The 1,087,403-nt window shown below is 40.8% G+C and overlaps 47 protein-coding genes across 84 annotated transcripts; 23 read left to right on the top strand and 24 right to left on the bottom strand.

The window, feature by feature from the left end:
* The first annotated feature begins 40,371 nt into the window (after positions 1 to 40,371).
* LOC125767619 (solute carrier organic anion transporter family member 74D-like) lies at positions 40,372 to 45,070 on the top strand. The gene is made up of 8 exons (XM_049434396.1): positions 40,372 to 40,534; positions 41,683 to 42,334; positions 42,526 to 42,926; positions 43,011 to 43,851; positions 43,927 to 44,068; positions 44,162 to 44,272; positions 44,360 to 44,679; positions 44,749 to 45,070. The coding sequence occupies exons 2-8, from the start codon at positions 42,012 to 42,014 to the stop codon at positions 44,915 to 44,917; spliced, it is 2,307 nt and encodes a 768-aa protein (XP_049290353.1). The 5' UTR covers positions 40,372 to 40,534; positions 41,683 to 42,011; the 3' UTR covers positions 44,918 to 45,070.
* A 1,969-nt stretch (positions 45,071 to 47,039) lies between these two features.
* Positions 47,040 to 49,975, top strand: LOC125767635 (solute carrier organic anion transporter family member 74D-like). The gene is made up of 6 exons (XM_049434423.1): positions 47,040 to 48,004; positions 48,266 to 48,548; positions 48,617 to 48,814; positions 48,880 to 49,021; positions 49,086 to 49,279; positions 49,340 to 49,975. Exons 1-6 carry the CDS (start codon positions 47,149 to 47,151, stop codon positions 49,719 to 49,721), a joined length of 2,055 nt encoding a protein of 684 aa, XP_049290380.1. The 5' UTR covers positions 47,040 to 47,148; the 3' UTR covers positions 49,722 to 49,975.
* Positions 49,976 to 52,525: 2,550 nt separating this feature from the next.
* Positions 52,526 to 146,933, bottom strand: LOC125767622 (semaphorin-2A-like). 3 transcript variants are annotated; one of them, XM_049434400.1, is made up of 17 exons: positions 145,868 to 146,933; positions 144,984 to 145,744; positions 94,451 to 94,538; positions 83,056 to 83,107; positions 68,200 to 68,268; positions 61,430 to 61,537; positions 59,492 to 59,629; positions 59,163 to 59,295; positions 56,890 to 57,246; positions 56,583 to 56,811; positions 56,167 to 56,503; positions 54,573 to 54,889; positions 54,386 to 54,494; positions 54,228 to 54,297; positions 53,574 to 54,152; positions 53,428 to 53,502; positions 52,526 to 53,352 (listed from the first exon to the last, which is right to left on the bottom strand). In XM_049434400.1, the coding sequence occupies exons 2-14, from the start codon at positions 145,258 to 145,260 to the stop codon at positions 54,235 to 54,237; spliced, it is 2,277 nt and encodes a 758-aa protein (XP_049290357.1). In that variant the 5' UTR covers positions 145,261 to 145,744; positions 145,868 to 146,933; the 3' UTR covers positions 52,526 to 53,352; positions 53,428 to 53,502; positions 53,574 to 54,152; positions 54,228 to 54,234. The 3 variants fall into 3 exon arrangements, with proteins under 3 accessions (XP_049290357.1, XP_049290358.1, XP_049290356.1); XM_049434401.1 differs by having other exon boundaries at positions 146,553 to 146,933; XM_049434399.1 differs by having other exon boundaries at positions 144,984 to 146,933.
* Positions 146,934 to 168,124: 21,191 nt separating this feature from the next.
* On the top strand, positions 168,125 to 591,362 carry LOC125767626 (semaphorin-2A-like). Of its 5 annotated transcripts, none has more exons than XM_049434409.1 (15): positions 168,125 to 168,143; positions 310,281 to 310,888; positions 446,539 to 446,626; positions 478,099 to 478,150; positions 516,315 to 516,383; positions 544,937 to 545,044; positions 552,830 to 552,967; positions 554,210 to 554,342; positions 577,734 to 578,090; positions 578,681 to 578,909; positions 584,895 to 585,231; positions 585,304 to 585,620; positions 585,700 to 585,808; positions 586,414 to 586,489; positions 586,562 to 591,362. In XM_049434409.1, exons 2-14 carry the CDS (start codon positions 310,750 to 310,752, stop codon positions 586,480 to 586,482), a joined length of 2,145 nt encoding a protein of 714 aa, XP_049290366.1. In that variant the 5' UTR covers positions 168,125 to 168,143; positions 310,281 to 310,749; the 3' UTR covers positions 586,483 to 586,489; positions 586,562 to 591,362. The 5 variants fall into 5 exon arrangements, with proteins under 5 accessions (XP_049290366.1, XP_049290364.1, XP_049290365.1 ...); XM_049434407.1 differs by lacking the exon at positions 168,125 to 168,143 and adding an exon at positions 278,768 to 279,521; XM_049434408.1 differs by lacking the exon at positions 168,125 to 168,143 and adding an exon at positions 279,789 to 279,806.
* LOC125767646 (uncharacterized) lies at positions 192,821 to 194,717 on the bottom strand. The gene has a single exon (XM_049434444.1). The coding sequence runs from the start codon at positions 194,715 to 194,717 to the stop codon at positions 193,182 to 193,184; it is 1,536 nt and encodes a 511-aa protein (XP_049290401.1). The 3' UTR covers positions 192,821 to 193,181.
* LOC125767692 (protein G12-like) lies at positions 232,655 to 238,151 on the top strand. The gene is made up of 3 exons (XM_049434519.1): positions 232,655 to 233,912; positions 237,240 to 237,412; positions 237,727 to 238,151. Exons 1-3 carry the CDS (start codon positions 233,477 to 233,479, stop codon positions 237,832 to 237,834), a joined length of 717 nt encoding a protein of 238 aa, XP_049290476.1. The 5' UTR covers positions 232,655 to 233,476; the 3' UTR covers positions 237,835 to 238,151.
* A 2,220-nt stretch (positions 591,363 to 593,582) lies between the features above and the next one.
* LOC125767647 (gamma-1-syntrophin) lies at positions 593,583 to 650,033 on the top strand. 2 transcript variants are annotated; one of them, XM_049434445.1, is made up of 11 exons: positions 593,583 to 594,632; positions 595,673 to 595,764; positions 633,571 to 633,639; positions 633,737 to 633,892; positions 636,601 to 636,759; positions 640,624 to 640,750; positions 643,081 to 643,221; positions 643,348 to 643,532; positions 643,606 to 643,989; positions 644,077 to 644,280; positions 644,755 to 650,033. In XM_049434445.1, the coding sequence occupies exons 3-11, from the start codon at positions 633,577 to 633,579 to the stop codon at positions 644,863 to 644,865; spliced, it is 1,530 nt and encodes a 509-aa protein (XP_049290402.1). In that variant the 5' UTR covers positions 593,583 to 594,632; positions 595,673 to 595,764; positions 633,571 to 633,576; the 3' UTR covers positions 644,866 to 650,033. The 2 variants fall into 2 exon arrangements, with proteins under 2 accessions (XP_049290402.1, XP_049290403.1); XM_049434446.1 differs by having other exon boundaries at positions 593,586 to 594,632; positions 647,399 to 650,033.
* Positions 650,034 to 650,076: 43 nt separating this feature from the next.
* LOC125767624 (mitotic spindle assembly checkpoint protein MAD1) lies at positions 650,077 to 653,240 on the bottom strand. Its single transcript, XM_049434402.1, has 5 exons — positions 652,875 to 653,240; positions 652,626 to 652,801; positions 651,455 to 652,544; positions 651,228 to 651,374; positions 650,077 to 651,005 (listed from the first exon to the last, which is right to left on the bottom strand). The coding sequence occupies exons 1-5, from the start codon at positions 652,993 to 652,995 to the stop codon at positions 650,278 to 650,280; spliced, it is 2,262 nt and encodes a 753-aa protein (XP_049290359.1). The 5' UTR covers positions 652,996 to 653,240; the 3' UTR covers positions 650,077 to 650,277.
* A 5,596-nt stretch (positions 653,241 to 658,836) lies between these two features.
* Positions 658,837 to 709,606, top strand: LOC125767595 (uncharacterized). Of its 3 annotated transcripts, none has more exons than XM_049434339.1 (13): positions 658,837 to 660,138; positions 661,743 to 662,620; positions 695,317 to 695,475; positions 695,585 to 697,631; positions 697,718 to 698,170; positions 698,234 to 698,366; positions 698,448 to 698,819; positions 698,886 to 699,209; positions 699,279 to 699,465; positions 699,601 to 699,760; positions 699,833 to 699,959; positions 701,431 to 701,585; positions 701,706 to 709,606. In XM_049434339.1, the coding sequence occupies exons 3-13, from the start codon at positions 695,369 to 695,371 to the stop codon at positions 701,904 to 701,906; spliced, it is 4,266 nt and encodes a 1,421-aa protein (XP_049290296.1). In that variant the 5' UTR covers positions 658,837 to 660,138; positions 661,743 to 662,620; positions 695,317 to 695,368; the 3' UTR covers positions 701,907 to 709,606. The 3 variants fall into 3 exon arrangements, with proteins under 3 accessions (XP_049290296.1, XP_049290298.1, XP_049290299.1); XM_049434341.1 differs by having other exon boundaries at positions 658,837 to 660,363; XM_049434342.1 differs by lacking the exon at positions 658,837 to 660,138 and having other exon boundaries at positions 661,212 to 662,620.
* Positions 709,607 to 712,961: 3,355 nt separating this feature from the next.
* LOC125767713 (uncharacterized) lies at positions 712,962 to 713,593 on the bottom strand. Its single transcript, XM_049434544.1, has 3 exons — positions 713,406 to 713,593; positions 713,155 to 713,241; positions 712,962 to 713,079 (listed from the first exon to the last, which is right to left on the bottom strand). Exons 1-3 carry the CDS (start codon positions 713,502 to 713,504, stop codon positions 713,053 to 713,055), a joined length of 213 nt encoding a protein of 70 aa, XP_049290501.1. The 5' UTR covers positions 713,505 to 713,593; the 3' UTR covers positions 712,962 to 713,052.
* A 256-nt stretch (positions 713,594 to 713,849) lies between these two features.
* LOC125767641 (regulator of G-protein signaling 7-like) lies at positions 713,850 to 723,439 on the bottom strand. Of its 2 annotated transcripts, none has more exons than XM_049434431.1 (6): positions 722,140 to 723,439; positions 716,885 to 717,455; positions 716,099 to 716,817; positions 715,722 to 715,835; positions 715,514 to 715,639; positions 713,850 to 715,435 (listed from the first exon to the last, which is right to left on the bottom strand). In XM_049434431.1, the coding sequence occupies exons 2-6, from the start codon at positions 717,317 to 717,319 to the stop codon at positions 715,108 to 715,110; spliced, it is 1,722 nt and encodes a 573-aa protein (XP_049290388.1). In that variant the 5' UTR covers positions 717,320 to 717,455; positions 722,140 to 723,439; the 3' UTR covers positions 713,850 to 715,107. The 2 variants fall into 2 exon arrangements, with proteins under 2 accessions (XP_049290388.1, XP_049290389.1); XM_049434432.1 differs by lacking the exon at positions 722,140 to 723,439 and adding an exon at positions 721,869 to 722,129.
* A 1,327-nt stretch (positions 723,440 to 724,766) lies between these two features.
* LOC125767648 (islet cell autoantigen 1) lies at positions 724,767 to 727,286 on the top strand. The gene is made up of 4 exons (XM_049434448.1): positions 724,767 to 725,316; positions 725,428 to 725,945; positions 726,022 to 726,291; positions 726,370 to 727,286. Exons 1-4 carry the CDS (start codon positions 725,253 to 725,255, stop codon positions 727,027 to 727,029), a joined length of 1,512 nt encoding a protein of 503 aa, XP_049290405.1. The 5' UTR covers positions 724,767 to 725,252; the 3' UTR covers positions 727,030 to 727,286.
* Positions 727,221 to 731,645, bottom strand: LOC125767636 (armadillo repeat-containing protein 8-like). The gene is made up of 9 exons (XM_049434424.1): positions 731,409 to 731,645; positions 730,555 to 730,975; positions 729,790 to 730,475; positions 729,654 to 729,725; positions 729,360 to 729,587; positions 729,111 to 729,293; positions 728,876 to 729,019; positions 728,646 to 728,803; positions 727,221 to 728,551 (listed from the first exon to the last, which is right to left on the bottom strand). Exons 1-9 carry the CDS (start codon positions 731,430 to 731,432, stop codon positions 728,506 to 728,508), a joined length of 1,962 nt encoding a protein of 653 aa, XP_049290381.1. The 5' UTR covers positions 731,433 to 731,645; the 3' UTR covers positions 727,221 to 728,505.
* Positions 731,646 to 732,073: 428 nt separating this feature from the next.
* Positions 732,074 to 733,461, top strand: LOC125767684 (coatomer subunit epsilon). The gene is made up of 4 exons (XM_049434510.1): positions 732,074 to 732,359; positions 732,429 to 732,703; positions 732,777 to 732,942; positions 733,007 to 733,461. Exons 1-4 carry the CDS (start codon positions 732,261 to 732,263, stop codon positions 733,379 to 733,381), a joined length of 915 nt encoding a protein of 304 aa, XP_049290467.1. The 5' UTR covers positions 732,074 to 732,260; the 3' UTR covers positions 733,382 to 733,461.
* LOC125767610 (valine--tRNA ligase) lies at positions 733,446 to 736,793 on the bottom strand. The gene is made up of 4 exons (XM_049434385.1): positions 736,635 to 736,793; positions 734,369 to 736,551; positions 733,649 to 734,299; positions 733,446 to 733,578 (listed from the first exon to the last, which is right to left on the bottom strand). Exons 1-4 carry the CDS (start codon positions 736,726 to 736,728, stop codon positions 733,528 to 733,530), a joined length of 2,979 nt encoding a protein of 992 aa, XP_049290342.1. The 5' UTR covers positions 736,729 to 736,793; the 3' UTR covers positions 733,446 to 733,527.
* Positions 736,794 to 737,035: 242 nt separating this feature from the next.
* On the top strand, positions 737,036 to 740,184 carry LOC125767615 (vacuolar protein sorting-associated protein 53 homolog). Its single transcript, XM_049434390.1, has 4 exons — positions 737,036 to 738,002; positions 738,070 to 738,580; positions 738,653 to 738,931; positions 739,001 to 740,184. Exons 1-4 carry the CDS (start codon positions 737,213 to 737,215, stop codon positions 740,100 to 740,102), a joined length of 2,682 nt encoding a protein of 893 aa, XP_049290347.1. The 5' UTR covers positions 737,036 to 737,212; the 3' UTR covers positions 740,103 to 740,184.
* Positions 740,185 to 740,220: 36 nt separating this feature from the next.
* Positions 740,221 to 740,803, bottom strand: LOC125767704 (calmodulin-beta-like). The gene has a single exon (XM_049434533.1). It carries the CDS (start codon positions 740,691 to 740,693, stop codon positions 740,241 to 740,243), a length of 453 nt encoding a protein of 150 aa, XP_049290490.1. The 5' UTR covers positions 740,694 to 740,803; the 3' UTR covers positions 740,221 to 740,240.
* Positions 740,804 to 741,116: 313 nt separating this feature from the next.
* LOC125767599 (serine-rich adhesin for platelets-like) lies at positions 741,117 to 748,982 on the top strand. 6 transcript variants are annotated; one of them, XM_049434348.1, is made up of 3 exons: positions 741,117 to 741,226; positions 743,050 to 743,415; positions 743,507 to 748,982. In XM_049434348.1, exons 2-3 carry the CDS (start codon positions 743,310 to 743,312, stop codon positions 747,232 to 747,234), a joined length of 3,834 nt encoding a protein of 1,277 aa, XP_049290305.1. In that variant the 5' UTR covers positions 741,117 to 741,226; positions 743,050 to 743,309; the 3' UTR covers positions 747,235 to 748,982. The 6 variants fall into 6 exon arrangements, with proteins under 6 accessions (XP_049290305.1, XP_049290309.1, XP_049290307.1 ...); XM_049434352.1 differs by lacking the exon at positions 741,117 to 741,226 and adding an exon at positions 741,262 to 741,496; XM_049434350.1 differs by lacking the exon at positions 741,117 to 741,226 and adding an exon at positions 741,262 to 741,517.
* LOC125767687 (telomere length and silencing protein 1 homolog) lies at positions 748,967 to 750,259 on the bottom strand. Its single transcript, XM_049434512.1, has 4 exons — positions 750,033 to 750,259; positions 749,847 to 749,961; positions 749,616 to 749,773; positions 748,967 to 749,542 (listed from the first exon to the last, which is right to left on the bottom strand). Exons 1-4 carry the CDS (start codon positions 750,158 to 750,160, stop codon positions 749,053 to 749,055), a joined length of 891 nt encoding a protein of 296 aa, XP_049290469.1. The 5' UTR covers positions 750,161 to 750,259; the 3' UTR covers positions 748,967 to 749,052.
* Positions 750,260 to 750,370: 111 nt separating this feature from the next.
* LOC125767693 (ribosome biogenesis protein SLX9 homolog) lies at positions 750,371 to 751,275 on the top strand. The gene has a single exon (XM_049434520.1). The coding sequence runs from the start codon at positions 750,481 to 750,483 to the stop codon at positions 751,189 to 751,191; it is 711 nt and encodes a 236-aa protein (XP_049290477.1). The 5' UTR covers positions 750,371 to 750,480; the 3' UTR covers positions 751,192 to 751,275.
* Positions 751,168 to 752,885, bottom strand: LOC125767666 (uncharacterized). Its single transcript, XM_049434474.1, has 5 exons — positions 752,674 to 752,885; positions 752,492 to 752,610; positions 752,247 to 752,434; positions 751,515 to 752,182; positions 751,168 to 751,455 (listed from the first exon to the last, which is right to left on the bottom strand). The coding sequence occupies exons 1-5, from the start codon at positions 752,709 to 752,711 to the stop codon at positions 751,275 to 751,277; spliced, it is 1,194 nt and encodes a 397-aa protein (XP_049290431.1). The 5' UTR covers positions 752,712 to 752,885; the 3' UTR covers positions 751,168 to 751,274.
* A 93-nt stretch (positions 752,886 to 752,978) lies between these two features.
* Positions 752,979 to 755,078, bottom strand: LOC125767655 (armadillo repeat-containing protein 6 homolog). The gene is made up of 4 exons (XM_049434457.1): positions 754,801 to 755,078; positions 754,440 to 754,733; positions 753,902 to 754,373; positions 752,979 to 753,844 (listed from the first exon to the last, which is right to left on the bottom strand). Exons 2-4 carry the CDS (start codon positions 754,722 to 754,724, stop codon positions 753,210 to 753,212), a joined length of 1,392 nt encoding a protein of 463 aa, XP_049290414.1. The 5' UTR covers positions 754,725 to 754,733; positions 754,801 to 755,078; the 3' UTR covers positions 752,979 to 753,209.
* Positions 755,079 to 755,346: 268 nt separating this feature from the next.
* On the top strand, positions 755,347 to 758,678 carry LOC125767608 (presequence protease, mitochondrial). The gene is made up of 2 exons (XM_049434380.1): positions 755,347 to 755,450; positions 755,527 to 758,678. The coding sequence occupies exon 2, from the start codon at positions 755,535 to 755,537 to the stop codon at positions 758,571 to 758,573; it is 3,039 nt and encodes a 1,012-aa protein (XP_049290337.1). The 5' UTR covers positions 755,347 to 755,450; positions 755,527 to 755,534; the 3' UTR covers positions 758,574 to 758,678.
* Positions 758,679 to 758,682: 4 nt separating this feature from the next.
* LOC125767663 (peptidyl-prolyl cis-trans isomerase FKBP8) lies at positions 758,683 to 762,026 on the bottom strand. 2 transcript variants are annotated; one of them, XM_049434470.1, is made up of 7 exons: positions 761,906 to 762,026; positions 761,127 to 761,518; positions 760,649 to 761,029; positions 760,361 to 760,528; positions 760,178 to 760,267; positions 759,954 to 760,094; positions 758,683 to 759,873 (listed from the first exon to the last, which is right to left on the bottom strand). In XM_049434470.1, the coding sequence occupies exons 2-7, from the start codon at positions 761,496 to 761,498 to the stop codon at positions 759,793 to 759,795; spliced, it is 1,233 nt and encodes a 410-aa protein (XP_049290427.1). In that variant the 5' UTR covers positions 761,499 to 761,518; positions 761,906 to 762,026; the 3' UTR covers positions 758,683 to 759,792. The 2 variants fall into 2 exon arrangements, with proteins under 2 accessions (XP_049290427.1, XP_049290428.1); XM_049434471.1 differs by lacking the exon at positions 761,906 to 762,026 and adding an exon at positions 761,657 to 761,874.
* A 189-nt stretch (positions 762,027 to 762,215) lies between these two features.
* On the top strand, positions 762,216 to 763,436 carry LOC125767703 (transcription factor BTF3 homolog 4). Its single transcript, XM_049434532.1, has 2 exons — positions 762,216 to 762,330; positions 762,415 to 763,436. Exon 2 carries the CDS (start codon positions 762,450 to 762,452, stop codon positions 762,936 to 762,938), a length of 489 nt encoding a protein of 162 aa, XP_049290489.1. The 5' UTR covers positions 762,216 to 762,330; positions 762,415 to 762,449; the 3' UTR covers positions 762,939 to 763,436.
* Positions 763,437 to 764,418: 982 nt separating this feature from the next.
* LOC125767691 (eukaryotic translation initiation factor 3 subunit J) lies at positions 764,419 to 766,595 on the bottom strand. 2 transcript variants are annotated; one of them, XM_049434518.1, is made up of 6 exons: positions 766,428 to 766,595; positions 766,127 to 766,209; positions 765,789 to 765,890; positions 765,403 to 765,715; positions 765,185 to 765,324; positions 764,419 to 765,095 (listed from the first exon to the last, which is right to left on the bottom strand). In XM_049434518.1, the coding sequence occupies exons 1-6, from the start codon at positions 766,441 to 766,443 to the stop codon at positions 765,033 to 765,035; spliced, it is 717 nt and encodes a 238-aa protein (XP_049290475.1). In that variant the 5' UTR covers positions 766,444 to 766,595; the 3' UTR covers positions 764,419 to 765,032. The 2 variants fall into 2 exon arrangements, with proteins under 2 accessions (XP_049290475.1, XP_049290474.1); XM_049434517.1 differs by having other exon boundaries at positions 766,127 to 766,212; positions 766,428 to 766,592.
* A 277-nt stretch (positions 766,596 to 766,872) lies between these two features.
* On the top strand, positions 766,873 to 767,636 carry LOC125767712 (60S ribosomal protein L29). The gene is made up of 4 exons (XM_049434543.1): positions 766,873 to 766,999; positions 767,071 to 767,130; positions 767,247 to 767,311; positions 767,402 to 767,636. Exons 2-4 carry the CDS (start codon positions 767,094 to 767,096, stop codon positions 767,528 to 767,530), a joined length of 231 nt encoding a protein of 76 aa, XP_049290500.1. The 5' UTR covers positions 766,873 to 766,999; positions 767,071 to 767,093; the 3' UTR covers positions 767,531 to 767,636.
* Positions 767,628 to 769,394, bottom strand: LOC125767657 (E3 ubiquitin-protein ligase TRAIP). The gene is made up of 2 exons (XM_049434459.1): positions 768,978 to 769,394; positions 767,628 to 768,909 (listed from the first exon to the last, which is right to left on the bottom strand). Exons 1-2 carry the CDS (start codon positions 769,088 to 769,090, stop codon positions 767,682 to 767,684), a joined length of 1,341 nt encoding a protein of 446 aa, XP_049290416.1. The 5' UTR covers positions 769,091 to 769,394; the 3' UTR covers positions 767,628 to 767,681.
* Positions 769,395 to 769,979: 585 nt separating this feature from the next.
* Positions 769,980 to 772,756, bottom strand: LOC125767676 (glutaminyl-peptide cyclotransferase-like). The gene is made up of 3 exons (XM_049434501.1): positions 772,132 to 772,756; positions 770,506 to 771,295; positions 769,980 to 770,418 (listed from the first exon to the last, which is right to left on the bottom strand). The coding sequence occupies exons 1-3, from the start codon at positions 772,213 to 772,215 to the stop codon at positions 770,231 to 770,233; spliced, it is 1,062 nt and encodes a 353-aa protein (XP_049290458.1). The 5' UTR covers positions 772,216 to 772,756; the 3' UTR covers positions 769,980 to 770,230.
* A 2,088-nt stretch (positions 772,757 to 774,844) lies between these two features.
* LOC125767629 (organic cation transporter protein) lies at positions 774,845 to 792,807 on the bottom strand. The gene is made up of 8 exons (XM_049434413.1): positions 791,696 to 792,807; positions 784,272 to 784,503; positions 783,940 to 784,198; positions 779,360 to 779,552; positions 778,844 to 779,277; positions 778,401 to 778,749; positions 775,372 to 778,330; positions 774,845 to 775,305 (listed from the first exon to the last, which is right to left on the bottom strand). Exons 1-7 carry the CDS (start codon positions 792,172 to 792,174, stop codon positions 778,126 to 778,128), a joined length of 2,151 nt encoding a protein of 716 aa, XP_049290370.1. The 5' UTR covers positions 792,175 to 792,807; the 3' UTR covers positions 774,845 to 775,305; positions 775,372 to 778,125.
* Positions 792,808 to 800,252: 7,445 nt separating this feature from the next.
* Positions 800,253 to 806,100, bottom strand: LOC125767625 (ankyrin-3). Its single transcript, XM_049434404.1, has 8 exons — positions 804,667 to 806,100; positions 803,817 to 803,980; positions 803,625 to 803,740; positions 803,204 to 803,566; positions 802,974 to 803,127; positions 802,703 to 802,881; positions 802,533 to 802,636; positions 800,253 to 802,458 (listed from the first exon to the last, which is right to left on the bottom strand). Exons 1-8 carry the CDS (start codon positions 804,841 to 804,843, stop codon positions 801,463 to 801,465), a joined length of 2,253 nt encoding a protein of 750 aa, XP_049290361.1. The 5' UTR covers positions 804,844 to 806,100; the 3' UTR covers positions 800,253 to 801,462.
* A 251-nt stretch (positions 806,101 to 806,351) lies between these two features.
* On the top strand, positions 806,352 to 807,952 carry LOC125767682 (eukaryotic translation initiation factor 3 subunit I). The gene is made up of 3 exons (XM_049434508.1): positions 806,352 to 806,487; positions 806,683 to 806,909; positions 806,973 to 807,952. Exons 1-3 carry the CDS (start codon positions 806,485 to 806,487, stop codon positions 807,724 to 807,726), a joined length of 984 nt encoding a protein of 327 aa, XP_049290465.1. The 5' UTR covers positions 806,352 to 806,484; the 3' UTR covers positions 807,727 to 807,952.
* Positions 807,953 to 808,334: 382 nt separating this feature from the next.
* Positions 808,335 to 811,894, top strand: LOC125767679 (uncharacterized). Its single transcript, XM_049434505.1, has 2 exons — positions 808,335 to 808,667; positions 808,870 to 811,894. Exon 2 carries the CDS (start codon positions 809,188 to 809,190, stop codon positions 810,217 to 810,219), a length of 1,032 nt encoding a protein of 343 aa, XP_049290462.1. The 5' UTR covers positions 808,335 to 808,667; positions 808,870 to 809,187; the 3' UTR covers positions 810,220 to 811,894.
* A 190-nt stretch (positions 811,895 to 812,084) lies between these two features.
* On the bottom strand, positions 812,085 to 821,670 carry LOC125767618 (uncharacterized). 2 transcript variants are annotated; one of them, XM_049434394.1, is made up of 6 exons: positions 821,232 to 821,670; positions 820,294 to 821,082; positions 815,230 to 815,580; positions 814,832 to 815,143; positions 814,102 to 814,746; positions 812,085 to 813,721 (listed from the first exon to the last, which is right to left on the bottom strand). In XM_049434394.1, the coding sequence occupies exons 2-6, from the start codon at positions 820,369 to 820,371 to the stop codon at positions 812,792 to 812,794; spliced, it is 2,316 nt and encodes a 771-aa protein (XP_049290351.1). In that variant the 5' UTR covers positions 820,372 to 821,082; positions 821,232 to 821,670; the 3' UTR covers positions 812,085 to 812,791. The 2 variants fall into 2 exon arrangements, with proteins under 2 accessions (XP_049290351.1, XP_049290352.1); XM_049434395.1 differs by having other exon boundaries at positions 820,294 to 821,405; positions 821,493 to 821,670.
* A 355-nt stretch (positions 821,671 to 822,025) lies between these two features.
* LOC125767709 (U6 snRNA-associated Sm-like protein LSm5) lies at positions 822,026 to 822,705 on the top strand. Its single transcript, XM_049434541.1, has 3 exons — positions 822,026 to 822,217; positions 822,296 to 822,492; positions 822,572 to 822,705. The coding sequence occupies exons 1-3, from the start codon at positions 822,169 to 822,171 to the stop codon at positions 822,611 to 822,613; spliced, it is 288 nt and encodes a 95-aa protein (XP_049290498.1). The 5' UTR covers positions 822,026 to 822,168; the 3' UTR covers positions 822,614 to 822,705.
* Positions 822,696 to 823,681, bottom strand: LOC125767695 (uncharacterized). The gene is made up of 2 exons (XM_049434524.1): positions 823,407 to 823,681; positions 822,696 to 823,340 (listed from the first exon to the last, which is right to left on the bottom strand). Exons 1-2 carry the CDS (start codon positions 823,455 to 823,457, stop codon positions 822,756 to 822,758), a joined length of 636 nt encoding a protein of 211 aa, XP_049290481.1. The 5' UTR covers positions 823,458 to 823,681; the 3' UTR covers positions 822,696 to 822,755.
* Positions 823,682 to 824,406: 725 nt separating this feature from the next.
* Positions 824,407 to 825,766, top strand: LOC125767690 (uncharacterized). The gene is made up of 3 exons (XM_049434516.1): positions 824,407 to 824,997; positions 825,078 to 825,167; positions 825,245 to 825,766. The coding sequence occupies exons 1-3, from the start codon at positions 824,765 to 824,767 to the stop codon at positions 825,657 to 825,659; spliced, it is 738 nt and encodes a 245-aa protein (XP_049290473.1). The 5' UTR covers positions 824,407 to 824,764; the 3' UTR covers positions 825,660 to 825,766.
* A 710-nt stretch (positions 825,767 to 826,476) lies between these two features.
* Positions 826,477 to 852,263, bottom strand: LOC125767594 (uncharacterized). 6 transcript variants are annotated; one of them, XM_049434334.1, is made up of 9 exons: positions 852,109 to 852,263; positions 850,081 to 850,184; positions 831,088 to 834,251; positions 830,462 to 831,004; positions 829,763 to 829,822; positions 829,217 to 829,498; positions 828,965 to 829,144; positions 828,476 to 828,872; positions 826,477 to 828,024 (listed from the first exon to the last, which is right to left on the bottom strand). In XM_049434334.1, the coding sequence occupies exons 3-9, from the start codon at positions 834,130 to 834,132 to the stop codon at positions 828,020 to 828,022; spliced, it is 4,512 nt and encodes a 1,503-aa protein (XP_049290291.1). In that variant the 5' UTR covers positions 834,133 to 834,251; positions 850,081 to 850,184; positions 852,109 to 852,263; the 3' UTR covers positions 826,477 to 828,019. The 6 variants fall into 6 exon arrangements, with proteins under 6 accessions (XP_049290291.1, XP_049290292.1, XP_049290290.1 ...); XM_049434335.1 differs by having other exon boundaries at positions 850,081 to 850,224; positions 852,113 to 852,263; XM_049434333.1 differs by having other exon boundaries at positions 852,113 to 852,263.
* Positions 852,264 to 852,683: 420 nt separating this feature from the next.
* Positions 852,684 to 853,476, bottom strand: LOC125767708 (uncharacterized protein KIAA1143 homolog). The gene is made up of 3 exons (XM_049434540.1): positions 853,193 to 853,476; positions 853,001 to 853,121; positions 852,684 to 852,942 (listed from the first exon to the last, which is right to left on the bottom strand). The coding sequence occupies exons 1-3, from the start codon at positions 853,295 to 853,297 to the stop codon at positions 852,761 to 852,763; spliced, it is 408 nt and encodes a 135-aa protein (XP_049290497.1). The 5' UTR covers positions 853,298 to 853,476; the 3' UTR covers positions 852,684 to 852,760.
* Positions 853,477 to 853,626: 150 nt separating this feature from the next.
* LOC125767597 (dosage compensation regulator) lies at positions 853,627 to 859,403 on the top strand. Of its 2 annotated transcripts, none has more exons than XM_049434344.1 (5): positions 853,627 to 854,609; positions 855,196 to 855,369; positions 855,443 to 856,971; positions 857,052 to 857,548; positions 857,637 to 859,403. In XM_049434344.1, the coding sequence occupies exons 1-5, from the start codon at positions 854,026 to 854,028 to the stop codon at positions 858,753 to 858,755; spliced, it is 3,903 nt and encodes a 1,300-aa protein (XP_049290301.1). In that variant the 5' UTR covers positions 853,627 to 854,025; the 3' UTR covers positions 858,756 to 859,403. The 2 variants fall into 2 exon arrangements, with proteins under 2 accessions (XP_049290301.1, XP_049290302.1); XM_049434345.1 differs by lacking the exon at positions 853,627 to 854,609 and adding an exon at positions 854,616 to 855,063.
* Positions 859,404 to 859,530: 127 nt separating this feature from the next.
* LOC125767609 (nuclear pore complex protein Nup214) lies at positions 859,531 to 943,024 on the bottom strand. 4 transcript variants are annotated; one of them, XM_049434382.1, is made up of 11 exons: positions 942,896 to 943,024; positions 941,023 to 941,436; positions 915,136 to 915,208; positions 899,682 to 899,699; positions 873,852 to 874,474; positions 866,314 to 866,509; positions 862,887 to 863,031; positions 862,690 to 862,803; positions 862,166 to 862,617; positions 861,922 to 862,094; positions 859,531 to 861,844 (listed from the first exon to the last, which is right to left on the bottom strand). In XM_049434382.1, the coding sequence occupies exons 5-11, from the start codon at positions 873,984 to 873,986 to the stop codon at positions 860,030 to 860,032; spliced, it is 3,030 nt and encodes a 1,009-aa protein (XP_049290339.1). In that variant the 5' UTR covers positions 873,987 to 874,474; positions 899,682 to 899,699; positions 915,136 to 915,208; positions 941,023 to 941,436; positions 942,896 to 943,024; the 3' UTR covers positions 859,531 to 860,029. The 4 variants fall into 4 exon arrangements, with proteins under 4 accessions (XP_049290339.1, XP_049290338.1, XP_049290340.1 ...); XM_049434381.1 differs by having other exon boundaries at positions 942,370 to 943,012; XM_049434383.1 differs by having other exon boundaries at positions 942,869 to 943,012.
* Positions 943,025 to 943,949: 925 nt separating this feature from the next.
* Positions 943,950 to 946,749, bottom strand: LOC125767658 (eukaryotic translation initiation factor 3 subunit A-like). The gene is made up of 5 exons (XM_049434460.1): positions 946,603 to 946,749; positions 946,239 to 946,491; positions 946,076 to 946,173; positions 945,892 to 946,017; positions 943,950 to 945,826 (listed from the first exon to the last, which is right to left on the bottom strand). Exons 1-5 carry the CDS (start codon positions 946,717 to 946,719, stop codon positions 945,080 to 945,082), a joined length of 1,341 nt encoding a protein of 446 aa, XP_049290417.1. The 5' UTR covers positions 946,720 to 946,749; the 3' UTR covers positions 943,950 to 945,079.
* Positions 946,750 to 947,599: 850 nt separating this feature from the next.
* LOC125767652 (sialin-like) lies at positions 947,600 to 950,235 on the bottom strand. Its single transcript, XM_049434452.1, has 5 exons — positions 949,299 to 950,235; positions 949,062 to 949,236; positions 948,881 to 949,000; positions 948,272 to 948,818; positions 947,600 to 948,204 (listed from the first exon to the last, which is right to left on the bottom strand). Exons 1-5 carry the CDS (start codon positions 949,325 to 949,327, stop codon positions 947,612 to 947,614), a joined length of 1,464 nt encoding a protein of 487 aa, XP_049290409.1. The 5' UTR covers positions 949,328 to 950,235; the 3' UTR covers positions 947,600 to 947,611.
* Positions 950,236 to 953,472: 3,237 nt separating this feature from the next.
* LOC125767651 (sialin) lies at positions 953,473 to 959,164 on the top strand. The gene is made up of 5 exons (XM_049434451.1): positions 953,473 to 954,075; positions 957,140 to 957,314; positions 957,471 to 957,590; positions 957,685 to 958,231; positions 958,302 to 959,164. Exons 1-5 carry the CDS (start codon positions 954,047 to 954,049, stop codon positions 958,901 to 958,903), a joined length of 1,473 nt encoding a protein of 490 aa, XP_049290408.1. The 5' UTR covers positions 953,473 to 954,046; the 3' UTR covers positions 958,904 to 959,164.
* Positions 959,165 to 967,242: 8,078 nt separating this feature from the next.
* On the top strand, positions 967,243 to 974,583 carry LOC125767688 (dual specificity protein phosphatase 18-like). Its single transcript, XM_049434513.1, has 3 exons — positions 967,243 to 968,003; positions 973,148 to 973,394; positions 973,460 to 974,583. Exons 1-3 carry the CDS (start codon positions 967,777 to 967,779, stop codon positions 973,787 to 973,789), a joined length of 804 nt encoding a protein of 267 aa, XP_049290470.1. The 5' UTR covers positions 967,243 to 967,776; the 3' UTR covers positions 973,790 to 974,583.
* A 45,561-nt stretch (positions 974,584 to 1,020,144) lies between these two features.
* Positions 1,020,145 to 1,056,783, top strand: LOC125767602 (PR domain zinc finger protein 1). 11 transcript variants are annotated; one of them, XM_049434367.1, is made up of 7 exons: positions 1,020,145 to 1,021,774; positions 1,030,672 to 1,030,708; positions 1,048,488 to 1,048,709; positions 1,048,809 to 1,048,925; positions 1,050,072 to 1,050,110; positions 1,050,245 to 1,052,825; positions 1,052,898 to 1,056,783. In XM_049434367.1, the coding sequence occupies exons 3-7, from the start codon at positions 1,048,497 to 1,048,499 to the stop codon at positions 1,053,350 to 1,053,352; spliced, it is 3,405 nt and encodes a 1,134-aa protein (XP_049290324.1). In that variant the 5' UTR covers positions 1,020,145 to 1,021,774; positions 1,030,672 to 1,030,708; positions 1,048,488 to 1,048,496; the 3' UTR covers positions 1,053,353 to 1,056,783. The 11 variants fall into 11 exon arrangements, with proteins under 11 accessions (XP_049290324.1, XP_049290320.1, XP_049290322.1 ...); XM_049434363.1 differs by having other exon boundaries at positions 1,048,485 to 1,048,709; XM_049434365.1 differs by lacking the exons at positions 1,020,145 to 1,021,774; positions 1,030,672 to 1,030,708 and adding exons at positions 1,036,377 to 1,037,326; positions 1,037,631 to 1,038,186 and having other exon boundaries at positions 1,048,485 to 1,048,709.
* An 8,297-nt stretch (positions 1,056,784 to 1,065,080) lies between these two features.
* LOC125767701 (protein lin-28 homolog) lies at positions 1,065,081 to 1,069,458 on the top strand. Its single transcript, XM_049434531.1, has 4 exons — positions 1,065,081 to 1,065,823; positions 1,068,723 to 1,068,826; positions 1,068,894 to 1,069,069; positions 1,069,159 to 1,069,458. The coding sequence occupies exons 1-4, from the start codon at positions 1,065,727 to 1,065,729 to the stop codon at positions 1,069,292 to 1,069,294; spliced, it is 513 nt and encodes a 170-aa protein (XP_049290488.1). The 5' UTR covers positions 1,065,081 to 1,065,726; the 3' UTR covers positions 1,069,295 to 1,069,458.
* Positions 1,069,459 to 1,087,403: the final 17,945 nt, after the last annotated feature.

Below are 1,087,403 nucleotides of genomic sequence, written 5' to 3'. Positions count from 1 at the left end.
CCATTTCCCATTAACCAGGAGATGGAGAGAATGTACCGCAAGCAGAAGGCCTGAAACGACCCATCTCCCTAGTCCACGCAAAAAGGCGTGCGGACAGTAGTGATTTAACAAATGGAGGGACACACTAGGCAGGAAGGTTGATAGGTAGCCTTTCCGCTTTACTCACTGTAACGGGGATGGAAGAAAGATATAATGGTGATGGTCCTGGCAGCCGGAAAGATGCGATGTGGTTGGCATGCTGACATTTAACAGCTATTACAAGAAGTTGTCATCGATAAGAAGCACCAGGAGCCTCGTTTTATCAGTGGATGGTAGAGTAAAACGAAAGAGTGGATAGAAATGGGAAGTTGTTTAGGGACAGAAGAAGAGTAAAATGTTGCGCCATTGGGGGGGCATTTCATCCAAAACATAACAATGTTTTTTTGTGTATGTAATCCCCAATAAACTCTCAATCCTTGCTTCAGACGTCATCGGTCTGATTGATCGCGTTGGGTTGTCCAATCGTTCGGACTGTGTACACTCGTTGGATCAACTTCCCTGCCCGATGAGGTGAGTTGTGGTATTGATATGTAGACTATCATAATAGCAAATATTTGTCTGCTCATCGCCTGCATGATATGTCTAGCTGTATTGCTTCATCGAATCGGTCGATCGATCGTCAAGTTGATCGGAGTCGACATATGCGCGTTACCTAATCTAATCTGCATGAGAGAGAAACCTACCTTCCCTTGCGGTGGAGTATCGAACCGAAACGGGTATGTAAATCGATGCTTTAATTAGCATCGGCTTCAATTGTAACGAGGCCAATGGTAAAATCGTGGGATAGTATGGCTCCCTTTTCGTACGAAAAGGTTTACTGTCAAGATTGGGGAACAGTCACAACGTTGCTATCTGCTTATCTTGTCCCAGTCTGAGTCAATCAGTTACCCTCGGCGTATGTTAATTCAATCAACACCCAGTTGCACTTCCAATCGGTTCAAGCTCCCTTACAAATTAGAGTGACGATGAGCTCCTCATCCAATAATCGTTATCAGTCCCCGGGCATGTGTCTTATCGGGTACCTCATCCTCTTTTTTTATTTACGTGTGAGCAGAGAGTGCGGATTTTTCGATGCGAGATATCTCGATATCTCGGCTATCGAGCCTCAATTGCCATGAGTTGGCCGCATGAGCTTCGGGTGTGATGGTTAGTTGCGTATTTGGGAGACCTGCGCGTGATTGATGCACGCTTAATCAAGGCTGAGTTCATTGAAAACTTAATCACATTAACGGATGGCCGATTGATTTGGGTTTTTGAAAGCAATTTTGCTAGAGCGGCCAACGGAAGCATTGGTTTGTGACAAGAGCTTGAATGATTTGTTGGTCATCAAAGGTGTGTTGTTTTGATGGAGACGCAATGCACTCCGCTTATCGGAAGCTTACGAAATATGATCAACGATTGTCAAATGAATCCGTGTCTGCAATAATGCTAGGTGATAATCAGGATTCTACAAACATTGTTTGCGTATTGAAAGAATCTGTCACTACGTCACTTTGAAATGGACGCTATCATTTGATATACTGTTATTTTTCTTTACCCGATCACAGATCCACCGTAGACTTGATAATTGTGTAACCATTTTAATTCCTAGAGCCAATGGCCTTGCTTATTTGAATACTTGATGATTTTTGTCTACGTGGTTAAGGTATCTTTAAATCAATTTTTGGAAATTTTAGTCGACAGCTACACGTTCGGAGACATTAACGTCTTCACGGAAAAGACCGGTAAAAAATTCTCTATCCAGTTACGGCTAAATACAGCAAGAAAAGTCAGAATAGGCACATCAGGATCTCTTGATATTACACCTGTTGCAAGAGTTCTCTCAAGAGGCTAAAGTGCCACAGAAAAGGAGTTGAAGACTTTTCAAAATCGAAGGTGTCAAACGCAACGCTCGACCGGAACAAACCCGATGCTTGTTTTAGTTTCAGTAGTATAGGGTTAGTCTATCTTTTGCATACCAGTGAACCAGTCTTGACGATGACTTAAACTTCGTCATTCACATAAGACACAAGAAATTGAAAACACTGGTCTATACACACAAATTAGAAAACCAACTTAGTGACAAGTTTTGGAATTATAGCTGAGCTGTAATTGTATATGGCAAGTTGGTTGTTAAGAAGAAGTTATTCAGAATGTAATTGTATTTATTCAAAAAAATGTTTATGTCTATGTTTAAATGTTTATGTACGACCCAATTGTTGTTCCTGCTTCGAACTACCTCAGCGATGCTCAACATGGGTTTGTCCCCAAGCTATCACCAATCTCGTCGAGTTTGACAGCCTCTGCCACAGGACCATTGATGCAGGCCTTCCGGTCCATGTGATTTATACGGACCTCAAGGCAGCTTTTGACAGTGATCTCCGGGTCAAATGCTGAACTGGATGCGGTCCTACTTCAGAGACTGTGCGTATCGCGTGAAGATGGGAGAACAAGCTTCTAGACGCTTCAACGCTTTTTCGGATATACCACGATGAAGCAACCTTGGTCCGCTTTTCTTTGTGATCTACTTGAACGACGTCACACGTCTGCTTGCTCCTTGTAGCCACCTGCTTTACGCGCATGATGCAAAAGTGTACCTTCCGATACACAACCCGGTGGACCAGTTGCGTCCCGGGAGTACTGGGACGATAAGTTGAGCTTCCATGACCAGCTAGTGCACATCGTCGCTAACAGCAATCCGCTAGTTGACACCCGATCGCCGTTAAGATGTTGTATTATTCCTTAGTTCGGCCTGTGGTGGAATACGCATTCATGGTGTGGTGGCCCATATCCTCAATCTCGTTTGTGGGGCTGGAGTCCATCCAGGGCAAAATTAAACGGTTTGCGCTGCGTTCCTGTAGTGTTCTGGTGAACCATGTAGGACGCTGCACGTTACTCAGCCTGGAGTCAGTGAAACAGTGGAATTATAACGCGCAAAGACTTTTCGTCGCAAGACTACTTGACTATCGGATCGACCTGCCAGCACTGCTCTCTTTGACATTTACGCCCCAGCAAGATCAGTTCGTGCTAGATCACTACTTGACGTAGGAAAACGTCATACTCGTTTTGGCGCCTCTGATCCATTCCTTACCATGTGCCTTACATTCAAAGCCGTTTCTGGTCGTTTTAAATCGAACTTGTCGCGGTCTTAATTGTATACGTTCCTTAATTGTATACGTGTAGTGCGGCATATTACTTGTTAAATGTAAAACTTAATACAACAAAAAGAAAAGAAATTTAATCAATAACAAATAACGAATAATGCTACAAGTCCATCCTAGTGCCCCACAAGCAGTAAACCGTGCTGCCCTTCCTGAGTGCTACAGTTCTATTGGTAGTACAGATTCCTCGTTGCGTGAGGAAATCAAGGTCATTCCCAATGATCTTCGCCCGAGGGTAGTGCCGGGCATTTTCGTGAATAGGTACGGCCATATAGACAAAATGAACCAGTTTTACACTGATGGATCATCCTCTGAGGAGGGCACCGGCTTCGGTGTTTTTAGCGAAACTACCGGAGCCTTCTTTAAATTGCGGCAGCCATGTACTGTGTTTACAGCTGAGCTCGCCGCAATTTTTTACGCACTATTGCTAATAGCAGCGAGCCCCCCTGACCAGTACTTCATTTTTACTGATAGCCTTAGCGCTATTGAAGCACTGAAAACTCCAAGGGCTGTTAAGAGTCAAGACTTCTTTATTGTAAAAATTATCGAGTTGCTAGGCTCGCTGTTTGATAAGGCGTTTAGAATATCGCTAATATGGGTCCCTTCTCATTGTGGAATTCCCGGCAATGAGAAGGCAGACTCACTGGCCAAAACAGGCGTCAGAGAGGGCGCATTTTACGACCGACCCATCTCATCCCAAGAGTTCCTTCGTTCCCCACAGCAACTTTTCCTGTCTCGCTGGCAGAGCATGTGGGAAGCGGATGAACTCGGGCGGTTCCTTTTCTCGGTCTCTCCGCAAGTGTCCCTGCGGCCTTGGTTCGGTGGGCTCTCTGTAGATCGTGCATTCATTCGGATGATGTCTCGACTCATGTCGAATCATTTCGCTCTGGATGCACATCTACAGCGTATTAATCTGGCTCAGACGAAAGTCTGTGGCTGCGGCATTGGATTCCATGATGTGGATCACCTTCTGTGGTCCTGCGTGGAATTCGAAGCTGCGAGACCCAGCTTGATAAGCGCAATTGAGGCCATCGGCAGACAGCCGGATACACCGATCAGAGATGTTTTGGCTTGTAGGGACCTGGAATACATGAGGCTTGTCTTCCGCTTCGCCAGGGACAACGGTCTTCTCCTTTGAATCCTATCCCTATTTCCCTCCTTCCCCTTCCTCCTATACCTTTCGTTATCCGTTGTGTTGTATTCGTCCTTACATGTTTTTTTTGGTAGTGCCTTAGCCAAGCCGTTGAGGAAACAGTCGTCTTCGAGGAAAATACCAGAGCCGCAAAAGGGAGGCAGACAGGGTGTTTTGTGCTGTCCACAATATTGTAATTGTTGTTTGTTTTTTACAGTCCTGTGCAGCCCCCAAGCAACGAGGGACAAGACCGCTATTGGTGTACTCACCATTTTCACCAGCACCACCATCTCACAATAGAAATAATATGCACAAATATCCACATGTATTCAACAACAAGACGCACAAAAATCAATAGCACTCCGAACCAATCCACAACAACAATAGTAACAAAACCAGCAATAACCACAAACCCCAGAATCACAACCGAGTATGCCCGGGATAAGGCAAAGGACAAGGAGGAAATGCCTTGTGATAATTATGTTAATTGTACTGCTTCAGCTCCAGAGGCTGACAATACGGCCAAAGCCGTCATCATGAATTATAAATAAATAAATAAAAATAAATAAATAACGAATAATGGATACAATTCCTGCTTATAACGACTTACAAACAGATAACAGCTACTGTTTTTTAATTGCTCATTCACCTATTGTTACTTGGGTCTTTATTGAGTGAATCATCTTAAGATGTGACGCATTTTTGTCTTGCGGGCACTCTAACGAAACTCGATAATATTTGTTGGATGCCAAAGAATAACAATTTGGTTGACCAGAATGTGTTATTCAGAGCTGTGGATAGTGGATTTTTCACTTACAGTTTATCATTGAATGCTAGGTTCAAATTTGGGCTACAGTCCGATAATGCTCGTTGAGCTCATGTCCGATGTCGTCATTGGAAATAACGTTTGACAATATTTATACTTGTTAACGCTGTCTACGTATGTTTCACTGCAGCTTGTTGCGTCGGTTATATTTCCACACTGCGTAGTGTTTTTAACAGATATCGTGGGGTTTCCCCACGTCGAAAGTTTAATTCGTGCAATATGTGTTAGATAGCATGATCGAAATGACACGTGCTCGATCAACTGATGCTTGTATTATCCACTTTCCACTATCCAGTTGGCTAAACGTATACCCTCAAAGCGAACTATATCGCGAAAAGCAAACAAATGGTGCAATCGGAATAAGCAATTAACGAACCGATAAAAACCTTTAGCAACAACCATGTACCCTAACCATGTTGGATCATGAACTGTTGATAAAACCGCTCTGGATAAGCGTGTTGGATATATCAGTACAAGCGAAAAGAGTCTCTGCGCTAAGCTGCAGGGTTGTTTGCTGTTACCTTGCCTTACCCTTCTGGTGTGCAAACATCGACGACACCCTACTAAAGGTGTTGCCGATTAACGTCAAAAGGGAGTAGAAAAAAAACTCAACACAGGCTACAGGCGACAACATTGCTCTGCTCAACCAATTTTGAAAAGTGGCCCCCAGTTTCGTCTTGGAGACCTGGACCAGGTCCCTCGATCAGTCCTGATAAGCTATGCAGTGTCTTGTGTCTATCTCGAATCTCGGCTCTTGCGGTTTTGACACCTTTGTGCCGTTTGGAACGCACATCGAAGAACATCTGAGCCGACTACTATCGAGTGAGTTGTTGTTAGCTGTTATCACCCATCGGGAGGAAGCCTTTGAAACGTGGTGTGCTGTAGTTGCTACAAGGTGTCAAGGGTGAAAAACGGGAGACGGTAGACATGGTGGAGGTTGTAGTGTCGAAACTCGTCGTTGCCACGTTCTATCCGGGTAGGATCGTACACCTTCCGGAGCTTCAATCCAATAACGGGGTGTGGTTGACTTTTCAATAAGTTTAATTGTCAATCCATGTTCGGTTAGTGGTGGATCGGTACGGTGTTGGTGTAGCGGGGACATCGTCTTTATCATCGCCGTGTGCTAAACGACACATTAACAACGACGCGTACTATAAGGGACCAAGCGCCTCCACGTCGACATTAGGCTAAAATGAATTTGTGAGCGGTGCCCCATCATATCCCCTACTCCGTTTGAATTGCTTCACAACCATCAAGCAGCAAGAGTAGCAAGAATATGACGATATACGAAAGTACCGAAAATCAAACAAATCGATTGTCAAACTTCACTTCAACAGCGTAAGGAATCGCTATTTCGTAACACCCATTTGAACTGTATTTGAGATTGACCACCGCTTCAGAACCAAGACCATACCCTTATCGAAGCAATCTGAGCAACTTTTATGTTGGTTAGGTAAATCACGGTGGATCTTCTTATCTGTCGAAACATACTTTTTTCCCGGTATGAATACCAATGTAGCGATGGATCTAACTAACGTGATGGTGCGTGATTTCCTATAAACCGAAGCGGAAGTTCCTTGTGAATCACCATCACTAATAGAACCATTCGATAAACATGAGTAAGAACTTTGAATCTCCGCCCAACAAGTTATTTAAATATAAGTTTCTTCCACTATTTGTTAAATAAGCATTGGAAGAGTATATTTTATTAATTTTTTTTTTTGCTCGGTTAGAACGGCCTGGCCGTATCAAGACTTATTTTACCACGTAGCAGGGTAGTCAGTCCATGCACCGGGGGACGGTCCGGATGGGATTTGAACCCGGTCCCTGCCGTGTGGACGGGCGCCGTTTTTCACATGCACCACCGGGCCGCCCCTTGGAAGAGTTTAGTTGGGAATAATAAAATTGGTCATTTGATTTTATTTTAAAATAGTTTTTAAACATTCTCGAAATAGTTTCCTACACACTATTTGCATAATTGGAAACTGTGAACAGTAAATTTAATAGTTCATTATTGGATAATATCGTGTAAGATATCATTTTGTTATTTAATATGATGATGATGAGTTTTTATTTAGAAAGGTAATAATTTTATTCATCATGATGTCGTTCAATACATATGCATAGGTTTCAATGGGATTTAGCTGTGACACAGAACTGAGAAATAATTGAGTATATAAGAGTACAACATCGTTGCCATCAGCAGTCATCAAAGTATGGAGTATTTTACACATGTTACAGAACACAGGCAAAATTATAAGCACAAAAAAGCAGCTTTATTTATGATGTAAAAACGGTGTGAAATCGCCATAGCCAAAGAAATAAATGAATAAACCAATCAATAATTATGGATTTTGGCCATTGTTCCCAGCACAGCAGGGCGATAAACCCGTGTTGAGCTCTCGGACCGGAGTATCAAACTCCGACCGAGGGTGAGAGAAGGTAGAAACTAAACTAATTTATCCGCGGCCAACCGAAATAAAAAGGCTTTTTGTTCCGGTTGTGAGAAAGCTTGTTTATTTAGGGCTACCTCCCCGTAGCCCCCTTTTATCGTACATGCTGCCTTAGCGATACATAAGCGATACATTTCCTTGACGGCGACGCATAACCGTGTTTTCCTCGCGTTTCTCAACCCTTTACATATTCACCCTTTATCCTTTCGCCCTACTTCTTATTCATATTATTAATTCCTGTAACTATGTAAATTTATCTAATTCCTCTAATTTCCTGTAATCAACTATTTCACTATTATTTCCTTATTTGCTTATAAATGTAATAATTTTAGGGAGGATTTTTCGCGCCGATCCCCGCATTGTCCTTGCATTATCTGTCTGCGCCTGCAGGAGCAAGCGAGACAGACAGAGACGCTTAACTTCCCTCTCACTCATCGCTTCACGGTGAAGCGATGCGAGAGAGGGAAGTTAAGCGTCTCTGTCTGTCTCGCTTGCTCCTGCAGGCGCAGACAGATAATGCAAGGACAATGCGGGGATCGGCGCGAAAAATCCTCCCTAAAATTATTACATTTATAAGCAAATAAGGAAATAATAGTGAAATAGTTGATTACAGGAAATTAGAGGAATTAGATAAATTTACATAGTTACAGGAATTAATAATATGAATAAGAAGTAGGGCGAAAGGATAAAGGGTGAATATGTAAAGGGTTGAGAAACGCGAGGAAAACACGGTTATGCGTCGCCGTCAAGGAAATGTATCGCTTATGTATCGCTAAGGCAGCATGTACGATAAAAGGGGGCTACGGGGAGGTAGCCCTAAATAAACAAGCTTTCTCACAACCGGAACAAAAAGCCTTTTTATTTCGGTTGGCCGCGGATAAATTAGTTTAGTTTCTACCTTCTCTCACCCTCGGTCGGAGTTTGATACTCCGGTCCGAGAGCTCAACACGGGTTTATCGCCCTGCTGTGCTGGGAACATTGGTGGCTATTTCCTTGGTCATTTCCCTATTTGCCTAATAAATTTAATAATTTTGGGGAGGATTTTTCGCGCCGATCCCCGCATTGTCCTTGCATTATCTGTCTGCGCCTGCAGGAGCAAGCGAGACAGACAGAGACGCTTAACTTCCCTCTCACTCATCGCTTCACGGTGAAGCGATGCGAGAGAGGTAAGCTTAGTCTCCTAGCTTATCTTTACGTTGAGAGCGGCTAAGTCCGCTCTCCTGCTACTATTCTCCTAAGCTAGGGACCTTTTTTGAGCGCGGACAGCGGTTCCTAAAAAGGACATAATTTCCGTCAGCGACATCCTCTCCCCCGTAATTCCTCGTAGAGGTGTTACAAACAATAATAAGCTGACGGAATTATGTCCTACCTATTTCTTCTTCGGCGCGAACCTCCAACGTGCGACCTTTACCGCTGGTCTTCTAATAAATAAACTTCCTACTCTTATCGTTACGGATCGAACCTGTTTATCCTTATAGTTTTTTCTATTTCCACCCTCTTTTCGTCCTTGGGCTGCGGTATCTTATAATTCAATTTAACACCGAAATCTTCCTTTGGGACGTGATTTCTCATCGTGCTCGCTATATCCTTGTTAGCATTTTTTGCTTCGATTAGAGAAAAGAGTTTTGGTTGCTTGCTATTAAGATAATTTGTTCCTAACAATACCCATCCCAAGTGGGTTTGAATTGCTATCGGTCCGCCTGCTTGCCCAGTTCTGGTTTGCAATGCGCATATTAGATGCGCATGTGGTAATCCGATAATTAGCTTCGGAGCTCCATCACGATAGCTTTGTAAATCGATGCCTCTCAAATGGCGATATTTTCTTCTAAGTTCCATTCCGTTAACTGTTTGTTTTGGCAGCACCATAGATTCTACTGTCCTTAATCCATCAAGGCTTATAAATCTCCCATCCTGATCCTTAACCGAGATCGAGATGGTTTGACTTTCCGGCTCATCTTGTATTGATCCGTTAGTCCAAGCTAGCGAAAATGGTCGTGGAGATCCATTTACCTGCAACTCTTCTTTGAGCTCTCGATGTATTAAACTCGCAGATGAACCCGTATCCATGAACGCGAATGTGTCGACCTCCCTATTATTATGACGAAGCGTTACTGGGATGATTGGAAAATATAACTCAGGCAAATCAGTACCGTGGTGAATATTAACGTTCTCAACCTGTCTTAAGCCAGTAGGAGTTGCTCTATGTAGTAGGGTATGGTGTCTCGCTCTACATCCGTATTGCCGACATTGTGGTGGCAGAAAACAATTTTGGGCGTCATGATTCGACTGGTTGCAACAGTTTGTGCAAATGCGCAACCGCCTAACCGTTTCCCATCTTCGTTCGACCGACATGTTTTGAAATTGAAAACATTCTGTCGTCCTATGATTTTGGCCACAAATCAAGCAACCCATTCTACGCCTTGGTTGCGATTGTATATTCGCTTGGAACTGTTGTCGCGGTTGAGCACGAAAATTCCTATGACCTAACTGTTGGTTGTGCTGATGCGATTGTGAATTCACAACATCATTAGCAACATCCGCTGTTAGCATAATAGCTAAATTTTCGGTGGGCTTAAGCCACTTAGCAAAATCCTCGAGAGTCCTAAGCTTGTTTCTACCATAATTCTCGTTGTCTGCCAAGATATGATTGTACCACTTGTGTTTTAAATTAGTGGGAATCTTATTTTCCAAGTCCTTTAAAAGACGTTGGTCGTTTAAATATTCTGGCTCTCCTATAGTGTTCATGTTTATGACCAGGTTGTTTAACGCATGCATAAACGTTATAAAACTTTTCGGCTTCTGCATCGTTGGGTTCTCTACTGCTAGCAATTCTTTTAATAACGCACTGTATATCAAATCAGGCGTACCAAATTCCTTCTCTAATCGCTGTAAAATTCCTTCGATGTTTTGCGCATCGAGCATCAAACCACTCACGCATTCCAGGGCATCTCCCTTCAGAGCCTTTTGCAGACGATTTAAATTTTCCAAATCTGAAAATTTAGCCTCTTCACTTGTTTTATAAAACACTGATTTGAAATGGTTCCACTTTTTAAAATCACCATTAAATTCAGGAAGCTCCATTAAGGAATCTCTTTTAGACCGCTCGTTTAAAGCATCGACCAATCCCTTTATGAGCAATTCGGAAGCAGGGCTTGAGTTGCTTGTCGATGCGCTTGCGACTGTAGCACTTCCATCTTGCAATTCACGTTTCTGTCCCTTTTCCTTGCGCAATTTCTTAGTTTCTGCCTCTTTTTCCGCTAATTGTGTGACTAATTTGGTCTGTTTTTCTTGCGATTCGCGTTTCGTTTCTTCATGTTTTTCGGATAAGTCCTTATATTCCCTTTTCAACCTCTCTATTTCTTTTCTCATTTCGCACACATCACTCCCTACTTCCTCCTCAAATTTGGTAATTTTCTCTTTAGTGTTTGCCATTTTACTCACGGTTTGTTTGCGGGTTCGTCGCTTCTTGTTGTGCTGCTACTACTGCAGTTGCTGCTACTGCTTCGGCTGCTGATGCTGCTGCTGCCGCTGCTACCGCTCCGGTTGCTGCTGCTGCCACCGCTGCTGTTGTTGCTGCTGCCGCTGCTACCGCTCCGGTTGCTGCTGCTGCTGCTGCCGTCGCTGCTGATGCACTCTTTTAAGCCGGTTTAAGCTTAACCACTGTTTCTGCTGCCGCTGGAACCGTCGCACTATTTTTTTTTTTTCTTAAGCCGTTTTAGGCACCACTGTTGCTGCTGCCGCTGGAACCGTCGCACTATTTTTTTTTTTTTTTTTTTTTTTTATGCCGTTTTAGGCACCACTGTTGCTGCTGCCGCTGGAACCGTTGCACTTCACTAACACTATACCTTTCGACCGGGAATGAGCGTCCTCCGGTCTTCACAGGGCGGTGGCCCCTCTCCTTCCCTTCGCTGACCGGGAATAACGTCCTCCGGTTTCCACAGGGCGGTTGCCCCTCTCCTTCCTTTCGCTGACCGGGAATAACGTCCTCCGGTTTCCACAGGGCGGTTGCCCCTCTCCTTCCTCTCGCTGACCGGGAATGAGCGTCCTCCGGTCTTCACAGGGCGGTTGCCCCTCTCCTTCCTTTCGCTGACCGGGAATAACGTCCTCCGGTTCCACAGGGCGGTTGCCCCTCTCCTTCCTTTCGCTGACCGGGAATAACGTCCTCCGGTTTCCACAGGGCGGTTGCCCCTCTCCTTCCTCTCGCTGACCGGGAATAACGTCCTCCGGTTCCACAGGGCGGTTGCCCCTCTCCTTCCTTTCGCTGACCGGGAATAACGTCCTCCGGTTTCCACAGGGCGGTTGCCCCTCTCCTTCCTTTCGCTGACCGGGAATAACGTCCTCCGGTTTCCACAGGGCGGTTGCCCCTCTCCTTCCTTCCTTCGACCGGGAATGAACGTCCTCCGGTCTGCTCGAGGCGGGTGGCCTACTCTCGTCCTTCCTTCAGCCGGGAATGCGGTCCTCCGGTCTGCTAGAGGCGGGTGGCCCTCTCTCGTCCTCCTTCCAACCGGGAATGGGGTCCTCCGGTTCTCTTCACCACTTAGCGTCTTCCTTCCTTCCTTCGACCGGGAATGAACGTCCTCCGGTCTGCTCGAGGCGGGTGGCCTACTCTCGTCCTTCCTTCAGCCGGGAATGCGGTCCTCCGGTCTGCTAGAGGCGGGTGGCCCTCTCTCGTCCTCCGTCCAACCGGGAATGGAGTCCTCCGGTTCTCTTCGGCGCTTGGCGTCTTCCTTCCTTCGACCGGGAATGGGGTCCTCCGGTTACCTCGTGGCGGGAAACTTTCTCGTGCCTTGGAACGTTAGCAAGTACTACCTTCCTCTCTGGAGCCACCAATGTTCCCAGCACAGCAGGGCGATAAACCCGTGTTGAGCTCTCGGACCGGAGTATCAAACTCCGACCGAGGGTGAGAGAAGGTAGAAACTAAACTAATTTATCCGCGGCCAACCGAAATAAAAAGGCTTTTTGTTCCGGTTGTGAGAAAGCTTATTTATTTAGGGCTACCTCCCCGTAGCCCCCTTTTATCGTACATGCTGCCTTAGCGATACATAATCGATACATTTCCTTGACGGCGACGCATAACCGTGTTTTCCTCGCGTTTCTCAACCCTTTATTCACCCTTTATCCTTTCGCCCTACTTCTTATTTATATTATTAATTCCTGTAACAATTTCCTAATTTCCTGTAATTCCTGTAATTTCCTCTAATTTCCTGTAGCTATTTCCTCAATTATTTCCCTATTTGCCTAATAAATTTAATAATTTTGGGGAGGATTTTTCGCGCCGATCCCCGCATTGTCCTTGCATTATCTGTCTGCGCCTGCAGGAGCAAGCGAGACAGACAGAGACGCTTAACTTCCCTCTCTCGCATCGCTTCACCGTGAAGCGATGAGTGAGAGGGAAGTTAAGCGTCTCTGTCTGTCTCGCTTGCTCCTGCAGGCGCAGACAGATAATGCAAGGACAATGCGGGGATCGGCGCGAAAAATCCTCCCCAAAATTATTAAATTTATTAGGCAAATAGGGAAATAATTGAGGAAATAGCTACAGGAAATTAGAGGAAATTACAGGAATTACAGGAAATTAGGAAATTGTTACAGGAATTAATAATATAAATAAGAAGTAGGGCGAAAGGATAAAGGGTGAATAAAGGGTTGAGAAACGCGAGGAAAACACGGTTATGCGTCGCCGTCAAGGAAATGTATCGATTATGTATCGCTAAGGCAGCATGTACGATAAAAGGGGGCTACGGGGAGGTAGCCCTAAATAAATAAGCTTTCTCACAACCGGAACAAAAAGCCTTTTTATTTCGGTTGGCCGCGGATAAATTAGTTTAGTTTCTACCTTCTCTCACCCTCGGTCGGAGTTTGATACTCCGGTCCGAGAGCTCAACACGGGTTTATCGCCCTGCTGTGCTGGGAACAGCCATTATAATTTATTTATACATCAAACTAATAAAAAACTTGATGTAAAACTAAATAAAATAAATTCGTTAACGTTTTATGTTCAAATATTTTTGCCATCCATTAAATTGCACTTTCTTAAGTTAAGGAAAAAATCACGTCCATCAGCAGTAATCGTTGGTCAGGCACATAAACCTTCCATTAATAAACAACTCTAACGGCCTTACGCTTCTGAAACATCATGAAAAACGCCTTAAAAAGTTTCAGCCCTTCCTAACATAACCGGGCATTAAAAATAGATGACATCGTTGCCAACAGCTTTTGCCCTTTTGTGAAGTGGAGCTTCCCATTTTCTTTTTCTTAATCACACAAAAAATATAGGTTGAGATCGAAATGAATAAAGCTGCAGCAAAGATACGCTTAGAGAAATGGCGGAAAGATGGTAAGGGAACACAAAAAAAAAAAAAACCTCAGAATGTATAAAAATGACAGAAAAATGGTGCGTTTTAGGAAATGCTCCATCAAAGAGCTTTACCGTGAAAGATTACAGAGAATAAAAGTGTGCTTAGTGTGCTGATGCTGGCCTCGATTGGGTGGAGTCTGCAGTGAGCGAAAATGAAGCAATGCAGTGAAAATGTGGAATATACCGAAGAAAAATTGCTTCCATTTTCCCATTACGTAGGGATGGATGCTGTTTTTTTTTCATTTCATCTTTCGCTTCTCTATGTGTTCCGATGCGAGCAGGAAAAAATGAGCTGCCAATGAAGGATAGAGCGAAAACCCGGCAAGGACCTTACCCAAAGTCGCCAACAATCTCGGTAAAAGCGGCCATTCTGTTTTATTTCCCGTCGCCTGGCTGCAATATCCTTCGCCCTACCGGCCGTTGTTATCTACTAGGAGTAAGCTCCCTTCTGTAGCATTTATGTCTCATCGGTTGGGAGGAAAAGAAAGAAAAACGCCTGGAAAATTGCGCGAGCTTTTTGATAAAATACTTTGTCGGCGCAAATAAGCGCCCGGACAGGGGATGTGAAGAACAGGAATAGAAGGCAGGAGGTTCACTTGCAACTGAAAACGCCTGCATTTGAAGCCTGCCGTTTTACCGTTGAGATATTTTTTTGTCGTTGTCCCTATAAAGCCATCCTTATGTTTAACGTTGTTCCTCGTTTCTAGGGATTTTACGAGTGTACATAATGAGCGAACAGCTCGATCTGGATGGTTATAAGTATGCGAGGGAGAAGGAATGATCCACATTGGATCGTGGCGATGAGCGAATATAAAAAAAATGCGACAAAAAAAAGAGGAGCCAATAGATAATGCAAGCACGACGCTCGGAAAAAGCATAAGCCCCCTTCGGAAAGATGGAACCATAAGACGAGGAAAATAAAATCGGATTTTTTCCCTATTCGCTTCCCAACCCAACTTGGTCGTGTCGTGCACAGGTTGGGTCAGATTCGCGCCACTGTACATAAGAGACCAACGTAACGTTGAGTCACTGAACGCTATCATCTCTTGCTAGCCCGTTTATCTGCTTGCATATCTCCTTGTCTTCGAGTGTGCTAAGGCATGCCGTTCCTTCGCCTGTTCCCGGGGAGCATGCGCGGATTTGGTCTGGGAAAAACCGAAAAATACCAACACACCGAACGGACGTGCACGTGGCATATAGAAGCGTTCTCCGTCATGTCACCTCACAGCCTGCCCCATAGCCCAGTCTGCTTCCCGTACAGTTTGATTGCGAAGAAAAGGGCGCTGGAATGATTTTAGGCACCGCCCTGAATTCCGCCCGAAAACCCGATTCGAATTTGCTTTTTGGGTTAGCTTTTCCCGATCCCGGTACGATCCGGAGTTGTGTGGATAAATCGTTCCGTTCCGATACCCGCTTTGTGAACGCTGGACGATGTGGTCTTCGAGCTAGATCTCGGGTTGGAGGATTGCAACAACCAATGAACTATCGGGCAAAAGTTCAGCTTTACTCCTACGATACAAGGAAGTTTCTATTAAAGTAAGACCCCCATTAAGCGATGGTTTCTGTCAGTTGTATTGATTTTTTTGTTCTCTTATACACCTTCACACGCGGTCACACCGAGCAGGTTCCCCTGGCTGCATTGCGTATCCGCTATCGATTGCCGTGGAGCGTCAATGTTGTGTCCTCTGCGAACGATTCACAAGTTGAAGGACAGCGTCGTCCGCACATTAGTCCGAATTGAGTTTTACCGGCGACCCAAAATAGACCCAACGCGTGGAATTGACATCCTAGAGCAATCCCCGGCCCTAAAGTCAACAAAAACGTAAAGGAGACATGAATGATGTTTGCATTGAAGTCTTCAGCCTAGTTTTGTTGGTCGTTTGGCGGGTTTCCTGGAGCTAGGGAATATTTTTATCTGTAGCCGGGGCGTAGGTTTCTGTCGTAAAGACCATTCAGACCAAAGACGTCAGTGGTTGCTTTTTGGAATGAAAAATGTTAGAGCATGTACATTGAAGTTAATGCATAATGCAAGCTGAAAGGCAGGCAAGCTTACTGCTAAGGGTGAATGATCCGCTGGAAAATTTACATTAAATGTGGTTTATGTAAAATTCTTTAAATGATAAAACTGTATTGCAAACGAGTGTTTCATTGTCTGGCTTGCCATTTCAAATAATATGTTCAATTGTTATTATAATCTTTAGAGTTTCGAGCGGTCCCTACGTTGAGTAAGTATTTTTAGATGGGCAAAGAAAATTATTTTTTCCTTACCACTGAAGTTCGCTATAAAAGTTCGCCAAAGATCCCTAAGTAATGTCCATATAGTTGTTACGAGCTGATGAAATTAATATTTCCGTGTTAGGCTAAACCTTTCGATGTAAGTAATTTCTAATTTATACGTTTTGTTAGAAGTTTCAGTATCTCTAAGCCCAAAAGTATTGACACTAATCCATTCGATTAGCTAAATTAATGTTAATAGTAAAATTTTAGAGTAGATTAGAAGTATTTTAGCCATTCGGAAAGTTCAGCATTTTGACACAGGTGCTGCAAGGTATGATCGTTTTGCCTTAAATCGTATTTCAATGTATTGGTAACTAATTCTGCTTAGAGCAGTCATCATGACGTATAAATCTATAATTAAATTAATATTTGTAATGACGAATAAAACTGTTAAAATGTTTGAATTCGCTATCGAAATTGAATTGTTCGCTATCGAAGTGTCATTAAAAATACCAAAAATGTATGAGGTTTGTTATCTGAAGCATTTCTGGACGCTATTTATGTTGAACTGGAATGTGCTCACTTTATTCATGCTTTCGATTTTATAGATCTAGCCCAAAAATAAATTATTTCTAAACATCTTTTTGTTAACTAATATTAAGAACGGATAATTTCGTAAGTATGTGTCTTGAGCGATTTTCAAATCTATCACTACATATTGCATTACAACTTGATACGATTCGTTCAAATTTTTGAACTGAAAAAACCTTGTAAAGCCGAAGTATGTAGCGATAGTAATTTTTTTAGGCACTGTTTTATAAATACACAAAAAATGGTTTAATAAATTAGAGATCACATCAATCAACGGATCGATATACAACATTTCGTCACATGTACGATATGTCCCATTCCAAGACACAACAGGTAAAGTAGAAGCGCATCCGTTTGATCCACTATCAGATGGTAAGTATGAAGTGGCGCTTTTGGACGTTCCCGCCGTGTGACTTATTCCCTTACGTGTAGCAATCTACTCGTGCAATGAAGATATCTTACGCGGTACGATGTACCATCGATAAAGGCGATGTTGATATAGCTTCACAGACAAATGACACGTTGCCGCATCCAAGCGCGAAGAATGCAACCCGATAGCAATCTACTCCATTATCTAGTTCTGTGTTTTTTTCCACTTTTAAGTGTTTCAATGATACATAAGATTTTTACGGAAATAGAAGTACAGTTTACTGTGGAGGTGAAGGGTAAAAGAAATTAGAAAATGTTTGTCTGAGGCGTGGATGAGCAAAAGTAAAAATAAAAAGCTCAACTCGAGTAACAATTGCCGTTAACTAGAAAGGGAAGGAAACAGGGCGATAGAGTCAAGGCAGTGTGTTAACATTATCACCTGTAGAGAAATCACAATCATGGCGGCATTTTGGGCGGCAAAGTGTTCTGACGAAGTGAGCCGCGATCCATCGGTGCGACCAACCTGCGTCATGATAGTGCGCTGCTTATCGTGTTAAGTGATCCATTTACTAGTTTCTACTCGTTTCAATTTGTTTCAATTATGACACCAAAAGCTTCACAAAATTTGTATGCTTTTCAGACAGTAGAGAGTTAGATTAGAAAAGGCATTTAACAGAGCCAAGGATTTTTGGTATACGGAAAGTGCTGGAAACTATTTATGGAAACAATATATGGAGACACCAGAAGATACAATCATGTTTGATCCCAGACTAGCGATAAAACTAACGAGGCCATACACCTTACCACTTCCAGGCAAAACAAAAAGCGCTGGCGATAAGGTGTTTGGCTAAATTAAAACGAAAATCAAATCAACACCACTTATCATCTCGTGTAAATCTTATCTTGTCTCTCGTCCTCCGCCGGAAAGCTCAATGGGGTGCTGGGTATCACAAACCCCCTGGAAGGTGAACATGTTTTAGAAATTAATCAAAATTTTCCACTACAACCCATGCCGTAAGGCACACTTCCCAGCAGGTTGAATCGTGTTGTTGCTGGGTTTTTTTTTCACAACCCACTTACCACTTAACTCGTCTCACTGCCGTAACGCGTAAGACATTACACATTTCCACAACTGTTAGCAAAAGCTGTATACTACCTTGGTTCCGGTTTGCCTGGATGGGATGGGGTGGGTTTGAGCGTATGGGTCCCAGGGAAGATAATGAAAAGCGCAAAGCGGCACGCTTTTATCCTTTTTGATGGACAACCACCCTTACCTGATGGGACGTAAAAGGGGAAGGGTGCATCAGGGAGTGTTGTCGTGGTTTTGCTTGAGTGGCGTAGTCGTTTGGCGGTTCGGCTCGGTTCCTGTTCAATGCCGAGATAGAGTGATTAAATACAATCGAACACTTGATAGGTAACTTGTGGGTAGGGTGGAATGGGCAGAGACAATCACAGCACAGTGATTCCACTATTGACGCAACTTCTGAAGAAGCACATTGTCGTAAATGCAGTCGTATTATCGGGAAAGCGGTAGGTCGAACAATATAAATCTTAGTTGGTAGTGAGGTTATAAAGATATCACTAAATCAGTTAGAATGTGCTTCGATTTTTTTTCTGGTTGTAAATAGAACTATTTAAATTACACAATTTTATAAATCAAGTTTTTGTGTATTCAAATATAAATATTGTCAAATCACCAAATTTTTCAACATTAATTTATTACATGAACAACTAACTTTTTTTGGCTGTTAAAAAAATGTGTTTTTTCTATTTTTGGATAATTGTTCGCTAAAAATGATATATTAAATCCAGCTTTATATCCAAATCAATTTATGAATTTTAAGTAAAATAAAAAAAACTTAAATTTGTTAAACTTCAATACATCGATTTGTCTTGAAAGCATACCAAACGAGAACAATATATACCGAAATTTATTGTTTAAGAATGAAAAACAAAACAAATCAAAGCGAAGCGAGATAAAAAGCTAAAAATTAAGGAAGAGTAGCACGAAAAAGAAAAAAATGTACTTGTACTTGTTGATGTAATTTGTTTTATTTATTTCTTCTTTGCATTGATATAATTTTGTTCAGTTTTTTTTCAGTTTGCTGTCTATTATAATTCCTTGATGAAAGATGCAGCATGAATATTAATGAATTTTTAAAAGTTTATATATTTCATTATAAATTAATCTTGCTTTCATGGAGAATGCTTATCAATTAACGCATTTTTCAAATATTTGCTTTCATGCAAACAAAGTGCTCTGTATAATGATCTATTAAATATAAAAATTAATAAATTGTCTCACCTTACAGTCAAAAATGAAAAGAGCTTTAACCTTAAAAACTTAGGCCGGACATGCAACATGGATAGGGCATGAAAGAAACACAAACGATGCATCTTATTTGTTCCGCTTCAAATTACCCACAAATGTGCCAGACAAGCGTATGCAACGGTAAGAATGCACTTCATGTGAGTGTCGAGACCACGCGGTCAGACTACCGTGGGTCATTAGCTTCCACAAACATAGAAAACACACACACCCGCCAGAATCTATTTGTACAGATTGACTTGCTCCGGAAGGCTGGATCAGCCCCGTTCGGTTGGAGTGTCAAAAAAGGCATCCGTGCTCGTCCCGTCCCAAGGTGCATCAGTCCTAAATCCAGTAACGAGCGATTGTGTTTACGCTCACCGGCGGAGGCTGCATGTTTGTTTTGATTTCCTGCCATAGTTTCGGAACGTCGAGTGGACCATCGGTGGGATTTACCTTGCACTCGGCGTATGGGTATGGAGCTGGAAGATTTTCGGGTTTTTTTCTAGGTGGCCTAACATTTCCCAAAAGAGACATGATTAAGGTTTGGAAGATATTTGGTGACCGGTGAAACCGGACAGCAATTTGTACGGCTCAAGAAGATCCGTGATGAAGGGTAAACTCGATCCCCGTTAGTCGAGGTGAAGCGTCAGTTAGTTTTCTCAACACGGTAGCCCTTTTTGGGCAGTTGAACAAATATTTAGATCCACTTAAAATTGTTCAATTGGAAGGATTTCTAACGTTGAGAAGTAGAATTTCTTTCCAAATATTTTTTGTTGTAACCAAGATTCGGTTTTACTACAGAGGCTGTAGCAAAGCTGACGTAAAGGACATTTAAGAAGATGTTTTCCAAAAAATAATCTTTCAGAAAAGTGTTGTTCAGCGAATATTGGGAGAGTACAAGGGATTTTAATGATAGCGATATGAGACTAGTCTATCATATGTTTAAATCTTCCTTTAAGAACTCCTTCGTGTTAAGTTACTGTATGAAAACATGATACATATATGCTTATTTATTTCTTTAAATAAGATTTACTTCAAATAACCTTCAATTGTACTTGAACACCCGGGAAACCTGCAGCTTTATATTTTCACATGTTTTATTATCCATTTGGTCACCGTCCGTTAGCATCTAACAGTCCTCTTGAAATGTCTTTCCTTTCCATTTAGGGACAGCCTTGGGTCAGTTTAAGCAAATCGGCTTACAAGAGTGAACCTAGCAGCCACTCCTAGCCATCATCTTTATCCAACCATCGGTGGCCAATTACCTTCCTCTGGTGGCTATGTACGATGATACACAAAATTGCAACCGTTACAGAAACGATGAAAACCGAAACAAATTCAAAGAAGAAAAAAGTTCAGCCACCACCAAGAGACTGTACCGTGTGTCTTCGTTTCGAAGAAAAATATTTCCGGCAAAATTGACCGTCAGTTGGCGTACATCCATGATCCGATATGAACCAATACAAGTGGATGCTGAGCTGGTGAATTGCAGGTCACTGTCCTGACCCGTTCTGCTATTATTTGCTCGCCTCTGGAACAATCTTATTTGCTCACCGTCTTGTCCATCGGGCTTTGCACGGGCGGCTTAGAAGCGAACGTCATCGCAGGACACGATAGAGACGACAACTGAGCCGACTCTCGAGGTAAGTGACTTTGGTATTTATTTTTTATCTTTCGATTTATTTTCTATTAGCAAACGATAAATAACCGGGTCGTCGAGTTGATCTGAGCTGAGCTGTTGTCGGGTGCGGTCAGAGCATAAATTGCGAAGAAAAAAAAGCAACATTCTCGGACAAGTGCACTGGCATTATATACGAAAAGGTCTTTGGGATTCGTAAAAAACATCTAAGCATCATAGCACATTCTTGGAAAAGACGAACAGCAAATCGAGCCGCGATCTTAGACGTGTCAGCCAGACGTATTCCCCAAACAAAAAACGGTTCAACCGTGGTGTGGTGCTGTAAGGAGCATAAAGCCACCGCCACCAAGCGATCCGATGGAAAACGCAATGAATACGATATAAGAGGCTAAGGAGCATCCTGGCAGCAAATAACTCACAGGATATATGACAGATGACTTTATGATGTATAATTTATAGCTATATTATGCTTGTTATCGGGCTTAGCATTGGATGGTGGTGCTTCTTTGCGTCCCCGTTCCATTTTCCGCTAATGTTTCCGTTCTTGGCAAGCAAGAGAATGGCGTGATATAAGGGAGAAGACGAGGAAAAAAAACAGCACAAACCGGTGGAAAATGGGCTGCTTTACGGGTGTTTAGCTGTGCATTGGTTGACAAATTGGAAACAAGGGGACGTTTTGAGCGTGTTTTTTTTCGTGCATTGAGCATGGCAAAAGAAAAACATTGTGTTGATCGGATTTGGGAAAGATGTTTTGTTCGAGCTTATCATTAGCCGCTGTGTAGTTTTCCGTGGAAGACAAGATGAGGAAAAGTTTAGTATAATTATGATTAAGTACATTTTCATTTATTTACTAACGAAATTTTCTTTTTACGTTGTAGTACACTTAATTATAACGAGCAAATTAAGATAGTATTTTCTTAATTTTATAATATAATATAATATTATGACCCGGTTCCGTTTTTAATAACATTATGGAAATTATTCTTCAAATAGATTTAATGTTTTTTCATACTACTTATATGTTTATTACGATATATACAAAGGAATAGTGTTCAAAAATCCGAATATACTTTTCAAGACACGAAGACATACAAAGAAAAGCCGTCCATACCACACAAAGCTTCTTGTGCAATGGTAGCAAAAAATCAAAACAAAGGACAAATGGCATTAAAGTGAAATGAGAAAAAAACCAGCCAAAAACCAACATAATAGTGAAAGTATGAAGTGCGGATATTTGCAAAACAAAAGCTAATTTAAGGAGCATTAAAAACAAATACCAACCTCGGCTGTGAAAACCCGGAACAACGGACCAACAACCTTACAAAATGCGGAAAAATCGCGCAAGAAAACTTGTGGGTAAGGCGTGAGCCGTGGGTTGGCAAGAGCTTCGTTTTTAAAATAACAATGCATCACCGTACTCGTGCAATTCCGTATTTCTTTTCTACTGCCACTGCTGCCGTTCGCTGGATGAAAAGTGATCGCACGGGGAAAATGGTAGCGTAGAAATAAATTGTTTCCTTAAAACCGCATCACAACGAGCTCGCCCATCAGTCAAGCTGGTTCTGAGGTCAAGCTAGGTACTGAAACAAACATTAAAATTAAAACCAACAAAAAAAAACACATCCTTCCACAGCGTAGAAGGGTTCACACTTTATTGCAGCGGAAAAACTCAACCGGTTCAACCCCTGGTACAGCGGTTGCTGCTGTTTCCCGTACTGGGATTGGAGTGGAAGGTTTTTGGAGGTTAGAAGTGGAATAAATCGGGTCATACTTTTAATTTGCTTCATTGCCAAACTCATCCACAAGAAGCACGCGGTCCGGCAGGTTTCGGGCAGGGTGTGCTTATAAAGAGTTGGCCACAAGAATGACCGTTTGGGAAAACAAAAGCTTGGAAGAAAAACAAGACACTAAACCTTACGCTTATTTTCTCGTTTACTCAATGGATGGATTAGGAATCATATTTATTTTAAATGGTTTTAAGTGTTTTTTTTTATCTCTGTGGTTTATTTCTGTTTTTGGAAGGATCTCTGCACACAACTGCAAGTGGAACACTAGGGAAGAATAATGAGCTGCTGAATTAGGGATACATCCTTTGCTGAATATGTTTTTTTTCTTCTGTATTAAAAATCATTTCAATAGGATTGTATACACAAAAACAAAACAAAAAATTGAGCGCATGTAATATGTCTTTCGGGAGTTTTGCTTTGTGCATAAAATCAATTTGGATCTCATTTTATTACGAAATTCTTTATGAAATTGTTTAATTGCGAAAAAGAACCTTTTTCTAACTCGTTGGCAGGGCAGGCGGGAATCGAAAGACAGGCGGGAGAATTTTTTATTCGGAAGAGATTACTCTCCCCAAGTATCCATGCACCATTCGGATGTGGGTAATTTTTTGTGGTGCAGTGTGCAGTTCAAATAAGCAAATTTTCTGCAATCCTTGTTTAATACCATGGAATTGATCGAAAGACTTCCGGATCCTAACATACATACGTGACATATGACGTTACAGCGATCGAAATTTTATGTGGCTCATTTAGTATTTGCGCAATTACTATTTTAGTTTATTTGTTTATTTCATCAACGTTTTTTATTTCTCGTTATTTATTCTTAGCCAACTGTTCTATATTGTAGCAAGCAAAGATGTCTAATACACTAAATGTTTTGAATTGTTCATATTTTAGTCCTTGTAAATACATCGCAAAGTAGCTAGAAAGGGATTAAATATGGCGAACTGTCCTTTTCTCCAGTCTTGACATTAATTTTGTCTTGTCTTGTTGTTTTGACTTGTTTGTTTTGTTGCAGTTTCGATTAATTTAAATGATCTCAGTCTCATGACTGATAAATTCATGATCTCAGTCTCACTGCATAGACACTTTTATCATAAATAAATATACTAGTACAGAAGTGAACTTGATCATATAAAACCACAAAATAAACAAAGCCATCGACATAGCACCCTAGAAATCCTTCAATATTGTGGAATTCCTCCAATAGCCTCGATCAACATCACCTACCACACAATTCGAAACCGCAACTGAATATCACGGGATTAAGTTGGTTTACACCAGCATATTGAGATATTTATTCATAAATAGTAAGAATAGAATAAATTGTAGGTTTAAATAAATAGTAAGAAAAATATCCGTCCATAAATAAATCACCGTCTGATTTGTTTTGTTAGCAAACATCATAAATGAAAGCAAAGATGTAACCATTGATATGGTGTGCCATAAAAATTAGGAAAATGTGATTTTTATTCATTAACTTCCCACGTCTGGTATCATCGATGAGGTTTCCGTAATTTTCTTTTTTAGAGGTTTTGAACGCACTTTTTTTTACTACCTGATCATCCTTTTGTGGGCTACGGATGTTGAAAGATTTTTTTTGTTGCACGAAACCGCTTCTTTTACATCCCTCCTCTGCCACAACGCGTTAATTCCGGTCCATCTACTTGTCCTCGGAATAAAGCAAGATTTCTTCCCTATCAACCCACGGCTATCGCAGGAGGGAGAAATTAATGTCGTCTTAAAACTGTTCAAACTGGAGCGAAAACCGAACGGTATCGAAAGAAAAGAGCATGGTTTGTTTTATGTTTAGAAATGGACATTTTCTCCGCCCGTTTTTAACCATTACAAAAAAAGTTGGACATATTTCGCGTATCAAAAACCGTTCAATGCGGACGTTGTGAAACGGGGGAAAAATAACATTATCCCAGTTTTTTTAAATACATGGCGCGATGACACGCACCGACGATAAGAGCACGAACGGGGAAAAGGATATTTTTTAATGAATAAGATCAGAAATTTTTAATTGAACTCCCGAGATTGTACCGTTTCTTTTATTTTATTTTTCTTTGGTGACAACCATAACCGAACAAAACCCACTTTGCTTACGTGCTTCGTTTGCCAAGAGGGGTTCCGCAAGGTGGGTGAGTCTTAATTTTTCTTTTCATGCTCACTTAAGCTAGGATTAATCTGTTTCTTGGTGCATGCTCGGGAATGGTTTAACGATTGGGAAGCTTATTTTGTGTTGTGAGATTTTTTTTCTTCTAAAACAACCTTAGTAAAATTTTCCTTCCAGGTCATTTGAAATAGGCAGATCAGTTAAGGTCGCAGTTGCTAGCTGTTGTGACGTTGATTTTTGGTCACGTTCTCAATTAAAAAATATGAGAAAACGTTAATCGGGCTTCAGTTCCAGGATTTGTCGAACGAAAAACAGATGTCCAAATTTTTTTATTAATTGAAGCATCTTCTCTTTACTTAATTTGAAATAACAGCTTATTTGTGATGCTATCCTTACGGAAGGAATTATACCAATTTCAATGATATCATGTGTCATTCCACAAATCATACAGCGCATTGAATTGTGACGTTGGATTAGCCGACTGTCACTGATTGATTGTCCGACGTGGTAGCGATCAATTTAGCTTTTAATCGACTCGTGACCACTACACACTCGTCTGACGCGCATCAAATCGCTATTCGCAGAATAATTGTAATCTCTCGTAGCCAGCGATAACTGTTTTATCTATTACAGCCTTAGTCTCATTAGACGAGTATGGTGCAGGTTGTCCTAAAATGGTGGAATACCAGTAAGCGATAAGCGGATCCACAACTTGGTCAGTGGTTCAAGACACTCTCAGTGACTTTACTTTGGATGGATGGACCGATGGACACGCGCTGGTCCACTTGAATGTCATTTTATAGGGTTGCTTACGGTTTCTAAACCGGCCCTTCGGGGGGTGGATGGAGGGCCCGCTGGAAAGGCCCAGTTCAAGTACGCCGATATGTACATGCTGTGAGGTGCGGAAAGGTAATAAATATGGCACGGTAAGAATCAATCACACGCTCACGATTTTCTTTGATTTATTAAAACAACACACTTGATCCGATCTGTTTGTCGATCAATCGAGGTGCTATGTTCGGTGAGGTGCTTTATCAGCGATATTGGTACTATGAGCCTACGCTTATTCAGGCTCAGCTACACACAATTGGTAGCATCAAATACATCATTTTAGTTAAGCAACATTAAATTTATAAGTATTAAAAAATGCACAACTTTTTTCCAACAGAGGTGAAAGTAAGTATCACTTCTCTGTACTAGAATGAAACTCGTTTTTTTAAAGTGAAAAATTGGTATTCAGAGAAAGATAAAGTTGAAAAGATATTTGAGTATGTTGCCCTAAAAACTTAAATTAATTAAATAAAAATCTTTAGATCTGCAAACAGGAGAATCCATCACCCAAGGGACAGTTTGTTTTAATCATTTAAAATTACCAGTATTTCGTAGGATAATCGGAGAATATAAGTATATCGTTGAACAATTTTTCTAATCCCCTCCCGTGCAAATTTTAAAGGTCTTTATAGTATGTTGTATTATGTTTCTGTTGTATAAAAACACAGATTTTTATTTCATGTTCTTTATCACAATGCTGTATAATTTACTTTTTAAGAAATAAATGAACATCGCTTGTGGTTAATATCCACAAGATGATGGGACCTATCAGACTAGAGAATATTGGAAAAAATGTATCAACAATTAACTTTTTAAAGTTAACAGAGCCGTTAAACTTTTTGTATTTTTTAATACATTTTAAAAAAACAACACGTATAGGTAAACTGTGATTTCGTGTAGATGGCCCTACAGTTCTGTTACATTGAGCAATTATTGACCTGGCGTAAAATTGTAATAGTGTGCAAATCATACAAAATTGTGTTAATATTTTTATTTAGTTAATCAAACATCGTTCTTATCTTTTTTTTGAATTTTTCAATAACAACAAACTGATTGTCGTGAAGTAATGTTTCCCACTAAGGAAATTAACATATCGAAGTATTCGATTTCTATTTTAAAATATAAATAAATATATTAAGTGTAATAATGCTTGGGGATTTTTAAAAATTCATCTATCATTTGCTACCTACACTTAACAAAAGCATTCTTACAGTATACTTTTCTATTAAATCTCCCATACGTCGAGCAATCGTTCTGCTCTGGTTCGAATTAATTGTGTGCCGTTTAAGGTGAAACTCATTTAGTCGATGAAATATCATAGCCTCCGCTTATTATCCTCGTCTTATCACTGTTGAATGGAGCACTTTTCCATTTCTCGTTGCTGCGTTCCCGTGTTTGAGGTTGTCGCCGATGCAAAGTAGCTTATTGTGTGAAACGGTTTCGGTTCACTTCCACAATGCGATGATTCCGAAGGCTATGGGACTTTCTTTTCCTTCAGTTCCATCTTTGAGCAGCATAAAATCATTTGAATTATTGATTCATACAATTCATAAAGCCGAGCTTCATCGTTCCATTTTGTGCACAAGAAAGGCAAAAACACGGACGGATGATGGGGGCTGAACAATTGTCGGGCAGGCCATAAGGATGGTCCAAGGATCAACGAATGGTAATGAGGTTGGCTGTATTGGCCGGATAGCACATAGCGCTACAGTGGTAGTGCATTGCGGAGCGTCACGGTATATGGGACAAAGAAACGTTTCTCTTCAAGATGTTCCGCCCGGCAAACTGGACGATGATGAATGTGAAGGACAACGGCAGTAAGGTTGATGCTTGATGGTCGGTTGGTTTGATGGTTGTTAAAATTATGTAAACAGTTTTAATCCTTCGCCACTGGTGGATAGCGCGCGCAGGCAAAAACATTCGTCTTCAGCTTGATTCTGATGCAGAACAAAGCAAACGAACAGGATCAGCGTGGCAACGGGCGTAAGATGAGCGGTGCAGGGCTCAGAGGGAAGAAAATAGGGAAAAACTTAAGCGTCCCGGTGACAAGAGACTTTAGAGTCCATTAATAATCGTCGCAATATCACGACACGCAAAGAAAGGAACCATTTTGACAGTTGTTTGATAGGATTAAACGGCATGTCAGCAAACGTCCGCTATTCTTCCACAGGAACTAGATTAAACAAAATGTGAACTATTTGAAATAAATGCTAATTTATCGCAAATCTAGCCGTTCTTGTACAGCGTGCATATTAAAATTCAAATTTTGGAAAAGAACCACCTGCATGACAAATGTTATTTTCTTAGGTAATCTTTCACTTCACTTTTTTGTGTGTATAGATCATTTAAATCACTCCCGTAGCTCTATCTCTCTCGCTTATTCCTGCTATCTCGTATGCTCACGCGGAGCACCTTGAGCAGTAAAGTTAATTATGCGTTTCAATCAAATTTCCATTCCCGGCAGTCTGCATACTTCAAAGGAACCATAGCCAATACAGGCCGAAAAAAGGGGTTAACTCAATTTAAAAGCAGCTAATGCGCTCTCAACCCATGTAAAGTAGCTTCTTGGACCGTTTTCCGGTGTGGGTTCGGTAATTCGATCAGCGAAGATCAATATCCCGCCTTGGTAAGAGTTGAGCCTGTAACAATGGTGTCGTAGGAAAAAGGATATCCCGCGAAGATGTCGAAAGTATCATATTTTACCTCCGTTCATCATACACCTAGTATCATACACATAGTAGCTGTAAATAATAAATGTAAATTCGTGTCTATACGACTCAAGAAACATTGGTTTCCTGCCTGATTAAACGATTCTTCAGATGCTTCTTAATCATCTGAAGCGATAGAAACCCAGCAAAGCAAATCTTTTTCACCCCGCATGCTGAAAGTGCACTTATCGTAACCTTCCATTGCATAAAACAATGAAAAACTTTATTTTTTTATTCTCTTTTTGCGCATCCAATCCTTCAAAGGAAGCATCTTGAAAGAGTCTTAGCGTCATTAAAATGAAACTACGTGCAAAAGGAAAGTAAATGAAGAAACAAGATGCAACAAAAAAAATCTGTACTGCAAGCTCAAAAACATAATGCCGTTTTTCACTCCGCTTTTTTCGCGTCATTATGTAAGATGCACTTTTCTAGCTGCGTCTTTTATGGTTTGAATTTAAAGTCAACCAGTTTTCGATACTTTTTCTTGTACATTTTAACTCTTGAACATTTTTGTAACTAGGTAAATTTTTTTCCTCTTGAGCTGTTTTAAGGTTTGTGCGAAATTTATACATTGTCACTGTAACAGCTATATAAATATTTCATTGTTGACTAGACTGTAAAAAAAAAGTTTTTAATGCTGCTTTTTCTTGGCTTTTAACGACCTCTGAGGTCATGCCGGCCATATCATGCTTACTTGACTTATTTTTACCACGTAGCCGGATAGTCAATCCTTGCTACGGGGAGACGGTCCGGATGGGATTTGTAAGTAAAAAAAAATATTATTGAAGCTTTGGTAAAATTTTAATGGTGGAGATGATCTATGGAGATTTCTTGAAGCGTTGATCAAGCTTCAGGATTATTCTTTAGGCAAAAAGACAATGTAGCATAGAATGATTCTCCACCTACATAAAACATAAAATCTAGTAAACCAGAAGTAAACGTAAAATCTAGTTAATCGTTATGCCACAACGAGGAAAAGCCAATTTTTATTGGCCATATATGATAACTAGATACATGCTGGCGATTTAGCTGTAGATTCCACTTGACTTCCAAATTTGAAGAACAATCAGAAGATCATTGATCATTGGAATCAAAATTCGTTAAACCAGGCAATGTTCTTCAAGAACAAGCAAAGGCTCCTGCTACTCTTTCTTAAAGGGCAAAGACCAAAGTTGGTTTACATCTAAGTAAGAAGAGCTTTAACCCAAAAGTTTTGCTAAAATAAAACATAAAGCTCTTTTATAAACTTCAACAATATGTATTTTAAACATAAGACATGCACTAATTTGTGCACTAAGTGGACAAAAACTCACCATCAAATAGCATTTTTCGGGGTGTTAATTAAAACAAACAACACCTGATAGCTTCTAGCACGGATTGTTTACCGTTCACTACTCCGTTCCGAATGTTTTAGCTTAAGTAAATTTAATTACACGATAATTCCTCAAGTGGAATATCGTTTACAAAGCCACAACACTTGGTGGAAAGAATTTCGAAAATCATTTACTTAAAAAAGCAGACCAGAAAATTGAGATCCCCTTCGTTGAAATGACCGCAGATTCATTGCCCGGTCACGGTAGATAGACGAGCAGATAGCAACAGACGATCAGCAAGAGGTAACTTTCCGCATCACTTCTCATTCGATTATGGTTCGCTTAAAGATGACTCCACTTTTCGCTTAAGCATCTACACTCGTAGAAACTGCGATTGTAATGAGGAAGGAGCTGGTTCTTTTTTTTTTTTGGTTTGGTTTCCCGCACTATTCCTTCTTTTACGGACTGCTTAGCAATTGCGTCCAATCGTCCAGTGGTCTTTAGCCGTAGCTTACGCAAAGACCATCCGCACCGAAAGACAATGTCGGCTGTCACAATCGTCCATCGCCGACGGGGCAAAGGAAGTAATAATATCCTTTCGCGCTCAATTACAATCGCAAAAAGCGTGTAAGTCAAGAAAACGGTTTTCTTTTCCGCAGTATTGCCTGTAACCCGTTGCAGGAAAGCGTAAAAGGGGAAAGATGTCCATAAATTGACTCCGGCACTCTCAGCTCGTCTTCATAAGCATGGGGAAAGAATCATACCGTCCCTTGTACGGAGTAACTAATGCAGGACGTTCGATGAACGGAGGAGATAAATAAAATGGGATTAATTTATAATTAAATGATGATAATTTCCGCGCGCCCTGTTCGGGCAAGGATTTCTGGTTCGGTGGTGTATAGCGGAACAGAAGACCATAGTAGACTCTTTTTTCCGAAACATAACACAAAAAAGGGTGACCGTCAATGGAGAGGGGTTACCGAAAAAAGGGGTTTTTACCGAAATCCCACTCAACCAGTTACCAGTAGCCGTAGCAATTGGAACGTGGTTTAGTGGGCAAGCTGAAAGTTGGAGACATGATCTCAGCAATACGCCTTTTGTATTAGTAACGCAGATGATTTCGACAGGAGCGCTTCCCATGGTAAGCTTAGGTGGTTATTAAGACGTAAGACGTTGGTTTTACGCGTTTCGGTAAGTTGCGTAGGATGGGGCTGTTGTGGGCAGACAAGTGATAGGATTTGTTCCAGAACCCGTGCAAGAAGGGCAAAAGTTTGCTTAAACTAGTTTTAGACGACTTTGTTGAGACGTAATCGGCTAAATCATATGCACGATCAAGATGTAAAACTTACACAACATGGACTAAATAGTTCGTTTGTTGGCTGTACTCATTGCCGTACCTTCCTGCTGATAGAGTATGATAACGATTTTGATAACCATACTCTGTTTGTTTTCCTGGTAATTTGTGTACGGAATGTGGTAGTGGAATTTCAATTTCCCACAGAATACCGATACGTTTTCTTTCACTGTTTACATCTTTGCGATGATGCAGCTTTCAAACAGTATGTACGCTTTCCTAGTGTAGCAAGAAAAATAACCATAAATTCCTTCTTTTCTTTAGCAAAGCAATAAACGAGATAAATGTTAGGTATGCAAGAAAGTTGTTGAATGTGTGGTTAAAAACGAATAAAGTGAATTTAATAATACGCCATTATAAATCGAAAGGAAAACATATCTTCACTTTTTATATTAATTTGTTTTGTTTACTCAAATAAACAAATTTTCTTTTCTTTTAAACTGTTAAAATTTTTGTTGTTCTTATAAATCTACAGTTCAAATATAATTTCAAAACTAACCGAATTATTTAGCTACTTAAATAAATATTTTAAATACTAATTTATTATCAATATTAGATCTAAGATGTGAGCTGCTAGCAGTTTTCTAGATGAGTTGAATTAGAAAGTATGGCATAATCAATCGAACGATTAACAATTTTTTTTTACAATAATTGAAACAAGTTACACATTGAATACACATAACAAATCTTTGTCCCTACACTGCACACACCGAAAACTCTAACGCACACCTTACCAGCTTCAATACGGACGAACGCTTCCGAAGAAAGTCGATTCATCTCTACATTCTCCCGGTGGTAGAATTGGTTCTGCTTTCCGTTCAATTAAATTTCGCTTAAAAACGCATTCCATTGGCCTTATGCTAACCGAATTGAAAATGAGTAAATTTCTGTTCGAATCGCAACCGGCAAGCATCGCCCGACAGACAAAGAGACCTCAAATTTGAGAGAATTACGGTAAAAGATCAAGAAGAACATGGAAAACGACGGCGAAACCCGAAAAAAAGCATGAAACCCTTGATTGTGTGTGTGAGCCGACAGGCTTCGTACACACGGCGGCTCATGAGACGCCCAAAAAAGCCGAAGTCATACAAAATTTCAAAAAAATTGGGTCCTGTCCTGGACGCGTCCACAAATCGCGAAGCGAAAGAGGGTCCGGGAATTATACCTGGGATCTTCGCGAAGTGAAAGAGGATTCGGAAATTATACCTGCGATCCGCATTAGAATACCACGTACGCTGCATTCGGGGTAGCACTCGGTAAAGCGTTGTTTTGCTTAAGCGTGCAGTAAGCATAGAGGGTTTGTTTCGGCTTTCTACGAAGTTACTTGTGGACGTGGGCAGGGCGTGGGCGTTGTGTGTGTGCGCTCGCACAGAGTTTGTTGAAGCTAGAATTGTTTCCATCTCGTTCTGACCTACATTGTTATCCTGCGTCCTTACTCTAGCGTTCATCCCACACTGTGACGAGCTCAGTTTGCTGTGCGCTAAGTCCAGGGTGGACGTGTTGTGGGACTTAGCAAATTTTATATTTGTTTGTGCGTGGATGATGCGCGGAAGTTTGCAAGTATGCGCGATTGCTTTGTGCAGTGCAATATGCTGACCAGTGTTGTGATTTATGTAGAGTTGATGTGCCTTTTTATGCCATTAACGTGTGGTGTTAGTTTTTTCCCTACACTCCGTGCTTGCTTCGGCAAGCGCATTGAAATGTAGTGAGGGAAAAAACTTTCGGTGCATGTTGTGGAAACTTCTTCCCCTTTTTTCACGACTATGAATTCTGTTGGTGCTGTGTTTGGTGTGTGAATGTTTATGCGTGTATTTTGGTGACAAATAGTGTCAAACATATTGTACGCGTTGGTACAGGATAGTGTTTTCGTCTTCCTTTTGTGCTTCTTTTGTGCTGCGTCATTCGCCGTGCGCACACTGTAATCCTGTGTGCAGTGAAGGATCGTTTTTTCTTCTTGCGCTGTTTGCCGCATCGTACGCGCACCCTAATCCAGTGTGCAGTGAAGGATCGTGTTTTTGTCGTCCTCTTCGGTGTTGTTCGTGTGTCGTCGTGTTTGCCATGCAGCGAAGCATGCGACATGACACACACTGTTACACGTCTTACACTATAATTGTAGAGCGGTGCTACAGCCCCGCCTACTTAAAAATCATGTAAAAGCTCAAAAAATCAAAAACAGAACGAGAGGTCGCGATACGTTTTTGAATACGGGCGCGCGAGAGGCACATAGGGTTTTCCGATTCGAGCAGTGGCTTCGCGTCAAGTAGTTTAAATGCCCATATTTTGCTATACGGGCGGCCGTAGGTTTCGTGCTCGAATGGTTAATTCGATGGCAGATACGATCCATGTTCGTTTGCACCATTTAGTCGTCGAGTTCTGTTTTGTCTGCTTTCTCGTTATGTTTTCAATCATCAACCCGCCAAATCGAGCTCCGTTCGGGTGTGCACAGTACCCTAACAGTGCGAAGGGAAAGCATCACCGTACCACCGTGTGGCTTGGGTAAGGATCTCTTCGGAACGCATTAGTGTGGTTATTTATGACACCGGCTTGATGGGCGACCATCGAACCATCGAACGAATCGAAAACGATTTTTCGCCAGCTTCTCGTTACCTCGAGTGGAAACAGAAAACATGCTAACTGAAAGCGCCATTTTAGCAGCAGCTGGAGCAATGATGGAGGAAATAAAAATGCTGCCGGTGGATGGTGGAACAGTCGATCTCATCTTCGAGCGTAACGGGCCAGCCATGCGATGTACGAATTCTTGCCACCAGTTAAACCAACTTGGATCCAGCATAAATATGCTAATAATAGACATAAACATAGCCACACCCGAAACGACACGACGGGACACGGATCCGCTTCTTCTCGGAGCATGTTTTTCCCAGCTTCTAGTTTTCCCATTGATTACGCTGGGCTCGCAGTTTGGAATGCTGCCAGTTGGAAAAGAAATGGGAAGAAACAAAGCTGCCAGCTTGAGCTCCCTGTAACGGAACGCATAAAATGGGAAATTGTCCTCGTTCCAGGACATGGGGGTAAGAGGCAACGGGAACGAGGATGTGATTTTCCCCCATTAACCGCAAACAAACACATGGGAGCACTTCAAATCAACAGCTCGTGCTGGTTTCTCGCTTTCGCTTGCTCGCACATCGGCAAAATCGGATCGTAGGTGTGGAAAAGCGTATAAAAGCATCCCCTTTGCGGTGTACGCCATCACTGCCGCCGCTAACAATCCCAGGCAAGCAACCGGAAGTCGACTCTGTTCGCCAGGCACGGCATTTCAGTCGTTCGTTTTTGGTGCGGTGCGGTTTGCCTAAGAAGCTCAAACCGGCGAGGGCTACATAACCAGTGGCGGGAAGAAAACAGACGACGACTACAAATTTGGACGATATGTTTACAATTTATTCACTATTCAGCAGGATCGGTCGGAAGGTGGTTTGTTGTCGCGGGAGTGGAACCAGAAGGGATTTCTAACACTCCCTTGGGTAGTAACTCTCGGGTATGTGCCCGTGGTTCTCTTTCTCTAAGCTCGAAGCACAATTCTTCCGTTACGGTTCGTTGTCATATGCGTTGATGTCGAATGTGATTTGATTGCGGTTTGATGAGCAGCAGGTCGTGTGAACAGAAGTATAAATGGAGCAAAAAACGAAATAAAAACAAAACACCGTCGATTTGAACGGAAGTTTTTCGTACGAACTCCCAATGGGTAAAGATTTCGCATTGAATGTAATGTAAATGGTAAGGAAAACTCGGTTACTGGTTTAAAACGGTAACAAACAATGCTATATGGGTGACGTTAGAAACAATCAGCACGATTCGAGGTGACGATAAAATGCTTTTTAACAGTTTTGAACGATCACATAAGAGATGTTTCTGAAATGGTACAAAAGTGCTACCTTCTGTAATAATTTGGTTTCAACAAAGCTCAGCACATCATCAGAATAATGCACTGCATACGAAAGAGTTTCGGTGTTTCAGCGGTTTAAATTATATTATATGTTTTTTGCAAAATTGATCGAAAGAATTTATACAAAGCCTGAATCCGTCAATATATATCACCTTGTTTTATATGACTCTGTTCAAAATTAACTTCGAATTGAATTCTAAAGCTTCAAAGTGCACAATCCACTACATACAACGCCTAAAGATATGCAATTTGTGTTAAAAATATCTTTATCATTTTTTATTACAGGCGGTTCATAATCAATTGGAAAAATTATTGCACATATAAAGATTTGTTAAAAACATATTTCGACATTTTATGTTGTTGCACTAATTGATAATATCAGTCATCAGACTTTAAAAAGTTAATATTTAGAGTAGAATACAGTTTTTACTATCTCAAGTGTGCTACACAGTTGACTTCTAGACCAAAACTAAACTAAATCCTAGATTGTGTTAAAAATCGGTCTGTGCTTTACGGAATGTGTCCGTCGGGTTGATGTTGGCAAGCACTATGATAGCCGTCCGTGGTACCCATGTCTGTTGAGTTGGCATCTGGTATTTTATCGAGGAAGCTGCTTCATCCACTGGCCACGTTTTGGTGTAGTGTGATGAACTAAAGACAGTTTTTAATGATCTTAAAATCAAATAACTGAGGGATATGAAAATGAGAACTATTTATTTAAAGTATTTATAGTTCTACATGTATCACAAAACATAACTTATCTTTTGTATCAGTTTTTTGTTAAATAAAAAAAATTATATGTGAGTAGCATTAAATGACAATACCAGCAAAAAATATGATTGCAGAAATGAAAACAAATATATCAAATCATTATAGACACAGTGTACCATGTCTAGAAGTAAACCAAATGGACCGAGCGGAATGAAACCACATCCGCCACGCCGGAAACGATGAATGTCACAAAAGCGTGACTTGTGTCGTTTTGTTTAGGCGTTGTTCTTATCTCAACGGAATGATTCCGCTTAAGCTATGGTTTTCCATTTTTGGGAAATCATCGACGAAATTCCTGTCCTGTTTTGGGCCCACACCCATCAATTCACCGTTCAGACTAACATTTCACTAGGAAACAGGGTCTAAGTTACGTTAAGAAAGGAAAAAAAAAACGTTCAGACAGGAAACCATAACGAAAGAAATAAAAGTGCCAGAGACATCGGAAAATCTTCCAATTATCTCACCGGTTGTCAGTCAGTAGTAGTCGAAAACCTTTTTCAATCGGTTGGACGGGAAAATGCGCACAAAGGGGATAGAGTGGTAGAAGAGGACAAATGGCAAAAAAAAAAACATAATATCGTGCATTGGTTTTTTTGGAAGGTAAATGAACTAAATGGGAAGGCGTCGGGGGAAAAGGGCAAGATATTTCCTTTATCACAAAGGCGGAAAAAATACTTATCTTCCATTGCTAACATGGATGCCGGTTGAGGTAAGCTAGCAGCAAACGGGGAACAAGCATTAAAACATAAAAAGAAAAAAGGAATTATTTCTTTACGCTCGATCGGTTTTCTTTAATTCAATATTTGCGCTCCCGCGTGTGCAGTGAAGCGACATTCGCGAAAGATGATTTTGGTGATGAGAAAAAAACACACATATACACACACACAAGAATAAAAACCTTTTAAGCTGCGGTTTTTGAAGGCAAACGACACATAAGCCAAGCAAAATAAAAATAAATAAATAAAACACGGTACCAAACTTTCAACATGACGTAAAGCAATGCGATCGCGAAGGATGATTAACTAGAAGCAACATCAAGAAAGGAAAAAAATCGAACATCACAGCACTCAATCTACTTTCATTTCCTGTTGGGTGAATATTTCGGGTTGACATGTTTAGAAGCGACCGATCGTTCGTTCGGTGGAAAATCCTTTTCGCGTGGGATGCAACCAAAATCAAACGGCTTGCTGGCAACCAAAATTCATTGAGTTTTCGCTCCCGCGGCTCCTAATACAAGTTTGACAGGATGTTGCTGGTTATGGTGATGATGGTGGGTTGATGTAAAACTCAAAAAATAGCCCAAAAATAAACTCAATTTAAATGTCAGTGAGCTAAAGTTATGGAGAAAAAGAAGAAATTTGACTACCCTTTTACATCTATGGGCTTGCTGGATGCCATTCACAAATGTAAAGCGACAGTGGTCAGCAAGTAACTTGATGAGGAATTGAAAATGAATGATTTATAACAAATCGAAACATGTTTGACATTTTATATTCTTTTGTTTCAGTAGTCTCTAACAAAACTATAACACATCTTCTATATTGGGAATAAGAGAAAAAGTTGAAAGGATAGATAAAAGTGATGTTTTACAAAATTGTAGAAGGAGAGAAAATTGTATGATTTTTTCAAATATTTCGGCTTACTCTTACATATTTTTTCGACAGGATAAAAAACGCTTCATATAGCATAACTTTAATATCATAAATATTAAATCATAATTATTTAAAATACTTCTTCCATCATGCTAATACATTTTTTTGATAGTTTATTACCACCTGCCATACTTTTATTAGTTTACTGAAAAACAGATTCATGAATTTTGATTTATTATATTATTTCTATTACATGTGTTGGGTACATTTTATTTGCTGTATGCTTTCAGTAGTCAAAACAAGAAGAAATTTACTTTCTATCGTTTCCAAATCTTCGTTTTCCAATCAACAATAAATCATCAACCATTTTCAATCAAGCAATAATATATAATTGAATGTTAAATATTTTATTGCTACTCCTTCTTTATTTTCCATTCCTTATTGTTTAAATTTGACTACTACAAAATACACATACATTTATAATATTTCTTAGAGTTTCAGTGTATTGAACCACCTGGTGTTAGAGTTTGCCGACCACTGTCCTATCGTATTGACTCTACTCTTTTACAGAACTCAATTTACTAAGCAAACAATTAACAAACTCCAAACAAACCCAAACGTTGTGCGTTAATATTTTGTTGCTCGTTTTTTGGCAGTATCCTTGATTTTTGTTGTTGCCGCTTTTTGTCCATCAGCCAACACATGCGCCATCAAAAGCATGGCCAATGTGCATACGGTGAGCAAAATGTACTTCCTGTGCTTGTATGCCTATCTGGATGGTCACATGGAAAATCCATTTATCCTTATTAATTAGTTTAGAAAATCTAGTATCTTCTCCTAGAATTCGTTTTGGTGACCTGTGACAACAGTGCACCGGTTCAATCAGGATTTATTTTCCTTTATTTGGGTGTTAAAACATTCTAAAATGGTATCATTTTTTTGTGTTCTATTTCTGAGGGAAAACATGAACGTTGTGGAATTTTCTCCGCTTCGGCTATCAACAACACACAACAAAAGGGGGACTATGGCTTTTTCCCATAACAAGTGGTTTAGCCCTTTTCCCTCCGAATTTTCCCTCCGAAAATAGTCCTTAAACCTGAGGGTGACTGTTGAGTTGATATCGTTGCAAAGGGATGAGATGACATTCGCCTGATCCTTTAACATGTGGGGTGTTTACTCGTTTGTATTTATTCCCAGGGAACTCCGCTCAAAGCATTTCTTTCCATGCGTGGTTGTCATGAAAAAAGGGAACTACTTAAAAAAAGGCGCAGGGATTCACCATGTTCGATATTTTATTGATTCCAATTAGAGGCCATAAGGCTAATGATGTTTTTATCCCAATAGAAAAAAAACTGGTCCCGTGGTGATAATAGTGCTGAGCTGCTGTTGCTTTCCTTCCCCGACTGTTGTGTATGTCGATTGAGTAGGGATCGATAATGCAGTCCATTCCTTATGCTAATCGATAGAAATTGATGTTTTGGAGGGTGACTTTTTTGCGTGGGTAGAGATTTAAGGTGTATGTTGTGGGAATTAGGGGATTTTCTGTTTTGTTTCTTTCAGCACATGTGCAGCATTTAATGGTTCATAATTTTATGATCCCTTTTGCAAGGAAATAATTTTCTGTAATAACATTGCTTTTCAATGCCTTTTCTAGATTGAGTGAAGGATTAATAAAAAAAATCACTTTAAACAATCAATACAAAAGCATATGTAAATTTTAAGTACGCAAAAATATTAAAGCAAAATATTTAATGAACGTAAAAGCAAAATATTTAATGAACTATGTTAGATGCTTTGTTCATAATATCTGCTATATTCTGGAGCCTAGAAAAAAGAGCACACAATTACCTTTGGGATCGCTGCATATACATCTGATATTAACATTTGAAAAAATGGTGAAAATATCTAACAAAAGCCTTGTTTCGGCATTTGAAAGTAACTGATGAAGTGCATTATCGTAATATTGATTCAAACAGGATGCAAACAGGTGACAAACCAGCCTTTCTTTGGGTCCCTCACCAGGGGAACGTAATCTCCCAAACGAAGATCTTAAAAAAGGGTCTCCCGTTGATAAGTAGTTTGATGGAAATACATTGCGAAATGCGTGCCTTCAATGGTCACCTCCAGCAACAAATATTTTGTCGAAGAAGGATGAAGGATATCTTAAGGTCCTGATTTTAATCCATTATATCCAGCGATCACTTAAAATGTTCAGTTATCAGTTGAAGATAACATATATCCCGCCGAGCACTACACCTCCTAAGCAGAGATGCGACCATGAGCAATTTCTTGGATGAACTTCGCATGGTAGAACTACTCAAAAATTTCCTCAGCCAATCAAGAAGGTTAAGTGAATCGTCAAGGCCATGCAAGAGCCGTTTATAGTGTATGATATAGAATTTTACGTTGTGTTTTGATCATCGTAATGTTATGGAGTGTTTACAATCGGTAAATTAATGAAGAAGGTTAACTCAACAATAGGTAAACAAAAGTGTGTTAGTTGCTCATAATCTTGAAAGAATACAGGTCGAAAGATAAAAACTCCGTTGCATAAATTGTGTTCCAATTGCTTCAAAACACTTAACACTTAATCGCTCCACTGCGCGGAGAAAGTACCGTATACCGTGGAAGTTAAGAATTGAATGTCTAACTTAAACCCTTAATTCACCACGGCTCCCCTTATCCATCCTAATCCGTTGCCCGTGTGGTCTACCGCAAGTCGCTCACCTTTACACGCACGAAATCGCACGTACAATAAGGAATGGCATTGCGACCGGCCTTAACAGGGGCGGCCGTAGTCGTAGTCACACTACTGACCGGTACGCTTAAATTGATTTTGATTGAATTAGGGTATCTCTGAATCTTCGCCGCCCGAGGCGGATAATCTTCGCGATCATCGGCACACAGCTAGACAGCTAGATCAGTCTACGGTTTCATTCGCGACCCGATGGCTGACCGATGCCATAGGTGTAAAGAAAGGTGTACATTCGATCTTTGCTTGTGTTCTGTGATAGATTATGTGTGCTGGTGTGCTAGAGAACTCTCTTTTATGGCAGTAGAGTGAAACGAAACGTATCCGGTAAACAGTGAGTGTGCAGAAAATGTTTTTATGTGAAGTTGAATGAAGTTGTCAGTTGATGAATATTTAGTGTGTGTACGATAAGAATTGCAACGAGTAGGCATTCTTAGACGAAATCTTTAGCCACACAGATCATTGCCCCCGTTGATGTGGGATGGTGCCTTGAAAAATACTTCCCTTTCAAACAGGTTCAGTCTGTAATCGGCATCTTTCGAGTTTAATCCACAAAACTGCAGAAACTTCAAGCATTTGCAAAAGGGGTTTTGGGATCATGATTTACGGCGTGTTTGTGAGCGAGCTGTTGTGAGTTGCTACAGCATCCCTTTACAAACACAATAGATATACACCGACGAGAAGATAACGAACTTGCTTTTATCAGATCATTCGCAACAGTACACACAGTCGCAGTACGATAAGAAGACGTCACAAAGATGTCACCGTGATTGAGAACGCGCGAGATTAACTCGAGATCCGTACCGTGTGCGAGTGGGGCCGTACAAGCATGTTCTAGAATAATGCTGTGCCAATTTTGGATGCTCCGTATGACGTCCACCGCAGCTAGATCAGGATCTATTTAAAGCAATAGCTTAAATTTTGCTTGGAGAAATATAATTTGAGAAAAGTTGTTTTCAATTTGAACTGAGTGAAAAATATTTTGCTAGTGACCACCACTATTTAGTGTGTGCCGGCACTCTTTTGGTCCGGCCGTGGCTTATCGCCGGTCTCGGGCTATAGTGCAGTATATATCATCGTTAATCCACCATGCTGCTTTGCCGCTTTCGTACGAACGGTAGGGCGTGTGCAGCCCTGTAGGGGTTAATCTCTGTTCAAACGGCTTCTTCTCATCGCCAGCCCTTCCAGCTCCGCTCTATCAGCGCCAGTCTCTGGTGCATCGAAATCCACGACCCATCGTTTCCTTATCATCCATATATCAAGCTCCACTGTTTGCTTCTGGGAGATGAAGATCCCGCATTCTCGGTGACCAGACCCTGTCTTCGTCTAATGCCTTGAGCCGTCAGCAAGCTCGCGCGTCTGCTGGACACGTTGGCCCGCTGACAACGGTCGGTCATCACCGTGATCCACCTCGTGAGATGGTTGATCTTCATGTGCGTGTGTGTGCGTGTGAATGCATTTGTGATTTGTTCTTCCTACCAGGAAGCAAACCGTATCGGATTGGACAAAACCGTTGGTCGGAGAGTCACAAACGGCCAGAAGTCTGCTGGAACCGTAGCCTGACGCAGCTTCCCGTGCTACCTAGTGAGGATTCGAAAGAAAGGGAATTGTTCTATCGTTCAATGTGATCATAAAGTGTGCTCTATTTTTCACCATATTTAGTTTGTGAACGGTGCCATCAAACAGAAGCAAAAGTGAAGGTATTGTGATGTGATTTGGTAGGAAGTGATACGTCGGTGGTATTGTACACAGCAAAGTTTAAACCATACTCAAAGTTTAATCAGTGTGTGAGAGGTTTAGTGACCATCGAAATGACATCCGAAAAGGATATGGATGTGTGCAATGAGCCGCACAATGGTGAAACAATGGAAAATGGGCATCGTACCGTTGGTGAAGCTCGGCAAGATCCCGATCGTGAGCATGAAGCTGGCGATCGTGATCATTTGACCGAGCAGGTGATAGTGAGTGAACCAAAGGAAAGCTATGCCGTGTACAACAATGGCAAGAAAGCGGAAAAGATACCAGAGATGGAGAAAATGTTACCCGAGGATGTGGAGAATATGTATCGGGATATGCCACTTACCAAGGATACGTCTTGTGGGTTCTGGATATTCCAGGGTCCTTTGTTGCAAAGGTAATTGAGTTTGTGAAATGTAGTGAACCCTTAACAATGTATGATTCTTCAAGCAAGAGCCTCAAATTAGGACATCAATTTAAATAGTACAACTTAACAGAAGTTGCTTACTTCAATATTACCAGAATTCCATTCTGATCTTGAATCTTGAATAACATAATTTATTATCGTCTCATTTCGGAAATTAACAGATTCGCCAACAAGAAAGTGTACGTGTTCATGTACGGTGTGGTGGGATGCATCTTTTCCGCCACCTATGCATACTTTAACGGTACGATCACAACGCTAGAGAAACGCTACAAAATCCCCAGCAAAAACACGGGCATCATCTCGGTGGGCAACGACATCAGCGCACTGTTGCTGTCCGCCATCTTAAGCTACTACGCCGGCAAGGGCCACCGGCCGCGTTGGATCGCATTCGGGCTGCTGATGATAACGGTGTTCTGCTGGATGACGGCCCTACCCCATCTATTGTACGGGCCGGGTGAAGCGGCCCTCTCCCTTACCACCGAGTACGGTGCCACGTATGATGCGAACCAAACGCTCGAGGTGATGGAGGCACAGAAGGCAAAAACACTTTGCCGAACAAATGGTGAGAGAGACGGGTTTTTTATAATTCAATGATTTTTGGTACCGATTTTGAAAACTAACGCAACTTCATGACTTTTCATTACAGCGACCCGTGGTGCGGAATGTGAACGGGAGGAGGGCACGTTAGCACCTCAGATTGTACTATTTGTCGCACAGTTTATCTCCGGCATTGGTAGCTCCCTGTACTATACGCTTGGTGTTTCGTACATGGATGATAATATCAAGAAATCGAAAACACCGGCCCTGGTCAGTGTGTCTTATTTTCTGCGTATGCTGGGTCCGGCCATCGGTTATGCACTAGCGTCCTACTTCCTGAAGCTCTACATCTCACCCTCGATGACACCGACCATCAGCAATACGGATCCCCGATGGTTAGGTGCCTGGTGGATGGGATGGTTTATTTTAGGTGCCGTCCTTGCCTTCTTCGCCATCTTTATGGCGATGTTCCCCAAGCAGCTACCGAGAGCCGCCGCAAGGAAGCGAATCGCACAGGAAAAGCGTCGACTCGGGATGCAGCTTAGTGATGCATCACGGCGCGAAGATGAACTGCCGGCCTCGTTTAAGGACATGCTGAAAACCTTCAAACGGTTGCTGCGGAACAAAATCTTGATGCTGAACAATATCGCATCGGTGTTCTACTTCTTCGGCTACATGCCGTACTGGATCTTCACACCGAAGTACATCGAAACGCAGTACAAACAGTCCGCTTCTACCTCGAGTTTGGTCACGGGTACGGTTGCTCTGTGCTTCTCTGCAATCGGTGTGCTACTGTCCGGGTTGGTCATCTCGAAGTTTAAACCAAGGGCACGCTATATGGCCGCTTGGAACGTGATCGTGGGAGTGCTCTCCGTGATGGGAATGATCGCGTACGCTTTTCTCGGGTGTACGGCCAGCGAGGACTCCGTCATCGTAAACATTCCTTCACAGTATGTAGTTTGTTCGAAGCAGATTGTCATTACTCTGAACGATCTTCATGTGCAAAATGTTTCCATTTTCCTCAGAACGGACCTTACACCGACGTGCAATTCAGCTTGCCAGTGTGATTACGTCAAGTACTCTCCGATCTGTGGTGAGGATGGTAACACCTACATTTCTGCATGTCACGCAGGCTGCAGGCGTCAGAACCAGTACGGTGATCTTAAAGTAAGCTGACATTGACTCGCAACCCACCGTCCGTTCACATGCGATCGTTTGGTTAATCCCTTATTTTATCGGTTGTCCGGTTGCTTCCCACAGATCTATGGCGAGTGTTCGTGTATTACGTCGGTGGCCAATTACACTAGCCCGCTCTACAAACAGCTGCTTTCGGATGGCAATCGTACCAGTGCTACTCGTGATGAGAATGCAGTTAGTTTCACCATTATCTAACGCTATTTCTTCAATAATTTTTTTTTCTTTAATATGATTCTTCTTTCCTTTCTTTGCTTCGAACAGTTTTCAGTTGGAGGATCAGCCATAGCCGGACCATGTCCACTAGACTGTCACAAAGAGTTTATCACCTTCCTGGTAGTGATGTGCTTCTTGAAGTTTTCCGGCGCTACAGGACGGGCGAGTAACTTCCTCGTGTCGGTACGGTGTGTCGACGAGAAGGATAAAGCCGTTTCGATGGGTTTCGGCATGATGGTGTTGAGCCTGATGTCCTTCATACCGAGTCCCATCTTCTTTGGCCTGGTGCTGGACAAAACGTGTCTCGTGTGGGGTAAAACATGCACCGGCAAGGGTAACTGTTGGTTGTACGATGGTGAAACGTTAAGGTAATAGAAGAAACCGAAGTGACTACTTTTTGTGGAAGATTTTTATCATCACAATATTTCCATTTCTAGATATTTGCTAAACTTCATAGCGGCCGCCTTCGTGCTGGTGGGAACACTGTTCGATTGTGGCGTATGGTATTATGTAAAGGATCTGAAAATATTTGACGACGAGGTAAAGGACAAGGAGATAGCGCTGGCTGACAAAGAGGAGGAAGCCATCACAGATCGCCCAACGTAGACGGGCAGACGAATTCACTTGTTCCTCATATGTCATTTCATTTTGAGACGAATGTTGTTGTTGATGATGATTGTGGTTTGTTGTATAGTGAAACTATGACGATTATTTAAATAATTAGTAATCTGTTAAGAAATAAAAAAAAACATTAAGATATGTGCAAGATTTGTTTGATTTTTGTGCTTAATGAAGGAAATAGGACTAAAAAGCATTAATTAAAATATGAAACAGAGATTTCAGATTTCATGAAAATATGAAATTTAGCATAATGATGTGAAATTTCGTAGATAGGGGAAAACAACTCGAAGGAATATTCTTGTGCTTAATTTAAGGTTTTTGTAGAATGACGGCTTGAAATGTATTATTATGTAACGAGTTATAGAACAAATTATTTGGTTAATAAATTTAAATTAAAAAACATTTTACAAATCGTGAGCTTTAATCCCTTGAACGACGCAAGCGACATCTGTTGCAATGTTTGAAACTACGCTAGCAGAGACAACCTCCAAAAAAGCGTTCAAAGCGCACTCTATTGAGCTTTTTGTGAACTAAAGTGTAGGGAATGTTTTAATGTTGCTATTTTATTGTAGTTTTAAATTAAACTTGATTTTTCGCTTTAGTAATAGCGGAATAGTTTTAGCGGCAAATTAAATTTGCACATTTTTAGATATTCTTTTAAAATATCTCACGTTTGTGGAACAAATAGGAAAATCCAATTCCTTAAGGCTAATGATATTATGACTTTAATGGAAGGATTAAAAGATTGTTCAGATTCCATACCCTTCTCTTTTTAGGAACTATCTTTTCTGTCTTCGCATTCAATGGGACTTTCATCAATTAAGTTCAATAGGCCCTTTATAACGTAAATAGGTTGGTGATGCATTTATTTTGTTTGATTTAAACCAATTTAATCTTTAACTGTTAATTTACATGCTTCATTGTATAAAAATTGTTTTGACAGCTAGGTAAAACTATAACTATAACTTTACCTGGGAGTCATATAATTTCTGTGTGGGTTAACCACCTCTCAACCTCTAATCAACATCTAATTGATTTGAACAGCCTATTAGCGATTGTTCGTTTGATTTTAACAAACGAATTAAATTTTTAAACTGTAATGCGTTGTAATGCGTGATGTAAAGCCACGTGCGGAAAGTGTATAAAGTACAAAGAAATGTATAAATCAATAATAGATAACACCTAAACTGAAATATAAACAATTGCACAAATTGAAAATTGAAAAAGAAAATTCACACTTGCTCGATGTTTTAAAAATATTTTAATCCTCAAGCATTTATTTTATTTCAGTTTATTGTTAGACTCTACACGCGGTTGTAGTGCCACAAAAAAAAGAAGAGAAGATTGTCTGCTATTAATATGTGCCGCACTTAGGTGGATTAAAGGTATTAGGAAAATCTCTTATTTATTTTAATTTTTGTTATTTAAAAAAAAATTGTAAAATTCATTTGTAAAACTAAAAAGGCATACACACCATGAGTCGAATGATAATTAACTTCATAATCTAATACGCTCTCCTGTTGCAGTACTTAAGAGCGAAATGCAATTAATGGCACTAATTAAAACTCTAAATTACCACTTAATGCAATTGCACGCAAAACCTATCCTATCATCAGGTTCTCCAAAAAACACACACACAGACACAAATATATATGACGAATCGATTGACCTTTAATGATTGCAATTGAACCGAAAATTATAATTCTGCTGAAACGATTAGCAGTTGTTAATGAACATAGCCAATAATTATGCACACACAAATAGTCCGGATCGTGACTAATGACCTTTTAGCACCGGGGGCATTTGTGCTACATATTCATTCAACATAATATGATCCCATCATAAACAGTTTCGCTGCTGTTTGTTGTGCTTTTGTTGGTGGTATCATTTACTGAATGCCTGAGAACATTTTCTCACTTTTTTGTGTGCATTCCACCAAAAACGAGCAAGTGAACAGAACACGGTCCACGGTATACCAAACGGGTCAACGTATTCACCAAGGAGTAATTATAGAAAAAAAATCATTTTATCCAAGTAAATGGTCAAAATCATGCTGCATGATGCTGTGAGATCAAGCTCCCTATCTCACCGAAACGTATCTCCGGTAATAAAGGTACTTAAGTCGCTGATAAGCCATCCGGCGTTGTGCATCTCATCCTCGACGTTCGTCCGATCGCGTAAGCCACACACAGTTGACCGGTAGCCTTGCGTGCATCATGAACGGTAGTTTGGCGAACGGATTGAACGAGGGCCTTAATGCCCCTCCGCCCAAGATCGCCTTCGATCGGAGTATTTCCGCGTACAGTGAACGGGATGTACAGTGTGGCTTTTGGGTGTGCCGGGGACCGTTCTGGCAGCGGCTCGCCAGTAAGAAGCTTTACGTACTACTGTTCGGGCTTATTGGATGCATTCTTAACTCCACCACTTCGTACTTCTACGGCACACTTACTACGGTGGAAAAAAGCATCCAGATATCGTCCCGTACGGTCGGTATAATAACGGCCGGATCGGATCTATCGTTTGTGCTGGCATCGTTGTTCCTTTCGTACTATGCTTCGAACCGTCGGAAACCGCTATGGATTGCGATGGGTATCGTCAGCATGGCATTGTCCTGTTTCGTAAACGCACTGCCACACTTTCTGTTCTCGAAAGGACACGATGAGTTGATGCAGAATGTGGGAAATTGGACGAAAGGTGCAGATAACCTGTGTCGAGAGGATCGACTATCGCCGGACTGTTCACTGGACGTGGGAGACATCCGGCCTCAGCTTGTGCTGTTCTTTGGAAGCTTCCTATCCGGTATCGGAACATCGCTGTACTTCACGCTCGGGCTCACCTATCTCGATGATAACGTGCGCAAGGAGAAGGTACCGTTCCTTTCCAGCTTGGCCGCCTTTGGACGACGAATGGGACCGCTGGTGGGGTTCTCGTTGGCTTCCCTCTGTCTGAAGTACTTTGTGCACGTCGGTGTCGAACCGGGCTACGATCAAAGCGATCCACGCTGGATCGGTGCGTGGTGGATGGGATGGTTAGCACTCGGCTCTACGCTAATCCTCATTGCTCCGTTCTTTGGTAAGTAAAGAGTTGGGAGGGAAATTAACGAAGTACGATTTCGCAACATGAGTGCAAAATAGACGAGACACTGAACGCGATAATATGGCGACTGGTGGATTTGTTTTGTGTTTGCATACCTACGAGATAGCATCGTACCGTACTTAATGGGAAAACGCAATAAAGGAACGCCTGTCAGCCAACGCGGTCAAAGCAGCACCACAGGCGTTGAAGTGTGTTCGTGTGTTAAAGATGTCAAAACTTTCTGACTATCATTTGCAGCCAGCTTCCCGAAGGTTTTACCGAGAACGGCTGAACGGATATCCTTGTCACGTCAGGCAAGCCGTACGAGTGGTACCAATTCGACCGCCGAGGAAGATGTAGATGCTGACAGGAAGGTGTCGTTTGGTGACATGTTGGTGACGCTGCGTCGGCTCATCACCAACAAAGCGTACGTGTTCAATAATGCAGCCAGCATTTTCTACTTCTTCGGGTACATGCCGTTCTTCCTGTTCCAGGCGAAGTACATCGAGATCCAGTATCGTTTAACTCCATCCCAGGCAAAGTGAGTATGGATGGCGCTGGGTGAATGCCTTCATAGTTTAATCTGCATCTTCTACTACACTACTTCAGCATGGTTACTGGATCGGTTTCCCTCGTGTTCTCCGCCCTAGGGATACTGATCGCTGGTATGGTGATTCAGAAACTACGAGTAACTTCGCGCCAATTGGCTGGATGGAATGTCGTCACGAGCATTCTATCGGCGGCAGGTATCGTTGGGTACGCATGGTTTGGATGTTCTGCACTCAATAATGCAGATATTGTTGCCAAGTAAGTTTAAACTGTGGATCAGGCAAAATATCTTGCAAAGCTTACAAAAGTGCTCTTGTTTTTAGTTCGCAGGACGCGAATTGTAGTCTCGGCTGTAACTGCGATTTTGTGAAATATGCTCCAATTTGTGGAAGTGATGGACAAACCTATCTTTCACCATGTCACGCTGGATGTAAGGAATTGTCGAAGGATGGTAGTGGAATGATGGTAAGCAGGAATATTTATAAGTAAATACACTTCATCTTAGGTAACTTCCTCTCTCTTGTTTCAGCTGTACAGCAATTGTTCCTGTATTCCAAATCTTTTGACTGATGATGGAAACGTTACCTCCAACTTTGGTTCCGCTATGCCCGGAAGCTGTCCTGTTGATTGCTGGACACCTTTCTACTTCTTTCTCATTGTAATGTGTGTGAACAAGTTCATTGGAGGAACGGAATCGGCTGCCAACTTCCTCATTGGACTAAGGTGGGAAGGAATTTCTTATGTGTGATTGTTACGTTTTTAATAATGTTCTGTTCTTCGCAGATGTGTTGAACCACGCGATAAAGCGATCTCGATGGGATTCTCGATGGCAATCAACACGCTGTTTTCGTTTCTTCCTGCACCGATCGTCTTCGGTGCGATCATTGATCGTACCTGTGTGCTATGGGGACGCACCTGTGCCAAACGGGGAAACTGTTGGCTTTACGATGGGGAAGCTTTACGCGTGTCAATGAACTATACGGCGGCCGTGTTTGTCATCATTGGAACGTGCTTTGACATGGGTACATGGTACTATTCGAAGAACTTCAAGATATTTGATGATGCCCCCGGCAAGGACGACAGCACGATCCCGATGGAAAAAGAGCTAGTGTCCCTTGTTAACAAACAGAAGGAAGAACCCGCTGAAATGAAGCGAATAAAGTAACCGGTTTGGATGCCTTGTTAACCTTAACACTTCTTGGGTGACATCTTGGGTGGTTTGTCGTGCGCCGTCTGTCAGTATCTATCCCTTGCATCGGTTATCACACGTTGAGGGAGAACACCGCTTATCGCTAATGCTAACAAGCGACTGTGTATACGACAAACTGACCCATGACACTTGTTGGGTCCCACACTAAGCTAGTTGAAGCAGAGGAGTTCTGAAGTGCTCAAAATATACGGGATGAAGCGTAAAGATAATGGTCGTAAAGTTGTTTAGATGTTGTTAATGACCTTGAGATAGCAATTTTTATTATTTACTAAGTCATTTGTTGGACCGGAGCAGTCGGCAGAAAACGTTTTAACTGATACTTACAATTTATAGCGAGGACAAAGTTAACAAAACGGATAAGAAGTTGTTGATATATTTAATCTCATAGATGAAAAACAAACTTCGCCTGTATTTGATCCTCGTATGATGAAGTAAATTGTTCTATTCTAATGTTATATTAGGGATGAACGTGTAAATAAAAGTAAAGTTGGGAAGAGCGTCTAATTTGCCTTGCTGCCACCTGAACGTAATATTTAGACCCTTAAATAGATTCGATGGAACCCAGGATATGCTGGCAAGGCAAACGCAAGAATTACAATAAGTGGCTTAAACAAAAATGACGTGAAGAAAAAAATGTCAACTCCACTAAGTAGAAATAAGGCGATACTTTTATTCTATAAACCGATAAAAATCTAATCTGTCTTGTGATGCTTGCTCGCTCAATTTGCACGAATATTATCGCTTCCTTTAGCGCTTCGAGGTGTCACGAATACTATCACAAAGGACATCGATTACGGCACGATCATACGCATCGATCGCAAAGTAAACCACAACCTTAGTTTTGTGCACGCAATACATCTTTCGAGGTTTATCCACAGATGCTAAAAATATGTGTGAAACGTTGTCAATTCGGTTATTACTAACACACATGTCCCTGCAAATAGAAATCCTTCGTAGTGAATATGAGCACTGCTTGATACGCTTCTACCATAACGGTACATGCGAAAGAATAGTAGAGTCACATCTCGGTTAGTGCGATCAGATTATGATTAGTTTCAAATAAAGCCATGGAAAGATCGGATGGTTTTTTTTTGTGTGGCTGTTGCGTTGCTGCAGGGAATGAAAGTTTGATGGAAAACTGGTGCTGGCTTCGAGGTGGTGTTCGCTCATCAGCGTTGGTAAACGAACATTTATCATTGTTAAGAGTTAACAGGCCAACAAGCCATATTTAAGGTGGTTTCTTTCTATGAATTATGATCAGTAATATGATCTTAAAGGTATTACATCCTTTTCTTCAACAGTTCAATCGGTTTAATTGTTTGGTTGTGCATAACATATCGGATTTTAGTGATAATGTGGCTGCCGTGTTGAAGAGATGCTTGGTTGATCACAGCGAAATCTTTGCTGATTTTTTAAGGAACGCGCTGTTGTGTTACTTAGGAGATTATACTCATAAATTAAACTGCAGTGATGGTGAAATAAATAGTATATAAGCAATAGTAAATACTAGCGTCGACGACTTCCAAAGCTCGGGAATTACGGATGAGTACTAGAGACGGAACGAAAATGTGCGTGAATGTTGGTAGGAGATAGAATCGCCAACACGGTGATCCCATCGGTGATCAAACGTTGAAAGGACCCATCTTTTCCTAACTAGTTCATTGCCACATGATCGAACAAATGTTCGTCTCTCAAGGAGGAGAGAAGTGCGTGTAAAAGAATAAGATGCTAAAGATAAAATCGGGCGACCTTATGGGCAATTATAGTTGTGTAGGTGTATCGTCATAACGAAGCAGAAGAGATATTGATCATGAGAAAAGGAGAAAATGTTATCAGACAGCAAAACCTCCGATTTATGAAAAAGGATTTTACAATTTGGCAAGAAATTGGATCTAAAATGGTGATCGTAATCGTGGTTTACCTAGCATTTACCTGTGCAATGTACGTTCTTGCGTTCTTACTCCTACGTGAAAGTCATCATTGTGTTCAGCGCAGTTTGCTGTAAGCTGTGAGAGTACGTGTGTGATTGTAAAATCAGTGCGTGTAATATGCGTGTACTAAGCGTGCAAATTATTTGCATTTGTGTTGGGCAGTGCATTTTGCCAGCGAGTTTTGTCATAAAACCATGCTATAAACTTTTAGGGTTTGATTTTTTTCTCGTAAAATCGGTGCTAAGTTTGGCTAGTTCATACAATTTGGAATTAATAAAAAAAAAACGAAAAACTTTCGGAACATGTTGCGGAAAGTGCACAGAAAAAAAATGCAAGTGTTGGTTGTTTTTTCTTGAAATTGTATTGATTATTTTATATTGGTTGGTGAAGTCTTCTAAAAAAAATATGGCCATTGTAGGCAAGTGTGGTGTTTTAAATGTGCCAAAGCGCATTGAAGTGTGTATGTGCCTTAGTGTTCAGAAAAAAGGGAAATTTTTGTTTTATGGTGAAAAAAAGTGATGTCCATTTCTCAATAAGCTTATTGCTTATTGCGTGAAAAATATTACCATTAATATCGAGTGTGGTATTTTAAAAGTGAAAAAGGTCATTGAAGTGTGTATGAGGAATAAAAAATCCAATGTGTAAAATCAAAGGAACAGAGAAGAAGCAGTTTTGTATTCCGAAGTAAATGTTTTTCTCTGATTTATGATTTATAACTTGATGGTCCATGATGCTTGTGTAATAAAACTCTATGGAAAAATAAAGTGCATAGTGATAACATATTGCGGATAGGAAAAGTCAACCCAATCAAACACTCACAGGTACGTCTCTATTGAGTTCGATCAATGTCTATCATTTTATTTTTCGTTAATAATTACATTAGTTACACACGAGTTGGTTTTTCTTATGTCTTTGTGTAGGTTTTGTTTTGCCTAGAAATTCTTCTTCACTTAATATTATTAAAAAAAAGTTGAACAAACAAATTTTGTCCAAGAAAGAAAGAAAAAAAAACAACCAAGAACGAAAACACGAGCCAGTCCTTCTTATTAGTTGATCATTTTCATTTCCATTTTCTCATATCAATTCATTCCGCCACTATCATACTAGCAATAATATTCGTCAGTGTTTCTACTTTGTTTTCGTTCGTTTTTTTGTTGTTTTGTTTTACTATTTATTATGCTTTTTCCCATTCGTTTTCCCTACCACTTCCGAACTGCGAAATCTATACCATTTGAGCCACTTAAATGCTAAAGTTATCACAGATTTTGCGAAATTTTTTGTTTCGATCGATCGTCGTTCGTGTTTCGGTTTTCATTTTCACTTTTTGCGTGTTTTGTGTTGCTTTTTTTTGCGTGTGTCGGTATGAAGTGAAGAGTTTAGTATGCTACAGTGAAGATTTCTTCCGTTTTAAAAATACTGACCGACCGGTTCAGTCTCTACAACCTGCGACAGAACGTGTGTTCGAGAGGGTGATTGCTTTACTTGCTTTACAGCGGAGCACTTTCGCAGTGTCTCGTACTGCGGCTATTTCCACACGAGACCTCGCCGATGTCTGCTAAAGCCGAGCATGAGAATCGGAGGCGATGTGCGATGCTGTAGACACTCGAAATCTCGATCAGTCGCGGTTGAAGCCATTGCTTGTTTATTGTACAAATCTGTGGAAAATAGATCGGTGTGGAAACTGATCAGCTCGAGAGGAGATATGTGATGCGTGGCCGTTGTACACTTACGATTTAAAATTAATGTGAATATCCTTTATCCCACGCTGCGGTTAAACAGTTCTCCGGAGAGGTTTATCATCTAATCTAGCAACGGAAAATGAGATAAAGGTTGACGGTAAAGGAAATGAAAACAACGTAAATATTCCTTTATTTACCTGTATGGATTGCGATCGCAATTCCCTTCCAACCGCTCATTTCGGTCGTATGTTACATAAAAAAAAAAACAAAAACGCTACTGTTCCCCGGTGTTTTTGTTTCCGACAGTGTACACAGCTACACATTCGGTAAGTTCGAAATTCGATGTACAGTGATGTACGCTAAAGCAGGAGCGACCATTATTATAGCCGTCGGAATTAGTATCTTTACTATCAAGCTTCGGCATTGCATACGTCTACTAGTTTTATGTCTCTGCTAACCATCCTCTTTGCATCCATCAGCTAAACATTTGTTCCTAATTGTTGACTTATGACGAACATTGCTACTTACAACGGGGGGTGGGTGGTCAAGGGAACGGGACTTTGACGTTTTCGGTTTACTAAACTCGCTATATTTTCGCTTACTCTTGTGTAGTTTTGTAGTGTTTTCGCTTCTTTGCTATGTTGTTATCTTTCATTCAATATTTTATTTTGTTTGTGCATTGTCATAGGATTTCCTTCGCTTATCACAGACATTGTTGTTGTTGTTGTTTTTGCTTGTTAAAATGTAACGATTCCTGTTGATGAGGTGCTTCGAACCTAAAAGGTGTAAAATTTTTAGTTGTTTTGTTATAGAATCAGAACATTTTTCCATGACTGCAAAACTATCGTTACCTTATCATCAGACGTTTCCGTTGCCTTGGTACAGGTCCAACTCATTGTCTTTTGGGTTCGTTGAGCATTGCTGCTTAGAAGAAGAAAAATATATGAAGAAAGTAATGATTAGTCGAAGTTCGTCACAGATTCCACATATTCTTCTTTTGCCCTATTACCGATTGCTTCGCTTCCCATCGTTTCAAGGCGGATTTGTACCGTTCAAATTCGTGACACCAATCGGAGTAGATTTTCTGATAATCGTTACCCTTGCTCGGAGCTGTGCACCTGCAAAGACAGTTAAAGTAAACGATCTAGAGCCATTCTACGTGGTACATCTAAGACACTGGATGATTTTATTCTTACCGATGAGCATCCACAACCAGACTGAAGCTGCACAGTAGCGAACCGCCGAGATAACAATCGTATCGGCCACTGTCCACTTCGTTAATCGCAATCACCACAAGTCCACCTTCGGACGTTTCGATGTGCTTGGTAACGCTGTAACGTACCTCGTAACGGCCACGCTCCTTTGAATGATGATACCAAGTGACCGGTTGGTGCTTCAGAATTTCCGGTACCCGTGCGAAACACCCGAGATGTACGCTCTGTCCGAAGGTGACGATGATTTTCTTCCGCATCACGTTTGTGTCACAAATGTCCGACGTCCGGTTGCCAACATCCTGCCGTGGGTGAAATTATCAAAAAAAAAAAACAGGAAAGGGTGTTAAAACATACTTCCACAGTCCATCAATGGCGGTGCTGTGCAATTTTCGTCAAATCGTCAAAATTTCCAATAATCGTGATTAAATTCGGTATCGCTTTTTAATGCGATTAAAACTGTTCGATAATCAGCACTCGCCAACGGACCGCCACTCCTCCCTGTAGAGAGGCCATCGATTTTTGGGTTGGGAGGGGAGGGGGTGAAACCCTTTTAACCCCAGTTTTCAATTAACGATACATTATGGTGATGGCGCCACGAGGACGACCGATCAAATTGTTCCGTCGAACGTTTGTGTGTGTGTGTGTGAGGTGGCTTTTTTTCTTCTTCTATCTCTGTTCCGTTCTAGGGATCTATAGTGGTCTCGTGGTGACGATCACTGGTTATGGCCCAATTCTAAAAATCAATTTCATCGTTATAGAATGATTGCACACGTCCCGGATTGCTGCTGTTCACACGAGCAACGCAACGAGCCGGAAGGGACGGAATTTCAAAAAGGGATTTCGAATCGAGCTAATGTATCGACAAACCCGAGAGGGAGTAATTATTCTAATCATTACACCGGCACTCCATCCAACCTTGGGATGCCCACATTTGGCCGCTTGGGAAAATGTGCACATACAAACACACGCACGCAGGGCCATTTTTCCCGAAGCGTCGTCCCTAAGCGCGAGCAATAAAATTGAAATCGATACTAATAAATACGTGCGAGCCGATGGGTTTTAGGTGCCGACAGTAGGGCAATCGTGAGGTGTTTCTGTTCGAGTTTTTTTTGTTCATTCTAATATGTGCGTACTAATGGAAATCGAATGAAAATGGTGCCCCACTGTTAGATGGTGAGGCGTACGGGTACGAAGGAACGTTTTTAGTTACGATAATTTGGATCGATTCTGAAAGCCTCAATTGTTACGTGTGATGACTAATTATTTATTTGTGCATGATTTTATGTCAGTTTTTTATGAGTGAAAAATAATTTCATTAGCTAAAAGGATTTTTGATTTAAAATATATTGCTTTTTAAAAAGTTTACCAAAATAATAGCAAAGATTCTAAAAAAATATCGTATGTGTTGCTCGAGAGTCGATTTTGCCATTAGCGTTACAGCCCTATAAATATTCAGATGAGACCAAAACGAATTTTACGCCTTGTATTGCAATTTGTCAGAAAACACCTAAAAGTATGCAATTTGTGTAGCAACACATTCATACTAAATTATTTTAAAGTGAACGAATTAACATACCTGAAGGAATCCAAGTTGATATGGTCTACAGCTACCACTGTCACGATCCCAACCACAGTACGGATCCTGTACACACCGATAACAGCTATCATACCGCCGGTTACACATGACCAGATCAATCTGTTTGATGCGTGAGTCGGTGCCAATGTACAGCGACTTGTACCGCTGACTAAGCCTCATCACCTGGATCGGTTCGTTAGGTGCCACATCGAAGATGTCCAACAGCTTTGCCCGTGATTGTCCATCGTGGAAGTACTGTACCACCTTGTAGATACGACCCTCATTCGTCGCCAGATAGTACACTAGGTACTCTTGGTTAAGGATGTCAATACTGATCCTGTTGTGTTGTTCATGGGTAGAATAGAGTAGAAATGCAGGATGGCAGCTTTCAAGAATTAGTTTGAGGTGATACTTACTTATCAACGACCAGCTTCGTGAGGATGAGATCACGTTTGTAAAATACTGGATTGCCATAGTCATGGGTGATCGCACGATCCATCAGTGGGTGTGATCGGATGAAGTTAAGTACAGCGTCTGGTAGTGTGGTCGTATCTTCAACACATGTTCCTGGTCGGGGTTCAGGTATCTTGGAACTCATTACCGGTAGCCAGGCTGAATTGGATGTTGCTTGCTCTTTGAATTTACCTATCAAAATAAAACAAATTCTTTGGTTGATAGGAATTCATTCCAAAGAAACAATTCTGCTTCTTGATTGTCACCTACCGGCGAACGCAGAATGGATCTCTCCCAAGCTGAAACTACACACAGCTGAACCCACCAACCCATTCGTGCTGGTCGTGAAGGTGGCATAGAACTTGGTCTTATCCGATGGCATCTGATACACATCCTGGATCTCATTAAAGTAAAACGGGAACTCGCCTGAAATGCTGCAGTTCAGCCGCGCCTTTAAGTAGGTAGCCCAGTTTTGGTTGAGGATGTTCTTGCCACCGGTGTCCTTCTTACAGACGCGTGCCACGCGCGAATATACCGCCTTTCCACAGTTGATGTACTCGACCGCTATTTCACGGAAAAAGAAGTACACGTACTCACCGATATCGAACGAACCGACAAAGTTGGGCTCTGAGAATGGGAGAAGCAGCAGGAAAAGAAATGCAAATGAAATTATCATTAACAGGTGCAATGTCGCGTACTACAAGGAAAGAAAAATAACTGCAAAATAAATAAATCCAGCTGATACTGTACGAAAGCAGCGCGGTGAAGATGGACTAATGTACCTTCTTCCGGGGTTTTTTGTTTGTTGTATTTTTTAATTTCTTATCCAACCAGAAAGCAAATAAGCTTAATTTCTCCGGAGAGCAAAGTGCATCCGGATCGAGTGCCGTGCTTCAGGTTCACTTCCATTTGCAGACAGCGCTTCGTATTGCACTTAACTTTTGCTACGAAGGATTAATAATGAAGCCGTTGCGTTCAAGCGGTATCACTTTTTATTCCCTTTTTCGGTTTCAAGTTGCATCTGATGGAATAAATATTTCCCTGTGTACAAACAGATGAACGATAAACAATGGAAATGCAAGGAAAATTTCTTTTTCCGGGAGGAAACAATAAATTTGTTATCATAATATTCCTTCTTTCATTATTCATATTCCATTCTTTCAAGATAAATATCTCATTAAGTAATTATTATTTTATTAAAAGCTCAACAAATAACGAAGCTAATTGCCTTCATTTTATGGTACATGAAATGTAAAATTTACAAAGCCAACAAACTCTGTTTGTTTTATTTTGCTAAACTTCCATTAGGTATTAAATTATAATTTCTCGAGTCAAATAAAATTGGAGCGTCTATCATTGAATAGTTGACAGCAAAATGACTGAAAACAATACCAACGATACGCTGTAGTCGATCATCATAAGCATCTTACATGGTCGCTGCATCTCCCATGTAATTTAGCTTCCCACAATGGAGTGAAACTCCCATAAGTCATCGCTGTGATATGGGCCACCGTATCGAGACGAATCCAAAGATTGTTTGGTCAAGCGTTCATAAATCCATAAACCTCCCAATAGGCGGACGGGATTAAGATCATGGTTCCAAAGCAATACGCTAGTAAGCCGTTTTCTGCGTAAAGCTTGCTGGCCAATTAGGGGATTGTTTGTCTGTTTGCTTACCCGTACCCTATACGGGCTTTATTTGTCTAGCTGCCGTAGCGTAGCGATTGCTTGCGGTTTTTCGATTGTTTCCGCGGCATTCATGATTTTGGGATTTTCGAGAGCAATATTTCACAAACCACACGTACCGAAATAACCGGTGTATTTCCTTCGGTAAATAGAAATTTGGTTGTAATTTTAGGTGCACCACTATCTGCCCCACGCAGGATTAAACAACCAGGGAATAGGATGGCTTCAAGTGGATCTGAAGCGAAGCCAGCGAAAGCGCTCCACTTCACTCATCGCAGTTAATTACCTACAATGAGATAAACACTTGCTTCCAGTACGGAAACAACCAGCCGAATCTCTACTACCATCACCACCTTTCACCTTAGCGCAATGGTGAATGGTAGCGCAACGAAACGGGGATTTGTGGTTGCAAGTTTAGCTGAAATGTTATGTGCTTTGTGGTTTTTGACTCCCGCAAAACCGAGAGCAACAGCAGTGGGGCATGGTTTTGCATCACTCGAGATGGTTTTGCACATGGAGGTTGCATGAAAAACTGGCTAGTTTGTACTGATCGGTAGCGGTGGACCGTACACGCCAGAGTGCCGGCAAGTGCCCATGTAAGGCAAGATGGGTGGCATCAAATAAGCAGCGCTGTCACAATCCAGTGTGCAAATTGATAAATGGCCAGCGGTCATCCAGCCAAATGCAGCGTATGATGTTCCTGGTGTGGCGGTACGTACGTACGTGGTAAGGGGGAAGCTAGGTTTCTCTAAAACATTCCATTACATTGGAAAAGAATGATGATTATCAGTGATGGGAGAAGTGCAGGAAGCATCTGTAGTAGGGGAAGAAAATTAAGCATAATAAATTATACTCACTATCCAGCCACTTGGAGTCGTACTTGAGCGTACGCTTGAAGTTGTACATCTTCTTCCCGGAGGACATCTCGTACAGATCCGCCCGGAATATTACCGTATCCGCCTTGGTGAACTCCGCATTCGTACCGGAGTACTGGGGACGACAGTACGACCGGACCGGATATGGGGCAAGGCGAGGGACCGTGGAGGTGGGAGAAGAGTAACAACATGGAAAAATTAACAAATGAATCCGTTCTGTACAGGGGAGGTGGTACGAAGGGTCGGTTTTTCTTGTCATTCTGCTCAGTGTAATGTTGCCCTAGATGCAGTTGGAAATGATTAGCACTTACCAGTGCCGGTAGGCCGCCGGGATTGCCCTCGTGCACGTAGATGGCGGTCGAGTTGTCGATGGGATCGTAGGGACACTTGGCAACGCCGAGACCGACCCCGGGTACATACTCTGACCGTGGCAAGTGAGTTAAGTTTCGCTAAGGATGATAGATGAAAGGTAGTAGGTTTATTAAATGTGTACACAGATAGAAGCTATTAATTTAACCTTGCCTTATTAATAAAGGAAAATAGAAAAAAATGCAATGATGGAATGAATAATTAATAACAAAATGCAATGTTTTTTTGTATTATAAATTTACGGGACATTTTGTAGAAATATTATAATTTTTAATAAATATTATGATATTCTCAGATTCTCAGAGATAAAGAAAAATTTCTAACATTTGAAAAGAAAAACTACAACGTGAATTGGATTCGAAGTATTTCTCTAAAATATTTTACATATTTAAGAGGACTGAAAAATGTTTTCAAATAACACGCATCAATTGACATCTTTGTAATAGTTTCTACGAAGCGCTGATAAAAAAAGAATTATTTTAAAAAATTAAAAAGTTTTATGAAATGGCGAAACTTTTACATTAAAACAGCGAATTTTCACTACAGAAATTACAGTTTTTTTCTTATTAAACAACAAATCGAATTCGGAAATACAAGTTCCCGACAAGTCTCACTGGAAGACAATTTCAAGACAATCTGTTAATAAATACGCAATAAATTAAGGCAAACGTTTTAAAAGCTTTGTGTTTACAGTTGTCGCATATTTCTGTTGCAATCAACCTGAAATTTCTGAATGTTTAAGTTTCGAAAAAATATTTAAAATTGTATTCGAGAATTTTCAAGCATATCCAACTGTATATCTTCCCACACACATTATGTAACGAGCAAATAATTTATTTATTTTTCAAAAAATCAACCTTAGCTTATAGTATGCTAGCGTAACCGTTTTGTTGAGCAAAATATTATCAAATGTTTAATTCTACTGCTTGATATGACTTCGTTACGACATTCTTTGTGTATTATAATCATTTTGTTGCTGTATGTTTGTTGTTCTCTTTTCATCAAATGGTTTATATTTACGTTTTTTTATTATGTGAAATGTTGTTTTCATTCCAATTTCCGCTCCCGGTCACCGCGAATCAATACACAGCGTCGCTAATAATAGAAAGAAAAACACCCATCCGAATGATGATGGAAGGAAACGAAATGTCCTTCGTCACGCATCTCTGCCCGCGAGCGAGTGGTGCCCACTGTTTCTCTTATCTCTCACTTTCGGCTTGAATTATCACGTAATTGATTTTTGAACACACCCGAACGTGAAACTATGTATCGCTATTTTACACCCTCAAAAACGTTTTGGCAAAACATGGGCCAACACGGGGGTGATTGCGCAAAAGGAAATAGTTTTGACGCTGCGATCGAGCGAAGATGTTCCGCGTAAAGCAACAGCAACAAAGTCCCCATGCATTCTTGAGCGTGGGAAATGGCAATAGGAAAAATCGAAAAATAGCTGAACGTACCGATCCCATCGAGTGATGATGCGCGATGAAATCAAGTGGAAAAGTTCGTTTCCGTGGAAAAATTGCCCGCGGTTTTCGTTTGGCACACTTTGGGGAGCGCATTTACACACGACACTAGACGCGAACGATGCGCCTGTTGGGTGTGGAAAATTTAAATATTTATTGCCCTAGCTTCAACAACAACTTCTGCAGGGTGTTTGGTAAATCTTTCACTTCATGAAACACCTGAGTTGGAACAAGTGGCGGGACAGGAGGATAAATATTTCTGGGAAAGAATTTATTTGAAAAGGTTTCTGCACAGGTATGTTATCGAAGGATTTAAAATACATTAAATTAATAAATATTCCGAAATAAAAATTAACATGAAAGGCAGAATAATTGAAGGATTTTTTTGTATGATTTAAAAAACAAGCTACTTACGAATATTACAACATCCTTTGGGCTGTGAGCGTTCGTGCCACAAATGTAGAGCCTCGTTCCATTGTCCATTGGCTGTATGACTCGAATGTGATTTTTGCAATCAAACATCTGCAATGGTAAGGTAAGAGAGACTGCATAAGTATACCTGTTTGAGAAACGTTCGGAATGGGATAAATGGCTCGCACAAACCCTCAATTGAGAAGGACCACATACCTGCCATCGATAATTATTACGAAATTACAAACCAAAAAAAAAAAGAACAGAACAAACTCCACACGTCAACAATAATTTTCCTCTTTTTCCTTGGAAACGGGTACGAATGAGGTATTTATTGTTTTTCTTTTCTACAGCGAACCATATAATTTATTAGTACCAGAATTATGAAAAGTTCTCCAATCCGGGAAGGGGTATGTAGCGTAAGGAGTAGACATTGGCCAAACGAGCGACATTCAACTGCTGCAGTGCAGCACGAAATGGGAACCGGAAAGGGGCCGCCATTACGTCTGAATGTCAAATCAATTATAAGCGAACGGGAAGTGGATGATGTAGCGAATGCCATGAAGCACGAAAGCTTATAAAAGTGGAAGTATTCTTTCGTTTTGTTGTTTTGGCTTTGGTTTCTTATGACTTTCTCGCTGGTCACAAATAAGCAGTTTGCTTTCTTGCGGTTCACAAATGCTTGGCGATTTTTGCGTTTAAGATGCAATTCTCGACGTGATTAGGTAAAGCTTTTTGTAATCGTATGGAATAATTGGGAAGCTAATTTTTGCTATTTTTTGCAATGAATTTCTCAACAAAAAAAAAATCTCTTTTTAGGCTTTAAATGAAAATAAAATTTATTTGTTACAAAACTCTTTTTTTGCTTTGAAAGAGTTGTTAATTGATTTTTTTTGTCTTTTTTGTCTCTCTTGCGTTTCAACTCACGCAATAACAGTGAGTAAGTATAACCCAGAAATAAAAGATATTTCATAAATTGTAACCTATTGTGTTTAAATTCAATACGGTTTACGCCAAACAATTTGCAGCCAGCCATGAAATACAACATTTCGAATAATTACATTCAATTAGCTTTACACGAAATTGCAGCAAATTCAATAACTAATCTTTGCAGTAGAGAGATTAAAACCCAAAAAGAGTAATACAACAAATTAACTCATTCTTATTGCATGAGTTGAAACGCAAAAGAGTGAGTCACTAGTCTTCAGAGAGAAGGAGTGAATAAAAACGCCAAGGAATAATTACAGGAATGGTTTAGAGTAATATTTTTATGACTCTCAAAAGAGTGAGTAAAAGTTTCAGATCCTTATAACCATTTTTTCAATCTGTTTCAACTCTCTGAAAAGATTGATTAATCCAATCTTTAAACAGAACCTTCTTTAAAAAAAATATCTACGTTTACACAAGCAATTCGTGAAGTAAAGCATTCTCCCAGTTTCGTCCTCACAGTTGACTAAGAACACCTTCGCATATCGCCCATTATGCGACCGGGGGGTTTTTTCGCGTTGCCCAACAAATTTGTATCGTAATTAAACTCTTCAGTGCAATCCCGTTTGTGGCGGCAACCGGTATCACAGTACAACGAGGATGCAATTGCATGCACTCTTCTGGCGCCGGCTACGAGTCCACTTAGAGGCGCCGTGAACCAACACTCCAGAAGAGGCCACTGAATGTATGCCACTTGCTTACGTTCTTTCTTTTTTTTTTTCTTTACCACTTTCAAACCACTATTCCTAGCACCGGAGAGGGCTCACTTTCGGTGTTCCTACTATTGGCGAGCCCGTTAACCGTTAACAGAAGGTACTGAAGGAGCCTTTTTTGTTGTTGGTGGTAGTGTGTGTGTGTGCTAAAGAAGCAAGATAAGGTCGATATGTGCGGGATAATGATGGAGATCGGAGAGGGCTTTGGTTCCTGCACCGATGTATAAAAAACAAAGAAACAGCACAACGTTAACCATTAAAGGAAACGTTTTCATAACAGCATAGCCCAAAAAGGTGAAACTAAAGGGCACACTCATGGTGGTCGAGAAAGATTAAGCACAGCGGTAATGAAACGTTGGTGGCTTATACTTTTTTTTAATTCCTCCGAGACGTCTTATCCACGCCACTCGAAGGTGAGCGCGTCGCACATTCTATGAGTGACGCGTGGCATCCAACGTTCTCAGTCGCGCGTACTATCATCGCTCAACGCTGTGCTTCGGTTTAATGTCCATGTAATTTAATTTTAATATAATTACAGCAGCAAACGTATCCGTTGGGAATGTTCGCTCTACCTCGCTAACCAGTCCCCGTTTTAGGTTATTCTTTAGCGCGGATTATGATGGTAAACGAAAGATGGGTTGATTCTTCAAAAAATTAAGAAAAAAAAACACAACATCACAAAACCTTTCACCAGCTCAAAGATGAATCGCCAAGGTACACACGGGACCTTTATACACTGGAACGCTACCGGCAAGTTCAAGGGACTTCCCACTTTTGTGCAACATACACACAACATGGCGGGTATGAAAGAAACACCGAGAGTCACAAAAATCAAGATGGCATGTCGCCCTTTATGCTGCACATCGCTGCGTTACGGCATCATATACTGGTTTAGCTCTGCCCGGCCAGCAACTTCCCAAAACGCCATCAACAGCAGCATCTTGCTTAATGTGCGGGGACGAAATTTCTTTTTCGCGGTATAAAGTAACCGATTTCTTCCCTCACGTTGGTTCCCACATGGTTGGATTCGTTCATCTTCGTTCGGGCTTGCGATAATTGAAGGATTTCGGTGAAGCAAAGATCACTAGAATGGTGCTGCATGAGCTGTGTTTTGCTACTGCAGAGAAGACGAAATGAATGGTGAATAGAAGAAGAAAACAAAAAAAAAAAAACACCGACAAAGAGATTGTTCCTTCAACAAGCTAGTTCGGTAAAGACAACAAAAAAACAAAATGAACATTAACCTTCTTTGATGAAAACTTCTCCCCGCTTTTTTTACACATCTGATCACAAGCTTCTGATTATGCTGTTGCAAGAAGTGCGGGTTTGCTTTAATTAAAGTTCTTAAATGTTTTGTAATCACGATACCGCGCAAAACATTCCGTTGTGGTTTTAAGTGGCTTAAATAATAATGAAAAGCTCACTTGAAAAGTTTGTTTTAGAGTGATTGTGTGTTTTTTAATGCGTATGCGCTGACGTACAACGTTTTGCAAGTGCATAAACACTCGAACCGTTTGAAGTGAAGGGCGTTTGTTTCAATTATTGCTGATTTATTGTTCACTGATAGGGCCACACAAAACTTCCAACCGTGAAAAAAAGGAAGGAACACGAAACAAAAAAAAACTCTTAATCGGGAATGGACGGAACGATAAAACAGATTTATTACGTACAGGGCAGAGTGTGGCAATGTGCGGCGTAAGGATAAAAAGGGGAATATAAAATTTTGATTTCATCTCCACTTTAAATGTATTCGATCGATGGCAATTTTTGGAAGACGTTACCATGTTTTGTGGGCATTGTCATCGTCTTCGGGCAGCAATCGATATTACCAGCACCGAGGGCTATATTTATCCGTTTGTGAATGCAACGCCCTGGTTGGGGCAGCGGGTGGACAGCTTTTGTGTTGCGTGTATTTTTTTTCCATTCGACCAATCATAAATTTTTACGATCGTTTCAATTGGTAATGCAACGGGCTGGTTGGTGAGATGAATTATGAAACGTGTTTCAAGTGGCTTTTTTGGGGAGGAAAATTGCGAACAAACACAACCCCGTACTGAAATGGATTATTTCATAGGAAATGTAATAACATCATAGGTATGTTTCGGTGAAACGAAGAAAATGGTGAATGTTTAAGGCTATCGCAAAATAAAATATTGCCACGTTCCTGCGAGATACAAAGTGAACCGTTAAATAAAATGTAGGAAAAAATATTTGGATAAGAGATTGCAAAATGGATCATTTCCAATGAATTTTTGTTTGTACAGAAAAGCATAATATGCGTTTAAAATTGTTCAAAATTGCATACAGTGATTTCAATGCCTTATGTTTTACTGGGAAATCGAAATAAGTAGAATGATAAAATGAAATGATTTTAATACACGAATCCATTACAAATTAGATTTAATACGCCGAAATTTTACTTTTTTTAATTATGTACCTTAACCCCAAAACTGGTTAATTTTTTTTAAACAACAACCAACATCACCATACAGAAACCACACATTCAATCGCGATTGTTCTTAGCTTGATATATCAACTAACGAATGTCACGTATAAGCGTAACATTATATGCGAATGAAAAATTGGAATTTATTTTTTATTATTTATATACTTTCCATCACAAAAGCAGCTATTATGATTTACCTACCCAAGATAATGGTAGAATAAATGTGATCGTCACTCACGGAAAAAAGATGTGGTTTCGCTCATAAAACCTTTTAAATGGAATAAATTTTACCACTATACGGCTTTCACCAGAAATGTAATGAACCATTCAACGGAATCTCGCATATCAATCATGCAACTCTACAAACGTTACGCGTCCGAAAAGCCTCATAAAATGCTGACCATAAGCTGTCGAACACGTCGCCGAGGTGGTTTGGTGTCGAGTCTTGAAAGGCTCCAGCCGTTAAACCGAGATGTAGGCAACGTTCGAAATGCTCGACTACATGTCCCGGTGGGAAAAAAGCAAAACCGACAGATAGACATACATACAGGCAGAAAAGACGAAGCCCGGAACAGTTGAAAGCTATCCGTTGTTAGGATCACCTTTTTGTGTGTGGCTGGCGTGTGGCGTGTATGGGAATTTCGTGCTGGCCCGTTTTAGCAGCAGCATTCGGTTTAATGGGTGCCCCATCTAACAACGGAATCCATGCCATAATCGAACGAACCTTAAGAACCCATTCCCAAGCCCTCCCCGGGCCAAGGCAACACCGGAGAGAATGCTATCAAGCATGAAACAGTTGCAACATTGTACGTGATGCATTTAAAATAAAACGTGAATAATTTCGAGTTCCCTGGTTGCTTATTGTGGTGTTGGGGAATGGATGGGAGACTAAGGCGAAGCGAGTGCAGCAGGATGATTTTGGCCCGTTGCCAGTCACACTCACTGCGCCTCCCTGGCAGGATGGTACTCGTTGGTACGGTGCAAAGTGCTACAAATTTCTCCTTCCCAAAAACCCATCGTAATCGTTCTCGCAATCGCTTGCGACCAGGTTGAACGTCCAGTTGGTGCTGAGCAATGTTTGTAGAAAGGACGATGTAACGCATCTGCATACGTCATCGGGAAGCGACTGTGTGAAAGAGGGTATTTTAGGAGGCAATCGGGTTTTAAGGATGTTGCCGGACATCTGCTGCCGTTACGCGCACCGAATGTACCAAACGGCGAACAGAATGCCGGGTTCCCGCTTGCGCACGTGTGCACACGCAGCTGGTATTAACATTTTTGGGGCTACCTTTCGTGCACACGTAAAAGGTGGGTAGCTGGTGTGCCACAGAACGAACTACTACGGGCACCATGGGCTTAGAGTGGGCTGATTTGAACGGTCTAAATTATTGAAGATCATTATAGTTTTATTGATTAAAAACCATCAAAGCGGGTTGATTAAGAACAGTAAATATGCGAAGATAGGCGATCAACAAAATACTTTTTCTGTTGCATGATACCACTCGAGTCACGTCACACAACAGTAACGAAACGATAATTTCCCATCATGTCCATTTGCATACGAAAATCACACATTCCACTAGAAGTCATAAAAAAAACTTTACGTGAAGAAGAGAATGTCATCAAGGGTGGTACAATTTATCGAAAAAAAGGCGTAGCTCCCGCTAGCTCGCACGGAACCTTCCCCATCCGACTTCTATCACAACCCGGAAGGGTGCTCCCCGTGGTTGAGGGGAAACCGAAAGAACTTTACCCACCAAAAACCAACGATCTGCCGTGTATCCATCAGCGGTTTTGATGCCGATACAAAATGCAAAACACATTAAACCCCTTTGGTGGTACACGGGAACTGGTTAGCGCCATCATCATCGTCATCGGTTTCGTGTCACCGTCGTCGTCATCATCATCATCGATGTCAATCGTTGTTGCCAGCTGCTATACATCATCTGACGCCAATACCATTTCTAGCATTTCAGGTACGTCGGCTAGCGCCTGCACTACCTTATATTGTCATAAACAGAAACCTCAAAACCAGTAGAGCATTTGGGACGGTATTTTTCTTTTTTTTTTTGGTACCAACCACTGGGCGCCTCCATTGAAGTCCAATGAACCGGGCACGTTACGACGGCTATGGCGTCGCAGCTGCATTTGCATCTGGAATGTGATCAAGAGCGTACAGACATCGTGCAGCAGTATGAACGTGCTGCATTGATCGTAGATGCATTTGACAAACTGGTTCCTGGGTGGTGTTTTCGTCCCCGGACCCCCAATCCCGGAGCAAGAAATCGTTCAACTTTACCTAACATGAATGGTTAGGAAATTACACGACCCCGCCACGAAACGTGATGCAATTAGGGCCAGTTGGGAAATGAATTTTTAGAGAAAGGTTTTCGAGTGCCATGCTGGATGAATGTGTTCCTGGAAGAAAGAACCGTCGTTTTTGCCAAATTTCACCAAAAAAAAGGTATTTAATGGAAAGCGGGAAAGGTGATGAAATCTTAACATGTTCCATATTGTTATAACGATAAAAAGGACATGTTTTGTGAGCGTTTGTACCACTGGAGCCACTTCATTTTATTTAAAATTGTGTTTTTGTTCAACCTTATTGTAATGCTAAGGAATCTTACCTCACTTTTGCCACGAGACACACAGTTCCGGATGTCGGCTCCGGTTGGATCGAGTAGCATGGAGTCTTTCTGCAAGTAGAAAAAAGAAAATAAATTAGTCATTAAGATATCATTTCAAACATTTATTTGCAAATCAATCATGTATATAGAATTAAATGTGTTTCTGTATATTGTTTAACATAATTAAACTCAAAATCACTCAAAATTACCCAAAACTGTTATCAAAAATCTGGACAGAAAAGGAAACCACAAAAGCACAATATATTTTTAGAAATATTCCAACTAATTAGCACTCTAAAAGTGCACATTTGTTTTCGGGCGAATATCCCCAAAAACCGATGCCAGATTATATCCTCCATCGCTATCGGGTGGTTCATTGAAACTTACTCACCGATTTTCATTTAGCGAACAAAGCTAATTTCGTTCACCACAGTGCGCCTAAGCTCCACTTCACTCATTACCGAAAAAAAGGCGCCCAATCCGATTATGAATTCACCGACACAAAAGCGCCACAAAATCTGATTTGAACTAAGACGAAGGAATCCTTGCTAGCTAGCTAAAATCGCATTGTGGTAATGGGTTGTGTTTTGGGTTTGGTGGCCAAAGCCCCTTTGCTTACCTCGGGAGCGTGGGCAAGTAAGCGCCCCCATTCTATAAGCTTCAATTGATCCTGGTTGGGTAACAAAGGTACGTTAGCCTTATATTTTGCAGCTAATTTCATTACCCGATTGAAACAAAAAAAGAACCAAAAATCGACCATTTTGTGCGCTTGTTAGTGATTCGGTGTGTTTTGAGTTGCAGAAAAACAATCCCCAAAAACTTCAAGATACAATATTTCGATTTTCTAATGACACAATTAGCTGCCTTTGCATTACAATTACGCTTGACCTTCAGCTAAATTTGTTACACAAATGTCGGCACTGCCTGGCAGGTTGGGGCATTGTTGTTCTGATTTTTAGTTCTCGTTGTGATTCGTGCCCTAAGTTTCCCCCCGGCCAAACGAAAAGAATGTTATTGCAAGATCAGGACAATTTTCCCACCGGCGTATGAAAGCGAGAAAAGGGTGAGGATCATCGTAGCAAATGGAAAATTAAGTCTTTGTTTTAAAGAGCGGTTGTACGGACGATGTTCTGTTTGCAGTGTGTCTGGCACTGCCAGCTTAGTTGTGGGTTGCCAAACATTGTCCCGTGAGGTTTTGTTGCTGGAAGGTGACGCACCAAAGCCGGGCTCGTATTGTAGAGCTTATTGTTGGGGAAATGGAAATAATTAAATTGAGATCTCTATTGCATCGAAGTGGTCGCATTCGAGAGGGAACAGTTAAGTGCAATTCATTCCACACGGTAGTTCTTTGAGTTTTTTTTAGTTTTGTTTTAGAAAAACGACAGCAAGTCGTAGACAAAATGAAAATTTAACTTTATATCAATTGATGATTTGTGTCAAATGATTTGTGTAACGGTACCATCATTGTACTTGGAAAGATGCAGACGCACAGTAAGAAAAAACTTACTTACATTTAATGTACAAAAGATGAAACACAACATCAAAGTCTTCATACATGTTTGATTAGTATAAAAGAAAGTTGTTCCCCTTATTACGTAGGCATGTTTCTCTTTACTAACAATCCTTAGATATGATGGACCTCAAAGTGTGTTGGTGTATAGCAGAAACTTTTTTTTTCTCAGTGTGATAGGCTTTAGGGAAGTTTAGCCATTGACAATGAATTGTTTGTTTGTTGACAGAACATGAAACATGCTCGAACGTATAGCGATAAAGTTGATGCACACGTGCTCGTTGCTGAGTGGGTAGCAGTTTGATTGATTTTCCATTAAACAATATGAAGAAGGTTTCGATAGGATATCGATCTTTGCATACTGGAAAGTTTGTTCCTTACTGACGGTCGTCAGGGGAAGCAAAATTTTCTCTACTACTGATAGTACAATATTTGCAATGGAAACTATTGTTTGTAATGACTTAGCCGTTGCAGTTTTTTTAGATTTTTGGTCGTAAAAAGTTTATTACTGAAATAAATAATAATCCTTAATGAGGTGAAATGCATAACTTTTTTAACGGACCAGTCGTTTTGACTGGAACGCTTCATTTTCATCACATTTTTTTTTGGGCGATAAACAATACTTAACTAGTTGTAACATGAATTTTACATACATATTCTATAGTACAATCTCCAATAAACACCATTTTATTGTTTCAACTTCAACTCCAACTGTTTGGAGTTGTTTAAAAATTAACAAAGAACGAAAATCGCTTAAAACGCTTGGTAGTTCTAGTATTAAAGACTATGTTTTAAAGACATAAAGTGACAATGGTAATGAAAATATGAGATTTAAAACTCACAATAATAACTTCATTATGTTGATAGAAATTAATATATTTGTTTCACTTTTCTAGAGTTTTTCATGGTGAAATATTCAATTCTTCGAAACTCGTTGTTTGGTCATCATCATCATCACCTGGGTTTGCAAAGGTCGTTGAACATCAAGAAAATGTCCATTCATCACCGGCATAAAAGCAGAAGAATGGATACAAAGAAAAGATGAAAAAAAACAAATTCATTCCAAAGTTCTAACGAACACGGCTGCCCTCGCAGATGCACAACCTCGATGGAAAAGTTGATAAGATTTCATAACGATTTTATTGGATTATAGAGAATTATAGTTCCGCATCGGAAGAAAAGCTAAAATCGGAAAACCTACCACATCCTGGTGGGAAAATCGTAAAGCCGAAGCATTCGGTAAAATTGCTTGGTATTTTTTTGTTGTTTTTTTTTCTTCCTACGGTCAGCTGACGTATAAGATCGGTTCGAGCGAAAGGAATTAAAAATTGATCAGTTTTGCTGATATTTTTCAGCATATAAAAGGGCAAAATGGAAAAGAGGAAAAAATCATCTTAACTCCAGCAATATTGATACGAAAGAAGAAAGAATAGCAATGGCTGAAACGAACGTCAAACCGTTTTGTCCAACATCTCCCAAGGATTTATAACTAATGAAACCTACTGTCTGAGAGAAAGAGAGAGAAAAAAGTCATCCGGATCGAACCAAGCGTTCGTAAGTGCAAAACGATGGCAAATGGATGTCATTCCTCATTGCTTCGCTTGGTTCCTTTGGATTTTACTCGCCTCACAGTACGACCCCGTTCGACACAACGGATCGTCAAAGATTAAATTACTAGAAAATGTGCCACAACGTGAATCGGTTGGTGGGTTGATTTGAGAGAAAATCGTTCATGAACCAGAACGCGCCAGTGTGTTTTGTTTTTTTTTTCTGTATGTGTGTCATTTTCTTCCAATGCGTAAGAGGCTTTATTGCAGACATTTTTTCCACCTCGACGAGCAATCGATTGAGTTGACGGTAGCGGTAAGAGTTTATTGGATAAGTGATTAATGGTTTTTGCACTCGAAGGACGACTAGAGATAGATTTAATTTCATTACACATTTTTGTACTTTCCATTACGGGCCGGTAGCACAATTTGGTACACTTTTTTCCAAGAAAGATAATCTAACGAACGGGAAATGGGATGGTAAAACAATGGGAAGATAATTTGCTGGTAATGAAATTGGGCACTGATTGAACCAAAAACAAAACGGAAGAAGATGAATCAGGACAACATTTTAGTGATAACGGAGTATCTTTTTCGCAATTAGATGTGGGTGTGTAGCTGAGCTGGTTATGACAGAGTATTATATTTAGCTTAGATTAAATTTTGTCTTTTTAAAAAGTTTAAATTTAACATTTTAAATTGAATTTCGCTTACTGCGAAATGAACGAAAAAATATCTCTAAATAATTATTTAAACATTTAAATAACAAAATGTAAAACCCCATATTTTTAATATGAAAATATTGATAAATAATAACTTTTTTTTGAATTAGAGCTAACTGTTTATTGCAGAAAGCGACTTCAATAAACAAAATGGAGGTCAAATAAACACCAATGACAAAGATAATCGAATCATATGATACATGAATTGCTTACATTTATTAGAAACAGCCAGAGGTTTAACAAGCTTTTTTGTGAATTTTTTTTCATAACTGAAAATAAATTTAAATTAAACTCCCTAACACACGTGTTAGTCTCTTGTTTCACAACATTCATGTGAAATGAAAAAAAAAAACAGTCAATTCTCTTACGATTAAAGCTAATAGGCAGACCCCGTCCGTATTGCCGTACTTCTAAAGCCATTATTAGATTAGTTTGATTGTTTCTTCATTCCCGAAACGTCATATCATACGCATCTTATACCGTATCTAAGGCAACTCCGTATCCATGAGCGCACCCATACACATCCCACTCAAGTATTGCTACTTCCTGTGTAAGCCGTGCCATACTGTCGTTTCCGATTGTTCCCTATGGCAACCGCATCAAGTTGGCTTTATTTAATTTGATTTAATTAGTTCCCACTTTCAGTTAAACTTTATTTGGAATTATCGAGCAAACAACCACCTTTCCTGACTTCGCTATAATCTTTCCTATAATTGTTAAGAAAAGTATCAAAATCATATGATAGGATTGGATGTTAATGTGCTTCCCGTAAGCATATCAACGTGGGTGTTGATACGGTTAGCATTGATATGTTTTCTTCCGATGGAATGATGTTTTTGACATTTTCGAGAAATTTTACTTCCACCTAAAACGCACTGAATAGGGCAGGTGAATTCAAAGAAACTGTTACGAACCCTTTAGCCTCATGCATGTCCTTTCCCCAACCTCAAAGTAGTGGAAAATGCGCAATAGATGAATGGCAATAGTTTCGATAACAAAACACACACACACATTTATCTGAAAGGAAGCTAAACCTTTTCTTACTACAAAAAGGGCTTTCAAGCGATAGGTAAATTAGCCCAGAAAACTACCTTTGAATACCATAGAACTGGGAAGTAGCAAAATTAATCCAATTTCGCTTTTAATTGCATTGCTTATTATTTCGTCTTTGTATACGTGTACACCTTTGACCAACGGCGGTGCGCCCTTCGGGGGCACCATCGATGCGGAATGAATATGAAAGTTATTTCTACAAGGTGGTTTATTTAATTTTCTCGTTTTTTTTGGCAAAATTCCTTTACCATAGCAAAAGCTCGCTTCAGTTTATTTGTGGTACTATGTATTGTTGCGTTCCGTCCATCTTCTCTACAATTCGATTGCGAGAAACTTCCACCCCGTTTTCGGTGTTTCGCTAACGGAATTTTAATTCCTTCGTATCCGTAAACTCCACTCGTTTGTCGGAAAGTGAATTTCATCTTTTTGGGGAGCTTGCAGAATTGGTATACAATGGTTTCTTGTGCAGTTCCCCTTTGCCCGAAAAGGGAACATTTTCTTCCACCGTGAGCATGCACAAAAGGAAGAATAACTCCAAACCAAACCGCAACAACACAACAGAAACTTCCCATACTTCTCTCAACATTTTCATTGTGGTAGGTGCTCCTGCTGTTTTTCCGCTGATGATGATGCTGTTTGTAAAATGCCAATTTACAAATCCCATCCCATCGAACAGTTTTGTAAAACTGGCCACCGTCTAGTGCCTTGGTAACGGGAGGGTGGAACCTTTTTTTCTCTCCTTGACTCAGACCATCCATCAGAGCTTGTCGGCGTGGGGGGACGGTGCGAGATGACTTTCTTTTTGGGGGAATTTTAACCAACCCGAGATGCACCCTGGCGATTGGCGAGTTTGAAATTTTGATTTGAAACTAACCACCAACATCGGGTACCGTGTGCCTGACAGAAGGGGAGAAAATGCGCCTAACCGCCAATTCCTATTAGACAGACCGTCAATCATTGGCCCCCTTCCAATCAGTCACACGGACACACAATGCTAAGCTGTCGTTGCTTGCAAAACACGCGAAACCGCAAAATTTGATCATCGGACAAGCAATTTTGGTCCATTGTTAGGGATGTGATTGTCAGTCCGGGTGGGATCACGGTGGTTTGTCAATTGATAGTGAGCGGTCGGGCAAGGTTTAATGAACGATGTGAGGTGCTTTGGTGCTTTGCATTATTTAATAGCAATTATTATTTACGAAAAGTGAGAAAGCATGAATGTGTGCTTTTACCGTTTAGTTTTCGCAACTCATCAAATTTGTCATACGGAATTATTAAAATATTGTTAAATTAAAATATAACAACACAAAACACAAAATAATTAAACAAAATAAAACAAAATAATTTTAATTAAATTTCTAATCTCTGCAACAAGTCGTTTTATGCGCGATAGTAAAAAGTACATGAAAATTGTATTAATTTTACTCTTCCTAGTAAATTAAATTTCCAAAATAAAGTACATAAACCGATGTTTTTCGAGTTAAATTCAATTAGGGAATTACCCACGAATCCGTTGCAACCTGTCGACGTCAGATCTTTATGTCCCGTTCAGATGAATCAGTTTAAACAGAATATAATGTGAAAAAATTCGATTCGAATGAAACGATTTAAACTATAAAACAGCTCATCCCGTACCCAGGCGCATTCCCTTCCCTCATCGCCACCATCACGCGGAAATGAAATATTTCGATGCACTTGTTCTAATCGTGGCGATATATTTCATTTACGAGCAGGAATTTGCGAAATAAATTTAATTTATTTCATCGACATAATGTGTCGTTTGTTTTTTTTGCCCCTTTCCTTCATCATTGTTGTTGTTGGTGCATGGTCTCTTTTGTGCATAGCCCGTACCCACAGGCCACTGGGAAATGTAGCATGTACCCGTACCCAACACACATTAACCGGATCTCCACGGTTAACCAGTTAGGATGTGTAAAAATGTGGCTTCGCGGCCAACCACGCATCACACGCAACGGATAGCAGAATGGAATCACCCGCGAGGAAGGCATTAGTGGCCGCCTGCAAACGTGCTGCATGAACTGCTTGTCGCATGGATTCCGATCACCCGTGCCGCAACACATTATGGCGGCGATAAGTGTGCATGCGTGGGGAGAGATGCCTAATGGAGGCATTTTACCGCGTGAAAATTATCACGCAAACGCGCACGCTAGTGCGTATCGGTGACGCGGTGGGGTTGGGTGGTTCAATACGCATGAACATAAAAGAACCCGAGGGGGGCGGGTGATAATGTGCATCAACCCTCACATAGGATCAGTGAATGATGCCGTTTGGGGAGAGTGGAGGACAAATGTTTATGCTATAGCTTCAGTGCGCGTGGCACGAGTAATGGCATGCAGCGTTGCAAAATACCATTCGCATAGAAATAGTTTTCACCAGCGAAGCGGAAAATGGGGAAAATATTTAATTTCTCAAAATTAAATTAAATCCCCCAACTCATCGGTAAAGGCAGGAAGGTTGCATTTCAAGCGTCGTTTGTCGGCGGCGTTTTTTTTTTTTTAATTTGTTTGGTTTTTGTTTTTGGTGCATGCATGTGTGAATGTGTGGCTTCTTTTTCAACTTCCTCCTCCAGCACGCTTAGTCAGCACAAATGCCTTAAAATGCGCCCCAAAAAGGGGCAATTTATATTTTCATAAAATTTTATTTCATTACTTTCGTTATTTATGACGTGCCGGTAAACGGTGGCGCCACCTTTTCGATACGGTGGTAGGACGCAGGCCGGAAGGCGTACATTTTGTAAATTGGTCAGTTTTTAATTGATATTAGAATGGGGTTGCAATACTGATGGTATGATGGGTAGGGATGGTTTTAGGGGTTTGATTAGAATTTTTCTTCCACCTCACTATTAACTCCACCGAGCGGTGGCTCCATCGTCGCAACAACATGGTGAATCTCATTGGATTCTAATCAGTGCGGTACTTCGCGGTTGGTTAGATAAATGTATTCATGCCCGGTATGTGTGCGTGTGAAAGTGCGTGCTCATTAAAGCATAAAATGCCCGGTCGGTTCGATCGGTTTCCCACTTCGGTTGCAATGATTCGCTTTATTCAATTTTATTTAGCAAAAAAGAACAAAAAACAACAAAAAAGCCTCTTACATCGTTTGTTCAGAAAGTATAATAATAATGTATTTGAAAATTATTTCTTCAGCTAGAAACGCAATTGAATGAGTTCCATAATACAGCAAATCGGATGGGAAATTTTCCCAACATTTTCCATGTGATTAAGCATCTTTTTTCTGTCCAAGCAGTGTTTATTTGCTGTGTGGGCCGATTTTCTCTCAAAACATATTTATTATTTAACGATGAAAAACGATATTTCTGTGCAATAAATTCACAACTAATCACCTGTGAGATAGTGCGATGATCGCGCACACGGCAAATGGTTGATAATCCATCATTTACCGGACGGGAGCACGCACCCAGTAAGCGTTCCATTATTGCTGGCCATTTTTTCGGGTGACTCACAAACACATTAAGCCTGACAAATCCGTCACGAAAAAAGCATAAAACCAAACCAAGCGCAACCGAAACAGTGTGGTGCGTTTGTGATATTAAGTTTTACTTTTAGTACGAACTGTGTGTGTGTGTAAAAAAGAAACATTTTTTTTGCCGGTGGCCAGTTGTGATGGTTGAATGAAACCGGGAAAGTCTTTTCGTTTGGGTCTTTATTCTGAAAAAAAACATAAAACGCTTCATGGGAAAGCTAAACAAGAAGGTTCGCTAGGAGTTGGGTTCATTTTTTTTTCTTCTCTCTCTTTCTCTTTCTCTCTCTTTCATGAGGAATATAACGCAACTACAAATCATTTGACCGGAAATCGAATGTCAGTCCTAGTGGCACGCTATCCTATCCTATCGAATGATCAGAAAACGACGGGAGGATGACAGTTTGTTTACCCAAAACTCGCTCCGGTCCGGTACGCTACGGGTCAAACCCCTGTCACACACGTATCGGTTAGATGTGCCCATGTGCGAAGGATATCAGTGCAGCTTCGGAGCTCATAAATGTTAATCGTTCACATATCATTTATGGCTTATCTACTGTCGTCGTCGTTGTTCCCTCGTTTAACTAATCCACCCCGTAGAACTCTGTGCCAATGTTTATGGGATGCTGACGCCTAGGGCGGGCTTTCGAGGCGGACTGTTTGTCTGTGTATGATTTTTTTTGTGTGTGTTGCCTTTCCTTTTCTCCCGAAATGGCTGATTTGGATGCGTTAAAAAAGACTAACGAAGCCAAACGAACAACACCAACGCATTTTAGTATCGTGCCGAGTCATCATCGTCTTCATCCGGGAAACCGTACCGGCCGACTTTCGCCGGATGAGCTGATCGGGTGACGCTAAATGGTCACTGCCCTGTTTGACCTCCGTTGCAAATGTCGTGAGCAAATCTCCTCAAGGATCAAAATGTTTCATCGATGTTTTACGTATCGTGTAGTGTTCTTTTTCATCGAACATTCTCAGAATCGGTGACAGTTCGATTTCCGGTTCGTTGTAGGTTTTTTTGTAGATGGGTATTATTTTACTAACGCATTTCATTTCCTTTAAAAAAGAAAAGAAATCATATTGTTCTTTTTCATTGAAAGTTTGATAGTTTTGACTTTTTTAAATATTCTTTTATTACAGTGAACGTTACTCTAGAAACTTCGTATCTTCTATGACAAAAACACGTATCTAAATTGATCGCAGTTTTTTATATCGTGCATAAAATTAAATTATATAACTCTATTTTAAAATCATTTCTAATTTTGGAACTACAGTGAGAAAGCCGATTATCCGTGCTCATCGGAACTCAACCCTCACAGGATATACGAATAGACACGGATAATATGCACAACGCTATTTATTGATAAATATTAGTGTTTAGTTTGTGGACTTTTTTGCTAAAGCTAGATGTTACTTTTCATAGTTGCACTTGACATAATAAATCTGTTCTATTTGGTCGAACTAGAGCCAATTGTATCATTACCTCTTGAGGCTTTTACTTCTTGTCATCATCGGTTTTGCAGTTAAATGTCAATTCGCCTTTGGCGACTGTCATAAATGAGCTACACGGATAATCGGCACTCCACTGTATTTTTCGAGCATTAAGATCATTTTTAAATTTTTTAAAATTTAAAGTGTTATAAGAATATGTACAGTCAAAATCGTTCTCAATCTTGTTCCATTAGTTTGTGCTATTCTGCACCCATTTAAGGCGTACCATTCATTGACATTCTTCTACAGCCTTTATGCATAATATCTTCAGAAATATCCTCAGAAATCACCGATTCCAAATTCCACCAAACCAATCAATATTCTACTACTACACCATGAATAAAAAGCGTGCAAGAACTTTAGCTTTACTGTACACTACGAATTAATGTCATTTTCTTGCATTAATTTCCTATTATTTGACCTACATTTTCAAGTCACCTAAAGCCCGATTTGCTGAATGTACTAACGGCCGCCAATGATACGATCAAAATGGGTTTCTCCATGTGAGTGGATCGATTAGCAGTAAAATTAAATTCCCTACCAAATGACGCTTCGGCGGTAGTGCAACAAATGCCTAACGTTGATAAAACACACACCCACACATGAGGCCGGCATTTCGTCAAACCTATCGTGTATCGATAACGATTCCACAGATGATCTCCCTTCGCTAGCAATAGTCACATTTGATGGCACCTTCTAATGGTGCGATACTTCCGCACGTCTTATCAACGAACAAAAAAAAACATACTTCCATGAATTACCGAACGTGAAGCGATTCGTCGGATGAAACGTCAAAAGGTGACACGTTGATCCTTACGGTAGCGATATCCGGCCTGTGTACACGATACGATGCCAAGGTACTCGCAGTACGATGATACGGCCTGAAACCATTAAGCTAACGTCCACGTTCTGGCAACCTTTCGATCCGACTGCCATAGAAACGTGAGGTGGAATTTGTGAGCGGCATTCTTAAAATGTTCCGAATATCCTGAAGACATATCCACTCGAGGTCGGGTCTCTGGCTTGTGTATATATGTGGGCTTTCACTTCTTCATTACATCTTCTGTATTTTTTTGGTCTCCCTAATTTCTGTTTTTATTTCTGAGGTTTTTTGGATACCGACCGACAATACACGCACGGGATACGGTTACTGTCCTTAGGTGCCACACGAATATTCCAATGATGGCGCTACTGTTGTTGTGTGTACTCTGGCCATTCCTTGCCGCTTTTCTGTATTTCGTTTTCGACGGTAGATTTAAGTGCTTCGCATCTACTGGCATACGAAACGGGAACGTTTCGGGACACAAACTTTCTACCATTGACATTTGCTGGACATTCGGACGACGGTAGAGGATTCCCGTCTGGATAGGTTTGGTGGTCTAGTGTTTGGCAGGGAAAAGTCGTCTCGCAACAGACGAGATGCTTGCGTAATTTAATAAGAAAGGTCACTGTCGTACTTTGATTGCAGGATGGTAGTGATGATGTTGATGGAATTGTTGATCACAGACAGCAGACTGACACCAACGAAAAAAGAGCTTTCTTTTTTCGTAAACTCACCTGAAGTTTACAATGAATAGAAACATGTCTTCGTTTTGCAAAAAAAAGCCTTGTTCGAAGTTTTGTTAACGTTAAAAATGATTTTAAAGTAAGCTTCTAGAAAAGTTCTCGCTATTTATTCGAGTAAGCATTTCCCTTACATTTTGCATCTCAACAATTTCTTTTTTTTTCAATCCATGTACATCATTTACACATGGATGTAAATCTTGGAGTTTAAGTCTCTTTTTTAATACATCAAAAATGGCATCGTTACAGTTTCTACTGCACTGAAGTCAACTCACCTTTGCCTGAGTGTACACTTTAATGGATGGTACAAAAATAATAAACGAAACTTTACTCCTTTTTCTGTACCACCACCGTCTTCAACGGATGATAGATTTTTCATACACCGTAACGAATCTCGGAAAGCATGGAAAAACCGACCCTATTTACCAAGTCATGGCTCTTTTTATTGCAACATGCCCACGGTGGTAAAAGTAGTGTAGTAAGCAAACTGCAACCTCAACAAAAAGCTTCCACGATCATGAACAAAACAGAGATGCCTTCGCGGACAGAAACCTTGACACGAACGATACGCTGCAACGGACAGAAAGTATGAGAGAAAGAGAGAAAAACTAAAGAAAATCCAAAACAACCCATACATTGAGTGTAGAAAAAAACACGCACGAATGGAAAAACGACATCAGCTGCATTTTAACTCCGGTAGTAATTAATTTAGTTTGCTTGGAGAGGAGTTACAAGAGTCGCCACGTATATGTGTAGGTTTATGTGCTCGTGTGGTTCTTTCAAACCACATGTGAGAACGGTGCAAATCCGTGAATTTTCCACAAGGGATATGTACTTTCTTTAAAGAAAAAAAAACAACAGACAAAAAAACAAAATGGAGTAAAGTAAAAGCGCTGTGGTTGACGAAACGAGCGGCTTACCTTATTTTAACGTTGTTTGTAGGAAGGAATTAGAGCGTGGACACACTGTTCCTATTTTTTACTTCCATTTTACATACAGTTTTTTAGGGGGTACGATTTGGAACTAATGTTGTTACAGAACGGACTGACACCTTTCAAAGTGAAGTGCGACAGTAATGAGACAGTAGGCAGTTTATTGTTTGAACGGTGTGAATGTGTATGAAGAATGATTTGGAACATTTTTTTCTTAAATTCTTTTATTCAAATTCATATTTATTTGTATAACGAAAGCATTCATTTATGAAAATATTAATGTTATGCAAATTCTAACAATTATTATGTTAAACGACCGTTTCCCAGTTATTGGTTGAAAATTACTTTTAAACTTTGATTTTATTTTTATGTATCTAAATTTAAAAAAATTTGAATCAAGTATATATAAAAATTTCTAAAATATAAGAAACATGGCCCAACCACGGTTGAACTTCCTAGAAAAAAGTTTTACTTTGACATTTGTCGGCTAGCTGGTCGAATCTATTATTATGGAAAATATCAAATATCAAATATCTTAAACACACTAATAGAGGGTAATTTTCCTTGTCTGTTTCCATTGAAATCAAATAGCGAATAACTCAGTCCACCTTTGATGTGCTAAGTTTATCTTTTCGAACTGTTTTCAGGCTATGCCATTCGTTCCTGAATTGTAGAGACAGCATGATGGTTTAGAATAAATAAGATTGGAAACACTGTATTTACGCCTTGAAAATGACCATGCCAGCAATATGTCTCACTTGTCGAATAGGTTTAATAATAACTGCTAAATTACCTTAAATTTACCATTAACTAACGCAGTAAATTAAGAGTAATTTAAGGGCAAAAAAACTAGTTGCTGGTATCATAGACCCTACAGAGTGGATATTGAAGACTGAATAATTTAAAAATAACGATTCTGTCTTCACGAGCAAAACCTTATTGAACCATCAAAGCGCGAGAAACGACTAAAGGAAAGGCATGTAAAACCATGTGTAATACGTTCTAATTTTTATTTAAACACCAGCGTCACAAAAAAACCCTTACTAACACAATTCAATATCGTTCAGAAATATTTTTTCTTAAAAAAAAAGAGAAAAAAAACCATCAACCATTAGCTTAAAAGAAGGAAAACCCCCACTAAGGGACTTTTTCGGTCTCCGTAGTGTATATTCCACGGTGTTGTCCTTTCCAAGCAGACCGCGGAATCGCTTTGATCGAGAAACAATATATTTTATCGTCAAATAGCTCCACCATGGGGGTTTTGCTGGTTGTTGTTATTGTTGGGTGTATAAAAGCGGTGGGAAATAAACATGCTGTTCACAAGATGCCTGACGACGTGCGGCAAACCCAACGTTACCAACAAACAATGTGCAGACGAGGCGAACAAAAAAAACCCATCCACATAAACACACACACACACGAGCGTGAAACAAAAACGAAAGAGTAGGAAAAACACATCAATTCCGCATCCGGATTCCGGACTTCCTGTCTTTTGGGGGGTGGTGCATCGGTGGTGATAGTGCAAAACAGGTTGATGTGTTTTATTTTTGCTCCTCACTCGAACCAGCGCTGCAACAAGCGTGGTGCATCGTCCGCCTGAGGGAGTTTTTTCCCCGTCCCTCCAATCCCCGGATCAAGCGATAATCGAAAGCATCCACCACGAAACAGCAGAGAGAAGGGTGAGGTCAAAACAATTTCCCTCTGTACCAAAACTGCTTCGGAAATGACTCCATCTAAACGGGTTGATTCATTTTTTTGTTGTTGCTTCTTTCGCTCCTGTCTCCACTTATTCGTTAGCTTCAGTTTGCATCAGCCGATTTGTCGATGCATTCCTGCAAGCTGAAATGCAAACGGTTGCACCGACCGCGTGGAAAGGAAAGATCAATTGATTTGAATTCGTACGTTTGTTTCATCACCGTAAGGACCACAGTTCACCTGGCAGTACCACAGCTCATGTTTGCCAGTGTGTCTATATGTATGTGCTTATGTTTTTTTGGATCATCGGATGAGTTTGTTTTTGTTTCATTTCAAAGCACACACACACACACACGCAAACAAACAAACACCCAAAATGACCGCAGAAATAGCTTCCCGCTGGCTTTGAAAGCGGTACACCTGCTACCGTGCGCCACCGGGAAAACTATTCTGTTTGATGTGGTTTGCAGATGGAAAACTTCACAAAACTGTGCGCTAGAGCTGTATGCCAGTTTGGCTTATCGAGCGATTGGGTGTGGAGCATGGTGTGAGATAGAAAGGCAGAGTGAGCAAACAAACAAACAAAAAAGTAAAAGACTCAGTGAAAAACATTTGGCGAATTGGTTTCCTTCTACAAGCTCACATCCTGCGGCTCTAGCGAGGTAAAAGGAAAACTATTAATCGAAAATTGCAGTTGAAATTCGATTGATAATGTGTAGTATCTGTTTAAGCACGGGAAAGCCTGCAGCTCACAATTGTTTTCAAACATGAATAAATGATTAATGAAGTTAAGAACATTTTTCTGTATGAAAAAATAGTTTGATTCTGTGTTTATGACTTACCTCACACGATGTCATGCTAATATTTTTCAGATTAAGCTTGTACACTCGGTTCCTGGAAGAGACAAGAATGAAGCAATATTAGTTGATGTGCTTTAACAAATTTCTAATAAAAGACTTTATAGTTCATATATTCTTTTCCCACAATCCATTCAAGAAAAGAAAAATGAGCTACGTATTGGTTTTTGATATGTATTTTAAGTGCGTGATATGAGGTCAGTAATAGTTTTGATAAATAAAAAAATATCCTATAGCGACCTGTCGATCGTGCTGTGTTTGATATCGATTGATAATCTAATGCATTCAATAATTTCCGCAGCATCGTCGTACAGACAGGTGATTGAATCTTTGAAGTTGTTAAACTTGTGTCAAATTCTATTCTAACTAGGAGTCTTAGTAATGAGTAAATAATTAGACTGGTAAGGATCCAGTCATGTTATTAAAATAAAATATGTAATGTCTGGTAAGCAAATAAGTAAATATCTCTTAGCTTAATTAGTTAAATCGCTCTCCAAATATAAGTAAATTTTCCTAACTCCAATACAGCACATAATCGTCGCGTATCAGCTTTAAAAAGCTTATGAAAAAATAAACCCATAAATATTCCAGTATAAACTCACCTCATCGCTTAGCGCGAAGCAACTCACACACGCTTACACAAACAAAAAATCCACGATTCGCAAAATCATCGTAAAAACGTTTTGGTGTCGATAAAAAGCACCTCAAGTTCATTGGTGTTAGCATAAACAGCCGAAATAGACACCAGCGTGAGATTAAAACCCCTCCTGGTTGGTTTCATCCGGCCGCCCACCTCTGCTTGCCGTTACTAAGCAGCTTCATCAACATTCCGGACCACCTTCTCAACACTTCTCAGCCACCATTTCCATGAATCGATCCACTTCTGACGCACTTAGTGTAGTCGTCGGTGTGTTTGGCTTTGGCTTCACGTAAATTATTTTCCGCCTCATGAAACCTGCGGGCCCATCAAGCCCATGGAGTGGCCTTTCCGGTCTTGCATGTCCAACCGTTCCTCGGCCGCTTACCTACCTACCGTAGGCAATTTTCCCATCCACCCACCATTGGCTCGCTCGGTACTAAGGCCGAAAGAAGTGCGTAAGAATACACTTGAAGCTGTGAAGAGCAAGTAATACTGGCAATCATGAGAGAAGCGGATAGAGACCGAGAGACAAAAACCGACCTCTGGAAGCCGATCAAAAAAAGGAACACGGAAGGAAGCGACGGAAAGTGAGGCAGCACAAAAACCGCACAACCGTTCGAGACCGATTCGCACACTTTATGAATTATTTATCTCTCTCTGTTCTGGTGGCTGGGCCATGGTGCTGCCCAACTTCACTTGCTGCCACTTGTTTCCGCGGTTTGTTTTTGGGAAGAGAGAGAGATAGAAAGAAAAAAGGAAGACATACACAAACACAAAGAAGCTCCCGGAACCGGCCTGTACTTCATTAGCAATTTTGGCTACGCACCCGGTAGCTGACCTGAAAACCGACGACACCACACTGTCGATCCATCAATTGAGATTCCGAAATAAAACACCTTTCGGTCGGAAACATATTAAATATTTATCCAGCGTAATAGACTACCCATTCCCGTACCGGGCGAACCCATCCAACCTTAGTATCCAAGGGCATTCCCGTTCAGTGTTCAGCTTCCCAGGTCAGAGTGAAAATCGGAACAGCGCCATCTAGGGAGGAAGCCACAAACGGATGGAATAAAGGAAGCAAACACACGAAACACGCTAGAAGCCGGAAAGGTACGGCCTGGTGCTACATCTTGCATCCGTTTTCCGGTTTGATAAAATCTGACAGCTGTTACCGCGTGCCCACAGTTCCCTTTCGGCTACACCGAGGGTGCGTTTGAGCTGAAGGTTAGCATGGGACGTTCCTGCTATAGTAACGGACCGCAACGGAAGGAGTTATTTGTGTTGAGTCAGTTGTTTCCCGATTTCCTTGCGACTAAGTCAATCTTTATTTCTTCCCCCAAAAACGCGTCCCAATGTTTTTTGGCCGGGCGCCCAGTATCGGAAAACGGTTGGGTGTTTTATTGGGGTGGAGCTTCCTGGATAGGCTGCGTAATGGATACCTTTGCCCGGGGATGGTACGTCGTGGGTCCTAAAGTGGGTGTCCTAATGTGCGGCAATTAAATTGTGCTACCTTCAGCACAAAACAAAACATAGCCCTGGTCGGCAATTAGACGGCTCCATTGTTCCTCCTACATTCGTGTCAAAAAAAGGGTGAGTGTACTAAGAATATATTTGCTCCACCAAGCGGTGTTTACCTGGGACATTTAAATACAAATAACGTGTGATTGTTGCTAGCACCTTGGAGATATGGAACTGAAGCGTGGACGAAGGTAAAACCTACTTGAACCTATCTTTCCAGTAATGAAGCTTCCACCTGGTGCGTTACTCGCTTTCGGCGCCATTCATCTCGTCACTGCTGTGACCTTGGTGGAATGCTTTCTTTGAAGCCCACTTCAAACTCTTAAGGGAAATTAGTACCTTTTGCGAATCTTCCCCGTTCGTTCAATCGGCACTCATCCCAAAACCAGCGAGATACAAGAAGCGATTCTAGAGACATTCTTATCCACAGTTCGCAGATCAAATTTCGCTCTTTAACAATGTGCGTGTCCTCAAACGCTTCGGCCGCTGGGTAGTGTACGCCATGATGGAGCAAGAAGTAAATGGAGAAGGTAAATAAGCTTATTGCTACTACCTGGGCCCGTGAACAACGAAAAAAAAAACCCCAGCACTGTTGACGACCATCTTTGTACGGTGAATGTTGCCCGGAAAATAAATTACGTTGCGACTTCAAACACCGAACAGACGCGGATGATGCGCCAGCACACGAAAGTGAAAAAGCTCTTGAGAAGGACAGGATAAAAAAATTGTTTCCTTGCCGCTCGCAGAAACCAACGGGATAATTTAATTTTGTGCCCTTCGAAAGCGTTTACCTGCGCAGCGAGTGTCCCTCGGCTGGAGTTTGGTTTTGTTGAAACCGAAAGGTTTGGAGCTTCTGGGGCTCTCAAAGTATTTCCGCTTTGTATATTGTTCTGCTCTTGCAATTTATCTCTTGTTTTCATATTACGGGGCCTGTGTTCTTGGTTCGTCACGTTGGTTAGTTGATTTATTTCATTTGAAGCTTTATCTCTGTAGAGACGATTTTCTCCCGCTGGTTCTGTGTTGTAGTTTGTGGTTTTGTTTGCAACAATTAAAGTATTGTTTTTTGTTATTATAATCTGCGGGATTGTATAATTTTCTGTATTTTAACAATGTTGATATAAAAAATTAAAGAACTGAATGTGGTTCAAATCTTCAATATTTTAATTCTTAGGCTTTATTTTAAAGACATTTGTTCAATTATTCAGGTTAAAAACTTCTACACCAAAAATTCTGATATCATTTTCTTCTTAGCATTTCCCAAATACGCTGTTATTAAAGGTAAACTCTTTCAGTTTAGGCCATGAAGGGATTTTTGTCGCTGCTAATTTTTTATGCTACTCAGCGCCAAGTTATCTGTGTAAGTGTTTTTCGATTTCTGAGAAATGTTTCGTTCCATCTCATCAAAGAGTCTAACCTACACTGTTCACTGATATCTACGTGACTGCTATAAATAATGAGATTTTTGACGAACGTTTATACAAGAAAGAAAACCTGCAGTCCTCTTGAGTTTCATTTACAGCCCTTGAAAGGTCAGTTTAGTGATTCCGGTGAATATCTCAAGGAGAAAGGCGAATGTATTTAGTATTGAGCATGGTATTAAGTTATACAAAAAAAGAGGGTTGGGAAAGGGGACACGAATGATGGAAACGTGAAAAAACGAATGCGAAACTTCTCAAGCACTTTTCCCGTAAGAAATCTTTAAACATACTCTCTAGTCTTTAGACTGGTTAACATTTTTCTCTAAAGTGGTACACTGTCAGTGTATCTGTTTCCCGAGAACAAAACCCGTAACGAAATACTAATTGCAATTTATGACAAATGCTCCACAAACTCTAAAGATCTGAAAAAACGGGCTCTTTTATCCGTTCTTAAGAATTGCACACTTCCACAAAGTATGTGAAGCAAAACGTTAGCAGTATTTTCGAAACAGAAGCAAATAAGAACTAGGCCACCCCGTTGTAGAAACTGTGCCAGAGTGTCGTGAAACTAAAACCGAAACTCTCTGCTCTGAGAAAATAGGATTCCACGCCTTCACCGTCATCTTCTTAGACAGCGTCAGCGTTAAGATGTTTTTCTCGCTGAATTTTACTCAGACTGCTCGGCTTGGAAGGTGAACAGGGGCCAACATAAAAATGATTCCATTCAACGGATGAACTTTTGGTTGGAAATATTTTTTTTCCCGTTCACCTAACTTTTGTTTCTCCTATATACTACTTTTTCTACAAGAGCGAAAGCTAAGGAATGCAGGCAACGGAAACTTTCTCCGTTTGTTTCCATTTCCACAGCTGGGTTATGGCGCTCCTTCACACTCCTTGCCGGACAGAAGCAATGAACAGTTTGAAGCGGATAGAATCTGCTGGTGCCTACCGTACTGATGAAACAACAAGCAAAAAGATCGGAAAAAGTCCCTGTCACTAGTGACTAGACTAGACTAGGTCGGGCAGTAAAGCCCAGGGAATGAAAGAAGTCTGGTGAAAAATTTATTTCAATTTGCGATCCAAAACGCAGAGCTTCCTTCACTCTCTTATCTTATCACTGTCAGATCCTTCAAACTAGATCCTTCGTGCTTTTTTGTTGTTGTGTTTTACCGCGTTAGTCGCGTATTCTTTTTTTTTGTTTTCAACCACTACCATCACCACCAAGATGACTGTGTTTTATGTTCCGACCGAATTTTGTTGTGTGAAATCTACACTCAACCAGTGTCCGATGTGCTGCTGAACATTTCATCCATTCCAGATATACTTCCAAATAGTTACACAGAAAACAAATACACCCATAGATAAGGTGAATATCCAGACGGTACATGTTGGAAAAAATTAAGAAAAATACTCAATTCATTAAGCAGTGACATTAACATATTTTAGTTTCCATCGCGCCTAGAGCGCATTAAACCCTCGTTTGTTGATTAGACTGCTGAATGCTGTCGGGATGCTTTATTCCTGGGCTATTTGTCGATAATCGCACCCGGATAAACGAAAACAGCAGGAACAGACGTTGAACAGACAAGAGAAACAATCGCTCCTAAATATGGCTACAGTTAACTGTTGATGGTCCCCGGTGCTAATTCATTCGTTCCGTATCCCGGACGGCCCTGAAACATTATCTTATTGAGCTACGGGAATCAGAGTCACAGTCTGGCAGTTTTGTGACAAATTAGTCAAAAGAATCAGACACGAAAAGTAAGACAAATTAGCGTATTAGAATTGGGATAGCTTACGGTATTTCCTTGGGCAATGGGCACACAATCGAAATAGTGTGACAAGCTGTTGCTTCTTAACGCTGTCCAAATGGTATTGGATTATTCTGCGTGTGATTTCGAAAGAAGAAGTCACTGTAGGCAATTATTTGATTTAAACAAATATTTTTTTTAAATCCTTCAAATTAAATGTTAAAAAAGGTTTGGTGATATTTTACTAGGATGTTTTTTATTACTTCAAAACGAAGTAAAAAAAATCATCGAAATTTACCAATTTCATCTTCTTTCTTAGCTCTACAACCTCAAATAAGTTTTGGTCTGCCATGTCTGACATTTCTCGGCTTTATGCACCAGTATGTGGATAATGAATCTAGGATGCGATCACCATCCAGATGTGATTAAGGCATCGGTCCTATTATATTGTGGTCAGCGTCGCATTCATTTGAATACCGAACCGCCCTGTGAGATATTTAAATTATATAAGCTTTCTTTACCAAACTTTTGTGCTTAAGGATTTCACAGGCCACGAAGAAGATTCAATCTTTTATAAATTTTTAATTTTTTTACTTTTTTTAACAAATAATGCGTTTGAAATCAACGTCAAGAAATTTTATTGTACCATATTTTTCTATAATCCACTTAATTATAGCTGGATTGTGCGATCCGGATGGGATTTGGTATCCGTTCTGCCGTGTAAGAATAGCGCCGTTACCACATAGATCAACCGGTCGCCTTGCGTTCAAGAGATGGTAGATCGAAAATTATCGCAAAGAATAGAATTTTAATTTAACAATAATGTAAACTCCCCCTACATTTCTTCTATCACACTCTCTCTCTCTCTTTTTTTCTCTCTGAACTGTACACATTTTTTTACTCCTTAAGAACAGTCAGGCCGTATCAAGACTTGTTTTACCACGTAGCCAGTCAGTTCTTGTTACGCGGGGACGGTCCGGATGGGATTTGATCCCCAGTCCTGTCGTGTGGACCGGCACAGTTTATCACATCACATTTTACAAGGTTTAAAAATTATCTTTTTAATATTCATTTAAATCTACGCCAAGTGAAAGGAAGTTTAAACAAAATTTGAAAAAGAAATAATTCCATTTCAGAAAGAGTTTTTCCGCGATTCCTAATAATTACATTGTGCCCCATTGATTGTAATATTTAGAAGATCATCATGCTCCATTCATCTATTGACATTTAACCAAACATGTCAAAGGTAAGAATTTGGCGCACGCAAATTTTATTCACCCGGTCACGAAATAAACCACCAAGTTGGAAATAATCAAACGATTTCTCATTAATCCAAACACCGCTCATTAGGAAGCAATTTTAGTATCAATTAAATAAACCATACAAAGCGGATGCTTTACATGTTACCGAATGCCAAACGATTTAGCGTGCTTTCGACGGGTTCGGGACTGAACATTTCTGCCACAGGTTTTCCAATTCCCACAGCTCAGCATACTTCGGGCTTAGGTTAAAATAATCCCTTATTGATGAATGATGATGATGGTTCGTGATGGTTGTTCACGACGGTTTTACAGTGTAAATTTTGGGGCCGTGTAGACACCGCACACTACCGCTCGTCCGTGAGCGTTGAGCACCAAACCAGGCGATAGGCAGCCCTTCGTGAGCGAGTGTGCGCGCAGGCTCTTGATGATGCTGTGCATCCACTTGCTACAACTTCCACACTTTACAAGCGCTTCCAGGTAACTGATAATATGGCAATGTGACACCGGTTCTCATTATTCACCGGCAGGCCCTTGAAGAAGTCTCGGGCATACTGGACTGGGGCTGGGTACAAGTAATTAAAATTGGCTTCGTTAGTGTGAAACCTACAAAACCCGTCGAAACCGAACCACCGTGCGGAAACCGACCGCGTCCGATATATGCTGTGTGTGACGGTATTTTCGGTGGTGACCCGGACGCGTGCGGAAAGGATTTTGGAACCGAACGTAACATACATGCGGCGCGGTTAGTGGCGATGACAGGGGCGTAGGTGTAAGCGGAGGACAAAAGGACATCTGGAAGGTGACGGAAGGTATCGTCACCATCGTTACCCGCAGCTCATAAGTGTTACCGCAGTATCAACTCACCGTAATAAGTACGATGTGATGATTATTTTCGAACAAACTTTGCCTTCCACCTTTCCACCCGTGAAAAGATGATCCGTGAATGAGAGGGGATCTGGAAAAACCGGTCCACCGGTAAGGTGGAAAGGGCGCCAAGTTTCAGGTGGTAAAATATTTACCGAAATCCCGAAACCGAAACCCTTAACCATCAGAGCTGATCGTGCTCATCATGCTGCTATGCTAGTCGTTGGCAACATCATTCTTATCCTCATCAATCCGAGCACTTCCTATGTTTGTGTGTGTGTGTGAGTGTATTGGAAAGAGGGTTTTTGGGGCACGACGAATGGTGGAAGGTAACTCCCGGGAAAGCAATACCTGCTTAAGCCTTTGGACCGTCTAATCTCGGCGCTTCTGGCACCTTGTCGACGCTCCGGAGGTGAGCCCGAGCCGCACCGAGATTGGCCGGGAGTTTGTCTTCACACGTGCCCTGCACGTGACGCATCCCATTAAATCTTCATCACTGTTTGTTTTATGCCAACGGCAGGAGTATCGGTACCCCTGGTTTTTTGTGCACCATTTCGAGGAGGTCGAAGGTGAGCTCTTTTTGCACCACTCGCACACCAGGCCGCACTTTGCCATTTGCCTTTGGAACAGTATCGAGACAGAGAGAAAATGGGATGGATTCGGTTTACATCGTTATCGCATCGCAAACCCCGCCGGCACCAGCTGCGAAGAAACGGAAAGCTTTCAGAAAAGTGGTTGGTCTTGATGGCGGTGTTGTCGCTCCCGGTTTCACATGCAGGTGCTTTCTAACTGCAGATCAGTGGAACGACTTAATAGGATATGAGTTGTCTTTCACTTTCAATTTGCTTGCAGCTACAGTTTGCTTTTATCCCGAGAAGATGTGTAGGAGATGGTTTTGCTTAAGTTGTGTGCCTTCTTTTTTTTTTTGTTCAAGGCTAGAAAAGCGCACCAGCACCAGGTCGATGGTTGAAGCATGATAACAAAACATCCATCGGGACGAAAATACAAAATAACACTTTGATCCTGTTTCATTATGAAACGCACCGTATGCGTACCGAGCGTTGATGAAAACACATTTTAGAAAGCCCGTTCTGACACTATCCTGCTGAAACACTCCCCAAAGGACAATCGAATTAGAAGGTGCTTCTAAAAATGGATCGCTAACATCTAACTGCCAAAATGTACAGGCTGTGTACATCAAGCGCATCAGCTGCATCATTTCGCGCACACTAAAATCCTTCCAGCATAAAGCGCTTGCCCCTTCAGCATCCATTGTTTCAATGAACTTCGGGGCAGAGTTTGGGGAATTATTATGCTTAAGTGCTGTGGCCTTTAACCGCTCACAGAAACAAACACACATACACACAGAGTGAGCCCGGCGACGTCAACGTCATCAAGCACGGGTGAACAATGATGCCGATGGGAAGATAAATGCGGCCAAATAGCGATAGGCTGTGATGGCTGATGGAGAAAATTATTATCGGATTATCGCATAATCGCTTGCTTTTGTCATTTAAGCCCGGCAGCAGGACGGGCCATCGCTATCTACGCCGTGCCGAGACTGCATAAAATGGGTTAATTTTGATGGATAAATTTTGTGTACAGATGCAGTGTACCCATTTCACCGATTTTCGCTTTCGCCTGCATGTGACGGGTTTGGAAGCATGTTATCGTGACGTACTGCGCACGGTCGCCTTTGGGGTTGAAATTATGTCAAGGCGATGAGATAATGTGCTGATTCGTTTCATGTTAATCAACTTTCAATGTCGATAATTAAGGTCTTGAATGGTTTTGGGGCTGGCAGATTTACATGTGTGCAGTGATAAGCATGATGTAAGCTGATTCTAAGATGGTTGTTATGCAATTAGCGATATAAGTACGTATCGGTTGGGATTAGGTTAGGCAAATGTATAGTAATTGTTCTTATAAATTAAAGATGCAATCTGTAACGCTAGTGAAAAAATTATGTATTTGTACTATATCCTTGTTGGACAGCTTCGATTATTCGTAGCTCTTTTGATTTGAAATAAATGTCAAAAAATGTGTATCTTATCAAACATTACGTACTGAACGTAATTAAAATATGCAATCGTGGTGGCGTTGACAATGAAAGAGTTGAATTCGCAATAGGTCCAGGAACACTAGATGATTGAGTCTCGCTTTATACGGCCGAAACAGTTCATCATGAATCCAAAATATTCACCAGTTCATAAGTTCTTCAAGTTGAGCTGAAGTCTTTCATCTGAAATAAAGCTGTCCAGCTCATCTGTTGTTATTCTGGAGGTTAATGGTTTGTATAGGACTCGGCTATTCTGTTTAAGGGTAAAAAAAGTTACGGAAAGCCCTCTTGGCTTCTTGTGGTTGTAGTAACACAAGAAGAAGAAACTGATCGAGGAAAGCATTATATAGAACCTATACAGTTCCAGTACTCGCATTCGTCTCTGAGACATGGACTTTGCCCAAAACTGCCGAAACCATCTTAGCCGCGTTTGAGAAGACGATGCTCAGAACGATTTCTAAGCCCGTATGTGGACAATAGAGGAGCAACCATAAGGATGACCATTACGAGTTAAACGATTAACTCATTATCGTATAGCGAATTTAACTAGCCAGGCTCCCGTGGGCCGGTCATGTCGTTACAATGACATCTGACGATTCAGACCGTAAAGTCCGTTTAGGTCTTCCACGTGGGCAGAGGAGACGTGGTAGGTTCTAACAGAGATAAAGTGATGGAGTTAATACGTCCTTCAAAAAGACCAAGAAGACGAATTGGCAGAACCTGCTCTTTGATACAATTTGATATAAAGGTCTGCAAGCTCGTGTAGTATACAGCAGGGACCTCAAACTTTTATGTGTTGGTCAGCTACTCCTAGTCTTTAGTAGTTGGTAGCTATTCCTAGTAGCATAGAGCAGGTCGAATCATTATTTTGGTACGCAAATACGCTGCAGGTTTCAGGACCTGCCTTAACGCAGCTAAGACGCAGGAAATAATATAGTTTCATGAGAAAAACTTAGAGAAGCAGCTAAGTTCTGCGATGAAGGTTGAAAGTATTTCTTATCAATTGGGTAAATTGATGACATCTTGATCTTTGAAAGATCTTTATAAATATTTTGCTTTCTCGTTCGTAGTCTTTGTGAGCTCGTTAGCCAATGTTGGTAGCAATCGCTTTCAGGTCTAGCTGTCTAGACGGACTGATATGAGGGTTTTCCCATTTTCATTGATAAACAACCGTGACAAATCCTGGTTTTATTAAGTTGATGATTTTCATAATTCTATCATGCTTGATCTATTTTATCCAATCAGTCCAATCAGACTTAGAGATATTCATATACTTTACCGTTTCTTTATGAACTAATGCATTTCGGTTTGAAAAAACAATATCGTTTACATAATGCTAACCTGTGATGGAGTAGGGGTAGGACTTATCGTCATTATCTTTCAGCTAAACCACTAGATTCAAATGAAGTTCAATAATATACTGTATTGATTATTCATATGATCAGCTACTATTCGTTCTCAATTTGATCAAAAGCTTCAATGCCCATTTCAATTCAAGAAAGTCTTTAACTCCATACACCATCGATGTAAATGCCGCCGATAGATGCATTTCAAATTCCAAACACATTCACCAAACATCCATGTCATCGTAAGTCATTTGCGAACAAATTAACAACCGAAACCATTTATCACAGATCACGTCGACATCCATCTATTCGCATTGTCGACCGTACAAGTTCCTGCCCGTTCCCTTGCTTCTTACGATTCCACCAACTTTACAGCTCGATTCTTGTGTCTGATTGGCCGGGATTCGATTTATTCCCAGCTAATCCTGCGATAAAAATCAAACAATAATCAACCGCCCTTGCGTCTCGTAACAGTCGGCAAACGGCAAAGCTTCAACTGTTGCACGGTCGTATACTTACATGGCACCGACGTACAGCGTGTCCCGGTCCTCATCCATGTAGAATGTTCGGTAGTAGAATTTGCCGCACTGGAACTCCCGTACGTGATCTGCAAGCAGGAAAGAAGAATAGAAGGATGATAGAATAAAGCACACACACACACATACACAAATATCACATATACAGTTTTAAGACAAAAGCACTGGGAGACACTGGCACTAGAATGGAATGGATTGTTGTTTTTTTTCCTCCTGTTTTCACTTCTCCGGACCAAATTATCGTGGACAAAAAGGCAACGGTCCGGAATGGGGCTTTTTGGGAAATGGTGGGGCTAAAATAAAGCACGAACGCAGTTTGAGACAAGGGCATCTTTCGAGCGGAGAGAAAATACGACAGGACTGGCTTTGTTTGGGATTTGGCGTTGCTTTGTTTTCGGGTTAGGATTTAAAGGCTGCCAGGGATTTCATTTCCGTTTTTTCGTCTGTTTTCGGTTGGTGTGTGTGTGTGTTTTTTTTTGCTTGTTAAGATTTTTGGTAAATCTGTATCTGTATGTATGTGTGTGTGTTTGTTTGTTGTATCCATTTGCATCCATCCAGCATAAGCTTTTCTGTGTACGTTTGCCTGTAGCGTATTGTACGTGTGCATAAGCTACTGTTTGCCAGCCTCCATCATCTCCATCTCGTGAATGGTTACAGTTTTGTTCGAGCTTCAAAAAGGAGTGTGAAAGAGAGCAAATCTTTACCAGAAAAGCACCCAAATCTGTTGCAAAGAAACCGAAGGAACTTAGAACGAAACAAAAGCTCGCGCACACACACACACACGCCTCAACAGAGAAAGGCGAAACAACGAATGGCAGAAAAGCGAAGAAATATTTGATTTTCCATGCAAATGTATTCATTCAACCAACGTTTTATGCTACTTTTTGTCGTTTAAGCAATGGTACCGAGGGAAGAAGAAAGAAAGTGGGTGGACGTTTGCATCTCACCTATATAGCTGGCCGTGTCCCTTACCTTCCCTCGCCAAACAGTTTCGGTAATGGTCTGTATGTTTACATTCTGTCTGCACGAGGCCATGCGTTTTGCGGAGCAGCATTTCGAGACTGCATCAAGGGAGAAAAGCCGTCGTACATTTGATCGTCTGCGGAGGAAAAAGGCAAGGCTCAGGGAAAAAGTGGAAAATCGGTCGAATTGATGCAAAAAAAAAACATCCAAAAAACACGCCGCTACATTCCAAGCACAACCAACGGAACGTGAGCGAAAGTGAACCTATTTTTGATTCGATTGCTTGAACGCATTTTTATGCTCGGTCGGACGGACCCTAGGCAAAGCATTTTGGATTTGCTGTTTCAGTTTTCTTTTTTTTTTTCTTCATTTCTTTAGCCTCCCTCCTTTTTAGTACTATCAGGCACGTTTTTTGGAAGCTTGCACTCGTTTTTGGCAAGCACTTTGTGACCCAATGAATATATTGGGTTTATCTAAATGATCGATATGCGCGCCATGGTGAGTATTGCGTTACGGGCAGCTTGTACATTGCTAAGGATTGCAATGGAAGTAAAATAAAGTATGAATACAAAAAAAGGAAAATCAGCAAACAGAACGAACCAGCTTCAAATCGATGGATAAAGCAGAGTGAAAAGCGAATGTATGCAAAACTGCGTACCATAAATACAGCCTTGATGGATGAATGTTTGAGAGCGTTTATTTAATGCTTGAATGTTTTCTTTTTATTCTATCCGATTTTGGCAAATACCTTTCTCGAGTGGACTGGTCGGAGGATTCCTTTTTTTGTGTTTTGCTTCTGCTTCGAACAACGAGCTCAATTGAATACAGTTTTGAATTTTGCGCTTGGTTGACGGATGATTTTCATTTGCGTTTTTTTTTTGGGTAATTTTCGGGTCGGTAAAATTAGGTAAAAATGATTGGAACGATCAAGCGAGAACGTAAATTTAAATTGATTTTGTCGAACACTCAAACACGGTCAACATTCAAATATTGTTATCATATTACCTGTGCAATATGGTTTCGCTTTAATTAAAAAAAAAATCGAGAGTTGATTGATATACTTGGTTATTTTAAATTGATAATTGACTGATTGACATTAATAAACTTTTTATATTTTTCATGGTACTTGCAGAAACAAAAATGTGTTTTAGGATTTATAAATATGAAAACTTGAGAAAAAAAAAGTTTTAAAAAATTTTATCATTTTAATTTGTATTAATCTTCAAACATTTTTGATGTAAAATGCTGCAACCATTTTATCGCTTTTTGAGTCTTTTCCAGTGAATCAAACATATTTTATTTAGCAAAATCGTTAAAACAATAAAGTTTTCAAGTAACATTTTTTTCTCTGTTGTGTATATAGTCCCTTCATTAAATTTTATTTCAATACCTTCTTACCATACCAAAACACTCTAAAATTACCATTCTCAGATAGCTACGAACAGGGCAATAAAAATGCTTTTAACAACAACCCAACTTTCAAAGTGTTTCCAATCGAGCAAAAATTCCTTCCTTCTCCGTTCGTTGTTGGTAGCAAAATCAGGTGATGAAAATGCTTTATTTCAATCGTTTTGGCCCCACCCATTCGCTTGCACCGGATATCTACCCAATCTCGAGGTGCGTAAAACTTTCAGCAACTTTCAGCAATTCGATTTTCAGGCACGGCATGATCACGTACCATTCTGGAAAGCGTTTTTTTTCGTTTATTTTTCGAGCGCATTTGGTTCGATTTTCATATTTTTATAATTTAATACCCACATCCGTACGGACGACTGCTAAAAGCTACCCGGACGATGGATTCTACCCAAAATGGCAAGATAAGCAACAGGACAGGAGTGATCGATCCGTGCGATAGGGTAACGACGAGGGAAAAATAAATTATTTCACAGTAAAACATCACAACGAACCGCTGCCAACTTGCCACTCATCGGCCTTTTTAGCAAGTTGATGGACTGTTCCAGTCCCTACGGTGGTGGTGCCGCCAGATCGAACAAGAAGCTCAACGAAAGCTAATACGCAATATGGAACCCGCGGGAACATCACGGCGAATTCCACGCAATGCGGGAGCTTCTCGTCAACAATTTATTGCACCACCACGCTATACCGTACGGTAGCCAAAAATTCCGCCAGTTTGAAGCTATCATTTTATTTTTTATTTTGCACTAAAACGGTTTTAAGCGTCAAATCCCTGAAGGACTCTAGTGCCAACAGTTGGAACTGTTCACTGTGTAGGGAAAAGTTCACATATTGAATCGGATATATTCGATTCAAACGATGGTCCAAGAAATGGAACACACATGAGAGCCGATTTTCACATATGAGGGCCGAACTTTTGATATTGTCTTTGGTGGTATTGAGTTGTTATTTGGTACAAAAAAAATCTGTTGTATGTGAAACTTTGGTTTACAAAAAAGTAATCAGATAAAATGGTGGACAATTCTGGGAAAACAAGTGGGGATATATAAAAATATTTTGACCACATTAGGGAAATAAAAGTGATGTTAACATTGGTTAGCAATTTTCCACTCATCCGCTTTCAAACAAGTTCAAAATCAAAGGTCAATTTCAATGTTGACACGATGATCTTGAAATATTTTAGTTCCTGTTATAATTATGTGCTTGGCACAATTACTAGTTATTAGTGAAGAAGTGTAACCTTTCATTCGGTTTAGAATTGCGCGTAAAAGACTTACAAGAGCTAGAATTGAAGTATTCATATTCCATAAGTAAAGTTTACTTACTAAGTGACCTTACAGGTCACGCCGGCCATTTCTGGCTTACTAGACTTATTTTTACCATGTAGCCGGATAATCAGTCCTTGCTACGGGGAGACGGTCCGGATCGGATTTGAACCCCAGTCCTGCCGCGTGGGCCGGCGTCGTTTATCACATACACCACCGGGCCGCCCCTAAATGGCATTAATTAAGTATTTCAATTACCAAAATCTCAATTTTTTTTAATTTTCATAGAAATACCATATTCTCCATATTCCAGTTTCAAAGTGTTCTGGCAAGACCCAAACAGTTAACGTGGTAAAAGTCAACATCAAGTAAATCGATCGTGAATGTCAAGTGGCGTCCAGCAACACGCGTACGGTGCAAAAGTTCATGATCATTTGTCTCAATTGAGGTGACGGTTATACTTTGAACCGGGAGGTAAAGAAAACACGCCCTGCCCAAAGGTACGAACCCCGGGTCGATGCTTCCGATGAAGATGATGTTTATCGATGTTCAACATGAAGCTCTTTTTCTGCCCTACCGCAACCCTGGTTCCGCACCCATTTCAATTCCGTAAAACCATAGAACATATTCACCCACCAAGACACATCGAAACGGATGGATCATTTTGACTGGGTGCTGTCACACCTGAGCACCCTGATATAGACTTGAAGTTTCCAGCTTGACCTCGTTTCAGGGCTTCCCATTGCGATGGGTTCGTGCACTAGGAAACTGTTTCCTTTCCCAGCCAATTGATCATCGCCGAGAAGGAGTTGTCTGCCATCCATTCAACTCTGCCACCTGCATCCTTCCACTTGCCGGGTACACTGGAGACCATCAAACCAGCGCATAAATCAACTCCATTTCAATAGATTCCCCATTAATCATTTTCCAATTGCGGTTTTGGAACCGTGTACGGTGTGCGCATTGCCGTTACCGAGAGCGGGCCCGTTGTATGGCTTTTGTTCGAGTGTATCGCCACGCGCGTAATGGAGTGATGTGGTGCGGCATGTACGGATCGTGACTGAAATCTGTTAACAAAACACCTCCATCACGTGAGAAAGGAAACGGGGAAGTGAGCGTGCCATGGCCCATCACATCATCGACCGTTGCTCTGAACCGCCGTAGCTCTGGTGCACGTTTGGGGGGACCGATGTGCGAATCGATTCCGTGTCACATTTTTATGCTTGATGAAGATAAAATAAATGGTGCTGAATAAATCACACATCCGGCGTCTAATTATAGGCAGCAGCAATGGTAACCACCACCGGAGATAGCACCCGGATGTTCCTTTTTTGTGTATTGTTCTTCTGTCTCGCACTGTTATGACATTGGCACTTGCTCCCTGGAACGGCGCAGCAAACGATGCTATCAGCGGGAATTGGTGTAGTAGCGCAAAAAAAAACAAGTGACTCAAAACCCCTTCGCTAACGAAATGGTCTACACCCTTTGTCCCACTTCCCGGCAATCAATCGGCGGGAAGCTTCCAATTCCATCGAACAGTCTCTAAATGGAGGCGCCTGGTAGCTGATGTGGAATGTCTTTTTTCGACGAAGCCTGAGTTTATTGGTGCGTTTGGGGGATGGTTGAGTAGCGAAAGAGGAAAGGAAAAAGAATAAAAGAAAAACGCTTTTTTCATCAAAGGATCTATCTTCCCAACCTTCTAGCTACTTTCTCCCACCAATTCTCATAAGGAACATGTCGGAACGAACGTAAACCAAGAGACGCATAAATCTTATTGGCAGTTCACAAATGGTCCCAGCCACGGAGCGTGTCGGCGCTTCTTCTATTTTTTTTTTCTACCCTTTCCGAGCGCCGGCCAGAAAACGAACGCACCCAGCAAGGATTGTTCCATTCCCTTCCTATCAGTACGATTTAGTTTAACATTAGGTTACACATGTACCATAAGGATCTCGTCGTTCGTTTTTGCAGCCGAAAAGGTTGTGCAAGGTGCCAAGGAAAATATTGAGAAGGCTTATCCGGAAGAGATGTTTCCACTTTCCGGTGTGGGTTTTTGCCGAGGTAAAATTGAAGGCAGTGAAATTGTCTGACAGGCAGAAGCAGGCCTTTGCATGCGGAGCGTAAAATAATGCCAAGGCAGAGAAGAATTGCTTCCCTGTTGGAATAGATTTTTTGTGGTTGTTTTCTGAGGATTTTTTTTTTCTTTCTTTAGTTTAGCGTAAAAATGTTTTAAAATTAGCATTTATAAAATCGTATCGAATATTAGCTATTTTTGTAAGCGAATTTAGTATCAATCAATAAAATAATCTTCAAAGTTCAAATTTTCTTTCAAAAATAGTATTCAGCTAATAAGGACATGCATATCATAGTAGTATTCAAGTAAAAATTGCGAAGCATATCAAATCTCTCCGAGACAATATTTACAGTCCGTAAAGAGCAAAACTATTTCAATAAATTTCGGTCGAGTCGGTTGACTGCACACTTTGCTTTGAAGGGGTGTTTCGATCTTGATGCCGGTTATCCTCCTGTGTTCTTCATCCACCACATTGTTCCGGTGGCTGGTTGCAGATTTTTTTTTATCGTAGTTTTTTAGACTCCCTTTTTAGTCGTGTGGAACACACTTTCAGTCCGAAACAAAAACAAATCTTCTAAGACTTTTTATCGAGACGGGAAACGATGAAAAACAGGAACCTTTCTTCAACGGCATGATTGCCTCTTAACCTTCTGAAACAGAGCAAAAACTCATTCGCAAATGGGTAATTGCAATAAAAATAGTCTACCGTGCATTTTAGGAGCGGGGATAACGTGAAAGAACACTTTACCAGTCGAATAAAAAAGTTGGTGCACATAAAACACTAGCTGAAATGGTCCGCAACGTGTTCCCGATATAGCTATTTGGATACTGTTCGAATGACTTATGTGATGTCTTTCCTTTCATTCAGCTACGGGCACAGCAATTGCGATAGATAATTTTTGGGTTGCGTATCCTCTCGTTTGGATTTTTCGTTACATAATTTTCACCAACTCCTTAATGTATCGGCGCCGGGTAACCGACCATCTTGAGTTGTGTAATGAATAACACATCACCGGTTAGTTATCTGGGACGGTTTTTTCGCGATCGATCCTCACTGTTGTGATGTGATAAATCTTCACACACCGTGTGACCATCCTGACCAACGACCCCGGGGTGCAATGTTCGCGCAGAAAACCAATATCCATTACTCACCTTTATTACACCGAGAAAAGTTTGCTGGCCAAAATCGCCCACCCCATCAACGCCCCATTTCTAGTGGTTGCTTAGCACACGGTGAACCATTAAAACGTTACCTGCCGCTACCGGATGGTATCGAATGGAGCACACCACAGCGAAGAGATTTGTGATCGACGATGCTAATCATACGAAATTAGTTCTTCCATAGGTTATCTATATTTGTTACGCACCGAATGAGTGTTAGGATGTATCAATCAAGAGAAGGCAAAAAGAAGAATCAAGCCCAAAAGCAAAGAACAACGTACGGCGCAGAAACTCGTGATTAGTCCACGCTTGGTTGGGTCATGCTTTTGCCTTTGATATTGTCCGACCTCTAGCAAAAGAAAGAAAAAATGCACACAAAAGAAACATTCCGCACAACCTTACTTCCTTCCTGATTATTGGTTCGCACCAACAGTGAACAACCAATCTTTTTCCTTTTCACTGTCGAAATCACGCGACTCCATTACGGTCATCTTCGACAGGCAACGCAGCGTTAACGCATAAATCACCTTCCGATGCAATAACTCTATTAACTGGCCTTTCCGTCACACACAGAAATACACACCGACTATTTCGTCGATCCTTTTTTTTCGAACGAGAGCATTATTATTGCACAAGAGTACATTCGTTCGAGGTTTGCTGTTACGCTGTGCCTCCTGCCAGCGTTGTGCTAGTGAGCTTTCCCAGTGTGTTAAAGCGCCACGGTACGGGATTACATGGTGGTAACAGAGGAAAGACTGGCTACAATGTTGCTCTTTTCCTTTTGTGCGCCATTTTTTTTTTTGCTGAAAGCTCCATGCAATCACCAACGCAGCAGGAAGGAATGGCCTTGGTTTTTTCGGGAAATTGTTTAACCATTTTCGCGCACAGTGATGAAAGCACTTAAAGGGAGAGTTGGTCATAAATCATTGCAAAACGGAAGGGACGTGGCCAAGTTTTCCTGTGCATGCTTTGTGCCGTTGTGTTATCAGTAACTTTACTTTTTAGAAAAGCTTTTTTCTGCCTGCATAACGAAGCAAAGTAGAAATTTAAAAGAATAACAAATTTTGGAACAATGATTGTCATTCAGAAAGTTTTAATTCAATAAATAAAAACAATATATTTCACAGTAGTACTAAACATTATACATGATTTACACATTTTTAAGCCATGAATTTCATTAATTACATAACAAAAATAAATGCACAATTGTACTTAATCCATATCACTGCACTATTTACTGTACGGATCTACCTATTTACGTTATGCCTAAATAAATGCAATGTGCAAAACAAACTAGTAAACTATTCTTCTTAACTGATATGATTATCAATTTAAGAATAAATACTTTCATGAAAAGCACATTAAAAATAAAAGCAAACGATAAATATCTGAGCATATTTAACAAGCCGCGAAAGTATTATTTTCATAAACAATATAGTTTAAAAGATCATTTTCCTAGTCAATGATTTTACTTCTTTCTCATCGCGTTGTGAAAAAAAACAAACTCTTGTACAGGTGCAACTACCTGGCTGGCCCATTTCATCTGTCACCGATTAAATGCAATCGTGAAATGCCTTCCATAAAATAAATTGCACCAAGATGTTTACCGGCTACCTTCAACATAACCGGGTAGCGATCGTAACCTGTCATTTTACATTTCCACTGCTGAATCCATTTTCACTTCTCTTTATTTGTGCTTCTCACGGGAAGTGCACATTCGGGAAAATTAAAAACCAACCCATCGTGGCAGCAAGCAACAAGAATGGCTACGATGGCACGCAGGACGGGGGAAGAAAGGGTAAATAAATAAAATAATGCCAGCAAAAGCCATACGCGACTCGGCAGCGGTTGCATCCTTAGCTGCAGTTAGCTAGTCGGTGCGAGCCCGACGATGAATGCTGCACCGGCAATCGGCCCTTAGGGATGATTCCTCCCAGAGGAAAAGTGATTGTAATGTATATCCTAAAACGATCGTAACACTGATCGTACCACTCTTCTTTTTTTGTAAAGTGTGTACATTTCTGTTTGCCAACAGCACGACGTAATGTTACCCAATTCACACAGCAGGGCAGCACACGAAAGGACGTACCTTTCCCGTTACAGTTTCGGTTGGTTTCGTGCAACAAACTAACAGCCTTCGTCATGGAACCAAAAACGCTTCGTTTTGTTCACTTCGTTTGTGGAAATGCAGCTGCACTACGCTACGAATTATTGGGCAGCCACGGTACGGTTTTTCACAGAGGAAAAACGGAGCCAAAGCAAGCTGCTCAGGATATGTTCTGACAATGGTTCCGACTTCCAACCGCCAACTGTCACGCTGGCTTTGCAATAATGGGGAATGGGTTTGTGGAGAAAAAAAGCCCTAGCGGCAGAAGAACAGGAAACATTAGAAACGTAGAAGCAAAACCTTGTGCTCAAACACATCCCGCAGGAAAAATAACAGCTCCACTTTAGTAGCAGTAGGAAGTAGCGAACGGTAGCAAGCGACTGCAAAGAATGAGTGCCTGACACGCAAACTTTTGCAAACTTCACCAAAATGGTGGTCGCTGCCGCCGTTATCCTGTTAAACAACACCACTTGTTAGAGAAGACCTTTTCCGCCCAACTTCAGACCACGGACCGTGGTGCATATAGTGCGTTTCTGACCAGAACCAGCAACCAGCGTGAAGTTTACATCCACCAGTACTAACTGGCTACTGCGGGTCACTGCGTCATTAGGAAAATTAAAATTCGTTCCATTGGGTGTGCATTTTTTTTTGCCCTGAGCGAAACCTCAGAAAGATACCTCAAGAACAAGTTGCTTCCAATCATCCCTTTTTGGCGCCGGAACGGTGAGTGAAATCGGGCATGGTGGGAAAACGGAAAGGTGACAGCAACCCGTTAATTAAATTGTTGATCGTTCCTGTCCGTTAATTGTCTGTTGAATAAATAATCGTTCTAAACGACCACAACAGCATCGTGTACGATCCTGAAACAGGCAGGGGAGATAAGGTGGACCATGAAAACAGGAGTTGAAACAGAAGCAAATAGAAAAAAAACGGAAACAACCCACCAACAGCGCCTGTCTTCTTGGTGGGTGACATTTACAAGAAATAATACGCTGCACGATCGTTCCACGCGATGTCGCGCGCGTAGACTATTTAGTAGTTGGTTTAATAATTCAACCTTTCGCCCGGCTTTTCCAAACTGGCCAAAGACAGCGCCATTGGGTATCACCCCTCCTCCACCGAAACAGCCACACCACACTGCGGCTGGATTAGTTGAGCTGTCATTTTGTAACTTGAAACTCCTTTCCTGGGCCATTTCGGAAAACTCGTCCGACGGGTGAAGCGGGAATGTTGCCCGGGGGACGGACTACAAATGATGGACTATGAATTTTTGAACGGTTTTCTTCCTTTTGCTTCGTGTTTTGTGTCAGCGGGTTAGTGGTGTATAATTTGTTGCATTGAACGCAGCGGCCGTTCAGTGGTGCAATTTTGTTGTCCGGTCTGTGCGTTGCATCCAAAATGCAGTTGGTGAGAGTGAGAGCGAGTGCAAAAGCTGTGTACCTAGTAATCATTGGATAACTATCGTCTTCCTGACTTCAAAAGTGTTTGTGTTGTTTTGTACCTCAGCAGTTTCAGCTTTCAGTCGACATTGTTTAAAGTTATGCTGGAGTTTTTGGAATTTATAAAATTTTGAAAAGGTGTTCAATAATCGTTCAATTCCTTCTATTTGAATACCTTTGTTACAAAGGGAATAATATTTAATGGAATGAACAAAATGTTGTGTGCTTGTTTTTAAAATTTAATAAATTCTTGAAATTATAAGTTTGACTAATACCCTAACAAATAAGAAAAATACATCTGATTTCGTCTTTTCAAATTGAAGGCTAGTAGTAAACGAAGTACTTCGAATGTATAAAATATTTCATTGCAAAAACACAACCATGAATATAGAACCATTTCCACCTCGAGCTACCGACCAGTACGGACGTGTTTTGCTTCGGGTATTGATCAGATTAAAAGGGAATAATTAACAAGTATTAGTGACAACTGTATTACACGTATTGGAGACGACCAGAAAGCGATCACCTTCTCGGTCCAGCGACATGGACCGAGTCAAAAAACAACGAGGTAGGCCTCGTAAAGCCTCCCTGGATTTGGGAAACGTGAATAACATTGCAGCGGTGCCAACCTGCAACGAATACGAGCTCCTCAGTGATACCGAAGAAATCCCGCGCAACGCGACCACAGTCAAACCACGTAAAGTGGACCGCGTCCCACCGATCATTGTATGCGGTACATCAGTAGGAGATGTACATCGTAAAATTACATCTGTTAGTGTCGTGCATTACACCACAAATATTACTACAAAAGGGATAGTAGTTACTACAACAAACACCGCGGACTTCCGTAAAGTGGTAGAGGAATTCAAACGCACGAGCACGCAATTTTACACACATTTGCTGAACGAAGAGAAAACGACAAAGATTGTCCTGTTTGGCTTACCCGACTACCCAATCGAAGACATTCAATCTTACCTAGAAGAGTTAAATGTAAAACCACAGGCAATTAAAAAACTTCATATTAAAAAAAAGAAGTTCGATGATCAAATGTTATATTTGCTCCACTTCCCCAAAGGGTCTGTAACCCTCAGTGAACTAAGAAACATTCGTGCAGTGAACCATCATCGCGTTTACTTTGAATATTACGCTTCATCAAACGGACCGATCCAGTGCAAAAATTGCCAGAAGTTTGGACATGGCGATGCAAATTGCCACCTTAAACCCGTGTGCGTCAAATGTGCCGGTACGCACATTTCGAAATCGTGTCCATTGAGCCTAACGACCACAAGTCCGGATGGTAAGATTACACCTTCTAAGCTACGCTGTGCGAACTGCGGTGACCACCACACTGCCAATTTCCAAGGGTGTCCAACACGAGCAACGGTTAGTAGAACTAAAACTATTAGACCAAAAACAGCCCAATTTAGTTTCGAGCAAACTAACTTCCCGTGCTTGGAAAAAGTTCCAAAGCCTATACCGCATGCTATGAATTACAGCAATGCCCTGAAGACCCAAACTCAAACCCGACAGTTTGACCTCAACATCGATCTAAGCGAAATAGGGCAGATAGTAGAAGATGTGTACATCAATCTGAGCAAGTGTAGCTCAAAAAAAGACCTAATATCTGTAATTGTACAGATAACTGCTAAGTATTGTTTTCCAAATGGGAAATAAGGTGAAGCTTAAAGTCTTATATTGGAATGCTAATGGTATTCTAAACAAAAGTATTGAACTATTTAATTTCTTAAAATCAAAAAAAATTGACATTGCTGCGATAAGTGAAACTTTTTTGAAACCAAATATACGTTTTTCACACCCAGATTTCAAAATACTAAGGTTAGATAGGTACCCGGGAGAAAAAGGTGGGGTTGCAATAATAATTTGTAAGAAAATTAACTGTGTTGCACTTAAACTACCTAAATTAACAATAATCGAAGCGATAGGAATATCCGTACCAACAGATCGAGGCTTAATTAATATTGTGTCAATTTACAACCCAGGTGGCAACACTGATACTTATAGCTTTAGACATGACATCAGAGCTCTGAGCAATATTCGTGATAGTTATGTAATTTGCGGCGACTTTAATGCCCGACATCAGCTTTGGAATTGCGTAAGGTCCAACAGGATGGGTAAAACCCTCTTTGAAGAAATTCAAAAAAGGAATTTTATCATCCTAAACCCTGTAAACCCAACATACGTCCCAAATGATCCAAATCGCTCTCCCTCTATTTTAGACCTGGTTATGACAAATGGTCTTCATGAATTATCAGAACCTAAGGTGTTCACCAACTTTGACTCCGATCACCTACCTGTATATTTCGAAATAACGACTAACAGCATAAATACTAGAACATCACAAGGCATACCAAATTACGCTATGGCAAATTGGTCTGGTTATCAAACATTCATTGATAGCAGACTACATTTAACCGAACTTAATTTAAATAATATTAAACACGAATCTCAAATCGACATTATGATAAATTACTTGACCGGTACAATCAACATAGCCCACAACAAATATGTTCCATTAAGCATTCCTGACAAATACAGAATAATCCTTCCGACCTACATATTGTCCAAAATCAAAAAAAGAAACATAGTTAGGCGTCAATGGCAAAGAGATAGGCGCAACTTAACCCTGAAAACATATTATAATAGAATGACCGAGGAAATTAAATATGACATAAAACTAATTCGAAACTCAGCATGGGCGGAAAACCTTAAGAAAATGAATGTCGGACCACAGAACACTAGGCTATGGAAATTCATCAAAATTATGAAAGGCAATTCGATGAACTTACCTTCTCTGAAGCAAAACAATAACCTACTATCAACTGATAACGAAAAAGGTGAAGCACTTAAAAAACAATTTCAAAAAGCTAATAATACTACCTATAATGATGTCAGCTCTTTAAACAACAAGGTTGAAAATGTAGTAAGCAAATTCTTAAGATATTATAAAACACACACTAACAATGATGCAAGAATCACTTACAAACCTAAACAAATTAAAAAGATAATATCTAACCTTAAAACAAAAAAATCAAAAGGACTTGATCTTGTAAATAATCGTTCGTTAAAAAAGTTGCCTAAAAAGGGTATTATATATCTAACATTCATATTTAACTGTTGTGCCAAACTCAATTACTTTCCCACGGCTTGGAAAAAAGCTAAACTTATCCCAATTGCCAAACCTAACAAAGATCCTAGCAAACCCGATAGTTATAGACCCATCAGTTTATTAAGCTGTCTTGGCAAAATCCTTGAAAAATTATTAGAAAAACAAATAACGAATCATGTATATAAAAACAACATACTGCCCCAATACCAGTTCGGTTTTCAACGAGGACTTTCAACCATCAACCAATTACAAAGGCTTACTAACACTATAAGGTCAAATCGTAACATAAAAAAATCAACAGGCCTAGTATTATTAGACCTGGAAAAAGCATTTGACACAGTTTGGCACCGTGGTATGATATACAAATTAATTAGCTTGAATTTTCCACCCAAAACAATCTTAATGATACATTCTTTTCTTAATAACCGCACATGCTCAGTAAATATAAACTCCAACTTTTCCGAACCATTTACGCCGCTAGCTGGGGTACCACAAGGGAGCGTATTATCCCCGATATTATTCAACATCTATACAGCTGACATCCCCAAAATGACATCAACAAAAAGATATGCCTTTGCTGATGATTTTGCCATTAGTTCTTCTGCCAGACGTCCTACTACTGTTATTAACAATTTAAATAGAGGAATAGCTAAATATGCTACATACTGCAAAAAATGGAAGCTAAAAATAAATGATAACAAGACTGAGGCCATATATTTTACGAGATGCACTAGCGCTAATAAGATTCCAAATTGTAAATTGAAGATAAATAACACGGATATTGCTTGGAGCAATGATGTAAAATACCTAGGTGTCACGTTAGACAAACGTTTAACATTCAAAAGACACATTGAAATCAAATTAAACTCCGGGGAAAAAGTACTAAGATCAATTTATTGCTTTATAAACAGAAAGTCTAAGTTAAGTTTAAGAAACCAAATATTGCTATATAAAACCGTCGTAAGACCAGTTGTGCTTTATGCGTCACCCGTCTGGGCAAACAGTGCAGCGAGCCATATTAAAAAATTGCAAGTGCAACAAAACAAATGTCTGAAGCGTATATTGAACTTACCTCCTTGGCATAGTACATCGGACATACACACAAAAACGAAATTACCATACATCACCGAATTCATCACAAAAACTCTGAACTCATATAAAGAAAAATGTACTACTAGCCCTTTAAGAATAGTAAATAGACTAAATTTATGATATGACAGTAGTTAAGTTACAGGAATATAAAACTATTTTAAATAATGATAATAAGTAGGGAATAAGCTAATTTCTAAAAACAAAACAATCCTGGGTTTTTTTGTCAATTTTTCCCTATGGTAAAACTCAAAAATCTATAGTCAACGTCTCAAAAATGTTAATGATAAATACAGATTAATAATTATTGTGTTAAGGTTAGAAAACTAAAAACCGGTATCAATATGAATTTAAAAATGAAAACTAGCATTAGCAATGAAATAAACAATATACAATACATACATACATACAATATAGAACCATGAATTCTAGAACCTACGGATATTAATCAATCTTGAGATATGGTATGAAGTCCTCAAAAGTACATAATTTTAAGAATTAATTCACGATTAAAACTACTTTTTAACATCACATACTGATTCTTAAAATGTTTATTCTGCATAAAAATTTTCAAAAATTTTACATTAACAAAATGTTTACTCGATTGGCATCATACTCAAATGAGCCTCGTTTGGAAGTACTTGACCAGTACCAACACCCATTTACGGGGTAAACCACTTGACTTCCTTCCACTTAATCATACGTTCGCACCATCTACGAAATCCATTTTCAATTGCTGTAAATGTCACGCTAAATTCCCATTCGCTGCGATTTGAGAATTTGTGACCATGCATTTTACGAGCTATCCGTTTACGATGAATTGGACGATAGAAGTAACTCCGGTTGTACGCCATTGCCAACATCCCCAGTGCTGCATGTCCAACCAGTGCAAACACAATGCACAATTGTTACAATGGCATGCAATTGAAGAATCAGAAAATGCACTCACTCACACACCCAAACACGTACTATGCACAAAGCTCGTACGACGTAAAAAGACGGGACAGCAAATAGTAGGGAAGCTTTCGCATTCCCTGTTCCGTGTTTTTATTGCAACTAATTGCTGCGTTGTATTACCGTACCTTTTGCTCGCAAAGGTTGGATTAGAACGGCACGAGAGCAGCCTCTTGTTGGTGAAATGCAGAAAGGGTGAAGGATGAAGGGAGTTAAGCTAGCTGGCACGTAAGCTGGTAGGATTAATCAACGGTATCTTGAAGGCTTTAGATTTCGCTTTTATTGGATGACTTTTACTGCTTCGCCTTTGTACGATGCAACACACGCGCTGGTTGCTAGTGCAATTGCAAGTTTATGGCATTAGCACCATCACGGCACGACGACGGTAGATCGGTGGATCGGTTTCAAACTTATCTACTAATTGCATTCGACATCTACAAACGCACTCCAGCCCCCACATGGTATGCATGTGTGTAGTGAATAAGGTGGCGAAGTATAAAAACCAAAAGCTCCCCCAAAGGAAAATGTAGCTTCACCGTGCGAAAGCGATTCGGTGTTTAATGAGATGCTAAAATGGGTGCATCACACGGATTGGGTAGAGGCTTACGTGGGTGTCTCGTTGTGCCGTAAATTACAGCACCGTGATTTTCGTGCAATGAAGTAGTTGAGATAAAACATAGGTTTTTCCTGCAGCTTAGACGATGCATAATCGTATCATCGGGTGACTTATTAATTTTAGCATGTGGCATTGCGGTTTTACAACGCACGAGTGTAGTCATAAAATGAGCTTGATTAGAAATCAGTGTTGGAGTTCGCCTTTTTTTACATGCAGCTTTTAATTTTTTTTTGAGCTGTTTATACTTCTGAATAAATAAAAACGAGCTATTTTAAAATGTGGTTTATACCCAAAAGACCATTATTCTTCAAAACAATAATTTATGTCAACTATTTTTCAAGACATCTAAATTATTCGCTCATCCTGTTTTTCCGGCAGCTCATCAACAATCAGCCGAAACTTTATGCTACCTACTTTACTGTATCCTCTTGGTGTATGATTGATTGGTAGAAAGAAGAAAAAAAGCAAATATATTTAACAACTCTCTTGTGCAATAAGAAAACAAAAAGTTTTCCACCAACACTGAAAGCCTCCCTGCGGGGGTCAGTAATTAACCTTAACTTTCCAAATGAATGGCCCCCACCGGTTACCCAAACACCAAAATACACTAGCCTCGTTTACCCTCGACACACTAAAAAAAAAGGGAAGAAACACGGTACCGAACCGATGGGCTCAACCGAAAGACTAAACTTTTCAAATTAGCTTCCAATCATTGCGTGAATGGTGGGACGACCACTGGCTGCCTGGGGTACGAGGGCGTTTGCGCCATCGATCGATCTGTTCGTTTTGCGTGAAACTTTTCGTGTGCATTTTGCGCTCATGCGAAAAACAACACCGTCTGGAAAGGTGAAGAAGGCGAAAAATATCACTTTTTCTTACTAAGAAGGTTTTTACCATTTCTTGCATCGAAGAAAGTATCAAACAGCGGTCGACGGGCTGAAACATGCGGACATGGTAGCACGGCGCGAGCTCAAAGAAAGCTCATACATTGGGCTAAAGCTAATTTCATTAATCTGCAAGCGTTTATCGTAAAACTTGGCAGCATTGTCTGCGGTTAAGTCTGGCCGAACGTGACGATAAACTCTCCACCAGCCATTTCATCATCGGTAGGAGCAAAACCGACCAGCCTGATTATTGATCGACTGGCGAAAACCTTCAAACGAACACGCTCTGGCCCCCCCTCTCCTTCCCGGCCGCTTCCACATAATGATTTCTTTTTTGCACTAAACACAAACGCGAGTGGGTAATGAGCTGGCACAATTTTCCTCGCCCACCCATAGCAATTATTAGTAAATGAGGTGAAATTTGAGCCGCCGAAAGAGTACCCAAAATTCTCGGAACGATGTTTTTTTATCTCTCTTTTTTTCTGGGATCTGTTTCAAATGGTGGTTTTGTGTTCATTTTCGCATTCACAAGAAAACCTTGGTGAATAGCGATAGCAAAAGGATACTTTGCTTATAAGAACGGTTAAAATGGTTTTTTCTTCGCTTTTTTTGCTGAACCAGCTCCACACATCAACAGTGGAAAAGAATCTTCTTTTATCAGCTTCATTAGCATGGAATAGAATGACCTTTTTGGTAACAAAAAAAAAGGAAGAAACTAAAAAGGGAACTCAGCAACCGGTAGCGCAAATAAGCAAGCTTCCTGCTACAATCACATACACAAAAACCATGCTTTCCAATTGTGTCTCCATTTCCAATAAATGAGGAAAAACGATACATTGTGAACTCGGAAGAGGAAAAACGCTCTGCACAGGAGATGAAGCAAAAGGGAATCAATATAGATTTCGCTTTGTTTTGTTTATTCAATTTTAACTCTCTACCAGTTGGACGCCAAAAAAAAGAAGACAAAAACGCCCTAATAGAACTTCATATCCTTGGACAGTTACCAAGGCCAGCAGCAGAAGGCTTGTCCAATAAAATTGGAAAGGATTCTACTCTGAGAAAAAAAACCCTCTTTCCTCAATTTCTTTTGCTTAAAAAAAAGAAGGGGAACAAAACATCCGGCCTTTCTGGTAGTGTCCAGGCGCGGTTGATTCAGTTTCCGAAAGCCCGTTCCATTTATTTTATTTTAGCTTTCTTTTGCTCTCTTTTCATACGTCTGTTTTTTTTTTTCGTTTTTCGACGATCACATTCGATGTACTTTTTCTTCGATTGCTGGTAACGCTACTACCCCATGATACAATCGCATTTCCCGAGCACGAAAATCGTAGCGAGTGAGAAAAATGTCATAATACTGCAAACGAGTTCGAAAACGAGTTGGCCTCCGGGAAAGAAAGTGGACCAACTTCCGGCGGCTAATACGGACAGGCGGAACGAAAGCCAAAATAAAGCCAATACACCAACGAGCACGGAAAAGCGACCGGAAAGACGCTCAAGATCGGCACACACACACACGAGCCTTGGCACAACACGTCACATGTGGAAACCAAATGGGAACAAGGGTGGGAAAAAAAGCCCAGAAAATGACCCTTGAAATCCAATTTCGCCTAATTTTATTATGATTTTTGTTGTATTGTTGTCCATTTTGGCTATGGTGTCGTACGTAAGTTTGCGAAGTTCGGTGCAGCGCTAAAGGGGGAAAGTGTACGAAAGAGGGTAGGACATTTTGTAAAGAGCTGCCTTTCTTTACCGGTCAGCACAACAATGCGATGGAAGCAACGGCACGAATGGTTGCAAAATTCGATCCGGAAAGCGGGCGAGATTACTGCCAGTGTAGGCCCGGGAGCCGTGACAGTAAATTCAATCAAAGCCGGAAAGTATGACAGACCTCGCGTGTGCCAACAACAAACAACTACAAGAAGAAAAGTGGCAACAACCGAGCCTGCCCATTTTCGGCGGAATCGGTTGATTGGATTTTTATTCAACGGTTAGTGCTCGTTTTTCGAGATCATGTTGAGATTTAAACACCATTTCCCGGCAGCTTCACGGTGGAGCGCAACTATATTGCTACGGGTTGCCGCTTACAGCAAAGACAACCAAGTTTTTGATGAAAGCGAATGGTGCTCTATTACAATAAATTGTTTCATTGTTCAAATAGCTCTAGCAAATACGTTGGCAAGGGTTTATTTTACATCCGCCAAGGTCATCATCCGACGTTGGCAACTAAACACAATGACAATCAATGGCAACACATTATTAGTGTAAGCCTTTCATTGTTAGGCTGGTGATGATAAAGCTGCCTTATAAGATACACATTCAGCCAAATGTATGAGATTCGAATGTTCAAAATCATTTAACAATCTTTTAGACAAAAACTTTTAGATGTTATTGCACGTAGCTAGTAATGTTAAATAATATAATTTGTTTAGATATCTGATAGATATTTAGATATGCAAAAGCAAAATGAATTTATAATTACCAGGAAGAACCTTTGAGATATTCTGTAAGTTAATTAAAGTTCATGTCAAATGCGTGAAGTTATCGCCGCGTTTCCCTAGACAAGCCCAGTTCACTCCGACTAGAGAGCAAAAAGAGTCCGACATGTTCTATTGGTGAATGACAATTTGTATGACACTAATCTCTCTCTTTCTCTCTCTCTCTCTCTCTCTCTCTCTCTCTCCCTTATTCGTTTTAATTACCTCTAAGGTTACGCCGGTTATTTCTGCTTTACTAGACTTTTTTTTACCGCGTATCAGAATAATATTATATATTCATAATATATATTTTATATAATAATATATTCATAATATATAATTATAGTTGTATTATCACTATGTCCTCATAGTTCATAGTACACAACTAGGGCCTATAAACAAACAGCGAACTACAGCACAACTGGCAGAACGATTGCGTTGAGACGTCAACGCAAACCGTACAGCGAATCGCTCTCTTTGTATCCAACCGCCGACTGGAACACATGTATATAATAATAAAGTGCATTCAACGTAATACGTAATTGGCGCAGCCGGTAGTAGTCTGGTTTAAAAAGGAAATAAAACAGTGCAAGTGAAGAGAAGTGAAAATCTCACAATAAGTGTATCCGGAATTTGTTCCGTCTCCTAGTAATTGTTAAAACTAGGGCGATTTGTGATACCGCCGTTCCGCGTCCAGACGTCAACGACCTAACGCACATGTCACAGGTGTTCCACGAGGCAAGGTAAACTAACACGTACACTCTATACGCGTGCAAAAGTGGACAAAGAGCCGAACAGATCAACTGTTCGCTCCTAATGTGGAGAAGCAATAAGTCAGAAGCGGCAATTTCAGACAATTCTTCAGAAGAATTATCCTCGGGTTCATTGTCCTACGAGCCTATCTCTTTCGACTTACCGTTCGACAATCTTCTGTTAGAAAATAAAATGGCGGATGTAAAAGAGCTTACAGAGCAGATAAAAAATTTGACTGGTGTGATTTGCCAGATAGGTGAAAAATTAGAACAACACGAGGTGTTGTTAAATAATATTACACCCGTTCTAAATAAAGAACCCCCTAATACAAATTTGGGACAATTAAGCGATTTCGGAAGCATGTTTAAAATTCCTGATCCTATTAAAATGCTACCCGCATTTAACGGTAATAAGAAACAGTTAGCTTGTTGGTTGAACACAGCAGAAGAAACGCTTGGAATTTTTGAAAATGTCGTGCCAGCACACATTTTTCGAATGTACTTCACAGCTGTGTTAAATAAAATAGAAGGATATGCAAAGGACATCTTGTGCGTGAATGGTAACCCCTCGAACTTTAGTGAAGTTAAAGAAATACTGACCGAAGCATTGGGTGATAAGAAGGAATTATCATCATACAATTGCCAATTGTGGCATAATCGCATGGAAGGTAGTATTGAGGAACACTATAAGAAAACCAAACAAATAGTGTTTAATATAAAATCTTTAGCAAAACAAAATGCAAAATACAACGCTCAGTGGGACACAATAAATGAGTTCATAGACGAATACAGTCTAGCGGCGTACATAAGTGGTTTAAAAAAAACCATATTTTGGGTACGCACAAGCTGCTCGCCCTAAAAATATAGAAGAAGCTCATGCTTTCCTTTGTAAGTTTACTTCAAACGAGAGTAATAGGCATTTGAATACAAGTACAGGTTCAATTAGGATCAATAACACTTCAAACGATAAAGCGATAAAAACGCAAGGGCTAGCTCACTTTAAAGCTAATTCCGATACAAATAAAATAGAACCAATGGAAGTGGAATCAACTAAGAGCAGATTAACCCGTAACAAAGGAATACTTCATAACAATGAAATAATTTCCAACACAGAAGATGAAGAACTGTTGGTAAATTTTTGGGAGGGTTACGAGAAGCCCAAACCAAACTAGTAAATTATATCCCTTACATCGAGTGCAAAAACACGAAATCTGGTAAAATTATAAAATTATTGATAGATTCAGGTGCAAACAAAAACCTCTTGAGACCGGGTATTATTAAAATGAACCCAAAATCGAATACATCCGAGATAAACAACATAAATGGTTCCTTCACGATAGAAAAGGAAGGAAAAGCAAACTTGCTTGGAAATAACTTACCTGCACAAATTTATCACGAAATACAGTTCCATAAATTTTTTGATGGGCTTATTGGAGCCGAATACATGGCAGAAACAGCAGCAAAAATAGACATTGAAAATGAGACAGTTTGCTTCAAAGATTGTGCATTCTCATACCATAAATATCATCCTCCGGCTCATGTTTACCACCACATAGTAGCCATCAATACCCTATGTGAAGGCGATTGGTTTGTTCCATGCCATCAAAAATTGACTGATGGAATAATAGTTGAGCCTGGATTATACAGTTCCAGAAATAATAAATCAGTTATCAGAGTAATAAGTAAATCATCAAAACCCCCTAATGATTTAGGTTGGTTCGGTTTGAACGTCAACAATTTCGAAACGATATCTCCGATTCCTTTAAGATCAGATGAAAAATTAGAAACAAAAGATATAAGAAAAATTATACGTTCTGATCATTTATCAGAACTTGAAATAGTAAACCTTTTGAAAATAATTTTTGAAAACCAAGAAGTTTTATTACGAACAAATGAAAACTTAACAGCTACAAATGTGGTAAAACACAAAATAGTAACAAAAGATGAGGAACCCACGTATACAAAAAGCTATAGATACCCACATCATCTGAAACACGACGTAGAAGAACAAATCAAAGAAATGTTAGATAGTGGCATCATTACCCCATCTTGTAGTCCATACTCATCACCCATATGGGTAGTGCCCAAAAAAATGGATGCCTCAGGAAAAAAGAAAATTAGAGTCGTAATCGACTACCGCAAATTGAATGACAAAACAGTTAACGACAAATATCCCATGCCCCAAATAGAGGAAATACTAGATAACCTAGGCAAATCGACGTATTTTTCCACATTAGATTTAAAATCAGGGTTCCACCAAATCGAAATGGACCCTGCACACCGAGAAAAAACCGCCTTCAGTACCACGAATGGACACTATGAATTTAATAGAATGCCATTCGGACTTAAAAATGCTCCAGCTACTTTCCAGCGGGCAATGAATGGCGTTTTGAACGAACTGATAGGGAAAAGTTGCTTCGTTTATTTGGACGACATAATTGTCATAGGTAAAGATCTAGAAACACATTTAAAAAATCTCTCACAAGTCCTTAACCGTTTAGCTAAGTTCAATCTAAAAATTCAGTTGGACAAATGTGAATTTTTACGAAGAGAAACAGAATTCTTAGGGCACGTCATAACAAACGAAGGTATAAAACCAAACCCGGACAAGATTAAAAAGATACTGGATTGGCAAATACCAAAAACAAAAAAAGAAATTAAACAATTTCTTGGATTAGCAGGGTACTACCGTAGATTTATTAGGGATTACTCAAAAATCACCAAACCCCTAGCAAGGTATTTGAAAAAAGAATCAATCGTAGATTTTGAAAATGATGAATATAAGAAAAGTTTCAACGAACTCAAAAACATTATTTCATCAGACCAAGTATTGGCATATCCGGACTTCACACAAGCGTTCATTTTAACAACTGATGCTAGTGATTTCGCTCTTGGAGCAGTTCTGTCTCAAATACAAGAAGGAAAAGAAAAACCAATAGCGTTTGGCAGCAGAACTCTTAACGAAACGGAATCAAAATATTCAACCACAGAAAAAGAAGCATTGGCCATAGTATGGGCTGTAGGAAAATACAAACCTTACCTATACGGAAGGAAATTTACACTGGTCACTGATCATAAGCCACTAATATTCATTAAATCGTCAACTAAGAACTCTAAAATACTGCGCTGGCGACTGGAATTGGAAAACTATGAGTACGAAGTTAAATACAGAGAGGGAAAAACGAATGTCGTTGCAGACGCACTCAGTAGAAAACAACACCACGAAATTCAGGTCAATTACTTTATCCACATTACAAAAAAGCCGATAAATTACTACCGAAATCAAATAATATTCAAAATGTCAAATAACGCAACAATCACTAAAGAAATGCCATTCCCAAATTTCAACAGAGTGACTATAACTCAAAGCAGCTTTGACGAGACGGATGTAGTAAGGCACTTAGGAAAATTTCACAACGGCAAACAATCTGCAATTCTGGCTCCGGAAAACCTTGCACAACTTTTGCATGATGTCTTAGAAAACAATTTTTCGGTTAAAGGTCACTTTGTAATGACGAAAACAGTAGTAGAGGATGTAGTGGACCAAGATAAACAAGATTTTCTAATATCTACCGAGCACAATAGAGCCCATCGTGGGATATCGGAAGTTGAACAGAAGCTCAGACGTTCCTACTTTTTTCCGAACATGCAAAAGAAAGTAAAACAGTTCATTAACAGTTGTGAAATATGCAGCGTGCATAAGTATGAACGCAAACCATACAATATAAAAATATCCCCCCGTCCTATTACAATGAAACCGCTAGAACGAATACACATGGACATTTATATTATTAATAACTACAGTTTTCTGTCGTTAATTGACTCTTTTTCCAAACACTTGCAAATGCTGCACATCAAAAACAAAAACGTAATACAAGTTCAAAGAAAGCTAACTCATTATTTCTCTCAATACGGTATACCAAGAGAAATAATCACAGATCAAGAAACAACCTTCCGATCCACGCAACTAAGGAACTATTTAGCATCGATGGGCATCGCATTAAATTATGCCTCATGCTCAGAGTCAAACGGTCAAATAGAAAAGACACATAGTACAATAACAGAAATATACAACACGAACAAACACAAATATGAAAACTACGATACAAAATCAATGATAAGAATAGCAGTAGCTTTATACAACGACACTGTTCACTCCGCTACTAAGTTTACGCCAAACGAGTTAACGTTTAATCAAACAAATCAAAACCCAGCACAAATATTGGAAAATTCAAATGAACTATTTCTGGCAGCAAGAAGAAATTTAGAAACCACTGTAAAACGACAGTTGAGCAAAAATGATAACAAGAAAGCAGCACCAATTTTAAACGAAGATACAGATGTTTTCGTAATCCCAAACATTAGAACGAAAACACAACCACGGGCAATTAAAGCAACAGCAAAGAATATTAAGGAAAAAACTTTTGAAAATACAAGAGGAATCAAACGTCATAAATGTAAAATTAAAAGGTTGAAAGGTTGAAGAATTTAACATGAATTTAAGAATTTAAACGAAAAGAATTTAACATGAATGCATTGCGAGATATGAATTAGGTAAATAATGTTAGTGTTAGGTTTTATATTTAGGGAATAGATAGGGCTAGTATTAAGCTTGAAATATTATAACGTTATATGAAAAAAAGAATACTATGAACACAAAAACGCACTTAGGAAACGACCGAGGACGTTCGTCTTCTTCCCCCCTCGGAGAAATTATAGTTGTATTATCACTATGTCCTCATAGTTCATAGTACACAACTAGGGCCTATAAACAAACAGCGAACTACAGCACAACTGGCAGAACGATTGCGTTGAGACGTCAACGCAAACCGTACAGCGAATCGCTCTCTTTGTATCCAACCGCCGACTGGAACACATGTATATAATAATAAAGTGCATTCAACGTAATACGTAATTATATATTTATACGACATATAAAAAAGAGATAGCCCTCGATTTATTCCATTCTTCAATACAAGCTGAACCATTATCTCTGTCAATGGACGCCTTTCCAATCGTCAGCTGCTGATCCTGGTAGTTTGATAATTCCGCACACAGTTTTCCCACTCATTAAACCAATACCACTGTATGGTATCGTTTGATTCTATTCGCCAGCTATCAGCTTCAACGTTCGGGCAAAAACCCTTACAGCAGCGTTTGTGGTTATCTCGAAAGCAGCAACAGCACTGAAACTTTATCATCTTGTGAAAGTTCCAAATCTGCTGATTCACCATTAGAATAAACGGTACCATCCTAACGGAAGAAAAAGTACTCCCATAACTGATCCAAACACCAGTTTGGTGCGGCTTGAGATTGAAAGTTCTGTGCTTCTGTTGTTGATGATGTGTTTTTTTTTGCAAAGCTTCAATTCTTCCGCTCAATGACCACCGCATCAGGTCTCCAGTGGGTCAAGAGCAGACGCTGTGTTTTTTTTCGGAACGTTTCAAGTATATAAGAAAACGTACTTCGACCTCAGCTAGAATCAAGCAGAAGCAGCAGTAAAATGGTGGAGGAGGATATATTCCTAATCCAATAAAATCCGGCTTAATTAGATAATGGAGAAAAGTAGTTTGACCGATACCCGGGTCTCCCCAAAGACACAATTCCCAAAAAGGGAAACCTCACTTAGGGAGTTGGATGATGAGGTGGTCTTGGCAAGCATAATGGGAGTTATAATTTCTTACGCCTTTAGCTCACTTTTTTCGGTCCCAAGAGAACGCCTTCAGACATTCGCAGCATCACATGCTACGAAGCTACTGCTCTGCTGCTTCAAGCTCATCAATGGAAGAAACCGAGCTGAAGCTTTAACGGCAAACGAGCAAAAAGTCACACAATGGGAAGAAATGCAAAAAGCATTCGTAGAAAAACTAGTTTTCCATCTAGTGCGTCTTCAAATTTTCTATCAAAGAAAGACTGTACCAAAAGGGAAAAGCAAGTATGATCAATGATATACCAGAAAACAGTCATCGTGTTCCGTCCTTAAAACGGATGTCACTGGAATTGTTCGTTGGTTTCGCTTTAATGCTCTGCTCCCCGCGCCATCTTCAAACCTCGCACGCTGCTAGGCGATTCGCTTCCCGAAAACAGCAAAAACTAGTCCAAAGACGTTCTGTGGCTTCAATAAAAGGCACAAGAGGAACTTTTTTCCATAAGGGATTAGATCCAGTGGAAGAAACTGAAAGCGATTTTCATTCAACCGTACGGAACGATCCGCACTCGAACGGGAAAGAAACGCACTTGGACTGCCATCATATTGCGTTCTACGGATGGTACAGGACGCCGGTGAACTGAAGTGTGATGCATTTTCCTCAAGACAAGTCGTCGATCTATTCTACGGCGCAAAAAAACGAGGGATTTGGAATCTTTCGCCCAATCTTATCCAACGCCTCGTCGAGAAGAAGACGTAACGTTGAAGTACTTTCCAATATTTTTGCCATCGATTTCTGCTCCGGGGTTTTTTTTAATTTTTTTTTCCACCCCTGTGACGGAAACGGAAAGAGTGCTGCTTTCAGAGGCCATTTTTCCTGAGCAGTGCATTATTTGACTCGCCCATTCGCCACATCGTAGCATAGCTGAGGGCATCTGAATGGTTTTTCGATTTGGCACAGTGCCTTGCACCATCACCTTCATCGTGGTTCGGTCATGACAGTTGGCGGCGCATGCATAGACACATTATGGGCTAACTTCCGGTCTATACTCAGGGGCCGTGGCCAAGTTCGAAAGGTTTGCCGTTTTCCTAAGGGTCGCTGCCTGTGCCAAGCTCGTTGGCCACCATTTGGAACTTTGTGTCTGTGTGTGTGTTGGTGTGTGCATGTTTGTATGCGTATGATGGGGTAAGGAGTTTCTCGCTGCATTTCGATTGTTTGGCAAACAGCTTCAGCAGTTGTTCAAGTGCATATTCTCGATTTCGGGAGTTTTGTGATTGTGTTCGAAAACGGTGTAAAAATACAATAAAACAAAAATCGGTGATTATATGAAAGTGGTTTGGTTTGTTAAATGGCTCCATAAGAACGAAGCTGAATGATGCGATAGATTATCTTCTACGGGTACTATTGTTTTATGCAAGAAACGATATTATGCTGATGATTTACCGAGGGACTGGAAAGGCTTTTTAAGCGTCATGCAATTTGCATTGAGTTTATTGGGGTTTCGCCTAGAAATAAAAGTAGCTGGACTAGAGATATTCATAACACATGAAATTAGGGTAAATTATGTTCCAACTGACATATACATTATTACTATAAAATTGTTCTGAACGAGATGATGTAAAAGTATTTCTTAATTGTTGCTTAAGGATTTTAATTACGTAAGTATTGATAACTCTTCGATTATAATCAATTTGTAGTGCAATTTTCAAATCACAAAAAAAAACATAAAACATATAAAAGTACATTTTATGTACGATTTAAAAAAAAAATAATTTTTACAGAACAAGCAAGAGAACAAACTTTTGTTTCGTTTTTTTTTCTAAAATATTGGTTTCAGATATTTTTTCTTCACATGAAAAAAAGACATTGTGACATTGTGAGCTTGCTTCTAGAGTGAAACTAGATATATATTAAGGTTAAAATATCTGCAAAGAAAAAAACATTCAAAGAAGCTCAAAAAAGGAAATTTTCGGATTTGTTTAAAGAAAATCTTTCAAATCCATCTATAAAAAATTCTTTACAAAGAAAAATCACAAAATTAAAAGGAAAAAAGCAACAAATAAACGTTTTTTAAAGGACTTTCCTCGAAAGCATTATCCACTGGTGTATCGCCTAGGAGCATAGGAATAATATTTAATTATAGTTAATAATATTTTGAATAACGGGGGAAAATAGTTAATTGTGGCATTTTTAATTTTTGAAAATTAATGCCTCTACAGCAAAATCTGGATTCGTCTCTATCTTTCTCTGAAAAATAAGGTCCATTATTCACACTTCAAACGAATCACACATTTTATAAGCTTACCGACCTGCCATCATATAAAAAACAGATGCTTGATGATATCATTTCATGAAATTGAAGCTTCTTGCTCATCGCAATCGAAACCATTTACCGTACGGAATAAAAATCCGCCACCGCTCTTTTCGCAAAACGTGCCAAATCCAAACCACCCACAACCATGTGAAACTTAATCACTAAACCACTCGGAAGTGCAAACAGTTTTTCATTTGCATAATTCATCTCCTTCAAATCGATGATTTTTTCCATTAAGCGAAACACCCTTTTTCGCATCTCACGCGCCGACCACCCGCGGAATTCCTACCAAGCGGAATCGGTTGCAAAACAAATGTATAATGCAGTATCGTTTTCATCGGTACGTCATTCTTTCGCCTTTTAGCCGGTTCTGCCCGACGAATGTTACCGCCAGGTTCCCGGCAGCGCTCCATCCACCAAGGACATCCACCAGTTGTGGCAGTTCACTCAAGTCCTTATCAAAACATCACACTCACACACACACTCACACACGTGCTTGCGTCGCCACCGTCAACACCTACACAGTCGTGGTGCTAGTGTGTTTCCGGAATCTCGAATCAATTTGTAAATCCTTCGGTGCTTTTTTTTCTCCAGCCGCTCGAGTGGAAAATCTCATCGAAATCGAAGCACTTTTCTCGCCGTTTAAGCAGTTCCGGGTGAAACGAAACGGATCACGTTGGTAGGAATCGAAAACCCCGTTTCATGAGAGATGGAAACCGAAATGGAGAGAAATGCTTCATATCGATGGGAAGGTTGTTCCGTTCCTGGGAGGAAAATCATGCGGTGAAAATCACGACCAAGCCAGCAGGAGCAATAGGTACCCCCGGGGAGGGAGGGTTAAAGACAGAGCAACGTGGAAGTAAAACCGTCAACACAATAAAATGGAAAGAAAAACATCCGGAACACATCTTGAAGCACCGATCGAACGATGAGCGGGCGTGTTGTGATGTAAGTGGAAGATGGTAGCGGAAAATCCTGCCCAAAACATCGAACGTCGATCGGATTGGTCCCGGCAGTGACGGGAAAACATGTGTGTACATAAACATTTACAAAGTGCGATGGTTCGTGATTCGTTTCTTTTTCTCTCTTTACTTACTCACCCAAGACACACTTGCAGCACGTTTTTTTTTTTCCTTTTGTATGCAGATTCGATCTGAAGGTGCTTTTTCCTTCGCCTTTTTTGCTTCCTTATTTTGCACATTTTGTTTGCCTTTCAACTGATTTGGTACAGCCGGTTTCCTGCCATTCCGCCCTTGTTCTAGGGGTTCTATTTGAAGAAACTACCGGAAAACACTTGCACTAACAACAAAAAAAGCTTCCTTACCATCGCTCCCTTTTTGGCAAACAATCGGAACGGTGCTTCGGCACAAAAAAAAGGTTCAACCAGGAATGGTTCGATTTGATTTTGATAGATTTTCTTGTCACATTTGAATCTTTTGAGAATGGTTTCGCTTTAGATAGGCGCCTCTCGGAAGGATGAAAGCAGCAGGACAATGATAGAACGCGTGTAGCATTGCTAGAAGTAACGTTGTGCGAACCATTTTCTTGAGATTGAAAAATTCAACAAAAGTAAAAATAACCGCTGGAAAAACCATTAAAAGCAACTGTAAATGGTTTGTCGCAGAGAAGCCGAACAAATTCACTGGAATTAAATTAAGAAATGGGTTGAGAATTATACGTGCTTTGTTTCGAGAAAAAATGTAATTACTTGTTTTACTAACAATTTCGGCGTACAAAATTTTTACTAGACTTAGTTCATTTTCTCTCTCTTCTTGGCTTTAACGACCTTACAGGTCTCGCCGGCCATTTCTGGCTTACTAGACTTATTTTTACCACGTAGCCGGATAGTCAGTCCTTGCTACGGGGGGGGCGGTTCGGATGGGATTTGGGGATGGGAGTTCATTTTATTGGCTGTAAATAATTGTTGTCAAAACCATTTCAAAGTCACCAAGTATGTTTCATATTTCAATAATATTCATGTCGTTTTAAACATATTACAACACAGAAAGAACAAGCTTTTTTCACTACCTTAACCGAGTACAACAATCGATTTGCAGTGCACATATATCGATGTAAAAGAATGAGTAACAGAAAAAAAACGCCTCACATGACTCTAGCAACGTCCAACGATACCTTTATATCCGGATCGTTACACCTCAGGATGGCCAACATTGCCATTACAGTTGCAGGCGTAATGATGTGTAAGGAAAGCTCACTTGCAAAACGAGGCCACTAACAACGTTCGGGACCGTTGGGTACCTTTACCTTCCCCGTAAGCACGACAGTGTTTTCTTCCTTTTTTCTTTTTTTTTGTTTGAAGGGCAAGAGAAAAATGTAGATGTGAGCAAACACGTCCGGATCGGGTTTTCCTGGCTAGCGGCGAACGACACAATCCCACCATCACACGTGGCGCACTGTATTTGTGTGTGGACGAGCAATGGTGAAGCAAAAAAAAAAGCACACACGATGAATTTGAGTCAGCTGGGCACATCCAGCACATGCAGCACGTGCGAACGGGTTTTTGGCAAACGTACGGCCCCCAGCCGGTTGTTTCCATTTCGCCGTCGTACCGTACGATTGCGAAAGGGGAATTGAACATGGGCTCGAAATAGGAATATCAGGTGTTTACATCAATTTCCCATTCAATGAAAATTGAATCGTCCGTACACGGGCACACGGCGGCAGCAATAAGAACGTATTCCAATCCCATGCACACCGTGCCGGTGTGGCACTGCAAGTGAAAGCACAACCATCGGTTGTTTAGATGCGAAAAAAAAACAGACGAAGAAAAACGAATACAAATCGAGGACATAACCATCACCTAAAAAGGTACACAACCAAAGGTTTGTGAAAGTGTATTTCTTTCACCGGAAGTTTTTGCAAAACGCAAGAGTTGTAAAAAAACATGCTTGATGTATAAAGAAACGAACGATCATCTGCACGGCAAACGTGTCTTAACGCTTGTTTACCTTATTTATTATGTTTCATTGCAGAACAGACCTGTAGGCGAAATTGTTTTTCTACCTCTTTAAGCTTCAAACGTGGGTCGCGCGTTGCGCTTAAATCGACCCACAAGCTATATAGACCTTTCCGGTACCAAAACACACGAACACACCCTGCGTAGTCGGAGTGTAAAGCTCGGAAGCTTAGTGGTGAGAAATTTATAACCCGGCTAGCTTTCTCATCGAACTGGAAAACGAAATTTTAGTCTCCCATTCCTTTTATGCAGATGGTAACGGGCTGACCCGAAAATCCATACGAAAAGCCAGTTGTGGTAGGCCAACTTCAATTTATGGAAATTAAATCGATTCGTTCACTCCCCCACTGACCCCATACAATACACACACACAAACACTAACGTATGGTGCAGTTCAGTTTGTAGCCTTCAACACAGTGCGAAGGCTATCCCAAAAATGAAAATACCACCGCATGGTAGACCATTTACTGCTCGATGCTATTTTAAGGGATAGTGTGGCCCACCTGCGATAATTTTCCACCCGTGCGCTTTTCTTGAACGCTTTTCATGCTTCCTGCAATGTGCCGCTGGGTTGGGAAAGATTGAAGCTATCGCGTAATCAAATTACTCCGTATGGAAAGGCTAGGGTTCCAGGAACGCAAAGAAGGGTTTTTGAGGAGCGTTTTGGTGCTGGTTAGGGACAGCACAATATTTCTTTTTTCGCTATTAATTTTGCGAATGGTCAAGTACCTCCCGATACTGCGAGCCTCTAACCTTCCGTTGGAGGAAAACCTTCTGCTAAAAACCACATTAACTAAAATGACTTTTATTAAATCGGTATCAAACTGCATAAATCTCATTTGTGGAACGTACTTAGTTAATGAAATCTTAAATATAACTTTAAATTGACGCTTTCTTTTGAAAGAGAATAACAAACAATTACTTATCATTGCCACTATAAGTATTCAGGGAAAAAACTCCCTCCTGTTGCCTTCAAATCAAAGGACAATTTAATAAATTCAAAGTCTTGCACTTTCTATTACGTTCCCATGCCACATTTAACAGTAAGTGGCATCCTAACTATTCCCACTAAACTTTCCACCGCTCAACTTCAGTTAAATTGGTTCTCATACACTGAAACTCTTCGCATGGTAAGTATCTGCTTGAAGAACGTTTTTTTACCCCAGAGTCGTAAAATAATTGACATGTCAAACGACGCGAATGGTGGAATGGTGTGGGGTCGCCTTACGGCGAAACTGCACCAGCAACTTTGTCCGACAAAAGTTACACAAAGCTGCACCTGTATGTAACTAATATGCTCACCGCACATGGGTCGGGCGCAACAAAACCCCATCCATCCCATTCTATACTTTACGGGACCAATAAGTGCAACGGGTTAGTGTTGAGGAAGTGCGTTAAAGTTTTGATTGCAAACATACTTCCGTGTGTTCCACCTGGCGGTTAGAGGCGTTTAGAGTTCACACGAGCAGTGTGTATGCACTTTGAGCTAAACGTGTATTCTACAACGAACTAGAGCGGGTGGCGGTGTGGGTGATATGCCAGTCAAAAGTTGCCTTCGATTTAAATTCCAAAGCGTTCTGTTCGTCTTCCCAAGAAATGAAGTCTTCCCAACAATAAACGCGGATAAATGTCCAACATATGATTCTGTTATGTGCATAACCATGAACAGCCAAATTGATTGCACTTGATCTAAGCTTATATACCGGGTGTGTTTCCTAACAAAATCTTGCTCGAAAATAAAGTGGATCAATTTAAGCAAGTTACTCCACGTTAGTTATGGGGACACTGATGAGCTCGCGAGGTTTATTTATTCCATCACTCCTACAGTGTCCTTGAAGCCTTGGTTCCACGGCATCTCAGGAGATCGTGCGTACATACGAATGATTTTTAGACTTAGCGCCAATCACTTCGCATTGGGTGCAATCTTTCGCATCTCGCTAAGGACTCGTTGAGTGTTAAAGCCGATCAGGATGAGCGGACACTCAACAAATTCCTAGCGCTCCTTCGGAAACACTTGTCCAGTGATCCGCTCTGCTTGCACATCACCATTTGCTTGTGTACGTGCTGTAGAGGGAGGCATTTTCCACTTTACCGGAAGTTATTTACGGACAGCAAAAATGCATTCCAGCACGGGAATTACTTCCAACAGGCAATGGTGCTGCCCACGAACGCTCCGTTACCGGTGAGCGGTGGTATTCAATCCCCGTTCGAGAGCGCTCTGGGTCAAGCCAACAACGATTCTGCCGATGTGCATTTCCCATTCCAAATAAATACACCACAAGTTCCGGTCTATTCTGTGCCGAGTGTGTTATTGCAGCGGACGAGCAGCAGTCCATTTATGGTTGTGCTTTGTTTTTATTTTCTTAACTCCCTTTTCCCTGGCCATTACTTCGTTCATCCAACTGGAAGAGAGTGTGTATGTGTGTTATTTTTTATTTTCTATCCATCAGCTCTGTAGTTAGCTGCAAGAAGGGGAAAAAATATACTCTACACAAATCGGACCGTGCTCTGGAGCTAGGACACCCAACACACACACACACACATAAGCGATCGGCTCCAAGTGAACGTATAAATTCACTTGACATAATCTTCCATAAATAATAACGACCACCGGGGGGTAATAAATGGATTTATTTGCATTCGATTACGGATGCATGAAGACTACTGACCATAAAGTAACGTTCGTATGAGGGAACCGTTTTGACCGAAGCTTTGTCACAAGCACTACCACCGTCACTGTTAAATGGTCTGGACATCAAGGAAAAATCAACCTGCAAAACCCTCAGCCAAGGGTCGCTGTGCACACGGGACCCGACTTTTGATTCATTTCCTGCTCGAAAACGGTTACCTTTTTTGCGGTGGCAAGAGGAAAAGTTTCCAAGAACCCGGCCTGTCACATTCTTGATGTCACCGATTACATGCTGCCATGTTTACCGAAAGACGGCATAGCGTTAAACATACACATACACACACAAAAAGGGAAATGGAAAGTGGCCAACGAGAATGCAACAGAATTCCTTACCCTGTATGCCCATTTCGGTGCTCTCGTGTACTTGTGTAAGCAGACAGTGGGGACAGAGCATTTGGCAGACAATGGACTGGCAGCCGAAGCGAGACATGGCCCAAACGGGGTGACACGCAAGTGTGGTCAGTCTGTATGGTGATTTTTTCCGCCATACATTGTACGAATGCTTCATTCCACACTGTCTGACACTGACCACCCATTGACAGCTGACAGCCAATTTATCCTTCAAAAACCGTTATGCGTCCGCACAGGACTTCCCAGCAAAGTGTTTTCCGAAGTATTCAAATGTTGGTTCCGAAATGGAACGGTAGCTGTTTCGGTAGCTGCAAAGAGTTACCGTACGAGGGTGTAATTGTTTTTCAAGTGTTTTGCTCTGTTTACTTACTGTAATCGTACGACAGTGTGTCCATCGTGGAGTGTATGAAGAGCGTGCGGGCTGAACGTAACACGTGCGAGTGGAACGTGGTCAGTCCGTATGGAAGGTCCTCGAGTACACAGCTCACTACTACATTACATAGGGCCTTTTTCCAGGTGAGGATAAGGAGGATTTGGAAAGAGGTCAAGGGAAAGAAGGAAAAAAACAACACAACAACATCCGACGGAAGGATAAACATTCTCCACTCGAGTAAGGCTGGCAGGCGGAAAACCCTGGGAGCCCGTGGTGTGTGGAGGATTGAAGGCAGAAGGAAAGAAATGTCACTCCTGGCGGTGGCATTTGCAGCAGTAATGCACTGTCCGCACTGTGTCTGTGTGTGTGTCTCTGCATGTGAGACGCAGGAAGTGTACCATTCATTCCAGATTGGCCGGAAGGTTGGCAAAGGTTTCGGTCTGTAGCCCCTTCTCCAGCCCTTGAGTACGTGTGAGGTGCAGCCGAAAGGGAAGAAACAGACACAATAACGGGAGCTTGTGCATTGCAAAAGCGATTGATGAATGTAAAGAAGAAGTAACGGAAGTGGTGTCCTACCATACGGGGTACAGCATACGGCCAAACGGGGAGCCTGGCTGGCACGAATGGTGTAAAGGAAAGTTTTTCGACCAACTGTTCGCCGAGTTGTCAAAACAGGATGCTTCTGTGTAGATGTTTTCTTGTTTTTTTTTATTCGACTGTTTATTTGGAGTGAATAGTTTGGTGCTGTGCGAGGCACATACTGACAACGACAGCAGCTACGCCGGTCGGCAAGATCGGTGAACTGCGTGAACACGAGTATATGAATGCATGGCAATGACATTATGCATAAGTTTGTTGCACCAAACCGCCTCAAAACCACCGAAATGTGGTGTTTCGAAGGGAGTTACACCAGAATTAAAATGAAGCATAGAGGTTAGGTTTAGCAAGGGTAATATGTCCTAGACATTTGTTAATGCAAGTACGGAATTACGAGGTGTTTTTTTAACATTTAATTTTCCTTATATTTGAGTAATAATTTTTCTGAGTTTGGGTTAGTGAAGTACAATATTTCCTCATTTGAAACAAAATATTTTAATATGTGAAATTGAGCAAATCAAATTCGAAGACAAATCATAATGTCGAAGGTAATAAAGATGACATCGATAAATGTTGCTTCCGGTAGACAAAAAACTCACCATATCAACAACCATATAAAAATACCTCTAATCAGATTCTTATATATTCTCAACACATCAATGCCATGAATTGTGTGATAGTGTACTGATAGCAGAGCCGATCTTCACACGACAAGACCCATACCAAAAAACAATAATATCGCTCTGGTAGTTACTGGTGTGGCTGGTCATTCTGCTTAATATCACGAAAATCAAGACATTGCAGAAATAGAGACATGGAGGCGACATCTGAAATAAACGTGTTAAGTAAGAGTGCTAAAAGAAAGAAAATAGGCATGTTCTTCTTAATCTATTCTCACCAAGCACAAGGATTTATTCTTTTCCATTAAATGTGTACAACTATTAGTTCCATGATTGAATTATTTTATCATAATTGTTTTTAGCATTAAAAAAATATTTTTTGCATTTTGTCCAAAAACTTAATCTTTTTAATTCAACTTTTTACCGTCAACATCAAAATACCTCATAAGGTCTTGTAAAAGCTATTTTTCCAAAAACTTTTTTTGCAATCAACGTTCTAATTTGAATGCTTGAATGACTCCGGAAAAAAACTGAGAATAGTTCAAAACTATTGAATTGACATTCACCTTCTTAATACAGACGAAATCCTGCAGATTAACTCGACGTCAAATTGAGACAATTTCTTCTCATTGCTTACATGCTTTAATTGAATGCTATCATCAAAACCACAAATCCATAATCTCATAGAGAAAACTTAATCCTTCAAAAGGGTGCAAAAAATGGAATCACATTTGCAAAGCAACCACAACTTCCCCCCATAAAATATCCACAATCTGACAAATGCCAATTTTAGCACCACAGACAAAAAAATGCCTCGACAGCTTCAACCTCACTGCTTGGTTGGATGATAAATTTCTTCCAGTGTCTTGTGAGAAGGGCAAAAAACTTCCCTAACCTTTCCATAATTTCCCAAAGACAACGGAGCGGTAAAAACCCCACAGTCTCAATCATTTGTCATAATACATGTCCAATTGGTGGACTTTTTCGATAAACAATCGGTTGGGATCGATGTTCCCAGTGTCAACACCTTGCATAAATAACCAATCATTTCGTCCGGCGTCCCAAGCTTGCGCACTCACACACACACATATTTCCACAGTTTTCCTCGTGGTTTTTTTGCCGGTGGTATCAATATGTCAAAATGCTCCCCCAAATGGTGTTCGGACCAATTTCAAGCCAATCATCTACCTCTGGTGAAGTTGAACAGGACCTCGCTTCATCCTCTGTGGGAGATCATTTGTCGTCGTTCGGAGTTTTCCCTTTTTTGTACTACGCGTTCCAATTCTCTTTGTATGCGTTTTTATGTACGTGTATGTGTGTGTGGACCGGAAATTGTTAGAAATTGACAGATCAAAACTTTTTTTTGTCTACCCATCGTTTGTGGGAGTGTGTGATTTTTGTTTCTCTTCACCACACGGAAGAACTAAAGGGCTCGTGGGTACCAAAGTGGTCGATCGAGTCCATCGAGCAGGTTTAATGTGCCGTTTCTTTTGCTGCTATAGAATCTATCGTTTTCGTTGCATGAAGTGTGTCAAAAAGGTGGGAAAAAACAGCTCACACACCTGCGCCCCCGGTACGTCCCATATTGACGACAGTTATTTATTTTGATTTTTTGTTTATTTTGGCATTCTTGTCACGACAGTCTTGTGTGATTTTCTTTTTTTTTGTGTGCTTACGCAAGGATCGTCCATTTCTTGCAAAACCTGGACCATGATGTCTGTGGAAAAGTTTCATCGCTCAAAGTTCCACCGTTCCTTTTTTTTGCTCTTTATTCCTTTCCCACGCTTGTGGCTAGAAATGTGAAGGGGAACAGATTTTCTGACGGTTTTTCATCGCTTTCACTCCCTTCCATCCATTGCTCTATCTCTCTTTCTATATATCTCTCTCTCTTTCTCTCTCTTTCTCTCTCTGTTTCACCTTCCCACCCACATTTACACGGAACATACTTTCTTAAGCCATCGCACACTTTCTCACAAAAGCGATATCGTGTCGTCAATGAAGCAGAAAATGAAGAAAGTTTTTTCTTCCGCTGCTGGGATTTTGAATTTGTTCGTTTTCCACTGTTTTTTCTTCCCTTTTAAAAATTCCTCTTTTCTGCCAATGTGTGCGCGAGTGTGCGTGTGTGTGTGTGTATATGTAAGCTCACTAGGAAATGTCTCAGATGTCGCACATCTTCCACTTCCCAGACGGTGTACAGCCGGGATTGATGTGCTGCCCGACTCAATCAGCTCAACTCGTTCGCTTTCAGCGTAAATCACGTAACATCATTAGCATCTCGAACGGATGGACGACCGTTGCCACTCGGCTATAGTATATCCCTTTTCGCACATTTGTCCAGCTTTACGACCGACAAAGTTAGCCATCGGTTGAAACGGATAGGAACGGGAAAACTGAAGAAAATCCTCTAAAAGGCGGATCCTTCTTTCTGTCTCGGGTCGGTCCATTGTCACGCTCCGGGTTTCGCGCGTTCCAAGCGTGTACCATAAGTTTCGCAGAAGGTCACTGCAATAACCGTTCCCGTTCTCGGGTACGTCACACAATTAAGTGTCCACCCGATGGATGGGAATGTGCGTGTAGCAGTGCGAAGAAGCAAAAGCAAGTCAAAGTGAATTAGTGACAGCTGAAGGCGCGAAACGATGCCAAGACAGCACGGTACCGAGGTGCCGACCGACTGTCCTAAGCAGGCCGGCAAAGCGTAAAGTTTCATCCGTCCCTTCATCCCTGCGCCGTTTTGCTATCATCTGCTGCAGCCACCCTAACTTACACATCCATTCCTTCATCCCTTTCCGCTACATCTAGTTTGTCAACCACACTTGATGGACTTCGCGTTTTTCGCTTCAGCGGTCCTTTTTTTATGCACAGCAAAGCACAGCAAAAACGGCGAGTAAAAGTGGTACGGCTAAAGGCTGATAAGGGGTGGCAAAATATCGATCAGTGTTGGTTTAATTTTATCGCTCCCTTTCCCCCATTGGTCACAGCGTTATTCCTGGTCACGTCACCAGATGCAGCAACCGTGAATTTGTTCACGCTGTTCCGTTCGGTTCGGTTCGTTTGGTTTGGATTTTCCAGCGGATTTTTTCGATTTTTTTCCTTCTCTATTTTAGCTATTTGTTCTTTGTTGCTTAAAAGAAAACTCATCCAATGGAAGCTAACGGTAGGTGGGTGTTCAGCTTTCATTCAACCTTCTGCTTGCATGCCGCCACTTTCAATTGTCGATGCTAAACACATTTTCGTGCAGGCGTGATTTTCCAACAATGAGCACTGCTTCTCCCAAAAAATAAAAAAGATGAGTGTGATTCGTTTTGCTTGTTTATCAAATTCCAACCATCGCCAGCACTTGAATTTTGATTAGTTGTTTTCCAACTTTCCAGTCATTTAAAGTCGTACACCCGCGCAATGGAACAAGGACAGTAATGGAGGGACTCGGTAATCACACTCCGTGTACGAGCAAAACGTGAAATTTCGATTGTCATTCGGTGTAATAAGAAATAAAGCAATGAGTGCTTGCCGATTTTTCCCACCCAGTCCAGTGTTCCGGTCACTGCCGGTGACAGATTTTCCACTCCAGAGTTGTGCAAAATTTCACTCAAACTGCAGTGAGTTTTGCACCACGCTCATGTAAGTGGCAAACCGTGGACAATCGCCAAAGTGTCCTCTCTGTCATTGTCATTGATTTCACCGTGGTTTTTTGGTTGGTTCGAGTTGCCCATTCAGCTAACCGGGCCGGGTAGTCGATTTGTTTAATTTCGTTGCAACTGTCCACCGCGTGGCTTTTCCACACCATCGAACGAACTACAAACTTGACGTACGTCGCAAAACTAAACTGTGCTCTAAACGCAACCATTTCAGCTACCAGCCGGATGGTCGGATTTACTACGAATGGGAAATGCGGCATGATTTACAATGGAAAAAGGGCAACTAAAACAGACAGGCATTTTATAGCTACTCGCGCTACATCTACCGGAACAATCAGCAAAATGGTCGTGTTCATAGTTCATAACATTTGCGTGAAATCGTGGTTTACACAAGACTGATCTTTGGATGGGGTGCTTTTCGTACGGTTTAAGTTTACTGAGCGAAAAGTTTTGCCTTATGATGATGACACGTTAAAGTTTTCATCTGCTCACGATAAGAGGTGGCAAATAGTTTTATACAGTTATGTGAATGAAAGGGGTTTGGAAACACATATGCTTGAGTAAATTAATTTGTTCATGTACTTTTCTTCATGCTTCGTGTATTTGAAACAAAAAACAGCAACATAAACATCAATAAACTAATAGTTTTATACACTTATGTGAATGAAAGGGGTTTGGAAACTCATATGCTTGAGTAAATTAAATTGTTCTTATACTTTTTTCATTCTTCGTGTATTTGAAATACAAAAAACAGCAACATAAACATTAATAAACTATCTATTATTTATCAAATGGATTAAAGGATAAATATAATTTAAATCATTATTGCCATAAAACATAGCAATAAAAAATAAACTTCATGTGATTCCTTAATTTTCTCCTTTTCTCCCCAGTGAAAAGCTCCTAAAGTACGTCTTATAACAAATTAAACTTCTTGCTAAAAAAACTTTAAGTACATAATATCTACTCCCCTAAGGGTGTGATTTTGTGCGTACTTCTTCCCCAACAAGCACATACACCGCAGTGTGCACAGAGCCGTCATACCTTCTGTTACATGCACATGAGTGTCAAGAGTTTTGCTTCATGCTTGTAACTTTCGCTCCTGGCCGAATACCACGTAACCCGAAATTGAATTAGATGCTAAACCGGCATGAATATTTATTGTTTCAGAAGAGGATTTATGCTCACACTATACGGTGTGTCTATTGGTTAGGGTGGTGGTGGCAACCGTGCAGCACACACCATGTACAACCAAGAGAGACGTCAGGAACGATGACATTGTCATGTTGTGGTTTCTTGTCGGTTCGTGTTGTAGCGCATACGCGACCGCGTGATTTTCTACCAAGCACCATGCGCCTCCATTGCTGTCTGTCTGTCGTTAAAAAATGCTTTAAACGAGCAAATCGACAACGGTTTACGAAGGGAGCACGGTGAGGTGTAGAATACGCAACGCTCAAGGGACGTTCGTCAGTTGCTTCAATTATCTAAAACAACGCCTCGACAGCGAGATGACAACAGCCATGCATTGTCGACAACGATGGGTCCATTTCATTGGACCGAAAACCGCATCCGTTTGTTGTCGTAATCCAACTACTTTACCGCTTTGTATACCTACCGTCGGAAAAACTGAGCAACTGTTAAGCTACAACCAGGAAACATATGTCACAATCCCTTCCTTAAGTTTCAACCTTAGCTGTAAACTATTTAACGATAAGACTGCATACAAAAAATACGAAGAACTTGCCTTGACAAACACACAATGAGTGAGGAAAATTATCCTAATTAATTTAATCTTTACTGCACCACCACAGCAAGGTGCGTTGGTGGTAGATGCCACTGTGTACCTGACCATTTCAACAGTTGTTTTCTTATGAAGCAACACCAAGATGTTGTCACTTCCGAGGGGGCGATGTTAATTATCCTGACGGCGCTGATCTCTTTAGGGCGGGCATCATCGTCCATTAAATGGTACTTTTTTCCACCTTTTCTAATTGAAGAATAAAGCCAATGACTTTGTCGACATAAGTCCGTTTCAATTACAAGCTCTTGCAGTAGACAATGTTTTGTTTTGTTTTGTTTTGTTTTGCAACATCAAAGCAGAATAATTTCATGTCTTATGATGAATATACTATATATTTTTTTCAATTACGAGTTTTTAACCTTTTTTCTCCATGTAGAACGTATACACGACTTTTTAAATAAAATAATTAGTGTAAGATATTAAGCTCAAGCTTCAACTCTAATTTAGAATAAGAGTATACGAATTGGAAAAAGAGGCTTCAGTTGATTGATTTTAGCAATCGACCAAATATTGTACTGATTTCTTTAAATATTCTAACAAATCTCACCAGTGTCAGCAAACATTCAAGCACATCAATCAAAAAAATAAATGCCCGTAAGAAATGCTTCTGCTTCCGTAAATTGTGAAATAATGCAATTCAAAATAGCAATTCTCGCTCATTCGTATGCTTGTAAATATTTTGCTTTAAATTTAAAACTTCTTACGATCTTCAACCAAAGGTATATAGATTTGCTCTACGGAAAAGTGTTTTCGTTTGAATATGTTTTTTCCATCGCTCTACACATCCACTTTTAAGTTGCAAAAATTCAAGAACGCTTTCGCTCCGTTCCCCAAACACACGGTAGCACCCATCAGCATCGTGATATTATGGATCGCATATGAGCGTTCTGCAAAGGTATTTGAATGTTTTACTACAAAGCTTCTTTCCGTTCCGATTCTTCACAACCACACACGCACACAAACACACACACATTTTGTGTGCCGTTTCTATCGCAAAACTTCCTTTTCAGATCGTTCGTTTGCAAGAAAAATACTGAAACGAAAAGTAGCAGTTACTTTTCCTTAGTCCCGTTCCAAAGGCACTCGGCTGGAAATGGAGAAGATATCAGAAGTTAATTACTGCTCTGCTCTGCAGCCATGCGTGCAGCAAAACCCTGAGCATTTTACCAAAGACGAAATATACATTGCTCGTCATTTCGTACACCTTCACCACGTCGATTCACTTCGGAAGGAAGATCAAATGAGAGAAGATTTTCCGAGCCATTTGCCACACAAATTTACAGCCCTTCTGCGGGGCATTTGTTGCGAAAACGAGCTTACTGCTGCTTTACCCACAAAATGGAGTGAAATTTAATTAAACACACACACACACATGCACTCACATTTTGTGCTTTCGCCAAAGGTTGTGGCTTTTGCCTAAAGTATCCCCATGGAGTGTGTATTTTTGTTTTTTTTTTCTTTCTCTTTTCTTATTCCTACCACGAAAGATAGCTTTGAAGATGATCTTTAAGTAAACTTCACCTCATGATGCTCTCATGTTCATTAATAACTCCCGCCGGCTTGCAATTATTTCAATCGTATAAGTGGGTGTACGGCGGAAGAAAACAAATAGCATCACACCAGGACATTCATTTGCGTAACGCCCACATTTCCACTTTCATATCGCCCCCATAAATAAAGCCTTGAACCGGATGATCCGGACTGGAGCCTCACCATTACCCGGAGGCTATTTTGAGGGCAACACTTTAACGCTACCGAAAAACTTAACCAGCCCCTAACACCTCGCAACAAAGTGTCGCACAAAGTTTTCGCTCCTATCTAAACAAATCTTTTACCATAAAAGCGGCTGGCACTTCGTTTGTGTGCGTGTGTGCCCTTAAACCTACCATCATATCTTAAACGAGAAAAGCTACGAGCGTATTGTACGGGCAGCAAACGATGGTGACTAGGCGTGTGCGGTTGGTACGAGGCTCAAGGCACCACCTCCCGGTCAACCCTCATGATAGGGTGTCTAATGGAAGGTGACAAAACTATTCCACTCAACCGGAGAATCTTGTCGTTATGGGATCATCTTTAATAAAGTTTTGAAAATTTAATTGAATACCAACGGGATCTCGGCCACCTGTTTCGTCCCATTCTGTTCTGTAGGTGGCTTAAGCTTGCAGCATCGCAAAACCCGGTATCGGTTTGATGCTTTCGCAGGGATGCATTTTGCTGATAAGGAAGTTTGCATGTATGGATAAATTTCCGAAGAAATTAAGTAACTTTTAAAGGCATTACTTTATGTTACTAGGTGTCTGTGGGTCGATAACTCAAACGAAGCATTTGAAAGTTTGCGTGAATGAAAATGGTTGGTGGTCGAAAGCACGCTTTGAAAAGTATTAAATATCAGAATCAAGAAAAATGGTTTAATGAAATATTACCTAAAATAATCGTTTTTCAATGTTATTTTATCACTTGAGATATTTTCTGCTGGAAATTATAAACATTCATAAAGAAGCATTATTGTAGTACATCCGATTAAAAGTGGAGTACATTTATTATGCTTTATTTTTCATTTTATTTGCATAATACATAATTAATTTAAAACGTATAAACAAATTAATTTATTCCGCAAAGAAAGCTGCCATAAAATATCTAAGATGTGCTGATTATTAAAGTGATGGCTTCATTTCCTCGGAACTAAGGCAACAAGATTCCATTCCTGTTAGGAAACATGTAACGATGAACAAACTTAGATAACCAAATGAGCTTTTCGATTACAAACAAACACCATCATCGAAACACACACGTGCAAGTACTACCACTTCCTGTTTTGATTTCAAGAATTAATTAGTATGAAGCTGCTGTGGCAGTTACGGAGGGATGTAAAGGAAGACTAAGGAAGAGTTTGAGTGGATTTAAGTTCAATCAATTAACAACTTCCGGTTTCCATATACATGAATCGGATGGTATGATGATTTATTTTTTATTTATAAAAGGGAGTTACTAAAATTACCATTAAAAGTAAATTGTTTTTGGTGAATTTGTCAAACTTCAAACCCACGTCATTAGGTATGACAAAATTCCTGCTTTCCAACACAACCAATTCATCACCAATCAGGCAAATGTGTAACAGAAAAAATAAACCAAAGTTAAAGCAAATCTTTTGCTTAAGACTAGAAAAAAGCTCTGACTATTTTACAAAAAAAGATTTTTTTCACATTCCCTCTTCACGTTGGTGTTCCCATAAGAGAACGACTATCCTTTATCATCATTTTCTAACGTATCGTAACTCTTCGACAGGACGTTGCTGAAACATGCTGAAGCACACACTTTTCACGCCATTCAATCAGCAATGAACACATCCGTCGATCGTTAAAACATCAGCTGAGCTTGAAGAAAAACATGGAAAGCAAATCCAGATATATCAACACAAAAAAGAACCAGAAAACTTTCATTCAATCTTATATACGATCCAAAAACCGTCTGCGAATGTCCAAGGAATGGATTCGCGATTGGGATAGCGAGCAGCTGACAAGCATACAATCGAATGAATCCCCTTATCTGCTCCACGATTGTGGTAAAGCTCTCCATAGGAACCGGGTTTTTGAGCGTTCAGTAGAAGGACACATCGGCGATGGAAAGAAATAGCTGCTAAAACATTCCATTGCCCCGGTTAAGCTCTGGCGTGTGGATAGGATTTTTACCGAATGCTAAAGCTTTTTCTCCAACGGTAGAAATGAGTTCAACTTGTGCTACGGGACTAAAATTAAAGGATTCGTCCACCACCGTGGAATCCCCGTCGGTGAATGTGAACTATTTTAATTTTATGTTGCACGTACGAAGACTGCCATTCTGGTGAGGAAAATCTTCAAACTCGCTTTTGCTCGCAAAAGCAGCTTCAGCGTGAAACTATTCGAAAAATCACATCACATTCCAAACTTAATCTCATCCAAGCCGGTGCTGCTAATCAAAGTAATGTCACATACGGTTCGGTAAGGTCATCGTTGATTATGGGAATCATCAAACGGAATGCAGTAGTACGGTTAGGTTTCTCATGTTGTTATGATTCATTCCTCAAACGAAGTCCAATTAATGACCGGACGGTTATTTGTTTCGTCGGAAACAGTACGAATCCCAACAAGAGAAAAAACAACTTAGTTTCACTTCAAAAGCACCAGAAAAAATAGCATTCCTTTTCTAATTACGATCACAGCATGGCGACTACTTTCAAGTATGTCCGTTCTTGTGCATCTGGCACAATCTGGTGCGTGAGTGACGAATCTTTTCATCCTGCTATTCCTACCAGCATCAATCTCGCGGTCGCATTGTTTCTTTCCACTGCACACGATTAATTGATTGAGGGTTCATAGCTAAGGAAATGATCAACATCGCCATCAGCCAACACCAGGCGGCTCCATCTACGGCAGAAAGCAATGGCCGTGCACCAATTACTCTGCTGCGTGCAGCCAACGGATGAAATGCACACAAACGCAATCGCATTTCGATCACGAATTCGTACACCCGAATATGCGAATGGTGAAGCATGTCGAACGCAACCGCGAATTATCGCTTGCGTGCTTTACGCTTTTGGACTGAACTCGAATGCATCATCATTTATGAGTTTATGAGCCATTCGGGTTGTATTGGTACGTTTGGTTTGAGTAATTTCACGCAGCTGGTTGGTTGTGAAGTACAACATGCGAGGTTTGACCAGTGCATTTCAACAGCACGATGCGAAGTACACGAAAAAAACGAAAATCTAAACCCTGACATGAAATGATCAAATGAAAGTCAGAGAACGATATCTGACGAATATGATTGGCTATGAATGCTGAGTACACAATCAATAGTTGAAATTTGGCTTTGTGCAGAAGTATCAGTCTATCAGAAGCATGCAATCAATGAAATCGAAGGACCTGATGAAAAAATAATATATTTAGTGTTTATCATATGTATGCCTGAGATAAGGTAACGTAAAATGAGAAAATGCGTTGTGATCATTGTAAACATCAGCAAAAGTGCTGCCGACAATAGGGTAAAAAATATAACAATTAATAATCAGTCACACATCAATTAATAATAAAATAAAATAAGTAAAAAAACAAATACATGTCATTTAAAATAAACCTAAAAGAAACTAAAAGGAAATAATGAAAAATATTAGACATTTCAATGCCAAAAAAAGCTTTGACTACTAACAGTATTAATGAAGTTTGGCTGAAAATATTGTAAACCTAAAAACCTTCAGAAAAAAAATCTCTCATTTACAAAAATGATAAATCACCCCACACCGAGGTTTTCAATTTACGAAATGATGCAAAACGGACCAGGTACAAATTATTAAGCATTTTACAGAAATTTCTCACTTGTCTTGAATATTGCTATGGCTTCCCCGTTCACATAATCCCCGCAGCTAAATCCACTAGAACACAGTTTAACAGCTTTGCAGTAGCTAATCAGATTCGTTGTCAGATTTTATTCGAACATACCGTTAAGCTTCTTCGTTTCGCAAAATGGCTGCAAAATAATACTACTTCTCTTCTGCTGTGATCCGTTTAAATAAAAGCCCGTTTACATGAGCTGCCGGTTTACCACCCCTTGCCGCCTTACGACCGCACGGGAAGAAAGAACATTCCACCGCCCAGATTTACTACGTGAAAAATGCTAAACGTTACAAAACTGATTTCTCACTTTGCTGTTTGTCTTCTCTGCCGGAGTGCGGAAAAATGGCAAAAAAGTGGAACAAAAGCTGAAGGCACCTTGTCTTTTCCCGTCGCTTTCGTTTGCCTTCACGTTTTGGCACCGCTTTTTCCCCCCGTTGTCCAACTGGTTCTTCGTTTTAAATGACCTGTATTTTGCCTGCACGACCCCATTGGCTACTATTAGGGGGTTTGGGTCGCCCCTAGACAACCTTGCCGAAGCCCCGGCAGTCGACGAACGGGCCTCCGACCTAGGCAAGGTTTCAGGTCATAACACTGCGGCTTACATGCAGGCAGAGGACAGCTGGACTTCACACGTTGCACTTGATGCGGCATCGCCCTTCCCTACCCAACCTTGTCGTCCGATTTCATTCCCCTTTCTGTATTCCACCCAACAAGCCGTTATAGCCATAACTTACCCGGAAAAGTACGGCCAGGTGAGTTTTTTTTGTTGGTCCTGTAACAGAACGGAGAGGCATACAAGGCTGGTAGACGTTACAGACTGCAGTCCAACGTAATCCTTTTTAAGTGACTTATCTTCGTCCCAGGGCCCGGTTTCTACGGACAGGGGGAACGGGTTCGCTTGGTAACCGAATCGAAGAAAAACGGTCGTTTTTCCATTATTCTGGGAAAAGACGCTTAGCTTGAATGGGCAAAAATAGGAGCAGCACGGTAGGACGATTGGACATTTTCACCTTTACCAATACCAACGCCTTTGGGGACGAAGGGGGGGAACAGAAATCAGTCGACTCGGACACGGTTTCTCTCGATGGGATTGGGGGAGAAAAAAGAGGTGCATAAAACGTTTTGCACATTGTAGCTGGTGCAATTAGTTTTATAGCTGCCTCAAGTTGCAACCTGGCCAGGTTGGGAACGGTTCCCGAACAAATGGGAGGCCATTCGTACCATTTAGCACCGATACAGTGTGCCGGGCACCCGGTAATCGGATATTGCATTTTGCCAGGTGATCGCTACTCTGTGTAAATAACGGCGATACGGAACGAACACGCTGGAACTGATGCTTTGTTTCACCCACCCGAGCGTTGAGTGCATCGGATACGGTGAAGTAATCAATTTTTTTTTCGCTTTTTTGCATACATTGCCCCTTCGGGAAATGTCCCGAAGAACAGTTACGAACAGTGACACCGACCAGATTCTGAGCAGTTTGAATTCCTTTAGGAATTAATTATGAATCGCAACAGATCAGCCGCACCTCTTAAAAACCATCCATCAGAGTGATTGGAGACGGAGATTTAACCGGTGGTATTCCTGAACATCAGCATCATAAATTGCGATATTCATTATCGTGGACTTGAGGCACCGAAGGTATGGAATTTTGTGAAGCGAATTTAATACATATGAGTACAACGGTTGAAGAAAATAGACAGAAATGCTTCTCAAGTAGACGATGAAATAATTCTTCCCGCCAGGAATGTTTCATATCACATCGTTAACAATGCGGAACTTTTCGAAGGTTTGAAATTTTAGCATAACAGAAATTTGTACCTTTAAATGGTTAAGCAAATAATTCTATCACTGAATAAATAATTAAAAGAATTTAATTACTTTCACTAAATCTTGAGGCAAACTAGTTTTTAAAATATGTTAAGCGATTAAAACTCACGTGTGACTTGGAACAAGCTAGTAGTAAATCAGGACTTACAAGCTCGTTTATTGAAATCATGCATAGGCAAAAAGTGTACGTCAAGATCTCTTCAAGATTTAGGGCCTCGAAAGAAGAATTAATTAAGCACAGTTTTTCTACTATGAATCCAGTTTACTATTGCAGACGCAGAGTAAGTATGAGATGTATTTGTTGTCTAATGATAGATTTTGACTTACTAGAACAACACAGCTTGTATGTGTAGAAATACAACGAAAGAGTTGCTACAATAACGAGCTCTACGAGCTATATGATGCACTCACTATCAAGAGAATTAAACTCCGGCCAGTCTTTGGTAGTCTGGCCATGTCATTCGAATGACACCGGACGACGCAATTCGTAAAATCCTTTTAGGCCGTCCACTTGGGCAGAGGAGGCGTGATACGCCCAAATCTGAGATGAAGTGAAGTCGCTGATGTCTCCACGAGATTAGTAGACGACAGTATCCAATCAGAGCAGAGCCTCATAAGCAAGAAAACAAGTTTAATAATATGCAGTTCAAAACATTAGAGACTTTGTATAAAAACCGGTAGATCAAATTGTTACACACATAACACATCACATCATCCATCTTGGAAAATATGTTTCACCCTTCATTGTTTTTCCTTCCCAAGTAGGAGGGCCTAACAAGTGGAAGCCATCGTTTACCATCACACATACACACAGTTACCGCTCAAAATGGCTTTACTAGCGACACAAGTATTCTTCCCTCTGATAAAAACTCACATGAAGCGACCCTAACAAAGGGAAGGAAAAACCGATCCAACCAATTGCTGCATCACATCACGCTTAGCATTCTATTTTGATTTTTTTTCCTCATCATTTTTGCCCTCCAAAATTTGTCCTTTCGAGACACCCGCAGTGAAAGAACAAGAGCGAAGACCTCCGGGTAACTGAATACTTCAAAACCCACACTACCAGGGAACGCACGTGCTCGCTTACGTTGATTGACGGACGGGCGTGAAAGGGTTTTTTTTCTGTTCCCGCAAAGGAGCCGATATTATTCGCTTAAAACAATGCCAACCTCCGTGTACTATCGAAATACCTTATGGGAATTTTTTTTGCTTACCCTTCTGCTCTCAGGGGAAGGTCTCAAGTGTCGAACGATTTTATAACGTGTGTCCCGTCTTCAATCGCAATCGACTAAAACGCTTCTCTTCGGAGATTGCACGTGAAATGAAACAAAAAAAAGACGAGCACAAAAACTGCACTGATACGTTCCCCTTATCATTGACTGTTGTAAATAGAAATGAAACCATTTTGTTCGACACGTCGCCTTCAACGGCCATCGCCTTCAGCGTACGTTTCCGACTCACATGGCTTCACTGCAAGCTCAAGTGCATATAACGTGTTCAGCATTATCGGGAAAAGCGTTTTTGTACGAAACATGGCCCGTGGGCCGTGTGCACCGGGTATACTGCAAAACACGAAAACGGCCTCTTCAATGGTCCAGAAATTCAGTCTCGGTATTTAGCCACACCCCCATTTAAGGGATGCATTTAGATTTTTTGTGTGTTTTTCGTCCGACCAGCATTTTGTATCAAAAACCCCTCGCGCTTTGTAATAGTGTATTTGGTCGTGTTTTTTTTACTTTCAAATAACACATACAGCTAAACGTGCTACCGAAAGGATGGCAAAATCGAAGAAAGAAACCTCGAACGGGTAAAAAAGAAATCAAAAAGCGAACAGCAACAACAATGGAATAAAAAATTGAGTGAAAAAGAAAAAAAAACAAAACGGCCAGCATTTCACGTAAGGTATAAATTATTATAAAACACACAACACACAGCACCAAATCCCTGTGCATAGTCGGCGGAAATGTGGAAATCAGCAAATTGAAACCACCTACCTCCGTGGTGGCGCAGATGGAAGGGTCCATTGGTGGTGCCACCGCAGCACGGTTGCTCGTAGTACGAGTTCCATGTATTTTCATAATCTCCCAGCACTACGCCCGGAAGAAACAGTAGCAACAGCACGGCTGTAGGCACCATGACCAGCAGCATTCTCGGTCTGGTCGGTGCTCCCGTGCACGGTAAGCCCGGCCCGGCCACCGGCACCGATGCTGCTAAGGATGAGTATGATGATGTTGGTAACATTGTGGTAATGTTTCTCGGATTTCCAACCATCCCGTACCACACTAACAGCGCCACTTCAACGCCGCCCACACTCAACCAGCTTCCTTCCTTTCTTACTTGTTTTGCTTTGCTTTGTATTTGCCTTTTGCTTTACGTCGACCTCTAAAATGTCGACTCTTTACTACCCTGGGACGAACATACACTCGGTACACACTGTGCAGTATACACTGCGAACACACTTCGAAACTCACTTTATATGCCACGGATAAAGGCCGCTACCACTTTTTTTGCCACTCTTACCGTACCGCGATCAATATGGTTTCGATGGTTTTGAAAATTAAATACCGTACTAACGCGATACCACAGCCGTAACGCGTCCGGTCATGGTGTACGTTGGGCGCTACAAACTAAAAAACCTTTACTGTGTAAGGGTATCCGGTTTTTCGGTTTGGAACTTCACTTTGAATTGTAACACTCACTCGAACATTTGTTTGTTGTGTAGGTTCAATCATACGATAGCGACTGTGCATCGAAACTGAAGCAAAATGGAAGATAGTTAATCATTCCAGTGAGAAAACCGTTTGCATTAAACGGAACTAGCTTTAATCCTTCAAAATGGCAGCTGTTATGTGAGATGCAATTAAGATACTTTGTTTACCATATGCTTTGCAGCCCTCAAACACATTTAAGGTAACACATTTATTGGGTTTTCATAAGTCGCTTTTAAATTTTCCTTTCCGTCCACTTTCATCGATTGTATTTTTCGTACCACACCGCCATCCTTAAAGCATCCTTACGGTGGTACCCAATGACGAGGTGTGTTCCACGCAAGACTTCATAACTTTCTTCGGGGGATGCTTGATTTTCTCCGAAATACTCATACACTAGCAGCTCACTCAATTTAGACTCTGTCTGTTCGATGGCTCAAGTTGCTCGACTCATGCCCGCTGCATCGCAAACGTTATGCTTTGCCACAACAACTGCCTACCGAACGCACCATAAAAGAAGAAAAAATAAACGCACACTCGCCGTCACACACACTTCACTCAAAATTACGCTCACCAAAACGGGCTGTCTAATGAAATTCACTTCGATGTGTGTGCTTTCACACACGCGCTGGAAGGCAAACCATTAAACATAAGGAATCGGTTTAAGGGAATGTTTTCACCATCGTTTCGAAGTGTCTTTTACTTCTGCAACTCCCCTCTAGCGCGGGCAGCAAAACACTCCACCTGCATCGTACCCCATGCAACACCGCACGAAAACTCACGAACAAAGCGCTTTTCCTTCGCTGCCAAGAAAGTCTCGCCCATGTACCGAGGCAAAACGGAAAGAAAACGCACACCTGCAACGTTTGTACGGGATTGCTGTAGCTTGCAAAAAAGATCCTCCTGTTCCAACCCGTTTTTGGAAACACACGCCGTGGTTTTGGTTTTTAGGGAAATTGTTTCTGTACTGTGTGCTGCAGCGGATAGCCACGATAGCTGTTCACGCAAAACGGCACCCGACCGAAAGAACGTCCGATCCCGACCGAGTTTTCAAACAGACTGACTCCATGCAGCGAACGTTTGCATCCGCTTCGGGACGGTCGGTACCGTTCAAGCCGGTGGGATGCTTCCAGTCGCAGCATAATAACCACAAAACACGCACACCACCGTAACGTTCCGTGTCGAAACGTTACGACACGGAAGATGAACCACCCCAAAAGCCAGGGATCAGGAAACCGGGCAAGTGAATGGATGGTTGAGAAAATGGTGAGAAAATTCTTTCATTTTCTTCTCACCCTCACTGACTGTGTGTCTCACCTTCTCATCACCATTTTCCCTTGTACGGTACTTTGTTGTGGGAAATTTTTTCCCATACGTATGCGCATCCTAACAGGGATATTTACTCGCTTGGCAAGGAATTGGTTGTGAATGAATCTGTTGAAAGGGCGAAATGAAATGAAATGGCGGGGAAACCTGTTTGGTACCATTTCCCGTTAAAATAAGAAAGGACAAATGAATGTTATAGAGTGTGCGCGCGCATACGTACGGGGAGTTATATAAAACTCGAGCAGTGTAACGCAACATAACGCTTACTATAGAGTGAAACAGTTCCTTTTTAAAATCTTTTCTTTATGAATTGTTCTACCCTTTTTCTTTTAAATATTTACGTGAAAAACTAAAGTAGATTTTTTGAAACAAATTATTTGCCTCGATCATCCCTCAGCGTAGGTTCTTGAATTCAATTTGACGCTTTATTAACAGTCATAGTATTAGCAAATAACAGTTTGCTGTGTGCCAAAATCGATTTTTTATTAATTTATATTGAAAGATGCTAAAACTAACTTTTTTAACACATCATAATAAGACATTTGTAGGGATTATATAAAAATATGCATCTAACCATATAGATCCTATAGATATGGACCATTTCTCACTGATTAGATTTGTTGTTGATAGTCAGTCCTTGCTATATGGTAACGATTTGTTTGGGATTTAAATGCCGATCCGTGTGATAGCTCGTCTGAAATACGAATTTCAGACACTTCTTCCCTGAAATAGAATATTACGAAAGATATTAAAATGTTTCTCACATTCCCGCGAAATTATTTTTTAGATAGTAATCAAAAAAAGACAAACCTCTTTTGTTCTTCCTTTTTCATTCATCTCCATACCGCCCCACTCATCAGTAACTTATCGTTAACTTTTCCATTTTCAATCTCTAAAAATCATAAAAAATCTCTATATACTTTCCCCCTAGATTACCTATACCGACCCATCAACTCGCCGCTCCCATAAAGGGCGATAACACTTTGCAGGACATTCTGTGGACATTCTCATCCCGTTGATCCCGCCATATCACAACCACAACCGGCACCCACCTCGTCCTTCCACCCTGATGGTGGAACACGTACAAGTGGTAAATAAAAATTTATGCTACCGCTTACGGCGCACCGGCAGCGAAACAACGTTCATTTGCGCGAGAGGGTGCGTTTTATGTTGTGTCCATAGCTCGCTGTGTGTGTGTGTTCTCGTGTTCATGGTGTGTTGCTAACCACCCGCACTGCAATTGCTGGTCACGTCACGATGTCCGATGGTACGATTCCGTCTGGTTTGCTGCTGCTGCTGCTGCTGCTGCAGATCGCCGTACAGATGGTGAGCGCCAATAACTGGAATCCTTTGGCTCGAATCTTTACGAGTTGCGAATTACTTCCCACTTCGTATGACGTTTGGCTAACGATGGTAACCCCACCGGGAGATCTAATGTCCGGCTAGACGGGATGGTTATACTGTCGGGAGTAAAGGACACTACTCGGGGATGTACACCTAGCCGGTGGTCCGTTTCCTTTCATTAGCATATTTCCCGCAGGTTGGCGGCTAATTGGAACGCTAATTCGATTAGGATTGGGACTTATTGAATTTTATTCCTTCCAGCTTGTTGGTCGTAGAGCAAACGAGTTCCTGGTACGAGTGCCTCATGCTGGATAGTCTATCGCACCACGGTAGGGATGCTGCAATTGGCAGTATTTTTGAGTTCTTCCAAGGGTGTGCGACTTATTCGAACCAGCGCTAAACCTAAATGCCATACCGTTGGAATGTTGGAACAAAACAACGCTTTGCCCAACATTGCACGGTGCGATTTTGTTCAGGCACGCATGGATCGTTGCAGAAAGCATAGGGTTGTGACTTTTTGTCAAAACATTCGGCAAAAAACTTTCATCCAAACCTTTTCAGTGATAGCTGAATCGATAATTCTTTCGTTAGTTTAGCTCAGCAAGACATCTGACATAAGGTTCTAGCTTTAACTACTAGCAAGTCCTGCCAATGAAAGAAAAAATAAACAAACATCTCTGCAGGTGTGTTTGCATAGCGCTTCAACTCTAGCTGGTCAGAACGATTCTTCAGATTTTCACCGTATCCGTGTATTTGTGTGGGGGAGGAAAATTAAAGCTCTGCAGAAAAACGCAATAGAACACAGTGGACGAAAAAGAGGACATCACCGAAACAGATTCACACTTTGCTGTGAAGGTGAGAAACAGCAGAGTTCGAGACGGGCGCGTTTTATGTGTCTTTTACTTTTACGATTATTGTTATGGTTATGAAGTTGAAATGACCTCCCAAAAATACATTTCAGAGACAGTGAGTGTTCAAAAAATGTTATACTTCTAGCTAAAGAATTTGCCTTCCAAGCTAGAACATAGGAAATGGGGCAGGAAGAAGAAAAAATAAAACACATGCAAGTGTATGCTGGTCGTTCCTTATTTAGACCTTTCCTGAATAGTGCCGTACAGTTGACCTCATCCTAATAGAAAAGATGGTTAATAGAGTGAGTTTATAGGCCGCACTGGTTCGCACTTAATCTCGCACAGCCGTTATTCATGCATCAGTGAGCAACAAACCTTGCCCTGGCTACCGGGACCGGGACCAGCACCGTTGCTGTTGATGAAGGATATGTGAGATCAACGCTAAAAGCCGTTCCCTTAAGCCATTTACCCAAAAAGACTACCGACCACCGCAGTGGGATTAATCGATCTGTGGATAAATGAGTCGTAAAGCTGTTGGTGTTGATGTGTTACGGAATAAAGAGTAAGACGAAAGTGAGTGAGCAAATACGAAGCCCAAACTTACGGTGCTTTGGTGGGTGAATCATTTTCATCAATCGCTAATGACCCAGGAGACATACAGACAACGGCTAAATATTACACGAACATTGGGAAAGACTTAGTGGGCAAATGGGTATCAAACAACAAACATTCAGCAGTTTCTTATGATAATCGGAATTTTATTATATTTCCAAAAAATGAATTATTAAGGGAGGTAGTCAAGTTAGCATGCTAGACGAAATCTATTTTATTTCTTGTCCCATTTTCTTGAAACTCAAGTTTTAAAGAACATCTGATGAGAATTTTGAAATTAATATACCATACGCATGGCCATGCAAAAACGCGTACACGCTTCAATGTTAAGTTTTTTCTCAGAATTTCTCAGCGATCTGTGCACCTATTGAATAAAAACATTTCGCCAGATATTCAGTACGCATTTTTTTCTGTCGTAGTATTTTGATTTTAGTTTGATTTCTCTTTGTGATATGTTCATTCACTGTTTCAACTATGATCCGCCATTTTGTCTTAAATCAATCTGCTGAGACAAGCACTATAATTGAGTATTTTCTTTTGAAATGCTTTTCAATTTCTGAATTCTGATGTATTTTTCATAAAACGCAAGTGGGTACCGAAAGCTCGATTTATTTCACAACGTTTCGAAGAAACGTTTTTATTGTTACTCTTCATAATGTTGTTGTTACTAACCCTAAAATAAGTATAATTACAAACTAACTAGCATATTAGTCGCTAGCCATCTACGACGAAGATTTTCAATTAAAATCAAAAATTCAATTTGTTATTCAACTTCTTATTTTTTTTATTTTTTATTAATTATAATAATAATTAATTATAATTTACTTTTATATGAATTTGAACTATCACCAAGAACACATATTACAGACACGTCGAACACTATCATTGTATTAACAAACATTTTTCCCTTTTTTGTGGCACTACAACCGCATGAAGTCTTGGCCTGGCATTAACACTAGAACTACCAATCGTTTTAAGCGTGTTTCGTTTGTGGTTAATTTTTAAACAATTTTGAAGAGTTGGATTATATGTATAACTACTTTACGGATGTTTAACCACAATAAATATTGGGATGAAAATGAAGCGTTCCAGTCAAAATGACTGATACAGTCAAACTAGTGTTAATAGCTTACCCGCATTAGGATAGTCAGTCCTGCGTACGGGGGTTTGGTCCGGATAGTAGTTGTTACCCGTTCCTGTCATGTAGAGCCTTGTACCGTCGGGTCGTGCGGTAAAACATTAACTTATTCATTAACATACATTTGGTCAACATAAAAACTTTTAAAAAATCAAATATGCTTTGTTTCACGGTTGCATTAACTTAATGCTTTAAAATATCTGTAACAGAAAGCAAATGCTTTTTTTACGCTTCAGTAACAATTCTATGCGCAAGCTTTCAAGTAAAAATTAAATCCTCTCCAGTCCTTTGCTCATGCATTCAAAATCATCATTGAGGCAAAGCATTTTTATAGCAAATTGTTCTCACACTTTCCACAAACGACACTGCATTTACCCGGACTGACTTATTCCTGCACAAATTCCCAAATATCCAATCAAAGCTCTATTCAAAACCCAGTCCCATCGGTAGCGGTAATTACACCCATCGGGTTCCTTTACTCGACCGATCACACCACGAGCCAGTGAAAGCACAGTAAAAGCATTCAGTGCGAACGATTGAAATGGAATTTCCGTACAAGTTCGTCACCGAGACAACGTTTGAAAATGTTTCTCAGCCACTGTTTCTAGAACGGTCACAAAAAAGTGTCTCAAGTACGGTAAGGCTTTCGATCTTGCAATTGTAAGGACCATGGTATGGCAAATTTTGATTGAATAGTCAAACATCGAAAAGAACGTTCTGGTGCAGTTAGGCTGTAACTGTGACCGGGTCCCATTCCCAACAGATTGAACTGCACGAAACATTGGGTGTGTATCGTTGTATGGAACGACCATTCTATACAATGATTTCCAATGCTGCAACTTACGGAAGGGATTCAAGAGTACAGCAGAGAAAGTGATTCTTAACTGGTTCAAAATTGTCCAAAAGGTCTGTCGATAGACAGACGGAAATCAATCAGTACGAGAGCTTAAGGGCATCACATCCAGCCAGGACCCACACAATGCCACTAAAGATTGCTATTAAAAGGCATATCGCACAAAAGAGAGTGATTAATTATCCAATTTCATTGAAAACTGCTATGAAAACGTTAAGTATTCATAACATTCCCTCTTTGAACAGCGTTTCACTATGAAGTGTTGACATTGATGTGCATAAACTTTAAATTGATCTACTTCACACAACGCCTTTTTGTTTCAAAGATTTGTACTTATTGGAGATGGATTCAAAGATGGAGAAAAATATGACTCCACGACGAAATTACACGCCTATGGTATGATGCTAATACTTAAGTTTTAATGTATAATTTTACGCATGCCGAATTCCTTTTTAATTCTCCAATCCGAAAGTACCTCAAAGCTTACCCCTTCGATTAAACGCCAGACCTGCTGACTACCATCATGCCCCGGTTCGTTTCATTTCTGCAATGAGTTGCGTTTTTGCTCATTTGCAAAACCCATTTTCATCATCAGCATTGTTGACGGCGCGACACAGCCATGCATGAGCGACCATGAAATGAAGTCCCATAATGTAGAACGACACATTTTCTTCCGTATGTGGTTCCACGAGTCAAGTCATGCCTTGTCAAAGCAACGGAACGAAACTGGAAGGATAAAACACCCGCGGCCACCTTTGCAGGTTTACGATGTTTGAGATAGCTCGATTGGTACCTCCAAAATGAAGCTGCTTACTTTGTACCAGGTGTTGGTGAGTAAACCTCGATGATCATCTCAGCCGAGCCCTTGTTTGGCTGTGGCGCACCCAAATGAATGCAGATTCAAGATAAAGGATGCATTCGAGCATAGCAAAGCGTCGCAATTGAAATCTACCTTTTGTGGTATATACCTAGTGGATTGAAGGTGTTAAAAATTATTTCTTCAATTTTGTTTTTTTAACATACAACGTTCGGCAATGGAAGTTGTCTGGATTTACTTTTTTTTTGAATATGTGTAATTCAACGGTGTATTTACTAGGAACATTTGCTTTGTTTTTTTTTTAAATAAATTCCTTGTTATTTTAAATAACAATAAATTCTAAGAGCTAATTTCAAATACTTAATGGGTGACGGATGTTAGGTTCCATTTTATCTAATTAGTTCACATGTTTTTGGAATGTCTCAAAATATTATGTACGATCCAACATCCCATTGAATGTATATCACATACGTTAACCCGCATACTAGCCATGATCGTCATTGTAAACATAAAAAATTAGATTTTTTATTTATTACAATAGACTAGCTCAACAAAAGAAACTACAGAACATGGATTAATTTAAAAAATCATTTCTACTACAAATATGACACCGGGATGTGAAATGTCTAATTAAAAATTCCACAATATATGCCACGTAAGCCGTAATGAATAATTTCACATTAGGAAACTTGAATGTACTGCTTCAATTCAGCATATAAACCGTACTTCCTGGAATCAACAGTCATCCCCGCAGCCTAGATGGTGACGGAAGATCAAATTATTGCTCCGCCGTACAGATTCTTGGAAAAAATTGGACTTCAACCGCCAAAACTATTACAAACCGTACGGTGAAGAATCGGGTTTCATTTAAACACCTCTAAGACGGACTCTAATGAAAACGTACCCCATCCGTGCCAGCGTGCCAACATCCCCTTGCCCAAGGCTCATCGTATCCTTGTTGACATTTATTATAACACCACACTAGCGTGCTATCCATTACACTGCAAATAGCCTATCCGCTTACCGTTTCCCTTCAATCGGTGTGCATTTTTTTGTTTTGGGTCGTTGTTGTTTGGTACGGTTCTTTGCAGTTCTATTCAAAAACAGACGCACTTCATGTACGCTGGACCATTCCACTTCCGTGCTGCTGCTTCGTTGGCAGTCGAAACCCGTCTATTATGACGTGACAGCACGTTGTCACCAGCGGACAGCCTTGTCAAAACATGGCAGCTCCTTCCGGATCCATGGTAAAACTGAACCACTTCACAAAAGTAATATGTGCCCCATGTTCTCGCATCTTACCCCAACTCATTACCATGCGTTGCCCGGAACGTTCCTTTTGTGTCCGGTATGTCCCATTCCCTAGCCCTACTGAGTTTGAGCTCTTTATGTGTTCTCCACCTTAGAACAACAGCTAAAAAAAGGGACAAGGTGAGATTGCACTCACCAACAAGCGATCGTCTGTACCGTCTGTTTGTCATTTCTTTGAACGGAATCCGAGCATGGTACGAAAACGCACCACCTTTTTTGGGAAACACGACCAGCGACGAGTGTGACCGAACGATTCTCGGGAATGAAGCCATCAAAGTGTGAACAAAATGCTGCTGTGAACGATGTGGTCACCATCGGGGTAACTCGAACTCGTCCCAAAGAAGAAAAAAAAACAGTCTATGCAAGCGGATTGCAGCCCTTCAGCCAAACGGCAGGCCAAATGCAGGAAGAAACAAAAACCAAAAAACAAAAGGCTCCACCGAAAAGAGACCCACACGAAAGACGTATACAAACCGCACGGCAGGGAACACCCCCCCACCACGGAGCCGGTTTAAAAGGTGTGATTAATCTTTCTCGCCAAAAACGCCTCACTTATCGGGGTCGTAATTCATTTTAACCGGAATCAGAACCCCTTTCCGATGGTGTGTTCCAGTGTTCCCGGGGGGAACTTGTCAAACACGGAAAGCAAGTTGATGGGTATTGTAAAAAAAAAACAAATATCACCCCCAAGCTGACCTCTTTCAGAAGGTTTACGATGGAACCTTCATAAAAAAATCCACCCTGGAGATTGTTAGTTTTGGCATCATTAGTGTTGGGCGCTTTTATTTTGGGTTTCAGCAAAAGCATACCAAAGCTCCCCAAAGGTACCCCTTAACTACTACCCCACATAGTACAGCTTTATGAAGGCATCACACCATCTCCCATTCTAGTGCTCTCGGGTTGCACTAATGCCGATATCAATATTACTATCATTATGGTTTCTTTGCAACTCGAGCAACACCACTATAAAGAACGAGCTGCAAGCTGTTGCGCTTTGAAGTACCTCCAGCAGTAAACCATGTCCACACTGTAGAACATGTGTCCAGGGGCCAAGCGGTAACTTCGCACCATCTCTGGAGGTCCACATCGCTACTCTAGTCCTCTAGACGGCGTCTTTCACACCAACCACGTGAACCAAATGGAGGCAAACCACATGGGATAGGCGAAAAGTGTCAACATCATACAAAGGCCGATATGTCGGATATGTGACCGGGGTCGTGGGTCATGGTAATGAGAGGTACCGAAGAACTTAAAATATCCACAGCAACACAAGAAAAAAGAAAACACAAAACTAAAAGCGAAAACCCGGCGTATAAGGAGAGCAAAGTATTATGTTACGACCGCAACATCATTCCGTTAATGTTGTCCGTATGTTTTTCGGGGTAAAGAGCAAAGGAACATACATGGAGCTTACCATCCATCTAATCCTTTACTTTTGGAAGCTGCCAGTTGTGGAAAATAACAACAAGGCCAGAACATGCCAATGGACCGAAACCCATCTCGACAGGAAAAGTGATGGACCGTAAACAAAAGACTTGAACCATGCCATGGTTGCTTCACGTTTTTATTCCCCCGGATATTATAGAACGTTTTATATTTGTTTCTGATTCATTCCTACGGTAAGGTTTCATACAGCGGTGTTACAGAAGGCTTTCGTAAAACTTCACTCGCTTAGGCTTTCTTTGATTCCTGTTGGTACGATTATTGTTCCAACTTGCAGAAAAGATCATCCTTTTATAACTCACTGACAGTGAGATTTCTAAATTCCTACATCTTTCGTAGATATTTGAGCTTCATCTAGATTTCTTCAGATATCTTCCGATCTGATAGTCCTTTCGTTATACTGATTTTGGTGTTTCGCCATAAATTGGGATCTTTTTCCCAAAAAGGCAAATAAACCAATTCGGCCCTAAATAGAAAAAGGGACGATTTTAAAACAAAAATTCGAACTATGTTTCCAATTTTTTTTTTGTATTCAGAAACCTTTACAAGTTAGTTTAAAATAATCTTATTTCGGTTCTAGAGTAGACTGAGCTTACGAGTAAAACTCCTCCTAATCTTCAAAAGAATGTATTTGAGAAAATACTTGCTGAAACAATAGAGGCCGTATGTTTCTGTCTCAAACGCCAATACTTTAGCTGATAAGTCATTCGAAACGCATCAACAAATCGATTCGGCCGAGAAATCCGAGAAAAAACTCAAAATTCATGTCCTAGTCTTCTTCTTCACTTATATTGTTATGTTGTTGTTATGAAATTTTAAAAAGATACTCAGAATGTAACTTTTTGTTAATTTTCTTTTTAGGAAACAAAATTGGAGATATATTTTTTGAAGTGAAAATTTTTTTACTAAAAACATTATTTTCTGTGCATTTTCTCTAGTTCGGTTCTTCGGCGAAAACATTTCACACTTCAACTATTTTTATTATTTGAAGCTTATAACGCGTGCAAAGCACACATGAAAAAATCATTCTTAAAAACAAGAAAACGTCCAATAAACATTTCTATAAAAACTTCAAAAGATTTGTTTTAAATGTCTTATTTTACAAGTTTTAAAGTACTAACAACCAACTCAATTCTATCAAATTTGCTTCATTTCAATCTGCTTTGGAAGAATTTTTAATCAGGTTATACTATTCCGTTCATAAAAGGCTTAAATTAAAGATTCAAAATGATCGGCTTATAATGGTTTGCTTTCGTGGCAATGTGTACGTTCCGACCAACGGTCACAAAAACTTACTTCCCTGCCCAAAAGAAGATGGTTCAAAAAAGTTTCTAATTTTACATCATCCTCGACCGAAGATAGCACAAGAAACTCATTTTTGGCTTTGGTCGCACAACTTACCGCATGCACTTTGTATCCTTTCCCTGTCCATCATTTCGACTCCTTCCACCACAGGGCAATTTGCTGATAGACAGTGAACCTCATCATCTTCAAAGACCTTGCTTCCGCCTTTGTGGCGTACCGAACATCTTCAACCAGCGACCGGTCGCATATAAATTCTTAAGATTTTCGTCATCGTTTTCGAGTGGTGCTGGCTGTCGAGATCTTTTAATAAACCCACTAGCGTGCGCTCTTTCATCTTCATTTACGACAGCTACGGGAGCGTTCGGTTTCAGGGACCGAGGAAGGGTAAGAGACAATTTTCATTACCGGGTTTTGCTATTTTACAAACCTCGTACTGGCGGTTGTCTTTCTTCCGGCTCGCTTCAAAACTCCCCATGGACGCATTACGAGCTGCAGCAAACAGCAGTGTATACCTTCTTGGCGTCTGATGTCTGTTTTACGTTGAGTTCAAATGAGTTGAAGTTTTGCAACTTCCATCCATTCGCAGCGCCGAAGATGCTCGGTGCAGTTCAAGATGAGTGGTAAAATACCTTTGTGAATGTTGTCGTCCCTGCTGTAGCCTAATGTTTTCACATGAAAAATCAATCCACACTGTGCAGAAGCATTGTCGCGTCAAATGCGGAGAAATGGAAGGTGATTAATAAAACGGTACAGCTTCCTCCGTCTCTCCCTTGGTTACGTTGTTGTGGCGCCAATCCTTAATTCCCCTGGGAGTTGATTAAATATTAAAAATTGGCTACGAATTATTACCCATTCCGTTCGCTATGATAGAAATACATTTTCCTTCGTCCGGTACTCGAGGGTTAGAAGATTGATGTAAGGTTGAAACGTAGTCCGGAACGCAGTAGAGTGGGAAGCAAACGCCGGGTGCATTGCAGTCCAATCGTTTTGGTTTCGAAATCGTTTGGCAAATCTGTTGCGCAAATAAACCAAGAACGTTGATCGTTTGCCTTCAACGACATCACCAACGCCATCATTATTGGTCGCGTACGTACAAAAATGGCATATCTTTAGGGCTGCGAGCGAGGCACCGTTCGAGTCTAGTCTTTGAAATAATATTTACTTTTAATTAAAAATGCAACGATGAATAAAAATCCCCTATTTTCTTGCTATCCAATGTAACGTTGAAGTTCTACCAGTTTATTCAAGCAAAAAAAAAAAACAAGGAATTCAAACCCGTTGCCGAACAGAGCTCTTAGTGTGCGACTGTTGTGGTGAAGGGATGATAGGATTGTAATTGAGTGAATGTTCCCCCCTCCTTTGTGATATGATCCGTGGCGTTTTGCCGGTGCCGTACGTTTGCCATAGGTTGATGACGTAAATTATTGATATTCTGGAATGCGCACAATGTTTCACCCTTGCTCGCAGTACACTACGTCTGACTCCAATTCAATTGTTTCATCCCTAGATGGTGCACATTTATTCGCTGGTAAGCGGCTACAAGAGCCGCCAATTTGGAAGAAGAGGGTAAGATTTGTTTTAAAAATCAAGAAAAGAATAAAGGCAAAAGCATTTTCGTTGTGGAGGTTTCACTTGAGTGGTTAACGTGCGTTTGATATATTTGCTTAAGCAATTTTGAAACTGACAAGTTAGTTCGTTGAAAGATACCCACAAAATTGAGAATAAACGAATAGCAGAAAAGTATTAAATTCATTTTTTTAAATAAGAATAATATTTCATTCAATTCAATTTTTCATTTGTATGTATACCTATTTCATCGTTTATCGAGTTACAGTTTTAAAGTTTTCATCGAAAATTGCTTTATTTGGCAAAAATTATTAAGTTTATGGTGAGTTTAAGGTGAGTTAAACTACTTATAATTGTCGTTATTACTTTTTTCAATTTAGTTGTTTAACCTGCATTAAATGCTAATTTATTAATTAATTACTAACTAAAGTGTACATTCTTTCAATGGAAACTGAAACACAAATTCACTTTTTTGAACGTATGGAGAATTTATTGCATTAATTCTCATATTTTCATTTGCATTTGTATTGACATCCTTTTGCTTTGTAGATATATGTAATTGAACTAACTTAGTTTTAGGAGGCTATAGAGAAATTGAAAAGGTTGCTGAAGCAATAAAAAATGACTTATAAGCTGCAAATTTATTTACATATGGTACCCTTTAACGGGGGCGGCCCGGTGTTGTATGTGATAAACGGCGCCGATTCCACACAACAGGACCGTGTGTCAAATCTGATCCGGACCGTCCCCCGTAGCAAGGACTGACTATCCGGCTAAGTGTAAGCCCCAGACTAGTAAACCAAAAACGGAAGGCATTATCTTAGACGTCGTTAAGCCAAGAAGAGAGAGGAGAGTACGTTGAACTACGATATATTAAGGTATCACGCGCAATGTGAGCAATTAGCCCTTATCAGTTTCGAATTTTACTAAATAAAAACTTATTTTGGATGAATTTATTGATGTTAAAATAATACTGTATTGTCTCACGATCCGAAAGCTAATCCTCAAATTTCCTCTCGATCAACATTTTTTATGGGTACACATTTATTAACGGTTACTAGCTGCAATACAAGAAGCTTTATCGTTCTAAGTCCCTATTTTTTCCAGGACTGTCGAACCCGTATGCTTATTATCGATATAGCAATGGATTTTTATTAATATTACACAATTTTAAGTATTTCATGAATATGGTCGCGAGATATTAATTTGTAATCAAATGTAGCTCATAAAAAAATTAATATCATCACCCATAGAATATAGAGTCCGAATGGATGATGAAAGGAATAAAATTGTTTTAGAAGATGTTTGTGAAGTGTTATGTATCATAGTACAAATCATTTTAAATTTGCATCGAACAATTGAATTACTAAATTTATTGTCATCTTTGCAATTTAAGGTTATTGAAAGTTCTCAGTAAGATATGTAGTATTTAATATTTTCCTCTCTCTCTCTCTCCTTTTGGTTTAACAACCTCTTATGTCACGCCGGCCATTTCTGACCTACTAGACTTGTTTTACCACACATACGGATAGTCAGTCCTTGCTACGCGTGACGGTCCGGTTGGGATTTTATATCCAGTACTGTCGTGTGGAACTAGCGCCGTTTAACACATACACCACCAGGCAACCTCATATCTTATAAGTTTCACTATCAAAAACAAGATTTCCGGCAGCACTTCACTACAGAAATATAACAACATATTGCATGAAATAATGTTGTACCAATTTTTTATCAACGGCGTTTTCAGCTTAAGCATATACTTAGTTTAAAAACACCAGCGTATTCTTCGGAATAATGCATGTTTTGCAACGGTCAGCAAATTCTCTACACACCAAAAACCGGATTTGTTGATAGAAATCTCTACAACACACAGTGCGCCACTGTTGGCTGCGTTTTTACGTGATGTATCTCACTATTTGCTAGACTATTTCGCATACAAATGTGAAGTGCCCGATAGCGCTGCACGTGGTCAGTTGTTTGCACTCTTCCCGAAAAATTGTCCTCAAGAAAAGGGGTTGAAACAACACGAACGCTTAAACGAAACGAGCACGTAAATTAAATATTTCAATCGCCAGCCACGTCCATCGTCCAGAAGGAATGCAGATGCTTGTACGTAAATCGTAGGGGAGAACCAATTTTCAATGTCCAGCATCCATCGGTCAGCAAAAGTCTGTTGCACGTCACTTGCAAAAAAGCAAGAGGGTCAAACGTTATTTATTATTTTGTGATTAGCATGATATATTAAAAACGTTCCATTTTCCACATTCGTCGATCACCGTGAAGGATTACAATTCCACTTACTGCTGGGAAGCAGGGGATCAAAACACAGCACAGCTGCTTCAATCTTAAAAGCCCTCCGTCGGCTACGGCTGACTTGCATTCTAATGATGGAAAACGGTCCACAGCGCGGGGCACATATTAGCTGCCGTACCGTCTGTGTAAATGTTGCCTAATCCTTGATGTTTGTTGTTGATTTGATCACCTGAAGTATGGTAGTATGCCCTGATGCGTTGAAAATTTTATCTCGCAAGATCCGGTACGGCGGCAATGGGGTTTGCTATTTCGGAAAATTAAATGCTGCAGCTCGTGTACGCCCACCATACAGCCAGATGGGATGGCAATTAAAATGCTTTAATCTCCATGTTCATATTAACAGGCACGGCTGGGATGCTCCATAAAGCCTGTCGGCTTAGCAATGCCGTCGTAAAACGGCAAGAGTTTTGCATTGTTTGTCTTAGCTTCAATTTTTTGTATGTCACAGTCAGTACGTATTGGTTTGAGTTTTAAATTATATGTATGAGAAATTAAGTAAATATGATTATTTTTTTAAATTGGTCTCTTATCCATTGTTAACTGAACTGAATAGAAAAACACGCAAAATTGTTGTTTGTGCACTGATGTTTTAGTGCTACAAGAAGGAGAACAAATTAAATAAAGTCGCATCGATGATTATTACAATTCCCCATTCGACTTATTTCTAACATTTCCCAAAACTTATATGGCTCTATTAGATACATTATGCAGATTAACAAGAACATTCTACACAGTAGATAATAGTACAAAATATAGAGTGAATAATACAGCAATGAAACAGAGCAAGAATTGCAATTGAGAATATAAATATAACTAATATAGATTAACATATTACAAAGCATTTAGTTCCTTTATTCAACAAATATCTACAATTATTTTTATTTCAAACATTTGTTTGCACATTTTTTTGCAATACTCAGTATTTGAAAATAGTTTTACTTTAAATGAATTTGTACATCCAGATAACAATGTTTATCAATTTTGAAGGAATTATTTTATCTATGTATTGATTTTTTAAAAATTCAGGCAATTACTTAGTAAAATCCAAAAAGTTTTCCATTCGTTGAAAGCATGAATTTGTCAAAACCATATTTTTCGCATTCAACAGAATTTCATCGAAGCAACTTTAATTTGAAACCAATACACGTTTGTTACCATTGAAAATCCCCATCGTACGCCTCAACATAATCAGATTTTAATCGCATCCCCTAATGGACAATTGAACATCGTTGTATGAAAAACGGTACAAAAGCTCTGAGTGACACTCAAAATGAAAACAACAAAAATTTCTACGAACCAAAAAAATCCTCTCATCAGTTCAACGCGGATCAAACATTTTAATTTATCGACACTCATGTGTCCGCAGCTCAACTCACCTATCCCTTCTTCCACTTGTTTGAAGAGTGAAGAGATTTAATAAAATGATAAAAAGTCTCGTCGTTCTCGTTAACCAGTGACAGTAGCAGTGGTATCCGCACCCTCACTATCAGCAAACTTCAATCCTCTAAATGCATCACCAGCTGCACCTAGGCGATGGTGTTTTTGCACAGCGACGAGAACACACACAGTTAAAAAAACATCATGCACACAAAATTATGCACAATCGCGAACGAAGCGCAACGATCAAACTTTTTTAATATAAATTTATGTCTTCCTCAATAATACGGGATGTGATTCGAACCGGCGTTGCTTACCCCCAGTGAAGCAAACTGAAAGCATCCGGAAGCATCCTAACTCAACCAATTTTACTTATACCTTCGCTGAAGCTTCCCTGAATCCGCGGGAAATTGAAATCAACCAAAAAAACAGGTCCCCCTCCCGCAACCGTCTCTCATTTTCAACCCCACGGGTGTTGAATATTGTTTGTCTCTGGTTTGGTAAAAAATGACACTCCACCACATCGACGATGGACACGGATCTTTGCGGCTTACGACAAAAGTGTGCTTTTAATCTTCGCAAGCAAGCTTTATTTTTCTTCCGTTTCAGAGGATGACCACGCGAAAGCTCTCGTTTTTCCGCACAATCGAGTTTTGCTGCTGCACGGTCGTGTGTTTTTTTGTCCCTTGCATTCGTCGTTAACAAACTTTCCCAGTCCGATGTCTGCATTCCTATTAGGGAAGTTTTATTAAAAGATGCAATCGAAATTCGTGCTGAAAAACGTGTCACTTCAAGGAACAATTTTTCGGTTGCATTTCGTTGGGGATTGGTTTTTGTATTTTTTTTCTTTATTTTTTTTTAAAAAATGTTCGTAATTGAATGTAGGTAGGTAGATAAGAGAAAGGAAATTTATTATATTTTCATATAGCCTTTCAGCCTTTCACAAAGAGCAACTAAAGCGAGGAAAATAATTTATAGAACATTAGCTGATATGGCTTGCAAACGAATGTTTAAAAACAACTTTTTATAGAAAATCTAATGTAAAGATTAAGATTCACATAAAACAACATTTGAATTTAAAAAAACACTTACAAATTACAAAGACAAACAGTCGACGAATTATAATTATGTCCAACATGAAATAACATTCATGAAACATGAGATCATTCAAAGCAAAACAAACTCAAGATTAACATATTAAAGCTCCGAAAAAGCAAGACGAAAAACAATTACTTATTAAAAATAGATAAATATAATTACAATTACATTCTTTTACCTAGCGGCTTAACATAACAGCTAGCATTACTAATAATTATTTCGAAACAAGTTCATTATGGTGTACCTATAGCCGCTGGTTCTGTTCTCGACTCAGTTGGGCAGTTTCCGTTGGCACTAATCTAATCAAAGCGTTGACCCAATTCCACAGAAGAAGCTGCAAAGTGTGAATTACGGCTGCTCTTCCCATCTCATTGGTGTCAAGCTCAGGGGCAAGCTAAAGCTCACGGTATGCGAATGTTGCGTGATTGCCATATTCCCTCCAGCGGTGCGTTATAGCTTTTTTTCCCTTTCCTTTTCCATACTATTGGCCGTTAGAGTTTACTTTCTTCTGACGCTCATTTCGTGATTGATTGAGTTTGGTTAACGAGTTTCCTTTTCCGTCAGTCTCGCTTTTTCGATTTGCTTTCATTCCTTTTTTTTATTCGTTATCTGAGTTGGCTGAGTCTGAGTCTGAGTCGATGGCTTCTAATTACGGTTCATCGGAATGGATGAACCACCGGTAGTCTACAGTTAGCAGAAACAGAAGCTAATATTTCTACCATTTTGCTGTCGAAAATTTTCTGGTTTGTGAATAAGCGAACGAAGAAAAACTTCTTCCTCCATTTGCTTCCACTCGTATTGACTTAGTTAATGAAGCAGGTGAACGGGCAAAATTAATCGTACAGTGCTGGGGGCGAAAAAAAAATCTCAAGAAAAACAATTCCCTGCAGCGCCTGTTTCCCAAAATCACGTGGCATGTTTGGAGACGGGAAAATTACTAACAATCAATAGCAGATGGTAGGAGAAATATTTTTCCGAGATGGATTACTGCCGTCACGATACGATCATGATGGTTTCAGGGAAAGCAAAAAAACTAAAGAATTTATTTTCAGCTTAATCGAACACATTGTGTTCGACCGCTAACACGTATAGCATAAACTCTCTCAAGAGGCCCATATACAACAACACCTCTGAATGTGCGCAATTGACTTTGTGGTGAAATTTCGTTAAAAGCCAATTGAAAAGGATGATTCTAATAAATCATTTAGCTCATCCCGTTTGCGTGCGATCCATCTCCGATCTTTGTTCGACCGATCTAAAGTGGTTCATCTTTCATACCGATTTGTGCTGGCTAGGTGCCTGCTAGGCACCAGGCGCGTCCATTCCATGCTATCATTACGTTGCATTTCTGGCTTTAGCGCCGGATGCGCGTGAAGCACTTGAAAAAATTGAAATGTTTTTCACGTTAGCAGCGCTGTGAACGTGTCCGGAAGCGAATAGCACGATGTGTGTGTGGTGTACTTCATTCGAGCTAGTTTTTTGTTGTTTTGTTTTACCAACAGCAAGCACCAGTGTGCGCCCTACAACTCACAATCGGTGAAATGTTGCGATGATTCACGATTGCCAATATCGCAATTTGATTTTCCCTCGCGTTTTTTTTTTCTTTTTTGCGTGGATTCCATTTCCTCGGATCGGTATCGTACCAGGATGGATAACGGTACGCGTATGTTTGACTTATTACCTTTCGCGATTGGAAAACCAAAAATACAGTCCACATTGCCGGTGCGCGTGGAGCAATTTCTCATCAAATCCTTTCTTTTTCGTTTATTTTCTCTCACACCTACGTACGGATGTGCGATTGGCCACTTGCTAGGGGTGTCGATGCACAAAGGAACGGTACTAAACCCGAATGCTACTTCTTCAATTATCGATAAAGGAGACAGAGGAAAAATGAAATCCTAGCCTATCGCTCGTTATCCGACGAAGGAAGGTTTATGGTTGCACAATACCGGCATTCGCATGACTTGGATGTTTCATTCTGGAGGAAAAAAAACACACTTTTTGTTGTTGGCTTTTTTCAACGGAATGAATCCGTATGAATTCAGGATCAGCAATCACAACAGACGCTTCAAATCATGCACCAGTTAGGAGGATTAATAAAAGTGTTTTCGGTATGAAAACAAAAAATGAACCTAATCGTTTATTACTATCATCACAACATTATTGCTGTGAGTTACATTAAGTTTTACATTATTGGTTTCGTAAAACTTTATTTTTACATAACTGTTAACAAAAGTTATGTCAAACTGTAAGATATCTGATGGTGACACTAATCGCTTAATATAATTGCCAAACAGTTACTATCGTAGAAAACCAATGTTCTTGAAATTTTAAATAAACTAATAAATTTATAAGTATTTTCTGATGTTTTTCAATTATACAATATTATTCTGAAATAATTATTATACTTCTAATCAACTATTTTACTACTAACTATTTAAATTATTCTCTCTCTCTCTCTCTCTCTCTCTCTCTCTTCTTGGCTTTAACGACCTAACAGGTCACGTGGGGCATTTCTGGCTTACTAGACTTATTTTCCTGCCGAGGTCCTGCCGTATGGACCGGCGCCGTTTATCACATTCACCACCGGGCCGCCATTCAAGTTAATATTAGAATAATTAAACTTCATGTTATAAAATGCCAGTTATAAAAGTTATACTTCAACAACTCTTAAACAAACATTCGCTGCGTCTCTTACACTATTTTTCCAATTTCAACAAAAATATAATTTTTATGAAGTAAAATGAATAGTGTCCGGTGCAATTCTGGTGAAGTATAGTTAATAAATGTTTACTTTTGAGATATAAAAATTATAACAACTTGTTCAGTAAAGTAAGCTAAAAATAGGAGTTTGATCAGATGTAGACAAGTTGAAGTTCCACGCTCACATAGACTCATCATCACCATCACCAAAGTGGCAAAGAAGTGTGGAGTGATTTTTAGGTTGGCGAACAATCTTGATTTTTTCGGGAAAGTTCACTTCTACAAATCACTTGTATGTATCACCAGGCTTTGATTTCTGCTCGTCCATTCTGTTTCTTGGCAATAAGGGGCAAATGGTTAGGCTTCAACGGTTGCAAAATCATCAATTATGAAGTTAATTTTGTGTTGTGGTCGACGTACATCGTCTAATGTTATGCTAGATATCCTATAATTGATGTCTGTTGAACAGAAGATTGTGTATCAGACCATAACTTTTATATTTCGATTATTGAATGGCCTATTACCGGAGCTGCTGGGAGAGAGAATAGTTTGAGGATCTGACGTCCATAGGCACTGTACACGCAGGACAGATGAACCCAGAACTCCGAATTTACTATCTCACAATGCTAGAAACTCTTTGCTTTTCAAGGGGGTTCAACGGTACAACAGATTGCCAAGAGAAATTAAGAACGCCAGTAGCTTACAATACTTCAAGCTTGGGTGTTTCGTATATGTAAAACAAACTGTGTAATGTGATATGTAGATGTCCCATGTCACGCACACGAAAAGTGGTCTGTTGCTTTCAGAGTGAAAAGTTCACGGTGTGCACAATCTAAGAAGACACGGCAAGATTCATACACTGATGATTGAACGTGGCTGATTTCAGATGTATTGGATTTCCCTGTTTCGTCAGGTAGCGCCCTAAAAGCTGTTGGTATTAGCGGAACTGGCCATATGCAAGTTGCAGCCGTGTCCTTAAATATGGTGAAACAGTTCCATCGATTGGTTCTGGAGCGCCATGTTAAGGATGCCAGGGCATACCATTGTGGTGAAGTGAGGCCCGTTTTTTCCTCAGTGATATTAAGTTGGCAGCTTTTTTGAAGCGTATTAAACAAAATAAATCACACCTTACGTATTACAAAATTCTGTTCAACGTTTTGTTTCCTTTGTCAATTGATTTCAAATTGGCCTTTCATGTAAGCAACACATTAAAAGGCTCCAAAACACTTTGCGCACTAAAGTATAGAAATTACCGTCACACGAATTATGTTCTCGACCCAAACAATTCAACTCAATTTAAATCGATCGATTACTGCTAATTGGTTCAGTCGAGTTTGTTCGAGCGTTGGTATTAAAAAAATTCATCAATTCAAACATCGAAGCATAAAATACGTACACACCAAACAAAAGCGCTTCTAATTAGTGTTCAAAGAGTGGTAAAGCTGTGTTTCACTTCGATTACAGTCACCCCTTAGTTGAAAACTCGACTGCAAATGTTGTTTGTTGTTATCATCTATCAACCATCGTATTAAAATCATTTCTACATTTCCACATGGGGCAATACTCTGATGTGATTAAAAAAAATGCGAAAGTAATGCAATTATGTTGTTCATTTCACGTTGTTGGACAATGTTTTTTTGTTTTGTTTTTGGACTACCCATTTTTTACTTAGTTTACTATCCGTGAAAGCTAGTTCGCGCTGTCATTAATAGGATGCTACATCGATGGAACAGAGGTACGGGAAGGATACGCTGTTAGTAATCGGCACAATAATTTATTTTTCTCATTTGATTCTCCATGTGATCACGAGTCATTATTTCCATGAGTATGGTCATTTGACTACATGCAATTGTTGCTGCTGCGTTTGACAGTTTTGAAGAGCAGACGAATCTCATTCCAGTAGACAATAGTACGTTGTGATAAAAATGTTCATGTATGATACTTTAAAAATGCTTGAAAAGAAATCCATTTGCTCATTCTCATTAAAGCTTACTTAGTCAAAAAAAATATCTTTTTTTGTATACGTTGCCATAAATCGTCGACATTCATTTGGTGCATAGTGTGAATGTTGCCAAGTGAAAAAACATAATCAATTCAAAGGGTTTTCAAAATGTTCTGTAAATGACATTCATCCGTTTCTGTTGTATAATTTCACTTGACTGATTTTTATTTCATTTTAATAATGCAAAAAAAAATTCATTACATTACAAATGCTACTCTTAATTAGGACGCTTGAAATTACTACATTTTTTAGTAATGATTAACAATTATATTTATTCCTTTAATTTTTCAGAATCGAAAAAGGTTCCTTCCATAAGATTGTGGATTATCCTTCCAATCCCTCGACAAATTTCGTTGTACCTTTAATAATCTTCTAATTTCTCTTCATGTAAGTAAACTTATTCTTTATTGATTACAGAAGTAGTTTTTATTACAGTTTTTATTACAGTGAAACATAAATTTATGAGTCATTAAATATTGTTCGAAATCATGATATCAAGCAATTTATGAACCCATTAGAAAATTAAGATCAAATAACGAAAAAGTTTCAGGTTCGAATAATCTTGCTTCATTTCATAATAATTTAATTTTTTTACAGTGGTATTTAATGTATTCAAAGGTATTCAAGGATTTTTTAGCTGTACTCGAGTCATAAGACAAATTTGTCAAGCTGATAGATAACTAATTATCATATTACAACATCCATTCATGTCTTATTTTAATTTATTTTTAGTATATCACAAATGCTATGGTTTTTATTACATAAAAAAACCTGAAAAAAACACAATATTCTAATCAGAAAGCAGACATCCTTACATTAAGTGCTACCTGAAACATCATCAAAAACCATACCCAATAGTGAGTGACAGGTGGGAAAGATTGTTCCCAACTCGAAACCCCAACCGGGTGAAATTCTTCCCTGTACCAGGCTACTAAGAAAGGTTTTGAAAAGGGTCACCATTGTGAATTGGACAGGTTTCATTAAAATTTCCTTCACCATAAGGGCCCGTCTTGGCAAATTGAATTGACCAATCTTAAGCCCGCGACGGTAAGCGTCGTCAAGCAGGAATGGGATTTACAAAATGTAATTTAGACAGGCAAGCTTTCGTCGACCGGACGGTTTTGTGTTTTAATTTACGACCGTTATTTCATCGAACCGGAACCATTAGAATGCTTATACAAACTTACTCGACGACAAACTAGCACGAATTAGCGAAATTAATCCGAACAACAAACCTATTTCCGATGCACTTTTGCAAATGAAATCGGTGTGAAATAATTATGCGAAAAAGTTTTACCGTTGCTTCGTTGGGCGACATACCGCTGGGGCAAAATGTATCGGGTAATCAATTTAAATGCATTCCGGATTGTGTGTCGTGCACTTTTTGTTTGCTGCTGCTGCTCCTCCTATTTGCATCGAAGAGTTTGCATATTGAGAGTAAATTTACTTACAGCTCCTTAACAACCGCTTGCGCTCCCTTGCCTAAGTGCATCGTTTCGGGTAGCGAAACGGAAACAATCGATGCATAATTGATTACGAATTAGTTTGTAGTTGAATTTCTGCTGGGTTGAATTAAAAAAAACCAATGAAAATAGGGAAAGGAGATACAAAAGCGGAACGATTTTATCTTGCTTCGCATATCACTAATCCACCCGACACTGTACATGCATTGATGCATCTTTTGGATTGATAATCTGTGAGTAAATGAAAATAGATTAAATTAAACTGATTCTTGCTATTTTGTATAGTGATAACGTTGAAATAAATTTTTTCTAACTCATTTTTCTCATATAAGCTCTTTAAGATGAACCAAAATCGGAATTAGCGATCAAAATGTTAATTGAAATCACTGAAATAATGTGATTTTGAGAGCACTAGCACATGTCCTGGTAAGCAGACCAAATGATAACAGCATGGTAAACCATTGTGGCAGATTATTGCGAACTGCCATGTTACAACCGAATGGATGAAATTTCTCTACCTTCTCGAAGCACTCGAAATGGCACGGCCGAAACTCATAGCCGCACGCACAAATGGCCATCTAAGCGGAAGAAGCCGGATCAACGCTAGCTCGACTCTAACGTTGAGCATGAGTGGTTTCCGTTTCAAGCATCTCCCATAGGTCAGGTCCAAGAATTGTTCATGATGAAAGCCGCGAACAGACGATGGCTTGCAGTTTGCAACAAACCGTACATTGGCACTTGGATTGGATCAAACGAAATGAATATTAATTATAACTTTGTTGGCTTTGCCGTTGCTGCCCAGTGCGGAAGGGTACCGCGCCAGCAAATGCGAGTGTTGCATCCTAATGCCAACAGTCAAGGTACCGAGATTTGGACACCTAAAGGCAAAGCGGAAGGTAAATTAAATCGATGTTTGGCTTTGCAAGAGTTGAATTTCAAAAGATTCTCTCCGTCTCCGGCTTTCCCCCGCTCATTGGCCATCTGGTTTAATGACAAACTAGAAGTAGCAAGGCGGGAATGCAACGAATCGTACCACATGGTGAAAGGAACTGCACACGCACAGAGCGGTATTCGCTTTGATCAACTCAATCAGCAATTGCAATCAACAACAACAATTCGACGACCATAGCCACCACAACATAAGCGGTAATATAAATTCATGTCTTGCATCGGAGCCTTACTGGAGAGGACGCGGTGGTTGCAGTACAGGACAGACGGTGTGCGTTTATTAATAAACGATCCAGAGGAGTGGATGGTACGGATCCTTTTCAAATGGTCCTTTTCCAATTCAACACACAAGTGCGTTTCAACTATCGATAAGTGGCTTGCTTAATGTTCCTTATCTACCAAGAAATGCTGGATAATGTCAATATTTGTTATCAAGATGTTTGGTGTAGAGCTCGTGTGTGAAAATTAACATAAATTTGTGTTTCCAAAAGAAGATTAATTAATAATTCCCTTCAATCATGACTAAATATTGAAAAACTCTGCTAAAAGAAAAAATTGTCAAATCAAAATCTCTGCTATCAAAATTTACTAAATGTAAAGATATTTAATCAAAACTCGTGTGCCTGAATATCTTCTATTTATTTAAAACAATTAATAGAAGTTTTAAATATGTCTTACTGCAAACTACAAAAAAGAGGATGTATGTATTATCACGAACTAGTTTTTTTCTATTACAAAATATAAGATATTATACGATGTTTAAGGGAAAAGCATCCCAAACAAATTTGTGTTGAAACAAGCTCTGTTTCTTCCACGACCATGAATTTTAATCCTTTTTTACTTTACTTACATACATTTCATTGTCCATTTTCTTTAACATCTTCTTTTTCCTCATTGTTCTCGTATATTTCTGCTTATTATCCTACTTCTATTTCTAACCTTTTGTTTTTATTCTTATATTTCACTACTAATACTCATATTCTTCTTTTGTTAACGACCACTAAGGTCATGCCGGCCATTTCTGTTTTACTAGACTTGTTTTAACCACGTAACCGGAGAATCAGTCTTTGTTACGGGAACAACGGGAATCAAGGGAATTTCGGGAACGGTGCGGATGGGAATTGATCCCCTATCCTGTCGTTTAGAACCGGCACCGTTTATCACATACACCACTGGACCGACCCAACTAATACTAATACTACTACTGAATTAAATTCTGAAAACTACGTGATTCAGTAGGGTTACGCGTAACTATCAAAACTTTGCTTCAGGTAGTTGTTTGCCCAGGTAGTTGTTCCCAGCGTCAGGAGAGAGTCAATGACGTCAAAGATCAGGTGATAAGGTTAAAAAAAGGTTAGAGGTCTTCCGACATGGAAAAATATTTGTTTTGTACAGTTCTGGAATAGAAATGTGCTTTAAACGTAGACTGTTAGACAACTATCTTTGCATTTTATTTAAATTATTATTAAATAATCGTAAACATGCAAACAGACAGATATATTCTTTTAGTAAAATTCTTATGTTATACTTAAAAATCACGCTTCTTATTATTATATTTATATAAGTTTTCCGGTACTCTAACTCGATATGTGTTCATGACATAATTAATATTTTTGACATGTAATTAATCCCTGTATAACACGATTAATACCCTTTAGAATACATTCAAATTGTGCTAGCGAGTGTGACTAACTTGTCATCTAAAATAGTATGAAAAAGATTTTTCGAAAAAAGATAAACTGTATAAAATAGATGAAATATACAGAAGACCACCACACTGGATATCGAATGACGTACAAGCATGAGAAGGAAATGAATTTTCAATTGGTTAACCTTCCTTTGCCATTTAGCCAAATGTGCAGCATCCAAATGTGGACGATTTGCATTGAAAAAAAAACCACTCATAAACCACTTTAGATGACCTATCCAATGTTTTTATTCATTTTTTATGTGTGTTTTATTTTCAGCTACTGAAAGGGAAATCGAAAAAATACATTATGGTAATCGGTTTTTCTTTAGACTGGCTTTTTTGTATCTCTTCCTGCTGTGAGCCAGGATAGTTGCCAATTTTTTCTTTTTTTTCTGTCGTTGCTGAACTACTTTTTGCAACTGACTAGTTCGGAGAAAATTCTGTTTAATTTTTGTTAGCCTCATTCTGCTCAACACTGGCAGTGAAGCGATTCCGGTAGTTTTCGTTTATATATATTTTCTCACTGTCCATGGGGTTATTTTGCCTTGAGAGATGGGAACAATCAGGACCAGGTTTACCGGTTAGATTCGAAGTGGCTTGCAGGCTATAAATCCTCCTAAGCAAATAAATTACTTTGTTTCGACAGTGTTGAAATAAAAATTTTCCCAGATTTCCACTGTTTTTTTTTTCCTTTTTTTCATCGTGTCTACAAGGAAAAACGAACGTGTGAATTTCTGTGTGTTTGTGAAAGAAAAGGAGGATTTGTGTGTCCAGTTTCAACGGCTTCCGGTCCGGGCATTGGACACTCAATTTAGTGATGGGGAAGCAAACGAGTAGGAAAAAAATATTCCCACCACCAAACATTCATCTAAAATCTCCAGCCCTTCGGCATCACCGTGAGGTCAATTTAGGGTCAGTTCGAGATGGTGTGCTAAGATTGACCGAATGCGAATGCTAGACTACACACGTCTCACACTGACCAAATGCACAGAATGTGAACCTTTTCAGTGTGGTATGTGGGGACAAAAAAAACCTCAAGGCTACCGAGAGGACAGCTAGATTATTTCCGTACCCTAGCGTTACACTCGGGGAAACAGGCGAACGTTACTCGAGTTTACCCGCGCGCACGTTCGATTCGAAAAACCGTTGTCAACGGGAATGTTTTCTCGCATCCGTTCGCGCGTGTCATGGGTGGATCGAATTGCGCGATTGGACGTTTTTAATTTCCGCTTCACACATCCAGTCCATTGGAATCGCTTCATCGCGAACGCTGGGAAGGAGAGTTGGTGATTGCTTTTGCATTTTGGGGTTTTGCAAAATGTCATCAAACGAATGCGAATAACATATGGATCTTATAGATCGATTTTATCAACTTGTGATACTGTCAGGAGTTGATTTGAAGGTGAGTTAAAGCGATGGTTGACTGCTGTCGATAGCTAAACTAAAAGCCAAGTAAAATTTCGCTTTCAAATGTATAAAATCAAATTGATTATAGTACTATTCGCTCAAAAAAATTAAATTAACGTGTCACTGATGCCGCTGGCTGATAACTTTTCAACACATTTAAACACATTTTTCGCATGAACAGCAAATCTAAATGATTTCAAAATATTTCCTTTAATTATCAAAACCGCTGATAAGGAGCATCTTTTAACTATGATGCTGCCAAAGTTGAAACATCGAATTCAGAATGCTACCTAATAATGGAGTTACTGAAATTTAGTCAATAGTTTTAATTCATATGCCAGAATCGAGAAAAAAATAACGAGGTACTGATCTTTAATCCCCTTGGAGTGGCACGGTGGTTTGTGCTACCATACATATGGCGTACCTTTAAATCGCAGAAACGGATATCAAATCTTATCCGAACCGTACTAGAAAAGGACGCAGGAGTGGTTATCCGTCAGTGTGCACCTAATACTCAAGGAAAATTCAAAATTGCCAATGCCTTGAGGTTGTACTACCACATAAGAAGAAGATCTTCAATCATTACAACAATCAAGAACATATCAAGGAGATTTAAAGTCATCACTTGATCAATATATTAGTAGGTTAAAATTATTATATGACACTTTAATTGAGCATTAATTCGGTATGGCACCGATTGGCTGTACTCATCTGCTACTGTGTTCAATGAAGTTGCAATGTCTCATGCATGTAAGTGATCTGTTGAGAACGACCGCACCTCGACCCGACGAAATAAACGAGATACGTAGGAAGGACATGCGTGAAAGTGTGCGTAGAAAGGGATCCGGTCTGCCAGTAGCTAAGCAATCGTGGTGAGGTCTATACTAGCTTTTTATAAACTCAACTTATAGACAAAAAATAAAGTTGATTTATTCAATAAAAAATTAAACGTCCACGATTCTACTCAACAAGCTTTATACGTGGTTTTGTATAAAATGTTTTGAATGCAAATAATGTGGTGAAATAGAAATGCGATTGTACAGGAAGCTGTTATCAATGTGTCGCTTGATATAAGTCATAAACCTCATTCAATTCATATTTTATGTTCGAAGCACGTAAGATATATTTTTACTTAAGAAGCTAATAAGTATAAAAAATGGGAGCCATTAATGAAGTTTACAGAAATAGTACCAGAACTAGTAAAGATTTGTTGCAAAATAAATGAAAGTTTTGAAGTATTAAACTTGAACGTTCTCTAAAACATTAACAACCTGTTTATTTTCTGTTACCGTGATCACGTCTTTGGAAAATAAAACAATGAATATGAGGTAACCAGTGAATACAATCAAAAGAGAAACTGCTATAAATAAAATAAAATTTGAAATCACACTCTGATACTAGTCTGGGATCACATTGGCACCTGCAGCTGGCAATCCGAAAAACAAGTAAATACATTTATTAACTAGAAGATCTTTTACTATTTTACAATTTCTCCGTTTTTGTGTCACTTTTATGACAATTTATTAATGCCTTTAACATTTATTTATTGTTTGATGAAAAATCGATTTTCATGTTTTTAATAGATCAACAAACCCGAAAAATGTGTTTAAAATTTCTTTTATTCACTTCAATTTTTTTGACGTTTCTAGCAAATCATTTTTTTGTTTTGAAAATCTTGCTCATATCATATTAATAAAAAAAAAAAACATCAAGACAAAAAGTGGCGAGGTTTTCCCATCCTTTTCATTCAAACAGTTTATAGACTTTCACTTTGATTTGAGTTTTTTTTCTGAATGCAAAAATGTTTTGCACAAGCGGATGGATTGTATGTTTCGATTACAGCTACTCAGGTGCTACTCATTGTGCGGGAATGAAGCTAATAATGCCCTGTGCCCGAAACAGGTAAAGCAGGATGGCATAAGGTTTGTTTTTCTCCAGATTTTTAGGTTCTCACCCTTGTTGTGCTGCTGCTGCTGCTGTTGTTTGATATCGTTTCTGTTTCACACGTAAAACCCAACAACCCAATTTTACTTTCACGTGGTAAATATAGTACACACGAGTGGAACCTGTTCGGTGAATAAATGGAAGAAAATACCAAGCACACACGCACCCCACCCAAAGCACACGACAATAAACCCCAAAACTGAGGCAGACATGATTAAACTTTAACGAAAATTGTCAAACAAGCTTGACGTGGCGTAAACTGATAAGGGTTCACCCCATGAACCTAAGCAGATTGGCTCGAAGCGCTTTACCCGAGCGCCACCCTGGTTTGTTGCGTGCCGGTTAGATTTCTGTTGCTGGCAGCCCCTAGGCCAGATCGGGTTTATCAACTGGCGGAGAGAAAAAATCGAGATGAAAAAAAAGACACGACAAAAAAGCAACACGGTTACACCGGAAGAAGGCAACCAGTCTCTTCACATGCGGCCCACGTTTGTGATCGATTGTTTGTAATTGTTTTAAGGTGGAAGGGCTTTCATCTTAACCATCCCAACGTGACCCATTCCTTTCCCGTTGCGTTGCTTTGTCGTTTGGACCAAGGCATAGAAGGACATACCCCTTACCGAGAATCTAGCGAACCGGGATCTGCATTTAGCTCCATCACTGTTTGGAAAATCGGATATCCATTAGACAGCCGACTTGCAATCGGCTAAAACGTTGATTGGGCGGATTAAAAGAGAAACGGTGCGTGGAAAACAAATATTTACCTTCATCACGGCAGATTTCCGGAGAGGGCTTGTGTTGTTTTTTTCTTCTACTTTTGTGTGTGTGAGTGTTCCGTACAAAAAAAGAAAAAAAACAGAAGGTTGTATGGAGGTTTATTTTTTGTTATAATCCACCGTACACGCTACGAGTTCAATTGGCTCTTCAAGCGCACCGGATGTACACCGAATCTGTGCTGGTCCTCACCCGGTCGACGCACTGACGCTTTGAAGTATTGACTTTGAGCCTTTGATTTGATAAGGCTTTACGTACCAAAATGGCAGAAAATAGATACGGGTTGGAAAGCAACAAAAAAGGGGGCAATATTCTTCTTTGAACAATTGGTTACAAAACATTGACGGATTTCGTTTTACTGTTTTGTTTTCTTTCTAAACGTTGCCTTTCCATTTCGTTCGGAGCAAATTTCATTTAAAATATCAAGCCAATATCGTTTATTTGGAAAGCAAAAGATCATGCGTATCTTTCGCTTGTGTACTGTCGCGCATAGCTTTGATTGGGTTTTCTTTTAATCTTTATCTATTTTCGGAAAGCATCCAGTGAGAAACGAGCCTAGGTAAACCAATTGTCAGAGAACCAATACAGAATAACTGGAAAAATTAGTCAGTGATTGAAAATTTAACTGCTGCATTTTTTTAAATAAGAATTATATTAAGCCCATTAATATTAATAGAATTATATTAAGCTCAGTAAATAAAAAGTGTGGTAATATTTTTGTTTAAAGTAAAAATTAAAAAATGGAAAAAATCCACGTACAACAATTTATGTTCAAAAATACATGAATAATACTTGGCATTAACAAATTATATTGCCTATTGCAGTTAAAATAAAGAAAATAAAACTAATCATTTTATCAAATCACATTAGTCGCCATGTTTTTCAGAATTCTCAGTAAACTTAATGTAAAAAATTAAACAGTATTTTAAAAGATAAAATATGTTCTACCCTTTCATGAGACGAGTATCGCCTAAATGAAAACATCCCCCAAAAATTCCTTCACAATTGCGGAATGATACAAACTTCGGAAATGAGCAGCTGTTGAAACACGAGCTTCATTAGTCCATCATTAGCGGCTTCATCGAACGTACATTGACCTTTACCTAGCGAACCTTAAACCCACCCAAAAACCCCAATCCACAAGAATTCACTCATTCCAGCGAAATGATGATGCGCCGTTGTTTATGTTTATCCCAAAAACTGGATATCGTAGCAGCAGCACGGTTCGATTGGTCGGATCGGATGAAAACGAACCACCGGCCACACATGCCGTTGTACACATTCGCTCCTAAGCTCCAGAAAAACACTTTACCCATCTATCACAAAACCAACCTCAAAACGTCCCGATATGCGCACAACGAAAAGTTACCCGCCGGGAATTCAAAAACATATCACGGGCTCACGAGGTTTTCGGGCTCGACTTGATGAGGTTTATGCTACCGGTCATGTGCGTAGTTTATTGTAAACCCCCTCCGAATAGCGTACGTGGAAGAGGACGAACCAATGACAGTGATGAACAAACACAACCCACGCGTACACACATCTTCGCACGTTTGTATTGAACAAATAGAGACAAAAGCGAACCCTTAATTTGCATACTTACAAGGGTGGAAATTTGGTCCTCTAAGCCAGTACACGGGTTTTTGGAACCGGTCGTGAAGTTAGCGTGACGGAGCCCACAAAAGGTGGACATCCTCGGTTCGGAAGTTTCCACAGGCATGGAAAATGAGTTTCAGCTCGGAGTTTAATCCGTCCGGTGGCCTTGGTTTGAAACAGCCAGCACACCAGAAAGGACAAACAACGAATCGATCACCGATCGAGTGTAGCATCGCGGGAGGAACTGAACACAGCTGTGATGCGATATATACATTCCAGGAAGCGTTTTTTGGGCAGGGAAAACGGGAAAAGTTTTACACAAATAAATCCCAAACAAACTGTGTGGTCGAGGGCGTCAAACGCAGGGGGGAAATGTGACGGTACATGGGTGAATGTAATCAGGATGGCGAACATGGATCCTTTGGAGTGTGTGACGTCGACAGACGCGTACACTCCACTCATACTCACGTGTCAGGTGAAACCGTTTGATAAGTTTAACAACATCAATTACTATAATTAACATATTATTAGCATTAGTATGGAAATTTTTCCCGCTCGTTTATCGTCGGAAGGCGATTCGGTGTGTGTGTGTGTGAGCGTCTGTGTCTTGCAGCACACGGTGCATGGATCGAGCCTGAAACGATGAATCAAAAGCTCGTAGCAATAGGTCCTCGGTCCGGTGATTGGACAAAATTTAATTAACCCATTACTGCAATATGGCACCCGTGGATAAAGTGGTCACACTTTTCACTACTGCTTTCGCTCTCTTTCACGCAAAAGATATCTTTGTTTCCCATCCGTGCAAAGGTAATTTCACTAAAATGACGCCACAAATGCAGCCTTCAGTTTTTTTTTGCTTTTGCTCTATTCCTTTCAATGGGCAAGAGCCATTACTGCGTACCCACTCCGTGCCGGGAAACATTTGTTTGCCGAAGTTGTGCTACTGCTGCCTCTTCCTCCGGACACCGGGCTCAATGTGAAACGGCGGGTGTCCCAGGGGGGTTGGCTTTATGGGGCACTTTAACGACATAACCTCAAACATTGACCGCACGACATGAGTTTGAGGTTACGGTCAGCCTATGACCGTCACCGTACAATGCCACGGTCATTGTCTCTCGTATATCACCATCCGTACGGTTTGGGGGTGGTGCAAGATGAATACATTGTTCTGCCCGCAGGATACTAAACATGTATGGTAGCTACAACAGGTCATTTAAAACATTAGAAAGAGCAGGCAGACACATTTTATTAATGTTCTTCAATGCAATCGTGTAAAACAATGCACTATGAGGCCCAAGCTGGCAACAAATGGGTGTTGTTATCGTTGTTTAATGTGGCAGCGGCGGTGTCTTTGAAGACTTTATCGTTAAGACACATAACAGTCAAACTTCTACGAAACAGAATACAGAATAATAGTAAATTGTATACAGTTCGAATGCTATAAACTGTACGAAAACAATTTGTTTAAAACAGTAAGTTAAAAAGATAGAAAGGAATGATGATTCACAAGGCTGTAAGAAATTAAAAAAAATGGTTTTTCATTCATTTTCAAATTTTGAAAACAAGGTTAAATATTTTTAACAACGTTTAACAATAGAAAGAGTGACAGTTTTTCTCCTTCTTGTTTTCATAAAATAATCGGTAGTAGGTAGATACATATCTTAACAAAACAAGTAATTTAAGACATTTTAGACTTTGTTGTAATAAAATTTTAAACAATTTTTAAAATGTTCTGCTAATTTATCTTACGACGTAATCATAACCATGAGGCAAAATTTGCTGTGTTTTTATATTTGGTGAAAAGTTGATGCTCTACACTGAACATAGTTTGCTTTAAATGTATTTTGCCCTTTAAGCACTTTAAGGTTAATAGTTTTTAGGCTGTTTTTGCTTAAAACACGAAGCGATCTTTAGCTCACGTCTGTCCATAAGCCAATTCACATTTTAACTTCCTAAGCACTACTGAGTAATGATATATGTTTTATGTAGTGAACTGTTGTCGCCCAGCCAGTGACTTTGGGAATAAACAACACCAGAGGCGAAAATGGTTGCTCCTGTTGAATAACTTACTTCAATCATACCATGCTGCGTAATTTAAGCTGACGCTCAAGTGCTGGGCAATTATTAAGCTTGCCCAAAGACAAAAAGAGGTATCAAATTCAAACTACGTGCTAGAAAACCCACCTCACACCCAGCCCTTCCCAAACGATTGCGGCCGTACGTGGAAAGAACAAAATGGACGCCACTCTTGCACAACGTGACAGGTGCAGGGGTAAAAATTTAGCAGGAAGCAACTAACGCCACGACACCCACCGGGCACAAAGGAATCATTTCATCCCGTTGATGTCACACTTGAGCCCGATCATTGAGGCTAATGGAATATGAAGCCACACTTTTACGACACCGCGTTTTTCTACTCACTCACATACCCCCTTTCGTGGCAACCCTTCCCACGGTCAGAGCGCGTAAAGCTTAAAAGAAGGCATTTGTCTACCAGCTATTTCGGGTAGCGCTCATTGTCATTCATCGTACGCAACACGCAGCAAGGATGATAATTTTGCACCACTCATGAACGACGTTCGCATTATCCTTTGACGGCTGTGGCCTGGATAGGTGGTGTTGATGTCCCCTAGGAAAAGGTAAGCGCTGATGTCCTCGACGAGGGGGGGTGGAAAATCTTGTTACATCTTTAGGCGGCACAGCAAAAGAAGTTTTCCAGCGGTTTCTACACTGACAGACAGTTCTTATGAATTCTCGCGAGTGCGCGGCAAAATTATTACCGGACCAGATGGGTTGGGGTACATGTTGGATACAATTAGCCGATCTTATCGTCACTTTGTCGAGGCCAACGCAATTGAATTAAGTCACTTTTCTTGGGCGAGTGTACTGTCGTTGGTTTATGCTTTGGCGAATGTTGATGCAAAAAAGGGTGTTTTCAATATTTTCGACTAATTGCACCGAACGTGAGCTGCCTTGGTTCGTTTAACTCTTTTTTGCTGTTGGCAATCGAGTTAAGAATAGTGCAGAAGTGAATACAACATTTCATGATGGTTGGAAGTCGTTTCTTATTTTTATTTATCTTCCTGGCAATAACCATATTTAAATGTGTTAAAATAATTTATTTTTATAAAATTTAACTAATTGCTATTGAAATTTTATAAAAATAACTAATATTCCTTCTCATATCATCAAACAATAAAAAAAACGAATTAATTAAAGTAAAAATAGAATAGTTTTGGATACTCTTTTGGTAATAAAATGAAAAATGTGTAAATTGAAAATTGCCGCATTTTTTATTATGATATATTGCTGTAATATCTTCCTATGCTAAACGAATAACCGTGTTTTGAAGTTACCTTTGCACGTTTTCCTTATGAAGATATCAAATGCATTATATTACTTTAAAAATTCCTCCCAAGTTTACGGATAATATCTTCCTACCATCACCAACCCCAACCATTACTTCCAGTTAAACAAGGTACTCCCGCATCCAACGAATGCAAACACCCGTAAAACCCAAACAAATCCGTTAAAAGCTAAAGACGCATAACGCACACAGAGTGTGCTGTGTTACGCAACATATGCATGTAACTATTTACGATTGTCAGAAAAGTAAAAACACCCTTGGGAAATTGTACATTAAATGAGACACCGACACTCCTCCCTTTGGTTACAGAATTTCGGCTTGTTTAAAAAAAAGGGAAAAATTACGGTTGCTAAGCCTTAGCCGGGGAACAGACAGCAAACAAGACACTGTTTGTCGCCTAACGTGGGGAATCTTTTATTTTGTAACATGAAACAGAAAAAGCTTGTTTGGGCCGTTGCGGTACGAGGGTAAGACAATGTGGCATAAATTTTTATCATTATGACTTCTAATCACAGCCGTACAGGAAAACCTTAGCATAAGCGGAAGACTTTTTATTAGCTCGCTTGACACGGATTGGCGAAAAAAGAATGGAAGAAATTGGATTGCTTTCTTGATGTTAACTGTGTTTTACTTACAGGGGTTGCATTTGTAAATCAATTCACAGTGCATAAATTAATGAGCAACGCTGGCAAAAACATAATCATGATTGGGGCGCAAATGTTTAACTCAACTTAATAACAGTTCAAAGTGAATGCTATGAACTGGTGTTTGCTTGTTTAAAAAAATCGGTGTGAGAATGAGGCTGGATGTAAAGTTTCATTAAAATTTTCTTGAAACTCGAAAACAAAATAATCGTTATTAACTTCGTTTGACAAACATATGTGGCGACGTTGTGCAAACCGTACTTTATACGTCTTAAGTACAAGTATGGTACGCACACACCGCGTGCGTATTGCAACGCACACTACCGCGACTTACAATGTAATAAGACACATTACACGTTTTAATAAAGTGACTAGTATACGAAAGACAATCCATCGATACGCATCCACTTATTACAACCATACCCATACCCCATACATACGTCCATATCGTATAAAACCCCAAATTAATCTATGTGCAAAACAAATGTTCTGATTTGAGCAACTATTCATTCAAGTTCCTTGCAATTTAGAGAAGAATGAGCTAAAATATAGAAAATTACAATAAACGCTCAGAACTCTGTCTATCCAAACTTTGTTCACACTGCAAACTCCACAGAAAGAAGTTTTATTTTGTAATTCATTTCTCATTCATGCATGATTCTCATTTTTATCATTCTTTTTTTTTCACCAAAATGTAACCAATTTGGCATTTGCATGTCTACAGATATGAAAACAATTATTACACATTTTAGCTTTCATTGAATGACCCCCGATAGCTTCACAATTTGATCATCTTTCAAGCATTTTTTAGATACCTTGCGAAACAAATTGTTCGATTTAGGTAACAAATCTTTTTTGAGTAACATTTTAACAATTTTTCGACCCTTCGATTGAAGTACGCCACCCTAGTACGCCATGGCGATACATGGTTGATTATGGAATAATTTGTTAAAATGCCACCGTTCATATTCTGGACGTTGCTAGTTTATGTTTGTGTTAGCGGTCATCAACAACTATTTCATTAGAATTTAATAGCTTGTACTAAATTGTAATGCTACAGCGACTGTAACCTTTTATGGTAGCCAGTTGAGCTATTTGTTAGTCACGTGACATTCATCACTTTGCCATTTTCTATATAATTCCAGACATTTGTTTTACTCAGATATTTGCTGTAGTTACTTACTCTGCTGTAAGTGTTTAAATTTACACAAGGAATTGATCGCCTTACTTGCTTAATATTTAAGTTTATATTTGAGATGATTTACTGTAAAACATTGAAATTTTACTGAAGAAGTTCAACCTTACCATTATCTAAAATACGTAATATTTTTATTATTTTTGTTTGTGCAAACTTTAAACGGGAAATATTTTCCACAAATGGTGAGGCCTACACGGAAGGACATTTAATCCCCCGTATCACAAAGAGTCTAAGTCAAATGCTAACTTTATTTTTTAAGGTTCCAACTTACTGGAATAAGACTTCAGTTCTGGTTATCCATGGTATTTTCCATTCTAAGTTTGTCCATTCTGATCAACGCATTCGGTACAAAAAAAACATTAAATGTACTACACGAAATCATTCATAATAACCAAAACAGTATCACTTATATGTTTCCGTTCATTTTATGATATTTAGAGGCTAGTAGTCTTAGCTAACTTCGAAGCTACAAAGCTTCTAGAAGGAACCCGTCATCAATTCCATTTACCATGCAAATACGAGAACATTCTCGCTACAACCAGCCAACCAGATTGTCTTATCCCTTGTCCCGGTGGGGGATGTAACATGGACATGGGTTTTGAAATTGGTTCCTTTCGAAGAAAACGTACCATCCCAAAAGGTAAATAAAAGTATCCACCCGTAGCAGAGCTGTTGCTCGATCGTTTCGCGCCAATGTTTAACCCGTGCTATGTGGCTTTGTGAGTCGGAAACAGAGGAATCCAAACAGGCAGACCGGAAGCTTCGCACCATAACCAACGGGTACACCTGGGATATAAACAACTACACAAACATGCACTTCTGATTACGCTCGATCCTGCCATGCAACTGGACGGGAGCGAGTTTTCGTCATGACCGTTCGCATCGTTTACCATGTTCGAATTCATATTCACCTCCCTATGTACCGAGAATCTTTCTGGGCTGGGCACGCAAATGTTGCATCTGTACCAACCGTTCTGCCAGGCGTGCCGATACAAGCAAGTGCATCGTCTATCCGTGATCCGGCGTTCCTGGGTTAAGGATCCGCAACGGGTGGTAAACAATGAAGCACAAGGTACCAACATCATCATCGCCATCCACACGGATGCGTGATCTCGGTTCCATCCGCTGCGGGACATTTATCCGAGTTTATTCATAATTCCGCTGATAATAATGCGACAAGTACGAGTTGCGTTGGGAAATTCCTCTACAAAACGGACGACACTGGACAGGCAGCCTTTGCTTCTTCTGAAGAAGCGAATTGTTTGGCGAAAAGTGTACACGTAGGGAACGATTCACAATGGTGTTGATAACGGTGGTTTGTCGTTGGTGTTGCGAATAAGCGAACGAGTCAGGCAAGATTTCGCTGATGACACCAGAAAGGAATGAATGCAACCGCTACTCTTGGGGCAAATATAGATTAGGTTCTTGATATGTTGGGTATACATTTTGCCAAAAACTTCAAGAAAATTTATTGAAATATAATTGATGAAATGATCCAAAAATAACAAAAGCAGGAAACATCTAAAAATGGAACGTTGAAATTAGATGGCAATAAAATGATACAAGAACAGTATTTTAATGCTATCATCTGTAAGATCTAAAATAATGACGTAAAATAAAAAAAAGTTTTGAACAGTGCGGCATGTTGAAGAATGACAACTGAAGTTGAAAACATATTATTGGCAAACCTTCCATGAGTGAATAATTGAAGCAAGTTCCTTACCGGCAAGATAATTAACAGATTCGTCTAAAGGTCAATCGTGCACAATAGATAACGGAATAAGGCCTACCTCATAAGGGATGAATCGATGCGTAACGATGTCCTTCAATCATATCTTCCGTGTTGCATCCCCGGTGAATATGGGATGGATTTTACCTGCAATATCTTGTGTATGTACATAGATACCACACGTTCCCATCTGCATGTACGGCTATCGTCACCGGTTCTTTGATGAAAGACCATCCCGAATCCAAGGTGCATCATGTGCATATCAAACCCACCCTGTATGACGCTAAATGCAACCCAACGGAACGACATTGGAGCCAAATATTCGATAAAGGTCTGCGTGTTGGTTCCGAAATTTGGAAACCGTTGAATAGGGTACCGTCTACGATGAAGGATGGCGCGTTGTTGCTTCACCCGTTTGTACACCCAAACAATGCCACCGATAGCACCGGAGCAAGAAGACTCCCCGTTTTGTTCTTGATGACCATCCCAGATGACGTTCTGCTTGGGCGCCTGCTGTGGCTGGCTCGAAGGAAGATAATAATGATGTCAAGCGGCGATGGAGCAGAACTTTAGCAGTGTTTGGACAGTTTCTGCAACGACTAGGCAGCCCCTAGCACGAAAATTCTACCGAACCGTAACATGGCTGAAGGCTGAATGTATGACCACAGGGCTAGCAACAAAATACGGGATCTGAGATGGAGACGGAAGCTGGACATAAAGATCCCAACGTACAAAAGGGGTGAAGAAGTGGTGTTGCTTTGTGTGAACAGAAGTCAAGCAGATTGCAAAGCCCCTGCAGATGCAGATCTGTTTGGAATGCTGTGCTCGGTACGAAACGAAGGATGCGTCTCGTGTAGAGCGCGGGAGTATGTCTATTCGCCCCGCTTCACTGTCCCCAAGGGAACGATAATAATTATTGACAGATATTGCCCAGGCCAACCAGGGGTATCAATTTATAATTCAATAACATGTTTTCGGCCCGAACATATGCTTTGTGACTTTTTCAATAGGACGAGAATATTTATCGATGATGCTTTTTGTGCAACAAGCATTGCAAACTAGTTTTGGACGAGAGAGATTATAACATGAAAATAGTACAACATTAAGAAAATAATAAATGAGTTTTTACATTCCATTAAATTAGAATAATTTTTACCTAAACTAAAGCAATAACTAAAACTATGTTGGATTTCCTGTGTTATGGATTTAAAAAAAGTTCGTGGAACGTTTATATTGAAGGGGAAAAATAGATTCATCATTTTATTGATTTATGTTTCAAAAAATCGTTAAAATATCAAAATGAATTAGTTTAGTCTCTTAAAATAATATTGGGTGGATAGAATATTCTTCTATAAATTTCTATTCTTCTTCTTCAATTCTTCTTCATATTCTTCTTCAATTCTCTTCTCCATCTGGGCATCGTTGAATATTTTTCTAGCGTATGAAACTTCTGCTAGAATGATTATAATCCAACAATAAAATCAATAATGCATATCACAAATTTGATTAAAAATATTCTCACTTCACTATATCAAAATGGTTCTGTTTCATTTCGCTTTACAATCGCTCTTAACGACCTTCTCCCACCCAAGTTTGCTGAACGAAATTCAATTTGATAAAACATATTTCCCAGATGCATCATAATTGTTTAGCCCATTAAACATCAGGTAAAACAAAACACATGCACTTTGCCGTCGTTTGCTTTGTTTCGTGCTGACCAGAACCGACACAAACGGTCAGAGAACAAATATCATTCCGCTCTGCATGATTGCTATCCCAACCAACATGGGGGGGACCGTCCTACACAAGGATGATTTTTGTACCACACAACCACAGCAAATCGAATTCAAATGAACTGTGCAAACAAAATGCTGCTGATTAGAAAAGCACAGCAATCCTGGTGAAAGGTAAGCAAACCAAAGCTCCCCGAAGCTCCCCGAAGGTACCGGTTTTTGATTGTTTCTGACGCGCAGTTTGGAGCAGTTGATGCTTGCGGGATGGACACAAAGCGTTTGAGACGTATGGTATGGTACGCCATCTTAGCCATCGGTCCTGTAGAAGGACGGCACTTGTCAAATATTCATCGACAGCTTCAGTTCCAGTCTCTCATCAAGTGTCCAAACAAAAACAAGATTTCTGGAATTTCCAGACCGGTCGTTTTTGTGCGCACAGTACCAGAAGATGACAAAAGGTTTAGCACCATTTCGTCGCGTGTCAGGTTAAGGTTGAAGTGTGCTACATTCGCCTTGAGGGTCCAGGGGTTGCCACTATTGCACCATTGTCCTCGGTGCGCTTCTTCTTCGGTGATTTGTTTGCATGGAGCTACGGCTTGGCGAATGTATCGTTCTTGTGCGGGTCACCCTTACACTACCCGATCGTGTTCACCGTACTGTGGTGGAACCGGTGGGAGTACTGTGTTTGTATTAAATCAAATAAGTGTGGTCCTCAGAACTGGTCGAGAATTGGAAAGCTCGGGGTTTGGATTCTTGTGCAAAATGCCCCTCTCCTCGTACCTGTGGTGTTGTTTGGTGTGTATGTAAATATTTCATCAACCTGAAGATGATTGAACATTCCAAGGGGCTTTCTTTCCCGGATCCCGAGCACGTTGCTTTCGGTGGATGGTTGTTTCGGAACAATGGTCCACAGAAACTGTACATGTGCGTTGTCAGAAGCTTGGAACGCAAACATGCGATTGCCACATCGATTGTTTAGCCATTTTCCTACTGCCAGCATATTTTGGTTATATAGCTCACCACAAATCTTCACGCCTGGAAAAGGTGGCCCACCGTAGGTACAAGACGTTCCAGTTTGTTCTAGTCCTTCAGCAGCGGAAAGAGCACTTTCTCCAAGGGCTCGACACCACAAATTCTTCCGAAAGTGTTTATTTACCCGACCCTTATTGACTGTGCGAGACATCATGTCAATAGGTTTAACGATTGCACGGATGGAATGTGAATAACAGCAGGGTAACATTCTTACTAATTAAAAGCCTCCGCACGAGGTACTGCGTTTATTTGATAGTGATTTGTGACTCAAGTCATACACTTCTATATTCAAAGCCATCAATGTTATCTGCTTTTTGAAGATATATTTATATGCAATTATAATATTAGCTATATTTTTTCAGTCTTCATTTAGAAAGTAATTTATTTCACATTTTATTTTGAAGCATTTTAAGTTACGCGACGCGATAAAACTTTCGATGGCCTTTCTGATCCTCGATTAGGTCTAAGAGAAATAATCATTTGACAGGACTCGACTATTAGGAAACACAATTCCAATACCTAAAACGGTAACAAATGCTATCAGCAACCTACAAATGGTCGAACAAATGTGCTTATAATCGATTGCATCCAGCTGCACCAATGAAATGCGCTGCAACCCTTTTCTCCACTTCGAGTTACGAAGAAAAAAAAAACACAAATCTACGCCAATCAAAGACGCTATCCGATGGCGATGCGATTGGTAAAGTCACGCCATTAACCATCTGACGGGTCCTGTGTTGCCATTTGTCGATAACGTGCGTTTCTTGTCACAATATCGCTACACCCAACGATGATCCGTAACGCGCTTGACGTCCATTTGTGACGTGATACGCGGCTGCTTACCATTACCATCACTGTGCACTTGTCAGCGCCAGATCGCACTTTGCTGATGGCCGTGCGGCCGTTATCTGGCGAAACGATCCCATCACCCATCCGGACAACAATGTGCTCCTTTCGGGCGCACTCAGCACGATAGTGGTAAGCGGTCCGCGAGATAACACGCAGGACCATGGCGTCTGTATGTGTTTCCGGAAGGCTGAAAAGGGTTGTGAATGCAATTGCGTAGCCGATCATGGGTGAAAATGGAAATGCTGGCCAACGCTTATCGGTCGACTCGGTTCGACGAGTTGGAAGACAACCGATAAACAGTCGCAGTTTAAATCAAAGGCGTTAGTTCTGGGGGGAGAGGGGACGTGTAGGTGCAAGTGGGAAACGTAGCATTGAAAGTGAGATCCTGATTGTGCCTGCATATACTTGCCGTTTGTCAGATATCCTGTCCGGAGTTAAATGCGTTTACAATTTCATTTTTTAATACAGAAATGCCATTAATGGAAAGGATTTTCTTCTTTAAATCATGCTTTGAAAATCAAAATAGATTAACTATTTCCCTTAAATAAACATTTGAGTTTATAACTTGAAGGAAGTAAAATAAAAATACAATTACATATCATGATTTCGCCCCCAAAACATGTAAAACACAGAAAACAAGTAAAAAGAGGAAAAATTATAACGATGCCGTCGATAATGTCATGGTGGTATTAATATGTGTATTTATTTGTAGGCCAAATAGTTTAGTCCTGCATAATTTATATTATCATAACCTATAATCAAATCATTTTTAATTATCTCTAAACTTGTACAATTGAAGACAAGTTAGTTTTAGTGAACCAATATTTCTGCTGAAATAAATTAAATTTATTTTTACTTCTACAATACATAAATCGAAATATACTTCATCTAGCTCATCTAACATATTAATCTTTTAAAGAGTATTCTTTCATGTTCAATGCAAAATCAATCACTAGATACATGCTTTCTAATCAATCGCTTGTAACATTTCTCAATAAACAAAAATGAGAAAGGAAAGCACTTTTCACAGCGAAATGGAGTTCTTTCCCGCATAATCCTTTACAGACGAATTCGGTAAATGGCTGCGGTTTTTGTTAAGCTTCGCACGCACATTCTTCGCTTTATTCCTTCACCTTCCATAATGGACCTCATCCGTTAAAATATTGAAATTGATATCATTCGTTTGCCCTGTAAAAACGATTCCACGCGCACGAAGGAAACAAATTTTCTCCATAATCCAAGCAAATGTAAAACGAACCATAATTTCATGCTACATTTTCTTTCTGTTTCAATCAGGATTTTCCGCAAATGGTAAGGGTTTCCTTTTTTGCCTGCCTGCTCTAAGTGGTTCGATTCTTTTCCATCATATCCGGTTATGATTATCCATTCAATCATCTCAAGCTTCGGGTGTGCTTTCCCAGATCCGATTGAGTTTCACAAACACCTGTGAGAATGTTTTATTATTCCTGCATTTTTTTATTTGATTGCATTCGAATTTGTATAAAAGGAGAAAAAAGCGCCACGTATACTTCAGGTACATCATGTGATTGCCCATTATTTAGCTCAGTTTATGGTTTTCATGCACATACCACACGCACCACAATCAAATGCTGATGTTCTACTTTTTTCCTTTCCTTTTTTTGCATATCCACTGGTTGATTTTACAATCTACACTTGTTCCGGGAAAGAAAAATTACAGCATCGCATACAGAAATGATACGCTAAGGGCTTCGAATGGTAGCACACGTGAGATAAAGGAAACAGCATGAAAATACAACTGCTTCATTTTATTGCAAAATTATTCAAACCACTTCGCTTTCCGGTCTCGGCACTCGGAAAGGTAGCTCGGGAAGGACTTTTTTTTTCATCTACGTTTCATTTTTATCCTTTTATCCATCCTGAAGCTAAATCTAACGGTTGCGCATCGTTTACAAACTTTTTTTTCTCATGCTACTTCCACGGATGGTTGCGGGAGATGGTAAATTGTTGGTGCCATGTGCAGCCAGCAGGAAAATTATGTTATTTTACGTCAAAAAGTGTACCTCATTTGCGTACTTATGCGTACCAAATGTGGCAGATGCGATACTCGACAATGGTCAGTTTATGTATTATAAAAAAAAACACTTAGTAGGAAAGAGAAGGAAGGAAATTAATTGTTGCAATACATTTTTCACTGAAGTATTACAATTTTTTTATTTATAACAAAATATATTCAATTTGCTTGCAATTATTCTTTTGTTAGAGTTATACAGGATGCCGAATATGAACCTTTATTGAACACCATTTAACTTATCGTGAGTTGTGTCCTATTTAAAAAAAGAGCCAATAACGTTTTTTCGGTGAACTTCATCGCTCAATACTTATCCACAATATTGCTCAAATCTCCAAATAATTTCTAAAATAAATTTGGAAGATATGTTGTTGAAGCATATATTTGTTACCATAACTGGCCAGAGTTTACTGAAATTAGCTTTCTATTTCACCAACTGAAATTTCTATTGCACAAACTAACTTTTGATTGAAAATTTATCCTTTTTTAGGGTACAATTGAAAGTTGTAATTACCAACATGGAAAGGATTAGTGCACGCTAAGCGCTGCAATTCTGGCTAAAGTTGTCAATTTCTGTTTCCCAGACGAATGTCACAGGAAATGCATAAACTACCCAAAAACATCCAACACACGAATGCAACTTCATCGTGCTGCTTGCAAAACCGAATTCGATTAACACGTGTCAACTTATCACAATAAGCGCACAACCCGCAGGAACATGCAACTGCTTCCGGCAGCTTCAGCCACAATTTTCAAACGGCGTGAGAACTCCTCCCTCACTGTCAAAAATTCATAATTAATCCCAACACCGAAAAGTGCCCCGGATGCATAAGCTTTTATTTTGGAATTGCATAAACTTTTGCTGCGTCTCGATTTTTGACTTGCTTGCGGCTTTTCATTTCCGTAGCGCAAGACATTCACACGCACGTCAAAAGTGTACGCGTGTAGCAACACACTGGCAAACTGGTTGCGGTTGGCGATGGGGCAAATGGGTGCGGAATCCACTGCCACAAATTTAATCCCGTATGAAAATAGAGGTAGATTTGAATAATTAAAACTGACAGGCAGAACAACGCACAGCAAAAGAGTGATTGTGTATGAGTGGCTCCTGTGAGTGCGAGGAGTCGTACAAACGCAAGAAGTTGGTTTGCCGAATCGGAAGTAAAGGCAGGGTGTTTGTAGTGGTTTATGCTTATGTTTGTACGCCTCACCCCGTACACGTCTTGCGATATGTTCTTTCGGGAACAAGCGGAAGCACAAAAGATGGCTTCACAACAAAAGGCGCACGGATGCGAGTGGAGTAGTTTTGCCAACGAGGATCCCATGTTTTAACGCTTGCAGGGTAACAGTTTGAGCAGCACAGTAAAAGGATCACAAGAGGTGAAAGAGAAAACCAAACCGGACAGACAGGCTAGAGAAAACTTTTAGTCAGTTGAATCTTCCTCCCAGCAGTTCCTGTTTTCATCGTTCCGAGACTTAGGTTCGGTTGGAGAAGGAACGAATGCTTTTGAATTGTGATATGCGTATGGTTTTAGACTTACATGTACCACCTTTAGTGTGGAAATGGTTACTCGCACATACGCAGCCTCATTCCCACAAGTCTCCCAAGGGGACGCCACAACCTAAAGCACATAACACAATTAGCGAATGTAATTTGCCCTCATTACTTTCCTCTTTTACTACGGCACATAGCCACACACGCACAGGAATCTCCAAACGTTTTCTGTGCTTCGTTGCGCTTAGTTTACTGCCACCATTTTTGGGTGCAGCGAGATCTTCACCTTTACCCTTCGCGTACAAAATGGCACCGACCGGGCAAGAAGCATTTCGTTGTAGCGTATGACCATAAAAACGGGTAGATGCGTAACGAAATGTAGCAAGCTTTCTTCGACGTTCGGCAACCGTACCACTTTATTTCGCAATATGTTATTTCTGTTTAGGGAAGCATTCCTAAAGAGACACGTTAAGTTTATGCTACACCCACAGAAATGGTTTTGCATAATAAAACACAAACCAGTTGTGCACGATAAGATGGAATGGTTGATGGTCTACAAGGTCTACAAGGTTGATGTATTATGGAATGATTGCCAGAGAAAATGAAATTTACAAAGATCTTTAACTAACGATGAGGAATAAATATTTCTCATTGCTTTTTATTGTTTCCAAGTGTTTGAAATTTTAATGAAACAAAGAAACAAAATTGTATCACAAAATAAATGATTTCTTTAAAAAGTGTTTTGGTTCCATGATTATATTCTTAATAACATTTTAATTTCTATATTAATTTTTATGATAAAAATGGTGTAACGGCGTAGCGTCAATGATGTTATACGGCAGGTCCGGGCATCAAAACCCATCCGAACCAGTCCTTTAGGCAGGACTAACCATCTCGCTAGGGTTGATTAAAGTAAAGAAAAGCCAAATCTAGAAGACCATGACCCTCCTGAGGATGTAGTTTTAAAAAAGCAAAAAGAAAATATGAACAGCTTCTTCTTGGCTTAACGACCTTACAGGTCACGCCGGCCATTTCTGGCTTATGGCGCCGTTTATCACATGCACCACCGGGCCGCCCCTCGCGAACAGCTATTATGCTTAAAGAAACCTTTGATCATCATCATCACCAATTTTCTACGAATATGATAGTTAAACTTTCCGTCTGGCCGAGTGGCCAAAAAAAAAGTTTTTATTTCTATTTCTTACATCTAATACTTAAAACTATTCTAGCAGAAGCGAACGCACTTCTCGACTGTACTGCTTTGAATCTAACTTAAGACTGTCGCTATTGCTGCGCTACGCTGGCCTCGCAGTAATATGATCCGTACTGTTCCATAACTGCAAGTGCAGCATAACGGCTTGACCGTGGGAGCATAACGACTTGATCATGGGACGGTGATCGGAATGTGCTGATCTTTGCTGCTGCATGGTGTTTACTTCAGAATGTGTTGATCTTCGCTGTTTCATCAGAACAAGATCCGCTTGGTGCTAACTCCTCCCCTCTTAGTTACTTTGTCCTCAAAGTCCGTTGTAGAGCTTGGAATGTCATTGGAGTACTCGTGAAGGTTGCGGGTTGTTGTTCAATCCTTATTGTAGTTCTTTTGCATCTGTAGATGAAACAAAATATTGCAACTCCAATGATGGTTATAGGAAATGTTACCCATAATGATCCAAAGATGTTTATCTTCCATGCCAGCGAATCATTCTGTAGACTGATAATTTGTAGCTTTTCTCGATTGGTGAGCGTCATGTTGGTGAGATATTCGGTAGGTGGTTTATCTATGGTATCGATCTCAGTTGCGGTTAGTCCCAATGTTGAATAGAAACTTTTTATCTGTACTGTTGTTTCTAGATTTGGGTACTCTTCATTATTTATGTATATACTACAATTTTCGAATTGTATCAGGTATGATCCATTAAAGAGTCGGGTACTGTTGTTACAGTTTGAAGAAATCGTTATGTTTGCATCATTAATAAGAATAAATTCATCGTTTATTCTTTTTATCAATCCGTTGTAGTAGACTTTTTCGTAAGTGCAGTTGGCATGTTTGCCTTGTACCAATCTTTGTATGCACTCAGTTGACGGATTTAAATGCATGCTGTCGCAAAGGTATTTGCTGTTGTCTTTTTCTTCACATGGCTGTAGCGACTCATAAACATGTGTTTGATTCTTGATGATATGATTATTGTTAAGGAAAAGTCGTTTTTTATCCTTTAAAATCGAATCAATGTACCAATATTCAAATGTTTCCTTGGATTCATACGGATATTTCAGTATATACATTACATGCGTTTTGTTCATTGATACCTGTGCTTTTGCGTTTACCAACAATTCTTCTGTAGTAGCTACATGGATATCGTGTTCGGCGAGAAAAGTTACCATTTGATTCAAATCTGCTAGTGATAAGAGTTTGCTACTCGGTATTCCTTGTTTTGCTAGCAATATAGCTTCTTCGATGGTTTCCAAATAATCTTGTAGCAGGTCGATATTAGAAATCGATACTAGTTGTATTATCTCATATGATCTTTCTTGCAGTCTTTCTTCTTCTAGTCGTAGAACGTTGTTTGCAATATTTGTAACATCTTGTATGCGTTCGTCTATTTTATCGTTGATTAGTATTTGACGATTATTTTGCTCAATAAGCGCATTGAGCGTGGAATTTATAATATGTAGATCTTCAGCATCGGGTGTTCCAGCAATCCATTTCCATGCGGTGCCGATAGAATCCCAGCGTTTAGTACGTACACTATGTGGACTAATCTTCCTAAACGTTTCATGCAACTTGTTAACCTTGAACTTTACAATCTTGTCGAGCGCATTTAAATTTAACTGATTTTTTATTTTTTCATCATTATTCATTATAACATCTTCTAATTGCGTTATATTAATAGGATGTAAAATTCTTAAACTTCCTGTTCTTAACGTTGCTTTTCCTAATGGTATTATTACTAGTGGATCATTTGTTACATTGTAGATCCTCATGGAATTTCCGTTAATTGTAGTAATTACACAAATTAATATTCTGGAACGATAAGAATACATATATTTTTTAATTAATAGGTTTTCGCAAGTTAACCTTATGTATTTTTCGATTATTCTGATCGATAATATAGGTCGAATGATCCTCTTTCACTATAATCATTTTGTATCTGTTTTTTCGTTTGTTTAACGATTTTGTTTTTTCGTAGGCGATATTTCCTGGTTCATATTTTTCATATTCCTTCGATACAATTTTCGATTCTTTTCTTTTATATAAATCAATTATCTTTTCATTATTTATCTCTTGTAACCTCGCTCTTTCGCTGAACGGTACATCATTAGAATATTCTCCGATATAAATATTTTTTGGAGTATTTTTTATAAACGAATGTATCGAATTGTTATACTTGTAAGTCGATTGCCGTATAAGTTCATTTATCGTTATATCGGGATTTAATGCCATAGTGCATCTTGCTGTTTCCCTTATTGTTGAATGGCAACGTTCTATTTGTCCGTTCGTCTCGGATCTATTTACGGGAGTTTTAAATATCTTTATCCCTAGATTCAATATTTGTTGCTTAATTACGTTCGAGACAAATGTACTTTCATTGTCTATAACTATTTGCGAAGGCAAATTCCAATCGTACAGTAATTCTATTAATACATTTTTTATATCTGTGATTGATCGTGATTTGATAGGTTTCATTTTCAAAAATTTCGAGAATTTATCAATTGATGAAATGAATAGAAAATTATTGTTGTATACAAATATATCTATATGCACGATTTCTCCTGGGTATGTCGGTATTGGTGTCGACTTATGTAAAAATTTTTGTGGATTCCTATCATACTTTTCCATTTTACAAACTTCGCATACATTTACATATTTTTTTATCATGTTGTGCATTTTTGGAAAATAAAATTTCTTAACCATTTGTAATCCATTTTCTTTAGCATTTCGATGAGCAAAGTTATGAATATTTTCTATTTCCAATAGTTGACTTTCTTCATTAATTAAATCTTCAACTTTGGTTTGTGAAAATCTAGCTTTAACGATTCTTGGGTTGAAAGTATCTCTATAAATTTCTTGTATTATTCCCATGGTTGTTTCGTTTGTTAATATTCCGTTGATTATTCCGGGAATTAAGTATTCTTTTAGTTTTTGTTTTAAGAATTCTTTTGTAAATTCAGTTTCAGTAAAAATGTGTCTTTTGAATTTTTGAAAAGGAGTAACGTACTCGTATGTTGAATTATTTCAATGTTGAAATATTAATTGGTTACGAAAAACGTTTATAGGAGCTTCTGTTGAAGGTATATAAGAAGTATTATCATTCTCTGCAGAATGTTGCGTAGGTGTAAGAGAATTAATTTGAACTCTTGATAGTGCGTCAGCTACTATATTAGAACGTCCTGGTTTATAATGAATTTCATGATCATGTTCCTCTATAAATGACTTCCATCTTTTTAATTTAGCGTTATTATTCTTTGGGGATATTGCGAACGTTAATGGTTGATGATCAGTGTAAATTTTAATTTTTGCTCCATAGATAAAATTTCTAAGATTATGAAGTGCCCATACAATGGCTAGCATTTCTTTCTCGTTCGTTGCGTAATTTTCTTCGGTTCTGGATAAAGTTCTTGAAATAAATGTTATTGGTCTGTCTCCATCATGAAATTGTTGAGAAAGTACAGCTCCAATTGCTGTATCAGATGCGTCAGTTGTTAATATGAAAGGTTTTTCGAAATCTGGAAATGATAAAACATCGTTAGAAGATAAGATGTCTTTCAATGTTTGAAACACTTGACGTGCTTCCTCATCAAAAGTGATTGTAAAATTTTTCGATTGATTTTTAGGTACCTGTCGATGGCCATCCTCCCCTCTTAAAAGTTTCGTCAGTGGTTTTGCTATTTTTGCGTAATCTCTGATGAAACGCCTGTAGTATCCGGAGAGACCTAAAAATGCTCTAAGATCTTTTAAATTTTTCGGTTCAGGATATTTTTGAATACATTCTACTTTTTTCATGTTAGGTTTTAAACCGTTTTCTGATACTATAAATCCTAAAAATTCTACTTCAGTTTTTAGAAATTCTGACTTATCTGGTTGGATTTTAAAATTTGATTTTCTTAATGTTTCTAAAACAATTTCGAGATTGTTCAAATGTTCTTCTAGAGTTTTTCCAAAAACAATTATGTCATCAATATAGACATGACATATTTTTCCAATATGTTCCCGCAATGTGTCATCCATTACTCGTTGAAAAATTGACGGGGCGTTTTTCAGTCCAAATGGTAATCGTAAGAATTCGAATTTTCCATTGTTCACGGAAAAGGCTGTTTTTTCGATGTCTTTTTTAGACAGTGGTTTCTGATGAAAACCGGATGCTAAATCCAAAGTTGTATAAAATTTATTTTTGCCTAAATTAGCAAGTACTGATGATGTATCTGGAATTGGATATCTGTCACTTTTGGTTTTCAGATTTAATTTTCGATAATCAATTACTAGACGATATTTTTTTTCATTGGAAGCATCTACTTTCTTCGGTACAATCCATACAGGTGAATTGTATGGCGATCTAGAAGGTCTAATTATTTCATCTTTTAAGAGTTTTTGTATTTGGGTTTCAACTTCGTGTTTTAGAGCTAGTGGATATGGATATGACTTACTATACACTGGTTCATTGTCAAAGGTGCATATTGTCGCTTCCACTTGTGTTGTGAAGGGTAATTTTTCATCTGGGGGCTGAAATAAATCTTGGTATTTATTAAGTAATGCGTATAACTCTTGTTTTTCCTTATTATTAAGGTGGTTATCTCTTATGTCAATTTTGTTTACTTCTTGTAAATAATGCTGAAAAAGAGGAATAACATTATTGTCGATGATCAATTTCTGATTGGCAGTATCGATGATTGCTCTAATTTCTCTTAGTGTATCATGTCCGATTATAGCATCGAATGTTTTTAAAACATTTAAATGATAAAATTTGACGTTAATGTCTGAATAAGGTTGGAAAATTTTTGCCTGAGAGTATTTTTTTATTAGTAAATCTCCTCCGACTGAAGATACAAAAAATGGTTCTATTACATCATGCGATATTCTTGCATGTTTTCCGTTAATGAAATTTTTGTTAGATCCTGTGTCTACCAAAATTTTTATTTCTTGGCCTGCTTTACCATGATATATGAAGTACGGTAAAGCAGATTTTATTCTAAAAAATTTAATTCTGCTTTATCAAAATCGCGGTTGTATTTTTCTTGCTTTTCTACGTTAGCTAGATATCTTTCGTACGATGAATCTTGTGAAGCATACTAGTTTTGGGTTGAAGCGTAAGTTCTATTTGCTTCTACGTTGAAAAATCTCTGTCTTTTGGGTGGACGAACATTATTTGAATTCGTTGGCCTATTCGCATAATTCACTTGGTGTGACCTGATAGACGGATCAATGTCCATTGGTTCCGGTCGATTTTGTTGGAACGGATTTTTGTTTGGTTGATTCCAAACAGGGCGCGGTACAAATTGTCTTGCTTGATCCCAAGCTGGACGCTGCGCAAAATGTCTCATTTGGTTTGGTTTATTTTTGTTTATAATTGGCCTTTGTTGATTAAACAAGGCTCTTGGTGGCGGTGGAGGTGCTGGTAATGGTATTAAATTTCTGGGTGCTGTCGGTGCGTTGACAAATTTCGGTCTTGTCAATAATTTTCGACACTCAACATTTTGGAAAGATATGCAGTAGCTGTAGGCTGCTGCAAGGGATGTGGGTTCATAATTCCTAATGAACCTGTATACATCTCCGTCCAGACCTCTAATGAAAGCATCAATCGCTTTCTTATTGTATGTCTCTATCAGAGCTTTTGTAGCTTCTGGATGAGAGAACCTTTCATCCGTTTTCACTTGATTGGCGATCAGGGAGAGAAGTCTATTGACTTCGTCGTAATAAATTTCCAGTGAACGATTCCTTTGTTGAACACTCATTAGTTGGAAATCCAGTGTTTCTAAATCTCGTTTCTCTCCATAATACGTGTTACCGCTTAAGTCCTGATATTTGCCCAATGTGCAGTTGTGCTGCACGATCGAAGGCAGCTTAGTGCTGTCAGTAAGTGCTGTCAGTGCGTGCTGTCAGTGTGTGTAACTGTCAGTCAAAAACACGTTATAAATTATTACAACATCAACAACAGTACCACGACGAATAGTTACAAGTAAAGCAAACGTGTAAAACCAAAAAATCTGATTTCACGAAAGTGTTGAAACCCCACAAAAATCCGAACACACAGTTTATCGATTAACATTTGGTCCTTCGAACCGGATTTGTGGACTATCCAAATCGGATTATTGGTTATATCCCACCGTATCATACGGATCACGCCACGTGCAAGCGTTGTAACAACTCCTAGCTAACCCTACTCTACGTTTTTTAGCTGGATTTTGGCAAAGAAGGAAAAGTTGTGAAGGATGGCTACCGATGGAAGGAAAACCGACACGAAGAAGGTGCTAGCACGAGTTGCCACGATGCGATCACGTTCTCAGATCGAAGCACTCGAAGACTTTATAAACCGGTACACGGATGATGATTTGCTTCAGGTAAACGTTCGATTATCCCACCTGGAAGCATCGTGGACCTCCTTTGAAGCTGCCAATCTAAAGCTGGAGACGCTAGAAGAGGAGGAAGCTGCCCTAGTGATTTTGTTTAAAGAGCGAAATATGTTGTTTGAGCGGTACTGCAAGGCGAAAGGTTTCCTAACCTCAAAGGTTCCACAAGAATCGACTACATCGGTAACAGTGAACGCAGCAGATGTGTCTGTTTCATCCTTGTCGAAGCTACGCTTGCCAAAGTTGGATCTACCAACCTTCGACGGGAATACCACCGAGTGGCTGAGCTTCAAGGATCGATTCATGTCAATGATCGATGCATCCCCCGATCTAACCCCAGTTATGAAGCTACAGTATTTGTTATCGGTGCTGAAAGGTGACGTTGCCAAACGATTCCAGCAAGTTACGTTGATTGCCGATAACTACGATACCACATGGCAGGCTCTCCTGGACAGATACGACAATGTGCGTGCTCTAAAACGGGAATATTTTAGGGCTCTAACTTCTATTCCTCCAATGAAGGGAGAATCCATCGAAGAGCTTCGTCGAGTAACAGACGAGTTCCATCGCCTTACGCAAGGTCTAAGTGCACTCGACGAGCCGATGGCGCTATGGAACACACCGTTATGCAACTTGCTGTTCTACAAACTAGATGCAAAAACTCTGTTAGCTTGGGAAGAATTTTCATGCAATGAAACAGAGGACTCATATAAGAAACTACAAGAGTTTCTTCAGAAGCGATTAAGAATTCTCGTTGCAACGAACCACTCCACGCATGACGTACAAAGGCCGAGTACCAGCAAGGTAGCCGGCACTAAACCCATCACTAGACTTGCTAATGTGTGCCTGTGCCTTCATCGAGCAGTAAGTGCTATGCCTGTGATGATTCGCATTATCTTCATCAGTGCATCAAATTTAAGGAAATGTCATTAGCTCAAAAGGATAGCCTTATCGCATCGCACAAGTTATGTCGAAACTGTTTCCGGACCGGACATGTGGCAAAAGGCTGTCAGTCGAAGTTTAGGTGCCATAAGTGCCAACAACGGCATCATACCCTGCTCCACATTCATCAGGCTATGCCAGAAGTATCAACCCCCGATAACCTGATAGTGGCAACCACCGCATGTAACACTAATCTCACGGTGCTGCTCCAGACGGCGATGGTTTGTGTTATAGACGACGACGGCAATGTTTTCAAGGCGAGAGCATTACTGGACTCAGGTTCGATGTCGAACTTTATGTCCACAGCATTAGCGAAGCGACTATCCAACAAGATTCAGAACGAAAATGTATCGATCATAGGCATTGGGAAAAGCGAAAGTCTTATACGTCATTCTGTTAATGCAACCATCTCATCGCACGCTGAAAACTTCAGAACAAGGCTCAACTTTTTAGTGCTAGACTCTCCTACTTCCTGCTTGCCCACCATCGACGTTGATATTCGAGATTGGAAAATCGAAGAACTTGTACTAGCAGATCCAATGTTCAACACACCCGGTCCTATCGATATTGTCATCGGAGGTGACACATTCTGGAAGGTACAATCGAAAGAAAGAATTTGCATTGGTTCAGATAAACCTTCTTTAATCAAAACGAAGTTTGGATGGACGGTTGTCGGATCAGTAGCAATAGAAGGCCAAGGTCATCCCTTTTCGAGTAATCTAGCGATTGGATCTAAAACATTGGAGGCAACTCTTCAAAGATTTTGGGAAATAGACAATGTATCACCATCAAATGTTGATCAGCAAGATGATAATCCGTGTGAACAACTATTTTCAACCACAACTGTTCGAAATGCTGAAGGCAAATTTGTAGTAAGATTACCCAAGATAGACAACACGACTGTTATCCTTGGTGCATCAAAGGGGATAGCATTAAAAAGATTTGCTAATATTGAACGTCGACTGCAAAGAAACCCGAAGATGTATGAACAGTATAAACAATTTCTGAAGGAGTATGAAACTTTAGGCCACATGGAAGCACTAAGCGATGATCTTCATGACTCAATACCGCACTGCTATTTGCCACATCATCCTGTCGTGAAAGAATCCAGCACCACAACGAAGGTCAGAGTTGTTTTTGATGCTTCTTGTAAAACGGAGTCAGGGTATTCGCTAAACGACATACTACGTGTGGGACCGATAGTACAGAACGAGCTGTTCTCAACCATTCTTCATTTTCGAACTAATCCCATTGCTCTTTGCGCTGACATAGAAAAAATGTACCGACAGATAGAGGTACATTCGGACGATCAAGCGCTTCAGTGTATTGTGTGGCGGCCTGATGCATCGCAAGAAATTAAAGGTTATGCCCTAAAGACTGTAACCTATGGTACTGCTTGTGCGCCCTTTCTAGCAACTCGAGCATTAATCCAAATCGCAAACGACGTAATGGAAAGTCATCCACTAGAAGCGAATGCCATAAAGAATGACTTTTATGTAGATGATTTCTTGTCAGGTGCGAGCGATGTGCATACCGCAACTCTCCTACAGCAAAATGTCACGCGCTTACTAAACCAGTATGGGTTCAGCTTGAGGAAGTGGGCGTCGAACGACTCACGGGTGTTGGAGAACATTAAAGATGAAGATTTGGCGTCGCCAAAGGGTCTGGAATTCCTACAGGACAATCCTATCACGACTCTTGGTCTTGTATGGAAGCCCCAAAATGACACGTTCTGCTACAACATAAAAAATAACCCAGTGCCCATCGCAAACACCAAGCGTCAACTTTTATCTTCAGTCGCTCAAATATTCGATCCGCTGGGGTTAATTGGACCTGTTGTATGCAAGGCTAAGCTAATGATGCAACAAGCCTGGAATATCATTGATGCAGATACGGGCAAGTCGATTGATTGGGATAAGCAATTACCGGCGAAACTGTTAGGGTCGTGGAAACCATTCCAACAAACGCTTCATCTACTAAAACAACTCCATATTCCTCGCTTCATCTTTGGAATCGATAGTGAAAATTGCGAACTGCATATTTTTGGAGACGCTTCGGAACGAGCCTACGGATCATGTTGTTACAAGATCATCGCAGCACTACGTTTTGCTCCTGCTTCGGTAACATTTTGGAGCGATTCTACCACTGTATTGCATTGGCTGAATTCATCACCATCTCGCTGGAAGACGTTCGTGGCCAATCGCACATCTCAAATCCTCCACACTACTAACATCAGCCAATGGCGTCACATCGCGGGAGACGCCAATCCAGCAGATGACATTTCCAGAGGTATGGATCCAGCTGATATCATCTACTCATCAAGGTGGTGGTTTGGTCCAAAATGGCTATCTGATACGTCCGAAGCATGGCCTACTAGCTTATTTTCAATCGACGAAGGGACAACAACTAAAGAAGAGTCGCGAAACCCTACAGTCACATTTATGGCTACTGTCGCAACAACGTTCTGTGATGAGTTAGTGTCGAAGTACTCATCGTATACCAGGCTTCAACGCGTTGTAGCCTATTGTATTCGATTCATCTCCAAAGTTCGACACCATCCTCATAAGCCTGCTGATAAAGTTATCCCTGAGAATTGGAATCCGTGGTTGACATCCGACGAGCTACAGAAAGCAGAAGTTGCACTGTGTGCACTGCAACAGAAGCAGATGTTCTCAGACGAGTTACATGCGTTGCAGAAAGGTCGGCCTATTCCCCGGTCATCTGGTTTACGATGGGTAAATCCAAAACTCACCAACGATGGTCTCATCCGTGTAGGAGGACGACTCCTTAATGCTAGTGTTCCAGCATCGTTTAAACATCCGATCGTGCTCTCCAGCAAGCATCAGCTAACCATCATGTTGGTTGAAGAGTATCATAAAAAACTCCTACACGCTGGACCAGAACTGATGCTTGCGTCTTTAAGGCAACGTTTATGGATTCTAGGTGCTCGGAAGCTAATTCGAGCAATCTACCATCGTTGCGTCACGTGCTTTAAGAGAAATCCAGCTTTTATTGAACAAGTGGTAGCTGATTTGCCTGCTGCTCGAGTAACACCAACCCGTCCTTTTTCGGTCTCCGGAGTTGATTATTGCGGCCCTTTTTTCGTCAAATTCGGAGCTCGACGTGCAACACCCCGCAAGGTCTATATAGCGATATTCGTTTGCTTTTCAACGCGCGCAGCGCACATCGAGGTAGTAACAGACCTGACAACAGCTGCATTTATCGCAGCCCTACAACGATTTGTTGCGCGGCGAGGAAGGGTCAAGGAGCTGCATTCAGACAACGGAACTGCCTTCAAGGGAGCAGCGAATCAGTTGCATCACTTATACCAGCAGCTGAAAACTGACGAGAAATCACGAGAACTGATCTTTGGTTGGTGCGCGATCAATGAAATAGTGTGGAAGTTTATTCCACCCCGAGCTCCACACTTTGGCGGTCTGTGGGAGGCCGCGGTTAAGTCGGTAAAGCAGCATCTTCAGAAACAATTGGGAGACTCCACTATCATGTACGAAGACTTTCTGACGTTATGCGCGCAAATTGAAATGTGTCTGAATTCTCGTCCGCTCACTCCCATCCCGTCAGAAACAAACGATCTGGACGTATTGACTCCAGGTCATTTCCTTACAGGATCCAATTATCAAATGGTACCTGATGTAAGTCTAACTGACATCCCTGATAATCGACTAACGCATTGGCAACGTACCCAAAAACTGCTGCAAGGTATTTGGGCTCGTTGGTACCCAGAGTACTTGCAGCAGCTTCAAGCGCGAGCCACCAAGCATAGCAAGCCGCCAGTCACCATCGAAGTCGGGCGTGTCGTCATCCTAAAGGAAGATAACATTCCTCCAGCTCAGCGGCCCCTCGCTAGGATTACCGCCATCCATCCAGGAAGGGATCAAATAGTCCGGGTTGTTACGCTGAGAACCTCCGACCACAAGACAATCATGCGACCTGTAGTGAGAATAGCCTTGCTTCCAATCAATAATTAGATTTCGAAATAACGTGTTATTTCAAGGTAGCCGGGAATGTTACCGCTTAAGTCCTGATATTTGCCCAATGTGCAGTTGTGCTGCACGATCGAAGGCAGCTTAGTGCTGTCAGTAAGTGCTGTCAGTGCGTGCTGTCAGTGTGTGTAACTGTCAGTCAAAAACACGTTATAAATTATTACAACATCAACAACAGTACCACGACGAATAGTTACAAGTAAAGCAAACGTGTAAAACCAAAAAATCTGATTTCACGAAAGTGTTGAAACCCCACAAAAATCCGAACACACAGTTTATCGATTAACAATACGTTATGAGAGTTCTTCTTATCATATTCCAATTTATGCCTACATTTGAAGCAACTAGCGAATCGTTAGCTTCACCTCGAATTTTTCTACGAACAAATTTGCAAATCATATGAAATTTGTTATGCTGTTCTTCGCTATGATTTGGTGTGGTTTGATATAATTTTATTAAACCATCCACATCATTAATCCAACTGTTCAATTCCCTTGGATCTCCAGAAAAAACTGGTAAATCCTTTACTACACCTGGAATCTTTTCGAATGATTCCGGATTCACTGCACTACCATTTTGTTTAATGAAATATAGCGGTGGATCGCTAAAATCTTCAACTGATTCCGATTCAGTTGCACGTGCCTCTAAGGCTGCAATTCGATTCAGAATTGACTCCATTTCGATTTCACAATTTTTTACTTCTGATATTGTGTTATTTGACGATCCTAGTCTAACAGAGAACTGTTGTAGTGACTGAACTAATTCCTCCAGTTTGATAACTTGATCAATGTATTACACTTGTTATTTTAAAAAAAATTCACTCGTTTAGAGCAATTTATCTTCACTTGATTTTTCACTGTTCACACTGTTTGTGTGTACTTACATTAATTTAAACATGTTGACCAGTCTCGTGCCACTTACGGTGATGATCTGGATTTGGTTCTCGTACCTCTTACGGTGAGAATCTGGTAATGGGATTGAGCCTCGTACCTCTTTCGGTGATGGTCTTCAATTCCACTGCAACGGGAGCTTCTTGCCTCTTACGGTGATAGTCTTCCAGCTGCTTTGATGAACCCGATAATGTGTTGTATCCCTCTCGATGCACCAATATGATCCTTTTTCCGATAGGATGAGTTGTTAGCTACCTAAAGGTACTGGGGTATTAGAATGCACGGCTGCTACTGAAAGTTTTTTTTTTCACTTCACTAAGCGATCAGGACACATTAACTTTGTTACTAAGCACAGTGTGACTTCACTCTTACGTGGTCACTATCCGCACACTTTTCACAGAGTTTCACATCTAAGGGTCCCTATTCGGGCGCCAGTTAAACTTTCCGTCTGGCCGAGTGGCCAAAAAAAAAGTTTTTATTTCTATTTCTTACATCTAATACTTAAAACTATTCTAGCAGAAGCGAACGCACTTCTCGACTGTACTGCTTTGAATCTAACTTAAGACTGTCGCTATTGCTGCGCTACGCTGGCCTCGCAGTAATATGATCCGTACTGTTCCATAACTGCAAGTGCAGCATAACGGCTTGACCGTGGGAGCATAACGACTTGATCATGGGACGGTGATCGGAATGTGCTGATCTTTGCTGCTGCATGGTGTTTACTTCAGAATGTGTTGATCTTCGCTGTTTCATCAGAACAAGATCCGCTTGGTGCTAACTTGATCAGTCGATGTAGGGGTAAGCTCTTGTTTTTCGATTTAAACATTAATCTCAAATCAAAACATAAATAAATATTTAACAAAAAAACAATGACTGATACACGCGATGAAATCCGAAATTAATTCAGTTCATCAAGTGTAGACCATGAAACAACGCAGGAAAAGTGTAGTGTAGGCCATAAAACAAGCAGGACCGGTAATCAAATCCCATTCGGACCGTACTACTGCAGCAAGAACGGACTATCCGGTTACGTGATTGAAATTTGTGAATTAAGCCAGAAAATTCCGTCACGCCGTTAGATGTTGTTAAGCCAAGAAGAAGAAGATATTGAGTTAAGTGAATATAGAGGAATCCAGAGGTATGTAAGTGAAATGTTTGCAAAAAACACAGAAGGAAGTTATTGAATGGATTGGTGGATTCATTTCGTCAAACAAAAAAATTAATCGTTCTTTCGCATAAAAACTAATAAAACTACTTAGCCTTTCGCCTGCGACAGGACATTCTGTATATAGTGTTCAAAAATTCCTACGACAAATTTTTAAACAATCCTGATGAGCTGCTAACTATAAACATTGTCAACGGAAAGATTACTTTACTTCAGAGGCTTTTCTCTGAAGAATTCACACGTATAAACGAAACACAAATCGCTCTTGAAAGTATTTTTACGTTTCAATTAGAGAAACTTAGGCGGACACGAACCGTGATTGACAAACTGTTGTCTGATGGTGGCGGAGTGATTGATCGTGAAGACGAAATTAGACAACACATTCGCACTTACTACAGACCATTGTACAGACTGACGTAGACTTACCGACAGCGATGCATTTTCATTTCACTTAACCTGCATAATTGCATAATAGCAAAATTGCAACACAATAACGATAATTGTTCAGTTTTATCTTCGTACATAAAAGTACGCCTGCTCTGTATGCGCCATCGTTCCGGACAATTCTCAAAGTTTTTTCCCGCTCTTACCTGTTATAAATAACACCATTTTAAGTACGAATAGTCTTATGCATCGTTTTTGCTTATAAACTACGACATCCACATTATTGAAAACACCAACGCTGTGATTGATGTAACAATCCTTACATTTTTTTTTGTAAACATTGTTTTTCATTCATTTTATAAACTAATGTGATTTTATTTTATAAACTAATGATTTCAATAAATACTTCCATAAAAAATTTAATCAACAACGAAATATAAAAATGAACAATAATCCAATCATGGAATAGTTCTTTTGCAACATACAATCAGGGACCCCAAAATTTCAAACCACTTTGCCGTAAAAAAACAGTTATTACAATAAATTCTGTCCCAATAACGACACATTCTGAGTGCCGAATCCTGCAAACACTGATCGTTAATGGGTCTTGGGTTTGAGACTGCAGATTGTGTTTGAATTAGAAATTTATCCTTTACTATTTTGTCTATTTCACGAAATATTAATTATTTTAATGTCGCTTCTTGTGATTTGGCAATAATCATTCACGATGTATCGATACAATTATTTTGATCATCATTTTATGCATGTTTATCGCGATAATTAATTCGGTACGAAAATCTTAATGCTTTATTCACAGAAGGTAGTCTATTTATCAATTTTACAATTCAACAACATGTAAACACATCGCGGACCGTGAATCCAAAAACATTCTGCAGATAAAAAAAAGTATCCACAAAAAAGTAAAAAGTATTGTTATTTAAAGAAAATCGAATACAGTTACAGATTTCATGATAGAAAAATGATATAAGTAATAAGAGTACTACTTTATTACGAAAAAAATAATGCAAATGCACACTACCCTCTAATTGTATATTGTTTGTTTTACTTATGTCTTAAGTATTTATTATTTCCGTTATAATTATTGTTTTACTTATGTCTTATATTTATAAAAACAATCCTATGAAAGTAGATCATACACCACTGTGATTATAAACTTGACTTCATATCAATTGAAAAGTATTTTATCCCCTCAGGAGGTTCCCCGAATCGTGGATGGATCCTCTCGAATGTTCCATTCGGTACGTTTACTATTGGATTTTCATACAAAGTCAATTCTGCTAACATTTGAGGATATAGACTCTCGTTCAAAGGGATTGACACAATTTTGTTGTACGACAAATCGATCAGTTCTACACTAGGTAACCGTTGAAAATCTTCTGCTTCGAAACGATCTATCTGGTTTATATGAAGTGCAATCATCTTAGTTCTTTGTGATAATATTTTATACAGACAACGGGGAACACGAGTTAAATTGTTGAAGGACACATTTAAAGTGATTACTTTTGTACCTGACCAATTGCAGAAATCTAATACCTTTAAGTGGTTGTGCGAAAGTATTAAATTAGATACATATGGGTTCATCAGTTTTGCAACGATAGTGTCTATCTTATTATTTCTCAAATTAATTTGTGACAGTTTTTCAAAAGGCCAAAACACCTCGAAATTGATCCTCTTAAGCTCATTATAATCCAAAGTTATTTCAACCAAGTTTGGCATGCATGAAGCGTTGGATGGTCTTTGAATGTAGGTAATTTTGTTTTGACCTAAATTTAAGAATACTAAATTGTTTAATGGACAGAACAAGTTCAAATCAACACTTTCAATTTTGCATATTCGTATAATGATTTCATGCACATTGAGTAAGTTGCTCACACTTGGTGGAATACTTCGCATTGGACTGTTTTTGATTTTAAAATATAGCATAAAACTGTTTCGTTCAAAAGCAAGTTGAATTATTGATGATTTAATTATCTCAAAACCCTTCACATTACAATCGCTGTTAAATGATGCTATTTTTAACATGCGAGAATTTTCAATGGCGAATGATTCAAACACATTACCTAATTCGGTGCAAAATTGCCCATCAATTGTCGATGCTTGCAAATTACGTAGCGTAGCACTAGAACTGTTTTCCGGTGTATATTGTAACATGAAATACCCTTCTTCGGACGGGTTCCAGTTGTCGATCTTACATGGATCGGATTCAAATTTTTTTCTGCAATCGAACTTGAAGCACCCAATATGTCCAAACAGACCGGCGATGGTAACCACACTGAAATGTCATACACAGAAATTAATGCAATATTTCTAATATCACTCGTGTGCACCTTAAATACCACAAAGGAATTATGTAGCGTGTCATCATTCAACTACAAATAGTTGCTCCAACTGAGCTTAACCCTGGTAACTAGTTGTTCTGCCATGTTTCGTAAGCTGTAGTCGATCTTTTATAGCCAGTCGTTGATTTGATAATAATTTTAATGACTTTAAAATTAAAAAGACAGTATAACAAAATAATTACGATATCTGGTTTGGCATTGTATGGAAATGTGGTATAAATATCAATAATTTTTTATACATTAGGTGCATGAATACTAATATACATCGTACGATCGTGGTTGCTAACATGTTTCTAAGTACGAAAATGTTTGCCCTAATATTCCTCGATAAAAGACACGATTTTGATTGTCAAGTCCGTTTTGCCGTTTGTCATGCCCGATTATTAAATTTAATTTTTGGAATAAAAGTAATATCAAATGCAAACATTAATATTATAAAATACATTACAGAGAAAAGATCCTGTCGCTAACAAACTCAAGGTCGTTAGCAACGGCGAGAGATTGCAACTTACAATCTGATTGCCATAAAGAAACCACCATAACGACTAGCGAGAATAATGCAGGTTAGCTAAGCTCCTGGAGAAAACAGAGGATCACTGATGAATCCTGGAGGCAGATAGAGGAGGGAAGAGATGCCAAAGCAGCGATAGACCTGACGAAAGCTTTTGTCAACCAACTATCTCTAGAAAGAAAAGTTATATGATCATGTAGGCGTGACAAACGAGCGTGGGCTAACTCCCTAGTTGACGACGGTAGAAAACAGCCGCTGCTACCGGGGACGTTCGCCTCCTATACGACATCTTATGACGCCTTAGCGGAGTAAAGATAAGTACTAATATACCTTTGAAAGCTTTAGCTGATCAGCTAAAACGATGGTTTGAGCATTTCGAACAACTATCAAAAGTATAAAATCTTATATAGCCTCTGGAGTCGTTCGCATATCAGCTGAGCAGCTCTATGCTGACTCTATGATATCCGCTGAACTGCTGCATCAACTATTTCGTAATACATGGTACTGCGCGACTTCTTGGGCCAACTGGACGCTGGGCGTCCTAGTGATAGTACCCAAAAAAGTTGAACTCACTATTTGCGACAAGTTTAAGTGCTGTTCTCAAAGTCTTCTTCGAATCCAGGAGAATATTAAAGAGACACTCCACCGGCAGCGGGAGTCCTGGAGAAAGTATATCAATTTTAAGCTTACCTATGCATGGTGTGTCTGTCTTTTCTTGGTTTAACGACCTTTAAAGTAATGCCGGCCATTTCAGGCTTAGTAGACTTATTTTACCACGTAACCGGAAAGTCAGTCCTTGCTACGCGGGGCGGTCGGAATAGGATTTGATACCCGGTATTGTCGTTTGGAATCGGCGTCTTTTACCACATACACCAGCGGACCGCTCCATATATCAGTATCATCTATTTTATACATTTTCATTGCAATAATTAAATCGGTACGACGATCTTTAAACTTAATTTACAGAAGTCAGTTTATTTATCAATTTTCAAATATGTAATGTATGTAAACGCGTCGTGGACCGCACGTTCTTGTTATGAATCCAAAACATTCTTCAGACAAAAAATCCCCAGTATTGGTGGAAAAACAGAAACAGAAAAACTATTTTTGTAACGGATGCAGGCAATGTTCCTGTTTCGTTCCCCATCCTCCAGCGAACAATGCTACTACTTTTTTGGCCAATCACTTTCTCAATTTGATGCACATAAAAGTCCCTTTATTTATGTTACAAATACGTGAACGTGTGCCAATAACAGGCGGCGCTATCGATAGTTAGCACTGGATTTCGTCTTTCCCTACTGTTCCTGACTGATTTACACTTCTTTCCATACTGCGGTCCACGACGCTAGGATCCATTACGCATTTGTGTTAGTTGTTGTGTTAGTAGATTCGCACGTTAGATCGGAGGATCGATCATCACGCTCATATCAACATCGCATTCACGCACACTGAATCGAGCGTTATGGCACACGCAGAACGTAGTTAAGGACCTGTCCTAATTGACGGAATTACTCACATTATAATATTTTTTTTTATATATTATTTTTTTAAGATCGTTTTGTCAGCGACAATTGTTATTTACCGAAAAACGAAAAAAACTAGTGATTTCATAATGGGAACACCATCAGTAAATACTAACATTATGCATTTCTTGTGGGCGTACAGTTCAAATGCACATACCGAATAATTTATTTAACTTATCCAAGAGTTCATACAAACTTTTTTTTAAATTCCCATAACGCCGCAGCTAATATCAACATGATCTCAAATTAAATTAAAAGTATAATATTGCATCCGAAGGTTTTCCACAGTTCACGAGAATCCTCTCAAATGTTCCATTCGGTACGTTTACTATTGGATTTTCATACAAATTCAATTCTGCTAACATTGGAGGAAATAAACTCTCGTTCAAAGGGATTGACACAATTTTGTTGTACGACAAATCGATCAGTTCTACACTAGGTAACCGTTCGAAATCTTCTGCTTCGAAACGATCTATCTGGTTTATATGAAGTGCAATCATATTAGTTCTTTGTGATAATATTTTATAAAGGCAACGGGGAACGCGAGTTAGGTTGTTGAAGGACATATTCAACGTGATTACTTTTGTACCTGACCAGTTGCAGAAATCTAATACCTTTAAGCGATTGTGCGATAGTATTAAATTAGATAAATCTGGGTTCATCAGCTTTCCAACGATTGTGACAATCTTATTATTTCTCAAATTAATTTGTGACACTTTTGCAAAAGGCCAAAACACCTCGAAATCGATCCTCTTAAGCTCATTGTAATCCAAATCAATTTCCATCAAATTTGGCATGCATGAAGCGTTGTATGGTCTTTGAATGTAGGTAATTTTGTTTAAGCGTTTAAGATTTTTTAAAGAGCAGAACAAGTTCAAATCAACACTTTCAATTTTGCATATTCGTATGATGATTTCATACACATCGAGTAAGTTGCTCACAGTTGGAGGAATACTGCGCATTGGACTGTATTTAATTCTAAAATATTGCAGAAAAATGTTTCGTTCGAAAGCAAGTCGAAATACTGATGATTTAAATATCTCAAACCCCGTTACATTACAATCTTTCGTAAATGATGCCGTTTGTAACATGGGAGAATCTTCAATGATAAATGATTCAAACACTTTACCCAGCTCTGTGCATAATTGACCATGAAGTGTCGTTGCTTGTAAGTTACGTAGCGTAGCACTAGAACTGTTTTCCGGTGTATATTTTAACATGAAATAACCTTCTTCGGACGGGTTCCAGTTGTCAAGTTTACATGGATCGGATTGAAGTTTTTTTCTGCAATCGAACTTGAAGCACCCAATATGTCCAAACAGACCGGCGATGGTAACCACACTGAAATGCCACACACAGAAATTAATGCAATATTTCTAATATCACACGTTTGCACCTTAAATACCACAAAGGAATTATCTAGCGTGACATCATTCGACTACAAATAGTTGTTCCAACTGAACCTAAACCGTGGACTACTTGTTCTATTAAGTATCATTAGCTGTAGTCGATCTTTTATAGCCAGTTGGTGGTTTGGCGCAACGTTAATGACTGTAAAATTGAAAAACCGATATTACAGCAAATTACAACTCTGTTTCCGTTCTTTCTTAGTGTGGAAATCTGTTAAATGGGCATTAACATGTTATATTCTATGTGCATGAATGCTAATGACAACCACGGATACTAAACGCTAGATGAACATTAATCTATAAATTTTTGGCAATAAATGTCAATTTTTGATTCACCAACGATCAAGACCTACGTCAGATCAGTACCCGAACCGTGAGTATTCCCGACAAGTATAAGGTTGGAAATAGACAAAGCAAGATTTACGCGGATCGAGTAATACGCGGCTAGTTTATACCAGATTTAGCCCAGTTCAGGTGTCAAATTTGCCGCGCCTGCTATCGCGCCCGCGTTTCCGCAGAGTTGTTGAAGTGCAGCAACTCTGCGTTTACTCGGTAGCGAGATCGATGACATAAAGAGATGTTTACAATTTTGTTGATGATTTTCTGGTTAAGAAGAACCAAAACATAAAGATTTCGCTACAAGGACAAAAAACTACAACAAAAAGAGTAGGTTTATAGCTGCAGTAAATAGATTTTCTTAAGCTATTGGCACTGCGGACGCGGTTTGGTCCATACACGAGGCGCGGTTTACTCGCCTGTTTGACCGACGTTATACCAAAATTGACACCCGCGTAAATCTCGCTTCGTCTATGTCCAACCTAAAACATCCGTCGGAAGCCCGCAGTTACGTGTGAAAGCTTGTGAGTGGATCGAGATCACCGTCGCAAGGACCACGCTCCAAATTGCTCCGATAACATACCGTGGTGAAGTTCGTCTTGTTTTTCACCGTGAGCAAAGCTTCACCGTGATTCCGCCATCGCTAGAGACTCACCGTGAATCCGCCATCGCAGACGCCACCACGAGGAGTCATGTCCGCCGTAGCAAAGACGTCAGTGAAAAATCGTGTCTGCCATTGCGTTTATAAAAAACCATGACACCTGAAAACATCAGAGCTTGCGCTGTTTCTCTATAGAGGGCAGTAATCTCGCCTAGAGGTTCCCGAAGGAGCCCGACCGGCGCTAGCGAGGATAAAAGTGTCGAAGCGTGATACGCACATTTTCGATCATAACGCGCAGAGAAGACACTGATTTTTTTAACCTCCGCTACACCCGTGACCAAAAAAAGAGAGTTAAGAGAAATTGTGCCGTGTTCGTTCGGAAAGTCGATTGAAAGAAAGGTGCCTGTTGCGAAGACGCAACAGTAAGTGAGCACGTGTGTACGTGTAAATTATGAAAAAATGTTAATTCTCATGTTAAAGAATAGGTAATTTTGCGTGTGTGTTAAATACTATGTGTACGTAAGTGACAGTGCGGTGAGATAAAGTAAGCGTAATAACCGAAAAATGGAAAACCAACATAATCTCACCTAAAAATATATACATATTGTATATATATATATATATATATATATATATATATATATATATATATATATATATATATATATATATATTTATATATATATCTCTTTCATTCAAGTTAGGAGAATGATTCTTTCATTCCAGTTTCATTCTCTGTTAGAAAATTTATAACTGAATTAACAACGACCTTTTTCCATAACACCGTTTTGTCTATGGTGTGCCAAAAATTTAGTCTTTATTTGCTTGCTTCTTGAATCAGAAAGAAAAAAGCCCTTCCGCAGGCGCATCCTGCGGTTTTTATACGTGTTTTCTTGCATTCTTTTTCTTGTTTTCTCCTGCTATCCCTATTTTCTCCTACCTTTTGACAGGTCGTTGGTCAGTCATTCTCTTAATACCTTTTACAATTTATTCCATGAATTTATTTATTGCGCGTTAATACATATGCATAATAATTAGTATGTATGTAATATTAGTATGTCCTAAAGTGTGTCGTGTGTGCTAAGAACGAGTGATATTAGTGTTGATACCTCATAGTTCATCGGTTAATACATGCGTAGATCATCTAGAATCGCTGGTGTAAAAATAGCTAAACTACTAGACATACCCGAAGACATAATTGAAGAAGAACCTATAATGGCTCCAAAATTAGACATCAATATAGCTTTGAAGCTTGTAAAACCTTATAATGGGTCTGCATTGGAATTAAATTCATTTATCGAAAGTGCGGAATTACTACAATATTGTTCGGAAGGTGTTATGGAAATATATCTTATAAACATTTAAAAAACCACTTTAACTGGTAATGCGCATGGAACGATTGATTCTGCTTTTAATATTTAGCAAGCCAATTGGTTAGAAACAGGTTTAGTGTATAGTTATCTCCACTTGCAGTTGAAAAAGAAATCGCTTTACAAAAACAAATAAAACAGTCTATTTCAGAATTTGGTTCTGCTATACAAAAACTTGCAACCAAACTATCAGCAGCCCATGTATCATCTGGTACATTTTCAAATAAAGCAGCCCCTATTAATATTTTTGAAGCAATAGCGGTTCGTGCTTTCATAAACGGATTAAAAAAACCAAGCACTAGATTCGTTTTACAAGCAAGGAATCCTATAACCGTTCATAACGCAATTTCCGACGCTCTTGAATGAGAACCAACTGAAACAAACGATGATGCAACATTCTGGTGCCAAACTTTGAATCGAGGTACAAATAATAATATATACTACAATAGACAAAATCGTGAATACTTTGGAAACCGCCCTTGGAATCGTCCACAAAACAGAAGTGCAAATAATTCCGATAGGAACTTTAATCAATCACGTTCAACTAGATCATTTACAGAGGAGGACGTCGACCATTCAGACCTACCAAACCTACTTACCAAAAAATATATGTACATATAAATGATTCAAAAATTCTTAACATCAATGGTCTTAGAGGAAACACTCATAGTTTAGGATGCGTTGAAACAAATATTTCTTTTTCGTCACAAGACTTTCCCATTATATTTCACATTGTAAATACTCTTCCATCACGTAAATACTCTTCCATCCATCACGTTGTAGGATTAATATGTTCATTTTTTTACAAGATCATGGAGCAATTATAAATTTTAAAGAAGGAAAATTAAGTTTCATTTTCAATTAAATGAATAATCATAATTCTTATATTATACAAATAAGAACAGAAACTATAGTATATGTTGCTACAACCTTTACCAATACTTGTGTAGTACTAAACGAAGAAATCGAACCAAACGAATTTATAGCTAATACGATAGCAAATCCTTACAACGGTACAATACATCGTATCGTAAATTTTCAAAACCGTCAAATCAATTTAAAAACCTTCAAACCTACTATTGCATCAGCCAGTAATTATTCTATTATTACAATAGATAATGGGGCGGTGGTGCATGTGAAAAACGGCGCCCGTCCACACGGCAGGGACCGGGTTCAAATCCCATCCGGATCGTCTCCCCGTAGCATGGACTGACTATCCTGTTACGTGGTAAAATAAGTCTTGATACGGCCAGGCCGTTCTAACCGAGCAAAAAAAATTACATTAGATAAACAGCTAAACGTAATTGCGCTCATGCTAATCGGTTACTAAATGAATTAGATTTATCCCATCTCTCAGAAAATGATTAAATTTCTATCTCAAAAACATGTGTAAAATATAATAATATTTTTTGTCTCAAAAATGATAAACTAAGTACAACTTACATCTATGAAGCAACTTTAAAAGTTCGCGACAACACTTTTCCCATTTAATCAAAACACTATAAACTGCCTTATGCACAAAGAGCTCTTTTATATACTGGAATCTCAAAAATGATGGAAAATAATATAATCGAGGAAGCTAGTTCCGAATGGAACAGTTCAGTCTTATTAGTACCCAATAAATCCTCAGCCGATCAAAAGAAATGGAGGCACGTGATAGATTACAGAAGAATATATTTTTCTCATTTAGATCTTTCTCAAGGATATTATCAGTGTGAACTACAGAAGGAAGATAGACCAATTTCTGCTTTCACTACGCCTACCGGCCAATACCAAATGACTAAATTACCTATGAGTCTAAAAACAACTCCATCGATATTTTCGCGGATGATGACTGTTGCGTCATCAGGTCTAAACCTTGAAAAGTGCTTAATGCATTTCGATGATATTATCGTCTTTGGCAAAACAATGGAAGAACACCATAAAAATCTAATCGGTGTTTTTGAGAGACTAAGATACGTGAACTTAAGACTCAATACCAACAAGGGTCATTTTTTGAAACAAGATGTAACATATCTAGGACATTACATCTCAGCCGAAGGAGTTAATATCGATCCTCAGCTGGTACAATGCATTCAAAATTGACCGAACTGTAGAGGAGGTCAAACGATTCGTTGCTTTTGCAAATTACTGTCGTAAACACATTAAGAATTTTGCAGAGATTTGTATGCCTTTGAAATACTTAACAAGGAAAAACATTCCATTTAAACGGACTGCAACGTGTTAGAAATCGTTCGATATTTCAAAACATTTGTTGATTAACCTACCTATCCTAGATTTTCTGGATTTTGATGATCATAACACTTTTACGTTGCATACAGATGCCTCAGGATCAGCGATCGGCGCTGTTCTTAGCAACAAAAATGGCAAACCTATTTCTTTTGCCATCCGAGCGTTAAACAAAGCTGAATTAAATTATGGAACTATAGAGAAAGAGTTATTAGCAATCGTTTGGGCTATTAGGCATTATCGTCCCTACCTCTATGGGAGAGAGTTTGAGTTGTTTACTGATCACAGACCTCTTGTATACTTATTCTCAATGAAAAATCCATCGAGCAGACTAACAAAATTCCGTCTTGGTTTAGAAGAGTATAATTTTGCCATATACTAGAAAAAGGAGAAGGAGAATGTGGTAGCTGACGCCTTGTCACGTTTAACCGTATCAGAATTAAAACATATGAGCGCAGATGCATTAATAACATCCCGAACAAGTTCGCACAATGTTAAAAAAATTTCTACCCACGACCAATCGGAAGTCAGTAAAGTCAAGTATATCGAATTGAAAATTTGATAATCGAAGATGATAAAGTAGTAAAACCTCAAATCAAGAGCATGATTCACTTACGAGGAATCTTAACAGAGATAAAAGGTTATTGCAAAATTCTTAAAAAGAAAATTTATTTAATTGTGAGGAAATATAATCAAAATAGAAAAGAATTTTTGCAACATTTGCAAACACTAAATGTAGAGCGATTACCCAAAATACTAATATTAAATGAAGACATTAAGGTTATTTCAGAGAATGATTCAGCAAAGAAACTTCTAATTATACACGATTTTCACATTTTGCCAACTGCTGGTCGCGCAGGTACTCAACGGATATTAAAAACAATTAAACAGCGTTATACACGGAAAGGAATCGACGAAGACGTTAGAAAGATGATAAAAAAATGCACAGAATGTCAAAAATACAAAAAAGTAAACGAACAAAAAATACCATTAAAATTACTACAACTTCTACCAAAGCAATGGGGAAGATATTCTTAGACCTAGTAGGTCCATTCGAGAATTCTGAAGAATTTGAATATAAACTTACTACGCAATACTACCTAGCTAAATTAGTCACAGAAACTCCAATTAAAAACAAGCGAACCGAAACGGTAGCCAAAGCGTTTGTAGAAAATGTAATACTCAAATACGGAGTGCCAGAAAGGATTTGTACAGACCGAGGAACTGAATTCATGTCATCATTATTCACAGAAGGCTGTAAATTACTACGAATAGAAAAGCTCAGCTCAACTGCTTATCATCATGAAACTATAGGAGCATTAGAAAATTCTCACAACATGTTAGGAAACTACTTGCGAATATTAAGCAACAATAATTCTTTAGACTGGAATCAATGTATCAAATTCTACGAATTTGCGTATAACAACTCAGCTGCATACTTCAACTAATCATACACCATTCTATCTCCTCTATAGTAGACAAGCAAATGTACCGTCACAAATAACAAACGAATCGGAACAGTCAAAAATTCAATATGATTTAGGCAATTATGTAACTCTTTTAAAAGCGAAACTTTGCATTGTACATAATGACGTTAGCCAGAGAATAATGAAATGTAAAACGAACAGTAAAACGTTCTATGATAAAAAATGCAAATCTAAAGACATAAAACGAGGAGATTTGATTCGTAACGAAACCACAAGCAAATTACATATGCAATACACAGCTCCATACGAAATAGTAAAATGCGAAGATAAAAATGTAATGGTCAGGATTAATAACAAAAATGAGATAATACACCAAAATAGGATAAAAGGATACGAAAAACAAAAAAAAAACACAAAAAGGTTAGGCGTGTGGTGCGAGCCACCCAGTAGATTATAACATAATTAAGGTATACATGTATTAGTATTAGATTTTAGTACTAGGTTAGTTATATAACAGTACGCACGATCGCAAGTCGCTCTCTCTTAGCTCACCACCGGGGCTCTGACCACGTCGGATCCGATACCGGCGAAATAAGAAATAAAGTTACGTTATACGAACATAACACTGCGTTCAGCTTGCGCAACCAACGAAACAGCCATTTTCATTTAACCTAACCTTTACAGAGAATTGTATTGCCAGCGATAATTGCATGGAAGAGATCACACCTGATGAGACCTTCGACTAAGTTAAAAGGTCCGTGTCATGAAACTGACAGAACTGGATCCCGAAGGAGTTTTAACTTCGTACATAAAAGTACGCCTGCTCTGTATGCGCCATGATAGAGACCCTGCAACACTAGTTTGCAAAGTGTCCCAGACTATCATATCCTTGGAGTTAAAAGTTTTTTGTAAACCTTATTTTCCATTCATTTTATAAACTACAATATATGATGTTAAAAAAACGCAATTTACCAAGAAACATAATTCCAATCATGGAATAGTTTTTTTGCAACATACAATTAGAGATCCCAAAACATAAAACCACTTTGCCACAAAAATACATTTATTGCAATAAATATAATAAATTTGAATTTTAAATATATCCATTACTATTTTGACGATTTCACGAAATATTAATCAATTTAATGTCGCTTCATGATTTGGCCATAATCATTCACGATGTATCGATACAATTATTTTGATCATCTGTTTTATACATGTTTATCGCTATAAATAAATCGGTACGAAAATCTTAATACTTAATTTACAGACGGTAGTCTATTTATTAATTTTCAAATTCAACCATAAATATAAATGTAAGCACATTCTTGTTATGAATTCAAAACATTCTGCAAATAAAAAAGTTCATAGTACTGTTGCTAAAAACGAAATACAAAAATGTACTGTTATTTAAGGAAATACATAATATAAAGATACTATACCATATTTCATTAGTAAAATTACACTTTGTTTGCTTGGTTAGAACGGCAAGTCCATAGTAAGGAAGATTTTATTATGAGCATATCATACCAACACTTCCCTTTAATTTTCTAAATAACTTAAGTATTTCTTTTAATAAATTAAAAATATTTTACCGCCACAGGAGGTTCGCCGAATCGTGGATGGATCTTCTCGAATGTTCCATTCGGTACGCTTACTATTGGATTTTCAAACAAAACCAACTCTACTAACATTGGTGGATATAGACTCTCGTTCAAAGGGATTGACACAATTTTGTTGTACGACAAATCGATCAGTTCTACACTAGGTAACCGTTGAAAATCTTCTGCTTCGAAACGATCTATTTGGTTTATCTGAAGTCCAATCATCTTAGTTCTTTGTGATAATATTTTATAAAGGCAACGGGGAACACGAGTTAAATTGTTGAAGGACACATTTAAAATGATTACTTTTGTACCTGATCAGTTGCAGAAATCTAATATCTTCAAGCGGTTGTAGGCTAGTATTAAACTATATAGATATGGATTCATTAGCTTTCCAACGATTGCGTCTATCTTATTATTCCTTACATCAATTTGTGCCAGTTTTTTAAAAGGCCAAAACACCTCGAAATTGATCCACTTAAGCTCATTGTAATCCAAAGATATTTCTTCCAAATTTGGCATGCATGAAGCGTTGGATGGTCTTTGAATGTAGGTAATTTTGTTTTGACCTATATTTAAGAATACTAAATTGTTTAATGGACAGAACAAGTTCAAATCAACACTTTCTATTTTGCACATTCGTATAAGGATTTTCCTCACATTGAGTAAGTTGCTCACAGTTGGTGGAATACTGCGCATTGGACTGTTTTTGATTTTAAAATATTGCATAAAACTGTTTTGTTCGAAAGTAACTCGAAATATTGACGATTTAAATATCTCAAAACCACTCACATTACAATCATGGTAGAATGATGCCGTTTTTAACATGGGCGAATCTTCAATCGTGAATGATTCAAACACATTGCCCAATTTGGTACAAAATTGCCCATCCAGTGTCGATGCTTGCAAGTTGCGTAGCGTAGCACTAGAAGTGTTTTCCGGTGTATATTGTAACATGAAATATCCTTCTTCAGACGGGTTCCAGTTGTCGATCTTACATGGATCGGATTCAAAAATTTTTCTGCAATCAAACTTGAAACTCCCAATATGTCCAAACAGACCGGCGACGGTAACCACACTGAAATGTCACACACAGAAATTAATGCAATATTTCTAATATCACTCGTGTGCACCTTAAATACCACAAAGGAATTATCTAGCGTGACATCATTCGACTACAAATAGTTGTTCCAACTGAGCCTAAACCGTGGACTACTTGTTCTATTAAGTATCATTAGCTGTAGTCGATCTTTTATAGCCAGTTGGTGGTTTGGCGCAACGTTAATGACTGTAAAATTGAAAAGTAGATATTACAGCAAATTACAACTCTGTTTCCGTTCTTTCTTAGTGTGGAAATCAGTTAAAAGGACATTAACATGTTATATTCAATGTGCATGAATGCTAATGACAAACAGGGGTACTAAACGCTAGATGAACATTAATCTATAAATGTATGCTAATCAATGTCAATTTTTGATTCACCAACGGTCAAGACATACGTCAGATCAGCGGATACATAAGCAGTACTATGGTCAAGATGACTGCCATTGGTTCGTCTTTACTGTATTATGTTCGTATGTGTTTATTGTAGTCTTGTGAAACAAAACTAAATGCTCTTCGTACATTTATCTGCACCCGAGACGCCGACATTGCGAATTGTCGGAATGCATCTAAGCATGTCGATCTTCCTTGGGTTCTCTCGTTGATCGTTGTACGCATACGAACGAGTGACTTACACGTACGGATACCCTTGTCTGATCACAAAGTTCTGACGGTTAGACAATGCCTGCCAATCGGTATAATCGTGAGATCCCGCAGCAACGGTTAATGGCAACTTCTTCTTCTTCTTGGCCTTCTCAAGACATGACCAGATCGACAATTCGTTTTCCGGAAACTCGGTCTAGGTGTGCTGTCCTCCATCCACGGCTGCATCCGATCTCCGACAGGTTCGACTCCACCTGATCCAGCCAACGAGGTGGCTGTGGTCCTCTACGTCTCGTGCCGAACAGTTCGCTAACGAGTACCTTCTTGGTGGGGCATGAGTCCGGCATCCTCATTACGTGTCACAGCCATTGTATCCGTCCGGCTTTAACAACCATCAGAACATATGCGCCGTCAAACAGCTCAGCTAGCTCGTAGTTCATTTTCCTTCCCCACACGCCTTGCACGGACACACTGCCAAAGATAGTCCTTAGCACCCGGCGATCGAAAATGATGAGTGCATTGGCGTACTCCTTCAGCAGAGTCCAGTACTCGTACTCGTAGAGGACAACCGAACGTATCAGTATGTGATATATCTTGCATTTCGTACGTTGCTGGAGTCTTCTGGATCGCAGGAGTTTGTGGAGCACATAGTGGCCAGTTGTTCGATCGGCCGTCCTGCTGATGGGACCCCAAACGCGGTCGCGAAGACCCGCGCCACATCAGCTTGCCTCAACCGATCTCCACGTCGATAATATCCGAGGAGTGCCTTCCATCGATGAGAACTTGGTCAATCTGGGAATATGTCTGCTGTGGTGATCTCCAGTTGTAGCTAAAGCGAGGTGCAGGCCGAAAGAAGGTGCTACGAATGATCATGTGCTTAAAGGAGGCGTAGTTTACTAGGCGAAACCCATTGTCGCCAGCAGGTAGGCGTAGAAACTTCCCATGGTGGTTTGAATGCCTCTTCCCGTCCGACCTGAGCACTAAAATCTCCGTAGACGATCTTGAAGTCGTGTTGTGGGCTGCGGTCGTACTCCCTCTCCAACTGCGTATGCGGACTACGGTGCGGACTATGCACATCAATGATGCTCAGACTGTTGAACCATCCACGAACCCTCAACCTGCACGTTGATCGGAGACCATCCGATCGCTCGATTTCGCATCGCACCTATGGCCAAGGACGCTGTACCGGGTTCATGCAAGGCCTCTCCCCCAACCCCTTGTCTCGTCGGATGGCCTACGCATCCCAGCTTTTTAAACTCCCGTAGGATGCCAGTACAAAAAGGACATCCCGCTGCCCTAACATGGAGAACAGGCGCTGACTGTCCCCCTCCGCTCAATTTAGCATTATAACCCAACTTTCCCAAAGGGTTGGGTTTCCCCATAAACTCAAGCTTAGATATTTGAAGAGCTATGTTGCCGTTCTGTACACAGTGGACGTATTGAGTCGGAGTAGGGTATGGAGAGCCTGTATTATCCTTCGAGAGGCTTCGGATCCATATCCATATCAGTGCGGTATTGCTACATACACTGACCACAGAACTAATAGCACATGATTCACACCAACAAAACAGTAACGTTGCTGCATGCTAAAGAGCTTCCTTCATTAAATTGCATTTTGTACTACGAAAAAGGACAATCTTTCCACTTTCCAATTTCCTTAGCGAATTATCACAATGAACTGAAGCAGATTAAATCTATCAAACAATTTTAATGATACACACGCATTCATCCACCAATGCTAGCGCAACATTACATTGATAATTCTGAAAATAATCAGAATTTACTTACTCTTTTTCTTTCTGTTTTTATCTTCTCCACCTCATTCCATAAAACAGTTACAAACGCACGACAAGCATTTCATTATCATCGTCACCATCAGCATGATCAACATCATTTCAAAATTATCTTTTGCGCACTTTCAAACGGGTCAGTTGCAGTTTACAAATCAAAAGTGAACATTTCGTGCGTTAATGTTTCGTTTCCAACTTTGTTTTTCCATTGGCAGCGAATTATGTTTTGGTTTTGTGCGTGTTTTTTTCTACTTTTTGGTTGCTCTGTGTGTGTTTTAATATTACGTGAAATAATTACCATCCGCCGTGCAGTGCCACATCCGCAACTGTCCAGCAAACCAAACACATCGTATGCAATAAAATATTCTCATACCTGCTTTTTTGAGTGGGTCGTTGGCAAAAAAAAAACCACCTTCCACCCTCTCATGAAGGAAAGGCAGACCGAAAACGTTCGGACTGGGGATAAAAATGACACAGGTACTACTACCGGTGTTGGGATCCGGTGCGGTATGGTCAGCAATTTCGAGAACAGTTGATGACATTTTAATGACATTCACATATTTTAAGCGGAAACTTACTCCACGAGTCGGGAGAGCCAGGTGCGCGGACAAGTGGACAAACGATAATCAATGGGTAAATGGGAAAACGGTACACTGGTTCATTTTCCCAGCATACTTTGCCTTTACTCCATCGCCCAGACAAACAGACCAAATAAAAAAAGTTCGTTTTTCATCATACGCTTGGAGCAAACATTTATGTCCACATTGGCTCATTTTCATCAGGCTGCTACCCGCCATCGAAGGGTGGAATGTATCCATCCAATCGACACCGATCAGAGGTTCGTACGGTCGATGGGTGTGGGTGACATTTTCTGCACTGCGGATGCCACATTCCGCTCAACCATCCGCATGACCTCATCCGACCGCCAGTCGCACTAAATTTTAATTATTTATTTAAATCAAATACACTGCCCCGGTGAACAGTGGGGTGGCTCACGCATATCAAACTGGTCAGCCAGCAAAATGGCAGTTGAATCATCATAAATCTTGCCACCCAAACAAACCTTCTCTCTCTCTTTCTCTTTCACACACACACGCGCTTAAACGCAAAACACATTTAACCTTTCCTCTACCGCATGCAAACTCTTCCATCTTCAACAGTGATGCTAATGGTCGGAGGTAGCAGTAGTAGCAGCATTATCATTATCATCAGGCGAAATAATTATTATTGATAATAAACATGAAATAAATACCATTCCGATGCGTAACTGACGAATGTACTGTGAAGTGGAAAACTGCATTCACTTTCCACTTTGAACTGTGTGCCGCAACTGCGTGTGATCTTCTTTTTTTATATCCGTTGGAATGAGCCATTAATTTTTCCCATGAAGAACATATAATGTTTTTCAAACATCAAATACAATCCTACAAATGCTGATCCTTTGGACATACTTTTCCAGAGATTTTGTTTTTATTTAATAAGGCGGTAAACGAATGCAATAATATTTCCATTATTATATGCGGATTTTTTTTCTAAATAGCGTGCATTATTTATTTTGCAAAAAGCAAGCTTTCAGTCAAAATTAAGATTTTTATTTCACCCCAATAAAAAAAAACATTTTCTTCCTGTTGCAAACACAAGCATGGTTGGAGCTTTGTTTTATACTACTTCTTCCTCACAAACCAGTCCAATGTGAACAGCGTTCTAAGAGCAAAAATAAATAAAACCAAAGCACAAAAACACATTTTATCTTACTTATTTCAGGCGACCGAGCGATAAATACCACTGTTTTTCAGCAATCGCAGCTGTTATTGCACAGCAAGAAATTATATTTTTGTCCCGCATCTGAAAGCTCCGGTTGGATTCGGTTGCTGATTGTTCCCGTGATCCGTCGGTTTCCACCCCGTTCGGATCCCGGACTAGGCAAACGAAGCAAGCAAGACGACAAATGAAAACAGTTTGCCAAAAATTTCTGAAGAAGCGGGCAAAATAAACAACAACACTGCCACCACCAGCGCTGAAGAAAATGCTGATCTTTCAACGGATCCATTCGGATGTTTGGCAGGGTCTCACTGGTTTGTCTGTTTGCGGTACGGGAATCTGCGCTTGTCGATAAAGTTATCAAAGAATGTTGGGACGCATTCGATGATGGCCGGCTTGAGGTTGGTGCTCTCTGAAAGCGTTTTGGAACGTAGTAGAATAAACGAAAACAATTTTCTTGACAATATTCAAATTATGTGCGCCACCCATCTGAAGTATTGCGGGCAAGCTTGCCATGTGCGATGGAGCCAAGCAATGTGCCAAGGGCCGATGGCATTAGGCTAAACAATAAACTGCTCAGAATAAACTAAGACCCTACTTTGCATCACAACTTGCCGGGATGATGGCGAACCAGAAGGGATGATTTGAAAGTACGGCGGAAAATATTTTCGCCGATTTTGAGTGCCGCACTAAGCACATTCTTGCTCATCAAATCTGGCAATGAAAAATGTTATAATTTAAATTAATTACAACAAACTCTTATGAAACACAATAATTACAAATAAGATATTTGGACGCACTTTTAAACATCTTTCTGTTTATTATTTTCCTTTCCCAAAATGAGAAACATGTTCTTCCAAAAATTATCCGCTTGTATTAAATAGCTTTGACTGAACCTTGTCTGATTTCAGATGGCGATTAGAAAAAAGGATAATCAAACGCGTTAAAGCAAGCTACAATCTTTTTTTTAAAGGACTTTTAGAAAAATGACCCCTCCCCATTTGTACAACTAGAACCCAACAAAAAATTAGGAAAAACCACAAAAAAAGCATAAATATTTTCCTTCTCTTTAAGCATTTTCATATTCAGCCGTCTGTGGCTGACAATACGGCAAAAGCCGTAATCATGTAATAAAATAAAAAAAAATAGGCATTTTCTTGGGTTTTGTCTTGTGCTACAAAATTGTTGTGATGTGATTCTTGATTTGTGGTTGAAAGTTCTGATCTAAGGGTCATTGTATTAAGGTTCGGTGGTCTTCAGTAAAACACATGTTTCCTTTATGATGTTTGACGCATACCAAATTTAGTCATTTCTATCTCTATATTGTGTATCGTACACAATGTGAAGCAATGCCTTTAGCTGTTCTCGGCAGGCAATTCGACGAACCGATGTGCAAATGTTGTTACTACCCCGTCTAACACCTCCATAAGGTGCGACGTAATTCGAACCATTTGCCACCCAACTCGCGCCCAAATGCACCCATCAAAATCCGCACAATGTTCATTAGTTAGCTTTTATGTCATTTCACATCAAAGCCTCGGAAAAATGTCAATGCCGAGCCATCACTACCCTTAGATATACCACATCACACTCAAAACCACTTGCAAAGGCATCGCTTATCCACGACGTGTTGTACGGCTGTGTTAAGTAAGGCAACATCCTTTGCAGGGGTGTGTCTAACGCGGTTTTTTGAGGTGCTTTTATTTTGTAAGCAATTTTGCAGGAGAAACAAAGAAGAAGAAAAAACACGCTGTGGAAACACAATCGGAAAAATGCGTCAAATAAAATCATATTACGTTATTGCTATCACTTTTTCCATACACTGTGTGCGCCTTTCAAAGTGTACCATTGCGAATGTGGGCACGGTACATGAACCTACTTTAGGAACATTTCCCACCAACATGATGGAAGACACGAGGTAAACAAAATACAACAAGCAAAAAGTCCTAAAAAACAAAAAAAATGCTTCAAACATTTCAGGCACTTTACGGCTTGTTGCGCTACAGATTCGTTTTAGCGGCAGGAAGGTACATATCGAACGGAAGAAGCTTTTACCACGAGCGCACGACCAACAAGAACAAAAAAAAACATTTCCAAATGTTAGCAATGCCTTAAAGAAATCGTCAATAAAAGGCACCGTGCACCCTTGGGGCAAATAAAATGCTGAATGCAAAAGAAGAAAAAAATAAAAAATCGCAAAGAAACAAAATCCGAAACCGCCCAATCCCTTCAAAAGTAGCGCCGCATCTTCATTAACCTTTTCGAAAGATCGGAACCGAAAGTCAGCACCGTAAAGGTAACCAACTTTTTGATATGCGAGCATTATGCGTAGACCAAGCAACAACAGAAAAACCAAGTTTTCCTTTCGTACCCTTAGCGAGGGATCCCGCACGATCCGGTGATATTAAATGGAACCGGGCATGGAATTTATGATACGATGATGGAAGAAATATGATTCCATTGCTTTATGTACGTACCTTTCTAAAATGATACAAATTGGAAAAGTTCAACAGGAATTTTGTTTCGTGACAGTTTTTTTCCTTCATCTTCAATATCCAAACTTTGGTGCACTGCAATATTTGTCAAGGAAATATATGAAGGGTGCATCATTTTTGTGGTTTGTGATTGAGTTGAATATTAGGATATTGTTGTTATTTGTGGGTACTCTAATGATATCTGGTTACATTAGAAGCTCATTAAAATCTTCTCATTATAAATAAAGATAAAATAAACTGAAGTGATTTTTTGCAAATGAAATTATGGTATGTTTTGCTTTCAAAAAAGTATTTAAAATTATATTATTTCCTTTAAAGGTTTAAAGATGATTTAAAATATTTTTAGGTAAAAATACAAAAGTTTAAATACTAAAATTTTCCTATGCTAGTATACTGCATGTAGTACAAATATAGTTTTGAAGCTGTTAGCAGATTATATGCAATTACTTTTAGCTTCCCTCAATGTAGTCTAAACAAAAATTTATATTTTTTTTGTTATCTAAGAAAAGCACACACTGCAGCACATTCAGATTTTATTTGCATGTTAAGAACGACCAGGCGTAATAAAAAAAAATTTTTTTCCACATAGCCAAATAGTCAGTCCACCGGTTGAAAGTCCGGATGGGATTTGATACCCAGTGCTATCGTGTGGAATCGGTGCCGATTAATACATTCACTATCGAGTCACCCTATGTACCAATTAAACACTAGAAAACACATAGTCGGTAAATAATTACATTTTACACAAATAAATTGATAAATATTAGTTCAAAACTTATAAAAATAATTAGATAAGACCCCACCTTCTGTTACAGAAAATGCGATCCGAACGTTCTCAGGAGGCACTTTCGACTCTATAGGCCAAAACTGGCTAGTGTAGGCCAAAGTAGTCTTGCTTAAAAGTTAGAAACAATTTTCCTCCTAAAACGCCTTGGGTCTGTGTTTTATCGTTAATTATTAGGTACTTTCGCCATAAGTTTGACGATATTAAAACGATATTAAATAACACGCCTTAACATGTAACAGATTTTTAACAAAAAATGTAGTTTATGACTTTTAATAGGATAAAAAAATCTGTATCATAACGCAATTAAACATATGTGGCTGATTCAAACGTATTAGATTACTTGTAGTATGTGAATAAGTAGAATATTATTTGTATTTGTGTTTACAGTTTGTATTTACAACAATTTGTATTTTTTTTAAATAATTTAATATCTTCCATTTAACTATACAATTTAAATTAGTCGGAAAGTCTTTAAAACATACATCACACAAATTATTATAGAAAGATATCGATAACATTTTTGCCTTGAACACATTTTATAAAATATTTATATTAGTTTTGCAATGATGGTATTTTTAAAAGGTAATTTTATCAAAGTCCCTTATTTTAATCGTGTGCTCTTCATTAAATTTAATTAGAAACTGCACCAAAACTCTACAGCATGTCCAATTAATTTTAACACCAAACACATGATATCACTTTCTTCTAATGAAACTTTACCGATTCCTGTCACTAATTTGCATGCCTTCTTCATTGAAAAAATAAACCTACGACAAAACATTCCGACTTTATGCGGTAAGCTATCGAATGGAAAACGTGTCGCTTGTCGATTGGTTTGAAAGACAGTTCCTGCGTCTTTATCTGCAACCCTGTTCAACGGATTTCCCTACCTAGGCACATCTTGCTACACCGTAAAATATGCCTATCCCATATGAAGCGCCCGTTTTCTCTCTCCAAAATGGGATCCATTCGGTTAATATCATTTCGAAAATTTTATCTTCCAAAATTCGATCTTTCCAAAAGTGGAGAAAAGTACCACCGACACAGCAAACAGAGGCAAATGAAAAGAAAACAAAATCTGCTCGACACTCTTTCCCTCCGTACAGCTGCTTGTCATTTTGTTAAGGAAAATGTTAGCCATACAGATCATAATGAAGAAGCTGCGACGCTCGGTAACGTTTGGTACCGTTTCGGCGTTTTCCGATACGCCCAGCCATGCATTGGGTGGAAAATTTCATTTGCTAAACTTTTGCCTCCACCGTATCGCCACACGGGCCCCAGTTGCCTAAGCGATATGCTAACGAGTACCGAGGCACACACTAGACAACGCAACAGAGCAACATGCTTTGGCTATTTTCGGTTGCAGCTGTAGAAGAATGGGAAGCGAGAGCCGAGTTTGGAAAAGTCTGCATGTGATCGTTCTTCCTTTTTGGGTTCTACGGTGGATCCTTGTCCTGTTCTGGGAGTGGCGCCGAATTTCAAGAGTTCCAAAGTTTGCCTCAAAAACATCTCCCATAGCATCGTTTCGTTCTTCAGCCCATTAGCACGAGAGCTGCACAAAAAAGACCATACGGAGAAAAGGCAAAATCATCGTCTAAAAAAGGGATTTTTAATGAACTTTTCCCTAACGGGCTTGTCGGAAATGTGCCGTAGTATGGCAGAAAGTTCTTTTAAAAAAAAACCTCACACATACACCCAACCACCAAGATGTGGAAAATTTGTGCTACACGCAGCTCTGCCTCTATAGGCAGAAATTATTAATAGCGATAATCATAAGGCGAACGAATCGGGTCATATTACCGCTGTCTCAGGCGGAACAAGCGCCAAATAAAGGTTATGGCAGCTGCATATGGTTGTTATGCTCAGCGCAAAACATCACAACATGAACCGGTTTGACCATCAGATGCCTGTCCCGTCCACACTGATCAACTGAGACTAACGTAGGCAGGAAAGAATTGTAGAATTAACCAATAGTTTCTCAACCCACAATCCGGTTTAATGCAGACAGTTGGTAAAACTACCCTACGAACTAGCAAGCAAATAAGCCGAACCTTTTTCACATTCAAATTACTGCTTTGGCTTGTAGGATTAAAATAACTTCCACATTCAGCCCATTCCCTTTTTTGGCGAAAAACCTTTCACAAAGGTAGCATGTTGCTTTGCAAACGAAATGGACATGGCCATTGCTTTCCATATTGAGTTGTTTTGTGTGTTTCCTGCTTCTTCAGCACCGTATCAGCACCCCCAGGCTGCTGATGATACTCAATTATGACGTTATGATTATTGCGGTTGCATTGGGAGAAAATTCAATTTCCTTTCAATATCCATACATTGGCAAGGCATCGTTTGTAGGCTCGTCCAAAGTTGACTGTCTTGTCGAGCACGGCAGTGTCACATACCATCTGGCAAACGGTTCGTAACGGGTTCGTAGGGGATAGAATTAATTAGTGGAAATGGAAAGAAATCCCTTCGAATAAGTGACATTTCAGCAACAGGCCCACCTCTACTGCATGCGGAGTGAATGGGTTTAATGAGATTTGCCCCTTTTTAATGCGAACCTTTAGGTAATGATCATTACTTTAATCACAAAACGGAAATTGCTTTATTTTTTTCCAATATATTTTAGTTTACTTTAAAAATGTAAAACAATTATAAAGTTATTAAATGTAAATTCATTTTTAATTATCAGTTCTCATTCCCTGGAACAATAGAAAATAATGGCTAAAGAGCTTTAAGGATATCTGAAAAAATCAAACTAAAACACAAGAATCAATAAGCTACTGTTATACTTTTCTATTATTAAAAAATTAAATTCTGAATTAAAATTATTACTACACACAATTACGTTTGTGCACAGTTAGTATCATAAGAATCGCACTAGAAATCATGTACGTATATTCATTAGTTGAAATACATTATTTTGCCAAATACAATCAGATTTTAAATTCAAATACCTGATATCGATCAAATTAGGATAAGATAAACTTAATTAATAAGATGTATGTGATAAACGGCGCCCGTCCGCACGGCAGGACCGGGTTCAGATCCCATTCGGACCGTTCCCCCGCAGCAAGGACTGACTATCCGGCTATGTGATAAAATAAGTCTAGTAAGCCAGAAATGGCCGGCGTGACCTGTAAGGTCGTTAAAAGCCAAGAATTAGAAGAAGAAGAACCTGATATTTACCTGAGCAATTTAATACCGAAGCCCTATTCCTAAGCTCCCTTTATCGTTCTTGAATGATCTAATGTTTCCGAAGTGGAATAAAATAAACAAATCCTGGTTAAAAATATCCGTCGTCCGCATTTACCGAAAGTCAATAAATGAAAGATATTGTACTTTATAATTAAAATATATAATTCATGATTACGGCTTTAGCTGTATTGGCAACCTCAAAGGGTTTAAGTGATAAAGAATTGTATATAATATAACAAAATAGTTAGTAACTAATTACATGAAAATTACCTATAATGTGATATTCAGTGATCTACAAAGGTAACAATAAGAATACATTTTTTTTGTTAATGATCATCTAAAACTCAATCATTAAATTTCAATGCATCTTTACAGAATTTTCTTAAATCTAGATAAAAATAAAATCAATTGCTCGTTGTACTTTCAGTTAATTGAATGATAAAAAAAAATATCAGATTCAAATCTAGTTTAATTACCATTAATGAGCCAGATTTTGACATAACTGCCATCAATGGTAATCAATCGTTTTGAAAAATTTATAGCAATATTAAAATTAAAACCAAACGCCTTTGAAGCTTTTCTTTTTATGACTCATAACAACATTTCAGATGCCTGTTTGCAGACGAAACATAATGAGCTCCGAACAAAACAAAAACAACATGAAAGCATCATCACCGTTCGTCGGCCTTCAGCAAACAGCACATAAAAAACCCATCCACTTTTACTGAAGATACCGCGCGAAAGTCAACCTTCGGTAAAGCGAAAAATGGCCGATCCTTATCGTAAATTGGATAATCGAATCAAACAAACGGCGGACCCAGGACGGTTCACAGTCTGCCCGGTATGTTGCAGGTCGCAGTTTCAAACGGCTTATTTACCCAAATCACCCAAAACGGTCAGTTGATTCAATTTAGTGCGCCAATCAACGGAACGCACTTGACGCACAGCCGTACCACACTGCCTCTGACTGTCTGCCTTCATCCTCAAAAAGCATCAACGTAGCAACGCATTCCAGCGTCGCTTATCAGTAGTCGCGTTCGTTCACTTCATCTCGCGAGTCGCACTGATAGAACGTACGCGCCCATTTCGGCGAAGAAAGCCGACGTGTACGATCGCATTTCTCTGCCCGTCGGGATTAGCAGTGATCAAACAAAACGCCAAATAAAACAGCCAAAGATCCAGTGAAGAAAAAAAAAGAGAAAGAAGGAAAAAACCGTCCGGAAAATACGGCAGCACAATTTTCACTTCGCCAAGGCAAACAAAGTTATCTCGATTATAGTGATTATAGCAGCCAGTTTCCTAACAGCAGCCGACCGAAGGCCTTGTGGAAATGAATCGATTTCATGTGCTGATTGCGACCGGTTGGGACACCTCCAACATGGCCGTTTGCGATGGTGGCAAGTTGTGTGCCTACTAGGTGCTTTTAATTGGTGTTGATGCTGGCAAACCAGCCTGCCAGCAAGGATAACTGGCCGGGTGGAAATTCTTCCCACGCTAAGGGAGCGAACGCTATTATCTTCTTCAGAATTCGAAAAACCTTTATTTTTCCTGCACTCAGTTTTCGGGGTGCCGTTTTGTCCCGCGTTAGCAATTGTGGTGCTCGAGCGTACCGGTAGCGTTTCAACGTGGAAGTGGTTTATTAATTCGCAAATCCTGTCGGTGCAGTTGTTGCTTTAGTATCTCGTTACCGTTTTCTTCTACCTTAGCCCACAAACTACGGTACGTCTTTCTTGCAAAACGAAATATTAACCATGGTTTGTGTCGCGAGTGAACGTACGATCCGAAGGACAGTTCCAACGGTGCCTGTATGGCCACTGATAGCGTTGATGGTGATGGCCGAACTAGGCCAAATATTTGGCTACCACATCCGGCACATCGAGGAGGAACCGAGCCACCAGCTGCAGCAGGATCTGATGGACTTTATCGATTTGGTACCGTTTGAGGATGTGCAGCGATTAATGCAGTACTACTATCACTACGACGTCGAGGTAGAGAGTGCCTTCGATTATGTGTCCACCGAGGACTACACCCAGATCCGGCTCGATATAGTGAATCTTGGTGAGGTGCGCAGCTTTCGCCGATATCTGGACAGTATCGGGTTCAGCGTGGAAAAGGTGTGGACCGAGTTAAACAAGCGCTTCGATGCGGATGACATCTTTGCCGAGCCAGACGAGAGCGTCAGGATGTGTGAGTAGGGAAGGGAAAATTCTACGAAGAATCGTTATTGCATTTATTGGAATAACTATCTTGCAACCGTAAACCACTTACTTACATGGTGTGTGGTGTATGTGTGGGATTAGATTCTGTTTGTTCTCCGTTCAGTACATAAAATTGGAATAGTTCCTGGAAAGTGTTCCAATTCTGTATCAAAGTTCAACCTTATCTGACAAAAGCAAGATGAATATCAATGTTGGAATTCATTGTGAATTCCAATTATCTTATTGCCAACCGATTACAATCCTATACCTATTATCTAAATCAAAGACATTGATGCTGTACGATAAAAAGCCTTTTAATTAAGTTTGACTTTGGAGATAATATAATGTAACTTTGTATCCTTACCATTACGAAGGGAAAGGATAAGGTAAGACAACAAAAACGTCCATAATGCTGGACACCGGCATCTTTACTTCACAAAGATGTTAGACTAAGGTGTCTTCCTATCTCCAGATCTTCTTGCATCCGTAATCTGGTAAAGAGAAACATACCCATCCACTGACCGTTTGTGTGGCAGTCAGCAGAAGTAACTTCATTATTCAATCACCCATGAAAGTGCCATTTTACGTTACCAACCTGGTAGCCAACCACAGACACACAGGGCATCGTGCTGCCAGTACGAAGCAGATTTCAATTTAAATTGATTTCACGCCGTCAAAGTCTCGCCCTTGCCACCGGAAGTGCATACATACAATTGCATCCAATCCGTCATGATGCCCGAATCTCGAAGACGATAATCTTGTTTCGTGCGTACCAAAGTTGAATGGGTGAACTCGCGAACATGCCCTGGTGCGTATGGGTCCATTTTGTACACCCGATTCAATCAAGAACAAAACCTTAAATGCGTCTTCATTTGACACTTCCGTCGTTAGCATCTCTGGCATCGTTTCCTTCGGGCCGTCGGAAATCGAATCAAACGTCCGGAAGCCGGTCCAACGGACCAATGGTCCATTGCCGGACGGGGACGGTGCCTTTATGAAATACCGGACCGAACTCGGAATGGAATAATATTCAATTAAATTATTTACGATTTAATCCTGCACTTGGTTGCATGATTGTCGCCGTGATCACCTTGGGCACAACCTGCATGTAATGGTTTGGTGTTGCATATGGTTTGCAAATGGTAACCCCGCGAGCTTTCCACTTACTTCCCGGCTGCCACTAAACCACAATACGGTTCACTTCCGTTCGGTGTCAGCAGTTTCTGAACAAGGCTTTCTTGTACTTCGAGAATAATACGTTTGGGCGCGTTCTTCAGTTTGGCCATACAATTACGATTATATGAAACATGGCAAAAACAATGAACATGGGATACAGTATAAGCCACAAGGTTAGCATTCGAAAGGCAGTCTGCTGATAAAGCACTTGCACTAATAAATATTTCCCATTAGGAACACTTAAAAGGGAAGGTTTAGCAATGTGCCGTTTTGATCGGATCAGTCAAAATAAATATTTGACGGTGAATGTTTCAAATTCTACGCTATTATTTTTTGGTCCTCATAGTTTACAATACTTGCGAATATTTCAATTGTAAACATAATTTTTTTTTTAAAGTAGGCACAAATGTTTTGATTATTCTCGTATTTCAATATGTGTGTTTTTTTAAATTAATTAACTTATAACAATGGCCCATTGTTATAATAACTTTATGAATGGCCCATTTGTTTTGTTTTTTTTTTGTTCTTTGTCCGTCATTCAATTTATAAAAGTCATTAAATTTGTTGCAGCTGTGTTGAACTTTTTTTTAATAAAAAAAAGCTTAAAGTGACGAGCCCAAAAATTATGTATAAAAATTTAACAAATTAAAATCGAATATTTGTCATAAATCATGCCATTTCTTTTTCACTGGTCCTTTGAAAAAATCAAAATAAAATGAATCATTCTCCAGTTCTAGAATGATTTTTTTATTTCCAGAAGAAAAACATTTCAATAGATTTATAATTATCAAATCCACACATTATTTTTATTTCCATTTCAAAAAAAAAAGATATTATTTCCATTTCAAAATTTTGAACCAGCTAAATTGAATATAATGGTCGCTTTAGTGTTAAGTCAACAGTTTTAAGTTGATTTATGTTGTTTAATAAACATTGCTCAGGAAAGTTAGTTTTACCCTTTGTATTAAACTGGAAAAGTGCTTAACATAACAATAGATCAACTAAAGAATGAATAAAGTTTATTTAAAAAAAGTCTTTTTTATATTCATGTAGAACTGGCTGTATTGATGAAAAACTTTTTTTTTATTTCCATTAGGACGGCTTGTATGACTAATGAAAAGCATTTATTGTTTAAAAAGAAATGTGATCACATCAAAAAGAAATATTTAATGGAAATTCGGTTTTACTATTTTCTAACATTGTGTTTTATGTGTAATTTGAATCAGCTCCTATAAACATTACTAATTCAAACTTCCTGGTGATAAAAATAATTCATACTTATATTTTGTTTTGAATGTGAACATGAAAAAGGTGTTGGTTTCTATACTTTCACTAAATAATTATTTAGTATGGTATAATTAAAACTTTCTAGTTACATATTTGTTAAAAAATGAGTATAGATCAACAATATATTGTTTCATCCGACACTGTAGAAGCTCATTTCCCAAAAGCGGTGTACGTAGTGTGGAGCTTGATTGTCATAAACATAAAACCACAACGATTCCCAGCTCATGCTGATCGAGAAACCCCACCGGCCGCTGGTTGATGACAATTTGGTTGATTGTGTTTGGTGACGCTGATGAAAGTTGTGACGATTGCATTTCGGAGGTCGGTTTTCCGCCCAGGTTGGTACCACATGTACCGTCAATCTGCCAGTGCAGTAGCAAAGCCTGGCCCGCCTTACGGCCAAAAGCTAATGAAGCTTTTGCTTTCGGTCATTTCGATTTGCCGGTGGTACGTTGCCAGGCAGCAAACGTAATTCATCTCCTCACATCGCACAAAAACCAGTCACCGTTGGTGTGGCAGCTCATGAACGTATGACAAAATGGTCAACCAGCTGTATGCACTGATAAAGGGCGTTGCAAGTGTAGCAAATTAAATTATTAATCAATTACTGTTTGCTATCGAGTAGTTCCGCTAACAAGCGACCGAACACAACAACGTCGGTACGGACCGCAACCGACACGCTTACACAGTACACCCAATCGACGTAACACAGTTGATACCATCGTTTCCTCGACTACGATGGGATCGTTGCGAAACTCCCAACAAACCTGAAGCGAATGATAAAAAAAATAAAGTTTTCCATTTTTACCCACACGTTTTCCCCTTTGCTTTTCTCGTATTGTGTCGATTGCAGTAAATCTCACCACTCGAGGATTGAATGGATTAGTCGATGACATATTGGCGCTGTTGCCGCAGGACGAAATAATCCTGCTTTTCTTCGACAAGCTGGAAACGAGCAATGACTTTTCCTTCTTCTTCGAGCAGATCGGTAGCGGAGAGTTTGAGAACGTACTCAACATGCTGCAGGTAGGTTTTTCGGGCAAACCATTCCGTCACCTGCACTGTTCCGATTGTTGTAACCTCTCCCCTGTTCACTTCGATCATTCAATCAACGAAATTGTCACCCCACTTGTCCCATTCTCGACCGCTCAGCTGCCCTTAAGCTGGCATCTAATGCACCAAAGCCCAGGAGGCACACGCACGCAAAAGGGATAAAAGTTCCAAGCTGGAAATAGATGCCCATTGTTACCTTCCCGGCATGCGAACAAACATACCTTCATATTTTGTTGATAGATTTTGATAGCCATTTTTCCTAACCTTTTTTTCGGTTCCTTCCCTAGTCTTCGCAGCAGCTGCGGATACTACTCTGGAGACTACAGCGTCACGGATTCGATATTCCCGGATGGATACAGCTCGTGCAGAAGTATTTCAGTTTCAGTAGTTTCTAATTCTTCGTCATCCATTTTCCTAAGGGAACAGTTCTTCGTTTTTTTATCTTTGGTTTCAATACAAAACAGTAATTGAACGCTACTGAACATGAATTCCGTGATCTATTCCGTTTGTGTTCAGCATAAAAATGTCTTCCATTTTAGTATTTTGTATGATTTGATACGGTGTGTTATTAATAAAATGGTGTGTAAAAGTGTGTAAACCACGATATTAGTGTAAATACTATAAAGTGAAGTAAATTGTCTAGCGATTTAAGAATTCTCTATCTAGTTGCAATGTATGCACGCGATTTAAAATAGAAATGATTTTAACCAAATCAATCTTTAAACATGTGTTTTGTGAACAAAAGATCTAACATATCTTTAAACTATTTATTCAAGTACATAAAATGGCAACATGGTAAGTAAACATATTTTTAAATGCAAATTTTCGGGTACGATAGTTATGAAAAACATAACTCTGGTTCAAATCTGAAAAAAATCGAAAAGAATTCTTGAGTAGAATGATTCCTACTGACATACGCACACTTGATGGGTACTAGTTTTATCTTATTCAGTTGTTATCTCTCTTCGAGGTTCTTCAATTTGTACATTCCAATTTTTTTTTTTTTTAATATCTACCAATGGTAATTATAATCGTTTATTATGAGTATTTCCTTTTGTTTTTTATGATTTTTTCTCGTTATTGTTATTTTTTTGTTCTCGTATAAGTTAGTTTGTTGTATTATTTAATAGATGTAATATTATGTATTATTTAATATAAGAACGAAGATATTTAAAATAAGTTAATATTTGAGAGAAGCAATTTATCTCCATTTATCTCGCAATTATCAAATGTATAGTTAGTACAACAATGGAGTCTGGATACCTATACTAAACGCGTAGGCAGGCTATGTTGTTCTTATTTTGTAATTCACATAAACAGGTTATATAAATTACACAATTTCTACTCATATATTTTACGTTATTTTTAAAATGATTTGAAATCTTGAAAGCACTCATTTCATAGCATTTCATAGCAAAATCAAAATATTATTCCAAGCTCATAAATTTGAATAGAAAACCCTAAAAATTTAGAACCTAAACAGATGTTGAATTTTAAGGACTTCTACATCAAACACAGCGTTGTTCTTTCAGCATTGTAGAATGATGCAATTAGTAAACACTGTTTGCAACTGTATTTCCTCTGGTTTCCTATATATATTTTGCTTCCCGTCTCTGTATTTTCAAGATTAACGAATGTGTGCCAATGTCACCCTACTAAGTCTACTGTAGATTGAGTTTAGTATTTAAATTTATTGTTTTCATATGGCTTAGGACGTACAATACACATTAATAATTATGTACAAATATAAACAGACGTAGAGTGAGGATATCCATACTTTTACTAATATTTCAAGTACATGAAAAAGAGAAAAAGGAATTTTAGTTAAAGGTGGAATCACCACTTTAAATAAATTGCAGCAAAATACTAAGCAGAACACACATTAAATTTGCGATCGACCTAGGAACACGCTGTATTGGTAGAAGATCAATGATTGATTTTATTAAATATCTCTTCTTCGTTGTTTATGAACAAAAGCGGGAAGGACATCTACTTTGGTAACAACTACCGGAAGCTAATGTAAGCCAAAACAGGTCGTCACTTACATTTGAAGATTCCTATTCACTTTTCGACGCTTTTAAATCATTAACCAAGTTATTTTATGTTTAACTTTGACATTATATCTAGATTAGCTCTAGACTTAGAACTAAGAAATATCCTGTGCAGTAGAGACATTTGAACCAAAAACGATGTGTGTTTTTGAGATTTTGCTTTACTAGCTTCACTGTACATGGCTTGTCCACACTGCTGCTTACTCGCCAGCTAATGCAACATAAGCAAATCTTTCTCGTAACGTTAGAAAAGAACATTCGCTTTCCCTGCGTCACCTGGTAAGCAAGCATCGTCCCATTCATTGTTTAACCCGCTCTAAGCCGGTTAAAACTTGATCAAAAGCGCGTGTAACGCGAATGCTGGCATATGTCCTGTTTGCGCGTCCTTCGGGTGCAGCTAAAAGTTCCGGGAAGAAACTGGGTTAAACTGTTTACCTTGGGTAAACACACACCCGCGTGTTTCCGCGTGGTAGGTGGCAAAAAAGCCTGTCATTCGGGGTGGAAATTCCCATCGCTACAGGGTAAACAGTAAACAAATCTCAAGCCATTGAAAGAGAGAAAGAGTGCGAGGAAAATTGTCCAACTAACTCCAGCAACTACCAAGTTCAAGCTATTAACCCCAACGCGTTAAACTTGTTTCTCACGGACGCATCTTCAACAGGAATTGGTCGGAGAAGGGAAAAAATGTCAGAAAAAATACTTCCCCTTTTTTCCTGCAGCTAAGCTTTAGCCGGGACGGGGATCTCCATTATTCTCAAGTGCTTTGCTGCAAACCGAGAATAATCACCCCTTTCTGCTTTCTAGCAAAACCCTTTCGAATTCAAGGGAGTGTTCTTGGTCGAACTCATCCCTGCAACAACTGAGAGCTTAGTTTACCCTTCCAGAGTTAATCCGGCAAGCAAGCTTGTTAAGTCTACATAATAGTATTTGAGTCAACGGATGGGTGCTTAGAGCTTTCTCTCGCCCACCGGCTAACCAGTAAGCTTTAAGGCCTCGTCACGCAAGAAAATACGACAGAGGAATCACTTTTCCACATTAGCCGGAAGATTTTTATTCGATGTATTCTGTATAAAAACGACACAAATGACTCTGTTAGCCTGATTTACAATTCTACAAATGGGTGATCAAAATTAGTAATCTCTTCCCCGAAACTAGAGTTATGTTCTCTCTTCCCTTCCGTCTCTTCCGTAAAGTATGACTTTGTCTTTCGGTTTAATAAACTTTCAAAATTCAACTGTCAACAGGAAAATTAAACAAGAACAGTTCTCACATTCAGCTTCGACGCCTACATTCCACTTCGGTCTCGAACAGTTACGATTTCTCCAAGTTTTCAAGTACGATTCAATTTTCTCGCTACAACAACAAGAAGAGAACGAACGAAAAATCTAGCTAAACCGGGTACATCTGTCGGCACCGTAAATTAAACATTGACTACAGGAAAGCCGGTTTACCTAATGAAAATTATGCTACAGCGATAAAAACAGAATGCTTCGCCCTGAACCCGTGGCCCCGTGGTATGAAGTTGTTGCCAACGTTTGGCAAACCAGCGCATCATTCATCGGTAACCGGCAGACCGGTATTTAATGTGAATTCTAGTATGTTTGTCAAATAGCAATATTAACTTCATGGCGCTCGTGGTATAATTAAATGGCAAAAAGGGAAGAGAACACTAAAACAAGTAGAGAACATGAAGATGTCCTTCATGTCCCCAACTTGTTTTAGTGGAAATGTCGAAAATGTTATGAAGCTGCTACATTTCCTATCTGGATCGTATAAGCACTTACTTAAATTATAAAAAAAGTCCTTAATTTCATCATTAAGAGCTGTATTAAATGTTATTCTTCGTTGAGGTTGAATTTAAAAAAAAACTTTGTCCAACTGCATAACATCCGTGCTTGGGGTGTTGTGTGATGAATATTTTTTAACAAAATTGTTGTACCTTCGCTACCATACTATTGCGAATAAAGAAAAAGTATCAACATTGATTCAAAATGGCAATCCAATGTTGCGTAACACTACTAATATTTTTTTCTCAATTTCACGAGTTTGTGGAGTAGCTGAAACACACAAGAAAAAACAACAACATCATCATCGTGTTGTTCGTTGCGTACAAACAAAGAGGTAACAACACTTCAATCACATAATCCTTTCAAGCATAAACCAAAAAACAACTCATATACACCGACACAATCATGCAAACACCCACTAGTAAGAAAAAACGGGAGATCCAGCATACTGTGAGCAGGTGATTAAACAAATGTTGGGAGAATTTTGTTTTTTGTTGGAACCACACTTGTAAGTGTATTTAGTAAGCCAGAAATGATTTCTTAAGTCGTTAAGTAAAGAAGAAGAAGAAGAATGAATGAATTGTGAAAGTAAAATTCATGTAAATGTTTCATGTATTCATGTAAAACAGTTAGCTTTGAACTTCCTCACCTGATGGCGCTAAATAAAACGGGATTTTAAATAGTTTTCAAGCTATTGTAAATGTTATTGTTTTCAAATGCAATATGTTTACACATATTTGTATAGGTAACAAAAATCCTACGTGATTGTAAAATATTTGAAATATTGTGTTAAAATTAAAATTTTATGTACTAAAATATTTTGTCAAATGGCCGGCATCACCTTAAAGGTCGTTAAACCAAAAAGAACTCTCGTTCATTTCTTCAGATGACACGATTTATTAATTATCACTATTTCCTCTAACACAGTCTAAACTTATTGTTCATATACTCCTACTATTTTGGGATTCTCCATCCGAATTGAGATATGAATGGAGTTGATCATCCCACAAAAATTTTTGAGCCACAAAGACAATTTCAGCATTTCGGCAAACTGCATCAAACAGGGTTTTACAACTCGGACTTAATTAGATTTCAATCTTTCAACGAAGTGAAGTTAAATTAATTTAATCAACATATTAGAGCATTCCACCTTCATTCTCTTCTGTACAATAAATGTCAGTTTTCAGCAAACCTCTTCTCTTAAAACTTCAATTGATTCTGATCTGTTGCACCATTTGTCATCTATGAAATAAATTAGAATGTTTTTCCATTGTTTAAGTACTAGATAAATATATTTTAAGCTACTTTTTTATGTGCGATAAACTTATGTGAAATATGAAGAAATCACTCTTAGCAACACGTATCCGGCAAAGAATCGTGAAAATTAAAAAAGTTTTAGTTTTATAAAACTTCCATCTTAGCTTTTCTCCAAATGAGTATGTTGCTGAGCGAGCCGAGCATTCACACATTGTTAGCTTAACAACGAATAATGTTCGATACTTACTTAACTCTCGATGTATCTGAGGTCTAAAGTCATACATACCAAAATAAAGCTTCCATTTGAGCAAATACTATAACGGCAAAAAACGACAAACGACGTAAAACTCAGTTATAAAAACAATAAAAATAAACATAAATTACCAATGGGGGCGCCTAGTACCTCATGACCTTTGGAGAATGGAGCATATATTTGAAAAATCGTTAATAAAATTTGTGTACCAAACATTTGCACTCCCTGTAATAAAATTGCCTAATTATGCATCATATATGTTTAATTAAATTCCGAATAAAAAAGAAACGAATAAAAAAGACTATTTTTCATACATTAAGTCAAATTAAATTGTTCTGAAAAAATAAATAAGATAGAGATTATATATTTTGAACGTTTTGTAAATAACTTTTATCTGATCAAACATCTAATTGATTGTAACAAAAAAATATTTTTAAACAACAAATCAAATGCCCGATGTGCGTTGTGGCGAGAAATTTCTGTTCAGGCTGTGAAACAGTGAAACAGCAAAAACAGTGTCGGAAAATGCGGTTCATCAGCAAAGGAAAGCGAAAAACAAAAGAGAGTAAAAGAGAAAGTAAACGTTCTACTTTATGGAAACATCATTTAGTCAATTTAACTCACATCAAGCGAACTTTACGGTTGTGGTAGACGAGAAACATTAGGTAGGTTTCGGGCAAAATTTCATCGTTTCGAACAAAAAGGAAACCCAAAACTGCTCCCCAGTTTCACTGCCTGTATCTGGGCGTACTTCAGCAAGGGGTTTAAAACACTATGAAAAACGATGTGGTTTATGCGTAGGAAGATTACTTTCTGGATAGTGTAAGAAAAACTGCCCAATGATGAAAATCAATCACTACTATGCTTTTTGTCTAGCTTTTTTTCCAATTATTAGAAAGTAAAGTGTTACGAAAAATCTGGCTCCTCACACTATCAAAAATTGTGCTAATGATGGAAAATTATGACTCATTTTATTTTTTCCTACAACATTATAGCAACAGCAAGGATGAGATGAAAAAAAAATTTTTTTCCAGCTCCATGGTGAAGCTCATCGAGCGAATATTAATCATTCCAAAAGTGTGTTAATTCATCGTCATCCTTTTCAATTCTTTAGTTCGATGAAAGCATACATCAAACGATAGCAATCAGTATCGTGTTTCACTTTATCGGTATGTTTATGTTTCGTTACTGGATTGTGATAAAGTAAGAACGACGGTCATCGTCGTAATTCAACGCCCTGTTTCCAAAACCCCACTGGATCCGGAGCCGTTATCTGTTGTACCCTTATAAATTCCAATTATAATGGACGCTAAAAGAAGTAGCTATCTCACGGATGTCCTCCTAATAGAAGGTTAGCTGTAAGAAATTAAAATAACTCGCACCTCGAAAGTGGGAGAAAAACATTCAGACCATTTTCTTTCCTTATGATAAAACCCCTTGCAGATAAAGTTGAGAGAAGCTGCAGAAAAGGAAGTTTACCTTTGAAAATGGAGAAGATTTACTATGTGAGGAAAGGATCACACATTCCGCACATCCTAACACCGAACCGTATAAGGCGTGGTTCTCGACTAATGATTTCAACCAGTTTCCAAAATGGAAAGCCTCTTTCCTTTCACCTAAAGCAGTGCTACTTTGCGTCATAAATTGGGTCACTTACCTTTTTCTCCTTTTTCTCCTTTTTTTCTTTTTGTTTATACAGCCACTTTTCCCGAAAGGTTCTAAACAAGCTTCACAAACTACCTACCGTCTTTCTACAGATTTTGCGAATAAACTTCCAGCAAAAATCCCTTCACCCCGAAGCGCAGCGCTAGATAAAAATTGGCTTAGACGTACCGGACAAAAGTTGTACTGTGAATGCATATCAAATTTATGCCTTTCTCCTTCGCTAACTTTCAACCAGGCTGGTACGTGCGGGGAAGGGATCAGTGATGGCAGTTTCTAAAGTGCGATCAAAGTGAAACCTGGGATGGTTTCCGGAATTCGTTATCGAAGTATTACTGAAGAATTGAGTTTTGGCACCGGGTGGGATGAGATGGACAGAGATACGAAAGGAATCGGAATACCTGTTTGCAATATGAGCTCCTGGGGGAAAAAGAAGGAAAACATATTTTTTGGTCCTTTCCGATCTTTTTAACGAAGGGATTGGAGCTTTCGATATTTTCCTAGGGGCTCGTACATTTGCGTTAAAATATTTTCATTGGGTTCAAATGGTGATTGCCGATTCAGTATGGAAATTAAGGTTTTTATTTGTTTTTTAGGTCTGCAGAATGTTTGTAAACTAAAACAATTTCAATATTTTTTTGTGCGCAACGTTAAAAACGTTTGAAAAGAAAAATGTCGTATTATCTTGATAGTTAGTGATAGCACAGTTTTATTTCTTTTTAAGTGGACAAAAGGATGGTTACTTCTAGCGCTATGATTCATGAAATAGGGAAAGGGCAGGAAAGTGTGTCATCTCTACTATACGTTGCATATTATAAAATGTTCCTTACACTCACGATTCATAACATGTACAATACATGCGATTTTGATTTTAACTGGTAAATCGGAACCATTTTTGGAATCCTTTCAAGTTGAACTTGAATGTTCTAAGGTAGATCTGGAATCGGTTGCGCATTCTTCATTTTGTTCAAAATCATATAAATATTGACAGAAATTCACGGGAAATTATACTTTCCACCGGTACTTGTGACAATTAAGCGGGATGAGTGCAAAGTATTTTTGAAAATTCACGTCTTTATTAAGAAATAAAGGTTCAGTTCGCAGCTAATTTAAAATGAAAGCTAATTAAAATGAATTTAAATGAAATATACATTTTAAAAAATTGATTCTGTTATGTGTACGTGTGGCGTTGCGCAATATAGTCCTCTGGGTTGTTAGCGATGCCAATCTACCATTGACACGCGTGTCGTACATAAGTTACCTTCCATCACAAAATGTCAGACTCAAAAATTACTAAACACAATTATTCAAAACATTCATTCTTAAAACTACAATAATTAAAATAAAATAATTCAAGATTTTTATCTCAATAAAAATCCCTACCGGAAGAAGCGAGAATATTGACATCAAGAATTTGATTTCTCGCGCTGCTCTATAAACGATGTTAGTTTAAATTTGTGTTTGTTTTATGTTTAGATTATGTTTTCCCTTAATAACACCCAGCCAAAAAATCTAATACCAGTTGGAACGAAGCCTAAGCATCAAAACTACGAAACAATTGAACCTATTGAACCGATGGATGTGGAATTACCGGGGCGAGAAATCAGGCGGGAAATATTGCTACAAGAAATATGATTAAAAATGTCTGCATCCACCAGCATTTAAAGTCAGTCTGGCAAAACACCTTGAAGACTGACAAATTAGTATTTTACTGTACTTTTAGCATTTGTGTTTTGTCAAGAATGTGTCGAATAATTATACAATTGAAAGTGCTTTAAGTTGAAGTTAGGAGGAGTCAACCAAACCGCTACGTAATTAATAAAGTTGGAATGCTTACATCATATCTTAAATAGGCACTAAACTGAATCCGAAGCAAAACTTCTTGAAACATTTAATGAAACAGTGGCCATGAAAAGGGGCTGGAAAACCGATTCGAATGTACCATTTTGTAGAGCAGTAGCTAATCTTTCCTTATCCTAAGCGCACTATGTCACAATTCATCTTAATCCAAAACCGCTTCTACTTTAACTTTTTCACCCAAAAGAAGAAAAATGCAACCCAAAAGCGCGGTCGACGAGCGCACACGATCTCATCATTTATGGGAGCAACGTTCCGTATCGGAGCGAATGTCACTACATCCGTCATCGAAAATCCATCCCCGATGGATGCTCGTTATTCTTCATATCCGCCAAAAACCCCCGGCACCCGCACGAACGGATGGATGTGGATTGCATTTCCATGCTAAATGTTGTGAATTCAATTTCACGCTCCCAACCACGATGGCTACGAAGTGCAGGAAAAGTACAACGGACAGCCACCGGAAGGAAGCGGACGATGCGCTGCGCTTTAACTGTACGCGCGGATGCAACGATTTTAATTTATGCGACAACGTCACTACGGAGACACATAAATACATTTCCCACAGGTGTCATCATTCAGCCTGGGGATGAATGTGGCTGCGGTGGCTTTTTGCATGAACGTTCTTCTTTGCCTTGCCAGCGTTTTGTAAGCGGATACAGGATTATGGGCTAACAGGGAAAACCCTCTGGGGTTGATTCTACTAAAGGATCGAACTATGAGTATGATTAAATCAAAATATAACCTATCTTTTAATCCCTTAAAATAGTAACACATTTCTTTACAATAACGTTGCGAGTTTTCCGTTAAGTAATACAACCATTCGTAAACTGTCGTGAAGTAATCATAAAATACATCAATCCTTTTAGGTTTATGCCTGTGTGTGACATGAAATATTTTATTTCATATCTACCTAATCTATGTAACGAAATCAGTGAGATTAATCTTTATCGTCATTAAATTACACATTTTTTACTAACAGAACAATTATTTTGTCATGTAATTTATTCTTTCTTTAATGGAGAAAAAGGAGTTTTTTTTTTTGTTAAAAAATCGTTATTCCACATAATGCACTATATCGCTAGATAAACGCATGCTTTGGTTTAATACAAACGAGCGAATCTGTCCAGAATATCCTTATCATCGTAATCATCCCTATCGTGGCTCATATCTTTACTTTGTTCATTGTTGAACCCACAATACTGAAAATCAGAGAGCTTAACATCCGTAACGATACATCCAAAAGGATGATAATGTTGCCTACTACACCAACACCTACCACTCCGGATGGACGAAAAATGCTTTTCCACTGGGTACCTACATACACAAGCGTGTGTCCTCTTTCCGACCAGATACACTCCCGAAGGCCGATACATCTCGTGAATGCCCGTTGGGAAAATTTATTAAACTCTCGAGTGTTTTTAATTACAAATTGCCCTACCGGTCATGGCAAAACCGGTTGGCCATCAGGAAATCCCAGAAGCGGATTTGGTGACGCAATGAAAAAAAACCTTTGCTTTCATTTTCTACTCCATTCCACCCACCACCAACAACGCAGCTCGGGGGTGTATTTTGATCCATTTTGTACTGTTGTTTCGAATTTTAATACTGTTTATGTTTTTCCTTCCCGGTCACCCAGTTCCATTGGTTATGCGTAAATTTCTTCCGTTTTTCGTGTTATAATGGATATTTTTATTTTTTTTCCGAAACGCTTGAACGCTTTTGTTTTGTTTGCTCCTGCATCTGCTGATGCTGGTGCCCTACACAAAATGGTTATCTGTGCCTTGAATATTCATGTTTCGTGTGAGTGCAGTTCCGATGACATTTTCATGAAATTGCTACCCTGCGGTTGTACTGGCTGTGAGGGAACAGCAGATTTAACAATCAGTCCCGATCAACGGAACGGTTAACAGTTTTTGGATGCTTCCAAAGTTGAAGATGCAATAATTGAAAATCGTTTATTATTGGAAAATTGATGAGAAAAGCGGATTGCAAAATAAACAGCTGAAAATGTATGCTTGCTTTATATGAATTGTATGATATATGATTTACCCATTCATGGGCCCATAAATGTAATGGATTATGTTACATTTTCATTTGATACGGTAATAAAATTAAATTTTCATTTAAAAAAACTCTATACTATGTACTTTGGTAACTAGGTTACAAGGTACATTTTTTCACAAATTAATAGTGTAACATTGATTTTGGATTGAATATGTTGTATCGTGTTGATAGTCACGACTTAATGCTTGACCATTTTTCATAAATTGTGAACAGATACGATTCATCTTAAGAGTAGACTAACTTTCGGTTAAGGCTCTACGATCAATAGGAAAAAAAAACTCCGAGCGTTTTCTAAATTGTCTCTCAATAGTATGGCTCCTCTCCATGTGTAGTCGCTAATTTATTTCAATACCAATCGAATCGAGAAAACCTTAGATGTTATAACATGTAATAATTTAGACAATTTATAAATAGGATGTACAAAATCATCAAGGCAGGATCGTTCTCTCTCTCTCTCTTTCTCTCTCTCTCTCTCTCTATCTCTCTCTCTCTCTTCTTGGCCTGCTCATTGTTGAGCACGACGCGAAGACGTGACCTGGTCACCAACACATTTCCAGGATACTCGGTCTAGGACTCCAATCCTTCTTCCACGGCTGCATCCGATCGCCGACAGGTTCGACTCCACCTGATCCATCCAATGAGCTCGCTGTGCTTCCCTACGTCTCGTGAGGAACGGATCCGTAACGAGCCCCTTCATGGTGGAGCATGAGGCCAGCAGGATCATTATGCAATTATTAAAATATCATGATTTACAAATATACGTAGACCCAAAGATGCTCTTTTGTAGCGGAAGATCCGCAAAAAATTGGAGTGCCTTAAATTTTCGCGTATGAAAAGTCCCGCGGCAATTTGGTTTAAAATTGATAGTTGAAGCATTAATTTCCTTCTTTCTAGGCGAGGAAATCATACACCATTCTATTTTTCTTCTTTTATTCCAAGACATTACCAACCAAATTTTTACTTGTTTTCCTAAATCATAAACCAAAAAAACACTGAGTTATCAAACTTCTAAATCCGCACATAAGTGGACGGCCGCAAGACTTGTACTTTTGGAATATAAAAAACAAACATTACGAACTTTATGGACCACCTACATTTCTGTATTTTACAGATGAAGTACATCACAGATGATGATATATTTGTATTTTGTACTCAAAGTGTTAGGCTCACCTTCGACGAAACTTATAGGAAGAAAGCCACAAAGCAGAGAATTTATAGTGCCGCAAAAAAACGAGCACTATAGTTCAACTTTTAGTCGAATTGATACAAAATAGTCACAACGTAGTAATTTTTCTCTGTATTAAACCAAACGTTTAACTTAATATCGTAGCTTATCTTCCTTCAAACACTGAAGTAATTAATAGCGCACCTGTTCGGTTTTCAAATGACTTCTAAGCCCTTCCAACCAGTACTGATTAAAACTCACACATTAATCTACAGAGCAAGACAACAAATGACAAATTTTTATCACCTCCGGTTAGACAGATGCAGCAAATATTAACCTTATCCTAAGCGTTCACCCGCTTCGTCTTCCAACATTCCACCCGACGACGAGTGCCAAACACCACCAAATATGCTCCAGTCGGAAGTTGGACAGTCTTGCACATTTAGGACAAACACTCGAGGAAATTATCGTAATACATCAACCGTACACTATCCCAGCGTGGTGCTGATTAATTGCTAACGTCGAGCAGGTTGACGCGTCCAGTCAGTTCGTGGCCGGGGCCAAATGATTTCGCTAGAATTAATCCAAGCCGCTACGCTTTTCGATTCAAACGGACAAATAAGCAACACCAGTACGCCAGCTTCTGGGAGGACCTGATCAACGGTGACGCCATTTTCTGTCGATTCAAGCATCAAACAAAACACTGTTAGTATTGCGAAGTGGTAATTTCTCAAGAAATGGTCCCATTTTCGGTGTAACGTGGTGCAATTCGTATGCAAATGCAAATCACCGCTTTTCCAGGACGTTTCCATCCTACCAACAATCTCAGCAAACCCAAAAAGCGTCTGTGCCAAGCGACACAAGCGGGAAAACAATTAATTACAAACGGTTCGGATGTTAATCCCTGCTGAGTGTCCGGACGATTCTTGTCACATTGCCCTGACACCATCAGGTCCCGACACCGTTACCGTCTTGCAGGTCCGTTTCGGGATTCATTCGACGTATTACACCAACCAAGATGGTCGAGCAGAAGTGTACGAACGACCACACCAACGGTGCTGTCGGTCGTAATTTCCTCAATTTAATTTTTAATAACCTTCCTGTCCAAACGAAGACACACCCCTTCGCATTCACTCCCCGGAGGCGGGCGCACTTGCAAATGGGGCAACGATGAAAAGCTGGACCGGTAACATCAGGCAACCGCACCGTGTACCACCGCTCGTTACATTCCGTCATTCCGACCACCGTGCTGCATGCAAATAAACGATCAAAGTTTTTAAATTAGCTTCTAAATTGTTCCCTCCCATACCTGACCGACACTGCCACCTTGCTGCTAGGGTACGTTTACCCTTTCGAGTAGCATGACCACTTTAAAATACCAGTTTCCGTTGTGAAAAATTGGAAATTAATGTAAAAGTCAACATTCACAGCGATGACTGGGGGTTGCAGTGGCACAACAAAACCTTCGCTTTGATAAAATTGCACTTTCGGTGGCACACTTTACAAGGCACCCTTTTTTTGCACTTCTAGGCGAGCAAACAAGAAGTCAACCAGTACGCGTTGCACTGGCACTAGCCAGTAAATGATCGTCACTATTGCAAACAAATGTTTCCTCACGCTACGCATCGATTAGAGCAGAATGGAATGCGTGTATTTGCGCCTCTACAGCAAGGGCATCTGTATGGAGGCAGCAAAAAAGGGATCGGTTAAATTACATGCAACATCGAGTGCGGATAATACAATGAATCAACATAAATCTGGTAATCCTTGCCCCAACTCGATGCGTTTCCCATTTCCCTACCACCAAAAATGCAAACAGTACGGCAAACGGCACTAGCAAGGGTTGGAAAACGACCTCCATGACGAGATTTTAAAAACCGATTATCATCTGCACTTGGGGTGCGTTATTTCTCCTGATGCCATGAGTGCGTGCGTGCTAGTTGTCGAATAGTAGTAATGCCGGTAAATTTTAACATCATCCAACCCTGTGCGAAAACCCCCTCGCAACAGACTCTCTTTCAGCAACCAAATTCACGTTGTAATTATGAAACGTTATCAGCAGAAACAGCGGGAATAAATATTTGAATCCCGAAAACACCCCCGGAAAACCCGTTCATAGAGCATGGCAGCAGATGAAAAGTCCACAAAACATGCTCGTACGCCGGCAAGGCTCTCTCGGTGTACCATCACGCTCCGGTCACAGGATTTAACTCATGCAGAAGGATTTACATTTCGACATGTTTTGCTGTATCTCGACACTGAGTGGGGTCTGGCATCGTTGTTTACTCAGCATAATGTGCAACACTAGCGAGCAGCAGCAGCAGTTTGTAGCGGTTTTGCAAATGGGAAATATATCTTACGTGGCACGTTTCCACCGACGCATCATCGACAAACAAAATGTGCGAAAAACTGTGAGACAAAAACTTTACGAAACAAGATGATAAAAACAAAACACGATGGGTTTAATTTCTGCAGTATCATATTTTATTTTTTTCTGCCGTTTCCCCCCCCCCCCCCCCACTAGTGGGTCTCCATTTTGTTTATTTTTAAATGATAAATAGTACGCTATTTTAAATCATATTTCGCTATGCCTGCAACGATAGACACACTGCTTCGCTATGGCGAATTCAATTGAGTTGAGTTACAAACGCGTGCTACCGGTAACGCTTATCCGTAACCTAACGCTTGATCCCAACCGGTTGTCGACTTTCCCTTTTTGGCGGAAATTTAATTTCCTCCCCAGGGTTCAAAACCTTAACAATCGAATCGTTCGATACTGTCGTCGTACGTTCGCTTACACAAGGCTTGTTTATCCAAATGGCAAGGTAGGAAGTCAAAATTCCAACGTTTCTCCTTTTTTGTCAGTAAAGTATCACCGTACAAAGCAGCAGAGCTAAATTCATCTTACAAAAACCGTCCGACATAGCTTAAGACTTCGTACCCCATAGCGTTGCAAACGGGCTTGGGTTTCTTTGCCAGACACATTTCTTATCACGATTGAAACGGAAGGCTATAGATCCAGTCTTCAGATCAGCTCCCAGGGAAGTGTGGAAAAAACAGCATCTACTTTGAGCGATTGTCACTTTTGGCAGTCAATTTTGTGCCGCGAGGACAACATCGATTGACGATAGCGAATCGGGCGGTACCGAAACACGTCTAGTCAACAAGATTTACACTTTGAATTAAATTATACGTCTGCGACTCATGATACACGGTCGTTTGATAGTAATGGGGCCGTTCCTCATTTTCGAATTTAGTATTTATTTTTTTTCTCTTTATTGTTGGAAATGTTCTTGTGTGGAAATTGTTATTATTTGATTTTCACTTCGTATTGGGCGGGTGAAAACGAAAGTTGGTTTCAACCAAAAATCCTATCAAGAACTCAACTTTCCTAAGAAAAAAAAGTTCCTCGTTACAATCGTTTGTAAGTTTGTAACTGATAGCTTCCATTTTACTTAATATCCTCCCAAGTACACGCTGAAGCACATATGACTCCCGTCCGTACCACGAACGAACCAACGAACCGAGTGGCTTTGCTTTTGTTTCAACTGTACCCCATCACTAGCTCCGAACAAAGTGATTCGCGTATGCGAATGTGCTTAAAATTTCTGTTTCACTTTCCGGGCACGTAACGACTGCCGAAACTGGAAATATCTCTCGATGGTAAAGTGAATTCTCCAGCCAAACGCTATGGAACGGAACATTCATTTTCGTAACCGAAACCACCGATCTACTACGAGGTGCTCTATAGTTTTGACAATTTGTATCAACCCGCAAGGCTAAAGCACTGCGAATGGTGTCTGGTGGCCTGATGGCAATTCGTAAAACAATATCCCGCAGCGTGTAATTTGAAGTCGATAGCGGGACAAAGTTTGCTGGAGATGAGATGTTTGCTAGTCGGATAGTGGATAGATTCAATTATGGTACTCGTAGACTGTTGCCCAACCGTGTGCATGATGTGCATTTCTTGATGAATCCTTTTTCGTCGGCCTGTGGCAAATGATACACGAGACCGTGTCACATCTGATGGCACCTTTTATTCGATTACATCTACAGATTCTTCGAAGGATTTGGCATCTTCTAATGCTTCTAACTCTAAATTCTGAATGGTAACAACTATTGGATAGAAATACTCAATGTTTTTTGAAGTTTGGTTGTTGTCTTTAAAATATTTTGTTTTAACATCCTCCGAACATCCAGAACCATGATTTTTTAAATTTGTTTTTGTGAAGCTAATAATATTTTTATACTATTTTTTTAATATAAACTAGCCTTATGTACGCGTTTTTAGAAAAAAAATAGCAATAGAACAAAACTACCGAAAGGGAGGTAGTTTTCGAGATTTCTATAATATAGTGGACCGTACGATTCTGCAGAAATCATGGAATTACAAAATTACAGGGGAAAGCTAATAATTGAATTATACTTCAAAGCAAGAAAATATTTTTCATATATAAATTACTTCATTTTTGAAAAACATGATGCAACATACAACTTCACATTTTTCTGCATCTTTATCTTTTTCCTTAACTACACAGAAGATGAAATGATCATATATTTGTTACTCACTGTACCAATGTAAGCAGCTGTGTTTAGACGAAATGATCCTTTTTGTTCCTATACAAGAATCACAATATTAGTAAAATCCAAATAAACATATGTATTAATGTCATAAATAAATCGTTACACAAATGTCTATCGACATGTTTCGTTATTTCAGATATTATTTATAGATGAATCTCTTAAATCAATTTGCAAAATCAAAAAAGAGGCAAAACTATTTTCATAATTTTGTAGTTTCCAATAATTATCGCAAGAAACAAAGTTGCGTTAAGCAACGAACCTTTTTCCTTTTCTCCATAGTACATCAATCAGAGTTTTTTATTATGTTATGCACAATTAAAAAAATACGACACTCTACAAATGGTTCTTTGAAAAAATGAACTGACGTTCATTTTCACGCACTTGCGACTTGCAATTCATCCGATCCACAAAGGTCCTTAAGATCGGAAGAAGTTCCAGAATACTTTCGCCCGTCCATTCCGTGTCATTCGATCGTTTCGATCGAGTCTATTGTCAATCGTTGGACCTTTGTTGATAAAAATCACTCAGAGTTCGTTAAAATACAACTACTATCCGGCATTATATGGCCAGTATTGGAAAGAAAACATTATAGCAAGGTCTAGCATTATAGCAATATAAAAATAAATGTAGCAAAATCGTTTAAAACGTTTATTTAGATAAAAATGTAAAATAACAATTCCAATTTTATATTATTTCTTTGACTCTCGCTGCTTGAAAAACCTGTTTAAATTTAAAATTGAAAACTATATGCCTTTGTTTGTGTGATAATATGTAAATTTTCCTTCCTAAAACAAATCCTTCAAAATCCAAACAAAGTGATAAGATTTGTATTGATCCTCCTTTGTTACTTGTACATTTTCATATGACAGTGAAATTGATCGAAACCATCTGTTTTGAATAAAGTTTGAACGCAGCTCAATTTGAATCTATCCATAATATGTTCGATGAAACACATCCCTTTACGAATTGAAACGTAACGCAAACCTCCATAATAGAGAATTCAAAGCTACCATAAAGCCATCCCAGCATCCAACGAGCATCCATTACTCGCACTCGCCTGCTAAATGACCACATTTCCAATCCTTCCATCGCACATCGGCCAGACAGCGATTCAGGCTACGTTCCGAAAACGAGCAGTTGCGGAAAATTGAAAAATTATCATCATGTTTATTGCACTACCAATCCGGTACGGCGTAGAAAAAACGTACATGCAGCCCGGGCAAAACGCCACGAGCTAGCATTCGCACGAAAGAACAGCTTTAGCAAATGGCATATGATGAAATTGAAATCGCGACGACAAACTCTCGTTATACTAATCTATACAAACAGCGAAAGCATTTTCCTCACACGCTTTGCATCCCAAAAAACCAAGGCGCACGATAGGAAACGACCAACAGGATCAATCGTCGTTCCCTTTCTTCTTTCGGCGATCGTATGGAGCGTTGGTGCTTTCTGTTTTGGGTGGTTATGAGATTTTTATCGTCCCCGTATCGCATCCCCTTGCGTTCCGTTCGCTATTGTGGTGGCGGATGGAGGATGTGGGTTTGAACTTTTTCCGGAAAAAGTGTTCCACCTCGAGGGAAAAGGAAGTGAATCACACTTACACACGCACCCGCACACACACACACACACACATACACAAACGAACGGGAACAATTTGAAAACATGCCAAACAACAGAAACATCCTCAAAGCCGTTCGGTGGAATGTGTATGTGCACTAACCTTCACCGACTCTGTATACTGGGTGTCGATTGGAAGTGTGGCACAAGCCGGATGTTTATGCTCGGGGGTTTGTTTCCTTGCTTTTGCTTTAATCACTACCCAGTGTTGCCTTGCGTCCTTGTCTTGATTCCGTTCCCGGGCGAGCTTTTGTTTGTTTGCGTCCGTTTATATGGACTTTGCGCCGTTCCACTTTCGTCACCCGGGCAGGCAGACCGAACAGCAGCGAATTCGATACGAATGCCGGCGAAACAAAAGTGCAGACAGGCGATAAAAACATGCCGACATGCTTCGACTTAATTAGTACTAATGGTCGTTCTGCTCGGTTTTCCATTCGTCCCATGTTGTTTGCTTCTTGTCACCATTTTGTATATTTATTCTTTTGCTCGAACGCGACGAACCGTGCGAAGAAGAATCAATTCTAACTCGCACACAATGCGAACGACAGTGGAATAAAGTTGGTCATACTGTTTGAATTTCGCACCCCAAGAAACGTACGTTGTGAGGGGTTTTTATGTTGCTTTCGTTTTTATCAGCCACTTTTCACAATCTTGACTATACTCAAATTCGAGTAGAGTTGAAGCCACGCTTTGTATCTTACCGAAGGAATGTAAGAAAACTGCATGCTTCAAAATATCGCATGTGTCTCCAAACTGCGGCATCTTGGCTTCTGGAGTGCATCCAGCGTTACTCACCATCTGTCAACGGGTGGCAATGAATTTAGAGTTGAAATTTATGTTCACAACTTCTGACACTGCCTGGCTGGCGGGTTGGCTGGCTGGATGGTTTTATGGGCAAAACAGGCAAAGAGATGAAGCCATTCCTTATGTCTGCCACAGAACGGAAACCCAACCACATCCCAAAACACAACCCACCAAAACCAAGGAACAGTGGGCACCGCCACCCTCTCAATGCTTATTGTTCCACAAATGGGAAGAAATGCCTAGCCTTGCCGCGTACAACTTTCATTCCATTCGTGACCGTTAAGCGCAATAACACACGGCCCACTCACATCTCAGCGCCAGCACCAGCCAAGAAAATGGACCCCCGGAGATGAATTAGTGACTTAGTTTTAATACCGCAAGGAACAGTCCCAACAGCGACCACAACTCTTCCAGCAAAGTACTCATTGTTCGCGAACACGCACGCCTATGACTGTGTGTGTGTATGAGCATATTAAGGAAAACTTTCGTCACGACGCTTCCCAACTTCTGGACACTGACTGACTGGTGTAAGTTGGACGGACAAATCATGCCGGATTGGTATTTTGTGGATGGAAATTTCTACCAGCGGACGAGCATCCATTTTCGCATGCACGACTAGCTTCTTTCCCGAAAGTTGATCATTAATATTTCACTCCATATGAGTGGCGGCTCAAGTTTTCTCCCCTGTCCCCCAATTGGTGAAGTAATTCTATTCCCTTTCTTCTGGCCCATATCTCCCCACTGCTGACAGGAACTCTCTGGACTCTCTGGACCAGCCTGACAGCTTCAATCACGTCTGGTGGTTTTGGAAAAGTTACCAAAACCCTGCACGAGAAACGTGAAGATCATGCGATGCGTCCGATAGGGCGATGCTCACCATCGTCGAATTTTACTTCATTCCATCTCATACCCAAAAACCCATTAACTAATTGAAATGTGACCTCTTACGTGCCGCCACAAATATACTGCTGCTGCTAGTCACCGTTTGGGGAAACACCAACCCCTGTTCATTCAAAGAGTCGGAACGGGTACATCGCGTCACGATTAAATATTCAATTAATTTCCACTTCCCGGTGGAAATCAAAAGCCTGATTACTATGCACTGGTGGAGACGGTACCGAGTACTTCCCGTACCTTGCGAACATTAGCAACATGTGCCCTGAATAGTTCCGTACCCGATTGGGTCGCATTAGCAAAAAGATCACCACAAAACAACGAAAGTAAGTGTTGCTTCTCAATCACCACTCGCACACCAAATACGATACTGATGCTAAATGTGACCGCACCCTGATTTTATGAGGTCACAGCATTAGCTTTCGATGCGTTTTTATGAGCATACGGTCGTTAAGGGTTCGTTCCTTGTAGGCCGAACAACCCAAGATTGTCTCTTCACTTTCTGCAGCAGGGCAAGCCTGATGTTGCGATTTATATGCAGTAGGTACGTTCATAAATAAATTCTAATTTTACTGATACAGCCCGCTACTTCCGGAGACACTTCCCCGTTGCCAATTAACCAACAAGAAAGCTACAGTCTTATGGTTTTGTCGGGCATGAGAAAACAGTGCAACAGTGCGCCAACTAAATGCTAAAATAAACACAACACAAAAGCATCACACTGTACGGCCACTTGTTTTTATCCTACTCTTATGGTAGCCACCAGTCACCCCAAAGGAGAAAAAGCGAACCAAAAAAAGTAAAACAATTAAACGAATGTATTTCAGTGGCTGTGGAGGAATCAGACAGGGAGCCATGTTCGTCGACACACTTCCCTCCGAACGCCGTTTCACCGGAAGTGAAAGATAAATTTATTCCCATTTAATTCTTAATTAAGATCAAATGACGATAATAGATGGAAATAAAAGATTCTCAAAAGCCTCCCCGAATGCCGTGGCATTTGATGCTGTTACCAGTTGTGTGTTTTGTTTGTCCCATTCTGTCGGCTTCTCTCCCATCCATCGGGAGTGGTCCGAGCCTGTGAGGAAGGAAATTAAATTAAAGTGAAAATCCGTCAGCTTTCCATTGCTGCTCCCCCATTCTGCCGTTTAGTACGAGGGGTGTTAAAATTTTATCACAGAACAAGCACCCACCATTAGGCTATTTATCCTATAGGAAGTTATCGTGAATTATTGTGCCCACGTTCTACGGCAATAAGAAGCAAAGTAGGGTGCGATATGCACGAATCATTTACTAAATGTGCACGAGAGTGTTACTTTCAGAATCATACATCATTTTTCTTTCAAAACTTTGGGAAACATGAACATATTATTTGGAATGAAAAATCAGCACCAGAACTACCCGATCATTTTCACAGGGAAGCTGCATTTTGATCAAATTTATTTTTGGATTTAAACAATTTTTTAAGTTATTTTTATTTATTTATAATTCATGATGACGGCTTCGGCCGTTTTGTCAGCCTCTGGAGCTGAAGCAGTACAATTATCATTATTATCACAAGGCATTTCCTCCTTGTCCTTTGCCTTATCCCGGGCATACTCGGTTGTGATTCTGGGGTTTGTGGTTATTGCTGGTTTTGTTACTATTGTTGTTGTGGATTTTTTAAGTTAGTTGATGCATGAATTTTGAATATCTGCATTTTCAAAAACATTGTAAGAAAAACCTGATTTTCCAAATTTATTATAAGGAAAACATTAATAGAAAAAACCTCAAAAATCGCTTATTGTTTCTAGTATTAAATTAATATTAGATGTATTCAATTAATACATCACTAATCCAGAAATGCTTCATCATAATTTCAAAAGTTGTAAGATCGAACGTAGTTTCGTAGTGTTGGGTAAATATTATTCAAGACCATTAGAACCAACTAAAGAAGAAAGTAATGTATGGGAAAGTTGTATCTTTTTAAAGGAATTTATAAATTAAACCTAGTCGAATTTCACTTCTAAAATACACAAACGTTAAATAAAATTTTATATCTTACACAAAACTAGTATCGTAAGTTCATTTCACCAAAACTCCATCTAACATTGCTATTAAATAAAAGTAGAACCCTTCATATTCAGAGGCATTTTGAAGCGGCGGTTTTATAATTTAATTTATCTACCATGATTTCTAAACACATTCTCTTCAAATGTGTATTCTAATGAAAAATAAAAAATCTTCCCCAAACTTTCAATCTTTTATGGACATTTTTTCCCCAGAAGCACACCCAAAACCCTCCACCATTTCATACGAAGATCACCGATAAATACTATCCTCCTCGAGTTCAAACACTTGGCCACTCTCGAGTCTAATTTTTTTTGTGCAGTCCCCTCACGAACGTGCCATTTTATCGTATACAAATTCCATTTCTTTACTACCGTTCTTCGGCCAAAGTGCTAAAAGAGCGCACTGATGTGCAAACTACGCGAACGTCTGCACCCCTTTCATCGTTTCATCTTACCTACCCCGTGCCGTGTTGACTTGAAACAGGAAACAGGAAAACCCCATCGAAAACCGATCTCTATCCTATCGGACAGCCGACAGATAGTATGAGTATCGGAGAGGAATGCGAGAGGGACTGTAGTGGATATAGGAAGGCAAAAAAAAAAAAATAACGAAAGAATTACATCACTTGGAAGGCATGAATTATTCAAAACATATGGCCGATGCCAGGACCCGAGCGAAGCAAAGTGGCTCCTTCACCCCTCAACAAACGGAACGACGTGTACGTTTTTATATGCTCTCGCTTGAACTTTTTTTTTTCTCCACTTCCTATACGGGAAGAATCCTCTGCTGTGTGATGCTGCCATATAGTTCGAACGGTGCTATTTCATGCTACTAACCATCGTACCACAGTGCCACAACTAACCCTAACTACTCACTATTGATTCTAGGAATCATTGGCAAAATGCGAACCGTTCGAATGCTTCCAAGCGGCATCGCATCATCACATCAACCGATCAGCAAAAACCGAGACGCTGAAACCGTGCAATATCCATTTATCTCTAATCAAATAGGCTCGCTACTGGCCACCCCTTGTACGGCACAAAGCAACATCAACGCACCTTGCATCAAAGAACGAGCGTCCCTTGTGGAAGTTGTTTCACAAATTTTCTTCATCCGCCTAGACACTGTACAAACTTTCATAAAGGTCTATTATGGTGGTAGCGCTGCTAGCCCAAAATGGCTATTCGCATTTGCATAGCAGCATAACGATCTGGAGTTCCGTCGGTTCCGATGCTTGCCATTGATCTGTAGCAAGAAAGGTGGTAGATGCATGATGGCCTTTGGGGTTTCATTTCGTTTTTTTTTTGCTTGTATTCTATTCCAACAGGGGTAAGTGAATTGGGCAGTTAACGCACACAAACAGAAGCAACTGATAGAACGCAATACAGCTTAGGAGATTTGTTGTATTAGTGGGGCTTGTTAGTTGCGTGTTAGTCTTGCAAAAATTGGATTTTCAAAGTATGAAACAATAATAATGCTTGTTAGTAATAACTGCAATGATTATTGAATAATTCCAATTTTCCACTAATTTTTCCGAGAAAACTCCATTGATCTTTTGGTTTTAAAACTTGTTTCAATTTGATAAACTATTTTTCTTATTTCTGTTAACATTTCCATCTTCTGATTCTCATGTCATATATTTAGTGTTCCTCTATACAACGTTCTTATCATCTTAAAAGCTGAAAATGACAGGTAGAAAAAAATTAACATTTCTCTACACACGAAACATGTACTACACAAAAATAAAAATACGTCAAACTAGGATACGGCTTACATTGCATACGAAATTTCAAATGATGCTCAACCAGCTATGAAAAATATGCGAAACATATTCGGCATACCATTGGCGCTCACTAAGCGCAACCACAAATGCATCCATTCGTTTCGAGCATTACCTTCACGCTCATCACCACTACGGTGCAATTGGTTTGCTGGCCGGCGTTTGCAAAAGACATATTTTACCTTCACCGAATGGGCCGTACGCTTGCGGCATAATTCCGTAACCAAAGCATATCGAATGTGGGAGATGAGGTGAAGTACATTTTCCATCTAAATCCCCTTCCCCTAGCCAACCATTCGATCGGCATGGTTTGATACACCGGCATGGTGAAATGGGGAATAAAAGCCCAACTCGCTGTTCTACATTTCTACCCGGCTGGCCCGTATAAACAATGGCGTAAGAAATCCGGCCTCCACCGGAAGCCATCGCGGGGCGCAATGAGCATAAACATAAATAAACACATGAGCATAAAATTCGACATTTAGCAACATGAAAAAGAGAAGAAAAAACCAAGGTAACATTAAGACGCGCATCGGGATGGGGGAAAATGGTTTTCCTTGCTACTTACTCAACGGCCATGGAAAGGGAGAGAGCGTACATGGATAAAAAATAAATAAATAAAAACACGAAATGGAAATGAACAAGCAGCATTTACCAACGTGAAGTGGATACCGAATGGGACGCGTAAGAAACAGGAAACATGCATGTTTTCTGTTCCGCTTCCGTGCCAAGTTTTGTGGGATAGGATACACATCTCGCCTGTATCGCAACGTACAAACGACGAACCGGAAAGAAATTGAATCTTTTACATTTTCCGACGCCCGAACCAAGTGCGCTTGGAGCGAGTGCACGCGTTTACGGAAGCGACACAAGCGGAAGGATGTAAATGTGTTTGTTGCTTTATCTAAAAACGCTGGTGTAGTGCATACGGAACATGCCAGAGTGGGCTGATTTTGCGCCAGCTTCGACAGGGATTTAAAGAAATGCGGAGGGGAGTAAGACATTTTATTACCGCTGTTTTTTTGGTCATTAACATTCCGGTAGCGGAGTGTAAATAAAAAGGTGCAAATTTTTGTTGTTCCTTTCACATTTCCATATTCGAATTAATTTCAAGACAGTTTTGATGCACCTGGAAAACATGGGCTCGTAAACGAAGTATGGTCAAATTAAAAAAAAAGCAGACAACGTTTAAATTTGTCAAAACAGCAACCGGAAGCAAAAAGAAAAATATGCCAAGACATTTAATTTTATTAAGTTTCTATTGAAACATGTTAAAGTATGATTTGAAAGGATGAAGTGACAGTCTTCCGTCGTTTCCTTGGTAGTAGCTCGCGTGAAGCACGGTGAGCCACACCCATCCCCCGATCGGTAGCGGAAATAAATGCGAATTATGATCCGTCGCAAAAGGAAGTAATTTATGTTTCGGTAGTCATGGTGAGAACATTCTCCACGGCATGAACCGAAAGAAACCAGCTTGACAAAGCGGATGGAACCAAACGAGAGGCAAGCATTGAGCAAAAAAAAAAAACGGAGACAGCGAGGAAGATAGAGGGCGAAAGAAATATAATAAAAAAAGGCCGAAGTTTATAGCTTGCGGTTGGTGCAACCACAGAAGAAGCAGCACAGAAAACAGACACGCTGAAAGGTAAAAACGCGTAAAGAAGTAAATATCCTTCTGTGACAGTGTAAAGTGAAAAGCTCACCGAATATTCTACACCGAATGGAGGAAGGAGCGACCAGGAGCATATACAGAAGAAGAAAAAAATCAGGTTCCCCGTTCCACAGTATTGCGCTGTTGAGAGAAATTTTCCAATTCCGGAGCGACACACACACACACACAGAAGCGCGCGCGATTGCACGGATATGGGGTTGACACAAATGGTTGGCTCAAAGTAGCAATTTGCAGCGACTTTTTACAAGGTTTTCCACTTTTGTGGTTTGATCCACCTACGTAATGGTGTTGTGTTACGTTTACTCGGATACGGCAAACTTTACAACCATGTGCGCGTGTAGTAAGCGCCCGGAGTTTAAATTTGTATAGGTGTACAGAAGTATATACATATATGTAGCATTAGGAGTAGCATTATTTGCACCTTTACCGGTTACATATTCGAAGCAAAGTTAAGGTGAATTTTATGTTTTTATTTTGCTACTTAGATGAGTTTAGTGTTTACCTGAGGAAAATATGCCAAAGCAGCAATGAAAGATTGCATTGCATTGGAATAAGGTACTAGGCGACTCCATCTGCCAAATACGTCTTAAAATTTTATTGTAATTTTTTAGCTAAACAACTGCTTTTAGTTGCTGTAACGGACGGACAGAACCTTTTAGCTGAATAAAAAAAATTGCTTTGGATATAACCGAGTAAATTAAAATTTGCAAACAAAAATGCATAGAGATATATTTCATCTGAAATAATATATTTCATCTGTTGACACATTCGCCATGCGGATCTGTTTTGGTTTCTGATCGTTTGATCGATCAACCAAGCTAGGGAAATTTCTTTTTAGTAAAAATAAACATTCTTACAAGTTAACATCTCTATTTTCCATGTTTCCTCGGTCTTCAATAGAACCTTCGATTCCAACAGTGCCTGTAAAAAATCATTAATCCGCCGGACTAACAACATGCTACATACTTTTTAAAAGAATACTGGAGATAGATGTGATTCCTGTGAAACGACACTTACCGTGGAGGCTTTAAAATAAATGAATAAAAAATGAAACTGTTTATTAATGTATGTTTTTTCGCCTTACTAGATACATTCGATACATTGGGGGCGGCCTGGTGGTGCATGTGATAAACGGGGCCAGTCTACACGACCGGACCGGGTTCAAATCCCATCCGGACCGTCCCCCCGTAGCAAACACTGACTATCCGGCTACGTGGTAAAAATAAGTCTAGTAAGCCAGAAATGGCCGGCGTGACCTGTAAGGTCGGTAAAGCCAAGAAAAAAAAGATACATTCGTGTAGGATACGAAGATAAAGGGAAAAAAGAATTCCATACCAACAAAAGCAAAAATACACTGCTTTTTCTGAGGAATTCTATGGAAAAATGTAATTTCTAAGAATGGTAGCGTAAATACGCTAAATCGATTGCAAAGTAAACCCATTTTTAGTACAAAAAACGCAAAAGACACCCGTACGGAAATGAGGTCAATCCGCGTATTACATCTCATTGAAGTATTTTTTTTTTTCAATGAACATCTTGAAAAGTGCGGTTCATCATCATCCTTATTTCAAATGCCTTTTCACATTTTTATTCCAACTGAATGCTGAATATTTACTCAATCCAAAATTGATCTTGAAGATATATAAAGCTCTAGAACGCTCCTTTTCTCCTAACTTCAACGAACCTCAACACCAAATCCTGGCAACCACACGCACAGCTTTGTTTCAACGCGTTCGAGTGGAAAATTTGCTTCGAAAATCATTCTCACCAATTAAGACTATCCATTGAAAGTGGCCATAAGCAAACTTCTTTCCCTGCTACAATGTGTCCATTATGTGGTAAATTATATCCAGTCAACATAATACTTCCATCCTCACCCCAAATATAGCAGCGTATAGCATATTTAGAGGTTCCGTACTTACTTAACCGTCGATGAAACCTTCGGGATGAATGCCAAAGCGAAAACTCATTAAGGATTTCGACACACTGCATCCGGCAGCGTCAGCATCGTTGGATTGTTCTTAACGGCCTATTACAACATGCACTTTCACACGAGACCGTTTGCGGTCGACTAAGGACGGACCTTTGGCCAATAACAACGAGAAAAAACCCCACTCAATGGGTAAAGAAATGCCTCCCGAGAGAAAAGCACTTCCGCTTTCGCTACGGATCATGAACACTACTGGCAGTTATTGAATCGGATTCATACGGATCGGGAAGCTGCGTGGAAGGAAATTGGCGACGATAACGAAAGTGTGTGTGTGTGAGAGAGAGAGAAAGAGAAAAAGAGTGGGTAAGAGAGGGAAAGAGAAGAAGAGAAAGATGTGCATAAATCATGACCAAAAGTAGCAATTAATTAAATGAACTATGACTTCCGTATACAGTTGCAGCATTCCCCGGACCGTTTCAGTCGTCGGCGCAGTCTAGCGTGAACTACTTCTCAACTTTTCAAGACCCACCATTCGTTCAAGGGGGAATGCTCCTTTTAGTGAGTTTTTTTTTTCTTCTCTCCAAAAGCTGTTCTGGACGGAAACAGCATGAAATCGGAACAGTTTCTTATTCTTCAGCACATTCTGAGCATTTTTTTGTATGCTTATTTATTTTATCCCATTCCTTTACATTCGCCATTCGAAGGAACAACTTTAAGTCCCACCGGATGGTTTTGCACTGCATACAGTACTTTCTTTTACATTTTTGATCAGTATTCTTTTGCACAAAAATATTCTTCATCTTTCGCTCAACCCAACGGTTGCTGGCCGGGTCGAGGAAAATAATTAGAAGTTATGGAACCACCGAACACCCCCAAAACCCGGTGGCGGTAAACAGTAACAGACTAATAAAGATGATTTAGGCGAAATGGCTAATGGTGGTAGTTTTCACCAGGCGTGGGCTAATTTGTGGCAAACGTTTGATGAGAGGCTTTCACGAGATGGTAGAAGTTTGCGCGACGGTGAGGAAGATTGGGCTAAATTTATTGGTAAAATTTTAATATGTTACCCCAAAAAAAATTAAATCAAGCAATTTTTAAAGTTAAAATTACAGCATCAGGTAAATCGACAGTAAAATAGTTGATGCAAATTAAGGTGCGCAATGCAAACGCAGCTAATGATACTCATTGAATCAATTTTCCGGATGTCAAAAATCACCCAAGGGGATTCCGGTTGTCAAAAAAAACATACACACAAAGAAGGAATTCTCGATAATAAAGCGTTGGTGAAATCACATAACAAAAAATCGTGCTGAGTTATATCTACAGTAGAAAATAGGGGAAATATAAGACGAAATATTAATTTTCTGTTGAATGCAAAAATTAATAAGTAAAAAAAAAATTAAAACAATTCTTTTCGCCATAACATGTCTTAGAGAACAATTCCTTCTGAACCTTCATCATAATTTGTACCTTGATGGGACCAATGTACCATAAACGAGTGGCTTACAAATATATCGGATTATCATCTTAATTTTTTTCCCTACATCTAATCCTGCCCAACATAGGCACCGGCAGCACCAACACACTGACCCGTATAATGTGTCATCGTTTCCGCATCACCGCAGCAAATATCCAATTTTTACACATTTCTTCGCAAGAAGGAGATGCTTTGCTATCTACGGCATGATAGACATACATCGATACCGCAAACGACAATGGAATTATAATATGCCCCCACATAACGTGGCAATTGATCCTTGACTACGTACGTACCGGATGTTCGGACAGTAATCCACTTCATTTCATCGAGCTCAACCTTCCGCCGGGTGCTGAAGCGATGGAAGTTGACCAGGAAAGCTTAGCAGCATTTCATTTGCTAGCCGGTAATATTCTGAACCGTTCGTCTTATAGCTTCTTTCCCTTTCTCGCTCCCTCTCTCCTTCTCACTCTGGTATTTCCAAAAACCTTGAAGCTCAGTCAGTCTGAACCCATTGCGGAGTTCTTCTACTTTGTTTTCGCCCACAACGAGTTCCCATTTGTTCCTGATCGAAAACTCGCAACAACAAACGGTCTCACCACCTTACCAGGGGCTTTAGGGTTTCCGATCCAAAGACAATAAAGGCCGTGCTGCATTCCCAGCACCAGCCATTACCGTACGTGGATGTCTTTTTCTCCCAATAATCCACACCCACACCCGGTTCTCTGCACCGTACCTAAAACACTCGTAACCCAACGGCCAATGTGCACGGTACAACGCATCACAACAACGCAACAACAATTGCAAATCGGCTCACAGCATGTTAACAGATTACGTCGGTAATTCTCTTCATAAAACCATCCCCACCCCCCGCTTGAAAGATGCCCGGGAGTCAGTTGTTCTGATGCCGGCACGACGAAACACGGGAACATTCCTATTCATTAGCATTTATGAGCCCGAAAAACCCAACGATGGGCGGTAAAGAGCGAAGAATGGCACCGTGCAAGAAGAAGCAACGTTGGATCATCATTTCCATTCCTTAATGTGTGACTTGGGGAGTGGCCGTGTGGGATGTGGGAAAAGGAGAAAGAGCTTTGGTGCCGGTTTTTGCCAAAATGGTACCTAAACCTGTACCTAAACAATGTATTTCATCAACAAGGTACAACGGCTCCCTTTCGGAGTTTACTATGCGAGAAACTCTACAGTTTCTAAACAGCTCAAGACACAAACGCCCCAAAACTGACCAATCGGAAATCGGATTCCGAGCATCCACTGCCGGTTTCGGTTGAGAGGCAAAGCAACTCCAGGGTAAAGTGGCTGCCCTCACAGGCGATAGGGAAGACGGTGCACATCTGGCTCCGATATGGCTCGGTCCTGCGAGTATCTTTAACCTCGTATCGTACTGCGAAAGGACTCTATTTATCCGGCTAGAATCTACTGTTATGACAATCAAACTGACTCTCCCCACCAAGAACTGCCTTCCATTTGGCTGTCGATGCGGGAGGATGCTTTCCACCACATTCTCGTGTTTTGATGCGTTATTGCAAGCAGCAGCTTAGAGCATCTTCCGCACGAGAGCCACTGTCCGGTGAGTGGAAATTACAATTTATTTTATATCTTCCCCCCCAGCACACTGTACCAATCGGGATGCTTTGTGCAGCAATCTTCCCCCGGGTTGTGATGTGCTACGACACTTGCTAGGGAAAACTCGGTCACTGGCCACTCAGGTAGCCACTCTTAGCGCTCTAATCCCTGTCAATGAACTAGAGCATGGACTATTTATTAACAGTTCAGTGTGAAAATTTTATGTACCTTCTCTTTTCAAACGATACGCCACATGGACATAGAGCCGTACCTTAGTAGCTGGTTTCTGTCTGTCTGACCCGTTTTATCATACCAGCTCAGTGTTTGTTAGGCTCGTGCATTCTATGCTACAGTGTGGCGTAACACAGCATACACATCGACTATGACGCTCGAAAACGAAACGAAAGTATCCTTTACCCGCTGCAAGGAACGATGGAACGCGTTGCAACCGCACATACCTTTCGCTGTAATGCAAACTCCATGGCCCACTCCATGGTCAATTTTTGCTGAAATGAAAGTGCATCCGAAACAATGACGTGTTTGTTGTTTTCGGGATCGGGAAAAGACACGCGAATACAATGCGACTCCGGGTTTTCTGTTGTTGTTGTTAGAGCACACAGGACCGATTCTTTGCGGGTCAACAAGATGGACGGAACCTTTGCATAGTTATCTGGCACTCAAATGAAGTCACTAAAGCTAATGGATTTCTGGTTTAATTTTCTCGGTCTTGGAAGTATTGTTTCGCTAGCGTTTGGTGGTGCAATACTTTCGGCCTTTGTTAGCAAGGCTGTATTTTTATGTTTCCTATACAACTGCTAAGAGTATCAAGTGCAAACATTAGTAGCAATTTCATACATATTGCTATTCTTGATTAGCTTTTTTCTTCTACTCTTCTTTCATTTTCATTTTTTTTCTCTATTTCCCTCCCGAAACGTTAACCACACACACACACACACACTTTCCCTTTAATGTGATTTCTTTTTTCTTGCTTCAATACAAAACCCCTGTCAATACACTTTTAATTAAAAAGTATAATTCCCAGCAGGTGCTTTTGATGTTACTGTTCCCGTCTTACGCATCATGCCCCGACTTTGGTAAATTGTGTAAGATTTTATATTAATTCTGTGTACTTTTTTCTAGTTTATTTTCCCATGTTTTCCCGGCTTTTTTTTTTCTTCGTTTACCTTGCGTCTCTCATTATCGCTTGCCGGAAGTCACTTCCTTTGCCATGGCTCGCGGGGATTTTTTTTTCCGAAATGCCATCATTAGTGCAACTTGTTATCGACAATCGCCATTTCTTATTTGTTAGAGATTGAAACACACTTCAAACGAACACTGTAGTACTATGGTTCACTTATTATCCAGGAAATTGTTTTGATTGATCTCACTCTCGGAATCGGAAGGTGGAATGCTACTTGTTGGTGCTTTTATGTTCTCTTGTGAAATGCATGGTGAAATGCGATAATTACTTCCGTACCAAAGGTAGTGTAGATTATAAACTTGTTTTGAATTTGTTGCAAGCTGTTAGCTGTTGTTTTTCTTACATCGAATAATTTTAATTTAAAAAGGCTCATAATTTTTAATACCCAACAACAAACCACATTAATGACCCCATTGTTGGAAAAACTCATACAATATTTGCAAAATATAAGCGAAACAAATTGAGAAATGTCTCACCTTTGACTTTTAATATCAAATTGCCTCCGACACCTGATGTGCGAAAACGCAACTGAACACCATCGCTCTGAACGAGGTTTGCCTACAACACTGCTTTTGTGTCGCACAGCACCACTTGAAAGCGACCCCGTGAAATGGCATCCGGGGAAATTGGTGATACCACCCTTCCAGGTGCCGCAGCATGAAACATTAAACCATCATCAAGACCGCTGGTATCGCGTTTTTTCTTTCTTTTTCCTTCTGTGTGTTATTTTGTTTTACTTGTCTTTTTGTTTTCTCCTTTTGGACCGTATCCTCTTTCTTTTTCATTTACAATGCACCTGATTCTCGCTGCAAACACCGGTGCACTGCACACAGGATGATGTTTCAATGAGTCGTCTCTATTACGCTCATTTTCATTTCAGGCACTTTCGGGGAGAATAAGTGCAGAATAAGTTTCGTACCGTGGCTTGCGTGTATGGTTGTTTGTGGCTCAAAAATGTGAAGTATCTGACATGGCTTGTAAATATCTCCCCAAAAAGGTAAAGAACCTTTCCGTACTGAAAGGTTTAGCTGGAGTTTTAACAACTGGAACAGCTTCATCTCTCCCGTACATCATCAGTCTTGCATAGTTAAACAACGGTAACTCAATCTTTCGAGTGGTAGAAATTAAGAAGATTTTCTTTCATTAATTTTCATTTACGTTTTGTATTTTGCAATTTTGAAGTTTTTTTTATCATAAATTAGTATTTTGGATGAGCAAAACATAAATATAAAGGAACATGTTAACCATAATGTTGTACAATTTTTACATCAGTTACCAATTTGATTGATTTTGGTGGCCCGATGGTGTATTTGATAAACGGCGCCGGTCCACACGACAGGATTGGGGATCAAATCCCATCCAGACCGTCTCCCCGTAGCAGAAACTGACTATCCTGCTATCCAGAGGTTATTAAGATTTTAAGAAGAAGAAGAAGAATAATAATAATAAGAAGAAGAAAAAGAAGAACAAAAATTTATTGTTTCGTTTTTAGTCAGATGGCTGGATATTATATCATGTTTTGAAATGAGATTATAGTCTTCTTCTTCTTCTTCTTCTTCTTGGCTTAACGACCTTACAGGTCACGCCGGCCATTTCTGGCTTACTAGACTTATTTTACCACGTAGCCGGATAGTCAGTCCTTGCTACGGGGGGACGGTCCGGATGGGATTTGAACCCGGTCCGGCCGTGTGGACTGGCGCCGTTTATCACATGCACCACCGGGCCGCCCCGATGAGATTATAGTATGCATAACAAAAACCAAGATTTGTGTGGTAAATCCTTAAACATTGTAATCTGTTTTATTAAATATTTTAAATTTTAACTTGTCATTCACACTTGCGCCGGAGTTTAAGTTTATTCTAGTTAATCAATCAAGTTTCATGATAACACACTATAACCTTTGGAAGTTCCTTCTTCCTACTGGTTAATCGGTGGTTTTATTATTAATGTAAATTTAATTATAATAACCAAGTATACCCCGCATAAGGTAAAGTACAAGGAGGAAATGCTTTTTGAAAATTATACTCTCTTCAGCACAATGAATTACACACAATGAATTATAAATAAAAATTAAGAAATTGAATAAAATTGATACTAAACATCAGAGTCTCCTGCAAACTAAAATAAGATGGAATACATAGAATATTGTCAATGGTCATTCGGTTACTTGTGCTTGGTTTCATTATAACCATATGATATCTATCACTAGAATAACCCACGGCTAAAGCCGTCTCAAACTTCTAAAAGACCTGTTGTGAGCTACTGAAGTTCCGTTGAGATAAAATTTGATAAAACCATAGCAAACTCTTAAAATTCCGTACAAATTACTGCTAGCAAACTCTCGCATGGAAACATGTTAGCAACTCTGTCAAAAACAATTAATTTTTGAGATATTTCACAAAAGAACAAAAAACAAACTTATCCAACTAATAAAAATCTAACTCAGCGTTGAAATGCATCTATGAAACGCTGCGTTAGGTTTTAGTAAAATTTGTACAACCGATGAGCATACTAAATAATTTTCCCGCTAGTTATTCAATGCTCATTGGTGTACGATCGCCATGAGATTTTCCTGTTTGACAAATGTCGTCAAATAGTCAACTCACGTTATCCATCCCTGTCCAACTGTCCCGTTTCCCCGAACCCCGAAACGTCCTCATTCACCGAAACGTAACGTAAATGCCACGGGCCAAAAGATCGGAAGTGCGATAAGTCCTTCAAGTGGTGGTTTTGCCTCGCGGTCGCTTCCGGCCATGAAGAGCGCTACCGCGAAGTACAGTTGCATAATTAATGCATCCGGCTCTGCAGCTTCGCCCGGCACGGTTAGCGCAATTGCACCCGCAATGGTTCAACATTGTAAAACTGCCTGTATTTTGTTTTTTTTTTTACTTCTCCACCCGCCACTCATGGCCACCACTCTTGATGACGCGACGGATAACGACCTGCCCGTACCATGCTGGCGGAAAATGTGGACGTTGTGCTCTTTTGTGTTGCGTTGTGAAAAACTCGTAACATCGACCACGGGAAACGCGAGTTGGTACCGCGGCGTAGAAATGGATGATACTGTTTTGTGGTGGCCAGGCCAGGTGGAAGAAGTGAACAACTCTCGCTCGTTCCTCCGCACGACTGCACGCTCGATAAGTGAAATGATACACTATTAGCAAGCATTAAGGGTCGCAGTATCGTTACCATTCGCTGTGCTCTCACAACGGTGCAACCCAAAATGGTATGGGATTGATGTGTTTACAAGTGAACCGTTCCCGCGCTTTGTGCTCCACCTCGCCATCGGAGTATACGTGCTGGAAAAATGCTTTACAACAACGGACTTGGAGGTTGGATCGCCTCCGGCCAACCAATCGTTATTCCCGTGATCGAGGTTTATTTGTACGCGACCGGTTATTGATAGGGCGGCGTGCGCATTATTCCCGTTTTGCACCCCTGAGGCTGCTATTGGGTAGAATTGTTGAAGGATATCAGCACTCCATTATTCAAAACTTTATGTGCAGAACTCGCTGGGTAGGAGGCTTCCGAGCTGTGTGCCTGCAGTGACTTTGTTTCATGCGGGGTGGGGCGGGAGGCCAAACAAATTAGCGTCCAGCATGATGGAGCGGCCACGGTGACGATTTACGATGGGAAACTTTAGTTACAATGCGATGATCGAGGTATCTGAAGTGAATTTGGTAAATTTTTTGAGTTTGTTCAATATTTTAAAAGAAATTTGACATGACATTTATTTATCAGCCCTGCAAACCGATCATTATAATTTATTTAAATAAGTTATTTTGACAAAAGAACTTGCGTTGAAACCAATTTAATAACCCTCCTTACTTTGTGTGCTTAAACAATTAAGCAAACAGCCTTAAAAATGACGATCCAAAACATAATATTTTAGTTAAGCTTGTTCGTGTCGTTGGCGATCGACCAACCCATCCGTTTTGACCGCAAAATTATTAGAGTAGAATCTCTATTTGAGTTTTGTACTCGAAAGTTATAATGATCGCATGAGGGCTGGGGTCCACGCTCAAACGTTGACCTCTAAATATCCCATATCTTGCAGTGATTCCTTATGATACGAAAGCTGAGTACAAATCAGTACCAAAGATCGCTTACTAATTCCAGTCCCCCTTCCTGATACAAGCAACAACTTCGTGAAGACACCTTGATACCATCTCTATCATCTCTAAACGAACTGCTTGAGGGAACATGGTATCGTCAATGCTAATATTCTTGCTGGAGGATGTAAAGTAAACGACTCGAAAGCTTGTTGTTGTGAGCTTCAGACTCTTGCAGGTTTCGTCATACTTACACTTTCGCATATCAATGTCTATCGATATCCCCTAAGTGTTTCTTCACCAATAGTTCGATTTCTCAGATCTTCTAGAAGTCACTTTGTCTGACTGAGTTTGTATGACCAAAACTAGGCTAGCTTTGACGTATTGCCGTTTAGCTGGAAAAAATATATTTCCAAAGCCAAATCGACTATATCCAGATTACGCTGTAGGTCATAATGTAAAATGCAAGAAAGAATCAAAACGAGTTACAGGACTGTTTTCGTGTTTTCTGTTTACTTTTTTAAATAGAAAACTTCAAGAAAATATGTATAGGGCTCAGCCAGAGGATTTTATAGCTCTAGCGAATCTTACATGTTGTCTGAAGAGATATGTCCATAAGCCCATATGGCTTCAAGGCTTCAAGGTCCTGGAACGAGCAATTCATTTGTAGAATCTCGATTGAGACTTGAAAGAAGTATGAATGACTAGTGTCTGTACATCTGGAAGTCTAGAAAAGGAATTGTAAACATGCTGATATATGTGAACGAAATCATTTACCCTGGTTAACGGCTGGTGAAGAAGGTTTGACATATAAGTTAGAAGTTACTTACGCGATGCAAGTGAAGTGCTTTCTTGGCATGCCAGATTAGCCAGAAACAGTATCTTGAAGATTTTTTCTGGCGTTTCAAGATGGAGAATGGTAAAGCAGTTGCGACTCCAGTGGAATTCCAGTGGAATTAACTACAAGACCAGATTTGCCTGTTAATATTAGTAGTCCATTTTAAAGTTCAAAGAAAGAGCTGCGCTGGATGTTGGTTTGACATTTCGAAGCAGCGAAAATGGAAATGTTTTCAGACGCCGACTGGACCAAAGATCTTGTCGATAGGCGATTGATACGTCTATTACGAGACAGGGGAGACGATCCCCAAGAACCAATCGTTTGCCAATTGAGGACAACCAGTCATCAATGGGAATTGCCGAGAAGTTTCAACATTTTATTACGTCTGAAACATGTCGGCGAAGAAACTACGCTATCTTCGAAACCTGGTATGGCAAAGAAGAATCTGCCTACAGAATATACCTTCAGCAGATCAGCGACATGAGGACGAAGAGTAGCGGTTTTTGGCAATGAGGTTGGTTCTCAACCTTAAACAGATTTAGAAGCATCCAAAAACCATTTTAATACCGTTGCAATTTAAACTGTCAAACAACCCCACACCTGGCCAAACCAAACTCTTCCTGTTATAGATCTTTTTAAATGTCAAAATGCTCTACATTCCACCTCCTGGTCTTTTTAAATAGCCTTGGTAGTAACGTAAGCGCATGCTTAGCTGAGTAGCGAGTGTTTAGTTACGCTTTGCCTGTGGTTAGAACCGTCTGAAAAACTGGTAAGATGGGCTCGATAACGGTGTATTTTGTTGATAAATGCATAAATTTTCACACTTGAGGCGTCAAACAACGTTGCACACGCAGAGCGTTGAACAAACCGACGCACAATAGCTTGTGGATAGGGCAGGGCGGGAACTGGAGCCTGATGCGACCTACAAGGATGGGAAGGAAATGTGAGCGGAAGAAGTGTAGAAACAATCCAAAACTAACGGGAGTGTTCCTGGCGAACGATCGTTCAGGAACAATCGTTCGTGATGAACTATTATCCCTCATAATGAACTGTATACAAGCCCCCAATGTTCGTATTCCACAATTTTGAATTTATGTCACTGCGTCGGTTGCAAACCATTTACAGTGTTATAATGTGAAGCAAACATAGTTTTTAACAGAAAAATCGGGAACTATTAATGTTTTCTTTGTGTAATGTATTCCATTTGCCATTGTTCACATTTAAAATGCAGTAAACCTTGAACCGAGATCCCTCAATTGCTAAAACGTGCTCCTCACTACTTCAACGGGTTTTAATAGATTCTTCAGCATGTTGTTTCATTTGAAGATTAATTTTAAAATGTTAAAATATAAACCATTTATTTAAAAAAAATTAAATCACAAACCGCATTTCTTAATGTATCAAAGCAATTAAATGTTAAACCCCTTCACTGTACCACGCGCATCAGCCCTTACATGGAGAAATGCAAAAATAAACCAATCGATCGACCATCTAAAGCTACTCATGGAGTAACTCCATACAAAGCAGAATCGATCGTTCGTTGTACACTGTAAAAATCAAACGTTAGTATAACAACTTTTTATTTCAGATTTTTAGCTTAACAGTGTGGAATTGCAATGAATTACGTAGCAGACCCAAGTGATAATAAATATCAATGAATGAAGCAAAATGACCAAAATGTATATAAATGGTTGAAAAATTAACTGAGGTTGAACTGTTGAAAGGACCGAAATAGCAAAAATTATGCTGAAAATCCATTCATTTTTCAAGGGTTTGACATAACGAACGATCGAACCTGAACAATCGTTCGTCAAAAACACTCCCAACGGCACGATTCACACCCGACGAGAGCACACTAAGCGTAAAACTCGAGCCACACACACACAAAAATGCATTCTATGAATCGGAAGGAAAAGTGCATAATAATGCACCACGGTAAGTAAACCGGGGTGTGATTTTTGCATTACACAAATGCAAAGAGGGGGAAAACAGGGACTAACACCTTCGTGTGCATCCGTGCTATCCCCCTCCCTACAACCTCCTGGAATGAGACACACAAACAATTGTGGCACAAGAGGCTGCAATTCCGCGAATAACGCTTGCCTTCACTTACGAGTACCAGTGCCAGCGCGAATGTATATTTGCGCGGTAAAAGGGAGATGATCCATGGAGTTTTTTTTTTGTTTTTGTTTTTTTGCTTCTCACCCTTCCAACGAGGATGCAACCTAGAAAGGGCATCCAGAATTTGCACTGCAGATACAAGCGAGATAGCAGAGAGGCTAAGCTCCAGAACGTTGACGTTGTAGTGCAGATGCACTTCTCGCCCGATGCAAATTGTGCGGCCGGTTGGGGTTTGTACACCCCACACAGCAAGCCTATCGGTAATGCCTACACCGTTAGGGGTTGGAATCCCTTTACACCGATAGTGCACCGAACAAGGGCTTTTACCCTTGCCTCCCGGGAGCACCATGGATGCATTTTGTCGCAAATGAATGTGGCGCGCTGTAAAGAGGAAGAAAGCGCATCGAAAACACAAAAAAAAACAAACCACCAAGCTGGTAGCGAATACTTTGCTTCACGGAAGGTGTGACTGAGTAACACTTCAGGGTTGGGAATTCGTTTATCAGCGACACGACAGCGTCTTTTTTCGCGACAGGAAGGTTTACCTTTTTTTTTTTATTCTGCCCTTTTCATCATCACGGATGGTGCAATATTTGCACGTATTATTTGCTTTTGTGATGCTCCCCCAAGGTTTTTGTTGCCTCGCTTACTAAAGAAAGGGGTTGGTGAAAATCTTATCGGAAAGAAACCCTTTTTTCTTCGAAGATATATGCATTTTTATTCCGTGTTCCGCTTCCGTTTTGTGCGTGTATGCGTGTTAATGAGATGACGATTTTGATTAGCGTATGTGGCGTCACAGGGGTTGGAGGTTGGAAAATTAAGAGATAAACAGAACAAAAAGGCTTGTTTGAAAAGATCGATTAAAGGATCGTGCGTGAAGTGTGCATTAAAAGAATGTTGAAGTGTTAAATGATGCATGTATAGAATACAGTGTTTAGGTTTGTATTAAAATCACAGACTAGCTGGAAGAGTATGAACGCATATCGAACGGATTCTAAATTAATAATCAGCTGACGATGAACATTTCCGTGAGCCGATCAATATTCGGTGAGGTTTTTTTTTTGTTCGTTCTGCAAAAGGTTTTATCAGGTAAAAGGAAAAGTTGTGTGAGTTGTTTTCATGTTCTCTCGTATTCTTGTGTGCGGTTCCCCGGTACTGGCATATTCGTGTGTGGACACGGCAAACAACCAGACGTGCTGTCTACTACATCAACCACATGATGAGGATGATGCAAAAGGATGAAACAGAGGGAAGAAGGAAAGAATAATGTGCAACAAAGCGATGCACAAACTGTTGAGGAAAATTGCATTGGATAATGAAAAAATATCTTTTTTTATAATTTTCCTTACATTTCACTGCAAAGTTGAAAATTGTTTCCTTTATTCAGACACCTTGGCATAAAATATCACTTATTTTAATGTTTATCCCACTTTTGACATCTGTCAAAACATCAATACATATAATTAATTATTAACTTTATCATTAAAAAAATGTATATTAAGTGCAGAAACGAAACTGTCGAAATTTTTGTTTTCTTTGAAAGATTTTTCTAAATAATTTTTAATTAGTTCGACAATAATTTTATCCGGATGCTTTACATTTTAGCCACGGTAAGCTGAAACCGAGAACCCCACAATTCCCATCCTATTGTTTGTGTGAACGAGGTGTGAGTAAGGACATATGAGAAGGCTCGCTGTCGAGACTCTTCGGCCGCCCGTCACACCTTTCCTACCGCTTACAGTACCAAACAGTCCATATACATCAGCCTGCCAGCAGACTTTTTGCACGATCCTGTCGGTCGTTCACATAGAAAGGCGGGAAAGGTGAACCCCTTGCCCATATAGAGGGAAAAGACACACCCCATTAGACACTCTTTTCAGTTTTCTTTTCACACCACCGTGTTGTTGAAATCCATCCTGAGTTTTTGCACAGCGGCGCGCACGCACACCATGCTGCTGCGCTCGAAGCAGCCCGCACGATTTCCCTCACCGCCATGGCAACCGCGTGTTGCTTCTCGCTCTTGTGCAATACCGAGCACAGTTGCGTCTCGTTTTACCACTCGGTACGGTACGGTGATGTGACGGGTCTCGACAGGTAATTCGGTAGCTAAAAGCACACCCGAAACGTGTTCTGGAACGGAGTCTGTGGAAAGATGTAGGGTAGGGCAACGCGCACTCCTTGCCATTCTGACCCACCGCACCGTACCGTCAGTGGATGGGTTGTTTGCTGATTTTCTTTTCTTTTCTTTTTTGCGCAACAATCCACCACCAACACAAACGCAAACCGAACGGCACACAATTCACGCAACCGTCGTGTTCGTAACCTCGTGTCCTGACGAGGCTCTCGCAAACCAATCTCGCTCGTTTATTCCCGCAGTTTCATCTCTCGCTTTCTCGTTCGGTCTCCCTCGCTCTTTCTGTCGTAGGCTAATTTGTGTGCACACATCTGTCTCGCGGGAAACCTTGCCTTTTGCTCGTGGAAAAGCAAAGTTTCCTCGACCGCAGTTGACGTAACATTCGCGTACAGCTTTTGCTGAGCGTCCATGCCAATTGCCGGATGTTTGCGATTCGCACCGACGAGAAATGTGTCCTGGTTTTGTGGATCGAAAAAAGTGCGTGTCACAATAATTAGCTAAACAGTGAATTTTTCCGTTTGTTCGTTCGTTTATGTGCGTATGTGTGTAGTTGCGTGAATCCTTCACGGTGCCACAGCGTAAATTGTAAACAACAACAGACATTAGGAGCGTGTCCATTCTCGTGTGTCCAGCGCGCTGTTTGACAGTTCCGCTTCCAGTTGGTGGTACCGTTTTTTTTTTTTTGGAGCCTTCTTTCGCTCTCCCTTTGCTTGTGTTGCTGTTGCGCTCCTTCGCTAAACACGCACACAAAGGCACGCGACCGGGAGAGAATCCTTTGCCGTGGTGTGGTGTACTCGCTTGCTCGCTCTCGCCCACACACCGATGGGGCCGGAAGCAGAACTGTCAGTTCGGTTTCGTTTGTGTGTGAAGTTCGTTGCAGTGAACGTCGCTACGGAGTGCGTCTCGGATTTTGGCCAATTTTTCGCGTGAAAAGTGATTGTGAACCGTGTGAAAAGTGTAACAGCGTGTGTCGGAGTGTGTCCCCTGCTGAAATGAAGCCAATTTGGGTGTGAAACATCGACCATACAAGTGTTCACGGGAGGATAAAAAGTTATATCCCGTAGAGCCACGGAGTCAAACGGTGGACGGTGGATCTGCTTATCAACGGTTTGCTGCGGATGTTGTCCCCGGAAGGGCTATTTGTGCGCATGATAATAATACAAACAGTGGTCTAGTGTGTGAGTGTATGCGTTGGTTAGTGAAGTGTGCAGCACCGTAGCTTGGTGAGGTGTGGCGGCAGGTGAGCTAAAATTTGAACAACTTGCATTGCATTGTGATGTTTCGAAAGGTAGAAATATTAAGCAAAAAATGGCCAATTATTGTCACTGCTAGTGTGAATTATGGGTCCTCTCGCTGTATAATCATACTCTCTCTCTCTCTCTCTCTTTCCCTCTCGCTCGTCTCCCGCTCGTTCGTGTTATCAGACGATGGCTCTCTTCTCATTTTAGCGCAACGTCTCACGGAAGCGTGAGCGTGAGCACGTGAGCATGAGCAAAACACACATCGAGCAAGTGAGAAGGGGAATGTGAGTACGAAAAGGACATGATACGCAGCTCATATTTACAACACGGCGCGCCTCGCGTATTGCGGATATCAACAAAACAAAAGGAATTTCCACAGCAAAGACTTTTCCCGAAACACACAGGCGGGCAGGCTGGCGAGCCGCGTTTGTGTGTATGCGCGTAATGAAGACAGTTGTATTAGTGTAAACATTTCCTGTAACGGCATTTCCGCCCGGCTCGTCAACGTGTTTCCAACCGGTCCACCTTTCCCGGGGCGGCTGCAGTTGGAACAATTTTTCCAACCCCCCTCCCCCGTCTTATCACGGTAGGAAAATCTCGACTGCACTTTAGCTCGTGTAACGTGGGCAAAAACGGACCGAGGTGTTAGCCACCTGCAGCTTAACCGATGGCGGCTTTCCACACACAAAACGGTAAACTGGAATTTGGTGGAAAATCAGCCCAAAAGTGAAACGCCTGTTCCCGCGCGTTTCGGGTACACTTTATTGGCTCTATGTGGAAAATAAGTGGAAATTAATTGAACGTAAATCAAGGCACTTTTTGTTCGGATTGATGAGGGCACGCACACTCCTCCAGCATTACTCGAAGCATAACGCATTGTTTTGCCCCTTTCGGTCCTTTGATGGGGTCTTAAAGTGTCGAGCGGAGGTGTAGAGACGAAGCGTGGAGGATCGATTTATGCCACTCAAAGATCGGTTTTCCGTCCAGCGGAAGCGGAAAATTGGTTGATTGATGATAGGATTGTTTGTTGGGAGAAGGAGAGGGTGGTCGGTATGTTTTTATGTGTGTGTGTGTGTGTGTGTGGGTGCCATACATCGTGTTTTATTAGAATTATGCGACTCGCTGCTTTTCAAGACGAACCCGCTTCATGTTGGAGGCCGGGAAAAAGTCCTACAACCAGGAGGCAAGTAATCGTGTAGGCCCGTAAATAAATCTAATTAAAGTGTCACGGGTTCAGGCTTTGCACAAAACGAATCCACAACATAAAATCTTCACGGAGCGGGGCGGGTTGGCGCGCCCTGGGTAAGGTTGCTGAGGTCATTGCTGTTACGTATCGGGCAAAGATTTCCTTTCCGGCAAGGCGACAAAAAGCACGAACATCAGCATCATTCAGTGTGTTTTGTTGTGAAAGGGAAAATAAGCTCCATCTAATTAATAGCAAAAACATTGCACAAGAAACTGCAATAAGGACGCGTTGCAAGTGTTAGTGGGGGAGAAGAAAGGGAGGGGGGGGGGGGGGATAAAACACAAACACATCCACAGAAACCAACGAGGATTGACCTACGTTACCAAAACGGGGCCAACACCCCCAGCTATATAAGGGAGCAGTTGTAAGACTTTACCCCGCACACTCGTTCTACTGTTCTGCTGGGGTTATTTTTTTCTTTTCCCCTTTCGGCATACTTTCCGTGTTCCATTTTGTTGTCTTCAGGTTTGAGCCGTTTGGGGTTGAAGGCGTAATAGGTAGCAAAGAGGAAAGTGGTAAGAGCTAACGCTCCTTCACTCGGAAGAATCGGCGTATGTGCACCGCCTGGTACCAATTCCAAACGTCCCGAACATTTAGGCGAACGATGCTTCCATGCGTTTGGTACAGCTGCTAATGGGTTCGAGGCTTAACGAAGTCGATTTTCACAACTTGTGGTTGGTGACCGACGCCTTACCGGCTTTGCTTTCGCCACGGCAATTTTTGCACGTGTGCGTGTGTATGTGTGTTTTTGGTTTTATGTGTTCGCTACCTTCGCTTTACCACCGTTCTACCGAATGTGCGAATCCCCGTATGGGTAACCGAAACCCGGAACCTTTGCCACACACGTACAGTGTCGTACGAAACATGTGCAAATTGTGAGAACTTCGAGAAAAAAACAACCTCAATAATTTCATTCGCGAATTCGGGTAATATTTTGGATCGATTTTGAATCGAACTATAATTGGATAATTGTTTAATGGGAAGAGCTTTCGTTATCTGTTTTCAAAATTAATTAACGTTTAAACGTATACAATGATCAAATTTGTATTGAGCAGTGCACTAGTAACTGAAACACTTAGAATCAGAGTTATCTTTTCGCCTAAAATATAAATTTGCTTTAAATGCTCGGTTTAAAGGTCCACATCATGGAGAGGTGATTCAATGGTTATAAAGCATGTCCTTTGGTAGTGTAGCGAAAAGTCTTGAAAAAGAAAGTTCTTAAAAGAACAACCCGGCAACGAATTACACAAATAGGAAAATTCATCCGGTGAGCTACTGAAAAAGCCTATCGACATGATGTGGATAGCAAACATGATATCCTTAGCTTACCCCGATTTTAGTTAAATTCACGACATATATTATACAATATATTAGATTGATTTGTTAACAAATGATTATAGGGAATATTAGATAATTTCGCTAACAAAGTGTTATGCATCTTACGAAAGGAACTTGTCGCTAGAATCCTGCCGTTGATGAAATAAGCGATAGCAATGTTCGTACGCTAAATGAACTGTGAACTGTGAATATAGGGTTTTCCTCAAATCATAAAAATAAAAAAAAAATCTTAAGCAATTTAAAATTTGCTATCAAAATTGTGAATATTAGCTGGGCTTGTGTACAACCGAATATACCCGTGATAAGACAAAGGACAAGGAGGAAATACCTTTTGAAAATTATACTCACTTCAGCCCTTTGTGGTTGACAGTACATTATTTCAAACATCAATTGTTATGTTCACATTTACCTATTCAACATGCGGGTGTTTTACCTAAAAATTTTTATCCCCGCGAAACAATTCTTTCAATCGCCTAAACTGGTAACTAAAAACAATCACGTGCAACCCCAGGAAGTAATTATCAATAACCTGTAAAGAGTATCTCGAACCCGTTAAAACGCGTATCTAAAATGTACACATGTATAATTTAAATTCCTCTTGAATAAAATTTTCTACTACTACTACTACTCACATTTACCATGCTCTTCTTGCATCAGCTGCACTTGTTTTGTCCGACACTGTGCGTTCGCACAAACGTGAAATTGACGAGAATGCGTTTAATGTACTCCAGTAACCATTTCCATGCCGGGAAAAACGCTACCTCAGAAGTAACTCCGCTCTCCCCATCTTTGTTGTTCGGAAAAGCAGAATCTGCCTCAGCTGATATTATGTTCGATTTCTGCTAATCCACCTTTTTCACATGGCCGCGTGAGAGGTGCAAAAAACATTGGTGAATGGTATATGGTAAGTCAGTCGTTTCCAATGTTTCCGATATTAGGAAGTATTCGGATGAAGGGATTTGAAGTAACGGTTATGGTGAAGTTGCGAGCACCACCATTTTGTCGATGGAACTTCCATCCCGTAAATGGAACCCCTTGGTACGTTGGTTTAATTTTACCAGATCGTGCATCGCAAATTTATCGATCCTCAGGGTGTGTGTTGTTTCGGTTTGACCTGAAATAATTATTACTTTGACACATTGCCAAACACCTCCACGATCCTCTCTGCTTTTTTTTCTACTAGCTACCGTTTGGTTAATTTTTATTTTTGCTCTCTGGAACTGACGGGAAGCCCGTACCATGCTTTGTGCTATTTTTATTCCGTTTCCTGCTTCTTGTTTCGGGGGAAGCAAAGCAGAAAAAAACAGCAAGTAAAACCTGAGATGTTCCATTGGCACGATCCATTGGAATGGCCCAATTTGCTGCACACGGTTACAGACATTCTTTTAATGGGTGGCACATACTGCTGCTGTCTCGAAAATGGGACTATTCCGCCGTGAAACACCATCCGGGAACGTTAAAGAAATCGATTATTATCCTTCTGAGTCGTGTGCAGAATAATGTCTTTTCAAGAATGAAAGAGAGAGAAAAAGAGAAAATAAGATTGAGAAAAAAATCGATAATTTATTGCAATACATATATATATATTTCTTAGATTTCATATAAGCATTAATTTTAACTAAACAGAACAGTGAGCCTTGACACAACCTGGCCGTTCTTAAGAAACAAAAAAATAGAACGGCGAGCCTGTCATATCTCTTTGCTGTCCGGTGTAAAAAAAATCCAATATGAAGTGAATTGCATAAATTCAAGGCGCATAGATAACGTTGGTAGCTGGGATTCATGGAGAAGGTGATCATTGCAAACGTTACATTTTGTTACGATGTGGGAAGGAGGATCGAAATATCTAAATTTTAGCGTTACATAATAGTTGAATTATGAGTTATGAATAACTAAATATACGGCAAACAAAAATAGACATTGTCTATTCAAAATGAGTTTTTAATCCTATTGATAAGCACCTCGTTTCATATGATAATTTATCTGCATTTAATGACAGTTTATTTTCGGGATGCTAATTATACGTATAAAACGACAGTAGATGGTTTGTACATTTGTTAACTGCAACAATTGCAAATGCGTCGGGTATTGTGTAGTATATTTTTTAGGGATTAAACAACACATTTCATTCAGGATACAGTTACTAATTTTTTTTATTATTAAACACTTCTGTTAACGCCCTTTGCACACATTGCCCTGCAATTTTTTAAATCACTTACGTATTTCATTAAGCAATCTTTTGAAAGTTTTTCATACACCACTGTTATTATAAACTTGATTACATATTAAATCCCAAGGTTCCCAACGTCTTCGGACGTTCCCCAAATTGTACGCGGATCCTCTCAAATGTTCCATTCGGTACACTTACTGTTGGCACGATTCACTGTCTTGTAATACGCGTGATTACAGACCGCATGTAACGAATGATCGTAAACAAACCAACGTGACATTCGAATCGGTTCGAACTAATTGACATCTAGAGTTGCTGAATGTTCACTTGGGTTGACGGACCGCACACTAGGTGGCGCTAAATGCTAGGATTAGGTTCGGGAAAAGGTTCGTTAGGGTCATCGTTCTACCTTCGGCGAACAACCAAAATTAGTATGCCCAAATAAGGCAAAAACATTTATGCGCACGGATTATGTGTGTCAATAGGTCAAACATAGGGCAGTAGCAATTGAGAGACGGTCAGAGCAAGACCAATTTTTGAACCTCGCCCACAAAACGCAAAATAAAATTGTTCAGTAAAAAACCATAAGGGAAGTTCGAAAATTCTTGCTAAAGTCGATTGAGAAAGTTTCGCTTTTCTCAACATTCAAAAATTGTAAAGCAATAATATATTGTGCTCTAAAAATCGTCTTGTATATTTCGTGGAACATTTACGATGTCGGAAGAAAGTCGTGACTGCAATGCCTGCGATCAGGCGAACACCGTGGATGATATGGTACAGTGCGATGAGTGCGATAAGTGGTATCATTACGCGTGTGCCGGCGTCAGTGCAGAAATCGCGAAAAGGAAGTGGAACTGTGGTTGTACGATGGGTGTGAAAAGCGAAGAAAGTGAAAAAGTGTGTCCAGATCCTAGAAAAGGAGCCACCGCGACGGTCGGGAAAGCTGCTCAAAGCTACGTTAGAGAAGCCAAGCATCGCGTAGCCAATAGCGAAGTTCTACCGCCTAGCATTGAGCCACTAGTAGTACCACTAGGACAAAGACGCACCGAATCGCGGACTGCTAACAGGGCCCCAAGCACCAAAGCCTCTTCCACCGCATCGAAAACGTCCGCGCGAACAGCGCTCGAACGGCTCGCTAGGACGCAAGAGCTAGAGCGGAAAATGGCCGAGAAAGAGTTCGAGATGAAAATGGCCAGAATGGAGCTCGAACAGGAAAAGCTCCGAATTGATTTAGAAGAACAAATGGAGTGTGGTTCTGAAAGATCGAGTGTTAGTTCCCATTCGAAAACGGCTAAATGGGTGCATAGTCAACGGTGCGCGATAGTGGCGAACAGTGTGCATTCGGAAGCTCAACCCTCGGCTGATGAACGCTCACCTATTACGCAGCCCATTCCGACACCCGAACCACTGTTGGAAGCGGCAGACCTGCAGGCACCCGGAAACCCGGTGAGTAATCTGAACCTGCGTAATTTAGGAGCAGTGAGCCAAATAGCCGCGAGGCAGGTATATCCGAAAAAGTTGCCCATCTTCCGTGGCTCTCCTAGGGATTGGCCTATTTTTATAAGCTGCTTTAACGAATCCACTGCGGCATGCGGATTCACACATAGGGAAAACTTGATGCGGTTGGAAGAGTGTTTGCAGGGAGCTGCGCGAGAGGCCGTCGAATCGAAGCTCACGACTCCGAATGCCGTACCGCACATCATAAAAACCTTAAAGCGTTTGTACGGCAGACCGGCACTGATTTTGAATGAGTTGATAGAAAAGGCGCGTCGTACCGAGGCGCCCAAACCGGAAAATCTTGACTCGCTGATCACATACGGAATTGCCGTCCAGCATTTTTGTGATCATCTTGTTGCCGCCGATGTAGAAAACCATTTAAAAAATCCTACACTGCTGGAGGAGTTAGTAGAAAAACTGCCGGCCTCGCGACGTTTAGAGTGGGCTCAGTACATGGAGCGATCCGATGACCCTGGTTTAAAAGAGTTCAGTGAATTTATGGACGATCTGTTGGACAAGGCCTGCAAAGTGTGCAAATTCTTCCCTAAGGCGAGGCAGATGGAAAGTCATCAAGGGCGACTGCATCGTTCGCATCACATCCATGAAGGCCAATCGGGATCGAACGAAAACAACCGCTACCAGGAAAGGCCCTGCCAAATATGCAACCAACACGGGCATCGAGTAAGAACATGCGATACATTTAGGAAGATGAGCGTTCCGGATCGTCTCCAGGTTGTCAACCGGCATGAGCTTTGCAATTTATGCCTAAACCAACAAGGCTCGCGCAGATGCTTTTCCCGGTTCAATTGTGGTATAAATGGTTGTAATGCTCGTCACAACGCGCTGCTTCATCCCGGGAAGCCAACGATTGAGCCTTCTACTAGCGCAGAGTGTTTCAATCATAAAACACCTGAATCGGGGACGAGGGGTCATCCATCACACTAATGGATGCTGATCTTGCCCGTCGACTTGGTGTACGTGGCGACCCACAACCGCTGCAGCTACGGTGGACGGCCGGTGTCATCAGAAAGGAAAACGGCTCGGAGAGGGTGAACGTGCAGATTTCAGCGAGGGACGGGAGGTGCCGCTATGAGCTTGCTGACGCTCATACCATGGAAAAGCTAAGTTTGCCGCTCCAAGAACTCGACTGTAAAAACCTAACCACACGCTTTCCTCACTTTCAGAATCTGCCAATACAGTCGTTTCTGAAAGCTGAGCCAAAGCTGTTAATCGGGCTGCAACATCTGGATCTGATGACGCCGCTTGAGATCCACAAAGGGCAGCCGAGTGAACCAGTAGCAGTGAGAAGTCCATTGGGTTGGGCCGTGTACGGCCCCATCAACACCGGTACAACCAACATCCTGCTGCATCACAGCGAGCCTGATCGACCACCGGAATCGGATAGTGACAGTGAATTAAATAGCTTATTAAAAAGACACTTTGCGTTGGAAGAGGTAGGCATTTCCAGCAGCTCGATGCCAGAACCAAAAGAGATAGCTAGGGCCAAACAAATGCTTCAAAACACCACTGTGCGTCGTGGTGATAGGTTTGAGACTGGGTTATTGTGGAAAACAGATGAGGTGAAATTTCCCTACAGCTATCCCATGGCGCTTAAGCGTTTACTAAGCCTAGAGCGAAAGTTAGAGAAGAATCCAGACCTTGCCAAGAACGTCCACCAACAAGTGCAAGAGTATTTGGAAATGGGTTACGCGCATAAAGCTACACAAAGCGAATTAGATTCGGCGAATCCCCTACGCATTTGGTACCTTCCCCTGAATGTGGTATCACATCCGCGTAAACCAAACAAGAAGCGTTTAGTCTGGGACGCGGCGGCTAAAGTAGAAGGCGTTTCTTTAAATTCCCTGTTACTGAAGGGACCTGATCTGTTGGTAACGCTACCTGGAGTGCTTAGCAAGTTTAGAGAGAGACGAGTGGCGTTTGGAGGTGATGTTGAGAAAATGTTCCATCAAATAAGGATACGTAGAGAAGATACCCATGCTCAAAGGTTTCTGTTCCGATCCGACCCTACCAAGCAACCTTCGGTTTACATAATGGATGTCGCGACTTTTGGCGCGTCCTGTTCTCCTTGCTCCGCACAATACATAATGCATCGAAATGCACAAGAAAACGCCCATGAATTCCCGCAGTCAGCAAAAGCCATTCAGCACAAAACATATATGGATGATTATTTCGATAGTTGTGACACAGAAGATGAAGCTATCAAACGCGCACAAGAAGTGAAAACAATCCATTCTCGGGGCGGGTTTAACATGCGAAACTGGGTTAGTAATCGCCAAAGGGTTTTAGCCAGCTTAGGAGAAACAACAAATCAGTCATTGAACATCGTTGACTGCGCCAATGCAGAAAATCAACAGCGTGTACTCGGCATGGCCTGGGATCCAGTTGAAGATGTGTTCAAGTTTACCGCAAACTGGCGCGAGGATTTGGTACAATACGTTTCTCAGGGCAAACGACCAACAAAAAGAATAGCTCTTCGTATCGTCATGAGTGTTTTCGATCCGCTAGGATTATTAGCCCCAGCTCTCATTCATGGCCGTATGCTCATACAAGATCTTTGGAGAGCAGATTTGGCATGGGACTCGGAAATGTCCGACGCAGATTTTGCGAAATGGCAGCGATGGATTGAACTGCTACCGATAATCTACCAACTCAAAATACCAAGATGCTACCTCGGTAATGCAAACCCTAGTGCATATAATTCTTTGCAACTCCACGTATTCACCGACGCAAGTGAGCTAGGCTATGGATGCGCGGCCTACTTTCGTATAGTAGAGAATGGAGTGGTACACTGCTCTCTGGCTATGGCACGTTGCAAAGTTGCCCCACTCAAGCATCTCACGATTCCGAAGATGGAACTGCAAGGAGCGCTATTAGGAGCTAGGCTAATGACAACAATTTGCGAGAACCACACCATTCCGATAAAAGAAAGATTTATCCACACCGATTCAGAAGTAGTACTCTCTTGGATTAAGTCGCCGCCCAGAGAATTTAAGCAGTTTGTTGCTTGTCGGGTTGGAGAGATACTTTCCTTGAGCGAACCGGAAATGTGGAGATACGTGCCCACAAAAGAAAACCCAGCAGACTGTTTAACCAAGTGGAGTAGAGACACGCAACTAGACGTTCAAGGCAGATGGTACAAGGGACCATCCTTTTTGTATCTCCCCTCAGAAGATTGGCCAGAACAGAAACGGGTTAAACAGACATCAGAAGAGCGCAGAACGGTTCTAACGCATCTTGTCGTAAATGAAAAACCCTTAATAGATATCGAACGATTTTCGAAATGGACAATAGCCCTACGTACGATAGCTTCAGTGTACCGATTCGTAAATAATTGTCGTCGCAAGGCCAAAGGGCTCCCCATTGAGACGTTGAGAGCCACTAAACGCCAAGCCATGCAAATTAAACGATCGGTCAAAGGAACACAAGTCCCTCTAAGTAGCGAAGAATACCGCAAGGCCGAAACCTTTCTACTCCGTGTGGCCCAACAAGATCACTATGGTAGCGAATTAAAAACCCTGTGCAACGACGACGAAAAAGGGATCGATAAAAGAAGCACACTTTACAAACTGTCCCCGTTGATAGATGAGCATGGTTTATTGCGAATTGATGGTCGTACCGCTAACGCTGAACATGTAAATTATGACACACGATATCCAGTGATACTTCCGAATCAGCATCCAATAACCAGTTTGATAGTAGACAGCTACCATAGAAAATCGGGTCATGCCAATCGCGAAACGGTCGTGAATGAGATTCGCCAGAGATATTACATATCATATTTACGATCGCTAGTTGATAGAAGGATGAAAAGCTGCCAACACTGCAAAGTACACAAAACCAAACAGTATCAACCTCGAATGGCACCACTACCGGCGGAACGACTTAGTACTCACACTCACCCGTTTAGCCACGTAGGCGTAGATTACCTGGGCCCGCTCAGCATAGTGAATGGTAGACGAAAGGAGAAGAGATATGTGGCAGTATTCACATGCCTGGTCACTAGAGCAGTACACTTAGAAGTCGCGTATCAACTGTCTACTAATTCATTCATCATGGCAGTGAGGAGGTTCGTGTCACGGAGAGGTTCACCAACCCAAATATTCTCCGATAATGGTACGAATTTTGTGGGTGCAAGCAACGAGCTGGAACGAGAAATCGCCGCGATGAACTACGGAGCTGCCGATACTTTTACCAACGCCCGTACCACTTGGTCGTTTAACCCACCATCAGCACCGCACATGGGGGGTGTATGGGAGCGAATGGTACGAAGTGTTAAGGAGGCATTAAAGGCGCTTGATGACGGACGGAATCTGAACGATGAGATACTACATACGGTGCTGGTGGATGCTGAGAATCTCATTAATTCGCGTCCACTATGTTATATGCCACTCACATCAGAAAACGAAGAAGCTCTCACCCCGAACCATTTCCTTCTAGGCAATTCTTCCGGAACGAAAGTAACTCTTGCACCTTGTCCAGACGTGGCAGAGGCATTACGTAGTACCTACAAAAGAAGCCGTGTGTTAACAAATGCCCTCTGGGATCGATGGCTTAAACAATACTTTCCCAGTCTCAACCTACGAAGCAAGTGGCATGAAGATACGACTTCGATTCGCATTGGTGATTTGGTGTTTATTACGGAGGGCAACAGGAAGGACTGGATCAGAGCGATAGTAGAAGAAGTACACGCGGGTAGCGATGGTCGAATACGACAAGCTGTAGTGCGTACAGCCGCAGGCAAATGTCTAAAAAGAGCAGTAGTCAAGCTAGCAGTATTGAAAACTGAAATTAAGTAATAGATTAGGGATACACGCCGACAAATACTTAAAATAGAAATGCGTACCTTAAGTAATCGTGCTACTTGTAAGCAAATTCTTACAGGCAATAGAATTTACGGGGTGGAGTGTTGGCACGATTCACTGTCTTGTAATACGCGTGATTACAGACCGCATGTAACGAATGATCGTAAACAAACCAACGTGACATTCGAATCGGTTCGAACTAATTGACATCTAGAGTTGCTGAATGTTCACTTGGGTTGACGGACCGCACACTAGGTGGCGCTAAATGCTAGGATTAGGTTCGGGAAAAGGTTCGTTAGGGTCATCGTTCTACCTTCGGCGAACAACCAAAATTAGTATGCCCAAATAAGGCAAAAACATTTATGCGCACGGATTATGTGTGTCAATAGGTCAAACATAGGGCAGTAGCAATTGAGAGACGGTCAGAGCAAGACCAATTTTTGAACCTCGCCCACAAAACGCAAAATAAAATTGTTCAGTAAAAAACCATAAGGGAAGTTCGAAAATTCTTGCTAAAGTCGATTGAGAAAGTTTCGCTTTTCTCAACACTTACTATTGGATTTTCATACAAATTCAATTCTACTAAAATTGGAGGATATATACTCTCGTTCAAAGGGATTGAAGCAATTTTGTTGTATGACAAATCCAAAAATTTTAATAAAATAAAATATTTAAAATCTTCTACTTCCAAAACTTCTATTTGATTTACCTGAAGTGGAATCGCATTAGTTCTTTGTTTTATTATTTTGTAGAGGCAACGGGGAACACGATTTAGGTTGTTGAAGGATAAAGTTAAAGTAAACACTTGTGTACCTTGCCAATTGCAGAAATCTAATGCCTTTAAGCGATTGTGTGATAGTATTAAATTAATTAACCGTGGGTTCATCAGCTTTCCAACAATTGTTTCAATCTTATTATATCTCAAATCAATCTGTGACAGTTTTGCAAAAGGCCAAAACACCTCGTAATTTATCCTCTTAAGCTCATTGTAATCCAAATCAATTGTTACCAAATTTGGTATGCACGAAGCGTTGGATGGTCTTTGAATGTAGGTAATTTTATTTTGGCCTATATTTAAGCGTTTAAGATTTTTTAAAGAGCAGAACAAGTTCAAATCAACATTTTCAATTTTGCATATTCGTATGATGATTTCATACACATTGAGTAAGTTGCTCACAGTTGGAGGGATACTGCGCATTGGACTGTATTTGATTCTAAAATATTGCATAAAAATGTTTTGTTCGAAAGCAAGTCGAAATAATGATGATTTAAGTATCTCAAACCCCGTTACATTACAATCTTCCGTAAATGATGCCGTTTGTAACATGGGAGAATCTTCAATGATAAATGATTCAAACACTTTGCCCAACTCGGTGCACAATTGCCCAGGAAGTTTCGATGCTTGTAAGTTACGTAGTGTAGCACTAGAACTGTTTTCCGGTGTATATTTTAACACGAAATAGCCTTCCTCGGACGGGTTCCAGTTGTCGATCTTACATGGATCGGATCGAAATTTTTTTCTGCAGTCAAACTTGAAGCACCCAATATGTCCAAACAGACCGGCAATGGTAACAACACTGAAATGCCATGCACAGAAATTAATGCAATATTTCTAATATCACACGTTTGCACTTTAAATACCACAAATAAATCAAGCAGCGTAACATCATTCGACTACAAACAGTAGCTCCAACTGAGCTTAAGTTGTGAAAATACGTGTTCTACTGAATATCACAAGCGTTAGTCGATCTTTTATATCCAGTTGATAGTTTGACAGAATTGTTAATCTGTGTTTTATTTATTTTTTATTGTTTGAAATTTGTGTTAAAATATCATTAATGTGCTGTATTCTATTTGCATGAATGCTAATGACATCCAGCGGTTCTCCACGCTGGATGAACAATCGACCACAGGTTTTCAAATTTTCAGTCATCAATTTCCAAGATTAAGCCGATCAGCGGAAAAACATTTGCCATTTGCCAAAAACATTAAAAATGTGTTAAAAGCGATGCTAATGACATCCAGTGGTTCTCAATCCTGGATGAACAATCGACCACAGGTTTTCAAATTTTCAGTCACCAATTGCCAAGATTTAGCAGATCAGCAGATCAGTGGAGATGACTTCAAAATGCCTTTGGGTATTGGTAATGTGTTTTTCTTTTTATGATTTTATTGTCTGCTTCGAGTTATTAAATGGTTTTAGACTTAAATTCATCTGATTGTGCAGTGGATAGACGTGTATCTTGATCTACATAATTATATGTTTTCATAAAAAGTAATAAAAATTTTAGAAATACAAAAAAAAATAAAGCATGGTTTTTTAGGGATTGCACAATACAATTTATTCACACATGGGAATCGAATAAATCTAGTGATTTCATACTAAAAGAAAATCTTTCTATTTCTTATAATAGAAAACACCATCTTTAAGTATTAAGATTACGCAGTTATTACAATGAAAACATGCAAATTCACACTCCCCTCTAAGTTTTTAATTCTCTACAATATTTATATAAACAATCTTTTGGAAGTTGATCTTACACCACTGTTATTATAAATTATGCTTCATATTAAATCACAAGGTTCCAAACGACCTCGAACGTTCTCCAAATAATAGGCAGATCCTCTCAAATGTTCCATTCGGTACACTTACTATTGGATTTCCATACAAATTCAATTCTACTAACATTGGAGGATATAAACTCTCGTTCAAAGGGATTGAAGCAATTTTGTTGTATGACAAATCCAACAATTGCAATAAAGGAAAATATTTAAAATCTTCTACTTCAAAACGATCAATTTCATTTGTCTCAAGTGAAATCGCATTAGCTCTTTGTGATAATATTTTGTAGAGGCAACGGGGAATACTTGCTAGATTATTGATATTTAATCTGTTTACTTGTGTACCTTGCCAGTTGCAGAAATCTAATACCTTTAAGCGATTGTGCGATAGTATTAAATTAGATACATCTGGGTTCATCAGCTTTCCAACGATTGTTTCAATCTTATTATTTCGCAAATTAATCTGTGACAGTTTTGCAAAAGGCCAAAACACCTCAAAATCGATCCTCTTAAGCTCATTGTAATCCAAATCAATTTCCATCAAATTTGGCATGCATGAAGCGTTGTATGGTCTTTGAATGTAGGTAATTTTATTTTGGCCTATATTTAAGCGTTTAAGATTTTTTAAAGAGCAGAACAAGTTCAAATCAACACTTTCAATTTTACATATTCGTATGATGATTTCATAAACATCGAGTAAGTTGCTCACAGTTGGAGGGATACTGCGCATTGGACTGTATTTGATTCTAAAATATTGCAGAAAAATGTTTTGTTCGAAAGCAAGTCGAAATAATGATGATTTAAGTATCTCAAACCCCGTTACATTACAATCTTTCGTAAATGATGCCGTTTGTAACATGGGAGAATCTTCAATGATAAATGAACGAAACACTTTGCCCAGCTCGATGCATAATTGACCATAAAGTGTCGTTGCTTGTAAGTTACGTATCGTAGCACTAGAACTGTTTTCCGGTGTATATTTTAACATGAAATATCCTTCTTCAGACGGGTTCCAGTTGTCAAGTTTACATGGATCGGATTGAAGTTTTTTTCTGCAATCAAATTTGAAGCACCAAATATGTCCAAACAGACCAGCGATGGTAACCACACTGAAATGCCACGCACAGAAATTAATACAATATTTCTAATATCACACGTTTGCACTTTAAATACCACAAATAAATCAAGCAGCGTAACATCATTCGACTACAAACAGTAGCTCCAACTGAGCTTAAGTTGTGAAAATACGTGTTCTACTGAATATCACAAGCGTTAGTCGATCTTTTATATCCAGTTGATAGTTTGACAGAATTGTTAATCTGTGTTTTATTTATTTTTTATTGTTTGAAATTTGTGTTAAAATATCATTAATGTGCTGTATTCTATTTGCATGAATGCTAATGACATCCAGCGGTTCTCCACGCTGGATGAACAATCGACCACAGGTTTTCAAATTTTCAGTCATCAATTTCCAAGATTAAGCCGATCAGCGGAAAAACATTTGCCATTTGCCAAAAACATTAAAAATGTGTTAAAAGCGATGCTAATGACATCCAGTGGTTCTCAATCCTGGATGAACAATCTACCACAGGTTTTCAAATTTTCAGTCACCAATTGCCAAGATTTAGCAGATCAGCAGATCAGTGGAGATGACTTCAAAATGCCTTTGGGTATTGGTAATGTGTTTTTCTTTTTATGATTTTATTGTCTGCTTCGAGTTATTAAATGGTTTTAGACTTAAATTCATCTGATTGTGCAGTGGATAGACGTGTATCTTGATCTACATAATTATATGTTTTCATAAAAAGTAATAAAAATTTTAGAAATACAAAAAAAATAAAGCATGGTTTTTTAGGGATTGCACAATACAATTTATTCACACATGGGAATCGAATAAATCTAGTGATTTCATACTAAAAGAAAATCTTTCTATTTCTTATAATAGAAAACACCATCTTTAAGTATTAAGATTACGCAGTTATTACAATGAAAACATGCAAATTCACACTCCCCTCTAAGTTTTTAATTCTCTACAATATTTATATAAACAATCTTTTGGAAGTTGATCTTACACCACTGTTATTATAAATTATGCTTCATATTAAATCACAAGGTTCCCAACGACCTCGAACGTTCTCCAAATAATAGGCAGATCCTCTCAAATGTTCCATTCGGTACACTTACTATTGGATTTCCATACAAATTCAATTCTACTAACATTGGAGGATATAAACTCTCGTTCAAAGGGATTGAAGCAATTTTGTTGTATGACAAATCCAACAATTGCAATAAAGGAAAATATTTAAAATCTTCTACTTCAAAACGATCAATTTCATTTGTCTCAAGTGAAATCGCATTAGCTCTTTGTGATAATATTTTGTAGAGGCAACGGGGAATACTTGCTAGATTATTGAATATAATATTTAATCTGTTTACTTGTGTACCTTGCCAGTTGCAGAAATCTAATACCTTTAAGCGATTGTGCGATAGTATTAAATTAGATACATCTGGGTTCATCAGCTTTCCAACGATTGTTTCAATCTTATTATTTCGCAAATTAATCTGTGACAGTTTTGCAAAAGGCCAAAACACCTCAAAATCGATCCTCTTAAGCTCATTGTAATCCAAATCAATTTCCATCAAATTTGGCATGCATGAAGCGTTGTATGGTCTTTGAATGTAGGTAATTTTATTTTGGCCTATATTTAAGCGTTTAAGATTTTTTAAAGAGCAGAACAAGTTCAAATCAACACTTTCAATTTTACATATTCGTATGATGATTTCATAAACATCGAGTAAGTTGCTCACAGTTGGAGGGATACTGCGCATTGGACTGTATTTGATTCTAAAATATTGCAGAAAAATGTTTTGTTCGAAAGCAAGTCGAAATAATGATGATTTAAGTATCTCAAACCCCGTTACATTACAATCTTTCGTAAATGATGCCGTTTGTAACATGGGAGAATCTTCAATGATAAATGAACGAAACACTTTGCCCAGCTCGATGCATAATTGACCATAAAGTGTCGTTGCTTGTAAGTTACGTATCGTAGCACTAGAACTGTTTTCCGGTGTATATTTTAACATGAAATATCCTTCTTCAGACGGGTTCCAGTTGTCAAGTTTACATGGATCGGATTGAAGTTTTTTTCTGCAATCAAATTTGAAGCACCAAATATGTCCAAACAGACCAGCGATGGTAACCACACTGAAATGCCACGCACAGAAATTAATACAATATTTCTAATATCACACGTTTGCACTTTAAATACCACAAATAAATCAAGCAGCGTAACATCATTCGACTACAAACAGTAGCTCCAACTGAGCTTGAACCGTGAAACTACTTGTTCTGCTAAGTATCATTAGCTGGAGTCTATCTTTTTCATAGTTTGACGGCAATGTTAATCGCTGTTATTTTTAAAAGATGGCATAGTAGAAAATTGCAAATCTGTGTTTTTTTATGTTTCATTGTTCGAAGTTATCAATAATATGTTATATTCTATCTGCATGAATGCTAATGACATCCAGCGGTTCCCACGCTGCTTACACATTCGACCACAGGTCGTCAAATTTTCAGTAACCAATTGCCAATAATTACTACAGATCAGCTCATAAAAAATATTTTTCAAAATGCCTTGGGTAGTTCATATTTTTCGAATGATTGTATTATTATAAATAATAAGATATTAGATATTATCTGTATCGAGTAACACAATAATTCTAGAGTTAGTCTAGTCGATTCATGCGTATTTCTTGTGTAACGTCAGTATGTTTATAAAAATAATAATAGATAAATAAAGAATTATATGAATAAAAAATATACTAAAGCCTCGAATAGACAAATTTGAAAGTGATCTCATTAGCCTATGACTGGGGTTTTCAGAGCACAGGGTCGGTTCTAATTTAATAATTAACATCTATTAAACGTGCCAGGCCGTTCTTTATGAATAAAAAAATAATCTATTAAACGTGTTTAAACATCAAGCGGGGTGGCCCGGTGGTGCATGTAATAAACAGCGTCGGTCCACACGGCAGGACCGGGGATGAAAGCCCGGCCGGAGAGTCCCCCCTTAGCAAGGACTGACTACTAGATAAAAATAAGTCCAGTAAGCCAGAAATGGCTGGCATGACCTTAGAGATCGTTTAAAGCCAACAAGAGAGAGAGAGAGAGAGAGAGAGAGAGAGAGAGAGAGAGAGAGAGAGAGAGAGAGAGAGAGACTTCACGCGCTGTCAAACTAGTCCATTTTGAATGAGAAAGTGTCCATTTCATGTGAAGGTGACCCAAACAACTGCGCTAAATCCCAAATCACTTGATCATGATCCCAATTCAACGTTGATTGATCCCAACTACCTCGAGAAGCGGTGTAAATTCCATCGCATTGTCGACGACAACACTAACCGTTCCTGAGTTTTTGGTTTTTTCGTTATAGACAATGTATGTATTTTTATTTCTTCATTACTTACGTCTATTTTAATTTGTTCAGTACTTACGTCTATTTTAATTAAATAATCCAAATGAAGCATTTTTCAGATCTAAAAATAATCGATGCTGCTGAAAAATAGAGAAAATTCTAAGAATTTTACATGCTTTTTATTTACATTTAACTTGACCCCATATTAAATAATTTAACTTAGTAGTATTATTACTCAATAGTATTATTATTAATTTAATTTCTCTCTTTCTCTCTTCTTGATTTGTAACGACCTCACAGGTCACGCCGGCCATTTCTGGTTTACTAGACTTATTTTACCACTTAGCCGGATAGTCAGTCCTTGCTACGGGGGAACGGCCCGGATGGGATTTAATAAATTAAAATATTAAATTAATTTAATTTAATAGCATTAAATTACATGCATGATGCGTTGGTTGGTCTTTGAATGTAAGAAGTTTTGTTTTTTTTTCCTAATTTTTGATTTCTAGCCTGATTAACGTGTAGAAAAAAATATAATTTGCTTCTTGTTAAATCATTTTCTGCTCATTGAGTAAAATGCTCACTGTAAGTGAAATGCTACTTATTGAACTGGTTTTAATACAAAATTAGTGCATAATTTGAACACACATATGACATTAAACTGCTATAATCGGGAGTTTTTATTTTTGTTTTTTTATACTTTGCGATTTACAGCTTTTCACGACCTTTTGATAGGCATAAGCACTTAATATCACAAACTAGTGATGGGCAAAATGCTGTTTTTGGTCGGAATTAATTTCAGAGCCCTTCAAATTTTCCGGAATCGATTCCGCATAGTAGGTTCGGAATTAGATCCCAGAATTGGATCCGGAATCGGTGCCGGAATCGGATCCGGAGTCGGTTCTAGAACCAGAAACGATTCCGAGTGCCTATCATTAGTACAAACGATGATACAAACGATGGCTGCAAGACAAACAACAAAATACAATAAGGAATAATAGATTTATTCAAATATCTCAGACTATGCAACTGGTGGGTAGATAAGTTGATGTCAGGTGATTAGATCCTGATATGAAGTGTTTTGAGTGGAACAACTTTTTGTTATTATTTTGTTGTTGTTTTGCAAGACATGAATAAAATGTAATTTTGTGTGCTAATCCATGACTGATTTTTGGTGGGAAAAAACACTGGACAAATCAAGTAAGTGTTAACCGCCAATCGTTTAGTATTTTATAAAAGGTGTTACACAATGCAGTAGACACTCGAAAGAAGTTGTTTCGTCTGAAAATATTATATAAAAATCCATAAAATGATTTTGAATATGGACACTGGTGGACGATGACGAAACTGTACGAAGTGTGGTTCGTATCACCTCCCCATTCACCACCGTATTCGGTAGATCTGGGATTTTTTTTTTGGTCGCAGACCTTCAATTTCAAATTAAATAAGAAATAATCCCTATATCAGAGACCTAATTTTAGGCCGACGACAAACGCTATCAACATTGATCTTGTTTGATTTATGAAGCTTTTAAGACATTAAGCTTTGCAAATGGCAATAGAATTTAAAATATTAACATCAATGTGGCGGGTCGAAAAATCTAAACTTTTGTGTGACGTAATAGTTGAATGATCCCCTTAGTTCCCCAAGGTACTGTACGCTCCACAATAGCTTCGATTGTGAAAATTCTACACTCCTATCATGGTGAATTGAATAATGAATGTGATTAAATATCAAACCACTTTGTTTGCGTACGTGGAAAACATGAACGCAAATCAAATATCAACGCGCCTGGCAAATACAATTCGGCGTTTGTGCATTTCAGCGCTTTCGTAAAGCGTTCAAATATGGATGAAAGTATTTTAGACTTATTCTAGTGGTCACATATGGTTCGATCTTTTCTAATCCCTGGTACATTTTGCTATCTATCAATCGCTTTTAGATATAGTGTCGTTTGTCGGATAAAGAGAGAATTGTGAATAATGAAATATGTGACTATTGTGCAACATGTTTCCTCTTTTTCTAATATCGTTTCAATGGGTTTCGAACTGTTTTTAGCAATCGGTTTTAGGATACAATTGATCGGAGTGTGTTTTAGTAACCGAATGTTTGAATGGTGCTGTAATAGAGACCTATTGTTTTCTGATGTTCTGTTTGTATGATGTCGATTTGTTGTCGCAACAGAACTTAAAATAAAGTTAATTGCTTTTCGAACAAATATTCTTCCATTTTTTAAAACTAATATTCCTACCTACCTAGCTACACGCGTTGCTCATAATGGTTTAAAAACCATCCCAACAATGCAAACACATTGGATGATCGCTTTATCTCCTGTTTCCGGAAAAGCTAATGCGTTGTAATACAAATTTGTACTGTTCGTTTGCTGCTTCACATTGCTTGGTAACCTCGGGGGTAAAGAACAAACCTCGCAATCACTAACATACACGTTCAAGGCCTCTGAAGACGATCCAGACCCACTCGTGCCTCATACAGAACATGTCGTGCCAATGCACAGTGCAGGAAGAACATTAATAATACTAAACACAATAGAGCGTTAGAGCATAGAGAAGGTTGTAATAGGATTTTCTCGGTAATCACTGCTTTATATGCCGGTTAGAAGACGCATCCGGGCGGTACGACGGTTCATGGTGATGTGTTCGGGTCCGCGCTTCAGCTTCCTCATTTGCCCCGCATTAACGAAGGCTGGCGAAATGGTTTTGCTTCATTCATGTTCCATCAACATAATCCTGGCAAAAGGGTACACCGGCTCCACATTGTAATAGGGTTAGCATTTCTTTTCCTTCGATTGTTTTGCCAATGAGTGAAGAGGTGGTAAATCATCATACATCACGCAGTAATGATGTTGCATTAGTGAAGATATTACAACTAATGATGGCGCTAGATGATTGTGATGATGATGAGAAGTGACTCTTGACATCGAATTAGAACAGCATCCAAAGAACCAACATTTCCTTCACGTGGCAGTAGCTGACCAACGTTGATTAAGTGTGCTACATACACGGCTGTTATCATGCAACTCAGTAAGTTGAATGGACGCATACGTGCGGTGGAAATGTTTACCATTGGCATATTATTAAACATACCCTGTGCATTTATTTGTAGACAGCGAACAAGAAGGGGTTCGCCGTAATACTAGGACAAAGGAAACTGGAACAGTAAAGCTGCCCAAAGGATCTCAGCAAAGAATATTCATTTCTGTTCAAATCAATCAACAATTAACGTACCTTGCTTCGACCGGCATTGGTTCATAAAAGCGAAAAAAAAGTAGATCCGAAACAGGAGACAACACCAGGCAGCATTGCGACACAAATGCTAATGGGTCAAACCGATCGATCATCCATTTATGGAGCAGATTCGAGCTAATTTATCAACCGCCAAAAATCGATACCGAACTCGTTCAGTCTCGATGGCACTCGATGAGGCGAAGACACTTCATTATGTCTGAAATAAGGGAAATAAAGGGAGCTGTATATGTTGCACGAAACCAAAACCGCGTCAACAACACAACACCCACCTACCAATCGTGTGGTTGGCCAGTCCAGCGGTGTGTCTTGTTTGCGATTGAATATCGGACCATAGGCAAACTCCCCCCGAAGAGGGCTGGGTGCAGAAAATCTTGTTGCTGTGCGATTTGTGTCAACGAGCTACAATCTATCTTTTCGACGCCTCGCTCTATGTTTTCCTGTGAATAAAGCCTGCGAAATCAGAACTGCCATCGTTCGATGATGGGTTTCAGTTGCTTACGAGCTGCTGTCTTAAGGTGTTCCTGCACGCCAGCAAACTCCGAGCGGAGAAACCGGGCGGAACAAAATAATGCCTAATATTCGGTCATTTGTTTTGATTAATACACAAACCGCTAGTACGGGCTTGGGTAACGCTTTCGTGACGGTGAACCGTTTGCGATGGTCCATGTCGCGCTCGTTTGTTGATTAATCAAATTTAAAAAGACGTCGCCTAGCGTTATCGTCTTTTGAGGCGGAAATATGTTTCGAATCATTGAAAGCCGTAAACGAGAGAAAGTGCAAGAGATGGAGGGGAGGACGGGGCGGAGGGAGGGCGAAAGGTAGATGGCATCCAATTGCCGAAATCTGAAACGCAGTCATTTTATGGCCAACTTGCTTGCCTAGCGGTGCGCGAAATTCGTTGCTATTTAGCCGCTATTTTCCGTTCATTGGGACGTCTGTTGGCAATGATAAAATGGTAATGAATGATATAAAGATGCATGGATACACTTGGCAATAATTGTGAATGACAAAAAAGCTATTCTTTTGAAATGTATGGTTTGAATGTTGTTTGATTCAATCGAATGTTATTTTATGATATTTTAAGTGTTCATTAAGTCTTAATTGTTAGGAATATTGTTAGGAGGCTGTTTGGACTACTAGCTGACAGTAACTATCACGACGAAAACATACGAAACAAAATATTCAAGTGAAATGTAACTACTGTAATCTACTTCAATTCGTAGCTACCATCAAACGTGTATTCGCCGGATGATATCAGTGGGACACGACGCTGTACACCAAACTCTAAATAGCTTATCATCTTCCATGTAATTAATAATTTAGGTCAACTCACACTTAAGGAATCATCGGTCAAAGCTAAGAATATTAGTCGAATGATGTAAAATTATTCGTACCTGCGAAAATTCCTGGCTATTGCAATGTGCTAGAAAAAAACCATTGAATCTTTGAGTACCTGATGTCGTGTAAATAGCCTAGAAGTAGCCTTTGACAAATTTGTTATAGTGAAGTTTCATAGATTTAAGATACTTGTTGAATATTATACAGCGGTCTTTAAAGGCGCGACAGCTGGTTTCGATCATTTGACCGCAGATGGCGCTATACAAGTTGATCGATTGGTGAACTTGACGTACCCGTAGATTATTATGAGGCTAATGTTATCAGAAATCTTAATTGTTTTAATTTAAAAATAGTAACTTCTTAGCGAGAGCTGAACAACTTTTTATAATTCTATAGGCAAATATGAATGAAGAAAAAAATTGAAAAATTTAACTGCTTCCAATTGGAAATATTGACAAAATTGTGTTCGATGTTGTTATGTTAATATCAAGGATATTTCGTTTAAAAATAATACACGGTCCACAACAGTACTTTTGGCGTAATTGAACGAAATGATGAAGTAAACGCCCGTTTCTTGTCGACACGACACCGCAACAGTTATGGAAAGCATACTGAACCTCATGAACAGGATCGTCCGAATTTCTGGAACCCTTGCAGATGGGAAGTCATGCCCCATCCGTCATAATGCAGCAAAGAGCAGCAGTCTTCCCGCGTTCCAGCAAGCATACCATGATTTTGCATGTTACTAATGGGAAAACGAATGACTCATCACCCTTTGGTGTGTTTGTGTGCCCTGAGTATTCAAAGTGGAGCGGAAATGGAAATGGTTCTACCGTAGGAATTGGTTCTTCCCAAGGGGTCTTAGATGGGCGAAGTGCAAATAATTGCACTGACCTCGGAAATAGGAGGCTCCGGGTTGTTGACTTGGTCACTGCATTACATTCTGCAGTGTGTGACGCCGGTCGTCTATCGGTGGCTTGGTCTCGATTTGTATATGCCACCGTAGAGCAAATGGAACGCTTGGTGCCAAACCTAAGTAAAGCCATGAGTGAAGGCCAAATTCATCCTTTTATGAATATTAAATCAAATTTATATAATGTTACCCACGGCTGGCTGGTTGAAATGATTCCTTGTGGAATGGTTTTCCTTCAACATGCAGTACTACACCCCGCACGTACCGGGGAAAGAACTGACGACCATATGGTAGTGCAGTCATACGTTGTAATTACGTCTTTCGTTGTTTGCAGACGATTTGTCCATCCTAACCTGTGCCAAGATTCGATTTGTGATGGTCAGCCAAATGGTTCTCCTACCTTCCTCCCTTTTTCCCCGCTACAGGGTTTTAGTTCCTTTGCATTTATTAACATACATTTTTCAGAGCTTCTGGACACGGATTACTTAAGGTTCTTCATTCGTACTTTAACGGTTGGTAGTTGAGTTGGAATGGATTAGGATTAGGCAAACAACAATGCATTCTCCCTGCCCAGTACTGCAACGTTCCGAACATTGCCTCTACAAGGTAATGATTAAAGAACCCTTCATTTTGGGGTGTAAAATTATGAACCACCCTGCTAACATGCGAGTGTAAAGTATTGGCAAACGATATGTTAGGTCGTCCAGGATTCCATGACCTACGGCAATAAACGGATACTCAATCGGTGGTATTACTGCAGAGCCGAACTGCAATGGTTTAAAGCAGGTTTGTCTGATAGGGTAGTTTAATCTGCAATTTGAGAGCCGATCATGATAAATATAGCTTACACTAGTCGCATATTTAAAGAGTTCATAAAATTTCACACATTCTCTTGTGTTCTGGATGTTGTTATGTTTTTTTCAAGCAGCAAACAAAAGACTTTGTGTTGAAAAGATTATGCAAATTTTTCATGTATGCTTGAGGCATCAAACTAATGATGTTCTCTAGACTGGACTGCTTCGGAACTGACTGAAGTTTTCTTGCTTCATCAACTTAGGGCATTGACCATCGTCCACATGATGTACATGAAGCGAATGAATGACCAAAAACAACTGTCACTTCATTTCAATCAATCCTTATCATATGCAAATCGGACTTGCATCGTTGAACGATGTCACTAGAATGATGGTTTGAGAAACATTTTCACAATTTCCTACCTACCCTTGTTAGCTTATTCGCCTTACTGGTGTGTGAAAATATGCTCCACTCAAAGGAAGGTGGCAGAATCTCCCGGCCGTAAGAGGGAGTGAAGTTATCGCAGCCAAAACCAACAAGCAAACGGAAGTGGGTGATCTGGGTTTTATACACAAATGGGGAAAACTTTTTATGTTTCCACCCCGTACAATACCCGATGCGGTGCGTCTCTGCTGTACGCCCGTTGGTGGCCGGGCGTGTTGATGCTCGAAGGAGGAAACCTCGTCGCAAAACATTTCCATGTCGCAGCCGATCTGTTTATAGTTTTTGAGGAGTGTTTAAAATGAGTTTGCTGCCGGATGGGTACTTTCGGATCGGATGACGTGTACACGGGCACAAGAAACAACAACTTTCACCATATGCCGCCTGTGTATCCCGGACAAGTTTTCCGGTGACTTCGGATGTGGCTAAAGGTTGGCTCCCGGGGGCTTTTTCCGTGAGCCCCGGGAAAATTTCACTCTCACCACACAACATACCACCAACACCGAAGGGTTTTTGGGCAATGGTAAAGCTCACACAAGCAACCGCACACATACAGGGGGAAAAGCTCGGTAGCGAGTCAGTACAGTTCCTACCTTGCGTCTTGCCATCTTGAAGTTCAAGCCTTACGGGCTCGCTCGGGATAAAGTGGAAAGTTCGACGAAAGTTTACGAGGGCAGTTTTGTGTCGGCTTTTAGAAGTGTTTTTGCTTTGAATGAACGATCTGTGTGCGACGAGTGGCCGATGGGTGATCGTTATCAAAATAAGTAGTTTGCGAGAACTTCTTTTCCTATGTCTCTCGGTTACTACTCGATGCAATGCTTCTGCTGGAAGGATAAGTGCCCGGTAGGTAAAACACACTCGTCTCGGGACAGACTTTCGTCTGGCAAACGGTGAAAAGCTCCAGTGTTTCGTTTGCCTGGATGCGGTTTAATTTGTCCGTAGTGTGTGCCCAGGTAGTTGCGATAAAAGTAAAAATACTAAGATGATAATTTAGATACATCGCATTGGAACGTTGATAGCGATCTCGTGTTTGACGGTTAAGAATTCAAAGCAATCATCAACATTCTAACAAACAAAAAATACCACAGCACAGAATTTTATTGAGGTCAGTTGTGCACGTGTTATCTAATAAAAATAGAGAACAGAAATTATTTCCGACCCGCTTTTACGACTGCATGAATTTCCAACATTGATATTCATGTTTCCTTCGTTTCTCGGTACGCGATGCGAAATAAATCAAATAGCTCTAATTAATTCACTTAAATTCCAGCGCCAACCGGCACGAACAGTACCGTGATTGTGTGTTGGGTTGGTCGATAAAAGTTTAATCCAAAATCCTTTACCGATTGGTCACAAAAAAAAAACAAATGAGCAACAACGTTGCAATACAGCTTGCTCTTATCTCAACTAGTGCTGAACGTGTGCCAGGAGTAGTAGTTTCACTTCTTGCTTTGTGTGCCATACAAGGGCTAATTGTAATTGATTGCCGTCGCGGTCGTGTCAGCCATTTAATAGCTACCTATTCGCGCATTGATGCTAATATTTTATTCTTACAATCAATACTGTGAGCCCAGTGAGCTGGGTTGGCTGTATGAATGCAAAGGTTGGCGGAGGATTGTCGGTTGGCTCAACCACCGAACCAACCGTTGACGGGTGATTTAGCATTTTGTGTTTTGAGTAGCAACATATTCGAATGGATTGATGGTGCCGGGGAATGTTTTGTTCTGTCGAGTGTGTTTGTTCTTGCGCTGAAAGCGTACCGTTGCGATAAATGAAGCGCTTAGTGAATTATACATTGAAATTATCGCTAGTGAATGGTTTCGCAACTAAGGTAATGTTAGTTTGATTTACGACAATAATCAATTGCACCGACGCATTGACAAAACGGGGGTAAACGCCACTACACGCACTCCCAGCACATCAATTTATGCGGTACATTACTCAATCCCTGGCCAAAAAGTTGGTACAAAACAGTTGGTCTAATCGGTGTGTTGTTTTAATGGAAAATGTCTTTTGTTGTCAGCGAATATTACTGAATATCGTTACAGTTGAATCTGGTTAATTGTTAAACAACAACATCAATTTGCTTGATTATTTGTTCTCTTTGTGCTTTCTCGTTTTCATCGTTTAAGTGTTTGTTTCTTTAATTTCATTTGTATTGTTTTTTTTTCTTATTTGAACAATGGAACAATGCTTCAATGTTTTGATATGTTTGTGAATATTTTTTATTTGTTTATTATTCGTTCTGTATATTTCTTCAGTCTAATAGAACAGTACAGTTATGGCAGATTGTTTATTAATTTATGTAAATTCATTTTTCTTTGTTATTTATTTTTGTTACATTATTTCTGTGTTGTTGACAATACTTATATATAATTTTTTTTTCAATTTAAGTTCAAAGGTTTGAACTTATTCATCTCAAAAATATGATACACATTGATGAATATTTGTTCGTTTAATTTTACCCTTTTTTCATTTAATGGAACTAGTGCCATAAAATATAGCTGCATGGGAAATACTTTTCCTTTATTAATTTGCAAAAAAGTAGCTACAAATAGTTACTGTTGCATCGAATACACCGGGCAGATGATACTTTACAAATTAGTCTGTTCCTGCTGGTTCGTGTTTTTTTTCACCAGAGTCACATTCCATTCGACATTCCTTCCCTTAGTTCCAGCTACTGTGTTGTACCAGCGTATCGCACCGTAAGATGAAATATTTATCCATTATATTAACATCATGCCACATCGGGACGTTTATTAACTTTTCCGAGAAAAAAGGTAGCATTTAAGTGCGGTATTAAAACATGGTCTCGCGAGAAGAACTGCACAAAAACTCCGTCGATTCGTGTGTCCCGTATCCACAAGGGTGTGGGGTTGTAACCACCGATGCGTAACTTGCCGTCGATCCAAACAACTCCCATGACTCGCATCAGTCGCGTGACAAGTACACGGACTAATGATATACTGTATCTAAGGTGTACGAAAATGCACGAAAAACAAACACATCGAACAAATCTCTTCAAAAAAGGATGCACCTATAACTTTTTGAAAGCTTTTCTGGCTTTTCTGGTGCTGAAAATGATTTTCCTACAGAAGCCAGATGTATTGCTGTTTTTCTTTGTTGTGCTCCGTGCACCAAAATGATGTACATATTGAGTGAGAATGAATGAATGCATTAAACCGCTCTTATGAGTGAGTTAATTTGAATCTCCACAAAAAATTGTTCTAATTCATTCGCGATGTAACTCGCTCACAGATGTTTAACTTACAAATATGTTAAATAATTCATACAAAAGACTAATTCATGACTCGTGAAAGAATCATGTCCCGGTTACATTATTCACCTCTTTTTTCAGTCATTGACTCACTCATAAAAAAGAAGATTTAAATAAATCCTGAAAGAGTTATTGATTATCAATTTTTAACTTTTTTTCCTTTGACACCAAAGAAGAGTTCTTGAAAGAGTCGATTTAAGGATTATCTCATTATTGTGACTCACTCACTCGTTTCACCTAAGTGAATTATTATTCCCATCTCTAATTTCTTGAGAGTGAATAGCTTTTAGACGTTTGTTTGTACGCTCAACATTTTGTGAGCGTAAAAGAGTAGCTCAATCGAGCGATTCCTTAGTCCATGGTAGTGTAAGATGGATAGCTTACTAAATGTTTGCTCCAGATCGCTCACGATGGTTGTATTTCATAATGAATTTCGTTATAATTTTCTGCCAGTACTGCAAGAATACATCTTATGGTAACGTCGCCTTCGACGTTATTTTCATTCATCCCATTCCCGGTGAGCTTCTGGGGACTATCCCATTCAAACCGCTTCTCAATGCTTGATGTAATTCTAGTGTTTCTGTATTCTCCCAGTGATGTTTTTTCATCCCCAAGTCTCTCCATTGGTAAGAAGCTTCTCCTTGCATGGTTGTGTTCGTTGCTTTCTTCAGTAGTAAATCCTTCCCAACAACCATCTCTCGTTGCTTCCGGTGATCCTATTTCTTTTTCCTTTACTTGGTAAGCCAAAATCACGTACCACCTTTTCCATTACTGGTATTTGCTGCTGCTGTCACGTTAGAGTTGCTATGCCCAAAAGAAAACCACAACAAACATCACCGAGAACCGCCATCCATGTACCCTGCTCGACGTCATCCTCGTCGTCGCGTGTGGTAATGTTCCATCGTCATCTTCAATCTTGGTGGTGCTCTCTCCCAGATGGATGCGAGCATAGTAGCTCGATCGCTCGAGTTCTTCACGGTTGATGTTCTCCTTATGCGAACGTTAAACCGTGAGTGCTTTGTACGAGAACGCGTACGGGTGTATACGCAGGGGTGTAGCTTCGAAGGGATCAAATAAAAAATCGATTAATCTCCCTCCGACTGCGACTGACATGTGCCGAAATAGTCCACCATATTACGTATGCCGGTCGGGTTCCGAGTTTGATGGGTTACCGACTGACGCGATGGGTAGATTGGGAAACGGATCCCCGAGCACCGCCGGTTGGAGGTGTACAGTTCGTGCAAGGATTCTGAATTTTCTCAACATACATTTTCCCAGCCATAACACAAACTGCTTCCATCAAAGGGCGGCTCCATGGATGGCTAGTGCATGGTGTGTTTACCTATCGTACGTTTGATGGAATTACTGCTCGGAACACAGTGTGCGTGAGAAAGGAGTACCGGTCAGGAAGTATACAATGCCGTTGAATGGACGTGCATGAAAGTGACAGGATTTGCGTATTTTCTAAACTAAACTGGCGTATTCTGCTTTGTACTGATATCCTTACAATGCGGCGTTTATACGCTCTTAAGTCTTTATGGCTATAGCCTGTATGTCACCGGGTCGATGCTGGAACTGTCAGCTGTGTGATGACGGCGATTCAAAATAATCGAAACAAATCAATCAAACTGGCACCCGGAACCGAGAAATTTCGGACAGTATCGCTACGCTGACCTCAGGGGTTTGGAGCTTTGGTCCGCTGGCTTGTGGCACCAATAGCTGGCATTTGTACGGGCGGTAGGGTCTCTGCCGGGTTGGATGGCAGCTGTCAGAGCCATGCGTGCGATTAAATTTCGCTCACCATAAGTTTATTAACCATTTGCTGTCGTCTCAGCGATTGATCATAATTTTCGTAACCTTTCGACAGATGACGGCAGCGTGGAGTAAATGTTTAGGTGTATTATAAATGCGATCCAAATAATTGTGCTTTTAGATTACAATATGTAGCTGAATTGAGAATAGCAGAGTGACTAAAGTGATTCAAATCCTTTACTCACTCTTTTGAGATTACTACACTAATTGATGATCTCTTTGCATTTAGCACAGCGAGTGAGTGAGCTGGAATGCAAAAGAGTAGGGAAAATGTTCATTATAAACTCTTCATGTTGAATTGAATCCATACATTCACTTGCAAAATTCAACTCACTCACTCACTTGCAAGATTCAACTCGCTCACTCACTCTTGCTTAGTGCACTCATCTGATTAATGAAGTTTAGTTAAAGCTCTTTTTTATTAAACATATATTTTTATTATGCTTTAAATTGGAACACTAGAAACACTGGAAACTTGAATTTTCTGAGACATAAATATTTTCCTACATGTGTACACTTTGACGCGCACTGTATCTAAACTTTCTTGCATTGCTTGGCCATCTTCTCGTGGCAGATTGTGTTACTTCAACCTTTCACTCATAAAGAGCATGTTGTAAAGAATGGTTAGAGACGTCCTCATAATACGCAAACGAACCTGCCATCACACGACAACTGAAACCTCAGTCTCAGTTTCAACGGGCACAGCCCTTGAAGCAATCAATCATTTTGGCAACCATTTTTCGGATTTAATTTTAATCACCGACTTCCGTCCGGGGGACTGTCGTGCGGATATTCTGTGCGGTGTGCGTTACTTTAACTGACTTTTTTTTATTGATATTTCTCTTTTGTTTCTTCTCTTTCGCAGAGCCTAGCCAGAATTGAACCTGCTGAAAACGACGGAAAATAGAGCGGGGAAATTCAGCCACAAAAAAAACAGCAATCGAACGTTCCTGACCTGTTCCACGTGTTTGGACTAAGTCGGTAGTATCCGCGTAACTTTCGGTGTTTCGTTGACGTGTTGCGTGTGTATCTGTCCGCGTGTGTACATGCACGCTAATTAGTGTGCTACCCGTGGTACGTGTACAACTAAGGCACCTGCAGCTTTATGTGAGCCATTTTTGTTGTGAAAATTGTATCCCGATTCGTGTGTGTATGTGTGTGATTTTTAAGCATTTGCCATAGTTGGTGTTCTGTGTGTTCTGTGTGCGGGTGTGTGCATTTTGGAAAGGTCCTTGGTGAAGAAACCCCCCGCAACAAAGGGAGTGCGTAAAATCAACAAAGGTGTAACGCGTGCAGAGACGGGTTCAGATTCATTTTTTCCCTCTAGCCTAAACATGCCGGTGCCGCAACAACGCAGGAAAGAACCGATGGCCCAGTTTTTAGGTGTACTGCAGCTCCACTGGCTGGCGTTGCTGGTTGGCATCGTTATCGGTATCGGGTTGGCTGCGGCCATAACCGAGGAGCTTTCACCAGGTGAGTGAACCTTTCCTGCCCCACAGCATAAGCAACGGTAATTTTGGCTGTTTTACAGGTACTACTGGTCCATTAAAATTCGCTGCCATAGTTGCAGAAGCGGATATTCGAACAAACTGGTTAAGGGTACAGGAAAGCCAAGATCGATAGTGACCTCTCACACTGCACGACTATTGCCGCCGGTGCCGCCATTTAGTCTGGAATTGGTGCAGCACGCCATCACGCAATGATGTCGCTGTGAGGTGAGCTTTGTGAAGCAAAAAACCCATCGACACCGAATGGTGATTGATGACTGTGGCTGTACAGTGTGGCTCCTGCAATTGACAGGCTAAAGGCCTTCGGGTTTATCGGGTCAAAAGTGCGAAAGGACGAGGAGAGGAAGCAAAGCAACTAGGCCAGAAGTATGGCGTCAGGGTTCCTTTTCAACTGTCGAGACTGCTACTTAATCGGTGGAAATTTTTCTCTCCCATTTCATCACTACAAAGCTATGGTTAGTAGTACCGAAATAGCAGCATCTCTCTCCTGTTCCCGGAGTATACGGGTGTGTGTGTTTTCCAACCGATCGATGTAAACCAAGCATCTTCCGACCAGCAGCTGCGGAAGTAGATCACTCGAACGGAGCACGACCCACAAAACTTCCCCCAATGGATGGTATCGAAGGCGAGATTGATTTACCGACTTCCGATGGGGGAACGTAACGTTCGACGCTGGGAATAAATAATTCATTGCCCATGATTGGGGAAGGGGGAAGGGTATTGGTGAGCCTGCCACAGCCATATTGCCGGCCGGAGGTTCCGTGCGTAACGTCATCATCGAGTTCTCTGTCTGGTTTTCGCTTTCCGATTGGTCCAATCGCTTCCCCAAACATTCACTCGGCAGGAAGCTCGGAAGCTTTTCCGATCGATTGATGAATCGACAAGGTTACTGGTTTAGGCGCTGATTGGGATCAATTTGGGAGTGATTTGGAACCGGTCGACGAGCGATTATTACATCCTGGGCGGCAAATGGTTTCGAAAGGATTCGGCGCGCGCTTCTGTATGTGTGTGGTTGAAGCTTGCGTATGCGTGTGCGTTATCGGTCGGTAGATTTATGATGTGTCCGGCATGATATGACAGTGTCGATCGATGTTGCTGGGTTTTGGAATGGTAAGACCATTATGTAGATGTGAACGTTTCATATACTCACATTTCCGGTAGATGATAATGATGATGATGATGTGTAAAGAACGTAAAAATTAAAATTATGTTTTGGATGTCACAATTTGTGAACATCTCTGTTTAGATGGTTACTCATAAATCAGTAATAAAAGGTAAATATTAGTTATGAGACTCGATCGAGATGCATTTAGTTTTGGGATATAGTTGGTTAAAATCGAATTATCTCGTTATTTGAAATGAATGCTTTGTCGCCGCTTTCAATTAATCTTTTCAAATTGAAACAATTAGTACAGTTTGTATAACAATTAGTACAGTTTGTAGTTTGTATTTTGTGTCTGTGGCGACTACCACAATAACAACAACTCGGCTTTGAAATATCTCTTTGTATTTTTGGATAATCAAAGATTTGTATTTCCTTTCATACCATCAGCGTTGGCTTCCGAGTTTAAATAAATGCGTTTTCCTAACTGCTTCTTGCTGGTCCTGACGGTTCCTTTCCACGTGGTCTACGCACTTTGTTTATGATAGCCGCTTGTCTACTCTAGCTCTTCCTCTAAATCAGTGATGTCAAACTCATTTTGGCTTGCGGGCCGGTTTGCACAAAAAAAAATATCTTGCGGGCCAAGACAAGTCGGAAAGGGAGGGAGAAGTCGGAAGGAAATAAAATTCAACAGTTGTTTGGAGTTCAAGAAGATTCAAGAGAGTGTTATTTATGTGTAAAAGAGTACATACACAACATATACAAATTATTTTTCAATTTTTCAAGCTAAACCTCACCCAAAACAGATAATAATGGATGTTCCCGTTCTTCCTTCGCGGGCCGGATTCAAAGACCTCGCGGCCCGCATCCGGCCCGCGGGCCGTATGCTTGACATGTCTGGCTTATACAGTATATTTAGCTGCCAGAATTGATTGGACATGTATGAATGATTTGATTAATTGTGCTCCAGTATGGTCAAAGTGCCATCAAAACTGGTTCGAGTTGATGAACAATGTATCGTATTATAATAAAGAAAAGACTTCGTTTCCTTGCATCTTGCAACGTACGGCTGCAATGAAACGGCTTGATCAGTAGAATTATTATACTAAACTTTCATGTTACCCTGTGCCGGTCAAACCGCATGTTTGCATTAACGAACACTACTGTGGTTTTGATTGTGTAATAAGTTTGCCTGACCGTCAGATTACTGAGCGATCCAGAAACCATATACGGTACTTGCTTTGGTTACTATTTTCCAAACCGGACGATACAGGCGTGAACCGTAGATTATAAGAGGCAGCTTTTAAAAACATAACCACATGCCGTCAGACAGATGTCTGCCCACACCCGCTCACCGCTCGCGAAAAACCCAACCCAAGCTGACAGGAAAAAAAAACTGCACACGAAAATACCACCACGGTACCACGAAAATCCATCGGGGACAGTTTTAGCTTTTCACACTTGGTTTCGTCGTTCGTTTTCGACGGTGTTCCCCGTTCATACGTCGGGACATTCCTTGGGGAGGAGGCAGAACGACGAGCGTGCTTTAGCTTCTTATCCTTTTTTAAAGCGAAGGGACCGTAAAATGGTCCGGCTGTGGTATTATACCGTACTGCCGTGTACACCTTCAGTTCTTCAGTAGGGCCCAGCTGGCTGGACTTGCATAACCGAGATCTCCATTCTCCGATATCCACTTTAACCGATCCTTCGTCGCGTATGCACACAGCTCTTCTCACCATGGTGTGGTTCTACCGCTGACCATTGCCTCTGCTTGCTGCCGATATCGTCCTTCATGTTCGCATTGATGAAGTGAGAAAGGTTCGCGCGGTGTGGAGGAATAGCCCATGTTGTGCTGTACTGACGCCCGTCCTCCACGTGTTGTGCTTCCTACCGCTTCCGCTCTGCTTGCTTTTATGGGTTTTGGTTTAGGTTGCAAAACATCGGAAGTGAAGCTATATATGCATCGATCTAACGCCCGGTAACGGGTTTTTTTAATGCTTCGTAAACTCGTTCCCATTCTTTCTTTGCCCGGTTGGTTCGGTGCGGTAGTTGCATCGGCGTGCCATTTGTACGATTGTGGATCGTTTACGATGAAAAGTATCGTAAAAAATAGGTAGAAATGTTTATTACTATTATTTTTTGCACCTTATTTTGGAACAGTTTTCAGTATTGATTAGTGGCATTTGTTATAGAATTATTTGAATGACTTTAAAGGCAATCAGATGCAATAACATATTTTTATTTTAATAATAAACGAATGGTTTTTAAAATATATAACTTTAATGCAACTCATATTCATATTGTATGCATAAAGATTTGCTAATGTTTTTTTTTCATTGTATAATAATTATTTTGTAAAACAATTATTTAGATTAATGACCATTGCCTCCATATGGTTTAGGGTGATTTAATGTTCGCTTTTCTGATGGTTCTTGTTACCATTGCCTCTTTTTTCTGCTCAATTTTCACATCTGTGTGTGTGTGTAAGTGTTGTGTGTTTGTGCGTCTTTTTTTTGCTTTTCTCTACTGCAGACAAAACGATCCTGCAGACGGACCAGAAACCCTTTCCATCGTTCTCCGACATCTTTCCGTTTACATCCCACATATCCCCTAAGCTTCCCTTTTTTCGCACTCACACAAACACACTCACACATATGGATATGGGTCTAACGCAATTCTTGCAAACCGATTTCCCTGTTTCGGTAACCAGTTCCGTGATGGTGTGTGTTGGTTTTCCACAGCAATAGCAATTGTGCAGCCGTGTTTCCGTTTTCTTCATCGATCTGCATACCCGTACCGTAGGTAGGTGGCGTTTTCATGACGGGGGGTATTAAGGGTGAAGGGCGGTTGGTTCCGAAAGACGTATGTTGTGTATAGTGTGGCAAAGAAAAACGGAAAACTGCAGACACATACACCAGAAAGCTACCGTTTTGCATGCACATACACCTGCTGCACAAATACAATCTTGTCGACCGTGTGGCTCTTTGGGATGTTGTATGGTTGTTGGATGTGTCTCACATACGGCTCACGAGACACACACGAGACACACAATCACCCCACTTAGCCGGGAAAGAAAGGATGTCGCTTGAAGACCTGATGCTGGATGTGTGTAAGGACTCACTTGCCAGTGAGACCTTAGCTCTCTCTCTCTCTTCGTACGTTCTTTAGTTTTTGTTGTTGACCAACCCCGCATCTTTATCCGCCCAAGCATCTTTTGCTGCAAAAGCAAAAGTATCCCGAAAACTCTCGTTCTCGTACTCGTTACTCGGCGGGACGACAGACCGAAGGGCAGGGTAGGATGAAATTCGAGGATTAATATCACATACCACAACTCACGTGCGGAGGCGCGCACATGTTTTGGGTGGTACGCGGCAAGGGGAGTTGGAGCTTTTGTTTGAGGTTTAAGACACAAACCACTCGGTAGAATCTCGCGTGCTAGGCACCACACACCAGGCTCGGCAACTTTTGGTCAGGATAAAATAACATTCTCATGCTCACTGCTGGCATGTGCCCGGGAAGAATCGTAATGCAGACAAAAAGAGCAGGATGCGAGCTCACACATAGAGAATTAATAGCAGAAACGTAACCGTATCCGTAGAACACCGAGCTCTGGTATTGAATGTTAAAAAAGGCTAACGTTCGTGCGTTTTTTTTTATTTCACGTATCGTCTAGTTGTCTAGACCATCCTCTTTCCACCCTTCTTATGAATCTTCCAACCCAAATGTGGAATAATAGCAACCTACCGCCCAACTTGCATAAAATAAAATAGAAATAATTACTACGCGCTTTGGGACTGATGCATGCTCCATAACTGCATACGGTTTGTCGGTTTTTTTTACTCGTTTTTCCATTCTTTCGATTGCGTGTTAAAGACTCAACCAAACCAGCCGTACCGGTACCGCATCGACTTCTTCGGTACGACGTGTGAAAGTTTTGCAAACAAAACACCAAACATTCATTGCTTCACAATACCAAACAGTCACCGGAAGCATGCTTCCAGTCTTGAGTAATAAAAAAAAACATACACGAAGGATCGTACAGCAAAAAGCAAAAACAAAGGTCACAGAAAGCGAAACAAAAAGAGGTACCATAATAAAGCGCAGCATAGCAATGCACACAACCAAAAAACCAACGGTACGCGTTTTCCTTAATGGCCGAAGGCGCGAGAGTGATGGTGTGTAGACGTCGATTGAAAACTGAGATGTATGTGCGTTATATATGCCCCGTTTGCAAATGATATGTCGCTTGTGCTAGGGCACACAGTGATGGAGGTTCGAGTGGTTCCCCAGTCTTATCGTAGACCCCCTAGATGGAAGGAAGCACATACGAGCGATGTATGCAAGCGGTACGAATTTTTTAAAAAACCAAGGGCTTTTGGTGTCCTTTTGTGCTGGCGAAAAGTGTGAAAATACACTTGTGTAATGCGATACCGGTGTGCATGCCTGTTGGAGAGACCGCATTCCTTCCCTGTCTGCGCTGGTTCTTTTTTGCATTGCTTCGTGTGGTGCGCCATGTTTTGTGGTTGGATTCTCTTCAGTGCTGCTCGTTTTTTTTACAATAATAATATTCCTTAAGCAGATGGTGAATGTTAATATTATTGACAATTGTTCTACACATTATCAACAGTACATAATTTTTTATACTACTTCACTATCAGCCTACAACAACTATCCAGCTGGTACAAACGAGTTCTATGTTTGATGGACTTCAATGAATATAGATATGTTTTTAAAAAAGCTGTAGTGCTCTAATAATTTGGAGACCCTTTCTGCCACTCCTCGGGGCTCCCAAAAATAAGCTGATAATAATAGAGCCAACTGATTCCGCTTATAGGAGCATCGCAGCATAGCTTTCCAATTTGTCATACAGCTGCTGGCCCAATTGCCATACAAAAATGATCCCGGAACATTACGGATCACATCGCCATACTAAAGTGATCCCGGATCATTACGGATCACCTCGCCATACTAAAGTGATCCCTGATCCTTATCGATCAAATCGCCGTACAAAAGCGATCGCAGATCAATTGATATTGTTGCGTCCAGGAACATAGATTGCGCCCAGCAATCACTGTTTTCTTTCTCCAATTAAAATCGCGACATTAAGCAGTTCTCTTTAACAACAGATATTATATTAAATAACCTACACGTGGGTTTTTTGGGTGTGTTGGTGGTGGTGGCGTTAAAAAAACTTCTGCTTTCTTGTTGAGTCGCTAGGGAAAGATCCTCTGGCGCCAGCTTCGGTGGGCTTTTATCCAGCGGCACTCATCCAGCTCAGCTGAAAATCCTCGCGCCGAAGCTCACTCAGCGGAAATCGCTTTAGGACAGAAAGGGCCCTCTAGCGGGATCGCGACGTCTCGCTGTCAAAGTTCAATTGAACCGTTTCATCGAACAGAACTCTTATTATTGGATCGGATCAGATTTTTTAATCATGGATCCAATCAACTGATCCAGCTTCAAATTCACATCACTAAACCAGAGTAAGCTTGTCTCGTATCTCGTCAAAAAGGAGAAGCACATGAATAAATCAGCTTAATCTTGTACGTCAAGTTTTGTGCAAAAATGACAATGACCGCTCCCCTCCCACCCTTACACGGCCTACACATTTCTGCTTTTCTAAAAAATATCGTTAATCTCAAATTGACCGGAGTTCAAAATTGATCGGAGGTAAATCAGAAATTAAAAGTTGATTCAGAGTCGAAGAGTTTCCAGAGTCGAATTGATTCTACTCTTTCGCTACTTTGTTTTTATAAATAAATATTTCTCAGCAATTGGACAATCCAGGCTTGTCGTATTTTAGAAATGCAAATACAATTCTGTTACCTACATTACCCAACAAGAAGCTTCTTTTTTATATTTCAAAAGGTATGGATCCATTCAAATGTATTTTATTCATTTTTACCGGTCAAACTGATTGACCAACTTTCACATCCTGCACAATTACTGTCATCGAATGGTAGCGAGATTAAATGGGAATTTGTACTTCCATTTATATCGTGTGCTTTACGGATTGATGTCCAGTTTTCGTAATAAGCGTTACACGCTTTCAATCAAATAAACCCATCCAATTACCGTCAATAAAATGGGGTCGATGCAAATAAATTTGCATCCAAATCAATCAACACAGCGTACGATGCGCCCATTACACACGAAATCGCATAACGTTTCGGGAACGGTAAGGTGTGCGCTTAAGAAAAATAGTCAAAAACCCCACTGATACGCACATAAAATAACAAAGGTGCAGGTGTTTCAAATTAACAAGTTTAATCGATTCTTCCTGTCACGCATTTATTGGGGTGTGGTACATCAAAGCAAAGCGGTTCAAACTACTTAATCGATGTTTGGGGACTGGTTGGAACATGTACATGAAGTTAACTAGCTTGGCACAAACCACACACAAATAAACTCCAAAACGGTTCCTATTCGTTCTGCTTTTTGAGGCTGGCCAGTGGAGAAGGTACATTTTTCCGTTTGTTGATTATCTATCCCGCGCCTTCCCTTGTTGCTAACACTGCGCCAAACACTGGAGCCAAACAACCCACTCTGGTCAAACAAGGGGAGTCAGAAGCTGACGATTACGTTAATTTGGTTTTCCTTTGGCACCGTGCACGAGTGTGCGTGTGTGGGTCGGAATATTGGTTGTAAATCCATCGGGTGTTTTCGGCTGGAGCTCAGTGCCAATTAGGATGAAACGCACCGAGGCTCCGCTAAAGCGAACACAACCAGGAAGGATCAACATGACTAATCCCAAAAGTAATCAACCACCCATTCGCTTTGCTGCTTTGCACGATGCATCTAACCCCGATGCATGTGCCCTGACCGATAGTACTGACAAATCAGCCCTAGCTAGCAAATAATTTGGCCATCCGATGGGCGCGTATGTGTCCGTTCCATCTTGTTGATGATGATGCAAACGTGTGGAATCGAGCGAGCTCTGAGGAAAGAAAACATTCCTAACCCATGTTCCCGTTTCCAATTTTCCTCTTCGTTCCGTTCGCCGTTAGTCAAACGAACTAACAAAACTAGCAAATCAAATCAGCGACCAAAACCAATTAGCTTACCCAAACGGAATGTACCGCGTAGTACGCTAATGAAACAAATAAAACTTCTCTAAACCCACCATTCAGGCCCGCTACGTTTGCGGTGTGGATTTACAGTTCCGATCGGCAAAGAAGTTTCGAATTTTCAAGGCCAAAAATGGAAAATAAAAACACCCCTTACTGCCCCGTCCAAACACATATCCCATTCGATTCGCTATTCGACAACGAGCAGCAAATTTAGTGAGCGATTGTCTCTTCCACTTCGATATGGGGGAAAACAGTGGACACGGAACGCTATGTTTGATATGCGAAATGTTTTTCCTTTTTGTTGCTTCTTTTATTGGAGCTAGGAGAATCCAATTCTCGATACAACAAACTCCCATCGTGCAGCATGTTAGACTAGCAGCGAGCGACGCACATAACATGTGGACTATACTTTCTGACGCGCGTGACGACTCTACCCCGGGAACAGATTTTTGAAGCTACAAATTCGAACAAACCACGGCGGTTGATAAAGGCGTGTATCCATAAGTGTTTGCAAATGTTCGTCGTCTGTTTCCATTTTCCTGTCGGGCCAGCACATCGGCACAAATGAGACATGGAACGTGTTTCTGTTCGTCGGGAAGGGCGATTTTTTGTCCCATTTTGCACTAGTTCTGGGAGTGCGTGTGTGTGTGCTTGTTTTTTTTTTTTTGTTGGAAAACAATTCACGGCCTCATACGACGTGTTTGAAATATGGCCGACCGGTCAGAAGTTTTCACGGTTCGCTTGTGTGGATGTGTTCCGTGTTCCGTAAGTACCCTCGGATCGTACCCTTTCATCCGATTCCTTCATTGATGATGCGTTCGTTTGCAACGTTCCTCTAAACTCCGGCGGTGTGGAGATTGGAGTGGTGCTGTATGGCTATGGTACTGCATACTTCTGTCCTTACTTGTCCAGCGGTGGTTCGTATGCACATATCACCACCTACCACCACGAATGATTGTACTAGAAAGGGGTGGACATTGGCCAACAGCGCGACAAACACACAAGACGACCGTTTCGCTTGAACCTGCAGTGTTTCATCGAGTGCAACTTGGTTTTTTCTCTCTCTGTTTCTTCCCTTCTACTGGTTGCCCTCTGGCTGCTGCAGAAACCCTTAAATGTCATCAGGTCTCTTCAGAAAATGGGGAAATATGTGGCCCAATCCAATCGGCACATACCGGAAAGTACATGCGTTTACCCTTGGAAACCGAGGACAGTGTCATCCGGATCGTCGAAGCGGATATAAAAACGAAGTGTGTAGCTGGAAAATGCCGGAGGGCGGTTAGGAAGGAACAGAGTATCGGTGTTCATAGAACTCTGTCTCTCTCTCTCTCTTTCTCCTGTCTTCACCCGTGTCCCTACGTTCAGTTCAAGCGTCAGGTATTTTGTAATAGAAATTCCAGGATCAACTAGACGAGAGCTGGCCAAGGCCAGGAATCCATGGGAGTGAGATACACAAAGTCTCTGTTTACCTAGTCGTTCGCTTCCTCACCCATGTTCACACCACACACGGTTCAGTTCGGGCGTCCTGAAAGCTGTCTGTGAGTCTGGCAATTGGTGAAAACGCGACAACGATGCGTCACGAAGCGTACCGATGCTGTTTGCAGTATCGCCATCTGCTCAACATTGAAGGAATGAAGTGTGGCCGGTTGGCTACTGCTGCTGCCACGCTGAAGAGGATGAAAGTGATGTGAGAACATGGCTAAAAGAGGCCAGAATGGAAACCCGGTAAGCCTATTGGGGTGAATGTTTACAGAAGCTCATAGACCCGGAAGAGTAGTATCTCTGCAATGGGTCAAGTTGATAGAGAGTGGAGGTTTTGGTTGCCGGGGTAGGAGGTCCCATTCCCTTATTAGTCAATGTGCATTACTTCGCTACCTTCGGGGACTGTTCGACGGTTGCGGAGTCGCTACCATACGAGTTGACATAGGAGACCTCACCTGTTTTTGGTAGGGATATATGAAAATTGATTTCAAATCTTGCCCGATCTGACACCGGTATAACCCTTACGTCTGAAGGTTTGAAGAGGTTTTGCATCCCTACATGAAAACCTTCTCAAATGGCCAATGTCATCGGATATTGGCAATCGGATATACCATCCTCTAAGCGATGCTTTCCAGTGGCAAGAGATGTTAATGTTGCGTTAAAGATTTTCCCCTACTCGATTTATTTTTTTCTATTTTGGCTTAGCCCGTTCTTTTTTTATTATTAAGGTGTACTAGGTGGCTTTGCAAGAATTCAAGCGTTAAACTTTGAAAGAAGATCATCTCGATCACGAGATGAAATCATGTACTCCTGGCTAAAAGGCAGGGTAAACGCGTTAAAATCCTTTCCTCTTGGAATCAAATAACACCTAAAATCGTACAAAATGTTAAAAGCCTTAGTAGTTCCTGTGATTTTGGGTCACAATACCAGATCTGAAGATGTATTAAGATTGGTCATTTTTAGGTTAAGGTTTTCGTTTTTATACAACGTGCAGAATGATCAATTGCACATATTCATGGCAATGTCATTACTCATAAATAAAACTAGGATGTATATTAACATCAACCAAATAAGAAGATAAGCTATGGTCACTTCTCAGCTAGAAAATGTTCTTTTTTACCCCGCAGTCCATTTCAATCATACAATTTTTCCTCATGTGTCTTTCAACTTGTTTCGAAGAAGACAGGAGTATAAATTTAGCTTGAAGAGAATTCGTTCTATGTACTGTGCGATAAGATGGAGTTACGATGACGATGGTGTTCTTACTTGACAAGACACTGCCATAGAACGAGGAAACCATAGGCGGTTGAGAATTATTATTATTAAATTCCTCACTGCATACTCACCGTACGATTCTGTTTCGGACAGTTGAAATGAAATGAATTTGTAAATTTCATCTCCACCACATATCAGGCCATCTGGTTCCTCGCAGTCAGTGACTTTTGGTAACTCGACATACTGCTCTCCACCCGTCCGCATTCTTCCTCTGCCCTGCACCGGTAGGCGCATGTACCGTGCATACATGTACGACAAGCAGTCTGGTGCAAAGCAGCGGCCAACCCCACACCGAACGGGAAAAGGAATGAATCGATTACATTTCATTTGCGGTTGACCACGTCTGAATATTTAGGAGCAAAAGCGGAGAGGCTGGAATTCGACTCTTAGCATTTGCTTCCGGTTGGTGAATCTGACTCGAGTCGAAAGATGAAAGAATTTCAACTATGCCTTACTTTTGAAGCGGTCAGCTTGAAGAGCTCTCATTCCATCCAAAAAACCTTCACTGCGCCACTGAGTGCTAGACCCTTGTGCAATGTTTGGTAGAATAGCAAGGCTTGTGGCAAATTTTCACCAAATGAATAGCGAGCATTGACTATTTCTGGACTCCCCTGCGGTGTGATCGTTTACTTATGCCGATGAGAGCGAAAAGTGACAGTGGAGAAAGGGGCAAAACAAAAAGCCAAAACATATATCTTCCCGTACACTCATCTACTTCACTCTTGAGAAGTGGATCCGAGATCCTTATTGGATGATGGGTTGGCTTGTGGGTGGAAAAAATGGAAAACATTGAATGAATGTTTACCAATTTCCTTTCTTCTGTTGAGCTTGTCCATCCGTTCCCTGGTGGTCGGGTTATATGTTGGAAATCTCTGCCCCGGCGGACATGTTGCTTATGTTTGGGCACATTTTGAGGTTTTCGAAATCTTGGACGGAATGGGTGATTCTGATGTTTGCAGGCACTCTGTATCCTATGTATGTATTTTTTATGTATTGCAAAAATGGAGAAACGCACTTCTTTCATCTCTTGGTTGCTGTGTATCATAGTTGATCCATGGAGCGACATTAGTAAGGCTTCCCCTACTGATTTGTCCCATGGTCTTAGTAATATAATTTAAAAAAGAAAAAAATCTACCTGGGTCCATATCGCATTTTCGACGTCTGACAGTTTGACATTGCCCTTTGGATTAAACATTTTCGTTTGATACTATCCCTCGTATTATCGCACTCGTAACAGTGTATTCTAGTTTTCTTTTGTTCTATTTAATTTAATAATGGTAGTAATAAAAAAAGGTTCGTGTCGTACAGTTTACTCTTGATTTTAGGCTAATCCTACATATTTCATTAGCAACGATTTCATTACGACCAAATTGGCATGTAGAGTAAATTATAAGTGTTATAATAGCTGTTAGATTAATTTAGGCTATTTCGCCAAAAAATAGGAAAGATTCACACGTTAAATGTTTTCACGGTACTATTTTGTCCCCAGGGACACATTGTGTTCCGAGAAAATTTTGAAATGAGCTTCAAAATTACAGATCCCACAAATTGTCAGTTACAGACAAAAAAACGCAACTAACCAAACGAAGCTAATGGAGTCAGCACGAAACACAGTTGTAATCGTGATGATTCGATGTACCACCCTGTCCGATGCTTTGGGAATACGATTTGTCTAATTTGCTCGTTTCTAGTATTGTCGCTCTCGTACACTTTACTTCTCATTAGGTTTCCCAATACAATTGACCACAGTTCATCAACGAGCATCGGTGGTTAAACGAACAAACCTGTGATGTTTATGTTTGCTTTCAGTGGTTCTTTTTGTTGTTATACATCGCGTAATGTTTGGCTTTAGTCACCGCACCATTCCTCCCGCGATGTCGTCTAGCCTTTCCCCACTCTGGACATTATCCCATCGGGATAAATCTGTCCGTCCTGGGTGTTGCTTCGTCCAATAGCTCGTGGTTGTGTGGTGGCAGTTGTCAATTTTCATAATGCAAATCGGGTGAATAAAATTTGAATTTTTATGCCGCACAACATTTGGTTCGCTGTGCGGAGTAACATCTTTTGGGGCACATTTCGGGGAAGGGAGAGTTGGAGTTGTAAAAATGGTACTTAGCCCTGACAACTGGAGTGAATGCACACTGATGGAAAGGGGCACGGGTGTTCGGTACATCCTTGGTGATTGTTTTGTTTGGGTGATTCAAGGTTCGTTTTTGCGTCTCTCACCATTGTTGGGCATAATCAAGCGGCATAATCACGGTTACGACTAACGGGTCCTTTTACACCGAGAAGACTGAGCCGACTGGGTTTGTGGTACCGACCTCGATTATAGACACCTGTTACAAACCTAAGTCTCCGCGTATTTTGAAACACTAATATCATTACTCATTTTTTCGGGTCGTCTGAGTAAGATCTTTTTTTTAATCTTGTGACAAGTTCATATCATCATGCAAAGAAAAGTTATAGCAGCATACAACAATTGACAATGTTTGTTTTCAGAATCTATCTTTATGTTTTTTCTAATTCAGAAGAAAAACTCATCAGATGTGGGTCTCAGATGTATTCCGCTATCATATTTTTACTTCAAAATCGTTCACTTTACTGTAAGGAATAGCTTATTGACTGCTTCGCCATCTGACGAGTTTATTAGTCCCCGGTTTCTGTCAAGGAATTATGGCAAGGTGAGCCAAATTATTTACACCCTGTGCTATAAAACCCAGAATTCCGAAAACTCATAATTCTATTCTTTCCCTTCACTCATCTCAGGCTTCGTCACATACCAGTCACCACAATCCCTGGTCCTGTGCCTATCCTGTTGCGCGCGCGGGGTACTGTCTCACGTGCGCTTTATGGCGTAATCTCCTTCCCGGTTCCATTTTTGGGTAGCAACTCTGCTGCTCTTGTTGGGTTTGTTTGCTTTTTTTATACTTCTGAGTAATCAACCCTCCGCCAGGAACACGTTCGAGACACTTCATCGAGTCGTAAATTACGGGCTGCCATACGCGACTTCACTGCTGCAAGGTGAATAGTAAGACACGTTTTTTTGTTGTTGTTCAGCTCCCTTTCACAAAGGCGAAAAACGGGCAAACACTTTGGATGGTTTTCTGCGAGGGTTACTTTATACGAAGACATTTGTTGGTATTTGCATAATTTGTGCCCTTCCTCTTGCTGAGTGTGTCCTCGGGTGTCTTTAGGATACCAACGATACGGCGAGTTGAAGGTAAAAATGAAAGAAAAGAGTATAATCTCAAACTTTTTCTTTTTGGCCTTTGGTCTGATATAGTACCATAGCGTGTGGAGGACAGTTTCGGGATTTCCAAACACGTCTGCTAGATGAATGGATAGCATTTTTCCTTCTGGGAAAGTTTATCAATTTACAGAAAGAGCCCGCTCCACAACCTGGGAGCTGCAAATCATCGTCCAGTTTCTCGGTGGGCCGTTTTCAAAAATCACCTTCAACGGTTGGTCTACCGCGCCCGGAAGCGGTATGGCCATTTAAAAGGCCCAAAGCTAACCATAAATTGAAATACGGTGATACTTGGGTTGCGGCATATGCGTGTGCCATCAACACGCCAAAATGGAAAGTAACTTGCCGGAAGTATGGACCAGGAAGAGAGCGTCCATGATATGGGTGATCCTCATGCAATTTTGACACGGCAGAACGATGGGAGAAAACAAAAAGAGGTTTGCTTTTTCCTTCCAACATCCCGAAATTGTAGCAATTCTAAGCTTATGCGGTTTTTGAGGTCTCTGAATAATGAGACAGTAGGGGGAATAGTTGGAAGGTACAGTTCCGTCCACATGTCTGCAACGGTTGCCGTTGCTTCTACTACTGCTGTTGATGCTACTACTGATGATGATGGAATGGAACTTTTGCTGCGGGATTTGAGGTGAGTCCCGGACAAGGTTTTACCATTTGCCCGTAGACTACTCAGCCCAGACTGAGCAGACAAACTACCGCAGTGTAAAGTTGCAACAAATCAACTAACCAAAACCAGCTATAGGAGTGTGTTGGTGGTAGAAGCGGAGCTTCCTAAGAGGTCTTAAGCTTACCACTGCAGGCAAGTAAGACAGTTGGGAGAGACATCAGACCTATCTTATAGTAAATGCCGCAGTCGTAAGCAAAACGTGTGTGCGATGTGTCGTGCCGGAAAACGTAATACGAAATCGGTACGGGGATATGGGATATATTGAATTTAGTCGCTCATGGTTTTTTAAATAGGTCCAGCTCTGCGGTATTCGGAATGTATTTTTTTTTGTATTCTTCGTTCTCCGTGAGGAATTGGAAGCGCGTGGGAGCGTGAGCATGTGTAAGCGTTGTACTGGAAGTAATACAATTAAATTATTTGGTGTTACGTTTGAATGCATTTATCCCTTTTATTATTTACTTGTTTTACCCTTTCTTTTTAATAGTTAATGTAATTTAAAACAAATTTATTTTCGCAATTATTTTCTCAAACCCAAAAAAAGTTTGCGTTTCGTTTATTATGTGCTGTTAAATGCTATTTTCTGTTGATAATTATTTTACAACTAGGATGTGTTTCGCGCTTGTTTATTAAAGCATAAAAAATTGGAAAGCTTACAAAATATAAGTTGCATCATGCCCTTCAGCTTCGCCATAACCATGTAGATATCCGTTAAAGATGATCTGTATAAATGGACAATTTTTTACGTTAAAAAGTAATACGTAACACGCATTTTTCGTAAATAGTAAAAAAAAACTTAAAAACTTTAGTTAAACGGATTTTCGCAAATAAGTAACCGCCGTTTTATTATCAATTGGGATTTCTGAAACTTGCGGTTGATTTATATATTTTCTAAGCTATGACTTGGACAGAGGAGGAATGGTAAGCCTATACTAAGATGTAGTGATGGAGTTGATGCATATGTATTGGATATCGACACTTGGTCCAGTAGTAACTGTAATAGTAAACAGATTAAGCGTTAGTGACTCCAAGCTTTGTTGGGAGCTAAATCGTTCATCGTATGTTTAGTGGCGGATCAGTGCTTGAAATCGTAATAATTTGACAGAAAGATAAGAGGTATTCATAGCAACCGAACACAGCCGGGATAAGGTGCCCTTTCACGTCTCGGAGGAAGAAAAGCCTCCAAGTTAAGGTGAAAGGTGTTTCTATTTTATTTGTAACTTAGGATTAGTCAATACGACCAGGCCGTTCTACATGAATAAAAAAAAGAAATAATCATTAGTAGAGCAAAATTTTCAACTTAATTACCATAGTTTTTTTTTAAATCTTTCAAGAAAAACATATCGTTACTTACTGGCGCGACTAATGCATACGTTTCTATTTCTATATTTCTAGTATTTTCTAAATATGAGTGTTGTTCGCACAATTATTAAAATGCGGTCAATTATCTCGAATAATTATTATATGTATTGCTTTGTTGAAAAGCACAAACAAAATAACATTTTTAATTATTCCTGCCAAACTAAAAAGAGCTGTAATAACGCCAGCAGCAGCACTAAAAATATTTGTACCTATTGCAGTTATTTCTATTTTTCAAATACATAACAAGCACTCCAGCAAAATGGACCAGTACCACCTTCTGCTTCTACACACGTTTTGAATGCGAAAGATAGTTCACCTTCCGTACTAGATCTGATTCTTGATAAAGGGCAAGTAACTATAACACCTGTAACCACATTAAAAATATTCTCATCGGATCATTTCCCAATTTATTTCGAAACGACTGACAGCAAAATCATCAGTAAATCTCCTTATCTTATGCCAAATTACGCACGAGCCAACTGGAAGTTGTTTAAAGACACCCTTAATAATCGTATTAACCTCTCTTCCCTTGATCTCCAGTCCATAACTAACACTACACAGATAGATGCAATGGTGACGTATCTAACCAAACAAATTACATCATCCCAAAAAATAGCAGTCCCGTTAACACAACCAATCCAATACAGTCTAACTCTATCCGATCATATTATCTCCAAAATCAAAATACGTAACGTTGTGAGACGCAGGTGGCAAAGGAATAGAAGTAACTTGTCACTTAAAAACCTATACAACAAATTAGCAGGCGAAATTAAAAACGAAATACGTGACTTACGAAACCATTCGTGGTCTCGAAAATTGGAAAATATCAACACCTCACCAAATCAACATAACAATAACCTTTGGAAAACAATCAAAATCATTAAAGGCTGTTCCCTTACTGTGCCTCACCTAACATATAACGGTAAAAAATTATACACTCCAAGTGAAAAATGTGAAGCGTTGAAAATTCATTTTGCTAATGCAAACGAAACAACATACAACGAGATAAGTCCATTAGAAAATTCTGTTAAACCTGCACTAACTCAATTCCTAAGCTACCACCGGTCATTGGATCATAACAACACGCCTGACTTGATTAAACCAAAAGAAATTTATAAAATTCTCAAAACAGTAAAAGGAAAAAAGTCGATCGGTACTGATCTAGTTAGTAATAATTCACTTAAACGCCTGCCTAGAAAAGCTGTCGTCCTTCTAACCTTCATAATTAATAGTTGCCTTAAAATGAACTACTTCCCTGACACCTGGAAATCAGCAAAAATAATACCCATTGCCAAACCCAAGAAAGACCCGAAGAACCCTGCCAATTACCGACCGATTAGTATTTTAAGCTGCATGGGAAAAATATTTGAAAAAATCATTACCAAACGTCTTAACGCACACTTGAAGCACCACAAAATCATCCCACCATTCCAATTCGGGTTCCAAACCAATCTGGCCACTACTCATCAATTAAATCGACTTACAAACATTATAAAAAAAGAACGTCTCATAAAAAAATCCACTGGAGTAGTCACACTAGACCTTGAACATGCTTTCGATACAGTCTGGCACGAAGGACTGTTGTACAAAATGATCAGCAATAACTTCCCCCCAAAACTAATCCTACTAATACAATCTTTCTTAACCAGTAGATCCAACTCTGTTCACCTAGCATCCTGTAATTCGGAAGTCTTCAAACCCCTTGCCGGCCTCCCACAAGGGAGCGTACTATCCCCTATCCTATTTAATATTTTTACAAACGATATACCGAAAATGCAGGGTGTCAAAAGATTCGCTTTTGCTGATGATTTTGCTGTCAGTTCATCGGACTCCAACCCGAATATAGTAATGACGAACCTAAACAAAGGTATTCGAAAATACGTTAAATTCTGTGACAACTGGAAACTTAAGGTTAATGATGCAAAGACTGAGGCAATATTTTTCACAAAGTGTCGCAGTACTAGGAAACTCCCAAGTCGTCCCCTTATCATTAACAACAAAGACATCGAATGGAAAAATTCTATCAAGTATTTAGGCGTTTTACTAGACAAAAAACTTACATTCCAAAATCACATAGAAGGAAAAATAATCAGTGGCACAAATGCCCTAAACATATTGTACCCATTCCTAAACAGGAACTCAAAACTGAACCTACGCAACAAAATCCTCATGTACAAAACATTAATAAGACCAATACTTTTGTATGCTTCACCCATCTGGGGAGATAGTGCAATATCGCATATAAAAAAGATACAAGTGTTCCAAAACAAATTCCTAAAGAGAATAATGAATCTACCTCCATGGTATAGCACAAGAATTATTCACAGAAATGCTCAAATCGATAGGATACTAGAAAACATTCAAATATCAAAAAGTAAATACATATATAACAAAATGCTCAAACAGTAGAAAGAGAATCCTACGTAACCTTATATGAAGATGCATATCTTACGACACGAGTCATAAGCATAGAATAAGTTAGTAGTTAAGAATAGGTTAGTTACTTTTTTTTCTTCTTTTAGTTCTGTCCTTGTTTTTTTCCATTATTGTTAATCTTAAGTAACTCTAAATTTAATCTTAAGCAATCTTATTCAAGGGGTTTTTTTAAAAGAATTTTTCCCCAATTCAATTTGTCCACCCAATTCTTAAAATACATTCAAAACGCCCCAGGGCTAGAACTATCATTAATTGTCGAGTTAAGGAATCATCCGGTACCGATTAGAAGGTCAATACTGTTAGTAATGTTACATATATGTATATTATATCAAATAAATAGAAATGAATGAAAAAAAAAAAAATAGAATGCGAAAGATAAAGGATTCTTCGCTTGACACCTTACAAAGCAGATGTGTAAGTTAGGAAATGCCAATTGCTAAGCATCAGCTAGAGGTAAACCTCGAGATGCACTACTATTTTTAATTTGCATTAGGATGGTCAGGCGGGCCGTATGTATAGGTACACTACTATAGTGGAAGCGGGAAGCAGTTATCCTCGTATGTCGACTCCTGATGCAATGTCGTTTTTGCTCTTATGTTATAAAACGGACTACCATTTTTACTTGTAATGTATGTATTATTTCAATCGACTTTTGGCGTGAAAACAATACTAAAAATTATCAAACATTTGTTTTTGTTTTCAGCATAATTGGACATTAATTAACTTTTTTTTAATTTTTTAATTATTTTTTGTTCTTTTTTATTTCCGTAAGGACGTCCAACGTTTCCTAATTCTTTGTCTCAAATATGCTTAAATTTTTGATTAAAATTCATTGAGCTGTCAAAATTTTAAATATTTTTTTTACAAACATTATCTTATCAAGTAGCGTGAATCTCGGATAACTCCTGTATATTGGCAATATGATTTGTATGTTGTGCTGTCTTGACATTCGTCAGAAGTAGCTTTATCCTTAGTAATCAGCAAAAATGAAAACCTTCGTTTTCCCTCATTTGTTATAGGAAACACTGTTTGTGTAATTTACACTGGGCAATCAACACATACAAGTAAAAATAATTAGTAATTCTTGAAGGGATGAACTTTCGCGTGCGTTTGTTTTTTTTCTCTTTCTTTTGCTGCTGACTTGACATCATGATGTGGCACAGAACAAAACTTCCGCGAACGAGACGCAAACACGCAGCATAAATAAATTAACGAGATACCTTGGGTATCCGGCTGCTTGGAAATTTGCCGGGCCGGTGTTGGTTTTATGCCGCCAACATTATGATGCACGTGCCTCTGAGAGCTCATTGGTGTGTGAAGCTGTGGCACCGCTGCTTTCTTTCATAGTATTGTTATGCTACATTTTGCATTGCCGTGAGGATTTTTTTGTGATTATGTTGTTTTTTTTTTTGTTTCCTCGCGCCTGAAAACGAGTCCTATAGTGATGAGGAGGTCCTTTCTCTCTTTAGTTACGCCACCGTCAAGCTTGGTGGATCCAAAGCACGTGCCTTATGGTTCTTCCTTTTCTTTCCTAGTTGCTTCTGGTTCGTTTGCTAGGTGCTGGAAGGTCATTTCGCCACTGGTACCGTCTCGTCGTAGCTTTTAATGTAGAGTTTAATTTAGGTTCTTCCTTCAAATCAATTCAGAGGCATAGCTTTAAGGACTTGCTGTATGAACGACACATCACAATGCAACCGTCGACGACGGGTGAAAGTAAAAGTAAAATGATGGCAATGAGCCACTGTTTTGTATTTGTGTTGGTCCGTCCGATGAAGATGTACGGGCCACATGCAGCAGTGCTCGACACGTTCGACAGAGAGTGGCGAATATTAAATTAAGAATAATTTGTCTCATTAAAATTATTCATCTATTTGGTTCTTCTGTACCAGCAAATACGTTCCGCATGTTTCAGAAAGAATAAAACCGTCGCAAATCATGATGTCCGAAACGCGAAACGTGCGGAATAGATGTGTTGCCCTGTGCAATTAGTTTGTGCCCTTTGCAATTGGAGAGGAGTAATTAAATTCAATTATATACATCACACAAAGGGTAGCATCTTTTTCACGTTTTCGTTCGTCAAACCTGAGGGATAGTAGTCGCTCTGGCACATAGGAGAAAATCATAGCTGCGTGGCCTCTTGTAACATTGAAAGGATTATGCATGGAAACCATTCGCCCACGTGCATCCAGTGCCGTTCCGTGATTAAAAGTGTCACTATGATCTGGCGTACGTATACTTGTGTGGGCTGGCTCATTAAAATTAAGTTTGAGATAGGCAAAGTATGAAATCAACACAATCGTTCCCAAATTAACACCTTCAGTAGTGCTCACTGAAGTTTAAAATGTTGCAGAATGGCGGTGTGTGTGATCATTAGCAACAGCTTCAGGCACTTCAGATTCCTACCTCTCTTCTCGGTACATAATAAATTCTATGCTATCTCATTGCTGAGCGGCTTAAAATAAGTTGATTTTTTTTTTAGTAATCCATCTTATCCACTACTGTTCATACGCCTTTAAAGATAACTTTCCAAACTAAAACGGTTCGAGGCTATAGGCAAAACATTTGCTCATCAAAATTATAGACACAAAATCAAAGGAAAACTTCAAGGGGCTGCAGGAAATTCAACCAGGAAATTTGATGGTCAGCCTGATTTGGGCCACCCCTTGGTAGTGGTAGTCCAGTGTTTCGTATGTCTTCTTCGCTGTAAAACCTTTCATCCGCTTTTGATTAGCTAAAGTTATATTGTTGCTGCTGGCAATTTTTCTGTTCCGATCATCTAATGCTTCTTTTTCATCGAAATTGTGGAATGGAAAAGTTTCCATATTAGCGTAAATTAATGTTGCTAATGCCCAGCGCCAACGAGCCTGCAGGAGTTTATACGAAGTGTATTCCAATGCGCACATAACTCGTTTTCATTACCGGTTTGGGATGATGGTAACAAAGGAAATTTCTTATTCATCATCGAATCATAATTAAATTTTAAACACAAATAGGCTTTTATGTCGATGCTACAGAGCCACTTTAGTAAATTTGGGAAACCATTCTTCCTAAACACAAACAATTTTGCTTCATTTCTTTCGTAGGAATGACAAAAATACTTCAAAAGTGATTGGATCCATGAAAAATCTTGAATCTCTTGTTACAGCGCCTCAAAGTATGCAATTTAAATTTAGTGTTGAACTCCATGTAGTCAAATACTGCGCGTCAGGAATGTTCTGGCACTTGACACAAACAAGACACTGTTACATTGCAAAAATGTCATACTATTTGTTTGGGGGGCGACCTGGTGGTGTATGTGTTAAACGGTGCCAGTTCCACACGACAGGAACGGAAGCCTCAGGAGACTAAATGAATCTGCTACGACATTCTGTAATAGCTGTTATAAAGGCCACCAAAGGCTCGGACACAATTACGTATTAGAATATTGACTGTCAGCTGAGATCATCCGATTCAACGCCGATGATCAGTCTCATCAGGCCCGTAGCAAGGACTGACTATCCGGCTACGTGGTAAAAATAAGTCTAGTAAGCCAGAAATGGCCGGCTTGACCTGTAAGGTCGTTAAAAGCCAAGAAGAGAGAGAGAGATCAGTCTCATTAATGTGTACGACCCTACTGAAGACAAACAAAAAGAGGAAAATGATCTGTTTTACAAATCCATCGCAAAAACCTCAGTGCTGGTAAATCAGTGCCCAATGGATGGCCTCAAAATCATCCTTAAGTCACAGTCTACATAAGCACAGCCATGACAACGGTAGTAGATCCATTTGCAGCTGCAAACGCTCTGGTTGTAGTACAAAATTTCTCCGTCATAACATCCGCGAAGCCACGTCCCCGGATGAAGCCACCAACAATCAGATCGACCAGGTCGCCGAACATCGATTCCGATTACTATTTGGTTGGCCTAGTGGTACGCTGCAGAATCACATTGAATACCGCCACAGGATATTTTACCAAGCACTAGAAAAGTGACTTTTTGCGTTCTTAGAAGAAATTGTTGAAAACTATCAGAGGGGTTTCCGACACGAAAAATCAACTACTGATCATACTTCCAACATGCCGTAAATCTTTTTAGAAGACGGCGCAACAATAGCTCAACTTCATTAATTTTTTTCATATATTTCAAGGTCGCATATGATAGCATAGCCAGGGTAAATTTGTACGACGCAAAGAACTCTTTTGAAATCCAGACTTGTACGAATGACAATGACCAACGTCACATGTATGGTGGTGGATCACTCTCAGGATCACTTTTCCAGTCTTCAACCTGACAGTTGAAGACCATCTGTGACTGACAGTTGGAAACTTCTATAAGTCAACATAGATATCATTGGTTTACAGCTCTCCTATGCGGTGGACAATTATTAGAGGATCGAACTTGCGGTAGAAAATTTCGGGTTAGAGATTAACAAATTTATTGGGGCACCATCAAAGGCCCTGCTAACAAATTCTGATATACGTAATGATGACCCAAAGATGAGTGATCGTTGGCATTTAAAGTCGTCCAAAATTTCATCGATCTTGAGGCAAAGGTCAGCACCGATAACAACAATGATGTTGAGATACGCGCGAGGGTGTCGCCTGCCAACCACTCTTTCTACAATTTAAGGAAACTTCTCCACTCAAAGCACCTGTCGCAGCGATCGACTAGATATATCGGAGCTATAGAAATTCTACAATTCAAGTACATTCAGATACACTTCTAAAATTTTGTCCAAAACTCCCTTAATTGTGACGAAACTCTCTTAATTGAGTTCGAGAAGAAGATGCTGAAAAGGATATTTCCTTCCCCGTATGTGTGGAAGGACAATGGAGAAGTCACCACAATGAAGAGCTCTATGAGTTGTACGAAAAACTCACTATCGTCAAGATTCCAGTAGCCTGGTAATGTATTTGAATGGCAACGGACGACCTAACCCGTAAAGTCCTTTTAGGTCGTCCACATGGTCAGTGGAGGCGAAATTGGGATTGAGTGAAGCCATTAATGCGTCTGCCAGAAAGACTAGTCTAACAGATTGAATGACGACGGCGCTCAATCGTGAGCGGTTTAGAAGACTCCTGTTGTAGCCCCTGATAAGTAAGTAAGATCCGCTCCTGAATGTTTTAAAATAGCTATGTAAACAAAAAACGTTTCTGGTGGGGCCTTCCACGGTACAGTACGGACCGTTGAATTTAAATAATAAATATAAAGTTTAAAGAATTTAAATACTATACATCAAACAATAGACGAAGTGAGGTGTAATGATAGCGTAAGCTTAAAAATACAATATAAAAAGATGTTTGCCTACCTTTAAGCGCATGTTGTGTTTGAATATAAACTTCAAACAAATCCTCCCGTACCGTTTTTCTCTGACCAGCTTTTCCCTGCTTTTCATCGTAAGTTGTAAAGGACGAAGTGCATTAAAAGTGTATTTATTCGAGCAAAACTTTTTTGTTTACATTTATCCTTTCACTACGTTCTTTAAGTAAAAGCCAATGTGCAAGTGTGTGTGGCAGGCGGTGGAGGGTAGAATGTAGATGACGGTATGCTGAATAGCTTATATTTTTAATGCTATTTTGGCTGCATTAGGTGTGAGAGCCAACTTCGATTTTTAGTCCAATTTCTAAAATGAGATAAACAACTTCTTCCGGATTATTATACCCGTAGAGATGTGTTGCATGGCTTGGGCGGAACGACGCATTTTGCCCTGAAATTGTTTTCCAACCGAATTTCGATCACAATAATGCGAAGAAAACTGTCTTCCACACACAAACACACTTGCCCAGCAGCAAACTTGTTTGCAAGAGAAAACAGGAACTGTTTGCTGTTGTGCATTCTAACGGCCTCAGTCCGCAGGATGTTATATCTTCCAGAATTGCCTTTTTTTCTTCTTAGTGTGTTTGTTCACCATCCAGGTTTTTGGTAGGTGTTTTTGCACGCTGAACCAACAGTGCGCTGGCCATTACTTAAACTCACGTTCCTATTAAATTTATGTAAATTAGATTGTAAATTTAGTAGAATCTTTTTTCTCCACCGCCACCGTCACCTCGATCCATCCTCTTTGTCCTCTTTGTCGGAACGTTAAACATTCCCAGGCACTCGCGTAAAGTAAAACTCACCCAAACTGTGCAGCAAAGTGGAAGTACACCGAGGGCGGTGTGTCAGGTAAGGAAGAGCGCACCGTTGCATGTAAAATAGTAGTGGCGGCACACCTTAAGGTGGTCCATTTCGTGGTTCCGTTAAGAAGATTAACAAAAAAGGAGGAAAAACAACAGTCTAAAAATGCAAAATAAAATCACCAATGTGATAGGTTTTTGTGTGTTCATTTCCTTTCGGCTGTTTGGAACGTGAAGGAAGCAATAACAAAATCCACCTAAAACTTTCTTTTAATTTCCCGCGATATTGTTAACTTTCCTATGGTGCTGTGTTTGCTCCTTTCCCTTCTGTTGTTTTGCAATATTTTTCTTTCCTTTTTCGGCGGTTTGGTTCAATTATGTGATGCAATTGATTTCTTTTTTGCAGCTCTGTTATTGTAGTGGCCATGAAGCACCAGGTGTACTGCTTGGTTGGAGGGGGTTTCTACTTTGGCGATAAAATTCAGGGTTTTTTTTTCATCTAAGCACATTTCTTCACGAACTTCTTAAAATAAAAAGAAATAGATTTCGTGCTTAATCCTGTCCCTTTTACGAAAAAGTGCAAAAAAATTGGACGCCCTGTACCACCCTGTGAAGCGATACCGGCCGTGAAGGTTGATAAGAGATTTAATTTGCTTTCGCTTAGTGTCCGGCTTTGGTTTTTGAGGGGGGGTTGCTTTTTCTCCCGTGTTGTGTGTTTGTGTATTCTTCACGTCCCGCTCAAATACCGATGGTGATGGTAGAGAAGTGTGTGTACACTGGGTGACTTTTACATTGTCCTTTCCTGCTTTCGGAGGTGAGATTATGGAAGGAAAAGACCGACCCGGTCTGCCGGATAGCAACGGATGGTCGCATTTCACGCGTCCTAGAACGCATTTGATTGGATTTTTCGGGATACTTTCCCCAAAAAAAAAAGAATCCCTTATCCGTGCCGAGTGTGGATGTAAACGGAGGACGTTTGTGTGTTCGTAATTGGAGAATGATTGGATAAGCGTTAGTTCCTGGTAGTTAGTGAAAGAGGAGACCAAAGAAAGGTATTATGTAAGGAACCAAAACAAAAAAAAACACTCACACACTTGAGAGTTGGCAAAGGTATTCAAGGCTCTCCGGGTTTTGGGATAAGGAACAGGGTGAATCACAAAAAAGGTATATTGAAGATCCTATGGAAACCTCTCCAACCTTCCCAACTCTCATGGTCAACTGATAATGGAAATTTGCTGTTAGGTTGTTCGTTGATTTTTCTTTATTTTTGGTTCACTGTAACCTCGAATGCAAATCTGATAAACTCATTTTTGATGAACAAACAATGCTTATGAAAGCGTTTTGGGTGTTTTGCATTTTAATGTGTTTTCCTATTCGAAGAACATTCTGATGTAATGTTGTAGCTAATGCGCCCGAATAATGATATTATTAATGTGATGTCTTCTTAATACATGCTCCTGATTATCTCAGGGCTTTGTAATCTTGATAGAAATACATAAATAAAAATAATGTAATTTTCACATTTACTGCAAATCTCTGCTATAATTTGACTACTTTTTTGTGTGGAAAGTGTGTTATTGAATTTTAACTACGATAATGATGAAAGGTGATGTTGAATTATTTCAACTTATCTTGAAGCATTATAAAGCTATTCTTTAAATATTACACTAAATCAACTGCTATTTAAACTATTATACTAATGCTTACTATTTTGTATTAGCTGCTACTTAAAAAAATAGGTATTGTATGATTTGTTTTTCGTACGATATTTAACCTATCTTTGGTCTGCTTGAATAAATTCTGGATACAAATATCCGGAACAAGGGAAAATTGTCATCAATTTGTGTGTTTTTAACAATCTGACTTGGATTGGATTTTTTTTTTATATTAAAAATTAATGACAAATAGGGTTTACTAATTCATTTTGATTTGAAAAAAGTTTTATGATACATTTGGTGAAACGTTGACTAATGGTTGGCAGCTGCAACTTACCGGTTAATTGATTTCTAAAAAAATATATTTAATACTAAAATGAGATCTATTTAATGTACACAATTCGATTGATATTACTAGACCTCATTACTCAAGAGACTTGGATTCAAAGTTGTTCGTTACATATTTATATTTTCATTCTTCTCCTTCTTCTTTGCCTAACGACCTCTAAGGTCATGCCGACCATTTCTAGGCTGGGAGAAAACCTTGATTTTCTACCGTCTGGTTGATCCTCTGATAAGCTGTAAACCGATGATGTCTATGTCATCAGCGTATGCCAGGATCTGGATTGACTTACAGAAAATATTCCCGCTCTAGAGCTAGGTTAAAGATTGGTCAAGCAAACCCGTCTCCTTGGCGCAGATCTTTGGTCTGGTCTTGGAACCTGAGAAGGCCCATGTGACGTTGGTCATTGTCATTCGTACAAGTCTGCTAGGTAAGTGTGTTCGAGATTCTAATAGAGCTCACTGCGTCGTATAGAAATTGAAATATATGACGAGCTGGAAGGAGAGAAGTTGTTCCTCCGCCATCTTCTCCAGGATTTCTCGCATGTTGGAGATTTAATCAGTAGTTGATTTTTCGTGCCGGAAATCTCTCTGATAATTTCAAAGCACCAGTATCATCTCTCTTTTGTGGGCTTAACGACCTCTAAGGTTTTGCCGGTCATTTCTGGTTTTATCAAGTATCCTGATATTTGGTCATTGCTAAGGGGTCGGGATAAGATTTGACACCCGATTCTATCGTGTGTCAGTAATCGGACATGTACTGTAATTAGCTCAAAATTCAATTCCAAAGGAATGTTATCAAAATGAGAGTAAGAGTAATCGTTTTTTTTCGCTAATAATTCTACTATACACCAATTATAAATGTTAAACATTCTATAGAATCTAGAAACGAAACAGTTTTATTATTGACTGTTTGTTAGGCAATGATGTTCGTTAAATTTAGTTTATTGTGGAATGGAATACAGCACCAATACAATTACCAACTTTTTATCGTTTAAAACTCCTCTTAATTCTTTTTCCTTTTCGATTGCAATCTTATCATTTGTTTCTTTTTGTATTACTTTTATTCACACAAAACGAAACTGTGGTTAGGAAACGGCATTTCAAGATGTTAACTGAAAACATTTCTTGCCCGCCTTCCAAATACTCTTCATTCACTTGCTGCATGGCTAACCGTGAGATGTACCGTTTATCCACCAGCGGTTTTCGTGGGGTTTTAGTTGAAGGTTTTATTTTTTTTCCTGATCCGTGCAGTTTAATTTTCAACTAAGTTCATAACAAGATGCAAGTACCGAAAAATTACTTTTCCTTTTCCAAAATATCCTTGGCACATTTTCTTATTCGTTCAATTGAAGAAAACAGATACCGTTGCAGAGTATAAAAAACAAACCTGCCTCTCTGAACTTGATGCCGTTTCGAAGCAGGCACGCTATGTACACGCAAAAACTATTTTAATTAGTTTCGCTAGACGGTTTGTGTGTTTGTTTGTTGTTTTTATTTAAGCTGAAGAAAACAACGTTGCTAGAGAAAATTTCTTTGAAAATTCTTTACACTGTAGAGTGGAAGCTTTAGTCCATGCATAGAATTTTATTGCCATGATCTAAGCGAAAGGGTGCGAGCGTCTTCGATAGAAACGCTTGAAACTGAAACCATTATCCGCTTTAGAGTGGTTCCGTTTCGACGGAAATTGAACCAAACAACGATCAAGCCGGCATCTCCAGTTTCATTAGATCTCTTGAGGTTGATAGTTTTTTTCCAGGTGCATGTTGAGAGTATCTACTGAGCCAAACCTCGCCATACACAGTCTTATAGGCAAGTGTCGGTGAAATACTTCACCGTGCTTCGTAGTCCAACCGTCGGTTTGAGTTTGTACAACGTCGCTTTTTTTAACCTCATCCGGGTCTTTACTATCCCATGCAAATGAACCTTTAATTTGTCCTGAGTGGTTTGAAATTTTAATTTGTCCCCGCTGTCGTGGTAGTCTTGTTTGTTGAAGCCATTTGTCGTTTTGCTTCAGTTTCATACCGCTGTTTGTTTTTTGTTGTATTTACTTGCTCTGGGTCTCGTTTTCATTCTGTTTGCTTCCTATTTTGTCTACTCGTGAAGAAGAAATTCTTTACATCAACAGCGATCTGCTGTGGCCATAGTAAACTCCTTAAAACGGTTCAAAACTTAACGCGCCAAATCATTCCGTAATGTATTTTGTTTATATATTTGACCATCAATTAGAATAGAATGAAATATAGTGTTTTTTTATTTATTTTCTCCATGTATACAACAGATAATTAGTTTTCTCAATTGATTATCATCACTGTTCCCATCACAAGTTTAATTTTGTTACGGGAAGTCATGTCTGCTAATTATTATCCAATAATATAATGAATCTGGGCAGTCAGTACTTCTTAAGGTGACATATGCAGTTGAATTAAAATTCAAACATGTTTTCATAATATTATTCTGAAGGTTAATATTTGAAGAAAATGGGATAAAATTACAAATAAATAAATCTACTAACAACGAAGTTACAACTCAAGAAGTTAATTAATCACCATGTACTTCAGTCTATCCATTATTTCTATTGTATTTTTGTGAGGTGTTGGTACTATTTCTTGTAGGTGGTTATGGAGTGTAGCGATCTTGTCACTTGTTGATCGAATATAACTAAACAGACCAAATGAAATACCCTGTCATGTCTGCCTCCCTTTTGCGGCGTTGGTGCTGTCCTTGAAGGCGGGTTTCTTCAATGACTGCATTTGGCAGAACAACATGTACTCCAAATCTCTAAAAGCCTAAACATCTTGGATCAGTATATTCGCCTGTCTGCCGCAGTTGAAAACGTCAACAAGTCAGAAATTTTCAAAATCGGTAAAATCTTGTTGACAGTATATTATTTCAGAAATTGCTTAATTTATGATATTTGACGTTAGCAGCTTTTTTTCAGTGCCAATTAAGTGCCGAATAAAATGTAAATTTATGTTCCAAAAAAAATCTTCAAAAATGAATTACTTTCAGAACGAATTACTTATATACTTAGTACAGCAGGAAAAATGTCTTTATGTTTTAAACATCTTCCTTGAGCTACAGTTTAAATAATCTTGTTCAAATAGATATTGGCTGACATTGATATGCATGTCCGTAATATATACCTGTCCAAATGTTCAAAAGTTTCAGATAATTGTGGTCTATTCTGATCATAATCGATCATACTATGTACGATGATCATAGTATGTACGGAAAATTGAATGGTTTTTGCGGTTGACATGCTTGCAATGATTGGTAGTTGCCGTATTCACTGCTAGCTTCCTTGCTTTCAAACTGGTTCGAAAAAAAAACTATCACGGTTGCTTTCGATGTGACACCTTGGACCGTTGGATTCGTTTCTTGCATCTGTTCAAAGTGGAAGTCACCGCATATAAAGTGCCTGTGTGCGACAGCTGGAATTGGCTATATTGATATTGATGCCATTTTACGATCACAACTTCATCGAATGTTGAATCAAATCACTACTGTGGGGGATGAGAACTATGCGATGAACGAGACGAGAATTCTACAAAAAAAAAAACACACACACACACACACACACACTAGCGTTTTGGAATGGAAATTTCATTCGTCAATTTTCCACCGCTACCGTAGAACGCTACGAGCAGTGTATTTGTCTCAAGAGAAGAGAAAGAAAATAACACATTTCCCAGCAGAATGTTGCAGGGGAGGTAGTCTGATGGAAGGTTTTGTCTTGGCGTGAATTGATTCATATTCAATTGTGAATATCCCCGCACACTACATTCTTTTCCAAACGTGTGGGCTCTTCGTGCGGTACACTCTTCATCAGTATCTAGTCGCTTGGACATGGTCTTGTGGTGTGTGCGGGATAAGGTGCTGCTTCTTGCCACAAGAAGAAAATGCATTTCGATCAAGAGTGGTGTGTTTGTTTCGGTGCCGATGGGAAAGCATAAAACAGAAACCAAACGCTGGAAAATGCATGTGTCACTAGTGGAAAGGTAAATCAATGAAAAAGTCGACAACTACGACGACACGTCCCATGGAATGTGAGAGATGATAGTTCCAATTGGGAGTTATACACTTTCCCTGCAGGTTGAGAGTTTCCATCGTATCAACGGTTTTATTTTCCATCTCACTGTCAAACCAACGATTTCTTATCATACCTAACCTGAAGCAAAAATCGAACGCATATAAACGATTTATATTTTGAATTTTGATACTTTTGATAAATCAATATATTAAATGATTTTTTTATATGTATTTGGATTACAATTTAAACCCTCTAATTGTGTTTTTTTTTAATTTTATTTACAGGTAAGCGCTTCCAATCACAATCAAGATCTATTCGTTAAGAGGTTGTGTGAGTATATTTAATACCAGTTTGTTTGAAAATACCATCAATAAACGATTTAATATTTAATTAAATATATATTGATTGTAATGTTAATTAAATATATTTTGAAATTGTTTGATATTTCCAATTTCAAACAACCGAGTTTGTCCGGGCAAATTACAAGGAGGAAATGTCTTGTAAAAATTGTACATACTTTTAACGCCTTTTAGGGCTAACATTACGGCTAAATGCCGTTATAATAGAAATAAAAAATGAATAAAAAAAAACCCAAAATTTAATATGAATTTACCACTTTCCATATTAGTTTTACTGTTTAAAAAAAAGTTTAATAAAACTTCTATGAATATGTATTTTATATTCCACATTGTAAATTTCTAATATCATATTTACCCACGATTTGATATATTTTTTGTAGATCTGTTTAATTGCTGACGGTTTTTTTGCTGTCCCTGTGAAATACTGATAAAATAGATAAAGTTTTATAATTTGAACGAGGACTTAGAATTTTGTTTCCGTTGAATTTGAAACGCGAACGTTACAACGAATTTTCACAACGTTTTTCCCCACCGCGGTCGGGAAGAGGAATTCGAGCAGTTTAATTTTCTCCTTCGAAATAGCGAGAAGCGTTCATCGCTTGCCGTAGGATTTTTTTGTCCTAGGGGAAAACAATGAATTTCCCTGTGACGGGAACGTTTTGCCTTGTGTTTTGTTATGATTACAAGCGTTGATATAAAATCTTGCAAATTGAAATCCCTTTTAAATGTATTGAGGTTTCTTTCCGGCGTGTTTAATGTAGTTTTGTAAATGCTACGGATTATTTACATTTTATATTATTTTTTTATCAATTCAACTACAAATTATTATCAACTTACATATTTTGATAGTAGATTTGTTTTATTTATGAGTAAATTTTACCTCGTGGAGCGGAAAATTGATTTTATTTACAATTCTTTTGAACGTTTTTGTACTCAAACAACATTACCAAAGCGCTAATCGGTAACAGATGTTGTACACAAAGTGAGTATGAGAAATGAGAAGGCGTGAAACGTGAGAAGTGAGAAAATACAAAACCGGTCAGATGAATCCTATCACTGGAAGTATTCATCCCATTCGCACACATTCATTCGTACGTTCATTTTCATTTATTCGCTGAGCCGACTCGATAGCGCACGGTTGTGTTTTTATGGTTCGGGCCGTTCGTCGTCTCCGGCATCGACGACGGAAAGTTTTCGTTGCTTCCGAAGCGTGTGTTTTTCCTCAGTGTTTTTCCCGAAGTTTTTCACACTACTGTGAAGGGTAGGTTCGACGCTTCGTACGTATTGTACCGTTGGCCAGTGGTTTTCCGTAAACGCATCCCGGACGGTGGGTTTTGTCGGTGGGCCGGTTTCAATGGTGTTATTGTGACGTGCGCAAGTGTATTTTTGCTTGCTTCCGGCGGCACATTTTTAGAAAGAAATGTGTGCATTTTTCCATTTGTGCAGTCGAAGGTGAAAATTTAGCAAAAGAAAAGATATGCTTTATATCGGGAAGCGAAAGGTGAAGCGAATGCGGATCTTTCAAGTGTTGTGACCGAGGGAAAAAGATCTGGTGTTTTTATTATTGTGCTTCATTGATGCGCTGTGTGTATGTGTGTGTTTATGCTTGTATGCTGTAAGAAGGGCCAGCGCAGGTGTATGTGTGTCTGGTGTGTACAACTGAAGCAACAATCTTTATAATGAAGAATTGTTTCAAGGAAAGGCAAAACACAAATTTGAAGCCAAATCCATCCAGCATCAACAGTCAAAAGTGTTGTAGAATTGCATTGCAGCTAGCATTTCTTGGTTGAGAAGCAAAAGACGCTCGATTCTCACCGGTCAGTATGTTTTATGTTTTACCCTTTCCGTGTGTACCATCGTGGGTGGCTTGAATAAATCCGTACATCGTGTTTCCCCTTTACTGTCTTTCCACTATCGTTGGTGTAAGGCGAAGAGTCTGTGAAACTGTTCCGAGTGGTTCGAATCGGAAATCTTTTCTCGTGTACAGTTCTAGTTCCCAACATCCGGAGGTAAATGGCCTTTTTTTCGAGTAACGAAACCACCCTAGCTTCCGGAAAAGCGTGATAAGGCACACATAGATCGAGCGTGTACCGAGAGCAAAACAAAAAGGGGCAACGTTGCATTGTTTGATAAAAAATAAAAATGCATTTTTGGACAGGCGCTCGTGACAAAGGTTTAACTAACAATTTGTTACATGCCCTAATGTGCAGTATGTACACATATATGTGTGTGTGTGGGTGCATGTGTATTTATTCTTTGTATAATTGTGATAATTTTTCATCATTTTTTAGATCGCAATTTTGTGTTAGGAAACCGGAATGAATTTGTTACTTTTTTATGAAAACATTTTGTTGGCAGCACAATGCCAATGATCGTCGTGGTTAAAGATCGCAGCTTCAACCACACTCACACATATGCAAGTGGATACAAATTTGTGTACGTGTATGCGAACTCTGCGTGAGATGTGGAAGAAAGATAAACAAAAACTAGTTTTTTCATAACCTTTTTTTTTTACTAAATGTAACATTAATGCTGCGTTGCTTGTGTTTTTGGGTGGCAGTGTGAGAGAGATAGCAAGCCGGCAATTTACTTTCGTGTGGGTTTGTTGACAGGGTTAACTTTGAGGCAATTCTGGAACATTGTAGGAGAGGTTTAAATTTATGTTTAATATTTGAAAAATTATCGTTAAAAAATGACATTATGAACAAAATATTTGATTTGATTTGTGTTTAGTGCAATAGCATTCTAAATTCAAAAAGAAATCATCAAATAACGATTCCGCTACAAACAACCCTGTATGTTTTGTATACACTTTTCGTACGTGTGGTACAGCAGCAGCAGTAACGCTTAGCCTTGTGTGCGTGCACGTGCTGCATGTGTGTAAAAAGAATTTACGAATGCACCTTACGCACACACATGCGTCTGCATGACAAACGCGGTACATGAAATGAGTAGGGGATTATTTCACACACACATAAACCGAACAAGGTAGCTCTTTGCGTTGGCAAGGGAACCAGTCCGGTCTGATTTATGAACATTCGTTCTTTCCATAGAGGAACGATCGTGTTGAGGAAAATGTTAATAACGTTTCGAAAGTGTTGAGAAGCATTCAAATTTTAAATAAGAATAAAATAAATATTTCTTTTACAAAACAAAACCATCCATCGTTGATTGAATAACCACAATTCATAATAAATGCTAGCCTAGACAAAGTGGCATAAAAAATTATGCTTCATTAATATCCAAAAATAAAACACATTTTTCATATGTGGCCGTCAAGCGCCATTTTAGGGTTGGTTGCGTATTAACACATGGTTAATTTTTGTTATTTTTTTTCAATCGATCGTCTCATCATTCCCATTCAGCGTAGGGGTGTTAGACAGTAAAATGGTGAAGAACACTTATGTTGCCAATATTGGTCGACGATAGCTATTGCCCAATGAGATAGAGTGGGAAAAGTTGTCTCAACATTCCCATCCTATTATGATTCTTAAACCGCGACATTTGTTCTTTCCCCTCAGAAGGGTTGTATTTGTGGTGGTCGTGACTCAACATCCACATTTGGGCACGTGGAAAGAGACAATCACCTTTGCCTTTGCACACAAGCACACATTTTTAAACAAAACTCTGTCTGCTTCCCGTTGGCAACAGTGGAAAGATAAAGTAATCGAAATCGCAAAATAAGAATTTTAAGTGAGGTGAAATGATCGCCAAAGATCGCGATCCAACCATCGAAACTCCCGCAACACAATCGCAAATGGTAACCTCGAACCGGTTTCATACGGGGCGAAAGAGTTGCGTTGCACCCAACAACAAAAAAAGGAGCAACTGTTCGCGTGCAGACACAGATGAAACAGTATAAAACAAAAGAAGAACCGCTGAATTGACCGACCACAGCGGCACAGTAATGTGGAATTAAAGCGGAAGATTAAGATGCGAATCGGGCGGTAACAAAAGCCAAGAACAACATGCACGTAAGAAACGAGAAATAACTTAATTTCCAGCGTTCAGAATTTAGAGCCTGTGATCCGGTCAGGTAAGGCAAAAGCAGGCAGCAGCATGCTGGAAAGGTGTCGAATTTTGGGATCATCATTTCGGGTCAGGTAGAAAGAATTGTGGATGATGATGTGTCGTTAATGTAGCAGATAACAAGGACATCTGGCGGTTGGATTTTGGGTCGTAAAAAGGCCGATTAGATAAATGGATTATAAATTGACAGAGGCAAACGAGATGTATATATTTTGAGGCGTGTGCGTATGTGACGCCGGTTTTTTTCATAATAACTTAATTCAATGCAGCAACAGTTTAGACGTAATGCTGAGGAAACGTGCGACAAATGTTGTCATATTGTTTGTTACTAAATGATATTAAACAATTATTTACACACTGCAACCTTTTGCTGAAAGAATGTCCACATGCTTTCAAAGTTAGACACTCTTTTCAGATTTATGATCTATTCTCCAGTCAATTTTCTAGACAATCGTTTGGTGTTATACTAACGACTTATCCAACAAATAGACTAGAAGAAATAACACAAAGAATGGTTTTTAAATTATAAACCATAAAATTGAAGAAAAAACACCTTATCTCTCAATGCATTGAAAGATCTCAATTTAAACGTTTTTTTTGCATATTACTGCTGTGTAATGTATACATTTGCTGTGTCTTGTCATCTTTAGCGACAAAAAGAGACCGCCTCAAGGGGACGACTTCGGATGCTTAACTTAAAGCATAAAAGTGAGCCGCAACGTCAAAGACAACCAACCGATAATTCTTAATTATATTTATGTGTCTCAAACCCTCCAACCCATGTGCATACTCGACACGTAGTCCTTACGCTAAGCCTTGTTTTTAAGTGTGAGAGAATTGCTTGGACACAATCAATCCGTCAGATCAGGTTTGGCGCGAGGTGGTCCATTTCATGTGAAAAACCGGCCGCTTTAATGTAAACCGCGTTTGTTGTTGCCTTTACCGACGATTCCTGCAAAACAGATCTGGTGCAAGATAATCGCTTCACCATAGCATATTATCCTTACAAATGGAATTAAGCATTTACCGCCAAGAAGATTAAGGTCCTGGAATTTGAACTCCAGAAGCTACCGGTTTCAATGGAACCGCCGCACACGAGAGGAGACCTGCGACGTTGACGTACTGCTGAAGTAATTTTTATTCATTAAAACTCTTTCGCGTCTTTCTGCCGGCTTGTCATTTGCGATGAATCGATTCTGGTACTGGTAGCACAAAGAACCGCACCGATCCAGCGGATGGCAAAGGGCACCGCGGTGAAGAGTGAACGAAAAATCAAAAAGCGATGATAGACCCTCGTAGAGTAACAAACGAGCGATAATTAAAGAACACACATACACAAACAGGCGTAAGGACGAATGAGCCTGAGTGAAAGAGAGAGAGAGAAAAAAGGAGCCCGAAAACAAAGACAAATGTCCTTTGGCCATCATCTTCGCTTTATGCTGTGCTGTTCCCAGTTTTTGCAGCCCTTACACTACGGGATCCCCTTTTTGTCTTTCGTCGTTGATGGGTTCCGTCGACGATCCTGGCGTCTGTTCGTGGAACTATCCCAAGCTTTTATGGGAAGGACATTGCCAGTTAGATGTAGGAAAGTGGGCCCACGGTCGTTGTCAGGTGGCGTTTTTTTGGGTTGTTGTTGCCTTGTTTGTTGTTTCCTGTGGTCCAAGTCCGTTTTTCTGTTCCTCGTTTGAACGATCGTCGAAGAAGGCGGGCCGCGTTTGTGTCACCGAAGGATCGAAATAAATGAACCGACGGAGGATGTGTTTTGCCGTTTTCAAGTGTGCCGGCATCGTCCTTTTTCATTCTATAGCGTGTATCAATAGCAGCAGCAGCAGCAGCAGCAACAGAATCAGCAGCCATGTCCGCTGTTTTACCGGAAGGTTTTTCGATGAAATTTTCCCTCCGACGTTGATGATGACCGTTTTTCGCCTGTCCCTCGGTATAGCGCAACTAACAAGGATCGGGAACCCGGGATGGACAAACTGAGTGCTAATTGAGTCCTTTTGAGGTACTTTTTCTTTGCCTATCTCTTCATTTTAACTCGCTCCCTCGTGTTGCCTTGCCCTGCATTTAGTGTCCTCGGTTACTGTACGGGTAGAGATTTTGAATGGTTTGTTTGAATTGTCCACCGTGGGTTGCTGGTGGGGAGTTTCCAACGGTGGAAAGATTAAAATAAGGACTCCTAAAAAACCCCCAGGAAAACATGTTGAGTTGGAGCTTACCCCCGTTTGGAGAAGCTGGTGGATGAAACGAGAATGGATCTGACTACCCGTGGAATTGGTATCTTTCCTTCTCGTTTTTGTTTTGGATTCGAGTGAGCAAGTTTCTAGCATTGAAATAGAAGAAAGTAAATGCTTAACTGACTAGCACGTCGGTGGTGGGTATGTTTTCTTGCGGGCAGCAAAACCCTCTCCAACGTAGTGAGGCGCTTTTTTGTACTTGTTTGGAAGAATTAATTTGAAGGACAACAGTGGCACCACTCTGTTGTGCGGGAAACCCAGTTTGTCTACAAAAGGATGCTTTCCCCACTTGACAAAGATGACGATTATGGAACCTTTCTTCGAGCTCGTTTTCTGCTCCACTAGGTTCGGGAACGTTGAACACTTTCCAGATGGCGCACACAGGCACTTTGACGAATCCGCTGGAGAGCAATATGGACGGACCAAAAGTGGAAAACAAAATCGGTTAGGTTGTGCGTTGACATCAAAGTTTTCACCAACAAGATACGGCTACAGAACCGCCAAGGGTGATTGTTTTTTGGGGCAAACTTTAATTAAAACTCCAACGCGAAGTTGTTGATTTAAAGTGGCATCTCTCCAAGGCATCTCGGTTCACTCTTGGAAGCAGTGTCGGAGAAGACATATTACTATGCGACCACACCACATCTGGTACAAACTGTTGTGTATAGGGTGGGTTGACATTTAACAAGACTTGTTGACAATAGATCGTTCCTCTTGGCACATCGTGTAGCGCACATGTTATTTTGGTCTGTTTAAAATCTTTTTTATGTTCTTTGAAGTAAAGATCATGCTAATGTACTTGTTTGGATTTTAAAATTTTCATAGATACATAATCATTTGTGAAAGTTAGTAACGAGTCTATTATTTCCCAAAAGTTTGTAATTATTATGTTCAACAAACAACACAAGTGTTTTTGATTTGATGTTTTATGAATATTTAGTACGTTCAATTTGTAACGACCTAATAGTACATGCTTTTCACTCATCTAGAATTAATTTATTTACACGCCTGGATTAGCACTAGGTCTTATTGAAACTGTCAAAGAATATTCAAAAAGTCAAAGAATATCAGAAATAGCAATCTGCAACAATTGGATGATGTTATAGCATCTAAAGAACTAGGCTCACAACAATATGCCTTTTCTACAAGGGGATCTGTTTAAATGAGTTCCTTAGTCAATTATTTCAATCACTTAAACCACACCTGCGAAAAGTGCACCACATCCTACTTCAGCAATGATTCATGTATGGAATCTTCGTATGTTGCATTACACTCCTAGTGCCTATATTGTATGGCTGAAACCTGTCACTCCTTGTTACCCATCATTAGGCAATCAGCACAAAAGTTCGTTGGCTTAACCGCAACGAATGTCTGCACCACCACGAACTCCACAAGTATTCCACAGGCTGAAGGGTAATACTTACGGGTACACATTCCTTTCCAGTCAGCCAAATTTGGGTACCAAGACTCTGCGTAGTTAGAAGTGCTGCGCCGTTGCTACTGCTGGTACTACTGACTGTGCTAAATTTCGATCGATATTCGGTTGAAAATTCCTTCGCAAAACCGCGAACCATTTTTGGAGCGAACTTAACTGCTCAGTTTTGGATTTCTTCTTTCTTGGGAAAAGCGTTTTTTTGTTCTTTATTTAGTCTAACGACCTCCATTTGGGAAGTGAGTGCGCGTGGGTTGGAACCCCACTGCTGAATCTGGAAAACCCGTTTTCCTTCAATACTCGGGCCGAGTTTTTTTTTTTAAAGATACGAACAAAAATGTCGATTTACGAATGCATCTCAGTGTAAGGGAGAGAACAAAAGTGGAGATAGCCAAAGATACAGAAAGAACGTTTAGTTTCAATGCAAAGGACATTGATACACCGTTTGAAAAGGGAACAGCTATCAAGTCTCGATATGGTAGACGGAATTAATCTGGAACATACACCGATTGGTTTGGTTTTAATGCAGCCAACAGGAACTTTTCCATGCAATGGGACAATTCCCCCCAGGGAGGGCTGCTAAGGAGCAAATCGCAACATTGTAGCCATGAATGAGTCCAGGTTCCAGGTTGACTATTTCGTAATTAAATCGATACAAAGTCTTGCCGTGTTAGCTTCACGGTTCGGTCAACCATGGCCGAGCGTGGTTACACGTTCCAGAAACATTCAAACACAGCCGCTTTTGCTCTCGACCTACGGTGACTCCGATGCGTTGCAAACTTATGTCAAGCTTCGGTTTATACGGATATACACACAGACACATACCCCGATTGTATGCGCCTTTCTCGGTTTCATTTCCATGAGAGGAACCGGTTTCTTGGTCGTTTCGGTCTCGCAGTTCGTCGTTCCCTAGTCGCGCTTTGTACGTATTCCGTTGTCTTCGAAAGTGAACAGACTTTTGAACTCAAACACCCCGAGACGGTTGAATCAGCATCGATTCAGCATAGTTCGGTTAAGATATATGCTGCTGTTTCTTCATTTGTAGTGAGAACACCATTTCATGCCATAGCCAAGCCATCCGATGGTGTGGTAGTGGTGGTGATTGTTGAACTTTACACGACACAGATCTCCACAGCTGCGGCAATACACTGCCGACGCGAAAGAGATTCTGGCCCTTAGGATTCGAAACTCCCCCACCGTTGTAAAAGATAGACACAGAAGCAAAATACCTTCTCATGTCTGTCTATCGCTTACAGGCAAAGTACAATTTCTTGTTTAAAAAGCTTCAAGACATTGGAGTCGATTTGACTTCAATTAAATCATTTTAAACAACGCATGGACTGGTGTACCTTACTGTTTTTTTACGTTTAAATTATTCAATTTTGTGCATGGTATAAAAATTTCTGATCGTTACCAATTATCAGATCGCAAGTGTCATTAGGTTCACTAAGAAAGATCATCTAAACCCAAGCGAAATTTAGAGATAAAGAGATACAGTGAAAGAAGGAGCGAGAATACTTTAAGCCAATTTGCTGGGGCCAATTTGGCTTTCTCTTATATTAACGGTAAAACAGAACAAAGTCTTTGACGCAAGACACAACACCTCATAATATAAATGAACTTTCAAAGCATGTCATTAGGCTCCTTTTTGTATAATGTTCTATGATATGTTTTGTTTTTAACAATAATTGAATTTTTTATCCAAAAAACAGTGTTGAAATATTGTTTAAGGAATTGGTTGGGACCACACCGGGGTTGTCTATTAATAGCAATTGTAAAAAGGATCAAAAAAGCATTTAGTAAAGAACAAAGTGCAATTTATACTACTGCAATGATTTCTTGGGATGATCAATAAAAGTATGATTTCATTTATTAGCATCCCTTACGCTGTAGAAACCTCATGAAGGGGTTTTTTTTATTAAAAACATTTCAAGATTTTATTGCATTTGAACGAAGCAAATACGAGTTCAATGAAAGCTGGCGTTTCAATAAATGCATCACTTTTGATTGAAATTTATTCAGAACTCACATTGCGCGCGGTTAAGATCTAGAGCCTTCCATTAGTACCGCCGAGGCAGTAGAGTAAAATTCTAATAAGCATCTGTGCCGCTTTATGTGTGCGTTTCTTTGAAATGAAAATTCTACGAAATTGTCTCGACGGTGCCGGATCCGTCCAATATCTTTCCAATGATGGTGAAATTGATGATTTTCTACAGCACATTACTTCTGCCGCATGAAATGGCATCGTTGCAAAATCAAACGAAAGCTTCTCGACAGCACTTTCTTCCATCAAAATCGGTTGGAAATCACCCACTACGGCGCTCGTAAATAATAGCTTGCAGTGGCAATCCGTTCGAGCCAAAAAGGGAGGAATATTTTATGCAATGATTGCATTTGATTGCAACGCGAGCTTGAGACTGTGTGTTGAGAGATGGGGAGAAGGTAATATACGTATAACAACAACAACAGCGAAAAAGTACAGAATGCAACCAAAACATCGGCTAAGAATGAAATAATCTAGCCGAAGGTGCATGAAGCGTTTACGAATGGAGGACGATTCGATCGACCTTTTGTTGTGTGAGGTCGATTGTTTGGCGTGTGCAATAAATCTCTCATCACCTGTCATATTGCCCATTATCATCGACGTATTCGGCTGTACACTTAAAATGAAAGATAATATCAATGCGAAAAAGGCTTTTAAAAAACGTTGATGTACCGATTTTCAAGCACTCCAAATGGATGGTTTTTTTTTTGTTTATTATTTTCACATGTATTAAAAATAATTTTACTTTCCTTCCCACAGGACACTTGAACATCGAATGCGTCTATTGGCAATGGTTGCCTATTGCTTCTGAAAAGAAAATTAAATCATGATAGTGATTATGGCTTTTTTTAAATTTTGCACTAAACAAAGATAATAGTAATTTCATTTGCTATAAAGCCATAACCTGAAATTATGGTGTGAATATTTAATTTAACAGTTGCGCGAAATGATTACTTGCAAATAAGACACATTCGTGGCGTGTCTTGTCGCAAGCATAGAGTAAATTGATGTATTAACTATTTATGTATCGAATCCTGCGTGTTGGTATAATCAGTATTCCACACTTGTCATTTTTCTCACCCTGTTGTAAATTTCTTTAACCAAATTTACCTCCATTCCGTTCTAGTTACCTTGCGTTAGTGTGAATATTGTGCAATTTTGTCTGTTTTGTTAAAAGAAAAAAAAGGTTTCTATACGATCGATTGAAAAATAAATGAAATAATAATAATCACACACCCCCTTTGCGTTGGTGTACTGTATCGCGTACAGCGATCAAATTTATTTATTTAGTGTTTGAGTGTTTTGTGTGTGAGAGTGGTTGTTCGATTTGTTTGTCCCGTTTGTTCAGTGATCCGTGCGTGGTGCCAGAAGCTATTTGTCGCTGCTGTTCGAATAATGATTATCATCGGCATGTGCGTTTCCTATCGGTGATGATCGTATGTTTTAATGCGCTGCTAGTGCCGTTTGTGCAAATGAGCGATAATAAATTGAAAAGGCAAATAAGAGCTGAGCCGAGAGTAAAAAATTCCATATCGAAATTTGCTTACCGTTTATGAGTCCGGCTCGCATTAAACCGTTGTGGTCTGGAAGGTCCTGAAGAGCGGATTTCCCCTGCAGGCCGCCAATACTGTATTAGGTTGCACTTCGCGCAAAACGGTGTGGGAAGTGTCCGTTGCTTTCTGCTGTGCTGCTCCCGTACGGCTCAAGGAAGATGGGCTCCCCGACGAGCGGAACTAGCGATGGATGGTGGCGTACAATCCTAACCGTAACGTTCGTCCTGCTACAGCTGCTCCGACCCAGTGCAGGTGATTACGAAAACACGTGGAATTTCTACTACGAGCAACCGTGCTGCGGCAGTGGGCAGTCGAACGTCGGCGGGATCGGTTTTAACGGGCAGCATCATCTGCGGCATCACAGAGGTAAGCGTCAAATGAATAGAGCACGGCATTCGATTTGGTAATCAATTTCTGGTGCGATTGTTTCATTCAATTATGCATAAAATAACGAGCCACATTCGAGAAGGATTTTTAATTTACGATTGTGGTTAGCCGAAAGACTTAAAAACCACAAAAGTATCATAAAATCAGGACAGCTTACCCAAAAAAAGTGCCCCAAATCGAACTTAATGTTTGTTGCATCTGCAATTCGAACGTAATGGAGATCATTAAAATATGCTTTTGCGTTTTCTTTAAGATTTAACTGTGAAACAAAGACCAAAACAAAAACCTTAATCAAAATCATTGCTCATCAACGGTGCGGATTTGAGATCCTTGCCAGCATTTATATGTGTGCTGCACTCCTTCCACTGGAAACGATATTTAATGTTCGAAGCAATTTTATAACTCCGATCGTCTGGCGATGGGGAATGATTTTATTGTCCGTTTTTTTTATTATTCAGACCAACTGTGTTTATTCGCTTCGCATCAACCAAACGGTGATGATAAATCTTCTGGCCAAATGACGATCGTCGATCCCGCCGTGGGATGCTAATGATTTTTTCTTCACGATTCTACTTTTTTAATTGGCCGGCCAGAATCAAGCGTGTGTTTGGGTGGGTTGGTGAAGAAAGGCCGCGGGTTGATCATAAAAATAAACCCACTCGCATCACGAATTGGCTAAACCATAAAGCTTCGAGCGCTTTTCCACTGTTTGGTGTTTTATTTTTAGATGTTAAAGCGCACAATGAACTGTTGGGAGTGTGGATACGATTAAGAAAAATATCGAATACATTTCATCGGTTCTACCATCAGAAGAGAGTTTAAAAGCTAAAATATATAAGAAATTAAACGTGAAAAATGTTATAATACGTAAACTCCAAATTTTGTGAGGTCAGTAGCATAAAATCGGCAGCTAAAAAAATGTAATCGTTGGTGCCGTGACCAGGATTACATGTTTCATTTATCAAATTACTAACTACACAAGTCTTACAAATGAAAGCAAATTTTGCTGTTCCTAATTTGTGTTATGTTAAAAAATGTGAAATATAAAAATGTAATTTAAATCATTTTGATTATATTTTAACTAAATGCTATTTGTCCGTTAATCTATCCTTAGTGTGCCGTTCACACTACACAGATTTCTATTTGGACGACCCCTGTGTGTGTAGCAGTTTTGGGCTTTCGGGATGGCTGAGTGATATCATAAATTGACCAAAAATGTTCGCTTCAAAATTTCGTCCATTCCACCAACCAAGAAAAGGGACGCGGTTCGGCGCTTGTTGCTTCGCAGCAGCAGGACGCAACCACAAAGTCCTGTGCGGCCATTTGTAATGCGAACGAAATTGGGAACAGTCATGCATATGCGCGAGGTTCGTCCTCAGGCACGCTATCGTGGCGTTCGCTTTTTTTTGGCAACGTAACTTTTTTAGATTGGTTGTAAAATTAAAATTTACAACCGATCGTAAAAGCTGCACTGCTGTGCGAGCCTTTCTACTAGCGTTGCCCGCACATTATCATCGCGACGTTGTACCAAAACGATCGATGGATGGATATAGGTATGTTTTCGATGTTGCGTGTTTTCTTTTTTGTTTTACCCACCGCGATAAGTACTCTCAGTATCAGGATGATAATCGTCCGGTTTTGTTGGGAATATGAAGTACATTAATAATTTAGCGCAAAGCCCACAATGTTCCCGTTTTTAAAAGCTTTACGGAAAAGAAGCATATTATTGAGGGGGAATTTTTTCAATCGTTTCGGGGGAAATTTTTTGTTTAGCTATCAAAGTGACTAATAACCATTAGCCTGATTAAGAACTAAAGCTAAGTGTGCAATCGATTCATCGTCATAAAAAAATACCGAACCGAAAAACAAAGCCTAAGGAAACGGTAGCGCAATAGCTAGACGATGATCAATCAGTGATGAATAAATTTTAAACACTGCGTACTGTCTGATAGCCTTTGCGTTCATCTGGCTTGCTAAATGAACAAATGATGATCGGATGTGTGGCTGTGGAAATATTATGTTGCGGTTGAAGTATGTGTGTGCCACACCCCGTCACCCGCAAGTGTGCTGATTTTATGACAACGCCAGCAGAAAGAGCCATGCGTGTTCTGTCGACGGCTGCAAATTTGTGTTGTGTTTTTTTCTTCTCTCTATTTGCAGTTCACTTTGGTTTGATTCGGGTTTGAGACGGGTTACGATACGGGGAAAAGTGAATCAAATTTCAATTTAGAATCGATTTCTAACGCCTGAACTTCTTCTGGAAGTCGTGCTCGAGTTATCGAATAGGTTACAGCGGGTGGAAGGAACGGGTTGAACGGTTTCAATCGATTTTGAAGGATTTATTTCTAAAACCTATCCATCTGTTACCGATTCGAGCTCTCTGACTGCTGGTTGTGCAAAAATCACAGCTTAAAGCAGCTGTGGGAAGCTGAAAATGGAAATGTTGGTTATGATGTGCGTTTTCGATTTTGCTGAGAAAAGATATTTCTGTACCGATTGCGATGCGATTTCTTGTGGTAGGTATGTTTTTTTTAAATTTTAAAGTAATTCTTTCACATATTGATCAACGTTTAGCAGCATTCGTTGTGTTCGGTTCATTAAAAGAACATATTTCAAAACCCCCGTAATTTGATGTTATCAATTGCACGAAAATAGCATATTGTACCCTCCTTATGTTTCCATTGCAATAAAATATATAATGAGAAAATAGTTGTCACGTCCGTTTTTTTCTTTTCTACCATGCCGCTGGTTTTCGTACTGTTTGCTAGCAATCTTCTCAACAACATCCGGCCCAGAACGAATCGATTCGCTCCGACCTTCGACACCGCATGGTGCGCTTGATTTCTCAACACCGAAAAAATGTGTGGGATGTGGCGCCCCGTATTAGATTAGTCCCGACCCGACTGGCCAAAGCACCAGGGGCATGCTGGCATATTTGCTCTGAACGGTTGGTCCTTGCGTAAACAAAAGCAAAACCCCGATCTCACACACACGGGTTTTTTGGATTCGACAAGGGAATTCGATGCCCGGCAAAAGAAAAAAAAAAGGCAAACAAGAATCATTGCGTTTTCGAGACCTTGACATCATGTTAAGGATTAGCAATTTCGTTTTGATTTGAACAATTTCGGAGTTTGGGTTTTTGGGTGATAGTGTTCCAGGAAATAGGAAGAAAAGAACAAACTTTCTCCAACTCTATTTTCTAATCCATGCGTGTCCCTCGACGATCGTAAAATATTCGTCATTAGAACTTTTATTTTCGCCTGCTGCTTACACCTTTTACCCATGCTTGCGAATGGGTCAATAGTTTATCGCACAAAAATTATTGCTCTACTGAGTGTGAAGGGACAAAGCAACTTCAGGATATTAGAGGGTTGTCATCAACGTAGCGCTGCAGCTCGACCCCGTTTGCAATGAACTAGAAATTTGTGTTCCCTTGCGAGTGTCTCTTTGTACGAGACACGTTTCGTACTGGTGCTTTTGCCCGTGGCCACGTGTCGTAGCAATATATTGGATTGGGAAGTTTTCGGCTGTTGGGAAATTGTTGAAACTCCGGACGCTGCTATTAGTGCATTCCGCCTGTTGCATTGGCCAGAGTCGATAAAGTTGTCGTTTTTTTCTAGATTTTTTAATTCACACTGTAGATAACAATTCCATCAAATGGTCACGTTTTTTTCGGTACATTTCCTACAGGAAATCAGTGCAGTTCTATAGCTCATTCCCAACTGAGGAGTTGGACCAGTTCGAAACAGACTTCAATTGTTGCTCGCTTTGTTAAGCGCGACTGTAAGCTGTGATTGTGATAATGAAGTTGTCCCAGGCTTAGGACGACTTAATGTCAGACTAACGCATAGGCCGCTACCAAACACATTCCCTTGTTTTGGCTTGAAGCATTCTTTTCCTTCTCTACCACAAAAAAAGAAAGGAATCGAAGGGTGTGCGGAGCGTTCCTATTAAACATCGATTGTATCGTTAAAAAAAAGGAAAAGACGTTCCTGTTTGTGAGACACACACTTCAACGTTATCGGTGTGGTACAGTTCGTACCAGAAATAAAGCTCACGCACCAACGTTATAAAGCCTTCGAGCGCCTTAACGGTGGATTTCGGGTGGGCAATTGAGTCACATCGGGGATTATTGGTATTTGCCATCGTCGCTTTCGGATGTTGCTTTGCAGAGGAATAGTAGCTTAGTCTGATTGTTCGCGACGGATATATGTATACGATCGTTGCGTGTCACTTTGCTATAAATAATATCCGTTCGACTCGGTTGTTGTTTTTTCCACCCACTCTACTAAGGACATGTACAAAACGTCCAACTAAGACCGGTACAAATTGCTGCCCCCTACTCTGCCGTACCATGCAGACAGTGCGATCTGTCGAAGTTTTGTTTCGATATTATAATGAATCGAAACTTTACGAAATGATAGATGGACGGTTTTTAGGATAGAAAATAATTAACCTCTATTTTCCTCGCTAAAGAAACGGCTGTTCCTTTTTTATCGATAGTTTTTATCCTGTCAGAAAATTGTGTAATGTTGAGTTAGAAAAGCCTTCTCCCCCGCCTCGGCACCATAAATTATATCGCAAAACTATAAATATCGAATTGAGAGCCATCGAGACGCCTTTTTGTTCATCGATGGCGCTAGTAGCTAGCCGTTACCACGGCAAATGTATTAATTAGAGCGATATCATAATTTATCCTTCCCGGCATTGTGTAAATTCCGTCGCGATAGACGGTTCTTCCAAGGTGACGCATAACTGCTCCATGTTCGTATTAATCGTGCAGATGATTTATTTGTTGCTCAACGTACGAACGCTGCAAGGACGGTTGTTTGTACGCAACGGTGACAAGCGTACGGAAACGATAAGTGTTTCTAGTTGATTGCGTGTTGCTGTGTACGTAAATGCGCAGAAGGATTTTATCTTGGGATATTTCAACTGTTGGCAGAGAATTTACGATATCTATCGTGTACGATGTGAAGTTTTATGAAACATAAATATTGGTTTAAGTAATTATTGCTTTTATGATACATTAGCGCTCTATTATGCTTTGAATTTTCTATTTTTTTAACTTTCTCAAGAAACCATCACAGTTGCGCACTGATATAGGAAACTATGTTGATAATCAAATTTGTAGAAGATGTTCCTTTTAGAATAAGATTTTTTGAATTTGAATAACTTTTTTTATGTTGTAAGATGTCTTTGTCTATTCTAATCACTTATTGTGAAGAAAATTTTGTAAACTATTTCGTATTATCGTATCAAGTACCGTTAAACGATCTCTAATACTTCCCCTCTCCCATAAATCAGCTCATAATATAAAACATCAAGCAGGTCCCACCAAGTACACAGCGTCACAGTTTGTGTTTTAGAATTTGAAAATTGTTCTTATCAGCCTTTTTTTATGATATCTTCCATCCATAAACTTGGGAAACTAAGAAAGCCCGCCTTCTAATGATATTTAAGAATGGTGCTATTGACACTTCAGGACAAACTAATAAAAGACCAAAAAAAGATTAAAAAGAAAAAAACCTTTTTCAAATGTACAAAGTTGTGAAACAGATGTTTCCATCAAACACGATAAGAAGAGGTTAAAAAGAAAAGAAAATAATATAAAAATATAAAAACAATACCGAAAAAAAGTACTAACATTCGAAACAACATAAAAGCCTAAAAAGAATCGACGAAAAAAATCAAAAGTAACATATACGTATATCTAGACCATATTGACAGATTAAGTCTCTAGTTATGACACAACCTGTCATGGGAGGAAATAATCTGTCATCCTAACAAAACAACAGAAGAAGAAGTCACATAGGACAGTGAAACGGCTCTCCTGGTTTTTTTTCTCAAATTTCATAATTATTTTAACATTGATCTGATACCACCTGCTTACGGTTTATATATGTTTGACATATCTGATAGAAAGCTAACATTACGTTGAAGGGATGTAAATTAATTAACTTGACACTAAAGTGCCAAAGCGCCAACTCGCCCGAGTTGTTTAACACAAGCATTCCAATCGTTCCACTGCTAATATCCTTTTATCAGCACAACAACATAAAAGTAGAGCATAAAAAAGTCGTCCCGAGCTGTAGTGCGTGTGAAGAGAAGAAGAAAAAAAGGACATGCACAAATAAAATTTATGAAAATTCCACAAACGCTGACGCATACCTAAATAATGAAAAAAGAGAAAATCCTATCACACATACAAGAACGCAAAAACGAGACGAAACAATTGGATTAACTGGACTCGCGCGCTTGCACAGCAGATTTATTTCACGCGCACACACTAACATTAACCCTTGCTTTTGCGAAGGAGGTTACCTAAAGAAGGAAAGGAAATAATATTCCCCACATTACAAATAGGGGAAAAGGTCACACGCCTTCCTACGAGTTAATGTACGACCGAGGAAGAGCGGTGGTAATCGGGATATAATGTTGGCACGATTTTGTTTTAAACTACGGTCGTTTCTCATCAGGACCGCGCGGTGGTGTGTTATCGGGTGATGAAATCGTCTCCCTGTTTTGTAGTTTTTTTTCGATGAAAGGATGTGGTTTTCTTCGCATCTCTTTTTTTTGTGTTTTTTTTAAATTTTGGAACACATTTTTCTTCAATACGACGAGGTAAAAGCACGCGAACGCTGATTCTCGCGCTGAACGCGCTAGTAAACATACTGGAAAGGACGCAAACAGTTGTCGGTCACCAGTTAGGTTTGGATTTTGGAGCAAAATATAATCCTAGCGAAAAAGGCTCATAGAGCAGTAATATCAAAAAGGGGAAACACTTTTCTCCCTTCACCTAGTACTGGTTCTGTAACACGGCTTAACACACGTACCAGGCATACAGGCACACAATCACTCATAAATTTACACCAACTTTCGTCAACCCCTAATGAAGGAGGCTTCCGTTTTGTGTCGGTTCACGGTGGTAGGATATCGCATCATAGCGTTTGTAGTCTACGGTAGTCCTTGTTGGTGGTGGAGCAGGAAACTGATCCCTTTATGATATGCGTGTGACATGGAATAAAAGTGCGAAAACGACAACTACCCGTCGGTCGTCTTTCTCACCTTCAAAAAAAAAATAAATAAACAAAAAAAATTACAGGACGTCTTGCAAAATTCCTCACGCATGGCATCCGGATCCAAACGAGAAAAAGAGAAGCAAAAACAAAAAAGGAGTAAAATCATATTAAGACGGATTTATGTTTTATGTGATTTCATCTTTTGGTCGTTCGGCATTTTTGCGTCTTTTCGTAGCAGAAAACGTCGTCCCATGGGAGTTTTGGGGCCAATGTAGTGACGATAAAGCGAGAAACCAAGAAATCCTACCCGTTCGCTGTAGCAGTACCGACGGGCTGTGACTTTGTGTTCACGCACTGTTGCCATTCCTTTGACACCTTCAAGTAAGGCGCTATGTTCGCCAAAGAAAATGTGCCTAGGTGAAGGAACGCGCTTCGATGGCTGGTTATAACCGCGCACACTGCCTTGGATTCAGAAAATGGCAGAACCCATTACGAGAGGTGAAGCGTGCGCGCGAAATTACCATTTTGATTTGATTACTTTATTTCTCTTCTTGGTGCCTTTTTGTTCAGTGGTATGAGTATTTCAGAAGAGGGAAACTGTGGAGATATTTATTCCTTCTTTACGCTATCTTTTTTTTGCGTATTTTTGAGAATAGATTACTGTATTTCTGTATTTTAGAAATCCTTAACAGAAGGTCCTTGCATATACGCTGCAGAATGTTTGGTTATTATCTTTAGGAGTTTGTTGGTAATGTATCGTATGATTTTATGTTTTCTTTTTAACAATTTCAAGGAAACAATCCGAATGTTTCTTCAACTTTTTCCGGGTGGTTTAATTACAAGCTATTTTCCAAGCAAAAAGCTTAATTGTAAAGCTTAAATAATTTACATAAATAATAATTTAATTAAAAAATTATTGAGCTGTGAGCTTTATTATTGTAAGAATAAAAAAGAAGTTAAAACAAAAGTAAAAGCTTTAAGTAATTTTAAACTCTTGTTCACGTCAAATTTTCTGTCTTCATGGACATTTAATTAATGTTGCACAATTAATTTCATTCCCCTAATCATGGCCGATTGTTATTAACAATAATAAAGTTCATAAAATTGGAAACCATAGATTAAAGCATCAATAAAATGTTCTTCTAATAATCATGTTGACATGTTTAAGATGTTAAGTTGTCGTTTCTGACTCAGCAATCATATACAACAATCATCCAGGCAAGCAGAACTTCATACATAAAATTTCCTTAAAGAAAGGATACTACATGTACTAAAAGCACGCTTTTGAGATTTGCTTTTTCACATGGTAGTAAGCAACAACACACAAAAATACAGAAAATGGACGAGTGTGCCGGTAGCAGGTAAATGGAAATTTATTAACCCCCGGTGAAAGTTCGCTGTGTCGGGGTGTGTTGTACCGTCGGCACGCTGCCAAGTGGTAGTAGAAGCACAAGAGTGTTTCGGTACGTGAAAGTAGAATACGCGACGAAAGTAGTAAGATTTTCGTTTTATTTTTTTCCCTCACCACATCGAAAGTGAACGCTCTCGTCCCGGAAGACGCATGTTCTGTTCTGTGTCGCTGCATGCTTTTCCACAAACAAGCCGTCGGCATTTTTGGGTTGTTTCTGTGGTTCGCTTTCCAGCGTGTTACGTACACGGGCAGCATGCGTTTCGTTGCTAGCCCGTACGATGCCAATAAATTTTAATAACAAGAAATGATTTTATTAAAATAAATGTAAATTTAGACATAAATATTGCTTGTACTCTCTCGGTGTGGTGTTTTTTTCTGCTCTTGCTTTTTCACCATTTTGCGCGGCTCCGGTGAAGAAAGGCTACGATACACGGTGCAAGACACGCAGAGGCGTTGAAGTAAAAATAGCGTCACAAGAGATTTAGCGAATGGACGGGAAAACCCGACGGGAAAATTATTCCAACACACAAATACTGCCTGACGACACGCGAAAGGTATGTTTTGCGCTTAACCACAGGCGTGTGATTATTTTTTTTTTATTTGCTGCTTTCAGGTTCTATTCAAACTGACGAAAACTCAAACTGACGATGACGGGTTTGGCATGTTGCGGGTCGGAAAGTAACGATTTGTTGTACGCACTCGAAAAAAAAGCGTCCGGAAAATCAGCCATTTCAGCAAACCGAGATTACCAATCTGCGTGGTGCGTCTTATAACCCCCAAAAAAGGGGGGATACCGCTTTTTGAAGGTGAAAGAAGCTGTTTTCGCGTAGAAAAGCTATTCTGCGAGAAGGAGAATTGCAATCTTTCGCCGTGGCTCCAAAAGTGAACGTGAAATTAAACGATTCGAGTTTCATTTGCCACACTTGATATTTCCCGAAAAACCATCCACGCTTCAATTTTTGTGCATCTTCTTCAGTTTGTTTAATTTTCCGTGGTTTACTATAAGCGAATGTCGGGTTTTCTACAAGCTGGCAGGGTTAAAGGGAAAAGGATGCTGATTTCGGAAATGTACTTCACACAACATGCAGCCGACGTGAACCAGTGATGCAACCCAGAACTCAACCCACATTGGCAACACAGCACAGCAGGAGAAGCCAACTCCCGTAAAGCGATTCTTGTCTGTTTTTATTTCCTTAAGAACGCTTAATGCTACTGCCACTGTGGATGTGGATTTGAGTTTTGTAGGTAAATAAGAAGAACGCGAAAGAATTAGTTTGCTGAATGGTAGTGATGCTCCGAAATAAAAAGCGAATAAGCGAGTATCTGTGTTTTTTTTTTATCGACGGGCTCCAAAATGCAGGATAGCTAAATATTTGCGAACATACTGCAGGTTCTTATATACACCGCATGCAACGTGGAGTTGCATAATGCAAAGATTGGGCTTTGGATTATTAAACGGGATAGCGTCGCCATTTTCTGAATAAAGTAAAAGGGACATTCGTTTAATATGTAAAGGAATAATATCAAAATGTGCCTAAATATTGACAGAACCTTTACACAATCTCCAACAAACGAATTGTTGTGGAATGAACACCGAAACATGAAATTAGATACCAAACACCAACAAACTTCTCGCATACTACACCTGTCGCCGACTTCGACCTCCAAATCATATTTCTTGAATTCTCCTGTTTCGTAGCTGTATGTATACCCGTGCCGGGTCGTATTTTTCATTTGATCGGATGTGAACTGCTTATCCATAATTTGTGTCGACTTGAGACAAGCGTTCCGACGCCCCGATCCCTAACCTAGCGTGTAGTAGGATGGCGGCTTTTGGGACAGTAAAAAGGTTAAGCCCAGTCTCGGCGGTTCGCTGTTGATCGTGCTCCATGTTCTTGTGGATATGTGGTTAGTTTCTTCTTCTGTAATTCCTGTTGTCTGTGTTGGGTCTGTTGGTTCGAGGCCACCGAAAAAAAAGAAGATAGACTACACGGAGCAACACACGTCCCGAGCCCTGGACACTGACATTTCTTGTCGTGCGGTGGCCAAAAACTTCACCTTTGCTCGTGCAGTCGTAATGAAGTCATCAGGAATGGATACGGTTGGTTAACTTTCTGACGGCGCCTTTTTGGTGTGTTTTGTGATGAATGTGTACTGCTTCGCCGCTTCGTATGCCATCGCCCTTTTTGCGATGCGTGCTAGTTCGTACGTTTCATGTCTTAATTTAGTGTTTTCGTAATTTTGTTCCTAGAATTTTTCGGGCTCTTCCGTCACGCTCGGAATGGAGATGGGTTGCCGTAAGCCAAAAATGGCCCAAAGAAAAGGGAAGCACTAGACGAAGCAGACACACTTACACTCACGCAACTCATCCATTTTTGGTGGCAAAACCACACGCGGCAAGTGGAGAAGATTAAGCAATACGGACTAATTTCGCGTTCTGGTAATGTTGGAATCATTCCTACAGAATTTACTGTGCTATTTCTCGCTCTCTCTTTTTCTTTCTCTATATCACTGTGTACGTTACGTTAGCGAGAGCTGTCAGTTAGCGCTCCTGTCAGTGCTCAACCACATCCGTCTGTCCGTGAGGGAAGATTTGTTGGTCCGAAAACTGTACGGCAGCGTAAGAGCGTGGCTTGTGGCCGTGTTCTCAAGTCATTGCGAAGCGCATACCTACATGTCTGCAATATTCATCACCACCATCTGCTTTTTCCCGGGGCCCCCGTTTATGTTCTCGGTTTGCTGGGCGTTTCATTATGTGAGGAAAGACCTGAAGGTGCTTCGCAAAGTATACGTCTCGTGCTGTGACCGCGAAATGGCAAACGTATTAATTAGTGTCTTGTTTCTCCAAAAACCAAGTTCCCCATGTATATCGTTGTGTTTTAAGTCCGGTTTAAATTGGCATACATAGCAGGTATTTAGAGATGCTTTTCGTTGGCTATTTTTTTGCGTAACGGTTAGATTTTGGAGTGATTGCAAACCGCTCAGTACGTTTAAATCTTGACTTGTTCGTACGCTCTAGAAAGTTGCGGTGAGGAGGTTTTGCTTTTTGTTCAACTCAACCGTAGCTTGTTATTGCTTCCAGCTGTAACGAATTTTGTAGAGCAATACCGTAAGTAATCGCTTTATATCTTCGAGGCTTTTAGTTTGCTTTGGTATTTAGATACAAATTTTGGTTATCTTATCGGGGTTAACTTATAACCTCAATTGGGAAAACGAATTGTTTTTGAAGGGGAAGTTGGCTATTTTTTCTTTAGTGAAATTCCACTATATTTAGTTTGGTACCACAACATTATGAAGGTTTTGGCTATTGAAATGTTTCAAGTAAATTGTCATAAAACTAAAAGTTAAAACCGAATTGTGTTACAAAAAGTTAAGTTATGTTCGTGAATTTTGTGGAATATTTTATTTTTCCTTTTGGCACAATGCTTTCGAACGATTTATTGGGAACCAATCCTGCCGTGTGAATACTAGGGGTGGGAACTCCGGGGTGGATTCATCAATCCATTCCGACTACGACGTATACAAACCGGAGTATACTCCGAAGCAGTTACTCCGGATTAATCCGAATTTAATCCAGAGTAACTCCGGAGTAACCGACTCCGGTAAAATTGAAGATTCACCCATCACTAGTGAAGACTACTACCTTCTGTCACTAAAACATTAAGGTCAATGGCTCAACGAAATCTGGGATTTAACTTACTCAACTAAAAAAAAAGCTTTTTTGTTTGCAAATCATTTTCAACTTTATGCAATCATTGCTTAAAATCACCTAGCTCGCTTTTTACATACTTTTTCCATGTACCTTGTTTCATATATGACCTTTACACAGTTGGCGATGATCTCTACTTACATTTCTCCGTTCTTATAAATTTCCCCCGAACCTGGAATCATTTTCTTCGGCCATTCTTCGGCCATAACGCATGCATTTTGCACGTGTGCAAAAGTATTTGAGCTTGTATGTTTTGCACAGTATTCACCATTTTTTTTAGAAACAGGTGCGTTATGGTACGAAGGCTTCGCAAAAAGTGTAAGCCTCCGAGCGGAGGAAGAAAAACGCGTTTACTTTGGCCAAACACGCCCCATCAGCAAACCATTACTCGATTGGAACCGACCGAAGAATGCCGGGAGGTAACATCGAACGTGAATGGCTTTACAGAAAAACGGAGGAAAAAAAGCGTTTTTATGCATCTTCATGCACACGCCTGCACCAATAGAGTGCATCATTGGCGGTAATGAAGAAGGCATGGCCTCATCTATAGATGTGTGTGAGTTCCGTGTTTGCAAAGGTTGTAAAGCAGGAGGAAAGACCTTATAACAGAAGTGGAAATAAAAACAAAAATCCCTCCATCAATGAGAAGGTGCAGGATATCGATGGCGTTGAGAAACACTTGAAAGCACATACCTCTCGGTACCGTTGCGTTTGTTGCGGTGTCTCCTTACTGCAGCACCAGTAAAATAATCCACCATAACCCTTTTAATTGTGCTATCCTTCCTGTTTCTTTCGAACGACTCGAAAGGGTTTCTGTTTCTCTTGCACACGAAAAATCCTGGCGCAAAGTAAGGTTCATTCCAACGAAAGGGAAACTGCTGCACTTGCATACATGCTCCTATCACTAGACACTCGCCCTAACAGAGAAGAATGTGTCCATGTGTGCGTATTTTTCGTTTTGTCTGTACATTTTACATCCCCATGCATAACATGCACACGCGCCGCCTCCCTTTCGCTTGCAATTTTAGTAAGGCGATGCAATTTTTAATTTTCATTGGCAGAACTTTTGCTCTGGCGCGTCGGATTCGGGACGGGACGGAAACGATGCGGAGGCCAGGATTGCTCTTGACGCGTGTGGTGCATTGTTTTCATGCATGGTCGTATGTGTTTGTGCGAGACGAGAACCGGGTACGTCCTTGTGCATCTATAATGGATGACTGGGGAAGAAGTGCTGACAAAAATGGGCGTGTGTGTGTGTGAGTGATTCAGGCGTACTCCTTGGTTCCCTAAAAAAACGGTTCCAGCAATAGTATGATGGAAGCGCTTTTAAGGATTCGCTTGTCCCGCACATTAGTCGTCGCCCTTCGGTTTTAAATGCAGCCCAGTGCGTTCGTATGGGTGCATCCATGAAGGTGTTGTGTTAATACACAAGCAAGCTCAACATTTTTCCAAGCCGCATACAGCAAAAAAAAAAACGAAGCAAAATGTCGCTCTCCGGCCGTCGACGTTGCGGGGGTTTGCGTGGATAGATGGCCGACTGCGTCGCGGTTTAATGGCCGCCAATGTGTACTGGGAGGCCTGCACAACAACCTGCGTATACCAACCGGTGCGCGGGGAGAGATGGGTGGAGTACGAAAGGGAGGGATTAGGGTTCACATACTACTAAAGTGCTCTCGAAAAGAAAAGAAATGTAAAGGAGGGAGTGAATTCATGGTGTTCGTTGTGCTGGGAAACAATGAAACTATCTTCCTCTCTCGCTCCTTTCAACCTTTTTTTCCGGACCCGAGTCCCGTTTTACAGCATTTAATTTTTTTCTTAATGCGACACTTGCATGTGGTGAGAAAAAAAACGGGGATTTTTCACGCCTTTCACGCCGTGCTACTATTTTGCGTTCCATGTCCGTTGTGTATACGGCCGAAGATGGCGAATGGGCAACATTTTGCGCACGTCTAATATTAAGTAGAAGCATACAGTGTTTGCCGAGTGTAACACACTTGACAAGGCAACTCAACGCCCGGTCAACGGATCACAATGGCCGGATTTGCATACCAAAAGCTTTTTGCTGCAAGGCGCGCACCATCCATTCTTTCGTTCTTCCCTTTTGCCAAGCCGCATGGGTTGACACGTGTCCATCGTCGACATACAAACGCACGCGGGGGTTGGTTGTGCATATGATTTGCCAATCGTGTGCTGTGTCAGTTGGAGGGGTTTGTAGCATAAATGTGTATATTTTTGTGCTCTATGCTCCGCCTTGGTTGCCTTTCGGGGCCTATTATGTTTGTCTTTGGGAGTGTGACGGTAAGAATTTCAAGAGTGTCTCGACCAACCCACTTGAAAGCTGTCCCTAGTAGATGGTAAATTATATGTAAAAACCATAGATTATCCAAGTGCCGAGTGTGAACCAACTATGCCAGGCGACCAAAGTAACATAAGCGGAACGATAAGCATTCATGTTGAACTTTAACACGGCGGTAAGTTGATTTGTTGTTTTTTAGTCTCGTAATTGCTTGTTGTAATGCAAGGCGGAAACGGATTCCTTTTCAATTATCCGAGTGTTTTAAATTCACTTCAATTTGAAAAAAATCTTTTCTTAAATTTGATTTTTTACCGTGCAAGGTTGATTGTAGTAAGAACATTTATCAACTTTCCTTGATTCTTGCAGATAATATGTATAGCTTCTTCATGTCCTCTCCTCTTGACTTAACGACCTTAGAGGACATGCTGGCCATTTCTGGCATACTAGACTTATTTTACCACGTAACCGGAGAGTCAGCCCTTGCTACGGGAGAACGGTCCATATGCGTTTTGATACTTGGCCCTGTCGCGTTGAACCGAATCCGTTAAATACATATACCACAGGGATGTCCCAAAAGTAATTATTTAAAATATTTAAATAATATTTTGGAGGGTCATCGCTTTCGATGTGAACTTTATTTTATTTTTTGAGATTATTTGTTGGAATACTGTTAAGAATATTTGCAAAATCTGTCAGGAGAATTGTCGAAGGATCAGATCTATACCCTTATGTATAAAGAACGTAGGCAATACGGTAGTTCTTGTTAGTGACAGAACGGAAAGGTTCTTCTCTTCAATTCATACTTCAACAGCGAACAACTTCCTCGGTTGTTTTTAAGAGCTGCAAAAAATCGGAACAATATAAAATATGACAAATACAGACAAAAAATATTTTGGTTTGTTCATTTTATTGCAAAAAATATGTTTTTTGGATATGTTAGCGGTATGAATGCTACCTACAGCTGATAAGAAAAAAAAAACAATATTTTTGAGGTGCGCATTTGTACATAAACGAAGAAAAAACTGCCAATACTATTTAACAGTTACTGACTAATCAGTCAATTTACGATTAATAAACATGTATCATCAGAAGGTAAACTACCGTTTAAATAATGTTTACTATTTAATACAACATGCAACAAAAAATGGTCAAATCAAATATTAAATATGTACCAGTGTTGTGTCTGTAAATAGTCCTGTAAATAGTGTTGTGACCGTCACTGTATCTATAAACGGATCGAGCATTGATTTACATATTCTCATGTACAACATGATAAGAATAAAAAAAATTTAAAGCTACAAAGCATTTCTGTGAGAAAAAATGTATATTTTGTTAGTCACTAGCTGTTTATTGATTTTCATTTTAATTTCTTATCACATTCTATCGCTGAATAGAAAAATAATCGACCCATAAAAAGAATTGTTGAACATTATTGATTTCCATTAGTAATCTATTGTAGAATGAACATTTCTTAAGGGAAAAATAAAATAACAAAATAAGTAAAAAAGCGAGTATTTGCAAGAGAAAAACAAAAACCCTAAACCATACGACAACGATGACCTCGCACTCGTTCGAAGCATTGCACTTTTTGTTGCACCTCTTCGGATAGCGAAAAAAATTCCCGGGCCTAGTCGTAACCCTTAAAAGGAGCAAAAGCGGTCACAACCATTGTTGAGTTTTTTTATTCCCTGTGCATTTAAAAGGACATGACTGTGGTGTTGCTGACCCTTGCACGGTGCCCACTATTTGCAGTAGGTTGCCACGGTTCATTGGTGCGGAACCGTGACAGTAGATGCAGTTTATGGGCAATGGGCAGTGTGGTGGGACACTGTTGTTAGGCTCACGGATCTCGAGAAAAAGCGTTCACCAGTTTTTGTCTTCTTTCCTGTTGACAATGATGGCCACTAGCATGTGGGGCTAACAGCGACTTTGAACAGTTGGAGCTCATTCGCCTATGAGCCGACCAGGCACTCTGGTCCTGTGTGCCATGGACATTGAGAAGGGACCATTCGGCCGACTGACCGAATGGTATGGCAGATATGGGTTTTTTTTATTTCGTTGTTGTTTGTTTGTTCTTGTTCCATTAGTAAAGCGTCTTCTTTGGGCAGGGAACGTCATGAGTTCCTTTGTTCTAGCCGTATAGGGAGACAGGAGTTATTGTTACGAGGAAGTCATTTTACGGAAGGGTACAAAATCGATGACCCACTGTGTGGGATATGTGATGTCCAGGTTATCCCTTTTCGTCGGACAGTTCTGGTTTTTTTTTGTATGCTCGCCACCGTACGGATAGAAAATGTCGTTCCATTGTGAGTATTTATTGTTTGAATGGACATACACACACACACACACACATGCAGAGAGGGTTGCCGTGGATCTAGAACCATCTTTATGTTACGGTTTCAAAGGGGTGTATTTCGTACGTTGTGCGATAGGGAGAGCTAAAACAGCGATTAATGACCGTGTTCGAGCATTCGCGTTTCCAATACCTCCAATTCTATTTCCGATTTCCGACTACTACTTTGCTGCTAGCCATGGCCCTGTTCTGATTCCGCTAATGGATTGACTTGACATTAAAGTTGCCTCCAGACCGACCGAACGGTGACCGTGGCTGCTGCGGTTGGCTGTTAGTACGATTGACCCACTAGAACGCCTTTCTCGACTGGCTGCAAATCGGTAGTCAATCAGCGAGAAAGTCCAGTCTGTAAAGTCGTTAGTCCCTTGCCGGGGGAAAACAAAGCCACCCGCTGTTGCATGCTGCTGATCATGCAACGAATGAGTCGGTCCCGGATTGATAATGGTACGAGCACACTACTACACGACAGCAACTGATGTGCGTTGGTGTGCAACCCGGGAATCCATTGTGAATGAAGAGATAGGGAAAAAAGGGCAACAGAGAGCGAATGAGATAGAGACACAGAACGCATCAATTGCACTGATGTGCCAATTAATTTTGATTGATTTATGCATTCCGGCTGCAGTGGCCGGGTGCAATTGCTCTCGGTAAGGATCATGTTGATAATGATGATGATAGCGGTGTATGGACTCTTTGTTGGTGATGAAGCGTAACTGTGTGCGCTGGGTAGTAGTATACAGCTGACAGGAAGACATTTTTCAATGGTACAAACACTAAAGAGTTCACTTAACATGCCAGCCCTGGACAGCAAGGGGAACTTACTTACCACGAGCCCCGGAGTACTCATATCACGTCAACGCGTTGCCTGCGAGTGACGGGTTTGCATGAGCAGATTAATTGAAAGTTAATTGGGCGACATGTTGTACTTCGTTCAATTTGATGGAATGCAGACACTAAGCTCGATATGTGAGGGGGGGGGGGGGAGTTTGATGTCAGTTTAAAGCCGCAAGAAACGAAGAAAATGTCCAACGCAACTAAGCACATGATGGCGTTCGATTTAAACGATTGATACGGGACGTAACAAAGAATCCTTGGTACTTAAAGCGAGGGACAGTTGAAAGTGTTGAAGGCGGTGTGCGTGAGTCACGCAACTTTCCCCATTTTTGTGAGTTGATCTTCCATTGCTCCAGTTGAAGAGTGAGTAGCACTATCCGAAATTAGTCATCCACTTCGGGTTCCCTTCACGGCTTGTCACAGGCCAAATGTCTTCACTAAGCAGCGCAGTTAAACTCCGAATGAGGCCAAACGATGCTTAATTTATGTCCACTTTTTACAATCACCTATGGTTCGAAAAAGAATATCGAATAGTATCAATTTTTTCATCTTTCCGAAGAACTTCACCATACCTCGGCTACGGAACGTCAAACTAAAAACGACAAACCGTTTTTGTTGCGACTGACGAATGGTACTAAAATTGATTATATTTTATTCACCATCACGTGACTGGCTTCATTTTTCATGTTCACCAGTGAAGAAGGCGGCTACCGCACTCGCCATGCGTCACTTACAAACTGTTCGAACTTTTTACTTTTACTAGCCTTAACTAGCTTTACTTTTTTTTCTACTGTTGTTGTTGAACAAACTAATTATGAATAGCTAAAAAAGTAACGACACAACTGAGTAGATAAGACAGGAAGACAACAAAAAAACCGAAACTTCAACGCTGGTACCGCTCACCGTCTATGAAGAAATAATACCCTGGACATTTGCTAAAACAGTTTAAGGCGGATTCCATCGTTTTTTTTGCCCTTTTATTGAAGCATGTTTCAACGTAGCTACCGATAGGTTGGGATTTTTTTTCCGTGAAGAAAGATACATTTTTGTTTGATAGCTATTGTGGACTGCAACGAAACACCCACGATGGAGAGGCCTCTTTGTGGGATGGTAGATAAGTGGCTACCCGCTATGGTGCGGCAGTTAGACATAATTAGCATATAATGACGGTTTCGAGGATGGATGTTTATTTTTAATACTGTGTGGCGCTAAGGTTTTTTGTTGGTTTATTTTTTCGGGGTCATCGTAGTCGTTTGTTTGATTTTGATGGTGTTTTTTTTTGTTTTGTTCATCTGTCGGAAAAACGTGGAAGGGGATTTAAATTTGACGGTTAAAAAAATAGTGGAATTACTACTTGGGTGTTTTATTTATGTGTTATACACATTTTAATTTTTTCACGTTTTTGTAATTGTTTAAATTAAAAACTAAATTTGGCGAACTAGTTTAGTTGTAAATTTTGATAAATTATTGATAAATTATTGATTTACTAGGAACAAAACGGGTATAGTACCCGAACAGAACAGAACAGAACAGAACATTCGAAGAAAATAAATTAATATAGGATAAATCATCGACGCCATTAGACGTCAGAAATTCGGGTACTTCCCCGAATCCTGAGCTGATTCTTAAAATTCCCAAGCCGATTCAACAGCTTTAAATTCCTCCTGGATCGTTTTAAAATGACATGCAATTTTTGGATTTATCAGATGATTTTGAAATGTCACCCACAGTTCTTGTGAAGGCTTCATACGAAATGGTAAAGACAAAAAAATGATAGCGTCAAATAACAAGGAGGACAAGTACGTTTTATTGTAAAGCTACCATGTGATTTGGCATTCGTAGCTGATGAAGTTACAGATAGACGAAGTTTACAGATAGACGCTTTAACCATAAAATATTGAGAATGATTAAATCTATAGTTTTTATCTATAGTTTTTGCACCATACTTGCAATTCAAATTGTTTGTTTAGTTAATCTTGTTTGTTAGTAAAATTGCCATAATTAGGAAAAGGTTCATTAATGTAAGTTTTATCGCATTGTTAAGTTTCTGGGCAATAATTATGAAATTAATAAATGTATATAATGTATGTAAATCTAAATCTTGTTAAGATGACCTTAGACTATCCCATTAGTCATTAGTATTGAACGGAAGTTGCGAATCCATTGATACGCTTCGGAGTGCCTGCACACCACTAGAATCAATGCATAAATAAACGCCTTATCTTCTTTCATGGTACTGCAAATAATTTTTTTAATCAAATTAAATTTAAAATAATCTTACGAATTACGACTTATTCGTTCTAGATTAGATTTTTAGTTTAAATTAAAAAAATATTATCAAATGCTACCTATCGAAGTGCATTAATTGTACATATTGTAGCTACGCACAAACGCTTACTTCCGATCGTTCTCCCAAATTGTAACTCCCTTAATTGTTTTTTTTTTTACAATCATCTCATTTCTCTCCGAAACTGTGCAATAAAAGCATTCCGTGTGCACCTGTGCACACCAACAGTGCGCATCGTTATCTTTGGCCCGCTTGATTTAAAATCAATTTGATCAAAAACCTCCCACCCAAACAAAAGCGAGCACGAAAGCTACTTCTTAGGGAAAACATTATCCTATCAAAAATCACGAAACACACTAGCGTCGTTCCACGCTTTTCTGCAAAACCTCAAACCTCCACCCGTGCGGTGTTGATTGTTTCGATCGATTTCCGGTTTCGGCACTAATTGAAACTTATGTTTCCACGCCCGGGAAGCTGACTACACTGCTGCTTTGGCTGCCGCTGGTGCGCACATATCCGTGTGCCGTGTGGGATATGTGTACCCGTTTTGGTCGGAGCAGACGTTCCCGGTGCGAGACGTGTACAGCACGATTGTGAATTGAAAATTAATTTCCAACCAAACAAGCTGCATGTGTCCAGGCCTTCTTTCGCTTCAGGCCCGCGAGGCGGTCAACCAGGCTGCTGGGTGGATGGAACTTTTGTGCGAAACGGTTTGGCCGATTTGCCCCCAATATTGGACGCAGCAAATCAACAGTTTGCATTAAGACTGGGTTGAATCTCAGTGCACAATTTGTGCCGTGAAGCGGCTAGGCAACGATGCGCGCGGACGGGTCTCATTTCGCATTTTGGGATAATTTTCTATCGCTTTCGGAGAGAAGTGTACTATGTGTGGTACTGATTATCGTTCGTTCTGTTCACCAAACGTGCAACCGTGCAACCGTGCAACCGTTGTGCGTTTGATTTGATTCCCTTTTTTATCAAGTAAGAAAGAAGGTTAAGGGTAGTGCAGGCCGCGACAACGAGACACAGGATCGTCCGTACGGGTTTTCGCTCTAATTTGCATCCAATTTAGGAATGGTCTGACTCGTTTTTATTTCACATTGGTGCGCGAGTTCTTCTTGCTTGGGCGCGTAATTTAACGCGTTTCATTGCGCTCGGAACGTTTGCTCATTCGTTGAGATGAAAATTAATGATATTGCAATTAAAATAACTGTTCATGAATATTTCGTCGTTGGTATCGGTTCGAGATACGGCAGAATGCAGAGGAGAAATTGTGTTAGCTACATCGATGAACGAAGTTTCGTTTTTTCGATGGTAGTTGTTAATTTTGAAGTGACGTATAAAGTCTTTAAGTTAAACTTAAATCATTAGTTATCTCCATCAAATATAATTAAATTTGTATATTTAATCTTTCTTTTGCCATATGCATATTTCACAATTCACAATTCTATTTAAAGGGCGTGTTGTTTTTAGCCGTTTGAATCAATAAATATTGAACATGAATTTGTTCAAACCCTCTACGGGTTTTCTTAGCTTCACATTCCATTGAGAAATTCCTGTATGTTTTTGTTCATTATGAATTATGTATACTGACCTTTGAGTAACGTATGCCTTAAAAATATGGACTAATTGAATAAAAAAATCGAATTGGGTTAATTGAATTAATTGGGTTAATTGAGGCCCTTACGTTGACTAGTCCTTAGCAGACCTTAGTAGACCTTAGGAAAGGGCACTCAAAACAAAAAACATAATTAGTTGTTTCAGCTGATTCCTGATCTTGGTGATCAATCACCATTCTTTTTTGATTTCAAAAAGATTGAATTTTATTCTTCGTTTGAGAAAAATCGCAAACAAATCATATCCGCTGCATCAGTATGTCATCGGGAGGGTTGGCGATCCTTGGTTAATCTTTATCCTTAATCATTCGAAAAGAAATGCTTCACTAGAAACTACAATTCCATTTGCTTTGAGATTACTTTCCTGTTGTTCATTTTCAACGTTTCAACTAGATGTTGAGGCACTTTACGGTTATGTATGGCTGATGTTACGCGGACTGAATAAGACTACTACTTGACTCTCTGGACTTTCTCCAGATATGATCATATATAATAAATTAAAAAATGATTTTATCAGACGGATATGAAGTGTCCCATCACATAAAACTGCTGCACTGTGTCACGTCTGTCTTTCTGATAAATCTGCGAAAGGAGTTGCAGTGGCTTGTACAAATTATTTCATAATGTTAACGGCTTTTTTCTTACGTCTTACGTTAAAAAATACATTACAATGCATTTTAAATTAAATATTTCTTTACAGAATAAAAATGCCATAACTAATTTGTTACTAATCATCAATTTCCTTTTTTTTCTTTTTAGGTTCGTTCATGCAATGTTGAATAATGGTCATTTTGATTAAACTTCTGTGCCAGTGAGTAGAAAAGTTTCGTCAAAAAATTATCTCTTAATACACGATGTTACACAGGCAATGGTAAAACAACCATCACAACGAATGCATCAACAAAATGCAATTAACAGCTCTTTCTATTTAATCGATGCCGTGCTGTCTACCTTTTTTTTTCATTGTAACAATATCACGTGACCAAAACACGTGCAAGAACGTGAAATAAAGCTTAAAATTAATAGTTACGAAAAAACACATACAAAAGTGGAATAAAATTTAAACGAAAGCAAAATGAATCCTCATGGCTTCACGACAGGGAAAACTTTTCCTATTACATTTCGCACTGGAAGAGTTTGGTAATAAAGCCTTTCAGCGGCTTGTTGAATGAGAACGGTAGACACTCTGTTAAGGGAAATGTGTCTTTATAAAAAAAGGAAAAATAGCACAAACGGAAGAAAGTTTGCTCACCATCAAATGAAAAGCGGATGTGGACGATAGTATACACTAGATGCCGGATGATTTTTTCCTTGTATTGTGAGCTGCATAATCGTGTTAATGATTCGAAAATAAACGTTTGTAGAGACTACACATAAAACATGCGTTTGAAAAAAAATAATGATAAATTCTCTGTTTATTGATAGAAAAGGTACAAAGATTGTCCAGGGAAATCTTGAATTGCTGTTTGTTGGTTGATAATGTCTGTTAGAGATGTTGTTGTTAAGACTGGAGCTAATATTTGATACATGGCTTTATTTAGCAAAGCATTCTTTTATTTTCATTATTTTAATATTTGATATTTAAGCAATACGGCCAGGCCGTTCTTTATGAATAAAAAAAATGATATTTGATAGCTGCATCTCCAAATTGTGTAAATGTCATTAAAACGTTGAGATTGATTCGTTATTGCAAAAATATAATTATATTGAAATAAATGATTTGAAGCAATCGTTGAGCTGTTTGCGTATTGTACCATATTATTAGTTCTATAATTGCATTCGGATCATAATAAAAAGAGAAGCAATTTGTACATTTCAGTGGAAACCATATCCTCCACTGGTGCCATGGTTTGCATGCGAGCGTTGCAGTTCAAATTAGATTATAAAAGTGACATTCCGCATCGTCTCTCCCGCAAGCTAATGATTTCCCGGCTTTTGCATCAGCGCAAGGCCACGTACCGGGGAATAAATAAAACAAAACCACGCGCTTGTCGGTAGCAAACTAAAACGTACTATCCTGTGCCAAATGTCCTTCGGTGCATGAAAAGAGCATTTCTTTTTGTTGGGTTCGCCTTCGCTTCCGTTCACACCTGGGGCGCGTCCGGTGGGTAAAGCTGTGTGCGATTTTTCTTTTTCAACTCAACGGATGGGACAATAGCGCAACGATGGGGGCGATGGTAGGAGAAATGGCTGGATTTAACCTTTTCCTTCCATCTTTCTTCACGCGGTGAAAGAACTGACCGACGAGAATAACAAACACAAGTAGCAAACATGGCGCGGTGTCACTTCGTGCAAAGGGAAAGGAAACATTTAATTTAATTAAAATAATTAGCGATAATTGGTGTAAATTGTGCAATTTTGCTACCGGACAGCATGGAATGGGAGGACACGATTTGTGAAAGTCGCTTTAGCTACGATGGAGGAAAATTATTTTTCTCCACACTCACTGTCTGCGTGTCTGTGAATGGGTCTTTCCTTTGCCTTGGAAATAGTTTGCTGATCTGCTGCAGTTGTATTGAGGTTTTAGTTTTGGGGAGCACAATATGAACCACGAAAAACTTAATTCCTACGCCGTCCGAAAAAATGGGGGGTAGAGAAATCTCTTTTTCCGTTTGCGATGAGTTACTGCAGTCAAATAGTTTTTTGGTGGCGAATAGAAAATTGCGCGAGAACAGTAAACACGGCATAACATTTCCACATTAAATAATACACATTTGTTCATATCATGTGTTCTTCGTGTTGTTTGTAATTCGTTATAGTTGGTTTCGGTTTCCAGACGTCCGACGATGTTGTGTTAAGGCGGGACTAACGCTAAACCACCGACTTATAATTATCGTCCAAACACAGAAGGGCGTTTGCGGCTGCCTTACACTTTTTTGCCGAAAAATTATTCCTTCAAGAAATGGACTGCTACAGGACATGCTGCTACGTGGAGCTTTTCTCACTTTCCCCTTTTTTGGGGGGAAAGCTTAAATGAAAGCATCTATATTCTTTTTCCAGAACCGGAAAGGTTAAATTGCGAAAAGGATTAGCATAGAGCCAGTGCGGGCTAATAATGAATAGTGTGTATAACACACCTGCGACGAATGTACGTTTGTGTGTGAAAATAAGGATTAAGTCTGATCCGAGATTTTTTGCCTTCCCCCTTATAGAAGTGACGGTCGCCTATAATTGACCTTTGCTTGGAACGCATTTTCCTCAAAGCCTAGCCAAAACATAAATATTTTCTTCCCTATCCAATGTCCCTTTATGGTAGAAAGGTGAACATTACTTACTTACGAAATTTTGAGGAATGATGAAGAATGTATAAAATTTAGCTAAATTCCAATAATGGGGGAATATGTTGATTAAAAGGAAGTTATATTTCCGAATCCTCACGCCAGGGTGCATTGAGATGGTTGTATTATGTAAATCTGGCTTATTTATTCGTGCATGTTTGCGTGTAAGTGAGTTTCCAGTTAAGAATACAATATTTTAATTTGTATTGAAATTAGTAGTAGTTTGTGTTTTTTTAAGAAGCATTCATCTTATATTGGAAATCCTTAAAATAATCTCTTAATTGCAAGGTTTTCAGGGATATTATTATAGAAATGTCATTGAAATTTTTAAATAATCATATAAGTAACAGCTATTTGATAACCTCATCGTTTCTATAAGTTGAATCAACTCTATTTCCTGAAGTGTAACAATGCGTAGTACTTGTTGGTATAGAGCACGAAGCTTCTTGATTTCTGCATCTCCCTTGGGTAGGGGAACAGTGGGTTGGAGCAGTGCTGCCAGACTTTATAACTTATGTATGGGTCGGTTCTGGGTCCGTCAGTGTAATGTTTTATGTATACGCATTGTTCCCATCCTATTTCCCATTTCGGTACAGAAAATGGGATAACGACAGGCGAGGTAACCACTAGCAAGGGAACTCTAGCATCAAGACACATGCGTATCGGTGTTTGGGGTGCGTGTCTCTATCCCTTAGCAACCTGAGGCAGGTAAGCCTCAACCTGCCGAAGGTGGTTAGTAATTCTTCGAACGGTCTCCAAATCGACCGTATCGGAGTGTCGTGTTTGGGATATTAGACCAGGGAAAATGGGATATATCCCACATGACGAGTGGGTCCCACGGGCGAAGAAGACGAAACGGGGTCTCATACCAACACCGCCAGTACCATAGTAACCGATGCTTCATCTCTATCGTCGTCCCCTTGCTGACCGGTGCCATCGTGTGCCGTCTAGTTCCATCAAGCTTCATGCATAAAAGAAATCTCCAGCACCTTTCGAGCTTGAACGTCGCGAGAGAGAAATGATTTCGGTTCCTATTTGCCAAAGGTCTGGTGTGTTCTCCAACCATCGTTCGTTCTCCCGAATTTGGGTACGTGCGACGACTACCCACAGTGCCACCGGTAGGTTCTGATTTATTAGTGGATACCGAAACCCAACTCTAACGAGAAGACCATCTCAGGTGGGATGTTGCGTGAGGCGCGCGCTCTCCCCTTCAGGCACGCAAACCTTTTTTGTGGTGAACAATTGGTGAACGGTTTGTGAATGTGTGACGTTCGACCCAATTTTACGCCCACTCAGTTGGGCTTTTGCCCAACTGGCAACATGTGGTTTGTGTCCTTCTGCAACCAGGCAACCTATCGCCCAAAAGAAAGAAAGAAAACAGCCTCTTAAATCGTTTCACCCTTAACACACAGAGCGAAAGAGGTTTCAAAATGGCCGCTAGAAAATTTTCGTTCCACGGTTCTCTATTGCACGTTACAAGAACCCGTAACAAATCGAAACCCAGCAACCAAACCGGTTCGGTTTACCATTCCACTTACCCCAAAAAATTCCCTTTCACAGATCATTAAATCGAACATCACCAAAATAGCCCCCCCTGAGGTTGGCTTATGCGCGCGAGTGTACTCTTGCTCCTATTGCGACTTGTTGCCTTTTTGGGGTTTTCCACATAATTTTACACAACGACCATCTATACCACGCGCCGTGGGTGGAACCGGTTCTAAACACTCATCCCGCCATATGGATCCTGCAGGCAGAGATCTACCCCCTGAAAAACGGTTGTCCCCTTTTGCTCTTGATATCTGTACGTCATTCAGCGTCGAAGGTTTTTCCGGCATCGTTGGGGCCCCGTTTTACAGTGTGCCGAAAATGGGGTTGAAAATTATTCGTGCGGAAAAGCTACCACACTTTCTCTACCCCCATTCCCCCATTGTGAATAACGGCGGGTGGGGCGGAAGGTTTTTTGGCAGTAAGAGTTCGATGCCTGATGTCGACATTATATGGAGCGCCCGTTTTTGTGTGTGCCCTTCTGTCAGCTGAGTGAGTTTTCGCATATATATGGAGCGCGAACAAATAATGCGTAATCGGTTTTATGGGTCTAAAGCCCCTAATGTGTGTGTGTATGGGGGATGCTTTCTGCTGTACATCATCATAGCGGAAAAGCGAGGTTCATTCTTTGCGAATTTTCCGCGGCTTAGACGAACCACTGAATGTGCCCGGTATATCGCTAGGTAGTAGGTAGTACGTTATTCTATTTCCCTTCAGTGTTAATGATTGACAGGTTCGCTAAGCGATGGGATCAACGGTTTGGGGAAGGTTTTTGGTGTGCGATTTCGTCTCGGAATGAAGCTCATCCTGTGTGCCTCCTTGCGTGTGGGGGTGTTTTCTCCCACTCCTCGCTCCCACTACATGTCAGTTAGAAAGAGGGCTTGTATACGGTAGTTGGTCGCATGGTGTCAGGAAATCCTGTTGTGTCGATCGCCATTGTTGGTTCTGTTTGTTTGAACCCGCTTGACACTGATTTTCCATCCCAAAACGCGAGGAAGAGTATATGTGGGTACACCCATATGCATGGTTGATAGGCGAACAGCTAAAATATCGCATAAAGGGGCAAAATCGAGCAAAGCGATTGAGAAATTGCGTAGAACAGGAAAGGGTTAGCGACCATATTTAACACAATTTGTGGCATTCAAATGGTGTTGTAGAAGCATCAGCACACCAAGATACGGATGGTGTGGTGGCATGGTACACTATACCGTGTGATAGATTACAATCCGTGCCATATAGCGTTCGTGCTGTTATCCTTCTCTTGGGGCCACACTTCGAACCAGCATCGTTCGGTTCGGTGCTGAATGGAAGTTCTTACGCCTCCACGCCTCTTGTGTGAAGGTCCAAGGACGCAGAAACTCTCTCTTGCTAGATGGATTAAAATTGATTGTCTCTTTCTACTTCCTGCCCGGGTGTGTTCTGCAACACGCGGCACAAGCTGTTCAGCGCTAGCAAACGATGAATAAGATTCGATGAAGTGATCAATTAGATTGAAAGATAAATTGTTCCACCAACGAACGGGGTCAATTGATGAGATGAATCTTGAACTAAGGGGTAGAAAACGGGAGACGCTTAGCTTTGATGAGAGAAACTGAAGAACCGGAGCTTGCGCCCTGGATATGCGTTGTCTCTCTGTATGTGTGTTTGCGTCCTTGGTCAATTTGCGTCCAGTGAAGCTCATCCTCCCACATTGCAGGATGCTTCATATTAATTAATTATCAAGGTAAAGAATGTGTGTGTTTGAGGTTTTTTTTCTTCTCACATGTCCTTGTATGTCCTGGAACTTTGGATGAAACGAAAGAGTAGATCCATCAATAGGGTGGCATGTGATTGGAATGTGTGTACTCGTTCATTGATTGATGAATTAAGCTCATCGAGCAGATAACAAAAGGATAAAGCTGTGCAATGTTGTTGGTGTTGTTGGTTTATCATACTTGGACCTGCTGTTGAAATGATTTCTCTGCTGTATGATGTTGTTCAGATATTGTATTGTAATATTTTAAAATTATTTATAACTTGAGTTATGTAATTTTTATTATTTTTTATCGAATTTTATGTAATTAATATGTTGTTTATACTCAAATCTAAAATACAACGGAAAAAGAGATGAACTTTTCATCCAGAAGAGTCTACCTTGGATTTCAATTTCAAAAGCGCTAATGTAGAAATCGTTGGCCCAGTACTGAATTAAATTGTTTGTAATAGATTTGGTAGACAAAAAAAACCGAGGAAATATCTCGCCCGGTACGAACACAGGATATTTTCAAGGATACCGCATCGCTAGGTGTTGAACGGAACCGTTCCCCGGGAGGGATGTATTTAAATTAAAGGCTTACACAATCTTCGCTTTTTCTCGGTTGTTGACGGTTGGATTGAAACACTGTGAAGCACAACGGGGTGTAGAAAGGGGTAGCAAATGTCGTCCTTCTCCTTCGCTCATCGTTCCCGCGGCTCGATTTGTTGCGATAAAGAACGATTCATCGGGTACCCAACCGTCGTCGAGATCGTTATGTTGGTTTATGCTGTGCCTGCCACCATACCGCTTTGCTACGGTTTTCATCCCACACCAGAAGAGATCGGCAACATTGCCCCACTACAACTCGGCATTGCTTTTGTGGAATGAAAAGTGGCGCATGGATGGTTCCGGGGATGGGAGAAAACCGGTAGCAATGTTTGGATATTTTGCCGAAATAATTACCAATAAAGCAAACCTGCCCTTTCCTTCCGTGTAGTCGCTCCTTTCCTGCTGCTCGCGAACGCGAGTTGAAGGATGCGAAGAATTATGAGTTTAATTTTCAGATTTTGCTTGTAATAGTAGAAAACTCTTACTATAGCGCAGTGAGGAAATGGTAGCGCTGACGTAGGTGTAGCAGGTTCAGGGGATGATGGGAGCAGCCCATTTTCCCTTTTGCCAGCGCCTGAAGAATGGCTTCAATCGTCTGTTAAATTTCTTCCATTTTGCTGCCTCGTGCGACTCGCACTACTACACCACTGTGACGCCACAGAAAGAGTTATTGTTGCTTAAAGTTTATTGAAATTGTTGCCATGATTTATGATCGTTCGGTTTCGGCAGCGGTACGTATTGAAAGCGTGTGAATGAAGGCGTGCGCAACTGTGCGCGTAATTTTGCCACGCATTTTTTGAGTGTTGTGTTTTTTTGTTGTTGTGCTATATCTTCGTTTGCCTCGGTTTATGGGGGGGAAACGTTGTTCTTTATTTTGCTTGTTAGCTCCATGTTACGGCCATGAGTTGTTCTCTCGGCAATCGGTCGGTATGAAGGAATCTTTTCGCACACGGGTAGAGAATGGCTTTTAAGTCTAGGCATTCAAACCATGGGCAAAGGGTTTTTTTTGTGTGCTGCAAAATATGAAGGTTGCTTCGAAAGTTTCGTTTTATTGATCGGCGCTTGTCAAAATATCGGCCTTTTGGGAGTGAGAATGCACAAGAAATATTTTACCATGGCCGAACGAATGCCGATGCGACAAAGTGTTGCCGCGCTTGTGGGTGCTTTTCATGGGTAGTATAAACATGGAAGGTGGTACATATTTTTTGATTTTTGGAAGGAAAATTATGAAATTGTTCTACTTATCGCGAGAAATTCATGCCAGCAGCGGGATGCAACATTGCGCCATAAATGTCATGGTGGTAGTTTCGCTGAGAGTTTTATTTATTGCGTGAACAATAAATGGATGTGAAATAATAATCAAATTTTTGAAAATTTATTAGCTGTTAATGGTAATAGCTTTTCTTTTCGTAATTTTAAATATGTATGTGTAAATTTGCATTAATTGGATGATTACTAAGTGTTTTTAGTATCAATTAATGAGCTATAAGTCTTTATATTTGGTACGAAGATCGATAAATATGTGAATTTGAATATTTTTAGCTCTCAGTTCGTCCTTCGGAGTATCAAAAGAATAAATATGGAAAACAAAATTGGGCGTACATGAAGGTTTCCACTGTTTTAAATTTTTGAAACCATTTTTATCGTCCTCATGTTTTCTTCATGTCCCTAAATGGCGTTATAGCACTTATGGGACAGAAAGTACGGTAACCTCAAACACACAAAATTGTACCGCAAGTAGAGATAAAAAGCTTAATCAACATCTAAAAGAAATATTCACTTGCAGAAAGACATGCTCTGATCAGAAGTATGTCATATATTATGAACCTCTTCCCAGTTATCAAACCATCAATGACCAGCCGTACCAAATCCAACTAATTCATTTCAGGAGAGCTTTGAAAGGAGATGAAAATGGATATGAAATTTTATCTTCAGATTTAGCATAATTCGACCAGCACTGGTTTTCGATCGATGCAGAACGCTAATAATAATGTTTAGTCGAGGTAATCAGAAATTGGCTCAATTTGTTTCTTTTGTTTAAGAGACAAAATTAGTTGTGTATGTTTAGTAAAGTACAATTATTTTTCCACGGTTTACATTTTTTTTAAATATTTTAAACACTATGTAATAAATTTTTAGAATAATTTTTCAATTAAAAAAACTCCACAGATATACTTGCTTCCCTAATAAAAAGTGTAATTATGTCTCCAAAATAGTTAAAATAGCTATGTATTGAAAATGAACCGTAAAAATACAATTTTATAACTGATTTAATATCCAGGACCTTTCTTTATTATAACAATACTAATCCATATGTTGCGGTAATAAAATAAGATCCAATCTAGCTGCTAAATAATAACCAATAATAATTCTATATTCATATCACGCCTCTCAGCTGCCGTAACCACATATCCACATTTCGCCTCCCCAACATTCATCCTAGAATCTAATGTCCTTGCACACAAAAGACACACAATATTGTAGATGTTGTGATACTTGTAGAAAGATTTGTAATGGGTTAAAACCGATCCCAAACGTGCAATGACAGCGGAAGCACCGGGGGGTAGCAAATCGTTTGCAGAATATCAAGTTTAATGCTTTTAATTAGTTGCGATCTAATTGTGTGGAGCAAAGCGTGAGACAGGCACACTACTACACCCGTGCTGTGGCATATGGTGCCATGCATTAGGTACATTTATTTATGCTTACCGCCACCAACCGCCTCCATCTTGTGTGTTATGAGATGCGCATGAACACTCGCGTACACATCCGTTATGACACTAATGCGCACTAATACTAATGTGCACGTGCCGTGTGCGTGTGTGTGCGCGGATGTTTGGTGGGAGCAACGAAAGGTAAGTTTTATTACTTCCGTCCTACCGAAAACAACGACGGTCGGTACTACCTTTAGTACGGTCTGCTGGGACCGTATGATGGTGGCGCGCGTATCAAGAACTTTACCTTACAAGCGAAGGGACTCGAAAGGGATGGGGCGGGAAAAGCTAATGCTGGCTATTTGTATGTTGATGCCGTTGTCAACGTCGTCGTCGTGAGCGTTGTCATTTCATAACTATCAAGAGACAATTAATTAAAATTTTGCTTCCGTTAACGATCGTACGACGAGAAGAAGCGTCTCGCGGTCCCGGGTTATGTGGAAAATGCTTGTTGGATGGATTTGTCGCTTGTTTAGCTTTTCGGTGTAGTGAAATTCATTTCCGGAACGCGAACAGAGGTTACATTGGCATCGCTCTTAAGGAAACGTTTGCCAGAAGCATAGCAGCACAGAGAGATAGAGAAAGAGAGCTTATGGTTTTTGCGTTACAAAGTTTCCCGTGCAATATCTTGCAGATTCCACACTACTTTCGCATTTCTCCGAAAAGGGCTTTGATTGCAAAATGGAAGTTAATGTTGGTTGGTAAAACCGGCTACAAAACACAAAACCAGACAGGCAAACAATGAGACGGAACGGAACATTCTTCACCCAATGCTGCACTCCACACCGGAAGGAGGGAGAGTTTTCGGATTTATTCTAAGGAGGTTTGTTTCGTATGGCTGCTCCTTCAAGTGTGCAGCAGCTTGGCAAGAAGCAAACCTTGACGAGGCAAGATGATGCTGATACACGGTCGGTGTTTTTCGATGACAGGTTTCGCGAAAGAGCGCATTTCCTTGATGCATTTCCTCACCACACTGCTGCAACTGCAACAATCTGTTGTGGCAATGTTTTCTTTCAGAAATGATGGGAGTCTCTTCTTCCTGTACGATAGCTTATAATATTTCGCTGTTCGTACGCCACGCTGTCATAAAAAAAAAGAAACACAATGTGTGCAATGCGGGACGCGGGAAAATACAGAAGCGAGGCCAGCATCATTAAGGAAAAACACAACCGCAAACATGATCCCCCTACACGGCAGAAACACGCGCTTACCTTTGGTAAAGATCGAGGCAACGGTTCGAGAAAGAGAGAGAGAGAGAGAGAGAGAGAGAGAGAGAGAGAGAGAGAGAGAGAGAGACGGTTCAATCATTGTCATCATTATTCACTCAGCGAGCGGCTCAATCGGCAAATGATTGAACATTTGAAACGATGCGTCGTTATTGTGACTAGGACTTTTTAGAAGGATCTTCGATTGCCGTGTAGTTCAAGCAGGAGATGAAGCTCGAACTGACAATAGTACACAAGTATTTCTACTCGTTTTTTTTGCGCGTTCGAATTCGCAATGATGTATTGTGTTTCGAGTAGGAAGGAGGAAAAATATGTCTTCTTTAAAACCTGTTTTTTCCATTATCCAAGCGGGGGTTGATTATTAAAACTGAAGGATTTGTGTCTTCCTCTTGGGTCGAAGTTACTGTAGGATGTAAATTGAAAATGGGTTGCGTTTTCTGTAAACCACTAGCCGGGAAGAATATCAATAACTAAGCTAAAAGGGGAAACAATGAAATGGAATAAAATTCTCATTAGTGTTTGACTTTGTTACGAGCCGTCCCTTTTGGTTTGTTGCCTCCAATGTCGGGAGACATATTTTATTAGTCTAACTAGAAGGCTAGTTGTTTGTTGATTGTGTCAAAATATCTCTTTAGCTTAGCTGACCGATTCTGTTTTGTGGGTGCGAATGCGTGTCCTAACCCTCGGCTTGTACTGCTTGCATACATTATGCTAGTGATTTTGTTTTTTTTTGCTTCATACTACAAAGGGACATTATCGTGACAGAACGTAAGCTTCTTTCCCCCTTCAACCAAGTTTTTTTTTGGGTTACAGAAAACGAAAAACCCATAAACTACCGGTCGAGATGGATAAAAATGTCACAACAAAAGGGGAAAAGCAAAAAAAAAACGGAAGTAGCCATCGAAAATCACAATTGCTTTTCCTGTTGACATTTGCAACTACGCCCAGCTTTTGCATGATTAAAGTAAGTGAGTGATGGAGTGTCTAGCCGCCCCACCAACACCATTATGCCCGGGATATTTGGGATCGGATAGGAGAGTTTCCTTTTTTGCGTGTCTTACCCTTTGTAGAAGAAATTTGTCATACCCCACTTACAGACCGATCGTAGACGCGTTTGAAGGTTGATTCGAAGCGTTTTCCGGTTTTTCCGGGTTTACCCTCAGTTCACCAAAAAAAAAAAAAACGCACAAACAAATAAAGGTCGTAAAAGGTGGTATGGAGTAATAAAAAAATCAAGAATTAGGGTATCTTTTTTTGTTTTTGTCGTGACTTTTCCTTATGTTTAGGTAATGTCGAAGTTTGAGGGAAATAAAAAGTTTCCAAAAATTCCTTTTTTAGCGGTCCATTGTATAGTAAAAAAAATAACAGAAAAAAACAGTTTTTTTCGTTTTGACTGAACCCTCTAAATAAATGTAAAAATAAGGCAATAAATGTCCTACCCGATTTGTCACTAACAAAATGAAAAAATGAATGTTTGGTAAGTTCTTTTCAATTTCTTTTGCTACACTAAACCATGTTCCACCAGTCGAAATTCGAGCTCTGACTAATGTTCCATTTAAAGTCTGCTATTTGTCTAGCCTAATATCGATAGGAAACTGTAAGTGTGAGCAAAACTACAATAGTTTCTAGAGAAATAGAGGGAGACCAAAAACTCATACCAAGCAAGAAGCACACGCCACGGAAACTACTTCCAAGGTGACGATGAATGGTCCAAAAATAGAGGGTGCATATTGAGCAACTAGCGAAAGATGACATTCTTGAACGGGACAAAACAAAAATGCTTCCGAAATACGTCACCGTACCTCTTGCCTATTTGGTGGGTAACAGGTCTCTTTATTTTCCCTTCGAATAGCCGCATAAGCAGCTGCATAAATTAAGCGGCAAACGCAGTCAAACTTAATAAAGTAAAAATAGCGGCATAAATTTCGATTATATCATAAAAATGGTAGTATTTGCTAGTCATGCGTACGACGAGCCGGCAGAAAAATAGTTATTATCCTTCCCGCCCGAGTGTTTGTGTGATGGAATCGGAGTGTGGTCAGGAAAAGCGGGAAAAGCCGATGGGTTTTGATAGCGCTCTTACTTCTTGGTTCTGTTTATGGTTGTATTTGGATTAGAAACATATTTTACTTCCATAGAAAGAATGAGCCGTGTGGTAGTGCATGAGGGAGTATAAAGGATATAAAAACTAAGGGAGCAAAACTATACCCACGAAATGAAGAGGGGCGCATATTATAGGCAGAGTCAGCTGCAGTAGAATGCTGATTGTGAAGGGTAATACGTGGCTAGTGAAACATATTTTCGATACTCGGGGAAATTTTAGTACCATTTATCCCATTAATAATCGTTCGGGGCTCTGAGCTCCATGTGCGGGTGCACAGTACAGCAGGGAGGGAGTTTGTTTAAGCAACAAGAAAGTTTTTCTCCCTTGCCTTTCCCTTGAACAAAAATGACGATAGGAGGAAACAGAGAAGAAAAAAAGCAACCTTATGGGTGCGTGATTTTTATGCTACACGAGTGATGCCAAAAAGGTTGGTGCTACCAGTTATTATGGGCATCAATGTGGGTATATCGTTGCTTGTCCATTTCTCAATAACGCGCGCCGCCTGTTTTACGCCACTTAATCTGACAATCTGTTTCTGGAAGTCAAGTCAATATACAAGAGGTGCGTTTTAACGAATGAAAGATGACTAATGATTTTTGTTTGCTTTTTTTGCTTTCTTTTAAAAAAAACTTCTGAAGTAGAATCAATTTCACTAACATGTTTGTTCCTTTGGGACGTCTTGGGGATAATCTTTGACATCATACCACCCAGAAAAATACACACACGTTTGTGTGCATTGTGTGATCTTGTTTTTGGAATATGTTTTTACGATAATTTTTACGATGAGTCACATTTAGCACAGCGCGAGATTTTGATGGTGGTGTGCGATTTTTTTCGTCGGGTAATCAATCGGAAGTAGCCGCTTAGGAAAATGGGCACCTTTGGTGGTAAAACTAAGTGAGTATAAAAAGGGATCACTTAGCTGTTGTGTGATGTTTTTGTTCATCGTTTGTGCAAGTGTGTGATTTATTAGCCATTCCCATCGATGGGTTTCATTGGAAATATTAATGCGTAGATGTAGAGAAAGTAAATGTTTTATATGTTTTTCTAAAGAAGTTTGATTATTTGGTACTAAGACAAACAAAAACGTTTTCTTAGTCAATTCGTTATACAATTTTAAAATGATACTAAATGTTAAATAGCTAATTGTATAGAGTTGAAATAAGAACAGAAATTAAGTTTGGTATTCAAGATTTAATAAAGGAACCTTTTAATGAAATATTTCAAGAACTGTACTGTTAAATTGTACTAGATAAGTTATTTGGACACGTTACCTAGAGCAGTTGTCCTCAACCTATGGTTCAGGCGCAAGCAATTTTAGTCCCCGTAAGACGATATATCTGATATACGCAGATTTTGAAATTTCGGCTTCTCGATTTTATAGTACGCAATATAAATAAAAAGGAAGAAATGGTTTTTTTTAATGTAACGTAATATTTGTTAATCAATTTTGATCAATTTGATCAATTTGATAATCAATAAACAATAATAATGTTCACTTTAAAGCTCAATTTTGTCAATTTTTGTTAATGTTTACTATAAAAAAATCGCCTTAAACGCGGAATACGTTACGAGACCGTTCATAGACTGCACATGTGGGTCGCTTGGCTTGAGAGGAAAGCCACTCACTGAAACTCAGTGAAAATTGTAATTCAGTGAGATATTCTCACAGTAATTTGTATATAGTATATAAAATTCATGTACTAAACAGATTTTTATTTAAGCTGTGGTTATTATAAAAAAACACTTTTAGCAAACCTTAGCGACAATTTTTTTTAGCTATTCTGCAGTTTAGATCAGAAACAACATTTATTCGACGTCACCGTTTTTTACAACCTTGTGCAAAATTATTTCATCTAGCCTTAGGTTAAGTGAGTGAAATTCTTTAAAAGGTTGGGATCAACAAAAATTAAGCTTTACTTCCAAACATTTCCCCACGCCAAGCAAGATGGGTAACCCAGCACACGAAGGTCAAAGTTGATATAATAAATACAATAATTTTTAAGTAGATTAGGGGATGGAATTCATTCTTGTCCCCCTTCCGGACGGGCAGTTACACCGAACCGAAACTACGTCAGCGATATTTTCGTGAAGATCCCACAATTGCTTCATGCTTTGGAAATTGTTGTAATATCTTACTCGTCTCCTTAAGGGCAAATTCTCTTCCCGTTCATTCCTCGATACGATGTAGAATGTACCATAAAAAAAAGAAATCTAACCTACACTTCTTATTTTTTGGGTCACATCCTTCGGGAGGAGGTAAAAAAACCACTAATGAATGCGCCCAATTCTGCAGCGGCCTGAACTTTTTGTACCGCGAACCCCCAAACCATTGTCCGTGGTTGTGTGTTATTTGCTTTAGTAAATCAGTCACGTCGTTGGCTTCGGGCTGGTTTTAGCGATTGGAGCGTTCTGCCATCATTTGCCCCTTCAATCAATGCCCCGAACGGCGTGAGAAATATTGGATGGCAAAGATGGCTTAGATTTGTTAGTGAGGGCCGTTGTTTCGGGCGGCAACTGTTTGCACTCCATTCACTATGTGGGAAAGCAAAGTACACTGCCCCAGAAATAAACGTCATCTTCGTGTGGGTTTATGCTTTAGCCGTACGTTGTTTTCCTTGGCCGAGGGGATGAAAATTAGGTTCCCCACAAAAGCTGATTCTTCTTGTTTTTTTTTTCTTTCTCGTTCCTTTCCCAAGTTCCAGCCAAACGAGAGAGAACTCCAGCTATAACTGTTCCAGATTTGTTCGCACCATGCTTTCCAGCCGCTCACTGTTCAAACACACACACTGACACGACGAACCCCGGAAGTGACGCCATTTTCTTTGATGGCGCTTGGTTTATGTTGTATTTATGTTCGCGCAGATTGCGTTTCGTTCGGAATAAATATTTACATTGGCTTTATCGTTGAGCGAAGGGAAAAGGAAAATAGAAAGTGCGACCGAAAGAGGAAAATGGTTTAGTGTTTGTGGGTCAATGTTTTGTCCACTACGGCGGCGTAACGCCTGGTTTGTCGATTGTACGATGTAAAGGTTATGTCCCGTGTCACCGGTGGTGGAATCGTTCTCAAATTTGGCAATAGAAAAGAAAGAGAAAAACATCACGCAAAATACTTTATTTTAGGATCATGTCACGTTTTCGACAGCTAGCGGATGATTAATATTCATATGGCGTTGTGTTTGTTAGAGCACTTTAAATTTCTTGTTGATGTAGTGTCACTGACAATTTTCTTTAATAGGTATCCATTATGAGAGAAGTTTCACATTTATTTCAAAAGTTATGGCAGAGTTCCATTAAACTTTATGAAATTATGTAAAACAATTTAAATTATGCTATAAATAATTATTTTCACGAAACCATGCCACCGCGCGCCATTGTTTGTAAAATAAGAGAAATGTTTAGGTATAATCCTGTGTAAATGAAGATTATTTTTCCACGAATTCATCCAAAACAAAACGAACATGCGTAACGGAACGTATCATACATTTGTCCAAATTCGTACCAGCCCTTAAATACTTGCATCTCATCACGAATTACTTCCAAATTGACAACACTCTAACCGAGTCGCTTCGGCAAACCAATTTGGGTGGGATTATTGGATTCATTTTTTGGATAAATTTAAATCTGAATTATACCAACCGAGAGCTGTCACACCGCGGGATACTACGGATAGCAGCTGTTTCTCGAGAACGTTTATCCTCTGTGAGATCCCCACGATTCCCTCTACACTTACCCCCGCCGTCGTGCACGGTAATCATCATGAACCAGAGTTCGGATTTTGACACCGGGATTTCTTGTGATGTTCTGTTTCCATCTGTCCGCGCGTTTGGTACTGTCTGCGAATCGTACGATAACACACCGGGTAAGGACTGTCAGTGTATTTTACCACCGAGCGTACAGATGTATGTGGCTCGGTTCGCCGCTTCCGAGGTCAGTGTTTGAAGTTCGCGCTCTGTACGGCGGCGGCGAGTACGTTTCTTCAACTCACCTCCCAATTGTTGGCCAATGCCGTAAACGGAAGACAGGAGACATTTACCACCCTTTGCATTACTCTAACCGTCGCAGACGACAATTTTGCATAAGTCCAGCAAAAAGCTTCACCACAAGCGTAGAGTGTGTCCGCTCCAAACCACGGTTCGCCTATCCTGCTCGAGCCACGGCGAAATATGGTGGAATATTATTTTTACGGATTATGGGATCTCATATTTTTTTTATCCATTCATCCGTCCATCCGTGGGTACCATTGGTGTTCCAATGCCGCCAAGCAAACTGCAGTGGTCGGCATCGTCGGACCACGGCCAAGCTCATTTCCATTTTCCCATTCCGCTTGGTGCGCGGGGCTTCGGATTCACAGTGCGTCGAGTGAACCGATTTTACATGTTATCAGCGAAACCAGCTGGCACCACCGGGTAAGTAAAACCCCTCCAAAAGCACATGGTTACGATTACGGTGGCTCAGGGGTTTTGCTGCATACAATCGGTAGGTGGGTTGGCCAGGGGGCCGATGCGGTAAAGTGAATATGATGCCTGCCTGGACTGGATTACAGCTGTAAATCATCAGCTAAACTTTTGGGCAGTGCTTCCGGTTTTTCCCAAATTGAGCTCTCCCGCTTTAGTTTCTCCTGCCGTTTCCCCCCTTTGTATATGTGAGACATGTAACTGTGTGTGTATGGTAAAGCATATATGTGTGTATGTGTGCCAACGTATATGGTTCCTTCATTTTACCGCGAAACTTTGTGGAGAGCTCAAGGATGTCGTTTTATTTTTCGGACATTGGGCTTGACGGTGCTAGTGTGTTGATGGTGTGACTAGGCGAAGCATTAGAGGTTTTCCATTTCTTTCCTTTTTTGTGGGTGTGTGTGTCTTACCTTTAGGTCTCTTTGTGAACACATTTCAAATATGCAAATTCAGTCACCCATATGCAAATATGCGTATCTGTATGTGTGTATGTGTGCTCGGGTTGTGGATGGAAAATCCGTGAAGCAGTAGCCCATGACGCCAACGGTAATGGTCTTCTTTTCTCCAACGCTTAATCGGATATATTTACGTTTCTATATTTTACCATCCTATAACGAGCGAAATTTAGTAGCAGTACGATAAGGGGAAGTTTTTGCAACGTGTTCAATGCTACACTGCATTCGACTGGCGAATGCATTCGAGTGTGTTTAACTGTGTGTTGTGAGCTGTGCAATTCCATCCTTCCCCATCATCAGCAGAGCGGATTCATTAATGGACTACGCGGAATGTACCGTGTGTAAATAAGTAAAGATGGGCGTTTTAGTTGCTTACCTTGCCATTATTGTAACGTTGATTTTAGCGCATATTGATGTTTGGATGCAACGAAGCAATGTAAATGTGGCTTTATTTTGGAACGTTTTTGCGTGTATAATTAATTAGGGATATTTTCAAAAAGATGACGTAAATTTACTGGTTCAACAGTAGGTCTATAAGATTTTAAAAAATAAAAAATATTAATAATAATATTATATTAATATTAACTGTTGCACATTCCAGCTTTGCTTGGATTTGTGCAAATTGCTAGAATTAATGACAAATGTTAAAACAAGTTTACATAATTATACAATGTTCAGCAATTTGATTAATTGTACCATTACTCTGGTAAATAATTTGCTAACATTATTTAGCTTGTTTTTAACATTAAAAAAAATCTCTTAATAAATTAAATAAATTATTAATAAATTATTCAAATTCTCTTTAAAACGCCATTTTCTTACTGAAAAACCGATGCGAATATCTGTTCCTTTGTTTAGAATTACGCATCTTTAAGGTGTTTTGAATTATGTATTAAATCCATTTTTTACCATTATTATACTTAAAACCGCTGTCTGCTGAGCGAATCATGGGACACTTGGAAAATGATTTGATATTGATTCTGTTTATTTATTTTTCCCTTAAATACTGTTATATAGATTTACATAATTTTTGATTTTTTTTTGTTCGTTTATATTCCCATCATTCAATCGTTCAAGTGCTGATCAATAAATGATGAATTTCATTGAGGAGTGGATTTGAAATTGAGTAATATTCCACAATTTATTCAGTGTTTCGAAAAGATTCTTTATCCGTGATTCTGAGAAAGATTGATGTTTCCTGAAGTTGTGGTCTGGTGTGAAAGCTAGGATAGAACTGTTTTGTTTTTTTAATATTTTTTATTAATTTTTATTGCTTTTCTTTTATAAAACCGGAATCGCGAAACACCATTAAATCATTTCGTTAAAAAAAAATAAATTTGATTGTAAATTATATAATAAATTAAATTCATTCTTAATTGCATACTCAATACCAAATTAGTGGGAATTTATTTGGAAAAAGGTTTTTTGCCCCGGAAACGAATATTGAAAATATAATTGCAATTTTTCGGATATGAATATTTCATTGACAACGTCCTTCGCTTATTTTATTACAATGATTCAAAGAAAAAACTCAGTATTAAAATTACACATCGCTCCGCGAATGTGGGTTTGATGAACGCACCCAGGAAAGAAATAGCGTTCGCAAAATGTACCAAAAAATAGCAAATAAAATGTAAATTTTGCAACCGTAATCGTAAATCATCGTGTAAACGTAACAACCGAATAAGAATTGCCGCGATTGTTTTGTGTTTCTTCTTCGCGTTACAATTCCGTCCAATGAGTGAAGCGTAGGCAATAATAATTGATTCGGGGAAGGTTTCGAAACGAGCCTCAGAAAGCAGGAGTGCCTGTGTATTTATCCCATACGTTGACACAAAAAATCCGTCCCCAAAACACGAAACAAGCGGAAAAGGAATGTGTTCGTGTTTGTTTGATAAATCAGTGGTAAAAATACGCAAACGCAATCTCAAAATATTGATTTATTTTGCATAATTTAACAGAAACATGCAGCTGCACTCATAACTGGCAGACGGCGTTGCACGCCCCGGTACATCTATGCGCGGGGGACGGGCAAATTTCATGTTCAACCGGGTAAAAATACACCCCCCAACGAAGCCTCTGACGGATGGAGGGAGGATTTGGTTGTTTTATTCATAAATAATAAGCCACTCAAACCGGGAACCGAACCCGACGAAACCAGTCGGAATTGGTTTTAAAAGGGACGGGGATGGCTCCGAACCTTCTGCCTTATAGTGACCAAGGGTAATACGCGATGGGTTGTGGATCGTCAGTCAGTTGAAGTACCAGGCGCCTCCATCAACATCCAGCCACGGTTTTGGATGCTGTGGTATGATTGCTATCAGCATGCAGCGTTCTGTTAAGAGAGCAATCGAAAGTGAAAGTGAAAATGAAATGAAAATTGAAATGCACACGGACGGTGAATCGATTATTAGCACACGCTGCAGTGGACACTCTGTACCCACTGGACGGCTGGAAAAGTTGCGTATCGCTACTAAAACCGACCACCGGTTTTCCCCATTCTTGTACAGTCCACTTTTTCCCTTGCCATAAATCACTAAATCCTCGCTTTACTCTGCTGCAATTTTTATTCGAATTTGTACGAATACAAGGGAACGGTGGTAACCAGGCAGGACCAGCGACGGTAGTGCAATGCATCGATGCATTGATTGCATTTTGGGTACGGTGCGTCAAGTACGAGTGTGGAGTGTTGTACCTTCGCGCTCCACGCTTCAGACAGCATTGATAAATACACGCATAGTTTCGCATTTGTCTAAAGAGGGGATAGCTACATCCCGGACGTGAAGCGTATTTCGTTCATTACCGAGAGTTCTATAATCCCAGGTAAAAATCCACGATTTTTATCAATTTTCAAACCCCTTCGCAATGGTGTACTCAATCGGGCAAATGGTCAGTACCGCTGCAGTGGTATCCATTCCCCATTCCCGCATTGTGAACACACTTGAAATGTGTGTTTGTGTGGGTGGGTGTGTGCAGAAAGTCCTTTTGCACACATCCTCCATATCGTTTGTGGCGGAGTCTGTACACTTGAAAAGAGAGAGAGAGCTGGCCCATGTGCAGTATGGAGCCGTTTCCATAGCGAAGTGGAATTTGTAACGGTCCAACACCAGCATGCTGCTGACCATCGTCAAGGTACGAGTGGTCAGCCAAAGCGATAAGTAATGCAAAAATGATGAAGGGTTGAAAATCGCTGAAAATCCGTCAATCACAAACCATTCGTACGGTTGAAGTATGGACAGCAGATACACATTTGCTGACCGTACTGTACCGAACGTCGCCGTGCTGCACTGTACGCAACTCAAAGCCCTAGATATGCCAGATGAATGAGGAAGTCCAGAATTATTGGATTTAAATATTTAATGCATTCGAGGGAGTGACGAAGCAGTTACTCACGTGTATGGTCGTGTTGCAAAAGTCAATTGAATCTTGCCGTATAGTTCGTTGTTATACTGTAAAAGACACTTTAGTTCAGAAATGCTTTCAGATACATACGAATGTGGAGTAAAGAAAACGAGACTTCCATGACTAGTCTCTCGCTTCTGTCAAGTGTAATCCTCTTCTACTTGGCTTTCGGCAATGCATCATCGTTACCACCAGGTGGCATGAAACGTCCATCATGCAAACAATGAACTGCAACCTTTTAAATGACAGTACCAGACCAGGCTTCAGTTTCTCTTTTAATCACAGAATATATGCAAAGTTATGGTCCAGTATTTCAACCAACAGCTTGGAGGGGTAGCGCGTGAAATATTGGAAGAGATAAATTTTGCCCAGGACCTTTCATTTCCACTTTTCCGTTGATCACGGTCAACAACCACACACAGCCAGTGCTCTTGAGCTTCAAAATGGTTTTTGGGAAACAGTGTGTCCACGACAACCAGAGCTTCACTCCAAAATAGTGCGTTTTTGACGAAGTTTGCAGCAGAGAAATGGTGCCTCAATTGACAGACTGCGTGAGGTAGCTTACTACTGCTACTACTGCCCACGTTACAACGCCGACTAGTATTTCTTGGTGAACCAAAACAAAATCGGAAAAAGAGACCGTTTTACCGGTCCACTATTTTGGGTTTTGCAAAAAGGAGCACCATGTGCATCCAATTTGGGGCATCTGTTACTGATGTGCGCCAGACAAATTTTCATCGATGCCCTCCGATCGGTGGTCCATCATCTAACTGCCGCCCGAAACAGTCGCGACGTGTTGGAAATTGCATCCAGGCTTTACCATGATGTGTGTGTGTATGTACAGGCCGGAAATGCTCACGGATGTATGTTGGCACGTTGTTGCTACATAACAATAAATTACTTCCCGTCAGCGGTTACTGGCACTCAGCACATCCTGCCATATGTGTGTGAGAGCAGTTACCCACGGAGAGGTTTCTAGGTGATTTTTGCCGCTCGAAAAATGTATTTTTGGATAGGAATATTTTTCACTCACGACCTCCTATTTCACGACCTGATTGTGCATTAGAGCCCTCCGTGTCCGTATATCTTCATCAGTTTTCAGGCATTGTGCTAGAACGCTTTTTCGGTTTGTTGGCATATGTTGTAAGAAAAAAAAAAGAATGAAAAAACGTTTTCATACGAAGCCGCTTTTCGAATGCAGCGAAAGTTTAACGAGTCTCATCAACTACGTATATACGGTATACATGTACGCGCGGAAGCGCCAGTCTTTAATGAATAGTTGCCATTAATCTCAATACACTCTCGGTGTTGGTGTAGTTGTAGGAAATGGTTGTGAACAAGCTTCTCCACAGCAACCAAAAAGGTCCAACGTAGTCTAGCACTTTTTTTTTATCGTAATGAAGTAGCCATTCTAATGAATGGATTTTCCGGTCATTCTATTGCCTTGGTGACACAGGGTTTAAATTTTGTTTCGTTTTAACTTTATCGATGTACTGAAAATGGTCTTTTCCAATGCGTAATGCATACATTTAGGCGTTCGATCAGAACTGTTTGAGGGAAGGAAGTAGTTTCATGCCAATGTTTGCACGATGAAAGGAGTGCCTTTCATTCATCCGATTGACCGCATGATTGGAAAGACGGTACAGCTTCTATGTTCTACGTTTCATGTCATACTATCGAGTGCTCTACTAGGATGCTTTATAATCGATGGGGTTTCCTCGTAACAAATTCAGTACCGGCTGTTTCATTCCTGAAAAGATAGCAATATTGTAGCATTAGTTTTTTATTTGCAATTTGAAGGATTGGACATTTTTGTACATGTAATAATTCTCGGAATGTTGCTCCTGTTCACAAACCTGCAAGCAATAAAAGATGCTATATGTATAGAATTGGAAAAAATGAGGAGAATTCCACTCTTTGTTCATACCGTGCACTTTCCTACGAACAGGTTGAATTGCTGTCGAAAAACTTCTAGCAAAAATGAGCAAAATTTAATGGAACTAAATAAAACTGTACTGCTGCACACACAAAGAAAACAATCTGCAGAACGCATTGTGAAGCCAACAGCAGCACAGCCGGAATGCATTGAATGGTTCAATTTTTCCAAGTGTCAACGAAACTGCACTAAATTTCGATCGAAACCAAGCTGTTGGTATTTTTTCTCTCCTTAGTAAAGAACGTAACTCCTCGACCGAGAAGTAATGACAGTTGTGAGAAAGATGAAAATTGTCCTTTCTCTTTCGAAACAGTCGTGTCTGTCCTTTGTGTTAGTTGTTGTCTTTCTTGCAGAGATTCTTTGTGGTTCTTTCAAAAAGGGATTAGAATTATTTTCCTTTCAGAAAACTATTGCAAAACGTCTGAAACCGAAGCTGGAATGTTTTATCGGAAAATGGAATAGAGCAATAGCAAACGAAAAATCTTAAATGTCATGATGGAAAACGACAAACATCGAAAAAGCAAACTGTAAACGATTATTTTTATCACTTTTCCCATAAGCCATTGGTATTTTTTTTGTTTTGTTTTTGGACGCGAATTCTGCGAAATTCTTTCCAATCTTCGATTTCGTCTACATTCGTTCGTAGGATGAACGACCGCAACTGCGCTTCCCGATGCGACATCGCGCCGATTGCATTGGAATTTGTTTTCGAAATCGGAATTTTTATTTCCCTTCTTCGTGGTTCGTGGTTGGTTGAATTTTTGCATACGACGAAGACACCGTGACACGAAAAAAAAATCGTTTCTCCAGACGGTGGTACGATAAGTTTCAAGTCTTTTACTATTAGTTTCACTCCAGCTTCCGTGGGACGAAGTAAAATCAGCTAGTGAGATTTTTGTGGTCTTGTGATCCTTTGTCACCGGTTCTTTAAAATATTTTTTTTCTCTATGGAATGAAGTGAACGGATGTTATGTTCGCCTGAATTTTAACACTAAAACCACCTTAACACGCTCGCAAACATATTTAACAAAAGGAGAAAGGAGACATCATTGGATTTGTTTGCTAAAATTGGAAATTTCCATTTGTTTGTGCATTCTAGCTTCTGTTTAATGCTGTTGGATCGTTTCGATCCGGTGCATTGAGGTACTCAAGTGATGTTAATTAATTATTCCTATTAAATAATTTTTATGTTAAAGTGTTTTATTTTCAAATTAATTTAGAGTAAATATTTACTGATGTAATTTAATGTTTTCTGCGAATAAAATAATTCTTCATTCAAGATAAAACTTTCAACAGCAAATCCACCGTGGAACTTTATAATCCTAGCTTTAGTATTGTTTGAACCACTCTTGATTGGCTCCTACTTTTCTCTCGCTCTCTGTGTCTTTTCGAACAAAAAACGAATATCGGACAAGAAAATTCATTGCCCTCAGCGAATGGTTGCTTTTAGTTGTTTTCTTCTTCTCTCGCCCTGTTCGAAAATTAGCTCCACACTCCAATTTGCTTTGTGTGTGCGTTTGGTTTCCATTGCGTTAGCGTTTGTTGTTTGGTGTGGTTGGTGTTGTTTTTCTTTCGCCCACTTTGTGGTCAAAGTTTAGCTTCACTCCACAAATGGTGAACGTTTTCGGCTTTTATTTTCTCTTCTTTCGAGCACTTGACTTTCGGTCAGAGTTTTACAAGCTCTCCAACCCCCCCCCACAAAAACTCGTCCTTCGGTTCAGCGCTTCTAAAGATGGGGCGAGCGGTTAAAAACAACGCCTTCCTTCCGAAGGACGAGAAAAGGACACGATGGGTTTCGCATGTGTGGTGGTGCAGGTGAGATGATGTTCTTCATTAAGAGCGATGTATTCTTTTTCTGTTTTTCACTTTTTGTTTGTTCCGTTACCGAAACATAAGGAAAACCATTCGTCTACAAAAAGGAAGCAGTCGAGCAGGGGGGAAAATCGAATAACAATTTGTTGGCAAAGTTTACTTGGGAAAATCAATACTTGAAAGTTTCGTCCGTTTGGCCGTTTAATTTGACGTCCACCCCCCAAAGTCAGGGAAGTTTTCTGCTGCGGAAATGAGCAACCGAGCAAACAGGGAAAAGGCAGGTAGGAAATTGTGTATATGCTTGCCAGCAAACAATCGCAGACGGAATGAGCTTATTGTATTTTTTTCTTTCTTAGTGAGCTTACTGATCAAGAAGTTCTATTCTTCTACAAGCAAGCCGTAGTTACGATGGAATTACGTGGCAAATACCAACATTTCATTTGAGGATTTAATTACCAGTCTTAAGTAAATAAACCGGATGTCAAATTCATTTGTAGTATCCGTTATAGCATTCTGCAATAAACTTGTTTACCGTGTTTGAAATACATTGTTAAATATAATATTTGTATAGTGATTGAAATTTTCACTTACTAAACAACGTTTTTTTTTTTAATTTCATTTCAGGTACGTGTATTCACTTCCAAGGAATGGATCAATCTAAGATTGACGGCTTAGATAAGACAAATAGTGAGAACAAAATTGAAAAATCATCAAACAGCACCAATTATCACCAAACTGGTAAAGCTTGCTCTCAATTTAAGTCACAAATGGGAAAGCTTTTCTTACATAAATACACTTTCTCAATCATATCGCTATGTACCTTCTTCGTGTGTTTTCCGACCATCCTCCACAAGATCAAACGAGCAGCAACCTCGATGTTATATTATTGCCTCCCAATAGTATTAAGCAACTCGATTTGCGTCTTTATGTGCGCTTTACAAACAGTGCGAAACTATGATTGTAAATCATAAATTTCAATATTTGTTCTTCTGAATCCGTAGCGGATTGTGCCTTTGCTTGACTTGCCTCCAAAAATGTAATCGAATTCTCGCAAAGCTTGCTTGCACACCGTTTTGTACTGGAGTGTAAATGAATCGGAACAAAAAAATGGATTGCAATCGGTTGCAGCATGCAGGTGCAATGTTTGGGATTTGGGCAGTAAGAACACACAATATTGGAGGGCAAGTTAAAAGCAAGATCGTAGGGGAGAGTTCTACCCTATGGTGAACTATTGATTGCCACCGTGCTTGATGAAGCCTTAAATTTCGTTTCACCTGAGTGGGAAAGATTTTACCCCGGAAGACAGGCAACAAAAAAATGGCGATATAGACGACTTACTTCTAAGAAATAGTTTACTTTCCATCATCGCTTCTTGCAGTGGCTCGTTGTGCACACGCTGATAGGTTCGTGGATTAGGCTTCTCTCGTCTAGAAGGGAATAGAATGAATTGCACCGAATTGGGGCGTGAATGTTGGGGAGCTTTTTTTCGTTGTTGCACAAAAGTTGATGGCAGTACCAGAGTCTATACCACCATTTGCACACCTTTCTACAAGCCACCTTTGAAGCGTTCAGGAATTGGGTGTGCGCGCCAATATCTTGAGCGGAACAAAAACCAAAAAGTCTGCAGAGATATATGAACGGGGTGGTGCTCCCATGCGCCACTAAGAAGATATGCGCCGAGAATGGAAGAAATCGTGACTTATGCTATTGCGAATGATGCTGTAAAAACATCATCTCAGCCAACATCCACCGGCGAAGGGATCGTACGGTAAAAAGGTGTGGATAAAATAAATCCGTAAGCTGCTGTAGAGGTAGTTCGAGCATGAGCATGATGGCAAAACTGAATGCACACCATTTCCATGTACACCGGAATAGCTGCATCGTGCAGTGTATTGCATCCCTTTTTGCACAAGCACTGAAACAGGGTGCATGTATGCATTCGGGCAAATAATACGATTTTCGCTCCGGTGATGATGTGACTTTTCAACTGTGTGCGCACTCCTGCACCAGAGAACTTAACACCTTCTGTTTTTTCCGTGCCCGTGTGACGTCGTCGGGAACACCTTCCACAATCCCGTGCCATCAGAACTTCCTGCATATGGGAAGGGTGATGGTGGGTGAGACTGTGGACCTTATGGAAAAGTCGCTGCAACTTCTGCAATTCTGTGCGACTTTCAATCTCGCTTGTTTTGGGACTCTTTGGTACTGGAGTTCGGCAGTTCAGTCTGAAGATCGGCCATCATAAGGGAAAGGGGGCAGGAGGAAGAGGAGGAGGAAGAATGCTCACACACTGATGTGATATTGTTGGCCGAAGGAAGCTCGAGTCGAGTTGGAAAATAGTTTCGACAAAAAGTTGTAACTACGGACGGGGACGAGATTTGGTGTTTCCGCCCATGTTTCCAACTTTCATTCCGTTTGCCCCTTCCCATTACGGCATTAAATTGGAAATTCAAGACACACACAGTGTTCATGCTTTCGCTTCCGGTATGTGTGTGTGTGCCACTCGGGCAAAAGCTCTTGTGTGTGTGCCCGTTTGTTGGTGGATCTAATAGAAAGTGGGACTTCTTTTTCTATGGATTGCAAGGAATTGGCTTCTCTGTTGGCTTCCCGCTGCAAAAACCAAACGTGAGGTAGAATTCTACAAATTTTGTACAGAACATCTGGACGGGGAGGGAGCAGTAAGGGTGAAGCAGTAAGGTTATGAAGTGTGCCCGGAAGTTCGGTTTCGCTCAACCGTGTCGCGCCACGGCTATACGGGAAGTGAGGTGTGAATTTTGTGCTCATCACGCTCCATTGATAGGAACACGCGCATTGTGTATGTGTGCTGAGAAATTATATTTCCAGCATGAAAGGAAAAGCGCACGAAGATGTCAGGGTAACCAATCATGCAACGTTCGAGTGCAGAGCTACTTTGCGGTTTTTTCCCCCTTGAAAATCCTTGTTACAGTGCTAGCGATACAATAGATATACACACGTACGGACACAGCTAGATGTTTAGATGACGATTTCACAATAGAAAATGGAACGTTCCGGTATAAGATTCCAATCGCCCAGATGAAACATGGTTGATGAGAAACTTCTAGCATTTGCAAGGAATCAAGTATGCTTTTAATTATTGCAAATGGGAATCCTTATCAGATGGGGAAGACTTGTTCCGCTAGTCAAAGAATTAGCTTATTGTAGTTGTGTGTGTTTTTGTTATCAGCTTCTTGGTTAGATTTCTTATTAGCTGATTAAGTTAGATGGAACTTTTTTTTAATCGATTTTTGATCGTAAAAGGATTACTAAATGTTCTTGCAAAATTTTATACTATTTTGTAACATCTTTAATGTTATATCTTTTTTTTAGTAATGCATCGGTGTTGTCAATAAGAAATAAATAAGAAATATGATAATAATTTTTTTCTCAAGTAATGGAATATGTACTTCAAATAAATTCCATGGAAAACATACGAGTACGTTTAAGTTTGTTTTGAACTTTTAAAGAGAAAATGAAGAAAATCCAATGCTGTTGCTCAAGTTTCACGTTTGATTAAATTTCCCAATGTTTACCCGTTTTCTGGATGGTTTGATGTGCACACCTCGAGTGTGTGACCACCTTGAGCGCTACACACGATCGACGAGCAAGAAGTTGTTGATGGCTTCTCGTGTGTCCAGTTCATTCCGAAAGGTCAGCAAAACTTGCCCTTGCTCACAACGGAAACACGGATCACCATATTGTGGATATCGTGATTTGTGAAGGGCCATACGATGCCGTACGGAAATTGAAGGAATGGTGCTAATAATAATTACTACTTCTGAGGATGATGCGATAAAAGCACCGTGTGCACACAGTAGTTTCGTTCCCAGGGACGAGTGCGTTACGGGTTCAGTAAGAGGGTAAATTGGTTGATTGTGGCTTTGACCAATGACACGGTGCAGGACACTTACTTTTACCCGGTGTCAAACGACGTCTGTCAAAGGTGTGACTCGGGCTGCTGGCTTCTGTCGGTCTCTTGGAAAGTGTATCAATTATTAAATTTTCCACTTTTCCACACGGTAGCACTAACTCTGCTCGTCCAATGCCGTCCAAAGGACTGGCTAATAATGCTTGGGATAGCATGTGAACGTTATGCTGCATAGCAAACTGAAGAAACTGTGTGCGTTTCTTTGTGGCTGTGTGTAAGCTTTACGCGGAGACATGTGACGACAAAGTCACTGGGCAAAGTTGAAAATCGTTCGTCTGGTGCTGGTACCACACTATCAAATCCGATTAGAGTCAATGAAAAATTAATTACTGTACGTTTGGTTCCACTTTTTAGCTTCAGCTTTTTGTATGCATTTACCCGCGCATCGTGATCCTTACTCTCGCTCAGTTGACAAGCGTTTCTTGCGTTCGTTTCGCCGTTGGTGGAACATTCTTCGCCTTAAAACCGTGCGAGCACTTTCCTACGTTCAAGATATTGAACCATGTGCCGCTTTTTACGACGAAGGCGTTTCTACTGTCATTAAATCCTTTCAGGTCCGTTTTGCCACGTTTGTACATCCATTCCGTTCACACGGTAAAGTTCTGTTTTGAGGCTATCGGAGAAACATGCAAGTACGAGAAAATGGCATGGTGGTGATGAAAATGAAGTCATTTTTGCTTCCTGAATAGTTGATGTTGTGCTATAGGCGTGTGTGACGGATAGTAGAGGTTGTGGAGGGTAATGCCTTGATGTCTGCCGTGGTTCTGCGGTTTTCTTTTACATTTACCATTTTCACCTCTTTGGGTATTTGTCTTTGGTGGTGTACATTTCTCCGTCACAGACGGATACACAACCGCAGAATAGAATATTCTAGCAGACAGACGGATCCATCTTCCTAGAGTTCCGGGGACACTCAGAGTGTGACAACTGAGTCTGGATGTGACAGTCCATGTCTAGCACTGGTGAAACTTCCGGCCGATGCTGCTTAAAGCGATCCATGTCTAATATTGGTGCGGTTTTTGGGATCCCTATCCCCCGAGCTATTTTGATGCTAAAAAGGGAAATGGAAAACGTTGGCTGATTTTAATATTCCAAACCAGTTACTTGGAGGTGGGGCACGGTGAAGGTCAAGTTTCTGGTAAGTTGTTTTAAAATTGTAACAAAATCTCCATCTTCACTGTACTGAAAAAATGCAGAAGTTTGAAAATAAAACCATATAAGCACAAAACATACGGACAAGAATATTCCAAAAGTCAAGTGAATTTCATGACTTCCTCACACTATAGGAAGCATCTTCTACCGTAGCTAATGCTCGTTATGAGCACAAAACCCACATCATCTGCCGGAGAAGCGCGAGAACACCCAGACCGAAGTCATAAATATTTTACGAGCAAACTAGCACCAACTATTTGTCATTGTCGGATCGCCGAATCTGCGACATAGTTTTTCCATGATGTCAGACACCATCACCAATGGCAAGGTGTTGCTTCTCTAGCACTTTTACTAGTTCTTTCCCACTCCACCGAGCGGTCATAACATCGGGATGATGTTGTCCTCATAAGAAGCATAAGTTATGAGTGTTGTGTAAAGCAATGATTTTCGAAATAACATCAACGGTCTTATTTGATGCTGTTGTGTACAAATAGCGGTGATCTCGATAAATATCTTTTTGCCAAGCATGAGTTCTAGTTTTAAAGCTGTTCAGGACACTTGACAGTTTGCTCGTAAACGTGTCAGTTAATATGGTGCACCGTGTCTCATTATGGTATTATTATAGGGTGATTGCAATAAGGATCTTTACACACGGTTACAATCAGTTGTTGAGCTTTAAGATGGTGAAGATATGCCGTACGTATCTGGAATAGGTTCTGGTAGTACTTTGAGAAAAAAACTAGACGATACTGACGTATTTACAGCGTAATTCACGTTTTATGTAATTAAAATCATCACAGGCAAATAGGATTCCTGCTCCGATATAATAATCCCCTAATGGCAACCTTCATTTCCGCCAGCAATATAATATAATTCTCTTCCTCGATTTACTTTTTGCTATTTATTTGTGTTTGGCACCCTTTTTTCCCCTTTGAAGGTACCGATCTTCGGTTGTTATCCAACGAAAGCCCCAATAAAATCCCGCCAGTGATGGCAAATTGAAAATCAAAATAAACAACGGACGTGCGGCTCCGGGTTTTGCAAAACAGCTGTCGGTTAAATGTTTGGCGAATATCGATGAGATCGGGAGAAGTAGTAAAAGGATAAATGGAACATTTTAATGCTACAGAAGAAAGGTCCCACATCAAAGTTAAAGCAACGCATTTAAAGATGTTCTTTTGCTATGGTTTGTGTTTGTGGAACTTGCTGTCAAATTTTTTCTTTTACTTTATCCGAACGTTGGACAAAAGTTAGCTCCGCTCCCTAATGCTAACTAGAGCATGGAATGTTGGTCAAAAGTTTTTCGCTACAGGAGCACAAACACAGGGCAACAAAAGCGAACGCACTCTGTGTTTGTGTTTTCATTGGTGCGCTTTGCTTACAAATCGGGAAAGCAAAGGAAACCCCGGCAGGGATGTACCACTTAACATAAAAAAGACGGGAAAAAACATGCTCCAATCGTAAGAAAAGCCGTTCCCGTTGGGGGGAATCACATTTGGTCGAAAGAATTATCCTAAATCAACAAAGTGTCTCCAACTCCACCGTGTTAAAAAATCAATTTCCAACAGTAAGGGTGTGCGATCCCGCTGGTGTGGATTTACGAAATCCGGAAATAGATGGAAGTCTGTATTGCTTATCGCTTCACGGAAAATGCTGTCTGGATGGATGAACGACCGCTTGTACCCCGACTTTATATACTTCGATTTCGAGTGTTGGCATTCCATCACGAAACTTTGGCCATCAGTCACCCTTTTGTAGAATGGGGCGAGATTTGACAAGTATCGCGGCATGGAAGTGAGCTTATATTATATTGGCTTTGCCTATATAGACCGGCCGCCTGCCAGCCGCACAACCCAATAACTTGGGTTGTGTGTGATGTTTCAGCTTTACGCGGACCCAGTTGTGGTTCCTCGGGCACATTGCATTAGACGAATTCTTTGCCTTATATTTTCATATCCTTTTAGAACATAAAGTCAAAAGCAATAACCGAACCTATTACTTCCTTTACTTCGCGTGCCAATGCAACAGGGCGGGGAGAAGGCTTGGTAAGGGTGGATTTATACCACCGAAAGCGCAGTAACTTCCTTCATCACAAAGTCAACTGCTTTTGTGTGTTTGGGCTCTTGTGCGCTACTCATAAACCTTCTGCCTTCTGGTTAGCGATCATACGAACGTGAAAGGAGAGTGGGCAACCATTCCTTTTATCATTTACGCCGAGTACAACTCCCCCTCCCCTTCTTTATGTGTCCTTCCACAACGGTCACATACACACATATAAAGGCCACAAACACACACCTTACCCGAGCGACACCTCACAACGACGGGGTGGGCTTAAAGCTTTTAAGCAGATTTGAATTTGAATAATAGATTTTTCCTAACATAGCCCACGGTTTGGTCCGGGGTTTGATGCGTTTTTGTTTGGGTTGTGGTTTTTCACTCCATCCTCGTGGTTTTTTCTTCCCCCCAAAAAACCCCGATGGTGGGGTTAGGGCAAACATACAAACTTCCCCTTCTCTTATCGCCCACCCTTTGATGGGGGGCCTAAGACGTGAAAACTCCAATGGGAGATTTCTGCTTGGAAAGAGTCAACCGGATCGCGTGCGCTTACGATAAAACGAAGGTTCGTCGCTTGTTTTGTTTGTGTGGTAAGTAGTGAGGTGTATGTGTATATGACTTTGGCCGAAAAAATAATGTTTTCGTTTTTGCATGGGAGGCAAAACTTTTTTCTACTTTTTTATCTATCTGCCAAACGGTGAAGATGGCGGTATAAGAGGGTGTAAGGTGTTCATATTTTCTTATTTCAATCAGATGTGTTTGCTTCCATGCGCCCGAAGTAAAGATCTGCTCCGTTTTGTGGGAAAAACGAATCTGGCAAAAGGAACGGATGGAAAGTGGAACATTTCACGTGAATGAGCCCATACAAACTCCCTGTTGTTTGGTTGTTATTTAAAGTTGCCCAAACCAATTCCATTTTGTGGGGGGCAAAAATTTTAGCAGCCTTATTCTCCACAATCATCCCATTGGGAAATATGGTAGGAAGTACAAGGACAAGTTTGGCAGCCGAGTATGATAAGAGAGGGACACAGTGAGAGAGCGAGAGAACGAGAAAAATGGCATAAATTTTCTTATTATTTATTCGACAGTAGCCCCAACCGTCGCACTTGGCGGGTGTGTGACTATCGCTGATAGTGTACGGTGTACCAAACCAAGAAGACCATTTTTCTCGGTTTGTCCCATAGGCCTCGAGACGGTGTTATTGTCGAGACCACGAATTATGACAATAAGACTCGTTTCATATGCATGCTCTGTGTGCGAGGTACGCGACAGCACAGGACTTGGACTTTGTTCTCTACGGTTTTTTTTTTCTTTCTAAGGGAAAGCAGCCAAGAAATGCCCCCAGCAGCATGGTTCTGCACAAGCAGCTGATGAAACTGGGCAGAGTGAAACCAACCATGATAAGGATAAGGAATGAAAGCGAACGTCGCGCGGGCAACTACTTGCCGTCATCGCCTTGGTTTAGTGTAAAGTGGAATTGAATGATTTATTTCGTGTGATGGAAATAAATAATAAAATAGAAAAGTCGCCGTACGCTTTTCCGCTTTTCAACAACTATGCAAAGGAAGCAGCATTTTGTGCTTGATGTCGCCATTGGTAAAAATGTTTTGAACGGTGTAGAGCTTTCTTATTCGGTTGGTTCTTTCATCGGTTGAGGAAAAAAGTGCTGAACAAAGCCGATGCTTTTTGGATTAAAATGCAGCCACGAGAAGGCACTATTGATCTATAAGGCACTATAAGGTTATTTTTTTCTTTTGTAAAAGAAATTCTGTTTTTACGCATATCAACTGGATTATATCAACTAGATGTTTGAACATTAAATTTAATTTCATCCAGCTGCTTTTTATTTAAAATCTTATAGAAAAAAAAGATTAAATCGAAATTTAAAAAAAGAATAAAGAAATATGGCCTGATCGTTTTGAAAATAAAGAATGAAATAATAAAAAAATGTTTCACATGGTAAAAGAACTTGACCAGCATTGATCTCACGAAACTTTCGGTATAATAGTCCGAAAGTCGAGGGTACACCCCAAAGGGTTTTTTTTATTTTAAAAGTAATAATAAATTTATATTTGTTGTAAATTAATAACGAAATAAAAAAAGATAAATTTTCCTACGTCATGACCAAAATATGATTTTTGCACAATAAACTGAAAAATCTAAAAAAAATAAAGATTACCCCAGTGATTAAAATAAAAATAACAAAAATGTTTACAGTTCAGACAAACAATGCAAAAACACAAACAACACAATGGCTGTACATGTTCTTGATGTTCTTCAAGAAGCTGCTTGCAAAACCTTCTAAAAAGCAAACTAGTTCAATCGAACAAAAATCGTATTAGAAGCACAAGAAGCATTCTTTTGTACGATGCTTAAAAACTAAAATCCTCCAACAAGTGCTCAGTACATTGTACGAGATAAGGTGTTGATCTGTCCAAACAACGTCGTGAGCGAACAAAACGTCAAGCAAAACTGGTAGTTGCCAGGTTCTATACTGTTGTTTGCTCTGCTTGTATCTTAGTTTTGCAATGTGTGGTTGTACTGTGCATGTGAACGAACGGAGCACTGACGGAGATACGAAGCGAGCGTGTGTTAGGACCAAGATAAAAAGGACACGAAAAGTGTAGTTGTTGAAAGTTTTTTTTTTAAACAATCACTGATGCTGCAAGTCCTATGTTTGCTGCAGTCATGAGGCAGGTGAAGCAACAAAAAACAGGAGAACAACGGGATAAAGGAACATGTTGAATGGTTTGTTGTTGTTTTTTCCCTCCACTGCAACTAGTTGGGAGTGGTCATTTGGTTCGAGCTGTACAAGGTGCAACAGCGACTAACAACTGGAACCTCAACTGGTGTACGGTCAGTCACAAAAGGACGTATAAACCCCCGTACATGGAGAGGAAACGTCGAGTGGGAAAAAAACATCATACAAATCTGAAAAGAATGAGAAATTCTAACAAGTTCCAGGTTTGTTTTGATTTGTGTGTGTTTTTTTTTGTTTGCTTGCCTGAAATCAGCTTGCAATCTGTTTGTTGGATTGAGTTCGTCTAAAATCGTATGTGGCAGAATCATTTCGATTGAAGAAACATGAAAAAGTACTTCAGGGTTGAGTGATAAACTGAAGAAGTGTTTTTTCCTCCCCATTTCAAACGATCCGACACGTAAGTGGACATTCGAACAAAGTGAAGCAAAAAAACACACACACAACATTCAAACCTTTAGGGAAGGGCTTTAGGCTCAGCCGACGGATCAGCCGACGAAAGGGGCTAAGAAAAGCTCTCAATTTTTGCTCATGCTTGCAATAGCCGCTTATACGGCCTAACCGAGTCCAAATACCACCCTTCACGAAGGTTATCATCCCGACCGACGTTCAAGGGTGTGCTAGTTGAAACTTCACGCTCTCGTTATCGGTGTGAAACGATGATAACGGAACCGCTTATCTTCCTTTTTTTACAGGTATCTGAGCAGATTTTCGTTTTTTATGCTTTTACTGGCATCGCTTTTATGTTACGCCCTCCCACGAGAGACACAGAGCCTTAGGATTTTGTTGGAGCTTAAAGACAAACGAGTATTTCCAGATTTTTGTTATAAGCGAAACAAAAATGACTCAAACTCTTGCTGTTGCGTTGTTCTGGAATTTTGAGTCAAAACACATTTAGCGACAACTTCACCAAAAAACCCCGGGAACGTGTTGGGCTCTCCATTATCGTTTCCTTTCCGCCTGGCGCATTACAATACAGAAAAAAATTGAGGATCCAACGAGCAACGCATTGTGGAGCATGCGTAACTTGATAGCTGCTCCGTGCTGCGAAGGACACGTCGAAACACAGACGGATTGGCATCAGGCTCAGATGGAACGGGGAAGGTTTTTCTGCGAAAATTGTCACTAAAGCGGGACACCAGACACGGTCTGCTCCGGGTATGTTGGTGGTACCGTTCCGTTGTTGGTGAAGGTAATAGTGGTGTAAGCGAGAAAGACGATAATTTCGCTCTGTTTCTTGCAACGATGGTACGATGTTTCCTGGACAGGTATGGTATGGTGTGCATATTGGTGGTTAAATTTGGTGGTGACGAACATTTTGCTACCTTCTTAACCTTTTTTTCCGGGTAGCTGTTGTTGTGCTGTACCCTGTACGAAGGGGGTACAGCGTAGCGTACCAAACATCGATCGAAGTATCAAATTTTATGTCCGAAATTCCACGAATTGTGAAAGTTTACACCTAGCAGCATCGAACCTGAAACATCCCTCCCGATGGACGAGGGGGGATGTAAGCGAGGAAACCCTAAGGCACCTGTCGCCTTGTGTGTGTCATACCTATGTTCTGGTTCACGTTGTCTCTAACCTCCGTATGTAAGCATGTTCGTATATGTTTCGGTATATTGTGTGTTGTGTGTCAAGCGTGCCTGTGGCACAAAGTTTCGCACTGCTTGTCTGATTTCGTTGTCCTCCAAGAAAATAACCCGAAATTTGAGCCGGCGAGAAATTTAAGTAATTTAAACCAACGGCTAACACGGTTCGTTCACACACATGGTGTGGTGTGGAGTTCGTTTGCTCCCAGTTCTTCAGTCCCGGCTATTCCCTGGTTATACATTCTAGCCTACAAAACCACAGGGAAAATGAACGAAAAATGGGGGTGCGGGGTGGACATGAGAAAAGAAGGTGGAATTGTTGCATATGTTACCAATAGACGCCGCCTGTGTAGATTGGAGGGGGCCAGCGATCTGAGCTACTGTCAACTACTGCTGTTGAAGGAAACACTGATCGTAGATAAAAGGCTTTCACGCCATGCAAAAAAGGTGCAATGCAGGCCTATTTTGCGTTTTGTTTCGTGCGTGTGTACAGTCTCTATTCATCCAGCGGAGTAGTACGCTTCTGCTAGCGCATTCAAAAGCGCTCACTCTGTCTGAGTGTGGCACACCTACACGCAACGGCACGACATGACTAAACGGAACAACAGCATTACTAACCCCTGTTTCCGGTGTCTTTACTGGTTCTCCATGTTCTCTCTGGACACTATACTTCAGGACACTGGATCCCCACCACCACCACTACTACTATTGCTTCAATGTGTGTTTAAAGCATGGTGCGTTAATCGCTTTTCACACCGTGCAGAAAACATAAAAGTTTCATTCGTTTTCATCATCCTAACGCGTGTGCACTTCGTCGTTTGTTCCCCATGAACTCCTCCTCCTGCGTTGCATGCATTAGATGCATCCATGCGCAGTGTTGGCGCTCATCCCTTTTCTTCCCTGCTGATCGTGGGTTTGACAATGTCAGCACAAACTGGGCTGTTGTGACCGCGTGTCTCATGCACTATAGCCGTGGTTAGTGTATTACAACCGGTAACGTTGTATCTGGCATGTTTGTCACTTAGTCCTTCACACGTGCGCTGCACACCAACACCAGTGGAATGTGAAGCACACTTATCAGGTTGCGATAAAAAAAATATTGCTGCCACCCCTCGATAGATGAACGCGTGGAATGATGGTGATAAAAATATGCAAACACACGCAGGAAACTATTAAAATTGTGGCAACGACTAGGCGTTCGATGGTAGAGTTTCGCTTTCTATCCTGATGCAAATCTTTCTAGGTCTTTGCTAGGGATAATCACCGGCACTCGAAGGGCTTTTATCGCGCGCGCGCGCACGCACACACACACACACACACACACACACAGTAACGCAAATGATGTCAAGTCCTTGAGGGAAAGGCCGATTTGACGCATCCATTAGTGACAGAGGATTGCAAAAAAGAGTTCTACTATTCTCTCACTTGCACTAATAGAGCAGTTACAGTATTTTTACACTTTCCTGACTCATGAAATTTCCTGAAATTTCATACTCAAATGATTTTCCAGATTAAGAGTTTTACAAAGATAAACTTTATTATTGATTAGATTAGAAGATTATTGTTATTAACTATTTGAATGTTTAAAGTTGTTGAGTTACTTGAGTACATATCCAGCATCCAATTCCTACAATGTTCTACGTTTTTATCGAGTTCCCATACCAACCAAGAAGCAATGATGCCTAATATGTAAGGTCTTTTGTGCAATAATCTTCAAAACTCATTACGTTTAAAAATTCTGCAGCTCCTGACATCGTTTGCTGAAAGGCCCTTAATTCAATATATCCGTAAGAATCTCTTCATGTCGCGCATGACACGGAAGTTGTTGTGTTCGAGAATAACGAATCCTTGTTTGTGTTTCCCCACATACTTTGTCTTATTAAAACTTCGAATGACATAACCCCGTTGCTTTTTTGAACACGTTGTAAGCCGGCTATTCATGCGAGCAATTTGGTATGAGATTGTCCATTTTTTGTGGGGTTAGTTTTTGAAAGCAAGATATATGTTACCTCGCTTGTTTTTTGTATTTGTAAGCAAATCGCAAAGACGGACGGCAAATGAGCTAAAAGAACTTCACGATATACGACCCGGTTTTTGCATCAACGATCAAGTGTGATTGACGTGGGTTTGCATGTACGATTTCGGTCGTTTTCATTCTCGTGCGTTTTTAGTGTGCCATTTCGTGCGAAAACGAACCTCCTGGATTAAAAAAAGCATCTACGTTGTACACCAACTTTGAAGGAAACGGTTTTGTGGGTTTATCTTATGTTTAAAATCTGGTTTCCAAGCAAATTGTGTTCCATTTGCAGAACACCATAATTATTTTGACATCATTCAACACAAGACGGACGTGTGTTTTTGGGTTCTCCCTTTATGTAGAACGTAAAACCATAAATGCTGACAGGATCATCTAGATGGTTGCTCTTTGCTCTGCTGTACGATCAATGATCAAAAGCGGTCCGAAAACCCGTCCATATGCGATGAGTATGGCAACGCTGAAGAATCAATAGCTGTTGACCTCCAACACCAACACCATGTACATAAATGGAGCAAAAGGTTGGACCACTATCATGATAAAGTTTGTGAGAAGAAAATTAAACCCTAACCTCTATAGTGGAAACCCTACTGATTTAGTACTGATTTAGTAGGTAGTACCTTTGTGTATATATGTCATTTTATTTGGTTCAGACTACTACTATTGCATTCCTGGCTTGGGATGATAGAACGTTCCAAGGGTGCAGAGATGAGACATCCCTACTGTGCACGCCTTAATTTCGGCCGGAAGAGTAAAAAATACACAATCTCAAATTGGACCGGAGGATCCCATCGACCGTCACTGATGATAATGATAATAAACATAGAACGATACGCTACCTGTCAGAAAAGGCTGGTGCACAGTATACGCTGCCTGTCGAATACAACCGAAGATGGATTGGAATTCCCTCGTGTGGGAGTTTCGCTTCGAGCCAAGTAGCGTCCCCTAGTCGAATGTTGTGTTTAATGCGTCCTGTGCATTTGGGCGATTGCTGGGTGGGTAGGTGTCCGACTACTTCGCGGGCGCTCGGTTGCAATGACTCCGATCCCAGTGTAACCTTGCAAAAAGTATCTCCATGGGTCGCCCATGTCTATGGCTGTGTGTTAGCCAACAACTGCACATATATCCATCATTTTGTCCAAGCGAGGATCCATGGCGATGTGCTGTGTATTGCTGTGCAAAGGGAGTCACGCATGGATGCATCCTGGATGCGTTTGGAGTGTCACCGTGTGCCCTTTGGGACACACGGAATACGTAACCGTGCCCGAACATAATTTATGTAGATGAATTACCGTGGTCATGTACCCCTTCTTTACACGTGCACACATTTCAGTGTTGGTGGTCGGGACGGTTCTTCGATACCGTGTGATGGAAGGCTTCGGGGACTTCGGTGCTTTTGGGGATCGATACATATCGGTAGTGTGCAATCGATCCATTTGCTGGGAAATATTTACCACAGAATCGGTAGCGTTTGTCTCGTTTGTCTAGCAGTCGACACACTGTGTTGGAGACAGTTTGAGGGACAGGAACTGCAGATGCAATCGTCACTATCGTTTCCAATTAGGTAACTTTCCGGTTGGTTTTGTTTAACAAAAAGTATGAAGTTTTGATTCAAAATTTACCTTGCGAAATGTTTTGCTAATTTTAAATTATTTTTACCATTTATTTCCTGTCTTTTAGTAGATATTCGTTTCATTAATGCATACTTTTTTTAAAAATTCAAAAAATTCTTAAAGTTTCTGCAATTCTTCTTCATACGTGGATTTAAAATCTAAAGTGTCACCTCTTTTCTGCTTTGTTTCCTTTTCTTCTTTTTTTTACAAAAGTATCAACGTCAGATTAGATTACGTATTTCAGATATGAGCCTTCCCATCCAATAGGGATGACACCGTTGAAGGTTTTGTGATTTTAAGTAAAACCCAAAGCCACTCCCAAACCTTCCTGGGTGATGGGTTTTCTTTTTTTTCCCTTCCAAACAGACTGACAAATATCGACGGGTCGCATTATAAAAAGCGACGTGACGGAATCATACCAAATTTGCCTGATTGTGGAGCGGAGCGGCATATAATGTGTCGACAGTGCGACCACCGAACCATCGACTAACAGCTGCAGATGACGGATCGCTTTTGAGCTCCAAATAAATGGAGTGACTGGTGGGCTTTTGGGGATTTTTTTTGCATGTATGGGTGTGGGGAAATCATCCAGAACGCTGGATGGTTTTTGGTGACTGTGAGAGAGAGCTTTCGGGTATATTTGACGTACGTCACATCATCTCATCATCAGTACACTTAGGTGAGGAGAAAGAAAGCGTAAATATACCTACACGTATCTATCACACTGGAAACTGTGACGAAAAATGTGCGATAGATGATGGGTTTGATTGGGATGTGAATGACGTGAAAAGGAAGCGAAAAGTGCTCTAGAGCCTAACATACCATTTTGTAGGATCGCGAAAGAATGCGCACTGAAGAAGTGTTCTTCATTTGTATATAAACAGATCATTCATACTTTAGCACACCTTACCGAGTGGCAGGCTTTGCTGATGTTCATATGTCGATATGTATTTCCTTCCATATCGTCACCCTGATGCTAAGGACTAACAAAAGACAAAAAGTGTTTTTGGTGAAAAGTGAAAACAACTGACACACCGTAATCATTGCACTTGGGCAAGCACCGTTTTCAACCGTGTTCGAATCGCTATTGGTAGCATCATCATCATCATCATTATTATGACGTGATCCTATTCTTCCCACCTCGTCCACATTTTGTACAAGCGCACTTGTGCACTTGATAGGAGCATGTCTCATCGCAAAAGTTTGAATGTTTGTGGTACGTGACGAATCGAAATTATCGTAGCTTGCCTGCTCCGTTGCATTAGATTGACACAATCGGTCCCAGTGTGCAAAAGGAAATCGTGACAAGCAGGTTCAGAATTAAGCAGGTGAACAGGTTCCTTCGTGAGGAACGTGTTTGGTCAGTCAGTTTGATCTGTGTTATGATGTGGAAGGTATGAAGGTATTCAGTTTCATGTTTCTGAACAACATAGAATCTTTGCACAGAAGGAAAGCGGTGTTGTAGTTTTTATGGGTTAATTTAAGAATTTAAATAAAAACATATCGATCCTCGCCAAGCTCCAAAATTCTACCAACCTTTTTCTGCTTGTCGTTTTTTTCTAAAAGCACTTTTACTTTCTTTTTTAATAAGTTTTCTAAAAATTGCCTTCAACAAACAAATAAACTCGCATAGCTTTATAACCATAACAAATGAAATACTTCAACATGAAACGGATCTTCAAACCACATTCAGAACCATTTATGTGCGGCATCGTACAAGTTTGCCTCATTTCCCGTTTTTTGCAGATTTAACGCTACCAGTGTGTCGTATTCAATTTTCATTATCCAAATGCAACCACCACTCTTCTGGTGAAGTTCCGGAAAATGTTCCATGAAAATGAGGCAAAGTGTCTGAACACGTACCACAACAAGCACACGGTTTCTGACAAACGAATGGCAAAAGTGAAAGTATGTTCCACCACACAACACCACGAGCGAGCACCGGGACACAGAATCCAGCAAAACAACCCAACGAACACATTGTATGGAGCGAAAAATAAAACATCCTTTGCCAACAATGTACTCACATCTCGAGCGCAACCGCGAGCACAGACGGTCCAGAGGTTCCTAGCACTTGCGGGATTGTTTTCACTTTCACATACCCACGCAGACCAGCCAAACGGATGTTTTCCACAGCTGGAGGATATCGTGTCACAGCACATTCCAGCTGGATGAAGTGAAATTGCTCCCCGGCATACATACCGGGGTTTGTTGTGCATCGGGCGGCCATAATGGCAGTACAGAATGCAAACGCCTTTTCTACCGCCGCCATTTAGTGACGCTACGCTGCTGTGTGTTGTGGTGCAATTTTCCAAGGCTTCGGGTTTTTTTTCGCCCCGCTAAAATCTTCCCAGAAATTTCCGGACGAAGCAAATCTTTCTTGTATGTATGTATGCATGGCATTTTATTTTAACATCCCACTCAAGCTCCAGAAATTGGGTGCTTTGCTTCGGTCTATGTAGACGAGAGCCGCACTTGATCGAGCACGCGTGTAAGTGCAAATGTGCAGAAGCGTATAAGGTCCACGTTCTTCCTGCAAAACGAAAATTGCAGGGAATCTATTCTACACCGACTCGTGATGGTTGGATGGTGGCCGTTTTAGTGCCAAACATTATTTTGTGCATTTTTACCTAGCTAACGTTTCGCTAACATTTCCATTCTACAGAGAGAGAGAATTTAAGGAGTCGTTAGCGATCCTGTGTAAATATGATTGTGTGGTATTAAATTTGTTGAAGTTTGCGCCATGAATGGTTGGAGAAATAAAGTTGTAAATGTAAGATTGGAAAATGAGTTCTGTAGCTTTTACTAGAATAATCAAATACAATAGAAATGGATGTGAGTAAAGCTAATTAAATTATCACTAGAACGACTCTACCAGTCATTTTGAATGGAACGCTTTATTTTCTTCACATTATGTTTTGGAGTGAAACAAACTTAAGGTAGTTCAAAACATGGATTTTACATATATATTTTATAGTACGATTCTCCAATCAATAATAAAATTGTTTATATTTTTTTTATAAAAAAATATTATTACACGTTAAAAACATTATTATCGTGGTTCAGTAGTCGCACAGAAGATCATTATGAAGCGATTTACATTTTTTCCATTTTATCTACATAAGATCTATGTTCAACGAATTGAAGAGATGAAGTTTTATAATATTTTTTTATTCTTTTAATATGACATTTTTCTTTTGAATGTTTTTTTTCTATTTTTCATTGCTAGCAAGCAATGGACATTTCACTTTCTATATTTTATCGCACTACAATTCCAAGGTCTTGTGATCTCGCATTTATGACTTTCCTTGTCTTGTTTTTAGTCGAAACAGGAAAGAGAGTAGAGTTTTCCTTATAAACTTTCAGTTGTAGGAAATTTTTGTTGTTGTTTAAATAATGGAGAAATGATGATCTTTGCTTTGCTAAAATCAATTAATGCAAATTGATTGACTTTTTGTTTGCTTTCATTTATTTTATTGCCATTCTAATATAGATTTGTTCACTCAAAGCTCAATATACAGGGTTAATCCCAATCTTTACTATAAATTTCTTTATTAAATTTTACTAGTCTGGTTAATCGCCATTCCTATTACTATCTACTAGCTTTCGAGTAATTTTGTAGGATGATTTTCCAAAGGATCGACTTTTCTCCTTACTGATTGTGAAACTACACCTAACGTAGAATCAACGAAGTTTCCCACATTCGTATTCGCTCGGTGTGGACAATTTATGAACGAATATTTGCATAGGACATCGATAGGGGGAGGAAGAGTTATATTCACCAACGATGTTGAGCATATGTTTCGCTGTACTTCGCTTCGTTTTTTGTCGTTACAACCATCTCGGATTGCTAGAAAATTCAAAACCCCGTCTACATTCGGTCGCTGGATAGTACCGACATTTTATCGATAAATTGTCTGCTTGCCGTTGATATCCAAAAAAACACACAAAAAGCAGTTCTCGATGTATGGAAGCGAGCGAAGGTATAAATTCCAGGTTCTGTGGTCCAGCCAGCCAGCCAGTGTAAATCTTGGCATAACCTGGTAGTGTTGTACGAGCGGAAAATCATTGCTCTTAGACTTTGTGGTCGATGTGTAGCTGCTGGTATCGGACGGGAGGAGTCTTGCATCCGGAATCATTGTACATGCAACATACGAGTAAACTTCTATGTTTAATCTTTTCCATGTGCTTTGACACCCGGTGGACGCATACTGAGAAAAGGAACATGAACAAGCAAAACAAAAACACCATCGCTCGAGAGATGGCATGATCCGTTTTAATCCATACCATTTGGAGCTTTTCCAAGGATTTTCGTTTGCCACATTCTTCTTGTGGTGTGTGTGTTTTTTTCCATCATCTAGGTCCACACTTTACGGTCGTTTTCATTTTGGGAAATTTATTCGATCATGTAAATGGCATTTTTCCTACGTCGGGTGGAGAGGATCCACTTTCACACGGTTGTGTACACCTCTTCTAAATGAACGCTTTTCTAGTTGAAACAACAAATCCCCACTCTTCTTCCATTTGCAAGTTGCCCGTATATTTCCGTGGAACATCACGTTCGATCGATGTTGGAGAATCAACCACTGATTTCGGTGCGGTAGGAAATGGAGGAAATACGCTCTCCAGCAGTCCACTTAGGGCGAGCCGACATTAAAATCGGCAGAATCGATGTTCCGAAGTATGTTAATTAGCATGTTAATCCTCTTTCGGGTCGAAATGTTGACGCGAACCCGGCGGGAATACCTAAGTGGAAGGGAATTAGCGCTGTGCTCTGAGGGACTTGCCAGAAAACGGTATGTTTACCCTGCTGCCGTTAGCATAATAATGAACTGTCATTACATTTTGGCCGGCCACGACGCCCGGCGATGACACTGACGATGTGCGCGTAGAGCATCATCCTTCTGCCAAGCTCTACGGTTTCGGTCGTATTTCGCGTGAGTTGCAACATCAACGAGCACGGCGGCGAAGTGATTGAGATACCCAGGTCGGTCTTTACAACCTTCTCCACCGCCTGAATGTTTTGAGCCCTTTAAGTCCTTAAGGAAGTGACAGGGTGTGGGATAGGATGTAGGGCGAAAGCTGTCGTAAATTTAGCGACCACCACACACGCGCGCGGGGAGAAGAGTCGGGTTGGGGGAAAACTAGAGTGCTTCCACGAAGGTGGTCTAATTCGCTAAGGTTTTTGCTGTAAGACGATCGAGGAACAACTCCCGCCGCCTTCAGGGTGCGAGGATTACAGCGTGTTGTTCGTTGTTTAAACCCTCATTTCGATACAAACTTAAGCATATTAAATTCGGGTCCTGCACACAAACCGGCTCGATACGATGCAGAACGAAGGCAAAGTGACGTTACATGCGCTGTTTGGCTGTTAAGCTGTCGCTGCTGGAATCCTCTGTCCGGGAATGTGAACTAAGGAGAGCATAAATAGTTGTGATATTTTATGTAAATTCGTTGAATTATGAAGATGGTATGCTAAGCTACTCGTAGTAGTACACGCTATAGTGTATTGCTGCCGAGAACTTTAGTTCTAAGTACAAAAATGTGAACCATTTTGTCATTTGCATTCCAGAGTTCAATCAGGCTTAATAAACAACTAGAGCAGCACTTTTATAACCTTCTGTTAGTAACTCTTCTTCTCGTCTCACGGAAGACGAGCAGTTTTCTTAAACTAAACGAACCGCTAATGGATGTTTTTAAAGAGGGGCCCCACACTTTCTTGGGCCACGTTCTTGTATGTGACCAGCGTTGGTGGTGCATCTATCGTTTCCTCACGTTTTTCTACGTTGTTTATACTTTCCATAATCCACTGCTTCCACTAAATCAGTGCACTTTTCTCTGTCGGCACTCGTGCCAACTCCCCGTACGGTGCTGCATCTTCGGTTCGTTCGGTGTGTTTCACAACCACTGAAGACAACGTTTATCCACCGATGCCTTTCGCTGCTGACATGTTTCGACTTAATTAGCCTACCACTAATGGTGATAGTTTTTGGCACTAGCTTTTTTTTGTGTGTCTGCTTCGAGTGCTTTACTCCTTTTGCAAGATCTACAAAACTGGAGCGATGTGATGCTAATCCATTCGTTGTTTTTCGCTTGAAAGGAGCAAACACTGTTGAGATAATGCGTGTTTGTGCAAGTGGGACAAAGACCCTACCGCACCACACGTACCAGTTTGTTGTTGTTAGTAGAACAATAGTTTCTCATCATTGTCTTCGTTTTTCATGTTGCAAACTTAAAAAAAACACTTTAGGGTCAGATGTGCTAAAGAAATTTAATATCTACGCGCTTTATAATTTAATTTTTTTTAACTTATAACTCTATGTTTGATACTGAAATATGCCTTTATTTTCTTTGCATTTTATTTTTAAATTAAAGTACTTAACTTGCCATTTAAATCAGTTGAAACTGTTTATCGTTTCTGTTGCGATAGTAGTTAGCAACATTATTTTTTCCACAATCTAATCAAACTCTTATAAAAGTAAATGTTTTTTTGCTCCATCTTTTGCTAGTTTATATTTTTCATATTCATGTCGCGTGTTGAAAAGTAATTTTCCCGTACAAAATAATCGTCGTCTATCCAGTAGCATAATTTTTGTTTCTCCACCAATGCGTCCACCCCCCGTATATCAGATATGCCGTGTGTATCAGTTCAGAGGGTCGATGTTTATATATTTTCCTGTTCCATAAAAAAGAAAGATACTCGTCACTAAGTCGTCTTGTGCGTAATTATGCCACTGTCACTACAGCTTTTCGTTCGGCCTAGTATAATGAACGAGGAAAAGCAAACACATGGCTCTCTCGGTAGCGCTTCCCGCGGAAGAATGTAACGCTCAGCAGTAGTAAAAGCACGAAATAACACACCTCACGAAAGACACACGTCCATGGGTGGGAAAGGAAAATGGGGCAGAAAAAAAGTTTAATATTCTTTGTCTTCTTTCGGGACGCGGGGAGTATACCAGACAGAGCTTGTCTACCGTGTGTAGTTCACGTTTTTGCTAGTATCTGGAGGTTACTGTCGCGCCACAGTAAAGACAAGAATGGAGGAACAAAAAGGATAACTGCACACTTACTTTTTCTTCATTTTTCGGCAAAGTTCTGCAAGCGTGCCGAGTTCCCGTTTCCGGGTCTGTAAGTTCCGGAGCATTATCACGACGAAAGAGAGACAGAGACAAAAAAAAACACCCATTGGTTCGTGTCTGCATGTCTTCGTCCGGAGCACGCACATGGATCATCTGCTGCATCGTCGTCGCACAAGAGTGGAACGAGACGCTCGATTCGCGAATCCAAAACGAAAGGAAGTTCCGGTTCACTAATGAGTGTACCTAATAAAAATGGCATGGGCAACACTACGCAAACGACGAACTAGCGGAAAGAATGATAGCACATTTTTGGCAACACGTACAACGGTGCGCAGCTTGGAAAAATGCCTTGGCAGATGTGCAATACTTCCTTTTACAAAATGGGAGGTGGATAGTCAAAGGCGCTGGATTCCTGAGAGTGAGCATTTCGTGGCCGTAACAAATTGGCTGAGTAAAGAAAGATTAGTGCGAAGGCTAAATAAAGGAAGATTAGTGCTTTTCGGGCTCACGCGGTGTATGATATGATGCGATCTGTTTCTTCATTGTGTCAGCAAAAGCGTAGCGGAGTGGAAACAAGACCTTAAGAATTAAGTTTTCGTTTGATTTGTTTGAGTTCATTTACATTTATTCCAACCAATCTAAAGATGTTCGAATTAGTTTACAACGATGTTTCGAGCTTTGCCGCCATTTTACAACTATATCCTGTATAATTCATTTAATGAAACGAATATCTTAAGTCGAAATTAAATTAAGTCAAGTACTTTGCCTGGTAACGCGGACCATGAGTGCCTTCATTCATGATCCAAGAATGGTTACATTTCCCTAGAAACTAACCTTTTTCTTTGTAACACATTGTTAAGCATTGTTTTGTCCGCAAAAACACGAATCTTCACCCTGCCGGCGCATGCCAGCATCATCTTAACGATATTATTGCCATTAGCCGAAGCTAATGTAAACTATTTCCGGGGTTTTATTTTGGCGCCCCGCTGAGTTGTTGTTGTGTGCATCGGGTTTGGTATGTTTGCCCGTGGTGTGCGTCTCAAATTAATTTGTAAACATTTCCCTTCTTGACAGAGACCTACGGCGCATCGCAGCGAACGCGCCACCATTTCTCACCCACACCTGTGCATGCACGAAGTGCAATCACATTAAGAAATCGCACACAAGAGATCTTCCCCGCCTTTTGGCATGGTAAAACATCGTAGTAAAATGGAGCAATTCTAATTTGGAACGTGGAGCTGAAAGTGAATAAATATTTAATTTCCGTTTTGTCTGCGCTCACAATCCGCTTGGTTTTGCGCCCGGGTTCGCCTGACCGCCTCCTCCCGTTCGGCATGTTTCTGTGCATGTGTTTTGGTGGATTTGGCGGGTCCTGGTCGGTTTGCATCTTGCAAAGTTTATTTAATTTGTTAGGAACGACCCAGCATCGGTAAGGGTGCACGCTTGTCGACTTACTCGCTAAAGGTAATGGACGTAGACTTAAGAGATGGACGAACAAACACAAAACCCACAAACGAAGACGTCTAAGAAAAAAAAGGCCAAATGATGTCTGCCACGTTAGAAATAAGCACGGGATGGTTGAAGCTCAAAAAAATAAAAAGGAAAGATCGTTTTGTGGTCCTGTTTTATGGTGGTTTCGAACGCGAACAGGAAAAAGAATGGTTCCTCGAGCGTCTTCGGTTGTGGAAAACCCGTGTGGTCCAACACTCCATGACACGACAGGTTCTTTTTTTATTTGGGTTGGTATGGTTGGTTTAGTTTGCTCCCGGGGAAAAAGACTGTTTTTCTTTGGCATTTCTTACACACATTTACCATTCCCGACCTGTAAGCGATGGGTTGCTTGAAAATTGTTCTTTGGAAAACTTTCTCTTTTATTTGTTTTTTTTTTACTTGCTATAATAGAAATAATCCTTTCCTATCGCTGGAGAGACACGTCGGAGATGTGTGTTTGTGTTCCTGCTTTCTGCACATTCACTCTATACATCATTTGCCTTGGTACACCATATCGTCCCAAAAGAAAACGGAAAGATCCTGTTGCAGTGGGAAACTTTTATGTGCTTACTTTGTGGTCGGGATGGCAGCGATTTCCTGCACGAAATAATTAATTTTATAGCCATTCCTGTGCGCTTCTCACTCTTGTATGGGTTTACTTTATCGTCTTCAGCATTTGCACAAAAAAAACGTTGTCCTACGATCAATTCTAACGTATTTTCTTTTTCTTTTTGCTCTTTCTCTCCAGGTATGGTTACTACCAGAGATGGTTACTCCGACACGGGCAAATGGTGAGACAGACGAAAACTGTCAAATTGTCAGCTAGGATGAAATGTGACATTGGTGGCTACGTGAGAAGGGGCAAATGAGCATGGACGAAAGCAACAATGGTAAACTTGAATGTGACCAAATCAAGTCGATCAGCGGGATAAATACGGAGCAGCTTTCTAATGGATTCTAATGCTCGTTTTAGGTGAAAAAATATCATCGTTCAACTGGGTTTTTTTCGGTCATGTACTGTTTGCCCCAATTGAGGACGATATTTATACGAGGCAAAACGCATAGCCTCTGACCGGTCCGGTGAGCCGAGTGTGAATGAAAGCAATCGAAACCCTTAGAAAGGCAACAAGCGTTCGGTGGTAACATCCATTACAACAACGTTGCGAACAAGTGGTGTGGTACGCGTCCTGGTGGGATTTTTTTTTGTACTAGTCTCCGAGACCTCCCTTTTCAAACCATTCACTCTCGTTTCGGTTGATCGGGCGTGGAAATGAGAAAAAAGGGGCAAATGGAGAAACCTTCACACCCCGGAATGTTTCATTCAACCGTGCTCATCTAAAAGTGACGCCGATGGTTTGGCAAGCGGTTTGAAGATAAGCGAGAAACGGCGAGGATGTTTTGATCTTGCCTACCTGTCCCGTTTACAGTAGATATCTCCCGAGAAGGATCCCCCATGGGAAAGGGAGGACAGGATGTCTCTATCTCCGAATTCTGTACACGGAATCATCGGGGTACACGCCGGTAAATCATCCTGGCCCATCTTTCTTTTTTTTACACTTCCACTACTACTATTGGGTACAATTTTCCATTTTCTCGGGCCATGTTTTTCCTGCTATCGTCGTCCGAAAAATGGAACCTTAAAGAAAACAAAAAAAAACTCTCACCCGGCTTGAAAACGCGATGGAAATGGATGGAAAATTTTACTGAAACCTTCTAAAACGACAGAAGAGACAGTACAACAAAAAAAAAGATGACACCGTTCAACGGCCAAGCACACGTGTGCGTGAACATTGGGAATGGGAAGAGCGGAGAAGCTGTGAAGCGGTTTTCACGTGCCGGCAGAAGGAAATTGCTTTGATAGTGTCACTTCTCTTTCAAGGATGAGTAATTTTTCAATTTTATTCAATTTACTCTTCCATCTTTTCCCCGTGATATGCCCATAGTAAAACCTGGTCCAGGTTGAATAAAACCCATCGTACTGCTGCTCTACCCGAGTAGCGCGGAAGAAAAGCTACGTTTCTATGATAGACGGGACAGGTACATCTTGAGGAAATAGAAGACGTTTCCTCGCTATCGCTATTGATGTGTAAGCTCGTTTCAAGAACGGAAGGTGGCAAAGAGGATCATTCTTTTGCCGGCGTTTTTTTCCAGCCGACTGCCTACAATCAGTCCGCTACTCACTCGTAACCTCATGTGCTTTGTTATTGGTAGCGTTGCACGGATGAGTAGCGAAACATGTCTTATGCCCCATCTCTGTTGCAAAAAAAAAGGTGTAAAACGTTTATTTTTCTTTCCTTTTATGACGCAAAGAAGCACAATCATGAGTCTTGCGCAGTACGAGAAATTTTCGTTTAATAATACGAAAACAGAATTTGTTTACTAATATAATTTAAAGGCACATTCGGACCACAACAGTGTATCAAAGTAATATAAGTAATATTTCTTTGTTACTAGCTGGAATTGTTCCCTATTTCGATGAACAATTGTTTTACAACTCTTGTAACGATTAGTCCCAACGTTCTCAATTCATGAACACATTCATAATCCTTTCCCTTGTCGAAGTACAACTATTAGTAGTTTAGCAGTCCGTAAGAAGATGGATCACGATATTTTCCGTCTGCCTGCCGGAATCTAAGCGAAGCGCTAAATTGCGCAACTAATTCCCATTCCCATTAACCGTACCGTCTCCATCCATCTTTTTGCGAACGATGAGGCGCTACTAATTCTTGTCCAGGAATCAAAGCTTAATCCATCTTAACACTACCCAAGGTTTTGTCGGATTCTATAAGGCTACAACAAGCCAAGAAGGAGTAGTATCCCTAAAAGAAGACCTAGTGTTAGGACCAGTGCAGTGGGGTGATGTTGGTGACGGGTGTTCTTTGCGACATAAATCACATCTTCTGTGTTCTGCAACCGAACCACACCCCACTAGTCGTTGGTGTGGAGGGTTTTGTCAAGCGTCTTTCACCCCTTCCCACTCGAAACGATGCGACGAACTTCGCTTTTCTTCTACCCGCGGTGATGAGTGATACGATAACGATGGCACGATGACAGTTGTGATTATCGGAGCAGATCACGTGAAGAGAAACCCCGGCAGTGAGCGACAATGATGATGATGATGACGGTGATGATAATGATGAAGGTGGTAGAAAGAACAACAGCAACTATAATGAATTATGATTTAAATATTATGTAAATCACCTTTTAATTTATATTCATAACAATCGTAAGCCGGGGGTAGATAAAGTTTTGCTAATCTACTCTCCCAAGTCCGTCCATCCAATTTCGTCTCATCCTGTGTTTTAGCTCTTGCGTTGGGCGCTTCCGCTCCTGCCTACAGGATTCTGTGCAAAATTCTGCTCTCCTTTTGCGAAGGGGGCTTTCGAAGTTCATCGTGCAAAGTTGGACGCCCAGCGGTTCATCATTCATATGCTACACAAGAAAATAAACGGGTGGATAAACTGGAATCTCCCGGACGCTCCGAACTCACCTCTTTTCGGAGAGCGGTGATTTGGAGGAAGACGACAACGTGTATATTCTAAAATTTTCCTATCCAAACACTTCCGATCGTCTTTTGCTTACATTTCTCACTTCGGTTTCGTTGGCGAAGTGGTGTTGGTAAGCGGCGTCGGAGCTTTCCGTACTAGTTTCCTTGTGGATCTCTCGTCTAATTGTAAGGAATAGGTCGTTTTTGCTTGCCAAGGTTAGTGTGCCGAGCTTGTAGGATATGATGAGCTGCAGTGGCTGTTTGGGACCCTTTCATGCATACAATTAATGACCGAGTAATCACCGTCACCATCAATCTTGAAAAGGATTCAAACGTTCAAGGTTTTGGCATATGGTATTGCTTTTTGTATCAAGTAGAATTAAGAATAGTTTAGCGAGCAGCGTCTTGAAGACAAAAACCTTTCACACAGAGCGTTAAGTAGCAGGAGTAGGTAATGATATTATGCTAGTGGAATGAAGTTTGGAAGACGAAAATTAGAATACCACTGATGTTTTACACTATTGTAAAGCATAACTTTTGATTGATTAATACTCTAGAAGGGTCTTCAGCGAAATTACATATTAAAGATCTTTTTTAATTCATTTTCTGTAATATCTTGTTTATGTTAAAAATTTAACATTATTCAAAGTATTCAAAATCCATTCATTTTGTTAGTTTATTCGCAAAAGCAATCTTTTTTTTTCAAAGAACGGCCTGGTTTTGCCGTATTGATAAAAGCAATCTGTATTGTTTATGAACAATAGTTTATAATGGACTCGCGTGTACGTATATTACAGTTATGGTTTATGTCGTTGCGTTTGTAATGAATGATGCACTATTTGTAATTGTTGAGTCATGATTGCTGGATGGATTTCTTCCGCAGTACGGTTACCCGGTTACCGGATATGGTCCATCATGGTAATAATTCTACCGGCCGTTCTCTCATAATTCATTTCTGTCAAGAAACTAAAACCACGAAGAAGAAAGAAATGAAAAACAAACATGTACTTTCATATGCGAAGGAAAAACATTCTTGTTGATTAAAAAAAACTGTAACGTGGAATTAGTGTATAAGTTTATAAGATGTTTTGTAAAATAGAAGCATAACTTGCTTAAGGAACTTTGTATGATATTATGGTTTACTATAAAATAATGTATAAACTATACAAATTATCCAACTCTTCATCCAACGTACATCACTACAGATGGATTGTCAAGGAATAATTTCTAAAGAGACTCAAGTTTACAAACACGAACATAATAGGTTTCAAATTATTTCTATTATTTCAACACAGCGCATATGTTTAAAGGAAAATGATTGCATTTCCTTCCCATTTCCAAAGGGGTACTACATGCCGGTATTGTCCTGAGTGTCGTTCGAAATGGAACAATTCTTGCGTTTTTTTTTATTCGACAGGTGGCCTGCGCAGTACTAAATTTTGCCTACATTATGTAATTTTTCATAAAATTAAACATTTATGCAAATGTTTTCCTCAACTAAACCCCGTGGTGTACCGCTTGTTCGCATTGGATGAAAAAACCAAAGGAAATGCCCTTCTTGAACACCGCGCACACACCCGTACCGTGTAATGAATGATAATGAGAATCGGAAATATATCATTCATATAAATACCGGGACAACCGAGCGAAGCAGAGTCGGCTGTAGCGTTGGGCTCTGAATTTTCTTTTTATATGTTCAACCACTTTTCTCCGGGGATGGAAACAAAACTGTTTCGAGGTTCAAAAAAAAATCTTACTCCCTTGTTCATGTCCCTTGGTTGACGCGAATTCTTAATATAAGCTTGCGATGGGAAATTCCTTGCCGTTGAATTTTTTATTTCAATTTTAAAATAAATATTTTTCTCCGCAAAAGATGTATATATTATGTGGTTTAAATTTGGAACTGTACCAAACTTTCTTTTATTTGCTGCATCTGTTACCATTTCTGGAGAGGAGATTTTTTTTTTCAATATTGCTATAAATACAAAAAAAAATCAATACCTACGGGTGAGCCAAGTTTTCCATCATTTAACGATGGGAGGGTAGAAATCGATATTCGGAATAAATTAAAATACCCTTTTCGGTTGTTTATGTACTAACTAATACTGCTGCGATGACAAGAATCTTACCATCATTCTGTCCTTTCAAAACGGGCGAAAAAGAAAACAAACTAAAAAGAAGTTGAAAGTCAATTTTGGGGAAGTTTAACTTCACTTCCGGGTTCCGCATCGTCGACTGCTACCGCACCAGGCTTTTCGGCATGGGGCAAGTGGTCGATGTCGCATAAGCAAGGGTAACAGTTTTTCGTCTTTCGTTCCGTTTTTTTTCGTTTCGCTCAACTGAAGAGAATCGCAGCTCGCGAGGGTGTCGTTTATTGTGACCTTTTGCACACCAACGGCAGCTGCTGCCGTAAGGAATCAGTACAGAATAAGGCGCAATCATGCTCCACAATCCATCAATTCCAATACACGATCCTTTGGTCGTGTCGGTGGCGCTTGGCAGAACCACAATTATTCATTGCGTTGAAGCATGGCAAGAGACGCATTTTGAGGTTAAATGATAGCCGCATGGCAAGAGAAGGAAGAAGGTTGTGAGGTTGAAGGTTGTGTTGCTGCGAACCGTCGAAGGGTGCGGCTGATGGAAAATCGGCTCAGTAACCGCGACATCGAGACATCACCCCCCAACGTTCGTATATAAGGTAACTGATTGGTAAGAATCTTCGGTCGTCAGCCTATGCCAGTCCACCAGGTGAAGCTAATATATTTACCTTTATTGCCTTTCCAATCGCTGGCAGGGAGAATGTGGAAGTGATTGGAAGCCAAGGATTTTGTCGCTTCGCGCCCCATCTGCCCATGCCCGGTGGCTTATACGTTCCACATCGATGGCTTACAGTTTACCACCTGAAAAAGGGGAGTTACTTCGAAATTGGAAAGAAAAATAAATTCCTTCTTTTTTCTGAAACATGGTATACTCAGTGCAGGAGGACTACAGTGAGTGCGTTAGAATGAAGTTCAAGGCGGTAATTTATTGACGTATGTGTCTTGCTGAATGTATACGATTGAAAATCAAAATATATAAAGGAAATAGTTTTATTGAGTTGATTTGAATCGTATTTGAATAATACATGTGCTGTGTGTGTGGAAGAAGAAAGAGTGTGGCACAACGTTTGGCCTTAACCAAGCCAGTGCCTAACTTTATTACAGATTTCTCCAGTGGCCTACACAAAACGGCAAAAAGCAAATGTCTATGAATGTTTAATTGAACGTAAATACACAAGATTTTATCTGCACGGTTTGTTCTGCCTGAACGAATGTGGGGTGTTAATTCTGGTGGGAATTTTTAAAGGCAGGAATTCCCCCAGGACCTTATACAACTTTAGGTTTATTTGGTTAAGATTTTGTCTGGGACGTATCTGTTCACGATTTGTTTTGTGTGGTAAATTTTTTCGTCCGTTTTTTTTTGAGACAGGTTGCATCAATTTCGTATAAACGAAGATGCTGTCATTCAACACATCCACTTCGTCTGTCGCTCTTATCAAAGAAACCTGAACCAGATTCGGCTGTGATCTTGGTTGGAGATTTTGTTTTCCACTCACTCGGTTCGATTACGGAAAGCAAGCCAGGTCAGGTTGATGCACATGGCAGGGATCACTCTAATCCGTGATATAACGTCCGCCAAGCAGTGTCTTGTTATGTTGTCTCCCTACTTTTTTTGTTGTTGTATCCGGCCGACATTGGGACAATGTTACTCCAGGGAAATCAGAACTTGACGTAGATGTGTAGCGTAGATGTAGGGGGATTCATTTTTTTTTTTGTTGAATTTTCCATACCGTTTGGTTTTCATCGAGTTTAGACGCACCGGTATGAACAAGTATGAAGACCCGAATAGGAAGCCTGATGCTGAAACATGTCTGGTGTCCTTGAAGTAATGCGGCTGATGTTATGGGTAAATTGTAGAAAATATGTCTCTTTTACGGTGAACTTCAATTTTTATGCAGAGAATTTGCTGCTCAAATAATGGCTTCTTGTATTATGTTGACAGTGAATGGAAAATTTTGCAAGAATTATTTCCAAGGATTCGATGCTTTAAAGCATCAGTTTTTTTTCCTTCTCATGGAATCGGTATGTCTACCAAAAATAAATCATAACCGTAGACGACATACCATTACCCGAATGTTTGAACACGTATACATTGATCGTAACACGAACTGATTGAATATACAATAAGGTATGAAAATTTATCTAACTAAACGCACCGAACAATACTGCCTAGGAACCCTAATTCAATCAGGCAACGATGGAGAATTATTGCTATAAATATACTTTTTTTTACTCTGCCTCTTTCGATGTAATTGTTTAATACAGCAAGGCACGTCCTCCAGGTGCGTTCTGGTTTGCTTTTATATGCTGGAAAAATTCCGACTCATACCGAATATCCCCAAACGTACAATTTTGTATGATTTTTTTAATATTTTTTGAGGGACAGATTGAGGTGGTCTTGTATTTTGTTTCTTTTCCCTTGTAGCTTGTGCGTACAGTCTCTTACGCGCTTCATGTAAATCATAATATATGCGTGTCGATATTAGCGCTCAAATGTAGCCGTAATCAAAAATTTATGAGAATTACCCACCCACGGTTCCTCACTCATTCCTTTCATTTTCCTCAGTTCCACCATTTTGTGGCAATTGTTTGGCGTGGTGTCATAGGGATAGCCACCGAAAGAGAGAGAGAAAAAAACGGACGTCTAATGGGCTACAGTACCATGCCGATGGTACGCTTAGTGGGTGATATATTATGCACAGTAGTGGAAGGCACGTGTACTACGGGGGGTTGTTTCTTCTGTATATCTATTATCAAAATACGCTTCCACAAGTTCTCCCGGCACAAACAATATCCTTGCTGTAACAACGAAAAGGGCCACTCGTGCCAGGAGTTCCATCCCTTTTTATCAAAGGTAGGCTGACGTTAAATTTATCCAACGGTCTCCACAATGTATATAAAGAAATTAATGCTAACCGGAAAAGGGAGCCATATGCACACGGTGCATTATATCTTTTTTTTTTGGGGGGACAACAAATTCCCAAATCCATTACCCAAAACGATTACGGTCCAAACGGTGTGTGAGTCTTGATGGGTATTTTGGGTGATGTTTTTTTTTCGACTAAGGTGACTTTTATGTGCTGGAACTGGGTAGCAAAGGCATTCATCAGTGCTGCGGTTCGGTCAATTTGTTAGGATTAAAATAATGTCCAGCCCCTTATTTGGTTTCATTTTTGGCAAAGCTATTTTATGCGTACGATAACTACGGACGAATATTTAAAAGAGAATTTAGCAACCTTTTGTTACCGTTACAATTCGTCCTGCGTCATGCGTATTGCATACATTTGGATAACATTAACCAACATGTATGCAATCCGCATAACAAAATGATCTAAAATGTTTTAATTTGTATTACAGAATACCTTTAAAGGTAGCTTTTTCTAGTGTCTTTTCTTTTATTTTGATGGTAGGATTTTTTTTGTAAACAACATAGTTTAACCATTGCGACAAGTTGTGCGACTAGACGGTAAAATCAAACTCCGTTGTTCAAACAAACACAACACCGTTCAAACCTTATGGAAACCTTTAACTTCAGACATTGTTAAGCCGCACAACAATCTCCTGTTAACCTTGTGCCTCGGCAATTCGATAGCGTGACTTTGATGAATTAGTCTACAAACCAGTCTATCCGCTGGCATGTAGTGGTTGATACTCTTCCAACCCAAGCAAAACCCTCATCCCATAAGTTCCCGGAGGGCACACCCACAGGATCAAGGTGCATGGTTTGATCGTTTTCCAGCCTGACACCACTCCCGGTATCCTGTCGGATCCTTTCATCCCGATCTGTATGTCTCCCTCGTGCGATCCTTTCTGTGTGTTTGTGTGCGTGCATTTGTTCGAGAGCTAATGGTCCCGAAGCTGTAGACATCGTACCCGGCAAACCGCTATCAAGGTGTCAGGAAAATCCTGCTAAATAAATTCACTCCCATTATTTATTTGATGAAAAATGAAAAGCCTGCTTCATCCTGACAAAGTTTTCAACCACTTGCACGGTGCGCACCACGAACAATCGCTTCGGGATGATAGCCCGAAATGAGAAAACCCGTATTTGGGGCGGGTGGAGAAAGGTATTGGGGAAATGAACGAACACACAGCGCATTAACTTATGAGGATCATGCTTGACTTCATCATCAAGTGTGGTAACTTTGAGGTGGTAGCGCTCCATAATAGCACATCCATCTCGTCGTCTTTGTGTGCCCTGAATGAGGGGTGGTCAGCTTCAGCTACGGTGGTTTGCACAGTGACAATACGCAGCACTCTCCATTCCACTCCCCGGTGCGACGGTTGGTTGATGCCGTCAAATCCTGGAAGCAGTAAAAATGTCACTCAATTTATTTGAGAATTAAGAAAGTTTTATTTTTGCCCCGTGTTCTTCGGTGCCTTCCGGGCCAGTTGGCCAGTAAATTCGGATACCGTGTTAGAAAACTGTGGTTTATGTGTGTGGGTGTGTTTCTCAATGAGAGTGAAAACTCCTACTCTTCCAGCCTGTGGTGGTGGTGTTGATGTTGACCAGTTCGAGGTTTCTAAGAGTTTAGTGACACACGTCGTTGGCGCTAATGTAGCTTGTGACCGAGTCGACATAAAACTCGAGCGCTAAGTAAAGGGAATCCGAGACGGAAGTGGGCGCTTGGGAATGGGTGGAAAAGTTTATACAAAGACCCCCATCCGCTCCCATCTCGCCCGGGCAAGAACAATCGCTATCGGTGTCCAGAACGTTTTCACACCAAAAAACCAAGAACTTGACGCACACCGGACAAAACCAAATGTTTGAACTTCCAACGTTCACCACACTGGTAGAATAGCATATTTGACGTCGTCAAGTCAAAACTATGCCACATATGAACGGAGTTGGTGCTGGTGCAAAACGGACGACGAATGGTGGTTCTCTCAGGGTAAAAGTTGAATACCATTGTCACTCCGTTTGACATGGCAAATAAAAGGGAAAATTTCTGGCCAAAGCCACTTGAGTTTCGTAGCTCCGCTTTTTTTTTTGTTTTACTCTTGCTCTCAATGGCTCTCGTTTCGACTTTTTGGGTAGGAGAAGGATCTAAAAAAAAGTTTTTCCTTTTATTTTCCTACTTTTGCTTGTTAGCCACATGGTGGTGTTTTTGGCTCATGTTGTTGGTTGTGGATACACAGAGCAAAACAAATAATGGGATGACGAAGAACCAAATAAAAGTACCGATGATGAAGTTGGAACGAAAACCCATGCGAAGATATCAGCAGTTTGTCAACACGTCCTATAATTGATGAAAATGGTCCCCGAAATGCTTTATTTTTGGCTTCTACCAAATCGGCATCACAAAGTTTTCCTTCACTGTGGTGCTTGGTTATCGTGCTAGTAAAGACTTTTTCCCCGAAACCTTTAGTTCGCTGTTAAAAATGTATGAGAAGAAGTACGCATAACTACATGTTGAAGAAACAGAAAAAACAGTTGTCGTCATGTGGCTGTGACAAATAAAATAAGCTTTAACCAGGGATAGGCTTCATTACCTCTTTGCCGTACTGAGTTTGGTTTTTAGGGTCGTAGAAGGTATTTTATGTTGAGTGCTAAGCGAAAGAAGTGTGGTGTTTACGCATTATGTTTTGTTGTTTCAAAGTCATCCAAAATGGGCCATTGAATTGGAAGGAATAGAGAAACGGATATTGCTATTGGCACTTTCGACAACACGCCTCATTCGTATAGCAATTCTAACTCTAAACGCGGGGGGTTAACTTGAAGAGAAGATTTCCAGTCAATAAAAATCTCAGCATCTCAGGCAGCGGTTCAAGCACACGACAGATGGTTCGTTCGTAAAGAAGCAAGAAACCCGTTCTACTCAACGCAACCAAGGGAAAGAGATGTACCATCAACAGAAAGCCTATATGGTAACAATGGCAAGACCACATCGTCACCAATCGACGACAATGATGCCACCGATCATGACACCTATATTGCCGATTGCTGATCACATAAACATAAACGCTACAACTTCGACTTCAATCGTTTTGCTGCTGTGCTTTTATTTGTGGTTTTTTGACGTTGTTTTACTTTTATCGTACATTGTTCCTTCCTTACTCGTAACGCACCAATCATGCCCTTATTGATCGAAGGAGGATAATGCAAAAGCTTTCGTCTTTGGTGAGTGAAAAAAAAAACATTTTTGTGGCGGTCTTAGTACCAAGCCCAAACCTCGGTCGAGTTTTTTTTTCTTGCGAAATTGTTGTTATCCAGAAGTCTTTCTCCAGCATCGTTTTGCTCTATTGAATACAAATTATTTCCATCCCATCGCGCACTTCCTTTCATCAGTATGGGCTGCTTCTTAAGCGGGCTTTGATACAAATTGAAAAAACAACCCATCTTACACACCAATCGACCTCTACGAGATACCATAAGGATAGGGATAGGAAAGCTTACACCCAATAAAAAGAACAAAAAAAGTTGAACAGAAGAAACAAGTTAAGGATTGAAGTTTGCAAAAAGAAAAATTTACACATTTTTCCATTCTCTGACGCTAGTTTTTTGCGGATAAGAGTGAGGTAGGAAAAATGTAGAATATTCTCTCCGTAGCCCAGATTGCAGACAGCAAGCGGATAGAATAAACCACTCGTTCTCTTCGTGTCCTTCTTTTCATTTCCAACTTACGTCTGCAAAAGGGAAGATACAGCTCTTTGCACCAATTCTTTCACCATCTCATCATCGGTTGGGAGGATTTTCTCGCGTGAGAGAAACATAATCCTCATTCACCTTTTCATATCCTTTCTCCTTGGCTACCCATCCGAATGGTGCACTGTTTCCGGGTGTTCGACCATGTTCACAATTGGTAGAATGGCTGATTGATCCTTTGAGTGGAGCAATGCAAAGAAAAGAAGATGAAAGAAAAGCTTGTTCTTTGTAGAAGTTTGGTTTGAAAGTTACAAAGAATAGCAGAGCTTTTTTTGTTGCTGTACGTTAGCTATTTGAAACAGTTACCATTTTATTTCCTACAAATTGTTTTGCTGTCGATGGCATTATCTAGTATTTCGTTTTGAATTTGCTTTACATTGGTGTCCTTGTAATTGTTTTATTTGATAATTGAATGACTTAAAATATCAAGAATTGGTACGATTTACTAACAAAAGATTTCGTGGAGATATAAAACTGGTGAAGGGATGCTACCAAAAATATAAAAAATAGAGTGATACGCGGTCTGCATTGGTATGCCTGAAGTTAGGCATTTATATCATAACAGCACCTGAAGACATGCAATAAGCATTAAAAAAGGGCATTTGTTAGTCATTTGCTTACAAGCATATGGATGAATAAATTCTGGTTTGAATTAAAATTCTTATTCAGAACTCATCGCAAGCTTATTCAATTAATTAAGCATCAAAAAGTTTAAATACGAAACAATTGTAAAACGTCATTACTCACATGACAAAGTTATACTTAGTAACGCCTAACCTTCCGTTCATTTAGCTTAACAAAACTAATGAGCTTATCATGTTTGCCACTTAGTTCTCTATTTGTGGCACATGTGTTGCCTTCTGTTCTCATGTCAATTTACTGCTCGTTTCACAAAACGTGCAAAAGGGCTTTTTGGAGTACACCAAATGACAGTGTGGAAATTAATCGAATCGGAAAATTCAATTCCTCTCGCGGCGGATGGTAACGGAAGAAGAGCGGTAAACGTTCGATTACGATAAGCTTCACTTTTTACTGGAAAATGGTATTACCAAAAAACAACCGCTCACTAATTGCGTGGTAATTTGCGTTGTCATATGGATTGTGCCTGTTTCTTTCCATTAAGGTCGCTAACGGATAACGGATTGTTTTGAGTACTGGATCCTTTGCTGAAATTGTTACACTCAGCCACACTCAGTGTAGTCCACGCATGCTGATAAAGGGATGATGGTCATGGTTCGGTTGAACATTTCTTACAGTGCACAGTAGCGTGCAGGTGACATCTCGTTCTCTCAATCAATTTTACCCGTTGATTGTGTTTGCGCTACAATCCTCGTTTCTCAATTGTTACCAACATCCCTTTCTGGGGGTGTTTTTTTGTCGATCTGCATGAGATGAATGTAATGCTAACGGTTGTCTCACTTTCACTAGCAAAAGCAGCTGGTCAGCAGAAATAAATTGCAATCGAAGTGGCGATTGTACAACATTTCATTTTCATTAGTGTAAAATATGATTAACGAGGTAACAATTGATATTGAGTGTTTTAAACGAATGAAGCATTTGTTCGCACCAGAAAGGTCGACCCCCGATTGGGGGGCGTTTCCTCTTTCATTTTCCCTTTATCTGGGCTTTTATTTCACATTCCATTTTTAACAAGCTTTTCTCATTGTTCGCAAAGTTCGATTGAATTTTTCCATCTCAATTGCGATTCGATGTACCAATTTTTCATGTTTTTTCTCCTTTTCCTCCCAATTGGCACACACAGGCTCATATTGACATACGTACTGCGTTCCCGTGCGGTTTCGAATTACGAACGAGTATGTGTGTGTGTGTGTTTGAATCTTCTTCTCTGCATACAGCTGAGCCACGGGAGTGTAGTAATTAATCAAATGAAAATTATTGACATAATTGATTAACATTACCGTAGCCTGCCGCAGACGGATGCAAGTAATTTGCATACAAATGCAAACGCGCCGACACAGCTGTGTTGCCTACCGGCCGCCCGTCATTATGCGGCCAGCTTCCGGCCTACATTCTCCGGCACAAAGTGTTTCCTTTAACTGAATACCTTTTCCGGGTGCCATTAATCATTATTTCACCAAGTACGGGACGGGGGAGGTAGTATGGTTTGGAGCGAGAAAAAAGGTGTAAGTGTGGTGTCGGTGTGGTTGGGCGTGTAAAAAGTTTTGGAAAAGCTTCATTTTTTTTTGCCTTACCATGCCGGATGAAGTGGATTCGGTGGATACATTTTTATGAACTGCCATTTGCCTTTCCATCGTAATGTCACGAGAGTAATGGACAGGTTCGATTCCGTTTGCCACTCTTCGGATCCACATTGTGTTGCGTGCATTTGGCCATTGTATGTTCGGTTGTTGATTTTGTGGTAGAAATTTCGACACCGGAGGCTCTTGTTAAAATTGATTGGTTAATTAAACCTTATGCGCCCCTGCTAGGATGGGTTTTTTGGCATTATGTCGCGCCCCGGCTATTGCCAGTTTATTTATCTTTAACATAAATAAATAATCACAAAAATTTAAAAGATACATAGTTTTAACATTTACTTAGGATTTTTTCTTTTGTTGAAGTCTTAGTCGGCTCCCGTTTTGTCTCCGCAACAGTTAATTCGAAAACTTCATCTGAGCGCTTAGTTTGGAGTTTTTGGAATCGTTAGTTTGAACCCGGTTCCGGAGTTGTCTCGAAAATGTTTGGACTCTGGATGACTCTGGAATCATTTTTTTCTATCTCTGTTAAAAATAAGAGAAGGCACAGCAAAGTGGACGAAGTAGTGGAGGAAGATTGATTTATAACTCGATTTTTTTTTGAAAATTACCGACTAGACAAAAAATTAGCTGTAAACGATAGAAATTCCTTTCGAAATTGTATAATCGAAATATTTGTCATATCGAATCGAAAAACATACAAAAAATAAAGGCCTTGCAATAAACCTAAGCTACACTTAAACGCTTCAAACTTTTTTTTTGTGAGAAGTATTAACAAATTCCTTAGCTAAAGGTGCTTAGTTACTATTTGCTGTCTAATATATGAAGATCAGCAATTCGTTCGTAACTTTTTCCTATCTCAGTTGTGTCAGGAACATGCAAGAATTGATGGATTAAATATACATTCATGCCTACCATAGAGTTGCCAACAAACCCCGGAAGCAAACTCAGAGAACTCATAAGGAACATCCCTTCATTTCCTCCGGTCGGCAAACTACACCTTCCTGCGACAGTCATAGTTAGCAAGCGGAAACAGCACCTGCATGGAATACCGATTGGGCGAACCTTTCTTCCGCTGGCTTCTTGATTGATGGAAGGCCCGTACTTCTGCAGCACCAAAATAAAACGTGCCACCGGCGCTTTGCACTCATCGGTGGTTGTTATTTTTTTTCCTTGATGAAAGTGGAACCATCCCCAAAAATGGTGGATGTTCATGGAAAGTGAAATTCGAAGTTTTAGTAATACCCCACCAGAATGCAGAAGAAAAACTGAAGAGTGGTTGAAGATTTGTGAAACCATGTCGAAGGCTCGATGGATAAGCAACTGAGATACATCCCGAAAGGTTTTCGGTTGGCTGAGCTCGTTTGAAACATTCAGTATGACCGGAGGACGATCTAGCGTAAATTTCCACTCGAATATTCTGCTCAGGATTTCATCACCTGCTCAGCTGTGCGTGAGGGAACCCGTCGACTGGAGGCGCTTTGCTTTTGTGGAAGTTTTTGGGCGAATGAGAAACGGCACGCACGACGGGCGCCGGTGTTGCTGTGTGAAGTCCAATACCATCAAAGCCCTCGTGGTGGTGGGATGTTAAAAGCAGCAAAATCCTTTGATAATTTACCATCTCCATGGCGGGCATTTCACGTACGCACCTAAAAGAAAAGCTTTTCTTCGGCTTCTTTGTACAAACATCACTCGAAATGGCAAGAAATTTGTTCTCATTTCATCCAGCGGCGGGGGAGCCCACCGCTTCGGTCCAACCTTGATGAAAGGTTCCTGCGGTTTTGTATGTGTGTGTGTGTTTTACATTGAAAAAGATCTTCTCGTTGGTATCCAAGAAAAAAAAGAAACACCGCTTTATTTTGAATTTCGCGACGGTAGGTTCTTTCCTGGGCCTGCGTCACATTTTTTCCACAAACCATAGAGTAAGTAGTGTGCTTGTGCTTTCGAGGCACGTCGGCCGTATATTGACTGTTCCACCATCTGGTACGGCACGGCAAAAGAGGAAACTCTACCGGCAAGAGGTAGAGAAATGTGTTCACTACTTACCGAGGCCCTCCACGAGCAGTTGCGCAGCAAATGATGATGCCGCTTCTTCGATACTTTATCGCTTCCGTTCCGTTTCGCTAGTTTCGAAAATTTGAAGGTAACTTTTAGACTGCTTTCTACCTTTAGCTTCCTGGATACCTGGGCACGTTGTGGAATGGATCGCGCGCGTACTGATCATGCCCAACAACCGCACGGAGGCGTTTCGTCCGTGTGTGAACGCAGCAAAGCAAGAGTAAAGGAAACAAATGGTTAGGAAAAACTAGCATCTTTTAAATTTCCTTTGCAATGATGCATGATGTTTGTTCCGATGCTTGTTGCCGGTCTAGGTTACGGAAGGAAGATTTCCTTTCCTTCATATCTTGTTTTGCTTTTCTTTTTTTTTTTTTTGTTAGATGATGAATTTCACAACACGAACCGAAGATCATAGGGCTAAGGCGCATAAGGTTTTTCGCTTCCCAAATGGATTGGCTGCAGATGTTTTGTTTGCTTTGGGATAGTGATCAGAAGCGTTTGTGCCATGTTTCGGATGTGAACCAGGCAAAGAAAATTGCTTTTCGATTATAGTAGCAAAAGAGAGTGCATTTGACTTGTGTGTGTTTATACATCTTTGCGAGTAATAGTGTATGCACTAGCTTTTTTTTTCGAAGAAACACTAAATTATATTTGTGCGATTCACATGTGTTGCAAGTAGAAATCATTTTTTTTAAATTTTAATCATGTTTACGTTTGGAGAAAAGATGTTTACATGAATGTAGCTACATCTTACAATCTAAATATGGTGTCAAATATTTATGCAATATGGTACGATGATTTGTGATCGAAGTAAAATCCATTTTCCCTGCAGATCATTTAAAAGTTGATCGACGATAGGGAAATGTATTATATTGGGTATAAAATAGATGAAATATTTGTAGATTATGATCAAAGATACCAGGTGTTGGGATTTATTGCCTTATCTTAAACGCCATTGACACTATTTGTTTATTTTCATCCCTTGATTTGTACAGTGGGACGCCGATTATCCGTTTTCATCGGTACTTAGCACTATCCGGATAAGGCATTATCACGGATAATAGGCACAACTAATTTTATTGATAAATATTACTTTAGTTTAGCAAAATATTATTTTTTTAGTTTCGTTTTGCTAAATAAATCTGTTCGTGTGGTAAAGTCTCAGCAAATTGTATCAAACCCTGTTGAGGCGTTTAATTGTTGTCCTCATTGCTTTAGCAGTAATTATGTCAATTCCCACTTTGGAACTGTCTTTTCCGAGCTGCACGGATGGAATGGGACATTGGGGTGAAAGGTACCCGGATAATCGGTGTTCCACTGTATTTCCTAATTCTTGCTTCAAGTCCTCGTACTTCTTTAGTTGTGCCAATTCAATGTACTTCAGTTCTCTCGTTTGAGCATATTCTCTTCTTGCCATCCTTCTGATCCATTATCCGACTTAGCATTTAAGCTTCAGTTAATATTTCATATATGTGTAAATCTATCATGGGAAAATGTTGTTCAAAGAGAGTCATCAAACAATTTTGTGAGGCATAAAAATTGAAATAGCAAAACAACCAGACCGTTTTACAAGAATTAAACAAATAAAAACATAAAATTAAAATATCCAAATATCTTAGCTTATATCTGAGGAAAAAGAACGAAATAATTTTGGAATTCTTAAAAGCTTTAAATATATCAATACGGCCAGGCCGTTCTATTTGGATTAAAAAAAAGCTTTAAATGTGCACAAAGAAATCTAAAGTCTAAAGAATAATTGAATTATTGAAAATGTACAAAGTAACATTTACAACCCACAGACCCAAAGTCTTTATAAAACGAATGAAAAAAAGAATGTCAAAAGATGTTAGTGTTTAGGTTGAACTTTTATCGAATTATAAAGCTGAAGCATTTATATCTGGCTTATAGCTGGCAGTTACGTACTCATTCATAGCAAGAATGAGTTGACGGAAATGACTCAAAGCTGTTTCTATTCTATTCTATTCTATATTGTCACAATTGAAAGAATTTAGAAGTCAGTATAGTATTTCAGTATTAAAACATTTAAACATGTTTATTTGTTGCAAGTTATATATATAAAAAATACATAAATTTGTGATTTTGTTATAACAATAAAACAAATGATTCAAAATTACACAACAAACCGCCATTTAAATCGAAATGTCCTTATTAGCTCATCCGTGCTGCAACTACAGCTCCATTATTAATGTACGCCTATTACGTTTGGTCATTTTCGTTCGCTCGAAACACAAAAACTTTTAACTGCAACGCTTCCACAATTGACAATGTTGTTGCAGCATCATTGTCCCTTCCATTTGCAACTATGTGCTTTCCTGTCTACTGTTGCTTATTGCACTTGTCATGCGGTGCCGCGATAAGAAGGTAAGTCCGGTCGTTAAACAGCCCGGAAGTATTTGCTAAACGACTGTTTATTCTTCGAACACCCCTAGCCGGTCGTTTGTGTGTGTGTGTGCAATCATTTTTCAGTCATCTTGTTTCTTCGCTAACCTTCTCGTGGTGGCCAGGAAACGGTGAGCTTTTGGAAAAGTTTTTCCCTTCCCATGTTTTGTTGCCGTTTGCTGAGCGAAGCTGCACGAACTTTCTAGTGGTTTATCTCGAAGCAATGAAGCAATGAAGCTTGTAAGAGAAGAGCGACAGTCTATATAATGGTGCCCCGAAGCCAGCGAGGATGTGCGTTGGTGTCGAGACCCCGTTAATAAATTGTCTTCATTTATCAAGCAACCGCCTTCTCCGATGGCCCGAAGCAATGAACTCGCTGCGTTTTTGGGGTGCTCTTGTGTTGGTGTCATTGAGCTGGGTGGGTGTGTTGATTAGGGCGCAATGGAAAAAAATATATGCGAAAATAAAATAAAACATAGCGACATTCTTGGAACGTCGGGTGTGCGTCAACTCGTCGTCGAGAAGATAAAAGACCTTCGCCTTAAATTACACTTTTGCTTCGAGGAAAATCTAAAGCACTAGTGTCCCACCCGCCGCCTGACGAAAGGACACTTTTGCGTGCAATCAATTAAAAGAGTTGATGCCATGTTTGGAATGGCTCTTCGCACCGACGTTCGCTTCTCCGCAAAACCGATGTTTTCACCGTTGGAAAATATTAACAACGAAACGCTCATCAACGGGTTTAGATGCTTTAAATAGTGTGACAAACCGCTAAATCGATTTATTCCAGACTGATGAGCAACGGACGATGGATCGGCATTTGGGGTGAGGATGTATAGTGGCAGTGGTTGGGAACCACTTTCTTGATGATGCTCGAGAACTGTAAAACTCAAACCCCGTGTAGCTGCTTAATGAGCTGAAGCGTTATTTTGCTGCGTACCGGGTATCCGCTTGCCGGGTTTGCCGCTTGAAGTGGGTTCAATTAATTAACAAGACTATTTGTCGAGTAATTGATCGAATCCATTTGGATAAATTATCTTCTTTCAAAAGCAAGATACGTACTTTAAAGTTTTCAGCTTACAACGTCTTTAATAAATGCTTCAAAATGGCTTCTTTACAATCAAAAGAACCATCATCCAAAACTGTTCGTTCGATCCGCCATGTACGGTGTGTGCAGCTGGTTGTCTACACTTGCTGCTCGCTCGTTGGCAAAGTAAGAGCACTAGCATTCAATGGACTTTTCTCGATGATACTATCCAAGCTAGCCAAGTCAGTTTACAGTTGATTACGGTTTCGATAACTTCAGCTGCAACTGTCTCCCGGGGGCAGGCATGCTTCCTTGTATGTCAAGTGCAAGACGCGCACATAAACCGTTGCCGGGCCACACTCCGACGTCCATTTCGATTCCATTTCGATTGGAAGATTTTCTTTTGCTCGTCCGATACCGGTACCGGTCGTTTCTGTCCTTCCTGCTGCAGCACGATGGACGTGCATTACAGCCATGTGGTTCGCGTACTTCGAATGTCGATGTCAGCGCTTCCACGTGAACGAACACACATGGAAATATGTGTGAAGATCTGAGACATTGTACAGTATGGCCCTCTAGCCATAGCCCCCCCACAAGCTACAAGCTTGCCGATTCGCAAGAGGTATAACCACACTTTAATCACAGTCTAGACGGAGAACTCTGTGAAGGTGTCCTCTGTGTGTGTTGAAGTGTTGCTCGGTTACTGTCATTCTTTGGAGTTCGTTCCATGCTCAAGACCCGAAACACAATTGTTGTATCTTCCGTAGCGAACCCGCCAGTTGTCTGCCTTGGTTTTGGTTTACCGGCTTTCCGGAAGGAAGTTGTCCAACCGGAACACATACGGGAAACACTGTTATCTACCGGACAAGGAGAGCGAATGGACGGCGGCACACAAACCCCCAATAACCATTGGCGATTGGAATCGAAATCCAATATAAGACAATTCCCAGATGACGGGTTCCCAATCATTCTGTGGTACCGGCGAATGTGTGCTGTGAGTCTTCTCAACAAATTTCCAACCACCCCTCGGTTCGTGACACAAACAAGTTGCACATCAGGTTCGTCCCTTAGACGAAAGTCCTGCCCATGTTCTTTCTCCCTTCACGAGCAACCACGAACTGGAGAATGGACAACATCAGTGCCGTTGTTGTTGTGTGCCATGGGTTCCGTTCGTGCGTTATTAGTTCCAGTGGGGATTGCAAACCGGTCTAATAGCCCTAAAAGCACAACCCACCCAATTGCTGCTGGGTAGTTTTGGGTATTCGATAGGTAATATTCGGTTCGAAAATTGCTTGCAATAGAGTGGTGTGATCTCTCCCGTGTGATTACCATTCGACCGATCGTCCATATCGTCCACCGAAAGTGACCTGTTTTGGGGGTCATTAGATGGCACCCAAAACGGTTTCTATGTTTTGTCCCCGAAGACTTGCCAGTGTTTAGGGTTATGCTTGTCGTTGGTCGTAGCAGCCAACTTGGTAAGGGAGGATATTTTTTTGTACTCTTTCTTCTCGATGCGCCAATAACGTAATGTGATTTCTTCATCTTCTTTGTACAAAGTTCTGTGAGGGACAGACAAGCTACCAAACGGAACGATATTGACGTTACGCAAAAGAAATCGTCTCACTGCGTTGACCATTTCTGCTGCTCTGGTTTTGAGACGAAAGGAAGCGTTTTCTGTAATGGATTTCCTTTATTGAATTTAATGCATATTAAATGAGCTGCACCGTATCATTCACCGGTTCGTGGTGTGTCTATCCGATGGACAAAGGAAAATAGGATGCTAGGCATCTGATATGCGGCAAAATCTATAAGTAGGTGTTTGCCGAGTTACAAACGAATGGCAAGACGAATAATCCACACCCCTCCATAAAAATGGTGTGCGTTTTCAATGTGCCACTCCTGGATTGGCGTGTTTAGTTTCCCTTGCGAAGAAAAACGTAGCAGCAGTAATGGATAAATGGTGTCGTTTTCCACGCGATAGATTTTTCCGCACTCCACACCTGCGTTTGCTTTGTTATCGGACAACATTTTAGCGAAAGTCAAACGAAAATGAATAACGAAGCAAAAAAAAAGAAGATGTTCGATTTGAGGGGAATATATCCCTTCGGAAATCGAAAGGCATTAATTATTAATGGTCAGACAGTGGCAGAAGCAGCAACCCGGCATCGGAAAAAATAAACACATTAAATCGAACGAAAGGCGTCTTGTAGCGGATTTAATTAAGTTCGTTTTGGGGTTTTATGTTACGCTGTTTATTATATTTCTTTTTATTATTACTATCGCTTTATTTAGTAGCTTTATAAACATTTAATGTTTTTATTTTACTCTTTAACCTCTTGTCCTTACAGATCATGTCCGGGAGTTTCAGTGTGGGAAGTTCTACTACAGAACTTTTTACCTGGACGAGGAACGGGATGCTCTCTACGTGGGTGCAATGTAAGTAAATGATAGTGATATTTATACAGAAAAATATAATTTTAACCTTATGCTGCAAAGGAACGGAAGCATTGAGCCACGAATATTTACTACAATAAGTTAAAAAAAGAACTTTTCTTTTGAAACACATTTTCAGCAGACAACACCACTAAATGCCGTGATGTTGAACTATAAAAAAACATTTTCAGTAGTTTGATTTTTCAAAACGGAAACGAAAAATCCAACCAGAGACCTTAACCGCGTACTGTCCCCTTGAGTAAAACGATTTCAAATGTAACCGATACGCTTGGTTTGCGTTTCGATTTGAGATTAGTTCTTACGTGTTGTAATTTACTTTTCACCTATTCGAAACTCCCCACCATCTCGGCGGGGGAGTTTGTTAATGGAAAAGTAAACAGAAGTAGCAAAAAAAAGCAAGAAACCATTTCCTGTCGCAATTTTTGTGTCCGCGTTTGCCAGTTCGTCCATTATCACCTTTTTTCAAACAACCCACCTTGAAAAGATCAAGCCAAACGAAAAGGGGAAGGGCGAGCGAAAAAAAAATCGCCCGAATGCACAAAAGCTTTAAGTACATCTTAATGTAAATTAGATTTTCACCGTAGCGTCACATCGTGTTTTTTTTATCGATGTCATAAAAGCTGTGTTGCGTTTTTTTTTTTGCTTTCTCACTGGAACTTACCGGCACTTGGGTGAAGATCAAACACGACGGCGACTCGGTGCTATCATAGTTGCGGTACGCGATTTGCTGCAGTGTGTATCTTTTGCGTTGATTTTTCCTTCCCCAACTTCGATTGGGGCATATTTCCATTATGCGGCTAAAAGAAGAGTTTTCCTAGAGAGAGAGAGAGAAAGAGAGACAGAGAGTGGAAGAAGGAAAAGAGCAGTGGAAAAAATTATGTTTTCAAAGAACCATTTTTTTTTGGTTGCTTCCCTCTGATCCTGCTGCATCGCTTCATCCTTATCAATTTTCTCAGCAATGGTGACCGAACTCGCAGCAAACGATAGTGGAATATCAAAATGGTTCGGCAACGAAATTAAACATTCATAAATTGAAAAAGATTTTCCCTATCGCGTGTGGTGCGGCGGGACGCGGGTGTTACGCCGGTTTGGTCTCGGGGAGATTTTGCTTGTCACTCTGCCGTACCATCATGTGCTTGCCAGTCGTTTAGAATAATATTTTAAAGGTGTATGCAATGGAGTTTGTGCGATCTTTGAAAGCGAAAAAACGCTAGATATTGGAGAAGGCGAGCAAAAAAAAAAATCATAAAAACGTGACCATTAGTTTGAAGATGAAAATGACAATTTTACGGACATGTTTGAGTATGAAGTAAAATATACTCCTGTATGAAGGGTAAGTAAAATAAAAAAAGTAGCCAAAGAGTACTACATTTAGTAAATATTTTCTTAACACATTCACAAAGGATCATAGTTACAACCTCAGCAAAATGGTCTGAATTAAAAAAGGAGAGATTTGTGGCTGTTTCTCCCTTGTCGGATAATCAAATCCGTAAATTTTCAACTATTTTCCCTGAAACAACTCATTATTCATCAGATTGGTATTCTTTCAGTGTCGTCCTTGCTGCATGCACGTCCCCGTTCCAATGTTGCCTTCTCCATATTGAAGGGTGGGAATTTTTATCACTTTAAATCCGTTTGCTTCACTTCTTCGACACGTTTCACTTGTCTGGAAGTGTCCCGTTGGTTGTATGCATCTTCCAAAAACCTTCCAAACCCATCCCATTCCGGAGACATGATGGTTTGAAAATGCTAGTGATAAAGGGCGAGCAAGTTTGTGCATCGGAAAACACTGGGCAAAGTCTTCCGACAGAAAAGGTGCGCGGGAGAGATGTGGCACCTTCGTCGTCGGTCTGACTGTTCTTTGCACCGATTGCTCGCACCTCGCAAAAAAAGGGTGACAACTTTTACCGGATCCCGTTCCCATTTTCACTATTAACCAGTTACCACTGCCATCATACCGAGGATGAGAGGAAAACTTTGCGCACAACTTTACAGCGGCGCACCAAAGGCGCCTGAGGAAAAGGGAGTTTATGGTGCTGGTACGATAAAAAACAAAGCGAAGTCTCATTAATAATTTTATTCAACCATAATTATATTATGAAATGAATTCTTCCCACTCGAAAGTGAGCAATTTCTTTGGATCTCGTCGAAAGAAAAAAAACAAACTGCTCACCAACCTACACCAGCTTGTACACACTTTTCTTCAAGATGTCACAGTGCTACAGTACGCACTCTCTACGGCGTGTGGCGCTCTCGAGAAGCAATGCGACATTCTGATTCGGTACAGGCACGAAAATATGCTCAAAACCTTCACTTGCCATCGTTTGTTTTTTTTTTTTGTTTTATTCCTTTCCCGACAAAGCGCTCCATCGAACAGCTAGCAACGAACGGAAGGAGAAAGTTTTGTTAGTTAAGTTAATGTAGTATATGAGCCGTAACGGCATATGGAACCGCCATGGTAATACAAGTGGTAGTGCGGCGCATCTACATCTGCTGGCTGCGTCATGGTCCTTTTCCAAGTCCTCCGGAATGGGACAAAGGGGACTATAATTTCTTAGCACTATTTTTTTTTCGTTTTGGTGCACAAAACTTGCCCATGTTGCAAGTGAAACTTCGATGGGAAGCGATGCCACTTTGCAACAAACAATTTTTCACTCATTCATTCGTGAATTTTTCAATAGGTGAACAGTGATTTTCTGTCCAGAAGAGATGAGCTCTGGTAATAAAGTTTATAGTTGGAAGTTGCAATGATTTGGAAGGATGTTTGAATTATTGAAATATTGCAAGAACTCTGCAAGGAAATCACATTGAAACATACAAATCTTACTAAATCTTTTCTAAAAATGTAAAAATCAGATAAAATAATTCTTGCTTTCATGGTGACAGTTTCGTTGCCAATTGTATTTTTTTTGTCTGTCTCTATCAGTTACGGCCGGGTGAGGCCAAATTGATCGTTTGCCGAAAACAAAGAAAAAAAAATCTCATTTTTATTACCGAAAAAAAATCTTTAAAAAAATTCATAGTATAATACACCTTTTTTGTCCCACCAAAAGATGATCAATAACGCACTCGTCAACGTAATATTTAAAAAAAAATTGTTTTATTAAAGTGATTTATTTAGTTTACGAAAGCCTTATAATAAAAACATCTTCTTAAATATTGAGATATTGTAAAAGTATCATTTATTTTTACCTTTAACTCTCACAGTACAAATCGACTTACGCGTTGTTGAATAAAGGTTCTTTTCATCTTCATTCATCACCTTATTGAGTGTTGATGACACTTTGCTACACTTCAAAGGGCTACACAGTTTGCCACGTGCCTGCCCTGTCTCCAAACGGTGTAACATGTAAACTCTCCATCCACATCACGGGTATGGAGTATGGTGAACTACGTAAGCCCTTCCTTTGTATGGTCAAACAGGAGAAACGATCGTCATTTCCGTTACGGTGGTTGGTGGTCATTCCATTCCGACAACCATTTGTGGGGGATTATGCTCAGCCCAGCACACACACACACCCTTCGTGTAGGGATTGCCGTAGGATTTAAGTAAAAATTAGAAGAAAAACTCATACTCCTAGTGTATCCCTAGCTTTTTGTCGTGTTTGAATGGTGAGCAGAACAAATGTTATGTATGCGTGTGTGGACAGAGCGAACGGAACGGAACTACTACGAGACGTGCCTTGCCTGTGTCCGTCAGGGATTGTTGAAATTCCGGTCGCGTGCGTTCCCGCATCGGCTTTGAAGTTGCCAGGGTTGCCCCGGTACGTTTCCTCGTCACGCCACGGTGGCTGCGTGCAGAGAGACACAGAGTCTCGGCCCTTTTGCCGGGTGGTCCGTTGAACCCCCCCTTTTTCTGTCCCGCCAGTTTGCGAGTCTAATTGAATTTATTTTTAATTACACTACCGCACACGTTCCACTGTTGGTGGTGGCACGTGTTTGTTAGGAAGCTTGAGCCGGAATAAAAACTGAACACACCGTCTTCGGTATGTTGCACCTGGAATTCAAGCGTTCCCGATGGTAAAAAGCTTGGTTGGACGATTTTGTGCAAATATCTTCACGTTATACTTTATCCAAATCGTTTGCGGTCCTAACTGTAGTTGGGGAAGCATCCAACAATAAAAAAACTAGGGTTCTTCTTGCGTAGGCTTTAACTCGTGCCGGTTACCGGCTTGTTACCATAGCGCAATGTACCTGACCATATCCACAAACTGCACTCACTTGATTGCTATCGGTATGGGAAACGGTTCCGGAAATAATTGCGAAACTTCCTTTCCCCCACACTTCGGTTCATTCGGATTTCGGTGGTTTGTGTTGCAATCCGTTTAGTTTGTGTTGCAGTTTCTATCCCATTTTCCAAACGGCAATCAGTAAATAGAGGTCGAGCACGGCAACAAAAATTCCTTCATTTTTTTCCACCCAAAAACCCAAACCGTCTCGGTGGATAGGAAGAGAAAGGAAAAAAATTCACGAAACGATTACATTTAGCCGGGTTTTGGTGGCGTGTGGCTTTAGTGTGCGACAAAATTGTACACCTTCCAACTTCCCATGACCCTCCGCTCGCCTTTTTGCAACACATTACAAAACATCCCTTTTTATAGCCGATGGATCTCCCCTTTTGCACAGGATAGTTGGAACGCAGTAAACATACACAACAATTAGTGGGTTTCTATTGCGCTGCTGTGTTTGCTGATTGCGCGGTATCAAGATTGTTGTTACGGGTGGATTAATTGGAGTCCAACGTTGCGCTAATGAGCGGCAATCACCAACAGTGGCCAGGAGCCCGGGCGCACATGGTACGCACAGGATGTGTTGCGATGTCCCTGAATGGGTCGCATGCACCACTCGGTCGGTGCGCGTGTTGCAGTTGGCCTTGTTGATAAATGGTTTGCTTTATCGAAGCTACAGTTAACTTGCGTTCGAGACCGGTGTGGTTTGGAAGAGGCCGGACTTGGTGGTGGGAAAGTGCTATGAAAGCAATTTTTCTTGCGGCTGTTTTTTTTTGCCTCTCTCTATCCTAGGCTGTTCGGTGACGTATTGCGGTTTGTAAACGTGTCATGAAAACAATTTCCCGTACTGCAGAGAGTTGTTTATGGTGTAAATTTTTACTGTGTCTGACAAGGGCATAATGATCGTTATGGATACGTTCAGCAGCAACAGAAGGTATCGGATGTAGCTGTTTGTTTGATACGTTTTGCTTTGTAACATGTTTCAAATTCCATAAACTAGTGGGTGGTTTACACTAAAACATATCTTAATAGATCGTAATTGTGGCGCCGGTAAAACGGCGTCGGAGCGTGTATTAAATCCAATCTGGACCGTGTACCGCCGCACAAACTCACGGACGTTCTCGGACGGATGGAAAGCCAGAAATGACAGGCTTTCCATTTGAACCCTTGAGACTATAGTGTCACAAAGGAAGAAGATCCTTTATCTTCAGACTGTAATCTTAAGATCATCTTTTGTAGAAAGTTTTGTTAGTCGCTTACCATTCAGAGAATGTCACCTGACATAAAACTCTTTGACGAAGGATTTAAACGAGAATTGTTGGTGCTATAGCTGGTATTAAACCAGCTTCTTCTTCTTCTTTCTTGGCATGCTCATGGTCGAGCAGGTCGTGAAGACATGGCCAGGTCGCCAATCCGTTTCCAGGAAACTCGGTCTACGGCTACAGTCCTCCATTCACGGCTGCACCCGATCTCCGACAGGTTCGACTCCACCTGATCCAGCCAATGATCTCGCCGTGCTCCTCTACGTCTGAGTGTCCAGTTTCGTTCAATTTAGCCATATAACCCAACTTCCACAGGGGTTAGGATTCCCCGTATATCCAAGCTCAGATACTTGGAGAGATATGTTACCGTTCTGTACGACGTGGAAGTATTGAGTCGGAGTAGGGTAAAGAGTGCCTATATTATCCTTCGAGAGGCTTCGGACCCATAGTGCGGTATTGCTTCATACACTGACAACAGCACCATTAACCAGCATTTCAAAACAGGTATTAAACCACCATTCCACAGAAAAAAAATCGGAATGAAAATTGCATTCGGTACGCGTATTTGACATAGAAGATCTTCTATAACTAGCTCCAAACTGTTGCAGTGTAGCTGGTGGGATCAACTCGGCGTTGTTTATTATGAGCTTCTTTCATTCTATTACTGCATCAATTTTATAACTTTCGGTTTACATTTGATCATAAAAACTAGTAAGACCTGGATGGTTATCAGATATGGACATGGAGGATTTCAGCAGATCTTTTCCTTCTTTTGCTACTACCAACCGCTGAAGATTTCTGTCCAACACCCAACGGTCACGTAAAAAACAAAGTATTTCCAATGTTGTATAATTGCGTAAACAATCGTTCTGAAAAATGTGTAGACAGTAATGTATATGAACGATTCCACATCATCATCCTCTTCACAACGTGATGCATTTATTCAGCAAATTTGCGATTTGATTCGTTTCTCATTGTGATTCTACAGCGAATCAATTCGAATGGATTTTTGATGATGTTTGCTTTTGTACGACCACCACCAGCTGTACTTGTCTTGTTCGTCTGTTTTATCTACTTTTCCACTTTCTAAGTCGCATTTATTTTCCACATATACTATCCCCTCGCTGTCCCTGCTCACAGACGATTGCGTGAGTTTGCATCTTACCAGTCGGTAGTAGATTCGATGGGACGAGCACCCACTTTTATTTCTATCGGTTGTTTTACGATGGCCGACCACCCACCCCGACGCTTGGAGATCATAATTGAGCTCCCGGGCTATGCACATTGCTCTGCATGTGTCCCTTCATTCGTATCCGCGAGAAAGCTTTTAGTTCAACGTTTGGCGCTTCCGAAAAGGGGTTTTCATCATAAACAAACATTTCGCCACGGTGCAAAGTTCAGTGGGACTACAAGTAGATTCAGTGCGTTTATATTACCCACTGTCGCCTAACTCGTGCCCACCACGCTGATGGAACCCAGACAATGCCGGTTTCTGTCCGTCGCACTGTAAAATATGGTGATTTAATTTTACTGCACTTACCCCATTTCTTATGTGTGTGAGTGTGCATGTTTCTCGATGCAAAGTGATGTCGCATTTCTGCTTTCCTGTGGAAACTTTCAGCGGTCGGAGCGATCATTTGCTGCCAAGAGTTGTTTAAAAGGCGCATCAGCACCATCATGATCCCGTTTTTCAAGATTTGTTTTACTGCTTGATGGCGTCACACTCACTTTATGTGCTGATGGGACACGTTGACGTGTTCTTTGTGTCTGTTCGTTAGCGTTCGTAGGATGATTGTTTTCTCCTCGTAAAGCAGGTCCTGATCATGGGTAAGCATAAAATAAAACCACCGCTCGCGTGATGCATCATGATGTGACAATTCGATGCAAAATGGCAAACGTAACATGTTTGTCTGCATGTACTCGACTGTCGTTAAGAAAATATGTTTTTTTTTCTTTTTATTACTGGAGAAGTAGTGGTAAAATAATTAGGGGTAAATATAAAAATTTAGAACATAAAAGTATTGTTCAGCTTTGTAAATTAACTAAAATTTTGATTATTTCGCTTCAAAATTTCTTCAAAAGACTTTTCAACTAAGTGAAATAGAAGATATGTTTAACATTCCTGCTTCCATCAATCCCTTACGGGATGTTTCACTGTCTAATCATGACTCTAAAGCGGATAAATATCCATCGTGATTAAATCTCCTTCCACAGACATTTTGTAAAATAATTAAAATTACCTTCGTTAACGATGGAATTGAGAGGTGCTCTGTTGTGCTACTGTATCAAGGGAAAACCAAAAGGGATTCTCTCCGACCATGCAGCCAAACAGGAAGATATACAAGCGCGAGTGACGCAGCAACCCTTCCTGGATTGACGGATCCGGATTACGGGAAAATATCAAATTCCTTTCCATTCATTCGTTTAACCACTTCCAGCCAGTGTTGTAGTATGTATGTGGGGCTCTTTGCTGAGAAGATGAAGCGATTTGAAAAATGCCCTTTCTTTGTTTGAAGCAAAACATTTTCTTAGATGCTATCTTCCATTTTGCCAGTGCTGTGAAGACACGTGACAGCTTTCCCTTTTAGAAAGCAGCTAAAAAGCAGATTGTTCGATGACGAACGATTCAATGCTGTTTCGAGGCAAACGGGAGGCTTCATAAAGTATTGTGTTACCAATTACGATCTACTCTTGCTGTTGCTACAAAAATCGGTTTAGTTCAATCAGTTTGCATGTATGATATTTTTTATCGATTTGTAGATGACGAGAAAACATAGCTCATTTGTAGGCATGTGAATTGTAAGCTTCTGTTGTATCTGAGTTCAGAAACAAGGATTTTTAAGTTTAATTTTACAATATTTATTTCGTTTATTTAATTTTTTACGCCTTTTATACTATCTCTGGCAATTTATAAAACCATACCATATTTTTCATTTATAAATATCTTTCGAACACAAATAAAAATCAAGCATAAAACATGTAGCAATTCAAAGCATTAAAAAATTCGTTTATTTCTTATTGTGCTTTGATAGTCAGTAAAACATTTATAGCCTCAAGAGGTGCTATGAATAAATTAATATTACGAAATTTATATTCAATAAACGATATTTTTCAAATTGTTATCTTCGGTTTCAAAGTGGTAGAAACCACCATAACGGAAACGATAACCTGCTTTACCGTGCATCCATCCATTGACAAACTTGCGATGAAAGGGGTTATAAAAAGGAAGTATTGGTTTTCCCTACAGCACTTATCCTATTTCGAAACACTACCAGCCTATCATACTGGGTAATCGCCAGTGAAGAAACCGAACGAAACGAGGAATTGGACGTGTACAATGCGTTCAAGCGGGTGCGATGGCAAAAAGGATATATGGCAACCAGTATGTAAAACTCTTTTAATCAACATATTGTTCATTCGGGTGAAGCAATAACAATAAAGAGCTTCCGAAGGTCAACCCTTCTCGGTGCTCGGTTCAGGGTTTTTTTTCTGGGTGTGCAACCCTTGCTGGGACCATATTGGACCTCATTGGAATCATCCCCCGCAGGAGTAAAAAGCCGCAAGCAAAGGGCACAGGCGGCCTAACGGATGTGAAAGGTGGAAAAATCACCCATTTGCTCCCTTTTCGCTTACAATGCTGGTCAATGGACGCTTTTATGCTCAGTTCTTCCTACTAACCCAGCCGAAATGATGGGTCCCGTTTCGAGGTGAGGACACATAAGCTGCGTACGCGATAGCCCCAATTCCCGTTTGTTCATATCGGAAAAAAGCCGTTCAATCGGTTCACCATTCATAATCCCCATATGCGTTATGGGTATGTGTGTGTGGGTGTGTATGTTTGCACCCTCGGGGTTGAAAGGGTGTGCTCCATCGGAAAATTTAGTTCCCTGACCAAACAAAAAAAAACCTCCCATCCCTTACTGGGCATATCGATCCCGATAACACACCGTTACAAACTCCATAAACCATTTGGGGTTAAAAAGGAAAACTAGGATAACATAAGGAAGTGTATGACGCAGCGCAGTAAAAAGGAAAGGTGAAGCCAAAAACGGAACCTCGCTGGATGATACCTATTTGTTGTGAATAAAAATGCGCCCCCGAAATGGCGATGGATGAGCAAGCAAGGAACATTAAAAGGGGCCTTCTTTTTTTCGCCTTCTTCTACGGCTCCTCGTGTACAATAGCGTCCAATATTTCTCCGGTCTGTTATGGCAAGAACTGCGTTAAAGCGTGAATAACGCCGGAAAGGGTTATTTTCGATTGTGTTCAAAGATAAAATAGGGCATCTGAAGCGTGTGCGTAGTACTGTACGGTGACAAAATCCAACGCATCTAGGATGGTTAGTGGAGATGAATTAAAACGGTGTGAAGGTGTGTGCGCATGAGTGCGTACCAAGCGGATAAGAGAGCTTTAGTGAATCATTGTCACCCACACACCTCACACAGACCATCGGAAAGGGATTGGAGAGATCATGTCGGGGAGACCATAACATGATAAGGGATAACATTTCTCTTTTGTACAAGTCGGCACAGGGACTCTGCAGGGATCCCTGTAGGCTATGAATTGGATGCGCGTGATACTACGCGATACAGTAAAATATTCCACCATGATGGAAAATGTCGCCATCCCTTCGTACCCTGGAAGGTGAAGAGAAAGGATATACATTGGGATGTATAAACTACACAAAAGGCAAATCAATTTTCCGCTACTCTGCATTACACTCGTGTGTGCATGTATTTATTCGCACCCCTTTTTTGGCGAGGGACATCTCTCGTTGAAGGTTGAAGAAAATTGAACTGGTAACCAACCCCCTTTTCCGCGTTAAACTGCTTGTATGAGACCCTGCTGGGATAGATTGAGTTTGGGTGGCGCATATTGCTACTTTCCACTTCCAAAAAAGGACCAAAACAAGCGTGCGAAATCTCACACATGCAGAAGCCTTCGATCACCATTCACCGGTTTCGAGTAGGTCCAGTTGCAAATCCCCACTTAACCATCCTTCATTTTGGGGTGTGTAAATATTCTCGTGCAAATTTTCCTAATCTTCTTGTGGGGTGTATTTTTTTTTTTTTTTGCTAACCAAATATCCCATTCCATTTCGTGTCCTTTGGATGCTCCTTTAGGTCCTGAGAAGAAAAGCATTTTCTACCTAATGAATACAAATCGTTTTTCCTGCTCGGTTCGTTCCACCACGGGAAGGGCAAGCAAATGCGGATAGTGAGAAATGGGAATTTTGGAAGAATTCTTTTCCCTTTCTCCTTTTCCTTTATAACGGTTGGGAAATGTCTTTAATGTAGGAAGGTGCGCAAGGCGCAAGGATACACGCACCGGAGGAAGGTATAAAATGGTTTTAAATGGTTTTTAGAGTGTCAATGGACGCGTTCGCGTTCTTCACCTGGGCACATTCATTCAGGAAATGGACGTTTGCTTTAGTGCAGACAATGTTGATTTTCTTCTGCAAAGCGGAAAAACGGACAGCTCTGCCTTAGAGAGCCATACCGCTGTCCTCAGTCCCGAAAAGGGGGAAACCAGCTGGAGTTGAAATGAAGAGTGTCATTTGTTTCTGAACGGATAAAGAAACATAAAGGGCCTGTTAATGAAAATCTCGCCCGACAATGGTTTTAGGTATCTTCGGTTTAAAAGATATGCTGGAAAATATCTTGGAAGTAAGATGCAAGCTTGATGGGTTTCTTCGGGGATGGCAAATTCATTTCAGCGACTTCGTTTATAGCATTTACAAGAGATTACATTTTATCTTGGAAAATACTAGTACTAGAGAGGGAAATCATTATGCAGCTGCAGGATTTTTGTTGCTGCCAGAAATAGAACAGTCATAGTTGATTTGTGTTGCGCATATTATAATACAACAAAATGCCATTTTTCTTATTTTCAATTTATTTTTTAATTTTCATCAAAAATTTCAGATCTTTTCATGTAATTAAAATGGAATACATTCGAACCTTTCCAATCAAACAACACCATCTGATTGTTTGTTGATCGGTTTGGACATTTATGTTACCTTCTTTAATCTCCCATTTGTCTTCATTGGTTGCTCGTTTTCTACGGGAGTTCTCATGTGTCCCTCGTTTGTTTGTTTTTTTTTTTTTTGTTATTCCTGCTGTCACTATCACTTTCCGTTGCATTGATTCTTTGACAAGCAGATTCAATTTGACAACAGGAGTTGGTCGGTAGGTGGTAAAGAACATAAAATACCATCCTGCTGGGGGAAGAAATAGATCAGCGAGATACCGTTGTTGGACGTTCTGGAGGTTTCTTTTTCTCGAACCAGGATAACGATCAAACCAAAAAACTCTGTAACTTTGAAGGGGAATTTTAGCCTCCACTCAATATCCTACCATGAAGTTTTTGTAAGTGCGCGTTGATTTCTTTTGAATAGTTTTTTTTGGGTTTAATGCAACACAAACAGATGCATCAAACTCCCCGCCAAAAAAAAAGTCACCCCGATTGCAATAAGAAGAAATAAAAGAGTCCTTAAACGGATTAAATAATCACAAGCACCTACTACCTACTCACTCACCCGGCAGTTCCGGGATTTCCGGTAACAAGATAGAATCAGGGACAGGATTTACGGAACAGCAGCTCACAGACACACATTCACTTTTTCGCTTATCAATGGCACTCAATCTTTCTCCTCCCGATGACTGGTTTTTCCTTTTCGGCGCCTTTGCTTCTGATGGTTTTATTTGGCTCTTAACGATATTTGGCCATCACTGTACTATCACAGTTGTTCGTGCTGATGCGAATGTGGGCAAGCCGTTTTTCGTGTGCCCAACTGTAATTGTGTTGTCGCTTTTGTATGTCAAGCAAAGCCCCCGGGGGAAGAGGTTTTGTGGATTTAGCCGCTTTTTCTGTTGTGGCAATTGGTTTAATCATTTAACGCGAACATTCCAAATCTCGAACACGACACAAGTTTGGGTGTGTCTGTTTGCTTCGTCGTTTTGTTTTGTGCAAGGGTTTTGATATGCGTGAGGTTGGTTTGGCAAGAACTAGATAGGGTAGTTGCGTTCTGCAACGGAAGAAAGTTGGTTGGAGACACTTTTAAGAAGGGACTATTTTGTGCTTTTATCTTAAGTAGTTTATTGGTGGGTTGCTTTTGTTAAACATGACGTGAAGGGCAGATTTGAATCTAAAATAAGTTTTTAATTGTGTGAGTGTTGTAATAAATAATCAATATTTGCATCAATATTAAGAATCTTTGAATGAGAGCTAATTAAACGTTCTATAAAATTGTGTTTTTGGGTTTAGTTCCCTTCTCCAATAATAAAGAAAATTCGCGTATCATTTAAATCTGCTTTTATATAAGAAAGCCAAAACATTTAAAGTGTGTTTTAAAAATTCCTTCAAGTAAATCTACCAAAAAAAGAATAGCTGCCGGTCCCATCATCTATAGAACACAATCGACCCAGAAGTAGGCCTGATTCGATTTATGCTAATTTTACGATTTTCAATAACCATTCCATTCCGCCATAACGCACATTTCACACGGGCGAATCTTCGCCTCACTGCCCAAGCTAGATTTCCATTCGTACGCCAGCTGTTGCTCTTCATAATTGAGAGTCGATTTTATCAATTTCAACTTCACACATCCATCCCAACGCACAATCCACCACACCGTGTCCGACGTAGTAGTGGAAAGTCGCAACTTTTAAAAGGGGGGGTTTGCATATTTTTTCCTTCATAAAAGGAAAAAAAAAACAGAAAAGGCGGTAAGATGTAAAATGGATTTTAAAAGTTTGGTCCATTTGTTTGCCTTCCCTCTCACAGTCATAATCAACACACCCGCTGTGTGAGAAGTTTGATAAGAGGTTCGTGTTTCATCTTTTAGAAGAAAAAGAATGAAACTTTAGCATCCCATCTCTCTTCAATGGAAAAGAAAACACTCAAACACTTAGTGTGGTAGCCATGGTGAAAGTGATTGAGCATTTCCGCTTGAATGAGTTTTTTTTTTCATCCTTCAAGACGCCGAAGAAATAGGCAAACTAAAGGGACAATTACTCGTGTGTGAAATGAAATTTAGTTTAAGTGCTGTAAAAGAGATAACTTTGGTCGTATGGCGGATGCTTCATGATTCAATAAAACATATAAGAATATAAGAAGCGGTGATAAGAATAACCGCTGAGCTATCTAGTACAGATGTGCCATGGCCGAAGGAACATCATAACTTCACACCATCTCGTTATCAATAGAAGCGAAGGAGAAATGGAAGATTGTACTTTTCTACATCAAAGATTTATTTTCCCTGACGAGCTTATTAATTGGCATTATGATTCGCTCTTCACGTCGTCCCTTTTTAGAGAAATACCATCAGATTATAAATCCTCTTTTGTCCAGCAAAAGCCGGAAAAGGGTTTCCAAAGTATATCGCTGTGTGTGCATGTTTGTGTGCGAATGCGTTCGCACAAATCAAAGCTTGGAGTTTTGCCGAAGCCCTCCCAATTCCTGAGATCCCATGCTATCTCGTTCTGTTCTTGGTCTGCGCTCGCAAGTGCTCGCAGTGTCCGGAAACGAAGTAATTAAAACTTTCTGATGACTGGCCGAACGATTTTGTATCGTATAAAAACACCCCCCCTTTTTCCTGGCCACCCTTCTTTAGAACCGTGCTAGCACACCCAACCTCTAACTCAAGACCGGGCTGTGCCAAGGGGTACAAATATGGAGTTCCGATAGCGTTTGGAATTTGCTAAATAGCTAAAGTTGTACCATAAATCCTGTTCACGAACCATAAAGTCATCGTCTTCCGACGCCAATCTCTCGAGGCACCCGAGATATGTAGAGGCAGCTGCTGTAAGTGGTCGTTGGTGCATGACCTGGAAAATACAACTACTCCTTCCAGGCTGCTGACCTTTTCTCGAGCCTCGAGGTTTCATTTCCGCCATTGCGCCCTCAAAGGGTCCGGCACAGGCAAAAAGGTGAAGAGGACCAATGGTTTAATTTCCCTTCTGACTTCTGCTCTGTTCTACGTCCACATCCACCCAGTGCTGAGGATTCAATTAAAATTTGCCTCAAATTGGATTATACACGTCAAAACAATAAATAAATTTTGCACTTCAGGATGCTGAACTTTTTGGGAAAGGGAACTATTTGTCCGATTATAGAACCGGTACGAAGTACCGCAGGACCTCGTACATTTGCTGTTGTACATGCATATGTAGAGGGTGTGTGGTGGATTCTAGCTTTGCCCAAACACTGGAGTTATGTAGACCTCAAGTAGTCCACTTCTAGCAGCAAAGAATTCTCCCATCGGGGGTCAGCACCTTCCAAATCGTACTTCGTGTAATTTCAAATAACTTCAGAAGGACAACTTGCTCCCATGCCCTTTAAAAACACATACCATCCAGCTGCCGAATTTGTCGAATTTAAAATTAAGATTTGATTCCGTTACACTTCGGTACAGCTTCGGTACACAACCAGTGTGTGTGTGTGTGTGTGGTGTTACGTCTGGCAAACTAGCGGATTGTTCCGAGAAGAATCTCACTGCAACTGGACACTACGTTTCCGGACAGTGCACAGTCGCTGTATTGGGCAACGCAACTCAACGTTATTGCCACAAAACCTCCATAAACCACTTATTGAAACGTGATGCTTAGGGGCCTCCGTTACCTCGAAGGGTGATGGTGGTAAGTGTGTCTGCCTCGTCGGTAAAATCGTCCAATGCTCAATTATCCCGGCTAGGGTGAAGTGTCCGAATGTTTGGCAACGGCTGTTGCGCGTTCGTGGATGGTTTACGATTTTTGAAAACTCAATTACGGAGAAAAACGATTACGACGTTTTACGACAACGTTGATCGTGTGGTGGGTACCGTGAGATTTTGGAAGGTATTGGGTTCGAGGAGTAAAGTTGCTATAAAAAATGTAATCACAAAAGCCTGATATAGAAAATGGCTGAAGTGGATCAATGTAGGCATGCGGTGAAGAAAATGAGTGGAAAATATATTTTTTTATAAAATAAAATAGAATTTTGTTCTCGTTTTCTCGTTGTCTTTATAATCAACCATGTATATTGTTGCGGAAATAAGTGTTTCACTTTAAATGACATATATTGCCCATTTGAATCCATTGGGCTTTGAATAAAAAAACTGCTATAAAATATACTACAATTTTTTTTATTCGTTTAGAGGCCTCGGAGTTTTTTGTTGACATTCTCCTTTCAAATATTGTTCATAGCTCTATTGGTTGCCTTACACAAAGCATACTTGGTGTCTTTTTTGAAATTCTTCATTTCCTAAATTTCAATCTCTTGTTTTCATTAACGACCTCTAAGGTCACGGTGGCCATTTCTGGCTTACTAGACTTGTTTTTATCGCGTAGCCGGATAGTCAGTCCTTGCTGCGGGTTGATGATCCGGATGGGATTTGATCGCCGGTCCTGTCATGTGGACCAGCGCCGTTTATCACATACATACAACGGCCCCATCCTGAATTTATTATTACTAATTTGTCTTTATTATGCTTAAGTTCTTTTCTTTATCGCATTCATTTGTACGTCGTTATATACTTCTTACTATAATTTTTAGTTAAATTCAAGAAAATTGAGGTTTTGTTATAAAAATAATCTCCTCTAGAGACGATTGCGTTCGTTTCGCCGAAGCTGTATTCCTAAGAGTCACATTTATCTATAACGTTCTTGAACATTTTCGATACGTTATGTTTGTACCCCTCTATTCCCTTGCGAATATTACGTACACGTAAATATTCTATAGAGAAGTACATGGGTATTATTTTTTTATAACATAAATATTGCATTCGACCCCTTTTTCCAAGAGATTATGCACCCTTTTGCTTTTACTTCCTATTGCTGTTATAAAACATGTATATGCTATCAATTGTAATGCTGTTTTAGTTTTCTGTTGTGAAAGGAGATGATAGAAAAAAGAATCGAAAATTGAAAACAAAAAATCATACTAACAGTCTCAGACGAAAACTGCCGGACGAAAAATTCCCCTGAGAGTTAACACCACTCTTGAAAGAAATCATCATAGTGGCATAAATAGATATTTATTGAATTTTTTCCCCATTACAAATGCTTTTTTCCAAATCGAAATGTTGTTTTTTCCTCTACATCATCAATCCAAATTAAGCCTGTCACCCAGCTGGACTGTTGCGGTGTAGGGGGAAACGTAGCTTGTCAGTGCAAAAATAATCAACACACTTCAAGTTAATAACGCTTACACCGCGTCAACCATACACCACCATCACGCCACCAGCGCGCGAAACACTTCCACGTCACAATTACGCTCAGCTTTAACTAATTTGTCTCAAGCGAATCAGTACAGCATTTAGCTTCTATTCATTTCAAAAGTTGCGGACATTTTTCACGCTAAATTTTGCCCTTATCTTAGTTTTGCGCTGAACTTTTTCATTGCGCTCTCCTTCTGCTGCTCATTTAATCCCCATTCTTACTGGTTGATGGGGAAAGCTGAAAAGCGCTCAGCAGTAGAAAAAAAAACAAAATGAACCGCACCTTAAAAAGACAACTGCGCGTGACAAAAAAAAAGCGGAGCGAAAATTTTTAATTGAAATTTATGACAAATTTTGCTACTCCCGCACAAAATGGGTGAAAGCCGGTTCGGATAAAGCGCGCAGGTGGGTACATTGTGTGGCAAAAAAAACAAATCTTTCTTCGAGGATACCTCGTATCTACCGCTCCAATGTAAAGCGATGCTCTTCCGTCCTACGCAGGGATGGAGAAAATTGGATAAAAGCAGCCAACGTGAAGAGGATATTCATGTTCTCTGTCATTTTCTTTGCAAGAAAAGATGGTGTGACAGAAAAAAAAGAAAACCAAAAAAAATATATAACGAAGGAAAAAATCCTCCACCAGAAGATGAACGACACTTTTCGATTCTTTCCCTTCCCAGCCCCAAATGGCCAGAGTTCAAGATAAAAAGTAATCTCATTTTTTGTGTAATTTTTTCTTTTGCTTTTTCACTATTTGATCCATTGGAAAGGAAGGAAAACATCTTTTCCTTGGCTCCCCAAGCTCTGAGGACGATGCGGAAGAAGAATTTATTTTAATTTGTTAACTCTGCCACATGTTTACCTTTCCGTGGACCCATTGAAAGTAGTAACAGCTGGCTAGTAAAGACTGTTTTAATGTTTCACGTTGCCATACAATTGAAGTGCTGTTTGGAATGTTGGTTAACTAACTTACAAGTTTTGAAGTGGATTTCCGGTATTTAATCGAACTTATATTTATTCCTTTCTTCAGTTTTTTAATTATCTTTTCCAATGTTCCATTTTCAATCACATTAAACAAATTGTTGCATGAACTAAAAATCTCGAGGTAAGCATAGAACGAATCATCTTAAAATTTTGAAAAACAATGTAGAGAATTAAATTAAGAATACTATGCAAGTCGTGCTAAATAATGGATAGTTAACGTAATACAACCCATTCCTCTAACTCTCAACCAAAAAAATAGGAGAAATGCTGTACTCAACTCCAGAATATCCTTAACATCGGGATACCCTCCCATGCGCTGGATTCATCGTACACGGTTGGGGAATCGTTTCAATTTTCTTCGAACCCACTCTCAGCGTTGTAGATACACAAGGTGTTGGCCAGTTAAGCTGTGCCGACCGTAAAGTTTGAATAAAATATGGGAAACAAATAGTCGGGTTGAATAAAATATAAACTAACGAGCTCTAGGGCGTCTCCTTACGTTCATTTTTGTTTTTTTGGATGCCATATAGAGAAAAAGGAAAACAAAAAAGCTCCACACGATACATGATATTCTGCTCCTCCCGGTCGGTGGTTGTATTTTTCACGCGTGCGGGGATACATGTCCGACTATTTTTACCTTCCACTTCGCTGCAACAACTGGCTAGATGGAGTTGAAGGTTTGTACGGTATTATGTCAGGTTAAACATCGATTTACCTGTGCAAGATGATGATGGTCCAACACCGTGGAGAGTGAGTTCTCAGATCCTTCCAGTGTACATCGTCTACTAAAAGGATATTTTACTGTGACCTATGGTCGAGGCAAAAAAAATGGAGGATACGTCTAACTCGGTACGAGCTTTAACCGTACACATCAGCACAGTACCAGGGATCCCCTTTTGCTTTCCATGTAGGTGGTTATTTGCTCGTCGAAGCGAGCACCATGAAAAATTAACCTTCATCTACACGCTCTCACAGTACCACTGCAGCGCAAGGAGTTGTGGACTACAACCGCTTCACCTGGGTCGGAAAAAAGGGTTTCGATGTTTGAAATATACGAAACCTGTCCGGGGAGAGGGCAAAAAAACACCCAAACGGAAGGAAATAACAAGCCATTCTATCGTCCAGGATCTTCAACGGCATTGTGTGGTGTTTTTCCTCACCCCATAAGCGCTGCAGCTGATGGCAGAGGCCTGAAAGAGGATACCAAAATATATGACCCCGTAGAGATTCATAAACGCAATTATTTGCGCTTCCACCCTTGGTTGGATCCCGATACCCACGCCCAAGCAACGTGAAGTCTCTTCTTAAGGTACAGACTCTTTTACAGCGCATGTACGATACAGTGCCGTCTGTGACCGGTATTAGCCAGTAGAAGGTGAGACCAAAGCGCCATACATTCTTGACGAATCGAAAGGATCTTTGGTGAATATTTGCTCAGCATGTGTGTGGGCATTTCGTATCGGATTAAACACTCCCGCATGCTGTGCTGTGTGTTGTGCAGCTGGTGCGGTTCAGTTGAGCTAAGGTAAGCGCTTAATAAGACACGCTTCAGGTGGTGTATTGTCCGTAAAATAACGCATCCCTTCAAACGGTGTGATGGCAGGCGATCCATACTGTCCGGATGAACCTTTTCAAAGACTTCCTTTTTATACTGTAAAACGTATACACACACGCAAACACGATTAGTGACCTCGCTTTACGTAAAGTCTCCTTCAGTGGGTTCGTTTAATTGTGGTTGGAGCAACCTCCCGGTGCCCTTTGTGTGTGTGTGCCCTGTCCCCCCTAACCTCAAATAATCGTTAATCAATTAGTTTTTCATCGTTCCATCTTCATCCGGCTCGCTTGGCAGGATCGAGTATCTCGAGACGTTCCACTTGTTGTACGTGTGTGTGTTTGTGGATGCGTCTGTCGCCGTAATCAAGTTTGCTCGTTCATTAGTGCACTCGAGATTTTCCGAGTCTCCCGGAAGTCAATGTTGGTGCGTGCACATTACCGGAGATGCGCATTACGGTGTAATAAATAATCCCTTTGCAGAAAGGGAGGCAAACGATGGCGCTTTCTCTTTATCTTTATCTTCCTACACTTTCCTATGTATGCATAAGTTTGTTAGTGTGGTGTCGTAATGTCAAGAACCGTCAAGAAGTTTAACCACACCACAAACCTTGCCCACCCTCTTCGTGTTCGGGAATCTTTCTGTGAGATTGTAAACCAAAAACATCACCAGCGTAAATGCTAGGGAAAAACTTGCTTCTTCACTTTGATGTTTCTTCTTTTGTAGTTTCATCTCCCTTTTTTCTGTATGATAGCATCAAAAAGGGGGAAAAAGACAGTGGTTTATATGCCATGTGAAAAAGATTCTAGTGACTTCATGCATAGGATCGGAAAAGTAAACAAATAATTTATTATCCTTTAGCTCAGTCAGACTGGTGTTTGCATTACGTTGGACGTGTTTCTCTTCCGGTCTTTTTTTTTGCATTAACATTCTTAAACCCAGCTCCTTATGTTAACAGCACAAGGGTAAACTGTGTGAAAGACAAATAGATTTTTATCAATTTGTGCAAATTAAGAAAAATATCTTGAGAATATGTTGGGAATATAAAATTTGTTATTTTTCTAAAATGTGAGTAATTTTATTGAACAATTTTTATTATTATTGGTAATAATATCCTTTTGAACCATTCTCGAAAGATTTTCTATCGTTAACTTGCGGCTTAAAATAAAAATAAAATGGTCTATTATGCTCGTAGCTGTAGGAGGCCAATCTATTTCCTGCTTCACCACCTTTGCACATTCATCACAAATACCACATATGCACACATGAACCAACACACACCCATTTATGAAGCCGATTGTGGCTTTGTGTGTTACTTGCCTGCATCCCCTGCACCTGCTCACCAATGCTATATGCGCAATCATCGATGGTGAGCTGGTGGTGGCATTCAATAATTATCCCTGGGCACCTTAATCAAACCATGAAATTATAATTGCTCTATTGAATTCCTCTACCCATTTTTGTCACACTCCTCCGCCTAGGAATAAATGGCAATGGTATCCGCCACTCCGGGGGTTGGTAGAAAGCCGCCGGAGAATGGTATGACAGTTTTAATTGGCACACTACTGGTGTAAAAGCGCATATTGTGCTTGAGCACTTTGGTGGAAAGCTCGACTTATGGTTACGTAAATATCCTCTCCCATGGTTCCCATTTTTTCCCCCAAAGGACTCACCAAGGGCTCCAATCTGGCAAAAGGGATAGAAACGTTTCGTCTGCTGTGTGTGTATGTGTGTGTGTGTCTGTGTGCGAAGCTTTTCATCGGGTAAGCATCGACGATGAATTGTGTGCCAATCGGTGGCGACAGTAAACGGAAAGGTGTTTAATTATTTAGAGAGATTATTTATTCAACGACTTCCGATCGATTGTGTGCGCACAATGCGCACAGTGATGATCGTGATGGAAAGATTCTTGACGATTCGCGGGCACCCCTTACCTTTTCTTGCAGTCTGTAAATCGTACTTAGCATTGTTGTGTTTTGTGTATTTAATGCAACGCGTCACACTTTTTAGCTTAGCAGCACAAAACCATTACGCTCAAAATGGAGCAAATGAATGGGTAATGGAAAAATTGCTTTCTAAAAGCGTTTTCCTGCTGTTCCTTGCTGGAAGATGACGACGAAATATTTGTATTGTCGACTCCATCTTAACAGTGGCTCAACGATTGCTTACATGCGAATCGTTTTCTTTTCTGTTTTTTTTTTATTATTGTTGAAAAAGAGGAATCGTCATTTTACGATTTAGATTTAACCTGCTTTTTCACTTACACTTCGGGAAAATCACTCTTCGGTCATCCAAATAGCGATTTTTTTTTCGTTTAATCCATCCTCCATCGCTTTTCCATCAAAAAGGAAATGCACCCTTATTTTCAGTTGGCAGCGCGTCAATTGTGCGAACGTTTCGCATTTTATTTGCCATTTGCCCGAGCATGCCCGATGCAGCGTTTTGTAATTAGATTTAATTTTTAATTAAGTAATTTGTGTCTGGTGCCTGTTGTGATCGCTCTGGTTTTGTACTGGTTTGACTGGTAGGGTAATTGAAAGGCTTGGATGAACGGGTCAAGCTTTTACTGTTCGCCTGGTTCTGTGCGATAATTGCATTGCACTCAAACAAGAAGAGATTTTATTGCACAGTTTACGTTGCGTAGCTTGGTTTACAGAGACATTTGTTTAATATTTTATTTTTGTGTTTTATGGTTTATAATTTATTGTATAATTTAAACAAAGTTTTTTTTAATTCATTTTAAAAGGTTTGAAACAAATTCAATTTATTTTGTTTTTTCTAAAGAAAATTCAATTTGCCCAGTACGGATTGAACAAAATGCATTAAAATAGGATTACCGGTAATCTCCCAGATACACGGCGATTATCTGTAAGAGTAATACTCTTACTCTTATACGCAGATTATAAAATATAACACTTCAGTGTTTTTATAGCACAGAATCTACACAAATACGTGAGTTTTTTTTTAAATTATTTTTCTCACATTAGCACTTCTCACACAAACAAAAATAGAACCTTGATTAAATATCGAATAATGATATGAAATAACCCTACATCAATGCGAAACGATAATTAAACGAGTTTTTTTTTTAAATTATTTTTCTCACATAAGCACTTCTCACACAAACAAAAATAGAACCTTGATTAAATATCGAATAATGATATGAAATAACCCTACATCAGTGCGAAACGATAATTAAATCGAACCTATTATAAAAAAACAACTACATTGCCATATAACATCAAATTATAGTAAACCAGTAAATAAGAACTTAACTAACTAATTAACTAACTCACTAACTAAAAAAATATGTCACGAATTGGTTGATTATGTCTTCTTATTAAATTAATGTTATTTTCAACAATTATTCGTAATTTTGTTTTTATTTTTAAACGCCTAAACGCGAAATGCGCGCACTGCGAGCAGAGAAGTAACTAGAGTCTATAACTCTCAATTTCAAACGAAATTGCACCGAGATTTGAAATACGCAAAAAAACGAGGTATGTGGATTTTTAGTTATTTTTTCGGTCCGCTATAATAGTGTATCTCAAGGACTTCCTGTACATGTCCTACATGTCTAATAAATCAACAAACAAATTATGGGAAAAATATTATGGCTCAAACTGTTGCTATAAATTATCTACTTAAGTTAAATGAATTCAGAGAAATGTAATGAACTACAGCAAAATTGAACAAACAATATTTGGAATTGAACAATAGAAAGGATAACTCAAAATTTAACAGCCGCACATTAATATAACTATTGGCTATTTTATAAAAAAAAAAATCAATACAACATCAGACTTGGAACAATATAAATTGTAATTTTGTAGTGGTTTATACTTTATTAGTGAATTAAAGTGTCTAGTTACTGTTTTTAAATATTTCATACTTCGTATAGAAAATAATCGGTTAATTGATTTAATGAGTTTAAAACTAAAATGTTTACCGTACTGTTAATCTTTGTTTACTAAAACTAAAAGACTTTTGCCAGGTTTCAATTATGTATAAACAATATACAAAGGGAATAATAAAAACCCAATCGATTATATCGCGGCTGCTGATTTCTTGTTCCAAACAATTCCTTCGCCATTGCAAACAGTAAGCACCAAGAAGGAGTGACTTATTACAGCTAATAAATATTTTATAAATATCCTCGACGAAACTGCGGATAGAGAGGATGCACAGACTATGGCACGATTGATTGTCTCGTGAACAAAGCGTAAGAAGTACTCACAGATACACAAGGATAGGGTCTTACACGGACTGTTAAATATCGTAGTATGTTTCTTCTTCCGATTTTACCGCATTTTGATCAAAAACTATTCCACCTTAGTTCGGAAAGGATGCGAAGTGTACGTGTTTGTGTGTATTTATCTTTGCAAAAAGAAAAACCTCTGTGCGGTGTGGGTTTGAAATTGCGAGCAGTTTGTACATTAGTCCATACATAATTCATAACCCGATGTTATAGGTTTCTTCTGTTTGTTGAACCCGGTAAATTATGCTTAATAAAGGAAGAGCGAACTATATGGGTACGGGTTTCGTGTTTTCCCACAACAGAAGCATGAGCTCTGTAATCTAGACTTAGGCACCGTTGTATCGAAGCTTCACGCCACGAAATGGCATGGAACTGACCAGCCGGAGGATGATTGTAGACTCTTGGAAGCCATCGATTCAATGTGCTGTGATTGGAGTTGGCGGTAATTATCGTCCCGCCAGTCTGTTTCTTGGGTAATTTTTCCTTCGCTTTATCCTTTGCTCAGCCAAAGGTAAATGACCCTTCTCAGGATTCATTAGCAGGTGTTGTTGAACTGGCAAAGGATATACCGTGCTTATTGAGAGGTTCGATTTAGACATAGACTGTTCGAGCTGAAAGCAATTATTGTTTCCGGGAAAAAGGGAACTTTATTGAACTGTTTTTTTGTGTGTGTTTATTAATATAGTTGTTGAAAAAAAAATTAAACATCGATAATAAATTAACAGAGTTGATCTTTATAAACTTTATAATTATAAATATAAAGTTTGTAAAGATCAACTCTGTTATCTGAATATTTTATAAACTGTCAATTTGGCATATTTTTTATAGTATGTTTAACATTTTTGGAACTGGAGTTACTACACCCTGTAACCACCTGTAGTCCTTCCAAGAGCGCCAGTTAATGTCTAGTCCAATGGTCCCGATTAGCTAACCGGACGATAGTTGTCGCTAATAGATGTTTACAGCAAATCTGGCACAACAAGTCGATCGAATCCATTTCGTCACGCCAATGGAGTTTATTCTGCCGCTTTTCAATCTACCGAATAGCAACAACAACAACACGCTCCTTTTGCAAGGAGATTTCCCGGGCCGAAGCATTCGTAACACAAACCAAGCGAAGGTTACCGTAAAACGATCAATTTTGGCAGAGATTTTTCGCAATCTTTAACGTCCGTACATCATCTCGTTCGTCGTGTTCTTTCAACCCCTCCAACGATAAGAAGACCTTGTAGTGCGGAAGCCTTCGGCCTCTGTGGACTAATGGTGGTAAAAGGTTTCGCGTGAATTGTACTGTAGGAAAATGAAAATGTCAATGCGAAAAAAAAATCCCCCGACACCAGAGTGTGGGGTTTGCTGTTGTTGCTGTCTTTCTTTTCTTATCGACAGCAAAATCGTTCGTCTTTCGGTGAACAATATGGTGGTGAAGTTTGCTAGTTTTTTTTATTCTGTCAAGACCTTCCAACCCAGACACACACACACGCGCGGCAACTTTCGATTTCATTCCATTTTCCCTTTCAACAAGGGGCGAGTGAATTAAAATATGTTTTCCACTCGATTAGCATCAGAAATCATTTCGCCAATTCGACCCAACCGGTTCGAAGGACCGATTTTGGTAAGTTGCTATATTTTTTTTGCCTTCCCTCCGTTGTTGTGCTTCTTTGGCTAGCGATTGAGAATCTCTCGATTTCGGGTTCGCTTTTCGGAAGCGCACGACCAAAGGGGCCTTGTCGGGTGGTGGTACACTGTGAGGAGAAATTCAATAAATTTTATGCCTTGACTTTTACTTGCATCCGTTTCGGCGTGTCTGCACGCGCTCGACCATTCCATCATCGTGATTTTCCATTGGCCTCCGTGCCAATATAATACAACACAAAACCTATCCTTGGCTTGCCCTTCCTTTCTTCGCACAGTGGTTGCACCGTCCACCTTCTGGCCACGTTGGGCGGCGCACATTTTTTTTTCTTTCTTCGCTCCATTTTTGCAAGAAGCGTAATTGAATTTTCCGCTACTTTTGGAAAGGAAAATAAATTTCAGCCAATGCTTCGCTGCAGACGCGGGTGTGTGACGGTTTAGTGAATGTAAAGATTTGTTTTCTTTGCTTGTTCGTGCGTGTTTAGCAAGCAAGCAAGCAGCATTCGGACGGACGTGTACCACGAACAATAGCTTCTTCTTCAAGGTTTGACTCATTTCCTTCTGCGTTGGTGGCTCTCCAAGTGCGTAAGTGTTGTCGTGAAGGAATTAGCTTACGTCATCGGGCACAATATTGATCGTCCATTGTGTCCATTTTGTGAAACGGTCCTTTCGGATGTAAATGTGTACGCAAGCTGTGCATACCGGCCGGATAACCGGAACCGGATGTGACAGAATTGTCGCTTCCTCCCACAGACTCCCAGGCCCGACCCGACACTCACGCCATTAATTGAAAGAACAATTCATTGATGATTTGAATTTTCCACCGCTTGGCTGCCCGATCGCAATTAATAGCAATCACAGGATATACGGCAAGCACTTTTACCGGAAGCAGCACTTTTGGGATGAAAAATCGAGTCAATCCGTTTCTGAAGTAAGATGAGTTGCTAGAAAATTGTAGTAATCCGGACCATTGCATTCTTATCGGTTGTTGCTTTCTCAGTAACCGGAACATGATTGTCAGTCAGTTTCATTTCATACAAATGAGTCAACAGGTCAAATATTTTTTTTCGCTTATCTGTTCTGATTATTTTATTAAAAATATTCTTCATTGAACTACTTTCAGTCTATTAAATTAGACATAAAAATAAATATCTTCTCTATAAACTTATTGTTTATTACAGGGTTAACTTGATTATCATATAAACTGTTCTGATATGTATGTATATACTGAAAACACAATCGCATTCAAATAAAAAAAATCGTATATTTTTGATTGATTTCTTCTGAGAAATAATGAATTACAATATTTTTGATTAATTTAATTTCATCTAATTTTTCCCTTAACCCTATTTTTATATTTTTAGTCAATATTTTTTTTAACATCAGCTTTTATTTTATATATTACATTTGCTTTAATGTTATTACAGTTCAAAAATTTAAAAGTTAAATAGATGTAGCCAATTGTTAGATGCTTCGTTTTAGATGTTTCTAATTATAACGAAACTAGGAAACGAAGAACCAAGTTTTTCATCACATCTTGTATTGTTGTTGAAGGCTGTTGTTTGAAATTAAAATGATTTTCCAATTATTGTTTTTTTATCCAAAACACGTTATGCGATCAAAATTTTATAAAAATTGCACGAAATTTTTAAATTAAAGATAAGTCGTTAATGTATTTATAATTATGGGCAAGTCTATATTTATTTTCATATGAAAAATGTTGTTTAACCAAATCAAATCTCACTTTAAAGAAAAAAAAGCACCCACTTTAATTCTCTTTGATTTTGAAGATTTGAAGAATAGTTTGCACATTTACAGCCCCGGCTAAGATAGCTAGTATTTGCATTCATCTCAGCTTCCAAATGTTCTGAGAGTACTCGCAATCTAACCATCGTAATTTATTGTTAAAAATGAGAAAATCACTGCCCATCGATCACACGGTTCTTCCCCGAATTGGGACGTGAAGTTGATACTTCATCCATTCTATTTTGCCGGCACATTCCTTTCGATGAGATGCTGCTTCTGGTAACTAGTTAAATGGACAACACTCGGACCATCATCCGTTTCGGTCCTAATGATAGAGTATGTGCGAATTAAATGTAAAACATTTACACACCATCCGTTACACGATCCCTTTGCCGATTGTCCCTCGATTGTGCCGAAAACGTGGAGCAGCCCCCAGGGGTATCTGATCACAGTGGATCGGTTGCTCGGTAAAATGCATCGTTTCGTTTGAGAATGAATGCTAAACGATTCCACTATCGATAGCTATGCAAAGAAAGACAAGATTTGAAATATTTGCTACAAAATCAGAACGGAAAAGTAGCAGTGTGTGCTAGTTAGTTGTGGAGAGGTAAATCTGTCTGCTGCCAGATAGAGTCGGTGCGTTATGTGTACTTGCGTAAGTTAACGGGCTCGGTACGGGTCGGTCCAGTTGGATGTGCGAAATGGCATGGGGAATGTTAAATTTTGCAATTTCCTGCTAAATGTAAATGAAAACAAAAGCCATTTGTGGCAATGCCCGACAAAGCCGTCCTTGGAGGGTATGGCATCATTGTGTAATGGTAACGTCATCCCGCTACCAACTCTCGTATTTGGCTTGGGTCCGAACAAAGGCCGATGCATTTGTTGGAATCCGGACGAACAAATCCCTCTCCCTGCTCCGAGAGTCAGGAAGGTCCTTTTCGAGTTGCGGTGATGGCTGACCAGTGCCATCCCCCTGATCTTACACCCCCCTCTCGGCTCGGTAGCCGAGAATGCGAAAGCGCATAATTCAATTTATATTTATGCATTTGCATCTGTAAATATATGTGCGCACGATGCCCATTTCGCTGTCGGGGCCCACAGATTTATATGAAGTGATTATTTAATGTACGCACCGTTTCCACCACCAACCCGCAGGGACCTGGCATCATGGATCCCGTTCATCGTTTAAGTTTGTATTTGTTCCTCATCCTGAGTCCTTGAGCGCACCACAAATGTATGTGTACCAGGTTTATTGCAATCCATCCACAGTTTTGAGTGCTTGACCAAGCCTGGGAAGGCATCACAAAACGACGATCCCGAGGTGGGGGCACTTATATTGCGGTAGGATTACGGAACGTATTAACGCCACCGGAGAGAGAAATCGGTTTGTCGGTTTCGACAGTCATCTTTCTGCAAAAAAAAGGATAGTCCTCTCACTGCACTTGTGCATTTACATCCCACCAACATACTGAAACATCATACCATGAAATTGTCAACGTTACACAATTATTGGATTTATTGTTGCTGTGTGTGTGGGTGTTGTTCTCGCGTTGTGTTTCGATGTGTATTGCAATTGTCATTTTAATGAGGTATAAAACGTTACCTTTTAGTGGGTACTTTGACAATTGTTAACGTGCGTTACATTGGAAACTCGTTTGGCACTCGTTACCGAAATCCTTCTACATCTCGCGTTAGGGTCGGTTTAATTTTTGAGCCAAAAGTTAATACAACAAAATGAGCAGACGACGATACGCACACACACACCTCTCATGCGACGGATTATCGTTTATCGGTACGCCGGATTTTTCTGGCCACTTTTGAGCTTTAATTATAATCCAGCATTGATTAAAATGTTAAAAATTAATAGCCGCACGTTTGCATTTGGTTGGTTTTTGGATATTTTCAAAGCACCACTTCCTGCTAAACGCGTTCCAAAACATTCAATTCATTTAATGATCATTACGGCGGAAACATTACGAGCATTTCGAGCAGTTTAGCTCCATGATGGTTTTGGTCGTAAAAGATTAGATTGCTGTTCCTCTTTAGAAGAATGGTTTTGTAGTGTATGCACAGTGTTTCTTTCTTTTTTTACGATCACAAAATTGGTCAGTAACGATCGTTAGAAAACTCAGAATGCAATACATAAATTTTCTCCATGCCCGTTTGACCGATGGAAGAAAGCGGGAATAAAGAAAGAAATGCCACTTTGCCAGACATGCTCGCGTACAGATTACCCACGTAGAAGGTTTACGAGGGGTAGACAAAGAAGTTTTGCACACCAGTCCAGATGGGTTTTAATTGAATTCCAACCAGCCAAACCAACCAGAGGATCGATCCATCGAAAGCAGTGTGCTGCGGTTGCTTACGCTAACGCCACAAATCTTTCGCCCCGTGCCAGGGCCTTTATTGAAGCTGTTGGCGAATAGTTTTGCTCATTAATTGCTTCCTGCCTTTTTGCTTTATGTGTCTGGTTTCGTTGGATGGACTATCGCTTTCGCATCGCAGACGCAGATCGGAAGGGAAAAAGTGCATCGATGTGTGTGTGTGTATGTCTGGTTTGGATGGCTGGAATTTAGAGTGCTTAGTTAGCGATAAGTGTAGCAATGTTTGAATAGCGTAATTACAGCCCCCCGCGATCGACTGTAATTCGCCACACAAGAAAACTTTACTGTAGTATTTCAGCTTGCCCGGCGGTTGAAGATTCATGACGTCAATGAAAATATATTGAACATTGATTTTATTTTTATGGTGCAAAGATACTTGTTACAAGTACTCAAGAAAAAAAAGCATTTGTATGCTTGTTTAACAGAAGAACTATTCTCCGAAAAATTTAATATATTTTTATTGCATTTTATCGAGGGTCAAATATTAAAATAACAGTGTATAATCAACGTTCATGACCGTTTTCTAATAACTAATCTAATACATCCGAATCGTTTGATTGCTAATGTTTATCGATTGTTCCTTACATAACATAAAAATGATCTTTAAACAGAGTTTTTCTTGTTCGACCTAAAAAAAAATTGCCATTTTTCTCAGAGAATAATCATAGAATTTTTGGAAGTGTTTTCACTTCACTTATTAGGTAAATGTGGTTTATTTAATTTTGTTTTTATAATTTTCTTTTCGACTTCTTTCAATTTTAGTAGTTACCAGAAACTCTCTATTTATTTCAAAGAATGGGCTGGCCGTATTGCTTGAAGCCCCTTTTTATATTTGTTGAAAATTAGTTTAACTTGTTTGATTTATTTTGTTTAATTTGTTTAAGTTGAACTTGAATTCTAATTTGAAAATTTGGTATGCTTGATTTAACCGTCATTACAGTATTAGGTACATTACGCTGTGTTCATTGTGCGCTTCGTTTATTTCAAATGATCTTGAAGTGTAATTGAATTTGCACTACAACGGCCAGACAAGCAATTTGGACTGAATCGTTTCATCTTCATGACATTAGTTTTTGGAGTTAAACAATTCTATCAGAATTGATGCATGGCTTTTACATATCTTTGCTATGGTTTGAATTCAAAAAATTGTCATCTCTTCAAAATCGGTTTATAACATAAATCACCAGTAAAATACCCTCAAAATCCTTGGTAGTTGTAGTGTTAAAAAAAAAGTTTGAATATTTGAAATGAATACTAACCTTAAAATCTGAACATTATTTTCATTACTCTTGTACATTGCTGTCAATATTCAGCTGAGTCCTCTCTTCATGTTTTTAATTACCCCTTCAGTTTTTTAATTCCTCAAAATCTCCTGTTGGTATTTTTTTTCCAACCGTTCTTTTTTTAGCAATATTTGACAAAAACCTTTTTTTCCAGTTTCTAAGGCACAGGCGACACATCCTGAAACTAGAACAAACTTCCCCACTAATAAAGGTCGTCTGTGCAAACTTTTATCCCTGATTTGATTAAAAATTTCTTCATCGTCGTACCCCGTATTTCATACCATCGACAAGCTAGACAAACCGTGATCCAGGAACAGTAAACGGTGATGGTTTTTATGTAGTTTACTTTCCATTTAACCTTTCAGTGCTCTGTGAACAGTTTAGCTGTTAGCGAGCTAGTTTAGCTGTTTTGATGAGAGTTTTTTTTTTTACTTTTTTTTACTTTTTTACTTACATCCGTGTTTCTCGCCATGTAGCAAGAGAAATAGTGTGTATGCGTTTTTCTGTAAACATGAAAAAATGGTACGGATTCTGGGCGAAATACGAGCGTAGTATAACATCATCATACACATCGCACACTAACACACACCTAGAATCAACGCTTTTCGAAAGGGGAAAACTTTATTGCAGCTTCCACTACATAGGTCATTTGGGTGTCTTAGTATGATGGATGTTCTGATTTTTTGTTTCATTTTTTTTGGTGTCGTACATTTATCCTTGCTTTTATCTGATCGCGTTTTTATCAGCTAAAGACTCTCATGGAAATTAATTAACAGTCGTGGGCTCTCGTCACAGGCTTGCGGGTCATCGAGGTTTTAATGGAAAAAAACTGTAGTGTAGTTATAGCATAGCAGAAAGAAAAATATAAATGAGTTTTTGTGCACTTTAACTAAATTTACTATTTTTCCTCTCTTTTCCTATTCGCAGGGATCGTGTGTTTAAGCTGAACCTGAAAAATGTCAGCATGACGTCATGTGAGGTAAGTAATGAGATGTGTTTTAATAAAATTTGCCATAATTTGTTGTACAAAAACGATTGCGTTTAGAATTGCCCTGGAGAAGGTGATTGCAAAAACAAAGATTATTTGTTTTATAAAGAAAAAGGATAATAAATTGTTATTTTAATCTCTCGTCATATTTCCAAACTGCTCCCGTGTGAGCTTCAAAAGTCATCTGTGCTGTTCAAAATCTTTCAAAACTTTGACAAACATTGTTCGTGACACGCGCGGGACGCCTAATTTATGCCTACAAACTTGTCTTCATGAGGTTGAAGGATGAAATTGATTAATTGCTCTAAGCCGTCGGCTTTAGCAAATTAGTAGCCAAATTTTCAGATGGCCGTTTTATCGTTTCCAAGTGGAAACATTCATCACTAAGGGTCAGTTATGTTTGCAGCCCTTTAGAAAAGACCGTACTAAAACGGGGAGAGAAAAAAGATAAACAGAAATTGTTCAAAAACCAAAGCAAGTGAGAAGCTACTGTTTTCGGGCAAAATTTTAACCATTTTTTCAAAGATTTGTAAAAAAATTAATGAATATTTAATGTTTTTTTCTATTTTGTAAACAGTTAGGTACTGATTTAACGAAAAGGAAAATCATTTTTTCCTTCATTGCAAATACTTTTTGTTGACCTTCGTTATAAATGCAGTGCAAAAATTTCCAACATTTTTATCTCACTAGAAGAAGAAAATGTCTTTGTAACCGGTAGCCCCCGTTTTTCTTTGGAAATTTTCCATTTTTGAGAGAAAAAATAAGATTCTTTTAAATGTCGGGACACGGCCAACGAACCAAACTGTAACCGAAATTTTCTTCGCCGAGAAAGGAAACTGTTGTAGTAAAGCGTGAAAATAGCGACGATAAATTAGATTTATGATTATTGTTATTGTTTCTACCCGTACCTCCCATTGACGTTGGTTCCTTCTTGGTGAACTTTTTTCCCTTTTAAATAAAAGGGGTTTTCCGTTCAAAGATGGCTCGCTGGTGGGCGATGTGCACGATCCGGTGGTGTGTTGCTGTGACAAGGAAAAGATGGAAAAATTTAAATTACCGGACGTGCCGGTATGCTGCGAGCTGGATCAACTCTTTGTTCCCCCCCAAAAAAAACGGTTGATTTTTATTTGTTTGCGTTCTCTGCTCCGTGACGAAATGGTGTTGAAATATATTTCCTCCATTCCGAACGATGCAAAGAGGCACTGGAAATGAATCTTATCCCCGGTACGCCATCCGGGTTCTATGTCATTTTAATTGCAGTGGAAGCGACAAAGTTTGAAGTTTCTATTGCTTACAATTAGCTTAAACTATCTGTTTTATCTCCCATTTTCATTTGACGCATGACTTGATTTGAGAAGCATTATGCTTTGAAGTTTACATATTGAAAGAAGCACGTTCGGCGCGTGGTGAATCCATTCGTTTGATTTGCAGTTTTTGGTACAGAAAGCGAAGAAAGTTTGGCATTAAAACTATTCCGTAATGTTAATGTTTTTGAATAAGTAATGAATATTTAACTTTTTATAGTGTTTCTATTCATTTTACAATTTTAATTTATAATCCAAACAGTCAAATTTTCTTTTCCGAGTTCCAGTAACGTTATAATTATAGCAAATTTTTCGTTTGATATAATGATAAGAAAGTTCCTTTTTTGGAACGGAACGGAACCAGATTTTTTTTCAATTAGAAACGGAACGAACCTTGTAGGTTCGCTAAACCTACTTCAACGGAAAATTTTATCAACTTTTTTTATTCATAATTGAAACCCTGTTTAGTGTTTTTTTTATTCTGATTGTATGGTCTGAACAGTTATTGATACTGTATATATTTTTATTTATTTATTTATTTATTTATTTTTGGTTATTGAAGATATTGCTAGTTCGAGTATAAATTTTTTTTCACAAAAAAACTTGAAGTTTATTTAATGATTTTTTTACGAATTTTAGTTATGAATTATTTGCGAAGAATATTATTAAAATAAGGCACAAGACGTATTAATACCCATATGATTTTTTTCTGCAGACATGAGGAACGGAACGAACCTAGTAGGTTCGGAACGAAATTCTCATCAGTAGTTTGATGTGTCGTAATCTATCTCATTTTTGGATAGACTAATCTATTACTTACGCTCCAACTTACTTCGAAAAACACTGCTACTTATTGAATAAAATTGTTGCTTGTCTTGTATATAAGATTGACATGAAATTCTCCTGCACCTCCATGCTTTCGACACGTGCGAGAATTGGTTTTTGACATCGTTGCCGCATCATCCTTCAAAGATTCGTGTATTTTGCTTGTAATTCCCTGCGGCAGTTCGTTCCCAACCCTTTACCAAAAGGGATCCTGCCTACTGTTGGATGGTACTCAGTTGTTTACGTTTACCCCTGTTGACTGCTAATCGATTCGGAATGAAACACTCCTCCACCCACAGGGCCAAATTTTCATTCACAGTTTTTTGAGGGGACGTAAATTCTCATCCAATATCCCCAAGGCATTTCGTTATCATTTAAAGCCAGTTGGCACATCTTTAAGCAACATCCACCAAAGTCCCAACTTTTGAAAAGGTTCAACGTTGGGAGAGTGGATTTTCTTTAAAATTGTATTCATGAGGTAGATTATGTAAAAATAAGGAAGAAATTCTTACACCCAGTGTCTTTAACATCCTCAGGGTAAATTCACATTATCAATCGTTCTATTCGTGAATTTGCACAAAATATCCTTTCATCGAGAAGAGGAAAGTATTAAAGTGTCACCACCGTCTCGAAAGTTTTCCCTCTGTGTCTCTGTGTCTCATTCTTTCACAGCAAAAAGCCCATGTCCCAAAAATCCGCAAATAGCATCTACGCTGGGGGAATGTCGTGCCGCAAAATATTCATCCCAGCCAAAGCAGCTCCAACGAAAACGGCCGGATGTTTGTTCATTTTTCACCAATAAAAGCCGTTGGAGATTAGATCAGCCCAGCGAATCCCGGCTAGCAGATAAGGCGGCGGATCGGAACGAGGTTCTGATTTACGCGAAAGCTATTCAGGGAAATGTGCTCTGTTTTTCAGGAATCGGGGTGTAGTTTTTTTTGTCACTGCATGCATCGTAAGGATACATGCATTGCATTTTTTCCTTTGCGACACAAACAAACTCCAAGCGCCAAGGCATGAGTAAACGTTTTCAGGAAAGGCAAAGTTTGGATTCAGTGACTCAGTCAGCATCATCAACTGATGACACGGGATGAAAACGGGAAATTGAACGTAAAAAATCATGACGGTTGATGCTGATGGTGAAAAAGCATTAATCCGAAGAGTAAAGTACTTCTCCACCGGGTGAAGGTTTGCTGCAGGCTTCCGAGACTCAAACCCAAATCATCCTTATTGCCCGCGTTACTGGCACGAAGTGTGCGATTCGTTTAAAACGATGATTTAAAAAAAAAGATCACTATTTTCCATCGGCAAGCAATGTCACACATTGGATAGCGAGTGGTGCTGCAAATGTTGCTGCGACATGTCGTGTTGCTTTCTCTGATCCTTTTTTTTTTTTGCTTTTTCTCTAGAACTATAAATCCTTTATGTACTGTCGACTGAAAACGAGGATATAAGCTGCTCCCTTGGTGGGATCAACGAAAATCGGAGAAAAACGATCAGCAGTGAAATATGTTTGCTTTGGTGTGGGATTTAGTTTTTTCTTTTTTTTTTTTGGAGACATTTTTGGCGGCGGCAAAGTTGCGTGTTGCAGCTATTCGGTACTACGCTACCCTCCATACCTCGTTTAGATCCGTTCCATTCCGAGTAATGGCCTGAGGGTGAATTGAAGCAACAAACACTCCATCCCGAATCCCCGGTTTTCGGTACCAGTAACAGCCGTTACCCCGCTTTGCCAATGATGATTGCGTGCGACGGAAGGGTTTTGCGTGTGGTACAGGGCAACATTCCATCCATCAAGTGTACATGTTGAAAAAGATTGATGAAAGTAAAGAATGACGAACAATGGGCGTCTCCCTCTCGTTGCATGATAAAGAGAACGAGAGGAGTTTATCAGACTTAACAAACAAACCAACAACAAAAAAAAAGAAGAAAGATTGACTCTCAACATCACCATCATCTCTTCATCCTCATTTCCATCGCATTAGGCAGTTTTACTGCAGGAAGTACGTCTGTCTGCGTACGTGTTGACGACTTGTTGGTTCCGGTTGGTATACCCGCTGAGAAGCCCACTTACTTTGACGGTTCCCGGGGGCTCGGTAGTGGGATTTGGCATTTTTGTAAACGATTAACTGCTGAATGCAAACCCGCAATGCTGCTGCTGCAGTGCCGATTGTTGTACTGTGTTGGGTAGGAATAGAGAACAGAGATGAGTCGTTTATCAACTCGTAAGCTGCTAGGTGTAGAGCCCACAGGAGGAAAATGGGGGGAAAACTATTATCTTCTATAGTGATACAACATGTTGATTGACAGCTTGCATTGCTAGTGAGTAAGCTTCACTGCATACAGCTACGGTACTTATGAAAGTTTGTCGTTGTGTCATGATTAATACATTTTTCTTCCACTTCATAGTTGAAAATCGTTAGTCCTAAACGCTCTCTCTCTGTCTCTAATGTTCAATTTAACATCCATTTTAAACATAAACGATTAGCTAGTATTCAAAAAAGGATATGCAAAAAACTAAAATATATTAGATGGCATAATGTTGTCACGCCGAATGAATGAGTTAATGACTTTGGAGAAAGTTTATCTCACGGGAATATTGTTTTCTCTTTTTAATGATCGTTTAGGATTACAAGTGCCCCTAATGCTTGGTCGAAATAAAAATTGTTGTTTCGATAGGTTGACAGATTTTAATGAGTTTATTTTTTAAATTATGTTTAATTTTAATATTTTTTTATTAATATTATTTTTTTAAGTGTCGCAATATTTACCTCTTATTGGCACGTTATGAGTTGTAACTTTAAAACATACTTAACAAAAATATAACACATAACTAAAATTTGCAAGTTACTAAATTGCTTGTTGAAACAACGTAAAAATGTGTTTAAAATATCTGTTTTTTTTATTCGAAAAGCAATAATGGCTGACAGCGTTTTTTCAGGTAGAACGTAACACTCATGAAATGGTCAGTAAAAGTGTTTCTATTCTTGTCTTTTATCTATCGTAACACTCACTTGACAACCCAACGAAGGTTTCACCGAATGAATCTCTATCGGTAACGTCAGGCTTATAAATGACACGACATCAATAACTTCATCAAATCGACCATTTCGGTTCAACTGAGACGTCACCATTATCTTTCGATTGAAATGTGTGTATGCGTGTGTGTATGTGTGTATGTGTTTATTTTCGTGTTAACAGAAATAAAAGTTGACCATGTTAAGCCGTAAACGAATAAAATCATCACACCCAGCCTATGCTCGTACACTTCACTCCAATGTCAATGGAGACGCCTGGTGCTTGTTGTGTTGTGGTACGGTTTGGTATAAAGAAAGCAAAGAACACTTTCACAAAAACCTTCATGAAAACGGGAAGAATCACCTTGTGTGAATGGTACACACACACATGGCGCATCACGCTGGGTTTATTATCAGTGCTGTTTTTCGTTACAGGATTTTTCTGGGTTTTTTTTTCTTAGCAAAAATTTTTTCCATTTCCTTTTGCTGTATTGATTTTCAGTCAATAGTCAGCAGGCGGCCTTGGGTGTGACGCAAAGAAAAACTCACAATCTGGAACATTCATTCCGTTCCGTGTGTATCCGTGTCGCTTTTTACGAACATTTTCCCTCCACACTGTCCCGCGTACGCTGCATTCGTTTTCCAATTTCCCAGCCATTCGGCTGTTCTTCAGCACCTTTCGTGAAAGGAAAATCGTTACATTGGACGATGACGATGTTGATTGGTCACTTGCCTTGTCTGCTGGTGGTACTGTTACCTCCAGGGATTGTTTTTTTTTCCTTACTTGTGTATGTGCTTTTACCATTGGTGATGTATTTATACCCATTACCCCTCAACAAAGGACCATCTTTACAAAAGACTTATGCAGAGGTGGCTAGGAGACGGCGTCAAATTGATTGACTTGTGCCAGTGGGCACCGAAAAAAAAAACGTTTTCTGTTCGATTGCGCATCAACAAATCGCCTAAATTCACTGCGATCAATGAAGTCTGAAGATCTGTCTCGAAGGACTTTCATTTCGTTCCAACGTGCTAACCCAAAATAACCCCCACTATGGAAGCTATTTTTTGTGTGTAGTTTGTTTGACTTCTGAGTCTGTTTGCTGGGTAATTTCATCCGTAAAATCGATACTCAATTTTCTTCGTTGTAGTTATTTCTTGATCGTGATCGTGTGCGTTTGCCGTAAGAGAAACCCATAGACTCGGTCGGTCGTCTCATGCATGCTGATGAGCAGATTGTACTGTGGTGTAATGGCAAAGAAAAAGTAGTGAAGGGCTTTCGTCTACAGTATTTACTCGATGGCGAGAAGATGGTGGTAGCATTCTTTTTCTGTTCATTTCATTCGAACCGTACAATGAAAGCGAGATAAATTCGTTTGTGATTCAGAAGAGATGTTCATGACGGTAGTAGTAGCAGCAGTAAACCACATCAGGTTTCAATTGGACGAAAATAAACACTAAGTACATACATACAAAAGTATACAATCGTAGACGAGTTTGTTTGTTTTAACATAATCCTGGTGTGCATTGTATCGTTTGCAAATTGTTTACCAAGCGTATAGCCGTGAGTTGAATTATTAGTCGACGAGAAGCTGCATGGAAAGGATAAGGTGTACGTTTCTAAATGTATATGAGTAACCATGAAGATGCTTCATTAATATTTTAGTTTTGAATTTGTATTAATTTTCTTTTAAAGATAAATAATGGTATTAGCCATTAAATAATTTTTACTGACTACGAATGGCATATAAAAAAGCTAGTAATGATAATTGAATCCAATAACGTTTGCTGAAATTCTATGCTTAATAACCCACCTAAAAAAACATTGATGTTCTGTTCTACCTGATCCAAAACTTCAGTGTAGCGCTATAAAAAAATATGCATTGGCTGCTGGTTCAATATGTCCTGTTGTCCTCATCATTATTCGTAGTAGATCCTACGCTTGAGGTTTTATGATGATGGTTTACGGTAAAACGTGTAACTTTAATTAACCAATATTCTCTAGCAGTGTTTAATTATGATGAACGTAACCAGATCAGAAAAAGATCACAAATTTCATTCCATAACACTTCTCGACAAAGATGGCAAGTGCCTGAAGCATTTGGTAACGGCATCTCAAACCCCTTGAGTTCCTATTCGATATCCACGCAAGAATATGCTTGGAGAGTTCGAAGAACAAGAAGAATTCATGGAAACTTGGAGGAACCTTCCAGGAACATGGTTCGGGAATCGTACAACACACTGCCTTTTTATGCAAGTCGAGTAAACCAGTGCAAAGGAGATCTTTGGATGGATCTGGATGGCTCTCAATGTTCATCAGTATGTTCTTCTATTCTTCGAGGATACGTTTATTATCACTTGATCGGCCTGGGGTGTCCTTTAGACGCTCTACCGTTACCTCAAAAACAAAAAATGAATGTAAATCCAAGATGAGCTGTAGTTGAGAACCAAGAACACCGATTCTGGGCTCTAAATTGGCTCTTTAAAATAAACAAATAACGTTATTGAAAGTTTGCCCATAATAGTGAAGCAAAACAAACATAATTTAGCCGAATTCACCATCATATAGCAAGGAAGTCGCATAAAAAATCTCTTCAACAAGTTCATTTTTAAAATTCACTCATTCTATTGTCAACAACTATTCGTTCAAACTATTTAAACCCTAAACAACATGTGAAAAATAGTATAAATCCTATAAGAATTCTCTTTCTCATCTAACGTCGATATTGCTGATTGGTAAAATTTAATTACCATTTATGATTTACGACTCAAACGAGCTTACACTGAACAATACCTTTTTTGTACGCCACTACCCTCCCTGGAGAACCATTTAAAATCGACCATTCAGTGTCAGTCGTTAGGGCCCGAACCAGATATTTACTGGTTCCTCGCAGCTAGGAGTGATAAATTTGCTCCAAAAAACTATACTTTAAAGCCAAATAAAAAATGAGCAAGAAACTAAGATGATACTCATGATACCTTACCGCTTTTTCTGTAGCCATTTTAAATGACGGCATTTCAGAGACGTTCGTAATCCGTTGTAGCCGGAAGGAAAGATATGATCTCGAACTGTCGACCCGTTTGGCAATGGCACTGTTGTGCCATGTTTTTCACTCACTCTAGCAAAGTTTTCGATCATCTGGCAAAAGTGAATTGTACGGCAATTGTTGGACTCGGGAACGGACATCCTGTGTTTAGTAGCGAAAAACTTCCTCTCAGCACACAAAAAACCAGCTAGACCTAGATCAGTGGTGGATGGAAAGGCGGTAAGCCGTGTGAGAGATCAAGGCCGGGATGCTGGGCTAATGAGTGCAAACAATTCGATGGAATGGTTTTCCAGGTAGCGCGTGGAAAGCCCCGGTAAAGGGTTTTTCCGAAGCATTAGACAGCTTCCGGGCCGATGTTGCCGACGAAGCGTAAATGTAGCAATTGTTCCGGGTTTGTGATTTTCCCTACACAGGCGCAAGGTGGCAAAAGTTTGGCAGGAAATTTATTTGCGCTCCCTGGTTGGGCGGATGGGGATGCTTCGCTTTAAAAACAAGAGTCGACCCACTCAAATCAACCCCCTGGTGAAGCTTAATTCGGCTGCTTCATCCAGGATTTGGTGTGTTTTATTGTTCATTCGATTTTCGGTACCGATGGGCAGAAGGTTACATTTACTGCTTCAATTTCCCCACACACGTACACACGTTCCGTATTCCGAATAAAAGACTTTAATTTATGGTTCCACCGATAAAAGGATCACTGAAGTTCGGACCAGGGCCCGTTTGCGCTAGGTGAAAGATGTATTTTAGTTTCAAAATTGCTGAACACATGAATATCTTTCCTTTTTGGCGCCTCTTAACCAAGGGACCCCCTCCCAACCGATGCTGCTTAATGAAAATCGATCCATTTTTTTAAGGGATCGATTGGTCCCCACTGTTTACTGCTGATCGTAGCAGACCATCCGAAGTTTATGTTCCTTTTATGTGGTTTCGATCCAGATAGAGCTTTCGCTTTCAGCACCGATGAATCGATTTTACCTTCCTTTTTCATTCGAAATGGATGAGAAAGATCATGTCATCGTCGAGAGTGGGCAAATTTTCATTATGGTTTGGGGTGCGACTTGTTTCCAATCGACCGGAAGCGTTGCTCGGGTTACTAGTTTCAGTTGACATGGAAAACATTTCAAAGTGTTTTCAATTTTGTATTTAAAAGAGAACAGAATGGGAACCTTATGTTGCTGTAAAAACTCCGTTGCTCCTAGCGGACATCACTGCCAACAGTGTTGGTAGTAAAAGCGTATTGAACAAGATGCGCTTAGTTAGTATTGTAAAAAAATAGTCTTATGGATTGATTGATTTAGGTGATTACAGCAGTATTTTAGCTCTTATTAAATTGATTTGTTAGCAATATTGTTATAAGAATTATACCATTTATAGACTGAACAAAAAAAGAATATATTTTAGAAATTTTGATAGTATGAAACGATAATTTATATACGATGTTCATAGGATATATTTAGAATATCTAATGAATGTTTCAAGTAATTCCGATCTCAACTTTTCCAGTTCCAGATTGATAAACTTATTGTTATTTTGATAAATAAGCGAAAAAAAAATATGTATTTGGTGGTAGATATTTTTTTTATATTGAAAATTAAAAATAAAATTAAATATAGAAGAACTGTATGAAATATGGATCATTGATAAAATGCCATGAAAACATTTTGTACAACTGTAAAAACCCCTTCAAAACAATAAAATTAATTTGTTTTTTTTTCACAATTATTGAAACTAATCCTTAATAATTTCTTATTAACAATATATGTTAAATGTTAAATGTTATAAAATTATGTTTTTAATTTACAACATTGAAAAAAAAATCATACTTTTATTGCTCACACTGTATGCTGTGCCACCTTACGGTCGAATTGTTGGTTTATTCTTTATGTACTACTACAAAATGTTCATTCGTATTGCTTAAAAACCCCGCTCCATGATGTTTTGCTTTTATTAAAAAATATCGCCAACAAAAAACTGTGCAAAACTGTTCCGAACAAACTGTCGGAATTGATCAATTTACTCTTTTGCGAACCGATTTTCCCGTCCAAACCTGTTCGAAGGTTTCCAACATAATGGAAATCCTTCACATAGTATGGCACTTGAATTTATTTTCCCTACCTATCGAGCGCGGACGACTGTCACAAGGCGGAGGTGGAAATTTGTCACTGTGGTTGCAGCATGATACGGCAAAAACTGGACACACTGGTTAGCGTAAGGGAACTGAACGTCAACGGAAAATTCTCTTTGCAGCCACCTCCGAATAGGGGGAGAGGGAAGCCACTTCCAGTGTGGACAAATTTCCAATTCGAATTTGTTCTTCATGTTCTTTTTCTGCGCTTCCATCCATTAAATCACTCTCGCTCGGTATACCCGTTGGCGCATGGCGATGACATGATCAAACCATTCCAAAAATCATCGACCGTCCATCTCTGCCTCACTTCTGCCGGTTGTTGTGTGTGTGTGTGTGAACACCTTTTCCCTCTGTCCATCCTTGTTCACCATTAGTTTTAAGCTCTCCGAAGCACAGGCGAAAGAAGAAACATAAACAGTCCGATGGCACGATGATGGGGCTGTGTGTGGTGTGTACCTTATCTCCCATTTCAATTGATGCTGGCTTGCCGCAAAATCTCTGTCTCTTCCGGTTATGAATATTTGTCCCTGCTACAAACGGATCACGGACACACAGTCACCGCGGAAATCTGTCCGGAAGCGGACCCTTCGCTTTAAAATATCCCAAAAGATTGGATGATGCAGCAGAATATATTTAAAAAATACATCTCCCTCACAAAACACAAAATAACACCATTTTTTGTGTGCTCCTTTTCGTCAACGGTAGCGAGAATGGCCAAGCAGCCAGCGTGCTGTGTGTATCATCAGTGCCAATCCACGAACAGCATCCGGAACTTTCCGGGCTATGCTTCGGGGCAACATTCCGTCACCTACCCGAATGTCTGCGTCCGGCAGATTCGTGAATTTTAGCACCGTTGTGCTTTACTGCGGCAGTTCCTGAATGCTCACATGAGGGAGCAAGCGAGAGAGAAAGAAAATCGGGAAAAAAGTTTTTCTCTTTAACATCAGATTTTCACATTTCGGTTTGGCGCGGTATCCTCTCAAATGGGGGGATTCCTCGGTGACTACCGATTGATGTCAAAATAAACTAGCATTTTGTCGTCTATCGAAGGGATGGTTGGTTGTGATTTTTGTTTTATCCGTTCTCCTGTTTTTACTTTCCCTCACTGTCACTTTTTCCTGTGATCGCTACTGTGGGAGTGTGTTTTTTTATACCCCTTTTATTTATTTCCTTAAATATGTGCAAATACTGAAATCAACCCCTCGGATTTAATGTCTGTTCCGGTCGAATGACGCAACATGCCCGAAAGGCATGGCCAGCCACTCCGGGTGCATCCGTTGTGCGGGGAAGCGGTTGACTGACTGACCTGCGGCAAAACTGGCCAAACCAAAATTCTATATCCCATCGTTGGCATTTGCTAGCCAGTTTGCTGTTCGAGACGGTACACTCATTGGGCTAGCTAATGCTTCCGCAAGGCAAACCGCAACCGATTGCGAATTTTCTCTGCGGCATGAGCGAAAATGCGTTGAAAACTTTTCACTCACTTCACTTCCTGCACGCATCCTTGGAGGCGACAGTGTGGCATGCATCCTTTTCGGTTTGTCGGAAAACAACCATCATCCCACGAGGGCGATACATGATGTTGCTGACGGGTTTTAGAACGCAAGGGATAATAATGGAGGGTTTTCTTACGAATGTTTAAGCTTAAGGATACCCTTTTCCATGTAAATGGAAAATTTTAACAAAACAAAATTAATAGAGAGTATGTGTAAATGCAAACAATGTGAAGGGACACGCAAGTATCTAACATGACAAGAAGATGAAACAAACGACCAATACAAGTAAATTAAGCAAAAGCCGCAAAAACCGCATCTTCTCTCCACTGCGAAAATAAAAAATATATTTTAATTTGCCTGGTAATTCAAATTTCCCCACAAAGAGGGTTGTTAATTATTCATCTCTTTGTTTCATTATAAAACGGTAACAGCTGCCGAGATTTGATATGTCACAAAAAATGTTCCAATTTCTTCATTATGTATCATATATGTATTGTTCGTGTCATCTATTTTTTCTTTATGTATTCAACTTTAGTTTTCCTTCATATGTTTTATGAAATCATTTTCATGTCAATTTTATACATTTTTCTTTTTTTTTATAGGAAATAAGTATTTCCAAATTAAATGATTTTTTTTTTCATTATGTTTAATAAGTTTTTTATTCTTTTAATTATGTAACGAATAAATTCGACAATTAAGGTGTTTTGAAGTAAGCAACTGTATCTTTAATTAATTTGATGTTATTGTTTTTTCATCTTTTTATTGTAGATATATTAAATTATAATTACTTTTTATTCAAATTTCTTTATATTCTCGTTCCACTAAAAAGCTATTTTAAAATGCCGGAAACACGCTATTAATGTCACAAATTTCATTCTACCACGAATGAACGAATCACCTCGACGTGTACCATGACAATGACAATGAATAAGCGATCCCTAATCGATGTATAAACCACAGCATTGACAGCTGTGGAAAACCCAGTTTTCCGGTACAGCAGTAGATGATTGGAAACTTGATTCATGTCCTTCCCGGCGATAATGATATGACTTTCAATCTTGAAAGGTGCAAACCTCGGGAGAGAAACAGCCACAGCAAAAGATGGCCATAGAAAAAAACTCATAAACACTCAGCCAGACAAGCTTACTGCGGTATTGTGTCATCTCGTCAACTGATTTCGAAAAAAAAAACATAAAGAATCACTGCTTTTTGCCAACGAAAATCGATTCCACAGAAAATTTCCCTAATGTAACGGATGGTGATATTTTTTCTTGCTCATTTTTCTGTTACAACAAAACCCCCGGTAGATATAGGCACAGGCAATAACAAACGAGCTACTAAAAAAAACGACCCCTATACCCCATTCAAAACCAGATCGAAATCGAGAAATGGAAAATATAGATATCCGAGTAATGAAGAATGGCAGTCGGAAATGAGGTTTCGGTTCGAGAGATTTCTCTCCTTCTCTGTCTTGCATTCCCCACATCCTGGGTACGGGTGTTCGTGTGTCTTTTGTTATGTATTTACCTCAGGCAAACGCGTATGCGGCTACCCTACCACCCACAACAAAACTAGCCTCCCTAGGGGGTGGGGAACTAGAGAACGAAGGAAGGTGAGTGATGTTTTATGTTATCCTGTCTCCGGCCATCAGACAAAAGTGCCCTGTAACTTTTCACGTGGACCAAGTGTGATGTGTGTGTTGACTGTATGTACATTGTTATAGTTACAAAAATGTTGTTGGAAAATATGACAGCTGTTTCTTTGATTTTTTTTACATTTTTTTTCCTTCTTTTATACATGGCTTCCCGTCCCTCGAGCGTCATGGAAATTTAGCACTGATGGCTGTGTGATTTTGATCGAATTATGCCTGTCAAATTGTGTTACATCTGTGTTCGCATCTAGTTGCGAGTTGGTGGGTGTATGTTTTAAATGGCAATTCTTCTTCCACTCGTAATCGAATGGGAGTTCATTGTAACGTGCGGCAATTGTTGGACACGTTTCCACTTGTACACGTTTAGGCGGTATGACTAAAGTTAAGCTTACTAGTTTGACCATAAATAACAGACTTACAGGCACTCTGTCTATCTCTCTTTATCTGTCTTGCTGTCTGACTCGGAACTGTCCTTCCGGTTGGAAATATAATTGCACACCATTATCTATTTCACTACTCTATTCCCCATGTTTTTGGTGGAAAACACGGGAAATTAACACCATTAAATGAGCATCTAAAGCGCCTTATCTTCACGCCCATTAAGAGTTACCCTGCCTGGGTAGAGTAGTCAAAATAATATTGCATCCACAAATACCGGGACCCGATTGCAGCGAAGCAGTCTTTTCATAACTTCACTTCTCTTCAGTCGAGTGTGCACCTTCTAGCTTACCTTCCGGTAGGTGAACTTCAGGGTAGGTTCACCCGAAACCTGTTAGTAGCAGTAGTAAGCATCAGGTCGGAAAACAAGCTCATATCGTGTATCGTCATCACTTTTTGAAGTGTGAATTTATTAACAATTTAACAGTGAAGATAGCGAAGTCTGTCGGTGGCGTACTCTCTAGCCACTTTTTGAGAGTTGGCAAAAACAGAACATTGTAGCCACCGTATCTCCACCCCACCCCCGAAGAAGCTTAACGGTTGTCGATGGTCGAGGTGAAACACAGGAGCGCGCTGGTAAACCGGCGACCGGATACAAGATATGCCAATCCTCGCTGGCACAACAGGACGCTTACGCCACGGGCACACTCAGGCCCGAAAGCGAAATGGATATTCCAATTGCGATGGTACGATCTTTTAACTTTGGCAGTGTGCGGCCCTGGCAGCCTGGCAGTCTATTTATCATCTGTCACAAAATGCTGATGTAGGAAGAAACCCCGAAAAATCGGTAGGGTGTTTGCTACATGTCAAACAAATGGGACTTTCATTCCATCCTCTCGTGCGTTTACGGCTGTAAAATCAGAGAGCATTCATCCGGGGGCTAAAATGGCAAGCAGATCAGGGTTGTTTTTTTTTTTTTCATTCGTTCGTTTCCCTTACTAAACCCTCGAAGAAGAAGGGGGTGGTGGATGTGTGCAAGGGAGTTCGTGGATAGTGGACGGAATAATAGAATAATATTTAGATAGAATTTAAATTAGAACGATAGAAGCTGACAAGAGAGTCAAGTAGAAAGGAGGGTTTTACGATAAGAGCTGACGTGCCCCGAACCGTTTTGAAGGCGGAAGGCGCCAGAAAGGATCAAGACAAGCCACAGTCAGACTACATTGTGCTAGGGGTATATAAAATGTTGGAGAGAAGGAATTCAAGAACAAATAAAAAAAAACTAACAATTGTGTCTCGTGCTTTTTTGAGGAGAATGTCCTTACCCGTCGCGTTTTGTTTTGCGATGTAGGCGTTCAAGAACGAATCTGTGAGGCGATGTTTAGCTGCAGGCCAAAGTGAAACGCATGAAACCGCAGAAACCATTTACCGGCCAACGCAGGACGACTGGATTGGTTTTAACGCGGAGAGCGTGTAGGGATGTAGTAAGGAGGAAGTTTTTCTTACCGCCCACATGATTGACCGTGCCTTAGAGTGTTTCTTTTCTCGCATCGCTCACATTACCCTCATGTTGTCGGAGCAAAAAATGATGTGTTCATTGTGCGTGAAACGATGCTAACTAGCTATTTCGAGGCTAAATGGTATTAAAATTGCGCCATGAGAAATGTGTTTCTGACGGACGTCGTTCGCGTATTGTGACTTCTAGTGGCTGTTGTGCAGTGGTTTTCAACTCAACGACCAAGAATATTCATTTGGATCAGATTGTACGAAATTTCGCACTAACCAGATAAACGATCAACACGGATAATAGGTGCTTGTGTTTTTGTATATAAATATTGATATTAAATGATCGGTAAGAATTTACCTTAAGTTAACGCTTTTTACTTGTATTCTGACGTCTTCTGACTGACATCCAGATTTCCGGTCATTCACATGAGAATAGAAAGTAACATATTTAAGCAAATAAAAGCAACCAAAGCAAGGTATGCAGTCGTAATGGAAATACTGACCTCAGAGCAGAGGTCAAAAAAGAAATTAATCGAATGTTAATGACCCTCGTCACTTATTAGACATTGAACTACCCAAATATAACTCTTCGATGAATTATTTCATTGAATAGAAATATGCTTAGGAAGAAAGAAATATGATCAGAATTTTTTTTAATTCACCACATTTCTGGAAATTAATTATTTATAATTATTAGATGAAAAAATATAATATAAAAAATATGAACTGGCCGCCTTAAAGTAAATAAATAATAAAGGGATGACAAATGCATTTTTTTTTTCTCTTGGAATTCGTCTTTGCTGGCGATTTTAGATTACCCCTTCCAGGCTGTGGAACCTAAATTTCAAAAAAAGGGAATTCTTTTCTTTTATTCATGTAGAAGGACCTGGACCGTATTGCCAAAAAGGGAATTCTTATACACTTGTAAATATTGTACATCAAACACAGATATTATGCAAACCCACTTTCCGAGCTGCTTTTCCTGAGCAGCACGGATCATCCGAAATCCGTTTAAAAGGCAACCAGATAAACAGTATTCCACTTTATCGATGTTATTAGCTTGAAAAACACTGCCTTTCGTATGATGTCCGCTCCGCTTCAGTCTGAAAACATGGCCTTATCAAGATGCTGTAGTTTACCATGGGCATGGGCAAGTGAAATTTGATACGATAAAAATGCAAAACCCACCAAACCTGAAAGCCACTGCAAGGAGGAAGGAGTCGAGGATTAGCAAATGAAACAGAACCTGATGCCCCGATGCCACTCAGATCGGCCATCGTACAGTTGTTTAAATATAAATGGTACCCACTGGAAGGACATGGATTTAATCTTACAGTAGCAATGGGGAAAGGTGGAACAGCAGACACGCGAAATGACACACTGATTTCAAACGATTTGTATGCTTTGCTCGCAAAGAAAATCCGATGGAAAAATAATACTCAACGCGAGAGAGAGAGAAGGAGTGGAAGTACCACGATTAATGCTGACGCAACGTAGAAAGTTTCACTTCCCTTACGCTTCCACGCACAGAAACATCGTTCCGTTAAACACATTTTCCTCTGTGGTCGATAAGCGAATCGGCGACGGCCGGCCCGTAACTTAAGGGACGTTCCGTGGAACGACCGTTTTGTGTCTACTACCATCATCACGACTGCCAGGGATGATGTTACCTTTTGCCAATTGAATTTTTCAAACGTTTCCGAATGATTATTCACCGTTGTGGATGTGTGGTAGGAAGAGCAAAGAGAGATAAATCAGTGTAGCAAAAGCGAAACGAAGGAAAATCATCCAACAAACCACGGTAAGGATGCGTTTTAGCAGCAGCAGCAACCAACGCCAGTCTGTTTGAAGTAGTCGACTTAAGTGGCATTATGCCGTTTGCGTGTTTGCTTACGCATTCCATAAATAAAAGATGATTCAAAATATTTACACTCGCTCGAGAGTGGAAACAGACGACCCCGGCGATGACGATGCTGACGGCACGGGACACGAGCACGATAAGGAATATCCTTGTTACAAGCGCATGAAAGATCCTCTCCATTCCAATACACACACACACCCCACCGGTATCCACTGGTTGAAGTTCGGGTGGAAGCTGTTTAACGATCCTCTGATTTTTCTCCATTACCTTCAAACACACAGCAGCTTACGGAAGGAGGAGATAATAAAAAAAGGAAACAGAATCACTTTTTGCGACCTGCAATCAAGGAAAATCAATTTCGAGTTGCTCACCGTACGGTGAAAATACTCGTCCCAATCACATCCCGATCGTCCATAAAGCCGGAAAACAGCCTAGTGGCTAGTGCCGATAACGGCGCGAAGACACAGACGATGGCACATATTTTGTGGTTTATTTTGTTTTTCTTTTTTTTTTATTTAACTTCTCAATTCAATCATAAGATCAGATTGCGTTAAATGTTTAATTTTCTTCACTGCAATTGAATGGCTGTGTTTGCTTTTCAAATCCACAAGACACGGCTTGACGTCTTTTTATCAATCTTTCAAAACAGGGAGGTAGGATTCTCTCTCTCAACTGGTATTTCTATACATTTAAGCAGCGTTTCATGTTCAAATGTTTCGATTGCAATCGGCGTTACTAACCGGTTGGAAAGGTTCCGATATCAAAACCAACCATAAAGCGCTCGAACACGTAACGAAACATCAACCCTTTTCGATGGCTTTAAAACCCATCCGCCAGCTACAGCAAACATTACACAAAAGCGTTATCAGAAAGTTCGTTCTGTTTGAAGTCCATTCACTAATGAATTGCAAATGGTTTTGGTGCGCTGGTGGCTCATTTTCGTTTTATTTATTCAAATCGCAATCTGTAGAACGCCCGCGGTGCTAGTTACCGCTCGCCCCACCGAGGAAGAGGACGCCTCTCATGGCACCATCAGTCGACAGTTGCACTTGGGAAAAACTCTAACCCTCCTACCGGGCGAGGGTTAAATAAAGCCTTGCCCACTCAACAAAAAGGCTAGATCATAATCATCCGTACTTCAACAGAGGTTTAATAAGATTAGCGTTTAGTGGTCCGCCAGTTTCCGAATCCTAAACCAGAGAGGGGGAAAGGTACTTCTCCATCGTGAATGTTCGATTTGGAAATAGATTTCCCAAGGCACAACATACACATACCATGGTGTAACGCTGGCGTAATGATGGTGCTTCAAACAGCGCCTAATATTGACGAAGGGGTTTTGATGTTCGAGTAATGGGAGTTCACTTCGGTTCTGTATCTCCGTCGAAGGAACACAAACATCATACGTAGTTTTTAATAAAACAAAACTCCTCACGCATTCCATCGAAAATCCCTCCAAAGAAATGCTGTTTGTGTTTGCGCGTAGACCCTTCCTTCAGTCGCACACGAACACCCTAGAACAGGCATGAGCAACCTGTGGCCCGCGGGCCGCATGCGGCCCTCGAAGTGGTTTTATGCGGCCCGCGAATAGCCAGTAGCAAATTTTATAGCAAATGTTATTAAGAATTAAAAGTGCAAATTACCCGGTTAATGCAACACGCAAAAATGATTTTTAATCCTAATTCACTTTAAAAAAAACAACAATGCATCTAGTCCGAAAAAGTCCGGATAAAAGCAGCTTTACTACATTCATTATTATATCAATGCATCCTGCAATGTGGCCCGCCAACCAGTTTTTGCTTTTGAATGTGGCCCGAAGCTCTAAAAGGTTGCTCATCCCTGCCCTAGAACATATTGGATTGGGTGAAGGACCTTGAAAAATGTGTACCGTAAAAATACGACAAGTATTAAAATTAATGCTATCAAACGTAAGGCACGCCACTCTGTCGTCGTACGTGAAGCGAATGCCTAAAACACAGCCGGGCGAGGTGGTGTGGCAGCGTTTAAGGGTTGATTAGGTTGGCCCTACCAATCGTGTGTCTATCTTTCTAAACGGAACAACAACAGTATGAGGTTAACGCATTTTCTTGCATTCTAATCGGGGTGGCGAGAGAAAGAGTCAGGCACAAGATAGATGTGCTCGTCGTCGAAGTTTTTCGCTTACCCTCTACATCCCGTTTTTCGGGTGAGGAATTACAAACGATACTTTGCGACGATTCTCTTACCCTATCCGATATTCCGTTCCGTTTCGCGCATCCCTAACCCTCGTAAAAGGTACAAACTTGTGTGTGTGTTTGTTGATATGTATTTGCCATACTACTGTTTTCCAGGGGGAAACATTAAAAACCGGTTGCACACACAACCGTCGACCGTTTTGAAATGAAATCGAAATCAAACAGGGAAACATCAAATTGAGACAAGGAATTTGGCTCTATGTGCGCTTAATAGACCGAGCAAAAGAACGCACCAAATGCGAATCATTCTACTATACGCCATCCACCTGCCTTTCGGTAGCACACGGAACAAACGTGGTTGATGTGTGTGGCTGGGTGAATTTAATGAAATTTGACATGAACTCGCTTGAAATCGTGGTCGCGGTGCCAACTACGGTTGGCTTTAATTTTAGCGAAAGTAAAAAGCAATACACTGACACGCGCGTAGTGTCTACCATCTGCAAAGCGCACCCTTCGAGTTCGAGTTTAATAAGGTTTAGCGGAAATGGTTTTGTTTTTAAACGGGGACGAAGGTAGTCTTACACATGGGTAGGGCTTTTATATCACTTTTGGGGGAAACACGCTATATTTACTTACGATTAAACGATCACAAATGTTTTTTGTCTCATTTTTTCTCCATTTGCGCTTCATTGATTAAACTCAGAATTCCAGATTATATTGTTTATTAATAATTTTTGCTCTCCATTTTCTTCTCGTTTTAGGTAAGTTATCAAAGGTGCAACGTGTGATACATTTACCCGTGTCAACTACTGCTTAACTTCACAATGAAGTAATTATTTTCAACATCGTTCCGGTACAGTATGTATTTGCTTACCATATTTCACATCAACCACCCATACGAGCCATAAACTTTTAATGCAATTTTCAACATTATGGATCTTTTTTTTGTTGCAAATCATATGGTGAATGCTTGTGTTAAACCTCCCGTGTTAATGGAACCTCCTAAAACATACTGCTTTCTTCCCATTCCGGTATACGCGTTGCCCAGAATAGGTTCCTAAAATTTCAACATTTCCATCAAGTGAAATTTAACTTTTGGCACGATGATGATGAGCGGCTTTGAATGTGTCTCCCTCCACCTCATCCTCATCTTCCCGGAAAGGTTCGGAGATTGTGTCCGATGGAATTATTTTAAGTGCATCTCAAACAAGGCAACAGCCCGGTACCGAGTGTCGAGATATATAAGAGCCAGTGAGGTTAGCACTGGGAACATATTATTTCGGCGACTGGGTCTTTACTGTCCTAATTAAATCTGCGTACACTTGCAACGCTGTTATGCGCTGTGTCGGACCTTATTATGTTCCCGTGGAAGAGGTACACACATTTGCCGTGATGGGAGCAATTAAAGTACGAAATGAAAATGTTTACCGGATGGTATAAAGGAATAATATGCTTTGCAACATTTTGATTAGGGATTTAAATGTCTTACTTGATGTTGCATGCATGGAATGGAAATTTGCAGAACTTTTTTTTATAAACTACTCATTATACTAAACTATCTACTAGCTATCTATAACTATCTATCTATACTAAACACTATCTGCAAAGTGTTCTTGAACATCATCCTCTTGTCACACACGAGTCGTCTTTTTGCGTAACTGGTGTAGTATCTAAAAAGGAAACTGATATAATCGATTATACCAGTGGTTGACAAACTTTTTACAAAAAAATATACATAAATTATAAATTTACAAAAAAAATAATCACAAACGCACTTGAGTTCTTAAGAACCAAGTGGGGAAATTTGGGACAAAAATTTAAATTAGAAAGTTGTCTGGATTACACCGATAAATCGAATTTCAATATCATAATTGTGGGGATTTCAATATTAAATGAACGAGTTTTCTCTGGAATGTGTTAATGTACATATTCTTCTCAGATTTTTTCAGACATCTTCTTCAATATCATTTTGATTATGTCCAAAGCTTCCTCAACTAATCCGTCATGTCAGGAAGTTTTGCACACAATGGAGTTCATCTTAGCAAAGCTTGAAAAAGGTGATAAGGTACCATACCTTGCTTTATATATCCTTTTGTACCTTTTAAATCATCCATGATGAATAGCTTTATTTGTGCGACACGGACGCGATTTCCTAAACAAATGTTCATATCTTTCAACTATCGTTAACATATCACATAAGACATAAAGAAGCGTTCCGCTTGTTGCAAAACCAAATTCTTCATGTCTTCGTGCATTTTTTCTTTCTAATACAATCTTATTCGTTTCCGTCCTTCGACTATGGACTATACGTTCCATGCGTTTTTTTCTTCTACGTTTTTTTTTTCACCAGTTCACCCATTATCCAGCGCTCGTCATCACTGCTACACGAACGTGGCGACAAGCCTGCTGGGAGAGATTATGCTCTGATTGCACGTGTCCTCAAGTGCCCGAAACAGACCGAGACATTCGCGTGTGTGTGTTTGGTGCGTTTGACATTTTCGCTTTCCATGCTAACGATGCAATAAGCAGTTTGTAATCCAGTCGTCAAGCTTCACCTCAGGCTCGCGATGTTCCCCTGATGGGCCGTATTTTTACTGCTGTTTTTGCTGTACGCTCCTTGTTTTGGTGTTGTGAGTGTGTGTATCCTTTGCCGAACATTAGACAAAGCACCAAAGTAAAGCTTGTGAAAGGGTTGGTTTGGGAATTTCAACCTAATTTGGCAAACATGCTCGAAGCATAGTGGACAGATTAAGACAGTGCCTTCACTGTTGTTGTGGAAAGCATTTTCCGTGCCAAGACAAGGAACGGAATGTTATTTAGTGCCTCATCCAACAGGTACGGGAAAGCATTCGCCCAACATTCTAGACGAAACGCCCCGGAATGGTCTTTCTTGATGGACAAGGTTAATGATCTTATTCCTTTTTTCGTGGCAAGGAATGTTGGTTCTTGTAGGATGTTCTGAAAGATGTAACTCGGTCCTTTCGTACAATAATTACAACAGATAGCACGAAAAGAAAATGTTAAAGCCACGCTTATTTTCACTAGCGTGATCTTTAAATGAATTAAATTTATTCTCTGAAAAATGTCTACTTTATTTATTAACATTCAAAAACATAATTTTAAAGCTTCCAATCTGTTTGTATTTGTTGGGCTTATACATCCATCACGCTTAACCACTCTATCTACAATAATCATCGTCGGTTGCTGTGTCACAAAGATGCCCCTGACCGTGTAGATAAATAACAAAGTCATCGATATGGTATAAGTACAGGAAAAACAGCACAACACGCGAAACGGATCATGACACTTACACCATGAACGAGAGGGTTAGATGAGAATATCCTCAAGATCTTAAGCTACCGCTTCTGAGCCAACTCTTCACCAAAGCGGGAAGCCTCCGACATTGATCTTACAACGGAAGAACTTGAGTGCAGTGTACAGGAGATGCATCTTCATGCTTTGTATGCGTTTTTGTCCAGGCTGCTGCTGTAAAGCTCACAATTTATGTTCATACAAAACAAGAAATACCCCCCCCGGTCCGCGTTATCCTGGCATCAGCTTCCTGTTGGAACTTGTTTGTGGTTAAATCATCTTTCATCCACCGACGAGTACGGAATACGGAATGTACTCCATGCAAGTACGTACGTCCACAATGGGATACGCAAAAGGTCGGAACCATTCAAGGTCTGCAACTGTGCTGAAGCTGACCAACGAACAAGCAACCATTCGTCTGCAAAACGGACTCACAACGATAATCACGCTCCCTTCCAATGGCTGCCAATCCCCTGGAGGGGACTGGTAATGCATCCCTTTTTTTTAGATTGCCCAAAGGCCAAAGAAAGAACCATTTCTACCTCCTTCTCACCTATGGAAAGCTTCCGACCCTTCCTGGCGCACTTCAATGATTGTACCCGGAAGGAAGTGAAATCCACAGGGAAACATCTTGTTTTTTTTCTCCTTTCGCTACTTTTCTGTTGCAATTGGTACAGCTCTATCTTCGGGGCACACGCCATTCCCAAATGGATAGACAGCCAAGACTTTTCATTTTCTTCTCCACCGATAAGATGAATCGAAAAAGGTGTACCGGAAAGGATCCAACCGGAGAGCAAGTGTCCGTCCGTTCCGTTGGCCCTGAGGCTCCGGCATCGTAGCTACCAATTCACCGTTTGCAAAATCTAAGATCCCTGGCCGGTGGAGTACCAGGTCCGGTACAGCCATTTCCAAACAAGGGAAAAGGTTACTGTGTCGGTTCACGGTTTTCACGCTGCTACCCAATAATAAGAAGCTGTTGAAGCTTTTCTTTTGCACCTTTCCGGTTCGGTTGCTGAAGGCGACGTGAATCGCCAGCGGCCGGGTTCAATGGAGGGAATGTTTCAGCATGTTTTCTCTTGCCGTCTTGGCGTAGGTAGTCGGGTTTTGTTCCCAATCTTGGGAAACGGTCCGTGGAACAGGTTTTGGGGAACAGGAAAATCTTCCCTAGAATCATCTTGACGGGTTCTCGCCCCATTCAGGTTGGGGAAGAATATTTTTGCAAAGCTCACCGGAAATCCCTACTGCTGTTGAATTTTATTTTTTTCGTTCCCTCAGAACAGTCCGAGCCTCCAAGACGATAAGATTATAAGCTATTGTTGTCCGCACTCGTAAGGGGTGGGCAAGAAGTCTTGAAAATGGTCAGCTCCAAGAAGGAAAGCAACACAGCACGAAAGGAATGTCCTCGCCGCGGGGATGATCTTCAAATTCGTACACACACAAAAAAATGAACATGACGGAAGTCTTATGGTGAATCGTTTGCGAGAGGAACGAACTTTTGCGGGTGACGGACGGTTTTTACGTTTTGCACTTTCTTGTACCACTTGCCACCCCCGACTGGCTGCCCACTCGCCATGCATCCAAACCCGGTGAAGATCCTTTTTCCGGAAGCCAAGCTTTAGAAGGCGTGATACACCATCGTTATCCTTTTCGCCTTTGATGAAGGTGATTTGTTTATTCGCAAAGCAACTAGTGATGCTGTTTGTTGGGTCGTTTTTTTGTAGCTCCTTCATTCTGTTGGTGGATCCTGCCCCAGGATAAAGAAGAGCTTTTCGCATCCTAAATAGTGCCTTACCAAGCCTCCAGAAGCTGCGCTTGTGCTTATGTCGGTCGGTTTGGTATAGCACCGCACACAGCAGCAGGATGTGGCCGTTTAGCTATTAATTTTGACTGAGTGAGCTCTTACGAATTCAATGGACTGAGGATGAAGATGGTTCAGCTTCTTGACGGGGATGGCTTTCTTCGGGCGATCGGTGGCTTGTTAGCTGACACGGGTTGAGCGCTTTCGGTTTTGCTTTCACGTGCAAAGTCAGACGTACGTTAATCAAATGCAAATGATGGTGTGATGATGCTGCGAGGCTAGCTCACCAACATCTGGGGCGAATGTTTCACTTTTCTTGCATACGCCCTTGATTAACAGTATTTTTTTTTTCAAAAAGCAAAACCACTTGATGTGAGTTGGTAGACTAAATATTTTGCACGTTAGGAAGCTCATTCGGTGAATCGTGCCATTAAGATAATGGTTGTAGGTAACTGATCATATTTATGATCTTGTCAGAATATATGGTTACACTTTAAAGCTTTAAAAAGTATAGCCAGAGCCACGTGTTTATCGTGATATTAAAATTATATCACAGTGTGAATAACATTGTAATTCTCTTAATTTTTTTAAGTATATAACCTCTGTTCTTCTTTCTGCTGTAATATTGTGCTGGTAATATTGTGCTTGTCCCAGATTAGTGGATAACTAGCACGGAAATCCTTGCAACGGATGGCAAATTTAAATACAAATACAGATTCAAATGAGAATCGGTTCTCAACTTTGGGTTTATTTGACCGATTGTTGATTGACAATACTAAGGCTCAGTGTCGTGAGTTAAATTTGATTATCGTATAAGTTTCGTAATTAAAAGGCGTTCGTTTTTTAATCAATTGACTTTTCAGAAATTTGGTACTCTATTTTGACGTATCCAAAACATTATAAATCAAGCTGGACCTGATATTATATCCCTCCCAGATCGTATTACCGTTAGCAGGATATATTCTGCTATAGAAAAATAAAATCTACGAAATTGCAAAACAAGACCTCTTGAGGTTGCAGTGCCACAAAGGAAGAAGAAGGTTTCGTCGCTTGAAAAACGGTGGTTCCAACGTTGCCATCAGTCATTTTGTTTGAAGGACAATGAACTAGTGGGACTAGATTTATATAAGCTATTATGAGTTATTGAAATCGAAATAAACATACGTTTGATTGCACATGATCCGGCCTAAAAGCAGTTCTAGTTATACATGAGTTTCAAAAATATTTAATATGTAGAATGTAAGGCCAAAATAGCTTTATTCGTGGAATGATTTTAAATACATTACACATATTCGACTAGCAATTCAGGACAGAGGAATGGTCAAAAGGCACAAATAACAACTGGCAATATTCTGAATGACTTTTTACGAAAAATAAACTTATCATAAATATATTAAATCTTCCAAAAAAAATAGATAACCTATGAAAAAATGTGGTATTTCTACCTCAAAGCAAAATTTTCAGTTCAATGTGTACTGTTTCCAATGTAAATTTAATAACGCTTGATATGCTGCAAAAGCATAATGTTTCAACCGCTTACATACATCGTATCGCCAATTAAAGAGTAAAATTTGACTCAGGGATAAATCAATTTATCAGATCTAGCTGTTATGTTTGCATTTTCCCTGTTGCAACTCTACTCAATTAAAATCTTGAATCAAGCTCTCGCCTATGTACGGTCGGGTTTTCGTTCCGCTCATAAAATGGACAATATTTTGCAATCAATAATAAATTTTAGCTAGTGAAACAGTTTTACCAACTAGCACCATATATCAATTTCTTTGAAGTAGAAATAGCGAATAATTCACAATTATCCACAAACCCACCACTCAACGAATTACGCCATTTCCCGCTAAAAGCATAAACGCTGGTTACAGTTGAATGATAAAAAAAAAAACGCAGAACACTCTTTTCCCATTTCCTTGCTAATTTGAAATCTCTACAGACTTGTTTCAGCTAGCAGTGTACCTCTGGCACCGACTCTAGCGGGAGTGTTAAAACCTGTACCGAAATTTTTTCCATCCCATGCCGTTCTTCTTCTGTTCATATATCGACACAAAGTGCCGGATAAAGAACCCACATAACGGACCCGGGCAATCATTTCCACCGCCATACGCGAAAAGGAGAAGCGACTTCGAACGGCGAACAATTGAGCATAAAACTCCACACCATCCCCAACGTAACGGAAGTCAGTGCAAACATGGAACCGAAAAGGGCAGCAGCAAAAAAAAACAGACACACACATACACTCACAGCAAAGATCTGAGGAAAATCTCGCGAGTGAAGGATAATAAATTTAGTAGAAAATTTTTCAGCATTCAAACCCTTTTATTCGGTAATCGGTGGCGTTTGGGACGAATGGGTTGAGATGCAATGGGGATTTGAGGGTTGTTGTTTTTTTCATTGGTTGGGAATTTTGGTCAATTTCTTCCTGTTTTTTTTTGGCATCCCATAAAGTAGCATCTCTATACCACAGCTTTGCATCATGTGTGTGCGTGTTTATTTGGTCGAAAATGTTGCAGCTTATCCTGTTTCCGCATCTCCCACTTGTGCTCCGCCCCTTTCTCTAGAGGTACCGAAGTTTTGTTTTTTTTTGTAACGGCCAACGCTGCCAATTAGTTTTTGTTTCCCTTTGAGATTTTTATATGCAGGGATGGGAGTTTTTTTTTGCACGATGAACCAGGAAAAACTCTCCATTTATTGGGTTTCCTGTTTCCTCTATCGCAGCTTTAATTATGCAGGCACGGTAGAGGTATTTTGAACAAGGGACGGTTACGTGCGTCCCCGTACCGACCAACCGTCGACGGGGCTAAGTGAATCCTTTCAGCAATAATAAATTTTGATTTTTGTTCTACGAAAATTGTTTCATTATGCGGAAAGTAAAATGTGATGGATACATATTTGGGGACTTGATCGGTTTTAAATGTTTAATGAACGGATATCAAATATTTAATTTTATTTTAAATTCAACCATGTTGCAATACAGATATGAATCATTTAAAATATAACTTTCAAGATTCTCATTACAGATGTTTATTTTCTAGAAAATCGATTGACATTTTTTGGAGCTTTATGTCTATGCTGTACGTGATTCGTTGTTTGTCATTGAAGAGCTCACATTGATGAGTCATTGACTAACATACTTTGTCAGCATTGTCACCAGGTAACCGTCTTTTAACCTTACAGTGGAATACTCTGCACGAAAACTGGGCTGGATGGGAAAGATAAATTGACAAGCGCATCCTTATATGGTGTGGCAAGTAGTAGGTACAAAGTTGTTTTTTCCCCTCATTTTAAACATCCCTGAAGTTGGTAAGATGACAAAAATATCACACATGCATACATACAACAGAAGAAGTGAAAGTGTTCTTGCTGCAAAGAATCGGTACCGCTCTCCTGGTGGCCTTCGGTACCGCGGAATGGCCTAAGGACACGAGAGGACCCAGCCAAACTGTTGAAGGACGTCTGAGTAGGTCGAGTGAATCTCGACAAAAATAGGACGGCCAAAACGTTGAGTTTTGCACGCTTGCCACCATAAATTCTGCTGCCTCTCTTCTCGAAGGGGTTGTTTGCTTATTTCCCAAATTACAAGTGCGCCTTGCTTAAAAAGGTCTTTGGTTTTTTTTTGTTTGGTGTATCCTTGTCATCCAAAATAGATCGTAGCGTGGGATGCATGATGTTTTGTATGTCCTTTTTGTTGGTTCCTTTTTCTTTGAGAAAAAATCTTCTACCTCATTGGAAAATTATCCTTCAAGTGTTTAGGTTTCGCTTTCATACCAATGGGCGCCTGTTTCTGTTCGTATTTTTTATTGTAGCAGTTGGTTATTAAAATGGTTTGACAAATACATCAGTAAGCCTAGTATGAGTCAATTAATTTCTGTTAAATTAGGAACAATCGGTAGCGAAAACCACACAGCTTATTTATGATAATCTTATCAAGGGCAAAAAAAATCCTCATTAACAAGTCAAAAACAACTTATAATCATGCCTAAGCCGTTAACCCGTCACGAAGCAATAAGAATTGTGAAGCACATTAAATCATTTTCATAAGCAAACAAAAGGACTTTGTGTGCTTAAAATTTGCATATCAAAGGGCAGGAGGTTCATTTGATGCATTCGCATTTCCACCTCTGCTGTCCCACCATATGCAGTAGTTCGAACATGCATTCATTAGTAATGGTGATCCTCAGGGCTGTCCTTTCAGTCCCACTACTTCGGAAGTCGGGCGGGATTTCCGGCGAGCAGAAAGTTCAATCAATACGGTGAAAAGGGATTCGTTATGCTTGTCTTTTTTTGTAAATTTCCTACTCCTTTGCGAGAACCAGCTGACAGCAGAGCATTAAATCCAAATGTCAATCCGTATCTCTCCTGGCACGAATGCAAATGAAATGCTTGATTGCTGATGCATAATATACGATGGCAGTCAGTTTCATCACCCTTCTTCCCCACTATAGGTCTGAAATGGAACCGAAGCCCAGTTCTCAGATGTGTTAATTATCTAAGCGTAATTGCGGCTCCCTCGCCATAACATGGCCACCCACACAACACATGTGAGTGTGTGAGTTTTGGGGGAGCGAATCCTTCAGGAATTGAATATCCTTGCTCTCGAACGCACAACCATTTGGAAATATGTTGCCTTTCCGAATGGGAGCGCTTGTGACAGTTGCCCACTCATCAAGTACACAGTTTAGCAAATATTTGCACACATAAATCCCCCTCACCGCCCACAGAAACATAACCAAATCCACCCACTCCAACCGTGGTGAAGTCAAGCGAATGCGAAACTCGTTTTAGGAGCGGAATTTAATTCAATAATTTTCCATCCCAACGTTTCATTTCCACACGCAGCAGAATCCTGGCACACGGGCGAAAGCATGTAAATCATAATTTATGCTGATTTCTTCCTGTGACAGTTCATAATAACTGATTGCGTTCCATCAGGCTGGGATTTATAGGGCGAGCCACATTGTGGGCACAGTGAATGTGCTTTGATAAGGGGACAGAAATTAAAGTCACAATCATTTTTACAACCTCCAGCATAATGAATGCTCTGGCAGTTGGTGGGGATTAGATCGTGGGGTCTGATCGTCCATAAAACCATACCTGAGCCATATGTCTGTGCATCCGGGCTAGAACAACAGTTGGCAACCTATTCGAAACAATCGTCATGATAATGATAATAAATTTTTGACAGCATTTTATGGCCCCTTTATGGTGGGTTCAGTTTAGATGTGATAGCAAATCGCAGCATTGAAAGACGTGATTTTAAGACAATTTGTTAAGCGAAAAAGGAAAAAAAACCGGTATTCGTTTTTTACATTTTTTATGTCCATATATGTTGTACTGTATGCAAAACCAAATAAAAACGTGTTATGGAATGAGAGCAAAACGTGTCAATTTCATTTCTTTTTGTCATTCCGATTGTCACGAGCGTTGGGTCAAATTCCACAAAGCAACTGCGTGCGGTTTGAAGCAAACTGGTGTATAATAAACGAACAGCGATAATGTAGCAGGATAATGTATAGATTATGATACGGTTACACTTTGACACCGTACACAGTCCCTTTCAATCATTCCTTTATCAGACAAGAGCAGAGCTTTGACAATGGAATAGAATTTCATGTGCCAATTTTGTGTCGTTCTGCCTGCGTGAAGAAGGGTGTGCAAGTATATCTAGGATATACACGTATCATCGTTCTCCAGTGTCAAATTTACACATATTTCGCCATTTCTTCACATTTCAATTTTTATCTCCCATTAAAATGTAAATCTAAAATCCGCACCCTCGTGTGTGGTTTGTAGGTCACTTGCACAAAGGTACTTTCCCTTCAGGAAAAAGAAAAGCGGATATGGCTCAAGTTACAAATTTTGTGTAATAAAACCAACTGTTAGCTCATGGTTTGATTATTTTTTATGCTTAAGGGGTTTTCTATATTTTATTATCTTGTTTCTATTTTTCAATATCCTTTTACGTTTTATTTTACAAAAATTTAAATGTTGTATTAACATAACTCTAAACAGCGTTTTTTTATTTGAACTTAAACCTTAATCTCTCCTTTGTGAACAACTGTGGCCTTTTGTTGCGAAGAGTTCTTACAGCTTAAAAGGTAGATTTAAGTCTTACAAACGTTCATTCATAAATGTATGCCGTGATTTTCCCGCACACATACAACGGTGTGTCAGTTCTAAAACTCTGTTCCATCATTCCTTGGCGTTGGCTCATTTCTAATCCGATCAACAAAATTTAACAGCGTGTCCAACAGACTTTTATTTCGCTTTGTTTTAAATATTCCCAGCGTGAAGAACGATTATTTCTTTGTCGAAAAAGGAGAAACATTGAGAAACATTAGCGAGGGATAGATTCAGCGCAAGCAGAGCGTTGAAAGAATTCACAATTACCATACGCTTCCGGTGTCACACTCAATGGCGGATTACGACCGGATTTACTTTGGTTGTGCTGTAATTGCTGTCATTCTGTTTGTTTTAACGTAACGCATTCGACCATCATCACTTTCGCAATGGTATTTGAATTTTGATAAATGAATTACTTTTTTACACTTAACGCTCTTAAGTTTTCGCACTTTTGCTCACTCTTTGATCGGCGATAAACTTTTCTGCCGTACCACGTATCTTCCGGCTGCCCGTGATGGGTGTAATTAATTATGCTACACTCCCGGAGGCACTTATTGAGACGATGATTTAGACAAATTTCCCTTAAAACCGTTTCCATGCCAGAGAAAAGAGACGATCCAGTTTTGGCCACGACCAGCAAAACCACAAATTATCCTTCTGTGTTTCACAACCATAAGCTTCTTGTGGCGTTTCGATTTCTTGGAGAAAATTTGTGCTCACCGGAAGCGATTCCTTTTTGGGTGTTCTTTATCTTGGGCACCCTAAAGGACTGGTTCGCAACGATGGAGAAAGAGGAACTTTACAAACTGCCAACGGGCTCCAAACACCCATCCGTTCTACGCCGTTTGTCTTAGGGCTCGCGTGGCACACGCTGTTCGCCAACAAACGACCAAATGTTCACACCTTTTTGTGTGCCCTTCACTCCGATTGCTATCTAATTATTTCATTGTGTTTTGGGTTTCCGGGTTCGTAACCTCTTCCCTCTCCAGAGCTCCGGTCCAAATGGCGCCCGATGAAAGGTGGAAATTTTATTTTTCTCATTAAACTGTCAACACACACGACCTTGCAAATGGCACAGGCAGCAGAGAATGTTCTTTTTTCCAAGAATTCTGGAAAATACATGTGCGCCCATTGTTTACCATCAGCAGCAGCAATAGAAAAATTTCCCCAGCATCAGTTGCCAAGCATCAGTTGGAAAGTTTGCCTCAAGGAACGCTTTCGAACGAGTTGGCACGAAAACGTAATGGAGGTTTCTTGGTATGGGCGCCAGGAAGAAAACCGTGTGGACGCGATCCCATCGACCTTTTTTTTTGGGTGGTGTTTGAATTTACAGCACCCAGAGGGGGCGATCAAACAAGAAGGTGAACCTATTCTTTTCTCGTTTTGCACAATACAAAATGGAGTGCCGTATACCACCTTTCCGTGTTTGTGGTTGATTTAATGATGCCCTTCCTTTTTGCGTCCAAAACCCTCCGATGTCCCAAAAGAGAGACCGTTTTTATCCGAAAGCAAACACGTCTTTTAAACCTTGTGCACGCTAGACTTGTCGAAAACACGTTTCACGACAAATTTCTTATAGAGGATGTGCTTACGATTCCCAAACCACGCCTGCAGGTCAAATACGGCCTAATGGAAATTAGTGGAAATTTACGCGTTGGGTCTAAAAATAAGTTCACTCTACAATTAGACATGACGAGATAGTGGTTTTTATGTAAATTAATTTCGTTATAAGTTTAAATAATACCAAAATTATGTTTATTGTTTATTGTGACTTATAAGAGATTGGCCAGATTGTTACAACAAATTGAAATAGACTTTTAGGATTTAATCTAATCTTGTTATACAAATTGCATAAAATTAGGCGTTTTTCTAATAAAAATTAAGGCGTTTTTAGTAAATAAAAATTATTTGATATTATCAGCCTACCCACATGTTCATAAACTTTACCATCGACCTAATAGAGAAAGGATTTCCAGCGTCATCATCTTCCAATGTTACTTGAGGTAATTTCACCATGGGAGCTTCTCAGCGTAAGATGTATTTTTGGGACATCTTTACGTGCGTTTTGTGGCGTTTGAGTTTCGACCCCCTTTGAGTCTCCCTCTACCTTAAAAACATCAAACTAACCTTTTTGCTTCGCGCCCGTGTGTGTGTGAGTGTATGGGTAGAAATTAATGCGTATGTAATTAGAAAGCATATTTCTTTCGCTTTCGGTTAGTGTGCTGGTGGATAAGTGGAAGTGCGACCACAACAACCCCTCGCTAGGAAACGGTAAACAAGTTTGCAATTTGCTACGATTCTTAATCACAATCACATCTAATTAATGATTTCAATTTATAATCCCATAAGGCCTATCGGGGTGGAAAAGAGGGCACCAGCATTACACACGTAACATGCTGCCTACGCTCTGTAGCTGTCGATGGTAACGTGGAATGGAAGGATCATTATAGAAAATCAGCAAACGCGTTGGTACGAAAATTCCTTCCCAAGGTGTCAAAAGCCCTGACACACAAACAACAAACACAACCCTGAAGGAGGGAATAGACCTTGGCGTGAAATTTGTTTCTAATTTAATTTCACTCACCGATCACCCGGAGGGCAAAAATCGTCACCGGGAGTTTCCAATTTGTCAATGGGAAGTTTTCCTTTTTTTTTCTTCTGCCTCTGCTTGCCTGCTGTCTTGCACCTGTCTTGCTTGCTGTCTGATTGTTGGAGAATCGGTTCGGCTTTTCCGTTGAATGTGTAGCATGAACTTCTAACTAAGAACGCACTTTCCGTGTTTTCCTAATCAAGGGTACATTTGAATCATTCCGTCCCGACCGAGCCCAACGATACTGCCATACATTCACCACCTTGTGGAACACCATGTCCCGGGAAATGGGTGCGTGCAAAAACATCTGCCTTCCGGTACCCAATCTCAAGAGTAATGTTGTTCACCCGGTTCATCTATCTCCGGTGTAGAAAGATGTGTACAACACAACAATTTCTAATTTCTAATCGCGAATAAATATTCAACACAAATGTGCCAAGGCGCAACGCGTTCGGCGGTAGGGAAGCCAAAAATCTGCCTGCAAATGAAAACGCCAAATGCCCTCGGGGGAAAACACCATCTTTCTGCATTTGAAAACTTTACCGACAGTTCCTTGAAGCGTAGGAAGCAGAAGATGCAGGGAAGTTTGGTAAAGAACACGATTTTAATTAGTGTCAGCATTTGTAAAAACTTTTAATAAAGTATTTTCGTTCGGTTTTCACTGGAAAAGCAGAGCAGGGAAAACAGTGCGGTTTTTGGGGTGTTTGGCAGCATACGGCCATGTGCTATTTTTCTTCCCGTATTGCCGCTAGGGTTGGGTGGTTAGGTTTGTGTTCTATTACATCCTCCTCCACGTCCCACGTCGGTGGGAAAAATTTCAAGGCGGCACCGATCGCACGCCACCAACAAATGGTGCGAATCCCAGTGAAAGTGTTTTTATTTTGGAATTATCGAATTGTTGTTTTCATTTGGCCAGAATCGGGGGGAAAAGTGTCTGAGTGTTGCAGAGGGTGTATGGTTTTAATTAAATCTCTACTTTTCGATCGGAGCCGGAAACGCTTTTCGGATGGAATTGACGGTCCTGGAACTTGGAATAAATTTAGTAGATAAATCAGCGACCTGCCTATTGGATCGCGTAAGCAAGAAAGCAGGGTCAATGTGATTTGTTGTGTTGTACGTGGGCGCATTCATTTAACGTTTCTTTTAAATAAAAATGGGCTCTCAATGGTGTAGTGATTATTGTCTGATGCTTTTTAGCCGACCATAAGCTGCTTACGTTGTAGGGTGTTGATGAAAAATGCCCTCGAGATAATTTACACGGAAATTCATTGTATTTGAACATGCTTCTTTTGGTGACATTTGGTTTGTAAATTGGAATAGTATTGTTTTTCATTCTGAAGCAATTAAGAACCGTTAGGCATAATTATGTCAATTTATATTGTCTTAACGACAAATAACTCAAAAAATAAAAGTAAAGTTAAATAATAGTGTCATTCTTTATTGCTAAATACAGTCGTCCCCCGAGTTACGACACTCTCGAGATACGGCGATTTTGATCTTGACAGTTGACAGTTGTTGTTTCGCTTGGATTGGCCCTTTTTAAATTTTCACCGGCAACCGTTAAAAATACATGGTCTTGACTGAATAGAAAAATTAAAATGTTGGAATAAACTTATGCATTCTCGATATATATTTTAAGGAAATATTGAATAGATATTGGAATGATTAATTAATGTACTATTCTAAACGATTTCTAGACTATTTTTTCCTCTAGATTATTTGAATAAAGCTTTCAACTCTCTACGTATCGTTATGAACAATATATTCTCGACTTACAACGATTTCGACTTACGCCTTGCTTCGGGCTCTTTATTCGGTCCCAAATACTGTCGTATCTCGGGGGACGCCTATATTGTCAAACAAGGACTTTTGCCAGAGGGACTGTAACACTAATCACATACGTTATAGTTCACGATATGAAGACGCCTGAAGTTATGCAGTTTGCTAGACAAGGCATGATTCTTACTTCATACAACCATGATTGTTAGGCTCTATTTCAACGACGAGGCGGCTGCAGTTCGCGCATTTCCATGTTTGGCAATAATGCTGAAATAAGTCAAAAATATTTTTGTAAACAATATAATTTAAACAGATATAAAAAACAACTTTAAATATACAGAATGATGTTTATCTATGAATTTTCAATTGCTGTTTACGATATGTATTGATTTGTTTCTTGTGATATAACAAATATGTTTGATATTTAAAACGGAAAAATTTACGACCATTCATCTTTATGATCTTTTCTCATTGTATCACAACTGAGAAAATAGTAACACGGTTGATACTATAATAAAAAATTTAAGAAATCGTATTTGTACTTAAACCATTTATATAGTAGTAAAAAGTGTAGGAGTTATTTTGCATTAAAATATTGTTGATTTGCGTTTACAATATTTTTAATGTTATGCTTAATGCAGAAACTATTCGACCGATTCGACGTACATAAATGGAAGTTAATTTCATGTATTGTTTCAAACCCCAAGAAAGGAATCAAATTTGCACAGTATCAATAAATTTATTTTCGGTGAAAAAAAATACATTTCCAGCTTTACACCATCTGGTTTGGAAAATCGAATTTTTCCCTATTCACGTCATGAAATTCTACTACGTTTTTTGCCAAAGCCAAAGCAATGACCCTTGTTACCCCTATCACACTAACTAGACGTCGACCGATTTATCACGTTCAGTCATTTTGGGACCGAATATTTTCTCGATCCTTTCAACCATAAGCAGAACCATACACAAACACCACCAACACTCATTACCATCATCGGTTACGGTCGTACAAAGTTATCGTTGTGGAACAAATTAGCAAACGCGATATCTTTCGCTCGGTCTTTGGTGCAGTATCGACGTCCCATAATCATAACGCGGGAAAGGAAAAGCGTGCCTTGAAAATGTTGCGAAAATCCCTTAGCTAACGCACACCGTGATATGCGTTGTAAATATCATTTACATTTCTTCCCGAGAAAGCAGGGGACCGTGTTGCGCGACCCCTGTGGGTGTTGTGGGTTTTTGATTTTCCGATTGGCATTTTACTAAAATACCATTTTCATTCCACAAAAGCAACCCTTTTGCTGCGAAGAATTTTACCTTTTCGCTATCGGATCACGGTCTTCCGACCGTGCATCACCACCACGGAGTATTAACTGAGTCAGAATAGAGAAAATGCGTTTATTCGTCTAGGAGAGGTTCGAAAACCGCTGGCGACATCGTAAAGTTTTTTGGTTTCGGTGACGATGATGGTCCTTGAGTGCACGCTAGAGTGCATTAATTAAATTTCAGCAATTAAAGTTTTCCAGTGGACATTTTTAAATCTATAATCTTCACATAACCAATATTTTCATAACAACTCTTGACATTTATGGTAGAAGAATAAGTAGGAAACACTTAACGAGTTATTCAACAGATCACCGAAAAATGTTTGAATCATAATTTGTATCGGTATAATTTTTTTTTCAAGGTTCTAGTAGAAGCGGAAGTTTTTTGAGTGAGATTAAACACATAACAAAGTGAACATTCGTTGTTTATTTCATCGATGAACAATTTTGGATAAGCTAAAAATTCAATCTGGCTCATAGTTGAAAGTGTGGTTAAGGAAGGAAGATATGCTTGTTGTTTGATCCCTGCACCAAACGATGATCCGGTGACCTTTCCTCGGATCGTTGCAATACGCTGTTGAGGATACAAGATAGCATTTCTTTGTCTTCTTTTTGGTGACATTAAAGATTCAAGAGGTCTGACAATTTTGTGTGCCACTGTGCCAATGTTTAGTGGCCAAAGGTTCCCTAGCATCACGAAAAGTATTTAAACCCCTATTCTCATACCTACCAAATATGCTGCGAAAATTTCATACAATTCCGTGTTGCCGTTTCAGAGGGGTTCGGAACACCAAGACCTGAGAATTTTATATAAATTTAAAATTAGCTTCTTTGATTTATTGTTAATTACCTGTCAATTATTCACGAAGCATGTAGATTGGTGTGGTCTTGTCGAATAGTCGGAGGTGCGTGGTGACGTCAGCGTTCGTCAAATCGATTTTCTTCGATCAAAGCATTTGTGCTGAAAATAGAGGTTAGCAATTGGTTCTATCGCACTTGATCTAAAACTTTGAAAAGAGCAATAAAAATGCAACGACAGCAGTGTTTAGAGAAACACGTTAACCTATCCCATTTCTAAATGCCACTTTCCATATGTCGAAGAAATGCTTAAGTACGCCCGCAGAAGTCTAATCCTTCAATCACGTTTGACATTTGTTTTAGTGATGGCTGCAGAGAAAAAAAACTACCACTAACAATGTGGAATAGCGGTCGGTAGATATACCTTGATTAGAATTTCACTTCCGGTGGTTTCAATTAAACTAGCGTCTCCATTTCTTCACAGTCCATTGTAAGAGAGAAGAAACGAGATGCTCCCCCTTGTGTGGATTGGGTGATTAAATAATGAAGCATATCCTTCGGTTTTCCCGGATGTTGTCATTATCTGCGCCCAACACCGAGCAACTTGAACGTGCAACCATGAGGAAACAATTCCCAATTCTCGGTAATTACCCTTCACTTGAAGTCAAGCGGATCCCGGGTATGGAAGACGTGTAAAGGCAGGTGACCATTTGCTATTAGTCTGTTTGTTTGTTTGCTGTCGGTAAACAGTTCATCTTCGTTAGCCGTTAATTAGCGATGACATCGTTCTTTAATCTGTCCCTTCGGCAGTTGCCGCTTGTACCGTGCCACATTTGGATCACCATCTCTAGAGATTATCCCGTAATGATGGATGCTAGGATACGGATTATGAGGGTTTAAGGAAGCGTCCCATCGCAGGACACGTGATGGAAGGTTGTGTCCAGGTTCTTTACTCCATTCGCAATTACGCAATTAGAGTGTGTAAAAAAATCGAACAACTTTAATGACCAGTTTCTTCATTCGCTTTTCTTTCGTTTCAGCGTGACACCATCGTGTTAGACCCGACCAGCTCGGATATACGCAACTGTGTCTCCAAAGGCAAAAGCGAGGTAAGTACAATCACAACACGTCTAAAAGATTTTAATAAGATTGATAAGATCTCCACACGGTTTTTAAACATGATTCTTGATTTTTCTTACTGCTTGGTGAACCATTTATAAACAGAAATGTATAGAAAATTGTTGTTAAAAGACAATTCATTATCAGTTGTAATTTTTAGACAAACAATATTTGATGGAAAATGGATTTTTATTTGCATAACAATTAAAATTAATTAATTGCAATTTACTCATCAAACCAACTTTTCTCATATTAAATAGAACACATTGAATATTTTTGATTGGAATAAAAATGTAAATATGTTTGTTGCATATTAGTTAATTCAGTTATGGAGACGCCCGGTGGTTTAGATATCCGCAATAGACTAAGAAATCTCAGATCATTCTGATTCGGACTCCAGTTCCTGGTACTCCAGTTCCTGGTACTCCAGTTCCTGGTGCTCCAGTTACTGATAAATGCAGCCAAGTTTATCTAGAAATAACAGATCAATTTTTTTGCGGTTATAACGCATGCGATACAACTTGACACAACTCACAGTAGTTTTAAAAGCTGCTTGTATTTGTCTAAAAAAAGCTTAAAAGTTTCACATTTTTTTACAATTTCAAAATATCGCAAATAACGGTTAGAGATACTTATGAATAATAAAAATGTTTCAAATGCCTCCAAAAAAAACCCAGACGCATCTCATCTAAATGATGCATGCTCTTGTACGATGTTTAACATGTTAATAGCACCGAACAAAGGAGAGCAAAATACATCAGCAACCGGACAGACACATTTCTGTAAAGGCATTCTTTTGCCAGCATTTTTCCTCCCATTATTTAGCCTTCGTTTTGTAACGTCGTAACCATCTGTATCTTGTTGCATTTCTCTTTTCCGGGTAAAGGCAGGCAGTCGGTTCTGTCGGATCTGGTCCGTAGTGTAGATAAACTTTCTACCATTGTATCATCCGGTTGTCTTCGTGTCGTCTGTCTATCTAGACGATACTTGTAGGAGTAATATTTTTTGTCTGAGTGTGTAAAAAATCGACCTCCTATGCCCTATCCAGCCGGGTAATGTGATGGGAACAGTGCTATGCTTGCCGTGTGACTTTTGTTCTTTTGGTGGGGCTCACTCTCACTTCGCACTTTAAATCAGTGCACCAGAGCAAATAAATTGCAATCTGTCGACCATTTATCTTGCTACCAAAGTGGAAAGCCGGGTGGATGAGGAAATTCAAAAGTGCCGCTTCTCAGGGTAAGGAGTATCAGGAAGAAGCAGATGTTGAACTTTATCTGAATGGTCGGCCCAACTGCGGTACCATGCTGCTTCACCGACCGCAAACGTCTTGAACGAAATTTCCTGGAGTCAGACGAGAAAGTTCGTTTTCCCCTTTAAAAGTAGAGAGTTAAAAAACGAATGAACTTTTCCCCCAAAAACACAGACGTACAGGGTCACAAAGAACAGTCGTAGAGGGAAAGAGAGACAGTGTAATAGCAAGAGGATCCAGAACTTCTTAATGGGTATAGGTGCGAAAGGAATAATTCTTTGCAACACATAGTCCTAGACTATACACTGATAGCGAGGTACAAAGAAAAAAAACTGTACATAGCCTAGACGGAAATGCTTGAACCTTCCGACGTACCCCCATCAATTGTACTTCTTAACTGTCGGCCATCCAAGGTTGGTGTGTGCGTGCCTGTGGAATCAGGTCCCAGCCCATGCTCGATTGTTTCTCAAATACCTTGCAAAACAAACTAGTTACAAAGCAGCGAAGGGGAATACCAGGGAATGGAGTGGCACGATATAAATTTTCTACAAAACTTTCTCCTTCAGTTTGTGCTTGAAGATTTGTGCAGTAGCTTAAAGCATCCCCAGCCCGAGCAGCAAGGCAAATGTTTTTTCAATTGAAATAAAAAACTAAAAAAAATCACATCCAGGTATGGAGCGTTTAAAGGATGAAGCAGTCTAATGTACACGTATTTCCAGGATTGAATACCAACGAGATAGACGATCTATAGCTTCCTGTTAATGCGTGTGAAGGATAATATGTAAATGTTCCCAGGTACACCTTTTGCCACCGAAAGAACAAAAGTCCAAAGGTAAATGTTATGCCATCTTTACCTTACTTCAATCAATTTTCTCTTCGTTGTGGTACCAAAAGAGGGAAGAATCGGCAAGCATGAGTTCTTCCCAGTAGATGCTTTGCAAACCCGGAAGTTAGTGGTACCTTCACACGCACTTACGCATCCAGTGTCGGTACGTCTCTTAGGTTGGTTCCCTAATCCATTTCACCATCGTTGTATCAGCGTACGATGGGTTTGGATCCTCTCCATGGATCTTGGGACGATAATTTCGTATCCTTTCATGCACACAGCATCACCAAATAACTGGGCAAGGAACCGGCCCGGATGACACGGGAGGGACGGTTTAAATCTGAAAATCATGCTGGTAATAACCGAGCACCGGAGCTCCAAGGTACCGGAGGAGGTGTTTCGGTTGCGACACGGGAAAGTTAAAATATTTACTCAATTGTCTCGTGGAATTTATGGTACGATGTGTGCTAATTTATGTGCCTGTCCGCAAATACCACATTTCTCACAAGACATGCGTGTAAGGTGTGCGTTTGTATACTGCATGATACGGTCGACTTGCTTTAGTCCTGCACCATGCGCCCAAGGAAGAACATAGCCTATGAAATAGTGATGAAAATGCTTGGTGGTGGTGTGGTGGTGGTTGGTATCGAATATAGACACAACCGGAACACAAGACATTTGTGTCCAATTGAACAAACGCTGTCTTTTGCTAATGCGGTTAAATTCGCGCATTGGAACATACGCGTGGTTGATATCTTCATTTGGGAATACTGTGCGCTAAAGTTGCTTGCTTTGTTGTGCTGAGTGAAGGTCTAATGAAATACAAGAGTGTGAATTGATTTTTAAGCTACTATTACAGCTACTAGAGGATAACTCTTGTCTCGCAAGCTACAATATCCGCTTAATCCTTTAACAACACATCAAGTACCAATTGTCTATCCTCTTTATGTAAATGATGGAAATCTCCAAAACGACATCCATTGCAAGTACTGTTAGTATCGTTGGAAAGCAAATCTGAAACGATTGCTCTGTTATTCCAGTATTGTTCCAGTAGCAAACAGAGACACATAAAACATTCTTTTATATCGCTCCTAGTATCACAGATCAATACTCTTCTTTCCCTTCCAGCGTGTTTCACTCACTTCCGGCATGAGTCATCGCTTCGTCACTACCCGACCTGATTTCCCTATCCTGCGCATGCTTATGCATGCGTGACATATGTATTTCTTCTGTTATCCGATCTTGATTCATAGTGCCGGCGAGCTATGGGTATTGGGATGGAAAGATATCTAGCTTGAGTCATCTTTATGGGTGACCACCGGACCCAGGAGGAAAATGGGCAAATGATGGTGACGACGACATTCATCCAATTGGTAAAGCATTCAAAGAATCAGTATTGCTTGTTCGACGTAGTCTTACCGATACCCTTTGTCGATTGGTAGACACTATATTGACGCAAAATTCTTCTCGTTCTCGAGAATCGGTTGGTTCTCTGAATCGAACCACCACTTGGTCAGCAGATTTTTGTGTACAGTCTTATTTGTTGTCCCTTATTGCACGACACTCGTCGCTTCCCCTATATGCTGGCTATCATCAACTTTATATGGATTTGGTTTTAACGGACACCGGATTCTATCGTCACTGATTTTCATACAAATTTGAATCGGAAATGGATGGAAGAAGGGGGCAGAGAGAAAATTCGAACTTCAAGTCTGTAAAACCAGCAGAAATCCGATTCGGTTTGGCCTCACAAAAGTCAGTCATTGTGACGCTATCGGATTTTCGTTGTCCATTTCCGGTCTTACGTTTCCCGGTAGTGCCGTCAGTTTGGGCAGGGGGTTTGTCTGATAGTGATGTATGATGTCCGTACGATTGTTGCTAACTTTATTCTACCACCGAAAATGGCTGCACCTCCACCTTTACTTGTATGTTGGATTTTGGGATGGCCACTTTGTTTAATCTGGTCGTTAAGTTTTATGTAGATGAATGCAAAATTCACCATTCGGACAGGGTTTTGGTCAGTTGTTAGTTTGTGAGGGAATAAACTCATGCGATAGAACCAGGAATGGTCAAAGTTTCAGATTTTCATTCGCCTTTGTTTCTTTCATTCTTACCCCCGGAAAACTGTCAATTCTATGGCTGATCGTTTTATGGTATGACGTTCGATCTGTACCGTGAACAACCCATATAAAAACCGGATAAAAGTGAAATAAAGCTTTAGTGTAGCTGGGTCGAAACTTTACCCATGAAAATCATTTACCACTATGTTAAAAAGTGGCGTTGCATTCGATTTTTGTGCCATGTATCACGAAATGGAACCTCCGACGTAAAGCTACTTTCTCAACTTTATCGAACAATTTGTATCTCTCCTTGTTCTTCTGCCTCACTAGAGAAGGAAGTGAAGTTGCTCGTTTTTTTTTGGCTTTACAAGAAGACTACTCAAACTTATCACATAAATCGTACCCCACTAAATGAACAGTGACGTGTACGACGACGCAAACAGGAAAGTGCCTCGCGGATAATACCGTGACACAAAATGCCGCTCGAAACGGGAATGAAACTGGGCGGTTTTTGTATCGACCATGGGGGTAGACTAATGGAACGCGTTGCTGCCTTCTTTGAATGCGTAGGATGGGTGTAGCAAATTTATGAACTACTAAATTGAAAATTATTTCCCGATAAGCAAGCAGCCAGCTCTCTTGCGGACAGGGACGGAGCGGGGGAATGGCCGGCAGCAACACCCGTTGAAAGAGGGTGGGTGCCTAACGGGCAAAAGTTAATCACGTTCAACATAAATTACCCGACGCGTCCTTTAGCTCAGCGGTGCGATATTTTGATTGTGGTTGTGGAGAAGGACGAAGCTGAGCACGCAAGTATAAGAATCAAAATAACACTGTTTTATTCGAAATGAAGTTGACTGCGTGCTTTTTTGCGGTTGATCGATTTTCCTTGCGTAAAGAAAACGGGGAGGTAGGGAAATAAGACATATCTCGAGAGGGAGGATATTCGACAAGTCGATTACAAATGATGAGTTATTTAGAGTATCATTAAGACACGGCGTTTTTATGTGCAATAACGACAAGCTGGACTTGAATAATAGGTTCGGGAACTTAAACGAGTGTAAATCTTAGAATATGTGTGGTTCTTAGCCTTTTATGTGGTCCGTAAACTTCTATAAAATATATTTATGCTCGGAATCCATAGAAACAATAACTATAGCGTATTGACGGTGTTGATAAACGTCTATAATGTAATATTCATTAAATCCATTTAGTGTAATGTGATTATTAAAGACTCGAGATAATATAGATCGGGATTCCAGCTTCGACAAGACATACAAATCTTGGAATACGCTAATTAGAGAGCCATCATTGATTAGAGTCAGCCATAGGGTGGCATCAGTGGCTTGCTAACACACATTGTTTAAGAGACTGGCTGCATCACGAGATTCTGGGATAATTTAAGATTTTTGTATTCCCAATAGTTTCATACGCCTCTGAGACATGCACTCTAGCCAAAGCTGATGACAACCTCTTATTCGAATTCGTGGGAAAAATATTAAGAAAAACTTCTGGACTGGCATGTATCCAAGAAAAAGCCGATAGATTGGCAAGATCTTCAAGTTGTACGAGAATCTTATCATTGTTCGTAGCGAATTAAGATTTCTCAGAGACTGTTGATCTGGTCATGTCATCAAAAAGACACCGCAAGACTCACTTCTTAATGTCTTTATAGGCAGTCCACATGCACAGAGAGGCTTGGTTAATCGAAATACACATCTTGAAGTGTGACTTTAAATTTAAATCACTGTTATGACCAAAGTCCTTTTCTATAAATTCTAGCATTAACCTAAAATCTCTACTTTACACCTCTTCTGAATAACTTGCGTTACCTCAATTTTCAGTCTTTACCCAAAAAAAATAATATTCACCCCTATTTGATGTGCAAGAAATTTATCTCTTTTATGGAGTTTGATCTCAACGGGGATTTTACTCTTGGAACATAGAAATCATGTTCCAAAATGTCTCCATTTCCAATGACCATCCAATTGCATCATCATCACGTCATAGCGGGACAAGTAAACACGCTGATATCTTACACGATGTCGTAAATAATTCACGCAGCTCCAGATAAGAATACGCCCGTCATACACCATCCCAACTCGATGCAAAATTATCCTTCCTCATGCGAGCAGATCCCAGCGGAACCGACTACAACCTGCTGCTGGACATGTTGTAAACGGGTAACAGTACAATAACAAACGACAGCAGCATCTTTACAGAATGGACTCTCTCGGGTTCGGGCGTTGTGGTGATGATGATGGTCATCAAAGTATTATCCAGACCACTCAAGTGTATCATGCTGGGTTGAGTGTATTAGCCACGATTGTGGTCAAGGATCTTGCTGGGGCACTAAATGTGCTCCTTAAGTCTGCCTGAGCATTTTCATCTAACGGATATGATGATATTTACTTGCCGTCGAAAGGAAATGTCGACCATCCCCATTTTGGTTACAGAAGGAAGTCTCATTAAAATTCATTGGCGTTAATAACTGTTGCCTCGGACCTGGGTGTGTGTGTGTTTGCATGTTACGAATCTTACATCTCCTTGCACAAGAAAAGGATATATGTGACACACAAGCACGAGTATCTTGCAGGAAGTGCTCGATGGGATGTAGAGTATAGGAAGAAATCACTCTCATGATGATTTCTATTTGCTTCCCTACGTGCCGTTCGGTCTGTTGTCCCATTACTGTGCTGCCACATTACACATTTGATGAAACATTTTCCAACTATTCACCTACAGAAGCTTTACATTTCTTCACGATGTCTGTCGGTCAGATGCATGAATTGATTAAAACTTTGACACGTCCATTCTCTGTGTCAACACGAAGCTTATGGGCAGTGTGTCGAATCCACGCGCACATCCACGTGGTAAAGTGCAATGATTCGTACTTGATTTAAATTTTTAATCACCCAACTGAATGCGGTAGTCCTCATGACATGGAATGGCTACACGTACGTACATTCGTTCATTTTTTACCCTTCCCAGATATGTTTGAGGGACAAGAGAAATCTCGGACACGCTTGGTACGAGCGCGATCGAGCTGAAATAATTTGCTTGGGACAATCTGATTTGCAACTCTAATAAATATTCGATGCGTGCCAACTTCTCTGCTGGTCGTTTGTGGCTTTTTGTGTCGAATATTTTAAAAACAAAAAAGCTCCTCCCGCTTGTCCCATCTCTGGAACAATATGTAAACTCAATATGTGCTGTAAACTTTTACACAAGCACCTCGAAAGTACTGTATGGAACTTTTGCAACGAACCATACCCGTCCCTTTTCTATTTGGAGAAAGCGAAATGTGAACTGGAATTTAAAAGCAAATCAATGTTGAAGTTACACACGGTGACGGTGTTGTTCCATTAAACAATTTACCCGAAACTGTGGCGATCGTCAGCATGCGGCGATGAACTCTATCCTGTAAAAACTATTTGATCAACTAAGTAGCAACCCTTCATTGGGTAATGTTGTAAATTTTGAGGCAACTTTGGAATTTCTCATCATGTAACTATTTTTTTGTTGGATTACGTTGATAACTTTCATTTGCGTGGTGATTCGGATTTAGGGAGAACCTTTTTCTTCGTGTGGCTAACCAGCATGTCCACCCTTGTTCATTAGGAATTTGCATTCTTTCCTGTGGTATTAGTTTTAAACAACGTTAAATGTATCTCCAAAAAACATACTTCCAATAAAAAAGCAGATGCCGGTCATGTAGTTTTAAACTAAAGCTACTAATTGTATGGTCCCGTTTATCTCTATGTTAATGAGCAATTGTATGGGAAGTACATAATTTGCTAGATAAACAATGTTTTGAACCGGTCAAATAGATAAAACTAAATTTTCAATTTTTTTAACATATGTTATCAGAAATTCTTGTATATCTTTTGCACATTATTGGTTTTCTCTGCGGTGTTTATCAATCCGAAATTGTTAGGTTCTAAGCTTGTAGAATGTAGAAGCAAGATGACATCCAGGCAATTAGTCATGATGGATACATTAGCGGTTATACCCATTATAATATGAATTTCAATGTTGAAAGTAGCAGATATCTTCCCACCACATAGCCATACAATTTAATTATTAGATATAAAGTGTAGTTTTTATGTCATGTAGTGGAGATAAAAAAGGAATCTTTCACCTTTGTACAAATTTCATTTTTTTTTTGCATCTTATTTACATTCTTTATGACCTGTCCAGTACCACTTTCAAATAGTTTCATGAAAGATACATAAAAATCCTATAACTTACTACCCCCGTTCCACAACCAGTTGCACTATCTGGCGTTGCAAGAAAAAAAAACTGTAAACTGTTTGTATTTACTCACACTGCAACCTTTTTGCACCTTCATTGCCAAATAAAAAAATGCATGTGGGGCCACTTACTTCCACCCACACACACACACACAAACGTGTGCATGTGTGTTTGTGTATGGTATGCAAATTTGCAAAATATTTTAATTATTCCACTCCGATAGTAAAATGGCTGCCCGATGCAGGCAATGTGTGCGTTTGCATTCGTGTATATGCATGGATGCAACGCTGCACATTTGTGCACGGGAGCATAAATAAATCGGGTAGATGTAGGTCAATGGACCTCGCAAAACCAAGCGGTAACGCGTGCTGTTCCAAGGAAGTGCGGATTGCGACAGGAGAAGCCTCGTGGCTATTGGACATGTATAGTCGGTTACGAAATGTTTTAAAATTTGGACCATTACAAATAGCGCCCAAATGCCACTTGTAGGTTTGGCAGCAAACGAACTGAATGGCCACACAGTAGCAAAAAAATATGGTAGCAAATACGCATACGGGAACTGGAGCATGCAACGAGAGTGTGTGCTCGATACAAATGTAAATCGGACTCACCCAATCCTGTCTAACCAACAGACCAGAAATCGGGTGAATGATGATGAAAGGAAAGCAATGGCAATGTGCACACACACAAAAACTGGTAACAAAATAAAAAAAAACAGGCATGCTCTAGCAACAATTGCAACATACCGCAAACGAATCCGTGGGTTGCACATTTCCGACCAAAAACCTATTGCACGGGAAAAAATAATAGTAAATGAATGGTAAAGATGGGCGTTTGTGCATGTATATATGCACAGATCGTGTGTGTATTCTTCGCACTCGTGATAGGGATGAAATGTTGTTACTTTATTCATAGGCCACATCAGTTGTGCCTGTGTGTGCCGATATGTATGTGTGTGTGTGGCCATGTTTTGAAGCATAATTTGTGTTGTTTTAAATGCTGAACAAGAACGGGCAGCCCTGATTTCATGTTACGGAAATGTATTTTCTATGTTATATTTTAGTAACCCCCCCATTTTTGTTACGATGCTTTGAGCACAAATTTTCGTACGATGATGTACATGTCCATGTTTGGCATTAAAAGTGGGTTTTTAGAGTGAAATGTTTACATGCATTTACTTTTTGTGTCAGTGTTACTAAAATGTAGCAAAGCATGCGTGCTGCTGCCGCGGAAAGGCTTTAAGGCTCTCATGTACACATTATATCTAAAAATAAAACAAGGCTGTAGGTTAACACCTACAGTTAACAGATCTGGTATAAAAAGCTTTGGAAAAGTTCACTGAAGACTATTCAATTTCAGAATTTTCAGAATTTGTTACAATATCTTCTCTCAAAAGGGACTGAATATAACTTAAAATGAATTTCTGTGCAGCGTTTAAAATGATAATAATAACAAAAATTAAATCAATGATCAAGGGGGGATCAGTCGTAATCTAGCCGAACCGGAGTTAAAATAGGTGATTAGCCCGGAGTTAACTCCGGAGTTTTCCGGTACCAACTCCGGATTCTTTCGGAATCAAGTCCGGAGTAATTGTAACGGAGTCACTCCGTAGTTACTTCAGAGTAATTGCTGCGGAGTTACTCGGGATTAAACCGAAGTTCCTACATCTAATGCTAAGGAATATTTTGGCGGTGTATGCGAGCACGGTGTATTTTACGTTTTTTTTACAAGGAGTATAAAATCATCGAATGACACCCTCCATGGAGACATGAGATATCTACCCAGCAACTCTCCTTGGACCATATGCACCCTACCAAGGAATCACCACGCGGTATTACTCCGTGGGATGGGCGCGTGAAGAAGGAGAATTAACCACGAGTTAGCTGAGCTGTTTGATAATGCAGATATCCTGACGGTTACCTGTGACAAGTAATGGGGATACCGGACTCATGGTCCACCTGGAAGGTGCTTGTTAGCGAACCGTTCGGCACGACGCTTCTAGGAGCACAAGTGACCTTGTTGGCTGGATCAGGTGAAGGCGATATTTCAGAGGTCGGAGAACGAGTTTCCTGGAAACTGATTGGCGAAGAAGAAGGAGTTCATACTGTCACATAGATTCGCTAAAGTCAAGCATTAATTACGGTACAATTGCCTAATTGTTTAACCCCAACAATTGATTTGATTAAAAGGAAGCAAATCATTCAAAATGACTGGTCCGGTAGAAAAAAAATGAAGAAGTAAATAATATTTGGACATCTTTATGCAGCTCAATCGATAGATGAAAAAAAATGTGCAACCATTTTGTTTGTTAAGCATAGTTCCATCCTCTTGGGACTAGCGTCGCAGTGTGAGAGGAGCTCTTCCAAAGCATATCGCGACAACTTGCTGAATAACGCATTAATTACACACCTAATGAATAACTCCAATCCAATCGAAGCTTCTAATTCAATCGAAGCGCAATTGCTTCTCGAAGCTTTCGATTAAAATATCCATGCAATTACGATCAATTGTCAAATACGAGCTCTCTGGGAAGAACCCCTTGGGAAGGATACAATAAGATGGTTAGTGCAAATTTATTGCAAACGACAATTGATTCCAAATGGAAATTAATTTGAAAATCTGTTGAAAACATTCAACATTCTTCCCTTTTGCTGTTGGTCGGCATTTGGGGAATGAATGGAGTTTAACGCTACGGGCTGGGGGGATCAACTTCATATGATTGTCCTTGGGAAATATCGAATTACGGTGGTATGCAAATTAACAACCTTCATAATTGAAATACACATTTCAACACTAACTAACATACCGTACATGCTTACCTTCTTCCATTGTTGGGGAATCAAATCAAAGCACTCTCGGGTAATGTTTCTACTCGTCGGCAAACCGGAATAGGTCAGACACCACATTAGGTGATTGAAATTTATGCTTCTATGAATGTTAAGGTGCTAAACTTGGTTTGCTTGCAGTACGTGATTCGTGTGTATGCGTGTGAATATTAGGATTATTATACGTATACACAACGTGGTTAGATTTTGGGACGTTCATCATGGAGTGGTGAAACACGTTTTTTTTCCCGTTTAACTTCAGCTGTAGCTAGTGAAGCATTTGCTGACAGCGTGAAGCTTCTGGTTGGTTTTGTGTTGATTTCATGAGAATTGAACACAATTTTTTGCTGATATTCTGATGGTAAAAATCGCCACCCAATTTCCCCCCTGGAAACCCCCCGGTTCTTATTAGGGAGGAGGATGATTTCTAAGCACGTTTTGTTCTCAAAGTCAGGTACCGCCGTTTTATGCAAACTTCGTGGGCTTCGTGTGGGCTCCACTACTGACACGTAGGCTCGTCCGGGAAGCGTTATTGCTAACATTCCTTCACAATATACCAATGATGCCAATTTTTGCCCCGTTCTTCGAGCGCACCGAAAGAGGAAAGGAGCCGTTAGAACGATTGGTAAAAATTCAAATTTTGCCCACCCGTGTTACACAAGTAAAAATCAATTTACTAGCATGACTAGGCGGGAAAGCTAGTGGCTAAGGGAATGTGTTGACACCGGGGAATGCCTATGCGCGATGCGTTCGTAAACGAATCATCGTAACGGGATGACGACGGCGGTATTAGAACGCTAAGGGTGCTCTTTACTGAACGTTTGCTACGGCAATCCATGACCGAAGCAAAAACATCCCCGCACACGCACACGCAAACGGTCACGATCATCATACACGCATGCAAGTGAGGCACCACATTCCTGGTAGATATCCACCACACACTGATGGAAAACACGCATCGTGTGCATGTTTTGTGTCGTGGCGAAGGTTTTCCTTTTGCGTAAATTGGTACGCGCTCCTGCGGAAATTGGTTTAGTTTTCAAGACACGCACGCACACGCACCAGTTGGAGCCTCTTTTTTGTTTTCTACCGGCTAACCAAGCAAAACCAACAAAAAGAATTGGAAGAAAAAAATAATCCGTAGTTCGAGAAGGGTTTTCCACAACTTCCAATACGATGGCATACGTCAGTGTGGAACGCACAGTTAAAGAATGCCACTTTTGTCGATCGCGGTTTTGAGTGGGCAAGGTAAACCATTGAGAACTCAGCGTGAGTGCTGCGTCCGTTATTTTTGTTTTATCCCTCCCACAGCTCAGTTAGGGAATAAGGGGTGATATTTGTAAATTTTCTGCTAAACGAAACAAACAAAAAATGGACGACGACAGCATATCGACCACAACAGGGCCAATATGTTCTATCTTGTGTGGTTTCCGTCACACGGCAAGAACAATGGGTAAGAATTTTCTTTGAAGAAAAGTTGCCACGATGTGGGTGGGATGTTGGTTTGTGTGTGTGTGTGGTAAAAATTTTCCTGAATCATCTACAAATTGCCCGCAAAAAGTTGATCCTTGCTCTTTGTTCTACTTCTGTCTCTTCTTGTGCTTTTCCTTTCCATTCATTTTGTGCATTGTTTTCGTGTTCAATGTTCAAAAAACGGCGGGGGTGTTTGTTCGCCTACATCCTTAGGAAATACAACTATTGGGAAGTATTTTGTGTGTAAGTATATATGAAATTCTTCTGCCCGCCAAATACATGCACGTAAAGGGATGGAAAGATGAAATGAAACTTTTTCCATTCTCTTCCTGAAGGCATCCCGTGAATGATCAAACGATGATGGTGTTCTTTTATTTTATCGTGTCCCCATCACTTTGCATGACAGACAAAATAGCTCTCAAGTCGAAGAGGAAACTTTTGGCGGGTAGTGAGTATTTATGGGAAATGTTTCGCAAACAAACAAAAAACCGAAAACGATAAACAAAAGCTCTGTGAATGATCCGCTTTTCGATCACACACTTTTGTTCGGTTTGACCTTGATGGTGTAAACGATTAAGGATGCCTACTGATCATACAAAGCTCTGATACATTGTTCAGGAAATCTTGAAAGGAATGGGAGTGCGAATTGGAAAGATAAGCTATTTGGCATGACTAAGTGATGCTTTTCAATTCTCCATACTATTTCTATATACTATATAGTAAAGGAAGTCCTCCATGAATAAATCTAAGAAAAAAACATAGGAAAAAGCTCATTTTATTATTGTTTACGCTGCTTCATGAAGGTTAGTTGTTTGTGAACACGCACCCACATGCTAGCAAGACGGAGCCAAGGTCTGGTTCATTTTTTAATCCTTACGCATCAATGTGTTAGTGTTTGTGTGTTAGTTTACCGTAAAGAATTGAAATGGAAGGAATGGGTTGAAGAAGATGATAGATTTAAAATTAATTTCACCGAGCTACTAAACAACATGTTGTTAAAAGCGTTGAGCAGCAGCGTATTACCCTTGAACTCAAAGGACTCAACAGCAGCAACAGCTTGTACGTACATTGCCCGTTGTACAAACAACACACATGAAAAGATTGTTGTGTATGAAAAGGTTTAACTATTAAAAAAAACGCCCGCAGCTCATGCTGAAGCTCTCCTTTGTATTTTTTTTTATTTTGTGAAAAATTCCTGGAACGTGTTGTTTTCATGTTAAAGTGAAATTTCTGATAAAATGTTGTACAGCTCGTTCTAGTGGTAAATAACACACTCTTTATGAAAAAAACAGCACATATAAACAATTTAATAGTATCATTTCTACCTCTCGTTATATTTTGCAATATATTATTCTCAAAGAAAAACTACAATTGTTTGCTGTTAACCGTTATGGACATTTATTTAATCTTTCTTTTATTTGTCGTTAAGCAAATAACGAAATTTAGAGTAAAATTTGACTGAAAAAAAGCAAACATTAATGAATATATTTGTAATGCTTTCTTCCTTGTGAATATGCGTTTACGTGTTGCAACAGTTTCGCCCTTATCGTGTATCAGCAATTGAAACGGTTATTTAAAAACCCATTACTCAACTTGTAGCGTTTTTGTGTTTTTGTTTCGCTGCCGGAAAATGTCGCAACAAACACCAAATGGCGGCTGTGTAGTAACGCTTATCATATCAGCAATTCAATCCAATTAAAATCACTTACATCGCAAACGGTTCTACCACTACTGCTTTGTCTACTACATATACCTACTTAATGCGTCCAATTTAATACCCTTTTGGGGTATTCGCCCCATGGGTCGATTGCGTGAACATACCATTTCTAACTGTGCTTCTAAAGTGGATGGAAATTATGCACACGATTAACCGGGGCGACCACCTTCTACGTAGGAAATCGGCTGAACATTCCGTATACCTGCTTAAATGTTCGACATAAAAAGGTACACAAATGACACAAATGGGAAGGAGGTTAGTCGCTGTTAGTCATGCCTCGAGTGTCCACTTCATCAAGCCAAAGCACTCACGGGTAGTTGTGGAAAATGAAGGATTTGTTTAGTGGCAGCAGCAAAACTAAATGTACATTCCGATCAATTTGTATAGGCGTACTTCAAATTTTGCGTGATTTATCTGCACCTTCAAACGATAGCGTATTGATCAGTATGGGAGTTTTGTAAAAGCGTAATTTATCACATTTTAAGCAATAAGCTTATCGTGTGTAAAAGGCTGAAGATATATTTTTTATTTTGCACGATTTGTTTTGTATAGTCGCAATTCATTTAGTTATTAAAATATCAGCTTTATCCCCTTTCAACTTTTTTTTACATTTTATTCATAGTTTTCGTGCTTTTCTTATTTTTATCTACTAGAAAACTATAGTAATGGCGTTGGTGGGGAATTATTTATGTTTCGAAAGATAAGTGCTGTCCTGTCGCGTGGAACCGGCGCCGTTTATCACAAACATCACCGGGCCACTCCATCACTAACCTCATCACCGGGGAAGACCATAACTATATGGAACCGATTATTTAATCATTAATATCGCCTGGAGTGGCAGGACAGTGACTAAAATGTCTTTACTACGCATATCTCCGATTTTCAATAAAAATATCTCCAATCGGGACTTCGAACAACTTAAGCCAGTAGCTCAACTTTCAATTTCCTTATTTTCTTGTGTATTAAATAGTTCAACGTTTGTCGCTACCTTGGAGTTGTTGACGTTGGCCCTTTTGGAGTTGGAGTTATTGAAGTTGGAAGTAAAAAGAGCCCTTTGCATTCTTATACCTTGTTCCAACAAAAATTTAACAAGGTTTGTTTACTGATAGAAAGATGAGGTACTTCCAAAATTTCGTCCTACACATAATAAGGAACGACAATGTAAGAAAAGTTGCAAAAAAAGCACATCGAAAAAACATGACTCAGGAGGATACATTCATGAAAGTTCGTGCTTCATTGAATTCTAAGAATTTGTATCACACGGGTAAAAAAAGGTCAAAATAATTGCAGAAAATTGAAGGGCTTTCGGTGTGCTTAGATAAAATCTAGAATCCATCTACTGATGCTTCGCAGCGTTGAAAATGGCCCGAAATTCCATAAACTGACATTAAGAATACATATTTTCGCTACTCCTGCTTTGTCTCGATTACATTTTTTGCAACCATTTCTTACATATGAACACGCATGTGAAAACATCGGGGGCTGAGTGGAAAAGTGGACGTGCAAAGCAGAAGAGCTTATAAAGTAATTTCATGATTACGTAAAGATCCAGCAAGCTCCGTCTCCTCTGTCGCATTTGGCGCTATCCTCGTACATTCGATATGACGCCTGTATAGGCTTGTTCTTTGCTACCCTTAAGCCATCAATTTGCGCTGTGATAAATTACATTTTCCCATCGCAAGAACCTCCCAGTGCGCTAAGAGGTAACGCGACAGGAGGGAATGAGGGATAAGTAGAGTGTATCAGCCTTTGCTACAGGTCGCCTTAGGAAGCAGGGACACAGCTCCCCATAGCCATATGACAGCTAAATACACTTCCCGGCGATTCACTTCGATACATTCCGCGAGAGTACATCGCGCCGGTGGGAAATGTGAACAAAGTGGGAAAAGCTGTTCCATAGCAAAAGGGTGGTAATTTTGTTTGTACTTTATTGTGTGATCTTTTGCTTTGCCTCTGCCCAAGGTAAAGAATCCCTTTTGGGCTGGAAGATTGTGCCTGGTCGGAAGCGCCATGTGTAATCTCACCGACACTGTAGAGAGGTTACCGTTCGAAGCATACACTTAAGTGGTGTATGTTGCTTCTCCTACAAAACAAAGAAATCTTTATTCTAGATGACATCATTTCATGAGCGAAGGGGAAACAACAAGGCGTCAAAGGCCCAAGCTTTTTTTTACTCTCACAATTCCTTTCAAGGCGCACCTTAACCACTCCGCAAGCTCTCTCTCTCTCTCTCTCTCTCTCTCTCTCTCTCTCTCGCTCTCTCGTGCAGTGAACAAACTTATAATGAAACTGTATTGGGATTTACAATGTTCATCCAACCGTACCTGATTGGGGGAGTTTAACCGGCATAAGTCATATATTCGTTCGCACAAAGGGACGAACGCATAAGTTAAGTGTGGAGCAAATTTGTTTCTCTAGTCTCTACATGCGTTGCTTCCAGGTATTGCTAATTTTGCTGCCATTTTCTAGAGCAAAACGAAAAAAAGCCAGAAGCTAATTCGCGTCTACGGCAAAATCATCCAATTCCTTTACGCTCCGAGCAATCCAAAAGCGTACACCGGCTATGTAGAAAGAAATATTTTGCAAAACTTTTACCCTACACTTGTGCCTGTGGCTTGGGGTTGTGGAATGTTGCACAAACTCTCCTCCAAGCCGATTAGCTCTGGCAGCCATGACAGCGAGAAGTTAATTATGAAATTTTTCAATTTATTCTCCTTTAAGTGGTTTTCCACGCATGCACACACACCCACATGTGAATGGTAAAGGTACAGGTTTCTTGCAAATAAACAGTAGAAAGATAAAACAACATCACTACGGAATGAATTCTTCATCTTGAACCATACCCCGTAGAAGAGAGATTGCAAGGGCCGAAAATGCTTCTCGGTAAAATAACAAAAAGAAAAAAGTATTTAACGACGGAGAAATTGTTTTCAAATAGGTCCAATTTATTTAGTAGAAGCAAGCATCAGCAATAAAATTAGGAACCAGTGTGTGTTAGGGAGAATCCGTATATGTATATACCGTATACAGAAAGTTTTCATCTCACTCCAATTTTCTCAACTAATTTGCGCATCTTCATCAAAACAACAGCAGCGCAACATAAAGTGAAGTAGAAGAAAGCAAAAAATTGTACAACAGCCCGTGAGGTAAAGAATTTTCTTAATTTCCTCCGAAAAGGCACAATGGATCCCGGACGAGTCTGACCACAAATTTTCCCCCTCGGGCGGTTTTTGGCTCACAGAATTATGCTCTCACATGACAATGATTGCTTTCCCCGTCCAAGATGTGTATGGTTTCGTTGATTGTTTTGATCAATTTGAAGCGAGATGCGGGGTGACTTGTAAAGTTTCTGCTTCATTAGTGTTGGCATTTAAAATGGAGGTTTGATGAAGATCTATTTTCGCTAAAATCCTTCAAAAGCTTATTGAAGATTCCAGGTATACCGGTATTTTAATTAAGAACCTTAAGTTATAAATTATTATCTACGGCTGGTACATGTATCCTCGTATTCATCAAACACTAGACGTTCCTTGACATCATAACAAATGATAAAAATACTTTATTGTTCATCCTTTGGGAATTTCCACGAAGAAGATATTTATCAGACAAATGTTTAATTTCTATTGAAGAATATAGGAAGAGCTTTGAAGATATCTTTATCTTCACAACATCCAAATTATATAATCCGAATGAGTCATCTATTATGATTTTATTATTAAACATTTCAAATGTTTCATTGAGCGACATTATCTAAGGTATAAGGTAGAAATCGTTAGCAAAATTATGCGAATAAGACGATACACTCAAGTACAATTTTCCATTCTCCTTGTTTTACTGGACAGTTTGAAGATCAAGGACAAAACGAATCCTTCAGACAGCTCACACCCTTACTTCTGTAGACATCTTGTCTCTAGCACCTTGCTACATCAACTGCAAACGATAAAATGTCTTCTTCCAAACCCATTCACCATGGCGTTCCATCGTTGGTATCACTCAGTTACCGAGCGCAATGAATCGAAATAATTACTGTCTTTTAAGGATTTCGATGGATTAACTTTCTTTTTTTTTTATTCATTTCAATAAATGTATTTTATCCACCCTTTCTAGTCCGTCTTGGTTCGTTTGGAAACGTGCTTTTTCGTTAAAACAAAACCCTTACTGTGGTGCACAAAAAAAAACCGAGACGATAGTAAGAATATTGTTAAGAAACGTGAAAGATACCCAAAACGGACATGTCTTCTCGCAAGAAACACTTTAGTCTTTGTCCTGCTCGTTGATATGTCCTTGGAACAAGCGACAGATGCAAAAGCCTTAATCGATTGTCTATCTCTGTCTGCGAATCTTTCCTCTACTTATCCTCAAAAACGTCACACCCACATTTGCATAATCTTGCAACTCTCCTTAATCGTGCAGCAGTTCCAGCACTAGTGTCGTCCGACCTTTCATGTCGTAGACTGCGGGAAGAAATATAAAAGTGTAGAAAGGTCACACCGGTTCGTGACTCGAGTCTGGCTCGTATTGCTTATGGAATTTGTTGTAAGCTGTTTTGCACGGTGACGGATACCACCCACCGGATGTCACCTTGACGTTTTCATCCATCGATCCATTCGTTCGCTCTCGGGCAGTTTTCGTCCAAATTTTAAACTAGGCAAGATGGTTCGCTTCATTTCTTATCGTATCGGGCGCAGAGACAAAAAGTTGATATTACAATTTCTCAACCTTTTTTGGGGCTTCTCTACATAACACAAGTTAAAACGTGAAACTAGTCAACCATCGATGAACACACCATCAGCTTTTGTCCGAAGAGACCGTTCCGACATGTTCGATCGGTTTATTGGAGTGTGTTTGTTCTAAGAGCCAATGGAAGAATGCAGTTCGCAAACGAACGGTCTCAATTTTATTTCATCAGTACGCGAATCCTTCGCTTTTCGGTGGCACATGTCGGGTTGATATCGAGCAAAAAGGGGATAAATCCCATCGGTAAATCTCAGAACCCAAATTGACGTTTGACGATGATGTCATTGGAAGACACGATTTCACGTACCGAATGTGGCAAGCTCGCTGTAAGACGTTCCCTTTTCAGCATTTGGGGGGAATGTGTGTCGCCTGGAGCTTTTTGCTTTGTTTTGCCTTTGCAAATCCATCCACTCCATGGTTGCGTTCCGATGTTAGACACAAAAACCCGTGAGGGAAGACCCTTTAATCGGGTATTTTTTTTGTAATACATTTTTGTCAGCTCTATATTTTATCGGGGATACGGAGAGCCGTGAGACGTGCACTTTTCGTAGCTTTATGATTGACTTTTGCCGTTCAGCTATTCAAGCGTGTATGGCATCTTGGCCTGTGCAGGATCGGACGGATTGTTTAACTCGAGGGATTTGCTGCGATAACAATCCCTTTCAGCTGCTGAATCATACCCCAACGCAAACGCAGGATTGTCTTTCAATCGATTTGCCCTTGCGCTGGGAAAACTCCCGATCGATCTTATTTCTATTCGGTGTGCATACATCGTATAGGTCATGACAAGAAAATATGTGAAAAACGTTCGATCGGGAGGTGTAGAAAATTGATGCACGTTCTCAAGTGCATTATACACATATTCGGTATAAACAAACGAATAGACAAAGGAAAACTCTTGACATAAATTTCCAGACATGATTTTGTTATTTTTTTTATTTAAATAAAGAAAATACCTATTGATGAACTATAAAGATTATAAAGCGTTTCTTAAGCATGTCTGTCAAGAATGTACATAATTTATTAAACATAACACACATACATTAATCAGCATTACATGCATCGGTCATGAACCCCGTTCTCTCACGTTATCGTACCGTAGGAAATGAAATAATGATTATATTTCGTTCCCGTCGTTGTGCGCTATCCAACAAATTTCCCTCAATGCAGGCAAACGAATGAAGGAGACGGGCTATTCTCTTAATATCATACTTTTAAAAAGACATTAAACCCCCGGACAGCTCCTTTGCATACATACCCAGCAAGCAAACCAACCGAGCGTATCGGTAAACACTGCATGAACTCCCACCGTTTTGGGGTTTGTTCGTCTAGTGCAGCAGGTTTGCATTTCCCAGACGTTCGAAATTTGATTCACAGCCACAAAACGGACAAAAAGGGTGGGAAAATATCTTGAAATTATTGGAAGGGACGTACGGCAGTGTTCAATTTTGCTGCTTGCAACCCCCCTTTGGTTTAAACATTAGCATTATGATGTGCTAATGCTGCTTTTGCGTGTTTAATTAAGTGTACAACGAATGGAAAATTGTAGCAATTTTCCGGAGAGGGATAAAAAATAAAAATCGAGAAAAGTGGGATGGTTTCCCTTTTTCTTTTTTCTTTGTTTGGTTTAAATTTTCCGATAAATGAAGAAAAACGCGCAACATCGATAACTTCCTTGTGCTTCTATTAAGCTGACTAAGATGAACAAGGGAAAAACCTTGTATCCTTTCCCAAGTGTTTTGTAAATTCTTTTCATACTATTTTTACACACTTTCGCTATAAGAAGTGGTGCAACTATGTAGAAAATATATGGCAAAAACAGGCTGCATCATAGCTGCAAGCAAAAATACTGAAAGCCATAATTTTCATCCTCTCGCACGTCGGAATAGTTTGGGGTTGGTTGGAAAATTATGATGTTGATACTTCTGGCATCCGTCAGGAGCAGGTTTTTGTTTTCTCTTAGTTACCAGCCCACGCTTTGTCCCATCACCTTACAGTGTACAAAAACTACCACTTCCTGAAATGCCACGTGCACTCGCTTACCGAAGCTTTCCAACGCTTCACTCCACAACTTCATTGCTCTTTATACTGCTGTGATGCGTAACTCCGTTGTTGTTGCGTGTTATGGAAAGTTTTGTATCGGTGGAAACAACAATGGAAAAGCATCAAACCTTACATGACCACCCCTCCCCAAACCCGCTTAGAGTTTAGTGGGTGAAACATGTCAAAAAGTTGTGGTAAATTGGCGTACACTTTCCTGGGTGGTATTTTCCACACCCACATGGCTGTGAGCCGGTTTGAAGTTCTTCCGAGTGAAACTGTCAAAAATGTGCTTCAAAGCTTCCAGTGCCGCTCCAGTTATTATGGTTGCGGAAGACAATGGTGAAGTGTTTTTTTTTCCTCGCTGTCGATTGCAATCAATGGTGCGGACGATAAAATCGGTAAAATTTTTGCTTGCAAAGAAAAACTGCCAAGACTTGAAGCTCGTTAAAATTTTGCGATCTTGTGTGGAAAAACTTGCACGGTTTTTGGTGGTGGTCGTTACGGTCTGGTGTTTTGGGAACAGAAAAAAAAGCTGTGATGTGTAAAGTTTGATCTCTTCAACATATGATGTAGGCGAATGAATAATGCAGCAATATTTACCTGACGTTTGAAATTTTTAAAAATCACAAACGCGAAGCTTATTAAAAATGGAAAAAAATACTCAAGAAAAACAAAATTTTCATACGACAACACATTTCCCGGTATCGTATTGTAGAAGCTTCATCGGTTGAACTTGTAATCCAGTCTTCCGTGATATGTTCACCCAGCTGTGAAACGTTTCCAAAATTGTTTGTATATTTTTACCGACACATACATACACCTCCAGTATGATAAATAATCTCGCCACAGTAACGAAAATGTGTTTTAAAAAAACATACCTTAAGCTATTCGCACTGCATATTCTCCATTTCCCCTAACAAGGCGTTACAATAGCAATGGTAGATGAAGAAAGGACAGCAACGAACCAGTGCAGGGACACGAGCCATATCAACAGGAAAAGTTTAATAACCATCATAAACAGTTGATGCATGCAGTCGTCGTCGCCGTCATCGTCGTCGTCGCAGTTGGAGTGTTTTGTAGTAGTCGCACCGAGTTTCCAATTTCCGGAAGCAATAACTCAACCAATCCACAGTACGATATCTGTGTATGTTTACATTTCGTTTATTTTTTTTGGTTCTCTCACATTTCCATACTAAGTAACGTTGTTCACATTCGCATGTTCTGGTCCGGGAGGTGTGCAAATCGTACCAAAACGATGCAATGTTGAATTTGTTGTGGGACATTTTTTTGTACCAAACTACATCGAAAGGAAAAACGAAAGGTGTGTTTGGAATATTTTTTTAAATGTATCAATTACAAGCTTTATTATTTTAGACTACCGTATTGTTATACAAGTGTTATGAAAACATTGTTGCAATGGTGTAATAATGTTTCATGCTTGTAGCGAACACAATTATGATCGTTTACGCGGGAAATATTTCAAATAAATGTATGTACCTATGTTTAACAATAATCGTCCATTCACATAAAGCAATAATTTTGTTCATTTTTTATATGTAAAAAACCATACGTTACCACTTGTATGTAACGTTATAATGAATTTTAGTTTTTTGTTTTATGAAAAATGTTTACAAGTTTGTGAGATGGCACCTTTGGTGATTGAACGAAATAAAATAAAAGCGATCACAAATTATTCCCGGAACAGGAAATTTATTTGTATCTAATGGGTAAATGCATTCGCAATTGAGTGGTGTTTTGTTACAAATGGAGCTAAAAACGAAATAATAAACATCCTCATTTTCACACCTTTCTCCGTGCCGTTTAAAGTTTTAGGTGTTGCATTTATATTTGCAATGTCACACTTTTAGTTTGTTGCTTTTAGCTTCTTTAGTACTAATCATACAGTTGGCATTTTTATACAACCTTTAACTAGAATAATAAAGCTTACCAAATATATTCATATATGTGGGTTTTGCTGAAATTATTGAAAGCTGTGTAAAGCAGTTGTATGATTATTAGTGAAGTATATCAAAATAATATAAAATAAAACAATTTAAAAAAAATATTTTACTTAGTTTCACATAAATGTTTGGTTTAATGTTTATTTATGTGTATATTTTATTAATTCATTCTAATAAAGACAGGTCATAGGATATTCTTTTTTTAGAAACGCCTAGTTTTTTTTATTTTCATATAACAGCATTTAAATCCAAACATTTTTTGCGTTTAGTACATGCAACTAACAGTCAGTTCAAAATAAATATAAGGCTAAAATGAAGAATGTATCGTACACTGAAGGAAATTTCTCGTCATTTTGTTTCTATTCATTTGGATTTCTCTTTAACCAAATAAAAAGCTCCATAACCACGACTTGAATCGTATTTGAAGGATTGGTACTAAAACTTGTCCGTTCTGATTCGTCCGGTTTGCTTAGGCAATGGCACAGACGTTTATTGTTGCAAAACTTTCACCCATGAAAGCATGAATGTGTACTTAGTTTTTCGCGGTAAAATCGTGTTCCTTTTTCTTTCCCACCAACATCGAAACATAAATGTTTTCTGTGTGTTTGTATGTTGGAGTACCAAACAGAGAACGACCAGGCAGGGTGGCCTTTTTGCGATGGAAATAATTGAGAAACGAATTAATCCATTAGTGCTATTTCATGTTTGCTGGACATTTTACCATTTGTGTTTCTTTCAGTTTTTTTGGTATTTTATTCGTTTGTTTTTTTTTTTTACGGAACAAAATTATACCGCTGGTGACAAACATAGCTCGGTCGTCGATCGTCGAAGTTGTGTAGTTATTTTTGGTAACCTTGTTTGGTGAAATTTCGTCGTCATTGTTGGGTTGTTGAATAAAACATGAAATTGGCGAAGGTACTGCTCAACTTTGACCCTTTGTTGATGGATACTTTACGTGTGGTTCAATCAAATTTCCATTAGTCCTGTCGAACAGCAATTTGTTATTAATTCAGCTCACTTCACTGATCGATAAAATCTCACGAAATTGGATTAAAACTCTCAAATAAAAAAATTAAAAATTGTAACTTTTCTTTTTTAAAAATAACAATTTTCTCAACAATCGTTCGTTCCATTATTGATGTTTTTTATAGGAAAACAAACGAATCACGACAGGACTCAGCATGTGATGAGTACAGAGCCAAAACCGACGATAGAAACTAGAACACTGTGATTTATTGTACGTAATAAACGTATCGAAGTATTGGAAAAGGATAGCTTGAGCAAGTCGCCTGTTGAAGGAAAATGGTTGCACATGACCATACACACCTGTCTGCACGACGATTTGTCCGCCAACGATCCTAACCAACGGGGTGCAACAATTCACCTCATCTTACCACCACTTGGTTTTATTACCTTGCCAGGTTTGCCCAATATCCGCAAGTGTGTGCACCGCAGGAAAATTGTATCCGGGAAAATGATCACCTTCACGCTGTCTATCTCACTCTCTCTATCTCTCTCCTTCTCGATGGTGAGCTTTCTTTCGCAATAACCGAAACACGTTTGGAAATATAAACAATCTGATAAATGATGGAAATAAATTTGAGCAGCAGGGTTTTTTGTTATTAGTTTCGGCAGCATCTCCACGATGTCGATATCGTTCTGGCGGCGGTTTCGTTTAGTGCTTCACGAACAATATTGATGGTTGAGCAGGCAACTGATTGCATTTCAAAGAGCAACTATCAAAAAGTTTTATTGGTTCCGGGACAGGAACAATTGAAGTTTCTGCACAGCAATGCGGCCATAAACCGTGGCAATGGAAGAGTTGGCAAAAATTATTACAATCATTATTTTGGTAATAATCTTAGATATTCTTGCTTTCTTATTAGTTGTTTACGTTTTTTTATGACAACACATTATTTCCTACATTTTTCATGCATATAAATTTATTCAACTTTAGTAAATGTTAATTTATTTATTAATTTTTTTCTATGAATGCGATATTCTTGAACACTTCACAACAACTCCCTAATCGCATTGCCAATATTCATGTAAAATGAATTAGAAAGAAATCAAATCTAAATATTTGCTTATTTTGCCTTATTTAATTTTTCTGCTCGATTATATGCTTTGAAATCCAACTCACCCATACACGAAACGTGTGGCAAGATTGACTTAAAGCGCCATTGCACATCGGAACATCAATCACTTCTCACCCACCGACCCGAAATCGACTTTGTACGGCTTCTTGATGCTTTCATTGTATTCATTCTGCTTGTGCTCCCTTTATCCATTTAGCTTTCCTTTGATGATTATGACAACGATCATTTGGTGGAACAGAAAAGCATATACACACACACCCATACAAATAAGCATCATGCTGGATGTAATACATGGATGCTAAAGCGTGAAACATGTGTTTGTTTCATTGGAATCATCTCACGACGGGGAAAAAAGTCCACATGTACCAATATACCAATCGAGATGGTACAAGAACGGGAAACAGCACGTATCATTCTTCTCGTTGCTTGCAGGCATTTTCCATTTTCCCCATTTCCCCCATTTCGTTCACTTCTTACTCGGAAAAGAACGTCGCCAACGTACCATCCCTAGATTGCCCTACCCCGCCAGAGTGTCCGTGACAGTTATTAGCTTCATTCTGATTTTTATGATTATTGGTTTAATGGATCTCTTGCCCACTGACTGGCCGGCTGGCTGGCTGGCTCGTTGGCGACATGCACAATTCGTGCCACCGTTTGGTACTGAAAATGGCGGAAATCAAAGGAAACATTTGTAGGCGGAGAAAATGGACGTTAAAAGAATTATGGACATGCGACAAAAGGCAACAACGCGTCTTTTACTTCCCTCGGGAAAGATTCGTCTCTGTTTCGATTCCATGCGCCAACCCCCCCGGGTGGAAGATGGACGTTTTGTAAATTGATCCTTATACCACTGCTTTCCCTTTGCTTTGGTGCGTTTTGTTTGACTAATAGATTTACTGTGATTTTTATTGAATCTACTCACCCTCCGGATCCGTATGATTAAAAGGGCACACATTTATGGGGTTGTGATTGTATGGCAAGGGTCAAGAGGAGCGAACAACGAAACAATGATGTGCTTCCTTCAGTTTTTCCCTAGTTTGAAGGGAAAAAGGTGAAGTAAGTGTACAAAAGAAGGAAGAGAAAGTAGTGTGAGTCATGTCGAGAGTCCCAAGAGGATAGTTAATGGTATTTATCTAAACCAACTAATCATTCCTTGCGAGAAGAAAAATTCACTCTAGCGCTCAATGTGATTAAATGTGTCTTTTTCGCGTGTATTATCAGTTTATCATTAATTAAGCTTGTTATATTCCTACTCCAAAAATGATATTATATTATCACAATTATATTATGAATTTGTTCATTTATTGAAGTTTTGTATTAAAGTTTCCCTAGGTTGAGCTTGTATCATGCAGAACGTTGAAGAAACAACAAATTCTACGTTATAAGCCTAAGTTATAAGCCTTTATTGTAGTTTTTTCCGAATGAAATTTAAGTGCAAGTCGACTTATGTTATTACCACTTTCCCAAAAGCAAATTCTGCAGTAACGGTGGCCGAGTGTGTACTTATATGCTTGAATACACACACACTCAATTAAAGTTATCTGCTTAAGAACGCTTCCCTTGAGGGGAATTATTTGTTGGAAAGTTTACTCACCAAACCTCCACAGCATCCAGTGAGATGTGAAGTGCACGTTTTCCTTATGCTGCGCATTCAAGGTATATGCCGTACGCGGCCATTTTCTATTAGGTAAATTGCACATATCAAGTTATTAATTGTTAAAGTTATTACAATAAATTATCGCACAATCTTCTTGTGCGAGTGTGTGCCACCGCCGAAACACTTGCCCCGTTGCAGTTGGGTAGAATTTATGGCACAGTGCGAGCGCTTCTTGCGTGGTCTGTGAGCATTGCATATGTGACATTTCGCGCGCGTGTGTGTATGTGTATGAGATGTTCCGGCATATCCTTTCTATGCCCTCTATGCGCCGCTGATGGATCTTTGCGACACCGACACGGTCTCTCAGAAGGAAGCGAATCCACTGTGCCCGAGGTCCCAAAGGACGCACCTCTAACCGGCTTCTGAGACATTGCCGCCATTGCGATCCATGGCTGGAAACTTCTCCTTCATGCGAGGTGCCATAAATTCCAACGTCAATATTCATAATTCTCTTCCGCATTCTCTGGCACGAGCAATGTAAATCGTACCTTCTGCCACCTGCCGAATGGTGAGCCGGCATGGGATTCACGGTGGAGGCGCCTGGTGCTCCATCGTCCGCACACGCAAGCGACCGGACGAGAAGTGTCACCGGCTGGAGTGATTTTACCGTGCACAGGATGCCGTGGTTTGGCATTGCATTCCCTCCGGCCAGGTGGGTTCAAATAAATGCGAACCGCATGATTTCCCATCCACGCTATCGATGGTGACATGGGTAAGAGGGTGAAGGAACAAATGCAACAAAGAAGGTCCGCTGGTAGTAGTTTATGTGTGGAGCTGTTCTCTTCTCTTGGCAGCGTTTTTTTTTTTTGCTTCTGACTCGCACGGTAGAAACAATAGGGATGGAATTTATTGAAGTTATTAGAGAAAGTATAATTTATATTTATCGTACTTTTCCCATGGGAGAAACATATGGCGCGCTCCGACACACATCCACCACCGATGCGGGGTAGAGGCTACTGGCCCAAAGTTAAAGCTCGCGTACTACCCGAACTCCGCGTTGAAGAGAAAGAGAGAACAAATGTTACTATTACCAGGAATGTAACCGAATAGCGTCCTAGCCACCAAGGCCCGGCCTTTGTACTACCATTGCGCTTACCGTGTTGTTTATTGTTGGAAACTTTCTCTACGGATGGGGAAAATGTTTCATTCTGCTGTTTTGTGCAGCAACATATGAAGCAGCGAGTGGAAAAACGATGTGCCCATTTTCCATCAATGATATGATGGGCCGGGTGTAAAAACGCGATGTCTGTCGCAGTTGCAGTCAATGCAACCGATGCCAGACGACAAAGTTGCAACCGAAGCGCACAGTTATGGGATTGAATTTAGAGAGAGAGAGAGGGAGAAAGAGAAAGCGAGAGCAAATGGGAGAGGGATAAAAAAAATCAATTTGAAGGTATTAAGTATATACCGTACCCTTACCAACCAGCTTTCCTTGGATCTCTTTACCTTAACAAATATTTTTGATATTACTGCTACCATTTCGACGGGAAACTTCCATCGTCCGTCTACGCGGCACACAGCTATCATTTTCAATTTCGTTTCAAATGTTTGATGCTCGTCCCGTGTGTGCGTTTACTTTATCACGAGTTTACTAAAATTGGTATGCTAATGGTTGTTTTTTTAATGTTTTTTTATTTTTCAGATGTTTGATTGCAAGAACCATATCCGTGTGATTCAACCCATGGACAGTGGTAACCGGTTGTACATCTGTGGCACGAATGCACACAACCCGAAGGATCTGGTGATTTATGTAAGTATATAATTGTATTGAAATAATAATTATTAAAACATGTTTTGATATTGTCCTAACAATGTTTTGCACACCAATAATTTTAATAATATGTTTTTTATAATTTATCTTTGAGTTGTGTTAAATTTTTTTTTTGAAGTTATTTCTATATTTTTATATATTTTTATTTTATTTTGAAAGAGTTGGGTAGTTTTTATTATAATTTGTTTCAGATAGATATTTTAAAATAGTATCGTTGCAAAAAAAAATTATTATGTTTTAATCTTTTTATAATCAACCCAAACACAAACGAAATTTTGTGCGAAAAACGCCGTTGTTATAAAGCTGTAAAGTTAACATCGTTTAATGAAGCAGTGCTTAGGGAAAACCTTTTAGGAGGCACATTTTCTTCCATTGGGAAATGCATGCGTATCGCTAACTATAATCGTCTAAAGCAAAAGTCACAATTACCATTTAGAAAGGGTCATGAAAGGACGGGCGCAATTCGTTCATTAGCGAACAAAAGAAAATCGCTTTGTATGAACAGTACAGTGTTGTCCCTCTTATCTAACCTTAACCCATCATCCATTTGCTCTCATACCAAACCGCCGGTATGTGTTATACTTTGCACCTCCCTCGAGCCTCGAGTGGGTAAGTCAAAAATCAAGCCATTCATTTGTACACCGCGCGTACCTTAGTGCACCAAAGACAGAAGCCAAATATGTATAAAAAAGGTTGGAAGAGCTTTTTTTCTCGCTTTACTTTGAGAAACTCACCAGCGAATGAGGCCTTTTTAACACAGTCAGTTTGTATTATATGTAGGTGTGGTGTTGATGTGTGTACCCTTTAAAACGCGCCAGCATCGGAAGAAGAGCAATGCAATTTGGTGATGGCGGAAGGTTTTAATGGGAGGTAGTTAAAACCGCGCACCACCTGCGGGAATTATAGAATGAGAGAGGACGTTAAGAGGGTGTGAGACATTCTGCAACAAAAGCAGCAGGATGAGCTGCTCATGGTCATTGCCATTTGTGGCCTGTTGTAGAGCAGCAGCGCAGGCTGCTGTCCTGTTAAACCAACATAATATCCTCTTAAGGCATAATCCGTTGCAATAAAAATTAACGCCGTTTGCGCCTGGTCGCACCATTTTGACCGGCATTATGCTTCCATGCTTCCAACATTGACACCTCGCAATGAACGGACCTCATTTGTTCCGTATCATAATGTTATTGTTTCGCAGAAGTGGCCTTTTGCTACGGTTTGCCGTACCTTTCGCCTGTCGTCGGATTTATTTAGCTGCTTGGTGCTTGGGGATTAAAAAGAAAAAACAAACCGTAAGCTAAAAAAAAGAAACGAGCAATTCCTATTAAAATGTCCCCCATGATGTTGTTTGCAAATTGGCAGATACAGCCAAAGGATGCCACCTGCGTGCAGCCGAAAGTGCTTCCTTATTCGTAGTACACGAATTATGACTTGGTTCTACAACCACCGAGATGGTTAGCGGCTATGTTGTGTTGTCATTATTATAGCAAAGCATTAAAACTTTAAAATCCATCCCTTTTTGCTGCTTTTTTGTTCCTTCTTCGGGTGTGGTACGGTGAAGTACCGTATGGCATTATAGGTTTGAGCTTTAAAATCGATAAATGAACCGAAGCTGGGGAATAGAATGTGTTTGCCGAGATTATTATTTAATAATGGATCAGAATAGTAGCATGACAATAACCCCCTCCCGCCCTCGAAAGAAAGAAGGGGTCATCTTTTTCCTCCCCAAAAAGTAACATCTTCAAAGCTTCAGGAAGAAGTGTGACACCTCGGAGGTAAATCTTACCCCCCAAGAAGGTATCACAAACAATTACCGACCAGCAGGTTGAATCGAAATGCTGAAAATGGCTTGCTTACCAACGAGGATGCTTACGGCACGTGGCATTTTCCTTAATGAAAACCGTCCGTAACGTGTAACAGCGGAACCAGCGGAAAAGGAAAGGTTTTTAGTTACGTGCCAGGGTTTTACGTTCACCAGTGCCGTTTCCTAAATGTCGTTTACATTAAATTAAATTACAAAATTTAACTCATCAAAGGATCGTTGCTTTGTGAGCCTTCCAGTCCGATGGAGCAAGAAGATTGTGAAGTGTATGTTTGTGCTTCGTGAAGAATATTTTAATGGAAGGAGAAAACCGAAACGAAAGCAAAGACACCACTATAAACCGTTAACGCCTCGAAGTGTCAACATCCATCAAAGATTATAGGCTCATTAAACCTGCCCCGAGGGCCCGACGACGTCTTTGTCAACCTGCCAGGGTCCGTGAATATCATCTTCATTTTCCGTCTCGCTAGCAAATGATTTTTCATGCTTGTGAAAATGGTGTCAATCGCCACCATTCGACGATGAAACGACGGATACGGTACTCAAGTGTGGTAGTGGGATTATTTAAAAGTCGTAAACGGCTAGACCAAAAACTTTTGTGCCAAATGTAATTTCCGTGCAGTTCCTCCGGCACAGAAGGGGGGAAAGTATGCATTTCCCAAAAAGGGCGGGAAGGATATATTTGTACACTTTTATTCCTTCAGCCATGAGAGCTAATCGTCTTAGGCGAAGAATAACAACACATTTGTTTTCCTTTCAGCGTCTAAGAAGGTGTGGAATATTAGGCTGTTGATACATGCAAAAGCGTGGTTTCCGGTGTTTTAAGACCAGTTAATGATGTCGTAGAGTTTGTCTACCGTTGATAGTATACCGACGATGGTCTTCGCAAGTCGTAAAAGGGACAAATCTAATTAAGGAATGAATAAAAAAAATAATTCCAAACAACGGATGGTTTAAGGGAAGATTTACATTCAGAAGTGCGAGGAAGTTTTTATTTTTTTTTAAATAGAAAAACAAGTTTCTAAATTAGATAAAGTTTGCCATTACTAAATTTTATTTTGAAAAAAAACTAACGGCAAAACAAACCCTTCTTCTTTGAGAATATTTGACAATATTGTAATAGAAAATACTATAAACTAATAGCTGTTGAACGACGAATTGACGAATATTTCAATTGAAAAATTTGATTTATGAGTGAAAACTAGTCAGTTTTCCCAAAATAAAAAAAGCATTTTTTAAGCATTAATTCAGAAGGAAAATAATATTACGAAATAAAATAAGCAATTTTAACTTTAAACTTTCTCGAGTTGCTTTTAAAATGGGCCAATTTTAATCTCACCCATGCTGCTATCCTTCCCACTCAAGCAAATCGATTTTACACGCTTTTCCACGGTGAAAACTCATTGCCTTCATATGCCCCACTCTCACACGCCTCACTGCATCGATTTTTGGCACCTTTGCTTACAACAACATTATCGCATTCTTACAGTCGATTGCATTCGTAATAGATTTTGCAAAACGAGGACGCATTTCCATTTCCTCATTCCTCAGCTCGGTGGTGCTTGTTTGCTTCTTCTCACACATCGAAGGCATTTTTCTTCTTAACCGCAAACAGTCGCGATAAATATTAGGCGAAAAACACAGGAAGTCTTATCGAGCAGAGCGCTGGAGTGTGGTGTAGGGCAATCTTCAAACTCTCGTACAGTTGTCGAATAATAAGGCTTCCATGGTGCATCGTACCGTACTTACGAAAACTCAATCAAGTGGAAAACTTTGTGCGCACTTGATGACGATCCCCGATCCAATGGTGCAAATAGGGGAAGGGGCCCTGTATACAATTGTTTCCGCCGAGACTTTTGCTTTAAGCAGAATGCTGGAGGGTTTTTTTTACTTTATTTTATTTTACAATTTGTGTGTTTGTGTGTGTGTGTTAGAGAGAAAGAGAGCGGGAGACGTTTGAAGTGGATGAGTTTTACAAAAGTGTCCTTATTCGTACAAGTGAAACTTTTCAAGCGCGCGTGAAAGGATTGAATCACATCGTAAACGTTTGGCGCAAATGTAATGAAGCGAACGTAATTAATCGATCGTTCTTGCCACATTGTTGAAGATGTGGCTTTAATTACCATGCCGGGTCTCGTTTTGTTAACACGATAAAGGACCATTAAATGCACACGTTTGGTTAAATGTGCTGCTAATCTTTTGTTTTAATTTGTTTTACCTTCATTTGGTAGTATGGGAGTCCACATAAAAACTTGAAATATTGAATAACGAATCCTTATTTTGCTATTGATACGGTTAAATTATTTACTGAAATTTTTATGTTAAATAATTAATGAGTTTCAAAGAGTCAGAAATGAACAAGACACTCTTTTGTTTTCTTCAAACAGACGATAAAGCTTTGGCGCTGGCAAAATATTGTTCCATAACATTATTTATCGTACAATCAACTTTGATTGATTGGTTCTTCCAATCCCTTGGAAAGCTCGTCATGTCATCATCTTTTCTAGCAGACTGTAACTCTCCGCGTAAAAATGTAATAATAACGATCGTGTCATTCATCGTGATTTATAGTTTTAAGCGTAAGATTTTTTTTCACATAGCACCACTTTCGTCATCTTTAAAGCACCCAATAATCCATAAGCTGTATGTTATCTGTTTGACAACAAGATTGCGTATAAATCTTGATGCAATCTGTTCCCATTCGACCAGTTCTCCCGCCTGTCAGCTAGTGTTGTCTTGTTCGTGATAGACGAAAGAAGGAAAAAAACTGTAGTCAATATCAGGCCAACAATGGGAAACCTGACAGTTCGCAGTCTGCATGGCTCGACGTGATTCATACGCGATGCAATTTTTTTGTTGGTTTTAATTTATCACTACCGTGTTCCATACGATCTGCCTGCCGACTGTCTCCACTTCAGGTCGTGAAAGTTTCGATTGTACACGGGACAAAAGCGCGCAGAAAAAAGGAATTGCACTAATACCGGGCTGGATAGGTTTATTGCTATTTCTTTAGAGTGTGTTTCATGTTCAGTTTGAATAGTAGTAACTCTAGACATTTCATATCTACCGTGTTTTTTCCCAACAAACTTTAAGAGCATGTGCTTGAATATTAAGTTCAAATCGCTTTTGAAAGCTTGCTGCTGAACTAGAGTTAGTTTTTCAACTATTAGGAAAGGCAGATCCTAATGGTTGTAGAAATAATAAGAATATTAAACATCAAACTGGTAAAATCCCTTCAATATTAAACAGTTTTATAAAATAAAACTTCACAAAAAAAATAATACAATTCTCTAGTAACAATGAATAAATTAATTGAAAGTCAAATAAAATAAATAAATAAAATAAAAACTAATAATTAACAATAAATCTCTCACTTTTTTAAGAAATTGCAAAAAATGCAGATAATAAAATTCAGCAAACATGTTCCTTTTTTGTTCAAATCTATTATTACAAACCTACTGTTAAAATTCAAAAATTTATTGAAAAAAACTGAAACTACTACAAATAACTCTAATATTTATAATTGTTTTCGTTTAGCTGTATTTATAATGTTAATAATTTTGTCTTATTGAACTAGCTTATTGAATATTAGATATTGTGTAAGTTTAGGTTATTTATTTAAGCCCGCATTTTTTAATATTTTTTTGTGTGAATTTTCCTCGTCTTGTTAATGTAAATGCATAGATCAATAACAAAACTTAACCTCAATCCTCAACCTCAAAATTTATTAAAATAATATTTTTTAAAATTTAATGTCCAAAATAAACTACTACTACCCACAACTTTAAGCCAATCATGAACAATATTTTTGCGCGTTCTATTTGTTACCTATTCAAAATAGAATTAGCCACAAAACCTCCAAAACCACTCAACCTCCATCCTAGACAGATTTTCACCTTTACGAAACGAATGAAATTTTTATTCGCTCAATATTATTCATACGCGCGTGTAAATAAACTAACGCGTGCTTCTCCTGCTCGCATCATTCAGTATGACAGCTCTTTAGCAATGTGTGCATTTGCTACCCCGATTTGTATGATGATAGTCAGCTTTGCCACCAAACATAATGTGACGAAAATAGCCAATCTCAACTCAGGGTGAATGTGTCCTCCATTGACGCAACCACACGCACGTGCAAATCAAAACATTTGGAAAACAAACTATAATCATAGCTCCATGATTGGTAACATTTTTTTGTTGTTTGCACATCACTGCAAAATGATAACATTTTAACACCATTTATGCGTTATTGTTTCCAGTTGGGGTACCATTCATCATCGACCAGAAAACAAAACTAGCTATACTGCATACGAACCAAAATGCGCTGCAATCCGATGCAATTGAAAAATGGTTCCGTAAAATGTCAACCCCCGGGTTTGGGTTTTTGCCTCTTTTTTTCCTCTGCACGCAAACGCAAATGAACACCCAAATTCCAGCGGATGATGAAGGCGCTTTTATTTCAGCGTGTTTATTTACCGAGCTAAAGTTTCCCGCGAGCTTTGTTTGAAATTCCATCTAATATTTATGTCGCCGATGAAAAAAAAAATCCTTCCCCCAAAATGTTGGATTGCCTTGTTTTGAGCTTTTTCGTTCTAGACACTTTTTCAATAGTGTGTTTCCTATTTTCCGATTTTCCACTGATCGGTATACGGGTGGACAAAGGTATGGAAGCTTCCCGTTTTTCGTCCTCTTCCAGTTCAACGTGTGCTTCTTTTTTCGCTGTTCAAAAGTTGCTACGAAAAATGACAACACACATTTCGGCACCACACGTGTAGGGGTCTTGACAAACGCAGGGAAGAGACAGTGACCAGTGTTGCTATGCTGGTGCACCGTGACCAACCCAACGCTGGGCGCACAATAGGCTCACTTGCTCACTTTCAAGCCTCCCAATATTCGATGGTTTGTTTTCATTCATTTATCCGGTTGTCATTTTTAGCCATTCATCGCAAATGTACTCAGCCTATTGATCAACTTTTCTACGCTTTTGTGCTTTATTCACGTTGTACGTGCTAGCTTTTCCTTTCCATTTAATAAATATGCTGGTCTTTTTTTCGTTTTTGTTTGTTATACGCCGGGAGATCGAGTTTGATCAAGAGTTTCATTTGTTTTTGTCTTTCCTACTGGTTTGTTCTATCATCGAATGACAGTTTTTTTCGTTAAACCATCTATCTACTGTGCGCTTGGACTGTGTAATCAATACATATTCGATTGAAAAATGGAATTTCTAGTCCAACACCGGGGGTAGCTGCAGTGTGTAATGAGTGCGGATGGAGCAATTTTGGCATTTGATTTTTTTGTGTTTCGCTTTGTATTTTCCATCGGGGGTGGAAGAAAGCACCAACCCAAAGAGGGTGGAAAAAAGACAGTTAAAAAATAGCAATCCACTATTGACAACAATGACGACAAACGCGATTTTTCTTTTTCATGCTTTTTTCCTTCTCCTTTCTGCTCTAATCCTTTCATCGGTTGTATGGAATTTTGTTTGTTTTCTTCTTTGGAGTGCTGTGCGTAAAATTGATCACTCGCTAGGTTGTGTTGAAAAATTTATAAACCGACAAAACTGAACGAGCTGGTTTTTTGCTTTATCGCAGGAAAGCGTATGGGGATGGTAAGGTTTTTGTTTCATTCGCCATTTCCACGGTTTAGCCAGAATTCAACCGTGTCCACTTTTTGATTTGGTTTCGTTTGTTCTTGCTTTCCCTTAATCATCCGGTCACTACCATATTTTTAGTCACTGTTTAGTCCGTTGGGGAATGGAGTTAATGAATAAAAAAAAATGATCCAAACCGATCAGTTTATTGAAGCTTTCTTCATTTAGGCGTAAAATAGCAAGGGTGTGTCGTTTTTTTCGTTCTAACTGAAGTTGATTTATTTTTATATTTTTCTCTTTAAACGGTGCATTTGGAAACATATTTTTACCGTTGTTGTTATTTCCTTTTTTCCAGTCAAATTTAACGCATCTGCCACGGTCGGAGTATGTGCCCGGGATTGGGCTGGGTATAGCAAAATGTCCCTACGATCCGTACGACAACTCAACAGCCATTTACGTGGAACAAGGAAATCCTGGTGATTTGCCAGCATTGGTAAGTATTATACATTGTTTAAGTTTTTTGTTTTCTGTTGTTTCTCGTTTAAGAAATGTTTGTTTTTAAATCATCCTATCAGTGATTCATCCAGGATCATCGATTTATTTTACTGTTCCAGCAAGTTGTGCCATTCTAGGTATTTCATGGAATTTCAACATTGGATTACTTATGCTGATATATGCTGAACAACAAGCAACGCAGACAAGAAAAATTGTTTATCGAGTGAAAATATGCTTGTCGTCTATGAACGCAATCACCTTACGTACGTCACCCCTTCGTTCCATTCTATTTTCATTGACGCCGCACGCGAGATAGAGAGAATCTTATTTATTCCCGTTCGATTCCACGTTCGAAATGGCACCAAATCGGGGAAAAAGCACACTCTGCGCTGTGCACACTTATCACAAAGCACAGCACAATGCCGGTGCCAGGTTTGTTCCATTCCGCACGCTCTCTCTCTAGTCCACGTTGTGACAGGAAGCTTTTATCACTTCAACATTCGAAAGCGAAGACTTCTACACCATCGCTGGCATACACTACTATCATCGCTTTTGTCTACCAGCACGGTGGAGAGTTTTTGTTTGGTGACTGGTTGAGGACAATTTATGCATTTTCTTATTCGGAAATCTCTTCGCACTTGGTTGGCGCGCGGCTTTTATTGATGCGGAATCGTATCCACTACCCTATTGGGCTATTGGAACAAACATCTGAACATCGTGACACAGTTTCTATGAAGGAGCGCAACTTGCCACAAATTCTTGGTGCTTTTCTTTTTGATTTTTCTCTCTCTTTCTCTTCGTATTCTGGCAAGCGTGAGATAAGCTGAAATATTGGATCACATACGTGCATACCCATGCAGTACCTTTACTTGTAGTTGCGTTAACAATAGCCTGGTAATAGGTGAGCATTGGAAGGATGCTGCTTACGTCATTCTTCTTTTTAGTGACAGTTTTTCGTTATCGTAAAGACGCGTTTGGCTGGCAGAATCCACGCTTCAAGACATCAACCCCATACAACAGTGTGAACTGTCTTTTCCCGCACATCAATTTAAGGTATCATCTCCTCCAGCCGCGGACCCTGTTGTCGACCCGTCATGGGTATCTTCTGGCCCGAATTGATTTATTCGTTTGGGAACTAATTTTATTACTGACTTCGCTAACACTGTTGCGTGTACCCTGTATCCTGTGCGCTCACCTCAAAACCTTACACACTTCATCTGTTTCACACTTCTCGTTTCAGTACTCCGGAACGAACGCCGAATTTACCAAGGCCGACACGGTGATATTCCGCACCGATCTGTACAACATGACAACTGGCAAGAAGGTGTTTAACTTCAAGCGTACCCTGAAATACGACTCCAAGTGGCTTGATAGTGAGTATAATTTATGGTCTTAATCTCTTACGCCGTCTCCGCAACGTAACACACAGCGGCTCCGTCCTATGGCGGGAAGGTTGCTCCACGTGAAATTGTAACCCATATAGCCAGCAGTCGACGCTAACATCGTGCCGAGAAGACGGTACGGACAATGCTACGGTGCTGCAGTGTTGCCAGCTGCTGCTGCTGCTTTACGAGAGCTTGCGATGTTTTATGTGTGGCAGATTTACCTCGTTGTCCGCTTGTTGGCACCTATGCTTAGCATTCGCACACTGCACACACGGAGGGTTTGTTTGCTGACGAGAGAAGGCATGGATCAGGGTGAGAAAGAGAGGCCATTTCTTCTGGGTGGCGCAATTGTTGTCAAACTCTTACGTACCAAACGGTATCTGTAAGCGGGTTCTTTGTAAGTGGGTGTATGAGAAAGTGAGCTTCCAAGAACTCGTCCAGAGAAAGACGACAGCTTCTACCATTTTCGTTTTGCAGCGAAAAATGGCCGTGCGTACACGAGAGACGAAAGGGGTCCCGTGGTACACTACGGTCGATCGTTTGCGGTGAGGTAATTTATCAATTTGTACACCGGATTGTGACAGGCGTCGGGAAATGTAGTATCCTTGTGTGTATGTATGTTTGTGTGCACCTTCAGGCCTACAATCTCCAATATCTGACCAACGTTAAGAACTGAGCATTGGCCATTTCTGCAATGCAGTGCGGAAGCTTCACAATCCCGGAAAACTGATCCCGAAGCACGTTTCAAACGCGCATAGAAATGAGCGCCTAGTAATGACCAAGGATCGGGCACGTCGGCCGGAAACGTCTTGAGGTTGCTTTGGTTTTCGGGGCATAACAAACCGCAAAACTTGTCTTACTCTGCTCTACTACACGCCCGGCCATCACGACTGGCCAATCTTTTGCCAGCCCGCATCGTCGTATTGCGGTTTCGTGCATGTGTCCGAACTATTGTAATTAACTGCTAATGACATGTTTCGCCGCTGCTGGTGTTGGTGGTTACGGTTTCCCGGTATGTCGCTGTGCCTGTGTTATGCTGATTGTTCGTACCTGTGCGGTTACACCAACGCGTGGCCACAATCGTCGATTAGTCGCTGAGGCAGTACGGTTTGCTGCTTTAAGCGAAGGATATCATAAATCAATTCCGCCGGTGTACTAATGGGACAGTGGAGGAGAATGTTGTAGTTAAATTATTTTATAAACATTGACAGAAGTATTTTCCCAAAAAAATGTCAAATTCATTTTATCAAAACTGAAATGACTTCCAATATTGGACCCTTTATCTTCACATGAGAAACAAATTTGGTTTATTTTTTAATTCGTATAAAACGACATAGTCAAGCTTATAATATGTAATTTAAATATTATCCATTTTTATTCTTAGTTCATAAATATGAGGTATTTTTTGTAGCATTTTCTCGACCATTCCATGCGCCCAATTATCCAGTTCCTTAACATTGTGGGATTAAAAAAAAGAAAGCTCCTTCTCACGGAATTCAGGCGAAAAAACGACGAAGATTGCCAGCAATCATTTGAAGTGGTCCACTAAGATTTAATGGGCAATGGGACCTCACAGGACAAAAAAAAAGAATTCAAAAACTAGGGATTCTAAATTACTTTCCCGACTCTATCAAACCTTGATCTTTCCGGGTGTTTCATTTCTATTTACTTTTGTTGTTTTTTTTTTCTTCCTTCGTTTGGTCCCTTCTCCATCGTACAATACAGCACGGAAGACGGAAAAATGGGGTTTTGAAGAAAGCAGCAACCACATAATGAAAAGTGCCGACAACCACATTAAAGAAAGATCTGTTGTCGATTTTTTTGTTCGAGTTTGGTATCCCTTTCAGTTTCGTCTATCCATTTTTCAGCAATCCTTTCACATAAATTCCGAAGAACAATTTACTCCTTGAAACGAATCATTTGCAAAGCGGTTGAAAATTTGCTTTAATCATATTCAAATTCCTGCTTCTCTTCTGCAATTTTGTTCAGCTCCAGCTCATCAAACGCGTGTAATGATGACGAGGGTGAAAATCCTAGAAACACCGTGGGCAGGGATGAATTGCTCTATCCCTATTTCCTCACTCCCGGCTCATAATATTTCCCTCGGGATGGAAGTGACCATTGACATCCATCTTTGCAATTCAAATTTGTTTCTCGTTCGGCACACCCTGTCTCGTCTTGTCTTTAAACCCCCTCCACAGTACGGTGCCCCTTTTGTGGTGCGGTATTATTTCAATGAAATGTTTTTTTTCGTTTACCATCAATCCCGTACACCATCTCAGTGACATTCGCTCCTTCACTTGTGCCGGATACGGCACCAGCACTGGCAGTTAGTTGCCTTTTCGCACAATTTATATGCAATTAGGGACGGTCGAACGGGTAACGGGTTACCTTGCTTTTGGGAGAAAGTGATGCCTGATGGAGAAAGCAAAAAGATAGCATAGAAGAAAAGAAAAAAAGGTTTTTTAAGAGGTTTATGTAGTGAAAGGAGCATGAGAGCAAAAAAACACATACTAATGTTGCAATACAACTAACACAGGTTCAGTGCTTTCTTCTAGTCCTTATTTCTTTTGTGGGACGCATGTTTATTGTTAGCTTCTTTTTTTCTTCTTTGGTTTATCATCGCTCTACAGAACAGTATTCTGTTCCAATTGCTGACTTTGCTTCAATTGTTTGTTTAAAAAAAAAACAATCCCAAAAAATAATCTATTTTCCTTCCTACGCAAGCAGCCACCACATTTTGGGGCATGTTTTTCCTTTTGTGCGTACATTCATTTTCCAAAATTTCATTTCTAACAAAAAAAAAATAGGAGAAAAGACATGCCCGGTACCCTCACAAGATGCCTTTTACCATCCTGTTGCTTATATCCCACATAAACATACAAAAAAAGGGACAACGAAGACACTGACAAGTGTGGAATTATTTGTTTTCGGCATTGCCTATTTACGTGCTAACAAGTATCCCCCTGGGGGAGTAATATCTATGCAAATGGTGGTCCATTTGGGTCCCTTGCAAAAATGCGTGGTCCATGGGTACTAAATTAACTCGAGATGTATTATTTTCTATTAGATTTTATTTTATCACCTCCGTTTGCTTGAAAGCATGGTCCTCTTTTTTCCCATTGCGCTGCGGGGTTATTATATCTATTCTTTTGCAATCTTTGTAAGTTTTCTCCTTTCTCGTCCTTTGAGAAGGTTGTTTAGCATTTTCCTTATTTCCGGTTATTAGATTTACGTATCGTTGATCACATCCACCCTTCGGAGAGGTGAGATTTGCCTCTTTTCTTTCTTTTTTTTTTCCTTTGCTAAACACGACGCTACAGCAAATTTGTGAGCCCCAAACTCTTATGATTTTTATTTCCACATTTCCTTTTGCTGAAGAAGTTTTTTGGCTCAAAGAAAAACAATATCACTCACCAAACACCCCAATCGCGCAGCAACACCATTGTGCCCTGCAGATATTTAAAATGAATACTTATTTCAGTTTTTTTTTTTCTCTCTCTTAACTTTTTCCATCTTCGGGGCAGCTGTTGCAATCTGTGGACCAGCTTGCCAGCACCAAATTGCGTACCGGAGGAAACGAGGGAATCCATCTCGGGCAGTTATAACTCAATTACAGTTTTCATGCACATACACCGAACCTTCCGCTGGTTCGCAAACGATTTTGGGTTGAGCGAACCCGAGCCAATGGTCGGGATGCCGTGTCCAATTGGGGTATGATGGATGTCTTTTTATGAACTTCATCGCGTTACGTGTGTGTGAGCGATTTTTCTTCAAATTCCAAGAAGTTACCAAAAACCCCTAAGGTGGCAGACCATATTTTCCCACCGGTTTTTCATTTTTCCAACTTAAAAAGCAAAAGCAAAAATACCGTAAAGATGGGTGACTCTAAAATAATTTCCAAAGGACATTTGGTAAGAAAATTGGGTACACAAAACCCGTCACGTACCGTCGCACTGTTCCATATCCTGGGACTGGGAACGTAATGTGGTAAATTATGATTCCGAGAAGTCAACGGTCTACTTTGCCTCCCCCATCCTTCTCTGCCCTTTGGTACCCAACTCCCTCCCCCTCTTGAATGGGGAGAACCTTAAAATCTATTTTCCTTGTTTTCTTCCGCTGCTGAGGTGTGACGATTTTTCATTCGTTCGCGTTCAAATAAGGTTTTGCCACATCCCTGAAGCTGAAGCTGGGCAAGATATTTTCCGAAAGGTATTTTGCTGTTTTTGTGTTGCTGCACAAAAAAAGACCATCACCTTTCGGGCGTTTGTTCGCTATAGCCGTGGTTGGACGTGTCCAACTTCTGCCGCCGCTCCCAGTTCGTTTGTTACGAAACTTTTCTACACACAGTCGCACACCTCCAAACCACTAATGTACCATCCGGTGAAAATTATTTCCCAAAAACCATATCCGTATACGTGCCCGTACGGTCGGTATAGTATAAGGAATCGTAAAAGTCGTCATATCGGTTGTTAAAAACCGGCCATCATCGGCCAGAAAAGTATCGCTTTTTTGCGGTGGACACACAGCCAAGGTGTGTAATATTCGATGGGAAACGGCAGCTGTTACACTGCTGCGCACGGCGCTTAAAAACCGCAGCATGTTGTAAAATAATTTTCCTCACACTCGGCCTCATTCGTTCCAAAAAAAAGGAAGGTGGGAGGGTTTACAGGGTACTAAAAGTTGAGCCAGGTTTACCGAAGGACAAACCAAAGGCAAGGGATGGTGCAAAAAGAAGTTATTAAATATCTAACCATGTGGTGCGCTACCTATCATCGTCTTTGTTCGGCGTAATGTGTTTTTTCTGTTTTGTTTACTGATGAAAGAAACCCACAAAATGTTATGCTTCTTGTGAATATAGTAGTAAATAAATGTAACTTTCAAGCATAATTTTATATTTTCCCTCAAGCAAAACATAAATCGTCGATCAATCTTATCCTTTTTTTCGGCTCTACAGAAATTGCAAAATGCAGTTCAACAGCAAAAGACCCTTTTCGCATCATGTTAATGTTGCTGTGGGCCGTTCATATTCGTAGAATTCATAACTTTGCGCTGATGTTATCGAAATGACGGCATCTTAAAATCAGACACTGACGTACGCTTATACAGCGTATGCATGTGTGCCCATTAAATATGCCCTTCGGTCGACTGAATTCGTCTGATTTATGCTTCAGAATGGCACCGTGAGGTGCACACAAGTGAGCCTAAGTGAACTGACCCGTGCCCGGTCGCGTTCATCCATTATTCAGCATGCAGAAATTCGAAATATGCGCTCAAAATGGCTTCTCCTTTGGCTCAAAATGGCTCCCACACACACACGCGGGCCTGCTGCTGAATCGTTGCTTTTTTCCTAGACACAGAAGTCAGCAAATGTTGCTGACTTGTTACTCAAACTATTCAAAAGTCTCTTTTTATTTGCTTTTACTGTGTGTGCAAGTGTACATGTGGCTGTATTACGGCATACAGCGAAGCTTTCACGATCCTTTGGTAGAGGATGTCCACGGCTTTCCTCGATCTAAGCGCGAGGCAAGCGAAGGAAAAGATTATCAATTTTTTTTTGCGAATTATGTTAGGTGTTTGAAAAAGTTTTGTACTGCTCTGTTGAATTTATATTTATTTTTTTATTATTGCGGCATTTTGCCGTATTGTCAGCCTCAAAAGGCTGAAGTGTACAATTTTCACAAGGCATTTCCTCCTTGTACATACTCGATTGTGTTGAAACTATAATATGTTATTTTTTTAGTTAATGTTTGTCTCATATTCTTACCTTTGTCTTTTCCTTTAAAGGGAAAATGACCGTAATATTTGTGAGAAAAAAATTAATGTTTGTTCGCATTTTCTTGAAGTTTACCAATATCTCACATCTGAGAGATCTTATCAATATTCGAACAAAATAAAGAACTTAAAGCCCAAATGGTAAACTAGTATCCAATCAAAAACCTTAAATTTCAATTTTGGAAACCGTTTTTGCTAAAAAAAATCGGTACTCAGAATTTCTGATTGAATTCCAATTGTTTTTAATTAAATTTTTGAGATAATTGTTCTTTTAAATTATTAGAAGAATTTATTTCCTTTAACTTCGGAATTAAGCTTCGGTGTTTCTCCTTTTAAATGATTTTTTATGAATCATAGCACAATTGACCATACCACATGAAACGTGACAGTTGATGTCTTAGTCAACTTATTAATCAACCTAATATTTTCTTCTTTTTTTTTTGCTTTAAAAAGAAGCTTTTTTGTTGTTTTGCTTTTGTGATTTGCTCATTCCAAAGTGCGCTTTTACTCTAATTTCTTCGTCTGCATTTTTGCCTCAAGAGCTCTGTCGTTCAGCTGTGCAAATTTTCACACCCTTGCTTTCTAATGGATGCTAGAGAATTCTTTTATGCTCCCGACTTTCCCCGAAGGCCAGCAGTACATTATGGATAGTCGCCCACTCTCTTAACGTCTGTGGTGTGATTCTTTTATACCAAACACAACTGTACGGCTGAAAGATTTTTAACCCACTCTAGCACGCCTAGCGATAAGCAAATATTAAGCACTATTCAAATGTTGCAGCGCTCCGGGGGTAGAAAAGTATCTTCATACATTCGTCCACTGACAGATAGGCAAAGGGTTGCACATCAAAACTAGCGACGAACTACTATTTACCCGTACCCTTTTTCATCTCCGTATCGTGTACCTTTCAACTTGGTTTCATTTTGACGTGACCAGTCACTTATAAAGACAGGCAAAGAGAGTTTAGTCAGTTGGTGCGATACAGCGTGATGTGTGTTTTTTTGTGAAATGTTGCTTTTCGTTATTTGCCTAGCCAACCAACGCCCATTAAATGGTGGCATCTCACAAGCACTCATGAGTAGCTGTAGAGTGTTAAAATGACTTTAGCCTGGTACTATAGCTATTCATCGTGTGGATTTTCATTCACTTTTGGTGTGTAAGACTGTAAGAATTAGAAAATATCGGGATGATGTGGTTGGAAATTGGACCGACGTGTGCTAAACGGAAAAGTGTGTAAAATGTTTCGCGTATTGCATCGAGAGTTGGCTTGTGTGTACGGTGTTGTGTTTCCCGTTGACGAAACTGACAAACACATTTGCGCTTTTAGTACGCTCCTGTACTCTATTTCTGTTCTTTTGGTGCTGGAAATCACTGCTTGTGGTGGGTAGCTTTTTTCCTTACTTCATCAATCTCAACAACTTTTGCTTCACCATATGCAGTTGATCCTTTCCTTGTAAGACTTGGATGCATTCTACATCATCGTCGCCGTCAGCCTGCAACATTACGGGTGAAAACATCAACCCCTAAACAAAAAAAAACTCTTCACCTTACGGAACAGAGGGTAGTGTTTATTCTTAACACCACTAACAGTACGAGCGTCCATAAAGCTTTTTTCCCCCAAGAGCTTTTCTCGATCGTGTGGTACAGTCGTTTCTAGCTCGTGCTTTGCATTTTCCACACCTTGGTGCACAACAGAAGGGAAAACACAAAAAAACTAGAACTAAATGCACCATCATCACACAGCGCTGACCTTATTTGCATGGCAGTATATATACACCAGCAGCCGAGCATCAAGGAAGGACCAGGTCTTTGCTGGGCAGATTTTTACTGTTTGCTCTTTCAACTCGCACACCCTCACGTATCGATGTGTGTTGCTGCGCTTTCAATCCATCCATGCAGCACTACAGCGTTTTTTTCGTTTTTCCGTTCTCCAACAGTATTGCCAACATATCACGTTTTGGTTCTTTCCTTGTATTAGCTCTTGTTTTGCTGGATTTTCGACTCGTTGCGATACATTGCAAACAACGTTGCCAGTGTGGTGGTGATGCTGCTGAACCGGCCATCATCTCAACGGTGTGTGACCGTTCGGGGATCTATTATGCACCAATCTCAGGTGTAAAGTGTAAAGCATTTTTCTTTCACAAGTTTTGCCAGCTTAAGTTTGTTTCGTTTTATTTTAGATCGTTTATTTTTTATGTTCACTCTTGTCAATTTTTGAAGTTTCTCCTGTGAAATTGTATGCGCTTTTTTCTCTCACTCTCTCTTCTTCTACTCCCTCATGTTTCACATGCAAATGTTTTTCTCCTGCTCTCCTAGGGGTAAGAGTTTCTTTTTTTCAACTTAAGAATCAGGAAATGCCAATACATTCCGGAAGCTTTTCACGATAGTTTTGCATCCGCTTGGTATACGATACTTCTTTATAGTACCAGCTGGCCCTATTTGAACGGCAGCTCTCGCACTCAGCAAAGTTGTTTTAAAATCGTTTTCCCCGAGCCGTTGGGGGAAATGTTACTGCAAACGATTTTCTTCCACTTCTGCCCGGGATTATTTCCATCAAAGCCCGTCGCCTTTCGGTATGGCTCGTGTTAAATTGGTTGTGTCATATTTTCTTGACGTAAAGGTACAACATGAAAGGTTGCTGCATGCGAAAAAGAGAAGAAAAAAATAAATAACGCAACATAACATTTTTGCAAGTGCTTATGCTGGGACGGCTTGACAGTAAGAAACTTAAGTTGAGAATGGTTTTTTTTTTATAATGGAAAAATTACATCACACGTACAAATTTGCAATTCGATGCAATTCGATGCATCAATCTGTTAAAGAGAACGGTGTGAAAGCTTGTATGTTCGATTAACTTCATGTTCTTTACAAGCTGTAGAAAATGATGTGATGAATGAGTGCAAAAACTAATGTTCTTTTCAAACAAACTCTATGAATGATTGAAAAATGAGTTTATGAAAAGCTTTTTTTTTTTTCAAGTGATTGCTGTAAGATTTTTTTCCTGGAAGTGAAGTGAAAGAATTCAATTACAACTTTTTATTTTATTTATAGTTTATAAAATAGCATTTCCTGTCGAAGGTAAGATGTACGGCCAAGTCATTCTTACAAGAATGATATTCGTCCCGTTTGTATTGATCTTAGTTCCTTAACAACAACATATTGTAAAATATGTCCGCTTATCTTATAAATTCCAACAATTCCAAAGCTGTGAAAATGTTAATTAAAACAGAAGTTAATTTGTTCAACATTATTTTATTCTCATTTTTTCTGGCCTTTCGCTCATTATTTTTGCTTTATTCTACAACAGTTTCATTTATGATGTAGTTGCAAAATAATAAACTTTAAAAACAAAGCAGACAACAGTAATTAACCGCCTTACCAATCTTCTAAATTACACATCATTATTTCTACACCATTTCACTCACAAAGTACAGTGGTGTGAAGCATATTCTCGATCCAAGTTCACTCTCGAAAAATGTCCACACCTTGTTAAAAAAAATCCACTAACATGCCATTATTATGTTTGGAGTGTCTTGCCGTGTCGTCACCGTGTCGAGTTTGTCGTTGAAATGTAATAATAGTAATCATAAAAATTATTTCATCCATTTTGTTTCTGTTTTTTCTTCTTCGCATTTCGCTCTTTTTCCTGCATCGCACGGAAGGAAGCCCGGTTGGTTAAGTGATTTTTTGTTTCACACTCTTGCTTTCCTGATACAGCTATTATCATGCTGTCGTGTTTTTTTGCGTTTTAATTCCTGTTGTTGGGTTTCGTACATTCCGTTCATTGCCGTTGCATACGACGAGAAGTGCCAGTAATGGCAGTAATTCCGTGTTGTAGAAGTGTTTTCAGGCGGTTTTGGCCTGCACTTATGGCATGGTATTGTTCTTTATGTTGGGCTTGAAACACAGAAAAAAGCGTCTATGAACGGAAACATTTGCGTTAAAAATGCATAGAGTAGGAAAAATGCTATTATTAGTTGAGGCACCAGGCGTCTCCATTGAAATATCGTTTAGATATGTTTTTCCAATTTTTTATTTCTTTTTTTACAAAAGTTTTTTTTAATGTTACAGCATTTTAAATTTTTAAGAAAATTTCAAAAGATTTTCTTATTTAGTAAAGTAAAATATTTTTTTTTTTTTTTTTTTTTTGTTAACGGGGAGGGAACCTTCAAAAGGTACCCACCTCGAAGGGCGGCTTGCGGCTACAAGCCAATCCCTCAGAGATGGGTTATGTGGGATTCATCGTGACGCTGGGCCCGTGAAGCGGACCCGGCAGCCGATGGGACCCTAACTAAACCACTCCTCGACCTGATCCGAACCCTGCCGATGCGCTTGATGTGCGTAGTACTCCATGCAGGAACGTTTGTGCGATGCACCCATCCTGTTGACGCGCTGCTGCTTTCCAATGCTGCTACTGCGTCATTCGTCCTAGTTGTCTCAGCTGCTGCTGCTGCTTCGTGCCTTCCTTCCGCTGCTGCTGCTTAATTCCGCCCGTCCGTAGCCGCTACTTCCGGTGGGGTCTAGCTCCTGCTGCTGCTCTGGTTACTCGTTGCTGCTGCTGCTGCTTCCGTTATCGTCATCCTTTGGTGCGGTCACGGCGGCAGCTGTTGCTGTCCCGTTTGTTCCGTGTTCCGCCGTCGTTGTTGTCGTCTCAAGTAAAATATTTTAAAAAGATTAATTTGCATAATAGTGAAATTAGCCATTACAAATAATTAGTTTTTCAATGTGTTCCTCTACACCTCGCAGTTCCTTAAGAAAAAATTTAAAATGAATGACTTTTTCACTAAGACAACTGAGAGTTTTTGTGCTGTGCTTGCCATTCTCTTTAAAAATAAATTAAAATTAAAAAGAGGTCCCCGTAGAGCACAACTGGCAGCCCATTAGGCCAGCCGTGGTTTCCTCGCCCGCTCAGTTTACCTTCTCAATCTACACTTTGAACGGACGCTACGCGTTCGTTAGTCTAACACTTATGTGTATGCACTTTCACTTTGACTGTTGTTGACCAATCGTCCAACCGTACCCACTTTGCTTCTCATTGCTGCATTTTTGTGGCTATTTTATACGAACCAACAACAGTAAAAAAAAGCCACAGGTCGCACGAAAATGGTGAAAGTTTTAATTTTCATTTTCGCGAATGAAGATAAACGTTCACGCTGCTACCATCCGGCAATGGCTGCGAGAGTTAAATTAAGGGTGGTGGTAGAGTAGCAAAACGAAAAAAAAGATACTAAAAATCGTTAGAACTGCTACCGAACAGAGCATCCAGCACAAACTCGAGAAGGAAGGAGAATCATTTAGGAAGTATTTTTGTGTGTTTTGATTTGGGTTGGTTTTCGCTTTTTCTGGTATCGTATATTTTAATACCAGTTAGTAAGTTTAGGACAAAAATGAGGAACTTTTTTTGGATCTGAACACGAGAGTTTCAATTTTCAACAGCTCAAACATGACCACAGTGTATGTTTGAATAATATAGTTTCCTTAAGCTGAAAATAGGAATAAAAAGGACATTTCTGTGCACTACAAAAGGTGTGAGAATCGATTCGGAAACAAGACACCTCCCTGCTTTGGCAAGTGATCGTTTGCTCCATTTTCTGTGAAGCATATTTTCGTTGTGTTTTTTTTTTCGACTTCAAAAGCTTGCCTGTGTTCCGCGTGAGTTTGTACGGGGAAAAGTTTTGGAATCGAAATACCTGCGAACGGAATAAAATACGATCACACTTTCCTGAACCAATGTTGCCGGAAGAATGATGCACCCTTTTGCAACACAGTACGCCAAACTTTCGCATCCAATAAAGTACGATTATTTTAATCAGACTCCAATCAGGTTTTCTCCCTTGCAGCAAACCGAACCTGATGCTCTACAAAGTGTGAAAGTCTTCTAATGTACAAAAAAAAACACATGCACTTCCTAGCACCTCCACTTCCGGAATCCGGAATGATTGGAGTTTATAATCTTCTTTATCGATAAATTTCGGACAAAGTTTTGGTAGCTCGCTCGAAGGTTTCTCCGGTTTCCTTCTTTTTCACCTTCATGTTGATTGTTTTGAGGGAGAAAGTGTTGGTTTGTCTTTTTCTTCTGTTTTTTTTGTTCCTTAAAGAATTCTATCAACTTGATTTTTTTTCTCTAGTTTTCTTTCCTCTTTGATTCAAAGCTGTTGGTGTTGAATATCGCGGGATTCCTTTTTTTCCAAAAGTACTAAATTCTATCCGCTGGAAGTCAATCTCTTGTTGAAATTGAAAAAGTTGCACCAAACTTGGCCAGATGTACACAAACATTATTTTATCGCTATTATCCTATGTTTTTTTTCTTTTTTTAGTTAAACAATTTAAAGGTTTTACCCTTATTCCTTTCTTTAAGTTGTGTGTGTTTCGTAAAGACGTTTTTTAACATTAATATAAAATCAAAACGTACGACTCCAATCATCACTCTCGTCTAGGAATCTCATCATCCAACAGATTTAATAATCAATTTGCAGTCTGACGTACGACGAAACCAGAAACAAGCTAGCATCCCTTTTTGCCATCATCTTTTCTGTGGGGAAAAAATGTGTCTACCATTTTCCACGACACGATCACTCCGGTTCCTGGGTCATTACTATGATAATTTCCGTCCGTTTCATGCATAAAAATGTGTTCCTCAGTGCGGCGGATGGTTTGTGTCTGTCTCTGCACCGTGCGCTGTGAGAAGTATTTAGCGCATTCGCGTAGGAACCAACGCATGCATATTGCTATATTGCGACCACCCATCGTGCACCACCGCCACACGTGCCGCAGCCATGTTGTTGTCATTGCATCTGTAAACGATTTTCCACTTTCCGGCTACGGTACATCATTTCCATCATCCGTCCCACCCAGTGCCTTTAACTATCGGGTGCATGAAAATGCATTTGAGAAAATTTCAATATATTCCCCCGGTTTGTGTGACATTCCGTCGCATGATCGAGTGCTGCTGCGGTACACTTTGATGCCGTGTGGACTAACGCGCGGTTGTGACGGACGGACAAGTCGCTGTAACGACTTTTACAATTTATCCATCAGCTGCCATATGACGGTGTGGAAATGGTTTGAAGGATGAAATCATTGCATTTATTGCAAGACGTACGGTGCAACAGTGTTCACTTATGGGACGACGGTACGACAAACACGTTGCTTACACTTCCTTCCAAAAGTAATGACACTTGGTGGATGGTGATTTGTGATGGAACATGTTTTTTACATTTTTCTTTTCTCAAGATGTGCTACTGAAATGTAAACGAATGTTTCATATTTAATCGGGTCATCGGGACAATTTACGAGGCACGAGTTTTTGAACTATTCAAGCGTATGAGTCACAAGAAATGGCAGAAAATGTGTGACTATTTCAATTAGAATATGTTTGCGAGTGTGACATAACTTTTTTTGCAAAGCTATCTATTAGGATGACCTATAGTAAGGCCAGAACATCTATTTAAAAAAAAAATTATTACACAATTTATGGAAAAAAACTGAAACTAACAACATGTTTGTATTTGTTAGCTTATAGTATTGAATGTTATAGACGCAGTATGTGATATACGCAGATTTTAAAATATAAGATTGTTGCAAATTTAATTTTACCAGCGTTGGTCATTGGGAAACTTTCCACTAATCTGAATGTCTTGTAGAAAATGAAGTTTCTTGCGTTACTCAAAATCTTTCATTCTGGACCCGTTTGTTTTTTTTTTAAGATGAGCCTCCAATCCTTTCGTCTAAATACTGAGGTGACTAACCATTCAAAAGCTTATGGATTTGTTTGACAATACCAGACATTACTTTTCACGACATCTCTTCTATTGGTGGCCGAAACCCCACCAAAGTGTGGAACATAAATTCCTTTTATTCGAATGGTGTAAGTTAAAATTTTAAAATAAACCTGAAAACCTTTCGGCAGAGCTAAAAAGTCACCCTCGGCGAAGAACGTCGCAATGAACGTAACAGAAAAAAATGGAACCTTGCCCATAAGTCGTTATTTTTGTACCGTAGCCAAAAGCACAAAAGTGGACTTGTGGAAATGAAAAACGCAAACGAACGAAAGCGACACATTAAAAAAGCATAATCAAAGCAATGTTTTCTTTTTTTTATTGCCTTTTACAGGCAACGCAAACTTCCTGTGGCGACTCCCTAATCTGTCTGGTGGGGTTTTTAGTAGAAGGACGCGAACCACGTGGCGAAAAAAAAAATCGTGTTTGCATTCCACCAATGGTCAAGCACACATTCGGGCGCCAGCCAATGTGATTTGGGGGTAAATTTTCATTTCGCGCATTTTCCGCCGTCCTCTTTTTGGTTGGGTTTAGTCTTTCCGACGCCATTCGCCTCGAGTTGCAGTAAATTTGAGACGAGTTCTTTTAGATGACAGCAATGTGTGTTTGACCATACGGATTGTTTCGCTTTTTTTCCTCCAACACATCCTCGTTAACGATTGCGGCGATCCCTTTCAAACACGCGGATGAAGTGAAAGTGTTGCTCGGTGTTCTTTTCCATTTCTGTTCGCTAACAAATCCTAAATTATTTCGTGTGTATGGTGTACCGTTTTGGGTGATTCTACTGCTCTGTGTGTTGCTGATATTGTCGGGAAAACGAATTCTTTTCACTACGAGTGTCATACCGGAACTGGACAACCATCATTCATCTTCATTTCATTCCTAATTCCATACCCAACTGAAGTGAGACTGAATTCAGACGAACACCGAAAAAAAGAACATTTCTTCACTGAAGATCACATTCCAGAATTTAATGGTTTAAAAAAACCCACACACACACACTTCGTCCAAAACAACTCAGCAAATTGGAAAACTCGTCCGGTGGCTCTAGTGGACCCCACTGGTCCCTAGTAGCTTGGACAGAAAAGTGAAAGTGTCCCTTTGTGACTAGTTCCCCTAACCACGGTAGGCATATTTTTCCATCAAAACCTATCACGACCGGGGCTAGCAGGAGGAAAAAGGAAATGGGTGAAAAATTGAAAATGCATTCTCCTCCATTCCAACGGTAGAACACATTTCGCGGTCATCTTCTCCTGCCTACGAACGCGGCCAATGGAGAAAATGAAAGTTAAAATAATTTATGGCACGTTCATAAAAGTAAAGTTTTTGGGATGCATGTACATAAATTTAATGGAAAAACTCCTTCCTTTCTCTGGCGATTTTTGTTTTTTTGCCTCATCTTCATACATCCACTCCTCTCGTTTTATCTTTCGCTTTCTTTTTATTCCATTTCGCTACAATTAGAAGGTACATTGGTGGTCACCTGAGTGTGTCCGGATGGTGCCACCAAAAAACCGTCTGCCCCACATCCATTTTGCTAGTCGCTGGATCCCTCCGGAAAAAACGGGACGCGCTAGATGACCATCCTTTGCCGTTTGTAGGGTCGTTTTCGGTTCTCCAGTTCGCGCAGCATGCGGAAAATTTGCGTTTTTCACAAATCGTCGTCAACGCCATCAGCAGCGTCTAGCGTGTATCGTTCAGCGGTGTGGCATGAAGAATGAAGAAATAAAATATTCCATATTCCCCTCAGTGCGAAACACGGTGGTCTTTCACGACACGCGGCACTCAACGGGCTTGGGTCTTCATTTTTCATTCCAGTTACACAGAGTTTTGGTACGGTCCGGTCGGACCTAGACTCTGCTGGTCGTATATCCCATTGCGCTGCTGCTTCGGTTATCCTGAAGGATACAATTTTTAATTAACAGACTCCCACACTCACAGTTCATCCGGCTGCTGCGTTATGGGCGTCGCAAAACCCGACGGTAGCTTTGGTTTTTCCGGTTGTGGAAGTCATCATAATAATTAATGGCACTGCAGCAAGTAGGGACCACATTGGGACTGAGAGAGTCAGTTGGATAGCAAACCATACGGCGATAAATTGTTCCTTTACTATTTGCCACCTTCACCGTTGGAATGGTTGTTTGTGGGATAGTTATGTATGCATACCGTATGCAACTCGTTGCAGATGAAGATAACGTTTTGAGTTAATATTTATAGAAATTATTCCCAACTAATGTGCTCTTGATCGGAAATCGTATCGATGTGTAAGGCACGATTAAACAATGCATACGCACAGGCGAAATATTGCCAACTGTGTTTTTTAGTCTCGATCTATGATGATAATTAATGCTTCATAGTATATAACGCTTGAGGTACATGTTCTTGTTTTAAAAATATTGCAGAAATATTATAAAAATATGTTTCATTTAGATAATTCAAACTGAAAACATTATAAAGCATCCACCTCGTGGTCTTACAAGGTGTTATGCAGGTATATAAAATGTGTAACTCCATGCCGATATTTATACAGAGCGATATTTATTTTAAATTAATTTATTTTCACTATTGCATAATCAATCATTAAGCTATCAAAAAATATCACAAATATTCATAAATTGCGTGCAATATTGATATAATTAATTCTAATTCAAAACAATTTAAAAATAAAACTTTCTTATTCCACTACTTAAGTAATAATTTTTCTAATTTTTATGCAATAATTTTGTTTAATAAATCTTAATTGAATGCGAATGCTTTAAAGCTTAAATATTGTTTCCTTAAGATCAATTCTATTCAATTTTTAAATAAAGTTCTTCATCAGTAGCACGATGATATTTATGCAATCAAAATCACTAATACACGGTGGACGCTTTTGAAAATTTTACAAAAAAAAACTCTTAGGAATTCATAATTCTCATTCAATGATTCTTCATTCTTTTCTCGTAACAACATTAAAAAATAAGTAGTACATTTTCAGTTTACATGACTGCCCAGTTGCTTTTCCCATTGGGAATAAAACAAAAAAAAAACACTTCTTTTTTCCACCAAAAACGATAAATGTAGTGATTCGCTTTGATGTTCACGCAAAACGTTCCTTTATGTGCAACCCTCGAAGTTGTCTAGTGGAACAGAACAAAGTGTACCGATTGAAAGGTTCACCCGATGGTAGGAAGAAAGAAAGATCAATAAAGCCATGGACATTAAGTAATGTCGGCAAAAAAAAATCGGGAAAAATAGTTGTCTGAGTGTGAGTAACTTAAGTCTTGCTCACCGCGCTAGATGGGAAAATGAACGTACACATTTAATAAAACACAAAAAAGACACTCAACTATAAGTGTACAATGTAGATGGGAAACTGGAATACTGCTAAAACAAGAACAAGGTGTGAACGCTTGCACCGTAATAATGCGATCAAGGGTTATTGTAAGGAAAATGAGAAAAAATGTGACACTATGAACAGAATTCTAGGAAAGAGCAAATGAGTAAAAGTAACAGAGCACAAAATGAGACTGAAACACGGAAGGATCAATTTCTTGCACGTTTATCAATTGCTTTTAAGAATGGTAAGAAATCATTAAAGGAAATGAAGGGAATCAAATGTTTTCCACGGCTTTCTTATGATTTTTACTGTACAATCAATGTGGAAAAACTTGTGCCTGAAACAAAATATCTAAAAACGATGATAAGATTTCATTTTTCATTTTGAAATAAATTTAACGAGAGCTAAAGTTAGAAAAAGCTTTACCTGTAAACAATTTTACACTCTTTTTGTTTTGCTTGCTTTGCTTTTGCTTTATAACGCCATTGAGCTTGTTATAAACGACACATTTCTTTTTACATAATAGAAAACAAATGTACAGAACCGTTGTGAAATTGAAGCCACGCTAAATAAAAGCAACGATTGGTGACTGAAGTGGAAGTTTTTTTTGTAACTACGCTGCTATGGCGTAATGGTACACTAGCTGACGACCGAACATTCTTTTTTTCCTGCTCAAACCTCTAAAAAGGAAGCTCCGGTTGTTGAAGATGGACCGGAAATTTTCTATGCTGCCAAAGCTTTCGGTAAGGCATATACCTCCTATGGCCAGCCATATTCCGTGTGTGTGCACGCGTGGAAGATAGAGGAAGTGTTTGAAAAAACTCAATCAAAGTGTAATAAAACCAAACGATGGTGACACAGGCGCAAGGACGCAGAGGACAAAGATGGTAAAGAGATCGCGTCATGTTCCGGTATGTCGCAGCATGCAAAAGCACCATCTCACGCTGCCAACAAAGAATGAAACGTGTGCCAAAGTTTCTCACTCCACTCGTACCCTGACGGTTAATGGGAACCGAGCGTTCGTACTGCCAAGGATACCTATTTTTTCTGTCCGCACAGTTTGTTCTCGTACTCTCTGACAGCTTCAACCGTGTGGTACGGCGCCCATACTTCTTCCTTTGCAGCAGTATACCGACATCAACCGAGATATGAGACAAGCTGGCGGAAAAGTACAACGGACACGTTGAACTCTTAGGGTGAGGCTCGGCGGGCAAAAAAACGTGCCCAAGCGTACGGAACACTCACTAGAGAAAGTGTCGCGTGGCACCACGTTTAAGTTGTTGTTTATTTTTTCTTTGCTTTCTCTCGAAACTATGAACCTCATGCTGGATGTACATGAGTTCTTCGTAAACAGCACACCGAAGCGGGTTTTTACAAAACTGGCACAACAAGTACTGCAGTTACGCTCCGCTGCTCGTTGCGTGAGCTTTGCCTTTTTTGTTTACGAAGTATTTGTGCAACTCCTCTAAAGGAGTTCTATGGAGCTTTTTCGCTTTTTGTTTGGCTGACATAACGGAAGACAAAAAGTGAATTGTGATACGTCCAAAGCGAGAACCACCAGTGATCAATCTCGTTGCAAAACGGAGCATCCATCCAATGGAATTCGATGAAAATTAAATAAAAAGGCAGTTAAGTGAATGTGTGTTTTTAAAATGGATTCCTTAAAGAAGAATTTCATGTTGTAAGCTGTTTCATGTTCCCAAGGAAAACTCTATTTTAAAAACATTAAATTTTCTGTATGCATTCCTTAAATTTGTTTATTTTTATCGTTTGTATTGAGGATTATATATTTTATTCCCATTCCCAACTCAAAAGATTTACGATTTTTTTTATTTAACATGTTTTGAATGATATTTATGTTTTTATTTTTACATTTTTCTTATTCAAAATACTTGTAAATAAATGAAAATTATTTAACCAAGCTTGTTAAAATGAAAAAAAAAAAACAAACAACCATTTCATATAAAATTATTTCGATAAACACCAGAAGCTCATTGGAGCAAAAAAATTGATGTGATACGAACATGAACTCTCTAAAAATCATATAAATATTACCAACTTACGTAAATATGTCTTTGTTTAATTCACCATTGCATAAGCTTCCTGTTCAAAGCTTTCATCATCAGTAAAATGAAAACATGTCCTACCAAACATGTTGCGATATTAAATTCTTCTCCATTTTTATCGTACCTCAAACTACCATCAGGATCAGGTTACATGTTGTAGGCTTGGAAAAAACTCGACAAAAACCTTTCCCAACCCGGAATTATGTAAGCAACACTGGAGAAAGTAAATTTTATCATTTAATTCCACAATGCCTGAAAGCTCCAGGAATGTTTGTATGTGTATCTCTTTTATTGCCCAATTTTTACAATTCGATGCCGAACGGGAAAGATAATGTTCGCATGGCATAGAATGTCTCAACCATCAAACGGAACCATTCTTAACTTGAGCGAGATGAGCATCTCCAGCTCATGACGCAAGACGTGTAGGTATGTTTGTGTGTGTTTGTCTTACAATTGTACCGAAAGTACGACATTTTTCCATTTTATGCAACACACATGTTACTTATCCGTACGTAGAATCCGCACGTGTGCTCCGCACGATCACGAAACATAATGTCGGTAAATGAGCATAACAACGGTGCGACAAACTGACGGTAATGTCGCGATCCTGCTACTGCCGCCGTGTGCGCAAAGTGTGTCTAATTGTAGCTCTTTATTGCTCTCAGACCACGCCACGCCGGTCGCATCGGTCGGTCGTTGAGCACACTGCTTTTAACATCCTAGGAATGGTTAGTGACACTTCACGCGAGAGGCCAACGCCACATTCGCATCGTTTGCCCGTCTACGGTAGCTCGCCGGGTACCTGGGTGCGGTCGTTTACGCTTTTTCCAAGCCGGGGGTTGGGTTGGTTTGGGTGTGTGTGTGTGTGTTGCTCCATCACAGCCAAAGTAATATTCTTCCCGGCCAGAGAAACCTGGGGAAGTAATTTTCCTCTTTACCGACACTTACACTTCTCGTACACGCAACGTTAGAACTCCCAGCGGCAGACAGACACGGTGCTTTTGATGGCATGAGATCGACCTGCACACGAAAAAAAAGAACGTTTGCGAAAGAGCCATCTATTCCACCAAAGGACTAAGAACTTCTCTTGCCAATGTTCTACTTTCTATAGAAAAGGCCGGAAAGGGGGGGGTAGGGGGTGTAGTGTTATGCGGTTTCCGTCAAAATGCGCACGTACTTGGGCTGTCATACACGCGGTCCCGACGCTTCCGTTTTGTGAACGGAATTTCGTGCTTTGGTCGACGGTCGTATTTTTTTTTTACTTTTACTTTCCAGTCCACCGCTAGTTGCCGCTAGCTGATGTTTGGCATAATGTTCCGTTTTTGTTTCACCTACCAAACCGACAAGGCGTAGCCAGACATGGTGTATAGGAAGGTGTGTTCAATTATATTATGCGCCGGAATGTTGTGAAGCTGTGGGAAAAATTCCTAAATCGAACCAAAAATTTGTGTTTTTTTAAGTTAAGTAAGTTAGTTAACAAAAACATAAGCCTTATACTTTTTTCGTAATTTTTTAAATAATTCCTTATAATTTTTATTTACAAGATATGGTCTTATGTTTTGCATAAAACCTAAAACCTAAAACATTATTCCTGATGCGAATAATGTATACAAATTGTTTGTAAATCTTGAAGCTTTTCACTATAAACCAAGTACAAAGAAATTCGTTTTAAATACGACAAAGAATTAATTAAAAACGAACAACCTTTAACATGCTTCTCAGGAACTTCCAAACTGTCATTGTTTCGCCATTAGTTTGTGTATGACATTTGTTCGACATTTAAACAATACAGTCCCAAGTGTGGGCCTATGCGTCAGATATACGCCTACTGCGGCAACCATTACCCGACTCTGTCGGTAAGCCATCTTTGGAGTCAGTTTTGGATTAATTTTTTCGCTCCCCTCGGCTGAACAATATGAACATTTTATGGATGCTTCTCACGTACCTGTGTACTATCTTGCCGATTTGTCTACTCAGCGTAAGCGCTGGCATATTTGCTACCGTTTAGAGACTCATTGAAGAATGCTTCAGAATGCCAAAAAAGGAAAAAAGAAACTTTTCTTCTAAAAGCGCTCAAATATTCATCCAAAAATTGCTTCCACACGGCAACAAACAAAATCAAACCATCTCCTGTGTGTCTTGCCTTTTGGAGAGGAAAAGGATCCTATATCTTGGGACATGATAAAATAACTGTATTTTGTAAAAACTTTCCCACATTACTGCATGAAGAGTGTGGTGAAGTGTTTTATAACTTTATGTTGGGTGTTTTTTATGGACTTTTCTAGCACATGAACCGATCGGAATCGTTTCATACTCCAACAGAGAAGGTATTCTGGTATGGGGCAAACAACAGCAAAAAAATTAACTAGTAAAATAAGACTACCACTAGAAACGTACAGCATAATGAAGCACAGGGAAAAGACGAACGAAACAAGCGGCAGAATTGCTCAATTCAGTTTTCTTCATGAATTTTAATTTTTTTCTTCCGCGGTTACTCGCTTTCGTTCGGTTTTTTTTTGTCTTTCAACCATCCAATCGTCATCTCACCATCACCGCAAGAGAGATGCCAGCAAAATGTGTGGAGTAATTAGTTGTGGAAACTGGCATGAGTAAACCTGGCTGTGAGCTGCAGCCCCTCCCCGATGCCACCGCATCACCTTTGTGCGTCGTCTTTTCAATTAGTTTTCGGTTTGGGTTTTTTGGAGCAAGAAAAAAAAAGCTTGGGCAAAGAAAATTGCTTACCAAAAGTTGCTGTTTTACAGTTTTGTGAGCCAAAAATTGTGTGAGTGCAAAACTTTCCCGGACTTCGTGGCGGGAGTGAGGAGGGGGGACTGTGTTGGAGGTAAATTAAATGAACTCCACTGCTTTCGAAGGGACCACGGCTTGGGAGAGTGTTGGTAGTCCAAGAGTTACGGTAATAGTTTCCCGTGCACCTTTCAGATGGTTAGTTCAGTTAGGGCTAGGGTTAAGGATGTATGGCGGTCAGCCCAAACTCATTCGGGGGAGGCAATTTTCAACCAGAGTTTAATGGGGTTTTTATGATGCGATAGGAAAACCAGCTTCTTTATAAGCTTTTCTTGAAGGTAATATTTAACTGTTTTTTTTTAACTAGATCCCCTTTTATAAGTGCACTCCAGTTGCGAATGGTCACTTTAAACTCTCGTTGTTTCACATTTGGTTCCAAAAGTCTCTATGTCTTTGATCTGCCACTAGTAGCAACGACTTCATTTATAAAGGTTGCAGCGTCTTAAAATTGTGAAAAAAATCCCGAACTACATCAATCATGAAATGAGAATGGACCAGTGCTTTACAAAACTCTACCGGATGTTCATTTTGTTTGACGATCGTACAGTGTCACGCTTGCATCTTAAATTGGGTAAAAGGAGGAGTACGAGACGAACGCGAGAAGTGTAATAATCCACTCAAACAAATCCCCAGTTCGGTACGGAAAGAACTCACGAAGAACTGTGCATGGATACAAGATGCAAGCTATAGGCAACAACTTCCCATTTATTTTGGACGTTGTTGTTTTTTTTTTTTTTGCTTCTACACTCCGTGATACACAAACCATGCGGTTTCTTTACAACATCCAAGTTTGCCGGTTGGAAAATGTGGCAAAGTTTACTGTGCTGAAAAATTGGGAAAGATGGCCAAGCAGCAGGAATAAGTTTTGTGTACAGTTTTCTTTTTTGCTTCGCTTTGTTTGTGCACAGAAAAAAATCCCGAATCGCTGGACATCGTTAGACAACTTCAGCTCCCGCCCGCCCAACCAGCAACCAGAACCGGCACGATGGAAAACTTGTCCCCAACTTCATCCAATCGCTGGACGGAGCTGAAGGTTTCCTTTTTCTCTATCTATGTTACCAACTTTCAAATTTACAGTTCGTTCACAGTACAGGTCCAATTTTGTGTTTTATATTTTTTTTGTTCTTTTTCTCATTTTCTTTACGCGTTTGCGTGAGGACCAAACAGTACCTTCCACTGCCGGCATCGCGCTGCCATGGAAAGTTTCTCTTCACTTCATCCATTTTGCTTAAGCAAGGAGGAGGAATTTTTCGTTCCAAAACTTTTACCAACCAAACTATTGCCGGACATTCTCTGCGAGCCGTAGCGATACAATTTGTTCCGTATTAGTTCGTTTCGTGATGCTTACCGAGAAGGACACGAGGGACAAATTTTGTTGCACAAAGAATGAGTCAAGTTTTGGTAGCTGTGTGGGTCTATAACTAAGGACGAAACAAATGCAGTTTCGTTCTTCCAGTCATGCAAAGGAGTTTAACTTACAGTTCAACATGATAATAAAAAAAAATAGATGCCAGTTTTAAAACATACTCCCCGTAGAGGACTATCCCTATGATGTGCATTTGCTAAACCAATTCATCTCATCATCTCTCACTCTCTTCAACACTAATGCATCCGGCATTTTGTACACTCGTTTCAGAGCCCAACTTTGTCGGTTCGTTCGACATCGGTGAGCACGTGTACTTCTTCTTCCGGGAGACGGCGGTCGAGTACATCAACTGTGGCAAGGCGGTCTACTCGCGTGTGGCACGCGTCTGCAAGAAGGACACCGGTGGCAAGAACATCCTCAACCAGAACTGGGCGACATACTTGAAGGCGCGCATCAACTGTAGCATCTCGGGCGAGTTTCCGTTCTACTTCAACGAGATCCAGGACGTGTACCAGCTGCCCACGGACAAGACCAAGTTCTACGCCACCTTCACGACCAGCACGAACGGTTTGGTCGGGTCGGCCGTCTGTAGCTTTGACATCAATGAAATACATGGCGCATTCGCTGGTAAGTCGATGAGGTTGGGAGATGTTAAATAAATTCCAGAACAATTCCAAATCCACCCCACTACACTTTAATAGTCAAACACTGCTGATGTAACTTCAATCGTACCCCAACGCACGGTGCACCATTTCATTCATGTGTCAAGTGTTCCAACGCTCCAACTTTCCTCCTCCCTTTTGGCGCCGTTTTAGTATTGGGATTGACTGGAAATGAGTTTCCATCACTTGGCCATCACCAGTCCCGTGTCTTGAATCGTTAGAACCGGTCCTATGTGACAGCTGTCACATGACGTGATAAGACGAGTGACACGATTGTGATTTACAGAATACGAAAATAGAACTCCTCGGTTGGTCTGTCGGTACTTTCGATCCAGGAGTCTCGTTGGACGGTTATGTGTAAAACATAATCCACATCACTGACCAACCATATCGTTCACGCTTCACAACAAGTCACAACCAAGGAGGACTATAATTCCAACTCACACATCGCTCCATAGACACCTTTAACTTCCCCAAAAATGTCGCCTACATTTGCCGACCCTCAGTCACGGCGAACCTAATGCCATTTCTTTTCCCATTTTTAATTTCCCACAGGAAAATTCAAGGAACAAGCCTCATCCAACTCGGCCTGGCTGCCGGTACTGAATTCAAAGATTCCCGAACCACGGCCGGGTACGTGCGTCAATGATACGTCCACCCTGCCCGACTCGGTGCTCAACTTTATCCGGTCCCACCCACTGATGGACAAGGCGGTCAACCACGAGCACAACAATCCGGTCTACTACAAGCGCGATCTCGTCTTCACCAAGCTGGTCGTTGACAAGTGAGTTATCCTTTTCTGTTGCCCACTTTTGTGCCACCTATTCGATTCGTTCCATCCGCAAATGAACGTTCCTTGTCACCTCTGATGATGGGAACCGTTTGGAATCGTTTCAATTTCACGCCAAATTATTCCTCAACAACCTGAGCTTTGTGTGTTTGTGTGCTTCTGCGTCCGAAGGTCATCTCACCACACATCGTTGTAACGGATTACCGATTGAAAAATCCAACCATGAAACGTGGCATGATATCGTTCGTCCGGGAACTGAAACGCCTTTCGCCTACGGCTCAATGGGGTTTATCGTACATTGGAAGGACCGTTTTTTACCCAGGCACTGGGAACCGTAACGGCATTGCTGCATAATGGCGTGCGGATTGCTGAATTGTTTGTGATCCTCGGTTCACCTCGAGCAATTGCAACTGCAGCGATAGGTTTTTCGAACCGTCAAGTACTTGTGCGCCGGTACCGTTTGTGAAAGCTAGCAGGAAACGTTCGGTATGTTCCATCCGAACAAATCCCCCGAAGGGTGGCTTTGTCAGGCGGTATTGAATGGTGATATATCCAGGTGAGCTTCGAAACCATGTCGTCCAGACGAGTGCGTTGAATGCAATATTCTTGTGGGCATGATCGTACGACACAGAGCACCAAACAGTTCAACGGAAAACAATGCCCAAACACAGCGAGATGACCACACAAATAACGAAATGGTGAAATGTTGCTAGATGCAGAAAGCCCGTACACCTAACGTTACCTGAACCGCGCAATGGACAAGAACGTTTTGGAGCCTGTTCTCTACAGCCCCACGTGTCTGTGGTTAGTGCTGCTGTTGCTTGCGGGCTTGTACCTTTAATCCTCGGCAGGAAAATGTATCCAGGAGGAGTTTCCAAACCGTACATCCTACGGTAAAACCGGGTCACGCAGACATTTCATTTGGGGTCACACAAAAGCACCCATTTCCCGTGTTTTGAATGGTGCTGGTTTTTAAGGGGTTGAACCATCTAATGTAAAATTGTTGTTTGATCAGTGCCAAAAAAAGAAACAAATATCGCCATAAACACACTCATACGCATGGTTCTCACATTAATTTTGTATTAAAGTTTTACAACTTATACCACATAAATAACACAGCACTTGACGAGAAGCACAAAACGAACTGTGTTAAACAGAAAGGCGAATGGATCGTTGTGGGTTTTGCATCGCAATTTGTGCCACTTTTAAATTCCACTTAATAATTAAACAAAAACGTACATCCCTATGCATTGGGGAAATGGTAAAACATGGTTTTCATTTCAATCTTTAGCTTCACCTCCGGCAACCAACTACGCCGCAGGGTCCATCCGATAAGGTTGATCCCGGTACGATTCAGCGGTTCCGAGATTGAAGTGTTCTACCGTGTCCACTAATTAACGTGGGATGGGTTTTTGGTAGAGCTGCAAATGACTCACCGGTATATAAGCCTGTTTCCACAAACAGGCTAGTTGATGTCAAGTGTTTCCAGTTTTCCATTGCTGGTGTGTGCGGTTGTAGGTGTTGTGACGGATGTATCTGAAAACGGAGCAACATTGAAACACGGATAATTAGTCGCGCACTAAATCATTATGCACGTGTGTGTGTGCGCTTGAGTTTATGCATGCGAAAAGCCTTCTGCAGGGTAAGGACGTACGCAAATCCCATTGGGAAATGGGAAAGGCGTATATCAATGTGTTCGAACCCCGGTCAAGCTCGGTCCAAATAGCGGAAGCGCAGCAATTCGTATCCGCATGAATTGTCCATTTCCGGGCAATCAATCGAGCAGGGTGATTAAAATTAAAAATCACTCCAACGCTTGTGTAGCTCGGTTGGCAAATGCGTATAACGGACGCGTTCAGGAGCTTTTTGCTTCACGATGCTTTTGTATTGTATTACGACCGCGTATTAACATCAAACCGTGTGGGAAAATTAATTTTCTAAAGAAACATATTTTTCACATACATTCAATCTTATCGATTTAATGAGAACCACCATTTTTTATCATTCGTGCCTTGAAAGCACTTGCTTCCGTGATACGCATTGTGGCATATTGAAAGCTTGCGCTCGAACGCGAATCAATTGAAGCGGTTGTTTTTTTTTTTTTTTGAAATGTTTGGAGAACATTTACACATTTTGCTTTTGTGTGCTTTGTTTAATTTTTCTGTTCAATGCATACTTACATTACACATTTTTTGTTTGTTTGCTGTTTTGTTTGTCTTCCGTGTCTTTGAAAGGTACCACCAACATAACACACACACACACTCGAGCTTTTCGGCGCAGGTGAAATTATTAATTCGCAACGAAACTTTTCGGTTCAACAATTTTTATTTGTTGATCCCGCATAGCGTGGCATGTTCCACTCAACAACAACAGCTCAAAAAAAAATGCACAACCCCGATACACGATTGTTCCGTAACCGTTATTGTTATTATTATTTTAACGCATTTTATACTGCACTTTGCTTGGAGAAAAAGGTCGGGTAAGGTTGGTTATGGGTGTACCACGAGCGCGAACGAGGGGGCTGGAAAGTTCTGTTGGGACCCACTTTGTCGTCCTTCGCTAGGAATATGTAGGACGCAATGACACACACCCTCGGTACACCATAAATAATAACGGCGCGCGCTGAAGTAAACTTTTTCGAAACAATTCCACTTCGTGACTGGACGTGGTACGAGGCTGGATGGGATAAAAGCGGAACGGTACAGGTTAAGTAAGGACCACCAGGATCGATGCATTTTGCTGCAACCTGCTTTTAATCTACACTACAGCCCGGGTACGGTAGTTTCAGCAAAGAGAAGATGAGGAGATCATGCACATGACCGCGCTCATTATGAATAATTAATTGCAAGCGAAAAAGTTTACTGATGGCTGGGAAAAACGGTGTGTGGGTGTCCCAATGTTTGGTGAAGCTGGGAAGCGGAAAGAGTGATATGTTAAGCAGGGATTTACCCTACGACCGAACGCTGTACGAGCGGTAAACCAACCAGTTTGGTCACCTGCGTACATATCGATGCATGGTAACGGGCAAAAGCTTCTGAATTCCACGGTAACCACAGAGGACAAGTGGGAAAAAGAGTTTTAATAAATGATAATGCACACACACACACACACAGTCACTCATACTCGCAATGCATAGTTGACAGACTGGCGAACCACCAAAACCGTTCGATCAATGGTAAACCGCGCCGGTAAGCTTTGGTTAGCGTTTCGAAAATCTGCTTAAAAAGATGACAATTTGTTGTGTTCCATTTGCGCTTTGCCGCTCAGCCGTGTGGAAATTCATCTTTTGCATGGACAATTTGCTAATCCCGCATGTGTACATCTTTTAATGTAATTTAATGATAATGCCATGTTAGTCTATTAACTAATGATAGGGCTGCAGTTTTATAGTTTTAGTATTGGGAGGGGCCCGGTGGTGTATGTGTTAAACGGCGTCGGTTCAAATCCCATCCGGATCGTCCTCTCGTAGAAAGGACTATTCGACTAAGTGGTAAAAATAAATCTTGTAAGCCAGAAATGGCAGGTTTGACCTGTCAGGTCATTAAGTCAAGAACGAGAAGAAGAAGAAGCTGCAAAATATGTTCCCTTTAGGAAAAATAAACAAATCATTAAAATAGGCATAATCGATTACAACACAGCGCGCATTTGGTTAGATAATACAAGAGTGAGAAATGCGGAAAATTTGAAGGAATTAAGATTTGGAGTCTATAATCGGAGAAAAATCAATAACGCTACAAGAATGTATTAATTTGCTAGAACTTCAGAACAAGAGAAACTTCCACATCTAATGAACTTTGGTGTTATATACGTTTCTGGCATTGAATTCTAGGTCATTACGATTGTCCATCCATGTACTAGCATAAACCGAGCAATCCTAATAGGCAGTAATTGAAATATTTGGTGGGAATCTCTTCGGGGTAGTATACTATGAGCTACAGAATAGAACAACCAGTTCGAGGTTGTACCTTATCAGCTAATGCAACTTTATCAAACGAGAACATCAAAGGCCATTAGATATTTTATTAAGAGGAGATATACAGGGTGCCAACGTAAAAGTGATAGAATTTGTTTATGTTATAAAATTCAAACCAATTTTTAATTCTCTTCGGAATCGTTTCATATATAGGTCCACATATATAGGTGGTAAAATTACATTCTACTTGGTTGAGTTCAAATATCTAGCTCTTGTATTTCATAATGTCCCGTATACACGGACAACTTCTTTCGACAATTTAGTGAAAAATCTTCAACAAACGTTTCTTGAATGCGTCCCAACTCAAATACTTAACGTCGTCCAACTGTTCTATCATGTATCTCGAATTACTGAAGTCCAGCAGATTCAAACTTGAAGATGCTGCAGTCCATTCAGATGAACTGATGAAACAAGGTTAATTTTATAGTTTGTTGCAAGTAGTAATCCTTGTTTAGTGTTACGCCCCTGTCAGTGAATATCAATGGCAATTTTCCCTTTTGCAATATGTACCTCCCCAAACCATCACAGATTGCTCTTTTATCGAAAGAAATATCACGAAACATGCTCCTTAAACATGATCATTTGGCTTGCTCGAAAGTTCCTCCAGAGTAAAGAGCTTATCTTCTGAAAAAAATATGTTCTGGGCAGCGTTCGTTTGTTTTCGGCAGCAATTTTGTTCTGACTACCCAGTCGACAATATTTTTGCGAATTAATCCATGAATTTGCTGCTTCTTAAAATTGTATATCCAAGTTCCTTTTTTATTATATTTTTCATGGAAATGTGATTCAAATACTGTTAATTCATCTGACGAGTTTATTTAGTTACATGAAATTGGAAGTGACACAATGCGGGGTTAGCACAAGTAATTCGTGTGAACATTATTTGATGAAAATTTCAAGTCAATGAGATCATCGATCTTCAAAAAATACTGGGAAAGGAATTTACGGATTGTGATTTTGTTATTTGTTGAATGATCTGAAGCTTTTAGGAAATATTCCTGAAATCTTAATGAAAATCTTAATGAATTAGTAATAAACATTCTATCAGCAATAGTTTTCTTTCTACGGAATTACTTCGTAGTATTAAAATATCAAGTAACTAAATTCAAACATTTTGAAAATAATTACACTATTGAATACCAATTTAATTTTATATACAGTTCATATATTATATCTTGACCCATTGAAATAGAACAACAAACAACCGTCCAGTTCGATTTATTGATTATTCAATTAAGTTTAATACTTTTGATGGTATCATTAAATGTTTAGTTTTCAACCAAATAGTAGCACTTTAAAAAGATCGTAAACCACCTACTGACATTCTATCACATGGTAATGAATGGGAAATCACTAACGAGGAAGTAAAAGCATCATTCACGGTGGCCACAAATAAAGACTCAACCACACGGGTGCACTTCATCACGAGCGTACTAATTCCAAAGCCGCGACCACCCCAACCCGAACGGATGGCAATTTGGTGCCAACAGTGCTGAGGTTTTGCTCGGGATATAAGCAGTCATACCTGCGTTTGAAAACGAGCCCCCCCTGATAACTATCCCTGTGGTGGAATTAATCAGTGAAATCACCGATAGTGGATGAAGCTGTTTTTGTTATTGTTTATTCAGTTTTTCCAATGAATCGACTGCAATTTTGAGGTTTGGGATTTTGGAGGGAGATTGTGAAATGCGATCGCCGTCCCACCCGATGCATAATGCATAACAAATCCCGTGAGGTTAATGGGATGCACTTCCACAAAAAAATTGTAAACTTAATGGTGGAGATCAATTGAGGTCGTGTATTCTCGTCAGAGGTCCCCAAAAGGGTAATTGAGTGATGCTTTTTAACCTGTTGTTGGTCTTCTAAAATCGGTACCGGAATGTTTGTTTACTCGGCAAACCTCCAGCGTACGTGACCGTTCATTGTCAACAATGTATTGATTATGATAAGATAGTTTTACCCAATTTAACCACTTGTTCGTGCTGTCTGTTCTTGTTTGTTTGCAGGATTAAAATCGAAATTCTCAGCCAAGAGTACACGGTGTTCTACATCGGCACGAATGCGGGTCGTATCTACAAGATCGTCCAGTATCTGCGCAATGGTGAATCGAAATCGAAACTGTTGGACATTTTCGAAATTGCACAGAACGAAGCGATTCAGGTGATGGAACTTAGCCAGAAGCGCAAATCACTGTACGTCGCCACGGACTACCGGATCAAGCAGATCGATCTTGCCATGTGCAACCGGCGGTACGACAATTGTTTCCGATGCGTGAAGGATCCGTACTGCGGTTGGGATAAGGATACGAGCACGTGCAAACCGTACGAACCGGGACTACTGCAGGTAAGTGTACACGTGACGTGGGAATAGATTGCTTTAGAAACGTTGTCGTAACTTACATATTGGTTTTGCCAGGACGTTGGTAACGAGACGTACGATATCTGCGACACGAGTGTGCTGAAGAAGAAAATTATCGTTACTTACGGGCAGAGCGTCCATCTTGGTTGCTTCGTCAAGATTCCGGAGATACTGAAGGATCAAACCGTTACGTGGTATCACCACTCGAAGGAGAAGGGCCGCTACGAGATTAAGTACAATCCGACCAAGTACATCGAGACGACCGAACGAGGTTTGGTGGTAATTTCGGTAAACGAAGCTGACGGTGGACGGTACGATTGTCATCTGGGAGGATCGCTGCTGTGCAGCTACAACATTACCGTCGATGCGCATCGGTAAGTCTTTAACTGTTGTGTTTCTTCTCCACTACCGAACTCAAATGTACTAACTACGTTTTTTTGCCAATTCCTTCAGATGCACACCACCGAATAAAACGAACGATTACCAGAAAATCTACTCGGACTGGTGTCACGAGTTCGAGAAGTACAAATCGGCTATGAAGACCTGGGAGAAAAAGCAAGCAGTAAGTAGCTGGGGAACTTTAAAGCATGCTCTGGGTGCAAAAATTTACGAGTGCATTTTTGGGGACGGGATGGATTATAAATCTATCGTTTAGTAATACATGACAGGATGTGTTCGCTATTGTTTATTGAAAACGAAATAACACCGTACGATTCTTCGCCGTTGATGGACCATTTATTCCTCTAGCGATCTATTTTATGATGGACGCTTTATACCATTATCACCCACGGGACGGCACCGTTCCAGTGGGCGGTATGCTGGCATGACTTTTATGATCACTTTACCGGGAAATGCTTTGAAACGAAGTATAATTTGATTTTACTCTTGTGTACCATTTTACGGACGCTCGTTTTTTTTGAGGATGTGCAAATTTATTGGAAAAGCTGTCAAGAAGTTTATAAGCAAGAGCTATTTTGTCTTCTCTAAGCATATTTTGTACGATTTTTGCTAACAATGCCATTGTAGGATTTTTTTTTTGAAATAAATATTGCTTAAACAAAGCTTAAAGAAATTAAATCCCAATATGAAGATAATTAAAATATTTTTTTAAGAATTAGCAACATAAGCACATTAAATTATTGTTTAATTTCATTTTTCTCCTAACAGCAATGTTCGCGACAGAACTACAGCAATCAACATCCCAACGACGTTTTCGCACGAACACCCAACGTCTGATCTTAAGGTACGTTTTGAAACAACTTTACACAAACAACTTATAACAATCATCTAATAACATTTAGTCTTCTCCTTCCAGGCGTCCCAGGCATGTAAAAAGATAGTTTGCGAAGCACGCGAATGTCGTTTAACAACCCGAGATAATACTCTTTGTACGCGCTAGCCCCCAAAAGCGCACCAAAACCACACCAGAAGAACTGATCTAGTAGTGTAAAGTATTAAAAACGGAGAAATGAAAATGAATTTTTTTTTAAGCATGCACTATACCGACGGCACACACTCATGCAAAACCGTAAAAAGCAGTAAAACAATAACTAACAAACAAAATCGACATATTAAAGGACACCTACACACACACCGGAGCGGCGCAGACTACTGTGTAGCAGCATCAGGATCTGACTGTGCCGCGTACCGTGCAAATACGACTCGGTTCGGTATGTGTTTTGAAACATGAAATAATCATACCGAATCTTTTATGATTAATCTCTTTTTTTTCGACGGACAAACTAATAACTAATCGAAATAGCGGAAGCTTATTTTTATATAATTGTTGGAATAAGTTTAGTTTCTAAGTTAATAGTGACACAATGAACTCTGTAGCGCTTAGAATGGGTAGAAGGAAGAGGACAAAACAAACAGTGGATATGTTTAGATGGAAAGAAGTGCAAGGAAAAAAACAGGTAATAACAAAACCCGTGATGAAGAAGTTAATGTGAATGCTTGTGGAAAGGAGAATGCAACCAAGAAGCCGAGAGACTGTGTATACACTAGTATGCATTTTTGCCGCATAATGTGACCAGTAGTGAATACAATGTGGATAAGAAAACACACAAACAATGCAAAAACAAAACATTCAGAACACTTAAGGCAGAGTGAAGGAAGAAGGTTCGAAGGTCGAATCAATGCGCTAGAAGCTGTATTGATAAGCGATTTAGATTAACGTTTTACTTCGAACGAATAGCGTCCAGTAAATGATCTGTGTGTCTGTGTGTGTTTGTGTGTGTGGTTGGCATCCCGTAATGGGCACCGTGGTTTCCGCTCAAAATGCCGTTCAATCCTCAAGCAATATTCAGCGAAGATGACGATGGAATCGATATTTGTTCAACACTAGCAATTAATGGATCGGTTTTACTTGAAACACAAAACAAGCATGTTTTAATTTTGTACAGTGACGGTATCGTTTCGGTTTCGTGAACACCCTTTTTCAAGATCTATGTACTGTCCTTGGGGTGATCGGGAACCCTCCGAGACACCGGGCAGTAGCTCAATCGTAGATCGTATACAAGCAATAAGTATGAGCGCAGTTTGCAGGGTACAATGGCACACAATCCATCACCCACTTGCCGTTGGCTGGAGAAGAAGGCCCAGTGTCAAGGAGTGTCAGTGTGAGATGTGAGATGAGTGCTCCAAAATGTTGCATTTGCCATTCATCTACCATTCTACAGTATTGTCGATGTGTATTGTTTAGAAAGTCACTTTTTGCTGTCCCGATTCCCCCTTGCTACCGAAACGGGAATGGTTTTGATGTTTAAAAATTCCTTTTCCGCTATTTTAACTGTTCTAACAACGGGATTATCTTTATTTCAAATGTAGCACTTAAGAAACGCTATGACACAATACAAAAAAAAAGGGAAACAATCTTTACAAGGTACGCTTAGCAGTTGGTTGTAATCAATTGTTTCCCTTTCTGGTTGCAACGCAAAACAAAAAATAAGAAAAGAAAAACGTTGTGCTTATTGTGCCCCGGGTGGTGTCATCGCAATCCCATTGAATAAATTACGTCGAGCTTTTCTAACTAACTAACACAAACAAAGTAAACAAAAGAAAAACATTAACAAAACGCGATGAAGCAGATTAAACAGTATAAGTTTGCAAAACGGCAGAAAAACAAATAATCGAACATGGTAAAAGATAAGTGCGTTCGAATCACCACAATCATAGCATATCGCGTAGCTGCAAAAACGAAAGTTGATAATTAATTGAAGCAAAAAAAAAGAAGCATTCAAACCGGTTTGTAAGAAACGAACACATTTGTACATACATCCCCGAACAATGCTCCTTTCCATCTCCCCAGTGCATCCTTCTTTCATTTCATTCCTGACTCACAACGCATCATTTATCCTCGTGTCGTAGAAGATAGGGAACTAAAAGAACATACAATTGTACTGTAAGTGGAACATGACGAAGACTCAATGTTGTCGTTTTTTGTTTTGTTTCTCCCTTTTCTAAACAAACATCATCCAAACACGAGAGTGGCAAGAAAGTTGAGGAATGATCTGTTTCTCAGTTAATGGAGAACTGTGATAAGTAAAAGGAGGCAGGTGTTCATCTTTCTTCTGCTTCTGCTGTTTAGTTCGAACCATTAGCACAGCCTCCCTTACATTTTCACGTACAACGAGTAGTAAAATTGAAAGCAGTAATTATCAGTAATACCAAAACAAAACAAAACAAAAAAATATCGCCATCCATCTGTGAAACATACGCGCACGTAACAAACAATTTTATATGCAAGCTTTGTATCGAATGCCATATCCTGTGCGTGGTACGCCATTAAAGCTAAACAAAACCCCCAATCAATGTACTTCCTTCCCTAGCGCAATCATCTCCATCCAGTTCACTTGGAATGTTTGTTTAATTTTCTAACCATCCCCACCCTAGAGCCGTACTAAACTTAACGAACTAACAAAACTAAACACACAGTACTATACTATCGCTTAACGTAACACAAGCTAGCGACAGCAAAAATAAGCGGAAACAAACTAATTGAAGAAGAAAATAAAAACAGTCCATTTGCAGTCCAAACAAGTGTAAAAATAGCAATCAGCATACAGCTTACGGAAGTGATTCTGTCCAATTTATATACATACACATATAGCCAGGTTAGTGACAGACAAACCCAACAGCTAATTAACAAAATGCAAACACAAACCTATGGCAGCAAGCTAGAACTGGGGGGAAAATACACTTAAACTACTAATCGTAAGTGATCCGAAAACGAACGATTCAAACAACATAACACACAAACCAACAATATGAAAAACGCAAAAGCAAAACAGACAATGCTATACAAGTTAAGAACAAAACAAACAAACGAACAACACGCGTACACAGATAGTTAAACCGATATTAGTTTAAGCAAGGGTTCCAAAATAGAGGATAATGAAAGTGGAAAACGAACAAAAGTAAGAAAAATCCAAATTTAATGGTGAAAGGGGTTAAAAAGTACAGTTTAGCTGGTTTCTTGTGTTTTTTTTCATCACTTTCCAAACCTGTTCTTTTAATGATATCTTTGTAAAAAGTGGTAAACCATCCGTTGACTCCTTACGAAGGACCTCGAAGGATCCGGCACATATTCCTGGCACACTATAAATAGTTGTAAAACAAACAAAAAAAAACTCTTTCATTAGCTCTGACCACCTAGTTGTGCGATGTGTGTACTAAGTTGAACGAAAGTATAGCTCGAAAATGTGCATTTAAGGTTAATGAACAGATGAAGCAAAATATAAACGAACTGATTTTGGCGCAAGGGAGAAAGAGCGGCAACTATTTAGCAAAATGGGAAACATGCATCCACACTACTTAGCACACATATATGCAACCGGAAGTACGAAAACAAATAACAATCAGTCGAAAGAGAGCATAGAACAGGAAACAATGGAAACACACATACATATATTACAAAACAAACAAAACGAAGACAAAATAAGTGGAATTAATGAAACAGACGTGATCGTGCGTGTGCGTGTGTGTGGGTGTATAAGATTCACCGTGGCATGAATATGGTAGAAAATTGTATAAACCGATGGTTGCAAAGGACTAGAATAGTACAGTGGAATAGTGAGCGCAATTAAAACCGTCTGCATACCACCACCAGAGTTGATCAGCAAGCAAGCAGAAAACTATATCAAATCCAAGGAGAGGAAAAAATGGGATGCAAATGTTTATGCTGTACGCCGGGAGAAAAACGATTACTTTAATGTGCACCAATCGACAAAAGGCTCCCGGAAAAGCATCTACTCAATAAGAAGCACAGACGAATCGATACTTAATGTTTTTACAGATCACAGCTCAACAATAATGCCGATGCTTAAAATGGCTGCGGTAGGATTGAAGCAGAAAGCAACACGAAACAAACAAAAACAGAATCAGACTTCCGATCCAATTTAAAGTTAGCCAGTAGAGTGTGTATGTGTGGCTGGGTGTAGAACAGGCAAGAAGGTCCGGTAACGGAGCACACATGCAAAACCCATGAGTGAAACAGATCAGATCGGAATACATCGTCGATGCATCATTTACAAAAACAAGTGCGCACGTTGCCATAGACCGATAGAAAGACAAACAGAAAGGATAAAATGTACAGTTCCAGTAGTTTCAAACCGAATGTTGTGTAATTCAAATTCTGCTGTGTAGGAGTTTCAAACATTAACATCCCATCACGATCATCGTCACGATCGTTAAACCATCACTGAGTTGTATGGATGGATTTATCATCTGATCTGACAACAAGAGAAAAAAAAGAAATGTCTAAATCGTGGATCATATCGGATCTTTGCGTTTATCATGATACACTAAACAAGAAAAAAAAGGATAACACATACGAACACAAGCACACATACACCATCACACATTTTAAAGAAAGCCTCCTTTCCCTGCTCCCTGAAATATCATCCCAGTAAGTATGTGAGCCACTGTTGTGCATGCTGTGAGTGAAGATGGAAGAAAAATGTGTAAGCAAACAATAATTCCAATCCCAGCAAATCACAGAAACAAAAATAAAAAAAAAACACACACAGACATTACGCGCGCGCGTTAAGGCAAAAAGGATGTTTTTTGCGAAAACATTAGTAAATAAACAATTGATAAATTGATTAAGAAAATAATTCCGTGCGTGCAGTAAGCAGTTGGATTATCCTCCATCCGAAGACATTAGTTTAGTTTGTATGGTTTTCGGTTGAATATTAAAAAAATGCAATTAAATTCGAGCACTTTTCAAATATCATTCGAGCAGCTCAATTCATGTTTATTCGAGCTATGAAATATTTCAAAAGCAATTGTGAAATTTTTCAAGCGCATAAAAGCTTTCCCTCGTAACGTTTAGATACATCCGGAGGTAAGCTTTTATGCTGTGATGCAATGTGACCACCCGGTCCGATGTGCTCCCAACGGCGCATGTTCCCACGCTGCACCACCATAGCACCGATCATCGGCCATTCTGTTTTGATTCCTTTCTTTCGCATCTTGCAAATCACGCGCTATTTTATCAACGTTTTTTTCCCCTTCGCATAGTATATTTACTCTCCCTTTACTCTCTCGATGTGGTGCAGTGAGCTGGTGCGCTCGAATCAAAGAGTGAACATTATGCTCTCCTTGCTCACTGAACGTTACCGTACGCGTACATGTGTGTTGCGCATCATCAATCTCACCTGAGGTGGGAGCAATGTCGGAACCAGATCAAAACATGCTGTTCATCGAAAAACGAAAACGCAGCATACAAAAGATTGGAGATGAAGGACAACGGAACAACGGTTCTCTTTATGCGCCTTCTCTCGCGGTTGTGTTAAGGGCTCGACACGCGTGTGCCCCAGACCAGGGATTGGCAAGTTGTTCTAGTGGTGAGGTTTGGGCAACTCTCACGAACAACAAGGCTTTTTTACTTATGCCTTTGTCACTGTCACACGAAATGATAGTTGTGAGTATTTACTTAACTCGAATGATCTACAGTTGAGAGCCTATTACCCGGCTGTCCCATTATCCGTGCAGCTCGGAAAAAACAGTTACAAAAGCTAATTGACATATTAACTACTAAACCAATGATGGCAAGAATTAAAAGTCTCAACAGGGATTGATACAATTTGCTCAAACTCTACCAAACGGAATAGTTTTATATAGCAAAGTGCAACTAAAGCGACTTGCTTTAGAAAAAAGGCTACCCATTACGAACTCAGCACTAATATTTATCAATAAAAAGAATTGTGCTTATTATTCGTGATATTCGCTAATCCGGTAATGACTTAGTCCCGATGACCACGGATAATCGGCGTTCCACTGTATATCTTGTTCTGCGGGAACTTTTTTTGAAAACATCTGTGGTCCATTCTATGCGATTTTCCTCAACTATAACCCCTATTGATCACTTTAGCCACATAGTGAAACTATAAGTTACTATCACGATCATCCCCACGATGTATCGATTGAGCGGACTTCTAGTCGTACATCCCCCAACAAACTTGATATTAGAAAAAGAAAGAAAAGAAAGAGTCCACCACCGAACGTGCATGATACATGAATCGGTCGATAGATTGTACGCCGGTACAGATTGTTGTCCAGATCGATAGAATACGCCAATCCAGGCACAATTCTTACAACGAGTGGCAAATAATTCGGCTGGCTTGGGTGGTCTTTTTAAGTTGTCATCAGATCCAGGTTTTCCAAGAATTCCAAAGATATTTATATAAACATCGTGAGAGTATTCAAAAGTTCCTAGTAGTGAAGTGACTTAAACGCTAGTTCAAGCGATCGATCATTATGACAAGGCACGATCATCACGATTTTTATCATAAATAATTGTTAGGAGAAAACACATCTAGCTACCTAAATACATAACTTCAACATATCTTTTTCATATGACAAATTCAAAAATAAAATAATAATCTAATCCGGCTCTTCGTAAAATCTGTAAAATGATCACTAATTAATCACGTTTTAACATTTTGATAGTTCCAATGTTAAATGCTTTGCTAGAAAAACATCCGTATATAACAGCAGTCATTATTGAATAAGGAACGACCTCTGTCCTATTTTCGTTTGGGGTCTATAGCGTAGCGAAAATATTTCACCAATTCCTTTGCAACAGAGGTTTAGATTAAAGCGGTTTTCGCAAGCATGTACGAATGCTTTAAGTTTGGCAAGAGACTGTACTCCTAGGCTAAAAGTAGGAGTCAGATCTACCACTATTTATAGATACTAACTCGAATAACTGGCATAGTCGAAGGGTCTGCTACCTGATGGAAATCATCCCTTAAAGCTATCCCTTAAAGTATCGCAAGCCATTTAATTTACTTAAGAGTCCTCAACCTCTTGATAAATTCACTACAAAGTAAAACTCAAATTAAAAAATTACTTTAAAAAGTTATGCCTGTGCTTGACAATCCCTGACAACCCCTTGCCGGACCGACCAGTTCCAGAGAGTATACAGTCGGGAGAAAACTTCTCCAGCCGAGAAGTCAGCGAGAAAACAGACATACGAGAGCCGTTGTCATAGAGCGAAAACTGTGCGTAGCCTGCTGTGCAGCAGCAACAGCACCAACAGCAGCAGCTGGTCTGGTTCTTGTTCACGACCAAACGGTGAGCTCACGGTTTATTCGACATTGGTACGTTCTCGCGCGCGAACGGTTCGGTATGCTGCCCTATGCCCAGACGCACTCGTAGCTCTGGGTCTAGTGCGACCTTCTTGTGTGTGTTTTTTTCTTCTGTTTGTGCAATAACAAAACAATTGTGAGTTTTCAGACGCGTGCGACAGCAAAGATTTGACATTACGTTTACTGATGGAATTTCTGTGCAGGATTTCATCCATATTTGTCAAGTTGCGTTTAGAACGTTAAGTGAAAAGTGGTCCCCTACACTGGCCCTGCCCACAGAACTCGTGGGAGTTTTTGGGGTGAAAAGTGTACTAAGTAAGTTGTTTTTTTCATTTCTGTGAAAAGTTAATCCAAAGGTGAGCATTAAAGTATTTTCTGAAAGGGAAGTATTATCGCAGTTTGTGTGTGTGTGTGCGTGTAAGTACGTGCCTATATCCTGTTGTCCAGAAGGAAAAGTGTTAGCAACAAGGGCAAAACACCTAAAGTTTTGTGAGTGTATCGTACGCGCGTGTGTATACTGGTCATTTGGTGAGCGAAATTTAATCGATTTGATTCGTGCAAAATTTCATGTTGGGCAAATTCCCTCCCACACTCAACCTGTACGTTTTCAGTACACACAGTGCCCGTGCCCATGCCGTGAGCAGTGAATCGAAGTAAGCAGAAATAAAATCACCAAAACCCAGTGCTTACTTGATGTGAGAAGCAGTTGTGATAACGGAGTGAAACAATCGGTTCTCCTTGCTGGGCCGAAATAACAACGGAACGGAACGGAATTACCAGACGTGAGTGAAGGTGAGATAAAACCCGAGAGCGAATGTCCTTTTTGGTGAGAATGTATATACCGAAAGATCTGCTCACCGTGTGCAGCTTGTTTTCTTATTTCCACTGAAAGGGACATCACAATTTACCCCCGAAAAAGAAAAACAATGTCCTTCTCTCTGGGTGCTACTGGGTGCAATTGCTGGATGCTTGTTGTTAGGAAAAATTTGGTCAAATTACCGCAACACCGCACACATTTCGCGATACGTCTGCACTGCACCCCATCACGTAGCCATCGATTTTCCATCCTGAAGACTCCTTTGTACACGGTGGGGGGTTGTGTTTTATTCGCTTTACTTGCAAAGTAGCCGTATGGTTACCGTCCATTGCCGTAGGCAAAAAAAAAGGATTCGTTTTCGATTTTGCATCCGTAATAACATGACGCACGTTTGTATGTAAGCGTAAACCGTCAACCGCGACACGAAGGGTTCGAGTGTGTGCAAAATTTTTATGCCATCATCGTCCTGCTGCTTGTTTGATGTCACAGCCACCACCATGCGGTGTGATACAGTATAAATGCGTCTGGGGAGTGGGAGATTTGGGTGGCCTAGAAACAAAAATAATAAAGACAACATAAAAATATACTCACAGTGCGCACGGTGCCCAACGGTGGTCTCACTGGACCAGCTAAAGTGGATAACCTTGGTCTACGGTTCCATACTTGGATCGCATCAGTCGTCACTGTGTGCAGCTGGATCGTCGCTGCTGAATGAAGCGCACAGTAGGCGACGAACCTCATGCGGTACCATACATAACCATTTGCGCTACATCGTTTTGCTCTTTTTTTTCTCTGTTCGTCTTTTGGTCCTCACATGACACATCCAAAAAAGGCTTCAATAACCCGTCCGGCGTCTGCAGTAATAGCATCGAAACGCGTCAAAACGCAGCACCCAACACCCGAGTGGCACCGTTCAGTCCCGGGCGCAGCCAATAATCATTGGCAAAAATTGTACATGTTGAACGGTTTTTATTTATACTCTTTTCTTTCTTTTTTTCTTCTCTCTCCTCATCAGCATACAAAGGAAGCAAATCGGCGAAAGAATAAAACAAAAAACCGCCCCGAACCCCAACATCCGAGACAGCAACTCGCACCCCGCATTAGAAGGTAGGTGGCCGTACCGAATGATATTACCTCGTAAAAAGGAAGGGAAAATAAAACAAGCACACAGCCTGTAGAATGTAGGGTGTGGACCATTTTGGTTGTTGCTAGAAAACGGTTCTTTGGTGCAATGGTTACGAGGTTGTCCTTCAGGATGGACCACTTCTCCTTTTCTTCGTCCGATGATAATGTCTCTGGGACACACACACACACACACACACATATCAGCAAATCTGGGTCAGTGAAGTCTTCATCGGATACGGCAGCATGTCCTCTGGATGCTGTTTGCTCCATCCAAACTCATCTGGGAGCCGTACACCATTTAAGATTTCCGTCTCGCTTCTTTTATGCTCCGGTCATCGTACCACACACACACAGAAGGCGAGGACGGTATCATATCGCACCGGTAGCACTTGAAAGCGCCAAAACAAAAACGGGAACGAGGGAAGTTATTTGAGAAAAGCGTTTTTATGTTAGGCGGGTGGTGGTGGTGAAGATTATTCTGTTTGCTGTTTGCTTCCATTCAACCTTTTCTCATCGAATGCGGTCAACTGAAAGTAAAACTTCCTCCCTCCCATGGATTGGAACGATAAGAACGCGCACCTCCCCCTTTTGTGGGTGTTTGGCAGCTCCACTTTTGTAAACCGACATTCAGCATGTTGGCAATGTACAGCTGATTTTTCACTTTCTTTCAACACTTTTTGGCTCGTACGTTTGCATTTATGAGTAGCGATAGGGATTTATGCGCTTTATATGAGTATCCTCTTTCTGTCCTGTGCCCTGTGTTGTTGTTGCAATCACTTGTGATTTTTTTTCAATTTCCAATTGAAAATTCCTTTTTGGCATAGCAATCGTTGTTCCGCATTCGTTCGTGCCATAAAAGCTAATCAATTGATTGAAATGCGTTTGTTCGATATTAATAAGCTTTTGTATAGGAGAGCTCAGCGTTTCACTTGGATGTGGTGCGTTTGGAGTGGTGCCCTAGTAAAAAGAAAGTAATGAAATTAGAAAATTGATTTCAATTGACAGTGATTCTATTGTTCAATAAAAATTCCACTGTTCCTCAATTTAAATTGCATAACGATTTTATTATTGCTATAATGAAGCAAAATGTAAACGCCAATTGAAATAATTTTACAACATAATTGATATATTTTATTTTTACAGAATCCCTCTTCCTTTTTGGTTTAACGATCTCCAAAGTCACGCCAGACATTTATGGCTTATGATACTTATTTTTTCCACATAAACGGTTAGTCAGTCCTTGCTACGGGGGTACGGTCTGGATGGGATTTGGGCCCGGTCCTGTCGTGTGGAACTGACGCCGTTTAACACATACACCATCGGGCCGCCCCCTGCTTTAATAAATTGTTGTAACCAAAATTTATTTCTTTAATGAAACATTTTAATTATTTATCGTGATTGTAAACTATTTTTTTATTATTACTTTTTCTTTATTTCTCATTCTCAAAGAACATCATTAAAAACTCGCCCCATCAATAATACTCATATTCAACAACACCATACACAAGGCCCAAAAATGAGCAAAACATAAATTTCACCCCTCGACAAAACAGCTCACAAAAACACAAAAAAGGGCGCCAATTAAAAATGATTTCTACTGTAGATTTATGTTCTCCGCTGGTCTTATGTTTGTCTAGATTGCACACAAAATAATAGCAATCATTCAACTATTCGAAGACGGATCAGTTTGTCAGAAAATGCCTTCGGGGGGACCAAGGGCTGGAAGAAGTTCCTGCGGTATCAAATATCAAATAGCATGCACGGAGTGGCCGGTGTGTGGTGATGACGGGATGGGAGTTTGAAGGATAAAGAGCGGTGTACCGTTTCGGGCGTTCCGTTTTTGTTCGACCTTGCCTGCCTTAAGACCGGTCCCCGAAGTAAGCACCAAATTCGCTAGTGGCAAAAGATCCTTACGTTGTGATATCCTTTCGTGTGAAGCATGTTATTACGAACGATATTGAGCCTGGTGCCTGGTGTTCCTTTTCGTTTCGAAGCAGGGCGGCCAGCAAAAAAACAGGAGCCAAAAAGAAAAAAAAAACCATTGTGGAGAAATTTCTATAGGATTCAATTACATAATTTCCAGCCCGTCTCTCATCACGGGTCGAGTGATGACGCAGCTGTAAACTATTCAAAATTCTCACCGAGGCGCGAACTTGCCACTTTCATCCATTATTGTCATTTTTGGTGGCATATTTTTTAACGACCGTCTTCCCCTCAGTTCATTCATTCCATTGAATTATGGTTCAGATCGAGGTGAAAGGTTTTTTATGTTGATAATTTTATGCTTCACGGATCATATGTTAGGAAATATTCGCTTCTTTAGGCACAGGAAAACATTTCATATTTTAACAAGGATTTGCGACAAACATGTGTAACGTGTTCTAAAATTCCAGTTTCCTCCTTCCGAATTTCTTAACGGTTTATCACCCAGACGTAATATTGTCAAACGTGTCGTGATTCAATATCCAGATGACATAACATTCCAAAGTGGAGTTCGGAAAAGTGGTCGCTTGATTGAAATTCCACACATGCATCAGAACCAGTCCCGTGTGGGCATCTTCTTCTGAACCGATAAAATGAACCACATGATATCGTGCTGTGCTGGACTGGACACTTCTCTGGACAGGAATCAACTTGGTTTTTTGAGGTTTATTTGTATGAATTCCCGACACCTGTTTCTCTCTTGGCTTTAGTTTCCGGTGCGGAGTGTGAGGTTTCATACTGTTCTTTTCTTTTGGTAAATAACATTAAAGCAGAATAGCTTAAATATTTTAAATCCATCCAAGCGAAATAAATAAATCTTTATTACAGAAAAACACATTTCTACAACCATAAACTATTCAACTCAACCCAGAGGATATTGTTTTCGTTAGGTTATTTTTTTCTTCTTGTTGATGCAATTTTGCTCCTTCGAGTGGATGGAAACACGAGAAAGCACTTGACTTTGCTCGAAATGCATCAATCGACCCGAACCAGACCTACCAGTGAAGCTGTTGAAATTTGTCTGACCATCTGGAGCAAAGCTGAAAGCAATTCACTGTGCAGCTGTGGAAGAATGTTCGTAAGGGTTGGTAACACACCAATAAACATTAAACTTTCATCTTGCAAAAATAAAATTGCATTAGTGTGGGAATATAGCCGAAGATGCTTCACACTACTGCCACTATCACAAATTTTTGTAATCTTTTTATCTTTGTAAGGCGTTTGAGTTTTCTCCTGCACATTCTGATTTTACTTTTTTACATTCTTCTTCTATTTTCCGCCTCATAGTAGTTCACCATCACCATTTTATCAGTCCATTATTAAGATTAGCCTTCACGGGCGACCGTTACTAGTTTGCATAAGACAATCTACCGCTATCCCGCTAATGGACAGAGATGCATAAAGGGAAGCTAATGAGAGGTCGTTTAGATTATACAAACTACTTTTTATGATACACGGAGATGCCCAAAAAATGGTCCACCCGGGGCCATGGTTTTGGTCGTTCCGAATGAAACGGTTCTATTATCTTGCGTGAACCATAAACATATCTCGCTAGTCGCGCTGCCTATTACATTTCCTCCAGGTTCAGGTTAATAAACGCACGCTCACACGAGATATGATGGGACCCAGTTGTCGACGGATGTCTTTCCAGTCCATTATTGATACAGGGTTGGCAGATGATATTTAATTTTTCAGTTTTATGTTCAATGTTGCGCATTTCATCTATAATGCACAGTGGAATATCTATTAGGAATGATTATTATTGCTGTCCTAGAAATTTCTTTAAATAACTTTTCCGAATTAATGACATGTTCTATTTATCAAAGGGATTCAATGTAAAACTATGTAATGGAAAAGAAGTTTTAGTTGTATATATTTGTATAAACTTTTTTCATCAGTTTAAACACTTTAAATACAACTTCTATCATTAAGAAATTAACATAACACTTAAACGCATCATAGTGCTTCTTAACTTCAAAGCTCCGGAGCCATAACGAACATTATAAGAATAGATCTTGTTAAATTGTTACGAATTTTCTCATCAAATAAATTCTTATTTTTTTCCCAGCAACGGTGTCTTATAAGAATGTTTGTGAACCTAAATCTGCTTTTGATTAATATGGTTAAATTTTAGGAAAATATCAAAAGTTAGACAAAGACAATTCTAGCGATAAGGCTAAACTGTTAACAAATATAAAAACAATTAGTTCAAACAAAAAAGGAATTAATTTTGACACTTAGCACAATCTTTCTCTCATTGTTGATCGCCCTTTCTGTTCATAAAATATTATGAAAAAAAACATCCAGCCTCTCTATAAATGCCGTATCAAACCCTGCAATTAGTAGCGTCAATATTAAAAGCACCCTTATGACATATGACGGAATAGAAAACTTTCCACAAACCGGTATGATGTCTCGGCCTAGACGAATGACGAAAGAATTATGCGTGTTCTCTTTTTTTTTCATTTTCGTTTTATTTCACTCATAAATACGCATGATTTTGATGTTTTCCTGTGTTTCAATGTTCGACACAACGACCTCCCTCCCACAGAACTGGCGTGATGCATACATGATTAGATGGGTTCCATATTTTTGGTATCCCCATTGCATCATCCATGCGACATGGGTTGGGGTTTGGTTCTTCCCTGATTTCAAAATACTTACTCAACCACACACACACACACTCATCGACACACAGGAATGCCAAAATAAAATAACTCAAACGGACAAACCAAATATCGGCCCATGAATGGGATGTTGGAGCGTGAAAAATTGGCCTTCGTTCGGTATTTTAATCATGTTGTTCTTGTTCTCGATCTTTATGAAGCAGCGGTCGGTCCACCGGTCGGTAGCTAAAGCGGCCGTCTGCTTGACGTGCAGTTGGGAGGTTTTTGTTCTGCTCGGGGGTTTTTTTTCTTCACCCCTCTTTGCATGAAACATCTCATAAGCGAGTTCGGGTCTAACCGACGAACAGAGGCTCAATATCGGTCTTTGTGGCATCATCTAAGGCAATCTGTAAAAACCATCAAATTGAGAAACATTTTTCTTCCGACTGTTACCTCCGGCCGACTTCTTTCCTCTGTTCTTTCCTACAAGATGCCAGTCGTACTCATTATTTTTCAGCCTTCAGTCCAGTTGTTATTCTTTGTAGATAAGTTTCTTTTCTTATTCAACGTCACTAGCCTTTTTTTGACTGCCACAAATCAACGTACTTCTAACGTACTTTGAAGCCTTCCAAGCTCATGTCTTTTTGATTTAATTTTTTTTTGAGGTTGCTCGTGAAGGTCTATACGTGTGGACAGTAAGAGGTGCAGATTGATGACGGTCAAGATGGTACAAAAGATTTAGAAAAAATGGCACGTCCCCAGTGATGATGGGTTTAATCTCGTCCGATGCAGCACCCGATTGCTACATAAGGTGACTCATACACACTGTGGATGACAGACATTGATGCATCGCGGAGGTAGCGCAAGAAAAAAAGTAATATATGCAACGAGATATTGCACTAGATTGACGTACTCGAGAGCTCATACTGTTAGCCCACACAACATTGCATCTTTCTCCCACGAAACGAAATAGATGTTGTTTTACTTACACTACATTTGCTACAAGGAATAATACCCAGTATGAGGAGGACTTGTAAACCGATATACCAAGCGATAGTTGTCAAGCTGCTACTACTGCTGCTGCTGATAAGACTGTCAGCAGACGCCAGGAACGACGTTGCAGCAAATGAAGAAAAGCTGCACTGTTAGTGAGAGGAGTGCAATTTGAATCGATCATTCTACCGAGTCGTCTGTACGTCTAACAACATCTTCTACGCTATGTGTCACGAAACTCTCATCTGTGTTTGATGATGTGTGCAAATTTAATGGGAATCCGTTGGACGAAACCCACATATTTCTTGGTGAGTGGTACTACAAGCTAGAAAACAATTCCAACCGGCAAAGCAGACCTAGTCCCGCAGTTGCTGCGTATTAAATGTCATTTGTTCTTCCCGTACATTGAACATTTTGTCATGTCTCTACACACGTGCAAAAAGTGGGACAACCGTTGAATATATAAATTTGTTTTAAAAAGTGTACGAATTATCTGATGCAGCTCGTTACCTGTGCATCAAATGCACTTTAAGACACTTCTCACGACCTAATTTATGTCCCAAAAATATATTTAATCGTTAAATTATGATGATCTTTTATGAGAAACAGCACACCTATCCACCCAGGAAGGTGAAATATTATGCACAGAAAGCTGTTTTTTCTGCGCCTCATTTTCAGCGCTGCCTCTTCTGGGTACGAGAGAAGTAATTAGTTGGGATTAGTTTCTCACCACCCCCCCAAGCCAGCCACCGTTCTGTTTCGAGGTCAGGCCTTGAAAATGATTAAACAGCAGCAACGAGCGAGAAAAAAAATATACAAATTCAACATCACGAGAAAAGGTAGAAAAAATACATTAGTTCCATTATTAACCTTTCCGGTGGTGTGCTATATTCCTGTTAAATCCCCCACGAGTTTGGATAGCATTATTGCCGAAGCCGATGGGCTGGCCTCTTCACGCTAATGAAGATTTATTTGCATGCTCAGCTTTTCTTCATTTTCATGGTTTCACCTCGGTGGAAAAACTGATGGATTTCCTTTTGGCAGAATTGTAATAAGATTGTTGTGTTGAGAACTTTTGTGTTCTCTCCTGGAATTTGGTAATTCAACAAATCAATCATTCTTTGCATTAATTTATTTATTTTAGGTTAGGTTTGCAAACAGAAGGTTTACTCTCAACTACCTACTTATAAGTGATAAGTTTTGGTCAATGTATCTCAATTGTTTTAAAAATTGTTTTGCTTCGTAAACATTTGTTACATTACATTTGTTCTGTGTGATTGTTTTCAATTTTTGTACTATTTCTTCTACCTTTGATGAATCTAATAGTTTGGAAAAAAGTGATTATCGAAACATCGTACAATTCATGAAACTCATTATTGTAGCGGCTCTTTATTCCTTCCTCTACCCATACGGCGCAAATCCTATCTTTGGTTGTGTCAACAGTGTGTCAAACCGTGATAATACAAATCCTTAGACATCTTCAAACCGTTGAAGATTCATGTATCTCATGCATCAAAGATCATTTGAAAGTAGACACATAAATCGTGTTTCTTCAATAAAGACTCATATGAATGATACTTTCCAAAAGCTCAAAATTAGCAAATATTATCACTAAATCTACAAAACGTGTTATAAACAATCGAACTATACATTGTTTGAGTTCAAACACTTTTATTGAATGTGAAACCCTAAAAATATTCTCCGAAATAAAACAGAAACAACACCAATTTTTATATTTTCATGAATATTCCACGTAAAACGCTTTTGAATCCCTGATATGAGTATGCAGAAAGATACTAAAAAAGTTTATCAAACGAAATAACTTCACTTTCAAGCACAAATATTAGGAATATTTTTTTTACATTATTTGTGAAACAGTCACACTAAGCTGCCGAAAACTGGATCAGTTACCCTATGCTTCTTTATTTTCAAAGTTATATTCAGTTATCATATATTCAGATAGATATTCCAAGTAATGTCTACAGTAGGTCGATCGAGATGAGATATGATCTCACATTCAATTATTTTAAATCATTTAGAGTTTTTGTTCTACAAAAAGTGTGTATATGAGAAGCATTAGTAAAGGTTATCACAAAATATGGTTAATAAAAGGAAAACTTTGGAGATCTTTCCGATGTCGTCTATAAATCAACAGGATACAATCAATTTCATAACGATTGCAGTTTCTGCTAGCCATGTTCTCCACTATTGAGCATCACAACAACTCTACAATGTATACGAAACAATGTTCCGGGTCGGTGTAATAGCAATGCCATTTTCAATCGTTACCCATCATTTACCGACAGCAACGACAGCGCGATTCCGATTTAAAAATAAACTCGTTCGCTTTTGTCATTCACCCCCGGTCGGTTTTTCATTATGATGACGATTGTGGAAAATTATGCAAACCCCGTCCAGCTCCCCTTATCACCTGCTGCAATTGCACCAACAGTACATTGCCTAGCTTCTCTCCATCTCAAGGCTTTTTGCATCGACAACTCTGTCGCATTGATTGCAAATGTTTCTAGCGAGGTTCGGAAACGAAGGGGCTCGAGAGAGAGAGACAGAGAGAATAATGCTAAAAGAACAGCATAAAGCCCCAACCGACTATGCCAACCCACTAAAACAAAACCGAGAGCTGGGCGACAGACCTCGACCTTTTCAGCGAGAACTAAATATAGCAAACGTGCGCCTATGGAGGATAGCATGGGAGGTCATGGTCTGATCTCACAGTGCATTGACGATATAGGCTCACTGAAAGTCACTGAAAAAAAGGAATCACACCCGCACACCCCATCCGCATAAACCCGGGCCCCCGGGGGGTGGTTTTGTTACCAACACTTTTCCGGTTGGTCTAGCAGAAGAGAGCCTGAAACCACCATTGATTGTCGTGCAAATGGTTATTAAAAGTGGTATGCTAAAATAAAATTCCAACCCTTGTGCGAACCTTACCTGCAATTGCACCCAGACGCGACATTACGGCACGAGAGCATTAAAGAGCCCGAACCCAATTTTGATGCAAATTATGACCTTCTTGGGCACTTGGGGCACAGGGTCGGGGTCGGGGGTAGGTTGGTTGCGTTTTAATGAGGCACAAGTTCAATAAACCTCCCCAATTATTGTCTCGCCGCGCTATGAAGCGTCTAAACGAACAGAATGAACTGTTTAGATGCATTTCTTTCGTCGTCCGCACGTATGATGTAAAGGTGTGCAGCATAGTTTTTTTTTGTTCTCTCCACACAATAGTCCTTTATTGCCTCACACTCATTCGGAAGTTGATGGTCGTTTCCACCGAACGGAACATGACTGCTTTATGACCATTATGCAAAGTGCTGGGCACAGGATCACCTTGTTCCGGTACACAAAACAGAAACGTCTAAATAAATGATTGTTGAAACAAAGGCAAATAGAATACCGCCGAAAAGCAACAATTTGCGCCCAGCACGAAAACAAAAAAATACCCAGAGCACCATTAATGTTCGTTCCGGGTCATGTGCCGTATGTGTTTGTGTGTGTGGTTGTTTGGACTTGAAACTGACAGCATTATGTCATGTCCTAATATCGACAAGTCTGTGCGCCGCGCAACCCGTAGTCGGCACGAAACATAAAAAAGCACTCCAATGTTTTTGCACCGGCTGTTGACGTGATGTTTGCTTGATGTTTTGTTTCTGGAAGGCAACATCACCCCCGCCTGATGGCACAGTCAATCCGCCCGTGCCAGCTTGTGGCGTTGACGGCTAGTGGAACAATTTAATCACCACACTTCGGTGTAAAGGTGTATAGTTTGGTTTGGTTGTTTTGTTTCTTGTAAAACAGAACCGTAAATTAACATGTTGGTAAATCGTCTAGTTCAGGGTTTAGCAGCAGGATCGCTTAAAGCAATAGGCAGGAAATCGAACATTTAGGTATTTGAGAAATAATGTAGCATTACTACAAAAAACTGTTAACTCAATAGCTCTTGTAATTATTTATAAGGTAAAAGTAAAATTAAAAGTATTTTTTTCCATATCCATCTATAGTTTAATATTTAAATTGAGTCTTTCAAAACCAAAAGCTAACGCATTTTTAAATTTACAATTTCGGTATGCAAAAGAAATTATTATTTTAATACATCAATTTGACATTTATGTAATTTAATTTAATTGTAAAATATTTGTACAATTTAATCAGCAACGTGGTCTGATAAATTTCCTCATGAAACATTCATCGAAGTATAATGTTCTTAGTGTTGCTCACCCCTGTTGCTCTAGTCTGTTCTTTTTAGACGTGCTTAGCAAAAGGGGACAAATAAACAAAAAAAACGAGGGCTTGTGGCTTTGTTTTTCAACAAAATGAAAGGCAGGAAAATTTTAATCAAAACCATGTTTTAAAGCTCTTTTTCTTGTACGCACTGACGTACACGCATTATCAACATTTCACCGCTCGTATGATTACCATTATCATACCGGGCACACTGTGTTCGTATAGAGAACTGACACCGGGATTAGCTGCGAATGACACGTTTTGTCTCGGTGACTCACTCTTGCTTATGCACGCGTCATGTTGCGTTTTATCACGCCAACGGATAGGTTCACGCTTCGGTGAACGTGTCGCCAACGTCACCACCTCATGATAGCCAACCAGAACAGCACACCCGCATTGATGGGAGTAAAATTATGAGCATCATGCAAATGAGCCCTGACACTTCCCACGCACTTTGGAAACAAAAGTTCCATCCCCGGGGGTGGCGAATCTTCTCGCGTAAGTAGTGCGCCCGGTTGGACGTAACGAGCGCAATAAGACTCGATAAACCTTTAACCGGACTCACACGCGCTGCCAAAAGCTTTTGCCAGCGCCCACCAAACACTGACCGATGAGTTTTTGCGTGCCCTTAAATTATGCACATTAAGGTGCTGTTATCACCGATGTAAGGGCGAAAGTTTATACGATGCAAAAGTGTGGAGAGCGTTAAAGAAAAAGCTCCGTGTGTGCTACAGGAGGACGATCGGAGGAAGCCTGTTTCTAAGTAGAGCATACACACAGGGAACACGCACCGGTCTCAGTACACGATGGCTTAAGCGGGCAGCCAGAGTTTGGAAGTAGCTCATAAATCGTGCATAAATTATTCGCAAACTCGCCCAATACGGCAACGTGCGCAGGTTCTCGGCCAGAGACTCGCTAACCGGGGTAAAATTTATGGATTTCATAAAAAACACCCAACGGTACGGTATCTCTTCTCGCGTCTTGGGTGAACGTTGGCCTCATTCTGTACGAGTTTTTTTCTTCTTTTATTTTTGGCTACACTCAAGCTTGATTCGCGAACGGCCTTGACATCAATCATTTCCAATTGTAACGACATTACTTTGCATTTGAAGTATGGTGGCTTTTGCTCTAGCTGCTAAACATTCGTGTACGCCTTATCACGTGCCTAAAGTTATAAATAAAAATTTCGATATAATTCTATTAGGATATTTTTTTTACTTCATTTCATATTATTTATGGAACCAAAACAATATGGAGTAAAGTAAAAGTATGGGAATTAATTTAATCAGTATAGCTCTTACATGATTCCTAGCAAGTTTAAACTTAGAAGATTATATTAAAAATAGTAGTTCGATAGTATTGGGAAATTGAAGAGGAATTTATTGTTTATTGTTTACCCATGAATACACATTAATCATTGAAAGATTAAAAATGGCAAGATTTGTATGGGATAGTAGCAAATTAAAAATTCCTTAAGAAAAACTTGAACATTGAGTCAACCTTTTTTCAGCCTTACATGAAATGCACGACATTTTGCATCGCCGTCTAATGTTACAAACTCACGGTTAGCAGAAACTGTCCTATCATTTGCTTCTAGTAAAGTTCTTACTTGCGATATTTCTGATTGAACGTGGTTTACTTACCCATTTAGTACACCACATTCGCCTACAATGGATACATGGTTCAAAACATGAATTCATGCAATAAACAATAAGTACTCCACAACACAAATACAAATAATTGGAGAGCTTAGTACACGCATATTACACGCACTGATTGTAAACTTACTTATTCACACACTCATCCACTTCGGCGGAGCGTACCACAAATTGCGATAACTTAAACGTTGGATTAAGAACGCAAGAACGTATATTGACTGCCAAGGTAAGCGTAAGATGGAACAAATATGGTTATCGCTTAACCAAGATCAACACAATACTGTTAGTTCCGAAACTACATTAATGACTTATTCAATCACAAAAGAGTTAAAAAGGAGGCATAAATTATCTCAATTCACCTTGCATCTACTTTGCTTCATCGTTATATACAAGCTTTTATACACTTATACACTTGACGCTTTGCTGTATAGAAAATACCACACTCGATGGAAATAAACAAGTATCACGAGAGCATACACTGACACAAACCAAGCCCACGGTGGCAACAATTTGTACACGTGCAAAACAAATCTTCGCAGCGTAATATCGCATTAACACACAAATTGTTATACTAACCATTCTGTGTATAATTTTTCACATATCACTTTTTGGGACCAAAAAAAAACAACTCTTGCAAAATTGGCTAAGTACCGAAAGCCCTGTTTATAAATTGAATGTCTTGTTGTCCGATCACTACTGATCACAATTTCTCCTTATCTCATGATCATTATCTCTTCTGTTTCGCTATCACGGTACACCTACGCAACTATAATTACGAAAGCGGTCGCCCGATTCTATCTTTCGCATCTTATTCCACACACACGAATTAGACAATGAAGAAGCCCCTTACCCATACTCCCGTGCCGTGGAGTATGCCGCATAATTCATACTCATTTCTTCTGCCACCAACATTCGTACATTTTCTGTTCTTTGAGGCCTCCCTGGTCTACTTTAAATATTAGACAAATAAATCCACGAAAAAATCCACCAAAAATATCCTTTAAATTTTACACAAATTGTAAATTGGAATAAGGGTTTAGCGAAATGGGAAAACTTAAACACATTTTTTATCGACAGTGGTAGTAGGATTCCTTAAAATTTGTAACAATGCTGACAATATAAAGGAAAAATTATTAACACAAGGAAAACATTATTAACAAAAGCACATTGAAATAAGTTATGAAATAATATTAGCGACTTAGGAATCTGAGACTTTTTAAAAATATTAAATGAATTTTTGAGATTGCCATTCAGTTTTGAAACAAAATCATTTTGACTATCAAATAATCTTCCTTATTATTGATAATTGACAATAAATTTCGTTAACAATTTAATTCTCGAATTTCATCATTCTTTGTGGCATGATAGTTCTGGCAATATGGTACAGATCTAATAAACAATTTTATTATATCCAGATGAACATATAGTTCGTTTAACAAATAATACTAATACTACAAATAATAATAATATTTAAAAATGATTTTATGAATTCATTGCTCATAATCTTATAGAAATAACAAGCAGGTTTTTTAGATAAAAACAATATTTGTAAAATACATTCAATTAGCTTTTAAATTACCATTAAACCAAAACAAGTATTTTTATTTACGAGGCTTTACTTGACAAGATCAACAAACTGGATAATTTAAACAACTAAGCAAACAGACGATTAAACATCGTCTTCCATACTTTGAAAAGAGATAATTTATGTAGCTGGAAGACGCGCTTGAAAGTGTTTCAAAGCAAGTCCAATTATCTTACTATTTCTTCGCACTTTATCATCCAAAGCAGACTCCGGCGACATTTGCCTCGATCATCGCCATAAGTGTGTGTGTGGGTTGAGGTATTACATGTGCGACTTAAAATTCCACCCCAACCGAGGTAATGTAGTACCCTAAAAAAACGGAACCTGCCACACCTGATTCCTGGGGCAGACCTTCCATTTCTTCCACCACCTCAACTCCAACGGAATCAAGAATCTACGCGAAGAACTTCGCAGCTGCATAAATTCAACAAAAGAAAAGGCTCGTGTATATGGTATGATCGACACAGCAGCAACAACTACAGCAAAAGTTGGGGGAAAAAACTGCAAATTACTTTCAGAAACAGACCGGATGGAGGCGGACGACTTATCCGTGGGTGGCATCCAACTGCATCCCAAATGCATTTCAATTACATTCCCTCCCCGCTTCACGCAGAATCCGGCCGTGGATTTCTTCACTCGTCCCCAAACCGCCCAAAACTCCTGTGTCATGCATATGTAGTGATAATTCAATTCATTACAGTACGTCGACAAAAACCGGACGGGACGAGGACAGACAACAATGACAAATGCCAGACAAGAATGGAATATAAATAAGTTCCATCCCTCCCCACACTCGCCATAAAGTGGATGCGATGTGGGAGGTTGTTTGCCTGAAAAGGATGAGTTATGTATGTCGGCAAAGCCCAATACCACATGTGCAGGTGGGTAAGGTCCACTCACGTGTTGGTGTTTCTGTTTACTTTGTGTTTGAGTTTTGTGCTTTTTGCTATTTCCAATGCCCCAAACACGTCCTTTTGCCTGTGTTGTTCTTCATATACACACAGTCACTCGATCGATTGGAAGGATGGAGAAGCTGTGCACACTTTGCTTAATTCTGATAACAAATATTGAAATACAATCGCATCCCCATTTTTATGGACATGTTCAGTGATGCCTCGAAGCCATCACCTTCGTACGGTCACTTGGGTGGGGTTTGTTACGGTAGTAGAAAATGTGCCAGTGTGGTCAAACGAACAACAGCCGTCGGTAGCCAGATTTGTGTTTTGAAAGCTGCAGGGGTTTTGCTCGATCGATCCGTGTGCGCGTGCAACAGATGAACATGATGATGATGATGATGGTGGTGGTTTGAATAACTTGGTCGAACCTTCGCAAAACTAACCCATTAACCAACACATATTTGCTTTGAGATGGGTTACACCCAGAAGAAAGATTTTTCGATGAAGTTTACACAAAACTCTTCGCCTATCTAAAAATGGTTGCTTATTTCAACGTATGCAATCGAAACCTTTGCAACATCAATTCCCCACACGTTCGTGAGCGTGTTTCGGGTCTCGTTTCAACGTGGTCGTATTTCGATGGGTTTTATGTTGCATCCGGCGGGTGTACTGTAGTCGATCCCAACTGTTGATGCTGCACGATCGAACCATATCACGCACGGCACCGCCATCGGTCATGAAAGGGGTGAATGAAAAAAATGTTCCTATCGTAGGTATTTTAATTAAGTGACAAACAGTCAAGATAAGATTCACCTATCGATAAAGTAGCCCTGTTTATGTCTGTTTAGACTTTAGGGTGTTTTTGCTGACTGCTGTGGTGTGGTCTTCTCTTGTTTGTGGTGTGAAACTATGTGTCTTTGACATGATTTTGTCAAAGGCATTGCCTCGTTTGCATAAGTGTTTTGCATCGTTTGAATAAGCAAATCGAAGCTGGGCAACTGTTTGCACGTTGCTGAACGTTTCTCAACATTGTACTGGTGATACACGGTAGGGAATGAATGGTCATAATTTTTAGTGTTTATTTCTATAAACTTTAAATCCATTTTAAAGGTTTGATGAACTTAAACATATAGTTTTTAGAACATAATATAATTTTAATTCAATCAATTTCTTCTTTATTTAAAAGCATAAAATTATACAACATTTTCCGTAATTTTTTTTATATCATCAATGATTTTTCTGAGATAATTGCATAATAATAAATTAGGTTTATTGACTAAAAAAATGGGTAAAAGTAAACAAAAAACCACAATATTTTTTATTACTTGCGTTATTGTACCATGTTCCTTCCCACTATTCACTGAACCTACGGTAAGATGCATTTTATATCTTCAATGAGTCATACTGTTGATACACTCAACTCACCCAATGATCAATGCATCACTACCAGTAGTTACCAAACCAGGCAGAAAAAGAAGAAATCAAACGTGTTTAAAAAAAGGTGACGACAAAACACACTTCCTTTTCGATAATTATTTGCCCACCCTGTTAGCAGGAAATATCGGATGATGCAACAAGAGTGTGCAAAAACTGTGCTGTGAAACACTAATCGCAGGAATTTCCTGCATCACTGCACGAATGACGATGTTTCCTCTTCGAACACGGTTACATGCGGAAAATACACACCGAACCAGATTTAATCATTAAAAAGCCTTCCATTGCATGGGACTTTCGGGCAAAAATTCTACGAATACCAACAATGCATTCCCGCGCGTTGCCCGTGAGTTCGACGATGCGTGCCGCTAAAAGCTCGCGCGATGATAAAATTATCTGTTTCCCGGCACACAAACCAATTCACCGATTACCAATACTGGTCACGCGCCAGGGTTTTAGTCAAGTGGGGTGAGATGTACGGGTTTTGTTTTCTTGCTTTACTCCATTCATTCTATTTATGTTCAGTAAGTGATGTGTTTGCGGTGATGTTGTTACGCTTTTGTGAATAGACGCTGAAGTGGTGAGCTTTCGGGTGGTACAAAATCGGATAAAAATTGACCAATTTACTTGCACCAACTTGATCATTCGCGATGGAGTATTTTCTCTTTGGGAATATTGTTCGTTTGTCCAACGTGAATGTTATTTGTGATAATAGAGATGTGACTTTAAAAGCGCGTGGTAACATGAACTAACAAAGATAAAGTTTTTGGTGATAAAACATTAACAAAAAAACAGAAAAAAGTATAATTACATAAAGTACTATATTTATAGTTTTCACGTTACAAAGGTCTAAGAAAACGTGTGATATATCTTTTATATCATCTGATATTATCGGTTTTTATAACCTTTTAAAGCCATTTTTATTTTATTAATTTTCTTCACATTTTGAAACGTTTTGAAATTTGAAAGCACTATTCGTAAATCTACAATAAATCTAATATTTTCTAAAACATCCCCACCCACTGATGTTCAATTCGAAGTTATTGAGAAGAAAGGATATCTTCTGCAAAATCCCTGGACACAATAAACCCTCGATCAACACCTACAATAAAACCGTTTCCGAGTCACTTTGTGGCAAAGTCAAACCAGCTAATCCTAAACAATAAAAAGTAACACGAAAAGCCCACATGGAAAAATATCCGTTGCTTCCGCTGTCAATTCGATAAAACCTATACCGCAGTCCGATCGATGCAGTCCGCTTCCATAATATCGTTGTTGTGTTTTTTTTGGAGCAGGATTTTGCGAAATTTGTCCACAATCTGTTATGTCGGCTTTAGTTGACTGTCTCATCGAGCACAAAAAGCGCGTATCTGTTCTTTATACCCTTACAGCCAACCCTTCCTGGGGAGTTTTTCATTTCTGTACGTGACCAATCGATTCAAGTCAGCTGAAGCCTTCCGAGAACACATGTTCGTTCGCCCTGCCCCAGCATTAGGAAAGTAATGACCTACCAAAACACTGCGACCAATCTCCGACCGAGTGGTCCAGCCGAAAGCAGCTACATTTATTCCACCCACGAGAACAAATCCTCTCGGGGGAAATGTGTTTAGGTTTCCGTTTGGAGACAAATGTGGTCCCAGGTTTCTAACGCTCCGAGGAAAAATAACGCAATTTTTGTTCTATATATGGAACCTATTTGTTTGCCACCTTCTCCAAAAATGTCTCCCCTTTCCGCTGTCGTTTTGTCTTCCAGTTCCTTTGGGTACAGGAAATTGGACCCGGACCCCGACTCATGAATTTAAACCAACGCAAACGTCACGCCAAGGTACAGGTTTGTTTATTCCTTTTCGTTGCTGTCGTACGATTCAGACGTGTCGGAGAAGTTGCACCTGCGCTTACTATATACCGTAGTGGAAGGCTAAAATAATGTACCACCCTTACTGTCGAGCACGTAGATCTTCGTCCCACCGGTACGCGCGTTGAAATTGCAGCAACACAAGATAAGCCAGCAACAAGATAAACGCAACTACGAAAATTCGTGGCTCTTAGTACGAAAATGGGCGAGCTTACATAATTCAACGCGAACGACTGTGTGTGATCCTGGGCACTACGGACACCGGCACCAGACGCCTCACCAGTAGATCAGATAACACACGGAGGACACACGGTGTGACGTTCGCAAACGGATGGTGGAAGTTGATTGGTGTTTTGCACGGGTGAGATGTGTATACCAACATACCACTAATTTATGGTCACGTCTATAACGAGTTGTGAGAGTTGTTTGCTGAGTGATTTATACGAGATATATGTCTTGAAGTAGGGGTCCCTCCAGAAGCACCTGTTTCAGCAAGAGTTTATGAATTTATGCAAACCACCGAAATTGATTCTTTACTTGCACGATATTCAGCATCGTATTGTTTCTTAAACAACGTACGGTCATGTTCCTCTTTTTTTACTGTACATCATGCCCTCGCTGATGACCTGCACGAAAGCCTTAGTAATACCCCAAGAGAGCAATACGCCGTAATTCAGCAGGCACTCGCACAACAATAGCAATGTTCAACATGCTACTTCGCTCCGGTAGGCTGCCCTGTTATGGATTGAAAGCCCAAATTAGGTCACGGTACATACACTTCATTCTTGGTAAGGATTCTCCAGCAACAGAGCGTAATTAAGTGCTAATTTCCCATCTTCCCGCAACATAAGCTGACGGCGATCAGTTGCTTCGACACGAGTCCTGTCCGGGAGTCTGCTTCCCAAAAGCATGTCAAGCTTTAATAGAGACGTTTAAATCAGGCCGAGGTCCACGTGTCCTTGTTAGCAAAATTGATCAACTCACCCACCGAACATTTGCCCGGGAACTCGAGGAACCAGCTCGCATCCTCCAACTCTACATTGCGTGTGAATATTTTATAACACCTCAAATTGCGTTATCCTTTCCTCGGGGTGCTTCTCACTGCTCGGCTGTAGAGTGGTGAAACGGCTTACCTAAAACTGAAAGGGCAAAACTTCTAGCGAGCAACCAAGCACCTTAAAAGATTTTCGCAACAACATCACACAATGTACACAGCGGTTCGCAATGAAAAACAGAAAGGTTAGAATGGTAAAGTTTTTCCAATTATGCACAAACTTGTACGACATTCTTGTTGGCTGGGTCGATCTTAGAAGCATAAAATCGTAAGCACCGTTTGTATGTATTGGATTTGGCTGGTTGGCGTTTGGCGCATCGAAAATGATTAAAATGGTTATTAAAAATTTAAACAAACTTACTGCGCCAACAGAACCGATCGAGAGGAGTTGTATGTGCGTGAGTTGGTTGCATTTTGGTTGGTCTTTTTTGTTATCTCGTAGTGGTAATTTTTTAAAGTGCTTTTACAATCACTCGTTTTATAGTGAGTAATTCTTAAAACGAAATGACTTTAAGTTTAAACGGTGTAGGTTGGTTGAAGAATATTGTAGATATGCATCGATTTCTATCAGCGAAACAACTGCTTTAGTTAAAGAATTATTAAAATATTTCTGTAGTTAAAGATATATTGAAAATCCTAAAACACAAGTTTAAGTTGCTCATATTTGTTTTAGTATTAAGTTAAGTTAACGATACTAATGCAATGTTGGACATTTTTTTTGTTATTTGATTTGGTAAATAAATTATCGAGAATATTTGGCTCGATCAAGCACAGCAAAACTCGTAACTAAGTTTGTTTTTCGAACAGCTGTTGGACACTGCTTGATAGGTTTTTCCAAACATCTCCTTGCACCTCTCTATTGGTTTTCATATTGCCAGTATATTTCAGGAAACAATTCGCCAGAGCCGTTACCTTACCATATCGGAAAAAGCTTCCGTCTTGCTTGTTTTTGTCATCCCAAAACACTCTCACCTTCAACAACCTGGTACAGTTATAGGTCATCTGTTTTGTTCGTCCTCGAATGGTTTTTTTCCCCGCTCAAACGCCGGAAATTGATGGGCAAAGGGCCAAAATAAGCCTACCCCATTACCCCGGGCAGAAAATACTTCAATTCAGGCAAGAACAACAAGCGATCCGTTAAATTATGATGTTCATCCTTGGGGAGCAAAAAGCAATTGATTTTTTTTTGTCTCCCCGATCCTTTGTGAGATTTTTTTTATTGCTCGTATTTACCATTCAACTGTTGCAACCATTTTGGCAGAACGGTATTCAAGCTACGCAATATGGCCGCGAGCCGCGTGGAAAGTGTTCCGCAATTGGCAATATCCTTTCACCTTGGTTAATCACATTTCGATGCCCGTATACTTCGGTGCGTTTGGTTGAGCACTTTTCCCAACAGAATCCATGCACTGTGAATGTTCCATCGGAAGTGAACTCATTACGGCTCGAAACGAAGTTTTAGTGCTCCCATTCCGGGCGAATACCTCCATCAGGGTGAAAAGCTGGAAACATTATTGCTCATTCTCAAGGTTGGAAGAAAAATGTGTTGCTTGTACTAGAAGTTCAATCTCATCTCATTTGTCATTTCCAAGGAAAACACATCTTATCCACAAGGGAATCTAATTCATTTCCATGAATTATGTAATTCCGTTTTTTTTCCTTTTTTCTAAGATAATTTCTTCATTCCGTACAGTTCTGAAATAAGAGAATTAGTTTTATCTCCCTGTTGGTAAAGCTCATTCGTGTCTTACGGAATGAAGCATATTGTCCACATCTCGAAGGAATGAAATAGCATAAAAATAGTTGACAGAAAAGCACGTTCATGCAAATATGGTACGGCGCCTCACCTAGGACACTTGTCCTCACCAACGTGTTGCTTGAACGACTTCATAAAACCTGCTGTCCATTTCTTCACGTCCACAAGGATCAAATCAATCCACTCACCTAACGAAATGACAGTGGCAGTGTTCTAGTAGCGATATGGCACTGGGAATGTTTTTTTTTTTTTGCTCCTTGGAAGCAGCAGTCCGCATTCATATCGTTTCTACCCGTTTGTCGGCCAGCCGAGCAGATGATTGAATCATCTGCTTCGAGTCACGACACCGTCTTCGACATTCTATTCATCGCTCAGCTTCTCACCTGTAATGGAACTCGTGCCGTGGTGGTGCTGTGACTGCTCCATGGTGGAAAGGTTGTCAAATGGAATCAAGTTAATTGGTTAGAAAAATACCGTCTGAGTGGTGCGGTTCGGCAAGCAAACATTGTTGAAGTGAAGGGATTACAGCCAGTCGTTTTAATTTGATTAGAATGTCAGCTTAAGTTTACCGCACCTGTTTGGCTAATAAAGGAATTGTGTGTTAATTGTAGAAATAATAAACTGTGAAGAATACTTTACTTGAAGTGTGATTTTTATTAATGAAATAATTCAACAGTACTAATGTTGTAAATAATAATACAAAAATATATTAAACAAGAATATTTGTCACATATTTTGTTTTACAACTTTATCAAACAGCCAGGAAATCAAATGTTTTGAACTTGTAAACTACTTTTTGAAATTAAGTTTTATTTTTATAAAATGGTAAATTTCTTAATTTCCTGAAGCTACTATACATTGAAATTTGAGAGCCCCAAGGCGCATCAAGTATAGCAGCTTTAAATTAAAAAGAAACTGCCTTCGGTCCTAATCTGTCATATACCTTTCTCGACCTACAGTACGTAACAGTACAGGCCAAAAAACATAAAATGTTCCAATGTTTTGTTATTTCTTTTATTGATAACTAGAATTTAGTTTACTTAACAATTATTTAGTGTAATTGTTGATGAATTATTCAATTTACACTCATATTAACTGTAAATAAAAATATACCTTGGCATTTTGCATTTTTATTGATTTATTTCCCACGGCAAGTTCTAGAAAGACTTTGTCTTTTTATGCAAGACTCACTAAAGAGTTTAAAAGAGTGACTAAAGGTGGCATCTATCAAGTCAAAATTGACAGTTAAAGAATTTTCATATTTAGTAAAAGTAAACAACAGAGAAGATATAAAAAAACTAATATTTAGCACAAAACAAATGTCACTCAAGCAAATTACCTTTTAAATGTGTTTTGAGACGCATTAAGCTTTTCCAGTTTGCATAAACTTTCTTCCTCTTTGTATAGGAATATGTTCTGCAAGTTTAAGTACAAGCAAAACTTTACCTTCATAAGCTAACCAACACACAACAAACTTCCATCTAATGTTTACGTAACATGCACCACCCACTCCGGTGATGATTATGTTGCCGAAGTCTATATCTATGCCGTGATAAACACAGCAAAAGCGCCATAAAACGCCCCTGGATGAACGACGCAGAGTAGCTTTTGCTTTGCGTTGAGACTATTTTATGATTATTACGACCTCACCTCCGGACTTCCCGATTCAACGCTTCATCGTATCATTTCGGTGCCCTTTGATATCACGCCCCGTGTCTGCGTTTCGCTAAGTGATAATCCTAAACTTGAACTTCATCATCCTTTTTTTCCAAAATGTTAGAAAGTTTGGTTCTTCCTTTCCGCACCTTGGAACGGGCAAAAACCTGTCGGCTTGATGCCTCCTGAAACCGGCAAACTTTTCCTTCCATTTTCATCCGAATGGAGCAAAAGCCACCGCATTGGGAAACAACTTTCAAGAACAATTTACAGATAACACACACAATCTTTTGGACAGTTGCAGCTTATCGGTTTTGTCGAAAATGAAATGGTATTTGGAAATGTTTCCAAATGCGGGTTCTCCGCGGGAGGCAGTTTTGAAAGAAATCTTTTGATAGGAATTGACCTAATGCAAAGAGGTTACTTTGATCCACTGCTTCTTTATCCGAAAACAAAACATTGATTTAATAGACCTGATTTTAATTTAGAGCAAACTTCTACACCCTTCTTGATTCATGACGTTCGTTATCGTTATAGAAAAATTGCTTACTATGGCCCCTTTTCCACATCATGACACACTCACTTATCTTGATCTCACTTTGATCTCTTCATTACGTTCGTTTGTTGCTGTCACTCTGTATTCTGCGCTAAATTATGGGTTGTTTTTACCCTGCTTCAATGATGCCCGATCAACCGTGCAAACTTGAAGCAACTTTCCACCCAATTTACTTAATGTCAGAACACTCCTAGTGTGCTGACCTTTCCTAACAATTGGCTGCTTTTTTTTGTTTTTTTTGTTAGGTGGCAAAAAGTGGATTGTGGCTTCTATGTCTCGTGGCTTTGCCTTGCAAACCACCTGTCTCCACCTTTTCGGTGTTTAACGTGTTTGTCTCCATGATGGTTGTGCGGCCAATAGCAGACCAAAACAAGCATGCCAACCCGTAAAAAGGTTGTCCACTGTTAGGTTTTGGCGAATCTTTCCTCGCCCACATTCGCAAACACGATAACGAACTTTTCTGCACCGAAAATTAGGGAAGTCTTTGATCGAATTTTAACACCAAAAACCAATCCCCAAAAACACTGTGCAGAACAGAACAGCAGTTCTGCTGTCGGGATGTTGTTTTTTCTCATTAAGGAAAGTTCGGAAGAAAATATCCGCCACCGCACGTTCGTGTGGGGACCCGGGGGAAGATATAATGCTGGAAGAAAATTGTTTAATTTGACTTTTGCCAGACTCTGTCTGCCGGCAACGGGATACACTCTCTGCTCAAGAGAACACCAAACCTTTTGCCATCCACCACACAAACATTCGCCAATGGAAAGAAAGCAAATGGTTTTTGTTATAATACTCCACCAGGATACGCCTACAGGATTTGAGCAAGACATTCAGAACGGCGACAGCAACAAAAGGAAGGAAAGATTTCGATGGGAAAATGTAAAATATGAAACATTGGTTGTGGGTGGTGATGCCGTTTGCTGGGCCGTGATCGCGTGAATCTGGAGGGAAAAGGAATAACGCGTTCATTTATTCCGGTCTGCTTTCGAGCTTTTGAAGATGTCGTGAGCGTGCTGTTTTAAAGCGAAAAATAAGGTATTTTAATATGTTCTTTCGATTTTTATTTTTAATGGCATGCGTTACTTTGTTTTGTTTAATTAATCTTCTTTTATCAAAAAATCACCAAAAATTATTCACATTCAACTTTTTTTATAAAGCTAAATTTGAGCCTAAATTATAATTTTGGTTAGCAAATTAAGTAATTAGAAAATATCGTAAAAAATAAAAATTAATCTCAGAAAAACTCTCTGACTACAAACGAAATCGCATAACTTTACCGTTAACCCAATGTAATTTATCATCAGAAAATGGTGCAAGTAAAAAAAATGCAAACGAAGCAAGATTTGTCACTGATGAGCAGGCAGGATACCATTAGTAAGTCGTATTGTTAGCTGCAACGACACGATATCCCCAAATGCCTGCCGGCATGTACATTCCTGTGCCTGTCAGTTTCGGAAACTTTTTTCGTAAGGTTGTGTCAAAAATGAAATTCAAAGATGAGATATGTGTCAGATGGGATCCTTTGTTGCTGTTGATCTTTCTAATTACGCCACACTTGCCAAATCAAAACAAAAAATTAACGCCGCCTTTAACATAATTCAAGCTTAATAATGATGTGGAACCATCGCTACGAAAAATCAACATCGACAGGCGCCTAACTAATACGATTAGATAATGAATAAAAAAAAGCTTACCTTGCACACGGATGTTTGACGGTGATGTTTTCTGAATGTGGCACCATAAAACACCACCATTACGGGTTCCGATTACGCTTAATGTTTACCCGAATGGCTTGTTTATGTGTCGAATTGGAATCGTTCGCGTTTGGGGGCTGTTTTTACTTATCTAATTTTTACAATTTATTTTCACCTAGCATCACAAACTAACGAACCTTTCTACTATTTGCATATTGAAAAGGTCTCCCACCTATCTCGACATGCCTGGCGGTTAGAGCAGAGAGAAAGATAGGGCGCATTAACGGCTCATCTAAGGGAACCGCTCCGGTGGCTCCGGTACCACCGATATGAAGTGACGAGATCCGATAAACGAGATAAGCCTACCCCATTTTGGGGGTATCGTTTGTGTGTTGATGGGTGCGCACAAGCCGATAATCGGACTTGCCTGAAGGGGCCACCTTCAGGTCGCTTCGTATTTCATGCATCCCGATTAACCATCGGACAGATCATTGAAATATTCCGGATTTTGGATCTCCCTCTTCCCCGGTGGTTGTCACTACCAAAAATGGAGGAAACATTGAATGTAATCCCGTGAGTGTCCCGCTCGTTGAAATATGATCACATACCCAACCGTCCGGTGCATCTTAATCCTCCGTCTCGAAGCTCATTATTCATTCATCAGCTAAATCGTTGCACTCGCGATGATGGAGGGAAGAATATGTTCGTGCGAGCGTGTGTGGGACAGGGTAAGATGTCTTGAATTGATCGTTGAAGCCATCATTGGAGCACCCTCATCGCTCAATCGGGATCGGCTGTCTCGAGGCGATAGTCATATTTCGATGTTAATTTAATCCCATTTGCGTACAACAAAGAAACGAACGAGGCGGGGTGGCGAGTGTGTGCGCGGTGGAGAAAAAGCGAAAGGAAAACCCCACGCACCACAAAACGCATCCACGGCGAGTTCTTGTGCGATGAAATGCATCGGAGGCGCACGTCGGCAATCAATCATTGGCTCCTTGGCGTGCATTCGTTATCGCTGGCGCTGTCCCCGGCTTACTACGGTGGTTGGAATGTTCTTCCGGTTTCGCTGCCACACTCGGAACGCAGCAAACCGCAACGAATCGATAAATCCCCATTCGAGATTGAGGATTGATTGCACGGGTTGCTCCAGATCCAAAGCTGCGTAGGCGACCCGCATTCGTTCGTCCAGTAGAGGCGGGATGATGCCAGATGCCTGGGGAGATGCGTCCATAGTAATACATTGTAACGTGTACTGTGTGTGTCCACTTATCCGACCGAACCATATGTGTGAGGTTAAAACCGGTAGCTATATTGGTGGTAGCAAGTTCCTCTCGAGTGTCGTTTATACCCACATGCTTAAGGTATCACATCACTTTTCCACGTCTCTTGAATGTCTTGAATGTATTGGATGTCTTGGATCATTACCATAGTGGAGAGCCATCTTCAGCCGAACATTTCTAAGTGCCCTTTGAGATGTCAAGACTCATGTCTAATACTCTCGCATTAAATTTGGTAATTTACAGCAATTATCGGAAACCGAACTGGTTTAAATTATACATGAGACACTCATGAATATTTATTCTAAGACTTCCAGTTGAAATTGATTCTTTTACTTTTAGTAAAATTGATTGACTTGCCGAAGTTGTACCTTCAGTACACCTGGATTCATAATTAAACAATTCGAAAAAACGCATTCTTCAATGGCAAACTTCAACAATTGAGCAAAGACTATAATGAGTTGTCTTGTTCCAAAACTCTGCCCCAAAATCAATATTTGAACATCATTGGAATTGCTAAACGTCATTCGGCTTAATGAAGTTGAAATTGGAAGCTTTAGCGTGGCAGTTTTTCAATTTCGCCGTACCATCAATTGGAAGGCTCTGTTTATTGAGCCTTTACCTTGAGTTCGTCTTCGTCTATCACCAGCCGCTTTTTTTGCTTTAATGCCTTTCAATTGAGTTCGTGCCATATTTTAATTCTTGGCCACGACTATCCACGCTTCCACTTCTATAAAGGTTTATCGTACAATTTGGTAAGGAATGAGTTCACTTTAATGTGAGTTCCTGTTAGGTTGTCCTTCCAGATGCAGGACAACCCACACATGTACCAAATATCGACGTCTCGCACGTCGCTCATAGTGGTATAAAGCTCATCAAATGCTTTGATTGATCGGTTGCTGAGGAGGGTAAAAAACAGGCAGACACACACACCATAACCTTACACCCTTAAAAGACGACGCTCCAGATAGTATGCTTTTAATCATATTAATCATATACACTTTCGGCATCAATCAAATCCTTGGAGTTAACGAGGAATGGGATCAGAGAAATGGGATGGGATGGAAAAAATAAAACGCAGACACACACGTCGCGTGTTTTGTGCTTACGGTAGGTTATGTAAATATTGCAGCTGTGAATGGTCGGAATTATGTTTTGTATGCTCTCGCCCCATCTCGTGTTCCGTTTATGCTTTCTTTCTTTCATTCTCGTTCAGCCACCGCGGCCACCTCCAAAAAGTGCTTCAATATAATCATGCAGCAGCTTTCCGTCTGATGCATTCCTCTTTAGTCGATTCATTCATTCATTCATGCCACATTTCTTTCTGTACCCTTGTTTTTCCTCCCTCGCTATGTTCCTTCACCTCACCGTGAAGTGCCACTTTATCCGCGTTTTTTTGATGAATTAAAGCGAACCTGATGGTCTGGTTGGGGGACCTGTAGAAAGATGAACGGGAAAGATAACAAGGCGTGCAATCGAAAAAAAAGTTAAATAAAACAGGCATGAAACCATCGTTGCATGTGCGGTGATACATGGTGCTTCTGCTCGAATTTTCTCACCACCTTTTCTTTATCGCTTACAACACTCAGCACTTTCTTTCGTGGTGACCAAGCGGCATAAAAAAGGAAAGGAAGTGTGGGTAAAGGCGAAGGTAAGAAAAAAGCTTGACTTTTATGATATGGAGCATGAGCATGACCTATGGTGGTAACGCTTCCGTACCACCGCATCCCACTGCGCTGTGCTCGCATATGTTGTGCATATGTTAACTTCTACGTGAGCACCAGCACACGATCCCGCCACACAAATGTGCATCACCCATGTTTCGTGCACCACACTGTGTTCGCGATCTGTCGATGATGATTGCCTCTGGTTGGAGAGGTGTGCAGTAGCTGCAAATAAGACCCCAGTTTGACCAGCTTGCATCGTCTGCAAATGATTGAACGATGATGAGGAGTGTTGCATCTCTCATTTTCCCCCGTATGTGTTTGCATATACATTCCCTTTCTTTCGATCCTCACTTGATCGCTTTGTTCAGCATATGTTAAGTACCAAATCGAAGGTTGCTTGAACCTCGAATGCCGTATGGTGTATCGGTTGGGTTTGTGCGGTTGTCTTAAATGTAAATTGAAATCGTTCACATAAACGATCAATTGAAAGAGGGAGGCCTTCGCTCGATGAGCGATAAACATTTGAAACTGAATGAAAAGTGAAAGATTTTTCACGTATTGGAATCGTCGACAGCAGGGGAATATTGTTTTGTGTACGTTCATTATTAGCATACAAATTGTAATGCTAATCATAGTTTCTCATTGTTCACTATGTAAACAACTTGATACGAGGATCGTATTTAGATTATTCAATGATATATTGCACTTTAGTTTTGCAGGGTTTCTCGCATACGACCTTTTTTCTCATTTTCACTCTATTTTTTTAAGTCGGTTTATTTTACATTATGTTTATCACATTTTGTATTTGTTATTATTTTCACAAATAAACAAATCTGTGTTCATCTTGTTTTTATAATTTTTAAAAATTCGTATATACATACAGGAAAATTTTTTAACAACTTCATTCACTATGTTAGAAATTTTAATTATTAAATCATTTTCTAATTTAAGTTTATTTTTGTCATAACTGTAATTTAATGTAAAAAAAAATTATGTCACTTTTTATAATAATTTATTTTATTCAATTTTTATAAACAAATGCCTGACTACTCCTTGAACAATTCTTAAGGTTCTCATTTTTTATTTTACACTATAATCTTTGTCGGTCATGATCTATTTCTATGTGAGCAAATGACAATAGAGATATCTTTCTCTTCTTGGTGTGAATGAACGAAAGTTGTATAGCAAACCCTGCATTACAATGAATCATACGCCACATTTAACTTGAACAAATCAAAAATACTAATAATATTTTTTTCATACAGAATATAAATGTAACTATCTATATCCCTGTATAACTTTAAGCATTGACAACAGATACCAAGAAAACGAAAAGCGTGAATCAATACATGCTGCTGATTGCCGTGTCAAATTAAATTTTGTTAACATACCCCTAAAAAAGCGACTCCACTTGCATACGAAATGAAGGGCGTCGTTCCAAAGCAATCCGTAAGAAAACAACAGCTGGGTCCATCTGTTTGCACAATTTGTACACCATTCAAACGAACCCTTACTGAGCGGATTGATACGTCGAACGTTAGCCAACCAGCGGTAACCCAGGCGCCGTGTCCCTGGGTAGTGGGTTTTAAATTTATGAAATCAACAACATTGTATCGTTCGGTTTGCGCTGCTGCCCTGCAGAAGCCCTGCACAATATTTGGTACCGTTCATGCCGGGAGAGGTCAAACTGATCCGCTTTGCCGGGCTGTTTCGGGGTGCCTTAGGCTGTGCAGTACTAGGCTATATGTGTACTGTCATGTTGCTTCGATTGCTGCCTGATATGCTCTTTCTGTACTTTTCGCGTCCAACAAGAGCACACACACTCTTTATGCTTTTTGTACAATTTTTTCCCACGAGTCGCGTACATCGAATTAGTTATCTGTTTTTTTCGATTTGTCTGGTCCTTCCGCTGAATATTATTGGGCATTTTTTATCTGCTGCAAACGTTACTGTAGAAGGGCAGGTACCAGCAGCAATATATGCTGTGGCCACGGACACGCCAACACCCTTCCAGTGCTGCTCCATTTGATCTCGCTTGGGTACAAAAGTAAAAGCGATGACTTTGTGGCGATAGAATGTGGAAAAAGTAAACACAGTGTACACACATTGCTGTTCTTTCACTGGGAAGCGTCCAACAAACAACGGAGCTGACATGGTAGGGCGGAGAAACAAACCCTTTTTCCTGCTGCCGAGTTTGTTTTTGTTTCCATTTCCTTTTGTGTCTGTCGGGACGGGTGTTGAAACATTTGTTAGGAGTGTTTTCCTTTTTTGCCTTTTGTTTTCCGGCACTTACGGTATGGTATGCTTCCGCGCGCTTGTTTTTGTAATGCCACATCCGCCTCATCTAAACTGCACCGAGCATCAACTGCACTGTATGTAGGCAGCCGGGCATTGCATTCATATGCCCGGTAGGGACAGATCCGTCGAAGCAGATCGTGCATCATCGATGTTGAGCGTGTAATATCTGAGGGGCAGTCGAGTGTCTCGTGAGGATACGATCCGTACCGAATTTTTTTACCTTAATCCCTGTTTCGTGTGAGCGTATGTTTGGAGAACGTCTGGGAAAATATCACTAGGTCAATGCATATTGTCGCCCAGGGGGTCAGGGGCTATTTGGCAGGGTTTGAAATTGTTTGCACTACTAGATGCGCGATTTTGGCGGATATAAACGTTTTAGGAAAAATAAGATTTCAATTACAAATATATTCCAAACCGATTGAATAAAATTTTTAAATTCATATTGACAATACTGGTTTCCTTGAAAAACCTGCACAACACAGATTAACAAGCTATCAATACCCTTCGATTTATCCACTGAAAACTGAATTTTATTTTCATCATTAATAATTTTCATCATTGCATCTACACTCACATTCTTGCTCTGTTTATTTAAATTGACTCACTCAATTTTTATAATTATGAATTCTTACATAATACCGCCGCTATTTTTTTTTGTTAGTATTGCTTTGCGTTGAATGTTTTTATTTATTTGAATTGTTTTATACATCTGTGTTGTTATAAATTAGGTTTCTTTCTTGCTTTATTGTGTTTCGCATATTTTACTTTTCTTTTGCATTCATAATTATCAATTTCGTGATTTAACTTTTATTTTTTCTTATTCATTTACTTTGCATATTTTTTCCTTTTTTATGTCTGTATTTCTTATTGCCATTTTCTCTTTTTTCATAATGATATTTTGTTATTTCATTTTCATTCCGCTTTCCTTTTGTGTTGTTTTTATTTATTTCATTTTTGCAATGTCTTTTTTATCTTTTTTATCTGTTTGCCTGCTTACCTTTATCTGTTATCGTACATTGAAAGTCTACCTTACCTGCTGCCATTTCCAGCTTAACAAAGCTACTGCACATCGGGCTAGAATATTTTTCCCCTTGTTGCATGGAATCAGCGATAAAAATAGCAATACATCATAAGCTAAAAAAGCATCCTGTAGTTAAGTAGTAGTTTGTTTTTTTTTGTTCCATCCGAAACAAACAAACAAACAAAGACCGACAGTGCACGTCCAGCCCAACGGGCATATGGTGCACTAATGATGCCCCGGCCGTGATCACGATGATGCTGTCTTTACTGCGGCTGGCTGGCTACTGCTGATGGTGTGGAGCGATAGTGACCTGCATGACGGTTGGCAAAAGACACACGACGAAGCAGCATAAAATTCCGCACCTTTGAACGCTGATAGGATTTGCGAAAAAAAGCCTGACTGACCTAGAAAAAAGCTATGTACTTTTTGTTGCTATTCCTTTGCACTTACTCTCTCACACTCGTATCGCTTCATTATCGGCTGGGATCTGTACCATCGGTAAGTTCGTAATAGGAGACACGCTGGTACCGTCAAATGTTGCTACACGCTGCAAACGGTTCCGTTGATGAAGCGATGATGTCGCCGATGGTGTCGCCGTCGCATTTTACTGCAAACCATAGCGGATGCTGCTGCCAGTGTGCGGCCCGTTTGACTATACGGTCTGCTTCAAACGATCTATGACCTCCAGCACCCAGGGGGACTGGTTCACTGCTAGCGAGAGCGAATGGAAGATGATGAACTGTTACCAAATGCAGCCCAAGCTACTCATCGAGTGGAAGTAATTTTTCACACTGCAAATGTAATTTATTTCCTCTGTGTATTTTTTTCCCGCTTCTTGTGTCAATTCCTTTGCCTACTTCGCACTGATGTATGGTCGACGAGAGGTTAGCATACTTACCATGCTTCAAAGTGCTTTATACCACTCCTTACTATGAATCAGAAAGTAAGAAGAAAAAACAAGGTAGCTCCCAAATGTAATTGAAATGGCACTCGAAAAAGCCACCACACTGGCAAATTCGAAGGTGTAAATTACCATCAAGATATCCAACGAAAGGATGCCTGTTCTGCACTTCTGCCAGGAGGTCATATATATGTTTACAGCGTGGGATGATGCCTTCGTGTCTGATTCGAAATCGAAAATGGCCCGAAACGGCGCACAGACGGCGTGTCAAAGTTTCCCGTTCGCTTGGCACCTACGCGCGATGCACAATAGTGCGCATAAGCCATAAAATTGCATCGGTATCGATGCTGCATTGACAGGGTAGCTGACAGACGTGGCTACGAGTTTCGGTCCCCCCTTTTTCTGATCCCACACAAATTGGATCCATGATGATGGAGCATTCCCACAGTCGCAAACGTCATCATCAGTGGCAAAGGATGTACGGAAACGCGAAACCAAACGATACAACCCGTATGCCCTCCGGGGCCGCGCTGTGGAAAACATTTGCAAATGGCGGCAAGGTTTCCGTAATAAGCCTGCTATACTTTGACTGCACTGTGGGGGACGGTGAATAGAAGCTTGACTTTACGCTCAACGCAAAGTGACTGCTGCTCGGGGAGTTGTGGAAGTTCGCTCGCGAATCCTGTCCACTTTGAGGGCAAATCCTAGTTATCCTGACAGTTATACTCTTTCGCCTGTCTGTTGTATTGCAAAAGCTAGCAGCAAATTGCGCCTGGTTACCAGTCAGTAAGGCAAGTTTACATCAATATGCATTCTTCTTTTGGATCTTTTGAATAATGAGGGGAAAATATAGAAAAAAACGAACGTCCATTTTAGTTTAATGGACCCTTTTCAATATTTTTTTCACTTGTTCTGTACTGATGGCTTTAAAAGTTTGACAGAACATTGGACCTATTTTACTAATAATGAAACGCAGTCAACAGTCTCATAATGAGTTCAACCCGTTCTACTACTATAATCGTTGCACAAAAAGATCGTTATTCGGGACAAATAATGCCCATTTTAGGAGCATTTATTTCGTTCAACAATATAAAACAAAAAATTAAAATAAATCATTGATTTAAGTTATTTTATACAATTATTTGTAATTTACTGTGGTCATGGCTAAACTGTTAATTGTTTTCATCATTATTTTTATTTTGAAAATGCGGTAAAGAATTTTCCCCTTAGACGGCAATCACTCGTAGGGCATATGAAGAAACAACACGCCAAGCTTTCGGAATATTGAGCTTTCGGTTGATTGAGAATTTGTTTTTTTCTCTGCTACAGAAACTGTTTTCTTGCCATTTGTAACTCGATAAGCCCTTTGAGGTATAAGATTGTCCTTTTTTAAAAGCTTTTGAATTTGGTTTTATTTTACTTTCAATTTATTTAGCTTTTAGGACGATAATAAAAAAAATGTTATAAAGTTTCTGCAATGTTTCAAACTTCTGCTCGGAACCGAAACAATTTTCTCGTTACTCGGGGTTTCGTTATGAAGGGGTTAAGTGTGTGTAATGTGTGTTATAAATACGATTCCTTGCTGTTAAAAGTATCTCACAACACTGCAAACACAAAAATTTACACAACCTATCGTCTTGATCGTGATTCGTCGTCAATGCGTTTTTTGAACTAAAAGAAGTTGTTTTTTCTAATATAAATTTACTAGGTCCTTGACGCTAGTCGTTTCCTTTTTAATGTTTCCCTTATGAATTACATATTTTAAAAGAATTATTGCAATATATTTTTGCGAATAAATTCAAATTCATAAAAACATACCAGACGCAATACAATTTTACAGAATTTGGATCGTTGTTGTACAAAACTTCACTGCAGCAAAAACATTCTCATTTCATATGCAGCTTACACTACGCCGGAACCCATTTACCAGCCGACGAGTTGCTTTTTTATTATTCATTGTGCTGAAAATATTGCTCACTCGCGAATTTTTGATTGCCGCACAGTGCAAATATGGGCGCTCGATGCTGTTCGCAACGAGCATAACAAACAATGGCCATCCACTGGGAAACCTCTCGCGGATCAATCGCACACGAGCTTGCTTGGAAGTATTCGAATCGCCGGTAAATATAAACTCCTTCACAAGAGGAACAGCAAAGATTTTTTTCCTTCGTTTTTTTATGAACCCCCCGCAATAGGCCTTAGAAAAATGAACCTTGTAAATGGAGCATTCTTTAAGAGCTGCCTACTGAAGGGAAAGAATTTATATATGCCACACGGTAAGATCTCACCAAAGGCAGAAAAAACGCCAGGGAGGCTGTTGCGTTTGCCATATTAGAATTCCCCAATTTCAATCCAAAAGACTCAACGGGTGGTTTTTAGAGGATTTGTTGATTTGGGGAACAAAAAACATCGTTGCCATATTTCATAAGCCACTGTGAGAGCAACGGGAGAGCGATCCGTGAGGTAAAAGGATGCGTGCAGTCCTTGAAACATTCTTCGAAAAACCCTTCCCAAAACTCAACACTACGAAAGCTGCTTCAAACACATGGAAAAGAGTTGTGGGGTATGTTGCTAGAGGCAGTGCTTAAATACATTTACACAGCAATTGGAATGTACGGTGGTTGAGCAAAAAGTGATATTTATGTTCAGCTTGTAAGCAAATTCGGATCTATTCAAATATTTATCAAATCGCTGATCCACTTTAACTGATTGAGAACACTTTATTATAGAACCGTATACGTGGCTGGTTCTAGGGAAAACCAAGCATTATCGTCTCAATAGCACAAATATCTTCCCCCAAATGTCTGGGCAAAGCATTCGACCGAACGGCATAGTGCACAAATTTTTGGGTCATGGTTAAAAGACGGCCGAAACCAAGGAGAATATTTATTTGTCTTTCTTTGCGATCCCACAAAGCTTTTGCTCATCCTCGTTCTACCGTGCGCTTTATTGTGATGATGTTCTCGATTGGATTGAGCTGAGATAGCATCAGCGGACAAGGCAAGAAAACCGGTAAAGCTATGATTTTGTTATGATAAACCTCAAACAATCAACAGAAGCAAAACTAAGAAGGAAAGATATTTTGGGGGGAAGAACACAAAAAAATGCATGCTGAACGTTACTGTATCAGTTTTGGGTTATCAATATCTACGGTCTTGGAAGGGTAAGGAACAAGTTTGCGACAGGTGATGCAATCCAAACGGCAAAATCCAATTCCGAAGAAGCAAAAAGGGCAACTAGGGGTACCCTGACCAATCTTACCCAGAGGTTATATATGGGGTGCAGGTTTCGTGATCATATTGATTAATGAGTAAATTTTCACAAGTGCTTCGATTCATTAAACTGCTGCCGAACAAGATTTGCAGTGCGAAACAATCACCCAAAGAAGATTCGAGGATGATCGCAGAATGGACCGTTTTGCCATTTAGGGACAATCTTTCTCTGCCAAAAAAATAAATAAAAGATACAAGGAGGCGTCACCAAAAAGCTTGGAAGACCCTATTTTATTTTTTGCCTTCCCCCAAGAGTACAATAAATTATAAACGTTACAATTTAACGGATAATGAAACGTTTCAACAAGCTTTGATACACCGAAACGGGACCAGGCACAGCAAAATTGCACCGTTTAACGTCCCCAGTGTTTGTGGTGTTTATTTAAGCACTCGATCATGCTGATGTCGATTGACCCTTTGGCGAAGGATTTGACAAAGCATAACAAAACAAATTGATCAATTTGTGCGTTATTCTCTCTCACGTTTTTCTTTCCCGCGCCACCATTTAAAAAGGAAACGATGCTGTTTACCTTCTTGCTGTGCGTGTGGTGTTGCCTTGTGATCTTGCAAACTGGCTTAAATTAGCTGTACAACATGATTTCTCTATTAATTGCTGTCGTTTGTTTTAGTCTTTATATGGTCGTTGTTGTAAACTCATTGATGGCAGGGTTTTTCCGGAGTGCTTCAAGAAAGAACATAACGGTAATATAAAAGCTTTTCATAAAAAATAATTTTGCTTCAAGAAAAAAAATCTGGTAAAACACAGAAACAATTCGCAAAGTTGCGCGATCAATAATACAGTGTAAATTACGTCTAACAAAAGATTGGTAAAACATAAAATTGAATGAAACAGTAATCTTGCTTTTAATTGAAAGCTAACGCAGGGGTGGATAATGAAAGCAGACCATTTTTAAATGCAAATTAATTTAATGATGATGATCATAGGTCCTACATCTTACCTTAACAACGGTTTGAAAAGGGTGATATAATCTTCACGATATTTTAACTCTAATAATAATAAAATTAAAAAATTAATATCAATACAGCCAGGCCGCTCCACAGGAATTAAAAAAAAAGGATGAAAGTAAAAAAGAATGAAAGTAATTTACTCGTGGTGTGCAAAAACAATAATTCTGGTTACTTCAAAGTTAACTGATCCGGAATCTAATCTTATTATTCTCAAATATTGATTAAATTAAAACATGGACAGTAAAAGGAAGCTTCAATCGAGGCATGAACTGGGATCATATCCCATTTGAACCGTACCCCCGGTACGCAGGACTGACTATGCTGCTTCGAGTAAATAAAGTCAAGTAAAGCCATTAATGGCAGGCCACGACCACTTGAGGTTGTAGTGTCACAAAAGAAAGCCACAAAATAATTTTACCAAACAAAATTGTACAGTAGAATTCTAAGACATTTTTTAGTCTCACTTAAACAGAAAATAGTCATGGAATTTCGTCTTCATTTTACTGACCATCACAGTCCATTAGCCATTATTACGAAACAATTTCGAATTGATTAATGTTACAATATTTTCATTGTATAAAAATAATATTTCAATTCTTAATTATATCTAAAAAACAGGATGAAAACCCCTGCCTAGTAATGTTTAGGTGATCGGTATGCTAATCACCATTACCACCGTGCGGGAGAACTAGAAAGTGATAATTGTAAACCTCGGCGTACAATAATTATGCACGAACAAGTCAATCGTACACTAATACCTGCCCCAGCACCCATTACAACTTCCCGATTGTACGATCGTTCGATCAAACGTTTATGTAATTTTTAATTAATTTTCAATTACCCGCCACCTCTGTCTACCTCCGTCATGTGGCCAACCAAATCGGGAGGGTGAGTGTATGTTTTGCCGTTGTCGAAACGGCATGTTTTGACTATCAACTTCTACTGTGCTTCTTCGCCACCGGTACACGCGATACGACTCCTTTGCCCACCCACTTCGGTACCGGATTGGTGTGCACACTAAAATGACTAGTTTCATTTCTCATGCAAAATGCTACCACCTCGTACCAGTCAACCGCATCACACACGGATAGCAATTACATCTTAAGCTGCGAACGCCTAATGTGGTGACCGGCCAGCATTCGCGCAGCTCATCAGCGACTTTAAGCACAGCGTCAACATCCCATCGGCAGCTCATTCCGAGGCTGAAGAAGAAGGAAAAAAACGAAGTTAATAATGATTATCAAGATGAATTTCTCCCATTAAAACGGGCGAGCCAGTTTGTCTGGATGTGGTGTCAGTGTAGGTTACTTTTTTCATCTCTCGATGCTGTTTTATGGTGGCCGAGTTTCCGCTACACTCTCTCACACTTCTCCCTAATGCTCCTAATGTGGTGGGGAGTGGAAAAGAAATTTGTGCTCCTGCCCATCAACACACTTTAGTGTAATTATTTCATTCATTTTCCACCACCAACGCCGTACCAAATCGTCTTCCTGCTGCGTTCGCGTACACTTATTTGCTTACCTCTTTTCTTACCGCACAAACGAGGAACGAAGCTAGACACAAATAGGGGAAGCTTAAGTGTGCTGAATAAAAAAACCCGCGAAGAGAAGGCGAGATGTTTTTTCGGGATAGTTGGATGGAAAATTAGCTGCGGAAAAGGTAACGTAATCTATATTTAATCATACTTATTTTACCGCCATTGGTGGTCGCTCGTAAAATGAGGGTTAGAAAAATGTGTTAATTTTGCATCCGTTTTTTTTTGTTTGCTTCTGCTTCTGAACGTTCGTTTCGAGCCGTATGTTGGAACGGTTTCGACCCATAATCGTACCAGAGATTGGCTGATTTTGATAGAGTGTGAGCTCTCCGAGACAAACCGTCTGCTAACTAACCTTCCTCAACCGCAAAGCTTTTGGTGGAACAGGGTGAAAAATAAAACCAAACTTCCCCTAACCCTTATTGACCGTTTTTACGAGCAAGCTATATACTATCGCTAACAAACGAATCTAAACAAGAAGGAACCCAAAAAATCGTACGGCAGGAAAACACGTGAGCAAGGGCGATGAAAAATTGACGAAGTTTAATCAGCTTCTACACCGGTGCTCGTCACGCTTACCCGGGAGGCCTTTTCTTATTGGATTCCACCCCATTTATCGGGTCCAGGGGAAGACAAATCGTGCCAAAGAATATTAGTTCCAAGCGCTTTAAAGCTACCTGCTTGTTGGGGTGGTGCAAAACTTTACTCATAAAATTTTAATTACAATCCAATCGATCGCATGCCCATCCGTGTTCCGGTGCTGTGTGGGCGGCATTGTGGTCGCTGGCAAGGGGGCAAGAAAAAAAACGTTTCGCAGCAATTTTTCCCCCTTCTCGTAATTCATTTCCCGTTCTTTGTGTCCTTCTTTCTATTTGCAGCAAAATATGAAGATCAACGCGTCCAAGATGGCGACCCCGATCGAAGAGAAAGTTGATCAGAATCTGAAGGTAAGTTTCGTACACGTGTTCAGCTGATTGGCCCGATACGTGTTGTCGATCGGGTTAAGGATAATATGATTTTTCTGCGCAATGCGTCATTCTGCAGACCCGCACCGGGATGGTAATGATAAGCGATGGCAAAAGCAAACCAGAGCTGGCCCGGCTGCATCTGTCGATGGAGATGATCACGATCCAGAAGCAGGACACGACCACACCCGCACCAACACCCACGAACGCCACACATCCGCCTATTGAGTCTAAGGTAAGCTAAATTGGATTATTAAAGTAATAAAACGTCATCATAAAATATTATTGCTGATAGTTTTAGTGATAATGAGTTTAAAATAAGACCTCAGATATCAATTATTCAACAGTTTAACAGTTAAACTTCAAAAAATTATGTTGCTACCATGGCAAGTATGTTTTTTTATTTTATTTTCATGACCTCCTGTAGTTTACAACTCAAGAGAGGCCATATTATTGTTTTGCATTGGTTGTAAACCAATAATCTCGAATGATGTTGTCTAAGTAATAAATAAGTGATAACAACTAACCGATGGAGTCAAGAGTAGCATATAATACATTCAGTAAAATGATCTGTTAACCTTCACAAATCAATAAAAAGGTCATTCCACATCACCCCGATCGCAGGAATCCGACGATTCAATGAACATTTTCGTGACTTTTCGGAATAACTAGGTTATGTTTACATCATCGCTGGCAAGTGTTTTCTAATTTTTTGTGCTACTCATCGACCGATGCCAGATAAGCACCATCCCAGCGAAAGGTGGCGGCAAATTTCTTTTACTCTATCAAACAAAAAAAAACCCTGACTGAGACCAACATTAACAACAAAGCGTAAACAAACCATCCAAAATCTGCCAACCGAAGGTCGCCCCGGGCTCTGTCGAAGATAGACGAATTCCTGGTGGTCCACAAAACGTGAAAGAAACCCCTTGCGCTGTCCTCTAACCGTCCGCTCAGTAACATTCTGCTTAAAAGGGTGTGCACAAGTACCGCCGTGCTAATCGTTCGAGCAACATAAAACCGAAACCACATTAGTCGATTGGCGGCCGTAAAAACTAATTATCGCTTTGGCATGGAGTTCTGTTTTTTTTGTGCAATTCTCCTTTCCTGCCAAAAGCTCCAGTGTGTTTACTGAAGATTTTTCTCAGAGCCTGTATCTCCCGCGGGTATTTCTGCGTGGCTGTTTGCATGAGCACTGTTCCAATGCAAAACCAATTATCCAAAACGTCTCCCGTTTTGCCTGAGCAAGTATAGGAATGAAATAAAATTAAACACACATGTATGCATAAGTGGTAAACATATAGCAAATGGAGTCAGTTTGCAGGCTTAGCCACAACCGTATGATTACGTTATCAGCAGTGATAATAGCGTCAGTTGCGGGTCAACAAGTTTAGAAAAATCAGGAAGCTTACCATGCTGCAAACGGATAATAATTGTTTGTTGATTTTAATGTTTCTGTTTACGATTAGCAATACTAATTGTAAACTGTTTGTACACTGGTAAAGCTGGTAAATATTGCATAACGAACTACAACTACCATTAAACCTCTTTTTCTTGGCTTGCAAGCCTATGTATTAGACTCAGTTTGTTATATAATGGCTTACTGATTATAACATAAATGAACTTCTTTTCTGAACATACCTTCTCTGTGGTAAATATAGCAACTTAAATAATATTCCTGTTTATAAATAAAAGATGTTTTGAGAAATTTCAAAGCTAATTGCTCAATATTATTGCACTGAATCTGAAATTTAGATAGGTAGATGTAGCTTCTTTCCACCTTTCCCTATCTGTTACGAGGTGTAATTGATTCTGTGTAAAGCTTTCTCAACTCTCATACTTATAAAGCTTTCCAACATGGCGGATGTGTTCATTGAGAAGCTTTGTACATAACCAAAGTCATTTTGAGCAAGGAGAGGACTGATTCCTTATCAATATCAAACAAATTTCAGTTCAACTTAAAAAAAAATACAGAAATGGCTCTAAATTACGAGAAAACTCCTAATTAGACACTTTTCGAAGAACAAAGTTTTCCAAATTTTAACAAATCATGTTATTGATTTGAGTATTTACTATGAAAATCCGTCAGTATTTGTCTCCTTGCAAACAGTTCGTTGAGTCCATCGTTGAGTCAGTATTAATAGGATATTGTCTTCACAGTTTAGAGTTTCAGAAAATTTATTATCTCCAAAATTAAAACCCAAAGAGTAAAATCATCGCCATGTTAAAATGTACATGTTCCAAGTTCTAACGACTTATACTAACGTTATCTCTGTTATATAATACAATTTACTTCTGTTTATTTTATATGAAACACACACACACATTTTAAGCCAAAAAATATTTTTTTAATAACAAAAGTTTACCATTTTGCTAGGCCGTTCTACCTGAATAAAAAAAAAGTTTACGATTTTGAAAATTGATTCATTTGATTAATTTGATTATTTGAAAATTTAAATACCCACAACGAAAAAAAAAAAAATAATTTTTAATTCCAATGATATTTGTAGAATTGGCAGTCGGTAACACAAACTTCAACCAAGAAGACTTCCTTTAAGAACTTCAATTTTTTTTTGCTTGAATAAAACGTTTTTTGTCTGAATCTGAAAAGATTGAAATGGAAACACTTTTCAAGCAATATATGAAGGAGTCTCTCATTAAAACAAATCTGAGATTTTAACTTTTTTTTCGAGTTTCTGAGCGTATATTTTCTTTTAAAATAAGGTCAGTGTGCTGGTACAAAAGAAAATATATTAGGTGTAATCATACAAGAAACAGAAGAACAGTGTTAGTAAATTAAACCAAAAAATAAAAAGTGTGTTATGCTCAATAAATGATAAAAATAGATAAATTCCTATATGTCATCGTGCTTTAAAGCATGCTGAGTAAATGCGTCAATTGACATCCATTGCACATCTCGTTTACCTTTCCTTAACCCCACAGGAACGCATGGTACAGATCACACGCCAGAAAGTGGGAGGCCTTGGACTGAGCATAAAGGGTGGCGCCGAGCATAAACTGCCGATACTGATATCACGCATCTACAAAGACCAGGCGGCCGACGCAACAGGTCAGCTGTTTGTCGGGGATGCCATCATCAAGGTAAGTACCGCCGTGTCCCAGGTGTCCTGTCGGTGTGGAGACGCCAGTTTTTTATCGCACCGCGGGGATCTTTTTCCGTTTTTCGTACACTTTTAAAAGGCACGTTACAGGTGACCTAAAGACAGAATACCTTGCGGGAGAGGGACCTGTTAGCATAAACGTCAACTAAAAGCAACAGTGCCGGCTATATCGATAAGGGTTCCCAGTGTAATGGTGCTGCAGGTTTCGGCGACGTAATACTTGGACTATCTTTTCTTGTGGGTCCTTTTTTATTTCTGTACATGAATTTGCACTCCCTTTTCGGATGGATTGCAAAGCAAGGCAACTGCAAAATATGGATAAAAACGATAAGAAATACATCCGCTTGTTGAGCCTATCTCCAACCAACCATCACGAATGAGTCGGATATTTAAATTTATCCACCATCAAATCATCACAATTATGTTAGGCGAAGCAAATGTATTTCAGTGAAAGTTTCCTTACTCAATTCCTGGCCTGCACCTAGCCACAATGTAGGGAAACAATTTCGGGAACACGAATAAGGCAAAAATTATTTTAATCCTGATTTGTTTCGCCGTTGTTTTCTTTGCTCCCTTTTTTCAACCCTCCCTAAGGGTTTTTTGGGAAGTTTTTTGTTTTGTTTGATCCTTGTGAAGAAAGCAGCGCTAAAAATAATCAGGATCACTTTGCAGCTTTTCAACGGCGTCCAATCAGCCTGCTGCTCCGAAAACCACCAGCCAAATTGATTCTCCCAGTTAGCTTCCCGAAAAAGAGGGGATTTCCGGAAAGTAATAAGAGTACTTCCGGTTTCCGGTGGCAAGTAAACCGTCCGTAACCGTTGGTGTGTACATTTTGTTTCACATCCAACGTTGAAACCGCGGATCGGAGTTTTCCACTGGTAAACGTCCTAAAAAAGGGATCCCTGCTCGACACTTTCCCGGAAAGGGAAAACTGTGGTTAATCCCGACGTTGCACCCAGATGGAAATGGTTAGTTTTTAGGGGCCCAACATTTCACTCATTTTCCCGGCCTTACAGGCTTACAGGGGCTTACAATTAAATTTGAAAATTTCGAAATAGGAAACCAGGAAAAATGGTTTTACATTTTCCTACCACGACGGGTTTTTTTATTTATTTACTTTGAAATTGTGCCATCTACATCTTTGTATTCGATTCATTTCGCAATATTTACCTGGGCTGTACGAATTAATTAACAGGAACCGTTTAGCGAACGGGTTGTTTTTATTTCTTTTATTGTTTATCCTCTTTTTGAGCTGGAGATGAGATTAAAAAAAAGGTTCATTCGTCGACCTTGGCCAAAGCTTGTCGGAAAAGTTTCAAGCAGCTAAAGAAAATTACAACATCATCGGCAATTTAGAGGTTGGACAGTTTGGTTGTTGTTTTGGTTTAAACGTTAATTGCTCGGTAAGTGTCGTAAAACGACGATGCGTACAGAGCATTCTAAATAGCCAACAAAAATTATACGGAGTGATCTTTTGAAGATTTCAATAAGTTCGGTTTTCGTAGTTAAATCTTTTGACCAGAGATCTTTTGAGTTAGATAATATAAAAATATCGATTTGGTACTTATTTGTTTGATATAATATGATAATCTTAAGTACTACACAAATAACAAATTAAAGCAGTTTTAAATAGATTTTTAAAACCGTACAGTTGTAAAGCTATTTGTAACAGTGAAATGGTGTGTGTGAACTTAGCCGATTACTACTAAAGTTTCATTTGTCTTTTGCTACTTATACTTCATTATAGTATTTTATCTGAGTTTATGGTAGAGTTCATTATAGCAGTTACTGTAGATCATTTATTTAATTGAAGCGTAAAGTTTCCATCAGACAGACTATACTTTTTGGCCTAAATGCGATCGAAATTCACCACCATACTAATTATTTTTGGTTACATTAATGCATGTAAAAAGTGCGGCAATTACTACGGCAAGTACTCATTTCTTTACCTAGTATCTCTTGCTTGCTACGCACAGCAGTGTTTGGAAAGCGTTTAAAACGTCATGAAACCTTTCCCATTTACTACTGAGATTATGATAGCCATCCCCGAACCGAGGAAAAACGGGTTAAAGTTTTACGAGTGTCTCCTAATGGGTTAGTCTTGTTCGACCGAGCAATGGTATGACTTCATCCTGTTTCCTTCCATTAGACGGTTAAGCTCAGTTTTTGGTAGAGTGATTGTACTTTTAATTGAACATCAACAGAATACCTGTGTAATTTTTGTGCTCACCGTAGATGTGACAACGGATCCCATCTTTCCTGACGAGTCCGAAGCAGCAGAGTCCTCAGTTACAGTAGTATCCCATGGCACTAACTAATCTCTTCCTGGTGATACCAAAAACTTCGTCTGTCACTCTTTCATTTCATCAATCGACCAGACCGGGAGCTTAGAGTAAGCTTCTTTTTTGCTGACTTCCCGTGTCCTTTATTTATGTGTGTACCGAAGGAAAGAAAAGCCAGACAAAGTCAGTATAGAGAAATACTGACGAACACTAACGCGTCCCTGGGAAAGGTAAATGTAACAAATGGCGCTACCGTGTTCTGTTCCGCGTGCGGTTTTGTGTCCTTCCATTACACCATTTGTTTTTTGTGCATGTGTCCCTTTTTGTTTTCATGCATCATGAAAGCTCTTGACCACAAGAACACCCAACAGTGCACCGAAGCCAGTAACCGAGTCCCGGACGCTCGATCCGGACAGTTTAATTAAGTTAACGTACAAATGTGTCAATATATCTTTACTGACCGTTGTGGAGAGGGGGTGGGGATGTGGGGAATCGTCTGGCAAACGGACACGGTGGAAAACTGGGCCACCATTTTGTCCTTGTCAATTGCCAACGGGGCAAGATAAATGAACATCAGTCATTCATTTATGTGTTTTTGTGGCATTTTGATGTCACTTTTTCGAAACCACCAGGTATGGTATTTTATAGCCTTTTTTATTATCAAATGCTGTTCTGAATGGTGCTTTAGTAGAAACGACGCTTTCTTTTGATACAGAACGATCATCGGTTTAGGTAAAGGGTGGTAAAATTTTCAATTGGAAAACTTTTTCACACCCATTAAAGCTTTTTAATCCTTTTCAAGTGTTGGTGTTTTAGTAGTGCGCAGTGGTGCTCATAAATCAGAATCAAAAATTCATCATAAAACTGAACACCGCAAGAGTAAAGTTCGGACGGAATGGATTTGAATCTAGGAAAAGTTTTAGCTACGTAAATGCATGGCTAAAACCAATCCAAAACTAAACTAGTGTTACAACGCGTGGCTAGCAACCATGTTTTAAAAATTCAACACATCCTGCCCTAGCCACAGGGCATTGGAGTTTTTCTACTGACCAGCAAAAGTTATGCTGCAGAAAAGGTGAAAATTTTGAACCGGAATGTTAATTAGATTGTGGAAAATGATTTTTTATGCTTCATATTTTATTCACTTAAGCGCCCATTGGATCCGGATTCCGAGGAACACAGTCCACTATTTTAATTTAGACAACTTTCTTTGGTTCGAATTAGGTTGAGTGTTATTAGATATTCAAAGGTAACGCGTTATTTCTATTCATTTATCTCCTACCGAATAACAAAACTATACTGAATGTAAAAAATACGATGAAAATAGTAAAAATCAATAGAAAAGAAAATTAATTAATTAAAACAGTTCTTCTATTTAACACATTACTTCTGCTGCATCTTGTCTGACTGTCTGACACAGGATAAAAATGAAAAGTCAAACAGTGTTTAACATTCTCCGAAAAGCCAACGACACCAGACGCGCTCAATGCATCATCTCTATTACTTTTTGTGTGTCCCATCCATCCTTCGGTACAATTGCTCTACTTTTTTTTGTATTTCAGGTAAACGGTGAATACATCACAGCCTGTCCACATGACGACGCGGTCAACATTCTCCGAAATGCTGGCGATATCGTGGTACTTACCGTGAAGCATTACCGAGCCGCTACACCGTTCCTGCAGAAACAATGTAAGTTCCTTCTTTTCATTCCCATTTTTTTCTCAATTCTCGTCCAAGTACGGATGCCTCCAAGCCAAACAGGCAAATGTCGTCCTTTCTGCTTAGTTACTCGAACGCCTCGGTACGTTCAGACATAAAAGCAAGTCGACCAACCGAGGAGCGAAGTTGTGTTTTTTTGCATCACTCCAAACTCCAACTTTTTTCCCATCGGATCGGTCATTTCACCAGGAAAAACTGGATGAGCGAATTACGAAACGGAGACAAAAACAAAACGACAACAAAGTGGAAAACGACACTCTTCAAGCTGAAGTGTTGTAGCTCAAGCTTCTGGTGTGTACGGTCGTTTTTATCCTTTGGCATGGTACGTCACGGTACCACGACATGTCGAAGGAATGAAGGCACCCTTACAAAGGAATGGAATGGAACATGTACGAACTGTTGCGCAACTGATTCCGATGTTTAAGAATTTGCCGTTGCCACAAACACCTCTGGAGCATCTAAGCATCATCTTCATGATGTTATATCAATTTAGTACTCTGTTTTTAGTACAAAATGTACTCGGATTTTAAGTTTTAACTATAAGTATGAACATTTTCCCAGGAATGTCAAACATATGTCCACCAGATGGCTGTACTAAAAGCTGCTTACTATCTTAATTTCTGTAGCTTATTTATCGTCTAGATGTTATATAGCTTATTTCGCTTAGTTTGGTTCCTTGATTATGTATATTGTTTTATTTTGAGGAATTGGTATAATCTTCAATGCATTCTTGGTTCAGAAATAGAAAATTACACTTTAAGTTAAATCACTCTCTCTATTCCAAATCAAAAGTTTTAATGGAAAATGTTGAATCTTCTTCTTCCTTTTGGCGTAACGACCTCTAAGTTCATGCCGGCCATTTCTGGGTTACGGACTTATTTTACCACGTAGCTGGATATTCCGGATGGAATTTGATCTCCGGTCCTGCCGTGTGTTCTCTTTAGCAGTTGTTTCATCGTATCGTATTGATCGTACTTATGATCTGTTTCTTTTTGTGCGTTGTTGGCAAAGGTCTGCCAATTCCATTGACTACTAATACGAAACTGTTGACCGGGAGGAGAGTATGGGGGGAGCTCCAAATTTAATTGAGACAACAAAGGCCTTACACGAAATACACGACATTTTGCAATGTTATAAACTCAAGGCTGCCAGAAATTGTCCTATCAATTGCGTCTGGTACAAATTTTATTTCCGATGTTTCTGAATGAATGTGGTTTACTTACACGGTTAAACGACGGTACGCAGGACACTTACTTTCATAATCCACAGGAAAGCATTGACTTCGGACGACAAAACTGCTTCTTCGCGGTCACTTTGCTTTTGCACACTACCATTTTCTCTTTTTTTCACATACAACTGCATTGCGCTTTGGCAGATTTCATACACAAGAAACGCCTATAATGGCCACATTTCCGCTTTGTATGGAATATGATCGTCGGGGAAAAGTTATTTCTTTTTGGGCACCAAAAAAGCTCTTGAAAAATTACCGAAAGCTCTTTTTTATAACTTGAATACTTTGCTGTCCGATCGCTAATGATCACAATTTCTCCTTTTGTCATGATCATTATCTCATATGCTTCGTTATCACGATACACCTACACAACTATAATTGCCGAAGTGGATAATATCTTTGGATCTTATTCTTTCGAACTTACTTCTCTCCTCCTTGAGAGATGCACATTGGTTCGATTATGTGGCAATGAATTAGACAATAAAGGGGCCCCTTTCCCATACTCCCGAATTGGCGAGTGTGCCGTGGCTAGAAGAAAGGTTTTCTTCTGCCGCCAACATTCATACACATTTCCGTTCTTCGTGGCCGACCTGACCGGCTGCCGCCTACTCCACCTACCGTTAGATCCGCCACTGTGAATTACCAAGAGAAAGATCAGGAACTTGTATTTCTGTACAACACTACCGAGGTGCTTGCTTCATACATTTGTATAAGAAGAAAACAACTTACTTTCGCCGTGTGTTTGACACCTCTGGCTGGAGAAGGAAGCTTTTTCGATCCACACACTTTAGTTGTTGCTAAAAACTTTTTTCAACCGGAAGCAGAACTCGCTTCAAACTTGTCTGCAATTAGCTTCACCCCAAAAGCAATCCCTCTCAGTTTGCTTGTCAGTCTTGAAGCAACCGTCATTTATCATGCAGAAGGCACTCTCCGTCAGTTATGGTGCTTGGTGCTGGGAGTAGTAGAACCTATCAGTCATCCGAACTGCACCTTTCTAAGCTGCATCGAAAAAGCTGATTCCATAATTTATTTCATTACACTTACACGCTCTCCACTAACGCTACCACAGTAAGCCGGGAAACGCCCGAATCGGACAATGATGCGACGTGCGCCGAACTGAAGGCGGATGAAAATTGGAAATCGGTCAACAGTAGCCGTCCGGTGTCCATCAGTTCGGAGCCGGAAAATCGATGGATCGATTTGGTTTCGGGTAAGTTTTTCCAACCCACTGCACAGCAAACGGTACGTTCGTCTGCAGTCTGTTTTTCGTCGTAAAAATGATATCGCTTCTTGGATGATTGATATGTTTCCTCTCTTTTGGCACATTCCCCGGCAGTACCCCTGATGATGGCGTACGTCACGAGGTACATCTATGGCACGGACAAGCTACGACCGAATGCGTTCGAGGTGCGAGGACTCAATGGGACCACAACCGGTATTATACACTGCGACGATCTAGCCATACTCAGCCAGTGGCTAAAGTACATCACGGACAACGTGGTCGGACTGACAAGCTTGCAGGTAAGATGGTTCCGTGCGATTTCCCAAGTACTTGTGCGCGCAGCCAACTAAATGAATCATTTTATTTCGCCAGATGAAGCTGTTCAACCGAAATTTCCCCGTCGGCGAACGGATCGAGTACATGGGATGGGTGAACGAGGGCGTCATTAACAATCACATCTCTTGGCAGAGCTACAAACCGCGTTTTCTGGTGCTGAAGGGTACCGAGGTGATGCTGTTCGACTCGCCACCACTCAACGTGACCGGTCTGACGAAGGCGAACGTGGCCTACAAGGTGTACCAGACGATGTTCCGCGTTGTGAAGGAGTCGGAAACGGTTGACTCCCGGCAGCATTGTTTCCTGCTCCAAAGCTCCGGTCACGAACCGCGCTACCTTAGTGTGGAAACGCGCCAGGAGCTGCTAAGGATTGAAAACAGCTGGAACGCGGCGATCGTTACGAGCGTTATCAAGCTCGGCGTAAGTGTTCACATTCTCGACCCGAACGGTTTGAAGAGATGTTTGTGCCTTGTACGTGTAACATGCACAATTTTCGTACCCTTTTAGCGCAAAACGTTCGCCGTATCACATCACGGTAAAACGGGAGGACTCACCCTAGACTGGCAGGCCGGATTTTCGCTTACCGAAGGTGCGGATGCGGCCGTTATCTGGCAGTACAAGTTCTCGCAACTACGCGGCTCCAGTGACGATGGCAAATCGAAGTTAAAACTTCACTTCCAGGACCACGAAACGCGCACCATCGAAACGAAGGTACACGACGTTTTTTTCCTGCTTTTGTTCCGGCTTGCTTTCAAGCAGTTTGTTTTTTTTACATTCGTTTTGCCATTTGACCCCGGACGTTCATTTCCTGCCATCTGCACTTGACACCGGGCTGTTATATTCCGATTCCGAATTTTTGACTTTTAATTACGGCTTCGAATGCGAAAATCTGCTTTCGGGTTCGGGTCGTGTAGTTTTGCGTTTCCATTTTCCGTTCTCTTTGCTCGTTTTTCTTTTTTTTTTGGATTTTTTGATTGAAATTTGCTTCGGTATGTTTAGGAGAGAGTGATGCTCGGTATACATATGCCTGCCGTAAACAGTGTTGATGCTAATTTCGGTTTCTTTTTGTCTTCTTTTCTCGTTTTTGCTTCATTCATCCATAATACGCATTGGTTATGTTCACCAAAACTCATCATCATCATAACCCCCCCATATCCGTACATCCGCGCGATCTCGGCACACAAGGAGCTCGAGTGTCATGTGCTGCAAAGTTTGCTGTTCTGCATGCATGCCTTTCTGACGGCGAAAGTTGCTTCCGTCGATCCCACCTTCCTGAGCTCGATCCAGCAAGCCTAGACCCTGGTGTCCAGCGGATTCCTACCCACCACCGGGTGGTATGATGTGCTGCTCGACGGAACGGGAAACAGTTAAAGGGTACGCCGTAGCCAGGGACATCTTTCCTGTTCCCTTGCCGAAAAAAAGTCCAGTCCCAGTGTCCCTGTCGAGTGTTTTCGCAGCAACTTCCGGATGCTGCACTGGATCCCACGCCCACGTGGACTAGCCAATGTCAACCGAGAGCTTACAGACTTCAACGAACTGACCAGATGTCATCGCGCAATACGACTAATTAAACGATTATATACCTATACACCACGCACATGGGTTGCGGATCCCATTGGCAACGATATGTTGTGGATACTCGCGCCATTTTGGATTGTGAAGGTACACCCGGGGACCGTCCTGCTGTGGAGACGTTTAGCTTTATCCCGCGCATCGGTAGCATTAGTTTAGATTGTTCGTAAAAGCGAAAGGATAAGCGGAAATTAGTTCGTTGGCATACCCGCATTAAGATAGCCACTTAAGAATAGGTTTCATTCGTTGTGATTGTTGGCTATTGTTGTTTATATAGCCACCAAGTTGAACTTGGGGACGCTAACCCGAGAAATATTAGGTTCGATTAGTTTAGGGGTTTTTTTTGTTGCTAGTTTAAGGAACCAATGGTACACCGTGTAGACAGAAAAAGAGGTGGAATATTTGTATCCAGCCACAGAGTGTTGACACCTTCCATGCTGCACTTAAAAATGTCTCTCATAAGAGTAAGTACGCAAGGATCTTCTGTGCGAGAAATAGCGCTCTATATTGAAATTCACCAACCTCTCGTACCAACAAAATGTCCCAGTTGACTTGATAAATCCAAAGAGAAAACGTTAAAAAACAAAAACTCCACTCCACCGTGAAGCTTGCACTCCATCCGATTTGTGCTATTAAACTGTGACACGAGTCCCTGACTGACTGACCCACCTTCACCAAACACCAACGTTGGCGGAAGTCCCCTCTGAATGCCCTGATTGATGGCAGTAATTTTCTTGGCGAACGTTGTTCATTTCACATTAGCATGCGCACGTTCTTTCGCTCGTCTAACAACTATCCCGCCATATGGAGCGCTTGGAGTTGAAGTGGTACACGAATTTAATTGCAAATCCACCAGCAACTAGAATATCATAGGTTCTGTTGGCGTGCAGTAAATATTGGCAAAGTGTTCACAGGTTCACAGGTGGAGGTTTTGTTAATTAAAAAGGTCACCAAAATAATTAAGCCGAAGAATGGCAGGTGTAACGGTGTATAAAAATCACACTACCAAAATGCGATATAAAGCCCACGTGTGTTGATGAAGGGGGGTTTTTGTGTAATATCATCCAGATAGTCCACGAAGTCCACCATCAACTGAACCATTTTGAACTGCTCGCTTGTACAGTGAACGTGTGAAACAAAAAGCCCAAAACCCTGGTAGGAAAATTATACAGCAGCACAACATCAGTTCCGATGTTTCGCAGATAGTTTATATATTATTAGACGCACAAACGCACATAATGTTATACATAGTAACTGTAGCTAAGTAATGCAACTCTTTCAGTGCCGCAAACCGAGCACACTGAAACATTTACCCACCAGAAACCACAGCAAAGCAGAAACGAATGAACACGTTTACACATATAGTGCGATATTGGGAGAACGAATCAAAAAACCTAATTATGTCACTCTCTCTCTTCCCTCCGCCGAATATCAGATGTAAATCGAAATTTGAAATAGAACAATTTAACAAAACTAACCCGTAAACTTGGTAGATAGATAGTATGGAGCAAGTAACTTCACAAATTTTAACAAACTAAAGCAAATGAAAAGGAAATCAAGTCGAGCAGTGGATAGAAATTGTCACTTTCTAGCAACGCCATACTAACGTCTATAATCGAAACTGGAAAACATCTAACCCACATCGCTAATATTACTGCTAACTACTTGCTACCCAACATGCGCTGCAAATCCATTACCAATATAGTCAATAGATGAAATTCTTCAATGAAATGACAACAACAAAAAAGCAGAAATCAAATTACATACATAACTATAACTCCACTAGAGAAAAAGGAAACAAACAATACAGAAGTCCATTCTTTTCCACTCCAAAGCTGTACATGACTGGAACACACATTTATCCGTCTGTCTGATTACAACCAGGACACAAAGTAAAATGGGTTAAAAAAACGAATAGTTAAATTAACTGACAGAAAGGCGAATTCAATTGCCATACGTACATTAGACAGATAAACGAAGAGTCTTTCCCGCCCAGTAAGGACTGCTGCGCTTCGCTTATCTACTTAGTTGTTTTGTTTATACGTTTGGATTCATTTCTTTCCTTCTCTGCATCTTTCAAGCCTGTGCTTTGAGCAGCATGGTTTACTTCTATTTAATGTGTTTTCGTTTCTTATTATTGCTCTAAGCAGTTGAAGTTGATAGTTTTTCTTATCCATTCGTTTGCTTTCCTTATCTTCTGCTCTTCTCAATAATGTCTCCTGATCTGCTGTGTTTTATCTTTGTTTTTTTTTTCTAGATATAAAACTGTCCTGTCTTAAGTGTAACCGTAAAACAGAAAGCATCAAAAATCAGTATTGAACCTGGCCCGTGAAGCAATGTGAAGTCTCTAGCAATCGATAAAAATTAAAATATTGCATTTACTTTCTACACTCAAAACTCTTCCCTTCCCATTAAACAAAAAACTAATTACATCGCTTTTTCGCGAATTACAGATGAGGCAATTACTTTTATGTGTCTTATAAAAAAAAACAGAGAGTATATTAGCAAATTATTATGCATCACCACGATATGAAGAGTAAGGAATATAAATCGTCACCATTGCAAGTGCACACTGAACTGAACTAATTTAAAATTAGTCTACTCCTGTTTACGGAACCTCTCCATATATTGCATTGGTGATTTGAGGAAGGATTATTACGCAGGATTACTTACGCACACGCGCACATTTCATACGCCACAAAGCTGGTGTACCATTTTGTGCGGAAAGTTTATGCTGAAACCTATCTGTTGATACTAATTGCTTTAATTGAAGTGAAACGAACGAGAAGGACATGTTTCCTTTACTTTACTCAACTCACACAAACACGTACACATATACACATACATTGTTGGCCTGTTATCATCATTGCTAAGAGTTTGGTGCTTGTTAATATACTGTTCGCGTCATAGTGCTTACAATCGTTAATTGCAGAAATATTAGGAAATTGAGTAAAAAAAAAACAAACAAAACAAAATACTTGTTACAAAACCAGAACCAGAATGGGCTGTTAGAAGCAAAATCTATTTTCACTACAAACAAAAAAGGCTTACCAAATATGTCTTCTCATTCGCCTGTTGTTTGCTGCACAAAAGGTGTGCGCATTGTTTTTTAAATTGCCAAATGCGCGCTTCCGGCGGTGATTGGTGAGTGTTGTATATTTTTTTTATCATATGTTAAGGTTAGTTTTCAAAAGCACCATCAAAGAAGTGGGCAAACAAATTCATTAGCGGGCTAAATGAGTGTAGCACCTAGCGGGAAGGTGATAATAGGACATGTTAGGTGTTTAACTTAATTCGTGACACATTTTTATGAGGGGAAAAAATCCACTTTTCTTTTTATTGCAATTGTTGAAAAACATTATAACCTGACCGGTTTTCTGTATAGCATTTTAAACATACTACCACCAATTGTCATACTTTGGCATATTTGATGATCTCGCTAAAGCAGCTCATAATGCACATCTTTTACTTGGTCCCACCATAATTTCATTTTCCTCCCAGCACATGCACGCTACTTTTTCTAGTTTTCGAAAAACTACGCCGCAAATAAAATATTTGAATTCTACTGTAGCAGCATTTACATTTCTAAATGATTAGTGATTGGTTTTGCAATGTAACAAATTGAAAGGCGGGAAAAGAAGCGACTAGAATGTGAAAGGATCTAATGCAATACAAAACGGATAATCAAATTGTGTGAAAATGTGGGCAGAATTTGTGCGTTCTGTATGTGTGTGTGTATGAAAGTGCTAGTATGGAAGGGAACGGAAGACAATTCACGCAGAAAAATTATATACACGAATATACAATATATTAATATTTAAAGGAAGGTCTATCCCATATATTTACACGCGATGTTTTCCATACAATTCGGACAAGCCACACACATCATACAACGTCGTATCGGAAAACAGAAAACGATCGCAGCACCAACTGGTCCAGTTTCTCCTTCCCGTATCCTTCTTCGTACTAACCTACAACGTGTAGAGTGGTACGGCCTGGTAGAGCTTCCCACATGAAACAGTGCACCATCACTTTTGGACGCATTTACGTGCGTAAGTAGTAGAGTTGTGAACGACAGGAGAGAAGAAGAAAAAAACGCCCATCAAAATGCATTTCGGTGCGATAAAAATGGACCGAATTGAATCACTTTCTTCCCGTTTTACAAATCAAATCTCTCTCCAAACGGAATTTACTCATGGTACGCATATGCACATTCTTCGAATGCACTGCCGCCCACTTCAAGCGACAAGATATACAACAAAATAATAAAAAAAACATACATGCACACACACACATCCAAAAGATTAGGCACAAATGCTAAGGATAAGAAATTGATGAACATCCTCACCGGAAGATGTATTGGTAAATGTGTATTAGAAACCCCAATTCTAAAATCGTGTTGAAAATGGGTAACACAGTTAAAACGGCGAATGAAGGAGCGAATTTTCTCAGAAAAGATCATATTCTAAGTCAACCAATTTCCGTAGGTTATATGGTTAATAAGTTAGCTAGATTCTATCAGCCATCACTATTAAAATGGGTGCGTTTTCTTTTCATTTTCTGCATCTATGTTATTAAAGAAAACGCAAACGGATGAGAAAAAAAGCAATGGGAAAACCCCAACTGCAATGAAGATGCTCAAAAAAAGAGGATGGATTAGCAAAATTAGAAGAACATGCAAAAAAAACTAGGTATTTCTTTAATGGATTTTTTCACGACGGATCCGTTCGAAAGTGTCACAAAAGAATTTGTTTTCTCCCCCAGTAACGCGCGCGGCACGTCACAGCCTGGAGTCAAGGGGTGTTTCTAAATAGCTCCCACGTCGTTAGTTTAGCCGCGCAATGGACTATAAAAAAAATCGGAAACCCCAAAATAAACACTGTAAAACTGAATTGTAACGTTCTCGACTCGACGCGACACTAAAAATCCGAAACGTAAGCTTCCGCGATATATCTCGTATCGTAGTTCCGAGCTTTTATTTGCATTAATTCGATTTAGGAGGTGTCGTACGCGATTGCGAATTAAAATTTACATTAACCCCACGGTATTGCCGGAACACCCGGATAGACGCAAGGCAAACACCATTAATTTGTTTGTAATTTACACAGCGTGCACCACGTGCAGGATACGTTCGCTTTACTCCGATCCGCAGTATTGAACCATCATGGTGGTTCGGTTAAACAGCTCGAGCGTCAGCGAGCTCAGAAACACCGGTACCGAGTTGTGCGTTTTGAACTGTGTCTCGACCAGTTCGCGCAACGAAGCTGCATAATCCGATTCGAGCAGCGTCAGCACACTACCGTCCGGGGCGAGCGCAAAGTTCAGATACTCGTCCGGACTTTCCGCGTACTGGCTGCGCAGCTGGAAGTAGCTACCGCTAATCCGATCAATCTTGAAACCAAACAGCAGGTTTACCACCGTACGAAAATCTTCCGACGATTGCTGATACAGCTCCTTCCGCTGGTCGTACTTGGACTGCAGTTCGGTCAGCTGCATCCGCAAATCGACCGATTCCTTTATCCGCGCCGTAATGTTGCCCGCTTCGTCCGTGATGTGCAGACACTCGGTCAAGTCTTGGTTCGCCTCCTGGAGCCGCTGTATGTGGAGCTTCAGTCGCTCGACCTCGGCCATCAGCTTCAGCTTGCAGGCATGCTCGGCACGTATATCTTGCCCCGCCGGACTATCGACGTACCGGAGTACTTTTGATTGGATTGTGCTCGTACGCTTAATCTCCGCCCGGAGCGTCATGTTGTGGACCTCCACCTCGAGCTCTTCCTTGCGGCGGTTCAATCGTTCATTTTCCGTCCGAAGTTCGTCAATTTCTTTGCGCAGTTTCTCGTACTGTTCCGATGTCAGCACGAAACCTTTAAAAAAATAAAAGTAAAATGAGCATATCGTAACGTTTTTTCTCTTGATTTTAAACATTTTTAACGATTATCGTAATTGCAAAAGAATACGAACTGCTGTACAATATTGCATCTCGATATTATATTGCTCGATATTATATTATATTATAATTCTGGTTTAAGAACTTTGTGAACTCAACTGAAATCCGTCGTATAAAACATGAGAAAAAAAATACTTACTGATATCGGGCATCACTTTATTAGCTTGAAGTTCCGCTTCTTGCTTGTGACAAAGGTCCTTATACCCGGTCAACGTCTTTTCCAGCATATCGATACGTGCCCTTAGTTGTTTCTTGTCACCCTCACTGACTACGACGGAGTGGTTAACTGCAAGTATAAAATACCAAATTGTATAAGCAACAGGCGGATTTACACTGTTGTCACTGGTGGCTCCGAAGATTTCTCACTGGTTAAATCATTCTCGTAGGTTTCGAGCAACTGCTTCAGATAGTCCCGTTCCCCGGTAACCAAATTTAGCTTCTTCTGTGCCCGATGTACGATGCTTTGCAAACCTTCCTGGGCTCGTTTGTAATCCGCCAAGCGACTGTTCAGCTTCGCGTTCTCCGACTGCAGCTCATCGATGCGCACCTGAATGTGGTTCTTCTCCGTCTCAGCCGATGATTGTTCGTTCGTCAGCACCAGATCCTTCTGGAGTATCTGCTCGATGTGGCTACGCATCGACATCGGGCTGATTAGTCCCTCTTTGGGTGAGTAATCGTTCCCAAGCTGGCGCCACTCGGCAAGCTCCCGTTCGATCTCATTCACACGCACCTCCAGCGAAGCAGTTTCGGCCTCTTTCCGTTCGAACTGTTCCAGGCGGGTCTGCAAGCTGCTCACCTGCTCCTCAAGCAGCAGCTTATTTTTAATCAAATCTTGCAAATTTTTCAACTGCTCCGTCAGCCGAATGTTTTCCTTCTGCAGCTCGTTCACGTTCGCTAACCGTTCGGAGGACACCTTCTTCAGGCTTCTCCAGTCCTCGTAGCTGCCGACCTCGTACTCGAGCGTTTTTACGCGCGATTCCGACTCTGCCAGACGGAGCTGTGTATCTTCCAATTCGCGTTTCGTTTGATCGTAAGCGTCCGCTTTGCCTTGCAGCGTGTCGCATAGTTCTCGCGTCGTGTCGAGCTCTACCTGCACTAACGACAGCTGTTGTTCGAGATCGGTTACCTGGGTGGAAAGGTCGCGAACTTCCATATTAAGCTCTCGCGTGTCGGAATGATACTTTTCCTCCATCTTCTGCAACGTCTGACGCAGCTCAAACTGCCGACTGTCCGCAGTTTGCTTTAGCTGCTGGTACTGGTTGCGCGTTTTGGTCAGATCCTGCTTTGCGACGTGCTCCCGTTTGCGTAAAATCTGCAAATGTTTCTCGAGATCGGTAACCTTCTGCGCGTTAAATGCTAGTTCTTCTTCCAGCGAAGATATTTTGTGCTGGTTACGGAGCTGCGTCGTTGCCATCTCCGTGTTGAGATGTTCAATTTCTTTCTTCAGAAACGTTACCTAAAATGTACACCGTCAAATAACATAAACACAACCGGTAAACAATCATGCCACATGGTGCAATGGACGGCGTGTCTTTACCCTTGATCGTGCCTCCAGCAAATCCGCCTTCATACGGCGAGTTTCCCATGGGCTCTGTGCGACCAGAGTAGACGCGTACCCGGTCGCAGCAGACGAGAAGGAATCACCGCTGACATTACCTTCGTGCATCATATCGTTGGTTCCCTCGCATCCGGAAATGCGACGTTTCTTGCGATCTACGATGAAAACATAACGAACAACAAGTCAGAAGAAGTGTTTGCAAATTCATACTTTACCATGTTGCCTTACTCAATTCGAAAGAAATATTGTTTTCGAAGCTAAGGCGGCTAGAACCCATCGTGGTAGACGAATTCATCTCGCACTTTGTGAGCGTCTCATCACATCCCTCACCATCCATCGTTGTTTCCATTGATGTGTATTTTCTCTTGCGTTACCGGTAATTTTCACTTACAGTGCCGGTTTTGAATGAATCTCGCTATTGAAACTATGTTACAAGCCAGATTGTCGGAACCGGTTTCGGATTGGTTTTATTTACTACACCATTTACGGGATTTAAAGCGCGTAAACTAGCAGCAAATCGGCAAACGAACTTGCTTTCGTCCAAAAATGCTTATTTTGTCTAAAGGCTTCGTTAAAATGTGTGGACGAGTTTGACAGTTTTCGTTAAAAGGTGTGCGTGTTTTGACATTTCATCCGAGCTTCAACCGGTACCCGCAAGATGTCGCTAAGTACCAGGGCTGGCGAAGCAAATTAAATAGTTTTTTTTTGAAAATATTGTTTGATTTATATGGTAATCACCAGAAATTTGCTTAACTGACTTGCTAAATTTCCTAATGTAACATTTTGTAAATGTTTGTAAATGGTTTGTAACGCATTGCAAATAAAAATTTACTACATTACAACAAAAGAATAAAAAAAATAATTTCACAAAAACAGAAGATACAGCTGCTAATTCATATGGGCGGCCTGGGGGAAGAGATGATAGCGGCGCTGATCTCTACACGACAGGACCGGATTTCAAATCCAATCCGGGCCAAACCAGTACGCAGGACTACCTATCCCTGTACGGTTAAATAAAGTCAAAGAAAGCAAGTAATGGCAGACCAAAAACTCCTCTTGATGTTGTAGAGCCGCAAAAAGAAAAACACTCACTGTTCTAAATAGACATAGATTTTTCAGCATCAGTTTCCATTGAGTTTTGAATGGATTTTCACCCATTTTGTGAGATGTGTTCATATTTGTGTTCCATAGTGTGTTGTTGAACAACAATTTTCAAAAAGTTTTTCATGCTTTTCCTTGAATTTTTCCATAATATCTTCAAGAGTTTGGTGTTCTTTTTTATGTTCTCTGCCCAGGGCATATGGCTTATCTTATTAGTCTTATCTAGTTTGATTTATCTTATCCACATCGCTTCTTCTGGTTTTCAAGTAGATGCTTCCACGGGATTTTTTTAAGTGTCTCTCAGGCTTAACCTGATCCGTTTTTTTTGTGGATTGTGGAGTTAGTCAAAAAATAAACAGGTACCACAAAAAATGTAAAACCGATATTTGTCAAGCATTACCACAGATTCGTCCATTTCACTATATGGAACTTCAATCTGAACCGAACATCAATCATGAACTGTTGAGTATACCCATTACTAACTTGTTGCTTTGTTCGCAGACGATCAGTGAGCTTTGCTTTAAAATTTTTAAACAAATTACATGCAAAATGCAAACCACAACTCAGCTCAATTGTTGCGTTCATCCAATCTCATCAACATTTAATTAATCAACCCAATACAAATTGACCATCGTACGACAATTTTCAACTAGTGGCCAGCAGTGGGTATGCGGAAAATGTAGCACCGAATTCATGACGGTTCGTAGCCTCAATCCTCGTCACACATTGAATTCCTCATCGAATAGAGGAAGTGAGTGCTGGTGCGGGCAAAAAACAACAAAATCAAATGTGCAGTCAATTGTAGAAGCGGCACAACTTTCCCCCATTGTCCGTTCATCACCATCGCCCCCCAAAAAAAGGGAATCCCGTACCCTGCGAATGTTTATTAAAATGCTAATAATAATCCGATTTGAAATTTAATTTTCGATAAGCCAAAGCAATTCGTCCTGCTCGTCCTCGTACACATAGCCACACAACCGCATAACCATTACCGCTGCACAACGCGCTGACGCACCCTCCGTTACGAATACATAACGTTTAAGCTTTCGCCAAAAACGAGCGGAAAACGGATCCACGATACCAGACAGCTGAAAAAACGGTAACATTTAAGGTACCCTCGGTAAGAGGGCAAACAATCCAATGGCCAGTTCGGAATCGATTGCTGCTCGAACCGGGAGCTTTCGCACGGTTAGAAATATCCGCAACCTTCGGTCGGTTCAATACGATAAAAATGTAATCCGTTCCACCGTACCGTAGAGTCAACGGTTTTCGAGCAGCACTTTCGTTGTTTCGAGTATCTGTTAAGATGCCTTGGTAACGATGGTAACGAGCAAAAACCATAGGACAAAACAAAAACGAAACAAAATGCAGCACAATGTGTCCGAATGGAATGTGAAAAATTAAGATAATCCATAGACAAGGTGAAAGACAAAAAAGTGGCCAATTAGTAAAAATGCAAAACTCGTTTAAACAAAGCGGTCAAGATAGCAGGGCAACGGGAGGGATTTTACCTTCTTTTGCTCTTATATTTCACCCCGTCGATGTATGTAGTTACTTCCCTCGTAGAAGCTAAATTAATCGCCATTACTTCAGCAACCGTTCAACTGTTGACCTTTGATGGGAAAATGTAATTTGCTTTAAAACGATATCAAATCGATCGGTCACAGGTTAACAGGTATTGCCTTTTCATCTTGTTCTCTGTTCTTAATCTTTTCAGATGAGATATAATACAGAACCGAACACCCCATTGATTTATGTATATGTTTGATGTTTCATTTATTTATATTAACAAAACTGCGAAAGCGACAAATTTCATTGATTTTTCATGTGGCTACCTTGCCACCTTTTAGTTGACCAACAGATCGGTAGTCAATGTATACTAGTTGTCTATATACTGTGAAAATTTGATAGCTTTATCACTTCAATTGCGGCCGCTATGGCCAGAAAAGTGAAGGAACTTTGATTTGAAATTTATTTAAATCGCCTGTCCCATACGGTTCAACAACAAAGTTAGCTATCATGGCACACTTCATGTCTGCCGGATACGATCGCGGAAACTTTTAAAAGATTAAGACACTTCTGGAGATTGGGCAATCCATCGTTTGGAGGTCTGCTTCAGGCCATCCAATTTGTGTTGAGTGACCGGAGGAATCAACAGAAGTTTAGATGGAAAGATGGTGGAAGTTTAGATGGTGGCCTTGCGTTGGGTCGAAAGGTTCGTTGTAATCGACTGAACGGTAAAAAAAATATTTGGCCAAAAAATGGATAATCACATACGGTAGCGTAAATACAAGCCGGCTCGAAAAAAGCCGGTCCAAGCTGGTTGGAAAGCTAAGTGGCGGTGCCGCAAGCATTTTTACCTTCTCAACTGGCTTCAGCTCACACCTACGGCTAAAGTTACGTCTAGCAAGTTTTTCATTTCCTAAGGCATAAAATACATCTTATTTTGTAAAAAAATATCAATTTCCTTTCTTTCCAATTACTATCCATGTGCAAAAAGTCGCTTTTTTTCGCTTTGATATAGGATCGCGTGCAATTGTTATGGAACGTTAGATTCATACGATTCATAGTAAGAAAAAAAACTGATCTTTCATGATATAATTTCAATAATTATACAGCGCTGCTTAGTGATAAGTGCCAACCGAAGTTTCGGTTATTTGGTTATTTATTTGTATCTATTTTGATTTAGATTGTAGTTATCTAAAATAATTTAGAAATAAAAAAAAATATATTTTTTTGCAAAATATAGAAATCATGAAATATAGAAATATATCACACTATTGAGAAGCGGCCAGTTTCTTCATTCGAACAAACAGAATAGAAGAGAATAGAAGAAGAAAAAGTAGTATCAACGTTCGACAGCTTACCCGACTGACAAAGTGAAAGCTTTTTACAGGCAAGGACATGAATAAGCATGAAAAACTTGGGGAAGCGCAATAGATAGCCGTGTAAAAGCGGAAAAGTTTTGATTGCATGTGTAAGCCGAAAGCCCATCTTGCGCTGGCTTCTTGCTCCTACGGTAAAATCGCGCACTAGGCTAAAGCGGCCATGGTGTGGAAATTATGATAGAAAACGTTTGAATCTCGCGCTTACCTCTAGCATTCTAATTCTGACATGCACTAAGACTAAGACTGACCGTAGCTCAAAGGAAAGAACACGTTTCAGTCTCACGCATACCTGCGCTACAACGTACCCTTTTATCCCGTCACTAAACGCTTAGCAATTGTCGCGTTTGCCAACGCGATTCAGAAAAAAGTTGCAAAACTCCATATAAAAAAAATTGCGAACAGTCGTTATACGTGTATTCCAGCAAAAAAATGCTATTCGAAGCGCGACATGACGCCACGACAGTTTTCTGTAATGGCCAATAACAATGTAAAATTTATAAATTGATGTATTTTAATGCGAATTTGTTGAAATAAGTTTCTTTTCACTCAAATAATGCTTAAAAAAAGAATGAAAAGTAATAAAAAAAATTTAAAAAAATTCTTTTTTTTTCCGTTAGAACGGCCTGGCCGTATCAAGACTTATTTTACCACGTAGCAGGATAGTCAGTCCATGCTACGGGGGGACGATCCGAATGGGATTTGAACCCGGTCCTGCCGTGTAGACGGGCGTCGTTTTTCACATGCACCACCGGGCCACCCCGGTAAAATAAAAAATTCTATAAATTTGAAAATCTCCTAAGGCTATAGCCTTCGGCTTTTTTTGGGGAAATTTAGCAAAATTTATTACTTATTATAATAAATTATAATAATGGCCGCGCCAGAGTCGCAAAATTATTTTGGAAAATTGAGCTATACTATTGTCGCGTTCGCAAACGCTTAACATGCAGTGACGGGGTTACGCAGCGAAGGATAAACCTACGGGAAAAGTAAGCGGCAGCCAGGCCAACGGACTAATTAGGGAAACTTGACTGTTAATGATGATGTCCCATTTATTTTTCTTGTACATTGTTGTCCTATTATATAGTCCTACACGAAAGGCTCCGGTATCAAATCTCGGTCAGACTTTCACGCTATATAATAGGCCAAGTTCTCTGAACGGTTCTGATGCTACAAAAGAAAAGAAAGATGACACAGTCGGCACAGTTGCTGAACATAACTGAATTTTAGCAACCACCAAAAAATCGGCTAAATCGGTGTGGTATGTAATCTGCACCATTTTTTGCTCAAAATGTTGGGACAAGTGTCGCCACCATGTTGGTTGATCTTCTGCGACTCTAAATTCCAAAGTACAGAGATTTATGTCTTTAAATAATTTTGCTTGACGATTCTTAATCCAAAAACAAAAAATGGTCAATTTTGTGCTGTATGTTTGCTTGATAGTTATTAGCCATTATAGTTCTTACACTTTATACAAAATGAACCTTTTTAATAGCCTCTATTTCGGTTAATACCCTCCGTTCAATTTGCTCTAAATTAGTTTAAACTTCTAGGCATGTTTGAGTAAATCGCATAATCTCCCTTCGCTGACCATGACACGTCTAATGTTTAACGAAACACGGCACTGCTTCGGTTCCCAGAAACTGCTACTTACCACAACTCAGTGAACCCATCTTGACAGTAAAACAATGTACCCTTTCTGGAAATATTACTCGGTACGTTTAGGTTTTCACCTTTTAGGAAATTAGAGGTAGAAAGTAGGTAGGTACTTACCATTACAAGATTTACGCACTCACTTTTACTACTACCAGCGTATGAACGCTTCTTGCTTCAGTCTTAGCAAGCTTTTATTTTGCCAGATGAAAAACTTCACCGGAAAAACTCATCGAACGAATGGTGTAGTAAAAACCGGAGACATTTGTATCGCATATTTTTACGCGCAAATTGTCATTATTTGCCGGGCGAAGCATCTTTACCGGTGAAACCATTGAGGGACATTAATCACAGTCCGTGAACGGTAGCAAGGAAGAGAGCGTGTTTCGGTGTGTTGTTGCTGTTGATGGTGAAACAAAACAAGGACGCCTGTCTATCATTTGCATCGTAAAACGTAAATGTTTTGTAAATGACACAGGGGTTCTATAGCATTATTTTTTTCTCACAGTGAAAGTAGAAAAAGTAGACTATTTTTTATATTTCGTAAAAAAGGACTTGTCAAGAAGGAATCATTTAATAAATGCTACCAATGTATGTATGCGCAAAATGTTTCAACCATTGTTCTACCCGCATATATTATTTGTGCTTTAAACAGTGACATTTAACTATTCTACATCATGTTCTTTATCTTGCCAGCATGTCGTCGTCACCAACGTCGGGCCGTTGCTGTTGCTGTTTTAAATCCCTTTTGGCAAACGATCTATCATCACCGTAAGCACCATCGGAAAACGGTTGCTTCATCGCAGTAGGCACTGCGAGCATGTTTGCAAACCGTATCCAGGCAAGAGCAGGCTGTGCAAAACAGACGCACCGGTGCAGAACCGATACCACCAATATCAGTCTAATGCAGCCCTGGTAAAGACGAGAATTGGAGAATCGTTCTAATCGGCGGCAAACAGGCCCCCGCAAAAAGCATTGCACTGCTGGTCCTGGTTGCTTGATAATAAACGAAGGCAAGAAGGAAGTGTCACAGCGGTTCCCAAACAGATGCCAGCTTCACGAACATTTGCTTGCTGCGTTCTGACAGTTATCCTTTTCCGCTTGTTTTTTTTTTTTGCTTGCTTGTTTTTGGTAGCTCGAGTAAATGAATCTGTACTGGTGTGCACTTTTTCCCGGGCGGTATTTTCTACGAACACTACACATGGAATGCTTTGCGCTTGGACGAAAGCTTTCGAGTAGTGTGAAAGAGATCGCACCACACAGTGTGCTTGAAGTTTTGGAAAGGATATGCTTGCTGCACGCACACCACCAACAAAGCAAGCGGTGATAACGCTCTGTGTGCGCTTAAATGTGTTCGTGTAAAAGCTTCACAGCCGGATGCTGATGGATACCAGCTGGAGGCCACGCTACTACACACCTACTACAAATAGTACGCAATCTCGCATCCTACGAAACGCACACCCACACACATGCACACCTTTCTCTCACTCCGATCCGGTGTGTCTGTACGGTGTGCAACCGTGTGTGAACCGAAAGTGAAAGCCAAAGCGAGATGGATGCTACACCGCGAAATGGGTTTGAAGGAGACAACGCCACGGATGATTCGAGCCCCCGAAATCGATCCACTCGATGTATCCCGAACCGAAAAAACCCGAACGGAACAACATCCGAACCGGAACAGGCCCCGAAAACAAGAAGATAACAAGAGCGAGAGCGAGAGAGACTGCGCGCGAAGAAAATACGCAACAGCGAAAGCAGAGTTTTGTACGAGGCACAGCCGCTAACCGAGTGCAGTGCGTAGGCGGTTGTCGTAGACGTAACCACCACGTGCTACGGGTCTGTCTGCACGCACGGTAAGCTACTATATATCCCTTGTGCTGTGCTGTGTGTTTGGTGCTTGGAGCAGCTGCAGGCTGCCTTCTTACTACTACTATATAGACACTGCTTCACCATTCCCGTCCACCGTCAGCCCTGTGCTGTGCCTTTCTGTCATGGGTCGAGACGCATCAACAGTCGCGTTTGAGTCGGTGCACGATACTGCTGACCAGAACACTTTCGGATGGGATCGGTGTGATGATGTGTGTGCATGGAAGTTTGTTCTTTTCTGTTATCCGAATTCTTAATACTTGTGAGTGAAGTGGACACGTTCGAGGAATGAAATAATAATTTCAATAATTTTGTGCAAAAAGTGTGCCGTGTTGTGTTTACCTGCAATTTATGTTTATATTATAGAATGTTATAAATTTCCATGATTATTAATTTGCAAACGAGTGGGAAGGTTTTCCAACTTTGTATGTGTGTACGTGTCGGTGTTTGGGTGTACATAAGTGTAGATGCTGGAAGCATACCCAACCGTACAGAGTTCCAAATACCTTTCTCCAATGCACACACACCCGTGACCACCAACCAATGTATCGGCCAACTTAACCTCGGTCCAATGATAGTGACCTTCTAAGTACCCTACCCCGAGCATGCCGAGACTGGAATGCTTCGATCACCCGGGTACATACGGAGGACCGGGAATGTTCGGGCTGGCTTTTGACTGTTTTTGCCATTTGCCCGGGGCAACACGTGCACGCGCGTATTTGTCCTTCGGGCGATGGGCAAATGCAAATGCGGTGTGGTTTTGTACATGCATGTGTGTGTGCATGTATCCCAGATGATACCTCTCCACCAGTCGCTCCTAGCAACACGATCGGATTGCTTTGATTTACGATCATCTAAGTGCAAATTAAATTTCTTTAAAAGGAAATAAATTGCAGTGAAATTAACAACATTTTTTTATTTCCACTAAGCACGGAAGATCTCACTAGCCTGGCTCGTTAATGCCACCGTCGTTTGTTTCTATTTTTAAGGACATCATGCGTCGTCCTCAATGGAGAAGCAAATATTGATTTTCGCTTTTGCCTTTTTGTCTCGGCCCATCATGCTTCCACAGCTTCCATGGCAATAGCCCGCAGGTAGCTTGGATTGTTTGTCCACCTGACAACAACTCTAGCCCGGGTACGGCTGTGAGCGCGAACAGCCAAACCAAAGGTTACTAGAAAGGACAAATAAACAAATCGATAACAATTCATTCACAACGAAGCTTGCCGCTAGCGGGCGCTCGCTTCATTCGGACATTCCTGTTCATCATGATTCGTTCGTTAGCTCAACTACGGTGAAGATTCAATGAAACAACGTCATGGTGGCGAAAGAAGGGAAGGAGAGAGAGGTGATGGCTGTTTCCATCATGTTTTTAGGAAAAAAAGGATAAAGAAAAACACGCATTTGTTACAAGCGCGCACCATCGCAAACTAACCATGGAAAACAATACCGAAACAAAACCCTACGACACAACAAAAGCAAAAAAGGGTGGATTGCTTTGATGTGTTAGGTAGATAGGGATTTTTTTAATATTATTCCCACTATGATACGATGCCCTAATCGATTTCATACTGTTCCTTCAATTTCACAGTTTTTGTGCACCGGTTTTTTTAATCTCGCACACACATACATACAACCACAGCAACCCGTCGCATCCGTACTTTTGTTGTGCACCGTGTTTTGAAGCGTTTTTTTGTGGCGAGGAAGCACAATATAGCAGCAACAGCAGCAACATAACAACAGCAGAGAAAAGCTCCTCATCATAAAACAAAAACCCCATTTTGTTGGCAAAGTTTAATGCATGGAAAGCAAATAGCGGGAAACAGTGTTTGGTATAAATCGCACCTAGCAGTTTTCTTAGTAGTAGCGCAGCATCAAAATAAAAAAAAAGTGCAACACCGTTGCACCCATATTTGGTTGTGAAAGTGTGACAAATAATATCTCTGCGTGTGTTTGTGTACTTCAATGCATATGTGTGTGTCTGTGTTTGTGTGAATTTGTAAGTGTCCCTACTTTCCACCATCTGTCCAGTGAGCTGTCAGTGTCAGTGAGAGTGAGTGAGTGAGTGAGTGAGTGATCGAATGTCCCTGACGTCGCCATGTGCTTGCATACCAAACGGCGTTTGCGGTGTAATGTGAGGAAATTGTTGTAAGATTTTGCTCGGCTGCTAACAGACAACCTCTGTCGCGGGAAGGTTCTGGTGGCATTTTAACAGCTAAACACCTCAACAACAACATCCACCACTACTTTCACATAAAGGACATCAGCGACAAGGCTGCCACCGGTCGCCCGGTAGCGAGATAAGGCTGAGCAACATAATGAGCTTTCGTTGGAAATGAGTCGAGTTTTTGCACGCACCACAACATCATCGATGGTCGATTGCTACGGAAACATTTGAACGGGGTTTTCTTTTTGTTGCTGTTATAACACCACCAACAACTCGGCAAGAAGAAAACAAAACCAAAAAAGGTAAGTGTCACCGTACGTGTGTGCACCGTCATGGGGCGAATGATTAACCGGAAAACAAACCGCGTCAGCAAGAACGAGTCACTGCTGATGATATAAGCGAAAACGAGAGAGAAAGGCAGAGACCGAAACCGATTGATGATTGTTGATGAAGTGAATGCGGAAGAAGGAAAGCTGACTGGTAAAAGGTTTTACCATCAAACAGGCACTACGAAGAAGTTGAAAACAGTGGTGGATCCTTTTTGGTCGAGCATTATGTAATGACTGCTGCACAAAAGGCCTTCACTGTCACTTTCTTTTTTTTCTATTCCTCATGATTTGTTTTGTAGATAAGTTGCTGGAACTTACATTCTCTTAATAAATCTCTTGGAAGAGAGGCATGATGAAGTAGCGTACGATATTAAATTAAATACTTATCAATGTTTGAAAGCTACAAGAATATTATACTGGCGTTTTGAAGCATTAAACATTGAAGTAGATTAATCGCCAGAGTTCTTCGAGACTATTATTAATCAACAGAAAAAGCAAGTTTACTAATCCGTTGTGTTATAGCTATCAAATTGTAACGTCATGCTTCTGGACCTGTATAATTTTGCTTTTTAAAACACCAGATCTATAAGGAATGGAGACGCCTGGTGGATGGAGACGCCTGGTGCTTCAGTGCTGTTTAGTATATTTTAGCCAAATTCAGTCTAAAATTGTTAATGGCGAATTTAATAAAATATTTTTTTCGGCAATCTACGTACGTAACAACTAACCACAAGAAGGGTATGGTGGTGATAGTACCCATAAGTGGCAACGTTGCAGAGCGCCAACAAATGTTGGTCCGATATCGTACTCAGAAATGAAGCTTTTTTCCTACATTCATATGCCTTATGTGTGGCGTTTCTTACAAAAATAATAAATATTGAAACAATTATTGCAAATTAATAGAAGTAATAACATAATAATCGATAATAGAATCGATCAATTATGTGCCGGCTCGTTCAACAGATGTGGCCAAAACTGAATTCTTCCTGAGGAGCTACCTGGAGCCAATAAACCAATAGCCAAAAATAAAAAAAAAAGTGTATGGCTTATTTACAGCCAGCTTTCCAGTGTATATATATAGTCTGTTTGTTTCAAGCCATGAGAGCTGACTAAAAGAAAACAAATGTATCAAAACAGAGCTTTTGTCATTTGCTTTAGCTCTAAAACAAAATTTCAAATTTTTAAAGTTAATGTTTTGGACCTGAAAAAACAGAAAACAATGTTATGCTTATTTTTTTGACAAAATAATAAGTGACAAAATTAAGCAGCTATATAGATATGGCTCTCGGCCAAATATAGAGAGAAGATTATTTGAGCTTGACAAATTTGTTACCTTTTTGTCAACTCTCGTGGCACAGCAAACACAAACTTTTCACAAGCGCTAATTTTGAAAGCAATTTATTTTAGATTGATACAAAATAGTTAAATTTTGTACGTAATTTTCAAGATAAATTTAGAAGAATTTTCTCTGATAAGATTGTTTAATACATATATCAGCAGAACAAAAGCTTTAATCAGATCCAAACAAATCTGTCAGCTTGAAACAGCCTTGTATCAATTCATCGCTCGATATTTGCAAAATGGTTTGACAGATTTAAGCTTCTATACTTAAATTAACATATACCCAACTATTGGAATACATTTACATTTTCACTCTATTTCTTCATCCCTGAAAAATCAACTTCTAACCCTTCTTAGAAAAGTCCCTTAGAAATCTTCGATAATTGTCATGAACTTTCCCTAATTGTATTCAGTTTCAAATCAAAAGCTCATTATGGTAGCACATTTTGGATTATCGAAGTTAAACATTTCTTACCATGCGTTGTATCCGTTTTAGGAACATCACTGGTACATTTGAAACAATAGACTGAAATTCAAACCACCGAATGGTTTCTAATGTACCATTTTATTGTTGCTGTCCTTGTGGAATGATCCACGCATACAGAAAATGGCCTACGATGGGAAGGGAAAATGCCATTCCCCGGGCATCCGACATACTGTTGGGAAACATTCCACCGGCAGCAATCTCCTTTTCCACGGGGTTTCCCACTTGGCCCCATCTACCTTTACTGGTAATACATTCATTCCGTAGCAATTGCTGCTGCGTGAAACGAATTCTTCCAAATCGGATATCGGAAAAATCACCACCAAACACCCCAGCACCGACACGAACAATATGTGCATTTTCATACGAAGGTAAAAAAAACAATTCATGAGTACCTCCTCCGTGTTTAAGGCCACTGTACGTGTGCCCGGTAAACTCGATGTATGCTTCATTCTATGCTACGGTAACAGCCGCATGTACGAAACGTACCATTCGAGCAACGCATGGGAACCTGATTTTTGGGAAAATAAATTTACCCAGTACAATATTATAGCAGAAAATAGCGACAGCAAACCGAATAGCTCGGGGGAAAAAGAACAAAATAAACTAAAAGTATTAAGAATATTGCAAATACCCTTTCGTTGTTATTTCTCTGCCAATTTTTGCACTGCATCTAGGATGTTCTGGTATTGGGTATAGCAATATCGTAGAGGACACGAGCATCTCCTTTGCACAATGTATTTCGAAGCTAATGGAATTACGGAATTCGAACAATCTCAGTCGCTCGGGTTTTGCAGTTTGCAGTACATTTTATCATGGAATTTACCCCACAAGGTCTAACCATTTCAACGATTCGGCACAGCTAGTTCGAAACTGTCTGGTTCGTACGTGGTGTAAAACCACGTGGTGCAGCAAAGAGCGTCACCGGGTGGAAACGGTACCTCCTAGGGTGCAACCATTATTACCCAGAAAATGTTATTAACATGCAAGCAGATTGAACTCGCTCAACTGCTGCCGGTCTATTAGCCTTCAATTTTACTGTGCTGCCGAAAGCCATATCAGGAAGCTTGCCAAAATGGAATATTTATTTCAACGGAAGACATGTGCCATTAGGCTTAGGGAAAGTATGCCAATCAATACAATAAAGCTGAACAAAATCAGAGATATAATTGCATTCAAAAGAAACGTATATCTGTTTGCAAAACCTTAGGAACAACCTTTAGCAAAACCTTTCAAACATTTCCAATTTGTGTGGATTTTTATATATTTTTAGAATCCTGCATCGTCGCTTTAGAATTAACGATACATCGCTTTACGGCACACAACCCGGGCCCGGTTGTTATCATTCCAACCGCAAACCGTGATGAGTTTTTGTCCCATTTTGTATATCCACATCGTTTGGACTAATATTTTAAGACGCTTCTTCTATTGTGAATTCCCAACAACAACTCGTCTCCGGAACCACCGGATAACAACACACTATGAATAGAATACGTTTGATCATGTTGTATCGTATTTTTTTCCTCCCTTTTTTCACTATCTCTCTCTCTCTCTATCTCATTCTTTTTCTATTTCACCTCCAAAAAGCGTCAGTATTGTCGTAAAAGATTTTTCATTTCGGCAACAGGCCTCCTTATTGTGGGAAAGAAAACACAGTCCAAGACATAGAATGCCTTCATCTCTCGTTCTCTCTCTCTCTCTCTCAAAAAGAGCAGAAGAGAAACACAAGGAATGCGCGACGAATGCAAAAGGAAATATGGCCGGTATGCCTTAAGATGGTGGTGAGAGTAGAACATGACCTTCGCTAGCCCAATAACCCTAACCTTCAGCAACCCAAACGGGGAACCATCTGAGCCATACACACACACACACACTGAGTGAAAATATCGACAAGAAACAAGAATGCACAAGGAGAGTAAACGTGCGGGAGAGACCACCTTTCCGAGTGCCGACGAGCAAGGTATGACTGACGCCCGGCAAGAGAAAATGGTAGAACCACCCGAAAATTAGGGTGCTTTTGAACCTAGAGCTAAAAATAGACACATTTTTAGATCTTTCGAAGCTTTCGTTTTCCCCCCTTTCCCTACCGCTACCAGCTACCGGGCGTCTCCATTACGATTTTACTATCCACTGGGCGCCTCCATTTCGTATTGATGGACGTACCGTTCACATAACCAGAAGCTGATGTGGGCTTATAACTTTTGCCCAATATTACGGAGGTACGGGACTGGAAATCGATGCGACAGAAGAAAAAAGACACTTTATCCTCAACTAGGGATTTTTTTTTGGGTAAGCCTTTATCCTCCATTTACTTTTGCAATGGTTATGGAATGCAAGGGAAGATCAGTTCGTTAGCAGAAGGTAAGGCTTAATATTTACGTCACCCACTTCGTGCAAGTTTATGGACTTTTTGCCTCTTCTGTGATATTCATGCTTGAATATTGCTTTCGTTTAAAGTGAACACCATGATGTGCTGCATGGAAAAATGAAGGCAATAATACTGAACTTTAATGCAAACGATTCAGTTTATGATCATGCAGTTATAAATCGTTTGTAAAATAATGATGAAAGTAAGTAATAATGAAAGTAAGAAGAAGCTTCATCAAATATTGAAACTTTAAGCAACTTTTCAATCACTCCCAGCTTCCAACCATCGTTTTTTTTCATCGAGGAACACATCTTTTAACCTCGGAATGTGCTTCAACGAAACCTTTCCCATCATCTGTAACATTCACACCCATAAGCGAATAAGGGAAGAAAACGCAAAATGTAAAACAGATTACTTCACCACGGTTGCATTCCGATGTCAGTTTAAGTGAAAACGAATTTTCATCATCCACTGGCCGGTACGATGCGATACCACCGTGTGTGTGAAAGATGTTGGGAAAATTCAACGGAAAACAATACGGCACCAAGTACCGGCTATATCAAACCATTGCTGTTTGGGCTTCGCAAACGAACGAAACGAGAATACGAACGAGGGCGCAACAACAAAAAATATCATTAAACACATATCACAAGACACTGGCAAATATGAAGTCGACCGGAAAATCCCAAAAACCAACCTTACACACTGACGTTTGTTAGAACTTGCCTTTTTCCCCTAACAACTACGGTGACGGCACCATGCTCACCGAACGGCTCAACAGCTCAACGAATTTCCCACCGGTCAGCTGGGCCACCCACCTTCTTACACCGATGGTATTCCATACACGCGTACCGTACCCGCCAGGTGACTCAATAGCATCGACCCCTATTTCCACCCTTAAAAGTGGCTTTGTTTGTAAACCTACGCAGCACCGCCTTTGATGTAGTAAGCGTAGTCGCTGTCGCAGAACGATCTTTAGCATTCTACCAGCCAGAGCAGGGAAAACACGAACGTGAGCGTGAGAACGAATGCCGTGAGCAGTGGGAAAAGTTTGTTTTTCTTTTATGATTATTGCGTACCATCCTTCCTTTCCTTTCCATGCGCCACTGCTCGATCGGGTCTCTCTTTGCGCGTTTTTCCCTTGTCCCAAAAAACATTTGCCTCTTGCTTTGTAATTTTAAACATTTGCTACAAAGCAAGGCATCCCCAACTAGACATACTGGTCTGGGGCCTGGTGAACCGTAGAGGTGAAAAATTTCCCAAAAAATCGTGAAGGAAAAAAACGCACTGATCGGAAAGCACATCGTGGTTAAACTTTGCCCAAACAAGCGTAACCAAAACCACCAGCGCGTTCCTTGCTTTTCACCTCTCTCCTTATCACCCTTCACACAAGCATAACCAAAACACATTAACCAACAGCAAAGGCAGTCGGGTCAGCAAACACACAGCAAAATCCGATCCTTTTATGCCTCTCTCAAAAGAGCGGCGGGTGAACGGGTTTCGGTTGTCTTCCCTCCAGAAAGCAAATAACGAGCTGGAAACATATTTCACCACCCAACCGTGTGTTTGATGGGGAAGACCAACCGACAGAAACAGCAGCAACAACCAAATTCAGCGCACCCAATACTCACACAATTACACGCACAGACACACACTGGTGCCGGTTTTATCTTGTGGCGCCGTTTGTGTATATCCTGTGTCGTGTGTGCCCCCGACGCTGTGGTGTTGTAATTTGATGGGAATAAATTGATTTCGTGTCAATCGAATCAGACGCCGGTGGATCGTGCCTGAGTGGATGCACACATTGGTGGATTGGGCACATTGTACTAGCAGCAGATAAATTGGCTGATTATTTACCGACGGTGCCTACCGCTCGCTGGTTCAAGCGATAAACCATACTGACCCTTATCGCTAAGCCCCGACCAGCTAATAACATTCTGTATGTTACCAAACCTGCTCACAACCTTCTTCTTAAACGAACTGGTATTGTGTTATCAATGTGATGATATTACTTCAATACACTTGGTGACACTTATTTATGTTAGAGATACTCTTATTTTGAATAAGAAAATTTCGTTATAATGCGATCTAACAAAACTATTATAAGATATTCGAAATTTTCCTTTATTTGTGCTATTTAGCTTATAAAATCCATTTGGAGAACTCACAATAGACAATACAACATTGATCCCACCTAAAAAACTCCAATACCAAAATTTATAAAAATGGAAAATGAGGAGAAGCATTTTTTTTTGCACAACAATAGTAATTTTACTGGCTTTACCCAACTCATTCCCCTAACTTCCATTCATACAGCGAAAAAAAAACACACTTTTCAGTGATACTGCAACCTAAGATGTTCGCGGTTAGCAGTGCCTTTATGTGCCTACATTGACCTTGATGCTGGTCAACGAACTCGAGCTTGCTGTGTGGTGATAGTCTAGCGTTTTGTCTTTATTGACGCTTCGAGTAATTATTTCGTCACCCTTAATGGTCCACGTGACTGGCTGAAGGGTAAGTTGATGAGCTTTCAATGGAGACGCATGGTCGTTTGTTGTGTGTTATTCATCGCCGTGGCTCTTTTTGTTCCGTTCGTCTCCTCTTTCAGGTTTACAAAGCAACTGTTATCAATGCAAAACCAAAACATTTGTGCACGTTGGCCATTGCAATCAATGTGATTACATCCAATCTGTCAGGCATGATTTTTATTCACACCATTATGCTTGATTTATTCACGCCCGTTACACACGTTTGGTCAGTGAGTCATATAAAACTGCACCGGAAAAAAAATGGTAAAGCACCACCAAGTAGCACTAAACAAGCTTATTACGAATCACTAGTTTCATGCCTCGATAAGCTGCTTTCGATGGAAACCCTCCGCCAGCCAGAAAGCTTTTATACAACCTTCGCGTTGCATGTTGTTTGCTAATGAGAAACTTTTTCTCCATATTGAAAAACACATATTATTTGCCTCTCACAAACTTATGTACTTTTCATACCAACTCTTACAGACACTTACTGCAGATAGTGGAACCATCGTTTCCGTAAACCTTTGCTACCCTAGAACGATGAAAAATTGATAAAGTTTTCAACACTCCAAAATGGCCTGTTTCATATTGGACCATGAACTGCAACTCGAAGCCATAACGCTATTTGCAATGGCGGAGTTTTGCAATTATGAGCACCGGCCGTATTGGCCCTCTCGGCTGTAAGAGCTTGCCGATCGTTGGCGAAGACTTATGCACACGGACACACACCCACACACGTGCCATTGGATTCTCACACCTTTTATAAGCTATCCGCCAACAGAACTGTATGTGTCGTTTGGGTTCGATAACGATGGTAGAAGATTTATAGCATTGCAACATCGTTGCGCTTTGTGTACAAGTTTTGTACAAGGAAAATGTTTGAACACACGAAACTTGCCCCCTAAAGTTACGTCTTTTTATATGACATTCGCACAAAACTGGTAGTTGAGGTAGTCACTGTGCTCTTTGCTAACAGTTACGTACATCACCGTGGGTAATTCTTGTAAATTGATACTTAAAGAGTATTTTTTAAATGATGCCGATCGATGGAAAATTTGTAAATATCGAGAATAGAAAATATTTCTCCTTATAACAACCTCTTTCGAGGCGAATATATTCCCTCTCTTGCCATATTGTTACAAGGACTGTATGTTTCCTCTATACAGCCATCTTGTACATCGTGGCGGTGTTGACAAGAAGGTACCAACAGCAGATTCACATTCCCTGGTTCGGTTTTGCTCTTGTAATGTAAGGACATCGCACGACATGCATATTGAATTTCGATACGTGCAGGATTACATTTTTGCCATCATTAGCATACGGCAGTGGTGGTCCCATCAGGGCGACAGCAAAACGACACTAGCTTCCACACGGTGTCGGGCAAACCAGGACGAACCAAGACAATGCCCCAAGAAAGGCTTAAGAAGGTTAAGGAGGTCATCGCGAAACGACGAGCTAGACGACGAGCTGTCTTTCGCTGAAACACAATTGCCTCTCACTACAATGCTTGTAACTAAGGTTGCCATCTTACCATCTATCCTGCCCTATTCCTTCCACTACCAAAATCACACAGCCACACATATAGAAGGTGAGAGGTTTGTGCTTTGCATTTACGATCATCTCCATTGGATCGATCTGCGCGAATCTGTCCAAGCGATACACGGCCGTACACGCTGCTTTCCACCAAGCGAACGTTCATATTTTCTTATTTCATTTTCCTTTCCTTCATCCATTCTCGAAGTGGTTTTTTTTGCTATACTGCTTCTTCAAATTCGTTTGAATATTCGCTTCGCTTTTGGTCTACCGCAAAATGGCGACCACTATTAAGTACGGTGCTTGGCTGCACGCTACCACAGCCGATGTCAAACCGCTCCCTGATCTCAGTTTATCTGGCTAAAGGATCGAATAGATTGGTAATCTCTTCCGCAAGCAAACAAGCGGAAAAGATGGAAAGCAGACTCATCGTGAAGCTTCCGTACGTTTCACATCAGAGCATCATCTCTGTTACTTCCACGAGTTAGTAGTTCATAACATACAGCATGCTAACGAACACAACGATACCATCTGGGATATGGATTCGGGCATCTTTCAGTGGGAAAAAATATTAAGAAGCATTGCTGCAGCGTATCACAAGAATTCATATACAAACTCTGGATACATCGCTGCAAAACACACTAATATCCAGTTGCATCCTATCGTAACCAAAGCCGGAATTGATTATCGTGTCCTCGTTCGGTGGTGTCTATGTTTGATTCGGTTTGGTATGTTCTGTTTTTTTTTTTCACTTTTCGTGTACATCTTGTTCATCCAGCTGGCTATTATGTGATCTGTGTCGTATGTGCTGTGTTTTTTTTCTTTCTTTCGTGATGAATGCCGAGTGGATTTTGCTACTTCCGATTCGTAAACGGTATTTGATTTTAACGAACCTAGTACAGATCGTTTGAAACGGTGTTAGCCTGTTACTGTGAAACGCCAGGCTATGCACAATGTTACAGTACGTAACATTACCACAAGGTCACTAGTTTTTTTGAGCATAAAAGAAAAATTGAAAATTAACAACCATACAGGTCATGCCGGCCATGCCTGCTTTGCTAAACTAATTTTTACCACGTAGCCGGATAGTCACTCCTTGCTAATGGAGGGACGGTTCGGATAGGATTTGATACCCGGTCCTGTCGTACCACTGGGCAGAAATATCAATTCAATTGCTTTTTTATTTAATTTTGAAGCGTAAATTTGTCGCAAATTGATATATCAGTTGTTTTCTTTTGACTTCTGATCCAGACTTAGAATAAACCAACTCTGATATTAAATTTTCCTTTAAAATAAAGCATTTTTTCATGTACCGAAAGTACTCTAAATATATGCAATTTCTTGTTGAAGTATGGTACTTGTTGCGCATTTTGTACATATACGGTTCGCAAACATACGGTTCGGCTATAGAAAAATATAATTGTATGCAAAACCATCAACGTATAATGCACCAGGCGCCTCCATCGAAGAAGAGCAATATAACAAAAAGCTTTATTGACATTCTTAGTGGATCATAACACATCGAATCAATCAATTAAATGCACCATCGAACAACTGGTACTTCAAAGAGCATTTATTAATTGATTTGTGCTTATTAATTTAACCACAAAAGGCTTTTAGTTATTAGTTTTCGCATAATGGATCGCTCATTAAACAATGTTGGAATTAAACAATTTGTTTATTTTACACACTCATGCTCACCGATTGGTTAATTATTTTTCAAATTAACCCTATGTGACCTGCAAAAGGTTGAATAATCATATCGAAAGTTGAGCAGCTTTATTGCATCCTTTAAAGCAGTGGTCCCCAACCTATGGTCCGCGGACCACTTGTGGTCCGTGGCTTAAGTAGAAGTGGTCCGCGGAAGAAATTTTCGGTCGTTGGACCGATCATTTTAATACGTATTGTTTACCATTTCAAGCGTTTTTACGTGACGAAATCGTTCTACATCTCTCGATGTGTCAGATTGCGGACAATTACATTTTTTGCTAATGTTTTATTTAAAAAAATCCGTTCTTAGATGTCTCATGTGGGTCGCGATATACTTATGTCGAACAAAAAGTGGTCCGCGGTACTAAAAAGGTTGGGGAGCACTGCTTTAAAGCAATCAATTATCATCAGTTTATTTACCTTTTTTTGTTATAGTAAATCCAATGAACGTTGTTTCCAATTTTAAATTTCACAGACACATATGTATGTATATGATACACTCTAACATTGAACCTATCGTTGATCTAGGATCCTGGCTACAAAAAAAAACCCTGGACCGAGTCCTTTTGTTCAGGTAATTCTATTCGTTGGTCAATATTAATGTAGCCTAAAGGGGCACTTTAATTGATATACGATGAAAAGTGATACGAGCGTTTCGATTACAATCGAATGCAGGAGTGAATTGAATTCGTCCAGCCCATGTAAGCGTATGTCCTAATGGCGATCGATAATCAGTGACCAGTACGACTTGTTGCCTCTTTTAGTAAGCCAACAGATTCAGGCTAATTTAATAGTCGATTCTTTTTGACATCATAGTTTACTTCTTGCTGCATCAACCTACAGCAGCTCGTATTGATTGAACATATCCACCACCAAAACTGATTTTCATGCAGTACCGAAAATGTTGTTACCGCGACTGTCATTCTATACTCTAGCAAATAAAAAAAACCTAGCCGCATCTCCATTTTACTTGTCTTTTTTTCAGGGGTTGAGCAAGCAGAACGGTAAACGATTTCAATTCAGACGAATAACTTTCATTTGCAAGCACGAAAACGCTTGCTTTCTGCCGTTATTCAAACAATTTACTCACGCTCAGCTACTTTTATTTTGGCTCATATTTACTCGCCTCCTTGGTGCTACTGGATGGTGGATTTTAATTGGATTTTAATCATTTTATCGTCAACGTAAGCAAATCGGAGCAAAAGTTCTTCATTTAAAGAGTAAGTTTTGTTAAACCACAAATTACTCTTCAGTGTGTGAAAAAATGGAGAGGAAAAAAATCATGTAATTAAGTTGAAACGATGCAGCGAACTTTACCAAATTCGTATGAAAAGATTCACGGTCCGTACGGTTTATGACTACAAGCCCGGTTCACGGTACCAAACGAGCCTTTCCTGTAAATGCAAATTCAAAAACAAAGGATAGCTTAAATGGCACATTTCATTAAATTATACACCATTTTTCCTCGTATATTTAGACACATTCGGACGAATCGTGTGGACGGCATTCATTATTTACCATTACCGATTCAGGAAAGGCGATGCAGTACGAATTAAATATTCGACAAATTTTGCCCACACACTGCTATTATAGAAATACACAGACACACACAGGAATGATACAACTTACTGTGTTGTGGGTTTTCGAAAATTATCGCCCGATTTTCTTGTGAACCCTATACAAATTAAGGCGTCATTTTGTACACTTTTCGCGACCGGAAAATACGGAAAGTATGTGGGCGCTTAATGGGATAGTGAGCTGGAAAAAAATAACACCAAAACAAAATATTGACACTCCATCTAACAGGCAAGAACCCGTTACCATTTCCACGATCCGTGGTTCTAATTGAATTGGATTAATACGCAGTACATACGGGCACCATGCACTCCGGCACGATGTGCCAAGTTTGTGTCTCGCTTTTACACCCCTTCCGTTTCTTTCACACCGAGTTTTGCATAAATTCGAAACGGACCACCCACACATCGGCGTGCACACACCGACGCAAAATGTGCGCCATATTCCATCGAACCCTCAGAGCAACTGTTTGCTGCCATTTCGCATTTCGGCAGGCCCGGGCGGGGGCATAACAATGAAATGATTATGATTTACTTTTCTCGGGTTTCCACGGGTAGCTTGGCCGGGTTTTTGCTACATCGGCATCTGCCCACAATGGTCGATCAGTGTTTGGCGGCGAATGGCGTCATTTAATTGCGGCTGGTTGTTGTGCGTCTCACGCGTACGGCTGGTATGGCGACCATTAAATCACGGCACATCGTGTTGTGCCAGTGTGATCAACTACCGAACGGTTAGACGCAACAATTGCTGATTGCTGTGAGTGCACTGGAAGAGATTTATTACAACACGTTCGGAAGGCAGGACACGTCTAAGCGCACCGAACTTGTTTGTTAGAGCACCAGCAGACATTGGAGTGTTTTAGCTTATGTTTCATTTACTCGAATGCCACAGATACTTGGGGATATAAAGGTACGAAATGTTTGTCCATTAACCCATTATAGACGAATGATTTTCGTACGAGATGTGGAAAATGATTCTAAATTTTTAATAGTTTCCCACGTGTTCTATATGGGGCTATAAAACTGGGTTCAAACCGATTTTTTTATTTTCTTTTTTGTCCTTGTGTGTCATATTCAAGTAGGTAGATGGAATGTTTTTAAGTTTATGCAAAAATCCTGTCAAACGGCAATTTTCCGGGTAGCATTTAACCGAATGTCGGATTATCCATGCAGTTAGGAAAATGATAATTTCAAAGACGATTTGTCATGTTAACTACAGAACCGATTTTGGTAAATAATTATGGCTTTAATTGAGAATAATATAATATGTGCAAGTACTAACAAAACTTACAAATTTCTATAGCAACGTGCAACCTCTAAAGGAGCTTTTAAATGGTAGCAACTTTCCGTCATCGAAAACTTTCATGAGCTGTAAAAAAGGTTCACAGAGGAACATATCCTAATGATACATTTCCTAATACAAAATACAAAAAATTATTAACTAGCCTAACAAAATTCGACGAATTTATGTGGAAATAACATAAAATAAATAAAAAACAAAATAAAATATCAATGCTAAAATATGAATCCTCTGACCCTAAGATTTTGTGGTTGTTCCCGAACTTCGTATGAAAGTACCCGTATCAAATCCAATATCAACCACTCCTCCGTACTTAAGAACAATTAATCACCTGTGGTTAAATAAATATATAATAATGCGCTTAAATTTGGTATGATATTGATTAGTGCATAATCAATAAGTGCATAAATACATCTTACCGAACATCCAACGGATTTATTAGCAAGACCATGTTTGAGAATGACACCGGACAACACAGCCCGATGCGAGGTCCGAATTGAGACGCATTTATAATTTTGTTCCATCCATAAAAACAATACCTAAAATCATTGGCTGGCACTAGACTCTACTTGACTGTAAACACTTGAGAAAACTGCTTCATTAGACAGTGTCCTATGTTTAGATCCGCGAAATCTCTCGCTAATGAAGATCACTTTCGAAAAATATGCTAATTTTAACCGAGCCAATCAGTGTACAAACATTTCTACCTGTTGAGTACCTGTTGGATACGGTATAAATCATAACCTTATGTGGTGTTTAATGTTGTCTAACTCTTAAAACCACCCTTCCCTAGATACACCGACCCTGCTCCCGAAGACTGGTGCAACATTATTGCGCTGTACCACTGTTGCTTCCACAGCAAACAAACCGAAGCAACAAACAAACAAACTTATTAACACAATTATTTTCTCCACTCTTTGCAAAAGTCTAATTGCAAGGGCTTCGTTGCTTCTACGTTACGCTTTGCCCATTGACCTCCAACCCCGGTGTATTTCGCTTCGTGTACGTGTCCTTTGCTGGTGTACATACTTCGCAAATACACAGGCGCAAATCTTCTTCATTTCAGTTCTCACCAAGCGAATAACTTTTCAATTATCGCCTCTCGGTACGATTCCGACTTTCGTTCACCTGTATCGTTTGTTGTTTTTTTTTTTATTTCATCAGCCATCCTTCGAACTTTTTCCCACTTTCTTAAACATCTTCCTGGCACACACAAACACCGGCATACATCTACATTTTAGAATGGTTCTGATGGAAAATATGGCAAGCACCTGTAGGAAGGTAGGCCATTTATTTGCCTTTTGTTATGAACAACAGTTTTTTATACTTGTTTTCTTTCTTTCTTCTTGGCTTTAACGATCTTACAGGTCACGCCGGCCACGGTCCGGATGGGATTTGAACCCCGGTCCTACCTTATGGACCGGCGCCGTTTATCACAGGCACCACCGGGCCACCATTTTTATACTATTAATGTTTATTGTTCAGCGTTTTCCAAAAAACAAACACATTTGGTAAAGATTTTTGTTCCGATTTAGTTAACACAAATGGAAATCATTGTTCAATTGTATCTCTTTTCAGTCAGCTTATTTCATTCCGGTATTTATCACTATGACTAATATATTCTATTAGATCGAAGATCAATTTTGCATCAAAGTTGTTTTAACATATAACAAAAAAGTTTTTTTTGTAATGTTTTTTGTTATTTTTTAAAAGATTGTTTTCTTTAAAAAAAATCAAAAAACATCACCATCATTTTATCTTAACATTTTCACTTAAACGTAACAAAATAAAAGTGCCAAACACAACAAAATAAAACTGGCAACCTGAATCCGCTCGCATTCTAATCCAATCCAATTAAAACGACCCAACCAGGAACGAAAAATGCGCCGGGCTCGACGGGCTGAATCAGAAGGGTCATTGACATCGGTTCACCGGTCGAAACTAATACCCTTGCCGAAGGGAATCCATGCTCGTTTGATTGATAGTACGTGACGTGATGCCCAACGAGGAGATGATGCGAAACCGGACCAGACACATATGCCATCGCTTCACTGTGCGAATATTCGTTCGATTGGATGTATTGAAGATAGGTTTGGGGCACATGATAGATTGGGTTCTATCATTCGTCCCTTTGGTAGAATGTTTGGCACTGTAAAAGTCTTCCATTTTGACATTCGAGCGAGATAAAAAAAATCCCCTCACTACACTGCATCACAAATTGCGTCGTACTAAATTTCGCGCAACTGCTAGCAAGATTGTGTGGCATAATAATGATCCTTCTTACCAACAATCAGACATGGCCCGATGAGAACGTTCATGTTAGCTAATGTTGCTCTAACTCCCAACTAATCTTACAGTACGAAGGAAAAGCTCACTCTCGTGTCCTTGAATTTTTGGAAAGCTGCTAAGACTGCTGCTGGCTACAACATACGCAAGTGCATGGGATGGGATGTCTCGCTGAGGAATCGGGCAGAATGAATCCCAAATCCCAATCCCGGAACGAGACTAGAATGCAAATGTCGAGCTTTATCTACCGTCCGCCAGCAGCCAAAAAAAGGGGTTAGCAGCAGTTTTGCTACTTGCTCAACTCAAGCCGCTCATCCTTCTTGTTGGCCGCTTGTTGAATACTGAAAGGATCAGTAAAGGTTGGGATGGGGATAAAAAATAAACCGAAATGAGCCACGGAGTATAATTGAAAAAGGTCCCGGTAATAGTGCCGACGTTTGTGCTCAGTTTATGCACGGTCACTGTTCCAGGGGGATGATTGCGTGTATGTGTGTGTATGTGTGTGCGTACTGCGATTCGAAAGGTTTAAATCCTATGGGAAGGTTGTCGGGCAACATCACAAGAAATCAGCAACGACTTGGGTAAGCGTTGAGTAGAAAAGTGTGTGTTCCACGAGCGCCCTTTCAAACAGCACCATTGAAAAGCACTGTGATGCATGGCTAACGATTGATCAATCTTAAAAGCCCCCTTGTTACAATGGCTGCACAGTTCATGGTAAAAGCATACACCGTTAGCGTCCTATTCTCTTATTGCTCGGATCCGCAGCATGTCGCTCACTCAAAAAGAAATCCACATTTTTCGGAATCCTCTACAAACGTGTCCCATCTCATCGCCTTATATAACCACTCAGTCGAAGAGGTAGAAGAGCCTATCAAAATTAAACCTTTCTACCTTTACCCGGAAAAGAATAACGCTAACCGAAACTGAGCAACCATACACAGTCGGTGCCAAAATAATGAGACGAACCTATTGATATTGATTTTTCGTTTATGATCATCCTACAAAAAAAACTAAGCTAAAACAAAGATAAACCTGAAATCATTTCTTTTCTAGTTTTTCCATCTTACAGATTGCATACTTTCAGGCGTTTTTCTCCAAATATGTAATTAATCTAATGTATGCAATGCGCATGACAAACAAGCTCATTTGCTGGTTATTATTGTTTACAAAAAAGGTCATTTTGTTTATGTACTCCTTTTCATATATTTTCCACCTTATTCTGTTCGTGTTGATACTTCAAATTACGAATTACTACTACTAGCTGTTGTTGCGCGTTATTTAGAAACGACTGTAGCTTGCGGTACCTAACCGTGGTGGAAAAAGAAATCATTTCACCTTAAAAAATCCTAACCAGTCTCCATGTTTCGGTTGACGAAGGCTATATAAATAACACACAAAACCGGGCAAGATTTCCCTCTGATGCGGGCACCTTAACAGGTCAGAAAAGCTTCAACCATGCTTACCCGTACTCCAACACACATACATACACCTTATCTAATCTGTTTTTTCTGCTTTTCCGGTTTTTTTAACTCTCCCTAACATCCCCATTCGGTCCGTTACTGAGAAAAAACAAACTCGAATGCCGCCGGAAAATCAATGCTGAATAATGTACTTTCCGGACAAGCAGCAAACCCATTTGACGGTCAGGGCCAATGTTGGGCCGCACACCATGTTTGCCATGGTGATGAATAGGTGACACTTTTCCACCATTACCAGCGTCCCCCCTGAAGGGATACAGCAAACGTGGGTGGTTTTCCCATTTTTTTTTTTTGGTATGAAAAGAGCTGCTCCGTAAAAATTCCACGAAACCGTTGACTTATTTTTGGGCATCAGTTGTCGGTTTAATCTTATCCACTTGCCTTTATGGATCGTGATGGCTACGGAAAAAGAAACACAACGAAGATGATGATCATCATTTTTAAAACGAACACCTGCCCAGCCACAGTCGCAAAGGTGGACTCAGTTTATCCAGCTGCCCAGCGGGATCGCATCGTCAGTCTTGCGTGCGTGATGGCGCAAAAATTAGCTACTGATTTTTCTCCCTCTCTATGTATCTTATCTTATCCATTCGATCGGCACGCACACTAAAGGATGAACCACTCGCAATGACAAAAAAATGGTACACGACAAAGAAAATCTTTCAATGTGAGATCGCCTAAACAGATCGAACGCACAACACAAAAAGGATGAAACTGCACGATGACACGTACTCATCACGTTGAGACAGAGAAAGTTTTGCTAAACTGTAACAATTATCGACCGAATAATGTGCGCTGGAACCAGTCACAACTCACACACTGGATGCTACTCAATTGTTCATCACAACGACGTCGATGACCGGGCTTTCCATTCGTCTAACGGACAGGCGAACAAATGAACCTCGACAAATGGTACCATTTCATCGTACCACGGACAACAGAGTGCGAGGAAACATTCGCTACCAATCATGATGAAACTTCACCAATTTAACGTCATGTCGCTATTCGCTTGCGAAAAGATCTGACATTCCGACTTCCGGTTCCCTGGATCTTTATTGTTTGTGGTGATTGACGGAAAGGGAGCGAGGTATATGGATTTGACCGCACAATGGAATGGTCATGATGGTGTATCGATCAGCTGTACTTAGCAACGAGCTCATTTTTGGGAAATTAATTTTCTCTCCCTTTTGAACATTTGTTGTACTGGACAAGCTTTCATGTATCAGAACCATTCGACAAATTGATGAAAATTGATCCACCGTTGGGAAATTTCACAAGTAGCGATGAATATTTGGCTAGCCTGTGGCTACCATTTATTAGCTAAAGCCGTTAAAGAACATGCCGGAAAAGTACGAAATCGGTACAGAACGTAATAGCGAAATATGACTCAAAGTTTCCACTTTTCCGGCACTCTGATGGGGGAGGTTAAGCGAATCACTGACACACCATTGACCGTTCGTTTTATAGCTGCAAGTTCCACCAGGACCGCACATACTGTAAGCTCGCAACTTTACACCCAACACATACATCCCGTTGCCTGAGTACACCACCCTGGAACTAACTTTTTTCATTTAACTCGGATTATGAAGCATTTTAAATGAATCCACCGTCCTTTGTGAGGAGGGGAAGGAGGAAGGGAGAGAACAAGGATGAGCATGAGGAAGCTTTGCGTGAGATGATACTATCTCTCTTTATCTTCTTTTCTTTCCCTCTCTTTTACACCCACAAACACACACATATCGAGAGGAACTTCATCTCGACCACTGTGTGATTGTTTCAAGTGCGCGCGTGAGTGATTTGTGGACAAGCGCACACACTGGCTGGCTGGCTGTCAACGAGAATCAATGCCGACATTTTACGACGTAATTCAATCAAACTGCTTCTCCCTGCAGCAGTACCGATGGCATGTGTAAAAGAAGTTCAAAGTAAACGCGTACGCGGATCCGCAACAACAACACCGAAAGTACATAAACAATTTTACTTTACTGCTGCTTCCTCGGTATTTGCTCACGGACCCGGTCGTACAGGTCATTCGGTGTGCTTTTGATGCGGAAGGCCATTTGATGGATGGATGGAGTAATTCGGATGGTGGCAGCAAAACATCAGCACACTGTGTGCAATGTGTTGTACAGAGCAGGGCAAACATCGGACATTGAAGTGCCAGGAAAAGCCTGCGGTGACTTTTCCCACTCGTGAGTGTCGTTTGATTATGCATTTGTACATTGCAACACCTCGTGACAAGTTTACCTACCCGTTGAAAGTTTTGATAGACTTAATTTACATCCTTCTATTATCGTAAGCTTAAATCACAAGTCCCATTTACGGTTTACGACGACTCCCACAGACAACGACCAGTCTAACCGATGTTGGAAATTTTGCTAGCAAATTTACTTCACTCAATTACAAAGCCCATCATCGTGCGTTAGCACGTTACTTTCAAAGATAGTAAAAGAGACAGTGGATTGGAAGGGACTGGAAAAGAACTCTGGTGGTACGTACGTCCAAAACTCGTTCGGATGTGATACCATAAGCTGCCTTAGTGGAATAGCCGCAATGCAATCGAACGGGAGGGAACAGTTCGGGACATAAGCTCTCATTCCCTTTAAAGCGTTGGGGTGAATTTAGTTTGCGATATTCAGTAATCCACATTGTAGGCATTTTCATAGTGGATATGAATTTTGTATGAATACGTATGCTTCAGGACATAGTAAGGGTGCACGGAGACATGAGTCTCTAACATCAGAATAACACTCATATCTCATCAACACGCTCGCCGACATGAAGTTGTCGCTCGTTGTCTTTGTTCAGTGGGTGAACAATCAGCAAGCTGCAGGTAACCATCATATAGAATCATCGTTAACCATACGTTCTTTGTTGTTCAGAGGAATTGGATCGTTACCCTCGTATCAATATGAAACACTGTGGTTGCATTTACTTCTACCCACATAACAACTAGGGATTGCTAGTTAGGAACTCTCAAGTAAGTACACAGCAATTTCCTGATGTACCAGAAACGCTAGTGAAGAAAAGCTTTATTGGTGCATGTACGGCCAGATGGTAGATCGATGTTACCTGCATCCGTCACACATTTCCTCACCAACAAATGTAAGACTTCCCTTACCTCACAGTGGATATCCATGATTAAAACCCTACACCCAGCATAAAGTAATTACATCTTAACCTCTCCGACAGTACTCTTCTACCCACGTTTTTATGCTTGACTGCGATAATTGGTCACGGCAAGACGACAATTACTAGTGCTTCTCTAAGCTCCGAACTAATCACAAATTCTCAGTAATTTTGCTTCTGGACAAACATACACCCGATGTGGTGCTGGTATTAACGGTATGCAACGACCGTAATCGTTGTGCAATAAATATTTTATAAAACCCCAAAATTGTCCAGTAAACGATAAAAAGCACATTATACCGAGTTTCACAGAACTGATGCTTTGCGCAAAATTTGGATAACGCACTAAAGATTTATTTGATGTGCTCCATTTTTTTGTTTGTTAGTTGCCCTTATTTTTCATTTGTTATCCTGTGTTAGTGAGCATATTTTTCCCGCTAAAACCCCCTTTGTTACAAAAGAAAAGAATAACGTGGAAAGTGCCCACCGGAAGAATGCATGTACCATCTTTCCAACGAGCTTTTTGGCATTTGCTTTACCTTCGGCTCTTGGAAGACACATGGAAGACATGGAAGACAAGTCCATCCCTTGGACTCTTCCCAGTCTTGAAGCGAACAAGTGAAATTCTTTCATCTAGAAGCGTTAAAATGGCTGAAGAAGAATTTCAAACAATTTCACTCCTAACCAGCATGGTTAGCAGGTGTAACTGAATATTCTCTTCAAATTTATTTACTTTCGCCTAATTATACCAATTTAACAACAAGAACAAGAACTACGTTACAACTTTTGAATGGAGTGCAATTTAAGACTATATTTAAACAAAAACTGATTAAAGGATATATTCTACAAAATATATTTCCATAAGCATACGTTCCTTTCTCATACTACGACATGAAAAGTCCGGAAACATGACATGTGGATAAGTTCGTGATCCCACAAAAATTGAATATCATCCGACCGGGACGATGACGCTATTGAGTTTTCATTTATTCCTAGGATGTTATCCACCCGAGTAAAGACACACGCTCGCAGGTACACGGATTCCAAACTCACTGTCCAGTTACACATACAACACACCAATTCGATCCCAAAATCCCGTCCCGACTAGGGCATCGTCCTTACTAAAAGCAAACGTGACGTAATGAAGCGAAGAAAACGTACCCATCTGCTTTATTCCCGTTCTCCCCACTCCCAAAAAAAAGGGTTTTTGGGAGTCGAGATGACACACCAGACCACTTGTCTGTGTTGGGAGATATATTTTTTTCCATTTGGAAAATTGCTCAAAGATAGATGACCCGATCTTTTCCGCTTCAATTCACTAAGCTATGATACACAATTGAACCTCTTTTTACTAGCATTTTTTTTTATTTTTCGTCACGTTTGCTTAAGGTTTCTTTTTTTGTTGTAATGTGAACATTGCAAAGTATTTATTATTTTTCCTTGAATGTTCAACAACTCGTTTGTTACTCGTCAAAACTTAACCTAAGCGCGATAACATGAGTACGCTGTTCAAAAACAGAAAAGCGTGTTGGCGCCCGTTGGCCACCGAAACAGGAAAGAAAATGTTTATCCTTCCTTTGAACGCTGGTGGCATACGACGGAAAACATCGATTCTGTTGACAGCGACAAATAAAAGCGAACGTGCAACCATTCCCGATGTCAAACATCGTTTGATTAGTCCTTGTGTACAGGTGGAAAATGTACATCCACAGCGACGCAACCTGGCCATAAGGTTGCCAAGCTTACCTGTACCGGTAAGGATGTTACTCGATATATTACCACCAGTAGTATCTGCCACGTTCTTAGCCGCTGAGAACGGTTCCTGTCCTTGCGTCACTTGCGCCACCACCGCACGTACAGAGATACACTGGATACCGGCACGTGTCGGCATAGCCACAACGGAATAAGCTTCTCCAATTTCCACTGTCCCTGCTACAGAAAGCTACTCCTCCACACCCTACCGTATCTCGCGGGAATCGACCCGCATCTGGGGCATGTTGGGGCACGCTTTGCCTTCAAAAAACCACAACACAAGGATCCAAACGAGCGTAAGGCGTACGACAACATGAGGCACAATTTCACAGCTTGGTGAGCTTTTTTTTTGTTGTTTTCTTGCTTCGCCCACCCAAGCTTCTATAGTACGTATTTTATCGCCCTCTTACGCTACTACTGCCCATTTTCCACTCAACTGCACTCGAGAAGCCATTTTTCATTTCCTTCTCGTGCACGGCGGGACGTTTTTATTCTCACCACCGCATTTTGTTGTTCCTACTATCGCTACTTGCGCCCACTTGCGTGATATTCCACGTGTCTGTCCTGTGTACGCTATTGTGAACTTGGTACGAGAGGCGTAATTGAAGGTCACGCTCAAAACCATACATGCAGACAGTGGAAATGCGACGGGAATAAGAAAAAAAAGAGAGAGAGAGATAAATAGTCGTAAAGTTTAGTCCAACTACCGAATGCCTGGTGTTGTTTGGCTGGACTTCCCACACAACTAATGGTGGCGCTGTTGTGATGACTTCCCAAGGACTAGCGCGAGTCTAACTACGCAGTCATCCACAGTTAGCTATCCCAACCATCATCGTGTTGCGTCTCGGATTTACGTTCACAGCGGGTGGTTTTTGGGGGGCACGGATGTGGGTTTGTACGCCCGACATGCCTGCTTCAAATGTGAAGTGTGTGAAGAAAGCACACTCGAGCTGCCACTCGAGCACCATCAACAACGTCATAGCACAGCAAATCGAACATGATGAGCAAATGATGATTGTGATTGTGAGGTGTTTATACGATACCGAGCACACTTTAAAAGCTCCCTAACTCATTACGACACCCGACCTCGTGTCTCGCTCAATACGAACGAAAACAAAACGTTACAGCTATAAATCTTTAAGCTCAATTCCACTGGTTATGAAAGGCTTATTTGATAGGTGCCTCTGGTAATAATAAAAAAATACATCGTTTTAACGCGAAAAAGAGTAAACGATACGATGGAGATACTGAACGAACACTAAGCTTCTATGATTGCACACCAGAAACGGCGCAATGCGTACATTTTGTACGAGATGCACGTACTAAGTGCATCAACGTGAGCAGCGTGTATGTCCTTTCGACGTGATAATGGGTTTCAATTGTTTCGTTTTTATTCACTTTTTTGTGTTTCTATTTTTTTGTTCTATGAAAAGATCCATAAAAAGCCTATTCGATTACATGCGACGCATTCAGTTCTGTGTGAAAATACGTCTATTACAGTTTGATATTGATCATACGGATATTTGTCATACGGAACGGAATGAAGTTGAATTATTGCTTCGTTCAAAGCTTGCGTTAAACAATTCACGGCCAAAGTTGAGTGTTGCAAAAATCCAGGCAAATGTTTTCAGATCTTGTAATATTTTATTTATTTAGAATTAATTTCCAATAATTGAAAAACGCAAGCAGCCGTGTTGCTCATGGTAAGGCAATCTTTGAACATTCTCATCGGACGTAAAAGCTTTCGTCGGTTCGAAATCTTTCATGTGCGTCGAAACGGAAAGCCATAAACTGATCAAACTAACGAACTATGTACTTGCAAAAGTTTGAGTTCCAATAATCAGATGTTTTATAAATAAAACTCATCAGCTTTTTCAATTTTTTTTATCGGAATACCAAGTATTTTTTCTGGGAAAAAAATTGAAGTTATTAAATTGAACTTGGCAGGAATTTGCCTAGTACTTTTGCTATGCTTTTGGTTTAACATTTTATTTTTCTTGGTTTTTTAAGGCGATTTCATACAAAATTTTAACACAAAACCACTATTTGAACTTTAAACGTTTTCTTCCTCCTCTACTTCTGAATGTGTATTTTTTAAATAAAAATACTGACAAATAAAAAAGAAAGAAATAGTGCTGCTCTGAATCATGTAAAAGCTAATGTAATGGTAGCACAATGCCATTGAGAATGATTGCCCACCGTTCACTTTAACACTGTGACTGGAATGTCTTCAATATTTCTGTCCTACCCGATACGAGTCAACTAGCAACACCATTCAAAATGATTGCTGCTATAAGCACCTCTCCAACCATTGATAAGAAATATTCCTCCCCCGAGGCAGCGGACAAATCGAATGAACAGCTCAATGAAATTAAAACACCTTCACAACGAACGATGAGCGCATTCTTGCTTACGCTTCAATGGAACACGTGTATGCAAAAGTGCAAAACATACAAAAAAAAAACAATAGGAACAAACGGGGAACAGCGACTAACGAGTTCGCTTCTGTTCACGCTTCTTTACTGTCACCAGCCACCGCGATGTGGGGCTTGATGTGGGAAGATGGGTAAAGGGGAGTAGAGAAATATATGGTGAAACAGCTCGTCCTGGCGCTCACATGAAGTGAAGAGTTATTTAAAGATTTCCTTCATGTTTTACTCCTTGCGTTGATGTTGATCCCACTCCAGCAACCACCTCAAAACCACATTTTCCTGTCAACGTCAAATCAAAACGTCACTCAACCGTCACACACACGCGCCTCGTACGACAAGCACATGGTACATGTTTCTTACCCGCCGGAGGAAACACAACCAGCAGCAGCACCCAGAAATAATCTACCAAATTCATTGTTTTTGCGTTCGCCCGCCGGGTAAAACGGTGGCCTCTATAAAGCACAGGCTCGGCTCTGTCAGGGTTTTCTTTAGCAACCACTTTCATCGTACCGGTATGAATGCTGTCGCATTCAAATCTTGAAAGGCATTGTTGTGCTCTACTATTGGGTTTAAATTCTTCCACCTATCCTGGGTGGAATGACGGTACCCGGCGCACCATCAACTTTCGAAAAGATCTTCATCAATTGCTACCAAAACTTCCTTCCTTCGGAGACAGTTCGCTACACGCACCCAAGGACCGAACGTTTGAATCGGCGAATGTCGGCGTGTCGCTCTAAATCGCCAACTCCTTAACCTTGCAAGATTAAGCTCACCACTTAACTTTCGAAAACGAAATTATCCTAATTAAAACGACACTTCAGACCACACTCCCGGGCGTACGTCCTTCCTTTCCGGGTATCCTTTCTCTCTGTTTTCGCCTTTCGCCTTCTCATTTCAACGTTTTATTTTTTTCTGTAAAGTTGTTTCCACCACTCGAGAAAGTTTCTTTCACTCAACCACCCAACCACCCGAAAGCGTCTTCCCTTCTTGCCTTTAACCAATCAACCGTTGATGAGCGTTGGCTCGTTATGGATCGCCCGGCAAACGTTGGGCTCGCGAAATCAGCCCCGGCAGCCGCAGGGAAATGGGTGGGAAAATTTAAACTTTAACAGACTTGTGCCACGTCCGGCAGCGATGTGGGAAGGTTTGGTTGGCAGATGAATTGATACAGTGTCCGTGTCACTTACGATGTTTAAGCTCTTCTCATTTAATCGATGAGAGGGTAAATAGTGGCCCGAACCCTTTTTAGCACCATTGCCATTTTTGAGGTCGAAGATAATTAAAGAAATTGTAGCTATTCATATTGCTGCTGAAACGTGTAAAGCAACCCTTATTTATATGTTGAAAATAAATTCCATGTATTATATTAAAAATCTCTTACCAACACACTTGATACAACTATTAAAGTTTGTTTAAGTTTCACTAAAATTTAAATCGTACATTTAGGAAAAGTCTCTTAAAGAAGGGTAGTCCAATACATTCTTATTAAAAATTATTATTAATTATTTCTCCACCACAAAACTAACCCAAAAACCGTCCACGCAATGACTAGACCGGTCCGGTCGATAGTGAGTCTACAAAGCACAGGGATGCGGTTTACAAGCGCCCGAAGCATTGCCAGACATTCAACCCATCTTTTAGTGCCACACGTACCTTTCCTTCCACGCTTTATCGTTCCCACTTCCGCTATCTATCCATGTCTAAAGAAGCTCGGTGAAATGTGAAATAATTTCAAATATTAACAAGGCTTCCGGACTGGAAGCAGGAGTGTGGAAGAAATGAAAATTATGATGACAGCGCAATTTGCGCACTTGTCAAGCTTTGTAAGCGATTGACATGAACGGCGACGGCCGCCTGTCCCATGCTACGAGTTTCTCCTGTTCCATGTGACCATCACGTCCAACACGTTCGTTGGCGCCCCCCAATGGACGCAGCGAGTTATGTTTCCTTAGCACAAAGTTTAAGCTCAAGCTGGCAAATTTCTGGCTACGTTTGCCAAACGCAGCAAGTTTCCGAGCAGCCAAGTGGACAAGTGAAAAGAATTTTAGCCAACTTACTCTACGAGCCATAAAAAACACTCCGTACCACACTGGTTCGTGACTAAAGTTTTATCTTGAAAGGAGAAAAAAAATCTACTCAATATAGTCTGACCGTCTTTAACAAACAAACAACAAAAAAAGTACTGCCCAGAAAATGGAACAGATAACTTCACCTGCATGTCAGGGTGCGATCGGGATGATAACACATTCCTCTTTGTCAAGCATCCATGACACTCATCCTTAACGCGATGGTTTAGCGTTATATGCGAGATGGTTTATCATTGTACCAGTTGTGGTGGTTCCACATTCCCAGTCATCTGTCACTCCGATTGGTTATGATCTAGAGTAAATTGGATTGTTTGCTAAATTGTGTAAACTACGTTTTTCCCCCTTTATACAGCCATTCCAAATTGAAGTGAAAAAAATTAGAACTATTTAGTGGATCGTTTAGTGGATTTAGTAGACAAGGATGGCCTGGTGGTGTATGTGATAAACGACGCAGGTTCCAAATGACAGGACCGGGGATCAAATCCCATCTGGACCGTACCCTGGTAGCAAGAACTCTCTATCCGGCTACGTCGTAAAATTAAGGTCTAGTAAGCCAGAAATGGCCGGCATCACCTGCATGGTCGTTAAGCCAGCAAGAGAGAGATAGAGATAGAGAGAGGATCCTTTAATATTTTGGAGTTTGCTTTGCGCTTTGATGGCTCTCGATCTTGAGCAGTTTCGAGAACTCCTGCAGCAGACCAAAACTGCGAAACGGTTGTAGCGACTGTTAAGTAAAAGATAGTTTTGGAATTTTTCACCTTTTTCCGAGCATTTATGAGCTGAGTTTGATTCTGTAAGAAGCTTTCAGCGCTCAACCTCTTGATTAAAAACCTTGGAACTAATCTTCTGGAAATGGATTGGTAACCATGTCAGCAAGAAGATTCGCACCTTTGCAAAACAGTGTGACATGAAAGAAGTATTGAAATATAAATTTAACTAAACTAATTATCAATCTCAGTTTGTAAAGAATACAGCAAGAAAGAAAGATGCCACAACTATTTCTGCAAGTTTCACCTCAACTTGAATACAGAAATGATCGTAACGAAAATCATCTTTGTTTAGGGAACAATTTCCACTAGTGTTGTGTTTAATGAATCATTTCAAAAAAGTCATTCATATGAATCTTCAGTGTGGATTCATTCAAATCTCGAATCGATTCTCAAAACATTAATAAGCTCTCAAGGATTCATGAATCCTCAAGGATTACGCATTTATTGTTTTTAGGCTTTTAAACAGATGAAACCAAACCTCATTGAGGGGCCTTTTGTGTAGATGGCAGGTCATTAAGAGTTATGTTATCAAGAAACTATAAACTAGAATATTCATTAGATCTACGCGAAATAATGCTCTCCGTATTGAACCATTTCATAAATGTAAACATGCATATTTCAAAGGCTAATAGTATTAACAAACAAAGATTCCTTAGAAATTCATTAATCTACGAAGATTATTTTAACTCTGAGGATTCAGGATAGGAATTCAGAGTAATCCATTCAATTCAAAGAATTCATGAATCTAATTCTAATTCACTCAACAGTAATTGCAAATCCTTGCATTATTTCAGACCATTGGAAACCATTTTACTGTTTCTTACAGCGTACACATGTATTTTTACTTATCACTTGTTCAGTTTTTTTTAAATATACAAAGTTAAACATAAAACAAACAAACATTTAACATGACATATTATAATCAAATAACTTACATGAATGTGAATAACTTACATAAATTAGATAAAGCAAAACTTTATGTATTGCCGAAAAAGCACTGTTATTCTTAAATTTATAATCCTTAAAAATAATTCTTCAAACACAATTACACATGGTAAACAAAAATGTGATTAGTAATGTAATATGAACAATTCTCATCCTTCATTAATTGAAACCGTAACGATATCGGTTTTATCTTTGCTCATTCTGCTTCAAATGGTAACAAATAACTCTCGAAACATAACACTCGCACACAATTACATACAGTTTTGCATTACCATTTCGTCCCTCGATGCTCGATTGATTCGCTTATCCCACTGGCCCATCAACTGGCCGCCGAAGAAGAAGAAAAAAACAACCCCGTTCCGTTCCGATTTGGCAATTGAAATCCTTCCTTACTCCCAAGATGACAGTTATTGGAAAAAGGGGTTTCAAGCATACGATTCAAGATATTCCAAGTGTTTTCTCGTTTCGTTCGCGCTCTCAAGACACTCAAGGCGGGAACAGACAGTTTCGGTCCATATCCCCTACCGCCGCGGACCAGCAACGGGAGTGTCTTCGTATGCCAATTTCAAACCGATACCAAGTGGAAACGGGTCCTCCACCAACTCTCATCTCTCGCGTCTTATACAGTGCCCCGCGTAACGCAATTCAGGATTAAACCGTAACGCGATATGCTAAAATCATCTGCCTTCCTTACATCGCCATCTGCTCTACATCCCCCCCCCCCCCCCACACAGTGCCACAGAGCCATGGAATGTGAAGCCGGGCACAATTCTCGAACTTTATCGCACTCGATGGGATGATGATGACAGCGCGTTATGTTACGACGGGAGCGTTTGGTTTGAGGGCTTGTCCCCCGGGAAGTGGAAGCCACAGCAAAACAGCATCCCGGATGCTCCAATGATGATAATGGTGCATTTGGGGAAGACACCGGGAAGATGGTTTTATTTTCCGCGGGAAGTTGCTGAATGGTGGAAAAGAATTCGCTCTTCATTTTCGCACACACACACACACAAGGGTCACAAAATGGTGGCAAGAAAGAAGTAGAAGAAGAAGCGAAAAAACACGCGATCCACTCAAAGATAATCGATTTTCCTTCTTCTAGGGAGCAAATGGATGGGGAAGGTAAAAAATCAGATACGATTCCCTGATTCCCTCAACGCCATTCCACAACCTTTCGTGGTTTTTTGCCTAAACGGCAGAAACGGAAAAATCAACCAAAAACCGCTCGCTATCGCTATCCGATCATTTATTCGTCCGTGCCGCACCATTTGTCGCGATTCCCTTGGGACCGCTACCGAGACCGCTAAATACCAAACCAACAAACCAACAGAGCTGGACAAACAAAGGCACAGGGAACGAAAAACCAACAGCACGCGACTTCCTCTTCACCAACCAATGATGTGCTAAAGGACGAAAATGAAGTAAACGAAACAAAACGAGAAAAAAAACACAAGCAAACACATAAAGAAGGCCCGAGCACCCAAAACATTCTTATTTCCAATCAGCGGAATGAGACCTAGGACAACGGGCATCAAATTAATATTTCCTTTCCACCGTACAATGCAAACGTAAATAGGCAAAAAATCAAGACCACACCAGGGCAGGAAAAAAATATCGAAAGGTGGAATGCAAAACCACCACCCCCCAACACCAGCGATCGATTAGGAGCAAAAAGAGAAAAAAAAGACGACGACGGCAGGACAAACTTCCCTGTTGAAAAATGCCTTCCCTCTGGATGCGGCTCCATTTCCCCGTGCGCCGTTCTTCGGACGACGACGTTGATAATTTCCCCATTTTTCTGCTTCTGCGAGTTTTCGATTCCGATACGCCGAAACTCAATGGACCGTGTACCGTCGTTGGTTGCGCGCCTCATGAGGGTTCTCATTTTTGCGCTGATTTATTACTAGACGAGGGCAAGCACGCTGGGTTTGGCGTATCACAGTGGTTGATGAAACGTGTTGCACATCGCCGACAAAAGCGAACAAATTTCGCAAAGAAAATTATCTTACACTCGTGAAAGTGAGATTGATCATTGAGTAAGAAAAGTAACTACTCGTCTGCCTCGGTACAGATATGCCACAGGAAAGCGGGACTATCAATTCCAGCAGCCGAACTGTAAACGATGTACCGATTTGCATACCGCAAACAGATACACCCATGTGGTTCATTAACATCTTCCAAATCGGGTATCACACCACCACACGACCGCGAACAATTTCAATTTAAAACAAATTTCCCAACAACATTCCAAGGAAGTTGTGCCGTTCTAGTGTAAACATTATCTATCAGATTCTTGGAATACATCCTGGGCATGGTTTCGAACCAAACGTAACGTCCTTTCCAGCTTTCACGCATGTTCTATGTCAATGGAACGAGTCCATCACTCCGTCTTGGACGAAAGCTCCGAGTGTGTTCCGAGAATGTATCATGCATGAAATGTGATAATCTGATAAAGAGTTCCTACTAAATGAACGTGCGCCACGTGGTAGTCCATTCTGCAGTGATATGTGATTGAAGAACTAGGAAGACGATGATTATATTGGTAGAAGATTAACAATAATCGACTAATTCACTACATTTTCGCTGTCCGTTTTTGTCTTCTGTTTGATACCTGATAGAATATACCATGCATTCGGTGGTCAACCGAAAAACCTAAGTCTTTAACAGATTGTTGTCAAAAGTTAGTCAAAAACTTCGGTAGAATAGTTTGCCGAAGACAGTCGCCTCCCGTTTTTGGGGGATGAATTAACTTGGCAACATATTCCAGTCTCTCAAAACTAAGCTCTTAGCTTGTACCATGTTTCTCCCATGTGTGTTTATGTGTGAGAGATGAGTATCTCTCCAATGAAAAAATGGTAAAGGAATAAGTTGTAACAAACATTAAATAAAAACCTCACGATTAAGTATATATTTGAGCAAGTTATTTGCTACAAAGTGCGTAGAAAAGCAGATGATTAAAACCCTACTAGCTTTCACATGGTCTTCTTTTCTGAGCTATCTTTATTTTAGTCAGTTATTACAGTAAAGTAAAAAGCTCAGCATGTCAGATATCGACGATGAATCACACAAACCCACTCCTAATTGTCTTCTATCATCCTTGGAGGATTTAAAATGTATCTCAGCCAGTACCGTCTGTTTCTTGCACCTGAAAACGGCAGAAAAATAGATCAGAATTATATTTATTGATCATTATCGTTAGGAGTGATTTGAAAAAATGCTGAATATATTGTGACAGTAATATAAAAATAGATAATTAATGTAACCTTCTTGGATTACACCCTGATGTAAACCATGAATATTTAGATTTAACTACTATTCATCATTTTCCTATACCAAGAAATAGTTGTTGAACATGTCTGATAAGCTTCATCAACCATTAACAAGCTGATAGCTGATAGGTAAGCTTTATTCCACGTTTATTCTACTTCTGTTCATTTAGTAAAAAGATCGATAACATCATATGGCTCTCACACCAAAAGAAAAATTCTCACGGCATAAAAGATTATCCAAGAAAGAAAAACTTCCAACAAAATAGATGTACCAAAACGGCTTCAAAAAAATGAATCACAGCTTGAAACTTCTTTTCATGTTGTTGAGGAAGCAAACTAATCATAAAAACTACAGCTCTCCATCACTCCAACTCCTACCATACCGTGGAGTTGGTGAGGTATAGAAAATGAACCATAGCAGCGTAAGACAAACCCAGCATAGTTCACACCATGTTTAAGTGTTACAGTACCTACTTATAAAGCATCCATCCATCCGCTCCGACGAATGAAGCGTCTCAATATGTTTCCTTTTATTTTTGTATCTCCTTCCATTTCGCTACATCGGTCGGTCTTTGAAAGATGCTTGTCAGCACTACGCTGCATGTGATAACTTTCTTTCACTGTACAATGTCAGCCTTTAAGCGACAGATTTCTCACTCAACGACAATAGCTGGTGCAGTACAGCAATCGTGCGCTAGAGCAAAAAACACACATGAAAGAGAATTCCGGCAATGGCGAAAGGGAAACAACGGTTGTACCCCGCTCGGCCTCTCTTGCGTCTGTGTAAAAGAAATTCACCCTCTATTTGGTTGCCAGATGTGATCTCGCTACTGATGGTTCATACAAGGAATGAGGTTTGTGTGCCTGTGTTACTGCCGGGCCTATTACACAATCGGTTTCCATTGTTAAACATCATTGTCAAGGCTGTGCAAGATGCTTTTGCTCGGATGATAAAATTGTCCAACACGAAGGTAAATGAACGTGGTTCCTACGTGTCTGTGTGTTCCGTGTAAAAGAGGATACATAATCTGCTTATATTACGAAGTGTTACGAAACGGACCAAAAGGCGCATGTGATACATCACTCAGCACTAGTGTGAATTTTACACACTAGTGATCGTTTTTTTTACTTCAACACACTTCAATCACACCCTTCGGAACAAGAAATTATGGCAATGGCATCAATCGTAGAACCGGTCCAACCATACTGCCAATGGTTCATAACTCACTCACAGCATACGACGACAACTACTGGACACTAGGCTTGATGGAAGTACAATGCGCAATTGATTTACTGGCCAAATCCAGCGAGACGAAGTGTCTGCCTGGCCAACAACAAGTTAATGTGGAGTTCTTTGAGTCAGAACCACCACTGCCTTGCACACTACTTTCACGCCGCCACTTATTCTGGCATAACGCAACTCTCACTGGTTTGCTTGATTTCTCTTTCTGGCATTTATTCAACTGCCCCCATAGTTACGTCCTGAACACGCTAACCATCAAAGACGCCAGTCAGTCATTTACGCTTAATACGCTTGGCCACTAAGATTGTGCATACAGCCACACACTCCCTAAGCAGCAAAACATTAAACGCTCCTTTACTCATTGGGTTATTTCGTCTTTTCTCTTTCTCGTATCGTCACCGGATTTCCCCCACCCGCAAAACTGGCATGATCTTCATTAGCCAGAATCTGTGATTCCCATTATCAACAGTAACAAACGACGACGGCGCAGCGATGGCGTCGTCGTTCGCTAATTGCTCCTACGCGCCCGATCCGAGTGCTGGCGATGCGAATCCATTCAACTACGGCGAGCGCAGTCTGCTGGACGATCGGGACAAGCGGTACGTAAAATAGTGTGAAACTGCGTTTCTGGTAGTGAGATGGAACGATTCTTCTTCATATAAATCATTAACACGCATTACTTGGTTTTTCCTATCCATTTCAACACAGCGGAGTGACGCGTGCATCTAGCCTAGCCCTACCGAACCACACGCTGCTAGATCTGTTGGAGCAGAAGCAAAAACTCTACGACACAATCCACCTAACGCCACCGCCGAAGGGCAATGGTACCCGTCGCCATTCGTCCGATTCGTTCCCGATGATCGAGAATGAAAGCTTTCAAATACCGCAGCGACAGAGTAAAAAATCGGCCCAAGCTTTAACACCCGGCCCGCTAGTTCCACCGCCCGTTCCGAAGCGAACCTTTCAGGGTAATTTCCCGCGCAAACCGCCCGACTCGTTCGAAGTGCAGAAGCGAGCCTCACTGCTCGCCCTGGACAGCTATCAGCAACAGCAGCAACAACAGCAGCAACTGCAAGCACAGCAGCAACAGGTGCAACAGTTACAGCAGCAACTGGCACAGCAGCTTCAACAGCAACAGCAAGCTCAGCAACAGCAGCAACAAGCCTACGCTCAGTTTGCCCGCGCAGAACGTATCTGCAAGTCCGCCTTTGAGGATCAATCGTTCAGCTACTATCCGGCACCGAAAAGTGCGAAAAGCAGTGGTTCGGGTGTCAGTGGGGTTGGTGGTGGTAGTGGCGCCTGCCACAGTGTCAGTGCGACCAGCTTTGACGATCTGGTCGAACCGGATGACTTTGTGCTGTTCAGCAAGAAAATGGCCTCGATCGAATCGAACCGTTCGTCGAGCGATTCGAACAAATCGCAAACCACCATCGATACCGGTTACGTGTCGGCCAACGAAACTGACCGCTCCATACTGACCGGTGGCAGTTGCTCCTCGGCAAAAGGCGGTGCCTCCTCCTTTCGCAGCCGGTTCTCCTCCGAGGATACCCAATCCTCGCTGGATAGTTTTCTCTCGTCCGAGCTACACCGTACCGATACGATCGATTCACTACCGCTGAACGATTCACCCTTTAGCCTGAAGAAGAATGTGTTCAATTTCGATTTGAAAACTTCGCCACTCATTCGCGGCAGCAGTACCGTTTCGCCGAACTCGATCGACGAAAAGCTGGACAACTGTTCGCCGAGAAGCATCGAAAGCAAGGGCTCCCGGAAGCTACCGACCGTGCCCACGCGCAAAGGTCCCGCCAGTGGAATCGTGATGCAGCCGAAACTTCCGCCACCGGGCGGTGCTAATGGTGGTAGCAGTCGGATGACACCTCCACTTCCACCGTCACGATCCCAGCAAGCGTTCGAGACACGGAAGCTACAGAAACTACAGCAAGCTCAGCAACAGCAGCAGCAAACGCAGCTCAACAATGTCGTTTCGGTGCACAAAACGGCGCTGGAAAGTTTGCAGGAGCTGTACAGCAGACCGCTTGGTATACGGCGCAACATACACCGGCCACCACCGCTCAGCCAGCAGCAGCAGATGATCGGTGGAACGAAAGGTTCGATGATTGGGCAACGCCAAGACTCGTCCATCTCGAGTGACAGCTTCTCCATTACCTCAAGTCCGGGCTTTCAGAACAAAGCGATGGAGAGTTCGTTGCTGCAGCAACATTCCACCTCCAAGTTTAACCGGTCGACAATTCGCGGAAAGGTCACGATGGACACGCCGACTAGCAATATTGCCGGCACGAACACCACACCCAACAATCTGACCGCAATTCTGAACTCTGCAGGATCGACACCGGGAGGATCTAACGTTACCCCTACGTCCATCGCCCCGGGCACGGTTGGTTCGGCCAACACTACCAGCGATACTATGGGAGGAATCGGTGTGACCACCAGTACGATACGATCCGTTCCGCCACGTGTAAGCATGCGGCAAGACTCCAGCATATCCAGTGACAGCTTTAGCCAAACGTCTAGCCCTAGCTACAACTCAAAAATTATGGAAGCTCCTCTACTATCGCACGCTGCCAAGATGCCGAAGGTGTCGAAACCGATCGCGAAAAATTTGGATGAAATTACAAAGGAATCACCTGCGGACGTGAACGGAACGGCCGCGATCATCAAGAGTGCATCCACCCCGGCCAGCCTGCAAACGATCGTACGACTTTCCAACGGTTCGAACGTTAGTCTACAGCACAAGGTAGGTAGTAGTTGGCGAAAGGGCGTAACAAATCAGTGATCCCGATAGCAAACTAACCACTAGGAATTTTCTACCCCTATTTGCAGAAATTTCAAATTTTAAAAGCACGCAAAAATTCTAACCCCTACGTCACTAGTGGGCGGTTAAAGTTTCGCCTTTGCCAGATACTGCTGAATGCCGTCGGTCTACTTGCGATTGCCGGTGGACTAGCGGCTTACTTCAACGCCTACCCGACGATCAAGTTCGTCAACCAAACCATCACCCGAACGGCCATTCCATCGTCATCGGCAGGAGGCACTACATCGATCGGTTCGGGTGTTATATCGTCGGTACCGTCCTCGGGTTCGGGATCCCAAGGTGCTGGATCACCAGGGCGAACCGCCTTGGATATGGGTGGTGGTTATCGTGGTGATCGTAATCCAGCGCCCGGTGTATGTCTACCGGTGATCGTGCGGTTCTGCCAGCAGCATCGGGTACCCTACAACTATACCGTCTTTCCGAATTACATTGGACATTTCGCCCAGCCGGAGGCACAGAACGTAAGTAGCATCGCGTGATCGTATTTAACCGAGCAATCCCTAACGCACAGGTACGATTTTTAGGACATCGATCTCTTTGAAGCGCTGGTTGATGTGCAGTGTTACGAGCTTGTTCCATTGTTCTTATGCTCTCTGTTTGTGCCTAAATGCGGTAATTCCGGAACATCCGTACCGCCATGTAAAAGCTTGTGTACTGGTAAGCACAGTCCAAACCCTACAACCTATCATTGTGTATCATTGTGATGTGCTTGAATATCTGGTCATCGCTTTTTCACAGAAACAATGCGTCGATGCAGTTTCTTCTTCGACGTATTTGGACTGGAGCTGCCCGAGTACTTGCGCTGCTCAATCTTTAACGATGCCGTATCGGATCAGGAGGAGTGTGTTGGGATGGCTGAGTACAAAGAATCGATTATACGATCCCGCCGGCCAATGGCTTGTTCGGGTTTTCTCTGTGACAAGCGACGCTGTATACCGAACGACTGGAAGTGTGACGGACACGTAGACTGTCAGGATCAGACGGATGAGGCACACTGTGACTTTTGTGGAGACGATGCCATCCACTGTGGAGAGGGACAGTGTATGAGCCAGAAGCATGTGTGTGATGGTGCGGTGAATTGTCCGTACGGGCAGGATGAACGGAATTGCAGTAAGTCTTATATCCTGTACAAAGTGAGGCCAAAGTGTTTCATTCAATTCATCTTTTTTTATTCAGTACGACTCAGCGAAAGAAACGGTGATCTCGGCCGTGGCACGTTGGAAGTTTACAAAGCAGACCTGAAACAGTGGGCACCCGCGTGCGTTAAAAACTGGGATCCAGCGACATCACCTACCATGATCTGTTCCCTCTTGGGTTACAGCTCTGTCAACTCTAGTCGAACGGCAATGCGAGGATCGAATCGAACGCTAATCAGCACAAAGGATGCCTCGTCTATGTGGCGCATGTACCAAAAGAAGGACGTCAACCTGATCAAGGAGTTTAATAGCTGTGACATCAACTCACGATACCCAGTGGCAGAGCTAACGTGTTCGAATTTTGGTACGAAAACCGAAAGCCTTCCAAAGGATAAAACTTTTGTACTGAATGTATCTATCTATCTACAAACAGAGTGCGGCAAGATCCGGAACAAAAAGAACTTCAAGGCAACGAAACGTATCGTTGGCGGATCAACATCGAGCCCGGGTGACTGGCCATTCGTTGCAGCCATCCTCGGTGGACCGGAGGAAGTGTTCTACTGTGCTGGTGTACTAATCGCTGACCAGTGGGTCTTGACTGCTTCACATTGCATCGGCAAGTAAGTATCTTCCAGGAAAAGGGTCCTCCACTACGATGTCAAATGATCGAAAAAAAACTCACATTCCCTGTAGCTAGTGGCTACGAAAAGCGTATTTCATAAAAGAATTTAATGTTTGTATATACTACCCAACAGCCACACGATGCGCAACGTCAACGATTGGACTATTCAGCTTGGCATTACTCGACGGCACTCCCACACCTATTACGGACAGAAGGTAAAGGTGAAGACGGTCATACCACATCCGATGTATAATCAGCACATTCCGCACGACAACGATATTGCACTGTTCCAGGTAATAGAAGAGAACTTGAAGAGCGTTAGGTATAACATTGACCTAATTGATTATAACTTTGCCCATCTTCAGCTTGCCACCAGGGTAGCTTTTCATGAGCATCTGCTCCCAGTCTGCCTTCCGCCACCACACATTCGGGAACTACCGACCGGCATTAACTGTACCGTTGTTGGATGGGGAAAACGAGAGGAACGTAACTGTAAGTATCATACATTCAGTTATCCGTTCACTGGACATTGTCTTGAAGTTTGAAGCATATCGGTCGTAGCACACACGGATAATGCAGGATAATAGTTCTCGTTATCATCCCGAACCTGCTTGGTTAAAAAATGAATTGGAAAGAACAAGTCCCTTGCTGTTACTTAACTAAATTCGCACCTACCTAACAGCTCGGAGTTGGCCTTGGATATACACGGGATACTCGCCATGAGCATTAAATTGAAGACTCACTCCCATATCACTCCCAAGAATGTTTGTATCCGTTTGGAATGTGTGATAACGCGCAATTTGACCTTGTAGCCTTCCTTACACTGATAAGCAATGACTATTTCTTATGGCGACTGATTGCAAGTTCGTGACCTTGCATCTATTGCACAATCCTATCCACTGGCTTATTCATTCGTACAAGGCCGAGCAATTAGGTCTTGGCCTTCGATAGCGACTATCAAAACTGATCTTGTATAAAACCAACCACGCTACTTTACAAGAATCTCAGAATTACTATTGATTTTTGAGTAACTTTTGAAGATACCTGTCGTTCCAGTATAACCTGGCCAGTGCAGTGTCCAACAAGATCATTCTTTTCTCGAAGTAACTTTTGACAAACTCCCCAAGGTAGGCAGGCACTACCATGGTCACAAGATCTCTTCCAATGGTTAATCAAGCTGGCGTATTAAACGCAACCTGAAGCAACTAGTAAATGTGAAACAAAATTCAACAACAATTTCCTTCCCGTATAGCGCCTGGTGGAAAAAAAGTTTTCCTTCGCTAGGACTTAGCTGAATCCAAGTTCTCAGAAACGAAGCGGTAGCAGAAGTTCTTTTGAACAACTAGTCCAATACGAAAATTGAAAGCTTGAAAGAATTTCTAGCGCTTTCTCCCGTGATCACAATCCATGCTATGGCTAAAACTTTAAATCTACTTTCCGACAGGCGGTAAAAGAATTCAATCAATAACAAAAAAAAAACAGAAAAGTACCTGCAATGGCGGATGGATGGTGTGCGTTAGTGTAAAAACTTGCAAACGAAAGGAATCAAAGCTAAATGTCTTACAGCAAAACCAGCGTGTCCATTGATTGGAAACAGATGAGTGAAATTCAATTTCCGGTGGATACATTTACCCAAACATGAGCTTTTGTCGTCTAACACACAGGAGACGACATGGTAACGATTTTTGCCGGACAAGGAATAACCGGAGGGTTTCGTTAACCTGTTCATTTGGTTTTCCTGTGACCCGCGGTTTGTTGTGTTTTGATGCTTCAACTTATTACCGCTTTGACTGGTATGAAGCATAGTTCGGTTACTTATTTTACCGCTTTCATTCACCGGTAACTTTAAACGCTTTCCAGTTAAAAATCTGTCTTATAAAAGTAATGATAGTTTGTTCGATTATTCTAGCTTATATTCCAAGCTATATATTAGATATCGCTGTATTTGCCGCTCTTCTTACAGCAACTCCAAATGGTGCATCATACGAACCAACGCTCAACGAAGTCAATGTCCCGATCGTAAGTCGAGATGTGTGCATCGATTGGTTGGAAACGTTCAACGTGACCGAAGGCATGATTTGCGCCGGCTATCAAGAGGGTGGCCGGGATGCATGTCAGGTAGGTTTATTTTTTACCATATTGCTTATTGGTTAAAAAAACACAATCAGGATGAACACAAATCATCAACTTAGAGTAATGTTAATATCTACTTTTTACCCGCTTACTTACCACGCATAGGGTGATTCCGGTGGGCCACTGCTGTGTCCTTATCCGAACGAAAAAGACCGCTGGTTCGTGGGTGGTATCGTTTCCTGGGGTGTACGGTGTGCCCATCCAAAGCTGCCCGGTGTGTACGCCAACGTGCCCAAATTTATACCATGGATACTGTCGCAAATCAACAATCACTCCGTCTTACAGACCGATACCATAGGCCGATAAGTAGGGTACCGAATGGGCGTTAGGAATGCAGTGTTTTAGTGAATGCAATGGCTGACCAGATTCGATGGGAGGACGTGTACTAACAAACAGTTTTACGTTTCACAACATAACCTACCTAGTTGGGCAGTGTTTCTAGTGATATTTGAACAATACGATTACGCATGCGGTCTATTTATTTACACAACTTCTACTATATAAATCAATATTTTACGAACGAACCTATGAAACAGCATCCCGCAACACTCGGCAAGGTATGGAAATCCCTGTAACAATCCTTTAAGTCATGGATAAAGGAATAAAAACCGCTTCGGGACAGGAAAAACCCACCGGAAGCAATGAATCATTCATCTGGTCTGTGGTAGATAGTGTTGCTCGCTTGTATGTGTTTGGATGTGTATGACCAACATCACCGCCCGTTTACGCAACAACAATATCCGGCCAGACGGGATGAGACGGATGTTCACCGTCAACCATGTCTGTCAATCAATGTGCCATGGAGTGTAAAGGATCAGATAAATACGTACACACACACAGAGACATTACACAACTACCGAATGAACCGTAATGACCGAAAACTTTTCTGTAGAAGCGATACATATTAATCTGTTGTTCAAATATCTCTAGCAAAAACCAAATCGTTGTTCTTTAGCAAACATTAGCAGAACCCAGATAAAAAGTACCGTAAAATATTTTTCACAAACGAAGCAAAAAAGGAGTCAATTTTAATAGGGTGATCTTCGTTTTAGAATTTTCAAACAAACATAAAAAAACGAACGACAATAACTGTTGGACAATAATTGTACGAATAATTGCACACGTTAAAACATTGCACACATCATCATGCTGCTGTCTGGGCAGAGATTAAGTAAAAGGATGACGATACTGGCAACTTGCAGCACAACTCGATCATATCGAACATCGAGGGTAATTCGACGAGGAAAGGAATTAGAGTTTTATCCCGACAATAATACGTGACCCCCGTGATGGTGATAATGCATCTATTTTATTAGTAGCATCAGTTTTAGTGTGCATAATGTGTGATGGGTGACAATAACGAGTAAAACTCGAAGTAAAACAAAAAAGGGAACGATATTTTATTCCTCATACCCACGAAGTGTAAGCATTGAGTGGAACGTGGAACACGAACAGTAGTTTGTATTTAAACACAACTTCAAAGTTTACTAACAACCAGCGAAGCACACACTAGGCGAGTGTGTTTTACCGTATATTTATCGGTGTATTGTTAGCTTCGGTTGTGGAACGCGTTAAACAATAGTTATGGCAGGTTTTTCCTTTTAGAAGTCATTTTTTCCATGTTTTTTGTGTTGTTTTGTATATGCCACAAGGATACCGTGGAACGGATTCCTAAACGGCAGGAACACAGGATAATGTAACCGTGCAAGCAAATACACAAAACAAAACCCCCATTGTTACGATAGCAAGCAAGAAAAAGGAAGCATTTATATTCTATACAAACAGCATTAAACAGCTACATTTTACACAAACACCCAATATATTCATAGCCTACATACAAGTGGTGAATTATATTGATCAAAACTATTATTATAATTACTATTATCAACCGGAAACGTTTACTAGAATTATTGACTGTTGATGCATTTGGATGAGAATTTAAGAGAAATGAGTATGATAGGAATGAACCAAACATGGCCACTACATATTTATTCGGTACGAGGAAAGCTGTCTGTAGGTTCGCTTTTTAGATGTTGTTCTGGAAGCGTGATCACGATTTAAGAGAATGGAATTATTGTTAGGAAAAGGTATTTTAAATGAAGTGCGTTTAATAATAATTAAATCGGCGCATGGAGACATGCAGATGTGCTTTGCTTAGAGAAAAGGCACATATTCGCCTGAGATTATGCTTGATCGATTTTGCTTTTGGTTTTATTCAGAACAAACTAGACTTAAAGGAGAACCACTACACCGTTTTGTATGTTGTATTGATGAGTGTTGTAATAGTTCTTGAAAACGGCTTAAGCCAAATCAAATGTTTGTATTTGTTTGCTCTTTTCGTTGGAAGTAATTTTGCTAGTATCAGTATCAAACGACTGATTATGTTTTACTGTTCTCTGCCCTACAGATCGTATAGTTCGGACCATAGACAATACATATTTTAAATACAAATTTCAATGTTAGGAGTGCGCATATTAGCAACATTCGTATTGAAAAGCTAAACTCAACCAGGACAGTTTGTAGAAGTCATATATTAAACTTTTTTTCTATTCGATTTGTTATGAAAACACACATCCACAAGTGCAGGGACAATAAACACATCTTAGCCAGTAAAGTATTTATGGATAATGCATTTAAAATAACCCAGCGAGCGCAAGCTCAAGCAGTATTTCCACAGCAAGATGTGTACTATTTGGGTTTACATTAGTGCGAACCATAGTAATAGTGGAGCAAGATGAAATGATAAGAAATTGGACAACTTTAAACATGTTACGATAGTAATGTTGACGCCTAGTGATGAAGACTCATTTTTTATCCGATATATACTCTCCATAGGAACTGACATGTGCACGAACCTAGTAATGGTCCGATTGGTAAAAGAGTCACCAATGCAAAGACATGACGAGCGTGTGTTCTAGTTGTGCTTTTCCTCGGGTAAGCTTTTGTGTAGTGAGATATGGTAGTAAATCGAAGCAGGCTTGGTAATGTCCCCTGACTTACTGAAACACAAAAAAACACACACACCCAAAACACGCAAAACTTAGTCTGAATGTATGCAAATGAATGTATGTAAGCTGTGTGTAAGTCGCTTAGAATTATGTACAAATTTGAATTAATCATATCCGTGTAGCTTTAGAGAGAAGCTATATCAAAACCAGCATGTATGAATATGGGATTGGTGAAAGCGCTAGGAAAAATTCCCAGCTTTCCCAGGAAACGTCAACCGATTTGTAGCGAGTGATATGCGAAACAAAACCACACACAGTAGACCTTTTATCAAACACTGAATGATAGAACTTTATCGTATAATACAACTTAATGGCACTTAGAACCCAACGTCAAAAACCCAAACTACAAACTGTAAGGACAATACGCACACACGCGTGTGCTACGATATACATATTATAGGACAGCTCAACGTAATGATGCGAACGCGGGGTATGAGTGAAACACACATACATTGGCCGATCATAGTGAGTAATTCGCGGTAAAGCGCTAAGTATTTCTCCATTTTTTATACACACAACCAACCAACCAACAAACCAATCCAATTGTCTTATGGTGTGAGCGCATGCAAAGCGTAATATGTAAGAAAACATCATTTAAGTGAACAGAATAACAGTTAAACAGACACACAGAATAGCCAGAAGCAACAAAAAAAAACAAAACATTATAAAATATTTGTAGTAAGATTATACGAATGGGAGGTGGGGAAGGATACAAAAATGTCATTGTTTTAAAAGTATACTTATATCATATACATACAGTATGGTGTAGCAAGTGAAAAGGAACCTATCTTACACAAAACTGTATGAAATATTGTTTCTTGTTTTGAACAAAAAATACTAACAACGTTATGTCATCTGTCAAACATATGTCAAACGTCGTAGTAGTAGTAGCAGTTGTCATTTATCCGTTAACTCCCTTACCGAGTGCTAGTAGGCTAATCATATTGCAATCGTATATACACACACTTACACACACACACACGCACACAGGTACAACATATCCTTACACTTTTTCGAGTATATAGAAACACCACCACCTATTACACCACACATCACCACAAGCGTTTTAAGCTAGAGGTGGTTGAAAGTGTAGCTTAACTTTTAAACACCGAAGTTCCACTTAGCCGGGGACAGTGTAATGGCTTCCAGTTTTTTCATTTAGTTAACTCAATTAAAGTGGAAGTGTGTGATAGAACGGTAGCACAAAGCATGGCTAGGCATGATCGGCAAGCAATTAATTGCGGAGCGTATGGCAATGGATTTGTTTTAATTAGTGCACGCGGTGTCATTTTATCGTTACTATCAATGTTAGACAAACAGCCCATTAATGCCGCATAGGTTGGATGAACATTAACATATTACGCTCACAGAAAAGATAAGTACACCATACGCACAATAATAGTGACAATATGTAATGCGCAATGTTTTACGAAACAAAGCAAACCGGTTAGTTATTTTTATCACAATTTACTATTTGTTTTTTCGTTATGTTTTACTTCAAAAGGAATGCGTTAGGTTTTTGGAACAAATGAAAAAGAAGAAGAAAACAAATGTTTTACAAATACAACAAAAAAAAAAGAAAAAAATAATTGGAATAAGTATAACAAACAAAACACAGATGAAAAATGGTAAAATCATAAACAATACACATATATGCGTGGGTTTCAGCTTTAACTATGTCATAGAGCAGTATGTGCAGTGAACAAAACAAGACAAAACAAACAACACACAATTACATGTTTGTAAGAATGTACATCGCCTGCCCGGAGACAAAACAATTACAATACACCTTCATCAATACAATAGTAATGATAGTACATGGTGGAAAAGGAATAATAATACCCAAAACGATAAAACAATAGGGCAATAAGGATTTATGTTCCATGTTCAAGAACGGTTTTAAAAGAAAAAAGCTTCATTTGTTCAACACCCCTAGGTACATATCAATGTAATACACACATCGCCTGCATTATAACGCACTGTGCGTGGTAGTTGTATTGTACAAAGCAAACCGGATAACATAAAAAAAGCTTTTCTTTCCAACTTTCAACAACATAACAAACTCCTGCAAATTGTGTGCTAACCAACAAAAAAATAGAAATCTTAAAGTATTAAACATACAATTGGTAAATAAGAGCGCAGGTTTTTTTTTGCAAAACACAAGAAGGTATAAATTATATGTAAGTAGTTCAGTAATGTTAAAAACTACTAAAACTACTACTACCATTTCCTTGTCCTAAGAATCTAGCTAAAAATGAAGGAAAACAACCCAAAACACACTAACTATTCATGCGAATCAAATAGAGAGAAAAGAAAATGATAGATTTTATGTATTTCTTCATATACAGAGAGACAAGCATATCTTTTTAATAAAAGTTTAAAATAAACCATATATATATACATATATAGAAGAAGAAAAAGTGAGAGCTAGAGAGAGAGAATAAGAGTAAACAAACAATATTCCCAAGCAAGAAAACAATTAAAAATAAAAAGAACAAATTCCCGTGGGAGTTTTCATAGTGTAGCGTATATGGTTCCTCATATAACCATTTGGCGCATACGCATAAACATAAATATACATATATACTTATACATAATTATATCACTGTCCTATATTGGAGGTTGATTAGGGTCTGAACGAAATGAACAAACGAAGAAATGCAAATGTTCCACTAACTTATCGTATATGTCTGTCATACAGAGCAAATGGAAGCGGTAGAAGCTGTTACGTTGCCGTTAGGAATGAACAACACCTAGCACTGGTGTTGTGTAGTTCAGTGTTTAAATGCGAGTGATGACTAATTTAACGAAAACCCCTTACCGCACCGGATTCAAAGAAACTATGAATTCAGGATTATATATTGTACCTTTTACACAAGTCAGCTGATTGGGGGATGGGTCAATACCAAAACAAAAAACCTTTTTGCTACATTATTTGAAACAGCATAAGGACAGAGTAAACGAATCAACCAGTACAATAGTGTCATGTTCAAGCTTAGGACAAACTCAGAAAAAGATGGCTTGTTTTGCACATTGATAAAGCTTACATTAAAACAGACTTATATAAAACAGTAAACGACATTGTACATATTTGTTGTGCTTATGTATTTGAACACATATACTAACAGCAACAGCAAAACGAAACCCAACTACTACTACTATTTCAGCGCCCGTTTAAGGATAGATGGCTTTGTAGCAACCCTTTGCATCTGTTTTAAAATTCCTTTGCTTTGCTAATACATATACCTGAGCCACTGTTAGGAGCAATTTAAAAACCAAACAGGAAGTATAATCTGTTGTATGTGTGTGGTTGTAATCCTATGCTTTGCTTTAGTATTGCAGTATCAGTTTTGTGTTATTAGTACATTCATGCGTACATACGGATTTGCTAACTGTGTACTAAGTGTATGTAAAGCCGGACAAACCCACTAGAACCCACTGGTAGAACTGGTTTCGTTCAAACTAATGTAAGAAAAAAAGGATATTTAAACACACACACAAAAGAAACGGTTTTCATAATAAACACACATACACACACAAACACCATAGTAGCTAAAGGGTAATCATAAATGTTGGAAAAGCAAAATTACTAGCAAACAACAAGTAGACTAACATGTTTCGATCAAGCTGATACAGACAAAAATTCTCAAAACCAAACACACAGGTTCTCGGTCGATTGGAGGCTTTAGAATAGGAACAATGTTTTAAAAAACACACAAGGGTCAAAAATGTACTAATATTAGACGACATTTGTGTGTACCCGCGTTAGATGATGTATTCCGTTCATTCCGTATTCTTCTCTTTAAGCAAACGTTCTGTAAAACGTTAAAAGGCTTATGTGTACTAAATTGCCCTTATTTTTATACAAACTATTGCGTATGTGTTCGTGTCCGTGTGTATTTTAATGGTTGTTCGCCTACTCTTAAAGTACCGTGTCAATTCTAGAGTGTGTGGCATACCATACTCCTATAGCTACCCTTCGGCTGGACCAGGGTTTACCACCGGGTTGGGATGTTTAGGAAATTTTGCTTTCGTTTTTTGGCAGCATCAAAAAATGTTCTTTGTACGAAAGTAAGTTTGTGCTGGGATAGAAAATAGATCGATACAGGATTTGTGTGCGTTTAGTAATCACACGCGTGTGAAGCCGATGATCGCGGGCCAGCCGAGGGTTGATCTCCCCATATAGCATCTTATGTACGAACCACGAGGTTTTCAAACTTTATCGTAGACGAGTGAAAAGGACAATAAATCAATTATCAAACTTATAGCCGTTGGCATTCAATTGAAACGTGTAGTGTACAATCATGAATTAAAGCAGTAGAGATACTAATTCAATCCACTTTGTGTTAAGGTACACAACGGCGGTTGCTGGTGTGGAATAGGTGTGGAAATTAGGGAATACATGAAGAATAAGCTGAAAAAAAATGCATCGTAATGGATGGAAGTGGAATTCCTCCCAAGGAGTGTAATTGTTTAGACGGCCGTACAGGCTCTACCATTAGCAGGTTGGTTTTACGCCACAGTAATAAGCTAAGTAGGATGGATTGTATTATGAAAGCAGCCACCAAACACAAACAACATATTCCTCTATGTAAAATTATGAAGCAACTAAGGTGAGAAAGGGAATGGAATGAGCAAAGTGTGTACTGCCCTTACCGTAAATGTGTGTGCGTGTTGCCAAAAACAAAGAAGCAGAAATACCCCTCAAACGGCAGTCCCTCCTTAACCGCTTACCCAATGTCCGCAGGTAAAAAAGTAACTTACCGTTATTGGAACGGGGGACAGACACTAGAATCGCTACTTGTATACAAAACTAAACACCCAAAAGAAAGAACAAAACAAAAACAAGGCGAACACACAAACGATGTATGTAATGTTTAAAACAAAAAAAAACCACCACAAAACTAACAAATGTGCAATGACAATAGACACAGAAACAATTGAAAGAACAACTAATGAAAATAAAATTGTAGAACGCTTTTTATGTAAGAAAACAGATCGTGCGTGCCGTTTTTGTTCTATACTATAGTCCGATGCTTTCGCAATACATCCGAACACAAAGCAGAAGTACTAAATGTAGTTGGCGATGGTGATTAAAGATCAGAAATCGAAGCTAACTGATCATTTGTCATTTCAAATGGTGCAGCTGTCCGTTACACATGATTCCATTGTAGGCAACACTGTTGGATATCAAAGCAATCCACGTACATCATTAATCTATAATTACACTAGCTTACCTGGCAAACCTAGCTTTGCCCTTTGTCCCTTTTGAAATTAAAGCAAACATTTTGAGTGTTCAATCTTGATTCGTGTGGTATTATTAGAGTGACAATTAGAGAATATCGTTGATTAATTGAAAATTCTTTTTTCTTTGCTCGGTTAGAACGGCCTGGCCGTATCAAGACTTATTTTACCACGTAGCAGGATAGTCAGTCCATGCTACGGGGAGACGGTCCGGATGGGATTTGAACCCGGTCCTGCCGTGTGGACGGGCGCCGTTTTTCACATGCACTCCCGGGCCGCCCCCAATTCTTAAATTATTGCAATTCTTAATCCAAATAATATTCCCAATCAAAGCAATTTTTCTTCTTTTTTGTGGCTCTTCTTCTTCTTTTCTGCTACTTCAGGAGGCATTTCTGGCTTTCCTTGACGATTGGGATTTAACACCAGGTCCTTTCGTGTAAGGCGCCGCCATGTACCACCGAGCCGCAAATCACTAAATAGCATTTTTTAATTATTCACACACTTGCTTTTTACTTGTTTATCACTCACTTTACGCTTTAATGAATAAAATTGTACAAATAAACCGGCATGTGTACCTACTTTGATTGATTTTTTCGTTAGAACTTGTTTGTTTCAGTAGTGTACAACTTTATTCGTTTTGAAAAAATGGCTATGCCTACTTGATAACTCGCGTAGGAACAACAGAAAAGATTTCATAATATTGGCCAGAGGCCACTTAGCGAAACGAAAAGTAGCGGTAAACCTATTCTCATACCTAACGAACGTTCCGCGAAAATTTCATATAAATCGGTTCAGCCGTTTAAGAGGAGTTTGCACACTGTTAGTGTGCGACACGAGAATTTTATACATTTAGATATTTCCTTAGCTCAAGTAGATATTATTGAGATGGGAAATGGATATAAAAGCAGGAAATATGTCATGTATGAATCAATTCTAATTGTTAAACCGAAGAAGTAAGTTTAATAAACGATTTGTCCGTACATCCAAACATAACAATTTGGCGACAAGCATTTAAAGAGCGAGAAGCTACCAGAAGCTTCTAGCAGGATGCCGGATGACCAAGATTTTAAGCAAGCGATCCTCGAGATGACCGAAGTCTTGCAGAAAATATCAGAGTCTTGGAGCAAACCAGAAACTTGGAGGATGCTTGGTAAACCCTCAATTTATCCACCATCCATTGAAGCAATGAACGCCTCAGGGAAACCACTTCATCTATTGGGCAAATTCCAGTGCAATATTATCATCAACGAAAAAAACGATCAAGGAAGATGTTTCGTTACAAATGCTGCCAAACTCAACATAGTAAGCCTCGGGCTGGGTCGAAGTATTCGATCTATGGTCAGTTCCCATCGATTCGGTTTGCAAACAAGTCACATCAAAACCGATCCATTGAGAAGTCCGTGAATTTCAAGTCAATCATACAGATGTTTACATGGATACGCTAGGACATTGCCACAAAATGAAGGTAAAGCTTTTTCTCAAAGGCTTAACCAGTTCTCTGTCCAACGGATTTTCCGGATCCCACGAAACGGAATCCCAAGCGCCCAGTTCCCTTCAACACTGTGCCATTAGTCGATGATGAATTCACAAGGTTCCAAAGGTTGGGCATCATAGAAGCTGTCGATTTCTCAGACGTATGTCTACTTGATTTAAGGAAAAATGTAACTATAGATTAATCATGTATGTGGATTGCTTCGATATCGACATTAGTGAGATGAGAAATGGCTAAAAAGGCAGGAAATAGGGTAAGTGCGCCAGTTTTCGGCAGTGTACCTATTTTCGGCAGGTGTGTAATAAAAGCTAAATTAGACACAAATGCGTTATAGAACGCGGTCAAACACTTTTTTAAAACGTAAATACCAATAGATATTCTCCAAATACGAAGTTTCGCTGCATTTAGCCCAATATTTACCGAGATATCGCAATTTTCATAAAGTGTTAACAAAATTTCGTCCAATTTGCTGTCAGTCGATAACTCGGCAGGTACTGGAAATAAGAAACCACTGCATAAAAAAAATGAATGAAGCACTTTTCTGACAGATAAAATGGTTCTAAAATTTATGCAATTTTTTAAAAAATTTTAAAATTTCCATAAATAATTTATTTTTCACTTTAAAAGCTGCCGAAAATGGGTACATGCCGAAAGATGATGTTTGACAGCACAAAACTGTGTGATTTTGTATGCAATGACAGCGTGGTCTACTAGATTAAGCATGAAAACTGCAAAATCTGACAGCAAAATTGTCGAAACGGGCAGCATAAAATTACATTTTTAACCACTTTGCGGCTACAAAATTAGCAAACTAAGAGTAAAAAAGTGTTTAAAATTCAATTTTCTAATCATTTCAATCGTTTAAAACGTTTCACGGTCCTTATTTACGCTGCCGAAAATAGGAACACAGCCTGCCGAAAATAGGAACATTGCTGCCGAAAACAGGAACAAAACCAATGTTTACATTTTCACAAATATTGCACATAAAACGGATTAGAATCACGAAAATGAAAATGCAGAAAGATACTACGAAAGTTTATCAACCGAAATAACATCACTTTTAATCACAAATATTGCAAATAATAGGTGTTTTTTAGTTTTTTGCAAAACAGCTGCACTAACCTGCCGAAAACTGGCACACTTACCCTATTTCATATATGAATCAATTCTATTTGTTAAATCGAAGAAGTAAATTTAATAAAGGATTTGTCTGTACATCCAGAGATAACAAACACAAAGGTTTTTTTCTATGGCTACTCAGGGACCGATCAAAAATAGTAATGGTCTTAGCATCGAATCTCGAGTATACTAAACATTTCTTCTTCTTTTGTGACTCGTACAACATCAAGAGTTCTTGGGATTTGCCATTTCTGGCTTCCCCACAGCGAAATAATCCGGATAAGATTTGGTACTCGGTCCAGTCGCGTACCGAGCACATACACAACCGGCGCAATCTGAATATTTGGCTGTGGGTAATTCAGGTCAGTATCGAAACAGTAACTAAGGCAAAGCGGCTCGAGACCCACAACAACGAAGAAACCGTAAACGATTGAAAGAGAACCTGTGTGATGGCGTTCGTGCTTTCTTTGCTTTTGCAATAAGGACACGTTCTTGTAATTAACCTGTTTGTACGGTTTTCTCGAACGGTTTATTCTACACCAAGTAACGATACATTTGCACTTCTTCTTTTCACTGTGCGGGACACATTCTATTTATCGGAAATAGATTCGAGACCCTGTAACCATAGGATAAAGAATAGCATTAAGGATTGTCTTCACACTGCTAGGAATTGCGCGCATTCAAAACTTACGTTACACTTGTACGGGTTGCCGGTCAATCGCATGTCCCTGGTGTACATGATACGTTCCCATCTTTCATCCGTATTACGCCGGTACGCCTGCAAGATAACGAAGCGGACATTAATTATTTTACTCTCTCGAGGGTCTGCTGTCCGTGGGCCAGGAGTTTGGTTGGTTATGTAAAGCCCAACAACAAAACCACCGTCGGTATGGCTCAAACAAAATCCTCCGATTTCATCGAACGGTTCACGGCTTTACTTACATTATCCAGTGTTAGCTTGTGCAGTCCGTACAGGGCAAACCCGGGCACGGACAAAACGGCCGTAATTATTCCAAACGAGGGTAGAATTTCGAACCACATTTTGTGTTTTGATTGCAAAAGTTACACCAAAACTTCCCACCCACCGAGATCGCGCTGAGGGAAATGTTTTCTTCACGTCTGTCAAAATGACACTGTGACCAAGATGATTAGAGACAACTGCGGTGGCACCCAGGGTACAAAAATGCTGCATGGGTTGCGTTTTTTGAAAAACGAGCACCCAGGGGAAGCGCCTTGTTAAAAAAGGCTAACGAGGTTTTACACAACTCTTTAAAAGCTGGTTTTAACTTACTTTTTTCTTTTGCATGAACATCTTCAGCTATCTATCGTTAATCAAACTATCAAACGCGTTAATCAAAACAGCATAACAACACGGGGCATAAAATGTTCAGTTTCTCATTTTCATTTATTCCATTATAATAACGAACGGTCTGTTCTTGTGTTCTAACGGATTTTGTAATGGTATTGTAACATTTTTTCTACCCTCCCGATTCGGTGTTATCTGTTATTGATCAATACTATTCGCTACAGTTCTAGTGTACTAGTATCTTCTCACTTATGTTTCCACACTGTAAACCCCTTTCGTCTCTCCCTTCTGGACATCTTGCTACATGGCACACCGTTGTGCTAATGCTTTCCTTTAGGAATGTTTACAGTTCAGGCTATTTGTGTATATAAGTGTGTATGTGTGTGTGTATATGTGTGCCATGGTTTTCGTTATCAATCATTTCCTACCCATCGCTGGCAGACTGCTATTCTCCAGCCATAGGCCTCACGATAGGGTTGGGATGGGTGGGTATATAAGTGTGAGAGGAGCGATCCGTGTGTATATGATATTGTATAATATATATATGTGTGTTTTAGTATAATAATATTTGCTCTTGTCTTGTTGTTGTTGCGTTTCCATTTATACCTACATGCATTGTATCTGTTGTATAATTCTAATGGCATTGCTACCCGTTCTCACTGCACTTTCTAGCGCTTCGTTTTGCATTCTCTTTCTACCACCCGCTCTGTCCGGTACAGTTTTAATCTTTCGCTATAGTTTTGTTTTGCACCCCTTATATATTATAAGTATTTCACTAGTTTCTCTTTTACGCTACACATGAGATACATCGTAATGCTTTACGCATCTATTCGCTATGCGCGTACGAAATAAACGCTATATCTGTTCGATGAAATTCATCAACAATTCCTTAGTTTGGTTGCATTTTGGTTGGTTTTGCGTTGCTAAATGGTATCGTGCGGTCTGCCCGCCTGACTGGTGGCAATTCCGTTTACAGTAAATGGCATCAATAAACACGAAACGTGTGTATGTCTCGTGTGCATGTGTATGTGTGGCATAATTTCATTACATGTCTTGCCTCTGTTTTTACTTATTTAGCTTATCAATCTGCTATGGCGATCGCCGATGCGCAAACACAATCGTTCTTTGAACACACATATGTCTTCGATCAGAACGAAAATATAACAAGCCCGTTAATCTATTCTAGCCTATTCATTCGAGGATTCACGATATCAGTGACTCTTTTTTCACGTTTCGATCATTAAAACTTTAATAACGAACGCCTGTGTGCGATGCTTTGCGGAAGTAAGATTACTCCCGACCTCTTCGATCGTCCACAAATCGATACCGATCGACACTTTAGCGCTTCACACCGAACAGATTCGGTATGGATTTGATCTTCTTTTTCGATCCGTTCAGATACTCCTTGTACATGTCGGAGCGCAGGTAGCGTGAGTAGGAGTCACTCTTCATCAGATGATAAACGTGGGCGGCTGCCACATCGAAACACCAACGATTCGGTGGTGCCGAGCTGCTAACCGCTTCCCGTGCCAGTTCCATCGATTTCGAATCCACATTCACCGGACAGGGTGCGTCCGGTGCAAGAAACTCCAGATAGATAGCATGGGCCGCATCCTTCACCTTGGACTGCGGTTGTGCCTTCATGCTCTGTACAGACTCCCAGAACCTGAAGTTGGTGAAGAAAGAGAGCACACACTATACAGTAAAATATACGCTCGAATTCTTAGGACAACTCTTCACTTACTTGAGATTTTCACCACTAAATTCCTTATCCAGAAACTTGGAAAACTGTTCCCGACCGACGGGATCGTTCAAAAGTTCGCGCAAGCTAAAGCCCCACCGCTTTACACGCTTCAGCGATACGTCTTTGCTACAATGAGAGAATAAAAGATCGAAAAGCTACATAATTCGTACGACCATGTATTACTCCGGAGTCCGGATTCGGATCTTACGCAGTTCGATCGGCGTCCCACATCTCGGTATTGTCCGTTATCCAAGGGTTCGGTTGATCGGGCGGGTTCAGAAAGCTATCGTACTCATTGTATTGCTCAAAATATGAAGTGTAGCTGTAACAAGAGCGAAAAAAAATCATACAAAACAATATTACTTTTATATCGCGAACAAAAAATAGTAATTTAAAGTTTTCGAAATAAGGATGCAAATAAAAGAAAAATGAAAGAAGGCGCATTTTTTAACGAAACCAAAACACATTCAACCTTAAAGAAAGGAATAAAAACAGAAGAGAGAAAAAACTTATAAGAAAGCATAACATTTCCCTTTCAACAATGCAAACGAAGGTACACATAGAGGAGCCACGGCCACCACTTACGATTCGGCCACTTTGGAGATTTTGATCGTGCGTCGCTCGAGCTTCAACTTTAGCAGCTTGATCTGGCGCGTCAACTGCTCCACCGGATTGCTGTTGCCGGCCGTCCCGGACGAACCCGATCCAAGGCTGGATGCACCGCGCCGGTACGCCTTCTTGATGTCGACCTCGGTCGTATTGACGCAACCCGGCACTGGCCGATGCACGTCCCAAAATGCACGCTCCTGCGAGTCCAGCACCTTCCGCTCGAGCTTGTCCCGCTTTTTGTCCACCTTGCTTTGCGCTTCCGCCTGCATGAAGATAAACTCCCACTTGCGCGAAAACATCTTCTGCAGCTTGGCCAAGTTTTCTGCCTCGTAGTCAGCCAGCTCGAGGCGCGTCTTGTTCTGCATCGTTCGCTTGCACAGGTACACGGCGTAGTCGGTGTTTTCCGGTTCCCAGCAGTTCGAGGGCCAGAAGTACGGTGTCTGGAAGCGGTAGAACGTACCGTCGTTCTTCACCGTCAGCTGATGATCATCGATCGGGAAGAGGTAACCGTGAGACGCGAGCAGATGGGCCAAATGTAGCGCCTCGTTCACATCGTCTATGCTGAGATTCTTCATGATCCACGCTATCAGATCGGCACCAGTGAATACGGACGGTACTTTGCTCATGAAGGCTTTGATGGTGCGCACCGAAACGCCACCCTCCTCACCCTGCATCCGCTCGACGATCGCTTCCATCTGTGGAAAGCAGAAAACAACAAATTCATGACTGCTGCACACGGCCTGAGGAGGGTTCTGCTCTTACCTTCTTATACACTAAAATGTTCGGTGCATCCTGATTCAGTGCCGCCTGGGTTGCCTGAGCATGGGAAGGTTGGCTGCTCGGTTTACCGGACGATCCGCTTGTACCAGCAGCGACAACAACCGTACAGGAGGCCGTCGTCGTTGTTGTTGTTGATGTTGCCGTTGCCGTACTAGTGCTACCGGTACTACTACTAACACTGCCAGGTACCGCACCGATACTATTTCCTTGGCCGCCCTGTGGTAGCACCGGTACGGTAATAACTGTACCCTCACCCTCGGCACCACCTTCGTGACCCGTCGCCATTTCCCGATCCCTTTCCTTCTCCCGATCGCGCTCTTTGTCCTTTTCGTTGCCGTTAACGTTCATCTTTTTCGGTGCACTTATCACTACTGTCACTGCCTTGTCTTTATCAACTTCCGAGGTCATCGTTACCATCGTCCCCCGCCCGTCCCAACCCGCCGGAGGCTTTACGGCCACGGTTCCCTTACACGCAGATTGAACACACCCCGCGTTCTACGTCGCCGGTCTACCGAAACCGGAAGTGCTTAATCAAATAATGCATTTTTTGAATCTGTAAACGAGGGAAATGAAGTTTTAGTTGGGAATTGCCTTTTCACGCCATTTACCATGTGCTCGTGTGTGTATGTGTGTGTTTCTGTGTGAATCTGTATGTGTGTGTAGCAGTGGCAAACGGGGGAAAACATGCCAGTCTCGGCGAAGAAGTGGCCGGTTAACTGAAATCGTTCAATTACGGCAACCGAGCACCCCCGTGCCGTTCACTTTTTGATAATGCTGAACCACTTTTCCGTCGTTAAGCCGTCGTTTGCTCCCACAGCTGGTGCTGCAATCAAAATATTGAAAACCCATCAGCCATACATGATTGTGGTGGAATTTACGATTATTTTACGACCACGGTGCTGCGTTCGATCGTAAATAACCAGCCGCGGGGATCAATGCAGCAAAACACAACCATTCCTTCCGGATCCGATCGAACGATCGCCAAGCAGTGGATGTGCAATTCAAAAATAACTCGTGACATAATTGCTGGAGCACTCTTATTGAATAACATACAGGCGACAAATCACAATACCCCAGTTTTATAAAATCGCAAATGTTTTCAATCGGAACACGTGTTCTTCATTACTAACTGAAATGGGCGATCTACGCAAGAGAAGAAAGAAAATAAAAAAAAGTTGATAAGTTACGTTCTGTAGACTATGAATCGGGGTCTTTTCTTTGAACAGTTTTTTCTCCCTTTTTTTGCTTTACAACAACCCCGTAAGGTTTGTTTTGGCCTACCGCTTCTTATGGAGTAACTCGGGTTGGAGAGTTCGAGTTTGAATTAAAAAAACCCGCGATTTCGTGCTTACCAATAAACCATCCACATTTGCAGCCGATAGTTTAGCCGATACATAATTTTGGGAAAAATAGTTCAAAGATATATGCTACATGTTTTATTCAATTTAAGTTATCAGAAAACAAATGCAGTTTTTTTAACAAGTTTAATTCGTCCATTTTACCAAAAACTAAGCCATTATACCAAACACTCCGTATGCGAGAGGTGATTTTCCATACAATGTTCATATATGAAAGGTGAAATAATCTATTCCACAATAAACTAATGTTCATTCAGTTTTGGTTTGTACTCATTTGTTGTTCAATCTGATAAAATGAAAACATTATAACATTTTACTTTCTCTTGTTTTATACTTGATTGTTTGATGTAATTTATTTTCGTGATGGTCAAAAGGTCAATTGTTGTGTTCTCGTTTTAATAGTAACCAAACATGAGCAAATGTATCATACCTAAGCAAATATGTAATATCGAACGCTTTCAACATCTTCAGAATGTCTACGAATAATTGTGAATATCTTTTATCTTGTTTTGTCGAAACCATTAAGAGTAAGTGTCTATTGGTATTCGTAAGTTCTCTATCCACCTATCCACAGGCATAGGTGTTCCATCTGATGCGTTAACTCTATTTCCAATTACTAGTGCTAATCTAGCTCTATTTCCAATTTTTACTTCTTATCTATTGGATGAAGATCTGAACATTCCACATCAGAAAAAACTTTCTTCAATTTCTTCAATTCTTTAATGGATACTTGGTATGAGGGAGTTGACTGTAACTAAATCAGTGTAATAGGAAAGACGCCATTGAAAGTGTCTTGTGGTGGAATATACGCTAGTATGAAATATTTCTTTTTCAGTTATTAGCTATCTTTTGTCATGTATGTCATGTTGGTCATTCTCATTCTGACAACTCTGGTAAGCTTGATCGGGATTCGAAAAAGGCTCATTGCGTGCTAAAATGTAACCCTTTCTTTGCTGGTTTTGCTATCATTCACGGTCTTAAAGTCAATTGAAGAGCTAGAAGTGGTGGAAGAAGTGGAGATGTTGTTTTGTCATTTTCTCCAAAAAAACGAAACATGATAAAGATCTATTCAGTGGATAATTTCCTTTTTAGGAATTCTCTAATTGTTTCCACCATGACGATAAATCCTACCTCATACCTCAACATAGGGTTGAGAGAGATGAAATTATCTTTAAGATATTTAAACTCTAATATATGTTTTTAATAACCATGCTAAAATACAAAAGTGGTGGCATCGAGGATTACTTCTTACGAATTCCCTACATTTCCAACAGTCCGTTAAAGTATTCTTACGGCTTCCATTGATAGGGTAACGGTCTATCAGCCTTCGGGACATATTGTTCCTTGCATATGACCAGCACTTCAGACACCAACATGGTGTAAGGTACTACCTTCCGGAGCAGGAGAAGCTGATTGGGAGAGAATATTGGCCCTTTACAACATCCATGGATGAATATTGTAGTGACCTTGCTAGAATGCATGGGAAACTATGGAATCCTGAGGTATCCCTTGAATGTCCACTTCTACGCGCGCGTGTCTAAAACTATGTTGTCTCATTCTTATATTTTCTAATATTATTTATGAGAAAAATTATATACTTATCAGTATCAGCGAGATCGTGCTACACTTAATTAAGCGATACTGCAGTTACACTTAATAGAGTTACATGGGACAACTACGTACATAAATTACATAGAGCTCACATTACGCAGTTTGTTTCACATAATCATAATCCTCGTAACATAATCCTCGTTTGAATTGGTATAAGTTACTCACATCTTTGATTTATCCTGGCAGTTCATCTTGTAGAATTAAGAAGAAAAGGTATCTTTTGGACAGTATTCCACATCGTCATTCCTTTATAAATACTGCACTCTAGCTTTTTTCCCTAATTGTTAATATGCCAACATTTTAAGTAATTCCGGAATTTCCGGGTAGATTGTTTTCCATACGATTGATGCAATACACCAATGCTTCTTGAAATTTGCTGATCACTCATCAAACAAGTTGATCATCTAAAATGATCAATCATATCTTTCTCTTATCTCGAATGAGTTATGCATGAGTCTTAAAATCCTCTTTCATCACTGGAAAAAACATTCCATCGATCAAGAAGTGCCAACTTGCACTTTATTCTGTCGCAAATGCAATGTCTGTGCTACATTCCGACCATTCCTTTTTGCGGTTAATTACGCTGAAAAGCGTTTCATCTGTGGAAAGCGCTTTACTGGTACCGAGCCTAATTATCATCGCATAAAGATCTTGCCAAGTCCGATCGGCGTGTCGTCGTCGTTCATCGGCTTGCTGCCCCTGAAACAAGCGCGATTTGTGATTTCCAACCACAACTGCGTGCACTTGCCCGTAATCAATCATTCCGCCAATCTTGAACGATGACTGCGACGATGACACGATCGTCGGTAAAAAGTCTCATCGCGTCCACAGACAAAAACGAAACCCGCCGACAACGAGATGACGGCACTAAATAAATCGTTGTGGGTTTGCCGAGTGGAACAAAATCTACATGCGTGTGAGCAAAAAACGCGCTCAAGTGGGGAGTAAAAACAACAAACCCGCAAAACTTCCTATAACCTAGCAACCAAGTTTTTTTTTACATTTTTCCTGACTGTTCCACTGTTTCCTTTTGATACGACTCGCGTAATGTACACCAGCACACAACGAACAAAAACAAATATACATGCATACGTTTCATCAACCGACGAGCGGCAAAGGACTCTAGTAAACATGCTAATGCTTATGCTGCTGGTGGCTAGACATGGAGTCACCACACATCAACGAGGAAGTCGCCAGCTGTGCGTCAATGTTGTGGGTGGGTTGTGCCTGTATCTGACAAGGTGGACAAAGGTTAAATTGCTACCGAAATGGAGCAGAAACGGACCCTTCATCCCACCCTTCCGTCCACACTTCCGGGTTCATACACACGAGGGTAAGTCCTGTCAAAAGTTCACCACCATCAAAGAGAGTTCGGGAGAAGCAGGTTGTGGTTTCGGAATTGTCAGTGGTCGGGTTTTCTTGCCTATTACTTTCTCGTCCATTAGGGATCAAAGTAGCAGCGGAGTAACCACGCAGTAGGAGAGATGGAGACGCCTATTCTACACACACACATACTCACACAAACATTGTAAATCCAGCCGAACGAAAAGAAGTTTTTTTTGCCTTCAACGAAACGCTTTTCCACGGACGCAAACGCTCAGTGAACTTGGACCCCGATACGGTGCGAGCATTTTCTTCTCTTCGTACGACAACAGGATCTCCGGTGAGAAAACAATCAGGATGAGCGATTTTCCCTGCTATTCACTTGCTTCTCGCCATACGAGCAGGAAAGCATGCAGTTCTCGTGTCCCTTTGACGCACATCACCGTTTGTACCAATTGCGATGGATGGTTTTCTCATCTTCAAGCGGCAATTTTTAGGAAAACCGTTTTATGGCGTTTTCATTCCTTTGCTCCCCGTCTCTGCCCGCACTTCGGACCATTCTTGGTTTTGATGGTCGTCAACAGCCGCCATCCTATCTGCTCGTTCATCTCAAAGAGACACACAAACACATACACACCCTAATGCACGTAGGAACCTCGTTTATGCTTACATACCCCGTGTTTCTATCCTCCGTGACCAATATGACCGATTGCCTGGCGCTTTCCGTTTGGTATCCGTGGATCTGCCATAAGCCGAAGAGCAAATCGTTTTTCAGCGTTCCTTGCCAGCCTGGTTGGCGGTTCCCGTCGTCAGCATACTTTGTCCTTCGGCCAATTCATTTGGGCCTCCCTATTCACACATCTTTACAAATGTGGCTATGTGTGTATGTATGTGTTTGGTGGTGGGATTTGGGCTTTGGGTTGCATATTAGCTTTCCATACTCACTTTTTTATCATTCCGTAGCAATCGACGATGCTGTTGCTATTGGAGCCTTTGCTTTGCTACTGCTTTCCCGGGACGCGGTTTTAAGCGTGTTGTTCGTCGCCTACTTCGCTACACTCTGCTGCTGCTGTCGAATGGAAAATGGTAGCGCGGTGTCCTTGCATTCCGATCGTCTGGTTTGAATTATTTACGCTTCTATGCTCACGGTTTTGAGATTCGTTTGCTTACACCAACACACACCGAATGTGACGTGAAATATTTCTCATTAACACCTAGGCTCGTTCCGGTCTCCGGAAGTTATTTGCCGCACATTTGCTTCTCAATACAAACACCCTTAAATGACTCTTTTCTAGCATGACCAAACCTAACTTAAGCGCTACTTTTAACACGTTTCGTAGACTGGATTTTTCCAGCAGTTTTCCTTAACCCCCACCGGGAACGATGCTAAAGGGACGTTCGCGAGATATCGCTTTGCTTCAATTTCAATCGCAGGATTCACAGAACGAATTATCACGTTCTTCTGTTTGGATCACTTGAGCAGCAACATGATTGCGAACTTTTCCGACTTTCCATCCCTCTGCACGCACAGTGTGGCGGCAGGGAGAACCACTGATTGCACAAAAACCGCTGCTTTATTTTTACCTCCTCCAAAGGTCACCAAGACGGGACCGCTTCATCTTTCGGATGGTTTCACTTGGAGGAAAATTGGCTTGCGGTTGCACTCCGATCTGGCCCAAGGTTGAGATGAGATTTCCATTCACACCCGCACACACCCACGCACACATGCATGCATTGCGCTGTGGAAAACACTTCACGCTGCTCATCACACATTCACGGGAACAGGAAAAGTAAAGAATGATCACTTCTTACGCGGAAAATGCATCCCAATCACTGCAGCTTTTCAACACTTTTCACATCCTCGAGCAGAAACGCAAACGTGCATTCGAGCGCAGCAAGCGAAACATTCAGCCCTTATCGCACCAAACAGCATCTCCGTAAGTCCTGCGAACAACCGCGTCCTGTTTGCACTTTTCTCTTCGCTCTGTTCTGCTTTGATAGCTTGCAGTCACGAGTTCCTAGCTTAAGGTAGAATTAAACACAGAATCGTTCGTTCAAATGTAGAGCAGCGATTTTTCTTGCCATGAAACAACCGATAAAGTTCAGCAAAGAGAACAGTCTAGTGTTGAAAGGAAAGCGAAAGATAGTTAAAAATGTACATTTACGAAGGAAATGATGAATGAACGAACTGCATTCTGTGCTCCCAAACACAATTAAATCGAGGAAGCGTTTCTGCAGCTGTCACACGTTGCACAGCACCCAAACGGCAAAACGGCGCACGCGGTGCATTTCAAATAACGTCAGTTAACTGTCACTTAACGGACTGTATTTATATGAAAACGCGCCAATAGGCGTGCCAGCATGTTTAATTGAATTCGCAATTTCTTAACAGCAATTCTTCATGGTACCTATATTGTATTACAACCATATTTGGTATTTGTCTCAATAACATACTCACAACTGGACCGGCTGGACAGTTGTTTTAATCGCAATCGTAAAGACAGACCCAAAAACCATCGTTTCAAACAAATTTTTATCCTGGAAGAAACTTGCACTGAAATCGTACGTTAATAGCTATCCGAAAGCTTAGCATATAATTAATTCAGATTACGATTTACTATTCCTCATGTGCAATGTACGCAAACTTTACCGTACCATTATCATAGACCATGGCCTGCACGCTTGAAAAATCGCTTGGTTGAAATTTGAATAAATTACTGGTTCGGAACATATTTGCCCAACAACGCTTGAACAATGAGAAACATAACCCCGTCGCTACATGCTTAGCAATTGTCGCGTTTGCGAACGCTCAATTTTCCAAAATAATTTTGCGATTCTGACGCGACTTCAAGGTTGTTTAACTGTAATGTCCACGACCAAATTTACACCCTCAAGTCAGCGACCGGCATACCCGGGTATGCCATACATGTTGTATGGTGAATAGAATTTTTTCGTCTTAAAACTGTCATAACTCAGGCTGAATTGGAAATTAAATGTTTTAATTTCGTACACAGCTACATACATTAGTTTTCATTGTTTTGGCAAGTAGTTCGAATTTTTCTAACTTGTTAATTATTGTTTTATCAACTTTTTCTAAATGACAACAACGTTTTTGCATAGGTTTAACATATTTCAACAAATTCGCATTAAAATACATCATTTCATAAATTTTGCTAAATTACTCAAAAAAAGGCTAAGGCTATAGCTTTAGGAGATTGCAAATTTATAAAAAATTTTGGAAAATTTCCACGAGATGAGGGTTTTTCAAATTAACAGCAATTCTTCTGTTTTAAAAATAGTATTTACATTCACAATAATTAGATACAACACGTACGTACTTTAAAAAATAAAATGGCAATCGATTTTTCATAATTTATAACATTTAATTACATTCAACCGATCTCATTTCTGAATTTGTATTTGTTTACATAGTTATTGCCTGCAAAATCGAGCTATCCTGGTCGCCATTATAGAAAACTGTCGTGGCGTCAAGTCGCGCTTCAAATAGCGATTTTTCGCTGAAAATACACGTGCAGCGAGTTTCGCAAAAATTTTCTGAATCGCGTTCGCAAACGCGACAATTGCTAAGCGTTTAATGACGGGTTAATATGTTTTAGTATTACTAGTGTATTTAATATATTTGGTATTATTAGTGTATTTAAATAGTCTAAATAATGAATAAGTAAAATGTGAGGCATTACCACATCACATCGTTGGGTGTTCTCTCGTCTGCAGAAAAACGACATTTGTTTACGCCACGTGCTCTCGCAGTAAGCGTTGGATGAATTCAAAACCAATTCAAACGTTTGGTGCATTTGCGCATACGCAAGCTCTCCTTATCAAACAATGTACTTTCCCTTCGGAAAAGGGGAGACCCTTTTGTTGCAATCTGTCACTTATTGCATTGTGGCGCTGTGAAAAATCGATATTTCCGAGGGATGGAAAAATGAAAATAACACTACACTGTCATACCCGAGCATAAGTTTGCAAACAGCTTTTACGCAGGCTCGTTAACGGAGTGATTCATAGCAGAAAGTAGTTAAAATCAACGAGGCAGAATGCTGAAATCAGAATTCCAGCACCAATTCTGGGTGACGAAAAAAGCTGTACAAAGAAAGTTAGGTGCGGCAAAGGACTGCAAACGATGTTGTTTCATGGACATCATTGGCTCGAAATCTCAATTCCAACACTACGGTCTTGTACTAATGTGCATGTCTTCTTTCCTATCTGTAGGCACTAAAGAAGATGAAAACATTGTGGCATCCGATGGAGAGCTGGATTCGAAGATAGAACTGTTCCGATCGGTAGCAGAAAGCTGCAGCAAATTGTACCGGATAATCGACCAGTATCAGGAACGGGTATGCATACTGGCCCAGGAGGAGAACTCGTTGGGGAAGTTCTTACGCGAGGTCAGCAAGGAAAGTCCCACCACCGGCAAGATGATGTCCACCACCGGGAAAGCGATTTCATACTGCGGACAGCAACGTATTTCCATCCGAGTGCCGCTATTACGCCTACACCACGACGTACACACGTTCAAAGGCCGGGCTATCGCGGACACACACCATACAATACAGCTGATGGAAAAGGAACGTACCGAATATCGGGCAGCGCTGAGTTGGATGAAGTCGGTCAGTATTCAGCTCGATCCCGACACTGGCCGAGGGTTGGAAAAGTTTCGCAAAGCCCAACGCCACGTAAAGTCAGCCAAAACCAAGTTCGACAAATACACGCTGGACTGTTTGGAGAAGGTAAACCATCCGTTGGGAAAACCGGTAATGTTTGGAAAAGTTTGACCGGCATGCTTTCTCGTCTCGTCGATTCTAGATTGACCTTTTGGCGGCGGCAAGGTGCAATATGTTTTCGCATGCTCTCGTTGGATATCAGAATGCCGTCCTGCTGTTTGCCAAGAAGACGGATGAAACCTATAGAAATACGCTCAAGAATTTAGCAAAAGATCCACATTATAGTTTCTCGATACTGAAGGAATTGACGCAAGCAAATCCAAACGAGGAAGATAAGGAAGCCACATCCGGGGAGCTTGTTGAAACCCAACCCGACGTACCAGCCGATGACGATCAGATGCTTTTCTTTAAGGTAAACCACACGATGATGATTATTTACAAACGACAGGATATGTCCATAAACTTCCACTTTTTGTTTTCCCTCCTACAGGACGATTACAAGGATGAAGTGGGAACAAAACGGTCGGAAGAACAGAATATCGCTAAAGAAAACGTCCTGAAGGACGTCGCATTAGAAATCGAAGCTCTTCTTTCGGGCGTTCCAGACCTTAGTCTTGAAACCGGACCGACAAGCAAAACAAGTGCATCGAATCAAATGCAGAGCGCTGCTGCGACGGATCTGCTCGGTCTTAGCTTGGATGATGAGTTTTCGGACTTTATGTCGGCTCCGGCACCATTTTTGCCTTCAACGCTGCTAACGAACTGCATCCTTACCGACGAGGGTGGGTTTGATTTTGGCGCCAGTCTGTCAGAATGTGTGGACCCAATGGAAGAAGAGCTTCAACAGCATGATCACGAACGGAACGGAAGCACCACGAACGGTGGCAAATCGTCCGAAAAAGCAACCGACATCTTTAGCAGCTTGTTACAATCGTTCTCCAAGCAGGGTTCAGGAACCACTGGGGGCAATGCCGATTCTAGTGCCGGTACAACGAAACATAGCAAGTTGAACAGCGGCAGCACCAGCAACAAATCAATGGGTAAAGATCTTAGCGGATGGTATCAGCTATTTGCCGAACTTGATCCGCTCTCCAACCCGGATGCAATTCCGTCGAAAACGGATGCACCAAACAATAGTACAGCTGCTTGAGAGCTTACTCGGGACAGTTCCGGTTTGGGGAATACAAGCGCGAGCAGCGGAATGCTTCATTTCATTATCGTTTACTTATTTTCCTTCAATTTATCCCTTTCTGTGTCTGTATCTTTCTTTACGTGTTGCATTATCTTACTGTTGTCGGTATCTTTCGGAGAAGTACTTTCTGTCCATTATTCATTGTATCGTACATTTGCTTATGAGTGTACTTTTATCCGAGAGTGAATAAAACCAAGTGTCTACTTACAAACAAACTTGCGAAAGTTTTCTACAAGATATTTGTTACGCTTTAGTGTTTATGTTTTAATCCGTTTTATTGTGTGTCTCTTCTCTTCTCTCCATTTTTTTTTGCGTATCTTTTCTCCTTCCTTATCTCAGCACACATGCTCCCTTTGCTACCAACAATCATGATGTTTGTATCCAAAAGGCATGTTTCCCGCTTCTACAACAACTAAACAAAACAACGATCACATTCATTCATTCCGTACCACCCAGAAAGGGAGAGAGAGACTGTTGCTTCCATATGCTATACACTGCTCTGTTTAGGGAAAGTAAAATGTGAAACACATATCGATCGATACTCGTTGAATGTACTGTACTGTTCTCTGCCTGTTTCATACACCTTTCTGTCGGACAAAAAAGGATGTTTGCCTCGAATGAATTGTTCTCCTTGCCCTTCAAAAAATGTTGTACGCTTACACCAAACCTTTCTCCTCCTTGCCATTGTAGAGCATGCCTGTACGAATTTCACTGGTTCTGTATAGTGGGTTTTGTGTTGGTTAATTTTTGACACCGTTTCCTAAATAAATTAATAAAATTAGAGTAAACTTAACAAGCGCTCGGCGACACCGCATTCTACTCCTCTCGGATTAGTGGTTTGGAAACAAAACATCGCTTCCACGGATAGCTATCCTTTTAGCTTACAGACCTATCCTGCATTCCATGCATAAATCTGTTTGCCCAAAAGAGGGTAGAGCACATAAAATGATGCATGGCTAATTTTGCGGATATTTACAATCGTTCCGGTTAGAGCATTTTACGCTGAAAATCTGTCACTATTGTTTGATTTGTCTTCGATCTGTTTTGCGTCTCATTCAAATATCCCCTTTCTGGTAAAAAAGGTGTGCTGTTTTTCTGTTTCTTACCACCTACAAATGTACTAGCAAACTATGGGGAGAGGGAGTCGGTTTATCCAGATTTAGAGCAAATATAAGCATACACCGTATCCGTAACATCGCAATAAGAGAAAATATTCAATGAATTGTCTCATAAAAGAAATATAATACTAACACCTATCATTTGCCCCATTATCGCTAGGCGAGTCCATGGTTCAAACCTGAAGGGGGCATTAGCGGAAATCCAAATATGGAAACACAACCTTCACGATACGATCGTTTCGCGCACAAAGAAATCAAGAGTGGACGAAGAGGAAGGAGAACATAATAGTAACAAAACGATAACAACAAATTGCTTTCAATGGTCTTCTGAGTAGTCAAACCTTAAAATTTCATCCCGTATGCTGTGGATAAAAAGAAATGAAAAGCAAACCCATAATTAAAATTACATTCCGTAACACGCACGCACACACACGAGTGCCTTCTGGCCATACTTACTCCTCATAGAACTGCGAGTGTTGCGGTGTCATGTGTAGTAGCTGTTCGAGATTTTCGAGAAAACCCCACTGTCGCAGTATGTGCTGCCGGCCGCTCTTATCTAGCAGGTTTCGCACGACAAACACGGCACCCATTTGTAGTTTATTGTCGTTGGCGACCTACGTGATTGAACGCAGCGCGAAACTGTGTTATTTAACGCATCGAAAAGCTTAACGGTGGCTTGAGCTTACCAAAAAATCCCTGATCTTCTTGACAATCTTTTCATCCTGCAGCACATAATCTTCATCTCGTGCGCCCGCCGTTATGTTGCCTATGATTATTATAGCTTGTTCCTTTACCTCCGGTGGGTGTGGATCGTCTAGCACGAGACTCACCTATGTGCGTGTGTGTTTTAAGTAAAGAAAGAATCAGATGATAATGTAGCTATAGTTTTCGTTACGCTTCAACGCAGCCGTCGACACTTACCGCCCTCAAAACTTCACTCGAATGTTCCGACATGATCGTTTCGATATGAAGAGTATTGCTCAGTAGGTTGCGCAACAGCCCGAGCGTTTTCATAATGACACGCTCATCCCGATCGCCCAGCAATTGAAATATCCTATCCGTTCCTAGTGTGTTGATTATTTTTGTTTTTACGTGTTGTTCGGCCTATGAAAAAAGCAATATTAGTGTAACTATTCCACCACAGCACTTCGCAAAATTACAGCTACGTACCTGGAAGGCCATATTCATCAAAGCCCAACTTCCGTTCAACCTGAGCGCTGGGTCCGGATGTTTCGTAAGCTCGCAAAGCATCTCGACGGCACCAGATTCGAGCATTGGTTCCTTGGCAGGTGAGAATTCTAGTAGCAAATTGCAAATCGTCGACGTGACAACGGTTTGCAACTCAAGTGACGGATCGCCGGACAACAAATCCATCAGCGGACGCCACACCGAATGATCCTGTTACAGGAAAGTTTTATGTTAGCTCTCATACTGAACACTAACCTACTTTTACGCTTATCATACCTGAAAAGTGGTTCTAAGTAGTTGCACCGAACGCGAAAGTGAATGAAGACATCGTACCGCGGATAGTCGAACCTGAAACCGATACCACGCGTTAGCAACGTTTCATTTGTCCGCCACGTTCACGCAAAACACTCACCTCCGGACAACCATCCTTCAATCCGCTTAGCACCTCCTCCATTAATCCATCCATCTCTATAATGCGCTTTCTTATTTCCTCATCATTGGCCGCGAGAGATGCAAAGCAGCGGAAAGCGCCCTGTCTCGACAACACCGACGGGCATTTAACCAGATTCGCAAGCGACACGATCAAATGATTGCTAATTGCGGCCAACCGCTGTAGCTCGGAGTCGATTTCAGCCAGATAGGCGAGCGTTTCCGCGGCCGTCGCACGCGTATCCTCCTCGAACTCGTCCGAGCAGAGCCGGGCCAGGCAGGGTAACGTTTTGTAAACGATCCGATAGTCCTCGGCCGGCAGTGAACCGGCGCGATGCAAATACGTGAGACACCGACTGGCAGACAGCTGCACCTGTACGTCGCGCGTCCGCGAGAGCAGTGCGGTCAGAATGTCCAGAATGGATCGATCGGCGTGGTACGTAGCGTGAACGATGTTCGACACCGACTTGTTGGTGAAGCACATCGCTGCCAAACATTTCAGTGCAGGTACTTGCAGCGTCGTGTTATCGCAGATCATGAGCCGCGCTAGAAACGGTATCACATCCGCCTGGCATAGGTTCTTCTGTTGATGCGAGGAGTGGCAGAGAGGAACGAAAATGTTTACCACGTACATCTGGCACGCAAAGCTGCTCCTTGGTGATGCAATTTCTGAAACGGAACACGCAGAATGTGCATTATCACAAAACGCGTCGAATCGCTAATTAGCTGACCGCACCCAAATACTTACGAATCAAACGCTTTATGTTATTGATATCCGAGTGAATTAGATCCAGCGGTGCGAAAGGATACTGCACTATCGTCTGCAACGCCCCCAGACACGTTTCCATCAGCCGTTCGTTCGTGTTGGGATCGAAAATGATCGTTATCAGCACCTCGACTGTGTTGAAGCGCATCAGCGAGTGGACCTGCGATTCGGTACCCTTGGCAAGCGATCCAAGCACAATGCCGGCATCGATACGAAGCTGGAGCGGCTTTCCGGCATTACACAGTAGCGCAATCAACCGCGGCACAATTCCCTGCGATATGATCGATCCTTTCTTTTTGTTCGAACCGATGACGGCATTCTTGAGGCAGACGATCGCTTCCTGACATTTGCAGTTTTCCTCCGAGTACAGCTCGTCAATGTAGGAGCGGGAATTTTCCACATCCTGTTGTTGAGGTGGTTGATGGGAAGCAAATAGACTTGTTAGCTTCATATCAGGATGGTTGTTTCTCGGTAATTCACGCCAAATGCACAATATCGAAGAGAAAGTAATAACATTGATGCGTTTGTTTATGGACCTATATATATATAACGCGCTAGTTGAGGTTATAAAAAATATCCATCGCAGTGCACTATGTTTTTGTCATTTCCCCGCCCCTTTCCCGTGCTACACTACTTTTCCCACAAAAGCTATGAAACATTTCAGTCTCCAACCCGTGCATTATTAGCTTCGTAATCACAAAAATGATTTCTAAACCTGCTACATTCTTCACTGCACGCATTATTAGTAACATGCACTCGACCGCGAACCATTTTAAAGGCGGCCGGAGCACATATTACGCACCAAACACACCGGAACCGCGGAATTCGGGCCTTACCATGAAGCAAGTGAATGGTTCCATTCTGTAGATAGGTTTATTTTGAGAGCTGCAAACTGTTCGTGATCCGATCCTGAGAGTTTACGGCGAACAGAAGCCGGACAGAGCAAAAGGGCTGCTGCTACTTTTGCAAATTATTTTATTGCGGGTTTACAAGGGAAAAGAAATCCAAAACACACGCAGTTTGATTTTTCACATTTCTCGTTTGACAGCCGACACAGCACTCAGTAATGGGAGGTCCAATCAACTTCGCCTAGCGCTGGGAAATGGACACCATCTTGGAACGTAAATTGACAAGTTCAGAATGCATTTGTTTTCCAAACATGAAAGCATTCGGTACAGTGATTTTAAAATTTTTAAAACAAAATCCTCATCAATTTTATTAATTTTGTATTTGAAAAATTAAAACAAAGAACATCACCAGTCCTCAATAGTTCTGTAAAGTGCAACAACGAAATACGGTGGTTTTTGTTGAACTAAAAATATTCCAACCAAAATATTCTTTGTAAAAGTGTTTTCTATTCATAACGAAGAATGTTAAATGTATCTTAAAATTGTTGGAGATATACTTTCTGTTGAAGACCGTTTGGGGTAAATTTAATCTAATCTGGCACGAATCGAAATGGTTCTAAAAATGAACGCTTTTTTAGAGTTTCGTTAAATGGGAACAAATGTCATAACATTCAACACGATCCAACCGGAATTATTCTACACAAATCTTTCCACGTCATTTTCCACCAGAATTTTGTTCCAAATTCGCCTAACTTTATTATAAATAACAACATTCCAAGCCTTTTCAGAGCACTAAAGCGTATAAAACAAAATTCCTGTGCGTTTTCTACCAATCTCAAAATGAATCGAAATAACGAAGTGTCCGAGCTGATCGATGTGGAAAACGCTTTTTACATCGGCAACTACCAAACATGCATAAATGAGTGTAACAAAATATCGGTACGTATACCGCGGACTAAATCTATTCTTTAGAACCGCACTAACACTATCTTTTGGCACCCGTTGCAGAAACCATCGCTCGAGAAGGATATCTTCATGTACCGGTCCTACATAGCGCAGCACAAGTATCGAGTAGTGTTGGACGAAATCAAATCGTCGAACGATACGCCGCTCCTCGCCCTGCGCTATCTGGCCGAGTACATGTCCGTCAGTGGCCGGAAGGAAGCGATTGTGTCGATGTTTGATGAAAAATTCCAAGGCGATATCAACGAGCTGCACGTCGTGTGGATAATCGTTGGAGCTATCATTTACTGCAATGAGGAAACGTACGAAACCGCTATGAAGTAAGTAACATATACACCCAATAGGCAGAATCATGCCACCAAACTCGTTTCTTACTATTTTGTCTCTATTCAGGGTACTGGTAGGTAATTTCAACCTCGAGTGCCTTTCACTGCACATGCACTGTCTGCTGAAAATGTCTCGAGTAGATTTGGCGAAACAGGTCGTCACAACGATGCAGGAAAAGGATGATGATGCCACACTGACGCAGTTGTCTCAAGCCTGGCTTAACATTCAAATCGTTAGTATGCATGATACACCTGATCCACACACAAAGCTTTACCCCGTTCTGTTCCAATTTACAGGGTGGTGAAAAGCTGCAGGACGCATTCTTCATCTTTCAAGATCTGTGCGACAAGTTTTCGCCCACGCTTCTGCTGCTGAACGGTCAAGCCGTGTGTTACATAGGGCAGCAAAAATATGATGATGCGGAACAGGTACTGCGCGAATGCTTAAACCGTGATCCCAACAACTACGACACGCTGATCAACCTCCTGGCACTGTCTCAGCAAAGGGACAAAAACAGCAGCCAGTTCAGTCGCTACCTGTCACAGATACTGGACGACCATAAGGGTAGCAGCTTGGTGGCGGCATACAACAAAAGGCAGGCCGAATTTGATCGGCTGGTGCTACAATTTGGACCTTCCAACACCAAATCGATCGATGAAATAGTCGCTTAAAGTAAACATTCGTGTGCGTATAATTTTTAAAATGTATTCCAACACTTTACTGCTAATGTATTCGTTTGTGAACAACCGAAGTGGTAGAACACTTTATTGTGTAACGTTGCATTCTGACTAGACTTCTCCTACAAGAAACAACATTTTTATGATGCTATTTTTCGCATTTCTTCCCTCTGTTGCTGCAACCGGTTTAACTAAAATGAGCCAAGTCACGAATTAATCTTACAACTTACGAAAGTTCAATTCTTTCCAAGAGTCAATTACCTTTTCCTGGTGCCGTTTCTGTACATCTTCGCTGGCCGACTTTTTGTATCCTTCATTACTAATGGTCTTCAGCAGTTTCTCTATTTCTGCATCTACTTTCGCTAGCATCCTTTTGCTTCCGTCACCAGCAGAATTTCCCCGGCACATGACCGCATCCATCGATTCAGCCACAATTCCAACTATACAGTTATGGCTTCGAGCACATTTCACTGCGAATGGCACTTTATTGAATGCACGTTCGTTTGCATGCAGAATGATCCCATTGCAGTGCGTTAGCTGCTGTATCGTGTCCTGTTGCGTTTGCAACAATGCTGCAAGCTCTCGTGCCTTTGCGTGAATGTGCACGATAGGATTATGCTTCCGTACGATCGGTGGATTGTATTCATTTTTCGATTGCCTAATGTGCTGACATATATGCAGCATATCATCAATACTTTGTTCGAGCTTCGGATCTATCCAACAAGTTGCGCTAGCATAATCGTCCGCTAACCTGCTCGATGCGGATAAATGCTTCAAAAGCTCCTGTGCCAGGTACGGAGTGAATGGTTCCATTTGGAGTAAACCTACTGTGAGACAGTATTTTAACACGGCACAATGCAACGCTGCAACATTAGAAGAACCATCTGGTTTCATGTTGATTTTTGTCGTTTCCTAAAAAATACATTATTGAACCTTTAGTTGCAGATAGAGCAGAATAGATTTTTTGTGCAGTGTACTCACCAAATATACATCACAAAAGTTGCTGTAGAAAAACGTTTTTAACGCAGCAGTGGCTAAATGAAAATTATAATTTTCAAACGCTTCTCGACACTGTTGGATCGTATTTCCCAGGCGACTTAATATCCAGCGATCCATCACCGTTAAGCGATCTGCATCTTTTCGCAAATCCAACGTTTGTTCGGCATCTTTCGCCGTTCCACCAAAACGTTCCGTACAACCGAGCGTGTATCGTGTGGCTTGCCAGATTTTGTTAAAAAATAGCTTATTTGTGTACGCTTCTTGTACATTGAAATGTATAAAATGATTCTTTACATTCGACGAACATAACGTGAAGCGTAGCGCATCTATGCCACATTCCGGGATACCCTTGGGGAACATTTTACGCTGCCCGGCAATTGATTTCGTGAGCTCGTGCTTTGATAGAATACCTTGCCGGTGTGATGCTTCCGCTTCGGCTTGTAATTTGTTCAGCGAAATACCTTCTATGACATGTTCCGGCTTTATTACGTTCCCCAGACTTTTGGACATTTTCCTACCAAACTCATCACAAATGATGCCGTGTAAAAGAATTTTGTCGAACGGTAACTTGCCTGTAAGCTCCTGCCCGAGCATCACCATACGTGCGACCCAGAAAAATAGTATATCATGTCCAGTTTCCATCAGCTGCAGGGGGTACAACTCTTCGGAAAGCTTTCCGGGCCATCCAGTCGCCGAAAAGGGAAGCAAAGCCGAGGAAAACCATGTATCCAGTACGTCATGATCTTGTTCGATGGAGATTGCATCCGGTGGAATATTAGGCAGAATAGTGCCACACTTTTCGCGAGCTTCATTCATACAACGTGCCGCTATCCACAATTCTTTTGTACCCTCGTAACGAATAACATACGCCGGGATACGGTGGCCCCACCATAGCTGTCTTGAAATGCACCAATCGTGACAGTTTTCCAACCATCGGAACCACTCCCTTTCGAACGTCTTGGGAACTATTACGAGTTTGTTGTTATCCCGCTCTACTGCAGCCATCGCTCGCTGTGCCATTTCTCGACATCTTATAAACCATTGTGGCCGCAGCAGAAGTTCCACAACATCCTTGGATCGCGAGCACAGTGGCAAAAGCATCGTATGAGGCCTTACACCACGCACCAAGGAAAGTTTCGTCAGATAGTCCATTAATGTTTCACGTGCCTCGTAGCGCGGCAAACCCGTGAATGGGCCGAAATGTTTTTGCACAATTCCTCGCTCATCGATGACCTCGACCGTTGCCAGATGATGCCGACGGGCCATCTCAAAATCGAACCGATCGTGCGCGGGAGTTATCTTGACCGCTCCCGTCCCAAACGAGCGATCGACTGCACTGTCGAAGATGAGTGGAATTTCCTCTTTTCTTACGGGATGCCACAGGAAGGTGGTTTTGTTTCGCAGATGAGAATACCGGCCATCCTCTGGATGGACGGCAACAGCAACGTCTCCGAGAAACGTTTCCGGGCGCGTAGTGGAAACGACGATCTCTTCCGTCGATCCTTGCACCTTGTACGCTATGTCCACCATTCGACCGAAGGTGATAGTTCTATCGTATCCTGGCACGGATATTTCAGTAGGACCTTCAATTTCGACGTTCTCTACCTCCACATCCGAAATGGCGGACTCCAACGTGCAGGACCAGTTGACCAATGAACGATCGCGGTATATGAGGCCCTTGTCGAACAACTGCACAAACGCTTCCTTTACCGCCACCGTCTGATGAGCATCCATCGTAAAATACTCCTTATTCCAGTCCATTGAACAACCAAGTTGCTTGAGCGCCATCCGGATACTTTCTTCCTTTTCAACTTTCCATCGCATTACTTCGTCCAGAAACTTTTCCCTTCCGAGATTGTGCCGTGTAAGGTTTCGTTCTTTGAATAGTCGTTTCTCCACAACCACTTGTGTCGCAATTCCGGCATGATCCATGCCAGGGATCCATGTTGCGCGGCCTCCTGACAGTCGAGCCTGTCTCACCAAAGCATCCTGTATGGCGCATGTTAGTGCATGGCCCAGATGAAGATCGCCAGTCACGTTTGGTGGAGGAAGAAGTAGATTAAAAGATTTTTCTAATTTCTGACCATACTCAGCCGGTAGCTGAGGCACAACTCCTGAGGTGCTGTGTCGTTCCACCTGCGATGGTTGATAAGCCGAGGCAATATCTGTTGATTTAGTATGGTAAAAGAAATGCACAATTGTTGTTTTAAGAAATAGAACCGAGTAAAAATGTTGTTTTCTATCTCACCACGTGTAGATCCATATCCTCTTACGATGAAACTTGTTGCTTTACAACCTACCGTCCAGCGTAGGGCCACATTCCGACGGAAGACATGGAGCATTTTAAGCTCCGCAATAGGTTATCTCATTAGCAGTGGAAATTTTAGGTGTCGGCGCGGAAAAGACCGGCCCATTTCAAAACATCATCCTTGTGTTTATCTTTTTTGACAACTACAGCATGCATGCCTGAACGGTGAAATGTAACAACATTTGAACGTGTACAACATTTCTATTTCTTATCGGCTAGTGAAGTGATCTACAATTGCCTCATATCACTATAACCACCAGAGTAAACCAATATCATTAGCAAAATTGATAAACGATCGAAAATCGAATCGATTGTCCAACATTATAAATAATCGCTGTTTGTGGTGCTCACTCGTATATACTAACCTTGATACAAATGTTCCAACCAGTATCTACCTACCTTGGTATATGAATTGCATTCTGTTTTGACAGCACACTTTGTTGTTATTACGTGTAGTTTCTGCTCGGGTGGATGCACAAAATTTGCAGATAAACGGCAAATTACACAAACATTCCAATATGAATTTAGTGGAGGAAGAAAATGACCCGAAAAAGGATCACATCAACGAAATCGTCCTAACGGAAGACGTTCAGCGCGCCATCGAACAGGTGTTGCAAAGTTCCGACCCACTTGATCAACCGGATTTCAATGCGACCGATTACATCAACCAGCTGTTTCCGAACGAACAGTCGCTTTCCAACATCGATGAGGTGATATCCAAGATGGAATGCGACATAAGCCTGATTGACGATAACATCCGCAGCGTGGTGCGGGGTCAAGTGAACACGGGCGAAAATGGTCGCGTTGCACTGAAGGAAGCGCAACAATCCCTGACGCAGCTGTTCTCCCTCATAACCGACATCAAGAGTCGTGCGGAAAAGACCGAGGACATGGTTAAGGAAATAACGCGCGACATCAAGCAGCTCGATTCGGCTAAAAACAATCTTACATACGCCATCACCACCCTTAACCATCTGCACATGTTAGTGGGCGGCGTGGAGAACTTGAAGCGACTGTCGGAACGCAGACAGTATGGAGAAGTTCTCAACCCGCTGCAAGCCATCATCGAGGTCAATCAACACTTTCAACAGTACTCGGAAATATCGCAAATCCAAACACTTTCCGCACAGGTGCAACAGATTCAGTCCGAACTGGCTACGCAAATAACGGATGATTTTAAGAACTTCTTCTCACCCACGAGCCATAGCAATGCGAATCGCATGACTTTAACGCAGCTAAAGGACGCATGTCAGGTTGCGTCCGTGTTGGATAAACCAGTTAAAAAGAACATTCTCAAATGGTTCATTAGTAAGTGCTGGTTTTGCATGAAAATTCGTGCAGTTTTTTTTCATTTGTTCCAATGTTTCATTTGCAGATTTACAGCTCCAGGAATACGTGCAACTGTTTCACGAAAATCAAGACATAGCTTGGTTGGATAAAATCGACAAACGGTATGCCTGGGTGAAGCGACATTTGCTGGATTTTGAGGAGAAGTTTGGAACCGTTTTCCCTGCCGATTGGGAAGTGTCGGAACGTATCACCGTACAGTTTTGCACGATAACGCGCGAAGAACTCGCGAAAATTATTGCCCGCAGAAGGACAGAAGTAGACGTGAAACTGTTGCTGTTTGCTATCCAAAAAACGGGAAATTTTGAACAGCTGCTCGACAAGCGATTCAACGGTACTACGCTCGTAGAAGCTACCAGTGAAGAGGTACGGCTGGAGCGAGGTTCGTTTAACAATTTAATCGGTAGCTGCTTTAAACCTTATCTGGATATATACACGGACAGCATCGATCGGGATTTGACAGCACTCATCGAACAATTTGTCCAGCAAAATCAGCAGATGGTCGTACCGAAGGAAATTAATCCCGGAATTATACCGAAGTAAGTGCACCGGTACCACGTACTCTGGTCCGAAAGCTAAATAACATCCTCTTTCGTTTATTTCCTTTGCAGCTGCGCAGACTTGTTCGTGTTTTATAAAAAGTGCATGGTGCAATGCATGCAATTAAGCAACGAAAAGCCCATGTACGATTTAGTGCTGCTGTTTAAACGATACCTTCGCGAGTATGCCATTAAAGTGCTGGAGGCGCGCATACCTAAACCACAGCCCCCGAACACAACTACTTCGTCGATCAGTTCTAGCATGTCGCTGCTAACAAAAGACTTCCAAAACTTGTCGACCGCAGCTGGACAGGTGATTCATAATTTCTTGAAGGAAGGCGAAACGCCAAGGTACTAAACTACTCTCCGACGCTATAGGATCTGTACTAAACGAGCAACCGGTGTTCTTTGTGTTTTTAGATTCTCTTCGGAAGATATGCGTAAAATTTGTTACATTCTGGCCACAGCGGAATATTGTTTGGAAACCGTGCAGCAGCTGGAGGATAAGCTGAAGGAGAAAATCGACAAACAGTACATCTCCAAGGTGGACCTGTCGGATGAGAAGGACGTGTTTCATCGAATAATTTCCAACTGCATCCAGCTACTAGTGCATGATCTAGATGCTGCCTGCGAGCAATCGTTGCTGTTGATGACAAAGATCGCCTGGCACAGCATCAGCAATGTGGGAGATCAGAGCGGCTTTGTTAACCAGATCATAACGAATCTCAAACAGACCGTACCGGTAATTCGGGACAATTTGGCCAACAGTCGCAAGTATTACACACAGTTTTGCCACAAGTTCGTAAACTCATTCATTCCAAAGTACATTAATACACTGTACCGGTTACGTCCCACCTCATCTGGGTCGTCGTCCGCTTCGGGATCGGCGGCACTTGTTGCGAGCGCTTCCAGTTCTAGTCTTGCGGAAGGCGCCAACAGTGCAGCGTCGGGCGGAAATATTCTGGGCTGTGAGCAGCTTCTGCTCGACACGCACAGCCTGAAGACGGTGCTGATGGATCTACCCTCGATCGGATCGCAGGTTCAACGAAAACCGCCGGCCAGCTACACGAAGGTGGTGGTAAAAGGTATGGCAAAGGCGGAAATGATAATTAAAGTCGTGATGCAACCCGTCCATCCGGCTTCCCTCTACATCGAACAATATCTGAAGCTGATGCCGGAAAGCAGCGTGGTCGAATTTCATAAGATATTGGAGATGAAGAATGTTCGCAAAATAGAACAACAACAGCTGGTGGAAGCATATAAACGGGCATGTCCCCAGCTGCAACAGCAACAAACACCGACGAGCTCCTCTTCTTCTGGGACCCACGGCGAAACCGGAAACGTTTCCCAGCCAAACGAAACAACATCGAGCGGAAATTCGTCCCAATCGCAGCAGATTGCAGCAGCTGCGGCCGCTATCAGTGGTGCCGGTTCCAGTATTATGGCCTTGGGAGACTCTCTCATGGACAAGGGTAGAATTAAAAAGATAGAAAATTTAATCAAAAACCGGCTACCCAACTAGTGTCGGGTATAGAACGATGTAACGGGAATACCATAAGCATAGCCGGGTTCGATGTTAATAAAGTAACCAATTATCTATTGCAGTGGCCGTTCTACCTTGTATATTTTGTTTCGCCCTCTTCGTTGTTATCTATTTACTTTATTTCATCAACATGTAAACAAATTCTTCGTAGTTAATTCTGCCATCTCCATCGATATCGGCCTCAGCTAGCAGATCTTGCAATTCCTTCGGTGTCAAGCGTTCTCCAAAATTTTGCATTACATCCGATAGCTCCTCTACCGACAGGAACCCGTCACCGTTCTTGTCGAACACTTTAAATGCTGCGTACAGTTCTTTCTCATCGACGGGTTCGCGCGATTTCATTTTCATCAGGGCCACAAACTCTTCCCACTCAATGCGCCCATTTCCATCGGCATCGACTTCGTAAACCATTTGCTCCAGTTCAGCCATTGTTGGGTTCAGACCTAGTACGCGCATCAGATCACCTAGCTCGGTCGTCGAGATCGATCCACTGCCATCACGGTCAAACATTTCAAACATTTCACGAAAATGTTGTGCTTGTAAATCGGAAAGTTCCGACTCGGTCATCATAGTTCAAAATTTGGATGGATAAATGTAATTTTTAATTTTTATTCTTTCAAACGAACTGAAGAGTACGAAAGACGAAAATGAATGTCTGCTATAGCGAATTATTTGTGCAAGCACAACCAATAGACTACTTAAATCGTTTCTATTGAAGCATTTGAATTCTTTTTCTAATGAAAGTCCATGGATTTTAGGATCATTTAACCTGAGCCATGTGCCCTTAGCTTGTCTGCATATCTATTATGCCATTTTATTACCATTATACTACCAACCACGTGTTATGCAATCTTTATTGAATTATCCAAATTATATACAGTACAATTTGAAAATTAATACTGATGCACGTGTCCGGAATCGCACACGAATCCCACCCATTGTACGCTGGCTTCGTTAAAAACCAAGCGCTCCACCATGAGCTATGAACTTGCGGGGACGGTGTAAATCGCTGACAGCTGAAAACATCAACATAAAAAAAACATCACACACACAGAACGGGCTAGAGCGTGGTGAACTCGTCTCTCGTACCAATTTTAGAGATGGTAAGCCTATTGCTCTGATTTTTGTGCCCGTCCCGGAACGGGTAGATTGCCAGAAACAAAAACATACAGCAGTGTACGCACCTAGAAGTCGGGCAGCATCGATGTACGTCACCCGAGAAGAAGTGTACGGTTGTCCCAGCAACCCCTTCTTACGAATCCCACAGCCTGCTGCCAGATAGTGTTACGGAGCCAACAACCAGCTACGCCAGGGTTACCGTTTCTCGTCCATTTGCACAGTGTTTAGTGTTGCTGAAATAGTGGCATCAATTGGTGCGTGCATTTCGCCCCTACGTACGTAAGAAATTTGTGGTGCGTTGCGGAAAGGGTTTAAAAGTCGATAATGTGATAGCCGACGTCTCCGTCTGCTGCTATTGTTAGTGGTGGTATTGCCGATTTCTTCACAACGGCGATCGTCTCGCTCTTGGTTGCTCAACAAAAAGAAGAGTGGGGGAGAGTGATGCTCCCCATCTTTCGTGCTTTCCTTTATGCTCTCGTTTTCGTCCTTGCAAAACCTCATCATGCAGCATCCCCATCATCATCCCCAGATTGCTGTGGGTGTGTGTAAAGATTCGAGCGTACTGACCTATGCTCCGAATGTCAAGTTTTGTTTAGAGAGAGAGCGATGTTTTATCTCTGTTTCGCAACATAGTGTCGGCGCATATGTGGTCCATCATGAACGAACCCGAAACATAACGTATGCTTGGGTAATCGTTGCTCCGGTCTGTGAAGTCACCAGTTAACCTTTGGCAGGGTAGTGCGCGAAGAAATTGTCTACCTTAAGTGTTAGGTGCTTGTATTTTTTTCGCATCCGGAGCTTGAACATCATTCCTACGCCCCATGTGATAGTGACATGTAGGAAATATACGGGAGTCCTACTTAACATGAACAAAGGAGCCCATTGAGGATCCCAGTTGCTGCAATAGCACTTGCTTCGTATAGTGACGGTTGCATAGCAATTTGGGTATAGTTTCAGTGAATAGATTAAAGAAGAAATCTTAGCAGACCTCGTTAATGGATATTGCATTAAATGTGGTCAAATTAATTAATTAAAAAAAATGTTATGTTGAAATTCCAAAGGATTAGGTATATTACAAGCCTAATTGCACTGAATCATAAAAATATTCCAGTAGATATTTTATAGTCCAGTGTGCCACGACAACTTCTTCACTGTCCAGCCAAGCATGAGAACATAATTGAATTACTTATCGTGTTTATCTTGCCACACCATCGCACATAAACCCACCACTGATCCGACTCAGCAGCATAAGGAATAGGTACATTTCGAAACGTTGGAGTTTTAAAATTAGCGTAGGTATACTGAAAACAGCGAAGCAGCCTTCGTTTTCTGAACCTTTCAAAGAACAATTTTCCCCACCGTTTACTACTACTACTGCCTGCTTTTGCCTATTGTTCTTGTAGGTACATTTGAGTGTGTGTAGTAGACAGGCGAGGGTGAAACAAACGGTATGGTGGGCTCATTCTCACTGAGCATAATTTAGCACGAGAGAAACTCTAACTACCACGACAAACCAACCGTTCATTCATGCGTTCGTTCTGCGTTGTATGTCGTTACGGGGATGGCTTGTGTTCCTACGCCGCCGCAAGAATTGTTCTTTTGCTGCTCTTGCGTACGACTGCGCCTGTGTGTGCGTGACTACTATCAGCTGATGTTTCGCTCCGGTGAAGCTGCTTTTTCTAATTTCAGACAGTGGGTAAAATACTGTGACGGAACGAAGGCAGTGTAATGAAAGTTAGGATTAGTAACGTCTTATGTTTTTTTTGTGTTTTAATTTTAATTTTCGTTTGTTTTATTCTATTTCCAGAAAATCGTCTTGTGCCGCCACCATTAAAAGGGAACGGGCCTGGAACGCTCGTAGCAAAGCAAAGCAGCAGAAACTTATGGATGTTTAATAACCCACAAGGTGGTATCGTTGCACAAAAACAGAGAATTTTCTAAACGCTCGAGAACGCTACGAACAACGAACAGAATACGACGCTAATTTGCAGCAGGGAGGAAGCATCTTTAAACAAACCTCTAAATATCTCAGGTGGCTTGAGCCATCCAAAAATACAGAGCCTAACGATGAATCGCGATTGTCACGCTGTTGGGGGAGGTTTATCCAAACTGAAGGGACAAACATGGAAATTATTCATAGAAAGGTCCGCCAATGGGTTATCCACGATCGATGGTAGGTATATGAATGATCCATATGGTTCCTGCATGTCGTACTCATGTGTAACTCAATTTTTTACGTATCCAACACACACACACACGCACAGCTGACGATGATGAGGAAGGAATGTTTGAGCCGAGCAGTGAGCAGCAGAAACATGTGAAAGCATTCGCCGGTGTTTCAGGACAAACCATCGTACCATCGTACAGCAGTACGAAACAAGTCGCTTCATCGGAAACTTTGACTGGCCGCACGCTGATGGCTAATCGCTCGCGCGGCAGTGTAATGCGGCTTGATAAAGCCGACATGGGCCTGTACGGTATCTGCCCTGAGACGGACCCGTTCTATGCAGTAATCTGTGATATCTGTAGCAGTGTGGTGAAACCGCAGGGATTGCAAAAGCACATGACCAACAGGCACCATTCGCTGATAAACCACACGGCCAAACTGAACGCCAATGGGAACAATAGTGCCAGCACAACGATGGCCACCATTGGTGGTAATGGCAAGGGTAATAGCAATAGTTCGCTAGCGGATCAGCAACATCTAAGCAACAGCTACGCAGCGACAGAAAAGACTGACGGCATGATTCGCCCGGGTACGGCCAGTGAAGTTTCATCGGTTGCCCGCACGGACGGTAAGACTATTTCCAGTTCCTACGGTACACAAAACGATGAGATGCCACTGCTAGAACCGTCCGCCAGCACTGTACCACCGGTTAAAATACGCTCCTCGGGTAGTGGGAAAGTTAAGAGTAAAAGCACGAAAAATGCAAGCAGCGGCTCATCGTCCTCCTCCACCAAATCTTCTTCCGGCTATGCCAGCAACAATAGTTCCCTTTCATCGTCGTTTTCGAAAGCATCCATATCGGTAAATCACACCGTGGCAGAAAGCAACGGGTCATCCCCTGCGGCGGAGTTCGGACGTGAATTCCCTGCCGGTGGTGCGATCGGTAGCAGTGGCGTACCCTTGGTTCTGATGAGCAACTGTTCTGGAGTGCTGGAAAAGAAGGCAACATTTGCCATAGGCAATTCGAATGCCGCCGGTGAGGCATCGTCCAGCGCTGGCTCGGCCGGTGCGAATCCGTCGGCCGGGAAATCATCCTCGAAACGTGGCTCAAAGCAAGCCTCATCTTCCTCATCCAGTTCCTCACCATCGTCATCTTCGTCGTCTTCATCCTCATCGTCTTCCTCGTCTTCCTCGTCCTCGTCATCGTCTAGCAGTAGCAGCAGCAGCAGTAGTAGCAGCAGTAGCAGCAGTTCCGGTAACTTAACGCAACAGCTGAAATCGTCATCGGACCGAAAGAGTGATTCCGGTCGTGCTAGAGAATTCGACCCAGATCGACACTGTGGCGTCGTAACGCCGGATGGCAAACGTCACTGCACTCGTCCCATTACCTGCAAATCACACTCACTTGCGCAACGTCGTGCTGTACCGGGTAGAAGTAAAACGTTGGATAAACTGATAGCTGAACTACGCGGACATGGTTTGACCGCTGGTGTTGCTAGTTCAACATTGAAGGATGATGCGGGACCATCACCTGCCTTCCTGGATGTAATGGAATCGAGTAGCAGCTCATCTACAGGATTCGACGTTACTGCGGGTGATAGACGAAGCAATGCTGTAGGCGAAAACACAATCCGATCGACATCGCAAACAGGAAGCTCCATTGGACACGATGCTGCAATCGGTCGTGGACCGAGTGAAAGCGGCGGTAAAAGCTCGCATCACTCATCGCATGGATCGAGCAATCAAAAGATACCCTCAAGCGAGCGTGTGAAGCACAAAACGTCATCCAGGTCTCACAGCGGGTCGTCAAGTCATTCGCAGTCAAAGAACGTTCATCATCGACAGAGCTCGATTAAGCATGGACAATCGCGCGACACACCAGTGCAACCGACAGCTCTACCAGCTGGAATGGCACAACAGTCACAACTAGGATCACAGCATGGGATATCTCAGCAGCAATTAATTATGCAAAACAGCTCGGCCGATATGCTTGGAGCACAATTTGCGAACGATGAATCGGTCGGAACGAGTACGGTTTTACCGGATCACGCTGCGATCGTAATGGATCCAAATACGAATCTCTTGAAGTTGTCCGTTTCTGGGCAGCTGCATGCCGGAACCGCCGTCGATGGTAGCGAAAGTGCACAGCAGTACGGTACGACCAATCTAATGCAGACTGACGGATTAACCGTTACCCTTCCATTATCTGTGATATCCTCAATGAATCTGGCCGGCACAAACTTGGTCAACATGGCGCATGGCACACCAGGAGGAGGTGACGTTGGAGCGACCATCGCAGGACAGGTCGTATCTAGTGCTGTAGTCAGCGGTGCAGGCAATGGGTCAACCGCCATGCTTCCACCTGGAGTTGTTGATTGTGGAGGTACCGAGCAAACCGCGTTCATTCCTGCCGAACTGATCGATCAGCTTCCGCTCGTAGCATCGAATGGAACCGAGCTGCACGATTCTAGTGCTGCGTATCGGTTGGCCACCCACGCATCTACAGGTGCGGTGGCTGGACCGGGCTCGAACGGACTTACCGATTTGACCTTACCGTCGTACAACGATCAGATTAATTACACGCTGCAAACATTCGCCCAAAATCTGGCCCAATCGGCCGACGCTGTGCAGCAGCAACAGCATCTTCAACAGCGGCAACAGCACCTGTCCGGTGTTCAGCCACAGACCACCGGTCAAGTTGATTTGGTTGACAGTATCGATGATATTGTGCCGACCATAAACCTTCTCCCGTCGGCTGCAAATCCACTGGTTCTACCGCAATTGCAAGGTGATCTGACCGATTCTATCATACTAACGCCTAATCAGCTGTCTAGCCTATCGTTGGTCGAGCAGCACTTTATCGACAACATTTCGGGATTGAAGGCAGTTTCGGAGATAGATCCGCTCACCGTGAACGGTCCCGTTGATATATCGAAGTTAATGCTGCTGAAAAAGGTAGACGAAGAGTTCCTCAAGGAAAGACAACACCAGCAGATGCAGCAGCAACAGCAGGCCTTTTCCCACACCACAGCAGGACAGCTGGACGAGGCTCGAGGCGTAAAGATGTGGTATAGCGCGCTGCCGAAACCGCTCCACGTGAATAACTTCCAATTGCGTCGGCTGGCGGGTGGATACGTGATGAACCGCAAGCTGTTGAATATTCGACGGAATCTTTTGCACGAAACCACCGGTCTAGATGCTAAACGGTTAGCGTCTCCCAGCGGCACAACGGCAAGTTCGCTACTATCTTCCGGTACGCCTCATTCACCGAGTGGTACACGCACCGGCACACTGATTGGTGGTCGTACTGGGAGCGATATCTTGCTGGCTTCGTTGGCGTCCCCGACCGGTGCCGGGAAAGGTAAAGCAAACGATTCAGCATCCAGCATTAACGGTGGTGGTTTGGGAAGTCCAACCGGAGGTGGGGGCAGCAGCATGGCGATGCATCGAAATAGTTCCTCCCATCGTGGTGGTGGTGGTCAGCGGCGTTTAATTCTGACGCCTCCGCAGGGACGGTCGGAAAAGATGTCCTGCCTGCTTAGCAACGCATACTTCAAGGGTCTTATCTCTTCGATGCAGCAAACAAAAGAGATGCAACACCAGACACACCACCATAATGCTGCGGTGAAGAGTGCCGATGATGCGCCCACTGCCAGTATATTGACCGAGCGTGCAATGAAACGGAGTGCATCATCACTCACAACACTATCGAACAAACGGATGAAGATCATCAACAACCTGCATAATTCTACTGCACCACCGTCGATTCTGTTGCAGGGAAGTGGCGGTAGTAGCGGCGGAAAGAATAAGTCGAAAGTATTATAATCACTACTCGTGCTAATCCCCTTACGATGACCACAAACTCGATAAACCGGCTGGTTTCGATTGCAGGATATTATAAGGAGAGTGAGCAGAGATTGCCAAACCAGAAGAAATAAGCTAAGTAGAGCGCGTGTTCTTAACAGATGAGAATCTGATAAGAAGATGCGCTGTTGTATATGGTACTACAAAACCCAAAGAAGGGCAGAGAGGTTTGCCGGTAAAAGGCGACAAGACATTAGTTAATCGTGCAGAAGCTATTTTAATTATTCTCACCACAACGCTTTTCGCCCATCTATGTAATCAATTCGGAAACACACGTACACAATCGAGCTACTGGAAGAAGGGTTAACGCTTTCTGATTCTTTATTGATACATGTTTTAGTACTTAGTATGTATCGAGCTAGAACAATACTACCACAGCATTTGGCTTTGGTATAACGGTTCTTTAAAAATAATCAATAACTACACACAAAAAAATACATGTAATGCCCCCTTCCAGCACTGCTATGCTCCATACACCATGTGTACGTGTGCGTGTGTGTATGTGTACGTGTTGTGTGTGTGTGTGTGTGTGTATTGTGTGTTGTTTGGTGGAAAATATGACTGTAACCAACAGAGACGAATATCGTTCTTCTTTCCTGTGTTTGCTGGCACGTAGATAGCAGATTGCCAATAAACGCAGCAAAGCGGATCATCGCTAGATTACTATAATTAACGGCACGAAGTACGGTTTTTGTCCTGCAAACCTGCGCTTTGGACGGATGGGCCCTTTCTTCTCGTCGAAGAAATAAGTTTCAAGGGATAGTGTGATAGTTAGTTTGTTAGGCTCGTAGTTCACTTTAACGTATTTTAGGCTATAATGCAAGACTATATAAGATTATAAGTAACGATTAAAAACAAAAAAAATAGTTATCAACAAAACACATAATCTAGACTACAAGGAGAAAAAAAACAACAAAACATAGACTGGAAACATTGTTCTTTTGGCATTGGTTGAGAAAAGGTTTAAAAAGTTTGGGCGATGATAGATACGCGATCGTGTTGAGTGGTAGCGTTGAGTTGCACTTTAATTCGAATGATCAAAGAACAGTTGCATCAATCCCCTTTAATTGTAACAAATTTGTAGTGAAAACATTAAGAAAAGTACCATAGGTTCCTGCAAGGTTAACATTTTTGTTTCCTCGCATCATCATTATCATTAATTACATATGAACCATTTATCAAACGACTTCAATGATGGCGACAGCAAGAAACCTTAAAGGACAGAAAAGTATCAAAATAAAAAGCAAGTGCAAGTTGCTAGTGCAATCGGTAACGAATTGCGTACTAATAGTTAATACGATCTATACTTACAATTGTCCAGCGTAAGCAGGTCAACATCGAGAACGATTTTTATTGATTCAAAAACGAATCCGTACGCACTTTTTCAGTCTTATGTAAAGAGGAACAGAGCAACATTTGGGAGGTTTCGAAAGCAGCCCCAAAAAGAATGAAAAAAGGTTTAAAAATTAAATTAAAGGAGCTTTAGATCAAGATCGGAAAATATTTGGGGCCAGCGTTTACTGCTGCCCGCGCACTTGACTGATTGCACGGTTGAGGGTTAATGTAAAAGTAAAACTAGCCCACAATGGTACGAAGGCCAGCAAAGGGACGAATACTACATACGTTCTATGACAAAATTCAACTTCAAAATGCGTTTCAATATCTCAACTTCAATGCTATTAATAAACGATGGTTCATTATAAACTTTACATCCAGCGTTGAAACTGAAAGGTTTTTCTTTATTAGATACACACACATAACGAGTTCCTGCATTATCACTCAATGGCGTCGATATTGCTTTTTAAATTTATCAAAATGATAATCATCGGTCGCTTTTTTCGGCACACGATCATCGCTACGTTGATCGCGCTGCTGATCCTCCTGATATCGTCGCTTCGTCGGGGCAGGATTCTCGATCCGATAACGATTATGCTGCATGAAATTAACGGCCATATTCGACGGGACAAAGTGGGACGGGAGATCTTTCTTCCTTTGCTGCTCTTGCATGTACTTCAGCTTCGCGTCTTCCGTCGCTTCGATATTTTTAATTTTCGCCTCAATACCAAGATCTATCTCCGGAATGCCGCTCAACATTTGGTTGGACAACATTTCTTCCGAACGCTGTGATGATGTTTGACTGAGATGGGCTGGCAGGGAAAGCAGGGCGGCCTCTTCCGGGCTGAGATACTTGGTGGAAGATTCACCCTCCACCTGGTTGTCCTGCTCTTGAGCAATTCCCTTCCGTTTGCCGAGTTCCTCTTCAATGTATCTAAAAATTAAGAGGGCGGTTGTTATATTGCTAATCTCTTTTCTCTTCCTACTCCACGTTCAATTTATCTTACTTCATCATTTCCTCATCCTCGTCGCGTTTGTTTGTTTCTGCCGAAAACTGTGTACCTATGCCTGTATCGTAAGGATCTTCGACTGCGGCTTTCAGCTTGCCCGCCTTTAACGCTTGCATATTTACCATACCACCAGTTTTAATATTGAACGGATCTTTCTATAATATAGGCAAGAGAAATTGTATACTTATCGTGACAAAAAAAACATTGAAAAGGGTTGCAAATACGTACCACTGTAACCTCTTCTTCGATGGATATTTTTTTACCAGCGGCCAAGCTGAGAATGTTAACACCATTTCGCCTGTTACGCAGCTTTTGTCGTTCTTTGGTTTCCTCTAGTTTGGCTCTGAAAGCAGAAAAGGCAATTGAATTACATTCACTTATATGTTTTGTTTATAATCGCCTCAAGCCTCGTACAGTGTCTCAGCTTCTGCGTTTTGTTCTTGCTCATCGTCTTCACTATTGGATGGTTTCCTTTGCCGCAGTTGTTTCTTGCCCTTCTTTTTGAACTCTACCTTCACTTGAGTTTCTTCGCTTTCGGACATGTTTACTAAACTGTGCCAACACTTAAAGTTAGTAAAAATATTGTAGCAATATCGTAAAAGCCCTGGCTCGTCTGTAGTGTAAACAAAACTCGTTTTAGCTGTTCTTGTAAACAAAACAAGTCAATAAAAAATCCTTGACTTTGATAGTTGCGACCAAGATTCACATACAATGCCAACTCTGGCAGGCTACTGTCAAAGTGTTCTTTCAGGACCAGCCTGTACGCTGTCTATCAACAACACGCATGGCATCCGAAATAAAAAGTTCAAAACAAATAATCGCTCCTTTTGGTGCCACTACAACACACTGAATTCCCGGCGAAATGGGAAAAATTAACAAAAAATCACCAAAACCTAAACCAGTTTCGAAAGCTACCGACGATGCTAGCAAAATAAAAGGCCCTTTCCCGATCTATCGATCCACACCGGTTCAACTAAACGGTCCGGAACCAACCAGCTTTAAGGTCGTAGATAGTAAACCGAAGAAGAAAGAAAGTGCAACAAAAAGTACTTCAGCAGGTAAACCGCAAAACAAAGCTGACCCATCACTCGGTGACCCGGAAGAAGATGAAGTGAAAGTAAAAAAGCTCCGCAAGCTGGCCATTTCGCGTCTATCCAAGAAGGAAAAGAAACAATTCCGCAAAGATGAAATGCTGAAAAAAGTCGAACTTACGAAGCAAGCGTTCAAGCAAGATAAGGAACGAAAGAAACGCGAACAGACTGCAATCACCGGTGATTTGAAACCACTGCTAGATGCTTTACCTTCGCTAGAATCTCTGTTCGAGTTGAAATCGGCCGCCACAATCAAAACGGGTGTACCCAAGTATGACAAAAAAGCAGAACCCAGAACGAAAAAACAGCGACAAGCGCAACGTCGAAACAAGAACAAGCGCGAATTCATGAAACGGTGCCGTACCATCAAACGGGTACTAAACGACCAAACATTTAAGAAGGATCCTAAAAAAATGGTTGCCGAATATATAAAGAATGCACGCAAGGAGCAGTCGGAATTGTTGTTGAAAAGTGCATCGTAACCGTGGTGCATACATTTGTTCGTAATTAAGGCACAAAAATATAGTTTTTTTTTCATCGAAAATATAAGCTATCGCTTCATTATTCATTTCGTTGAAGCTTCATCTGAGAGAGAAATTATGTTTCGCGCAACGCATCTAATATCGTACAGAAAGCAATGCACGGACAAAGTATCCGAAACGAGCATTAACATTAACGGAACCGAAGTCTTCTGCTGTCGGTACAATCTTTGGAGGTCCGTAAAATGAGGTAACGGTTGGGATGATCTGTGGATAAATAAAGATCATTAGAATTATAGTTACGATCGTCCAGCAACATTCATTACCTTCGTACAATAATTCGTGCAATCGGCAGAGGAGGAAGGCTCTTTTTGAACGTATGAGATTCTGTTGCAAACAGATCGAATACGAGCCGCAAACTGTTCTCCCCTTCCGGCTCAATAATTTCCGACGGACGGTCGTCTTCGTTTAAACTGTGAACAATATCGAACCGATCGAACATCCGTCGGAATTGTTCTATTCTTTTAAAACCATCATTTTCGCCATTAAAAGATGAGGTTTCTGCTTTTTGTTTCTTAAAGACTGGTTCGCCGGAAGACTGCATCACATTCTCTTCACTTGTTGAAACCTTTGGCACACGGCTTGAAGGCGATGGTTTTCTAATAACATCGCAGTACTTTTTCATTGATTTCTTTACCGACTCGTACAGTTTGGAGTCCTCGTTTTTGGGATAAACATTTGCTCGTGGGTTTGGTTGATTCAGCATAGCAAACAGATTGCTCCACACACATCGTTCTTCGGCGCTTGGCAAATCTGGTTCAGCAGTGCAATACTTTCGCGATGGATCATACCGCAGAACGTAATAGCTAGCCCGTACAAGAATTGAATAGACTTGATATTCTTCTAGCGTGAGCGTTCCGGCGTTACCTAGCAATAAACTGTATCCTTGCTCGATTGACAAAACCATGCCGTTCCATCTTACTATTAATCGATTCTGGAAGTAACAATTCCCATTATTAGCCTAGCTATTAACAGCTGTAAAAAACGTTTTTCTTTACCATTTCCATCAGATATAAGCCTTCGTGATTTTCCACATATTTGCCAGTGGAATCCTCATATCCGAACGATTGCCATTTTCCTTCCATCTTCGTAATCCGAATCCGACGATGATCATGTTCCCACACTCCTTCCGAGATGCTTTCCAATTTATTCACTCTTTGCTGCGACAGTAATCGGCGAAACTGGTCTGATAAATAATCCTGAATGTAATGCTTATCCCGATCCTTTTGTAATGGTTGTTTACCTTTCATTCGATCCAGATCTGCTTGTCGTGTTTCATCTAATTCTTCCAAAGAGACTAATCTATTGAATTGTGCTTGCACTTCATACGACTCGGTATGATGTTCAACCATCTCATGTCCGCTGAAAAACGAAAATAGACTTTATTTTAAACAGTTCCATCGTATGTATGTTAAAGTATGTTACCTTAACAGCCCACTTCTTTGGCTACTGCTTGAAGCCATTTTTTCGCTGTGAGAACTCTGTGAATTCTGTCGGTTGTGTTCATACGCCTATGAAAAGGCCTTCTGTGATCGTACGTTTCCGCTGTACACAGGTATTCTACAATATTTTGGTAAACAAATGTTGACGTTTGTTCACGCACACAAGCAGAACTGTGTTTTTAGGACATTTGAAAATGAGTAAAAAAGAGGAAAATTTTACTTATTTTCTACTTTTTTTATAATGGCACGGTCGTTTTTCTTTCATAATTTTAAATAAATGTACGCACGTTTAGTAAACCGAAAAAGGCAATGTATTATTATTCGAATGGTTAAATTAGGTAGGTAAATAAAATTTAGTCCCCAATTCAGTGTCGTACATCAGTAAAAATTACTTTTTCAGTGGCAGTACAAAGCTTCAACGATGCGGTGCGGATGATTAGAATGCGCAGTTACATAGTACGGCGTATATAATGAATGATAAGCATTGTCGATTGGATCAAGCAATTCAACCAGACCAATTTAGTCATTTTTGATCTGAATCTCCGAGGTGGCTTTCCACTCTTCGTTCAGCTGCACCTTACAACCCAGATCCCTAAGGGCTGATTTCACATCGTGCATGATGCTGGGATGATCGATCAGTGCTTGATTAAGTACATCTTCGATGCCCTGTGCCACGAACGTGTCACACTGATCGCGGGACCTCGACACCATATTGCGCACAGCCCATGCTCCATTGCGCTGAACTATCTTGCTCGTCGGATGGATTTTCATCGTCTGAATAATAGTCTCGGAAATGCCTGTCTCAAACAGCGCCTTACTATTGTTTGGCTCTCGCAAAGCCAGGGTCGAGATGCATGCTAACGCGTGGCGTGCAAACGTTTCATTATCTTTGTGGCGGTTAAGGGCGGATTCTAGCAATGGGGCCGCTCCGCACTGGATTATGTGCTGCTTTACCGTGTCATTTCCGGCGAGGGCTTTAAGCAACTTGCACGCTTCCCGAATGATTTTAATTGAGTCGGGAAACTCAACCATTGCATCAAGAATGAACTGTAGACCATCGGCTTCCTCTACCGTTTGGCAGAATTCATTACGCACCGTTAGGGAGGCGATAGTTAACATCAAATCACTGATTAGCTCGGGGTCAGATTTGCACTCTAAAATCACGAAATATTATTTTAAAATGTTTTCACAAAACATCTTCATTTACTTACTGGTAAGTAACTGCGTTATTTCCGTGAGTGTTTCGCCAGCAAGCTGCCGGGCGTGTTCGTGTGCCTTGCCAAACTCCACCCGAATATCGTCATCCAGAATCAAGAAACGGAAAAGTGTGCACGTGTTACGGATCACGTCTGGTTCGGTTCGGGAAAGGAACGGTTTAAGCGTTGGAATTGTTTGATTTTCTTCCATGATCAGTTGGCGGTTCATTTCATGAAGTATGCACGCTTTTTGTAGCCACTTCATCACCTCACACGCAACTTTCGCGTCAGGGGAAGCTTTCAGTGTCTTCAATGCAACGGCCAACGATTCGTGGCTGAACACATCCGGTTGCTTGTTGATAATTGCGTTGGCGGCAGTGAGTAGCTTGAGCAAAACATCATCATTCAACTTATCGTCACTGTTCAGTCGTTTTACTATGAACTCGTAAGCACCTAGTTTGGCTGCTAGCACACGATGGGGAACGCTCTGTTAAGAAAGTGCGAATGGAATTTAAATGAAGTGTCGTTTCTTTACGCTTCGTGCGAAATTTACCAGTTTGCATTCATCGGTGATCACGGCGAGATGTTGAAAAAACGTTTGCGGATCGGAATCCTTCATTTCGGACAGTCTTTTCAGTTCTGCTACACTTTCATTCAACAAAGGCACACCCGTGTCGGGATTAACGTTAAGATCTTTGATAATATTGCCCAGATGGATACCTTGGGCCTCAAATTGCTTTATCGTTTCCTCTCTAGCTTCCTCGATGGACATCGAAAATTCGACAATATTTTCCTTCACCACATCATCGAATGTTTCCTGCGTGATCACTTTCGCCATCGTGGCTGGCTGCAAAAGGGACACAGCCAGAATTCAGGAAGATATCATCGACGGAAGTTAGCTCATTGCAACTTACCTTTTTTGATGATGTCGAAATTGGTGCACCAAAACGAAAAAGAAAATTACTGTATGACTCAGTGTAACCCACGCACGATTATCACTGTCTTGTTTAATTTAGTACGAATCAATTTACCCCAAACACGTGTCTATTTTTCTTTTATATAATGATCAAATGTCCTACGAAACTGTGGGCAAATTAAAATGTATAATTCAGTAACAATCCACGGTGTTTTACAGCCAAACAAAGCTTGCTAAACTTTCACCCTTTCGTCATCTGTAGGGTTGACGAAATAGAAAGAAAGAAACACGATCAAAACAACACAGCGTGACAGTTTGCGTGAATTGCATTCGGGGGAGAGCAAATGGATTTGGATCATGTTGCACCATGTTTTACAGAATTAGTTCTATTCGAACGTTGCTCAGTGGAAAATGTTTAGTTTGAATCAATTAGAATGAAATCCATAAAGTACACACAATTGTTACTGCACCGGTAAAAGCTAGTTTTCATTCAACTATTCACTATACCAAAAGAAAACACCAAATTTGAACCTCATCGTGACCCAAAGCTGCCAACTGCTGCCGCAATTGCATCTGTCAAACTCGCAACAATTCAGTCTTGTTATGAAATTGCTCCGAGCACAGCTGTAGTTTGTGTGCAAGAAAAATGTAAGTAATTGCATCATTTCTCGTACCCGTTTTGTATTAATTTTAATATCTGCAATATCAATGTCCTCTTCAACAGCACCCACGATGTTGAGACAGATATCATCGATGAGGCGTTCGTTTTCCAGCCGCCGATGGCTTTCGTCGACACCGGCCCCGAAAGTAAACCCGGCCATCCTAGCTAACATAAAAGCGTCAGATCGATATAAACCAGGCGGTCGGTATCATGGTTTTATCTGCACCCAGGCACAGTATATAGCCGATTTCAACATGACGGCGTACATGTTCCAGCACGAGAAAACTGGTCTCCAGTATCTGCACATTGATCGGCAAGATACGAACAACGTGTTTTCGATCAATTTCCGCACAACCCCATTCGATTCGACTGGACTGCCGCACATCTTGGAACATAATGTGCTGTGTGGCTCACAAAAGTTTCCGGTCCGTGATCCATTCTTCAAGATGTTGAACCGTAGCTTGGCCACGTTCATGAATGCTATGACCGGGCCCGATTACACACTGTACCCGTTTAGCTCGACGAACGAGATTGACTATCGTAATTTGCAAACGATCTACATGGATGCGGCATTCCGGCCAAACCTGAAGTATCTGGATTTTCTGCAGGAAGGATGGAGGCTGGAACATGCCGAGCTAACCAATCCACAATCGGAATATCTCTTTAAGGGAGTCGTCTACAACGAGATGAAAGGTGCCTTCTCGGAAAATGCGGCCGTATTTGGACAGAAGTTCTTCAACAAAATCCTACCGGACCACACGTACGGATATGTGTCGGGCGGTGATCCGCTCGATATTCCGCAACTGAACCACCAAGATCTGGTTAACTTCCATCAGAAGTACTACCATCCAAGTAACGCGCGCATTTTCAGCTACGGTTGCTTTAATCTGGACAAAACGATGGCTTTCGTGGATGAGCAATACTTGCGTGATTACGATCGAATCGACACGCGGTATAGTGTGATACCTCCCCAGAAACGGTGGACCATTGCAAAGAAAGATCACGTACGCTGTCGCTACGATAACATGGGCGCTCCGCTAGAGAAACAGAATCAAATCGCCATCGGTTACCTGATGACGGATATAACCGACGTGTACGAGACGTTCCTCATGCACATTCTCACTGAACTGTTGGTAAAAGGTCCGAATTCGTTCTTCTACAAAAACCTAATTGAGCCAAACATTTCCGGCGGATACAATCAATTAACCGGCTTCGATTCGCACATTCGCGACACAATGTTTGTGGTAGGGTTGCAGGATCTAGCGGTCGACGACTTCGAGCGTGTTACCAAAATTTTCGACCGCACGGTTGAAGAAGTCATCGAAAAAGGGTTCGATCCGGCACACATTGAAAGTGTGCTGCACAGCATCGAGCTGACCATGAAGCATCAGACAAGCAAATTTGGACTCGGGTTGTTATTTAACCTCACTCCGCTCTGGAACCACGACGGTGATTTGGTGCGTGCAATGAACGTTAGTGAATCGGTGCGGATGCTGCGTGAAAATATAGCCAACAACCCGAAGTACTTGCAGAACAAGGTGGAATATTATTTCCGTAATAATAAGCATCGGCTCACGATGACCATGTCGCCAGACGAAAACTACGAGAAGCAGTTTATGGATGCGGAACGGAAGAACTTGCAGCAAAAAATCAGTCAACTCAACGAAACGGACAAGGAGCGTATCTATCGGGAAGGTATCGAATTGTCGGAATCACAAAAAGCGCACCCAAATACGGACATTCTACCTTGCTTGAAGTTGCAAGAAATCGAGAAAAAGATCCCGGAAACAAACGTGGAGCAACAGCTTGTTACGAATGTTCCGACACAGTTGTGCCGTGTGGACACCAATGGTGTTGTTTACTTCCGCGGTATACTGGACGTGAATGGGTTAACTACGGAACGAAAGCTGTTGCTTCCCCTGTTCAATACGATCGTTACGCAGTTCGGCACAAAGGGCATCGATTACAGAGCGTTCGATCAGCTGGTCAGTTCGAAAACGGCCGGCATCGGTTTCTCGACACATCTGGTAGAAAACGTGCACAACATGCAGCAGTACGAGTTTGGTCTGTACTTCGGTACGTACGCACTGGATAAGAACGTCCAGGACATGTTCGACATCTTCCAGCGCATTTTCAACGAACTCGAACTGAATGACGTCAAACGTTTCGAGATGTTGCTAGAGAACTATCTTTCTGAAATGTCGGTCGGTATCGCACAATCGGGACACATGTACGCGATGCAGAACGCAAACGGTTTGGTTACCGAATCCGGCCGGCTGAGAGAACGGTTGATGGGCATTGAGCATTTGGCGTTCATGAAGGATCTGACTCAACGACACACTGCCGAGCAAATTTTGGACAAATGTCGCTCGATTACAAAGCTCTTTGAAGAATCGGGAATGCGTTGTGCACTTAACTTTACTCCCACTTCGGAACAACAAACGGTCCAAAACTACCGCAAATTCATCGATGGCATTGCTCTTCGCAGCACGGCCAAGGTGTGGAACGTTTCAGAACCGCTAGGAACATCCACATCCTGCCGTCATACGATCATGAACATTCCGGTTAACTATTGTGCAAAGTCGATCGTAGCCGTCCCCTACACGCACCGTCATTATGCACCACTGAAGGTTCTTGCCAAATATCTGTCCGCAAAGTATTTGTTACCGGTTGTACGTGAACAAAATGGAGCTTATGGTGCGGGTGCCAAAATCACTTCGGACGGTTTGTTCAATTTCTTCAGCTACCGAGATCCCAATTCACGCACCACGCTGGACGTGTTCGATGAAGCATATGCGTGGAACGTACGAACCGTACCAAAAATGGATGAGCAAACACTGTTCGAGGCAAAGCTGGGTGTGCTTCAACAGCTCGACGTTCCGATCGCACCACTCGAGCGTGGTATGGATCTGTTCCGGCAAGGTATTTCCGACGAGCTGTTTGGGAAGCATCGTGCTGCCGTGCTCGAAGTAGGCAAGGAGCTTCTGCTGGAGGTGAATGAGCATTATCTGAAGCCGGGAGCCGTTAAGGTAGTCGGAAAATCGGTACTAGGTCCAGAAAATAAAAACCTTCCCAAAGATGCTGAAACGTGGACAACAGTTGCTCTGTAATGTGCGCCTGAAAGGTATCGCAAATAGTTAATAAAACCGATTATTGTCTGTTGAGTGAATAAAAACATTTCTCATCAGTTGCCCGAACACACAATTAAAAATCATCCTATTTAAAACAAAATAACCACATTCATTTATGTATACATGGGTTTGCATAATTTACTCATAGAAACAAAAAAAAAGAAAACACTAACAAATAATGCAGACAAAAACCGTTCTTACACATTTTACCCTACGTACATCTCGTTCGGGGGGAGTATATATGATACCGGAAAAACTCGTTGATAATTTTATATTAGAAAAAACACACACCCTTCCCTCCACCGTTTCGAGTGTTCCATTAAATGCAGGATACCAAAATTGTGGAATGATGTCGTGTTACAATGTTCTTTCGCTGCGTGACTGCGCGCAAAATGCTGCGGGAAGAGTTCGTATGGAAGAAGCGAAACACATCTTCTCTCACTCACTCTCTTTGACTTCCTAAATCTGCATCTGGTGTTGTGTTTATATATGTGTGTGTATACTCTGCCTAAGTGTTTAAAACCATTGAAGACGGACAAGATTGTTGCAGGATAATTTTGCCCATATGCTCCTGCTGGCGGGAAGAGTGGTTTAAAAATCGTCTATAAGCATTTGACCTTTGTTCCTAACCAGCTGTTTGATAATATTTTTTCCAATAAATTTCCCCATTTTACTGATCGTTTTTTTACGCGCTAAAACGTATTTGGATCTGTTTCCAATTTCCTTTAAACAAAAGCGTATACCCCAAGGCAAGTGCTCTGGGTAATGTGTGCGCTCAGCAGGATTACAATGATGGTCTCGATTAAACTCTAGCATGTAAATTTTCTTTAACACAAAACTTATGCACGAGCTCAATCGGAATCGTGCCACTAGCAGCCACCTTTCTTCCTTGTACCACCGACATACCGCACCACATCACACACAACACTTGCACGTGGGAAGTGTGTCATTTAAATCGCATACACCCTAGCAAACAACTCGACCATTCTCCTACGCTTCGATGCTCGTAGAAAAAACGCGCACCATTCTGTTTTGTTCAAGAAATTCCTACCTAGCACGTTAGTTGCCTTCCATCGATGACGCAGGTCCCGAGAGTTTCGGTTGCACTATTCATTATTCTAATGCATCTGTAGCTTCTGGAACAAAAACTTAGCTGCTGTAGGCGCTAAACACGATAAACATCCGGATCGTGTTTACATTACTGGTTATTGTACCGGAAGATTGCAACACCGACAACACCGATCAGGATTGTGCCCACGAGGTAACCCCACATCATGATCTGAAGGAGTAGATATAAAACAAATTACTCAAGTAGAATTTTTCCCCCTTTTCTATGTCTGAGACAATTCGCTGCTTTACCTTGGACGATTCATTGTTTTGCGCGGCTGGTGCAGTTTTCGTCTTTTGTTCCAGCTTCTGTGCCTGGCCAAGCATCTTTTGATACAGGTCACGTTCATTACGAGCTTCGCGCTTCGATTTCAGGATCAATTTGGATAATTCCTGTCACCGGAGTCATAATATTCATTTTCAAATTCAAATTCTGCACACGTAAAAAAATGTTTCGATTTTATCCATTCACTTACCGACTGTATTAGCTTATCGTCAACGTCGATTGTAGCTGCTTTTTGAAGAAGCGTTATCGCAGCTGCAGTGTCTCCTTTTGCGTCTAGGATCTATGTAATGTAAAAACAAACAAATTTTGTTAAGGCCAAATATCACTGTCAATCCGGGCGTTCTGTTTTCTTAGCACCACTTTGCACGCTTACCTTGCCCTTCCGATATAGCGCCTTGGCATTGCTTGGCTGGCACTTTAGCACATGATCGACCGACTTGAGTGCAGCTTCGTGGGCTGAGATTTTAAGCTGAGCTAAAGCGAGGTTATTGTACACTTTCATACGATCTTCCAGTAAATCCTGCAGCTCTGCGGTGGACAACTGATAAGGTAATGTGAGTGGAGAAAAAATAAGTTGCGGTTTTAAACCATGACTTTCATTGATAAGCAAATAAACGTCACTTCGTTTCGTTTCCCCGCCCTCTCATTGCAATAAGCTTACCTCGACCGAGCCTGCACCGGATTCCATCATGCCTCCGGCACTGACTGTGTCATCGAGATACTCCAACGCTCGTCGATAGCTCTGTATCGCAAGGTTGTACTCCTGGCGCTTCATCCAGTAGTTACCGCGTAATCGTTTCTTGTTGCCAATTTCCTTCCGGGATGCATACGTTCGCGCCTCAATGTCGCTTTCCTCACGCATCGACACCAGCGTGACCGTGTATGTAACGGTCGCATTGGGCGGTACAGGCCGTATTACCGGATCTAGCTCCGTGGGTTCCTTCAATCCAAGCTCACCGTATGCGAACCGCGGATTTACGATCACTTCCGCAACTTCGCCTTCGTTCATTAGCTTCAACGCCATATCTAACCCTTGCACCACCTGCAAAGGTTTGTGTTATGGTGGAAAAGGGAAGAGAAAAAAAGGTTAACGATAATGCGTAGAATCGTTTCGTTATCATATATCGATGCCTACATACCTCAACATCATCGATTTGCACCACAACATTACTCTGCTCCTCAACCACCGTCCCATCTTCGAGCCGTCCCGTGTACGTGATGGTCACAAGGTCTTTACTTTCGGGCCTCAGTTCCGAGCGTCCTTTCTTCAGCACCTTCTTCAACAGTGTTCCATTGCCTAGAATGTCCATGCATTCCGAGTCTTCCTCAGTGTCCTCCGATGCTTTCGCTTCACTATCTGCCGAACGATCTTGTTCGCCTGTTGAGTGGCCTGTTTCTGGTGCTTTAATTTGTGTAGGCTCGAGCACCGATGAAGCCAACTCTGCCCGCTCCTGTTCGTTTAGGTTCGAAAGATCTTCGAAGGAACTGCTGCTTGACTTTTCCGCATCCATGATGACTCACGTGAAGTTAACTGTAAAGAGCAAGGAACCAGAAACCAGTGTCCGGAGAGTGTTACCATCCAAATGCTGTTATCACGCAATCACTGCCCCAACCCCTCTCGCATACGAGTAATAGATAGTAGCCTTCGCGTTGCCTTCAACAAACTAACCGGACACCAACGCTATTACAACACTTGGCAAAACAGGCTTTCGCTGTGGCCTCTATCGAACATTCTGCGCAATGACGTCGTCAAAAAATGGCACTCGAAACTAGCTTGAAATGGTGATGGGTGAGCATAAGGATCAATTTGGAGAAAGCACCTCGATGGCCACCTTAACTGCCTTCGGCATACAATTAGCAGTTTGTAACATTGAGAACACCAAAAATCCGTAAATAATGCATGCAGATAGCGACTTACCTTCAACGAAACGAAAGTTTTTTCTGCCCGCAGTGTACGGAGAAAAACAAATGCTAATAATGGTGTGGGTTTGACATATTCGATGTAACAGCAAAACAGCAATACACGACGAAAGTAAAAATCGATGAAAGTACGAAGGCAGCAATATTGATGGAATGTAATTCTCTTTTCGTTTGTGGTCTTTTTTTGTACCAGATTTGCGTCGCTGTGAATAAATGCAGCTGAAATGCAATTTTCTAGTTTGAACACACTAATTTAAAGTTAAAAGCAACGAAAATAAATTCAAAAAACAATCCTACCGTCTTGCAGGGCAAACGTCTGTATTTTTGCAAGACGTCTGCTGCCAAAGTTACGTTTGTGCTGTCAAATTTTTCATTTGTCTGCCGTTCTGTCTCTTTCTACGGCAATTGCCTCAATTTTCACATGTGCGTTTCTGCTGCTCCGACTAAAAATTGTAATTTTCACCGATTAATTGTTGTTCCATCATTTCCCAAATTACACCATTGCAGTGCAACAGCAACGCACCGGCTAGTGTGATAGCAAGATGAATCCGGAAAAGCTGAAGAAAATGCAGAGCGAGGTGCGCATCGGCGGCAAGGGCATGCCCCGTCGTAAGAAGAAGATCGTCCACACGAGCTCGGCCGTCGACGACAAGAAGCTGCAGCTGTCGCTGAAGAAGCTCGGTGTCAATACAATCCCCGGTATCGAGGAGGTGAACATGATCAAAAACGATGGCTCCGTGATCCACTTCAACAACCCAAAGACACAGGCTTCCCTGGGCACCAATACGTTTGCCATCACCGGCCACAGCGAAACGAAAATGATCACGGAAATGCTGCCCAACATCATCTCCCAGCTTGGCCCGGAAGGTTTGAATCAGCTGAAAAAGCTGGCCACGGCGGCCGCCGCCGAAGAGGACGACGATGTGCCAGAGCTGACCGAGAACTTCGAGGAGGTGTCGAAGAAGGAAGCGGAAACGAAAGAAGCTGCTGCCGCCAGCTCTAAGGCGCCAGAGGTTCCCGCTTCTTCATAAACACCTACCTACTCATACACACACACACACAAACAGGCTCTGCTCTTAAGTAATACAACCTCCCCTTGCTCTAGTATAACCCGTTTCGTTTATTTCCGAGGGTGCGCGCCACCGGACACACTAGACACGGCAAGCCGAAGGCACGCGCAGTAAACAAAGCACATCGTGTTGTTCGCATAGCAGCAAAAGCAATTGCCTCCATCTCCCATCACAATAACATTGCATTCGGCTTGCTGCTTGTCTCTGAATTCATCTTCGCAATGTGTATTCTTAACAACACAGTTCCGCACACTACGCCTACTTATGTTGTGGATAGTGTTTTCTATAAGCCATGGTAATGGAATTGCTTTGTTGAACAACCAAGTTGTACGGACGAGTTTCCGTGGCTGAAATGTATGTTCGAAAGTATGGTGACATTTTAAGAATTAAAAACTAATGTAACTATCTCCTCCGTCCGTCCGTGCGACGACGCGTGTTTCGAGGTAGGGTAACTGTAAAGATGGCACTTGTTGGTTAAATTGGTTTCATTTTGTTCTTGCATGGAATGGAGTAATGAGAAAATCTAATTCGCTATATTCCAAACACAACATAAACATTGGAATGGTGGGTTTTCGGAAGCTATTTCAGATACTGAATCATCATCTTTTGGATATAAGAAACAATATGCAAGAACATTAATCTTGTATTTTACATATGCATCCCGGAAGCAGGGCAGAAAGGTGAAAATAAGTGAAAGATAATCCTACGCACGAACAAAAAAGCTAGGTTATGTAGCGCATGGGTGAGGCGTACTTATAAACAAGGATTGTTCCTTGCGTTTGTTTACAGCTTACCGTGTAATGTTACATGAATTACGCAAACGACAAATGTGTAGAGAACGAATAAAGTCACTGATTGCGACAAATGATAGTAAATCTAATCTTTTACTACATTTTCCACATTGTTCTCCCGAGCATTCAGATCTGTCAACTCGCATGGAGCGAGGTTATGTACACCCGGCAATCGATAATGCTAAAAATAGTACGCGTTCTTCGCAATGTTTGTTTCGATGCAACTTTACAACGCTGAAAAACAATTCATACAAATGATGCCTGTACTATACCGCAATCGGAAATGCGGTAAACCACTCGTTTACGATGAATCTTGATAAGAAACCCTAAACATAGCACGCAGTTTGCTGCAAATGTGTTGTGACCGTGTATGGCTATGTACGTGCATGTGTGAATAACGTTACTTCCGCATCTGTATTGTGCGCGCGCTTGTTTTGGCTGAAAAATTAAGGACATGTGGTCAGGTTAATATCGATCTGTCCTGCGAATATAATTCTCTCTCCAGAAAAGTGACCCAAAAAATGTACCATGTCACGCTGAAATAAAGTAAAACCTAAAGGTTTAAATGCAGTGTCAACGAAACGATCATTGCCATGAATTAACCGAATGCATGAATTTGTCATCAACGGCGAAATAATGCACCTCAGAACTAGTCGCGTGCGATCTCCCCCGTTTTATTTACAATCAAATTGGTCGTCTCTTAATTTCAGCAGTATTCTCGAAGATTTATTGTGTATGCTAAGAATGGAACCTTATTCTCTTCTCTAGAACGATGCTACTACAGTAATTGCCAAACGTGAAGGTAAGTTTAATCCTGACTGGTGGTTATTAACGGTACGGTACGGTATTTTAAAACCCTCCACTCTTTCTCTGGCGCAACCAAAGTTTGCGTACATTTTCTATCCTATATAGGGTATCTTCTCTGCCGCGCCTACCTTCCGAGACTGTCATGCTATTATCAGTTATCAAAAACGAGATGCAATGTAACAAAACTGTATCGAGTAACACTGAGGATATACACAGCTAATGTAAATAATGTTGCTTACCCTACACTCCCGCGCATTGCCATTTTGTGTATGTGTGAGTGTGTATATCAATTTCTCCTATGCTCTTTTCCAACCCGGCGGGGCTGCAATGATTGCGATCAACTTCTTCTACGATATTCCTCCGAGACCCGCGGTGATGATGGCGATGGTGTGCTTCTGATGACGACATGTGCATTGATACTGCGGGTTCCAATCGACAGGTGCACCAAAATGCACCGTTACATGAAATCATCGTAATCATCGTAATCATCATACTTGGTGGTATACTCGTTCAAAGTAGACTGAAAAGAGTGATCACAGGATTTACATCAGAACGTACATGGTATGGTGTGGTTAGAGCTATTCTGCTGCTGACAAACGATGCACTCACATTCTCTCCTTCGACGCGCAGTTTTGCTTTCACTTTAATGCCTTTGGTCTTCTTTGGTTTGTCACCTTTCTCGACCTTCTGCTTTTCCAAGTACAAGTTGTCTAGAGTAGTTTTCGCTTTTCTGATGTTATTTGAAGATACTGCAACAAAATAAAAGCGAAAAAAATGGCGTAAACTCTTGTGAGCGTGAAGCTACCACCGCCTGTAATCATACTTACAGCTGGCAAATAGTTTAAGTAGCAGATCTTCTAAAAATCCCTGATACTCGGTATGAGCACGGTAGTTGGAGAGCTTTTTGCTAATCGCTTCCGCTAGTTCGCTAAACTCCTCCTTTGTCGTCGGATGCATTCCATCGATACCGTTGCCAGATGACATGGGACTGATGCCTAGCGTTTCCATGGCCGTTTTGAGGTCGTTCTCTTCCTGCAGCTTCTGCAACCGCCGTTTCTCGGCCAACCTTTGTTCCGGTGTTAGATTAGCTTCCTCTTCTTCCTCTCTTTGAAGCCGTTCCAATTCCTCTTGTTTAAGTTTCTAAAAACAAACAATATTCGATCAAACGATAATGTACACGCAATGCAAGGCAAATTTCTTCTTTTTCTAGAACCTTCTGTTGGGTTGTTTTTTTCGGTTTGGCATTTTTAGTTGGTGTATCTTCTTTAGGCTCATCCTTCTTCTCTTCCTCTTCATCATCATCTTCCCAATTGTCCTGTGGAGTAAAGAAGGCAAAAAGTGAATCAAAATGTAATGAAACGTATCCGTAGTTTATTGTAGGAATGTGGCAAAGCAGTTAGGAATGCTGACGTTAGCTGCCGCGTGTGACAATACTGGTTATTGGTAGGGGCTACTTTGATTACAGTCACGGCAAACAGGAATGTGTTGCAAATCACTTTCTACTGGACCACCACCATGTACACGCATGCACGCTGTGCACAGTTCACATACCTTTACATCATCCTCATCCTCGCCAGCCCACTTGTTCACGTCTGGTTTGGCAAACAGCTGCTCGGACTTCTGTTCTGCCAATGCTTCTGAAAAGATGCATATTACGTTACAGCTAAATTATTTATAGTTCTTCACACAGTGCACCATTGCATTGTGCTAGCTCGTGGTGGTGTGCCATTTTCAAACATTGCCACCGTCGCGCAATCTAGTCCTGTGATATCACCGTCGTGGCACTGGTCAAAGCACGGACAAACATTGCACGAAGGATATTGGTGATATACACAAAACGATCACAACGTACCCCAATCTTCCTCCATCGTGCAAAAAGGGTTCGGAACACGGTAGTTGGCAGCGTTTCACTATTCACCAGTAGATTGTTGTATCTTTTCCTTCGAGAAAACCCTACTCCAAGCAGAACAAATGTCGTGGATAATTTTTGCCTTTCTTTTTTCGATTGTGTATTTTTTACATCTTCTTGACAGCCCGCGAAAAAAAACACAAACTATCAATGTGCCATCGATTGTCGCGTGGTGTTTTACTATCTTTTTCAAATGAAACACAAAATATTTCTATTTTGGAACCATACCGGAGTTGAATACACTTTTGCTACACCCCAATACAATGCTTTTGCTGTTATTTCCATCAATTAACTGATATCTCATTGGATTTTTCAGTTAAAACATAGTTTAATGACTTCCAAGCGACCAAATTCGGGAAGCTGATATTTTATACCAGATTTGGAAACACAGTTTGACAGTTTGATTTCCGTGACTTGACGTTAACAATGTCATTAGTTCTTGGCTCTCTTTCCGGTTGCCAGGTTTCGCTTGGAAGGTTGTTTTCTGTACCATCAAAAATAATTTTTTGACTCTGGTGAGTGTAAAACTAAGGAAATTCCTTGTTCCTTGTATCCAATCAATAATTGTTCGCTGTTCTTCTTTCAGGTGTAAACAAATAGCCAGCCAAGATGGCCAAGTCCAAGAATCACACTAATCACAATCAGAGTAAGTGAGGCACTGCAGGTTTCAACCCGATGTGCTTCTGGTGATGGTGCCAGAAAAGCATTCCTAATGTTTTTTTTTATACAATCCGGTACTGATAGTTTACTCTTAATTAACAGACCAAAAGGCTCACAAGAACGGTATCAAGAAGCCCAAGCGCAAGCGTCATGAATCGAAGCGTGGTGTAAGTAATCCTTCAGATGTACATGAAGCGAAAGTACTTGGTGGTTAATCGTACCGGTTTGTTTTCTTCTACGCTTTACCCTGTGAACAGATGTGCCAGAAGTTCCTGCGTAATCTTCGCTACTCGAAGAAGGCTAACGTTTCGCACGAGGAATCCCTGAAGCGTGCCGAAGAACGTAAGGCCAAGTACGCTGGAAAGCCCGCTCCCGTGCAGCTGTAGAAAGTGCGGAGCTTGAACCGTACAATTTCCATGGATGTGCTTATAATATGAGCAGTGTGCTGGTGGACGTGAAAAAAAAATAAACTACGTGTAAAAGTATAACAAATAGTTTATTATAAATACTCTAAAAAGCTTCCGCACACACGAGCGCTTATTCAATAATATTTTCTAACTCGATAAAATCATCTAAATTGAAATCCTCCCCTTTCTTGGGGCTGCTTACCGTAGAGGGATGCCTAGTAAGTTTGCCTGCCTTTAGACGGGCCGTTACGGTAGAGGAAGTTAACTTGAACCGTGGTCCTGCCAGAGTGCTTTCCTCCCCTTCCTTACTTTCACAGTTCTTCTCATCCTGTGCGGTGGAGGAAGTTTTCGCTATTGCTGCAAGTCCAGAAATTGACTCGGATATTCTTTTCTTCGAGAAGATCGAATATTTGGCAGAAGAACTTCCGCTCAGTTTCGGCTTCTCCGTGCCATTATTACTGGATGACGAAGGATGTGGATTTGCGCTTAAACCCACGCGCATGAGTGGCGCGAGTCCAATGCTGCTAGTTTTAACTCGAAGGTAAGGCGAATTGGAGTCTATAATTTTTCGTACCTTCTCCGACAAAGGAGTACTATTGTTAAGGTCCGTCATTGGGCGCTTCCGACCAACCTTTGGGCGTTGGTCCGGTGTATTTGGTACAATTTCGTCCGGAGAACCAAAGCTTTCGGTCGACGTATCGACAGTGGCCTCTTTTGCCTGTTGCTTTAAAAGTTGCTCCAGTCGATATATCTCACTATCACACGTCGAGAGACTCTCTTCCAATGTTTTGATCTTCCTACGGTATTCTATCAGATCATTTTGAAGATGCGTTATCCGATCCGATTGCTTCTTACGCTTCATCTCTTGTGCTTGTAGCTCGCGTTTCAGAGCAACGGCTAGCGTGATGGCCGCTTCACGGGTCATATTATTGGTAAGCATCTGTTCCACCTCTTGCACACTATCTTCCAGCGCCTGCTTTACCCCTATATATAGCTGCAGTTTCGTTCGCACGCTTTCCAGCTCCTCCTGCACCTTGACCAACGCTTTCCGATCTCCTCGTATCATGTCCATTTCGTGCCGCAATGCAAACATAGCCGTGTTCTTGGAACGTATTTCTTCCTCCAAACCCAGTATGGTTTTTCTCATCTTTTTCTGCTCACTTTTATGTTCAGCAGCATTTGTTTCAAATGTTTTCAATTTGTTTTCCTGCTCGCGGATTTTTAACGTAAAGTTGTCCAGCTTTTCCAACAGGGAAGCGTTGTCTTCGGTCGTATCGAGATTGGCCGTTACATTGAAATATACCTTGATTAGTCGTGTTGCGATGCAACGATCACGGCATTGCGGGCAGGTTTTAGATCTACAAACAATGGCCCGATTACAAAAGGATTCATCTTTCACACTAAGACAATGTTAACATGAACTTACCGTTCTAGCCATTGCAACAGGCATGGGTTATGGAACATGTGGCCACATGGTGTAATATTTACTTCGGCAGATGGTACAAATAGATCAGAACAAATGGGACACACTAAATTCATATTATTGCTATAGAATCACGGTAACAAGTCAACTAAATAAACACGGGATTCGCGCGCGTCCGCTTCGCTACAAAACAAACTTCTTCTTGGTGGTTTTCTTCTCGTTTTGATTACAACCCGATGTCGAAAATTAGAGCCTACTGAGCCTGTATCCAAAAGAAACGATAGGTGTAAAAGCTTGATTGTAAAAATAACATTGATTAAAACACATTATTTTCGCCAACCGTCGATGTTAAACAGATTTACATTGTTTGTGGAAAATGTTTTGCCGAATGCGATACCGGCCAATGTTTTGAAAAACTGGCAATTTAATATTGACGTTGGATTAATTGTCAAACGTTTGTTGAGAAGGGTTAGTTTAATACTTAGAAATCAAAACAAACCCGGGTTTTTAGCGGAAAAATCAGTGTTTCTCATGTGTCTTCATATAATTTTGTCTACTGTTTGGAACAAGTGATAATGGTGATGAGTAAAAAATAGTATACGAAGTTCATGCAACCTACATAACGAGTGTGACTTATAGATGATGGTTCAGTGATAAATATCTAACAGCGGAAGAATGGAAATGAAGGAGCGATGGATCGTGCCACGTCCGTTTGCAGGCCATGCTCGTAGAGGTATGTGTTTCTTGGAAATGTAAACTAGAAATAAAAGCGTGTTAAAACAATTTTAAATGAATATTCATCGCACCTAACTACATTACCGACACAGGAAAGGATTATGTTCTTTCAGGACACTGATATTGACCCAAGTGTTACCCAAGTGGGCCAACGCTATTAAGCTATCGGTCCGCAAAAGACGTTAATCTATTTCATCAATTAGCCGCAATACACGAATCTAGAACCATGCTTCGGATGATGTACGCGTGTGTAATTGAAGGAATACACAGTTTTGTTCAAAAGTTTTTACAAATTAGTCAGTAAGTACAGTATTTATATGCATCATCATCGACAGTAGTATAAAATAGTCGGTAAAAAGTAATCCGTGAACCATACGGGTAGGACAAGCACACAAAACAAACAGTAGTGTTTATTCAACTTCTTCCTTAAACCAAATGTACTGTAAAACAATGCTGCCAGACACGGTGAGATCAAGTTTCTTGTTCGTCTCTTAGCGAAGCTGCGAACTATTGCGCGTTCGTTACTGTAAGCATGTTTGCACCGATCGCCCATATTTACTGTTGCAAAACGTTAAATGCTCTAGCATAAATATCCGTAAAATAGCATTAATATTCTTGATCGTTGGCCGACTCAGATTTGCTTCGTTGTCTTCCGGTTTGTGCCAATGCTTTGGGAATGGAACTGGAATCAAATGCAGCACTGGAATATCTTAAAGAAAGGAGGAAAAGGAACAGAAACATTTAGCTCATTTATTAGGTGTATTTCGTTTTTAAAATATTTCTAAAAGCATCATACTTCTCTTCAAAAAAGGCAGATGATCATCTTCGATCCGGTTGTAAAGCGTTTGATCGAGGAACATTGTACCACTCTTCGGGTCCTTCACCAGCAGCTTGCTCTGTCGTAGACTATTCTCGATTTTGCTCAACCGTCGGTGGTAGTTACGAGTGTTTGGAAAGAAGTTGTAAAACTTAGGCTCTTCACTTCCAATCAAATCCAACAGTACGAGCAGCTGGACGCGATCAATTTCACGCATCGATTTACCCAAAGCCTTCGAAACGTACGGTGCCGTAGTCCATTTGGTTGCCAAGTGTTTCGAACCGTACAGCGAGTCTGTTGCGGACCACTTACGGAACGCTTCCTCACCGTCGAAGAATAGCAGCATCAGACTTAGGTCGGTATTGTTGCGCAAAAGCTTCAGCGCGGATTCGGTCGTTTTCGCCAAATTCAGCATCATTGCGCAGGGAACGGCCGAGTCGACGGCGCCAACGAACGCATGCTCGCGGAAGTATTTGCTATCGTAGTGACAGGCTAGGGCAAGATACTTATCGGCCGAGGGGTTTAATTTGCCCACGATGTTGGTAAATTTTAGCATGCCAAAATGAGGTGCCTTCTGGTTAAACTCGTCCAGCTCCACGGTGAAGCCCAATGTCTTAAGCTCGTTGATGATGCTTCGCTTAACTTCACCATGTGTGGCGGTACCAACGATTCGGGGCTTAAGGATGCTTTTCAGCATATTATCGAAATGTGATTCATTCGTTCGCGTCGATACTATACGCATTTGTTCAAGCGTTAGTTGGCCATAGCACTGAAAAAAAAATGATACATTGTTTTAAACAATTTTTTATCGTTTCTGTAGAATACATCGTTATTTTCAATTCATTACGTAGAAAGAAGGAGAATCGTAAAAGAGGAAAAACGAATTTCAATTGAACAACAAAAAGAATTAATCGTAGGCAAATAATAAATCGGAAGTCGGTGCAACATGACAATACGGGCATGGCAACATCAATTGGAGTACATTGAACTCATGGCAGAGATAAACACATGCTTTAAACTATTGTAGTAAATAGCTATTCAATTTATGCATTTTATTCTAATGCTAATGATACCGGAAGGTGGCCATTCTTGTATGCACTAAGCAATTACTGGGAAAAAAGGCAAATTGCATCATGTTGGGATCTGCTTTCACTTCTTGCTACATATTTTACATATTTGTTTCATAATGTTTAATTTTTTTTCAACCAAGCAGATATTGCTACAGCATTCAGTCTGTTACACTAACAGCATGTTAGTGAAGACCACCTCCCCAGTGCAGCGTTAATGATAATGCTCGTTTTGACCCATGATTTTTTTGCATATGTACTTATAAGCTGGAGGTCGGAGAATCTTAATTTAAAAGCTAATGCTTAAACTGTTAACTAATCTTAACTCAAATTAGGTTAACTAATAAATCTTTACGAAATTAAGTTATTTAAACAAAGTTCTATAAAAACGATTCGATTGTTTGCCGTTTGTTTGCCAGACAAAGAACAACCAAACGAGGTGAGAAGACGATGAAAGTGAAACGGAGCTTATAGTTACACTATGAATGGGAAACAGGCTTGGTCCTACCAACAACAACAAAACCAAAAGCATTCCTACCTGTTGAATCGGTAATATCGTGAAGGTCACTAAAAGGCAGGAAACGAATCGTAGCAGCCACTGCATTCCGCTATTGTTGAGCATTTTGCTTGTTCGATTTGTGTTTCTTTTCCTTATTTAATGGAAAGTAGTACCACAGTAGGCTGTTTACAAAACTGATAACAAGCCGGTGCTAGTTCCGTCAGCTGAATCTTTAATGCGTAACACACGAATCACTTTTAATCTGTGCTCATCGTTCTGCTACTCATTGTTTTGCTGTTTTCTAGCGAGTATTAGCTAAACTACACATCACACTTTTTGAAATTATTTCCACTGTCCAGACTATGTATAGTAGTACGAAAGCTATTAGTAGTATGTGAGACGTAGCAGCTACAGGTTACAAAATCACACTAACGATCGAGCTGACTCGAGTGAAAGTTACCGACCGAGCGCGATGACGTGCAAACATTGAATGGGGAACACGAACGAACAACACACTCACTGCATGTATGGCCGTGCTGGCATGCTGACTTGGGGGTATACCGAAAGACTGTGCCACACTCATCCCCACTACCGAGGGGACAATTTTATGTCTTGCTCCGTCGCTTTGGGGCTGGCGGTACGATGCATACGAGGAATTTCCAGCCGCTTCACTAAACACAGCCTCCCTCGTTGGAACAGTGCTGGATAATTTTTTACTGCAGTACTATTTTTACTTGAGTAATTTTGAGTAACTTTTATAGGGTAAATCCAGCAAAAACGAAAACGTATTTTATAGGTAGCTTTTTTCATTAAATAGTACACAACATATTTAGAAATGTGTTTGGCGTGGTATGGTCGTCTATTTTTGTTACTAAATCTGCTACATAGAACTAATGTTTGGAAGCTGGCTGTTTTGTTACCTTGGTAACGCACTGTCGATTCATTGGGCACGTGGGTGCTCAACCATGCATTATCACATTTTAAGGACTACAAACTGATAACGAGAAGAGTAGAGCGACTGTGACAAGTACAGCAGTTCCATTCGGGAGAGAGAGAGAGGGAAATAAATAAAAAACGAAGCAACGAAGAACATCTAGAAAGAAAGGTCGGCTAAAAACAGGAACAAGCATTAGACAGCAAAGAATATATCGGAAATCAAGACGCCACTGTTTTTTGGGGGGAAGATGAGCATGTCCGGGTTGTAAAGCAAGGGACGGTATCATCGTCTTAAAATCGAACAAACAACAGTGCTCCGTTACGCTAGGCGATGAACTGGAGCAAGGACCGTTAGTGTGAGACAAGCCAGCAAGAAGGCGAAGAAATTGTGGCACGGAATGGGGAAAACAGATTAAAGGACGATTCAAGGATACAGAAGCACACAGCCATGAGGCGGCAGCGAGCATCGGGAATGTTGTGGAATGTTGTGTCCCAGGGAGATGCGAGTTGTCGGTCTTGGCTATGATGGACGATAATCGGTGTTTGGAGGAAGTTTGGTTTGCTTCTCCCACGCACATCTGACGAACGCGGTGGGAGATGCTTGCAAATCATCTGTTACTGGATGCTGGAAAATGAGCTAGTTTTTATGTCACTCGATTAATATTAGAAGGGTTCCATTTCGATTTTTGTTTGCATATTCATAAAAGTTTAGTTATAAAATTAGCGCGATGTTCTTTGTTTATTTCCAACGTATATAATTATCAGTTGTGGATTCATTTGATACGCAAAATGGCCAGAAGCTATCTATTTAACTACGATTGTTGATTCATTATCAATTATAATGACTTTAAACTGTTTTAAGATAGCGTCGTTATCAGTTCGTGTAGGTCAATAATGATAATGGCACAAGCTGTAGGATCGTTGATTTTCGCTACATTCGTAGACTTCCATCAAGCGACCACCCATCGGCTTACGGCAAATTAAATGTCAGATCCATTACATTTTATTCATACGGCATGTCGAGAACATACAAATGCAAGCATTATATGAAACATTGGCTCTTTGGCTATTGTCAAGATGTTTTTCTATCTCTCGATAATATTGCAAACATCTCAAAACTGTCACGTACAAATGTTAGTTTATAGTGTTTGACGATAAGATGGCCAAAATTTGTGGGTGGGTGGCCCATTGGTGCTATGTGATAGTAGCGCCGGTTTCTTGTTTTGTGGCATTACAGCCTCACGAGTTGTTGGGCAGACATTTTTTGCTTTTTACCAGTAGCAGGATAGTTAGTCATGCGGGATTCCCATTGCTGTCGGATAAAGCTCGACGTTTGTTTCAAAAGATCAGTTGCAAAAATCACAATATTAGAGCAATAGAAACTAAAGAATACGAAAACTGGACAACTTTTCCATATATGAAATATGCGTGTGTAGAAATTTGATGCACTACTGCATAAGGTGGGATTAAATAAAAGTTCTTCATTAATAGCTGTTTTGTTTAATAAATAGTGCATAATCAAACCGTAAAGTAGCCTCAGAGGTAGCCATATGTGTTATATTTATAATAAAAATTGTTTCCCAAATGTCTAAATTGAGCAGTTTTACATCCCTTTTGCCTCAAAAAACAGATCTTTGGATTTTATCATGTTCCCAATTCCAAAACTTCCCGGAAGCAAAGACAGAAAATGGAAAGGATATGATCAATCAAACAAATTAATGTTTTTTATGTATACTAGATACTACCCTATACAATAACAAGTTTATGGTCGATATACTCGACTTTTTGTTATACACAGTAAAAAGTTAAACTGAGCAAAGTTTTTGGTATGGAAATGTGTAATTTGCAACGGTTGGAATTAAAAACGATAACATCAGATTGGTTTTTATACAAATTTTCATGGATTTCCATTCTCATAGACCCACCACATATTCGACGATTTGTTGAATGTTCAGTGAAGCATAAGCAAACAAAATTATACAAGCCGAGTAAACCACTTTTTGAACGGTTCCTAAATTTTTCTGCACTTTTTCCACCTCGTACTCCAAATCAGTGTAATTTAACAGTCCATCCTCTTCGAACTTCACTAAAGAATTTCGGATTTCTTTATGCTCACTTTTAACTTCGGTCTCGAATGTTTCGAACATTTGATCTAGCTCTCGAATTTTCGACGAAAGATTTTCCAGCGCCGTATCACGGTAGGCTGTTACGTTAAAATATACTTTGGTAAGATTTGTTAAGGTGCATTGTTCGCGACACTGTGGACAAGTTTCGGATCTGCAAGCAATGGTTCGATTACAAAAGGATTCTTCTTTCATTAAAACAATGTTAACGTGAACTTACCGTTCGAGCCATTGCGACAGGCACAGATTATGGAACATGTGGCCACATGGTGTAATTTTTACATCGGCACATGGTACGAATAGATCAGAACAAATGGGGCACACTAAATCCATATTAATGATTTGAAGTCACGATTAAATTTGTAGTTTAGATAAACGCGAGATTTGCACACGTCCGTTTCGTTACACACAATTTAGTATAGTCCGTTACGAAAATCAGAGCCTGCTTACCATGCTGATTAAAGTAGCAATGGGCTTGAATGTAAAAATACTATTTTTAGACGCACATTAATATTTGGCTTTTGTTGATTCTAATTCTGATTGCATGGTTTGCTATAAATCTAAGTTAAAAGAGGTCATGCTGGAAGAGGTCATGATATGGAAAAGTGTCGATATCAATTTGATGCTTTATTAAATGACAAACTATGTTGAGAATGCTGTGGTCTTCTTCTTTTTTTTTTTTGTTCGGTTATAACGGCCTGGCCGTATCAAGACTTATTTTACCACGTAGCAGGATAGTCAGTCCATGCTACGGGGGGACGGTCCGGATGGGATTTGAACCCGGTCCCTGCCGTGTGGACGGGCGCCGTTTTTCATATGCACCACCGGGCCGCCCCGAGGTCTTCTTCTTAACGTATGTAAAATTTTGAAGTCAAAGTGGAATTTTTCCCATTTTTAGATCTTATTCCAAATGAAATTGAGTCTTAACCCATCTAAATCCAATTTAGCTTAACCCACTCGTCTTGTCATCCAATCAAAAACGTGAGAACCTTTTAAAGAAAATTAAAGAGATTAATAATTAAAAAGTTAAAGAGAAATTTAGCAGAACTAATTCATGAAATAAAATAAATAAGTTTTATAAATTACCCTCATGTTAAAACAAAAAAAAAATGTTATTATAAATTACATGCTTATTTTTTCAAATATCAAAAAAGACAATAGAATCCATCAACCCATTGTATAATATTTTGTTTAAAGCTGCTGAAAATGTGTGCATAATATTGAAAAAAAATCCCTCATTTCAGATTTTAATTTTTATGCACATTCTCACAGACCTCGCCCCAGATACTCATGGACCGGTACAAAATTTGGCTAAAAGTAAAACATTCAAGACAAATCAAAAACTCCCAACTGACATGCCGGATGCATCAGGGCATATGTTTTGCGCATGGAATTTGTAAAACAAAAAACCATGTATTTAACAGTAACATGCATGCCTTTGCTTCAATAACAGTGCCAATCCCCCTTCAGCGGAGATCACTGCGAATGATCCGTTATTTGCCAGCGAGATGGTGTGCAACGAACTGTAAATTTATGTAAATACTTTTTCCCGCCTTGCAGCAGTGGGATTCAGGCAATTTCTGATTTTTTTTTTGTGTGCCCCAAACATTTGTAATGTTTGACATGCCTGCCCTTTAACAGCGATGAAGCAGTTTTAACTTTGAGTCAACTACAATCAAGAGAGAAATTGCTTTAGCGTAATAAAGTGTGTAAATAATCCCCATTCAAAAGTACGCATTGTCAGAGTTGTCTTTTGCTCATATTGTATTTTCTTCATACGGTGAGACTACATTGGATAAATTACAACAATTTTACCACTCACAACCTTTCTTTTGCCCGAATCCTACGTATCACATAAAGCGTCGTTCCACTTTCGAAACAATGACCGGTTTCGAACTGTTACGACGTTTGGTAAGGATTAGCGAATAAATAAAACTTTTCGTAACATTAATGCCTGTCTATCGTTTTTGTGGAAATAGCTCCTGCGCCTATCGGAGCTTTCTGTTGTGAAATCTGTTTCCATTTTTTTTTCTATCACGTCCACCTGTTTTGCCCTCGTATGTAGATAGTTGATAGCTTCTTCTTAACATCTAGTTTCCTTGTAATCGACAAGGATTAGTTTGCTGTTGGATCCAACAGCCTTACAAACAACTAACCCCTTTTTACCATACTTTTCTCTCCCATCCTAATACGTATCTGTAACATAAATTAGCTTCTATTCCCTAGTGATAGTGAGTACTCCTATCATTAAATACAGCACTGATCGCGATCTTGCTACCGGGAACACGTAATACTTTTCGTTTGCTGAAACAATCGTTTCCCCGTTTGATTTGCCATGGCGCCGAGATTCGTGCTCTAATCGAGATGCTGCAGCCAGTCCTTTACGTTCTAAGCACTTTGCAACAAATGAACGATAAGATAGTTCTTCGTTAGAGATGCTGCACTAGCTCTGTGTGTATGTATGATTGAAACGTAATACTTTTCGATGCAACGATTTTGGCCACTACATTTGTATCTTTTATGGCATTGTGCACACAATAGAAGGCATGAATGGTTTGTTCGATTTCCTGGCTTTAGGAACTTTCTGTCGCATAGTTTTCTATTGCCCTAAATGTTTTCCCCGTAGAGTTGTGACTCCCTTCTATAATGCTTACAAGCAGTGCCACAACAGCACCACACGCTGTTACTGATGATCGCACGTCTCAGTCTGCTGATCTGGTGGCAACGCATAAAACTACTATCATGTCAAGTGTGTGTTACCTCTCTCTGAAAATCATCCGATACGGTTGACTAGATTTGTACCACGACGCTGACGCTTTTAAAACAAAACACAAAACTAAAACCTACACATTTTACAAAACGTCCCCTGTTCTCAGACAAACTACGAATAAGTGATCCGCATACTTTAAACTGCGCTGAGCCGATTAGGATAGCTTCGTTTTCTGCTACCTTACCGTATGTCGGTAGTTCCCTTCTAAACTCCAGCCGACATTTGTTCTTCCTTGCATTGAGCTAGCGAGCGGACCGATACGCGCGATCGTATCGAACGGTTGAGCATACTCGACCGAAGTTCTCCACGGGTCGAAGCCCGAAGCGAGGCTCCGATTGAGGTTTTAGATGTGGCACGGGTAAACCGCTCTACGGGCAAATCATCACAGGTATCAACATCATCCACTTTCCTGTAAATTAAACGAATTTTGTTAGTAGGTATACCTCAACGTTGGATTCCGACATTAAGTCAGTACTTACTTCGTTAGGCAGGGGAAGTCCCAAATCTTTTGCCCTCGTCCAAAATCTTCACCATCGGCAAGTGTTTGCGGCAGGTCGTGTCCAAGTGTTTCAGGCAGCAGCAGGGAAAGCAGTCCCCCGATGATACCTAAAATGCCCAGCACGATCAGTGGCAGGGAGGGCGAGATGTTGGCCAGATAAACGACGAACGGTGCCACAATGCTCGCCACGTATCCCATGATGTGGATAAACGCGACACCCTGTGCCCGGACGACCGTGGGCAGCAGCTCGGCCGCGTACTGTAAACCAATGTTGTACGAAATGTTCACACTGAAACGTCCCAAAATTGCCAAGGTTGCTGAGTAGGCACCTAGAATCGTACCGAATGGAAGAGAGCGCTGTTAGTGGTTTTGTTGCATGGAGGAAAAGATTTTTACTTTGTGTGAAACTAGTGTGAAGCTTACCCATCGGTACCATGGTGGCGAACAGACTGAACAACCCGCTGGCGACCATCGTTCCGCAGGCTAACCATCGCCGTCCCCAACGATCCAGCGTCAGAGTGAGGAAGGTATCGGCCGGCAGCTCCGTGGCGGCGGCAACTGTAAAGGTGAAGAAGAGATCGAGTCCCAACGAGCCCACGTTTCGTACGTGACCGTCGAAGACGAGCGAGATGGCCATCCAGATGACGATCAGCAGGATGGTGATGTTACGCAGGCGTGGCGTCTTAAACAGATCCAGTACAGAGTAGTTACTATTGGCAGCCTCTTCCTCCTGAAGCCGCACGCAGCTGTCACTGAATTCCTGATACACCTTGGCATCGATCGTCTTCTTGTTGATCGTTTCGAACTTCTTAAGGATTCCGATGGCTTTGTCAATCTTACCCTGCGAAACGAGCCATCTGCGAAAAAAATATGTAAAGGTGGTCATCAGGTTAGTTCATTCACTTCACCGGTTTATGAAGCATGCGATGTAAAACTTACCTTGCCGATTCCGGTACCAACAGTGGGGTAAGGATGGCCAAAGCTAGCGGTGCTGATGTGACAATAGCGAACGTTTTCCAGTCTGCCAGATAGTACGCAATCCAGGGCAATGCACAGGACGCGGTGGTGAAAAACAGCGCAATCGACATGTTTGCGACAAAGGTGCGCCATTTTGGGCCAACGTATTCCAGAACTGTAATGAGAGTAGTGTGGAACGGTAATGATAATTTTATCCATAATAGACCTTGTTAAAGTTGAACATTTTTGCACTAACATTTGCGCTGTAATTATATAAAGATGGTGGTGCAAATAAATTCTCTTGGCGTTAGCCTCCATGGAGATTTACGCCCACACTTGTGGCAAATAAAATCATTGAACATTTCCTACTATTTGCTCTGGATGACAAATTAAATCATCGACATGTATGACAAACCAGGGCATGAAATATTCATAAGAATACATTTTCATTTAAAAAGGTATATGATTGATTGAGGGCAACAGGTGTAACCTGTTTAACGGCACGCAACAGTCCCGACATCTGGTCGAATGAATATGCATCAAACAGCGGACATCTATTACAGATCGGCGAAGGTGTAACTAATCACAACTTTAAACTTTTCGCCGGCAGCAACAGTAGACATTTCTTGTATAAGCACTTTGAGGTAGAAAACAGCTTCTACCCGGTTGTGAGTGATCTCTGCTGTAAAAAAAAACATGTGCCCCCAAACCTTTTGCGTGGGCAGTGTGAATTAATATAATGCTTGAGGAAATGCTATTTTGCACACTTGCAATCGCACGCACTGCTCCATCGATTAACATGTTTATTTATTCCGTCACATCATTCGATGGAAGGTCGCCAATGGTGTGATTGTACGTATATACATATATATTTTTGTTGTTTTTTTGGAGTGTCCATGTTTAAGTGTCCGTGTTACTTAAATGTTCATTCAGCGTTAATAACTCATACTGACGTTTGTGTTTCAATGCACTCCGACGTACACAACTGGCGGGATGCAAATGTGTACTTAAGCGGAGGGAAGGTTGGCAAAGTAACGTCCAGATGGTATGCTAATTGGAGCAAGAACAACACCATTAGAATTGGAAACAGCAAGTACCATTAGTGAGCCGGAATAATATGGCAATACGGAACTGCACACCTGCTGCTGATGCTCAGCAGATCATCAAGATAATAATTAGTGGTTGTGATAGATTCCGCGTACCGTGTGTACGTTTTTAATTCGACTCAACGACTGGTTATGTGTTTTTTGTTGTTGTTGTTGCAAATAATCGAACTGGTTTTTTATTTTAAATTGGCAATTCAAACGCACGTTTCGTAAAACGGTAGAATTATGGATGACTGCGAACTGCTGGTGTCACTTTTGTTACTAACGCTACTCAGTGACCTCAATCAAGAACAGAACTTGTTCACAGTTTGACACCGCGAATGGGGTTATTGATTGGGGGCTTATAAGGATGAGGTTGGATATTGATCAAATGATGGTTAAAGCTTGCACAGAGTGCTATAAAGTAAGCAGGATCATAACATTAGCATGACAAGCAATGAAAGGCACGAAGGACAGTCCCTGATGTCTAGATAATCTTGATAAATAACGACTTCCAGTAACGGTTACACGCCAACAGCTCTAGAACGGTGAACAAACTAACGATCAAACACCGTCCGATTTGATCTTGCTCAACTTTTAAGGGTGTGACGGTGTGGGATTTTTATTGTTTAAATTTGATGCAATCCTTCTGTACCTCAAAAATTCCACTCCATAAATCGAAAATATGTTCCTTTGTTTTTGGTCTTAACATCATAAATTAGAACGTTGTTTGATTAAAACTGCCACCGATCGCTGAATGTTCTTTGTCTACTGTATGAATCGGTGGGCACCTTTCTTGCGCGACCTTCGCACGGAACAAGAATTAAAGTGTCAACTTTAAAGCCGAACAGTTACAGTCCGTTTTTTTTAACTACACTAACTAAAATAATGAGGTCGTATGATCCGAGAGAACGATCTTTCAAGAACCAATGCTAGTGAATGCTAGATCAAGTACGTGCGCCATGTAAGTGAAAGGAAAATTAACTGAGGAAAGGCAAACATTTTAAATGACCATTAAAAAGTTGCCCAAAGTTAATAGCAACTTCCTTCGTTTGCATGGGTGAGCCTTGACAGGTAGAATCGAAGAAGCTTAAAAAATATTCGAGGTAGCCTGTAAGAATCCATATGCGTCGCTACTACCCCATGTAGCCTTACAAAGCACAATCACATGCAAGTTTTACACTTGGAACTGGATGCCTTACCGACAAGTGCCATGTTGCGCCCCTTCAAGCTGCCAAACGCTTCGAATGGCCTTGAACAGTGCCGTATAGCGTTGGCAGTGGTGGACTGAGTGTTTTAAAAAATTCGCGGTCACCGAAACATTCACATTCGAAATTGGAGCGGAAACCATAAAACCGGAACGATCATCAGCTACTAAGCAAAAACCGTCCGATCTTACTGAAAGAAAAAACTTGCCATAAATTGTACGAAATGAAGAACAAGTTTCGATAAGTGTAGTGCATCAAAGGAAAAGGTGCCACCTTCGGGGAGAGAACCTTCCCGTCTTAGGCTGCGTATGGAGTTTACCCTTCAGTGTAAGGTTAGCAGAAGTAAACTGAACGAAAAAACGGGTACACTGCTAGCAGCTAACCTTGCGCGAGATAGTAAGTTACGGTGTTGACATTCCTTAACTGGGCCATATGTAACCGTTTCCGAACGTACTTGAACTTGGAGCACGGGTTTAGGTTAGTGACCGACAGGTTAGCGTGCAGATAGAGAAGACATGACGGAGACATACTCCAAGAGGTCGAAGTTGGATAATAAGGTGCGTTTAAGCACCGGAAACCGGCCAACGTACAGCTGAGCCGCTACATAAAGAGGAATCAGAGACAGAGAGAGAGAGACGACTAGAGAGACAAAGTTCAATCGAGTACCGATGTTAATAAAGATATCATAAAACCGATTATACAATCGTGACGACTATTACGTTGCATTGCAACGGTTCAACAGCAATTGGCTGGCAAAACTCTCAGCATCTGTTAAAGCCTCGGTACCTTCTGGACAATAAAAAAAGACTTACTGTCGGGCCCGTTCTTAGCGTTGTGTAATTATCGCCAACTTATCTCACCGTATGATGAAGGCATACGCTTTTAAAAACATAAATGTAAGTGAAGGAATCATTCGCCAATAAAAGCATTGCACTTTTGTTCTGGGTCCAGTGGGACGCTTCCGGCAAGGGAACGGGACATAAAGACTCGTTTTCGTTCATTAGCATTATTAACGAGAGTTTGCGACACGAGTGCGGCATACCGTGAGATTCACTCAATTTGTCATTATAGGTGGCCTTTTCATGTTTGCCGTTATCATAAATCTGTTAATTCTGATTTCAAAATTCCACAACAGAATGAGAAAAACGGACAAAAAATGAGGCTTCTAATTGCTGGTGAAGCATGCGTTTAAGTTACCTTATTCATAGGTGCAAAACAGGTGTCAGCAATATTTATTACTTGCTTTAGTTAGTGATATGTACCTTCGCGAGTTAGTACAATAAGTCTCCTGTGTTTGGTGCTTTACAAATGGTCAATTAGGTTATCGTTAAGCGAAACTAAACAGATTTTCTAGCGTACTGAGATTATTCACCTATTCATTAGCAATTCCACGCGATCGTGCCGGGGTAGTGAGCTGCATTACAATCAAAAAGTGTTCACGATTTCGATTCATATCGCCGGTAGCATATAGGTGTAAAATTACAAACCTGTGATGTAATTAATTACTCACTAGCACGATCATGCTGACCACAACCGTTTGCATGATCCCAATGCGATAGATCAGCAAAGGTACGAGACGCAATCAGGTTAAACACGTACTTCCGATCGCATTCTTTAACGTGGGCAGCATACACTGTTCTAGTTCTGCGCTTATCTTAATGCGTCGGTTCTAGGTGACGAAAAAACTCCAAGCTCTTTATCCGATATGAGATCCAATTAACACGAATCATTAAGCTATTGCAATCTGAATTAAATCGTGACATATTTATAGCAAATATTTACAAAGTTACAGAACGCACATTTTTATGCTCACAGGCACCAATTACTATTGCAAACAGCGACAAAAGGCAGCCTGCAGTTTGAAGTTTGCGTTTCCATAAATCCTCCCCATTCCAAGGCGATCACCTTCGATCACACCATCCTCTGCAACTGCCGCTTCGTAGCCAACCGCTCGGTTTGCGTACTTATAGACTGCACAAGAATCAGGGACAGAGGAAGCTAAATACATATAATAAGGTCGCATCAATGTACAAACTGTATGCATGATGTGTGCAGGTGCCGACCGCTGTCCATCAATCTCACGCGACTGTTGTGCGTCGTTCAAGCTTAGAATTAGTTCGGACAGCTTACAAACGGACTTTGGAACGGAGCTGTACTATTTGTAGTCTCCGCTGAATTTGCTTATACTTAGGTCGCTTATACTTTAAGTACCAGATAGGCGTAAAAATTTGATATATGGTTTAAAAATACTAGCTATAAGACAACTTACCTAAGATGTACATCATGGTGAAACAGTTGTCGAAGGCAAATCCGACCAGAAACCGGCACAAGCTGAACTGCCAGAAGTTGCCTACGAATGCCGTAGCGACACCGGCCGCAAAGCCGACGATATTGCAACCAGCGAGCGCGGGAATGCGTCCGTATCGATCGGCAATCCAACCGAACAACAGACCACCGACGATTGCTCCCAGAAAGAAGATAGACTGGGCCAACGTTGGAAGATAGGCATGGTCGCAGACCCATTCGAACTGTAGTGAGAAAAGGAGAGAATTTAAACATCAGGAATTGAAGAAAAGCTCGATCTTTGTGCGATGTTCTTACATCAGTTGCTGCCGTTTGATACGGTACGTCCGTAAAGTTGTACTCCCAACCGTGCCGACAGGGTTGCGTTGGCCAGGATGGATCTGGCTTGCGTATGTTGTTAGCGAGCACCTCCGTGAAGTTAACGGCATACATCGTACACTTGCTGTAGCTAATTGGCAAACTTCCATCGTCGATTCCTGTGGCCAGGTTTGCTCCAACGGATTCATCGACGGGAATGGCTAATGCACGTCTGTGGAAAAAGGTAAGCAAGCAATGGAAGATATACAGGTTAGCAGAAAACAGGATGCTTGGGTACGAAAGAAATTACTGGCCACGGTTACTAGCCACTGTCACACCATCCTGCCTGTGTGGCTAGATTGTGCCGAGCTGGTGGTAGTTTTACTCCGCCATGTTATGGTTAGGAATACGAGCCACCTTTCGGTGGAAGACGATGATCATCATTGCGAATTAATCATTGCAAGAAACGTTCACTTCTAGCATCGTTGGCCAGGCACAGAACAAAGAAACACGATCGCTTTCCATGTCTTGCATCCTTGAGATGCTATGAAAGTCATTGATCCATGGTATGGTGGCTCCCGGCGGGATTTTGTTTCCCTTCACTCTAAAACCAGTCAATGAACCATGAACGAAGTTCCAGGAGATGTTGGGAGTTTAGAGTCACTCTGTTACCAGGTGTTTTTTTTGTTATGATAACTCTGAATCTGTTCGTCAAAATCGAATGGTAGAAGCAGATTTATTATTAGAACACAAACCGAAGACAAAAAACGCGGGAACTATAACAGACCATCGTGGAGAACGCCAAATTATAGTAATTTAAAGCTTGTCGACAATCGATTTGGATTAGGTTGTGCTTTTCATTCCAAATGATCGAACATCTCCACCCATGGATTCGGGATCATTCAAATCGCTTCGTTTGTCTCTCTGTTGTTGGTAGTTGGTAGCAAAAAAAACATTCAAATGCTAATCCATAAACCACCGGTGGAACAAAATCTAAAATCAATCAAATGCTCACCACTCTGCTCACCTCATGCGCGACCGTGTTCCGTTTTTTTGCCATTACGATTAGACGGTAGCACCCGGAAGTTCGGAAGAGTTCTTCGCAAACCGGCAGCAGTTCCGTGGTAACAGACACCATTAAGTTTCCCCAGATGTGGTTTAAGGTTATGGCGAATTGGGTTTGGCTTAGCAACGCGCTCTATTAGCGTCGGATAATTAATGTTCCTGTGTCGTTCGTTTAACTGCTGTGCCAGAAAAGCTACCATTAATAAAAGCCTAATGCAAGAGAAAACTACAAGCAAAAAGGCATACCAGTTTAGTAGCGAATGTGCGAGAATGCTGTGAAGCGGTTAAACAGGTTTAGCTGAAAGTATTTGTCCGTCATTTTGTTTTGTTTCGAAAACACGTTATTAATCCTTAATCTACCGCAATGAGAAGGAGAGTCGAAGTCAGGAAACTTCAACCTCGTTTGTATGACAAATGTCACTTGCTGAAACCTCAAATGGACAGACAGCATAAATTAAAGGCATGCCGATTGTTCTTCCAATTAACCAGTTTACTAACACTCTGGTCTGGTGAATATCCGACGAATGTCTTTATTTTTTCAACCCCTAATTCAAATTATCCAAATTCGTGACCAAAGGGCTGTAAAAAAACCCTGATTGAAAAAAAATCAATATTTTGCTCTTTATATACCCCCTGTTTAATGACCAAGATCATGCACAGAATCGTGATCGTGATTGAGATATGATCCTATGGCCCATCGGCAGACACCTGCCCACTTCACAGCACATCGTTCTCCGTCCAAGAACCAAGAATTCGCTGGACATATTAAAGACGGAAATTGAATTACTAAAAAAAACAACAACCGGATTCTCGGACCTGTTTTGTCATGGCGGGAAGTGAGGCTAAGCATAGGCAACTTCCGAAGCAAACGATTCGTTTCAAACGCAGACGTCCAAATCTATAAATGCTTTACCCATCGAAGCTATTCCCTTGTTCTTGCCTACTTAAAGGTAAAGCCCAGGTCCGTATATTAAGCTGGAGTTCGTCTCAGAGGAATGGGTTTTAATCGAATTTCAAGGTTTATTAACAGAATCGGCGTCGATTGCCCGGGTACACGGGTAGCACAGCGGAACAACATTGAAGGGAAACCCTTTTTCACGGCTATGGTCAAACCATTAGGAGCTTGCTATGGTGGTTGTTCGCGGTCGGTGCATTTTTTTGTTGTAGCCACTGTTTGACTTCCGCATCTGCTGCGTGCGTGTCCGTTGTGCCGCGTTCCTTTGTGAGCCTTTTGGGGAGGTTTTTTTTGTTAGTGGATTTAAGCGTCTGGGTGGTTTTTTTTGCTACTTTTATTCTGTTCATTAAATTTTAAGCTACCGTTTCGGTATCGTAGAATAATTCTTTCGACACCTGATTAAGTGCGAACCTTATAATATATAGATCATGATTGATATTGCTAGATAGGAATGATTTGCCGTGGTTGACGCGATCTTGTTATCTCATCAGACCTGTAGGCAAATGTTTCGAAATGCAAACATTGTTTTGTGCGAGCTTTTGTCCGACGGGTTCAAAATGCAAATTTGTTATTTTTCAGACAGCGGAGACATTTGATCGACCAGAAAGAGACGATGACGTGTATGGGACCACCTCAAACCGTTTTATATTGCCAAAAAGCTTGCACCTCGTAACTTGTTTGGTGGGTTTGGTTGGTTAAATCCGGTAGAATTCGTTTGAAGTAAAACAAAAAAAAAAACGCACACGCCTTAACCAAGGAGAGTTGTGTTTTTTTATTCCTGAGGTTGAGTTTCAATGTGTTACCTAATGCCTCAAAAAGAATCCTTCGGTGTTTGACAATGTTTTGTTGCATTCAAGATTATCCGGTTAAAAATTATAAACAAAGTTTATCAAATGAAAGGCAAACTACCTCCAATTAATTTGCTTATTAAGTTCGTTCTATTTTTAAGACTCACTTCTACATTGGAGTATTAGTCCTTAATACATCCTATTAGACTATCCAAATTGAAAGAAATAAACATAATGTTTAAACTCCTAATTTTTTGCAGGAGGGGAATTTAATTCCTATTGGCGCGTTTGTCTAACTGTAGCAAAAAAGATCGTTTTCGTTCCTGACCTCCGGTGTGTTTAAGGAAATCACGATGTTCACGAATCTATAACATCATCTCCTGTCAATCAAACGCGCTCATTTCAAGCATCCTTACGGTAACGAACTTTAAGCGCACGATTTTACTGACGCAAGCAACGAAAACCTCGGAGGTTTCCTTAAAAGTGATCCTGTAATTGTACTCCATCCAAACAGTTGGCAAGCAGACATTGCAGAATGACGTCAGTCAGTGCACGTTAAATGGCGGAAAGACGGATACAAGAGAGTCGTTCGATTTTTTTCTTCTATAAAGGAAAACGTATTACCCAATCCATGCTACGCACACATGAAACATCCGTGTTACGAAGGTATTACATCGATGGCAGTCATTTACCGTCAATCGATTCGAATCCCCGTACCTTTACTCTCGGTCGTTGTGCTTCCTATTATCATTTCCGGGACGGGTATTGGACCGATCATCATCATCACCTTAATCGATCTCGATAATCCGCTTGGGTGGCTATTTCGGTTGTTCTATTTCGGCACACATCATTCTCAGCAATTAAAACACAAAAAGATGTCAAATGTTATGAACCAATTTTTGACGTACTTCCTGGTGTTACCGATTCACCACTGCCGTTACCTTTTACCACGTGACCGACCATGACTGGGCTGGTCAAGAAAAATAGGTCGTTGAACATTGTTGGACACTTCCTTGTGTGACCGGAATTCCACGATCACACGTTACGTCACTTCAGCACCCAACGCGTGACAATGTGTTAATGCTTGATTACAGCAAGAACCTGACCCTGTTGCGCGTTAGGTGGAGTCACCAGCACAGGTGGGGAAGGGTTCCGATTCTAGCGCACACGCTGCTGGACTTGACTTACTCACCTCGGACTTTCACTCGCGCGTACCCAGTGGCTTAAGTGTGTTGGGTGGCTTGACCCTCAAAGCATACACCCCGTACAGATTTCCACCGGTGTATATGCGCGCGGTGTGGCCGGTTTTTCTACTCCATAAAACATCGCGCATACTTCACGTGCTCGCGCCGCGGCCAGGGTGTGCGCGCGGTAAGTTCTTCGCATTGCAAACATTCGCGCATAGACGGGCACAGGAGCGGGTGCACAATTTAATTGCGACCTTCACTGGTCGCTGGTGCGCACGTCAAGCCGTTCTCAATTTTTCGTCTTATTCTACCAAACGCCAGCTCATCCATTTCTGAGGCGTATGCTTGCACAGGTGAGCGCATATTGGACGCGAACATTTGCGGTTTCTGTGGCAAGAGGCAATTGAAGAAACGAAACAAAAAAAAATCGCAACCATGCAAACAATGCCGAAGGCGGTGCACACCATGTGCCGCAAGCATAAACACAATTAACATGGCACACGATCGGATACATTCCACCACTTGGAAGGATTAGAAGTTATGCGCGCAAGAACAGTAACTCCGAGTTGGAACATTAGTTTGCGCAAAAAAAAGTCACCAAGCTTATCATCAATCAATCGTCACAGCAACTAAATGTAACAGATTATGTTCGTACATTTGAATTATTTTCCATAGAATTTCGCAATGATTCACCTGCAATCTGCTGCTAATCACTTTAGTGCGCCTGGTGGGTTTTGCCCATACGCCCCAAAGTCAGTTGGTGGGAGAGCTGCTACTTGCTCGCAGTGTTTGCGAAATAACTATTTCACAAACAAGCATAGATAAATGAGGCCATCTTGCCTGTTGGTGGGGACCGAAACCGTCCTACTATACTAGTACCGGGCAATACGTATTAGCGGCCAGCGTTGACGGGAGTGTGGCCACTTGTGAGCTTTTACCTATATAGCGCGATAAAATCAAGCGGTAACTGGCCGAAAGGTAGCGTTCGCAATTGTACACCCGTTCCCCGTCTATTGGTCACTACCTGGCCTTAATCTGGGTGTGGTGCAAAATTCAATCAAATCACGCACGCAATGTTCTGCTCTCAGTGTTCTGTCGGGTTCACGTTTTCTCCAGAACGAACACCTGCTGGCAACGCTGATGACGCACCTGTCATAGACTCATTGGCACGCTATTACTAACTACTCCAATTTGACCTTATAGTGCAACGCACTAGAAAAGCACAACTAAATGGGAAATATTAGTTAAGATGAATCGACAGTTTGGTGCTTTGTTTGAAGAAGGAAAAAAACCCCCGTCGATCCTTGCCTTGGAAAGAGAGTGTGTGAGTGTGCCGGCATTATTTTCCGGCCTACCCCTACCAACCCCGGGTACGGTAGTGCGTCTTTGAACTTCAATTCTGCTGCAGCTTAATTAGCGTGATCCGTTGCAATTCTTTGCCATCGAAAATAGCGTCGCCACCGTTACGGCCACCGTCGCAGTTGATGGAGGTGCGTTACCTCGAATTTGGGTCAAGTTGAAGTTGAAACTTTTCGAGTAGAGCAAGCGGCACCAAGGCACTGGTACGCCATTCGCTTTTTGTTGTTGTTTTTTTTTGTCATTTTGTATTTAGAAATAGAAGAGCCACACGCATTTGGTTCCAATAAATAGCTATATCGTTTGCCGATCATATGCCGATCGTACACATTAATCGGAAAAGATAGAGAGAGTGAGATGTTCCGTAGAGTAAACCAATGAAGATAATTACACTACGTGTTCAAACACAAAATTAAACGACTCACAAAGGCCCCCAATGGAAACTGGCCGTGGAAAAGTGCGACGCCACGTAATTGCGTAACGCAAACGATCCCCCCAAATATTGCAATCTTGGTTTTGTATGTTGATCGTGTACAGAAGCCACACAATTGGGAATAATTACGGGTTCATCTGCGCGCTATTGACACTTCAGGGTCAATTAATGCAATGTTTCGTGATGCTCACTTTGGGGTTTAAAATGTGATCAAAATGCAAAAAAAAGAGTTTGCGACCAAAAATTGTATCATGTCACGATGATGACATATAGTAGACACATGTTTCTACGCTGTACGATCAGCACTAGTTGGCTACTTACATGGGTCAGCTATTTGTAAGTACATACAACGTGCGCACACACGCTTATGTGTTGTACCTTTTTGCCGCCAACCGTTACATTACATGGCGTCGAATGGCATTGCTCATCGTGGTGGCTTATGCGGTGTAAACCGATACTAATGCGATGCGTATTGCAGCAAAAAAGGAAGTGCACTGCATCTTTACACCCACAAAGAGGGAGAGAGAGACCAGCGTGTCCGCGGGGGGAATCAATGCATCGTTTGTGTGGCTGTTGTTAAAACGCGATGTAATAATAATTCTTTGCTCTATCCGTGCTCTGTTCAAGTCGGATGCATTTCATTCTTGAAGAAAAGGTTGCATTTAATGCACTGGTCCTTGTGTCTCGTTTTGCTAAACGAGGAAGTAAATTAAACATCTGGTTGGTGTGTTTTACAACGATCGTCTGCGATCGAGGTAATTCCCCGCTATAAATGTAAAGGGGTTGGAAGGGGTGGAGGGGCATACAAGGAAGGAGTTTGAATCAGGAAAATTTGATACAACATTTCATTGCCAGTTTTGTAGCGGGATTCTTACAAACTAAAAGACACTGGGAAATGGTTGGTTCGTGGTTCGTGGTTTGTTTTTCAAGTTTTCCCAAAACTCATTGCAGCAAATGTATGTGCATCCTTCATCGATCGAAATCAATCGAAAGCGATCAATGTTTCGATTTTGCCTCACAGCCCCCCTTTAGCCATATGCAACGCTCATATATATGGCGCATATTCGTGCAAGAGGTGGAAGAAAAATCCAAAACATCGTAGTGTCCAAAAACCTTGACAGAGCCATCGCATCCACTATTGCTACTGCTGTTGCTGCTGCTGCTACTACTACCACTTTGCCCACAGTTTTTTCGATCGTTTTTACTTCGTCCCTCCCATGGCGGTGGTGCCACGCTCTAGCGGCTCAGTTCAAAGACGCTACGATTTTATGGTCAAAACAACAGATCATCATATCGGGCGGGTTGCGATCACGCGTACATAAGTCACTGGTATCACACCTACGTATTGATGTATGTGTGTTTACCGTGTGGTACTTACAAAGAGCGGACGGACACAAAGCGTACGAAATGGATGGCTTCAGCTCACGTGAAGCAGTTGCACACAAGCGCACGAAAACGCATCTCACATAATGGACGTGTGTTTTGTGCCGGATTTCATCGAACCATAACCTTCCCCATGTGTGTGTGCGAGTGTGGCAGTAGTGGAGCTACAGCCATTAGTACACCGTACAAGGAAACATCTACTAAAACCCACTACTACAACCCGTTGCCTCAGAGGACACACCCATACAAGCACATACCTTTCCTCCACGGACAGGTGTTGCAGTTCCGGCACGTAGCACCAATGTTCCTCCGGCACGAGGGTGATGAAAATTTGTGAAAAGTACACAAAAGCCACGAAAAATGCGAACGGAATCATCAGCAGGAACAGTATCTTCTGGTAGCGTCCAAATTCGCCCACATGCGGCAACAGATCGTCAAAATCTACCACGGGTTTTTCGGCTACCGCACTACCATTGGTGGACATCAGGACGCCATGCTGGTTGCTGTTTTTCAGTTCCTTTCGCATCTCATCCTTTGCACCGTGCTGCTCCATTGCGGCCAGTTGCTTCTCGGCCTGGGCACAGTCGCTCAAGAACCCGTTGTTGATGAAGGCGTTTAGCTTTAGGTTGGCGCTCAGATTGCTCAAACTGGCACTATTGTTTAGTCCCGGTTCGCTTAGCTCCCGTTCGTCGCCCACGTGGACGACAGGGATGCTTTCCTCTGGTTTGGGCGTCATTTTGTTTTTTTGTTCTGTTTTGTAGCTGAAGCTTATTTGCTAGATCGAGAGCCTTCCGTATATATGTGCCTCGTGCACGGATAATGTTTTTTGTTCGATTCTTGTTCAACTTGTGCTTTATAGTTTTGTTACACACATTCACCCACACTTTGCACTACTTTCCTTTGATAAACTCAAACAGAACTAAAAGCAAAAGGATAACGATCCTGTTTGCTCACACTTTCTCGAAATATTTCACGTTTTTTTTGGGTTACTGCTGCAGGTGCATATTTATTGGATCATACGCTTCAGGATCAACTGATCTACACCGCAAACGATTTGCTTGCACAGGGTTGCACTCTCATACAGCGGGCACACTTTTCGTGGTGGTTTTTACACACTGGTCATTGGTTTTCTTGTTTTTTTTCTAATGCCTTTAGCAACGTTATCCAGTACGGAGCTTTGCGCGCTAAAATCTCCGTACGCGATAAGTTGCAAAAATCGGTGCCTTTTTTGTACTTTCTTCACCACGCAAGTGTGTTCTGCTGATCTAGCCGCCCCTCAACTCAAAGCGCTCTACGGTCGACACGGTAGTCTGCGGATCGGACGTTTAATTGAAGTCCGGTTCGATGCCGCACCGAGGATATATAGGCTTACTAAGCGACGACGGAGAGCGAGATCTCTAGCGCCGAGAGCAACGGAATTGTCGCTTGCTGCTAAAGGTGCGTGAGAGATAGGCGCGCGCTTGTGTACGACACAATCGTTGATCTCTCGAATCTTTGCTCTGTCCCCTGTCGTCTAGACACACCGATCTCGCTCCGAAGGATACGCTTTTCCGCAGATCGGTACTCCGTCTCCGTCTGGCCGCAGTAAGCGCAGATTCAACGCAGAGGTGTGTGTTACTGAACTCCGCTTGCCAGCAACGCGTAGGCTCTTCTGCCGGAGGCTTTTAGCACCTTTGCCGAGCATACCTTTTTTGTGGGCGCTGGTAGCAATTGAGGTATACGTACCTGCTTCTATCGCGCATTGTCGGTGGGTCATTCTTTCGAGTGTGCGTGCAGTGTTGGTATCTTCGTACCCCTACCGCCAGCATAAGCCACGATGTACCTCAAACGATCGGTTCAATCCGGCTTAAACCTCTACGAGCAAGTGGTTTTACTACTTAAAAATTGTTACTTACTCACCCTCTCTCCGGCTCTCTTGATTGTGAGCTGGAACGCGCCGCTCGCAGACCGTGCCAGACGGTTGATCCTAGAGAGGATCAACCGGGTTAGGTCGAGGGGTTGTCTGTCTGCGGAGACTTGCTATATGGCTGGATTTTCCCATCCTGTACAACCAACCACACCAGTGGGAATTGGCTTAAAGTGTACATAATAGACTTGTCTGTGTTCAGTTGACGCATGCTCATGACTCAGCCGTGCGATCGATCTGCCCTCGGGAAAATCGGCGCTTTCATGCGAGACAATTTGAAAACCATGCCTTATGCGAACAATTCGTGCAAAAATTTCCCTCTGTAAATCCCCCTCGGTAAACGGGAAAATTCAAAGCCAAAACATTGGCACGATCTCGCATCAACGTACAACTAGTTTAAATATTTTTTTTTCAAACTGAATTCTTGTGTGATTTCGGTTTGATGTAGTTTAGCACATACGCTTAAAACACGTGTCTACATATGGCTGAATGCAATCATCTCACATACACGATACAACCGTGTTGTTGCTTACCATTCATTGTTTTGATTTCGCAGCTAATTTCCCATCTCGACTAGAACGCATTAAAAACCCCGTACTGTGTCGAATAAATCTGTGTTCGATTACAAACCGAACATCTCGCACGTGGCCTGCAAAATGGGTCGAAAATATTAAAATTAGCTACTAGGTAGTAGGCCGTCTGTAACTTTGTACGGTGGTTGCTAACGGATACGCAACTGATCGTGTGTTATTGATTTGTCTCGTATGAATGCAGACCACGGTGAAGGATTACTCATGTAACCTGGCTGCTTTGATGCCGTGCTTTAAACAAGTTGGTGAATGTTTTATTGTGTATAATTTTTAGACCACCCCGAGTTACCCTTAAGCACGCAGTACTGGCCTGGCACGGTCAATTATTCCATGACTGCATCCGTATAAATATACATTTTTTAAATTTGCCAACCAACCGTGCTCGTTTTTTGCGGGATGGTTTTTTTTGGTGTTGTTGTTGTTGCTTAAAAGGAAAAAAATCCCTTTTAAAATCTTGAACGACACGCATCTACCTAGCACGTTTCCTGCCGTTTCCTTTTTGTTGTCGTTACTGTATTTTACCTCCTCTGCATTCTCCGAAACGGTTCGATCTTGCTTTTTCCATTCCGTCCGCTCGAACAAAGAGAACTTTACGCGTGTTATGCACGGATGAGCGTTGTTCGGTTGCAATTTCCTTGTTTGAGTAGCTGGAAGAGAACGGTTGAGTATTATGAGTGGGTTTTTTTGCTAATATCCAATCCTCCGGCTGAGTGTACGTGATGTTTTTTTTTGTTAAAAAGTGTGGGCTTTTACATACCGATTTCATGCTCGTTTCTAAAAGAAACAACAATTTTATGTATCATTACCTTGGGAATGGGGCATGAAGGATGACAGGCGAGAACCTGGAAATAGTAAATGTAATGTTTGTTTTCAGAGATCACAGCCGTGAATAAAACATTTGCTCTGGTACCATATCTGTTTGCATCAGATTTTCGATTATCTTTTCAATTAAATTTGTTTATCAATCGTTTTTACGATATTCCGGGATCATTAGATCCCAGCTTTCAGGAGCCATACAGTCCAGAGCTATGTCTGAATGCAATCGGCAATGCAGCATGTTGTTTTTTATTATCATAAAATTTTACAAAGACAAATATAAGTTGTAATATGATCATACTACAGATAACACATAGCTAGATAATCTAGTTAACTTATAACTAATCTAACTTAAGAATATTCAGTTATATTAGGGCTTTAATCCGTATAAAGAATATTCAGGTAACTCCGGGTCTTGTTAGTAAAAGTTGGGTGTCCAAAATAGATCTGCAACCAAGATTAAGGTAGCATAATGCACTGAGATCAGTGTACATGAGGTGTGGATATAGGTGTAGATGGTAACTTCGTCGCCCTCTACACGACAGAACCGGGTATAAAAATTTCAGCAGTACCAAACCCCAGTAAGCAGGACTGACTAACCTGCTACGGGTAAATAAAGTTAAGGAAATCCAGTAATGGCAATTTAAAACCTCTTGAGGTTGCAGGGCCACAAAATAAGGGTCATAATGCACTGAGAAGGGGCGGGCCGATGGTGCATGTGATAAACGGCGCCAGTCCATACGGCCGGACCGGGTTCAAATCCCATCCGGACCGTCCCTCCATAGCAAGGACTGACTATCCGGCTACGTGGCAAAAATAAGTCTAGTAAGCCAGAAATGGCCGGCGTGACCTGTAAGGTCGTTAAAAGCCAAGAAGAGAGAGAATGCACTGAGAAATGATCGACATATATTTCAAGTAGACGATCAATAAGGAATTCCACTGAAGAATGTCTTCCCATTGGAACTCTTGAACTCTTGACCACAGTGATAATGCAGTAGCAAGTCGTTAAATCCACGCTCCAAGAACTCGAGGTGGGGGAGCCTTCCATACATTTAACGTAGTAATTTTAATTTTTTACTCTCCCAGCCAAACCGTATTTCAATTCGGCTCTTTTGACCCGATCGCTATTCCTGTAGGCGACCTAAATCTACTTTAGATAGATTGTACGTTGTCATTTTAATGATATAACCAGTCCACAATAGCCTAGCAAGTCTCTCATTACAGATTCTCTGTACCAACTTTGCTTATACAGAGTCAAAAGAAAAATGGTGGTCAGTTCACAAATTTAAGCTTTCTAAACGTCGCTACTCAACGTTTACAGCGACGGTGATCTCCAGAGGAACTTAAGGTCCTGTTCGAAATGCTAGTCATTTGTAAGTAACTAAAAGACTTCCTAAAAGACGTGTTTTAAGTAAAACTATTCATTGCAAGTATGATAATAGTCTGCAAATATCTCCGCAGGAACAATAATGCAAGTTCGCAAAGTGTAAAAGAAATAACGATCGGATCCCTCAGTTAATCTTTCAAGAGGCAATAGAAATAACTATTTCCAAACTTCCATAAGCTGCCCATTATTATTAGTAAGTCTTTCGCACTATTAATAATCTGTCCTTCTCAAAATCAAGGACTTTGCTTTAAAAGACCCTATGACCCTATGGAATGTCTATCCGTAACGACTGTTTAAGTTTGGATCTCTTTTTAGAACTAGCAAATGTGCTTTCTCCATCTAGGAATAGCCCTCAGCGGATCGGTAATGAACGTTAATTTTAAATGTCCTTACCGTTTACGTTCCCAAAGGTCTTCCGAAATGACCCGACAGAGGGACACAGTTTGATTAACCACCTGTACATTGCGATGCTCATTCATACATGTTGGTGGAATTGTTTTAATTTAGTTTCATTGCACCTTCCAAACGTTTGCTGATGGTCCCTGAATGCCGCGCTATTGGAGCTCGTGAACCATAATCAAACTCTCAGCACTCTCACACCGGCGAATTGAATGTAAAGGTAAGGCAAAAACAACATTGCCGTTCAACTAGTTCCCCCACCCGGTTTTGTCTGTTGCCCCTAAAGCATCCGCATCATGTCTCATTAACGGCGCACCAGTGCTGGGCAGCTGACAAAGCTTTGCCAAAGTCAAATGGTGATCTTACCCGAGGACAGAACGAAATTGCTGTCATGCCCCGGTCAGGTCGCAGATTGTCCGCTGCTCCTTCCGGTCTTGCTGCAACCAACTCACTCGGCTGATCTCGTCTCTGATGGCAGCGTGGCGGAATGTTTGCTTCATGTTCCATTCCGGCAATGCTTCTACCACCCTTTTCCCACGTGCATCGTTCATCCGGCATCGGTGACCATGTGGGAGGACACGGTCCTGACATTATTATGAGTTGATCTTGTGTGTGTGTTTTTTTTTGTTCTTTCCATTCGAATTTTTGCTTGCAACTAATCGTCCAAAAGCACCTGTTTTTGACGCACATTGTGGTGTGGAAAGGGAGATTAAAAAAAACACGAGAATCTAAATCGGAACGAGTTTGAGCTGACAATTGGAAGGTTAAACAGTTGTCCAATGTATAACTACAAGGAACTATTATTTCTTTTTTTGAGTTCTTGTACTAAGATAAAAGGATTTTAATAAGTATAAGTAAAAATGAGATCATATTTTTCATAGAACACTTTCTAAAATCTTGTGTGCATAAGCAGAATGATCGATCTTTTTCTTACCGTTCGCTACAACTCAATTCCCTTTTCTTCACCAGTTTTATTCCAACCTTCACATCATCCGTCTGCATGATCTTATATTTTTTAATTCTTTCCTTCTTTTTACCCTGTACTAGTACCGTTGATAGTAGTGACCTTCTTCTGCTCACAAGCTTTCAAGTAATATTACATGTCGAAAGCTCTAAGTTCGTTCGTGCCGTGAAAAAAATGACAAGTTCACACGGCAATGACTTAAAGTCTCCCGCGAACGTGGTCTCTACCATTCTTCGGCACGCATTTCCTTTTTCCGCTTTAGAGTAACGGGTAACACCACAGCGAAGGCCTACCTCACTACGAACCTGTATAACCATTAGTAAATAGCTCCCCGTGATCCGGGAAGGTCCGCGATAGTTTGGATTTGATTACTCACGATTTTCGACGAGATTGTGTTTGCGATTATATTTTTTTTTGTTTTTTTTTTGCAAATGCACAATCCATTTCGGGTTAAATCTGGTTCATTACTACATCTGAAATTAGCAGGAAGTTTTGTCAAGGTTAGGTGCTGATCGATAAAGGCAGGATTTATCTTAGCGATCGTGCACCATTAATATGCAGATGAGGACCAAACAGTGCAATGGGGCTAAATCGAAATTCGAATTAATACTTTACCGTTATCCATCGTTTCTACATTGCGGGTTTGGTTTTGCTGTTGTACGATCTTTAATGGACTTACTTCAGTTGCACAGGGTGTAATACCACATGGTATTTTTTATAATCTCTTAGCTTTAAAACCAGATGATTGATCGCCATGTATGTTTCTGGTATAGGAACGTTACCCCTAACTGAATTCCATAATTATACATAAAGATTGTGAGAAAAACATTAAGAAAAAAACTTCACAATTACATTGTGAATTACATTGTATTTGGAACAATTATTCAAAGATTGTTGATTATTATTTAACACCACAGGATCTTTAGCGGCCTAAATGCAACGAAACAAACCGCGTCCCAGACATAATATTTAATTAAAATAGCTGTAAGATCAAATGTTTGCGCGAAATCAAGGAAATTCCGTCCGCCAACGTACTCAGCAGTTTGGTTTGTCTCCCGTAGAAGTGTTAAGAGTTAAAGTGTTTGGCTTACAAAATGTAGATTGTTTAACAATTATCGCCAATTACCACATGCAGTGTTCATCAATTGCTTTTTATCGAAATATGCCTGTCTGACTGGCTAACTCGTTAACCAGATTCGACCTCACCATTCGTGAAATAACAGAAGGGAAAGGTTTATGGCAATAAATGAATCTCTTTTTTTAAACTTAAGGCCAACATCCACCACAAAACTCTTAAAAAAGTTATGGGAAATACCAGGAACAAACTGCCTTATTTGTTTGAACCATCTAGAACCATGGACAGTTGATAAAGTTTTAATAGAAAAAACATATATGACGAGAAAACTCCTTGGTTATTCCAAGTTATTCTACCCAAAAAAAACCCCATTGGATTGCACTATGTGGCACACCCTGTAATACAGCCGTTGTAGACAGAACATTCCCAAAACCATGCTCTTAAGGTGTTTAAGTTCACACTAATAAAACTGATTGCATAAATCATCACTGGTTGAGCCTTTGTACGGCTTCATGTTCTATGCAGCACCCCCAACTATTTCAGGTGAATGTAAACTGCTATAAGTCTATAAAATTAAATAGCTTAAAAGTGTGCACTATTATTCCTCTCTATTGCTTAATAGCCCATCGTTATGTCAACACAACCAAGCAGACGTACAACCCGTTGTGGGAGAATTCTTTGCCAACATTAATTAAAGCGATGCCCCACGGTATACATATATTCCTATCGATTCCGTTTCGGTTGACCGGCGAACGGTTTGCTGGAATGTGGTGTGGAATCGCCACCGGTTCTAGAGTTCGATATGAAATTCGATCGTTAACATCGATGTCTGATCGTGTTTATAATAGCACACGATCAGGTTGGCAGTAGTGTATCGGATAGCACCCAATGTTCGATGCTAATGATATTACTATCCGATCAAATTGCTAGACAATTAGTCGCTTTAGTCATGGTTGATTAAACGCTGTTTAGGTTATGTTTTTGATTCGCATTATTCCGATTCCGATTAACATGTCATTATTTTAAGACGGAAAGTAAAACAAAAATTTCAAACTAAACGATCACACCACCACCAGCCAGCAACAGGGACTGAAATTGCTTGAGGCGAAATGTGCGAAAAGCTTAATTAGATTCCTTTCAACCGCGAGTGTAAAACCAATTTCCTGTCACACTCTCGACAACGAGGTGTTAACTCATTTGTCTCGAAGCTGGTTTCTACCCGGCTACGAAAATGTGTCTGACGAATGTAAACGGAAGTACGCGTTGTCATTAGACTCTACGGTCGTTTGAGTTATGGTGGCAAAAGGAAAATCCAGTTTATAATTTATATCTTCATACAAGACGGCATCGCTAGGCTAAGCTTGGATTGCCGATTATATCGCAACATGACGACGATCGCTTCCACGAACGTTTTCCAGGGTAGAAGGAAACACATAAAGCATTAAATCGTTCGGATGTTTATGGTTTGGTTGGGTCGCGCCAACATCTTGCTCTTGCTACCTGCATAATGGCACCTTTTAACCAGACACCACCTAAAGCTGTTTTTCGAAAGTTTTTGAAAAATAAAAAAAAATCTAAAGACTTAGACGCCACCGAAAGAAAGTGTCGTCGATCCTTACCTGGTACGACGGTTCATTAGGGATATACCAACGGCATTTTGCTTTGTTCGTTTCAGTATTATTTTTTCAACGTCTTTATTACTGCCACATTAACCCGTAAGATATCTTGTATGTCGCAGCGATATCCGGCTCCTTACAACAAGTACCTCAATCCAAACATTACGGTTCAGCACAAAATACTTTTCTTTGCCATTACTAGCCGAACTCTCTCTATTCCGCTTTTCTACTCATCTTTTCCATTTCGCTTACAAGTTTGATTCATTGTTCAGTCCTATCTGAAGTGTTGAAATTCGGTATTTTCGACGTTAGTACACGTACGTTGTTCATTTTGTTTGATATTAATTTGTTCGTTTGTTCGTAGCTCTCTCGCGGCGTGGCGTGGTACATGATGATGATGACAATTTCGTATTTCATATCTAATGCATTTGCAATTTGCTTAACACACACTACACCCCAACACCCAACATTCTGCTAGTGCGTGCTCCTGGTTTTTATCTATCATCTACCTATAAAAATGGGTTTCTTCAATAAACGCTACAACATATTTACATTATACACACATACATACACACAAAACACATACATATTTTAATGCTTTGCTCAGTGCGAACCCTTACATTACGTACGATTGTTCGGTTTATACGGCTTTACGGACACATTAACAACGCCTAGTGGGACATTTTTCTTCCTCGGGCGTATCCTGCGGCATTAATTTTTTTTTTATCATAACTACAATGAATGATTTATTTTTCTTTTTCAATTTCAGATCAATTAACAGCATTTGAAAGGGCTAATATAAAAAATTAAATGAAAAATAAATTTGCTACTGCACGGAAACAGTGAAATATAGATTTCTTTTAATCGAAGATGTAACATTATAAAAAAAAACTAGTAGAGAGAATACAACACTGATAGTAAATATATTGAAAGCTGTATCTATTACGATTTTAACTGCTTTAAGAATGTGTTAATCTCGTGTTTGGTCTTTTAAGAATGAATTCTATAGAATGAAACCAAAAAAATTAATACCTTCTGATAATGTAGTGCTCCATTATGGCTTAGAATCTTCGTATACCGCCTGATACTGTAATAAACTTCACCTTCTGCGTCCCCTCGGGAAATGAGGGAGGGAAGAAGGGGGAAAGGAGGGGTAAATACAAACAGAACTACATATTGCAGCACCTATATATGAAAGAGATCATCTCGAGAGAAAGCGCATTCCTGTGTACTCGTGCGTTTTTTGTTTGTTTGATATTGTTGCTTGCTCTCTACTTATCGAAGTTCATCACGTACTCTTTCAATGGACCGGGCAAATTTAACCGATTTATGCTCGGTGCCAGCTTCTTGTCCAAGCTGTTGTAGATACACACGCGGCACAGCTGCTTCAGGCTGCGCGGCTTTTTGTACAGCGTAATGATCAGGTGGCGTAGATTGTCGATCGAACGGTGCGGCACCTGTGCGATGAGCAAATTGTGCAACGTTTTCAAACAGTTAAACAGCGGCTCGTGCTTCATGGAGTAGTAGAACAGATAGATTATGCGCTGGTACGTTTGTTCGCGATCCAGCAGTATAAATTCCTTCCGCGTGATCAGCATAATGTAATAGAACAGCAGATAATTACGCGCATTGTTGCGAAACGAGCTGCGCAAATTTTCGTTCCCATTGGACGAGCCTGTTCCCGATCCCGAACCGCCGGTTCCATTTGCTGTCGAGGATGTGCCGCCTCCTCCACCACTGACAGCAACTCCTCCCGGGCCACCAACACCGTTGACGACAGCGCTGCTACCACCGCCAGTACCGCCGGATGCGGTTGTGTCAGCACCACCCGGTGCACCACGAATGCCACCCCCAAAGTTGATGAAGTCGTTCACGAAAATTATCGACGAATTGCTACTGCTCGCACCGTTCGTCATTAGCTTGTTGCTGAGCGATACGTTCGGATCGGTTCCGTACTGGATCAGCAACAGTAGCAGCTCGTACACGCACAATATATCGGGACAGGTGCGCACATTTACGATCATATCGATCACGGACTGTAGAATGTGCTGGGAGGTGATGTTACAATCGAGCCCGTACTGCAACAGCAGCAGAAGAATGTTTTTAATGAAATCAAAATTGGCGCGCTTCTGGATATCACAGTTAAGCGTGAAGTTTTCCGAGACGGTAAAGATGAGCACATGCAACGGTGTTAGGTTGGAGCGGTAGGAACAATTCGGATTTGCACCGTTTTGTAACAATATTCGAATACAGTTCAGGTAGCAAACCTATCAACACAGAGGACAAACAAAATCATTAGGTTATAGAAAAACAAGCGAAAAAATAATAGAACAACGCATACCTTCATTGAATGTGTGAAATGATGCAACGGATCCTTGTTGATGAGCGGCACCAAACAAACCATTATAGGAACGGATCCATCGCGTCCGACAATATTGGGATCACCTACAAAAAACCACAAAGTGTTTTATATGCTGAGTAATGTCGTTTGAGGGTCATATCCTCACATACCTCCTTCCTTGATAAGCATGTTTAACAACTCGTAGCAAACCTCCCAATCTCGGATGTGACGAAAGACGCAGGCCAATGCACTGTTGCCGGTTTGATTGATTGAACTCTTAGCACCGTTCTGAAGCAGAAAACGCACCAGATGCAACACGTCCCATTTGTTCCATTTGTCGTACCCATACCTGAAAGGAACAGAAGGAAAATATTCAAACATTTCAAAAAGGAAATACCTACAAAAACATTGGAAATAATATCTTTTTTGATGTCAACTTACCTAGCCTCCTCTAGCGCATACCGTACGATGATTGCGTGCAGTGGAGTGTTGCCCAAAGAATCGGGACTATTGATAAGTTCTTTGCATCCACGCTCCAAAAGTATGCGGATTGTATTTAGGGTATCTTCCGCCGACTTTCTGGCAGCCAATATCACTGAAACGGAATAGGAAGATGATTATTTTGACACCCCGACTCCATCGATATTGGACGGATCACTTCGGTTACGTACCAACATGTAGCAGTGTCATTTGCTGTGTGCACGTACGCACTGTCGTGATGGCACCGTGCTGTATGAGCAGCTCTAGAAATCGTCCGTCGTGTAGCACTGCTTGGTGGATCGGATAGTACTCGTCCTTGATCAGATTGATTTCATCCGAGCGTGTCTGCACGAGATGCTGCACACACTTCCAGGCGCCACGTTCGCAGGCAATGTGCAAAAGTGGTTTTCGCACCCGGAATGGCATCCACGGTTCTTCCATCTTCTGTGCCAGTATATTCAACACATTGATTTGATCACCATCGATCGCGTAGCATACGGCGTTCTGGAGTTTAGTATTCGGTCGCTCGCAAACACCTACATCATCTCCTTGATCTGTAAATAGGAGAATGTTATTTAATTGAAAAGAACACAAAGGTGTCTTCTAACTTACTTTTATATTTCCCACTTTCCTCGCAATTGTGTGAGTGTGCACCGGGAAAGCACATCCTTGCCTCGGTATCTATTCTGGCACCGTGTTTAAGCAGCAGTTCTACGCATTCTTCATAACTATTGAAAAGAGGATACAGATTAATGAAATGGTTTTTCGCCCGGAGCAAAAGATCATATCCCAAAAGCTATTTACCCTTTCAAACAGGCTATATGAAGCGGCAATGAACACGAGCTTCGGTTCACATCCGGACGATGTCTTTGTAGTAGCCACCTAGCTAATTCTACGTGATTAAGTCCTACGCTTTTCTGTAGCAAATTATATCCTGTTTCATCGTGTATCGCAAGGATATTTTCGTACTGTGAAGAAAATGTAAAAGAAAAAGATAAATTGAATGGAAATCACACAATGATTTTTTTGTCAGCGTACGATCTTTGAAGATCTCTTAAATTTAATATTATTACTAACTACTGCCCACATCAATAGACCTTTTCAGCATGTCCCAGTTTCCTCTCATTGCAAACTAAACGTATGCCGCCGAGGAGGGAAGTGTTCCCTTGCGGAAGTGATTCGTATTCACGATTGATAATGAATGCACGCGAATTAGTTATAGATGCGTGCGTCATACGAATTCTCTTCCCGTTCCGTTCCGACACGTCCCGCTTTGTTTCGATAGGGCCTGGCTGGAATTTACCGCAACCGCGTACCACAAATCCCTTGGATCTTCCGGGGAGCGAACGAGAAGGAACGACAGATGCAAAAGATCGCTTCGATACGAGGATTGACGCACGTTCGGGAAGGAGTGGAACACTATGCTTCATTACCGGATGGTTTCCATTAAGCTGATGATGTATTTGTATACAAATCACTTCTGAATCTCTGCTAATTTAGCGAACACAAACGGCACTTTTCATGTTGATTTTACTAACGAAATGATGCACTTTGTAGTTGATGTGCCAATATGCGGGTCTTTGTGTACTAAACCTGAGAAAGATGCCCAAGGAAGGCATATGTTAAAGGTCGGCTTGTATAAACTCATACGTACCTTCGGTATTTGTAGCAATAGTGGCTCTAACCGCTGAATCGATATCTTTGGATTTGCCCTGAGTGCGTCGAATATTGTGTTCACCTTTTCGACCGTCGTTTCAGATACTTTGTGACCATCGCGGTTCGAAAGCAGTGCGCTGCCGGATCGGAACACTTGGCTAACTGAACCACCCATCCTGCCAAAACGCGTTGTGTCTTTCAACAAAACAGAGGAAAGCACAACCGAGCAGGCGGTTGTTAGGGAATGCTACGCACGAGGTGGGAAATTAGTTGTACTATTCCGCCAGGCTACTAGATTTCGTACTAGATCACTCCGAAAGTGGTCAGATTACGGTAAAAACGCTCTACAACACATGACTTTTTGCTAGGAACGTTTTACGTCTCGCACGCTCGAAACAATAGATGATGATCATTTGTTGCCACCGGTCCTGTGCTCTCCTGAGTGGAGCGTCACTTGGTACTGCATCCAGCACATCCAGCCTACTACGGTAACACTACACACACGTTCAAGCACAGCATTAAACCACAACGGTGCGCTACATTTGCCTCCGGGCACATAGCACCTTCGCTTCGACTGGAAGCTACAACTTATTCGATTCCGCAGCTTATGACGCAAAAGCGAAAACACATCCGCAGATTACCGCTGATTGTACTGCTGCATTATCGATAGTATTACAAACCTCTACTGGTTACTACTGTCTCTGGTGGTGCAGCTAATACTATTACTGTAACAATGACAACGGCAGAACATAACAGCGACGTTGACCTTTAGCATTCTCCAGTCGAAGAGTTGCTGCGTTTTTTACAGGTTTCCCTTAAAACTATGGGCTGCACTGATCCTTTTCTACGCCGTTCGCATTATGCAATTCAACGCTGGAAACACGCTGAACGTATCATGGTTATAAGCAGCTTTTGGAGCATTTCCGCTCACACCATTTGTTTTGATGCACTTTTGCATTTGCATCAATGCTCTGTTGATGATGCACACCGTACTTGTAGCAGAAGGAATGAAACAGGGGAATAGTTTGGCTACTCCGAAGTTAGCACTAAACGAATGAGCATGATTGATATAATCATAATTAGGAAGCACAGCCCTGGGAAGAGGAGTTTTTAACCTCTTGTATGTTGTCTTCGCAGCCAGCACAATCTGTCACCATGTTTGTTTGGCCGAAAATCGATACACCCTAGGTAAGATTCGGAATTTTCTTTCAATGATCTCGCACTTCGCAAAACATGTGTACGAAATCTTCAACGCATTGCAAAAACCGATAGCCAACTGATTTGGAAAATCAGATAAAGAAAAGGAACCGGATTTTCATACACTTCTAATAATACTAGAGCTCTTCACACGAGCACAGTCTTTCAAGCGCCACTATCGCAATTGTTGCTTTCTTCTGTTTTTTTTTCGTTTTTTTTTGCAAATCTTTGCATGTTTTGACGTACAGCTGTCCCAAAACATTGCGATCGATGCATAAGTCCATGCAGCAAAGCGTATTGACGTCACGAGCTGTCACACTGCATGCTTTTATTTTAGTATTTAAAAACAGTTGTACATGATTAAAATAATTTAGTATTTTGTAAGTAAAACTAAGTTTAGTCAGTAAATAATTTATATTCAGCAAGAATCCGTATTTTTCATTGCTTGTGCTGCAGGGACTGCTTATAATGACCGGTGACGTTGATGACAGCAAGCGCTTTTGGCTTTTGACAGCAGAAGTGCCAGCAAAAGTCTTTCTAGCTATTTGCATTTTGTGGAACACCTCGCCGTCCTCAATTTATTCTACTTTTCAACGAATAAAGGACGTGTCTAAGCAAAATGGTACGGTAGGAACGTTTTTCGAATGCGTGTGAAACAAGCTTCAACAGAAATTGTGATTCAATACCGTCTTAAAGCAATGGTTCCATCTGGGAGCAGAGAATCTAACCTCACAAAACGCAGGAGAGCCGATGCGAGAAGGGTACAACAGTGCACAACAAAGTGATTTAACATCCTTCTTTTCCGATTATCTTCCAGAAACCGTTGATGCTGCAAGGACATCAGCGTGCGATCACGCAGATCAAATACAACCGCGAAGGTGATTTGATATTCTCCTCGGCCAAGGATAGCAAACCGTGCGTATGGTACTCATTGAACGGCGAGCGTCTCGGTACGTTCAATGGACACATCGGCGCCGTCTGGTGTGTCGACGTAGATTGGACGACGACACGGCTGATTACCGGTGCAGGTGACATGAACACATTGTGAGTATCTGTGCATAAAGAGTGCGACGGCAATATCTACAATGTACCATTGTGCAATTTCAGCTTGTGGGACGTTGAAACCGGCACAGCCCTTGGGAAGATTCCGTGCAATTCGTCCGTGCGTACTTGTAACTTCAGTTTCTCGGGCAATCAGGCATCCTACTCGACGGATCGCGCTATGAACCATCCGTGCGAGCTATTCGTGATTGACGTACGAAACATCGACGCCAGCATCAGCAGTGCCGATCCAGTATTGAAGCTGACAATGAACGAGCAACAAAGCAAGATCACCTCCATGCTGTGGGGCGCACTCGACGAAACGGTCATTACGGGGCACGAAAATGGCTCGCTACGTATCTGGGATTTGCGTGCGGTGAAGGAACTGAACTCGGTTAACGATCACACCGCAAGCATCACGGATATGCAGATGTCCAGCGATGGCACCATGTTCGTGTGCTCGTCGAAGGATTGTTCGGCGAAGCTGTTCGACTCGGATTCGCTGATGTGCTTGAAAACATTCAAAACCGAGCGACCGGTTAACTCGGCCTGCATTAGCCCACTCTTCGAGCACGTCGCATTGGGCGGTGGACAGGATGCGATGGAGGTGACCACGACATCAACGCAGGCAGGCAAGTTCGATTCCCGATTCTTCCATCTCGTGTACGAGGAAGAGTTTGCACGCGTTAAGGGACATTTCGGTCCGATCAACAGCATGGCATTCCATCCGGATGGCAAAAGTTTCGCGACGGGCGGTGAGGACGGTTTTGTGCGTATTCAAGTGTTTGATTCTTCATACTACGAGCATACGTTCGAGTAGAGCCACGCGGCATTGTAGTGCTACAGTGCGGAAGGAAAGTACTAAAACGAACATTAAGCAGTGCGTACGGACGGTGTGACTAGCGTGATAAGTGAAAACGTGTGGAGTCTCCCGGTGGGCGTAAAATTACCATCTACTCCGACGACGGCGGAACCATGTGCATCGGTACCGTACGTTCAATATACTTGAAAAGAAATAAACACAGGAGTGGAGAACGGGAGAAAAATATTTGCGTTTATTTCTTTCAGTTGTATAGTAATTAATTAGTGATTTCTTGTTATCTATTTTCTTTTTTTTTCAACCCAAAATGATGTTAAAATGTAGTTCAATAGAAGAACAACCAGAGCGATATTCTTGGATGGTTCCTCGTCTAGATGCGTTAAATTGTCTAATTATCACTAGGTTCAATTTGTAAAGAAAGCAAAAAATAAGCTTGTGCTTTGGAATTAACTTTAATTAATTAGAACTATACTCCAATGTTTTCAGGCAACGCAATTACATGGATTGCATTTGATTCTGCTGCTTTTCATCAAACCGATGAACAACGGATTTGAACCACCCTGCATTATAAGTACTGAAACCAGCACTCTAAACCCATCATGACAGCATCCTTTATGAAATCAATATGGCTGTTTAGCAAAAAAAAATGCAGAGATGCAAAAAGTGTACCAGTGTAACAAACTCTGCAAAATGTGTGTTGTAATATGAATGGAACAGTCGTTTGCACAATTTCGGTACCCTAAAGAACCAATATTTACGGCCAGGTTCTAGTTTTTGTTCCCCTGAATCAGTACAAAGCACAGAAGCAACGCTAAACACCACTCAAGTTCGTTAGCAAGTTCAGTGCCGTTTCTGCTGGTAGCATTTTTGTAGCAATTGTACAAAGTTTGGCTTGCGTTATTCGCGAAACCGTGATTGAACGCTGTTTTCTTCACTGGATGGTAAGGATCCTTGATTGATTGTGGACAGGATGTTTGCCGTGGACACAGCACACGTTTTATGTAATTCGCACATCCCGTACCGTTTTAACCGTTTTGGCGCTGTTCTTTTCTCTATCGTTCCATCCTGCTCTCGCTGACCGTGCGACGTTATGCGCCCGTTCCATGCCGTTGCACTTCGATTACCTGCATTCGGGCACCGCAGCGCATCTTTCGTACGTTGATCGATCGACAGCAAACGGACACACAAATGTGTGAGGTCGTGAGAGTTGCTGCTGCTGCTGCTGTTGCTGCTTTCGTTACACCACTTTCTATTCGCCCGGGCGTAAAGTAGGAGCACGAAGAGTTGACCGATATTTATCGTTTTGCTTGGCCCCTATCCGGACGCAACTTCCATGCGTAACGGCGGGACAGGAAGCAGTAGTGCAACGGAAGTGTGGACCAACCGCGTAGTGTTTTGTGAATGGGCTTTCGGTGCCTGAGAGAAGAACGGCGAGGAGATAATTGAATCGCGGCAATAAACATGGATTCCGGTAACGGTGGCATCGGTGGCAGCAGCATCAGCAACAGCAGCTGTCACAAAAGCGATCTTAATCTGCTGGTGAAGAACATTGTGAAGATTCTGCTCACCACCTCGAAGTACCTGCACTGCCCGTTTTGTGCCGACGAGTACCTGTTCGAGTTTACGCTCAAGCACCATCTGCTGAAGAACCACGAGCGCGACCTGGAGAAGATTGTCCGCTCGCCGGACGCTAGCATACGGTTTTGCGAGAGCAACATCTGCCCGTACTGCGGGGCCCTGTTCTACTACATCTCCGCCCTTCCGAAGCATATCATGAACAGCCACAGCCGGGAGTGCCTAATGAAATGGCAAGCGATCGAACAGGAGAACAGCCTGGTGCGTAAGCTGGCCAACGATCCGAGCATTCAGTGTGTACCGTGTTCACCCGGGTTGAGCGATTTTTTCGACGAGCTTACCACGGGCAGCAGCCGGCAACATGCGGCCCCTAATGCGGGCAGCAGAAACATCATCCAGCTAACGAAACCTTCCCCCTTGCTGAAGACGGCCCTTCGCAACGTGAATCGCATTACGGCCGCGCAGACAAACGGTGGTACCGGGATCGATGCGTCCGGCACATCGGCCTGGTCTAGCTTTGGTTTCGACAACACTCAAGCGCCACGGCGCAACCTCACCAACCAATCCGTCCGACGGGAGCTACATTTCGGTGATGATCGCGGCCTGTCGTCCGGTGATGGGAACAGTGCGGGATCACCGTCACTCTGCAACCTTATCGCTGGCAGCTGCTCACCCTCACCGAGCAACGAATCGATCTCCTCGGTGCGCAAACCAAAGTTCCAACGGAAGCGATTCAACCTGCGCTCGATCAAGCCAAAGTTGAACTTCCGCAAGTACGTGCTGTCGAAGTTTTCCAAGAAGTATCACTGTAAGATCGTTACCAGTACGCCGAACAATTTCCTCGACGATGGCAATAGCCGCGATTCGACTCGGTTCCTGCACAATCAGGAACGGTGGAACCGGATTCACTTCGAATGACGAAGGTACGGTTCGCCGTTCTCGTGCGTCATCGAGTATCTGTGTGGATTACTGTTTTGTTGCGTGTGAAAGCAACGTGGCGAATGTTGTCCCACATCGAAGCCTTTCAAAGCTTGCATTTTGTTTCTTTCCTCATTCATTTATTTGTACCGTAAGCCGTCTGTCTCAGAAGTGCGACAAAAAAAAACCAATGCTAAACACGGTGGTAGAGCAGATGTGTGGTGTATCAACCTGGCTGTGCAATCATTTCTTTCCGCGAACTCTAGTGGTCATGCCACTGGTGGTTAGTGCACATCATGTAATGTTGATGTTTAATATTTCGCTACCATCGCCAACCGTTGAGTAGATTTAAATCGGAGATTTAAACAAAACGGAATGAAGTCTGTTGTGTATTATGATGATCCTCATCTGTGATCGGTACGGATGCCCCACGACACGAATGGAAGGCAAACCGCGTTACATCGTAGTGAGCAATGGATTTTCATTCGCCGTAGAAACAAGCCTTACTACACAATAGGAAGATGTGATTGCTAGGGGGACGGTGATCGGTTTAAAATATGACTAGATGTAAAAGTTTAATAATACTCGCGATTCTTTAGACAAAATGAAGAAGAGGGAAAAAAAAGAACGGCCAACAAGGACATTCCCATTCCCTCGGGAGTATTCGTTACATTGCTCGTAAACTATAAAAAAACACCAATATTATAACTGGACCAATAACAACGCCACACGAACATATTCGCTCGTGTTAGCGTTCGCTTCCAAATTAGATTCGAATAATCCACGAAGGTAAAACCCATTTAAGCGTAAGACAAGTACGGAAATATTAGAGTATGTTAGAAATGTATTACTAAACGGAATAGTATAGCATTTGATTCACTCGTTAATTTATTACCAATTCGACGATAAACGATAGTTTTAGGCGTGTAGGCTACGGCGCGTCGATAGTTTGTAGAACGTAGTGTAACAAAACAAATCATTCGAATCTCCCGTTCTCTTGCCTTCGATTGAACCTTAAACTAAAACGAAAATGAAAAAAAAAACAAGATGTGAAACGTAAACTCTAAAACACCAAGTTTTTCATCACTATCTAATAATAACTAATGCTAATGAAACGAAAACTCCAATACAATTATGATGAAAAGACAAAAAACATCAACAAATATTAGATAAAGAATTTTAATCGCTTCCCTCGCGTGCGCTTCCAAAAACAAAAAAGATCGTTAAAAGAGGAGAATAACCAATCGAAACTGTTCTGACCATGGTCCCATTTTGTTTTGAATTGAACAAGTGGGGGCTGTGGCCGCAAACAAGGAAACAAGGATGGATGTTTTTTTCAGCATCCGCAACGAAAGCAATTATCTTACACACTAACTAGCCTTATGCGGAAGTATATTCTTGTTAGCTATACAACATATTGAACAACGATAAAACGATCGCCATAAGCCGAACGGGAAGGAACGAACGAAAGCCCTACAAAGTTCGCGCGTTATCACCTGTTATTATATATTTCGTACTAACGGATTATTTATCAGTCGATCGTAGAACCGATGCTAGTAGCATTTGTATTAGTACCAAACGAAAAAGTAATTTATCATCAGCCAACAACAACAAAAATGGTAATCTCGTTAAAATATTTCTGTTAATAAACAAAACTCTCGTATTGCATTCCGTATGTTCCGGTTTCGGAGGTATGGTCAATTGTACACAGTAAAGAAACATTTTCGTAGAAGTTTTGATGAAATCGTTAGCTCTGCAAGATTTATGTATTATCTAGAATAATAATAATCCTAACCTTTTACTTTTCATTCGATCCTTTTTTCTTGTAATCTTTCTCTTTCTCTTTCTCTCTCTCTCTCTCTCTCTCTCTCTCTCTCTCTCTCTCTCTCTCTCTCTCTCTCTCTCTCTGTCCTGCAGTTCGTGCAGAAGAGCACACATTCGATCTTTTCCCAGTCAAATGTTCCACTTCTTTTGAGGTTTTTGTCTCAATGATATCCTCACTATCCTTGCACACTTTCCTAACCTACGGAAGAGTACTGAGCAAAACTGGTTCTATGCTTCAAAGTGTTCACTACCACCATTCACTAAATAGCGCTAAAACAGCTTCATTCATAGACCGGTACTATCGACTATGGCGAACACACCTGTCTAACGCTCAAAGCTTCATTTGTGGAAATAATGGGAAATAGTTTATTCTTTACTTGCCTCCCATTAGCTAGCGCACTAGTACGGAACATTTGAAATGGAATCCAGCATATTTCAATGCGTACATCGGAAGCCTGTTTATGATAGTAGAATAATGTGAAAACTAAAACAAATTAGCACGCCGCTGTTTTAACTAATTATGTATCACTTGAAAGCTGGTCTTGCTTTGAGTTTATGTGCCTTTTTTGCCCCCCTAATTAAACGTTACAAAACGTTACAACATCTAATCAAAATACCCTTCCACTGCTTCAGCCTGAGTCTTTGTTTGCCCTACAAACTTTAATTGGAATGTGTTCCAAGCACGCAACAAACGTTCGCAACTAACCGCACAAGAATATCATTTGGAGACTGCACGCATCTACACACCTTAAAGGCGAGCTATTTCGGTTAAATTAGGATTGGATTTCTTACCACCAACACTACCACCGGAACTGGCCGCTCCCCCAATACTAGAATAGTAGCCGGATTTGTCATGCACGTGTTCCACCATGCCACCGGATGTTCCGGCACCAGCACCGGTCAACGGTGCCGTTTCGAGACACTCGCAGGACAGACTGGAATCGGAACGGTTGTATGGGCCGAGCAGATTTTCGGTCGATTTCGTAGTGATCGTCGTGGTCGTCGTGGTGGTCTCCTGCAGGAACTGTGTCGGTGGGGGCGCATAGTTTTCCACATCGACAAACGCCGAATACCGTTCGTAGCCGTTCTTCTTCGGTATCGAGTTCCGGTGCTGGATGGTGATGGTCGTCTGGGTGCGTGTTGCCGTCGGTAGGTTCGTTTTGGATAGTGCCGCACCACCACCACCACCACCAACCTCGAGATACCCATAACCGTAGCCATACCCACCGTAACCCTTCATCGCAAGATTGTCCCAAGATTTGGGCTTATGGACGGCAGGCAATGGTGGCGGTGGAGGAAAGATGGCAAGCTGCTGCTGTTGTTGCGCCTGCTGCTGCTGCTGTTGCTGTCCTGCCCCTGGATGGTGTTGCGGATGGACGTACTTCTGTATGTAGTAATGGTGCTGGTGTGTGTGCGGTGTCCGGGCACCGATCGGTACGAGTGCGCCACTGGTGGTGCTGCTTCCAGCCGGTGGCTTCTTGTGTATCGAACCGGAAGCGGATACCGTGGTCGATTCGCTGTGCGGCTCCCAGTAGAGCGTGTCGGTGCTAATGGATGTGCTATAGGATGCGGGCGAGTTTTCGGCCGCCGGATTAAACTCGCTCGAGGTGCACGAATGCAAACTACAATGGCTGGCGAGACTAGCGTTTAGGTCATACACTTTCGAATGATGATGATCCTGCAATGGTAAGTGCGGTGGAGAAGGGAAATGGGTACCGGGCGGGGGCGGGACCAGGACAGGAAGGTAGAAAGCGAGAAAAGATGCCAGTGTGAAGATTATTACAGTTTCTAGCGCAATAGATACAATACAATAGCTATAAAAAGACGATACTACGTTGCAATTAAGATGGTAAGGACTAGAGAAATATGACCAGAACAAGGAAAAACGAAGGAATTAACCGGGCAGTAACTAAAAGCTGTTTCGATTAGCATCCGGTCAGCTGCATTTCCAAAACCGGACCCCAATGAACGCAAAATCCCCCTTTTATGCAACGGATTCTCACGGATTCTCTTCATGCTTCATTCCTACGCTGCCGATACCAAACCGTCGAAACTTACGTGCTTATCTTTATGACGATACAGATAGCTTGACTGTGAATGATGGGGCTGCTGTTGATGCTGCTGCTGTGGTGAAATATGTGGCTGTGATTTTGGCCGTGGAATACGGTCCTTTCCACCGTGTTCCTTCGCCTCCCTGTCACGATGTTTGTGCTTGTGGTGATGATCTTTATGATGCTTCGATTTGCGGCGCGATGGAACACACTGGGGATCGCAGCACGGGCTGGCAAGATCGTACGCATCCAGGCTGGTATTATCCTTCTCACCGGTACGATTTTTATCGCTGCTACTACTGCGCAGAAAGTGTCCCATGCAAGGGTTGCACGAGTGTCCATGCAGATGACCACTGCGCCGGGACGATCCCGATGATGACGATTTATGTCCTTTGGTGTCGTAATTGTGAAGACTTTTCGTTGGTGAGGCGGACGGTTGCTGCTGTTGCTGCTTACAGCCAACACCGGCCCCGAGTGAACTACTGTCTAGCGAGGAACCACGCATCATATGCTGATGGTCCTTGCAAAGTTTGGCCGCTGTTGGGTTGTTCGGTTGTTGAGCACAGGATGAGTATTCGGTTCCGCTGGCAGTTTCGCACGTTCCCGCAGCTTGGGAGGGATGGATCACGTAACGGTAGTTACTATCCAGGCACTGGGGTACGGTAAGAAAGCAGACCGATATATTATTTCGAACGATTCGAACAAGAAATTAAACTCCACCACATCGCATGACTTACATGATAGGCCAGCATAAATTGTGCCGGTGGTGGTACGATGTACGTTTTCTGTCGGAGCAATTTCTTCACGTCCTCGGTCGAGGCTGCCGGACGGCAGAACGAAGGCCCGGAGTTTGATTCTACGTCCGTCGTCGAACCGGGATCAATATCATCCCCCGTGGTGGCGGCGTTCGCTTTCTTTCTCGCGGGTAAGCTGTGCGTTTTCCACTTTCCTTCCAACAGTTCGCGCTCCCGCATACAAATCCTTTCCAAATCGGCCATCTTGCTTTTGAGCAGATCCTGCAGCTGGATGTACTTTAAGTGTAGCTCCACCTTGTGGATGAAACAATTGCGAAGAGTGTGCGTTAACAACTGACAAACATCCAAAGGGAATTCATTTACTAATTTACTATACATACCTTTCGGCAGCAGTCCTCGAACAGCACCACCATGCGCATTCTATTATCACAGTTTTTGATAAAGTTGACCAGATCCTTGTGTTCGGCCTTCTCCATATCGTAACCGTTGATCGAAAGGATGACGTCACCTTCGCGCATCCCGGCCCGGTACGCTGGCCCATCGTACTCAACGTAATCGACGTACGTGATAACTTCAACCTCCTGCTCCTTTTTATAATGGATGCCGTAACTTTGCAACGTAAACCCGTACGAACCGTTTTTCTTTTCCACGATGATCGTACGCCGACGTCGATCTTCGTCCGGTTTGGTGGAGGTAACGCGATCCGGCTTCACCTTCTCCAGCACCTGTGACTGTAAGCATAATTGTAGAAGTTTTTTTTACGAATTAATTAGTACAGTAAAATAATTATTTGAAAAGTTTTTAGAGCATTATTATCCTGTCATTCAAATCTTTCATTTGTACTAGAAAAACGGTGTGGTGTGGTGAAAAACTGATATGTGGTGAATAACTGTACGCCTAAATGTATGCAATACACTCTGCTTACGGTGATTCGAAATTTAGTACAACTTTAGCGACAACGTAAAGTTGATCACGTGCAGCGTGCAGCGTGCAATTGATGAATGTTCATAATTGAAAAATGGCTCGATAATCATTAATGGGTTAATTAATAAAAAATCAATAACGAAATTAAAGGCCAAAGTGTAATCAATTCGCAACGCGAAATTGCAAATGTTCAAGTTTTGTAGGCGTTTTTCTCAATACAACATTTGGCACACATCGGTATCAGAATATAATTCCCCAAATTCCGGTAAACCGAACAACTTCAAATCGAATTATATATCACAAAATTCTTTTATAACTTTACTTGTTGAGAGCTTGAACTTGTTGAGAGCCAAAATTTAAGTCAAATTTGCATTTTTTACATTTAACATGTTGTGAATAATTATTAATTGCTGTAAGTACATTTTTTTGTAGTTATTTGTTGTATTTAATTTAATTTTCAATTTGTACCGCAAGCTCAGATTTTTCTATAGCGCTCTGAGAAAAGGCGTGTAAAAACGTAAACTCTTGTGTTTTTGGTATAACTCCTATATTTTTAATCATTGGATAAAACTATTGTGTTTGTTTTTGTTTCATTTACTCTTCACTGTGTGTATTTTGTAATAAAAAAAATACTAACATTCCAATAAATTAGATAATTGCCCAATGAATATATCACAACACTGACTATTGTTCGAGTTCCTTTAAATATTGAATAAGAGTAAAGTAGAGTGTGTTTCAACAAGTTTTTTTATTCGTTAAGAACGATCAGGACATATTGCTCATGTTTAGAAAAGTGTTTTGATACTTTTTTTTCAACTATGTCAGTCTTCCAATTATTTGTGAAATAATCATAGTAAAGATAATGGAGACTAAATATTGAGGGGTTGCCATTTAATAAATAAAATAATTTTACTAAAGAAATTTCATTTCAAATCAAACAGATTGCACTTTTCATAACTCGAATTCAATTGACTGTGTACATATTCCTCCATAAAAAAATATTAGGAATTATAAAATAATTATCTTATTGGGCATAGATTTTTCGCATAGAAAATCCTCTTCCCAAAGTATGCAATTTGCATGGCAAACTAAGCAGCTAATCGAATTGATTGGCTGGTTAGTTTTATAAAGACTTTAATAATTTTTTATTCCTTAGATGGCAACATTCTCAATTATTAACCGAATAATTGTATGCCCAAAAAAGATAACGGATTCAGTAAACAATACTTTTATACTGCACAGCACCTGCAGACAAGAAACAAAAGGCAAACCCAAACGTGGCACGTGATTGCGTGTTCTTTTCCCTTACCGGGTACACTTTCAATCAACTAATGCTCAACGTTGTGGGATGTGCCCCACTTTGCCCAGTGTTAAACACCGTACCTACAGGTGTCGTATTATAATAGCAAAACAAAACAAAAAAAAAGCAGTAAAACCTCCGCTCACATGAGTGCAGACACTTCTATGTATGCTATCTCATGGTGCATCCATTAAAAAAAGATCATCACAAGACTCTTCTAAGCTGCAGCGAAGAGTGCATCGCGTGCCGCATGGGCTTTGTTTGCTGCAGCCGAAAGGAAAATGACTTACTAAATGGGATGTTTTCGTTTGGTTGTTAAGCGAAGAAAAGAGCCCCAACGGGTAAAAAGGATAAGTGGTGCCCGCTTTTGATTACGCCACGGATCTTGTCTCATTCCGCTGACTCGCCTGCTTAAGTGAAGTGGCTGTTGTGTTTCGACCTAGCGGTGTGTGTGTGTTGCGAAGAAGGAACGATGCCAGGTCGTCCTTTTTTTCGAGCCATTTTTCCACTCCGACTAACTGTAAAGCGTTGGTGTTGGGTAAAATTTTGCCTCCAGTTTGGTGGTAGTCACCAGGCACCGGGCACTATTTCTTTTCCAGGAATCGTGTCACCAACGGATCGCCCTACACTGTTCACCCATTCCATCAGCCCGGAAGCTACTCCACCAGAAGGATAAGCATTTCGTAAGCTATCGATTTCTTTTGCTCCTCATGGAGGGTTCGTTCGTTCGTTGGTTCGCTCCAAGACCGGGCTCGCGCGCCTAAAGAACGTTGGCGGCAACCACAACAATGTAAATCATACTGCTCTATGCTGCCGGCTTATGTGACATACAACACCCCCACGCCCCAAGAGTGGGGCTTGAGACGAACGCTACGAAATCAACAATAATGGTTGCACAGGCCACGTGAGCGTCAAGTGTAGAAATTGTCGTCGGTGCTGTGGCGGTCGTATGTCACGTGAACCGGCGCGTCATTTCCACTGCTCGTTGATAATGGAACGAACGATAGAAAAGGGGCCGAGACACTGTACTACAGTGCACAGAGCGTCTGAGAAGCAGTTGCTAGCGTTGAAATGTGCGGCCGGGAAGAACCGGAACTAACAAGGATCTTTGTAAATAGAGGATGCTTCCGGAGGGAAAACCGCTAAAAGGATCTCCAGCAAGGGTCTTCTACCGGGTCACTGACTAAGGCTTTTCTATGTCTGTATTGACATGAGAATGAGGATATTGTAGAGGACTGGGAAAGGATGGTCGGTAAGCCGTACAAACAAAACGCAGCAATGGTATTCAGCCATGTTCAAGACTTTCGAGACTTCATTGATGGATGTGGCGCAAAAATAGTGTGACGAGTATGGAGCCAAGGGTGAACATCTTCAATTCATCATCTTGAACAAAGTAGGCATAGATGATGGGAATAAAATAGAGAAAACCGTCACCAGGATGAGGTGATGGGAATGTGTAGCGCAATGTTACTTTTATTAAAAAAGATCATCATTGGGAAGAGGGGAGAGAGAGCGACGGAATTGAACATTTCATCTTTTTAATCTGAAAATATTTCCTTACACACCGCTGCCAGGGAGTGTAATCTAAGCGAAGGAAGTCGGTTTTTTGCTTGCGGGGACAAAATAAATCCTTGGCTGTGAGAAAAAGAAGCAAAAAAGGAGGGAGCATTTTTAATCTTTTAGTACTACACGCTCCAAATGGTAATAAAAAAGGCACAATTCTTCTACGCGGATTAATATGAGTGGGGACGTATTAAGTGAACCAATCTTTCAAATTTGATTTTAAGTAGGTAGATATTTTTAGAACATCATTTCCGTTTTTAGTAGTTTTTAGTAGTAGTTTTATGAACAATTGACTCTCTGTGTCTCTTCTTGTTTTACTATTATAACACAATCTGCTAAATAAGACCGAAGAATTTCATAAATATTTGCTTTGAGTTTTGAATTTAGAATTCAACCAAACCGTCATCCATTTTAACCCATTTGAACAAATTTCGGTTCAAAAAGAAGTTCGATACTTGGATGCTGTATTAAATCGATCCATTTGTTAAGCGGACATTAATTGAAGATGAGAAATGGGTCAAATGCGACAATATTTTGTAAAAACTATCATGATCACAGCGCGATGAAGCAGCTTAAACGGTTGCCAAAGCAGGAAGGTTTTGATTAGTATTTGGTGGTACTGGAAAGAAATCATATATTATGAGTTGCATCCGTACGGTCAAATACTAAATTCAGAACTTTAACGTCAAAAAGTGGATCAATTAAAGTTCGCGATGGACCAGAAATAATACGAATTGGTCAACATAACAGGTGTTGTGTTCAAACAGAACATATAGCCCGAACATGGGTCTAAGCAATTATTTACTTGTGCTTGCATTGCAAAATTCGACTTTTAAAATGGCAATAAATTATAAAACAAAACGGTACTGATCATAGTTGACCTAAATTTTTACACTCAGAAATATGTTAAATTTAGTAACGCATTTTTGGCAAAAATATTTGTTATACTTCATTGGTTGAAGTTAATTTATTGAATGATACCTCATTGAGGTGAAGTGCAATATATAGTTTCTTCAGATGTGTTTTCAAAGGTTACTATGATATAACACTAAATACAACATGGGTTACTATGATACAGTACTGAATACAACAATTATTGATTTCTTTTCCACTAACCTTATATTATGATAAAATCTAATAAACGGAATGGAAACGTTGATAATTGTCGTGCTTATATCATGTTTCAAGTTAGTAAAATTTCTTTTTTAATTCAATCTTAAACGTAAATCTACCATTAATCGATGCTGACATTCGTTCTGAAACAGTTCTCGTTTGCTGCTTGGCGTCACTTATAGACACCATATCGGACAAAGCAGAGTGAGAAATCAAACATACCCACCTCAACACGCCAGTCTAAATGAGAATGTTAATTACATTTTTCTTAGCAGCACGTTTTCGTCTCCATTGGAAACACACACGCAGCGCATACTAATGGGATCCCGTGGCGATGAGTACTAAAAACGACGGCATGACATCAGCGCAAAGACAGTCGGAAACGGAATGATTTCCCGCGGTGGGCATGATTATTGTTTTCATTCCATTGCATTCCTCTGGCCAACGTTTCCCAATCCCAGACAAACAGTGAGTGTAAATTGTTTCTTTCGCCACCCCCCATTTGGTATATTTCACTCCTGTTTCGGTTGTACATAGAACTTACCGACGATAATTCCAGCTCATCGTCGCTGTAAAGATTGTTTCCGGAGCGATACTTCCGGCTGTTCCGGTCTGGGTTCATCTTGATGGGTTGGAAGTTTCTGCACTGCACTAAACCTTCTTCCAGTTGGATCCGTTTGGATGCTGCACGCTTAAAATCGATTGCAGCTAATCTTTAAATCATTAGCAGCATCACCTTTAATGGCAGCGTGGGAAGGTTGATCTTTTGCTGATTACATCTAAAAACTGTTCCATCAGCATTTGGCACTTGTTTCGCAAATGTACAAGGATTCTCCTTTGTACGGTTTAAATGCAAACACACACACACACGCACGTTACACATTCGCACCCACTAGTTAGCACGGGTAGGATATGTTTGATCCCTTGCTAACTTTTTTTTTCGCCTTCTTTTTCGCTCGTTCACAGTTGCCACGTTCCCAAGCGATGGCCGGAAGAATCGATTTTTGCCCCTTTTTGCGTAATTTAAACTTCCCACACTCTGTACAGTTTTCTGCCATCGATTTTTGCCTTTATCCTCCCTGAAGCACGCGCCACCTGCTTCGGTGCGACGACGGTGCACAGGTGACATGCGAGATGGTTGGCACACATGTCCTGGATTATTAGAACGAAGCGTGCTGTGAAGGACATGTTTTTTTATACATGCACGCGTGCGAGTAAAAGAGAGCAAGAGGAAGTAGAATAGCAAACAATGCACAATGGATCAGCGTAGACTAGACTACACACTATACTGCCGTGTTCACACTATTTAAAACACACACACGTACACGAAATGCTGGGCACGATTAAAGAAAGCTCGATAAAATTAGGAGTGACCCCTTGTGATATGGAAGAAACAGCCAAACAAACTTTTCATCGCTCGTCGTAAAGTTTGGGCAGACGAAACGCCTGTACGATGCAGCACGAATGGAACGCACAAATTACCACTTGCTACCAGATGGTTGCTGGAACACTTTCTTTATCACACGCACTTCAAGGATTCGAAGTAACAAAGCGGTCGCCATGTTTTTCATTTTTTGCTGCTTTTTTTGCACAAACACTCTAATCACAAAGAAATTTTCCCAACGACGAACACGAGCGAATAATAGGTTAAATGTACTAGCAACGAAAAAAAAACGAGGATGAAACACAGAAGCAGAAGGCCGGATATCTTGGTAATGAGCCACGGAGGAAGCCGCTTCATACGGAAAAGGCTAGGAGCATGCCGGACACGGTGCGAAGATGAAAGAACGGAAGGATAACCACCAGCCACCCGCAGCACCGTACGTTATGCACTGCACGAAGCTGTAAACGAGCTGGGTGCACAGCACTAGTAAACGACCTCAGCGGGTGTTAGTGGCCTGAGTTCAACTAAATATGACAGCATCGAACGCACTTTCGCGATGCTGTGTTTTCTTCCACAGCGAGCAGTGTAATAAGACGCATGTGCTGAAAATTGCATCGAGTTTTCATTGTAAACCACCGCTGAAGCGCGGCAACGGTATCAAAGGACCATATTTTAAATGACATTACATTGCAATGTTGCATTTTCCGTGTGTAATTTAGCGCAATAAAATTTAGCTAGTTTTTTGCTGTAATTTTTCGACTCGCAGAATGTGCCATGATTGTGCAAATCGCCTTTACAGGGAGCGAATAAATTCCTTCACAACGAATCTTTTACCATGCTGTAGTGTACGTTCCACTTGAGAACAGCTACAGTGACGTTTGAAATGTCAACGTAGCTAACGATGTAAACAAAACATTTTACCGGCGTCGCGGGATAAAAAGCACGCTCTTTTTCACTTGCTTTTATAGCGCTAATTTTCCGGTGGGAAAATTGTGTAAATCGTAAAAACTCCACCAAAGCGTAGAACTGCGTTGCATGATGGCACAGACGGCCGTAGCGAATCAGTCGACATTGCTTCCGCTAGGTATGTATCAAGCGTGGTATGTAACAATCGAGTAAATGAAGCTAATACTGGTTTAACATATTTACTCACTGCGCACAGAACTGGTGGATAAATGTATCGGCTCTCGGATACACATTATCATGAAGAACGATAAGGAGATCGTGGGAACATTGCTCGGATTCGATGACTTTGTCAACATGCTGCTGGAGGACGTGACGGAGTACGAGAATACACCGGAGGGACGGCGGATAACGAAGCTGGACCAGATCTTACTGAATGGCAACAACATCACGATGGTAGGTGACATCAACCCGGAAGACAAAAGCTATAATGTGTCACACAGGTACTAATATATTTCTGTTGTTCCGCTTGCAGCTTGTACCCGGTTCCAGCGGTGACCTTCCAGATGCATCATAAGTCAGATTAAAACCATGTTTTCGGATGGATGTTGTGAAATGGGTGTGAAAATTAATATAATTACAAAACAAAACCCCCAGACTAAATGGAAAAGGTAATAGTTTTATTATGTCAACATAAGAACGAAAGAGAGGAAGGTTCGCTATACACCTACAGTCAATATCACGGGCATCGCTTCAACTTCCTTAATGTTTTCCTTAATTTCCTCTTCCTTTTCCTTATCCACTTGGTCTCTTCCGAGCACGGTTAGAATTGGTGCGATCGGCGTAGTTGATCGTACCGTAGGTAAACTGGCAGTACTCGATTCAACCGTCGTTAGATCATCTTCTGTCTCCGTGGTGAATGCTTCTGTCGTAGTATCATCATCCTCTTGCTCCTCCATAGCAGTAACATCTGTAGTTAGTTCTTCGGATAAATCTTCACCGACAACTGTTATTTTCACCACGCCCTGTGCATCGGTATCATTTGTATAGACCAACTCTTCCGTTTCCGCCTTAATGCGATGCTCTTCCGGGGTTAGAGAAATGTGCATAAGCGAAGGTAACACATTGGCAGACTCCAGGTGAAGTACCGCAGGCGTTTCCGTTTCGGTGCGACTATTAACGGCCTGTTCCTTATCCTCACTAACCACCACGAAACTGTTGGCAATGTTGGTAAGAGCCGCACCAAGCCCGGTCATATTCTGTGCCACCGGTACAGCGTTGGTTGTGGTCAACAGTACACACAGCTGCAAAGGGGAAAACTATTTTATTTCCATCGAAGAAAACACCGACCTGTCGGTTGCGGGACGCACCACAAAAGGCACCACAATCGTCATCATCATGGTCGTCGTGTACGGCTGCATTCGATGTCCCTGCCACAATCGTTCTCGAGCGATAGAATCGTACTAAGTTTCTGTCGTTACTAAACACAAGGCTTAGCTTTGTGGCCTCTGCATGGCCGTTCGTATGTTCCGTTTTATCTGACCAAGAAGGACGATAATAGGTAGTGTACTCAGTAAAGAGTGAGAGGTAAAAAAGAAGATTCATTCTTCACACCCTGCACACTCCACTGCGCGGTTGACGGCCGACGAACGACACATGGCGTTACTGATTTGTCGTGAAAATTAGCATCTTCATCGTCACATGGTCGTGAAGGACTAATTTAGTGCGACGTCAGTATTCAGCGCCCGGGTTTTTTTATTCGCAGTTTTCGTGTTGCTTTACTGTTTTATTTGTGTTCTTTTCTTTTTTAGGGTGCATTTTTATCTACGATAAAGAACGTACGATGCGATATGATTCATTGCAATTGTAGAGAAAAGAAAGATGTCTCACCAGATACAAGTACTTTACAGGCTAACATTGATTTTAACGCCAGTGAACTTTAAGGCTTGAGTCAAATGTTTATAACAATATTTTGACCTTGCTAATGCTCATCTGTAGATTGCATTAAAGTTATAGATTCTGGCAATATGCTAATTAATTTCTAGTGTTTTCCGCTAGTCTGTAGAAGTGGATCACGTTTTACGGTTCGTTTAATGTTTTTAGTTCAAAAAGCTTCAACGCTTTCATGAAAAGCCATTTTATTTTTGTTGTTGAAATAAATAGCTTTTTTATATGTAAATACACATAAATAAAATGATTCACCAAGAAACAGCTGTGAAATGCTATCCATGGTCAAGTATCGGCCAGAATCAGCGAAGATAAACCGTATTATACTTCTTCATCATCAGGCACGATGAATTCATCATGTCCTACCCTACACGATACCCAGGGCAATAGGATAGTTTGCTGTTCTTCTGGTGTGAATCTTCTCAACCTGATAATTAGTGACCCGTTTCTACCCCCTTGGTGAGTGTGTGTGCGTATGTGTTGATATCGCTCGATCCGAGTTGTATCCGTACGAAGCAGAGTTTCGCTTGATGACGCTGCCTAATTGTGGCCATTGTGGCGATACCGACGACAGTCATCGTGCAGCTAACATCCGTGTGCTAAAATTGGTGCACGAAAGAAATACACATATATATAGACCCGATGGAACACACCGGAGAACGGTGTCATTCGCATGTGAACGTCCGGAACGGAGAGCTGCGTTCGATCTGCACGGCACTCACTCACTCACTTAATATTACATCAAATCATAATCACGTGTACCTTTAAACGAACAAAACAAATGGCTACAAAAGGAACCTCGGGCTGCGCACTTTTGGTGGCCACAGTGTGCTGTCTGTTGTGCGTCGAAGCGGGACCACTGCCAAAGGAACAACCAGACGATAGTTCCTCCGAGGAAGGACAAGGTCATCCACTGAACTCTCTGTACAGTCCGGTTGAATATGGAGCAACCGTTGAAAGCGACGAGGCCACCCTTATGGGGATGAACAATTCCACAAACACTACCAAGGAGCTGTAAGTGGATTGGATATACGTTTCGTCCTATTAATCAAAACTAGCATAATAAAAATGATTCTTCCTTCTTGCGCCTACAGGTACGTGATCAAGGCAGTTGTTTATGAAATTGGAATTCTTGCAGATGTCCCAGACAATGAAACACTCGAGGAGGGCGATGAACCCATCACGTAAGTCAGACTGTAAATCTATCCGCTTAAAACCCATGCTAAAACTTTGGTTCCGAATATCTCTTCCCCGCCTACAGACACCAACAGGTCGATCTGTCCTTCTTCAGTCACGGTGGTAACGATACGCATCTCAACCTTGGCGATATCCCGGTACCGATTCAAACCAGCGTACAGGGGCAAGTGTTTACCGGCATTGCACCGGTGCACGTCGGTACTGTGCCGACCAATTTAAGCGATCTTCTTTCGGCCCTTCCGATCGCCGGCACGGTGGTAAACATTTCGCAAACGAACAGCTCCTACGTGGAGGTCCACAAACACAACATTAGTGATGCGGCCGTCCTGTTGAACAGCCAGCAGGGTTTGAATAGCTTGCCGTTCAAAAGCTCGGTCAGTGAGCCCTTAGTACCGGCCAGTGTCGATGAGACGGTGATTGGACTGACGACTAAAACGAAACAACCGCCCAGTGCGGACGTTGCGGAGAAGGATGAGTAGAGGCTGGGAGAGAGTGATAAGCTTATGTTTATATTGATAGGAGCGTTATAAAATATACTTTTACTGATTTGTATTCGTTATACTTTTACTGATTTGTATTCGTTTGTTTGTCGCTTTTTTTTTCGGCAAAAAAAATCAAAGATCTCGAAAGAAAGATCTTTTCTAAACTACCTATACCAAATTATTCCATTCCCTCTAACAATTGATTATATAAACAAAAATACACATTAAAATCTTAAACCTAATGCGTGGTGTGTGTTTTTTATCTTTAGCTCAATATCCCAACTGACTGACTTTCAATATATAACAAATTTATATTACTTTCGCATCATTTCAGTCTAATGCAAGCGATTATTAACTGATGCAATCGTATCGCGGAGTGTTGTTACCATTTGCATTCAAACGGTCTGTTTGTTGCTGTGAGAAGAACGTCTTAATTGCCGCTTGTTCAAACTGTTACGCTTACCTACAATCCGGGAATGTTTGCCGTCTTTCATGTTACCAAACATGGCAGAGCGCGTCTAGCGCCTAGTCCAGTAAACATTATAATCATCGATAATAATTCACCCCGATTTACTTCATTCATCCGTTAAGCTGTTTTGATCAGCTCGATCACACCAACGATTAGCACCTTCCGCACAGTAGACGATCAACAGTCGACAGACGGAATATATCACCGTGTCGGCAACAACGGTGACGATGATGTGGTGACTATGACTGTGCGTGGAATATTACCCATCTTTGCCAATAAAGCGTGTTGGAATCGAATAAGCGAATCTTCGGAAAAATGATTATGAAAAGTAGAACATGGAGAAAGTTCAAGTATCTGCACTGTTTATTTGGATTATAAAGAATCTTTTTACGACGACCGCCCCGGAGCAAAACGTATCATATGGTAAATGATTTTTTGTTTGTTTTTGTTTTTTTTTTTTGCTTTAATGGTACCATTCCTTTTTCATTACACCACTCATTTAGTTTTACTCTTGTGCAAGTTTCTCGTTTTTTTTTTTTTTAAAACGAGTGTGGTTCTAGTTTCAACTTAGCCCATCTGTTTTATACACTTTTATCGCTCAATTCCCAACATAAGACTTGTAATAAGCTTGCTAACTTTGTGAGATTTGCGCTTTTTTCGCTTTTGTTTCTCACTACCCCAAAACCTGTATATGCTTTCCTAGCGTACCATTTCGTTATTTTTAAGCACTTTCCTCATGATACACTAGTTTATGCTGTGCTAGTTTACGGTGTTACCGGCACGCTAATCTTAACCATTTTTGTGTCTGTTAGTATTAATGGATAAGAGAATTGGTTTTGCTTTACGATAAACCTGTGCAATGTTAAAGACAATCTATTTCGCCCCCTTTTTCTTTCTCGTTCGCTCAACTTGTTTTAGTGTTAATCAGATCGATCAGATCGTTCGACCTTCTGATAGATCGCTATCAACCGGGGGTGCGAGTCTAGTAGTAAACGCTACAGTAGTCATTTTCGCACTATTGTTATTTTTCATTGATACACATTTCTCGTTGTACAACATTATTTTCTCTCCTTGGCCAATTCTACACACCAGGTTGCTGAAATGAAATTACAATCGTGTAATAACGACGACACTTCCCGATAAAAATCTAGGAACTTGTTGAAATTGCTTTGCCATCTTTGAAGAACACAAAGTAAATGATTTCGCATCGTCTCTCGATCGTCGTTCGAACGTGCAAACGGAAAAGTACAAACGTAAATTTAGTATTCTAATTACACAGCGGATACACGTCACACCGACCCCTCACGAGCCCGTTATAAAAAAACAGAATGGAAAATAGCTTAACCAAACAATAAATGACAAACGAGAAGAAAAAGTTGCAGCTGTAGTTATTATTATTTTAAACACAATTTAATTCCGAATATTTTACATAGATTTTCTTTTTTTTACCTTTTCTTCCCTACACAACTTTACAAAAAAAGGATACGTGTCTAGCTTTGTATTATTAAATTACCTAATAAAACGTTATGAAGAAAATAATGGATAATAAAATTCATCCTCCGTTGGTTACATTACACGGTGTCACGTGCACACACTCGGTGGTGCTCCGATAACACGTGTGCCACGCGGACGCTACTCACGACAAGTCGCACGATTCTGACTTCGCGAGCAAACCGACATTATGCAGGATTTGGTGGTTCGTAATGGAAACAATAATCGCGTGGGTGGGCTGAGAATCAGAAGATAGGTGTGAAGAAAGACAGGATGTTTCCCTGCTTGTACTCGGTCCACGGTCCTTATCTGATCATCCCGTCTAGGCGAAAATCCAATCCCATCGGTTATAGTTTGTGTGATTTAAAATAGCCCTACCTTGTTTTAATACACAGGTTTAATCTAAAATAAACAGAGAAGTAGAAAACAAATCAGAATAAGAATTATATTGATGTGCTTATTAAATAATGTATAAAAAGATGAAAAATTGCTTATTTTAGCATATGTGGGAGCGTGAGAGTTTGCTCTTTTAACATAATAAACACATATTGGTAGTCTCCAAGGATGCAATATGATATTAAGTCGATTTTTATCTTTGCTGCGCAATGCTTTCAGCATTCTAGATGACATTTTAAAAGAAATCATTAACAAAACATTAAACATTTACTAAATCTAATTAGAAGGATAAAGGATTTCAGTTGCACTTCATCTTTTAAAGCTTTTTTGCAAATAAATTGTGCTTTAAATTAACTGATATTTCCATTTTAAATCCGCTTATCTACGAAAGCACATCTATCAGGTACCATGCATCGTGAGGACTACCTGCACATATGTATCTCCAGTTGTTATTTACCTATGACATGACTTTCCAGTTCGATTTTCGCCATCTTATTGCTGTTGGATGTCGGCTGCGGGATGATCGTAATTTCGTCATTAATCTTTAGCGGTTTCAGCAGTGAATCGCCACCACCGACGAACGGGTTCCTTAGCCCGGCACCGGAAGAAGATGATCCGCCACCCATGCCGCCGGATGAGGTCTGTTGCTGCCCTCCGCTCCCCATACCCTTATTACCCTTGCCATCGGTCGTCTTCTTCGCCACCGTACTGTGTGCGGAATAGACGTGGCTTTCAAACTGTTTGTACATGCCGAACGTGGCCGTACAGACGGTACATTTGTACGAAAGATGGGCAGGTTTCAGGGTCATGTTGTGATCGCGAGATACGTGATTTAACAGCTTCCATTGGTAAACCTTGTTTTGCCGTTATTTAGGTGAAAGAAATAATTAACGTTAGAACCTTCGAGACGTTCCACAGTAACGTAAATATAGTTGCGTATGCTTACCCGGCCACACACTGGACAGCGGCCAGCATCCTTGCCCTTGTTGGCAGCCTCCTGCATTGAGCTCGTCACCAAACCGTGCGAACCTAGCAAATGCCTTTCCAGGCCTTGATCGGTGAAAAACCGGTACTGACACTTTTGGCAATTGAGTGGCGGTCGGTTGTAAATCATCTTGGGATGAATCTAAAAGCACAAAACAAGGAGAGGTTAGCATGGCATTAGCATTAAGGAAAGGAAATAAGCAAAACAATATACCTTCACTTTGTGTATCCACTGCATGTGATTACGTAGCTGGTCCAAATCCTTGATATAACCATCGCAGATCTCACATACCACGAATGCCATCTTGCCACCGCTGGGATTCTGGCCCGGCTTTACCGCGGACGTCCCTTGGGCCTGCAGCTTCGATAGGGCACCAGCAATATTGGACATATTGGCGGCAGCATTGTTGCTGTTCGAAGCAGACTGGCGTGGCAGCGGCGTTATCGAGATGCTTGGTGCCTGAGCCGTCTTTGTCGCTTTCATACTGGATGCAGTCTACACGATTTATTGATGGATAAAAAAGGGGGTGAACAATGTTAAATTGTTGTGAAAGTTTGTGAAGAGAACCAAACGCGAATTTTAATCCCCACTAATCCCCACTAGGTGATATCAATTTGAGGTAAAAAGCGGTAAGGTGGGAACAATTAATGAAAAATAGCAAAACTAAACCAACCATTATAATATCACATCACCAAACAACAAAAACGATACAAAAAAATGAACAAAATTCTAAAAAGAATGAATAACTAAAAAACCAACCTGAATTGTGATGGAGGCATTGGAATTGGTTAGAAGAGATCGTCCGGCGTTGGTAGATTTCTATCGGATTTGTGTGTACATTGGTTGTGGGTGTTTTTGTGTTTTGTTTTTTTTTATGTCGTGCAGGAAACATTTGTTCAGGTGTGCACGCAGAAGAATTGTTTAAGAGGAGCGGTTTTGAGGATGTTTAGAGAAGGAAAGAGAGTAAGAGATGGGGTTCATAAATAAGAATAGAAAAAAAGAAAGGATTGAAATTAGTTGAAAAGTTATGTAATAGTGCAAAACTCTGGTAAATAAACTGCTTATTTATTAACTGTTAAAATATGTTCTAGCTAAACGAATGAATACTGCGTGTATTGTACGAACCGGAAACGGCAGTCTCCCGTATTGTGACGAAACAGTTGGATAATTAATATTTTATACAGTTTAACTATTTTACATCCTTTACCGATTATACACACCATAAGAAAAACAAAGTTCTTCCATATAATACTATGGATTTCATTCAAGTTTAATAACGGGTTCCTTGGACTGTACCACAATGTACACAATATTGCTTTGTTAAATCTGCTAAATATTCAACCATGATTAGTGTGTGGTTAGTTAGTTTGCTAAAAACCAATTCAAAATTAATTTCAAAATAAACTCATTGCAATGAAATGTAATCAAGAAAATAAAAAAAACGGGATGGCAATTTACCGGCAGATATTTACTAAATCCTCCCGCAGCAGCAGCGGCTAGTGCCGATGCCGAAAGTTGAAGGTTATTGGGTATTACCATTCCTGCTCCGGCGAGTGTGTTCCGAATGGCGGCGGCCGATGCAGCAAGCGCGTTTGCATTCATACCACCGGTGACACCACCGGCACCGGCCGTTCGTACACCACCCGCACCGGTAATACCCGTAGGCGAGGGAATGATGGCCGGTGCCCGACCACCAGCGACAGTACCACCGGTACCAACACCACCGCCAATACCGGCCGCACGGGCACGTATGGCAACGGCCTGCGCTGCTGGGGAAAGGTTTGCCAGGGCGACATTGTTCAGTGTGGCAGCAGCGGCGGCCGCATTCGTGCCGGCCAGCCCAAGATGTTGCTGACCAACGCCGGCAAGCTGCTGCTGCTGGATCTGATTGTGTGCCATGTGTTGCTGCTGTAGATGCACCGGAGTTGATACGACCTGTTGCTGATTGATGCGCTGCTGATTGGCAAGAGCGATGTTCTTTTGCTGCTGGGCTGTCATGGCCTTAAAGTAGATCGACAAAAGAAGCAACGTTAGTCTGTGCGCGTTCGTCGGTGGTTGGAATAGATGAATGAACCTACACTTACCTGATAAGCCGTCGCCGTTCCCACGAGTCCGTGCTTCGGTTTAATACGCGGAATCTTTGCGGGCGGTTCCCAGTCGATTGGCGGATTGAGGTTAAGCTCGGGTCGGAACTTCTTCGCACAGGCTACCGCATGGCGGGCCAGCTTCGACTTACCATTGTCCTCAAACGGACAGTTTGGACAGTGATGGTACGACAGGGCCTTCTCCATCCGGCCCTTAATGTTGTGCACCGCCTCCATGTGGTACAGTATATCGTGCGGTGGCCGCGTTTCGTACGCGCAGAAGTTACACTTGAAGATAAAGTTGCGCATGTGCGGTGTTTCGTAGTGGTGTGCCATCACCAGCGCCGATTCCGACTTGAACGGGCAGTACTCGCAACGCTTCATCTCGAACTTGTACGGTTTGTTGTTTTCCTTGCTCTGTTCGAGATTCTTCATCAACGAGTTTATGGCCAGCTGCGTGCTTGGCGACGGTTTACCTTCGCGGTCCCGCTTACGCTTCTGCTGCCGCAACAGATCCGTCTGCACGAACTCTTGCACCTGATTGATGCCAATGTTCATGAAGAACTTGCCCAGGGGATTTTCAAAGTAGTTTTCCGACTTTTTCGGATCGTTCGAACCACCGCTGCTGAGTTCATCCTTGTCTGTCGGCGAAATGATGTGCTCCTTTATCGCCTCAATATCGGCTTTTGCCTCCTTTATCAGTACCTTCGTTTTCTGCTCCTCGTCCGACGCTTCGTCGTCGGTGGATGTTTCAAGCTCGTCCCAATCGTCATCGTCATCGTTGTTTCGTTTCCGCTTTTTGTTGTATTTATTCTTATCCGACTCTTTGTCGTATATGGATGCGAGCGTGTCTTTCTTGCTACTTTCATCCTCCTTACTCTGATCTGGAGCAACGGTACCATCACCTTGGTTGACCACCTTATCCGCTGGGGGTACTGCACCGGACTCTTCAAGCTTTTTGCGCAATTCTTTAATGTTCACCTCCAGCTCGTCCACTATGTCGCGCAGGTTATCTACCGGTGGTTTCTCGTATATGTACGGTACGATAAACGAAGGTGCCTCCAGCACAAACATATCATCGGTCAGCGCTGGTAGCAGCGGTGTCACAGGAGCCAACCCCGTATTTGTCGTTTTTCCCATCATAACCCCTTGGTTAACTATTCCACCGCCGGAAGTTGAGTTCACCATGCCGGATGCATTGAGTAAGCTGCGCGAATTAAATTGTCCCCCCGGACTGGTGTTGGCGTTTGCAAGGATTCCGGCATTACTGGCCTTTGCTAATAGATTCGCGGCATTACTATTTACGTTAGGGGAGACCGTCACGCCAAGATTGGATGAAGTGCGCTGCGAGCCACCGTTGTTCATCATCGTATTGGTATCGATTAACACCAGCGTTGGTTCTTTGCCGGCCCCTGCAATACCACCAACGGTAGTAGAGCTGCTGTTCATTAGAAGAGACTTTTGCCCCTGGTTCTTGAAGTTGGTAGCACCACTACCTTGGAAGCCACCGATCGAGGACCGTCCGCTCATCGATAGGTTTCTTGCCGTATTTAACGAAAGAGGATCGTCAATAATTTCTTCGATATCATCATCATCATCCTCATCGTCCATGGATGACACTACACCTTGACTTTGTTGCTGTTGCATCGCGGCGATAGTCAGAGGATTGATTGATCCACCCGCCAAAGGAGTACCGGGACCTTCAGACTTTCGACCTTGTTGTATACTAGTGCTTCTCCGGGAATTATTAGCGGACGGCATGGAAGTGTCCGACTCTCCATCATCGTCCTCAATTACCACACAATCATCTTCCTTGTCGCTCAGGATCGTTAAATCCCCATCACAGTCACCGTTCTGGTTGCTAGTGGCAATGGCAACAACACCGTTGCTAGGTACACTGTCGTTGACAGTACTCTTTGCACTGGCCGTTTCTCCACCCGCTGCCACAGGCTTGGTTCCGCTTGCGCTGAGTTTCGCCAATCCGCCCTCATCCACCAGGATAACATTGGCCGCCTTGGCCGGTGGTGCATCTACTTGATCTACACTGGCCCGACGCTTTTCCTGCGACTCCACCCTGTGTTCTTCCTCTCCCTCGCTATCGGAGTCGGAATTAATACTGACAGGTTTGTCGTCTTCCTCGTCCTCCAATGGTTCCTTTGTCAGGACCCTATCACTCTCCTGCTCCTTCTGCTCAGTTGCAGTTTTACTATGTTTAGGCTTTTCCGGTCGCTTAACCGCTTCCTCTTCAACATTCGCTTCCTTGTGACCATTGGTGGCGGCCGTCGTTTTCCCTAGTCCATCAACCTCCATTGGCTCATCTTCATTGGCTATTTTTTCCACCTGCTTACCACCGGCACTGACTGTTTTGGACTCTTTGCTTGCAGCTTTCCCATCATCCTTACCACCATTTTGTGTTCCGTTTTCCGACTCAACCGCAACAACATCATTTTCCTCTTCGTCTACATCCATTGCCTCTTCTGGTTCAGATTCATCGACGAGTTGGGTCACTTTATCTTCCGCATCCCGTGCTGGCTTCGACTGTTCTACCTTGCCAGTAGTGACGCGCTCACTGCTATCACGGCTACTTAGATCAGATTTTGCCTTTACATCATTATTTTCAGACGTTTTATCTTTACTGTCATCGGGTCTGTGCAGCTTTTGCTCTACAGATGGCGCTGCTGCTGCTGCATTATCGCTATTACTATTCTTTCCTTTTTTCCCTTTTGTTTCTGCTTCCCCTGCGACCGCACCCTGCGACTTGGTAGTTTCATCGCTTTTCTCTGAGATCGAAGATGGTGACGATTCCTTTCCGGACACAGTTGCTTTCTTTTCTACGGCACAATCACCTTCGCTGCTGGTCCCATTTTCTTCATCTTCTGATTTCTCATCTTTTTTCTCTGTTTTTATCTCGGTGACAACGGTGCTGCCATCTTCCTTGGCCTTCTTGTTCGTCCCGTTCACTTCACCATTTTCCTTTGGCTCGTCGTTGTTACTGTCTGCCGTTGGTGCCGTCGTTTCCGTTGCATTTGCACCAACCTCGCCCATTTCCTCACCGTCGTCAGACGCCACTTTGACGGCGTGTTGTGCACCACTACTTCGGATCCGGACCAAGGATTTTCCGCACTCAACACCGTCAAATTTATTTGTTGTGATGATTAATAATGCTAAAATTAAAAAGAACGAAAAAAACAAAAACAATTTGATTAGAAAAGAACATCAATAAACTGATTTGGTTAAATTTAAAGGGACAGAAATAGTCTATGATTTTATTAGTAAGAAATGGAATAATAAATCTTACAATTTCGGTTCGTGAATATTAAATTATTTACAAATTTTCGGTACTTGACGTAATGGAGAGAAATTTCGGAAATCATCTTAATCCCTTACTTCGGTTCCTTTCACCAGACAAATTGTATCATCCAAAATATCGACCCCTGACGTACTGGGGCATCGGCAGTGGTGTTTGTGGGCTCTTGTATTTTATCAGAAGAAAAGGAACTTTCCAACAAGCCGAGCAGTAGGAAAATTGGCCAAGCCAGAACCAATTGTCGAAGCATGCACACTAAATCTCGACACACATACAAAAAGACGAACCAATGTGTGAGTGTAGTAAACCAAGACTAACACACACACACACATATACAGATACGGACGGCGGACACAAACAGTGCACACGAAATGGTGTAAAAAAACACATGATCTCCACCTGCCCCCCACAACAGCATATCGTGCCGCACCATCCCCCGCTAGCTTGGGAGAACTAATCGATAAAAAACCTCTCCTCCCGGTGCTAGGCACCATTGACCATTCCAACCAACGGTTGAATCCGGGGACCGATGCTTCGAGACCAGGAGGAGTATAGAATGGACCTCCTATGGAACCCATGTCCTTTTCCCTTCCTCACATTCCTTTCTTCCCAACACCCGCATCCAAGAAGGCAATCAGAAGCAGAACCACCATCAAAAGCCGGCCCTGGTATGTTCTGGTGTTGCAAAACGTCATCCCTGCCTGCAAACCCTCCTCTCCCCCCTCCCCCCTCCTCCCTCCATCCCTCGTATTTCCCTCATCTTCTCCTACACACACACACATACTACACAATCCATCCCTTCCCACTCCTCCTTCACCACCTCCCCCTCTCTCAACCCATCTTTGGTTCTTTGGTTATTCCTGCGCTTCGTCACAACTCCCCACCGCCTTGCCCCACCGACAAGCCACGTGTCTGACAGAGTTTGCTCCATCCCGTCGCCATGCACCTTCTTTTCATCACCCCCGCCGCACACACAATCCGATCCAAAAACCTCAAACCCTCCTCCATCGTCCTCCCGCGCTTACCCCTCACTACCGATCCGCTCCCACGTTCTCTTACTCTCTTTCACTCAGTCCCTTCCTCACTCGAGCTCTCTCTCCCCTGGCAACCCCACACACACACACACGTGCTTCTCTCTTTCTCTAGCCTACTGCGCGCCTCAACAACTCGGTTGTTGTTGCTTGTTGTTGCTTGCAGTTGCTGGCTGCGTCAGGGGGTTCTCTTTCTCTCAAAAATGTGCCCCGCAACCGGCGATGACTTCTCTCTTCACGCTGCGTGTCGCCGACACCAACAACCATCCCGTGCACGTTCTTCCCCGCTGACCCCGTTCTACCAACCCTTGTTACCCTGCACAACCATTCTCTGCACACACACACTCTCCTTCTCTCTTACGCTTAGACGCATTCACCATTTGCTGTCTATGTCTATCGTTCGCTTACAGCGCGCCCCGCGTTGCTGGCAATCGTACCGCTACCATCACCACGTCTCTGACCCCTTCTACCCCCCTCGGATCTATGCGCGAGGAAGATCCCGAACGCAGCACACACAAAATGGTGGCCCAGCGTCAACGATTTTTGCGAAACCGGCGTCCGTTGTCTACCTGTCACCTAAATGGTGCAGTTAATGTTTCACATAGGTGCCTACTACACGCTCATTTAAGGATGCATAGATCCTGACAAAATTTTTGCATATTTCAAATGACATAGTAGACCCCCATCACCATGGTGTGCTGCAGATCAATCCATTAGCGTTGCTGTTATTGGTCACAAAAGTGAATGTTGTAAATCACTGTTTACAACAGTCTGTTCCACTGACTAAGGGGGATTTGTTCATTACAAAGTTGGGGCGATTCGGAAAGCACATTATACGCTATTAAATAAATAGAATATCTTTGAAAAAAATATGTTTTCCTTGGAGATCGATGAGAAATTTATAATTCAGATTGTATCGAATAGTAGGCTAATATAATTTTCATTACACACAACTTTCTGATGGTTGCCTGATGGTAAAAAGTGTGTAGTATGATTAGGGTGCAAGGGGACCTGAAGTGGCACGGAACAGCACGGTGGGAAATCGAGAGCGTCATACAAACAGGGGCTCAACCGTACACACACACACACACAACACGCGCGCACATTCACCCCCATACATACAAAACACGAGGAACACAGGCCAGCGTGGCCACCAGAAAAGACCCGTCACGCCATTTATTATCTCCGTCTCTGTCATTCCTCCATTCCCTCTATCTTTCGATGTGACCCGAGTGTGTTACGAATCTACCACCAGATGGCGGCACCGGTAGCCTTTTCTTCTTCTGTACATGCATCCGCACACACACACACACACCGTCCTTTCTTTGCCAATCCGGGTTTGCGTGCCATCCCGAAAGGCAACACGGAGCAGCAGCTTCAGCCCAACCGAACGAAAGGGGATCTTCTCGCTCTTAGCAACAACTACGTCGTCACCACCATCGTCATCTTCGCCGTCCGTAGCATCCCATCTTCCCGGGCAATCAACACACTTCAACAAGCCCATAGCCCTCTGCCGATTTGACTCACTCATCTGCCGGGGCTTGCCGTTTTCGACACAAACAGCAAGCGGCACCAGAAAAGATCTATCTAGAGTCCGGGAAAGGCGACGCGAGCGGGTACATGACTCCGCTTTCCTCGAGGAAATATTCCTCGATTCCCTCTTGCTTCTAAGTCTGGGGTGGTTGTAATCTTTTTCGCTACTTGTTTTTCATCAACTAAAGGCTAGGAGACGAGAAGTATCATGTCAAGGGCGAAAAGAACGATCAAGAATTAGAATCACGGGAAGAAGAAGAGCATCTCGAACGAGGTAAAGCAAAACTGAAGTAATATTTTTGGAAGATATACGGAAAACTATGCATTAGGCTATACGAACATCTGCAACGTTTGTCTGTGTATTTGGTTTCCAAATATCAATTCCCAATATTCGCCATTCCAGTCGAAACCAAGAAGGTTCACTTCTTCCGTTAAATCCTTTTCACAATTCTGCAGCAATGCAGCTGGCTGATGCTGCTGCACATGCACCCGGAAACACAGATGGTTGTATAGAGGTAGGTTAAGACTTTTTGGGAAAAACTGGCCCCGCAAAACAAAGCCCTTTCTCAGTCCGACCAGCCCTTATATCATACCGTACCCGTGATTAATAACGAGGGATATGGGAAACAACGTAAAGTCCCCGTTTGCATTAGCGTGAACGAGAAAGCACACCCAACTGATGGAGGAGATGTAGGCCACCCTCGCCTCAACATTCCCTCTCCCCACCTGGCGGAACGGTCTTTGTGGTCGGAAAAATCATGCTCCGCCATTTTGTAGTCTTTAATATACAGTTTCTTCGTGCGGGCGCCACGAGTTTGTACTGAGGTGAGGTTGTGTGCGTGTACTTACTGCATTAGTGATTAGTCGGTATGTTAAGTTTTACTTTTTGGGGGAAAATAGCGAAAAGTGCACATCGAAAGACACACACATTGACAGCAAGCAAAAGGCGTTAATTTGAAGATCATCTGTCGATGTTCTCCTAAAGCGAAAGCGATTGTAAATCGAATTCGCAACACCTTATAGTATGAGAAGATCAACATTATCTTGTGAGATCATCAATAACTGTTGTTATCTTACATTTCTTTAGTTATTAGAACATTAGAATTTAATCGAACTCCAACATTTACAATTCGATGGATAAGCTTTTTGTTCGTAGCTCTTCTCTCAAAACTGTTTCCAATATCTCAATCATGTTTTGAGGTCTATTCGTGAGAATTTTTATCGGTTGATAAAGGTGTTGATAATGTATAAGTATGAGCAAGAGTTTCTTTGCTCAATGATTATTTATTGTAAATTAAACCAGCGCTTTTGAAAATCCTCAAAATCGGTGTGTCCTTTGCGGCACAAAGCCCTTCTTCTTCTTACCTGCCTACTACTACACCTTGTTCAGGGGAGCTATGGAAGGATTTCCTTCTAGAAAATTCAAAATCTACCAAAAACATCATCCTACACAAACACACATACAGAACGAACGCTTGATGCGAGATATTCACACGCACAGAAAATACCCTCGAACCCACCGCTCCTCGCTTACCTTCGTTCAACCCTCGCCTTGTCTATGAAACCATGTTCACACAAGCACACATACACCCAGAAATACGTCATTCCGAGTCGTGTCACCTTCCCTCCTTTCTTCCTACCATCCACATCCCCCCGCTTGATCCCTTGTGCACAGCATAAACCTCCCTCGAAAACAAAACAAAAAAAAGACATACCCCGCAAAATGGGCCTTGTTTTTGTGGATCTGCCAGAACCAATATAAATGCTCCCGGACTGGAGTGAGCTGGGTGGACAGACGACGGAACAGGTACCAAGGTGGGGTGGTCAGAAACAAACGAAGACGATGGCGCAGGAACTAGAAGTACAGAAGTACCAAGTCACTGAAGCCAGCGGAACGGGCAAAGCAGACGGAGGAGGGTGAGTCAGTCAGTGTTATCGAGAGACTAAAACACTTTGTGAGAGAAAGAGAGAGAGAGGGAGAGAGCGAGCGAGAGTACGAAAGACCGAACAAGTAAAATGTTGACGAAGCACACATACACTATGAGGGCGTGAGGGAGGAAGGGTGAGGTGGAGCTGTTAGTGTGCCTATGGACCTCTGGCGGGCAGGGCGGGCAGGGTGGCAAATACACCGAACGGGTGGGTGGTGAGCGAGGGGTTGAATGGACCCCCTTTTCCCTTTGCTGCTTACTGTCTCCGATGGGTTGAAGGAAGTCACGAGGAAGGTAAGTGTACCGGGAGGAGGAAGGGGAAGGTTGGCTGAATTGATTTTGAAACGATGCGTGTGTGTGTGTGCGCGCTGGTTCTGTGCACAGGTTCAGTTGCTAGTGTTAGTGTGTTGCAGAATGGCCCTTCCTCTGTCTTACCCCACACCCCACACAAGCTCTTCTTCTGGCACGACAGTATCTATCCGTGAGGCCCGTGACTGCTGCTGTTGGTTTCATCCCAAAACAAATCGGATTGTGATTCGTGAGCAGGTGACGGTGGCCGGTTCTTCCTAATCTCATCTCTTCGTACGATCGGAGGGATCGGAAGCGGCCGGGGATTCGTGCCCCCGTAACTAAAGGGATGAAGGGGTATTTGGAAGGATGATGGCGGCACAAGTACAACACACGAACGATAATCGATCTAGTATCCTCTATTTCGTTATTTAATTTTAAGATGAACGAATGCAAGAGAAACAGACCCGCACACGGACATAGGAAAAGTTCAAACAGAAAGTGAAAATTGGGAAAATGTAATTTTTTTTCGTACTTTCTTGGATGTTTTTTAATAATGAAATGCGGCCGGTTAAATTAAAATCACATTAAAGATTTTTGGCTACGTTTCAGATTGTTTTAAACATTAAAATTGCGTGTATAACTTCTAAAAATATTAGGCACAATTTGTGCCTAATATTCTAAAAATATTAGGCCCAAAACATCATAAATCAAAGTGGGGAGCATAAGCTAACAAACTGCATTAACACATTAGCTATTTGATTAATTGTATCATACTTTGTTTTGTGAATCAAAATGGTATTATTTCGGAACCAGTTATCATCATCTGAGGATACTTTGCGGAGTAATACTTTTGGTTTAAAAGCATGGTAAAAACGTGGTAATTGTGAACCGAGCTGTTTCTCTAAATAACATGTGTCAAGAGTAGTTTCGTCGCTTTAAAATCGACGATTTCGATGTTGCCTAGAGTCTTCGTCAACAAATGGTAAAATCGTTCAAAGACAATACATTGGTGGGACCCGATCGGTATAAGCTACTACGAGTTACAACTGGATGGAACTGTCACTAGAGAACGCTACCGAAGTAAATTAATGGGACTGAGGCGAGCACTGTGCGAGAAACGACCGGCTTAACTTAAAAAAACCAATCTGTAACACGTTAACGCTCGCTCTTTTGATGAAAGCTACAAAAAATAGTGATTTCTTTTGTAACGATAAATCACCAAGTAATGTTTGTTGGCATGATCAAGTTACATATTTATATTTAATTCAGCTACCTTAGCTCTAATTCAATTCAGGAAGAACAATATAAGGATGAAATGTAATCTAAATTCTTCACATCTCATTTGGCCACATACAGGATCGAAGAAATGGCATAGAAACTGTGTAAACAAATATCTGTAAAATACGCAATCAAAAAAAGCCTCAACCATGCATTTCATAATTTAATACGATGTTTGGCAATAGCCCAACATGAAAAATAAACTATTGGTGTTGAGTAATTGGATAAAGTGCTTTTGGAAGTATTGAACTTGAAACAGGTGCATTACCAATAAGATCGACCTAATTGGTCCTCGCCATTTGCGGAAAAGTGAACAGTTTTCACACGTGTTCTGTACGCAAAATACCAACAACTCATCGTACAACGCATTAGGTATTCCCATCCCATCGCGTGTTTAAAACCCCGCTACCCTTTTGCTAACGTATGCATTAAAAAAGCGACTTTTTTCAAGTGGATTGTAAAAAATTTAAATTTAAACGAACAAAGTTGCATTTTATTCATTAGGGATTTAAAACCATTTTTAGTCATATGCATCCAAAAGATATTTTTAAGCCTCTTTTCCAGTTAATTAGTCGTCTTTTTGATCGAACCATCAGGTAGTTTTTCAACACTGCCAGGGATTGACACTTTCGCATGTTTAGTCGGTTACACCGTCCCTTTCGATCCATTCGGAACAGCTATCTTACCAAAGAAGTGCTCATATTGCCATCAATCTTTCGTTTCCTTTTCAGTTGATTCCTCCGGTCGCTTCTGATTCTCTCATTTCCTGAAGTGCCATAATCTTGTAGAAATATGTATTCGCGATCCGGATGGACCAGCCGATTTGAACAATCTATAAATCGAAGTTCAATCACTGTTTTGGCCACAACAGCCGCAAATACCAACCAGCAGGTAGAGCAATCGCATGAAAAATCACAGAAGTTTGATGCTTTTTTAATGCGTACGTCAGGACCCCTGGAAAATAGTTTTCTTCATAGCAAAGTGGTTAAAAAGCGAAATTGATTACCCAAGATCGCTATCAAGAATTAACATACATCTACCAAGGTTATCAACCAGGCAAAATCAACCGATTGTGTTCGAAATTTGTACGTTTCGGTACAAAGTAAATCAATCTTTAGAAGGTACATACATAAAGTCGTCCCTTAAGTTCATTTTTAAAATGTATAACAACTTTTTTTAATCTTTTTGTTATTTAAGATTTAAAAATTAAGGTTTGTAAAATTGTTCATTGGCGAAAAATTAGTTTAAAAATTCTGTATAATACAGTAAACGGCCAAAAATCATTCTCACTGTTAAATGTTTTGAACAGACTTTTTGCTCTTACGATGAGTTTATTTATCTTAATTTATTTGATCTTCATTTCAAGTGCTAGAAATCTTTTACCAATTTAAGAATTTACGTAAGTTTTAAGTCTTTAGCGAATAAAATAATTCACAACAAGCTGATCAATAATCTGGCTTTAATTTCCTAGCAATATTCCCTTAGGCCGGACCATCACCTTCTCGAAATGATTTGTATTGTTCATGTACATGTCATGTTCTGGAACAGTTTTAGAATATCATCACTATCGAATTCCTTAAGAACTTTCTGAAGATCATAAGATTGCTCAAAGTAGAACATACAAATTGTGAAGGGGATCTTACAATTTCAAACAAGTAGAAATTAAATGCATGCACTATCACTTAGAGAAATACATTAATTTAAATCTGGTAAAAAGGATTTTACATACATATGTGTTTGCGTGTGTGGTGCATTCACGAATAATAAATTCTACCTTTACTCATACCCCCATTTTCTTCCGTCTTTCGTCAATAATTATATGATATTTCCGACCAAACACTAACAAACAAGGAAAATGATGAAAATTCCTCCCTTGTCCTAAGTGCATTGGGTTTTTCTCGGAAAACTACTGCACTCGGTGTAGACGCATACACGCGACACGCACATATTAAAACGTTCGGCGTAAATGCGCAAAGTATGCACACACATACAACAGCCGCTGGGGGTATAACAGTATACTAACCCTATTTTATTACCCTGCCATCTTTGCCCTCTTTACCTGACAGTCAAAAAACCAACGTGCGCCAAACGGTTGGGGACAGAGGGGAAGGTATTGGGGCGCCATCCTCACCCTACCGCTTTTCTTACCCCTTTCTTCAGAAAACAAAGAATCCTATCGCGTACGGTGCAATAATTGCAATTGATGATTTTGTCGGTTGATCAACACCTTCTGCCGATTGTGGCCTGCCTGTTCGTTGCAGCTGACCACGAAGCATGGAAAGTCAGCATTTGGTCCACCATATCTAGTATGCCTGGATTTTCCATATTTGACAGTTCAGCTCGTTTGCACGAATTTCAAGTTCGTCAAGCAAGTTGTTTCATTTACTGTTATTTATTGAATGGCTTAGTGTCCCCTTTGGGTCATTTTGTTTGAATTTTCATTGTGAGTTCAGTGCGATATTTAGAAATGTGTTTATTAGAACAGAATCTGAATGCTTGTATCTTAAATTATCAAGCATATGCCACTGGGGTCGCTGCACATTACAACCCCTGTAAGGGATTATATAAAAGCACGTGATCCTCAGTAGTATCTTGTACTTGAAAACATTATCTTAAATCATTTTAATTACTTTTTTCCAAATTAACACAAAAATGTGTTTTCCGCCCGGAGCGAGACGAAGACGTCTCTCGTGCGTACTCTGCAGTAAGGAAAAAACCAACATGGCCGCCACCACCGCCAACCATGCGGCCCCATGCACGGTGACGCAACACACCGTGCATGGTAGTATGGTGGCGTTGGATCGGCTTGGTTTCATTGTGTGTGATGACGGTGTACAACGAAAACCAGGGGTTCCCTCCTACCCGTCGTTGCTGTATTAACATTACTGTAGTATGCACCTTTGTGGTAAAAGATCTGGTCGGCTGTCAAAGGTGTTCTTGGTGCTGCGTTTTACGTCACAAAAGATGCATCTATGAATTGCATTTTGCGCCAACTATTTACATTTTTCTATCTCTAAAGGTGGCTTTCGATCCGAATTGAGCTATTTGGGTTTTATCTTGTTCAGGCCAATGAAACCAATTAACGTTACAGCACTTCCGCTAGGTGGCGCTACTGTACGGATGGCGCTTGAGCAGTCGTAGCCTGCTGTGCTGCGCTCCCAAAACGTTACGATCTTGTTATCACCGTGATGTAATGGATCACATGCGGGAGGCATACCAGCATACAATGCTGCCCTAGCTCGTTTGGAATAATTAGTGTAGAATAAAGACTAACTATGGAAGCGAAATAACTTCATTTATCTTTAAAGGATGAAGTTGGAAGTGCATAATTCGTACATATATTCAATACTCTGTACAAAGCATGATGCAAACTTATGCAAAACATTTTCATTGGATCAAATCATAATAGCCGAACATGAGCTGAGATGGGAGCCCAAAATCAAAATGTGCAAATGAAAGGACCAAAGCAAAAACAGCTGTGGAAAAAAACAAAAATGGCGCTACACAATCTCACGGCACCGCAAACTTTCATTGCCATCCTCATCCCGCCAGTCACTGTTGGTCCTCGGGACCGATTGCAATGGATTGCCTCCTCTTGTGGCATTTTGGGGTGAAAATAGTCTCGCCCCTGAAACGTTCAAATTTTGGACACTCAACATAATCGTGATACTGGGACTTGAACCTTCCTGTCCTGTTCTCCACTTCTACCTCCAGTCCTCATATGTTCCCTTTTGAAAGAACTCCCGCATGCAAACACACACACACACATACACGGATATAAAAGCATACCAAATACACCAACACTACTCAAGCGCAGCTTTAGAAAAAAAAACAACAGCATAGAGATGAATTACGAAAATAATAGTAACAATAACAATAATATCATTAGTAACAACTGAAAAGCAGCGAGACTCGTGGAAGAAAAAAAATACAAAACAGTGCGAATAGCGCCGCACAACTACAACCATGATCAAATATACCAATTTTGGGCGGTTTGTATGTGTGTCTCGGTGTACGTGTGCAAGTACAGAGCGCATGCCATACACAACAGTGCCAAGGCAAAAGCAAGAAAAAGAAGAAAACATTGCTCGGAGGACCGTGTGTGTGTGTGTGTGTGTGCAAACTTCTTTCCCAACCAAAGGAAAACAGTAGTAGGCTATGGGAGAAGGGACTGTAGCAGAGCACAATAGGGCAAGCAGTAAGGGAAAGGGGGTTGTGATGCGGGGGGGATGGGACAGTGCAGAGGAAGCCGGGTTTGAGGATCGATGGAAATGATGATCAGGAGCGGAAGGCGAAAGTAGCGGTGCAACGCAGGAGGTGCAACGGCGCGACGATACGATGAAGTGTGGGGTGGCGCGGACAGAAGGAAGGATGAAACGGCCGGGAGACGCGGTTTGAGAAGAAACCGCGTGCGCGAGGAACGGAATAGTAGATGGAAGCGGCGAAAGGGGGGCGGATGGTAGATGCGAATCGTGTGAAGAGGAACAAGGGAAGCAGAAGGAGAAAGGGACTGGAAGAGGGGAATGGAAACAGGGTGGAAACAAGAGAATGACGAAGGTATACCAAAAAGATAGGAAACAACGCAACGCGCGTGGTAATATAGAGAGAGCGAGAGCAAATAAGAGAGTCCAGTTTGTGCTACAGAGAGAACCACTACCGGCAAAATGAATGAGAGAGGAAACAGCATTGGATGGGAGGGAAATTGGTCGACATTAAACGTGCCGGAGTGAGACGGGACAAAAAGGAGAACGAAAAAAAATAGACCTTACGATGGACAAACATAGGCACCAGGAAGAAGGGAAGAGGAACAACAGGAGGATAAGACTGAGGGAGAAAACGAACTCCTTTCGAGCTCTCTTTCGCTCAGCTCCGATGTTTTTTGGGATACTGCCATGGAGACGCAACGCAAGAATAGAAGGTCGGAGGAAGGTGTAGATGGTAGTGGAAGAGTGGACGCAGGGTAGTAGCTGACAAGGGGATAGAAGCACAGGACGAGGCAGTGTAGTAGCTGTATGGGGCGAAGGGTAGCTGATCATGTGAGGGGAAAGGGAACGGACACGCAGGAACCGTGTGCTAAGAAAAAATGGCGCGCACGGTGCGTGCCACAAACCGTGGGTTGATAGCATCCAAAAAAGGGGGGAAGGTAGAATGTGCAATGGTGTGTGCCAGGTGGATTGGCGGGGAACAGTTTAAGGGGAGTTTTTCTGCTTCCCAGCAGCAAGTGGAAGAAGAAAGTAAGACAAAGAAAGGAAGGAGGGAAAACGATGCGGAAGGGGGAAAGGAGAGAAAGGTGGAGGTTTGGGGGAAAAGGAACACACAATCAATCCCGGGAGAAGTTGAGCTCCAACAGTGGAGGCTGGGTTTTGCTGTCCGAAAGGTCCTTGTGGAATTGATTCAGGGGGAAAGGATAAAAGACGGCAGAGTCTTTTAGCGACAAAAGGATAAAAACGATGATCGTCAAACAATTTGGTTGAAACATGAAGCAACAAAAATGGAACCGTTGATTTAATCTAACCATCACCACATATACTGTTTCGCATCTATTGGGTATTGGGGCAACTTCAACTTCAACAATCACTATTGTGCTAGCGAAGTATTTAGAAAGGTCATGGTTGCAAATATCTTTCACAACATCTGCTGCAGAAAATAGGTTCATAAATTGAAATTAAATTACCGTTCAACGAGCAACCCGAATCATGAGGAAAGTAAGTACGAATGCATTTAACAAATGTTTTGCAATGATAAACCAAGTACTTGGCTGATAACAGGAGTAATAAAAGATTGAATTATGATATTTCATCGAAATATCGTTGCAAAGCCTTTGTTGAAGATATCAGCATCCCAACATAAGACATATAAACGCACAATGTGATTCGATCCATCATCATCATCATCATCATTAGCAACACCATCATGGCGACGCAGCCGTCATTGTTAAACATTAGAGCAGGCCATGGATGTCTGTTCTCACAGGTAGCAGGCTGTGAAGTACAAAAAGAAGTGCTCTAGAATAAGGTATCGGTTAGTATCCTCTATCTGTCGACACTATCATATCCTAAATTTATACAATAGTATCTTCCAGTCGCAAAAAGGGTTACTTCTTGCAGCTCGCGTAATCATTATCGCTTTTTTCTTCTATCAACGGACAATAAAACGCAATGAGGCTCATTAATGAAGTTGCCTTTAACTTGTTGTTTTAAATTATCCTGGCGAATTCGAGCTCGAGTGCCGGCAACCTACAGAAGACCTTCAGGGTTGTGCACATTTTTAGGGTTAGGGATTAAAACGAAGACTCTCCCCGAATTAATTCAAAGGAAAATTGTGGGGAGATATAGTTTTTTTTAATATGACTACATACATGTGTTCGCACTAACACATACTAACACTAAACAACCATACGGCATAGATCATACTGTGTGCGTGTGTGTGTGTGTGTGTGTGTACTGCGAAACATTGCAAGGTGTAGAAGAGCAAGACGCGGTGGTGATGCCAGAGGATGATGAGGTATGTGGTGTGCAAGTTGTGTATGTGTGTGTGTATTGTACGAAATGCGATGTTTGCGACCTTCGTATGTGTGCGTGTGCATGACTGTAATTTTGATTCCTCCCTTCCGTACTCTTAACATCATCCGCTTCGTCTGGCGCACCAATGTGCACCTTATGGCACTCCTTTCCACCGAAAGCAAGCCTAGGCTAACTTACCGCCCTAAACGTCTAAGCTCAAAACCCAAGCAGGGCACACTTTTCGTAGTTGTTATTTTATCCCTGCTCTGTGCGTCTAGTAAGTCGAGATGGATAGTTAGAAAATACGACTGTGCCTTCTTTTTGCTGATTTCTAAATACTGCTGTCCGCTGCTGGTGTGTGCGCAGAACCCGCGTGTGCCAGTTTACGTGCTCGTTTGTGTGTGTGTGTGTGTGCGTGCTGTGGAACGTCACAGAAAAACGAAGAAAACACTTGGCAAAGAGAAGGCGCGCACGGTACTAGGCCGGAACGGGAGTAATACGCGGGCTGGTGGTATGCGGTGTGATAGCAAACGCACGGAAACGCACGGCAAGGAATTGGGGGAGGGTGTAGGCGAAGGGAAAGACCAACCAATAGAATGAGCGAGAGAAGATGACGTAGCGATCGCACAACATATCGGAATGGTCCCGGGACGTACGCAATGCAGCAAGGAGAAGAGGAAAGGGGAACCGTGGTGGCTGACGAGTCCCCGAACATGACCAAGCACAGGAGGAAAGCAGTGTGCAGTGGGCAGTGCGACGATGGAGGAGATCTTGGGCGCGGTGAATTGTCGCCGAGCGTATTAAGGGACCCGGGTGGGTGGAAGATGTCGATCCATTAGGAAGGCACAAACACAAAGAAGACAAAAGCTTTTCCTGCCAAAAAAAAAATCGAGCAGATTTTTCTTCTTTACACTTCTTTCAGGAATTGTTGTGAATTGCTGCACACAACAGGAAAAATGGCTATCCGGAAAGAAAAACGTTGAGGAAAACGATAAGAAAAAAAACATTATTCGTTCATGAAATTCGAAAAGGAAGCGGATCGGTGTGGACCTGATTATGGGCTGGAGTTGGGACATTATGGGTCTGTGTCAAATGACCTCCCTTCCGAGTTTCACCTTCGACCGACACCTTAATAAGCGAAATCCACATACGAACATTCGAAAAAACTTGAAAGGGGTGAGTCATTGGAAAATTTACATTTACATGCATACATACGGGACTGTTGGATATATTCTCTCACAGTCTTCTGTGCCGGGAATTACCAGAATAGATACAATCTATTCTATAGTCGAAGTAGATATAGATCATTTGTTTCTCGATGATCTTGAAACCACTTCATTATCATTGACGCTGTAATCATATGGAGTAAAGAGAAATTGCCGGATATACATTTTTCCCCATTCACTGTATTAGAATTCACTTTTCATTTTGAACAAGTCTATAAAATGAGATCTGCTTTAAGTAGACACGCATTAATGCTTCTAAACTGGAACGAAATTAGCCTAAAAAAGAATCCACAATTCTTGTTTGAGCAGTATGGGTTATGCGGCGTCTTTCACCTTGCGTAACTAAGGCTGCTTAGCCTGGAGACTTAAATGCGCTTGAAAATAATAAGGTAATCGTGTGCTTGTAGTGGTGATCGGTAATACGGAGTGGAATCTTGGATCCACTCCGACTCCGCGTATAAAAAATTGATTCCGACTCCGACTACAAACCAAAATTGACTCCGGCGAGTCCGGTCGACTCCGAATGGGTCCGATCGATTCCGGATGAATCCGGATGGGTCTAGATGAGTCCGATCTAGTCCGACTATTCATGGATAAAAAGTAAATTTTGCAGGACTCGATCCAACTCCTCCTCTCCCCTACCCCTCGATCACTTCTGCCAGAGTCCAAAACGCCTCAACAAAATTCCTTTTATATGCAAAACCAATACAGTAGAACGTCGATTATCCGGAGTGCTCCGGACCGGAGTGATACCGGTTAATCGATTTCCACGGATAATAGTCCCGTAAATATCAAGGACATTTATATATCCAGATAAAGCGTATATAGTATCTATATACTATACTATGGTAGTCCTTTTGGAGCTAAAAATAATCCGGGATCAAGCAAATTATTATGAAATAACAATTAAAGTTTACAACGTGAAATAAAATCGTTTGGTGACGATTTTAATAATTTTAACCAACCAGACATTAGTACAAGTGTTGTTTACCACGGTTGAACAGCTGTCAATTTTCGGCGCACGGTTAATCCGCCCCCGGATAATCGACGTTCTACTGTACTTGCAAATTCATGTTCATAAATCATAATTGCAAATTCATGTTCATAATTCACATACCAAGCCATATCTATGTTGTTAACTTCTTCTTCTTCTTCTTCTTCTTCTTGGCTTAACAACCTCTACGGTCATCCCGAACATTTCTTGCTTACTAGACTTATTTTTACCACGTAGCATGATTGTCTGTCCTAGGTACGGAGGGACGGCCCGGATGGGATTTGATACCCATTGCTATGGGTATGGATGTTAAACATTGCACAAAAACCAACATGCATCGAATATGTTGCAATCGTGTGCAGCATATTTCATTTCACCACGCAGCCGGGTAGATGTTATATTATGATTGGCTTTGCATGCATGGGTTCGAATCCCATCCTCGTCGCCAAATTGTTATGTCTGGTTGTACAGACAAATCGTTTATTAAACACACTTCTTCGAGTTAACAATTAAAACTGATTCCTACATGAAATACTCCCTTCTTTTATAGCTATTTCCCATCTCAATAATGACTACTTGATTTAAGGAAAATGTAACAATAAATCATGCATGTGGATTCCGTGGATTGCTTTGATATCCAACAGTATAAAGTCCTTGTAACCGAGGAACGATCCGGATGGAATTTAGTATCGGACCTGACGTGTGAGATAGGTTGGTACCGCACCATTTAGCAGCGCATTAATATTACAGTCGTGTTTGACTAAATTATTCCAAACTTCATAGAACACTCCGTACGACTTCGTTAGGCTGGACGGATGAGAATGATTTTCCGATTACATAAGCGTTTGAAGACAAAAAAAAACCAAATAAATTTATAATAAACCAAATAAACCTATACTCACTTGGTCGTTCGGGTTTGCTGCAATCTTTTGCTCAGTTTAGCAAATATCACAATTTTGTTGTTGAGTGCAGCAAGGCGCACAGATGCTGAAGATATTGTTTGAAACTGCGTTGAGTAGGCCGAAAGAACAATAGAGAAAAAATATCTGTAAATGGGTGAGTTTAACCGTTGTACATAAATCTACGTTGCTACATGGTACAGTATGAAACAGGATTATATTTGCACAGTTGCAGTGATTAATATATTTCGGTCGAAACCATCGCACCAGCTGAAGCTGCTTCCCAGCTGACTGGGATCATCACTTCCGTGCTTAGCAAACCGAAGAAACGTCATTCAACTCCCGCCTGTCCACGCGCAAAAGGGGTCGTTGTGCACACCGCTGGAAGAGATGGAAGTACGTGTGCCGGAATCGGTGTAAACGAGAGGGACACATTTGAATGAAAACTCTCTTAGCGTGTTTTTTTTAGTTTACCGCTTGCCAGACGCGACTGTACACGCACACGATGCTACGGTCCGCAATGGACCACCACACACAACATAAAAACTCTTGTTGATGGAAGATATCGCTCGTAAACAAACTGTACGCGCGCCTACTATTGCTGCGTGTACATCATCTCTTCCCGCACTCTTTGACGGTGTTTGTTTTTTAGCCAAAGCACTCTCGCTCTCTCCTATACATGGCGATTTTTGCCAACAATGCACTGACACGAACGCGCGCACCGCGATGCTGTCACTAAACGCGGCAACCGGTCTAACGCACACAAGTTTTCATTTGTTTTCAAAGCTGCATACCCGTTTGATACTCGGGATCGGGTATGCGGGTCTGCTTTTATGTTGCAGCTGATTTTTTTAATTATCTCACTACTTCACATTACACCGCCAATGTCATAATGCGCTCTTTTTTCGATCACTCGCAGGACAACATGTTTTAACAAACACTGTACAACATGTGTTCACCAGTCGCACATGAGATGTGTAGACTATCTTTAAACGCTGGAATCGAATCTGTTTTACCGGAAACGAGTTTATTTTCCTTCATTTCCTCATCCTCCTTTGCTCTTCCGAAGATGATCATGAATGTTACCTTACACGGACGCCATATTGGATTTGGTCGGAAAATATTTGCGCTCTACCCCTTCGTTTCCTTGCACACACAATTTTCACCGTACGACTCCCGTTGGACACCCCCTTCACTAAACCCATCGAACGAAACCGTAGCCGAGCCAAAAGCAATGGGGAAAATAACACACAAAAAATACAAACTCCGAGCCGTTCACTCACGCACACTACATGCGGCGTTGGTTTGGCTTTCTGTGCACACAAACACAAGCGCATACTTTGATCTAGCGCGTTTTCCCTTCTTCACAAGCTTCAGTACACCGCATTCAACATCTCATTAGACACCGCACACAAACACACCATTGGCACACATGCACAGCGGCACAAGCGATTCGGTTGCTCTTTCTTTCAACGATAGAAAGCGTGACGTTTGGTGTTCACCGTCCTGCTCTCATATTTTTTCCGACCTCCCCATCCCTTGTTGAAATGGTTGGTGCACACACCAATTATACACACACACACAACACACACACCGCCGCCATTTCTACATTGCGTTGGGTTTTCTTTTTCATATTACATATTGGCTATAGTGAAACGAACTAACCCACTTTAGAGGAAGGGATGCAGTATGTAGGGGAGCCAACGGTACAGGAACTGCAAACGAGCGGACCATTCTGTTCCTTTATTTTTTGCGAATCATGCAAACACATACACACATACGCATACATATACACGGCACTATACGGGAGCGCACGCTTTCTTTAACTTATTCGAATCAACGATTTAAAAGAAAACCATTCTTTACCAACGAGGGAAACACTGGCCAAACATTTCTTCCTTATTTTTGAAACTTACGGGCACTTCGTACCGGCATGGTAGGAGTGCTGCTTATGACACGGTCACGCTCGATTATATGAATGGTTCACTATGTTTGGGTACACACAAAATTACAGCCGCATTCGCTACTTACACACCTTTTCTGCTTCACCGACGATATCAATGCACGTTTTCTTCTCGTTTTCACTGTTGGAACAACATGAACACACGCAGAGATGGGACGTCACAAAAACGTGCCTGCTCTGACGGTCGGTTCCTATCGAATTAAAAGTCCGTGGTATTTGTCCGAAGTGTGGAACCCCACAAACACCACAGCTCTGGGATGGTTTGACTTTTCCCTGCAGCAGTTTATAGTGGTAGGTTGGAATTACAGTTTTTAGTACAGCTGTACTAAACATCTGAACAAATAAAAAACAAAACGTTTTTATTCATGCAGTGAGAATTCTGGAAATTGAACAAATCAAATTGTTGAATTGAAATTATGTTCATTGAAAGATTAAATCGTTTCAATGGGGTTTTTGTAAATTAAATCCTGCACCGAACGAAGCGAAATAACAAAATGGAAAATAAGACAACTCTTTTTCGTGTGAAAGCGTTAGCATAATAGAGAAAAGATGATAATAGAAGATAATAAAAAAAAGATAAAGAGTGGTACGAAGTAAGATTTTCGCGGCGTTATTCCCAAGCCGAAGATAGACAGCAGGTGATAAAACGTAACTGAACTTTTTTTTCCAATTTATTTTGGTTATTAAAGCCACTTCTTACTGGAACAATAAATGTTACTGCTAGTACTCTTCCTCGTCTTCATCGTTGAAGGACAGTTTACTCATTTCTTGCTTTTGTTTGGCCTTTTTTGATTTTTTATCTTCTGATTTTTGTTTCGGCTTTTCTTCATTTTTCTCGGACTTGGACTTTCTTGATTTAAAAACAACTTTTTGATTGAGATCTGCTGGTTTTTCGCTCTCCTCTAAAAGCGAACAGGAGCATGAAAAGAAAATGTACTCAGCAAAAACATTTAAACATACCTTTGAATGCCTGCTCAGCTTCTGCTTCTGTTAAGTCCCCTTCCTTGATTACAACCACTTGTGGTTTTTCGTCTTCATGTTCCTCATCATCCGAATCGTCGTAGTTTTCTATTGCTTCACGCTATGAGAAACGAAACGTGATAATGCTTGATAAACCGCGATAAAACTATTAGCTGGATACGCGATGCTTACCTTATCGTCTATAGATGGTCCTTCTCGATACCCGATTTGTTCTTTCATTCTTTTTAGAAAATTGGGCTCTTCTGGTTTGATGAAAGCTACATTTCGTTTAGACATTTCGGTTACGCAAGTAATGTAATGACTAAATTAAAATAAGCTGTAAAATAATGTTTTGCCTCACGCACTGCCTTGAATGATTTCCGACTTGCGTTGTTTACGAATGAAGCAACAAACAACAAACACTTGACAGCACGCAGTGACATCACGTGGACGATTTTTTATGAAAGTTTTTTAATCAAATTTATTAAAAAATATGTATTTTCTTGTACTTGGGCCAATAAACTACGTTAAATTGTAAACCAAAAAAGAAACAAAAATTAAAAGAAATAGGAACATAATATACAAAAATGTGTCGTACCAAGTATCCCAACTGTTATACAACTATCTTCAATTGATTGAATTCTCAATAAAGAATGAAATAAATTGAAAAATAAATGCTCCAAGAATTTGAAAATGACTTCCGAAGTTTCCGAAATAGCGTTCTTATCAAACAATAAGCGTAAAAATGACCATGTTTATTTGAAAAAATCAGCAAAAATTTAGGATATTTTGGTGCGTTTATACTGGATGCACTTAGTACTGCTGGATGAGGTGAAGCACATTGTGAGTGATAATTTTCGCTTGTAAACAATCATCGTTTCTGCGGCAAAGTGAAAAATTCTACGCATCAAATTCTTGATCTACCCTTTTGGAGTTGAAGAAAATCATAGCACACATTGAGGTGTTGTAAAGATTGTTTATAGTTTTGGAAATCCATTTCATAACCCAGTTTCTTTGCCGGTAACATGGATAAGAAATCGTTTCTGATAAGCTGGTGTCAAAAAAATGGGTGCGAGCCCGTGTACGCGGTCCGGCCAACCGGGCTGAAGCATCGGCAACGTTTCCTGTGCGAGGTGCGGATCGCCGGTATCGACTACATTGGTGTCGGTAATTCTACCAACAAGAAGGATTCGGAAAAGAATGCATCGCAAGACTTCGTCAGCTATTTGGTTCGGATCGGACGAATTGCGGAGGATGCGGTTCCGCAGGACACTGTCGGCGTACCGTCAGAGATTGATAAACCGGATGCGCCAAGCGCACAGGCCGCAGGTCCTTCGATGGCGAGAGCACAACATGGGCCAGGAAATATATTCATGAAAGGGTTCGTCCCGCAGGATTTGGGCCATGCGTACCGGCCGTACGTGCCATCAAAGGAAGATATCAAGCGAGAACAGGACAACATGGAATCGGCCGAATCTCTAGATGTGAACGCTTCGATTCATGGCAATTGGACGATTGAGAATGCAAAATCGAAGCTTAACCAATGGATGCAGCATCACAAAATTAAGGCAGAGTTTAAGTATACCTCCATCGGACCGGATCATGCCAAGTGAGTATGTTAGTTTTAGACGTTGGTTTACAAACAAAACACGAAACTCATTTCTACTAGTTTTAACCATCGAAAAGTTGGTAGAAATGAGCTTCCGAGTGTATGCGTTCCATGATGTACAGTAACCGCTAGCCCGAGGGTATAGTTTCGAATCATCGCCAAACATACACCGAGGAAGGAAGGGAATAAGCAATCGATATGCATATAGTATGGAAGTTATCATTTGCAAAATAGATTCTGCATGCGTTATGGATAGATTTTGCAAATAATCACCTCAAGAGTGTAGCGCGTTTATTGGCATTATTGATCGATATGCAATTCCTTTCCTTTCTGTTCGCGATAAGTCAAAGTGTGTCCGAGTACGTGAAAGCTACAGCCCTACCAACAGTGCTGCATTATGAGATGATTTGAAAATGTACCCTACAGGCTTTCAATGGAACTGAACCCACAGACGGTAAGTCGCAAGATCAGTAAGCTAACTATTTGCAACCAGTGTACCTACTAGATTGGGTACAAAAGTTAATGGGCATCTTCATCAGAACCAAAAGAACCTTTTTATCTAAACATTTGCGTACTTTCGGTGCAGGAGCTTCATAGCGGAAATGACCGTTTACGTGAAGGAATTGAACCGTTCAATAACGGGGCGCGAATCCGGATCGAACAAACATTCGGCGAGCAAATCTTGCGCATTGTCGCTTATACGACAGCTGTACCATTTGGGTGTGATTGAGGCGTATACGGGATCGCTCAAGAGTGCAACGTAAGTAAGCGAAAAGGGATATGAAAACGTTTACCAAGACTGTACCAAAATGTCGCACAATTGTGTATTGCAGGACATCAGAACAGATAGCGGCCTATCCGGTGAAAATTTCGCACCAGCTTGCTAAACGCGTGCACGAATGTTTAATGGAGTTAGAAATTCAACCGGTGAAGGTGAATACTTCAAACACCGGCACGAAGGACGCCGTCAGCTTGATGCACCCCTCGGACGATGTACATTTTAAGCCGCAATCGACGAACCTACAGCAACCGGCTTCGGTTATCTCCTGGTCACCACCGCAACCGAACTGGAACCCTTGGTTGGGATGTAACATTGACGAGGGTTACCTGGCAACGGCAACGCTCGAGAAGTTGAGTGAAGATTTGTTGTGTGACAGCCGCAACTTGCTGAGAGACAACCAAGAGCTGCAGATGAGTATGATGACGCGCGAAAAGCTTCCCATTTCGGCGATGCGCCGAAAGATCATGGAAGCGATTAACGAACATCCGGTGGTGCTAATCCGCGGCAACACGGGATGTGGTAAAACGACCCAGATTGCACAGTACATCCTGGAAGATTACATCAACTCGGGCCAGGGTGCATACTGCAACGTGTGCGTTACGCAGCCTAGACGTATCAGTGCGATCAGCGTTTCGGAGCGCGTCGCTAATGAGCGGTGCGAAAATTTGGGCAGTGCAGTGGGATATTCCGTGCGGTTTGATTCAGTCCTACCGCGCCCGTTCGGTTCGATTCTATTCTGCACAATCGGGGTACTGTTGCGCAAGCTGGAAGGTGGCCTGCGCGGTGTTTCGCACGTAATTGTGGATGAAATTCACGAACGTGACGTAAACAGCGATTTCATACTGGTCGTGCTGCGCGATATGGTCCACACGTATCCAGATCTGCGCGTAATACTCATGTCGGCTACCATCGATACGACGATGTTTTCGCGTTACTTTGGCGACTGTCCCGTGCTGGAGGTACCTGGTAGAGCGTTCCCGGTCGAGCAAATGTTTCTCGAGGATTGCATCGAAATGCTTAACTTTAAACCTACACCGCCGGAAGGTGGTTCGGCAAAGCGTAAGCGAGGCAAGGATGGCGATGATGAGGGAGATGGAGGAGCCGAGTACGAACCGGATGTGCAGGAAAGTGGAAATCTGAATGAGGTAATCGATGAAACAGTATATTCGCCGCAAACCAAGCAGGCGATGAGCATGATGGTGGAGTCAGATACACCGTTCGAGCTAATCAGTGCGCTGGTGGATTATGTCGATCAGCAAGGTAGACCGGGAGCCGTGCTGGTGTTCCTTGCCGGATGGAACATGATTTTTGCGCTGATGCGACAGTTGCAGACACGACCCAATTTGGTCGTGTTGCCGCTACACTCTCAGCTGCCGCGTGAGGACCAGAGGAAGGTGTTCAACCATTATGGGCAAAGGCGCAAGGTTATACTGGCGACCAACATTGCGGAAACGTCGATCACGATCGATGATATTGTGTATGTGATCGATACGTGCAAGGCGCGCATGAAGCTGTTCACTTCGCACAACAATATGACCAACTATGCGACAGTATGGGCCGCCAGGACAAACCTCGAGCAGCGTAAGTATGGCAGGGGGGAAAGCCTCAGACAAAGTAACTTATAAAAAATAATATCAAACTTTTCCCGCCAATTGTTACAGGCAAGGGACGTGCGGGTCGTGTCCGTCCGGGCATGTGCTTTACGCTATGCTCACGCGCCCGTTTCGCCAAGTTGGAGGAAAACCTGACGCCAGAAATGTTTCGTACACCATTGCACGAACTTGCGCTCAGCATTAAGCTGCTGCGGTTGGGTGCAATCGGTAAGTTTCTGTCGAAAGCGATCGAACCACCACCGCTCGATGCGGTGATCGAGGCGGAAGTGTTGCTGAAGGAGATGCGATGCTTGGATGAGGCAGAACAGCTAACTCCTTTCGGGCGTATTCTGGCCCGTTTGCCGATTGAACCGCGACTCGGTAAGATGATGGTACTGAGCACGCTGTTTGGGCTGTGTGACACAATCACGACGATGGCCGCATACTCGGGCACGTTTTCAGAGATTTTCCTGCTGGAGCTGGGGCAGCGTCGTCTATTGGCCCATCAGAAGGCACTCAGCGGTCAAACGTTCTCGGATTACGTTGCGATGCAGACGGCATTTGAGGTACCTGATAAGAATTGTGCCAATTCGTTTAAAAGGCCGTAGTACATCGTATATATTTCTAACTATGGCTTAACCTTGTAATCTGCAGATGTGGAGCCGAAAGCGCGCCATAAGCGAAGAAGCGGAATTTCGATTCTGTGAGTGGAAAGGACTCCAAATGCCGACGTTACGCACGATTGCCGAGGCGAAGAAGCAGCTGATGGAGAACCTTACGCTAGCGGGTTTCCCTCAGGATACGATGATGCCGTTCCGTTTCGATCCGGAAAACCCCGAACCGGACCTGGAGATGGCGATGGCACTGTTGTGCGTTGGGCTGTATCCGAACGTGTGCTTCCACAAGGAGAAACGGCGTGTCCTGACGACGGAATCGAAAGCTGCTCTCATCCACAAAACGTCGGTGAACTGTAGCAATACGACAACCACCTTTCCGTATCCATTCTTTGTGTTTGGTGAAAAGATACGCACCCGGGCCGTATCCTGTAAGCAGATGTCCATGGTTACACCGATCCATCTGCTGCTGTTCGGCTGCAAGAAGGTCGAATGGTGCAACGGATCGGTGCGGATCGATAATTGGCTCAATCTGAACATGGATCCGTACGATGCCGCCATGATACTGGCGTTACGGCCCTGTCTACAGGATTTGTTGGTACAAATTTCGGAAAATCCGGACAGCATAAGCTGTCTGGCAGAGAAGCATTTGAATATGCTGAAGGTGGTGAAGGAGCTGTGTGCGTTCAGTGCGGGGGATTATGAAATTGATCGTCCGGTGAGAAGCTCATTTGGGCAGGGCGTACGATCACATCCACCAAAGGTTCCACGATATGGTGATGCGAGTAACGACCAATTGAGTGGTTTCGTTAGAATAGGAAATAGTAGTAGCGGTGGTGGTAATAGTGGTGATGGTGATTATGAGGCAGGGAATGTGCCGATTTCAGGAGGAAACACTGCTAACCTCCGACATGATGGGTACCGGGGCTTTGGATCAGGATATGGTAACAATAATGGGTATGGTAGTAATCGATCAAACTCCCGATACTTTAACAATCCGATGTTAAATTCAACTTCCAATGATCGTTACACGGGTGCCGAAGATAATGCTGGCCCGTATGGCAGAGGTTCCAATTACCAGGGTGGATATTCCGGCGGAACTCGTGGTGGTTACAGTGGTGGAGCAAGAAACTTCCGACGCGGACGTGGTAGATGGTAGATATATCGTAGTGGGAAGGAACTGGAAAATTAGTTACAAGAAATAATGAATGAAATAATGTTAGAAGAAATAATGAACTACTGACTCTTTTTGGGAATAATTGGGCACTAAGTCATTGCCGCCATTTAATATTACCGTAGTTGTTAGTCATTGCTACGAAGTGGTGTTGATCCTGTGTCGAAACTCCACGATAAGAACAAATCTTGTAATATGCGCATACAGTGTTGTTTAAACACAATTAAAAGCATTCTAACTAATCACATCCTTAGAAGTAAGTTTTACAGGCAGACCCCGATGTACACGGTACTAGTATTTGAGCTAATAGATCGAAATTCAAGCAAATCTTCTTCTTCTTCTTCCTGGCTTAACGACCTCTAAGGTCACACCTACCATTTCTGGTTTACCAGACTTATTTGCACTACGTAATGGGATAGTCGGTCCTTGCTACGAGGGGACGGTTTGCATGTGATTTGATACCTGGGTCTGTCGAGTGGAACCGACGCCATTTATCACATAAACCACCGGGCCACCCCAAGCAAATAAAAAGAAAGGAATATTATTGCATAATAATTAACTATTGTTTTAATGTATATTTCTGTTAATTAAAATTGTTTCAATTTGTGCAGATTGTTTCTTTCTCGTCTGAAATACATTACGTCTAATACATTACGCGTAAAAAAAGAAATCGATTCTAAAACATAGATACGCAAAAATTTGAACGTACAATTCAGTTGAATATATGTGATACTAAAATTTCATGAAAACGGAACGTCCATTTTGTGCTGTTTGTATTACTATATAATAAGTTTCGTTCTTTATTATCGGCTTATTACATGGTCGCCTGGCTCGAGTCGTTCGTATGAGTAATGTTATTATTGTTTGTAACGCGTCTTTTTTGTATTGCTTGCTGTACATAGGTTAGATAAAACTCGTCTCGCGCCTTAGTGTTTGTTCTAAAATTGTTACACGATTACATATGCTCGTTTTCGTTCATCCGACGTTCTGCTGGGGAGGGGCAGCGGCGCAAATGTTGGCAGGATATAGCCAACCAAAAACACCACCACCGAGTTGTAGTTTCCCATGGGTAATGCTCCGTTGATTGTACGTCCTTCGTGCCGTACAATCTGTTCCTACTACTTAACCGCCACTAATGTTTCTACTAATAAGCTCCTAAGATATTGGCACTTTTTATATGTGTGTGTGTGTATATGTTTGTGAAGGAGAGTGTATGTTGTGCGGTCGGAGTGTGTGTGTGTGGAGGGGTGTTGGTGTGTTCAAACCATCCCAAAGTCCGTCATCACCTTGGTCGCATCTGGTTCAGCAGGTGGGGTAACCGTTTGCGCCAATAGACGCGCATCGTTCTTAAGCCGCATCAGTGTCTGTTGCTTCTCCTGATTAATGTTCAGCTCGACGAGCGTATCGATGCTGTTCAGGCTGGCGTCACCCTGCAGGATCTTCTGTGCCGCCAGCGATGTAAAGTTGAAGCTCAGATCAGACAGACTCGGGAACTCGTACATCTCTTCCAGCACTAGCGGTGGTTCATCGCGCGCACTATTCTGGTAGCTAAATCGTCGGTCCAGCTCATCGTAGTGCGAGTAGCGTTTGCGACCATCGGTATCTCCACTATTGTCTCGCTCGGTCCCGTTCGTACCGTTCTCCTGCACCAGTATCGTGATCTGTGCCGCCTTACTGTCCCCATTCGCCAACAGATTCGGTTCACTCGACACCGAAAGGCTCTTCTTCATTACGATCAAGCCGCTGAGCGGTTGTGGTGGTGGAATTGTCTGACCGCAACCCTTCGGATCGTCGGCTTCTGCTAGCTTTCCTTCACGACTTGGGTTCGCGTTAAGCTTCTTGATCTCCGAATTTGAACGGCGTAAATTACTCTGAAGCCCCATCCGACCCGTACCTTCATCGTAGGTCCTGGTGGGCGAAGTCTTCTCCACTGCCAGATCGCCGCAGATATTCTTGCTGTCGTGCTGTATGTTTTTCAGGACATTTTTGTAGAAGAAATTGGCCGGTGGTTGGACCGGTGCGGATGTCATCGGTTGGAACGGTTTGCTATTGTTCATGGTGCTGTTTTTGTTGTACTTGTTGAGTTCCGGCGTACCGTTCTGCTGTACGACCGGAATTGTGTGGGTCGTTGAGCCAGGTGGCGAAGATCCCGCAGAGCCCGAGTTGGATGTTGAGTCTCCGCTTAGCCGGAACTGCAGCAAAGATTCACTGAGCGCTGTAAGGTGATCGATCGGTTTGGTAAGACTGAGGCCACCGAGCCCAGTACCGAGTGCCGGACTTTTGGCCATTCTGTCGGCAAGCTTTGTTGGTTGCGCGTTGCCCTTCACACCGCCTCCGGTATTGGTGCTCGTGTAGCCGAACGTGGTCTCGAAGCACTTGTAGCTGTTGTTGGCTTTGGTCGTCGATGCTAACGCTGTCATGACTGTCGTAACCGTCCCCGGTGCTGAGGGTGACATCGGTTTCGATGTACCATTCGGTGCTCCTCGGCTCGGACTGCCCGACTGAGGGCTACCAGAGGTTGGTGGTTTTGTATCGTTGCTGATGAACAAACTAGAATTGCCCGACTGTTGCTGTTGCTGCTGGATGGCTGTAGTAATGGTGGAGGAAGATACGTGCGATTCCAGGCTGGAATGCGTGCTGGTACGGGTCGAGGACAGCTTCTCGCTGTCGAAGCTGGACGGTCCGGACGTGACGTACGTCATCTTGCCACTATCGATGCTGGACGGACCGCTGGCAATGCCAAGGCTGCGACTAGTTTTGTGTTCCATCTTTGCCTGACTGTCGCTGCTGTGCAGCTTGTCGGCGGACGAGAGTTGTTTGCTGCGCGACACCTTATAGTATCCGGAGCTGGCCGGTGTGGAGTGAATCGAACGGGGCAAACTACCGCAGTAGTACGAACCCGGGCTCTTGCCACGGCGCACCGGCGAACAGTCGCGGGACGAGATGAAGAACGTTGACTCACTGGAAAGGTTTCGTCGGTGGTGCCGTCGTCTCGGAAGCGATAGGGACCGTTGACTTACGTCCGAACTATCGTAAAAGGTGGAGTTTAACAGGCGTGACTTGATTGGAAAGTCCTGTAGGAAACGAGAAAATAGTGTATATTAGCTCACTTGATCTTTAAACCATTAACCCATAGGGTGGATGATCGTACCAAATAGTCCGTCGTCTGCGTGCCTACACTGTGTAGATGGGTGGTCTTCGAGTTGAACCATTCTGGTGGCGGGAACTGGGCCGAATACGTTTCGATCTGCTTTGACTTGCTCTTCGAGCGTGTGCTTCGTCGGAAGATTCGCGATAGCAGTGATTGAGATGAGGCTTGTTTTTCTGGCAGGGCGAAATAGAGTAAGAGCTCCTCACTAAAGCGTGCCATTACAGAATCAATGGTATATACTTACTCGCATCCAGTGCCGCTGGTTGTTCGGGTGTTGCCAACGGTGCCATCGTACCATCCTTGGTGATCGTTTGCGCATAGTTCTTGGAGAGGCTTCTCGTAGAGGCAGACCGCTGAAGTCGCTTGGACGAACCAAAGAAGCGTAAACTATGGCGCCGTTCGAGTGTTTTCCCATTGCTCGGGAAGGATGCACTGCGCTGCTTGCTGGCAGAACGTGGATAGAGGATCTTGTCGTTCGGATTGCCACCACAGATCACATCGGCCAGGTTGGTTTGGATGCACTGGTGCGTCTGGTCACCGTCACGCACGGTCGAAATCTCACCGTACAGACTGCTGAGCGCTTCGTGGCTGCTCATCAGGAGCGTTTTGGACTCCTTCGTCGGTGCCGTACTGTCCAGCTCGACACCCGCGAAACCACCGTACTCGAGCGAAGCGTTCGTTTTGTTCCGTCGCTTCCTGTGGGAATAAAAGGAATAAAGGACAGCGTAATGGAAGAATCTGATTCAGAGGACATCCGCGAACACTTACTCAGGTGTGACGATAAAGTATCCTTTGGATGTTTGGTAGATTTTGATTTCTTGCATCAGCTGCACAAGCGTATCGTAGATCACCTCTACCGATGGCTGCTGCATGTGGGTGAACCTGCGAATAGGAAGGAAGGGTTTTTTTTGTTTGCCATTAGCACAACCCAAAACAGGAAGATCGTGCAACTGCGTGCGTCTTACCTAGAACGCAATCGGTTGCGTATGTTCTCGATGGTGGCGGACTGTCCTTGGGATGTTAGCTCCATGATCACGTCGCAGAGTGCTTCCGTGAGTGGTGTAAACTGTGTCTGAACGATAGGCGTCACGATACAATCGTCAATGTCACCTGAACATGAAAAGAGAAAGAAGTAAGACACTTAGACCCTTGATAGTGCTAATGTAAAAGAAAGTGTCTGCCACTATTCGCTCCAAACTTCCTGCGTAGCCGTACTTTACTTGGCATAAATAATTGTTGTATACGTTTTTTGTTGTGTTGCTTTGCTTTGTAGCAAACCTCAATTATTGCAATTAGCTTGAAATTATCCCTGCAACTAGCTGTAAAATTAACACGTGCCATGTTTTAGACTTTTTTTTTGGTTGCGGTCATCAACGGGAATGCATAGCTTTCCAATTGCTACAACACAACTGATGCCTGGCCTTTCCGGTGGTTCTCACTTTCTTGCTTCCACCTTTTCCCGTTCCGGCTAGCTTCATATCCATCATCGGTGCGGTACGATCGCATCCATCATCTGGTAACAACTTCATTAGCCCAGTGTTTCGGTAGTCGCGGTGACGGTCATAAACAAATTTGTTTGATTTACTGCGCTTAGTTTAGTTTAGTTGCTTTTGCACGGTGGCTTTAAACATTAGGAGGGAAGTTTTTGGAGTTTCCTCAGGGCAGTAACTTTTGCAAAAGAAAAAAAAAGAGTAGCTAAGTTGATCACTACGTGTCGTCTGTCAGGATTAGTCACATAAGTGTCGTTTAACCGCGTAAACGTGGTTGCCTATTCCTATTGCCTATTCCGAACCTATTCCGTGACAAGCGAGTACAGGTGACCGGTAGTGTTTTGTTACGATTTTGTTAGTTTTATTTACTTCCTTGGAGCACACTTTACGAGATTACTAGATCGGTTGCTGAAAGTTAGGGCGTGCGATCGCGAGTGAGAATGATCGTTGAAATAGTGTGTTGTGGCATCATATCAGCCACGCACTGTAATAGTTTTCGTTAAGTAGTTAGGAACTCATAAGTTAGAGAGTGCCAGGCGAGGTACTCACCACAGGATATAAAAGTGTGCGCAAGGTGGGTTTCACGCTCTCTTTTAAATCTGATCTAATTCGGAGAAGTGCGAGTGCGTACGTACGGGATGTATTAAGTGATAAATGTAATAAAACTCGTTACAACAGAAATAACAAGTGTCTAATTATTCAAATGCTACCAGAGGTCAACATAGACCTATTTCAAGCGGATGTCTGAAGCTACGGCTTATATCGTATTATCCAGTTTTTTTTTAAACAGAAGGAAACGATCACTAATTTCGCTCTCAAGAAACATCAGGAGTCAAAGTTTTTGGTGGACGACAGTTTCCGGTTACATGCTTCCCGATTGACGATGGTTGAATCTCGCAAGTGTCCAGGTAGCGAGCGATCAGAGATAATCGGATTATCTTCCCAACATCAGCTGCTGTGAAGATTGAGACTCCCTCGTTAAGGGTCGTTTGGAAGCGGCCATTCCAAACGGGAGTGAAAACAGTTCACCATCAGCAAGTCCAATTTCCCCCTGAGTAGAGACCAACAGGATGGGGAGCTGTTTACGATTACGGTTAGATAAGAGAGAAGAACCCGAAAGTAATTCCGTGTGACCCTCCCCCGGTAAAAAAAGGGAACAACCTTCATCGGAAGCCATGGCTTGCTGCAGCGAGTGCAGTTTGCATGGACTGTGGTGTTTTATTTGTTTTAATTTTACACCCTATCTCTCTTCGTCCCAACCATCTCTTTGTTCCTGGCCCCAACCATCTCTGGCCCATTTCGTGCGCGATACGATACCCGTAAGGGTCTCGGGTCGGGTCAGCCTGGCGACAACTTAATTTCTCCCGCGATCGTGAGCGCACGTGGTACATGGAAGCTGAAATTAAGCGAGAGTGACAGTAGCGAAAGGCGTCAATCGTTGGCTGGCAGTTCGTGAGCGAAAGGGAAATTTCTTCCTTCTCCACCGCTGCCCAACCTCTGCTGGAGGGGTAGTAGCCCTTATTGGGGGGTTTGAGAAGATGCCCACAGGGGTAGTTGATTGGCTGCCGGTTGGATGCGCGTGACAGACACAGCTTTGGGTTGGTGCGTAGTTTAGCAGTTTATATCCAGTGGGAATGTCGTATATTAGACATCAGGTGTAAGTTCCTGTCGTGTGCGAGCCTCCCGTTATCGGGTCGATTGTAAAACGGTTATCCGCTTCTATAACGGAGCTCTGGCAAAAGGGTAAATTTTTGTGTGACCGTGTTGCTGTGAAATGGAAAGTTTTTTTATCAGCTGCAACCCTCATGCCGTGGCCGGGCGACAGTCGGTGTTGCTGGTTTTGATTGACAGCAGTTTAACAAATATCACACAGCCTTGGGGCGTCACATTTTTGGAGGTTACCCTTTGGGCAGGAAAGTGAATGAATGCATTTCGAGTGAAACAACACAGCTGATACGCCTTGAAGTCGTTGCATGTATGGTAAGAACTATCCTACAGCAACCAATACAGCCTCCACGATCGTGTCATTTTACTGGTAGTTTTATTGCTCGGAAGCTCTTTCGTTGAAGGCTTCCGTATCGGCGATACACAAATATTGACCCATTAGTTGTCGACTAAATTTACCTAATCCACTCGTGTGATAAATATTTATCGTTAGTAAACCATTCGCATCATCTGAATGCTGTTAAAAGGCAGTTCTTTCTTCTAGCTGATGATGTCACGCCAATGTTGGGCGAGGCTTGCTTGTCAATCTCCAAAGGTCATTGCAGAAGTGGCATAAATTCTACGAGACTGAACAAAACCAACAAAGCTTTTTAAAGTTCATATCTATTATCGGGTAATGTTTTCGAGGTAGAAATCGCCCACAATTCTTCAAGGAAAGAGAAGAACCCATTTGGTACATCTTTCGTTCGAGGGTTTTTTTTCGTTGGTTTAGCCGAGGGTTAGAAGCGTGTAATGTATGCTAATATGCTTGTCAGTTTCATGGATACAGATATGCCAGCGTTTTGCGGCAGGATTATAAACGCATAAATGGTGATTGGTGATGCTGAGGGTGATCGTAAAAGTCTACCTTCACGGCCATGCCCATAATCATCATGTTTGGCCAACACGTTTGTATCGCATTATTGGTTTATGCGAGACGATTTTGTTTTTTGTCCGGAATGGGTCATTCGGAAGGTACGTGTTTGCCAAAACTTCCACGTTCCTTGCTGGACGTGTCTAAATCGGACATGGCGGCAATGTGGTTTAGATTCTTATCAAAACGTTAAAGCAATAAATTTATCCCAAAATCGCTTTCATCCCAAACACATGTTGGAATTGGGTGAGTTTTGTCCATTACGGGCCGGATTGATTGTCCCCTTTTGTGTTTTTGACTGCGGTCAGCACATTCGGTACTTACCTACGGAGTTGATCAGATAGGTGGCCGGTGGTTTGAGGACGCTCCGGGCGTAGGCACTGCGGATGATTTCCAGCGCACATGGTTCGGCCGTTATCAGCAGCATGCCGGGCGAAATGTGTCCAAGATATTTGAGAACCTTCGTGGCCGCCGCTAGCGGTGCGTTCCACCAGCATTGAAGGTTAGCTGATAGAAAATTCTGTAACGTAGAAAAAGGTTTAATTTAGGATTATTTTACGATTTATTGGAGATAAATTTTTGGGATGAATAATGCTATAAAAAAGATTCTTTTAAAAAGAAATAATAGTGACTGGTTGTAGATAAGCGACGAACCTTGTGAAATCTTTCTTTTTCTGCAATGCTTTCAATTCAACTTTAGCATGATTTAGTTTTCCAAGCGCAAAAACAATTGTAAACCTAATAATACGCTACGGCCGCATGCTCTGTCATGAAGACATTAAACTATCGGCCCTATGGGTTGACCTTACAGGGGCAAACTTCTGTGGTAACGTGCGAGCCTGCTAGCTTGTCTCACCTCAAAACCCCCCGGCCAGGAAATAATACCATGCCGAAACGTGCGGTCTATTCGACCGCTGTGCCGTTGGCCCGATACCCGCTGGCTTTGCTCATGCTTCGTACATTCCACAAATATCACCGTCTGCGGTTGTCTTACGGTGAACAGACGGTCAATCGGGAAGCCAGCGATTGCACCGTACGGCCAGGAAATGAAGATGATGTAATGTTAGAATGGGGTGTGATTTGAATTCATAATCGTAGCGGCAGTTTAGTCTGGTCGAGGTGTGTAACGCGGTGGCAAAAAAATGTGTGCTCGAGACCATTTCATTCACCATTATTTGGGTGACAAAAAAAATTATCAGCTGTTGAATGAATGTTAGTTTCTTTTATGTATTTAACTTTATAGTAATCTTTTCTACTCAAGCTTCATATAAATCATTGTTTTATATACTTTTTATTGAAGTCCTTTTAATTAAAACTTCTACATCATTCTGTACATCTTCGTGTGGTAAATAATAATTTTATGATAGCAGACTAGTTTTGCTGAAATGGAAAATTTCAACATATGTCCTTTTATTCAAGAGAAAGATTGCACACAAATGAGACGAACACGCGGAAGGATTTATTTCGCACCACCGATTGGCAGTAGAATCTGTCTGCGGTTCGCCCCGAATAAAAGCTGACAGGATGCGAATGTCTGCGAATGGAATTAATCATCACACCGTAACCTATTCTTCCCTTACTTCCAGCTGCAGCACAAACACATAACCGATACCGAGATGGTTGCCCTTTTTGTTGCCAACGGTATGTTTTTACTCGACTCGACGGATGGTGTAATGAAAACAGTACCGAAATGCTTTCCAGGATTGGAGACGGAAAATGGCAAATTCCCAGAACACCAGTAGACGAATCTAGTGCAACAACGTACCCTCGGTTTAATCATGTTAATTTATGACTTGTAGCAGTTGGTGTGTTATGAACATAAGGGTAGCATGTATTGCGTTAATTGAACCAGTTAAGGTATCAAATTGGTGGCCAAAAGGTATGAATGAATTAAAGTAAAAAGGGGTAATAATGTGAAGTTGTTAATCCTGGAAGTTTGCTATTGCCGTAAAAGACTTTACCAACAAATTAATGGGGAAATAAGAATTTCATCTTTCAAATGACAGATTTAAAATCAAATCTCAAACAATATTTGTAGAATAAATTCATTTAACAAAAGCAAAAGAACTGTGTACAAAACATTCCCACCTGTCAACACCAACATTAAACGTAATCAATCACTTCGTTCTCATGAAGTCCTTCCTTTTCCCTACGATCATCATCATCATCATCATCATTGGATGTTATCATCCGCAACTGTCTACAGTGCAGTTTCTCCCTTCGCAGTTTTGCTGCGTGCGTACGTGTGTGATTTATTTTATCTCTAATTAAAGCGAATGTACCATTTACACCCGGAATGGTTTCACCGCTTATAAAACATCCTGCCTTTAGTTCTCTCTTTCTCTCTATCTCTCTTTAACTTAGTAGCAATCGACAAATCAGGACATTCGTTAAACGCATACACCATGCCCATCGTTCGAGGGGTTGATTTTCACCTTCCTTTTCCCTATCATCTTTAGAAATGTTAAGGGAAAACGCCTTTCGATGCGGTTCTTTCGATAGGAAATTCGACAGGGAATGACCATCAAAAGAAGCGCTGGAATCAGTCACATCTGGTATAAGCGGCAAATACGAACACAATGTAGCAATCTTGCTTTCGATACAAAACAACACGTTTTCTGTTTTGGAAGTTGCACAACATGCCGAAGGGAGAGCTGAAATCGGATTATGGTGAAGAAAGCAGCAGATGAAGAGCAACGGCTTCACGGCTAAAACTTATTCTTGATACACGTTTTTTTGGTTTTGCGCCAGTCCTGTAAACGAATGGTTGTCAGTTTTTCCCGCTTAGTCCCGCTGTGTCTGTGTGCGTACGGTGAACGACGTCATACCCCATGGAGTGTTCACTCGTCCCCTCAGCAAGGGGACTGGAGATGAATCCCTGGGTGGGTAGGAAGTACACTAAAAATCAATAAATTTTGCAACTCGCCATTTTCCGACGGTAGTTAGCGAATTGAGTGGTTTTTGGGTTTCGCAGTTTATAGTTGGTTCCATTTCCGGGTTTAAAATCCGGTTGTACATGAGCGTTGATCGTGTGTTTACTTTGTACTATTTTGTTTAGTTTCTACTCGAGGACCGTTTGTTTTGTCTGTGCGAAAACTTCTTAAGAACTGTTAGGGATGGGATTGGTTCCTCTTCCCGGGGTTTTGCACCCCTATTTTATCTGACTATCTTAGAATGGTTGTAAATGTTATGGGTAGATTTCGATTCCGATACAAAAGATATGGGCGGTGTGTGTTTTGTTTATTCTACAGGTCGTTCACAGCTGAGCCATGAACGACCGGAAAGGAAAACAAGCTGGCAAAGTAACAGTTACTTCTCAGTCATCTATTCACCACAGGCAGCGGTTCTTTCTGTGGCATCTCAGTAAATACCCACGAGGAAAACGACGAACAAAAACGCAAAAAGAAAATTAGCTACAGACAAACAAATGTAGTTTCTGCTGTGTTTGCTTGTTTTTGAGAGAGGAACTTGTTGAGACACTTGTTCCCATAGCCCTCAGGTGATGTCATATGAGTTTTATTTGATTGTAATGTTTTTGGGCCCGGCTAGAACCTGCGTGCTCAGTGACGATTGGCCATTATTGGCTTAAAGAAAATTATTGTTTTGACAATAGTACATTGAGGGGGAAAGACAAACAGAACAAAATATGAACCTAATCATCAGTTTATGTTGACTGAGCAATAGGCATTATTAATTTATGGTTTATTGGAAATGATACGAAACATTTTTTTTTCGATAGAAAATAGCGAGATGAAACTTCAAGGTAGAAAATTTGATCAGTAAATTCTCTAAACTAAAAATTTCTTTGTTTTATATACATAGAAGTCGGATCAGTAAAATACCGGTCTGACACAATTTTTGTCTAACCAATGCTTTTTAAACAACATAAGCAATAAACAATAGGGGCAGCCCGGTGGTACATGTGATAAACGGTGCCGGTCCACACGGCAGGACTGGGAATCAAATCCCATCCGGACCGTTCCGCCGTAGCAAGGACTGACTTTATAGATACGTGGTAAAAAAGTCTCGTAAGCCGGAAATGGCCGGCATGACCTCAGAGGTCATTACACCAAGAAGAAGAAGAAGAAGAAGAAGTAATAAAAACTTCATGGCGCGATTGAATAACTATGTACATCGGTTTTTACAGTAATTTTGATGATTTAAATTGTCCCATTTTCAAATACAATGAATTGCATTGAGTTTTTTGTATTGAAGCTTTGACAGTACCTATTAATAAATTAAATTTTCTTCAATTCTTATTTTTGAAGGCAAAAATACGGTAAAAATTAAAACTTGGCATGTTAAGAATAGACTCCGTATTGTATAGAACTCGGTACCAGTAGAAAATTTTTAAAAGCTAACATGACGACTTCAAACAGATCTTCCCAAATCAACCATTCTTTCGTGAAGGGTTACAAAGGAGCACAAATTTGTATTCCATGATCGGGCATTGAAATAAAAATTAAGATTAATTATGCTTTGAAGATTACAAAAACAAAAATTCTACAATTGTGTAAAATAATTTGATTTGATTTAGTTTTAGATTTAGAAATGGTTGATGACTCGGAACTCTATTTGGAGCTGTTCTATCGTAATTAAAATTTTTCGGTTTCTGCCAATGGATGTTTCCTAGATTCACCCCCAAATCTTTGCAGAAGAAAAAAGTCCTCCAAAGAGACCAACAAGTCCAATTTTATGATCAGAGACTAATCGTTCTACATCAGCATTAAAGAATTGAAAGATCGTTGGAATGCCTGAATAGCTCTCAATGCAAAGCATCTTGTAGCATAAACATAGTAACGCACGCATACAAATATGTTTTTTTTATATCTAGACCAGTAACTTACTCAATGACGTGTTTATTCTTCAACATTTTATCTTTGTGTAAAAATTATTTCCAACACACAGAAAGGTAATTTTGTGACAGACGTTCAACATCATACCGATAGCGAGGTTGGTTGCATCATCATACAACAAACGGATCGTGTTAATATCCGATCAAAATAAGCATACAAAAGGCTTCAAAATGACAGCTAAGTCGCGGCTCATCAACCATTCGTCTGTTCCGATCCGCAAGCGTGAAGCAATCAAATCAAATTAGTGCAAATAAAAGCTGGATAAAAGCTGGGGCACTGTTTGCGTGCAGTCCTATAGACAGGCTTAAAGTGAGATCAATAATGAACTGTTATTTAGCAATTGGTTTAATTTATACGCCCACCGTGGAAAGAGAGAAAGGCGCAATGATGGCCGTACAAACTGGCCATGACATCGCGATGGGAAGGGAAAAAAACCGGGCGAAACGGTGTTGGAAAAAGAAACATGAAGCTACCGCGTATTACCGGAACCGAGAGCAAAAATGTACGATCTTCAATGTGTAGAATTATTCTTAGAAACATGTTTGATAGGAAGCAGAACAATTCTTTTGTGTTACAAAAATGATAGGAGGAAATTGCATGTTTGTACAATTTTCTTTGTTCGCTTCGAAAGCATCAAACGTGGGATCATATCAGATGCGCTTTTAGCCTTTCAATTAGCAGATACAAGATCGTTGGGAAATGGTCAGCAAAACAACAACAGCAAACGGGAAGGGTTTTTATTTCCCGTCCATCAATGCCGACCGGTGGAAAGTGAGATAATTTCAGGGTTTAATGCGCCAGCGTGTATGTATGTGCATGTGCGAACAAATAATGACCTAAAGACCGGTTTCGGGCTAGATGAAGAGGTTGGGCCTTTTTTCTTTTCTTTAGCGATTAATGTGTTATGTTGCAGTAATTGTTCGTCCATACCATTGGTACGGAAGAGTTGTGCAAACTTGATACAAATCGGAAACCAAACCCACTTGGGGATGTTTACATTTTACTTTGTTTTTCTGCCTAGGGAAACTGATGATCAGTTCTGTGTCTTTGTGTCCGAAGGAGAGTTGGAAAATTTATTCCTCTAGAAAAATGTATACAGTTAAAGGATTTAAAATTAAATATTAATCAAATCCACAGTGGTGGATGTATTAAAACCTATTTCCATCGTGACAGAAAGACATGCTACGGGTGAGAAAATTTACCACCATTAAGGACCGTGGAAGATTTCCTATTTAAAAAAAGGAACATCAAGCAATGAAGGGAACTGCAATTAGCGAAAAAAAACAAACACATCGTTACCGTAGAGTGTGGTGTTAAAGAAGAAAAAGCACAAAACGGAAAACCAAACCGGCGGCAATAGTAAAACCCACCGTGATTGAAATGCATCCCGATCCGGAGTGCAATAATAGCGTGTGCATTAACATTGCATGTAAAAGAGTGTAAATAAAGATCTGTTTCGCTGTTTCTCTTTCGCTCGGCCGTTTTAGTTTCCTATCAGCCCTTTGTGTGGCACAAGGATCGCGGGTTCGTGTTTCCGTTTTCATCTGTCGCGAGCACACCGTCACCGGAAAAACGGCCAGTGCCGATCAACGAGTGATTATTGCGTGCCGATAGCGGTTTTTGGTTTTTCCTTTCGCCGTTGATAACAATGCTGCTGTGATGATCTTGATGCTGTGTTTTGCACTATTAGCTAATGATCGGATATTGCAAAAAAAGTGTTCACCAACATCTTTCCTCACGATCCGGATGTGTCTATTTATATGTTTGTTTTGTGTGCAGAGAAGAACCTGATGAAAATAAGGGCAATGCATGGTGTTGCTGGTGCATGTGTGTGTGTGGTGGCCGTGGACCGGATTGCATAATTTATTCTGTCACTTTAAAGCTACGGTGTGGGACAGGAATGATCACTTTCCCTTACGAAATGCAGGATATGTGGTTGTGGTGTTGCAACGCGAGACCGATTTGCATTCTTGATAAGCTTGGTTGGAAAAAAGCGCTAAGGTCGTTTGGCCTTCGGAAAACTTGTTCGTTTTCAATGAAGCGGTAGGATCTATGCGCTGTTTTAGCTTCAGCAAGGAGAAAGTGAGAATTGACGGTAAATTAACTGGACAGGATGAATGTGTACGATCGTAGAGATAATTATTTGTATTAAAAAACGAATTTGTAGGTTTGTATCAAGTCCCCAGTAACGTTGGAAATAGTAGCAATTGGCGCTCGATTTTAAATGAAGCTGAGATACATGATCCACAAACTGCTTTAAAGGATTATTTTTTTGTATAAAAATAGTTCGAAGACAATAAGCTGGAGGGACCAGATTGGAATACACTATTATGAGATTAAATCAATTAAATTCTTCAACATGAAAACTATGGCTAGTTCTGCCACTTCATTCCCCAGAATTTATACTTTCGTTCGATGGTTTATGGTTCGGCTGACTAGCAGTATTACTAGCAGTTGTTCAAAGGACAACTTCAAATTTCAATTAGGACTTAGAAAGTTTGCAAAGTTTGCAAGGGGCCAAAAGATAATAACTTAAAAACAACTTGATATGGTCTGCCCATCCTTAAGAAGCAAAACAAAAAATAATAAAACAAAATTGGACATTACTTAGTTGGGATAAATATTGGATTGGATAAATATTTATCACAATATCACGACAACTGTACACAATGATCATTATATTGGTTTCAATCATTAAATTGTTTGTAACCTGGTATGTATAAAATGTCACTTTTAGATTTCATTTCCTTTTGTAGATAAAATATCCTTTAAACTCCAATCTCTAATCGCACACGCTCACACGTCCGATCGTAATGAAAAAAAATGATTTAACGTAAACACGATCACTACATTCGACGTACGATAGAACTGTGCACATTCCACTTATACGATCGTATCCAATCGCACCGCGTATCCAATAATCACACAAATCATTTGCGCCGGCAAACTAAAAGCCCACCGCACATAATTTACCAACCAACTCCACCCACCGTTAGCGATGCTTACCTGAAAGATCGTGTAGCCACTGTCGTACATCCAGAAGTCTTCGGGCGGATTGCCCGGTTTGGTCAGCTGTATCGCAAGACATTGTTGCAGTATCAGCCGACACTTCTTCGGCGTTCCGGGCGAGTTCGTGCTCATCCTGGAGGCGATCGGTGTCGATCGGCATATATCTGGTTGCTCCGTTGCGCCCGTTCTAAATTTGTTCCGGGTTTCGTCGATATGCACGCAGGAATCGAGAGCGGGACAGCGGAGAGTCCTGCACTCAACCCCTATCCGTTTCGTGTTTCGCACAAAAGCACAGTGAATAAATTCAAAAGGTTCGTCGCTTTTACTCCCTCCGGGCCAGTAAGAAGGAAGGGAAGCTCGAGTTCCGGATGATTAATGCTTCTCCGTTTTTGCTGCTATCAGCACGGTGATCCCTCGGCGGTGGTCGCGTTCCGATGCTTGATAGCGTATCATTAGAGCACACAGAACCACGCACAACCCACCACGCGACTGGAACGGACCGGTATCAGCACGGTGCTTGGGGGCCGGGCTGGACAGATGGATCGGCTACGGTAAGGATCGGGTTCGTGGGCAGATCGCGATCGAATCAATTGCAGCCGAGCAGGATGATCGGATTGGCTCTGAAAATGGGATAGAGAGGCAATCAAAACGTTAAACCAAATGAATACCTTTGCGTGAAATGGGATGAGATATTTGTAGGACGTTTCTTTGTTTCGTTGCGACCGGCTGGAAGGAGGCCAATGGCCTCATATCGCGGTTCCCGATTGACCTACATCGTTGGTGGCACAGCGATGCTCATTAAATTTGCGGAAAATTCTTATCGTTCGATTTGATTGGTGAACCACCTGTCCACTTTCTATAAAGCAAACAAAGAAGTTTCCCATGATGTACGTACACGAAGTAATAATTCTTCAACCCTTAAAATCATTACCTTTTTTTTTAACCAACCGATCACGCTCACGAGTCACCAAAAACTGAGAGCCGTACGGTGGCAAATTTGTTCGGAAACCTACAGCATATTTCTAGCACCATCCGTCCAAAAGATGGATAACAGTGCGAAGGAGAAAAAAGAGAAACAAACCTTCACGACAATGCCCTCCCCATGATCGGCTACACGGAGCAGAATCAATCTATCGATCCTTTAGCATCGTTTTCGGTGACGTAATTTGTAACGAAACATTGCGACCACAAATGCTACACGAGTCGGTGCCGCAGAAGGGAAACGAAACGAAAGACAACAATGCTACCAAACACAAAAGCGACGAACCCGCGTCCGTGCGGGTCCAAGCAGATAGGGTGAATTTTTGGGATGCCCATTTCAGGTTTTCGTTTTTGCATACGAACCCGAACCGTACGGCATGCTGTGTTCCGTACGCCAATGGCAACCTGTTCAGCTTAACGTGCTCGTTCGTTTGGGTAAATATTAAATATTTGCCAGACCACCACCATTCTGCCACAGCATCAACGGCAGTCTCCCGCACCGACACCGTCAGTTTATCGGTATAAAATCGATCGCGGTATGTGCCTGTTGTGGCTTCTTAATTCTTCTTGTTGAACGTCACAATTTCGCACCAGGCACAGGTTGCGGTACGATCCTAGAAAGACCGAAAATAAACAAACGAGAGTCATGAATATTAATTTTCCTTTCGTAGCCACTTATATCTGCACGGTGCTTTCGTTCGCAGAAGCTATTCTGTTCCCATTCCTTGAACGCTCTTAGCGCACATTTTGAACCAAACGCGTTACTGATTGCTCAGTGTGTGTGCATTATTTAAGCTGATCATTCGAAGGGTCTAAAACTATGCGACATCAAGTGTCGTTCGTCGGTTTTACTTTGTTGCAAATGAGCAAATCCATCCATGTAAGGTGATTATTACACTCTTGTTTACACACGATACGAAGTGCGTAGTCTTGTGATCGAAATGTACCTTCATACCGTTCGAACCGTACAGCAAACAGGTATCTCTGATGGTGGGTGCTAGTTTTCGCACGAGACAGAGCATTTTTTGTATTACTATTTATTTTTGGTCGCTTATGAAACCTATCGCCACGCGATAGAACCCGATCGTGGATGATAAAATGAGGCGACCACAAGCGGGTATGAATTGGCGTGTTATTTCCACCGTCACAGTATTGGCAAACAGTGCTTTCGTACTGTTTGATTAGTTCATTTGTACACCTTGAAGGCCGCTAGGGGCAATGTCAATACACGCGCAAGGCACGAACTTTTCGGGTGAGTCAGTGTGACCTTTTGGCCTGTGGCTGAAGGATGCTTGTTGGGAAGAAAACTTCACTTGAACGGATGGGTTTTGTGTAGGTCAAACGTTGAAGTACGGATGATTGTGCGTTTTTGTAATACATCTACCACAACAGTAAGAACAAGCAATTTTGTTGTTTTTAAACACACAGAAAAGTGATATTATTGTTCGTTTTATTGTAGAACATGTAGCTAAATATATTTGGATGTTTGGTTAGGATGCTTGATTGAAGAGCACAGTAAATTCTCGATTCCACAAACACTTGTGCAATAATGCCAAATCATGCAGAACCTGCTGGGAACGAGAAGTTTTGGCGGCGACCTTCAGATGACCTCCAAAGATATCGGTAGCTTACAGACGGTTTAGAGGACTGTGGTTTCGATACACTGGCACGAAGCAAACCAAGCTTCACGTGTACTGAAATTATGCGGCAATATCCACTCATCATTAGTGAAATCGTGAGTTGAATAGCATCCATATTTCGTTCGTCTAACAAAGTTTTCCGTTGTACAATTTGCACTCACTTGTGCACTTGTCCGTTTGTTCGTGCACGATGTAGAGGAACTGACGTCGGTACAATATTCTCACTGAATCGTTGTATCTCTAGACGTTCGGTTTCGGATCACAGTCTCACTAGGTTATGAATTAATTATGGATGTCTGGTCCGTCTGCGGTATTGGTGGAGAGCTATTCCACGATGGCGTCAGACGTCGATCGAGTTCGAGCGATCACCGAGCCTTCCAGAAAAGGGCAGTTCAGTGAACGTAATGAACGTGTTTTTTTTTTCGACAGCGCCTTGTACCTGTGTGCGACACCTAGAAGTCGCATGTTTGATTGGGTCTACATCAGTTGGTGAGTTGCTGGGAAAGGACCACTATTAGAATATATTTGGTCGGTCGGTGTTTGGTGATGCAATTAGGACGGTTCCGTGGTTTGCCGGGTGAGGTGTGAAATAGTTTCGCCGTTACCCATTATGTGTGGTAAAGAATGTATCATGCAACCTATAAATTCTAATGTCCACAGGAACCAATTTCAACGTTTGGGAAACTTGTCCAGTTCTGAGGGTGTGTTTTGAAATTGAAATTAATTTTCGTGTACACAGCATCCATCAGGGCCTTCTCGGGCGGCCAATAACACCCCGTCGCTTTCCAATGCGGAACAGCGTTCTATAACAGGCGCCGACCCTGCTCCCTTCGTGTACATGGTGCTACAAATGGTCAAAGTACCATAAATGGTCCGTTTGCCTTGTGATCGCTGGGGAGCGATGTGTTCTATTGCCGGGCAAATCTGTCACCCCGGTGGCGTTTGGGGGGAGGGGATGTCTCTTGCTTGGATGGATTAGCTCGATTTGTGTTTGACCTTGCTGGTTGCACGATTTGTGTGATATGTTTTGCTTGCGAGGATGCTACTCCATACACACGTTCCGGTGGAACGTACGGAGGAGATTCGAGTGGGATTTCCTTGCACCAAATGGGAAGTCAATCAGGTGGACAACTTAGCGTGTAAGGTGTGTATGTGTGTAACATACAGTGAATGCCACGCGCGAAAACTGATCCGTTCATAGTGCCGTATTGGGGCACTCCGAAAAGGCCACACGAGTTGAGTATCTCCGGCTAGGAATATCGGTATCGATCGGTTGATTATTGGACTTGTACTGGACAATTCCGTACGGACAGGTGGTCCCAAAACAGTCTACCGCTTGTTATGGAACTGAAGAAGAAGAAGAAGAAAAAGAGAAAAAAAACGTATTTAACTCCACATTTTTCATAGCAAACGAAGGCTTGGCAAGGAAGTTGAGAATTACACATCATCGTTCGCAGCATCAGCCAGCGTCTGTTTGCAATCGCTTGATGGGGGCTTCGAGACATGATCACGATCAGGTTTAGTGTTTTTTTCTTCTATACACAAACAGCCTGCAAGACAAATCGGGACCGATCGGATTGTGTACGGCAAAACGGTTAGCCGTCGCTCGGTTAGCAAATAATTACGTCCGGAAGTAATCTGCTACGATCATCGCCATCTGATCGGTCTGTATTGGGCATGACAGAAGAGGTTGGGAAATGAACGGAACTGGTAGGGTGAAAATAAAGAAAAAAAATACACACAGCTAACAGTTTGAGTGACGAGATCTAGTTCAAGTATCGCCTCCAACCTGAATGGATCTCCGATTCAAAGGGAATCCGTTTGGTAGTGGTTTTTTGTTTTGTAGCGAGTAGCACATTTAGGCTTCCCTTATAATGGATAGTGGCCAGCTAAACGGTTTACCCCGTAGGAACCGATTTATGTAATGATGCGGCGATTTGGGTTTGCAATCGAACCTTACAACCCAAGCAAGTGGGCACTTAGGATATGAGGCAAAACGGGCTTTTATACCGAAAGCCCAACAGAAGAGAAGGGTTTTGTTGAAGGTTGTTTTTCCCTTGGCAGGTGAAAGAATGATTCAATTGAGTTCATTTGCTGTAATGCTTTTTACTTAAAATAAATTATTACTTCTTTGCTTCCGATTCAACATTACTGCTGTTTGTGTAAAAATAAAACGTGAATTGTATATTACGATTAATAAATAAAAATTTCTTCTGAAATTACTCAACTAATGAATAAAATAAGTAATTTAAAATATCAAGTTTTTATGTCACGTTAAAAATGAGCTACTAAACTTTTCAAAAACTTTTCAACAAAAATTTAATTAAAAAAACCCATAATATAACAGTAATATCACTAGTTTTTTTTTAAAGAAATGTTCGTGGTGTTATAAAACTTTTTTTTTTATCGAATTTAAAAATTGATCTTCTATTTTTGCTACTTAAAGCGATTCTTCGGCATGAAGATTCATGTGTATGAAAATATGAAAATTTATTTTTAAAATCCGTATACTTGTTATTCTTCATAACTTATTTATGCAACACAATTTACCGCTTTCTTCAACGGTTTTTTAATATTTGTTTTCACAGGCGGTGTGATTTTGAACTATAAATAGGGCAATATTTCTTTTCTATACCTCGATATCCTATATCGTTGCTTCCCGCATGACAATTTTCATTTTTCATTTAATCAAGCATGGAATTTGGAAAAAAGGGCACGCAGCAACAACAACAAAAAACCCAAACAAAACCGATTGTTTCGAAATAGCAATGCTTTGATTCCCCTTTTTTGGGAACGTTGATTGGCGCTCGCGCGCAGTGGTTGCGTAATTTTGCGCACCATCCGCGCTCATTATAGGATAATGACTTTGGAGAAGTTTTCCATCCGTTTCCATCCTACCCGGCATCCAGCTACTCAGTTCTCCTCTGCATCACGCCTTCTATTATGTGTTTGCATTCATTTTTCTTGTGGCTCTCCCATTACCGCTGTGTGTGATGCTGTTTTTTCGCTTTTTTCGAGAGGAAGGTCGATAAATACTTTCCAAATTATTAATTTATTTCACCATTTCACACAACAACTTATTCGTCTCACACCTGAAGGCGGCACCGGTAGGTTTTTTGGGAAGGGAAACAAAAGTGGAAGCAAGAGAGCACGAAGCGGAGGGTTTAAGGCACGCGGAAAACAAGCACCAAAACTGGGTGGAAAATGAAAACACAAAACAAAACATTGTTTTTTTTTGGTTGCTGCTGGTAGCACAGTAAAAAGAGAACGCGATGTGACGTATTGGGCTATGGTATGATTGATGGAACTGCAACGGTGCACCGAGACCGGGTAACCAATTCATCAAAACATTCGTGTTGTCCCCATACGGTGGTAGATTTATGTGGGTAAAATATAAAAAAAAAAAACAAAACGCAACGAGCACCGCACATGTAACGAAAGTGAAAAGAAAATTTTGCCCGAAAAACGCATCCACTCGGTTTCTCGATACGAACCATGAAAAACGCAATGAAAAATTAAAGATCACCCGCGGGTCCGGGGGCTCAGAATACGTCAGCCGGAACGATGATCGGTCGGCAAAGTTGGTTGGTTGGAATTTTTGTGCAAAAATGTAATTTTTGGGGATGGTGATCGTTATGTGTTTTGCATTTTTTGTAATAAAAACTTTAAGCTGTGCGTTGAAATAAAAACGTTTTTGTAGCATCGAAAAAAAACCAGCCGTAAGAAACACTTGATTTACTTTCGCTCGTCGGTTGGGCGATGATTTGATTGCCTTATTTTTTTTACCTTGAATTATTGTTGGCTTTTAGTTTACCATTTGGTGATGTAAAGTAATGAAAAGTATAGGAAGAAAGTATTTGCATCAAGTATTTGGTTATGGTTTTATGGGAAGTTTAAAGGGTTTGTATAGATGGAAGACGTTAATTTCTTTAGAGATACATTACCCTAAAAATGCAAAGTGTAACTAAATCGAGAATCAAAAAAAAGAAACTCACTTGAATTCAACTAAGCAAAATAAAAAAAAAAGAAAACTAGTTCATAAATTGCTAAACAGGCATGAACCGGTGACAAAATCAACATAATGAGTCTGTTCTTTAATTGACACCTTTCGTTCCGATTAATATCACAATCCGTGAGACAGTTGGTCACCGCCTATTGCATCTCTTTCCCATCCCGACCTGTCGCCAATTGTCCGTGTGAATTATTCACGTATCGGATAAAATTAACACCTTTAATCGGGGGCCGAATATTAAACCCCCCCTGAACCGGTCGCATAACGGAGGAAAAACAAAACCGAATTGTTTAGCTGTTTGCGTCTCAAATTAAATCCCCTCGATTTAGTTCCTGCGTAACATTTCGCAGACGCGAGACGAGACAGTTTAATGCGGCCGAGAGATGGTGGTTTTGGTTTCGGTTTTAGTTATTTATTTGATGGTATGGCATCCGAAACCTTGCACTAGTGTTGTGTAATGGCGAATGGAGGAAATTATTTTCTTTTTGCTCTCATGGGCAACGCATCGCCATAGGGACGGTGCAGAGTTTCCAGATGCAAGGTGCAGATGTGTGCGTTGTTTCATTTCTCATGTACACAAAATTTTCACCGATGAAACATAAAGTTGTTCTACGGGAAACAGTTTTACAAAGAGGAAAATCCAAATCGGGTCAATACGGTACAAGCTACAGTGGAGAAGAAGTAAACAAAAATATTGATCCTCTTGACAAGTGGGAAATGGTAAAGCGTACAGTCGTTGAGCAACATGTACCAGTGACCTATAATTGAAGGAAGTGAAGTATGGTATAGCTCATGTAGCTCTTAATTTTGTTTGAGTAAATAAATAAACAAACAAACAAACGAATGCGTTACTTGTTTTGCGAAAATATTATTCATCATAAATAAAATTTGATACTGTAAGCTGCAGAAAAAATATTGTTATACAAACTATAAATATTGTTATTGGTTCACTAACTGAGTCCGCAAATTTAGCTTTGCCTTCCATAGACATGTTTTATATTGAAAGTTTTCAAGCGACATTTTGAATGTTTAGTCTTCCTAAAACCAATATTTCATAAAAAAGCTCTTGACTTTTATGACAGAGTAATTAATTAGGAAGCACTAAATGAATTCTTGAATAGATTACCTGAATCTCTGTCGGTAAGAAATCCTATTAAAGACCTCCTTTTCCTGAGTTTTAATACATCCTACCTGATGCTACTATAATTTTGAGGCCATGATAATGTGGACATTTGTTGTGTATTGCATCTGATGATCTGCTACAAAAGAGCACATTTATTATGTCCAAAAAGAATATCTTATGACAATTAACAGATAAAAGCTTACTTCAACCTTAAATATTCATGAAATAAAATTATTCTTTTCGGTTTGGTGGAATCATCTGGAGGATGTCTATTATATGAGCTATTGATACTTGAAAAAGTTTTGAGTACGTCATTTCGTAGATTTGATTAGAAAACTTAAGGAAAATTAGCAGCATCACGGAAACTTTTGGATAAAAAGAAGAATTGTTCTGTTCTATCAATTAATATTTAACTTTATATCTAAAAAAAGAACTTGCACAAAGTCGAGCACAATATTGATGAGTTTGTAGAATGGCATCTACTTTCGAGTGCGTTTTAGCTTTAATTAACTTAATTCATACCTTTTTCTTTAGCAGCTAGAAGTTGAATGGGTACAAATAACCCTCCTGCTAACCTCTTCAACAAGTGGCCTATTTGGGATAATTATTTAGCAAAGTACCTGGTGTGTGGTGGAAGTACAAAACAGAGAGTCAGAAAAAAAAACACATACAAAAGCCAACAACGATGAAAACTTTAAACCCTTCGCCAAACTGGAGATTTCGCTCGTCGGCACGAAACAGGATGTCACAACGCAAACACACACACGCAGTATGAAACCAACTCGCCTTCCTACAGAGGCGTAGTTGGCAGTTCCGCTGAGACACACTGAACGCGCCACCATAATTACCGCCCTCGTCCCAAAAGGGTTGGGTGGCGATGGGCAGGAGGCGGGTGAAATTAAACAGTGAAGAAAACAACAGCTGAAGACGTGAGACGTATTCAAACGTACAAACTCAACCACACACACGCAGATGCAAACTGCAAGACTGCGCTTCTACTTGCCGCGGGTTTACACGTTGCTGCAAAAACCGGAAGGTGTGCAAGACACCGACATACAGCACGTTTCGTAGGTGTCGTCGTCGTTCTGGCGTTCTCCATGTGCGCACACACAGCAAGTAGCCTGACAGAGTCATAATTTACTACCGCTCGAATGGCACGCCGTGTAGGTGCAAGGTGCACCGAAATGACAGGCGGCAGTTTTTGTGTGCAAAAGAAACCCCCGCGGTGGAGATCGGCCAGGGCATAAGTGTCGAGGAAGTGCTTAAAATAAGCCACAAAAGACCCTAGACCTGTTGAATGTGAGGTTTTTTTTTGTGTGGGGAACTTTTTCTTTTGGTTGCGTATTTTGGAAGTTTGCCCGCAAAGAGACTTTTGGAGTATGAAGTGTTTTTGGACACAATTGTGCTGGAAGATACGCCGATGATTTACAGAAGAAGCATCAACTTTTATTGAAATTCGCAATGTATGACGCATCCGCGAGTGGTCAAGACATAACAGGTTCTGGTTAATGTATTCGTTGTCCCCTTTCTGGTACACGGGCGCGATTGTTGGTGGTATGGTTAGTTTATGGTGAAATTCTCTTCTTTGCGTTACTACTTTTTTCTCGCTGTTCGTTGTTGGGCTCATGAAGGGATTCGTTTATGATACTTTTGCACGAGACAGTGCGCCTCTCTTTGGAGTTGGCTAAAAGATGCCACTGGGAAGCTGCAACACACCCACGGAAGCGTAGCGTGGATGGTCAAACACGAATATCTCAAGCGGAGCGAGAAAAGGAGGGAATAATGCGCGCCATCGATACAAGGGGCCACGCTATCGATATTGAGATGAACCGAGTGAAGGAGATAGGGAGCAGTACATTTAAAAGTGTATTTTTTCTCTCCTCTTTACATGTACAAAATGATGCTGGACAAATTAATCCATACACGTCGTACATCGTCATGATGTTCGGTATGTTGGTGTTGGAGTGGAATTTCCGGTTTGCAAATTCTGGACCAAAAGGATCCCTTTTGGCTTGTTTGGCTAAGGGTCAATGACTGGTTGCAGACGTCATCGTCGACGTATGCGTAGGTTTCGTTACAAGCGCATCGTGAAGATCACACACCATCCTCTGGGAGAGACTTTCTCGAGCAATGGAAGATCATGATCATCACTATTTACAGAGACGCTTTGGCACAACGTGGTGTGGTAAGGTCGATCACACAAACGATTCAATTAGTTTCTAGGTTGGCTGTTAAACTTTCCGCGCTGTATGATGAAATTAATCGAAAGGTCACTAACGTGAGCTGCGAACTAATCACGATCAACCCTTAGTCCCATGTAAACAGGAAGACAGCAATAAAACAGCACCGAAGTGTTTAAAGGCTGGAAAAGCTTCCGAAACCGTAGTGACGGGTACATATTGGTGAGAAAAAGCTTTCGTCAGATCAACCCTTTTATTCGAAAGGTGTTTGGTGCTGGAAAATGTTACGTTTTATTAGGAGTCGATGAAAACGGCGCTGACGGAAAGTGAATGAGATCATCCAGGTTTCGGTGCGAAAGGGATGATTTTAATGAGCGTTCACACCTTCTTTACACACCACCAATGCTGGTAGACATTCAATCGGGGTGGGTTTCTGGGAGTTGCTTTCCCGTCTGTGGCGATTAATTCATTGGGAAACACCCTGCCGGTGATCGATTTCGATCGTTCGTCTGTCACCCGAGGGGTTTAGTTTTGATTTCCCTCCCGGCGTGTTGGGAAGGATGGTGTTTCATTCTCTGATGTTTTGATTGTTTTTAATTTTGTTGTTGTTTTCGTTTGATCAAACCGCCGATTAGAGTGTGATTTAGTTTGATTATTGTTTTTTTATTCACCTCACTAAACGTTCGTACACCTTTTTGGGTGGGACAGTTTTATTTGGGGGTAATTGTGAGAAATTATTAAGTTATGAAAAGTTTTGAATCGATGAGTTTATTTAAAGTTTGAGTTGAAATAAATCTGCTGCTATTTGATTGTTTATTTGCTCTTTTCTTTGTTCATTTTTAGGTAAGTTGTTTGTTATTGTTAATAGTAATAATTGCTATTTTGTATGATTGAAGCTATTTGTTTTAAGTAAAAAAGAATTTATTTATTTTATTTTTAAAATTATTATATTTTTTTTTAAATCAAAAATTATAAAGATCAATTAAAAATTAATTAGCTAATTGCTAAACTATTCTATTTAAAACCCAAAATAAAACAACATAAACGATTCATGAATGTTTATGCTTCGCTTACAATCTCATGAATGTCCATAACACTATGCTGTTATATTCATGATATAAACCAGCATTGCATACATGCCACGGTGCTTGCTAACGACTTGCTAAGCCCACCCAATATTTCGTCGAAGTTTAATTGAGCCCGACATTAATTGGCCTCGCTCCATCAGGCGTGTGAGGGGTTTTCTTACACCGAAGGTGAATTTCACAGCCATTTGCTTGGGAAACTGCATTCGACTGCATCGCGCGACACAACGGCACGAAGGCTGGAAGCCTAATTAAATTGCCACAAAATCAGAATTACTCGGCTTGATTGCTCCAGGAATGTAGGCCACAAGGTTGTTTCACCAACAACGCCAGTGTTTCGTGCTAACCTTCAATGCGAACAAAGGTGCCTGATAACGTTTTGCACTTTTATTCAATTAAAATCATTCGATCGCTCAAGTGCTGGGGTATACTGTACGCAGCAAGAGAAGCATAATTCATTTAACCATTATCCAATCATTTAATTACACGCCGGCAAACGAACAATATGGGTGTTCGAAATGTTATTCCCAAAAGGGGTAATGTTTACTGCAACAGGGTATATCACAGTCTCATTTAAAAAAATGTCCTTTCACTAGCATCAAAAACGTTCCAAAAAATAAGATTAGATAGGTGATAATCATAATTTATGTAAGAATATAATAACGAGTGTGCGTTTTTTTGGCTGGAAAACGCATGCAAAGTATACCGAACAACAACAGAATGGTATTTAGTGCAACGTTAAGCCATTAATGGACCACACAAACAAATGCAAACTCATTCGCGATGCCCTAATGCACTCCATGCACACCGAAAGGGCATTTTGTTTAACATTCACTTTGTTCGTGATTTTTTTTTCGGGGTGGAGTGGAAATTATCGCTTTATCAAATGTTTACGATCAATTCAATCAACATTATTAACCCGCCCATTATCATTGCCCATTCGGTCGATGATTGAAATGCCTTCGCTGGTGGTCGCGGATGGTGCAGCAACATTATTTGTTGTGTTATGTCGCTTTTGTCCGTGGGCCAAACATATCCGATCGTCAGGTTTGGGGTGAGTGTTTTGCTTTTTTTGGTTAGCATTATTATCATCGTTAGAAGATAATCTTTTAGGTGGATGTGCGGTACCTTATCGGGTTACTTTATCAGTGACTTCCGATCGCCTGGTGGATGTCGTAAAGTAGACAAATTTGTACAAAACTCGATCCAATTTCTCCATCCGAACGATCGTAGGTGGCACTTGATAGGAACTTATGTGGACCGTTTCACGTAAGAGGGTGGTTTGTTTTGGTCATTTCCTCTCCTTGCCGTGTATGCCTTTCTTGTGCTCGAGTACTTGAGTTGCAGCCTCCGAAAAACCCTCCATTAAACGCGTTCGGAACAATGGAACAGCGCGAGGAATTTAAACGCACGTGGCTACCACGCATTGGCAGAAGGATTGCCACAGGAAGCGTGAGTTCATAATTCGTTTATGAGCTTTTTGGGGAAGTTTACCGGCATTTCGGTTTTGTTTCGAACGCTCAGCTATGCTACAATTATATAATTTCGTTGATTATGAACGAAAGTGTTTTTTGGGGGAGGTAATGGTGCAATGTGTATGTGTGCAAGATGGCAGCAATGAGCAATGGAGGAGATTGAAAAGTGTGGGTGTGGGATGGTTTCTGTTTTGTTTTGCTTCCCCAAATGCGCTTCACATTATCTGCATTGTCTTTTCGGATCGGTGTTTTTTGGTGTAAAGAACCTTCGGTGAAATGTGCCAGAAAAAAGTTGGTATCTTTATGGAGTGCTATTCCCATTTCCTACCCTCGTAAAATCTCATTTTACACTCTCTTTCGTGCATTTTCGCATTGTTTTGCTGGCCCTGGGAAAGCGACGCCACGGAGAAGGATTACAGTGATTAATTGGATCTCGCCACAAATGTCAGGCGAACCATAAGGCAAACCGTAGGAGTCGTTTGTACATTCGCATTTGAGTTGCATTGGCATTGTTTCTGTGGTGCCCTTGCCGTTGGAATGGTTTGCGATTTTCGTTTGCAAGGTGGAGTAATTTATTTTTAAAACACCACTTGGTGAACGATTTTTGTTTTGCTATTTTCTTAGCAACTTGTTTGCTACAAAATGGAAGTGTTTATCGTTGTGAAAAACTTCCCAAAACGAACATTGATTGCTCTTTGAGCAAATAATAAGTTAATGTGTGGTGTAGAGCTGGTATACCTTTATGAAGTTGCAGTTTTATTCGGTTTTCCTAAACCCCGTAACCGCAACTGTGGGAAGGAGTTCGACGGCATTCCGAAAATGTTTCGACTCTGCAGATGATCTTATAATTAGCAAAACATTTAAATGGCAAGATGGCTTCGGTAGAGAAGAATACCAAACAAAAGAAGAAACAGTGGGGAAAAAACAAAAACAAACTAATGAGAGGTAATTTTCCAATATCGATTCTTCTCGCTTTTCCCAAACGACCCGTTTGACTGATTGGCTCGTGAGGAGGATCGGAATTATTTTGGGATTGTGCTTGTTGTTGTGGTGTGTGTTTTTTGCGCACAATCATCAACGATAGATAGCATTAATCGTTTGCTGGGTGAATTGGAAAGCGTTCGTTAACGGATGTGTGTATTGGCTTTAAGGATAGGTTGGATAAATTAGCCACAAATGGAAAGTACTGTTAGTGATGAATTGGTTTTTTATTTGCATTTTTGTTAGAGAAGTCGATTGGAAATGGAATGAGCGAAATATAAAATGTTTTGGAACAAGGTATACCGTTGATGAGAAAAGGGCTATAATATTCTCATCTGGGTTTATGATGAGGGCATTAAGTTCTTAATCGTAAGAATGGCGTGTCGTTTTTAATCAGATTAAAGACAAGTTTTAATTAAAGCATAGTAAACAATTTTTGAGTTTTTTTTAAGAAAAAAACAGAACTAATAAATTCCAAAAGAAGACATTTTGATTAGAGACCTGCCATAAATAAAAAAATAGCGATACTCACTGATATTTCCTTTGAAACCGTCTTAACAAATTAAAAATTGTTTCTTAAGATAATATTAATCTTAATTAATATTGATTAACATTAAAATTAAATTAATTTAAAAAAAATTAATATTAAAATAATATTAATAATATTAAGGACATGTGATAGTCCTGGCAGATATTTACGCTTTCAATCAATAACAAAAAATTTATCAACTTAAAAATGCTTTTAGAAATGGTTAGAGTTAGTTCTAAAATTTTACTTAAAATTTGTTTGTGAAACAAAACAAAATCAATTTAAAAAAAATCTATTAAGAACACCTAATTTGTATGTGATAAACGGCGCCGGTCCACACGGCAGGACCGGGGATCAAATCCCATCCGGACCGTCTCCCCATAGCATGGACTTGGTATCTTTTGCTACGTGTTAAAATAAGTCTTGATACGGCCAGGCCGTTCTAACCGAGCAAAAAAAAAGAACACCGAATGAAAATTGTAAATCAAACGGTATTCAGGAATTCGAAATATTCTGCAAATTTATCCATCAGAATTCATCCATCAACTTCATGAAATAAAATATAAGAAATTTTTAATCAAACAATTTAAAAAAATATATTATACGACTGAAGAATAAATTAAACGTGAGAGTATTTTTATTAGGTTGTGCTGAAGCAATTTTTAAGACATAACACATAATTTACTTTCGATTTGGAAAAAGCCTTTAATGGTGCTTGTTGGCGTACAATGGAGATCTTGTTTCCTGTGATATTAAATTAAGAAAACATTAATGCAATTCCGCCAGATGAAGCGAGTCCCAGCAGCAAACCAAAAAGGACTCCCTCTCTCATTATGAAAGCAAATCGTTAATTTAAAAAAACACATGCAGAAGACATTTCAGATTAGCAATCTCATTGAAATCCGTTCTCAAAATGGTCAATCTAGTTGAACGATCTTGGGCCAGCTTCCGGCGTTCCAAATTCGTCTCTGGTGCCAATGGACAAAAAAGAAAAACCACCAACGACATCGTATACCTGCGAAATCCGTGTACCAAATGTCTGGCACATGTGAAAATGATGGATCATAAATAAAGTCAACCAGCGAAAGCTGTCCACCATCGTTACTGCCAGCGGGTAAATACAGGGAGCAGCATGTAGCTCCCCTCCCCAAGAGCACATGTAGTGGGCACACACATAATTCGTTTATAATTTGTTTTGTATTCAAATTTAAACGCGACCACATTGTGGGGGCCGTCAACGCGATGTTTTTCGCTTCCTTTACCGCCCTCCGGTTCGTCGTCGTAGTTAAGTTTTGATTTGGCAGGCCCACTTCCGTCACCAAGGTTTTAACGCCGGAGCATAATGCTGACCCGCCGTGGTTGGTGTTTATTTGTGGTGCCTTTCCCGTCCCGTTTCGGCTTCTGCCTCGTTTGCATCGTTTCGAAGAAAATAGATTAATGTGACCCGCTGCCAGCGTGTTCGATCAGTGCGTTGATTTACTACTCACAGCTGTTGGCCGTACCGAACGCTGTAGCGCACTGATGATGAAGGTGTGACAAATGTTGGGAACTTTCTTTATCCCGACAAAAAAAAATATGTACACTGCCCTTTTGGAGCCTCACCTTGGCGGTGCGGTTCCAAACATGTCGGTTCATCGTTCGGTTGCACAACGAGCAAATGATGACGCGGAATTATGTTTTTTTCTCTTCTCTTCTCTCTACCTTCCCTTTATGAAGGAACCCGAAAATGTAGTCAACGCGTTTGTGATTGAATTGTACTTAGCGGCCTTGCCCAGGTCAATTCTGTTAGAAAGTGTTGTTGTGTCGGTGTGGTATTGTTGTTGTGATGTCGCTTTTCTGCTCTGTTGTTGTTAATAAAATCGTTTAACTGGGTGGCCTCGGCACGATAATCGGCCCGTTGACGAGCGGACTTTCCCGTTGAAATCAGATCGGTTTTTACGTAAAATGTTAGATCCATTGATTGCTTCTTTTATGTAGATTCACATTGGATTTAAACAAGGTTAGATTATGCGACATACAGCGGAACGAACGATGATTTTCCCAAGTACATACGTTTGAATATGAAAGAAAGTACTTGAGAAGTGGTGGTATTTAGCAATTTTATTTCTAGCATTTTAAACAAAAAAGATTACACAATTAAAATTATAAACCAGGATTAAATTATTCAACCACGCATGAGACATCCGCATTCGTCCTGATTGCTGTTGGTCTTTATCGATCACCGATAGCCCGGAGGGCTAAGCTTAAAATAAATCGGGACGCATCATCCACAAACGAAGACAGATGAAGCTGCGATAATACCGGAGGTGCTGGTTCAGGACAACTTTCCGGGGTTCCCGTTGTGTTTTTCTTACCGCCATCACAACGCTACAGTGAGAGTGAACAACATACAAGTTGCGTTTCACACGATTATGCGCATCGCAGTTCGTGAGAAGCTTGTGTGGCCGTTTTGGGTTAGCAAATGCACCCCCGAGGGGATTTTCCTATCGTACCTTATTCACGGGCACGAATGCAGGCAATGCAGCGTTCCTGTGTGTGACGTTGGTACCATGTCAGCCGAAGCGATGGACCCAACGCGATCGCCAACGCGGCTAGATCAAACTGGATTTCCCGTACGGAGGAAGAAATTATGCGCAAGCATGTATGTATGAAATGAAAGCGCAGGAAGAGTGAATTTCATTGCAATTGTCCAAAAAGGAGGTTTAGAGTTTTATTGCAGAAACGATTTATTAGTAGTTTCCCTGTAAGCTAGGGCAGTAAAAGTGTTCCGTACGTGTTCGCTTGATGCGTTTGTAGGGAAAAAAGACTAGAAAAACTATGTTGCGTTGAAATATTTTGTACAGATCGTTTCGTTGTTTGACGATGACGTAAATTATAATTTTAATATATACCTTTCCAGAATTATCTGCTAAAAGAGTCACACATTGAGAATAAACAAAACTACAACTTAAATAGTAAGTCATGCATAATTTCTCATGCAAAAACGATGTTCAAAAGCTTTTTTCGCGATTCAATATTTTTGGAATTCGGTGCCTTAAATTTTTTCAATTTTTATAGCGATAAATATAGTAAACATTTTATAGTGATATAGTATATAAAACTATAAGCATTCTAATATAGTGTAACAGCAATGTAATAAAACAATGGGAGCGTTTTTTTATTAAATTGGTTTCTTATGCAATGTTGGCTTTAAAATGTGTTTTAAGGAAAAGACCATTTCTACATTTGGCACAAGTATAAAATATTTTAAATATCTATCAAATCATTTTCAATAACATAATGCTTACAACTTTTTTAAAAGCTTAATTTTTAAATCTGGTGTTGTTTGCGATCAAAGTTCAAATTTTAATGTTAGAAATTCGTTGCAATTGTTATGGAAATTGAAATTATTAAATCGTTTATCACACAGTATATTATTTAAAGTGATAGGATAAATATTTAAAACTATTAATTTGTATTTCAAATGTATAAACTGGTTATTATTCTTTCAAAATCAACTGGGATCGAATACTTCAATTATTCAATCAAATTGAAATTATTGAAAACATTGAAATGATTAAATGAAAATGAAAAAAAAACCCTCCGCCATTTTGTCATTAATTGAACAAAGACAAAATTTAAGTTAAGTTTTTACGTTTTCACGTAAAATTTATTGTATGTGTATGCTTTGTCCAGGGGGCGGCCCGATGATATGATAAACGGCGCCAGTCCATACGGCCGGACTGGGTTCTAATCCCATCCGGACCGTCCCCCCATAGCAAGGACTGACTATCCGGCTACGTGGTAAAAATAAGTCTAGTAAGCCAGAAATGGCCGGCGTGACCTGTAAGGTCGTTAAGCCAAGAAGAAGAAGAATCCATTGTGGTAGTTTTGAAAAAATCTGACGCATGACTCATCGAATGCGGATAATCTCTCTTTAAGAGTTTAGGCTAGAATAAAAAAAGCTTTCGCTGTATGTTAACATTTTAGAGAAAAAATCATATTACCTCATTATAGAAATTGAAACAAAAAAAATAAAATTATTCAAAAATACCGCATTGATGTAAAATTCTGAGAAAAGCTGAAATGAATTTTTAAGATGTTAATATTATTCACAATACACAAAGTTTCAATTGACTGACTTCAATTCTAAAAAAACATTACAAAGTCATCCAAGAAGCAACAAGTTGGTGTGGATCACTTCATCTAGGTTATGATTATCACTTTTATTTAACCCTCCCAATGAAGCACCTTCGATCGAGGTGCAATAAACATAATAATTTATGAATCGTTTCTCGAAAGAAACCCTCCACACAAACACGTACACACTTCCCTTTTTTCTAAAGCGTCTGTGGTTGCGGTCTACCAGCACTGATAACGCTTGAGCAGCACTACAGTGGTTATATTTTTGTTCGTTGGAAAGCTGATGATGGTTGACTGTGTCTGCCGCCGATGGATTTGACCTAGTGCCCTGACTGGTGGTTTGGTTGAAGTGTTCATGCTAAAAGCTGTGGGTAATTTGTGGTTATATACGATACCTTAGCACAAGGGTACTAAGGGCTCTTTGGCGGGAGATGAGACCTTCTGCGATAATGGAATGTTTTTCATTTGCAGGGTAGTAGATTAGAGATCACGCGGGAAGCAGTATAGAATGTAGTTAAAATGGATGCGAAAAACCAGAGCATGGGATAATAAATTGATGCAAGTTTATATACTTTTGAGGTATCAAACCAATACTATGCTGATGAGTTGCTTCGTTGAATTTTAAAGCTTTTAGACTTAATTTAAAAATCATCACTTATGATTTGGGTTATATTACTGATACTATTTCAGTAGAGTTAGGAAAACATACGGCAAGTATAGTTTATTCGTTAATCTTCATCTGCATAATACATACACTTCAGATAAGCGTACGTTTGAAGGAATTCAGACTCATTGTTAAGTGCTTGGGAAAGAAAACAGAAAGCCAATAGTAAACATTGCATAAGTTTAATTCCGATCCCGATCATCATTAACCATGCGCTTCCCATACGTTTCCCATAAACGAAAACCCAACGTGTGAGTAATTTCCGTTTCCAATTCACACTAACCTTGTGCCGTTTATATTAGGCATCGGGTGATGCAGCGAAACCTACATTTTCCGCATCACCTGTGCATCGCGGCCTGAAGGGCGCGAGCTCACATTCACATCAGAAACACGCACGCGGTACGCCCATCATCCGGGCGGCTTGTTGCTGTCAATCAGAAGGAAAACACACATAATGCTGCCTCCCGTACACAGAAGCTGAGCCAGTGAGCAGCAAAATAAGCGGCCAAAGAACGGGCCGGTACGTGGTCCGTGCCTGTTTTGTAATCTCTCACGTTTCCGCGTGCACGTTGCACATCGCTCGCAACTTCATGCGCGACATTGCATGCATGACAAACGTTGCGCTTCCGACGGCTCTGAAGTTGCACCTGTGTGCGTTGTTTGATGCATGGGAAAAATGGCGAGCAGCTACAATCGAGCCAAAAACGGGATGACTGTGAGTGAGTAAGTAGTGGCAAGGCGCCATCATGTCGGGCGGATGGTGTATGGAAAAGGAAACTGCAAATTTGATACCTTTCCAAACAGGTGGAGTACGAGTGGCGAAGGGAGGACGTGCGGAACAGCGGCGAATCCAAATGCTAATCGAACGATACAGCGTTTTTGGAGTGAGATTTGCACACGTGCGAAGATGCTTGCTGCGCTGATCAATCGATGATTGGTGTGATTGCTTGCTGTTCGCTAAACCATTAACTTTACACCGTTTTGAGCGAAATTGGCGTTCAATTTGATGTGTGTTGAATCTATTTGCTGGCCTTAGTGTAAGCATTGATTAAAGGAAAACGTTCAAATTACCATTGAAATTGATACGGGAAAAAAACGAAAATAATCGTTTCAATACTCAATATTATTAATGATGCTATTAATCATTGATCAAGGATTGAATATCTTGAATGTGTTAATGATTCGCTAATTGTAACAATAAGGCCAATATCACCGTAATTAAAACTGAATAAATAATACCTTATTTATTAATAATTTATGAATAGTCTCTTATAAAAACATGTCGGAATTGTTTTTAGTTAATCAGTTTCATATGGCACTTGAACGACAAGATCATGTTCCTAAGTGATGACAATTCATTACCAATAAAACAAAAAAATTTAAATACATTTTTTATCTCTTGATTTATGAATGTTTAATGATGTGTACTAAAGAAAACGAGATGCAATTTGTGAATAAAATTTGAGATAAATGTATTACACCCAGAAACAGGTCATAGCCATTAGCTCTCCCGCAGCGCACCGGAGCAAGTTAAGTCTATTGAATTCTGAGCCGCAAAGGATTTGAATCTGTTTCAACTCAATTACACACATTGGAGCAACTTATTTTGCAACCAACTTCTACCCTACAACCGCCCGTAAGTACCATTGCGGTGGTCCACTACCGTGACACGTAGGTGAACATTGCGTGGAACGAAGCTGTTAACGCCATTCCTTCGGTAACATGTTTGAAACATTCGAATTATTGACCTACCTTGGTCCCAGACTGACGTTGCTGCCACTTTGCCGATAGATCGATCGATTCGTGGAGTGCAAAATGTTTTTTGGGCATCGTTTAATATGTGGGATACATGTCACACGGGACGGTAAAGGCCACCGTTCGGTAAATTCGCATGCGCTCTCGGCGCACATATGGAATGCGAAATTCTTGCACAACCGTACGGTTGTCCCAATCGTAGCAGGTGGGACAGATCGATGGGACAGAATGGTAAGAATGATCTCCAATCGTGATGGAGAGTGCAAAAAGTGGTCCAGAAAAACGGGGAGGTTTTTTACCGTTGTCGTCCACCATACAGATACGCGGTGTTTGGGTTTCGCGCTTGTTCGGTTGTTGAAGTCTTTCGTATTTAGAGGAGCTGGCGGTTGTTGTTTGGAGGCAGTGTAGATGATTTTAGATCTCGAGATTGGTGTAGATAGATTTATTTCGCTTCAGTTGGTATCGGAAGGTCGCCCGGGAGATTATGCTCGACCTCGTGGGTGAGCGTGTAGGGCGTAAGCAACATAATAAATTGAGCAAAGCGGTCAAAATGACAAGAATGGTGGGCACATTTTCTGGGTGGAGTGCTTCGAATATTGTGTCTCCAGCAATGACTGTTTTGGTGCACAGAATCATTAAAAGTCATGTAAACCAATGTTGAGCTGTGTGCGTGTGTGTGTGTATATTTTGTCGATTCATGCTTTAAAAGGGCTTTGGGATATAAAAATCGATCGGTTACCATCTTAATGTTTACTTTCATAGCCAATTTTTCTACTGGAAGCTGGAAGCTTCCCAGCAATCCACATTCACACAAATAATGATTAGCAAAACAGGTGACTTTATTTAGGTAGTAAATTGATTGGAAAAGTCTTCATTATTTTCCCCGCAGCAGCAAATAGGGACACAGTTGGTATCGCAACTGCGTTTTAGCGTTATTTTTAATACATTGATAAAAAGTAGACACAAGCTTGCACAATCATCTGTTCGGTGGTTGTCCTCGATGCAATCAAAATGATAGCCATTGTGCGTTAGTCACTCGAATGGGGTTTGTGTCTCGGACCTGACCTAGAGCGGCGAACCATTTTCACACCGGCTATCTCAGAGGCGGACGACCATTCATCATCCATCATTAGGTAGCTTCGGTAGCGGTCGTTTTATATGTGCAAGTTTTTTTCTCGCTCACCGGCACCTCTTTGCGGTTTTGTGTGGAATGCTGCAATTTCTTAAAAATGAAATTGTAAGCTCGGTGCGAGGAAGCTGCTTGGAGTGGTTGTGAACTGTCATCGGTATGCAAATTGCGATCTATTTTTTATGTATATCTTATTGATCGAAATAATTCCTCCACCACCTGCATACACACACACATACCCCGGTGTTACGTGGCGTGTGGGAACGAGTCAGTTTTGAGATCTGACAATCGAACAAATATGTGTTTTTGCCGTCCCTTTGGTTTGCCGTACCGCTTCACTGTGACTTGGAGGCCATAGCGTGTGGAATTTGCAATCATAACTCACCACGGCAAGGTACCGCAGCACCATCTGAGTGGGTTGCGTTTTCGGATGAAAACGTGAAGGGTTCCCGTATTTTTTTTTTCTAGCACATACAGGTGAAGGATCCATGCAGGTGAAGAAGTAAAGTAGGTTACGCTCGATATCGTTCAACGTGGGTCCCCAGCTTTGCAGTGGCTTTTGCCGTCTTGTTTCACTGTCCTGTTGTTTCTCAGCAATGAAATGCCGCAGTAAGTGAGCTGGAAGTTAATTTTCTTTAATGTCGCCCGACCTCGCTTAGCCACACAGGTGATGTGCACGTATGGGGAGAGATTTGTTTTTGTTCCCCTCTTTCGACAGACTCTCGATCGTCTGTCACCGTGTTCTCTCTCATGGACGCTATGGAGTGGTTAAATTGAGCATATGATTTATGACAGGTTGTGGTGCGCAACCCGCAAACGTCATAAGAAGATATGCAGTTATGCAATTTCACGGTACATTAAGCAAAGGAAATGCATCGGGATGACAGGCATGAAGCGGAGATGGTGACTTTGAACAAGGGGAACCACACTGATCGTAGGAGTGAAGAACAATTCCAGCTCAAGGTATGTTTAATGAGCATTTAAATGGTCGGTTGGATAGTCGCTAAACAAAGCACCCGCTGAACTGCTGAACTGTTATGGAGAGTAATTGACATACCTTAAAGAGCTTAATGGGGAAAAAACGAGAAACTGTGGCCTGTTTGGAATAAGTAGTACGAATGATTTAATTCACGTTGTACGATAAAAAAAATCATTCTCCAAGTGGGAAATAAAATGCTAGATAAACTAATTGTGAGAAGAACGAAAAGGCAAGGGCCCAACACACAGAACGGAGCCAATGAGAGCTTTAACCTTTTAATTTCTGTATCATTCCACTAATTGGAATGCATGTCCGCGAGAAGGATGGCCAATTTTTCCATCGTTTGTAAGTGGAAAGAATGCAGTGAAATTCTCACACAACATCGTGCTTTATTTTGCTATCAAGGTTTGCGATTTATGACACGAGTGACATCTTTTGACAACTGTAATTTATTTCACTTTCTTCGCCGGGGATGGACAACATGAGCAGAACGCTTTCGCTCGCTTTATCCTATCACGCGAGAGACAAGATCTATCCATCCTCTGTGAAGTAATGGGGTTCGTCGCTTAAACTTACTCGCCGCTGTCTCTATCTATCATTGCACGTGTTGGACATTTTTCACCTCCATGCAACTACAATTGGGCTGCACAAAGCTGTAGCTGAGCTTTATCGTTAGTTCCTCCCCAACCCTCGCAACGAATCTTGTTCTTTCGTCCCATTTCGGAAGCTCGTTTCGCGCTTGTCAAACAATAAATAATGCTCCGATGGTGTGTTTAAATAAATCATAAAAATAAATCAGTTTTTTCGCTTCATTGCACCGCTACAGCCGAGGTGTGGACATGAGCTGTGAGGAACTTGTATTTTGGAGCCCGATTAAACGAGCGCCACTTTAGTTGCGGCATACTGTGCTTTGCTTGGGGTTCGTCGCTTGGGCATGCAATCTCTGTGTCGAGATCAAGTTGAAGTGTTTTTCTGTGTTGTGTTGGACCTTCAAGGTTTTTCCTTTTCGCGGACATCGGAAGCTAAACGGATAAAGCAAGCAGGCAGCAGGGCACAAATGAAAGTAACAACAGTACAGCAAGATCATGGAAAGCGGCAATCTTACACCAATAAGGAAGGCAAGTCGAAGAGAAGTCGATGAAACGACGAAGTTGGGTTTCGTTGAAGTTTGAGCATCCGAGCAGAATTTAATCTCCCGCTGGACAACGAGATGCAGTTCGTGCACCCGTTCCGTACGACCTGGAAATCCTGATGACCATTTTCAACACCCGGCTGACATAAATTTTAATCAACTGATCAGCGTTTATAATTAGCGTGTCTAGCCTGATTCGCCCCAGGAACCGTGCTGCTGCACGTGTTGTTTTCAACACATTTAGCCAGCAGAGACGTGGCAGAATGGAAATGGCAGTGAATATTTCTTGTTTTAAGTGCAATATTTAATTTGCTTCTAAGGGAACCTAGTTTTGGCGTGTTTTAAACGATGCTGATTGCATTATTGCGGCATATTTGCTTGCGTCTCAGCCTTTTCGTTAACTCAACCTTGGATGGAATGGGGGTGGATATGTATACCTTCACCAGCAGGCCCTTTGGAAAGATTTTCCACCACCGATACTGGGCAGCAAATCGTGACTGAACCAATGTCCGATTTCCACGCAAACGGATATATGGCCGTCTCTTCACAATGGACATTGTGTGTGTTTCGTTTGTTTCGTTGTTTTTGTAACCGTCCTCTCGTCGATGCGTTCGATCGTGCAAAACCATTGGGAAACCTCAGAAAAAGGTTCATCGGGTGTAAATGATCGCGCAGCAAAGTTCATCGCTTATCCACCGAACGGATAAAACATTTTGGGATGATTTCGCAGTACAGCTCATCTGAGCTGCGAAGGGTGTTAATTTTATTGCCTACATCAAAGTGGTAACCGCGCTGAGTGTCGTAAAACTGATCAGTGATGCGATAGAAGGGCGTGTTACAGACACTATGGGAATTTGGTATTGGTTGAATGCAATCAACCTGGGCGGAATTTCGTTGATAAACAAATTTGTTAAGTAGAATTTAATTAATTTGAAGGTTGTTTAAACAGAACTGTAAAACTTCAAAAGTAAAGTACAAACTCTTTCTACTTGTTAGACAAGATGATCTCATTGTGTCTCTTGGTATTTTCTCATTTACTTTAAAAAACACACAAAGACAATTACCATTATATGCTGGGAAGTCAACCGTTCGTTTGCGGCAACTAAAAACGCTCCCAGACAAATGGACACTGAGGATACGATTGCCAAAGGGACGTACGCGAAATTAGCATCTTTCAGCTAGCTTAACCTTATCTACCGACAAAGATTGTCATTTGCGCTGGTTTGACATTTTAGGCACGGTGTGGCATCAAAGTTCTTGCCGAATCGATGAGAAAACCCATCAACCAAAAGGGCTTAAACCATCAAAGCATGAATTCGAAGTGAAAAAAAAATCACAAACACACAAACACGTGTGTCTCCCGCAGAGTGGTGGCTTGATTGGATGCGTTCGTGTTAAACAATTTACGTTTCGAAGATGTTTCCTCGATATTGGGCTGTAACGCGAGTTGCATAATTTTGCGTGAAGGCGAAGATCATCGCTGACGGTGTGTGGTTAAGTTTGATCTTTTCAATCGACGTGCCGTGGTGGTACGATGTGCGTGAGTTCATTAAAGACCGAGCTATTTTTTTTCGCAGATGAACGATAATCGATGTGAGACGAATTGATGTACTGCTGTGTATGCGGGAGGTGATGTTATCGCTCCATGCATTAGGATTGAAGAGGTGTTTGATGAACAAAAAAAAACAGATTTTAATGAATGGTTTTGTATGGGGATTTTTTTTCGGTGAAGTTGTCGTACAAGCTGTCGTCAGCATTATCTTGCACACGGTTTGAAATATGAACGTTAATCAGCGGACTATCGGCAGCAGCTTGGGGTGCTACTTTTTTATCGAATAATTTGGGGCTTAGACATACGTCAACAGATGCAAATTAAATCCACCCAACGAGATGAGGTCAACTGGAGTGGAGTTAATGACGAAGATTGAAAGATGATTAATGTTATAGAAAGCACCACATTGTTTCTCATAGCGAAACGTCCGTTTGAATTTCTGCACACTGGTATGGTTGGTATGTTCAACATGCATGGTTTATACTTACATTCAATGTCGTGATTGTCTGGAAAAGAAAAGAAAAAAAACTGTTATAAAGTACTGAGCGCAAGGGTTATATGTGAATAAAAAATATATTTTGAAGTAAAATGTTGAGCAAGCCTTAAGAGCCTTAACAAGCTTTAGTTTTGCGATTTTTTTTCCTGGAATAAATGTGATCTTTGATTAAATGTGACGTTTTGATACAATTTAGAAGTTTTTTTGATTACACAACATTTTTAATTGATTTTAGCATTTGCGAGGTTCCTTTTAAATTAATTTGATGAGGTTCGTACTTGACAAATGATATATATGATTGAAATGTAAATGTTAGGCATTAGGAAATGTTTAACCTCGCAAATTGGTATGATTGATATAAGTCAAAATAGTTCAAGTGTAAAACAAAAATGTTTAAAGTAAGTCGTCCCAAGGCACATTAGATGAAATTAGATATTGTTGTCAGTTTTTCCCAAAAAACAGATCTACATAATTAGGTGTAAGTAGCTGAAATGTTCATTCTTGCTCAGACACTAATCTGTCTGCTAATTAGTGGACACAAATTTGTACAATGTTTAGACTTCCCTATAACTCTATTAAAAAAAGCAGTTACATAATTTAGATCGATGTTTGTCTAGTAACAGTGTAGACAAGTATTTGATAAATAACAACACTGAAACAATAGCCGAAGGTTTACCCTGGAGTCAACATGTTCATTAAAATGAAGTTGTTTTTCATTCTGGACGTTAACGGATCCGCAATTATGTGCTTCTCGTTCCCCCGCCGAAAACCAACCCCGAAAATGAGCAAAGAAAAGCTCAATCGAATTCGTAGCTGCAGGTCAACGTTACCGCGACAGATGACAATAATACCTACAGAAGCATTGTTAAGGGTGATGAGAAAAGTGCAGTTGACGGCAAACAAAGAGGATACAATTTGTTTTTTTTTCTCCTTCCCAAATATACGTATGATCACATCAACAGAACAACAATTTAAGCCAGCAGCATGAAACTCGTGTGTTACGATGAAAAAGGCGGCAGCATAGTAACACACTGATTGAGATATGCACAGTTAAGAAGCTAAGTCTGAGCGTCTCGGTGCCTACGAAGAGCCTTCAGATAGCTGATGTTTTCAATGCTCTAGGTCGCGTAATGTAACTTGCTGGTATGGGGTCAAATTTGGTTGAATTAGCCATCAGCATCAGCACCATGTCTCCAGGGTACAAAAGCTAACAGTCTGATGCGATCTAAGTTTTCCTACTTATTACGTTACCACTCTTGTTGGGAAGACAAGGAGATGGATGAGGGCAACATTTTCCCGCCGGATAAGCTGGTTGTTTTTCGGCAACACTAAGCAAATTTAAAATCAAAAGAAATAAACACACACTTCGGTCTGTCGGGGAAATGTGATGGTGCGCGTTGTAGAATTTGTTTTTGCATGCTCCCACACTGGGCCCCGTTATCCGACCGATCTTTACGGATCCATTCATCAGCACCGGGAGGTGAGCTACACTTTGCAACAGCACTTCGGCGGCACAATGCACATGTTGGTCTGGTCCGCCGACAGTTCTCTGCGGGACCGGCTGTGAGTGAGTAATGATGTAACATCTCGCACCGGACAGCAGTTACAGCCGGCCAGAGTGACGGTCTACGTGGTGTATGCGGTTTTTTGGCACGGGTCGTTTTTATGCTAAAACGTTAGCTAATAAAATAATGATCCTATTAAGATCGCGTTCACGATACTGGTTGAGGTTGGTCGAGGGAGAGTTACGGCAAGTGGGAACAGCAAGGAGCGAATGGAAATCGAGGAAACACGACAGAAAAATGATGTTGAAGGTTTTGTTGCTGATGCTGCATCACGTGTACTGTATCGATTGCAGTTAATGCATTCGCATATGAGTGGAAATACAAGCAGATGTCTGATGGTAGTTAGTGTACTTGTTTATGGATGGCGCATTTTTGTGAAACAATATTTCAGGTTAATTTGTTAATTTGTTACAAAATGTAGATTTTGTTTCCATTTTGTTTTGTTAAGGATTTCTTTGGAAACATCTTCAATATACCTAATTATTTTTTTGGAAAAAAGAAACTTTTGTTTGGTTTAGTTAAACGATTTTCTAAAGAATTGTTTTTCCGTTATAAATGTGCTTCTTTAAAATGAGTCTTATTTCTTCTTTTCCTCGACAACAAGTTTAGACATGCAATTTTTTGGTATCTTGGTGTCTTTCTTGATATAATCGGTCATAAAAGTGGGGATTGTATACACAACACTGTTACCTGAAAGTATGACATTTAGTATGAGAATAAAAATTTGAAATAAAAATAAAACATCAAAATAAAAAAGTTTCTGTCATTTATCAAAAGCTGACGCTGCCTGTACGTTACAGAGACATTTGTAACGACAGATATTGATTTATTATTTTTGATTGAGCATTTTCTATATATTATATGACGAGCGAAATCAAGACAATTTTTTGCTTCTTTTTCTGGATTAGTTCTATTTTTTATAGTGAAGAAAACTGCAGCTTAGGTCTGTCATTAGCTTCAAGAAATTTAGGGGAAAGAATGAAAAATTATCCTACAGACAAAAAACTATATGCTAAAAATTTGGCTATTGAGCTTAACAGACATCGAAATATAAATCAATGGTGGAATCAAAAGCCGGTCGTATATTAAAAATTACTTTCAAGTGTCTAAACCATCACTGGGAAAGGTATCGAATCGAGTTAATTCGTTTCATGTTTATAATGGAGGGAAACGGAACGACTTTGAAAATTTTTGCGGATTTTTTTCCCGTTCAGACATTTGCATACCATTTTTAGTTAAGGGAATCCCAAATTCTTTGCAAAAATAAAATCACTTTACAACCAATAAAACATTCGTTAGGCGTTACAAACGCTTTTTAGAAATCTCTTTTAGAAATTTAGAGTCTTATTGTGTTCGTATGGCTTGTGAGACTCGTTTTGAACTATTCAAATTGTATTGTTATTCAATTTTTATACAAAATTTGAATAAAAACACTGGCTAAACTAAAAACAGCGAAGAAGGATGCTTTGTGTAACTCATCAATGCTTATGCATAGACCTTCAAAACGCATGCATAAGTAAACATAGGGTCTCAGCCATTTTAAATGTCGGATTAAATAAAGTTGTCTAAGTTTCGCATTCTCTTATGGCCGATACACGATATGCGTCCAGTTTGGCAAGGTATGTTTTGCGGTTTGGATTAAATTACCATCCGTGTTCCCATCGCACACGTCCGATTGCGTCAATAATAATGGGCATTTCGAGAAACGATTTATCCACAACACAACAGCTAATGAAATCATCAATTATGCTCCCCGGAGCCCCATTTTCTCGGAGCGACCTCCCGCCCCAGCAAAAACCAGCGACACGTCCGTCACGATAATGCCGAAAGAAACGTATCAAAGCGCGTCAAACGCAAGCAATCGTTGTCCACAGTTGACACAACAAACAAATGACCGTCTAAAAATGGTTGTCACACTCACGTGATCGGCCGCACAACGTGGTCGATCCATCTCCACAAGTCTATTTCCGTTATTATTCTGTTGTGCAGCCTGCTAAACCGAACGCTGTCCGCGGCTACGGAATTCAGGCTGTCGTTCGCTAAACCCTCTAATTTGGCTCATAATTCCCAGCGCCAGTCGAAACGCCACCCAACGTATGATTTCGTTCGTAATCGCATCCTGGCTTGCAGTTGCAAAAATGGGCAGAAAAAGGGCGCGACAACCGTAACGCATCATCATCACCATTCGCAGCAACGGCAGCAGCAGCAATAGCTCGAAGTTGTTCGTGGCGTGTCATGCTTCTCTTCCGGTGAGTTCTTGCGCGTTGATCGCGCGTATCCAACGCGCGGAGCGGCGGACAAAAAAGGTAAAACTCCCATCGTACTGCTGAACACGAGAAAACGATGACATGCGTGTCCCAGCTTATAGCGCTCGAGACATAAGAGGTGTTCCAATCGGAACACGACACTTTCTTGGAACGATTAAATGCTTTTGTTTTGATTAAAAGTTCTCATTCCCACGTGGAGGTGCGTTTCGGTCGGGTGGGTTCCACAGACGCAATGGTGCAATCAGGGTTAAAGGGATTTTCTGGTGGAAGATTGAAAACAAAAAGTAACAGAAAAAAAGGAAGAATTGTTGTGAGAATAGTAGATAGAAAAAATTACAACAAAATGCGGAGGATGATGGATTTGTTAATTGAAAATGTCGACGGCATAGTAACGCTCGTCGTATCCATCCATCTTCTAATGAGGACACGAGTCTTTCGTTTTGTCATACGGTGTGCGGACTGACATGTTGCGATAAAAGGTTGATCTATTGCAGATGCACTCGCTAACGTACCGTGGTTAAATAATTGCGGCATGCGAAATCTGTAAGTGCTCTGATAAAAGTAGAATAATTAAAAAAAAGTATGTCAATGTTTTTTTTTTGCTTTATTCTCTTCCAGGGAAAGCTTAGAATTACTGAGAGAAAAAAAACTCAGATAATAAAAAAACCATAATCATTTTAATGTATCAAACGAGAGAGAGAGAAAAATAAAACCAAAACTGTATTTCCAACTTGCCATTAATGTAGGTGAATTTGTACGTCCATTGAGCCAATCTTGCCAGACGTTTCCTGGAGTGTGCGCACCTAAATATTTCCGGAACTAATGGTTTAAGCCACAGCCGACTGGGCTGGGAATATCCCTCGGTGCAGGTCGGCAAACAGTGGAATAAAAAGTAAAAAAATAACTGTGTTTTTGCTGCCAGGTGTACCCGTGGCCCCATTCAGCGTTGATAAAAGTTACCAAGCCCGTCCCCGGGCCACCATTAGGTCAGTCGCTTGCGCTTTTCGCATTCTGACAGCTATTACACGTTTGAGACACGGTCTGTCTGGTGCCGAATTACCGGAGAACAATCTAGCGGCTCTAGCATCTGTCGAAGCGTGCTGTGCCAATGACCCTTTTTCCGCCCCGAAAATGGTACAAGGGAGTAGTGTACGGTGGGCAGCATCACCGGTGTTAGTCACGATGAGGGAATGCTGCCATTGCGTAACGTTCATTCCATTCGTGCCCGTGGGATCGTTGACGCGGGTGATCGATGGGATGTTTTTTTAGCCGGGAGGCCGGGAATGAGGGCACATACGTGGCAATGCGTACATGCGTCGAATAAACGCCAGAGTTTAACGGCATACTGCGCTTAGCATCCGTTGGTTTCCGTTGGGATATAACAGTCGGAAGACTAATGAGTTGGCAAGCGTTCTTCTACGTTTGTTTTGCCATGGAGCACTGCCCGGTAGTTTTCAGTTTAGAACTAAACACCAAAATCGCTTGAAGAAGCATTTAATCTTGATTAATTTGTTAAAGTGAGTTTTCGATCGTCGTCGATTTTTTCGACTTCGGAGTCGTTATTCGATCAGCAGTTCTAATGAACATTGACGGTGAGGGTTTCTAATAAACAGTGCCGATGTCACAATAAATTAGCTTGCCATTTTTAATGGCTAGCGAGGAATTGTTTATGTTTGACCCAGAAGCAACTCGAGCAGCGCTTCTATTTGTTTACTGTTCGAAACCAAAAAATGATGACCGATAAACGTAAATCATTGGCAGTTTGATTTTGATTACTTCGAAGAGATTCCTGTTCGAGTAGCTTTTACTAGCGGCTGAAACGATCCCATCACAGGGGGGTATGCGGTTTAGGAGTTTTATAGCTCATCATGCGCATCCCACGATTAGTCGATGAACGTATGAATAAGGGTAAAACAAACTAGCTAATGAAGTTGGACCGTTGAAATGGTTCATAGTTTGAAATTTTAATGGCAAAGTTAAGAAAGATTAGCATAGTGATGTTGAATTTTTGGAGGGCGTAAAGATTATTAACAGCTAATCAAACGACGAAGAATCGTTTAATGTCTTGGTTGATAATATAATTTTTTTTGAAAGCTATAGAGGTATAAAACATTCCATGTTCGTACCAGAAATAAATTTAAAATTCAATCAAAATTCCAATAAAAATAAATCGATTAAAACGCATTTAAATCTCCTTAACAAATGCGCTTTTCCATTTACAGTTACTTTACGTCCCATATTGCACACAAGCGTGACTGTATTTGGTTTCGGATTTTTTTCCACATTCCAAAATTAGAAAATAAGTACATTTTAATATCCATTAGTACGAAATAATTATGTTTATTCTCGGGATTTTTTTTTGGTTCGTCGAAGACACTATAATGTTCTAATTTTTCCAACCTCCGTTCCGTTATGATTTAATTACGTTCAAGCATATTAGGTCGTTAGGGATCGTTTTGATTCAGCCGCACATTAAAAGCAGATCATACATTGTACAATGCTCATGGCTTACCGGTCGGTCACGGCTCATCTGTTCCGTAATCGCGTGTGCACGGTCTCGTGTCCCATTGGTGTAACCGGTCTCGATCGCGCGAGGTAAAAGGCATCCGTTCAACATACGATCAGCATATCGGATCGAACGGCTTGAAAACACGATCCTCAAACACTCGTGTGGTCGCCCCGGTGGTTTAGCTAAGCGGAGGTCAAACAAGCCGGCTCGTGATCGTGCTCGTGAACTGGACTGGTCTGATGTACCGTGAGGAAAACAAAAAAAGGGAATGCCTTAGCCCTGGTGGCATACCAGGGCTCAAGATCTCACGGGACGCCACTTCGAAAACGGTGCGGAGGTAAAGTGTGTACCGTGTGGGCAACCGTAGCAAAACTACTCATTAGCATTGCTTTCAATTATACAACCTCGACAACAACAGCAGCAGCAGCATCCCTGGTGGAGAAATGTTTCGGTACATGCAATTGTTATGCAGATGGTACTTCTTTCGGTAGGTACTCCAGACACCCGCGCATGCGCACCTCGTGCCTTTGATGAAAGAGCTCAGACACCCGACTGCAGTCGCCTTGGAACGGTGTTTACCCAATTGATTAGGCCAGCGTTTCGTCTGCTTGTACACGGAAGAAGGGCCACCTTTCGAGCGACAACCGGTGGTTTCGATTTCATCAAACATACACGATCTCACTTTCGAAAGCACCAGGTCCAACCGCCGGTGTCTCTAAACGGGTTGCTCCATTGCAGATGGGGCAGATGCGCATCACGGTGCGGTGGTTTGGATTGGCATGCGAAGGCTAGAGTACATGCAGTGGACGCGGACGGCAGATATCGATTGCGCTCTATTGGCACGCCATCGCTTTGGAGGTATGGCCGAGATGATCCAGCATCATTGACCCGTGTGTTTGATGTCGGCGTTTTTGGCAGCTCCCGGGGTTTGGCTAGGTGAAAGGCATCATCTTGAGCCTTTGGCGAGGTCAATGGGAATTAACACCGAAGTTGGCCTAATGAGAGGATGGGTCTTTAGGAGTATCGGATCGGTGCTGATCTTGCGCCTGCGCGCGTATAATTTACGGCGTTCTTCGGCTGGGTGTCGGATCGCGTTTGACTGGAGAAGATCACCTAAAAGATTTATTACTAGCGAGTGCACAAAACCGATTGTGTGTGTATGGACCAACAATGAACAAGTTGGGATCTTTATCGTGGCGCTACGGTGTGGTGTCGGGAAAATCTTAATTACCTCATTAAAGGATGGCCGCACTGCCATGAAAGTCCTGACGCGGTGCATTTGAAAATTTTTAAGACCGAACAAGGAAGTGGTGGAGAAAGTTTTTTTTCCGCATTGCTAAAACTTCCCTGGGTGGTGGTTGTGTTTCGCAACAACGAAGCGGCGATTCAATTTCAGATAAAATTCACCAACCCGCAATGAGGAATTGTATGCAAAAAGTAACCTTACCAAACCTAATGGAGCACCAAGAAAACCCGCCAGCAGGAGAGATAGCTCAGCTTTGTTGGACGATGATTTATGGGTGAAAAAGTGCTCCCAACAACAACAATCGCGCTGGGCTTGATAGACTATTTATCTTCATTAGGCATGGAGATGCCTCCAACATTAGACCAACTATGCTATCGGGGCAAGTCTTTCGGCAACTTCATGTAGTTTCAATTCATCATGTCTGCAGGCGTGATTCACGAACTTTCAAATCAAATGACGAATGTATTTGTTTAGTAAGACAGCATAGAAAAAAAATGGCGCAAGTTGAAATGGATTCGCGATAGCCATGAAAGGACGATGTCTATTAGCATAAAGTTACAGCGAATTCTTGATTAGACAAGCAGCAATACAACAGTGAGGCTTAGGTTACCGTTATTGGAGAAGGCAAAACTGTCTCAACCTCAACCTTTCTTCTCTGTTCTGCTCCAATTGTCATTGGTTATCCATATTGATTTTACATAGTGACACACACACACACACACACACGCACATGCTCTATATAAAATGCAACAACAGCACCCCAAGGATATTCCGGGTGATCAGGTTCCGTTCTTTTTTAGGAGCGCAAGATTAATTGAGTGTAGTTTACACGCCTGTTGGAAGCAATAAATCACTTTCAACCTGACGGGGATTAGGTGCCCCTGTTCCGCTTCGGTTCCAGATTAGCGCAACGGTTGTTTTCGTGCGACGAAAGTTCACACCGATGGCGGCCACTCAACGACATTCAGCGATCGGGTAGTGTCATGGTCGTGGCGATCGAACGACATGCAGCTCGTTCGTGCTCCCCGTTGCAGTCCATGCGAGGTTTGGCGTTCAATCAACGGCTCTCCCGGCGATACTTCGTATGTCCCAGTGTGCAGCTATACGGCAGGATCGTTGTGTAATCGGGATCGCGTGCAGCAACAGAATCCTCCTGTGTGAGTGTCTGTATGTAGTGCGTGAAGTATAGAGCACGATTAGGTCCACGTACGGGGACGCACTTGATAGATCGATAAAATCTTGAAAGATCTTAGCCCTAAGAGGACAGCTGACAGTACCGTGTTGATCGGACGATATACTGCAGCAGCTGGGCAAGTGATTGGGTGATCGTTGAAACGGTGCGTATTATTTACTGAATGGTGGTTTTGGATTAACGTGCGTTCTGAACAAGATCGGATTGCATGGATCGATTATGAAGCGAAAGGGGCCGGAATGGTACAACGCATCACGATACGGGGTTGCATCGAGTTACATATGTTATTGTTAATCATTATAGAAGTGCTACATTTCATTCGAAATACATGTGTATTTTTCACTGTTCCATTAATAAGGAAGTGTTGTATCAAAAATAAACACCCTTAAAAGAAACATTGAAATTTTCCAAGCTGTCGATCTAGTTTAACGTGATATGCAGCGTTAAATAATCGCCTTAAAAACCGCAAACAATTGCGTAAACCGTCGATGAAATGCTTTATAAATGTATAACACTATGATCACACCTTTTAAAAAGTAATGCAGAAAAAAAATAGAGCTGAACAGTAAATTAATTTTTACTTCATATCTTTGTTTCTTTTCTCAGCCCAAAATATGACACAAAGCATTAATAAGATAAGAAAATCCGAAAAAAGCACCAGTTTTTGAAAGTTGTCCACGGTTTACTGGCGAAACAAAAAAAAAAGTAAGCACCCGCAAAATCGAACCGGATGACATTTGTTTTCGCTGTTGCCGTTTTCACTGTTGTTGCGCCGTGAATGCGTTAATGCAAATCGCGACAAAACAGCAAAATTGATCCACTGACACTCTAACCCAATTTTCCTCGATAGCGTTCGACCCCAGGCGGATGCATTTGAAACGGCGGTACCGGTTGAACGGTGGAACATACGACTCGTGGCGTGTATATCTTCCTTTCTGTTGTTGTTTGTTGCGAGCTGAACCCCCAACGCCGTAGGTTAGTTGGCTTTCCGTCGTCTTCTTTGGGTCAATGTCTCCCAAAGGGGGTTTTAGTATAAGAGAGCAAAACACGGGGAGAAAAACCGCACGTACGCACGCATCTTTTCGCACACACGGTTAATTTACATGTGACCGTTTCCCGATCAGCCACACCCTTCCTTTGCGTATCATCCTTTTACTTTTACACTTCCGAGTCTCATTTTTACCTTCCCTTAGCCTGAACTCGAGCGACGGAAGCATATACGCGATAAAGCCACCGCATCGAATCATAACTCTTTTCGTACACCGATCTACCGCTGGTGCAGACTGTAAGGGCTGTAAGGGTTTTCCGGAACGGAAACCGGGAACGAAAACCCATTTTTACCGCCAGTCACCGAAAAGATCATCACCATCAAACTGAATGAGGCTTCCGTCGCGTGAAGCGATCGTGGCGTGACGAAGAACTTTTGTCGTTTCCGCCGACGGCCTTCGGTGTGGTCGTATTCGAAAGGGCATTGTTTGTTGTGCGCGAGTTGCAAATCGTTGCCATCGCTTGGACCGCGAATATCACACTGAGACTTGTGCCTGGATTGCTCGAGGTGGGCAAGAGCTATGCAAATATCATTTGTGTGGTGAAGTGCGTTGTATTTCTGGTTGGATGATGCATGCTGTTGAGCTGAGCGGATGGCGACAGTTTCGTGTTTCAGGCTGTTGGAGATGTGTCGGTCTTTCGGTGAGGCAGAAACACTTGGCTATTGCTTATGAGTAACTCATCTTTATGGTAATGATTGTTGTAGGGGACACCTGCATTTTAAGTATAGGATAAACTCGAATTCCGCTTACTTGGTTTAAAAATAGCATAGACACACTTGCGCTTCAATGACACGATTGTAGAACGGAAGTATGTCTCGTCGGTTGTCGTTAAAACATAAAATTTGCTATAATCCTACAAAAAGCTGGAACTCGTTATATAGAGATATATTCTATGAAATAATATTTCTATGTCCTTTAATATAAACAGTAATATCAATAATTTTGTATAATACTGAAGCTCAGCATATTGAGAATATTTTAAATTCTTCAAACTTTTCAGACAAGAACAAATAGTACCTTATAAAATTTAATAAAATCATAAAATGATCAATGTCGTCTACTAACAGGGCCACGATGAGTTAAACTTGTCTGTAATGTTTGCAGAAATATTTACCTTCTCTGCCACCAAAGTCGTAACCACTCAGAGGAACTCGATTGTACATCAGAACATTTCGAAAGGCATTCGAAATGGCACGTTTCTAAGCGACAGTCGTAGTTCGATTCTTGTTTGCATTCGTTTCAAGCATGCACCCATAAATTGCTGACGCAAACAACGTTGCCTATCGTTGTCTTCTGCCCGGAAGATAGATGAATTCTTCCCCCCTTTGGCTTCATTCTGGAAAGGCATCTTCTGTGACATGAGCATCATCGTCGGCTCAGCTTCAGCATTAGCGTACCTCCAGTGAGACGTTTGTGCAACTGCACAGTTTTTTTTCTCAATTTATTTCCGTTCCCTTTCAGCTAGGGTGGGTAGCCCTCCCTCGTTGGCCTGGGGCCAAATTTATGATTCATCAACCGTTCTCGAGTGCGTTCTATTGCTACACTACGATGGCTGGTTGCAAGAGATTGTTGTTTGGAAATTCATTTATTTCGAATAACAAAACAATAATCAGGCAGAAGATGAACTTTTGGTTGTGTATTGCAGTTGTGAGAAAATGGTAATTTTAGAAGAAGATGACATTCCTTTCCTACGAGTTAATGGATTGTAACATACGTAGAGCACAACACATGTTCGCGTCAAACAATCAAACTATAAGGGGGAAGCAGAAAAAGAACATTTCAAATGATAAAAATAGACTAATTCGAGAGGAAAAAAGGAAAATGAGTATATTTTGGTAACCTTAAAGTTCAAGAGCAATTTCCAAAAAGGGAACTCCAAAAGGGAATTCAATTTTCGAAATGACACCCGAAACCATGTATGGGAATATTTCGTGAAGTTGTCTCTCCGTGTTGAAATGGTGAGATTAAAAGTTGTCTGTTGTATGATAATTAATTTCTTGCCTAGGTTTATATAATTCTTCGCTTTCTTAAATATGCCAAAACCGCAAGTTTGTCAGTTCCATGACGTCTGATATTGGTTTCATTTCAAATTCGCACTCCATTACAACAAGTTTCATGGAGAAGGAGAGTTGATTCAAAACTTCATCCTTAGTATCAAATAAAACCTCATATCTTGGAAATGAAGTTTAAAGCTATGATACTATTGAGAAAGTTCGCCTGCAGGAGTGACCAATTCCAATCCACAAAAAAAAAACGTTCGTCCAGTGTTGTAATGTGATGGTGTGTTTTGGACATTGATTTGAGTATCGGTTGCGCGAAGCCTTTCGTTCGCTATCAAAACTGCTCTGTGAGTAAGATAATAAATTATACGATTTGTGTTTAGCACAAACGAGCACCTTCGGCTGGATCGCGCTCGTGGTCGCGTTAACACCGGTCGTCAACACCGGGTTGACTCGTCGGACCAGCAAGATCATGGACGAAACCTCACAAAACCGATATCACGATCTTGCACGGATTTGTGTGTTTGTGTTTTTTTCTTCGATTTTCTCACTCTTTTTCTTTCACTTCATTCTTCCCTCCACCCGCAGTGCGTTTGTTACTTCCTTTTTTCCCTAAGGGTCTCCCATTTCGCTGGCAGGTTCGTGAAAGTGAGAGTTCCCGTGTGTTTATTTTCGGTACTGTCGGGTAGGGTCAGATCATGCAGCCACACTTCCGAGACTGTAAACCCGTGGCACCGTGGCACGGGAGTAGCATAACGGGGCGGACGGACGTAATTAAGCATGCGCCACAAAACGCACTCGGTGTCGTTTTATGATGCGGCCACACCACAATGTGGCGACACTACGCATGCGGGGGGGAGGGAGTTGAAAAAAAAACTCGGGAGATGAGGTGATTTGAGGGTTTATGGTTGAATGAAACAAAATCGAAAGTTATGGCACGGAGATGGATGGGCCCACCGGATCGATCTCTGGCCGATCATCATTTCCTTCGGGGTGCGTGAACTTTCGTACGAGAAGGGAACAAGAGCGTTTCTTTAGCGGGCCCTCCTAATGAAACACGCATTGATTTCCTTTACGGTGCGGTTTTCGCTTGCTTTCTTTGTCGTTGGCGTGTCAAAACACGAATCAACTATTGATAGTATTTCCTGTGCTACATACGATGTTCGGTTTGGGATCATATTTATTTTTCATTGTATGTAACAAATTGCGTGAAACCAACCAATAAAACTGGTTAATGGTTAAGCGTGTGTATCCAACCAGATAAAATAAATACAAATCGGGAATTCTAAAGTAGAGATACCTCAAAAAGATCTTTAATGTCTGACATAAAATTGACTTGTCTTGTTTCATTGGTCTGGATTAAAGACAATCTCTTATTTGGTCTGTTTTTTAAAATATTTTTTAACATTTCATTATTACCCAACATGGAATAAAAACAATGTAAAAACAATGCCACTCCATGTGATCGACTTGCATGATAACTAACGAGTCAAACAACACTCTAATCCGTCTAAGTAGAAACACGGGATGGAGCGATCGGTGATCGGATGCTAGTCAGTTATTCATCAATCATGTGCACTCATTGAAGAGCGAGAAAACAACGAGCGTTAAAAATTGGGGAAATCACAACATGATCTAAACACTCGCGTCCAACTAGCAAACCAATCTGTACGAATGGATCAGTTTCTCTGTTTCTTTCTGTTTTCTTCATTTCCACGCTGTTGTATAATTTTTGGACACCGAACCCGGGCCATCTTCCTAACGATTGCCATCAAATTTTATCGATTCTGATTAATGTATCGAAAGGTGGAATCTTACAAATGGGGCCGGAAGATCGTTGCATAAGCGCGATCGCAATCGTGCCCGAGCGCCAGGCGGCGGAACTCGATTGATTGGTACAATTTTATTCGAATTGCAGCACGCCTACCGAGCGCGGGCCCTTTTCCGAACCGCCAGCAGGGTATCGGATTGTTGATCGGGCTTGTTTTGCGCTTTGTGATAATTTCGTAGGTTGAACAGGGCGTCCATCAGTTAGGTTTTTCGTCCGAACGAGGATGGGGAAAAATTAAAATGGAAAAGAAAGATCCTTCACTCACTTCCGTCCGTTCGGGAGTTGATGATCGCATTTTGAGCGCCAGTTCCCCCCTGGGTAGGTTTGGCTCGATTTGGGTATCGACGTTCGCTAATCTTGCGTGAATCTTCTTCCTTCCTGTGGGCTGCCGCGTATTCCAGCGGGCGGCTTTGTTCGTTAGCGTTCGTTTGCATTTCCGGTGCCGGAGGAGTTTAACACCGAGTGGAAACCGGCGAGGAAGAGAACTCGCCGTTTAATCGTTCCGACGATTAGTGGAAAATTTAGCTTCTCGCGATCGAACGTCGTTGAATGGTGAAAATCGAGGAAACGACGCAAAAAAAAATGTAGAAGGCTCCCCAAAGACCCAAACGGACGATTAATTGATTGCATGACAAATTACTTCCCGCCCAGCTGTCCCAGAATGCCGGATCGATCGGTGCCGACTTTTTTTTATCGCGTTGTGTTTGCTGGTTTGGCAAGATTGAGATATCGTTATATCCGGCTGTAGGGTATTTTATCCCTCAGTCTGTCTGTTTCTCTCCATCGATGGAATCAGATTGGAGTCATCCATGAAGTTTTTTTTCCTCTTCTCCTAGTGCCTTCTGACCAACTTCCCGCACCGCAGATTCCTTACCGAACCTTCCCAGCTGTGGTAAAGGGCTACGGTGTAGAATTACGAGTCGCGCGAACAACCATTCGTAGCCACAATCGGTTTTCTAAACGTGACTTCTTGAAGCGAATGCTCTCACGGTTCGCGGGTACGCGTACTACGTATGCAATCTGATACTGGCACGCTGCGGTGGAAATTCAATGCGTTAGTGGCGTAACGAAAAATAGAAAAAAGGGGTTTAAGTGGCGGGTGATGGAAGCCTCGAGTGTGACACATTAAGGTCCGTCTAAGATTTGGTCCGATTGACGCACGTTTTTAGTAAACGGACAAATCTCGCATGTTTACAGTTAATGCTTTTAATGTAAAATTAGTTTAATTTTAGAATTGTTTGTTGTACAAAGAAAACTGTGAGATAAGGGCGGCCGGGTGGTGTGATGTGATGTGATAAACTGCGCCGGCCCACAAAGCAGGACTAAGGATCAAACCCCATCCGGACCCCCGGAACATGGATTGACTATTCTGCTACGTGGTAAAATAAGTCTTAATACAGCCAGGCTGTTCTAACCGAGCAAAAAAAAAACAACCGTGGGATTAACAATTAAGCGTCTAATACGAAAGTTAAAACTGGACAAAGAAAGATAAGTATCCAGTTAAAAGGTACTCGACTAATCGGCGTTCCACTGATAAAGAATTTTATATGATCATTGTAGGCGGCACTGTCGGAACAATTGAATTCTTGGAGCTCAATCGAACAGAAAGGCAAACATCTTTCACTCTAGTTATGATGACGGGTGAATTGATGAATTTGAAAAAAAATTAATCAGTAACTAATTTTTAGTGAGGATATTTATTTACATGATTATGCTTTAGCTAGGCTTAGTATGGCTTTAGTAAGACTATAAATAAGAGTTAATATGAAAAGCATTATTTATCTTACCTTGTTCGGTATCTCGTAGGCTTTGTGTCGTTTTCCGTAAAAAATGTTGTTATGATCTTTCAACTGTTTCCTCCTGTAAGAAAAAAAAGTATAACAATTTAAAATAAAAAAAGATGATACATGTAAATGATGATTAAAACAAACAAGTTACACATAAGCATCTAAAAACCTCTAAATCTAAAAATTGTTGTAAAACAAGATGATGTCGCTAGTGTTCATAACCAAATAACATACATTTTCGTAACAAAAGAGTATGTCAAAAAAAATCGCAACAAAAACAAGAAAACGCATGAATGAAAGCGAAACAAGTTAGCTAAACCACTGGGAATATGGTGTCACGCAAAATGAGTTCCGTTGTAAATCCGGTAAGTCTCACCGGAATCTCCCGCCGAACGCAAAGAACAGTTAGCCCACAGCAAACTGGCAAACAACCGCATACATTGTGGAGATACCCGTGGTGTGTGTGTGGAAAAAGCAACGTAAAAAGGTGAAAAACAATAGGAAACAATAAACTTTTTACGTCTTCTTTTACTTTGGGCCTGTCGGCCGCTGGGAACTGCGTTGTGATGTAAACACTTCCAAAATCACATTTACTGATTACTTCATTTACGGACGTGCGGATCAAACAAGCGAAATTACCGACCGTGGTAGTAGTTTTTGGTGGTGTTGTCTAAAGAACTGACCGTGGGTGTGATGCTCGCTTGGTGCGTGGAAATTATGGAACGTTGGGAAATGGGATGAAGCTGCAAAGATGGGCGATGGGGAAAAATGATACAGAAAACCTTCACTTTCATCTCAACTTTTTTTCTCGTATTCGAGCCTTTGGTACACGTGGGATGTTGTCAGGCACATGGAAATCCCTTCAACAAGCACGGCGGGAAAGGAAAATTATAGTGATACAGTGATGGGGTAGTCGTTTCAGCTGCTTTTCGGTTCCGTCCCAGTTGGGAGACAGCTTCCAAAAAGGTACGGGGCGGGAGGTTTTGTTTTGGAGTTGTTGATGCAGGTTATAAAATCACTGGCAGGGTGTTTAGAGTTACGAGCGATAAGTGGGCACACGCTTTAGGGGAACCGTAGCCGTAATGGTTTGCCCAATTTCCGCGATAAGCACGACAAAGTGTTCAAATAAATATAGTGACAGGTTAAGAATATGGACCGAAATTGCATCCTTCGCTGCATAGTTCACTGATAAAGTATGCTAAATCGAGATAATGTTGGTTTGCTACGACCATTCCAGGAAAGGTGGCCGTTTGCTTTCCCGCTCGGTTCCTGCTATTGCTAAAGGGATGGACGACCAAAGGCACAAAAGCCTAGTGTTCGCTACTGGAGGTCCACAATTTTCTGGAAGCCTTGCGTCAGCGATGTCTCAGTTCCCGTTCCCGGGTGGGCGATAAGTATGATCATTAACCACCTTGTTGATTACTCCCACAATCGATATTAGGTTAGCATCCAGATCACAGTCGGTCTCGTTAGCGGAAGAGAAAAGTAGCACCGAAGGCAAACGTCAACGTAGTGGTTACAGAGGGCGTATTTAGAAAGGTGGACGGGTACTTTTTGGTGCAGCTGAGCGTATTAGGAAAGTGGCGAATTATAGCTTTCAGCGATACTGTTAGGGTTTGTTGTTACGTTTTAGTTAAATGATTGTTTTGTTAAAAAAAGACTATTCGAGAGACGTCTATTGTCATTTGCTTTGTAACTTGCTGACTTTTATAAACACATAATTAATGGTGGATGTATTTATAATTATTTTGAGGAGGAAGTTTATCTATTTACTGCTCAAAAATTTATTTAGTTTTTGCTTGTAAAATAACGTTTATAATAAGTAGAAGATGTTTTCAATGTAAAATTTTAGAGATTTTCAAAATATTTCATCAATGGACGCAAAAAGACATGAATGAAGTAAATCTTCAAGAAAAAACTAAGAAAAAAAATAAAATGTCTTTTTGCACATGTTTGTACAATGAATAATCGAATCTAGCTTGGATGGAACCCGATTTTTAGTTTTGTTTGCTAAATAAATTACTTGAAGGTAAAAAAAGCACACCCATCCATGCCGTACTATTGTCTATTTGTTGCGGTATTGTAAAGTGTGCTAAAAACTTCTTCTCACACACAACGGTACGTTCGTGTATCTACATGTTTTTGCCATAATACGTCACCTCATCGTAGCGTAACCGTGGCAAAATGAGATCTGGTTTGAAATTAATTCACCCATCCAAACTAAAAGTTGAACAACACGTTACGGGTGTCTTGTAGATTCGAGAGTACAGACAAGACAATGTCGTCTCCCAAACCGGGTCCAGCAGCATTAGGTTCCGGTTGTCCAGAATTCGTTGCGCACACGGTTACCTTAGATTAATGAAAACTTCAAACTTTTATTGGAAAGAAATGTTTTCGTGTCGCTAGATTTTTTCTTCTCTGTTGCTTGAAAGAGAGGTGAATTTGCACAAAAAAGTAGGACCGAAGAAATTAGTCCACAGAGATGAAAAAAAAACAGAACTGTTCCTCTAGTGCGTGTTTGTGTGTACAAGTTTTGAATGCGTTCAACAAATGTCTACCATCGCGATTCATCTTCGGTAAAGGGAAATTGAAAAAAAAATGGCACTGAAACAAGAGCATCGAGTTTCTAAATGTCCTACGAATTGGGGGTGGTACTTTCGGAATCGAGCAGAGCGGTGAAAATTGTAATTTCATCCCATTCTGTACCCTGCGCCCGTCGCACATCATTTCGTTCGATTAACGATAAACAAAGTTGTCACGACTTTGTGCCGTTCGGCAGGGCGAAATCGAATCGATCCTTCTATGGAAGAGAAAGAGGCACCAATACGTGTGTGTGACAGGCGCGGCCAAAAGCCAAGGCGAAGAAGGCGCCCAGCTCGAAAGCGTAGCGTGACATGCTCGAGGGGTGTCCTCTCATTTCAGGGACCGTCCCAAAAATAGTTCCGGTGACGATCGTGAACCAATGTACAAGACTCGGGAAGGTGTATCACCGCATTGTGGTTTATTGTGTGTACAGGGTAATGGCCGTTTTCCCCCCAACATTGTGGCTATCGGAAAAGTGTTTCCCTGGGCTAGTTCCTTTTTTGCGGAGTAACCGATCCTTACGTTTTCCAGAATGGTTACGGATGGGGGAGTTTACTGTTGTACCGTTTGTCTGTTGTCCAAGTAATGTCAGTTTAAAATTCATTACGGAACACTCATGTTTGGCTCTGGCAACTTACACCCGAAGGCTATCAAAGAGTGCCTTTTGTATCACCGCACAGTGAGATCAATAAATTCGACGGTTTAATATTCGTACATGATTTAATTATGCGCCTTTACCGGGCGCATATCGTGACTTGCACGGAAAGTTGCGGTGAGTGTGCCATAATTTCTTAGGAATGTCGCACGACTCGTGCAGCCAATGAGTGAACCAAGATGGAATAAGATAGTTCGATAGAAATGCTTGTCCCTACTAGTCTGTTGTCCGAAAGGAAACGATCTCGTTCAAATAAATGTGGAATATTAAGCACAGTTAATGTTGGCTAGGATCTTCGCTCTCCGTATTGATCTGAAACGAGGTAATTGAGAACAATGTGGTAAACCTCAAATAGAGACACGATATTTAGGCAGTGGATTGTCTGAACAACATTAATACACCAAGTGTAAGCAAATGCTTTAACAATACACGTACTTGGAAGGGCGATTTGTGGACAACAATGATTTCTTGTTTAAGATAATGTGCCTCCTTCCATTTGGGAGAGCATTCAGCGACCGAAAACAGGGCCATTAAAAACAAACGACTGCAGGAAGTTGGCCAGCGATTGCTTTGCTCGAGGCACTCGCGTGAAGAAACGCAAACGCCAACTCTTTCCTATCCACCTGGTATATGATCCTCTCCAGTGTCCAGTGTTTGAAGGAGAAATTATCCGTACGATTGAACGTGGAAAGTCTTTCACGCTGTGCCCCTTGGCAAACAGTACCGACATAGCGTTTATAGTTAGATCTTGGGCGCTGGGTAGCATAAGGTAGCCGACCACCGCCCGCCAGAGCTGGAACTTTGAGCAGTTCCACCCAGTGTCCAGGTAGTGTGTCTTCTGGATCGTCTCGTTTGTTTTCTTGGGACCCCAATAAGGCCACGCGGAATCAAGTACCATTACGACGAGTCGCTACCGACACTACGCGACGGATGAGGGTGGTAACGAAGGCATCTTGGGACTTGCAATTTACGCGCCAGCAAGTTCGTTTGTGCGATCGTTACAGAAGCCGCAGACGACATCGTCCGGCTGTGTCTAGTTCGGAGATGGCGCAAATGCGCGTATGGAGATGATGGGTCGACCACCTTCGATGCGTTACTTTCTACGCTCAATTTACGGACATTGCAACCGGTGAACCGACGACTTGTGATGGGAGTTCCTGCCGTGATTGAAGCACGTGACTCACGGTGCTAGTGTTTGTTGGCAGTAGTTACCGAGCAGATCGGTCTGGAATGCACGCAACAGAAATTGGTCTGAAATGGGCCCTGCGCCAAACATGATGATGATGATTATTAGTTCGCTCTGTGCGTGTTGAGTCATGATGGAGGTATATATTTGTTTCCCCGTTTTGTAAAAAAAATGTCATTTATGCCGTGTTTGCAAAATCATAAATTGTACACACGCACACACATGATGTGAGTGTGTGTGTAATAATAATATAAATTTCGTACGCTGCAGAGATGAGCACGAAAGTGAATTTGGACGACGATGTCTTAAGAGTTTAATGCTTCTCAAGGACAGTTAAGGGTAGGTAGCTTTTATGGACAAGCATTAGTATTTTATATGAATTTTAACTAGTTTCTGGAACGATGAATCCCATTCAGCATGAAGGGAGGGAGCATGAGAAAGATCCCAAAGATCACAATGATAGATGATGACAGTCTAGATATGGTCATGTTTTCGCCACAGTTTGAGCAATCAGCAAACAACCATCTAAGCGCTATCTGGCTTCCACTGTACGTGCTTAAGCCATTTTCTTGATGACAGGCAGAAGGCGCAGCAAAACGCCCGGAGGGCATATCGAAATATGACACTGGTCGACCCGAAACGGTAAGGCTCGCCTGTCAGTCCGCGGCACGATCGGTGAAGCGAGCAAACTCGGAAGTGTTTACCAACTCCAGGTGGTTACATATCGTCATGTCGGGCGGTTGGTCGCTTTTTTCCCCGTTTCGCCGTTGTACTGCGGTGCACTTTGCCTGGAGAGTTGACGTCAAAGAAAAAGGCCCCCAAGGGAAATAAAATGGTTTTTTTTTCTACTATGACCGTGCGACAGAATTGGCGTTCTTCATCGGTTTAAACGCTTAAGCGGTTGGGGTCAACAAAACCGCCACATCACTGAAGGAAATCGGGAAGATGATCGGGAACTTCAATCGTCGTTACGGGAAGGTTGTGTACGGTGCACAGTCGTGATATCAATTTTGGTTGTAGTCTTTGAGCTTTGAATAATATTCAATTGAAAGAACGCGCCAGAGTGCAATGAGCATTAGGCAGCATAAGCTTGCCGGTCGGACCATGCTCCATGGGAAACGGTGTGGGAAAATTGAATTCTTCGTATAATAAGACGATTTGTTTAACATGGCGACATTAGTCAGAGTGGGTCAGCGAAAGAAAAAGCCATAGAAAGGCGATTATTATTTTTGACATTCGAGCGAAAAGGGTAAAGTTGAGCGAGCGAAAAACTTTCTTCTGCTGCAAACTTGGAAGAATCGGTAAAAAAATTCATAAATTTCCTAAAGTTTATTGCATTGGTCTATGTTAAAAATAAAAGTCTACTACGTCTCTTGACTAGCATTCCAACAAATCATAGAAAAGAACGTTTTATAAGATCTTTTATACTTTTTTTAATGCAGGTGCTAAAGGCAATGGTACGTAGTGCAGAGTAACAGTGCACATCTCTTAAATGAAGATTTTCATAGATCATAGCCATCAGTTTGGCAATGTATAGAAAAGCTTTAAATGAATAGATACACCATTCTCTTTCTTGTCGTGCTCCTTGCGTAGTATGAAATACGCCGCAAGGCCATCTGTTTAGCTGGATTATTTAAAATTAATAGTAACCATCCTGCTTAAGCAATATTAAGTGCAGCTAATAAGAAGGTCAATGGAGCAGCACGACGACCTGAATCGCCTAAAATTACTACCGTTCGTCATGGCGTGACAGGAAGCGATCTTATTCTTCTTCTCCCTTTTACATGCATTTTAGTTTGGAGGCTAGTATAGTGTAAGCGTTTAATGTTTTGGGTCCACTCAACTCCTTTCACGCCACACCGACCGGGCTTTTGAGAACCGGGAACCTGTACCCGGGAATGGCGTATCGTGCCGCCCGAAAGAAAGGCGGGAAAAGCTGTGAAATCTAATTAAAGATCAATTATAATCCCCTTAGCTGAGGTAATGGTGGTTGTTGCAGTACGGTTGGAATTGGCTTTCAGCTCGTGCTGGGTAAGCGAAACCACTCCGTAAAGGTACGACGTTGCGTACGTATAAATTTACACTTTAAAGCAACGATCGTGCACGGGTAAAGGTCGATCGAGATTATTAAATTGCCACCTTTTTCGAAGTGTGCAAAGATCGCGAACAGGTACGCGTGGGACGACTGTATGCAAATGTTACACTGCGTGAAGAGATGCAATCACTTGCACAACAAGGACGCTCTATATTTGGGTAACGCTGTGTACCGGAACAAATTCGACATAAAACTTTTCGCACACAGGATGTTTGGGAACGAATATAGCCGGTGTGAGCAGTGATTGAGGTCGAGATTAGCAAGGCTTATAGAAATCGAACGATGCAATAAAATCACCCACTCGTTGGATTAAGCCCGATCAAAGGCGGAAACGGTTCGGACAAATCGAAACCTTCGATGAAAGGCCGACCGACCAATTTAGGCAGTTTCACTAAGGTTTGAAATTTCACTCTAGCGCAAAAATTGATGTCTAAATTAGTACCGCCTCCAATCATGTCGTGTACTACTCGATATCCTCATCAGGTTTGTCAATTTTTTGTTGTTGCCATCCCTTAAAAATCCCAACTTCATTACATTTCACCATTTGCTGCCTGGTGTGGGGCACAATTTAAGGGTAAAAAATCACCAACACATATGGATGGCGAGTCGTAAACCGTGTGTCGAAAATGGGCATACCACTCGTATAGGGGTATGTGATATCTACGCAGCAGTACGCTGCACATTACGGTGCGTAATCGAATCGGCTCATCAAGCAATTCAAATCTGCGCTCATCGTGTGTTACGTGCTGTTTGCGTGTGCGTGTAGTTTTTTTTTTGTAACCTTCCTGCACACTCCGGAAAGATCGATTGAGGGGTGGGATCAGGGGCAAAATTGAGAAGAAAAAGGGTGAGAGGAAAAACAAAAGCACTACAGATGATGAGTGTTTTTGTTTGCCAGTTAGCTCGTTTGGTGATTTCCTCTGACGAATTGTGAAGCAGCATGTTTGATGTTGCGTTCCTTCGACAGATTTAAAAGCCAGCAAAAACTACGTATTTATGGTTCACTTATATTTGAATGATTGGTTGATGAATATTGATTACCGTAAGCTTTGAAACAGTGGAAACGAGGGTAGTTTAAAAACCGCATGGAGCTGGTGATTGAAGGATCCTTCCGTGAGGAGGTAATCAAGATGATTGTAGGAAAAAATGATGGAATGATCACAGTGTCTGTAACAATTGTCTTGAATTTTAATTTTCAAACCTATGATAGGATGTTTATATCCGAATTACCAACACTATACTTTTATACTAAAGTTGAAATATTTAATAAAAATTTTGGATTATATGAAACATTCAGAAGCTCATCAGAACAATGCTAATATAACTTTGATGGATTAGATTAGATTGTAAGATGGCTAACAGTTAAGGTAATTAATATTTTGACTAATAATTTAAGAAAGAGAATTGAAAATAACATCCAATAGCTTCTAAATGGAACAAATGCAAGACCCTTCTATTGAAAAACTTATGGATGTAGTGGTCTACAATCTTTAAGAAATCTTCAATTAACGAAAGTCAAGCTGAGAGTGTTTATGACTTGGGATGCTGTTTCCTGATATATTAACAAACATCATCTTGATGATGGAATGGCTATACAAATGCTGTGTCTAATTTTTGTATCAATATTGATCCAACGGAATCGAAAATTTGACCATCGCGAAAATGAATTTATTCAACGATTAAAAATAAACTATCCAATAAACTAAAGACTTGGTTATTATAGCAGGTTGATAAAAAACACTTTGATTGATTAATGTTTCGGTGAGGAACGTTATATTTCACTTTTCATATAAATTGCACACAAAAGAACCTCCGGCATAAGAAGGCTTTCGTATAACGAATATTACGCTGGAGAGGATAACCTCGTTACAAAAGTGTTGATTGACTGAGAGGCGAAGAGTAGTCTCAAACCCTCTATAAATAAACGAAAAAAGAGTGCTGAAAAATACGAAAAATACAAAATATGAAAAAAAAACAAAGAAATTTAACTGGTTTGATTCATCGCTCTTCGGAACAATTGTGATGACGAAGATTTATTAAAGACAGAAAAACGGAATCAATCGTAGTTACTAACCCCTTATTAAAGCTAGAAACTCGAAGAAAAATCTTACAGCATTACAAAAAAAACAACCAACAAATGTGCCATAACGAATTGTAAATGATCAGATGTGTTTGGGTAGCAAAAAATCGTACAATCAACACCATATTCATATCACACATGCCTTCACCTAGCATCTAAGAAAGCTCAAAAGCCAGACAAAAGATACCGAAAGTGGAGTCATCTATTTTTTTTGCCATCATCTTTCACTGCAAAGCCCAAGCACCCCGTGAGATTCGCTAGTTTGTGTTGCGATTGTTCTCAGTCTCAGACTCAGTATGTTGGTCAAAAGGAAACAAAAGGTGACGAGGGACGCGATCTGGAGCGAAAGGAGGAAAAGCTGAGCCCGTGGAAGCCCACTCGCCGACAAACACGCAAAGATCTCAGCTGCTTTCGTAATGATGATTATGAGGAAGATTATGATCGATTTACAGCTTTCTTCCCAGCTTTCTTCACTACCAGCGTTCCCCGCGTTTTGGAAGCGTCGCCGTCGTCACCCCGGCATTTGTTGTGGTTGTTGTTGTGGTGTCTTCCGTCTCCGATTCCGTCCCATGCAATGAGCATTATGGAATTGTGATGCTACAATTTAACCGGCAGCCCACGGGAGGGTTGGCGAATCAAAAGAGAAGGTAGCGTAGTGATGGCCCGCCTCATCATACGAGTGAGCAGCGAAGATGGCGGTTGATGGAGGTGAAGCGATTCGAATGGCGTGCTTAGGTTGAAGATGTGACCGGCGAAAGGAAAAACTCGACACCGGCACGACGGAAACCGTCCTGGCATGTCCGTCGGGGGTCAGTCGGTGATTGGGTTGGGTAAGTGCACTTTACCGACCGGTGCCATCCTACCCAAGCAGGGGTGGCAAGTGCTCGAAAATGCTCCAAAATGTAAGCCGAACGTGCGCGGTGCGTAAGGAATGTGAACGTAAATGCATTCCACTTCCACGAGCGCAACCTGAGCTGGGCTTTAACCGAACGTGCCTACCCCCGGGAGGCGTTTTGCAGTAGCTTACACATGCGCCAGGCTTCACCTAGTGTGGAGCATCAGGGAAAAGGGCGACGCGTGACAAAAGCGCGGTTGAAAGTGAAGAGAAAAGGTCGACCTGGACCGGACAGGTGTAGGCGGGGTTCGTTGCTATTGCTGTTGTTTGTGTTTTGTTTTCGGGGGCAATAAATCTGAAACCACTTAGCTGGGACACGCACAAACAGCTCCAACAGCGGGAGAGGGTGGATTGTGCAATGTGAAGATTCACGGTAGCAACTTTGTTGCCAGCGGTGTCGAAGATGGAGTGATGTGACGCAAAAAGAAAAGATGCCGCACGGAACTGAGGAGTGTTACGGGTGAGCGAACATTTTATTAAGGCGCCGCCCTGTTCCGACCGAGCAGGACCGATGAAACAAGTTTAAGCTTCGATGTCGATTTTGCGCTAATCGAAAGTTGAAGCAAAATTAAGAAATTTCGCAAGCCACAAAAAAATTGGCACCTAACTGATGATCAGCGGTTAACAGCAAAAGGGTTGTTATGCAACGTATTGAATGGGAAATGCGAGATTCCAACGCTAATCACCTGTCGGAAGGATGGGTTGCGCGTTTCCCTTTCATTGGTGGGTTTAATACAATTAATTATCGAGAAGGGTTCCCCGGTCGTTGGATTGCCATCAAGGTGACGTGTTTGGCAAGCGCGAAGTAAAAGGATTTGTGAGGGATAATCGTGGTGATTGTGATGAAAGTTAGGATAGATTCGATTAAACGTGGGATCTGGTGTGTCGGGAGACACCAAACATTCACCGCGTGTTTTCGTTGAACGGTGGAGGAAAGTTTAACGAATTGATCCAGTCGTATTGATGATCGTGTAAATACCAAAAAAGTGTGGTGTCATTATTCTCGAAGAAAGCGCAAGGGTTAATTAGTTATGCATGTTTGCATTGAAGTGACAAGATCTTCACTAATCGAATAATCGATGATCATTTGATGCGTTTGAACACTCGAACTAACCATCCAGCCATTTTAGTAAGCATGGTTCCCGTCAATCACATTATATTTTGGTGATTAACAATTATACCTCAGTCACGATTTTTCAATACATTTTTTACAGTACGAACTTATAAAAATATTGACGTTTAATACATTTCTTTAAAATTGTTTATCACTCTCATTAGTCTGAGTCAATGTACAGTCTGATCCTCTAAAGCAGACATGTCAAACATCCGGCCCGGTCGATTACTATCTGGCTTAGGTGAGGTTTAGCTTAGAAAATGGAGGAATAATTTGTATGTGTTGTGTGTGTACTCTTTTGCACTTAAGTAACCCGCGGATTCATGAATCCACTTCCGGCTCTGATGTATAAAAATCGGAGTAATTACTCCGGAGTTGACTCCGAATTACTCGGGAGTTGGCACCGGAATACTCTGGTGCTGCACCCAATGTTAACTCCGGAGTAAGCCGTGATTTGAACTCCGGATTCAGGTTCGGCTAGTGGTCGGTCGCAGTTAGTTGAACTGATTCCTCGTTGAACTGATGAACTGATTGCAACGTTATTCTATAGTGAAGTTATTACTCCCGGAGCAGAGTCTTGGTGCGATTCGATCTAAGATCTTCGGTTCATGAATCCACGAATCGAACGTCGAGTCTCAAAGGCATGGGAACGATTTCTGACGGGTATATGATTACCTTAACAAAAGAGTTACCAAACTTAACATAAGGGTTATTTGAGTGGAACGTTTTATTTCTATTATTTTGGTGTTCTTTTTCTTCTTATTGGCTTAAGCACTTCTAAAGTTTAAGCTTTATTATTTTTGAACTGTTTTGACTTTTTAGACTTTATTTTTACCACGTAGCGAAATAGTCAGTCCTTGCACCGGGGGCTGTCAAATCTGGATGGGATGTGATACCCGGTCCTGTCGTGTGGAACTAGCGCCGATTATCACATACACCACCGAGCCGTCTCGGTACTTCAGCGGTAAACAATTCAAAAACAGTTTATGCATGACTTTTACGATCCTTTTCTGTAATTCAAATTCCAAAAACTATTAAAACATAGTCCACTTCTCCAAAGTTGTTTATCAAGTAACCATTCATAGAAAACGATTGAAACACTTGACAGTTATTGCGTGTGAACTATATTGAAACCTCAAGTTTTTTTTGCTCGGTTAGAACGGCCTGGCCGTATCAAGACTTATTTTACCACGTAGCAGGATAGTCAGTCCATGCTACGGGGGGACGGTCCGGATGGGATTTGAACCCGGTCCTGCCGTGTGGACGGGCGCCGTTTTTCACATGCACCACCGGGTCGCCCCGATGAAACCTCAATATGTTGCAATATTTTTTTTTCTTGATAATTGAACGTGTGCATTATGTCAATGTTTCATGTGGTAATATTAAAACAAATAATTATGAACATTTAATCCCTTACAAACGTACAAAAGCTGGAATCCATTTCAACAACTCTCCATTCATGCAGCAGTTCTAAATATCCAGCAGCTTTTGTTTACCAAATTTCACAACAATGTACAAAGAGACTGTTCAATTCGGAGCGTATCTCGTTAGACAAGTAACGGGTTATTGAATAAATAACTTCATCTTAATACGTATGCTTTTCGCTTGCATACTGCTTCCCTGGCACCGAAGTGAGTGACAGAGCCGGCTTTAAAGTAAATCAACGCCATGGTTTGTAGCTTCGAACGTCAAGAGCATGATTGAACGTAAACTTCACTCCAAACAGCTTTCAGTCGGCCGATTGGGTGCGCTCGCTTATGATTATAGTCTGTGGTTTTTGTGTGACCACTCTCAGACAGCAAGGTTTTCACGCAGTAGACACAGGACAGAATAGAGGCCTTGTTTCGGTAGCAAAACAATAGTACAAGCGTACAGAGGCTGATTTCTGCAGGGTTCGGCTGATGTGCGTTAATTTCGCACGATCGAAAAAAAACACACGGCGGCGTATGTGTGCTGACATTGTATTTTGTCATGCGTCTTTGGTGTAAGGTTTTCGGTATCGGGCAAAAAAGGAACCTTCACGAAGCGTGAACTATAAGATTAAAAACTTATTTCGAAACTCTGTCATTTTTGTAACCTCGTTTGGTTTTGAGGGATTGGCAATGGAGGCACTTGGTAGTGGATGGTCGTTGAAAGACAGCTGGTGACTGGGTTTATATTTTCGGGAGTGTAATAATCGGTTCATGGTGGCCATTGTACGATCATGATCAATTGGTTCAATTGGGGCAGAGATCCGGTAACCTCAACCTACGCGCTGCTCATTATTATGCAAACAGATCGTACGGGACAATTGTCTTACGACGCGTGTGATACACCATCTCGCCGGTAAGTAAGTGGATTTCTTAAGCACAGATCGTTATCCCAATGTCCAAAAACGCCAAACGCAGAACCAGAAAATCTGTTTCCAAACAACTTCCGTTCCCAATATGGCGCATTAGCGAACGAAGGCCACCCAGCGTCAAATAGGCACGCGATAAATCTTCTCCCAAAAACAACGCGAACCGCCTCATTTGTATTTTCGGTGAATATTTGTTCATGCGGCTGTAAGATTTACCGTGGGTTCATCACTTTCGGGCTGCAGCAAATGCTTTCACCACCACCTTTAAAAGGGTTGTGCACCTGTGCAAACGGTCGGTGTTCCGTTTGAAGCGGATGGTAGGAAAAGCGTAGTTTTAAGCAGACAAGGCGTACAAGCTCAAGCGCCTCCGCGCTAATAAGGTCCAATAAAAGGTATCGAAATTTTCCGGTTTAGTTTTATCTCGGGCTCGATCCATCGCGTACCGATTGGTGGGAGGTCCCACTGACTAAGTGCGTCACCGTCATTAGCAAATAGAAAGTGACAACTGGAAAAAGGTCTTAAATTTATTGGCTCAAGGTAAATGGGGGAGAAAATTGTGTACAAGCTGGTCGGTCAATTAATTTCATAATATAAATGGCTTGCAGGGCAGTTTGATTTTTTTTTTGGTAAAAGCGTTTTTCAGGGTGTGTGTTATCTAGCTGTGTGGTGTTGTAGGTGGGTTGTTTAAATAAAATGCATATTAAAAGCCTCGAATGGAGAATCTTGAGATATTGGCGGTCGTTGGCTGAAATGGTGGTAGATAGTAAATGGGCGTATTTTGTTTCCCTTATTTTAAGCTCCAACCGGAACATAGAGTAATTTCTTCCGCATCTGAGGCGAAACCACGTCAACGACACTTGAGCGGGAAACTTCTGCTAGCAAATGCATTCTGGTGCATGGTCACGAGAGGCCAACAAATTACCACGAACCATGCGGTATTTGCAAAACTTGCGCTTCGACTTAAAATGGATTCGTCCCGGTTCGCCTTGGGCACGATGGCCCCCGATGTAAATGGAGACGATAGGTGAGGGAGGTTTATTTTTATGATAGTCATGATTTTTTTTTCGCTAGTCGAGCAACAAGTTGTCAGCGGTGCGAACAAACCCGACTATGGGAAGAAAAGATTCCCGCGATGCGTCGCGATAACGAAACGTGGTGCCGGAGGCAAAAGAGCTGCAGAACTGCACATCGAATGCACTGTGGATGCGTGATGTAGCAGCAAATGCAACCTACGAGGGACGACACACGAAGAAATGCAACGAAAAAAAGGGAAATATGGAAAGAAAACATAGCAGAGATGACAGTTTCTCATGCTGACACAAGGGTTGAGACATAAAATGCAATGTTTTCTTACCAATTACGTGAGGCGTCGGTGAGGAAGGTGAAAGCAGCAGCAGGGAAGAAAGTGGAAAGGGTTCGTGTTTGTACGCAACGCATACAGCTGGGTACGCTTCTTCAGCTCACCCGCTGCGCTTTGCTTTAATCATCAACGGCTTTTGGGAGACGCACAAAATGTGCAACAAACGCAACGAACCACTTCGCAAGCGTGCTTTTCTTCTGCGCCGAACCAAGATTTTCTTTCAATGCACGCGGCACGTCCAACTGGTGCGGGTCGCGCGCGACGCAATTATCCATCGTACGGTGGGACTCTCACTATCTTTTGAAATATTGCCGCCATGATGCTTTTTTGATGCGTGTCACAGCGAACGCAATGTGTCCCCAGCCGGTTGCCGTTGGGGGATTATCGTGGCGAGCGGGAGATGAAATGCGGCACTGAACGCAGTCGAACGAATGTTCGATAAATCTCACCAAAGCGTAAGGTTCGTCTCCACGGCATGGAGAAGGTCACCGATGGCCGTACCGATGGAAAGGATAACGTACATGTGGCGCGATAATGTAAGCTTAGCGGCGGTAGCAAAGGGGTGGAAAATCATCGTAAACATGTCAAGCTGGGAGAAAATTATTGGCAAACGTTATCGTTGGTTGAGAAATGCTGAAGATATTAGTTATTGAAAGTGCGCATTTTGCAATGGAGCTTTTGCAATGCAGTTCATTCACAAGACTTGATAAACCCACTGATTGATGAGCTGTTTGGGGATGTAAAATTTATTCATATTAACTTAAACTAAGTCTAAAACTAAAACTTAAGTCTTAGTGGTTTAAACATAAATAAAAAATAAAAAAAATATAAACCAACAAATATTTATCATCATAATATATAAAAAATAATTTTTTTTTTAAATAACATCGGTACATAAGAAAAAACAACTATACATAAAATATAGTGCAAATACAACTAACCAAGTTTTTTTTTCGAAATTAACGCATTCAAAAATAGCAATCAAAAATTCATACTTGTTCCAATTTTGTTGAATTTTCCTACAAAGCAACTTTTTTTGTAGGCTAATTTTAAAGCATCTTCTCATTGAGAAAGGCTTTGACCTGCAGACTGTGGCATAAATATGCATGCTATTGAGCTACTTTCTCACCTTACACTTTGTCGTACACCATACCATCCATACGCTCTGAAATCGGCTTGAATGCTAACATTCTGGTGGCCCTTTTTTTTGCTTTGCCCGCGGCTTACAATCAGCTTAAGAGGGAACCACCGTGATCGTTTACTGTCGCTGCAGGGCAAGATGTAAAGTTTTCCGCTCTATATACGCGGCTATTTTTTTGGGAGGGAATGGCACGGAGTGCATCTATGCAGTGGCTAAATAGAATACTTCTCCCGTGGCTATTGTGTCGATGGTACGGCACGAAGGAGGAAAATGAAGTGATATACTTTTCTCATTAGCATATCTCACTCTCACTTTGTGGCACGATGGTAAACGGCATGGTTCCGGGGTTGTAAGGTTTTAGACCCTGAACGTGGTTTAGAGCTGGAATGAAAGCATCTATGAATGAAGGAGTGTATCGGTGGAAAACAGCATCACTATTCGGCATATTCTTGCCATGGTGTGTGCGTGTGTGTTTATAGCTCAGTTTCATGTATGCTCAGCTAACATTAATAACGTGCAAGCTTGGCCGTATGAGAACTGGAACACAGTCCGATCCATTTATTGCCGAACGGTTATTCAATGGCGTACGGTTACACATTAGACATGAACAATTGCGAATTGTGCAAATGGATGAAGCTGCATAACCAACGGGTCTGATGGAAGTGCGTGAAAACAGGAAGAAGATAATGCAATTATGCTTTCGGCACGATACATAATGGTTCATCAGATGGGTCGTGCGTTTGTTGGTTGGAAGTTGTGTCCCAACGAAACTCGACACAATTTACAACACAAGTGGTTGGTTTTGAAATTAATAATTTGACTTTGATGATGATTCATGAATGATTCTTCCAAAAAGGGTAGCTTAGTAACGCGAGGTGTGAATTAGCATACTACTGTGTGACATGCCGTCTTTATCGATTTTTTCCATTTTAGGATGGTTGAATTATACCTTGCCGCAATATAAGGAAGCATGTTTGTTACAAGATTTGGTTGCTTGTTAATATTCTAAGCCACCGGCTTTAGTACCAAATTTATTCTTCTTTCGGGCGGGTAAAGCTGTTCGCAATTAGTCAACCAGCGAGAATGGAATTGTTTATTATTCAATTATCGGCCATAATCAGAGGAACGTAACGAGCGACAAACACAAGACCACGGTCTCCGGATGTAGATGGACAGATTTGGATGAGTCAAAACATTGGGGCGCTTCAATGTTGAATAAATTGCGATTACTGTGAGAATAGTTACCAAGTGAAAGGTATATATATTTTATATTTTTATTTTGAGGGGTATTGCAACACAGTTGAACAAAAATCGATACATGTCAGAATTTCCAAAATACTCTCTTATTGCCACGTTGATATAACCTTGGTATAACTTCTTAAGAACACCATTTCCTTTTTAAATCGTTTACGAAGGCGTTTATATGCCCCAGATTGACGAAATAAACTTAAAGAGAGAAGAAGAATTGGTATACTTTTTCTCCTTCCTGAAAAGAAAACTAGAATCGATTTGATAAAAATGTCCTGGTTGAGAAAATATGAGTCATACGCCCTCTGCATGTCTAATTCGGCGTGAAGAAGAACGTACTGCAGCAAACGCAATATGCCCGCCAGCTTACCATGAAAAATCATCCGGAAGGGACGATTACATTTTGCGTTTTCTTCTCGCTTTTCATATTCTAGACGTGACATGTTGGTTGATGGGTTTTCCCTTTTTGTTATTTTGCCGAGGGTGAGAAGTGACTTTAAACGGAAAAAGTTAATGTTGGGCACAATTTATTTTTACGACTATTTTGCTTAAGTGGAATGGGTTTGGATGAGAGTTGAAGATTTTTGTGGATTTGATTGATAAAGTTGATTAGAGCACTGAAGTTGTACTACACTAATTTGTAGGAACTTTACAGCAGAAATATTCAAACGATTACTTAGTTTTCAGAGAAATGCAGACTTATAATAAAAAATCACATTCAATTGGTGTATAACGATATTAAACTTTGGACCTTTTATTATTCTCACCATGTTTGACGGTACAAATCACCTCGTCAATTATAACAAACGTTCGCCGCAACTCCTAGTGACATGGCATGTGGCCCGCCGCTCAATAATTTAAGGCGCCAATCCATGGCTGGGGTTTTCCACTCGTCGGCACGATGTATTATTACACTATTTCCACCACAAACGAAGTCACCGATTGATCATGGCAAGAAAAGGTGATTTGCATATCGAACCAATAGATATGGGCTGGAAGGACTGGCTTGAGTGTTAGCCGTAGTGACACACGTGTAACGGCTGCACTGAGCTGCAACTTTCTGTTTGCAACCGTGCAACCGCGAGTGCATCATTCATAAGTTATTGCGTCTAATCACATCGCGGTCCGGAGAGTAATGAGTATGTTAATAAGGTGCAACACTGCACCCCGCAGCATTCGATTCGATGCAAATTGATGTATTTCGGTACGCTTCGATGGTTGGCAGCTCCTTCAGCTGCTGTGCGTTTGGAAGGTGATTAAGAGTTTGTTCCATCGTATGGCATCACCCGGAGTAACCTTTCCCTTTGGCACGGAAGTGACAGACAAATTGATGGTAATAAAAAAAATAATGTCATCCTCATCCACAAACTGGTTCGTTTCGCAAGTGGAAGGGAAAAAAAAGCTGAATGAATGGATTTGATGCGTCTCGTTTAGAACAATCGTGCTCGGGATCATACATTATGCAAACAAACTGTTCGTTTATTCGTCATCTCTGCTGTTTTGCAGTGCGTCAGATGGTTTGCGAATAAAAAAAAAACACCCTTTGAAGACAATATTTACGTGCGGTATTAAATGTATTCTGGTTTGGAGTTACCGGGTGATCGCGGTGGAGCATCAAACGTGCAGCACATTTTACCCATTAACACCTTTGTTCGTTCGCAGCGGAACTTCCAACGGGCGGCAAGAGACGAACCCGCGCAGTTAAGCACAAAAGGCTATCATTTGTATGCAAATCTTCCCGTGCATAGATCGTGCCGCGTACACCGTGAATGTCAACGCAGTTCTTAATACGACGCGTAGCAACTTTTCGGCGCTTTAGTTCTTTGATTAATTGTTCCGCAACACTGTATTTAGGGGGGAAGCGATTCGATAAGGTGTGTCGGGGCTGGGGGTAAATTAAAGGCGGTGCAAAATCAAAAGAGCTCAATGCGTCTTAGGAAACGAGCAGGTTTTTAAAACCATACACACATGTTCCGTACAGTAGAAGGCAAATCTAGTGGTGACAATAGTGAACCGCGAAAGCGAAAGGTTAAGCCCTTATATATGGTGTGAACTTTTCCATCCCTCTGGCTCAAAATGACATTGAAAGATAATCGATTTTATCGCATAGACAGGTGACGAAGCACGTATCAAGCCTTTCCATTTTTTTTTATTTTCGGCGGAGCTTTGGTTCTGCTGCTGGAGAAGGTGAAGAAAATGTGCTCATGGAGCTCTTTTCTTCTCGATCATGCAGACCAACGCCATTATCGGCCGGTAGCAATCGAGTGAGTTGACGCTTTAGAGGCACACTTTTTTTAAACTACCACACCGAAGAGGGCAAGGTCGGTTGATTTATCTGCCATGCACACGAATACTGTCTTTTCGCTCGGTGGTTAATTGTTCGCGGCACGTTGGCAAAGTGGTTAACCTTCCACGCAGAAGAAAAGCGTCTGGAAGACGACGGAATTCAAAAGCACAGCCACCATTAACCCACTTTCCGTGGTGGCGGGTGCATAGCTGTCGATTGGAGGTTCCAGCCTGCCAGAATGGTATGAGATTTTGTGTGGATCCCATCCCCAGGGACGCTTAATTTCGCCTGCACCCGGGGCCAAAACAATGGTGCAATAAGTTTTCGCCAAACTAACGGCGGGTGCCTCGTGTGACAGGCGCCTTTTGATGGTTTGACATTTTTCGTAGAGAAAAGGGAAGAAAAACGAAGGAGGAAAAAGTTCGTTTGCTACGAATTTTCACTTCTTTTCATCGTTTTTCGACACCCATTTAATTTAGCACAGCATTACCGGCATGATCGTAGCATGAAGATTGATCACTATCTAGCGAGGGGAATGAAAGGGTATCGGGTGAGGGTATGAATTTTCCCAAAGATGCATACCCTTTGCATGACAAGGTGAAAAAAAGTTCACTGGAAAATCATGACAAAATTGGTGATGCTTTCGAAAGTGCGCGCACACACACATACAATTGAGATAAGCGCAAATGACGAAGAAAGACGCTTAGATCTGATCCTAATTGAATTTTCCACACTTTCACTAGCTCATTTGCAAACTAGCGTACGGGTGTGTGTGTGATGAGTTTCTGAATTTTCTTCCAAACAAAAGTGAGAAAATTGCACAAGAATCACACACAAACGCGTCGCTTTCTTCCGGTCGTATGTGCGTGTGCGAACACGGGCAGACTTTGGAGCGTAATTTTTGGGTGCAAAGGGAAAAACTGTATACTTCCCTGCTGATGTCATTTCCCAGGGTATGTCTTACGTTTGTGCCACCCACCTGTGCCAGTGAGGAGGGAAGCGAGAGACGGAACAGCTTCGATCGAAGTTCTCACCACGCAGCCAACCACTAGCAAAGGGCCAACAACGGGTTTGTCGAGCGTTAAAGGTGCGTAAAAGGAATCGAATAAAATGGTAATTAAATTAGATTTCGCACCTTAAAACACCACCGGATAGCACTTATGTAGTGCGTGTGTATAGGGAAAGGTTTGAATTACAACTAAAAAAATGGGTGACATGCAAGCGGAAGAAAAGCCGCAAGACAACCCTGACGAATGCGCGAAAGTGAAGAAAGGAGTAAATTAGGAGATGAAAAAAAACACACACACACACACACACACGCACACCATTGATGGTAATTTTCAGTTTTTGGGGGAAAAACTAGCAAACTGCCATCGAGTGAGGGGAAAAATAGTAAAGGGAAAATGAGCTGCAGAGAAAGAAAACAAAAAACAAAAAAATACACGCCACCGCTTCGGTGGCGAAAAGGTGGCGATCATCCATGTACGGAACGGATGATATTGTTTCGTCCGTCGTTTTGATAGTTGTTTGATAGTTGTTTTAGAAAGTTGCAAACCCCTGCTGCGAACTGGCGAACTGGGAGACCGAGCCGGTGTTGCGACGGGACACAGTGTGCGACATCCACGGCCCGCGAGGTAACGAAGGCGATTAATTCTGGTCGTTACGCCACCGAATCTTTGCCACCGTGCGGAAGCGATCGATTCCGTTAATACGATAACTGCTCTATTATTTTTCCATGTTGAACGGTTTTTAGCTTGGGGGATGCTGGGATGCCAAAAAACACTGCGCCCGAGTTAGACATAGAGATGTGAAGAACTGTTTTTTTAGAGACAATTAAATTACTGTCATAGCATAAAATTTAAAAAGAATTAAAGATTGCAGAATAAAATGTAAAAATAAAATGAAGATAAAACCAAATTAATTTTCTATGCCGTGGCCCAAAAAACATTTGTGGCACAGTTTTGATTACAATACAAAAAAAAGATCTCGTTTGTTGGGACCATTGCTGTGCGTGTGTTTCAATCAGTTGCAAACAATTTTTAACAAAAAAATAACTACAATCTAAAGAAAGCGGACAAAGGTAAGATTGGGTGATAACTTTCAGACTATCATAGCCGACAAGTCATAAAGCTTAAGATTGTTGAAGACCCTCTGCTCACCTGTTCTGCTCGTCTCGCGTACCGAACGAGAAAATATGTAGAAGCGTTCAAGAAGCCCAAGGCGCAAATTGCCACGATAGGATGAAAGACATAAAAAAGCATGAGGTATGCAAATGAACTCCACGCATGCGTACGGTGAAGCTTACGGGCCATCACCTTCATTGACTCACTCGAGCTTAACGGCCTGGCATTGAACTGTTTTTCGAGCGACAGGTTTTGTAGCGTGGATAAGAGGGAGTGTAAAAACAAAACTTTACTGCAAAAGATAATGAGGACAGCCGGAGCGAAGAGACACAATCCTGAAGATGCTCAACCGTTGTTTCATTTTCATCACCCAAAAACCCGTCCGGTACGGCCTGGTGTACAACCGGTCATAAATGCTTCTCAAACACAGGTATTGCCGCTTCTACAAGAGTCTTCATGCAAAAGTTGGATTATTTAAAAACATGAGCTTATGCGTATGTGTTGTGTACTTTTTTTTACTGCTGTTGTCTTAAGACGATGGTCTAGGCTTGATACTATTTCGGAGGGAGTATCATCATCGTTTTACTACTCTAAAGTAGCATAAAAAGCTTCACAATCTGGTATGCTCGTTAGGTGAAGTTGTAGTTTTTCCTGTCCATCTTCCGGGAAGCATCCGGACGTTTGGGGCTTTCACCAAATAGGCACTATACTTGACCCGCTTCTGTTTCCAATCGCTCATTAGCCTTGCTTTTAGAAGGAAATATCAACTACTAGCTTACCCGGCAAACCTAGTTTTGCCCTTAAACATGCGTTTTGTAATTAAAGCAAACATTTTGAGCGTTCAATCTTGATTCGTGTGGTATTATTAGAGTGGCGATTAGAGAATATCGTTGATCAATTGAAAATTCTTAAATTATTGCCATTCTTAATCCAAATGATATTCCCGATCAAAGCAATTTTTGTTCTTTTGTGGCTCTTTTTCTTCTTTTATGCTACTTCAGAAGGCATTTCAGGCCGATTTGGGATTTAATACCAGGTCCTTCCGTGGAAGCCACCGATTCCACATGTACCACCGAGCCGCAAATCACTAAACAGCATTTTTTAATTATTCACACACTTGCTTTTTACTTATTTATCACTCACTTTATGCTTTAATGAATAAAATTGCACAAATAAATCGTCATGTATACCTACTTTGATTGATTTATTCGTTAGAACTTTCAGTAGTTTTCAACATTATTCGTGTTGGAAAAGTGGCTATGCCTACTTGATAACTCCCGTAGGAAAAACAGAAAAGAACTCATAATATTGGCCAGAGGCCACCTAGCGAAACGAACTATAGCGCTAAACCTATTCTCATACCTAACGAACGTTCAGCGAAAATTTCATACAAATCGCTTCAGCCGTTTAAGAGGAGTTTGCACACTAACACCGCGACACGAGAATTTTATATATATAGATATTGCCATTCTTAATCCAAATGATATTCCCGATCAAAGCAATTTTTGTTCTTTTGTGGCTCTTTTTCTTCTTTTATGCTACTCAGAAGGCATTTCAGGCTTTCTTTGCCGATTGGGATTTAATACCAGGTCCTTCCGTGGAAGCCACCGATTCCACATGTACCACCGAGCCGCAAATCACTAAACAGCATTTTTTAATTATTCACACACTTGCTTTTTACTTATTTATCACTCACTTTATGCTTTAATGAATAAAATTGCACAAATAAATCGTCATGTATACCTACTTTGATTGATTTATTCGTTAGAACTTTCAGTAGTTTTCAACATTATTCGTGTTGGAAAAGTGGCTATGCCTACTTGATAACTCCCGTAGGAAAAACAGAAAAGAACTCATAATATTGGCCAGAGGCCACCTAGCGAAACGAACTATAGCGCTAAACCTATTCTCATACCTAACGAACGTTCAGCGAAAATTTCATACAAATCGCTTCAGCCGTTTAAGAGGAGTTTGCACACTAACACCGCGACACGAGAATTTTATATATATAGATATCACCTAAGATTTGTAGATTTAGCTGTTGAATTTATCCGTATGTTACGAATAGTTGTGAAATATTTTCTGCTGGAATTCTACTTTCAGAGTAGAAGGAGTAGGAGATCGGAGTAGGATCTTGTGGACCGATTTGGCAGCTTCCCAATCATCATGTGCCTTCGTTTCGTATGATTCCTTCACACTCGTAGCATCCAACGCCGAAATATTACACCTTTATCTTCTTTCATACTGAGATTTTTACGAGCTCAAGGAAACACATAGGAAATGTGCTATGTACGATCAACATCGAACACCAAGGAGCAGAATCGTTGGATCTTACTAGCAGCCGCACAAAACCGGTCTGCAAGATGCAAGATCGCCGGTACGTTTCTGCGTGAGAACCGCAAAACGAGCCGAAGCGGACGCGAAAAGAATTTCCAGAAAGTCTGACCACCAAGGAATGCGACGGTGACGGCGTCGAACCTTTTCGTTCGCTACATTCTGGACGAATTTCGTAAGTTCGATAAGCGAAAAGAAGGATTTGAAACAAATTCATTCTTAAGTGCGATCGTTCCCACACAAATGTTTGAACGTTTTGCTATGACGTTTTAGAAGTTCTGTAAGATATGTCCATTCGTGTATTTAATGAACGGAATACTTAAATAATACTTAAAATATCGTAAAGATAATTCCGTGCTTCTAAAAACTGTGTTCGGGTAAGAGGTGGGACTTATCATCATCATCATCCAGAAAGGAAAGGAATCAATTAAAAAATTAGTTAGAATAAATTTCTAATTTGTTTCTTAATTACGTTTTTATCGATTTCTAAAATAAAAAAAATATCAAAGTGTATCAATTAGGAATTGCGTTTGAGGTGCTTTTATTGATCAAAAATTATCATAATTATTGTTTGGACAGGATAAGACAATTAGAGCCGTGTAGCTTTTAAGCTGACAAGCGGTTTATACTCCCGGTAGTTAAACTCGATCATGAGAATGGAAAAGAACGTTCCAGAGGTATAATTTTAGATGGTAACAGGCAGAGTTTTGCAAAGGTTGTATCGATTCGATTGCAGATTCAAAAGTGCAATCGGGTGAATGTGTTATCGTCCATGCATCGCCATGTTGCACGGAACCGCTCTGTTACCTCCCCAGCACGATCTTCCCGGGTCGCTTAAACAAAAAGAAAAAAAAAACAGCAAAACAGCGAATGGAAAACTGGCAAAGTATCAAAAACTGGATATCGGGAAGCCCTTCGGCTGGGTGTGAGACGAGATCCTCCCCAAAGGGAGAGGCAAAACTGGATCTCGTTTTTCGAAGTCTTAGGATGCTTTTTTTTCTCTTCTTGCCGCTTGCCTCTTATTAATGCTAGCGCCTTATGCTGTGGGGAAGAGCCAGCCGAACATACACACAGTGTGGCCTTTTGGCTCGTTGCCAGGGCGGTGTGTGGTATGGACGAATTTATGCTGTACCCTTTGGTTCGGTGTGTTTGCTAGTGTGCGATGCTTCTTTGCCTTCCGTTTTGCAAAGTAGTCGTTCGGGAGAAGTTTTGCGGCACAGCTTTTGGGGCTCGATGCCCGTTTCGAGCAGTTTGTTGCTTATTCTCTTTCGCGAAATGAACGAGTTAGTTCATGTTGCTTCGCGGCTCCAACCGGTGGAATAAATTTAGCAATCCACGGGTTATGTTCGTGTGTGTTTGGATTCGCACACGTACAGTGAGGAAAAGTCGAGAAGTCCAAACTCCGGTTTGGCAGCTTTTTTCTGCTTTTCCCTGGAGCAGTGTGTCTTCCCGAATGCGTTCGCCACTTGCAGAAGGAATCGAAGCCATATCTCATACATTTATACAGCGCTTTTGCTCGCAGGAATATAATGCCGCAATACTTCTACCGGACATTCGTTTATTATGTGGCTTTTTTCGATGTTCTTTTTGGGGAAAAGTATTTTTTTCGGCTCTGTAGGAACTATTGTCTGACAAGTGTGAGTGCAAAAATTGCATCTTAAGTTGAAGGAATGCAATTATAGATTCGCTTTGTGCGGAATAAGATTAAAAATGCATTGGAAGAAGTACGTTCCGGTGGCAGCATCCGTTTTGTGATGCGAGACAAAACTATTTTGAGCTGATGTATTTTTCAATGTGTTTACTTCGCTCGTTTTTATGGTTTTGATTTCGTTCCTTTGTTTTAAGGGTAAAAATATAATCCAAAAAAGAAATTTAAAAAAAGTTACAAAGACAAAGCTGGAGACTTGCCAAAATGTTACTTTTGAGTTGGTTTCGTAAACGTGGATAAAATGAATAAATAAAATGGATGGTGATTTGTTTGCACTTTAGTAGATAGAAAATATAAAATCAAATTTAGAAGAAAACATACAAATTAATGGAATCAGTTTTACCATTTCTTGAATATAGCAAAGAAACATGATAAACTAAGCCAGATTTTTCCCCTGAAAATGGAAAAGACAAAAAAAAAAACTAGGAACTAAGAATTTGATAGCGTACAATTAATAAGTTTTTAAAAGTCATTAATTAGCTCAAGCTGAGCCGCAAGTATGAACTAAAATTGAGCGAAAATATTTATTCATGAACCATTTTTTTATTGTAGAGTACCTATCATCTGATTGAAAGGTAGCGTCGATAAAATGTGCTAATTGTAGAGAGAATTTCCCTCCCACTGAAAGGCGACTACAGTTACTATGGCAACTGAAAATTTCAATGATACAACGAAAAAATCCGACGTTCCCATCACCGAAACCACAACCTAGTAGGTATGAATAGAAAACAACAACTTACGTTCTTGTGTAAGGAATTCGAGCGTACACTTTTTGCCGAGCCCGCTAAAAGTTCTGCCCAGTGCACGCCAGAGCGTACTGTTGGATGTCAATTTTGGAACAAATCACCCGCAACGCAACGCGCTCGTTGAAACAATTCGTGGCGTGGCCGCAGAACGGGTGGAAGCACTTTTTCACAACACTTTTTTCCACTTGCTAGGTAGCAGCAGCAGCAGAGGGCAAAGGCACTGTTCCCTTAGTACTGTAACTCCTTTTCTTGTTTTGGGTTTTTGAGCCGAAGAGGTCGCACTATTGCTTCAGCGAGCGAAATTTACAAACAATCCGTCATTAATGTAGTTTCCACCTGGTGCGGCATGCCGCGGGCGGTCGTCTGTGCGATCTGTATCACTTTCTGGGCGTTGAAAAGTACTGCAATCTAGGATTGGATTGTTTTTGGGGAGGAAAGAAATGAAACGAAATAAGAAACACAATAGTAATGGTAACGGTAATTTGCAATCACAATTCTCTTGATTTGTTACGTTGTTACTTTTTTTTTGAAAAGGGAGTATCAGAAATCGCACCAATTTTGAAATCGAGTGATAAGTTTGTTATAAATTGTACACTGCAGGCACGATGTTTAGCGATCTTTTCGCAAGCTTGTAATTAACATGAAATGCACAATTTTTGTTTTCACTTTTATAATGCACATTGAAGAAAATGATTCCTTCTAAATTATTCCACCAAAATATACACATATACATACACATACACACAAACGAATCAATCAATCAACAACCGATTGATGCTGCTGCGTACCACAAGCGTTTCGAGATACCTTTGGCGAGCGAGAAACGAAAGACTTGAACCGTCTCCAAGGTAACGGGCGACGAACGGATTCCGGGATGTTGGAGGTTATCTTAACAAGACAGTAAACAGTAGGCTTCTTGCACTTGCACAACGATCACAACGGCATACAGACAAACGCGCACACATACACCCAGCACACACATTCACATGCTCACATGTTTTCCCTTCCAACTTCACACGCGTTTCACGCGTTGTGCGGTGGCGAAGAAGCCCAAAAATCAAGCAAATAATAAAAACTAAAACGCTGTTGCGGCTGTGTTGCGTGGTCAGCAAAAAAGTGGTACGAAGAAAAAAGGGGTGAAGTCCAAGTGGACTTGAACCACCGAACCTCTTCGAACAAGAGTTGCTGATACCCGAAAGACAAGTGAACGCGAGTTGCGGGTTGCGACCGACCAAACAACACAGACGCTTGGCAAAGGTTGCACTTGAGGCGTCGGAATAGGGAACCCAACCTTCCCCGAACTTGACGACGAGAGCGATGCAGTTTGATGGATAAACTTACTGTTGCTTTCGTTGCGGATTTGTACTGTTTTGTTTTTTCCTCCTTCGATGTGTTTGGGTTCTTGTGCTAGCCTGTTGGAGGTTGTTTTAAACTTGGTAGCATTAACCAGCGAGTCAGCACTTTCTCTTACAGGTTAATTTTTCTAAACAATCGCTTCAATGACACCTATTCTAATTGTACCAGTTGAAGGGCATTCGGTATGGTCAATGCTAGCTGCAAAGGTTATCCTCGATTGCGAAAGGTTCTACAAATCGGGTCGTTCAATTCTAATAACATCCATTTCCAGGGAGATCATGATTTTCAACACTATTTTCTATCTCCATCCAGAAGGGTCTTCACTTTCGTTCACTTGTAAGTTATCACCAATTCCTTCAATCTCCGTACCGGGCACATAACGCATCGATGTGTGCGTTTTCTTTCACCGTGTGCGCGGCATACGCAGCGTATGCAAACCGTCTCGAACCGGTTACCAGCATCGAACCGGGGTCAGTATTTTTACAGTCGTTTTTTCCCCCTTGTTGCTTACCGCCAAAAACACACCGCACGTGTAGTACAGACACGGGAATAGACACGGAAAAAACCCGCGGAACACACTGATGAACCGCTCGCACGGAACGAAAGAAACGAACTGGAGCCGTTTGTTGCTGCTTGCGTGTGTCTCGCGTAGTTCGCGACCTGCGGGGTTGATGCGGTTTTCTCACCCGCACAGTGGGCAAGAAGAGAGGGTTTTTTGTACAGGTTTTTCAAGAAACTCCCGATTATCTCGTTTGCTCTTTAATTTTCAAACATTGTTTAGCATATTTTTTTTTATTTCTGGGTGTTGTGTAGCGAATAGTGGAACATTGCACACATAAATAAATATGTTTTTAATATGCTTTATACAAAATTGTCTCCAAAATTTCTAGTAAGTTTTGTTAAAAGAAACGAAAGTTTTCGCAATTATTAACTTACATATAAATGGAAGAATTTGAATTTGTATGAGCAATCGTTCTAATTCATTCTAATTGTGGTGTATTTGTGTGGTAGCCTTTACCCAATGTGCTCTCGGAAGCGAGCGTTGCTAGGGAAACAGGGGATGAGAATCGATTGACGATTGAAAGAGGCTGCGTGAGAGCTGTACGAATGTTTGCATTCTCTTTTGAGTTTGTTGTCTATCTCTGAGCGAACATTTTACATGAAACGTGAACTCATCAATAGTCTCGTGAACTTACCGATTGTAAAGAAGGTTTGAGTAACTAGTAGTTGTCTTAATTACTTGAATAATTAGTTTTTTCCTATTATCAATTTTTCATAAGCTAATATAAGCCATTTGTATTTATTTCATACGAATCATAATCACTTCGGATTTAAATAAGTGTCGTTTAGTTGTTATTTTTATTCAATTATTTTTTAAATAAAAGAGTAATTAAACAATTTATCATTAACTGAATTAAATTGAAGGCAAATAGAAATCTTGTCACATAGTAAAATGAGGGAAGGAAGCATTTCAAGAAAAATAAAAAAAACTCATGTATACGTAATGGTTATTCTTTACATTGAAAACGAAATCAAACGAAAAAATGTATCTAAATTGCAATGTTTTTAATTCATAATTGTAATGCTGCTAATACTCGGTAAATACTATAATGTGCAATATTTGTTTGATGAAATTCATTGGATTCCCATTTGGTACGATTAGTGTTACGTCTACCAATTCATCTGTGTTCTCTCACTCTCTCGCTCTCTAGTAGTTGTTGAATCGGTGATTGCTCTCGCACGCATTGTGAGTTTCCTCGTAGGTATCAAGAGAATCGTCTCAGTCAAACGAATCTCAGACTCTTCAGATACAGCATCCATCAGCATCAGAGAGTTAAGGACGTTTGAAACAATTGCTATAGACCACCGGACAAAATACACATTACAGCCCAAAAAAGAAATATGATTACCAATGTCGGATAAAGCACTTTTAAATATTGCAAATTAAAAGCGTAAAAACCGTCTGTAACAGTAATACATTAGTCTAATATTTATCCCACGGAATGAAATCAAATCACTGCAATTAAGTTCTTTTTAATATGTCACGACGATATCTTATCCTTTTAAAACACCTACTTTGCCTTTAGTGTTACGTCGTGTAATCCATTACACCGTAGAATGCTTCCCGAAGAAAAGCTGCGACGAAGCGCCAAAAACATAAACTGCACGTCAAATTCCACCCTACCAGGTGCTCTATTTGCATACAAATGCGCACGCAAAACGATGCCATTTGTTACGCGACGCGTTTAACAGACATCTACCGTGCGTCTGCTAAAAACCGAACTAAAAAGTCAAGAAAATGCACTAAACGTGTTGAAATTTAAAATAAATAGTCACGCCAACCAGACCAGCTGTAGGGGTACGCGTGCCCAAACCCAGGGCAGTAAATGATGTGATGTGAGACCCAAAGTGTGCCATACAGATAATGGGGGTTTTAAGGAAAAGAATGTGACCAAAAGCGGTTCAGCTACATTAAAGGTTGATGAGTTGCGGGAAATGATGGACTTATGTTGCGATAAATCCGGCAGATCTGGTCAGATGGCGTGAGGCGCGTTACCCAATCTAATGGTTAGGATGTTGTGATTAAGTACAGACACTACAACGACAAAAACCTTTCGAAGTTAAAAGCTATCACGCCTTAAAAGCTAAATGAAAATAAAGATAAAAACATTTAAAAAAACGCACCTTTTGTGGTTTATTTGCGGCTGACTTCCGGGACTACTATTTCTTGGCCGCACAAGAATAACTTTTCCTGATTGGTCGTTTTGTGCAATGCACAGTAAGTCTTGAATTTAGTTTTTAAATCATTATTTTCTTGCTTCAAACGGACCTTTTCTTCACGTCGAATTATATTGATTGCTTCTACACGATTAATTTTGTTGGTTAAAGTACCGAAAATATCGCCAAGTTCATTTGACTCATCTTCGTCCTGCTGGACGAACCATTTGGTGGCATATTTCTGATCTTGTTCATTTTCGTACTGTGTGCAGATAAGACCAAGTTTAGCAATTCTTTCACCCCAGGACAGATGTTCCGTAAGCACGTTCTTTAGATGATGCGTGAAAGAACAGCACCATTTCATGCACTGGTCATGTTCAACGTCGAGTTCTTTCTGCTGCTCCTTCAGCAGTTGCACCTTCATCTCGAGTAATCGACGATAGTTGTGGCGCGTACGCAGTTTCCGTCTTCCACCAATTTCCGCAAGCGTAAGGCTGTGATCGAGTTGCGTTTTCTTCAGCTGCAGTACGGCCACCTGACAGCGGCGTTGCTCGATAGCTTCCTGTTCAAGCTCGGTGTAGTAGACAAGCCGATTGTACGATTGTTTCCGCTCCGGATACAATACGGTTTCGAAGTAGTCATCGAGTGTTGCACGCAGCCGCCGATAGAGGGCACTCATTTCGGTGTATTTTTTATCGCGAATAATTTCACATTTTTCCACTTGCTGCAAGAAACGCAACCATCAGTTAGGGGAAGTGAGATTTTCCGGGATGAAAAGGTTTTCTTTACCGCACTTATGTTCTGGTTGTTGCTTTCAAGCAGCCATTCACTGTCTGCCAATTGATCGTCCTTCATTTTGGACAACAGTTCCGCCAGTGAAGCATCCAACATCTCCAATTGGGAGTTACTAAAGCTCTAAAATTAAGGAAAAAGATAATATTTACTAGAGACCAATGTTTTGGATCAAAAGTACCTCTTTACTATCGACTTCTTCACGGAACTCTTTGAGAAGCTGTTGACTTTCGGTTTCATAGCGCTGTAGCATTGTTGCAGTGAGGTAATCCTTAAGCCCTGCAAAATATGGACAAGTACAAGACTTCATTCATCTTCAGCTGGGAATAATATTTAAAACTCACGGATATAGTAATCGATGACGTTCCCCAATCGGGTCAAACATTTCGTATGTATTTCTTGAATCTCATCCCGCACACCAATCAATCGTTGGATGATTTCGTTTTTACGATCGAAAACGGTTCCGAAACATTGTTGCTGCTGCCGAAGCTCTTCTGCCAGCTGGTCGGAGCGTACCTGCGCGCAGAGTGTTTCCCACCCGGCGAAGAATGTCTTTTCCGTTTGGTCCGAAAACTCTCGCTCCCGTTGAAGGTGGTCCTGTTGTTAATTACATAATTAATTTTAGTTACTACCTGGCACTCAAAGATGAACGGATGATGGCCAGCGTTGATTGATAAACTGGTCCAGCACCTTCCAAATATCACTTACCCGGTACAGTTGATTTTGTGTCTCTCGTGCGGCGGCTTTTTTCGCAAGCAGCTTTTCTTGCTTTTTGCGCCTCAATTCCTCCTGCTTGGTATCGATTTCTTGTTCGGCGTTGTCCATATCAACAGACCTCGTTAAGCTTAACCGCAGATTGACAGATTTACCAGGTGACAGTTGATGTTACGCCTACTTAGTGAAAATTGCTTTCCCGCGTGCGTGTTTTATTAAAACATTAACATAAAACATAAATTTATCCCTTCCGTTTCGTACGCGCATCATTTGCAGGAAAGTGCGTCCACAGAGAAACGTTAAGTCGATTTCAAAACAGAAAACATGGTCGATAATTAATGGTAAGCTTTAGCGTAGTTATTAATATTATAACTAAAATTTTTTTCAATTCTCAACCCGCGGTGCAAAAGAAGAAGCATCGATTAGGAGCGATAAGCGCGTAACGATGGTAAGCTGATGATGGTTAGTTCCGATGTAATTTTACGCGACTAATGGTACGGTTGTGTCATCCATCCAGGACGGACCAGGTTGGCGCGTACGGTTAGTATGATTAGCTTTCGTCAGACCGGATGACCGGAAGATACAAATGACGCTTGTCGGGAGCTTACGGAAATGGGAAATGTGTACAGCTCAGCCTGGGCAGGAGTTATTAGACGCGTAATTTACCTTTTATGTATATTTTTATAGCATAATTATGAGGTGCATAACCTTGTACGGTTTCTTTCAGAAAAATAGGCGAGTGTTTTGTCCTCGTGATGTATACATTTTTGTTCGAACGTGATCAAGCTGTTAAGCTTGGTAGTAGTTTATGTTTTGACTTTTGTGTGTTCGCCTATGACCAAATCCATTTGACATTTCTCAAGACCAGCTTGTGTAGATAAAGCGATTCTAAAATTATCCCTATCATTTCGTGCCCTCGAGCAATGAGCGTTTAAATTACATTTCACTACCATTTCTACTCCCCACCTCCCCCTCCATCCCCTCTATGACACCTCCACACTTCTTAGGGCTTCTGATCCAGCTGCAGTCCTTCGTTTACATACCCGCTCCCACCATCCTTGCGCTGGTTACGTTCTTTTTCCCGTGCTTCAATCGACCACGGTTGCAGTTCGCCGGATACCCCGAACCAATAGGTGACGCAACCGATCAGATAGATCCCGGCGGCAATGTAGAATACTGTACGCCACTCGTTCTCGCTCCCACTTGCCGTCAGCTGCCCGGACACGATGGGCGTGAGAATGCCGGCAATGGTGGAGAAGGTGTTGGAAATACCCATCAGCACGCCGGCACTTTTCGGCGAGAGGTCGAGATGGTTGACGGCGAATCCGCACCAGGCGAAAGCACCACAACCGACGGCGATCGTGATGCAGGTGAGGGTGGGACCGGGCCGCAGGATGAAGGCACCCACGAGCATAAAGACGGTTTGGGCCAGAAAGGCACCACAGTTGAAGTACCGGCGTACCTGTGTTGTCGTGAGCCAGCGCCGGATCTGGCAAAGATCAGCCAGATATCCGGCGACGCTAAGCAGTAAACCCATCACGAGGTATGGCAGGGCCGAAAGGAATCCGGCCGCTTGCAGCTCAAAGTGCATCGTATCTGTGTGAAAAAAGGGGGCCGTTAGGCAGGGGACAGAAGAACAAACAATCTACCGATTTAGGTTCACCTCTCAGGAATGTGGGCAGTTGTGTAAGGAGCGTATAGAATCCCCAATTTTCCGAGAAACTCGACACAATTAGCGCCCAGACGGCTTTGGACGTTAGGATGCCACGCCAGGGATGTTGAACCTTCTCGACTGGTGCAGCTGAACGTTGCAGCGTGGCAAGTATGAACTCTTTCTCTTTGGTGGTGATGTAGGGATCTGTTTCGGGGGACTTCTTCACGATCACCATCCACGCCACAAACCAGAAACATCCGAAGGCACCGAGAATGTAGAATACCCACTCCCAACCGAGTGTGTCCGCGAGTACACCGCTCAGCAGCATCGACGCTACGGTACCGGTAAACACACCGGAAAAAGCGATCGTAGCCATTCGCGATCGTTCGCTCGGTGGTGCCCAATTAGACCAGATGGCGTGGATGCACGGGAAGGTTACACCCTCGAAGAAACCCTCAGTTGCACGTACCGCGATGAGCCATCCAAAGCCACCGTGAGCTGCGAGTGGTGTCAAGAGTGTCAACAGCGCTGTGACACCAACGCCAACACCAAAAACCTGTGGAAGAGGGGGTTGAGATCCTATTTTATATTCCCAGGACACTGAGGAATGTATCGTACATAGTTTCCACCGAGTGCGTTGGAGATGTAGCCACCAATAAGTTGCGTAAAGATGTACCCATAGAAGAAGGAACTCAGAATGTATCCTTTTGTGGTGGAGTCCCAAGCGAATTCTTGTTCCTAGAATGAAATGAGTTGATCTTAAGCACACGGTGCAGATTCTTTCTCAAGATCTACGCACATAGCTGACTGTTCCGTTGGGGTACTGTACGGTGCGATTCTCTGTCATGGCCACAATCGCAACACTCAGATTAACACGCAACGAGTACACGTTAAAAAATCCAAAAAATGCCAAAAACACCAGCACATATCGGCGCCGTCTCCAGAACATCCACATGGGAGCATCGATGCCATCACTGTGTTTATAGGGTAATGATTAGAAGAATCGTATATCTTTACCCATTTGCATGTAATCTACCTTAATTTGCTACTTTCGGTAGCATCCATTTGTGATTTTGGTTGAGAAATTCCACAGAAAGCGAATATACTTACCAGCGAAGATGCGTACTGTCCGGTGGACCAGTACGTAATGAAGCGTCGTGAAACTCAGACAAACCCGAACCGAATGGTCAGCGAGATGGGTAGATTGTTTGTAAATAGATATTAGCGTGTACAATCAGCTACTTAACCTTCCCCCAAACCCAACATGAACGATGACATTGCATAGACGTGTGGCACATCTTGAACCATTACTTGGAAGAATGTGGCGTGTGTGAGAAAGGCTCGTGCTGATAATGTGCATATTGAGTAGCTGTTATCATAATATACTTGCATGTGCGAAAGCATCAGGTAAAACACGATTGTGTTTTGATCGCTATTGTCGATCGCAGCGATCGAAATGGAGTGCATTGATTCCCAATGTGATATTTTTTAGGTGGATTTCTATTATCAAGGGTTAATAAGAGTAATCGAAATTCTTGAAGTATATAAGAGAACCGTAACAAAAAAAACCTTATCTACACTTTCTTGATAACGATTATCAGCAATAGAAGACGACTAATTGATGCAGTTTTCTGCATAACCTGCAGAATGTAAGCGACGTGACGTAGAGGAGAGATGAAACGTAACTGATATCTCTTCTCAGGACGATGAAACGCGATTACGCAAAACGTAGTAAAGACGAAACCGGACCGAAGCGCATGTTAACAGCTTACTGCTCGCGGTGACGAGTTTTTCCTTATTAACATGCGGCAAGCCTGTAAGCGACCGGAAAACGTGTCACCTCAACGACTTCATTAATGTGTCGAGGAAAATTGTGAGTTTGCGAAGAACATTGGATACTATTTCGAGCTAGTTCGTTAATCAAATGAACCATTTATGGGCATGATTAGTTAATCCATCTCCCAAATCTTGCTCGTTACAGATCGGTGCCACCGTGCAACGCAATAAAAAAACTCCGACAGAAGGTGCGTCCACTGGAGTTCATTAGATGAAAGCAACGAATCAACGCGGATACTTCCAGTTGTGCACAAATATCCGCAGGTTGTACACGGTACCGGTGCTTTTTTTTTCTTTCGCCTGTCAAGTGAAAAACAAACTCTAAATGTCATTAATGGTACGTTTAAGTGAAACCTTTGCCGTCAATGGAACTTGTTGATGGTGCGTAACCGGGACAGGTGATGCGAGGATACGCGATCTCAAGGGACGAACTTGCCCGATTCTTTGCTGCAGGTGATGAATCTGTCAGCCTTGTTGGTTTTTCGTCTGGCCACCAGAGCTAGGTAGACATGACGTGAACGCGATGTAATGCGAAAGCGGAACAAAAACATAAGCAAACACACGTGGTCTTTAGCAATTAAACTGGTTTTCTAGGCCGGTTTTCTAGCCCTGTAGGTTCCATTGCAGGGGGTTTCTTACTTCTTGTTTTCTTGTGTTTAATTTAATTTCACCCTTTCTCGTATCGCTGAACTAAAGGAAGAAAGTAAAAGTGTCGTCTGATCGTTGTTAACTGGATTGTGGAATAGATGATAAGCGAGTTAAGGGGTAAATGAAAAGTGAACTTGAAGTGTTTTTTGTTGTTGTCAGTTGAAATTGTGGAAGAGTATTGAAATCACCACTGATGTAGCTTGTTTTTATATGATCATACATATTTCATTTCGAATCATCGTAATAATGAAATATAAATAAATAAATAGGTTCATAGAAACATTTAAATAACCATTTAACAGATAATTTCATTTATGATTGGTTTCCATTCGATTAGAAGTGATAAATAACGAATTTTGCCTCTAAACTAAATTTCATCTAATATATTTTTAAATTTTGAAATACTATTGTCATTTTTTAAATCTATATTAATATTTAGTAAAAGCATTTATCTTTCGGTAAAATTCTAATAAACTCAAAAATAGTTATTAAAATTCTTTTGTAAGGTAATTAAGATGGAGTCGGTTCCACACGACAGGACCGAGGATCAAATCCCATCCTGATCGTCCCCCCCCGCCCCCATAGCAAGGATAGACTATCCGGCTACGTGGTAAAATTAGTCTAGTAAGTCAGAAATGGCCAGCATGACCTAAAGAGTCGCTAAGGCAAGAAGAGAGAGAAAGAGGGAGCGTACGGAAATGAGATAAACCACGGTGGAAAAACTACCAATATAAGTAAAAGATTATTTGTTGTAATTATAATGATTTTTCGAATTCTATGGATAATTGTTACAGTATTTTTAATTTTCTAGAAAGTAATTGCTCTATGTGAATATGATTTAACCTCACCTTTTTTAATTTCTACTAGCATTATATTTGTATGCTCTAGGTGGATTAGAAAATGATCAAACAGTTTACAACAAGATAGCCTACGTTTTTGTTTTACTATAAAACACTCTTAGCTGACAATGATGTTTTTCTTGCGCCCTTAGTCATGTTCACTTTGATGAGTTAATGCCCCCCGGGCACACATACAGCCATCGAAACCAATCGCGAACTGATTGGCGCAGACCGTATTTGAATGCAGTTCAAACACTGAGAAGAATGTTGTCATTATATATTATGCCAGGCCTTTTTTCATTGACTTCCGTCTGGTATGTACGTGTGATGGATCAAAAACAAAACAAAAAAAAACCGATGTCCACACACGAAGAATACACACCATCCTCCATCCCACCAAACGTAGATAGCAGTATCTACGCAACACCATCACGGGTTGGCTTTAAAATCCCGCCACATGTTGCTGTGAGGCAGCAGGTATATCATAGCTTATCAAAACAAAAACAAAAGAAATACGGCAAACGGTTGTCAATTTGCGAACGGCTGATGATGGGCAATAACAATGGGATTGTAAAGATAAATGTCCGTCGGAGATGTTTGGTAATGTGCGCCATGTAGTGAGCTTACGGGAGTTTACGATACGGTACATGATGTTAACCTGTTGCGCTGTAGTCTAAGGTTTTTTTTTTCATTTTTTTGTCATAAATTCTTGCCTGAGTGTAAACAAAAGTCGTAGGATGTGATCTTCATTCTTGCTGCTTTATGATATCGCTCAGGAGGTCATCGCTGTGCCTTGAATACGTAAGAAATGCATTCAAGTTCAACTGATTGTCTCCAGTAGTGCAAATGGAAATGTCTTCCCAACTTCTGAACGACTTTTATGATGAGTTTTGTGTAATAACGATGATGCTGCATGCATGCGGCTAATCATCACAATACGAGTGGGACGATGATTTCTGTCAATGAAGTCAAACGTGATAACGATGCTATCTACTGAAATGATCGTCGTCGATTTCCTGCCGACTGTTGTGCTCTTCTTCTGCTAATGAATCCAACGGTTCTCGTTCACCTTCATACCAAATTTGACGCTAATGAAACTAATTTCGATTCGTTGATTAAAGCGTGAGGAAAGCTGTGTAAACATCTCGTGTTGCTTGTTTTGAACATAGAACAGTTCGTGTGTAAATAAAAATAGTTCCAATAATTGCCACATTCAGCAGCTTATCGAGGCGGCCGAGCACAAAATACCGGTTGCCAATAGTGCCAAAATAGGTTCACAGTGAGGCGCGTGAGGTATTAATATTGGAATACCATCTTCCCCCGTTCCACATGAGTCTCAACAATAGCACGTGTTTTTGTCACAAATCTTGTGTTCGGATATTTGTACAAAATCAATATAGGAAGTAGGGAGAGAATTATTCGTACATGTGTGGAGACCAGCTGTAATCGTCTTGGCGGTCTTTTGATCATGAAAGCGAGTAGCAGTAAGATCCTGCCACCGTCGGAGTTATCTTTTCAACACACGGCAACGGATGTCCCCCCCCCCAACGATAGTCGAGAGTCTATCGTTGCACAGATATCTCCATTTACGACTGTCCTCCAACCGGCACGAGAAGCACCGGATTGAAGGGAAGCAGCAATCTCTAGAGAGTAACTGATGAAACACGATAAGCCGAATCGTTCCGTTCGGTTCGAAGAAAGAAAAAAAAAGCTCAAAAACAGCCACACCAAGCAGCGTTCTTGGAGTTGGCATGATAATGGGAGAGGTGGTGGGCGCTTCAATTTGATGATAATGACACCTACAATTTACCGAATGCGAAACAACGTACCACCGGGCCGAACTGGGCCGAAGCATCGCATACGCGGGTTCGCCGTTCCATCGACGCAACAAGCGTCAGTCAGTTAGAGGAACGTGGTCAACTGGAACGGCTGCGTTATTCTTAAGGGGTTTTGTGAGCGTGCACATCGACGACGATCCGGTTCGATATTGGTAGCGGCTGTAAGGCATCAGACACCTATCGGTGTTTAAGCGGGCTGACACTCCGGGGCCGCGAAATCCTACTTTCGCAAACACACATTCGGGAAACCAGTTCTGGCCATTGGTATCGTACCCACGGGGGTACGTTGCTTTCGATTGCCCCTCTTTTTCACCGGTGATTGTTGTGTGTGAGTGGTGTGTGGTAGAGTGAAGCAACTTGACCGTGTTCCAGCTTGTGGTTTCCAGTTTGCGTTCCATACCGGAGCTGATCGGAGTGTATTGTTTCGTGGTGGATCAATTGGTGGAATTATTTGTGACTGTATCCTGTCATCAGTTTTTCTTTAGTGATAATCCAGACATCAAAAGTAACGTCTTGTCCTTACTGGGAGCTAGCGTTCAAAAAGGGAGAGAGAAAAACGGGTCATAGCGACAGTAATATTCCAGTAAGGCATTCCATCCGGTAAAGATTCACGCTCACACATCATGGATACTAAGCCGAGCAGTGAAGTAAAGTAAGTCCCATGAAGCGTATGTTTGTGTCCAGTTTTTATTGTTCCCGGAGGAACTTTTATCTCCTAGTAAAGTATAAGAATACTATTCTCCATCCTGAGGAGCTTAACTAACCGCCAACAACAGAAAGTGAAAGGAATAATTGCTGCAAACCGGGCCGACCCCTAGGAATGCAGATAAATGCATTCAACAGGCTTGGCAGCAGGTTACAATAAGCTTCCGGCCAACAGGGTGGGAGATTAACGTTGCTTAAGGTCGTTTAGTTTTTCCATACGATTCCACACCCAAAACCCGTTACCCAGTTAGGAGGGAAACACTTTCGATTTTATTCTTTCCCATCCCGATCGATGGCAGACACTTTTGTGGGGCCTCGTGTATACTTTTCAATACACTGCGGCGAACAGTTATTAGTGGGTCAAGTTCAAACGCCCAAGAGGATTACCTCGTTCCGATGAAGATGCACAGGGTCAATCGTAAGTGAAGCGGCCACCGGTGGTTCGCAACCATGGCAACAGGGAGATCAGTATGTAGCGCACAGTCTGTGATGTGTTGTGAAGGACGGCGCAATAAAAACGTGCCCGATAGTGTTGGTGGATGGGAATTATAGAGGGCTTTTCAATGCGCGCGTAACGATAAAAGTGAATCTGTAGTTAGTGACAGCAGTCCAAAACGTGCTCGGAAGGAAATTGCTAATTGAGCTGGCTTATCTCAGCGGGAATGGCGGTTGTGTGGAGAAATCTGTTTTATCAATTTAACCATGTCGTCAGCTGTATTTAATTGTTTTTGATGGTGATTTGATTATTTTGCTTTCATGGACAATAGGCATGAATTGTAAAAATAAAACCAATCAATAAAAATGCTTTGAGCGATTTCAACAACAGAGAAATATGAAATAAATTAACATTCACATTTGTTTCCGGTTGAAGGAATTCACCTTTTTAATTCGGTTTTTTTCGAGCATTAAGAACTCTTGAGACAATAGAATTCCTTTCTATTTTTGCTTCAAACCGACTTTAGTACCACCATATTTTTGTGATCGGTTTGATTGATACAGAATTATTTTGGATTTTTATATCTTATCGAACGTGTTTCTTGGAATAGTAATCCTTCGATCAGGTATAAATAATGGGTTATCTTAATCAAAAATTTTTTTCGTTCCGGTGATAATACACATCCAATCTAAAGGGGTGATTAAGTGATTGGCTTAAAGCCTGTCAACAATCCAATCAACTTTAAAATTATGAGCACCAATTGGCACAGTATTGGCAATTAATAATTTCACTTCATAATCAACGGGTAGAGGATCAACAGGGGATTGCTACCTGGCGCGTGGAATCTGTCCCGATAAGCCTGATAACGTGGTGCACTTTTAACATTTTTTATCGACTTTCGCTGGGAAATTTGCAAACAACCGATACGGCAACATTCCGGGCAATAATTCATCGTTACTGATAATGCTTTGCTTTTTGCGTCATCTCAATCAAAGTGGGACTGTCTGTTTGACATGTGCCACGGCACTACGGTTCGCTACTTCAGACGCAGAGCTGCTGCTGCACTGATAGAGTATGTGGGTGGACACTTGTTTCAGCTGCATAAGTGCACCTTCATGGTGGGTAATGAGTTGCAAATAGATGGCTACTGTGTGGGGAGGGCATTTGCTGTTGATGGAGGTGGAGTTGCGTGAGGAGAATACAATTTGTATTGTGTGTGGATAAGCAATTTCTGAATTATTTTTTTCAATAAATATGAGATGTTGTAAACTTTTCGAAAGAATAGTACGAATTAGTTTTATGTTTTAAAATGAATCTCATTGAAGTGTAGTTGTGACAAATAGTATTAACATTATTTTCACATATTTTAATAGTTTGAAACATAAGTGTTAAAGCAATAATTTGAACAAAATCAAATGATGATTTAAATTTTTACCCCCTGTATCTTATGGTTGAACATGCACATGAGATATATAAAAGAATGTTGTGGCAATTGTATATTTATTTGTCAAATATTCTCTTTGAAATTGGAAACTTCTTGATTTTTTCATAAATAATTGATTAAAAAAGTGAAATATGAATGAGACTTCTCACGAATTGATACTCACTAATCAAGTTTCTAGTTTTGGCTGGGTTAGTTATTCATTTCCACTGCGGGGAACCTCATGGACCACCCATTTTTGCCGTGTCAAGACTTACTTTTACGGCGTATTTTTACTACGAGAGAACGGCTCGGATGGGATTTGATACCCGATCTTGTAGTGTAGAACCGACGCCGTTGTCTTAGTTTCTTCATGGTAATAAAATCCATGATGGATAGCTGCATCACATCTCAACCTTATGGAGGGATAAGAGAAGGACATTATCATCCAGCGCTTTACACGTATTAAAACGCTCTTCCAAATTTTTAATGAATTTCTTGTAGAATGATTAGTATCAGCTAGTAAAATTTAAATTTTTACTTTAGAAATATGAAAATGAAATATGTTTTTTTAAAGGTATAACAGCTCCATTGGAGTTCAATTTATTCAATTCAATTTATTCAATTTCCGATCTTTCTATACCATTTTTTGAACGACAATTTTTGTCTTACAAACGTTGGAACTTGATAAAACCAGAAATATTAGACAACATTTAATAATTAATGTATCAGATTCTGGAGACTTATTGTTCCCACACTTGGTAAATATAGTTTAAAATGCGAATATTATATTCAAAATATACCATGATATGATTTGATTAAAGGACGAAAATTATTATGAAATTTAATAGTTTTCATCCATTCAATAGCAACAGATTGAGTCATCTTGAGAATAAAACCACAAGAAGTAACCTCAGTACAGCCATGATTCAACATCGCAAAAGATGCACCACTTGCAATGAGATTTATGTGTTGAAGTTCATTCCGTACTGCACTTCTATTTTTAGTATCTCGCAAAACACGTTGATTCAGTGCGGAATTCCAAGCCTGGAGATGAATATCCATCATTCCTTACGAACAAATCATCCTTAGCCCGCATGTACTCAAAATCTTTTTCTAACTTTCTTTTTCTGTCTGTTTTTGTTTCCACCACAGCGATGGCATCGATGCTCCTTTATGGATGTTTTGGAAGCGACGCCGCTACATTGTGGTGTTTATGGCGTTTCTTGGTTTCTTCAATGTCTACTCGCTGCGGGTAAACCTGAGTGTGGCTATCGTGGCGATGACAGAGAATCGGACCGTACATTACGACAACGGAACCGTCGGATACGTAAGTATCGGAAATCTCCGTTGAGAAGCTTCTGTTGTTTTTTTTCATTATTATCTTGTCATGATTGCACTAGTTCCGTTCCGTCCTACGCGACGAAATTGCCGTTTGTGCGTGATTTTTTCTTATCCATTTTGTCTGTGTTCCTCCAATTACCAGGAGCAATACTTTGATTGGAGCTCGAGTCTGCAAGGTTACGTGCTGAGTTCGTTCTTCTACGGCTACATCCTGACGCCCTTCCTCGGTGGTTTCATCTCGAACCGATTCGGTGGCAATTATGTAAGTTTGTTGCGTTTGCCAGCAAAAGTTGGGCTGGTGCCGGGTTGCGTGTAACAAATTAATAAACATTCCAACAATGACACTCGCGCGACAGGTGTTTGGAGTTGGCATTGGAACGACTGCTGTCCTGACGCTACTGACACCGTTAGCCGCCAAGGCTGGAGTAGCCGTCCTGTTGGCGGTCCGTATTGTGGAGGGCATCTTCGAGGGTGTGACCTTTCCCTGCATCCATGCCGTATGGTCCCGTTGGGCACCACCGACCGAACGATCACGGATGGCATCGATCGCGTTCGCTGGCAATTACGCGGGTACTGTAGTGGCGATGCCGATGAGCGGAATTCTTGCGAACGCTTGGGGCTGGGAGAGCGTGTTTTACGTGTTCGGAGTGATCGGATGTATCTGGTTCCTGGCGTGGATGTTCTTCGTAAAGACGTCCCCCGAAGTGGACAAATGGATCAGCCAACGGGAGAAAGAGTTCATACTGGAATCGTTGGGTCGTAAGGAGGGTGAACAGGAAAAGGTGAAACATCCTTGGAAGGGTATCCTAACGTCGGTGGCCGTATGGGCACTGATTGTGTCCCACTTTTCGGAGAATTGGGGCTTTTACACACTGCTCACACAGCTTCCCACATTTTTGAAAGGTAAATATCCTGCTTTAATCGTAACAAAACATTGGATGATTAATGCTTCTATGTTTTCCACGTACTCTAGATGCCATGCACTTTGAGCTGGAAAAGACAGGATTCGTCTCGGCAGTACCGTACCTGGTGATGGGCATTCTTCTGTTTGTGGCCGGTTACCTAGCGGATTGGTGTCAGGTGAAGGGTTACCTCACAACAACGCAAGTGCGCCGTTACTTCAACTGTGGCGCCTTCCTTGCCCAAACCGTGTTCATGATCATTGGTGCGTTCATTCTCGAGCCTGGACCAACGATCACCTGTATAACGATCGCCGTAGGTTTGGGTGCGTTTGCATGGTCCGGTTTCGCCGTAAACCATCTCGATCTGTCGCCGAAGAGTGCCGGCGTACTGATGGGCATTTCGAACACGTTTGCCACCATCCCGGGCATTGTGAGTCCCATCATAACGGGGTACATCACCTCAAACAAGAGTGACAATGAGTGGAAAACGGTATTCTACATTGCGGCGGGCATCTATCTGGTCGGGTGTGTTATCTACTGGTTCGGTGTATCGGGCGAACTGCAGCCATGGTCCATCGAGGCACAGGAACGACGGGAGCGGGAAAAGCAACCGACCAAACCGATCGAGAGTCTTGCGTACACGAACAAAGTGAGCATGGAGGACGAGATGTAGAGGGACGGTGTGGCTGTGAGATTAAGGATCGTACAGATAAACCAACGTAAGTGTAATAGATGTATAGGTTAGATGCAACCAGCGTCTGCGATGCGGCCGGTATCTGGCTGAACACTCCACTGTTTGCAAAAACGAACGAACGTGTGCTTGAAACTGTATCGAAACAATGCGCTCAAAGCGAACTTAAGCTAATATATTGAGTAAAAGCTAATGTATGAAATTATAATTGTATGCCAATAAAATAAAATAACTGTTTAAAATTTGATTAAAATTAATCATTTACCGTGTGTACCACGTGTTCGGCAGCATCACAAACAAGCTTGCATACCATACGGATTACGCGCACTTGTACGCAAGTTTCATTGTATGCTTGTATAAACGTTTGATTGCAGGGTTTTTCGATTCGGGCTCATGTGCATGAATGTAAAGGATGGGTGAAATATTCATGTGATATCAACGTATTTCTGCAAAGTTTAACGATTGTGTGAATTGTTAATCTGAATGTCATAAATGTAATTATAAATATATTTTCAACCATCTCTTTTGTATCGTTACTCTCGTAATTGTACCCTAGTAACGTAAGCATTAAAAAAATGAACATATTTTAGCAATTTTCCATACGAGTTCCTTATCACATAGCGATACACTCCATTGTTTCTCTTTTTTTAGCTTTCCTATTGTGCTCAGATAAAAATTTAGTTGATATATAAGCTCATTTGCAACACACATGGTGAAAATATGCAGACAACTCATTTCGATCTTTTGTAAAAAGGTAGGAGTCACACAGGAGGGAAGCAGTTTTACATTTTATAAGATTTTATGATCGCAATATACAATTGAATTCTAATTTATTATATAGTCTCTTATCTGGAGAAAGGGAAGAGAGTCAAACAGTAGTCTAGTTCTGGTCTCCCAACAACAGACAGACATCCCCGAAAAGTGCAGTAAAAACCAAAGATGAAGATCAAGAACAACTTTATTCCCTTTGGACATAGAACCCTTCAGTCGTACGGAGGAGTCTAAAAATGTCTTTTTGAATTTTTGGGGTAACGTTTTAATAAATATCGCCAATCTTACCAAAGAAGAGAAAATCTCAATAATGTGTTAACATATTTGCTTTGGGCGGGATTTACTACGGCTTTGGTAAACCTGCAAAGAACTGGTCAATGTAAAAAATCGTAAAAATGTACTTTTTTATTGATCATATCACAACCGTGCTAATATTATAATCAATCATTCAACCAGATGACGAAAGTTTCCAACAAAACTGTAAAATTGTATATATTACGCAACACTAATATGAACGCATCGTAGACAACCTACGCAGCTAATCTAACGCGAACGGTGTGAATACGGTTGTAGTTCGATTGTTGTTTACCCTGCCAACCAAAAGCGATGAAGACGCAACATGGTAAACAAACCACCGGTCTTCAACATCCTCCACTTCAAACCTTTTTACTTCAACGCCCCGTTTCTAATGCGTGCAAAACCGATGACGACAGAGATCGGGCAGGCGCAACCAGCGGGTACGGCAATACGATCGACGAAAACATCTGGTTCAAATTTGAATCATGGTGAAACAACAAGCGAATAAAACGAATAAAACAACGTGTAAGTTAAGCGGGGTGAAAAGCACTAGGGAGAGAAGGGTGGAAAGACTGTTTGCCAAATGGACCGGACGTTTGATGACGGTGTTGGATGATGGTTGGTGGGTCCTGTTGGCAAAAATGAACCATGCATGGCTCTGTGTGTGAGTTGGTCAGTTTTATTTGATCAACTGACCGTGGTCTTTGTTAGCTGAGTCATATGGGAGGGAGCAGAGTACGTGAATGGGTGTTTAAAAAAAAGCCAAACTTCCTCACAGTTTGAGGTGTGTGTCATGTTTCTTATGGCACAAAATTATCTTTTGTTTGGTTCGACATCTGACGCCCCCTGTTCCCTGGTTTTTCGCATAGGTTGGCGATGGCAGCACGAGGAAGGTACTTCCGTGGGACGCATATCTGTACAATCGTTTGAATGAGTTACGTGCGTTTGTGAGCCAAGAATAGAACAATTCGTAGCGTTCCTAATTTATCTTCCATAGGGAATCCGTTTTCTAGAGCATGTCTTTCAAAGCTAGCAAGGATGTGTTTTTTTTTCACACGTCTGATAGAGTAAATTTGGAAGGAAAACAAAAACCCACTATTGTAGCAACGCGTAATTGACAAGTCAAGTCGTTGGATTGATACATTACGGCATAAATAGAGTGAAGAGTGAAAGCATAATTTAACCATCGTTTTACACCTTCCCTTCTTACCGTCATCTTCCCACGTGCAAGGGCGGAAGTCGTCAGACATCAGACAAACAAACATTCCAATCCATCCAATTGGTGTTTTTCGTAAGAAATTTAGGTCTGCTTCTCACGCTCTAACCGGGACAAATTTTTGCGCCTTTAGCTCGAAGTGACAAAAACAAAGCTAAAGAAAAAAACACACGATTAAGAAAGAAACTACGGATTAGGAGACAACAGCATGAGAAGAAAGTGTGGCTTGTGATTTTTTTTTTATTTCTCAACACAAGATCGATGTCAAGGATGAATGAAAGTGCGTAGAAATTGGTGGCCTGCTTCCGCTGTGTGGCACTCGTCTGGTGGCAGACCTAAAATTTATGACCATTTAATTCATCCGAAAGTACCGGCTAGGGTGCAATTGAACAAGGCCATTGGGAGATGCCATAGGTATAGAGAGACAGATAGAGAGAGAGAGATAAATTATCTTCTTAATTAATGCCACTTGTATTTTTCCTCATATGAGCAAGGCAAACAACCTTATCATGGTCAAGGTTTTTGTGTGGCTTACGTCCAGGTGATCATTAATTTAAAATGGCATGATACATCTTGAAAAAAAATGGTATTAAATTTTTTCGAATACAAAATCTCGGTTATCAAACAGTTTTTATAATTTTCACCCTTAAAAATGTGCCTAACGGTGCCATCGGTAGTAACGTGGCACGAGCTGTTTACATGAACATGATGGACTAATTTCGAAAACTGGTTTAATATTGCACGAAATCAACACCATGACTTGGATGCTCAAGAATGCGGTCTCATAAACAGACGGTGCCGTTTTTCGCACCCTTCGCCCCCGTATGGTTGTCGTCTACAACCCCCAAACCCCCAAACCGGTAGTCATACACATGTAAGAAACGGGAAACCAAAACGAACGGTGGCAAGCCATCAAACTTGGTCGCCATGAAAAACACCATTCGTCTTCCATTTCATCTAGATTAATTGACACTCAAACACGGAGGTTCCGAGCTGTGTCCGTATCGTGGGTTTGTTACCACGCTTGTAGATGATTCGGCCGCAACAGGTTAGGTACGGCTTCCTTTCATTTTTGTTTTTCTCTCGAGTGTGCGATGCTGGAGCGCAACACAGTTAACACACACCGGTGGGTGTACATTCCACACCAGAGAGACAGCAATTTATAACCGAGCTAGCGCCACCCTGACCGCGAAGCAACCGAAAGTTCTTTGGCCTACCGAGGGTTAGTCGGGATGTAAACAAAACTAATAACGCCACGCACACACGCCGGACCGCCTAATTTATGTGTCTGTAATGATGTAGATTCGGTAGCTCAGCTTTACGAGCGCGATTTGCAGAACCGTTGACAGCCTTTCGAGTGCTGTGACGGGCAACAAAGTCGCATAAAATTATGAAGTGATTGCGAAATGGTATGTGTTTCTATTGAAGCAAAACTATATTTTATTGCGAAAATGAGTGCTTGTGATGTGTGGAGCGGAACGTAAGGAAAGGCATAAAACTTTCAGACTATCAGTTTCCGTCATCAAATCGTCAAACGAGCGATAAATTTCGGTTGCGTTTCGTTCATTCATAAAAAAAGTTTAAAGGCATCCACATGGAGACGCCTGGTGATTCATACAACGTACTTTTGGAAATACTGTCACATTGAAGAAAAGGAGGAAAAAAAGGATTTGTAGAATTGAACGAAATGATTGCCCACTTGGACATTTAAATGGCCAAAAAGAATAATCGGACTTCGCGACTACTCTTTGTGGAAAGAATTTCACTACACATTCCACGAACAACCAGGCGTCTCCATCGAAATTTGTTATTTGCGAGAATCTTCTTGAAGCTTCTATTAACCGCAGGAGCAGACAGGGGCGGTGTTTATGTGAGGTATTAATAAAATCATTTTCAAAAAGGTGAACTGGCCGAGAGTTTTCACAAGGTGATATTTTATTTTCTCCCTTCTCCCCAGTGCACGGTTTGCAACCCCCACGCGCCTTTCTAAGCGGGTGAGGAGTTTATGTGAGAATTTTCCTCCGTTCTATCGCGTAGCTCCACGGTATGCAATCAGCGTACGTATGCGTAACGGTCAAACGGACCAAAGCGAGACGCGGTAGTATGCTTTTTTCTGCGTTATAATCTTTCCCTTACAGATTACAATCTATTTTGAGTCGTAGCATTGCTTCACATTAAAATTCCATCCAGCGAGGAAGTTGGGAAAAGGGAATTGTTGGTTAATGCGAAGGAGCCAGAAAGAGAGAGAGAGAGAGAGCGCGCGAATTTTGTGAGACATACCAGAAGACAAGGAGTGTTATGAATGCCACTAGTGTGAAAGTCAAAATATTTTTGTCGCTTTCTGCTTTATGAAACTAGAATGGAATGTGTTTGCGAGCAGGAGCGGACGGGCGTTGGATCAATTTGGAAAGGTGACGTCGACTGTGGTACAATTTCAAATGCAAAATTTGCAGTCGCATTTAAATAATAACACATGTTTCTTCGCAGCTCTTGCTTCCAACAGCTGTTGTAAAAAAAAAAGAGGGACACAAATCATCAACGTTAAGCGTGCCACAATGTGCACACACACACGCAGTTGAATGTCAGAAGGTGTCAGAGTTCAAGTCAGTGAACGAGTGAACGATCGTTATCGGGTGTTTTGAACGATATCACCACCCCCAAAAAAACATCGGTTTCGTGTCATTCGAGAGCGTGCGCGTACATATTATTAGATGCCATCGGTAGCGTTTTGAAAGATTCGAGCACTCAACCGTCAATCAAGGTGCAAAAAAATAAAACCGATCCCTTTTTATCTCATTTTAAGCCATGATTTTCGGTGTGAAGTGTTATGCTCCTTGTACTTCCCCCCCCCCCCCCCTGGGATTCCAAACGAAAATGGGTTTCCTTTTTTAAACAGTCCATTATGTAAACGGTAAGCAACCATTCATTTGTGACAGGGTACTAAATATAGCGCGGTATTATTTAAACCTGCTAACTACACTTATTCGCCACCGCGCCACCGGCTGCTTCATTGTGTGTGGCCGTATGGTGGTAGCATTGCATGTGGTTAATGTAAGTACAACGGTTAACGGCTCGTTTGGAGGGGATTTGCGAGGAGTACTGTGAGGCATCCGGCCGACTTAAACTACCCCCGTTTGTCCGGTAGGGTGGCATTTTTATTTTCGTACCACGGATGTCACTTGTTTTAGGGGGTGGTCAGACAATCTTTTTTTAAAACAAACAAATAGTTGGTGGGCTGTACCTTGGGGTGTATGGGGTGCAAGTGGCAAGGGATCAACGTGACAAATAAAGATGGTAGAAAATAGAGCTAAACCGCATTGCGAACTCTTCCGATCTGGTTAGATCAAGGTTAATGAATAAATCGTGCCATGCTGCCGAGCGGCTTTTGACGATGTGACGTTTTGTGAAGAGGGTATTCTTGTGAAAAGGGTTTTCGAGAAAAAAACAAATACACTTCTAGAACCAGGCAAACATAGCGATATGGGGCTAATTGACGCAATAAAATCGGTGTTTGGTTCGGTGTTTAGAAATTAAAGCAAAGAAGATCAAACAATTCCTAGAAGTGAGAGTAACGCAAAACATAATGGTTTTATTGTTGTTTTTGTGTTGAATGTTTTTAGTTCGCATGCGGTAAACAACAACGATTTTGATAATAATCAATCGGAATTTTAATTTAAAAAAAATACAGCTTAAACTGATTGACGAAATCATCAGTGTGCAGCAAGCTGCAGATGGCAAACATTCTTACCCGTTCATTGACTCGACGATTGTTGATACCATTGACTTCAATGGACAGAAAGGAAAGTAAAGAAAAATACACAAAAAATAGCATTTTTGCATCAACAATCTGCCTTTCGAATGCATATAAGATGAGCACGCGATAAAAGAAGAAATTTTCGTTTGCCTTTGCATTTTATCCCTTTTTTAATGCTTCATTGGTTCGAGAATGAATTCACAAAACGGGGTTTTCTACCCAATGGAGGTGCAATTTATTGTTTGCTCTCAGAATGTGAAATGTGCAACGCTTGTGGCTTGATCGTTGATCTCAAAACAATTTCCCGTCGAAGAGTTTTTTTTCTCTCTGTGTGTGTATGTGGGTGTGATAAAATTTCACGATCACGGTCGTATAAAACGTTGTAAATTGAATCACGAATTGTGAGCAAACAAATAAACTTCAAAGTATGGCGATGGGGGATGAATGTATGCATGGGACGCTGTACAAAAACCACAAAATCGACTTTCGCTTTCGCAAGAGTGGAAATAGGAGTAGAGGAAGAAAAATTTACCAAATTTTGTTGTTCTTATTGAGAATGTTAATGCATTTTCTGTAGCGTTTCTTACATTCCTTCTTGCTTATGCGAACCAATCGCCGTAACTCATTTTCCAACCATTGGGATGAATTGCAACGAAAAAAAAAATGCACAAAAAGTGCAAGATGGGGCAAAAAATAAATTAACTGCAGTAAGGAATGTTTGCTGTATGGGGGATTTTTTTTTCTCAAAGCACTGTGTGTAGGAAGGTTGGAATGGTACCGTCGTTGGAGTAAATAAATTGTGCCGCGCACTAACAGTTTGTTTATTTAATTACTTTTCCATCCGTTGAGTGAATGAATGGTGGAAAATGCAGCTAAAAATATTAACACGATCATGACAGGCGTTGCATATTTGAGTCTTGGGATGCATTTGTCGAGTATTTTGCAACAAACTATGCATTTTGCAAGCTGTAGTACAAAAAATATTTTTTTTATATCTGTTTATAACAAATCCCTTTAACGCTCCAAAGATTTGTTCAGATATTAAAGAAGCAATATTTACAACTTCCATCTCATTTATCAACGTTTATACTTGGTGATGATAGATTGTGCTCAATCGAGCAGGAATGTGGCAATTTCAATTCACCCAGCATCAGCATGATAGAGCACTCAATCAACCTTGCATACGCATACAGCAAAACCCTCTTCAAAACGGCATTCCACTGCACGCGTGATTCAACGGGGGGCCGCTGTAAAAAACAGCAGCGAGAAAAACTGCAACTCAGTCTCGTACAGTAGTGGTGTTGCATTTCTAACCTCAATTTCTGACTCTTGGTACCGAGCGCATCTATCCTTCGGCGGGTTCGTAAACATTCTTGCTGTTTTGATTCAGTTCATTTCACCCTGCTTTTCCTACCCACAAACCATCGATCGATCATATTGATGTCTTAACCGTTTGGCGCTCGGTAGCATTCGTCGTCATCGCTAGGGACGCCACAAAACGATTCAATGCGTCGGTCTGTCCTATCGTCCTTTCATGCGCATTCGGATAAAAATAGTTCGTATTCGTTTCGGTTTCCCGCATACCAGCGCGGTTTTGTTGATGAGTGGGGAGTGTGAAGGAATGGAGCTGAATGGAAAGCGTCAGAGAAAGAGAGCGTAGTTTAAAAAAGGGTGAGTTTAAATGTTGACTATTTGAGACGTGAAAGGAAATATAAAATGAGACGAAATTGTTTTAGTTTATGATTAATACAAGAACATTTAACATTTCTAATAGTTGAAATTGTATATTATGTCCAGTTTTATTTATGTTATCCAACTGTTGTGTTAAAAATACCTTTCAAGAAAAATATCTCATCTTTAAGCAACATCTTTATTATATTAAAAGAAACATATAATTAAAAAAAAATAATAATATTAAAGCATCTCGAGTATTCGTCGATAGTAATAAAAGTACTAAAATAAAAGAGTAAAATTAAAATAAAAGAGTAAAAACACTTACAAACCACCCTTTTTAAACCATACCACAAAGAATTTATTTTTTGTGTGAGAAAATAGAGTGAGAAAAAGCATATTTGTTTTCATCTCCTTCAGCAAAGCAAACATTCCTGCTCATCACTGACAACAAACAGGTTGTGCAAAAAGGACCACATCCTCCCATCGAGAGAGTGAGAAAATGAGAGCGTAAAGGTTAAACAATTTCATCCACTAAATTTCTCCCTCTCTCTGTCTCGCTCTCGTTTTCTCGTTGGTTTTGAAACAGAAGTTGTCATTTCACTCTAGCGAAGAATTTTCCGACACCATCATCCCCTACCACGTACCCAACCCCATCTGTCAAACCACATTTGGATGGTAATCAGACGACTCACTGCGGCATTCGGCTCACGGCACATTATGGTTAGTGTATTTCCACCCGCTAACCGATTCGTACGCAACTGCTCGAGACTTTATCTGTGGTGATTTTCTTACTAATCCTTTTGCAATAAAAAGGAAAGATTGTGCTGAAAGTGTGAAAGTTGTGAAAAGTAAAGTGTGAAACGATTGTGCGCAATTTGTACGATTAATTGTTGATTTAGAGTTGTGACAGACGTTAAATTAAAATTTCGCAAACTCATTCAACCATTCAAGCTACCGGGTTGCTGGTGTGTGTATGTGAGGTGTGGTGTTTTTTTCGCATTGAGCGTCATTAATTTCAGTGAACACAAAGACATTACGTACAGCGGCGTGCGTGCTTCCCCGTTTCTGTTTGCAATCTCTGCAGAAAACGCACAGAAACGTTTAAGTAGTTAAAACAAGCAGCAACCAACGGTGGACATAAACATGAAAGAGATAAACATAAACAGTGTGAATCATTCGGAGTTGCTAAGCGATTGTCAGCCTCCGGTGCCGGTTGCTGTCGGCGTTACCAAGGCGATGGAGGATGGCGATGTAACCGCAATCGGAGTGCTGGATGGGAAAGGAGGCAATCAAATTCAAGCCCTGCTGGAACGGAATGAAAATCCACCTGAAGTCCTTGCTGGCGCCACGCTTCACCGTCCAATGCGAACGTAAGTGTCCGAGACGCCGAAGGCCGGAAAAAAATGGGGGAAACAATGCAAGAAAGGAAAGGTGAAATTTTGTCTCGTTGTGTCACCGCCAATGCGCATGACATGAGTTTTGGGATACAAAAAAGGAGAATGGCCAAAAATCCTTCGAAACAGGCGGGAGGGGTTTTTTGTCGTGACGGTCAACGAACATCGGGCGTTTTGGGGGTTGAGTGGGAGTTCGCAGCAAGATTCTTGACCTTCGCGTCTTTTCCCTTTGCTGGCGCATTGATGACATACGCTCTGTTGCCAGATGAGACAAAGATGGGCACGGCAGGTTTAAATGATATCTGTGAATGTGTCATTTGCCGTGTTGAGTGACATGTGCCTCGCGGCGCCGTAAAATTATGACCCATGTTGAGTAATACGGACCATGCTTGGGGGTGTTTTTCTTAAGCGACTTAGCGTCTTCACTACATCACGTTGCAAAAAATCGGCTGATCTTGATTGTTAAAAGACGCGCCAGGACGCGGAAAACTTCTCGATGGTTTGGGACAATTTTTTTTGCTCAAAGAAAAGAAAGAAACAAAACGTTAAGAATGCATGACTGACGCCAAAGTGTTTCCCGTTGCGTAGAGAGAGAATGTGCGAACCCAAAAGAGCAGAATGAAGAAATAAAACGATCATTTGCAACATAAGTGGGGAAAGAATGTAGAAACAAACCAAATAAAACAAAAAATACGAAACCAACCAACCTTAAATTCACATTCCACTGGGCGTTTCGATCAAAAGGCAAAAGCTTTGCATCCACTTTGCCGCGATGGCATCCGCATCTGTCGACGGAGTCAGTTGGAATTGGTTGGTTTCGCCGAAAGAAAAAAAAAATTCAAGGTAAAAGTCAAATTGTCGCGAAACGGGCTGGGTAAAAATAAAACCACCGGCCATCGAGAAAACGTGCGATTGGTGAATGGCGGCATTCGGTTGAAGCATACCATTCGGGAAGGACAGCATAGAACGGTGCGATGGCGGGGAGCGGGGCGAAGATAAAGCGATAGGAAGTAAGAACCGATGTTTTTGCTCGTGTCGGTGTCGAATTTATGTAATACAGGAATTTATGAGCTATTTAGAGAGTGGCTTTTTTCGTTGAGTTGAGTAGATTTGAAAATTGAGGGAGGCTCGTGCCATTCAAAAGGGGGACGAAACAATTTTTACCCCAAAATGTGATATTGGCTAATGTACACGTGTGGGATGAAGTTTGTTTGTTTGTGAATAGGTTATGTTTAAAATAATTATCATCAAAATAAACAACGGCGTCAGATTTCTTATTGCTAAAGGTACAAACCTAAGTAAAGAGTGTATCATTTCGATTATTTCTCTCCTAATTGAGGACCTACTAATAATTATCATCTACTGTGGCTTCTCTTTATCCACAAAGTAGTAATAATCCGTCCTTGCTACCGATGGTTGAATTCGATGAACGATGAATAGATCATATTTGATCGATGTGCAAAATCGAACGTCACAAAGGACGAGACCATAAGATCGTCTCTTGATTGTTTATTTAAATAGAAGCAACAAATTGTTTTTGAAGTCAAAAAGGAGGAATTTTTACTTTTTAAAATAATAAATAATAATAAAATAATAAAATATAATTAAGTTTTTCTATTAACATAGTCCTTAGAAAATTTTTACTACTTCGAGTTGTTTAATTTAATCTCAATTCAATTCTTCATACTACATTAATTATATTTAATACTTAATACAATCATCAATGTTAATATCCGACAATCAAAAATTAATTACACAGAGCGAATGAATCATCTCAAGGACATCATAATTTCACTTTTTTTTCACCAATCTCAATGTCAATAAGAACGCTAATTACCTCATGTCCTGTCAATTTTTAAAAGACATTTTGGCAAACTGCAGCACATTAAAGTGAACGTAATAAATCACTGTTGCAAGTGGCCCGTTCGGTTTGAAGTGTCATTCCCTTTTAGACGAACAGTCGCAAAATTTGTGTTTGATCCTTTCGATGCGCAATCGAGTAATATACGGCGCAAAATGTCATCTTGCGGTAACCCTTTGGTTGTGGCCGATTGTTCTAAAAGGGAACCGTTGTCGTCGGCAAAGTGGTCGAGATGGTAAACAACAAAAACATGCAACAAAAAAAACATCAAAGCGGACGAACTGACCACGGACGGAAGGTTGATGCAGCTGACAGGTTTAGTTGAGTCAGCACGAACGTCTGACGGTTTTAGACAACAAAGGAAATCTCCCACAACACACACACAGGGACAGGGCATTTTCTTTGCGCTAAGAGAAGTGCATACAGCGCAGTAGAAGCGTCGAACACACCTACATTATTGCATTGGCAGCGTTCCATCGTTGGTGAATTTTTGGCTGCGAAGATGATTTGAGGTGAGAAATTGGCTAGAGAAGCACCACGCGAAACGATATTCGCTGACCGCTTCGCAACGCCAACGCTATGCAATGCGAAAAAGGGATCCATTTTTCAACTGTCCCAACATTACCGAAAAAGCGAAGGAGCTGCTGCACACGCTTTACTTGCTTCACTTGTCCAGCTGCCGAGGTTCGAGTCATGTGAGACGATTTTTCATCACAAGCTGCTGTGGCCCATTGCAGCGACGGTGCGATGTGAACGTGTTCGCGTGCGCTGTCGTGTCACGCTTCACTTTTGGCATTTCGGAATGTGGATACCCCGTGCCCGAGTCCGGCCGGTTTTCTGTGGTGATTTCCTGTCGCGTCGCAACTTTGAATGCTCGATCGTCCCTAGCGAAGTGGTTGGGGTGGGGTTTACAACAAAAAAGGGACCAACAAATAGCAACCTTGTGCGCGACTGTACGGATCGCACGGGACACACACCCTAGAGACGAACGATGTAGCATATTTTGGACGGTCGGGTTGTTACTCATCGACCTAAAAATTCCATTCTTCAGCTTTCCGTCCCCGACCGCATCTTTTCCACTTGTGTACGTGTTGATGTTTGTTGAGGCGAACGATCGAGTTGTGCGGGGGAAAACGAAGAAAGGAAAAGTTTTTCACGCAGATGTGATTTATTTTCGTGCCATAAACGACGAGTAAACAACTTGGCGTGGGGGGAAGGATTGTATCTTCTATGGATCGAGCGTATTCATGGAGTGAAGGATCTTTGAACGCTCTTTCGCGGTGCAAAGTGATCCGCTTTGTTGATCGGTTGCATTTGGTTGGTTTTGGCGTTGGCATGGAAACCTGGATAGGGTTGATGCTGGTCAAGGATAGTGCAAGTGGGTGGTGTATGGGGACGGATTGTATATTTGGGTCGCCGAGGTTAATGTGCCATTTTATTGCTTTGTTTTCCGAAACATTGCTTCGAAAGAGATAAAGAATGATGATCATTTAATTGTTTATGTATTCTTTATGGAGGATGGACGAATTGTTGGAATAAAACGGATAAGTTAAGGGTTTCTTTTCTTGTAAAGAATTTTTGGCATTTATTCTAACTTAACATGCAGTATTTAAAATAATTTGATGTAAGAATGTTTATCCCTTTAAAAATGATATTTTCAAATGCTACGCCATGAATTAAATATTTTCTTTTTATACACTTTTTGTAAACTTCATTAACCCTATTGTCAATGACCGCCTACCTGGGTAAGTTTTGCACTTTTATTTCTTAATATCTTTTTATAGGAAAGTCGTACAGACTTGAAATTTTTAAAATGCCTAGAAAAACATGTTTTTCTCCATTTCGTATAAAAAGAAAAATTTTAAAATTATTTTTACCATTTAAAAAAAAAAAATTCGATTGATACCCCTTATATCTACGACCGCCTACCCGGGTAGGCCATACGATTTGTATGGGGTTTTTATTTTTTTCGGGTTCTGAAGCGTATATCTTTTGATCTGCTCGTCGTATTTGCATGAAACTTTCAATATAGATTGGTTGATTAGTTGTCCAAATAATATCATTCAGCTGATAATTTTAAAAATTCTGGTTTCCAGTTTTTTTGCATTTTTACAAATTTTTCTCCGTATATCTATGACCGCCTGACCGGGTAGGGCATGCGATTTATATGGGAGTTTTTATTTTCTCGGAAATTTTCTGGGACAACCTTCAGTCGAGATACCTCAGGAAGAACCAAACCTAAAGGAAATTGCTATTTATGTCAAAAAACTTGCTTGTTCTTCGCGTTCTGAATTTAACACATATTTCTCCAAATGTAAATAATTTGAAATATTAGCACTTATTGTTAATAATATGATAACTTTGAGGTTTATAGTAGCTTACGTGGAAAGCTCTTAATTATAAAAAAAGGATTTATTGTTTTTTTAATAACGCAGAGTTGCGAAAATAATACACAAAAATTAAATATGATTAAAAATTATTAATTGGCTACAATTAACCCCGAAAAACTTGATATATATGCTTTATACATGATTTAGAATCTGAAAACTGAAATATCTCATGCAAATCGTATGGTCTACCCGGGTAGGCGGCCGTAGATATACGGAGAAAATTTTGTAAAAAATGCAAAAAAACTGGAAACCAGAATTTTTAAAATTCTCAGCTAAATGATATTAGTTAGACAACTAAAAAACCCATCTTTCTTGAAAGTTTCATGCAAATACGACGAGCAGATCAAAAGATATACGGTTCAGAATCCGAAAAAACGAAAACTCCCATACAAATTGTATGGCCTACCCGGGTAGGCGGTCGTAGAACAACGTGTATTTTTTTGGTCGTAGACACTACGGTTAAAGAATTTACAAAAGGTAGACAAACAAATATTTTTTAACGTTCTAAATGTGTTCTTCCGTACCGCTGTACAAATTTCCCTAATGAAACCACGATGTGCGCGAAATCATGACCGTGAGGGTATACCACTGTTTATATGTAGTGCGTGTTGCATACATTTAGGCACGGCGTTCGAGATCTCATGGGTAATTGGTTAGAAGGGAAAATATGTGAATTCATATTAATTTGTTATAAATTTTTGGAAGAAATATAAATAATTGATCATATTTTACAAAAAAAAAATCTTTATTAGAATGAATTTAAATTTGTATTGTTTGATGTTTGATGATGATTTGTTTGTTTAACTATCTATTTCCTACTACAATTTAACGCAAGAATATTTTACTAATTGTAAATACTTTCTCTACAGGTTTTCTCCGATCAGTGGCGTTTCGAAGTTGTTAAGGAACCTTTATCTATGCGGCGGAAGTGCGGCCTCGGTAGCCATGATGCAGCAGCTCGGTGTAACCTTCGTGATTAATGCTACCACCGTAACAGAATTGACTGATACACCACTTCCGGCGGAGGATACACGCTATCTAAGAATCCCGGTAAAGGATAACCGTGAGGCGAATCTGGAACGATACTTCCACGAGGTGGCGGACATGATCGAAGAGGTAAGCAAACCACGATAAGCTTATCTGAAGTGGATAATAAAAATGTCAAACTTCTACAATTTTAGGAGTCCAAAGCTGGCGGAGTTGTGCTGGTACATTGTGTCGCTGGCATCAGTCGTTCGGCTTCCCTTTGTCTGGCTTACCTGATGAAGTACCATCGGATGAGCTTAAAGGATGCGTACAATCACATAAAAGACAAGCGGCCACAAATTCGACCCAACGTGTCCTTCGTCAAGCAGTTGATGGACTTTGAGCAGAAACTGTACGGTACACGCACCGTCACGATGGTGTACTGTCACGCACTCGATCAGGAACTGCCCGACATTTACGAGCCCGAGTTCCGCACGATGGAAATGCTGTATCAAAAGTTTCGTCGAAATATTGCACGGCGTTAGAATGTGTAACGCTCATGCTTTGAAATTATTCCACTTATTCCCTTTTTAATCTTTAGAATATGCGTGTAAGATGAATGTAAAACGGTGAGCTAGTTGCATGTTTACCTACGTCTCAGCTATTAATACTTCGCACGTGTGAAACCGAAGACTAAAAACCGTAGGCGAGGGCTAGCGTTAAGACATAAGGCATCGGTCAGTTACGCTGACCGATCCATTATCTACTGATTTATGATAGTATTCTCCTTCTACAACTTTATGATTCTCGAAGCGTTTAAAATGGCGTCGTCGAGAAGGGTTTGTGACTAAAACGGCCCACCTGCATGCACATTGTATGTACTAAAATATTAATCGTTTTAATACCTATTCTAACAAGCGACAGAAGACAGTGTAAACAGAGCTAGTAGAGAGTGCGGTGATTATTGGATGTAAATCTAAACCTCGATATGCAATGCACCATTCTTCGGCAATACGTCGGGTTCGAAATGAAAAAAAAAACCTCATACTACAGTACAGTTAAGCCATTGAAGATTTCCTCAAGACAGGTCCCACTGATTCGAAACCACGTAAATAAAAATTGCTGTGATTGGAAACAAATGATAAATGTTAAGCGAAAGAGAAAAGGCAAAGGATTTCAGTTCTTTATTTCTCTGCCGGAGCGAATTTTGCGAATTGCAGAACTGAGCGGTTGAGGTTAGACGGATTTTGTTTTTGAACAGTAGTTTTAAACTTTTAAACTCATTTACAATGATGTTGTACGACACACTCGCAAATAAATATTATTAAATAATGTAAAATTTGTTGAACGATTTGGTAGAAAGTGGAAAGAAATGTTGTAGTAAACAAAAGTGAAAAAGTTCATGAATAGAACTAAAGAATTTGTTGTAAGTACTGAGTATGGGAGCATGATAAATGACCAACAACAATTTTTTGGGATAAAGTTTGCATGTAAAATAGCAAATTTAAGTAAAAAAACAATCATTAAACAAATATAACAGAAATAACAAAGCTTTATTAAAAAATTACATCTTGGAATTTTTCATGGAAATGATTATTATTTCATTTAAATTTTTAAACATTTTATCTAGAAGAATTTGTGACGCTTGTCCAAGAATCACACATTTCCACAAAAACCTGCTAATGTTTTTGAAGATTGAATCAGATTGTAAAGGAAAGTTGTAATTATTTAAACTAATGACTACCTTGTATTATTCCACCTCCCTGTTAAAGCGAGTTCCAAATAGAAGCTGGTAAACGTACAGTTTAATAACACCTTTGATCTAGATTTCAATCTTAGCGCTAAATTCCCCTTCATGATCAGGGTAATCATTAACGCTGTTTGGTGGAATGTATTTATATAAAAGCTTTGAAAGATTCTTTGTGTTTTTTTTTTCATCGAGTTTCATCTATCAAGCTTATTATTAAATACTTTCTAAAGAAAACAAAACCCACAGAAATAGCCATCGTAGATTACACAATCGATTACAGCAGACATGTCAGCGAACCTGGCAAATGGCAGCAGTTCCGTCGTATAGATTAAGATAAGACCCACCATGGACGGTGTGCGCGTTCAATGTTCAAGCGCCATCACCGTGGCCCGTTATCGAACAGATGTGCGAACAAAGATGGAGAAAAAGAATGTCATCTCTAGGTTTGGCCCAAGGCTTGGGCAGTCATGGTAAAGTCCACCAGCAAAAACAACCCGCGTCAGAACCGATCTTGACTGGACAAACCTGACAATCTTCCTGCTCGTTCGTGGGTGAACGAGCGCGATCCGTCGGTGAATGGCAGGAAGGGCGTTGGAAGCTCTATCGAGCCCGTGAAGCTTTATGTTTCGATGCGGCTCAGTCAATCACCTTTTCACCTACTTTTGACGACTGACGAAGAACTCGCGGGCGCGCGCGCGCACTCCTCGTCGAAGAACAATAATCTTCCCTCTGTGGGCAACCATCTGGGTGGGTGGTGTGGGTGGAGGCACAGTGTAAACGTAATGGAATGGACCCTCTACCTCTTTTCCTTACCTGACTGTTGACCATTTTCTTGGACCGGTCTATAGGAGCGGAAGAAACAGATAGCTGTTTATTCTCTTTAATCGTATGGTATGCGTCAATAAGAGGAATGAGTGGTGAAGAATAAAACCACCGCCCGAACAAAAATAAAAAAAACAAGCGTCAAACGTGATTCGTTAAGCAAACTGGCCGAACAGACCAGACTGGACTGCGTGAGCAAAGAACGGGATTTTGAAAATGAAAATGATCAAAAAGCGTGACACCGAACGGCTGATGACGTGTTGTTGTTTGCTAGCGGAAGCAACGATTGTGACAACGCATTGTGGTTGGTGGGGGGGATGTTTTGATAAAGCTTTCTGATGGCAGCTGAAAGTCGGTTGAATGTAAAGATGCGTTTTGTTTTGATCATGCAGTCAAACTGACCGTTGAATCATATCCATGCGTCATTGCTTGGAAGTGATCCTTAAGGCTATGGTTATAGCGAATTAGCGAAGCATCTCAGTGATCTTAAAAGGAAATGACACTTAAACAGATAAAATAAACATGAAATAGTACTTTAGTAGTCATCATTTGGGGGCTTTTTGGCCAGAAATTGTCTCAAACTATTGCCCGAATTTGTCCATCAGGTCTAACAGTAGACTGAGGCACAAAAGCATATTAGTCCTTGTACACCAGGAATTAAGAAATCTTCGTAAGCATTTTGGAAAACTCTGCATTGCAATACGAAGTGCAATAAGAATTCGTCTTCTTCCGCCATTAGCTAGTATTGGGATTATTGCTTTGCCAAACAGTTCATCTGCTCTAGTCCAGGCTTCACTACAATCAAATCCACAAATGACCTGTGAGGACATAGGAGAAAATACATTCAATTAATAAAATATGTATCGCTTATTCTACAGCCTTTTTCTGGTTATCTCATCAAACTTTTTGCTTAACCTTTTATAATGAAGTACTATTTCTTCTCGAGGTTATATAAGCTTTAATACATTTTTATAGCCTTTGTAGATAATGCGCAATTTTTAGATATATTGTAAATCTCAACAATTTACATGTTATTCTGATTTTTTTTATAAAAAGTGTTTATTAAAAACAACTTACATACTAGTTTCGACAATGTATAGAAAACATAAAGGGATGACGTACAGGGATTACAAAGAACATTTAAGGATTGTTATATCAATCACAGCATTGTTGTTTCCAACAATGTGGATGACATAATTTGCAAACAAACGTAGGATGAGAGTCCTCTTACTTGAACTAATGTTACTTAGCACAGGTAAGAGGAGGGAAAGGAAGTTTAGGGAATTGTCCGGAACGATGACTGCCATTTTTTGCAATAGTATGCTCCACGGATAAGATACCCTAGGACACAATGCGAATTTGTGCTCCAGGGTCTCTACCTGGGAGCATACTGAGCATGCCGAAGACGCTCGATCCATCCTCTGCATTAGCAGTCCGTGGGCGATTTTGTTGTTGACCAGCAAATACAAAGTGCTTCGCTGGACAGAGGACAGTTGGTGGTTGCCTATATTCTTCCAAACCCATCGCCAACTTACGGAAGGTGACTCCACGACTACTTTTGCATCCGGAAGCCTTCCAACCATAATCCGTCGAAGGGTTTTGGTGGTGATGATGGTCTGATTTGGGAATGTCGCTAAATGCTGGATCACCGTTCTCAGGCAAGGATACGTTGTCGAAATGGAGGCTATATTTGGGGGGTTAGTAGCACACGATATGTGTAGTGACCCAACCCTAAGACTTTCCCTTTCGGCAACGTATCGGTTCACCAGCAGTGCGACCGTATTAACAGCCGGAATATGGAGGTTAAGTCCACCCCGACGTTTTGGCAGCGCTAGTTGTTGAAGTGGAACCCGTAATCCTCCAGTGCCATCCCAGAGAAAGGATCCAATGGTGCTAGAGACCAAGGCTATGTCCATTGATCGGGCGCCACAAACCGATGCAACGAACCATAGTTTGGGCAAAAGAAATGTGTTTAAGAGCACAACTTTCTGCACCAAATTGAGGTCTCTAACACGATGAAGCCGGATCAGGTGACGGAAATGTTGGATCACGTTAATATTTTTTTTTAGATATATTGTAAATCTCAACAATTTACATGTTATTCTGATTGTGCTTGGATTTATAGTTTACGAGATTATTAGCTCCATGAGGTAAATTTTATTTGCGCAGCAAAAGAGGAATCTTTTAGCAAAAAGAGCGCAATATTTGACAGAAAGATATATAAAGTCGAGGCGTTTGACAGAAAGATTTATGTGCATCTCTGAGATTGACAATAAATATCAAAAATTCGTATGTTCTAGAAAGGCAATTATGTATGAATATCTTAATTCTTTGAAATCGTTTATTTTTTTATGGATACTTTAAACATTTGTAGAAGGTTCCTGTTCTTCGAATCCAGATATTTGACGATCACAAATAGTGACACTGAGACAATGTTGGAACGTTGAGAGCATAAAGAAATAGTTCTTGGTACACAGTGAAATCGTAGCAACTGACACTTTTGAATGGTTTTGGCACAACAACAACGTCAAAAATAGCCTTCTATATTTATCATATTGCACCTATCTCAACTAGGCTTTTGGGCTCTGTAGCGATCCATCTCTGTAAATGCCAAATATGACAGACTTTATCGAAGATCATGGCACTGCACATAAATTGCAAATTTTAAAAAACACAACATTTCCTTTAAGACCAGACTTGCTGCTTGTTTGACCAAATTATAAATAAATATCAATGAATTCTTGCAAAACATTGGAGATCGGGTTTAAGAAATGTGAAACGAATGGATTTTTCAAATTAATTCCAACTGGAAGCAAATTATCTTCTTTAGTTTCTTTAGTTACGCTTTTACAACCAAAAGCAAAAGAGATTTAGTTATGTGAAATGTTCTGAAGCCAGAATTCTCGTCGGCACATCAATGCAAAGAGGATCTATCAGCGTAATGCCGGAAGACGATCGAAGTGAATCAATTGAAGCTCAGTTTCGTTTGAAATGAAAATGATTCGATGCGCTCACCAGCGGTCATAAATTATTTTTGCAGCTTACGATTCTGGTTCAGTTGGCAACCTCCATCCCGTTTCGGTCGACGGGTGCTCTGCTGCTTATTCTGCTCCTTACCAAAGCTCATCTTTATGCATCAGCGGCATATTCATGGTCGATCCAGGATCAGCTTCCGATCCGCTTCTGACCTGACGTGGCATCCGTTTGCTACATGCATCAAGTGCAGATCGAACGTTTTAAAATTCAACGGTTGGTGAATAAGTTACAGCGACCGTTGGCCTTTACGCGTTCGCCCCCCAACGAAATTACATCGAGCGTTCTAGGTACTGGCTGTGATCTTGAAAGACATCTTCATTGCATCCCGGCATATTGGTCGTACTGTCGTACAGAGCTTTCCATATATCGGTGAGCGTATTATTGCGCGAAAGTTGAACCACCTCAGCGCGGACCAAAACGCTCGAGATCCAAAGCCGGCCGAGTTCAAGTTCGTACATTGACACCATTTCGGGCATTGAGTACTTCCGCTTGCCACATCTCGCATCATGCGCCCCTGGTCCATCGACACGTTAGTGGGTCTTGGTTGTTTTTCTTTTTGGGCAAAGAGGAGAGAAATAAGGCAAATTTATGCAACATGTTATGCTCCGCGATCAGTCGGTCGGATGGCCGGTCGATGGCATTTCGGGTATGAGAGCACAATTCGTGATGTGTGGATTGGTCGGTACGACGATTCGGAGGAGCATTTTTTCCCTTCCCCTTCAGCACGTTCGGGTTGAAATGGCCGATAGAAATTGGGAAGTAGCGCTGAGCGCTTTGGCTAGTTCGTCTGTCTTTGATACGAATTAAGTACAATAAAATATGCGAAAATGGGAGCATGCGAGAAAAGATACAGTTATCACACTATTTATGTTTTTATTGAACCCAGGTGTTGACAGCGAAAAGAGAAAACGTCCCGGCATGGTGTAGCGTTACAAAACGTGTAGAAAAACGTGGAATTCCAAGCTTTGGATTTTATTGTTCATATTTGAAATAAAAAATGAGATTTTACCAACTCACGGAATGCGAATTAGTTATCATGAAAAAAAAACTATTTATTCAACATATTCATCTAAAACTGTACCCTTGGTTGTTGAATCGAAACGCTTAAGAACTAAAGCTGGAAATACCTTGGAACTCGTGTCATTCTCATGTAATAGTTTGACATGCTGCATTACAGGATGGCAAGCACGTAGCGAATTATTCAACCAGCCCCAGCTGGAACGACGATTACAGCATCAAACTTGATCCTAACCATTTAAGGCATCGCAAGCAATCGCAAGACGGCACCACGGCAAAGCTTAAAAGATGGCCGACCGGCCACTAATCCACTCCTTCCCTGGAGGGCCGGTTTTACCCCTGGAGGGCCGGATTGTGCAGATGTTAGATGGCCCCTTGTCGCCCTCGGTCAACCGGGAACGACCGTCACGGAGAAAGGTTGAAAAAGGAATTGGAAAACAAAAAATCCCTTCCCGTGTGGGACGTGTGGGTTGCGATGGGAAGTTTCATGGTGGTGGGGTTGCAATGGAGCGCAAAAAGCTCTCTTTCGCGCACATGAAAGCTCTCGCTGGAAGGGAATGCCACACGATGGAACGGCGTGGGGGGATTGTTGGTTGGGGAGAGGGAGGCCGGGGTTAAAAAGAGAGGAAGGAGGATTTTGGGGTGGTGGGGTGTGCTGTCTAGTGCAAGCTATTCCGTTCATTGGGTCAACCGTCAGCGCGAGGTGAATGAACCCGTGGTCGTCATCGGTTTATGCCCAGCCTCCCAACACCTCTGCGTCGCAACGTTCACAATGTCAGGGACGAATTGAGAGAAAGAGAGAGAGAAAGAGAGAGAGAGAGAGATGTAAAGGAAGAAACGAATACGGTACCAGAAAAAGTTGCTTCTTTAACACTAGTGGCACTATTGGTATCGTTGCTGTAAGTATAGTGCTCAACCATGAATCATATTAAAATTGTTCAACATGATCATTTTTAATTTTTCTTCACTATTTAATAAATAAAAGATTTTTTTGTCATTTAAACGTCTAAATATTTAATTTAAATTTTTGTATAAATAATTTCATAAAGCTAATATTAATATTATGAAAGTTTTAAATTTAATCAAAAGCTTCCAGGTGCAGCCGTGTTATAATAATTAAAATATTTTTCAAAAAAAAAAAAAATTGTGTAGTAATATGTTTTATTGGACAATACGGCCGAAGCCGTCATCATGAATTATAAAAAAAAATATGTTTTATTGGAAAGTATCTAATTTTTCAATAACATTTTTTTAATAGAAATTTTTACATTAAATAACTCACATTTTGCGTAAACTGAGCACTGTATGATACTGTAATGATTAAGTCAAGATGGCAACTACTGCGTGTTTAGTACGGGGTAGTTGATTTAATTTCCCTTCCAACCCTTTCTGATCATTAAGCAAGACGTTGGGTAAGACAAATCTCGTAATTGTGTAGTGACTGTGTAGAGACTGTCAGCATCTTTACTGGAAGAGAGAAAAATATGTGCCTCATAGATGCCTCTCCCGATCTCTTTCTCCCTTTTGCGCAAAACAACACCATCTTCAAGTAACTTCACATAAAAGGGTGTAAACGAAATGCAAGCTTTTCCTTCGTAGCCACCCAGGGGCTGTTTGAGCGAAAAGGAAACATTGTCGATCAAGATCAGCAACGGTGGCTGGCCGGTTTGTATAACACGGGAAATGCCACAGACTCGCTTGCTTACGTCGTCGATCCACACCGTGGTATTGGTGGCAATGAAAATGGAGCGACCGGGTCCGTGGTCAATGAACTTTCGAGCTGCGGCTCTCCGAAAGAGTGGCTCTCCGTAGCGCCGCGGTCAGTTGCGCACGATGACGTCCGCACGTTTGTTCGCGCGCGCACAGCTGGCGTCTGTACGGCGGTTGCGCACTGACCCACTTCCTTTGGCCACGGCTCGAAACCCTTTCGCGCCCGGTGATATCGGACCATCGTGGCCACTGGTCCAACACGTCGTCATCGCTATGTCGTGACCGAAAGCGCGTGTCGTGTAGATTCCGTGATTTCCGGATTGGAAAGATGCTGTGTTTGGCTGTGGGTCGGATTCGGATCTTTGCGGTATCATGGTATCGCGCAACCAGATAGAACAAGCGATGATACAGACCACATAACTAAGATAAGGCAAAACCATTTGCACAAACACGGCTGTCCCGCTGCCAGTACATTCCAAGGCGCGTATTCTGTGCCAGTTCGTGCCAGCTAAATCGTAGACCCGTAGGGTACGGCGTCAATTTTACGCCACTTTTCGCCGGTGCATTATCTAACGCGAGCGCCTTAGCAGATCCATTTGGGAGTTTGTATATGTATGTAGGCTAGGTTTTTTTTGCAGTCGTACAGATCGTGATGATGCCCGAGGCCAAAACGGGATGCGCGAGTCGGGAGACTTTGGAAGGACACGATCGATGCGAGGAAAATAAAACAAAAACAAAAAAAAACGCTCCACAAAACTAGGACAAAGTCATTTGTGGCCGTGGTTGCAGTTTTGTTTGGATGAACCGAGGCTGACGGTGGCGGACGATGGTGGGAAGCAAAATAATAAAATACCTCATCATGGGAAAACGTAACACACATTTTAGTTGGCAGTTATTGAGCGGCTTTTGCGAGTTATGCCCTCACGTGCCCTTGTGAGAATTAGTGGCACCGGGTTGTATGGGGTAATACGAACGTTGGAATTCTGGACATAAAGGAAGAACTATTAAATGTTGGCATAGAATGCTTGTTGATTGTTAGTGGGTCAGAATCATGGAAGTCATTCGGTTTATGATACTTTTATGCACTCGATACACTCATAACTTTTTTTAGAATTAAAAATAAAGAAAAACAATGATTTGTGAAAATTACTTGCAAGTCAAGACATGATGCATCACTCAAAACTAATAGTAGTTAAGAAATTTATTTAATGTTTATGAAATTATTAAGTCTAATATATCTAACTAGTCATCAAGATAAAATATTTTTTTTAGATTTGAGGATAAATTTTGAAAAAAAAGTCCAAGAACTCTTTAAAATAAAATGATAAGAAGATCGTACTGAATTTAGTTGCAAACTTACGACTATTACGCAGTTTCCGCTCTAGTGATTGACGTCATCAAGATTGCGCACGAATGATCGCTTTTGTCTATCCGACATGATCGCTTCCTAACAAAATAAGCTACTATCGTTTTTCGACAGAACATGAAACAAGTGTGTGCTAAGCAGCACGCCGCACATACACTGATAATGGAAGTCAGTATTGCATATCGGCACTGCGCTGCACTGCGCACGGCTCTGAACTGCAAGGTCATGCGTCGTGTGGCAAACAATACAAACAAAAAACATGACAGCAAACTAGTTGAAAGCAGCTGACACAAGTGACAAGATGTCGCAGCCCGGAAGGGGGCACACAAATGCACCAAACCTACCGACATCCGCGGGAACTCACTTGCTCTCGATTGCGTCTTCCAGCCAGAAGGGTGGCTGGCTCACACACAAAGCTGCAAGTGCAAATATGAATACCGGCCGTGTCGCTGTGTGTTTCCGTCTGTTTGCATTTGACGGTTGAGTGAACACAAACTTGAACTTGTAACTACTAATAATAGTGTCTAGAGCAACCGGACGGTAGTGCGTTTCTGTGCGCAAATGCAAAACAAGCGCTAGAAGATGCATTGTGTGTGTGTGTGTGTATTTAGCCTGGATGGGAGAATGCAGCTTAGATGCAGATGCACGCAAGCGCACGCGATGATGCACTGATGCGCCGCTGAAGCGCCGATGTACGAAGTCGCCAAGTGGAACGTGGCCGCGGCAGTGTTCTAGCGCAAGCAAACAGAGATAGATTGATCGGTACGTAAAGGCGCCGTCCAATGATAATGAGGAAGTACAGAACGTGCACGAATTGATGGTCAAGGTAGTGAGCGAGCGAGCGAGGCCGGTGCATTCGAGTAGAACACATGAGGCATCCCGGGTGCATCTGCTGCGGTTCGTCCGTTCGTAGGAAGCACATATGCAACGGAAAGAATGTTTCTTCTGTTGGTAGCATTAGAGGGTTGAGTAGAGTTGAAATTGATACTATTTCAAGGTCAATGATCTTTTCTGATAGGTTGCGTTTTTCGTTGTAAAGGGGCTTAAGTTGCAAAGGTGTAGCTAGATAAACCGTTTCATATCAATTTGATCAATCTTCGTAACTAATTTACAATAAATTATTATGATGTTTGGAATTTTAACGAAAAAGAATGTATTAAAATGGTCAATTATGTTTAAAAAATATATTTAATAATTTTAACAAGTAAATCCTGTTGAATATAAGATACTCAACTATTTTGTGGAAATATAGGACATCGTTTTTGTTGCATGGTAATTATCAAAACCAATACCATCTCGAATGGCTAACACATTTTCCATTTACACGAACGAGTGATTCTAAGAACTCTTGTCCGCTACACCAGTGCAGACTAATTTTTCATAGGCCGTGAGTATTAGTCTAATGAAAAACACATGTATGTTCAAGCCGCAAACGTGTGTCTTCATTCCCGTAATAACTATCCATAATGTATGTTTCTTCCGTACTGCGTCAGTAATTATCAATCACCTTTCACAGGGTTTCTTACCGCACCAGCAAAGGACCAACCGCTCATTAACAGCGAAAACACAAACGCTAGCTGCTCGATAGTGTAGCAGTAGATAATGCAACTGACCTTAATAGTAGTGCCCCTAACGCGCACTTATCACCGTCCCGAGCGAGACATTACACATGTAATTCCGGAAGCCGCGGAATAGTAGGTGCGGAATCTCAGACTGTCTTTTCCCTGCTCCAGACACGCACACTTTCTCACACGACGTTGATGGGGTGGGGCTCGAACCCGCGGGTTGTGTGGTAATGTGGCTGCAATAACATCGCGAGTGCATTAGTGCACGCACGCGTTTCGATCGTGAAGATGCACCATAATCGTTTCTGACTGGTACACATACAGAGTGGATAATTTTTCTTGGATACATGAAAGCAACATTTGTCAAGTAGATGGGCTTGAGTTGAGGTTTGTGGAGGCTTAAAATCATTAGCGTTTGAAGCTTTTAGACTTGAAACATTGATAAGCAATAGAAGAGTGGAAATTTAAGGCTTCTGTGGAGGTTTTTTTAGAAGTTTGGACGAGATACACGAAATAAAACAGTAATTTTAATTATTTAAAAACTCCATTACTTGATTAAAAATTAAATAAAAATGTCTCCTAATAATATTCCTACCTCCTTCATCATACCGTAATTCAACAAATAGGCTGATATTACCTAAAAATTTGACAACATTCCTCTATCATGACGACTCAAATCTTTTAATAAGCACAATAATCAAAAGTTGATACAGCTTTTCCATCTTACCCTGCGGTCAGTGACTTCCAGTTGTTGTGCATCGCAGAAAGAAGAAAAGGCAAGCAAGCAAAATGCATAAAGCCGAATGAACCACTTTTCCCTCACGGCACTCGGCCAACACGATCCGTGATCCGCGCTAAAGCAACAGATAAAACCGAAGGCCAACAGATCATTGTACTGTTGCGTTTTCTATTACGAAACCGAAAAGTATGTTAATGACCTCGACTTTGGTCGAACGCGCACGAGGACCCTAGTTTTCGTCTCGTTCGCACCAGACGACCGTTGCAGTCTCGCAAGCTGCCCGGCCGATGGAATAGTGATTTCGTCATTTGTTCGGACGGGATGAAATGATTTGAGCTTTGTTTCCGATATGCGATTCCGGGAGGTTATGCTAAGGTGGCATTAATGGAAGCAGATTTAGTGGAGCAGTTGGTAGGATTTTCCACCCGTGGGTGAGGTGTAGGTGTTCGACGTTTTTTTGGTGTCTCTTTATTCCGCTGTCCGGGGGTTTGTTGTCCAAACCACAGCTGGAACTGCGGTGTGACGAATTTGCAAAACTGTTAGTAGGTTGTTCTTGTTGTGTTTTATATAATAGAAAGGTGGGTTAAGTTTTGGCTGGTTGTTGTTGTTTTATTGCGGCTATTCACCTAGAAACGGTGGCCTTTTGGGCGAACTGGTTCTAGGCTTAGAGGTTCCAGGCGATTGTGGGCTGTGGCATTAAAGATTCCGGCCAAAATCTACCGTTAACCGTGTCAAGTTGTTCGTTTGATTGTTGTTTAGTCGCCAATCGCGTAGGATTTAGCGAATTGGGAAGGCAAAGAATGTTTGAACTATTTCTGTACAGTTTTGTAAAATAAAAGCAATAAAACTGCTGTTGTAAGGTGTTATTGAAATAACATTTCTGACAATAAATAAATAAGCTGGTATGGTTGTTTTATGAGTAAGTAAGTAAGTTTTATGAGGTAACATAATTATTAATCCAAAACCAGATTTACTTTAAGTGTTAGGATTTAAATTGTTTTTCGTTAGTTTTACAACTTTTTTTTCAATTTTAAGTTATTCTAATGGAAAAAATACATTTTGAAGAGCTGCTTTTAAAAACTCTAATCACATTGATATATTTTTGATATCTTGTTTAAATTGGAAAATAAAGTTTGTTATTTATTTATTTATTTATTCATTTATATATAGTGATGACGGCGTTAAGTCGCATTACCCGCCTCATAGGGCTGAGGCGGAACCCATAAGTTGAAAATTCATATTTTTGTCGTTGTTATCGACATTTGTGACATTAATAGAAAAATAATTTTTATTATTTTCTTTCATACAGTTTGTATATTGGTTTTTATATTATGGTTTCCATAAATTTGTGTAATCATAGGAATTTTTTTTATAAAAGTTCTTGTTCCCAAGAACTTTGTTAAAAATGAAAGCAACTTTAGTTATTCACATTCACTTCAAAGTTCCCTTCATTTAAATCTCGCAACAATTTATTCTTAATCGTTCTCGCTACCCTGCCCCTTTTTTTGGGGAAGGTGAATATTTATTCGAGACCGAAAGTATGGTCGAACGTTATGACGCCTTTTTTGGTCCTCAAAACGGTACGAGATGAAAGCAAAACATATGAATTAAAGAAATCCGTTACATTGCATCAGTCTGTTTGCCTTGTTTAAGTTGTAGAGGAAGTAAAGCGATGATCATTCCTTGTTCGACAAATCGAGAGAATGGGAGAGAAGAACAGTAACAAAAACAGGCATAGAAGTTCGTTTTCGATTTCTCATCCGAAAGCGTCAACGTTCATGGATCATCGGAGAAGGTTCAACGAGCTCGTCACGAAAAAACCCCATCTGTATGGAAATGATTAATCATCAATTTGCATCCCATGATGCTACGGCCATGGTCACGTTTTCTAAGAACCCACAATCGTGTGATGGTGGATGAGAATTTGCCTAGCTTCTAGTATGATAATTTATCGCCATTTGATTTTGGTTTGGTTCTTTGTTCTCAAGGTCTAGAGTGCTTTGCAGCGATTAAGCAGTGCACCGTTCTGTTAGATCAAACCACTTCCCGGAAGGTTTTACCGCTTTGTGCTGAGGTATCTCTTGCGAAAGCAGCTGGCTTTTGGTACACAATCCAAAAGGAAGGTTCGTCTCTAGGCTAGACGGATGCTTCTTTACCCCGTCCAGCATCCACCGGACTGCCCTTCCTACCGCTGATGATGAAAATACTTTTGCGTGCTTTTTCACAGCCTTTAATACCGAGGAAGAGAAAAGCCAGTTGGAGCTGCGGGAGACAACGATTTGATCCAAAAGTCAATGACCTAAAGTAGCAGAAATCTTTCAGTAGCCGTCCCATACCATTCCCAGTGTTTCCTGCTTGCTGCTGCATGCTTCTAAGCACATCTTAAGCATAACAGCTTCAGTGTCTCCGATTTGTGTCGGTTGCGTACCAAGCGGTTGGAAGGAAAGCAACCGTTCCAATCATCTTCGTGCTCTTCTCGCGATCTTCGCCTTGGAATGGGGGGAAAAACTTGCTTTGCCTAAAATGTGTCTCTTTTCTTCCCGCATCGCGCTTTACCTCCCTTTCACACACTATCCGTACGATCCATCGCGGGAGTTAGCGGACGCGTTGAATGTGTTACAAAATTCACTGTTACATTACAGTTACTTTTCGATGGCTTTCGTTTCGCTGCTACGTTCTTCTTTGCCCTTTTCTTCGCAATGACGGAGCGAAAAAAGCTCGCCGTGGTGCGTGGTGCGTGCTGCAAGTTTAGCACACGTACCAGCAGCAGCAGAAGCAGAAGAACGAAACTCACTGAAAGGTTGTATGTATTCTTGCTGGTTGTGGAAAGAAAGAGTGACTGTAGAAGAACGTCCTAGTGGGGTCGAGATCGGGGCCCCCTGTACGGATGCAGAAGTGAAAGGTTCTGCGCAGTAGAAGTAAATAAGTTTGCTTTTTTTGGTGTAACGTGCACAAAAAAGAAGATAATTACCTTCTCCAGGGGTTTTTTTTTGCAAAAGGACACAACGTCCTTTGCACTTACGAGAGAAATATAGGACTGGATTGGTAAATTACTGGTTGAAATAATTACGTGCAATTTATAACAATCATGCAACAGGTTTATTTTTTCATGCGACTCGGAACATGTTCGGAAGCAAAAACTGGGCGTCTCCATGAAAGAGTTTCCATCCATTCAAAAGCAAACACACGATCCGTCCAAGAAGAGATCATTTTTAAAAAAATTATTTGCATTAATAAATATAACTTTATAGTATAATGTAACTTCTTCAGATTTTTGTTGCTTTTTTGGTTTGATGGTTTTTGAATCTATATAAAATTATTGATTCATTTTACCTTGTCTTTAGTAAGATTACCAAAAAATAGCTAAAAGTTTATCCATAAAAGTTAGATATGTAAAAGTCTAAAAATATTTGTTATTATTCTATCTATTTGGTGTCGCTTCAGTTAAAATATAATTGAGAGTAAGTTAATTTCAAAAGAAAGCTCATATAATTGAATGCTATTAGTCTTTTCCCAAATCATTTAGGTACCAGTAAAAATAAAATAATTCCGATCAGTGTGCCAATAAGATCTACAAGCATCAACAACACTTTCAATAAATGCGCGTTATTTCCGGCGCCAGCCTTTTTCATCGACTTGTCAATCAAATGATTCATCGACGGTGATAAATGTAAGCGACGAACCGCCGAGAACCAGTCGAACGTTAACACATGATTGAGCTTCGTATCCAAAACGCAAAGATCCCGTTGGTTACATATCCCACTACGCACGGTTACGTTTTGTTTACGCGAGAGAACCGAAATTGAAATTGGATTTTTTATGCCACTCCATCACTTCATTCCATTCCTTCCATCGGCCCAAGTTGCTTCCATTCTCGAAGTTTCTTTCACGGTGCTTATCGATCACATTCGGCATTGCGCGAGAAAAGTTCGTCTATGCGGCGTTCACTGCACACTAATTTCTCATCAGCCTGCTCAAGTTTTGCGTTCGTGTACGCACCCTTTCGTTTATTCTCATTTCGTGCGAGTTCATTGCTCCAGAAAAGAAAATTCTGTTTTGATTCCCAATTTCACCAAAGCTATGGTGTTGAAGGGTGTTGGCGGTGATGAGTGGGGTTGATACGCGGAACCGAAGATTTCTGCTTTCTTTATCACTTCCCGTAAGTTTCCCGCGGGATCGAAAACCAGGAAGGTAGTTTTCCTTTCCTTTCCTTCCGCCCTTCTATTCCCTCTGCTCACTCAGATCGAAGCGGAAGGTAAGCGAGTGATTTGTGTCCCGTTGCTTATGTTGCTAGCTAAGCGGCTGGTAGTAGCATCTCACAGCGGTTGTGAAAATGAAGCAAAACACTTCTGTTTACACTGCGGCCGATGGTTGGTTTCGGTGGAAATGTGAGAGTGAGCAAGAGCAGTCGCATCGAGCCGTGTGGCTTGCCACCGAGTCAATGAACTGTCCGTGCAAAAATAGGCTAAATGCGGTGCGGCCGAGGTAGAGCGCGCTATTGAAAACGAAAAGTACCGTAAGCTGAAAACCGGCCTGTTAACCGGTGAGGTCGCGGTGAGTTTGAGCAAGAGAGTGAGCAAAATGGTGGAGCTGGGTGTTGGGGGTGATGATGCAGGAACTATTAGAATCTAAAATGCTCTCGCCTATGGACTGGGGAGTGGGCTGAGATTTTTGTTACTGCTGGTGATCATCAGTACACGTTGACAAAGAAGCTTTCAGCTCACAAGGCGCGTGTGGTGAGCTGTGAGAGCTTACGGTGAGAGATAGCTTATTTCCAACGGTACTCTACGCTCGCATAAGCGACGAACGTTTCGAACGTTTCTGTCGATGGTCGCAACCGGTTGCAACAACGATCGCGCGCCGAAGTTTTGATAGTAAGGAGGATCGAGGGGTTGAATACAGTGGGAGGGATAAACGGGTTGACACAAAGGGTTGTGGCCACAAATCATGATGGTATGACGCGGCATATTATCGCATCGTGCATGTGTTATGTGCGGTTGCAAGTATGTTTTAATTCACCCGGCCTGACGGTTACACTAGCGCATGGATGCGGGGGCAATCGAAATTGCTTGCAAGTGTTCTGGAACTGTCGTCGCGGGTACATTGGGGCACACTGGGGGTGAGTTATTTTATCATCTTCACTGTAAATTCGTCCCGCAGCTTACAGAGCGAATGGTGGATGCAAAAAAGGGGTGAAAGCGAGAAAGCACGAGGAAATAGAATGCAGACGCAATGATCTGCACCCATCGTTATGGAGACGTAGCGAGAACCTGTTGTTTATACGTTCTTGGTTGAGCAAAATGTTGGTACCGGAAAGATGATGATGATGATGATGATGATGATGGAACGTTAACAGTAGTGCCCGGAGAAATGTGTAATTGCATCCAGGTGTTTCAAGATGGAACACCGAGGCTGAAACAGTGTGTTCCGCGATGCCCTTTAAATATATGTTTAGGGTAGAGTGTAATTGAATAAACATTTAGTGGTTGTTGTTTGCTTGAGTTTGTTTCCATTTTTTGTTTCAACCTGTGTCGTGAAAATTGCCAATATCGGGTGATCAATTCGTACACGACACATCCAATTAATGAGCAGCATTTGAACGCTTAAGGTAAAAACGATTTAATTGTAATGTTGATTGGTTGGTTTTGAGAACCACTTTTAATTAGTAAGCAGAAGTGTATTGGAGAAAAAAGAAACTAAAGGTTAACTCGTTTCACGAAAAAAAAAATTTGGTTGAAATTTGTTACTAAAAAACAATATTATCTTCAATTGAACATTCTTCAAAAGCTTCCAATCGGACTATTTCCTTTTTTTGGTTTGTTTATTTGGAACCAAAAATGCTGGAAAAATATTGTTAAATCTGGAAAACACATATGTAACCATTACAAATAATTAAACTATTTCAATTCAACAGTAAATGAAAATTTATCGCCCTGTAAATACGAATCAGCTTTGAAGGTATGGTTCATAAAAGTAGACAATAAACAATTTTTTTCATAGTGATTAAAACCATATAGGATAGCGTAAGTTAAAACGGAAAATTTTCCTTAAAATTGAAAACGTTTTAATCTACACTAAAGTCAAGCAAAGTTGTCACACTCAAATCTTTACGCCCAAAGCGTACAATAAATTTCCCAAAATTAATGCAAACAGATAAAAATCAAAAATGTTAACGAAACGTAAAACCAAGCGTATTCGCCTCGCCAAGAATAATAAAAAAAAAACACCCCAATGATTTATTTCTTCCACCTTCAAACACACACTTCCGATGACACAATTACATGTTTTCGATAAAGTTTCATCTGCTCGGCCACACTTCAGTCCCGTGATTGAGTTCATCCCGTGGGTCCGAAGCGTTTCGTGTTGTCTGCGCTCTTTCTCTTTCCTTTCGCCTGCCAGAGCGAACCGTCGAAAATCGAGAAGCGAAGAGGTGGGAAGAAATTTCGACCACGAAACCCATTTAAAAATCGCTCGCGAACCGCGGTCGTCGACCTCGCGACCAAATGGTCTCATTTTCTTTCAAACGCATGTATATTTTTCTCTTTCAGTGTTTGAGCTTTTAAAGGCACACACATCAACGCACGCATGTCTTGGCGCAACTACAGGCACACGTGCAGTGGCACGTTTTTTTGTCGGTATGAAGCAAACTAAAAAACCAAAACAGAAGAAAAAAACATAAACCGCGTATCGTTCATCGAATCGAGCGAAAGGTGGATCCCGTTGTCCGAAAAGATGACGATGGGCCTTACTTCCCTCGGGAACTCATTAGAAGGGAGTGACGAGGGCGGTGGGGAACGCGGGTGGGAAGGTGGCGGTGGAGGTTCTGTAGGTGTGCCACGGGATCCAATGCGTCCATCCCGACGCATGGCCACGGTCTTCTTCTCTATCATTAGCGAGTTGGCTCAAGTTTTGACGTATCGAGTGATTTGAGCGAAGGGAAAGTTGGGAACCTTCTTAGAGCATGGACGGTTTTTAGTTCGGGACCGTTTGGCCGGTGGTGGACGGCAGTAATGGGCGGGAGTAAACAATGCGCCAAGGGATGAGGTTGCCGTGGTGCCGTTATCTTGCACTGGTCGCGGTAAGTGTCGTTCGTATGGACCGGTGCCATCTTCGGCCGTGGTACGCCGAAGTATCTTTTCGTCCAGCAATTAACAGCCATTATGGTCGAACGACAGTCATTATCTGCTACTGCACGCCGCGGTGCGATGTTCTCGAGCTATTAACATAACCAAAAGAGGTACACCAAGAACGAAAGGAAAAATCGGTAAGATTGGGCAATCTTCCAAGTAACGTTGCAATGCAAACGAAATCTTCCGTTTCGTTTGCGGGCAATCTTTTGAATTCGACGGCATCGCAACGGCAGCTTGGGTGCGGTGCTTTTTTTGGAACTGCTTTCGAGCTCATTTCGGACGCATCACCGTCCGAAGCGCTGGTGGTTCTGAGGAAATCGAAATTTCTAGCCGACAGGGTTGCTGCCTTTCTCTTAATTTTCTCTTCCATATTCTCGATTCCTTTTGCATTCCACCGCTTAATCGAACGGTATCTGGTCGGTCCGATTGGTTCTGGCCGCACAGCGCAACGTTCAGTACGAAGCGGACGCTACAAGCATTTCGCTTTTGTTTTGTGCAAAAATTATAGGGAAGCTTGTGTTTGGCCACTTTCAACAGGTTGATCGTTGAACAGAAGAAGCTGCCAAACTGAAGAATGGGGAACAAAATAAAGAAAGGTGCCGATGGCGTTTAGCACTGACGGCTTTTGGATGATTGTGAAACAGTGAAAATAACGAACACGGTAATAAGTTCATCGACCTCGACAGATTCGCAATTTGGTCGTACCGGATGGTGTACAAATGTGGAAACAAAGCAGGGAGCTTTGTTTGTTGTGCACTTAAGGTTGCAATTTTTAGCATCGGCTAATGAACGATCATGCTGAATTGAATTGATATTTGAAAAAGGGAATTACTTTTAATGAGACACACGACAAAGCACTGTGGGCAATCATGTTATGGTAAATGCAGCCGGGAAGAATGATTGAATTCTTTTAACTAATTTGAAGGAGCGCGTTTGATTTCTGCTGTTTTTTTTTGCTTCATTTCTTCTTGTTGTTACATTTATTTTATAAAAGATTCATTTTCAAAAAGATTCATGAATCGCTTAAATTATTTTTTTAAGCTGTTGAATTTTTTTTAGATAGATATTTTTCTTGAAATTGATATAGAATTTAAGAGTGACTTTATTAAAATCTAAATTATGTACTTTAAGGAGAAATTTATTTGAATTCAAAATTTGTCATTAAAATTGTAATTTAATTTTTTAAATATAATCGGATGTTTTGATAATAAGTTTTCCGGCCAATAATATAACATTATGATATATTTAAAGAATAGATAATTTATTTGTTAAATGGAAAAAGCCTAAACAATATATTTTCTTATCTTTCGTTAACCAATTTCTCCTAAAGAAAAATTACACCACTTTTGGCACGACTCGGCAATTATATAACTCTGAATGTTATAATCCAACTTGCAACTTCCTTGGTCTCAGGGATACCAGTTTCCTTACACAGGCATCACGAGTTCGCATTACTGGCTGGGGTACACAAAGCGACACCCGGTTCCGTACTTGGACGTCGTTTGAAAGCAGAAGCTGTAACAGTACGGGGCACGAGCAACCGAAGCATCCGCCTAGAGTTGCCTGGCACTTTAGTTCAATCTTCTAACACGTTCCTAGGTTCCATGGGTTTTATTTCGAACCGACCTGAACTTAACGGTACTTCGATTACATAATGGAAAGTAGCTTGCATGTACCGAGCGAAGTCATTGCACAGCACCGGAGGGTGCTTCCACAGAGACAGATCACCCCCATACCGTGCGGAGAGACAGTGTGGAGCGGAATGTAAGTCAACATGACAACGATCCGGGGCGACCGAGACCATGGACCATGAACTCCTGCGGCTTGGCGGCAAGGGAAGGCAAAGCACAAGTCAATTTTCTACGCAACACTCACCGCCCCCTTTCCCCTTCGTGTGCCCTTGCTCGAGTGTTAGTGTTGTCGACACGATCGTTGCTCGTAGCTGCTGTCATCGCACAGTGTCTAAGCCATAGGGGTGGGTACCTTTCGCCGGGGTATAACCATCGCCAAAGGGTTGAACTTGATACGGGCGGTGGTCTAGGCATCGATGGGAGAACAACGAGGAAACTCTTGTGTACCGGTAGCCGATCATCGGACGGAAACACGGCCGTCGAACAGCACGGTTGCGTACTGCGGGAAGCAATCTCTGCGTATATCTATCCCCCCGTAAAAAGGGGTGGAACTCGTCGCGCGAAACTGGAACAATGAACTCTGCACCACAAAACAGTGACTTTGCGGTGGCACTCGTGAATGGCAGTAAACCGGCTGAACCGACGACCAGCCGACGATGAGGTTGCTGTTGTACGGATTGTGTGGTAGTGGGAGTTAGGCAATAGCTTGTAAGAAGCTGCTTTATGGTTTAGAACGGCCGATGGTTTCGAACCTTAGCGGGATACGGAAACGCTTTACAGCAGGGCAAGATAAACCATAAAAGATCAACGGTCATGATCGGGTTCCTGTCGTGGTGCGCATTGAAGTCGTACCCCGTGAGGCAGCCTGTGTCTCGATTTGCTGATTCGATTTGGGGATTAAACTTCAATTTCATCAATTTCAGGCTGTAAAAAGGGGGCATACTAGAGCATTTCATCACAACCATTTGGACGATGTAAGGAATATTTGTGGCCGAGGAAAATAAACCAGAAGAAGCCTAAGGTAAAAAGGGCCGCTATTAGGCGATGGACGTAAACGGTTGCCTTCGGGTTCTTTTTGCAGGGAATAAAGGTAACTTGTGCATTGTCGTGACATAACGGTGTGCTTTATTAGTGGCCATAGTCACTAGAACCATTGGGACATCAGGTCGTAGAGGTGCATCAACCTTAAAAGGAGAAGTTTAAAAAAAATCAATTTAGTTTAAACGCATTTCAGGTTAAAAATTAACCTCGTTTAAATAAAATTTTAGAGAAGATGTAGCTTTTTAAACACATAATTATGACCAGATATTGAATCATTATTTAGGAAAAAATATTAAAATAATCGAATATCATTTTAAAGCTACACATATTGAACGCTTTCAATTTCATCAAAACGAAATATCTGGTAAAAGTAAAGTCCTTCCGAAACTGTTTCCACCACGCATGTTCCATCTTAACCCTAAATACCGGTTTTTGTAATTTGTTCCACTCATCCTTTCTAGAACCTTTTCTTTCGATGCCCGCAGTTATCTTATCCTTTCCGTGGCTTAGGTCAACCCTTGCAGTGAAGCGGCAAACCGGTTTCTGAATTATCCTCCAATTGGACCGAAATGCAACATCAACTGAACTGAAAAGGAATGAGGAAAAGATTCGTGCTCGTTACAGGATGATGTGTTGTATCCTAGAGAACGCTTGGTGCAGAGGTAAGGTAAACATTTAATAGCGCAGGGATTTGTTTCTGGGTATGCTAGGAGTTGTAGAGGAAAGGAGCCACACACACGCACAAAAAAACCATCTAGCCTCAAAACCATGAAACCTGTTCCTCTTTATGCTCTCGCGTTGCTTCCTAGCAATTAGATAACTGAACCAAGGGAAGAAAAAAACACATCCACAAAATCCTGTTCTAGGTGGGTATTTTTTATTCTAGCCTTTTTTTACTACTTTCTTAATGCCTTAAGTTTACCTATTCCTTCGCAACCGAACAAACAAGTTCCACGGGACGTTTTGATATAAAAACGATATCAAATCCCAGCGCTCGAAGGGACCCACGGGCTACCGTCCTTTTCGTTTAATTCGTTTTCATTTCCAAACTTCTCGATTCATCCACGTTCGTTTTCTTGTACCGATTGTAGCGCACCTTTTTTGGACGAGTGCGGTGATGGACGAAATGACAATAACAACAACCGAGAGGATGAGAAGGTGCATCGAAAGTAATCGAGATTCCTTTCCATGTTCGGTTCGTAACGTTGTGTCTTGTTCTATGGTCGCGTTCGGGTTTCTCGCCTGCGCAGGCATTGAAGTTTTTCGAGCACAATTGTTTTGAATCCTTCTTTCAAAGTGGAATGTAGAAGAGCGACGACGGGGGTGCGTAAAAGGTAGAGAAGTAGAAATGTAATAAATTGTAGCTGTGTGAAAACAAATCCTTGAACAGGTATTTCTCATGCGAGGAAGACGAACACAGATGGATGTGGATGTGTGAAAAGGAAAGTATGAAGGAATGTAACGGTACGTGATGGGAATAAATATGTCAAAAATTCAAATAACTTTTTAACAATCATTTTTGAAACTGTTTTTAATTATGAATATTTAAATCATGTTATTTAGGAAGATACTTCTTTATTTCTTGTAAGAATATCAAACCAGAAACATATCTAAGAAAAGGACGTTTTATTAAAAAAATTGCTCAGATTTAATTTATTCTCTAAATACAACAAAATACATTAAAAATACAATTTATTTTTTTAACATGAAGTTTTTGCTCGGAATGTATTACAAGATATTTTATTATATAAATTATGCTTTCGTAAAGTTTTTAAAGCTATTTTTTATGTTTAATTTAGGACGTAATTTTTTTTTTCTTGAACATGTGAAATTCTTGCTATAATTTGTATTTGAACTTCATTACACAACTTTGTAATTGGTTGACAAATATTTTGATACGAACGATTTGTCGAATTTTAATAAAAAAAAATTATAATTCGTAACAGTACAACGCAAACAGCATTCTAAAAAAAATAATTTTTTATATAAATAAGAATGATCTGGCTGTTGCAAGATCCTCCAGAAAGAAAAGAATGGATCATTAAAAACTAATCGGCCAAACGACATACCAAAGGTGAAGGGGCTTTCAACAGGGTAATTATGGTTATGATAAAGTACAATTACAAATTTATTCTTTCCCATTTTTATAATATCCTTAAGAGATTAACAAGAAGTACCATAAATGAATTAGCTGTATGGTGCAGCGGCTATGAACCCGCATTTAGAGGATATTTAGAGGATTATGCGCGCAGAAAGAAATTTCAAAGTACGTGATAATACATAGACGGTGAAAGAGAATGTCGATTTAAATCTAACCAAATATCCAAATGTAAATCAATTTTTATGTAAACATTTATACATAATTGAGATCGGTATCTGGATGTAGAGATTATTTAAACCCAATAATTTGTATAGAAAAAATCTATCCGTTTTCAAATAAAATATGGTTGAGTATTAATTATTATAAAATAAATTGTTACAACAATTCTTATCAACTTTTATTATTAAACTCTTCAACTATCTTTTATTATTATTAAATTCATTCAATGAACAACAGCCTATAAACAATAAAACAAACAATAATTCGATAGAATCTGTGTCCTGTTTTTATTTTTCATGAATAGTTTTTTTAATAACACCTGCTAGTTTCCTTGTAGATTAAACAAATATTTACTGGGTTTGCGTAAAAAATTTCTATAGATACAATCATAAAAAACGGAATATTTTTTAGGTACGAATCGCTACCTTTCCCATCGAATAAATCGTATAAAAAAATCGAAAGCTTGCTTCCTTCTTCAATCAAAACACAAAGCGCACCCTCGATTCCGATCGGGACATCCGATGATATTTGCTGTTATATTTTTTTGGCATTAAGTTCTCATGCTCACACACCCTAAGCTGGTGGGAAAACGGATATCTTGTGTTTTTTTCTTGCTTTTGATCAATTATAAAAAGTGGAGGAGTTTATATGCCGCTATGCCCATCAACATATCACACTTCATGAGGTTGAAACCTCAAACCGATCGCTAGGAGTAACATGCGGTGATCGTCAATTTAACACCCTCTTCACCATCCTGGCCGGTGTCGGTGTAACGAAGGTCGAAACGGGATCAAGATTGGGTTCGTGTGTGCACATGTGAGCATCCTTGCAGGATACGCAGGACAGTAACACTTAGTGATACCGTTAGAATCGAATCCTTTTGTCGAAGGGTACGGGGTTAGTTCGTTCTTTCCGTTTCCCGGGGTACAAAACATCAATATTTACAGTTGAAAGGGTAGTGGAAAATCGAAAAAAGGGTAGCTTTCGATTTTTTTCCCTACGCATTGTTATGGTTGATGTGCATTTCGTTCGGGTGTTGCTTCTGTCAATTGTTGTCGGCTGTCCTTTGCCGGTGTCGTGGGAAAGTCAAACGGCAATAGAAGCGCCGTTAATGATGATGAGAACACAGACGGTGTCGAACTGGAGTGGGAAGAGGAAACAAATTTTGGAAACTTAAAGTAGTTTAAGCAATGGGCAAAGGGTACGTAATTGAACCCGTTGGATTGTTTGAAGTGTCGAAGGGATTGTGGAGGTACACCGGCGAAAAGGAAATAAACTGCATCCGTTTGGTATAAATGATCCTTTGAGTGGCTTTTAATCGTCTATCAAATGGATTTCGGTTCTTCCGTAAAGGCGGAAGAAAAACAAGTTGTGGTCCTTTTCTAATGGATGGTACGCTAGTTTTAAAATTATGTGAAGATCGAACTATTAATTACAGAAAAGATATGTAATTAAATCTTTTGGGATAGTTGTTCCTTTAGATTTGTTTTTTCTAATGTTCTGCATATGTGATAAATGGAACAGTACACCGAATTGTTTCAATATAAAAATGTATAACCTTGAAGATAACCTAGGGCGCCGCTTTCACACGAAAGAAGAGAGTTTCAAATCTTAAGGAGCGTCCCCTCATAGCAAGTACCGACTAACTAGTAATAGTAAACTGGCTAATAAACAATAATAAAAGTAAGTAGTAAAATTTTTTTTCATATCCTTTGCCATATTTTTGGTTATTCATTTATACTTAACGAAATTAGCAGTATTGTCAGCCTCATAGGGCTGAATAGAAATTTCACAAGGTATTTCCTCCTTGTATTATGCGTTATCCGTGGCAATCTCGAGATTTGTCTTCGGTTCGCTAGTTATATTGCTTCATTGTTATAAGTAGTAATGTCCATGTCGATACTATTGTTTGTTGTTGATGGTTGAATATTTAAGATTGCGATCTTCTCGCTCGATGATCGCGTTTCAACGGGACTTTAATAGAACAAATAACAACTAAGATTATTCAGACTATGTGTTTATAGATAGCTATAATTGTTTTAAAAATAGTTCAAAAAATTAAAATCTTTCAATGCTTATCGAAATAAAACAAAACATATTTCGAATGATTTTCCTGCATATTGCCATGCAAATTTATCAGAACGTCGAAACATATAATCAATATTTTTATTTCATTTGTGACTAAACTTATTATACTTTATTTGAGATTTTTTATGTTATTTTTATGATTTATTTAATCATTTGATCATGTTATTGCATTTATTATTATATTTCAATTGTTTTTGGTTTTCACTATTATGTTTATTAACATATTATTAATTGTTTCATTTCAAATTAATATTTGTTTTTCAGTATTATGTTTAATTATTCAATTATAATGTTTTATGTATGCTATGAAACAAGATGTTCGATCGATTGGTCGAATGAATATTCGTTAATGAGATAATGATTTAACCTTAACATTTACTCATATTTTTTCGTTGATGTTGTTCAACATGATGATGATGTTCAATAAAAAAGTCTAACATTTCTTTTCATTCTCCCATCGATTGTTGAGATCGTTTCAGGTGATTTTGGTGGATGTTAAAAAAAGGCATAAGCAGATGCTGCTGAACATCCAATAATGCAATGTGATCGAATTCCGCGACAAAAAAAGGTTACATTTGCGGAACATTTCACCGACGCAATACGATCGATAAAGGTGGTACCGTACCATCGAATGCACTTTGGCACATCTATCGAAACCACATCATAACGAACCTGCTGCAATCCCGAACCCGCTACACGCAACAAAAAGCATACCATCGCTGCAGGCGAATATGATCCTTTGCACAGGATGCGGTCGCAATGCAGATAACACAATACGAAGTTTTGAAATGCTCCTTTTCCTTCGAAACGGTATTTTTCAGCCTATTGCAGCTGTGGAGTGCTGAGATTACGGAGCGGTGTAACGGTAACAAATTTTAAGGACTGCTCTCATCTTCAACATCCTTATGAGCATCCGTACGCGAGATTCATTGCATAACAGCATAATCGTGATAAGTGTGATAGGAAATATTGAATCATTTGCCAGCCAGGACAGGATGCGAAAGAGAAACCTTCAATTACGTAAGCTGCCAAAAATGGTGCGCCTGCAGCTTGCAACTGCAACGGTAAAGGTGCATCCAGCGTAAAAACGCAATTCGGGCCGACACGGGAGAAAAGCTGCATTATGTCTCGGGATGGAAAAATTAAAGCGGCAGATGGCGTCGGTGGTTCACATCCTGCCTGACGCAATCCGGAAATCAATCCTTTCGACATTGGTTTTCACAATCGAAGGAATCACGGGTGGGTGCTGTGGTGTTCACGGAGTGTTTAGAAAGGGTTTTGAGATGAATCCATTTCCTGGCAGCAGTTATGTAAATATGTTGCGCGAGGTAACGGGAATATAACGGACAATAGAGCGTTGAATAATTCGATTTGATGCAATGGGATTGATTGGAAGGAAAATAAATTATTTGTACGGTAAATTAGATATTGTCAATTATTATATTAAAACATCATCATATTATAAAACTCTTCATTCTTCCGGACTAGCCAGTTTAATCAAAAATAAAACAAATAAGTCGGTATGAAGGTTTGAAAAAAGCAAACAAATTGTACAAAATTAACTAATAAAAATAAAAATAAAAATTAACAAATCAACAAAAAACACTTAATAATAATTTTAAAAAATATTTCAAATCTAGTACTTATCGATTTAGAAGAATTTGAGCGTTCGACAGGCAAAAGTTAATAATGGTAAAAATATCTGATGAAAATTTCAAGTCTATCTTTTCACAGGCCTTCGAATTATTCTGCGATTCGAGTCATGTAAAACGTTGTTTTGAGAAAAACGGCTTAGAGCTTTGAACATAGGTCGTTACTTTAGTCCATAACTGCGTAAATTGTCAGTACATTGATTTGAAGTTATTAATATTTTTTATTTTTTCCTGAAATCCTTGTAATTATGAATTAAAAGAAGAATAAAAACGAGTTTATATTGAAGTTAAACGTGTAGAATGAGTTTAAATATAAACTTTTTGCAGAGAAATTTCATGAATTTGTATATTTTCTTTTCTTACAAACGTTTTATTGTTTTAATGTATTATGTTCACGATAATGTTTCTTTGTTTTAGCTATTTCTAAAATGTTGGGAATCTACCACAGCTGCATGACATTAATAGTATCTAAATCATTGTATTTGCATATTCTAACTGATATTTAATATGCTAATCTTTCGTTTCAATTGTTTGCTTAACAGATTGTTGTCGGTGTATTAAAGACGGTGTTTTATTAGTTCGACCATATTCATGTTCAACAAAATTCCCTACATTTGCGTTCAGTTTTCCTTTCGCACTCCATTTCCACCTTCGTCGCAATTTTGCTGTGAAAAAATAAACTCATTTTCCGCGCTTAAAATTCACTGCTTTACCGTTGCACTTTCTTTGCAGGAAGCAGCGCAAAACCGATTCTCCTGGTGTTTTGCCAAGCAGCGGTAAACAGATCCATTCGATCGTGTGCCCATTTTTCCGCGCGCCAAGAAGCCACCAGACACACCGCACAGTGCGTTCGAAAACAAAACGCTCGATCAATTAAGCTCAGTGCAATCGAAATGAAGCGAAGGAAAAATGAAACGGAAACCGGACCGATCCCATCCACCCTCCGCCCCGTGGAAGCTGTGTACGATTTTCCCGATGGCAGCAGGGTCATTGACCGTCGTCGGAGTGGTTGTGGTGAGCCATCCCAAAAACTCACCAACTTGCTCGTGCCGGCCAGCGAGAGTAAGCGAGAGGAAAATTCGAGGAAAAAGTCTCACGGATCGCGGTTCGGACATGGCCGTCCGAGTGGAAAATGGCGGACGATCCTTCACGGACGAATGGGCGAGGCTGGAAAAGTAAATAGGAACATCGAAACATCGGGCAAACATCGGAATCGGAACATCGGAAGCGTCGGAATCGGTGCCATCCGTAGGCCACCGTACGTGTGTGTGTGGTGTTCAGTGAAATTTATCCATGTGCTTCACATGGAAATGGAAGCGCCTGGACGGTCATTAACACTTTTGTGTTGGGTGATGTCTCGCGGCTCGGAAGCAGACGATGTGGCGAGGCTTGCTGCTTCTTGCAAGGCGATGCGCTTCGGCGCGTTCTGAACGTGTGCATCTCCAGAAGGTTTCGCGTTGCAGTGCGTTCGTCGTCGGCGAAACTGTCTGATAGTAACTAGACTGTGCCACAGTTTTCGGTGGGGAACGTTAGACTGTTGTGAAATAGAGAGCGAAACGTTTGCGGTGCAGATATTCCGAAGAAAGTTATTTACTGATTAAACTTCTTTTCTCTTTCAACTGATCGTTAAGGGGCTTAGATTCATACAGGATTCTTAAATGTATTTGCCATCGGTTATTATGTTTTGATTTATATATTTAGGCGACCACCAGGTAATCAGTGGCGAATTATCGGAGTTCTTAAGAATTAATATAAAAAGTTATAAAGCACCCATTAGAATAAAGATAGGTAAGATAACAGTAGCAATAAGCTTAAGATAATTTCGATACAGCAAATTTAGCCAAGATTTAAATTATAAAAAATTCTACATTGTTTTTCATAAAGTATTTTCTTCTTGATAACGATTGATGATAGCGAAACTGGTCGAACGCAGGACCAAGTGTCAAATCCCATCCGAATTGATCATCACGACTGATTATCTCGTTGTGGGTAATTCAAGTCAATAAATGCCAGAAATGGCAGGCCAAGATCTATTAAGATTGTAGAAACAAAACAAACAAACAAAGGAAAAATCATGAGACAGTTTCAAATTTACTAATTATATTAAATTGTTGATAATGTTTAATTTTATTTATGCTAACAACGTTTATTTTTTAAATGACAACAATAGTTTATATATAACAAATTTACAATCATATAAGTTATATAGTTGTATGAGGAATATAATTTTTTATCTTCTTCTTCTCGGCTTAACGACCTTACTAACTTATTTACCACGTAGCCGGATAGTCAATCCTTGCTACGGAGGGACGGTCCGGATGGGATTTGAACCCGATCCTGCCGTGTGGACCGGCGCCGTTTATCACATACACCACCGGGCCACCCTCGGTGGTTTATAAATATTTTAAAAAAAGTTTATAAACGATACGTTAGACAATGAATATAAATATGTCAAACAATCGATACAGGCGATGAAGCGACGAACTTCATTTTGTGTATGCGCGTAAAAAATTCTTTTAACCTTGACCGACCCATTAACACTCGTGTCAATTTTCTTCTTGCTTATCCTCCTCAATGAAGCTAATTTTTTAAGGTTGCCTTTTAAAACAAACGTTAAAAAAGTCTCTGCTTGTCCTTCAGACAGTCGTTTCATTACTGCTACCTAGCGAAACCCATTTTTTAGCTTTCTTTTTCCCTTCAATAAGAGCAATTTATGGTCACCATAAATGTCACCGTTACAGTCATCGTCCTAAAGGCACGTATGGCATGCAAGGTTTTTTTTAATTTTTTTCCACAGACATAACGCTGCATTTGCAAGGACAGTGGCTGATCATAACCTTCAATTCGAGAAACCACTTTTTTAAGCATAATGTTTTGCCGCATTTCTGAGAAAACGTTTAAAAAATGTAAAGTAGAAGTGTGAAAGAGTCCTTTTTTTAATGTATTCCATACCGCCCAGCTCCTTTAACAACATGTTGCTAGCTATTTGGGAAAGTTTTTTTTACAACTCTTCCCACTATCATTGCAGCCTTTCGGGTAGTTGAAAGGAAAGGACAACAAAGTGATAACTTTCTCGAGTTTGTTGTTTTAACCACCGTTAGGTCCTTTTTTGCGATATTGCTTGCACGAGAGCAAAAGTGCAGTAGAAAATGCAATTGGTGCAGGATAAGTAACACGACCGAATGGAAAGCAAATGCAGCATAAATTACGTAATTGTGAGGGATTGCTGTAAATGTATGGGTATGGGTGTGAGCTGTAACAGGAAGCGCCTGGACTGGGTCGGGTGGTATCCTTTTTGCACGGGTTCGGGTTCCTTTCGAAGCAGCATTACGTCATAAACCGTTCCGTTATTCGTTCGATGCCTTGAAGGGTTTTTGGAACATTTGAAACTACAATCGTTTGCAAATGCCGTTAGGTCGTAAATAAGGGCTGCGATCGATATGCAATTGCATACATTTTGGGTGAACAAAAAGGAACGGAGGAGATGAATTACACTTCACGATCGATGGAATTGGTTCGAAGAATTGTAGCAATGTAGAAAAGGATGCGTACCATGTGCTTTGAACTATGTTTATAAAATTCAAAATAAATTTCAACCTTGGAAAGCACTTTAAAACTGACCAATTTAAAGATAATACTGAGCGAAATACCGTAACGATTCTTGGAAAATGTTCTTATATTTTCTGAAAGTATATAAGAAAGTTTTATTTTATTGTTGTTTCTGCTTATCCATTAAAGCTAGATAATATGAATATTATTAATACACTGTGACTCTCTTTTTGAGTATAAATAAATTGTACAAAAAATCAAACCAATCCGCACCCTCCTCGCATTCATCCGTTTTGCGACTTTCGCAATCGTTGGGTTCAATGTACGACCTCCAAACAAAATTTCCACCAAAAGCTTAAATCAACGGCAAGGAAACACAAACAAGGAGTGATGGGGAAAAAACAGCACAAATTGCACCCGAACAATAAAGCTTCTCATCCAAGCCGTCATCAATCAGGCAATGGATGGATCTTTCCAGCGCAAAGTCTCCTCAATCGCCACCGCGAGATGCCTTACTATTTCAAGGTCTACCAAAACCCACAAAAGGTTCATCGACCCAAGCGTTACTGTAGAGCGGAGCCCGGTTTGGCCCGCTAACCGTAGTACATAACGCATCAGAGGAAATGACACAATTTTCTCCTGGCACTACACCACTTATTCAACAGCCGATCGACGGGTTGCGGAAGCGGCCACACTAGGACGGGACGGGTGTACACGCAACAAAGCATAAGCCCCGGAGAGAAATGAAGTTTTCTTTCTCATCCATCCACCAAAGAAGGAAATGGGTTTGTTTTGCTCTCCTTTTCTCGTTCCTTCTCTCTCTCTCCCTTTTTTTCTTTTTGTACAATACGTAGCATAGGATTTTCTTTTGCCAGCTTTTTTCCACCGAACGCAACGTTCGTCTTCACTATCGCGAATTTATGATAGGGCGTAAGTTGGCCGATTCCTTTCGCCGTGCATATGAGTGTTTCTCAGGCATGTTCGGGGAGAGCGTTCACCCACTTTTACTGTGTTTATTTTTGCAAACACATTTGCACTGCGCAACACAATTAAATGGAGGATTAAGCCCTGATGGGTTTTTAATTGATAAGGTTTCGGAAAGGTTAATGAGACAAATGGGCGGTTTGCTATTTAAATATATGAATTTCATGTGTATTCATAAGTAAACCTAGATATAGTGTTTAAAAATTACTTGTTTTTTGCTTACTTCAAAGAAAACATCGCTTAAGAGATTTAGAAATGATAACTAAAACATTATAAATGTTAATAAAAATATGTCTAATAATTGTTCATAATTGATTAGGATAAAGATGATCAAAGTTTCTACAAAAGTTTCCAAATTAGAATGCCGCGTGAAGATTTATAGCGATGAAAGAATCAATTATTTAAATGCTTGATTTTTTTTAATAAATCGAAAGAAGTTAATAAATTGTGAAATTTTTGTTTTTGCAATAAAGCAATAATCAAAAAATAAAGGCAAATGATTTTAATAGAAAAATAATACAAGTAAAGTCAATACTATCAACCTAACCGTTTTAACAATTTTTGGCTTTAACGACCTTACAGGTCACGCTGGCCATTTATAGCTTGCTAGACTTATTTTTACCACATAGCTGAATAGTCAGTCCTTACTATGAGGAGATCGCCCGGATGGGATTTGAACCCGATTCTGCTGTGTGGACCGGCGCCGTTTATCACGTGCACCTATATAAAACAAGAAATAAATAAATAAGTCATAATTTTTAAATCCGTTGAAAAAAAATGGATATGGTTAGTTCTTTTGTGTATTGAAAAATTAAGCGGTTCGTGAAAATTTCCCTAATTCTCATTTGCAAGACAGTAAGCCAGCGATTGTAAAAATTCTTCTCAAAGGTCCGAAACAGTAGTGGATCGCGCTGTCATAGACAGGAATCGCAATATAGGCGCGAGAACGAACGTCAGGAAGAACGGAAAATCAAGAAAAACCGGATAGCATCTGTCCGCGAAATCCAGATCTACTTTAGGTAGCAGTATTTGGTCGAACCATTCGTCGTCGAAAATTTTTAGCAATGCAAACAAGTTGGAAAGAAGCATGCGGATAAACCCCTGGCGTTTAGGAAAATAGTTCCAAGGGAGAGGTGAAATGAGGAGTTTCATGAAAATCGACAGATTAATGGCAATAGATTCTTACATTCACATTCTGCAGCAAAAAATTGAGATTTCTCTGATCAAAATGTAGTATGAACAACATAACTAATCGAAACACACTGCCGCGAAGATCAAGTCTCATTAGATCTAATCTCTCTAATAGCCTTAACAAAGTCCGCATCTCAATTCCATCGATTGGTGATTCTAAATAATAGGTTTGACATAGCAAAAAAGCTAAGAATGAGGTTATTATTTAAAACTCCAAATACCACGCCAAGCCAGAACTAGTTCCACAACATCTAAAGAAGATCTGGTGGAGAGCAAAAGCACCTGCAGAAGCTCCTGTAGGCTTAAGTTGTACAAATTAGTAATTAAATTACTTTCGTTTGATGTGAATAAATTTATTTGCAGCACAAATAAAATGTTTTCTTTTGTGTCAATGCTTATTTTTCAGTTTAAATTTGTTGTTTTTTTGGCAGATAAATTTTGTGACTGTAACTTGTCTATACTTGGGAATATAGAAAGTAACTAGTAGGGAATATAACATTTATTCACTTCAAATTGCACCAAACAATGCACAGAAGACGAAAGAAATATAGAAAGAGTGCACTTATGCAACATGTAAGCGAAAAAAGCATAATTTACTTTTCTTGAAACCCAATAATTTCATTTATCAACCATTAATAGAATAATTTAAGAACAAATTTAAATATAAAACCACTTTGTGTCTGCAAATGAGTGTCTCTTAGTTTGAAAATAAAACGTATCTCTTTTCATCCAAAAGCACTACATAATTAACATAATCCACTTCCATGTCGTTAACTGCTGGTGAGTTAAACCAGCAAAAAATGTATTGATTAATAATTGAACGAACTTCCCCCCTGTGCCGACACCGAACCGTACGCGCAGTATCATTATGTTTGAGTTCTTCATCAACAACATCACGGGCCAGTGTGCCTTCGGTTTCAGATTTCCCCGTGCGTCACCGTGGGATACTTTCGGGAGTGGAGGAAAAGGTTTTCTTTCACCGGCATCGGCCACGATAATACTGCGTATGCTTTCTCTGACACGCTTTCGATGGTCACCGTTTTGCAGATGGGGGGAATGCAACAAACAAAAAAAAACCCCACCGCGGCAGGCGAAAGAGCCCGAAATCCGAAAAGTCCGAGTGGCGAGAATGATCGAAGCAAATAAATAATGGCTGCTGAAAAGCTCCCGCACAGACCCAGCACAGGTAAGAGCAGTTCAGCCAACAACAAACCGGTCGCGAGCAAAATGGGAGAGAACGGAACATAAGCAGTGAATGTGATCGACGGAATTGAAGAAAACGCAACATAAACAAAGCCAAAGCTTCAGCGGTCATTGGCCTAACATACATTCTCCCCATTCGGTGGTACGATGGGAGGACCGTGGCCTGACAGTCGAGAGGCGAAGAGAGTGAAGTTTTGCGGGCCAGTAAAGCTCCAACTTTTTTCGTGTCGCGTTCGTTGTTGGTTGCGATCGTGCAATGTTGCCTCATGCTTTGAGCAAGCGTTCTGTTTTCCTCTCCGAAGATGGAAGAGATTGTGCAAAAGTTACCTACCGGCAGCACCACTACCACATTCCGAAGTATTACCAAAGGCACGGGTTTGAAGCGGAGCGATTCTTATTACGCGAGTAGCATTCCCGACGTCTTCTTCGCGAGAGTTGCGCCTTCGAACTCGACAGGTTTTTGAGATCAGCAAAAATATTCGAGGGAGTTATATGTTCGTATATGCTTGTGTATCTAGGGGAAAAATGGGGAAAAATTTACATAACATTTATTTATGGTTAAATATTAAAATAAAAATGGTTTAAAATAAATTAATTAACCGCATGCAAATATTTTCCGGCGGCTCCAGTAAAACACCCCCTGGAGTGCCAATTCCGGAGCATCCGCGGAGAGTTGTCTCTCGTTATTCGCAACGAGTTCCGCTGGCCACGGTTACGGCCATGGACGAGCCGAGCGCAATGGCCACGAACTTGAAAAATGAGCTGCGGTTGTATAATAAAGCGGCTTCCATGTACGAAGGCGGACGCAAACGCAAGCGATTGCGATTCGCGCCCGTATGCTTTTCGCATGCACACAACCGTTCGCGCTCCACCAATACCAGCGCAGATCAGCTGGGTACCCGTTCGGGGGAAGGGGTGGCCCTGTAATGTACGATGATGGATGCAGTGACAGGCTAATTTTCATCCCTTGATCATGTCGAATGGTGGTACCGTGGCATGTTACGTCTGTACGTGGTAATGGTTTTTTGGGCAGAGTGTAAGAGAAGCAATTTATCTTCCGGTTAAATTGTCTTTGACATCATTTGAGCCTCTTTTGGAGTGTTTATGTTATGCTAAGGGATCGTACAATTTGTGTAGTGCGTTCGCCAATCGAAACATCATTATCAAGTTACTATCATCTATCTTTTGTGAGGTTCGTTTTTTTTAAATTCAATTACATTGATTTAGTAAAATATAAAGTTTGATTGATATGGATAGGTAAGTGTTAGCTAAGCTTTGTTTGATATTATGTTTAATTTTTTTCTTCTATTTATTCTATCATGTTATATTTCTTGGCTTTAGTAAAGTTTTATTTATTATGTTAAATTCGTAATAATAAGTTTAGGTGTAGTAAACAAACATTTTCCTTTGATAACCTTAACAAGCAGTCGTCAGAAATTAATAAAAATAAAAATATTTTATAATAAATTGCTCAAATAAAAGGAAAAACCTAATACGTATAAACCGTAACGTTACGTATAACCGTAACGTATACAGGGAAAAATTAAATTAAAATAATAAATGGTTTATAAGTTAAATACAAAGAATATTAAATAAGTTAAAAATAGTCAATATCATACCATTAATGTGTGATATATTTACTAACTAAAGCTTTTAACTCTCTGTTACGAACCTGCATGACATGACCTGTACATGTTAATGGTAAGATAAACTCTTTCGTTGCGATCGTTGCTCGCTTCTCTTCGTGCTTCTCATCACATTTGCGCATCTTGTTGCAAAAGATTGTTTATCACTCGTTCGCACCTTCAGCAAGCGTTCGTAATTTTTGCTTCACGTTCATTGTCCGCTACGTTCCCAATTCCACCGAAAAAAAACCCATAAAAAACGTTCAGTTTGTTTTGTTTTTGTTACTAATGCTTTCTTTCCCTGTTTCGCGTCGATGCTGGCGTAGTTTGAGGACGCACCCAATCGCCCGAAATACGCACATTTGCGCATCGGGGCGCGTAGATTCGCCTTGTTTGGTTGGCCGGTTTGGTTTCATTTTTCGGTAAGCGCACACTTTTCCCACCACCAACCATGGGGGCCATTGAACTTGTTTCATTCCATTTCGTTCGGACCTGGCTTCGATTATTTTGTTTCACCTTCGATATTGGAGCGTTTTATGCGTGGATATGTTTCTTTTTCTCAACGGTGTAGAGATGGGCAGTTCGTTTGCTTCTTGGCTCGTCAAAAGTTCTTGAAAGGAGAAACGTGATACGAGAAAAAAGAGGGTTTGCAAGAATGATGCCAAAACTGAAAACTGAAGTGGTGGGATGAATGAACTGACCAATGGGAAACAATTATCAGGGAGAATTTATCACTTTCACATTTTAGCATACACTTTCCTGTATGCAGGAAAGAACGATGTAGATTCTGGCTTGTGAATTGATTGACGGAAAAAATACAAGTACTGCATGGAATGCGTGGAAAGAACTGTACGGTCCTTTCCACAAGAAACCTTTTATCCGCAGTTCAATACCGTCAAATAACTCAGAAGAGTAATTCGAAAACAAACTGGTTTTACTCATGGTTTGTATTTATTAAATATTTCTAAAACTACTTAACTTAAAATTTGCTTTTATTTATCATATATTTATACTATACTATTAAGGCTTTTACCGTGAATTTTTTGTGGTGAAAATTGACTTGTAACTATTTAAATATTAAACTATCATAAAATGTCTAAATTGAACGTAAGTATTGTTTCATTTTATATTTTCTTTTAAGTTATTTTTGGTTATGAATGACGTATTTGGGATTTGATTGGACAGCAAGTTGTGAAATAAAATTTACATAAAATATAACAAGAAGTAAGATTCTTCAAGGAAAGCATCTGCGAATATATTTTACTAGAAAAGTTAAAAGGTGGCGGCCTAGGGGTGCAGATAGTAGTGGCGCCGCTCTGTGCCCGAAAGGACTGGGAATCCTGCCCCATCCGGACCAAACTGTTGTAGGCAAGACTGGCTTACCTGCTACGTTTAGTTAAGATTCAAGGGAAGTCAATAATGGTAGGCCTATTGGGGTTGTAGCACTACAAAAGAAGGAGAAAAATAGCGTTGAATAGATTTTTTTTAGTAAAATAAAGAAAACAATTACAAAACAATTAAACAATTAAAAATTAAAAATTAAAAAACAAATAAACAAAATATCAAAACCTCAAAATAAAAATATGTAATCTTTTTAATCCTTTAAAGCAACCCACCGAATAAGTTATGGTTAAATCTTCTTCTATTACGTGAGTAACTTCTGGTGAGAAACCGGCATCGTTTCGCGTTTTCCAGTGGCACCTTCACACGATGAATCGCCTCGAATCGGAAGAAAGCAAATCACGGAAAAGGGGCGACCGAACGAAGAAAGCTCGCTCCGGTAGCATAACCGGCAAAGGCTAGCCCGAACGACTCAACACACGCACACCGTGATCGTGGGACGAGGTTACTCGCGGCTGTTGAACCAGTTACCTAGTGCTAAATCTATTGTACATATGTAGCGCTTTAACCGCGCTGGTAGCATTCATGTTGCGCGATCGCAGTGGCCACTCCGCGCATTGCTTTCTTTTTTTTTCTTTCTCGCCTTTCTTCGTTGGTCTGCACATACTTTCCAACCGGTACGATCGTGCGATGGCGAGAAACACCGTTGTTATTTCATCTTTCCCCGTTGGCTAGATGTTGTCCGGAGCCGGTTTAAGAGCACTTGCTTCGGGCGTACAATTGCGCCATCACTTATCGAGACAAGAATGGTGACTTTTTGCATGCTCGCTAGAAGGTAACTTCCGTCGGATGGTACACGCAACAAACACAGCGGTTCAGTGTGATCGACGTAGCTTAGGGCGGTAAACAAAAGGATTCTTTTTCAAGTTCACGATCAGGGTTGAAAAAACATTTTAAAAAAGGATCCATTTACCGTCCTTGTGTGTCCTTCGGGATCGGTTAAGTTGACATGATGTGTTTTTTTTCTTCTTTTTAGCAGGTCGTCGACCTTCCAGGAAACTAGCTTCCTCGTAAGAGCTGAAACCAAAGTAAGCTACACGCTTTTGCAAAAGACTTCTATGCTTCCTCAGGCAACGAACCTTTCCGTGAGTTTTCATTTCTCTTCTCAGATCCATTCGGTTATGTGTGTGCGTACTTTTTTTTGCTGCTACTCCAACTTGTCGCTTCCCAAGAAATGTTCAAACATTTATGAGGCCATCGTTGCTCCACTTCAGTTGCACGAAACCAAGCGCGATGGAAGCAGGGGGTGAACTTGATATATGGAACAGCGCCATCCGAGTCAATGAACTTTTCTCTCGCCGTGGTTGTATATTCGGCAAATGGATGCTTGAGGCGGCGAAAGGAGATTGGCACTTGTGAGGAAGACGGAGGGAGAAGATGGTGGAGAAGATTGGGGAAACCCAAAATTCGTACTCAATCGCATCCACCAAGTACGGCAAGATTGATTAGCCGTTTCGCGGGACGTTTTGACCGGCCGTGTCATCTGTGTCGGGATATATCGGGCGGGTTTTAAATGCATTTCCGAGAGATAGTAGCGTTGTGCCACAAGCGTTTTTTTTTTCATTACGCACATTGGTCATGATTTTCTCTTGCGAAGCACTGTCCGAAGTGCCAGTGGAATGGAATTGGCCTAGTGTAAGATCCATTTCGAGCGCAGCCAACGTGGATGGACATGGGGTTATACGCGCCCGTGCATGTGCACATAAAACAAACGGTAAATAGGGCATTACAATGAAACTATTGGTTTTTCTTTTTTTGTGCCCTTCCACTCTTACATGCAAGGTACCGCATTGGTTCTATCTTGTCTTTTTTTTGTTGCTTCTATTTATCTAGCTACCTCTTTCTATTACTCTTTAAATAAGACTGTCTCTCCAATGCAATTGTGGTTTGTATGACGCGTAATGTTGAGATTGGTTTTGCGTTTCATTTAAACCTCTTTCGCTCTCTTTCTTTCGTGTCGATCGATCTCTGGTTTCTGGTGTTCGAGTTTTCCTCTACTGCGCCAACAATTTCCCTCCCACAGCGGGGAAGTGAAAAACTCACGTAGGTACACGGATGGGGCGCATATCATACTTTCGAAATGATTATTACGTTATACAGCTTAAGCCCGGTACGGGGCTACTGCACGTACCAGGCACCAACACTACTAGCCTACTTCACTCTGTGCGCCGTGAATGCGCTGGCTGGCGCGGTCAATGAACCTAGGGTTTAGGGAAATGGTCCACCAAGTCGAGAGTGGAACAACACTGTAGTGGATGATGCAGTGAAACTGTACAGAGGGAGGATAGATCTGTGGTTTTGAAGGTGAGTTTATGAGGAAAAGTGTTAATTTAACTTTTGTTTGTAATTGAAACCATTTGCGGACGTGTTTGAGAAATAATTATTCCCCAATGCGTGATAGGTGAATGTTTTTTAATGCTTGGTTTATTGAAGATTAAATTTTTTCTCACCTTCTATGCAATTTCTGTTGGGGTAATGAAATTAAATTCGTTTTGTAAAGCACAAAAACCCAAAGAACTAATTTTTAGAAATATATTGCTTAAAAAAGAAACATTCGGAAGGTTCCTGTCTTATTTGTTCATTGAAGTCTTTTGTATAAGTGTGGAGAATGTTGTTATGTAGTTGTATAATAATGCGTTTAATATTTTTTATTAAGTTTTACAAATTATCTAGATATTTTTAAGCCTCCGAACAACCTATTTGTGTCCGAGGCAACACACTGTCAATTGCATTAAATTGTAGTATTAAATGAGCCAGTACATAATGAAGCACCTATTCTAGCCGAAGGCCAAACGGGGCAAAGAAAATGCACTAACCTTTAGAGCACAAGCCAGTCCCATGCCATAGTCACGACGTACCGAAGAACCATCGAAGAGGATGGAGAAATGAACACACCAACGGTACATTTTGTCTTTTCCCTGTGCGCTTTTTTCACGAGTTTTCAGCCCGGAGTTGGAGCGTATTAGACAGAGGGTAGGAAACGGTGGCAAGGTGGAGATTAGGATGGAGATGAAGAAAAGAGCGCAAAATCAGAGCAACACAAAATGAAGGCGCCCGCCGCTATCGGGGCGGCCAGTGGTGGTGGTGCACATAGAGAAGGAGTGAAAAAATCATAGAGAAAACGCGTGGAGAGATGCGTTTGGAGATTTTGTTGATTTGATGTGTGTGCGCCAAGGAGAAAGAGACACTTCCAGTGGGTAAAGCGTAGAAGAACCGATAAAGCGGATAGGAATAAATGGAACACACTGAAAAGAGAAGGTGAATCTAGCTAAAAAGTTCGTTGAACTTCGTGTTGGTACGGTTTGCGCTAATGCCAGTTGGCTGGCGACTTATCGTTCTAACAGTTTCATCGGGTTTGCATAAATGCTGTCTTTCTGATGCATTAAAACAATGCATTTATGGGGTTGGAGATTGTGTTTTAAAATTATTCCACTGATTAGTTTGAACGATCACACAATGATGACATAACTCTCTTGGAGAAGAAGAATGTAAGCTACACATTAAAGATTGTAACTTATTCACTTCGGAGCTGCACTTTAAGCAAACCATATATCTTGCGCTGTTCCACATCGAACAAATACTTGCTGGTACTCAAAAATTTCCCTCATCCCGTTGGGACTGGGACGAGAGCCGTACGGGACAGCTCTGGTAAGTAGGTCTTTCTGTCAGCCACGATCGCCACTGGCCACGATGGGCCAACCAGTGTGATGATGAGTGATTTTGCATTCCGAAAACGTAGCGCCATTTACAACCGCACGGATGCATAATGAGCCACGGTGAGACATACGCGGCGGTGCAGTGCGTACTGAGGAGTGGCTTGCAAGGGACAAATGGCTTGTGACGCAGCAAATGTAGGAAAGTCTTTGGCATCCAAACTTCTGGCCTGGACTCGGACCGGCAGTTCCCGGTCAGCTTGCGTATGGCGACGCGGCTTGGCCTAGATTACGACAGCAAATAATGCATAGGACGTGAGCGGTGAGTCAATGGTTTGTTCCTTGAATGGGACGATGATGGTTATGTGGCTGGTTCCTAAAGGTATGGATAAGGCAGAATATGCAACCGGGTGAAAATAGTTCTTACTCATTGGAACATGTAAATGCATTGACATAACGTTACTTAAATTTAATGAAATCTGTTTAAAGATTCTCTTTTAATTGTGTTTATACATAAAAACATTTTTGGAACATTTTTGGATTTTGGTTTATTTTTATAAAACACAGCCAACACTACGAAGTAGCGGATTGAACAATCGACTGATCGTAGGTGGAATCACCGTTCTCTGCGTATGATAAATACCTATGGGGCGAAAAAGCTTTTGTTATCTCTCCGTTTTATTACTTTACAGTACGGAGTACTAAATATATTATACACGAAAAATCTTCAATTTTTCAAAATTTTTCCCGGGAAAGATAAATTTATATCTAATTGTTGGCTGATTTACTGAAATGTTAACAAATCTAATAAATTGAATATAATGAATGTTTCGAAACAATTTTGTACATTTTATTGATTGCTGTTAGAATGTTTTTGTGTATTAATAACTGTTTTGTTATCTAGCTAATAAGAAATGATAATTTGATTATTAAAAATAGGGAACAAGAAAGGAAGTGTTGCAGTTATTTAGCTCACCGTAAGCCATCATAACAAATGCCATAAAAATAGTCTTTGATCGTTTGATCGACTGATTGAATAACACAAATTCCATGCACAGTTCCTGATGCGTTCGCGTCTCTCTAGTTGCTAGCGTGTGAGAACAACAAAAGAAACCGAACAAAACTGCATTAGAATTTCAATCCTTTATTATGGGATTCCGCCACACGTTACACGCTCGATACGACATTTGCACATTTTGCACGACAACCGTAGTGCTTCGGAACCAGTTTCCATTTCATTGACTTTTGCAAAACGCCATCACTCGATGCCAACTGCGACTCGGCTAGTTGCTCAATTTATGTAACACATTGCTCCTAATTAAAATCGACAACTGCGCGCGTTTATTCCGCTGCATCGGTTGTGGCATGCCAAGGCAATACAGCTTCCTTGCTCGATGCTGTCCCCATGTCCTCCCCATTGTTGGAAGCGGAAGGTATGTGTGGAAAATGGCATGATGAAACCTTCGACGGGTTCTACCTCACCGCCTGGTTCCGCTATCGTACTTCGATCGAACGCGTTCACAGTTCGCATTCTCGATCGACCAACAATGCACCTGTAAAACAAAGAAGACGAACAGGCGAGGTAAAAAAAAGCTACGATCGCGTGAAGTCGATCAGCAAAAGAACGATGCAGAAATATGATGCATATTTCTAACTAATCAAAGGGAATCCTAACGAAGTGTATTCTAGCGATAGGAAGTTAAGGGAAGCAACGTTTAAAGTCAATCAACTCGCTTTTGATGTGGCCTTTCGGATCGGCTCCTCCGTGACGCACGGTTTCTCTCTTTCGCGGTCATTGAAATCATTCGTATTTCATGAATGAATCAGATGACGGCACTGGGTGCTGGTGTACGCGCGTTCGTACCCGTACAACAATCTCCCCTCCGGCCAGCAGGAACGTTTTTGGGGTGAAAATTTATGACCTCTCTCTTTTCATTAAGAGGAGCTTTTCCGGCATTTAGAAATGGTTGTTGCTTTTGTTTTTTGTTTCTTCCCGGCCATACGCATAATCCATTCCACTTTTTTTACTCAACTCGCTGATGATTTTGTTTTGTGTTTTTTTTTATCGTTTTTCTTCGGATGGAAACTTTCCGATGGCGCTTCTTTCTCTTCGATGGTGAGTTACTTTTATGTCACATTTGTTGTTTTTCTTTTCAATTTCGTGCCAAAGCAGTCAGTTTTTTGTGTATCGACAGCAAGCGGTGAGTGAGATTTGGAGGCAAGCGAGTTGAACGACCGCATCTTCGCTCGGAAGGGGTGGCTCAGTTTCCGATGTTCCGATGCTCTAGTTTTTCCTTACACTACGGAGGTTGTTGAACTCGGTGTGAAGGTTTTCCTTCCTGCCTGATTTCGGTTTGTTTTGGTACACTTTCGATGTAGATCGGTCGAGGCGAGAGTGCAAAACGTGGTGAGGCGGGAATGCTTGACGAAGGAATTTTTGGCAAACAGGGTGGAGTAAGTGATAAAGATTTTCTCACACCTCGTTCGCATGACTCATTAGTAAGCAGTTGGCATGTTCGATTGGATTAAATCGTTGATAGTTAGGGTTTGAAAATTCATTCGATAGACTTCTTGATGAGACTGATTTGTTCCATAGCATGGAGTTCGTTCGTTAACTGAAACTAAACTATTTTAGTAGTTTAAATGATTTTTTTTGCAGTTCCAGTCATGTTATTTTGTTATTTAGCGTATCTTAAAAATATTGTTAACAATAGTTTCCATTTGTCGTCTTTGGCATTGGTATTAAATGAAAATAAAAAAAATTGTTATCATGTTTTTTGAATATAAGGACAAAAATAACATTACTACTAAGTAATGAAACATCTTCTTCTTCTTGGCTTTAACGACCTTACAGGTCACGCCGGCCATTTCTGGCTTACTAGACTTATTTTTACCACGTAGCCGGATAGTCAGTCCTTGCTACGGGGGACAGTCCGGATGTATGAAACATACATAAATAAATAAGCAATATTCTGCGATCAATTCCATTATAAAGAACAAAGTCGTGAGAATGAAAATCCTTTGACATCCTCACTAAGAGTAAACATTTTTTGTTTATAGAATAATCAAGATAGTTTAATAGCAGTTTTATTAGAGTAAATGTTCATTTTTTTGTATGTATTTTAATAATGAAATGAAATGAGTTACATAACTTTCAGGACAATCGGTAAAATGCAATATCTGCTTTTAACATAAATGGAACAGATATTTCATATTTAATAAACTAAATTCAATACAAATTCTCATGACAAGTCAAGGAATTGAATATCTATGAAAATCGTATGATAAAATTTGTTAAGAAATACCATATGGTTTTTAGAATAATGTATATTTTATTTAATTTATATGCGAATTTTAATATTTTTAAGCTTTACTATTATTGAATAATTTATTAAAAGTTGACATTAATCATGAAGGATTTCCAGTAGCGTATTAAGTATCATATATTTTTATTTATGGTGCTAACATAAAAAAATCGACTTTCAAATGAACCACACTTACTCACAATCAAATATAACGTTAGCTTTTTTGCGGGATTGAGAATAAATCCCTTTGAAGTTGCAAATCAACTATTGTTGATCAAAGTGTCGCATACACAGATGACATTATCACGGTAATGATTAATCTTCGTGCCGTGTCGTACCTCACATACGCGGTCTACAGTTCATCAATGCACTGCTACCGCATGTAGCCTTTTGGCCAGCTTCAAATGCGAACCCAATTAGGCTGAACAATGCAAACATCCAGGTGTGACCGACTATTGGTGTACGCTGTTAATCACGGCCAGACAGGCCAGATCATCTACGGTAGAGCAGAACACCCAGAACTACCGTGCATTAGATCGAGAGCTTAGATTGCGCGAGTAGAGGAAGCGTTCGCGGATCTGATTTGACCATTGTTTAGGCACACCCCGGGGCCACCCTTACACGGGTGTTCGTGTGGCGAATGTGTCGCCTCCGACACGGAGTCGCGCAAAGCGGTACGTGACGCTTCTGCCACGGTTGGGTCCCATACGTGGGGTAAATAATCCCGTTACAATAATTTAGATCCCTTCCGAACCACCTCGCCTGCTTGTACAGGCAACAAGAAAAACTGGGGAGCTTAGAAAAGCAGCTCCACTTTTTTCCATGTCGAAGAGCATTAGAACAGCTGTCGGGGGACATTCCCGTTCGTTGTTCATTCACTGGGCCGTAGTGCGATTACCGCATTGAGCGGGGGTTGTTTTGGGAAACAATGGATTTCATAATTCGAATCCCGTCTCACCCGACTTTCTTCCGGTAGACTCACCCGCGGCGCAACAAAAAAAAACCCAATAGAACCCGCGAACCCAACGGGAGAAAGGTCAGACACACACACACGCGCGGGACAGCATACATACACGATGATGCGGTAATTCCCATGAACTTCTACTCGCTGTCGTCATCGAGCATAACGGCGTTCGCTTCCGCTTAGTAGGCGAGGTGGCGGGGTCACGATCACGCAACATTCACTCCGACCGATGGAATAATGGTCGCACCGATGCTTATGTTTGCCTATGCAGAGTGAAAAGGGAGAAGCAAAAAAAAACGCACTCACACCCGAGAGAAGGTGTAAGAGAAAGGCAAACACACGAACGCACTGTCAACGACTAGTTGAATGGTAGATGGTTGGTACGGATCGATCGGCGGTGGGTATTGGGGGGTATGATCAAGAACAAAAGAACTCCGAGCCACACAAACATAAACACGATCTTCGTACGAGGAACGAAGCGAAAAACCCGGTCTGTACCGTTATTTTCAGGTCAGTTCCCGATGCGAGAGAGATGGAAAGAGAGATGTAGATGTAGCGGAGAGAAGAGGGAAAGAGCGAGAGAGAGAGAGAGACAATGTAATGTTTGGAAGCATTATGGTGTATTGGCCTGCACATAAAGCCTTTCAATACAAGTGTGCTGAGAGAGCTTAACATAATCGTATGGAAAAGAGAGATGAAATAGTTCGACTCCACCGGCAGAAAAGAGACAGACTGAAGAGGGTTGAACAATTCAACCCTCAGTACACCCCCATACATGCAAAGCACTCACAATCGGACGGAGCAAGAGAGAAAGAGACCTGGCAGCATAGAGCGGAGTTAGAGACCCTGAACCTGAACCTGAGCCGCTTGTTCTCTGGTGATCATCTTCTTTACTCATTCTACCCCTACGATTACCGATGCTGATGTGTGTGTGCAACTTCACACATACCTATCCGCAAAACCTCAACACCACTAAGAAGGGAACAGGTGGAAAATAAGGCAACAGCGCATCTCTCTCGCAGAGAGCTTTTCCGCTCAGTATGAAGAAGCTTTCAGCGCACACAATACGCTACCTGTGTGTAAGTGTGTGAGTGCGGTGGAGGATTGTTCCGAAGTACCTTGACCGTCAAAAGTCGGGCCTTGGCTTTCGGTGCGTACTTCGCGATTTAGTTGTTTCCAAGACAAAACTCAAGCAGGACGTCAATGCCGGAGAACGCACGATCTCTACGTAGCGTCCTCACCGTATATGAAGCAAAAGCTTACAGGCCTGCCAGTGTGCTGTGAGTGAGGCTGTGTGTGGTGCTTTGGCCAGTTGTTTTGTTTGTGCGCGCGATTCACCGCGAACAAACCGACGAGTTGAACAAACTTTTGCGCGTGTGCACAGTGGCAAGTTACATAAGTGAGTGAAGCTTACGACGAGCGCAAGTGACTTGCGCGAGCGGTTAGAACGCGAACTCGCTGTTGTTAGAAGCGAACCAAGCAGCGCGCTGTTAAGTGACGAGCTGTACCCTGTTTGGAGATCAGTTTTGTGATGAGTTTGTGATAAGGTGAAGCATTTGCTGGAGAAGCTACTGGTGTGTTTCAAAATTCGCAAACACAAAACGTCAATTAAATCCAATCAACTGCAGTTCGTCTGATCGGCGTTTTTTTGTGGGGAGAATATTGCATGAGTTACAATAAAAGTTTCATGTGTGGAAAATATTAAAACAAAGAAGAAGAAGACAACGTTCAAAATAGTGACATAAGTGCAAAAAATAAAACCTAGTAGCAGAAAGCGCTGAAGCAGTTAGAAAATATTTCAGGTGGTGAAAATAAGCGGGCGAAAAGTAAAAGAAAACAAATCACAACAAGAACGGACGTACATCTCGGGAGAACCGGGTGGATTAGCACATATTAGCAGGAGACTACAGGTGGAAGCGGCGGCAGCAGCAGCAGAGGAAGGTGGTTAAGTTCTGGAACCGGGAATTTCTGGATAAAGTCTGACCGGGGAAGAGAAGATATTGCGACTTAAAGTGAAACCTTCGGAGACGGCATCGTGATCCCGAGGGAACGGCAGAATTCACCTGCGACTTGTTTGAAGGTGTAGTTATTACTTGCCGCACGCTTCCGCTCACCCTCACCCGCCAAACCACCCTCTTCATGCGTGATTCGTGCGCGAGTTGTGTGCGTATATGTGTTGGGTGGTTCGTTGTGTGATCGGAAGTGATCCAGCGGGAACTTGCGAGCGTTCGTGCGAGCGCCGAGCAAGGTTGTTGTTTTGTGTGTGAGATTGGTTCGGGAGTGTGCCCGCAACCCGCGCAACCACATCTGGTGAGATATTAGCAGTTCCTCCCCAAAAAGTACCCTCGTGTGCATACATGTGAATGAGTGTGTGGGTGTGTGTATGTGCGCGCGCGTCCGTGTGTGTGACTGAGGTGGTTTAAAAGCGTATGACGTTTGTAAAAGGCTGAAGTTGTGCAACGTCAAAATAGTGAGTAAGTGTTGTGCAATACGGCAAGCAAAAAAAACGCAGTATAATCTAAGCGCTAGAACGCAATTCGGAAGCTCATCAGCTAGTTATCGTATCACTGGGTTTTTAGCCCTGCAACCTTCGGCCCTGTTTACTAGCGAGCTGTAGTGACCCGTTCATAGCAGAAGGAAGAGCAACATCGGCAATTAACATGTGCATAATAATTGCGCCCTGAAGGATTTACCACGTGGATACGACCGACGGTCTGATATCATCTGCTGTTGCCTTCCCTTCGCTGGGCAGAAAACCCAACCGCAGTAAACATTCCCATCCGTGCGGGTAAGTGAACATTGCTGTGACACTACTGAGCGTTTACCTTAAAACACTAAACCCCAATCGAACTATACTCGGTCGGTAAATAGTTGAGCTCATCGTCGATTTGCTCACGGTGCTACTCTTAGAGCTCTCAGCTCGAGGACTCGTTGCGATAGCAGCACGTTCTAATGAGCGTGCCGTCCTCTCCACCACCTTCTGAAGGACGCGTTGGACTTCTAGTTTGCCTTTTTTTTGTTCTACCTTTGTGCCTTGTTGCTTCCCTCCGCCAGAAGTCCAATTCATCGTGCGGTCAGGGTCAAGTGAAGAACGACCATGCATAGTCGTCATCAGCGGAGAGTCCACGGTAGTTCTAGGCTGCTCAAGGTTCTAGCCGAGCGAGTGAAGAAGATGATTTGCGAGTTTGCTGGATATGCTCGCATCAAAACCGACGTCATCGCAGGTGAACACGTGGGACGATCAGAATGGTGCGTTTGAAGCATGCGTTTCACGAGCGGAGCGACTTAAATTTTTATTTAGTCGATGAGTCGGGTTAGTAGTTTGTGTGGATTTCCACTGCAAATGGGGGTAAATTCCAGACATTCTTTCCCGATGACTCCGGGCTGATGCCGGCGGTACACTAGCTCGGGTTCCAGAATGGATCCAATTGTACTACAGGTAATGTGATCACCCTCGCGCTGAATCACATCCGATGCGTTTGCCAGCGTCTAGAGAGTGGTTAGAATCCCATTTTTTTCTCTCTCCTCCCGGGAATGTTGAGATGTTTGGGGGCAGTCTATGATGGCTCGGGTATCACTTTCCGGTTCGGTTCTCACATTACGCATAAGCGTTCTGGTGCGGGTAAGCGAAACGAACGCCAGCTATTACGCCAAGCAACATTTTCGACTCCACCATGCGCATCCGGAAATCGTTTCTGATCCCTCGCTACTTCCGCACCATCACTATCGATCAGTGCGGACAGTGTACCCTAGGGCACCGAGATTGCAATCACGACCAGCGAACTCGTGCGGCCGGTGAATGAGGTTCTTGGCCATAGTCGGTTTGCGCAACAGCTAGTTATTAACACCATCACCTTCCACCATTAGTCTACGTACAGTGCAGTTCTAGTAAGGGAAAGAACAACAACATTAGTCTTGCCGAGAAACATCCGTGCGGGTGTCGGTAATGAGAGCTAAACACCGCGGCAGAGGCTAAAAAGAGCTAACAATCACCGAAGCGCAACCGAGCGCAAGGCAGGGTGCAGTGAAGAGACCCCAACACATGCGCGCACATGGTGGAATTGGATTTTTTGTTGTAATATATAAAAGCTCAAACTCATCACGAGCTGCTGACTCATACGGCACCGGGTGTCTAACGCCAAACTCGGGTGCTGAAGCTGGTGCTTAATTAATGGGTGGCATTATTGGTTGTGTCTAGGCAAAAGATTTCAATTGTACATAAGTATGCAAACTGTACGTTAAGATGGTACATAAAATTATGGTTTATTACAAACACTGCTCAGTCGCAATCACTCACAGCACCTGGTTCATGATCGTCCCATGTTTCGTGTAGGATGGTGAGTACCATTTTCGTTCTCGTTCGGTTATTTCAACTCTTCCGAGCGCAATACGTACGATGAGTACGATTCAAATTATAAGGTACTCGTGCAGTTTGCTCACCCCACACTTACATAGGTGGGTAGGTAGGGAAGGTGAGGAAAATCCTTGACAATGACATTAAGTAACCGTTCCGGTGCTGATCGTCGTTTCGTGACATTGGTGTATGCTTCCACGGGCCCGGGATGACACGCGCTCATCTCGAGCACTTCATCTACCCATCCCGGTCGCGCTCGTTGTCAATTGGGATTTTGTTGGCTGGCGTCATTTTGTTGCCTACTGTGGTTTGGTGCGATCATGACGTTTTCCGTGCTGACGAGAACGTTTGTTCGATCATTGTTTAGCACGTTCGATCGTCGGGAATGAGGGAAGGCCGAATTTAATGTACTAAATGCAATCATCAGAAGCTTAAAATGTATCAATATTTTTGTCTGTCTGTCAAACGTTACGATGGTGTATCGATTAAATCTTCCCAGAATAAACTTAATTTTACTGGGGAAGAAAATAAAACAAAACAAAATGCATCCCGAATCTGACGAAACGATCTAAAAATGCAACCAATGAGCATGTGGGAGGATCGAACAGGTTGTTATTCGGTGCGGTATCTCCACATTCTCTCCAAATGTTTTCAATCTCATCTTGGAGGTTAACACATTCGGCACATTAAGTTTATCTGGCAGCACACACTTTATATCTCGTCAAACATGTTGGGTGGCAAAACGATACGATGCCGTTTGCTTAAAAAAAAACCCATACGAGGTTCATCGAACTTGCGCTGAAATAGGACCTTGCGTGACCTCATCCTTATATTCCTCCCGTTTTATTTTTCGTACCTGTAGCCTGTCACTTTCGTTTGACGTTTGGGCTGTCAAACGGTTGACGAGGTAGTGGCGGGTAGTTTGGCGAGTAAAGCGGCAAACCTCATTAGCATCGCTGCGATGAATCGCAGAGGGCAGGCGCGATCATTACGCGATCATTTCGTGCTGGCATCATCGCACCGTATTGTACGCATTCTGTGAGATGAATCGCACTATGGGTGTTTTTTTTTGTATTGTTGTTCTCTTCACAAAATGATTCGTTGATCTTTTTTTACGCTGTTCTTATATCTCATTTCAAAGGCAAACAGTTTTGTTTTGGTGCTGTTCGTTGTCCGATTCTAATGGAATTATGAAACGGAGAAGCACATGATGGGTGTACGGGGATGATTTAACATGATAGACAATCGAAACTTGACGTGTTTCGTTGTTGGGGCATATTCGCAAGAATAGATCACCAACGAACCATCCATATATGGGAGCGCTTTTGCCCTCACCAGAAGACCACAACCGAGGGGCGAATATCACGTACCCAAAGTCAAGCACCATAAAACAAAATTCCCTTCTTTCTTCAACTTTCCCTCCTTCAGCCGGCTTTTTTCCTTTCCCGTCTTCAGCCCATTATTTCTTTGAGCACACTTACAGTTTCTGTTTTCCTTCAAGCTAATTCTACTGCGCAGAAAAAAGGCCCTTTTTCCGTTCTCACTTTCCTTTCGAGTTCTGTTGCCGTAGTGCTGCGGTACCGGCTCGCGTGTGTGTGTGTACGAATTGCGCAAAAGCTCCCCTCTATCCCAGTGGTACGGTCAGTGACCCTCAGCCCCGAAGGGGTTTGCTTGTAGTTTTTTTTTCATTTTTTTTTTGCAGAGCACGGTTGCTCCAGCACGGTTCTTGGGCCTGTCGGGGAACTGGCGAATATGTGAATTTTTCATTCTCTCCATTTCCACTCACTTCGCACAAAGGAAGTAATGGAGTAAAGGGGCATATGTGTATGTGAGCGAAGTTGGTGCTTCTCGTTCGCTCACCTTTTTTGTCGAATAAGGGTAGAAGATTACGAAGAGAGAGGAAGGGAAAACAGGGGATTGGGGGACTCGAGCGGAGGACCGGGTTCAAGCACTCGTTCGTTCTGGATGCGCGGCTGTTATGTGTGAGTTCTCGGTTGCGTTGCGTTCTGTGCTTCGGTTCGCTGGATACGTCCAACGATGCCCCTCGACAACGTGCGCCACAATCGCACGGTGGAAGGCAAAAGTCCGATTTTGCACTCGCACCTCCGATGGCTTTAGAACCGATTTCGATTTCGTTACCTTTTTACTTTCATACACGCCGGCCTCATAATGATTTAATTCGTGCGCTTCCCATTCTCGTTCGCGTTCGTTCATCCCATCGAATTTTTTTTTCTTGGTCCGGAGTCACATTTGAGAGGTAGATTCGCTGTAAAGGAGAGTGAAGATGATTAAGCTGGCCTGCAAGGGAAGCCTTATTAAAGCTCACCGTGAGGCTTTGATGGGTTTTCCGTCCTGTCCCCCGTTCCCCTGATGTTCCAGTGCCGAAGGATCGCGATAGTAAAGAATGATGCAAGAATGGCGAATCGCGCGAATGCTCTAGCGTGATTCCTAGCTGATCCGGAGCTGTGTTATTTTTGCGCTAGCACTATGAATATACATGATTTATATCATCCTGCCTGGATGGTACCGTCGTAGGTCTGGGAGGCTGAAACAAACGGAGGTTTGGGGTGAGTTCGGATTTTACTTCGCACGTTTTGCTCGCAAATCCTGTTCTTTGCGTTCGCTTCGCAATTGCATGAACAATGTTCTAGGTTCTCCAACCTATTACTAGACACATCACCGGTTCGGTGTTCCTTTCCTTAGTTCTCTTGCTCGATAAACAGATTCAAGTGTGATGATATTGAACCCGCCCGGTACACACATTAAGGCACGAAATTATTCGCTTCAGTGCCGATCACCAGTCGATTAAATTTTATTTGACGATTTTCCACCGATCGTAAAGCGTCCGCAACGGCAAACCGTTCCCTGCTTGATATTGTACCGCCATCCACAAATCGCTTCAGTGGAGATAAATTAAGCAGCTAGTAGCAAATCCTCTTGCTCAAGAAACACATCAAGAACCTTCCCACCGAATGAGCAAACTGGAGAGAAGAGTTCATTTGCCCCGTGATTGAAGATTCCACCGGGGGCTGCCTGTGCAATAAGTCGCCAGACATTTTTACCGATTCGGTACCACTACTACCGGACCATAAACGCAAATACACTACCATTGCTTGCCGGTTTGTGCTGATGTTCTTTCTGGTGCTTTTTTATTGCATTTCCCTTCTCGCCAGCGATCGAGTGCATGCGGCTAGATGGATTGCATAAAATCATAAGCGCGCATATCGAACCACCAGCAAAACCGACAGTAGCATATCGGACGAAGGCATCTCGCGTGCATCTTAAACCTGGAGTGGAATACCACAGTAGTCTAGGCGTAGCATGGGTAGCATAGGTAAGGGGGAAAAAACAAGCGAACTACTGCCAGCGGAAAAGCAGCAAAAGGAAGCAACAATTATTATAGGGAAGCAAAACGCTCTGCCGGCGATCGGTGGTAGAATCCGATCCGTGAAGAGATCCGTGTTTCTATTCTGTTGCTTTTGCGTCGGGACCACCACCAAACCAACCGGATAGAACGGTGAAGTTGAACGACCGTGCCTGTTCGGCGGAATGGAAAACGAAAAGGAAAAATTTATTAAAGGGCATTGATTTTTGAACGAGCTGGCCAAACATTGGGAAGACAATTTGTTTGAACGATGCCGTATTGTGCTTGCTTTTGGGATGAATTATTATGAACGCGTATTCCAGTGCGTCTGACAAACGATCCATCATGCATGTGTCAGCGTCAAGTCTTAAAGAAAAAAGGATTTTACACTTGGTGCGAATTACAGAGCATCAAAAATTTGATCTTACACTTGTGGTGAGGCCGTTTCTTTGCACTTCGAATTCTGCCAAAGCAAAGCTTGATCTGAACCTTAGTCGTGGAAAAAAGCAGGCGAAGATTGGGGAGATGCAGGTGAAAAACCATTACATACACCAAACACCATTCCCGTCGTCCATTAGCACTTCCTGTGAAATGGAGAGCTGAACAATGTGTGTTTGTATTTTTGTACTCTTGTTCCGTTTTGCTGTCCAGTGGTGATAAGACGAGTAAGAACACTTCATTTGAGGACGTTTGAAAGCAGAGTAGAAATTAAAACAACCACAAAACATTCCACTTCGTGGTTTCATTTACACGTGAAATGAAACGACCCTGAGGGTTGTTGGTGCTCTGTTTTAACATCGAAAAAGTTAATGAGAAATCATATCGAAAAATTTTGGTATACTTGAGAAGTGAGCGAAACACAAGCAACTGGCAAAAGTGACGAAATACATTCAGAAATACAACTCCCGAAGACCTCTGTAAACTCCAAACACAACAAAATAACAACGTTGGAAAAAAAAGCAAATGACCTCGCATGCCCGTAGAGTGTTTTCAATTTCGTTCGAAAGCAAGCGCACTTCTTCTCCCCGCAAAAGCTCCCAAAGAACGCACCCCCGTCGTTGTCCGTCTCCTCCGCCGTTCAGAAGAACGCACTCACAGTTCGCAAGGGTTCAATGATCTTTCGGTCGACGTTCGGTCGAACTTCCCACCAAGCCTCCATGCTGCGGTGCCGATGTGTTTGCGGACTGTGGAGGAAGTACAGAACACACATGGGCACACATGGTGAAGATGGGCCTATACAGAACGAAACGAAACCATTGCGAGTGGCGTTGGGTTTGGCCGCTCTCTTTCAATCGCGCGCAACGGCCCGGGGGCCATTTGGCAACACAAAAAGGCGCGCGGTTTAAAGCCACAGCAAAAGCGAACGAGCGAGAACGAACGAAGAACGCAATCGAAAGGGCTGGAAGCGCCGACGATGGTGTGCGTAGAGGTTGAAATAGGCCTATGCTGCTGGCGAATGAATGAGTAAAGTGGAACTGAAGAACGCATACTTAGATGAGAGTGAGCTTTCGCTCGGGAAAGCTCACATTGTCGTGCGAGGGTAGCTTTCGGGAGCGAATGTCGCCACCGTTATGGGAGGGCGCAAGACAACAAGAATAACAACAACAAAAAACCACTCCTTCCCAAACACCAATGCACTGCCTTCATTTGCATACCGTTATGTTGACTCGTTTATGGTATGAAGGGAAGCAAAGAAAGAGATTGTTTTCTGTGTATGTGTGTGTGTGCTTTTTTATTCTTCTTTATTTTTCTCTTTACATTTCTGCTATTGCACGTGCCCCTTGTCGGGTGGTCTATTGCACTGTAGAAGGGAATGCAATAAAACCATCAAAAGATGCATTAGTTTTTTTTCTGTACTTGTTATTGCTGGCTTATTGAGTGCGTGTGCATGTTTTTTAAAGGTCCTTTAAAGCGAATATAAATAACGGTTCAGTTTTCAGTTTTATTGAAATTCGTTTTAATTTTCCTTTTTTTGGCCGTTATTTCGTTTTTTTTTAAATATTTTTCAGGTTTTTTCTTTTGGTTTATAATGTTTTTAAAGTTTTTATTTGTACTAACATACATATAAACAATCTGAATATATGTCTAGAATATCTTTAATTTAGGAACTTTTTTTAAAAGCAATTCAAATCCAACCAGCGATGGTGGATTTGGTATGGAAATTTTTACCCGTCCCGAAGCCAACCGTAAGGGGGTGGAATGCCGGTGAAAGGGTCCGTCTCAGTACGGGACTTTTTGCTTCCCGCTACGGTACCGTACGCTTCCGGAACGGTCAGAAGATAAGCACGGGCAATAAAACGATCACCTGGGGAGGCTGGTTCAATGGTTTTTACGACTCCGTGCACGATCAATCGGCTGCGGTGGAAAGTTCTCAGTGAAGAAAGTAGGAAAATGACGGAGGTGAAAGAATCTTTCCCATCCTCGAAGGGCTCGGTTTGTAGAAAGAACACATTCCAGGCGAAGTTCGCTTACGATGATCCTATCGCAGAGACAATGTTTTCTTGGTTGTGTTGTGTTTCTTGTTCGCTTTCTATGCTGCTGGTGTGTGCCTACCTGGCGGGTGAAAGATGTCCCGTTAGACCGGCTGGGACGGCACAGAACTATGGCCCAACCATCCCAGCACGCTGGGATCGGTGTTTTTTTAATGCCTTTTTTAAAGGCTCGTTCTCAGGTAGATCGGAAACGAAATCGGTACGAGATCGGTAGATTGCACTTTATGTAAATGAAAGCAAAGATTCTTGAGATTTTTCCTTTTTTCACGCACTGGTGCTAGCTGTAAAAAGTGTGCAAATTGTTTGTTTTTTGCTAATTGCTGGTATGCTGTTATTTCTCCTCATTGGATTGCCATGCAGATGAAACATTTTGTAGCAGATAATTTATGTTTTCTATGTCTACGATTATGGTGTAGCTGTATGTAAACGCATTTCGGTATTAGAGCTTGAAAATTGTGACTTTATGAGGTATGGTACCTTTGCTTTTCACAGAAAAAGGAATTTAGTTTTGACTTGAGTTTATTACAAAAAAACCTTTTACAATTAGGTTTTTTAAAGGTATGATGATTTAAACGACCTTGATAGAGAACTTGCAAAAAGTAAGCAATGGCTATTGCATTTTATTTTAAATGTACAGTGAAATGCAAATTAGCAACAAGAGAAGCAGCATAGCTTTTCAATCTTAAAATAAATATTTCATCGATTTAAAAGATTTATGTGCATTATTTAAAGTTTTCAAATTAATAAAGAATAAGTGCAAAAAATCCATCCTTAAATTGGAACAAAGTATGATAAAAGATCAAAACAAAAACATGGGATAAATAATCAAGGAAAATTTTATTTTTGCTCAGATTAAGAAAATATCACTAAAAAGAGGTTTAGAAGTAATTTGCAACTGAAAAAATCTGATAATTATTCCCACGGTAAACAAAACCGAAGCAACCCGGTGGTGGAGATGGAAGCGGCGCCTGACTATTTTACTATGGGTAAATTTAGTCAAGGAAAGAAAAATGAATTTTTAAAACGTATTTTTAGTGTTGAACAGTAACACCAAAATGGGAATCATATAAAAACTTCACCAATTGATTAACAAATTATAAATGTAATTAACAACTAAGCATTTCCTTAATCCAGTAAGAAAATAAAAATTAAATAATATGTTTAATAAGTTAAATCAGAAAGCTTAGAAATTTTAACAATGCCATTAGTAAAAAAGCAACTTATTCAATAAATAATTGTTGCGGCATTTTTTTTTATTTCTTTTCTATATAAAATGTTATGACATTCCTTACATATTAACTAGTGAACGGAAGAAAACTTAATTTATTTACTTAATTATCATTGAGTGTATCAATTTATAAATTAGTTTAATTTTGTTTAAAAATATCCTGTAGACATAATTTGTAATAATGACTCATATGTATGAAATGTATTCATTGTTAATTTATAAAGTACTTTTTTTCTTTTCATTGCAGATATTTCAATTAACCCTTATGGAAATTAAATACTAAGGTAAGCTTGATTCCGAAAATCTACTTTTCTCATGTTCGATCAAAGAAAACTCCCTTCCACCACACGAATCGGTCAGAACTTCTGAAGCATTCCAAGTCACTGACCTTCTACGCTCGGCCAAGCAAGACCCTGATCGTGTCGATGACCGTAACCTACCCCAAACTGGCTGAAACCAACCAGTACTGGCCACTAAACAGTCCTCAATTTCCCTAGCACCATCTTCCCCTTCTCCCTTCGCCTGGAAAATAGGGTGGCAAAACAATTCAAAATGACCTGCCCCAATGCGCATCCTGCGCTCTTCTTTGCCATTCAGCTCCCTGCAGCCCTTATTATTATTTACCCGGAATAAACAAACCTTCCTGTGCCTACCTTCTCTGCCGCAATAGCACTCTGCAAGGAAAAACCTAAAAGAAAACTAATTTGAGAATAAGTGAAACATTGGGTGGAAAGTACCGACCCTAAACGGTAGATTGCAGTGCAAGTGCGGCACTCAGTTCTTTGGAGGTCTTATCCTGCGGAGGTCACAGAACCGGGGAGCCACTTTTCACTCTCGCTGGCATGCTACCGACGAAAAGGAAAATCCATACCATTAACGCCTGCTGGTGTCAACAACCTTTAAAGAGACGGTTTGCTAGAATGCAGAACGGGTGGGGTTAGAAAAGGATGAACCTCGTGTGGTGAGTAAGATATTTCTAAACAATTTCCACCACCATTGGTGGGTCTATTCTCGGCACGTTTGTAGACTAGAATCTTTTTTATGTAAAAAGAATGAATACTAGCCAAGTATCAAGTTGCCGGTGACGCTGAGAGAATGGAAAGAAAGAAAAACAAAGATCGCGTCGACCATAGTTTTTCCAGCTTCACTTTAGTATTACCAACATCACCCAACCCCATAGTAGAGCGCAAACAAAACACATACGCACGGTTTGTGGTTGGTTGGAGTTTGCCATTTCATCTCCGCAAGCACTTAATCACCTCGTGCTGTATGGGTAGGGGGGATTTTTTTTGTTCCAACCCTGCTGATGGTGAATGGAACCGAACTGCAACGCTAGAATGGAGAAAACACACTCCTGGGGGGTGGTGTTGTTATTGCAAAGGAAATAAAAAACGAAAAAAAGGAAACGTGGTTCATTAACCCCTGGCCGTGACGGTTGTTAGGGATGTTGCTATTATTCTTTGTAGCCCCAACCCCCCTGCAAAAGGGTTAAATGCAGTGGGGTAAAGCTGCAGATTCAGTTTCACTTTTTACTGGGTGAAACAGGAATGGAAAAGGATACTGCAGAATGCAGCGCTTGTCGCATTTGAAGTGTTTCGTTTGATGGATGGAAATGTTTGGGAACGATATTTGATTCTAGCAGTACTTTAACACTCTTTCGGGATGTGTGTTGATGTACCAGTGATCAAAGAATAGAAAAAAAACCAATTAAAATGAATGTACAACACACTAGAGTCACCATTGTTTTAACTTCAAATTGCTACTTCCTGTTGCATTCTTGTTCTCTAGCTCCCTCTGTCTGTCTTTCTCTTTTGCACGTATTCTACGGCAATGTTTTCGCGCTTTACCGAGGTCAGTGTTCGCTGGTAAACGAATGGGCCAACAAAGTCATGGTAGCCGCCGCCAGTAATTGGTACCGAATAGTGTGCAGGTAGCGTCGACCCCATCCCAATCCATTCTATTCCAGTCTGCAGAGCCACGGGATCTCCACACACTGGGGAGAAGGGGGGGAATACCAGCTGGAACCAGGGAAGGGCACACCACCCATGAAGTAAAACTGCGGCAACTATGGCGACGGACAAACCAATCGATATTACCCAGACGCTTTTCCTCGTTATCCCTCTCTCACTCTTTCTCTCTATCACTTGTTTCCATTCTATCCTCAGGGAAAAGTTTTCCCTTTTGTTCAGGAATACTAACGTCGAAAAAAAAAACAAGTAGTTGGAAAAGGCCTAGGCCCTTTCGGTGTACATTGAAATGAAGCGAATATACACGCAAAAAAGAAACAAAATTCGCAAAAACAAAATCAACATCAACATACAAGCTGTAGGGCAGAATGGTAAACCCAGACAGGCCGTCGTCATCGTCGTTTTGTTTTTTTTGCGGGGTGAGATAGTGGAAAATGTAAAGGGAAGCGAATGAAATTCTACGTATTGGCATCGGTGCGAGTGAGTGAGATGGTGGGAAAACAAACAACCTGCGCCCCATACGCCCATAGTTTTTCGTAGAATTTCAAAAGCCTCCTGAAAAGAGTCCTTTTAGAACTTGGTACTGACCTCACCGAATGGTAGTATCATGAATATCCAGTGTGGATAAAAGGTACAATCAGTCGGTGTAGAAACGATTAACCGAACGGGGTTGGGTGTAGTAGCTCCAGCGAGGGAAGTGGGTGGTCATAAATAAACGCACGCCCCCAAAGTTGCCTCTGCCTTATCCCTTTATCCTGCCGTCGAGACAGGTCGTCTCGGATACGGAAGTCTCGATTGGCGAGACGAATGGTTCATCGACCGACCTACTCAACCCTTGCACTGATGGCGTCGCCTTTCATCGTCGTCCACCCCATCATCTGCCTCGTTTTTACGTTGCACGAAACAACCATCATGTAGTATGTAGCACTTCCCACCAGCAGCATCACCACCCAGCTCACGATGCAGTCCAATGTAAAATGCATGTGCATCCCGGTGTTGCATACAACGTGTTACGGCGAGAGTTATAGAATGGTAAAAATTCAGAATTCATTCTTTGCTTTTCGTAGTTTCTTCAAACGTACTTTTTTACGAACGAAGTGAGAGTAGTGCAAAAGTAGTTCCGCAACAAGAGCATCTGTCTGGAGGTGTTTTTCTTTTCTTTTACCTGGCTCAATAGTGCACCTGATCCATACAGATTAGAATGTAATGGAATGGGCAGATGGTAGTAAAACTTCTTCGGGTGAAGTTTTTAGGTTGGAAGTAGCAACGAAATGGGAACAGGCAGTAAGTTCTTCCCGCTGTACCGGATATGGCGACAATGGAAGAAACCCCGTCCATCGTTACGATTGAATGGGAATGTAAAATTAGGTAGTGTTGGGTGTTACCGGCCTGTTACAACGAAACGCTTTCGTTCGGGAACAAAAGCGTTGTGCTAGTAATGGCGGATGCATTGTCGGGCACTAAAAAAAAAAACAGTGGACATGGCAAAGTGTCGACTAGCAAGACATTTTATTGTAAAATGTTGAATAAATAAAGGGAACTTTTTCCATTGTAAAAAAGAACATTAAGACGTACATCTATGGAACAGTTTCACTGTATCAATACATGATCCTGTACCGTTTCTTGATAGTCGATAAGTAATTGGTATGAATGTAGCCTTGGATATATCCTGGTTACGGTGTTTATTTTTGCTTCATTATTAAACTGTCCTTAATTAACGTGTCTGGCTTCATCGCAATCGACACCATGCATCGTTGTGTCTGGAGTTCCGTGGAGAAGGGGTATTAGAGGCGGAAGCGTTAGTGATTGATTGCACCGCACACAGAGACACTTTTTCCCGCATTGTCTACTGTCGGGAGCCCAATGCTACCAGACGAACTCTTACAGTGAACTTGTGACAAGACTTAGGAGTTTTTTTTGGAGAGGATTTGAACGCATTGATAGAATCCACTTCCTTTATCTAAAAGTGTTTATTTGGTGTAACAATTTGGCATTTGGTTATTTCAAATAAAGTAAAGCAAAGAGTGGTGAAAAACGAAGAACTGCAGACATTAAAAATAACACACGGTCGAGTAGTGGCGTGAACTAACTAGAACCCCTTCTCCTACCCGTTCGTCCCAAAAAAGGTTCAGAACTTCTGGATTTCCGCAGTGAAACACTACACCTAGACCTAGGACAACATCATTCCGCTTGCGCAGATCGAAATGGAAAACGTCCGTTCCTGTGGCTGGTGCTTCCGCCCGGAACGACACAACGGGGGAAACCGGCCAGACGGTGACTGCTCGTGTGCGGAACGGTTCAAGGAAAAACAATGAAAACGACGCCACTGGCATGCAAAAACAAAAGGGAAAACCAAAGGCGAACAAGAACACGAACCAAGGGTGGAACAAAGTCTCTGGCAAAGTGCACTATGGCACCTGTGCTCTTGCGGGATGTAATGTGCGAAGCGTTAATTGTTCACGTTCGAGCTTCAGTAACTTGTCTGCTTGCGAGATCGTTGTGAGCTTTTACACTTTTCCCTTTGTCGGAGTGTCTCCAAAAATTGGTCAGATATGGTTATATTTCCTTTCGGGAAGTATTAGAAGGAAATATTCCTAATTTGTGATGTAGACAAAATGTACAAGTTCTCTCTCTTTCACGTTCGCTCGCTCTCTCTCCTCCAGCACCTTTTTTGATGAGGTCATGCGCATTAAATGTTTGGCATCCAAAAACTGCCGACTGCCTTACTGCGTCATTTGCGTCATTTAGCAGTGGGACAAAACGTTCCCTAGGCCTCTCGGAAGGCCTTCCCTTGGACAAAGCCAAAACAAAGAATAAAACCCATCCCAAAAAATCATTTACATCAAGTGAGACCTGTCAATGGCATTTAAAGTAGTCCTGCGGAGTACTTTCCCGGGGCAAATGGGTGAATGGAAGGGAAACGTTGATAGGGGGAGGATGTTGGAACGGGAGAGAGGAGACAGACGGCTAGACATGGAGGAACCATCACCAATATGCAGGGTACGAAACCTCCCCGATGGTTAGCGACTAATTTGCTGACGGGAGCATCGAGTCGAGTCTTGTGTTTTTTTCCGCATCAACCCATCCCCTCCGTCCACCGTGCCGCTCTTTTCACGCCACCACCATCACACAGGGACGCCTTCCTTTATGCTTTCGTGCATGTTGGGATAGGTCCGGACCTTCGTGGACTGGGAAGAACAAGTCTGGTGTGTTTGTTTTTCCGTTTTTGTTTCCCGCTCACTGCACACAACACAAACACACACACACACACATGTGCATCACAGCCCGAAGGTTTTTCCTGCAGCGATGGGGAACTTGCAAAAAGAGAACAGCAGGAAAACCAGGCACAACAGCAACGAAAAAAAACAACAAATTGCATCGTGGTTCAGTGGGCAGGGAACACAGACACAGGGGTGTCAGGGTGGATTGGTTTTGTAATGCATTTTTTAACGCTCACGCTCGTTTAGGGAATTCGGTGCTGCACGGTGGTTGGTTTGCTGGATGAAAATGCACGAAATTGCTTTCTGAGCAGTGGTTGGTCGCTTCGGCCGTTTGTAATTGCAATTTCTATGCAATTAAATATTGAAATGTCGGTTTACGTGAGCGTCGCATAGTGTTTGCAGATATTACAGGAAAGCTCTGCACATTGCAGCGTTTTGAAAATTAAGATAAAAATAGAAAACTTGTTGTGAACTTTTAAAGAAAGTTTTATAAAATTAAGAACAAAAAAGTTATTAGTGTTGCTGAAATGAACATGCAGTGATGAATTAAGAACACTGCGATAGTGATTGATAATTTTTAAATTTGTTGATGAAAATTTAATCACTTGATGACTGTGATGATTATTTTGTTTAATTATTAAGTTATTAATTAAACCCATTTATTAAGAAATATTTCAAACTTTTCAAAAAAGGACATTGGTGAACATATTAAAAGTAATTTAAAAAAAAACATATACAAAGTAATTTCAAAACAATTTTAACAATTCAGTTTATACTTTCATTCTGTGAACAAAGCCACTACACAAAAAAAATGTCTCCATTCCTGCAAAGGAATAAGTAAAACAAAAAAACAAGGAAATTCAATCATTCTTTACAACGAAACAAAAAGCGACATGCCACCTGCCAAGGACTATCCCAGCAAAAACAAAAACCACCCCCCACCCCCCGCCCCCTTCACTAACACGCCATAGTTACAATGCGGAAAACGAAAGTCGCCAGGAATCGTCAGGACATCGGCAAACGTTCGTCGGCGGTAAAACACGGGATCAGTCTACGGGACGTGTAAATGAGAGACGCCGTGGGAAAATCTAACTCCATCGTTGTCTGTTCACCTTTATCTCTTGGTCCTCCCGTTTTTGCCCATACCTTGTGTGTGTATACCCGGAAGACGAGTGTATCCGGAACCGGTGGAGGAACGGGGGGAGCTTTTAGGGTGAACACTGGGTAAGAAACATAGAAAGCATCCCTTTGCATTTTGGGATGCGCAGCGCATCTTCGCTTGCAGCCGGAGAAAGCACTAGCACGGCCACAACACAAGCGCACAGAGCTTTCGCCCGCGTATCGTCATCGGTTTAGAAACACACCTATACACTTGAATGTGTGCATCACCGAGTAACAAGCCACAACATTGGCAAATGGTTTGGGCACGAGCCATACCCGAACGAACCGATGCGACCCGATACGAAACCGGGGGGCCTCAACTTTGTATCGTGTGCGGTAGGTTTTGGTTTGGCTTTGGTTTCGCCCTTCAGTCGCATGCAGAACTTCCGATCCTGCTGAAGCAACATACACAATCTTACACATCCACACAAATACACGGGTGGTCACCACTAGAACGGTTGGCCATCATACACAGGCAGACAGGGAGATTCGGTCGGTGATGATTGTGCCGAATGTTCGCTTTGCACCACACCAACCGAGTGCCAGTAGAACTGTAAATATTGTTGTCGTAGGTCCGGGTTTTTGCGTTGTCGGTTTTTATCGTCAGGCGGACTGTTCGGCCATACAGATGTGTGTTTAGTGCCGAGGGTTTCGTTCTACTACTTTGTGCTTTATTGCTTTCTGTTGGTAAAACACTAATTTCGGTGTAATGGGAAGCTTTTGACATGATTAAAAGAAACAAAAATGTGCGATGAAAAGTATTTTGTTAATCGTTTTGTGGTAAAGTGTCGGTAGAATAAACCGAATCAATACATTAAGGGATGCTGCTACTTCATTGCTATTTTGTTCCTCAAAAGGGACGTTTCGAAATGCGTGCGGTGGGTGTGTGTGTTTGTGCTAAATAGTGAGTAATCTTCACTACCGGAAGCGCTGTGAACGAAGCAAAAAAAAACATCGGATATTAAAGGGTGTGCTTCGTGCTATTTCCGGGACCGGCCGGCTACCTACCCACTCCCAATTGGGGGGAGAAAACCGAATCTCGGCAACAAAACAACAACAACAACAACAAAAACAAAAAAGATGCAAAAAGGGCATGTAATTTTGTAAGCTGGTATGTGTTTGCCGTATTTCGAGCTGCAGCGATGCATCGTATCGTGAATAAAATTGAAGTGAAGCTGGGTAAAAGTGAAAACACTATTCACGCACACCAACGACGGTGGGGCATTGGTGGAGTAGGTGTGTGTGTGTGTGTGTGCGTGTATGCGTTCCTTTAGGAAAGGATCGTGAATGAGTGAGAGTGAACTAGAATGGAATGAAAAGGAAGTGTAAGCAGTTTGGGGGAAAAGTTTCTATTAGAAGGAAAATCCATCGAAATCAACCATCACGAGCCAATACAGTTGGCTATGAAAGCAAGTAGGTATTACTTTTAGATAAAATACTATTTGAAAGATTAGAATGTTTGAAATTCCCCCCAAATAAAATATATAAATTTTTGTTTTGAAATTTGTAAAATATTTTTTTTAGATAAGAGAGTAATATTTTGCGCAAATTTTAAATTACAAAACGTTGTAATGCGTGTTTGTATCTCCAACTCTCGTTTCATTACATTACATGCCATCGTACAGCGAGGTGTGGGAAAATCGATAATTTCCATTTTACCATCCTTTTCTACCATTCCGGTGCAGCAAAACGCGTTCGTTGTAAAGTGCATCCATGTCTGCGCACCCGGCCCGCTCGTTTGCGTGTGTATGTGGTTTGTGTATATGTGTGTATGGATGCACGTACAGTAACTACCCGTAAAACTTCACTCGCGGTTGTATTGGAAAGGCAATATGTATGCCGCGCACAGTAATGGAGCAGCATGGTGGTTCACGATAAAAACAAACCATTTAAGGCATCAAGAGAACGAGAGAACACTCTCGTGCGCTGGTGTAAGTGTGTGTGTGCGTTTGTGTGTATGCATTTTCCGTAATGTAAGCACACCGTTACCATTTACTTCCGGGAAACAAAAATTACATTATGTGTTTTCGCTTTCAGCAAAGCGGTGGGTTGTAAATGTAACGTACAAAAAAAAATCAAACACTTACACCTTTACATAAAGTGAGAGCTTTTCTCCTCACTTTCGCATTTGGTCATGCAAAAATTGAATTGCACATAAAAGCAAAATAGGAACAGACGTATATACTTGCCTCGGGTTGACAAAAAAAAAAACCAAAATAAAATGGACGCTCAAAGCTAATACGACAAACGGTACGGTTTTAGAACCAAGTGACAAATGCCAAGGTTTACAGCACATTCCAGCCTTATCGCTCGGATCGTGTTGAAAGGTTAAATATTTTCCATCCACTTCCATCTGCACTACCAGCTATTGAGGTGCACCAATTAGAACCACATTTTCGTTTGATTAATGCCCGTTGATTAGATTACGGCATCGTCGCCTACAGTGAATGCAGTGTGCGGACTAAAGTCCGAATGAGTTGAGATTTTAATTACTGTTTACCTACATACGATCGGTTGTTTGTAAAATGTGAATTGTTTTGAACATGCATCGGACGGGATAGTTTTGCAAACCGATTTTAATTCGCTTGAAAATGATGCAAACCGACGATTAAACGAAAAAAGAAATAATTCAGATTTTTAAACTTTATCACAAAGAGATTAATTTTTTTGACGAGAAGTACTCTAAAAAAAGAAAAATTTAATGAACAACATAATATTTTTATTGGATTTCCAAACCATAAAAGCTCTTATTAATAACAGGATTGAATAGTTAATAATATTCCCAAATAATCAATTGAGTTGCAAAAAAGCGCAAAACTAATAATCAGCACATTAAAGTGAGCTTCTATTTGCATAATGCGCTCCAGATCGATGCATTTATAATCGACACGTGCGATAGATTATATAAGGCGGCATGCTTATGCACCAAAACACTCGATCTCACCTCAACCGCTGCCAACTTCCGACGCTCCCGAGATTCCAGTTGTTCCCGAGAGGAATATTGTAAATCGGGAAAAAAGGCAAATAGAACTTACTTCTAAGGCATACACATACACATACAGCCGTATATGTCGGACACGCGAAACACTCTCGTACAGCTCGAGTTCCAGTAGTTTCGCTGGGATAAGGGTGCCACGCGCCAAAGATCGGGTAAGGAAATGTCACAGTGTGGGTGGACGTGATGCAAAGGGGAAGGGTGATGTCAATTCAATGCTACAATTGAGAGTTGGGAGGGTGAGAAAATGGGAGTTGGGAACTCAATAAACAAAAACCAAGAATAGACACAACATTTAGTTAAATGTTACATGGAAAATTATTTTTAATTATTAAGCAAACTAGTTTAAGCTCTCTTTTGTACGTTGCAGTGTGTAAAATATGGAACATACATAAGTATTACATAAAACAGCATCTTCACCAATTACTTATGTGTCAGCAAATGTGTTTATTTTTAGGGGGGATTTTTAATTATTCGCACCACCCTATTCCCTCACAACACGATATGAAATAGCACTAGCTGAAGGACACCACGATCGTTGAGTAAAACCGATTGAGATTTACGACGTTACGAAACGGCTCACACAAAAAGGGGTCTAATCAGTTGGTTTTGCGCTGACAGTAAATTCAAATGTACACGCACACAGCCACGCATTAGAAAACAATGAGTGGCAAGTGGAATTGCAAGCGCTAGCGAGATGACATTCGACGATCACGTGTAGGTCGACGGAAAACGTGACCACCCATCGCCCATCATCTGTTCCCGCGATTGTCGCGCTCAATCAAGTGCTCGTGTCCATTGAGCGGCGATCCGGCTCCCGTGTGTGTGTGTGTGCTTGGGGGGACACAATACATTTCCTTATTGTTTGGTCCAATTGTTTACCTCCGGTGCAGCTGCAGGTGGTGGAGATGGTGAAGGTGGCAAGCATCCGCGGGCGTCGATGCAACAACGCGCTTCTGATGCAATGGGGCTGGGAATTGAGAAAAATATTTACTTTCGCTTGTTGCGCCCGCCTCCAAGGCCTTCGGGGCGAAACCTCAAGTGGTCGCGAACCGCTCGTGTATTGGAGCGGGTCACTTCCCCACCCGCACTAATCATCTTCACACTGCGTGCGCTATCATCTCCCCATTTTCTTCTCTCTCTCTCTCTCTCTTTCTCTTTCTCGCTCCTTTTTTCTAGCAAATCCCGGACATCGATGTGGTGCGGAATGGTTCATTTGTCTAGCTTTTGTTGTTGCTGCTGCTGTTGCAACTGATAAGAGCTTGAGCCATCTCACACAAAGGCATATAGCGAAAGGTAGCGGTTGGAACCCTTTTACTGTCGAACCGCTTCATAGTCGGAGAGACAGAAGAAGAGAAAGAACTCGTGACGATGAGATGTACAAAACGCGAAGAAGGAAAGGGGGTAGGGAAATAATATTAGAAACACTCTTGTTGACATTGTGCCCCGTTTGCGAATCAAAAGTGCACTCTATCAGCCCGTTGGCTTGGGTTGCATCAATTGCCGCCTAAGGTGAGCGATACACGCGCCATTCTACTTTGACTAGCGACCCATTGTAAGCCGGTGGGCTTTTGTGTTTACTCGCAAACGAAAGGGGAGAAGCTTCGAGCGTGTTGAAAGGGTTGGTGCGGTTGCAAAAAAGTGAAACCGAACTAGTAAATTTCCGTACCACTCAAGAGGATCATGCAAGAGGCGTTGATTGTGAACACAAAAAAAAAAGAAAAACAAAATCACTTCATCTGAGTTCCACTCGCCACGGCGTTGATAACGCACTCCGGGAAACCCTTATCCGTGGCAGTATATGTTTTGTATTCACGCTAAAATAAAAGCAGTGATCAAGAAATAATGGGAACAAAAACCGGGAATATGCAACCCCGAGGGAAAGGGTAGTATATGCATTCGAGCACGGCACTCACGGGCACTCACGATCCAGGGCCGCGACATTCTGCTCGAAGCGCAGGCGATCAGTTGCATTGCGGTAACGAAGATCGTTAGGTGGAATTATTATACGTTGCATCAATTTTTTTTGGATGATAATTATCGAACTACGCGACATCTGTAAGGTAGTTTTTTTTAGTTTGTGATTGTGATTTCTAACCGCGGTTACTAATATGAGCAAATAGTCCGACAAATGTCCCCTGAATCGTAGTGGCAATTATTCATGTGTTTCAATTTTTGTGGGCAAGATGTCGTTCAGGACACATTTGCATATTGCTCCAGTGAACGATAGTTTGTAGAAAGGAAAATAAAAGTAAAAAGACTAAATTCTGAGCGATTCGTCATAAAACGGCGACGCAATACAGAGTAGTTGACAGTGAAAGTAAGTGGATGCCGTTCGTCACGCTCAACCCTTAATCAACCGCATAATCTTCAAGCAATTGTACGGCCAGTTTATTGAGTCACCACTGGCAGGGCTGTTCATCTTCGAGTGCATTTAGCGTACTTGTTTAACCTCCCATCAACAAAACGCAGAACATGATCGGTCCACCGATGGTTTGGACGCGAGAATCGATGCTCAAGGTCAGTGTACAAAGTAAACGGGGGAGAAAAAATGCAACTGCTTCGATAACGATATCTCGTATCATCCGCACGAACGTCAACGTTGTGCTGTGTGGCTGTGTGTTTGTACGATGGCGAGAGAAAACGGTTTCCATTGTCACGTGCCTTCTCTGATTAGATCGTTCGGAGGAATGCAATACTCCCGCTGGTGGGTGGCGCGTGGATGAAATGCGTCCGCTTTATGAAGGTCGCTTGTTGTTTCAATGATTGCACTGCAATAATAGGTGCGTTTGCAAATATGAGTTTTGAACTTGAATGCGGTGTTAAAACAAAAATTTTTCTTATTTTCTCAAGAACATAACAAAACAACTTGCAAAAGCTGCTCAAACAAAAGGCTGGGCGCCTCCATCGCACACGTGGTTGCAAAAAGTACGACATACATACAATCGGATTGCAACCGATCTTATATTTCTTTTTTTATATTATTTTTTCGAAATAATAAAATAAATTATATTGCCGCCGACGCGGTTTTACATATTGACGTACACTTCTACACTTCCATTTTCTAATTCATTCGCAAACGAGTAGTGACGCGATCGTTCACTTGCCGTTCCCCTTTTAGTTCCTCACCAAAAACATCATCATCTGTGAGCAGAAACTATTCGGGCAAGATATTCGGGAGAGCAGCGTTAGTAGGAGACGGTTAACCTTGCGCCTAATTATAACCCATAAAAAAGTGACCAGTCGGCCGCACGGTACGGGCCGCTGTTGCACCGTTGCAATGTGGGAAAGGCGCTCTCGTCTCGTCTCGTGCTTCTGTCTGTACGACACATGTACTGCAGGCGGTACATGCACTCAAACTGCAACTGATCGACGATCTCTAAAATGCGCCACTGACAGTATAGTGGTGGGAACCGAGATTTCCAATTGACACGAACTTATAACAAATACCACAGTAAGGGTAGCAGATTTGAGCGTCCAAGGTTGAAAGAATAGCGAAACCTACGTACCGGTATCGGGTAAGGAAATTTTTTGAAGATACATCTCCTTCTCCTGTCAGACGCGACGTACATGTTTTGGTTTTTGGTGCATTTGTTTGTTTGTTAGTGATCAGTATGGAAATCAGAAATGAACCATTTAGTACGCGAACCCGCCGGATAGGTTCGACGGATGCTAACATACCGGATGGATAGGCGCTTTTTGCGCTGAGTTTCCGCTTTGGCAAACAGCACCGAAGGTGGGATGCGTTATTCCCGTACCCTCGCTTTTCCGCATCAAGCGCCGGTGCGTTTTTCGCACGGTGTGTCGCGCATCGCGGCTGTGTGTTGTTGTGCTTGTTTGGGGGATGAACAACCGGGCTCGATACGTTTTGCCAGTACGGTATCGACTCGCGCGACGATTAGTTACAAGTGCGATGCTAGACGGATCGTGCGCTCGTTCATATGTGTGTGTGTGAGTGTGTACATCGATCGTTACAATGGTGCAATGATACCGGCACAAACCTATGACTGCCGGTATGATCGTTAATTGCTTATTATTAATTACTGAATGAACAACACCGGATAAAAGTGCAACAAAAAAGGTTACATTTTGTGTAGAACGTGTTTTTCCCTCAATTGTGTTTGCGTGAAAAAGTGAAAACAGAATTGAAAAATTAAAAACTATTTTCGGTAAGCAGTGTGCAACCGAAAGGGATAATAAGATAAGATAAGATATTAAAAATCCATATAAATGACTATAAAAGCTGCATCATATAAACATGGACATACTTTTTCGTTTCCTTTTTTTCCATTTCATTTTTAACCCGGTGTCGGATTATTCGTGCTTCATGTTCGTAAATGACAGTTTAAAAAGCGATTTGACAAATAAATTGCAAAAACAATGACGGCAATAAATGAAACGGTGCATTGCATAGTGAATGAATCATTATGCTCAAGTTTGAATAAAAGTTAATGATTTCTTTTGAGGAGTATTGAAGAGCACGTATAATCGACGATATAATGTACTTTTTAAAGGATGTTCTAAGGATCGATGATTCTCAGTTTTCTGTCACTTAAATGCCGATAAGTCGTCTAGTAAAATTACAATTGCAATAGATTGAAAGCTTTCCTTACAAGTAAAACATATCACATTTTCGCTTCTACTACTTGCCAAAGCTTTCTCAAATTATGAAACATTTCTTAATATTCGATTATTCGATTATGAATGTGTCCAAAAGTTACCATTCATCATTCTGATACTTCAGCTTCCACTTGCATAATGCAACCTCCCATCAGCCACAGCTCCATCTTTCATTCTCACATGATTTTCGTTCGCTAACCTTCACTTTTCGCGTACGTTCAGCGTGCAAATTCTGTTCCGCCATCATCTATCTGTCATCCTGCCGTTGATGAACCAAGCGGGACGAGAAAATTTGGGGAGGGGGGACAAAACTACAGCTTCAAACTTGAAACCGGTCATTCAACGATAGGGCTTTGAAACGCCCTAACCTTGATCGTGCGATCACCGTAGTTTGCGTTTTTTTGGCAAAGCCGCTCACCCTTACCGTTCTCCCGGGGGGAGCAGCATCCGCCAACAACAAAAAAGGGAAGGGAGGTGATGAAAATTCGCACCACGTCAAGATGGCGACTGGGAGGATATAAACTCGTGATGCACACATTTCTACACGCACACAACGGTTCGTAATGAAAAGTCTGTCCCATTCGGTGAGATTTGAAGGGATTGGATGGGAAACCGCGACGCGGATTAGAGATCTCCGGACGGTACGGAACGCCTCAAAGGGGTAAGAATTTCAGTGAAGGTTTTTCCTGTTTGGCATACAGTTTCGGGTGCATTGCCGGGTGGTTTCCCTTCGTTACCGCTTTCCCACGCAGCGAGTTGGCGCTTCCCAAAAATCGCTCGCTGTTTAAAAGTCTAGCTAATGTACGATCGACCGATCGGCCGATGTCGAACGTGTGGGCCGCAGGTTCGTGACTGTCTGCGAGGCATCGTTCGTGCTCTTTCGCTCTCGTTCGATGCACTTACTTCCCAGCTAGTGTAGTGTAGCGTACTAACGCGACTGCAACGAAGGGTGGATGTTTGTTCGCAAGGGTGAGCGGGTTGTGGCTAAAAATAAAGTGATGAAAGTTTATTAGGAATCTCAATTGCCGCTGACCGCTTGGACGCAATTTGCATTTGCACCCTTTACGACCCCTTTAACAAACGCACCCCCACACAAGCACACGCCCTTTTCTGCCTGCTTGCCTTCCCACCCCATGTTCGGTTACGAATGAAAAGCCGATGGTGAATGTATTTTTGGTGGTTAGAAGACACTTAAAGGCAGGCATCAGGTAACAACGCTTTACGATGCGGTTAAGCACCAGCAGGGATAAAAGTAAAACCTAACCTAGCAACAGCAAAACAAGTGTGATTTGTTTTGTTTTCGTTGATGCATTCCCCCGTCCCGCACCCGTTATATTTTCTCCTGGCACCTGGCAGGCTAAAAGAACATTCCGAGACACAAAGAAAGAGTTTCGGTAAGATTTTTTTTCTTTAGGGTTTTCATTTCAATTGACGATTGTTTATGCGCAGAGCAGCAAACGGATTGTTGCTGTGAAGCAAGAGAAGCAAATCCTTCTTGCAGATGCTGAAACGAGTTGGAAAATCCATCCAAAGCGAGAGTGAAATGGGGGAAAAATAATAATAAAAAAATATCAACCACCACAACCACTTCCGGATGTTTCTTTCGGGGAGCACTTTCCATGTTTGGGAGCACTGGTTTTGCAAGTGAAAAAAAAACACAAAAACACACTTTCTGGTTCTCTTTCTCTATCTGTCGCTCTCAAGTTTCGGATGCTGCATCGAGAGCACTTTCCGAGAGGATTCCAATCTCATCTCCGGTGCACATATCCTTATTCGGAGGAACGAACGTGATGGCACGATAGTACACTAGCTGATGGCTTGAGAGGATGTCTGCATCCCGGACCTATCCCAACTAACTTTGTGCAACGTTTTCCCGACCTATGCACCACACTCTCGCCAAAGCGCAAAAATGTGCGTGCGTCAGAAAGGGACAGTAAGCGACATTTTGGAACAGCAAAAAGGATTTTGCAGTGAAAACTGGGTCAGTAGTGGAGGTGTTTTCGGCTCTCGGTCGGTCGGTCGGTCGGTATTGGGAGTGTACACCACTGTCCTGGCATCCGCTTCCTTGTCAAGCTTTGCGAAGCTGTCGCTTCCGTCAAAATGAGAGCAAGACAGTTTGCGCGTCCCACACGGCCCATCCGTCCCAGGGTTTGATGTTTCCTCACTCAACCCTTGGCAGTCGAGAAGGTCCTCGGAAGTGTGTGTGTGTGTGTGTGGATCGATCGAATCGGGCGATGGGTGTTTTAAAGCGTTACCGCTTCCGTGATGAAGCAGTACGTTAGGTTTTTAGTACGCCTTTCACGCCTGTTCCTGTACCATTTGTTGGCAGTTTTTAAAAGTGCGTACGTACGATCGTGCGAAGGTGGATGCTGCCACAACTGGTGACATTTTGTACCGTGGTGACTGCTTTTTCCTTTTAAGCAGATAGTTTTTCCTTCCGTTTGAAGAATGTTTGATGTGCTAGAAAAGGCATTAAGGAGTTTATTCTGATTGGAGAAGTGTGAAGTACTGCTAAGAGTGTGACGAAAACGCTTACGCTGTCCAATGTTTCGGTCATCCTTTCGGCACTAGGTTGGTACCGGCGATGTTTGTGTGCGGTAGAAGCACCGAATAACCGTTGAAATGTGGTTTGATGCATTTGTTCTGCAGTGTCGTTGCATAAGTGTGTTGGATGGTGCCGGAGAGGTCCGTTTGCGTGATATCCTTGAAATGCTATAAACTCCATACAGTTTGATAAAAAAAAACACACACACACCTAAAGAACGATAAGTTAAAAACGGACACACCTGGACACCATGGACATTTGTTTAGTGGGTGAACGTGTGAGTGGGGTCGTGAGCTAACAGGGGGACGAGTTTAATTTGGTATGACCTTTGATATTTCACTTTCATTCGTGCTGGTGTAAATCAGTCAACTAGCAATGGAAGCAAATGGGAAGTTCTCCACAAGCACATACACACACACACATCACGCAGGACGAGTGTAGCAGTCGTGTAAGGGTGGTCAGTTTTTTCACATACTTCTACAAGAGGGAAATACCATTTGCAACAATAGGAAGCCACCTATTTGTTCGAGGGTGCCAGGAAAGAGAAGAAAAAAAAAGCAGCGCACCGTTTTCCATGGTAATCTTGTTGGGAAATTGTACCGAATCGATAAATTACGACGCTTCTGCAGTAGACGCCGTGAATACTTCACCACGCAAAAATGGGGCTGCTGCTACGTAACGGATGGGTTTCTCCATTCCGTCAAGCCTTCGTCACTTTCCCTCCCTCTCTACCCGAAAGTCATGTGCACAGTCGCGACCACGGACAATAGGGAAAGAGTAAAACTGCAATTTTCCAACCCGTTCCGTTCCGTCCGTCCGTCCCACAAATGAAGGAAATATGTACGACCGGTGCTGGTGAATATGGGTGGACATGGAGCATCCGAGCGTCACTCGAGAAGCGCATACGCGCTCACCACATTTCGTGCTGCTGCATCAGGATTAGAAGGGATTGCATAACTGCACCTAGATGCTTGCTCGCTTGCACACATTTGCTTCCTGGTGGATACACACTCCTGCTCAAACGCACACACACACGAACCTTAATGGGGGATTTCCCTCTCTAACCCACACACGCACTCGGTGCTCGGTGGTTCGGTGCTGACCTTGAGTCGGATTTTTCATTCCCTGTCCCGTGTCCTTTCCGTCCTCCGATACCATCCCATCTCACGCAACCTATATACGCGCCGCTCTCTGCAAGGACGCTCAACGGGGTTGGACATCCGCATCGTACGCTCATCGCCATCGCATCCTTTCACTGGCACTTCACCTTGAGACAACAAAGCGAAGCAAAAGGTGTGGAGGATGCATTTTCCACCACCCTATCGCTCTCCCCCATTGCTAACACGAGGACTGGGTAGCTGGATTGGCATGACGTACAGGTGGAAAAGTTGCAATCGATTCTTGCTAGTGTGTGACGCCTTTATCTGAGCGCTTCGCCACTTCGTCTCAACCCACCCTGCTTACTGTGGGCACACAAGCTCCCGCGGCACACATGCACACACGTACACTAATTATTGTTCTTTGTTGTCTTCTGTTTCCTCTTCTTTGCAGCAGTTAATCAAAATGTCTGGAGCGAATCCCCCTCGAAGCGTTACGCCAAACGCGCAGCAGGACTACGATGTTACGCGTATGCGAGAGGAAGACTTCGAGCGGCTGGCCGTCTACATCGTGCCGGATATGCCCTGCGAGAAGGGTGTACCGGGACGGGCGGAAAAGACACTACCCCGCAGCCTGACGCTCAAACCCTCCCTCGTCCTCTCGACGCCCACATCCACGGTACGTTGTTTTCTCCAACGCGCTGAAACGCGCTAACTTGGGAAGGGAAATTATAAAAAAGTGGAAACTTTCTAACAACGATTCGTCTTTCTTCCACAGACTGAAGGTGTGTGGAGTACGGGCGTCATCCCTCGGGGTACCAGATTCGGTCCGTTCGAGGGTGTCCGTACACCGAGCCATCCCAGTGACAAACAGCTATGGCGGTACTTTTGGAGGGTAAGTGTTCTGTTCGTGGTTGAAACCACAATTCTCCGTATGCATAAGCAAGCTAGTACAACTAGACAAAGGAATTTCGTTCTGTCCTGCTGGCCCTTTCTCTGTCTGTTGGTCACTTTTTCTCCATGATTTGGTGGTGGTTTAACTTCTAGAAATTGATGCTAGATGATTTTGAGCATGAGCATCCTGTCGAACGGGAAAGTTATGCTCAAAGCGCACGCAATATAGATGAATTGTTTTCCAATCGCATGCACTCAATAGAGTTCTTTGTATTTATAAAAATGCAAAAAAATATTTTCCCCCTTCAAATTGTATAAAAAAAAAACAAACAAACCGAAACGCTCGTCTGCAGTTCTTTATTTCATGTAAATAAATAATTTCGATGCCCTTTTTGCTGCAAAACTGACCTTACCCCAATCTAAATTCGGAAGGGTGTTGCAGTTATCCATCTCGCTGGAAAAGTGTTACGATTTTTCCTTTATGTCAATTGACGGATGGCGGCCGTCCGTTCTCTTTCCTCTAACTACAGCTTTTCACCCTCTCCTAATAACGCGACAATAAGGAAACATTTTCCCGACTCTCGCGCAACTCGGTGTGCGTGAAAGAGAGCGACACAAATGAATGGAGAGCTGAAAAATTCTGAAGCATAATGCAGACGATGTTGATTTTTTTCTTTCGCGATGTTCAGGGGGGGTGTTAGGTATAACTTTCGCCGCCATTTCTTTGTTGTCGCGAAAAAGGGACGATCGTCTTCGCTGAAGACGTTTGTTTAATGCTGTGACTCTACCGTTTAAGGGTAGCCTTTGTTGTCGGTTGTCTGGAGAGGAATTATTGTGTTTCGTCGAAATCCCATCCCGCTTAATAGAGTAGAAAATAAAACATACTCCTAGTTGTACAGCGAACCACAGAAGAAAACCTCCTTATGCGCCTTTGGCAGAGAACTTTTTGTCTATAATCTATATTTTCTCTTTATGTTTCTTTCTTTTTCCATAACATCAACTTCCTGCTTCTCGTGTCTGACTGACGTGTACAAACAAACCAAAAAACCGAAAAAAAACAAACCAAACAATCAACTCTAATTCTGAACCTCTAACCCTCAACTGGTCATCCTATCGCCATCTAACCCCATAACTAAACCCCGTGCAGGTGCAGGAACTGCGACACGTTTCCTATGGGAATATCAAGGTACTTATGAACACGATTTGTAATATAGAGGAATGATTGTCCCCAAAAACGCTCACTCTCTCTGGGCGCTGGTCGTAAAAGGCATCCACTTCAATCGAACCTTCTTTTCTCGGGGTGGTTTTCTTTTGTTTTAGATATTTAAGGACAGTGATTTCTACTATCTGGACGGGTCGGATACAGCACAGTCGAACTGGATGCGGTACGTAGCGTCCGCGTACAGCTTCTCGGTGATGAATCTGGTCGCCTGCCAGCATCAGGAACACATCTACTTCTACACGATACGCGACATCATGCCGAACGAGGAGCTGATGGTGTGGTACTGTCGCGACTTCGCAAAGCGGCTCGGGTACGACATTGATCCGGAGCGTGCGACCTACTCCATCTGTCGCGAGGAGGTGGTAAAGAAGACGTACAAGCAACCCGTCCCACCGGAGGTAGCCTACAATCATGTGAAGCACGTGATGGGCCTATACCTACCAGCGATGGTACGCAGTACGCCTACGCCGAGTCCATCGCCGCCCGCCCCACCAACCAGTCATGGTCATGTTCCTTCCGCCAAGCATCACGCGCTGCATCAAACCGTACTGCGGGAGCCCCGGAACGGGGGTTCCGCCGCGGTTGGTGCGACTGCCGCAACAGAAGAATCGCTACGCGATCGATCTCCAATACGCATTGTGATCCGTGAGCAAAGCCCACTGCTGCGGGAAAGTGTCAAAGAGGTGGACGCCGACTCACCAATCTCACAAACGAAGGAAACGGCGTACGAACATCAACTGACACCGAACGATGGTTCGGTACGGTCGGATGAGGGCTACCACAGCAATGGGTACCATGAGGATGGATTCACACCACCGGAGGATTCGAGCGATAGCGAAAGCGAACACAACTATGTGCTGGACTGTTCGAAGAAGGCGATCGAACCGAAGGAAACGAGCGTAGGCCAGCACAAGGTAAGCACGACCGAGCCGTGTGACAAGAATGAGTACCGGAAGGTTAAGATGAAGATGCCGCTCAAGTACGAGTTTAAGAACAACAGCAAAAACTTCAAGGTAGAACCAGAGCTGGAGGCAACCGAACGGGAGGTAGAAGCGGTGGCAACGGTTGGTCCGGTCAGTGCCGAACCGATGGGACCGGGTATGCGCGAGGTGACACCTGCTACGAGTACCGTGATTGTGCTGGACACAACGCCCGAAACGGTTGTGGTCCCGCTGACGAAGAGCTATTACGAGGCAGAACCGACGTCCACCTCACCGGCGACCTTCATCCGCTACACTCCGCCGAGCTCGAGCTCGATCCTCGAGACCATACTGACCGGTAGCAATCGGGCACCGTCCGTAGATGATCCACACCGGCGGCAACCGAACGCAACACCGCCTCCGACCTCACCAACCGAGATGGCCTACTCGTACAAGAAGTCGCAACGGTACGGAACGGCCTGCAGTCCGGACTCGAGCTCTCAAAATCCGGCACCCGAGCCAACCGAGCCCACCACCCGATCTCAGCCGCTCGAGCAGGAACCGAAGGAGGCGGACCATGCGGATCTCGCCCACCATCTGCCCCATCACCATCTGCACCATCACCCGCACCATCATCATCTGCATCATGCGCAGCATCAGCAACCGCACCAGAGCAGCTACCACCTCGGGCACGATCGGCTGCACGATCGCGAGGAAGCGGCCCCATCGCCCTCACCCTCACCCCTCGTTTATCCGGGTGAGCATCATCATCTGCATCCGCATCATCCCCATCACGGTGGGCAACATCACCCGCAACATCACCACAGGACACACTCGCCCGTACCGTACGAGTCGCCAGTGCCGAGCTACAGTAGCAGCAGTATTTACACGACATCGAACGGATCGGCCAGTGTGATCAATAGCGCTTCCAGCTCCACCTACAGTCCGCCGCTGAACGGAGGGCATTACGAGAGACTGACGACATCGTCGACCACCCCGATGCGCACGGTATCACCGGGCTTACCGAGCGGTCCACCCGGTCCAACCCAACCGTCCGGATTTGTACAGCTGCAATCGAAAGGTCAGCTACCGCTTGGACATCCGCTGATGCAACCGCTAACACCGCTCACGCATATGTCGCCCGGTCGCGTGTCACCACCGAGCAGTCTCAGCCCGGACGGTGGATCGTACTCTCGCAGCGGTAGCCCGATGAGCCCGGGCAGTCCCAATTCGCGCGGTTACCGAAGTCTGCCCTATCCGCTGCGGAAACGTGACGGCAAGATGCACTACGAGTGTAACGTGTGTAGCAAAACGTTCGGTCAGCTGTCGAACCTGAAGGTGCACCTGAGGACGCATTCGGGCGAGCGGCCGTTCAAGTGTAACGTCTGCACGAAATCCTTCACCCAGTTGGCCCACCTGCAGAAGCATCATCTGGTGCATACGGGCGAAAAGCCACATCAGTGTGACATCTGCAAGAAACGTTTCTCGTCCACGTCCAACCTGAAGACGCATCTCCGTCTGCACAGTGGCCAGAAACCGTACGCTTGTGATCTTTGCCCGCAGAAGTTTACCCAGTTCGTGCACCTGAAGCTGCACAAGCGGCTACACACGAACGATCGGCCGTACGTGTGCCAGGGCTGTGATAAGAAGTACATCAGTGCGTCCGGGTTGCGTACGCACTGGAAGACGACCAGCTGCAAACCGAACAATCTGGAGGAGGAACTGGCAATGGCTGCAGCGGCCACGTCCGAGTGTTTAGGTAGGTATCGCGTTGCTTAACTGCGCCAGTGAACTTCGCCATATCTAATTTGCGTTTTGCTCTCCCGTACAGATAAGGACGGTCAACCGGACGGTGAAGGTGGTCGCGAGTTTTACGAAATGTCACACCTTCCAGCATCGCACCATGGAACGGGACCGGGCGTGGTACAGACAACGACGGCCACATCTTCTGCCCAACCGACAGCACACCCGCATCATCCACACGCCGGAATGTCGCATCACCATTCCGAGCAGGTCATACACAAGGTGTCGGCGGGTAAAATCCAACAGCAGCACACGAATGGCGCGAGCCCAAGTAGTAATGGTACGAGCAACAATAACAGTCCCAACAGTACCAACCACAATCTACCGTCACCGCATCTACACTACGGTGGACATATGGTGCAACCGAACACGAACGGAACGGGTGGTGGTGGTGGATCGGGATCATCTGCCTCCCAGCATGAACCCACCAGCCGCCCGAGTGTGATCGAGTCCAGCCAACCGATGGTGATCGAATGTACGTAGCCCGGTGTGATACGACTCTTAGGGAAGGAAAAACAAAACCCCGCTGCTCAAACTGAATGAGATTGAGCCGAAAAAAACACGTCGTCGAAACAAACCTGTTTTGCACTATACATATATTTATATTTATTGTTCCGAAATGTGCGGGAAATGTAGATCATCTTGTTTTTAACGAATGTGCATCACTCGCATATAAGCTGTTGGGCGATACTATTAAGTGGTCTTAAGAAACGTAACTTATCCAGTTAGCATGTAACGAGTTTGTTGATCCATGGGCTGGCGCATGTATATAATGGCTGTAATAGCATCCGTGGGGTGTTCGCCGGGTGTCCCCACCTAGGTTCGAATTTGTGATCAAAATTGTTCTTTTTTTCGTTTATCCTCCCTTCGGAACATTAAATTCCTTTTGTTTGTTTGTTTTTGTTTTGCTGTGTTGCAATGCGTGTGCATGATGTGTGGCGCTTAGAAGCGTAGATACTAAGAACGCCCCATGATAAGACTCCCAGCGTTTTATGCGTGCAAAAAAATAAACTACGAAGGGCTACCGTTAGAAATATATATAAATCTAAATATAATATAGATCTACATAATTAGGAAACCGAAACGCATCAAAGATCAAAATTGAAGTCTGATAGCAATTAGGGATATTTAGGTTGTTCGTTCGTTTCACATCGCTCGTTTTTTGTGTGCGTGTGTGTGTGGGACCGGTTTGGTGTGCCGTTGTTCGGTACCGAATCCGGCAGAAAACGCTCGAACCACTCGACTGACTGATAGTTTTCCTTCGTGAACGGGTGTGAGCGATGGGACACACAGCCTGGGAAGCGGATTGTAACATACATTTACCTAGTGCATGGTGGTTTGTCACGCATTGTTCCATTTCCGTTGTGTTTTGGTGTATGATTCGTATCCCCCGAAACAGGAAAACAGATTAGATGTTAGGTGAGAATGATGGCGGTGACCTTAGCAACATATACGAGTGAATTTGATGAAGCGATGCGGAGAGAAAATGTTTACTATTAAGAAAACCTTAAGCTAAACTACAGTACTACCACGATACACACACAACACACACACAAACAGACAGACAAAGGACAGAGACAGGTGTACGGATGTAATTGAAAATTACAATTCACAACTTAGCTGAAGATCGGTGCTTTTTCAAAACCGTGCACATCCCGCAAAGGGTTACTCCCTTTGTCGTGGATCGCGGTACTAATACTATTACTCAGAGTTAAGATTTAGATTAATGAATAAAATTATATAACAAAAAAAAAAGAAAAGAAAACTTACGAAGATAAAGTAACAGCAAAAACAAACATTTATAAACTAAACTTTATTGCGAGTGAAGTGCGATGAAAGAGATGGAACGGGGAAAATGTGTGGAAAATCGTTTAGAAAAGAAAATGAAAACAAAAAAAACATGTATAAAAAGAAAAACAGAATTATTCGTTTGGTGCTAAAACCTGGGAAGGGGAAGAAATATTAAACGGACAGTGAACAGAGTAAAAACATGATGAAAAGAACAACAGAGTAAGGATATTACAGTTATGATTAAACACAAACATTACCCTTAACACCTTTGCCTCTGTAAGAGCAACAATAAAATAAGCAAAAAATGAAAATAAGAAATATCAAGTAACAAAAAAAAGGAAAAATCATAAGAAAAGTTTATACAAATAAAACAAACAGAATAAAAGTTATTGCAACACCGTAAGAGAAAACAAACAAATCAGAATGCTAAATCGCGTAGGAATCGCTAGAATTGTGGATGCTCTTTTTTCCAACCAGAATCAAGTACAGAATCTAAGCCGCATTCTACATGTAGTCGTAACTCAATCCAAAACTCTAGGGTACGCCAGGATAGAGACATAAAAGGGAGAGATCAATTGCAAATGAAAATGGCAATCAATGCTTGAAACAGTGGCCAAACCGATTCTAAAAAATTACAAACTCCCGTCTGTTAGCCAGATCAGCTAGCCAGCTACAGATGGTTCCATTCTTTAGTTCATCCTGTTTTCCTGTTTGATGTACGTCGGGTTGTGTCCCGCACACGGTGTATTCCTTCCGTAAAACCTTAACCTATCCATCTCACGCATACATCAGCACACGCAGAAAAGTTCACACATAAACACGAAACGTCAATCGCGATTGAGGCTTTTGGAGCTGCAAATGTCACGGTCCTGATCGTCACGGAACCATGCTTTCAGTTTCCTTAAAAAAATAAGATCTTCGTTTTATGTTTGTTAGTTTTTGTTTATCGTTTTCCGGTCGTTGATCTTTGTTTGTGTTTTCCCCCCGTTTCCTTTTGTGTTTAGAGGTTAGAAAAGAAAGCGATTGTGTTAGCCATTAAGTCTGCAATAGTTGCGATCTTCGCGAAGATCAAAACCATAACAGGATATTCTACGATAAGCGAAGGAGAAAAAAAAGGGCGAGAAAAGGACTAGCATGATAACATATACAGATAAATATACAATGATACGCGCACTATCAAATTACAACAAAAAAATACACTCGGAACGACGAGTTGAAAACCGAGAAATGTTGATCATTTTCCATCACGTTTTTCATACGTTATTTTTTTTACGATTGTAAGAGCACTTCGGGATTGGTTGGCCATCCCATGTATGGGGTGGGATCTGACCGTAGGATTCTCATTGCCCGGAGAGAAGAAAAACAACAAAACTGACTGATTAATTGAATTAGTGCGTTAATTTTTTATTCTCGTTTTATGTTGCATCTCACATCGTGCTAGGATAGTGAAAAGAGGCAAGGTAAAGAGGTGAGCAAACCGGGCACGCTGAAACACACGATGCAAGCATTTTAATTCGTTAAGAGCCACCGTAAAACGGGCGTGAGGAAATGCTCCTGATAAAATGTGTATTTTGTTTGTTTGTTTTTTTTATTACTATCATTATTATTGTCCTAAAGCAAGGAGCAAAGGAATGCAACGCAAAGGAGTGGAATAATTAGCGCATTAGCATTAGCGTGAACTGCTAAACCCGTAGCTTAACATAGATTGCAGGACCACTTTTTTCGAATAGTTGATAACAGAGAGTATAACAAACCCCGTTTGTGCTTGTATAGTATGAAAAACAAAAATGGAATAGAAGCAACTCAGCATCTCGCAGCTGGGCTTGGAAAAGGAAAGGATATGTTATGTATTACACACACACAAATAAAACGAAGGAAGAGGAAAACTATGAATGAAAAAGAAATAATCCTTAACCGATACGCCGATGAAGCAAATACGAACGCTACCTTACTGATAATAATTTAAACAAACAAGAACATATGAAGTAAGACTAAAAGGATAATTAACTGCTGTAGTCGTAAGTGAAAAATGCTAGTGTGCGAAACCTGGGCAACGGACAAATGTGTCCGCGTCAGCTAATATGCGTGCGTGAATGGGAAACGAGTGGAAATCTTTATAAAAATACAGAAAATCTTTACTGAAAAAAAATATCGACATACATTGTGGGTTTTATTAAATATCCGAAAAAAGAGTGTGTAAATATGAAACCGGAATGTGCACGTGCGTAATTATGGGAAACGAGTGGAAATATTTATACAAATACAGAAAATCTTTACTGCAAAGATATCGGCAAACATAACGATCACATAAATTTTGAACATTTTTAAATATCCGAAGAAAGGATGTGTAAATATGAAACCGGAATTGTAAGGTGTGTAATTATGAAAACGAAAATATTTTTCCGTAACCGTAGCTGTTTTTTTGGTTTACATCTTTGATGATGTGATGATGTAGAGTTTTCATATGAATTGTCTTCCAATACATACGAGAAATATGAGTTCTCGTGTTTTTCTTTAACAAAAGCTGTGCAATTAACTCCTTTTGCTTCAGACTTTTGTTGAACTAAAACAGCAAATAATTTGTTATCTAGTACTGATAAGAAAAAATGTGCCTCATTTTAGCACTATCTTAAAATCTATTGAGTGAAAATCTGGAGAAATTCATGTAACAAAATGTTAACAAGAGTTCAACTTTCCGTCTTCCATATTACGTTTTTTTCACAAGTACAATATCATACGTATGATGCTTCAGTGGCTGTCGCAGATTTACTATTTCAAAAATTTTATCATTATTATTTCATAAGCAGTAAAACAATTTTAACTATATTATGAAATTGGAATGTTTGGACGAATAACTATTTCATTAATATCACTTAATACCACAGAAAGATATTTGGGTGTAGACATAAGGGTTAACTATACAACCATTCTCATATTCGCAGCATCAGGGATCAATCAACTATTCCGTAACACTGGAACGAGGAAGGGGGATCAGCGTTATGTAGCGGAGAGGAGCAGGGAATGATTCAAATTTGTATTTGGTAAAATAAAGCAAGGCACTTCTAAAATTCTGCATTTTTAATGCAGGCGTTTAAAAATGCCAGCTATGGTGTGAGTAAGTAAGGCGAAAAGTAAAGCATTGTTCGACTCCTTCCTTTCGTGAAATTCCCCATAATGGCCCGGTAAAAATCTTCACAAACGATTCTTCGACACCAAGAGAACATCCACTTAGTACAGCAAAAGAGGTCATTTTGGAAAAAAATGTATAGGTCCAGCAACGTAGTCAAGGGACATGGCTGTCAAAAGTGGCGAAGGCAAAAGCTCCGCACCTTCCTCCAGAACATCCATTCAAGTAAAAAAGGACTTTAACAGGTCTTGCCATGGCAATTGTCAACCATAAGTAGACGGGTTCGACGGTTCAGTAGGAAAAGTAGGTTCTAAGAAGAAAGAGAATAGAGAGATTGCAGCTAGCGGCCAACAGAGGGCCCTGTATCTGGCTTAACGATATCCTGTATTAGGAGAAAAATAGTGCGGGGGACCAAAAAAGATCGATTGTAGAGCCGATCGCAGATAACTGATAAATGCAAATCTTTACCTTATATTGGCAGGAATCGGGAGCGAACCGTGCTGATAAATAAGAAAGATGGACTAGGAGATGGGGTATTAGCTTTCGGACCGTAGTGAAATATAGTCGAATTTTAACGTCGTTATAAATCGACAGTTTAAAGTGAATATTTGCGGCATCCGAATATAATAACAAGATGCATTACTTTTAATGCGAGTAATACTAACAGAACTGTTCGATACGTTTGACGTGATGTTATGTTAAACGATAGTATCAGAGTGATTTCTTACAAATTTACCCAGAAACTTTGCTTTATTTGTATGTAATCTAAACTGATTTTGTTTTTGATTTGCTTTGACAAGCGGCCAGTTTCATCATTCGAAATAACAATAGACTGTACTAGGAGGTTATACAGCGGTTTACACAACTCTATGGACGCCTTGTTCTTTGTGATTAACTTGAAATAATAAAGAGATAGACAAACGCCTTGTTCTTTGTGATTAACTTGAAATAATAAAGAGATAGACAAACATAAAGCACGATTTAAAAACAAGATAAATGTTAAATATAGCATGACATAGGGTAGATAGAATTAAAGGAATTTTGTTCTTTTTAATGACAAATAAAAACAATCAATTAAAATACTGAAACCGTTTTAATGAGTGAAATAAAAACAATCAACAATATTTGGATACCTCGAGAAATATAAAGTTTTGATTTATTTTGTAAATAAAATCATGTAAATTACAAAAAAAAATCGCTCCATGAAGCCGATACTGGCAATCGAATCGAAAATTTGACAACAATCCTCGCACCCACATACGGTGCAAAACGGCATTGACCTACCGTCCTGACCCTATTTCATCTTCTCCTATCACCACCACCACCACCATCTCCACCATCATTACCAGCAGTAGTATGCGTTCCCTAGAAATGTTTTCCATTTTTCATGCACCCTCTTCGTAGGGAACGCACCCAAACGTTAACACCGACCAAAGCCGCAGATCTCTTGCATTGGTGTATTTGCATCCCTCTCGTTTAATCCTGCCGCTTTCCGTCCATTATTATCCGGCCGGCTGTTAGCACGCGATGCATTTCCGATTTCCCCCTTACACGGTTTGCAGATGCAGGCAACGACCATTCGTGTATCCTCGCTGTTCGTATTCAAGTCAACAACCGGAGGGTGAACTAAAACGCACCCCTCCGATAGCGGCAGGACGAATTTTACACGTACACCCAACGGTCGTAGTTTCGAAATTGTTTGCTCCGGTACGCATGCAGGAATGGAAAGAGCTGCATTTTGAGCTGCGATGCTAAAAAACGACCAATCAACATCAACCGATGCTTTTTTATCGAAACAATTCAACGCCCCGTTTTTTAGCGGACTTGGACAAGGATATATCCGGGGAAAAAACACACGAAACAAAATGGCTTCCGATTGTAAAACGTGACACAAGTGGACAAGATTCGGTTCACATTATCGATTATGAGTGAGGAAAATGATGGATGAAGATGTAGCGAAAGTGACGGCAGTAAGGACACGACAAAGAAAGCCCATGAAGTGCTTTCATTGCTTAATCCGAACACATTTTGTCCTGTCAACAGGAATCAGGCTAGTTGTTTGCATTGCGGTCAGTGAAAGGTAAGGTTCAGGTTGACGAACGAAAACAACTGACGACAGATTATGCAAGGGGCACGTGACAGCTAGGAGATGGGAAGAAGTCCTTTTCGAATTGACCGTAGAAAGAAAAATAATTTTGTACAATGATGATTGTTGACCTGGATGTTAGTAGTTTACGAGGTAACATTTAAGGCTAGCGAATTTAGAATTGATCTGGATTACACTGCTTTGAATCTTTGTGTACAGTTCTGTAAATATGCTGTGCATAGAATAGTTATTAAGATTAAAAAAATTAAATCAGATAAATATATCTGACATTGTTTCTATTGAGGTACACACCACCAATCTTTAATACTTTTTTCTTTTATAGCGTTTGCTAATTAATCAAAGAACTTATCATTTATGATGGGAGTTGTTTTTTAAGTAGCTAAAAGTTATAATATGATGTCACTGTTTAATGAGAACCCGAAAGATACTGAATATTTTTCTGAAAAGAAAAGACAACTTAAAAAAATATTTCCTAATGCATTTATCCACAGGAAATTGGACATTTCAGGGTTAAGTTAAACAATAGTGCTACAAAAATGCAGTACATTAAAATGCATTATTTATGCAGTGGAAAAGAGCCTTCATGAATTACCATTTGTAACTCAATGATAGCTTTGTAATATTCTACTTTGTATATCAAGAGGTAAAAAGAAATTGTGTAGTTTTGAATAGGATTATACTTTATTTGTTTCAATTATTGGATACAGATATGGAAGAAGAAAAAAAGACATCTTTTGCATCTTTTGGCATTTTATCTCACCACTACTATGAAAGCAGATTGTTTTTGGATTTTCATTTATGCTCATGCGCAGTTCCTTTCGTTATCGTGCAAATAATCGAACCAAAATGGCAGGACTCTTCAAAGAAAACTTTCTACTATTAGGATGTGCATTTTTAAATGGGTTTGTGTGTTGTTTTGTAAGTAAGTTTTCTAACAAAAAGTAACATCATACATTGGACAAAAAGAGGAAAAAAAGCAGAGAAGATATAGCAAGATAGTTAACTTAACTGAAAGTGCATTAATTGCATTAAGTGCTGATTGTCTGCAAGTGTATTATTGATTTGTTAAAACGATGTAATAACTTTAGAAAAATTTGAGTTTAAATTTAAGGTATATAGAACAATTTTATATTGTTAAATTTATAAATTATAGACAAATAAATACAGCAACATGTTATCATGATTTTGAAAGTGAAAGTTTCTTCATTGAACTCCAGTTTCGGAACCGCGCTACTGTTTAAGGTTAAACTGAACCTTTTCTGGGATGCAAACAAAAACCCGAAACGGTCAAAGAAATGCAAACCAATAATCGAACCCTACAGTCGGCAACACCAGCTGCTAGATTGGTCTCGTGTCGATTGTCCAACGTGCATTCGTGCGTTTGCTATTTCCATCGGCCGTCCTATTCCTACCTTCACCATTTCACCCCACAAAACAACCAAACGTCGATCGGTCGCTGCGTTGTGAGCAAAAGCGGATTAAATCTCATCCGTACCGGTCAGAAGCAAATTGGCCGTTGACCGATTTTCGATCCATTTCGATCCTTTCTGAGCACCGATTCACGTCCTCGGGCTGATTTGTATTGGGTAGCGGGCGTATGCCGGACCCTAAAGGTACACTTCCCGTGGAGGATCATTTTTTATTTGTATTCCTTTTTTTCGACACTATTTTCATATCATCGCATTAACGCACGCTGTCCGGGGCAGGCTATCGTAAAATAAGCAGCAACAAAACTAAACAAAAAATACATTCCGCAGTAAAGTGAACGTACATTAATGGGGTGTTTAATTGTTCTCCCCCCTAGCAAGCAAAAAAAAAACAGAAAAATGTTACGTATCGTAATCGAAATCGGAAGATATTATCGGATTTTGGGACCCCCGTGGACGTACGTTTCGGACATTGATTGACAGCTGCTACATTGCTGTTCAAGTGTCAATTAGAACGAAAGCAGCAAAAGGACCGGCATCCCATGCCTGGTCCCTTCCAGTGTGTGTGAAATAGCTCTGACCAAAGCTTATTTGCATGCATGCATGAATGCAAGGATGCAAACGAGCACGACGTTTTGACAGCGTTTCAATGCACTGTGTTCACTGCATTCGTCTAGCGTTTGTTCCAATACTGTCGGAGGTCCTGTAAGCTACACGTGTCGCCCTCAGGTTCGTTCAAATTAGGTCACGGAGAAAAACAAAACCTCGGCGCGGGCTTATGCCAAAGAAAGAAACGCGTCGCACGGACGCGCGTATCATTTTTCGGACTGTTTTTTAGGAATATTATATTCCACTGCCGGCTTCCGTTTGAATCGACGAAGGTGTTGTGTGTGATCGATTTCTCTGTCGAGATGGTTGATGACAAAGCCATACTGATACCAGTTGCATGTATATAGATCATGTGATCACGTTTGTATGTTTTTGTTTCTTTTTGGGGAACGATATCAATTTCCTTACATCCGCCGCAGTATAACCAATTCAATTGTGTCACTGTATTCATCCCAAACAGGAAAGTTGTTTGATGAGACGGAAAATTATTTATAATTTATAAAACATTTTGTTTACTTGCGTTCTTTACGTTAGGCATGTGATTTGAATTTTTTTTTTCAAATATCAAAAACACAAAAAAGCAATTTAATGAATCGTCCCCCTACTCGTTATCGAGTATGAATCGTTAACGGCCTACTCAGGGTTGAGCACGTCGCAAAGAGGATCCACCAGATCCAGCCAACGAGCTCGCTGTGCTCCTCTACGTCTCGTGCCAAACGGGTCACTGACATGGGGTCATGAGTCCGCCATCCTCATCATGTGACTCAACCATCTTATCCTTCCGGATTTGACAACCGTCAGGATATCTGCATGGCGATTGCATTGGCTTCCTCCGTTAGCATAGTTTAGAACTCATACCCATAGAGGGCTTATTGTGCGTGTTAAAATAAATTAATTTGAACGTATTTTGAAGTGAAATCTTTTTGTGACTGTTTGTTAATTTAATACAAATTGATTGTTTTTTATATAAGTAACTTTTTTGTTTATTTTACGGTGTTATGAATTAACTTTAATAATATAACTTTATAAAACAATATTTAATTTTATATAATTCATATTTTGATAGACTATTTTTTTTTTACAAAATAATGAGTTTTTCGTGTTGGTTTTGTTTATTTGATTTTGACCAACTTTTAGGAATGTTTACCACTAATTTGCTTGATTTTTATTGCTACACTTTCATTTTTTCGATCTGGTCGTTCTGTTCGAACATAAAAACCCTCTTTACTTATTTTCTGCTTGATGCGCGGAAAACACATAAACTTAACCATTCTACCATCACAAATTTTCGATTGCAACATCATCATCACCGTGATCAAAACAAACCCTTCGCTTTCGATTCGAATTGGAACACGATCCGAAAAACGCAAACCGGAGCATCATCTTCAGCACGGTGTCGTGAAGTAATCTAATTTACGTTCGACCCAATCACGAAAACATCCGCCTCCGACCGATGCATCCGTGAAAGCGATCGAAGGTATCGCAAACCGTCCTATCTCAAGCGTCAGCAGCACAACGACACAACGTTTCCAACGCCACCGATGGATGGATGGAACGATGAAGCCATGCTCCGAACGACGATTCTTCCGGGGTGTTTCCGCACTGTTTCCGGACACGGCAAAGCGTAGACCAGTGTTAGTGTGAAACGGTATCGGCCGCCGTACCAAGATTTCGGCGATCAAAACGTCTAGTGTGCAGCATAGTGAAGGCAGCACTCTAGCCTTGAGCTAGTGTTGGAATGGTGTGATGTTGTGACGCCAAAGCATTGACGCGACGAAAGCAAAAAAAAAAAACTCGCGACGCAATAATGTTTAACAACAAACAGTTGACCAGTTGATCGCGGGGGGGTTGCGTTTTAGGGGCTGGAAGATGGTCCAGGAAGAGGGGATCGTCCAGATGCGGGTCAGTTGTGTGACGAACGATTTGCTTGGTGTGTTTGTGTACAATAGGAGAGTTCGATAGAAATGCGTTGCGGTTTGTCTTGAGGATTTAATAATGAAGATTAGCAAGGAGAATGAAACATTAATTTATATTAAGCTTTTTTTAGGTCAAAGTATTTATAACCAGTTTTTAAAACTTTCCTTTAGTGTTGCCATTAGATAGTTTTAAGAGCTGTAAACTCGCTTTAATAATACAAGAAAAAATTTGTTGGGTGGTAGATTTTCTAATCCATCATAACAAACGCAGATTAAATTTTTTTATTCAGTTTTAGGGTTTTTTCGAATGTTGGGACACAAAATAAATATTCTATGCAGATTGCTTACATTAAATCTTATTTAAATTAATGTTCATGTGTTTAGATATCTAATGCAAATTTACATATGTAATGACTAACTAAACATAAATAAAAAATTTTGCAAAGAAAAAACTTAAATCTGTAAATGAATAAATAAATTTCATTGCAGTATGGAACGCTTTTATTGAGCGAATAATACTTGCGGGAAAATCCAGAAGCATCAACTAAATAGTACCCTCCTAAAAAACCATCCTTTTGTCACACACATTCTAGCCCTGCACAGGCGCACTCGTCACCTCAATGACCCGCTCGTGCCCTTATTTCAGTTTCCCCTCTTTCAACCAACCAACACTTTGGAATGCGTTCGCATGTGTGGCGCTCCGGTGAAATCGTTGCAACACAATCTTTCCTCCTTACGCACGAAGGGAAAAATGGAGGACCCAAACGCGCTTGAATATATTCCCCCCCTTCAATTCTAGTGGGGCTCTTTCTCCAAACCTCCCACACGGCATCAAAAAAGGGCTTGACGGGGAGTACCAGAACAACAAACGAAAAAAAAAATCCAAAAACGGAACCGTCTACGCTTCGCGCCGATAACAAAAACGGTTCTTTTTGGGCAGAATCTGTTTTAAAAGGGTCGCAGTTCATCCCTTCGTTTTTCCTAAGCGTGTTTTTGGGGTGGTTTGAAGCATGCGAAGATCGCGACGATTCCGTCTCGCTCGCTCGGCCTCAAATTCAAACGGTACACCGTGCGCGCACACACCACAAGGCCGCCGGACCACGTGCTGTTATAGCCCGCGCGCTTTGCGTTTGATAGTGTGCAGGGATGGTGCGGTACACGCACAAAATAGTGCGTAGCGTGTAGGCTATCTCAGTCGCACCGTACCACACTTACGAGGTGGCCAACATTCGGCACCGACCGTAGTTCCGCGAGCGATCCCGCGCGCATTCGAATTTCACGCGCCATCGTGACAACATCGGGCTGGCGTTGCGTTACGCACCACAAAAACCAAAAAAAAAACGTTACTGCTCCATCTTGCTTGAACTATCTTTGACACGGTGGGACGTGGAGTGGTAAAGAAGGAAAGAAAGGCGGGATACCCTATTACAGCCCTTGATTGTATTGTCACGCCAACAAAACTCCACCGACCAAGACGAGAAAGAAATGGTTTTGTGAATGAATATAGTGTTGACTTTGCTGTCGTACGTGCGATAAAGCTGTCTGTCTTACATATGTGTGTGTGAAAGAGTGCGTGCGTCCGGTTTGGGTGTTGTGAAAGGTACCCCATCCCACCCAGAAAGGGGAGGCTTTTGTTTACACTACTCTGCTGGTGCAAGAGAGCAGTGCGCGATGGTGCATTCTTGACATTCCAATCACATACATTGACCCAGTGAAGTCGACGGGGCAAGCTGACGAGGCAATGAAGAGAAACTGTGAGTTTCGTCGAAAGGTGCACAGTTACAGTTATAACATCACAAGTGCACAGGGCGGCATGTAACGCCGAAAGAGTAGGATTGAATTGTTCTTTAGCACGCTTCAAACGGAAGTACCTGGCGTAAATGGCGAACCCGAGCGGATCATATCATTTGGACGATGTGCCTAACAGTGAGCAGCCCTTCGAAGTCACAATGACAGCAGAACAGCAAGATCGGGAAGGTAAGCATCGTCACACAGAAGGTGTCACCTTCGGGATCAAGGGTCAGAAGGTCGATCCAATATCGCAAAGGATGCTTCTTGCACGAATGGAAAGAAACGGAACCCTATGCAGCTAAGTGAAACGTCTTAACGGGAGGAAAAAATTCCCCCTCAGCACAAATGAACTCATTTCCGGCACGTGGTGTTTTTTTCTTTTCTTGTTATTTTTGGACTGCAACGCTTCGACGCACAAGAAGGTTGATTTTACACTGCACACGTTTGTGATGTGTCATCTTGTTTAGAAAATGTTCTCCAACGCAAAAGATGCATTAGGGAAACAGAAATGAAAACAAGAGTGTGAAAAGCGAAAGTTGATATTCAAATATTTTTCTTCCTTTTGGCCTAACGACTTATTAGGTCATACGTGTCGCTTAATGGATTAATAGACTTATTTTTAACACGCAGTTCTAGCTCTAGATGAACAGATACGGACAAGTACCGGGCATTTTGTATAAAAACAGATGGACTTTAGCTGCTCCATTTAGTTGCTGTTAATTTTAACAAAAGATTAATTTTTATTACCACTTACCGCTTAAGAGGAGATATTCAATTGGAAGCTCAAACAAAAAAGGTATTGTCCGTGATTTTTGTTAATAATAACCACCTTAAGGATATAATTTAATTTATTTTTTCAAAAAAGTGTATAATATCGAAATGAGATGGAAAAAGGTTAGTAATCGTAAACATTAACGTTATTTCGAAGTCAGAGTCAAAAATGATCTCGGATCGGAGGGAAAAATGAAGAAAGTCTTGAAAGTTGGTATAATATTTCGGTACCTAACGAAGCAATAAGCATTTTTTGTAAAATGGCAAAAAGAGTTTAATGACTGAAAATTTTTTGCTCGTAAAATAAACGTTTGTCTTGGCAATGGTAAATTGTGTTAAAAAAACATTAGGTTAATATTTCAAATCACTTGAGATATTTTGAGGATGAGTTTACTATCATATTTGAGATGTACCCACCTTACTTGTCGGTGTAATAGTTAGTACTGTTTTACCAAATGATCCTTAAAACTGTGCATTTTTGATTATGTCTTCTCGTAAACGCTCATAATAGATAACTGAAACTGGGTCCCACTAAATAAACGCTAATGTATGGTTGATACAATTGCTTTTTTTAATATATAAAAAAAAATTTGTGTAGTATAACAGTAATAATAGAAATAAAGTATTACAAATATTTTGATTTTTGTCGAGCGAATTGCATACTTTGCGGATGATTGTTACGTGGAAGGCGCACTTTACCATGCTCTTTACTAAAGAAAAGCAAATTAATTTGTGTTGTTTCCATTTTAACTAACAATAAATCACAATTTCATGCAAGCTGTGCTGTTAGTTTTGGTCAGGAAATAAATTAACCTCTTGGACATACGATACGCCTCGATCATTACCGACAAAGAACCAAAACTAGATACATTCTTTTCACATTATTCCTTTTCTTTAGTGCTTGATGTTGCCATTTCAAAAAAACGAAATCCCTTCTTTGCCCAAAACGGTGCATCCTTTTTTGCGTAACATAAACAGCTCGAATGCCTCGAATTGAAGCAGAGAGTCTTAAAAATCCTGTTTACGACATGAAACGGAATGAACAAAAAATAAAAGGAAAGGCATGTGTACGCTGTCCATCGTAATTGTAACGAGTCCGAGATGTTACATTAAAAGACCCCAGTCTTGAACGCGATACAATTGTGACCTCATTTAAATAATCCTTTATTAGGAAAATTAGAAACCTGTCCCCCGGTCGGAAGATGTGAGCCGCCTTTCATTCCCGCATCGAAAGGTAACCTTTCGAACCGCGAAAAATGGACCCGTACCACACACACAAAAAAAAAAAAACGCAGGTTACATCGGCCACGAGGTGCAAATCCTTCCTGTCAGGGTACTGAGCTGTGTTTGAGTTTTAAGAAAAGGGGTTTGCTTTAAAATTTATGGACCCATCCCGCCAGTAGGGACAAGTTGTTGTACGGCAAATCGAAAAGTGAAGTTTTCTTTTCCCGGTGTAGGAAAATTTCCATTCGTGCCATTCGGTTCGGTGTACCAGGCTTGGCGCACGTTCTGTTGCGTACACGATCGGACTAATGTGTTTCTAATCATAATTTATTCACATGCTTGTAAACAGGCCCCGTTGGATGTTTTTGTTCAGCGTCGTAGCCTGAATTAGACTAATAAGCGATGGAGAAATAAAAAAAATCACACAACAACCTGAAACCAACGACGTCCCAGGGAACAAAGCAAGAAATCAGTTTCACGGTGGAAGATGAACCGGTTTTTGCTGTGTTTTTTTTGTTCTGGAAAGTCTCATTTCCCGGTTCGTTGATGAACTGAAGAAAAGCGACACGCACAAAAAAAAGAGTTAGAAGAGTTTTTTGTGCACATCTTTCTTGTGAAAGGATTTATACCCCGCCAAAAATAAAGAAAACGAGATTTCGACAAGAGATTGCTGGCTGTCATAAATGACATGGTTTTCATGGAACACAGCCCTACGCTGGTACCGTTAGCGCGAAGAATTTCAGGATAGCAAACGAAAACGAAGGATCTATTTCACATCTTGATCCTTACATACATGCTTCTTTGCATGTGTTCTTTGCTCAAAACGCGACGTTAGCAAATGCAAATTTGCGCACTTGAGATACGTCCAGCTGTTGGGGTTATAATGATTAATTTTTTTTCTGGTATGAAAAAAAAATCCTGATGAACCTCCATGTTTCGTTCGGAAGGAATAGCTCCGAAAAGGATTGACATTAATCTGCGATTTTGTGACCTCTGGGTGATCGACTTTAAGCTGCTGTGTTGTTGTATTTGAAGCCGTTAATTTTAAAATATTGATACTAATCGTTACTGCTTGCCTTTTGCTTCACAGAGCTGGTAGGACCACGCAGAGGACGGTGTAAATGGTTTAACGTCGTTAAAGGATGGGGCTTCATAACGCCAGATGACGGTGGCCAGGAAGTGTTTGTGCATCAGGTAGTACGGAGGATGTGTGTGGGCTCCCTTTCACCGACTATGACCTAATATCTGTAATATTTTCCAGAGTGTCATACAGATGGGAGGATTTCGTTCGCTCGGTGAAAACGAAGAGGTTGAGTTTGAATCGAAGCTAACTGGGAAAGGATATGAAGCGACCCGCGTCTACGGACCTTCACATGCTGAGTGCAAGGGAAGCGACTTTCGACCGTACAGCAAAAAGCGAAGGTTCCGAAAAGTGAGGTAAATGACACGTTTGTTTTCGTTTTTATGTGCTTTTTGTGTTAATTATTGCTATTTTATATGTTTGTTTTATTGTTTCACTCTATCAGGTGCTACAATTGTGGAGAGTTTGCAAATCACATTGCGTCAAAGTGTGCGTTAGGACCACTGCCAAAGCGTTGCCATAATTGTCGAAGCGAGGACCATCTAATAGCGGACTGTCCAACGAAACCACCCGCAAAATGATTCTTCCTAGGAAACGATGCACTTTGTTGCTTTTAGTTTAGTATGAAACACCTAATTATTAATGACCAATATCCTTTTATTCGTAAAAATAGTGGTACTGATAGGTTTAAAATAAAACGAATGAAAAAAATAAGTAATAAAACAGATTTATATTAACTACAAAACATCATGATACAAACTTCAAAGCATTTCAAAGGAGATTGATGACAGTAGTTATAATTTAATAACATGGTTAAAGATTTTAATGTGTGATGTAATGATGGTGTAACTGTGCAGGTTAATATTTGGTTAGTTTAAATTTTAATTAGAATGAGCAAACAGAATCATATTCTTTTTTTAAAATATACAATAAAACTTAATGTAACGAGCAATATCTGCATAAAGTGATGATAAATTAATCTAAATTTTAATTCGCTTTCTAAAACAACACCCTTTATTCAATTTTAGTTGTTTATAAACTGCGCTCTGGTGGCTAGGATAAGAACTACCAGAACGTTTACAGCTTACTATGCTGACCACGCGTAGCGCTGTGAGCGTTTGCACGAGCTTCCATGAAAAAAACACAGATGTCGCTCTCGTATGTTTTTCAAAACGTGCGTTTTAGATCGGTTTAGAAGGGAGCAGTTGTAAAAGTCGAAATTTGGAATGAAATAGGTAGTATTTATAAAAGAAATATTTTATTTATATGTAAAAGTACACAGTTTATTTCTATTTACACGTAGAAGTAATATCTTATCACTTGAATGCAAGTATATTATTATAATCCTATTAGCTTACCCGTCAATCCTAGCTTTGCCCTTAAACATGCGTTTTGTAATTAAAGTTTTCTAGCAAAAAGTTTGAATGTTCAATTTTGATCCGTATTGATCAAGGGATTAGAGAAAATCGTAGATTGATTGAATTTTTTTAAATTACCTATTACCATTCCTGTTCATAATGATATGCATAATAAAAGCAATTTCTTCTTTTGTTAAATTGTGGCACTTGTTCTCCATTTCTGACGCTTCAGGAGATATTTTTGGCTTTCCTTGACGATTAGGATTCAAAACCAGGTCTTTTCGTGCAAGGTGCCAATTCCACATGCAAATCACTACACAGCATTTTTAATTATTCACACACTTATCCCGCTTATTACTTACTTAACACTCACTTTACGTTTTATTGAATAAAATTACACAAATAAATCGTCAAGTGTACCTACTTTGATTGATTTATTCGTTAGAATTTCAACATTGTTCGTGTTGAAAAAATGGCTAACCTACTTGATAACTCCCATAGGAAAAACAGAAAACAACTCATAATATTGCCCAGAGGCCACCTAGCGAAACGAAAAGTAGCGGTAAACCTATTTTCATACCTAACGAACGTTCAGCGAAAATTTCATACAAATCGGTTCAGCCGTTTAAGAGAAGTTTGTACACTAATTCAGCGACACGAGCATTTTATATATATACCTAGAAGTATTTTAATGAGAATGTGTTGAAATAAGTTTTTTTTCACTCAAATAATGCTTTAAAAAAAATAAAAAAAAAATAAAAAAATTGTATAAATTTGAAAGTCTTTGCTTATTTTTTGGAAATGTAGCAAAATTTATTAAATTGATGTATTTTAATAAGAATGTGTTGAAATAAGTTTTTTTTACTCAAACAATGCTTTAAAAAAATAAAAAAATTATATAAATTTAAAAATCTTCTAAGTCTTTGCTTATTTTTTGGAAATTTAGCAAAATTTATTAAATTGATGTATTTTAATGAGAATGTGTTGAAATAAGTTTCTTTCCACTCATGTAATGCTTTAAAAAAAATAAAAAAATTTATAAATTTAAAAATTTTCTAAGTCTTTGCTTATTTTTTGGAAATTTAGCAAAATTTAAATTTAATTTAAATTTAAATAAGTTTTTTTTCACTCAAATAATGCTTTAAAAAAATAAAAAAATTATAAAAAATTTATAAATCTTCTAAGTCTTTGCTTATTTTTTGGAAATTTAGCAAACTTTATTAAATTGATGTATTTTAATAAGAATGTGTTGAAATAAGTTTCTTTCCACTCATGTAATGCTTTAAAAAAATAAAAAAAATATATAAATTTAAAAATCTTCTAAGTCTTTGCTTATTTTTTGGAAATTTAGCAAAATTTATTAAATTGATGTATTTTAATAAGAATGTGTTGAAATAAGTTTCTTTCCACTCATGTAATGCTTTAAAAAAAATAAAAAAATTTATAAATTTAAAAATCTTCTAAGTCTTTGCTTATTTTTTGGAAATTTAGCAAAATTTATTAAATTGATGTATTTTAATAAGAATGTGTTGAAATAAGTTTCTTTCCACTCATGTAATGCTTTAAAAAAAATAAAAAAATGTATAAATTTAAAAATCTTCTAAGTCTTTGCATATTTTTTGGAAATTTAGCAAAATTTATTAAATTGATGTATTTTAATGAGAATTGGTTGAAATAAATTTCTTTCCACTCAAATACTGCTTTTAATAAAAAAAGAATGAAATATAATAAAAAAATACAAAATGTCTTTATAATTGAAAATCTTTTAAGGCTAAGGCTAGGCCTTAGCTTTTTTTTGAGAAATTTAGTTTCATAATTAAAGTTTTCTAGCAAACAGTTTAAATGTTCAATTTTGATCCGTGAGGTGGTTAGAGAAAATCGTTGATCAATAGTTTTTTTTAAATTGCCTAGGTATTACCACTCTTGTTCAAAATGATATGCATAATAAAACAACACTGCGAATTTTATATAAGTATATATACATAGATTATATCCGTAGCATACCAACTAGCAAGAATTCTGAAGAGTCTTCAAGAATCTATAAGTGTTTAAATAGCAAATATCTATTTCTTTTATACACCTTCAGAAACAACATTAAAACCATCCGTTACCTCCACAATTTTTACTTTTATATTCTTATAGGATTATTCACTTGCATAAGTGAAGATGCTATGTCGCATTAAATTCTGAAGAAAATAACGGCCTAGCGGAAGTTACGAGTTTTCATTACGGTAATGTGTCACTTTCGGCGAATTTTTTCGACTAGCCGTTCATCGATAAGGCTCGACATGTTCCAATCACCATGATGAAGTGGGTTTGATGCGAGCCAGAAGTGGCATTCGTCTCCCCCCGTCTAATGAAGAGTAGTGGTAAAGTGCTGAAGGACCTCTTAAAGTCATATAGGCTGTGGAAATTGTGCAGAGGAAAACTCGACATTACTCACGACTGCCTCTGTGGATGCGCTCTTCGTCTCATGGTTGTCGTGTGTATTAGATCGTTGAGCGGGTTATTAAGCGGATTAGTTAGAAAATTGCAAAACAGTGCTTATAACTACCTTATATTGGTTGGAAGAGAGTACTTAACAATTGCATCGGTGATATTTAGATTAATCATACACCTCTTTCTTTTTCTCATGACGCTCACTTCTTTCCGATTTGATTGAACGAACTATTTTTAATGTTTTATGTTTTGCTAACATTTTCAAACAATGGTTTTCACATTATGTCCCATTAGATATTTTAATACGATTATGAACAAGCAATTGAGCTGAAACTAAATAAGATATTTACGATGAGAAGTGCTCTTATTTAGCAATCAATAAAACAATTACTTTTTTACACCCGGTTTATTGGCTTTAAGGTATTAATGAACTTACATCAAGACTTTAAATGTTCCTACTAATCGTATGGCATAAAAACCTTTTAATATTGAAATAGAAAAAAACACACATACACACATTTCCCGAAGCACAGGTGACACCTTTCAGAGCTTAATAATAAATTTAGTTTGAATTTTTTACCCAGGATGCAGCAACCTTAAAATCCATCTCACAAGGGACACCGATGAATGAATACCGTACGCGACGGTTCCTGTTCCCTTCCACCTAAGGGTGGCACTCACTTCCCCCCATAGCAGTCATAATTTCATCTCCAATTTATTATCCACGTTTTTCCTTTTAGATATGCCACCGTGTGAAAGCGGTGGGGTGGGTGTGTGCCTGAACACCTCAACCAAAAAAAAAACAACTTACGATAAGCACGTTAGTAAGAGAAGAAAAAAAAACACCCGAAGGAAGGAAGAGAAAGTGATTCCGTTGTTCCTGCTTGTTACATTCTTCCACACGGCTTGGTTTGTGGTTTACTGATCGATTCATGATTCGCTTTTTTACGAGAAACCAAGGAAAAAGGGTGAGGAAAGAGAGAGAGAGAGAGAGAGAGAGAGAGGGGAAAGGGCAAAGAAGGGGGGTTTCTATTCGATCCTTCACCCTTATCATTATCCTTCCGTTACGACCCTTTTGTGTATGTGTGCTCCCGTTCAAAGATGTGTTTTTTCTGCTCCTTTCTGTGTCACTTCTAGTGGGTGCTTAGTATATATTTCCCTCCTTCTATATTCTTCTCTCTCCCGCGTTTTCGCTGTAAGTTATCCAAATTTTGTAATACCCCATTGTGGTAATATTGAAGCATCCCGTTAACTCACGATGACATCCAATTGGATGGCTTTTGCGTAAGGCGCAAAGATGAAGTGATGCATCTTAGGTGGCGTTTGGGACGAATAATTTGCTTTTGAGCGACTTATAAGTACCCGAACCTGTTCTAGTGATGGGAGATCGTTACTAATAGACGCTAAAATCTCGTTTCTTTCCGCCCAAGAGTATGTCAATGGTGCTGGAATGAAATTCGGAAAAAAAGGTTGAAGCTTAATAAAGCTGAAGGGAATCTTTGATGGCAAATCTTTGCCGTTGAAAGTTTGTACTGCGGAAGTAAATAGTAAAATTTAAAAAAAATAAAAGAGTTTTGTAAAATATAAAAAAAAAATAATAAGTAGATCTTTGTCCCTTGTAATTGATGTAATTTAAGCAACATAAGAGCATTCAAGCCATCGAGAATCAACGCAATGATCTGGCTACTCGTTTTAAAAGACCCTAATTTCATAGATTACGTTTAGGAAATACTAGTACTTATGAAGTCTATAAAAAAATCAACGTTATGAGGCTATTCATAACTTCAAGAGTAGAATAAAGGTGTCATTGTTGAGAATTGGCGGGTGTTCTGTGTTCACACATTGGAAAAGTTTCAAAATGTGTGATTTAAGCATCTTTTAGAAATAATAACTTGCATTAGAGGATCTAATAGTAATTATTATTATATGCTTTTTTTTGCTGAAATTGAAATAAAGACGTAAATGAATTCATTTTGGGAAAGCATAAATTTGACTTGTTTCTGGTTTTTCTGAGTCAGAGTTTTCTGATTTTTGTTTTCAATCAAAATTAATTTCAGGATTTCAGGACCGATGGTGTATGTGATAAACGGCGCCAGTCCACACGGCAGGACCGGGTTCAAATCCCATCTTGATCGTCCCCCCGTACCAAGGACAGACTATGCGGCTACGTGGTAAAACAAATCTTCATATGGCCAGGCCGTTCTAATCTAGCAAAAAAAAAATATTTGATACACACAAAAATATCTCTAAAACGATTAAAACAATATTATACAAATTCTTGGCCTTTATGTTTTTTTGGATAGAAAAACAATATTGAGTGAGGTTATCATTTTGGGACGCACTGTGTTACTGAACTCAGTGCCGTAAAAATTGAATCGTACTAATTGATTTAAAAAATCTTTAACAGCTGCTGAAAGGTTCAATATATTCAATATACTTTATTCACAAAAGCCTGATTGAACTGTTCACAAAACAAAAACTGAAGGATGAACAAGAAACCTCGTTACATTAAATTAAAACAACACGTTACAAATCCATTTCCACACTAACAAACTGAATCATCGAGAAGCTCGTCAAAACCAAACAAGGAAAAAAAACTCTGAGCCAGAAGAATGCATGCGGGCCTCGAACGGGCATAACACCCAGCCTAGTGTAACACCGGTGTGCAAAACGGTGAAAGCTTCGCTCACTGGCACCCATGATCGGGATCAAAGGCCTCCTCGTTTTGTCGTGCTGCGAGACCCACCATCATCGTGAGACCCAGGACAGGACAGGACAGGAACGGCCCCCTTTCGGCACACTTTCCCCCATCGCCTCACACAACCAGCTGCCATGGAATGCCGTCCGTTTTGAAAGTTTCCATTCTACGAAATATGTCTACTATGCCGAGATCGCTCGAGATGTTCCAAAACGCGTTTCTACACACTGCCTTGGTGGCCGTGACGCACCATCCATTCTCCTACCAATTTTCCCTCCCGTTCCAATCGTTTTGCTATCCGGCCGGAAATGCGGGACCACCCGAGGCACGAGATTGGGTTAAAAGTATTCGGATGGTGACGCGGTGGTGACGGTGGCTGGCAGGTGTTATGTAATTGAGAGTAAGTGGATGGTAAAGAATTTGAAAACGAGAAAAATTGAAGGTCGTTAATTCGTTGCATAACGCGAATGGGCCAGTTACTGGCAAGATGCACTTACGTGGAAATATAACCTCGAGTCAGAAAGGTACGCATGGGATAAGATGGAAGGAAATTTTTGATTTTCTTCCTAATAAATTTAATCCAAATTTAAATCAATTGCAAGATATAAAGTTGAAAAATACGTAGAATTGAGATTTGCAGTTTTATTCCCTGTTTAGAAACAATATTTCAAACTTTTCAATTACACGTTGTACGAGGTACCAGGCGCCCCCTTTACCCACGCAAGTAGCGTGACCTATACTTGCGCTTTGCGAAAACAACATCGTAAAAGCTAGCCGATGCTGAATTATGATCGAAAGCAACGCCATGAAACGTGTGATGATACATCCTGCCGTCTTCATTCCCGTGATACGAATGCACCAAACAAACGCAGTTGACGTTCATGTGTACGCGTGGAGATGTATACGCCAAAGAAGAAGAAGAAGAAGAAGAAGAAAAAACGATAGATTTTTGCAACAGAATGAAAACTCTCCGACCGATCCGAAAGTTAGCCGCACCCGTCGAATAACCTACATACGGACACTATGCTACTAAAACAACGATGGAAGAAGAGGGGTGTAGGGCAAAAACGGATGAGGCAGGTCGATTTTACCCTGGTATCCGATTTCGGCATTACATCGTCTCCCGAAAGACAATCTCGCGGAGAGAGCTTGGATCCTTCTCTGGCACGAGATGGTACAGCCACAATTTGGCAAAATTTGGGATGCGTCCCTTCGTGTACGAGGCATGATAAAAGAGCCTATAGTGATAATGGACAGCCCGATGTGCGGGATGTGCTCACGCGCTCATCATCTATTCGCTCTCATGTTTTGTCAACTCCATTTGCCGAAGTCAGTTGGCGCTCGTACTCGGCGACGCCACCATCGCAGTGGCTGTTGTAGCGAACGAAACTAAATAAATAAAACTATTTTTACTCTCACCGTGGATGGACGCACCCAAACGGCAGTCAGCTAGTCAGCACCATCAGCAGCTAGTGGCAGCACACAGCGTCAGCAGTTAGAAGCGGACACGCTGTGACTTCGGTGTGTACCCATCCGGTGCTGCTCAGCGGTGTCTGTGTGTGTATGTGTGCGTGCAGCAGTGTATTGAACGGGTATTTTAAGGCAAGTGTGTTGTTTTTGCGTACACGGAAATCGAGGTTATAGTAGGCGGTGTCACTTCATCTGTCACGCACGCGGCGTGTAAGCAGATATATCAAGGTAACCCTCCTAGGGCTGACTGTCGACGGGAAGAGACAGTCGTGTAGTTTTGCGTGTGTTTTATTTTTTTTTGTGTTGTGAAATGTATCGTAATCCACGCATCATTACGCTGTAAAGCGCAACAACAACAAAATGGTGGCATATTTGAAAATGAAATCGAGAGAGCATCAACGATTGGTGTGTGCTAGTGTATGTGTGTATGTTAGTGTGCGCCTGCCAAAGGCTATGTAAAGTGAGTGTCGATTCCATTCCTTGGAACTTCCGGTGCCTGTGACCCACCCAAAAAGTTCGAAGCGAAGCAAAAAAACCGTGTGTAAAAACAAAAAAGAGAGAGTGGGAAAAAAAACTTCCACAAAAACAAAAAAAAACTCGAACAAATGGTCACTTCCTGGCGAAGGAATTTTTGGTCGCTGTTGTTTTTGGGGGACATTGTGGGGAAGCTTCCGATGTACGACCGTGTTCGATGTGGTTTTGGCTAGTAGGTGAACAAATCCAGCTGTTGATATGACACGTCATTAGAAGCGAAGCGCATCCTAGTGGGCGGTGGCTTGTGGTGATCACTTTTGCGGATGTTTGTGGTTTTGTTGAAGTTGTTTGCCGTAGATGTAAGGAATGTTGTATAAGAAATTTCAGTTCCAGAGATTTGACTATACAACACAAACACAAAAGCAAAGTGAAAGGGAAAATTTCTAAAACTTAACTTAATTCTTAAGAAATTTTATATTTTTTTATAAATTTTGAAGAAAATGTGGTAAATGATGCATTTATTTTTTGGAAATGATTTTCATGATTTTCGCAATTCATATTCTTAATTTTTGTGGCAATGAAGCAAACATTCCATTTGTCCAACAAAATCTTCAACCCCATGAGTACATCCGTATATTTTTGGTTGGACAGTTTCCAACAGCATTAACCGCTGTTACCATTAGCGTGGATCTGAACCGGAAGCCAGTCATACCTGGTCCACCTGCTTCCTTCGAAAGGGATGGGCCACGCGCGCATTGCTATTAAGCGAAATCATGCTCGATCACCCTGTTTCGCTAGCTGCTTCCCGTCTCCTGCTCATCATGTCGCTCGGCGTGCGTGAGAGTGTGCCGTTGCGTGTAGCGTGAGAGATCGCGAGATCAGAGATGAGAATCGAAACGTTTAACATCCTCCTCCGATGGGATGCATGAGTGGAGGTTAGAAGAGACGGGTTTTGTGACAGTAAGCGACGACAGCCAGCAGCATCATGACCGATGACGACACAACGGGGGTAGGAAAAACCTTCTGCTCACCAGAGAATGAGAGAGCACCTTTGTAAGCTAGAATGCGAGTAAGAGAGAGAGAGAGCGAATTGTGTATGTGTATGCGCGCGAATGTTTCCCTGTGTGTGTGTGTGTGGAGTTGAGAAGATGGTTTTTGGGGAGATGAGAAAATTACATAATATTTTCGTCCTAATTGACAATTGTAATAAATTATACAGTGCTACTACACCGTTTTATCGTCGCACGGAAACAGAGTGTCCGGAAGTGAGTGGTCAGGGGAGAGGGGACACGTTGGGTGTTGTGAAAGAAGCGCTGGCGAGGGGTGTGAAATCGGGTGCCATACAGCAAGAAAAGGTGTATGCAAACAGGTGGGGCAGCAATTTTCGCCACCAAGAACATTCGGCACACCGAGACCACCGAGTTGTTTTGGGGACCTCATTCGTTGCAGCAGGCGTCATGGTAAAAATGGGTTTTTTTTCTTACGATTCTTTCACTCTGTTAAGCCCATGTTCGCTGTGTGTAACATTGGTAACGCACGGTCTAAAGGTGTGTTGATAGCAATTGGGAAAGGCAATCTAATAGTGAACGTGTTTTCGCTTTTCTTACGCTGGATCGGGAAACTAATACAAGCTAAATATTGTAATATTAATTTAAAACATTCTTCCAAAACCAAACAAAAACGGCAGATAATCGTTGAGTGAAAAGTTCTGTGAATTAAGGGTGAGTGTGCAGATATGTATGTGTCCGTTTGTGTGTTTATGAGTTCGTACGGATAACAAATACCAAAACCGTGTAAAGGGAACGGGAGAGGGTTGCATAAAAAAATACGGGAAGTGTCCCAGCACGCGTTAAGGTGTGTCCACCGGGAAGGAAAAGCACAAAACAACTTCCAACAAATAAATCCTAAATCCAGTGAGCGGGATAAGACCACAACGAAAAGGGGGGAATTGGAAATCCAACTAGGCGACAGGAGAAGCCTCCAAGCTGTGAGTGTTGCCGAGGTTCATAGTGTCAACGGAGATTTTTTACCCGAACGGAGAGGGCCGATGTCAAATCGGCAATAAGGCAATCCGGTCCAATAATCCAATTAACATACCCGGCCGCTAATATCGAATATTGCCTCATCGTAGAAATACAATCACAAAACAACAAACCCTAGCCCCCCCCACACACATCGGAGGCCTTCATACCTTGTCACCATCATCCACGGTACGATCAACTCGAATTCGATTTTCACTCGGTTAACGGACGGGAACCGTAGAGGTGAGTGGTGCCATTCGGTCTGTCTGTGTGCTAACGGTCGCACACTTCTGTTCCTTCTGTTTTTTTGGTTTTTGTTCTTCTCGTCCGATTTGTTATTTGTTACTTTGCAGCTTATGGGAAATGGTGGGTTTTATGGGTATGGCTTGACGATTAGGACTGCATTAGGATTCGAATTCCTCCCGAATACACCCACATCCATGACAACCATCAACGCCCTCCACCCACCCCGGTGATGGTGGTATCAGGTCAACATCCTGCAACATGGTGACGTCATGTGGAAATACTAGTGCCAGGGAGTGGAGCACCATGACTCTCGTTCTGCTCCTTCTCACGTAGTACGCGTAGGAGGGATGGAGGCGTAGGCGAGGACACGAACGAACCGCATTAGCATTCAGGATGTCGTTCGAGTTCTAGCAATGAGAGATACTTTCCTTTTGACCGGTGCTGGTGTGTACATTAAACTTTATTGCCCATTTTGCTTTTTTTCCTTCCTTTGGAAGGGGTTGGAAGGGTTGGGAAGGGGAGGAGAGTGTTGGGGCTACATAATCAAGCAGGCAGCAGATACGAACGGTGGAAAGTCAGGAAAAGCAAACACTTGGCCACCGAATGGAAGAGTTATCGCATGAGTGCGAGGAAATTGGAGGATGGGACTGAAACGGAATTCAGAAATCAAAGAACTCATTGGTAAAGCATTGAGTAAGTTTAAGCAAACCGTATGAAAATGCATGAAAAGCGCATTACGAGTAGAAAGGAAAACAATGGAAAAGGAAACAAATGCGTTTGCATTTAAATTTCAGATTTTCTATCACTCTATTACATTCTGGCAATGTAATTATTGAACGTGAAGTGATTGATATATAAATTTATTTTAGTTGGTATCGTTCCAAAGAGTTTTAAGAGTTTTTGAGGTTTTTTTTTATGCACCGAAAATTGCTACACGGCAAATTTTGACCTTTTTGCTTGAGCTTTTGTATGCAATATTAATATACGATTTCTTTAACTACTTTAGATTAAAAAATGCACCTAAATCTGAGAAGAAATGTGACGAAAGAGAAGCAACATATTTTTCTAATCATTTGTGTTGGTTTTATTTTTAAACGACTCTAATTGCACTGCCGAAAGTAAAGAGCAAAGCTTGACCAAAGTAGGACTTTTGTTACGTTTTTAAGAATATTCCTAATTTGAAGCATTAACATGAACATCAACGATAGTTTATCAAACAAAATAACTTCACTTTAAATCATTTGTAATGAAAGGTATTCTTATCTTTCTTGTAAAACACCTGCACTAAGCTACCGAAAACAGGGGCATTTACCCAACGATTTTTTTTACAAACTATTTTAAACAAGAAAAAGCAAATAACAAAACATTTCTGACCCATTTAAGACTATATTTCCCAAAATGGTAGAACTCGGAAAATAATAATAAAAATGTTAGTAAACTTTTATGAAACTCAGAAACTAAAATGAAATGTTAATTTTTTTTTTTTAAAGGAAAGTATCATACATGGAACGAGATATGCAATCGCTTGAAAGTAAATTCATACAACTGTACATAAAAACAACGTTTGTTTCAAGCACACAAAAATCGGTTTTATTGCATTTTTCATGGCTTTATGAAAAGCGTGAATGCTGTTAGATTAACTAATAGATTATTGAGTCATAAACTATGTGTGTAGATCAGACACTTCTCAATTCCTAACAAAGGTTAACTGAAAAGTCAATGAATATTTAGCGTAATCCGGCGATTAGTCCAGTGACGTTTGTCAGGCAATTCGTGTTTAGTTCAATTTAATAATACATTTTTTAATTTAAATTGTATTCTCTTACGATAAGTTATTTTAATGATGGTAATGGTAATGAAAATGCTCTGAAAATAATTTAATTGGCAAACTATAAAAACAGATTAGAAGCATTCAGGTGGAACGTTAAATCTTTAGCTTGTTTGTAATTTTCATATCGCCCAAATGTTATTAAAATAACGAAAAGAAGTTATGCACTACAGTTTCTATATTTTGTTTAGAAAAATATAATCTTCTATCAAATCATAGCAAAATGTGTAACTCTTGCAATAGAAAGTTGGGAAAAAAAAGATTTCTACCCATTTAGGATTAAACACATTTCGTTTTAAATAATAAGGACATGCCATCGAGAAAGCATTGCAAAACCGAAGTCAGTAGACAGGAGATGATAGTGTTTTTAGATATATTTCTAAAGAAAAATTCCAATCAATTTAGACATTTTCTACCGTGGATAAAACGGACTAATCTCTATGAAGTTCATCATTGTTGAGCCAAGCGAATATTCCTACCATCGGAGCGAACTACACTGTAGTAGATCATTCATCCTTTGTACGAGCCACATCATCACAAGCAATACTCATCAACCACAATGGTCACGGTTGGCATGTGGCTACAAACGGAATGCATTCATCATTCAATCAAGGGTCAGAGTCCATCAAACGGACAAATACGCATCCATCCACGGAGACCCAGACGTACAGGACCTGCCTGTTTGTCAAGCGGCCCGTACGATAGCTGAGCTGATGGGCTTTTGGTGATCAGGCAAGTCGGTTCAGCTAATTAGAATGCTCGTTCGCAGCCTGCACGAGTGTATGCCATATCGTTTTGCAACAACAAAAAATGGAACTATGAACTACGAACCTCCTTGTGCTGTGAGGTTTGAAAACGGGGTTGTTTCCCTTTCCAGCAAGACTCCGTTGCAACACGACCAACCATCCAGGATGCATTCATTTGTCAGCACCAACGCGTGCACATGTCACCGTGCTGCCCGTGTTTTAAGGTTTGCTGTCGGGGATGGGTACCTTGTGGAGCTAGGTGTACGGGAATGGAGCTGACTAGGTCCGGGTTCGTGTTTGAAACATTAAAGCGCTCTACCGCCAAAAGCGCCAGTTCTGTGTGACTTCTTCCGTGACTATTATGGGGCGCGGTTCACGGCACTTTGGAACACGCGACCCACTCTCGTTGAGCGAGAGAGCAAGAGCGTACGACTAATGTTGTAGGGATGAAAGCAAGAGAGACAGAGGGAGAGAGAGAGAGGGCGAATATCAAAAACAGCACAAAAAAAGGACATCGTTAAGCCGGCACCCACACCCGACGTTTGTACGTCTCACCCCGAAAAAAGGGGGTGGTGAATGGTTCGCGACCGGTTTCTTATCGTTTCGCGTTTCCGTACGATGGGAGACCCGACGGTGACGACGTCGACAACGATGACTACAATGACGGCGACGACAAGTCAATTGTGTCGAGAGGTTAACGGGAAGCTCATGTCCTAGCACCGTTTGCCAATGTTCCATGTTGAAACTGCACTGTTTGCGCTTTCTGTGATCGTCCTTTCCTTCCATTTCTTCTATGCCCCAAACTCCTTCTGCTATACTGGCAGTTTTCTTTGGAGTCATATTCAATGGTCTTTACAAAAAAAACGGACAAATAAACCATAGTTCACTTCATTGTTGACTCACTCGTTGCAGCGTGCAGGATCCGGACGGTCTGCATCGGTGACTTCGGTCACGTCAACGGTTTCTTCTTGCTACTTTTTAAATCCACGCTGCCTATCGGAGTGTATACATGTCATCAGCCTATTTTCAATTATGCTCAAGGTCGGGCAGGACATGGAAGGTCGGGAAGAAGCACTCACACAAATCTAGGTCGAGAGATGTGTGGTACGGAATGCATCGTGTGGGTGTACGCGCGCGTGTGTCTGAAGGAAACGCATTCGCTTATGCAATAATGTGCATGTGCATGCACAAGCAGCCGGTGAAGTGGATTTTGTGGCAGCACGATCTGGACTGATGGTTGCACAAATCATGCCACCATCGTTCCCCGATTTGGTGTGATGCGGCGTGATGCTCGTTAAAAGCATAAAACCGTATCTTTTGTGTTTGAAGAAGCAAAAGTAAAACCAAATATTTAGAGGAAGAAGAACGAAAACCGTCCCATCCATGGTCTACCAGCATGCAGCTCTGGAGTGGATTTTATCTCAACTTCCCACTAGAACGGACAGATAAGGCAGTGTTTGATCTCGTTTATGCTACATTAAGCTCACTTATTAAGGATGCGAATGTGTCCTATTGTATGATTTTCCCTTTCACCGGTTCTGGGCCAAAACGGGGGGTGTGATCATTTTATCGTTTATTTATTCGATTAGGCTTTGGATTGGGACACACGAACACCAGAAATGTCCAATCGCGCTAATGTGTGTTTCCCACTTGTTTCCCATTTCAGTACCACCCGCCAATTCATGAGATGCTGTTGCAGTAATAGATCGTCATGCTCTGTTTTGTTCAACTCCTGTATACACCTTGAACCCGTAAGTGATCGTCCATCATCCTAGCGCTGAAGCACTGGCGCCACAAATGCCTTCGGCTGTTGTTACAGCATTTTAATTGATTTTGTTTCGGGCGCTGAAAGCAATCTGCGCTGCTTCGTTTAGTCAATTCCGGTTGCTTATTTGTTTTTTTATTCGTTACTTTTTCTTAACTGTTTTTGTGTTTGTTTGTTTTGTTCATTGTTTGCTGTTTTCTTTTTTATTTTGAAGCTAGTTTTGCTAACTTTGTTTTTTTATTTGGAACGTATAAAGGAATGTTTACTGTTAATTTTATTTGGTCGTTTTTAAATGTTCTTTATAAGTGTTCGTTTACTGTTGATATACTGTTGATTGCGATTTGTTCTTTTCTTCTTTTTCTTTTCTCGTTTTCTTCTTTCTCGATTCGTTCTTTTACTGCTACTTCCACTACGAACGGCAATCATCATCATCAAAACTACTTCTACTACTACTACTACTGCTACTAATTGCGTATCCGCGTACCTGTTTTTTGGGCCACTTCACTATTGATTGCTATCATTGTGCCATTCGGTGTATGTTTTGGTATACTATTGTGGTTATGTGTGTTGTGTGTGCGTATGTGTCTTCGTCCTATCATCAAACATCAAAACCATTGTTCTTCATCAACCAATACAACAACAAAATAATATCATTACGATATCATCGTGCGATGCATTTCGCTAACGTTCGACGCATTTAGAAGCCTTTCCATCAACTTCATCAACAAAGTAGTGACCATCGCCTGTTTGTGAATGTACATTTTTAATCCGTTTTGCCCTATCTTACGTTTCTCTCGCTCTTTCTCTCGATATCTGAAAAGGTGTGTTATGTTCCAAATGACATGTGTATATACGTGCGTTTATGTGTGTTTTGTTCATCATCTTAGACTATAGTCGTGCCAGTGGATAAACGAGCAATGGGAATTTCATTGTAATGGCGTTATTTACTTAGGGAAGCGTTTTAGTGTTGAGTTTCAATTAATACAATACAGAAAATAGCATCGATTTTACATACTTTCGTCAGTGAGATTTTGTTGCTAGAAAATATAATAATTGTATGTAATATTGAAATTGTTTGAAACTTTTTTAACTTGAAATCTTGAACAATACCGTAAAGTGGCTTCAAGCCGATCAACATATTGCATTATTCAGAACTGTTGTTATAATCCTCTCTTGCAAACTGTTGTTGGTAGATGAGATTTTAAAAGCTTCCAAAAATTATAAAAATGTTACGAAAAGTATATATTTTCACGTACAACAACAAAAGAAGTCGTAAAGAATTGTCTCATCTGTATCTAGTTCCATTCCCATCTTTATGTTGTATGTTTGCGATAATGTTTCGTACCGTGTAAACGTAGCGTAATCAGTGCCTAGTATTTGTGTGTTTAAGTAATCATTGTTTGTTCCGTTTGATTGGATGTGTATGAATATGTTTCTTTTATGTTTGAGGATGCGCAATGTTTGGAATTACGGCGCACATAATGTAGATAGAGCTAGTCATGCAAATATGCCTCTTTATTGCAAAAGAAAACACGATAAAGGGAATAATCAACAGTGAAAAGTGTAGCCGGAAACTACACAAGTGTCTACATAAAGAAAAGTCTTGAACACAACTATGGAGCAGCAAACAAAATATTCATTAAAACCAATATTCAATGTATGTATATTGGATTTTTACACTTTTAATCAAACAATACATTAAGTGTCCTTCAAATCGTGTCATCAATGTTGTCATCCCTACCGAAGATGCCATAATACGCGTTCTCCATGGCAGATATTTATAAGCAATTTTCTATTCCCCAACGACAGCGTTCCATTCAAACTTCATCCTAAGTTAGTTACAGCAAAAACGGCTCTTGAGCAGGGATGCGACTTGAATGCCACAACCCAGAGTGTCCTCTGGAGTGCACAGTTTGAAGCAGGCTCCAAGCAGCGTCACGGTTCTCCCGAAAGAGAAGTAGCCTCGACTGGCTTGGGCGAAGTGAAGAAGCACCGCGTCATCGCGTTTGAAGAGAGCCACCGAAGAGATTTTGGTCAAGATCGCCGGCGAACAATGCGTTTCACAAAATTGCTCCATCCCATCATACATATTAATAATCAAACTGATGAGCCTTGAGGACATCGGCTAAGCTCTGCTCACCGGCAACGGCCGTAAAACCGTGCCGGCATGATTAAATGTGCTCCTTCGGTGTGTTTTCTTTGCCACGCGTGTTAACTGAAGTTGCCATGCTTGCTCCCGTTTCCTCGCGAGGCTCTGGATTGAAAGTGCCTGAATCAGGCAAAATGTAATGGCGCTTAAGTAGCTGCTCTTCTACGGCTGCCATCCAACTTTTGGGAAGATCTGTCCATGTAACTTTGTAACTAATCGAGGGGTCGATGGAAACGAGTGATGGTGGTGGTGGATCTTTTTCGGTTGTTGTTTAATGTAGTTACATTTACACTGCCGTCCCATCACCACTATGATGCTACTTACGATGTAATAAAAGAGACGTAAAACGCCCGAGTTTGAGAGTCGGTGTAATAGAGTTGTTTTTGATTTGCTGTCCTTGCCATTTGCCAACCATTGCACGAAGTAGAATTCTACCGCAAGTGAGAGCTGGGTATTTTTTTCTGTTTCGACTTTACTTTTGTTGAAGAGTGGTTTTTTGTTGTTGTTGATGTTGTTGTCTCACACAATACTCCTGGGACAAATGATTTTATCACTTTATGGTGGTTTAGGTTTCGCGGTGGTTTCGCACGCTCACCGTTTTGATGTACGATTTATTGTGATGTAATGAAAATGGATGTGCTGGTTAGTTCTGGGTGGAGCAATAAAAAGGGGCACAACAATAAATGATCATAAAAATAGATCCAATTGAAGTGATGGTAGCTGCAATGCTAATACCACCAGCCAACAATAAACTACAACCAGGGTTCGTTCGTGATTTACGTCGGTGAAAGTCATACCACACAATTAGTGTTCGTTTTCTTTGGAAAGCAATACTCATCTTCGGAGGGAACGGATTGTTTCACCATTAGCTCGAAGTAGACAGAGCACCGAAGTGGATTGTTATGTTTTTGGTAACTTTGTCTTGGCTGGTTTAGATAAGTGTTGGTTATTGCAGTGATTGTTTAAGACCACAACACAATCAGCTCAGTATGGTGAGGTTTGATAAAAGTTTGTACAAGAGCCATAATGCTATTGTGAGTGAAATTGGGGCAAGTTTAGGTAAGATGACGTTTCAGAACGGTGACTCGGGAATCTCAATAGTGAGGAAAATATGACTTGAAAATTTTTCTAATGAGATGATAAATCTATCATCTAAACAAACCTTTAATGGAAGTTTAAACTATACATAAGTATAGATTGTACTAAGGATGTTCAGGTGGGATGAAAGTGTAAGAATTATATTTTTACGTTTTTGGTATGTTCTAGAACATTGTACTATGCTACTCGCTCCGTTCAATCTGCTTTGTATTCTGCAGGAAACTGCCATTTTTCTTATTTTAAATTAATTTGTAAATAATTGTCCTCTTTTCGCGGTTTTTTCAAAGAATTTGTACAGTTCCATTGTATTATAGGGTTTGTTTTAATGTAAATTAAAAAGAAATCCATTAGAAGTAATATGAAAAAGATAGGAACAACTCACAAGAAAAATGTCCTTT

Source organism: Anopheles funestus, chromosome 3RL (assembly GCF_943734845.2).
Source record: "Anopheles funestus chromosome 3RL, idAnoFuneDA-416_04, whole genome shotgun sequence".
NCBI lineage: Eukaryota > Metazoa > Arthropoda > Insecta > Diptera > Culicidae > Anopheles > Anopheles funestus.
Note: the sequence above shows the minus strand (reverse complement) of the source record. Positions and strands in the feature narration are given on the sequence as shown.

Bases quoted from the DNA above. Each gene is read 5' to 3' on its own strand.
- LOC125767619 (XM_049434396.1), top strand. From the start codon at position 42,012: ATGACATCCGAAAAGGATATGGATGTGTGCAATGAGCCGCACAATGGT. The intron at 43,852-43,926 runs GTATGTAGTTTG...CATTTTCCTCAG, and splicing joins ATCGTAAACATTCCTTCACA to AACGGACCTTACACCGACGT. The intron at 44,680-44,748 runs GTAATAGAAGAA...TTCCATTTCTAG, and splicing joins TACGATGGTGAAACGTTAAG to ATATTTGCTAAACTTCATAG.
- LOC125767635 (XM_049434423.1), top strand. From the start codon at position 47,149: ATGAACGGTAGTTTGGCGAACGGATTGAACGAGGGCCTTAATGCCCCT. The intron at 48,815-48,879 runs GTAAGTTTAAAC...TCTTGTTTTTAG, and splicing joins AATGCAGATATTGTTGCCAA to TTCGCAGGACGCGAATTGTA. The intron at 49,022-49,085 runs GTAAGCAGGAAT...CTCTTGTTTCAG, and splicing joins AGGATGGTAGTGGAATGATG to CTGTACAGCAATTGTTCCTG.
- LOC125767622 (XM_049434399.1), bottom strand. From the start codon at position 145,260: ATGGTTGGAAATCCGAGAAACATTACCACAATGTTACCAACATCATCA. The intron at 94,539-144,983 runs GTAGGTGGTTTC...TCCTGCTTGCAG, and splicing joins CCATCTGCGCCACCACGGAG to ATCACGTACGGGAGTTCCAG. The intron at 59,630-61,429 runs GTAAGTAGCTTG...TATCATCCTTAG, and splicing joins CAAAGGATGTTGTAATATTC to CGAAACTTAACTCACTTGCC.
- LOC125767646 (XM_049434444.1), bottom strand. From the start codon at position 194,717: ATGTATTCTTATCGTTCCAGAATATTAATTTGTGTAATTACTACAATT.
- LOC125767692 (XM_049434519.1), top strand. From the start codon at position 233,477: ATGGTTTGTGTCGCGAGTGAACGTACGATCCGAAGGACAGTTCCAACG. The intron at 233,913-237,239 runs GTGAGTAGGGAA...TGTCGATTGCAG, and splicing joins AGACGAGAGCGTCAGGATGT to TAAATCTCACCACTCGAGGA. The intron at 237,413-237,726 runs GTAGGTTTTTCG...TTCCTTCCCTAG, and splicing joins ACGTACTCAACATGCTGCAG to TCTTCGCAGCAGCTGCGGAT.
- LOC125767626 (XM_049434405.1), top strand. From the start codon at position 353,510: ATGGGCTCCCCGACGAGCGGAACTAGCGATGGATGGTGGCGTACAATC. The intron at 585,232-585,303 runs GTAAGTGTACAC...TGGTTTTGCCAG, and splicing joins ACGAACCGGGACTACTGCAG to GACGTTGGTAACGAGACGTA. The intron at 585,809-586,413 runs GTAAGTAGCTGG...TTCTCCTAACAG, and splicing joins CCTGGGAGAAAAAGCAAGCA to CAATGTTCGCGACAGAACTA.
- LOC125767647 (XM_049434445.1), top strand. From the start codon at position 633,577: ATGAAGATCAACGCGTCCAAGATGGCGACCCCGATCGAAGAGAAAGTT. The intron at 640,751-643,080 runs GTAAGTTCCTTC...ACGCTACCACAG, and splicing joins ACCGTTCCTGCAGAAACAAT to TAAGCCGGGAAACGCCCGAA. The intron at 643,533-643,605 runs GTAAGATGGTTC...TTATTTCGCCAG, and splicing joins TCGGACTGACAAGCTTGCAG to ATGAAGCTGTTCAACCGAAA.
- LOC125767624 (XM_049434402.1), bottom strand. From the start codon at position 652,995: ATGGAAACAACGATGGATGGTGAGGGATGTGATGAGACGCTCACAAAG. The intron at 651,375-651,454 runs GTGAGAAATCTT...TTATACTTGCAG, and splicing joins CTACGAGAATGATTTAACCA to TTAACCACTCCGTCGTAGTC. The intron at 651,006-651,227 runs GTAAGTATTTTT...ATTTTTTTAAAG, and splicing joins TAAAGTGATGCCCGATATCA to GTTTCGTGCTGACATCGGAA.
- LOC125767595 (XM_049434339.1), top strand. From the start codon at position 695,369: ATGGCGTCGTCGTTCGCTAATTGCTCCTACGCGCCCGATCCGAGTGCT. The intron at 697,632-697,717 runs GTAGGTAGTAGT...CCCTATTTGCAG, and splicing joins ACGTTAGTCTACAGCACAAG to AAATTTCAAATTTTAAAAGC. The intron at 699,210-699,278 runs GTACGAAAACCG...ATCTACAAACAG, and splicing joins GCTAACGTGTTCGAATTTTG to AGTGCGGCAAGATCCGGAAC.
- LOC125767713 (XM_049434544.1), bottom strand. From the start codon at position 713,504: ATGTGGTTCGAAATTCTACCCTCGTTTGGAATAATTACGGCCGTTTTG. The intron at 713,242-713,405 runs GTAAGTAAAGCC...GTTATCTTGCAG, and splicing joins ACAAGCTAACACTGGATAAT to GCGTACCGGCGTAATACGGA. The intron at 713,080-713,154 runs GTAAGTTTTGAA...CTATGGTTACAG, and splicing joins GCAACCCGTACAAGTGTAAC to GGTCTCGAATCTATTTCCGA.
- LOC125767641 (XM_049434431.1), bottom strand. From the start codon at position 717,319: ATGGTAACGATGACCTCGGAAGTTGATAAAGACAAGGCAGTGACAGTA. The intron at 716,818-716,884 runs GTAAGAGCAGAA...TGCTTTCCACAG, and splicing joins ACATTTTAGTGTATAAGAAG to ATGGAAGCGATCGTCGAGCG. The intron at 715,436-715,513 runs GTAAGTGAAGAG...CACCAACTTCAG, and splicing joins TTTAGTGGTGAAAATCTCAA to GTTCTGGGAGTCTGTACAGA.
- LOC125767648 (XM_049434448.1), top strand. From the start codon at position 725,253: ATGCTGAAATCAGAATTCCAGCACCAATTCTGGGTGACGAAAAAAGCT. The intron at 725,946-726,021 runs GTAAACCATCCG...CGTCGATTCTAG, and splicing joins CGCTGGACTGTTTGGAGAAG to ATTGACCTTTTGGCGGCGGC. The intron at 726,292-726,369 runs GTAAACCACACG...TCCCTCCTACAG, and splicing joins ATCAGATGCTTTTCTTTAAG to GACGATTACAAGGATGAAGT.
- LOC125767636 (XM_049434424.1), bottom strand. From the start codon at position 731,432: ATGGAACCATTCACTTGCTTCATG. The intron at 730,476-730,554 runs GTAAGTATTTGG...GTTCCGTTTCAG, and splicing joins TAACATAAAGCGTTTGATTC to AAATTGCATCACCAAGGAGC. The intron at 728,552-728,645 runs GTAAGTATGGCC...TTTTATCCACAG, and splicing joins CACTCGCAGTTCTATGAGGA to CATACGGGATGAAATTTTAA.
- LOC125767684 (XM_049434510.1), top strand. From the start codon at position 732,261: ATGAATCGAAATAACGAAGTGTCCGAGCTGATCGATGTGGAAAACGCT. The intron at 732,360-732,428 runs GTACGTATACCG...CACCCGTTGCAG, and splicing joins ATGAGTGTAACAAAATATCG to AAACCATCGCTCGAGAAGGA. The intron at 732,943-733,006 runs GTTAGTATGCAT...TCCAATTTACAG, and splicing joins CCTGGCTTAACATTCAAATC to GGTGGTGAAAAGCTGCAGGA.
- LOC125767610 (XM_049434385.1), bottom strand. From the start codon at position 736,728: ATGCTCCATGTCTTCCGTCGGAATGTGGCCCTACGCTGGACGGTAGGT. The intron at 736,552-736,634 runs GTGAGATAGAAA...CTAAATCAACAG, and splicing joins AGGATATGGATCTACACGTG to ATATTGCCTCGGCTTATCAA. The intron at 734,300-734,368 runs GTGAGTACACTG...TGTATTTTTTAG, and splicing joins ACTTTTGTGATGTATATTTG to GAAACGACAAAAATCAACAT.
- LOC125767615 (XM_049434390.1), top strand. From the start codon at position 737,213: ATGAATTTAGTGGAGGAAGAAAATGACCCGAAAAAGGATCACATCAAC. The intron at 738,581-738,652 runs GTAAGTGCACCG...TTTCCTTTGCAG, and splicing joins AATCCCGGAATTATACCGAA to CTGCGCAGACTTGTTCGTGT. The intron at 738,932-739,000 runs GTACTAAACTAC...TTGTGTTTTTAG, and splicing joins AAGGAAGGCGAAACGCCAAG to ATTCTCTTCGGAAGATATGC.
- LOC125767704 (XM_049434533.1), bottom strand. From the start codon at position 740,693: ATGATGACCGAGTCGGAACTTTCCGATTTACAAGCACAACATTTTCGT.
- LOC125767599 (XM_049434348.1), top strand. From the start codon at position 743,310: ATGAATCGCGATTGTCACGCTGTTGGGGGAGGTTTATCCAAACTGAAG. The intron at 743,416-743,506 runs GTAGGTATATGA...ACACACGCACAG, and splicing joins TGGGTTATCCACGATCGATG to CTGACGATGATGAGGAAGGA.
- LOC125767687 (XM_049434512.1), bottom strand. From the start codon at position 750,160: ATGTCCGAAAGCGAAGAAACTCAAGTGAAGGTAGAGTTCAAAAAGAAG. The intron at 749,962-750,032 runs GTACGAGGCTTG...TTCTGCTTTCAG, and splicing joins AACGCAGAAGCTGAGACACT to AGCCAAACTAGAGGAAACCA. The intron at 749,774-749,846 runs GTACGTATTTGC...CCTATATTATAG, and splicing joins TCGAAGAAGAGGTTACAGTG to AAAGATCCGTTCAATATTAA.
- LOC125767693 (XM_049434520.1), top strand. From the start codon at position 750,481: ATGGGAAAAATTAACAAAAAATCACCAAAACCTAAACCAGTTTCGAAA.
- LOC125767666 (XM_049434474.1), bottom strand. From the start codon at position 752,711: ATGGCTTCAAGCAGTAGCCAAAGAAGTGGGCTGTTAAG. The intron at 752,183-752,246 runs GTAAAGAAAAAC...TGTTACTTCCAG, and splicing joins GCTTATATCTGATGGAAATG to AATCGATTAATAGTAAGATG. The intron at 751,456-751,514 runs GTAATGAATGTT...ATTTATCCACAG, and splicing joins GCACGAATTATTGTACGAAG to ATCATCCCAACCGTTACCTC.
- LOC125767655 (XM_049434457.1), bottom strand. From the start codon at position 754,724: ATGGCGAAAGTGATCACGCAGGAAACATTCGATGATGTGGTGAAGGAA. The intron at 754,374-754,439 runs GTAAATTTCGCA...CTTTCTTAACAG, and splicing joins TCACCGATGAATGCAAACTG to AGCGTTCCCCATCGTGTGCT. The intron at 753,845-753,901 runs GTAAGTAAATGA...TCGTGATTTTAG, and splicing joins AATAACGCAGTTACTTACCA to AGTGCAAATCTGACCCCGAG.
- LOC125767608 (XM_049434380.1), top strand. From the start codon at position 755,535: ATGTTGAGACAGATATCATCGATGAGGCGTTCGTTTTCCAGCCGCCGA.
- LOC125767663 (XM_049434470.1), bottom strand. From the start codon at position 761,498: ATGGATGCGGAAAAGTCAAGCAGCAGTTCCTTCGAAGATCTTTCGAAC. The intron at 761,030-761,126 runs GTATGTAGGCAT...AAACCTTTGCAG, and splicing joins TGCAAATCGATGATGTTGAG to GTGGTGCAAGGGTTAGATAT. The intron at 760,529-760,648 runs GTAAGCTTATTG...TTACCTTATCAG, and splicing joins CCGGTGCAGGCTCGGTCGAG to TTGTCCACCGCAGAGCTGCA.
- LOC125767703 (XM_049434532.1), top strand. From the start codon at position 762,450: ATGAATCCGGAAAAGCTGAAGAAAATGCAGAGCGAGGTGCGCATCGGC.
- LOC125767691 (XM_049434517.1), bottom strand. The intron at 765,325-765,402 runs GTAAGTATGATT...ATTTTGTTGCAG, and splicing joins ACTTAAACTATTTGCCAGCT to TATCTTCAAATAACATCAGA. The intron at 765,096-765,184 runs GTGAGTGCATCG...CACTCTTTTCAG, and splicing joins TGCGCGTCGAAGGAGAGAAT to TCTACTTTGAACGAGTATAC.
- LOC125767712 (XM_049434543.1), top strand. From the start codon at position 767,094: ATGGCCAAGTCCAAGAATCACACTAATCACAATCAGA. The intron at 767,131-767,246 runs GTAAGTGAGGCA...CTTAATTAACAG, and splicing joins TCACACTAATCACAATCAGA to ACCAAAAGGCTCACAAGAAC. The intron at 767,312-767,401 runs GTAAGTAATCCT...CCCTGTGAACAG, and splicing joins GTCATGAATCGAAGCGTGGT to ATGTGCCAGAAGTTCCTGCG.
- LOC125767657 (XM_049434459.1), bottom strand. From the start codon at position 769,090: ATGAATTTAGTGTGTCCCATTTGTTCTGATCTATTTGTACCATCTGCC. The intron at 768,910-768,977 runs GTAAGTTCATGT...CATTGTTTGTAG, and splicing joins CTGTTGCAATGGCTAGAACG to ATCTAAAACCTGCCCGCAAT.
- LOC125767676 (XM_049434501.1), bottom strand. From the start codon at position 772,215: ATGCTCAACAATAGCGGAATGCAGTGGCTGCTACGATTCGTTTCCTGC. The intron at 771,296-772,131 runs GTAGGAATGCTT...TTTTTTTTTCAG, and splicing joins CGATATTACCGATTCAACAG to TGCTATGGCCAACTAACGCT. The intron at 770,419-770,505 runs GTATGATGCTTT...CCTTTCTTTAAG, and splicing joins TCTGCCTTTTTTGAAGAGAA to ATATTCCAGTGCTGCATTTG.
- LOC125767629 (XM_049434413.1), bottom strand. From the start codon at position 792,174: ATGACGCCCAAACCAGAGGAAAGCATCCCTGTCGTCCACGTGGGCGAC. The intron at 784,504-791,695 runs GTATGTGCTTGT...CTTTTTCCACAG, and splicing joins CACCTGTCCGTGGAGGAAAG to ACGTGCATTAGCCATTCCCG. The intron at 778,331-778,400 runs GTAAGTACTGAC...TTTAATTTACAG, and splicing joins GACTTCCCCTGCCTAACGAA to GAAAGTGGATGATGTTGATA.
- LOC125767625 (XM_049434404.1), bottom strand. From the start codon at position 804,843: ATGGGTGGTTCAGTTAGCCAAGTGTTCCGATCCGGCAGCGCACTGCTT. The intron at 803,128-803,203 runs GTACGTAACCGA...ATTCCGTTTCAG, and splicing joins AATGACACTGCTACATGTTG to TGATATTGGCTGCCAGAAAG. The intron at 802,882-802,973 runs GTAAGTTGACAT...TGTTCCTTTCAG, and splicing joins TATGCGCTAGAGGAGGCTAG to GTATGGGTACGACAAATGGA.
- LOC125767682 (XM_049434508.1), top strand. The intron at 806,910-806,972 runs GTGAGTATCTGT...GTGCAATTTCAG, and splicing joins GCAGGTGACATGAACACATT to CTTGTGGGACGTTGAAACCG.
- LOC125767679 (XM_049434505.1), top strand. From the start codon at position 809,188: ATGGATTCCGGTAACGGTGGCATCGGTGGCAGCAGCATCAGCAACAGC.
- LOC125767618 (XM_049434394.1), bottom strand. From the start codon at position 820,371: ATGAACCCAGACCGGAACAGCCGGAAGTATCGCTCCGGAAACAATCTT. The intron at 814,747-814,831 runs GTAAGTCATGCG...ACCGTACCCCAG, and splicing joins AATTTATGCTGGCCTATCAT to TGCCTGGATAGTAACTACCG. The intron at 813,722-814,101 runs GTAAGTTTCGAC...TTACCATTGCAG, and splicing joins ATCGTCATAAAGATAAGCAC to GATCATCATCATTCGAAAGT.
- LOC125767709 (XM_049434541.1), top strand. From the start codon at position 822,169: ATGATGGCACAGACGGCCGTAGCGAATCAGTCGACATTGCTTCCGCTA. The intron at 822,218-822,295 runs GTATGTATCAAG...CACTGCGCACAG, and splicing joins GTCGACATTGCTTCCGCTAG to AACTGGTGGATAAATGTATC. The intron at 822,493-822,571 runs GTAGGTGACATC...TTCCGCTTGCAG, and splicing joins ATGGCAACAACATCACGATG to CTTGTACCCGGTTCCAGCGG.
- LOC125767695 (XM_049434524.1), bottom strand. From the start codon at position 823,457: ATGCAGCCGTACACGACGACCATGATGATGACGATTGTGGTGCCTTTT. The intron at 823,341-823,406 runs GTGCGTCCCGCA...TCCCCTTTGCAG, and splicing joins CGATTGTGGTGCCTTTTGTG to CTGTGTGTACTGTTGACCAC.
- LOC125767690 (XM_049434516.1), top strand. From the start codon at position 824,765: ATGGCTACAAAAGGAACCTCGGGCTGCGCACTTTTGGTGGCCACAGTG. The intron at 824,998-825,077 runs GTAAGTGGATTG...TTGCGCCTACAG, and splicing joins ACAAACACTACCAAGGAGCT to GTACGTGATCAAGGCAGTTG. The intron at 825,168-825,244 runs GTAAGTCAGACT...CCCCGCCTACAG, and splicing joins GAGGGCGATGAACCCATCAC to ACACCAACAGGTCGATCTGT.
- LOC125767594 (XM_049434334.1), bottom strand. From the start codon at position 834,132: ATGGGCGAGGTTGGTGCAAATGCAACGGAAACGACGGCACCAACGGCA. The intron at 829,499-829,762 runs GTTGGTTTTTTA...TAAATCGTGTAG, and splicing joins ATGCCTCCATCACAATTCAG to ACTGCATCCAGTATGAAAGC. The intron at 829,145-829,216 runs GTATATTGTTTT...TTGTGCTTTTAG, and splicing joins AGTGGATACACAAAGTGAAG to ATTCATCCCAAGATGATTTA.
- LOC125767708 (XM_049434540.1), bottom strand. From the start codon at position 853,297: ATGTCTAAACGAAATGTAGCTTTCATCAAACCAGAAGAGCCCAATTTT. The intron at 853,122-853,192 runs GTAAGCATCGCG...CGTTTCTCATAG, and splicing joins GACCATCTATAGACGATAAG to CGTGAAGCAATAGAAAACTA. The intron at 852,943-853,000 runs GTATGTTTAAAT...GTTCGCTTTTAG, and splicing joins AGCTGAGCAGGCATTCAAAG to AGGAGAGCGAAAAACCAGCA.
- LOC125767597 (XM_049434344.1), top strand. From the start codon at position 854,026: ATGGATAAGAAATCGTTTCTGATAAGCTGGTGTCAAAAAAATGGGTGC. The intron at 854,610-855,195 runs GTGAGTATGTTA...CTTTCGGTGCAG, and splicing joins ATCGGACCGGATCATGCCAA to GAGCTTCATAGCGGAAATGA. The intron at 856,972-857,051 runs GTAAGTATGGCA...CAATTGTTACAG, and splicing joins CAGGACAAACCTCGAGCAGC to GCAAGGGACGTGCGGGTCGT.
- LOC125767609 (XM_049434382.1), bottom strand. From the start codon at position 873,986: ATGAGCACGAACTCGCCCGGAACGCCGAAGAAGTGTCGGCTGATACTG. The intron at 862,804-862,886 runs GTAAGACGCACG...TCCTATTCGCAG, and splicing joins CGCAACCGATTGCGTTCTAG to GTTCACCCACATGCAGCAGC. The intron at 861,845-861,921 runs GTACGATCATCC...CGTTTCCTACAG, and splicing joins CGCAGACGACGGACTATTTG to GACTTTCCAATCAAGTCACG.
- LOC125767658 (XM_049434460.1), bottom strand. From the start codon at position 946,719: ATGGACAACGCCGAACAAGAAATCGATACCAAGCAGGAGGAATTGAGG. The intron at 946,174-946,238 runs GTGAGTTTTAAA...CATATTTTGCAG, and splicing joins CGTCATCGATTACTATATCC to GGCTTAAGGATTACCTCACT. The intron at 946,018-946,075 runs GTACTTTTGATC...CCTTAATTTTAG, and splicing joins AAGAAGTCGATAGTAAAGAG to AGCTTTAGTAACTCCCAATT.
- LOC125767652 (XM_049434452.1), bottom strand. From the start codon at position 949,327: ATGGATGCTACCGAAAGTAGCAAATTAAG. The intron at 949,237-949,298 runs GTAGATTACATG...CTATAAACACAG, and splicing joins ACCGAAAGTAGCAAATTAAG to TGATGGCATCGATGCTCCCA. The intron at 948,819-948,880 runs GTACGATACATT...CCTCTTCCACAG, and splicing joins ACGCACTCGGTGGAAACTAT to GTTTTTGGTGTTGGCGTTGG.
- LOC125767651 (XM_049434451.1), top strand. From the start codon at position 954,047: ATGGATACTAAGCCGAGCAGTGAAGTAAA. The intron at 954,076-957,139 runs GTAAGTCCCATG...TTTCCACCACAG, and splicing joins AAGCCGAGCAGTGAAGTAAA to CGATGGCATCGATGCTCCTT. The intron at 958,232-958,301 runs GTAAATATCCTG...CACGTACTCTAG, and splicing joins GCTTCCCACATTTTTGAAAG to ATGCCATGCACTTTGAGCTG.
- LOC125767688 (XM_049434513.1), top strand. From the start codon at position 967,777: ATGAAAGAGATAAACATAAACAGTGTGAATCATTCGGAGTTGCTAAGC. The intron at 968,004-973,147 runs GTAAGTGTCCGA...CTTTCTCTACAG, and splicing joins CTTCACCGTCCAATGCGAAC to GTTTTCTCCGATCAGTGGCG. The intron at 973,395-973,459 runs GTAAGCAAACCA...CTACAATTTTAG, and splicing joins TGGCGGACATGATCGAAGAG to GAGTCCAAAGCTGGCGGAGT.
- LOC125767602 (XM_049434358.1), top strand. From the start codon at position 1,042,244: ATGATCGGTCCACCGATGGTTTGGACGCGAGAATCGATGCTCAAG. The intron at 1,048,710-1,048,808 runs GTACGTTGTTTT...TTTCTTCCACAG, and splicing joins TCTCGACGCCCACATCCACG to ACTGAAGGTGTGTGGAGTAC. The intron at 1,052,826-1,052,897 runs GTAGGTATCGCG...TCTCCCGTACAG, and splicing joins GGCCACGTCCGAGTGTTTAG to ATAAGGACGGTCAACCGGAC.
- LOC125767701 (XM_049434531.1), top strand. From the start codon at position 1,065,727: ATGGCGAACCCGAGCGGATCATATCATTTGGACGATGTGCCTAACAGT. The intron at 1,068,827-1,068,893 runs GTAGTACGGAGG...AATATTTTCCAG, and splicing joins AGGAAGTGTTTGTGCATCAG to AGTGTCATACAGATGGGAGG. The intron at 1,069,070-1,069,158 runs GTAAATGACACG...TCACTCTATCAG, and splicing joins CGAAGGTTCCGAAAAGTGAG to GTGCTACAATTGTGGAGAGT.